At 46.3% G+C, this 940,451-nt stretch overlaps 4 protein-coding genes across 11 annotated transcripts; 2 read left to right on the top strand and 2 right to left on the bottom strand.

Moving 5' to 3' along the window:
- Positions 1-161,573: 161,573 nt before the first annotated feature.
- MMACHC (metabolism of cobalamin associated C) lies at positions 161,574-197,484 on the bottom strand. Its single transcript, XM_085602834.1, has 4 exons — positions 197,372-197,484; positions 193,944-194,138; positions 175,218-175,370; positions 161,574-163,968 (listed from the first exon to the last, which is right to left on the bottom strand). The coding sequence occupies exons 1-4, from the start codon at positions 197,441-197,443 to the stop codon at positions 163,657-163,659; spliced, it is 732 nt and encodes a 243-aa protein (XP_085458960.1). The 5' UTR covers positions 197,444-197,484; the 3' UTR covers positions 161,574-163,656.
- Positions 197,485-197,533: 49 nt separating this feature from the next.
- On the top strand, positions 197,534-536,681 carry LOC146835261 (uncharacterized). Of its 7 annotated transcripts, none has more exons than XM_085602842.1 (12): positions 197,534-197,649; positions 222,983-223,097; positions 313,489-313,519; positions 316,573-316,730; positions 324,171-324,252; positions 336,973-337,165; positions 377,046-377,113; positions 385,133-385,209; positions 497,556-497,656; positions 509,899-509,987; positions 515,546-515,728; positions 536,005-536,681. In XM_085602842.1, the coding sequence occupies exons 2-12, from the start codon at positions 223,032-223,034 to the stop codon at positions 536,163-536,165; spliced, it is 1,209 nt and encodes a 402-aa protein (XP_085458968.1). In that variant the 5' UTR covers positions 197,534-197,649; positions 222,983-223,031; the 3' UTR covers positions 536,166-536,681. The 7 variants fall into 7 exon arrangements, with proteins under 7 accessions (XP_085458968.1, XP_085458965.1, XP_085458967.1 ...); XM_085602839.1 differs by having other exon boundaries at positions 313,486-313,519; XM_085602841.1 differs by lacking the exon at positions 197,534-197,649 and adding an exon at positions 197,660-197,781 and having other exon boundaries at positions 313,486-313,519.
- Positions 536,640-769,806, bottom strand: LOC146835260 (uncharacterized). Its single transcript, XM_085602843.1, has 5 exons — positions 769,642-769,806; positions 651,275-651,688; positions 576,940-577,251; positions 573,264-573,430; positions 536,640-543,681 (listed from the first exon to the last, which is right to left on the bottom strand). The coding sequence occupies exons 1-5, from the start codon at positions 769,703-769,705 to the stop codon at positions 543,637-543,639; spliced, it is 1,002 nt and encodes a 333-aa protein (XP_085458969.1). The 5' UTR covers positions 769,706-769,806; the 3' UTR covers positions 536,640-543,636.
- Positions 606,826-821,042, top strand: LOC146835259 (uncharacterized). Of its 2 annotated transcripts, XR_014960700.1 has the most exons (5): positions 606,826-607,004; positions 631,316-631,363; positions 818,170-818,269; positions 818,578-818,763; positions 818,946-819,077. XR_014960700.1 is itself a non-coding variant. In XM_085602844.1 (4 exons), exons 2-4 carry the CDS (start codon positions 818,170-818,172, stop codon positions 819,407-819,409), a joined length of 750 nt encoding a protein of 249 aa, XP_085458970.1. In that variant the 5' UTR covers positions 606,885-607,004; the 3' UTR covers positions 819,410-821,042. The 2 variants fall into 2 exon arrangements, 1 of the variants encoding a protein (XP_085458970.1); XM_085602844.1 differs by lacking the exon at positions 631,316-631,363 and having other exon boundaries at positions 606,885-607,004; positions 818,946-821,042.
- Positions 821,043-940,451: the final 119,409 nt, after the last annotated feature.

Below are 940,451 nucleotides of genomic sequence, written 5' to 3'. Positions count from 1 at the left end.
TCTCTATTTCTGCACACCATTGTTTGTCTGCTAAATATTGGGGCATATCATCAAGGCGGCGCAATGAAATTACCGCCGCTTTTGCGGCTGTTTTCGGCCGGAAAGCGGAGATCATTTCATCGCCTTATCAGCAAAGACAGGCTATCGCGTATTTAGCTGATTTAGCCCCCGTTTCCAGCACGCCTAACTTTGCATCGCTAATGAGATGCAAAGTAGGCGTGGTTGTGAAACCAACCAGGGGAAATATCAAGAAGGCAGATTCGTGATATTATCAAGGAAGGTGAGCGATTTTTTCAATCGCGTTAAGTATGCCTTAACGCAAGAATTTAACGTCTGTTAAATTCCGGACTAAGGCATACTTAACATGGGGACTGGATTGTGTGGCTAAGACCACAGGCCCTTTCATCTAGGATATCGCCGTTTTCCACCATGGAAAACGGCGATATCCCCACTATCTCTGGAATTTTTATCGCCTCGGCGATGCGCATTGTTGATAACGCGCTAACCGGGTGATAAATTCCAGAGATAGCCGGCGATAAATATGCAAGCGCTAAGCGCGCTTTGCGATATTTATCGCCGGACCTTGATAATATGCCCCTAAGTTTGTTAAAATACCATCTTCTTGATGTTTCTTCATTTGTTTTTCCTAGAAGGGGTTCCATCTTAATGAGGGCATGATCTGAGAAGGCATTCACTATATGTTCATAATTACCAACTTCCAAATTATGAGAAGTTAGAAAAAAGTCTAGCCTTGATGATGAATCATATTTTGCTGAATAACAGTACTCACATTTAATCGGATTGTTGAGCCGCTAGTTATCCAGAATATCTAAATCTGTCTTGCAACTCAACAAAGCAATGGCTACTTATGGTTTATTTTGTCTTCGGTCTTTTTTAGTTGAATCAACCGCGGGGTTTTGCAAAAAATTAAAATCACCTCCCCATATGATCTGACCCGGTATAGCTGATAATGCTTGCTTTAACTGTAAAATAGGGAGCGGGTCATCCATAACTGGTGCATAAATTGTAGCAAATATCAGATTTGTCTGGTTACTTTTCCCATGCAAGAATGTCCATCTACCACTCGTGTCTGAATGTGACGCTTCAACATGAAATTGGACATGCTTGCCTATAAAGATGCTCACACCCCTCTGAGCTGTCCCCGACACAGATGAGCAATAAAAACCCGCCCAATTTTTAAACATTTTACTAGCATCTGTTAAGGCTCGGAAGTGTGTCTCTTGTATAAAGATGACATCTGGGTGGTTACCTTTTAGCCAGCTCTCTATTGCACACGTTTTACGCCTATTATTCAAACCATTAGCATTCAGAGACAGGATTAACAGTTTATTCCAATTCATGGTATATTTAAAAACTGGAAGATTTAGCTTGTTTTAGCCACAGGCCCCGGCACATACCAACTAAGGTGCAACTTGTGCTATATGCGCAAAATGCATTTCTAAAGTGCGACTTGTGCAAAGTGTGCAAAATGTATAAATAGGCGACCGCTTAAGTTGTTAGGGGCATATCAACAAGGGCTTTATCTCTGCCTTTTTGGCTTTAAAAGCGCCCTATCAGCAACAGGGTGCTAACATGCGAATTCGCATGTTAGCATCCTTTTACTCTACGCTTCCCCTTGCATCTCTAATGAGATGCAAAGATGGTATGCGTTCCAGAGTTAAATACTAGGAGAAATGTCGCAAAACAACATTTCTTCTATTACCAAGGATATCGCTAACCCTGTTAGAGATTTAAAAAAAGCAGCACTAACCGCGGTTAACGCTGCTTTTTTACGTCTGGTATTTTTCTGACTTAACCATGATATACTATGTAAGGTGGATATCATGGCTAAGTATGTCTATCCCTATCAGCAAGCTATCGCCAAACCTTGTGGGATTATTGCTGTATTTCCAGCGATAATCTCACAATTGGCAGCTTGTGCTCTGAATTTTATCGCTTTGGAGATAAGCGTTGCTAATAGCACGCTATCTCCGCGATAAAATTCAGAGTTGGCCGGCGATAATTATCCTCATGCTAAGAGCGCTGAGCGATAATTATCGCAGGCCCTTGCTGATAAGCCCCTTAGTTCTTTTCTTCCCAATAAGGCAATAGCGACCTAACTCACTAAAATACAAGTCACTTCAGTTGTTCAAACTGCGCAAATATTTACACCGGTGCACTGCCGTACCTATTATGACAACTGTGCAAATCATACATTAAAGTGCAAATCACGCAGCTATTAGACCAATATACTACAGTGCAATTTATGTAAATTGTGCAAAAATATCTAAAGTGCAAATTTTAATGTGCAAATCGCGCAGCTATTAGATCAATTAGACCAAACTACAGTACAGATCATATCAATTATCCAGTTGTGCAGAATACACATTAAAGTGCCTTAAAGTGCGATGTTCAATGTGCAATATATCATAAACTATGCAGCCAATTATATCAAACAACATGTTTCCATAGCAGCATTTTGTATCCGCTTCTTTGAATTATTCAAAAAAAGAAAATAAATTTCTTCTATGAACTCTCTTTTTCTAACTGCTTCACCCTCACCACCACCCCCCCCAGCACGGTGTGGTGGTCCTCTCCACCATCACTGATGTGTTGTATTCTGTGCTCTGCTGAAGGTGTTTTGTGCCCCTCTGCGATGTGAAGGGAAGGTGCGTATTGACTTTGCATTGACATATATGTTGGCGCATTGTGCATGTCTGCATATAGACTGTATGGCAATGTACATTGTGACTGTTTGGGGGGTGCTGGATTCTTCTGTGGGACAGTGAACATTTGGTCTACATGACGGGTGTGATGTTGTACGCGTACATTTCCATTTCACAGTTTCCGGCTCCGTCAGATGTAGTAGGCATGTTTCTGTGCATGTGCGGAGCCAGTTGTGTCCTCTGTTCTGCAGTGTCGGCTATGCGCGTTGTTCCTCGTTGACATCAATGTGGGTGTGCTGTTCGTGCTATGTGTGTGTGCTGCAGTGTGCCAAGGGGATCGGGCACATGGTGATTGTGGGTGTGCAGTGTGCTAAACCTCGTTGTGCCTGTATGCCATTGTGCCCACTCCCCCGTCCCCGTCCCCCCATTCCCTGTTGATGTTGTGTCAGGTCCTCTCGAGCTGTGTCCGTACTCCCTACTCCTTGCACCGTCTCCACACTGATGACTGGTCTGGGTTTCCTTCAGCTCCTCCGGTGGCGCTGGACTGCCACCTCTTGTCGCCGTTGCAGCCTTCCTGTTGGCAGAGGGTTTGTGCCTGGTTTAGATACTCACATCATGCCGGCGCCAATTGGCCTCCTTGATAGGCCTCCTGGGCACTCCGACTGCAATCCAGGTGGTCTCTAGTGGGTCAGTTGCTGGTAGTGATCTGTCACCTCCGTGGCGCTGGTCTAGTTTTCCTGCGGTCTGCACCCCGTCTTCCTCTCCCTCTTCTCCTTGGCCTTCCTTAACCCCATTGTTCCTTGCTGGTAGTCTTTGGGGGTTGTGGGGTTCAAGTTGGCCCCTGCGCTGTGTCAGGGTGCATCCATGTTGCTACGCACTTTGGATTGTTTTTTGTGTATTTTTTCTGTGGTTTTTATAGGGCATAGTTCCGCCAGACGCGTGGGATTTGCAGGCCTGTGGCTGGTTTTCTAGACTTTTTCTACCGCGGTTGGCCTCATCGCATGTTTGTTTGCGTATCGCATTCATGCTGCGTGGCATTGATTTTGACGCGGACATTTGGCGCGTTATCTGGTGAGTATCGCATGCTACCGCCTTGTTGTGAAACACTATCACGGCTAGGCGATAACATTGTATGTATGTGGAATGAAGGTGGAACTACATCTCCCAGAATGCCTACAGTGCATCCTGTCCTACCTCTCTTTCCCTTCCTTCCTATCTAAACGCCACCCCCCGGAACTCGGTGCTTGTCACCTGTGAGTTTCCGCCCTTCGAAGCAGCATCAGTGAGGAAGCCTTTGTTTGTAATCCTGCATATCTGGATTATTTGCTGTACATTTCCCATTGGAGTACGAGTGCCCAAGACTTTGTTTTTTTACGTTCGTGCTGGGGCGCGACCACATTTGCTTTTGCCCGGTTTCCCGAAGTACGCGGAGGCCGTGTACTGCAGACCGTAAGTGCACCATTAACTTAACTGGTGTGACGGCTGAAACCGCTACGGGCAGAAGCCCGCTTACTTCTTTGATTCGCGCAGGAGCGCAATAACTGTTGGATTACCTGCTAGCACTACTATTGGAACCGTTGAGAGGCTCGGAGGTCAGATAACGCCTGCAGGGCGTTTAGGCTGTTTCCGTACTTACACGCGCAGGAGCGCAATAACTGTTGGATTTCCTGCTAGCTCTACTATTGGAGCCGTTGAGAGGTTCGAAGGTCAGATAACGCCTGCAGGGCGTTTAGGGTGTTTCTTTTTTCATTGTGGTTCGCTGGAAGACTTACAGAATACTGCTGATACACGTCACGGCTGGTTTCTGTTTGGGAGACATCGAGAGTGGGCTACAACCCAGAGCCACCTCAAGTGCCACGACTTTTCAGGAGATAAGTACATTCCCTCTTGGGATACCTTTAATACCAAGAAGCGTCGCACCATCGGTGCTCTCTGTCTCTAGAAAGCTGAGACTCAGAGACACTACGCTTTACGTTCTTTACTTTATTTTTTTCCCTTTTGTGCCCTTTTTAATGAGAGTATTTGTGGCAACAGTTCCATGTAAGTGTGACTCATATTGTATTAATGTTATACATGTATTAGGGAGGGGTAGGGCCTGCACTGACATCATGTTGTGTTATGTCTTCTCTGCAGGAACCAGGGGGCGATTGTGGGAGTGAATGTTACAACTCCTGGGTGCACGCCGAAGTTCTTACTGCCGCAACTTTATTGTTTCGTTTATCCCTTTTTTCCCTTTCGCCCGCTGTGATAGCATCTGTGGAGGGGATATATATATATACTCGCAGGTGTACCGCAAAAAGGGGAAAGGGTTACTTACGTCAGTCATCGCTCCTGCTGTACCCGGCTTTGAGGTTAGTTCCCCGTCTCTGTTGTTCCCACGATGTGCTGCGATATTGAAAGTTGTGTTACGCTACTCTTGCGGTAGTTATCACACGTTCTTGTGAATACACCCCTGTGTGGTTAAAAAGTTACAGGGGCCTAAGCACAAACTACCCCAAATAGCCAAAACAAGGCTTAGCACGGGGAGGGTGGGTGGGGGAGGCCTAGCAGCAAAAGGGTTAAGGAGGCTTCCGAGATGAACAGGGAAGGTGAAATATTGTAGCCTTTGCTTTTTTAGTCTCCATCGCACAAGGAGGAAGATCTTTTTCATTTGTTAGATGTAAAAAAGGCAGTGGAGTTTTACCTTCAGAGATCTGAAAGGAATAAGAACACTTTTGGTGGTGTTTACCAAGGGCAAAAAAGCATCTAGTATTATTTGAGTAGATAGATCAGATCAACAGTTGTTTTGGCACACTCGTCTGATGTCCCTCTACCTAGAGCAGTAAGGAAGAACCACTAGGTGGCAGTCTCTTGGGCTGAGGCACTGGGCGTTCTTCTATCTGAAATTTGTTACACACTGTGGTATTGACTAGCCGGTTACTTGCTGTCAAATCTGTAGTCCGAATTGTCCTTCTCACAGTCTGCACGACCCACGCTAATATGGAGTTTACTGGCGCTTGTAACTCCTTGAAACTGATTTAGATTCCTGAGGCATATTATTAAGCCCTTTGCACCGTACTGGCTGTCACTTCTTTTAACGCGAAGACGGTAATGTACTACTTTTATTTTTTTAATCTGGATCTACCTGTCAAACCCTCAGTCAGCCGGTCTAGACAGCCTGCCACACCGGCCAGCATAGCCTCCCATCTCGGCCGACTCACTCGGCGTAGTAGCCAGGGGGTACGAAGCATGGCTTATCTTTTCAGCCTCCCCGGTCTGTCCAGCTCCACCCTCCGTCCAGCAGCCAACCAGCCCAGCCGAACTGCAGGGAACCAATCTGCAGTCAGCCATTAGCAGGTCAGCCTTGCGCTGGTCGGACCTAAGAGGGTTTTGCCAGACAGGGGGTCGACTTAGCCTTCCAGCCATGCCGTTTGGGCCTGCCGTTCCACCCAGGTCGTCAGCCTGGCCGTGAGTCAGAATCAGAATACGCTTTATTCGATTTAAAAAAGATATTAAACCATAAAAGCACAGTACATAGTAAAAAAACTTACATTTCATCAATATGATTTAAGTTAAAAGATGTATTGAAAAGAAACTCAGACAATTTAAAAAAGAGGAGGACCATCCATTGTCATCTGGTGTCTAACCACCCCTTTCAGATATTTGGCAATATGTTCAGTCACGGGTCCGTCATTCAAATATTACAGCTATAGGAGGGCGGGTCGACATTGTCTCAGGCCATACCTCATTAGAATAGGTAAAATCCATTTTTTCCTGGGCATGGAGTAAAATTTACAAAAAAAACATAACATGAATTGTCGACTGTACAGAGATGTTATCACACGGGCATAAACATAAAGTGTGAGACCAATCGTTGAGCTTTGGAAAGGTGACCCTGATGTGGAAAATGCCGAGGCGTAAGCGGGTCAATAACAACCTGTCGTAAGCTCCTACAGTATTTAATAGGTATGGTTGTATTCCTGGTTGAATCAAGAGTAGTTGGTGTGCTCTCACTGACAGTTTTGCAATATTACTAGCTAAATTAATGGACTCCAAATAGTCCAAACATAATGATTTTAGATTGTTTCTAGTAACATTATTCATACTGTCAGTGTTAGAGAAATACTCGGGGTGTCCTAAATTCTCTAGGACATTTTTACGTAGGTCAACCAGGGGATGCGGTCTGCCCCGTCAAGGGATAGGCAATCGTTGATCAGGTCCCTATTCAAGCCAGTTGAAATACCGGTCCAAGCCTTGTGCCACAGCAGGATAGACTGCAATTTAATCAAGTCCGAAAGATAGGGCAAACCCAGCTCAGAGTGGCATATGAATGCGGCTGTACTACTCGGGACTGCTAGAAGATATCTTAAGAACCTATTTTCAACTAGCTGCAGGCACTCAACGTTAGCATGACCCCAGATGCCTGCTCCATACATGGCAACGGGTATGCATCTAGCTTTGTAAATTGTTAATAGATCAGCGATTGGGCGCCTCCCCAACTTCCTGGCAAAGTTAATTAGTGCGCCAGTTGCTTTACAAAATAGTAATTTTCTGGATTCTATAGCTTCAGCCCATAGACCCCTTTTTTCAAATACAATGCCCAGGTATGAAAAGTGAGCTGTGAATTCGAGTTTCCTATTATCAATAAAGAATTCTCGACACTTAGTACTGGGCTTGCAATATTTCAATGTAAATGTTTTGTTTATATTTACAAGGAGGTCAAGATCTAACATGTAAGCAGAAAAGCTAGAGATTACATTATGTAGGCCAAGGAGGGTACGGGCCAATAAGACGGCATCGTCCACGTATAGTAATGCTCCTGTTGGTCGTCTATTTATGCATGGTAAATCCTGACAGTCATTATTTAATTTTACTCCCAGGCTATTAATCTAAAGAGTGAACAGGATGGGTGCTAACACGCACCCCTGCCTCAGCCCCTTCTTTACAGGTAAGATCTGACTGAGCTCACCACCCCTTCCGTAGCGCACCCTGGCCCTGGCGTCTAGGTAGGACTGTTTTAAAAAATTAAGAATGGGTAGATCGACACCCATGGCCTCTAAAATGCTCCATAGCTTCTGGTGGTTAACACAGTCAAAGGCTGAACTCAAATCAACAAAACACAGAAATAAGCTCCCCCTTTTGGCCTGTAAATATTTTCCTAACAATAAATTCAAATTCAAACTCTGTTCGACGGTTCCCACACCTTGGCGGAAGCCGTACTGTAGATCGGAGATTATACCATTTTCCGCCGCCCAAAGCTGGTGGCGGTTTAAGACAACACCCGCGGCCACCTTTGCAAAAAAATCCAATAATGATATTGGTCTGTAGCAGGACGGGTCGTCACGATTACCCTTCTTGTAAATGGGGACAAGTATCAACTCCGTCCAGGTGGCTGTGAAACTGAGGGTGAAGCAGGCCTTTGAGACCAAGGCTAACAAGGGTCCCCATAGCAGTGGATTTGATTTAAATAAATCCACTGGTATGCTATCGGGACCCGGGGCTTTACCGCCCACACTTTCATTTATAGCTAAAATCACCTCCTAGACATTGAAATCAATTTCAATCGGAAAATAGTTTGGGGAATTTATGCATAAGGCCGCCTCGTTTTGGGGATCCACCTGATTGTTATAAAGGCCAGAGAAGTGGGTCACCCATTAATCCTCCCCTATTGTAATTTCGATGCAGAGCGAATTACCTGAGGCAAGGAAAGGGGCATTCACTGCCTTCCAGAAACCTTTTGTGTCTTTCAGGTCTGATGCTCGTATTACGTTTTGCCATAATTCAAGCTTTATGGCCAACTTGCGTTCCTTAAGGGACGTCTTATAAGCTAATCTTGCCCTTTTTATAGCTCCTCGGTCTTTTATGGGCTTATGTAAGGCAGTTTTCAGGGCTGCATGGGCTTGTGAACATTTGGAATCAAACCAAACGCTTCTCTTGTCGGCCCGTTTCGTACATTTTGCACGTAGTCTATTTTGTATGGACTGGGTTATATTTTTAAAGGAGCTAAGAACATCGGATTTATCAGCATTTTCATCAAGGCAGACTATGAAATTGTCTTTACAGGTGGTTAAAAGGTGCTTAAATAATTCAGATGAATTTACACCTGCCCATTTGACTGTATAGCCATTTTGTCTATTAATGACAATGTCTTCCGCCGGGTGAGTTGCCAATATTTTGCTAGTTAACACCTTGACGGGAAGATCTAAAAGAACACTAATAGGGTAGTGATCACTAAAAGCAACAGGGTGTACTTCAAAATTGTGTATTCTGTCTGCATATCTATTTGATACCAATATGTGGTCTATAACTGAAAACAGGCCATGACCATTAAAAGTACTACTAAAAGGAATTGGGGGTGAGCACACATTATTAGCAAATCCCAGATCCAAAGTATATTTTAACAAATTAAATAGATCACCGGGAGCAGAATGCAAAAAATGGGATGAGTCGTTTAATTCATCAGGATCTATACCACAGACATCTCCCATGATGTGTGGGCAGGGCCCACAATTGAAGTCCCCGCCCCAGATTATACAATAATCTTTACCAGTACTTCTTTGAGTCTTGTCCAGATCTCTCTGCAGGTGCATTAAAATTTGTTGGATATCCACAGCTGGTATATTATTATAAAAATGTATCAAGACTAAATAATGACTATTATCTAGATTAATTTTAAGCACCTGATAATAGATCATGGACTTCACGAGATCTATCTTGTGGGCGTTTAGCCTGAAGGACACATAAATACAAAGGCCACCCTTATTCCTCCCCTGGCTTGAGGGAACCGCTGGGCTGGAAAATGTCTTGAAGCCATTAATATGTAAAGTATTATCAGACCAGGTTTCTTGGGTGCATATCATGTCGAATTCATGGAAAAATTCCAGCCAGGCAGGGTTAGACAATTTAGCTTTGAGGCCTGCCACATTCCAGAGCAGGATTTCTATTTCTTTAGTTCTAGACCCAGGCTGAGATACACAATTAGTGGGGAAAGGGGCGACATAGGCGCCGTCACGGCTATTTGGTGTTTCACTATGAATGATGCTAAAATTAGATTCGGTTGTTTCATTATGGATATTGCAGTTATTAGCGATGTCTCTTGCCCCGATATCGGGTTGCTCGACGTTTACAGTTAGAGCTAAACATGGCAAGGGTGTTCCCGTTGGTTGACACTGAACCGCATTGCTACTATTGTTGCTGAGTCAATCATTGTCTTCCAGGGAAGAAAGGACCTCAAATCTATTAAGGAAAGGTATGCTAGGTTGAATATAATGCATATTATTCATAGGATAAGCCGGGGGCTACATCTGCAGTCCTACGTAAGGAGGGTAGTTAGTGGGGACATAGAAATAACTCAGGGGAAGTACGTTTATGCCATGATTGGTCACATGGAAGGAGCCCTGTCGGCGCAAGATTTCTTGTATTAAGTTTGATGTTCTAAATGTAAGGACTATACAGTCGCCCGGGATCTTCTTATCGCTTTTCTCCACCCATCCTACTCTCCTTGCCATTTTAAATTCCCTGAACAGGACATCAGTTAGGCCAGTTTTGGATCCAAGCCAGCCAAGGGACTTATTACGTAAGAACTCCCAAGATTCAATTATTTTAGAGGTGGGTTGTGGTACATTTGCCAATATTATTGTATAAGGTGTGGCTTCTGGTGATAAGTTTAAAGTCACCCCCTCTTCATTTGACCTGACCCTTTCCCTAGGTGTAACATCTGGGTTGGGCATTCTATGGGTGACAATGTGTGCTATTTGGGGTGGTGCTTTGTTATGATTTAAATTAAGATGACTCTTGTGTCCAACACTCCCCCCGGGTTGTGAGGCTGGTTGTAGGGTACCTGCCTTATGGGGGTTGGCTGCTTTTCCACTATTTAGTGTACTCCCTGAGCGACTAAGCAGGATGTTATTTATGCCTACGCCCTGTACTTTGCTCAGCAGGTCCTCGATGACCAAGGTCATTGCCGACAATTTCTCTAATGTAACCAAGGCTGAGTTTTGATGGTCTAAAGCATTACCAGAGCTCTGTTCCTCGCTAAGCAACTGGGGGTTCACAGGGGTAGAACACGACTCTAAGCGCCCAGACAGATTAGTCAATGTGCCTTCCAGAAGCTTTAAGCAACCATCCAATAAGGCAACATTTTTGTCTATAGATTCCCTGATCCGTTCAAGGGCAATGTCCAATGCGGTTGTGCCAGTAGCGGTGGTGGCGGTATCGCCCTCCAAGGGGCAGGGTTGCGTAGACATTGAAGCGTCCGTGGTCTGTGTGCCTACAGAGCAGCTCCTCACCACAGATTTGTACTGAGTGTTGCACTGGGACTCTTTTTGATGTTTTTGTTTTAATGGGCCCACGCCCTTCTTACGATACACGGATGCCTTCGCCTTCGGCTTATCCTTTGTACCCTCTATAGGAAAATGGGAAGTCCGAGTCCTAGAGGCTATGCTAGGCCCATTAGAAATATCCATATGTAATCCTGGCGAGTCATCATATGCAAGGGCCGGAATGTCCAAGGCGGCGGATGCTGTCCCCAGGTTAAATGGGGATGAGCAAGGTTGACTTGGGTTTAAATTTTGAGGAGTACCAGCTGGGTTATGTGATCCTATTGAGGATCGCCTCAAGTGAGATAAGGGATCTAGAGAGATATCCGCCTCTCTGTTAGTTCTATTTCGTGGCATAATAATGATTCTGCCCTCGTTATGAAGGCGTCCAAAGTCCCCTTGACCCCCTTGCTCTTAATCACTGCGGGTTTACTCATTTTAGAAGCATCAGAGCAATCACTCTGCCACAGCAATGAATGCCAGTCTCACTGCACACAGGACGTGAGGCGGGAAATATAATTAAAGTCAGTACCTGGAAGTCGATGTAGGATATAGGACTGATGAAATAAGATGAGGGGCCAGTTGTTAGAGGGGGACCCAGCCTCCTCCGGGCTCCGACGTGCGTGGACGGGCCCACCCTTGGCCCGGGCGCGGCCCGGATGCACCCGCACGCATCCCGCACTGCGGGACGACGGCCGCATTTTTATGCAGCTCCTGGCGCGCTGCACTGGCGCTGGTGCTGCTGGACGCTGTAGTCCCACTCGCGGTAAACATATTGGCGGGACAGGCTGGACGCGGTCACTCTCCCGCGCTGCGGGACGCCGACCGCAGTTTTATGCGCCTCCTGGCGTGCTGCACTGGTGCTGGTGCTGCTGGACGCTGTAATCCCACTCGCGGTAAACAGATTGGCGGGACAGGCTGGATACGTTGACTCTCCCCTGAGAATCAAAACTAGTTCTTTTACCGGCAAACAAAAACTCGCCAAGCAAATGAAATGACGAGTCCACATCCACTTCCTTTCAAATGAATTACCAGTTCCGCCTGATCACCATCTGTTCCACAGAACGAACCCCAATTTGTCGCAGGTGAGACCTACTCATTGTTCCTTGTTGGCTGTGAGTCATGGCCACCGGTCACTCGACCAGCAGCGGACGACGATGTATTCAAACACGCCATTGAAGATTTAGACAACCACTATCGGCCCGCAGTTTGCACGTCCATCGACCGCTACAATTTCCAGCAGAGGAAGCAAGAAGCGGGGGAAACGATAGACGACTACGTGGCGGCACTGAGAAAACTAGCGATAACATGTAAATACGGAGCATTACACAACAAATTCATTAAGGACCAAATAGTAATGCATACGACAAGCAAGACAGTGCAAGATAAATTGTGGGCGAGTGGAGATGCGACGCTAAAAGACGTGATAGCCATCGTAAAAAGGGCAGAACTAACCAAGCGATGCGCAGAAGCAGCAAAGAGAGACCAAGTCCCGAGACTCACGATAAACAAGGTGGAGGACGCTGACCAGTATGGAAGAGGAAAAACGGCGCCAGGAGAGTACAAAGGAACAAACAATGGAAAAGGAAAGCCGGGACAAATGTGGAAGCAGGACAAGGAAGGAACGTCGAGGTGCTACAGGTGCGGAAGCCCGAACCACGCGGCGCATGACAAACGGTGCCCCGCCTTCAGAGCCAAGTGCGCATTCTGCGGCCTGGTCGGCCACTACGAGAAGGTGTGTGGAAGGAAAGGGAAACAACGCGCATCTGTTGCATGTAACCAGGCATAGCCATCCAATTAGAGCTGTCTCTGAAAATAAGAACCCCACATTGTGAGCATCAGCAGAGGAGCAGCTATATAGTAAAGGCTGCCTTCAAGCCAAGTTTAACCTCAAGCCTACCTCATAATCACATCCTAGTCAATTTACTCCACTTTTAAACGTACAGCAGCATCCAAAGCCTGTCTATCAGGTGTGTTTCGCCGTAATTCCAGCCGCAGCATTACTCATGTGCACGTACTGCCCGTCCACCCAACACCACATGCTAAGTGCAGCTGTTTTCCAAGCAGCAATCCCACATCACATCGCAACAACACCCAAGTTAGTGGCAAACCTGCGCCAGCGCAGCACTATAACGAAGCGCCCACAACAGGTGAGCCAAAAACCCTGCAAACGTGAGCCGTTTCATGCACCTTTCAGTGTATCGAAAAAGTAACCTTTCAAGCAGGATGAACGAGTTTAAGCCATGCAACTCAACTAGTCCAACTGGCAGCAACAGGGATGGCTCAGAACAGATACCGCTTTGGGAAAAAGGGGGTGGTGATGGACAGAGTTTCTGAATGATGCAGAATACTCTTACCAAGTCAAGAGATCATGGTTTTAATCCATCACCGTTTTTTAGCTCACTGCACCATCCCAGCTCAGAACCTGGCTACATGCAAATTAGTCTGTACCTGTCCCAGTGCATGATGGGAACAGGGCAAACCAAACTACCAAGCCAATTCTTATACTGAGAAGGAAACAAGCTTCCGGGGACCGTTTTCTGGCATCACAGCCTTCGTCGGCCCAGCTTGCCTGAATCCTGATGGTGCAATGAGCAAGGGACTCACGTCTGAGCATACCCTCCCACACTGAGTGTGGTTAAAAACGATTTGGGAAAAAGGGGGTGGTGATGGACAGAGTTTCTGAATGATGCAGAATACTCTTACCAAGTCAAGAGATCATGGTTTTAATCCATCACCGTTTTTTAGCTCACTGCACCATCCCAGCTCAGAACCTGGCTACATGCAAATTAGTCTGTACCTGTCCCAGTGCATGATGGGAACAGGGCAAACCAAACTACCAAGCCAATTCTTATACTGGGAAGGAAACAAGCTTCCGGGGACCGGTTTCTGGCATCACAGCCTTCGTCGGCCCGGCTTGCCTGAATCCTGATGGTGCAATGAGCAAGGGACTCACGTCTGAGCATACCCTCCCACACTGAGTGTGGTTAAAAACGATTTGGGAAAAAGGGGGTGGTGATGGACAGAGTTTCTGAATGATGCAGAATACTCTTACGGTGATGGATTAAAACCATGATCTCTTGACTTGGTAAGTATACCAATAGCTGCTAAGTGGGGAAAAAAAGGCACACAATGATGGACAGAATGCCAAACAAATCAAACATTCACCCCCAGTCAAGAGATCTGGGTTAAATCTGTCGTACTAAGCGATAAAAACCACATAACCATGCAAGCCAGCCAGGGTTTCCACTTGGCTCTTGTGATATCAGTAAGAATGGTCAAAGAATGACCGAACCTATTTGCTGTAGCTGGATTGCCTTTTGCACCTCGTTATACACGTTAGAAATTTTAAGCACAATCCCTTCAATGATATCCGAAGAAACGGAAATCCTCACATTCCTCCCTGAACAGTTTACAGAACAGTAATGATGCCGAACGCCAATCTTCAAAACCAAGACGACTTTAATAATTCCAGAAACAAAGTCACAGTGTGCAGCAAAGTCACTCTTAAACGGATTAAAAACAAGGCTACCAGCACATAATTGGGAACCTTGCACACTCTGATGCCCCCTGCCCCGCATATCACTGAAACATGCTCAGTCAGTCCTGGCCTGTTAGCATGTCGAGACGCCTGGCCGAATTACTTTTGTTACTATCTCGGCACTAGCGTGGGTGCCAATATTGCATAAAAAATAAAAAATAGAAAAGCACTTTTTTTCTGTTTCTTACTTTTGATGAAATTGTAGCACCCGCGCCGGTCCTGAGATAGTAACAAAAGCAATGTAAACAAAAGGAAATGGCGGGCAGCCGAAGGCGAAAAAATCTATGAAAATCTGCGATCTCGGAACGGGGCGGGCAAACGAGGCAGAAAATGGTCATGGCATGCTGAACGTAGATAAGCACGTCGTGCCTGCAAGTAAGAAACCCAATAAAGAAAAGAGTACTACGAGCAGAAGCACCAATGACACAGGCTGGGCTTGTAGAGCAGAGAAGGGCAGAAGTATAAAAAAACGAGCAGCGCCGTGGAACCTGCAGGCAGAGCGTCATCTGCCAAGAAGACCTGTGTTTTCGTTGCAGCGATCGGCAGACCATTGACACAGCTGGCGGGAGGCTGCATTTGCCTGGACCCTGGTGCCGCCATTGTATTAAACAATACCCATACAAAGAAAGGCATGGGGCAGCGTTCCGCGTCGTAAATATAAAAACATTATTATTGTTGCCCAGGCGTGCGTGCGTGCATGCGTGCGCGATGCCTACATAAAACAAGTAGTCCCTAAATGAAACAATAACAGCCAGCGGTGGAACTACATTGTAGTTGGTCTGTGCTGCTTCCTGCGAAATGGAAGTAAACCGGAAATGAGGTTTCGGACCACCAGCCAATCAATGCGCGAGATGAAACCAGCAATGACACATTTAACCAATGGCAAGTGACAACACAAAGAAAAACAAAATGGGTGAAGTTTCACTACTAATACAGATTACTTGATGCCTCGTAGAGGCAGCATGGCTGCCTATGCGAGATCTAAAAACTCACCATCCAGCCAGTCTGCCAGTCAGCCCACTTCACAGTGAGCCGCCCAGCAGTCCAGCCGTCCAGCTACTAAAAACGTGTGACGTTACCGTCATCTTTCCGTCATTGCCACACGAAGTGCAATGATTACATCCCAGCTGACCGTCCTCCCTCTAGGAATCACCAAGGGGCATATTATCAAGCACGGCGTTAAAATTATCACCACGTTAGCGGCAGAAAACTGCTGCTAAAGCGGCGATAATGAGCTTGATAATATGTTGAAGAGAATTCCAATAGAAGCCCATGTTGACACCACAACATGGGCTTCTATGGGAATTCTCAAGGGCATATTATCAAGCCCATTATCGCCGCTTTAGCAGCAGTTTTCTGCCGCTAAAGCGGCGATAATTTTAACGCCGTGTCTTGATAATATGCCCCCAAGTGAACTACACTTGATCGGAGCCATAAGGCCGAGAAGCAATCCCTTAATGTACTACTTTTTTTTTGGGATCTACCCGTCAAGCCCTCAGTCAGCCGGTCAAGCCAGTCTGCCACACCGGCCAGCCTAGCCTCCAGTCCCGGCCAACTCACTTGGCGTACTAGCCCAGAGGGTACTAGGCATGGCTTATCTTTTCAGCCTCCCCGGTCTGTCCAGCTCCGCCCTCCCTCCAGCAGCCAACCAGCCCAGCCGAACTGCGGGGAACCAATCCGCAGTCAGCCATTAGCCGGTCAGCCTTGCGCTGGTCGGACCTAGGAGGGGTTTGCCAGACAGGGGGTCGACTTAACCTTCCAGCCATGCCATTCGGGCCCGCCGTTCCACCGAGGTCGACAGCCTGGCCGTGAGTCCTGGCTGACCTGCACAGCAGTCCAGCCAGGCCCATCGACCTACGTAAACAAGCATTTGCAATGCAATAGGTCTCGCATTTATAGGAGTTTGAGCTATTGGCATTGTAAATGACAATGCTTTTTATTTAAGTTTGGTTTTTTTAAAACATAAATAAAAGGCACTGTCATTTAAAATGCCAATAGCTCAAACTCGTATAACTGCGAGACCTATTGCATTGCAAATGCTTGTTTAACATAGTGTGCATATGTAAAACAAGAGAGGCTGAAATGAGTAACTTTAAATTGTTACAGTAAGTACTCATTTCATCTCCCGTGGCTAAAAATCAATAAATGTGTTCTGTAATGGAACTGGTTATCGTGTAAAGCGCTCCAATACTTTCTGGTCGAGTTTGCGCTTTTAAAAAATAAACAGCCTGATGCCACATGTAAAGGCGCGGGCTGGCTGCTGGTGCTGTTGGCACCTAAGCACTTCACAGATACCGGCTGTCAGAAAAGGTGCATTGCTCAGGCAGCCACGGAATCACTTGAAAGGTCATAGCACAGACTACCCAAAGGTGCTGTGATGTCATAGGAGTGACTGTTTGTGCGCTAAGTATTCAGATAAATGTCTGAGATCTTAAAACGGTGCCCTTTGTCTTTGCATATAATGTGTAGATCTCAGACATTTCTCTGAATACTTAGGGGCAGATTTATGTTGCACTTGCGCCACTTTTGCGCCGCCGTTGCGTCACTTTTTTGACGCAGCAGCGGCGCAAATCCTGCGCCATGGTGCGGGGTATTTACAACGTGACGCATCTGGGAGATGCGTCACGTTGTAAAGCCCTGCGCCACATGTAGGCGTTCCAGGGCAGGTGGGGGCGTTCCGGCGCAGGAACGCCTCCTAAAAGTGGCTGAGTGAAATCTACAAGATTTCACTCAGTCACTTTTAGGCCCATGCTGCGTCAAAGCCCTGCGCCTGCTTGAAGCAGGCGTAAGGATTGACGCAGCATTGTACAGATAGGGCCCCCCAGAACATTGCTGGAGCTGCGTCGCGCTTGCGACGCAACTCCAGCAATGCGCCACTTTTACGGCACAGATGCGTCACGCATCTGTGCCGTTTTTGCCCCATGGTGCGCCGCATTATAAATGCGGCGCATCCATGATGGCGCAGCTGTGGCACATAATAATTGGTGCATCCCTGCTAATATGCAGGGATGCGCCAGTTAACATAAATCTGCCCCTTAGTTATTATTTGGCACTGATCTAGCGCACAGTCACTCGTATGGCATCGCAGGGCATTTGTGTAGTCGGAGCTAAGACTTTTCCAGTGATTTATAGACACCACCGTGCTGGCCAGTATGATCATCAGAAACAGGCAGGGTCCAATCTTCATGCAGTAATAATGAAAGAGAAAATAATGTATGTAGAAAAATGTCTGAGCTCTTAAAATTGTGCCCTTCGTCTTTGCATGTAAGGGTGAATGTTTATGCGTTTTGTGATCAGCCGGTTAGAAGGTGCGAGATATAATGCAAAAATATATATTAAAGGAGAGGAAATTGTGGAGTATACAACAGCATTTTGTGTGTTTCATAGCTCATGTGGAAGTAGAGAATGGACAGATGCTCATACACATTTCTTATCTTAGCTTGGAAATTAGATATAATCAGCCCTGAAGTGAAGTGTGCACACAGCTTCTCATCCACAGAGGCTGCTCTTGGTAGGAGTCGCTTTCAGCCTTTTCTCAATATTTGGCAACATTGTTTCATTTAACATGGAAGACAACTCGACGCGCGTATGCCGAGCCTGTTTCGTATTTCACAGGCTGACACTCACTTCGCGTTTAGCGCAGTGTTCTAGAAAGTCATGTTTGGGCTGGGGGAGGGGGAGCACAGGGAGAGAGAAGGAGACATGGGGGGGAGGGAGTCTGCTCTTTCCAGTGGTCAGTTGTTTAACGAGGCAGCCCTACACAGGACCTTGTGAAATATGAGCAGCTGTTACAACAAGCAGGAAGGGGGCGGCAAATGGTGTGCACGTTTGCGGCGGCTTTGATGTCCTCAGTGGCCGCGCGGCTCACTGAGGACATCAAAGCCGCCGTGAATGTGATCAGGCAGTGCTTTTCAGGCTGCCAAATGGTGCGCGCGACCGGCGCACATGCACTGTATTTGGAGGCCTGAAAAGCACTAGTTTGCACTTCCAGATCCCCCTTTTACAAAAGCTCTCGCGAGAGCAGCGCTACAGCGCTGGCTCAGGCGAGACCTAAAAATCACCATCCAGCCAGTCTGACAGTCAGCCCACTTCAGTGAGCCGCCCAGCAGTGCAGCTACTAACAAGCATTTGCAATGCAATAGGTCTCGCATTTGCAAAAGTTTAAGCTATTGGCATTGGTCATGACAATGCCTTTTTTATCTATTTTATAAAACAAACACATTAATACATGCCATTATCATTTACAATGCCAATAGCTAGTGTTGCATTATTATTAGCAATGCCAACTGCTCACACTTTTATAATGCGAGACCTATTGCATTGCAAATGCTTGTTGTTACTTTGTTTGAGATTTTGAAAAAATTGCAAGACAACTTGTAGTCGCCTTACAGACTCTCGGGGTAAGGATACAAGAATGATGGAATTAAAAGCAGCCCTTGAGTTGGAAGATTCAGGCAGACTGCTGAAGGGTAGGGGCATTTTACAGACGCATACATTCTGAAGATGCACATATTCTGAAGATGCACACATTCTGACGATGCGCAGATTCTAAAAATGCATAAATTCTAAAGATGCTCACATTCTGAAGATGCACACATTCTGAAGATGCATACGTTCGGAAAGATGAATACATTCTGAAGATGCACACATTCTGAAGATGCACACATTCTGAAGATGCACACATCACACATTCTGAAGATGCACACATTCTGAAGATGCACACATCACATATTCTGAAGATGCGCAGATTCTGAAGATGCATACATTCTGAAGATGCATACATTCTGAAGATGCACACATTCTGAAGATGCACACATTCTGAAGATGCACACATTCTGAAGATGCACACATTAGGAAGATGGATACATTCTGAAGCTGCACACATTCTGAAGATGCACACATTATGAAAATGGACACAAACTAAAGATGCCCAAATTCTGTAGATGGACACATTCTGAAGATGCACACATTCTGAAGATGCACACATTCGGAAGATGCATACATTCTGAAGGTGCACACATTCTGAAGGTGCACACATTCTGAAGATGGACACATTCTGAAGATGCATACATTCTGAAGATGATGAAATAATGACAAACGTAAACCCTTTTAGAGAAGGCAATGGCTGTTCTAAGGTGTCTGGCAGGCATATAGTGGTAAATCCCATTGCACACCAAAGATTAGTGACCACCATCCACTGACTGCCCCTGGAGCCACACAGCAGAATTTCCTCCTCAGTGACAGGTAACAACAGATGCTTGCCGTTACCCAGATCAGTGGTACTTGTTTATTGACCCCTGTTGGATGAAAAGAGCAGAGGAAAAGACGTAATTCACAACTGTCTGTCTGCTTGGCTAAACACAGACGCGGCGGTGGATTCATGAACGCCACGAGCCTCTAGAGCGGCTCAGAACAGGCGAGGTCATTGGCACGTGCCTGCTCTTAAACCATTGAGTTCATCAAACGCTCCTCACAAATGCATCCTGTAACAAATGGCATGATTAAGAAGTGGTGCGCGTGCTGTCGAAGAGCAGCGCCAGATTTTCCAGATGCGCATTCATGGGCACGAAGCGCCTTCCTCTCAGGCAGAGGCGCAACTAGAGCCAAATTTCCGGGGGGGGGCTGAGCAAAAATTTCGGGGGGGGGGCTGAACTTTAAGCAATAGGCAGAGTGGAGCTGCAGGGGCTCTTAGAAGGGGTGAAACAACAGCAAGGTTTCATTAACATGCAAATGGTCTTTTAAAGACCTGTGAAGTGCTCGGGTGCGGCTGCTTTTTTGCCCAGGAAGGTGTCTCATCCCGGGCTGCCACACACGACAGGGGGGGGGCTGAAGCCCTTTGAGTCCAATGGGTGTTGCGCGCCTGCTCTCAGGAGATCCGAGCCATCAAACAACGCGCTGCCAGAATTCTGCATTCTGCTCCTTTTGTGTTTACTGGCACGCGAAAACTCCCTTTCAGGAAATAAAATTCCGCCTGAAGCATTAATCCAAAGATGACATGTATTTGTGTTTCCAGTGCGCTGGCTGTAAAAGGGCCCTGTGAAGAAGGCAGCAGATGGCACGCGCTCATAATGAGCCCGGTTCGATACTGAGGGGTTCCCGTGATGTCATTTCCGCGATAAGGATTTCTGTGCTTCTGCTCCAGAACCTGTTATTTTGTCGCACCATCTGCTGTACATCATAATTCAACGGCACACAATTGGATTTATATTGTTTAATATGACTTGGAGACCTCTGTGCTACCCTTCATTGGTAAGCAATGTCCCTGCGTCATTTTGAAGCCGTTAATGCTACTGTCAGGAATAACTGTTAGCTTAGAATCTTTGCCAAGTTTTTTATTATCTATTCCTTATGGTTTTATTCTGAAGCTGTGCTTCTAAATTGATGTATATGTCAGCAAAGCGTGACATTTAATGTTTAGGTGTGGCATTAGCCGAGGTCTTTTGTTTTTGTTAGACAAATACATGCCTACTTACAGGAGCCTTCAGTCAGCCTTCTTCAAACGCTGGTGTGGGAGGGGGGAGTGGGGGCGGGCCGCAGTTGTAAAAGGCAGGGAGAGGGTGAGCTTGAGAAAGGGAAAGATAGGGATCAAAGTAAACAAGCAAGAAGGGGGTGGCAAATGGTGTGCACTTTGATGTCCTCAGTGGCCGCGCGGCTCACTGAGGACATCAAAGCAAGTGATCAGGCAGTGCTTTTCAGGCTGCCAAATGGTGCCCCGCCCGGGGCACATGCACTGTATTTGGAGGCCTGAAAAGCCACTGTTTGCACTTCCAAAACTCGCTTACTATAAGTCTCGCCAGAGCAGCGCTAAAGCGCTGTCTCAGGCGAGACCTAAAAACGTGTGACGTTACCGTCATCGTGCTCGAGAGTTCCATTGTCACACAAAGTGCAATGAGTATTTCCCAGCTGACCATACTCCCTCTGGGGACCACCAAGAGAACTACAGTTGAACAGAGCCAAAAGGGCGAGGAGCGATCATTTTCGAACACATTTCCTCAGTTAAAAACTATATAAATGATCCCTGTGCATCACTTAGTAACCCCCTGACTTAGCAAAGTCTCAATATCATTCAGTGTTGCCAACAAATCAAAATCCCTGCAATTGTGCAAATGCCTATCAGGCTGCTCACTGGGCTAGTACTGTAGTCACAGGCAGCCAACTGCTTTAGGAAACCGTCTAACAAAAGCGGAAGAATCGAATCTCACATCCTACTGCAGACCAATATGACGTCATTGTGCAATGGATTGTGGGTATGCTGATGTTTGTGAGGAGCCATTTCCGCCCTCCTATCAGCTGCTGTGTGTACTCTTGCTACCGGATATCTGTATACCCAGAATGCTTTGTCAGCATGCATAAAACTACACTACACTTATCGTTCTTTAGATGGAACTAAATACATAAGTGATATGGTCTTTATGTTTGAAGCTGTTTCTGATAATGTTCAGTTTGCCTTGTAAACAAGGTATTAAACTCGCAGTAATACTGCAGTGTATCCTACTTGCACCACCGTCTTTCTTGAGTAGGTTGTCCTTTGATATTCTTGTCGTCGATATTCATATCCTAACTTCAGTGCACTTCGTGGGGCATCTGAAGACTCGATATTGAAATTTTTGGAAGATCTTAAGGGATCTAATATAAAGGTTAAACGTAAGATCTCGATATGTATCCTGTTTGACATGACATTTAAACTCCACGTCAGTAAAATTAGTGTGTTATCTCTATACAATTAGTTTTAAAGGCGAAATAACACACAGGAAAAGTGTTGGGGGACATTCACAATAAATTACCACTAGGTCTTTGCAATGCGTCTAGACCTAAGACTTGTTTTTTTGCATCTTTTATCTAGCGCGAACTCGACACGAAGGTATTGGAGCGCTGTACATGAGCACCGTATTTACTTTACATATTCAGGCACGGGGAGATTTAGGGGCATGTTATCAAGCCAGGCGATAAAATTATCGCCGCTTTAGTGGAACGGCGATAATGGGCTTGATAATATGCTCTCAGAATTCCAATTGAAGCCCACGTTAGATGTGAAGGACATCTAACCTGAGCTTCAATTGGAATTCCATAGAGCATATTATCAAACCCATTATCGCCGTTTTAGCGGCAGTGCCCTTAAGTGATTTGCCCAGAATCACAGGATGTGGACGCGACCTCGAGGCTCGGACCCTGGTTTCCTGCACCAAAGTCGGCAGCGCAGCCGACGGACCACTTCCTCTTCCCAAGTTTGCGACAAGATCACTGAGGCAGGAGCGTCAGTTTGTTGAGAAATTAAAACTGTCTCCATGGCTACACACAGAGGTGCAGGGGACATATTTACAAGCCTCTAACACCACCAGAGCATCACTTTTTCTGACGCTCCAGTGGCGTTGCTCTACTCCAGAACGTCAAAAAAGTGACACTCCGGTGGCACAGAGGTGTCGCTAGGAGCCTTGTAAATGAGGCTCTAAGGCCAGGTAATACCTTGTCTTAGGATGGCAATATGAGGAGAAATTATTCATTCATCCTTGTATTTTGCTCTTTCTCTGATAGAAACAGCAATCGCCTTTCAAGATTGTTTATATGCAGGAAGGTGCACATAAATAATCGCCCCTGGAGGGCACTGGCGCTAGGTGCTTTTTTAGCGCCAGCGCTAAGGGAAATGCAGAGGTGAGCTGTATTTTTGTAAATACGGCGCATCCCTGCGTTAAAAACATATCAGAGTGTGGCATTACCAATTTTGCCGTAATTCCTCGCTCCCACATTTTATTGTAAATATCTCCCCAAGAGACATAAAGATGCGAACTGAGGGCCTTATTTATGAAAAGTGACGCATTGCAGCGTGGAAACAGCGATGCTTCTCTTTTCATTCTGCCCTCCTTGCAACATGATGGATGCGTTATATTTACTGTATGACTCATCATGTGGCAAGGAATGACAGATATGTAAATTTTACTGATGTATCTGTTGGCGCAAAAATGACGCATTGCTGGAGATGTGTCGGAAGAGGGATGCAACTCCAGCAATGCATGGGGGAGGGCTATGAATATAGCACCGCGTCACCCTTATGCCTACCATGAGGCAGGCGTAAGGTTTGACGCATTTGTGTCCTAGAAGGGGTGCAGTGAAATCTCATAGGTTTCACTGCGTCACTTCTATGAGGCTTACTTGCGTGGGAACCTCCCCCTGCATACATTATGCCTGACCGGATGCAGGTATAATGTAGCTCAGGGGTTTATTAAATGTGATGCATCTGCTTTGATGTGTCACTTTGTAAATATGGCACAACAGAGGGCATGTTTTACGCCGCTGATGCGTCACAAAAAGTGACTAAACGGCGGCGCAAGACTGTCACAAGGCCTTATAAATAAGGCCCAGAAACATCTGCTACATAAGGATAGGGTGTAAAGTTGGGTAGCCATTAAAAAACAACATAGGCCAAGGCCCAGTGGCTCGATCCACAAAGCCATTTGCTCTCGTAAAAGCAGCAACTGTCTGAAATTTCGACTGCTTGTCGTTTACAAAATGTGGCCTAGCAGTCATAAAGCCATTTCCCCCATGTCGTATGATCTCATGACAAGGTAATATTATGCAGGAGTAAATACTGCACCAGAGGTGGGACACATTGATAAGGTGTATAATTTGAATAAAAATTTATATAGCGCACGTACACTATGCAGTTTCTTGGCGCTGGAGGGGGTTCCTGGGCGGGATGAGGGCACGGGAGGCTAGGGGCTAAGGGCTAAAAGCTTGCTGGAACAAAAGAGTCTTAAGAGCCTTACGGAACTCCATATAAGAGGGGGAGAGGCGAATGGAGAGCGGGAGGGTGTTCCAAAAGGTGGGCGCGAGGACTGAAAATTTCAGGCCTCCCGAACGTTGTTTCTTGAAACGGGGAATGACAAGTAAGGATTTGGTGGAAGAACGTAGGTCTCTAGAAGGGTGGTAATTGGTGATGGCGGAGTTGATAAAGGCGTGAGCTGAGCCAGCCCGAGTTTGAAAGGTCAAGCAGCCGAGTTTGAAAAGGGCCCGTTGTTTAATGGGAAGCCAGTGGAGGGCGGTGAGGAGAGGGGAGGAATGGTGAGATTTGGATAGTCCATATACCAGGCGAGCTGCCTGGTTCTGCACCAGTTGAAGATGTTGAAGAGCATAAGCGGGGTCACCATTATAAATAATGTTTCCGTAGTCGATCTTAGATAAGATCATAGCCATTACAATCAGTTTAAGTGCAGAGGGAGAGAAAAACCGGGATACTTTCCTAATGATGCGCAGGGAAAAGAAGCAAGAGGATACCACAGCACTTATGTGGGAGTGTAGTGTCAGATGGTGATTAAGTGTGATGCCAAGAGTCTTGGCTGATTGAGAGGGGGTGGGAGGGAGACCGAGAGAGGGGGGCCAGAAAGAGGGGGACCAGGGGTTGTCACTGCCTCCAGTCAGTACCAGCTCTGTCTTATCCGGGTTAAGTTTAAGATGGTTCGCATTCATCCAGTCCCGGATAAATAGCATGACGGACTGGAAGCTAGTGATGCCTAATGAGGGGGATGAGAAATTAAAAATAAGTTGGAGGTCATCAGCATAATTATAGACTGTGACCTCCATTTGTTGCAATGCAAATATTAGAGGAAAGATATAAAGGTTGAATAAGAGGGGAGAGAGAGAGGAGCCCTGGGGAACACCGCATAGCACCCTACGAGGCGGAGCGGAAAATTCGGCTAAGTGGACAGCCTGGGTGCGGTCAGCCAGGAAGGAGCCTGTCCAGGCTAGCGCCTGTCCCCCTATGCCCGCCGCCCTGTCACGGGACAAAAGAATGGAGTGGTCCACCGTGTCAAAAGCGGCGGACAGATCCAGGAGGACAAGGGCCTGGGGGTGTTGGTGTCCAGCCCCTCCCTGAGTTGGTCCATGACCGAGATAATCACCTTCTCGGTGGAATGGCGGGGGCGAAAGCCCACCTGGCAGGGTGAGAGATAGTTGCTGTCCTCTATGAAGGAGCTGAGGGCCTGAGTGACGTGAGCCTCAGCTACCTTACCCAGATAGGGAAGAAAGGATATAGGGTGGTAATTTGCCGGGAAAGCAGGGTCCGCTACGGGTTTTTTTAATATAGGGAGAATTATGGCGGTCCTGAAAGTGGCAGGGACAATACCGTGTGAAAAACAGTCATTCAGGAGAGTGAGGACAGGGAATGGGCACTCAGCAAAAATCTGACGGAGAATGCGTGCCGGGCAGATATCAGTTGGAGAGCCCGACTTGACATGCCTGAGTAAAGGAGGCAAAGTTTCTCTGGTCAATGCAGGAATAGAAGTGAAGAACAGGTTGTTACCAGGTGGTTGGGAGTAAGTGAAAATGGGCGAAGGGAAGGGGATATTGGCTTTAATGCAAACTATTTTTTCAATGAAAAACTCGTTAAGCGAGTCGCATAGGGCCTGGGAAGGAGGAATCTTGGGCAGTGTTCTGTCCGATGAAGCCAGCTCGTGGACGGTAGCAAAGATCTCACGTGGCTGGCTTTCTGCAGCTAGAATACGCCCCGAAAAACATTCTGTCTTGGCTGCTATGATGGCTTGTTTATATTCGCTGAGTGTAGTGAGGTAGGATAGCTTCTGAGTCGGGCAATATGCTCTTCGCCAGGCTCGTTCGGACTGTCGTAACTCCAGTTTCTTGGCTTTAAGGCCGGGGCTAAACCACTTGTTGGCGTTGTGGGTGCGGTTGATGGTGATCCGCTTCGGAGGGGCCACTAGGTCGCAGGCTTTGGCGAGCCAGCCATCTAGAGCGGTAGTCTGGAAATATGGAGCCAAGCCCGATAAATCCGGGCAAGTGGCAGTTAACGAGTTGCACAGACGCACACACATCAGTGTATGCCAGAACAAAAGACTACTACAATCTTTTCTCAGCTTAAAAAGAGTCAGAGATTTACTCCTGCCAGTGGCTGGGGTGAATCTGTTTCCAAGATGAGCATGTGAAGATAGCACCTCCAAACTTCAACAGTCTCACAAGCGTACTAGCCAAGATTAATAACAAGAGAGGCGGAAGGGAGGTTGGGGTTTCCTCTCCCTGTAAAACAACAATATGCTCCATGGAGCATTTTGTCGGCCCTTCAGAGAAGGGATCTGATTTTCAGGTTACATCACTGATGACATCTCAAATGACATCATTGATGACATCATCCAATGAGTGTGTGTTTTCTAAAAGTTTATGAGTGTTAGACATATATACCAAAGTAATACAAAAGTAAAAGTAGTATACTTTCTGTACTACTAATGAGTGATACTGTTTCTAGCAAATATTATGTGAGTGGCTGTGTCACAGTGGGGCATATGTACAAGGAGTTAACGCCGCAGTAGCGTCAATTTTTTGACGTTATGGTGGGTTTTTTAATCGCCTTATTTACAAGTTGCCGCTAACCTCAGTTAGCGGCAGTTTTCCTGCATAAACATGCGTTTTTCGGATCACCAGTTCTGTTAGCGAGATTTAACGAAAATGAGATGCAAGGTAGGCATTCCCGTGCAAAATCTGCCACTAACCCCACTTCGCGATATTTACAAGGAATTCCTTGTATGGTGCAAAACCAAAAAACTACCTCTAACTCCAGTTAGAGGCAGTTTTTTAAACACCAGAAAATAGCCGGTCTTAAAAATGGTGCAAACACCTGTGGCCTCATTTCAGAAGGTTTTGGTGCTGGACAGCGCTGTAAGGAATGTTGCTGCGCTGCCTTGCGACAAAGCTACAGGGCAGGAATGCGCACCATCAATAAGATAGGACGCATTCCTGGGCCTCATTCATGAAAAGTGTTGCATTGCTGCAACAAAACAGCGTTGCAACACTTTTCACTACGCCCTTCTTGCGACACCATGGATGGGCTGTATTTACTGTACAGCGCTTCATGTCGCAATTAATGACAGATATGTCTGGAATCCTGACGTTGTCTGTCAGTGCAAAATTCACGCATTGCTGCAGTTGTGTCACAAGCATGACTCAATTCCAGTAATGCATGGGGCCAGCCTATCCCAGTGGTACTGTGTAACCCTTACGCCTGCCATGAGGCAGGCGTAAGTTACTGACGCAGTGGCATCTACAATTGTTGCATTGAAATCAGATGGATTTCACTGCACCACTCCTATGAGGCTTTGTTGCGTGGTAACGCCCTCCCTGCATACATCATACCTGATGCAGGTAAAATGTGGCACAGGGCATCACAAGGTCACGCATATGCCTAGATGCATCATTTTAAAAATACGGCGCAACGTGTTGCAAGAATCACGCTGCAAGTATGTCAAGAAGATGACGCACCAGTGGGGTAAAACTGTCAGAAGGGGCTCATGAATAAGCCCCCCGGTGTTTTTACCCTAAGTTGGTGCACAATGGATGCTATGCGCCAAAGCAGGCACCCTTGTGCCATGGTGCAAGGGTGAATGTGTTGCGGATTTGACTGATATTGTGGCTCCAACTCTTCTCAAGACGTCTGCATGTGGGGCTGGACTAGTGGAGGGCGGAAGTGAACCAGCTGGCCTTCTTGGAGTGTTCTTTTCCTGGTCTTTTCTTGAGGGGTGCCAGGGTGTTGGCTCAGTTTGAGATCCATCGGTGGAGGTTGCACGCTGCGGTGTTGGCATCTGGAAGCATTGGTGGAGTGGTGGTGCTGAGGAAGTTGAAGGGAAGTTCTTCGGTGGCTTGATCCAGCCACGACAGGTGGGGCAATGATGTCGATGGTGTACGGTGGGCGTGGTGAAGGTGTGATGTAAACAATGAAGGTCGGTACAGGAGAGTCCTGTGGTGCTGCTGTAGTTGAAGTTCCCGCTAGTGGAAAAGACGGGCTCGAGTGTGTGTCACTCTATGTGGGTTGGTGTGGTGACTAGCTGCTTGAGTCCGATGTTGGTGAGGTTCCCCAGGAGGGGCGTGGTGTTCTGGTCTCTGGGGTTGCCCAGGTCGATCTTGAGGTCTCGGAATAGGATGTAGTCAGTGGATGGGAGAGCCTGGGGTGCGATGAGGTCTACAATGGCATCGGTGAATGGGGGTTCATGATCTAGGGGGCATGCAGATGAGGGTGCCGCAGAGGGTGGTGTTGGGGTTGGTCTGGATCTAGAAGTGGAAGTGTTCAATGGTCACCATCGGATCATTAGAGAGCATGGTCAGTTGGAGTGTGCCTTTTTTGAACAATGGCAATGCCTCCTCCTGGCAGCTCGGAGTGGTCTTTGCAGGTGAATTTGTAGCCGTCGTTGATGGTGATGGCGATGTGCAGTCCGGAGCAGAGGTTTGTCCAGGGGTCAGTGAGGAAGGCGATGTCCAAAGAGGTGGAGTAGAGCAGGTCCCAGATTTCTGTTGCGTGTTTTTGGAGGGACCACACGTTGAGGAGGATGCAGTTGAGCCGGTTGGCTGTGCTGTTTGTTGGCTGGGCGGCAGGAGGTGCTGGTGTGCTGATGTGGCAGAAGGTGCTTTTGCAGTTTGACAGGCACAGGGTGCAAGAGAATTCTACAGTGTTTCTAGATGGCAGGCGGTGTGGCATCCAGGGTTGATGGTGAGGAGGGTACTGGCGATCCAAGAGGAAGGGTCCTTGGTGCTGGGCGCGGTCCAGGGGACATGCTTGCATTTGGCGTACCAGTGGTACACCCGCTACTCATGGCCACACAGCAGCTGTCATTATGTAGTACTGCAGGGGGACTGGACAGCTGGGAGGCGGAAAACACGGGAAAGGACACTGGAGGGGGCGGGGACGGAGGGGCTGTAAATATATATTTTTTTAATTCTTACCTCGAGGCCGAGTCCCGCGTCTTCTGTGCTCATGCTCTCCTGAGTCTGCTTCTAGGATTTTGAATTTGAATTTAAAAGCATTTGTTGAGCGCACTTATACCATACGGTTTCATGGCGCTTTGGATAATGCGATGGCCGTCAGCAGAGAGAGACTAGACATTGTAGGCGCGCAGGAATAAGAAGGTTTTGAGGTCCTTCCGAAACTGTGCATAGGAGGGAGAAGTGCGAAGGGCAGCAGGAAGGGAGTTCCAAAAGAGCTGGGCGAGAACAGCGAACTTTGCTCCGCCAGACTTCTGTTTCTTGAAGCGAGGAATGGCCAACAAGGCCATATGGGTGGAACGAAGTTCACGGCTTGGAAGGTAAGATTTTATAGCAGAGCATATGAACTCGGGGGCGGTTCCCGACCTAGCCTGGAAAGTGAGGCAGCCCAGTTTAAAGAGAGCACGCTCTCTCACCGGAAGCCAATGCAGTGCTTAAAGCAATGGGGTGGCTCGATGATGTTTGGGTAGGCCGTGGATCAAGCGGGCCGCTTGATTCTGTACAAGTTGCAACCGGTGAAAAGCATAAGCAGGGGCCCCATTATAAATGATGTTGCCATAGTCGATTCGAGATAGTACCATGGCCAACACAATAATCTTTAGGGCAGATAGGGAGAAAAAGCGAGAAACTTTCCTGATTACTCTTAATGAGAAGAAGCAAGCAGAGACAACTGATCCAACGTGTGAGTGAACGGAAAGTTGTGAATTTAAAAAAATCCCCAGCGTTTTAACTTTGGGGACAGGGAGAGGGGGAACACCAAGTGACAAAGGCCAGTGAGAAGGGGCCCACGGACTGCAACCACCTCCGGTCAAGACTAACTCAGTCTTGTCCGGATTGAGTTTGAGGTGGTTGCAGTTCATCCAATCCTGGATAAATGTCATGACTGATTGGACGTTGAGGGCAGATGAGGAAGGATTTGAGAGATTGAAAATAAGCTGGAGGTCGTCGGCGTAATTAAACACCGTGACCTCCATCTGCTGTAACGAAAAGATGAGGGGGTAAATGTATAAATTAAATAGGAGGGGGGAGAGTGATGAGCCCTGAGGAACCCCACACTCCACCTTGTAGGAGGCAGCGGTGAAATCCGCCAAGTGGACGGCTTGGGCCCTCCCAGTCAGGAAGGACTCAATCCATGAGAAGGCCAGGCCATCTATGCCCGCCGCCCTGACACGGCTAAGGAGAATGGAATAATCAACCGTGTCAAAGGCGGCTGACAGGTCTAATAGGATCAGAGCTTGGGGAGAGTTGGTGTCAATTCCTTCGCGCAGCACGTCCATTACCGAGATCACCACCTTCTCGGTGGAGTGCAGGGGGCGGAAACCAGCTTGACAAGGGGAGAGGCAGTGGTTAGTTTCTACATGAGTGCTCAAGGTGGTTGTGACATGAGTTTCCAGGACTTTTGCTAGATAAGGCAGAAGGGAGATGGGGCGATAACTAGAAGGGGAAGATGGATCGGCGTCAGGTTTTTTGATAATGGGAATTACGACTGCTGATTTGTGTGAACTGGGAACAAGTCCTTTGCTTAGTGAGTCATTAAGAAGGGTCAAAGGTGGGATAGGGCAGGTGGAGTAAATTTCCCTAAGAATGTAAGCTGGAGCAAAATCTAGGGGTGAACCCGATTTAACTCGACTAAGTAATGAAAGGAGTGTATCAGTAGTTAACAAGGGGATAAGGCTAAGTTTGGGGGCTGTGGACGGGGGGGAAGGGTTGACAAAAGTAGGGGAAGGAGGGGGGATGTTAAGCTTGATTTTGACCACTTTGTCAATAAAAAACTCGTTGAGCGAGTCACAGAGGGACTGAGAGGGGGGAATGGTAGCCGTGGTTCTACTGGATGATGCTAGTTCGTGGACCGTGGAGAAGATTTCCTTCGAGCAGGACTCAGCTGCCATTATCCTGCGAGTGTAAAACTCGGTTTTAGCTTCGAGAATGCCCTTTTTGTAAGTTTTTAGAACAGCCCCCTCCCCTAAGCCAATCAAATTTCTGCAATGCTGCGTTGTGATTGTTCTTGAGCGCTGTGCCATGATGTTCAGCCAGGGGCTGGAGGGGGAGCATGTTCTCCATGCAGGCTGTAATGCAGCGTGCATTGCGAGCAGGGCTGTGCACATGACTGCTTTGGGCAGCCTGAGAGGGCCGACCAAACAGTCATTGCCCATTTGAGTGGGCATTCCACTCCACCCCTGCCCTGCTCCGTGAGTAGAGCAGCCCCACACCACCTCCCGCCCGCAAAGGAAACATAGCATGGGCACATCAGAAAGTTATCATCATGTTATGTTTCCTCTTCTTGCACTGCTTGAAAGCAGTGGGGCGACGCTCCTCCGCCATAGCGGATGAGCTGGCACTGGGGGTGCATCACCCACAGGTGCTAGGACTGGGCCCTACTCGACCCCCGGGCCTCCTCCGCTACATGTCTCACCTTCTCCTCACCTGGACATTGACACCGTGGCACATTCCGCTACACTCTCTCCAAATCTGTGTCTCAGCCAGCAGGAGCCTCCCCCAGGCGGGATTTCAAAAGCCAGGGTACAGCAGTTGCTGCCCAGTACGCTGGGGCACCTCCCGATGCAGGTGATGCAACAGGGCCCCCTTAGGTGTGAAGTTGGAACGCTCCCGCCACACAAGATTGGCGCAGATCAGGGGCCTCACCCTCCACAGCGTCCGGCCAGCGCGACATCCTCGGCCTGTGATGCAGAGGGGCGCGGCCCCCCATTGTTAATCTCCTCCATGTACCCCGGTGTAGTGGTGGCGCGTGGTATGCAATGCAGACCTCCCTATGTTGGTGCGCAGGAGCGCCTCTACTGTTCACAGCTCCAAGGAACACCAAGCGGTCTTCTCACACAGGTCAGCAACATGTCTTCATGCGACCTGGCAGACTTCACCACCAGGTAAGGGCAATCGCCAAAGCCTCAATGTCTACCACCACGGCAGAGCAACTCCACAGCACCTCCGCATCCCACTCCGGGGCCCAGACGCAGGCCCAGCGAGGCCTCTGGGCCCCGGGAATGTCCACGCTTTCAAGGTTTTGGATGCAATGGTGTTGCAAGGAGTGCGCAATGAAAAGTGATGCATCACTGGTTTTGCCCAGCGATGCGCTTTTTTTTTTAATGATCGTAGCCCTGGATTTCATCTTCCCCTGGGACTCTGGCTGGTCATCCTGGCTTTTGGGGGCCTTGGGGGGTTTGTTGATCTGTGAGGCACTTGGCCCCGGCTGCTCCAATCTGCATTCTATTGGTTTTGTTTCCTATTTTTCATTGGTGGTGGACTTACAGGCTATTTTCACGCCAGAGGCAAAAAAAGTCACTTTGGGCTGACTAACATGAGTTTTTTGCCGGCAAATTGGCCTTTCGTCAGTTTTCATCCGCTAACGCCAAGATTTGTATCGCCTTCATGCTTGTGTTAGCGACAGTTATCACCGCGGCTACCTGAAACTATCGCCATGTAGCAACGTATTGTAAATACATCGTTAACAGGGCGATAGTTTCAGTTATAGGCCGCGTTAAGAAAACTGCCGCAAACTAACGTTAGCGTTAGTTAGCATCAATTCTTGTACATATCCCCGTGTGTCTTAGTGTCTGAGTGGGTGACTGAGTGCCTGTAAGGGTGTGTGAGTGGGTGTGTGAGTGACTGTATGGGTGTATAAGTAGGTGAGTGAATAGCTGTGTGGGTGAGTAAGTGGTTGTGTGAGTGACTATGCGTGAGTGACTGGCTGTGTAAGGGGCTGTATAGGTGAGTTAGTGGGTGTCTGGTTAAGTGAATTTGTGTGTGAGTGGCTGTATTGGAAAGTAAGGGGCATATTTACAAGAAAGTGACAGAGCGTGGGGTTAGCCTCCTTGGCTTAACGTCCCGCTCTGACACCTCTGAAATGCAGGGCTGTAATGTATTGACAAGAAAACGGTGCAGAATGCACTAATTTAGCTGCCTAGCATCAACGCAGGCAACTGCGCCTAAGTTGAGGGGAATGATTGTTTATGTGCAGGAAGGTGTCCTTCCTGCACATAAACAATCTGAAATGGCAACGCCAGTGCAGAAAGGTGTCCCTTCCTTTACATAAACAATCATTCAATAAATTAAGTTTTGAAACTTCTATGTGTGCTCCTTAATGCAGCACACATTTTGCAACTTCTATGTGAAGTTTGCAACTTCAATGGGTGTTGCGGTGGAACGCCCACCACGCCACCCATTGCCCATCCCTTTCATGCTAAGTACAGTGTGAAAGGGTGCCTTATTCACAAGGCAGCATTAAGCCATGTTATGTGGTTTAACGCTGCCTTGTGAATAAGGAGAAGGAAAGTGACACTGTGGTGGCGATAGAGGCTTGTAAATATGCCCCTAAGTGTCTGTATGAATGGCTGTTTGGGTGAGTGAGAGGATGTGTGAGTAGTTGTATTGGTGTGTGAATGGGTGTGAGAGGCTGTATAGGTGAATTAGTGGGTGTGTAGTAGCAGTATGGATGAGTGTGTGGCTGTATGGGTAAGTGACTAGTTGTAAGAGTTGCTGCATGAGTGAGTGAGTAGTTGTGTGAGTACTTGTATGGGTCTGTGAATGGGTATGTGAGTGGTTGTGTGAGTGGGTTTATGAGAGTTGTATGGGGGTGTGAGTGGGTGTGTGAGTGGACTGCCAACTCCCCAGGGCAGACCCTATAAGAATAAACAAGGGGTGCCGAGCGGCCCCCCTGCTTGAGCCATAGATGGCTTTGGGGACCGCCACCCTCCAAGGCCGACTCCTGCTCTGTCCCCAGGTGCCCATCCCCAAGACATAGCTGTTTGCTGTGACTTTGTTGGGAGCTTTACTGTTTTCACCAAGCCATAGCAAATGCTTCATTTCCAGCAAGCAAGAGCGTTTAAAATGCTCTTGTTTACTGGAAGCGGAGTAGAATTGCTTTCACATACACGGAGCTGCCTTTCCAGCAGATCCCTGTGTGTGAAAGCAATGCCTGTTTCCCCAGGAGGTGAGGAGGCAGAAGGGACTGCTGGGGCCTTCAGGCTCCCCCGAGGTGCCAGTGGAGACTAGGTGCCCTGGGTAAACCCAGCAGACATGGCCGGCCTGTACAGCATACAGAAAGGGCAGAGCAATTGCAAATATACCATACCCAGACACACTCAGCATATCATTCTATAAACAAATGCATGTTATTCACTGAGCACGTGTAAGAGTGCTGGGAGCCTGAGATCTGCTGACTGATATCATGAGACTGAGATCTTCCCCTAATAGTCAGAAACTGGAGGAAGCAGTAATGTGGGGGCACTGGTCATATGGACTAGATGACTGTGAGCTAGTGCCAGGAAGCTGCTGGTCTGGAACAACTGAGGCCTGCTGCTCAAGAGGGTTGTGGTGGTCTGGACTACTTGTAGCCTGCTGATGTAGAGGTTTCAGAAACCGTGGTACCCAGTCAGGCCCTTCTGTGGGGTACTAGGGTTTCAACCAGGTACTGTGGTACCAGAAAACATTACAAATAGTTACAAGGATCTGGTCATAGACCAGACCCTGTAGACATGTGCCATTGTGCTGGCCATAGTAGGAGGTTGGCCCCCAAACCTGCTCACATGCAAGGCCAGACCCTGAGGTGGATGACCTAAGGTGCAGCATAGGCTTGGTACCCATGGGGGCTTGGGCACAGGCTGCCCATGAGGATTGGGCACAGGTCGCCTAAGGGTGTTGGCAGTATGAAAATTAGAATATGATTAGAAAAAAACTAAGGGGCGGGGGGCGGAGCTTGCTCACGACCAAGATGGCCGCTTGAGCCTTTAGCTCTGTAACATCGTCCAACCATCCGGCATATAATCCGAAAGCATTGCTCCCTAATAACGGGTGCACTGGAGTGGCTTAGATTCTGGGATATGCTGGGCGAGCGGAGGTGGTTCTCCGGTCCTTCTCAGCCTGAGAACAACAAAGATACGGAGCCTTGAAGGTGCCCACCTCGCAGGCCTCGGATCCCCGGGCTCCAGTTGGGCAGAGGCACGGTGACGCATGAGGTGCGAGCATCGCTGCGGCCGCCTGGAGGACCGGTACACTTGCCGCACACGTGAACCCTTGCTCACTGTGACACACCGGAGAGAAGCCTGCAACACGGAGTGACGAGCGGCTGCCCGCACCGCCGCCTGGAGCTCCTTGGGGCTGATCGACGGCCTGGCGTGGGCGGAGGCTTGGAACGCAGCGCCTGCAGCTGCGAGTGGGACCAACTCCGCGGTACTCTGACCCGGCGTGTGGGCGACGCGGGTCAATTGCCTCCCGTTTTGAGGCCCGCGCAGAGTCGCCTTGGATACCTGAGTGCCAGACACTTCTGCAGTCCCTGGGACCCGCCATCTTCATTCACCCCGAGCATTCACGCGGTGAAGGAGGCCAGTGCTCGCCACGCCTGGAATGGGGGACCTCAAGGCAGCACATTGACCACCAGGTGAGCGCAGGCCGGATCAGTGGTCGCTGTGGGATTGTGGCGGTGCGGGGGTCCCTGCATCTGCTAAGTCCCCTGGTGAGCCCTGCACATACTCGGCGAGTGCGGACTTGTGAGACGCACGCAGTTTGGAGTGGGCGCGAAGGCGGGCTTGTTGGTGTGCCCTTTTGCAACGGTACCCTAACTTTGTGGGTGGTCTCCTTATTATGTGCTCCTTCGGTGATATACAGGACTGAGTGGCGGAGCTGGGGGTCGCGAGAGGAGCGGCAGTGTGCAGGCCTGCAGGTGATCGAGACCTGAACTGTGCATGTAAACCTGGACGCTGTTAATTGCTAGCTGGCATGCACTTTAGTGGATAACTCTGGCGACGTGAGCCAGCACCCGTGAGCAGGTCTACGGTACCCCTTGGATTGGGGTATTGCCCATTGCGACGCCCGGAAGTGGTGAAGGACTGTAGCAGCTTGGAGAACCTCACGGATATTCCTGTGGTGTGGTGTCCTGGGCTGCGGTGCTGAGGAGTGATGGAGTTCTGCCTGGCGCACCCTCCTGGTAGCGAAAATGGGCAGAGTAGATAAGGCACAGCCCAAACTCTCTTTCGAGCAGAAGCGGTCGAAATCATATGTTGCCTCTACGGACGACGCTGCAAGGATGCAGGCCCCAGCATCTGCAGACCCTGGCCCCGACATCCGGAGCATGCTCTTGGCCATGGAAAAGGGCCTGCAAAGCGGCATCACCTCCCTGGGTACGAAAATGGATGCTCTCTCCTATAGGATGGATAGAATGGTTGAGCGTTTAGACAAGCATGCTGAATGATTGGACATGTCAGAACGGAGGCTTATGGAGGTGGAGGAAGCACATACCACGCTTGATACTGAACACAAGCAGCTTGGTAGAGTTTTGCGTGTTCTACAAGATAAAACAGAGGACTTAGAAGCGCGTTCTCGTCTCTGCAACCTCAGAATCACTGGCCTTCCGGAGTCCACCCAGACCGGCAACATGGTCAATTTATTGAGAGACTGTTGGTCACGCTGTTGGGAGAAGGAATCTTTTCCACTATGTTTGTGGTGGAGAGAGCGCATCGCTCCCTGGGGCCTCACCCGCCCCCTGGGGCACCACCGCAACCGATCATTGTAAAACTGCTCAATTACCGAGACAGAGACACTGCCCTGAGATTAGCGACAGACAAGCAGTCATTGACCTACGAGGGATCTGAGATATCGATATTTCCAGATTTCACAATCCGGGTTTAGGAGGCGCGCCGACAGTTCATCCCTATGAAGAAACAGCTGTGTGATCTGGGCATAGACTACGCCATGTTGTATCCTGCTAAGCTTCGGGTCAACAGACAGGGCCGTTCCCACATCTTCACGGACCCAAAGGCGCTACAAACGGCTCTAAAAGGTTGGTCCAAAGAACAACGCCATAGTCCGGACCGGCAACTACTCGGCGAGGCAGCAGGGGGCACCCTGGACGACCAGGACTAGCTGCGGCGGACTGCGGCACACTGTTAAGTATGGCCTTGGAGCTTGATAGTGGGAGGGGGGGTGGCCCCTTGGGTCTCCTGGGCTCTGCTATTCGGTGCCCGTGGCGTCAGGTCCACAACTGTCTAGCTGGGGTTCACTACAGGTTAGGCCCAGGTCTTACCACGGAATTTAGATCGGGGGGGCCACCCGATAAGTAGTTCCTAATCATCTGGGAAGGACGTTTGGTGAGACGCACAGATGGGGAACACATAGAGCCTGCTCTGGACCTCTTGATGTGGGCTGTCCTGGAGTCTCGGATCATGTGGTACAAGACCATGGGATGAAATCGCTATATTATTGTTCTATTCGAATGTTGAGGTCTGTGGCCATTGGGACTGCGATGCTGTGTATCTGTTTGGGACGATGTGTGGGGAGCGGGGCAGTTTAATGTTCATATTGTTTCTCCTTGCAAAGTAGAGCAACATCTGCCCACGAGTGCAACACACGAGGGTGGTAATCTCTGATTGGGGGTGTGGTGGGAGATGGATTGGGTGTTTTGGGGGATGCTTCGCAACCAAGTTGGGGGTGGTCTGTCGTGGGTTGGGGTAGGATGGGGAGAGGGGACAGTATTGTTGTTGTTGTTGTTTAATGTCTCATATTGGTCTCTACATGGTGTGCATACTAACTACAGGCTGCTTAGGTCAGGTTACATTATAGTCAGTATTATAAAAGATGGCGGGAACTAGTGAGGCTCCTGTGCTGAAGACGCTAGACTCCCTTTGCACGCTCACGTGGAATGTCCGGGGGCTTAACGACCACCGTAAACTACGTAAGGTATTGAACTACTTGCAGAGGCAGAAAATGTATGTAGCCTTGGTTCAGAAGACACACCTCCCACTGCATTTATACGCAGTAGAGGATTGGTGGATCATGTCAACGTCTCGGGCTTCACCACGCATGCCCGGGGGGTACTGACATGGGTTAACCCTAAATCTTCTTATACATTGGTCCAATTAGACTCAGACAAGAATGGTCGATACGTGTTTTCCAGATGTCAGGGGAGGGGCGTTGACTTAATCATAGTGAATGTCTATGGCCCTAACTATGACTGCCCAGAGTTCTTCACAACGCTTACAGGTGCGGTAACTAGATTCCCGGAAGCATGGTTCCTCTGGGGTGGGGACTTTAATTTGGTCAGAAACCCATATTTGGACAGGTCTGGGGGCCTGATGAGGAGGCCCACAGCAGCGGCTAGAGCGCTTGAGAGCGCTATGATGGGCATGGACCTTTGCGATGTATGGCGCACACTACACCCAGACAAGGGAGGTTACACGCATTATTCTGCCTATCACAACTTGCACACTCGCATAGATTACTGGTTGGCCTCTTCTTCGCTCATGGAGCACACTCGGGAGTGCTCAGTACTTCCGCGTACTCTATCGGACCATTCTCCTCTTCTGCTGGTTCTTACCACGCCTAGGAAGACGATTCCGCCATTCACTTGGCGCTTTTCCCCTTATTCACTATTAGACCCTCTTTTTCAAGAAGAATTAGCAGAAGCCATAGAAACCTTTTTCCCCATTAATGTGGGGTCAGTGGACAGTTTTCAAGTAGTGTGGGAAGCATTCAAAGTTTATATTCGAGGCGTGGCCATGGCCAAGTAGTCAGGGTTTCTCCGCTCGATTCGTAGTAGACTATCCGCTCTGGAAAGGGAATTGGGCGCTTTGGAACAGCATCAGCTAGCGAGTCATGATGTGGCTATCATGCAGGAAATAAAAGACCGGTTGGGGGAATATCAGTAAGCTGCAGACAGCGAACTGAAACATCTAAGCAAATATGCTACAGCGTGTACCTACGGGGAGGGGGACAGGCCCGGTTCAGTCCTGGCGCAGGTACTGAAGGCTAAGTGTGGCAGGACGCTGATTACTGAGCTTAAATCGGAGGAGGGAGAGCTGCTATCTGAAGAAGCGGACATAGCAGATAGGTTTAAACGATATTACGGGAAATTATACACTTCCCGGTCTTCCGGTACGGAGGAACAAATCCTTGACTATCTTGAGCATATCAAAATGCCATTGCTTACGAACATTCACCGTGAGTTCCGCATGCGACCCATAGAAAAAGACAAAATCTTACTGGCCCTGTCCGGTATGAGTGCATCTAGTGCCCCAGGAGCGGATGGCCTAACCGTCGGTTTCTATAAGGCCTTTTTAGATTTACTACTCCCACACCTATCCACGCTTTTTGATGACATGTACGTATCAAGCACAATGCCACCAACGATGAGAGAGGCGGTGATTGTCGCCATCCCTAAACCAGACAAGCCGCTAGATGAGTGTGGGTCTTATCGCCCACTCTCTTTGCTCAATGTAGACACCAAGCTATTTGCAAAGGTGCTTGCCAATCGTCTTTCTCCTCTGGCGCCGGTATTGATAGCTCCTGAGCAGGCAGGGTTCATACCAGATAGAAACCTTACCTATAACCTCCGCACTGTGTTCGGAACCATCCAGCATGTTAGGCAGGACACTAAGGCTGTCGCAGTCTTCCTCAACATGGAGAAGGCCTTTGATTCTGTCGAGTGGCCCTTCATGCGTCATGTTTTATCAAGGATGGGACTTGGCCCTGTCTTTCTTCAAATGATCGGGGTCCTGTATGACTCACCCAAGGCAATAGGTTATTTGGTGACGGATTCCATTGCTATACCTCGAGGGACGAGACAGGGCTGCCCGTTATCCCCCGTTTTATATGCCCTGGTCACAGAGCCGCTGGCGTGCGCATTAAAGGAATATCATAGTCATGAAGGTATCTGTTTCCCGACTTATAAGATAGTAGTGTCCACCTACGTGGACGATACGTTGTTGTACGTCTGGGATCCAGAAAACAATCTCTCCTCTGTCCTCAGGGAAGTTGTGCACTTTGGAGCACTGTCGGGATTGCGAGTCAATTGGTCTAAATCCATAATCTTCCCACTTACCCCAGTTATGACACGTTTTGAACCGGATTTCCCATTACACTGGTCCACTGATGCGATCCGCTACCTGGGCATACGTCTCCATACTGACTCGGAGATTGTGTTTAGGGAAAACTACAGCACTGCGGTCAGTAGACTGGAGGATGACGAAGAAGCCTGGATCAAGCTACCGTTATCGCTACTTGGTAGAGTCTCCATCATGAAGATGGTGATTTTGCCCCGTTTTCTGTTCCTATTCAAAAATATTCCTATTGTCTTACCTGCCTCATTTTTTCACAGTCACTACATTATTAATAAAACTAGCCTGGGCGGGCAAGCAAGCGAGGGTGCGATGGCAGATACTTACTCTCCCATATCATATGGGGGGCTGGGTGCGCCAGATTTGAATTTGTATTACAGAGCGGCGCAAGGCGCTCAAACTTATTACCTGATGCATGGTTCACCAGACATCCCGTTTCTCCGCATGGAGAAACTCTTTGCCAACCCGCTCCCCCTTCCAGCCCCGATATTTGAACCTTCTGACCGCAGGACGGGGATTCTGGACTCCAGACGCACCACGTCTGGCATAATTTACTGCAACTACAGGCGGGGGCCCTGTTGTACTCTCCGGTTATGCCCCTGGAGTGGACCCTTTGGTTGGCCCCATTTAGGGATAAAGGGGTTGTTCGTGCGTTGCAGACATTGAATGTACTAACTGCGGGAGACCTATTTCAAGACGGTACGGTCAAGACTTGGGAGGACGTGGAGGACTCGGCCGTAGACAGCACCCATCTGCAAAGATTTCAGTTTCATAGAGTGTGGAGGGCTCTACGAGACGTACTGGGGGAGGATCTGCAGGAACCACCTGAGATGCTGGAATTGTCTTACATCATTAGAAGCTAAGTCGCCTCGCAAAGTGGTTTCAAGCGTTTATAAATTGGCAATGTCTCACAGAGCGAATCACTATACGAAAGCCAGGCTAGCCTGGCAACGTGATTTACAACTGTAAATAGATGACTCTATGTGGTCATATTGTTGTACCAGTACACGGCGTATATCTTTACACGGCAGACATAGGCTAGTCCACTTCAAGTACTTGAACAGAGTGTACTACTCCCCAGAGAGACTATTTAGATACGGACTGAGGGAAAACCCGGCTTGTGATAGGTGCCACGCACACACTGCAGATTTTATCCACCTGGCTTGGCATTGCCGGAGGTGTACCGATATTGGGAATCGATCTTTCTGGAACTGGGGAGGGTGGTTGACACGGAGCTCACTCCGGATCCGGCTCTGGCCCTCCTGGGGTATTCTAAAAAGCTGCCTAAGGCAGTCCGAAAACTGGTAGACATGGGTCTCCTTCTAGCGAAACGACGGGTTGCAATGTGCTGGTTGAAAGGTCCTGTATCCACATTGACGCAATGGTCGCATGACGTGCTTTACTGCAGTACCCAAACTGAGAACTTCAGTGAATTACTTCTTCCCCAGGAGCAGACCCAAGAACTTCTGGGGATTATATACTACATAGCTGCTTACCAAAGACGTAGCCCCTGATGGGGCAATCTCCACCACTCCTTGACGATAATAACCACACATCTAGCACTTGATTTCCTGCTTAAAGGATACATTGCGCGACACTCCCCTGAGCGCCTTGCTAATGAGTGGGTTCTGTCCCCGGAATGTCTGGCAGGTTGGATGGGAGGGAGGCTTGGTCTGGCACCAATCGGTAAGAAAGGTATCCCGCCTTCTTGACACTAGTGCTTGTCACTGACCTTTGTATGCCGTCCACGGGCATTGCTCTATATTGATTAATGTAAGTTATGTATGTTTCTCATTTCATGGCGCACCAAGACCACTACGAACGAATGATCTCATGATATCTGCGGTTCCTGTATGCTGCCTGCCCCTTGGGTTGTTGGCTTCATAGCTGTGTATACTATTGTGAAATGTCAAGCCGCCAGCCCCCAGGGTTGTAGGCGAGAGGCTGTGTTGAAATGAGACTTTTCTTCAATAAAAAGTTTAATAGAAAATACAAAAAAAACTAAGGGGCATATTCTCAAGCATTTATTGCTGCGCTAGCCTAACAGCCGTTAGCGACAGCTTTTAGGCGAAAACTACCATTTCAAAGGTCGCGATTTATATTAGCGATATTTATCGCTAATGACATGCAAGGGAGTCATTCCCATGCAAAATCTGACGTTAACACAACATCTCCATATTCTCAAGGAGATTCCTTAAGTCCAGAGGACACCAAAAAATGGCTCTAACTGCAACTAGAGGCAGTATTTTTTTTTTTTTTTTATTTCAAATATTTTTTATTGAAGAAACAAGAAACAAGAGACAATACAATAACTCTTCCGTGCACCAAAATCAGTACAATCATGTCATATGTACAAATACAAAAAATGCAAATGAATGACAAAACAGTAAATGAAGAATAAAACCCCAGTCCAGCCCGCATCATCAATTACCAATACAGTCTAGTACATTGCCTCCTGCGTGGCGCGCAGCGCCCCGGGACACGTTGGATCGAACACGCTGCACCCAATCACAACCCCACTCAGAGGGAACAAGCAAAGTATCCCCTCAGGGCGGGTCATAATGAAAGGAGGATGCATCCAATGACCTCCAGAGCTTTTTGTTTGAGGGGCTCCAGGTAGAAGCCTGAAGCGCCGGATTACTTGACCCCCTCAGGAAAGACAACCACTCCTGCCAGATTTTAAAGCTCACTTCGGACGCATTTTTCCATTTGCAAAGAATCACTTTACATGCCATTGTTAACATTAAGTCCATCAATTGGCGATCTTGGTCAGATGTTATTTGTGGGTCCAGTGCCCCCAGAATGACGTACACAAATTCCTGTACAGGTTTTATCTTAAAGACATGGGAAATGCAATCAAATACTCTCCCCCAATAATCCTTTAATGAAGAACATGAGAAAAGCATATGCGCAAGATCCCCGGTGTCAAGCTGACAGTTCCAGCACACAGGCGAATCTCTTAATTTACATTTGAATAACCTGTCGGGAGTCCAATATGCCCTGTTGAGAAGCATATACTTCGTCTGAAATAGAATGGGTGAGACTTTGTGTGTGAGGGCTAACCTATGAATCGCCTCCCAGTCAAAGGATATGCCTGATAGATTTGGCTCCGCTTCCCAAACGCTTTCCACTCTTTTATGTTTTTTCATGGGTAGGGGCAACAACAATTTATATACTTTCGACACAAAGTGACCATCGTGTATTAGTCGTGGGATCTGCTGTATAAGCCAAGGGACATATGGAGAGAAGCTATTTGCTGTCAGAACCGATTTAAGTTTAAGAAAGTCATAAAAATCCATCGAACTAAGATCATGCCTGCTCTGTAAGGTCGAGAATGGCAGAGGATCCCCACCCTCATACAAGTCCTTCACCAAGTTAATGCCCTTCTTGGACCATGACTCCCAAAATATAGTACTACCCTTAATCTTAATATGTGCATTCCTCCACAGGGACATATACGAGGACCTTGCGACTGTCAGGTTTGTTTTATGTACTTGATCGAGTCTAAGTAAGGCCCTTCTAGTATTAAGCATGATGTACTTAGAGTGAGGAAGGTGTGACAGGTTCATCGTAAGGAGGGCCTCCAAAGGCGCGTGATCTACCAAAGACTCCTCTATATTTATCCATAATGGTGTGTAAGTAGGGGATTTCAACAGCCACTGTGCGCCCTGTTTGCACAGAAACGCCGTCTGATAGCTCCTGAAGGAGGGGAGACCGAGTCCGCCTTTATCCTTTGCTAATTGTAACTTCTTCAGAGAGACTCTGGCCTTCTTACCCTGCCACAGAAAGTTCCCAAACACCTGATCCACTTTAGTAAGAAAAGCATTAGAGAACGTCATAGGGAGCATGCTTGCCAAATAATTTACCAACGGAGTCGACATCATTTTAAGCGTCTCTGCTCTACCCCACCAAGAGAGAAACTTTGGAGACCAACCATCAAGCAGTGTAGAAATCTTTTTCAAGGTCAAGTCTTCATTTACTTTCAGCGTGGAAATCAGATCTTTGTCAAAATCCAGCCCAAGATACTTAAAGCACCGAGGTTGCCACGTAAGCCCGGAATCTCCAATAATCCCCTTATCCCCCACACTGTTCAAAAGTTTGACCTCCGTTTTATCTTTGTTAAGCTTGTAACCAGATACTCTGGAAAAATCTTCAATGTCAGCCATGAGAGCCGGAATTGCTTCGTCCGCTCTTTCCGACATTATCAGGACATCATCCGCGTAGGCCGTTAGTTTTATAGTACAATCACCAAATGGTATACCGGCTATACGCGGATCATGCCGTATATGGTATAAGAACGGCTCAATCGCCAACAGAAAGAGTGAAGGAGATAGGGGGCAACCCTGCCTCGTACCTTGTTTTAAGTGGAAGGGAGAGGAAAAGGATCCACCAGCTCTGACACGTGCAGACGGGCAACAGTAGAGGGACATTACCAGTTTAGTGAATGACTCTCCTAGATTGAACTTACAAAGAACAGCTCGCAGAAAGGACCAATCCACCTTATCGAATGCTTTTTCAGCATCCAGTGTTATCGCTGCAGTCGGCGTGTCTAAGAGTTTCGCCTTTTCCAACACATGCGCCAGAATTCTTGTGTTGTCACTGGACAAACGGTTCTTAAGGAATCCGGCTTGAGATGGGTGAATCAGCTTCGGAAGAACCCCCTGCAGGCGAGCAGAAAGTATCATGGCCAGGAGCTTGCAGTCAATATTAATCAATGAGATTGGTCTATAATTTTTCGGTAGCGAGGGGTCTTTCCCATCTTTAGGAAGTACAGCAATTATGGCCTCAGCCAAAGTACCTCTCACTTCACCAGATTCATTAATACCTTTGAATAGTTGGAGGAGGGGGTCAACCAGAAGGGAGGGGAAAGTTTTATAAAATTTTGCCGTAAATCCGTCAGGGCCAGGGGCTTTCCCAACCTTTAAACGCTTAATCGCAGCCTCTATTTCTACGGAGCTAATTGGACCATTCAGCTTGGTCCGATCCTCCTCCGAAAGCTGTGGGAGATCACACGCATCTAAGTAGTCCTTAATTTTAGGTTCCTCTACCGCCTCATTTTTGGCGTAAAGGTCCTCATAGAAAACTCTAAACACCTCCGTTATTTTATCAGGGTCCGAGTGCGAGTGCCCAGAAGCATCCTTAATGACACTAATCGAGTTCTTCTGGACCTTGAACTTCAAGTATGAAGCGAGGGACTTACCTGCCTTATTAGATTCACAAAGCTTAAATCTCCTGCCCTTGTCTAGCCAGACTCCCGCCCTCTCACTAACTATTTTATTATACTCATATTTTTTATTCGCCAATGCAGCAAGAGACATCTTATCCCTATCTTTTAGATGTTTAATCTCTAAGTTCCTAATGTCCATCTCCAAAGCCTCCAACTTCTCATTGTAGGATTTATTCATTTCTGACCTAAGTTTGATACACACACCCCTTATAGTACTTTTCAGAGCCTCCCACCTAATGAGATCGGACGTGTCCCCTTGTTTGTTAATCTGAAGATATGATGTTATAGCCTCCTGTACTGTGGCCCGGTGCTTGTCACTAGCTAGTATTTCATCATTCAGCCTCCAAGCTGTCTGACGCGAGGATGGTTTAACATTAGTGAGTGTTAAGGAAATGCATGAATGATCCGATAATACCCTGGGCTCAATGGTTGTAGAATCCAATCTAGAAACGCCATTTTGTGTGATAAAGAGGAAGTCAATCCGTGAGTATGAGTCATGTGGTGGAGAATAGAAAGTATAATCTCTCTCCGTGGGGTTCTGGAGTCTCCATGTGTCTAACAAGTGGAAACGCTTACACATACCAAGAAAAGCTTTATGGGCCTTCGTAGATTTAAAGACACAGCGTGAATCCCTATCCAGAATTGCATCTATAGGGAGATTGAAATCCCCAGCTACTATGTGCAACGCAGTATCCGGAATAGTTTCAAGGTGTTTATTTAGTTTGTCCCAAAAGACCAGATCGCTAGTGTTGGGTGCGTACACGCTGGTGACATAGAACTCCGTATTATCCTTACTCATCTTGGCCGTGACCCATCTACCATCTGCACTAACTTCAGACGACAAGACCTCCACCTTCGATTTCTTTGCCACAAGTATCAGGACACCATTCTTTTTATTTACAGCCTCTGCACCCACCACCTCATTATAGAATTTATTTCTCATGTGGTAAAACTGCTTTGCCTCAAGCTTCGTCTCCTGGAGCAAGACGATATCACCCTTCAATCTTTTAACATAATCTAATATCTTCTGTCTCTTCACAGGCTGGTTCAGGCCCTTAACGTTAAACGACAGCACCTTTAGTCTATCTAAATTACATGCTCCCACCGGCGAGCCAAATGAGCTATTTAGCATCAGGAGGTTGCAACAACATCACAACAAACACATATTTCACGGTGTAATCGTATCCGCAGTTAATCCCAGTACCCCCCACACCCACAAGAAGCAAAAAGATGAGGACCATGCAAGCCGGAGTAAACAAAAATAACAACAACAATAAGAAACAAAAAACACACACCCTTACCCAACAAGCCCCCTGCCCCCCACCCTCCCCACCCCAACTGAACGAGATAGACATGGTGACTGGAAGGAGAATGCGTCGGAACTCCCCCGTGCAACATCTATACTGAGAGAAGGCACCATGGACCTGAGGAACTATCTCCCTTAGATTAAGGCCTGATACAACCCATTAGGCAACAACACCCCCCCACCAGCATAACCCACCCGCACCTCAACAATCCATCCGGACCAGTAGTTTAAAGCCCCCGACAAACCCTGCCAACCCCCGTAATAAACCTGTAAAACATTATGCATGACCGTTTACTATGTTGGCCCAGTAAACTGAAACTCCTCTATACAGAAAGCTATAATTCTAAAACATCACTCATAGTTAGATATCCTGTGCGTCATCCACTGCGTACTACCAAAAACGCTGTTTTGGAGAAAGCCCGGAGACAGGAAGTATGCCCTTGGCAGCCTGCTCCCCAGTCAGCATTAGAACGAACAAAGCTATGTTCACCCATAACCTGAGGATGAGGCATGTGCCGCCGGTCCCACCGAGGCGCTCGTGTCCATGTCCTGATCGCTCGGGCCCTCCAGCATGCGTTTCAGCTTCAAAGGATCAGAGAAGAAATGAGGGGACCCTTGGATCAAAACACGGTACTTTGCAGGGCCAGCGAACCCATATTGAAAGCCCCTTTTCTTTAGCATTGGTCGCAGCGCCAAGAACGCTTTCCTAAGCTCCACCGTCTCTTTACTGTAGTCCTGCGAAATGTACACCTTGGCTGATTTCCATAAAATATGGTTGTTTTTTCTCATGAAACCAAGAATCTGTTCCACGTGCTGATAACGTAATGGCTTGCACACAATTGCTCTGGGCCCTTTCTGGTTTTTATTTATCTGGCCTGGTACTCTATGGGCCCTATCGAACTCCAGTGGATGGTGGAAGGACAGATTAGTAGCCTGGGAGAACCAAGACTCCAGGAAAGCCCCGCAACTAGCATGCTGATCCTCCGACCCCTCCGGAAGACCAAAAATGCGTAGGTTCCCCCGTCTGTTCCTGTCCTCCAACTCCGCCAGTTTCCGCATTGTGTGATCCGATGAAATGCATAAGCGGGTGATGGCTGCACACGACTTCACCTCGAGATCCTCAAGCCTGCTGATCCTCGACTCTGCCTCCACCAATTTTGCATTGGTTTCACGGTTATCCTGCCTGATGGCCGCCACCTCATCTTTAGTAGCCTTAGCCAGTTCCCTAACTTCCTCCAGTTTATTGAGAATCAGCTCCGTTGAATCGGGATTACCTTTCGCCCCTTTGCTGGGTGAACTAGGATTTGATTGGTCAGATTTGAGCCTCTTCGTGCTCTTCATCGATTCTTTGCCATCCGCCATGATAGACCGTCGAGAAGACACCTCTGCCAGATAAAAAGTATCAAATTACATCAGCCTGCTCCAGTGGAGTGACTTTGATAGTCGTTCACTCTGCCGTCTAAAATGGCGTCTTCCCGTCTTCAAGCAATGTGATTGGAGGAACTCAGAACATGGCGCTGATCAATGTAGATGGACAGGAAATGGCCGCACCACCACGTATCGGGACCCTGGTGCCAGGCAAGAGATCGCAGGCGGGATCACCCAGTGGCCAGGAAGTCATGCAGGCACAGAGCAACCCAGTCGCGGACAAGAAGTAGAGCTCCGGATTCACCCAGTAGGCCGAGCTCACCCTGGAGGGAGCCGTATATTCCATGCGCACCGCCACAATGACATACACGCCATAATCATTTGTACACAGGCCGTAACGAAGGTAGTAGAGTCGGTCTCACAGCTCCACAGCCCACATCATCAGGGTAGGCACACATCCCACGCGGAACGCCAATAGCTCGAAATACACAAGCGGCCCATAGATTCCACATCAGAAGCACGAGGGCTCTCCTTCATGTCGGGCATCCGCCATTTTGTCAGTGCGACATACATCAACGACTGTTCATCGCGCTGCGCAACTCCTCCATATCACCATAAGTGCGCTCCAGCACCCACAACGGCTGAGATCCGTTAGCCTCACACTTGACCTCGCTCCACATCGACGACCGCCCAGCCGCCGACACCTCTCCTGTCACGCGGTCCCGTAGTCTGCCGAAGTCCTCACAGGCATCGGTCGGATCACTTAGGGCCGTGGCCGAGCCGCTGCCCGGCAGCAAAACGCCTCCAAATTTCTCCACTCAGGCCTCCTCACCTTCCGCTCACATCTTCCACCCTCCGTTGCTGGTGAGGAGCGGTGAGGCCCGTTCCTCTGCCCTCATTTGTGTGTCGCACGGGCAGAGAGAATCACCGAGCCGCCATCTCCTTCGGCGTCCAAACCACGCCCCAACTAGAGGCAGTATTTGAAGACCAGAAAATACCTGGTCTTAAAATGGAGATAACCATTGGTGCCTCATTTCAGCATGTTTTGTTGCTGGACCGCGCTGCAAGCAATGTTGCTGTGCTGCCCTTCTACAAAAATACAGGGCAGGATTGCGCACCATTAATAAGATAGCGCGCATTCCTGGTCCTTACTCATGAAAAGTGTGGCAGCGCTGCAACAAGACAGCGTTGCAACACTTTTCACGACCCCCTTCTTGCAACATCACGGATGCGCTGTATCCACTGGACAGTGCTTGATAATGCAAGTAATGACAGATACGTCTGGAATCCTGACGTATCTGTCTGCACTAAAGTCACGCATTGCTGCAGTTGTGTCAACCATGATGCAACACCAACAATGCATGGGGCCAGCCTAATCCTGTGGCACTGCGTCACCCTCGCGCCTGCCATCAGGCAGGCAGAATGTACTGATACAGTGCCGTTCATGAGGGGTGCCCGAATGTTGGCGCTGTTGGAGAACCATCGGTGGCGGTTGCACACAGCGGTGTCATCGGTTGGAAGCAGTGGCAGAATGTTGGTGCAAAAAGGGTAGACGAGACGTCCTTCGGTGGCCTTGGTCCAGCTGCGAGGGGTTGCGATGATGACGGTAGGCAAGGTGCAGATGTGATGTATCCAATGATGGTCAGTCCAGGAGAGTCCGGTGTTGTAGCTGAAGTCGAAGCTCCCGCTGGCGGAGGTGACGTGCTTGACCATGTGTCCTGCTATGTGGCCTGTTAAGGTGAGTTGCTGCTTGCGTCTGATGTCGGGGACCTTTCCCAGAAGGCGGTGGTGTTCTGCTCACTGGGGTTGTCCAGGTGGAACTTGAGATAACCGAGTAGGATGTCGTTGGTGGATGGGAAACCCTGGGGTGCAATGAGGTCAACAATGGTATTTGAGAATGGGGGGCCAAGGGCTGGGGGGCCTGCACATGAGGGTGCCACAGTAGATGTGCTTGGGCTTGGTCCGGATCTGGGAGTTGAGGTGGTCCATGGTCACCCTTTGATCATTAGAGTGTGTGGTCAGTCGGAGTGTGCCTCTGTAGGTGATGGCAATACCTTGTGCTTGAAGGTCGGGCTGCTCCTTGCGGGTGATACTGCAGCCATAAATGATAGCGATGGCGAAGTCCAATCCGGAACAGAGGTTGGTCCTGGCAGGCAGGTGGCGTCCAGGGTTGATGGCAAGGAGGGTGCGGGCGTCGTAGCAGTGGAGTGTCCAAGAGGAAGGCTCATTGGTGCTGAGTGCGGTCCAGGGGCAGACGGGCACAGACGAGCTAGCCTATGGTTTGGTCAGTAATGGTGTAATTTTAAAAAGAATTGTGTGAGTATGAGTTTAGGATGTTGGATCTGAAATTCGGGGTGTGCATTTGGGGTACATTATGAAATTTGGGGTGTGCATTTGGGGTACATTATGAAATTTGGGGTGTGCATTTGGGGTACATTATGAAATTTGGGGTGTGCATTTGGGACGATTTTGATTTTTGGGTGTGTGTTGGGGCCTCAAAAAGGAATTCCTGGGTTCACGGTTGGGATTGGGGTGCAAAGGTTAGTTTAGGGTTTCACTCACTGGAGTGGGAATCGTGATGTTTATGACTCCGCTATGCAACACCTACCCTACTGTTGCAATGTACCTAGTATTAGTATGCATTGTAATGGAATGCAATGTCATGTAATGCGTCGTAACTATGTATGTGCCTTTGACAAACGAGTGTTAGTCCCGCTGTGCATGTGCGCACAGCGGCCGCCATTGAGAAGAGCTGGGGGGCTGGATAGCTGTGAGGTGGTAAATGCTGGAAAGAATACTGGATTGGGCCTGGACACGGGAATGTGTGTGAGTAATAGGGATGCCACAGCAGAAAGTACAAATCCAGTTCTGCTAACGTTTTGTGCTTCCCTTTTCATGCCATTATATAAAAATATCAACAACACCATACCACAATGTTTTCGCTTTTGGCTAACTACAGAGTTCATTCTTCTAGGGGAGACACCGTCTTTATACACACAAGCTTCACTGTGGCTGCCAACGCATTTAAAATGCCATAGTGGTCCAAGGTGCAAGATGGTTAGAGCGCCAAGCTGTGAATCCGGGCCAGCATTGGTCCCACGTAAAGCTTAATATGGTGCCTTTGTGCTAGCAATGTCCTCAAAATAGCTTTGTTTCTAGGGAAACTGGAGCACCTAAATGGCAACATGTCGTTTTGCCTGAGACTCCCAGAATCTTTGCATCATGCTTGCCATCTGTGACTGCAATCCTCCCTCTATTGGTTTGGCACAGTCACTGCGTCTTCTTAGAGTGGTGGCCAAGGCCATTGTTCCACAGCCCTGCACCTCCGGGAAAGTGAACCGGCATCTATGCTAGCAGTGCATGTCTGGTCCATGGGCGAGGGATGCACTTCGTGGAATAATGTACTTAGAGCTTCTTTGCATAAGCTACACTACAGTTTATTCACCATGAGCCTTGATATCAGGGCAGGCTGGGACCCAGGGACAGTGCAAACACAGATGGGGGCTGGCACAGTTTATCCCGCCAACACGGGTGCCTTAACATCGCATTTGATCACAATGTGGTCAGTAATGGGGTACATTAAAGTTTCTCATGTGTGTATGGGTTTTGGGGTAAAATTTGAAAATGTACATTTTTTTGGCAGAAAAATATGAAAAATGGGGTGTTTTTTGGGGTAAAATTTGAAAAATGGGGTGAATGTTGGAGTAAAATATGAAAAATTGGTTGTTTTTTGGCGTAAAATATGAAAAATGGGGTGTTTTGGGGGGTAAAAAATCGGAAAAATGGGGTGTGCATTTGTCTCAAATGTGATTTTTCTGTGTGTTTTGGGGACTCAAAAAAGGAATTCCAGGGTTCATGGTTGGGTTTGTGGAGCAAAGGTCCGTTTTGGGTTGCACTCACTGAAGTGGGAACAGTGATCTATATGTCTCCGCTATGCCACACCCACTCAATGTGCCAAGTATCAGTATGCATTGGAATGGAGTGCGAGGTGATGGCAGGCATCGCAACAATGTATAAGTCTTTGGCACACGAGTGGGACTCCCGCTGCGCATGGGCGCACAGCGGCCAACATCAAGAAGTGCCGGGGGGCTGGACAGCTGTGAGTTTGGAAACGCTGGAAATAACACTGGATGGTGCGTGGACGCGGGGATGTGTGTGTGAGCGCGTGTTGTTAAAAATATATTGAGGGAAGTCTTACCTCAAAGCTGTGTCCCGTGTCTTTGGAGCTCCTGCTCTCCTGCGTCTGCTTCCAGGAAAAAGAAGTAGGCAGCCAGTCTCCCTCCCCTGAGACAAACACAACGCTGCGATGCAAAGGTGGGATTGGTAATCAGCAATGGGACAAGTCATGCAGCCAGGGGCCGGAGGGGTGGCCATATTCTCCACGCAGGCTGTAATGCAGCCTGCATTGCGAACAGGGAAGTGCACATGACTGCTTTGGGCAGCCTGAGTGGGCCGACCAAACAGTCATTACGTACTTGAGTGGGCATGCCAATCCGCCCATGCCCTGCTCTGTGTTTGGAGCCATCCTACCCACCCTCCCACCCCCTGAGGATACATAGGATGATTACATCAGTTAGTTATGACTTGTTTTTAACCATTGTTTTTTTTTTTTTGCTTCTCGGAGCCCGCACTTCCCACTTCCCGCCGTTGCTGCTCCTGTGGCCCCGCACCCCTGTCCTCGCCCATTGCCGCCTCACAGCTGATCATTCCACCCCCCTCCTCTACTAAATGCACACTAAATGACACTGCGTGGTTGCAAGCCTTTCAGCGTCCATCCGTGACCCGACCACGACCAGCGCCAGGAACCCTGGATCTCGAGCCAGCCACTGCTGCAGCTCAACCACAGAAAACTCAGAAACTGACAAGAGGCCTCGCCAAACAGGACACACGGCCAGTTCTTCTGCCTCCACTGCCGCCAGACCTTAACCACCACCCCATATATGCACATGGAGGATTTCAGTTAGATGAGGAAATAAATAAGGTCGTAGGTTTCTAACAGAGTGAGTCCTGCAGTGGAAAGTGGAGAGAAGGGGAGAATAGGAGTGACTGAGACACTCTGAACACCGCTACCTCTGCCACAGTACTTAGTAGTGTTTAAATCACAGTATCGTATCTTCAGAGATGAAACATTTTCAATTTTAATTATTCATGCTTTCATGCATTCATTTTTGTTACTGATTAATTTAATACTGCTAACAAGCACTGACAAAGCCAATACGTTTGGCTTATTTAAGGCGAATGTCCATTGTGTTATGGGTCTGGATGTAATAAGAGAAATCTCAGAGAGGCACATACATACTGGTCATGTGGCATGCTGTGGGAGCACAGGATAGTAGTTTACACAGTTTAATCCACCCCCTTAATTCCACCGGGGATGTTTTATTCATGGTATTCCTAGCTACACCCCTTTGACTACACCTCATTTATACCAGGTCAGGTTCTTTTGACTACTAGCACCTTGGCGTGTGAAACACCATAGCTTGTGAACTCTTGGGTGAATCTTACATTCTTGTATGTAAGACCACCCCAGGCACAGCTCTTCAGTCTCAGGGACCAGAGCCAAACCTCAGGAACCTGTTGGTTAATCTGTTATAATATACCCAATGTATTGTCACTCAGCTGCCTATGTATTAATGTCTTGTGATGATAATGATATGTTCAGCACTTCTGGTTAAAATGCATCATTCCAAATAAATACAAATATACATTTCAGTTTATGCCATTTTCAGCTAACGTCAGGCTCACTGTTTTTGACTTTTTTTTACAAAAGGTTTGCAGTGCTCACATGTTTTGTAAAATCGTGCACTTTGGCGCTTTTGTAACCCCTGGGTGGCTGATCAGATAGGGGGCATATTATCAAGGATCGCGTTAAAAAGCGGCGATAATGGGCTTGATAATATGCCGCAGAGAATTCCAATAGAAGCCCATGTGGACACCAGATCATGGGCTTCTATGGGAATTCACAAGGGCATATTATCAAGTCCATTATCGCTGCTTTAGCGGCAGTTTCCTGCCGCTAAAGCGGCGATAATTTTATCGCCGGTCTTGCTAATATAGCCCATAGGGGCATATCAGCAAGGCGAGGCGATAGAGTTATCGCCGCTTTTGCGGCCGTTTTCGGCCGAAAAGCGGCGATAATTTTATCGCCTAATTAGCAAGCTCACGCGTTGTTGCTGATATGTCGGCGGCCCCTTAGGGGCATATCAGCAACAACCGGCGATAATTATCGCTAAGCGCACTTAGCGCTAGGATAATTATCGCTGGCTAGCGTGGATTCTTATCGCTGAGATAGCGTGCTATTAGCAACGCTTATCTCAAAAGCGATAAAAATCCACACGCTAACTGCCTAACGTGAGATTATCGGTGGAAACCCAGCGATAATCTCACGCAATGTGGCGTTAGCTTGATGATAGAGACTCACAAACGCAGCCATGATATCCACCTTCCATAGGATATCATGGCTAAGTCAGTCCTGAAGCAGGCGTAAGGAAAGAAGCGATAACATGGGTTATCGCTACTTTTCCTGACGCTATGCTTCATAGCGTGGGGCTTGATGATAGGAGAAATGTCGCTTAGCGACATTTCTCCTGTCATGTTAGGTCAGGAACGCCCACTTTGCATCTCATTAGAGATGCAAAGCTGGGCGTTAGGAATCCCCACGCTAAAGCAAGGTTTCACGCGTTAGCGTGGCCTTGCTAATTAGGCGATAAACGAAAACGGCCGCAAAAGCGGCGATAATTCTATCGCCTCGCCTTGCTGATATGCACCATAGTTCTTATATATTGAGCAAACGCAGATTTTATATTTTTTGCAGACGTAGGCTAAGGAGTGATCCCTTACTATTTGAACTGACACTCAGGGCACGCACAAAACACGTCTTCTCTCCCTTCCTCTTCCCTGGAGCTGCCAAGCAGGGTCTTGTGTGAACATGCCTCAGCCGCTGTCACTGCACCCCAGCATGCCACTGTCCTGTTGGGTGAAATACCTCACAAAAGATACATGTTGTTATGTTTTGGGCTGCTGCCAGTGCCCCCTCTCAGCTGTCCATCCAGCCGGCCCAGCTCTTTATTTTGTTATTCTATGGCACTTGAACTGTTCAGGCCCTGCTAGTGCTGCAGCCTTTCTTTTTCTTTTTGACTGAAAACAGGAAGGCCTCCGCTGATCGAATTGAATTTTTGTGCCTCCTTTGTCGGTGGCAGATGTCACTTCTACATCTGTGCGTCTGTTCAAACGCTGCTTGTCCCTATAGTCAGCAGATGTTAAGTGTGATTGGAAGGCTCCAGCGCATGGCAGCCTGTGGTCCTAGCCTTGGTGGTGCCTGGTGTGTACTGTTTCCGCGCTGGTGCAGGCATGCCAGCTTCAGGCACTCCACGGCGTGTTGACTAGGGCCTTCCTGCCTCCTTGCTGCCTCACTCTCACTGAGCAATATGGGCTGACTGCTCGTGCGGAGCACACCATATGCACAAAGGACCAATGAACGAAAACACACACACACACACACACGCACGCGCGTGCACACACACGCACACACACACTCCCCCCCCCCCCACTCTCTGACCTTACCTACATAACCCTCCTGACACAGCCTGGTAACTGCACAGTAGAATACAACTTCCAGACGCTTCCATGGGGTACAACAAGGACACAAGGAATGTATAGACACAGGCTCCCAGCAACAAGCAGAAAAACTGTTAAGCGGCATAATGCATACCATTGCTACAGATAACATATGGGCCTTGGTGTCATCAAAATTCAGAAATCAATAAAATGTAATCAACTATGATTGGCATTCTTTTTTTTTGCACGGAACTAAGGGGCATATTATCGAGAAACGGCGTTAAAATTATTGCCGCTTTAGCGGCAGAAAACGGCCGCTAAAGCGCGGATAATGGGCTTGATAATATGCCCTTGAGAATTCCAATAGAAGCCCATGTTCTGGTGTCAACATGGGCTTCCATTGGAATTCTCTGCGGCATATTATCAAGCCCATTATCGCCGCTTTAGCTACCGTTTTCTGCCGCTAAAGCGGCAATAATTTTAACGCCCTGCTTGATAAAATGCCCCATCAAGATGCACAGTACAGGGGAGCATATTATTGCCGCTTTAGTGTTTTAAAAGGTACACCTGCCAAAATACCTTTACTTCTCCTCGTTATTTCCTCTTTCTATGTGTGCTGCACTTTGCAATGAGAATGCCTCAAATGATTGTTTTTGTGCAGTAAGTGGCACCTTCATGCACAAAAACAGTCCTGTCTTTAACCCCTTCAGTGCCCGCCCCTTTCCCCGCCCTGTGCCGGCGCTTTCATTAGCGGGCGGGGTCTATGACGAGCTGGACTCGTCATGGGCACAGCGCAACCGCGGCCCATGACGAGTCCAGCTCGTCATGGGCACTGAAGGGGTTAACGCAGTCACCCTTGCACTATGGCGCAAGGGTGCCTGCGTATGTGTTAGGCAGCACTGTGCCAGCGCAGGGAGAAAGCTGGAATGCACCATATCTTAGTAGATAAGGTGCATTCCTGCTCTCTCCCCGTCATGCAGCGCAGCAAGTTGTCTTGCCGAATTGCCCTGCATCTCATTTTGATAAACCTGGCCACTTGTGTGAGTGGCCAAAGCCACATGCCCATGATAAGTACTATACGGTGCTATAGACATATTCTATGTAGGGTGGACTTTTATAAGCTGTGGATGGTTATTTACAGTACTTCACTGAAGATTTTGAGGCATTGCACGTTGTTGAATAATGTAGAGGTGAACCCCTTAGAGATTGCACACAATTTTTCTAATCTCAGGAAAGTGTATGGTATATTTTACCAAACCATGTAGGGCTTTCCGAAGAGACTAGCTGAAGGTGTCTTATCAGTGGCTAATGCATACCTGTCAAACTCTCGACTCCAAATGTTGGTGATGTGAAGGCTTTAAGAGAGTAATTCCATTAATGTTAAAAAAGAAGTGGCACTTTTTTGGAGGGTGTTCAAGGTTTAGAAGGTGGGTGCCCCCATTAAAGCCTATAGAGGCATTACGTTTCTTAGGTGGGTGAATACCAGTAGAAAAAAGGGTGAAACACACCAAATGTTGGTGCGTTGACAGACACGCTATGTGTTGCCAAGGATAATGTCCATTACCACTTGAACAGTGATAAAGTAAAGCTTATTGGATTCTTTCCATACCACAAAGACTATAAGACACTGTCTATCATAATCATTCGATCTCACAAGTGATGTAATCTATTATATAATTTATTATGCCACGGGTGATGTAATATGTGAGGTCATAAGCATTGCGGGGGCACAAGTTACAATTAGCTCAATGAAGTTCCTCAAACTATTACTCCATTTTTTAAACATTAGTTCTTATCTCATGATGGGGCACATTATCAACGGCCAGCGATAATTATCGCTGGCCGTGCTTAGCGATAATAATAATAATAATATTATCGCAGGCTATCTCTGGAATTTATCGCCCTGATAGCGCGTTATTAACAACGCGTTTCTCCAGGGCGATTAAAATTCCAGAGATAGCGAGGTTATCGCCCTTTTGCAGGGAACATCGCTGGTTTTCCAGCCATGGACCCTGCAAAACGGCGATAACCTTGCTGATACGACCCACAGGGTCGTATCAGCATAATCCACCCCCTATGTTAGGGATGGCTAAATCAGGATTATAGCAGACGTTAGATTTTGGCGAAAACTATTGTTTTCACCAAAATCTAACGTCTTCTAAAATCCTGTGGGCTGCCTTGTAAATATCGCGATGTACACATCAGCGATATTTGCAAGGTAGTCCACCCGGGGTACGCCCAGTAAACGCCCATTTTGCAACTCATTGGAGATGCAAAGGGAGGCGTTGGGAAAAAGGGTGCTAACATGTGATTATGCATGTTAGCACCCTCTTGTAAATAGGGCGCTGGTTTTAGCTCCGCTTTTTTGGCTTTGTAAGCCAAAAAAGCAGAGATAAAGCCCTTGTAAATATGCCCCATAATCACCAACTGGAACATCACTTTAACCTTTTTTGTGTGTTCCTTAAAATGTTTAAATTTGACTTTGTATGAATGTGTGTATATATTTGTGTCTAAACATGGATACATGTGTATACACAAATACATAGAAAATCAGATTTATAAGGAAACATATAGGGTTATGTATTGCCTTAAACACTTCTTTGCAGAAATAGGTACCTGGACAAATAAATGCATGCGGGAAGGTGTCGTGTTTAGTTTTTTTGTTGCCTGATGGCACATTCAACAGCTGTGGCCGAGGGGCCCAGGATGGGACCAGGACAAATAGAGCCCCATCAGCCCCCATCTAGCAACACCATTGCAACTATAAGCCTAAATTAAACTGCCTCATTTGGAAGAATACATCCACTAACCAAATACCAGCATCCAAGCAAGATCCTCTCATTATCCCTGTGTCCCATGCTCGCATCCCACATACTTTTGACGTGGACCCCATCTCAGCCAGGAGAGAAAAACAGGAAGTGGAGGTGTAACCCCACCCTCCCTCTGGGTGCTATAAGCACTAGCTTACCCACATAACATCATATTTTTAGATCTCGCCTAGGCAGCGATTGCGCTGCCTCTTCGAGACATACTGTATTCAGGTATGGACTTGAAGCTCCGCCCACTTTCTGCCCATCTTTTGTGGGGCCTGTCACTGTCCTTTGTAAACTGTGGCTTTTCATTGGTCAATAGGATTAGTACTCGCTCCTTAGTAACACCGTGTCTCATCTGGTAACCACCCATGAGGACACCCCCTGTTGCATTCTTAAATAGGTTCGTCAAGCCTGCAACAATGTATCCAGCGTTATATGCTGGACGAACGGGGTTGCATGCCTTTCATTTTCTGTTTATTTATTTTTTAAAGGCAGTATCCGCGCTTTAGCTTTAAACATCTTAAGCTAAAGAGCGTGTGCTGCGATTACTTTAAAAGTAAACAAATTTTTAAAAAGTGTGCCTTTTGTTTTCTATTTGTTTAATTTTGAAGCAATCGCAGAACCCACGCTTAGGCTTAAATTGTTCAAAGCTAAAGTGTGGGTGCCGAAATTGTAACAAAAGTAAATAGATAGAAAAAAAGTGCTTGGGTGCCAGTAGCAATGGCGTCATCTGCGCTTTAGCTTTCAACATCTTAAGTTAAAGCGTGTGTTCCGCGTTTGCTTATGGTCTCGCATTTGCGAGAGTTCGAGCTATTGGCATTATAAATGACAATGCCTTTTATTTATGTGTTTACAAAACCTGCAAGCGGTGTTCACGCACTGCTTGCAGGTTTTGTAAACACATAAATAAAAGGCATTATCATTTACAATGCCAATAGCTCAAACTCTCGCAAGTGCAAGACCTACTGCATTGCAAATGCTTGCTATGTCCTGCCTTTGAACTAGGATGAGAACAGGAACGTAGACGTCTTGCCGGGCTAGGATCTACAACGTGGCACCAGTGTTCCCCTTGTGATGGGTACAGGGTGATTAGGATGTGTAATGTGGTGTGGGGGAGGACAGGATGTGGAATCTACCCCTCCCCCTCCCAGACTTGAGATCCTCTGACTAGACCTGGCTGCTGGGAGATGGATGCAGGACTGTGAGTATGTTCCCATCCCACAGTCTGACGTGTCAGGGGGCCTAGGGCTGATCTCTGCACGGGTTGCTAGGCTGAGTCCTGGTTCACCAGTATGAGGATGTGGTTGGGTTTGCTGCTCCCTCCTTCCTTTCTGTACATGGGGCGCAGAAAAAGTATGCAAACAGATCTCGCGCATGTAAGGAAGAACTGGAAGAATTGCATGCACGGGCTCATTGGACTTGACATGTGTGGAAGGAATGGATCTTCCGCATGTGTGGAAGAAATGGACACCGTACATACGTGGAAGGGATGCATCGTGCAGACAGGATGGAGGTTGTTGTGTGCATGCAGAGCATGGTTTATCCCAAATGTATCCATTTTGAGGTAGTGTGGATACAGTGTGCCTTGTTTACATGCTCCCAGGGTGTGTACTTTGGCTCGAATATTTGTGGTGGAAGAGGAGGGGGGTGTAATTGGATTTCTTATTCTTACTCCTTGAGATCTTCTCCATTAAGGGGGTAAAAGAGGGCAAAATATGAGGCCTGCTCTCCGGCGCGCGGAGTTAAAAAGACTTGTGAAAATAAAGTCAGCTATTAATGCCCATCAGCCAGTGACACCTTTGAGGGAGGACTGGTATACGTCTATTTCCAATTAAGGAGAAGAAAAGGAGGGCGTGGAAAGGCTTTCTTCAGAAGTAAAGGGCAACAGTATGCTAGGCAGATGCTGCCAGAAATCTTGGCAATGATAAGGCATAAAATGGGGTTTCCGCAGGCAAATCTGCCTAATACTTCATCAGTTCCAGCAACCTGCGTCTTTGGCTCTACCAATATACCAACATGTGGCTGATGTGGTAAAGAGGGAATGGAAAGACCTTGATGCAATCTACGCTCTGTTGTATAGACTCAACAACCAGACTCCATTTAGTGCAGCCCAAGATCCCACTTTCTGCATTTCTGCCGAGTCATTTGCCTGTCTAGACGACATCTGTCCTTATCGTTCGAGGAACCCGTGGAAGTGTCAAATCATCCTGACAATGAATGACATAGACAAAAATACCTAACGCGACATCAGTCTGGGACAAGTGCCTTGTTATCTCTAGCTCAAGATCAGATAAAAACAATAACATAAACAATGGGGCAGAATTATGTTCCCTGGCGCATCCCCGCAAATCAGCATGGATGCGCCAGGGAAGATGCGTCACGCAAGTTTGCCCTTGCGCCACCGCAGATGCACCGCATTTACAATGCGGCGCATCGTGGCGCAAGGACAAGCAGATACGTGACGCATCTGCCGGCGTAAGGTTGGCGCAGTGCTGAAGTTGCATCGCAAGCGCGACGCAACTCCAGCACTGTTCCAACCTACCCTATCCCTAAGATGGTGCGTCAAGCCTTACGCCTGCTTCAAGCAGGCGTAAGGCTTGACCCATCAACGTTGGGAAAGTGACTCAGTGAAATCTTATAGATTTCACTGAGTCACTTTTCAGGGGCGTTCCTGCGACGGAACGCCCCCACTGAGTCGAAACGCCCACATGAAACCTGACGCAAGTTTCATGTGGTGCAGGGCTTTACACCGTGATGCATCTAGGGAGATGCGTCACAATGTAAATGGGGCGCAACATGGCGCAGGGTTTACGCCGCCGTTGCGTCACAAAAGTGACGCAACGGTGGCGTAAAAGGGGCGCAAGTCTCTCATAAATCTGCCCCAATGTATTTTGTAATGAAGTGTTTTTACTATGTGTGGTTTTCCTACTGCATCTTAAGACTAATATACTGATGTATGTGATTCTGTCAGACATTCCTCAAGAAAGATAAGATGAGTGGATAATTCTGTGAAAGCCCCGTAAGGTAGCTCTCGAATTAAAGAGACCTTCGCCCCAGAATATCGGCCCAGATACCACCCGTGACCCTGAAAGAACCTGCCAGGCCACCGTACTGCTGCAGCCTCCCTCCCGTGCGGATGCCGATAACAAGGTGATTCCGAGAGGAGAGGGTGTGGTAAATAATTTAATTACCGGGACTTAATTTGATACAGAATCTTAATAAACATAGCTCAGTAAAATAAGAGGCAGAATCCGTGGTATAAGAGGTTCGGAATGGGCTTTATTCCAATGGACAATTCGAATTGTTGACCTCAAGTTCCATCACCACGAAGGTTTAGGAAGTGAAGTACATACATTATTGACAAGTAATCATTTTTATAGAATAGACATTACAATGAAACAAATGCAGGAGGCGTAACAATTGATAGCAAAGATAAAATCTTACATGCGTGACTGAAAGAGGCGTAATTGGGCGTAACAAAGAAACGTCATTGGTTGTGAGGTCACAAATGGGTGGACCTATGAAATAATTTCGCAATGTCAGCAGAAATACTTGGCAGAGATGCGCGCGCAGCAGCATGACGTGTGATTGACGTGCAACTAGGGGGTGAAGGGGACTTGACATTTAGCTCTACATGTGGAGACAAGAAGTCTGGGGGGTCAAGTCAACCTAATCCCAAATCATATCTAACATCCTATGTTTAAAGAACTATGTTATCCACAAAGGAAGGACTCTTGGACAAAATCTATTCTATACTGACTGTGTGTGCATGCACAAGCGTCTAAGTGTCTACATGAGATGCAAGGGGCCGGAATCTTCCATGGTAATAGAGCTATGAATTACTTGCATGAAGACAGAGAAGCCGGGCCCTTTGCTCAGTAGCTGAAGGAAATGTTTACCTAAACTACTAGACAGGAATGCATCGGCTGAGGAACGAAGCAGATAACTTGAAGGTGAAATACAGTTTTTGGCAGGCAGGCAGACCGGCCGAGTCAGGCACCGTTAGCCGCACAGGGAGTAGGACAAAGTTCATGGATACAGATGTGAGCTCAGACTGGAGCTGTCAGAGGTAGAAAGCAGGGAAAGGCTTGATGGCAGAATCAGGGCCTACTCGCCTGAACTGCAAAATGAAGTAACTGAGCCATATAAAGTCGGTGGCCTTTCGTACTTAGGAATCGAATATCCAGCCCATACATGGCGGATCTGAAAGAGGACATGTTGACGGTGGACGCACATGTATTTGCGTCTTCATAACTGGAACTGGAGGGAACATACATGTACTTATAACATGCACAGGGAACCGTTGGGGTCCAAGATAGGGGACATAACTGATCATAAAAATCCATATTTCCACATTCCCTCCTTGTCCCCTACTTGCCCTTCAAGAGACATCAATCTTCATTAATCCATTGATCTGTTCATCTAGCATCATTTGTTCTTCTTTCTTCTTTCGGGATCTTGAATGAAAACCTTGATGTGGAATACACGATGTGGCACACAGACCACAAATCGCTGGTCCACATTGCAGGCATAAGCAGCAACTGAATAGTATAAGAAGGCCAATACCTAGGAAGGATAGAACTCTCCATCCCCAGGTTGATAACACGCTCCAAAACCACCCGGACCAAGTCCAAGTGCCTGGATTCTGGTGTATCTGGCTCACAATCTTATGAAGGCGGGTTATAGCTTTATATACAGATGGCGAATTTTCTGGTATGAATACGCAGCAGCTTGATCCGATGACCCTACAAGCTCCGCCCCTATCGGCCAGGATGACGTCAAGGACAAGACGATTTTGAAGAACAACAATCCTCATCGCAGACTGCTCCTCTGTCAAGTTGCCTAGGGCGGCAATAGTTTCATTCACTACGGCTTCAAGAGTCCTAGTTAATCTACGTATTAGCTTACTATTGGTAACTGTACCTATATAGGGAAAGAGGCCTTTATTAAAATCTACATACTTTTCCCATGCCGTCTCAGTGTAATCGACAATTGGGAGATCTCTCCGTTCTCTATTGTGTACTAAATGAATATTTCTGTGGTAATCAGGAGGAGCTAGGAAAACAGGTGGCAAAAGGAATGCAATGTAACAGGTACCATCCCAATCTAGAGGCAGACGCATATATGCAGTCTGACCACATATGAAGTAGGAATGGCGAGAAGCTCTAAATGAGGACTTGCCTTGATCACTGAATTCTATTACAGTAGTGCATTTACTATGGCCCATATGTATGGAACCATTCTTTCTTACACACAATTCACCAGTAGCTGGGAACACTGACATGGCAGGCAAAATTGGTGCAACTTCGGATTCGACATTCAGAATCATGAGATTAAGTGTAAAATTACCTAATCCATATACTTCATTTTCTAGATCAGTTCCTGTTCTTTTAGGACGACCCTCCTTGTCAGGGTAGCAGACTTTGAGTAAAACTAAGTTCAGATTTCCCCATACCCAATTGTCTTGATAAACTGCTGTGTTTGAATCTAAGGAATTGATTAAACTAAACCATGCTCCACAGGAGCCATTGTGTGTAAACGGATATGGAAAGAGGGGCAGAACTCCTTTATAATTCTGATAGGGAGGGAGTCGGCCACATATCCAACAATTAGTAGCATTACTAGTCTGATGGGAATGATGTAACATACTAATGAAAGTGTTATTGCGCAGCGCAAATCTATAGGACAATTCATGCGGGGGTAGGTCACTAAAAGAATGTTCAGCAGTAACATTATAGACATGTTTAGAAATAGGATAATATATGTGCAACAATATACTTGCAGTAATTATTATAAGACTCAAGAAAAACAAAATTAATAACGTCACTATACAATGACTACGCAGTGATTTACAGTACGCATGTCGTTTCAACATTTTTCGGGTTTTTCCTCTATTCAGGTCTAAGGGATACATGTCAGAGACAAATTCAACCGCTTCACCTTGGAGAGGACTTAAACAATCAAATTGTCTGACTTATTAGACCTCAGTTTTAATTTATATTGTTCCTGGTTACTGGGTTCAACCAAAGGGAGCTTTGAGTCAATGGGTGAAGACACACGAGGTGTGGTATTTACATCCGATGGTAGTCCATGAAATTTCTTGATATGACTTGAATGTACCCAGCCTTTTCTGCCCTCGATCTTCACGGCTGTCCTTGTGGTAAGCAAGACTAATTGCGGCGACTTCCACCTAGGATCCAGCTGAGTCTTCCGGTCAAAGTTCCTCACCAGCACTAGATCCCCCGGAACTACGTCATGGGGTTTCACCTCACTGAGGTGCGCGTGTGAATTTAAAACTTCGTCCGTTTAAACTAAATCCGAACAAGTATTGGCTCTCCGGATCTATTGGGACGCTGAAAAAGGCATTCTTCAGATCAATTACAGTAAAGAATGTTGCTTTTGAATCAATGGCGGTCAATAATGACGAGATATCTGGGACCACAGGGAATTGTGGCACAATGCATTTGTTTAATTCGCGCAGATCAATAACCAATCGATATACTGGCGGGGCCTTTGGATCAGTTCGTTTAAGAATCGGAATTATCGGGGAATTACATACATTGGAGTCGGTTTCCACAACCACTCCTTGGGCAATAAGCTCGTCAATGATTTGCAGTAAGGCCACTACAGCATCTGGTGGTAACTTGTATTGTCGCATTCGTGGTAGTACCACTCCTGCCTTTAGTGTGACTCGATATGGTGTAATGTTCATGCAACCAACATCTGTAGGGCCTTGTGCCCATAAATGTGTGGGTAAAGTCTGCAGTCGGTGATCCATGTCTCGGGATACATAGTGACCTTTGAAATCTCGTAAAAACAATCTTACTCCTTCCGGAGAACAACATATTATCGCTCCTAGAGCTTTCAATGTTTTTATACCTAACAAGTTTTCTGGACATGATTTAGTAAGCAATAAATCTGTAGTTCGTGTCAAGGGTCCAATCGTAAGTGGAAGAGGCCGTGATACTTCATTAACAATAGGTTTTCCTGAAAAACCAAGGGAAATATTCTGTGAGCCTGAGAGGGGTGCCCCTGGAACTTCACTACGTTTTATTGTTGTTCGACTTGCCCCTGTATCAAGTAAAAATTTTCTATCTTGACCCAATAATTCACTGTGCACCTAAGGTCCTTCTTGATCTACAGGGACCTCGATAAGGGGTAAGTCAACTTCCCTCTCTAGGCTGGTTCATGCGTATCGTTGATACTCAGGATATTCATACTGTGCGGTCTGATACATTTGTCGTGTCGTGGTTTGTGCGGCAGCAACAGGCAGCGCTGGTGCAGCTGGCACAAACTGTATAGACTGTTGCGGAGCTGGCATGGACTGTTGCGGAGCTGGCATGGACTGTGCATGCTGCGGAGCTCCTAGTTCATTCTGATCCTGTCTAGGTGGTCGTGGTCTTTCCTTTGCAAGACCTACGGCGATATTACGTTTCAGGACTGGACAATCGTGTACATAATGACCTGGCTGTTTACAATAATTGCATGTCCCCTTTACAGGAACTGCTGAATCTCCGGAATGTGTCACACCCTTTTTGTGACCGTCAGTTGGAACTGTCTGGGAGACTAACATTTTCATTTTCGTGTCTTTCATACGTCTTTGTTCATGTTCTTGTTCCTCTCTAATTCTATTGTGATGATACTGTAACATTTGTAACATTTGTGACGGGGTGTTACCTTGCCAGGTACTCTCGAATTTCAATACTCTATTCTTCACTTGGGGCAAGGAATTTTCAACTAATTTTGTCACAAACAGATGTGGATATGACTCACTACTTGCTTTTATGCCACTATTTATACCAAAACATTTTTCGAATCGGGCATAGAAATCACTGGTGTCTTCATCTTGTTTTTGTTTACAGGCTGAGATTGCACCCCAATCTTCCTTTTTCGTAGTTAATAAACGTGGCAATACCTGTACTAGTAAACCTGGTAGTGCTTTAATTTTCTCCCCAAGCCCTGCTCCTGCAGTTCGGGCCTTTTCTTCTGCTTCTAATGCTGCCCAGTCTATCTTTTGGTCTCCCACTTCCCACTCTTTTTCCTTAAGTTTTTCATAAATGCCAGCAGGCATTAATACCTTTAATATTGTCATAATGTCGGGATATGTATACTCTCCCATGAGTAACATGTCTTTAATTTCTCGGTGAAAACCCGCTGGGTCTTTGTCATGACTGGGTACCACTTTCTTCATTTCTAACAATTCTATTTTAGATATGGGCGTATATACAAATACACGTTTAAACTCATTGTCCTCGCCTTTTATTGGGTGCACTTCTCGCAAGGGATTCTGTCTATCCATGTAATACGGCGTTCTTTCCTTGATGGGCAGTGAGACATGTTCTGGGCATACAAAAAGAATGTACTGCTTTCTGAATTCTAGTATTTCTCTAATTAACTTAGTACCTGAACCCCTCCATCTATTCGTGAGTAATTCAGTTAATATATCCGGTAAGGGACCAGGATCGGAATGTTGGTTCTTATATAATATAAGAAGCTGTTGAATCATATAAATTCCAGCTAAACGCTGTTCATCTGGGCTGAGGTTCAAAAACGTGTGTGCTACTGTATCATCACCATATTTTCCGGGACTGTCAATCCAGTGAACGGCTGACCTGGCTAATTCTTGTTCATCCATAGAATCGAGTAGGTGATAACCCCTTCGTTCTCGGAGTAATTTGTCAGCGGTTTGGAACGAATGTTCGGGAGACCTTATATTTATTATAGGTGTTGGCTAAGTCCTGCTATTATCTGGACATATCGGACGTATCGGATCAGTAAAACATCTAGTACTATTACAAGATCTCCCTCTACCTACATAGGCTATAGTTTCTGACTGTCTTGCGGGAAATTCTAATTCTCCCTCTTCGTTTTGTTCAAACTGGTCTACCGCCAGTCTCTCTTCATGTATTCGTTCTATTTCTTTACGGATCTTTCGGCACATGGCTACTATACATGCTTGCTTATCATGTTTCCCTTCTGATATATTCTGGCTCCATCTCGTAAGAATTTGCATTACTTCCGGGTTTACCCCCGGTCGGTCTTGATTTCTGATCACACAATTTATGAGGAAACGTAACAATTCCCCCTGTATCTCCACTTTCTGGTATTCCATAGCTCTGTTAATACATTCAGAATCTCGCCCTGTTTGGACAAAATGATATATATTATCTAGATGCATAGTCATTCCTGGTAGCTTCCCTAAATACATCGCAGCTCGTCTGATACGTAATGATGCCAGGACCATTTCGTCCTCTTTGCCGGGCACAGGGTCATATCTACAATCTACTAGAAGTTCTTTAAGCGTGCGGGTATTTATAAGTTTGGGCGTACGTGGATGTGCTGATTCTTGAAAGGTAAGCTTATTTATTCTGGGTGGCGTAGAAAAATCGTTGATAGCACCTCCGGTAGCCCCATCTGGGGTACTGGGCGCGAAAGGATTCGTTGATCGTGATACAGCAACTATAGGTGTGGGCGCAGCTGTAGAAACGGCTGTGGGGACAGATGTAGAAACAGATGTGCTTGCCGGAACTTGTGTCGGAGTTTGTTGTTGCAAAGGTACAGACACATGGTCTTGACGTTGAACCCCCCCAGCAGACGGTCTATGTGGTGCGGGGTTAGCATACTCGGGAGCTGCGTCATCTAAATATGAGGAAAGAAAAACATCTTCTGCGGTTCTGGGATGCCCCTTTGGATGTGCTTTTATCGGAAACAATGGGGGTGGCAAGTCTTTTGGTATCTCCGGAGTAGCCTTAGGTAACCCTTCGGCCAGAAGGGGATACATACCATTCATAAGGGCATTTCTTTGTCTATCTACTTGTTCTGATTTTACTCGTGTACCTTCTTCAATCAATAGATTTTCTCGGACTTTATTTGAATTTTCCTTACTTTTCTCTTCCTGTCTTAGTGCTTTTTCTGTACGTCTATGGGATTCTTTACGCCATAACTCAACGGCGTCTTTCTGTGACTGTCTAGCTTTCCTTTTCCATAACTCTTCCTCTACTTTCATGATGCACTCTGCATCCCAGGTCCCAGCTGCGGGCCACCTCTGACTTTCTGGTAATTCCTTGGTGTAGTCCACCCATAAATCAAGAAATAATATGGCGTCTAAGCCATGTTTGTGATACATAAAGTGCCCTGGAGTGTCCCTAGGAGGAATAGGAACAGCTTCTTCGAGTACCCCTTTTCTAGTTGTGATCTGTCTTAATTTCGAAAAGAGCGGCATATTGACAACTGATCTAATACTTAATCTTGAACACACTTAATACAAAAGCACAATAATGAACAGTCATTCACACCACAATATGCAGGACGTATTGACACATTTAACATTTAGCATTTAAATGAACAACAATGATGATAGTCTGAGAAACTAGACACTAAGCATAATTCTCGGCAATAACTAGATGCTTCTGAATACTTGATATACTGCTAAACAGTACATATACACTGCTGAAACAGTGCAGACCGGATTTGTGTACCAAACCCGTCTTGACCGGCACAACCTATGTGCACGTCAGAACGCCTCCCCAGCAATGGTACTCACCGGGTAGCTCGGAACGGAAGGCCTCGGAACGGAACTGAACTGAACTGGACCGGACTCGACTCGACTCGACTCGAAAACTTCGGAACTTCGGAACATCGGAAACTTCGGAACTTCGGAACTTGGTGGGCCTCTGTATACCTCGGATCTTGCTCTCTCAGCTAGGCTCTGGTCGGGATACTTCGCACTTCTCACCGCCTCGTCTGGGTGTTGATCGCAGCCTCAGTCGCCCCCGCTTGACCGGAGGGAGATACAGGAAATCCTGCTGGTACGCGTTGTTGTCCGTCCAGCTGTGGCAGGAGACCGGGCCTGCAACGCACCACCGGCGCGTGAGATGAGAAAGTGTCCCTGTTCGGGCGCCAATCATGTGGTAAATAATTTAATTACCGGGACTTAATTTGATACAGAATCTTAATAAACATAGCTCAGTAAAATAAGAGGCAGAATCCGTGGTATAAGAGGTTCGGAATGGGCTTTATTCCAATGGACAATTCGAATTGTTGACCTCAAGTTCCATCACCACGAAGGTTTAGGAAGTGAAGTACATACATTATTGACAAGTAATCATTTTTATAGAATAGACATTACAATGAAACAAATGCAGGAGGCGTAACAATTGATAGCAAAGATAAAATCTTACATGCGTGACTGAAAGAGGCGTAATTGGGCGTAACAAAGAAACGTCATTGGTTGTGAGGTCACAAATGGGTGGACCTATGAAATAATTTCGCAATGTCAGCAGAAATACTTGGCAGAGATGCGCGCGCAGCAGCATGACGTGTGATTGACGTGCAACTAGGGGGTGAAGGGGACTTGACATTTAGCTCTACATGTGGAGACAAGAAGTCTGGGGGGTCAAGTCAACCTAATCCCAAATCATATCTAACATCCTATGTTTAAAGAACTATGTTATCCACAAAGGAAGGACTCTTGGACAAAATCTATTCTATACTGACTGTGTGTGCGTGCACAAGCGTCTAAGTGTCTACATGAGATGCAAGGGGCCGGAATCTTCCATGGTAATAGAGCTATGAATTACTTGCATGAAGACAGAGAAGCCGGGCCCTTTGCTCAGTAGCTGAAGGAAATGTTTACCTAAACTACTAGACAGGAATGCATCGGCTGAGGAACGAAGCAGATAACTTGAAGGTGAAATACAGTTTTTGGCAGGCAGGCAGACCGGCCGAGTCAGGCACCGTTAGCCGCACAGGGAGTAGGACAAAGTTCATGGATACAGATGTGAGCTCAGACTGGAGCTGTCAGAGGTAGAAAGCAGGGAAAGGCTTGATGGCAGAATCAGGGCCTACTCGCCTGAACTGCAAAATGAAGTAACTGAGCCATATAAAGTCGGTGGCCTTTCGTACTTAGGAATCGAATATCCAGCCCATACATGGCGGATCTGAAAGAGGACATGTTGACGGTGGACGCACATGTATTTGCGTCTTCATAACTGGAACTGGAGGGAACATACATGTACTTATAACATGCACAGGGAACCGTTGGGGTCCAAGATAGGGGACATAACTGATCATAAAAATCCATATTTCCACAAGGGGCTGAGCCCGGCTCTCTCCCAGCCTCCTGATAAGTACAGCCTTTGCTGTGAACAGGTCTTCAGCACGCTGTATTCTAAGAAACTCTAGAGGCAAATTAATCTAATCCACGCTCTCATAGGTTAGAAGAAGGCTTTAGGGTGTGAGGCTGACAAACGATTTTCTCACGAGGCGTGAAATGTTCATATAATTCTTGTTGTTAGCTGCCTCAGTGCTGTATTAATAATAATCTCTGTGGTTAATTAGCATGTGCTAAGCAACAGGATGAGGCTGTTGGAATAAAAACACTTTTAAGCATGAAGGAGCTTATTTACAAGCCCCTTGCGCCGCCGGCGCGTCACTTTTAATATGGGAAAAAGTGACGTACCAGCAGTGCAAGGGGCTTGTAAATAACCCCCAAAGTGTCTTTTTCTAAGTACAATGCTTGTGTGTGATATTCTAAAGACCAAAATTGGGTTTGAATTACCACTGCATCCCTGAATCCTTAATGGGATAGTTTCTAACCCAGGGAGCAAAGACACCACATGTGGAGCCACAAAAACCTGGACGTTCACGCTCAAGTGCTGGTTACTGGACTAAGTTCAGTCTTAGTTTAAAAAGCAGTTTGCTGATTTTGCATGTGCCATTTAAGGGATGCAAACTTTACGGAGCGGAGTAAGATAAAAAGTTGCACAGAGCTTCAAAGAGGAGATGCACTCTCCATCGGGATCTTGTTCTTGTTCTAAGCGTTCCTTCCGTCAGCCCTCGAGAAGGACTGAGCAGCAATTCTCATTTTTCAGAAGACAAGCAGGCAAAGGAAACAGGAACCAGGATGATCAGAAAGGGAATTTAGGATTTGCCTCCAGAAACCAGCATGCCTGACTATGCTGAAGAAGTCCTACATTTTTCCAAGCAGCATGGGAGGAATCTGCTTCTGATGCCGGGCTTAGCCGAGTGGGGAAGGAAGGATACTGGATTGAGTCCTTAGATTCTGGGATTATTCCCACACCACAACCTCAGGACGTAATAAGGAAAAGGGCATTGAGAGCAGCACGTCCCAATCTGGTGGTGAAAAGGGCTGAGAGAGGAGGGGGACAAGGGAGTATATTCAAAGACATCCCTAGCCCGTAAACCTTCACGACAATTCAGGTTGATTAAAGACCTAACAGGAGTCCCGAAGTGGAGTAAAAGAAATCCATTTCAAATGGAAAAGTGACAAAGGGTTGTACCTTTAATCCCAGATAAATCTATTATTATCAGAATGAATGTGACCTGTGCTTACCTCCACATTCCCTTTGCAACGATGCATCAGAAATACCTCAGCTTTTATTTTTTAATGAACAATTGTATTGGGTTTTAACAGCCACGATGTGGCCAACGAGAACAAAGCACAAGCTAAGCATGCAGTGTCACATGTACAAGTTACAACCAACCGAGCTATGACATCTACATAGAGGGGTCATTGAGTCTCTCCGGAGCAGCGGTTTGGATACAGTAAGTTAAAGGTGCAGTCACTTCCCCCACACACGACCATACTTTTGGGGACAGCCCCTCGCCTCAAACACCACCCTCTCCTGTTGGGCACATCAGCCAACCTGGCGGTGCCACATTGCAATGGAAGGGGTAGAGGGATTTAGCCACTTTGCCGCAATGTTGCGCTTTGCAACCAGAAAGGCCGTACCTAGGAAGGCCCTCTCAGCCCTGGTGCCCACGGCGTCCTCTGCTATTCCCAGAAGGATCAAGTTGGGAGAGAGGGGAACTGCCCACCCGAGCACCTCTGCCAGCTCTCCTATTACTGCAGCCCAGTATGTTTGCATTGTCACACAGGAACAGACCATGTGGATCAGGGGCAGGTGGCCTCAGGCCGGAGACTAGCCTTATGCAGACGCGAGGTACGCTACGTGGAGGTAGTAAGTTTGTATTATCCACCATTTGGAGGAGATGGTGAGCTTGCGGGGAGCCATCAGGGCGCCGCGCCAGTCCTCTTCTTCTAGTAGACCCACCCAACCCTCCCATTGGGTCCGGAGATGTTGGAGTGAGCTGGGAGAGTTTATTATGAGGGTGCGGTAATTTTATGAGATACCTCCTTCAGCCAGGTGTCGTGCCACAGAGGAGTTTGTTCTGTGAGTTTACCATCCCATTGCATGTGGTGTAAAGCGGCACACCAAGCTAAAAATACTACTTGTGTGACCATGACTTATTGGGAGGGGATCGGGGGGCCATATACCAATACCTGAAGAGTAGGGAAGCCGAGCCGGGAGAGTTTTTGTGTACAGGTCGGGATCCGACCATCCCCCGTTGAACCAGTCGTGGGTGACGAGGAGTTGAGAGGAAAGATAGTAAAGGTACAAATGGGACATGCCCATCCCACTGTCATAGGAACCTCGATGGCAGTGGATGAGCGCTAGTTGTGACCGTGATCCCCGCCACAGAAAGGTGCATGAGTTACCTTCCAGTATTCGGAACCAAAACCTTGGAATCTGGAGAAGAAGGTCGAGGAGGATATAGAGGAAGCGGGGCAATATCATCATTTTAGACAGGGCTATACAGCCCATCACATTAAGGGGGAGGCTCTGCCACTTGGTCAGGTCCACTTTTACTTTACAGAGCAGCGGTTGTAGGTTACGTGCCCAGGTGAGCTATGAGTGCAGTGCCACCCACACGGCCAAATATTTGAAACTCAGTCTGTGGAGAGCGATGGTCGACTGCCCGTCAAAGCAGTCCCTCGACGAGGCCAGGGCAACCAGCGCTGATTTGGAGGGGTTCACTTTGAGGGCTGAGGGTAACCAAAGTCCTCAGGCAGGTGAAGACATCGAGGGACGCTCCATGCTGGGTCTTCCAAATACAGGAGGATGTCATGATCATATAGGGCGATGCGGTCCTCGTGGTTGGCATCCCACCTCTATCCCCTGCATAGCAGGTCACCACGAATGAGCTGGGCTAGGGGCTCCATTGCTAAGGCGAAGAGAAGGGGGGGGCAAGGGGCAACCATGCCAGGGAAAAGGAGTCTGAAAGGACTCCATTTACTCATACTCGGGCCGATGGATGGGAGTAGAGCACATCAACCATGCCTCGGAAACGTGGGCTGAGGCTGATACAGGCTAGCACCTTACGGAGGTAATCCCAGTCCACCGTATTGAACGCCTTCTCGAAATCAATAAGGAGCAGAGCTAAGTCGTGTGGCAAGGAGTGGTATTGGGCTAGGGCCACGTGGAACCGTCAAATGCAGTGTTGCATGCTTCTTTGCGGCATGAAGCCGCATTGGTCCGGGTAGATGAGCGTCGGCAGTACCCTTTTCAGTCTGTTAGCCAGGATCATGGTGAAAAACTTTATTTCGCAGTTGAGTAAGGAGATGGGACGATAGTGGGCACAGGAGGCAGAGGGGGCTTAATCTTGGGGATCACTACTATAGTGGCGGAGTCCAGGTCTTCTGGGAAGGAGCCCAAGCGACTAGCCTCTTCAAAAAGGACGAAAAGATGGGGGAGAAGTAAGTCTCAGTTTTTCATCAGGTATTCCATGGGGAACCCGTCTAGGCCTGGAGTTTTCCCAGGCTTTAGCCCTGAGAGAGTGTATTCGATCTCCTCCATCGTAATGGGGTCGTCAAGCAGTTTGGGGTCTTCCCGAGGAAGGGATGAGAGGATGACCGTGTCCAAGAGGGGATCACCGGCCGCCCAGTCCTTGTCTCTCGGTGCAGAGTACAATTCCTTGTAGTAAAGGGCAAAGGCACAGACAATGTCTGGCAGGACCTGATGCATATGGCCTGCTTCATCTCTAATCTCTGGGACTATTCTATTGGCCTGCTGTGTGAGGCCAGCCAATACAGCATTTTCCAATTTTTTTCACCCCAACCGTGTATGTTAGCCGTTGTTGCGCGCCAGAGGATCTTGGCCGCTTCGAGGGAGTGTAGGCGTATGTCCTCCTGGATCAGAAGCAGCTGATGGGCAATGACTTACTGTGGGTCAGAGATGACGCTGTTCCATGCGGGATGCCTGCGTTTCCAGCTGTGTGATGAGGGACAGGCGCTCGCACTCCCGCAACCTGACCAAGTGTTTCGCAAATCCGCGAATGGTAGCTTTGCTGGCGCACCAGAGCATACTCACTGAGGCCACCATTCTGGAGTTGTTAAGGAAGTAGGTTTGGAGCTCTTTACTTAGCGCTTGGATGAAAGTTTACCTCCTTTTTTGCACTAGAGAAGCACTATGGGTCAGATTTACTAACAAATTACCCTGCACAGCTGCCAAACATGCTGTGCTGTTGCTTGACAAGGAAACACCAGGAGGGAGCCATATCTGCATGATATGGCACTCTCCTCCCGTCTCCATAGTGCCGGTGCAGATTTTTGCTCCAGTGCTCCACACAAGCACCTTTGCGCCATAGTGCAAAGGTGTGTGCATGAGTCTAGCATAGGATTTGTCCTGGAAGGGCTACCTTCTAATACAAAATACTGCGCTTAGACCAGTTTTAAAACTTGTCCTACTACGTAAGTGTATTGTTCAGTGCAGCACAAACGCAAAGTCAGAAAAGAAAGGAGAAATTAAAATATTTCTCCTTTTAACACCGGCTTTCAAATGGCAATATTTTTTTACACTAATCCCTGTCTCACTCTTCTGGAAGATAGGGTTTTGCATCATAATCATGGGTGGTTGCATGGGAATGTCCATGTAACGCCCCCTTGACACTAAGTAATGCAAAGCACAGCTTTGCCCAACTTTTTAGGAAATTTCCAGCACAAAACAAGTTTTGCTCTGGAAAGTAAATGACTTTTAAAAAACATGTTGTGCTGGTTTGAGTAACTATTGTGGCCCTAGCCTGGCAGCTCAGCCTGGACTGTTTTCACTGGAGCTGGGTCAAGATTGATTGGCATTAGGCTGGATCCAAACTGAGGTGGCATGTTGGGTGAAAAACAATGGATTTGTATGTGGCTCATCCGATTGCTAGTGGCTGATATCAATCCAAGCACTTCACCCATCAATTTATGTTTGTGTTCTCAGCTGCTGTATGTATTCCTACCTACTCCACCCCTCCCTCACCTGCTTACAAAAGTGCAGAGAGTAGCAGTGGAGGTAATAGTGGTAATCCTGTTTTTGTCCTTGCAGCTACCGGTTTCCCCTCTAGAGATCTTGGGGGCATGTCATTAAGACAGGCGATAAAAGTATCGCCGCTTTAGCGGCAGAAAACTGCAGCTAAAACGGCGATAATGGGCTTGATAATATGCTCTATGGAATTCCAATTGAAGCCCATGTTAGATATCCTTCACATCTAACATGGGCTTCAATTGGAATTCCATAGAGCATATTATCAAGCCCATTATTGCCATTTTAGCTGCAGTATTCTGCCGCTAAAGCGGCGATAACTTTATCGCCTGTCTTGATAATATGCCCCTTAATCATCTTTTCACCTTGGAGCATTCAGTTGTTTCCCCTTGCTCTCAGACCTATGGGGTGCTTCCCACTTCATAAACTGTCTCTGTCTGTTGATGGGTGCCAGAACATCTAGCAGGAATCATTTGGGGTTCCAGGTGCCCATCTACTCTGGAATCTTATTCCCAGCACTGAGGAAATTTCCTCTAGCTTTCTGTCAGCAGTAGGATGTGAGATTCGATTCCTCAGCATTTGGTAGAAGGTTTTCAAAATCAGGTGGCTGTGATTACGTTACTGGCCCAGTGAGCAGCCATCAAGGCATTTACAAAACTTTGGCCTAATCCTAGCAAGAATTTTGATTTGGTGGTGAGGCTTCTCAAAAGCTTCGCTATTTCAAGACGTATGTCTAAATCTGCTAAGCCATGGTATCTACCTCTGGTCCTTAACTCTCTGCAGGGAGTACCTTTCAAGACACTGATTTCAATTTCTTTAAAATATTTGTCTTTAAAGGTGGCATTTTTAGTGGTGATCACTTCAGCTAGAATGATTGGTTTAAAGATTGTGGAGGATGGGGTTTTGTTTAAACACACTCAGGCTTCCCTCCCTAAGGAGGCTTCCAAGATGAACTGGAAAGGTGAAATATTGCTGCCTTTGGTTTTTTAGTCTCCCTCGTCCAAGGAGGAAGAACTTTTTCATTTGTATGATGTAAAAAAGGCAGTAGAGTTTTACCTTCAGAGATCTGAGAGGAATGCGAAATCATAACACTTTTGGTGGTTTTAAACAAGTTCAAATAAGCATCTAGTATTATTTGAGTAGATAGATCAGATCAACATTTGTTTTGGCACATTCCTTATCTGATGTCCCGCTACCTGGAGGAAACACTAGGTTGCATCTCTTGGTCTGAGCCACTGGGGCGTTCTTCTATCTGAAATTTATTGAGTGGCCACTTGGGCTTCAACGCAGACTTTTGTTACGCACTATGGCATTGACAAAGTAATACCCGGTTACTTTCTGGCAAACCTCATTATCTGTAGCCCATGTTGTCCTTCTCACAGTAATTACAACCCACGCAGACCTTCTCTGACTTTATATTTTCAGGAAATTATGGAGATTCGCTGGAGCTTGTAACTTTCAGAGAGTGGTTTAAGTTACACCTGAACTTCCTGGGGCAAATTAACAAGCCCCTTGCGCCGCCATTGCATCACTTTTTTTTTTTATGCAAGGGCGGCGCAAACAATGCGGCCAATTTACAACGTGACGCATCAAGGGAGATGCATCACGTTGTAAATCCCTGCATCATATTATACCTGCACCAGGTATAATGTATGCAGGCTAGGCGTTCACTGCATCACTCTATGCCTTCACTGCGACAAAATCCCTATGCCTGCTCTGACCAGGCATAAAGAATGACGCATGGCTTTTTTGCATGGGACTCACCTATCTGTTGTGCACATTGCTGGAGTTGCGTCATTTTCATGAGCAAGTCCAGCAATGGGTCACTTTTGTGCCAAAAGATGCGTCATACTGACGGATTCATCTGCGCCATGGAGCACTGTATTGTAAATACAGCGCATCCATGGTGGCGAAACTGACGCATCTATGCAGATGCGTCAGTTCAGTGTAAATCTGCCCCCACGTTTTTTCTCGCCTGGTTTGTTGTGAGGATCTACCTCAAAATATACGGGCAGATTTATGTTCTCTGGCGCATCCCTGCAAATCAGCAAGGATGCGCCAGGGAAGATGCGTCACGCAAGTTTGCCCTTGCGCCACCGCAGATGCGCCGCATTTACAATGCGGCGCATCGTGGCGCAAGGACAAGCAGATACGTGACGCATCTGCCGGCGTAAGGTTGGCGCAGTGCTGAACGCGACGCAACTCCAGCACTGTTCCAACCTACCCTATCCCTAACATGGTGTGTCAAGCCTTACGCCTGCTTCAAGCAGGCGCAGGGTTTTGACGCATCAGCGTTGGGAAAGTGACTCAGTGAAATCTTATAGATTTCACAGAGTCACTTTTCAGGGGCGTTCCTGAGACAGAACGCCCCCCTGAGTAGCAACGCCCACATGAAACCTGACGCAGGTTTCATGTGGCGCAGGGCTTTACACAGTGACGCATCTCCATAGATGCGTCACAATGTATATGGGGCGCAACATGGCACAAGGGTTTACGCCGCCGCTGCGTCACAAAAGTGACGCAACGGCGGCGTAAAAGGGGCGCAAGTCCCTCATAAATCTGCCCCATAGAAGGGCAGATTTACAAGCCCCTGCGCCACTTTTACGCCACTTTTAATATGGGAAAAGTGACGCAAAAGTGGCGTAAGGGGCTTGTAAATCTGCTCCACAGTTGGGCTAGAACATATAAAAAATATATATATATATTTTATTTGTTTACGAAATATAATTTTGACACAACCATCATAGCACAACCCACCGAAAAACACGACACAACGTTCAGCATGTATGGCAAGAACTGATCTCGAGAATCACCCCGGGTGTAGCGGGGTATGTTGCACTTGTTTCCCGATATCTGTCTTAATTTCCACGAGAACAGCTTCACAGCAGGGCACGCTCGTACGAACGCTGATCTGCTGCTAGTATCTGCACGCCAGTATTGGTATGACGTCATTAGGCAATGGATTGTGGGTATGCTGATGTTTGGCAGGAGCAATTTCCGCATTGCTGTCAGCTACTGTGTATGCGTGCTCTTTTTACCGGATATCCGTATTCCCAGAATGCTTTGCCTGCATGCCTGAAACTTCGTTACACCTATCATTCATTAGATGGAAATAAATACATACATGGCATTGCTTTTATGTGTGAAGCTGTTCCCGCTAATGTTCAGTTTGCTTTCTAAACATGTTAAGTAACTTACACGAACACTGCAGTGTATCCTACTTGCAGCACTGTCTTTTTTGGACGACTTTTTCCGATATTCTTGACACGATATTCATATCCTAGCTTCAGTGCACTTCGTGGGGCATCTGAAGACACGATATTGAAATTTTTGGAAGATCCGCAAGGATCTCATTGACAAGTGAAAGAAAAGATCTACATGAGTTTTGTAACGTGTGTGTTAGATTTGTTTAAAGAGCGAGATAATACATGAATGGCATAATGGAGTCAAGGGCAAGTACAGGAGGCAAAAATCACAACAAAGACCCATTAGGTCCTTATTATGCATCTACGACCCAAGGGGCATATTATCAAGCCAGGCGATAAGATTATCGCCGCTTTAGCGGCAGAAAACCGCTAAAACGGCGATAATGGGCTTGATAATATGCTCTATGGAATTCCAATAGAAGTCCATGTTAGATGTCCTTCACATTTAACATGGGCTTCAATTGGAATTCCATAGAGCATATTATCAAGCTCATTATCTGCCGCTAAAGCGGCGATAATTTTATCGCCTAGCTTGATAATATGCCCCTAAGACCTTGGCGAGAACATCGCTGAGGCGAAAGCGCCAGTTTATCGAGAAATTAAAACGGAAAAACTAAAACAGTCTCAACAGTGACACACAGAGGAGAGGCGCAGGGGACATATTAAGAAGCCCCTGACGCCACGGGATCGTCACTTTTTGACACTCCCCCATATTAACACGGAAAGGACAGCGCCAACAGCGAAGTTCTTCATTTATGAGGTCTTGGTGCAAGGCAGCGCTGCAAGGAATCTTGCTGCACTGCCCTGCGTCAAAAGAAAAGTGCAGTAATGCGCCGTATCTATGATGAGATACAGCTACGGTGACCAGGCGTCCCGGATTTGCCCTGACGGTCTCGGTTTTTCACCAGCTGTCCGGGCAGATTTCAGTTAATTTAGCTCCTATCCCGGTTTTTAGAGAGGGTCAGCTGAAAACGGCGGGAGGTGTTTTTGTATGTTGAACAAAGCAGGGATAGTGAGCAGTTGTTTCTAGAAAGCAAGTTAACAGGGAAGCTTCTGGGTTTAAAAATTGCATTTTATGAATGGTCTAACTATCTGTTCTGTAATTCCGTGCTGAGGAGCGCTGACATTCTGTGCGCTCGCTTGAAGTAACACTATAGTCCTTCTTCTATTTTCTTGAAATGTCCCAGTTTTTGGCTTTACAATTCTGGTCACCCTAGATACAGCGCATTCCTGTCCTTTCAGTATCTACGAGATACAGCGTATTCCTGTCCTTTTCTAATGCAGTGGCGCACAATGGGCTACTGAGCGCCAAAGCAGGCCCCCTTGCGCCAAGATGCAAAGGGGTCTACGTTGGATGTGTGATTGTTTTTGTACAGGAAGGCACACCTTCAGGCACAAAACCAATCATGAGAGGTGTTTCCCTTTTTCTATGTGTGCTGCGTAATGCAGCACACATAGAAAGAGAATAAAACAAAGAGAAATATGGATATTTCTCCTTGTTGCGACTCCCTTATGCCACTGCTGGGGTGGCATTAGAATCTAACACATTCACAGGTTTACGATTCCCTGTAAATCTGGGAAAACTTCAGATTCCACAGGTGTTGCGTGGGAACACCCACAGCAACACACATAGACCGCCTCTTTCACGCAGTGTTATGAGTGAAAGAGGCACATATTTACCATGCCATAAAAAGCCACGACAAGTCGCTTTGCGTGGCCTTGAAAATATGCTGCGACACATTGCAGCACCAGAATGTCAAAAAGTGACAGTCCGGTGGTGCAAAAGTGTGGCTAGGGGCCTTGTAAATGAGGCCCTAAAGCCAGGTAATATCTGGTCTTAGGATGGTGATAGGAGGAGAAATTATTAATTTCTCCTCGTATTTTGTTCTTTTTATGTGTGCTGCAGCACACATAGAAACAGCAAATCGCTGTTCAAGTTTGTTTATGAGCAGGAAGGTGCACATGAATAATCCTCCCTGCAGCGCAGGCACCCTTGCAACATGGCGCAAGGGTGCCTGCACTGGCGCTAGGCAGCTTTTCTGGCACCAGCGCTAGGGAAATTTCAGAGGTGAGCTATATTTTTGTAAATACGCCGCATCCCTGCTTTTAAAAATTGTCCAGAGTGTGGCATTACCAATTTCAGCGTACTTCCTCGATCCAACATTTTATTGTAAATGTCCCCCTAGGAGACATAAAGATGCAAACTGAAACATCTGCTACATAAGGATAGGTTGTAAAGTTTGGTAGCCATTAAAAAACAACATAGCCCAAGGCACAGTGGCTCAATCCACAAAGCCATTTGCTCTCGTAAAAGCAGCAGCTGTCTGAAATTCTGACTGCTAGTTATTCACAAAATGTGACCTAGCAGGCATAAATCAATTTACCCCCACATCATATGATCTCATGAGAAGGTAATATTATGCAGGAGTAAATACTGCGCCAGAGGTGAGACGCTTTGACAAGGTGTGTAGACGCACACACACACATCAGTGTATGCCAGTACACAAGACTTCTCCAATGTTTTCTCAGCTCAAAAAGAGTCAGAGATTTACTCCTGCCAGTGGCTGTAGTAAATCTATTTCCAAGATGAGAATGGTAAGAGAGCACCTCCAAACTTTAACAGGCTCACAAATGGACTGGCCAAGATTAGTAACAAGAGAGGCGGAAGGGAGGTTGGGGTTTCCTCTCCCTGTAAAACAACAATATGCTCCATGGAACTTTTTGTGGGCCCTTCTGAGAAAATGTGCTTATTTTCAGGTTACATCACTGATTACATCTCAAATGACATCACTGATGACATCATCCAATGAATGTGAGTGTTTTCTAAAAGTTTATGAGTGTTAGACATATATACCAAAGTACTACAAAAGTAAAAATAGTATACTTTCTGTCGTACTAATGAGTGATACTGTTTCTAATATATATTATGTGAGTGGCTGTGTCAGTGTGTGTCTTTGTGTCGGAGTGGGTGAATAAGTGCCTGTATGGGTGTGTGGGTAACTATATGGGTGTATAAGTAGGTGAGTGAATAGCTGTGTGGGTGAGTGAGTGCCTGTGTGAGTGACTGTATGGGTGGGTGAGTGGGTGTGTAATTGACTGGATGAGTGGGTGTCTGAATGGCTGTATGTGTGAGTGACTGGCTGTGTAAGTGGCTGTATAGGTGAGTTACTGGATGTTTGGTTAAGTGGGTTGGTGTATGAGTGGCTGTATTGGAGAGTAAGGGGTATAGTTACAAGAAAGTGGGAGAGGCTGGCGTTAGACAAGAATACAGTGCAGCCTTGCATTTCCCCCTACACTGGCGCTAATTTAGGGCCCTAGCGCCAACACAGGCAACTTGCACCTTAATGCAATGGTGCCTATGTTGAGGGGACTGATTGTTTATGTGCAGGAAGGTATCCCTTCCAGCACATAAACAATCTGAAATGAAGTTTTGAAACTTTTATGTGTGCTGCTTCATAGACTTTGAAAAACATTATTTTTGTAATGATTGTTTATGTACAGGAAGGGACACCTTCCTGCACATAAACAATCAATTGCATGTTGCTGTTTCTATGTATGCTGCACAACACAGCCTACACGGAAACAACAAAAACGAGGAGAAATTAAACATTTCCGCTCGTTGCGGCAAAGTAAGCCCAGGTTTTCCCTGGTCTTAATTTTGTTGTTGCCCCATATTTACGCCACCCTTGTAAATATGGGGCAGCGTCAAAATCAATGGGTGTTGCGGTGGAACGCCCACCACACCACCCATTGCCCGCCCCTTTCACGCTAAGTATAGTGTAAAAGAGTGCCTTATTCACAAGGGGTCGTTAAGCCGCAGCCTTGTGAATAAGGCGAAGGAAATTGCTGTTGTGGTGGCGATAGGGGCTTGTAAATATGCCCCCAAGTGTCTGTGTGAATGGCTGTAGGGGTGAGGGAGAGGATGTGTGAGTACTTGTATTGGCGTGTGAATGGGTATGTGAGAGGCTGTATAGGTGAATTAGTGTGGTAGATGTATGGATGAGTGTGTGGCTGTATGGGTAAGTAACTGGTTGTATGAGTAGCTGTATGAGTGAGTGCGTGGTTGTGTGAGTACTTGTATGGGTCTGTGAATGCGTACGTGAGTGGTTGTGTGATTGGGTGTATGAGAGGTTGTAAGGGGGTGTGAGTGGGTGTGTGAGTGGACTGCTACCTCCCCAGGGCAGGCCCTACATGCATAAAGGAGGGGGCCATGCAGCCCCCCCATCCTTGAGCCATAGATGGCTCTGGGTACCGCCACTCTCCAGGGTCGACTCCTGCTCTGTCCCTGGGTGCCCAACCCCAGGACATAGCTGTTTGCTATGGCTTGGTGGGAGCTTTAACATTCATGCCAAGCCACTTGACCCCAGAGGGTCCTTGGGGGCCAACAAGCCCTCCTGTTCCCTCTATTTAGTCCCACAGAGAGCAATTGCTGGGAGGTCTTTGGAGGCCACGTCCCCTTTCTCTACCACTCTGCAAAGGTGCCTCCTAGTCAGCTGCTGTTTGGGGAATGAAATCCCCTTGGCTCCAGAGGGTCCTTGGGGGCCCCTAAAGCCCTCTTGTTACCTCCAGTAAGTCCCACAGAGTGTGATTGCTGAGATGACTTCGGAGGCAACGCCTCCTTTCTCCACAACTGTGCAAACGTGCCTCCTGGCACACTGCTGGTTGGGGGATGAAGTCTCCTTGGCTTCAGAGTGTCCTTGGGGCCCGACTGTTTCCTCCAATAAGTCCCAGACAGCAAAATTCCTGATAGATGTTCAGAGGCCACCCCCACTTTCTCCATCACTCTGCACTCCTGGTTCGCTGTTAGTTGGGGGATGAAGTCCTGTTGGATGCTGAGGATTCTTGAGGACCCAGAAGCCCTCCTGTTACCTCCAGTATTTCCGACATAGCAGGATTCCTGAGAGCTGGTCAGAAGCCTGCCCCCTTTCTCCACCACTCTTCAAACTTGACTAGTAGCTAAAAAAAACATAGCAATTCACTTAAAAAAACAAAGGTTACAGGGACGTTATAGTTATGAAAAGCTGAGCTAACTACAACTTACACCCCGCAGTGCTTATGAACACATATTACATCACTCCTGACATGGTCAGTGACATCACTGATGACATCACTTTGACATCACAAATTATATCACTGATGACATCATCCACAGAACCACTCACACACCTACTCACACCCCCATACAACCTCTTGTGTCATTTGAGATGTTATCAATTATGTCATCAGTGATTTGATTAACCATGTCATGAGTGATGTAATATGGTTGGTCATAAGCAGTGCATTGAGGGCATAAGTTATAGTTAGCTCAGGGTACAACAACTGCTGATTGTTTAAAAAAAACAACTTTTTATTGACACTCAGCAGTGACATACAAAATAAAACAGCGACTTGTCTCATTATATGTTTGGTGTTGGCATCAATGACATCATATTGTTAAGTTGTAAACTAGCACCTGACACGTTGGAGCGATCTTCACTCATCGACCGGGCCGCTAACATCAGTTTACCTTATTTCGGAGCATTCTGACAGCTAATAACAGGGAGGGAATGAATGGGAAATAGAAGAGAAGGGGAGAAGGATAAAAAAGAAGAGAAGAAAAAAGGAGAGAGAAAAAAAAGGGGGCAGAGGGGGGTGGGGGGAAGCCGGTCTCCTCTTGATTAACATGCTCTAGTACCATGTACTTTTCACCAGGCATACCGAGCTTACCATCCTAAATCCCGTTTACAGATATCAAACCAGGAGGGATAGGATCGCTCTCATCCCGTTCATTCATACGGAGATATCGCTGCAGCAGTTCCCAGATGTCTCTGGGGTGTGTTCGTTCTGGCATGAGTTCCCAATATGTGGTCAGTTGTCTGCTGCAGAACGCTGCATCTTGAAGCCAGTCAGCCCCGCACACGGGACGTGGAAGCGGCCCCAGCACATCGCTATTCTATGCTTAGCAAGCAGCAGGAGCATAGCAACTAGTTTCCTATTCTCCGCAGGCACACTGCTCACATATCTCAGCAATCCAATCATAAGGGAACAATTCACATGAGACTCCGGTAAGATCAATCCAGTCATTTATTCCCAGAGCATGGCGCTCATACATCCCAAGCGTCCAGTAACATCGTTATCCCAACCAACACCGCCCATCACCTATATATACAATCGCCTCCCATTTGAAAGAATACCCTGGCATCACCGCCCACGCAGGAGCGAGCCCAAACGGCGTAAACATCCCTTGAAGATAAACACAGCGCACTAATAATATAGCGAACATGTCACCACCCATGCAACAGTGATAATAAGTACAAACAATAATAACATGGACACACGCGCAGGCACATTTACTTTACAGGGCTCGTGCGTGTGCAGCACACCTTCCGCTTTTTTTTTTCCTTTTTTTTTTTTTTTTATTCCAGCACATAATCCTGGATCCTCACAGGTAAACATCTTGCTCTGACACTCCTAGGAATACTGTTGGTGTTGTTAGACTCAACACGCTCCCCAATCTCACCATGTTCCACCTCACTTACATCCCCAAAAACATTACTTATAGGACTATCCAGAAACATCATTGCGCCCTTGAACAAAGAAACCTTGTTAAGATTCCACACACTTCCTCCCTCAACGCGCACAGTATTTCTAAATACTTGAATAACGCAAATGGGGTCTGACCAAATACTGCATCCTTTACCATCAGGCCTAGACTTTTTGATTTATACTACATCACCAATACATACTTCCTGCTTACTCACAGGTCTCTTTTTGCACCTAAAATCTTGTTTCATTTTAAGTTTATATTGTAAATGCAATGTAAATTGATACTTGTATAGCGCACTACTCACCCGCAAGGGTCTCAAGGCGCTTGTATGAATACCGCTGTGGAACCCATCCTGGCTTTCCCTGAGAGGCGTCCACTCCTGGGCACCCCCAAGGTGGAGGCCAGGCATCCTTAGCGTTGTGGAGGCCGTTGTGGAGATTAAGCAAGCTATTGCCCTGTGTTGCAGAGTGGGACTCCATGATTGGAATAGGCACAGAGGTGAGAATTATCAGGTCCGTGGAATTTTTGAGCCCAAGACCCGCCGAGGCGGGGAATTGAACCCTGGTCCCGGGCCAGACCTCTGCATCAGGGTCTGCCGCTCTAACCATTGAGCCACACTTCTCAATGATTATATATTCTTCCATTCTATGCCTGATACCTTTGAAATCCACTTCAGCACCATCAGACATTTTGTCTTGTTTCATTTTTAACCACCAAGGTACTAATTTTGGACGAGGTTACGTCCCCTCAATAATTCAAATGGACATACTAAAGTGACAGAATTAGTTGAGGATCTATATGCCAATAACAGACTGCAAAGCATTCCTCTTATTAATACCTTTCTTATTAGCCAACTGAATTGCTTTTTTAACCACTTTATTAAACCTTTCTACCTGACCATTGTCTTCTGGATGGGAAACAGCAATCCTCCTATGTGTCACTCCACACCTTGCAAGATAATCCTCCATACATTTGCTGACGAATTGCAGACCTTTATCGATAACAATTTCTTGGAGAATCAGCTCCCTGCAAAAATTCTCATCCAAAAACTCGATTACTACCTCGGACTTCACCGCCTGGTAGGACTAGCAGAGTGCGGCCAATCGAATTTTTGTTTACATTCAGGCTCCCTTGAGCCGGTGGGGCTGACGAGCCCATGGCTACGCACCTGCGCGCCTTGAGTGGTACTTTACCTGAGAATATTTTTTGGCAGCCTACGCAGCAACCCTACACACATACCTACTCCCTGCTGACGAGAGGCAACTACCTCGAAACACGTGTCCAGGGATGGCTAACGCGACACTTATTTTCATTTTAAACTTTTGGCATAGGCGTACCCGCCGACGCTACTTCATGGACCACATTTCTTTGGGGTAACACGCTGGTAGGACTAGCAGAGTGCGGCCAATCGGATTTTTGCCTTCACCATCTTGACCTCCAGCCATTTAGAATAGTAATCAATAAGTACTAATCCATACGGCTCCTGCCATGGCAAAACAGCCAAGGACCAATAATGTCCAACACTAACTTCCACCATGGGCCTTCAGGAAACTCAACAGGTTGTGGATCAGTACATAAGGCTCTGGCAGATTTGCCACGTAATGCACACTGATCACACAACCTCACCTGGTGCTCAACACATATATCAATACCAGGCCACAAAAAACCTTTCTTGACACTCCTTCTAGTACCTGGAATGTGCCCTTTATGAGCAATATGAATAATCTTGTTCCTCAAATTGAATGGCAGACTAATCAATAAATAAATTAAAGTGAAGGAGGGTCCTAGGGAAGTTTTAAAACATGTGAGGATAAAATCCCTATCTGTAACACATAAACACAAGATATCCTCGGTTCTGAGAGAAGAAACTGTTGATAGAAAAGGAGACGCAGAAGTAGATCTCAGGAATCCCCCGAAGGAGTCCTATTTTAAAGACGTAATCCCATCACCCACGAGGCGGCATGCTTTATCGTCTGGGGTTCTCCTCTTGATGAGGACCCCTAGCCCCATCAAGGGCTACAAACCCCTCACTGTGAGGAGGGAGCTCAGGGATGTTTTTATCCTACACCGTTTAGGATGTAATAAATCCTTATGAAGAGAAAGCACCCAGACTTCTTGGGTGACGGGCGCAGCGCAAAACAAAAGAAGTATTAATGTGAGGGAAAGGATACTAAAACTAGCTACCCGGAGTGACAGAAACTTTATTGATTTTGTTCTGGAGCCCCGCCGGGTACCTCCGGTTCCAGCTCCGTAGATGCCCGGGGTACCGACGGACAGGTAAGCGACTCTTTGTAGCCGAAGGTAGGGATATTTAGCCAGTATAGCTTGTGATGTCCTATGCTCCCAATTAGAGGCACGTCAAGAGATGGTTGCTCACACTTATTCGGAAACATATCTGTATATGAGCAATTGTATGTGCACTACCACACAGGGCAGATGGTAAGCATGATATTCGTCACACAGCTCAGTCGATCTTGTTACATTGCGCCATAACACGCAACATAAACAGTGCTGTATTCCCCTGTTTTCATTCAACAGGCCATGTACCACATCAAGTTTTTTTATAATTCTGTGGTCCTCGGCGCGCTACCGCACACTCTGTAATTCTATGTAGCTCTTCTATCTTGAGCTTTTAGGCAGCGTTTATTTGACCGACCAAAGGCATACAGTTGTATATCAACATTTTTATACTACTTAGGGCAAAGGGGAATACTTATCATCTAATTATGCAGCTTAACACCACCAAATACATTACATAAAGTATGGCACACTCTGCCTCTTGGTCAAGAGGCAGCGTATCATACACAGTTTTGCCACCACATAGCGACTCTGACCATGGCACATATTTGTGCACATTATAACATAATGCGGAAGTGCTTCTTTCGAGTGTAATGGTGACCTATTACGTTTTGGCCAGGGCTGTGCACATACATGCATCACCCTACCCCAAACAACAACACGGACATAAGGAGTATGGTTGAGAAGGGTCGCACTCTACCATACATACGACCAGGCATAACATGATCACTTCTGATATGTCGGCTTAAGACAATAGTTTCACTGTGTGAACTACAGTATTTATAGTCCAACAAAGATAGATGCAATACAATATATAGGTTGGACACTTTTTACCGATGAGTTTTCTTGTCTATTCTCTGTACTTTTTTACTCTGTGAACATAAATTCTTTTAACTTTTTAAGGTAGGTTTTGTGTCGAGGCGAATCCAACATTCTGTTGACACATCACACTTCCTTTTTTCAGAGCGGTGCCTCTTCCCTGAGCTGTGGCCAGGTTGAGGTGAGGTCTCTTATCCGTGAATCACGGGTAAGCATTAATTCACTTTCTTTCTTCTTATTGTTTATACTTAAAGGATCAAGGATTAGGACGATGTCTCACATGGTCATATGAACTTGTTCTATTATATGTTGTAGGAGACATATGCATGTTTGATCTCTGTTTTTGCTTCTGTCATTCACAGGTACGACCAGTAAATCGAACACAACAATTGTGGGATTACTGGTTTTGTATTGATATACTTTATTCAATTCCTTTGTTTATCACTTTGCATTTTTTTCACGCAGTAACATTATCTATCTTATGGTCCTGACGAAAGCCACAACACCTTGTAGGGGGAACAACCTTTACAACGCAACTTTTACAACGCACTACACTTACAACGCATTTTTTACAACGCAACATCCACTACAACGCATTCCATTACATAGCATGACACTACAACGCATTTTTAAAAACTACCTTTACAACGCATTCCATTACATCGCATACTACCTTTACAACGCATACCATTACAACGCATAATATTACACTACACTATCCAACACTTACCCTACTGTTGCACCCCCTGGAGTTAGAATAGTAATTTTTACCCCTATACTATCCAACACTTACCCTACTGTTGCACCCCCTGGAGTTAGAATAGTAATTTTTACCCCTATACTATCCAACACTTACCCTACTGTTGCACCCCCTGGAGTTAGAATAGTAATTCTTACCCCTATACTATCCAACACTTACCCTACTGTTGCACCCCCTGGAGTTAGAATAGTAATTTTTACCCCTATACTATCCAACACTTACCCTACTGTTGCACCCCCTGGAGTTAGAATAGTAATTTTTACCCCTATACTATCCAACACTTACCCTACTGTTGCACCCCCTGGAGTTAGAATAGTAATTTTTACCCCTATACTATCCAACACTTTCCCTACTGTTGCACCCCCAGAGTTAGAATAGTAATTTTTACCCCTATACTATCCAACACTTACCCTACTGTTGCACCCCCGGAGTTAGAATAGCAATTTTTACCCCTATACTATCCAACACTTACCCTACTGTTGCACCCCCTGGAGTTAGAATAGTAATTTTTACCCCTATACTATCCAACACTTTCCCTACTGTTGCACCCCCTGGAGTTAGAATAGTAATTTTTACCCCTATACTATCCAACACTTACCCTACTGTTGCACCCCCTGGAGTTAGAATAGCAATTTTTACCCCTATACTATCCAACACTTACCCTACTGTTGCACCCCCTGGAGTTAGAATAGCAATTTTTACCCCTATACTATCCGACACTTACCCTACTGTTGCACCCCCTGGAGTTAGAATAGTAATTTTTACCCCTATACTATCCAACACTTACCCTACTGTTGCACCCCCTGGAGTTAGAATAGTAATTTTTACCCCTATACTATCCAATACTTACCTTAAATGCAATTTAATATTATGCGTTGTAATGGTATGCGATGTAAAGGTAGTATGCGATGTAATGGAATGCGTTGTAAAGGTAGTTTTTAAAAATGCGTTGTAGTGTCATGCTATGTAATGGAATGCGTTGTAGTGGATGTTGCATTGTAAAAAATGCGTTGTAAGTGCATGCGTTGTAAAAGTGTGCGTTGTAACGACATACATCCCCTTCTAGGGTCCAGTAGGCTGAAACATGTTGACCTGTTTGTGTCCATCATATGCAGTCATTATTTCAGACTGCATCTTGCTCTGTTTTTAATCCTGGCACCAGGAACAAATCAATAAAGTTTCTGTCCCTCCGGGTAGCTTGTTTTAGTATCCTTTCCCTCACATTAATACCTATTTTATTTTGCGCTGCGCCCGTCACCCAACAAGTCTGAGTGCTTTCTCATTGTAAGGATTTATTACATCCTAAACAGTGTAGGGTTAAAAGATCCCTGAGCTCCCTTCTCACAGTGAGGGGTTTGTAGCCCTTGACGGGGCTAGGAGTCCCCATCAAGAGGAGAATCCCAGATGATGAAGCATGCCACATCGGTGGGTGATGCGATTATGTCCTTAAAATAGGAGTCCTTCGGGGGCTTCCTGAGATCTACTTCTGCGTCTCCTTTTCTATCAATAGTTTCTTCTCTCAGACCCAAGGATATCTTGTGTTTATGGGATAAACTTATCCTCTTAGCACAATGCCATTTTCAACTGCCAACTCTTCTCGCACCTTGAAATATCCCATTAGATCACCTGTCATGTTTCTTTCTTCAGGCCACCCCTGCAATATACAATCCATTACTTTCCTGAGCTCAGTGTCTCTTTCCATTTCTGCTTACTATTTGTCCTCCTGAACGATAAGAAGCACAAATCAAATTGATATTCCTTAACGTGAAAGCTACTTCACAATCCTCCTTGTCATCCTCCCTTTGATCCCCAGAAGGTAAGGACAATCTTGACATGCAATCGGCATGCACATTACACTTCCCATTCATAAACTTCAACTGATACTGAAAGCTTTGTAATCTAGAAGCCAACCTCGCTAATCTTGCCGACATGGTCCGACCACCACCTGGTGCCATCATATAAACTAAAGACTTATTATCCGTTTTTATGATGAATATAGTGCCCCTTAACAAGGTTCTAAAATGCCCCCCACTCAAAACACAGGCCTTCTTGATCAGCGAATAATTCTTCTCTGCATCCCTCAGTGCTCTGGATGTGTATGCAACTATCCATTCTCTGCCGATATCTCTCTGCTTTAACACACCCCCAATGCACTGTTGCTGGTGTCTACCTTTACCACACATTGCTTGCCAATCACAAAAGGTTTCAAAAAGGGGCATTCACCACACACTCGTTCAGCTGCCTAAAGGCTATACTCATATCATGTGTCCACACAAATACCGCATTCTTCTTTAATAAGCTCTGAAGGGGTCCACTTTAGACGCATAATTAGAAATTAACTTTGCGTAAAATTCTGTCAGACCAAGAAACGCCACCAAATGATCCTTGGAACTACATACAGGAGCAATGATGATACTATCAACATGGCTTTTCTTTGGTTTGATACCTTCCCCACTAATGTTGTGCCCCAAATATCCCACCTCCAACTTTTTGAATCTGCATTTGTCAACTCGCAACGTAAGGCCTTTCAATGACAATGCAGCAAGCCCCTCTCTTAAATTGCAATCATGCACTTCATGATTCTTTCCAAAATCTAAAATATTGTCTTGAAATGCCACAGCACCTGACAAACCCTCCAGGGTTTCCTTCATGAGTTTTTGTAACACAGAGGTTATGCTGGCAAGGCCAAAAGGCATGCGACAAAATCTGAATAAGCCTTCAGGAATTATAAACGCAGTGAGATTTTTAGACTCATCATCCAAAACAACCTGGTGATAGGCACTTGGAAGATCTGAACATGAGAATACTCTCACCCCAGCCAGAGTAGTGACCACTTCATGCAAATTGGGAAGGGGATGGACATCAATCAATCAATCAGGGTAATTATAAGAGCGCTCCTCACCCTTGAGGGTCTCAAGGTGCTGGGGGGAGTGAGGGCTGCAACTCGGGTCAGTCAAAGAGCCAGGTCCCCACCCATGCAACAGTGTTAATAAGTACAAACAATAATAATATGGACACACATGGGCGTGCGCGCAGGCACAATTACCTCACAGCGCTCGTGTGTGTGCAACATTAATATCACCTTTAGCGTGTCAAGTTTCCCAGTATCTGCGAATGTCATGGCAAACCCATGCAGGAAGGTCGCCAGACATGTCCGGCATCTCATGCATCCCGCCTCTTCTCTCAAGCCGACTCTCTGCAACCACTCAGGCATTCTGTATAGTCTGTGCAGGAACTTAAAATGAATCAGGTGCAGCGTGTAGTTGGGTGATAGCTCACAGGCCTGTGCGCAGCAAAATCTCCACTGTTCCTCTGATAATTGCTGAATTTCACTGGTTTTGTACGAGTGAAAGCTGAGCCTAACTATGACATTCTGTACCCTTTGGAGGCTCATTTACAGTCAGTTGCACCGCCGGTGAGCCACTTTTTTTTCACTCACCGACGGCACAGTGTGCCTGCCCATATTGACAAGGCCACGTAAACCCACCTAGTGTGGCTTTTCATAGCCTTGTAAATATGGCCCCCTTTCATGCATTACTCTGCATGAAAGGGTCATTCCATGAGTGTTGCTGTGGGTGTTCCCACGCAACATCCATGAAACCTGAAGCATTCACAGATTTACAAGGTTCTGTACACCTGGTAAAGCGTCAGATTCCTACGCCTCCCCAGAGGAGGTGTAAGGGAGGCACACTGAGGATCAATACCATTATTTCAACCCACTTTCCTATTTCTATATGTGCTGAATTCTGTAGCACACATAAAAAGAGTAAAACACCTCTCATGATTATTTTTGTACCTTTGTGTGCCAGCGCTGGGGAAAAGGGCAGGAATGCGCCATATCTTTTAGATACGCCGCATTTCTGCCCTTTTCTTTTGATGCAGGGCAGCACAGCAGGAAGGCTTGCTGTGCTGCCATGAGTCAAAATATTGTAAATGAGGCCCTTGGTTTTTTCTGTGAATTTCTAAGGTTTTTCAAAACGTCTATTTCCTAACTATAATGTCTCTGTAACGTTTTTTTTTTCATTGAATTTATAAGGTTTTTTATGTTGTTTCTGAACTATAACATCCCTGTAAACTTTGTTTTTTTAAGTGAATTTCTAAGGTTTTTAAAATTGTATTCTCTTACTGTAACCTGTAACCTTTAAAAAATGAGTGTGTGAGTGAGTACATGAGTGTCTCAATCGTTATGTGACTGTCTGTGTGGGTCTGGAAGTGGCTGCATAAGTGCGTCACTGGGTGTGTGTGTGTGTGTGTGAATGAGTGTCTGAGTGGGTCTGTGACTGAATGCGTGAGTGTCTGAATGGGTGTCTGAGTGAGTGTATGAGTGTCTGAGTGAGTGTCTGAGTGGGTCTGAGAGTAGGTGTGAGAGTGTCTGAGTGGGTTTCTGAGTGCCTCCATGAGTGTATCAGTGAGTCTGTGAGTGAGTGCACGATTGTCTGAGTGGGTGCGTTAGTCTATGTGAGGGTTTGTGAGTGGGTGAGAGAGTCTTTGAGTGCCAAGAAAGCACACTTGCTTTGCCTTTGCCAAGCCCAGGAGTTAGGAAGATTTGTCCTTTATAGAATTGGAGCTTCAACAGGGGTACCTGCTGTGTATATATTTGTAAATGCCTCCAGTTCTTTTTTTTTTTTTTAAAGTTCAACAATAGGTTTATTTGAGAAAATTAATAAGGTAATAATAACAATACTTCGTACAAATAATGATTCACCTTGGCATAAAAACAGGAAAAGAAATTAATAATAGCAGTGGTATACAATGAACTTGAATGATAGAGAAAACAAAATAAGTAATATAATACAGTTGAAATATATAAGATCGGTTTATAGTAATCAGAAAATAGTGGTAACAGTTAAAAATATGCAATCATAACCATGCTGTTAAAGTTTTACATTAAAACAGAGTCATAATCAAACATGAGGAAGTCATGGAGGCTTAGCAACTTCCTGTAATAAGGGTGAAGGTGACAAGTATTTCTTCGCACTACTGTCCAAGAATAGTGTAATGGGACCCAAAAGGTGTAAGCGTTTTGTAGCAAGAGATATGGGATATACAAAAGCTGTATCTAAGCGATGATTGTGACAAACAGCATACCACCAGGCTAGATAAGACAATTTGGATGCGTCCTTCCAATTTTTTGTTATTTGTTGTATGGCCACTGCTAATAGCAAGTCAATAAGTAGCAACTGGGATTGTCTCCCCTTCCAGTCTAATGCCAAACTTCCTAAAAAAAGATTTGGAAAGGAGAGGGGGATTGTAGTATTAAAAATGGTGTTGATTCGTAGCCAAACCTGTTCCCAAAATGTAAAAACTTGTGTACAAGTAAATTACATATGTTTTAGATCGGCATTATCCTGAGAGCATGTCCAGCAAGTACTGGGACTTGTGCTATGTATCTTGTGTAAATGAGCAGCGGAAAAAAATAATCTATTATATATAAAGAAAAGTGTTTGTGTTGTGTTGGCCTCTCCAGAGGATTTCCTAATTTTTATCCAAATTCTGTTCCATAGGGAGATAGGCCAGTCCACGTCCAGATCTGCTTCCCAGGATAGTTCCAATTTAGTTTTATCTCGATATATTGAGGGATCCATTAAGCGAAAATAGATGATGGAAGCTTTAGGGCTTGTGCGTAATATGGTATGCCACAAAAAATGAGGCTGTGGAGGCGGAGGAGATGTACTGGAAAGTTTAGTATATACATCAAGCACTGCGTTTCTTAAAACTGAAAATGTATGTTGAAAGGAGGAAGGAAGATGATAGAGGGCCTGTAGGTGTGTAAATTAAATAGGTGAGCCTTGATCAAATAATTGATGAACCCAGAGTAGACCTTTATTTCTCCAAACTCCCCAGTAAATAGGTTTCTTGTTGATAAGGATTAGCTTATTGTGCCAAATTGTGGTCATGAGGAAAATGTCTAAGTTGCATGCAGCTAGAAGAGGTGAGGCAACTAATAATTTACAAGAATGTTTAATTATTGGGGTAGAGAGCTTTTGTGGTTTCCGAGTGAAAGAAAGATATTCGTGGAAAAAAAAGGGGCTATAAATGAGGCCTCGAGGTCAAGCCATAAAGGTTTAACAGTTGGCTGGTCAATAACCCAATTCGACAGTTGTCTTAATTGGAAGGCTTTGTGGTAATTAGAAAAATGAGGAAAGTTTACGCCCTCCTCCGATTTGGGCCTTGTTAATTTCTGCAACGCCATTCTTGTTTTTTTGGCATTTCATAAAAAAGACAATAAAATAGTGTTGATCTTATGAAATCCTGAGCAGAGGCCTTAATGGCATCCCAAACTGTGTGAAAGGAAACATCAGTTGTTAGATTTATGTGGAAGCATTCATGAAAGAAAGAAGTAAAAGAAGTATGACATTTAGAGTCAAGGAGTAAGGAATTATTAAAACGCCATCTTTTTTGGTTTTGTGGACCTATGTAAGATATCTAAGTGAATCGAAACTGGAGCATTGTCTGATATGAGAATAGGACCTATGTCAGCAGAGCATAGGGATTGAGAGATGTTGCGTTTGATAAAAATATGATCTATTCTAGATTGTGTTTAGTGTGGGGGGGAGAAAAAGGAGTATTATCGTGTGAATGAATTACACAATCGCCAGGTACCAATAAATTTCTTTGTTTAATAGCATGTAAAAAAGCTTTGTGGGACGAATTTGGAGTGAATGGCGATTTGGAATTCCTATCAATAAAAAGATCCATCACTTGATTACAATCTCCTGCTAGAAGGAAATTTTCTGATGGATATTTTCCCAGTAGTTGAGAGATAATAATAATAATAATAACCTTGAATTTGTAAATCGCGCAGCTACCACCGAAGTGGTTTCCCGGCGCTGGAGGCCTTTGGGAAGATTAAGCGACCTATTGCCCAGAGTCACATGGTTCTGGGCTGACCTGCCGCCGGCGCCGGGGATTGAACCGTGAACCCCATGGTCCAGAGTCAGGCACCCTGGCCGCTGCGCCACACCTTTTCCACAAATTTGACCAAAACAAGGCCTCTCCATTGGTAGGGGTATAAATGTTAAGCAAGGATAAAGGGACTTTCCCCACTAAAAGATTAGTGAAAAGCCATCTGCCATTTGTATCTGATTCCTGAGAAAGGAGTTTAACGTTCAACGCTTTGTGACAAAGAGTTATGACACCATTTTGTTTACCATCTACTGGCGAAAAGAAGACTTCCCCCACCCAATTTCTTTTAAGCTTAAGTGATTCGCTTTCTGTAAGATGTGATTCTCGTATCAACGCAATACTAACATCAAGCTTAGAAGGGTGGGACAAAACCCTTTGTCTCTTGATGGGGGAATTTAAGCCTCTAACATTCCCTGTGATAATTTTCAGAGACATGCATGGAATAAGAAATATGAGATATGAAGAGAACCAATGAAATTCAACATAATATAAAACATAACATTGGTGAAAAATACAACAATGAAACCTGTATAAACCAGTCGAACAATCTTAAAATTGAGTATGAAGATATGAAACCTTAAAACTGCTTGAGAAAGACTGAAAAAAGAGAAAAGATAAGGACAAAGGTATGAAAGAAGAGAATGATGATGGAATAATACACAAGGAGAGGGAGTGAGAAGAAAAACAAGAAAGGAAATGAGTACTGTGAAAAATATTAAAAGTAAATAAGACATACATACAGGGAGCTCAAGACAATGAAGGGATGGGGGGATGGGGGGATGAGGCCACATGGAACGATGACACGCTCAGACTCCATGAGTTAAGGCAAGGGGGATGTCAGGATGTAAACAAACATATAGGACATACTTGTTGGATACACTGAGACAGAATCTGTGGCTAGAAAACAAATGATTCGTGCTATCTAATACATTATGACAATCCGCGTTATACGATATGGATTATAAAGTAACAACCTGGAATAATAAAATTGATTAAGGCAAGCAAACCAAAATATATTGTTAGAGAATCATCTGTGTATCCTCAAAAGTGGTGATAAAACAGATTAGGACACCACATAATATTATATAACATGAACAAATTCACTTAAAGCGTGTGTTGGAAGTGTCCATCAGATCTGGGCAATGCGCATTGAGAAAACTCTGTAGCCTGGTTGGATCTTCGTAAGTCGTAGTATTATTGTCGAGGGTAACCTTGAACAAACAGGGGTGTAATAGTCCAAACCTAGCTCCAAGAGATCGTAATGCCGGCCTCATATTAAGAAATTCTCTACGTCGATCCGCCGTTGACTCAGCGTAATCCTGCGAAAAAGAAAAGTTGGCTGCCTGAGAATGATATCCGTTTGATGAGCTTGGCTGCTTGAAAGACTTTAAGGAGATGTATATTCCAAAAAGTATAATATGGGGCCTCTGGGTTTCTTTGTACTTGAGGCAGTTGAATGCATCGGGCGCAGTCGATGTGCTCTTTGAATGTTAAGGTTAGTGTCCTCAGGCAAATTGAGGATTGAAGGGAGGAGTTTTTGAAAGAAAGAAATGGGGTTAGGCCCTTCTGAACCATCCGCCAAGCCATATATGCGAAGGTTGTTTCTTCTGTTCCTATTCTCAAGATTTTCAATTTGTTTTTGGAGACCTGTGACTTGGGATTGAAGAGCCTCCGTTTTGGCAAAAGAAGAGTTTAGCGACTTGACGCAATGCTCAACTTTAGTAACTCTTTCCTCAAGTTTCTAGATAGTCTTATTTCTATGTCTATCGTTGTGACGTGAGACCCTGCACGTCACACGGAAGTATATTGTTTGCGTTTGTTCGCCGCAGTAGAGAGATTTTGATTCACGGACAGCTGTACTCGGCTCCACCGTATCGTTTGGATGGGAGAACTAAGATAACGAGATACCGACTGGAAAGTTGGGTAAGAAAGTTCACTGTCAGAACGTAGCATGGTTAACGCCTATCTTGTTAGGGATATGGTTAACTGTGATTGTAGCCAGTGAATATAAGATACATTGGTAGATTCAGGACCCAGTAGCACATAAATATGAGTAATTCACTTGTGACTTTGAGCTCATGACAGCTAAACGATTCTCGATATTTATTTACTGTGAGATATAACGATAGCCTTGGGAATAGTTCCCAAAACCTAGCCGGTTTAATTATAATAATAGTAGGTGGCCACGTTTCTACCCGTTGGTCTATAACTATTTATTATTACTTATTGGCACATTTATTACTTACAGCTTAGCGCTACACGCACGCCACGTGGATTAAGAGACCGTAGAATTTGACTGTCCCCATCCTGGATTTGACCCCCATGTGGTCTGGAATTTTAACCACATAATAAGTAGGTCTGGTTTGTACATACTTATTAAAAGAGAATCAATAACACCGTGTGGACAAGGGCACTAACGCATTTGTCCCTATATTGTGTTTTCTTACAATAGAGATCTTATTGAATAGAAAATAGGTAACTATGTTTGGCCATTGGCCTCGCTTTAAGTGGATCCACTATGGTTGGCATGCTGTTTTGTCACTCACCACGTCACTTTAGTCTCGCTAATCACGACAACTTAGTATCTGACTAGGCGGGATCAGGTCACGTTGTTCTCTCACGTCCTTATCCCTTTCTCTCCATCCCTTTTGGTCCTTATTCTTACTAGATACCTACTAATTGTTGATCTCATTTCACGTTGGTACACTTCTCTTCAAATTACTAATTGTAAATACCTGCTCTTTATATTTCTTCACTTTCGGACTATAATGGATTCTTATTCATATGTTTTTGTATATTGCTTCACCGCACTTCAAACCCCTTTGTTATTCAAGACATCTATGACTGGTAATGTATACCTTACACAACCTTAATTTCTCGACTCGCTCTCATATCGGCTTATAACGATTGTACAATACTGTTGAATGACCCCTCTTTTTTAGAAGCTTGTGATGCCATGTGGCATTTATTGTTGTTTTATTTGCACAGCCTTGAGGAAGTCGTGGGATTACTGTCCCGACACGACGAAACGCGTGTTGGCTGTGACTAGGATGTTCCATTGGAAAATAAAGAACAAAGAAGAGAAACTTCGCATATGATTTATTGATGTCAATGTTTTTTCCTGAATTACGAGTGCTGGGGATTTGCTAAACCAAAATATATTGTTAGAGAATCATCTGTGTATCCTCAAAAGTGGTGATAAAACAGATTAGGACACCACATAATATTATATAACATGAACAAATTCACTTAAAGCGTGTGTTGGAAGTGTCCATCAGATCTGGGCAATGCGCATTGAGAAAACTCTGTAGCCTGGTTGGATCTTCTTAAGTCGTAGTATTATTGTCGAGGGTAACCTTGAACAAACAGGGGTGTAATAGTCCAAACCTAGCTCCAAGAGATCGCAATGCCGGCCTCATATTAAGGAATTCTCTACGTCGATCCACCGTTGACTTAGCTTAATCCTGCGAAAAAGAAAAGTTGGCTGCCTGAGAATGATATCCGTTTGATGAGCTTGGCTGCTTGAAAGACTTTAAGGAGATGTATATTCCAAAAAGTATAATATGGGGCCTCTGGGTTTCTTTGTACTTGAGGCAGTTGAATGCATCGGGTGCAGTCGATGTGCTCTTTGAATGTTAAGGTTAGTGTCCTCAGGCAAATTGAGGATTGAAGGGAGGAGTTTTTGAAAGAAAGAAATGGGGTTAGGCCCTTCTGAACCTTCCGCCAAGCCATATATGCGAAGGTTGTTTCTTCTGTTCCTATTCTCAAGATTTTCAATTTGTTTTTGGAGACCTGTGACTTGGGATTGAAGAGCCTCGGTTTTGGCAAAAGAAGAGTTTAGCGACTTGACGCAATGCTCAACTTTAGTAACTCTTTCCTCAAGTTTCTTCCAACCGTCAGCAAGAATTTGGATTTTAGAATTTGTCTCTTTAACAAATGGTCTCAGGGCACTAATCTCTTCCAAGAGAAGATCCAAAGACACTGATGAGATTTGCTTCGGCAGAGAAGGAGGATCCTTTTCTGAGCCACTTTGTTGTAGCTTTGGTACCTGTCGACGAACCACTAGCGATTGGTGGAGGCACCATTTTAGGTGATGAACTCAATGATGGATCCATTTGGGCAGAATGAACTCGAGATTTGGAGCGCATCAGAAGCGTGTGCCTTGAAACAGCTTGCAAAGAAAAAACTTTTTTCAATCTGCCCATATAAAAAGAGTAAAGTCAATGGCAATGATAGTAAAAGAGTGACAATTCACTGCTGTTGAAAGTACACAAGCTGAGAAGCGGCTTAGTAGTAAAAAAAATTCTGAAATATAATGTCAGTAATGGCTGCAAGCGTGTATAAAAGCCCTGAACATAGTGAAATACTAGGCAGAACTGTTAAGTCAGACGAAGTTATAATACCAGAGATCTGGGGTAAAAAGGAAGCAAAGAGCGTTTAAATAAACGCATGAAGTGAGGAGAAATAGCACATTGATGATGTCATACAGAGGAGTGAGCAGCAAAAATAGCCTCAAATTGTGAAAAGAAAACGAAATGCACTACTACATTTTCCCGCAGTTTCGTGTGGCGATAGGCAGAAAGAATGTAGCAGTTCATGAGCGCGGAGCGTGCATGCATTTCAGTGTAGACGTTTCTCCTCGGTTCGCCAGAGTGCTAAAATGGCGGCCGTTCAAATGGTTGTAACGAAGGTAGCGGAGCAGAGGCTCAAAAGCGTCTGGCAGGAGTTGACACTTGGTTCACCTGATAGCGAGGAGGTTCCGACATCCGTTTGTCCTAAAAGAGGCAGCTCATGTCCGGAATTACATGCACAAAGCCTTCTGGTGCCCTGCCGTCCTTAGCCGAGTCACGGGAGCGCCGCCATCTTCCTTGGGCGCCAGCCAAAAAAATGCCTCCAGTTCTGGTTAAATTTCTGTGAAATGAGCAACAGGGCCAGGAAGGCCCCAGGGACCACATCCTCCGGGGCCCAGCCACCACTTAATGGGAGTGGGGGTCTGAGTTGCCCACCTCCCCAGGCCGATTTCGGTCCTGGGGACCCCATCTCCTGGGGCTGAGCCACAAATCAATGGGGGAGGCGGGGCCGCGAAGCCCCAGCTCCATGTTCCCATTTTGGCTCTGGGCCCCCTTGGCCCATTCATGTCTCCCTGGGTGCCCTGTACCCACTTATGTTCAACACTCCGTCCATCATTTCCTTTGGTTTTTGCTTTGTTCGCCATAAGTTGGCAGGGTATGCTCAGACGTGAGTCCCTTGCTCACTTTGCCACTGGATTCAAGCAAGCCTGGCTGAAGACGGCTGAAATGCCAGAAACCGGTCCTAGGAAGCTTGTTTCCGGACCAGGGAAGACATGGCTTGGCAGTTCGGGCTGGACTGTTCCCATGAGGCACAGGGTCAGACTGATTTGCATATGGCCATGTCTGAACTGGGGTGGCAGAGTGGGCTAAAGAACGGTGATGGATTAAACCCAGATCAGTTGACTGGGGGTGAGTGCTTGCAATGTTCAACACTCCGTCCATCATTTCCTTTGGCTTTTGCTTTGTTCGCCATAAGTTGGCAGGGTATGCTCAGACGTGAGTCCCTTGCTCACTTTGCCACTGGATTCAAGCAAGCCTGGCTGAAGACGGCTGAAATGCCATAAACCGGTCCTAGGAAGCTTGTTTCCGGTCTCGGGAAGACATGGCTTGGCAGTTCGGGCTGGACTGTTCCCATGAGGCACAGGGTCAGACTGATTTGCATATGGCCATGTCTGAACTGGGGTGGCAGAGTGGGCTAAAGAACGGTGATGGATTAAACCCAGATCAGTTGACTGGGGGTGAGTGCTTGCAATGTTCAACACTCCGTCCATCATTTCCTTTGGTTTTTGCTTTGTTCGCCATAAGTTGGCAGGGTATGCTCAGACGTGAGTCCCTTGCTCACTTTGCCACTGGATTCAGCCAGGCCTGGCTGAAGACGGCTGAAATGCCGGAAACCGGTCCTAGGAAGCTTGTTTCCGGTCTCGGGAAGACATGGCTTGGCAGTTCGGGCTGGACTGTTCCCATGAGGCACAGGGTCAGACTGATTTGCATATGGCCATGTCTGAACTGGGGTGGCAGAGTGGGCTAAAGAACGGTGATGGATTAAACCCAGATCAGTTGACTGGGGGTGAGTGCTTGCAATGTTCAACACTCCGTCCATCATTTCCTTTGGTTTTTGCTTTGTTCGCCATAAGTTGGCAGGGTATGCTCAGACGTGAGTCCCTTGCTCACTTTGCCACTGGATTCAAGCAAGCCTGGCTGAAGACGGCTGAAATACCAGAAACCGGTCCTAGGAAGCTTGTTTCCGGTCCAGGGAAGACATGGCTTGGCAGTTCGGGCTGGACTGTTCCCATGAGGCACAGGGTCAGACTGATTTGCATATGGCCATGTCTGAACTGGGGTGGCAGAGTGGGCTAAAGAACGGTGATGGATTAAACCCAGATCAGTTGACTGGGGGTAAGTGCTTGTAATGTTCAACACTCCGTCCATCATTTCCTTTGGTTTTTGCTTTGTTCGCCATAAGTTGGAAGGGTATGCTCAGACGTGAGTCCCTTGCTCACTTTGCCACTGGATTCAAGCAAGCCTGGCTGAAGACGGCTGAAATGCCAGAAACCGGTCCTAGGAAGCTTGTTTCTGGTCTCGGGAAGACATGGCTTGGCAGTTCGGGCTGGACTGTTCCCATGAGGCACAGGGTCAGACTGATTTGCATATGGCCATGTCTGAACTGGGGTGGCAGAGTGGGCTAAAGAACGGTGATGGATTAAACCCAGATCAGTTGACTGGGGGTGAGTGCTTGCAATGTTCAACACTCCGTTCATCATTTCCTTTGGTTTTTGCTTTGTTTGCCATAAGTTGGCAGGGTATGCTCAGACGTGAGTCCCTTGCTCACTTTGCCACTGGATTCAAGCAAGCCTGGCTGAAGACGGCTGAAATGCCAGAAACCGGTCCTACGAAGCTTGTTTCCGGTCCAGGGAAGACATGGCTTGGCAGCTCGGGCTGGACTGTTCCCATGAGGCACAGGGTCAGACTGATTTGCATATGGCCATGTCTGAACTGGGGTGGCAGAGTGGGCTAAAGAACGGTGATGGATTAAACCCAGATCAGTTGACTGGGGGTAAGTGCTTGCAATGTTCAACACTCCGTCCATCATTTCCTTTGGTTTTTGCTTTGTTCGCCATAAGCTGGAAGGGTATGCTCAGACGTGAGTCCCTTGCTCACTTTGCCACTGGATTCAAGCAAGCCTGGCTGAAGACGGCTGAAATGCCAGAAACCGGTCCTAGGAAGCTTGTTTCTGGTCTCGGGAAGACATGGCTTGGCAGTTCGGGCTGGACTGTTCCCATGAGGCACAGGGTCAGACTGATTTGCATATGGCCATGTCTGAACTGGGGTGGCAGAGTGGGCTAAAGAACGGTGATGGATTAAACCCAGATCAGTTGACTGGGGGTGAGTGCTTGCAATGTTCAACACTCCGTTCATCATTTCCTTTGGTTTTTGCTTTGTTTGCCATAAGTTGGCAGGGTATGCTCAGACGTGAGTCCCTTGCTCACTTTGCCACTGGATTCAAGCAAGCCTGGCTGAAGACGGCTGAAATGCCAGAAACCGGTCCTAGGAAGCTTGTTTCCGGTCCAGGGAAGACATGGCTTGGCAGTTCGGGCTGGACTGTTCCCATGAGGCACAGGGTCAGACTGATTTGTATATGGCCATGTCTGAACTGGGGTGGCAGAGTGGGCCTAAGAACGGTGATGGATTAAACCCAGATCAGTTGACTGGGGGTGAGTGCTTGCAATGTTCAACACTCTGTCCATCATTTCCTTTGGTTTTTGCTTTGTTCGCCATAAGTTGGCAGGGTATGCTCAGACGTGAGTCCCTTGCTCACTTTGCCACTGGATTCAAGCAAGCCTGGCTGAAGACGGCTGAAATGCCAGAAACCGGTCCTAGGAAGCTTGTTTCCGGTCCAGGGAAGACATGGCTTGGCAGTTCGGGCTGGACTGTTCTAATGAGGCACAGGGTCAGACTGATTTGTATATGGCCATGTCTGAACTAGGGTGGCAGAGTGGGCTTAAGAACGGTGATGGATTAAACCCAGATCAGTTGACTGGGGGTGAGTGCTTGCAATGTTCAACACTCCGTCCATCATTTCCTTTGGTTTTTGCTTTGTTCGCCATAAGTTGGCAGGGTATGCTCAGACGTGAGTCCCTTGCTCACTTTGCCACTGGATTCAAGCAAGCCTGGCTGAAGACGGCTGAAATGCCAGAAACCGGTCCTACGAAGCTTGTTTCCGGTCCAGGGAAGACATGGCTTGGCAGCTCGGGCTGGACTGTTCCCATGAGGCACAGGGTCAGACTGATTTGCATATGGCTATGTCTGAACTGGGGTGGCAGAGTGGGCTAAAGAACGGTGATGGATCAAACCCAGATCTGCTGACTGGGTGTGAGTGTTTGATTGGTTCTGATGCTCCGTCCATCACCATCCCCTTTTGTACCGCTCTGTTCCCACTTAGGGCATCCAGTGTGCTATGGCACTGTGGAGGGAGTCTCAAAGCCCCAGGGGTCCCAGCCGGCTACCCGCATCCTGCGGGAGCCAGCATTGCTCTCGCACACAGGGTGCCAAATGTACCACCTTTTTTTGTGGCCGCAAACGGGAGAACCTCCTGTTTGCGGCCGCAAAAAAGGGTAATAGCATTTGTGACTCTCGCTATTAGGTAGGGGCGTCCCTTCCTAATAGCGAGTCAACATGCTACGTACTAGTGTTTTACAAATGCATTTGCGGCTGCAAAACACACGCAGTTTACCACCTACTTCAAGTAGGTGGTAAACCACTTGCAAAGGGACCCCTTCCCCTTTGTGAGTATGTTGCAAAATATTTTTTAAGAGCAGGCAGTGGTCCCAGAGACCACTGCCTGCCCTTTAAAAAAATAAAACTGAAAAGCTTCATTTTTCTTTTTTAAATGCATCCCGTTTTCCTTTAAGGAAAACGGGCTGCATTTAAAAAGAAACTATTTTATTAAAAAAGCAGTCCCAGACATGGTGGTCTGCTGAGCCCAGCAGGCCACCGTCCCTGGGAGGGCCTATCATTCCCAATGGGCTCACAAACTGCAAGAGGCTCATTAATATTCACGAGCCTCGCAATTTGCGACCCCATTGGGAATTGCAAACAGCGTAAAGCACACTGTTGTACATGCAAAATAGCGCCTCGCAAATTGCGAGTCATAAATGACTCGCAATTTGCGATGTGCTATTTTGCAGGTCGTACATCTGGCCCAGGGAGCTGCTGGAAATGCAGCTCCCTGGTTGTGAGAGCAATATTTTAATCTCTTTCCCTGTCCACATGTTTGCAGGCAGAGAAAGAGATGATAACTCAGATTCCAACAAGTAGGAGCAGTTTGACAGCTCCCGCTTACTGGAAGCAGAGTGTTTACTTTTGCCTGGTGGGAGCTGTCACAGCCAAGCAAAAGCAAACAGCTATGTTCCAGGGGTGGGCAACCTGGGACATAGCAGGAGCTGGCCTTCAGGGGTGGTGGTCCCCAGCGCCATGTATGGTTCTGGGAAGGGGACCGCGCTGCCCTTTTCTTTGATTTCCAAGGGCCTGCCTAGAGGAGGTGGTGTCCTAGGGCCTCCTTCCTTCTATAAAACAATAGAATGTCCCAGGGAGGTGGTGGTTCACGTGACTGGGTGTCTGCGCAGACCCCCTATTTAATGTGTATTTTTGCCCCAGGGAGGTGGTGATCCCTGGGGCCGGGGGGTGGGGGGTTTGCATGGTCCCTCTATATTAGTTTTTGTATGTGATCCTGGGGATGTGGTGGTTCCTCTGTGACCCCTGGGCCAAGGATACTGGGTTAGGGTATTCGTGCCACGCCCCCTTTTCATTTGCATTCTTTTTTAAGAGTTGGCGGAAGCAGAGCCCCAAGATGGCTGCCAACACTTTCTGGTTGAACTGTTGGGAGCCAAATTCACAGCTCTGCATATCTCTCCATGAGTTCATTATTATTCACAAAGGCTTCACGGTTCTAGATATATAAATTTGGATTTCCTTTAATTTCTCGTAAACTACTGAACATATTTACACCAAATAACTGAAAGCGTGATTTGCGAACCAAAAGCTACCTTTCTGCCAAATTCAGTGTAATTCTGTCCAGGCTTCACGGTTCTAGATATATAAATTTGGATTTCCTTTAATTTCTCGCAAACTACTGAACATATTTACACCAAATAACTGAAAGCGTGATTTGCGAACCAAAAGCTACCTTTCTGCCAAATTCAGTGTAATTCTGTCCAGCCGTTCCGGCTGTAGTTATGTTAAAAGCCCCCATGGGAATTACCATGGGAAACACACTGTTTTTGCACCCCCCTTTTTCTTGACCCCGCTTCATGGATCACCCAGAAACTTTCCATGGACAACTAGAAATACCAGTGTACTTTTTGGGTAAAATTTCGTGACGATCTGAAGATTCGTCAAATGGCCCTATAAATATAGGTAAGTCAAAAAACGCTTTTCCCATGGAAACATGATCTTAATATGTGTATGTGTGTGTGTGAGTTTCATTTGCCTTATATTTACTTACCTTACATTTAAAATGCATGTGTGGCAAAGGAATTGCGATGTAATGGATGTGTGGTAAAGCCATAAAACCCTGTTGTGATGTTTAAGTCCAGATTTGCTGTGCATCACACAAGGCAGGATTGCATATAGAAATGCAGTACTGCGTTGCTTGAACAGCATAAAATATTGAGCATCAAATTTAGTAGGAGTTGCCTGCCGATACTGTCAGTGGCTGCTCTTGTAAAAAATCTAATCTGTTCTCCATGACACGCAGGTCCAGATTCTGAAAACTGTCAGGGAATGCAGTGCAGCCCCCAAAGAGGCAACGCTGCATTGTGTGACATGGAGAGAGCAGGAGTGTGCCATAGCCACAGAGTTAATGCACTCTCCTCCCCTCTCCCCAGCGCCGGCGCTCATTTCAGCTGCTGTGCGCCAGGCACACACCTTGGCGTCAGTGCTAGGGTGGATGCTTGAGTCTAGCATAGGTTTGTACAGGAAGGGCACCCTTCCTGGACAAAATACTACACCTAGACACACTTTAAAGCATTTCCTAATTTGTATGTATGCTCCACAGCGCAGCACGCATGCAAAGTCAGAAATAAAAGGAGAAATTAAAACAATTCTCCTTTTAACGCCCGCTTTACAGCGTTAATATTTGGTGCTAAACCCTGTCTACTAATGTTAGCAGATAGGGTTCAGCGTGGGTGCTTGCATGGAAGCCCATGTGCCACTCATCTAACACCCCCTTGACGTACAGTAATGCAAAGCAGTGTTTTGCGCTGCTTTGCATTACTTTTCTATACATACAAACACTAATACCAATTAGCGTTGGTTTGGTAATCCCCAAATCGGTTTACCACCGGATCAGCGTTAGAAAAGTAACGCAAATATGATGCTAAACCTTTGTGAATATGGGCCAAAACCTGCCGATGTGATGCAAAGGGGAGTTTGCACTGTCTTGCATAGGCTTTGTCCTACACACCATCCAGCATGAAAAATAAATATGGACACCAGCACAGGGGACATAAATGTAACGTGTGCTTTAGGTAAAAGTATACGTTACATGTATCATTGCAGGCAAAATACTGCTTGACCCCTTGCTTTCACCAGATGTTCTCTTCTGTTAGAATTTGGGCCAAAGCCAGGGCACACTAGTCTAGTACATTTAAAAACATTTTTAAACGTAAAAATGATTTTACGTTCTCGGTATATATGGAGGTTGGCAGAAGAATACACTGCTTGTCCGCAACCACCAATCACATGCTCTTCCTTCTGCATTTAAAATGGAGCCACTTTTATTTTGATATTGGGACCTATTTTCTGGCCTGATCCAACACTGATTATGTCCTGAGTTTCGCTGGATACACCGTGCTGTAGCAAGATAGCCACAACCTAGAATACAAACAAACATATCGAGCCCACACCCTAGTATATCGACCCCAATGCAGTGCTAAATTTGCAAATACGATAAATAATAAGGGGCTTATTTACAAGCCCCTTGCGCCGTCGATGCATCACATTGTGTGACACACCAGGCTTTGTGATATTTACAATCACATGTAAAGTCATCCAGCGTGTCTTTACGTGTGCTTGTAAATATGTCCCTTTTCACACAACACTTTGCGTGTTAGGGGTGTGTCCACTGATGCATTTCCAGATTTATGAGCAACATGGACATGCGTCAGAATGCTACGCCAATCCAGGGGTGGCATAGCGAAGCGCAACAAGGAGAAATATTTACATTTCCCCTCGTTTTACCTCTTTCTAGGGGTGCTGCATTCTACAGCACGCATAGAAAGAGGAAATCACCTCTTTTTATTTTTTTTGTTATTGTTTTTGTGCAGGAATGTACCCCTTACTGCACAGAAACAATCTCCCCGCAACACAGGCACCCTTGCACCATGGTATATGAGTGCCTGCGTGTCGAATGGCAGCCTATTGTGCGCCATTGCAGGGAAACTCATATGCATGCATCATAATGCTGTAAATATGACGCCTCCCTGTATTTTGAATGTGCCACAACGTGGCGCAGCCAAAGGGCTCGCGCTGCAGCACTTTCTTGTAAATGAGCTCTTAGCATCTACCATGTAGAATCTTTGCCCTGTTGGAAGCTTTTTATGCAGAATACTAAGGCTGTCAGTCTTGATTCCTGCTCCAAAACCGCAGAGATTGAATATATTGGTTGAGCCTGTCCTTCCCCTGCCCTACGAACAGTTTGATGGGATTCACCAAAACGTTTCATGAAAATGAAACTGAATGATTAAGTCAGTCGGGCAAGAAAATCTATTTCGAATACCAAAGATACTAACAAAAGTGCAATCATTAGAAAATTGACAAACTATTGAAAAATCATTGAATTTCAGCAACGTTCAATGGATTTGCAAAAAGAACTAATGGTAAAACATACAGCTTCATCCTTTAGCATTTCTAAGAAACACAACGCTGCTCCATCATAGGGGCTCATTTACAAGGCCCCTGCGCCACTGGAGGTTTTTGCAACGATCCCGTGGCGCAGGAGCCTACTCCATATTTACGAGGCAGCACTTAGCTACTTTGCATGGCTTAACGCAGCCTTGTAAATATTGTTCCCTTTGATGCAGTTTTCTGCGTTAAAAGGGCTTGCAAAGGGTGTTGCTCTGGGAGTTCTCAGCAACACCCAAGGCTTTTGACACTGCCCCTGATTTACAAGGAATCGTAAATCTGAGGCAGCTCCAAAAACATACACATCGCCAGGGGAGGGATGAGGGGAGCGCAACAAGGAGAAATACTTGTATTATTCCTTGTTTTTTGCTCTTTCTATGTGCTCTCCATTCTGCATCACATATAGGGGCAGATTTACAATAAACTAACGCAGCGCGGTGCAGCAAGTCATTTTGCTGCCCCGCACGGCATTAGTTTGGAAGCACAGGGATGCAACATATTTATAACAATATGTCACATCTCTGTGCTTTTCCCTGCGCAAGCACCCTTGCACCATGGTGCAAGGATGCCTGCGTCACGGGGAAGATTGTTTATGTGCAGGAAGGCTTCCCTTCCTGCACATAAACAATCAGAAACAGCGTTTTACAACTTCGATGTGTGCTGCATAAGTACACATGGATCTTGTAAAACGTCTTTATTTAAAGGATTGTTTATGTGCAGGAACTGACACCTTCCTGTACATAAACAATCACCAGAGGTGATTTCCTCTTTCTATATGTGCTGCAGAATACAGCACGCATAGAAAGAGGAAAACAAACAAGGAAAAATGAATACATTTCTCGTCGTTGCGCCTCCCTACGCTTCCCCTTGGGAGGTGTAGCATTCAGACGCATTTCCAATTATACGATTTCTTGTAAATCGGGAAATGTGTCTGGTTCCATGGGTGTTGTCTGGGAACACCCACAGCAACACCCATGGAAGCCCCTTTCACGCAAAGTGCTGCATGTAAAGGAGCCGTATTTACAAGTACAGGACAAGCCATGCAGGGTGGCTTTTCCTGTCCTTGTAAATATGGGGCAGAAAAATGCACTGCCGATGCGTCATAAAAAGTAACACACTGGCAGCACAAGGTGCTTGTAAATCTGCCCCAAAGATGGAGCAAAACACGCCATTAATGATTGTTTTTGTGCAGGAAGGTGTCACTTCCTGCACAACAACAATCATCCCTGCAACGCAGGCACCCTTGCCTCATGGTGCAAGGGTGCCTGCGTTTGAGCAAGGCTTCTCTTTGTGCGCAGGGGAGAGCACAGGGGTGTGCTGTATTCTTGTAAATATGGCACATTCCTGAGTTTTTTAAATGGCGAAGCTCGGCGCAGCAAAATTGCTTGTGGCACCGTGCCTAACCATCTCATTGTAAATATGCGCCGAGGTTCCTGTTATGCGCATCTTTTCTGAGAGCCCACTCATTCTAGACACACAAGCCCCATTAGGTGACCAAGCCACTACTTCGCAGAGCCTTCATCCGGTGCACAGCTCTTCATGGAGTGCCACTCCCTCTAGACACCCAAGCCACATTAGGCGGCCAAGCCCCTGCAACTCACAGCCTTCACCCTGTGCACAGCTCTTCATGGAGAGGAAGCTCTCCCATGACACTCAAGCCACATTAGGTCCCTAAGCCCCTACTACACAAAGCCTTCACCATGTGCACAACTATTCACAGAGAGACAACTACAGCACACACAAGTCCTATTAGAAGGCCAAGCATGTTGCACATGCATATACCCGTTGGAAAACCAAAAACTGTAGCAAATTTGTTGTAGATGTAGATCACTAAATACCTTTCAGTGTCAGAAGCATATAGCAAACTGTCACACTCATTGGATGATGTCATCAGTCATGTTATCAGTGCTGTCATAAGTGATGTCATTTGAGATGTCATAAATGATGTCATTTGAGATGTCATAAATGATGTCATTTGAGATGTCATAAACTATGTAATTTGAGATGTCATTGGTGATGTCATCAATGAAGTCATTGGACATGTCATGAGTGATGTAATATGTGATGTCATAAGCAGTGCATGGCAGGGGAGCTCGTCATCGGTTGCTATACTATAACGGGTGAATTTCAGTTTTGTTTTATTTAAAATGTTACGTTTTAACTGACATTTTTCACCTAACTGTAACGTCACTTCAACCTTTGTTTTTTTGGGGGATTTTTCTGAGTTTTTTTTTTAATGTACAGTCAGATGTTATTATCATATCTAACTATAACATAACTTTAAAATGTGTTTTTCCAGTGAATTTCTGGCTTTGTTTTTATTATTTTTTTACAAAAAGTAATGATATAGATGCTGCCATTTAAAGTAAACAAAAGACACAGAATTGATGGACGAAATGCAGAACAAATCAAAACATTCACCCCCAGTGAAGAGATCTCGGTTAAATCCATCATTATTTTGCTCACCATGCCACCCCAGTTTAGACCTGGCCATGTGCAAATCAGTCTTGACCCTGTGACTCATGGGAACAGTCCAGCCCGAACTGCCAAGCCAGGTCCTCCATGGACTGGAAACAAGCATCGTGGGACTGGTTTCGGGGTTTCACCCCCTCATCAGCCATGATAGCTTGATTCCCGTGGCACAGTGAGCCCGGGACCCAGGCCTACTGGATTTGTCAAAGGATCCGAAGTCCAAAATGTAAAAGGCAGGCCTACTGGCTCTATCAGGGGGTCAGCACATCAACTTACATAAAGCAGACCTTTGTCTTTGTCCATAATAATAATTACTGTCTCCAAAAAAATTTAAACACAGCATTTTTATTTAAAATAACTATAAACATGTGTTGAGTCTTTTTTTCATACTCGGCTGGCCACAAAATGCAGCCATAGGACCTACAAAAGTAGTTGCCACTCTCCAGCTGAAGAACATACAGCTCCAACCCGGAGTGTGCTAAAATAAAATATAATAAGATCTCCTACAGTGATGTATTCAACGACCCCAGAGACTTACTGCAACTTTATAAAAAATGCTCATGCGGGCTGCTGCCCTTGCGGGGGGGTAGGCTGCAACATGGAAGGAGGGTGGGAGACAACCTGGAGGGAGAGAGGGATGGAGGAAGGGTGAATGGCAACAAGGATGAAGGGAGATCGGATAGGTAACGCAGAGGGAGGGAGGCAAGGACTTGGGTGGAGCAGCGCAAGGTCAAAACAGGACGTGTGGTAGGGGTTGTGGCAAGCACATGGACAACGGAGGCTGGGGGCAAGCAGAGAACACAGGGTGCGTGAGTGGGGCTCTGGGCTAGCAGACGGACAACGGAGGGTAGTCAGGAGGGGCTAGGGCAAACACACAGACAATGGAGGATGGCCAGAAGGAGCTGGGAACAATCAGATGACAACAGATGGGTAAGGAAGGGCTGGGCAATCAGATGGACAGTGGAGGGTTGTAGGAAAGAGCTGGGGGCAAGCAGACACACAAGAGAGGGCCAGTGGTTGGGAGGGACTGAGGCAGAAATACAGATGGGGAGAAATACACGGGGAGACAGTTGAAAAATAACACCCTCTTGTAGAGTGCTTAAACAAAAATGAAAAAGTAGCACCTGATAAACTATAGCGAGGGACACAAGTAATGCATCCATGCTTCAGGAGAGGACAAACAAATGAAGAAAAAGGAAGTCTGTGGAAGCTGACAATTAAGAAGCAAGTAAACAAGAGTGATTTGCCCAGCTACCATGCACAGTATTGTCTTAAATGATGTAATTTGAGATGGCATGAGTATTGTTATGAATGCGATGATATAACATGCTTTAAGTGATGTAATATGAAAGGATATGAAAGGTGCATGGTGATGGCACGAGTTATAGTTGAACTAGTCTACCTAGTGAGTTGGCAACACTGTATGATGGTTCAGAAGTTATTGAAAGTTTTGGGCAGGACGGAAATTATAAAATACTTATACCTAAAACTTTTTAATTTCTAAGGTTTATGCTGCTTCTTTTTTAGGGATAGAAATAATAAATTAAGGTCCAGATTTATAATTTTTTTATGCAACGCAGCAAGACACCTTGCTTCACTGCGTGGAAGGGAGGGGGCAGAAATGCACAGGATCTACCATGATATGGTGCATTTCTAATCTCTACCTGCACTGGCTCACAATCTGCTGCCTAGCGCCAATGCAGGTACCCTTGCACCATGTTTCAAAGGTGCCTGTGCTGACGACAGGATTGTTTTTGTGTGGCAAGGGACATCTTTCTGCACAAAAACAATTCTCTGAGGCATTTTCCTTTTTCTAAGTGTGCTGCAGAATGCAAACCTGCATTTGTCAAGTTAGTACAACAGGTCCCTCTGGAGACAGATACAAAATCTTCAGCATTTTTTCAAAGAGCTGCAGTTCCTCAAGGTGTTACTTGATGCAAAAGCATTGACATTCTTCCAAGAAGCTGCAGTTCCACCGGTCTTTTCTAGGTGTCCCTATCAAGCCAAATGCAAAAGTCCTGAAATACTTTCATGAAGTTGTACTTCCAAAAGTTGGTACTAGAGGACCCTGTCAAGTCAAATGCAACAGTTTTGATGACCTGTAACCAGCTGAAGTGTGTGGATTTAACATCAAGGTGTCGATTCCGATCCGGCAAAAAGATTTGCGTACGACTCGTATCCGTATATTTTCACGTACGAATCGTACAAGTACCGTACAAACTGCGAAGTACGATTCGTATGTGAAAAATACATACGAATTGCGTCGGGAAAAGGGTACGAGAGGGAGCCGGACATTTTTACGTCCGAATAGCGTCGGGAAAAGTGTACGAGAGGGAGCCGGACATTTTTACGTGCAAATCGTAAAACATAAGTCCGACCGCGCAAGTACGATCCGTACCGCCCGTCCGAATACACAGCCGCATGTAAAAGGCTCCGTACGGAGCGAACGCTGTAGCACACATGTACACGGGTAAACTCGTGCCCGGATACGAGTCATACAGCCCCCCCACCCCCCGCATATGTCAGCACCGTACCCCCGTATGTCAGCACCGTACCCGCCCTCCGCACCGTACCCCAGGACCGTACACCAGCCCCGCACCTGTACGCGCCGCACCCCAGGCCCGTCTCCCAGCCCCGCACCTGTACGCACCGTACCCCAGCCGCCCACCTGTACGCACCGCACCCCAGGCACGTACCCCAGCCCCATACCTGTACGCACCGTACCCCAGGCCCGTACCCCAGCCCCGCACCTGTACGTGCTGCACCCCAGGCCCGTCTCCCAGCCCCATACCTGTACGCACCGTACCCCAGGACCGTACCCCAGCCCCCCACCTGTATGCGCCGCACCCCAGGCCCGTACACCAGCCCCGTACCTGTACGCACCGTACCCCAACACCGTAGCCCAGCCCCGCACCTGTACGCACCGTACCCAAGGCCCGTCTCCCAGCCCCGCACCTGTACGCGCAGCACCCCAGGCCCGTACCCCAGCCCCGTACCTGTATGAACCATACACCAACACCGTACCCCAGCCCCGCACCTGTACGCACCGTACCCCAACACCGTATCCCAGCCCCGTACCTGTACGCACCGTACTGCAACACCGTACTCCAGCCCCCCACATGTACGCGCCGCACCCCAGGTCCGTACCCCAGCCCCGTACCTGTACGCACCGTACCCCAACACCGTAGCACAGCCCCGCACCTGTACGCACCGTACCCCAGCCCCCCACCTGTACGCGCCGCACCCCAGGCTCGTACCCCAGCCCCGTACCTGTACGCACCGTACCCCAACACCGTACCCCAGCACCCTCACCCAGCATCGCGTATGTACGGACCTTACCTACGCGAAAAAGACTCGTACAGAACCAGGACACTGTAAAACAGCACAAGGAGGGTCAATTTGACTCGCACAACACCACAAAATACGTCTACATGACAAAATACATCTCAATGACTGACCTGGCACACCCAAACAGGCAAACAGAGGCCCTAAATCACAACCACCTCTTATAACACACCCACCATAAATTCAAACCCAGCCACACCCACAAATGGACCAATAAAAAGGGCCCACACACACAACCCATGAGCCTTTGCAACAGACCCACTGCTGCCAGACCCCACAGACAAACAACTGCACCTTACTTACACCTTAACTACACCTTAACGTACACACCTTCACACAACCTCCTTCACAAACACCCCCTCTTCACATTCACACACACACCGTCACATTCACACCCACACAACCATCCACACCCACACCCCACACCATGCCCACAGACAAGAATCCAAAGTTCACAAGGGCAGAGCTGGACCTCCTTGTCAACGAAGTAATCAGAGTCGAGCCACAGCTGTTTGGAACATTGGTCAGACAGACCAGCATAGCCCAAAAAACAAGCCTGTGGCAGAGGATCGTCGATAAGGTGAATGCTGTTGCGCCCATCCGAAGGACCAGGCATGAATGCCAAGCCAGGTGGTACGATCTGCGCAGGGCAGTCAAGAGGAAAATGAACGAGAAATACGCCCAGAGTAACATCATTGGAGGTGGGCTGCCCCGCAGACCCGTACATTACCATCCCTGGGAGGAGAAGGTGATGGCCATGCTTCCGCCGGTGGGAGTACACGGAGTCGAAGAAGTCGCAGAGCCTGGTGAGTACACAAACAACTCGTAACATGGGGGGAATGGCATCCGCACCACAAATACACCAAATGCACGCAACTTCCCCCAAGCCCTCACCGCACACAACCACACTCAAAAACCACGCTCATGCCACTAACGTCTCCATGCCCCATTCACAAATAAAGGCAATGCCATGTCCCAGGCCACACCAACCACAAAGCCAAGACTGGATGTCCGGGATGCTGGGAGGGTGGTGCTCACATAACACATTGTGCAACTCAGAAGCAGACACCAATGCCCTCAGCCCATATGACCTTGGTACATACCCATGCACCATTCCCAATGCACAGGGACTGGCAAAGTACTGACAAGGTAGCTGACACTTGGCCCTGCTGTATGCAGCACAAGGCCCTCCTGTGACCACTGTACACTCAAACACCAACTCCACAAGCTCAGATATCTAGCACAGGAACTCACACTCACTGTCATGCCAGCATGCACCATGAGGGGACAGACACATCACTTGGGAGACCCAATGACAAATCACACTACACCCAACAGCAGGCCCAGTCACACACCCCCCCTCACACAAGCACACACCCCCGGGGCAGGCAACGGATTTACCCACTCCCACAATGGACATGTGACACAACAAGACCAATCCATAGCCAAATAAGCATCCTAGCCAAAATTCTACTGGTCAAACACTCAGGAGAACATATTAATCTGTCCCCCGCAACATACCCATCCCCAAGTGTACATTGAGAGGAATGCTAAGCACATCCAACTACCTGGAGGAACTGTGACAACTTGAATATGTATGAAACATGGATGTGGCATGAAACAGCATTAACATTGTCTCTCTCTCACACACAGGGCAACGTCATCGACCTCCCCCCAACAATGGGGGGGAACAATCACAGTCCCAGGCTCAGCGTGAAGATGATCCCACCGGCAGCGACGACTCTCACCACTCCGTGGATGACCCCGACCAACCTGGCCCCTCTGGTGCCCAAGCCCCTGCAGCACCTTCGTCAGGTACATCTGTGCCAACCCCCACCCCCATTCCTGCCACATCCCAGGAGACACCCAGGAGCCCTGCTCGCACTGAACAACAGAGCCAGTTCTTCGGGCACCCAGGAGGAGGCAGACAACCCCGCTAATGCCTTCCCTCAGGGGTCCCGTAGACCCGATGTGCCCACAACGGCAGGCCAGGCTCGTGTGGGCAGGGGTGGTGGGAGTGGAGGCAGGCGGAGGCGAGAACCTGACCAGCCAGCTGAGGGAACCGGTATGTCACACATACGCCACATCCTGGACACATACCGGTGTGACACCAGGGGCATCAGCCAGGTAGTGTCGAGCCTCACAGAGATGAAGGGGACCCTCGACGAAATGAAGAACCTGCAGGCCGAGCAACATGCCAGTCAACAACAACACCGAGGACGGATGGAGGCAAGACTGGCTGAGCTCCTGGCGGTGCAAACGGACATGAGCCGTTCACTCCGTCGGATCGCCGACAACATGGGCAACCCTCCCTGTGCCACCAGGCGAAGACCACCACCAGCCATAGGGAGAGAGGAGGAGGAGGATTCGTCCGACGGAGCATCACAGACATCGTCAAGGCCTGCATCTGAGGGTCCCCCCAGGAAGGTGGGTCGTCCACGGAAAAGACCGTGAGAGTCAGCGGACCATCCACATCTCCCAGGTCACCTGGCCTGGCACCTGGCCCTCTGGCGCAACAGCAGCACCTCACCCAATGACCAATGACATTCTCTGCCACATGGACTTGCTGGTCACAGTCTGACCAATGATGACCAACACTGTGGTCTGGACTCTGATGACTCCAACTGACAAGGATGCCATCTCCCCCTGTGAACTTTGGATTCTATGCACCCGGTAGAGCACCTTAGTTCATCTACCAAAAGACTTACCCCACCAAAAATAAAAACTTTATTTTGTCATGAGATGTTGCTGTCATTTGGCATTAGTTCGCAACATATGTGTGTGTAAATGTCAAACTATGCCTGAGTGTTGAACTAACTCCACCCATCCATACCCTGGGATCTGAGTCTGGTGCAGGACACACATGGGTCACAATGTATCATTCAATGCAGACATGGAGCACAATACTCACCTGTGATGGCCTCAAGCTGCTGAGGGGGTGCATGCAATACTGTGCGGACAGACCTATTTGGAAGAGTATCATTAAGGCGTAGAGGTCATGCCTCATTCGGAGGTTCCCGGGGAGGAAGTCCCAGGTATGTGTTCCCAGGTGGGAGAACTATGTCCTGCATGCTGGAGTACGGTGGATCTGAAGAATGGTGGCCAGGTCAAGGTTGGATGAACGGAGATGGCACTACGGGGTCTCGGATGACAGTGGTACAAGGTTGGTTTTGGGTCGGGGTTGTGGCCTGCCTCCTGAGTGTGGGTGGGGAGTCTGAAGGTCATCCTGCAGCACACAGTGATCCATTGCAGCTATCTCTGCTGGACGGTGATGTGGCTGGGGCGCGGGATGTTGCAGCTGAGGTGTGCAGATGCAGCCTGGATGTGGACAAGTTTCTCGGGAGTTTGGATGTGGCTGCTCCGTAGAGGGCAGGGCAGTATTTGACACGGATGTTGTCGTGGACCTGGGGGATGGTCCGTCTTTCCTTGGAGTGGATCTATCTGGGGATCATGTGCATAATTTAGAGGGTGTTGCAGTCTGAGGCACAGATGCTGGTGATTAGCATGGCAAATGTGAGCAAGCAATCCATGATGCACACCATCTTGTGTGCATGGACACTGGGTGCTTGTGCAGGGCTTTTGCAGGTGGGACACAAGCAGTTGACCCAGCTGTAAGGGGACAATCCTCAGATGTTGACCTCAGTCCTGTACAAGTCCAGCCTCAGGTGGCTGCTGTTCTGCCATTCATCAATGGATCTCATGCAATCTTGAATATTGGAACTGGCAATGTCTGCGTCCTTGGTGAGGGTGAGGAGCACCTGGCTGTCAATGGCATACGAGTTGATGATGAGGTTGTGTGCGCATGTGATGGTGGAGAGGGGGGTCCTGGACACACTGTAGATTGGCACGCTGAGAAGTGATACCTGTGCCATGTGCCTGACAACGACACCATACTACATGCAGAAGCCTTGAGTCCCACTCCCATGGCCTTGCCGGGGTACAGAGCCGGTGGGGAGTAGGAGGGACATGACCTGGTGGGTGTGACAGGGCCTGGAAGGCGTGGCAGCACTGTGTAGGCAGTCGGAGTTGCACACTCATCATGCAAAGGTGTTGTGTGTGCGCTTAGTGTATGCCTGAGAGCAGGCGGGAGATGTGTGGATGGACATTGCTTGGAGGGTGTCTGCAACATCAGACTGTAGTGTGATGTGGGTCGTGCAATGTGCACGTTGCATGTGCAGACGGTCCAGCCTTTGGCACTGCGTTGCCGCAACTGTGGCACAGACAAGCTGATGACAGCCAAATGAATGGCTTGAGAGAGTAAGGGAGGAGCATCTTTGATGTGTGTGTGTTGCCAAATCAGGAAACTTCGTGTGCCCTTGCTGCAGTGGCTGCAACAGCAGGCAGCATGTCCTGGGAACTATACCACAATTTCCACACAAAGACTAGGATGTCAGAAAGGACTACTGCAACAGGTGTATGTAAAGGAAGGAGTGACCGGTTTTCAATGGCACACCCAGAGACAAAGGATCACCAAAGATGACTGACACCGGATCATGAAACTGAAGGCCGAGCAGCGCACAGGAAACACACCCCAGAAGGTGTTGACGGCCCGTTGTGGGGACCAACATGCCAAAACACATACACAGCCATAGACTTCATGCACAATAGAGAATCAAATACATGAAGAACAGCATGCAGGTTGCTATTCTACACATAGACTCATATGCACAATCCTTGACAACCATGCCAGAGATGCTGCATGCACAGTGGCAAGAGACCTGCATTGACAGAGATGAGGCACCTTGGAGGGTGAGGAACACCTTTATTACTCAGCCTCACACCTAGGGAAATGCATCAATATGAACAGACTCACAGGTCTTTTGGATGAACATGTGGGACCTACACTGGACACCCCCTTCGCACCACAGATGCTGTAAATTCATTGGACTGGCACACAAGTGAAGGGGGTGAGCCAAACATCCCCTGCTGCACATGGAGAGGCTGCAATTCCCCATTGAGCCTCTTATGGGGAAGTCCCACACTATGTCCACCCGTAGCCTCCCGTATGTTTCCGAGGGAAGTTGTACACACATTGATGCCTTCATCACAATCCACAATCCCATAACAGATGACTGTCACGAAGTGTGACTATCAATTCATGTGAGTCATGCTACATGTCATGTGCCCCATGGTGAATCGGCATGTATGCATAGTAACAAAACCTACACAGGAGCAGTGCCCACACATTCCAAACAACTACCACACCCAAAATGCCTTGCTGCAATCCTTACCCAAAGGAGACTTTTCACCATGTCCGTGCATGTAACGCTGATTCAGCACACGTTGCAATACTCATGAGGAATAGCAGGAGCACAACGATGCCACGAGCAGACATCATGCGCAACTACCTGGGGATGACAGACACACAAGAATTCAGGAAAAAGATAGTCATCCGCATGCATGGTCATGTACTCTACATGACTAAGGTTGACACCATGCTAGATGTCAATTGAGTGTGTCAGCTACAATGTGTGGAATGACATCAGCACTCGAGTGACACATCAGAACACAGCTCTAAGTCACTTAGCATACAGTCAGCTGGACACACACATTGCGACACATGCCACACAAGGCTCCAAGCGTGCACACTCAGACCCAGGGACTCACCATTATGAGAAGAAGTTGCGTATGAGCTGACTCTGGATGTCCTCCTCCTCCTCCTCCTCCTCCTCCTCCTCCTCACTTGCCTCGTGACCAAGCCCGTCATCCTCCACGGGTGGATATTCCTGCTCATCGGGATCCAGGATGAGTGGCACAGCTTTCTCCACTGCCATGTTGTGCAGCATGCAGCACACAAGGAAGATTTTGCAGACCTTCACCGGTGCATATGGGAGGGACCCGCCTGTCTTGTGGAGGCAACGGAATCGGCTCTTCAGGAGGCCAAACGTCCTCTCAATCACTCGCTGGTCTGCCCATGGGCGTTGTTGTAACGGTGATCTGCAGCTGTTCTGGGGTTGCGGAGAGGCATCACCAGCCATGGCATGTTGGGTTAGCCAGAGTCCCCTACATGGAAACATCATGTAAAGAAGTGGGTCACGAGATGCGGTAACATACAAAGATACTGCTAAATACTGGACAGTCTACCCACCAACAAGACATGCTCGTTCGTTGTGCAGCCGCAGCATCATTTCTGGCACCCTGCTACGCCTCATGATGTAGGCATCGTGTGCTGACCCTGGAAAACGTGCACAGACATGGGAAATCAGCATGTTAGCAAGACACACCACAGGGGCATTAATGGAGTGATAATGTTTACGGTTTCGATAGGCTACCTCCTGTGCCTGAGGTGGTACCAAAGCCACATGTGTCCCATCAATGGACCCAATTACATGGGGCATCCCTCCCAGGGCATAGAACTCACCCTTGATACCTGTCAACTGCTCACGAGTTGGAAAATGGATGAATTCATCCAGGTGCTCCAACATATCATGCAGGACACGGCTGAACATGGTCTGGGACATGCCACCCACATCAGCTATGGTGAATTGAAACTTACCGGTGGCAAAGAAATGTAGGGCTGACATCACCTTCATCTTGGGTGTCAGCGCAGTCGGATAACTGTGTCGCGGTTGGAGGTGTGGTGCCAGCCTGTTTGTCAGGTCCTCAATTAACTGTTGGGGGAATCTGTAACGGCGTATGCAGTCACGTTCCCTCATGGCACCCAAGTCTGGCATTGGTCGGGGGAGAGGCGGTGCCCTGCAGAAATTTGGAAGGAATAACGAAGATTGAGTACATTACTACACCAATGTCAATGAACTGAGCACATGTTCAACAGCTAATACACATATGCTACATACAGAATCTGTTCTGTGCAATACATCCTGGACACATATGCCAGTCAGGTGATACTCCTACCAAGAGCCCGCTACAAACGTGGATTGTCAAGGTCTACATGACATGCCATGAAAGTAGCTGTGGGCCAGTGTGAGTGAACAGCCAGACACATTACAGGAGTGACATACATCCACATATGTGCATTTAAAGGATGTTATCTCAAACAGACAGCTGGCGGCAAGCTAGACGCACAGGTCACATGTCATTGAAAAAGGACAGACCACACACCTTGCCATGAAGGGGTACATGTCAAAACTTATCACACAGACATTGAGACTACGCAGATATGTCCTCAGCTCGCAAGTCCCTGTTCGATGCATACAGACACACGTTACGTGTGATTCCACATGTGGCCTGGTGTGCGTAATAGTGTGCCATGGCCATCTTCACACACACACATGTTGGATGCAGCTACAGCAGATGCAGTTGACGGAACATCAACAGCAAGCTCATGGGAACACATGACACACACATGACATATTCACATCGTGGCACGCTGGTAGTTAGATGTCAGGTGTCATCATCCGTGTCCCTGGCATCAGGGGACAGTTGCGGGTGTTGATGAATGTGTCATGCCAGTGATGCAGTGCTTGACAAGTTTGTACTACATGCACACATGTAAAAGGTGTGAAGGGGAAGTGTGCCACTTAGTGCCCCATCACACATGAAATGTGTACACAGGTCATCACACAACTATCTCACCAGTGTAAGCTGTGAAACGCACCGTACACACGCTCTGAGGGCGTGTGTACGGTCGTATCACTATATAGGGGTTGGGTAGGAGTATGCGTTTGTGTACAGACCGTACACACGTACGTGTACACACAGGTCCTATCCCTATGGAAGTGTTACCGTAGGCATACGCCATAGTGATACGGCCCGTACACGCGTGTGTAGGGGTCGTATCCATATGGGAGTGTTGCCATAGGTGTACGCCATAGTGATACGGCCCGTACACGCGTGTGTAGGGGTCCTATCCCTATGGGAGTGTTGCCGTAGGCGTACGCCATAGTGATACGGCCCGTACACGGTGTGGGTATTTGAGAATTACAATGGGGACACATAAGGGACAAGTATTAGGGCCTAAATGCATGTGGTTGTCATGGATACCCAGTTTCAAGATCAAATTTTTCCATCATGTGGCCTGGAAAAAGCAGTTGGGCAGCTTATACATTGTAGGTAGGTAGGTAAAGCTTTATTCGATAAAAAATATCATAAAAGCACAACATACAGTATAAAAAAGGATCAAGTTAGACAATAAAAAACAACAATTGATCATAGGTACATCTAAAACGGATAAAAGGATGGTTAAGAACAGCATATAAAAAACAAAGACAAGGTGCTTGGTGGCCTGGAGTTCGTTAAAGTGCAATAAGAACAGATCACAGAAGTAGATCAGTGGAATTAAGGGGAAATTTTTTTCTTTCGCAACAGCCAAGCACAGCCCAGATATTTGGCAATACCGCAAACAATGGTAAGAGACGAGGTATCAGTTTGCAGAATGCGTAGCACAATACGATAGTCCCGGCATCCGAGCATTCTACAAATCGGACGCAGCCATTTAGCTCTTGGTCTTCGATAGTGGTTGCAGGCAAATAGAAAATGGGGAATGGACTCTTTGGGTGCTGTACAGCTCGGACAACCAACAGATGAAGGTGAAGATCCCTTCCAGCCAGCAGTCACACAGTTGAGGGGGAGGGACCCAAGTCTAAAACGTACATACAAGGATCTATCCAATGGGGACTGGATAAAGTCGAGATATGCTTCCAATTTGCGGAAAGGCTTATGTTTGAAAAAAGCCTCGCTCAGCTTCCCCGACTTAGGATTGGTCAGCTCTCTTGTGTTTACCCAGCTCCAGTATGCCTTCTTGAGATCCTGTTTTGAAGGGGGTATCTGGGATTCCCAACAATCTTCATATCCAATGGATTTCAATGTTTGTTTTATGTGAGTAATCCATTTTAGCCTCCTCCCAGTGTCTGCTGATATGAGATCATTTAAGCCTGCTGCATATTTTGCAAGTTCTGGGGTCCGTCGCAGTCTTGCCCAGAATAATAAGGGTCGTAAACGTGCAATATCCTGAATAGAATGTCTACCTAGGTCGTACAGCAAGGGTTTTAGAGGTGATGATGTTGGGACAGAGATGAGATTCCTCATAAATTTATTCTCCGAGACGACCAGATCATGAATATTTTCATGGCCCCAGATTTCTGCCCCGTACATAGAACTAGACAGTGCCTGGGCTTCGTATACCACAAGAGCCGGTGCCACAGGTCGACTAGTAGAGAGATATTGTTCTCTTATAATGGCACCGGATACCCTCTTGTGGCACAGAAGCATCTTGGTCAGATGCGAACTCCACTTCATCCCTTTTGCAATGCGTATGCCTAGGTAATCGAAAGAGTCCACAATGTCTAAGGGTGTGCCATCCAGAGTGAAATTATATCTAAAACGTCTCGGGGGATTTATTACCATTAGTTTGGTTTTTTCTGTGTTTATAATAAGCCCATAGGACTTGCAAAAAGAGTCGAATCTATTTAAAATTCTTTGTAGGCCAGCCGGGGATTTGGAGATCAGGAGAGTGTCGTCGGGGAACAGGAGAGTGGGGATCTTTTCACCGGCCAGGACTGGAGCATCAGCTGGGACCTCTCTAAGGAAATCCACCACCCCGTTGATGTATAGAGAGAACAGGGTGGGGGCCAGCACACAGCCCTGGCGTACCCCCCTGTTCACCGCGACACTCCCTGTAAGCTGGCCCTGGGCACCCCATCTAATATTAGCATGGTTATTCTCATGCAGAAGCTTTAAAAAGGCAAGAATCTCATGGGGAACACCTAGTTGGAATAAGACCTGCCACAAACGTTGGCGAGGGATTAAGTCGAAAGCAGACTTTAAATCAATAAAAGCTAAATATAAGGTTCCCTTGCCTAAAACTACCGTTATCCAATATATAATAAAAAACCTAAAAACTTGATCCATAGTGCCTACCTTTTGTCTAAAACCTGCTTGAAAGTGTGACAAAACATCCCCGTTCTCAATCCAGCATCTCAGTCTCATCAGGAGAACCCTGCCAACCACTTTCTGTACTACGTCAATTAGACTAATGGGTCTATAGTTGGCAGGGTCCTCCCTATTACCCTTTTTAAAGATTGGAATCACCACCGCGGCTTTCCAGGACTCAGGTACTATAGAACCCTTAGCTATGGCATTCATAACAACAGAGATAAAAGAGGCCCAGGGAATTGGGTCGTGTAAAAGAAGATCACCTGGTATGCCATCGGGCCCAGCCGCCTTACCGGGGGCAATACTTTTAATAGCCAAAATAGCTTCGTGGGTCCCAAAATCGGTCTCCGCTGGGAACTCAACAGTAGGGGGCAAATCATCCACCACCGGAGCAACAGAGACAGTCTCACCCGCATATATGGCAGAGAAATGGTTGAACCATTGCAGCTCTGCTATATGGTTTGGGATGCTTGTTGTTTTAGCCCTTTTGGCTCTGTTCAAGAGGTCCCAGAAAGCTGTAGAGTTCCGGTTTAGGGCCGCCTCCTTGAGTTCCTGCCAGTGGTTTTCTTCCCATTCCCGTTTGGCGACTTTCAGGGATCTCGAATAGTCTTGTCTGGCCTTGCTAATTAGATTTCTATCCTGTTTTCTTAGGGCTTTGGACAAAGTGACTCTGGCCCTTTTGCAATCTTTAGAGTACCAAGGGTTTCCGCTTTTCGTGGAGTCCACCTTGGAACAAGTTTTCTCCCCCAGAATAAAGAAATCCCCTATTTTATTGATGGTATCAAGATAAACAGAAGCTATAAGTTGGGGATCATCCGTTTTGGTGCTAGCATCACAAAGTTCAGTATGTTTTCTAGCTAGGAGCTCTTTGATTGAAGCGAGCTTCTCCTCATGTTGTGAGATCCCATGCCATTTAAGGCGTCGACTACACCCTGCCAATGATACTTCCTTGGTTGCCATTAAAGGAGGTTCATTGTCCACATTGGATATTGTCATCCAGAGATCCTTAGTTTGTAAACATAGTGGGTTGTGATCGCTATCTATTGTGTTTTTGACAACCATATCTGTGATAAGCCCCCAAGAGTAGATGTCGACAAGGATATAATCGATGCGTGATGGTGAAGTTAGCCTGTTAAAGGTGAAGGCACCGCCCTTGTCAGATATAGATCTGCCATTCACTGCGCGTAGATTAAATTCTTGAGTGAGTGCATTCAATTGAATAGCCCTTTGTGACCATTTCTTAATCGGAGTGAGCTCTAAGGGTGGGATTCCCCAGGTGGGATCTAATTCACTGGACCCCAATAAATCTTCTGAGGCTAGAGGTTCAAAGGTACAGTTAAAATCTCCACAGATGATAACAGTAGAGTTCCGGTCAATGAGGGTCAGTTCGTGCTCCAAGGCAGACACTGTTTGAGACATCTGTCCACCCGTCGAACCTCTAGCATAGATGTTGAAAAGATCTAGGGTGGGACCACTATGTGAACCTTTTATTGTCAAGTGTAGAAGATCAGGGGAAACATTCTTGTGGCACTGAACCAGCCAATTATGCTTGATATTTACCCACACATGTAATCCCCCTGATGGGCGACCTTTCCCTGAGCTTAGGGCCGGTATATAGTGTGTAGAATACCCCGATTTGTATAAAGGGATTGTGCTCCATGTTTCTTGGAATACACATACGTCAAATATGCCAATAAAATCGTGCCATTCCGGAATCAAGAGCTTTTTAGGAAGCCCCGCGACATTCCATGACACAAGATTAGGAAGAGGCATAGACTTGACGAGTGTAATAGTGGGCTGGATATTAGGGAGCATCTCACAAGACAAAGAGGGCAATGAGAGGGGAGATGGACTTTCAGGGGGTGTGGTAATGTGATTCAGAGCAATAGTAACCGACTCCATATAACGAGCCTTAGGAGAAAGATTGTGGACCAGTCAGTCTACCCTATTCAAGTTAGAATCGTTGCTAGAAATCCTCCTTCTACCCTCTGGTACAGGGTCGTTTGGAATCCAAAGTGGGGTGCGCCTTATCTGGATACCGGAGTGGTCTTATACATTGTTGCAAAGTGGTTGTTGACTTGACATGATGCTGCAAATTTGACAAAATGCTAATGATGTCACTGGTGTATGTTCAAAGGGATTGGAGGAAACGTAGGATGCAAATGAGTCTGACCAATCACTCGGTACTCCTGTAAAGGAAATAGCCCAGCAAGGCAGATATAAGTCAGCCAAAACCCATGAGAGGGCACTTGCCTGCACAACCTTTCATCGACACCACTGCTGCTGTTTGGCTTCCTCTGGCACCATGTCAAGGACTGTGGAGAGGGCCCAGCCTTTCACCCAGGAGGAGAATGAGGCGTTGCTGGGCGTCATCCTCCCACAGTTCACCAGCCTGTATGGTAGACCAGGGGAGCAGGTGAGTGCTGACTCCGCTACCTTTGACTGTGCCCCTTCTTTTTGTGACTGGCAATTCTGGCATTGTGTCCAGGTGTGACAGACATGCAATGTTGTTTAGAGTGGGTCCCGGGGTGGGGGGGTGGCTTAGGTCTGTCATGCAGAGTTCATGTGTGCACTCCTCACTTGCATTGTACTTACTGAGACATTCACTGCATGGTGCATGGCACATTCAGCATGGCTAATACTCTTGGCCATTCTTGTTCTATAGTCCTGAGGTGATTCAGTGTTCCCCCGGTGTGACAGGTGACTGTACCCACAGATGTGTGTGAGTTTAGTGGAGCTGTGGTGAGAGTGACCAAATGATGTGTACGCCCCCTGGACATTGATGTGTGTGAATGGTCCTTGTCATGTGGGTGAGTGTCTATGTGGAGTGTTGCACCACAGCTGCATGGAGGAGGCAACTGCTCAACCCATCTGATGTAAGAAGTAAGCCGTGCTGTGTGTCTGACTAGCTGGGCTAGCCCTACGCCTGTGACAGCCCCCAGGCAAGTGGCACATGTGCAGAGTGATGTTTGTATCCGCTGTTGCCACTGGCATGTGATTTATCTGTGCGTGTGTGTCTGTGTACTCTGCTGAGGTTGGGTCAGTGGCCTGGGGCATGTGACTGCTTGGAGGTGCTGTCCATCAGCCTTGTGTTGCTTGTGATGTACAGTGTGTGCCATGATCAGGGAGTGTGTTGCACCCCTCATGCCACCTGTGTACTTTCAATGCCATGTAGTGCATTGGGGCTTACACAGAGGCAAACTTCCCTATGACAAAGGTGCTATTAGTTAGCAGCATGCTATGCCCTGTTCAACAAATAAAAGATGTTCTAATGTGTGTCTCTGTGACATGGAGCAGGTGCAGTGATCTATTCTCACTTTGACATCTTCACAGGTAACCGCCTACGAGAAGGGGAAGATATGGAAGCGGGCCGTCAGGGCCGTGATTTCCGTGGAGGGTCGCAGTCGGCGCCTGGCCCAGATGAGGAAACGCTGGCAGGACATCCGGTGCTGGTCCAGGAGGATCGCCCGGGTCCTGCTGGGGGACTCACCAGCACGAAAACACGGCGGGCGCCGGCGCCTGACCCACCAAATGAAGCGTGTCCTGGGGGTGGTCTTCCCTGACATGGATAGGCGCTTACAGGAGAAGCAGCAGCAGCAAGGGGGTAGGTACAAGTGTGTCTGTTGTGTGTCACAAGCTTTTGGAAGTGCTCAGTCGCATGGATACACTGCCAGGGTTTATATGTGCAGTGCATATCCTATTGCCCCTAGTCAACCGCTGCTGTTCTTCCTCCCTTCCCCTCCTTGACATGTGTTTCCTGGTCTGTGTGTAATCACTATTGCACATGGTCATCTAGGCTGCAAGGTCATCACGGTGCACAATGCTTTCTGCATCATGTGTGGGGGTGGTCTGTGACATGTGTTGGTACCTTGCCTGTGCCCTGTCCTGTCCACTCATTTGGGGGTCCATAATTGTTGGCACTGTCCTGAGGCTTCACATAGGAGTGTGAGGTTTTAAATACATGTGTCCACTGTACAGGGTGACACCATTAGGCTTGTGCATACTCACACTGGGCAGTGCCTGTGTGTCTATGTACAACTATCAGTTGATGGATGTTTGTCACAGATATATATGTGGTCAGCCTCATGAGGTGATGTTGAGTACCTTTAGGAGTTCTTGATTCCCCTTTTAGTAAACACAGATTGAGAGGTGTAACTACTTGCTCTGTCTCAATCACATTGTCTCATGTATGGGGGTTTGTGCAGGAAAGGCATACATGTCAAAACCTTATGTCTCCTTGCCAGGTCTGACCTGTATGTGCTAATTGTCCGGACTGACACTCAACGTGCAGTGACCCAGACATGTTGTGCAGGGTGTCATATTTGTGCTTTGCAGCATGTGTCAAAAGTTACAATACATGTTTCCAGCTCATCCATTATTGGCACCGGTGTGTGCTCCCGATGCTATGTGGTTTGGTCTGTGTGTGCTGACATCTGTGTGGACATTCTTCGTTCCTATCAGGGTGTCTCCTCAGTGCAGGTGCTCCTTATTCCAACACTATTTCAGGGCCATTAGCTAATGCATTGTCCTGTGTCTGGACATGTGTGCCAATCCACATGACAGGTAGTGTGTCAGATGTGTAGTCAGCTGTGTCATCATGGTACAGATGGCCATGTGACAGGTGGCATGTTTTAAGTTGTCAATCAAGAAGTCTTGTACCTTGGAACTCACTACACTTGTCAACATGTCCCAATAGTTTCGATGCTTCACTTTGATTATTGTGAAGGGCAATAATGTGCATGCATGACAGATGTCTCCCAAGGAAGTGCGCAAGAAACCACCTTTACACTTTGGGGGAACACGCTGGCACATTTCAAACAAAGGCACAGTTCAGTCCAAAATTTGTTCTGGAATTATACATATCCATGTTCCCACAGTGTGTTTGCATTTGGGTTAGTCCTTGGTTGTTGCTGATGCCAACTTACCGGTGTCCAGTCATCTGGACCACCGTGGTGCCATGTATATGTACGTCCTGATACCACATTTCTTCTTAACAATGGCTTCTTGGCATTAGGCTGGTAGCTCATACAAGGACTTTGTAAATGTAGTTTTTTGTGCACCGCCTTGTGTGACTTCTGATATTCATGCACATGTGTGTTCTGTTCCACAAGTGGAACATTCACACATTCCAAACTTGTCAATTGTGTAAAGTTTTGTGATTCCCAATGGATCAGAAAGTATTTATTTGAATTTTCTAAAGTACTCACAGGTCTATGAGTGTGGGGACACCTTCAGCATTGGCGTCTGTTATTTGGCATTGGGTGCACCAATACTGTTTCGTTCACAGTGAGCAAGGGGTGGCATGCCTTCATAGTCTGGCTGTGCTCCACTGTTCACAGACACTAGCTTCTCTGTATAATTGGATATCCAGTTATTTGCTGTTGTGTCCTTATTTTCATTATTTAAGGTGGCATGGTGGGTGAACCAACTGGGGAGTGCAGGGCTTACATATGTGCGGAGTCATCTAGATGTTACTCATGATGCATTTCATGATATGCACTGTGACCTATTATGTTTGGACTCATGTGTCAGATGTACACAGGTGACGGATTATTTCCTGTCTCTTCACCTTGCCCACAGCATCATCGGGGGACACCTGCATGGACGTGGAGGAGGGATCCAGCACCAGTGCCACCACTCCTGGCAAGTCGGAAGCATCAAGTGACACGGAGTGCGGCGGAGGACCTGGGTAGTACCAACACAGACTACGACACTTACGGGTCCGAGGCTGAACTCCCTGAGGGGGCGGAGGCTGCTCCAACAGCTGACAGCAGCACTACAACTGTCACCGCCCCCTCCATTCCCATCACCGCCCTCCCAGTTGCTCCAGTCCCTTCTGTCCGTGTAGGGCAACAACGTGTCTCCTTCGTGCCAGGCACCGCACCCCCTGCCCCTGTCTCCCCTGCTGCCCTCACTGCCGAGTCTGTGGACATTCAGCGGCAGTTGCAGGTTGGGCAGACATCGATCCTGACTGTTCTCCATGGCCACACCACACTGCTGACACAGGTGGTGTCGTACATGGAGGGCATGTCATCAGCGATGTCTGACCAACGGATGTCCACGGACTCGTCACTGACGGCAGCAGTGGGTCTCCTGCAGCGCTTGGTCCCCCCACCTACCCCTGCACCATCCACACTTCCCACTCCCATGCCTGTCCCAAGCACACACACACATTCCCATGCAGGCACCACACCAGACACAGCCAGCACACCAACAGGGAAGGGCAAGCGCACACCTCCAGTTACGCACACTCAGGGGGTAGAAGGCACACCCACTGGGTCTAGGGCACACAGGCAGACACGCAGCCACAGTCGGAGTCCGCATGCCTCACTCCCCAGTCCCTCCAATGTCACTCCCCTCGGCTCGCCTGCCCCACAGTCTGAGAAGGAGGCCTACTTGGCTGTGCTGGGCCTCAGCCCCACAGCTTCACCATCGCGCAAATGGGCAAGGCACTCCACGGGTAGGGGAGTTGAGTCCCCCCTGTCCACCACCTCCCCCAGTAGTGCTGCAACCCATCCCTCCGCAGGGGAGACGCTGGCAGAGCTTGCGGACGTGTGCAGCGCCATACTAACCACCACCTTTGCCGCTGCCCCACCACCTGTGGTGGAGTCGTCCGTCCCTGCACCCACAACACCTACCCTTCCCCCTCCTGTCCCTGCGGTGCCTGGTCCTTCCCCACATGAGACCCTGCAAGCTTGGCTCCTAGACAGGCTGAATGATCTTGCCCCGGTTCTGACATCCCGCCTGACACCGAAACGGGTCTCTGCGCCTTGGTTTACCGCAGCACTGTCGGCTACGCGGCAGCAGTGTAAGGTGGCCGAGAGAGCTTGGCGGGCGCAATATGATTACTGCAGCCAAGCTGACCTATAAAACGGTGGTCAAGGCCTATCACCGGGACATTCGCCTGGAAAAAAAAGCTTATCTAGCCAGGAGAATAGAGGCGGCTCCTAACTCCTGCAAGGAGATTTTCTCCATTGTGAGAGAATTTATTTCCCCACGGTCTAACATCTCGGATGAAAAACCGTCTGGTACCTGGGCTTCGGACCTTGCTGTTTTTTTTACTAACAAGATCCAACGCATACAGGCTTCTTTTCCATCGCCTGGGCCCATGGGCCAGACTAATCCTGAGACCACTTTATCCCCGCGGGCTGGGCCTGGTGTGACACTGAGTGTGTTTCCTCCGCTCTCTGCCCCCGACTCTTTAGCGCTAATGGGCAATCTTAAATCGGGTTCGCCTCTCGACCCATGCCCTGCTAAATTTTTAGCGAAAGTTGCGGAGGTGATCAATCCACTGGCAAACCCGCTGTTAAATCTTTCGCTGAGTCTGGGAGTGGTCCCGGACGCCTGGAAGCAGGCGATGGTGATTCCATTGCTCAAAAAGCCTGGCCTGGACCCGAAGGCCCCGGTCAATTATAGGCCTATCTCTCTGTTGCCGGCTCTCACGAAGATTTTGGAAAAGCACGTTCAGGTTGTGCTTTCCAATTTTCTTGAGACCAATGAGATCTTGCATGACACCCAGTCAGGTTTTCGCTCCCATCTTAGCACAGAGACGGCGCTCCTTGAGGTCTCAGAAACCATTAAAGGGGTTCTGGACTCGGGGGGCAAAGCCATGCTGGTGATGTTGGACTTGTCGGCGGCGTTCGACACCGTCCCCCATGATGGCCTCCTCGCAAGACTCTCTGAGATAGGTCTGCGGGGGACGGTGTTCGGCTGGTTTTCCTCCTTTCTAGCCGGCCGCCGGCAAACGGTCTGGGCCTCGCCAGATTCCGCCGTGATGCCGCCTTTAGGAGTCGGGGTCCCACAGGGCTCTATCTTGAGCCCGACCCTATTTAACATCTTTATGACCCCGTTGGCGGCATTGGTGGAATCGTATGGGGCCCGGATCGTATCCTATGCCGACGACACCCAGCTCCTCTTCTCATGTAAGAGAGGAGGAGACTTTAACGGGGAGAGCATCCGGGATTGCCTTGGGGCTGTTTTTCAATGGTTCCAACTGAACAGCCTCAAGTGCAATTCCGATAAGTCGGAGGTACTCTTCTTTGGGTGCGACACAGAGCCAGACTGGCAGGCCTGGTGGCCAATTAGTATGTTTCCCCCGTCTTGTTCCTCCCAAGTAGCCAAGAATTTGGGAGTCAAGATGGATAAGGGGTTAACATTGAAATCCCAGATCCTGGGGGTGTCGGGCACCTGCTTCGGCATCCTTAGGATGCTGCGGAGGTTCCTTCCCCTGCTGTCTGAGGAGCATAGGAAGCTGACAGTGCAGGCTTTGATCGGGTCCAGGTTGGATTATTCTAACATTCTTTACCTGGGCCTGCCGGAGTATTTGCTGCAGCGGCTCCAAGTGGTGCAGAACGCTGCCGCGAGAGCTATCTTCGGATTAAATAGACGGGCCAGTGTATCGGGCCTATTGAAAATTTTGCATTGGCTCCCGATCCGGAGACGGATCGTGTTCAAGGCTCTGACTCTAGCCTACAAAGCTCTCCACGCGGTGGGAGCAAAGTATCTGCAAAAGAGACTGGTCTTCTATCAGCCGACCAGGTCTTTGAGGTCGGAATCCCTGTTTTTGGCGGTTGTTCCGCGTGTAAAGAGAGCTCGCCTGGGAGGCCGCTCTTTTGGACTTCTGGCGCCACAGTTGTGGAACTCTCTACCACTCACTCTGCGGGGAGCTACCAGCCTACTGGCTTTCAGAAAAGGCCTTAAAACCTGGCTGTTTACCCAGTAGCCTGTTTTTTCCTGGATGTATTTGCCTGGCATTTGGTCCTTTTGTCTTTTTAACGTTGTTATGTTATTGTGTTGCAGCCCTCCTTCTCCAAAAGCGCCGGGACACTCTTTTTGAGTAGCCGTGCGCTATACAAAAGAATAAATAACATAACATAACATAACATGATGCCCCCACCCCAGTCGATGAACCAGAGGTTTCGAATGTGCAGGCAAGCTAGGGGAGATGCGTGGACATGTGTCCCCCCCCAGGACATCGCATCTGGACTGGCCTATGGCCTTTGTACATAGTGTCCTTTTATACATTCTATTTTACTGCTGAATAAAGCATTTTGTTTTCCCTTTGAACAAGATTGCTTTTCAGGTATTGATGTTGGTGCTGATGCTCCATGAGTTGAGGTGGTGATCATGTGTTAGGTGTCTGAAAAATGTTGTAGTATAGTGCTCATGGGGTGGATCCTGGTATCTGCGTGCCATCACAAGGTCTCTGCAAAGATTCTTTGCTCGTGTATGCTCTTTGTGTTTGGAGACATTGTCCCAAGGAGTGTTCCTTCCTCTGTGGCACCTGACATCTTCCGTGCAGGGAGTTGCACAATTGTTGTGCTGACCTGTGTCTACATTTCCTTGGTGGCTGACGGATCACTTCAACTAGGCCCATGCCTGCTCAGCAATGTCTCCGGCTGCATCGTCTGTGCCATCCTTGGTAGTCACTGTACTTGTGTATAGAGTATGTTGCCACGCCTCCATGTGGAAATTGTCACTTTTCCGCACTATGCATGTGTGTACTCCCAGCCTAGCACACAATTGGTACTTGTTCTGCAGGGTATTTGGTCACCTGACTGATAATTGTGGTCATTGTATCTGTGGGAAGTCCACCCTATTCCTTCCATGACAACTACTTGGTGGCTGTGCCAGCACCTGTACATTCCTATCAGTCCTGGAATGTGCGTGACACACGTATTCCCTTTGTCTCTCTTAGTTTAGTAGGCTTTCACATAACTATGCAGTCTTGTGACATGTTCTCAGTGTGTATATTGTGCTGCATCCGCCAGGGGTCGGTATGCATGTGTCATTTGTCCTCACACCCACATGTGGTGTGTCATGCCGTGGGGGAAAGACGTCCATCCTCATGGGAGTGGGACTCTGCTGTCAGTGATGTGTTGATATGGCACTCTCAACATTTTCACACAATGGGGATGCGTTCATGAACCCATGGAGTTGTGGTCATCTGAGGATGATGCACCCACCACTCATATGTCAGGACTATGCTGGGAATCCTCTGCACCCACCCCCATGTCTCTGTCCACTGCTGGTATTCCTCTGCACCCACCCCCATGTCTCTATCCACTACTGGTGTTCCTCTGCACCCACCCCTCATATTTCTGGGCACTGCTGGGAGTGATAGGCACCCACCCCTCACATGTATCTGTCCACTGCTAGGAGTCCTCTGCACCCACCCCATGTCTCTGTCCACTGCTGGTATTCCTCTGCACCCACCCCCATGTCTCTGTCCACTACTGGTGTTCCTCTGTACCCACCCCTCATATGTCTAGGCACTGCTGGGAGTGATAGGCACCCACCCCTCACATGTCTCTGTCCACTGCTGGGAGTCCTCTGCACCCACCCCCATATCTCTGTCCACTGCTGGTATTCCTCTGCACCCACCCCCATGTCTCTGTCCACTACTGGTGTTCCTCTGCACCCACCCCTCATATGTCTGGGCACTGCTGGGAGTGATAGGCACCCACCCCTCACATGTCTCTGTCCACTGCTGGGAGTCCTGGGCACCCACCCCCATGTATCTGTCCACTTCTGGGAGTGCTAGGCACCCACCCCTCACATGTCTCTGTCCACTGCTGGGAGTCCTCTGCACCCACCCCCATGTCTCTGTCCACTGCTGGTATTCCTCTGCACCCACCCCCATGTCTCTGTCCACTACTGGTGTTCCTCTGCACCCACCCCTCATATGTCTGGGCACTGCTGGGAGTGATAGGCACCCACCCCTCACATGTCTCTGTCCACTGCTGGGAGTCCTCTGCACGCACCCCCATGTCTCTGTCCACTGCTGGTATTCCTCTGCACCCACCTCCATGTCTCTGTCCACTACTGGTGTTCCTCTGCACCCACCCCTCATATGTCTGGGTACTGCTGGGAGTGATAGGCACCCACCCCTCACATGTCTCTGTCCACTGCTGAGAGTCCTCTGCACCCACCCCCATGTCTCTGTCCACTGCTGGTATTCCTCTGCACCCACCCCCATGTCTCTATCCACTACTGGTGTTCCTCTGCACCCACCCCACATATGTCTGGGCACTGCTGGGAGTGATAGGCACCCACCCCTCACATGTCTCTGTCCACTGCTGGGAGTCCTGGGCACCCACCCCATGTCTCTGTCCACTGCTGGGAGTGATAGGTACCCACCCCTCACATGTTTCTGTCCACTGCTGGGAGCCCTCTGCACCCACCCCATGCCTCTGTCCACTGCTGGCATTCCTCTGCACCCATCCCCATGTCTCTGTCCACTGCTGGCATTCCTCTGCACCCATCCCCATGTCTCTGTCCACTACTACTGGTGTTCCTCTGCACCCACCCCTCATATGTCTGGGCACTGCTGGGAGTGATAGGCACCCACCCCTCACATGTCTCTGTCCACTGCTGGGAGTCCTCTGCACCCACCCCCATGTCTCTGTCCACTGCTGGGAGTCCTCTGCAGCCACCCAGCCACCCACCCACCCGCCCCCTTGGTGCAGTACACTGCTGTCCTGTGCATACACACACATAAATATACTGCTTATATGCTGCACCAGGCCCAAAGCCAACATTCGTGGCGTGTGTACGCCTTGTATCCATTCTGTACTAGTGCCGTTGGGGTACGGGTGGGACAGACCGTACCCCCACATTCATGGGGTGTACGAGCCATAACCACACTCTGGGGGCGTGTGTACGGTCCGTACCACGCGTACCCCTACATCCCCACTCCAATGGTGGTACGGGCCGTACCCACGCTCTGAGTGCGTGGGTACGGCACGTACCCCTACATCGCCACTCCAATGGTGGTACGGACCGAACACACGCCCCCAGAGCGTGTGTACGGCTGTACCAACATTGGAGTGGGGATGTAGGGGTACGCGCCGTAACCACGCCCCCAGAGTATGGGTACGGCCCGTACCACCATTATCGTGGTGACGGGTACGCGTCCACTTCCGTTGCACGTACCCCTACGTCACCACTCCAATGGTGGTACGGGCCGTACCCACGCTCTGAGGGCGTGGGTACGGCGCGTACCCCTACATCACCACTCCAATGGTGGTACGGGCCATACCCACACTCTGGGGGCGTGGGTACGACACGTACCCCTACATCAACACTCCAATGGTGGTACGGGCCGTACCCACTCTCTGAGGGCATGGGTACGGCGCGTACCCCTACATCACCACTCCAATGGTGGTACGGGCCGTACCCACTCTCTGAGGGCATGGGTACGGCGCGTACCCCTACATCACCACTCCAATGGTGGTACGGGCCGTACCCACGCTCTGAGGGCGTGGGTACGGCGCGTACCCCTACATCAACACTCCAATGGTGGTACGGGCCGTACCCACGCTCTGGGGGCGTGGGTACGGTCCGTACCACCATTGTCGTGGTGACGGGTGCGCGTCCACGTCCACTTCCGTTGTGACGGTACGTAGGGGTTGGTGGACACGCCCCCCCCCGAAGTGACCACACCCTGGAGGTCATGTATGTACAGGACATATTAATATTTTTACTTGGGTGGGGGTTATGTTTGCTGCCCCTGCCCCCCCCCCCCTTTGCCCCTGGGTGTTGTTCTGACCTTCTGCGGCGTCTGCGTCGGTTTCTGTTCACCAGGTCATAGGCTAGGAGGGCCGGGATGACACGTAGGATGGGGTCCATGGCTGTCCGTCGCGTACCGGTGCTCCTTCTTCGCGTCGTCCTCAATTTCCCGGGAGTTTTTGGCTGCCGTAAAAAATGAGCGGTGCGGAGTGACGTGGGCACGGATCGTACTTGCTGGTCTGTAAAACGCTGCCTGACTCCGTCCGGACGTCACTTTCGCGATGTTCCGGATCGGAATTGTGGGTATTTTTTTGCCGGTCGGTGTTTTGTACGACTCGTACGGAAATGGTATTTCTGTACGAATCGTACTTGCGGGTTTGTAAGGTGGTTTTCCCGGGTACGAGTCGGACGGAGAATACGCTACGTACGACCATTCGTACCCGGGTTTTACAGGATCGGAATCGGCACTCAAATGTGCATATAAACTTTTTCTCTTGTAATGATTTGATTTCAATACATTGCTTGATGTTTACTATAGTTAGTAATTACACCCTACTATATATAGGAACTTCTATTCATTGATAAATGTATTTATTTGTAGGTGAGCGTGGCTTCAATCTGCAATACTGTAGTTAGTTTAATGGCTTGTGCTGTTTTTGTTATTGGATAGATGAATATACCAAAGCTAGTTTACAGTAAGGAGTCAACATTGTAATTTATAATTAATGTCCAGTCAGTAATGGTAATAGTTGACTAAACCCTATTATACCTTTGGGCTATAAATCATGGGGAAGTGCAAATATATGACAAGTTCTATTCTTGGTGAACTATTTTTTTAGGTGTATGTATACATGTGCAAGGGATAAATGCAGTCACAATTGAATCTGATATTCGGATACCAATTTTTTTTTGTTGCTAATTTGTGTTGGCTTATATATATACAATCGTCTCTTTTCACAAAAACTACTGACTCGTAAGTCGTAGGTAACAAACATGACAACATGTGTACATGCTATTACTTTGACCGTTTAAATGTGAAGAAAAAAGGTCACATTAGTCAAAATACACTTACTACACCTGTTTTCATCGAATTGTTCCTCTCTCCAATCGTCTTTCAGTTCCTTTAAGGAAGAGAAAAAGAGAAAACAGTGTTAGAAGCCTGTCTGGGTCTCTGAAGTGGAGCTGGGGACCCTTTTGATCCTCAGGCATTCTTGTCACTGTCATTGCCTGTGTAATCAAGCAAGAAGCTCTGGTTCATCTTCCAAAAGAACAGATGATGGACAACGTGCTCTTCAAGTTTTGACCCAGCCATATACAAATCAGTCTTGACCCTGCTCCCCATGGGAACATTCCAGCCCGAACTGCAAGGCCAGGTCCTCCCTGGGCCGGAAACAAGCATCCTGGTGATCGGTTTTGGGGTATCACCCCTCATCAGCCATGCTAGATTGAATCCGGTGGCACAGCAAGCACGGGATCCACGGCTGAGCATACCCTACCCACTTAGGGCAACAAATGCAGAGAGAAGAGATGATGGGCGGAATGCTGAACAAATCAGACACTCACCCCCATTCACAGATCTGGGTAAATCCATTGTTTATTTGCTCACCAAACTATTCCATATTGGACCCAACCATATGGAAATCAGTCTTGACCCTGCTCCCCATGGGAACAGTCCAGCCTGAACTGCCAGGCCAGGTCCTCCCTGAACTAGAAACGAGCATCCTGGTAGCGGTTTTGGGGTATCGCGCCTAATCAGCCAGGCTAGCTTGAATCCGGTGGCATAGCGAGCACGGACCCAAGTCTCGGCACACCTTTTCCACATAGAGCGAGAAATGCATAAAGAACAGATGAAAAAATCAAACATTCACCCCTATTCACCACCCCATCATCTTGTGGCAGGCCAGGGCTGATGTCTCCCTCCCTATTTCCAGGTGGTTTCTGGAATACAGAGGAACAGCACAGAAGCCTCCATCGGTGCATGTATCCCTAGGAACAAGCTATAAATTACAGAGACTGTGCTGATGTTTGTAGTAGGTATCTGGGCCCTAAGCACAGAGCTTGGGGCCCTCAACAGGCCCTGGACAAAGGTGCATCACTAGAAGAGGTGATGGGTCATTTTATCTGCGGTGCATCTTCTCGGGTAGGACTTGAAGCAGTTGAGTCCTCTTGTGTTCATGAGTGCTCTTACTGGCAGACCTTCTTGGATAGCCATCCAGGAGATGTCCTTCTGTGACAGGCATCTGGAGGTGACGTTCTTCCATCAAGTGGTCCACTCTTGCACAGGGGAAGGTGCCGATCTGATGCCCTTTGAGCAGATCAGTTATTGGGTTCAAGCCAAACTCCTTCACTAATTTCTCTTCTCTGTATTACCACAAAATATCTCAGCTGTAGGAGGCCGCGGTCTAACCCTGATAATTATCGGATGATTGCCCTCCATGACGTCGATGGGAAGGCCTATGCAAGCGTCTTATTAAACGAATTGACCAGCTGGGCGTAAGACGGTAAACTAATACCTTTTACGCAAACAGGCTTCCATAAGGGCTGTCACATCGAGGACAATCTGATCTGCTTAGCCCATATGATTGAGGATACTCTTGCAACAAAGGGAAAATCGCTATTCTTGGGATTTATTGACTTTCAAAAGGCATTTGATAGTGTTGTCCGTCCCAGGCTGTGGGAAAAATTGTTCAAATGGGGCATACCACAGTCTCTATTGAATGCCCTCATCGCTCTTTATACCGATACCTGGGTAAAAATAAAAGTCTCCACTGGTTGGTCCACAACCAATAAAATCATGACCAACAGAGGCCTAAAGCAGGGATGCATTTTGGATCCTTTACTCTTTAATTTGTACCTTGCAGACTTGCCCGAATGACTGACCCACTCTCGAACTTTCCCACCAAGAATCGCATCTGTTAAAATCCAGTCAATGCAATACGCAGATGACACGATTCTCCTTGATCAAACTCAGGTGGGCCTTCAACGACTCTTTGATTCCCTGGCATGGTATTGTGAAACAAATCCTTTGAAGGTTAATATCTCTAAAACCAAGGTGATGATAATCTCGAGGTGTCGAGCAAGACAGCGCCCCCGGTACATCTCTGGGAAACCTATAGAGGTAGTTGCCATATATAAATATCTTGGAGTTTGGATAGACCACAGAGGAAGCAGGGGAACGCAAATTGCTGCAATGCAAGGTCTGGCTCGCAGCCTGGAGGGGGCCTTCCTAAGAACTATTGGGCATATCAGCAACAACCGGCGATAATAATCGCTAAGCGCACTTAGCGCTAGGATAGTTATCGCCGGCTAGCGTGGATTTTTATCGCTGAGATAACGTGCTATTACCAACGCTTATCTCAAAAGCGATAAAAATCCTAGCGCTAACTGCCAAACGTGAGATTATCGCTGGAAACCCAGTGATAATCCCACGAAGTTTGACGATAGCTTGCTGATAGGGCCTCACATACTTAGCCATGATATCCACCTTCCATAGGATATTATGGCTAAGTCAGTTTCAAAGCAGGCGTAAGGAAAGTAGCTATAACAGAGGTTATCGCTATGCTGCTTTGCGTGAGGCTTGATAATAGGAGAAATGTCGCTTAGCGACATTTCTTCCGTTATCCTGGGGAGAAACGCCCACTTTGCATCTCATTAGAGATGCAAAGATGGGCGTTAAGGGAAATGGCGATAAGGCAAGGTTTCACGCGATAGCGTGACCTTGCTGATAAGGCGATAAAATTATTACCGCGTTTCATCCGAAAACGGACACAAAAGCAGCGATAATTTTTTATCGCCTGCTTGCTGATATGCCCCTCAGAAAGCTCTTCATTCTCCAGACTTCACTCTGTTAATTAGAGTGATAGGTGCCAAATTACTATCCACTATAGGTTTTGGCGCCACTACTTTTAAAGACAAAATGTTCACCTGGTTGGATAGAATGCAATCAGCTTGTTTTCGCAGTGTTCACCTACCCAACTCGACCTTCCACACCCAAATCCGTATGGAGTTCTGCCTGTTTTCCCAACATTGGATCATGAAAGCAAGAATCATTGCCTACTGTGAAAAAACTAAAATGGCTCATGACTCCACACTAAAGAGCTGTATATGTCACTGTTAAATAACCCCAGCACTTCCTAGAATACATTTTTAATATTCTGCCTGGACACACTAGAAGCTCATGAATTATGGGCAAGCACGCTACCCATAGGGGTGGTTGCTAAAGTTTTGACTAAACAAGCAAAGATTCTATCAGTGGAACACGATGCATCAGCCGTGAAAAATTTATCTCATGGCCGCCGGGCGTCAAAACTTTATGATCGTAAAACCTTACCGCATTATCTGTCATCCTCTATGAAGGCATTGGTGAAACACCAGTTAATGAGATTACGTTTTGGCCTAATGCCCTTGATGGCGTATAAGTATGGACGGAGGTACAAGGCAGATATGCCCTCTCAGTTGCGTATTTGCAACAACGGGGAACAAAATGTAATACACGTTTTGTGCATCTGCAGAATCCTACTCCCATTTCGAATCTTTTGGTTGCGCCCCATCTGGAGAATTTTCAACGTGCGGACATGCCAAGAAGCCCTAGAGGAGTGTATGAACGGGGACTCAACTCAGATGGCCACCCGATTTATATAATTTATGATCAAGATAAACTCAATTTTACCAGCAGATGTCCGCCATGAACCTCCGCTGTGCTAGCTATGAACTTCTTCCTTTTTCCTTTAAAAAAAACAACAAAAAAACATGAACTTTTTTAAATCGAGAGCGGAAATCGCCTTTCATGTCCTTTTTGTATGAAGTGCAATGATTTTAATTAATTGTGCAAATAAACATAACTATCTATCTATCTATCTATCTATCTATCTATCTATCTATCTATCTAAGCTGTAGGAGATGGTGCTCACCCACCACAGTAGAAAGAAGTGTCCCATCAGAAAGCTGTCATGGCTCTCGTCCTCTGTCCTCAGGGAGCTCCTCATGCAGTGGCACACAAAGATCCCCCTCAGGATTGGGGCATTGTCAGGCACTCCTTTGCCTCCCATCTCGAGGGTCTTGAACATCATCTCTCTCTTTACTCTTTCCATCTTGGAGTTCCAGATGAAGTAGAAGATCACCCTTGTGATGTCCTTTCCTGTTCTTGACTGCACCGGCCAGACTTAGGCAATATCCTGGAGCACCAGCAGGGTCTCATTCTGTAGAGCCAGAGTTTTCCACTCAATGGGGAGGTTCCTGAGACTCCAGAGTGCAAGGGACATATTTGCAAGGGAATTGTACCAACGGAGCATAACGTTTTAGGGCGCTCTGGTGGCACAATGCCCTGCTCCATTTTTACAATGTGGCGTTAAGCCACTCTGCATGGCTTAACACAGCTTTGTAAATATCGTATCCTTTCACGCAGGTATCTGCGTGAAAGGGGCATTCAACCGCAACACCCAGTGCTTTTTGATGCTGTCCCAGATTTACACGGATATGTAAGTCTGAGGCAGGGCCAAAAACTAACACCACTGAAAAGTAGGTGTTAGATTGGTGCAACGAAGAGAAATACTTTTATTACTCCTGGTTTTTGCTCTTTGTATGTGTGCAGCACACATAGAAGGAGCAAATTGCCTTTCATGATTGTTATTGCAGGGAGCTGTGGCCCTTCGTGCGCATAAATAATTACCCCTGCAACACAGACACCCTTGCGCCATGGCTAAGCAGCTTTTTTCAGCACCAGCGCAAAGGAAAACACAGGGGTGCGCCGTATTCCTGTAGATACTGCGCATCCCTGCATTTTTAAAATGGCGCAACACGTGCTGCTAAATTGCTTGCAGCATCGCGCTGCACAATTTCATGATAAACATACCCCCCTCCCCAGTTTCTGCTTCGTCTTTGCTAGCTGCTTGTCCCATGTCTTCTCTGCCATTCCTTCTCCTCTGAACAAGACCCCTAGAATCTTGACAAAGTCCTGCTTATGGGAAATGACAGTGGGTCTCGGATGGGGGTTCGATTTGGCACTGTTAATCTTTGTTCCAGACACTGTCCCAAATCCGATGCACGCCTTCACTGAGTGCCCATCAGCACAGAAAACCAAGACGCCACCCATGTACAGGGAGGTCTTTACATCACCTTCCTCGCTGCTGCTGGTACTGCTATGCTTTTGATGTTCCTGTTCTGTCTTCGTTCAGCAAGGAGCACTTTACTACTAATAAACAGAAGCGGTGAAAGCAGACAGACCTGCCTAACGCCCAACCAGACTGGGAAGAGGTTGGTTTGCCATTTGTTATCCAGAGCTATGCTAGAGATATCTCTACACATTGTGATCACCATGTCACAGAAGATGTCACCTAGTGCCTTGAGTGTCTAGCACATGAACTCATAGAAAACATGATCAATTGAGACTGGCCAAGGCTGCCTGAACCATTCGGCTTCTGACATACGCAATCGTGTCTTGGACAAAGGCAAGACTGTCTGCGATTTGGCTATTCAGTAGCCCACTGGACTGGTCAGAGTGCACTATCTATGAATTTCCCTTCTTCAGACGGTTAGCCATCAACTTTGCTAGGGTTTTGTAGTCTACAATATTTAGTGAGATTAGCCTCTAGTTCATCTCTAATCCTGCTGTTTGTACAAAAGTGTTGTTGTACATTATATTAGGGATTGCTGCATACTACCATTTTTTACAATATCCCCGTAGAGCTTGAGCAGGTCCGGACTGATGTGGTCCCATAGTACCACAAAAAGTTGCACTGGGAGACCGTCACTGCAGCTTGCACCATGCATAGCCCCAGCAATGCTGCCAATGATAGTAACAACACAAATACTAACCATCACACACCTACAAATGTGACAGGTTGCACTATTCCAGACCCCCAAAGCTATAAGAATAGCTTGGACTGCAGTTAATAGGATTTTTAATGTATATTGAATTAATAATTAACTCTTATTCTGGTCATCTCTAAATTAGCCGGACATCGCCACCGTGTAGAAGACAAGCACCGGTGTTGACAATTAAGTGCCACTGCCGAGGTTTGGAAATCACCGGCTTAAATTAACCACAGCCAATTGGGCAATGAGACAAATGTGGCTTAATCAATCTAGTGTGTGTCCCTCCCCTCTTTACTGATTCTTTTGTTTGGGTCACTTCTATGCTTGCACGTTTTACTTTTCAAGAACTACTTTCTTATTTTCGGTTGAGCACTCCACAAGAGTGCACATGTTTTTCTTGCTGTCTCCCTTGTGTACTTCTCTTCCCCTCCACATTTTGTTGCTCACTGTTGGTTGTGAGCTGCTCCCTGCATCTTTACATGTTGTGGTCGATCTTGTGTCCTACCCATGTTGCCATCTCACCCATGGATCACTGACAGAATATCGACAGACCAAATATCGACCTACAAGATTATCGAGTCTATAATATCGATTGACAGAATATCGACATCCTATCTTTAAAAAGGTAAGTACAAAATATCGAAACCAAAATATCGTTGTATAAAATATTGTTTTTTTAAAAATGTCTTAAAAACAATATAAAATGAACTAAATACTAAATATAATTAATAAAAACATAGGGGTCCATTACGATCCCACCGTAGCAGCAAAAGGGACCGTTTGCCATATGTGCGGTGGTCCCGCGATTGAAATTAGGATGCGCCCGCCACACTGGCGGGCGCATCCCGCATTTTTTACATTGCGGCGCGTGGTGCTGTCAGCAGCACCCGCCGCAATGTAAAAAAGGCATGTCGTGCATTTGCATGCACAACGTGGTAGTCACCGCGCGGTGCCTGCCACCTTGTGCATGCAAATGCAGGGGGGTACCATAGGTCTCACCCATGTGCATCCCCCACCCCCCCAACACCCTGGGAGCCCACTACGGGCCCCCAACAGCAAAGTCCACAAGCCTTTCCATGGCGGCAATGCCACCCTGGAAAGGCGAGTGACAGCCTGCATCTTAATATGGATGGTGGTGTCTTGCAGCCCCTTTTCCGCCCGGTCGACTCGTCATAATGTGGCGGGGGAAAAAGAAGGCGGGAGGTGGATGTTGGCGGGCGGCACGCCACCGCCATGCGGGCGGTGGTAATCCGCCCGCCAACGTAATCAACCCCATAGTTAGGATTTTATAAAAATGTTAAAAATGATAAATAATAAATGTAACATAAAAAAGTAAACATACATATTTTTTTTTTTCAAATATATTTTAACTTAATAATATTAATAAATAATTATTTTTTTCATTATAAAATGTTAGAAACAATACAAAATTATAAATACATATATACATAAACTTGTCATATAAATATAAAAATAACAGATATATATATAATAAATAAAAATACTTAAATGAATATTTATTTGTAAAAAAATATTTTACACTACATTACCTATCACAGTAAATAAAATGTTGGATAGCGTAGGGGATAAAATTACTATTCCCACTCCAGAGAGTGAAACAGTAGGGAAGTTGTTGGCTATCGAAGGGGAATAATTTACTATTCTCACTCCAGCAATTGCAACAGTAGAGAAAGTGTTGGATAGCAGAGGGGAAAAATTTACTATTCCCCACTCCACGGAGTGTAACAGTAGGGAAAGTGTTGGATAGCAGAGGGATTAAAATGACTATTCCCACTCCAGTAATTGCAACAGTGGGGAAAGTGTTGAATAGCGGGTGGGTAAAAATTACTATTCCCACTTCACTGAGTGCACCAGTAGTAAAAGTGTTGGATAGCAGGTGGGTAAAAATTACTATTCCCACTCCAGCGAGTGCAACAGTAGGAAAAGTGTAGGATAGCGAGTGGATAAAAATTACTATTCCCACTCCAGTGAGTGCAACAGTAGGGAAAGTTTTGGATAGAGGGGAGGTAAAAATGTATATTCCCACTCCAACAAGTGTAACAGTAGGGAAAGTGTTGGATAGCGGTTGGGTGAAAATTACTATTCCCGCTCCAGCAAGTGCAACAGTAGGGAAAGTGTTGGATAGCAGGTGGGTAAAAATTACTATTCCCACTACCGTGAGTGCACCAGTAGAGAAAGTGTTGGATGGGGGGGTAAGAATTACTATTCCCACTCCAGTGAGTGCAACAGTAGGGAAAGTGTTGGATAGGGGGTGGGTACAAAATACTATTCCCACTCCAACGAATGGTACACTAGGGAAATTGTTGGATAGCAGAGGGGTTAAAATTACTATTCCCACACCAGTAATTGCAACAGTAGGGAAAGTGTTGAATAGTGAGGAAGCAAAAATATATATTCCCACTCCAGCAAGTGCAACAGTAGGGAAAGTGTTGGATAGCGGGTGGGTAAAAATTAATATTCCCACTCCAGCTAATGCAACAGTAGGGGAAGTGTTTGATAGTGGGGGGGGGGGGTAAAGATTACTATTCCCACTCCAGTGAGTGCAACAGTAGGGAAAGTATTGGATAGCAGGTGACTACAAATTACTATTCCTACTCCAGTGAGTGCAACAGTAGGGAAACTGTTGGATAGCCGGTGGGAATAATTTACTATTCCCACTCCACCAAGTGTAACAGTAGGGAAAGTGTTGGATAGCGAGGAGGTAAACATTGATATTCCCACTCCAGCAAGTGCAACAGTAGGGAAGTGTTAGATAGCGGGTTGGTAAAAATTACTATTCCCACTCCAGTGAGTGCAACAGTAGGGAAAGTATTGGATAGCGGGTGACTAAAAATAACTATTCCTACTCCAGCGAGTGCAACAGTAGGGAAAGTGTTGGATAGCCGGTGGGAATAATTTACTATTCCCACTCCACCAAGTGTAACAGTAGGGAAAGTGTTGGATAGTGTAGGGGAATAATTTACTATTCCCACTCCAGCAAATACAACAGTAGGGAAAGTGTTGGATAGCGGAGGGGAATAATTTATTATTCCCACTCCTGCAAAATAATTAATATAAATGACCAAATAATTAATTTTTCAAAAATAATTTACCTCCCACCATATTCCCCTATAAACAACAGCACCAATATTGTTAAATATTACACAATTAACATAACTAATTAACAAATAATTAATTTACTAATAACAATTAAAAAGCAATTTAAAAACCATCAAAAATAAATGAGTGCACACAATTAAAACTATAAAATAACTTTAAATAAATATTCTAATTAAATTACTTCCCACCCTACTCCCCTATCAACCCACAACCCGCCCCTAAAACAATTACACAATTAACATATTTACCAATTAATTATTAATTATTAATATCTAATTAATAACATTTTAACACAATTAACAATATAAAATATTAATTACATAAATATTAATTGATAAAAAAAATAATTAATTAATTATAATCAATTTAGTTCCCACCCTACTCCCCTATCAACCCACAACCCACTCCTAAAACAATTACACAATTAACATATTTACTAATTAATTATTAATAACCAATTAATAAGTAATTAATAAAAAATAATTAACACAATGAACAATATTCATTAAATACAAAAATAGTAATTAATAAAATTAGCTTTTAATTAATTTCAATTAAATTACTTTCCACCCTATTCCCCTATAAACCCACAACCCGCTACAGAACTAAAACGCAATATTTTATTTTTAAAAATAATAATAATTTCTAAAAAATTAATAATAAATATATTATAATTGAATTACTTCCCAGCCTATTCCCCTCTAAACCCACAACCCGCTACGGAACAAAAATATGCAAAAATGTATTAACATAAAATAAATTATTTCTAAAAAATTCTAACATACATTAAAAAATAAGCTATACTTTTAACACATATACATACATACAGAACACAAAAAGAAATGTCGATATTATAAACAACAATATTTTTACTAACGATATTACTAACTTCGATATTCAGTAAAACGATATTTCTTACCTGCATGTCGATATTCTTGTTGACGATATTCTTGCAGGTCGATATTCTGTCATATCGAGATTTAAACATCTATATTTTGGTATATCGATATTTAAAACTCTATATAATGACTGCATACCGTACAGCATGGCTAATAACTATTGACACAGCAAAGGTTTCAAAGGCAAGGCCGATTAGCTTTACCAATGCTTGCTTAAAAATAGAGGGTGTTTGATTCTAGAATAACATAAGCACTGCACGATCAACTAGATTAAAAAACGTAAACACTAATAACAGTCATAAAAACGGAATGCTAAGTTTAATGGACTCTCTCCGTTAGTTAGTCCATTCTCTGTAATGATTGCATTAATGGGTACTGTTTGTCCGTAATTTCCTGTTGACAGAAAAGCATGTGGCTGCATCCATTGGCGGCTTCTCCGCTATTGCGGAGAAACCCCCCCCCCCCACCAACGGCGTCAAATTTGGAAAATAAAACGTGTTTATTAATGGTTTTTTTTCCTGTCCTGTCATTGTTTGTGGGCGAGTCCATAGCGGGGGAGGGGCAGTCAGAGGAGGAGTGGTGGCACAGCACTTGGGGGGATATGTACAAGGAAGTGGCCGAGATAGGTGTTAGCCGTCATGGCTTAGCGACTCACTCCGCCACTTCTGAAACGCAAGGCTGCACCATATTTACAACGACATGGTACAGCCTTGCGTTTCCCCCTGCGATGGCGCTACACTTAGCAGTGTAGCGCCAACGCAGGTACCCCTCCACAATATTGCAAGGGTGCCTGCGTGCAGGGGAGGATTGTTTATGTGTAGAAAGGTGTCCCTTCCTGCACATAAAAAGTCCTGAAATGCTATTCTGTCACATTCATGTAGCACACATGCAAGTCACAAAATTGAATTTTTGTTTAAAGATTGTTTATGTACAGGAAGGGGGATGCTCCTGCAACTGCCTCCACGTGGTGTGCCTGTCTCCTCGCAACTCCCCAGCCAGTAGCTCCACATGTTATGCCTGTCCTCTGCTGGCCCTGAAAGCTCAGGCTACCACTGAGGCACGCTGCTGAAGGGAGAGTCTAGCACACAGTCCTGCAAGCACATGCAGCTGGTTGGCCCACAAAGTCCATAAGGACATCACTTACCCTGTCCAGAGCCTCCCTGACGAATCACATGTCCAAGCACCCAGCCAGAGCCCCTGCAAGGACGTGCAGGGTCACAGCCACTTCCGCTGCACGCCCAGGCCAGTACCACGGCCCCACCAGCCACGAGTGCGTCCAGTACTGCAGCAGCACAACACTCTACCTAACCACCTACCACTGCGGCTCTCCGCTCATCATCATGGCGTTAGTCCCGCTGCTGGAGCCTTTCACCATCACAGGCCCCCCCGTCCCAAGCAGCGCGTTGGAAGGCGTGGGTTAAACACTCCGGGGCAGATTTACCAGCCCCTTGTGCCTCTTTTATGCCGCCGATGCGTCACTTTTGTGACGCAGCGGCGGCGCAAAGCCAGCACCATGGTGTGGGGTACTTACAACGTGACGCATCTGGGAGATGTGTCACGTTGTAAAGCTCTGTGCCACATGTAGGCGTTCCGGAGCAGGGGGGGCGTTCCGGCGCAGGAACGCCTCCTAAAAGTGGCTGAGTGAAATCTACAAGATTTCACTCAGCCACTTTTAAGGACATGCTGCGTCAAAACCCTGCTCCTGCTTGAAGCAGGTGTAAGGATTGACGCAGCATTTGAAAGATAGGGCACCCCCGAGCCTTGCTGGAGCTGCATCGCGCTTGCGACGCAACTCCAGCAATGCGCCGCCCTTACGGCAGCAGATGCGTCACGCATCTGTCCATTTTTGCCCCATGGTGCGCCGCATTGTAAATGCGGCGCATCCATGGTGGCGGATCTCCAAGACAGTATGTGAGGCCGGACCCCCAAGAAATTACACCACCATGCGTGATTCCATCACAGCGCACTTTTAACCCTACGCCAACCCTGACTATGAGCGTTTTCTCCTCTGCCAGACACGACAGCTGCCGGACGAGTCAGTAAACGTCTTCTACGGGTGGCTGAGAAAACTAGCGAGCACCTGCACTCTCCCAGACGAAGATGACGAGGTCCTGGCGCAGTTCCTCCAAGGGTGCGCCTCATCCAAGCTGCGCAAATGCGTCCTGCAGGAACACAACATGCCTATGAGAGACATACTGACGCTAGGGCGTTCCAAAGAGCTATTCAAGGCCCGAGTGGCCCACTTCTTGACTCCTATACTGCTTATTCCTCGCCGGCCAATGGATGTAGGCGACAGCTGTTGTTCCCTATCCCTTTCCCTTCTGAAATCAATAAAAAGTTACAATCCTAAAAACACTCTCCATGGGCTGAAAAGAGTGCTCAACGTGAGCGACGACATCCTAGTTCACGCTCCCACGTTAGAAGAACACCTCCTTCGTCTCCAAGCTGTTTTCTACTGCCTCAGAAAAAGTAGGCTCACACTTTATGCGACTTCGTACGGAAAGATATCAGCTTCTTCGGCTACCAATTCTCCGATAAGGGCCCTGACCCCGTCAAGGTGAAAGACATCCAAGAAGCACCTGCCCCAACCTCAGTGTCCGGAGTTCACAGTTTCTTGGGCATGGTAACCTACTGCGGAAGGTTCATCAAGAACCTGTCAGACCTCACTGGCTCTCTCAGAGACCTGGCCAAAGCCACCAGCCCATGGAAATGAGGACCCGAGCAGGAAGAGTAATTCCGGCAAACCACGGCTGCCTTGTCTGCGGATACCACACTGGTATAATTCGACCCCAAGAGAGAGTGACAGCTCGTAGTGGATGCTAGCCCCACCGGCCTAGGTGCAGCCCTAGCTCAAGGACAGTAGTGCGGAGAATGGGCTCCGGTGGCCTATGCCAGCCGAACACTCACACCAACAGAGCAACGGTACTCACAAATCGAGAGGGAAGTGATCGCAATCCTGTGGAGCTGTTAACACTTCTACATATACTTGTATGGCCACCCATTTGCTGTCATTAAGGACCACAAGCCCTTGATCCCGCTATTTCAAGGCTCTTCGTCACGCCCCCTCCAAGGATTGAAAAATGGATTTTGCAACTGCCGAGTAACGGTCTGGCACCCGAAACCCTGCAGACTTTCTATCCAGGCATGCCCGACCAGTCACACTCCCTGAAACCGCAGAGGCGGCAGCCACAGAAAACTATGTGAGGATGATCGTAGAGAGATCCAGGCCCCTTCCGATCTCCCTGGAAGATGTCATAGAGGCCACGAAAAAAGACGTGGGTTAAACACTCCGGGGCAGATTTACCAGCCCCTTGTGCCTCTTTTATGCCGCCGATGCGTCACTTTTGTGACGCAGCAGCGGCGCAAAGCCAGCGCCATGGTGTGGGGTACTTACAACGTGACGCATCTGGGAGATGTGTCACGTTGTAAAGCTCTGTGCCACATGTAGGCGTTCCGGAGCAGGGGGGGCGTTCCGGCGCAGGAACGCCTCCTAAAAGTGGCTGAGTGAAATCTACAAGATTTCACTCAGCCACTTTTGAGCCCATGCTGCGTCAAAACCCTGCTCCTGCTTGAAGCAGGTGTAAGGATTGACGCAGCATTTGAAAGATAGGGCACCCCCGAGCCTTGCTGGAGCTGCATCGCGCTTGCGACGCAACTCCAGCAATGCGCCGCCCTTACGGCAGCAGATGCGTCACGCATCTGTCCATTTTTGCCCCATGGTGCGCCGCATTGTAAATGCGGCGCATCCATGGTGGCGGATCTCCAAGACAGTATGTGAGGCCGGACCCCCAAGAAATTACCACCATGCGTGATTCCATCACAGCGCACTTTTAACCCTACGCCAACCCTGACTATGAGCGTTTTCTCCTCTGCCAGACAGGACAGCTGCCGGACGAGTCAGTAAACGTCTTCTACGGGTGGCTGAGAAAACTAGCGAGCACCTGCACTCTCCCAGACGAAGATGACGAGGTCCTGGCGCAGTTCCTCCAAGGGTGCGCCTCATCCAAGCTGCGCAAATGCGTCCTGCAGGAACACAACATGCCTATGAGAGACATACTGACGCTAGGGCGTTCCAAAGAGCTATTCAAGGCCCGAGTGGCCCACTTCTTGACTCCTATACTGCTTATTCCTCGCCGGCCAATGGATGTAGGCGACAGCTGTTGTTCCCTATCTCTTTCCCTTCTGAAATCAATAAAAAGTTACAATCCTAAAAACACTCTCCATGGGCTGAAAAGAGTGCTCAACGTGAGCGACGACATCCTAGTTCACGCTCCCACGTTAGAAGAACACCTCCTTCGTCTCCAAGCTGTTTTCTACTGCCTCAGAAAAAGTAGGCTCACACTTTATGCGACTTCGTACGGAAAGATATCAGCTTCTTCGGCTACCAATTCTCCGATAAGGGCCCTGACCCCGTCAAGGTGAAAGACATCCAAGAAGCACCTGCCCCAACCTCAGTGTCCGGAGTTCACAGTTTCTTGGGCATGGTAACCTACTGCGGAAGGTTCATCAAGAACCTGTCAGACCTCACTGGCTCTCTCAGAGACCTGGCCAAAGCCACCAGCCCATGGAAATGAGGACCCGAGCAGGAAGAGTAATTCCGGCAAACCACGGCTGCCTTGTCTGCGGATACCACACTGGTATAACTCGACCCCAAGAGAGAGTGACAGCTCATAGTGGATGCTAGACCCACCGGCCTAGGTGCAGTCCTAGCTCAAGGACAGTAGTGCGGAGAATGGGCTCCGGTGGCCTATGCCAGCCGAACACTCACACCAACAGAGCAACGGTACTCACAAATCGAGAGGGAAGTGATCGCAATCCTGTGGAGCTGTTAACACTTCTACATATACTTGTATGGCTACCCATTTGCTGTCATTAAGGACCACAAGCCCTTGATCCCGCTATTTCAAGGCTCTTCGTCACGCCCCCTCCAAGGATTGAAAAATGGATTTTGCAACTGCCGAGTAACGGTCTGGCACCCGAAACCCTGCAGACTTTCTATCCAGGCATGCCCGACCAGTCACACTCCCTGAAGCCGCAGAGGCGGCAGCCACAGAAAACTATGTGAGGATGATCGTAGAGAGATCCAGGCCCCTTCCGTACTCCCTGGAAGATGTCATAGAGGCCACGAAAAAAGACGACTGTCTTTAGATCGCAATCCAAACAGTCACCCCGGGCGACTGGAGTACACTACAAAGTCCAACTCTGCGCAGAGCTAGCTCAGTCAGTCCTGAAGGCTCTGTATCAAGTTCGCCAAGAGCAATCCGTGACCACTGATGGCTGTCTCCTTAGGGGCCCGCGTCTTGTGCTGCCCGAAGATCTTGCCCAGAAAGCTGCTCTTCTGGCTCATGGAGTCCACCAAGGGATTGTCAAGTCCAAAAACCGACTCAGAAGTAAAGTCTGATTCCCCGGCTTAGACCAAAAGATAGAAGCAGTTGTGAGGCATTGTCCTGTCTGCCTAGTGACCAGCCCACCAGATCGGCTCGCACTTTTCATCACTGAAGCGGCTCCCAAGGCCTCGTGGGAGAGAGTGAGCGCAGACTTAAGCAGTCTCCCCGGAGGAAAACACACGCTAGTCATAGTGGACGACTTTTCACATTACCCCGAGGGAGAAATCATATCAGTAACGTCTGCAGCTGAAATAATCCCAAAGCTTGAGAAGCTCATGGCAACACACGGACTCTTCAGAGAAATTCCTACCGACAATGGCCTGCCATTCACCAGCTCTGAGTTAATGGACTATCTACCGTCCCGTGGATTGTACTGGAAGTCAAAGGCACCAAAGTAACCGCTCGAAGAGGCCAGGAGAAAGTAACCCACAACATTTCTCAGTTCAAGAAAGTCCCAGAGGGCAACACTGAGGAATTACCGGTGGCTGGTCCGTCAGGAGAAGCAGCCGTAACAAACTGTCCAGGTACTGGAGGGAAGTACAACAAACTCCCAGAAGCAATAGCAGAGGACTTAAGTGCAACCTCGGCACCTCCTAAAGTTCGGAGCCAGAGCTCCCAGCTGCCAGGTGTGAAAGTGCTGGAACCGGAAAGAGCAAACACCTGCCATTGTCCTTGCCGACATCCTCAATGCGAAACAGCCAAGGACGGTATGAGTTGCGGTCACACCCAAAGCCTTCCCAGAAATACAAAGACTTTGTGTCCAGCTAACCTGAGACGACAGTCAAGCCGATTGCTGTAAGCGAGTGCCTGTGTGTCCTGCAACCAAGTAAGAACGTTCCCTGAGCATTGTGTTAGAACAGACACTAGCCTGTGAACTCTAAGTTGTCAAGTTTACAGTTTTACTTGTTGAGTTTTGTTTAGTTATTGTCATTTCCTGGTAAAAGAGGACTGTAGTGTTGTTAAGTTAAGGGCGAGCCCACCTCTCCCAATTACACAGGGGAGAGATTAGCTGCTACCCCATGCACGTAACCACAATGGGCTGAACTGGCATACTCCAGTTCAGCGTAGAGTTAATAAAAAGCTTGGGACTCCGGGCTTGGCGCAGTTATCTGGCCACCACTGCAACACTGTGTCCGGTAATCACTTGTGTGCCCGGGGTTAGGCCTGAGACGACACCACACTACCCCTCGGAGCTGGTAACAGCATTTCTACAGATTGGAGTTGAACATTGACGCCAGTTTCCTGTTAAGTCTCCTATTTTTTGCTGTGGAGGAAGTTTAGATTTTTAAACCGAGCACCCTAACTCACTTCATGGACTGCCCCCAATCACATCGGGGACTGGCCGCCGCCTTACAGTAAAATTAGTACGTTGACTCCGAGCCGGTCACCTCACTCGCTCTCCGACTTTCTTTCCACATGAAGGTTGCCGGTACTCACTGTGGTGCTGAGATCTAAGACTACAACTCCCACAGGACATTATGTTTTGAAACACTGGGCTGGTTGGAGTACTTCCTTGGTAGCCTAGAGTCTGTTGGCATCCCTTGGCACTGGCTCAAGATCTGGAAAACAACTCCTCCCGAGAAGAGCTTATGAAGTAACAGGAGAATAAAGGGTTGAAGGTTTGTTATTGTAAAGGTGTAAACATAGTCAATCAGAGCACAGCCTCTGCAGTTTTCAGTACAAGGGCCACAGAAGAACTGCAGGTCAAACCTAAAACTTTCCTAGTTTTAAGTTGACCAGGTGACTGACTACATGTCAACATGGACATAATTTAATTTTCCAGCCCTTGGGTATCTTAACAACATAATGCATTCTGGGAAATGTGGTCTTGGTTCATTCGAACTAACCAAATTGGGCTGACACCCCTGAAAGCAAAGATTTGTAAAAGAGTAGCCCAGGGCTAGAACAAGGTGCCCGGATGACATAGGGTCATCTTATAACCTTACATAGGGGGTCCGCAGGAAGTGTCACAGAATCCTTCTCTTAGCTAATACCGAGCTCACCCAAGACCACTGACTACCACCAGTAGTAACTCACTCAGTGGCTACCCACCCAAAGTGACCACCAGTTCACTGCTCATTGCAACCTGTAGTAACCACTACCAACCAGTGTGAAGTAATAATCAATGTTCACCTTATGCTCACTAGCCTTAAGTGGCTTGTCACTTAGCTTTCAGTGACCAGTTCACATCCACCTGTTAGCAGTGCCCACCCACCAATAGTGACCACCAGTTATCACTCACTATGCAAGGAACAGTGCTAAAAAATCATGCATGTGTAGGAAATGTCTTTCTTGTATGGTCACCCTAGAATTCTAGGGGCATATTTACAATAACTGGCGCATCCCTGCATATTAGCAGGGATGCGCCAGTTATTGTGCGCCACAGCTACACCACCATGGATGCGCCGCATTTACAATGCAAAACCAAAGGAAATGATGGAAGGAGTGTTGAACATTGCAAGCACTCACCCCCAGTCAACTGATCTGGGTTTAATCCATCACCGTTCTTTAGCCCACTCTGCCACCCCAGTTCAGACATGGCCATATGCAAATCAGTCTGACCCTGTGCCTCATGGGAACAGTCCAGCACGAACTGCAATGCCATGTCTTCCCTGGACCGGAAACAAGCTTACTAGGACCGGTTTCTGGCATTTCAGCCGTCTTCAGCCAGGCTTGCTTGAATCCAGTGGCAAAGTGAGCAAGGGACTCACGTCTGAGCATACCCTGCCAACTTATGGCGAACAGAGCAAAACCAAAGGAAATGATGGACGGAGTGTTGAACATTGCAAGCACTCACCCCCAGTCAACTGATCTGGGTTTAATCCATCACCGTTCTTTAGCCCACTCTGCGACCCCAGTTCAGACATGGCCATATGCAAATCAGTCTGACCCTGTGCCTCATGGGAACAGTCCAGCCCGAACTGCAATGCCATGTCTTCCCTGGACCGGAAACAAGCTTCCTAGGACCGGTTTCTGGCATTTCAGCCGTCTTCAGCCAGGCTTGCTTGAATCCAGTGGCAAAGTGAGCAAGGGACTCACGTCCGAGCATACCCTTCCAACTTATGGCGAACAGTCAAAACCAAATGAAATGATGGACGGAGTGTTGAACATTGCAAGCACTCACCCCCAGTCAACTGATCTGGGTTTAATCCATCACCGTTCTTTAGACCACTCTGCCACCCCAGTTCAGACATGGCCATATGCAAATCAGTCTGACCCTGTGCCTCATGGGAACAGTCCAGCCCGAACTGCAATGCCATGCCTTCCCTGGACCGGAAACAAGCTTCCTAGGACCGGTTTCTGGCATTTCAGCCGCCTTCAGCCAGGCTTGCTTGAATCCAGTGGCAAAGTGAGCAAGGGACTCACGTCTGAGCATACCCTGCCAACTTGTGCTTGTTTACAATAAAAGGTACTATTTGGGAAATGTTAGGGATTTGGATTATCAAAATATGCTTGCCTACTTATAGTAGTATTAATTCGAGTCAACACCCTACCTTTTTTCAAACTTTTAGGGGCTATAGTACTAGCTACTACCTAGATTTGGTGCATTTCTTGGAAACTTTGCTCCTTTTGTGGAGTTTCAAGGAACGCAAGTAAGCTTGGGTGAATCTTTACAACAATTTAAATAGGCAGCTACATTTATTTTTTAAAATCCACTTGTGGATTGTGCCGGGCGCTTTTTTTCTCCACTGCATATCTTATTGCTCGTGCTTAGTTGTTTGGTCGCATTTGGTATCTTGGTAGAAAAGGATTTAACTGAGAGAAATCCTGTTTAGTCGACAATGGATTCTTTCACTGACCTCCCATAATCTGGACAGTCCCAGGCGGATGTCCAGAGTCCAGTGCTAGAAGACTGTGATTTTAACATACCATTCACTTCTCTGTTCGGAAATGGCAGCCGTGGGCCAACCGGAGCTTCCCTGGGGTTCCATGGTAAGAACCAATGTCAAGAACAACATGCAAGGTCAAAGCTAATAGGTCTGCCTTGTGTACCACAGCACACTGGATGGCACTGCTGGGCATGTCACAAAGAACAGGCAGGCCCTAGTGAAGGTACCACAGCACACTGGCTGCCACTGCTGGGTGTGCCATGGAGAACAGGTAGGCCCTAGTGAAGGTACCACAGCACACTGGATGGCACTGCTGGGCATGTCACAAAGAACAGGCAGGCCCTAGTGAAGGTACCACAGCACACTGGCTGCCACTGCTGGGTGTGCCATGGAGAACAGGTAGGCCCTAGTGAAGGTACCACAGCACACTGGCTGCCACTGCTGGGTGTGCCACGGAGAACAGGCAGGCCCTAGTGAATGTACCACAGCACACTGGCTGCCACTGCTGGGTGTGCCGGTAGGCCCTAGTGAAGGTACCACAGCACACTGGCTGCCACTGCTAGGTGTGCCCTGAGGTACGGCCTGGCTGTACTGATGGGAGCTGCACTACCACCACAAACCAACCAGAGTACCAACATTGTAATTGCAGCCAGTGCATCAAGGGCATGATTAAACGTCCTTATGGATTATCTCATTAGTTCTACGTCATTCCTGCCCCTGGATGTCCATGCACCTCTTACATCCGAGGCTCTTGTATGAAGGCTGGGAAGGACGCCGGGGTGAAGGTGAAGCTGGGTGGGCTCTCAGCAGGAATCTCCAGAGTTAGTGAACCTTACAGAGGGAACGTCGCCTCCGTCAGGGGTGGAACTGAAGACAGGGCAGAGGTGGAACTTGTGATGTCATGTAGTGAGGAGTCTGATGAGGAAGGCACTTGTAGTGGTTTGGTGAGGATGACTTGCAGTGGACTGACAGGTGCTGCGGAGGTGGTGCTGTGGTCTTGGTCGCAGGATCTGGTGAGGGACCTTCCGGTGGGCGTGGCCTGTCCACCGGAAGTGTGCCTACTGGAGTCAGTATGCCTGGGGTTAGTTTAGCACCATTCCTGTTTTTGGCGGCAGGCCACAGAGAACTTCCCGTTCGGATGAATGATTTGTGTGTCGTTGTCACTGGGCAGCCGAGGTGCCTTCCTGTTTTGAATTTCGTAGCCTGTTGTACCTTTATATCTGTTCTTTGAATGATTGCCTCTTCCATCTCTCTTCATTTTACCCTTTTTATTTTCGCTTGGTTTCCTGAAGACAGCAGAGGAGGTGTTGCAGATTTAGGCGAGATAGAAGGGCCCAGGGTTTGATTTTTTTGTTTCATGTCAGCCTGTGATTTTCTACTATAGGCAGAGCTCCGGCTGGCCTCTGGAAGACATCTTAACTATGACCTGCACCCCAGGCCCGTGATTATAACGACATTCAACTTCCGGCATTCGTAAATTTATTATTCAATTTTGTGGGCATGAGGGGTGAGCCCCCCCCGCCCCCCCCCCCAACAGTTCACTGGTCTCCAAGGGTCCCAGCGATTACCGCCCAGTACCCACAATGCCCTTCTACTCGACTCCTCTCCCTTTACACAGCAAGACCTCAAAGCTAGACAAACACTCTTCCAACCAAGTGCTCCACCCACAGCCTCGAGTCCTTTCAGCCTGCTAATGTGCTTCGGTGCCGTATCGAGTGAATGAAGCGCTATATAAATGCAGTTACAATACAATACCGATTCTGACCAGTAGCCACACAAATGTACCTTGCTATATTAAAGGTAGTGTGACCAACTGGCATGGGTGCAAATTCAGGACGGTGAGTGTAAAAATTAAGGACCAAGGGTCAAAATTCAGGACAAAAGGTAAGTTTTACAGACACATCAGAAGAGGTCACGCAATAGTTTGTAAGTAAGTAAATAGACAACCACTTAAGTAGAAGTGAAAAAAAGTTAGGCTGAGTTAATTTTGCACTTCATGGTTTTTCAGTATGCGCAGCTTTGAGGAAATGTGCAGGTCTTTCTCTGGTAACAAAACCGCCCCACCCCACCTTTCCAGCCTCCCGGGGAAACGCATGATGCCTGGACCGGCCAGTCCGGCCTTGCTACCACCATCCAATGGTGTACCTAATCTCCACAAAGACCCTCTCTCATGTGTATTTAATTTCTTTTCTAGTGCTACTCATCCCAAGTAAGCAGGACAGGGTGTTGGAGTGTGTTACATCACACACATATTAGAGACAATGACTCATATAAATGTGAAAGTCAATCTATAGGAAATGTACTTAAGATAATGGGGGTTACAATGTGTAATCATTCTTTCATTCAGTCTTTCACCATTCATTCTATCCTTCCATCTGTGTGCCCATCCATATCAATATACAACCATTTGCAAACCTATCCATCATCTATCCTTTCATCCATTCATCATTCCACTCATCCATCCACCCTTTCACTCATTCACTCACTCATCCATCCATCCACCCTTTCACCCATCCTTTCATTTACTCATTCATCCACCCAGTCACTCATCCTTCCACCCATTCAACCTTTCAGTCATCCATCCTCCCTTTCTTTCCATCCCTCTTTCATTTAGCCATCCACCCATCCAACTACTCATCCATTCATGAATCCATCCATTGACCCTCTCACTCATCCATCCTTTCACTCATCCATCCATACTTTCTCTCACCCATCGACCCTTTTACTCCTTCATTCATCCACCCATCCTTTCTCATCCATTCATTTCACTCCTTCATCCATCCATACTCTTATCCATCCACCTTTTCACTCATCTATCCACCCTTCTGTCCATCCACCCTCACTTTCACTCACTCATTCAGCCTTACAGCCACCCTTTCACTCATCCATCTATTCATTCACACTTTCACTTATCAATTCATCAATCCATCCATCAGTTCACTCATCCATCCACCTGTCAGCCACCCATTCACTCATCCATCCATCCGTTTACCCTTCCATCTACCCTTCCACCCATAAATCCATCTATTTACCTTTTCTCTCATCCATCCTTCCACTCACTCATCCATCTATTTATCCTTTCTCAATATCCATCCATTCACCCTTTCACTAATCCATCCACCCATCCCTTCGCATACACATCTTTTCACATTAATTATGAGGAGCTGAGCCTTTGTCTGCTGAGTTGCAGACAGAAGAGGCCCATCAAGGACTTCACCCCTGCTGTAGTTCCTAAAGCAAGGGGTGGTGTGGTCTCACTACGCCCCTGTACATAGGCAGTCCGAAAAAGTGGAAGTCATGCATGATGCACAGTGCCACTGTGACATGGTGTTGATTCCAGGGCTTTAAGTGGGATGGAAAAACTGGGGGTCTCTCCAAAGGGGGTGTTCTATGGGATTAGGGGCATGGCTTAAAACACCTAAGCTAAAAATCTATGCTTAGCATAGTGTGCCGCCTGACTGGTAATTTGCTGCTTTTGTCATTGCATCCAGATATATAACAAAACAAGTATTGTTACACCTACAAGCCAGAACTATTGGCTTTGTCAATGGTTGCTAGATGCATAAAATAAAAAAAGCAGCAACCATGGCTTTGTTGAATAGAACATTGAAAATGCGTCGGTTATAAAAGGATGAGACAGTGAGAGACCCATAACCCTTTTTTTAAAAAAACTTGTTTCACCACCTTTTCATGAACTGGACTCTCACCTAGTAACATGAGCGTGTTTGTTCATTTCTTACACCTGACTGAATGTCCTGCCCTAAACCGAGGCAGGAGGAGGCCACAGACAGAATGACAATGGGCGGGGTGGGGCTGCTCTTGTGCTCAGAGGAGTGCGAGGTCGCCCCATCAGGGAGCTGAGGCTTCTGGCAGGGGAACAGTGATGTTCCCCAATCCCCAAAATTAGGGACAAAAGGCGTCCGTAAAAGGGATCGTCACGGACAACGGTGGTGAGATCCAAATTACGGACGGTCCGTGAAATTTACAGACGGTTGGTCACCCTGATTAAAGGTCAAGTTACCATAAAACAACCGTTATCAGTACTAGGCTTTTCCCATTTAGCATTTTATAGGAGTCTGGCGCCACCTTGTGACTAATCAAGGATTTCTTTCTCAAACCTGTCAAAATATCTAACGCCAATTGGCCCATTGCGGCCATGTACGAACTGGTCACTTCCACATTTTAAACAAGTGTTGGCAATGCCAATAGGTCTGGCGTTAAATTAATGTTGTACGATAATGTTAAGCATTACAAGTAGATAGCACGGAAATGTATAGATATTTGAGGGAATGCAAATGACTATAGAATGATATTAGTGTAGGTTAAAAAGTCAGGAGAAAAATGACACCATCAATGCAGACCTAAAGCCACCAGTGCTGCTGCCAGAGAAAAACACAGTAAACGATCTAGTTACTTAATACACTTTAATAGCTTTACAGTGTTGTGTATATGTCCCTGAAAGTTCAAGTTCAGGCAGCTGGATAAATTAACAAAATGACCACTGCTGTGTGGATGGCAAACACTTTTTTGTGGAAGCACACAACGTCTGCCCAATCAAAACATGTACTCCTGGCTCCCAACAGGTGGGCGGAGCCTAATCCCCACTCCTGCTGATTCACACATAATTGCCTGGCGACAGCTATGCTGTCAAGTCAGACAAGAAAAAGAACCATCCAAGGGCGTAACTTACATTAGTGAAGCAGGTGCAGTGGAACCAGGGAAAAGGGCCCACTTCATGCTAATTAGGACTATTTGACTACGCTACTCTTGCTTTTTGGGGCCTATTTTCCTTGCTATTAATTAATATCATGCAAGCCAAACTTCAACAGCAAAACCGATAAGTAGATCAGACAAAAGCGTTACTTGTTTAATCAATGATTTAGACCAAAAATCACAACTTTCTGTCAACCCAAAAAAGAAGTGCCTCCCAAGACCAATTACAGAACCCAAAACCCAGTAGCCAGAATTGACAGTTCCAACAAAAAAAATGGCAACAAAGATGTACTGAAATAATATCACCTGACAAATTTCACTGGCTACTCTTTCCATAAAATGAATACTGTGCGCACTTATAACTTAACTGCAAAATATTATATAAATGCGTTGCAATGATTATTTACCAACCCCTAAACCAACTACCTTCCCTATATAAGTACTCAAACAATCAGTATTGACAAATGTACCATTGTATTATTGCAGTGTTTAGATGATTACAAAGTACAGCTTTTCTTCAATAAATACAAATTATTTTCTTAACTTGTATCACACACAATGAAATGCCAATGGCGCAGCCACCGAGGCCACAGTAAAACTGACTTGATCTATAGTGAGAACCCCCCCACACCCAAAACAACTCTCATATGTACTTAAACTGTGATGTCAAAAGGTGTTGCCCGCTGAACTTTAAACAGCGGCTGAACCGTCGTGAATATGTACATGTCAAATATGACTTATGAATAAGCAAAACTGTAACAAGCAAATGTCTGAAAATAACCCAGCGGTCTGTCGCAGATAGAATTAAAAGTAAACACATAATTTCCTTAAATAAGACATCTATGAATATTTCCACAACATGAATTTGCCAATAACAGCTGCATCAGTCCATAAAGAAGTGCCAGACGGCGAGATTTCTTTAGCAACAAAGCTGGTATTATCCCCCCATGATTCTGATTTTGGATTCTGCAGAAAGAATGCAAAACCATTACTAATAAGTTGGCCTGCTCTCACCTCGCTGCCTGCAGCATGATCATGATGGAAGGGTAGTTTAGCAACCATAAGCCATTTATACAAAATTCTGTTTTTGCATTTCCTAAATAGCAAATCCTAAGAAATCACTTTTAGGAAATGAAAAATAGAATGTAATAAAATAATGATTTCCTAATAGCGATTCCTACACAGTAGGAATCGCTATTTAGGAAATGCTAAACCATTCGTCCCTATTGGCCTAGGTACAAATGATTTTGCATTTCCAAATTTGCGATTTTCTAACAGCCCTCTACAGATGGCATGATGGACTTTTCTAGTCCACATCACAGAACCTTTTGCTGAGGTTTGACAGGGTTGCCGCAGCAGGTACATGCCAAACACCAAAGGTCTAATACATGTACATTCATTTTATTCGCTTGATTGTTCCGATTTTAATTCAAACAGCATCTTATTTTTTAATATTTGTATCTGTACTTTTATGGTTCAACGAACCGAAATAAAGTTATTGCCTTCCCCTTGTATTAGGAAATCGCAAATTTTGAAATGCCAAACCCAGGGTACCTTTGGGCCTAAGGCCACCCTTAATGCATTCCCAAAAAAGTTGTGCCCACCTCACAACAACTTGCACCTCTGATATTTAGGACAGTGATGCCAAAGACTCATGCTCGTTCCACCAACAGGCACGCGTTGTCCGCTTCGAAATGCATTCTGGGATACCAGGGCGACGTGGTCGCTCAAAGGCAAGAAATGGCGGCGGTATGACTGTCTGGAGAGGTAGATTTTCAGTAATGAGAACCGTCCTCAAGCTCCCCCGGCAGCCCGAGCAGCTTCAACCTCTCGGAGGGAGGAGTGGCAAAGTAGGTTTTCTGCTCCTCCGAATAACGCTCCTGCACGTCCACGAAGTCGCGATACTCCCAGTCCTTCCAGCGGAAGTTGAAACTTTCTAGCAGCGCGATCCTCTTCTCGTCGGAGGCGATGCAGTCGGCGGGGGCCTTCTGCTCCAGGGAAGGGGCCTGGACGTCAGGGAACACCAGTACGGCCCGGATTGCAAACCAGCCTCCGAACTGAGGGTGGATGCACACTCCATACATTTTCTGAAAAACACACAAATCATTTTTCAAATAAACACTTTGTCTGAGTTATTTGTAAATTCTGCCTTTTCACACAATTTGAACTATTAATGAATATATTGGGAACAATTATTCTACCCTCTCTACAGTGACAAGATATGCACATTAGGCAGACAACCACAAAATATATATAGTTTGCCAAATTCAAGTCCTCTCATAAGGCAAGATTTTGCTTTGCCTCACACATTATCCTGGCTTAGTGTGCATTAAAGCTCTTTCATGTCCGTCATGGACATGCTTAAAGTTATTTAATGTTTATGTCTTAACTGCCTTACACTGAACATGTAGGAGGGGGATTTATTCACAACTCTGTAAAATATTCTGCACATTATTTCTTAAATGCACTGAAGAGCGGCAGACGCAGAACTATAGGCCAGGGCAGGACGCGGAGTTCCGCTATGCAGAACTCAACAAAGTGACCAAAAATCTTCACCGGGCTTCAATGCGTCCCGCAAGCGTCGGAGTGCGTTAGGTCACGCTGTTTCCACTGATTTTCAGCACCAGGTATTTGTCCCGCGCTGGAAAATCAGCACGAATGGCATCATGCGCAGCGCAAAAGGGCGCCGCTTCTTTCTGCCGCTCGGGTACATGTTCTATTCGAGCAGCAGGTGCCTCAATGCAAACACATGGTTTCTCACAACAAGAGGTTGCGACCATCCGTGACCGCCAGCGCTAAGAAATCTCGTGCGGAGGTGGTCTAGCATTGGATTTTTCCTCGCTTGCACTCGCCAACTTAAGTAGGCGAGCACAAGCGAGGAAAAAGATTTCGGAACTCAGCGTGCTCCGCGGACTGCAGAAAACTCAGCGAGCAGACAGGAATTCACCACCCAGGCATACGCAGAACTGCTATCTGTGGCACCTGACAATATCCTTTTCCCGTGTGGTTATGCCAATTACATAAAACTTTTTATTTTCACCAGTCACTGTTCCATCCTGATAGCATTGTGCCACATTACCATATACTTGAAACTCCAAATATTCCAATAATTGCCCTCTATTTCTTACTGTGTTTTTAGGACTTAGTCTGGTAGGGCAAATTGAACGTTCCAGCACCATACACCTGGCAGTGCCTTCTCTCCTGGAGGGGGCGGCAAGGGTTAGCAGTCAGCCACGAAAGGGATGCAGCCAATGGTTAGCTACACCTCTTTTGACAACCACTAGAATGAGGGCAGCAAGTTTCCCAACAGGTCTGGTTCTTTCAAGCTCTTCCCACATATTCAGAAAGGCATGGACTAGGGTCAATCTCCATCACCCACCCCACTATTTCGGATGTTGCTTGGCTCACTCGCTTCCAAAATAACTTTATCAAGGAACACCTGAGTGCACTGTAGACAGTCTCTCACATATATGGCTACTTATCTAGGCCCCATTAAAGTCTCTCCCCATTCGGGGTCTTCCATATCGTCCACACAAGAGTCCTAAATCATTCTTAATTTAATCAGGCTGCCTGACATTTAAAGTATGAATGCTATTTCAACTTGAGAGATGTAACAATGAACATGTTATCTTGCAAGAGCATTGCCCATTCTTCTCTTGGAAACCCTCAAGAACATTCACCGCTTCTAACTATTCACAGAAGCACCAAAGGGTTCCTCTGATAATTCTTCCTCCCATTCTTTCAATCACTTTTATCTCCCACATTTGAGAAACCTCTTCGGTGGCTGGTAGGAACGTTCCAGAGTCCCCCTCCCCCCCCCCCCCCCCCGCCATAAGAACCGGTGTTTCTTATCCTATTGTCGCTATCCAGCCTGCCGGCATGCACTGGTACTGGTTGGTGAAGCCGATCGTTTATCACAGCTAACAACAATAGCAATACCTTGGTATGTGGGACCCTCCACCCGACCCTCTAACATCATATACAGTCCTTTGTAACTTGTCATGTTCTAGTCTTACTGTGCGGCTGCCTGGCAGCAAGCAACACAACTTATTCTCTATGCTTTTTAAAGTCTATGGCGTGCTCTGCAGCACACTGACACTTGGAGAGCTGTATCTCCAAGATGGACCTTCCTCCTCGTGATAGACAGCAAAAAACCCTCCAATTCTGCGTTCTTCAAAAGATTACAATAAGGGTTTCAGGGGTTTCAGACGTTTTAAATCTGTACTATTTTGTCGTTTCAAAGGGAATCACAAATATTAAAATTTTTCCCATTTCAATGCAGGTTGGTGTGGCTCGCATAAGCATTCATCATGAGAGCTTTATCAACTTCATACACATGATCGACTTCTCGGATTGTACTACTGAATATCGAGGATATGGATATTGTGATACACGAATATCGCGGACAAATTATTAAAACCAAGATACTGACAGGTAAGTGCCTATTGAGGAAGCATACTATTCCCAACGCCACTTCTACGTACCTTGACGATATATATCGCCCGATTTTTCGTGCCCACTGTATCTTTGTTCCTGTACTTGTGTTTTTAACTCCTGCATTGTATTCACTTGTGCTTTTGTTTTGTTTAGCGTGCCTCGCTAATCCCTCTGGTGCCCCCACCCGCTCCCCGCCGCTGCTCCATCGCGGCCCTGCCCCCTTTTCCCTTCTGTACCCGATTGGCCGCCCCGCTCCCAGCTGCTCCGCCCTCCCACTTGGCCTCATATGGAGCCCGCGCGGCGCAGGTAAGTGTGACCTGACCTCAGGACACCCCCCCACGCCGCACGGCTCGCCAGCGGTGCCCCCTCACTGCTGCTCGTTGTCCCTGCTCCATTTTTGGCCCGTTTTTCATGCTCACTGCTTCTTTTTCTGTACTTGCTCCCTTTTAGCCCGATTTTTCGTTCCCACTGTATCTTTGTTCCTGTACTTGTGTTTTTAACTCCTGCATTGTATTCACTTGTGCTTTTGTTTTGTTTAGCGTGCCTCGCTAATCCCTCTGGTGCCCCCACCCGCTCCCCGCTTCCCACCGCTGCTCCATCGTGGCCCTCCCCCTTTTTCCTTCTGTACCCGATTGGCCGCCCCGCTCCCGCCTCCCAGCTGCTCCGCCCTCCCACTTCGCCTCATATGGAGCCCGCGCGTACGTGCAGCGGTCACGCGCAGCGGGCGCGCCGATTGTGTGAGGAAGGCAAGCCCGTCTACGTCCGTCCGCGCCTGGACCGCACCCAGCGCCAGGACCCCTGGCCCCCGAAGATGCCAGCCCACACGACGGACTTACGACGCCGCCACCCTCAACGCACTCAACGCCGGACGGAACCCCGCCTGCTACCGAGCCACCCCGAAACACGCCCACCGACCCTTCACCTGCCAAACCTGCAAGTTCACCTGCCTCCGGACCTGCACCGCACCCGCCAAGCCGAACACCAGCAACAACCACTTCAAGTGCATCCTGCTCAACACCAGCTCCGTCCACAGACACACCGTCGAACTCTGGAACCTCCTCGACACAACATCGCCAGACGTCGCCTTCCTGACAGAAACCTGGATGAACGCCTCCTCAGCGCCCGACATCGCCACAGCCATCCCGGACGGATACAAGATCACCCGGAGGGACCGCGTCAACCAGACCGGAGGAGGCATCGCCATCGTACACAAGAACACCATCCGCATCACGACCAACTCCGACGACACCTTCACCGCCGCCGAACACCTCCACTTCCAGATACACACCGACCCCAACACCACCCTCAGAGGCACCCTCATCTACAGACCCCCGGGACTACGCACACAATTCAGCGAAGACATCGCAGACTTCATCAGCCCGCACGCCCTCCCCTCTGCTGACTACATCCTCCTAGGGGACCTCAACTTCCACCTGGAGAACAACAAGGACTGCAACACCACCACCCTGCTGGACAACCTCGCCAACCTCGACTCAAGCAACTGGTGAACACCCCCACCCACTACGCCGGCCACACGCTTGACCCAGTCTTCTCTTCCAGCAAGCACATCTCCTTCAGCCACTCCACCGGACTTCATTGGACTGACCACAGCTGCGTCCACTTCAGCTTCAGAAGAACCACGACCCACCACCACCCACAACAGGTTCCTCGCCGGAGCTGGAGCAAGATCACCACCGAGCAGCTCACCACCTCCCTCAAACAGAACCCTCCCGCCAGCACAACGGACCCCAACGAAGCAGCCAGCAACCGCACACAGTGGCTGACCGCCTGCGGAGACGACCTCGCACCACTGAAGAACCCTCCCAGCAGACCCGGCAGCAAGAAAGCCCCCTGGTTCACCGACGAACTCAAGGACTCCAAGAAGAACTACCGCACCCTCGAGAAAGCCTGGCACCACGACCAGACCACAGACAACATGACCGCCCTCAAGCACGCCACCCGCAAGCACCACCAGCTGATCCGCACCACCAAGAAGACAGCATTCAAAGAAAGACTGGACAACAACGCCCACAACAGCAAGGAACTCTTCAGCATCGTCAAAGAGCTCTCCAACCCCAGCGCCGGAAACTATGACATCACTCCTTCACAAGACCTCTGCGACTCACTCGCCTCGTTCTTCCACCGCATGATCGCCGACATACACAACAGCTTCGGCGCACCAACCACGCACCCAACCGCCGAACCCAACGCCCCCCACCACCACCCTCTGCGCCTGGACCCCGGTCAGCACCGAAGACACCACCCGCACGATGAACACCATCCACTCCGGATCTCCAACCGACCCCTGCCCCCACCACGTCTTCAACAAGGCCGACTCCATCATCGCACCCCAACTCCGGGACATCATCAACACCTCCTTCCACACCGCCACCTTCCCGGAGAGCTGGAAGCACGCCGAGCTCAGCGCCCTCCTGAAGAAACCAACAGCGGACCCCACCGACCTCAAGAACTTCCGCCCCATCTCGCTCCTCCCTTTTCCTGCCAAAGTCATTGAGAAGACCGTCAACAGACAGCTCGCCGCCTTCCTCGAGAAGAACGGATCCCTCGACCCCTCGCAGTCCGGTTTTCGAGCAAACCACAGCACCGAGATCGCAGCCACCAATGACATCAGATCCCTGCTCGACAACGGAGAAACAGCAGCCCTCATCCTCCTGGACCTCTCTGCAGCGTTCGACACGGTCTGCCACCGCACCCTAGTACAGCGCCTCAGCAACATCGGGATCCAAGAGAAGGCACTGAAGTGGATCATCTCGTTCCTCGCCGGAAGAACTCAGAGAGTCCGCCTCCCCCCGTTCAGATCCGACGCCACCGAAGTCATCTGCGGCGTACCACAAGGATCATCACTCAGCACAACCCTCTTCAACATTTTCATGAGCCCCCTCGCAGCCATCGCACGCCAACACAACCTCAACATCATCTCCTACGCCGACAACAACCAGCTGATCCTCTCCCTCACCAACGACCCCGCCACCGCCAGAACCAGCCTCCAGGAAGGGATGAAAGACGTCGCCGAATGGATGAAGAACAGCCGCCTGAAACTGAACTCAGACAAGACGGAAGTCCTCATCCTGGGATCATCGCCCTCCGCCTGGGACGACTCCTGGTGGCCCCCTGCCCTGGGCACCACTCCCAAGCCAACGGACCACGCACGCAACCTGGGCTTCCTCCTGGACTCCTCCCTCTCGATGACCAGACAAGTCAACGCCGTCTCATCATCATGCTTCAACACCCTGCGCATGCTCCGTAAGATCTTCCGATGGATCCCCACCGAAACCAGGAGGATGGTCACCCAGGCACTCGTCACCAGCCGACTGGACTACGGGAACACCCTCTACGCCGGAACCACAGCCAAACTTCAGAAAAGACTCCAACGCATCCAGAACGCCTCCGCACGACTCGTCCTGGACATTCCCCCGACACAGCCACATCTCCGGCCACCTGAGAGACCTGCACTGGCTCCCCATCTGCAAGAGGATCACGTTCAGGCTCCTCACCCACGCACACAAGGCTCTCCACGACCTGGGCCCCATGTACCTCAACAACCGCCTGACCTTCTACACGCCCACCCGCCAGCTACGATCGACCAGCCTCGCCCTCGCCGCCGTACCACGCATCCGCAAAGCCACCACCGGAGGAAGATCCTTCTCCTACCTGGCAGCCAAGACTTGGAACTCCCTCCCCATCCACCTTCGGCTGACCCAGGGCCATCTCTCCTTCAGGAAGCAACTCAAGACCTGGCTCTTCGAGCAGTAACGGACCCCTCTACCCCAGCGCCTTGAGACCCTTCCGGGTGAGTAGCGCGCTTTACAAATGCTATGATTGATTGATTGATTGTCCTGGATATTTCCATACCATGAAATGTAGGGGGCACACGGACTTCTCCCAGATGATACGTAATCGTGAGACCTTCCGAACACTCCCAGAACATTCATCGTTTGATAACCCGTGGCCATTAGAGGTCTTCAAGATACAGCAATATACATCATCTTAGTCCGTTTGCTAAGATTGTGGCCACAATTTTTTTTTAGCATTTTCCAGAGATACGGACAAGTAGGATGCACCAGAATGTTTTTTATTTAGGGATTGGTACTACAGGCACCTGGAAAATGTATCATCTTCGTATCTTGTTACAAACATCTGCGGCATTCGTGAGCAGATTTCCTTACCTATGTTGGGAAAGAGTAACAAAGGTAATCTGTTTGGACTTGGAGTAGCGAGTGGGGTGACTGCTGATTTAAGAGGGCACTTTTTGTATCTCTTGTGTGGTCACCTGCCTGTCCAATGATCGCCGCCCCTTTAGGAGAATGGCTCCAATAAATACATCTAATTACGCATCTGTACTAGTTTGTTACTGATGCATGAGGATTCATAATAGTTTGTAGACTCTACAATTTGTTTGTTGCACTCTGATATCTTGTGTTATATTTCTCATTCACTGGGCATATCTATTTTGCTTCTCTCGTCTGCTGAGCCAGTGCAGGGGTTCTATATACTCCCGGGGCCGGCTTTAGTGCTGGTGGCGCCCTGTGCAACAATGTTGGCACCCCCCCCCCCCCCGATGACCACCTCCACCACGGATTCTCTCACTAGCACCCTTTAACAGTGACCAAGTCTCCATAACCAATTAGTTATATAGCGCCACTCATACCAGTGTAGGGTGTCCAAGCACTTTGCATCACACCCACATTACACAGAGACAATCAATCATACGTGTGTAAATCAGTGTGTAGGAAATGTTACATAAGCCAAAGGACTAAAAGTGTAGGAGTCACATGTCATCCATACTGGTAGGCAGTATAGTTTAAGAGTGCTTGGTGTGGAGAAGCACAAACTCAGAGTCGAAAAAGAAACAGCATAGTTGGGAGTTTCCTTTAATAATAATCGATTTCTGGGGGAGGAGCCAAGATGGCGACCGGGACGGCAGCGTAGACTCCCGGCTCCGTGAACCTCCGCATCCCGCACGGATATCCTGCATGAGATCCTCAGCCTGCGCTATACGCCCGTGTTTGTGAATGAGAGCGGCAACCGATCGAGTGACTCCGAAGTTTCTGGCGGCGGTACCGCCGGAGAAACGTGCATTTGCAATTTGCGGCCTGTGCAGCCCTGGAGCCGGGACCTCGAGTGGACACCTTGGCCGGGTGGCAGTTTAACAACAGCGGCTTTTGGTGACTGGGTGGAGTCGGACTACCGGATCGGTGCGACTATCGGCCTACATTTCGCCGTGGTCGTTCCTACCACTAAGCGTAGCGGAACAAGTGCATGCCCGGGGTGGCAGTTCCACGACTCTCCGGTGATTGCCTCTGCCTTCGACGGTGAGCTGCCCGGACGCCGCCCGTAACTCGCCCTGATTCCTGCGGGCTGCTCCCGGATTTTCGCGGGCGCTGGTCCGTGGTGGGGACGACTGTTGCCTGTGACCACATAACGGATATATTTTTGCCTGCCTCCGGAACCCTGTTTTCCAGCGACATGGACCTTGATGCGCTTGCCCCTGGGTCCCGGTCCCAATACGGGTCGGACCTACCCGGCGGCCATCTTGTCACGATGAAGTCTACCATCCTGTCCACCGGGTCACAGCAGGATCGGGAGTGTGCGACTCTGGGGAGCGTAGCGGAGCGATCGCAGAGAGCTGTGCTGGGGTACTGTGAACTTCTTGAGGCTCTCGGTGCCCTTCATTCCACCTTGCTTCATGGTGTCTGGGTATTGGGGAGTAGGCTTGATGGTGTGGCATCAGCGTTGGGACAGTTGCGGCCTGCCTGTCCTCAGGTACACAGGGACTTCCTGCACTGCACTCAGGAAGACAATGTCGGGGCCACCCCTGTGACTAGTGAACAGCTGGAAACTCCGGACAGTATACTACCGTGTGATCGGCTGGCTGTGGGTCTGATCTGTCCCGGAGGTATTGGACCTGAGTGGGGGGGGGTGGCCTTGTCCTGTGCGCGGCCTCCGGCGACCCGGGGAAAATTCAAGCAACGGTTGTCTACTCTGGCTGATTCCGCCTTCCTGGACCTTGTGTGCAGTGCAGATCCTGGGGCAGCACTGGGAAAGACGTTCCTCCGTAATGCTGACTGTGTTGGTACTCAGAGACTTCCACCCCACCTGTGTGCGTCGCTTCCTGGTCGTTTTTGGACGCTCCTTTACCGTGTAGCATTGGACATGGCGCCGGGTCGAGGGGTATGCATGGGCAGATTTGCAAAGAGTGGCCAAGGATAAGACTGATCTTTCAGAGGTGGTCAGCTAATAGGCGGGCGGGCTCAGGGTTGCGTGCTCTCATGGCATAACTGTCAGTATAGTGGGTGCATAATGCTCCCCATCTTTCTTTGACATGGTCGATTTTGTGTTGCTTACTGTTTGCTTTGGGGAAAACATAATGTGCGGGAGGGAGAAGCCGGGGGCATGTTTTGAAGGCCCTCCTCCAGTTTATTAATACTCTCTCTACCCCACCGTCTGGTGGGGTTCTTTTCTTACTCCTTTTTCCCTGTTTCTTCTATATTTCGGGTCTGGTTCCAGGGCGACAGGCACACTGCTGGCGGGGGGGGCCGTACTCATCTGCAGAGGTGCAGGGTGGGGGGTTGGGGGAGGGGATTCTTTAGTCTTTAATCCCTTTTTTTCCATGGCCTCCTTTTTCTTCTCTGATTCTTCTTTGTTTTTTCTTTTCTGGGATCAGCGTGGTACACCTCCTTTGTTGTGAATCATTGCCTTTTCATGTGTGCCACAATTTCCGGGGTGTTCTCTGGGCTTTAGGGCAGGGGACTGCAGGCGCAACTGGTCATGATATTCTTCCACATCCTGAATTTCTTGTATCTGCGCCATTGATCCGATAGATTGCTGTTTATTGCTTACGTTTATTATTCTGCCTGCCTTTTATCGCTGCTGGGAAATTGTTCGGCACCTGATCCTTCCGTCTTTCCCTATTATAAAATGAAAACCCTTTTTATCCTGATGTCCTACTTGCGCTGTTCACTGGCCGAGAATATATTAGCATGGAGATTCTGCTCCCCGAGGTGCTGCTTGTGTTAACATTTGATCTCTGTTGCTCTGACTGCTTAGCGGCCGGCCCCGGGGGGTTGTAGGCCCATGCTTGTTATTGATTGAAATGTCAATAAAGGTTTTTCAAAAAAAAAATAATAATAATAATCGATTTCTAGCCAAATTAACCCTTTTTGCAACATTAATCAATGTTCTAATAATGTATACTTTGCAGTGTGTATGCAGGTCTAGGATGAAAGTTAGTAGCTCACTATTCTATATTAGGACTTTAAGTTCTAAATTGCAAATAACAAAAGGATGCCTCTTTTTCAAGCAGTAACCTGCTGATCTGTTTACATCATAGGCACTCTGTAATCCACTTGGTACACGTTCTTTGCAGCAGGCATATTAACTCTCTGCACTAACTTCACCTAAGTCAAAACCTCAACTATACAAAACGCTGATCTCTCTCCAGGAAGATAATTAATCACACCGGTTATCTTGACATTTTTGTGAGGCCTGGTAATTGCCGGGGAAAGAAACGCTGCAGCAGGTGCTTCAAAAGCATAATAAACTTTCAATCATGGCACCCCCAGGAAGCCAGCACCCGGTGCGGTGGCACCGGTCGCACCGCCCTAAAGCCGGCCCTGTATACTCCTTTGGGATGCTGCTGGATTGTCGGCTGTGGTCGACCCAACTCTTTCATTGACTACATTCTACCTCTATATACATTCTCTAAGAATGCGTTCTTATGGGTCAACTAGGAATTTATTTTCCAGGTAGATAATACTACTTTTTTCCATCTGTACTGCTTATTTTTAGTGTACCATTTAATGTACATTGGCACACATGCCGCCCAGGTCATTGGTGGGGCCATTGAATTATCATTTAACATTAAGCGTTCCTCCGTGTCCTCTGCCAGTTGTTTGGCCGTCTGATTAGAAGTTTAATGTCTCACTTTTAGCTTCCATGTCCCTTGCCTTGGAAGATAGTTTCAAGCTTGCAAACTCTCACACCACTGGCTTTATTCTTTTTGTTTTCCAAATATGTTTTTGGGGTTTTTACATTATCACTGATATCAACAGATATACATTTCAGCATGTTGACATCTGGTGTAGTCCTACTCAAACTATTGGGTATTGCAACTTCAGTGACCATAGAGTCGTAACACTATTCTATTCCAATATGTTCTATCCCCATCTGCCATCTTTAGGCGACAGTGGACTTAAACAGTGAAGGGCAATGTGTCTTTTGCCGTACCACCCTCAGAGTTGCAAACATTTTGCCTATCTTATTTATTTTTAAATGTAACATTAGGAGTGGGTTTCAGCCCGAGAGGCATTGTTGTTTTGGTGGTTGTGAGTATCTGCACTGTAGCCAGAATTTCTGGATCACTGGACGTTGTTGAGTCAAATGTATAAAAACCTGCAGCATCAGTTTGGCAACTGGGAGAGTAAAGTGAGCAACCTGGGTAAATGATACCCAGTGTCAACGAGGTCGTTTGTAGAAAGTAACACTGGTAAAGTTTGAATCGAATATTACTTCTTAACCCCTTGGCATGTCTTTTCGGATTACCTCTCGGTAAGTGGGTTGCCCGTGCGACACACTTTTTTCACGCAACATTTCAGCTTTTCTGCATCCATCTCGCCTCTATGACATGTAAATATTGTCCACCAGCCTCTTACAGCCCATTGATGCCTCAGGAAAGCCATGCCAGATTTCTCTAGCTGTCTGTGCAATCCTTGTATATTGCAGGCATTAACTTTGGTCTATCCTGGACAGTTCCTGAGCCTCTATTAGGGAGATGATTCTACCCTGTTAGGGGTCTGTACCACTACAGTATTTGCACTTTGCTTAAAGAGTTTTGCAATCCATAGAGTCAAGTCAGATGAACTGAACACAGCTATCTTACCTTTTCACCCCACGGGTCTCCCTGGACGTCGCTCCTCTGATAGTAGTAAGCCGCTCCAGCCACGTGTGCTGCCGTCTGGACCAGGACCTTCGGGCGTCGGCTCGGAAGCATCTCATAATCATACATCACATCCACCTTCTGATCTGGGAGGCTCTAGAAGCAAACAGGATCCATACATTGATGTTTCACTGCATGAACATGGGGTCTCCAAAGAGCAATCTTGGGCTTAATCAAACAAAGTGATTGAGTTCCTTTCCTGGGAAACTCTGCATCAGCATCGACTTACTAAACGGAAGGAGTTAAAGCCCTGAGCACAGAAGAAGGAATCCCTTCTGATATGCACCGATGCCCCTAGGCACATGTCGGGTTGTAATCAGCCAAGAAAGAAACACAATAGAACCCTCACATGCAAAGACCAGATCACCGTGAAGCCCATGGTACTGCTACGATCCTCCGATAAACTGCAATAAAGGCACATCATATGGCAAAGCTGAAAATGGGTGAGAAACCTCCTGCACTCACTGAGCCAGATCCCATGGGCTGGAGGGGAAAGGAACGGCAACTGCCTCAGTCCAAAATGTCCAGTTAGACTGGCCCTCTCAAGAGCGATCGTACTAGCAACATCTCTATATTTATCACACTTCTAGGAACAAGGCGGCTTAGCAGCCCCGGGTCTTAAAAACAAGCTTCAATGGGAAAACAACTACTTGTGTGATCCCCACATGGTAGACGCCCATGGCGGGCACACAACCAGGTCCAGGAATGGCAAATGTTCCCATCTCAGTGGTCTGGAGCTTAAATGTTCAATAAATAAACAAATGTCTCTCACTCCTAATTTATATTAGTTCTTCCTGAACTCAGGGGAGTCTACTGAATAAGCCCCAATATAATTCTGATTTTGGACTCAACAAATCTACTGGCAACTGACAGAACTATACCCCAAATTAGTTAAAGTATCCTAATGCCTCTTAGCAGGGTGGGAGGGAAGGATACCACTTTTCACCCTCTCTCTCTACTCACTGTACAGCTCCAACACTTTGAGGTACAGCAAGCATTAAAACAGAACAGTGGGCATACAGAGGACTTCTACAGATACAGACAACAGAGGACATAACGAGACTAGACACAAGGCACACAAAGGAAACAAAAACAGAGCACGCAGCACTCACAGGTAAGACACAGACAAATACAGGGCACAGATATAGACAATAAAAGCATATACAAGTGAAAGACACAGAAAACAGGGCATATACAAGGGACAAATGCAGACAGCGGCATACACAGCAGGCAGACATTGATAACAGCAAATATCAGTGTCATAGATAATGCCATATACATGGGACAAACAGACAGAGTGTATACAGTGGAAGATAAAAACAGGGCACATATGGGCATAAGTAAAGAAATCAGGACACACACAGGGCAAGATGCAGACACAGGAAGACACAGAGAATAGACCACATACAGGCCACACGCACAGCACACTCAGCACAGACAGGGGGCTGATACAGACAACACACCCTGCAGAATGGACTGGTAAAAGGCATAGAAGGGGCGGATACAGACGACAGAACACACACAAGCTGAAATACAGACACCACAGTATGTGTGGGAGACAGATGGTGAGAGCTCATCACCAGGGGTGTTCAGGCAATGCACCACCGCCTGCAAATCGCCACAGCCTGGCTGGTATCTGCACGGTTATGTTTTATTGATAATCAGTGCTACTGTAAGTCACTCACATTATGCAGGTCCAAAACTGCAGTTACCAGTTCAAGTTACATAAAGGAGGAGGTGTGGCCCTGGGTCGCATGGCTACACTGTGTCACGATGAGCGACACAGTTGCTGTGATTTCAAATGTGCATTTTGGTTGGCAGGGTGCAGACTTGGCTAGCCAGACCTGCACACTTTGAGGCCTTTGAGACCTTGCTGTATCGCGGCAGACAGACAGACAGACTGCATCCCTTACACTCTCTCTGATGGAGGGATGGGTTGACCTCTCAAGCCACTCTTGATGCAGCCCTCACGGTCTTCATTTTAAATTCAGAATTGGGGATCAGCCTGTGCACCAAAGCAGCGAGAGGGCTGGCTAAACTATTAGTGAAAAAGCTAAGAAAGTAAAGCATTGAGCATTACAGTTCCAGGAGACATACACTTTGACAAGAGCCTTATACACGATATAGATTGTACATTATATAGAATTGATATGTAAGGAGCGGGTGATGGTTTCTTAGCTGCATTCACAGTAAACATTAATGTACAGCAAAACCTTTATTCTCCATCAATGAATAACATAATTGTAAAGGTTGATGTTGTTGTTCATGGTGTTGTAATGTTGTTTCAAATAGTAATGCTATAATGCATGCAGAGAAAAAACAATGCCTGACAATCACCTTTACCACCAAGAACTAAGATCTAATGAAGGACCTGGGGAAACACAGCAGCATTCTTTCCTTTTCCAACTCTTCCTTTCTTTTTCTTTACTCAGTCTTGCTCACCATTCTTTCCTTTGTGTTGCTTTGATTCTTTAGGCTCCTTCTTTCTCCTTCCTTTTCCTAACTTTACCATTTCTTTTCTTCCCCCTTCTTTCTCTTCCTCTGTACCTTTTCCTTCATTCTCCCTTTAGTCCTGCCTCTATTTCAGCTGCTTTATTTTTTCAATATCTTTCCTCTGACCTTTATTTCTTCAATTTTTTTGTAATTTTTCTTTTCTAGAAACTGATAAATGCTTTACTGGTTTGGATACTTCTTTAGGCTAGTACATTTTACCAAACATTTTCTTTCTTAACATTGAGGGTTTTTATAGTTAGTTAATCAACTTTACTCAGAACGTTAAAACAAATAAATTGTACATACCATAATAGGATCTCTACTAACTACTGTTTTGGACCCTAATTGGCTTTGTTTGTATATCATGCTTTTAATCGTATTGTTTTATTTTCTGCAAAGCCTCTAAGTGATGGCAAGAGTGCGGACAAATGAGAGCATTCAGTAAAAAAAGAGAGAGAGATTAAAGGTGTAAGAAGCTTAGGGTGAACTGCGGGTAAATGTGAAACAAGCTTATGGTGAAATGTATGCTATTGCACCCGAGATCATTTTTACTACCCCAAAAAACAGAAGAAAGCAGGGGCACCTCATGGAGCGTTTGAATATTTCAAAACTACCACTCAGAGTTGCCAATTAAACAAACAACTTTTTAACTAACTTCGAACGTGGTATATCCCCTTTTAAGATTTGGGTTCGCGCTTTTATGCCGCGCTGCTGTCGAAGTTCACCCGCCGCCTCTGGGAGCAGATGAAGACATCAGGGCGCAGACACGCGACAGACACGGACAGCGCACAGGAAGGATCTGGACAGATTCTGTACAGGAGACGGACGCAATTGAAAGATCTTGATACACATGGCTTAGCTACCTATGAAAGGTAGAGCATGGAAGGCAGAGCAGGCACAAAGGCAGATGGAGACATGTGAAGGACTCAACCCAGCGTCACAGCCTCCAACTGCAGGATGGAGAGACCAGCACAGGGGCCGCCCATTAGCCGTGTAGAGAAGCATGAAAACCGCACTGAAGCTTGTAGGGACAACAGGGGGAACAACTCTGATGGGGTCTTCATATTTCTTTGCCTTAGAGAAGGTTGCAATTGCTTTTTAAGATTTTACTAGATAATTAATGGGCGACACTGGATGAGATCAGAAGTTACTTTATGACTCATCTGCACAGGGGTGGTGCTCTTCCAGGGGCTCTCCATATTGCAAAGCATCAGAGCAGAGTGAGATTAATCAATGTTCTGCTTGTGAGACCGTAGAGTGCGCGGACACTGGTTATGATTAGTGGCGGTGACAGAAAAACCTAACCTACAGCTGTAACTACAGGGCTGGACTGGCCGTAGCGGGCACCGGGCAATCCCCCCGTGAGCCGCAAGGGTGGGTGTCTCGTTAACCCACTCCCTACTGCGCAATCTTGACATGACCGAAATATCGGACATATCAATCTCAGACCAGACCTATTTAGAGCTGGTGTGGGACTCCGAAATCCTGACACAATGAGGTCCACCTCGATGGCGTCTTCCTCAAAAACTCCTTTGGGATGGGATCCAGCTGACCAGGCAGAAATCCACAAGGGTATTGCAGACTACTTTGAGTTAAACGCTCTGCCTGACACCTCGCTGCCCACACTCTGGGATGGCTTTAAGGATACAATCAGGAGGTGATCTCTACTATCGCCAAAGCAGGTAAGGCATGGCTGGTTGAGACCAACCTGGTGACAGATTAAAGCTCTAGAGAACCAGGATCCCTCCGCCCCTAACTGGTGCAACAAATACCAACTGACTATGCAACACAGGCAAATGAGAACCAACTTCACCAATAGACTGTAATGCTCCCACCTTGCTCTTAAACCGCGCTTTTAAGATGGGTTGGGGGGCAAAAAGGCATCGATGCTCACTGTGCAGCTTCAGCAGGCGCAGGTCAAAGCTCATATCGCCAAACTGCGGGTGGAGGATGAAGGCTGGGCAATCACCCAATACGTCAAACAGCAGGTGCTTCAAGACTACTACCAAACACTCCATACAAAAGAAGAGTTGTCTTGGGCCATGATAGAGGAATATCTGAATGCTTGTGATGGGGAGCCCATTCACCCCAGGACGCGAACTCCTTGAAGCTCCATTCACCCCGGCAGTGCTTCATAGAGGGGTTCAGGCTCTCCCCTTGGGTAAAACTCCAGGCCCCGATCATGTCCTCTTCTATCGACTGTTCCTACAAGATCATCTGCTTCAGATGTTTAGCTCCTTTACAGAGGGCACGGGTCTTACTCCCTCAATAGCAGTGGCAGAGCTCTCTCTCGTACCCAAACCAGGAAAAGATCCCACTCAGTGCTCCTCCTACCGCCCTATAGCGCACCTCAATACAGATGCAAAGATCTTCACCAGAATACTGGCTACCTGATTACAGTGCTTTCTACAGGGTCTTGTAGAACATGGTCAAGTGGGCTTTATCTGTGACCGGAAGGGGACAGGCAATGTGCGCCGGATTGCACACTCAATAGTGAGGGCACATCGCCACAACACCCCGGCCTGCCTCCTCTGGCTTGATGCAGAGAAGGCCTTTGACACGGTTAATTGTGCTTCCCTCCAAGCTGTGTAGGGCAAGATCGGAATGGGACCGAGTATGATAGCCAAAAACAATGGCGTCATACGTCACCCGTACAGCTACTGTACGGGTAAATGTGCACCAGATGGCCACCCATTAACATTCTTAGGGGCACGCGCCAGGCCTGCCTGTTGTCCCCCGTTTTGTTCACCCCGGTGGTGAAGCCCCTCACCATTCGTCACACTGAAGACGTGGTATGCATCCTCTTTGGGGGTCGACCGCACGAGATAAGTTTATTTGCGGATGACCTTCTGCTATCTGTTTCACAGACTGCTACCCCCCTACCAGTGATTGTCACACATCTTGCCAAATTTGAAGCAGTATCCAGCTTTAAAATGTATATGTTCAAGTCTTCTATGCTTAACTTGGCCATCCTTCCGCATAATCTCCTCGCTCTGCGAACCCTAGCACCATTTTAGTGGTCCTCTGGCACGCTCAGATGCCTGGGTTCGCAACCCAACATCTAAACTGTCCTCCTGAACGCAAGCCAATTGGCGGCAACTTCGGAAGGGTATCCTAGAAGACCTCAGATGATGGAATCATCATCATATCTCTTGGCTGGGCTGCACTATATCTATTCCAAACCTTCCCTACCCCGATCACGCAGGAGGACATCCTCTGCCTAAAAAGGGGCATCAGCACCTCCATTAGGAATGGGAAGCGGCCACAAATCTCTGCCAGGCTCCTGGCCCAGCCTAGGAACAGGAGAAGCTTTGCTTGCTACCAGCTCCTTGGAAATTATTGGGCCACACACCTACATCTCAGAGAGGGTGGTGTGAGAGAGTGAGAAACACTGGTTCCATATGGACCTTACGGTGGCTTGTCTGCCTCTGTGGGATCCTGCTTGGCTGCCCAAACATGTCAGGCTATGCAGTGCTTACTTAGCCATTACTCATGAAAACAGTGCTTGATATCTATGACAAACTGGTGACCACAAAGAGGCTCACTATCCTTCCCTCCCCTTACACCCCCATTGCGCACAACCCTGATTTCACATCTACTCTGCTGCCAGAGTCATTCCCCAGCTGGAGGGAGGAGGAGGGTCGGACACTGCGCAACCTTTTTGTGGGACTCTCCATCAAGTCCTTTGACCACTACAAATATGACTTCCATCTCCCAGAAACCACCCAGCTACAGTACTATTAGCTATGGCACTGGGCACTGCATCCTTCTACCTATTTGGGGACGACTAGATCCTATACCCTTTTGAAAAGTTAGTGCGGGCATCTGCGGGCTCTTGGTGGCCGATATCAAACACATATCGCACACTCCAGCACTCTACGTGCCCTCGTACATATCTCTACCAAACTTACTGGCAGGGTACCACATGTGAGGGTATATCGCCTACTCAATGGGACACCTGTTCTGCTTGGGTTTTCGGATCAGATAGAACCCGCTCATCAGAGCCGCAGTAACCCAGCCAGAACGTTACCCCCTCCCTAGAACCTATTTACAATCCTGCAACCACATATATCTATCACCTAAGGACAGGGGATTCCTACTATGCATACCAAGACCTCACAATCGGCGGCCTCGCGATCCCATACGGATCCAGAACTTTCTGCCCATACGACAGTATCACAAGTGGCGGCCTCGCGGTCCCATACGAACCCAGACCTCTCTACCCAGACGGCAGTCTCAGCACAATCGGCGGCCTCGCGATCCCATACGGATCCAGACCTCTCTGCCCATACGACAGTATCACAAGTGGCAGCCTCGCGGTCCCATACGAACCCAGACCTCTCTACCCAGACGGCAGTCTCAGCACAATCGGCGGCCTCGCGATCCCATACGGATCCAGACCTCTCTGCCCATACGACAGTATCACAAGTGGCGGCCTCGCGGTCCCATACGAACCCAGACCTCTCTACCCAGACGGCAGTCTCAGCACAATCGGCGGCCTCGCGATCCCCTACGAATCCAGACCTCTCTGCCCATACGACAGTATCACAAGTGGCGGCCTCGCGGTCCCATACGAACCCAGACCTCTCTACCCAGACGGCAGTCTCAGCACAATCGGCGGCCTCGCGATCCCCTACGAATCCAGACCTCTCTGCCCATACGACAGTATCACAAGTGGCGGCCTCGCGGTCCCATACGAACCCAGACCTCTCTGCCCAGACGGCAGTCTCAGCACAATCGGCGGCCTCGCGATCCCCTACGAATCCAGACCTCTCTGCCCATACGACAGTATCACAAGTGGCGGCCTCGCGGTCCCATACGAACCCAGACCTCTCTACCCAGACGGCAGTCTCAGCACAATCGGCGGCCTCGCGATCCCCTACGAATCCAGACCTCTCTGCCCATACGACAGTATCACAAGTGGCGGCCTCGCGGTCCCATACGAACCCAGACCTCTCTGCCCATACGACAGTATCAGCACAATCGGCGGCCTCGCGATCCCCTACGAATCCAGACCTCTCTGCCCATACGACAGTATCACAAGTGGCGGCCTCGCGGTCCCATACGAACCCAGACCTCTCTGCCCATACGACAGTATCAGCACAATCGGCGGCCTCGCGATCCCCTACGAATCCAGACCTCTCTACCTAGACGGCAGTCTCATACGACAGTTCATCCTATGATCACCATAACATACAAAAAGGGAATCAGTCTCACTATTCATCAGATCACACAAGGATTGCCAGTTCGGGCATAGCCTGTTCTCAGGTTCGAGGGGCTCCTCTTTCCTTTATTCAGTTACCACTTACCTGATCAGGGTTAACATCTGTTCATGTAGCCGCAGCTGACTAGAAGAATAGGCTACCCTCTTATACAAGAACACGCATCACATGTTGGTTCACTACAAACTGGATACTTTATTACTCATTACATACACAATCACATAACATTACGATATAACACATAACCTGCAAAGAAAAGTGAAAGATTAAGTTGTACACTCTAATAAGAAAGGGTCGACATCACCTTAGTAGTATGTAGCCTGCACTCAGTGGTCATCTAGGCTCCCTTCTCGTCTGTGCCTCGGCTCGCCTGGAATCACCCTTCTCCGAGTCACTGGGACCTCTTCCTCATCGGCTACTCTCTCCTCTCTGGCTATTCTGTTAGGAAAGCATCTGTCTCTCGGTTCTTCTCCGCCTTCAAGATGGCGTCTGTCTTCCCTGGAATAAGTAGTAGCTTTACTGCTAACGGCTAGATGCCGCCTACGGACTGAACATGTAACTGCCTCAGACTTTCACTAATATAGAGGTGCATTTCCTCATGGAAAATTCCGGCCCGTAACCTGCCGCCCACCAAATTCTTGTACCTCCCCGTACCAAGGACACGTTCCCAGCCGGCCGGCCTGATGTAGTGTCTTCGGCATGAAGAAAAATACAATCCTTCGATAAGGGCCGGCCTGAACCGGTTCTCTCCAAGCGAATAACACCTCATAACTAAAACATTACTTTTGACCTAGAAGCATCCCAAGCTGCCGGAGCAGAAAGAAAGATGGAGTCTCTCCCGTTTGAGGCCTACCAGGCCTGAATTCAGCACAGCTCCATGAAATACCCTCACTACAGGACAGGTTATCCCTAATACTAACGAATCTATCCCCTAGGCCAGTGGTTCCCAAACTTTTTTGACCAGTGGCTCCCTTTACATAATTGCCACTTGGCCGTGGCTCCCCATCATGTCACTTTTGTTTTACCGGTGGGGGAGGGGGGGATGTATGCCCGACCTAGGGAGTACTTTGTTTTCTGCCTGAAGGGCAGCAGTAGCCAGAGGTGCTGGGGCACTAGAGGGGGTGCTAGATTGCGAGAGCTCAAGAAACTGCCATGCCAGAGAGGTGCCACCCTTGATGGTGGCCATTCCTGCTGCAATACTAGAGATGAGAGATATTGCTGTGCTGTATTACGTGGGACCTCAGAGTGCTGAGGCTGTGCAGAGCAGTGCAGGCTTAGGTGAGGGTTTTGGGTGCTGCAGTGCCTGAGAAGTGCCAAGCTGGGTGAGGGTTTGGGGGTTCTGCAGAGCTAGAGAGGACCCAGATAAGGTGATGATTAGGGTTGCTAACGTGATATAGGGAGGTGCTGGCTTGGATGAAAGTTCAGTGCCAGGGATTTGCCACACAAGATGATTTCTAGGGGGCTGCAGCGCTAGAGAAGTGCTGGCCCTGTTGAAAGTTCAGGTCAGAATGTTGCAGTGCGAGAGTTGCCGGACTGGGTAGGTGTTTATCAGGGTCCGGTTTTAGGTCTGGTTAGGTTGCTCCAGTGGTAGAGAGATGACGGCCAGGGTGAGAGCTAGGGGTGCCATAGTGTCAGTCAGACCGGTGCTGCCCCGGGTCGAGGGCTCGAAGTGCTGCAGAACCAGAGGCCCAGAAGAGAAGCTGGGTGGGTGAGGCCATGAAGTGCTGCAAAGCCAGAGAGTTGCTGGGTGGGTGAGGGCTCGGAGTGCTGCAGAGCTCAGGCTGCTGTGCCTGTCTTCATGTCAGTGCATGCAGGGGTAAAAAAACATCCTGTTTATCTCTGCTTTGGTAATCCGGATTCGGCCATCACAAGTTACCAGCTGAATGGAGATTACAATTTCCACAGAATAATCTCCTGTTGGTGTTTACCCATCCCCCAGCATTTTTATGAGCTAAAAATGGTGAAATGTCTGGGTGAGAAATCAGATGAAAATGGAAAATTGCCACACAAATGTGTGCACCGCGGTAATTGCAATTCCTGAAGTAAATCAGCATTTTTCAAGGTCAATGTCAAAATAACAGTATTTCCCAAAATTACAGATAATTATTTGCAACAATCAATATTTTATTTGGGAGCGGAAATACTGCATCAGCCTCCTTGCCCTCCTTATTTTATATATCATGTGTATGTGAAACATTCACACAAAATAGGCATATGGCACACATGATCTTATGGGCCCGCTCGGCTTTTAGCAGAATTTAACATAACAGGACATTTGTAAAACTGGCCGTTTTATGTTTACTTTTACCAGGTAAACCAGACAAAACTCTGCGCTGCCTTTTTCGTGTCTGCCCCAATATCGAGTACGTCTTAGTAACAAATGTAGAGAAATATAGGTTTCTTATTATATGCTCAACAGTTTGGATATTTTTGTAGTTAACCGATTTACCCCGTCACATTTTAATTTTACATTTCTCTCCCCAGGAAAGCGGTAAAGATGATTGCCTCTTTAAAAATACACGGTCTTGGTGGTTTGTTTTTCTAGTGACCTACATGATGTAACTTTTAAAAATACACAGGCCTAATAGTCACAAGTTTGTCTTTACGGTTATCCTAGCAACCTACTTGATGTAACTTGTGAACAGGGTCCCCAGAGGCGCTGCAAAACACGGGCAGCAATAATGCTCGACAGTCATCCTGCGTATGCGGAGGCTACATGAACACGCACACGCGGAAGGCGGCCCTGCGCTCTTGGGCCAAACAATGAATCCGGACTTTACAGGTGGCGCTTGTAACTCCCCAGTATGTTGCGCTGCAGCTGAGTGTATTTAAATGAGGCACACTTGCTGGAAGGCTGACGACACAGCCAAGGCTGCCGGTGTAAATAAAAAACAAATGCAATTATCTTCGATTCATTGAGAGCTCAGCAGAAACTGACAAAAAGGGAAGACCTATGCATGAGTCTGATAATATTAGAACACTGGGCCATACCACGATTCCTGACGCCGGCTGACAGGTAGGGCATCAAAAGACGCATCATGTTAAAATTGCTCACCACATGATTTGCACATTCCAAAGATGTGCTCGGCGCCCCTGGCTGCTACTAACGGCGCACCGGGGTGCCGCGGCGCACAGTTTGGGAACCACGGCCCTAGGCTATGTGTGCAAGCCCTGATCTATGGGGAAGAGCACAGAATCATGTCGAAGTGCCTAGTAAATAGGCTCCATTCACTACTCTAACCCTTAGGCTTGAATGGTAAGAGACTGAAGTCACATTCAATCACTTGTTAACACAAGAAGGCCGTGAAAATCGAGCAGAACAACACCCTAGGGCGAGATATACCCAAAACCTATAGGAGTCTATCATTCAGAGACGGCATACAAACTAATGTACCAATGGTATTAAACGCCGGCCCGCCTCTCCGCCATATACCCCTCTTCACCATTCCTTTGTTGGCGCTGTGGGGAGGCACTAGGGGATTTTTGCCATATTTGGTGGTCATGCAGACTCATTGCCATCTATTGCAAAGAAATCCTGGAACACACCAAAGCCCTAATAAGATATCACATACCATCTTCTTTTCTCACAGTTATCCTGGCATACAACCCCTCGCAATAGAAGCAATGACTCACGCCGACTGGAAACTCATTAGCCACATGCTCCATGCAGCATGACAACTCATCGCTCTCACCTAGAAAAAGACAACTGCCCCATCTAGTGCCCAGTGGTTCACCTACCTCTGGCATGTGTTAACAGTGGAACAACTATCATAATCTCACACGTACAGAGGCCAAATTTCAGCGTCTTTGGCGCCCATTGGTACATGCCTGGAACACACCTGCTTTCATCCCCCGAAATTGCGGGCAGTACAACTCTGTGAGTAACCCCACTTCGGCTACGATATTGGGCATCTAACCTTTCTTACCCCTCCCTCGCTACCACCTCTCCCTTAGTTTGTGCCCCATAATAGAGGTTCACCTTATACTTGGCCCTATCTATGCAGCTTGGACCAAGAACTGTTATAGTTGAGGGTTTATCTGTTGATCCATTTGCTTTACATGTGCAGCATGGACTGCAATGGATGAAACTTCGCCGCACCGGCTTATTAATTACTATTGTAATACTATGTGAAGGTGAAATGCGGCTGTCTACTGAATGTTAAATATGTGAAAATTGGCTTTTTGTGGTACGAGGCGAGCCAATAATGTTAATGCCATGTCTGTCAGTGTTCTATTGAAAATGTTCCATAAAAAGCTTCTGAGCGCAAAAAAAAAAAAAGTGATCTGGTGGATGAGAAAAGAGTTCAGACCTCTGACGAGGATGAAGTAGAACAGCCCATCGTGTCAATTTTGATGGTTATTTTTAACGAACAGCAGGGGAGCAACATGTTTAACAAGGTTCCAAGAATCTCTTCCCAGTTCAATGTTTACACTCACAGTGTACTTATCTGGGAAAAAGGCTAAAGTCAGAAGCACTGATACAAAACAAACAAGCATAAAAAATGCAATAGGTCTCGCCTTTCATGAAGTTAAAGCCATTTGCTTTGCTATACAATACCATTAGCAAAGCAAACGGCTTTAACTTAATCAAAGGCGAGACTTATTGCATTTCAATGCTTGTTGTTGGTATGTGGACGATTGTTATGAATTATGAGGTGCTCGGAATACAAAAGTGCAGGAACTCGCTAGTCACTATCCTTAAGTATATGTATGTGCACCCCTGCACAGAGAAGTACAGGGACTTTTCCCTTAAAATGATAAAAATACATGTACTCCGTATCTGTGAGTAGACACTGGTGTAAAGCTCTGTGTAGCGCACATCCACAATTTCCTATGGCCTTGTAGCGCTGTCTGGAATGTCGTTTCCGGTACGGTTCTGGCACTCTACCTCCCAGTATATGGGTGTGCTTACAGTGATGTGAATGATTTGAGTGTTGTTGGACGCGATGACATTGAGCCTTCAGCAGCACGTATTCAGTATGTTGTTAATTGGAAGTAAACCTGTGAGGGTCGACCTAGGTGCAAGGCAGCCAGACCCCTGCACGAAGCTCAGGAAGTCCACATTAGACATATTTACGTAATGTACATAGAAATAATGTAAATGAAAACTATTTACGTAGGCAGCAGTTATCCGGAAAACACCATGCAGGACCTCGCCTTCCTGGACCTGTGTTGGACACCCTTTCAAAGCACGGACTCAGTGAATTGCATGTATTTTGACTGATCAAGTTCCAGTCATAACAGGTGACATTACATGCCCTTTGACCCCCAAATTACATTGCAGGGCTGAATCGTAGTGTTACCTTTAACCCCTCAATAACATCCTTTGTTTTTGTTCCAAAAGGGTGGAGGGGGTCGGCAAGGTGTTGAAACTACAGAGAGTTCTGAACCCCTCTACTCTGTCCACGATTCCTGGGTTGTTTGTGTGTTTCGTGTGTGCATGTTTGTGGGCGTAAAGTGGAAAAAGAAACCGCAATGTGGCGCTGTGAACTACAGCAGTTGGTCCCGAGTACGGATTCACAGAGGGGACTGGACCTCAACATTCCTTCTCCTCTCAAGACGCGCGGCCGCCTTGATGTAACAACGAGTTGGAGAGCTGTACACAATAAGACGCGCGGGTGCCGGCCGCCATGATTCAATGTGTAACAAGCATTTACAATGCAATGGTCTCGGCAATATTATAGGTAGAGATATTGGTATGGCTCTTTATTTTATTATTATTTTTGTATCGCTAAATAAATGGCATTGTCATTTCTATTGGCATTAGCTTTTTTTTTTGCATATGTGATACCTATTGCATTAGCAGAGAGAGAGTGAGGTAGTGAGATAGAGAGAGAGAGTGAGGTATTGAAATAGAGAGTGAGGTAGTGAGAGAGAGTGAGGTAGATAGAGAGTGAGGTAGTGAGATAGAGAGAGAGAGTGAGGTATTGAAATAGAGAGTGAGGTAGTGAGAGAGTGAGGTAGTGAAAGAGTGAGGTAGTGAGGGAGAGGGATGTTGTGAGGTAGTGATATATAAGCATAGAGTGATGTTCTGATGTAGTGAAATAGAGAGAGGTAGTGAAAGAGAGAGTGAAAGTGAGTTAGTGAGATAGAAAGAGTGAGGTAGTGAGATAGAGAGTGATTGAGGTAGTGAGTGAGAGAGAGTGAAGTTGTGAGGTTGTGAGCTAGAGAGTGAGGTAGTGATGTGTTGAGAGAGAGAAGTTGTGAGATAGTGAGGTAGTGAGATAGAGTGGTAACTGGAAAACGGACCGATCCATGACGGAACACAACAGGTGTAAGGGAGACTCATAAAGCGCACGACTTTCAATGGCCGTTAATCAGCAATAAACCCATGGCCGAAAAAGGTGGGGAATCGTGAACGCTGGTCATAAACTGAACCATTCATCCATTACGCATTATGCCGACAATACAAACAAGAAGGTCAAATGCAATCATTTAGATTCCAGGGTGGGACACACTGCTGGGAGGGCTGTGAAACAAAGTCAGTGCGACAGTGCATCCATTAGCATGTCTAAATTAGGCTCGACCTAAAAATGTAAATGACACAATAAGAGACCAATGGATGAAAAAGGCAGACTGAAAGCATCTACGATTATATTATTCATAGAATTTTAGTTAAATATAAAGGTCATGTCTAATCCTATATATAAACTATAGACGGGGCTTCGACGGGACTCTTATACCAATATACTTTAAAAAACAGACTTTCCAACGGGACCACATACACTCACTATGTATCAATATGTCTGGCTGAACGAAGCAGCCTAAAAATGAAGGTGCATTCTGGGATAAATTGTGCAAATGAGGCAGTCACATTTTCCTCCCTGGCATTGTATGCTCCACCGCTGGGTCCTGTTATACCTGGCCGAAGAATCAGGCTGGTGGCACAGCTGGTAGAGCTCAGTCCTATGTGGCACGTGAAACAGAGAGGAGCGTTGTTAGACTGGAGACACACTGGGGGCAACGGCGTATTTCCTCGGAAGTGAAAAGTTCCAATAATTGCCGAGTGGTCACCGCCTAAACCACAGAGCAACATCCTCCGGTGGCGAGGTAGTAAGCGCTATGCAAATGTTATAGTATGAATCCACACAATACATTAGTGCCTTAACCATCCCGCATTCAGCAAAACCACACGTAAGATGGCCTCTGCTCTACAGTCGCACTCCACCTCACACATGCGTGTTCTAAACTGTTCTTAAAAGTTTACATTTTGGCAGTCCTACCAATGCATTCATTTTGCCGTTTATATTTGGATTCCCTTACCTACTAAGAAACTGATTACAAAGCACGAACGTGACACCTCCCACTGGCATAGCATTAGGGTCTGACTGCAGCGACTTTCATCAAGGAGCGAGGTGAGTCAATCGGAATGCCTGCTTACATTGACTGATACGATAAGGGAGGCTCTATAGGAGGCAGGAGGGGCAAAAAAATGGCGGATGGAAGCTTCGAAACTTTTTCGGATTCGGGGGCGTGTTTCTGCTGTTCGAAAAAGGGCGCGGCAAACAAGTGGAAAGAACAGCACGGAACACGCCCCCGAATCTGAAAAAGACGGAGCCTATTTGGAGGGACGGCTCTCTCCTCCAATGGCTGGCCTCCGTTTAGGAAGCCAGCCAATGGAGGAGAAGCAAAAAGAGAGGCGGGCTAAATAGCCACTCTAGGAAACATTAAATCTCCGACTTCCGGTTCTGCCTTCGGCAGACCGGACGGTCCTCGACCTAAAAACAAAAACGAGTTGGCGAACTGCGCACAATAAGACGCGCGGCTGCCGGCCACCATGATTCAATGTGTAAAAACAAAAACGAGTTGGCGAACTACGCACAATAAGACGCGCGGCTGCCGGCCGCCATGATTCAATGTGTGAAAACAAAAACGAGTTGGCGAACTGCGCACAATAAGATGTGCGGGCGCCATGATCCAATGTATTAAAAAAAATCATTTACAATGACAACCGGTAAAACTCACGTAAATGCAAAACCTATGCTTGTTCTACAATGTACATACATGGTGCCATCCCAGAAGCACAACCAGGCCTGCGGGTGGCGTCCTCCATGCCCCCTGGCAGCAGCTCAGCTGGCTGAGAGCTCCTGCCCCGCCCGGGAATCCCTGCTTTTCCTCACCTCCATTCCCCATAACTTCCAATCATAACATAGGTTTTATCATTTTAAGGGCGTTTGCCGGACTAAATGAGCGCAAGCAAATGGAGAGCGAAGCCGAGATCAGAGACACTGTTTCGCTACCTGCTACCAAACACTCACCTTGGTTGTACCTGCATCAAGCCACGCCCTCTTATTTAACCAACCGCAGCTGCCTGTATCTTGTATTCCAACTCTGGGTAATGTTTTCCAAGACAATAAGTGAAGACTCAAGCTGAAAGGCCTGCTTGTTTGTACCAATGCTCATTTAGGTGTCCTCAGAGCAGGTCTTGGCCTGATGCACTTTTGCCAAATGCAGACCTGCACTTACGGCATAAATGGATGATGGACCCTGACCTCGATGAAACTCTGGCACACCCCAAGGCAGGAGACACAACAGTGCATGTATTCGGTGCATGTCTTGCCCCCGTGTGAGTTGTCACGCGCTGCACTGCACACGGTGTTACAACCGATGTAGGCCCCGAGTGGTGTTTTTTTAACCCGAGCTCCTTTTTTCAGTTTTGCACATTATTATTATTTTGCACTTGCTTGGTTGTGTAAAGCGCACGAACATCGACTGGTGCATGTGCGTTATATACGACTCGTAAATAAGCCGATTCTGCAGTGCCTGTGGCCTGCCTGTAGCCCAGCACTGAACCACCGCAGCAGCTCCTGCCTAATTCCCGGCAATCGCTCACAAATATGACCTTCGTTCTGTGCTCTGCAGAGAGGCCACAGCTTGGATGAGTGTGTTGTTTGAACACCTTCATTAGAGTGAAACTCACACTGCTTTCACACTCAACTTTGGAGCGCTCAATTGTGCCAGAACCCCCTCCGCCATCCGACCTCCCCCGCACCGTAATAAGGAACTCATCTTGCATGACGCGCTGCACAAGACTTAAGCTGCTTGACAAAATGAATCAATAAAAATAATCCGGGGACGGTAGTAAATACTCCTGCTTATACTACACCCAAGTAAGGTCGAACGAGTAAAGGTGTAAATGGGACAGCATCACTGACTTCTATAACCTTTGGGGGTTATTGTACCTTCTGTAGAAACACTGTTTTCCCTTCCACTGTTAAGGGAGTGAATGTAGAAGGTGGTAGGGACCTTTACTGTTTTTAACTTGTCCCGTCCCACATGAACCTCTTGCCTCTTGCCTCAGTCTTTACACCCCCGTGGGCTGCTTAAAACCCAAGAGGACAATGATGCAAAAAGGCATTGATGTGGGGGAGGGCGGGCAGATAACTGCCCGATTAACCTTAGCGGGCCGGGGCAGCAATGTTTAACAGTGTTTAATGTGGCAAGAGCCAGTTTATGTTACAGAGCGCCACGAAGCTGCAGCCAGCACAGTCCAGTAACCGCTATACACAAATTGTTTCAGTTGCAAAAAATCACCATTGCGCCAGTCGACCACTCTGCATTTTTACATCTCTAGGGCCATTCTTCCTTGTAGCGCTCAAAGAGCCTGTCCTCGAACGATAGGCGCCTCCACATGTTATAATTACAGTCAACCGCCGAGACAGGCGGGCGTCTGGAGTAGTTTATAATGGTTTTAACTCCTTGCAAGAACAGAACATTTAGAGACATTACATGTGGCATAGAGATATCCACCCGGAAGTAGTTACCTCGAGTACGTTTTGCTCCACTTTTGCGTCAGTCGTTAAAACCAAAAATGTCGATCCTGGTATAAATATTTAATGTTTTAGCGCAGCGCTAACATGAATTATTTTATTTCACATCCCTAATTCTACCAAAGAAATAACACAATATAATACCGTGGAACCAGTGGCGCTGCGGTGATGGGCGTTAGCAGCGCGGAGGCGCTAATACCATGGCAGGGGCGACAGGGTGGCCCTGAGGTTAGCAGTGGCAGTCTGGTGCTGGGGCTGAAGTTCAGTAGAACGTGTGACGTAGGTGGTAATTCAGGAAGGTGAGCATCAGTCGAGTGAATGTGTAGGTGAGTGTATTGTGCGGGGAGACGGTAGCCTGTCTTTTGGAGCTAATGGTGTGGTGCTGGAGAATAACTATCGGAAGTGGTATCTTGTTTGGCAGTAGTAGTGTGTGTGAAGGTGTCTCCTCACAGCACTGAACCGGAGCCACGAAGTCGCTTCAATGCACATCACTTGTGTTGCACGCGCCTTAAGCCTACACAAGGGAATGCATCCACACGCAAGTCACAGCACTGAACCGGAGCCACGAAGTCGCTTCAATGCACATCACTTGTGTTGCATTTCCTTGTCCTCCCCGTGTCCCCATGCGAGCTCCGTGCCTGCTTCACAGCTGTTGTAAAGACATTTCTTATCTGCTTGTCAAATAAACAAGCAGATAAGAAAAGTATTCACGGCACACGTAAAGCAGGCGACCGTGTCCGCAGGGGACGGACAAAAAAGCCAAAAGGAGGCACCTTGGACACCTTATTTCCAATGGCGGTGCACCGTTTAACATAAACGGTGACACAAGCCAATGGGAATAAGGGGTGGGGCTTGAAGCCCCTTTCTAAAACTGACTTGATCACTATAAGTCTCGAGGCGAGGAGCGCATGCGTGCTCCAACGCCAGCCGAGACCTAAAAACTACCCGACCAGACCTGGCTTATGCTTGAGCACACCAGGTACCCATTTCCAACCTATCTTTACTAAGCAGCAAACCAATCCTGACTGACACGAGATTGGGGTGATTAGAGAACCCCAGTAGCCATAAACTGCAATGGCTGTAACATTTCATGGCTATGTGCTCAAGAAGAGAGGACAGTGGGACATAAGAAGCAAAAACAAGCTACACGTGTCCAAGTATGAGTGAGGCCTTCACAAACTTACCTTCTTCATGGCTGAGATATAATAGGAGACACACTCATCAACTGGGTCCCTCACGCGCTGCAGCAGCTGCTGACTTATGAAAGGCTTGAATGCTTTCTCAAACATGGACGGTGTACTAAGCACAACGAAGGCCAAAGTGTCCTCATGATACTGCAGATGGAAGCCAGGCTGTAGGATGGCATTGTACCACCCCACCTGAACAAAGACACAAAACATACACATCAAATGGCACTCTGCATAATGGCTTTGCAACCAATGTCACTTACAATGCCTACAAGCATAAAAACCAATGTTGCTTACAGTGACAAATTTATAACCAGTGTTCCTTACAGCCAGCAGTAGATGCAGCGCGCATTAATATAACTCACGAGACATTACATATCCTCATGATAGCAAGCATTACTTACAGCACATAGAAACCAACAGCAGAAAACATGCCAAACACAATAAAAGAGAGGACCCCAGGAAGTGGTGTGTGCCTGTTAGTCCAGTCGTTTGTACCTAAGAGCATATTGCTGTCGGATGAAAGCCAGGCCTGGATGACAGGGGTGACAAGTGGCATCGGCCCACAAGCCAGCTATGATTGCACAAGCCTGGCAGATTTTCTACAAGTCTACATGATAGTATCAAGTCCAGCTTTTGAGCTTTGTGTTTATGTTAGTTGAAAAACCAAGCCTGGCTTAGGTGCACCTCTTAAAGAGGAGCTACCTGGTTTGAACCGTACAAAGGGTACACTACATAGATGAAGTAAGAGAAATAAAAATGACTGTACACACTTTAAGTTGCTGTGTGTCGGAGTAAAAGGAAAATAACTTTCTGGAAGCAACCATGAGCAACTTGTGGTAAAGTGCCATCACTTTACACTGCACCGAAGATCAAAATGCAAGAACATGATCTGTCCAAGGGGATAGAAGATATTGCAATTGAGAATCTCGACTGAAAATTGTAATCATGTAAAGTACACAACTGGCCATAATTTTCAATTACCTAATTCTGAATTTGTATAACAAATATGGAAAACTGTCAAGTTATCCCAGGTCAGGCAGGAGTAGTTCATCTGGTATCATGTAAGCATTCAAGCCCAGTATTTATCAGGCAAACCCCCTTAGGAGATACAGAGTAAAACCAAGGACTGGGTGGCTACTTTTGACCACCATAGAGCAACTTGAGAGCTTGCCAAGTACCAAACTAAACTAGAGTACTGCATACCAAGATACTTTTAGCTCCTATGAGGATTTCTAGAGGCAATCTGAGAAGTTTACCTGTAGATTGTTCACACAGACTGATGAAAATGTGAAGACTAGTACACATGCCACATGGCAATGGGGGTCACATTAGCGCCAATACCTGTGAACTGTTTGAGTGACATAATGTGAAAGTCCTTTCGAACACTCAAACGTACCAGCATTTTGTGGCTAAAAAGGATGTAGGGTTTTCAGATTTCAAAATGACTAACTAGCATACGTTGTCACCAGAAGTGAAAGTATATGGCTTCCGCCCCAATGGGTCTAAAAGTCTGTACTGAGCTAAGTGTCAACAGGAAATGACTGAAAGAAGTTCATAACACAGTTTATGCAAGCTTCCACTACAATGCATTCAATAGCGTAAACAAACAGGAACAGTATATCAAAATAGATTGGCTATGCTCTCCATGATGACAGTTGTGGTTGAAGGGGTATTCTGGGGGATTGAAAGGCTAATTGATGCATCTGGAGTGTAAGGAGAAATAAACCGTCATCATAGGCCGAATCAGCTGTACAGAGGTGTAGACGCATGCACCTGTGATGGAGATATGGTCAGTTAGACCTCCAAACATTCACTGTAGAAGTAAAGGTTTGAAATTCAGCTATACACAGGTACAGTTCACCCCAGAAGTGGTTCCATGTCTGTATTAAGTGCACAACATATGATGATGTACATATGCATTACGTACACCCACGAGTGGCTGATTTTCTATTCGGTGGATATCCCAATAATGATGCTTACCAGTATTGTGTAAGTCTCTTAAGAGTCCACATGTTTACATTGTGCGCAACTTACGTGTTGGCATACCTGCCTTATGTACATCCAGGAGAGCATGCACAAATTGCATACAACCTACTGGGAAATGCAGGTCAAGCATATAACATGCCACAATATTCTTGCTCCAAAAATAAAAAAATAAACTGTATGCCTGCACTTTGTAAACAGAGGAGATGGTTACATATACGCATTATACAAACTCTCCAAAAGTTAAGGCACTTTTTTCATTATGTACACAAGAAGTTTTTGAACATTGCAGGATGTAACTGTTTTGTGCACGTCAGCACTGTATGTGCACTCACACCTAAATAGTAAATGTGGAGGTATAGCCTGCATCATAGTCGTCCAAAAGGAATATATTTAGCTGGGTTAAAGTTATGCCTGTAGCATAAGCCACGCTGTTTAACTGTTTGCACATTTATATAAATTATTTCCAGAAATCATAAATTCCTTCTTTACATAAACCCCAAAGCTGGCTGTGGCAAAACAAGCACTCAAATAAGGGACCCATCAGATATATTTTACTAACAGTTCGGAAACAACTTTAATTCCGGTTTTTTTGAGCCAATGTCCCTGGATTTGAATGGGTCGGGACAGCAGCCGACAACACCATTCTGATTACATCTGTGGCTTAAAACGTTTCAATATCTATATTTATAGATGAAGAGGCCATATCTCAAGGAAGCGCTGCGCAGAAGACAATTTTAATCAGATCGCAGACTGCACCAGAACTAATAATTTATAAGAATGTGATGCTAAATCAATGCGAGTCCTCTGGCCTATCGGCAATCGCCTAAACCTGTAGCGCTGACAATCGCGTACCATTCCAAAAAGAGAAAGCACCGGTGTAACATGGAAACACCATTACAGCATTAGCAGATGAATAACGGACTGACTTACAATCCTGAATTATACTTATACAGGGTTATCACTTTAAACGGTGCACGGAAACAATAACACCAGTACAAACTCGGATTTACATCAAATGGCCTTTGTCGTAGATCTGGTAACAAAACAGGGCTTACAATAATATTTCTAATAATAGGGTCATTTCTGTTGTTTTTAGTTTAGTCTACGTACTTTAAGGTATGTTGCTTGGCACGTCTGAAATGTTGCAGTGCATGTCTACCAAAAGAATTCACCGTTCACCTTTCTTTATTGTATACTTTGAAAGAACACATTCCGAAAGCCTATGCCAAATAATTGAAGCATGTGCTGCTTTCACCACACACTTCCGATCCCTTTCCTAAAAAACATAAAAGACACACTCCACATGCTGCTGCTCGTGAAGAAATGAGAAACTGCAAGCCCCTGATCACGCCTCCTAACAAATACTTCTTGTTAGAACCGGGAACGGGCTCTAAGGAAAGGCTTCCGTTAATGCCCACACCACTTGATCTATGTACCTTGAAAGGATACACTTCGAATCCTAAAGGTGCAAGAACATCTCGCACAGCCTGTTCCAAGGGGGCTTCCATTATACACACAGAGCCATGACGCAGTTCCGGTTGAGCGCAAGGCCAGACGGGACCTGAAGTTGTTTCGCGATCTAGCCCCCTTATTGTTACAGTCATGTTCCTTTCGGGACTACAAGAACCATCATCGCTTGCGTAGGAGGAGGGGAGGGATCACTGTTGCCTGGAGCTGAGAAGCGTTTGAACGTGTCCTGCGCCGCTAGCTCCAGGTGAGTTGTTCTGAAGGCCGCTGTTATTGTTTGAGACGCTCCCCCGTTCCTTGTCTTACGGTTTACTCCGGTGCTGCCGCGGGAAAAGGGGGGATGGGGTGAGGGAGAGAGGAAGGTTACCTCTTTCACGAGGTAAGGGGGCTCTGTCAACAATGTTATATAACTAAAGCGTTCCAAAGATGCCCGTTTAGAGGCGCTGATACTATTTCTTATGTTCATCTATAACAGAGGTCTTCAAACTTTTTGATGCCGAGACCTCCTTGTCAAACTTTTTTAGACTTAAGGACCCCCTTCTGACAAAAATTTCTAGAACCTGGTACTCCTCATCATCGACAACCTGTCGTTTAGCAAACTAAAGGTCAGTGAGTGTGGGGGTGTAGTCAAAGGTGTATCTAAAAACAAAGGGCCTCATTTATGAGGGATTGGCATAGGGCAGTCGCTGCCCTATGCCAATGTGAAAGGACAGGAATGCACCATATTTATGAAATATGGTGCATTCTTATGCTTTTCCCTTGCTTTGGCACACAAATCCCTGCCTTTGTTGGTGCTAGGCAGCGTTGTTTCTGTACAGGAAGGGGCACCTTTCTCCACAAAAATAATCCAGAGCGACGCTTTCCTCTTTCTATGTGAGCTGCAGAATGCAGTGCACATGGAAAGAGGAAAAGCGAGGAAAAAAGAAAATATTTCTCCTAGTTACGCCTCCACTGGGGAGGCGTCCGTTTTTGGAGCCTTCCCAGGTTTACATGATTTTGTAAATATGGGGTAGCATCAAAATCCATGGGTGTTGCGTGGGAACCCCACACAAAGCCCATGGAACACCTCCTTGACGCAGAATACTGCAATGCAGTGGCTTGCGCAGGTATGTCTTTCTCCATATCTATGAGGCCATGCAGGGTAACCTTCCACCGCCTCATCGGTATGGTTGAGATGCGTGCGCCACTGGAGCGTCAAAAAAAGTGATGCTTTGGTGATATAAGCCTCTCATAATTAAGCACTAAAATATTCAGTAGGTTTTTTAGGTCTTTCACTATCAGCTATCTACATATAAAATAATGGGCAGCGTGAATGAAAAATAAATAAAAAAGTTGTTAGTGGGAAATGCTATGCAGTACATTGTGAAACTTCTATCCGTTAATGTACTGCAGAGGTCTGTGTGTAACCAAAGAGCCACATAATTAAATCTGGATTGGTGCAGTGGATAATAGTGATGTCTTTTTAGTGCAGCGAGGTCCCAGCCTGTGACAGAAAGCACTGTAAATATGCAAGTCATTATTTTATACTTGCATTACACACAGAGTAAAAAAGAAAGCTGCAAACCGTGCAAGTAGTTTTACTACATAATGGTGCTTCCAAAATGTAGATTGTAGTAGTACTAGATCGCATGTAATGCAATTCATTTTTCTTTTACATAACGGTCTCTTCAACACCTCTTTAGGAGTACTAAGGCTGTGTAAATGCAATGAAATTAAAAGCAAGCACTTCTCTTCCCAATTGTTAACTCTTTGCACTTCCACTCAAAGGGTTTTTTTTTTGTCATCACAAACCTTGGAGTTATTTGATCAATTAAAGCCAGAACTGCTCATCCTTTACACTTGCAGATTAAGTGGTTTGCATTTCATTCAGGCAAGCAGCTGATAAGGATCTAAGGGACATATTAACAAGCCAGGCGATAAAATTAGCGCCGCTTTAGCGGGAGAAAACTGCCGCTAAAACGGCGATAATGGGCTTGATAATATGCTCTATGGAATTCAAATTGAAGCCCATGTTAGACGTCCTTCACATCTAACATGGGTTTCATTTGGAATTCCATAGAGCATATTATCAAGCCCATTATCGCCGTTTTAGCGGCAGTTTTCTCCCTCTAAAGCGGCGATAATTTTATCGCCTGGCTTGTTAATATGCCCCTAAATTAGCTCTCCCAGACAGCTGTCCTTTTTCCAAAAGGAAAGCAAATCGTTTGTATTGCAGGGACAAGTGAAGCTGGGGAATGTGCGACCCCCCCTTTCTAGGACTCCAGGGCCCCCCTTGGGGTCGCGCCCCACAGGTTGAAGACCTCTGATCTAGTTGGTTAATGTGCTAATCATCTGGGAGGATATCCATGTGATTTCACAAGTGGGTGTCTCCTGGGAGATTGTTCAAAGTGCCAGGTCTTCAGATTCTTGCGCAACTCGAAAGCTATGAGGAGGCTCAGATGTGAAGTGGCAGGTTGCTCCATTCTTTGGAGAGATATATGAGAACAGAGGACCTCTGGCTCAGGGTAATATAAGAGCATCCCAGCCTGATTCTGTAGCACGTGGATACTCTGTGTATATGTATGCCTTGTATTTACTTGAATGGTGCACCACGATTGGAACCTGGAACGATGAATGTGAGGACTCGGTGAACGTTTGTTCAGTTGCAGGAGTCCTTCACATGCATCAGGAGCTCTCGGTCGTGGGTGTCTGGATTGGAATAAATTAACTGAAGAAACCTTACTTTTGTTGAATCCTCTTCTACTTAAAATCTTGGCGATGATCAGAACGACCTTGCGTTCCATGCTGTGCCGGACGCTCTAAAGCTCCTCAGACTGCTTCAGGCCGCACTTGCTGCTTCTTTCGCCTTGTTTTGCCCGGTGGTGACTTCTTGGGACCAGAGCCCTCTGGGCGTTCACTGCCAATTTGCGGGCATTTACGAAGTGCCTCCCTGTCCCGCCCCGTTACATCACTTGTTCAGGCCACGGTCGGTGCCACTACTTGGCAACAACATCAACACTTCTAAACATAAGCGTCGTCATGCAAGCGGCTGTCTTGGTTTGGGCATTAGGTTAAGGCCCTGACCTAACCGTCTCTGCCGACGCCTGCAGCTTCTGCTACGATTTTTCCACTCCCGATCCACAGGTAAGATCCAAGCTTGCCTGCACTCGTGGTGACAGGCACACCTTTCTTTGTGATTTCCTCAGTTTCTTTTGCACTTTCAAGCCTTCACTTTCGTTGACAAGCTCACTCTAAATTCTCTGCTGACACTTGATACACATTTACTGATATACTATCATATTAAAAAAGAAGAAAACTTTTTGCTACTCCATTGTTTCAACTTCAGCTTGGTTGTTCACTAAGGTTTATTCATTTTAGTTAGCTTTTTGCTTTGGTGTCATTGTTAATGCTTGCATCATGGCTAACTCTCAGCAATTTGCGCAGCCTCCCCCTTCTTATAACATCCAGGAAAGCCCAGCGTTAGATGGCGGCAATGGGTAAAAAGCTTTGAGTCATCTAGTGGCCATTGACACTGTCAAGTTTCCACCCGTACACAAAGTAGCAATTCTATATGGTTGTCTGGGTTTTGCAGCGCAGCAAGATTTTGAAAATTTACCCTCCATTGCTCCTCCTCTAGGAGGTGCTGGTGATAGTAAGCACTGGGATGCTTACAAGGAGGCGTTGGCCGGCATGAGAAAACAATATGACGAACAGCGAAGCATAATGTTGGAAGGGCATAACGTTTTCATGAGGAGGCAGAGCGCAGATGAAAGTGTTGATGAATATATTTTGGCGTTACAAATTTTGGCATCCACATGTGAATTTGAGGCACACACTGATGTTTATATTCAGGATCAATTTGCCTTTGCTTGCTTTTCTAAGAAGATTCAGGTACACCTGCTTAGTTACAGGAAACCAACACTTATGGAAGCAATCGATATTGCTAAAAGCATTAAGCGCTCAATGGTGGCATTGAGGGCACTTAATGAACATAAGGTTAATGCTGTGAGGGTTTCTGGAGAGTGTACAGCAAATTCTGTGAATGCAGTGAACTTGTCTAGACCTGTTAGGCAACCTTTTAAGAGGAGTTCCACCTCTTGTTTTAGATGTGGTTCCAGGTCTCATCTTAGTAATAATCCCAGTTGCCCTGCATTGGGCAAAAGATGCATGCTTCTCAAGAAAATGGGCCACTTCCAAGGTGAGTGTAGATCTTGAAGAAAATCACAAGAGTTACAAGTGTTGAGATCGCTGATGCTGCTGAGGTGTGGTCTGAGTAATTGCATGATGTGTTGACTGTGGAAGGCAATGCTGTTTTCGATGCAAAGAAGGTCAAAGGACCTTGGTGTGATGAATTGAGGTACCAGTCATGGCAGATTCGGGCTCACTGATCACAATATTATCAGAACTCTTGTTCCTTGACATGTGGAAAGAAACTGTCACTATTACTTAGACTGATGTGAATCCTTAAGCATTCGGCGAGTCTGGTATAGACGTGTTGGGATACTTCATTTCCAGGGTGAAATGTTTGGAAAGGTCTATTTGTACCAAAGTTTACGTTGCTGTCAAAGGACGCAACATAATTGGATGGCAGGATCTAGCGAGAATGGATTTGTACTTAGTTCTGGGTTTGGATCATCCCATCACCGTGGGAAAGGTACTTGAAGGCTATGTTGAGGTTGGTCAGTAGGAAGATGATGTTCAGGTGGGTTGTGTAGGGAGTGAGGAACGCTCTTTGGATATCAGGAAGGTGTTAGACCATTTTCCGAGCTTGTTTGCCCACAAACTTGGAACAATCAAGGGTTTTCAACATCAAATCTGACTTAAGTCGAACGCTCAAGCCATTGTTCATAAGGTGCGTCACCTTCCCCTGAGTGATAGAGATGAACTTAAGTCCGTTCTGAAATCCTTGTGTGATGAAGGTGTGATAGCACCATGCGATACCTCGGAGTGGGTTTCCCTCATCGTTGTAGTGAGGAAAAAGTCTGGGGAGGTCAGGCTATGTGCTGATTTGCACTCTTTTTTTTTAAAGTTTTTATTGAACAATAATTCGATTACAAGCACGGGCCTACAACCGCCAGGGCCGGCCGCTAAGTACAGAATGAAATATACATTTATCAAGGCTGCAGTCGGTTCCCGGGGCTCGGCCCCGTAGTGACTCCGGATAGTTCTAAAGGAACAGGAGACTTAAATCCAACAAACACAAAAAACTAAAAGAAAAACAAAAGGCGAGGCATAAAGACAAACAGCGCAGGTCAGGCTTCCTCCGGGGAACTCCAGGTCAGACCATTAAGCAGCACGCGAAAGGAAGGAGTACCGGGAGGCTGGGGACGGGGGGGGGGGGGCCAAGGGAAATGAACGTCTATATGTAGTCATTCCAAAAGGTGCCCGGAACCGTCAAGGGTCAGGGGGACATGGCAATATCGGTGTCCACCCGGGGGGGCGTACAGATACCCCCGCGATATGCATTCCATTGCCCCCAGATTCTGCCCCATGCCCCTGGCTTACCACGGGCAACATACACAGTCTTCTCCCTGAACATACACCAGTCCATATTCTCCTTCCATACTGACACGGTGGGCGGCCGCTGGGCACCCCAGAGCTGCGCTATATCTCTCTTGGCAATCATGTTCCCCAGGGCCGCCCACCGAGTCTGAGCCGCGCTATAATCATTGGGCTCCCACACATTCAGGACACAGCGACGCACCTCCGGCAGCAGCACAACCCCAGTGACCTGTCCCATAACCGTATGTACCCGGCGCCAGTAGTCCGCCACCTCGCGGCACTCCCACAGGATATGGAGAAAGGTGGCGCTGAGCCCACAACCCCGCTTACAGAGCCCATCGTCGGAATATCCCATCGAGACCAAGAGAGGACCCGTCACATACACCCGGTGAAGAATCTTAAGCTGTACCAACCGGAGACGGGCTGGAATGGCGACCTCCTTGGGGGACGACAGTGCAGACTGCCAGTCCTCGTCGTCCAATTCCACCCCGTCCCCCGTCCAAGCCTCCCGAAGGCGCACCAAGAGGTCAGCCCGATGATTAATCAGTTTCTTATAAATTAAAGAAATAGTACTGTCAGGGACATGTCCGTCAAGTATGCGGTCCTCGAGGGGCGAGGAAACCGGGATCTTGGTCCCCTCTCCAAAGACCGAAAGCAGGGCGTGTCGGACCTGGGCATAGCGGAAGAACTCCCTGTCCGTAAGCTCATATTCGGCCTGAAGAGCCGCGAAAGTCTTAACCGCGCCCTTATGCCACAGGTCTCCCACTTTGCTGATACCAATCGTGTCCCACTGGTCAAACCCCTTCGTAGTCCAAAGGCTCCCCAGGCGATCGGAGGCAAACAAAGGAGTAGCACATGTCAGTCGCTCACTCCAGCCCGTGGCCGCAGTGGCAGCCCTCCAGGTCCGCACCGCAATCTTAGTAGGACCCGTAAGGGTCCGGCCAGCCGAGCGGGAGTAAAGCGCCCTGTTATAGTCCCCGCCGGGAAGCAGGAACTTGTCCATCTCATACGCCGGATTCAGGCCAGGCGCATACGTGGCATGGTTGATGGCCGAAAGCTGCGCGGCCCAATAATACCTGCGAATGTCGGGAAGCGCGATGCCCCCGTCGTACCAGGGGAGAGTAAGCTTAGCAAGAGCAATACGCGCCCGCCCGTCCCACACCAGTCTCCTCTGCAAGCTCTCTACCTCCCGAAAGTAGGCCACTGGGATGACGTCGAAGGAATTCTGGAGTGCATAGAGGAACCTGGGAAGGGACATCATTTTGAACAGCGCGGCCCGACCCAGCGGGGACAGGGGCAGCCTGCACCACCGGGCCGTGTCCTCTCGCAATCGCCGAAGCGGACGCAGGAGATTCTGCTCATAGCGAGCCACCGGGTCCAGCGAAACGTATATCCCCAGGTACTTAAAGCCGCTCAGAGATACCTGGATCGGAAGCCGAGGCGGCAGGAGAGGAGGACCACCGGAGATCGGATAGACGCAGGATTTAGACCAATTGATCGTGAGACCCGAATTATTCCCAAAGGAAGTCAGAACGTCAAAGAGGACACTGAGCGACTGCCGCGGTGAGGTGAGATATAGGAGAATATCGTCCGCGTACAGCGAAACCCGATCTTCAAAGCCCGGGGCCCACCGGATCCCTCTAAGCGAGGGCTCCCAGCGGAGCCAAGCCGCGAGTGGCTCCAGGGCGAGAGCAAAGAGCAAAGGGGACAACGGGCATCCCTGCCTCGTGCCCCTGCCGAGGGCAAAGGGCCGAGAGACCCGCCCATTCACCACCACCTGAGCCATGGGTCCCGTGTAAAGAAGCTTCACCCAGCCAATAAATCCTTCCCCAAAGCCAAATTTAGCCAAGACAGCCCAGAGGAATGGCCACTCGATGGTGTCAAAAGCCATCGTGGCATCCAAAGAAACCAGCACGGCCGGTTCGGAGAGGAGCTCCGCCCTGGCAAGGGCGCCGTGAAGACGCCGCAAGTTAAGAGCGGTGTTACGATGCGGGATGAATCCGCATTGATCCGGATGAATAAGATCGCACACGACACTCAACAGACGATTGGCAAGGACTTTCGCCAGGATCTTAGGCTCCGCATTTAGCAGTGAAATAGGCCGGTAAGAAGTACAGCGGTCTCGCGGCTTGTCCTCCTTGGGGATAACGACTATCGTGGCCAAACGCTGGTCGGCCGGGAGGGAACCCGCCGCCAGAGACTCACGGAACATGCGACTGAGGAAGGGCGCAAGCTTGTCAGGGCGCAATTTATATAGCTCAATGGGCAGACCGTTGGGACCCATAGCCTTGCCCGAGCGAAGGGAGCGGATCGCGGTCGCTATTTCATCCGCCGACAAGGGGGCGTCCAGCCGCTCACGGTCCTCAACAGACAGGCCGGGCAAGGCGATATCCCTCAGTAGAAGGCGAGAGTCGTCCTCATCCCTGTCAGTCACTGGGGAGTACACAGCCCGGAGGTGGTCGGCAAAACATTCCACAATCTCGTCAGGCTCCGTCACACACACACCATCCGCAGCACGCAACTCCGGGACCACACGATTCACTCTCTCCTTCCTGTCCAGCCACGCGATCAACTTTCCCGCCTTGTCCCCGGCATCGTACAGTCGACCCTGCTGTTCCCTATACATAGTTTTGGCCGCGTCAGTGACCAGGGACCTATATTCAAACTGTTTCAGGCTGAGGGCATGGAGCCCGTCCGGAGTGACATTCGCCTCCAAGGCCGACTCCAGCCCCAAGATGTCAGTCTCCAGCCTCACCACTGCCTCACTCTTGACCCTCTTAGCCACCACTATCTGGGAAAGGGCGTGTCCGCGGATCACGGTTTTAAAGGCTTCCCACAGGGACATTGCAGACGACACCGACCCCTCGTTATCCAGGAAGTATTGGTCCATAGCCTTAACCAGGCTGTCACGAGTCGTAGGGTCTCGCAGGTACCATGGGTTAATGGGAGCGATCCGCCCTGCAGACCGCGGCCCGGTGTCAAAAAGAAGCCACAGCGGAGAATGGTCGGAGATACCCCGCGCCAGGTGCCTGACCTCTCGGATCCGACCAGTCTGCGCCGCGGGCATAAGGAAGTAGTCTAACCTAGAGAGACTCCCATGCGCCCCCGAGTGAAAGGTGAATTGACATTGGGTCGGATGCATTAATCTCCAACTATCCACCAGGCCGAAGGTCTCCAGCATCCCACCCAGCCATGCCTGGGCAGCGGGGAGGGTCCTTGGTGGGTGACGATCCAGTTCACCCGAAACCACAGAATTAAAGTCCCCGCCCATGAGCAGGAGGCTGTCCGGAAGGTCAAGCAGCATGCGACCCAAGTCAGTGAAGGTGGAGTTCTGGAGGCCCGGGGGGACGTAAACTGAAACCAGGGCAAGGGGCTGCCCCTCCCACCTCCCAGTCAAGCACACATAGCGCCCCCTGTCATCCGAGACTATCTTAGTGATCTCCACCGGAAGTGAGGTTCGCAGGAGAATGCCCACCCCCCTGGAACCAGTTGTGAAACCAGAATGGGCCACGAGGCGGTATCCCCCCCTGTTCATTGCATGACAAACATTGCCAACCAGATGCGTCTCCTGGAGAAACACCACATCAGGAGTCAAACGACGCAAATATTGCAGTACTACACCCCGCTTGATACGGTCCCCCAACCCATTGACGTTCCATGACATAAGCCTCAACCCGTCCCCCCCCATCCCCCCCAATAGACCAAGGGTCCCCAAGCCTGCAGCACAGTTCCCAGATGTGGACAAAAATCAGTACCTCGCCCTGTAAACAAAAAACACACAGCAAAACAACCCCTCCTCCCCCCCCAACCCCACCCCAGGACCAACTCCCCCCACCCTGCACCCCTGCGGGCCAAAAAACCCCCCCAACTTGCAGTGTGCCTGTCGCCCCTCTAACCCCATTCTACGAAAAGACCCCAGAGGAGGTAAGGGACCCGTCCCCGCCCGCCCCCGTCACTGGTCCTGGTAAAACACAATATGCAAATGAAATAAGACCCGACTGTACAGTGCAAAACGGCAAAATCAAGGACCAAAAGTCATTCTAAAGGGGACCCGTCACCCGCGGTGCCCGCAGAGGGTCCGGGACGGCCACCTCCGTCCGGCAGAGAGTCCAGCCAGTCACTTGCAGCCACAGGAGAGTCAAAAAAGGCTGTCCGATCCCCATGTTCCACTCGGAGTTTTGCAGGGTAGAGCATCGAATACTTTAGGCCCAGCTCGCGGAGACGACGCTTCACCCCTTGGAATCCCATCCGTTGTTTCTGGACCAGTTGCGTGAAGTCCGGATAAAAATTTTGATGGTCGAGTTCTCATGACGAACCGGGCCGTGAGTCCGTGAGGCCTGCAGAATAGCGTCGCGGTCCCTGTAGTAGAACAGTTTGGCCACGATAGGCCTCGGGGGGGCCCCCGGCCGTGGCCGACCGCCCGGAACTCGATGGGCCCGCTCCACGGCAAAGAACTTACTTAGGCCAGCCGGGGACAACTGTTTCAGGATAAGTTCCTCGACCACGAGGTCAACCGGGCGGCCGTCGGAGGACTCCGGTACACCTATGACGCGGATGTTGTTGCGTCGAGCCCGTCCCTCGAAGTCCTCAAGCCGCCGGGCCATATGATCGTTGACCACCCTGATGTCTCCAAGCGCGGCCCGCAGATCCGACACCTCCGCACCGAGGGTGGAGGTCCGTGTGTCGAGAGCCTGGACCCTCTCGTTAGTTTTGGAGAGGTCGGCCCGGATCAGGGTGACATCAATCGCAACAGTGTCAATCTTACGGGCCAGGGCCTCATATTGCGTCGCGATGGTTTCCCTAATGCCATCAATGGCGCCCATAATGTCCTGCAGGGATAGTTCCGTAGAGACGGTCGCGCCTCCCTCCGCAGTATCCGAGGGGAGGCCAGCAGCGCCAGAGGGCCCCCTGCCCTGGGTGTAGCGGTCCATGTTATTGCTCTGGACCGCTCCCCCGCGGAGGGGAGCCTTGGTCTTGCGGCCCTCGGGACCCCCTTTGCCCCCCATGTGAACACGGTCACTCAAGGGGACCTCCAATCAAGAGGTGTAAGGGCACCAGCAAGAAGACCACAAAATGTCGGTATAGGGGGTCCGAGGCGATATGCACTCTAGTGGCAGGTGAAAGAAAACCTCATGCAGAGGCCCAGGAAGCACCTCGCCACCCCGAGCGCACCCCCCTGCCGGTCTCCTGAAGTGCAAAACCGAAACCGAAAGTGGTGGATCGGCAGCTGGCACCGCGCTGAAGCCGCTGTTGTTCAATTGCAGCCCGGCCCCTCTGGTCACCTTCACCCCGGTCACCTCCGTCGGGTGGGTCCCAAAAGTTCCGACGACGACAACTCAGGATTCCCAGGTCCGATTTGAGTTTTGAAAAGAGATATATGCTCAGCTGGTCTTTATCTCCCAGATTCCATAAGCCACGTCAGGATATTCTCAGGATAGATTCCGAGGAGCAGAGAGGGTCCGGGGAGCCCTGTGCTCACGCGACCATCTTGGATGCGCGCTAGGCTCCTCCTCTAGGGTTCTGATTTGCACTCTTTGAACAAGAATATCGTGGTTGACTGTCATCCCTTCCCCAAAATTAAAGAACTTCTTGCTAGTTTGGGGAGTGCCACATTTTTCTCTATTATCAACTTGCGTTCAGCGTACCAAATACACCTGACTGTTGACTCATAGGAATTCACCACTTTTGTTACTCCTTTTGAAGTTTACAAATATCTCAGATTGCCTTTCGGTTTGGCCTCTGCGGCCAGTGTCTTCCAAAAGTTGCTGGACCATCTTTTTGGAGACAGCCCGGCGGTCCGGGCCTATCAGGACGACATTTTGGTGTTTGCTTCTGATTGGGAAACACATATGAAGACTCTGACTAACTGGATTTGACAAGGCAGGTATGACCATTAGGAAGGATAAGTGCAAGTTTGGTACGCAGCAGCTAGACTATTTGGAGCACAGTGTGTTCTCAGAGGGTATCAGAACTAAGTTATCCTTAATTAAAGCCATTAGTGATGCTGCAGGTCCCAGAGATAAGGATGCTCTTCGGTCCTTTTCAGGATTAGCAGAGTACTACGCACGATTTGTGAATTGTTATGCTCAAACTGTTGTGCCTTTGCGTGATTTATTGCAGAAGGGCTCAAAGTTTGTTTGGTCTGATGAAATCTCAGTCAAGAAACTAATTGTAGAAACTGCTGCTTGGTATTCCTTTTAGGATAACTGTTAATGTTTTCTCATGGAGGATGCAAGTCTCACTGGATTGGGAGCAATTTTGGGACACTGGGTTGCAAGGAAGGAACATACCATAGCTTTTGCCGCCCTGATGCTTAGACCATCAGAGACACCATTGAGCGCGAAGCTCTGGCTTGTGTGTGGTGATTGACAAGTTCAGGAGTTACATCTGGGGCCGAGAGTTTGAGGTCTTTACCGACCACAAACCTCTTATGCACATACTGAGTGGTACTGGTTTAGGAAAGGTGTCAGCTAGGTTTGTGAGGTTGTTGTCGAAACTGCAAGAGTTTCACTTTTCTGTTAAGCACCTACCTGGAGGGGAAAACTTCAGGGCAGACTGCTTGTAAAGTATGGCTTTGTCTGATGAGTGTGATGCTGTTGATGTTGAGGACACTGAATGCGTCGTGGCAGCCTTGGATGCTGTATTGGAGCAATCATGGTTGGCGGCTTATGATAGGGAAACCAATCTCAAGCAGGTCAAGGAGTTCATTGTAAGAGACTAGAAGGTTTTCTTGCAAAATAAGGGCTTTTTCGATGGTGGCTTCTGAGTTATCTGTTGTTGATTACATGGTGATGCGCCATGACTTGTTCATCCCTCCAGAGAGTCTTAGAGGGCATATTATCTGCGCATTGTGGCCACTTAGGTATATTAAAGACGTGTCAACTTATTAAGTTGTTTTTTATTGATGGCCTTCCTTAAAAGCTCAGTTCAAGTTTTGTATAGATTCATGTGCTGAATGTCTTGTTTCTGACAAAAGGTGGAAGTTGATGGATACTCCCCTTCACCCTGTCCCTTTTCCGGACAAACCTTGGAGCAAGGTTGGTCTGGATTTTTCAGGTCCATCTGATTTTTTTTTTTTTTTGCCCAGTAACATCAGATTCCTCATTTAGTTGATTGACTATCATTCCAAATGGCTATACCATATGTGTTATGATGCACCTAGCACCGTCAATGCGATTAAGGTTTTGAAGAGGGTGTTTGCTACTGAAGGTTCTCCCTCCGTGATAGAGTGGGACAATGGGACACACTTTGTGTCTCACAAAATGTGCACATATTTAGCAGCCAACCACGTAAAACTTTTCAAAGTTGCATTGTATTCCCCGACTTGCGATGGTTTGGTTGAGGGGGCAACTAAATTAGTGTAGGAAGGGATACAGATAGTTCTATCTTCATGCCAGGATGTGCAAGAATTTCTTGATGCCAAAGTTGGTCGTAAAATATTTCACCGCACTGCACAACTGGTGTGCCACCTTTAATTCTTCTGAGGGGAAGGAAAAGTACATGCAGATTTATGTCCTGAATTTTTGCAGAACCGACATCTTGTTGAGAGTGCAAGTAGAGATGGTAAACATGTTGCTTCCCAAGTGATGTAGAAGCAGCATGCCATGAAGGTGAAGCTGGGTGCTGGCAAAGGTTTTAAGAATGTGGCTCTTGAAATAAATGATTGGGTCCTTATCAGAAATCCTACAAAAGTATCTAAAGGTTTGTCAAGGTTTTCCTTTCCAGTACAAGTGACAAATGTGAGCAAATGGTCAGCACTTCTTGGGAACAAAGGGGCTGGTGGAACAAGAGGTCACTTGTGCGTCTTTCTGACTCTCAGGCAAGCTCATTGAAGAAGTTGACAAAATTGGAGGTTGAACAGTGTGATTGTCCCAGTTGGTTGCAGGATTCATCTTCAGATGCTTCAGTGTGTGTAAGCGAGGGACATCACTTGTTCATAGCACGTCACTCAGTTGATTGGTGATGACACCCTGCTGCCACAAAGGCATATGTTCAAGAGGTCAATGGGTCTCTGCCAAGTGTTGGGGTAAGTTGTCATCAAAGGAAAATGCAGTGCAAATTTGATGACTATGTTTTGGGATAGATTGCTAAAATTCAGATGTATATGAAGTTGCGCCTCGCAGCTTTTATCAGTTTTTGTTTTTATGCTCGTTTGTATTTAATGTTTGCAAAAGGAGGGAGAAGTTGTAATATTAGAGCATCCCCGGTGCTTCTGTTGCATGCGGATGCTCTGTGTATATGTATGCCTTGTATTTACTTGAATGGTGTTACACAATCAGAAGGTGGAAAGATGTGTGAGGACTCTGTGAATGTTTGTTCAGTTGCTGTAGACCTTCAAACGCATCGGGAGCTCTCGGTCGTGGGTGCCTGGAATGGAATAAATTAACTCCAGAAACCTTACTTTTGTGGAGTCCTCTTCAACTTAACACTCAGTGTATTCTATGTGGTCCTATATTTAAAATGGAAAAATCTCATCTACAAGGACCGGTAGGAAACAAAAATAAAACAGACCCGGATGACTATTTCTGACTAGGAGGAGATTTATAACTACATGTATATCAAGTTAAGGAGCATGTTCAGTGTAGTAGGAGTTGGAACTGAAGTGGAAGAACTTGGTTGCGGAGTATGTTTGCAAAACTATTGGTTGGGCTCCGGCATAGACATAATTTAGGGGTTGCAGCTGATTATGTAAATCAACGTCCATGCCTTCTAGTCAAATTAGTAGCTACATCGAGGTCCAATGCTGTGCACCTGCCATTGGGATATTAGCATTGCCACATAACTCTTGTCAATAGGACACAATTAATTCAATGTAGCTTTTTCAGTTAGAAGTCATAGTTATGTGCTTGCCGACACGTGTAAGCAGATTGTACTGCATTTTTATTATAATTAGATTTTTATAAGGCTTGCCTCTCCTGATGGGGCGTTGACACACTTTATGGAAGGTAGCATGCTACTCCCGGAGATCGGAGGAATGCTCTGTCCACATTAGGTTTTAAGCGAAGAAAGCTATAAGGAATTCAGGTTAGTCTTAAAAATCAGGAATATCCCGCCTAAATCAAGAGTGGTAGCATGTATGTTATCTGGTGTTTAGTCCAGCAGGTTACTTGGAAGCAACACATGACTAAAACTCCCGGAACATATTTGTTTACCAAATGAAAGCACTATGCTGTAAAAAAAAATCTTGGTGCAATAAGCTTGTAAACTTGGTGATTGTGACCTGCGAATACGATGATGAAGAAAATCCAGAGCTCTGAAGTGTCTTAGTTCCATCAATCAGGATTTATAAAGCCCGGCTAATCATCCAATAGGCTACTTAGGTGCTTGCAGGCCCCGGAAGCTTATTTGAAACAGCCATGTTGAGAGCCCTTTGGAATTCCGAAAGTGAGGTGATGGTCTGGAGGTGTGTGGGGAGGCTATTCCAGGTCTATGCTGTGATGTGGGAGAAAGAGTGTCCCTGACTTCTGCTTCGGTAGATGTGGGGAGTATGGGCAAGCGAAAGGTAGGTGAAACGTAGTCTTCTCAATGGTTGGTGGAAGTTCAGGCTGTGGTTAATGTATGCGGGTCCTTGGTTGTGTAGAGCCTTGTGTGCATGGGTCAGCAGCTTGAATTGGCATCTCTTCTGTGTGGGGAGCCAGTGGAGTTTCCTGAGGTGGGGTTTGATGAGGGTTCAAAGGGGAAGGCCGACGATGAGTCTAGCTGTGGCGTTCTGTATGGTCTGAAGTTTCTGTAGAAGGTGTGCGCCTATTCCGGCGTAGAGAGCTTTGCCGTAGTCCAGTCAGCTGGTGATGAGGGCTTGTATCATGGTGTATCTCGTGTGTAGGGTTAGCCACTTGAAGATCTTACGTAGCATGCGCAGAGTGAGGAAGCAGGTGGTTGATCTGTGATTTCATGTTGAGCTTGTTGTCAATGATGATTTCGAGGTTCTGGCGTGGTTCGGGGGGTTGGGTGCGGATCCTAGGCCTGAGGGGCCACTAGGAGTCTTTCCATGTGTTGCTGCTGTTGGCCAAGATCAGTACTTTCATCTTGTCGGTGTTCAACTGCAGGCAGTTGTTCCTCATCTATTCAGCAACGTTTGTCAAGCATCTTTGGAAGTTGGTTCTGGTAGTGTTGGGGTCGTCGGTGAGTTAGAGGATGAGTTGGGTGTCATCTGCGTAGGAACTTAAGTTGAGACCGTGGGCCAGCGGGGTCATATACGCGTTGAAGAACGTGGGGCTGAGGGACAAGCCCTGGGAGACAACACAGGTGATTTCCTTGGGTTCAAAGGTGAACGGTGAAAGGGGAGGTGGATCCTCTGGGTTCTTCTGGTGAGGAAGTAGGTGATCCATCTGAGAGTGTCCCCTATGATGCCAATTTGGTAGAGTCTTTCGATTAGTGTGTGTTGGGATACGGTGTTAAAGGCTGCTGAGAGGTTGAGGAGGATCAAAACTGCTGTTTCTCCTTGGTTGAGGAGGGTTCCAAATTCGTTGCTGGCTGCGATCAGGGCGGTTTCAGTGCTGTGCTTTGGTGCATGATTAGGTAATCCAGTTCAGGTTTTTTTTTTTACGTTCTGGTTCTTCTAGACTTAATTTAGGGCTCGAAAAATGTACTCGCCCGCTCGCAATTGCGAGTCAATTTCTTTCAGGGCGAGACAGTTTTCAGGCCTACTTGACCGGCCTGGCGAGTGAGCTCTTCATTCCCAGCCAGCCGGCCGAATACCTACACACATTAACCTGCTAAGTGATCTCAGTACGGGCGAAACGGGCAGAGAAGGAAAAGGACTCTGTCTTTTCCTTCGTGCCCAAAGAAGACATATACATTGTCTAGTTCCCCTGCCGCTGGCAGCTGCCCCCACCCCCTTTTTGTTCCCTCTCTCTCTTCCCTCTCTTACAGTCGCCTCATGCTCAATTAGTAAAACCTAGACTTCATTTGCTCCCTTGTGAAATGGATCCAAAAAAGAAAAACACTTGCTGGATACGTCGGCTTTTTCCGACATTTTTCAATTTCAAGTGCAGCCTCGGGGTGGAGAGAAATAAAACATTCAAAATATGAGAAAAAAAACTAACTAACTAAAGCAAGACAGAGTGGTTGCAAGGTGGCCAGATAATCCAGATTGAGTTATTCACCCCTAAACACATTAGCGCCACTTTACAGTGTTTGCCAGTGAAGCGCTACTTTCGTTTTCTCCTAGCTCTTTGAACAACATTGTTTTTCCTGGGTGGGAAAGTGCACTATTCCTGGAGGTACTGAAATACCTGCTTGATGGGTGAATTGGAAAACAAAATGCATACTGTGGCTCTGTATTCACAAACGTGGTCTTTTTAAACCACACTGCTTACGTTTTGTAAGGATATAAGCAATGGGCATTGAAACGGGCCCCTTCTGGACCCTGTAGTCATGGACTTAACTTTTCAGGCAATGGCACTCACTAATTTCTGAATAATGAGTGTAAAAAGAAAAAGGTAACCATGTTGTTCCTAGTTACATTTCACATGCTTTACTTAATATTGCATTCTCTGAGTGTTTGCTTTTTCTAGGATGTTGCTAATTTTTTTTTTTTGGTCAGCATATTGCTCCTAATTAGTGTGTAATTTGAATTGAGTCGCATCCAGGTGTTTATAGCTGGTCAGTGCAGTGCAAGTTTCTCTCAATGGGGCAGTATGGTGTTCAGTGGAGGAGAGGATGTGGCACTATGGTCAGAGCTGCTGAATTTGGAACTGGGGAACCAGGTTCAGTCTTCATGACCAGTCCACCAGACCACTCTCCCTGAGGGAGCACATTCCCATGCTAAACCTTAGAAGGTACCACAAGATCTTGAAAGCACTGGTGTCTTGGCACCAGCAGGTGGACCCTAGCAGTGGCAAGTTTAGGTTAACCTTGAAGGCCTGTACACCACAATTAATTCTGAAGTTCACCTCCAGTCTTGAAGGCAGGCCTATGAAGCAGCACACCATAGAGTGACAGTGACTCTGTCACTGAGGTCACAGGACCCATTGAGCATGTGTTTATCTGGGGCCGTACTCTAAGGTACGGCGGTGTACCCGAGTACAGCTAAGAGTGTCTTTTTTTACAGATTTATATAGAGCTTACTCGACCCGAAGGTATTGGAGTGCTTAACATGAGCACCAGTTATGGTACACAAGGACACACTCATTTTTGTTAGGCACGGGGAGATTAAGTGATTTGCCCAGAATGACAGGATGTTGAGTCGCCGGGGCCGTAATCTAGTATGTTAAGGTACAGCGTTGAACCTGAGTACTGCTAAGAGTATTCATCCGGGGCCACACTCTAGTATGTTTAATGTACAGTATTGTACCCGAGTACTGCTGAGAGTGTTTATCCAAGGCCGTGCTCGTAACTTTAAAAACATTTCAGTGAGAATAGTAATGAGGCTAAAAAATTCGATCATGTCGTAATGGTCATAAATCAACGGCGCTGCAAATGTTTTAAAGAAAATTTGTATGCAACCAATTTGTGTGTCAAGTGCATTGATGTTCGGTCGAGTAGAAAATTCTAGTCACTAGACCTGCAGGTCAAGTAAGATTTTTAAGATTTGTCGAGCCCTGTAATTAGATAATGGGTTTAACAGGACAGTAATCCCAGAATAAGAGATCAAATAACAAGATTGAAGTTTTTGGCATGAAAAATATGGAAACCATATACACCGTACGTATCATTGCTTGAACATCATAGATGTAATGATTATTGATATAAAAGAATTTCACACATATTCTGGTAACAGTATATTGACATAAGACACATTCACTAATTACACATTTTTATCTGCTGTATCCTATTTAATTTCTTTTTAATTTTCTCTTCAGTTTTATGACTCAAACACAACTGCACCTGGCATTTTGATAATGGTTCCCTACGACTTTCTTTTTTTTATATTGCATCCATTCCATTCAAAGACGACATACTAGTCAACTTTAGTAGAAAATCACAACAGGAATAACATGCCAGTTGTTATCACCACTCCATCACTAGCAGAGATCAGAGAAAACTAAAGAAGAAATGGTGGGTCACCGTAAATTATCATTGTATGAAACCCAAGGATGGTGTGGTGTTCAATCATTGAAACCTCTGGTGTATATAATATTTAAAAAATCGTTTTAGTGTCAAAACTTGAATCGTGTAATCTGATCTCTTGATAGAATGCATATATATTTATTTTTGTAACATAATTTCTGATGTGGAAATTAAAATGGCATACAGCAACTGTGCCAGAGAGGTGTCTTGGACAAAAATATGTGAGTGTATGACCTTACAACTCCAGAAAGATTCGATGATACATTGGTCAAAGCTTAGAGGGGAGGAAAATAGTGAGGGGGGGCTTCTGACTAGACCATTGCTCCTGCTACACTCCATGTAGCCACAACTACCCACACTCAATCTGAGTGTGCTGATAATGCCACACCGTACTAGCCAGTGTGGCACGTTAGGCTTCTAATAAAGTCTCTAAATTCCTAGTGTTCATTCCGGTCAGATGTAGTATTAGCACTAAATTGTGCTTGCGAACTTGTAGAACTTGACAGAGAAAATTCTTGGAAAATAGAAACCAGAGTCAGTCTAGACTAAGCAGCTTTTGTATGACTGTAACACGGTACATTGTGGCCAAAGTGGAGAACTCGCCTGCACTCTTCAAAGCCCCCTTTTTATTCTCTTGTCTGGATCATTAATTGAGAGCTCACCAGATATCACAGTGTCAAATTATTGAAGTAGCTCTTCGTGGCGACTCTTATTCATACCAAATGTTGCCCAAACGTTTGTAACAGGCTGGCAGGAGGGCAGAGACATTGAAAGGATCAGCAGACTGCTGCTGTCTTCAACATTTCCCTACTTTTTATGCTCAACTCAGTCCTTGCAGTCTCAGGTATGTGGCTGGACATCTTATAATCTAGATTCCTATCTCCATGCCTTTGTATCACTCACTACTTTGCATTGTGAGTCTACTGTGACCAACAACCAGAAGCCCATGAGAGAGACTTGCACCACAGAGGTCTGCTTGCTTGGACAATGGCTTCGGAACTATTCGCCCATTTTATGGTCAGATTTATAGAATTATGCCCCACTGCATATGTTAGGGATGGGGCAATAATTACAGTCTTTCAGAGTTTAGGGGAAGTTTATTTAGGAGGGACTTGTATCCAAAGTCTGGCCTAAACTGTATTGATGCGGCTGAGCATGGTTCTACGCTCAGTTTTGAGGCTTCAAACCTGGTAAGGTGTTCTTATCTTCAGCAAGATCAGGTTTTGGAATGGTGAAAGTGGGAGTGAAGTTTGTGGGGGTGATTATGATAGTAGACTAATAATTATTGAGTGTAACCTCACAAATTGCATTTATTTTGTTTACACTATAAAGGGGAGGGATCCTGAAAATGATGTGTATATTTACCATAAGTTTTTAAAATTTTAGGAATCCATCGTCAATACTGTAAAGCAAAATGAACACTGATAAATATAGACTGCAAAACTAAAGACCATACCTAAATATCTCCCAGAAGAGGGAGAGGATGTAGCCTTACGGCTAGAGCGGTCGACCTCGAAGCTGGGTATGGTTCGAGTCTCAGCAAAGACGCTCAACATCTTGTGATTCTGGGCAAATCACTTAATCTCCCTGTGCCTAACAAAATCAAGCATTTGCAATGCAATAGGTCTCGCATTTGCAAGAGTTAGAGCTATTGGCATTGTAAATGACAATGCCTTTTATTTATGTGTTGGTTTTGAAAACAGATACATTTAAGGCATTTTACAATGGCAATAGCTTAAACTCTCGTACATGAATCTGAATAGGTAACTGATTTGATTGTTGACAACAGTATTGATCTTGTATTTAATGTGCAATTCGTTTTATAAAACAAGTTTGAATGAAATATCCTGCTTGTAAATCTTATGAGTTAATTATATGTTGAGAGGTGTTGCCCATGATGTAGAGTAATAACTCAAAATGTAGTGAGCAAAAGAACGGTTTCTGTTACGTGGACAACTGTTTTGAAGATGCATATTGCTAAATTAGAATAGTGTGAAGATTTTGGTTCAGAAGAATTTCGGTCAATAAAATGACTTTTTACCTAATTTAGACTCTTCGGTCAGAGTACAGACCGAGTGCCGTGAGGATAGAGATAGAGGTCCACGCTACAAACACACTGATTGTGCCGCTCCTGGAGGCAGTGTCACACACCAGCACCGGCAGAGATCGGAAAGGGTTCAAATATTTTAATGCACTGACTAGTAGATAATAATTAACACTTTGAAAGAAACTCGAGTTACAGCAGACATCTAGAAAGAGAAAATGAATCCTAAGTTAAAACTGCACAAAAAAGAGAAAGCCCTTTCTATTCACCGCTGCAAATTGTTTATTCAGCCACGATGCCAGGTGCAACTCACTGTGCCCAGGCACATGTTTCTACAACTAACATGTTTGATGGCCTAAGCATATGAAGACGGCAAACATGGAGATGGGATGGTGGCATGAAGAGGGGAATTGTGGAGTAATCCTCCACCATAACAAAGGTGATAAACTGCCCAGGGAGAAGCAATCTCAGAGCAGGGCAGCTCAGCTGGTAACCTGAAGGCATGAATCGTGTGGGGTACCAAAGAGTGGAGAGCAAACCGAGAGGAAAAGAACAGCATTTAAGTAGTACCCACACTGTATAATGTATAGGGTGACCAGACGTCCCCGTTTTCCCAGGACGGTCCCCGTTTTTGGAGAAGTGTCCCGACACTTTTCTCCAAGTGACTCAAATGTCCCTGTTTTCAAACAGTGTCCAGGTTAAACACAGAAATGTCCCTGTTTTTCATTGTTCCGGTTGAGCATGCGCGTGCATGCTCTCTTTGCACTGTTTACGGCATGTGTCGTCACTGAGGTGAGCGCTGTAGCAAGAAGGGAAATCCTTTGAACAGAGACATTTTAAACGCAGCGCCACCTAGGTCATCGTGTCAGCCAAAGTTTCTACTTTGGATAAAACAATATTTCTTCGTCCTGTAGCTTGTATTCATAGCCATACAAACTTTTCAGTAGCGCTGATGCATACCGTGCAAGGATTAATGCATTGCTCATTGCATGTTTTATTCCTAACCAATTGATGCATGCTCTGTGTTCTCCATATCAAAGCTATGACTTGACCTTTTGACTGACCTTTCAGATCACGCAAACTGTTTAGCTGGAAAGGACTTAAAGGTGCATGGTTAACGCCTGTGGGAGAGGCGAGCAGCGCTGCTCGAGCTTTTTGCTCAGGTCTTCACACTATTGCACTATGAGATGATACCAATGGCTAGAGTGCACTATACATACCCCAGTAAGGTAACATGACATCCTAGCAGTGACCACGCAAATGTGGAAGGACTGTGTGGTCGGCCAGCCTTTGCGACCCTTAAGACCCTAAGGCAGTAATACCTGGAGAGAAGTGTTTTTTTTTACATTGGTCCATGGCTGCCATTTGGCAATTTAGCATTCCGCAGTTTACCTCCCATGCTTTTCTGTCATGAGCAACTAAGCAACATTGGTGAGTTGTACTTTACGTGGTGCTGACGCGTAGCTATAGAAACAAGCATTGATAAAGCTAGTAAATCTGGCGTTTGCTAGCCTGTGATGTTTTATTGGTTTTTGGCAAATATATGCTATAGTCCTTAAAAGTGTAAATGTAATAAAAAGTACTAATGCTGCTGTGTAAAGGAGAGGGGTGCCAATAAAAGACCGCGGATTTGTTGTCTGTAATGCTTCATCTCGGTCTGTGGAGGGACCTGTCATTGTAGTCCTTTTTCTATATGACAGCTGTCAAATAGTCCTACTTTTATGTCGATGGTTACTGCAAACCGTAGTCCTACTTCTATGTCTATGACCTGTCCCCGTTTTTTGTTTTGAGAATCTGGTCACCCTAATAATGTACCCAGTAGGTGGTACACAAAGTGCCATACAGGCTTTCAATAACATCAAGACGAGAGCAGAAGAGATTCCCGCAATTATGTGTCAAATATATAATTATGCGAAAAACGCAGCGGCATCAGAATCGTCGCATGATTCCAGTGGCCTGGATGACAACAGACATGGTGGGCTGCCGTACTCGGCGTGCAGTAGACGGAGGATAGAAGTGCTGTTGGGAGAGGAATGAATGTGTCCTGCCCTGTCTGGTATTATAGACCTGCGCTCTGCCCCGAGTGACCCCTGCCGTAGGTCACCTGGTCACCAGTGCATTCTATGGATGGATTTTTGGAATAATGGTAACCGTCAGCTTGCTATTCCTGGGTCTTGCTGACGACAGCACGAGGAGGAAGTGGGTTGTACAAGAGATGTGCAGAGGATCATGGAGCAGAAAAGAAAAGAGGAAAGGAGCGAAGGTAAGTACAGAAAGAGAGGGAGGAGCCTTGGAGAGGAAAGAAGAGAGAGCAGCAGGAATCTCAGGGGGCCAGGAGGTTGGACTCAAAGGGGACTTGGAGGAGAGGCTGGGGGGAGAAAAAAGAGGGTTTTAAGGGGAAGGAGAGGAAACATCACCCAAAACAAGAACATATGTAAAGACAAGAAAAAGGGAGAGGGCCTTGAGCCCTTTGTCCTCAAAGTGACTCGGAAAGAGAAAAATGGGGAAAAAAGAGGGAACTAAAGGAACGGCATTAAAAAATGAAAGAAATCAAAATCTAGCCTGATATTGATTATTGGTAGTTAAGAAGGTCATTCACTAAGTTGGTTTTGTTGTCTGAGTAGCAGGTTCAATGAAAATGATTTGTAAGAACCATCAGTAGCCTTATGTCGATACCATAATGCCACACTCTTTGCAGGCTGGCAGGATCTTAAAACCATTTATTTTTAAAGGCCCTGCGCAGGCCCGGTGCCTGTGTGGACTCCCCCAGCACTGGTGAAATTGGGATACACAATATCCAGCTCCCAGGTCAAAAGTAAAAACACAACAAAAAATGTACGTGGGTTAGAAAAACTCTCCCGATATGATGCTTGTATTTTTTATTTGGTTTTGATGTTTTATATGTATTATGATTCACCTTGTATAAACACTCTTTATCTTGTTTAATGATCATCATGTACATCAACAATTCTTTAAGTTTTTTATGTTGATTTTAGTAGGCCCATGAATCAGCAGGTTGCTGTTGTGGAAGGCTGGCACGCCACTGACCCAAACCATAATGCGTGCATCAATCTTTGGAGGCAGGGAGCCCAATGAGTAATCTCTTTAAATGTAGCGTATTGTGGAAACATTACCAGAGCCCACAACTTACGTGCAGCTCCGCTTGATGAAACGTCTGCTTCAAATGCAGAAATGACAATAATATAAAAACAGTATAACATCATGTGCCACACCATCGCATGGTCGTTTTGGAGTCAAGCACTACGGGTATTTCAATGGCTGGATGTGATCAAGAATTTGGTGATGATAAACTGGCTTACTAAACTGATAATAGGCCAGACTGCCAAAGTCACGTTTTGTCACGTACAATCTTGTGTTTTTTCAGGAACATATCATAATAGAGAGGTGGCCCAGACTGCCCAAGAGCAGACTGCATACTGGAAAAATACGAGCAATGACCAGGTATGCAAGTGCACCATCTGAGAAGCGTTGATTTTTTTTTTACATTTACGATATTGATACTAACGCAGACATTACTTGTCTCTATGCCTTCCTATTACTGTGCACGTGTGTCCCACAAAGGTGGGGCTGGGCTGAGCCTGCATGTGTGCTCCGATCACAAAAGTATACAGTGCAACCGTTGGAAACCTAAATATGAAGGGCTAGATGCGGGATAAATAAATGTGTTTGGTACGGTTACAGTAATTGGCCAGCAAATGTGCACTAACTGCAGGAGGAAAAGCTGGCACCCAATTCATTGGGGTTGAGGTGATATTCCCCCATATAAATGCTAAAGGAAAGCGTATGGCTTTTTTTAAAAAAAGAGACAACCTGTTTTCCACTTTGTTTTGTTTAAGAAAGCTTTCCTAAACAAAAACACTCTCTACTTTCTGCTTGGCACACGGCTGCACCGTGCCTCTGAAAAAAGATACCGTTAGGAAAGTGGGCTATAGTCAGGCGCACAACGACCATTGTGCTGAAAGGGCTTCAGCCACCCGTCGTTTGTGTCAGCCCGAGGTGAGACAGCTTCCCCGGACACACACACAGCCACAACCGAGCACTTCACAGTTAAAAGACCATGTACTTATTAAGGAGGCTTTGTTGTGTTTTCACGCCTTTTTAGAGCAGATTAGAACATTGGAATGTTGGGAGCTCCATTGTAGACAATGGAGTGCTCCGTGCTTCTACGGGCCGGTAAAGGCCCGCAGAGCAACATTCCAATGTTTTACAAAAGCCTCTCGAAGTTCGAGGGGATTTAAATCCCCTCGAGCTTCGAGAAGCCTTTGTTTAATTTGTTAGAACATTCTGCCCTCTAGTGGCAGCATGTTCTAATAGCCTTATAGCCCTTCGTAGCAGGGCTATACCGCTATTAAAGACCCGCTGCTTTTGTTAAAGTCCCTCGCCTTCGGCTCGGGCCTTTAACGCTGCAGCGGGCCTTTAATAGCCGGTATAGCCCGCTACGGCGGGCTATAAGGCTATATTAATAAACTATGCCTACATAAAAAAGGAAAATGTAAAATTACATTTTTATCAAACTCTATAAATGTGAAGGAATTTGAAATCGGAAGCAAAAAATTATGGTGGTGTCCATTGCTTGATTTGTGGGAGCAGCGCATGTTCGGCAAACAAAACTAGCACGTATGATTGGTGGTCCTGGTTGGTGCTGAGAGAATGTATTGGGTACAAAAAGACAAAGTGAAATGATAGACTCTAGCATATCGTTTGTTTTTTTAATAATAAAACGACATTTTGGAAACCTTCATCTTACTCATTAAAGTGTATTTTTTTAATGTTTTTTTTTGTTTCTCAATTATAGAAAACGTTTAATAATTTGTGTATTTGTTTGATGTATATTTGTTTCTGTATTTGTACATTTGCTTGAAGTTCAACTCGTGGAAATTGCTTAGACCAGGATCACTAGCTTTGAGTAGTAATTCAGTGGAGTTGCACAGAAGTAAAAAGAATAATAATCACTGAAAAAGAAAATGTTGAGGGCTATAATTACGACTGTTAAATTGACACTGACATTTTCTTTCTTGTCCAGGTCTCTCTCGAACAACTATCACCACGCACATCTGGTCACCTTGGAGGCCATGAACTGGGATACAAAGATCAACTCCATCCTTACTGCGACAGACAGCAACGTGGCCGCTATTAAGGTAAGCAAACCTGTGGTCACCCGAACATAATGTAGTTTTAACAGTTCCCACCATCTGTGGTGCCGTTAGTCACACTGCTATCTGTTTCCATCATATCTTAACACAGTATTCAAATAACATCTAAACTGAACAAATTTCTTTACACTACACATATATTGCGAACCAGCTCAATTTGTCAAAATGTTAAAAAAAAGTTATTTTCTTTATTGTTTAAAATCTAAAAAGCGTTCATGGAATGTCTCTCAGCTGCATACCAACACTTGTTTTTGTTGAAACAATCTCCTTTTCTCTGGGTTTTACTGATTACAAACAAACAGACCTAGCTCAGCCAGTTTTTAGGCCAAGCTTACCAGACCGCACTTGCTGTCTGGTTGCAAAATACATATTATCAGTTTACCAAACACTTACAAGTTCTTACCTATTGCTTATCATTAGTTGGCTTTATTGTCACTCTCATTTCCTTGCATCCTATTTAATAGCTTTCCTTGTTTCTCTTGTGTTTGTCCCTCCACTGGAGCATTGCCCCCTTACCATCTCCCTGATTGAACGACTTCCATCCTTCCTGTCCTTCCTCTGCTCACTTTTAGGGAACTACTTTTTTCTTAAGTACTCAATGAGAGTGCATATGTTTTCCAGCAACTTTCTGTACTTCTCCCATGCCAAACTTCCTCCCTCCCCCGCACTCTGTGGTACTTTCTAGTTCAAGTTCTTCTACTGTTGTCTCTTGTTGTTCTTCCTCCAGTGCTACTTTAACCTCTCCACTGCCATCTCTCCTTTACTTTCCCCCACCTGCTACTCTATTTGCCAAAGCCCAACATCCTTTGTTCATGTGTGCAGTTTTATTTCTTTTTCGTGGTGAGGAGTAAAATAATGCTTTTGCGCTACCTCTGTTTATTTTTTTTAATTTATGGGTCCTTTTTGGTATACATGCAGAATTACATATACACATGCCTACAAAATGATGTAGCTGCTGAGGCACCTTTTTATTATTCTTTTTTTTTTTAAACTTTTGGAACTTTTGGCTATGTTTTAAATGGTCATACAACTATGTTGCAATATTTGTTTTTATGCCTTTATTCCTGTTGTTTCTTTTACCTCATCTTACTTTCTCTATTTAGTATGTTCCCTTAGAACCCTGGCTGGTATGTTCGAACAACCAAAAGTGACATTTGTGAGACATCAGTGGAGTGTGTGGTGTTGCCTACATTGTATTAAAGATACTTACCTATAGTTGTACTTGCAACAAGTGGCGACAAGATTGGTCTCAGGCGTTGATCGTACTCTGAGCACCACTGCACTCACTCTTTACCTTGCCTTGCTCTTCGTCAGCTGGTTGCGTTTTCCTTCATTCAGAAGAACAAACTTTTTTTTAATTTGCAGGGATATAAAATCTGTTAAAAATAAAGTAGCCCAAGTCAACCAGAGTGAAGCTCAAGAAGAAGAGTATTGTCATTAATGTAAAAAGATGGTACTTGCAGCAGGTGTAGCAGATGATTCTGCACATACACCGAACTATGCGCAGGAAAACAGGACCTCGGTGTATAGGGGTTGAATCTTCCTACCACCTTAGTACCCAAAATCGACTAGCTATAGTGTCTCATTCGTTCTCCTACGTAATCATAAAGCTACAAATGATTAGACAACCCAGAACACAACACTCCAGACTCTCCGGAATCGCGGAAGCAAGACATTCCCTTTCGCTCGCTCACTCGTACTTGTCCACAATAAGAATTGTCGGAGTCACTGTTATAGTTCAAAATGGTTATTTTAACTATTGTGCTCTATAATGCAGTATACGAGCCACTACCAGCAGCAAAATGCATAAACCTAAAACAGTTAGCATTGTTACAATTCCATAGAATATAAAGGGGGATGTCATCATATACTGACAGTGGAAAAAGGACTATGAGGCCCAACCACCCTCCCATTGGTAAGGTGAAGTTTATTATATAAAGGAAGATCTCTGGGCTTAGTCAGCAGACCCCATACCTTAGTGCCTAGATGGAAGTTTTACATCATAGGAACAGCATAGCTCTTCTCCCTGGAAAGGTCCCTCTCCAAGTGTGTGTATTGAACAACATGCATCCCCATAATCATAGCCATGAGTTTCTAGCAGCGCAGCTGTGTTAGCATGTTTTGTCTAGGTGCTAGGGAATGACCAGAGCAGAATAACAAGGGGCATTGTTTATTGACCTCGTGTTCAGACTAAACTCCACGAACAGGCAGAGAACGCAGAAAGCAAACAGTTCTCATGTGAACTGCACAGTCTTGCAAAATAGTCATGTAGTATTGTGCGCAAAAGCAGCATCATGGCTGCAGAGCTCATGCTAACTTAGCAATGTCGACAATGACCCTAAAGGCCATATAATAATTCCACAGATGGTGATTAAGACTTAAAGGCCACCCATGTGTGACATGGACACAGCAGAAGGGGACTTGGGGGTTATAGCTGCCCAATCTTCCCATTCATCTCTCTTACCAAAGACTATTTTCATCAGAAGGTTAAGGAGGTAGTTGAAGAGCTTCCGCCTCTGGATGTGTGAGCTGTGTCCTTTGATGGTTGCAGGATAGAGTTCCTAAGATACTTTGCTGACAATGTAAGGTTCAAGGACCGGGGAGCCTGGATTAAGATTTATAATGCTGATAAACGAGTGTGTGTTTTTGGATGGAGAGAGAAATATCTCTCCTGTTCAAGTCTTAGGTGTTCATTTATAACCTGATGAAGATCTAGTTTGTATTATCAGAGAGGAATTCCATGGTGTGCTTTGGGTGCACTGGGTAAGCTTAAAGGGTACTAGAACAAGATTATCCTTAACAGTAATGATGTCCACTGTCAACCAAAAACTAATTGGGTTCCCATAATTGTAAGGAAATAACTACAGGAGATATATATATATATATATTCTTTGTTGTCCGATTAATTAAAATCATTACAATAAAACAACACAATTCATAAAACAGGGCAATTTCTTACATTCCTTAAAGATAAATGAGGAAGTGTTAACATATCTTTATAACTGTTAGAAAAACATAAATTATCATAAAAAGGTATTTCGTTCATAACTGAATATAAACATTACATTTCATTATTATTCACCATAAATATTAGTAAACCCATCCATACAGATAATCTTTGAGTCCCCTCTCTGGTTTTTAAGCCATTCTATCATCCAGCGTAACTCCTAAGTATTTTTTACTGCTTTACTGTTTAAATAGATACATCCTTCATTTTCCATAATGTCTTATCTGATTTTGTTGGTCCTATTATCATAATTTTAATTTTTTTGGTATTTTGGTATTTATTTGTAAACCATTCGCCAATATATATTGATCAAATGACTCTATCAATCTTTGCAGTCCTATTGCGTATGATTTAGTAGAATGGTATCGTCTTGCATATTGCAAATATTTTACACTTTGGCCTGCAAGGAGTGGTGAGTGTGCGTTGACAGTATGTAAATGATGAGATAAGTCGGCCATAAAAAGGTTAAAAAGACATGGGGCAAGTTCGCAGCCTTGTTTGAGGCCACTATATGTTTCAGGGCGACGAGTGGTACTACTTTCATCCCCCACTTTGACCTGTACCCACATATTTGTATACAATAGTACGATCATATCTCAAAGATTTTTTGGTACTCCTCATGCTTATAACTTTGCCCAAAGAAGATTACGCGGAACAGATTCAAAAGCTGCCTTTAGATCTACATAACATATAAAAAGTTTTTGTTTTTTATATTTGGTTTTCTCTGCCAACAAGGTAAGTATCAGCAGATTCGTTATTGTTGATTTTCTCCTACGAAATCCAGTTCGAAAAATTGGGATAATTTTCCTTGTAGTTGCCCATTCCTCTAGATCTTTGAGTAATAATGTTGCAAACATTTTTGCCTCTACATCCGTTAGGGCAATTAACCTATAGTTTGCTGGGTTTTCCGGAGGGCCACTTTTATAAATAGGATGTATTATGCTGCCTTGCCAGGTTTCTGGGACCAGTTTGGTTTTTACGATGTCTTCAAAGATTTGGGTAAGAAATTTTGACCATATGTCTGTTCTTGCTTTAAAAGCAGCATTCGGGATCCCATTTGGACCAGGGGCACCATTTGTTTTAATCCTACTTATCAGTGACTTTACTATGTCCACCTGCGGTGTCTCAAATATTAATAATTGATTGTCATAATTTTCGTGCCTTCTATTCTCATTATGTATATTAATTATCGACAACGGGTTACATGCGTCATTAATGGAGTTTGGCCAATTTGCAGTATTAGTCCCATAGAGGGTAGGAATAAAAGACTCCCAGGCTATTGCTGAAATATTAGCACTACTAGCTCTCATATTGCCATGTTCCAAAGAGTTAATAATACCCCAAAATGCTCTTAGATTATTTGTATTACTTACATGGTGCAATTTTATCCACAAATCTACCTTATATTCTCTTTTCCAAATCTCATTTTTATACGATTTCCTTAATTTTTTTAATTAAACATAATTGGGTAAATTTACGCGCTTGCGACGACATCATCAGGCAGCGCCGCGGGGATACTTAAGATCAGCTGTTGCCCCGCAGCGCGGGACGCGCATTCAGATTTAATCTTGCCCAACTCACGTTTCAGAGGCTTGTCCGCCTGCCGTGAGGGGAACGGCCGCCGGCTCAACATAGCGAATCCCGCCATAGCCGTGAGGGGAACGGCTTTCTGTTGGTCTGCACAACTACAGTTCCCAGCATCCCCTGCAGTGGGCGCTTGCGACGACATCATCAGGCAGCGCCGCGGGGATACTTAAGATCAGCTGTTGCCCCGCAGCGCGGGACGCGCGCGGGCAGCGCCTGGGCGAGGCCCGGGCCAAGGGCGGGCCCGTCCTTGCCCGTCGAGGACCGTTCGAGGCCGGGCTGGGCACCCTCTCTGACATCTGTCGCAGATCACCTGACTTGTAAGTGCTGCTAGTGGTGTGGCTGTATGGCTATGCTATTTATCTTCATGTATCTATTTACCCCCGATGCAGCATTGTTCATTTCTCCTCCATAAACCCCTAGGCGCTCTTGCAATATTTCTGCCTCTGTGCTACCTGACCCATTTAGGCCTGGTCATACCACCTGGCATTGCCCCACAGGATATAAGCTGTTACTACCTGTGAGCTGATAGGGGTTGCAGATAAGCCTGTTGTGGGCCAGTGGCTCTTATTGGGACCTTTTGAACTATCCTACCTGTGTTCCTCCCCAACCGCCCTGTGTGCTGTTGCCGCACTTTCCTCCCGCCGCCGCTTTTCAAACATATTGCGGCCGCTGTGTGGAGGATTCCATCTTTTAGGCATCGAAGCACCGGAAGCCGGTCCCTGAGACTTTTGTTGATGTACTTGGAAGCTCGCTAAATCCTTGCTTGTCTCCCGCGTTGCGGGAACAACGTGTGGGTACCGGGCAAAGGGCGGGCCCCCTGTGGCCCAATTAGATCGGACTGGGCCAGGGTCCCTAGTTGTGTGCCCACTATAGACATCAGAACTATAAATTCTTTGACTTCTTACTGTCTTACCTGCACTATTTAAGGGGTGACTATATTGTTGACATAATTCATCTGTAAACCATTATACTCCACCTATACGAAGTTTAGATCTTATAGGGGAATAGCACCATCCTAAAACCCATAAAAGTATTAAGTGGGAACAATATGAGTAAGATCAAGTGTACACCAATGGCAACTCGCTCAAACTCCAGGAAAAAGGCCCAGGTCAACACAACACTCCCTAGCATTACCGTTATAGACAGAATGCTCCAAAGGACCATAGGAGTTGTGGTCAATGCGATTGAGAATACCGAAAGGCGCCTCTCATTACCTCCAAGTATGTGTATCGACCCAACCAACTGAGTGCATAAACATTGGTGCAAATACCTCCATTGTTACCGCATACTCACAGGATTCCATTCTTATGGGCTCATTTGCTGGCTTCCCGGTAACAGAGACAAACCAAACAATACCCCCACAACAAATTTCCCCCCCTGAGTTCATAAGTCGGGAAAGTAGGCTGTCAGCGAACCCAAACACTCAGATGAACATAGAATCTCCACCACTTATTAACATCTCAGAAGGCGAGGAAGGGACGGATGTCTGTATCATTAATGAAGATAGTAACGTACCCGACAAAGCTAACTCAACATGTAATTATCTGAGGGAGAAAGGGCGTACATACAAGCTGGAACCCAAAAGAAAGGCGAGGGCTGCTAACAAATCAAGGGTAAAATCAAAAACTGCAAGGCCCAAACATGGATCAGGGCAGGGTAGAAATGTGAGCCCTGCGCTACGAATCACCAACAGGGCAGCACAACCTACAATACACATAGATCAACCACAGAAAACAGTTACTCAGGGAAACATATGCCAGGATACTGTTGATACTGTTCTTCGTAACCAGGAAAGTACTAATAATTTTTGTATGGAGAACTTAATGTCTAGAATGGAACAGTTAATGAAGTCGCTCATGCTCCCTGTAAATGAAATGGTAAAAATAATAGGGGAAAGGCTGGAGAAAATTGAAAAAGCTCAACAACAAAATAATGAAATCATGTTGAAATTTGCCAAGTCCTTTCAAACACAGAGCCAAAATAATATCAATGATAAGCCAGGGCACTCATGGAATAATGAGAACAGTCTGAGAGATGCGTCGGGCACTAGCAAGCATACCCAATTACCCCAGCGACTCACATCTTCAAACAACGGGCATAAGGAGTCGTAAATAGCCCCTCAAAAGAGCTTGGCTGGGGCTAAAGAGGCGCCACCTCTCCCTAGTGTACAGATCGGAGATCTAGGTATTGAGCGCACCATTGGGAAGGATGGGAGTAAGTGGGCAGCCAAGGGATCATGCGGTAACAACAGTAACAACACTAATGCCACCCAGGAACAACCTGAGAGATTAAGGCCACCTAGTAAGAGCACATGTGTCGATCTACCACCAGAATCGCACCCTTTCACCGTGGTCATGATAGGAGTACCTACTTTAAGAGAGGGCAAGTTAGAAAACTATATTGAACTGAAGAATAAGGTTAGCCATTGGCTATCTCAACATAGGCCCATTCCCCCATATTTAAAAGGTCAAATACTTCATGTCAGAAGACTAAACTGGGTGGGACAGAGACAAAAGGACTATGAAGGTGACTGTATTATTATAAATTTCAAAGACAGACGTTTAGTGAACCCACGCCTCGTACCCATATACGAAGATGGACATTTTGACTATTATGATAATCAATACAGGGTACCCATCTATAATCGCTTTGATGCCTTCAATTTCCAAGGTTTAGAGGGCGTGGATTGACCCTTTGAAGAGACTATGACACTACCAATTTCTAACCCACTTAAACTAAAAGGTAGTGCAATAATCAAAGAACAGGCCCAGGTAACCTTGAACTCAGTAGATGAGTGGCTAGCCAGCTCCAATTCATTATTCATAAATACTTTTGGAGACCAGGACGAGATTAAGAAACACCCAGAGCAACTGGCAGCCACCAATGAATCATCGACCCATAAAAAACCACCCAAAGATTTACCTCCATACACACGTGAACCTATAAGACTCCCAAAAACAAACCAGAATAAAGACTATGATTTAAAAATACTTAGTTGGAACGTTGCCGGCCTTGAACCCAGACTAAAGGATAAAGACTGGGTGGAGTTAATTACAAGGTACGACATAATTATGTTCCAAGAAACTTGGGCGCCACATAATCTGCACATCAATGGGTTCCATTGCTATAACATACCAGCGCGTAAAATGCAACATGGTCGGGCTGTTGGTGGTTTGTTTATTGGTCTCAGTATAATGGCCGGGGGAAATCATAGGACCATTGAGACTGACAATGTTAACATACAGACCATTGAGTATAAGCGGAAAAACCCCTTTGTTTTAATAAATTTTTACAACAATGATTTCATAACAGTTCCAAATAAGAATTTTATAGCACTGTCTAATTTCATTTCCAAATTAGTTGATAGATGGGGGTAATTGTTGGGCCTGAAATTGTTGTAGCTGGGGATTTTAATGCTCAGCTCCCAAGAAATATATGGCTGGCAGAACAGCGAAATGGACACCTTGCCAATCAAAGGGGTCAGGAACTGAGAGCTCTTTTAGATGACCACATCCTTAGTAATATAATGGATTATGGACCAAAATTATCGCAGCAGCAGGTAGCCACACATAGAGGACTAGCTAGTACCTCCACTATTGACTTCATCTTTGTCTCCCCGGGTATGGCTGATCGCATAATGGAAACTGACACAGTAGCTACTGACTTTGGGGATCACAACCCTGTAACTGTAACATTTAAACTAGCACCAAAACCGGTCTACAGTTCAATGCAGGGAGCTAAAGATCTAAGTGTAACCACTGATAAATTGCGGTTAAAATGGAAAGGCATAGACAAAGCAGGAATTATGGGATCTTTGTTAGGGGAAAATCAGCAGTGCATAGATCTCTGCCTAGATCAAACAACTAGTGGCCAGTTAATCATAACACACTTTAGTAAAATATGTGCCACAGTTAGGACTATGCTGATGGTCCAAGCCCCTCCGAGCCCTAAAGATCCCAGGTGGTTTGACCACAGCTGTTCTGTGGCAAACAGGAACTTACGCAAGACACTCACAGAAATTCCTAGAGTTGGAGCAAAAGTAAGTGCGGCAAGGAAGGCTTATAAACTAGCCCTAGAGAAAAGGAGATCTACGCTCCTGGGCGAACGTTGGGAAGCATTGGCCCTGACCGCAAGAAGGAAATCGAGTAATTTATTCTGGCCAGCAGTAAAAGAACTCCGGAACATGGGCCAACAATTTACCCCAATTAGCTGTAATATTTCTGCTAGTTCCTGGGAACTACATTTCTCTAACATTTACGCCGCCCCGGTAAAAGGTCCAATTACTAACATCCCTGAAACCTCTGCCAATTTAAAGATAACTATAGGAGAAGTGGAGGAGGCAATCGCCCAGAGCCTTGGCAAATAAGGCCCCTGGCCCAGATGGGCTTCCGATAGATCTCATCAAATGGCAACCTGATTTTTGGGCACCCATATTGGTGAATGTTTTTAATAGTCTGCCCGAATCAACAATGCCTGATACATGGAGTACTAGCATAATAGTCCCAATCTACAAGAAAGGAGATAGGTCTGATCCTATAAATTACAGGCCAATCTCATTGCTAGACAATACACTGAAAATATTAGGCCGTGTCATTTACAATAGATTAATTACATGGACAGAGGAAACTGGGATATTATCCCCCTGTCAATTAGGATTCAGATCAAGGGTCGGCACAGTGGAACAATGCCTTAATCTTAAATTAATTATTGATAAATACAACATTGCCCGCTCTGCACCTATTTATTTAGCTTTTATGGATTTGTCATCCGCCTTTGATTTGGTTAACCGGTCCAAACTCTGGACTATTTTATTAGAGTACGGATTGGATATCTCCCTGGTCCACTTTTTAGCCTTTTTACACACGGACCTAAAGTCTAGAGTGAGAATAGGCGTAGGCGGGGAACTGTCTGGACCCATTGAAATTGGAGGAGGCGTTAGATAGGGGTGCGTTTTAGCACCCCTGCTCTTTATTACTTACATAAATGGGCTTAGTAATTACCTCGCAAAGTTTAAACCAGACGTACCCTTAATAAATGGTAAACCCATACCCACTCTTCTGTACGCAGACGATGCGGTGTTTAATGGGCTGCACGCCTAACTCGCTCCGTTCTTTAGTTCTTAATTTTACTACATTTATGGATGACCTGGACTTATGAGTCAATTTAAAAAAATCCTTTATAATGGCATGTGGTCCAGGCAAACGACGACTGAGCCCCATACAGGTCGGGGGAGAAAAACTTATTGCAACCAATACCTTTCCGTACCTGGGTGTGACCTTGTTAGACCTGTCAGCCCTTTGGGTGGTCCCTCCTCGTCATTATTTATTTTGTCCCACTTCTGCCTCAACCCCTGTTATAATTGTTTTCCTTTTTGGGAACCACCAGACTTGTTAGTGTTGATGCAGGGTCACGGAGCCATTTTCCCTACCCCTGGAACTTCTGTCTGAGGGCCTGAGACACAAAATGGTGGCCACCCATTGTCACCTGTGACATAACTAGAACCTTCTGGAAAATTCTAGAATCCTGTGATAGGGGGAGGCAGTTTAGAATGTTGGGAGGCCATCTCAGGTTGGCAGTTGGCATCTGACTGGAGAGGAGAGAGGACAGAGATAGAAGGAGGTCGGAGTAAGGCAGCAGAGGTGGAAACCAGTGCTTGGAGTGGGGTCCAGAAACCCACCCTTGATGCTAGTCCCTACTGACCAAGCCCAGCCTAAAGCCCTGTGTGGGACCAAGACCAGAAGAACCATCTTAAGGATCTGAACATTTGGAACAGGCCTTAAAGAGGAAGAACAGCAAGCTCCTGACCTGTTAAGCGGTGTCCTCCTGGAGTCCTGACGTCGAGAAGCCTGGAGACCTGGGGCCTGAGGTAGAGAAGCGGCGCTGACAGAAAGCAGACGTCGTACCCGGAGCCACCAGAGGTCGAGTGAGGGCGCCGACGGAGGTCGTGGAGAGGCACCGGAGGTCGAGTAGGGAGTCACCAGAGGTCGAGTGAGGGCGCCGACGGAGGTCGCGGAGAGGCGTCGGAGGTCGAGTGGAGAGTCACCTGAGGTCGAGGTGAGGCGTCGACGGGGGAGTGAAGTCCGCCCACCGGAGTCGCCGGAAACTGAGGTGAAGCGCGCCGGAGGTCGGGAGTGGAGATCGCACTCCGGAGACACCCGGAAGCGGGGAGACCGTGTCCCTGCGACGCCGGAAGGTGACGTCGAGACCGCCCAGCGACATCGAGTCGAGACCGCCCAGCGACATCGAGTCGAGACCGCCCAGCGACATCGAGTCGAGACCGCCCAGCGACATCGAGTCAAGACCGCCCAGCGACATCGAGTCGAGGCCGCCCAACGACATCGATCCGGAGCCGCCTCACGGCGCCGAGCGGAGCCGATCGTCGAGGAAGGGACAGTAAGTGGTAGAGGGGGCGTCTGAGGCCCCGTGGAGCCCTAAAAGACCATCCTAGGGGTAGAAGGGGTGTTAGGACCAGCCTGGGAGTGCCAGGGGTGAACTGAGACTGGTACAGTGACCTCTGTAAAGGGCTGTGTAGTTTGGAGGGCCAGATCTTTAGGTTACCCTTGTTCTGCCTCAGCTTAGGCCCCAGCCTTGACCAGTCTAGGTGGGACACCCCCATGCCATCCAAATGACCATAAGCTGTGTATGGGCAAAGTAAGACCAAGTGACCTCATGAAAGTGATCTGATCTGTAATTGTCATTGATTGCTTTACCTTATTTATTGGAGGTGCTTTATTTATTGTCTTCCACTAATTTATTCTTGCACTGTATTTATTGTCTGACTGTATTTATTTGCCGTCTGTATTTATTGCACATCTATTTATTCTTTGCTTAATGATGACCTGAACCTATTTGTGAAATTCTGAAGTAGCATTGTTTATTTGACCTGCTCTTTTAAAGGAAAATCCTATTGTAGTGTATTTATGATGTGAAGCCTGCAACTAAGAGAAAATAAGATAAAGACATATATATTTTCATCTTGACTTCCATAATTTTTACGGTGTAGTGTCGTTTTTGGAACGGATGAACGCATGGTTATTGTGAGGGTGTGACGTACGCTTAACACGGTGCCTGACCCCAACCGCTCAAGCCAAGCTACCACTGTGCTGGGAACCTGGTGACTGCTAACCCGGTTGCCCGGTTTCCAACAGACCTTTGCTGCAAATGGCTCGTGGTCTGGGCATTTGGCCAAGGCCACGAGCAAATTCTCAAAGGCCACAAATTCGATTTTAAGTATTCCCAAACCAAAGAAATCGGGAGTCATTAAGGCGATTGCTAAGATTTTTAAACTTCAATGTGTCCCAGTGGCAACTTATGGAGCAGAAGTTTGGGGCATTGGGAACAGCATCTCTATTCAACGAGTAGAGAATCGGTTTTGTAGGAGACTATTAAATGTGCCAATCTTTACATCCAATTTTATTACACATTATGAATTAAACCTAAATTTTATCTCAGATTTTGTCAGTTCCCGACCAGTGCTATTCTGGCACTCGGTCTGGATGAACAAATCAGCGTCACTTACGCAAGAGATATTGACCGATTGCCTAAGCTGTGATAGGGGGCTGAAGATCCCGTGGATTTCTTATATACACACAAATTTGCGAGAAATAGGCATGGACAATATTTTTATTAATCCTACCCATGCCAGCAAAATTAAGAAATCCGAATTAAAAGAGGCATTAAGTGTACTGTACTCCCAAAAGAGACTCAGGAGGGAACTAGAGAAACCAACAGTTACGAAGTACATGGATATAGCAGTACCCAGATATCCCCTCGCATTATATTTAACACTAAAACTGACAAATTGGGAAAGAAGTCTTTTATGTCGTTTGAGGGCTGGAACTATTAGGTATCTGTTAAATTTCCCTCTGGGCTATCAAGAAAGTGTGAATATGATGAGCTGTCCCTGAAACGGGCAAAGTAAACACAGTGATTTGCACTTCTTTTTTCTCTGTAATTTCTACTCAATGTACACAAAACGGTTTTTAATTTCCTATTTTAAAAAATTTAGACCAATTAGTTTGGTCAAATCTTATCAGGCACTGTTAACACTTGGAAATGAGGAAATAATTTTATGTGTTTGTAGTTTTTTAAAGATTGCTGTCCATGCGCGCAGAACGATGGAAATGTAAATAATGATGTGTTTTAATCTGCATGTTTTTTACTGGGAAATTTGATTTTTCTCATGTGTTATAAGATGTGCTTTTATAAGTTGTTACAATTCGAATAAAGATTCTTTGAACTTGAACTACTCCATGTGATGTTTTTACAAATAGCACAAGAAGCTTTATTAAGAGCCTTTTTTTCTTATATATAACCTTTGTGAATACCACATTTTCCTTTTCGATATATGAGGGTTTCCCCTAAAAGCTGGTCTTACTGGAAAGCGATCGACCAGTAAAGAGCAGAGACCTGGCCACGTTTCCACAATTGGGTTCCCGTGGCAACCCTAATTTATTACTTGATCTATTATAGGGACTAAAAAGTCAAAAATCTCATCTTGTTTTACCGAATGCCACGCCAGCCTTTTCAGATTATAAACAACTGGCCCTTTATCGGGAACTCTTAATTTTGGTAAGTAGTCCACTGCCAATTATAATGTAATTATTTGTGGGTTATGATCACTTTCTACTCTTGGGGTCACTTTTAATCCAATAAGGCTCTTCATTAATTGTCAATAGTAGAGTGTTGCCTTGAATTTTTTTTAAAGGTTGGGACACCTGTCGTATTGTATTGAATATCCTGTAACAGCACAAGATCCCATTTCTGCATTTGAGAACAGAACATCTTAGTAATAGCATTACCTCTCTTCTTAACGATCCCTGAATTCTTGGTAAACAAATGCATATTGAAATCTCCCGAAATAATAATGCTAGTTGCCGTATACCGAAGTGATAAGATTGCAATTGATTCCCATAATACTGAAAGCTGAGTCATCTTAATTGCATTCTTTACACTCAAGTACACATTTATGAATATAATTGGCATTTCAAAATCTATTTTAACACACAATTACCAGGTCTATTGAAAATCTATTACATGATGAGTAACATCTAGGTCCAAAGAAATATAGATAGAGAGCCCGCCTTTTGCTCGACCATGAACAGATGTACGAATTACAAAGTTGGCATATATTCGTAAAAGCCGATTATGGGCTCATGGCACATTTTCCATGTTTCCTGGAACATTAAATTTTTTTAATTCTGAATAAAATTTATTGTATCATGATCTTCTAACAGCCTAGGAAGTCCATATACATTCCAAGAGCAAATATTGAAATTAGTAGGTCCAGACTGCTCCATCTTCAATCATTCTCATTAAGTTTCCCTCTGCTGAGTATTTTCGGTAGCCAGGCCCAATCCCCCATGGGCGCTAGTTGTTTTTGGGTTCCTTTACAAATTCGAAGGACCCAGCTACTACATGTGATGTTTATGCCAGAAGATATGTCAAGATTGAGTTGTGGTCCTATTGCCCCTTTCAGAGTTTAACATTCTCCTCTTTTGATTCCATAATTGTTGGGTTAGCTTGTAGATGTCTTTCTTCGTCAATCTTGGGTATCAACAATGTTGGATACCAACTGTCTTTACATTTTACTATTTTAATTCCCCATTTCTCGAATTGTTGTGTATATTTCAGTATTCTGTCAATGATCTGTTCACTTTGCCATATGGTACAAGTTACTTCATATTTGGGGTTATCAGCATCCTGTTTAAATTGAACAGCTTCTAAGGCATTTGATGTTAGGTTACTAAGCTCTGGTATAGAAACTAATAGCTTTAATATATTTCCACGATTTAAAATATCATATTGACCCCTTGAGACATACAATGGAATAAAAAGTAATTTTTCAGGAGAAGCAGCACAACCATACCCAATCATAGTTGGATTCTTTTTAAGTAGATGATTAGTAAAAGATAAATTACAATTTAAATTTGTACCTTGTAACTTCAGAGCTCTGACTTTCTTCAACAAGAGCAGTTTGCCCAAGTTCACAATTTGGTCCAGAAATGACTTTGTCAGATTGTATAAGAATTTTCTTTTTACCAACTGAAGAGGATGGTGACAATTTTGTATTTGACAATTGTATTTCCTCCAATATGATAAAGGAATTGTTTTGACTTTCTTTGTTATCAACCTGGATCTGAGTCTTAAGGACTCCATCTGCTGGTGGCAACTTTCGCAAGGAACCTTGTCAAACCACACAACTATGTGGGACTTCACCACTTTGTGGAGGTGTTATCTTACTCCATGCATCTTCAATCGAGGAGGATTTACCTATATCCCCTTTATCTCCATCTGTTGTATTACAAGATGATTTTTTCGATACTTTGAAGATTGGATAGACCTCGTTAGTGGCATGCAAAACACTTGAATTATTTAATTCATTTTTCCGGATTTATTTTATTATGTGCTTTCCTTTGTTTTTCCTTGCTCTGATGATTCTAAAGCGTATGTTACTTAAGCAACCTCTCCACTTTGAGCTATTTCCTGTCTATTGGCTTCGATTTCAAAATTAACCAACAACGATTGTATACTTTCTTGCTCAATATTAATTATAATTTGTTTTTCATCCTCCTCGCAAATGTGTGGTTCTGATTCCAAATCATTATGTAAATCCTTATAATTAATCCCCTCACATAATCCTCCATACTTAGTCTGTCTACATTTTTTGGGGATAGAGGTATCCTTAATGTCTTTGTCATGGTTAGGATCATTCATATTTGAAATTACTGACATTGTTTTACTCTACCTTGACATTATTCTTACTTCGTCCACGAGAGAACCAACTATAGTCTGAAGGTCTGATATTAGATCTATTGTATTTGCACATGTACAGGAAATCATTAGGTTATCCCTATCCGCTTGTGCCCTTAAGACAAGATCTCTCAAATGTAATAATTTAGAGTCTATTCCTGCTACATAAAGGGCAAGTGTATTTAACAGATCCACCTGGATACTCCGTTTGTCAGAATGATAGCTCAAGGCGTTGGTTATAGTATCCATTGTATTAAGCAAACTGTCCCATACTCCTGTTTGAATGTCCTTACGGTCCTCATCTGTTCTTCTTTCCACAAAGAAATGTGTGTCATATTTGGCTAATAAGGAGTGATCAGCTGAAATGAGAGGATTATTCATAGAATCAGCGTTCTCTGATTTATTTGTCAAATTTGTACATTTATTATCTACCATCTCTGGATTCATTGCTGGTTTTAGATTAGAAGTGGATCTCCCTATTGTTGAAATTAAGCTAAAAGGATCCAGTTCAGATCCGGTTTTCTGGTTCTTCGAACTTAACATCATTTCCGGACTCAAGTTATAACCAATCTGATCTCTATTATAATTAAGTAGGGCTAGGTTTCTTGGTGATTGAATGAAGGATGGAAAAAATACATCATCTACTGAATTTGACTCTATACCTGATGATATACTTTTTTTGTTGTTGTTGTTAATATTTTTATTGAACTTTTGATTAAATAATAGTAAAAAACAATAATAATAATTTAGCAAGTAGTACAAACAATAAGAACAAAGCATAGACACAGTCCGAACATAAACCGCCTCCTGTAACAGGTCCTATACATACATACAAAGCATATGCTATAGATTTTAATCAAGCAATAATAGATAAAAAGAATTTAGAATGGATACAAAAGAGTGGTCCCACCAGCTAAGCAAGCCGTAGCGCCCTATCCTGTGTATCGCCGTGTAGGGGGGAAAGGGGGAGGGGGGGGCAAGGACGCGCAGCACATATCATAGGGTGCACAGTCCCATCGAACCCTAAGAAGTGGCAGTAGCCACCGACGGGGATGTATCCTCTCCCCGCTCAGCAGCAGCTGGAGTCGGTTTCCGGTCCAAAGACAGGGCCCAAAAGTTTTTAGGTCTGTTACGAGGTAATTTTCAATTTGTGTACAACAGTAAAGCATATCTCTAGCCCACTGAGTCAGAGCCGGCGTAGGGCCACGAAGCCAACAGACAGCTACACATCTCTTCGCGAGTAGCAACGCCATATCAACAAGGCGTCTGTGTTTCTTGGGGAGTGGCTGTGAGTAGCCTAGTAGAGCGAGGAGCGGATCCGGGGACAGAGACATGTCCGTAACGCGATTAATTTCTAAGAATATATCACCCCAGAAGTGGGCAATCCCCGGGCAGGTCCAGGCCACATGCAGAAAGTCAGATGTAGGCTCTCTGCATCGATCACACCGGGGGCTGTCACGTAGACCAAAGCGGTGAAATCGCTCCGGGGTATGGTAAACCCGATTTGAGAAATTTAAAGTGGACCAATCTATGGCGTCCATTGAGTGAGATTCGTTTGGTGCTCAGGCAACAGTATCGCCACTTATCATCGGTCAAATAAATCTGCAGATCTCGTTGCCATGCTAGCCGTGGCTTCGCGTATGCACTGTCTCTAACAGTTAATGTGGAGTGGTAGATTTTAGAGACCAACTTAGCTGATGACTGAGCTTTAATAATGGCGGTCAATTTCGGGATCTCTGGAGGTTCCGCCATGTCCTCTCCTAATTTTTCCCTAAGGGCGTGTCTAACCCTATGGAATTGAAATAGTGCAATGGGAGTACAGACTGTATCCCCCTCAGTGACATCCCTCAAAGAGGTCACCCATGGTATGTAAATTGAGTGACTGCAGTGCCAGGAGAACACCTCTGTCCCTACATGGCGCCAGCCAGCTGCACCAGTCCAAACGGGCCAATGGAGCATACAGAAGATTACCGGCATGAGCAGCCAGTATAGAGTGCCAAGCGTGTACGGCCGAATTAAGAGAGTCCATTATGCCCGTACGCCTGTCACAAGGTGAAAACAGCAAGGCGGGCAGAGGCCCGGGATCGGCGACGATGGTCTCAATCAACAAGTGGGGTATATCCGAGGGTCCATGTATCCAATAATGTGCGTGTGAGGATTGGGCGGCTCTATAGTACTAATCCAAGTTAGGGGCACCAAGGCCACCCATCGCATATGGTAGCGTCAATATCCTCCAGGCAACGCAAGGTTGCTTGCCCCTCCATGCCAGGCGCACCAATAGAGAGTGAAGGCGACTGAAAAATGCCTTGGACAGAACCATGGGTATGTTCATAAATAGAAAGAGAAACCGAGGTAGGACTATCATTTTCATGAGTGTCACTCTGCCCATCAGAGAGAGAGAGAGCGGAAGAGCAATCCATCTGTCCACATCGTCCTCCAGTTTGGAGATGGCAGCACCATAATTTTCCCGCAGAACAACCTCCGAATCAGTATGTAGTCGGATACCCAGGTATCGTACCGCCTCTGTGGACCATAAAAGGGGGTATTCCGGCTCAAAGCGAACCATGGCTGGAGTAAGAGGAAACATGATGGACTTGTTCCAATTGACCCCTATGCCTGAAAGAGAACCGAAGAGGACCACCTCCCTTAATACCGCAGACAGATGAGTCTCGGGCTCCCTAACATAAATTAGCATATCATCCGCATACGTTGATACGATTAGGTGATAGTTTGGGAATCTAATGCCCCTATGGCTGTGATACTCACGGAGTGCACAAGCCAGGGGTTCCGCCGTCAGGGCATACAATATTGGTGAGAGAGGGCATCCTTGCCTCGTGCCCCTAAAAATATGTATGGGATCGGTGACCAAGGACCCAATACGAATGCGCGCCGTGGGGGAGGAGTAGAGTGTCGCAAGTAATTGCAGGAAAACCGGCCCCACTCCCATACGGCTCAGGACGTGCCGCATGAAAGGCCACTCAACAGAGTCGAAGGCCTTCTCCATGTCTAAGAATACCGCGGCCGCCAGGACCTCCGAGCGGGTATGTTGTAAAGCTGCGAAGACAGTTCGCAGGTTATAGGTTAAGTTACGGCTGGGAACAAAGCCAGCCTGCTCAGGCGCCACCAGGGTGGTGACCAGTGGACTAAGGCGATTAGCCAGTATCTTCGCGAAAATCTTCGCATCCACGTTCATGAGGGACAACGGACGGTATGAAGCACACTCCTCTGGCCGTTTCCCAGGTTTGAGTATGGCCACCAGTATCGCCTCTCGCATGGTTGGAGGCATACTGCCTGAGGTGCATATATCCCCAAACAGTGTGAGCAAGTGGGGGAGTAGGAGGTCCTGGAATGCCTTATAAAAGGCCACTGTGAGACCGTCACTTCCCGGAGCACCACCGGCCCTCATCTCCGAGAGGGCAAGCAGCACCTCCTCACGTTCGATTGGCCTCATCAGGAACTCGCGGTGCCAGTCAGACAACCAGGGGAGTTTAATATGCGACAGGTAATCCTCCATAAGTTCATCAGAGCAGTGGCCGCGGGAAGCGTAGAGATCAGCATAGTATTGCCGAAATTGCTCCGCTACCTGATCCTCCGTAAGCGAGGGGGTCACCTTGCTGTAGTCTGATATCTGGAATCGTGGTTTTGGCCCTCCGCTGCTGCAGAATCTGCGCCAGAACCCTACCAGGCCTCTCCCCCTCCCCATAGCTACGGGCAGTGGCATATTTCCCGAGATGTTTTATCTCTGCATCAGCTTCCTTATGGTAGTCTCGTAGGGTTTGCGCCAGGTCCCGGTCAAGTTCCTCACTGTGTACCTGTCTACGAGAGGATTCAAGGTCCTTCAGTTTCAGCTCTAAAGCAGTCAGCCTGGTGCATATCGACTTTAGCACCCCCGCATGTTTGGATATGGTCACCCCCCTGATATATACTTTAAAGGCTTCCCAAACTGTCAGAAAGGAGTCAACTGAACCTATGTTCGTTTCGAAAAAGGCCTCAATGGACGTTGCGATCTCCTCCTTAAAAACAGAATCAAGAAGGGAGAATGGAGGAAAGCGCCATGCAAATGGTGGGATGCGTTTCTTTGGGGAGGCCAGCGTAAGAAGCAATGGAGAATGATCAGAGAAGGTGCGGGGGAGGAGCATGCATGCCCGAATCTGGTGAGTCAATTGTTGTGAAGCAAACCAGTAGTCAATTCTCGTATGTATGTTGTGAGGTGCAGAATAGTGCGTGTATCCACCCTGCTGAGTGTGTCTACGGCGCCATACGTCAGGCATGTCCAACTTCCTCAGGGACGACTCTACCAGTCTGGCAGAGGCCGACGGGCGTCTGTCCGGGCCATCGGACCTATTCAGAGCAGGTTGCATGACAAAATTAAAATCCCCGCCCCACCGAATATTGTCCAAAGCGTATGGTTGGGACATCGCCACTAAGTTAGCGTAAAAGTCAGGGTGGTCATAGTTAGGGCCATAAACATTGAAAATGAAAAGCTCGAGCCCCCTACCACAGCACTTAGACAAAACAAATCTACCCTCTTTGTCCGTATCCAGGGGCGTCAATGAGAGCGCAGCCCTCGGATTCACCCACGTCATGACTCCCCTGGCGTGTGATGTGAAGCCCGCAGCATGTATATTACACATCAACCCTTTGGTACGCAGTATGGGGCTATCCGGGTGAAGGTGAGTCTCCTGCAGGAGGGCCACATCCACGTTGTGCCTATTCAAGTAGCTTAGTATTTTGCGAACCTTACGGAAATCATTAAGGCCGCGGACATTCCAGGTCAACAAAACCAGCCAGTCTAGGGCGCTATCGCAATGAAACTTAGGTGTGTCACTCATATGCGGTAAGACAATAATGAAAGGACGAAGAGAGTGCAATCCAGACTGTGTCGTGCCTCAACAATAAACCAAATAGAAATGCAACGAAAATAAAACCATGAACCTTCCCATCACTAACCTGCCCCCCCAATCGTGCCCAATCATACAGACCGCATCCAAGAGTAGGTGTCAGCCTGCCAGGGGCAGAAAAACCCATGTCAACATCCCACAATTGCAAGTCACGCAACAAAACAAAAATCTTTGAGAAGAAACCCCACCCGAATGAAAACATCCAGAAACATCCAAGGTGTACTACACGCGGGGGGGGGGGGAGGTAGCCCGCTCAACAGACAAAGAGAAAAAGAAAAGTGTGATCAATTAGATCACTGCTCCGCACCCCGCCATAATGCAAACTTGCAGCTGTGAATAAATGCAGCAGAGCGCATGTCCCCCGGGGGTCTAAAGGGGGGCTAAATAAGCAAGTCGCATACCCAACACAAATCAAGCAGCAAGCACATAGCGACAAATATAAAGGAGAACAGTCATGGCCCCCAATAATAAGACTTTGGTGGTCTGAAACACATTGGTGGGTGAAACACTCAACAATAAATGACAACAGTTCCTGTCTTCCAAAGCAGGTCAGCCCTGCTCATCCAAGGGACCCCCGGTCGTTTCGCCCCTCCCTCGCCCAATCCTTCAAAGCTTTTTGCAGGATCTTCGGATCAGTAAATATATGTGAGTGGCCCTGCCGATTCACTCTTAACTTAGCAGGATAGAGCATGGCATAATCCGCACCCATCTACCAAAGCTGTCTCTTCATGGGTGCGAACAAGCGCCTCGCCTCCTGAACTCTAGCAGTGAAGTCTGGAAAGAGTGAAATTGTCGACCCCTCGAATCGAAGCGGTTGCTTCTCGCGGGCAAGTTTAAGAGCGACATCACGGTCCCTATAGTTCAGGAGTTTAGCTATGACTGGCCTGGGAGAGGCGCCCGGCGCCGGCCTGGGGCCATGAGAGCGGTGCGCCCTCTCCACCACAAACATGTTTGAAAAGGAGGAGTCACCCAACAGTGTTTTCAAAAGCTTTTCTATGAAGAGTTCCATGCTCCCTGTGGGTGCCGTCTCCGGCAGGCCCGTGATGCGGAGATTGCAGCGCCGAGATCGGGCCTCCAAGTCTTCCGTCTTGTCCTGGAGGAGCTACACCACCCTGCCCAGCTGTTTGTGTTCCGCATCAAGAGCGGTCTGCGCCTCCTCCGTCTCCGTCAGCCTGCGCTCCGAGCTGTCCAGACGCTCCGCATGTTTGTCCAATCTGTCCGCCATGCGGTCCATTCTGTAGGTCAGCGCGTCCATTTTGGCCCCCAAAGAGGTTATCCCACCCTGGAGGTTCTTTTCCATGGAGAGCAAGAGGCCGCGAATATCCCGGTGTTGTTCGTCCGGGTTCTGGTCTTGGTCCACGACATCTCCCTCCGTCGCGGCTCCGCCAGGCTTGGGACGCCTAGGGTCAAACGATAATTTGGGTTGCGACTTATCCGTGCGTCCCATCGTATCTTCGTGTAGGGCCCGGCGCCCTAAGGAGTACCCCGCCCTCCTCCAGAAGGATTTCACCCCCCCTCCTATCCGTATGGGGGGGGTCGCCCCAAAGCAATCCGCTAGTAGTAGCTGGCCGGTGGGTGGTCAAGGGCCTCAAATAGTGGTTAGCACCCCCTTTCCTGCCTTCGTCGTTATGGAGAGTGTCTGATGCGCCGTAGTGTGTCTATCGCTCCCCCGCCAGACAGTAATGCAAGCGTAAAGATGGCGGAGTTAGCCAGTCCCCGTGTGGTCAATTCGTCGCGGGCCCCCAGGGTCAGTGTGGGCCAACAGGTCAATGCATGGCCTAACCCCTCCCCCCTCCCCCCAATCCCCCCTCCCCACCTCCTACTGGTACGCGCCAAGCAGGTCACGGAGGCGCTCGGGAGGGCGAGGGATTCAGCTCGGGCAGCAGTTCGCGGCAGGGGATCCGCAGAAGCCAGCAATTCAGGGGAGGGGGGGCGCCTCGTTTGTCAGTTCGCCGCGTAGGAAAGCAGCAGGGCTCACCGGCAGGCCTCGCCGTCAGCAGGGGGCACTCACCGGCATCGCATCAGGTGGCTGGAAGGCAGTCACGGCAGCGCAGCCTCAGCTCCCCTCAAAGCACCGGCTCTCAGGTTGTTGCAGGGCCGTCTCGCCGTTCCCTCCAGGCGGCCGGCCCCGTCCCTCTCGATCGGCAGGGACGCAGCCGACCGGCGAACGCAGGCACGGGAAACAGGGCCTCCGAGACACCAGGCTGGTCTCAACGCCGCAGGGCCTCCGCAGCGGGACCTCGGCGAGGGCTGCACGTCGCCTCCCCGGCCGGGGAGGGGAGGGAAAATCGCCGCACGTTAGCCTCCGCGCAGTGCCAGCGTCCAGGGCCCAGTCAGCCCGGCATCCACGGTGGGCTGAATCGTCGCTCAGGGGGCAGGTAGGTGAGTCGTTCTTCCCGCCACCGGCACCGCGACACCCCAGGGGGCCCTAGGTCACCGTTTCCCGGTGCAATAGAAACACAGCTGCAGGATATTGGGCGGATAATGTGGCGGGCTATCGGAGCGCTCAGTTCAGGCGGCCATCTTGGTCGCGCGCTAGCTCCGCCCCTACCTGATGATATACTTATCACTGATTTATCCTCTCTCCAATTAACTTCACCGGGTAATTCACCATTTCTTATCCATTTCCAAGGCTTTCTCTGATCCATTTCGAGCCTTAGACCCTACTTTTTCCATAGACCCACCATTAGTACCACTTGGCTTGAACATGTTAATCATGGAGCAGGGAGCATGAACTTGAGCTTTTACGACCAAAGGATGAGCACCAGGATGAGCACCAAGCACTTGATTCGGAGCCATATTATTAGTTACCTTTAAAAAAAATTGAGAGCTAATGCCGGCAGTTGCCAAGTCTGTTTTCGTAGGTTCTTCCCCAAAGAGATGCATACAATTAGATGATTTTATATTCGATTTTTTATTTCTTATTTCTGTCATTGATACGTCATTAGTCATTTTTTGTGTTCCAAAAGATCTTTTCCTTTCAATTACTTCCCCCGTAGAAAAATAATCCATAATAGTTGACTGTAAGATCTCATTAGGCCATGAGGAAGTGAAGTCATCCCAGTTATGTTATTGAAGAAAGGTGTTGGCAAATTACGTATGTGCATTGACTTGAGAGCTTTGAACAACTTTGTAGTAGTTGATCATTACCTATTGCCTAATATCAACAAGATGCTGTCTATGTTGGAAGGTGCAACAATATTTTTTTTACCTTTGGTCTCAAAGCAGCATTTCACCAAGTAGTGTTGGCTACTGAATCCAGACTGCTTACTACTTTTATTACCAGTCTAGGTCCTTTCTGTTTCAAATGATTACCATTAAGCCTGGATTCAGACATTTTTCAGAAACTCTTGTTTAAGATCATTAAAGATCTGGATTCAGCGGTCAAGGTCTTCCAAAATGACATTTTAGTTTTGTAAGACAAGACCATGGAAGACCACTTGGAGGTTCTCAAAGAAATATGCTTCATACTTTAAAAATATGATTTGGTTTAAAGGACTAACAGATGTTCCTTGTTTCTAAGTAAGGTGCATTATATGGGACCTTCAATCTCAAGTCAGGGTGTTGTAGAAGCTATGAAGCTTGCCTGTACCCCTAATTCCAAAGAAAAGCTACTCTTGTTCACAGGACTCTGTGAATATTAATGCACATTCGCCGGAAACTTTGCAGAATTATTGGAACCTTTGAGCCTCAGCAAAAAGGCTTTTTACTCGGGTAAGGATGCACCTTATGTGGCTCATAGAGGTCCCTTTACGACTGTACAGGGACACCTAGTAACAGGCTGGGGTACTGCACCCTTTCCTTGCTTGTGAATTTTCTTTTATACCTTATACCACTGCTTGGGTATTTTTTAACAAAACAAAAATCTAAAAAACATCATAATTTGCAATGCCAATAACTCAAACTTTCACTAATGCGAGATCTATTGCATTCCAAATGCTTGTTTTAACTTAAGAGTTAAATTATTCCGTTTCAGCAGCACTGGAAAACTTCAAAGTACGAAGGAGCCAACCTCATTAGTGGCTCACCAGCACTATCTGCCTGATATTTTAAAATGTTCCTATGTAGCGATGATTATCTACCTCCAGTCGCAATTGTTCCTGTGGCAAGTTTCCGATTCACATAGGTTTAAAACAGCAATGCCTTTGACAATGTAGGAGTATTATTTTTAAAAGCCGAAATACTGATAAACCCAGTCTTTTGTTCACCTGGACATTAAGGCGGTCTTTAAAGGTCTTTTCTACAGACCGTGTGGCTTCAAATGAATCCGTCCACTGAGTGCGACACCGCCCCCCCCCCCTCCACCCGCTGTAGAATCTGGGTGATCTCTATCCCCCGTCCACTAATGCTGACGTGGTGCTGTCATGTCTTATAAACTCTCTTCACCCTCTAGCAGTTGTCTGTCAATACAGCTGTATTTTCGTTCCAAGCTTGGGAGAAATTATCTTTGCTTAATGGACAAATGTTCACAAATTCACAAAGCTTTATTTCGACAGTGTGTCATAAAAGCACAACAATACAACACATAACAATCAATAAATAACACATATACAATTACAAGGTAAAAAGTTATTAAATTCCATGACTGTCTAATATCTAAAAAAAATTAAGAAGAGTACATTACTGTAACAACTGTTTTCTTGCAGATCTTATCCTCCAAGCCCACCCCAAAAATTTAGCCAAGCAACAGGCATAGAAGGGACGGGCGTCTGAACGTAATATGCGTAAAGCTTCCAGACAGGATCTTGTGCCTAGAGACCTACATAAGGGTTTTAACCATCTCGACCTGGGCACAGAATAAGCATAGCACTCAAATAACAAATGGGCTGTAGACTCGACCCTAGAATCACAAAAGGGGCAATAGGGTATAGTTTGGTGTGGAGGTTTCCAAGTAGACGTAAACAGACCTAAAGGAAGAACGCCCACCCTAAATTTAAAGTATAATGCTCTGTCACCCGGGTTAAGGATTAAATCCAAGTAGGGTTCTCTACAAGGGATCTCCTTAACCAAGAAAAACTGGGCGACAGATTTACAATGGTTAGGGTTACACAACCTCTCCTTATCCGCCCAGAGCCAATAGATCTTCTTAAGCAATTGTTTTGAGGGTGCTGTTCTATTTGCCCAGGCATCTTCTAATCCCAGGTCCAAAAGGAGACGCTTAACCTCCCTGAGCCAGGTAACCTTATGCCAGCCAGATAAGGATAGAATTTCGCTAAGGGCATCTGCATAACTACTCAGTTCAGGGACATTCCATATCCTGGCCCATAATAAGAGAGGACGTAGCCTAGCTTGTTCACAAATTGGGCGTGTGCCTGCGTCTAACAAAAGAGGAATAGTAGGGGTGCTATGGGGTAACCTCATTAGATCTTTGTGGAAATTGTTTTCGAGGTATGTCAAGGTGTCAACACTCTGTGTACCCCACAGTTCCGCACCATACAATACTGCACTCACCACCCTTGCCCTATAGATATCAAGCAGTGCCCCTATAGGTTTTAAGGCTGAGGCACGATGTTCCTTGAGCAGGGCCCCTGAGACTCTCTTGTGTGTCAGAAACACCTTCTGGTGGTGCGCCTTCCAACTCATGTTGGCACATAAACGAATACCAAGGTAGTCAAATTCATTGACTCTATCCAAAGGAACAGAGTCCAAGGTAGGGGGAACAACCGTTTTTCTGGGAGGATTAAGAACGAGGAATTTGGTCTTGCTTATGTTTATAGACAGGCCCTTGGTATCACAAAAGGCCTTGAAGCTAGAAAGCAACTTTTGGATACCTACTGGTGACTTAGAAATTAGGAGGGTATCATCCGCAAACAGGAGCGTAGGAACTTTCCTACCAGCCAAGGATGGTGCATCTGATGGCTGTTGAAGCAGATGCTCCACCACTCCGTTAACGTATAGAGAAAACAGAGTGGGGGCAAGCACGCAACCCTGGCGGACGCCCCTGTCTACGGAGATACGAGATGTTTTGTCCCCCTGGGTACCCCATCTAATCTGGGCAAAGTTGCTTTCATGAAACTTTATAAGCAAGGCCAGCAAATAGGGAGGTATACCCAACCTATCTAAGACGTTCCATAGATGGGCTCGAGGGACCAGGTCGAAGGCAGTTCGCAGGTCTATAAAGACCAAATACAAGCTGCCCCCACCCAGCACAACCACCTTCCAGTAAATCATTAAGAGACGGAACGTCTGCTCGATAGTACCCATCCCAGATCTGAAACCTGCCTGGAAATCTGATAAAACCTGGTTTTCTTCAACCCACTGCAGGATCCTACCTAGAACCACTTTGCCCGCAACCTTTTGCGTTGAATCAAGCAGGCTAATAGGGCGATAATTAGCTGGGTCGTCCCGACTGCCTTTCTTAAAAATGGGGACGACCTCAGCACCACTCCATGAGTCGGGAAGAGAACCACCCAACACCGCCTCATTCAGGAGAGCGGCAATTAATCTACTCCACAATGATGGATATTTCTTCAACAAGTCCCCCGGAATTCCATCGGGACCAGCAGCCTTACTAGAAACAATACGACTGATTGCCCCTTCAACTTCCTCTATGCTGAAGGGGGAGGCATTGGTAGAAATCTCGGGTGGTAGGCTGGCATGAAGGCCCGTTTTAAGGATGGGTACCCCACTTTGAACAGAGTACAATTTGGAAAAGTGGGCAAACCAGAGATCGCCAGGAATGTTGCAAGTAAACTGCGAATCAAGGGGTTTGTCCCTGGCTCTTAACAGATCCCAGAACCCTTTGGAGTCTTTTCTGGTACTTGCCTCCGCTAATTCCCACCAAAAGCTAAAATCATGGGCCTCCTTCGCCTCTGCCACAACTTTTTTATAGAGATTCCTCGCCAATCTGATAGAGCCAGGATCCTTGTTTTTTACTGCGGTAATAAGATCCCCCTTGGCAACCCGACATTTTGAAGAATACCATTTATTTCTTGCCCTGGGAGCACCCTTCACAGAAACCTTTGCGCTGGATTGGGGTATAATAAACAAATCGCTTAGCACCACAATGGTTTCTGTAAATAAAGGTAAAACAGATTGGCTGGAGACACCCAGGGCATCCAGGCGCTGCCCTGCCGCTAACATTGCGGTCCCTGCCTGTGCCAACCTTCCCTCATCCGCTTCTACTTTAGCCCATTTTAGGCGCCTACCACAGGCCGAGGGGACAAGCTCATGGGAGGTTTTCCACTTATAGGGAAACTTATTTTGATTTCCCACCTGCCAGGGCGGAATCAATGATAAGGAGAGAGGATTGTGGTCACTATCACAAGACGCAATGACCTCCATATCATAATGGAATGCCCACAAATTATAATTCAGCACAACATAGTCTATTCTGGAGGTACGGCCTATCCGGTTGTAGGTGTGCGCACCCAGGATATCCGATTTAGATCGGCCGTTAGTTGGTCTTAAGTCATGTTCCAAACACAGCGCATTGATGTCCACCGCACTCTGGGTCCACTTGGGAATCGGATCTAGGGTCAGGATGGGAATACCTCTCCTTGTGTCCTCATCCCAAGTATCCAATATATCCTCCACAGCCAATGGCTCAAAACAGCAATTAAAGTCGCCTGCCAGAAGAATATAAGAGTCGATACTGCAGGCGGCTAAATCGCTGCCCAGACCTGTAGAGGATAATGTGGATGACCCGCCCCTGGCCCCCCTTAGATAAAGGTTGAAGACTTCCAACTTCCTACCCCCTGGGCATAGAATGGTTATCCTCTGAAGATCAGGAGAATGCGTGGGTTTTTGAGTGACACTTAGACCTAGGGCAATATTAACCCATATAAGAAGGCCACCTGACGGGCGACCTTTACCTCCATTTTGATGGGAAGCTGGAACAAAGTAAGTCGTGAAGCCCACTCTATGCCTAGGCTCAAGACACCAGGTTTCCTGCAAAAGACAGATGTTGTAGGGGGCCAGAAAGGCATTCCATTCTGGAATTTCAAAGTTACGGGCGAGCCCTGCCACATTCCAACATATGATCTTTATCAAGGAGTCGGCAGAGGTAGTCTGTCTTGGAGGGTCATCTAATGTGGCCAATTTAATCACAGGACCTGCCCCCCCCACAGCAGATCTATTTGGCCTAGATAATGGCTCAATCTGATGGTGATAGGGAGCCATTGTTACATCAGTCAGCTTCCTAGCTAAAGTAACATGCTGGATTGGAATCGTGGGAAACGGGCAAGGTAGGGCCGGTTGGTCCGTTACAGGTTGAGGATCAGAAGAATACAGCGTAACCTGGGCCGCCTCCATAGATGGAACAGACAGCATTCCCTCTGAAGTTGGTGGGCTAACAGCCGAGGGTTCGGTCACACAAGGAAAGGAAGATAGTTCATTGTGCCCTGGTACCAGTGGTAAAGGATCCTGGGGAACAGGTTGGCAAACCAGTCAATCTACCTCCTCAAGCCCAGTAAACCGATTAGAAGTGGAAAAAACATTCCAATTTAAGGGAAAAACTTGGGATTTATTGGGGTGGCTCCTCCAGTTGCGGTGGTGTACTAGAGACCAGTCCTCCTCACGTGTAGATCTAAGACACGGTGGATAAAAGAAGGACAAAGGCCTAGGTATAACAAGAGAACCTTCGCCAATGGGCCAGGAACAGATGTGGTGTACCATGAAGGGATCTTCAAAGGTCACCACAACGCAATCCCCAATGCTAGATTTCCTTGAGGGGCCCACCCAGGGGGTTCTACGTACCATTAAAATTCTACTTCTCTGGCCATTAGGGATTGGTCTATTCGCATTGAGCCAATGGATTGTCTTATTCTTCAGAGACCAATGGTTCTCATATTGGCCATTTCCTAACTGGGGGACATTCGTCAGCACAACCACATACTCATTAGCCTCTGGAGGGAGATCGATAAAACCCCCTCTAAAGTTATTCTTAGCAGGAGGGCTCTTGGTTGATTGGAGCACCGCTTCCCTAGGAGGGGGTCTATGTAACACACCTATATTAGGTTTGACTACTGGTTGGGGGGTGGGACATTTAGGAGCTTTGGGTATAGAGGCGGTTGAGCTATAATGCCCAGCCGCAGGCCCCGATGTAGGCATCGATCGTGCGACAGCTGGTAGAGGAGGGGAAGGTTGTGGAACTTGAGGGATCTTGTCATGGGGAAGAGGCTCAGCAACAGGAAAACCCTGGTTTTCTAGATTTCTCAGACCGAGAGTGGCCAGAGCAATAATGCTCTTTTCCAACTCGAGTAAATGGTTCTCAATGCGTGAGAGTCTAAGATCAAGAGGAGAAAGAAGTTTCTTAAGGGTTTCCCAAACTAAACTTATAAATTCCCCTTCGTTCCTGTCCCTGCTCTCAACATGTATGCCCTCTTCTCCTGCCTCAAGAACCAAGGAGGTGGTCAAGGAAGCAGGAGCTGGCTCATCTTTAACCCCCTCGAAATGTAAATGTTCCCCGGTCACACCCCCTCCCATGGGATTTGAGACCGGAGCACTAGTCGCATTCAGATGTTCAGTAATCACAATTTTGGCCTTCTTACGACGGTAAGCAGACCGAGAGGTGCATTTTCTTTTAGCTTGGTGGGCTCTACTAAAAGTGTGCCTAGAGGAGAACATTGCCGAGGTAGGATTATTAGAACCAGTATCTTGCTTAAGAGGGGTTATGGACAGATTCGCAGCATTATCCTGAATCGGTGGCTCCAATGTGGGGGGTAGTACAGAGAAAGCCGGAGTGTGGTGGACATCAACATGTGTAACTACACAATGGGGGGTAGCTGGACGTGGCGGGGTAACCGCAGTGGCTATATTGCCCAGGGAAGATTTTTTCGACATATCAAATACCTGGGACAATCTCCTAGCGGACGCCAATTCCAGGGAAACACGAGTCTGGAGTTTGGAAATTTCATGGTCTATGGCTGTATTGGTACGAGTAATAAAGTCGTCCATAGGACCATTGATAGGAAGACCACCAATTGGGGCCTTGCTCCGTGTTAACCTGCTAGACATAGCTCAACAACCAACAGGGCAACCCCCAACCTTACTTGTGGGGATATGATAATAATAAACTGTATAACACTTACACTCGCACAGCCTAGTTTGAACAATACATAAGGGGGTAGCCCAGACCAGGCCTCACAGACCTCGAACGGCCTCAAACGGCCCTGTCTTTGCCCAGTCTTCGCCCGGGCTGCGTCCCGCGCTGCGGGAGTAAAATGTAGATTTAAAGCCTCAGGAGGGCGGGGGGCGGGGCAGCAGGGAGAGCGGACCGGAAGCTCGTCGTCGGTCTGGCAGGGACTTCTGGGAAATGAAGTCCCCGCACGCTCGCAGCCCCGCTGCAACCACGCCTGATACCGCTGTAGCGCCTCCGGACTCCTCCCACACGTCAATTACGGACCTCTCCTCTGGACGGGCGAAGGGGCACCCGCGAAGCGGGTGCGCCGAGTGGTGGGGGTGCGCCAAGTAGAAGATAGGTAAGCCAACAGTTTGTAGTGCAGACCTCCGCTGCTATCCTCAATAAATCAAGCAAAATGTCCCGCTTGTCTTAATACAATCAGGTGTTTTAAAGCCTCAGGAGGGCGGGGGGCGGGGCAGCAGGGAGAGCGGACCGGAAGCTAGTCGTCGGTCTGGCAGGGACTTCTGGGAAATGAAGTCCCCGCACGCTCGCAGCCCCGCTGCAACCACGCCTGATACCGCTGTAGCGCCTCCGGACTCCTCCCACACGTCAATTACGGACCTCTCCTCTGGACGGGCGAAGGGGCACCCGCGAAGCGGGTGCGCCGAGTGGTGGTGGGGCGCCAAGTAGAAGATAGGTAAGCCAACAGTTTGTAGTGCAGACCTCCGCTGCTATCCTCAATAAATCAAGCAAAATGGACAAATGTAAGTAGCACTGGAGTTTAACACGTAGCATGTTGTATGAGTGCTGCAACTAAGCTTTCAGTATGTATTGGTTTACCTAGTTTAATCCCACTTTACCTTTCAAAAGAATTATATAGTTTCGTACCCATATCATCTCTAAGGTCGGATAACCTGGGAGAATAATACAAGATATTTCACTTTAATGTAGCTGAAGTTATCACCTGCCACTCCTTCCGTTCCCTGGTTTGTCGACCTCGGCAGATGAAAAGGTGTAGTCGGCCGTGCTGACTTGTGTACACACCCTTCGCTGGAGCATGTGCTCTACCCGCAGATCTACCGTACTAATTAAACATGACAACGTTTTGAAACCGCAATGAACAGTTTCTCTTGTGTTAGTAATGATTGTGTGATTCGTACACCAACCAGGCTGTTAAGAGTTTTCGTTACATAATAAATAGGGCTCCCTGTTTTAGGGTTTTTATTATCTTGACATTTCCGTCTGTATTAATCCATAGTTATCTTTTGGTAATTTAATCTGTTTTTATCCATTCTTATTTCTGGTTTTGTGAGACAAATGAAGCATAAATAGTACATTTGCATATTTATTTAAATGATAAATGTAAACTCTTATCTAAATGTATGAAAGATTTCAGTAATATGAAGTCCCACAGATGATAAATCGATAACACATACATGAAAATATGAACATTTTAGTATCCACTTTTTGCATATCTACTGGAGTTAAAGCCTGATAACAATAATTTATTTTTTAACCGCTCACCTATCCATCTTCACAGCTATCGGCCTGACAGGCACGACTTAACAGTATTTAGAATCACTCACAAAAAGGGACGAGTTTCCATTTTCATTCACATTTACATATAAATTCAAACAGGAAAATAAATGGGTTTCTGTCCGTATTTATTGGTAAAAATCTGTAAAACGAAAAAAAGAGAGCCTTAATTATAAACAGCCCTTCTAGAGTAAATGTGTGCCAGTTACAGTGGCGGCGCTACTTTATCAAGTAGATGGCCAATACAGCTTTAAAATTAATTTTACTTTGGAAAAAAATCCCAGAATAGCCTCATAATCCGGATTCCCCGGTGTCCGTGGTAAAAGGAAGCGTTTGGAAAATCGAAGCTACTGCCTCTTTGCGAGCATCCTTTACTTTCTCGTCATTCCCTGAACTCCACTGGAGGGCGCCAGAGCCGCACTCTTGCATTCCCAGTTTCCGTAAAGGTGCGGAGTCGGCCTGAGGCCTGGCCTCTGGCGCCCAGTGGCGTACACAACACTACACCCCGATGCTTCGCTGGTTTCAGCGGACTGACCTAGTTTGACAGTATGCAAGTGACATCACGGCGCGTGACATAGCAACACGACATCACAGCGCACGACATCACATGGCATTACAAGAATTGACATCATAGAAGTGGAATCATAAGCCACGACTTTACAGGCAGTGGTATCTCAAGAAGTGACATCCGATCTAAAGCCCTCGCATATATGTTTAGCAGGTCTATCGTGTGTAAGTTTGAGCGCATTGCGATGATAATAGCACTGTGAGCTATGGAAGATATGTTACTTCTACACAGGTTTTATGTAACACATGCTGTACATTCATTTACAAACGTCTATAATTTATTGTACATGTAATATGCTCGTGTTGATGTAAATCGCTCTGACACCCTGCATAGGGATGGATAGGGCTATACAAGAAATAATAGTGGTACTTAAATTATTTCAACGCCTCCTCGGGGAAGTAAGCTCTATATAAATGCACTTTACTTTCTGTAAATACTGAGAAAGACCAACACATCTGATATTCTTACAGTGCATGCATATCGCCTAAACAGGGACTGAACCAAGTGAAACGCTCTCTTTCTCAAGTAACTGTGAAGTGCTAACAAAGTGTGAGCCTTTGTTTCCCCTCCATTTGCATCAGGTGTGAAGCTCCTGACTGCTCCCAGCCAAGAGACTCAAACAAAACCAGCATTTTCAATGCATTAGGTCTCGCATTTGCGAGCGTTCAAGCTATTGGCATTGTAAATGACAATGCCTTTTATTTATGTGTTTTTAAAAGGAACACATATATAAAAGGCATTGTTTTTAATGCCAGGAGTTCAAACTTTTTTTAGACGCTGCTCGAATATTCAGGTTACCGTGAGCAGCGTCTAAACAAAGGGGCGCGGACAACATTAAAGTAAAAGCACGTATGGCGCTTTCACCCAAGGTCTTTTAAAAAATAAGTAATTTCAAAAGATCTGTAGCGCAGCTGCTAAATAGAAAGCGGCCCACGCTGGTAATTAATTAAATCGGCGCGGCCGCTAAAGTGAATGCGGACCATGCCATATATTAAATAATTAAATAAGCGCAGCCGCTAAAAAACTGACCGCGCTGTAATTTGAATAAAAATATATTATTATTGGAAAAAAAGCAGGCGGGTGCTCCGATGTCGTGGGTGGACTAGGGGAAGAGCGTTAAAGAAAATAGTGCTCACCAACTTATAAAGCAGACCGTGTAAGAACCGAAGTAAAAGGGTCAGTCCTAATGGGAGGTTACAAATGAAGACAAAGCGGTACTAAGAAGGGACTAACAACCCTATGTACAAATCAGAAGCCAGCACTTACGAAGGGCAATGACATAACCCAATGACAAATATGGTTCAGGAAGTGGGCGGGGCTTCAAGAGCATACTCCAATAAAGCATGCCTCACAAAGCAATCAGCGCATGCGCACTGCTCCTAGGCTCGACCTAAAAACAACATGGAATGTGCGGGAGGGAGGTGTTGGTGGGTGGAGAAGTGCCAGATAGAAAGCTTACAGCACAAGGAAGACAGCAAAACAGAGAGTGGATATTTGGGGGAGGGGAAGGAGCACACAAGAAGACAGCTGAAGAACACTTGCAGTTTAAGCCAAAAGACAAAAAGTGTTCTCAAAAAGGGAGCAGTGGAAGGATACAAACCTGCCACATGAAGGATGGTAAAGAGGCTATACTCCACGGGAGGGGCAAAAAGCAGACTGAACAAGATGGGCAAGGAAAGCCATTGAATTAGAACCCAGCAAATGAGTGGTAAGAAAGACAACCAGTGATAAGCAATAGGCGGGCTGTAAACTGTTGCACATTCTTGGCAAACCCAAAATTAGTCATTTCCAACCAGACAGCTTGTGTTGTCTGGAGACGAGACATTTAAAAAGTTAGTTGCTCATACAGTCGTGTCTGGATAAAGTGCATAGTCTCATAGAGCCTGGAAAGTAACAAGGAGTAGGAGATGCAAAACTGGAATTTGGCTTAAACTACTGAGCTTGCCACTGCCCAAGATAAGAAACAAAGGAATTATAAAATGTTATCTCAGCGGAAGTGACAACAATGCACTCGAAGTTTCTAGTAGCAAGAGACTTATTCAGTCTTCCACACAGTGTTGATCAGTAGAGCACCTGAAGATAAAAGAGATAGCATAGTTCAGCCAATACTATCGGTAAATATTTCCTACAGAGACATTATTTAAACACTTGACTTCAATCCCACGTTCATACCCAACAAACATACTCTTAGAGGGACAGACTTTATGTTGGCAGGAGAAAGTTTGTTTAGGAGCCAAAGGACATATTGCCACTCAATTCATATTGGTATGAAATATCATCCTCAATAGAGCAAGACCGACACTTTATTGTTAATCTTAGCTTATAAACTTCTTCAGGCTGAACTAGTTTCTCTCCCTTCCCTGCCCCGTCTTTGGGCAGGTTGCGGATGTACTGTAGTGAACCTTCCGTGCAACTCCTGCTTCCCACCCACATCCTGCCCTGACCTGAGATTAGTATGCAGCACTTAGGGAACGCCCCCAATTCCACTACGTTTCTGCACAGATTGCTGTGCTACATGAGCTATTTTCGTGATGATTTGTATTGACTCTGTTCCCTCAGATAGGAGTCTGACAAGGTCTTCTGGGTTTGACTGCAACGCACAGTCCAGCTCTGTAGTCACGTGACCCAGGCCTTTCCCTCGCACCCGCCTCTTGTTTTCTTTCCCTCGCTTGAGCTAATTTTAGACAGTTTGTTACTGCCTTACATGCCCTGATGCCTCTAAACCTCGACTCCTAAGGCAACCAGATGGAGGGAAAGCGGTTCAGGATGTCCTCCTCCAGTGCCTGGAAAGCTTCGGACCAGCATCCCTGTTCACTCATTCTCCTACAAATCCTCTCACTCTCCTAGCTCTCCCTCCCATCTCATCTAATCTGAACATACTTCCTTTGATCACTCACTGCATGGCAGTGCCACCATATCATCCTCTCTTATACTCAGTCCCAGATGCTCCACGCACTCGTTGTGCGGACTGCACCCGTCGCCCCTGGGAGGGCTCCACAAGTCTTACACCCCACACAGGTCGAAGCTGGTGCTTCCGGTGGGTTTCTGCTTTCTCACCCAAGTGTTGTATCCATGGAGTGCCTACCCTACTTGTATACAGCTGTTCCTCACATAGTTTGGGGGAAGGACTCCGCAGATTATTCACGCTAGTGGCTTGTAATTTGGTCCCTGGTTGTGCGTCTGTCCTTCATGGTTAGTATCCCGTTTAGTTCGGTTGTTGCAAGAAGCGACCACTCCTATAAACGGTTCTCATCACGGGTCATTTACTCACGTGCTGCAGCACCTCACGCTTACTCAGCAGCTGCCACCGACGTCACACCATGACCCGCATCTCGAGTCATCACACGGTTCACCCTGCATCTCCCCACATAGGCCAAGCTGTAAACTCTCATTCTTTGAACTATGAACTGCAAAAAGATGTATAATGCAGCCCTATTTCAATCTACAGTGTAATACAATCGAGGTATGTGATCTCTAACGTTCAAGGTACACAAGCTGGTACATGAAGTCTAGCTGGTAAACAGTGCCACCCTGTGGCGAAAGTGACGAAATTATACTTCAATAAAAGTTCTATAAAATGCTTTAACAATCACGGTCCTCTTTCAATTTCGTCCGTTGTGAAAGCTTTCTTGTCTTTATGGGGCCGTGTGTTTGAAACACATGGCCCCATAAAGATAAAGCTTTCACGACGCACGGAAGGCAGACGAGCCCGTCCAAATGGGACGGCTCAAAAAGCCAAACAAAAACGTCACAAATAGCTCTTTTACAAAGGCTGGCCACCGTTTAGCATAAACGGTGACTTCAGTCAATGAAAAAGAGGGGCGGGGCTTAATGCCCTTAACTGAAAATACCCCAAATCATTAAATCTTACCAGCGAGACTGCGCATGTGCGCAGCCCACGCCAGGCGAGACCTAAAGAGGCCTGATGACCCCTCAGATTCGGCCTTTGTTATAGGCCCAGCAGGGGTCTAAAATAAGAAAGCTCCGTCCCTGCCTGTACGTTGCTTGTTGCAGATGGAAAGCAGACAACGTGCAGGCAGGCGATGCTGAAAGTGTCCCAGTGTTTGGAAACTACACCTGCACGAATTGAGCACATTATTCAGTGGGGTCCAAATTCTTGGCAGGGTGGATGGCGTTCACCCTGTAGAAAAAGTAGGTAGACACCGTCCACCCGCGTTTACTTCTGACTCATACCCTGGAGCAGACCTATGTGCACTGCAAGTGGGCGGATTAAAGAGTGTGCAGGTCTCCGCGGGTGCAGGAGTACAGAGCATCCGGGAGAACGAGGGAACTTCGAGGCGAGCTCCAGGATCGAGGAGGGCTGAGGAGAACGCGGGGCAGGAGGGGGCGCCACAGAGAGCACTTTGAACCGAGAGGCTGAGCCCAGCCCTGCTAGCATCTCGCACCTTGTATGAGGACTCTTAGTTGACATGTACTGCGGCCAATGGCCACGCCGAAGATGGAGGTCATAAGACTTAATAAGAAAACACCTTTGTAAAAATGAACCTCTCCGTCTAACATTTGTAATGTAATTGTAGTAATCGTCGTGTAATACACTAGGACACCCGATAGTGGATACATGTATCTGTTTTATTCTTGGTCTCCCCGGAGCAGCAGTGGTGTAAGAAAAGCCCCCGCGGCGATAGGGGGGGCACCCTCAGCAAAGGTGGTAGGTGTTGAAACGGGGAGGAGGAAAGCCCATGTACTTTGCTTGCTTGAATCTAACAAGCATTTGACCCTCTCGGGACCGCTCTCATTATTTTCCTTGTACGCCGTCGACTTTGGTCGGAATTTTATGGACATGCCTGGTTCCAAACCTACGGACTGACACAAGTTCTGCCTGATTATTTTAATTGTATGAGTTGGCTTTTCTAACTTTTCTTTAAGTTTGAGTTTTAATTTGCCAATCCACGCCGCGTTTCAAGGGGAGCCTAAACTCGGTGTAAGGGTTGCTGGACCCTGGTTTATGCATTTCTTTTAGCCCAATCACTGTTTCTCTGCAAGTGCTGTCTCATGCTTCTGCTATTGGTTACTTACCGACCACATCCCATGCCTGATATGAAATCGGATCATAGACTTCGTTTCTGCAGCGTACGCGCTGAAGGCACACCAAAGGCAAGCCCGTCTGTGCCAATCCGTGGCTGGACTGCGGCCAGCGCCAGGACCCATTGCCAATCTTTTTGCTATACTGAAGAGTCGCTTTTGCAGCTCAACACAAGAAGTGGGGTGCCTTCTTGCAATCGCTTTAATTTTAATCTGGTTGATACCAACTAGGTTTGTGAAAATGGTCTCTATGCTAGTTCACTTGACGTTATTTGAGATAAGTTGACAATAGTAAGCAATGGCCTTTTGCCTAACTCTCAAGTAAGCCCGTCTTATAAACTAAACTGTATCTTGTTAAATATGAGATCGGCAACTAAGCACAAGTATGAGACTTTTGACTACCAGGACTCTTACAGCCCAGACATTTGTTTCATGGGCAGATAGTGTAGGAAAATAGGATCTGCTTTCATGGTTACCCCCCATTTTTTGCTTGTGTAATTATGTTTTTCCAACTAGTCTGACTAGGATCCTGCTAATCAGGACCCCAGTCTCTGTGCTTCTTCCCTAAATTGGACCTTGGTGAGTACTTGGGTACACCCCAGATTGTCTACTGGTGTACCCTTGTAAGTCCCTAGTATATGGTATTAAGGTACCCAAAGCGCAGGTACATTAGGGGTTCCCCATGGGCTGAAGCATGTGTTATGCCACCCATTGGAGACCACTCAAATTGTGACTACTGGCCTGCCATTGCAGCCTGTGTAAGCTAGTACTAGCACTACATATGACAGATATAAGTTTTCTTATATCTGAGGTCACTCCACTTAAACCCTATAAGTCACCCCTAAGGCAGGCCTTCCAATCCAAAAGGCAGGGTGCTCGGTTATAAGTGTGAGGGTGCCTCTGCATGAGCAGGACACCCCTACAATCATCGGAGTCCATTCTCGGGTTGTAAATGCATCAGCCATTACAATACAGAGTTACCATGCATCAGTACGCAATGGTTAACTCTAAACTGGCTTTAACGAACATTGGTGTGTTTGGCATCAAACCTGTTGGCATCCTTACCCAACACCGTAAACGGTGTTGAAGGTATGATTGCATGCACTGTTGGGCCCCTCTCGGAAGCCCTCAGTGCTCCCTGTACCAGTCTTCCAGACCCGGGAAGCAAATTATGGCTGCTGCCGACCTGAGACATGATTCTGCCCTCCTGTTGCTGAGCCAGGCTTGAGCAGGAGAAGGCAGGACAATAGGTTTCCTGTCACAGGGAGGTGTGACTACCTCCCAGACTGTGTTTTAAGAAAACAATGGTTCCTATGTGGCCAAAAAGGTCCTAAACAAAGACGCAAAAATTTGCGTCAGACATGAGAACAATAGTTTTTATTTTTAGGGTAGGGGCAGTTAATGCTGGCGGGAGCAATAGAATGTATGTACAGGGACAAGAGTAGATTCAAACAAATGCATTTTATTTTAAACAAAAATATAGGTCAAGAACTCACATAATGAAAGTAAAAACAAACGTGATGTGATAAGTGAGGGTGACTTTTTCCTAAAAATATATACATCACATTGACAACACACAGGAGAACTCCTCAGAAGCAATTTATACAAAGTACAACGATTTCTGGTTGTAGGGGCTACGGCGTTTCGATCTCAGTGGCTAAAGCTTCTTCAGGGCATAATATATGTGAGCAAGATGAATTATTGAAACCGGGAAAAAGCCAGCGCGAAGCTTGGTGGTGCGCGAAGGCACACAGAAGGTGCAGGCGAGCGCTTATTGAGTCGAGCTGGGGTAGGTGTTTATCAGTGGGTAAACCGGCCTAAGACTATGCGAGATAATAAGATTAGTCAGAAATTATGGAAGCTTTAATTGAAGCCACATTGACAATGTAGTTGGATATTGTAATTAATTTATGGGATACTACATAGTGAGGCACAGCGAGGTTGTTATCAGCGAGGTCAGAGGTTATTGATGGAAACGTGAATTGTAGCCACGAGGACACTATAGTCGGGTGTCGTAATTCAATTATGGGACGCTACATAGTGAGGCACAGCGAGGTTGTCATCAGAGGATGAAATCATGTAATTTATTTGTCCATCGACAAATAAATTACATACTTAGCATTATCGTAAATGCAGTTCATTTAAAATGCTTAATTGTATTTTTTGCTGAAGTGTTTCACCAAAGTTGGTGCAGCTAAGTGCTGTCAATCTCTCGACACGTGTGTTTCTGGATATTATCCTCCATGAGTAGAGATAAAAAACTAAATTTATCTGGGGTTGCTGAGCAAGCTGCCACAATCCTTTCAGGTCTCAGTACCTCTCACAGGCGCACAGATGTATCTCCAAAAGCTCGTCAGCTCAGTGACTCAAGGGAGCCTTTTCAAACAGAAGGGAACTCCCCTGCAACTGCAGGCATCGCAACAAAGCTGACCGATCTGCTGTTCCTGAGCTCCCACGGACTCTGGAAGCTTCATCAACACAGCTGGTGATTCTGTAACTCCCTCGAGGCCTGCTCTGTCTTCACAGCAAGTTTGAAGCCATTATCCCCATTATTCGGAACCGCTGGAGCAGTATCTCCGTGCACAATCTCGACTTGTTGTTGCCAAGGCTTGTTGACTCTTCTCCAGAGATCTATGGGCTCCAAGAAGCTCCAGCCTCAAGCATCTCTTGCTACCAAGATCTTCGTCCTCACTGCATCCTCTGTGCCGTGGACCTTCATCGTTGGTGAGCTACTCAAGGTCCTCTTGCGACTCCTGTGCCTTTTGTCCGTGGGTCCTCTTGGCGGTCTTCTTTGGCTCTAGTGGGCTCTCCTTTTTGCTCGGGCCTGCTCTGACTTACCTGCTCGTGGTGAGTCACTTGGACGTTGCTGGTCCCGACACTGCACCTTTTTTGTTTACTGCTTTTTTTGCCATTGCCAAGGCTTGTTGGTGCTCCCGACGGACAGAGATCCCTAGCTCTTGACATCCGAAGTGGGACAGCTTGTGATGGCTCCTGGTCTTCCACAGCATCGCCTGGTCTGCACAGCTGAGCACCAAGGTCACCCTCAACTCTCCTGCATCTTCCAACATCGGTGGGCATGCGTCTTCTGTGCCTCCTGTTCACTCCTGAGTGGCATACATTCTGTCCCCTCTGCTTGCAGGTACCTCTCATCCACCTTTTGGGTTTCACCTTCTTCATCAGTGTTATCTTCACTGAAGTCCTCCATTGTGGTCTTCTGCAGTTTCCGATGTCACTTCACACCTATGCACCCGGCTTCCCTGGTGTATGTATCCTGGTTCACGGGGTATCCACTGGTGGGGTGACTATCAAACCTTCCATCTTCCATGAGGTTTCTTCAGGGTCCTCTGGGAAGGGTCTTACTTCTTAAAAACTGCAACCGCGACTTACCCATTGACTTGTATTGAGCACCCAGTTGTGTTCCCACTCTGCACATGGCCTCCGTAGGGTTCCTGGCTACTTTCCTTGGGTGGTTCCTTGGGTACCTGGCTTTTCTGGGTCCAGTCTCGAATTAGGTCGTGGTTCGCATTCCACTTTATTAGAATGTGGTTTGGTGTCTTCCTAGCGACCACTGTGGGAATTTGCACTACTTGCGTGTTCTATTACAAAAGTTTTGTGTGCATTGTGATTATATCTCTGGGTAGGAGATATTGTAATGTGTTAGTGAGTGTTTATGATAAATATATATGTTTATAACTACACTGTGTGGTTCTTTTTCACTTAACCTACACTATATGATTAGTACTGGTAAAACAAGCTGCTTTACACTCCTTCTGGACTAAGCCTGAAGGCTGCTCTCCACAGCTACCACTTGGAGAGCTTTCTAAGGTTTTCTAAGACCACTAAAATCACCATAAGGATTGTCTGTATTAGTGCAGGGTGCTACACTTACATAAGTGAGAACTATATACTAGACCAGCCTCCTACAGATGGGTTTTCACATCCATATATAGTGTCCGCCCTCCTGGTAGAGTATGCAATTGTTAGAGTAGACAGGGTGATAAAGCGGGGTGGGGATCTCTCAGTAATTTACAAAGTTTATCTTGATGTCAAATGTGAACTCTTTGTGATGACCGAGGCTGAAGTTCTCGCATTCAGTTGCAAATTAGACCATATAATCTTTTAATTTTTATTTTTTTAATTATTGGCATTTTGAAAAGATTCGAAACATACAACTCAACAAGTCAGCATATTATCAATACATGTCAGATTTGAAATCATCACAGTTATTCATTGCAAGACAGTTTTCTACATGCGTCCGTCCCACTCGCCCACACCTAAAAGGAGCATAGCTATTCACAACCGTATTCTAATGTCAGGTAGGAAAGAGCATATCAAAAAATTATATTAAGGGTCCAAAATTCGTTAGATGTGACCGATCGTTCATGCTGATCTCCAGGGATCTGATTAAAAACAAGGGAAAAATGAAAGCGGGGGAAAAAAGAAATCATTGCCAAGTCACAGCGAATCACCAACATGAGTTTCCCCCGTCTGTGCTTCCTCATTAGTTCCCTGCTTCTCTCGAGCCCAAACAATAAACGGTTCCCATATATCACGTGGTCGTGAGGTAGGTGGCATGAGTTCCCAGAAAGTATTCAATTTGGTATGACCATATGTAACGTCTCTGATCCACCCTCCCACAGAAGGCACCCTTCTCCGTCCCCAATGCACTGTAACTTGACGTTTAGCAAAGAGCAGAAGTGCATGTAATTTGCGCATCTTAACTGGTGTGTCTTTAACATAGCCCAGTAGGCCCAGCGTGGGAGAAGGGGCAAGTGTCGCTCCCATGATTTGATTCACTGATGTGAAAATTGTGGACCAGAATGTGGCAAGCTTTGGGCAGTCCCACGCCATATGTAGAAAGGAGGCTGGAGTGAACCCACAGCGCCAGCAACTATCATCATCCCTGAGCCCCATGCGGTGCAAACCAACAGGCGTCCTATAAAACCTGTGGAGGTATTTGAAATGAATCAAGCGGATTCTATAATTAGGGGAAAGTTCAGTAAGCTGACCACAGCAAAAGTTCCATTGATCCTCAGTTAACGGAACAGGGAGCTCCTCATTCCACCACTGGAGAGCTCTAGGTCTCACTAACGGGACAGTGTTTTGCATGTGTGTATAAAGACGTGTAATACGTTTGCGGGGTGATGGGGAGCACTGCAGGTTCTCCAATGCGGACAGGGACGGTGGGGCCCCCGGGAATCCATCGCAGAGGGTGTGGCAGGCAGTTTGGCAAATGGTACTCACTGACCCTCGGTTGCGACCAGGGGGGGACCTGAACGTGTTCTCCGGATACAGGTCAGCGAACGTGTGGAGGTTTATCTTCTGCACCATTGTCTTTCCAATTCCATCCTGAACGCAAGGCAACATGGGATTGTGGGCCAAGGAGATAGAAGGGACATATAGTATCGGAATGTCTGCCCTCTTGCGCAACTCGGCCCATCGCAGTGTCTCGGAGGTATCCATATCGCCGCGTGGACGTCGAAATGACTGATATAATGCCAACCGTCAGTTTCAACTGCTACATGGGGTTGGAAAGGTGTCGGGTGAACCCAATAATGTAGGAATTGGGCCTGAGTGCAAACGGCATATAGTTGCATATCTGGAGCACCCAACCTCCCCTGCTTCAGCTGGAGCGTCCTCAAATCCCGTGATACTCTGGCCTGCCCGTTTGCCCACACCAGGGAAACCAGCTGCGATCTCAAGGACTTGAAAAAATGCTGTGTAGGGGGGATCGGGACGTTAACAAATAAATACAGAAATTTCGGTAAAATGTTGTAGGAGAGTAGGGTCTGCTATCCTATGGTCACCCCAAATTTTTGCTTTTTGCTTCACTGGTTTTTGACATATTGAGGCTGTGGGCCTGCTAATCAGACCCCCAGCCTGCTGTTCTCTCTACTAAATTGACACTATGCACTCTAGGTGCATAACCAATTGGAATTGGATCACCCTGTGAGCCCCTGTACCAGTGTACACTAGGTACCCAGGGCATTGGTGTATCTAAGGCCTACCAGGGGCTGAAGCATGACACAACTGGCTGATCACTCAGCTGGGGTAAGTTGGTGTAACCACCTCTTACTTAGGTGTAGTATACCTATACCTAACCTTAAATGGGACACATGTTAACCTATAAGTCACTCCTATGGCAGGCCTTAACAATCCTGAAGGCAGAGTGCTTCCATGTGAGATGGTGCTCTGGCATGAGCTGAGCCTGTCTGCAGTGGTCGGAACAACTTCCTTCTACCGTTTCCAGATATCGCCATACCATATACTCTTAAGTGCATTATGAACCTCGCGGTTAAATGCTATCTTTGGTTTGGCTTTATCAAAACATGTCGAGTAAGGTGTCATACGAATTGGAATACTAACCCCTCGCCAATTCTGGCGACGGGGTTAGCATTCCACCCTTCTAGAGGGACACGACATGTACAGTACCTGAAACCCGGGTAAAATCAGACATAGCCTCAGCTCCACAAAATGGATGCTGCCACCACAGACACAAGTCTGCCCTCCTGCTGCTGGGAGTCCTTCCAGCTTGGGAGACGTGGACAAAGGGTTTCCTGCCAGGGGAGGTGCGTGCACCACCCCAGACAGGATTTTGTGTATTGGTCAGGTAGGGCTTGAATAGAATCAGACATGCCTGAGGCTCACAAGGAGCCTCGGTGGATATGCCAGTTCAAACCGGTCCTGGGGCACACCAGCCCCTGACCTGGGGCGAGCTGGACAAAGGATTGGGGGTGTAACCACCCCCCTTCCTGGTCCCACCCTTAGGGAGGGACCTAGCCGGTAGTCCGGCCCCTAGAATCCGCTTAAAGGTAGGAGCTGTGTCCTAAGACTTCAGACATCCTGGAATCAACTTACTACAAAGAAGAAGACGGGAACTTCGACGCTCTGCTGCACAGAGGACAGAAGGAAATCTCCCCTATGGTCAGGGAGTGACCATCTTGCTAACGGAATCAACTTACTACAAAGAAGAAGACGGGAACTTCGACGCTCTGCTGCACAGAGGACAGAAGGAAATCTCCCCTATGGTCAGGGAGTGACCATCTTGCTAACGCAAGCACCAACCAGCTACTCGACGTCTGCTTTGCCGCCGCCTCCTGCCCGAGCCCGAGCCCAGAGCCCGACAAGACCTGGACCTCCAGACCTCTCACCGCCCGATCCACAGTCCCTGAAAAGAAGGAACCCGTGGAGGCACCGAGACACGTGGAGCCAGCCATCTTGAAAGACCCACGACAAGCTGCAAGCGCGACAACAGAGGCTCCCTCCAAGTTGTGCTTTGGGTCCTGAGAAGCCCAACATCCGAGCAGCATCTGCACCAAAGGTGAGCCCTCCAGCATCTCCACGATCTGCGTGGGGCCCCTCTGCACTTTGCATCTCGACGCGCCTGCCCGGTCCCTGGCCCGTTGGCTAGTGGCCATTTTGGCGACGAACCTTGAAAACTACGATGCTGGTCTGGTTGCTCCAGACTGGCCCCTGCTGCCCTCCAAAGGAGCAGCCCCTCTGACCTTGCTGGTCAGAGCAATCAGCTTTCTTCACTTTCCACGACTCCTGCCTTTGCCAAGGCTTGTTTGCTTCCTTCGAGTCGCCGACAGCGAGAGCCTGCGTGGGACAGCTCGTGAACCGACTCCTGGACGTTGTCGACCTTCAGGGACCACGTGGCTGCGGAGACAAGCTACACCTTCTCACCTGTTTGCACCCGACATCGCCTGGTACCTACCTGGTGCCACGCCGGTCACTGGCTAGTGACTGTGAACACTGTCCCCTCTGCTTTCAGGTCTTCTACAACTCCGATCCACTCTTGGATCCACCGCATCTCTTCTGGACCGGCCGCCTGCAGCATCTTTGTCACCAGGCTCCATTGAACAGATAGACGAAACCCGACGCACTTTGAGACCTTTGCACCCGCTTCCTGTGGGTGAGGTAAAGCTGGCAATCCGGTGCCCAAGTGTAGAGAAACATCTCTAGTGTCTGTGTTTTAAGTCTTAAGTTCGTAGTCCATCCAGAAGACCCTTCTAGCAGTAACTTTTGAACTTTTACGCACCCATTGAAAACCTATGGGAGCCCGCGTGTAACTTTCCTCACTGCACACGCGACCCGTGGACCTCCTGGTCACTAACTAAAGTTAGCTCCTTGTAGGCCCAGCGATTCTAGAGGCCCTAGGCCTTTTCCCTTTCCTAGTCGTGGTACTTATACCACTATTTTAGTATATGGTTTGATCGGCCACCAGGGCCTATCCATATAAAGTGCAACTTCTGTATATTGTAATACTTTCTGGTTTAACGATTTGTGCTCCTGTGCTCATAAAGAGTCTAGGGGATACTTTGAGTAATAAATACATATATATTTTGAATATATATCTGTGTGGTGTACTTTCATTGGTATAAAGGGGGGTTACATATGGTAAAACAGCCTGCTTAACACGCTTTAACGAGTTTAGCCTCAAAGACTGCTTAGCCTACGCTACCACTAGGGCAGCTAGTCCGAAAAGGTTGACTTACACCCACACCATAAGGGTTGCTTGGCATGGTACAAGGTGGTCACTTTAACTAGTGAACATAATATACCAGGCCAACTTCTCACAAATGTTCATTTTAGCCAGTGCAATTTTCCCTGCCAAGGATAACGGGAGCTTAGACCATATTCTAACCTTCTCCTCCAACCATGTGAAGGCACGGCCATAATTTAAATTCCACACCCCCTGCGTGTCACGACTCACCCAAACGCCCAAGTATTTGACCGCCTCGGCCTCCCACTTCAAAGAGAACTCAGAGGTCACTTGAAGTGTGTTATCGGTCAACGGAAACATCACAGACTTAGCCTAGTTAATAAAGACACCGGCCAGGCCCCCACAACGTATAAATTCCCTTAAAATGGGGTCTAGGTTCACCGCAGGATTGATTATGTATTAAGTCACATCGTCCGCATAGAGCGAAATGAGAAGGCTTCTAGTGCTGAATCCTTTTCCCCGAGCCGTGTGGTGTTGTCTGATACGTGCTGCCAGGGGCTCCATCGCAATCGCGAAAAGCAAAGGAGAGAGGGGGCACCCCTGCTTGGTGCCTCGCGTGATGGGTCAGGGTTCCGATAGCAGGCCGTTCACCCTAATCCGAGCAGTGAGCATAGTGTATAGCAGTTGGATACGGTTTATGAAGAGTGGGCTAAATCCCATGCGACCTAGTATAGCAAATAAATATGGCCACTCGAGCGTATCAAACGCCTTAGTGGTGTCAAAGAATACTACCGCAGCTTGCACATCAGGGTGTAGGTAGTGCAGCACCGAGAATACAGTCTGCAAATTATGAAATGTCGACCGCCCAGGAAAAAATCCTAACTGGTCAGGACATGCTATGAGGGGAAGTAAGGACTGTAGCCTGTTGGCTATTAGTTTAGCAAGAATTTTAACATCCACATTTATCATTGATAAAGACCATATAATCTTGACATCAAATGTGAACTCTTTGTGACGGTCGACTCTGAAGTTCTTGCATTCAGTTGCCAATTAGACTATAACACTAGGGTTATGGTTTATTGATCTATTGGTCACTCTGGCATAGAGCAACATTTTTGGAAGCCATTAGTGACATGCTGGAAAACAGTATACTCTGTTAATTTTACAATTTTGGGAGATTTTATTTTAGAGGACGAGGGCAATATAGACACAAGATTGCTCATATGGCTAATTTTGATCTTAATCTATTAGTCAAGGCTCCTACTCACATTGCAGGAGATACTCTCGACACAGTAGTATCCTCCCGGTTACCTGATGGAATGAAACAAGCAGGGGTGTAGATAAAACTGCATGAGTCTGGAATAACGTGGATAGAAAGGAGCTAGCAGAAATCTTGGAATTTTCCTCCCAGCAGTGACTGGTGAGCTAAATGCAATAGTGGCAAATGTTTCTTCCTGGATTGAAGCAGAGCTAATGAACTGGCTCCATCCAAACTGTTTAAGAATTACAGAACTCGCCCAACAGCTGGGTGGCACTCGACCAAGCTTAAAGAGCTAAAAAGAACCTGGCGGAGATAGGAAAAAATCTGGAGGAACAGTTACTCACAGGCCGAGACGGTAAAATATAAGAGGCTTTTATCTAAATATAAATCCGAGATAAAAGTTGAAAAAATGAACTTTGTCTCTAAAAAATTATATCTGCAAGTAACTCTTCTAAGGAACTATTTATAACAGTTCAGATGCTCTCATGGCCTCCTAATGCCAACACATTAGTCCCTATGAAAAATCTCTGTGACAACCTAACACATTTTTTAAGAATAAGGTAGTGGCAGTATACAAGGTTTTTAAGGCATGACAACGGAATGATCCCTTAGTTTCTGAAGCCACCACTTTCAATAACAATTACCCAACTCTATATAAATTTCCATTCCTTAAAATTGATGAGGTGGCCAAGTTGATTAAATTTACAAAGCCTGGGGCCCTATCGACCTATGTTCCTTGAAAATTCTTCAGGATTTGTCAAGAACTTTGGCTACCCCATGTACAGCCTTACTAAATGTCATGGATATGGGCATCTTTAGGTCTGAATGGAAAAGAGAGTCAATTTTTCCTCTACGAAAAATAAAACGACATTAGAGCCTTCCAAAGACCAGAATTATCGCCAGATCTCAAAACTCCCAGTACCAGCTAAAATCCTGGAGAGGTACCTTAACATGGCCCTCTCTGACTTTTTGGAGCAGAGTAATATTCTAGATGGATCACAATTTGGCTTTAGGAAATCACATAGTATGGAATTGGCAGTGGTGGGGGCAACAGTAGAGATTTGTGGAATCATGGACAGCGGTGGAAAGGCTGCGATGGTCCTTTTGGACTTATCCATGGTCTTTGACACGGTAAGTCAATTCAATTCAATCCGGCTTTATTCGGTTTGTACAAAGAACCATAGAAGCAATTACAATAATAAAATACATTACAATAAAAAAACAAGAATCCCATTAAGAACAATTTGATATTGAATTAGATAATACAAAATTCTTTTCGGTTGCAAAAAAAACAATACCTTTCCGTATATTTATTACCTTTAAAATGTACATGACAACATTAAAACCGACCCCAATATCATTACAATTAGCCAAGTTTCATAGCCGCTTTATGCGTTCTCACATTTTGTTTTAAAAACAGTGGTTTCAAATAATGACACCTAAAATTAGAGTGAAAATCGCAAAAAAGCATAAAATGGATTGTGCTTTGCTTGGTCTGTCCGTCACAGGGGGGCAAATCTGGGGGGCAAGATTTTATTGTTGGGAAAGCAACTAAGTAATGAACAATTCCAAGTCTTAAGTCTGGTTAATACGAAACGATGTGATGGGTTCCTAACCCGCGTTAAACAGCTTTGGAAACCCTTCTCAGACTGGATTGTTTGATAAAATATAAAAGTTGATTTTTTTCCCCTGCCAAAACCATTCGAAATTCCATTTTATGATTCATAAAATTATCATTGATTGACAGTTTAGTTTAGTCAGTCACCTGTGCAGGACTAGACTGGATTGACAGATTAAACGCTTGCCATATGTATTACTAATATATCTAAGCCAAGGAATACTCATTGCCGTATCCAAGGACAGACAATCCGTAATAATTGACTTTGTGAAATTAGTCTCTTCCTTGGCCCAAGTAGACCTTCATAACAACAGAGGGCGCAGTGAAATCGTATCTGCTAGATACTGTAATCCTAACGCCGAGTGTATTACCTCGGTGGAGGCTGAGGCTGGTAAACTTAAAAGGCACTTTAAAAAGTAATTTTCTTCACTCTACAATGCCTTACTGCAATAATTACCCCATAAATAGTGGAAGTCACAGCCCTGGCCTTATTAATAGCTAACATGTCTGATGGGTCGGTTGCCCAATGTTGCCACAAACCTAAAAATCCTGTGTGTACATTTCGTCTAAATCGGACATTAGAAATTGCATTAGACTATGTCCCACTACCGGAACAAGTTATTCGAAGGTAGCAAAACGAGTCAACAGTAGCTACCGGGGTGTTCTCAACATAAAAAGTTTTGTATTTCTTTAATTTAGGCCTACATATCATGGTATATGTCTTAGATTTATTAACTACCAGTTTTCTTGCAGCAATAAAATCCCCAAAGCTGTTGATTAGTCGCTGTAAGCCCACTGGGGTCCTAGATAATTCTGCATATAGTAACACCGGGGTGGGACTCCCAGAGATTTGTGGGGCATCGAATTGTACTGCTTGTAGTACCTTATCCACCTCATTGAAAAACAGTGAGAAAAGTAGCGGTGAAGGACGCAGCCCTGGCGTATGCCTCATTTCACATCAAAATTCAGCGTGCCTTCCCCCCCAGGTCCAATTCGCACTTTACTTGATATTCTGATAAACCCTTGCAAGAAAACATACTATAGGGTTGGGTGCACCAAGGGTAAGTAAGGTCAGCCAGAGGATCGAGTGGTCAACAAGATCGAAAGCGCTGCTCAAATCAGCGAAACGTAGATACAATCTCCCTTCTTTGGCACAAGTGTATTTACCTATTGACAAGTCCAGGTGAATACATTGTTCTATCGTCCCCACCCCTTTTCTAAAATCAAACCGTGCCGGGGAAAGTATTGCATTATAATTTGCCCGCTCTTCTTATCTCATTAGTAGGACTTTACTCATCACTTTTGCAGATGAGTCTAGTAATGATATTGGACGGTCATTTTTTTGTTCTGATTTATTACCTTTTTTAGGTCGAGCCTGAGTCGGCGTGCATGCACTGCTCTTCGAGACTTGTTGTAGTGGAGTATGGCATGGAAGCCCCGCCCACTCTGCCCATATTTATCATTGGCTTGTGTCCCTCCCAGCACCAGGACACCTCTCCGGAGGTAGCTGTGCGCTTTACAAATGCTGGTATTTCATTTATTTCATTTCATTGTCCTTTGTAAATATTGGCTTCTGATTCCTTAGCAGGCTTGTTAGTCCCTCCTTAGTACGGCCTTGTCTTAACTTGTAACCTCCCATAGCGACTGGCCCTTTTACTTTGGTTGTTACAGGTATGTCTTCTTAAGTCTGTAAGCATATCTTTTCTTTATTGAGTTTCTCTCATTGCAGGCAGCACATGGGCACCGGCTTTCATTAACAACACGGGCGCCCACTTTTACTTTAACACGGGCACCCGGTATTAATCAATCACCCACCCCATCACTGCTTAATCTAGCTCGGTCGCGCTCGTGTCTACCTTGCCTCTATCCTTGCTTGTTATATGTAATGTTTATTCTGCTCCTGAGTATATGTGTTGTTTCCATACTGTGTTACCTGGAGAACTTTTACCCGAAGCGTAAGTAATAGTTGCAGAGCTGTTAGTGTAATGTTTTCTTATGTGCTGTAATATGTTCGTCTTTTGGGAATGGATCCGTCTCCTTTTAACATGCATAAATAATGTTTACATCGCGCCCCTAAATATTTCCAGAAGTTTTTATGAACATGTTTGTCCGGCTATGTAAAGAGTCCCACTTATAGGTAATGATATTACTATGTAGGCAATTTTACTCCGTCCGCGTGATCTCGGCCAACACTAAAATGAAATGAAATTTGCACAGGGCTCATCAATATCACCTAAGGTTTTCAGTAATGTTGACTTTGTCTGCTTTGAAATGAACCTCGTAGTAGACAGTAGAGTCTGCTATGAAGCTGGGTTCACATTTAATAAGGAGCACAGAATCTTTAGAGTTACATCGGAAAATGCTTTTTTTGGCACGCTCACAAACGCTCAGCTTTGACATAATGTTGACATCCGTCGCCTAAACATGAGCTCGTCTAAAAGCAAAGCTGTGCCCCGGAAACACAAAGAACACCTGCACTGAGGAATAGCAACATACAGAGTACATGTGTCTATGCTCGATGTAAACATGAAGTCAAAACGCTGCATATTCGAGTGCGTCGCCAAATCATTTACAACGAATGATAATCTATTGTGTACCATAATTACATTTTCGAAAGGCTAATAGCAGGCCCTTTGTGTTCCACTAACAGGTACATTTCAAAGCCGGCACTCATCACATGCACCAAGTAAACATTACAAGCAGTAGCCTATCAAGAACGACTGCTGGAGGAGTAGTAAAATACAGCAATGTTCAGGATTCAGTGGGCCCCTGGTGCCACTGCACCTGCTGCACCAATGGCAGCTACGCCCTTGACTACATGTAAACCTTGGAAATATTATCCCAGAGCTGTCTATGATCGCAGAAGTGTGGAAAGATTACCACCTGAAACCATTGCAAGTGTGTAGAGACACGGGAACAGCATTAGTCAAACGCTGGGCATCTTTATGAAAGCCGCTGGAAATATTTTTTTTTTTTTTTTTTTTTTTTTTTTTTTTTAAATGAAATAATATGTTTATCTAATTAAAACAGAAGGAAAATCATATAGCATTCAATATGTTTGGCTCGCATATTTACCTAATCTGGCTAAATGGCGTCCTCTATGTCAAATTTAGATCTTTCGTCTCTATGCCCATAAATCAAAGAATCAGTTCGTAAGTTAATTGGGCATCTGATCCATCCATCACCGTCTCTGGTAAGCAGCTGTCCAGCAGTGTCACCGTCCTCTCCGTCAGCATAACGTCGGGCAATCTGGTAAAGTGAAGGTGTGCGAGGGAATAATGTCCTACCCTCTCTAGTCTACTTTTATTGTAAAGTTTTGACAACAAATGTTTCAATACATGTTTTAGAACAAATTTTTTTTTTTTTTTTTTTTTTTTTTTGAAACCGTTTATTGCAGTTTATAGAAGTTACAGGTATGGGCCTACAACCACCCGGCCGGCCGCTAGAGCATCAAAAGCATATTACATACATACAGCAAAAAATTTTCTCAGCGGTGCACAGTAGGAAAACCGGAGTGATCAATGGTGCAGGTCTCCAAGCTCCATGCCCACAGTACGGTTCCATTTTCTTAATACAAAACAACATAAACAAACCACAACCGCAAGGCAACCCTCGATCCAAGTGACAACACGTGCTCCATAAGTGGGGGATCCACACCAGCAGCAAAATTCTGAAGAGGGGGACGGGAGTAGATCAGGGACTGGGGGACCGCGCGCCCGCGGCCAAGGGAGGGGCGCCATCTAGGGAGACGGAGCCGGCGAGGCCGCCGGTAGCAGCGGCGGCTCACAAATACCCCCGCGGTAGGCGTTCCAGGGGCCCCAGAGTTTCATCCACGCCCCAGGCTTACCCCTCGCCACATACACCACCTTTTCACGAAACATACACCAATCCATATGCTCTTTCCAGGCCGACACCGCAGGGGGCCTCTGGGATCCCCACAATTGGGCAATATCACGCTTGGCTATCATGTATCCCAGAGTCACCCACCGCGCCTGCGGGACTGAGTAGTCATTTGGTTCCCAGACATTCAGCAAGCATCTCCTCGCTTCAGGCAGCAGCGTGACACGCGTAACCATTCGTAGAACCTCATGCACACCACGCCAGAATCGCTCCACCTTCGGGCACTCCCACAGTATATGCATGAAAGTCGCCAACGCACCACAGCCACGCTTACACATTCCATCACCGGCAAAACCCATACGTAAAAGCCTTGGCCCTGTCACGTAGACCCGGTGAAGGATCTTGAGCTGGACGAAACGAAGGCGAGCCGGGATGGCCACCTCTTTCGGAGAGGCCACCGCGGAAATCCAATCCTCGTCGTCCAGCTCCAGCCCGTCGGCAACCCAAGCCTCGCGGAGACTGGTCAGCAGACACGATCTATCGTTAATCAATTTTTTGTATATGAGGGAGATCGTGCTGTCCGGGACATGGCCATCTAGCACTCTGTCCTCCAGGGGGGAAGACTCCGGAATGGATGCAACATCCGGGAAGACGGAGCCCAGCGCATGGCGAACCTGCAGGTACCGAAAGTACTCACTGCCCTGCAGCTGAAACTCCGCCTGCAGCGTCTCAAAAGTTTTGAATCCCCCCCTCGTCCAGAGATCTCCCACCGTGCTGATTCCGATCGTGTCCCACTTCTCGAAGCCCTTCGACGTCCACAGGGAGCCCAACCTCTCAGATGCAAACAGCGGAGACGCTCGGGTCAAACGGTCCTTCCACCCCATAGCTGCATTAGCCGCGTGCCAGACACGCACCATGACACGCGTCGGTCCCGTCAAACGGGAGTCGGGCGCGCCGGAGTAGAGCGCTCGATTATAATCGCCACCGGGCAGAAGCGTCCTGTCCATCTCGAATGCCGGGTTCAAGGCGGGCCCGTAAAGGCCATGATTAATTGCAGCTAGTTGGGAGGCCCAGTAATACCGTTTGATGTCCGGGAGGGCGACCCCTCCGTCGTACCACGGGAGCGTCAATTTAGCCAGAGCAATACGCGGCCTCCCGTCCCAGAACAGGCGCCGCTGGAGGCCCTCCACCTCGCGAAAGTAGCGTGCCGGGACCAAGTCCATGGTATTCTGGAGGGCGTAGAGGAAGCGCGGCAGGGACATCATTTTAAATAAGGCCGCTCGGCCGAGCGGCGAGAGCGGCAGACGCCGCCAGCGCACCACGTCCTCCCTCAGACGCTGGAGGGGGGGCAGCAAGTTCCGCTCATAGCGGGCCTCCGGGTCAAGAGTGATATATATACCCAGGTACCGGAAACCCTGGGAGGCAATCTGAATCGGACAGTCCCGTGGCAGGACCGGGGCCTCCCCGGAGAGCACATAGACACAGGATTTCGCCCAGTTGATGACCAGGCCTGAGTTGCGACCGAAGGAGCGCAGAACATCAACCAGGACGATCAGTGACTTGCGCGGGGAGGCGAGATACAAAAGGATATCGTCAGCGTAGAGAGACACGCGGTCCTCATGCTCTGGGGTCCAGCGGAGACCACGGATAGAAGGGTGCCACCGCAGCCACTCCGCCAGGGGCTCCATGGCCAGGGCGAACAGGAGAGGGGACAGGGGACAACCCTGTCGCGTGCCCCGCCCCAGCGCGAACGGGGCAGATACTCGCCCATTCACCACCACCTGCGCCAACGGGCCCGAATATAACAATTTGACCCAGCTGACGAAACCCGGGCCAAACCCAAACTTCGCCAGCATCGCCCAAATATATGGCCATTCGAGCGTATCAAACGCCATGGTGGCGTCCAAGGACGCCAAAATGGCCGGCTCCCGCACAAATGGGACACGCGCGAGCACCCCGTGCAAGCGCCGCAGATTAAGCGCCGTGTTGCGGTGCGGTATAAAGCCCGATTGGTCTTGGTGGACCAAATCGCTCACCACGCCAACCAACCGGTTGGCCAACACCTTGGCGAGGATTTTGGGCTCCGCGTTCAAAAGCGAAATCGGCCTATAGGATGTGACCCGCTCACGGGGCTTCCCCTCCTTGTGGATCACCACAATTGTAGCCAGACGCTGGTCCGGCGGGAGGGAGCCCCGCGAGTGGGCCGCAAGGAACATCGCGCGCAGGTGGGGCGCCAACACATCCGGGCGCAACTTGTATAGCTCAATGGGAATACCATTGGGGCCCATGGCCTTGCCGGATGCAACCGAACGAATAGCCGAGGCAATTTCGTCCGAGGTGGGAGGGGCGTCCAGCGAATCCCTGTCCTCCACCGTAAGGGAGGGCAGTGCGATGTCCCGAAGCAAGGCATGGGAATCTTCCTCCGAGCAGGAAGAAACCGGGGAGTAGACTTCGCGGAAATAATCCGCGAAGCAGGAGACAATGGCTTCCGGCTCAGTGACGCACACACCATCCACGCTCTCAATCAAAGGCACCACGCGGCTCGCTCTCTCCCTCTTGTCCAACCACGCAATCAATTTGCCAGCCTTGTCACCCACATCATACAATCGCCCCTGCTGCTCTCTACTGAGGCCCCTGGCCGCCTCCGTAACGAGGGCCCGATAGGCCGCCTGCTTTAAATGCAAAACATGCAACTTGGCGTCTGTTACCCCGCTCCCCAGGTCACCCTCCAGCTCTGCGATCTCGGCCTCAACCCGGGTCACCTCCTCCCGCTCGCGCCGCCGGGCACTGGAAATAAAGGAAAGGGCCTCCCCTCTAAGAACCACCTTGAAAGCCTCCCACAGGGAGATGGCAGATGGGACCGACCCCACATTCTCATCGAAATAGCGCTGTAAGGATTTGATCAAGTCGGCACGAATGGTGGGGTCGCGCAAATACCATGCATTGATCGGGGCTACCCTGCCATCCCCCCTCGGGAAGACATCGAAATGCAACAACAATGGGGAGTGGTCTGAGATACCCCGTGCCAAATGGCGCACCTCCCCCACCCTCCCCGCATGGGCCGCCGGGACAAGGATGTAATCAAGCCGCGAGAGGCTACCATGGGCCCCCGAGTGGAAGGTGTACTGTTGCAATACGGGATGCTTTAAGCGCCAGCAATCCACCAGGCCCAGCGTGTCTAAAAGGCCGGGCAGCCACGCCTGTGCCCGGGGGAGGTCCCTAGGGGGATGGCGGTCCATAGACCCAGAGGCAACCGCGTTAAAGTCCCCTCCAACCACCAACAGGCCACCCGGAAGGTCCAGAAGGAGGCGCCCAAGGTCCGCAAATGTAGTGGCTTGTAACCCAGGCGGGACGTACACTGATATAAAGATAAACACTCTACCCTCCATTCGTCCCACCAGAACAGTGTAACGTCCCCTCTCATCATGGCGCACCTCGTCAATCTCCAACGGGAGCGAGTTCTTGACCATAATGCCCACCCCCCGCGAGCCCGAAGTGAAGCCGGAGTGGGCCGCCAAACGATATCCCCGCCGATTCATTGCATGAAAGGTGTTACCTATAAGGTGTGTCTCCTGCAGGAAGACGACATCCGGTGAAATACGTTTTAGATACTGCAGGACCACACCACGTTTAATCCTATCCCCCAGGCCGTTAACATTCCATGACAACACAATCAAATCCCTACCCCCCATGATACGTCAAAACAATCGGTCGCCCCCCACCGAGCATCTTAAAAACGACAAAACAGTTGCGGGTTTGCCTTGCGGTGTTAACAAACAACACACCCCCCCCACCCCCCGGTCCCAACAGAACTCCCCCCTCCCTGCACCCCTGCATGAGCCCAGACAGCCCCCCCAAAGTGCAGTGTGCCTGTCGCCCCATAGCTAAGTACTAACTAGTCCCCCAGAGGAGGAGGGAAGCCCCCAGCAGACCCCACCCGACCTCCATGAGAGGGGAACCTACAAAAGCAATATATGGTAAAGGAGCAATATCCCGAGCAAGGCCTATACAGTCACCCCTCAATTCTGATCCGGCGGGCCCTCCCCGCCAGCCGAGCCCCCCCCACCCCGATCTCCAGGCAAAGTATCTAACCAGTCCCCAGCCGCCTCGGGCCGGTCGAAGAAGTGCGTACGGCCATCCACCTCCACCCTCAGCTTAGCCGGAAAGAGCATTGAGTACTTGAGGTTTAGGTCCCTTAGGCGACGTTTAATACCGAGAAAGCTCTGTCGCTGCTTCTGGACCGCCGGAGTAAAGTCTGGGTAGAAGTGTACATCCATGTTGTCCAGCCTGACCGGTCCCTGTTGCCTGGAGGTCTGGAGGATGGCGTCTCTGTCCCGGAAATTAAAAATCCGGGCAATAATAGGCCGCGGCGGGGCACCGGTCTTAGGGCGGCCCCCAGGGACCCGGTGGGCACGCTCCACCGCAAAAAGCTTACTCAGCCCCCGGGGCTGGAGATGGGTCAGGATCAATTCTTCCACAAAGAGATCCGCCGCCTCCGCCTCTCGGCCCTCCGGCACACCAATAATGCGAACATTGTTCCTCCGGGCCCGACCCTCGGAATCCTCCAGTCGCCGGTCCATCAGGGCGCTCGCCTGGCCAAGCCGGCGCACCTCCTCCTGGAGGGCCACCACGTCCGTCGTGAGGCTCGTTGTGGTGTGGGCCAGGGAGTCAACTCGGTCATTCGTTTTTGACAAGTCTGCCCTCACAAGGCCCACATCCACCAGGACCGAGTCAATTTTTTGCGCCAAGGTATCAAAACGCTGGTCCACCGAGGCCTTCATCTCTGCGATGGCGCCCATGACGTCCCGGAGGGTCAGATCCACCGGTTGGGCAGGTGCCTCCGTCGGGCCCACCAGGGATGACCGCGCTGTCTCCGGAGAACCCTTCTGGAGCGTATAGCGATCCATACTATTGGCCTGGTGCGCCGTGCCACGGCGGGTTGTCTTCATCTTCGCCCGGTCGCCATCTTGTTTGGTGGACATGCTGGCCCTTACACCGTCGTGCCAAGATCTCCAAACGGGCCGCCACACCAAATCACGGGTGTCAGGGGGGGGGACGGGGGCGACCACCGGGCAGCGGGTCAACCCACCGCCGGCGGATCAGCCGGGCACCTGGACAAGGCAACACCACCGCACCCCGCTCCGCAGCCCGACCCCGCCAGAGGCAAGGAGGGCGCAAAAGCGAAAGTGAAAGTGCGGGGTATGCCAGTCGCTCAGCCCCGCTCGCCGTTGTTATTCACTTCGTCCCCGGATCGCCCCACTACTCCAATCCGGGGGGCCGGCGAGGAGAAGGCCGCAACCTTCAATCGATGCTCCCACCGGTGTTCGGGGTCCGATTCGAGCCCAAAGAACGGGCGGCGCCTCAGCTCGGGTTCACCGACACAGTCCCCTCAACAAGGACAGGATATCGCCAGGATTAATTCAGGAGGTCGCGGAGGTCCTCGGGAGCCTCGCACCTACGCGGCCATCTTGGTTGCGCGCTAGGCTCCTCCCCGCTGGAAATATTTAATTACTTGGCATACATATTGCTTATGCTTGAATTAAATATAACATGCAACTGCAAGCAATGTACACACATGTACTAACAAATGTTAGAAATAACTATGCAACACAAAAATACTCTAACTGTACCTGTACAATTTTGTTGCATTACTAACCAAACTTTTACAACTTATGTGTACAAATACATTGTTTCCTTGCTTCATTCATCACAAACCCTGCATATGTTGCTTAACATTACTTTTACAGTATTACTAAAGCATATTGGAGAAACCTAGTGTTATTTTTGCCGATGCTGCACAGTCTTGGCAAAACAAGCATTGGCACAGAGGTCCAAAAGGCGAGACCTGTTGGCTTTGCCAATGCTTGTTATAGATGGGTATGATAACCGCCTCCTTCCCCTCTGTCGCAGCAATATTAAAAATCCTAGATCAGATTGGTCCCCACAATTCAGTAGCAGCCTTATAAACGTCGACTGTAACCCTGTCTGGCCACCGGGCTGTTCCCCCCCTGCGCTTCCCTTCAAATCTATCCGTACCTCTTTAGTCATGATGTTTAATGGTAGGGGGCAGTCACTTTGTGTTTCCCTCTGTATACTCACCACTTCCTCATCAAATGGGTTAAAAATATTTGAAAAATGGCTACCCAAGCTTCACAGGTAACGTGATAACTCTGGGTAAAAATCACACTTTAAAAAAGGTGAATTGACTACTTCCTAAAACCGTTTATTGTCGGCAGAGTCCGCAGCTGCAGACAACTTGTCCCATGCTGCCTCTTTTAGCTCCTTTTTCCTGGCACAAAGGGCTTTTTTATAATCAAACCGAAGGATCTTCATCAAACCATTATCTCTAGGTTGGCAATGCAGGGCCTGTTTCAATTGATTGGAAAGCGAGGTACATGTATGATCGAACCAACCTGTGTTGCCCATGTCTTGGCTGATCGGGGCGAGTTAATATTCCATTAGTTACATCATTTATCTTGGTAAAATTAGCTAACCTCATCATTAAGACCGTGATCTCTTCGCCACACTTTGAAACAATTTCATGTAAAGTTTTAGTGGGGTCAACTCCATCCCACTTAATACGTACCCACATAGGTCTTATAGGGGCGATGTTGACAAAAGTACTCGCGGGGGCTGCAGCCATCCTGTTCCAAAAGAGAACGGTCCATGTAATACAATTAGGATCGCTCCACGCAAGCTGAGCTACCCTCGGCGTTAAACACTGATTGCTGCCAACACACTTGGGATCTTATGGGATCAGTCAAAGCCACGAAGTACTGATCCCATCAAGAATTATAACTCACACTAGGGTGCGACTGGCTCAGTCTCAGTGGGAGGAAAAATGAAAAGGGTATAGGGAAACTTGTGTCCAAAGGAAAACCTGTGGGGGGAGTGATATCCCTCAGGACAAGAACCCTCACTCACCAGAAGGTGACATGCTTCATCATATGGGTTCCCTCCTCACACAAAAGTGTGGACTACGACTCCCCTAGGGGAGGAGCTGAGGTGTATTCTCCGAGGATAAGCGTTGGTAGGGGGTGAGTGAGGGGCAGAGTGCATACAGTAGTGAAAGTGGTGATCTAAAAATGTCTGTCTGAGTCCACTGAAATGTTATTAGGTGATCAGAGCGACATGATTAAAAAGTGAGGCAGATAGGGATTCAACAGATATACCCTAATACACTAGGTCAACATGTTTCTGCCACCAGACATTCGTCAGGACCTAAGTATCCAGTCACTCTGCAATGGTGAATAAAGTAAAAATGATAATGTGAATAATACAAGCCACCACTGGAGTCGTCTGGCCAGATGTTCAGTGTCCCTCTTCTTTTCAGAGGGTGACTGTTGAGAGACGGTCAAGTTAGTATCATTAGACCTTCATTTATAACATCACAATTCATATCAACACCCATGCTTCCTCTATACCCGTGTCTAGGTACTCACCTAATGTGCAACACAGTCATGTACACTCTCCATGCTCAGGACCATCTCGTGGTGTCCAGCTGTAAGTGCACATAAAGTGCATTCAGTGAGAAATCATTTCCTGTCTACCTCCATCAGTAAACAGACATGGCAAATAGTGCAGTAATCTCAAATTGGTTGGCAGAGTGTCTTCCCACTGCCCTGATGATGTATCTCCTCGGTAGTTAAGGCCCCTTTAAGAGCACATCCCATAATATGCAGTCTCTGCAAGGTTATAGTGGGTAGCAGTGTCCCAGAGGAAGTATGCACAAGTCAATCAGCCCTGAGGGTAACCTTAGCAATGTAGCAATACCTTGTTGATGGGGGATGTGTCAAGCGCGCTGTAATGCCTCCCTATAGGATCTATGTCTACTGGCTCATTGGGTGCTCCATACTGTGGGCTAAAACGGTTTGCCTGAACTGAGTGAGGGAAAAGGAATCCTCTGTCTGGAGACCCACCGACGGGCCTTCCTTGCAGCATTAAGTCCGGGCGCGCCGCATAGCTGCTCCGGCTCTCAGGCATAGTGCGCTGGGGTAGCTGCCTGATCGCGGTATGGGTGCAGGCACGGCTCTACCCCGGAAAGGGGTGAGCCGGTATCTGTCATGTGGAGGGGGCAGGGGAGCTGACCAGGAGGCCCCGACAGCCTAAACCGCCTGTCCAGTACCATGGGGCTGAACCTGGTTAGTGGAAGAAAGCCCTATTTAGTGGGAGTGCTACAGATGCAAAGAAGAATGAAATGTTCCTGCCACAGAGTGTTCCCGCCGTTACAGTGAACAGGTGGGTGAAAAGACCTCGAGGACGGCCCTCGAACCGGGAGGCAACTCCTGACGGGGGTCATACTTGTGCCGCCGCGGTGGGTGCACTCATGGGACGTCTGCAGTTGGAGCTAATATTATCCACTTATTTAATAAAACTATCAAGTCTTGAATTGATGTTAACAGATCTTCTATTTTAGTTACTATAGTGGTTACTATTAGGGCCAGGTGTGTCTTCACTAGGGTATCTGGGTCGTTTGTGTCCTCATTAACAACCTCAGGGGGCACAGGTTGGGCGTTTTCTGGCCTCTTGGGCTCTCTTGGGCTATCAACCATTGTTTGAGCCTTCTTACAACTTTTTTAGGTCTCGCCTACGCAGCGTGCATGCGCTGCATAGGAGGGGACCTCTCGGAATCGATCAGCTTTTTTGCCCAAAAACGTGCACGCTTTGCATTGCTTTCAATTGCAATGCGTGCACGTTTGGCGTTTCCCTTGCGGGAGCGAGCTTTGGCGACATCTGTTTGTAATTATCGCGCTGCATGTCCCTGATCTCGGCCGCACTCCCCCCCACCCTCCCACTTGTTTAATATTGTAGGTGGCCACTCCCCTTCCTGTTTGCGACGCTTGCCGGGGCCGTTGTCTTTAAGCGCTTGTTACATTTAGATGGCGCAAGGAATCTTTGCCTGTTGCTTTCGCTCGCGGCAGGGGTTAAAAGAGCTTCTTCTCTTAAAATCAGACTATCAGAATTGGGATGACCAGGGAGGCTAGGCCGATGATTTTTTTCAGCATCCCATGACTGTCTTGTTTTTTTATTGCAGATTTCTATAGCGCGATCTCTACCTGAAGGTATTGGAGCGCTTTACATGAGCTCCAGTTACGTTACACAAGGGCACATTCAGGCACGGGGAGATTATGTGATTGACAGGCAGGGCTGCTCGGGCTTGAGGCAGGCTGGCACAGTGTTTTTTTTATGTATGGTGCCGCCCCTAACTCCTTTGAAGACCTCATCTTCAGACCTTCTTCGTGACAGTGGAATCCCCTCTAATTCTCAGACGTTAACAGCATGGGACTTGCCTCAGCACGCAACTTAAGCTCCCCAAGTTGATGCGCTTAAACTTTTTTTATTCATTGCTTCTCTTTTCGACCTCGTTGTTCGCGTCTCACGTTACTGACTTATATATGAAAACTAAGTTGGATGTCCCGTATATTGTGTAGAATCTGCATTCAGGACCTGGACACTGTAACTGTGACCAATAGGGACAAGCATTAAAAATGCAATAGGTCTCGCCTTTCATTAAGTTAAAGCCATTTGCTTTGCTATACAATACCATTAGCTAAGCAAATGGCTTTAACTTAATCAAAGTGAAGACCTATTGCATTTTCAATGCTTTTTTCTCTTTGGGTTAGGAGGTCCAGCAAATAAAGAGGAGGAATCTTCTGGTGTATCGGGCACTGGGTCTAAGATGGTTTGGCCAGCCGGTCCTTCGGTAACCCTAAAACTAGGGGCCCCCTCTAGTTTCACCTTCTCTGTCAACCATAATCGACACTAGTTGTCCCTCCCACCTCCACTCCTAAGCCTAATGAGCGGTGACGTTCGGTTCTATCTATTTCTTCAGTGATAGCGCTAACTGCTCACACTAAAAATGAGTCAATTGTTGTGCTACAGGGGGAGCTGCTACAGGGGTAGCGGCTACAGCCTTATGCTTGCCAAAATTGGCTTGGCGGGTGTAATAAACTGCTATCAAAATAAAGAGTGTTCTTCAAAAACAACCAATTAGTCAATCAAATAGTCAATTAGGGTGCATCTCATTCTGGTTAGTACATTCATACTAGCCAGGTAAACAAGGTTCCCATAAACAGTCAATATGGAGTCCACCTTCGTGTTCGAGTATAGAATAATGTACTGCCAATTGTCTAAAATGGGATGGAATAAACACAGTACCTTTCAAGTGCTTCTCCCATGAGCAGTTGTTAAAGGGATGACCCCTCCTCCAGGGGCAGACTAATTATAAGACAATGAGATGAGTCCATCCAGCAGCAGGCAGCAACACCAGCCCGGCAGGCACCCCTTTGTATTGTGTTGTCCCTGCTACACAAGGTGCAAGAGAGGGGGCCCAGCCCAGCCTCTGTCGGCTGCCGATGGGCACAGGTGTGCCTGCTCTTGGCCAGGTGTTTTTCCTGCACAGCGGGTGCCTGAAACAACTAAAATACGCTACTTTGCGCACAAAATGCAGGCGTGGGCGGCGGCTTGCCGCAGGCAACACTGGGGCTTAATGTCCTGCCCCTTCTCCATCCGTAAATTGATGCTCGCGCAGCACGGGTCCAAAACAACTAAAATACGTGCCTCTGGGCGCAAAATGCAGGCATGGGCAGCGGCTTGCCCTTGCCGCAGGCAACACTGGGGCTTGGAGTCCTGCCTCTTCTCTTTTTTATTTATAAACGGTGAGTCATAGGGGCTTGAAACAACATCTAATGGAGATTGGGATTGAAGGAGCGTCCCTAAATCTCTTGGTAAATGTTCTCAGCAATAGAACTGAGTCAGCCTCTTTTGGAGACTTTACCTCAAGTTCTTTTTCTCTTCCATGCGGGGTCCCGCAAGGGTCCTCATTGAGCCCCACATTGTTCAATATTTACGTGGCTCTAACACAATGTCTTATGTGGATGACATGCAAACAGTTTTTTTCCATTCACACTAATATAGATGAAGTAGCTATTAGATTTAAGATCTGCATGACAGCAATTGTTAATTGAATAGAAAGCCAATGCTTAAAACTAAATTCGATTAGACGGAGGCTCTTCTTTTCTGTTCAGATTTGTCTTTTTGAAATTCCTCCTGGTGGCCCTCTACGCTTGGCCCTTCATCCACTCCAGTCACCAAAGTGAAAAATCTAGGTGTGATCCAGATTTCCAAATTAACGTTTAAAGACAAGACAAATCAGTTGATTTCCTCCTACTTGTATCATTTAAAAATACAAAAAAAAAGTTTTGCCATTCATCTCTATGGATCTTCAGACAACTGTGGTTGTCTCTTTAGTGCTCTCATGGATGGATTACTGCAATGCCATCTATCTGGGTATGCAACAAGGTCTGCTTACAAATCTCGAGAGACTGCAGTTTGCAGCAGTCGGTCTTTTGAAAAAGATTTGAAAATGAGTTTGCTGCTAAAGAGTCCAAGGAACTTCAGTGGTTGCCTATTAAAAGCGTAGTAGCTTTTGAAGGGCTCTGTATGGCACACAAAGTCTTGCATGGAATAGGCCCAGTCTATCTAAAGGTAAAAATTCCAATGGTACACTCCCAGATGATGTTTGCAGTCAGCTTCAGCTAAAACCGTGCAAGTCCCTAAGATTTGCTACTCCTCCTGGGGAGGGAGGCGTTTTGTGCTCACCGCAGCTTTGCTGTGGAATCAAATGCTTCTGTAGGTAAGGCCCCAATCTAACTTGATCGGTTTTAGAAGGCATTTAAAAACCTGGCTTTTCTCTTTCCCGTTGTAAAGATGACAGTTTTTGGTTATATTTCTAGTGATTCTGTAGTACAGACGCTAGCACCAAGACACCTTTTGGCATTCATCATGCTCTACAAATATGAATCAAATCTTTGCAGGGGGGCCCACCATCACCACTGAGAGCATCCTTCCAAGCCGAGGACGCCTGCCAACTGACATCCCCACAGTCCAATCCCAACAGTGGCCCCAAGGTTCTTTATGCCATGTTCCATCCCATGCAGCACTCGCTGGCAGAATATACCAGCAATATAGGTGCACTGTGGTCCAGATGTAAGAATGGAACATTGATTGCTTTCCTCCACCAGACTGCACTTGACTGAGGCTTTCCCACGGATCTTCTGCTTCCATTGGGGTACTGGCATGGACCACCCAGACTGCTCTGTGGCCCTCCGATATAGTAGCTGCAGTAGGCCACAGACTGGCAGCGGTGACAGTGCTTTAACTAAGGTGTTGTACTGAACCCCCCTGGTCCCGGCTCCTGCAGTTCTGGTGCACAGATCTACCCATTCCAGTCTGATACTTGGTCTGAGCACCTAGCAAGCACCATGGTCCACTTCTAGTACAGCTGCAGGGACCTCTGCCTGGGCCGCAGTGAAGGTACAAGCCGCAGAGCGTTGTACTGAACCCCTCCCGGCTCCTGCAGTTCTGGGCTATGGATCTGCCCCTTCCAGTCTGATACTTGGTAGTAGCACTTGGCCTGCAGCCCTGTCCACAGTACAGCTACAATGACCTCAGCCCGGGCTACAGCAAAGGTACAAGCAGCAGAGTGTTGTACTGAACAATCCCCTCCCAGCTCCTACTGTTCCAGGGTGCGGGTCTGGCCCTTCCAGCACGATAGTAGGCAAGGGCACCTAGCCTGCAGCCAGGTCCACATACAGAGCAGCTGCAGTCACCTCAGCTTGGGCCGCAGTGAAGGTGCAAGCTGCGGAGTATTCTACTGAACACTTTCTCTCCCGACTCCTTCAGTTTTGGTGGCTTAGTTGCACATTATGGGTGAAATGCCAGTGAGATGAGCCTCACCTGGCCAGTCTTGGCCACTTGTGTGTGTGGGGGTGTTTACCCTAGCTCACAGCCTCGGTGCTGCTCCACAGCTTGTGCCTGCTTTGGGCCTCACTGAGCATAGGTTGGCTCAGGAGGGATCGTGGCTTCTGAAGGATCTACAAAAGGTACATTTAGGCCCGCTCGTACCGAAGGGGTGGTAAAGAGAAGGGGAGGCCGACATCTCTGTATCTTCAACAAAGCCACTGTCACAGCGGCTTCGCTGGAGGCCCTCATGTAAAACAAAAAAAATGGTGCTGCTGTGGAGTGTATTGTCTGGTCAGGACCACAAGGCTTTCCCTGTCAGTCCAGATCAGGAACAATGACTTTAAAACATTCATCATTAATAGGGCAGACATTCTGACATCCATTGAGTGGCGGCCAAATGTCAGCTGGGTTTATGTTCACAGGTTTCTGCTGGAAGACCCGGCGTAGACTGTGGTTGGAAACAGGGCATTTCCTCCAACTCTAAATAGAACATGGGAATTGCATGTTTGCCATATTTTAGGTGGAGTACTCAGTCCTCCAAGTTCCAAGTAAGGTTGTAGTCTGGACTTGGACTGAACTCTGTGACCAGAAGTAGGAGTCTTCAAAGTAGCTTTAATTTGTACAATAAGCATTCAGCTCTGGAAATGGAGGGAAGCGTAAGTGCCAGGGTTGCATGTTAGGGTGAAGCATTTCAGTATTGAGGAATGATATGGGCTTATGAGACGAGATGAAGGAGACCTTCAAAGATGAGGGACAACAACGAACAATTCCAGATCAGCAGTGGAGGCCAACATTGCAAAAGGGAGTTTGTGATGGAGAAACAGGGGTGTGCGACACACAACCAGATCTTGACACGTATGTCTACCCAGAAGATTAGCAAAATCCGTGATTACCCTCTGCCTGCTACCAGAGTTGAAGGGTGGGAAAGGAGTTCAGAGAAAGGAAGAACAAAAGTGATTAGGTGGGAAGCCAGGCTGAATTTAGGTGAACTAGATATAGACGTCCTAGTGCCTATGGACAACAACATAGACAGCAACAGAGAAGAACAAAAGAGGAAGGTGCACCAGTCAAAAGAAGTCCAAATAGGTATCTTTAAGTATTCCCTTTTTGGATTTGGACTTCTTTTGACTGGTGCACCTTCCTCTTTTGTTCTTCTCATCTTCATCTGACCTTCAGTGGAGTTGCTCTACGACGCACTCCGGAAGAATTGTGCACAGGATCTGAATACTAACTATGATATTTTGGGACTTCAAGTGCTAAACTAGTAGTCAGTCGTAGTCTTTTCTTTGTACAGTAATAGACAGCAACAGAGTTGATTTCTAAAGGATTGTGTGAAAAGAGAAGGGATTTGACTATCAGCCGTGTAAAGTTATTCATCGATAAAAGGAAGGCATAATGACAGAACGAGATGTAGAGTTTTTATGAGTTTTATGTAGCGCGAATATTCACTAGCGGTGATGCACAAAGTCAAGAGTTTACAAAGTAGAAACATTAACAGTTTAGTTGAAAAACAAAGCAATCTACTGAAAGTCAACGTGGGATCCTATATACAGGAAAAAGCAGGCAAGGGCTGTGAGAGGTCATTAAGGAAGGAAACAGCCATACAAAAGTAAGGAGAGACTGAGTGATGGGTGTGAAGTATAGAAGTGTCATTGGAAGAAGGGAAGAGTCAGCTCTTTCTTAAAGGTAGCCAGACAAGTAGTGTTGCGTTCACCTTGGAAGATAGAATTCCAGCTTCTCTTCACACTCCCTGAGAAGGACTTTGTCCTAGTGTAATCTTTTTTGAAAGTTGGTTTTCAGAGCTGCAACAAGATCAGAAACTACTATGATATTCAGCTTCGCGAGCTGGTTTGGGAGCCTGGGGGTGGAGGTGTGAAGTACCTGGTGGGCACAGTCTTCCGAGGAACTACCTGTCTACCCTCGAAATAAACTGAGGCTACAGGAAATCCCCCAATTCATACCAGAACAAGACATTAATGCACAATTTCAGTTACTGGTGTTCTCCAGACTAGACTATGGCAACTCTCTTCTGACTGGTCTTTCCAGAGTTCCCTGAATGCACTTCGCTCTGCAAGATTTGATCCAGTAACTTAAAAATATATAAATAAATCAGGCCATAATGCTCCATAGCTACTAATGTTAGTAATATGGCTATCAATAGATGCTAGAGCAATATAGAAGACTGTGCCCACCAGGTACTTTACACCTCCCCTCCAGGCTCCCAAACTAGCCCACGAAGCTGAATTTCATAGTATATATGTTAGTCAAATTGTGAAATCCCGCATTCTATAGAATGCCTAGGTAATGTATAGAATGCCTGAAAATCAAACGTCAAAGTATGAAATGATTGATATTTTATACATTGCCTAGGCATTGTATACTTTGCCGGATTGTCTGCCGGCAAAGTATATAATAGACCTAATCCCAGGGACAGCACAAGTTATCAGCAAGCGAGGGGCAGAGACAGCATAAGTTATCAGCAAGCGAGGGGCAGAGACAGCACAAGTTGCCAGCAAGCGAGGGGCAGAGACAGCACAAGTTGCCAGCAAGCGAGGGGCAGAGACAGCACAAGTAACCAGGCAAAGAGCAGGTGGCAGCCGTTCAGTGGTGTGGGGACCGACCTGCCTGCAAGCAGGGTCGGAGGTCGTGTATAGCATCCGGCTGAGGTTCCACAGACGCTCTGCCGTCATCCTTTCCCGTGGTTCTTGTATCACCATGTCGGAAGGGAGTGTAGTGCCAAGACAGGAATCACGCCATGCTGACATGCAACGACGGTTCTGCGATAAATTATCTCAAGTGAGAGCCAATGCTGCTAAAAATTGTGTTTTCCTAACTGAAACCAGTTACCAAAAGTTAGTGGACGATGTGAAAAAGGCAAAGACGACCATGTAGAAGGAACCACGGGACTATTGGCTGGTGAAACACTATGACGTAATGATGGTCGAGAATACGACTAAGTTGATCTATCCTGTTAAAGAAGGTACGAGTGCTATTCAGTTTTACGTCGCGGACTCCCGAGTTATTTGACGTACTCCATAAGGCCCATTTGCCTATTGGTCATGGAGGACGGGACAGGATGTTGAAAGATTTTTACCCAATTTTAAGAACATTACCCGTCATGATATTGAGCTGTACATCACCTTTGTGAACCTTGCCAGAAGAAGCAAAAAGGTGTTAAAAAAGGTGTTGTGGTCAAGCCAATGTTTTTTTCTGAATTCAACTCCCGTTGTCAGGTCGATCTCATCGATTTTCAGTCCCATCCTGACAGAGAGTACAAGTTTATAATGGTGTACCAAGATCATCTTACTAAGTTTGTAGTTCTCCGGGCTCTGAAATCAAAGAGAGCGGAAGAAGTAGCCTACAAGCTCGTCAACATATTTACGTTGCTTGGTGCTCCAACGATTCTACAGTCCGATAACGGCAGGGAATTTGCAAACAATGTGGTAAGCAGCCTAAAGGAGTATTGGCCCACCTTGAAGATCGTCCACGGTAAGCCGCGCCACTCACAAAGTCAGGGGAGCGTCGAAAGAGCTAATCAGGACATTGAAAATATGCTGTGTGCTTGGATGCAAAATGAAAAAACTAGCTGCTGGAGTGAGGGATTGCGGTTCGTCCAACTTATGAAGAACCGCGCTTTTCATTCTGGGATTAAGAGGTCACCATACGAAGCTCTGTTCGGCTGCAAAGCTAGAGTAGGTCTCTCAACGTCGTCCCTGCCTGACGACGTTTTACAAGACGTAGAGACTGAGGAAGAGCTCGAAAAAAGAATAGAGAGCGTACAAACAACACAACAGCAGGAAGAAAGACGAGATGAATCCATGCAAGAGGCACAGATCCCTGCAGAATACATAGCTGAGAATGCAATCCATGATGGAGGAAACCAAAACAGTGATGAAGCCATGGTTATCGAAGAGCCTTCCATTTTCGTGGTTAACGAAAATCCTTCTTCTTCCGCTATCTGTTGCGTCTGCTTAAAAGAAGCCAGCGGTGCTCATACATGTCAAAAATGTGGCCGAAACGTTCATGCCATCTGTGGACATTCTCCTAAAGACGATGACGGCGACGAGGTAGAAGGTTATGGGGTTAGCATTTTGTGCAATGTTTGCTTCAATATTGAGAAAGCTATCCAAAGTAAAATGGAATCGAAATCGAACCTTGAGATTCAGGCCCAAAAAATTAAAAGGGATTCTGACAAAAAAATTCCTCCTGTGCCTTTGGGTGCCACTGTGCGAGTTCCGATTCCCGACGACGTCGACAAAGGGCGGGGTGACTCACGCAATCTCTTGGCAGTTGTTATGAACGTGACGGAAGATGGCTTTTACCGACTTAGAACTGCACAAGGAATCTTGAAGCAACTCTACGCCAGATCACAATTCACCGTATGTCCAAAGAACTTAATGAGAATTGAAGACGTTCCTGACCACAAAATTCCTCTCCGATCTGCAGCTACTTCTCAGTCCACAGGAAGCAGACAAAGATTCATCAGGTGTATGTGCAAGACGAAATGCCAAAATATGAAGTGCCTTTGTGTGAAAAAGAAAATTAAGTGCAATTCAAAATGTCACTCTAGCCTTCCCTGCTGCAACAAGTAGGTCATGCCAGTTCTGCTTTGTGTTTAACCGGTAACAATATTCTGTTCGCATTCTTCTTTAAGTCGTGAAATGTATGTACAAGATCAAAGTACCAAAATAGAAGGTGTTTTTGTGCTGCAACAAGTAGGTCATGCCTGTTCTGCTTTGTGTTTTTCCGGTAACAATATTCTGTTCGCATTCTTCTTTAAGTCGTGAAATGTATGTACAAGATCAAAGTGCCAAAATATAAGGTGTTTTTGTATGAAGAATAAAAGTGAGTACAATTCCACGTGTTACTCCGGCCTTTCTTAGTGTAACAAGTACTTCAATCTCAGTTCTGCTTTCATTGTTTTCCGGTAAGAATATCCTGTGCTTTATTTTGTAGTTTTATTCTTTCAGCTTCAAATGTGTATTAATTAATAAAGGCTTCTCATCTTGTGCCCTTTTAACACTTTGCGTAAATGGTACTGGTCATTCTGTATAATGCCTAGGAATCTCATCTTGTGCCCTTTTAACAGTTTACGTAAATGGTACTGGTCATTCTGTATAATGCCTAGGAATTGTATAGAATGCCTAGGAAAAGTATGTAAGATTTTCACAAAAAAACGTATATTTCATAGTTTGCCGAAAACCATCAGGCATTCTATACATTACCTAGGCATGCTATACAATACCGGGATTTCACACTTTGATTGTAACATATATATATATATATATATATTCACTGAAAAAACCATAGGTTTCACACATGTTATAGTTAGTGGAAATTTTACTGATAAAAAACCAATGAAATTGCCCCGTTATAGTTAGCGCAGGCAACTATAACTCACGCGACCACAATCCTCTGCTGATGCTAATACTGTATTTAGACACTTATTTGCCCATGTCTTCTTCCATACATTTTTAGCTATACATATATTACAAATATTTTTTTTTCATAAAGACACATATGTCATCAGCAGAGGATTGCGGTCGCGTGAGTTATAGTTGCCTGCGCTAACTATAACGGGGCAATTTCATTGGTTTTTTATCAGTAAAATTTCCACTAACTATAACATGTGTGAAACCTATGGTTTTTTCAGTGAATTTGCAAGGTTTTTTAAATGCTAATTCCTAACTATAACGTGTGTGAAACCTATGGTTTTTTCAGTGAATTAGTACGGTTTTTTAAATGCTAAGTTTTTTTCCCTTATAATAAGCCCTGTACATTTGGTGGCCTACGGCCACCAAAAGCACAGGGGGTGGGGTAAGTGTGGATAATGTTTTTTTCCATTGTAATAAGCCCAGCACATTTGGTGGCCTTCGGCCACCAAAAGCACAGGGGGTGGGGTAAGTGTGGATAGTGTTTTTTTTATTTTTATTTTTTTACCGTACGCTTACCGTAAGCGTACGGTAAGCGTACCCCGCGAAATTGCCGAAAAAAAAATAAAACCGTTTTTGCACTTGGGGGATGTTTGGGGACTCCCTCAACATGACTATGTGGGAGGGAGTTGTCAAAACAGCCCCTTTACATGTTTTTGGGCTTCCGATTTTAAAAATCTCTCTCAGTGCGAGAGACAAAATGGCGGCCGCCGCTTCCTGGTTTCGGCCGATTCGAATGTTTACTAAGATCTAAGAGCCAATCAGAATCGCGCTCGCGCACGCCACCGTACGCTTACCGTAAGCGTACGGTAAGCGTACCGTAAGCTGGCTCAGATATATATATTGATTTAAAGGCTATTTTCTCAGAATCTACTGAACAGATTTACACCAAACCTACAAAAGGCACTTCCTTGACCTAGGGACTACCTCTCTGCCAAATTTTGAGTAATTCTGTTCAGCCATTCGGGCTGTAGCTCGTTCTAAAGGTCCTATGGAAAAATGCATGGGAAAAACGCGTTTTGGGACCCCCCTTTTATCTCAGCCCCCGCTTGACGAATCCCCCCGAGACTTTCAGGGTAGGAGCGGAGCGTAGCGCCCCACCTATTTTGAGAAATTCGCGAGGATTCGTCGACCGGCGCCAAAGTTATTCAAAATAGAATGTTGAGGTTTTCCTATGGAAACGTGGTCCTAACTATAACTACCTACTGGCTATCGCCAGTAGGTATATATATATATATATATATATATATATATATATATATATATATATTCACTGAAAAAACCATAGGTTTCAGGGGTTAACTGGACATTTGACACATATAAAACCAGAGAAATGTGCCTGTTATAGTTAGTTCAGCTAACTATAACTCGCGCGCCCGCAATGCACTGCTGATGACGTCACATATTACATCACTCATGACATGGTCAGTGACATCACTCATGACATCACTGATGACATCTCAAATGACATCACTGATGACATCATCCAGTGAATGTGTGTTATACTTAAAATTAAATATGTTTTATATATGTATATCTCAAGGTCGATGGAAGAATAAATGGGTATATAAGTGTCTAAATGGATGATTTGTTTTTGAAAAATTGATTGTGTAACTGACTGATTAAGTGTATCATAGTGAATACATGGCTTAGTGAGTAATGTTTAAATATGTAAATATCTGTATCAGTCTCTCACTTTTTGTATAAGTGGCTGCATGGGTTGGTGAGTAGCTACATGGGTGTCTATATAGGTTATTAGTTGGTTTTTTGAGTATCAGTCTGAGTGTCTGCATGGTTCGGTGGGGGTATTACGTAGTGCATAGGTGCATGAATGAGTGACTCACTGTTTGTATGTGTTGAACACAGTATGTGTGCAGGACTGTATGGGTGGATGAGTGTGTGTATGGGTGTGTTAGTGAGTGAATGACTGTCTCAATAGTGTCTTTATGAGTAACTACATATGTTTTAAACTAGTATATGTGACTATTGGTGTATATAGGTGAGTATATGTGAGAGTGAGAGATTGAAAGAGTTCCTGTATGAATAAGTATGTGTTTCTAGAAGTGATTGTTTAAAAGACTAAGTATGTGTAAGTTTCCGTAGAAGTAAGTGTGGTGGTGTGTGTATAACTGTATATGCAAGTAAATGTATGTTTGATTCTTTATTAGCATGAGTGACTATGTGTGTGAGTAACTATGGATGAGTGGCATTGTGTAACAGGATGTATAGGTGTATGAGTACATATGATGAGTGAGTGCATGTATGAGTGACTGTATTGGACTGTTGGTGAATGAGTGGATGTGTATGTGGATCTTAGAATTACTGAAGAGGTTGTTGTAACTGGTATTGGTATGTCCATTGTTTTGAAAATTTTAGTCTCTATTTTTGAATGTGTGTATCAAAGGTTATATTAGGGTGAGAGGAGGTCTGCCACTCTATCACAAGGATGATGTCATCAGTGATGTCATCAGTGATGTCATGAGTGATGTCACTGACCATGTCATGAGTGATGTAATATGTGACGTCATCAGCAGTGCATTGCGGGCGCGCGAGTTATAGTTAGCTGAACTAACTATAACGGGGGAATTTCAATGGTTTTGTACAAGTGAAAAGTCCAGCTAACTATAACACCCCTGAAACCTATGGTTTTTTCAGTGAATTTCTGAGGTTTTTTAAATGCTAATTCCTAACTATAACGTGCCTGAAACCTATGGTTTTTTCTGTTAATTTCAAAGGTTTTTTAAATGCTAATTTCTAACTATGCCTACAGAGATAGGACATGTGAAGAAAGAAGAAAAAATGCACAGAAAGAAACAAAAGAAGTGCAGAAAGAAGCAACAGAAGTCCTCAAATACGAAGATAAGTGCAGGAAGAAGGATAACGTGCAGAAAGAACAAAAAGAAGAGCAGAAAGAAGCCTTGTTGCAAAATCATCCTGTACCCTCAACTTTTTCAGACGGATACTGGTGGTAACTGAGTCTGACTAATCAGTCCTAGAGCCAGTGCAATGTTAAAAGACACTTAGAATACAGTGAAAACACCTACATACACTAGGGAACATTATGCGTTGGGGTCCCCCTGTGATTAGCCTTACCTCCTCTATAAGCCCCTAGTATATAATAGGGCATGGGGATTAAAACTACCTCTTAAAACAGGCCACAGGGCGTTTTTGCACACGTTAACTCAGGCCCCGTCCCCTCCTTTCACCATTGTGTAAACACGCCCTGTGTCCGTTTTTAGTTGGGAGATTAAGTTCATTTGAGTCCTGAGGGTCCCTAGGGTCCAACTAGCCCACTAGGTACCTCCAGTAAGTGCCACAGAGCTGCGTTGCAGAGAGGTGTAAAAAGTGGCACGGCCTGGACCACCTCTCTGCAATGCAGCTCAGTGGCGCTTACTGGAAGCACTTGGTGGGCTAGTTAGCCCCCAGGGGCCCTCAGTATTGAAGGGAAATTATATCCCCAATTTAAAACGTGCCATGGTGCGTGTTTGCACACGTCACCTCAGGCCCCGTCCCCTCCCTTCACCACTGTGTAAACGCGCCCTGTGGCTGTTCTAAGTTGAGAGATTAAGTCCCCTTGAATCCTAAGGGTCCCTAGGGTCACACTAGACCACTAGGTACCTCCAGTAAGCGCCACAGAGCTGCGTTGCAGAGAGGTGTAAAAAGGGGCTTGGCCTCAGAACACCTGTCTGCAGCGCAGCTCCCTGGCGCATACTGGAGATGCCTGTTGGGGGCGCGTTTGCAGAGTGCTGCATGGAGGGGGCATGGCCTCCGGCACGATGCCAGTCTTTTATTTATTTTATTTTTTTAAGAAGGGGGGCTGTGTGGTTCCCCTTCTTATTCTAATTTATTGGCCCTGATGACCCCATCCCCCAGGGCCTGTCTCCTAATTATATTTTTTTGACCCCAATCCCCAGGGCCGGCCACTGTTTTTTATTATTTTTAAAAAATATATATTTATAGACACACCTAGGACATGCTGGACAAACCGTACGTACCTATCACCATGACGATTTGCGTGATATTCATTAAAAGGCGACTATGCATGCAATTAATCCACGTGGAATGTATTTACACCACTAGTGAAGCTCTGACATGTCTGATGCTCTACCGTGCCTAATCCCGGTAGACACCCTTGTCGTTTATTTATACAAACATGGGTAGCTATTGACGGGCACATTTAATACACATGCAAACCAAGCCATTCAAAGGGGATTCGACAAAAATTCGACCAAAACTATGCAAGAAACCCCCCTCACAGTTAATAAAACACACATCCACTGCCGGATGTGTAATACTTTTTATTTTACTCTCTGGAAAGGGGACGAACATCACTTGCGAGTCACAGCGCGCTCCTGACAGAGCCCAATGCTGTGTTACACCCACCATTGCCTGCCGAGTGCCACACACCTCTGTATTGTATTCCACTAGCTAGTGCATATGCTATGACACTCTCTAGCCCATGTGCACTGTAACACCACCCCGTGAAAATGTCATGCCACACTTGTCTTCGCACGGGTTATATTGCCCCATCTAACGTGCCTTCCTCGATGCCTATGTTATAACGCACAGTGCTATGCCATACATATTACAATTTGGGATCCATATCTTTGTCACAGTGCATATGCAACGTTACACTCCCCAGCACATATTTTATATTACAACTTTAGAGACTAGTTAGGTTACACAACACTGCCCTGTGCATATTACACTCCAAGGCGCATATCGCATAGCACACGCTAGTGCCTGTGCTATCTCGCGCTCTCCAATGAATCTGTCATTGCGCACAATGTATTGCATATTATATTTCACGCCTGGTTCATCTTATATCACACTTTTTGGTGCATAGTTTATACCATACACTATATCTAGTTTTCATTTTCAATCGTGCTCTCAGGACTATGTTCTATATAACACTGTGTTCACCTACCCTTTTCACGGGCATTACATTTTGCGATAGGGGGTGGAGGGTCAGGGGGTGTTTTTGCCAAGTGAGCCCGGAGTCACAGTCACTAACGTCTTCTTCTTCCTGAATAAAAGTGAGATTATGCTGCATACTTGTTCATATTTTAAGTAGTTTGCACAGACAAAATGTTTTAAAAACAATAAAGTTTCTAATACCCGCCTTCTCTGAACAGTTAGCTTGCTGCCCCATCCCCCTCCTCCCTATCCTCTGTTGTGTGAATCCATGGACTAGCCTCCTCCCTCCTGCCATGCATGGTCTGATGTGCTGCCACTGCCCTCAATTTAGTATGATGTACCAGTCCACTCCTCCTGCCCTCCATTGCCCAATTCTATGCCCCATCATTGACCTCCTGCTTAAACTCTGTGCTTAGCTTGCTGCCCCTATTCTCCTTCCCCCTGCCCTCCGATGTCTTTGTGCATGCCCCTGCTCCATCCTTTTTGCCCACCATGTCCCATGGACCTGCCACTCCTATCTACTCTGAGTGTTCTGTTGAGCTGCCACTCCCCTCCCACCTGCCTAGCATTGTCAGATGACTGTAACCTGTCCCTGCCACCTCCACCCTGCCTGTCCACATGCCATGCCTCTATCCTCTTCCTCCTGTCCTACATGGTCCATTGTACTGCCACACCCTTCTGCCCTCCCTGGTCTGTTGTGCTGCAACTGCTCCTCCTGCCTGCCCCGTGTGGTCTGTTGTGAGGCCCCTTCCCCTGAACTTTCTTGTCTGTGCACAGGTCCTGACCCTCCCTTCTATCCTCCATCGTCCTTTGTGCATGCCCCTGCACCCTCCTTCTTGCCCATCATAGCCATTGTGCTGCCACTAACCCTCCCACTTGCCATGCATGGTCTTCTGTGCTGCCATGGCCCCTCCCACCTTCCCTGTGTGGTCAGTTAGCTGCCCCTGACCCCCTCCCACCTTCCCTCCATGGTCTGTGTGTATGCCATCACAGTCTCACTGTTGCTCTTCATGTTGTGTCTTGCTTCTAGTGCCCATCCTGCCTGACCTCCATGGCCATCTTGCTGCTCCTGCCCTGCCCCCTTGCCCCCAGCCCTCTGTTTACATGTGCAGACCCCTACTCCCTCCCTCCTGGCTTGTCTGTTCCATTGTAATGCCCCTGATCCGTCCCTCCTGCCCTTTATGGTCTGTTATGCTGCAGCCTTCTCTCCTGTCTGTCCATTATGGTCAGCTAGCTACCATTGCCTCTTGCCCCTCTGTTCTCTGTTGTCCATGTGCACGGTCCTGTCCCCTCCCTCTTGCTTTCTATGGATTGCTGTGCTGCACTCCCGTCCTGCATGCCCTGTGTGGTGTATTGTGCTGCTGCAAACCCTGATGCCTGCCCTGCAGGGTCAGTTTGGTGCACCTCTCCATGTCTCTCCTGTCCTCTGTTATCCAAGTCCATGTCCCTATCCCATTTCCTTCCATGATCCAATGTACCATACTTGCGAACATTTTGAACTTGGTAAGAGGGAGATTTTGAAAAAAAACTGGGGTATTGATTTTCCCCTTTGAGTTACATTGAAAAAGAGGATATTGTAGACAGGACTCAGATCAAATAAAGCCCATTTGAGCTTAAAAACATTGGACGTTTCCTGGCTGAATCGGGTCTGTTGGCATGTATGGTTGTACTACCATTGCCTCTTCCTTCTGCCCACAATGGTCTATTACATTGCCACAGCCTTGAAGGAGGGTAGATTTTGTATCACAGGGGGCCCCTGGCCCGTTCTGTCCACACCTGAAGTATGAGACCCTTGTCCTTGCCCTGCCAGCCGCATTTGTAGGCCGTATTAAATTGACCAGCGGGTCCTGTGTTGCTATATAATTATCCTGAGACATCTTTACCACTCAGCCAGCATAAAACCCCTGTGTAGGCCCTTCTGTTCAATATGTAGGCCTCTTTGTTAAATTGACCATAGCTCTGCAATTTTAGTGTATAGCAGTCTGAAGGCAGGTCTGCGAGGCCTTCAGCCCCCACCCTACCAGAGTGCTCCGTGCTCGGTATCAAAGTTCAACATCCCCCTGAAGCTGTCGACATACAGTAGGCTGCATCCTGGACTGGTACTTGCTTCCTGGGCAGGTTTCCCGCTTTTAAGGAAGTGGCAACCGCAGAGCGTCAAGTTAGGAGAACTGAGGAGATTTTATACATGAATATATTGAATTCCTGTACAATACCCATTATTTTCTGCTTGCTCTATGGAACTTACGATAAGCGATTGGCCTGAGAGACTGACCTTTTCACCCAGTCCATTGTCAGCATTAAGTGGGTAAATGACGAAATGTCTGGTAAAATCTGCAGACGAAGCTTTTGGGTAGCATACGTAGGTAGATGTAGCGTGCAAAGGAGCCCACAAAATGATATAAAAAGGGAGCACCCACAGATATCGACGGACAACCTCGCCGTCTGTATGTAGGTTAACAGGCTGTGCAGGTTTTCCCCAAGAACTGGGAGCTCTTGTCTTCCTTTGCTTAAAATGTCTTGCTCGGCTTTGCTTGAAGTATCTTATTCTATTTTACCTATATGAAATGTCATGTTATGTTTAACCATTGTTCTCTTTACTTTTGCATTTAAAAGATGTTGTATTGTAATTGCAGGAATGCTTGCTCTAAGAGTAAATGTGAGTGTCCCTAGGTAACATTTTCCTTGGTGTAACTTGTTTCTCATGATGCATTTATAGATGTGTTTTCTCTCTCTCTCTGTCAGTCCATTAATTGAGATACAGAGAATATCATGACAGCTGTATGATTATCTGGATTCTGTATTTTGTACTTTAGGTCTCTATTCTGCGGTTTCTTTGAAGTTGCATCTTCTCATTAAACTGCCATTGTATTCTGCCTCCAATTCCATGTCTCATATGTCTGTTTTCTTCATTTTTGGAGCAAGCGTTCCTAGGCACCCCGGCTCAAATTAAGGTGCCCCTTTTGTCCCTGACTCACTCTCCTGCTCAGTTCTGTGGTGGCTCCCGGGGCTCTGGGGACCGCCCCTAGCTTCCTTGACCCGTAATAGATCTTCCCTCCAACAGCCTCTCTTGCAAGTCCTGTATTGTTGGTTTGTTGCCCCTGCCCCCCTTTCCACTGCCCTCCATAGTCTGTTGTGCTTCCACGGCCCTTCCTGCCTGCTCAGTGTGGTTAAATTGTTGCCTTTGCACCCTCCTACCTGCCTTCAATTTTCAGAGTCCGTGCCCCTGGCCTCTGCCTCTCAACAGTATCCTAATGAACAACTAGATTGCTAACATTCTATATTTATTACAAAAGTGTGGAGCGCCTGACATCATCTTGATGTAATCAAAACTGTAATACCTAGAGCATTCCTTTAGAAATTACATATATGAGAGGGTCTTATTGGCATCAAAATTATGGTTAGTGCTCTAAAAGACTAAAATAAGGACATATTTTCTGAGTTTTCAAATAGCGACAAAGCACTTTTAAATTATTTGTTATCTTTATGTTTTTTTATCTAGTTGACAACTTGATTAAATGTTGCACTTAGGGGAGAGGATGTGGTGTTACTTCCAGAACTGCAGACTTTGCAACTGGGGAACCAGGTTGAAGTTTCTGCTTCAGCTCGACATTCTGTGATTCTGGTCAAATCACTTAGTCTCCCCATGTCTACAACCAAAATGAATTTGTTCTTGTGTGATGTAACCAATGCTCATGTAAAGCACTCCAATACCTGACAAGTCTGCACTATATAACACTGCAAAAACACAAAATAATAAGTGTTTTGCACACTTCTGTCATTGGGCTATATTTGGGCTATATCTGGGTGATTTTGGGTTACATTTGGGCTCTTTTGTCTCCGGTGGCCATCTTGGGAGATTTATTTGTTATGAAGTTTCCTAATTTCCTCATGTACTGCAGTCTCCTCAGTCGGAAATGCTTTCAGTTTTTTACTTTGATTCCATCATGAAGGTATTCAGATATGTCACACATTTGCCATGAATTCTGAATGTTAGCACTCTAGTTGCTCATTAGATCACTGTAGTAAAACTACTGCTCACCATGGAAGTCTGCTCCTGGTATTAAAAGTGCATGTTTCAGTCTGCATGTCAGAATTTTTTAATGAAATAGAAGAGGATTTGAGAAGTCACTCAAAATGTGCCCTCATTTTCTTTCTTCAGCATTAATCATAATTTCTATGGCAAAATGAACCCCCTCATTGTGTTCCTTTTTAAATTAAATGTTTTAAGTGTTACCAGTTTATTCCAATCAAGATGGCTTCAGGTGTGCCATACTTTTGTCATAATGAAGACAGTAAGTGCTCTAGTTGTTTTTAAGAACATTCTTGGACATTCTGTCATTGGGCTATACTTGGGCTACATCTGGGTGATATTTGGGCTACATTTGGGCTCTTTTGTCTCTGGTGGCCATCTTGGGAGACTTATTTGTTATGAAGTTTCCTAATTTCCTCATTTACTGCAGTCTCCTCAGTAGGAAATACTTTCAGTTTTTTACTTTGATTCCATCAAGAAGGCATTCAAATGTGTCACACATTTGCCATAAAATCAGAATGTTAGCACTCTTTTTGCTCATTAGATCATTGTAGTAAAGCTACTGCTCACCAGGGAAAACTGCTGCTGGTATTGAAAGTGCATGTTTCAGTCTGCATGCCAGGATTTGAGAAGTCACTCAAAATGTGCCCTAATTTTTCTTTCTGCAGCACTAATCATACTTTTTATGGAAAAATGAACCACCTCATTTTGTTCCTTTTTAAATTAAATGTTTTAAGAGTTACCACTTTAATCCAAGCAAGATGGCTTCAGGTGTGCCATACATTTATCATAAGTAGGACGGTTAGCGCTCTAGTAGTTCTTTGGAACACTCTGGAAAGCTGCAGTAGAACACAAAGGAATCAACTGACAGTCTCTGCCCTTGTTGGATGTACATGTTTTACTGAGAATGTCAGACTTCATTCTCACATGACTGAGAAAGATAATGTGAATTTACAGAAAATAAGCTCTCAGTTTAGCTTATAGATCACCTTCCAAACCTCTGTGGTAAAAGCATGAGAAAATATTTTTCTCTCAATCATGATATCCCAGCAGAAGGCTTTTTCACATGGTGAAATCACCTTAGAACATACCACAATTCCTAAAATGAGTATGGTACCATCAACAAATGATTTATAATGTAACTAAAGTCTTAAAATCTTCTATTAACTGCAATGCTTTTTAATGAGGTGCTATCATGTATATTGGTCCCAAGATGGCTGCCAACACTTCTTGGATGAAGTGCTGACAGCCAATCAGATCTCAGGATGAGATGTGTGGTTAGGCTCCGCCCACATATATATATTGATTTAAATGCTATTTTCTCAGGAACTACTGAACAGATTTACACCAGACCTACAAAAGGCACTTCCTTGACCTGAGGACTACCTCTCTGCCAAATTTCAAGTAACTCTGTTCAGCCGTTCGGGCTGTAGCTGTGTCTAAAGGTCCTATGGAAAAATGCATGGGAAAAACGCGTTTTGGGACCCCCCTTTTTTCTCAGCCCCCGCTTGACGAATCCCCCCGAGACTTTCAGGGTAGGAGCGGAGCGTAGCGCCCCACCTATTTTGAAAATTTCGCGAGGATTCATCGACCGGCGCCAAAGTTATTCCAAATAGAATGTTGCGGATTTCCTATGGAAACAGGGTCCTAACTATAACTATCTACTGGCGACCGCCAGTAGATAATATATATATATATATATATATATATATATATATATATATATATATATATATATATATATTCACTGAAAAAACCATGGGTTTCACACACGTTATAGTTAGGAATTAGCATTTAAAAAACCTTAGAAATTCAGTGAAAAAACCATAGGTTTCACACACGTTATAGTTAGGAATTAGCATATAAAAAACCTTAGAAATTCAGTGAAAAAACCATAGGTTTCACACATGTTATAGTTAGCTGGACATTTTACTCGTAAAAAACCAATGAAATTCCCCCGTTATAGTTAGTTCAGCTAACTATAACTCGCGCGCCCGCAATGAACTGCTGATGACGTCACATATTACATCACTGATGAAATCTCAAATGACATCACTGATGACCTCACTGATGACATCATCCAGTGAATGTGTGTTTTTCTGAAAATTAAATATGTTTTATATATGTATATCTCAAGGTTGATGGAAGAATAAATGGGTATATTACTGTCTAAATGGATGATTTCTTTTTGAAAAATTGATTATGTAACTGACTGATTAAGTGTATCATAGTGAATACATGGCTTAGTGAGTAATGTTTAAATATATAAATATCTGTATCATTTTTTCACTTTGTGTATAAGTGGCTGCATGGGTTGGTGAGTAGCTACATGGGTGTCTATATAGGTTATTAGTTGGTTTTTTGAGTATCAGTCTGAGTGTCTGCATGGTTCGGTGGGGGGTATGACGTAGTGCATAGGTGCATGAATGAGTGACTCACTGTTTGTATGTGTTGAACAGAGCATGTGTGCAGGACTGCATGGGTGGATGAGTGTATGTATGGGTGTGTTAGTGAGTGAATGACTGTCTCAATAGTGTCTTTATGAGTAACTACATATGTTTAAAACTAGTATATGTGACTATTGGTTTATATATGTGAGTATATGTGAGAGTGAGAGATTGAAAGAGTTCCTGTATGAATAAGTATGTATTTCCATAAGTGATTGTTTAAAAGACTAAGTATGTGTAAGTTTCCGTAGAAGTAAGTGTGGTGGTGTGTGTATAACTGTATATGCAAGTAAATGTATGTTTGATTCTTTATTAGCATGAGTGACTATGTGTGTGAGTAGCTCTATGGATGAGTGGCATTGTGTTACAGGATGTATAGGTGTATGAGTACATATGAAAAGTGAGTACATGTATGAGTGACTGTATTGGACTGTTGGTGAATGAGTGGATGTGTATGTGGATCTTAGAATTACTGAAGAGGTTGTTGTAACTGTTATTGGTATGTCCATTGTTTTGTAAATTTTAGTCTCTATTTTTGAATGTGTGTATCAAAGGTTTTATTAGGGGAAGAGGAGGTCTGCCACTCTATCACAAGGATGATGTCATCAGTGAGGTCATCAGTGATGTCATTTGAGATGTCATCAGTGATGTCATGAGTGATGTCACTGACCATGTCATGAGTGATTTAATATGTGACGTCATCAGCAGTTCATTGCGGGCGCGCGAGTTATAGTTAGCTGAACTAACTATAACGGGGGAATTTCATTGGTTTTTTACGAGTAAAATGTCCAGCTAACTATAACATGTGTGAAACCTATGGTTTTTTCACTGAATTTCTAAGGTTTTTTATATGCTAATTCCTAACTATAACGTGTGTGAAACCTATGGTTTTTTCACTGAATTTCTAAGGTTTTTTAAATGCTATTTCCCAACTATAACGTGTGTGAAACCCATGGTTTTTTCAGTGAATTTGCAAGGTTTTTTAAATGCTAATTCCTAACTATAACGTGTGTGAAAACCATGGTTTTTTCAGTGAATTTGCAAGGTTTTTTAAATGCTAATTTTTTTTTTTCTTCTATTTTTTCTAACATATTTTTATTTTAATTTTCTTACCTTTTATAAAGACTATGATTAAATTTTTAAAATTCTTAAATATGTTTTTTTTTATATATTTTTTAAAATAAACATGTAAAATTTATTTGCAGTACTTTTTTTCTAATTTTTTTTAAATTTTTTTAGTACGCGTACCGTAAGCTCACGGTAAGCGTACGGTTTACGCAACGTCCGTAATTTTCCTACGCTGCTTGCGTATAGTTACGCAATTTGCGTAGCCGCGCGTACTCCGCGTGGGACGCGTACGCGTGTACGCTACACGCGCACGTTACGCGGAAGTGCCGGGAGTCACTGTTATGCGCATGCGCGCAAGCGCGTGTCTTTTTTACGCGCATGCGCACTTTTGCCGTAAGCGAACCGTAAGCGTACGGTAGGTCATGTGATCATGAAACACAACTTTTGATTGGTTGAAACTACTTTCAGTTCTAGAACTCTCCTACACCACACCCATTCCCCTCATTTCTGCTTGTGATCCCTTGGGAGAAGGAGCTGGTTTGTCTTTGGGATACGATGGCAGAACAGCAGAGCTCTTCTGAGAGTGAGGCTAGCACTAGCAGCACTGTCTTGAGGCAGAGATCGAGGAAACAAAAGCCCTCTTATGTATGGGATTATTTTACTTTTCCTGAAGGCCAGCAAAAGGTAAATGCACCCTTAGTGACTTGTAAGCTGTGTAAGCGTGTACTTTCTAGAGGTAATCCTAACAGGAAGTATTCCTTTGGGAATCACACCATGAAGAGACACCTCCAGGATGTACACAGAAGGACACATGGTCATCTTTTTGGAGGTAACTCTTCAGAAAGACAAGCCAGTACATCCACAGCAGCTCAGCCTGAACCATCATCTGCAGGGCTGACTCCTTCTTCTGCAGGTCAGGTGAGCCCTTCATCTGTGGGGGGAGAATCTCCTTTTGCTGGCCCTCTGGAAATCAACCCTCGATTTCGGAAGGTTGATATTCGATGCACATTTTGTCAAGATCTAATTTGCTATAGGGAGACCAGTGTTTCCCTAGTGAACAACAAAATAGATCAACACATTTGTCGCTTTGAATAATTTTCCCATGCTTCCTTTCCTCTGTCCCTGCATGAACACAACGGTTCTTTTAAGAGCCAACCTTATCTTTCATCTTTTTTTTACATATGTTTTTAAAAACTTTTTTTTATTTTTTTTTTACCGTACGCGTACGGTGCGCGTACTTTTTTTTTTTTTTTTTTTTTTAAAAACACTAAAAATCAATAAACACATTACAAGGTCCTTGAGAGACTACAATTATTATTATTGACTTACCATACTCACTGAAAAAATATTTATTCATTTGTTTTTTTTAAAAATAGTTTTAAAAATGTTTGTAGTTTTCGAAAATTTTCTATATCTATCTGGAAAAAAGAAAAAAGTATTAATATTTTTAAAACATTTTATAAAACAGTACACATATTTACATTTTTTTCCATAAAATATTTTTGCCTTATTTTTGCTGTTTTCAGAATATATTGCATTTCACTATAAATTGTGAAAGCAATTGCATTCATCATTTTACAGCGGGCAAAAAAAAATAACAATCACAAAGATTGTATTAAAAAAGCCCTGATTCTTTTTTTACTTAAACTTAACATTATAGAAATGCATAATATTCTAAAAAAATATCATCTAATACCAATACTTATTTCTTTAAAATACCGTCTGATATGTTTGTTTCAGAAGTATAATCACAATATTATATCTCAAATAACTCCAAAATACATCTGATTTCATTTCCTTTAGACCAAATAGTAATTTTAAAATTCTTTTTTGATTAAATTTCCAATGGTAATCCAATAAAATTCTAAAGTTTTATTTGTACAGATCTCACCGATTCTCTGTAACAATTCCTTTATTGTATTTAAATATATTACTACATTTCTTTTCACAATAGTCACAAAACGAAATTTCTATGCCAATTTGAATGCACACTAACTGCTCTTTTTTTTGGGCAAGTGAAAATCACTTTTACAAACTGTCACATTATGAAACCACTTTTCAGATTTTTTAAAAAGCCCATGTCCAGACTGCTACACTACAGCAAGGGCAACCAGCCTTAGTGATGCTGAATGTATTTGCATTACAGACTGAAACCTGAAAACCCCACTCGCTTGTAAATACTGTGCATGACTATACATGGCAAGCACATGGGTGTGTGCTAAGACTCTGCTTCTTCCCCCAAAAATTCGCTCCCCCTTTCCATCTAATGCAACTGTGAAATCACCAGAGCAAGACGCAATAAATCTCTGCCTATAATTCCTCTCTGCACACAGAGTCATGTTTTCACATTAGTCCCAAAACGAAATTTCTTTGTCAATTTGAAAGCACACTTACTGCTCTTTTTTTTTTCGGGGCAAGTGAAAATCACTTTTACAGACTGACACATTATGAAACCACTTTTTTTGATTTATTTAAATGCACATGTCCAAACTGTTTTTTCAGACCACCACCATGTGTATTCTCGGTGACTGCCTACACTCCAGCAAGGGCAACCAGCCTTAGTGATGCTGAATGTATTTGCATTACAGACTGAAACCTGAAAACCCCACTCGCTTGTAAATACTGTGCATGACTATACATGGCAAGCACATGGGTGTGTGCTAAGACTCTGCTTCTTCCCCCAAAAATTCGCTCCCCCTTTCCATCTAATGCAACTGTGAAATCACCAGAGCAAGACACAGAGTCATGTTTTCACATTAGTCCCAAAACGAAATTTCTTTGCCAATTTGAAAGCACACTTACTGCTCTTTTTTTTTTCGGGGCAAGTGAAAATCACTTTTACAGACTGACACATTATGAAACCACCATGTGTAACTACAACAAAAACAATTTCCATTTCTATTATTCATTTCTTAAGTTACCACATACATCCCCTCTCAAACTGTAAACTCACCTTTAAAATTAGTTAGTTGTGAAAGAAATGTGACACTCAAACAGCAGATTATCAGAGCCAGGATCTCTGTTGTGTTCACCTCTCTCCTCTCAGCAGAACCAGATAATGGCAAACTTTCCCTCTATTTTTCCACACATATACTTGTAAGTTTCAAATCTCAGTGCTTCCCCCTTTTTTTCAAATGTAATCACACATTTCTATTGGTTGAAAACCAACCCTTTTCCAAAAGTACCCTTCCCCCAACTTGACTTCTGCCTAGTACCCTTCCCCCAACTTGACTTCTGCCTGCTACCATAGCAACAGCTCATGGAACACTGCTGTGTTGAGTTAGGTCAGAAGTTCGCCAAACAATGTTTCAATTCCACAGAGCAAGAGTGCTTGACTTTTCAAACCTAACAGCAAATCCATAGTACTGTTCTTTGGTTACACATTTTTTTTTACCAATACAAAACATGCTTCTATTAATTTACACATACAGCCTAGTTTTTATTCTAGAATGGTATGAAACAGCCAATCAGTTCTTTTTGTTTTGTAAAAAATATGTATGCCTCCATTTCCAAACTGTCTTTCTTTTCATATTGCCATTCTACTGAAAGACACCTCCTGAGTGCATCCAGTTCTCCTTTGAAGATGTTCACAGTGTGGATTGTAGGGCACAGCTATGTCTTCTGGAGTGAAAAGTTTGCAGAGAAAACAGGTATGGTGAGAGACCTTGCTTTGCCAAATGTAGACATTAAATGGATTGGTCAGAGAGGGTTAAAGTGGCACCAATTGATGCCATTGGTGAAATCCTTCATTCAAATCCAACACCCTGACCTCCTAATAGTGCACTGTGGTGGCAATGACCTAGGCACTTTGACTGGGGTAGGTCTGGAAATGCTTATGAAGGACACCTTTGCACAACTGTTTACACTTTTCCCTAAAACTGCCTTTGTGTTTTCCAACATATGCCAAAGGCAAAAATGGAACTGGTCCAATCATTTCTGTCCACAGATTGACAAAGCAAGAAAGCACGTCAACAAATCTGTTTCTGCTTTCCTCCGTGACTATGGTATGGGTGCCATTTACCACAACAACTTGCGTTATGACATGCAAGACATTTATAGAGGAGATGGTGTGCACTTCAATGATGAAGGGAACAGAGTCTTCCTCTTGAACCTTAGACTCTGCATCGGTACTTACTTGTAGGTACCACTTAAAAAATGACTTCATAAACACAACAGCTCTTTTTAGAGCTCCCTAATATCTAAACTCTTAAATCTGCTTTTCATTTATTTATTTATTTTTTTTTTTACCGTACGCTTACCGTAAGCTTACCGTACGCGTACCCCGTGATTTTTTTTAAAATCAATAAATGGTTTTTTTGTACTTTTCTGTCCTTCTTTGACCCCCTTACAAATGTTAGGGGGTCTGTAACTCTCCTCATTGCCCCCTTTCCTTGTTTTCACTCTTTTTTTTCAGAGTGAAATACACAAAATGGCGGCCGCCGCTTCCTGGTTTCGACCGATTCGAATGTTTACTAAGATCTAAGAGCCAATCAGAATCGCGCTCGCGCACGCCACCGTACGCTTACCGTAAGCGTACGGTAAGCGTACCGTAAGCGGGCTCAGATATATATATTGATTTAAAGGCTATTTTCTCAGAATCTACTGAACAGATTTACACCAAACCTACAAAAGGCACTTCCTTGACCTAGGGACTACCTCTCTGCCAAATTTTGAGTAATTCTGTTCAGCCGTTCGGGCTGTAGCTCGTTCTAAAGGTCCTATGGAAAAATGCATGGGAAAAACGCGTTTTGGGACCCCCCTTTTATCTCAGCCCCCGCTTGACGGATCCCCCCGAGACTTTCAGGGTAGGAGCGGAGCGTAGCGCCCCACCTATTTTGAGAAATTCGCGAGGATTCGTCGACCGGCGCCAAAGTTATTCAAAATAGAATGTTGAGGTTTTCCTATGGAAACGTGGTCCTAACTATAACTACCTACTGGCGACCGCCAGTAGGTAATAATATATATATATATATATATATATATTTATTTATTCAGGCTCACGGTCTCACCCTTGCTGCTGCACTCGGGGCGGGTGCTTTTAACCGCTGTTCGTGAGGGTGAGATCACAATAATAAATTCAGGCTACAGGATGCGAAGCACTCACAGGACAGTTTTCAAGTTGATTTAATGGTGCAAATGCATTTCGGCATATCAGCCTTCCTCAGTGCATATCAACTGACACTTTCACATAATGTCTGTTTAAAAACATTAAAGAATGGATTTCATTGGAGGGATGTAAATTCACAGCAAGTAACGAAGGACTACGATAGTTTAAGGTCCAAATGCCTTTTCCTTGGCTGCCATGTCTGTGTGTGTTGATTTGGATGAAAAACAAATCGTTTTTAACTCTGAATGAGTCTTGGTCTTGCATAGACGATTTTAAAAGCAAATACAGTTCCACTTACATGGTGCATAATCAAGCCCTTCGAAGTTAGTCTGGTTGTGATGTCCCCATATAGCGTGCCATGATGTTGTTGAGTCCCTCGCCTGCCAGAAAAAGAAAGGTTTGGCATCCTGCAGGTTTCTGTATGAATTACTTCAGTCCTACAATTTGAATAATTGTCAGCGGCGCTGGTAGGATGTTGCGCCATTCTTTCTTCGGCGGTGCAAGCAGAATTACATTCAGGCTCACGGTCTCACCCTTGCTGCTGCACTCGGGGCGGGTGCTTTTAACCGCTGTTCGTGAGGGTGAGATCACAATATATATATATATATATATATATATATATATATATATATATAGGATGAGTCAGTACATTTAAAATCGCAATTGTATTGTTGTATGCACGTTCACAGCCCTTTTATTATAAAGTGTGTGCAGTTTTCCTCCTAGTTCTCTACCTGGAAGAATGGCAGCTTTTGTCACATTTTGTGGTCTTTTTTAAAGCTGCACCATAGGGATAACCAATGCATCCCAGAAACATGGGGGCCTTTGTAGTAAAACAAATCTGTGAGGAAGCTTCTTTTTTTCTGTAATTGGCAGCAGGACAAGTTTAGCATTGTGTACTGTCTGTTCCTGCAAGTTTAAACCAGGAGTGGACGTGGTGCTCTTTGCCTCTTTACCTCTTTACCTTATATGTGGTAAAGCATGGGATGTCCTGGACTGTAACATGAGGACCGGAAGTGGAAACGCCCTTCTGCACACCGCCATCTTGAATTGTAGGGTGTATATTGATTGAATGGCCATGCATTTGGATCACACTATCCGCCGGATGCAGGGCGCCCCTCACTGATTTGGGACACACACGGCTTTATTATACCACTGCATTTGACATGAACACACTTCTTGTTGTCGCCGGGATCACTAGTAAATCTCTTAGTAGGACGCACAATTCGCAGGCCTGCCCATCTTGAGAATGCAGTATTCTTCCTTCAGGGTGTTTTCTTTCACAATTGCACTTTGAAATTCTGATCTTTCTTTCATGGCCACTCCAGTAGTCCCTGCCTGTGTCTGCCTGCTCTGAGGGCGAAGGTAAGTCTAACGAATATTGCAAAAGGCACCAGGTCATGTTCTAAATGCTGAACTATGGAGCAGCGTCTGCTGTTCTCAATCATTACCCCACAGGCACATGGCACAGACTTTTATCAAGACAAGATGTGGTGTGATGAATTATTACAATCATGCCTACAACATAGGATGTGTGTTGTATGGATGAGGCCTTTATGTAGCGAGAACCTCACCGAAAGGTATCGGAATGTCGTACAAGGTCAAGGCACAGCCAATGTTGACGCGTTACTTTCAGGGGTAGCTGGTTGATGGGTAGCTGGTTTATAAGTGCTCAGTCAAATGTTGTACAGCGTCCAAGGTACAGACGTAGTCAATGTGTAAGTGGAGGGATAGCTGATGTCAGAGAGCAAATGATGTGGTGGTTTTTAAAGGGGGGTGTCTCCAGCTCTTTAAGTAATTGAAGCAGGGTAGGAGCCGTCCTGATGGATACGGAGATGTTGTGCGTATCATTGAATAATTACGTCTTCGTAGAATAAAATGTGCAGTAAGCAGAAGTATTGAGTAAGAAACACCTCAGTGTTGTATATTTATGAACAATGTGTTAAAAAGAAACACTTTTTTTTTTTAATGGATGCTTGACATAGCCTGATGTCTTTCTTCTCCAGCAGAGACTGAACCCAGAGCGGAGCTTTCCTAAAGGTAAGCCCTCTCTTCTGTCCCTTTGTGCTGCCATTTTCTTCTGTTTCATTTCCCAGACTGTGTTTTCTCTCTGTTTGCTCCCAGTTTTCCACTGCAGGGACTGGGACCTGAGGCAGACGCTTAAGGAGTTTTCGCCAAAGCCACTTATCTTACAGTGAGTCTTCAGGGCAGAAAAGCAGACAGCAGGCCCCTCGGGCATCTGCATGAGGGTCCCAGTGCCACCACTCAGCGTGTGTTGCAGCATCCAGGACACTTCCCCATCTGCAGAATTAACACAAGACATGTTCCACTAAATATAAACATGGAGCCTGCGAGGCATAAGGTTGACAAGTGTAGTGCCAGGAAGTGTACAGAACAGTCTTTACAGTGAAATTTCCAGTCACACTGTGACTGGAATTTTCACTGTAAAGACTGTTCTGTACACTTTCCAAGGCGAGTATGATTCTCCACACTTGGAGTAAATGGGAGTGAATCTGATACTAGGTCAAGCTGCACTCGTGTGTCCACAGCATGCAGCCGAACACCAGTATCTTTTAGTCATTAGCTGTGCGGTGCACAGCTTCTTGGCCAATGGCTAATGATACTTTAGATAGATTGCTCTAGTCCACATCTCCTACCTGGTGCGGGTGTGCTTCTGTCACATTGTCACTGCGATAAAGGTCTTTTCCCACATACTACGGATGCTGTTTGCTTTCTTTCCCATTTTAGGATTTCACTCTTATATGCGCGAGGACGTTTTCAGTGACTTGATATGAAGAAACCGACAATGGTATGGGTCACAGGGCGATAACTTAAATGGATCTAAAAAGGCACAAGAAGGGCTTTCATTTTAGAATTGATTATGGATCTTTGATTGATAAGTCAGTCGAATGGACTCAAGAGGGTGCAGTGGAGTCCCTGGCACTCCTGTGCAATCCAGCAGGGTGTGTCCAAGAGGAAACAGACCTAGTATTCATTCCAATGGCTGTCGGGTGAGGGGGAAGTGAATAGAGCATCATATATTAACATAGATAAGAAATTAGCATGGATAAACCTGCATTCAGGTTGTCTGCGGACAGCATGAAAAAAACTAAAGTCCATGTGCCGTATTTATTAGTCACAAAATACTGGGTGTAATTTGCTACTAGTAAAGAATTTTTAAGAACTGACCTAGGTACTAATAGGTCAGTTCTTAAAATTCTGAATTGTAGTGGGTCGGAATCTGACCTACATCATGCATATTTATGCGGTAGGTCGCAAATTCGGAATCACTATGATTGGAAGTTATCACTGCGATAGTGGCATGCTTGGGTCAGTAGACTACAGTTTGCAATTGCGTTTTAATAAAGCAGACTTAAAAAAAAAAAAATGTAATCCAGTTTGTTTAAGTGCATCTTAAAAGAAAAGCTTCAATATTTGTTAAAGTTTAAGAGGAGATGGTGGTCTCCTGGATCACTGCCTTCTCTTAAACAAGCTTTTTTCTTTTAACATTCCCAAAGGGGTTAGAGTCCCAAGGGGACACCTTCCCTTTTGTGAATAGGCTCCCACTATTTTGAGGTGTCGGTTATAAAAAATCAATGTTTTGTGCCTGGATTTCGGGGGTCCAACGTTGACACATTATATACTGATTTGGTATTTGGAAGGGACTCCCACGACATGCCCTTTTCAGATACAGAATCTGTATTCATTCAGAATCTTGTTTTAGAAGTCAAAGTGTTTTTCCAATGCATAAAAAGGGCTTAATGAATATAAAAAAGTATTTTAACTGCAAATGGTGAATATAAGTTTGTGACCTTTAAATGCTTAGTACATTTGGCCCCAGATCTAGAATGGGAACGGTGAAGAGAACTAAAGACCCAATTGGAATCCGCATGGGGCACAGTGTCCATCCCTCAATGAGGACAGTTGTGGAATTGCTCTTGCTGCCAAAGCTAGGTTCCAGGGGGGCAGGTGAATTGCATAAACAATTACATATTTTTACTTTAAAGGGCTTGTCGGGGTGCTTCATTCCGAAAATGTCCAGTACCAAGTGCTACAAGTTCCTTCCTCTCCCGCATCACTCCAGTGGGTTCTTAACTCCAAGCTACATCTTAAAGATGGCTGTTTGCCTACTCCGCCATCTTCTCTCCATGGCTGCTCCTTTAGGCGAATGAAAGGCAGAACACAGAGCTCAAGCCCAACCTCTATATTTAAATCCCATGTGCTGGACTTACAGCAAAAATGAAGACAGCACTTTGATTCTAGAATTCATTGCCATCCACGAAGAACTTGACCCAGCATCCACTAGACAGCAGTAGGCCGGGTGCATCATAAACCTGCATACTGGAGAAGAGAATACATCTTACCCCATCACAAATAGTTACAGGGAGTACGGCCCCCCAGAAACAATGACCACTTGCACCAGAAGGAACCGCACTGCCTAAGATCCCTGGAATGCAAACCACCACACATGCTGACAGTGCCACAAGAAAAGATGAAAGCATTGATGTGTCAGACTGTTCATGATTGCAGGATGATAGCTCAACATGAATACTGCAGTCTGACTGCTGTAACGTGTATCTAGCCCCATGACGAAGCCAATAGTGAGTCGTGAAATGAATGCCCTGTCCCGTGGCAGTTCAAAACATCCAAAGCACTAGAAGGTTATCCAGAAATCCAGCAAATCCCAGATTTCTGTTACTGCGCTAGATATGTACACCTACCTTTCAGCTCCACACTCCTTTCTTCTGCTCAGGACTTCATGGAGTGAGTCAAATAAATTGGGTGTAATAACAGATTGCGCGTCCTTCAGTCATCATGTAAACTTGCTCAAGAGCTGAAGCTAAGGAACGAGCATGCAAAACACCTTTCCACACAATGCGCTTTTTGAATCTGTGGAATACTTGGCTTTCCAGTACTCGCCTTTTGGTATATTTCATATTTTTCTAAATTCAGACACCAAAAAGAAAGCAGAGTTCATTATAAGCACATACTTTTTTTCTGCTGGCATTGGACTTACTTTGATAAAAAATGAATACAATTGCGCAAACAGAGAATAATTAACTTTGTTCATTTTTTCCTTTGTCTTCTGTTAGAGCCACTGTTTGACAAACTGAGTGTCAACAAGGGTTCCTTTAATGAGTCATTGGACAGACCGTGGGACTTCTGCTCCACCTGTGCTGATAGTGCTCACAACAGGATGTCATTGAAAGACTTGGCAGCTATCGACGACCAGCTCGCATCTCAAGCCAAGGTACATACACAGAGTCCAAAGATAAAGGTGCAGAAGCACTGAAATGAATGCAGTTCAGAGTGGTGATCATCCTTCTCTTGTTCTGAAAGTCTGACCTAGCTGCTCTTTCAGGAAACATTGTATGTATGTATATTTCAGTTGCCTGGTGTTCTTTTGGTTACTTCCAGAGGCCTATGACCAAGACCAATATGAAGGACTAACTTCCGTTCATGTGATAGTTTGGTCCTCACCCCCAGTATGTTTTACTTCATATTACCACTCAAATCTTTTTTCTTTTGTATATAATATTTTGTTATGCTATAAGTGTATATATACGTTCATAGCATGTGTAGCTGTAGATACACATACTCTGCATACTCCTACCCTTTAGTGTTAGGCTTTAACCTTCGCAACTTGTTTTTCTTAGTCTTTCCAGTTATGAGGTATTGTGACTCCTCTCCTAGTTGGTAATGCACATGGGCACCGGGTCCATTTTTTCTGCCACCGGGTTCCGACATGTACCGATTGGGCTCCGCATTCAATGCCTAACAGCACTTCTGGACCCACTCGACCGATCAATTCCTGTGCTATGCAGGTACTTAACTGTATCTTCTATTCCTCTTCTTTTTTGCACATCGAACAGAGACGACCAAGCCCTCTTGCCCCCTAATGAGGCCTTTTGCCCATCGTCCTTGGAAAACCACTAACGAGAATATCAGGTCAGTGGTGAATGGACACCCTTTCATTGCTACACCCAGTGCCCTTTGAAATTCCCCTGGGCCAACCACTTTCAAATTGGTAATCTCTGCTTCTCTACTGAGTACGACAACACCACATGTGAGGCCTGCCTCACCTTCTGGTCAAAGAACACCATTCGGTACAGACGCTAGCAGAGATGGGCCCAGCAGAGAATAAAAAGGTAGTAGTCCAACGACATCCCTGACATCTTCGGTCAACTCAACGTCGATGCGGAGGATGTCCATCAGAGGACCAGCTAGTACAGTCCATCTTGGAGGCGAGCTCAACATCTGAATCCAAGGGGGAACAGCCGCAGCAAAATCCCAAAGCTGCACGGCTGTGGGATACTTTGTCCGAGTATGATCAAACCCATACACAATCCATGGCCGCACAGCAACCATGTAGACAGGCAGGGCACCTCCGGAGTGGAGGTCGGGCGTTGAGCCTAGAGTCTCAATAGCAGCCTGCCGGGCCACCACTGCTTTTGGGCTATGGTCACCACCAACAGAAGCCTTCGGAGCTGTCGACACTCCCCTCTCCGGCTACAACCCTATAATGAACCCTATGACCCTGAATCCACAGATGGCCCGTGAGACGACTATGATGTCAATCCCCGGGTGACACAAACAACAAAGTCATGCACAGGGCAGCCGCATATCGTAAAGTTGATATGCATGTTGCCCAGAAGGACGACGACTTCTGGTCAAAACATTGTCAAAGACCCAATGTACACTTCAGTTCCTCTTAGTGCTAAAAAAGGAAGCTCAAGAACGTCCTAAGACTTTCAAAGATCCAATCAAGGCAAGAGTCATTACACCTAGGGTCGACAAAAAATATAAAGCATCACCCAATGTTGCCCTTCGTCCGTGGCCACGTACCTTCAGACTTTCATCGTAGTCCGTACAGCGCTAAACCGTTCAAATGCCCAGGGGATGCTCCATCTCCTAGCAAGAAAAATAAACAGCTGGACGCAGCAGGTAAAAAAATTGAATTTCAATCAACCACACTTTGGAGATTTGCCAACTCCCGATAAGTGAGGGTGCATTATGGTGAGATGGTAGAACTTCTCAAACATCTCCTTGAGGAGTATAGGCAGCATTGGCAAAAACTAGATACTGAAGGAAAGACCCTATCGAATGCCACCTTCCTCTGTGTCCTAGATGTGGCAGAAACTGCTGCCAGGGGAGTTAACACCAGCATCCTGGTCAGACGTCATGCTTGGCTCTATGTCGCTGGCTTTAAAACAGCTATACAGCAGCATCTGTTAAACCTGCTGTTCGATGGTGAACATCTTTACAGCCAGCAGATATCCCAAATGCTCGAAAAACCCACAAAAGACACCGACACTGCCAAGGCTATGGGTGCCCTTCAGACATCCACTCCTAGGGGGTTCTTTTGAAGGCCACAGTTCAGAGGAGGCAGTGAGACCACTCCCCCAGACACTCCCGATTCCTTTCAGAGGCAGTAATAACAATACCATCATTAGTCAACACAGGCGCATTCTAGCGGGACCTACATAAGCAACAACACAAGGAATGGGGCAAAGGAGGCTCAGCTAAAGAGGCCGCCTCTTCCAAGCAGTGACTCCCTTCTACCCCCAGCTCCGATCATACAATGTCTGTTGAGGCAGCCTACAAGGATGTTCACAATCGAGGCAGACTACAGGGATGTGTTCCTAATCAGAGATCACCTCTGACCAATGGGTTCTCTCCATCATAGAGCACAGCTACTGCCTGGAGCTCACCGCAACCCAACCTAACATTCCACGCCACAGACACTCCTCCTCCCCAGAACACCAGCGCTCATTCTCAAAGGGGGCTTTAGAACCAGTGCCATCACAGCACCACGGATAGGGGGTGCACTTTTTAATTCCCAAAAAGGATGCGTCTCTAAGGCCCATACTCGTCGTCCGGCCCCTCAAGAATTGCATCCTCTCAACATTTTCACATGGTCACTCTGCAGGACGTCATCCATCCGCTGCAGCAAGGCGATTTCTTGATTGCACTTGATCTGAAAGACGCCTGCTTTCACATACCCATCCATTCTGTGGATTGTCACAACCTACGCTGCTAGGTAAGTGGTAAACATGATCAGTTCAAAGTGTTGCCATTCAGTGCCACCACTGCCCCCAGGGTATTCACAAAATGCCTCATCGTGATAGCTGTCCATCTCCAAAGGAGCGGCATTCATGTATTCCACTACTTCGATGTTTGTTGATCAAGAGTGCGAGCAAACAAAAGTGTCTGTCACAACCAAGCCACAGTAACCCTCCTCCACAGTTTAGGCTTCACCATAAATACTGTATGCTCCCACCTCCAGCTCCTTCACATCCAGCCCTTTCTGTGGGTTGTATTTAAAAGTCACTGGCAAGGCGTACCCCAGCCAAGCAAGAGTGCAAGTATTCCAGCAGATTCTGCCTCTTGTTCAGCCAAATTGTCAGCTAACAGGACAATTATGCGCCTTCAGTATGATGGCCTCATGCATAGCCAAAGCCCCCCTTGCTAGGCTGTACATGCTCCTGCTCCAACAATGCCTATCAGCACAATGGTCACACTGGGAGGATCTAGAGTCCATATGGGCCAATTGTTGAAAAGACAGAGTGACTTACTGACTAAAGCTCATGATGACATGCTTATCTGACTTGACTAGATCTCCTGGACGTCATAATTGATCAATATGGTAAGATAATTGTTACACTTGTTGTGAGAAGTTGGCCTGATGTATGATGTCACTAGTTCTAGTGTACACCTTATATCAGTCCAAATACCCTTATGGTGATTGGTTGTAAAGTCAACCTTATAGACCAGCTATCCTAGTGGTAGCATGGACAAGAGCAGTCTTAGGCTAAACTCTGAATGGCATGTGAAGCCAGCTGTGATACCATATATAATCCCTTGAATACCAAATGAAAGGACACCACAACAGATATATATATAAAATAAAGTGTATTTATTCTAAGCAAACCCTCAGCACTCTTTATGAGATTAGAGGTAAGTACAACACAGTCTTATTTAAGCATACATTAAGTCACACAGGTAAGTAATACAGTTAAGCCCTAGGGGCCACGCAAACCATATACTAAGTAAGTGGTATAAGAACCACTGTCACGGAAATAGAATAGGCCTAGGCCTAGGGAATCGCTGGGGCTACACTACACTAGCGTTAGTTAGGAAGTGGGAGGCCCACGGGATTCGTGTGCAGAGTGGAAACACTCACGCGTAATGCGTAAAAGTCAATAGCAATAGTACAGTTTAGAAAACGGTAGATTTAGGACACTTCCGGAGTAGCTAGGAAGTTGAGACTTGAAAACTAGACACTAGGATAGTCACTATCCTGATGAGCACCGGAGTACCCAAGTTACCTAGCCCACAGGCTGCGGGTGCATAGGGGTGAAGATGCGTCGTTTTCGTCGTCGACTCCTATGGATGCCTGAAGAAAGATGCTGACAGGCAGTCAGTGAAGAGTGTCTGGTGGATCCCAAGGCTGGGATCAAGAAGAGAAGAAACCTGCAAGCAGAAGGGACAGAGTCAAGGTCACTAGCCAGTGACCACGTGGAACCAGGAAGGAACCAGGCGATGTCGTGAAGATTGCAGGTGAAGGTGAAGCTTGTCGCTGCAGCCAGGAGGACCAGGAAGCGTCGAGGACGACCAGGACCAGGAGGCGAGCTGTCCCACGAAGGCTCTTGCTGTCGGCGGCGTCGAAGTTGGACTAGGACTCACCAAGCCTTGGCAAGCGGAACCCACGAAGAACGAAGGACTTGCTTCTGGTGCAGACCAGGAAGGTCTGGGGTGCTTCTTCTTTGCAGAGAAGCGGGAGCCAGTCTGGAGGAGCCAAACCAGCGCAGAAGATTTCAGGGAGCGTCGTCACAAAGGCCACTAGCCAGCGGGCAAGCAACCGGACAGACGCGGCAAGCAGGAAAATGCTGAAGGGCCCCACGCAGGACTCGTGGAGTGTGGGGGGCTGATCTTCGGTGCAGATGGTGCTTGGGGTTGGGGCTTCTCAATCCCCGGTGCACAACTTCGAGGGTACCTCAGAAGCTGCGCTGTAAGTTACTAGCCACTTTTTCCAGGTAGCCGGTCCCACGTCGCCCGTCGCCTCCACGGATCTCAGCTCTGCTGCAGATGTGGATGAGGGTCGGAGAAGTCTGGAAGTCAAGGCTCTGGTCGGGCTCTGCAATCGGTTCCTCGTAGAACGGTCGCAAAGCAAAGGGTAGTCTCTTGATGGTGCCTGTTTGCACAGGGTAGCCACTCCTTGGCTACAAGGGAGATTCTTCAGTCTTCTTCTTTCGTCGAATGTCGAAGGTCCAGAGTTTCTGTTCAGTTTTGCAGGTTCAGGATAATCTAAAGTCTTGAGGCCCAACTCCCACTCTTGTACTAATCTGGGGGGCTGGGATACCTGCTAGGTCACGCCTTATGGGTGGGACCTGGGAGGGGGTGGTTACACCCACTTCCCTTTGTCCAGTTTCGCGCCAGAGCTGGGGCTGGAGTGCCCCAGAGCCGGTTTGAACTGGACTATGCAAGGAACACCTTGTGTGCCCCAGGCATGTCTCATTCCTTTCAGCCCACCCTGCCCCAATACACTAAAGGCTGTCTGGGGAGGTGCTAGCACCTCCCCAAGCAGGAAACCTATTGTCCAGGCCTCCCTGGCTGGGATCACTCCCAGCTGCAGGAGGTCAGACTTGTGTCGTGGCAGCAGCATCCATTTTGTGATGCTGAGGCTTTGGTCAGAGGCTAACAGTTGAAGTATGATTTTAACATGTCTTTCCCTCTAGAAGGGGGGAATAATATTCTCATGTCCAGAAATGGCATGGGGGTATTATTCCACAGTGTTAGACACCTTACACGACATGTTTCGATAAAGCCAAACCATAGTTACCATAACCGTCTAAGATTGTAAGGCACTTTAAGAGTATATGGTAGGCTATATCATAGAACAGCTATAAGGACAAGGTTCCGAAAGCTGCAGACAGGCTCAGCTCATGCTAGAGCACCATCTCACATGTTACCAAGCACTCTGCCTCCAGGATTGTCAAGGCCTGCCATAGGAGTGACTGATAGGTACACATGTGTCTATATGTAAGTTAGGTATAGGAATACTACACCTAAGCAAGGGGTGATTACACGACCTTGCCCAGCTGAGTGATCAGCCAGTTGTGTCAGAATGGAAGGCCAGGCCAGGGGTGGCATAATACATGCTGCAGCCTCTGGTAGGCCTAGGGTACACCTATGCCCTGGGTACCTAGGGTACACTGTACAGGGGCCAATAAGGTGATCCTATCCAAATGGGTTATGCACCTAAAGTACATAGTATTAATTTAGAGAGAGAACAGCAGGGCTGTGGGTCTGATTAGCAGGCCCACAGCCACATCTAAGTCGAAAACCAGTAAAGCAAAAGCAAAAAGTGGGGGTGAACATAGAAAGCAGACCCTACTCTCCTACAGTTGTTAATTGCAATTGGTACCTTACTTTAAATTTCTGTGCTTAACCATAACTTCATTTTCAGTTTACTCTTTTTAAATCAGTTTACTTAACGCTAATTCAATTCTATGCCATCATGCTTGGTACACATGTTCCGCTCGAGCTGAGAAGGGACCCTTTGGTTTGTGTTTTAAAGATTAGAGGCTGTTGAAGCTTCCAACCCCTGTCAATAGTGCAGCCTCTTTCAATGATGTAAAGAATACATCTGTATAACCTACACCTCTGTTGTCTTGGTCGTTGATATCCAAGCCGGACAGTAAGTTAAACACAATTAAATTCACAGCCCTTACACCTTCTTTGTGGTGCATCGTGTCAAGAATATTGTGAAGAATCAAAGATTAACAACTATATAAACGTAAACGTTTTCTCCTATTTTTTTTTTACCATTTACGCCTCAATGTTTGCAGGTTATGCACATGCCTGCTTTTCCGGGAGAAGTATTTCTTAATGTGCACCATCGTCAATTAGTTGGTATTAGTCACACTTTTAAGCACAGGTCATGGTATCCTAAAGACCCTGTTGTATAGAGTATGGTACATGTCCCCTCCTCTCCCCTCATCATGAGAACTATCTATGTACACAGAAACAATAAAATGGGAGCAATTGGAAAGATGGAGACTATAAGAGACATAGCTTACAGTGAACCTTCTCCTATGATGTTTCATATGTCCTTCTCTCCGAATTAGCCATCAGAAACCGCACTAATGAAGTGCAAAATGGTGGACTGTATTGGTTATTCTGCTAGGAGTGTGAGGATTTTGCTCATTCATTGATATGCATTGACTTCTCTGGGTAAAGTAATGAAAGGCAAATTTATCTTTTTTAAATTTTAAACTGATTCCTGGTGGAAGAAAAACGAATGGCTGGATTCTCTATTGGCTTTGCAGTGGACTGTAGTTACCGTGAAGGAAATGGCGAAGCATGGTACTTGTCTTGACCCCCTTCCCTTTCAATGACCCATAGGGGAGAAATGACGCAAATGGATCTGTGTTCCATTGAGGTCGGTAGGAGATAAAGGTCGGCAAATATATTTCAACCAGCTCGATATGGATGTTCTTAATAGATTCTCCATCCATTAGTCCAATTCTAGTTACTGGTGCAGGAAACAAGGTAGAGGGCAAGGTTTATTTGCCAAGTGGTTAGAATTACTAAGGTATCAAGCCACAGCTCTGCCTTATTGTAGTATTGAATTGTCATAATATTTTATCTTTTAACACAGTTTGTATGTCAATATTTCTCCTTGCAGAGTATTGCATCCCTTAACCAGACAGTCCTGCGGTTGGAGAAGGATCGAGAATACCAGCGCCAGAGGATCCAGAGCCTGGAAGGTGGGTAATGTTCGATTTGTGCAGCGCCATCATGTTAGTGAGAATAAACCAGACCTGCAAGCACCGTACCAACACAATTGCACAATTTGGGGTTCTTCTGTACCCTGTATGAATATGGTATTTTCTACACATGATTTCTATACTATTTAACATGTATCAGCCATCTTTAGTAATGTTTGTGAGTTGGGCTGCATTCGTAGAGTTTGCACTGGAAACTATTTTTTATTATTACTACAATGCTGTTTACACCCCCTCCAAAATACCAGTTGTTGCTTTGGATAATGTTGATGTTTGTGTTCTTCTTGGGTTTCAGATGTATGTCACTGCTACCCCCACCTGCTTCTCTTTCCTCTTTCTTTACCCCTCTTCATTTCTTCTTTTTATGTACCTACCTTTGTCACTCTTATTCTCCCCTTTCCCCTCTCACATCTGTTGATTCCTTCAGCCGGGATCTCGCCCTCCGCATTCCTGGCACTCTCCCTGCCTCTCATGAGTGTAATATGGCTGGATGACCTCCTACCTGCAGATCATTGTTCTCTTGTCAGTATTTGGGTTAATGTTTTTTGATTTTTAAGTCTCTTAACATATACTTATTTTGGGTGTGGAGTTAGCACCCAACTCATGATTTGAATGGCTTTTTGTAGTATGATTTAGATTTGATAGATTTCCTCCCTAGTGTTGTTTTTTTTTATATAAATAAGGTGCCGTCAGCTTCAATGTTCTGCTGTGTTGCTAGCCTTCTTTCATACTTTTTCGCATAATTTTAATTTACCATTCTTACATGCCCAACAGCTATGTTAGAAAGCTAAATTAAATATGGTGACCATGTAGCATAATGCCTGCATGTTCCATGACGCACTTGTAGGCTTCCATCTTGGATAGGGTTTTCTTTAACAGAAGTCCCATTTCAGTGTTGCCAGCCATTCGTCTTGACATAGTCACTAGTTTAGCCTTTTAGAGGCAAAACCTACTGGCATTGTGTTGGAAACCGGGCAACCGGGTTAGCAGTCACCAGGTTCCCAGCACAATGGTAGCTTGGCTCGAGCGGTTGGGGTCAGGCACCGTGTTAAGCGTACGTCACACCCACACAATAACCATGCGTTCATCCGTTCCAAAAACGACACTACACCGTAAAAATAATGGAAGTCAAGTTGAAAATATATATGTCTTTATCTTATTTTCTCTTAGTTGCAGGTTTCATAACATAAATACAATACCATAAGATTTTGCTTTAAAAGAGCAGGTCAAATAAATAATACTACATTGGAATTTCAATAAATAGGCTCAGGTCCTCATTAAGCAGTGAATAAATAGATGTGCAATAAATACAGATGGCAAATAAATACAGTCAGACAATAAATATAGTGCAGGAATAAATTAGTGGATGACAATAAATAAAGCACCTCCAATAAATAAGGTAAAACAATCAATGACAGTTACAGTTCAAATCATTTTCATGAGGTCACTTGGTCTTACTTTGCCCATACACAACTTAAGGACACTTGGATGGCATGGGGGTGTCCCACCTAGATTGGTCAAGGCTGGGGCCTAGGCTGAGGCAGAACAAGAGTAGTCTAAAGATCTGGCCCTCCAAACTACACAACCCTTTATGGAGGTCACTGTACCAGTCTCAGTTCACCCCTGGCACTCCCAGGCTGGTTCTATCACCCCTTTAACCTCTAGGATGGTCTTTTAGGACTCCACAGGGCCTCAGATGCCCCCTCTACCACTTACTGTCCTTTTCACGATGATCGGCACCGCTCGGCGCCGTGTCGACGCCGTGAGGCGGCTCCGGATCGATGTCGTTGGGCGGCCTCGACTCGATGTCGCTGGGCGGTCTCGACTCGATGTCGCTGGGCGGTCTCGACTCGATGTCGCTGGGCGGTCTCGACTCGATGTCGCTGGGCGGCCTTGGCTCGATGTCGCTGGGCGGTCTCGACTCGATGTCGCTGGGCGGCCTCGGCTCGATGTCGCTGGGCGGTCTCGACTCGATGTCGCCTTCCGGCGTCACAGGGACTCGGACTCCCCACTTCCTGGTGTCTCCGGAGTGCGATCTCCACTCCCGACCTCCGGCGCGCTTCACCTCAGCTTCCGGTGACTCCGGGGGGGCGGACTTCACTCCCCCGTCGACGCCTCACCTCGACCTCAGGTGACTCCCGACTCGAACTCCGGCGCCTCTCCTCGACCTCCGTCGGCGCCCTCACTCGACCTCTGGCGGCTCCGGGTACGACGTCTGCTTTCTGTCAGCGCCGCTTCTCGACCTCAGGCCCCAGGTCTCTAGGCTTCTCGACGTCAGGACTCCAGGAGGACACTGCTGAACAGGTCAGGAACTTGCTGTTCTTCTTCTTTAAGGCCTGTTCCAAATATTCAGTTCTTTAAGATGGTTCTTCTGGTCTTGATCCCACACAGGGCTTTAGGTTGGGCTTGGTCAGTAGAGACTAGCATCAAGGGTGGGTTTCTGGACCCCACTCCAAGCACTGGTTTCCACCTCTGCTGCCTTACTCCGACCTCCTTCTAACTCTGTCCTCTCTCTTCTCCAGTCAGTTGCCAACTGCCACTCTGGGATGGCCCCCCAACATTCTAAACTGCCTCCCACTGTCACAGGGTTCTAGAATGTTCTGGAAACCTCCAGTGAGTTCTGGTGATGTCACAGGTGACAATGGGTGGCCACCATTTTGTGTCTCAGGCCCTCAGACAGAAGTTCCAGGGGTAGGGAAAATGGCTCCCTGACCCTGCATCAACACTAAAAAGTCTGGTGGTTCCCAAAAAGGAAAAATTACAACAGGGTTTGAGGCAAAAGTGGGACAAAATAAATAATGATGAGGAGGGACCACCCAAAGGGCTGACAGGTCTAACACATTGCCAATGCCTATTTTGACTCAGATTAAAGCCTGTGGTAGGGATTTGAGCGTGTCTCTCATGTCCCTCCCTAGTAACACATTTACACTTGTGATTCTAACTTCCCACCAAGCTGCTTTCTACAGACATCACCTCCATATGAGGAAACATGCAGTATTCAGTCATTGATGCTTTGCTATAATATTTTAGTCCAATAAAATATATCACAAGTAGGAGGATTAAAATGTGGAGCCTGGACTGACGTGTTGGACCTCATATTGAACATATCTGGTAGAGATTTCTAGCCGCAGATTCTTTATCTTAGAATATTCCACAGGCCTCAGACTGGATCTGTAAAGTTTTCTGAGAATTTCTCTTGCCTGCTGGTAGGTGGCGTTGTTCGACTTTGCGTGGCATTGTTGGCATCATCCATTCTGGAAGTGATGTGCACTGTGCCTATATAGATGCAACCCCAGCGCACTGACCTCAGTTCCTTATACGTGTCTTTTTTTTTTTACTGGATTTAAAAAACAGATTGCTTACTCTTTTGACCAGTTTACCCTTTACCCCCATCTTTTTTTTACCAATGTTCCCCAAAAAACTGTTAGTTTTAAACCTTGTGGGGCCTGACTGGTAAATGTCTGTGACAGCCCCCCGCCCATTGGGGTGCCTGAAGCTGGACCACGACTGCAAGGCCTATCCAGATTTCAAAAGCATGCATCTGAAGGCAATCTGCCAGCGAGCCGTGAAACTCCTGGCCACTCGGCACACCACTCCACACTGCTTCTAGTCCCGTTAGAGAGAGGGGTCCCAGGACCGCTCAGTGAGTCGTTCCCGCCAGTCATCCTCACGAACCAGGACTTCTTCAGGTAAGTCCCACAAGAAGAAGTTAGACTTCCCCCCACGCCGGCACGAGTCACTGCACAAGGCGCAGAAATTATGTGTCAAATCTAGGCCTCGTGCCTCTCCAAGTTTCCTGGAGCGACCCCTTTCCCAGCTCAGGGAATTTTATGAGGCCATGCACCTCATTTGGGTGGTCGAACCCCTTTTGATCTTTCGGCTACAGGGGTCCAAGAGGAACTCCGACTGAATTTCCATAGGTGGGTTGCTTTGGCACTGGTCAGCCTTTCAGGATCCGTTGTTGGATCTGGATTGACCCCAGCCATGCCTCCGTGACCTCTTCTGAGGTCCATCCTAGTTATTCCGGATTGCGATACAAAGCCGAATCGGCGTTGCACAATGTTGACACCAGCGCCGACCAGATCAAGGCGGTCTGAATCTGAGACAGAGCCTTATTTCACCGAAACACCCTGTGAGGAGCACTAATTGAGGGGATCTGAGGAGCCCTAATTATCCTGACCCCTAGAAGAGTCCATGGCCGAGTATAAATGATATGATGAACTAGCTGATGTCAGTGTTCCGCATACCTCACCAAACGCTGATCTCATCCCCTCTCCCACAGTGGCTCCTTAAAATAAATCCGGATTTGTAAAGCGCAAACTACTCACCCTTATGGGTCTCAAGGCGCTGGAGACCCTCGTGGAAATTAAGTGAGCTATTGCCCAGAGTCACATGGTGCTGAGCTGCGGCCAGAGCCGGGGATAGAGCCGTGAACCCTGTGCTCCGAAGTCAGCTGCCCTGGCCGCTGCACCACACCTCTCCAACCTCTCCATTTTCTTTTTTTACATTTAGTGTTCCGCATACCTCACCAAACGCTCATCTCATCCCCTCTCCCACAGTGGCTCCGTAGAAAGGGGCCTCCTTTGTGATGGTGGTCCGGAGGCTGTTGAAGTCTTGGACATAACTTTGCCCACGGTGGAACTCAAGACTAACGTCTTCACTGAGGTGTTTCAACCTGGGGTGTCCCCTTCGGAATTCTTGCTCACTTTAATGAAGCCCTCCTAGATGTCCTGCTCGAGGCCTGGGCAAAGCCCTGCACAGACACTTCTGTGAACAGACACTTCTGTGAACAGAACCATCACCCGCAGTCATCGCTCAGCTCCCGGTGACTCAGCCTTCCTCGCCAGCACCCCACCCCAGAGAGTCTAGTGGTCCAGTCCTCTACTCCCAAAGTTAACCCTGACGCGTTCCCTACCATACCACCAAATAGGAAATCAGAGAGGCTGCACACCTTTAAAAAGATGTCCGCAACCCCCTCCCCCGAGCAGACTCCGCTTCAAAGCCCCTTTAATATGTCCTCACAACATCTTGGACAGCTATTTGTCGATATGATCCGGCACCCCTTACCCCAATGGGAAACAATAACTTCGGACAAATGGGTGCTTAAGATTGTTCAGCGGGGATATGCCCTTTCTTTTCAAGAAACCATGCCACCCTTGTCACCGTTCTCAGATCAGCTGACAGAGGACCAACTTCCTCGCTTGTAACAGAATTATTATTATTTTTTTAATGCTCACTCAGGCTCAGGTCTTGTCTTCCCTGGACCCGGGAGACTGGATGGTAGTGCCGGGTTTGTAGGACGCATACTTTCATATTACCGTCCTGAGAGCTCACAGAAGCTATCTGTGGCTCATGCTGGGCCCGAAGCATTTCCAGATAGCTGTGCTCCCCATCGGCCTTACAGTCGCCCCTCTATTGTTCGCAAAGGTGATGGCGATGGTCACAGCAGTGGACGTTAGGGATACCACTCTTCCCCTGCCTCAATGACTAGGTGTTGAAGGCAGGATCGACCCCAGAAGTAGTCTCCCACCTCCAGACTACAACAGTCCTTCTGCATTCGCTGGGCTTCACTATCAACATGCCAAAGTAGTACAACGAGTCTAGGATATTCAGGTATGACACTGATGTTTCAGCCTCTATCCTGAGTTTCGGTGAGACTGGTTCAGAGACTGCTGGGCTTCATGGCATCCTGCATCCTGCTGGTAAATTATGCCTCTTGGCATATGCAGGCTCTGCACTGGGAATTGAAGTTCCAGTTGACTCTGCATCAGGGGAATCTCTCCGACCTCGTCCAGTTATTGGAGGGAACTGCAAAAGACCTGCAGTGGTGGCTTACAAACCACGCTTCTATCCTTGGCAGACCCCTCCTCCCCTCCCAGTGGTCACAGATGCTCCACTCCTGGGTTAGGGTGGCCATCTCGGAGAGGTGGAGATCAGGGGACTCCAGTCGAATCTCAGCTCCAAATCAGCCTTTTGGAGTTGAAAGCAATATGCTTGGTATTGAAAGCATTCCTTACATCCATCAAAGAGGCTAGTTCAGGTGTTCACAGACAAAACCACTGCCATGTGGTGCTGCAAAAAACAGGGCAGTGTAGGGTCGTGGACCCTGTGTCAGGAGGCTCTGCGCCTCTGGACATGGCTGGAACGTCAGGACATCTTCGTGGTTGTGCACCCTAAACGCCAGAGCGAAATAATTCAGCCAGCGATGGCTCGCAGATCTTCAGTGGCACCTTCACCCAAACGTGGTCCAAGGCCTCTTCAGAGATTGAGGCAAATCTTGGTTAGATCTCTTTGCCATTGCCAAGAATGCGCAATGTCAGCACTTCCGCATCCTCAAGTTTCCAAGGCGGCTCTTGCTCAGAGATGCATTTTAGGTCTCCTGTGTGCTTTCCCGCCAATATCACGCTTACCCCGAGTTCTGAAGAAGATCAGCACTGATTGGACCCAAGTCATCCTGGTGGCTCCAGATTGGGCGAGTAGAGTATGGTATCCTGAACTCCTGAGCATGAGCAACGGTCCTCTGATCAGGCTGCCTCTTCCAGAAGATGTCCTGTTCCAGCAACAGGGCCGAATCCTACACCCACACCTGCCTGCACTCCACCTGCATGGATGTAATATAACAATAATTTATAAAGTACTCTGAGGAGTGTCCTGACGCTATGCATCCATCGTGAAAATCAACTGGGAGACCTCACTAATTGTTTTGATTAAAAAGCCAAGTTTTCAGTTTCGTCCGAAACTAGGAGGAGGCTGAGAAGCTCCGTAACTCTGGAGGGATTTTGTTCCATTTTGAAGGTCCTATGGCAGAAAGGGACTTCCCTCCCATCCTTGACCTCCGGATCCTTGATTCAAGTTTTTGCCAGAAAAAGGTTGGCAGAGCTCAGGCGACTGGGTGGAAGATGAAAACCGGTCCTAGCTCTAAGATAGACAGCACCAGACTGATAGAGAGCCCTATGTACTAACAGCAGGATCTTAAAATGATTCTTTTCTCAAAGGCAGGCTGAGTCCGGGCTGCTGTGTTTTGGGCCACCTGCAACTTCCTAATCAGGCAGTGAGGCAGGCCCAAATACAGTGCATTACTGTAGTCAAGCTCAGACGTTAAGGCCTGTACTTCAGGTTTGCCCGCTGAAAGAGCGAGAAAGTACAAGAACTTTCTTAAGACATGCAGTAGACCAATGGATGGAGATTGAGAGGCAACAGCTGAGAGTTTTTGATTTGCCTTCTGAAATATGTGAATTCATCTTGCCAGCCAGGCATCCCTCGACAAGACTGTGTACACCTGCTGATGGGACACATTTGTGGCTTGGTGTGCTAACCAATCCATTAGTTCTCTAGCAGTGCCCCTCTTTTGTTTCCATTGTCCCGCGCCCTGGCAAAGCCTTGCTTTGGGCACGGTTAAAAGGTACCGTTCGGCCATCTCTGCTTTCTTACGGTTGCCAGATCAATCCTCCCTGTTCAAGTCACCCGTTGTTTCCTGCTTCCTGAAAGGTTTCCAACACATGTTTTCCCCCCACACCTTTCAATATGCCCAATTGTATCTTAATTGTGTTCTCATGTTTCTGATGGGTTTCCCTTTTGGACCCATGCATAGCTGCTTTCTTCGACTGCTCATCATCAAAACAGTCTTTCTTGTGGCTATTGCATCTGCCCGGAGGATTAGTGATTTGCAGGCGCTGTTTTAACTCCTTGTATACCACTTTCTTCCCAGACAAGCTGGTCTTTTATACCCGGGCATACTTTCTTTCCAAGACTGTGACAGCTTTTCACTTTGGACATACCATATTGATGCCGACTGTCTTTGCTCCACCTTACTCTTCCAAGGAAGATAAAAGATCTCAATGCCTGGTTCCAAAAAGTGCAGTCTTGTTCTACATTGATTGTACTAAAGAGTTCAGGTGGACAATCAACTTTTCGTGGGATTTGTTGGAGCAAAGAAAGGCAAAGCAATGAAAAAGAGAACCATTGCCTAATGGATTGTCCTCAGCATCATAATCGGCTGCACACTAGCCACGAAACAACCCCTTGACGGTTTTCAGGCTTATTCCACCAGAGCCAAGGCTGCGACCACTGCATTAACTCGCAGAGTCCCTGTCCTGGATATCTGTCAGACAATTACGTGGGCATCACTGCACATGCTTGCCAAACACTACTGCCTAAGACAGTCAGGTCTGGCATGATGGGTATTTCCCCCGTTAGGTCTTTTCAGGACTTTTTAGTGTCAATAAACCGCAGACCTACCTCCGAGAGAATATTACTTTGGTATCTAGTTTAAGGTAAGGAATCTGCAGCTAGAAGTCTCTATCAAATGAACAAATTACTTACCTTCGGTAATGCCTTATGTGGGAGAGACACTATCTAGCTGCAGATTCTTTACTGATCCCTCGTATCCTTCCCCACTTTGCGAACTGTGGTTTCCATTATAAGAGATCCTTGAGGACTTCATTTGCGTACTCTAGTCACAATTCCTTAGTATGACTCTGTGCTCCTGGCGCGGAAAATAGTCGCAAACCGGAAGTCGGCGCTCTTGCATGACTTCTATGCAGGCACTCTGCACATCACTTCTGGTGCAGATGATCCAGAGGATGCCACACTGAGTCGAACAATGCCACCTGCCAGTGTGCAAGGAGACTGCTCAGGAATCTTTCTGGATTCAACCTGAAACCTGGGGAATATTGTAATGTGAGGAATCTGCAACTTTCTGTCCGTGCTTCTTTTTTCAGCACATTGCTCTGTTTATTTTTTTTTCTCGCAGTTCCTCTCACTGAGGGTCCTAATTCAACCACGGAAATGTGGCCTTCCTGTTGTAGTAAAATAGAACCCTATTGGGTTGAATTGATCTTGGCCACTGGTAATTACTTGAGTATTCATCCCAGTCCATCGGTATTTTGCACACCGTGCCACCTCAGCCTGGACCCCCTCATATACAAATCAGTCTTGACCTTGCTCCAGTGGGGCCTGGCGTGGTAAACTCTTAAGCGGAACACAAGCAACAGAGGACAGGTTTCGCATTAGTTAGCGCTCATCACCAGGTATATCTTGGTTCCAGTGCCACCATGTGCACTGGAACCATGTCTTGGGCATACCCACGTAGGACGACACACTAAAGTATACAAAAAAGGGATTGATGGAATGCATTAATCTCAGCTACTGATAATTACTTGGGCTGCATCCAAGTCCTTTGTTATTTTGCACACTGGCACCTCAGTTTGGACCCAGTCATATGCAAATCAGCCTTGACCCTGCTCCAAAGGGAACATTCAGGCCCGAACTGCCAAGCCAGGTCCTCCCTCAGCTTGAACACAAGCAACCTTCGCCCTAGTTAGAGTTAATTCAAACATTCCATCCAGCATTTCCCACTAAGACAGCATGTTGCATGTCGATCAGCATGCATTATTATTGATTCAGTGCCAATGCCAAAGCTGTAAAAACGTGAATGACCTCTGTACACAATTCAGGAATCATAAATCAGCAATAATTAGTAAAGCTTGACCAACGTGTAGCCAATAATTTCAATATTGTGGAACATTTGCTATGAAATCTGAAGGTTTTCCACCGTGACAGAGGGCCTGATTTAGGTTTTGGCGGACGGGTTACTCAGTCACAACTGTGAAGGATATCCTGTCTGCCAAAATATAAATCCCATAATATCCTATGAGATTTTGTGTTTGGGCGGACGGGATATCTGTCACCGTTGTGACTGAAAAACCGTCCGCCGAAATGTAAATTGGGTCCTATGTCCTTTGGCTTTGAAACGGGGCATGCATGAACTAGGAACACACCCTAGGCCCAGCTGCACCACAGCAGGAATTGTGGCTTCATCCTGCAGCCAAATTCATAACTGGAAAAAGAAAACAATAATGTGCTCTGTACAACGTTGAAAATGTATTCATTAGAATTGATCAGTACTGTGAGTATTCCATATCTTATTGCAATATCTTTAATACATTTGTACATATTCTGCATTGAACATAAAGAAAATACGTTTTTCTGCAAATGGAGGAATCATCTAACTCAAAGGTAGAAACACATGTACAGAAAGCAAGCATTTTTTACCCATCATCCTTTGTGTGTTGTGCAAAGGAGTTTTACGCGAGTACGGTGTACTGTGACCTGCTCATTTTGTAATGTTTTATAGAACTCTAGGCCCATTATTTTAAATGTTAATACAGTCCCAGGCTTTAGTACTAGAGTTTGGGTATCTCCGTTACACTCACTCCCTTTTCCATCCTTTACTCCTATAAACAGTAGACTGAAGATCTCCCCACTAAGGTGCAGTGAACCATTATTAATCTCGTATGCCTAGTGGCATAAGTCCTCAAAACTGTCTTGGCATCACCCTCCTGTGTAAGATCTTGACTTGATTCAACCTTGCTAACTGTTCGCCAGGGTCTCTTTAGGACTTGGATTTGTGGGCAGAGCCTTGAACAAGATCATAGAATAAATTGAGTGCTGATTCATTTAAAGAAGTCACATGGCTGAAGGAAGTAGTTTGCATTAGTAGTGCACATATTTATACCTTCAAGCCTGTTTCAAAATCCGCAATATGTATAAATATATTTAACTAAAAATCGATGCTTACCATCGGTTTTGCGTGGTCCAATGCAGCGATGTAAAGGACACCATGTTGTATTCCATGGGCTGTAAAGTACACGTGGTAAAGGCGTGCCTGCTAATTACTAATGTCCATGCCCAGCAAATGCTTGGGATAGCGTATGGCTCTCTGGGGCCCCAGCCTGCAAGCCGCTGTCTTTGTGCGCTCAGTGGGGTTTGCGTGGCTTTTGGACTTGCCCTGAGCTTCGCCTCAAGTCGTTTCCACCTTCTCCCAGAGGCCGCAGGGCGCTGAATGCACCTTTTCCCTCTTAACCTGAGAACCAGCTTGAAAACTGGGACCTGGCCCATGAGCCGCTCGTGAAACTTGCCATATTATGCGTTGAATCCTAGTTCCACCTTGGGGTAGGGTGTGCGTCCAGTGCCCACACATAGCTTTCATGCTCTCCTCCTCCCCCCCCACCCCCCCCCCCCATCTGCTCTCAAAATGCAGTTCATGGATTGTTCACATTATTTAATTACACCAGACAAAAGATTTAAGGCTTTACCAACCACTCTGCATTTCTCAGTTTACCGACCTTGGCAGATGGTTTGTGAACCACAAAGCCCCCCAAATTTTCCGGAGCAAAGATTAGGTTGGACTCACCACAAAATCTTCTTCTTTTTATTTTTTTTTTAATTTTTTTCCTTTAAATATGTAAACTTTACTTAGCAGATGAGCTGAACAAACACACACAGCACACATGAAGAGGTTGTAAGCTGATTCAGTGTTTATTCTAAACGTGTCCGATCCCCATTGTGAATGTTAGAAAATACATGTGCGCTGAGAGCTGTCCGTGAAAGCCTTCGTCCTAGAGATGACACCAGGACTCGGAGAGAAACACACTGGAGAGGGAGTAGAGCGCAACAAACTGAAAATGAAAAAATCAAGCTGTAGTTGTATGCTAAAAGATGCACAAATTCCATTTTTAGATTCAGGATTTACTAAACCATCCTGAAAGAGAAGAGGCTGTCTCGCCGGCAGAGACAAAGAGACCTTTAGTGGGAGGATCTGACAAAGAGGCACCTTGGCTACAAAATATTAGCTAAACTGCTGTCGCTGTCAAACCAGCCAAAGGATGATTTAAACGCGATGACCAAAAGAAATAACAGATCAATAATTTATTTGAAAAAAACCCTTTTTGCGGCGTCTCATTTTCTTTAGAAAATAGAAGAAACACATTTGCACAAACAGACAAAAAAAGATTGACAACAATATAATCAGCTGCATAATGAAAGAGAATAACAAATATTCAGAGATCAGCTTAAACAAGAGAACCGTACCGATCGACATGGAGCTACCGAGAAGCACCTAGAGCAAGAGGCTGACAATGCGACACTTGGAGCCTCAAAGAAAGATGGGCAGTGGCAGAAAGAGAGATTCTCTTAGAGAGATGGTATTTAAATAGACTGCCGGAGCCACAGAAATAATCTCGAAGGCCAAGAGCCACAAAAGAGGGACTGCCAATCGGCGTGTTGATCTGACAGTCAGCCAAACGTTGAGAAAAGAGACTGAGACAGACCTAGAGATAGTCGCCGAAACACTGAACAAGCCATTAGGAGAAACCGAGAAGGCACAGTGAGTTTAGGAAAGCGCCACACTGAAAGAGTCCGTGACACGCATAGAAAAGCCGAGAGGCAATACAACTAGAAGTAAGATAAAATCATTGAAAGTAGATAAATAAAAAAGAAAGAAGCAATAAGTAAATAAAAATGTAATAAATAACTATAAATAAGTATCCATAAGTAAAATAAGTACAAATAAGCTATACGTTAATAAATAATAAGTGCAAGTAACAAGTAATCAAATTAGTAGAAATATTTATTCTTAGAATCCTTTTTTTTAAAAAGTGCATAAGTACTGTAATCGAGTGCAGAGCCAAAATATTCCACTGCAGCCCGAACATCCACGCGTGGCAGATGTCTGTGATCCACAGAGGCTCGAATCTAGTGTCCGTGAGCAACAGCTCAAAAGTGTGCCGAGAATCCAACTCCGGCGCTCAGGAAAGGCGCGCTCCGCACCAGGCGTGTGCGCCGCCCGTACACCGTTCGTTCCGCCCCTGCTCATTCTGACCTTGTTCCGTTTTCTTTTCTCTCTTTGTTGTGGGGTCACAGAGGAGGTGCAGCGGCTGCAGAGCACCACCCGTAGCACCTCGGATGTTGTGCTCGAAAGGAGGATGGAAGACTTGAGGAGGGAGCTCTCTGGTGAGCTGCGCCACCTCCGGGAGCAGGTGCTAGAGATTCCGGATCGAGGAGCGACTCTGGGGCAGCCGTCGGTCCTCAACCTGATGGAAGAGATTAACGAGAGGTGAGTGCTGGAGTACAGAAACGCACACTGCTGAAGCTTCGAGGTGCTCACAAAAAAGACAGATGCTGTAAAGCATTGATTCTCAGAGTAGGGCCCGGGGGCGCATGCAGCCCTCTTGACCCTTACACGGGGCCCACCTGACCTTTACACGGGGCCCACCTGACCTTTACAAGGGGCCCACCTGACCTTTACAAGGGGCCCACCTGACCTTTACACGGGGCCCTCCTGACCCTTACACGGGGCCCTCCTGACCATTACAAGGGGCCCTCCTGACCCTTAAACGGGGCCCACCTGACCTTTACACGGGGCCCACCTGACCTTTACAAGGCGCCCTCCTGACCCTTACACGGGGCCCACCTGACCATTACAAGGGGCCCTCCTGACCATTACAAGGGGCCCTCCTGACCATTACAAGGGGCCCTCCTGACCATTACAAGGGGCCCTCCTGACCCTTACATGGGACCCACCTGACCCTTACACGGGGCCCACCTGACCTTTACACGGGGCCCACCTGACCTTTACACGGGGCCCACCTGACCTTTACACGGGGCCCACCTGACCTTTACACGGGGCCCACCTGACCTTTACAAGGGGCCCTCCTGACCTTTACACGCGGCTCTCTTGACCTTTACAAGGGGCCCTCCTGACCCTTACAAGGGGCCCTCCTGACCCTTACACGGGGCCCACATGACCTTTACAAGGGACCCTCCTGACCCTTACACGGGGCCCTCCTGACCTTTACACGGGGCCCACCTGACCTTTACAAGGGGCCCTCCTGACCTTTACAAGGGGCCCTCCTGACCTTTACAAGGGGCCCTCCTGACCTTTACACGGGGCCCTCCTGACCTTTACACGGGGCCCTCCTGACCTTTACACGGGGCCCTCCTGACCTTTACACGGGGCCTTCCTGACCTTTACACGGGGCCCTCCTGACCTTTACACGGGGCCCTCCTGACCTTTACACGGGGCCCTCCTGACCTTTACACGGGGCCCTCCTGACCCTTACACGGGGCCCTCCTGACCCTTACACGGGGCCCTCCTGACCCTTACACGGGGCCCTCCTGACCCTTACACGGGGCCCTCCTGACCCTTACACGGGGCCCTCCTGACCCTTACACGGGGCCCTCCTGACCCTTACACGGGGCCCTCCTGACCCTTACACGGGGCCCACCTGACCTTTACACAGGGCCCACCTGACCTTTACACAGGGCCCACCTGACCTTTACAAGGGGCCCTCCTGACCCCTACAAGGGGCCCTCTTGACGTTTACATGCAGCCCTCTTGACGTTTACACGCGGCCCTCTGGACCTTCACACGCGGCCCTCTTGACCTTTACACGCGGCCCTCTTGACCTTTACACACGGCCCTCTTGACCTTTACACGCGACCCTCTTGACCTTTACACGCGTCCCTCCTGACCTTTACACGCGTCCCTCCTGACCTTTACACGCGGCCCTCCTGACCTTTACACGCGGCCCTCCTGACCTTTACACGCGGCCCTCCTGACCTTTACACGCAGCCCTCCTGACCTTTACACGCGGCCCTCCTGACCTTTACACGCGGCCCTCTGGTCAACAGCGGCACTGGGTTACTTGTTACTGGACAGAGCACTAACATTAAAAATAGGTTAAATAAACGGGCAAGCGTTTCTTTAAATGTTTATTGCAGTTAAAGAGAGGAATTAACTAGGGAACCCGGAACTGCTTAACTTCAGGAACTCTTTCATTTATAGAGACATCTTGCAGCAAGCCTTTAAAAATATGATAAAGCCTCTTCAAAATCCGAAAAGTGTATTTCATGAACCTGCAGAATCTTTCACCTTAGTAAATCAGATCACTGCTTTGAGAAGTACTTTTTTTTATAAGGTGATAGTTTTCAAACATGAGTTTAGAAACATTCATGCTTCTCCACCTCCCTGGTAACATTGCCAATAGAGAACTAAGAGGCACGTCAGTTGTTATGTATACCCTTTGGCTGGGGTTCCTATCAGCCATGGGCAATTTTTCTAGTTTATTAAATGAAACACCGGAGAATTTTTTTTTACAGTGCACATTCTGAAGTCCTGTATTTCGAGGTCCTCTTATATGTGAAAATGAAGGTAAAGTAAAATAGAACAAGTGTCCAGGATCACACAGTTTGGTCAGGCGGTGAAGCCAGGACTGTTCCCAGGTTTTCTTTTTCCACATTGTGCAAATCAATTCAGCCAGTAGATGTACATGCTTCCCCTATGCTTACCTTACACCCCCCTCCAATACCCCACCCGACTACTCCCTGCTGGTTTCTGTGCAGCCTGAAGAACCAGAACCTTTTGGACCTGGCGGCGCAGGGTACGCCCTCTGTCTCCGGGGTTCACCTGCTTCGTTACACAGAGACACGGGACACTCTGTCGGCGGTAGAAGATTGGATTTATTTAGCTGCAGCTAGTACAGTTATCCTAGAAGTACACAAAGTAGGTTCTCGGGAGACTGCCACTTCACTCTGTGGCGCATCAGATTAAATACTATACAATACATAATTATTAACAAAACACACGCCCCAAGCATAGAAGGAAAGAGCCAATAGGGTAAGTGGAAAACAAAGCGGAACCAGTAAGAAAGGTTCGAAAATAGAAATATCAGATCACTCGAAGAGACCTCTCCTCCAACTGTGTTTGTCATCCCACCCCCGAACTAATTTATTAACAGATTACAACTGACTTGCAGGTGGTGAGATACGCTTGTGTGTATTGGAGGACAGTCATGACACAAGAGAATGCTAGCAGGAGACAGTGAAGGCCAGTCGATAAGATATGATTGGGAAAGAATAGTGTGAGCCTACAGATAGTTGAAACAGGGATTAGAAAAGCCAGACAAGGATTAGTGTACTCGGCTAGTCCAAACACCAGCTTCGCAAACAAGGCCGAGGACGTATTTCGACACCAAGCTACAGGAAAAGCAGAATAGACTTTGTTCGCCGTGCTGCCTGAGGTGATGGCAACACAAAATGGCGGCGGGTTACAAAATGGCGGGTCGATTCGATCGTGATCGAAAATTGAAGTTCCTCAGACCCTCCTTTTGCCAGAACTCAGGCAAGATAGACTCACGTTAATCTGAGTCCACATCAATAGCCATGAGATCATCGAGCTGTTGCGGTAACATCATCCTTATGTTTTCTGTTACTTGGGGTTTGGGTTTTGGAATGCACATAGTAGCACAAAGATCACTGATAGCGGGACCACAGTGCATACAAAGGCAACAAGAAAATACGATAGTCCAAGATTATTCCAAGGAATGTCAACGCTTTCCAACCCCATTTGGACAGTAGTCCCCAAAACCATTCCGTTAAAGACCAATCTCCTTCGTCCTGATGAATAGACTCAGAGATTACGTGCAACTTAGAGATTGCTTGGTATACTGTCGGAGCGTCATTAGGAATGAAAATACAACAGCTTGACCCGATCAATTTACATACTCCACCACGATCGGCAAGAATAAAGTCTAAGGCAACTCGATTTTGCAAGGTCATAAGACGATCCGCCTGTAGTTCCGCCGTGATATTACTTAAGGGTCCTACTATGATGTCTATTGTAGTCTCTACGACACGGACCAATTGTCTTATATTTCTGCTGTTGGCCATTGGACCCCAGAAGGGAAGAAAACCTTTAAGGAAATCTCCTCCCTCTTGTCCCGCGGTGTCTTTTGAGTCAATAATTCCTCGGCTGAGACGGGTTCGGTGATAATTGGCAGAAGCAGTGTAAGTAGGAGGAAGAAGGAAAGCTATGTAGCAAGTACCAGAGAAACCCGTTGGTAACCAGGTATAAGCTCTATCATAGCAGATGAAATAGGAGCCTTGAGACGGCACTAGAGGAGGCGAGTTCGGAGAGGAATAAATGTACGTGTAGGAACAGTTACTCTTTGGTGCAGTGTCAGAAGAGCGATCGTTTATTTTTAAACAGAAGTTACCTTGATGTGGTATAGTCCAGATTGGTGAGGATTTTCCTTTTCCCACTTTATTATTAAGACTCGACATATATTGGGTGACGTTCCAATTGGTGTATGCTTTCCTTTCGTCAATGGAAATCTTGCTGTTCTCCATGTTTTTAGCCATAACTACCATACCCTTAATCAAGGAACTATGACTAAAATCCGGATAATTAATTTGTGAAGTAACGGACAGTCTGAATTTGCTTTGATAAGCATTGGAGAAAATAACGAAGAATGCCCAAGCGGAACCCTCATAAGAAAAAGGAAGAACTAGATATGGTATTCCTTTCTCAGTGGTATGGGGCATAAGACCACATACCAAACAATCAGTTGTGTTAACCACTAATTGATGCTGGTGTAATAGTTGGGCGAAAGAATTGTTGTAATACTCGGTTCTTCTGACAAGTTCATGTGAAGGAAAAGTATGAAAGAGGTGTGGAGAGATAGTAGAAAAAGGCAAAGAGGAAGAAGGGGAGGTGTTCCTTGGCTGCAATTCATAAACTATCCAACCAATAATCTCCAAAGCAATACATAATGATATAAAAACACATAGAGTTATACTATAACGACTGGTCATTATTTTACAAGATGCTTTCTTCACTTCATCTCTTCTTTCTTTATTACTTGGTGTAGTTTCTATTTTCACTAGTGGATGCTCACGGCAATCTTCCTCAATCACTGAAGTCACGATGCTCTACCGTCCTATGACACTGAGGATCCCGCAGACCTATTGTCACTACTCAGGTCGTGACCTAGACTCCTACCGTGACCCTGCAACCTAAATAGAACACTACACAAGGGAGAAGAAAGTTTTAATTGTTCTTTGGTCTGGGCCTGAGGTAATAACGCTCCTTCCCCAGAACACTCTGATCTTGAAACAATGTTCGTGGTTCAGTCGTATTCAAGCGACGATGCGATGGGATTGTGTTAGAAATGGGGGGTCTCTAGTTGGCAATGGCTGGCCACTGTCCAAGTAGGGACCCTTCTTCCTAAGTCAGAGTAAGCAGCCTACACCCTTTGACAACCCCTGCTCAACCCTGTGGTAACGTAGCACGAGCAGCTAGGCTTATCTCAGAGGCAGTGTGTGAAGCATTTATGACCATACACAGTAATATAATGAGGAACACTACAAATGGACACCACTCAAGTAGTTATGAAAAATAGGTATTTTTATATAGACTTAATCACAAGACCAATAACAGTAAAAATCCACAATACTATAAAAATATAATTACTTTAGAAATGCTGCAAGGAAAAATAGTTCAGGATGCACAAACTGATGTTTAGTTCAAGGCAGGGGTCTCTGCGACCCTTTTACTCACAAAGTATCTGGTTCCTGGAGCAAAGCAACAAAAATGTCGCTAAGGCGTTGTAGCGATAAATTCCCTCACGCTAACCAGCGATGCGTTGAATCCTTACCGCAAGGGAGGATGATGCGCTGGGTTGCGGGAAGGACAAAGCGACAAACTTCTTCACGCTTAGCCGGTGATGCGATGAAATCCTTGCCGCGAAGGGAGGATGATGCACCGAGCCTGTTGCGTGTGCGATCTTGCTGCGTTGACAAAGATGGCGCTCCGCGAGGAAGCGACGATCCGGATTCGATGCGGGGAAAATGGCGAACGCTCGGCGTCCGCGCTGCGATGATCCTGTTGCGATGATTTCCAGATAGCGGGCGTTTTCAGGCCCGCAGACAGGTGCTGCGACGATCTTCGGATAGCGGGCGTTTTCAGGCCCGCAGACAGGTGCTGCGACGATCTTCGGGGTTAGCGAGCACTCGGCGACAGCGGAGCGGCGATTTTTCTCACGCTCACCAGCTGCAGCGGCTCGCTAACGGAGGTTAGCAACGATTTTCAGCGCTCTCTTCTCAGCAGTAGAACTAGAGGCCCTGGAACACACAGGAGCCTCACCTGCAGATAGTAATCCTCGCTGGGAGGAAACAGAAGGCTGATGGTGGAGTCTGATGTGCCTGAGACTCCAGCAGAAGGCTAGCTCTCTCCTAGCCCTTGGGTGATTGCTGTAGCACAAAAATAAAAGTCCAATCAAAGTTCTTTTCCTCTTCTTGAAGTCAGTAGTAACAGCTGCAGGCCAGTCCCAGAAACAGCACACAAGCACAAGGACAGTCCTTCTCCTGCAGATTCTTGTAGTCCCACGGACAGAGGTTCTTCTTGTTATCCAGGAGCAATACCAATTGTAGGAGTTTGTGCACAAATATTTATACCCCCAAAGTCTTTGTTCTTAGGGGTCCCAAGTCTCTGAACCCAGCCAGAACCAGTTCTGCCCAGCCCTGGAGCACTTTGTTGATCAGGCTGCATCCTTCCTTTCAGAAAGAGGGGGTCTGCCTCAGACGCACAGTGGGAGGTGGAGCCAGCATTCACCTTGCCAGGCACAGTCCTATTCAAGTGCAGGAGCTACCCCTCCCCTCACACCAAGGCAGGTCGCTCTATTCAACCCAGGTCTGACTCAGCCTGCCCTGTCCCTCCAAAACCAGACAGCCAATACACATCATAGCAGAGCAACTGGAAGGCTTAGGCAAGAAAGTACCTATACTCTAAAAGTGGTAGTTTCAAACACAGAATATAAAAATAACCTTTACTAAAAGATGTATTTTAATATTCTGAGCTCAGGCATACTAGATTCGTTTTTCTACCATGTTCTGTGGGTCAGTTAGGACTATAGAATGTAATAGCCCAGACCTCCCATTCTGGCCTATGGAGAACAGGTAGCCTTACAGTAGTGAAAAACGAAATGGGGTGTAATTCACTACTAGGACATGCTACATACATCAGGGCATGTCCTACCTTACACATACAATGCGCCCTATCATAAGGGGGACTTACAGGATGCCAAGGGAAGGTTTAGGGGCTGGGAAGTGGGTGCACTTCACAGCCAAGATGGCAGTTCTGGACTGCACGCAGACACTGCAGTGGCAGGTCTGAGACATACTTTACAAGCTGCTTCTGTGGGTGGCACAAACCAGTGCTGCAGGCCCACCAGCAGCATTCGGTTTACCAGCCCTGGGCACACATAGGCCACGCTACTAGGGACTAACAGGTAAACCAAATAAGCCAATCATGGATGTACCAACTCATATGTCATCTTTACAAAGGGAGCATTCGCGCTGTGGCACTGAATGGCAGTGGCACAGCGCCCAGAGCATCTATATCCAGCAAAAACAGAGGAGACACAGCGAAAAAATGGAAGGGAGACTCACGCCAATGGTGCCAGGTCTAACAGATTGCTTCTTGTAAAATGTTGTTGTCCTCTTTCTCAGACAATGTCCCTTTCAGGTGTGCATCGCTAAAGGGTACAAATCGTGGAACTGTTTCGCCTTCACAGTCACCAACCCCTCTACGAACCCACTGATCAAAAGGCAAGGGCAAAGGTACTTTCTTGCAATGCACACCGTGAATCCAATTTTTCTTTCCTTCAACTTTCACTGCTGTCCTTGTCGTGAGTAGGACCATACGAGGCTCCCGCTATCTGGGTTCCAAATTCTTTTTCTTCTGAAAGTTTCGGGTGCAGACCCAGTCACCTGCTCGGATGGAATGACCTGGATCTGTGAAAGCCTCCGGCAAAGCACTCTGAACCTGTCGATGAAGGATATGCAATTTAGTTGTAAGGTCATGCAGATAGTCAATCAACATTGGGTAGGGCAAATCTGAGAACTTTTTAGGACGAGGTATTCCCCATACGTTGGCCGGACGGCCAAACACCACTTCGTAAGGGCTAAGTCTCAGACGAGAATGTACTGCAGTTCTGGTGGATAGCAGAGCTAACGGCAAAGCATTAGGCCAATTAAGTCCCGTACTTGCTTGAATCTTCGCCAATTTCAACTTCAAGGTTCCATTGTAACATTCTACTAAACCCGCTGACTGTGGATGATTTGCCGCGTGGAACTTTTGCTTGATTCCAAGACCTGCACAAACTTTCTGCATGACTTGGCCAACAAATTCGCTCCCATTGTCACAGACTATGCGCGGCAAACCAAACCTGGGAAAGAACTCTTTTAGTAGGATTTTAGCTGTAGACAAAGCTGTGTTATCTTTCAAAGGGTATGCTTCTATCCACCTCGAAAAGGCACATACTACCACCAGAACATATTTGAGGTTGTTGCATCGATCCATATGGATGTAATCAATTTGCAACACTTCAAATGGGTATGTCGGAGGAGCAAAGTGACCTGCTGGAGTGGGGGTTCCCTTTCCTGGATTGTACATCAGACAAACAATACAATGCTTTACAATGTTGTCTGCACATTTCGGGATATTCTCATTATGCCAAACTGGGGCTAAAAGTTTACAAATGCCTTTTGCACTAAGGTGAGCTGGACCATGGGCCATAGTAACCACTGGGAGTACATAAGCATCCGGTAACAACCAACGTTGATGTTCGGATAATTCTACCCAACAACCCATCTCATCTACCATTCCCGTACTTTCTCTCCACTTGCTCAACTCTCTTTCTGACGCCTCTTTCTGAATCGCTTTCACGCTTTCCACTGTATTCTCACACATTCCTCTCTCCCTGACCCAATTCGCAGGACCTGCCATATACATTCGACTAGTTGAACCCCTCGCTGTTTTCTTTGCTGTTTTATTTGCAAATGCATTTCCCCGTCCAACATCATCCGTAATCTTCTTGTGTGCACTGCACTTCACTATCGCTATTTGGATGGGTAAAGCAAGTGACTCAAGGAGATCAGTCAATAACTGACCATGCTGTATTTTAGTGCCATGTGAAGTTAAGAAACCCCTTTCTCTCCAGAGACGCCCAAAATTGAACGCGACACCAAAGGCATATTGACTGTCAGTGTACACATTCACTCTTTTCCCTTTCGATAATACACAAGCTCTCGTCAATGCTATCAACTCTGCTGCTTGCGCTGAATTGTGTCTAATGCGTGCAGTTTCCACAATCGTATGTAAGGTAGTTACATCATAGGCTGAAACCGTATCTCCATTAGGCATCTTGAAACAAGAACCATCTACCCATAGAGTCCCATCCGGATTCTCTAAAGGTGTGTCTCTCAGGTCAATTCTTCCTTTTGTCTCTTCCTCAGTACGGAAGAAACAATCATGCTGATCCTCAACATTCTCCTCAGCACTCTCCTCATTTGGAAGGGGCAACAAAGTAGCTGGATTCAGGGTATTGCATCGTTTGATGTGCACGTGACTAGCTAACAGCATCAGCTCATAACCAGTTAATCGTGCACTCGTAAGATGCTGTGTCTTCGATCTGTTTAGCTCGGTATCCACTGCATGCGGCACCATAACAATAAGAGTGTTATCTAACACCATCCCAGCAGATTGTCGGATAGAAATTGCTGCGGCTGCTGTGGCTTTGAGACAACTGGGCAATGCTTTAGCTACGGGATCTAACGTAGCCGAAAAATAAGCACATGGCCGCTGTCTATCTCCAAATTGCTGTGTCAAGACTGATAATGCACAACCTTCTCTCTCGTGAACATACAGCGTAAAAGGCTTAGTGTAATCTGGGGTACCTAGTACAGGAGCAGAACAGAGAGCAGTGCGTAAATCAGTGAAACTCATTTGGCACTCATCAGTCCAAGGAAGGGGCTGAGGCGTATCTTTTAAAGTGAGTGCCAGCAAAGGTTTGGCAATCAAAGAGAAGTTAGGGATCCACTGTCTACAATAAGAAGTGATACCCAGAAAAGCACGTACTTCCCTTTGTGTGGATGGTACAGACATTCGTGCAATCGCCTGAATTCGTTCTGGTGTCAATCGTCGTCCCTCCTTCGATAGGAGATGACCCAAGTAGGTAACCTCTCAACAAACATATTGCAGTTTGGAGGGTGAAACCTTGTGATTCAGCTTAAACAAGTGACGCAACAGTGCAACAGTGACATCCTTGCAGATATCTTCTGAATCGGCGGCGACTAACAAGTCGTCCATATATTGGATAAGGGCAGCACCAGACGGCAAATGAAAAGTATCTAGATGACATTTCAAAGCTTGGCTGTAAATGGAGGGACTTTCACAGTACCCTTGGGGTGCGCGCTTAAATCGGAAGCTTCGGCCTCCAAGAGAAAAACCAAAAATGTCCCTACTCTCTTCTGCAATAGGAATACTGAAGAAGGCATTCTTTAGATCAATAACAGAAAACCAAGTCGCTGTGGAAGGTATCATAGTCAACAAGGCAGTGATATCTGGAACAACAGGAAATTGTGGAATCACAATTTTGTTTACTTCTCGCAGATCAATCACAAACCGGTACACAGGAGGCTGAGAAGGATCAGTACGTTTAAGAACAGGAAGAATAGGACTATTGCATGTGTTACCTCTTGTTTCTTCAACCACATCCTTCTGAATTAAGTCATGAATGATTTCCAAAAGCGCTTTTTCACCTTCAGCAGAAATTCTATATTGTGGGATACGTGGTAATTCAACATTGGGCTTAAGAGTGACAACATAGGGCGGTATCTCAAGACAACCCACATCGTTCGGACCCGTGGCCCAAAGTGCTGTCGGAAGAGAAAGCAACTCGGGTGGAAACTGATCTTTGGACAGATACATTGGGGAGATCAATTTCTGACCTAGAGTGAGATGTACGCCTAAAGGAGAACAATATATTGTAGCATGCATTCTTTTCAATAGGTCTAGACCCAACAGATTCTCACCACAACCATTCGTCAACAGAAGTGGAGCTTCCAAGTCATAAGGACCAACTGAAATAGGCAAAGGACAAGAAACTGGATTGCGAACAGGGGCGCCAGAGAATCCTACAGAAACATTTGTTAAGCCAGACAAAGGTGCCCCAGGGAGTTTAGAATGAATAATAGAACTTCTCATTGCTCCAGTATCTAGAAGAAATGGTTCTGAAACACCCATTGTAGTAACGTTAACATAAGGACCATTTTGATCTACTGGGATTGGCACAACTCCCTTACTTTGTCCATGGCTGTCCTAGTTAGCATGAAGACTCTCATTCTCGCCTTCAACATAATGGTCTTCATTATAATACTGTGTAGATCTCACATTCTGCTGATCAAAGTAGTTCATGGAATTAGGAGAAGGGAGGGCACGCTGTTCTTGAGTCAACACACCTCGACCTCTACCTCTGTTTGCTGACTGGAGGCCAGCACGACCTCGTGGAGCAGATATCGCTCTATTGCGCTGCAATAAAACCGGACAACTGCTTTTAAAATGACCTTCCTCTCTACAATAGGCACACTGATTAGGACCTAACAAAGGTCGCGGAATGTATGGCTCAGGTTTCTGATACAATCTCTGAAACTGCGGTGGCTGTTGAGTCTGAGGTTGAACATAACGTGGAGGATAGGCTTGCTGCAAGAGAACCTTCGTTTTTAAATCTTTCGTCTTTTTCTCTTGCTTTTCTTTTTCTTCTTTATCCATATTCTCGTAATATTGTGCAGTAGCCAATATCTGGGCAGAAGAAGAAACAGCCCAAGAACTTTCTGAATCTTTTAATTTGTGTGACAGCTCGGGAAGCAAATTGAATACAAATTTGTCCACGAATAATCGCTGTCCACCCTCGGTAGCCATGTCCTGACCACTGTGATCGATAAATGTCTCCTCAAAATGAGTAAAGAAGTCAGAGACACTTTCATCTTTCTTTTGCTTGCATGCTGCTAACTTATCCCAATTCACTCTCAATGCAGGCATCATAGTTTTCATTAACGTAATGATTCTACCAGGAAGTTCTGAGATCAAAGCGTCAGGCTTTGCGCCACCCACTTGGTCTCTATCTGTATCAGCTATAACATTCCAAGTAGCACCTAGTTCCTGTGCGTGATCCTCTCTACGAATCTTAGCCCATATTGTCTGTGGGACTACATTATCCATTAGCATATCAATATCTGCTAGATTCATAATACAAGCATCAATTGTCTGCGATAATTCTTTGTAATAACCTGCAGGGTTCTTACGAGGATCTGGTAGAGTCTGCTTAAGGGCCAAAACTTCAGATCTCTTCCATGGCACATGTACCCATATGCGTTGAAAGTGAGCAGGAATAGCTGGATTAACACCTGCTGCCGCAACTTCCTCCTTCCATACTGGAGGAACCTCTCTCATAGGATAATTTTTCGACGTCAGTTTAACCGACGGATCAGAATCAAGAAAAATCTGAGAGAACAATAAGGTTCTATAAGAGATGAGTGTCCTTACAGCTTCCTCGACTTTAGAACCTACAATAAGTCCTTTTTCAAAATTGGCTTGGACATCTAACAAATCTTGTGAGATCGGACTCGAACTCACATTTTCCCATTCTTTAATGAGAATATCGCACATTACATTAAAAACATACCTTTGCGTAGGCACATTCCATTGCAAAAAGGTAGGCATAATATCAGACACACTATATTGTGGACCCTTCTTGATCCATCTTCGTGCAAGAGAATCTAGCTTCTCTCGTTCCTCAAAATCTGGAAACTGACTACGAGATTGTCTTCGAGCAAAAGCCGGAGACGTATTAAAAGATCCAAAGAAAGGAGACAGAATACTAGTGAAAGAATCTGTGAAACGCTTACGCATAGACGGTGAATTAGACATTAGAACTGGAGACAGAGTATTAGGAGAACTAACAGGAGAAGAACTAGAAATTACAGGAGGAGCAGAAGGCAAAGGAGAGCTAAGATAAGGAGATGAAGGCAAAGAAGTTGAGACTGATGGTAAAACCGGCAAGGGCGGTAATACTGGAGGAGGCAAATGCTGAAGAGCTGGAACCGGCGGAGGTACCACTAACAGCTGAGCAGGCTGTAACAGCTGAGGTACATTGGCATTTTGCGCATAGGGCGGAGGCAACCTCAATAAATGGGACATTAGGGGATCTTCTTCTATATCTTCCTTATTATCAGAAGGAGAAACAGGCAACACCGGATAGCATTTATCTATCGCCATACGATGTTGTCTTTCTGAAATTTCAGTCGCATTGTCAATTTCATAATTTTTGAACTGTTGGGCAGCCTGTATAATTGTCATACCCTGTGCTTTCCTATCTCGTTTTGCTTGTTTAATTTCTTTCTGTTTGGCTTCTTTACGCCAAAGGCGGAAAGAGTCAAACATTGCCGGCCGGGCTTTTCTTTTGAATAATACTGCTTCCAAATTATCTAGCACATCAGGGTCAAAACTACCGTTTTCTGGCCATTTGAGAACACCATCTTTCTTCGTGTATCGAGTCCATGTCTCGTTAAAGGCAATGGGGCCGATACCATGTTTCGAATAGAGCTCATATGTGGGAGTTCCAACCGAAGGAATCGGACAAGAGTCCTCAAGTCGGGAGTCCCTATTACAACCAAGACAACAAATTCTTCCAAACTTAGTCAGACCAGGCATTTCGCAATGTCTCTGGACTGTTCACAAACTTCAAGGGAGTAAAACTCCGTTTACGCAGCACAAATGCACTTACCCTCGGCTTTAGTCTTTGCAATGACTAAATCTAAGACACCTAAGGACATCAAACAAAGAACCAAAATTGTGGGCGCGACCCACGAAAATACTTAACTTAACTAAGGACGTCTTCTTCCACCAACAGAGGCCCGTCTATCGTCTCGCTTTACCATACATCAACAGAGGAATGGGCCAAAGCAGGGCGACAGTCAGGGCAGCGGTCGCCAGTAGCCGTCAGGTAGGAGTAACCGCGCTGCAAAAGACCTTCGGACCACTTTCGACATACAGGGGTCGCTTAGTGTGGCTCGCGAACCCTCCGGAATTTTCTTGCGAGGTTCCTCACGACCTTCGAGCAGAACCGGTACCACTGAAGCCGCACAACGTTGGGCACCAATTGAAGAACCAGAACCTTTTGGACCTGGCGGCGCAGGGTACGCCCTCTGTCTCCGGGGTTCACCTGCTTCGTTACACAGAGACACGGGACACTCTGTCGCCGTTAGAAGATTGGATTTATTTAGCTGCAGCTAGTACAGTTATCCTAGAAGTACACAAAGTAGGTTCTCAGGAGACTGCCACTTCACTCTGTGGCGCATCAGATTAAATACTATACAATACATGATTATTAACAAAACACACGCCCCAAGCATAGAAGGAAAGAGCCAATAGGGTAAGTGGAAAACAAAGCGCAACCAGTAAGAAAGGTTCGAAAATAGAAATATCAGATGACTCGAAGAGACCTCTCCTCCAACTGTGTTTGTCATCCCACCCCGAACTAATTTATTAACAGATTACAACTGACTTGCAGGTGGTGAGATACGCTTGTGTGTATTGGAGGACAGTCATGACACAAGAGAATGCTAGCAGGAGACAGTGAAGGCCAGTCGATAAGATATGATCGGGAAAGAATAGTGTGAGCCTACAGATAGTTGAAACAGGGATTAGAAAAGCCAGACAAGGATTAGTGTACTCGGCTAGTCCAAACACCAGCTTCGCAAACAAGGCCGAGAACGTATTTCGACACCAAGCTACAGGAAAAGCAGAATAGACTTTGTTCGCCGTGCTGCCTGAGTGATGGCAACACAAAATGGCGGCGGGTTACAAAATGGCGGGTCGATTCGATCGTGATCGAAAATTGAAGTTCCTCAGGCCCTCGGTCACACCAGCGACCAAACTTTTGACCCCTGGGAAAATATTTGCGAGTCCCCATGCTGTAAAGCATTAAGTGTGTTTTACTCAAGCCCTTCTCAATTTCACTATAGGAAACCAGCAACATGCCAGATGTTAAGGATCGCAGGGATCCTGATTGAAGATAAAGGGTTACTTTTATAGGAAAAATCCTTGAAATTTCTGCAGAAATCCTGCAGAAAATAGACTAAGTGCAGGAAACCACTTGCAACTCTTAAAATACTTACGTTGATAATACCTGCCATCACATTATCCATAGGCGTTGTTGTATGCAAGAGTACTGTCCTTAAATATATTACGCTGAATCTTTTCTCCCCTTTTTGATGACTATTTAGTTGTTTTTGCATTTTTGTATTGCCCCTCAATATTACAGAAAGCGTCCACAGGCTAACTAAGCATACTATTTTTTACAATAAATTGGCGATAATCAGTATCCACGTTTTGTGGTTTTTCTGATGACACAGTCTCAAAAAGTTCCAAAATGGTGCCAAAGTTGTTTTCGGAAAATGGCTTAAATACTCTACCTGTGTTAAACTTCACTATTCTCTAGAGTTGGTAATAACTACATGTTCATATCTGTTTGTGGCCCAACATAAGGGTGGATTCTGGGCATCCTTGTGATAATATAAATGTATGTAATTATTTCAGTTTGTTTTGCTACATTCAGTTCAAGAAGGCCTCTGAGCGCTAGTGAGTGGTAGGAGATTCACAAAGAGTGATATTGGGGCGCATGGAATGCCCTTGGGTACCAGAGCTTGAAGTTTTCCTTCAGAGAGTGGTGTTTTTCTTTTTGAGTCTCTGCAGAGCTAATCTGATGTGGCTAGTAGACAGGAAGATGGATAGGGAAAGGAGTGGAGTTGGCCTAACGGCTAGGGCGGCCGACTTCGAATCTGGGGAACTGGGTACCAGTCTCGGCCATGACGCTGAACATCCTGTGATTCTGGGAAAATTAAGTAATCTCCCCGTGCATAAAAAAAAAAATTGAATGTGACCTCATGTAATGCAACTGGTGCTATGTAAAGCGCTCAGATACCTGATTGGGGTCAAGTTCACCCTATTTAAAAAAAAAAAAAAAAAAGGGTCAGTTTCAAGGCTGTTCCTCAAGACAACCTGTAATATGATAAATTGATAGTAAAGCCTTAGTGAGCAGATTCATAGCCTGTATTGCATCACTCAGTAGGTTACATCCAAATATGTTTGACACCTTCAAACAAAGTGTTTAAAGGTGGCTTCAAACACTCTGTGGAGGGCTACCGGAGAGCCCTGACTGTGGTTACAACTTCTCTTTGCTAAATAACATATTTGGATGTAACTTGGGGGCATATGTATCAACATCACCATTTGCGATTCTCAAATAGCGATTTTTAAAGAATCGCTATTTGAGAATTGCAAAACGGGATGTATTTAAAAAATTGCAAACTTTTTGCGATTTCTTAAAATTCCTTAATTGCGATTAGCAAATTGCGAAATCGCAATTAAGGAATACCTGCCCATTCATTTCTATGGGCCAGGAGACCCATAGGAATGAATGGGAAGTAATTCTCAAATAGCGAATCGCAATTTGGTAATCGCTATTTGAGAAGAATTTCAAAGGTGCAAGGGTGTCATGATGACACCATGATGCACCCCTGAAATTAGCATGTGTGTGCATATTGCGCACATACATGCCCTAAGGGCATGTATGAGCGCCACGTGGCACTTTGTAAAATTCAAAAAAGTGCTTTTTGAATGGAAATCGCAAATTACCACCAACTGGAAGTTGGTGGTTGTTAGACCTACGTCTAAGGGGGTAGCTTGGCTCAGGTCACTTGGCTCAACACTCCTCTTGGCTTTTCAGGCCTGCATCCCACTCAGCTCGCAATCCTGCGCCACATCACTCAAAAAGAACACTACACCGATTTTTGTAAAAGAGTTACTGTAACTTTATAACATTTCTTTTCTGATCAAGATTCAGTTTTCACTTTGACATTACAATTGGAACCAGTTCATTTCATTTGCATTAGACTTTTCTCTATAGTCTAAGGCCAAACCTGGACGTTTCTGTACTAGATAATCTTTTCTTCTTTAACGGTGGTACTTAGTTTCCCATGACAGGGTAAAACATTACATTTTTCATTCAAAATGACAATACCTTCCAACGTTACACCTTACAAAGTGATTACAGAAATACCCCCAGAGCTTCTCCCACCCCGAATCGGGAGACCTAGCTACACTTCTACAGGGCGTGCTTCAAATCACATTTCAACAGAACATTTAGTCCCCTCTGAATATTCGATCTGGGGAGTCCCCTCACAGCTGTACTTCAGGACTCTTATTCTGCTGATTCTATCCAATCTCCACCTTCTAGGCGCTACGTTGGACCTTCACTGGCTGGCAACTCAGTGATCCATTCTAATCAGTCTGTCAAGTTCTGCTTATTTCTTGACAAACACCCAATCACATTTTTATTAACATGGAATCCGATCTCCAGCTGTCACTGACTGGGAGATTATCTTTTCCCACACTGAGCGACAGGACTGTATTCCCCCCTAGTCAGTCTCGTGTCAAATACAGTCACTTTCCCTTTTCTATTCGCCAAGGACTGGTGTTTCCCAGTAACGGACCTCAAGGGATACCAGGACACTGCCTGCCCCCTGCGACGTACTCCCCCGGGCCCTCTGGGGACTCCTCTATCACCCCCCCCTTCTCCTACTAGGGCCCCGCTTACTGTGTTCGTGCTGGTCGTCCTGCGAGTAGGTTACTCCTGAACTGAAGGACCTTGTTTCCGGGTGTCGGAACTCCCGACACCAAAGGGGGGAATCTGGCCGAAGGGTCGGAGGGCGTTCCACTAGGCACCTCACCGAAATGCCTCATCCAACGCTTACTGGTAGCGAGGGGGTGCTCCGTTTCCGCTATGGCCTCACTTTCTAGGGGGGGCTTGGCCAGCCGGTAGAGTCCGGGTCGGTTCAGACTCCATTACGGACTGCTCGGGTACTTCAAGCAACAGCGTCTCAGATGGGGCGCGGCCTTCCGGGGTTACTGGCAGCAGAGAGGGGCGGCGCTACGGCCCCTCTCACGTGACATGAGGATGCCGGCCTCGAAGCCGGTCGCGTCTCGCTCCTCCCTCAGGCAATTCTCCTCACCTGGGCAGCGGCGTCGCGGCTCACCCGTTCCTCACAGGAAGCCCCACCACAAGCTCCCACAAGCCAGGAACCACCTCCGGAGGACACCAGAAGTCCCTCACGATCTCTGGAGGATGACGGTGTCCAGTTCTGGTAGGGTCTTTGGGAGGGAATTAGAGGGAAGTGGGGGAGCCAAATCAAGGGTGCCAGTAATTCTTTGGTGCGGCTGGATTGGAGTCCACAAGCTTCCTTGCTCCTGGAAGTGGCCACAGGTAAATTCCAAGATAGCGTTGTCCACCAGATCTCCGACTGCGCTCAGGGCCCGGTCACAAGGTTAGGGGTGACGTCACCTGGTTTGGAAATTTGTGCAGGCCCTAAAACCTGTCTGTTCCCTTTTAGGCACGACCACCTCCTCACACAGGCGCCTTACTCCTGAAAAACCTAAAATGGCCGCTCTCCTGTCACCTCTATTTATCACCTTGGACCTGACTTGCCAGAGAGGCCCAGAAAGGTCTGGAATCTCCCATAGCAGTCATGGTCCAGGTGCTGAAGTGACAGTTGGAGCCACCATTTTATGAATATCACCTTTCTCATCCATCCCCCTCAGAGGAGCACCTTGCGCCTTTCCCTCATGTGGAGTGGAAAAGACACCCAGAACCTCTACATCAGCACCAAAAAGTTAGGTAGACAGAAAAAAAATGAGAAGGGGGAAAGGGACAAAAATAATAAAATGAGGAGGGAACTGCCAAAGGGCTGACAGGTCTAACACGCGTCCCCCCCAGCTGAAAGTGGGGAGAGCTACCCAACCCCTTGGGAGTCCTCTTCACTAAGGCGGAAATACCTGGAGAGACCGTCAGCATTGGCGTGGTCCACTCCTGGGCGATGTTCCACCCTAAAGTCCATCCCCTGTAGGGAAATGGACCACCTCAACAGCTTGGGATTCTCGCCCCTCATTTGCATCAGCCACCTGAGGGGCCGGTGGTCGGTCTGAACCAGGAAGTGCGAGCCAAACAGGTATGGCCGCAGCTTCTTCAGAGCCCACACCACCGCAAAAGCTTCCCTCTCAATTGCACTCCACCTCTGTTCCCGGGGGAGTAGTCTCCTAGATAGGAAAGCCACCGGTTGGTCTAGACCCTCATCATTAAGTTGCGACAGCACTGCTCCAATACCGTGCTCCGACGCGTCCGTCTGGACAATGAACTCCTTGGCAAAGTCAGGGGCCCTGAGAACAGGTGCCGCACACATGGCCTTTTTGAAGGTGTCAAAAGCTTGTTGACATCCCTCGGTCCAGATCACCCGTCGAGGGTGCTTTTTGGAAGTGAGCTCAGTCAAGGGGGCCACGATGGTTCTGTATCCCTTGACAAAGCGTCGGTAGTAACCAGTGAGGCCCAAGAAGGCCCGGACCTCCGTCTGAGTCTTGGGGGGCTCCCAGGCCATGATGGTTTCGATCTTGGCCTGGAGGGGTTGCACCTTACCCCGACCCACCAAGTGACCGAGGTACACTACCGACCCCTGCCCGATCTGGCACTTGCTGGCCTTGATCGTCAGACCTGCCTGCTGCAAAGCCTGAAGAACAGCCTGAAGGTGACGCAGATGGTCCTCCCAGCTGCGGCTGAAGACAGCGATGTCATCCAGGTACGCAACTGAAAAGGCTTCCATACCAGAGAGGACCTGGTTCACCAATCGCTGGAACGTAGCAGGGGCGTTCTTGAGCCCAAAGGGCATCACACAGAACTGGTAGTGACCCTCGGGTGTGGAGAAGGCTGACCTTTCCTTGGCTCCATCCGTCAGGGAAATCTGCCAGTACCCGGAAGTGAGGTCAAAGGTACTGAGATATTGGGCAGCTCCCAACCGGTCAATGAGCTCATCCGCCCTCGGGATTGGATGAGCGTCTGTCTTTGTCACAGAATTCAGTCCCCTATAATCCACACAGAACCGGAGTTCTGGGGTAGTGCCCGGTGGGGCAGCTTTAGGTACCAGTACCACCGGACTGGACCAGGGACTACTCGAAGGCTCAATCACTCCTAGCTCTAGCATCTTGGTAACTTCCTCATGGATGCTAGCCTTCACCTTATCCGACAGTCGGTAGGACTTGGACTTCACAGGTGGGCTGTCCCCTGTGTCCACGTCATGGGTACACAGATGAGTCCTTCCCGGGATAAGGGAGAACAAGGAAGCAAACTGCTCCAGTACCTGGCGACAGTCCTTCCGTTGTTCAGGAGTTAGTGACGGTGAAAGGATCACTCCCTCCACCGACCCATCCTTCTCTTGGGACGCAAACAGATCAGGAAGAGGTTCACTTTCCTCTTCCTCTGACCCATCAGTCACCATCATTAACGTGACCTCGGGTCTCTCTTGGTGAGGCTTGAGGCGATTGACATGGAGCACCCGATGGGGCTGCCTGGGGGTCTTAAGATCTACCACGTAGGTAACCTTGCCCTTTTTCTCAACCACCTCAAAGGGACCTGACCAGCGATCCTGGAGGGCGCTAAGCTCTCCAGGTTCCATCACCCACACCTTCTGGCCAGGCTCCAGCTCCACCGGGTGAGCGTTTCGGTCATACCATTCCTTCATGACCGTTTGGCTGGCTTCTAGGTTTTCAGAAGCTTGCTTCCACAACCTAGCCATTTGGCTACGAAAGGCCAGCATGTAGCTCACCACATCCGGGGGAAGTTTTCTGGGAGTCTTTTCCCATCCATCCTTCACCAGGCTGAGGGGTCCACGCACAGGGTGCCCATACAACAACTCGAAGGGGCTGAAGCCCACTCCCTTCTGTGGTACCTCCCTGTACGAAAACAGCAAACAAGGTAGGAGGACGTCCCATTTCCTCCGCAGGCTCTCGGGCAGACTCCGGATCATGCCCTTTAAGGTTTTGTTAAACCTTTCCACCAGACCATTAGTCTGGGGGTGATAAGGAGTGGAGAACCGGTAGGTAACTCCACACTCTTTCCACATGGCCCGCATGTAGGCCGACATGAAGTTGGTACCTCTGTCCGACACCACTTCCTTGGGGAATCCCATCCGGGTAAAAATTCCCATAAGGGCCCGTGCCACCGCAGGTGCAGTAATGGTCCTCAGAGGAATAGCCTCTGGGTACCGTATGGCATGATCCACCAGAACCAGGATAAACCTGTGACCGGCCGACGTTGGTGGATCCAATGGCCCGACGATGTTGATGCCCACCCTTTCAAAGAGGGTACCAACGACAGGCAGTGGTTCCAGGGGAGCTTTCAGCTTCACCCCTGTTTTCCCACTAGCTTGGCAGGTTACACACGTCCTACAAAAAGTATCGGACGTAATCCTCATCTGAGGCCAGTAAAAATGAGGGACAAGTCGAGCAAAGGTCTTGTCTTGTCCCAAGTGTCCTGCCAAGGGTATTTCGTGAGCCAGTCCTAATAGGAAGGCTCGGTAACGCTGGGGAACTACCAAGGCCCGGGATGAACCATGCACCGGAGCCTTGGGTTCGCTATACAGGAGTCCATCTTCCCAGTATATGTGGAAGTTCCCCGAATCGTCACCCGCTGCCTGGGTGTTCGGCCTGCCGCCCTAAACCCTCAAGGGTAGGGCACTCCTTCTGAGCCCGACAAAACTCTTCCCTAGTAGGTCCTCCCTCCACCTGCCAGTCTGCAGGGGTAGGCAAGCCCTCCAGGGACGTTACATCCCCCTCCGTAGACTCCGGGACCACCTTAGTTGCTCCATCCACCTTTGGAGGGTTAGATGCCGGGGCAGGCTTTCCCCGTCCCCGTCTTCCCTTTCCGGCAGCTGGTTGGGCCTTTGTCCCAGGCTCCAACCTCTGTGAATCCCCTCTTCGGGTGGTCACAGACCGAGTGTGGGCACACGTCCACTCAGGGGTCCCCAACATCTCCATGTGGGCCCTGAACTCAACCTCCTTCCACGCCGAGTGTTCAAGGTCGTTTCCCAACAGGCAGTCGACCGGCATGGCAGGGCTGATCGCAACTCGTAGAGGACCCGCAACCCCTCCCCACTCAAAGGGAACCTGGGCCACCGGATAGTGACCCTCTCGGTTGTCAGCCATCACAACCGGGTGGACTACATTGGGAACCACCTGCTCTGGGGACACCAGCTGACTCCTCACCATAGTCATGCTGGCTCCTGTGTCCCTCAGAGCCTCCACCCTCTGGGCATTGATGGTGACCCATTGCCTGTACTTAGTAGTATTCGAGGGCATCTGGGTCTTAGGAACCATCTCACAATCCCCTAAGGACACTAGGGTTAGCCCTGCCCACTCACCTCCCTTATCTAGGGGCAACTCCTCCCCGAGCACTACACTCGCCACCCCAGGGGTCTTTCCTCCAATGGGAGGGTGTGGTCCCTTGGACACTTGGCATCCCCCTTATAGTGCCCAACCTCACCACACTCGTAACATCGGACAACCCTAGGCTGCTGACCACGGTCAGGATAAGGGGGTTTGTGGGGACCAACCTTAGGAGGGAATCCTACTCCCTTCCCTGGTGAACTCTTTTGGGGACCTTTAGAGAACTCCCTCTTTTTGTCTCCCCCCTCTGTCTTTTGGGGGGCGCCCTGTCCAGCCCTTTGGAAATTCCCTCCAGTCCCTTTTGAGGATACCCGGGTACTCGCCCAGATATCCGCCTCCTCCGCAAGCTTCCTGGGATTAGTTAGCTTGCTGTCTACCAGGTGCTGACGCAGCTCTGGAAAACTTTTCTCTAGGAGGTGCTCCTTTAAAATTAAATTGTACAGTCCCTCATAGTCCTTGACATCACTGCCCTGCACCCAGCCCTCTAAGGCCTTCCTGGCATAATCCAAGAAGTTCATCCAATTCTGAGTGGACAACTTCTGACTGCCCCGGAACCTCTGCCTGAATTTTTCAGGGGTCAGCCCAAATTTCCTCACTAGGGCTACCTTCATAACAGGGTACCGGGTCTGGTCTGGCTGTTCTAGAGCTAACAAGGCATCCCTCCCCACCGGAGGCATATACCTATACAGGCCACCCCCCCACTGGGCTTCGGGGACCCCATGGGCTCTTAGAGAGACCTCATAGGCAGCCAGCCATTTTACAATATTATCCCCTATACCATAGCTAGCAACCACATCTTTGGGCAGGTAGGGCCTGGACTCTCTCGGGACTTCTCTCGGTATGCTGCCACCATTAGGACTACTGGGAGTTCCAAGTTGAAGGGCTTTGAGCTCTAACTCTTTTAAGTGAAGCTCATGGAGGAACCTCCTCTCCTCCCTCTCCTTTTCCAACCGGGCCAGATCCATTCTAAGCTGTCTCTCTTCCCTCCGATCAACTAGGTCAGCAGAGGACAGGCTCCCCCCTGAGGCGCTACTTCCCACTCTTGATGGGGCCCTGGACCCATCGTCCACATTACCGCTCCCAGGGGGAAGAAGGACTTCCGGTTCTTCTAGGAGATCTAGTCCTGGTTCTTCTTCCCGTTTCCCGCTAGGGTGGGCCATAACCCAGGCTCTTAAGCTTGCCTGGAGCTCTGTCTTCTTCGCCCCCTGCTTAAAGAATACCCCCGTTCCTGGCAGAACTCCTTCAACTGGGCCACTGTATACTCCTCCAGCCTACCCAATTCGAATTCCATCCTGCCAGATGGGACCCCAACACAGTTAACAAGAACTTTACTCAAGAAAGAGAATCCACAGGACAATTTTAAAAACCTCCAATTAAGAAACAATCTGGAGAAAACTCCAGTCAAAACAATGCAGTGTAGGTGGTGATGCGCGCAAAACTGCTACCAAGCGGATGCAAGCACTGAATAACGATCCCACCGCTGAGCACCAATTTGTTAGACCTACGTCTAAGGGGGTAGCTTGGCTCAGGTCACTTGGCTCAACACTCCTCTTGGCTTTTCAGGCCTGCATCCCACTCAGCTCGCAATCCTGCGCCACATCACTCAAAAAGAACACTACACCGATTTTTGTAAAAGAGTTACTGTAACTTTATAACATTTCTTTTCTGATCAAGATTCAGTTTTCACTTTGACATTACAATTGGAACCAGTTCATTTCATTTGCATTAGACTTTTCTCTATAGTCTAAGGCCAAACCTGGACGTTTCTGTACTAGATAATCTTTTCTTCTTTAACGGTGGTACTTAGTTTCCCATGACAGGGTAAAACATTACATTTTTCATTCAAAATGACAATACCTTCCAACGTTACACCTTACAAAGTGATTACAGAAATACCCCCAGAGCTTCTCCCACCCCGAATCGGGAGACCTAGCTACACTTCTACAGGGCGTGCTTCAAATCACATTTCAACAGAACATTTAGTCCCCTCTGAATATTCGATCTGAGGAGTCCCCTCACAGCTGTACTTCAAGACTCTTATTCTGCTGATTCTATCCAATCTCTACCTTCTAGGCGCTACGTTGGACCTTCACTGGCTGGCAACTCAGTGATCCATTCTAATCAGTCTGTCAAGTTCTGCTTATTTCTTGACAAACACCCAATCACATTTTTATTAACATGGAATCCGATCTCCAGCTGTCACTGACTGGGAGATTATCTTTTCCCACACTGAGCGACAGGACTGTAGTCCCCCCCTAGTCAGTCTCGTGTCAAATCCAGTCACTTTCCCTTTTCTATTCGCCAAGGACTGGTGTTTCCCAGTAACGGACCTCAAGGGATACCAGGACACTTCCTGCCCCCTGCGACGTACTCCCCCGGGCCCTCTGGGGACTCCTCTATCACCCCCCCCCTTCTCCTACTAGGGCCCCGCTTACTGTGTTCGTGCTGGTCGTCCTGCGAGTAGGTTACTCCTGAACTGAAGGACCTTGTTTCCGGGTGTCGGAACTCCCGACACCAAAGGGGGGAATCTGGCCGAAGGGTCGGAGGGCGTTCCACTAGGCACCTCACCGAAATGCCTCATCCAACGCTTACTGGTAGCGAGGGGGTGCTCCGTTTCCGCTATGGCCTCACTTTCTAGGGGGGGCTTGGCCAGCCGGCAGAGTCCGGGTCGGTTCAGACTCCGTTACGGACTGCTCGGGTACTTCAAGCAACAGCGTCTCAGATGGGGCGCGGCCTTCCGGGGTTACTGGCAGCAGAGAGGGGCGGCGCTACGGCCCCTCTCACGTGACATGAGGATGCCGGCCTCGAAGCCGGTCGCGTCTCGCTCCTCCCTCAGGCAATTCTCCTCACCTGGGCAGCGGCGTCGCGGCTCACCCGTTCCTCACAGGAAGCCCCACCACAAGCTCCCACAAGCCAGGAACCACCTCCGGAGGACACCAGAAGTCCCTCACGATCTCTGGAGGATGACGGTGTCCAGTTCTGGTAGGGTCTTTGGGAGGGAATTAGAGGGAAGTGGGGGAGCCAAATCAAGGGTGCCAGTAATTCTTTGGTGCGGCTGGATTGGAGTCCACAAGCTTCCTTGCTCCTGGAAGTGGCCACAGGTAAATTCCAAGATAGCGTTGTCCACCAGATCTCCGACTGCGCTCAGGGCCCGGTCACAAGGTTAGGGGTGACGTCACCTGGTTTGGAAATTTGTGCAGGCCCTAAAACCTGTCTGTTCCCTTTTAGGCACGACCACCTCCTCACACAGGCGCCTTACTCCTGAAAAACCTAAAATGGCCGCTCTCCTGTCACCTCTATTTATCACCTTGGACCTGACTTGCCAGAGAGGCCCAGAAAGTTCTGGAATCTCCCATAGCAGTCATGGTCCAGGTGCTGAAGTGACAGTTGGAGCCACCATTTTATGAATATCACCTTTCTCATCCATCCCCCTCAGAGGAGCACCTTGCGCCTTTCCCTCATGTGGAGTGGAAAAGACACCCAGAACCTCTACATCAGCACCAAAAAGTTAGGTAGACAGAAAAAAAATGAGAAGGGGGAAAGGGACAAAAATAATAAAATGAGGAGGGAACTGCCAAAGGGCTGACAGGTCTAACAGTGGTAATTTGCGATTTCTTAAGGATAATTCGCACAACTTGGGTGCTTTTTACATGTCATTTAAGAAATCGCAATTTGCGATTTCTTAAATGCTTACGCAAAATTAAGAAAATCGCTAAATTAGCAATTCCTTAATTTTGCGTTGGGAATTTGCCTAATACAGCCCGTTTTGCGAATTTTTAATCGCAAACGCTGTATTTTGCGAATCGCAGCGTTTGCGATAAAAAATTCGCTTGATACATATGCCCCTAGGTACCTTGTGGGACATCTTTCACTCGATGTAGATATCCAGCAGTTTTCAATTTTTCTAAAATAACTTTGACCTTTGCCCTTAGGGATCTTGGATCTTCATTTGAAACATTCTGTCCTGATGATGGTCTTATAGATTCATCTCGGCCAAAACGTCAAAGCTTTATCTCATTTCCTATTAGTTTTTGTTAAGATGCAAAACTGGGAGACATTTTGTCCTATGGCTACGACATTCTCCGACTCATTCATTCTTAGGAATGGACTCTTGTACATTGATAACTAAAATAGTCTAACTGCCTAGAATTTCCTTTTGTTCTGTTATCAATGTTACTGAAGTATCTCCCTATGTTTGAACCCCTAATGTAACAATTTTTTCTATGATTGAAAAATATAAGGCTATACTAGATACACCCGGTTGTTTTGATTTATTTCTTCACTTAAGTAATCTAGTTTATTATTTTTCTTTGAATTGGTTTCCTTACGTCATGATCAGATGTTTAAAAAATAACTAGAGATTTTACTTACACATTCTTTCAAATATATCCTTTGTAGGCATCTTTACCGGATACTTATTTACCCAAGCCCACAAGGATATACTGGGTTGCCCATTTTTATGTAATTGCATTTCAAAGTGTGGCACAATCTTCTCATTAAATCATTCATTCTTAACCTATCCATTGCCCCATGTGTATCTCTGTGAGGCATACAATTATCTTACCATTACGAAGACGCATCTGGGCAGTTGTGGTGTGCAATGGATGCCTGTATACCAGTGCATAGGCGCAATCGTGGTGAAGCACCTCAAGCACACCTGTGCACGCAGCGGTAGAGTCTTTCCATGCAGGGTAGTTCATGGATACTTGGGGGTCATTGCATACAAGGTAGAAGCTACTGTGTGCATGAAGTACAAGGCACATCTTCTGTACACCAGGTGTGTCCTGCAACAAGTGTATGTATAATATGCTTTTCAGTGTGCACAAACAAAAATGAAGACAAACAGTAGTAGTTGCCAAGTAACATGCAGGGCATCTGAGATTGTGCATCAGCATGTGGTGTCATGGACACAAGTCTATAATGACAATCACCTGTGCTACACTATGATGCAGTCTGAATTCTCTACAGCCGTACCCAGTTGGATACCAGTCGTATTAACATGCTTGAATTTTTCCTGCAATAGATCGCTACTTGTGAAATTTATTTTTGTCTATTCTCTTCACTCATACGTTTTTTATTTTTTATTACTTTTTCCACTAGCACGTTTTCAGATAATGCAGGCGAAACAATGATAACTTTGGTCCCGTGGAAGTACTTGTTCGATATGCATATTATTGCAGGGCATGATGATATTTTCAGCATATAGAAAATAAATCCTGTTAAAGAACTTTCAGAAAAAGGCGCCTGTGTCTTTAGGCTGCTGCTGTACCTGGAGGAGTATGAGAAAGGAGAGGTGCACCCATGCACTTGCTGTATAGCTATGAAAAACCTGAAGAGCATTTTCAAAAAAGATCATTACACAGAATTATCCATAAGAGAAACCGTAGATAGTTACAGAGGTGCTCTTTTTGTCATAATGACAACTTGCACGTTTCTGGTACAGAGTGCTTTATTATTATTGTATAAATTAGTGACGAAAAGCTCTACCCATAAATCCAGGGAATATTGTGGTTTGACAGAAATATCAGCTTATTTCAAGCTTGTGCTATTTCCATGGGAATAGTAATATCCTCACAGTGAGCGAGACTGTGCAGTGAGTTTCAATAAAGAGCTTTAAAATTGTAGAATTCCATACTGGTAATTATGAATTCTCTTACATCCCTGATCTCTTTTTACTTTTAATTTACTCAGTGCAATCCATTCCTTTTTATTAATCCATATACATTAATTCCACAAGTCCTCTATGGTTTTAAAGAATTTTGCTGGTAAGTGTTGTTGTATCATATAACTAAATAGTTTGTTTGCTGTTAGAATAATTGTTGTATCCTATTGTGGGGGAAGTTTTACTAGATGGGATGGGTATCTTTTCGAGTGTTTTCTTTGCGGTTATGGATAGTCGTTCAGGAAGCAGGTGCCTAGGTTGATTTAGAGTCTCTTTTGCTGTTCAAGACCTGAGCTATAAATCATGTATTTTGTATAAGTATACAATCTTTCTTGTTTTTGTTTAGTTTGTAACCTGGGATTTGAGAGTATTCTTCAATTACGTTTAATGTATTGGAGTAAATATTTCTTAATTGTGATAGAAACAGGCTAATATCATCCATGTCAGCAGCTGGTTTGTAAACATTTTTTTTAGTGCTCTAATGGAAAGCTCCACTGTCAACAAAATTAGGGTGAGAGAAAGGGTAACCTTTCTTTATTCCTTGTTTCAGATGGTAATGTTCTGTATCCCCCTAGCTTTGACAGAAATCATTGGATTGTGATAGAGTAATCAGGGCCGGCTTTAGTAATGGTGGCGCCCTGACTGACAATGTTTGTTGGTGCCCCCCCCCACCCCCCCCCCATGACCACCTCGCCACGGATTCCCCCACTACTATTTGACAATGCGCCCCAAGTCTCCATAACCACTGTCTCTTAGATTCATTTAGTTTTACAGTACCACTCAATACCAGTTTAACGTGTCAGAACACTTTACATCACACATACATTGCACGGAGGCAAGCATGTGTGTTGAAATCAGTGTATAGGAAATGATACATAAGACAGAGGCCTACAAGGTGTAGGAGTCACGTTATCCATACTGGTAGGTAGTATAGTTTAGAGTCCTTGGTCTGGAAAAGCACAAATTCAGAATTTAAAATGTAACACCATTGTTAGAGGTTTTCTTTGATAATAAGAATTGATTTCTTCCCAAATGAACCTTTTTTGCAATTTTAGGATCAGGAAAGATTGGGCAAAAAACACATGTAGCTGTAATATATTCCTTGCAGTTTGCATGTAGCTCTTTGACGCCTGTTAATAGCTCACCGCTCTATATTAGGATTTTAACTTTTAAACTGCAAGTAACAAAAGGACCTCTCTGTCAAAAGTGGTAACCCATTGACCTATTTATGGTGTATGCACTTTGTGATCTGAATGGAACACGTTCTTTGCAGCAGGCATATTAACCTTCAGCGCTATGATGAGTCAAAACATCCTCTACCAGACAAAGCTCCAGTCTCTCTCCAGGCAGAATATTAATCACCTGAGCTATCGTGATATTTTTATTGATTCTTGAAAGTTGCTGGGACAAGGAACGTGGCATCTGGTGCTTTTAAAACAATAAAAATGTCCCCCCCACACCCCAAGTCAGTGCCCGGTGCAGTGGCACCGATCGCACCGCCCTACAGCCGGCCCTGAGAGGGATTGTTGGTAGATGGCACTGTTGATAGAAAAAGTCTTGCAGCTCAGTGCTTTCTTGAGTGGCTCATAAGAAGTCAAGTCAGAGAAACTTATATAGCGCACATTTCACCGATGGGTCTCATGGCGCTTGCGGAGACTCCAAAGACTAAGGGTCATATCCAGTTCCATTATTTCTGGTCAAATAGCCATGTTTTCAATTAGTTGCGGAAACGCTGGTTATTCGTGATAGACAGCAGGTGAGGCGGCAGCTTGTTCCAGAGATGAGCGAGAAAGGAAAAGGATCGACCCCCATTTCGTACGGTGCGGACTCGTAATGGGGTAAGAAGAGATTTTGAAGTGGGCATTAGTGTTCTTCCTGGCTGATATCTTTTAAGTTTTTTTGCTAAATAACCATGCCCAGTGCCATGGATACTTCTATGTGTTAGGCACAGGGTTTTAAAATGACCTTTTTTTCTAACTGGAAGCCAGTGAAGAAGCCTCAGACTAGGGACTGAGGGGGATCTTGGAGGTAGATTTAGGATCAATCTATCAACTGCCTTGTGGCACCCAAACTATGGCAGCAAATTGGGCGGTTAGTCTTTCTTTGACATTTATTTTATAAATGAATAGTCTAGTATTATCTTTCATAAAGTTGCTGTGTGTTGTTCTCAACTTGCTTTCCTTGTACATTACTAAAAAAAGATAGTCAATCCTAGAGTAGGATTTTTGCAAGAAGGAAAAAAGGTAAATTGTTATGGACTTGAAGCTGAAGTATACATGGAGTTACAATATGTCAGTGGCTTAAACACCTCTCCCGAAATGCAATTAGAACCCCACCAGGATCCCTACTGAGGAAAGTGCCTTTTTTCATGGTGGTTTTCCACAGAGGTACTAGATCTACAATACCGGACTACTGAGACAAAAAGCCCTGTAAGCGTTTAATAAAGCTTTAATAGATAACCTTGTTTCACCAAGGTTGAAGCCATGTTGAGCTCCAACAATTAGTCGCCTGCTGGCTAAGTGGCAACGGCTATCCCCTGGACTCCATATTTTCTAATGCAGCACTCAACTTCTGAGATCTTAGTGTTCCAAGCTTTTATGAGTAAGGTCACCCTAATGCATTCCCTTCTGTACTGCTTGGTAGGGAATTAAAGCGTTTGGATGCCTTAAGTCAAGAGAATGTTCTATCCCACCTTATGGCTCTTATGTTTCTGAATGCTGCCTGCCTTCTAGGAAGAGATACAGATGCTGTGTGGGACATAGCCATCAGGATCATGCCGGCCGCCCCTAACAAATTCAAATACACTTTTGTACAAACAATTCAGGATGGACAGCAATTGTAAAAAATGTATCTTGAGAACTGGCCTGGACACAATGAATTGGTTAGGTAGTGCAATGGGCACCAGTGTTGTGATTAGGCTTCCTGTCTGGATGTGTACCACAGGTTTTTCTGGTGACATACAAGCATTCCTCGTGGACATGCCTTTTGATGGTTGCAGATTGTTCAGAGAAAAGGGTGATTTCACTCTAGATAATTTTAAAGTCAAACACATAAAACTACGCTCTTTAGGCTTAGTTTTACTGGTCTGTCAGTTTCAATAATGGTGCAGAAAATTCAGAGGCCATTCCTGAGTCCTGCCTTATTCTCAAAGGTGGTCTTTGCAGCTGCACATCGGATAGCCTGGACCTTGATGGCCTCAGGGGACGTGGTTATAACAGAGGTCATGAATGCCACTATAGACAATACTTGTTCTCTTCAACGTCACCTGCTGCAGTGGTTACCATGGTGCTTTGATTTCCCCTCCTAATTATATGCTCAACTGATACTTGGTAGGATTTGGTTTTTCCTCCTACACAGTTGGAGACCTATGCCATCAGATGAGTAGGTGCCACAAACTGTTCCAAGCAGATCATACTACCATTATTTTACATAATGTTCATACTTTGCAACATAATAAGCACCCAAACATGTTATAATGGGAAAACCTCGTTAAGGATCAGTTATGGTTGAACCAGAAGTAGGTGGAGCATCTGTCCCGGTCTCCTTGGACGGGGTCAGCTGTGCTGGTGTCCCAAGGACAGAGTTGTCAAGCTCCTATTTTAGTGGTGTGAAGCAGCGTTGCCTTCCGGGTGTACTGGGTATGTGGGTAAGATCAGAAAGTATGTCCCTCCAGGCCCCGTGGGCAAGGTTGCTGATGTAGTAGAAGGCTGTGGAATTTAACATCCCAACCCCTTGTTCAATGCTGGGAATCCTCAAGGACTTTACTTGCTCTTAGGCAAGGCTAAGAAGGATTCTATAATTCTTGTTCATCCACAATACCAAGTAGAATAGGTGTCTTGCGCCTTCTGAAGTCCCCTTGGTCTTGATCAACAGGAGGAAGATGGCATGAAAGGGCCCTGTCTGGCAAAGACAAAGCTGCAGAAGTTATTAAAATCTAGCATGTCCAGCTCTAATGCGAAACTGGGGAAACGAGTGGCAGGCTCATCTTTAGCCTTTCCACAAAGCTGGTGGGGGAAGACATTTATTCATTTTTCCACAGCCCTTGGAGTAGAACAGCTGCGTTTTTAACAGCAATCCACTCTCCCCCAAACCTTCACTTTTGCAGGATTGGGGAGACGTTCTTTCATCCACAACACTCCTCAGCAGCTATTTCAGATTTGGGAGTGATGTGGCATAAGTGGGAGCAGCATATCCTCCTACATTTAGACAATACAACAGGACTGAGACGGACTGGGTTTTTTTAAGAAATTGCCTTTTTTCTCGTAAACAAGATCTTTGTTCGCTTTTTAGAGGTGTTGTCTACCTTTGAAATTTTGGAAGGTTTCAAGCCAGTTGTGGCGTTCCTGTTTTATTGTTTTCTTTTAAAAAAATCATTTGTTTGTTTTTATAAATATCTGAAAAATTCATGCATTATGAAAAATTGCTTCTATTTTATCTTTTTTGTTTTGGTACAAAATACCCCCGCCTGAACAAGCAAGAAATCTTTACAAACAATACAAGGGAAATATACATAACCCCTGCATGTACACTGGATAGCTACATATTTCTCTTAGAAATGTCTGGACCACAATTCATCCGACATGGAAAAGATGCACAACGCGCCTGAATTTATTGGACTTTCATTCAGCCTTTAAAAACAAAAAAAGATCCTAATGATTGTTCCTGTGCATAAATGTACCTTTCGAACTCCCCCTATTGCATTGTCCTCCCATGACAAATTTGTCATTGTGGATATAGAGTGATATTCGCCAGCTATGATGCGCTAACCTCAAACCACAGGTCCTGGTCTCATAACATGAGGCCACATATGACTGTGCCAGTGCCTTAAGCTGGGACATGTTATATTGCATCACAATTTTCTCTGTTGATAACATCTTAGAAGCCACAAATAATCATTGTTTTCCCAATTTGTTTGCAAACAGTGAAAACGCATTCTTGTTTCAGTAGCTATCCATTAAAACAATCTAGAGCAGGATGTGGTATTGCAGCTTTCTAGCTATCATGAGCACCATGGAGGATATGCTTTGCTACTGAGAGGGATTCTAGCAGGCTTTTTTTTCTTTGTACACTGATGACATCAAACTGTATATTGGTATTGACATCACTGGGGACATTAAACCACCATTGATATCATTGAGGGCATCACTGAGACAGCAAACAATTGATCTTGTCTTTGTCCAGAGCCTGTTGTGCACAGCCAAACGTCGTGCTGTGCTGAATCTCGGGGCAAGAGGCTTTCATCTCTTCTATGCTCTTGTTATTTTTAATTACATTTTACCAAGGTACAGCAAATACAAAATGCCCCAAACAGTTAAGGTAAGTAACCACAAGAGCAAACAAGCAGAGCAAGGCACAATATTGGTACAAAAAGTTGAAGAGAGCATAAGTGACAGCGCCATGGCCTCACCATCGGTCCTCTCTTGCAGAGCAGTAGGCCCACAATAGAGCAGTGCACAGGAGCTGCAAGAGCTGTGAGGTATATGTCACCATGGTCGATTGGACTTGCTCTGATCGATCGGCTCGGTTACGCTGGGGTACCAGTGCCCTAGAGAGGTACACCCCTCATGTATTAGGGTATTGGGGTTTATTATTGACCGCCACAGAGCTTGTGCAGGAAGAAAGGTACGTAAAAAATTGGGGCCAGATGTGTACCGGGCGGGATTTCTGAAGCAGTAATTTCCAGAATTGTTAGTTATTCTTGACAGTAAGTCACATCGCACAGCCGGCTATTTACTCTGGGCATAGGGCAGCATCCTCAGTGTATTGCGACCCGTAACTGGGCCAGGAGTAATAACATTGCTGTCAAGTGCCGGATCCTGTAAAGAACGTCTCTGACATATCTAAAGAGAGCAATCAACAGGGACCTGTGGGGCTGGTGGTCTGTGATGGAGGCAGTGGTGTCATATAAAGCCGACCAGAATCACTGTACTGCAGGGAAGTCCCAGGTCAAATGGAGGTAGGAGGCGCTGTCATGCCCGCACCTGCAGAACTGAGCATCATCCAAGAGCCCAAAGCAATGCAACTGGGAGGGGGTGCGATACATTTGATGTATTAATTAAATGTTGATTGAGTGCAGATGGTAGCTGGGGGAAGAGTGCCTTGGTCAGCTTACAGCAATATTGCCAATGTGCAGCAGTGATTGGGTCACCCAGCTGTAGTATGCCCTTGCCAGGTATATAGGGGCCTTTTTGTTAATGACTCTGTGCAGGAGCTTGATCAATTTCTGCAGTGAGGAAATGGTCATAATGTTATCCAGCACATGAAATGTAGGAGGTGCCGCTCAAATTGTCATGCGCATCTCTGAATCTAAAGTACGTGGAAATGTCAAGTGGAGGGTGCTGTGGCTGTGCAGTTGTGTTGCACTGAGAAAAATTGGATCTCCTGGGTATAAATCGCCCAACATGAGGAGGCGCATCCGGGTCATTGGGCCGGACACCCCACATAGTCTGCGGCTGGGAGTTGCGGGTGACCCTGGAGCAGAAAGTTAGGCAAGCAGGAGATGCTCAAGCGGACCTGGAGTTGCTGTCTATACCACACCCAGACCATGCATGCACCTTTGCCTATTGCAGCCCAGGAGCAGTAGGAGACAACTATAGTGCGGTGTTTAGCAGGCAGGGTGCCGCGGCAGAGGCCTCAATGGCCAGATGAGGTTGGAAGAGGAGTGGATGTTACCAGAGGTGTGCATATTGTGCTTGTCAACAGGGATAGTACATTTCCATTATGGCGGTGCATAGCCCTCCTTGTTCGGAGGGAAGAGTTGGCATTTCCCAGGAGACCCTAGGTTGCTTGCAAGCCAAAGTCAGGGTCATGAGCTGCATACAAAGTTGTTTAAAGAAGTGAGCATTGAGTGGCATAGGAAAATTAATGAAGAGATACAGGAGTTTCATAATGATGACCATCTTTTCAATGGCGATTCTTCCTGCCATAGAGCGGAGCAAATAGATCCAGGATGAGACGTGGACCTCAAGCCATGTCACAGCTGTAATTGTTTTTCCGTAACTTGTCAATGTTTCTATTGACCCATATGCCTAAGTAGCGGACCGGTCAATCCTCCCATTATATGGGAAATTCGAGATTGAAGTGGTCTGTCACAGATGTGAGCCGGAAAATATAAAAGATTTGGACCAGTTTATGTGGATGTCAGTACGATCACCAAACCGGACCACCTCACAGATCACTGGGGATATGTTGTCCCATGGGTTTCGCAGGTATAAGGTGACATCCTCTGCGTACATGGAAACTAGGACACTCCTAGTGTGGAAGGCAGCCCTTCCCTGTGTGTGTGGTGCTGTCTCAGGCTGGACACCAAGGACTCCATCGCAATGACGAAAAGGATTGGTAAGAGGGGGCAGCCTTGTCTGGTATCCCTGGCGATAGAAAAGGGGGCCGTGATCTCGCCATTAAAGCGCAGCCTGACAAACAGGAGCGTTTGAAGTAGTTTGATACAGCTGATGAAACCGGGGCTGAGGCCCAGAGGCCAGGCATCCCAGCAGCCGGAACAAGAAGGGTCAATAAGTCAAATGCCTTGGTGGCATCAAGCAAGAGGACTGCCGCTTTGAGGTTAGGGTTTATGGAGTGCAGGAGCACAAAGAGTGTGTGGAGATTATGGGATGTGTTTCGCCCAGGCACAAAGCTCGATTGGTCCGGTGTCAGGCAGCAGCAGCGTCAGGCAAGTCATGAGTAATTTAGCAAGAATCTTCCCATCCACGTTGATCATTGAGAGAGGGTGTTAGGAGTCACAATGGTTGGTAGGTTTCCCAGGTTTCAGAATAGTGACAATCACTGCCTCAGGCAATGTAGGGGGCAAGTGCCCCAGCCTTAGAGCCTCATCATACATCGCCAGGAGGTGAGGGGCAAGGATCTGGGCAAATTGTTCGCACAAAGCGGCCGTCAGGCCATCTAGTCACAGAGTTTTGTTCCCAGGCGTGCTCTGAATCGCCTGTACAATGTCTTCGGCTGAGAATGGGACATAGAGGTACTGCCGATGTGCATGGTCAAGCCTAAGGAGTTGAATAGAGTCTGAGAATTCATATAATCAGGCTGGGTCATGCATAATATTGGAGGTGTAGAGATCATTGTAAAAGGTTGTCATAGTGTGCCTAACGCCTTCTGGATCTGAGTGGGGAGCCTGCTGGTCATCAAGCAGTTCAGTAATAGAGTCAGTAGCCCAGGGTTGGGCCAGCAGCCTGGCCAGCATCCACCCCGCACTGTCCCCTCCCCGCCCCCCCTGTAACGGAGAACCTCTGTGCCTAGAATAGTCTGTCTCTTCCTCATACTCACCAAGCTTCCGCTTGATTGAGGCGAGAATGCCCAGATCCCCAGAGAGGAAAAGGAAAGTTTGCAGGCTCAAATATCCGATTCAAGCTTAGTAAGTTGTGTTGGCCATCAGCACCCCATCCTGCTTGGCAATGTACACACCTGAATGAAAGCCTTAAAGGCCTCACGTAGTGTAGTAGTGGAGGACACCAAGTTAAGGGAAATAATACTCGAATCTTGTCTAGGAATGTTGGGTCGCGGAGAGCAAGTAGGACATTAAAGTTACCTCGCCATAAGACTGTAGCAGGCCCACACTGATGACTCCGTGCCAGGGTTCCGCAAAGAAGGGTGGGCAACCAGTGCTTGGCCCGTAGACAGAGGCGTGCATGCTGCCTGCATGCGTGTCACACAGGGACGTGGTTGTGTGCCACTGGAGTCCTTTCCACATGAGAATGGCTACTCCACGAGCGCAGTTTGAGTATGCTGCAGCATATGTCTCTGCAAACCAGCCAGTGCCAAGGTGGGGATGAGACACTGGTGAGGTGGAGTTCCTGCAAGAAGCAAACATCAATTCGATGTTGTCGCAAGTAAGTGTGCTCTAAGCAAGCCTTGCGTTGATTATTCAAGGTAAAACAGCTGAGGGCAGTCATTGCAGCCTACAGAGTGGTAGTGCTGGGTGTAGAGTTTATGTAGAGGGCGCTGGGAGAGTAAAGGGTCATGGGCATACATAGCATGCTGATACGTACACGCTCTGCAACAAGGACCGCAAACAAGAAACGCAACAAAAACCCTCCCTCCCTCTAGCCACGTCAACCACCCAATCTAGTTGAACCATCCTCAACCACCCCCCTCACTCTCCTAATGCAAACCCGATAAGATTGAATGTAGGAATACATCCCTCAGGGTACCAGGTACCAGTAGGTCATGCGAACAACCCAACAACTCCAAGCTGGTGGCCGAGACAGCCAGCAAACAAAGAACAGGGAGCTTCGTGGCCAATGGTCCATTATCAGTGGTCTGGCCAAGTTGGGCACGGACGGCAGTCCATGACATGAAACCACAAAAGGCTATGGCCCACTCACCGACACACAGATTAAGACTGGTTCAATCAATGTCACTGAGAGGGTCTCCCCCTTAGAACCTGGACGGGCGGCCCCAGGGTGCGCAAGCTTGCAGGAGATTTTCAGAGCCATCTTGCGGTCAGTGAAAAGGTGGGTTTTGCCATGAAACGAGACATGCAGTTTGGCAGGGTAAATCAATGAATATTGCTCCTCAGCCTGTTGCAATAGGCGGTTAGCTGGTGATAATTCACGGCGGGCTATTTGGACAGATAATGGGAAATCCGGATAGAATGAAAATTGATTACCTTGGGACTGGATAGATTGGCATTCCCTGGCCATCCGCAGGACAGTGTCTCAGTAGTTGAGGAGTTGTGCCATATAGGCTGTGCGCGGACCCAGTTAATGGTGGGCACGTTAGACGGCAAAAAGTGGGGAGAAGCAGGGAGCGGAGCAACTCCTCAACATAGGCGTCCATTCTGTCCATGGAAGTTGATTCTGTGACGTGACTAATCTGTCAAGATCAAGCCTCCAAGCCCTAATTTTTGTTTTTTATTATCTCCAGGACACTTTCCATCCTCAAAAGATGGTTGTTGGTGGCTGTCCTCCACTTCAGAGACACGAGTCGCTACCTGGTCAAGGCATTCATCGTGTTTGTCCAACCTCTCCTTCATGTGGTCCAGGCGCATGGGAAATTTATTGATTTTGGAGTCTATGGTGCTGAGGCTATGCTTAATGTCCATGAACATGCCCTTGATGTCCAGGTCTGGCAGGGAGGAGGCCTTTCCAGTGGGCTCTTGCCCCAGATTCTCCAAGGGTGCTTCCGTTGCAGTTGCCACCCTGCAGGCTGCAAAGGACAGTTTTGACTGCCTGCCAGCCTGCTTGCCCATTGTATAGTGGGGGACAACAGAGCAAGTGAGCACACGAGTACAACACACTGGGTCCCGCCACACTCCTAGGATTGGGGGGCTCGAGCAGACCCTGGCGTCACCACAGCGCCCATTAAGGCAACCCAGCCAACATTAGGGGGCCAATGCACAAATCCAGCTCTTTGGGTCCCACAATATGCATATTTGGGGAACAGGGGGGCATGAGCAGACCCGGCTGTCACCGCTGCACCCAGCAAGGCAGCTTTCCCTGAGCAAGGCAGCAGCAGGGGTGCCACCCACTTTCCAAACAGTAGTCGTTATCAGGGAGGGTCACCCTAGCTATTACTATGGAAAGCCACCTGGCACCTCCGTGGTGCAGTTCTCGGGACAGCCCAGGCAACGGCAGGCGATAGGAGGCCGACCACCTGAACAACCCCCCATGCTGCAAGCTGAACCGCCTGCAGCTGCGGCGTGACAACCCACATGGGCAACACATTGGCCATGGCTTTCCACCAATCTTCCTTGGGGGAGGGGGCCTCGGAGCTCAGCTCAGCTACAGCAGGCATTCTGTCCCAGAAGGCAAGCTAGCAGGCCCAAGGCACAGCAGCTGGAACCCACCAGGCCACACTGCAGCAAGAAGACTGCGCCGCCACAGGGGCCGAGTCCCTTGTGCACCAGCCTCTGTTGCGGTCCCAGAACAGCCCGTCTTGTTTCAGCTGGCCAGGGTCCCCTTCCACAAGCGTGGCCACTGAATAGTTAAGGGTCACAAGCCCTCTGGAGGGAGGATTATAGCGGATTGTCGTCTCTGCCAGCAGGGCTGAGTTAGGGAGCGGCCATCTTGCTGCACGGTTCTCTGGCACCCCCCTTCTATTTACTTTACAAGAGCATCTACCTGCTGACAGTAGTTTGCACTTCATCTATTTAAATAGATTTAAATAAGAGAGGTTATCGATCAGATCAAGGGTGGTGGGATGTGTGAAGTTAGCGATGTCATCTATGATACGTTTAATTAGTCAGTGTGAATGTGTCTCCGGTTATGAGCTGTCTTTGGTGGTAATGTTTCAATGTGCACCATAACTGGCAAATGTATGTGTGTGGGTTTTTTGTTGTTTTTGTTTATCTGTCATAACCCTAACATCCAGTTTCCTGAAATTATGAACTTATTAAAAGTAACTTTAAGCTTTTAAATTTGTTATTCCTGACTTAATTTTTGTTGGTGTTGAATTTTGGTAACAGCCCTACCTTTTCTTTAACATTTATTCAGTGATTTTAATTGAGTTTGCTTTGATATATATTGACTGCTATCCCAAATACTCACTGGGCACTACCTCACAAAAAATAATTTTAGTGTGAGAGCAAATATTTTTGAGGCAACTCACAAAATTGAGGAATACCTTTGAAAAGGAATATTTCTAAAAGTTAAAAGTAAGGAAAATGCAGGCTATTTTAAGAGACAATTCAACAGATGTGGTAATCTTATTAGTGAGGAATGTTTTATTTTTGTTAAGGTATGTCACCTTTAATTTCACAAATCATAGGTGTGTAGCTTCCATTCCTATTGCTTGTGCTTCACAGCCTTCTATGACCCTTAGCTACAAACCCTTAAGATGAGACACATGTTGAAAACCTATTTGCCCAAAATGACTGAAGCTTCCTAACAACAAACAAGTAATATAGTGCTTAGGGTGTGCTTTAAATGTTTGAAAGGTATATGCACTTCTTTTCGGAAACTGGATGTCAAGTAAAATAGTCTCTAGCTGCAGAATGCGTACATTTGTTTATATTGTAAAGACCATGAGAATGATTTTGTTTGTTTGTTCTTCACAGACTTCATTGCTTGTATAAGACTTCTCGCTTCCCAGATCCTCCCATTTTGGATTATATTGTTGTATGTGTCCTTAAAAGGTTGTTTCCGAGCCACATAAACGATCCAAGATTTTCATGCTTGGGGCTGCTCCAATGATCTTCATGATCTGTCATTGGATGGGTGTACTGTGGTGGAAATTATATTCAAATTTCCAGTCCCTTAACTTGCCAATGCCAATTAGTTTCTGTGTAAATGCTGAGAGTATGGACTAATCTTTGGACCGTTTTCATTCTGGTCCATGGGCCTGCTAATCATGATCTCCCATTATTGTTTTTAGCAAAAGGACCACCTGGAAGGAATGTGAAAGTGTGCGCAGGGAAATAGACCAGCTGAAGCAAAAGATCCGTAAGTATCTCTTCTACCACTGGACAAACTAGACAGCTTAAGTAGCTTTAGTTACCAGTGTCTAACAACAGTGCTTGACTAGGTCTGTAGTGAATGTCTTGGAAAGTATATAGGTGGTCTTCTCACTAGGGACTGACTGTTTGCCACATTTCCACATGACTGGACCATCTCATACATTCCTCAAAGCGCCATGTTCTATTCGGGGTCAGCTAGGCCTCTAATTACTGGAACACTGCACCTTTGTATGTTGAAAGCATTATATACACTTTGTAAAGGAAGCATTGGAAATCTTTGAAAATTTCTGCACTCCATTATTTAAAGGAAGTACTGATTTTAGACGAGGTCTTCATATTTAAAGCATGAGATATCTGAATGACAAATAACCTCAGTATATTCCTGCCAGTGGACTATACTTGCCTTAACATTGAGATCAAATTGTACCATGTATCATTAAAATCTTCAAGGCGGCTTGGGTCCAGCAATCGTCTGGTGCACTCACCTAAACATCGAGACCCAAAGGTGAAATGTTTCATAGAGCCCTCAAGGCGGCTTGGGTCCAGCAATCGTCTGGTGCACTCACGTAACCATCAGGACCCAAAGGTGCCATGTTTTATAGAGCGCCTCAAGGCGGCATGGGTCCACCAGTCTGGTGAACTCTCCTAACCATCGAGACCCAAAGGTACCATGTTTAATAGAGCGCCTCAAGGCAGCATGGGTCCAGCTGTCTGGTGAACTCTCCTAACCATCGAGACCCAAAGGTGCCACATTTCACAGAGAGCCTCAAGGCGGCATGGGTCCAGGTGCCTGGTGAGCTCTCCTAACTATCGAGACCCGAAGGTAGTCTGTTTTATTGAGACTCCCAAGGCAGCAAGTGTCCAGATAATGAACAGAACTTCTCATCATTGTTCACCAAGAATATCTGCATCCCACACTTCTCAAAGTGTTGGAAAGCGTCCTATTACAAAGGTTTACATGCATCTCTCTTTTGTGGTCATTTCTATTCTGTCACTGAGAATTAGGTTAGATAGCTCCTCTCTTTACGCTGGCCCAGCTGCCAATAAAAAGATGATTAACCTCTTCCTTGCATCAGGTCAATACAAAATCAAGATTTGATAGACCTGGTGAGCACAAGGAAATTGCAACCTTGGATTTGGGAGAAGATGGATGTCCCTGAAGGCAAGGATATTAAGGATGGGGAAGTAGTAGTGCGAACAAGGAAAGTTAAGTTCTTATGAAAACAGTGACGTGAGGATCAAGGGCAAAACAAGGTGATCTTCAAAGCAGGGAAGAGCAACGGTTCTAGGGAGCCTGACCACTTTCTTAAAGCAATTCTTTAAATGAATAAATTCCTTGTTTATCCACAATTGTATCCAAAGTACTAACTGCCTTATTGCCATTGCAGAGCTACACTTTACCTTTACCAATTTCAGTCTTCGCTGCATCTTGAGGGTGCTCAGTAGTAAAGGTGAATAGCAGTTTAATAATCAGTCTCATATTGCCAACTTATCTACACTACTATAGTGTTCCACGTAATAATTGACTTACAGCATTCAACAGTGGCACCTACCACCGCTCTGCCACTCTGTTTCTGTTTGAGAACAGCTGTAAACTTCAATGTGCGTGTAATTTAGCTTCTTGATCTGCTTGATCTGACCATCCTTCTCTCTTATTAATTATGGCACCACAGCATGTTGTTCCAGCCCGATATCTTCAAGTATGCATTCATTTTCATGGTTATAACTATTGATTTAGTTGTCCTAAATTAACTCTCAACATTTTTATTTTGCTTGTACACACTAAACATGTTTGGCAGATTCTGCACCACTCTTTAAATGTGACATAAGGGCTACAAATAATATTAAAGGGATAGGGCTACTATCATTGGTTCATTGTGTCAAATTGTTTTAGATTGACAATTACATAGTTTTGGTGGTAGCACACACCCCCACCCCCTCAACAAAGTCTGCTTACTATTGCCCTTCTCAACAGCAAATAATCGGCCTTCTCTAGAGTACCCGACCCTCCAGCACATCCCGTCTGTAAGTGCAATTGCTTATTATTTTCTGTTACCCCCCCACAGTACGACATCAGTCTTGAAATTCTTGCCTCCATAGGTGAAGCAGGTAATGGGATGGGCAACACAAATATAGAGTCTGGTTTACATAATAAAACCAGATGCAGTGTAGGTAGTGAATAGCAGTGACACCGGGCAAAACAATCATCGGTGTCAAGGTAAGGAACTTGGAGAATATCCAAATCCACTCCAGACGTTCAAGAGAAGCGACTCTCTGAGCCGGTTCAGAGTACCACTTACATAGGAGGGGCAGTAACCCTGCTGCAGTTTGGTGTATGAAGGTGGATACATAAAAACAAAATGCTAAATGATGTTTGAGGACTTCTCCACATGGGATATTTGCAATTTAGTCAGTCTCACAAAGTTCATATTCTAACATGTTCAAAGAAATCTAGTAGATAGTTCTAGATGGGCATAAGAATCTAGTGTCATGGAAATATAATTGACAGAGTAGCCTATACATTCTGGCACATGTTCTCTATTGTGGTCAAAGTGGTGGGGGGGGGGGCAATTGTGTTGTCTCAAAGACCACTTGGTAAATGTTGCCCAAAGTATAAGCACCCTATGAAAGAGACTTAAATACGTTCTACACAACATGCAAAGTAGCTGAACAGCTGCCTGTTACAGGCTTCGTATGGGCACACTAAAAATACTGGGGGAAGCGGGGGAAACTAAGCATGAGTGATGCACCGCTCCAGAAAGATACCAGTGTCTGGAGGACCCAGTCATGAGATGTGGGCAGAGAGCACAGGGACAATGAGTACACACAAAATACAGACAGGCAAATGGATATAACTCCAGACTACTCCTACAAACCACAACCTTGATGCCGTGTTAAGGATGGCCTTGCTGCCAATACGAGGCTTCACTTGGATGGGAATTGTGAGTGGATGGTGCAACACTTTGAGGAGGATGCTGCTGTGTGAGGGCAGCCTGGGCCTTCATATTCCACAGGATCTCTGAAAGGACCTGTAGGCACTGAACCTGTGATTGAACAAGAAGTAGAAAATGCAGACAAGCTACCCAGAGAGTGTGTCAAAGTTGTTTTGTCCATTGACAGGATTCTCATTCTTTGTCTCGTTTTTTAAAACTTCTGTTTATTGCATTTGCCATAATACAGAAAAGAAAAAATACAAAGAAACAAATCAGAAAAAAGTAAACACACAGGGCTTTTTCGTCTGCCAGCACACGGCAGCAATAGAAAGAATGACTTCATTTACAATACGGTTTAGAGCGTTATTAATACAAGCACTGTTCAATTATACTTCAGGGGGTGTGGGGCAACATCCTTGCTCCACAAGTGTATACAGGGCATCCCCTGTGCTACATATCAATTTATACTCATTCCCGGGTGTAAAAGCAGATAAGAGAGAAGTGGCTGCCAAATGTTTTTGGGCCTAGAGGTGAGTGGTTGCAAAGAACTGTAAATGTCACTAGTGGTGTTGCAGTGTATTAAATCCCTCATCCAGGCCTTAACTGTTGGGGCCGCGGGGTTACTCCAGTGCAAAGAACCCTGCCGTTTGTCAAGAAGTAAGGCAATAGCTGAAAAGCGACGAAAACCAGGTTTTAGCGGCATCACATAGCCCAGTAAAGCCATTAATGGGAAGTGAGTCAATCACCAGAGCAAGGTAGGGAAAAACTTCACCCCAATATGTAAATATTGGTGCGCAATTCCAAGCCAGGTGGGAGAAGTCAGGAGACTCCATCGTGCATCTAGGGAAGCTGTAGGATTTAGTGGGGTCCATCTTCGCTAACATTTTAGGCGTTATATACACTTTATTAATGTATTAGAAGTGCAAAACCTTATGGCTATGATTACACAAGATGAACAAGTTTGTTTGCAGCAGGAGGTCCAGGTTTTGTCGGGCAAGGGGTGTCCCAGGTCATTTTCCCAAGCCGCACACGCCCCGTGCCCACTTGTGGTTGAAGTGTAAGAGCCAAAAGGTAGAGTCGGGAGACCAGATGGACACTCAAAGTAGATGTAATAATAAGTGAAAGCAGGTGGAAATCTGCCGGCTCTGCAATAGACGCCTGTAGTGTGGCCGCCACCAAAGCACATGTCCTATGTAGCAGAAACCTGTCCATATGAGACACATCATGTCCCACCCACGAGGTCTGAGACGGGACACAGTTGGACACAGTTGGGCGTTATGGAAAAGCTGTTCAAGGCTGTGCAACTCACACCGAGATGGGTTCTTTTGGTCAAGGTCTCACTGGTCGGGGAAAGCAATGGGTTGTCTAGAAGCGGTATGTGTGGGTGTTGGAAACCGGGCAACCGGGTTAGCAGTCACCAGGTTCCCAGCACAATGGTAGCTTGGCTCGAGCGGTAAGGAAGACAGGCACCGTTAAGCGTACGTCACACCCACACAATAACCATGCGTTCATCCGTTCCAAAAACGACACTACACCGTAAAAATTATGAAAGAAAGTAGTTCGTCTTTATCTTATTTTCTCTTAGTTGCAGGTTTCAAAACATACATACAATACCATAAGACTTTTCTTGAAATTAGCAGGTCAAATAAATAGTACCACAGTGGGGTTTCAATATATAGGATCAGGTCATAAATAAGCAAGGAATAAATAAGGGTGCAATAAATACAGGGGGCAAATAAATACTGTCAGACAATAAATACAACGCCTTCAATAAATAATATAAGCAATCAATAACAATTGCAAATCAGATCACATTTATGAGGTAGTTTGGTTTCACTTTGCCCAAGTACAGCTTGTGGTCATTTGGATGACACGGGGGGTGTCCCACCTAGATTGGTCAAGGCTGGGCCTGAACTGAGGTAGAATAAGGGTAACCTACAGATCTGGCTCTCCCAATATACACAACCCCTCACAGAGGTCACTGCACCAGTCTCAGTTCACCCCTGGCACTCCCAGGCTGGTTCTAACACCCCTCTAGCCCCTAGAATGGTCTTTTAGGGCTCCACAGGGCCTCAGATGCCCTTTCTACCACTTACTGCCCTTTTCACTATGATCGGCTCGGCGCCGGGTCGACGTCACTGGACGGCTCCGGTTCGATGTCGCGTCGATCTGTTCCACTTGACGCCGTGTCGATGCCGTCTGGCGGTTCCGGTTCGATGTTGTTGGGCGGCCTCGGTTCGATGTCGCGTCGATCTGCTTTACCTGACGCCGGGTCGGTGCCGTGAGGCGGCTCCGTATCGATGTCGCCGGGCGGCCTTGGCTCGATGTCGTGTTCCGGCGTCACAGGGTCACGGTCTCCCCGCTTCCGGGTGTCTCCGGAGTGCGACCTCCACTCCCGACCTCCGTCGGCTCCACCTCGGGTTCCGGTGACTCCGGAGTGCGATCTCCACTCCCGACCTCCTGCGCGCTTCACCTCGACCTCAGGCGACTCCGGAGTGCGATCTCCACTCCCGACCTCCTGCGCGCTTCACCTTGGTTTCCGGCGACTCCGGAGGGCGGACTTCACTCCCCCGTCAACGCCTCACCTCGACCTCAAGTGACTTCCTACTCGACCTCCGGTGACTCTCCACGACCTCCGTCGGCGCCCTCTCTCGACCTCTGGCGGCTCCGGGTACGACGTCTGCTTTCTGTCAGCGCCGCTTCTCCACCTCGGGCTCCAGGTCTCCAGGCTTCTCGACGTCAGGACTCCAGGAGGACACTGCTGTACAGGTCAGGAACTTGCTGGTCTTCTTCTTTAAGGCCTCTTCACAATATTTAGGTCCTTAAGATGGTTTTTCTGGTCTTGGTCCCACACAGGGCTCTAGGCTGGGCTTGGTCAGTAGGGACTAGCATCAAGGGTGGGTTTCTGGACCCCACTCCCAGCACTGGTTTCCACCCCTGCTGCCTTACTCCTTCCTCCTTCTGAATCTCTGTCCTCTCTCCTCTCCAGTGAAGTGCCAACTGCCTCCCTGAGATGGCTTCCCAACATTCTAAACTGCCTCCCTCTATCCCAGATTTCTAGAATGTTGCAGAAGGTTCTAGAAACCTCTAGTGTGTTCTGGTGATGTCGCAGGTGACAACGGGTGGCCACCATTTTGTGTCTCAGGCCCTCAGACAGAAGTTCCAGGGGTAGGGAAAATGGCTCCCTGACCCTGCATCAACACTAAAAAGTCTGGTGGTTCCCAAAAAGGAAAAAATTATAACAGGGTTTGAGGCAAAAGTGGGACAAAATAAATAATGATGAGGAGGGACCACCCAAAGGGCTGACAGGTCTAACAGTGGGGAGTAAAGGAGATCGGAGCGCACATATCATCATAGTCTTGTCCAGGCCCAGAATGTTGTTTGGCGAGTCTGTATTTCAGCAGGTGACCTAGGTAGTCGGTGAGGAATAATAGTTGAAAGTGAGTGGGGCGGAGCTATTGTCTCATTGGTTTAATCTTAAGTTGTGTTTTATCCTTGATTGCATGTGTTGCAGATAGTGGAGCAGACTGACTATCTGAACTGTGAACCCCGAATAGGAAAGCTGAGTGTTGTTTGTTTGTTTGTGTGTGTGTGTGTGTGTGTATATATTATATAATCACATGAATAGGAAGTATTTATAATGAGTGAGTAGCTGTTTCTAATCATCAGTTAATAATTGAATGTGTGTACAAGACCTCTGTATATCCCAAAAAATATATTTACGTTGCTGGGTTTAATTATAAACAGCACTCCTGGTGTGCATTCAGGCAGGGAAGGCTCTGAATAAATACATTTTTTGAACAGGACATTGGATTTGGATTTCGACTCATGTAGGGATCTGACTGTGGTCATCAACTGGTGCCACCCAGGTTGGGCATTGCAGGGGTGAACTCTCCTGGGTGGTGATTTACTGTGTTTGGGAGTATCCAGGAGGTGCAATGCAGGCTCATGGCGAAAGGTGCTGCTCAGGCACATAAAGGGAGGTCAGAGGTCTGGTTAGGCTGGTCAGTTTGTGGGTGCTACAATAAGTAAAAAAACTTACACTTTCTTTGAATAAGTTGAGGAGGGGTGATGCTGTGATGTCTATTAACAAAACCATGTATAATCAGTCACACCCTTTGGAGCAAATTGGGAATCATAAAACGTTTTATTAAATGACCTAGACCCTTATTACTAGTTAGGCGGAATATGTGAGGTATTTACCCCACGTGGTAAATACCATTAACACGAAGTAAGGTGATTACCACATTTGGTATATACATCCTAGTCCAAATGTTTTACTTCCAAATGTTATTTTGCATGTTTGGCTTTTTTTACACTCCTTTTAATCCGATAAATTTAGGCAGGTTTGACCTGCTGGAATTTATCTGGGAAAACTCCAAGGGCGTGATAATTATCACACTACTTGTAGTTCCATTAGTTTGCACAGAGATCACAATTTTGCCCTGCACTTGTAATCAGGGCCCTAGTGACTTTGGTGAATCGAGCACTGGAGAAGCATATTTTCAAAATGGGGAGACATGGCAACACTTGTGTAGAATACGACCAGTGAGGATTAGAGCAGCTTTACTGCAAACAGCTAAAAAATTTGATCTTGATGGAGAAACTTCCCCTTAGAAGAATCCGTGTCATAAAATGTCTTGGCTTAAAATTGAAGAATGAAGTGCTATCCATGCCTGCCCTACCGTGCTGTTCAGGCATCAGTCAGGAGCAGTGGGAGCAGGGTTAGTGTCAATCGCACACCAAAGCCCCCAAAGTTCTTATTCTCCGTCCAGGAAGCATTAGAGACAGACAAGGCAGGAGAAGACCCTAGGTCTGGACACTGCGTTATTTTCCAATAGTTTTGGCAGCATAAAGATTCTGAACTTGGATGAGTTATTACGGGACCCAGACTGTCCTTAGACTAGCCCAGGCTTGCCTGTTCTATGTACAGGAGTGCATTATTTTGACAAGTAGAAAATCCGAAAAATGACTCTTATTTAATTTACTTTCCTGAAAGTGCTGCTGTTTTAGGTTCAATATCATACATCTGATTTCCCTCACTGAGATGTGACGGTGTTTATTCTTCACAGGCCGGCAAGAAGAGGACCTGATGCAGTACATGTCTGATGGCCACGAGGCAAGGCGAGGACATGACCGAAACAGTAAGGTAGGGTCTGAGGGATCATTGTGTGCGTGTGTATGTATGTATGTATGTATGTATGTAGTATTTCTGTAGAGTGAACGTGGCCAAATGATAGAGGATCAAGGACAAGCATTAAGTCTTCGGATAATAGCAAAGATAACTATTAGTTAATACTTTGTGATGTGGTGTTCGTTATTAGGTGCATCTTCAACACTTTCCTAAATTGAAGCAGTGTTAAGGCGGTCCTGATGGATACGGGGATGTTGTTCCAGATCCTGTGTACAAAGATGGAAAAGCCTGCTGCCCTTCTTAGTCTGCTGTCTGATGGTGAGCAGATCTGCAATCCAAGCAGGAAGACTGGCGGTGATAGTTTTGTAAATTATGCAGCTGGTTCTCCTCCTCAGTTGTCCTAAGCACTGAATATTTCTGCCCATGAGCGGGGACCTCAGAATATATTATATATATATATTCACTTAAAAAACCATAGGTTTCACACACGTTATAGTTAGGAATTAGCATTTAAAAAACCTTGCAAATTCACTTAAAAAACCATAGGTTTCACACACGTTATAGTTAGGTGGACATTTCACTCGTAAAAAAACAATGAAATTCCCCCGTTATAGTTAGGTCAGATAACTATAACTCGCGCGCCCGCAGTGCTCATGACGTCACATATTACATCACTCATGACATGGTCAGTGGCATCACTCATGACATCACTGATGACATCATCCTTTTGATAGAGTGGCGGTCGCGTGAGTTATAGTTATCTGAACTAACTATAACGGGGGAATTTCATTGTTTTTTTACGAGTGAAATGTCCACCTAACTATAACATGTGTGAAACCTATGGTTTTTTAAGTGAATTTGCAAGGTTTTTTAAATGCTAATTCCTAACTATAACGTGTGTGAAACCTATGGTTTTATAAGTGAATTTGCAAGGTTTTTTAAATGCTAAGTTATGTATGTATTTTTTTAAGGTTTTTCACCGTGCGCGCACCCCGCGATTTTAAATTTTTTTTTTTTTTTTTTTAAATGTTTTTTCACCCTTCGGGGTTCTTTAGGGACCCCCTGACAAAGGCTAGGGGGTCATGAACTCTCTACCCTGCCCCCATTTCACGTTCCCCACCTCCTATTTTTCACTCTCGCTCCCACAACAAACAAAATGGCGGCCGACACTTCCTGATTTCGACCGATTCGAACGTTGACTGACATGTAACCACCAATCAGAATTACGCTCGCGCACGTTAAGGTGCGAGCACGGTGCGCGGCTATAGATATTTATGTGCTTTAACTGCAATTTTCTCAGGAAATACTGAACAGATTGACTCCATACATGCAAAAGGCACATGCCTGACCTGAGGACTACCTCTCTGCCAAATTTCAAGTAATTCTGTTCAGCCGTTCGGGCTGTACCTTCGACTAAAGGTACTATGGGAAAATGCATGGGGAAAATGCTTTTGGGACCCCCCTTTTTTCTCGGCCCCCGCTTGACGAATCACCCCGAGACTTTCAGGGTAGGAGCTGAGTGGAGCGCCTCATTAGTTTTGAAATTTCGTGAGGATTCGTCAACCGGCGCCAAAGTTATTCAAAATAGAATTTTCAGATTTCCTATGGAAACACGGTCCTAACTATAAATATCTACTGGCGACCGCCAGTAGATTATCCATCTATCTATCTATCTATCTATCTATCCCTCCCACTGGCGGTCGCCAGTAGGTAGTTATAGTTAGAACCTAGTTTCCATAGGAAAAGCATTTTTTGATTTGCTAATAACTTTGGTGTCGTTTGACAAATCTTCCTGAAATTCTCCCCCCAAAAAAGTCTATCCAGGTCAGCTCCTATCCTGAAGGTTTGGGGGTGATTCGTCAAGCGGGCGCTGAGAAAAAAGGGGGGGCCAAAACTCGTTTTCTCCATGTTAATTTCCATAGGAAATTTTGCGACGAGCGAACTACCCCAAATTTGGCAGAAAGGTAAAGCTTGGTTCAGAAAGCGACCTTTTTTTTAAATGGTGTAAATCCGTTCAGTAGTTTTTGAGAAATTCAAAAAATAAGAGTTAAAAAATCTATTTCCCATAGGAAACTTTGTGCAGGACTACAGCCGAAACTACTGAACAGAATGACTCCAAATTTGGCAGAAAGGTAGTGCTTGGGTCAGAAAGCGACCTTTTTAAAAATGGTGTAAATCCGTTCAGTAGTTGCTGAGAAATTAGAAAAATAAAAGTTTTGATATCTGGGCGGAGCCTAAGTCGCATGCCCGAGCTTCACTGTGATTGGCTGCTAGCACTCCAAACCAGGAAGTGTTGGTAGCCATCTTGTGCTCGGTAGAAGCGAGTCACCCGAAAACGGAGAACCAAAGGTATAAAACAAGAGAAGGGGGCAGGGTAGAAAAACCCTGACCCACTAGGTCTGCTCAGGGGGTCCCAGGACCACCAGGGCCCAAAAAATCATTTAAAAAAAAAAAAAAAATCGTCAAATTCGCGCTGGGGTCATGGGTTCTCGCGTTTTATTTTAATGAGGTCCTTGGGTGAGCTAGGTTGCGGGGTATTTCTTAAAAAATAATAGCAGGAGCTCGCAGGGGTTGCGGGACTTCACTTATGTTGGGAGGGGGGTTGCGCGGCCCCCCTCCTGGAGTCTTCTGTGTGCTTGTAACTTTTGCGTCGTTTGACGAATCTTTATGAAATTATCCAAAAAGTTTCTCTTTTTTTGAGTAGCTCCTATATTGAAAGTTTGGGGGTGAATGGTGTAGGAGGGTCTGAGGAAAAAGAGGGTCCTAAAACGTGTTTTCTCCATGTAATTTACATATGAACCTTTACAGAAGACTACAGGTGAAACTGCTGAACAGAATTACGCCAAATTTGGCAGAGAGAAAGGTGATGGTCCAGAACGCACGCTTTTGTTTAAATGGTGTAAATCCGTTCAGTAGTTTTTGAGAAATATCTAATTTTTTCTAATTTGAGAATTCTGACATGTGATTGGCTGAGGGGTTTCAAGCACCAGCTTGCGGCTTATTGTCTGTGAATGGTTGAAACCAGGAAGTGTTGCCAGCCATTTTGTGATTTACTCCGTCAGCTCGCATCTCTCCGTGTAGAAGCCATCGGGTCCGCAGTTTTACCTGTGCGAGGCGACACTGGCATCTGTGTCTGTGTGAGATATGTTTTCACGCTGCCTCTTCTCATATCACCAGGTCACGGGTATGCCTTTAGAAGCCCGTCTGTCGGCTCGGAGCTCTGTGAGTCAGTCTGTCGGCACGACCCTCTACACTACCCAAACCCCAAACACCACTGCACCGTCGTAAACTCTAATACACTACCCCAGCACGATCCCCTACACTACCCAAACACCAGTGCACTACCCTAAACCCTAAATCTACCCCCAGCACGACCCCCTACCCAAACACCACTGCACTACCCTAAACCCTAAAATACTACCCCCAGCACCACCCCCTGCACTACCCAAACACCACTGTACTACCCAAAAGCATAAAACAGTAACAGTCTGTCGGCTTGCAGCTGTGCGTCTGCGAGCCGTCGTGACCCTAGCTGTACATGTGCGAGTCAGTCCGTTAGGTGATAGGTGTGTCTCTGCTAGCAGGGCCGTTGGCCCGTTGGTGTCCCTTTGCAAGTTAGACCGAGCTCGCCCTCTGCGAGTCAGCACGGCCCGTAGCTCACACTGTGCGAGCTGAGCCGACGGCCCGTAGCTCTCCCTGTGCGAGCTGAGCCCCTGGGCCGCAGGTGTCCCTCTGCGAGGTTGCTCGACGACCCGCAGGCCTCCCTGTGCTAGCCGGATCACAGCTGTCTCTTTGCGAACCGATTTTGGGAATATAAGGCGGCTCTAAAAAGAGCCCTTGTGTTTATTAGTTGGAGCTACATATAAGTGCGGATGCACAGCTTCAGGTTATTCAGAAAAGCTAGTTTTCCCTGATCGACCCCATTCTATGGTCTCTGAGGTATGCAAACACAGCTTTGTTGACATTCTTCCTCGATTTTTCAATCTGAGGACAAAATTGGTTTGACCATTTCCACTTCTGTCTTTGGCATATATTGGAATATACAAAGACAGTTTGAGGCAAAAGCAACATCAATTGTCAAAGTGTCCTTCATTAGCATTTCCAAACCTACCCCAGTCAATGTGCCTAGGTCGTTTCCACCACAGTGCACAATCATAAGGTCAGGGTGTTGGAGATGCAAACGGGTATTAATCAAAGGCAACAATTGGTGCCACTTCAATCCTCTCTGTCCAAACCATTTAATGTCCACATTTTGCAAACCTAGGTCTAAGTCAATACGTCTCTGTTCTCATACCTCTTGCACCAGAAAACATAGCGTTGTCCTACGATCCACACTAGCATTTTGAAGGTATGGCTGGGAGGAATGGATAGATGTCTGTAGCTCATGCAGTCTGTTCGTAGAATAAGAGATATGTTTAAAGATGGGGAACTGCTTTTTTTTGCAAAACAAAACGATGCCTGATTGGGAGATGAAAAACATTTTTTTTTTAAAAGTAGGGTGCACATTCGTTTTGTGGAAAAGCATCTTTGTGATTGGTTAAGAAAAAGCAGTTTAAATGTGGAGTACATATCATAGGATAAAATTTTCTCAACTCAACCACACCTGCTACTTGCATTTGGAAGGCACTGTTCGAACTTAAAACAATCGTGAACTTTTAACCTGTACGTGCCGTTAAATGTTCGAGAAAATGTTGCAAAAACATATTGTTAGGTTTAAAAAAATTGATGAACTTTTAACCTGCACGTGTTGTAGAATGTTCTAGAAAGTGTGTTGATAGAATACATTGCACTTCTGACTTCTATGTGTCCTTGAATATAAAAAAAAATGTTTATATGGAAAATTAAAAAAAAAACAATAGAGAGAAGTTTTGAAACCTAAAAGAATCAAGGAACTATTCTAATTTGTTCATTGCATGTATTTATGTGTGGAGCAACAAAATTACAGACACAACAGCACCAGGAAGAGGAAGAAGCAGGGAATGGGGGGAGATGGGCACAATGGCACACATGCACAATTAAGTACAGCACAACTATAGACAAACCATGGCCAAAATGAAACACACCAACAAGGAGCACCAGTCACACAACCCGCTAACATCACGCCAGTGAACAAGCATAGAAGTGAAAACCACACTGCCTGAAAGGGAGAAGGGTGAACAAAAGCTCACATGAAGGGACATCTCACACACAATGCAGCACACACATAGGAAGCAGAGTACACCAACATCCAACACAATGTTGTCCAAACTCAAACATTCGCACAATCGAACACAGGACACAAATGCACTCGCCTGTGGCGGATAAGCATCCAAAAGCGTCAGTACGAAACAGGCACATGAGAACACATAAGTACAAACCCACAGTCCGTATGGGGTAGCAATTCGCGTATGGCAGGCAGGCAGCCAGAGAGTCCGCGACACACACATTGGCATACAAACGAAGACACAACACATTTGAAGACAAGTGAAAATGTGGAAACTTTATTTTAAAAAAAGCGTGTCAGTACGGCCAAGAGCAGTGCCACAATATGCAGAAAAATTCAGCAGCATCCCTGAATAAGGAACGTAGGAAAACGTCCATGTTCACCTCGGGGTAGTCCATCACCAACACACGTCAGTGTCAAGCAGTGTTGGTTGTCCGCGCCTCAGACATGATTCGACGCCAATGCAGCCATGTCCACTGTTGTTTTGGGACATGTGACCAGATGTACAGCATGCAATGCTGCGGGGGGAACGTGCAATGTGGCACATCGAGTCGTTGTTGCAGGTACCTTATCACCCATCCGTTAACGCGAGTGCAGCTGCGTAAGCCACTATCTCTAATGAGTGATGGTTGGCCACAATATTTGACATGTCGTCGATGTAATCCATCAGCTGACCGGGACAGATGTGCTGACTCCAACCACTGTACCAAATGTACACCAAAGCAGAATTGGGAAGTGGGTCAATTTGCTCACTGCATACTACGACACGTGCAATCTCCCAGACCCAGTTCCCTACATGCATGCCAAACATCCATGCATGCCATAAATGGGCATCACCATGACACTCCTGGTCGTGGGCCAACAGGGGGCGCACACACCCGTTGTAATCCATGTCAGCTACCCACTCGTTGGAGAGGCACACGTCCATGCACCATTCGGATTGGCACGTGCGACATTGCAATACAGGTTGAACTCAGGTGACGTCCGCAATGTGGAAGCTCAGCCGGTAAGTGATCCGCAGTACTGCCAAAGGCAGTGCACCCAGGACATGCAGCAGACGTGCAAGGTATGGGTTGACGTGAACGGAGTCTACCATGTGTTCGGGATGCTCTGCCATTGCGTCAGTGGCTCTGCTTGTAGATGCACTGACTTGCCGTGTGCCAGTCTTGTGGATGAAATGGCACAGCTTGGTGCAATGAGCCAGGTCTGTGTGCAATGGGTGCAGGGCAGGGGTGTGGTGGGAGTACGTATGAAGGCCATTTCACGCACACGATAACTACGACAAAGGACATTTGACTGTGGGATGTGTACTGGCTGGACTGGCCACTTGCAAGTTCCTTCTCGGAGCAGATGTGCTAGGGCAAGATAGCTCAGACAAAGAACCTTTCATCCCTACAGTAGCTTCTCCAGCTGCAATCATACAGGATGTGTACAAAGGCCGGTCGTGGGTGTTGTGGGATGTCTGCGACCCTGGTCATCATGGATGAGATGCCCAGCACGTGGCACATGGGCGGGTTCACTGTGTGTTACGTTGCCAAACAGCTGCTCCTCCCTCCCATGAGCCCCCACACTTTTGTACGGTGCACTGTTGTATCCCGTGCACTCTTACGGCACACCATTGTAATGCCTATTCGCTCATGTCCTGCGGCATTCCAACCACACCGTGACACTGCAGTTTGGAGGTGGTGCATGCCACTTTACAACATAGACAGCTGCGGCCCTTGTGGTGGCCACACCAGAAAACAGAGACACACTTACCGCACTTCCTGAATACGGACATGTCCAAGACACCCCGTTACCCTTGCCGGATAGGCAGACCCCTGTGCTGACCTGTGTACTCCGGACCAGCACATGCCGCTTGTACATACAGGCGGATGCATGAGTAGCTACATTTCCAGGCTCACTGCCAACGTTGAGGTGACATGGTATCGTCTGCTGACACTGTGATGTTGCAGGGCCCGTGCCTATCATGCCAACACAATGACCACACGGACACACTTACTCAGATGCGGGTTCGGGGGCGTTGGTCGTCCTGGGGTTGTTGCGATGAGTGTTGTGGAACTCATGGGTATTTGTGTATCATGCTCATTGACTCTATGGCACCTGTGGGTGTTTCGGTGTGGCTCTTGGCTGTGTTCCCTTTAATGCTGCAGGTAGTCGTCCTGCTTAGCACCAGCAGAAAGCAGGTGTAAAATCCCTGGTGCTAACGCGGCTTATCGCCGGAATTTGTTTCGCATCGCAGTTGTTGTGAAAGTTGTGGTGTGGTTTTTTTGTGTACCGAAAATATACGAAATGGGCAGTGTATCCCGCCAAGATCCGGCATCTGACCCACTATTCCCAATCAATATAAATACAATGACATTTCTTCATTGATTTTGTGTGTACACTGTAAGTGCACCCACTACCACAGTGCAATTCAATACAGGATTTTAGTATTTAGAATAAATCGCAAAGGTGCACCTCATGTCTTTTTGCAAGGGAACGCCTACTCTGCATTTCATTATCAGCACTTTAATGCAACTAAAGTTGAAATTAATCTAACACACTATTCAGAAGCTGGTGCAAACTGCAGACATCACCAGTATTCCCGTGATAACTGCCCCAAAATGTAACACCATGGTGGACACCACAAAATAACAGTAATAAGAACGAGAAAGAGTCACAACCAAAAACGTTATGGAATTTTTTTTTTTTCTCCAAACTTTATTTTTTCGTAAACTTGTATATAAAGGATAAACTAAATTTAACAAACTGAACACAAAACAACAAGGCGGAAGACTCCTGTCGGGACCATGAATGTCGATGACACAGCCTGGAAAATAAAGCACAAAATAAGGACGTGTGTAATGTGCATATCAAAAGAGTGAGACACAGAGAAGGAAAAAAAAGCCAGAGAAAAAGAGAGGGAAGGAAAGAAAGGGAGTGAGTGAGAAAGGGAGATAGAGAAAGAGAAGGAAAGGAAGGAAGAGAGTGAGAGAGAGAGTGAAGAGAGGGAAGAGAGAGAGAGAGAGATACTGCCGCCCCTGCGCAACCATGACCAAATAATTACCTGCTGCCACCGGAGTGTCTACCAGTGCCCGTCAAAGCTCCGCTACCCGGCAGATCTCACCGATTTTGCTGAGTCACACATGTCGCTGAGTTCTGAGTCATCAATGGCGGAGACCACATCTGCTTTTAGTGCCGCTAACCCTGTGCAACGCAAGTCAGCACCACGTGGTGGTAGGCCGCTGACGGCCATACAGCTTAGGGTGCGACTAACCGTGTGCAACTCAAGTCCGCGCGCCACGTGGTGGTAGGCCCCTGACGGCCACATCAGCTTCGGGTGGCACTAAACCTGTGGAACTCAAGTCCGCACCACGTGGTAGTAGGTCCCTGATGGCCATACAGCTCAGGGTGCGACTAACCCTTTGCGCAACTTTTCATGGACTCTTTATGATTGAGACCCGTGGAGCGTCCGCCATCCAGTCAACACCGGCAATAAAGGATGTGACGTTATCAATCAATTATATTTGCGTGGTCACATGGCCTGTGACGCATGTGCCGGATGGGTGTGGTGTGTGTGCAAACCTGCCCTCAGGAAGTGGCCGTGACATGTTGACAACTAGACCACTGACCTGCACACCAACAGCGAGTACGCCTGTAACAGGTAGCTATGTGGGGGGGGGGGGGGGGGGGGGTGAAAACGTGTTTTCTCAATGGATTTTCCATAGGAAACTTTAGACAAGGCTACAGGTCAAACTGCTGAACGGAATTATGCTAGATTTGGCAGGCAGAAAGGTCTTGGTCCAGAAAGCGCGCTTTCTCGCATCAAGTGAAAATATAAACGAAAGGTCTCAGGGGCAATTTAATATACCGGAGAACTCTGTTTCTGCTTGATAACTCATTCACGCTCCCTCTGCCAACTTCACAACTTCGCAGCAATGCCGTTAGAAGTCAGTTCGTCGGCTCGCAGCTCTCTACCTTTGCGAGCTAGTACGCTGCTGTGCGTGTACCTCTGCAAGCTACTACGCTGCTGTTCCTTTGGGAGCAGACGGCTCGTAGTACTGCGTCTGTGATTAGAGCGGACAGGCCGCAGTTGTCCCTCTGCGAGACTGGATGCGAACTGTTCATAACTCACACTACATAAGCATTGAAAAACCATTTTGTGATTCAGTCCGTCAGCTGGCATCTGTAGGAGGCATTTCTGAAAACATATCTGAGTTCTTTCTGTGAGAGATACCCCTTTCACACTGCCTCTCCCCACATCAGCAGGTAACGCACCCTCTTCCCACATTACCAACATACCCCCAACAACCTTCTTGGGCCCGGAAGTGTCCCTGTGCGGTTGGACAAACCAGAATCTTAGTCATGTATAGGTTTACATATAAAGCATTTTATTTAAAGAAAACAACAACAAATAAAACTGAAGGGAGTCTGGTGCTGTGGGCACTGCCACGACTATAGGGTCACTGCCATTCAGGACTCAGGACACAGTTCCACATGTGGGATTGGCTTGTGTTGAACAGGGTTAGTGGCACCACATGTCGCTGGCTTGTGTTGAACAGGGTTAGTGGCACCACTAGTCGCTGGCCTTGCATATGGAAATATGCCTAACTGATCAAAGGGAGTCTGGTGCTGTGGTCGCTGCCACGGACTTGGGGTCACTGCCATTCAGGACTCAGGACACAGTTCCACACGTGGGATCGGCTTAGTGGCACCATGTGTCGCCGGCTTCTGTTGAATCGGGTTAGTGGCACCACGTGTTGCGGCTTGCGTTTAATTCTGCCTCAAGGCAAGGTGGCGATGACTTGTGGTGCAGTGAGTTAGTGGTACCTTTGGGCTCAGCGTGTACACAGCCTGTGATCATGCGTGGTCCGGGCGGGCCGCAGTGGCAGCAATGTGTCTTGCCTACTGGACTGCGTCCTATGCAATCGCCACAGCATCTGAATTGTGAGCCCTGCTGTCCGCAGTGTAGATCGAAGGCAGTAGTCTGTACAGACATAAGTCTGCGGTGCTGTGCCGCTGGGTTCGCAGGGGGCCTGTGTCGAGGAGGCCCACGGTCATGGCGGCAGCCACGTGGCAGTGTGAGGGCTGCCACTCTGGCAGACGCTTTGGCCTTCCCACAAGTGAACCACGCCCAAAGCCCCAGCCTATTTATTCATACTCCTACGCTGGAGTGCCGTACGTTACACCAGCCCACTCCGCTTACGCTTCCAGGGGGGGACAACACAGCTACATGACCGAGATCTTCCTCATTGCCTGAGGTAACATGGTTGCGTCCACTGTGCACAACACTACAAGTATCAGTAGACTATGTCCACATGGAGAGGTTTGTGCTTTGCATAGTGAGGTCTGTCCAGCACATCACCGCTATTGTGTGCATTATTATTGATGGGTGACTTGCCTACTTCACACATACTTGGTTCCCACATCTCCCAACATTCAACTATTGTGCGGCTGAGGGGCCATGGCGTTTTGGGAAGGTCCGTTGTCCTGTTTTGCGCTGCCTCGGTGGTAGTAGGGGAGATGGCCCTGGGGGGGGAGGTCCTGGTGGTGGCGGTGGGTGTTGTGGCCTTGTTGGGTGTCGGAGCTGCATGATCAGTAGCTGTATCACGTGTTGGTCTTTAGATGTGGCTGTGAGTTGGGTCCAATTCATGCTGTAGATAGTCGACCGCCTTACACCAGTAAAAGGCTGATGTTAATTTCTTACTGCTAACTCGGCTTATTGCCTGCTTTTTGAATCGCATTGCAGATTTTGCTGGTCGTTGAAAATATGGGGAAGTGGTGTTGTAGTTTTTGTTTCCACGGGAACACCTACTTTGCATATCATTAGTGTTAGTTGTGGCTCTCATTGGTGGCGATTTCTTTGGCGGAAGGTTTCGATGGAAAAGTGGTGAGATTTGCAGTCTTGACCAGGTTGAGAATGGGATGATAATTTAAAAACACAGAAAAAAAAAGATAGGTTTAATTAACATTATAATTAGAAATTAGCATTTAAAACCTTTGAAATTCACTGAAAAAACCATAGGTTTCAGGCACGTTATAGTTAGAAATGAGCATTTAAAAAACCATTGAAATTCACTGAAAAAACATAGGTTTCAGGGACGTTATAGTTAGTTGAACATCTCACTACTACAAAACCATAGAAATTCCCCCGTTATAGTTAGTTGAGCTAACTATAACTCGCACCCCTGCAATGCACTGCTGATGACGTCACATATTACATCATTCATGACCTGGTCAGTGACATCACTGATGACATCTCAAATGACATCACTGATGACATCATCCACGTGAAAATCTGATGACCTCATCACAACCTAATATAACCCTTGATACGCCCACTCTAAAATACAGAGTTTCATTTTCAAAACCTTTTTAGGAAATAAGGTCTTTTCAAATAACCTGTATTCACTTCTTAACGCCATTGACATATGACTCATTCAGTATAATAGGCACTATGCATCAATTTCAATTTTCATTTATCAACTGTGATCTAAAGTGGCATGATCTGTATTTCTCTTTACGAATTGAAATATTACAACATACTTAGAAGGTATACAAGTAGTTCTATCGGAGAATGTGTTTACTTTAAGTCTGTTTTTCCAGTTCATTCACTTGACTCTCACTGTTTACAGCCAATAGTGCACATTGTTGTATTTATCTGTCTCCTATCTACGGACGCGCAAATGTGATTAAGCTAGCGAGAGCTAGCGAAATGCGTCATGGTGGGCATTGAGCCCGAAAAGAATCCAGGATGTATTATTGCCTGAATAAACTTCTGCACTGCTCACCGCATATTGGATGTGGCTGTCTGTAATTTCGTGAAGGAGAGTAAAAGAGGTCCGTGACAGATTTCCTCGGCGGAAGTTGCTGTACGAGGCTGAACTGTGGTTTTTGATAAATATATAATTATTTTTCCACAAACCAATGCAGCCTCCCAGAAAAAAACCAAAGCCAACCGATGCTCTGAGACCTTGTCTTTGCAAAAAACACCACAGAAAAACAGGAGGACAAGGAAACATTTGAACTCTCTTTAATTAACAGCAGATAGTTGTCTTGCAAAAACACAGGCATTGTTAGCCCATAGGCTGCATTGAAAACTCAACAGCATAGAAAATGAAAGCAATTGCAAGCATAAACTGGTACTGTGCCTTTTAGGAAGCCATGACCCCCAGCTTCCCATCATGCCTCGGGGGTGACAGTTAGGTCAGTTGTTCTTTCCTGCTCCTTCAGTCAGGACCCTGGATTTTCAGCACTACATTTTTTTGACTTTTCTGTCAAAAAAGTTCTCCTTTATTGCTGTAACTTCTGTTATTTCGACATTATACATCTGTTGAAGTAAGGTGTTGCCTTTTTCCTAGCAGAGATTTGGCTTTTTTTCAGTCAGAGGATGCCTTCTCCTTTTGATCCTTGCCCCTCCTGTTGTAAAAAGAAGGCGAAGACCGATTCCCATTCTGTTTGTATCCTCTGCCTTCCTGAGTCTCTTTCCCCTGAGACCTGTCAGAATCTGTCAAGACGCACTCTCAAAGAGAGAGAAAGAATCTGTCTTTATGGTCTTTTGGAGAAGAAAAAGTCTACTACCTCCAAAGGCAGATCTCCTGTGAGGCACAAGAAGAAAAGGCCCAAGTTGACTTCCAAAAGTAAGGTCCCGGTCTGTTCTTCGGTGTCGGGCTCGGCGTCAAAGGCCTCCAACGACGAAGAAATAGACTATGGCAGCTCCTCCATTGACGGATCATCATCAGGAGCATCAATCGTCGTTGACAACTTCGCAGAAATCTGGAGGGACGCCAACCCATCGATGTCGGGCTTCAGCGTCGAATCCTCCATTACCGTCAACCCAGCGACGGTCAACATTGAGGAGTTGATCTCCGTTGGTGACGGCTAATCGCCCAACAGTCGAGACATCGCTCTCCGCTGTCACCGTCTTTACGGCGTTCAATGTGGAGGTGTAGTCCTCCATTTCATCAACAAGAAGGCGGTCAACGTCGAGGCCTCGGTCAACCACGACTGCGTCCAGAAGAGGGTCGACGTCAAGAAAACGCTCTCCATCACCTTCTCCCCGCATGATGTTAAGGCTTCATTCTCTGTTGGCCAGTCCACTCACGACTTCAAAAGCACCAGTCTCCGTCGGCGGGGCATCGTTCAACGTCAAAGCAAAAGTCTCTCTCGACGTCAGTACTTTAAACTCCGGTGGCCACTCACACCCCGACCGCAAGACCTAGGACTCCGTCGGTGGTTTCTCAAGTCTTGGTAGCGCATAGACGCTCAACGTCAAGACACTCCCATCTGTCGACATTGACTCGCTGCTCGCCATCAGTGAGGCACCTCTTAGCGTAGAAGGGTCTCTCTGAGTCTTCAATTTCGAAGGCAGGATCTCCTCTGGTCCCGCTCTCGATGTCAAGAAGCTCCGCTTCTATGTGTCCAGAACGGCAAGTACAGAAGAGCACTCCGCTGGCTACTGTTCGTCCTGTGCAAAGGGAAGAAGGGCAGAGATCTCCTTCCATTCACCTATCTCCCAGATGGCTCCTTCCAGTACACCACTGGCAGAAAACTACCTCTCCACAGATCCAACAGCCTCTGGACTAGTCTAGCCCTCTCCACAGATCTCCTCTGGCTCGTTTGGTGCAGGCAGTGCATTGTTCTCCTACCACTCTTTCCAGAGGTCGACAACATGACCGGACTCCATCTCCATCAGGACATAGGCCCACTTCTCGTAGCCGCCGCAAGAGACACTCTTCCAAGAGGGACTATACTCCCTCACTCACGGACATTCCACCCTCCAGAATATCGCTGGTGGATGACATTAATACCTTTCATGATGTTGTGGTAAATATTTAATTACCTGTACTATTTTTTATGCGGTAAAGTCTAGTAAGAATAACTCAGTAAAAATAAGAGGCAGAATCCGTGGTATTAGAGGTTCTGAAAGGCTTTATTCCTTACAAGGAATTATGGTTCGAACCATAGGCATCAAATTCCATCACCACGAGGGTTCAGGAAGGGAAGGCAATACATTATTGACAAGTAAAGATATTTATATGAAAAGCATTACATTAAGACAGATGCAGGAGGCGTAACAGCTGATAATATAGATAATAATACACATACGTAATGAAAAAAAGGCGTAAACATAGGCGTAGACTAGAAACGTCATTAAACATGATGTCACAGGTGGGTGGATCCATAAGAGAATCCTGCAATGTCAGCAGAAATACTTGGCAGAGATGCGTGCGCAGCCACATGACGTGTGATTGACGTGCAACTAGAGGGTGAAGGGGACTTGACATTTAGCTCTACATGTGGAGACAGAAGTCTGGGGGGTCATGTCAACCTAATCCCAAATCATATCTAATATCTTATGTTTAAAGAACTGTTTTATCCAAAAGGAAAGGTCTCTCGGACGGAATCTATTCTATACTGACTGTTAGTGCGTGTACAAGCGTCTAAGTGTCTACATGAGATGCGAGGGGGCAGGAATCTTCCATGGTAACAGGGGCTATGAATTACTTGCATGAGGACAGTGAGGCCTGGCCCTTTGCTCGGTAGCTGGAAGAATGTTTACCTAAACTACTAGACAGGAATGCATCGGATGAGGAGCGGAGCAGATAATCTTGAAGGTGAAATACAGTTTTTGGCAGGCAACAGGCCGGATCAGGCACCGTTAGCCGCGCAGGGAGTAGGACAAAGTTCATGGATACAGATGCGGGCTCGGACTGGAGCTTTCAGAGGCAGAAGGCAGGAAAAGGCTTGATGGCAGAATTCAGGGCCTACTCGCCTGAACTGTAAAACGTGGAAAGTGAACCACATAAAGTCGGTGGCCTTTCATACTTAGGAACGGAATATCCGACTCATTCATGGCGGATCTGAAAGAGGACATGTTGACGGTGGACGCACATGTATTTGCGTCTTCATAACTGGAACTGGAGGGAACATACATGTACTTGTAGCATGTACATGGAGCCGTTGGGGTCTAAGATAGGGGACATAATCTGATCATAAAATTCATATTTCCTCATTCCCTCCTTGTCCCCTACGGACCCTCAGGAGATATCGATCTTCATCAATCCATCAATCTGTTCATATAGCATCATTTGTTCTTCTTTCTTCTTCCGGGATCTTGAACGAAAACTTGGATGCGGAATACACGATGTGGCACACAAACCACAAATCGCTGGCCCACATTGTAGACATAAGCAGCAACTGAATAGTATGAGAAAGCCAATACCTAGGAAGGATAGAATCCTCCATCCCCAGGCTGTCAACACGCTCCAGAACCAACCGGACCAAGTCCAGGTGCCTGGACTCTGGTGTATCTGGCTTATAATCTTATGAAGGCGAGTTATGGCTTTATATACCGACGGCGAGTTTTCTGGTATGAAAACACAGCAACTTGATCCGATGACCCTACAAGCTCCGCCCCTATCGGCCAGGATGACGTCAAGGACAAGACGATTTTGAAGCACAACAATCCGCATCGCAGACTGCTCCTCTGTTAAGTTGCCTAGGGCGGAAGTAGTCTCATTCACTACTGCTTCAAGGGTTCTAGTTAATCTACGTATCAGTTTACTATTAGTGACTGTACCTATATAGGGAAAGAAACCTTTATTGAAATCTGTGTATTGCTCCCATGCCGTTTCAGTGTAATCGACAATCGGGAGATCTCTCTGCTGTCTATTGGGTACTAAATGAGTATTTCTGTGATAATCAGGAGGGGCTAGGAAAACAGGTGGCAGAAGGAATGCTATGTAACAGGTACCATCCCAATCTAGAGGTAAACGTATGTTCGAGGCATGTGGGCTGCTGAATTCATATCTGTGCATAGATCGCCGCCTAGTGTTGGGTCCGGATGTTTGCACGTTGTTGTCCTGGAAGAGTCTTCGAAGTATCCTTGGATAGGTGACTCCTCCCCTGGACTACAGTGCGCATGGGCATCCCCTCCATCCTCAGATTGTTTTTTTCCGCCATTGGGTTCGGATGTGCTATCTTAGCTCAAGTTAGGAAAAACTTTTGTCGAGGCCACAAGGCCTTTAGTTCGCGTCGGTACTGTTTATCGATCGGGTTTCGATACTATCTGTTAGTTTACTGACTTTCAGCACCGACTTTGTTCGCATTTACCTGTCCATCGACTACTTCGACGATGGAATCGAGGACGCCATTCAAAAGGTGTCCGGTATGTAATGCGAAGTACCCACACATCGACGTCCATCCGGTGTGCAACAAATGCCTTTCGCCGGACCACGACGAATCGACATGCATGGCCTGTGCCCGATTCCGTTCCAAGAAGACTCTGCGGAATCGTCGAGCGGCGAGGCTCGAGGCGCAGCACGTGGCACCGGCCCCAGCTGACATCTTCGACGAAGCCGACGACGTCGAAGAAGTAGAAGTCTTACCCTCCGGTCCCGTTTCCGACCACGACCCCGGATCGGACGAGGCCGACGAGTCACTCTTCCACAGAGGTGAAGACGACACCGAGGTAGGAGACGACGAGGAGGCCTTAGGGGCCGAAGAGAGTAGCGCCGATGATGAACAAGGCCTACCTGTTCAAACCGAAAACTCACCAGTGCCACAGACTATGGCTCCGGTCGAGGGATCGCCTTCGGGCCTTACCCGAGACCTATCACACAGTCCTTCGGCCCCGCCCTCGGGCCCGGCCTCGGACGTTCAGCGGCAGCCATTACCGCTTAAATCAGCTGGTTTCCCTTCCACGAAACCGAAACCGAAAGCTGCTCAAGCTCCTACGAAACCGAAACTGAAAGTGGCGCAAGTCGGATCGAAGCCTTCAACACCTTCGACGCCAGCGCACCGTGTCGGCACCGACCGCACCAAGAGAGACTTCGGTGCCGAACTCGAAAGGGGCGACGTGGGAGTCGACAAACGGAAGAAGGTCATCGGCGCCGACAAACCTGCTCGGTTACCGGCTTCGACGCCGCCGACACCGAGGGCCGTACCGCCTGCTACGCCTCGCATCACTCCCTCGACGACACCAAAACCTCACGTGTCGAAGATGTCGACGGTGGTCTCCGCACCTCGACTCGATGCACCACTGGCGCCGAAGATATCTACAGCCGCGACCCAGACCGGGGCCACGTCCTCTAAGGCGCCCCGAGTACGACCTGGTGCACAGCCAGGCTGCAAAACCACGGCTGCCCTCCAGGACCCGTCGGGTTCCGGTTCGATCGGGGCTCCAGCGGTTTCGTCGGTGCCGACCAACATTACCTTCGGCTTGCCTCCATCCACAATCCCGAAGGTGTTTCAACTCAGGACACGGGTCACCAAGACTACGGTTACACCTGTTGAGACGCCTCCGTCACACGTCATCGACGCCAACACTGGCAGGATGATTCTCCACGACCGAAGGATAACTTCGGAACCGCCATTGGAACCTTTCAGGATCCCGCTAAAGAGGAAGCTGCCGGTGGACTCAGAACCTCTCCTGTATGAACCTTTCCATTCACCCTACCAGGATCCACACCAGGCCTCCCCCACACGCTCCGACACGGATGCATTGGGGGACTACATGGATGAACAAGTCCCCTACCATGTGGACACGGACCCTGATGACCAGCAGGACCCTGACCAAACTTGGGGCGACCCTGCAGACCCCAGTGCACCTCTGGATGCACAGGACCCACAGCTATATGGGGCAAAAACATCACCCACAGAGGATACTGCAGCGTTCAACGCTCTGATTGAACGTGCGGCAAACAACCACGATGTGCAGCTTCACTCTGATATCATCGAAGATGACTTTCTAATGGACACCTTTGCATCCTCAGAAAGACATGTAAAAACTCTGCCAATGTTGAAGGGGGTCCTCAAGCCAGCCACTGACATTTTCAAGGAACCCACCAGGGCACGAGTGATAAACCCCAGGATCGACAAAAAATACAGATCAGCACCTGGGGATCCTACTTACATCAGAGGCCAGTTACCACTCGACTCCATCGTTGTGGCGAATGCCCGCAAGAGGGCACACTCGCAGACAACGGGTGACGCTCCTCCCCCGGACAAAGAGTCCAAGGTGCTAGAGACCTCCGGCAAGCGAGTTGCCGCACAAGCTGCAAACATATGGCGCATAGCTAACACTCAAGCGCTCCTCGCTCGCTACGATAGAGCGCACTATGACACGCTGGAACAACTTCTTCAACACCTCCCTGACCCCTACAAAGAAGGTGCAGAAATCCTTATCAGAGAGGGACAGCTACTCACAAATGCTGCCATCAAATGTGCACTAGACGCTGCAGACACGGCTGCCAGAGCCATCAACACTAGCGTCATCCTACGACGTCACGCCTGGCTACGTATCTCAGGATTCAAGCCTGAGGTACAAAACAATATACTTAACCAGCCCGTCAACCCCGACTATTTGTTCGGGCCTGAGGTTGACACCACCCTCGAGAAGATAAAAAAAGGACACGGACACTGCAAAGTCCATGGGCGCCCTACAAACTCAGTCCTTTCGGAGCGGCTCCTTTCGTCGCCCCGGAAACAAGGGAGCAGGCAGAGGACAGGGGTCACAACAAACATATAACAAGGGCAATACGCAGACCACCTACGATAAGAACACCCGAGGTGGCTATCGTGGCTCCAGTACCAAGGGCAGAGGACGTGGCTACGGCAACACCAGGTCCTCCCCCAAGAACAAGCAGTGACGCCCTCTCCCTTCCTCCCGACCACATAACACCTGTCGGGGGAAGGCTACAACGGTTCCTGTCCATGTGGAACTCCATCACAACGGACAGGTGGGTCAAAGATATTATAAAATACGGTTACTGTCTGGAGTTGACCTCCACTCCACCCACAATACCACCAAGAAACCGTCCTATGTCCTCAGAGCACTTAACGCTCTTACAGCAAGAGGTAGAAAGTATGCTCCTAAAAGGCGCTATCGAGGTCGTACCCATCCACGAGCAGGGCACGGGGGTTTACTCCCTCTACTTCTTAATCCCAAAAAAGGACGGGTCGCTCAGGCCTATATTAGACCTGAGACCCCTGAACCAGTACATTCTTTCAGAGCACTTTCACATGCTCACTCTACAGCAAGTTCTTCCGCTTCTCAAGCAGGGAGACTTCCTAGCATCACTGGACCTCAAGGATGCGTATTTTCACATACCCATCCACCCCTCACACAAAAGGTACCTCAGGTTCACTGTTCAGGGGCAGCACTATCAGTTCAAAGTCCTTCCCTTCGGCGTGACAACAGCGCCCAGGGTTTTCACGAAGTGCCTAGCTACGGTGGCAGCACATTTACGGAGACAGCACATACACGTCTACCCCTACCTAGACGACTGGCTCGTTCAAGCGAGGTCAGCCCAGCAATGTGCAAGCCACGTGTCCCGTACCATTCACCTTCTTCACAGTCTGGGATTCTCACTAAATTACCCAAAGTCCCATCTCCAGCCCGCACACGTACAACAGTACCTAGGTGCGACTATAGACACTCTGGCGGCCACAGCTCAGCCAAATTTAGTGAGGATCAACAGCATACAACTGCTGATCTCCAAGTTCAAACCCAATCACTCACTTCCAGCGCGAGTGTTTATGCAGTTGATAGGCATGATGGCCTCCTGCATCTTCATAGTCCCGCACGCGAGGTTACATATGCGCCCACTTCAGGAGTGCCTAGCACGTCAGTGGAATCAGGCTCAAGGACAGTTGAAAGACCTAGTGTTGGTGAGCGGTCGGGCGTACAACTCTCTGCATTGGTGGAATCCACAAAACCTTTGCAAGGGCCGACCGTTCCAAGAGCCTGTCCCACAGATAGTACTGACAGCGGACGCGTCTCTCCAGGGTTGGGGAGCTCATGTACTCCACTACACAGTGCAGGGACTATGGTCGACACAACAGAAGAAGATGCACATCAACCTTCTGGAACTGATGGCAATCTTCCTGGCCATGAAGGCTTTCAAAGTACACCTGTGCAACAAGGTCGTGTTGATCCGGACGGACAACATGACCGCAATGTACTACATACAGAAGCAGGGAGGAACACACTCTCCACAGTTGTCTCATCTGGCTCAGAGCATGTGGAAGTGGGCCATTCAGAGGAACATGTTCCTCATGGCAGAACACCTCCCTGGCAAGGACAACCAGATGGCGGATCTGCTCAGCAGACACAGCCACCAGATGCACGAGTGGGAGTTACACCCATCGGTACTCAAACCGTACTTCCAGCAGTGGGGTCACCCAGAGATAGACCTATTCGCGACAAGCGAAAACGCAAAATGCCAAAGCTTCGCCGCCAGATTCCCACATCCGCAGTCGCAGGGCAATGCGATATGGATGAACTGGTCCGGCAGATTTGCGTACGCTTTTCCCCCAGCACCGTTGATACCGCTGGTGGCTCGCAAACTCCGACAACACTCCCTGACACTCGTCCTAGTTGCTCCCACGTGGGCACGCCAGCCGTGGTACACCACCTTCCTCGAACTTTCCGTGGTGCCGCATCAAAGGCTGCGGATCAAACCCGCGCATTTGACGCAGAACCATGGAGAGATTCAGCACCCAGATCCGCAACAGCTGAACCTGGCGATCTGGCTCCTGAAGTCCTAGAGTTTGGCTATCTCAACCTGCCACTTGACTGTATGGACATCATCAAGGAGGCCAGGAGACCCACTACCAGAGCTTGCTATGCAGCCAAATGGAAACGGTTCGTCATTTATTGCGGTAATAATGACGTTAACCCGCTGGACGCATCCATCCAAAACATCATCTGTTACCTCTTACACCTATACCGATGCAATCTGGCGTACACCTCTATACGTGTCCATTTGACCGTGATCTCAGCCTATCTGCAAACCAGGCAGCACCTCTCTCTATTCAGAGTACCTGCCATCAAAGCATTCTTGGAAGGGCTCAAACGAGTCATTCCACCTAGTCACCCACCGGCTCCAATGTGGAACCTCAACTTGGTCCTCACACGCCTGATGGGTCCACCTTTTGAACCTCTACACTCATGCGAGATTCAATTCCTTACCTGGAAAGTGGCCTTCCTTGTAGCGATCACTTCCCTACGAAGAGTTAGTGAACTCCAGGCACTAACCGTTCAAGAGCCATTTATACAGGTTCACGCCAACAGGGTCGTGCTACGTACCAACCCCAAATTCATGCCCAAAGTAATATCGCAGTTCCACATGAATCAAACTATTGAACTGCCCGTTTTCTTCCAAAACCCACAAACTGTTGCAGAACGGGCACTACATACACTAGATGTACGGAGGGCCCTCATGTACTACATCGACAGGACTAAACACTTCAGGAAGACAAAACAACTGTTCGTTGCCTTTGCCCCACAACACAAAGGTAACGCCATCTCCAAAGCAGGGATAGCCAGATGGATAGTTAAGTGTATTCAAATCTGTTATCAAAAGGCAAAACGCACATTAACTATTCCACCACGAGCCCACTCAACCCGCAAGTTGGGGGCTTCCATGGCCTTCCTAGGAAATATTCCCCTGCATGATATATGCAGAGCAGCCACATGGTCCACTACACACACATTTACAAAACACTATTGCGTAGATGTGCAGTCAAAACAGCAGGCAGCTGTAGGACAGGCTGTTCTCAAAACACTTTTTCAGACCGCTGCAGCTGGCACGGGTAGCCGCCGCCAATAGAGGGCACTGCTATGTATTCTATGCACAGATATGAATTCAGCAGCCCACATGCCTCGAACTGAATATGCTACTTACCAGTATGCATCTGTTCTTGGCATGTAGGGCTGCTGACATTCATATCGCCCTCCCTCCTCCCCGGCGCCTGTCGCAGCTGCAGCTCTCAGAATTACTGCAAGCATGGTCATCACTTTCTGTATCTACTCCATCACTGCCACAATGGCGAAAAACAATCTGAGGATGGAGGGGATGCCCATGCGCACTGTAGTCCAGGGGAGGAGTCACCTATCCAAGGATACTTCGAAGACTCTTCCAGGACAACAACGTGCAAACATCCGGACCCAACACTAGGCGGCGATCTATGCACAGATATGAATGTCAGCAGCCCTACATGCCAAGAACAGATGCATACTGGTAAGTAGCATATTCAATATGCAGTCTGGCCACATATGAAGTAGGAATGACGGGAAGCTCTAAATGTAGACTTGCCTTGATCACTGAATTTTATTACAGTGGTGCATTTACTATGGCCCATGTGTATGGAACCATTCTTTCTTACACATAATTCACCTTTAACTGGAAATACTGACATAGCGGGCAAGATTGGTGTAGCTTCGGATTCAACATTCAGAATCATGAGGTTAAGTGTAAAGTTACCTAATCCATATACTTCATTTTCTAGATCAGTTCCTGTTCTTTTGGGAAGTCCCTCCTTGTTAGGGTAGCAGACTTTAAGCAAAACTAGGTTCAGGTTTCCCCATACCCAGTTGTCTTGATAAACTACTGAATTTGAATCTAGGGAATTAATCAAACTAAACCATGCTCCACAGGAGCCATTGTGTGTGAACGGATACGGAAAGAGAGGCAAAACTCCCTTATAGTTCTGATAGGGAGGGAGTCGGCCACATATCCAACAATTGGTAGCATTGCTGGTCTGATGGGAATGATGTAACATACTAATAAAAGTGTTGTTGCGCAGCGCAAATCTATAAGACAACTCATGCGGAGGTAGTTCGCTAAAGGAATGTTCAGCAGTAGCATTGTAAGCACGCTTAGAAATAGGGTAATACATATGTAGCAATACACTAGAAATGATGATCAGAAGACTTAGAAAAAACAAAATTAATAATGTCACTATGCAGTGACTACGAAGCGATTTACAGTACGCATGTTTTTTAAGCTGTATCTGTCTATTTCTCTCTCTATTTCGGTCTAGAGGACACATGTCAGAGACAAATTCAACCGATTCACCTTGGAGAGGACTTAAACAATCGAATTGTCTGACTTGCTAGACCTTAGTTTCAGTTTATAGAGTTCATTCTCCGTCTTTTCAACCAAGGGGAGCTTTGAGTCTGTCTGTGAGGGAATGCAGGGCTGAGTGTTCACATCGGACGGTAGTCCATAAAATTTCTTTATATGGCTCGAGTGCAACCACCCTTTACGTCCCTCAATCTTCACGGCTGTCCTTGTGGTCAGCAAGACGAGCTTGGGCGATTGCCACCTAGGCTCCAGCTGGGTCTTCCGGTCGAAATTCCTCACAAGAACCAGGTCACCTGGAACCACGTCATGGGGCTTCACCTCAGTGTTATCGGGAAAAGCTGCAGCTACCTGTGAACGACAAGATTGTAGTGCAGACATCAAGGAAGCCAGGTAATCTGTCAGCATATTACAGTCAACATCAGTGATTTTACGAGGTATAGGCGTCCCCCACATATTTGGTGGTCTACCGAAGATCACCTCATACGGGGATAGCCCTGTTCGAGAATGTGCTACCATTCTCACGTAAAAGAGCGCAACTGGTAAGGCTACTATCCAATCGACACCTTTTTCTCTACATACTTTGGACAATCTAATTTTCAGAGTTTGATTATGACGTTCCACGAGACCTGCTGCCTCGGGATGTCGGACACAGTGGAATTTCCATTGGTAACCTAACAGAAGTGAAACGTGTTTCATTAGTTCGGATGAGAATGGCTGGCCGTTATCTGAGTACACGACACGTGGCAAACCGTACCGTGGGAAGAATTCTCGAACTAGCTGTTTGGCAGTAGTCGGGGCAGTGTAATCTGAAACCGGGTAGGCTTCTGTCCAACGGGAAAGAGCACAGACAACTACGAGAACATATTTGAATCCTCGACATCGTTCCATCTGGATATAATCCATCTGGAGGACTTCAAAAGCGTGATCGGGAGGTTGAAATCCACCTTGCTCTACGGGAATGCTTTTACCGGGATTGAACTGACAACATATCATACAGGTACGTACTTTCTGTTTGGCTGCTGCTCGCAAGTGTTTGTTGAACCAAATGTGTTGAATGCTGTCTAGCATAGCTTTTTCTCCTAGGTGCGCTGGACTATGTATTGTGTTAATGATGACTTGAACCATGGAGTCGGGAAGAAACCATATAGATTTTCCCTTCGTCATCCATCCTTGATCCGTTTGGATCCCTCCTAATTCAGTCCATTTCTTTATTTCTTCTGGTGTAGCATGTGTCTGTATGTCAATAACATCAAGGGCGGGATCCTTAACTATCATGCAATGTGTTGGTGTCGGAACTATTGTCTTTGTCATGTCAGTTGTATGAGTCTGATTCTGAGCAGTCTGTTTAGCTGTTCTGTCAGCTAGGTCGTTACCCTGAGAAATGATGTCGGTAACTTTTGTATGGGCTTTGCATTTCATAATCGATATTGCAGTAGGTAGATGAATCGCGTCTAATAGGGCTTGAATGAGGGGTCCGTGTTGGATGTGTGTACCGTGAGAAGTTAAATAACCTCTCTCTCGCCACAGTACGCCGAAGTCATGGACGACTCCGAATGCATAACGTGAATCTGTGTATATGTTGACTTTCTTATTTTTGGCTTGAATACAGGCTTGTGTCAGAGCGATGAGCTCTGCTGCTTGAGCTGACAGAGTGTTAATACAATTTGTTTCAACGACTTCAGTGTCTGTTGTGACTGCGTAAGCGGCCACTAACTCTCCTGTACTTGTTCTCATACACGAACCATCTACATACAATGTCAGGTCCGGATCTGATAAAGGGATATCTGTCAAGTCTTGTCTGGGTTTCGTCGTGATAGTAATGACTTCAATACAATCATGTGCTAATGGATCTGTTCCGTTTACTGGAAAAAGTGTGGCAGGATTTAATGTATTACAACGTCTGATTTCTATGTGTGGCTGAAACAATGTTAATTCATAACCGGTGAGTCTTGCTATAGTCAAGTGTTGTGTTTGTGTGCGGTTCAAGAGAACCTCTACTGCGTGTGGTACTTGTACTGTCAATTGATGTCCTAACACTATGGCATCGCTTTGTCTGATTGCTAAAGCTGTTGCTGCCACTGATTTCAGGCACGCAGGGAGAGCCTGAGCTACGGGATCTAATGTACTAGAAAAATAAGCACATGGTTTGTGTGATCCTGCTTGTTCCTGAGTGAGTACTGACAAGGCAGTACCTTCGCGTTCTGTAACAAAGAGTGTAAAATGTTTACTGTAACATGGTGTTGCTAAAACAGGTGCTTGACATAAAGCTTTCTTTAAGCTTTCAAAAGTTTGCGTATGTTCTTGAGTCCAAGGGAGGACAGTCGATGTGGCTGCCTCCTGTGTTGTCAACTGAATGAGTGGTTTTGCTAGAAATGCATATTGAGGGATCCACTGCCTACAGTATGAAGTGAGGCCTATAAAAGCCCGCACCTCCTTTTGTGTCTTAGGTGGTGGCATGTTAGCAATTAACTGGATGCGGTCAGGTGTAAGCTGTCTTCCCTCCTTGGACAGCAAGTGCCCAAGATAAACAACTTGCTGGACACAGAATTGCAGCTTAGAAGGGGACACCTTGTGCCCCTTGTCGGCCAGAAATTGTAAAACCGTCAGTGACGCTTTTTCACATTCAGGTTCGCTTCGGGCGGTGATCAGCAGATCATCGACATACTGAAGCAAGGCAGTGTTAACTGGCATGTGGATACTGTCAAGTTCTCGTTTCAGTGCTTGGCTATAGATGCTGGGGCTTTCTGTGAATCCTTGAGGTGCGCGTGTGAATTTAAAACTTCGTCCATTTAAACTGAATCCGAACAAATATTGACTTTCCGGATCTATTGGGACGCTAAAGAAGGCATTCTTGAGATCGATTACAGTAAAGAACGTTGCTTCTGAATCAATAGCTGTTAATAATGAAGAGATATCTGGGACCACAGGGTATTGTGGTACAATACATTTATTTAATTTGCGCAGATCAATAACTAATCGATATACTGGTGGTGCTTTTGGATCCGTTCTTTTAAGAATCGGAATTATCGGAGAATTACATACATTGGAGTCGGTTTCCACAACCACTCCTTGTGCAATGAGCTCGTCAATGATTTGCAGCAAAGCCACAACAGCATCTGGTGGTAACTTGTATTGTCGCATTCGTGGTAGCACCACTCCTGTTTTTAGTGTGACTCGATATGGTGTAATGTTCATGCAACCAACATCAGTAGGGCCTTGTGCCCATAAATGTGTAGGTAAATTCTGCAGCCGGTGATCCATGTCTCTGGACACGTAGTGACCTTTGAAGTCACGTAAAAATAATCGTACTCCTTCCGGAGAACAACATATTATAGCTCCTAGAGCTTTCAATGTTTTTATACCTAACAAGTTTTCTGGACATGATTTAGTAAGCAATAAATCTGTAGTTCGTGTCAATGGACCAACCGTAAGTGGAAGGGGTTGCGATACTTCATTAATGATAGGCTTTCCTGAGAATCCAAGGGAAATATTCTGTGAGCCTGAGAGGGGTGCCCCTGGAACTTCACTGCGTCGTATAGTTGTTCTGCTTGCCCCTGTATCAAGTAAAAACTTTCTGTCTTCCCCTAATAGTTCACTATGTACATAAGGTCCCTCTTGATCTACAGGAACCTCGATAAGGGGTAACCCAACTTCCCTCTCTAGGCTATTTCATGTGTATCGCTGATAATCGGGATAATCTGCTTGTGCATACTGGTACATCTGTTGTGTCGTTGCTTGTGTTGCAGCAATAGGCTGTGCTTGTGGTGTTGCTACGGTCTGTTGTGGAGCTGCCTGTTGCGGAACTGGCCTAGATTGTGCATGCTGAGGGATTTGTGGTTGGTTCTGATCCTGTCTAGGTGGACGTGGTCTTTCCTGGGTTTTACCCGTGGCGATATTATGTTTCAGAACTGCACAATCGTGTATATAATGACCTTGTTGTTTACAATAGTTGCATGTCCCTTTCGCCGGACCTGTGGAATCACCCTTTTTATGACTATCAGCTGGAAATGACTGAGCCACAAGCATTTTCATTTTCGTGTCTTTCATACGTCTTTGTTCATGTTCTTCTTCTTCTCTAATTCTATTGTGGTGATATTGTAACATCTGTAACATCTGTGAAGGGGTGTTACCTTGCCAGGTACTCTCGAATTTCAATACTCTATTCTTAACTTGCGGTAGGGAATTTTCAACTAATTTTGTCACAAACAGATGTGGATATGACTCGCTACTTGCTTTTATGCCACTATTAATACCAAAACATTTTTCAAATCGGGAATAGAAATCACTAGTGTCTTCATCTTGCTTTTGTTTACAGGCTGAGATTGCACCCCAGTCCTCCTTTTTCGTAGTTAATAAACGTGGCAGTACCTGCACTAGTAATCCTGGTAGTGCTGTAGTCTTTTCCCCAAGCCCTGATCCTGCAGCTCGAGCCTTTTCTTCGTTTTCTAATGCTGTCCAATCTATCTTTTGGTCTCCCACCTCCCATTCCTTTTCTTTGAGTTTCTCGTAAATACCGGCAGGCATTAATACTTTTAATATTTTCATAATGTCGGGGTAGGTATACTCCCCCATGAGTAACATGTCTTTTATCTCACGGTGGAAACCTGCTGGATCCTTGTCATGGCTGGGTACTACTTTCTTCATTTCTAATAATTCAATTTTAGTTATAGGCGTGTACACAAACACGCGTTTAAAGGTATTATCTTCACCTCTGATTGGGTGTACTTCGCGTAAGGGATTCTGTCTATCTATGTGATACATTTTTCTTCCCATAGTGGGAACTGGAACATGTTCTGGGCATACGAAAACTATATACTGGTTTCGAAATTCTAGAATTTCTTTAATTAGATCAGTACCTGACCCTCTCCATTTATTCGTGAGTAATTCTGTCAATATGTCAGGTAGGGGTCCAGGATCGGAGTGTTGGCTTTTATATAATATAAGGAGGTGTTGAATCATGTATATACCAGCTAATCGTTGTTCGTCTGGGTTAAGATTCAGAAACGTGTGTGCTAGTGCATCATCACTGTATTTGCCGGAACTGTCAGCCCATTGTACTGCTGACCTGGCTAATTCTTGTTCATCCATGGAATCGAGCATATGGTACCCCCTTCGGTCTCGGAGTAGTTTATCAGCAGCTTGGAATAGGTGTTCAGGAGACCTTGTATTTAACATAGGGGCTTGAAAATTTCTGTTACATTCTGGACGTATCGGACGTATTGGATCATTAAAGCATCTGGTGTTATTAAAAGATCTTCCTTTACCTACATAAGCCATTGTCTCTAAGTGTCCTGTGGGCATTTCTGATTCTTCGTCCTCCTCTCCCTCTGATTCATGTTGGTCTGTCTCTAATCTTTCTTTATGTATTCGTTCTACTTCTTTGCGGATCTTTCGGCACATAACTACTATACATGTCTGTCTATCATGTTTCCCTTCTGATATATTCTGACCCCATCTGGTAAGTACTTGTATTTCCTTCTGCTCTACCTCAGGCCTGTCTTCGTTTCTGATCACGCAGTTTATGAAGAAGCGTAACAGTTGTCTCTGTACATCCACTTTCTGGTATTCCATGGCTTCGTCAATACTTTCAGGGCCTCGCCCTGATTGGACAAAGTGATATATGTTGTCTAAATGTGCCATCATTCCTGGTAGCGTCGCTAAATACCTTGAAGCTCGTCGTATACGTAGTGATGACAGCAGCATACCGTCCCGTCTACCGGGCACAGGATCATATCTACAATCCACTAGATGCTCCTTAAACATGTCGGAAGTTGCTAGTTGGGGTGTACGTTCGTATGCTAAATCTCTAAGGGATAATTTATTTCCTCGGGGTGGCGTGGCAAAAATTTCTGTCGTACCTCCTGTCGCACCGTCTGAGGTGCTAGGCACGAAAGGATTGGTTGGATGTAAGATAGAAACTGTAGATGTAGGAAAAGCGGTAGAAACAGATGGACCTGTGGGAATGTGCGTAGGAGTTTGTTGTTGCGGGGATACAGACGGATGATCTTGGCGTTGAGCACCATCGGTAGGCGGTGTGTGTGGCGGAACATTAGCATATTCAGGCGCTACATCATCTAAATAGGAAGAAAGGAAAACATCTTTTGCTGTTTTGGGATGTGCTTTTATCGGGAGTAATGGAGGTGTCAAGTCTTTCGGTATTTCCGGGGTGGCCTGAGGTAACCCTTCGGCCAGAAGAGGATACATACCATTCATAAGGGTGTTTCTTTGTCTGCCTACTTGTTCTGTTTTTACTCGGGTACCTTCCTCAATTAATATATTTTCTCGAGCTTTATTTGAATTCTCCCTACTTTTCTCTTCCTGTCTGAGCGTTTTTTCTGTACGTCTATATGATTCTTTACGCCATAATTCAATGGCATCTTTCTGTGACTGTCTGGCTTTCTTTTTCCATAATTATTCTTCTACTCTCATGATGCAATCTGCATCCCAGGTCCCGGCTGCGGGCCACCTCTGACTTTCTGGTAAATCTTTGGTGTATTCCACCCATAAATCAAGAAATAATACGGCATCTAGGCCATGCTTATGATACATAAAGTACCCTGGAGTGTCCCTAGGTGGAATGGGAACAGCTTCTTCGAGTACCCCTTTTCTGGTTTTGATCTGTCTTAATTTTGAAAAGAGCGGCATTTTTAGACCTTATTACTTAATCTTGAACACACTTAATACAATAAACACAATAATGAACAATCATTCACACCACAATATGTAGATCGTACTAAAACATTTAACCTTTAACAGTTAACGAACGATGATAACTAATAGAAAACTAGTTACTGACATAATACTAACACTAGATAATACTGAATTATATACAAGACATACTAGATATACTGCTAAACAGTACAGATACACTGCTGAAACAGTGCAGACCGGATTTGTGTACCCAAACCCGTCTTGACCGGCACAAACTATGTGCACGTCTAAATGCCTCCCCGGCAACGGTACTCACCGGGTAGCACGGAACGGAAGGCCTCGGAACTGAACTGGACTCGACCGGACTCGACTCGACTCGGAACTTCGGAACCTGGTGGGCCTCTGTATACCTCGGATCTTGCTCTCTCAGCTAGGCTCTGGTCGGGATACTTCGCACTTCTCACCGCCTCGTCTGGGTGTTGATCGCAGCGTCAGTCACCCCCGCTTGGCCGGAGGGAGATACAGGAAATCCTGCGGGTACGCGTTTTTGTCCGTTCAGCCGTGGCAGGAGACCGGGCCTGCAACGCACCTCCGGCGCGTGAGCTGAGAAAGTGTCCCTGTTCGGGCGCCAATTTATGTGGTAAATATTTAATTACCTGTACTATTTTTTATGCGGTAAAGTCTAGTAAGAATAACTCAGTAAAAATAAGAGGCAGAATCCGTGGTATTAGAGGTTCTGAAAGGCTTTATTCCTTACAAGGAATTATGGTTCGAACCATAGGCATCAAATTCCATCACCACGAGGGTTCAGGAAGGGAAGGCAATACATTATTGACAAGTAAAGATATTTATATGAAAAGCATTACATTAAGACAGATGCAGGAGGCGTAACAGCTGATAATATAGATAATAATACACATACGTAATGAAAAAAAGGCGTAAACATAGGCGTAGACTAGAAACGTCATTAAACATGATGTCACAGGTGGGTGGATCCATAAGAGAATCCTGCAATGTCAGCAGAAATACTTGGCAGAGATGCGTGCGCAGCCACATGACGTGTGATTGACGTGCAACTAGAGGGTGAAGGGGACTTGACATTTAGCTCTACATGTGGAGACAGAAGTCTGGGGGGTCATGTCAACCTAATCCCAAATCATATCTAATATCTTATGTTTAAAGAACTGTTTTATCCAAAAGGAAAGGTCTCTCGGACGGAATCTATTCTATACTGACTGTTAGTGCGTGTACAAGCGTCTAAGTGTCTACATGAGATGCGAGGGGGCAGGAATCTTCCATGGTAACAGGGGCTATGAATTACTTGCATGAGGACAGTGAGGCCTGGCCCTTTGCTCGGTAGCTGGAAGAATGTTTACCTAAACTACTAGACAGGAATGCATCGGATGAGGAGCGGAGCAGATAATCTTGAAGGTGAAATACAGTTTTTGGCAGGCAACAGGCCGGATCAGGCACCGTTAGCCGCGCAGGGAGTAGGACAAAGTTCATGGATACAGATGCGGGCTCGGACTGGAGCTTTCAGAGGCAGAAGGCAGGAAAAGGCTTGATGGCAGAATTCAGGGCCTACTCGCCTGAACTGTAAAACGTGGAAAGTGAACCACATAAAGTCGGTGGCCTTTCATACTTAGGAACGGAATATCCGACTCATTCATGGCGGATCTGAAAGAGGACATGTTGACGGTGGACGCACATGTATTTGCGTCTTCATAACTGGAACTGGAGGGAACATACATGTACTTGTAGCATGTACATGGAGCCGTTGGGGTCTAAGATAGGGGACATAATCTGATCATAAAATTCATATTTCCTCAATGTACTGGCAAGAGGAGCGCAAAAATTGAATATTGAAATGTCCACTCCTTAGACATTAACGTCCGTCAACTTTGAGACTCCTCACCAAAGATCGGTGTCAAGATCTCTACTGCCTTTGGTTCCGAGCCTTCTACAGCCGGTCATGGATATCTTTCTCACCCCAGCGTCACTCAAACCGGCTCCTGCAAGGATCCTAAAGAAGCACAGACCATCAAAACAGGATCCTCTTTTCCTCAGGGCGGATCCTCCGCCTGTCTCAGTGATCATTGCTGCTGCGAAGAAGACTCACAAAGTAGCCTCTTCAACAGTTCCTCCAGACAAGGAGAGCAGAGCGTAGGATTCATGGGGAAGGAAGGCATGTGGCTCTGCATGGCGAACAGCATTCACATCGCGGCTGTTACAACGCATGCCGTTAAGTAGCATGCGTTACAACGCAAGCAACGTTACGACGTGTACACAATACGACGCGTCCCATTACATTGCATTAGCTTTTAAAACGCAAGTGATGTAATGGACGGGCTCCGGGATAGACGTGCGCCGGGACAGAGACGAGGAAGAGACAACGCTGGAACCGGAACCACGAGGAGAGAGGAAAGTGTGAGGTGGTCGTAGTGTATGGTAGTGTTTTAGGCTTTAGGGTTTAGGGCTTAGGGTTGAGGGAAGTGTCAGGGGTTCGTAGTGTAGGGTACTGTTTTAGGGTTTAGGGCTTGGGGTTTAGTGTTGTCAGGGGGGTCGTAGTGTACGCACTGTTTTAGGGTTTAGGGTCGTGTCCGGGGGTCGTACTGTAGGTAGTGATTAAGGGTGTGGGATTTAGGCTTTAGGGTAGTGTATTGTTTTGTACTGTAGTGGACTGTGTGTTATGGAGGGTAGTGTATTACTGTTGGGGGGTTATGTCGAGAAACAAAAATTGCGATGTAAAAGCATGCGGGGGATTTGGGTGCGTTGTAAAGGGATTTTGTATGCATTTCAAAGGAAATGCGAAGTAATGGTTTGCGTTCTAAAAACTTGCGTTGTGACGGTACATGCAAACTAAAAACTGGGATGTAAAGGCATGCGTTGTTTTAGTTTGCGATGTTTCGTCATACATCCCTCTGCATCTGCATCTTTGAAGGTATCCAGCACTGCAGCCCTATTGGGGTGCTATGTCAGGGCATTGTGGGACTCACTAGAGCGCTTCAAGGAAAAACTGCCTAAGGCTGATCGCCAGGATTTCCGAGAGATCCTCCAGGAGGGAGCTCTTGTGGCAAACCAGATGGTCAGTGCAGCAGATGGAGCATCTCTGGCTGCGCACTCTTTCTCCCATGGCATCTGCACCAGAAGATCCTCCTGGCTGCGTCTTACGGCCCTGAAACTGGAGGCCCAGCAGCACATTTTGAACCTCCCGCTTTCAGGCAAATCCCTTTATGGCTCTTATACAGATGAAGAAATGACCAGGATGAAAACGAAACTGGACACTCTAAAGGTGGTTGGGCTAGAGAACTAGAGAAGAGGAATGAATTCTGACGCCAGTACAGGCCATACGTCGGCAGGCCTTTCCATCAGGGGGTTCAAATCCCTCAGTGGTCTGAGGCAGTATCACCAGACCAAAACGCGTTACCAAGGATGTCCAGCCTTCCTGTGGTAGAGATGCACCTTGACAATCCTCCTCCACCACCACCAAGAACACTGCCAAACAATGAGCAATTGTTTCCTCTGTCGCTGTTACCCACTCCGGGGGGGGGGGGGGGGGGGGGGGGGGGGGGGATCACCTAGCTTGTGCAAGAGTGGCGCAGCATTACAAAAGATCAGTGGGTCCTGAATATACTACAAAATGGATATACTCTACGTTTCCGTTTTCCACCACAACCCACTCCTCCGGTGAAAACGAGTTGCCACCAACTGTCTCTGCTACGGCAGGAGGTATCCACTCTTACAAAAAGCTGCCATAGAAGAAGTTCCTCCTCACAACGAGGAAAGCGGGTTTTCTCCAGATGCGTCCCACTACGAAAGAAAGGCCAAAAGGCAGGATTCAGACCTATATTGGATCTTTGCATCCTCAACAAAGCCATCCGAAAAGAGAAATTTCGTATGCTGGCGCTCCATCTAATACATCCTCATTTCCAACAAGGAGACTTGATGTGCTCGATAGACCTTCAGGATGCGTACTTCCAGGTTCCAATCACTTTACACCACAGGAAGTTCCTACGCTTCATGGTAGGGTCCAGACACTATCGGTACAAAGTCCTACCGTTTGGTCTGAAGACGGCCTCTCGAATGTTCACCAAGTGCGTGGCCATAGTAACCGCCGCTCTGCGTTGCCAAGAACTGTTTATCTATTCGTACTTCTCCGATTGGCTCCTAAAGAGCTCATCTCCTCAGTGTGAAAGACCAATATCCAATCTGTCTGATTTTGCTACAGCGGCTAGGCCTTCAGGTCAATCGGGAGAAATCAGTTAATTAGCCCAATCATTGAATATATTACCTGGGTGCTACTCTAGACTCCAGCATAGGAAGAATGTATCCTACAGAGGAGAGACTATTATCAATCAGGCTGAAATGCGATCATCTGCTTCAAGCTCACCAGCCCTCAATTTGGTAGGTCGCATCGTTCCTAGGGTCGATGGCATCTTGCATTTTCCTAGTCCCCAATGCCAGGCTGAGGATGAGGCCCCTGCAGCAGGACCTGGAAGACAAATGGGATCAGAAAACCACTTGTTCGGATGACAAGATTCTACTTTCCCATGCTGCGAGATCATCCATCCCATGGTGGTCTCATCAGAAAAATCTCCTGGTGGGAGTTCCCTTCCACCGATACAATCTCAGATTACAGATGCCTCCCTTCAGGGTTGGGGAGCGCACATGGGCCCTCTGCAAACTCGGGGCCAGTGGTCGAGCAGGGAACGGAGCATATCACATGGAGCTAGGGCAGTGCATCTAGCCCTCAAAGCTTTCTATCCGTCCATTCAGTCCCAATCCATGTTGGTCCGGACGGACAACACAACCACGATGTACTATCAAAACAAGCAGGGATGGACCCGCTCACACCTCTTGTCCCTGGAGTCTAAGGCGATCTGGCATTGGCTCCTGGCCGGGCAGCTTTCAATCACAGCAGTCCATCTGACAGGAGAACAAAACACTCAAGCAGACTCCCTTAGTTATTACTTCGAAGACCTGCTGTCCAAGATGAACAGGAGGATCCATCACTCCAACTTTCCCTCGCTGAACTTATTAGCATGGGTGCCGAGGTCCTCCAGTATGGACACCTATGTCTTCATCTGGACTGCATTAACATCTTGAGAGTGTCTAGAAGGCTTTCCACAAGGCATTCCCGTTCTTTTGAATGGCAAATTTTCTAAATGTGGTCTGTGCAAAATGGTTTCCAACCTACCATAGGGCAAGAGGAGGTAATTTTGCCTTGGCCAAGTCGGGTCTAAAATTTGCTTCCCTTAAAGTACACCTTGCTGCCATTACGGCGTACAGAAAGTCACCTACTCAACCTTCTTTCAGGTTCAGGTGGTTGAGGACATTCTACAAGGATTAAAGAAAGTTTTCTTCCCAGTCCGGTCTCCTTCGCCTCCCTGGGAGCTAAACCTGGTCCTTTCCAAGCTCATGGGTCCCCCTTTGAGCCAATTCACAAAGCGACACTTCAGCACCTTACATGAAAGGCCGCCTTTTTGGTTGCAATCACTTTCACTCGTATGGTGAGCTAGATTCAGGAACTCTGCACCAAGGAACCGTACACTGTCTTTCACCACAACAGAGTTGTTCTGAAAACCCACCCATCCTTCCTTCTTAAGGCGGTGTCGGATTTTCATGTTAAACAAACCATCTCACTGCCTACTTTCTTTCCCAATCTTCTACTCCAGCTGAGAGGTCTCGCCACTCTTTAGATCTAAAAAGAGTTTTAAGATTCTATTTAGACAAGTCCAAGGCTAAAAGAAAGTCTATTTGTTCGTTAACTATGGTTCCATCAGAACAGGTTTCCCAGCCTCCAAACGTTCCATCTCCAGATGGATAGTGTCATGTATCAAGCCCCTCTTGTCCTCTCCCAAGGCTTATTCCACTAGGGGAAAGGCAGCTACGGTGGCTTTTCTGCACAATGTACCGACTGCTGAGATCTGCAAGGCAGCCACTTAGAAGTCGGTACATACGTTCACAAGATATTACTGTGTCGACTCTGATACTAGACAGACACTCAAGTAGACCAGGCCTCCTTGAGAAATTTATTTCAGTGCTGATTTCAGCTCCAACAGTTTTCTTATCATTTTCCTGCAGGAGTAGAGGATGGGCTTGCTATTTGATTGTGTGTATGACTATTGATGAGGATTCCCTGAAAGAGAAGGATAAGTTACTTACCTGTAATCCTCGTTCTCTTCCAAGGGTATCCTCATCAAAGCCATAAGCAACCCACCCACCTCCCAGGGCAAATGATCCATAATTATGTCATCTCCTTGTTCCCTGACCTCTGGGTCTCCACAGAGAACAACTGACCTAACTGTCACCCCTGAGGCATGATGGGAAGCCTTAAAGGCACGGTGCCAGTTTATGCTTGTAATTATTTTCATTTTCTATGTTGTTGACATTTCAATGCAGCCTATGAGCTAAGAATGCCTGTGTTTTTGCTGGACAACTTTCTCTTGTTGATTAAAGAGAGTTTCAGTGTCTCCTTGTCCTCCTGTTTTTCTGTGTTTGTTGCAAAATCAAGGTCTCAGAGCATTGGTTAGCTTTGTTTTTTTCTGGGAGGCTGCATTGGTTTGTGGAAAAAATTGCTTGTGTGTGTATATATGTATATTCACTGAAAAAACCATAGGTTTCAGACATGTTATAGTTAGCGGAAATTTTACTGATAAAAAACCAATGAAATTCCCCCGTTCTAGTTAGTGCAGGCAACTATAACTCATGCGACCGCAATCCTCTGCTGATGCTAATACTGTATTTAGACACTTATTTGCCCATGTCTTCTTCCATAAATTTTTAGCTATACATATATTAGAAATATTTTTTTTTCATAAAGACACATATGTCATCAGCAGAAGATTGCGGTCGCGTGAGTTATAGTTGCCTGCACTAACTATAACGGGGGAATTTCATTGGTTTTTTATCAGTAAAATTTCCGCTAACTATAACATGTCTGAAACCTATGGTTTTTTCAGTGAATTTGCAAGGTTTTTTAAATGCTAATTCCTAACTATAACATGTGTGAAACCTATGGTTTTTTCAGTGAATTTGTACGGTTTTTTAAATGCTAAGTTACTTTACGCCATTCGTGGCGTGCACGCCCACTTAACGCAGTTCGTTCCGTGCGCGCACGGTGCGCTTCGCGCACCGTGCGCGCACAGTGAGCACGCGGTGCGCTTCGCGCACCGCGCGCCCACTTTACGCAGTTAGTGCCATACACGCAAGGTGGGCACGCAGTGCGCTACGCGCACCGCGTGCCCACGTTACGCACCGTGCGCACATGGAGGACATTATGCGCTTCCTTGTGATAGGTAATCTGTTAAATTTAATTTGTAAGTGATGACAATAATATGCCATGCACAGTGTTTTTTTTTTTTATTAAAATTTTTAGCGTAAGCGCACCGTACGCGCACGGTAAGCGTAATCGGCGAAATTTTCAAAAAATAAAAATTTACCGTTTTTGGCCTTTGAGGACTCAACTAACATGGCTATGTGCATGGGCGCTGTCTAAACAGCCCCTTTATATGTTTTTTGCCTTTATTTACAGCCCCCCCCTCAGAGTGCGAGAGAGAAAATGGCGGCCGCCGCTTCCTGGTTTCGACCGATTCGAATGTTTACTTAGATGTAACAGCCAATCAGAATCGCGCTCGCGCACGCCACCGTACGCGTACGGTAAGCTTACGGTAAGCGTACCGTAAGCTGGCTCAGATATATATATTGATTTAAAGGCTATTTTCTCAGAATCTACTGAACAGATTTACACCAAACCTACAAAAGGCACTTCCTTGACCTGAGGACTACCTCTCTGCCAAATTTCTAGTAATTCTGTTCAGCCGTTCGGGCTGTAGCCCTGTCTAAAGGTCCTATGGAAAAATGCATGGGAAAAACGCATTTTGGGACCCCCCTTTTATCTCAGCCCCCGCTTGACGAATCCCCCCGAGACTTTCAGGGTAGGAGCGGAGCGTAGCGCCCCACCTATTTTGAGAAATTCGCGAGGATTCGTCGACCGGCGCCAAAGTTATTCAAAATAGAATGTTGCGGATTTCCTATGGAAAAGGGGTCCTAACTATAACTACCTACTGGCGACCGCCAGTAGGTAATGTGTGTGTGTATGAGTGTATATATATATATTGTCCAGTACCTGGTAGACCCATTATCTCTGCAATAGGTGGTATGAGCGAACAGATTTCACAATATGTGGACTATTTCTTACAGATGCATGCGCAAACTCTCCCATCGTATGTCAAGGACACTAGTGACTTTCTTGAAAAAATCACACATATAATATGGGATGAGAGTTTTTCGCTCATTACATTGGACATTGAATCATTGTATACAAGTATTAATCATGAAAGTGGTCTGAATGCTGCTAAACATTTTCTTGACACTAGACCTCTCATTTTTCACAATCATAATGAGATGCTTATTCAAATGATTAGATGGTGCCTTTACAACAACTTCTTTTTGTTTGAGAACAAACTATTCTGCCAAAAACGAGGCGTGGCTATGGGAGCCTGCTTCTCTCCCAGCTACGCGTGTTTACACGTGGGCTGGTGGGAGGAGCAGGTTCTCAGGGGCTCTTTGGGTTCCAAATATGAGAACAATATAGTATATTGGCTAAGATTCATTGATGATGTGTTCCTGATATGGAGGGGGGACACCAATAGTGCTGTATTATTCATCAATGAGATCAATACTAACAAACTAAATCTGAAATTTACATCTTACATCAGCCAAACACAGGTCTCCTTCCTAGATACCACTATTTATGTATCAGGTAACAAGTTGGAATCTACATTGTATAGGAAATCCACCGCAGGTAACTCCACCTTACATGCGACTAGCTCCCACCCTGGCCACCTCATCAGAAGTATCCCCTATGGGGAGCTATTAAGACTTAAAAGAATTTGAAGTACGGAAATGGAGTTTACAAAATGTACCGAAGAGGCGCTTGCCAGATTTAAAGCAAGAGGCTATAGTGAGTCTATTCTCAAACAAGCGAGTGACAAAGCAGCATTGAAAGCTAGAGAAGAACTCTTATGCAAAATTGACAGGTCATGTGATACAAGACACAATGGAGATGAGGAGAATGCTCCGCGTCTCATAATGACTTTTAACAGACAACATAGACAGTTGAGGGCTATCATTAACAAAAATTGGCCCATTTTAAAAACCGATGGTGTACTGGCGCCTTTCTTATCAGACAAACCGTCTATCACATATAGACGTGCTGCATCCATGAGAAGCCAGCTAGTTAAAAGCAGCCCAGAAAATGTAACCAGCAATACCTGGCTACAACCAAAGAAAGGTTTTTACAAGTGCACATCCTGCAGAGCGTGCAAATTTGGGACTAACCGTATCACATACAAAACTCCGTTTAGTCCCAAGGAAACACCAATCGAAGGGCATTTTACATGCCGTACGGAATATGCAGTCTATGTCCTCACCTGTACCTGTGACCTATCATATATAGGTAGCACCAAACTTCAAGTTCATACCCGTATCCTTCAGCATTTAAGAGCCATTGTAAATAATGACACCACTTATCCTGTGGCTCGTCATTTCAAAGACAAACACAACAATGACTTAAAATGTCTCAGTTATTATGTAATTGATGCCGTCCCTAAACTGCGCCGAGGAGGCAATAGGGAAAGGCTACTAAGGCAATTAGAAACCCGCCTAATATTGGAAATGGATACGAAGGTTCCCTATGGGTTAAATACCACTGAAGATATGTACACCTACCTATAAATTTGCCTAAAAGTCTGCTTGGAAAAACTCAATGATAGCCTCAAAACCAGAAGCTCTCTGGAACCAGTTTTCTGATAAATTTGCTGCAATAATGTCGATATGTGCCCACTTTATACACTTAGGGATCAATATAAGTATAAGTAGGATCCTTTAGAGTAAGTTGATCCACTTCTTGGATATCAATATACATCAAGTTTAATGAAATTTTTTTTTCCCCTCTGCAGTTTCCATTGATCTAATTTATTCATGGTCACTGCTTATTTTTATTTCTCTTTCTTTACTTTTACACTATTTAGTTGTTGAAATAAATAGGCAACTCTTTGCACACTCTTTCAGCACCTCATTATACGCACCAATATGTACCTCTCAATATGGACGGCGTATCAGAATTATTCCTATTGGAGAATCACAATATGTATTCTTTGCAACTTTGCACGTTTGAGGGGTCAATCAAATCATTTTATACACTGTTTGTTGTTTTATGGGTGATTTTAACCATGGAGTAGAGCTTTTCTCTGTGACACTTTCCTCTTTTTTTACATATACACAGACGAGCTTTGATGGACATTTAGATCAGGTTGATAACCACACATTTAAGATTCAACTACACTACGCATTTATGCCAATATTTTAAGAAAATGATTTTAATATACATTGGATTATACTGTATTTATACTGTGATATATTTATGTATTTATTTATTTATACGTAAATGTGTATTCAAATGTGTATATATTTATTATTCTTTCTACTTCATGTAGTAGTTTGTAATCCGTGTGGAGAACCACTATCCGGTCTGTTTTCTAAATCTATTATGTGTAAAGTGCCGCAGTCTATCCTCCATGTTCAATAATCATGTGACACTGGGTTTGAAAGAGAAAAAAACATTTAAATTGGAGTTCTCCCGTTATGGCGTCGTTATGTGAACAAGGCCGACGGTACGGCCGAAACGCGTCATGACCAACAGCAGTGAGAACTGAAAATAAATTCCACTTTGCCACTAAGAGGAGTTCGTGTCATTTCCTGATGGAGTGATTGTTTGCAACATATTATATATATATATATATTCACTTAAAAAACCATAGGTTTCACACATGTTCTAGTTAGCTGGACATTTCACTTGTAAAAAACCAATGAAATTCCCCCGTTATAGTTAGTGCAGGCAACTATGACTCACGCGACCGCAATCCTCTGCTGATGACGTCAGATATTACATCACTGATGACATATGTGTCTTTATGAAAAATAAATATTTGTAATACATGTATAGCTAAAGATTAATGGAAGAAGACATGGGTAAATAAGTGTCTAAATACAGTGATGTAATATCTGACATCATCAGCAGAGGATTGCGGTCGCGTGAGTTATAGTTGCCTGCACTAACTATAACGGGGGAATTTCATTGTTTTTTTTACGAGTGAAATGTCCAGCTAACTATAACATGTGTGAAACCTATGGTTTTTTAAGTGAATTTGCAAGGTTTTTTAAATGCTAATTCGTAACTATAACGTGTGTGAAACCTATGGTTTTTTCAGTGAATATATAAACATATAAATATAATCTGCATATCTATATAAATTCATGCAAACATATACATATATGCATACATATGCATGGTATGTACGTGAAAGTTTGAAAAACTCTAATACAAGCAAAGCTAAAAAGCCACCTAATTACAAACCGAATTGCTTTAACTTAAACGAGGGCGAGACCTATTACATTTTCAATGCTTGTTTACTTTGATTCCATCAAGAAGGCATTCAGATCCCACATTTTCCATAAATTCTGAATGGTAGCACTCTAGTTGCTCATTAGATCACTGTAGTAAAGCTACTGCTCACCAGGGAAGTCTGCTGCTGGTATTGAAAGTGCATGTTTCAGTCTGCATGTCAGAATTATTTAATGAAATAGAAGAGGATGTGATAAGTCACTCAAAATGTGCCCTAATTTTTCTTTTTTCCTCACTAATCATAATTTCTATGGCAAAATGAACCTCCTCATTGTGTTCCTTTTAAATTAAACTACTCACTCGCTACTACTTTCTACTACTCACTCTCTACTACTCACTTTCTACTACTCTCTACTACTCACTCTCTACTACTCTCTACCACTCACTCTCTACTACTCTACTACTCACTCTCTACTACTCTCTCTACTACTCACTCTCTACTACTCTCTACTACTCTCTACCAACTACTCTCTCTACTACTCTCTCTACTACTCACTCTACTACTCACTCTACTACTCACTCTACTACTCACTCTACTACTCTCTACCACTCACTCTCTACTACTCACTCTACTACTTTCTACTACTCTCTACGCTACTCACTTTCTACTACTCTCTACTACTCACTCTCTACTACTCACTCTCTACTCTACTACTCTCTCTACTACTCACTCTCTACTACTCACCCTCTACTACTCTCTACTACTCTCTCTCTACTACTTGCTCTCTACTACTTGCTCTCTACTACTCACTCTACTACTCACTCTACTACTCACTCTACTACTCACTCTACTACTCCCTACTACTCACTCTACTACTCTCTACCACTCTCTACTACTCACTCTCTACTTCTCCACTACTCTCTACTAATCACTCTCTACTACTCACTCTGTACTACTCTCTACTACTCTCTCTACTCACTCTCTCTACTACTCACTCTCTACTACTCACTCTCTACTACTCACTCTCTACTACTCTCTACTACTCATTCTCTACTACTCCCTCTCTGCTACTCAGTCTCCACTACTCACTCTCTAATACTCACTCTCTAATACTCTCTCTAATACTCTCTCTAATACTCACTCTCTACTACTCACTTTACTACTCACTCTCTACTACTCTCTACTACACCCTCTACTACTCACTCTCTACTACTCTCTACTACTACTCTCTACTTCTCACTCGCTACTACTCTCTACTACTCACTCTCTACTACTCACTACTACTCTCTCCTACTCAATCTCTGCTACTCTCTCTACTACTCTCTACTACTCTCTACTCTCTATTACTCATCCTCTACTCTCTACCTTTCTCTACCTCTCTCTCTACTACTCTCTACCTCTACCTCTCTACCTCTACGTCTCTACATCTCTACCTCTCTACCTCTCTCTACACGCACACATATGCACATATATGCATTTATATATATGCATATATATGTATATACATACATATATAAACATATATATAATCTGCATATCTATATAAATACAAATATAAATGCATGCATACATATACAGATATGCATGTTATTTACATGAAATTTTGAAAAACAATAATAAAAGCAAAGCTAAAAAGCCACCTAATTACAAACAGAATTGCTCCAACTTAAACGAGGGCGAGACCTATTGCATTTTCAATGCTTGTTTACTTTGGTTCCATCAAGAAGGCATTCAGATGTGACACATTTGCCATAAATTCTGAATGGTAGCACTCTAGTTCCTCATTAGATCACTGTAGTAAAGCTACTGCTCACCAGGGAAGTCTGCTGCTGGTATTCAAAGTGCATGTTTCAGTCTGCATGTCAGAACTTTTTAATGAAATAGAAGAGGATTTGAGAAGTCAAAATGTGCCCTAAGTTTTCTTTCTGCAGCACTAGTCATAATTTCTATGGCAAAATGAACCCCCTCATTTTGTTCCTTAGCAAATTAAATGTTTTAAATGTTACCACTTTATTCCAATCAAGATGGCTACAGGTGCTCCGTACCTTTGTCATAAGTAAGACTGTTAGCGCTCTAGTTGTTCTTTAAAACACTCTGGGATTTCTGTCATTGGGCTATACTTGGGCTACATCTCGGTGATATTTGTGCTACATTTGGGCTCTTTTGTCTCTGGTGGCCATCTTGGGAGACTTGTTATGAAGTTTCCTAATTTCCTCATTTACTGCAGTCTCCTCAGTAGGCATACTGTCAATTTTTTTACTTTGATTCAATGAAGAAGGCATTCAGATGTGTCACACATTTGCCATAAATTCAGAATGTTAGCACTCTAGTTGCTCATTAGATCACTGTAGTAAAGCTACTGCTCACCAGGAAAGTCTGCTGCTGGTATTGAAAGTGCATGTTTCAGTCTGCATGTCAGAATTCTTTAATGAAATAGAAGAGGATTTGAGAAGTCACTCAAAATGTGCCCTCATTTTTCTTTCTGCAGCACTAATCATGGATTCTATGGCAAAATGAACCCTCTCATTTTGTTCCTTTTTAAATTAAATGTTTTAAATGTTACCACTTTATTCCAATCAAGATGGCTTCAGGTGTGCCATACCTTTGTCATAAGTAAGACTGTTAGCGCTCTAGTTGTTCTTTGGAACACTCTGGGAAGCTGCAGTAGAACACAAAGGAATCAACTGACAGTCTCTGCCCTTGTTGGATTTACATGTTTTACTGAGAATGTCAGACTTCATTCTCACATGACTGAGAAAGATAATGTGAATTTACAGAAAATATGCTCTCAGTTTAGCTTATAGATCACCTTCCAAACCTCTGTGGGAAAAGCATGTGAAAATAGTTTTCTCTCAAACATGATTCATGATATCCCAGCAGAAGGCTTTTTCACATGGTAAAATCACCTTAGAACATACTACAATTCCTAAAATGAGTATGGTACCATCCACAAATGATTTATAATGTAACTAAAGTCTTAAAACCTTCTATTAACTGCAATGCTTTTTAATGAGGTGCTATCATGTATATTGGTCCCAAGATGGCTGCCAACACTTTTTGGATGAAGTGCTGACAGCTAATCAGATCTCACAATGAGATGTGTGGTTAGGCTCCGCCCAGATATGTATATGATTTTACTTTTGATTTTCTCAGGAACTACTGAACGGATTTACACCATATATGCAAAAGGCACATGCCTGACCTGAGGACTACCTCTTTGCCAAATTTCAAGTAATTCTGTTCAGCCGTTCTGGCTGTAGCTGTGTCTAAAGGTCCTATGGAAAAATGCATGGGGAAAACTCGTTTTGGGACCCCCCTTTTTTCTCGGCCCCCGCTTGACGAATCACCCCGAGACTTTCAGGGTAGGAGCTGAATGGAGCGCCCCATTAGTTTTGAAAATTTAGCGAGGATTCGTCAAACGGCGCCAAAGTTATTCAAAATAGAATTTTGAGATTTCCTATGGAAACTAGGTTGTAACTATAACTATCTACTGGCGACCGCCAGTAGATAATATATATATATATATATATAACATCTTCGTTCACCCAGGCTTGTCGAACACTCGGCGGGTGCTTCCAAAAGCGTGGGGTGAGCCGCAACTGTTACACAACAACTACGAGTCTCGGAGCACTCTCGGGGGCTGAGAAAAAGGGGGGGTCCCAAAACACGTTTTCCCCATGGATTTTTCCATAGGGACTTTAGTCGCAGCTACAGCCTGAACGGCTTAACATAATTATGTGAAATTTGGCAGAGAGGTAGCTAAAAGGTCCATGAAGTGCCTTTTGCAGGTTTGGTGTAAATCTGTTCAGTATTTCCAGAGAAAAAAGCATTTAAATCAATATATATATCTGTATGCGCGCAGCGTACGCGCTGGGTGCGCGCACTCGGCAGTGCGCGAGCGCACTTCTGATTGGTTGTTAGAAGTAAGTAAACATTCGAATCAGTGGAAATCAGGAAGAGGCCGCCGCCATTTTGTCTCTCGCATTTAGAGGGGGTGAGAAACAAAGGGGGAGAACGTGTAAAGGGGGCAGAGTGGGGAGATATTGACCCACTAGGCATTGTCAGGGGGTCACAGTAGGACCTTGTAGGGCAAAAAAAAAAGATTTATATTTTTTTTAAAAATATCGCCGAGTGCGCGCACCCGAAAAAAAACTTTAAAAAAAAATAATAAAAAATCGCATTTATGTGTTTAGATATAAGGTGGCTCTAAAAAGAGCCCTTGTGTTCATTGTGTGTTTTTGGTACCTACAAGTAAGTACCGATGCAGAGTCTTAAGTTCAAGAGGAAGACTCTGTTGCCTTCATCAGTGAAGTGTACACCATCTCCTCTATAAATGTCTTGCATGTTGTAATGCAAGTTGTTGTGGTATATAGAACCCATACCATAGTCTCTGAGGAAAGCAGAAATAGATTTGTTGACGTGCTTCCTTGCTTTGTCAATCTGTGGACAAAATTGGTTGGACCAGTTCCACTTTTGCCTTTGGCATATATTAGAATATACAAAGACAGTTTGTGGAAAAAGCGACATCAATTGCACAAAGGTGTCCTTAATAAGCATTTCCAGACCTACCCCAGTTAAAGTGCCTAGGTCATTACCACCACAGTGCACAATAATAAGGTTAGGCTGTGGGAGATTGTGACAGGGGGATGCCGACCCGTGACACTTACGAGTGGTGGTCGCCTTCAAACCTTCTGTTTCCTCCCCGTCAGGAAGATTAGCGTGAAGACCTGGATGACTGGGGGCCGGGGACTCAGCCCGAGGAACGTCAAGGTCCCTTTAACCGGAGTGCGAGTCTATCGGAAGCCCAGCCCTCCCACGACGTCATGGCTCTTTCATTGGTCACTCACCCGGAACTTGGAGAGGAGGCGGGATATATGGCCAGAGCAAGGAACCAAGGACGGAGAGCGAAGGAGGAAGCGGTGTTCGCTGGAGAGGAGAAACCAGAGGCGGCAGAGACGAGGAATACGGGAGCTGAGTCGGAAGACGGAGCCACGGCAGGCGAGCCAGGAGGCCAACGTCCCGGCGAATCCCCGAGCCACGTACCAAGGGGTGCGTGGCTTTTCCAGGTACGGGAGCGGCTGCCAAGGGCTTTGGGAAGGCAGGAGCGGGCGCAGGTGTTGGCACGGCGTTTTTGCCAAGAGAACCGTGTATCTGCACAACCTTGTTGTCCATTCCCTCTACCCCTCCCTCAATTGTCACAGTCGGCACCTAAGTGTACGTTTAAAGCACTTTTTGTTGTTGTTTGGTGAGCCCTCCACTCCCGGTCCCTTGGGAAAGCACTCGATACAAGTCTAGTGAGAACTGACCCCTCCCTATATCTCCTTTTCTTTCACATCCGACGGAACCCCGGAGAAGTAAACCGGCCCAGACGATAGAAGGAAGCCCCTCCGTCCCCAGCCCAGGAAAGGAAGATTTCCTCCCTGCAAAGAACGGAACAGACACCCAGTGGGGAGAACGGGAAGACGGATTCCCTTCCCCCGAACTAGACAAACGTAAACCCTTGTATGGAAAAAAAGAAATACAAAGGAATAAAACCGTATAACAGCAGACCTGGTCTCCGGCTCCTCACTGCCCCATCCCGACAGAGATGTAGAAAGGTTTTCACCAAAGGCATTAATTGGTGCCACTTTAACCCTCTCTGACCAATCCATTTAATGTCTACATTTGGCAAAGCAAGGTCTCTCACCATACCTCTTTTCTCTGCAAACTTTTCACTCCAGAAGACATAGCTGTGACCTACAATCCACACTGTGAACATCTTCCAAGGAGATCTGGATGCACTCAGGAGGTGTCTTTCAGTAGAAAGGCAATATGAAATGAAAGACAGTTGTAAAATAGAGGCATACATATTTTTTTAACATAAAAAGAACACATTGGCTGATTCAAATCTTTTTACAGTAAAAAGTAGGCTGTATGTGTATATTTTTAGAAGCATGTTTTGTATTGGTTCAGAAAATTGTGTTCCCACAGAAGATTAGATTGGATTTGCTGTTAGGTTGGACAGGTGAACCACTCTTGCTCTTTGGATTTGAAACATTGTGTGCTGAACTTCTGACCTCTCTCCTCACAGCAGTGTTCCATGAGCTGTTGCTATGGTAGCAGGCAGAAGTCAAGTTGGGGGAAGGGTACATTTGGAAAGGGGTTGAAGTTTTCAACCAATAGAAATGTGTGATTTCATTTGAAAAAAAGTGGGAAGCACTGAGATTTGAAATTAACATGTATATGTGTGAAAAAAGAGAGGGAAACATTGCCATTTACTAGTTCTGGAGAGAGGAGAGAGGTGTGGAGCTCTGATATTCTGACTCTGATAGTCTGCTGTTTGAGTGGCACATTTCTTTCACAACTAACTAATTTTAAAGGTGAGTTATGAGTTTGAGAGGGGATGTATGGGGTGATTTTTGATATAAATATTAGAATTGTGAATCTTCTTTAAAAGTTATGTTTTACATTTTGACGTTTGGGAGATATTTAACTGTCGTTAACTAGTTAAATATTATGGAGTATGTTTTCACCATAAGTTAATGTGTACTGGTAACAATGAGGAATACTGTTTTGTGCCTACCATCAAACCATGAGTCTGTGTGCAGAGAAGAATTGTTGACAGAGATTTAATTTGTGTTGCTGTTGAAAAGTAAGACTTGCAGTTGAAAGAAAAGGACAGCTTATTTTTAACTGTGATGGTTAGGATTTAGCAGAAATCACTTTGAAAGAAATGAGAGGAAAATGGCAACACATTTGAAATTAGCATTAGTTCTGTAAGAATTGCAGTCCCAGGAAAGGGGCAGCCTGTGTTTTGTGCCTACAAACACAGCATGAGGAATTGTTGTCTGAGATTTAATTTGTGAAGTTGTTGTTCTGTAAGAATTGCAGACCCAGGAAAGGGGCAGTCTGTTTTCAAAACACAAATTAACCCTTACCACACATGCACTGTTACATACATCCCAGCAGTCTTCATGCAGTTTTGGAAGTCTCTTTGCTCATCTCTCTTGCACCAGACAATACACAGTCTCCAGAAACACACTCTTTGCACACACGCAGCAGCTTCTCCAACACTCCCATGCGTAGTACTCAGCTCTGTGTGGTGTTTCAGATAGCACTGTGTAACGCAAAGACATTCAACATCACAAAGACTCATTTCCTTTGCTCTAGTGTAGTTACTCACCCAGGTTGCACATGCTCATGGTATGAAGTAGCTGTTAGGACGTGCTCTTTTCTGCCTCTGTAATCTACAAGGAAAATGTGTCAGGCTGTAACAGTAATTATCACTTGCTCTACCACAGTAGTAAATGTGCTTTGAAATTGCCAATCAAATTCTGTTTTCTGCTTAGAATCACACCATGAGGCTGTGTGCGCACAGGAATTGTGGCCAGAGATGTAATTTGTGTTGCAGTTGTTCTGTAAAACATGCATTTGCAGGAAAGGGACAGCTTGTTTTCTTCAAATGTGGTGGTTAGCACTCAGCAGAAATCACTAAATCGCAAATGAGAGGCAAAAGCTAAAACATTTGAAACCAACAGGATAGATTTTCCTTTCAAAATAGCGAAGGCACAGGTAGTTGCCATATGTTCATAACTCAAAATAACCCTTAGCACACATGCACTGTTACATACATCCCTGCAGTCTTCATGCAGTTTTGGAAGTCTCTTTGCTCATCTCTCTTGCACCAGACAATACACAGTCTCCAGAAACACACTCTTGGCACACACGCAGCAGCTTCTCCAACACTCCCATGCGTAGTACTCAGCTCTGTGTGGTGTTTCAGATAGCAGTGTGTAACGCAAAGACATTCAACGTCACCAAGGCTCATTTCCTTTGCTCTAGTGTAGTCACTCACCCAGGTTGCACATGCTCATGGTATGAAGTAGCTGTTAGGACATGTGCTCTTTTCTGCCTCTGAAATCTACAAGGAAAATGTGTCAGGCTGTAACAGTAATTATCACTTGCTCTACCACAGTAGTAAATGTGCTTTGAAATTGCCAATCAAATTCTGTTTTCTGCTTAGAATCACACCATGAGGCTGTGTGCGCACAGGAATTGTGGCCAGAGATGGAATTTGTGTTGCAGTTGTTCTGTAAAACATGCACTTGCAGGAAAGGGACAGCTTGTTTTCTTCAAATGTGGTGGTTAGCACTCAGCAGAAATCACTAAATCGCAAATGAGAGGCAAAAGCTAAAACATTTGAAACCAACAGGGTAGATTTTCCTTTCAAAATAGCAAAGGCACAGGTAGTTGCCATATGTTCATAACTCAAAATAACCCTTAGCACACATGCACTGTTACATACATCCCTGCAGTCTTCATGCAGTTTTGGAAGTCTCTTTGCTCATCTCTCTTGCACCAGACAATACACAGTCTCCAGAAACACACTCTTGGCACACACGCAGCAGCTTCTCCAACACTCCCATGCGTAGTACTCAGCTCTGTGTGGTGTTTCAGATAGCACTGTGTAACGCAAAGACATTCAACGTCACCAAGGCTCATTTCCTTTGCTCTAGTGTAGTCACTCACCCAGGTTGCACATGCTCATGGTATGAAGTAGCTGTTAGGACATGTGCTCTTTTCTGCCTCCGAAATCTACAAGGAAAATGTGTCAGGCTGTAACAGTAATTATCACTTGCTCTACCACAGTAGTAAATGTGCTTTGAAATTGCCAATCAAATTCTGTTTTCTGCTTAGAATCACACCATGAGGCTGTGTGCGCACAGGTATTGTGGCCAGAGATGTAATTTGTGTTGCAGTTGTTCTGTAAAACATGCACTTGCAGGAAAGGGACAGCTTGTTTTCTTCAAATGTGGTGGTTAGCACTCAGCAGAAATCACTAAATCGCAAATGAGAGGCAAAAGCTAAAAAATTTTAAACCAACAGGGTAGATTTTCCTTTCAAAATAGCAAAGGCACAGGTAGTTGCCATATGTTCATAACTCAAAATAACCCTTAGCACACATGCACTGTTACATACATCCCTGCAGTCTTCATGCAGTTTTGGAAGTCTCTTTGCTCATCTCTCTTGCACCAGACAATACACAGTCTCCAGAAACACACTCTTGGCACACACGCAGCAGCTTCTCCAACACTCCCATGCGTAGTACTCAGCTCTGTGTGGTGTTTCAGATAGCACTGTGTAACGCAAAGACATTCAACGTCACCAAGGCTCATTTCCTTTGCTCTAGTGTAGTCACTCACCCAGGTTGCACATGCTCATGGTATGAAGTAGCTGTTAGGACATGTGCTCTTTTCTGCCTCCGAAATCTACAAGGAAAATGTGTCAGGCTGTAACAGTAATTATCACTTGCTCTACCACAGTAGTAAATGTGCTTTGAAATTGCCAATCAAATTCTGTTTTCTGCTTAGAATCACACCATGAGGCTGTGTGCGCACAGGTATTGTGGCCAGAGATGTAATTTGTGTTGCAGTTGTTCTGTAAAACATGCACTTGCAGGAAAGGGACAGCTTGTTTTCTTCAAATGTGGTGGTTAGCACTCAGCAGAAATCACTAAATCGCAAATGAGAGGCAAAAGCTAAAAAATTTTAAACCAACAGGGTAGATTTTCCTTTCAAAATAGCAAAGGCACAGGTAGTTGCCATATGTTCATAACTCAAAATAACCCTTAGCACACATGCACTGTTACATACATCCCTGCAGTCTTCATGCAGTTTTGGAAGTCTCTTTGCTCATCTGTCTTGCACCAGACAATACACAGTCTCCAGAAACACACTCTTGGCACACACGCAGCAGCTTCTCCAACACTCCCATGCATAGTACTCAGCTCTGTGTGGTGTTTCAGATAGCACTGTGTAACGCAAACACATTCAATGTCACCAAGGCTCATTTCCTTTGCTCTAGTGTAGTCACTCACCCAGGTTGCACATGCTCATGGTATGAAGTAGCTGATAAGGACATGTGCTCTTTTCTGCCTCTGTAATCTACAACGAAAATGTGTCAGGCTGTAACAGTAATTATCACTTGCTCTATCACAGTAGTAAATGTGCTTTGAAATTGCTTATCAAATTCTGTTTTCTGCTTAGAATCACACCATGAGGCTGTGTGTGCACAGGAATTGTGGCCAGAGTTGTAATTTGTGTTGCAGTTGTTCTGTAAAACATGCACTTGCAGGAAAGGGACAGCTTGTTTTCTTCAAATGTGGTGGTTAGCACTCAGCAGAAATCACTAAATCGCAAATGAGAGGCTAAAACATTTGAAACCAACAGGGTAGATTTTCCTTTCAAAATAGCAAAGGCACAGGTAGTTGCCATATGTTCATAACTCAAAATAACCCTTAGCACACATGCACTGTTACATACATCCCTGCAGTCTTCATGCAGTTTTGGAAGTCTCTTTGCTCATCTCTCTTGCACCAGACAATACACAGTCTCCAGAAACACACTCTTTGCACACATGCAGCAGCTTCTCCAACACTCCCATGCGTAGTATTGAGCTCTGTGTGGTGTTTCAGATAGCACTGTGTAACGCAAAGACATTCAACGTCACCAAGGCTCATTTCCTTTGCTCTAGTGTAGTCACTCACCCAGGTTGCACATGCTCATGGTATGAAGAAGCTGTTAGGACATGTGCTCTTTTCTGCCTCTGTAATCTACAAGGAAAATGTGTCAGGCTGTAACAGTAATTATCACTTGCTCTACCACAGTAGTAAATGTGCTTTGAAATTGCCAATCAAATTCTGTTTTCTGCTTAGAATCACACCATGAGGCTGTGTGCGCACAGGAATTGTGGCCAGAGATGTAATTTGTGTTGTAGTTGTTCTGTAAAACATGCACTTGCAGGAAAGGGACAGCTTGTTTTCTTCAAATGTGGTGGTTAGCACTCAGCAGAAATCAAATCACAAATAAGAGTCAAATGCTAAAACATTTTAAATTATTGAAAAGCTAAAAAAAAAATTAAATAAATTCAAAAGTTAGTGCTGATGCAAACTGTGTAAAGGAGTACAATAGATTAAGAAGAACCTATGCTCCTCATTTAGGTCAGTATCCTGTGATTGAAAAACATGTTGTTTCTCAGAAAAGGAGAATTGAGAATATCTGTAATGAGGATGGACAGAAGAGAAAACAAAAGGAGAGTGAAGTGATTGTAAGCAAAAAGAAAAAGGACAGTGTTCAAGAGGTTGTTGGTTGTCATTTTGAAAATAGCTCTGGTGTCAACTACAACGCAAATGTAGTGCTGAATGTTGTATTTTATCTTGAAAATTTGCAAGAGCAGATAAGTAGTAAATCATGGAAAAAGATTCTGTTCTCTGCTGAGTCTCCTTTATGAGAAGCTCAGTAATGATAAAACTAAAATAGAAAGTGCTTCTGATGTTCGAAATCTTTTAGATGTATGTTCAGGATCTACGCAGTTTAAAGAAAATGTTCAGCAAGATGCACAGGAATTCTTAATATATATGCTGAGGGTACTTGAAGATGAAGGAGTACAAGTAGAAAACTTATTTGGTGTCTCTTATAAATGGGAACATTGCTGTGAAAACTGTATGAACACATGCAGTAGTAATATTGATTCTGAAAGGTTCATATATTTACCATTACCACAAAGTAAATCAGTGACTTTTAGTAAATTAGTTAAAGATGCCAATCACAACATGGAATGTTCTGAATGCAAATCTGACATGTTTTCCACGTTATTTTTACAGAAATACGGTCAGTATGTAATTTTAATGATGCAACGTTGTAGAGCTGATGGTTCAAAATTGGATACTTTAATACAGAAGTTTATAGGACAACAATTATCAATTTCTGGAAAAACTTTTGTTACAGTTGCAATATTTTTTCATGAAGGACCTACTGTAACTTCTGGACATTACACAGTTTATCTTAAATGTGAAAAAGGCTGGACACTGTGTAATGATTCCCAATTGATTTTCAAGCAACGTTTGCCTTATGATTTACCCAATTCTTACTTAATTTTTCTGAAACCTAAATTTTAAAAACTAAAAACTGCATCTGAAGAAAGCATTTTTTGAAATTTTAAAGGATTATAATTGAAGATTTCACTTAAAAAGGATTTTGAAATTACTATTTGGCCTAAAGGAAAAGTAATAAAAACAAATGTGGACTTCTTTGACAGATATTATTTTGGCATATGTGCTTTTGCAACAATGTTTAAAGATGGAATATCTCCAAAAATTTTATTCATCTAGAAAGGTATTTGTAATATATATGTAATATTTCTATCAAAGTATATTTTAGTGTGGATAATTTTGGGGCTTTTTTAAACAATCTTTCAGTTTGTGTTTTTTTTGCCCGCTGTTAAATGATGAATACAATTGTTTTCACTATTTTAAGTGAAAATTAAAAAATTCTGAAAACAGCAAAAAAAGGGCAAAAAATTGCTTTGTAAAATATGTAAAAACATGTACTGCTTTATAAAATGTATGATTGAATATTAATACTTTTTTTCTTTTTTTTCAGAACTTGAAAGAAAAATTAAAAAATGAAATTCTGTTTCCTTGCAAATTAGTAAAAATGTTTATCAAAATAAGTTATTTTAAAAATAAGATAAGTTAAAAATATTTGTATTTCTTAATCCTTCCTTTTCACGATTCCTTTTCTTCACCTCTCTTTGTTCATTAAAATAAAAAAAATAAAAATTTTTTTAAAAACCTCCTCGGGTGCGCGCAGCGTGCGCGCACCCCAAAAAAAAAAAATATTAAAAAAAAATCCCCCAAAAATATTTTTGGGTTTAGTTTTTAGGTGGCTCTGAAAAGAGCCCTTGAGTTAATGTAGGGAAACAGGAAGAGAAAAACGAAAAAAAGAAAAAACATCTATGGCCTAGTGCACTGATGCGCGTCAAATTTTCGCTGAAGGAGATCAAGACTGGTCTCCCCCACAGAAATAAGACTACCGCAATCAGTGCACCGTGTAGACAACCTCGCCAAACAAGGTGGACCAACAAGAGGTGTAGAAAAAGGTGAAGGCACCATCGCAGTAGAAGTGCTTGCCTGAGCTGCCGAAGATGTGCTCGGCTGAGCTGCTGCAGATGTCGTCGGTTGAGCAGGTGGAGGGTTTGCTCCAGAAGCTTGACGAAAAGTCACTGGATGCATTGCCTCAACATGCCTCGTCATTGTGTGTATGCTAAAAGAATACTTCTTGTTAGCATTCCCACGTGATAAGACTTTTTGACACAATACACAAGTAACTTTCGGTGCATTCACTTTTTTTTGTCCCTCAGGGAAAGTAAAAAACTGCCATATAAAGCTGTCTTTCCGCTTCCTGTTCCTCTGTCTCTCAAGAGTGTCCTGTTCACTCTCTGAAGATGGTTGCTGCTCAGCCATTGTCTCTCAACAACAGATTAGCTCCTTCTCCAAGGGAATCCGAACTAATAATGAAGAAAGTGGGAGTGGTGTTGGAAGAATCTGGAACTGAAAGTACTTCAAACCAATCAAAAGTGATTATTGTTGATCACATGACTTGCCATGAGGGGATTGGGTGTGGTGTTGAAACAATCAGAAACTGAAAGTAATGAAAACCAATTAGAAGTGTTGTTTTATTATGAACATAACCCGAGGTGTGCGCACGGAGCAAGCTCGGAGCGTGCACCAGGCAATTACGCGAACGCGTACGAGCGCATGTGCATACGTGGTATGCGCGTACGTAACGCGCATACGTAGCACACGCGTATACGCGAACGACAGCGCGCGTACTCTACGCGTATACGGAAGTGTACCGCGTGGAGCACGTACGACGCACGCATGCGTACGTACGCATGCGTACGTACGCATGCGTACTGGGTGCGCGCTCCGAGCGCGAGATAAAACGTATGTATGCGTACGTAAATAACGTAAAACGGAATTCATAATAAACTTACGCAAACGTACTAGGTGCGCGCTCTGAGCGCGCACCCTAAGAATTAATATAAAAAAAAAAAAATGGACATAACTTAATAGAAAATATTAACTATGCTGTTCAACTTTATCCTAATTGAAATTTTTTTAAAAAATGAGCCAAACAAAATTAAAGGATAAAGATAATATATAAATGAATACATAGGAAATTATTTTAAAAACAAATATTTAAAAAATATAAATAAAAAATACATAACTTAGCATTTAAAAAACCTTGCAAATTCACTGAAAAAACCATAGGTTTCACAAACGTTATAGCTAGGAATTAGCATTTAAAAAACCTTGCAAATTCACTGAAAAAACCATAGGTTTCACACATGTTATAGTTAGCTGGACATTTTACTCGTACAAAACCAATGAAATTCCCCCGTTATAGTTAGTTCAGCTAACTATAACTCGCGCGCCCGCAATCCACTGCTGATGACGTCACATATTACATCACTCATGACATGGTCAGTGACATCACTCATGACATCACTGATGACATCTCAAATAACATCACTGATGACATCATTGATGACGTCTTCAATTGACTATGTGTTTCTAAATAATTTTAATATGTTTAATATATATAGGGAAAGCTCTGTTGAACAAAAAGTGGTTGTAAAAGTGAGCGAATGGATATATTACTATGTGCGTAATTGACTCTATAAGTGAGTCATTAAATGTATCTTAATGCATACTAGTTACTAAACTGTGTCAATGTTTGTATGTGTGTGTGTTGGTGTGTAAGTGGTTGCATGGTTTTGTGAATAGCTATATGAGTGTCTATATGGGTTATTGATTGGTTGTCTGAGTATCTGTATGGGTGTCTGAGTGTTTGTGTGGGTAGGGTGTGTGTGACTCTGTGACTAGATGTGTGAGTTGGTGATTCTGTGGGTTCATGGTTTTAAGAGTGGATCTGTGGTGGACTGTATGGTTGACTGAGTGTATGTATGGGTGTGTTAGTGATTGAATGTATATTTCACTGGTACATTTGTGACTAACTACATATGTGAAAGGCAGTATATATGTGTGTAAGAGTATATAAGTGGGTAGTTGCGAGGGTCTGTGATTGTGAGAGTGACTGTATGGATGAGTGTGTGCTTGTATCTATGATTCTATTAGAGCGTAAGAATGTGGTACTATTTTTATGAGTAAGTTAACTTGAGTGTGTATAACCGCATAGGTAAGTAAATGGGAGTGTGATTATTTGCATGACTGACTAGGTGTGAAAGTACCTCTATGGATGATTGATAGTGTGTGACTGAGTATATAGATGTATAAAAGCATGTGCTAGTTTTGTATGGAGTGACTATAAGTATGAGTGACTGTACAGGTGAATGAGTGGAGGTGTATGTAGACCTTAGAGTTAATAAGTAGATATTGGAATGGTATTGACAATGGAACTCTAAATTTTGTTTTGTTGTATCAAAGGTTATATTAGGGTGTGAGAAGATGTGGTAATTTTTCTTATGGATGACGTCATCACTGATGTTATTTGAGATGTCATGAGTGATGTCACTGACCATGTCATGAGTGATGTAATATGTGACGTCATCAGCAGTGGATTGCGGGCGCGCGAGTTATAGTTAGCTGAACTAACTATAACGGGGGAATTTCATTGGTTTTGTACGAGTGAAATGTCCAGCTAACTATAACATGTGTGAAACCTATGGTTTTTTCAGTGAATTTGCAAGGTTTTTTAAATGCTAATTCCTAACTATAACGTGTGTGAAACCTATGTTTTTTTCAGTGAATATATATATATATATGTGTGTGTGTGTATATATATATATATATATATATTACCTACTGGCGGTCGCCAGTAGGTAGTTATAGTTAGGACCCCTTTTCCATAGGAAATCCGCAACATTCTATTTTGAATAACTTTGGCGCCGGTCGACTAATCCTCGCGAATTTTTCAAAATAGGTGGGGCGCTACGCTCCGCTCCTACCCTGAAAGTCTCGGGGGGATTCGTCAAGCGGGGGCTGAGATAAAAGGGGGGTCCCAAAACGCGTTTTTCCCATGCATTTTTCCATAGGACCTTTAGACAGGGCTACAGCCCGAACGGCTGAACAGAATTACTAGAAATTTGGCAGAGAGGTAGTCCCTAGGTCAAGGAAGTGCCTTTTGTAGGTTTGGTGTAAATCTGTTCAGTAGATTCTGAGAAAATAGCCTTTAAATCAATATATATATCTGAGCCAGCTTACGGTACGCGTACCGTAAGCTTACCGTACGCGTACGGTGGCGTGCGCGAGCGCGATTCTGATTGGCTGTTAGATCTTAGTAAACATTCGAATCGGCCGAAACCAGGAAGCGGCGGCCGCCATTTTGTGTGTTTCACTCAGAAAAAAAAGAGTGAAAACAAGAAAAGGGGGCAAGGAGGAGAGTTACAGACCCCCTTACATTTGTGAGGGGGTCAAAGAAGGACTGTAAAGTACAAAGAAAACATTTATTGATTTTTTAAAAAATCACGGGGTACGCGTACGGTAAGCTTACGGTAAGCGTACGGAAGAAAAAATAAATTAAAAAAGAAATGAAATGCAGATTTAAGAGTTTAGATATTAGGGAGCTCTAAAAAGAGCCGTTGTGTTTATGAAGTCATTTTTTTAAGTGGTACCTACAAGTAAGTACCGATGCAGAGTCTAAGGTTCAAGAGGAAGACTCTGTTCCCTTCATCATTGAAGTGCACACCATCTCCTCTATAAATGTCTTGCATGTCATAACGCAAGTTGTTGTGGTAAATGGCACCCATACCATAGTCACGGAGGAAAGCAGAAACAGATTTGTTGACGTGCTTTCTTGCTTTGTCAATTTGCGGACAGAAATGATTGGACCAGTTCCATTTTTGCCTTTGGCATATGTTGGAAAACACAAAGGCAGTTTTAGGGAAAAGTGAAAACAGTTGTGCAAAGGTGTCCTTCATAAGCATTTCCAGACCTACCCCAGTCAAAGTGCCTAGGTCATTGCCACCACAGTGCACTATTATGAGGTCAGGGTGTTGGATTTGCATGAAGGATTTCACCAATGGCATCAATTGGTGCCACTTTAACCCTCTCTGACCAATCCATTTAATGTCTACATTTGGCAAAGCAAGGTCTCTCACCATACCTGTTTTCTCTGCAAACTTTTCACTCCAGAAGACATAGCTGTGCCCTACCATCCACACTGTGAACATCTTCAAAGGAGAACTGGATGCACTCAGGAGGTGTCTTTCAGTAGAATGGCAATATGAAAAGAAAGACAGTTTGGAAATGGAGGCATACATATTTTTTTCAAAACAAAAAGAACTGATTGGCTGTTTCATACCATTCTAGAATAAAAACTAGGCTGTATGTGTAAATTAATAGAAGCATGTTTTGTATTGGTACAAAAAAATGTGTTACCAAAGAACAGTACTATGGATTTGCTGTTAGGTTTGAAAAGTCAAGCACTCTTGCTCTGTGGAATTGAAACATTGTGTGGCGAACTTCTGACCTAACTCCACACAGCAGTGTTCCATGAGCTGTTGCTATGGTAGCAGGCAGAAGTCAAGTTGGGGGAAGGGTACTAGGCAGAACTCAAGTTGGGGGCAGGGTACTTTTGGAAAAGGGTTGGTTTTCAACCAATAGAAATGTGTGATTACATTTGAAAAAAAGGGGGAAGCACTGAGATTTGAAACTTACATGTATATGTGTGGAAAAATAGAGGGAAAGTTTCCCATTATCTGGTTCTGCTGAGAGGAGAGAGGTGTAGAGAACAGAGATCCTGGCTCTGATAATCTGCTGTTTGAGTGCCACATTTCTTTCACAACTAACTAATTTTAAAGGTGAGTTTAGAGTTAGAGAGGGGATGTATATGGTAAATTAAGAAATGAATAATAGAATTGGAATTCCTTTTGTAGAAGTTGTGTTTATTATTTTCTGTTTTGGGAGAAATTTAAATGTGAGGAACATGTAAAATAATATAGACTATTTTTTCATGATAAATTAAGGTGTACTGGTAAAAATAAGGAATACTTTAAGGGTTTGAGGTTGCAGTCAGTAATGCAAATACATTCAGCATCACTAAGGCTGGTTGCCCTTGCTGGAGTGTAGGCAGTCACCGAGGATACAAAAATCAAAAAAGTGGATTCATAATGTGTCAGTCTGTAAAAGTGATTTTCACTTGCCAAAAAAAAAGAGCAGTAAGTGTGCATTTAAATTGGAAAAGAAATTTCGTTTTGGGACTAATGTGAAAACATGACTCTGTGTGCAAATAGGAATTAAAGGCAGAGATTTATTGCGTTTTGCTCTGGTGATTTCACAGTAGCATTAGTAGGAAAAAGGGGGAGCGATTTTTTGGGGGAAGAAGCAGACTCTTAGCACACACCCAGCTGCTTGCCATGTATAATCATGCACAGTATTTACAAGCGAGTGGGGTTTTCAGGTTGCAGTCAGTAATGCAAATACATTCAGCATCACTAAGGCTGGTTGCCCTTGCTGGAGTGTAGGCAGTCACCGAGGATACACATGATGGTGGTCTGAAAAAGCAGTCTGGACATGTGCAATTAAAAAAATCTAAAAAGTGGATTCATAATGTGTCAGTCTATAAAAGTGATTTTCACTTGCCAAAAAAAAAGAGCAGTAAGTGTGCATTTAAATTGGCAAAGAAATTTCGTTTTGGGACTAATGTGAAAACATGACTCTGTGTGCAAATAGGAATTACAGGCAGAGATTTATTGCGTTTTGCTCTGGTGATTTCACAGTTGCATTAGTAGGAAAAAGGGGGAGCGATTTTTTGGTGCAGAAGCAGACTCTTAGCACACACCCAGCTGCTTTCCATATATAATCATGCACAGTATTTAGAAGCGAGTGGGGTTTTCAGGTTTCAGTCTGTAATGCAAATACATTCAGCATCACTAAGGCTGGTTGCCCTTGCTGGAGTGTAGGCAGTCACCCAGGATACACATGGTGGTGGTCTGAAAAAGCAGTCTGGACATGTGCAATTAAAAAAATCTAAAAAGTGGATTCATAATGTGTCAGTCTGTAAAAGTGATTTTCACTTGCCAAAAAAAAGAGCAGTAAGTGTGCATTCAAATTGGCAAAGAAATTTCGTTTTGGGACTAATGTGAAAACATGACTCTGTGTGGAAATAGGAATTACAGGCAGAGATTTATTGCGTTTTGCTCTGGTGATTTCACAGTTGCATTAGTAGGAAAAAGGGGGAGCGATTTTTTGGGGGAAGAAGCAGACTCTTAGCACACACCCAGCTGCTTGCCATGTATAATCATGCACAGTATTTACAAGCGAGTGGGGTTTTCAGGTTGCAGTCAGTAATGCAAATACATTCAGCATCACTAAGGCTGGTTGCCCTTGCTGGAGTGTAGGCAGTCACCGAGGATACACATGGTGGTGGTCTGAAAAAGCAGTCTGGACATGTGCAATTAAAAAAATCTAAAAAGTGGATTCATAATGTGTCAGTCTATAAAAGTGATTTTCACTTGCCAAAAAAAAAGAGCAGTAAGTGTGCATTTAAATTGGCAAAGAAATTTTGTTTTGGGACTAATGTGAAAACATGACTCTGTGTGCAAATAGGAATTACAGGCAGAGATTTATTGCGTTTTGCTCTGGTGATTTCACAGTTGCATTAGTAGGAAAAAGGGGGAGCGATTTTTTGGTGCAGAAGCAGACTCTTAGCACACACCCAGCTGCTTTCCATATATAATCATGCACAGTATTTAGAAGCGAGTGGGGTTTTCAGGTTTCAGTCTGTAATGCAAATACATTCAGCATCACTAAGGCTGGTTGCCCTTGCTGGAGTGTAGGCAGTCACCCAGGATACACATGGTGGTGGTCTGAAAAAGCAGTCTGGACATGTGCAATTAAAAAAATCTAAAAAGTGGATTCATAATGTGTCAGTCTGTAAAAGTGATTTTCACTTGCCAAAAAAAAGAGCAGTAAGTGTGCATTTAAATTGGCAAAGAAATTTCGTTTTGGGACTAATGTGAAAACATGACTGTGTGCAAATAGGAATTACAGGCAGAGATTTATTGCGTTTTGCTCTGGTGATTTCACAGTTGCATTAGTAGGAAAAAGGGGGGGCGATTTTTTGGTGCAGAAGCAGACTCTTAGCTCACACCCAGCTGCTTGCCATATATAATCATGCACAGTATTTAGAAGCGAGTGGGGTTTTCAGGTTTCAGTCTGTAATGCAAATACATTCAGCATCACTAAGGCTGGTTGCCCTTGCTGGAGTGTAGGCAGTCACCGAGGATACACATGGTGGTGGTCTGAAAAAGCAGTCTGGACATGTGCAATTAAAAAAATCTAAAAAGTGGATTCATAATGTGTCAGTCTGTAAAAGTGATTTTCACTTGCCAAAAAAAAAGAGCAGTAAGTGTGCAATCAAATTGGCAAAGAAATTTTGTTTTGGGACTAATGTGAAAACATGACTCTGTGTGCAAATAGGAATTACAGGCAGAGATTTATTGCGTTTTGCTCTGGTGATTTCACAGTTGCATTAGTAGGAAAAAGGGGGAGCGATTTTTTGGTGCAGAAGCAGACTCTTAGCACACACCCAGCTGCTTGCCATGTATAATCATGCACAGTATTTACAAGCGAGTGGGGTTTTCAGGTTGCAGTCTGCAATGCAAATACATTCAGCATCACTAAGGCTGGTTGCCCTTGCTGGAGTGTAGGCAGTCACCGAGGATACACATGATGGTGGTCTGAAAAAGCAGTCTGGACATGTGCAATTAAAAAAATCTAAAAAGTGGATTCATAATGTGTCAGTCTATAAAAGTGATTTTCACTTGCCAAAAAAAAAAGAGCAGTAAGTGTGCATTCAAATTGGCAAAGAAATTTCGTTTTGGGACTAATGTGAAAACATGACTCTGTGTGCAAATAGGAATTACAGGCAGAGATTTATTGCGTTTTGCTCTGGTGATTTCACAGTTGCATTAGTAGGAAAAAGGGGGAGCGATTTTTTGGTGCAGAAGCAGACTCTTAGCACACACCCAGCTGCTTTCCATATATAATCATGCACAGTATTTAGAAGCGAGTGGGGTTTTCAGGTTTCAGTCTGTAATGCAAATACATTCAGCATCACTAAGGCTGGTTGCCCTTGCTGGAGTGTAGGCAGTCACCCAGGATACACATGGTGGTGGTCTGAAAAAGCAGTCTGGACATGTGCAATTAAAAAAATCTAAAAAGTGGATTCATAATGTGTCAGTCTGTAAAAGTGATTTTCACTTGCCAAAAAAAAGAGCAGTAAGTGTGCATTTAAATTGGCAAAGAAATTTCGTTTTGGGACTAATGTGAAAACATGACTCTGTGTGCAAATAGGAATTACAGGCAGAGATTTATTGCGTTTTGCTCTGGTGATTTCACAGTTGCATTAGTAGGAAAAAGGGGGGGCGATTTTTTGGTGCAGAAGCAGACTCTTAGCACACACCCAGCTGCTTGCCATATATAATCATGCACAGTATTTAGAAGCGAGTGGGGTTTTCAGGTTTCAGTCTGTAATGCAAATACATTCAGCATCACTAAGGCTGGTTGCCCTTGCTGGAGTGTAGGCAGTCACCGAGGATACACATGGTGGTGGTCTGAAAAAGCAGTCTGGACATGTGCAATTAAAAAAATCTAAAAAGTGGATTCATAATGTGTCAGTCTGTAAAAGTGATTTTCACTTGCCAAAAAAAAAGAGCAGTAAGTGTGCAATCAAATTGGCAAAGAAATTTTGTTTTGGGACTAATGTGAAAACATGACTCTGTGTGCAAATAGGAATTACAGGCAGAGATTTATTGCGTTTTGCTCTGGTGATTTCACAGTTGCATTAGTAGGAAAAAGGGGGAGCGATTTTTTGGTGCAGAAGCAGACTCTTAGCACACACCCAGCTGCTTGCCATGTATAATCATGCACAGTATTTACAAGTGAGTGGGGTTTTCAGGTTTCAGTCTGTAATGCAAATACATTCAGCATCACTAAGGCTGGTTGCCCTTGCTGGAGTGTAGGCAGTCACCCAGGATACACATGGTGGTGGTCTGAAAAAGCAGTCTGGTCATGGGCTTTTTAAAAAAACTGAAAAGTGGTTTCATAATGTGTTAGTCTGTAAAAGTGATTTTAACTTGCGAAAAAAAAAGAGCAGTAAGTGTGCATTCAAATTGGCAAAGAAATTTCGTTTTGGGACTAATGTGAAAACATGACTGTGTGGAAATAGGAATTACAGGCAGAGATTTATTGCGTTTTGCTCTGGTGATTTCACAGTTGCATTAGTAGGAAAAAGGGGGAGCGATTTTTTGGGGGAAGAAGCAGACTCTTAGCACACACCCAGCTGCTTGCCATGTATAATCATGCACAGTATTTACAAGCGAGTGGGGTTTTCAGGTTGCAGTCAGTAATGCAAATACATTCAGCATCACTAAGGCTGGTTGCCCTTGCTGGAGTGTAGGCAGTCACTGAGGATACACATGGTGGTGGTCTGAAAAAGCAGTCTGGACATGTGCAATTAAAAAAATCTAAAAAGTGGATTCATAATGTGTCAGTCTATAAAAGTGATTTTCACTTGCCAAAAAAAAAGAGCAGTAAGTGTGCATTTAAATTGGCAAAGAAATTTCGTTTTGGGACTAATGTGAAAACATGACTCTGTGTGCAAATAGGAATTACAGGCAGAGATTTATTGCGTTTTGCTCTGGTGATTTCACAGTTGCATTAGTAGGAAAAAGGGGGAGCGATTTTTTGGTGCAGAAGCAGACTCTTAGCACACACCCAGCTGCTTTCCATATATAATCATGCACAGTATTTAGAAGCGAGTGGGGTTTTCAGGTTTCAGTCTGTAATGCAAATACATTCAGCATCACTAAGGCTGGTTGCCCTTGCTGGAGTGTAGGCAGTCACCCAGGATACACATGGTGGTGGTCTGAAAAAGCAGTCTGGACATGTGCAATTAAAAAAATCTAAAAAGTGGATTCATAATGTGTCAGTCTGTAAAAGTGATTTTCACTTGCCAAAAAAAAGAGCAGTAAGTGTGCATTTAAATTGGCAAAGAAATTTCGTTTTGGGACTAATGTGAAAACATGACTCTGTGTGCAAATAGGAATTACAGGCAGAGATTTATTGCGTTTTGCTCTGGTGATTTCACAGTTGCATTAGTAGGAAAAAGGGGGGGCGATTTTTTGGTGCAGAAGCAGACTCTTAGCACACACCCAGCTGCTTGCCATATATAATCATGCACAGTATTTAGAAGCGAGTGGGGTTTTCAGGTTTCAGTCTGTAATGCAAATACATTCAGCATCACTAAGGCTGGTTGCCCTTGCTGGAGTGTAGGCAGTCACCGAGGATACACATGGTGGTGGTCTGAAAAAGCAGTCTGGACATGTGCAATTAAAAAAATCTAAAAAGTGGATTCATAATGTGTCAGTCTGTAAAAGTGATTTTCACTTGCCAAAAAAAAAGAGCAGTAAGTGTGCAATCAAATTGGCAAAGAAATTTTGTTTTGGGACTAATGTGAAAACATGACTCTGTGTGCAAATAGGAATTACAGGCAGAGATTTATTGCGTTTTGCTCTGGTGATTTCACAGTTGCATTAGTAGGAAAAAGGGGGAGCGATTTTTTGGTGCAGAAGCAGACTCTTAGCACACACCCAGCTGCTTGCCATGTATAATCATGCACAGTATTTACAAGCGAGTGGGGTTTTCAGGTTTCAGTCTGTAATGCAAATACATTCAGCATCACTAAGGCTGGTTGCCCTTGCTGGAGTGTAGGCAGTCACCCAGGATACACATGGTGGTGGTCTGAAAAAGCAGTCTGGTCATGGGCTTTTTAAAAAAACTGAAAAGTGGTTTCATAATGTGTTAGTCTGTAAAAGTGATTTTAACTTGCGAAAAAAAAAGAGCAGTAAGTGTGCATTCAAATTGGCAAAGAAATTTCGTTTTGGGACTAATGTGAAAACATGACTCTGTGTGGAAATAGGAATTACAGGCAGAGATTTATTGCGTTTTGCTCTGGTGATTTCACAGTTGCATTAGTAGGAAAAAGGGGGAGCGATTTTTTGGGGGAAGAAGCAGACTCTTAGCACACACCCAGCTGCTTGCCATGTATAATCATGCACAGTATTTACAAGCGAGTGGGGTTTTCAGGTTGCAGTCAGTAATGCAAATACATTCAGCATCACTAAGGCTGGTTGCCCTTGCTGGAGTGTAGGCAGTCACCGAGGATACACATGGTGGTGGTCTGAAAAAGCAGTCTGGACATGTGCAATTAAAAAAATCTAAAAAGTGGATTCATAATGTGTCAGTCTGTAAAAGTGATTTTCACTTGCCAAAAAAAAAGAGCAGTAAGTGTGCAATCAAATTGGCAAAGAAATTTTGTTTTGGGACTAATGTGAAAACATGACTCTGTGTGCAAATAGGAATTACAGGCAGAGATTTATTGCGTTTTGCTCTGGTGATTTCACAGTTGCATTAGTAGGAAAAAGGGGGAGCGATTTTTTGGTGCAGAAGCAGACTCTTAGCACACACCCAGCTGCTTGCCATGTATAATCATGCACAGTATTTACAAGCGAGTGGGGTTTTCAGGTTTCAGTCTGTAATGCAAATACATTCAGCATCACTAAGGCTGGTTGCCCTTGCTGGAGTGTAGGCAGTCACCCAGGATACACATGGTGGTGGTCTGAAAAAGCAGTCTGGTCATGGGCTTTTTAAAAAAACTGAAAAGTGGTTTCATAATGTGTTAGTCTGTAAAAGTGATTTTAACTTGCGGAAAAAAAAGAGCAGTAAGTGTGCATTCAAATTGGCAAAGAAATTTCGTTTTGGGACTAATGTGAAAACATGACTCTGTGTGGAAATAGGAATTACAGGCAGAGATTTATTGCGTTTTGCTCTGGTGATTTCACAGTTGCATTAGTAGGAAAAAGGGGGAGCGATTTTTTGGGGGAAGAAGCAGACTCTTAGCACACACCCAGCTCCTTTCCATGTATAATCATGCACAGTATTTAGAAGCGAGTGGGGTTTTCAGGTTTCAGTCTGTAATGCAAATACATTCAGCATCACTAAGGCTGGTTGCCCTTGCTGGAGTGTAGGTAGTCACCGAGGATACACATGGTGGTGGTCTGAAAAAGCAGTCTGGACATGGGCTTTTTAAAAAAACTGAAAAGTGGTTTCATAATGTGTCAGTCTGTAAAAGTGATTTTCAATAGCCAAAAAAAAAGAGCAGTAAGTGTGCAATCAAATTGGCAAAGAAATTTCGTTTTGGGACTAATGTGAAAACATGACTCTGTGTGCAAATAGGAATTACAGGCAGAGATTTATTGTGTTTTGCTCTGGTGATTTCACAGTTGCATTAGTAGGAAAAAGGGGGAGCGATTTTTTGGTGCAGAAGCAGACTCTTAGCACACACCCAGCTGCTTGCCATGTATAATCATGCACAGTATTTACAAGCGAGTGGGGTTTTCAGGTTTCAGTCTGTAATGCAAATACATTCAGCATCACTAAGGCTGGTTGCCCTTGCTGGAGTGTAGGCAGTCACCCAGGATACACATGGTGGTGGTCTGAAAAAGCAGTCTGGTCATGGGCTTTTTAAAAAAACTGAAAAGTGGTTTCATAATGTGTCAGTCTGTAAAAGTGATTTTAACTTGCCGAAAAAAAAAGAGCAGTAAGTGTGCATTCAAATTGGCAAAGAAATTTCGTTTTGGGACTAATGTGAAAACATGACTCTGTGTGGAAATAGGAATTACAGGCAGAGATTTATTGCGTTTTGCTCTGGTGATTTCACAGTTGCATTAGTAGGAAAAAGGGGGAGCGATTTTTTGGGGGAAGAAGCAGACTCTTAGCACACACCCAGCTCCTTTCCATGTATAATCATGCACAGTATTTACAAGCGAGTGGGGTTTTCAGGTTTCAGTCTGTAATGCAAATACATTCAGCATCACTAAGGCTGGTTGCCCTTGCTGGAGTGTAGGTAGTCACCGAGGATACACATGGTGGTGGTCTGAAAAAGCAGTCTGGTCATGAGCTTTTTAAAAAAACTGAAAAGTGGTTTCATAATGTGTCAGTCTGTAAAAGTGATTTTAACTTGCCAAAAAAAAAGAGCAGTAAGTGTGCATTCAAATTGGCAAAGAAATTACGTTTTGTGACTATTGTGAAAAGAAATGTAGTAATATATTTAAATAAAAAAAAGGAATTTTTTTTTTAGTTTTTTTCAGGTATTGCTGAAGAGCAGTGGACAAAATTTAAGATGCCTACAAAATCCAGAGTTCAAAAAACGCACAAAAAAAACCTTTATTTGAAGACAACTAGAGGACCAAAGTTAGTAGAAGATGCTCATGTTGGGAAAAAGAAAAAATCTTCTGGTAAGCAGACAAAACAATTTCTAAAAAATATATTCAAAAGAATGAAAAATGTACAAAATGTCTGTACTCGAAAGGATGTTTTGAACAAAAAAGGAGAGGAAAAAATTGACAATTTAGTTAATGCAAATATACCTTCAGCAACTGAAAAGATTTATATAAATAGAAACACTGCGTTTAAAGAGATACGTAGAAAAATGTTTCAGAGAAGAGTTATGTCCAATTTGATGAAGGATGTGAAGAAATATAAGAAAAAGACAAAGTTTTATAAAAGAAAAAAAGAAATAGAAGCCATTGCAGCAAAGGCATTAGAATTAAAAAGGAAACTATTCATTTTAATTTTGAATAGGATGCGTACATTAGACAAAATGGTTAATGTACTGAAATCACATAGCAAAAGGAAAAGAGTAGTGAACAGAACAAACTTTTGTAAAGTGTTTTTAGGAAAGTGGATGCATAGTTCAAGTAGTGAACCTTTTTTTAATGAAGAGAGCTATTTTCAAAGTAATAGTTTGCTGCATGCAGTTGACACCAGAGGTCGTTCTTACGAAGTAAAAAATGGTTGCATAATGGAGAAGGAGATAATGGTTCCAAGAGATGAGGTACAAGTGATGGCAGATGAGGCTATGGGGAGACGTCCTAAAGCCCCAGTGTACACTTGGAATTGTAGTAGTATTTGCACTGTGCGTCAGGAATCTATTGACAAATTTCGAGAGTTTCTAAGAGAATATAGTAAAAAAAGTATAAAACAGAAGATTAAGGTGCTTCAAAGTCTGGATCCATGCAGAGAGAGAGAGAGAATACTGGTTTGCAGGGTCATTCTCTGGCTTGTCTATCTAGAAAAGTGTGCAATAGTGTTTTCCATCATTTTAGGATGCTGGCTGTTCATCATACTGAAATGAGAAAGTTTGTGAGACGGTTGTATTTTGCCAAAAGTCCAGCAATAAAGTTAAATGAATTGAATAGGGCTCTGTTCCGAGGAACGGTATCAGATGTAGAGAAGGTTGTTGATGAAATTCAGTTTTGTTACTTTGGTCCTGAACAAAACAGTGCAGAGAAGGACACAGTAAATGAGGAAGAAGTGGAAGAGAATGTAGAACCCTCTGTAAGTAACACATTTAATGATCACATAACAAAATTTGCAATAGTCTCTAATGAAAGACCAAATTTTACTTGTATTTGTTGCCGCAGAACTCATTATAGAAAACAAACTAGGAATGTTGATCTCTACAGAAAGAGTGAAAATGAAGATAATTATAAGTGGAAGGATTTTGCCACATATATATTTCTAGAAAATTGTTTTGATTTGGGTGAAGATCAGCGTATTTGTAAATACTGTTACAACAAGTTAGAGGAAAATAGAATGCCGACCAGAGCTGTACATAATAATTTAGAATTGGATGCTATTCCTGCTGAACTTTCTGAATTAAATACATATGAGTCTATACTCATTCAATGTGTTCATCCGTTCCAGACCATAGTACGTATGGAGCCCAAAACTGGTAAATTACCTCCTTCAGATTTACTGAGAGGTTTAAAAGGAAGAGTGGTGTATTTGCCCTTGGATTTGAAAAAAAATATGGAAACTATTGATGCGGATACTTTGGAAACTGAACCATTAGTTATTCTGGTTAATGGTGTACCTACAAAGAATAAGAAGATTTGGCAGGAGCTGGTAGATGTGCGGAAAGTACAAAGAGCAAATTTGTATTTGAAAAGGAATAACAAATGGTATGAATCAATTTATATAGAAGAAGAAGAAGAAGAAGAAGAAGATTTACAAGAAGACACAGAAACACCAACTGGACAAATTGAAAAAGTGGACAAGTCAAAGGAAGAAGAAATTTATGAACATTTTAGCATACATCCTCTTCATTCAAAAGAAGTTATGGGAGATAATATTTATCTCTTTCAGATGAAGAAAGCAAAAGGAACTCCCGTGAGTGTATGGGAGGAGAGCTTGGAAGCTCGATGTTTTCCCCAGCTGTTTCCTAAAGGAAAAGGAGGACGATACGATGAACGTCCAGAACAGATTCCAGCTTCTGAGTATCGGACTACAAGACTATATGCTGAAGATCCCAGATTTCGACAAAGTATTCCTTATTTGTTCCATCTTTTATTTGAAAGCGACTTGTCTGCACTGTCTTATGCAGTAAATCACATTTTAAAAAGTGGAGTGTGTAGGAGAGTAGGGTCTGCTTTCTATGTTCACCCCCACTTTTTGCTTTTGCTTTACTGGTTTTCGACTTAGATGTGGCTGTGGGCCTGCTAATCAGACCCACAGCCCTGCTGTTCTCTCTCTAAATTACTACTATGTACTTTAGGTGCATAACCCATTTGGATAGGATCACCTTATTGGGCCCTGTACAGTGTACCCTAGGTACCCAGGGCATAGGTGTACCCTAGGCCTACCAGGGGCTGCAGCATGTATTGTGCCACCCCTGGCCTGGCCTTCCATTTTGACACAACTGGCTGATCACTCAGCTGGGGCAAGGTCGTGTAATCACCCCTTGCTTAGGTGTAGTATTCCTATACCTAACTTACATATAGACACATGTGTACCTATCAGTCACTCCTATGGCAGGCCTTGACAATCCTGGAGGCAGAGTGCTTGGTAACATGTGAGATGGTGCTCTAGCATGAGCTGAGCCTGTCTGCAGCTCTCGGAACCATGTCCTTATAGCTGTTCTATGATATAGCCTACCATATACTCTTAAAGTACCTTATAATCTTAGACGGTTATGGTAACTATGGTTTGGCTTTATCCAAACATGTCGTGTAAGGTGTCTAACACTCGGGAATAATACCCCCATGCCATTTCTGGACATGAGAATATTATTCCCCCCTTCTAGAGGGAAAGACATGTTAAAATCATACTTCAACTGTTAGCCTCTGACCAAAGCCTCAGCATCACAAAATGGATGCTGCTGCCACGACACAAGTCTGACCTCCTGCTGCTGGGAGTGATCCCAGCCAGGGAGGCCTGGACAATAGGTTTCCTGCTTGGGGAGGTGCTAGCACCTCCCCAGACAGCCTTTAGTGTATTGGGGCAGGGTGGGCTGAAAGGAATGAGACATGCCTGGGGCACACAAGGTGTTCCTTGCATAGTCCAGTTCAAACCGGCGCTGGGGCACTCCAGCCCCAGCTCTGGCGCGAAACTGGACAAAGGGAAGTGGGTGTAACCACCCCCTCCCAGGTCCCACCCATAAGGCGTGACCTAGCAGGTATCCCAGCCCCCCAGATTAGTATAAGAGTGGGAGTTGGGCCTCAAGACTTTAGATTATCCTGAACCTGCAAAACTGAACAGAAACTCTGGACCTTCGACATTCGACGAAAGAAGAAGACTGAAGAATCTCCCTTGTAGCCAAGGAGTGGCTACCCTGTGCAAACAGGCACCATCAAGTGACTACCCTTTGCTTTGTGAAACGTTCGACGAGGAACCGATTGCAGAGCCCGACCAGAGCCTTGATTTCCAGACTTCTCCGACCCTCATCCACATCTGCAGCAGAGCTGAGATCCGTGGAGGCGACGAGCGACGTGGGACCGGCTACCTGGGAAAAGTGGCTAGTAACTTACAGCGCAGCTTCTGAGGTACCCTCGAAGTTGTGCACCGGGGATTGAGAAGCCCCAACCCCAAGCACCATCTGCACCGAAGATCAGCCCCCCACACTCCACGAGTCCTGCGTGGGGCCCTTCAGCATTTTCCTGCTTGCCGCGTCTGTCCGGTTGCTTGCCCGCTGGCTAGTGGCCTCTGTGACGACGCTCCCTGAAATCTTCTGCGCTGGTTTGGCTCCTCCAGACTGGCTCCCGCTTCTCTGCAAAGAAGAAGCACCCCAGACCTTCCTGGTCTGCACCAGAAGCAAGTCCCTTGTTCTTCGTGGGTTCCGCTTGCCAAGGCTTGGTGAGTCCTAGTCCAACTTCGACGCTGCCGACAGCAAGAGCCTTCGGGGGACAGCTCGCCTCCTGGTCCTGGTCGTCCTCGACGCTTCCTGGTCCTCCTGGCTGCAGCGACAAGCTTCACCTTCACCTGCAACTCTTCACGACATCGCCTGGTTCCTTCCTGGTTCCACGTGGTCACTGGCTAGTGACCTTGACTCTGTCCCCTCTGCTTGCAGGTTTCTTCTCTTCTTGATCCCAGCCTTGGGATCCACCGGACACTCTTCACTGACTGCCTGTCAGCATCTTTCTTCAGGCATCCATAGGAGTCGACGACGAAAACGACGCATCTTCACCCCTATGCACCCGCAGCCTGTGGGCTAGGTAACTTGGGTACTCCGGTGCTCATCAGGATAGTGACTATCCTAGTGTCTAGTTTTCAAGTCTCAACTTCCTAGCTACTCCGGAAGTGTCCTAAATCTATCTATTTCTAAACTGTAACATTGCTATTGACTTTTACGCATTACGCGTGAGTGTTTCCACTCTGCACACGAATCCCGTGGGCCTCCCACTTCCTAACTAACGCTAGTGTAGTGTAGCCCCAGCGATTCCCTAGGCCTAGGCCTATTCTATTTCCGTGACAGTGGTTCTTATACCACTTACTTAGTATATGGTTTGCGTAGCCCCTAGGGCCTAACTGTATTACTTACCTGTGTGACTTACTGTATGCATTAATAAGACTGTGTTGTACTTACCTCTAAACTCATAAAGAGTGCTGAGGGTTTGCTTAGAATAAATACACTTTATTTTATATATATATCTGTTGTGGTGTCCTTTCATTTGGTATTCAAGGGATTATATATGGTATCACAGCTGGCTTCACATGCCATTCAGAGTTTAGCCTAAGACTGCTCTTGTCCATGCTACCACTAGGATAGCTGGTCTATAAGGTTGACTTTACAACCAATCACCATAAGGGTATTTGGACTGATATAAGGTGTACACTATAACTAGTGACATCATACATCAGGCCAACTTCTCACATTGGTGAGCAGCGGTTGGGATCTGAGCTTGCTGTTGTAATACCATTGTAATCTTGAGATACTAAATTGAAAGATCACACAGATATTGTCTAGATACATATAACATAGATTATTATACTTAAGTCCTACTGGACTTTGTAGTTGTAGGTTGAAGGGAATAACACACCCTGACTACAACTACTAGAAAGGTTTAGTAGATACAACTAGTGTAGGTAGGTGCACACACCACACCCTCACTAGATCATGCCTCTGGGAGGAGATCAAGTAGATGCTCTCTCAGGAGGGGCAGGTCTGCAGAAGACCCCCTCTAGGTATGATACCTTAACATTCCAGGAGATGAGACAATTGTGTACCTCCAGAGGAATAAAACAGGGTGCAAACCCTACCCTCCTTCAGTTAAGACAACTCCTAGAGGAGTATGATGCTCAGAGGGCATCTCAGGAAGGTGCCCTAGGCACAGAGGAGGGTCTACCCACCACAGAGGAGTCAGATGGGGCTTCAGATGGGGAGGTAGACAGCCAGAGCCAAGTAAGGAGACTTAGCCAGGCTAACTTAAGTTTACATGGGAGTTTGCATGGGGTCCCCCCATACAGACCCACAAGTAGACATTCACAGAGAAACAGGAAGGACAGATCCCCTTCAGGGGAATCCATCCACTCCCATGTCTCTAACATCTCTAACGCTTCCTCTCACAGGGGAATGACTTCACCTGAGAGAAAGGAGCATGCAGCCAGAATGAGGGAGGCTAATCTGAGGATTCAGAGGGAAGAACTTGCCCTTGCCAAAGAGAAGCTTGCTCTGGCTAGAGAACAAAAGTTAAGTGGGTTAGAACCCACTGGTGGCAGCAACATTCCTAGAGATAGAGACAGGCACTATGATAATAGAAACCTGAGCAAGATTGTCCCTCCCTACAAGTGTGGGGATGACATCCACAAATGGATAACTGCTTTGGAGAGAGCTTGCAAAGTACAGCAGGTACCCCAAAGTCAGTGGGCAGCTATCTTGTGGCTCTCCTTCTCTGAGAAAGGAAGAGACAAGCTCCTCACAGTTAGTGATGAGGATGCAGATAATTACACTGTCCTGAAGAGTGCTCTGATTGATGGGTTTGGCCTAACCACTGAACAATACAGGTTGTTGTTCAGGGATACCCAGAAGACACAGACTCAGGACTGGACTGACTTTGTAGATTGTGCCACTAAGGCTCTGGAAGGCTGGCTAATGGGAAGTAAGGTTAAGGACTATACAGGATTGTATAATTTGATCATGAGAGAACAAATACTTAACAACTGTCAAAACCAGCTACTGCATCAACACCTGATTGATTCTGATCTGACTTCTCCCCAAGAATTGGGAAAGAAGGCAGATAGATGGGTCAGGACTAGAGTTAAGCAGAAAAACCAGAACCAGGGCGGTGATCAGAAAAAGGCAGACCAGAAGGGTAATGAGCAGAAACAAAAAGACCAGAAGTCTTCACCAGGCCCCCAAAAGGCTCAGGGGGAGGGTGGTTCCAAAAAGGATAAGAAGAAAGAAGGCCAAAAGAAACCATGGTGCAACTATTGTAAGTCTACCTCACATTGGTTTAGTGAGTGCACCAAAAAGGATAAGCCCCCAACCACCATTGCCCCTAAGGCAACTGTACCCCCTAGTTCAGCTGTAAGTGGTGGTTCCCAGCAAAAGGGTGTAGTAGGGTTAACCCTGGGAACTGAGGAGGATTCTGGCCTAGTCAGAGTACCTACTCAGGCTGTCCTGATCTGTGATGGGGACTTAGCTTTGTCCTCTACTGTAGGCCCCAGTAACCTGGGCAAGTACAGACAGACACCTTTTATCAACCAAAGAATGGCTCAGGCCTACAGGGACACTGGAGCTAGTGTCACAATGGTGACACCTGCTTTTGTGGACCCTGGACAGATCATACTAGGTGAGAATTACCTAGTGACCAACGCTAGCAATGCCACTACCTCCCATAGTGTGGCTATTGTTAACTTCTCCTGGGGAGGGGTAACTGGCCTCAAGAAAGTTGTTGTTAGTTCAGACCTTCCTGTAGAGTGTTTGCTGGGCAATGATCTTGAAACTTCAGTTTGGTCTGAAGTGGAGTATAGGACCCATGCAGAAATGCTGGGGATAGATGCACATGTCCTTGCTGTGACCAGGTCACAGGCCAAAAAGTGCAACACTGAACAAGTGCTGGATCCTGAAACTATGGACCAGTCACAATCCAAGAGAAAGAGCAGTAGGGTTAAGGCTGTGCCTTCCCCCCTGCCTCAGGTGGTGGATCAGCCCTCCCAGGAGGATGATTCTGAGAGCCCTGAAGGAACTGTCCTAGAAGAACTTGAACCTGATCAGGTTGAGTTTCTTGGGACAGGGGGACCTTCCAGGGCAGATCTGAGGCAGGCTCAATTAGACTGCCCCTCTCTTGAACCCCTCAGACAGCTGGCTGCTGCTGAGGCTGCAGGGAATGCTCAAGGTACCCATAGAGTGTATTGGGATGAAGGGCTACTGTACTCAGAGGCTAGAGACCCCAAGCCTGGTGCATCCAGGAGGTTGGTCATACCACTGAAGTTCAGAGGCTTCCTTCTAACCTTGGCCCATGATATTCCCCTTGCAGGACATTTAGGCCAGAACAAGACTTGGGACAGGCTTGTCCCTCACTTTCACTGGCCCCATATGTCAGAAGATACTAAGGAGTTTTGTCGCTCCTGTGTCACCTGCCAAGCCAGTGGCAAATCAGGTGGCACCACAAAGGCCCCCCTCATACCACTACCTGTGGTGGGGGTCCCCTTTGAGAGAGTGGGCATAGATATTGTAGGACCAATGGACCCACAAACAGCATCTGGGCACAGATTCATACTGGTGATAGTGGACCATGCCACCAGGTACCCAGAAGCAATTCCCCTGAGGACCACAACAGCTCCTGTTGTGGCAAGGGCCCTGCTTGGAGTATTCTCCAGAGTGGGCTTTCCAAAGGAGGTCATTTCTGACAGAGGTGCCAACTTTATGTCAGGATACTTGACTGCAATGTGGAAGGAGTGTGGTGTTAACTATAAGTTCACCACACCCTATCACCCACAGTGCAATGGGCTTGTTGAGAGATTCAACAAGACCCTAAAGGGAATGATAAAAGGATTACCAGACAAGCTTAGGCGAAGATGGGACATCCTTTTACCCTGCCTTCTGTTTGCTTACAGAGAGGTCCCACAAAAGGGGGTTGGCTACAGCCCTTTTGAGCTTTTGTTTGGGCATCCTGTAAGAGGACCCCTGTGTTTGGTGAAGGAAGGATGGGAGAGACCTCTCAGACAACCCAAACTAGACATAGTGGATTATGTACTTGGTCTCCGCTCCAGGATGGCAGAGTATATGAAGAAGGCTTCTAAAAACCTTGAGGCAAGCCAAGAACTCCAAAAAGCTTGGCATGACCAAAAGGCTGTACTGACTGTTTACCAGCCAGGGCAGAAAGTGTGGGTGTTGGAGCCAGTGGCCCCAGCAGCACTCCAAGACAAATGGTCTGGACCCCACACTATTGTTGAGAAAAAGGGAGACGTCACCTACTTGGTGGACCTTGGGACTCCCAGAAGCCCCCACAGGGTGCTTCATGTCAACAGATTGAAGGCATATGTTGACAGGGCAGACATGGGGCTACTCATGGCTACAGATGAGGGGCAGGAGGAAGAGAGTGACCCTCTCCCAGACCTGTTGACTCAGAACCCTGATGATGGCTCAGTTGATGGTGTGGTCTTTTCTGACAGCCTCACTGTCCATCAGCAACAGGACTGCAGACAGGTTCTGCAGGCCTACAGACATATGTTCTCTCTGACCCCAAGTCAGACAAACTGGTGCACCCATGAGGTGGACACTGGTGACAGTCTGCCTGTGAAGAGTAAAATCTACAGGCAACCTGACCATGTCAGGGACTGCATAAAAGTTGAGGTACAAAAGATGTTGGAGCTGGGAGTCATTGAACCTTCAGAGAGCCCTTGGGCTAGTCCTGTAGTCCTTGTGCCAAAACCTCCCACCCAAGATGGTAAGAGAGAGATGAGGTTTTGCGTGGATTACAGAGGTCTCAATGCTGTCACTAGGACAGATGCCCACCCAATACCTAGGGCAGATGAGCTCATTGACAGACTGGCAGCTGCTAAGTTTTTGAGCACATTTGACCTAACAGCAGGCTACTGGCAAATCAGACTAGCTGAGAGTGCAAAGGCCAAAACTGCTTTCTCGACCCCAGGAGGACATTATCAATTTGTGGTAATGCCCTTTGGTTTGAAGAATGCACCTGCCACTTTCCAAAGGCTGGTGAATCAAGTCCTTACTGGGTTGGATGACTATTGTGCAGCTTATCTTGATGATATTGCTGTCTTTAGCTCCACCTGGGAGGATCACCTGGTCCACCTGAGGAATGTTTTAGAGGCCCTGCAAAAGGCAGGCCTCACTATCAAGGCCACTAAGTGCCAGATAGGGCAGAGCAAGGTTGTATACCTGGGCCACCTAGTCGGTGGGGGTCAGGTTCAACCACTGGAGAGCAAGATCCAGACCATAAAGGACTGGGCTCCTCCAACTACCCAGACTCAGGTCAGAGCTTTCTTGGGCCTGACTGGGTACTACAGAAAGTTTGTTAAGAACTATGGGTCCATAGTGACACCACTTAATGACTTGACCTCCAAGAAGATGCCAAAGAAAGTTCAGTGGACAGTAAGCTGTCAAAAAGCATTTGATGACCTGAAGCAGGCCATGTGCAGTGCACCTATTCTGAAAAGTCCAGACTACTCCAAAGAGTTCATTGTCCAGACAGATGCTTCTGAGTTAGGTGTGGGAGCTGTTCTTTCACAACTGAATGTAGATGGTCAAGACCAGCCCATTGCTTTTATAAGTAGAAGGCTGACCCCTAGAGAGAAACGTTGGTCAGCTATTGAGAGGGAGGCCTTTGCTGTGGTTTGGGCCCTGAAGAAGCTGAGGCCATACTTGTTTGGCACTCACTTCAAGATTCAGACAGACCATAAGCCCCTCTTGTGGCTAAATCAGATGAAGGGTGAAAATCCCAAACTTCTTAGGTGGTCCATTTCCCTACAGGGGATGGACTTCACAGTGGAACATAGACCTGGGACTGACCATGCCAATGCAGATGGACTCTCCAGATATTTCCACTTAGAACATGAAGACTCAACTGGTCAAGGTTAGTTTAATGTCCCTAAGTTTGGGGGGGGTTGTGTAGGAGAGTAGGGTCTGCTTTCTATGTTCACCCCCACTTTTTGCTTTTGCTTTACTGGTTTTCGACTTAGATGTGGCTGTGGGCCTGCTAATCAGACCCACAGCCCTGCTGTTCTCTCTCTAAATTACTACTATGTACTTTAGGTGCATAACCCATTTGGATAGGATCACCTTATTGGGCCCTGTACAGTGTTCCCTAGGTACCCAGGGCATAGGTGTACCCTAGGCCTACCAGGGGCTGCAGCATGTATTGTGCCACCCCTGGCCTGGCCTTCCATTTTGACACAACTGGCTGATCACTCAGCTGGGGCAAGGTCGTGTAATCACCCCTTGCTTAGGTGTAGTATTCCTATACCTAACTTACATATAGACACATGTGTACCTATCAGTCACTCCTATGGCAGGCCTTGACAATCCTGGAGGCAGAGTGCTTGGTAACATGTGAGATGGTGCTCTAGCATGAGCTGAGCCTGTCTGCAGCTCTCGGAACCATGTCCTTATAGCTGTTCTATGATATAGCCTACCATATACTCTTAAAGTACCTTATAATCTTAGACGGTTATGGTAACTATGGTTTGGCTTTATCCAAACATGTCGTGTAAGGTGTCTAACACTCGGGAATAATACCCCCATGCCATTTCTGGACATGAGAATATTATTCCCCCCTTCTAGAGGGAAAGACATGTTAAAATCATACTTCAACTGTTAGCCTCTGACCAAAGCCTCAGCTTCACAAAATGGATGCTGCTGCCACGACACAAGTCTGACCTCCTGCTGCTGGGAGTGATCCCAGCCAGGGAGGCCTGGACAATAGGTTTCCTGCTTGGGGAGGTGCTAGCACCTCCCCAGACAGCCTTTAGTGTATTGGGGCAGGGTGGGCTGAAAGGAATGAGACATGCCTGGGGCACACAAGGTGTTCCTTGCATAGTCCAGTTCAAACCGGCGCTGGGGCACTCCAGCCCCAGCTCTGGCGCGAAACTGGACAAAGGGAAGTGGGTGTAACCACCCCCTCCCAGGTCCCACCCATAAGGCGTGACCTAGCAGGTATCCCAGCCCCCCAGATTAGTATAAGAGTGGGAGTTGGGCCTCAAGACTTTAGATTATCCTGAACCTGCAAAACTGAACAGAAACTCTGGACCTTCGACATTCGACGAAAGAAGAAGACTGAAGAATCTCCCTTGTAGCCAAGGAGTGGCTACCCTGTGCAAACAGGCACCATCAAGTGACTACCCTTTGCTTTGTGAAACGTTCGACGAGGAACCGATTGCAGAGCCCGACCAGAGCCTTGATTTCCAGACTTCTCCGACCCTCATCCACATCTGCAGCAGAGCTGAGATCCGTGGAGGCGACGAGCGACGTGGGACCGGCTACCTGGGAAAAGTGGCTAGTAACTTACAGCGCAGCTTCTGAGGTACCCTCGAAGTTGTGCACCGGGGATTGAGAAGCCCCAACCCCAAGCACCATCTGCACCGAAGATCAGCCCCCCACACTCCACGAGTCCTGCGTGGGGCCCTTCAGCATTTTCCTGCTTGCCGCGTCTGTCCGGTTGCTTGCCCGCTGGCTAGTGGCCTCTGTGACGACGCTCCCTGAAATCTTCTGCGCTGGTTTGGCTCCTCCAGACTGGCTCCCGCTTCTCTGCAAAGAAGAAGCACCCCAGACCTTCCTGGTCTGCACCAGAAGCAAGTCCCTTGTTCTTCGTGGGTTCCGCTTGCCAAGGCTTGGTGAGTCCTAGTCCAACTTCGACGCCGCCGACAGCAAGAGCCTTCGGGGGACAGCTCGCCTCCTGGTCCTGGTCGTCCTCGACGCTTCCTGGTCCTCCTGGCTGCAGCGACAAGCTTCACCTTCACCTGCAACTCTTCACGACATCGCCTGGTTCCTTCCTGGTTCCACGTGGTCACTGGCTAGTGACCTTGACTCTGTCCCCTCTGCTTGCAGGTTTCTTCTCTTCTTGATCCCAGCCTTGGGATCCACCGGACACTCTTCACTGACTGCCTGTCAGCATCTTTCTTCAGGCATCCATAGGAGTCGACGACGAAAACGACGCATCTTCACCCCTATGCACCCGCAGCCTGTGGGCTAGGTAACTTGGGTACTCCGGTGCTCATCAGGATAGTGACTATCCTAGTGTCTAGTTTTCAAGTCTCAACTTCCTAGCTACTCCGGAAGTGTCCTAAATCTATCTATTTCTAAACTGTAACATTGCTATTGACTTTTACGCATTACGCGTGAGTGTTTCCACTCTGCACACGAATCCCGTGGGCCTCCCACTTCCTAACTAACGCTAGTGTAGTGTAGCCCCAGCGATTCCCTAGGCCTAGGCCTATTCTATTTCCGTGACAGTGGTTCTTATACCACTTACTTAGTATATGGTTTGCGTAGCCCCTAGGGCCTAACTGTATTACTTACCTGTGTGACTTACTGTATGCATTAATAAGACTGTGTTGTACTTACCTCTAAACTCATAAAGAGTGCTGAGGGTTTGCTTAGAATAAATACACTTTATTTTATATATATATCTGTTGTGGTGTCCTTTCATTTGGTATTCAAGGGATTATATATGGTATCACAGCTGGCTTCACATGCCATTCAGAGTTTAGCCTAAGACTGCTCTTGTCCATGCTACCACTAGGATAGCTGGTCTATAAGGTTGACTTTACAACCAATCACCATAAGGGTATTTGGACTGATATAAGGTGTACACTATAACTAGTGACATCATACATCAGGCCAACTTCTCACATTGGTGAGCAGCGGTTGGGATCTGAGCTTGCTGTTGTAATACCATTGTAATCTTGAGATACTAAATTGAAAGATCACACAGATATTGTCTAGATACATATAACATAGATTATTATACTTAAGTCCTACTGGACTTTGTAGTTGTAGGTTGAAGGGAATAACACACCCTGACTACAACTACTAGAAAGGTTTAGTAGATACAACTAGTGTAGGTAGGTGCACACACCACACCCTCACTAGATCATGCCTCTGGGAGGAGATCAAGTAGATGCTCTCTCAGGAGGGGCAGGTCTGCAGAAGACCCCCTCTAGGTATGATACCTTAACATTCCAGGAGATGAGACAATTGTGTACCTCCAGAGGAATAAAACAGGGTGCAAACCCTACCCTCCTTCAGTTAAGACAACTCCTAGAGGAGTATGATGCTCAGAGGGCATCTCAGGAAGGTGCCCTAGGCACAGAGGAGGGTCTACCCACCACAGAGGAGTCAGATGGGGCTTCAGATGGGGAGGTAGACAGCCAGAGCCAAGTAAGGAGACTTAGCCAGGCTAACTTAAGTTTACATGGGAGTTTGCATGGGGTCCCCCCATACAGACCCACAAGTAGACATTCACAGAGAAACAGGAAGGACAGATCCCCTTCAGGGGAATCCATCCACTCCCATGTCTCTAACATCTCTAACGCTTCCTCTCACAGGGGAATGACTTCACCTGAGAGAAAGGAGCATGCAGCCAGAATGAGGGAGGCTAATCTGAGGATTCAGAGGGAAGAACTTGCCCTTGCCAAAGAGAAGCTTGCTCTGGCTAGAGAACAAAAGTTAAGTGGGTTAGAACCCACTGGTGGCAGCAACATTCCTAGAGATAGAGACAGGCACTATGATAATAGAAACCTGAGCAAGATTGTCCCTCCCTACAAGTGTGGGGATGACATCCACAAATGGATAACTGCTTTGGAGAGAGCTTGCAAAGTACAGCAGGTACCCCAAAGTCAGTGGGCAGCTATCTTGTGGCTCTCCTTCTCTGAGAAAGGAAGAGACAAGCTCCTCACAGTTAGTGATGAGGATGCAGATAATTACACTGTCCTGAAGAGTGCTCTGATTGATGGGTTTGGCCTAACCACTGAACAATACAGGTTGTTGTTCAGGGATACCCAGAAGACACAGACTCAGGACTGGACTGACTTTGTAGATTGTGCCACTAAGGCTCTGGAAGGCTGGCTAATGGGAAGTAAGGTTAAGGACTATACAGGATTGTATAATTTGATCATGAGAGAACAAATACTTAACAACTGTCAAAACCAGCTACTGCATCAACACCTGATTGATTCTGATCTGACTTCTCCCCAAGAATTGGGAAAGAAGGCAGATAGATGGGTCAGGACTAGAGTTAAGCAGAAAAACCAGAACCAGGGCGGTGATCAGAAAAAGGCAGACCAGAAGGGTAATGAGCAGAAACAAAAAGACCAGAAGTCTTCACCAGGCCCCCAAAAGGCTCAGGGGGAGGGTGGTTCCAAAAAGGATAAGAAGAAAGAAGGCCAAAAGAAACCATGGTGCAACTATTGTAAGTCTACCTCACATTGGTTTAGTGAGTGCACCAAAAAGGATAAGCCCCCAACCACCATTGCCCCTAAGGCAACTGTACCCCCTAGTTCAGCTGTAAGTGGTGGTTCCCAGCAAAAGGGTGTAGTAGGGTTAACCCTGGGAACTGAGGAGGATTCTGGCCTAGTCAGAGTACCTACTCAGGCTGTCCTGATCTGTGATGGGGACTTAGCTTTGTCCTCTACTGTAGGCCCCAGTAACCTGGGCAAGTACAGACAGACACCTTTTATCAACCAAAGAATGGCTCAGGCCTACAGGGACACTGGAGCTAGTGTCACAATGGTGACACCTGCTTTTGTGGACCCTGGACAGATCATACTAGGTGAGAATTACCTAGTGACCAACGCTAGCAATGCCACTACCTCCCATAGTGTGGCTATTGTTAACTTCTCCTGGGGAGGGGTAACTGGCCTCAAGAAAGTTGTTGTTAGTTCAGACCTTCCTGTAGAGTGTTTGCTGGGCAATGATCTTGAAACTTCAGTTTGGTCTGAAGTGGAGTATAGGACCCATGCAGAAATGCTGGGGATAGATGCACATGTCCTTGCTGTGACCAGGTCACAGGCCAAAAAGTGCAACACTGAACAAGTGCTGGATCCTGAAACTATGGACCAGTCACAATCCAAGAGAAAGAGCAGTAGGGTTAAGGCTGTGCCTTCCCCCCTGCCTCAGGTGGTGGATCAGCCCTCCCAGGAGGATGATTCTGAGAGCCCTGAAGGAACTGTCCTAGAAGAACTTGAACCTGATCAGGTTGAGTTTCTTGGGACAGGGGGACCTTCCAGGGCAGATCTGAGGCAGGCTCAATTAGACTGCCCCTCTCTTGAACCCCTCAGACAGCTGGCTGCTGCTGAGGCTGCAGGGAATGCTCAAGGTACCCATAGAGTGTATTGGGATGAAGGGCTACTGTACTCAGAGGCTAGAGACCCCAAGCCTGGTGCATCCAGGAGGTTGGTCATACCACTGAAGTTCAGAGGCTTCCTTCTAACCTTGGCCCATGATATTCCCCTTGCAGGACATTTAGGCCAGAACAAGACTTGGGACAGGCTTGTCCCTCACTTTCACTGGCCCCATATGTCAGAAGATACTAAGGAGTTTTGTCGCTCCTGTGTCACCTGCCAAGCCAGTGGCAAATCAGGTGGCACCACAAAGGCCCCCCTCATACCACTACCTGTGGTGGGGGTCCCCTTTGAGAGAGTGGGCATAGATATTGTAGGACCAATGGACCCACAAACAGCATCTGGGCACAGATTCATACTGGTGATAGTGGACCATGCCACCAGGTACCCAGAAGCAATTCCCCTGAGGACCACAACAGCTCCTGTTGTGGCAAGGGCCCTGCTTGGAGTATTCTCCAGAGTGGGCTTTCCAAAGGAGGTCATTTCTGACAGAGGTGCCAACTTTATGTCAGGATACTTGACTGCAATGTGGAAGGAGTGTGGTGTTAACTATAAGTTCACCACACCCTATCACCCACAGTGCAATGGGCTTGTTGAGAGATTCAACAAGACCCTAAAGGGAATGATAAAAGGATTACCAGACAAGCTTAGGCGAAGATGGGACATCCTTTTACCCTGCCTTCTGTTTGCTTACAGAGAGGTCCCACAAAAGGGGGTTGGCTACAGCCCTTTTGAGCTTTTGTTTGGGCATCCTGTAAGAGGACCCCTGTGTTTGGTGAAGGAAGGATGGGAGAGACCTCTCAGACAACCCAAACTAGACATAGTGGATTATGTACTTGGTCTCCGCTCCAGGATGGCAGAGTATATGAAGAAGGCTTCTAAAAACCTTGAGGCAAGCCAAGAACTCCAAAAAGCTTGGCATGACCAAAAGGCTGTACTGACTGTTTACCAGCCAGGGCAGAAAGTGTGGGTGTTGGAGCCAGTGGCCCCAGCAGCACTCCAAGACAAATGGTCTGGACCCCACACTATTGTTGAGAAAAAGGGAGACGTCACCTACTTGGTGGACCTTGGGACTCCCAGAAGCCCCCACAGGGTGCTTCATGTCAACAGATTGAAGGCATATGTTGACAGGGCAGACATGGGGCTACTCATGGCTACAGATGAGGGGCAGGAGGAAGAGAGTGACCCTCTCCCAGACCTGTTGACTCAGAACCCTGATGATGGCTCAGTTGATGGTGTGGTCTTTTCTGACAGCCTCACTGTCCATCAGCAACAGGACTGCAGACAGGTTCTGCAGGCCTACAGACATATGTTCTCTCTGACCCCAAGTCAGACAAACTGGTGCACCCATGAGGTGGACACTGGTGACAGTCTGCCTGTGAAGAGTAAAATCTACAGGCAACCTGACCATGTCAGGGACTGCATAAAAGTTGAGGTACAAAAGATGTTGGAGCTGGGAGTCATTGAACCTTCAGAGAGCCCTTGGGCTAGTCCTGTAGTCCTTGTGCCAAAACCTCACACCCAAGATGGTAAGAGAGAGATGAGGTTTTGCGTGGATTACAGAGGTCTCAATGCTGTCACTAGGACAGATGCCCACCCAATACCTAGGGCAGATGAGCTCATTGACAGACTGGCAGCTGCTAAGTTTTTGAGCACATTTGACCTAACAGCAGGCTACTGGCAAATCAGACTAGCTGAGAGTGCAAAGGCCAAAACTGCTTTCTCGACCCCAGGAGGACATTATCAATTTGTGGTAATGCCCTTTGGTTTGAAGAATGCACCTGCCACTTTCCAAAGGCTGGTGAATCAAGTCCTTACTGGGTTGGATGACTATTGTGCAGCTTATCTTGATGATATTGCTGTCTTTAGCTCCACCTGGGAGGATCACCTGGTCCACCTGAGGAATGTTTTAGAGGCCCTGCAAAAGGCAGGCCTCACTATCAAGGCCACTAAGTGCCAGATAGGGCAGAGCAAGGTTGTATACCTGGGCCACCTAGTCGGTGGGGGTCAGGTTCAACCACTGGAGAGCAAGATCCAGACCATAAAGGACTGGGCTCCTCCAACTACCCAGACTCAGGTCAGAGCTTTCTTGGGCCTGACTGGGTACTACAGAAAGTTTGTTAAGAACTATGGGTCCATAGTGACACCACTTAATGACTTGACCTCCAAGAAGATGCCAAAGAAAGTTCAGTGGACAGTAAGCTGTCAAAAAGCATTTGATGACCTGAAGCAGGCCATGTGCAGTGCACCTATTCTGAAAAGTCCAGACTACTCCAAAGAGTTCATTGTCCAGACAGATGCTTCTGAGTTAGGTGTGGGAGCTGTTCTTTCACAACTGAATGTAGATGGTCAAGACCAGCCCATTGCTTTTATAAGTAGAAGGCTGACCCCTAGAGAGAAACGTTGGTCAGCTATTGAGAGGGAGGCCTTTGCTGTGGTTTGGGCCCTGAAGAAGCTGAGGCCATACTTGTTTGGCACTCACTTCAAGATTCAGACAGACCATAAGCCCCTCTTGTGGCTAAATCAGATGAAGGGTGAAAATCCCAAACTTCTTAGGTGGTCCATTTCCCTACAGGGGATGGACTTCACAGTGGAACATAGACCTGGGACTGACCATGCCAATGCAGATGGACTCTCCAGATATTTCCACTTAGAACATGAAGACTCAACTGGTCAAGGTTAGTTTAATGTCCCTAAGTTTGGGGGGGGGTTGTGTAGGAGAGTAGGGTCTGCTTTCTATGTTCACCCCCACTTTTTGCTTTTGCTTTACTGGTTTTCGACTTAGATGTGGCTGTGGGCCTGCTAATCAGACCCACAGCCCTGCTGTTCTCTCTCTAAATTACTACTATGTACTTTAGGTGCATAACCCATTTGGATAGGATCACCTTATTGGGCCCTGTACAGTGTTCCCTAGGTACCCAGGGCATAGGTGTACCCTAGGCCTACCAGGGGCTGCAGCATGTATTGTGCCACCCCTGGCCTGGCCTTCCATTTTGACACAACTGGCTGATCACTCAGCTGGGGCAAGGTTGTGTAATCACCCCTTGCTTAGGTGTAGTATTCCTATACCTAACTTACATATAGACACATGTGTACCTATCAGTCACTCCTATGGCAGGCCTTGACAATCCTGGAGGCAGAGTGCTTGGTAACATGTGAGATGGTGCTCTAGCATGAGCTGAGCCTGTCTGCAGCTCTCGGAACCATGTCCTTATAGCTGTTCTATGATATAGCCTACCATATACTCTTAAAGTACCTTATAATCTTAGACGGTTATGGTAACTATGGTTTGGCTTTATCCAAACATGTCGTGTAAGGTGTCTAACACTCGGGAATAATACCCCCATGCCATTTCTGGACATGAGAATATTATTCCCCCCTTCTAGAGGGAAAGACATGTTAAAATCATACTTCAACTGTTAGCCTCTGACCAAAGCCTCAGCATCACAAAATGGATGCTGCTGCCACGACACAAGTCTGACCTCCTGCTGCTGGGAGTGATCCCAGCCAGGGAGGCCTGGACAATAGGTTTCCTGCTTGGGGAGGTGCTAGCACCTCCCCAGACAGCCTTTAGTGTATTGGGGCAGGGTGGGCTGAAAGGAATGAGACATGCCTGGGGCACACAAGGTGTTCCTTGCATAGTCCAGTTCAAACCGGCGCTGGGGCACTCCAGCCCCAGCTCTGGCGCGAAACTGGACAAAGGGAAGTGGGTGTAACCACCCCCTCCCAGGTCCCACCCATAAGGCGTGACCTAGCAGGTATCCCAGCCCCCCAGATTAGTATAAGAGTGGGAGTTGGGCCTCAAGACTTTAGATTATCCTGAACCTGCAAAACTGAACAGAAACTCTGGACCTTCGACATTCGACGAAAGAAGAAGACTGAAGAATCTCCCTTGTAGCCAAGGAGTGGCTACCCTGTGCAAACAGGCACCATCAAGTGACTACCCTTTGCTTTGTGAAACGTTCGACGAGGAACCGATTGCAGAGCCCGACCAGAGCCTTGATTTCCAGACTTCTCCGACCCTCATCCACATCTGCAGCAGAGCTGAGATCCGTGGAGGCGACGAGCGACGTGGGACCGGCTACCTGGGAAAAGTGGCTAGTAACTTACAGCGCAGCTTCTGAGGTACCCTCGAAGTTGTGCACCGGGGATTGAGAAGCCCCAACCCCAAGCACCATCTGCACCGAAGATCAGCCCCCCACACTCCACGAGTCCTGCGTGGGGCCCTTCAGCATTTTCCTGCTTGCCGCGTCTGTCCGGTTGCTTGCCCGCTGGCTAGTGGCCTCTGTGACGACGCTCCCTGAAATCTTCTGCGCTGGTTTGGCTCCTCCAGACTGGCTCCCGCTTCTCTGCAAAGAAGAAGCACCCCAGACCTTCCTGGTCTGCACCAGAAGCAAGTCCCTTGTTCTTCGTGGGTTCCGCTTGCCAAGGCTTGGTGAGTCCTAGTCCAACTTCGACGCCGCCGACAGCAAGAGCCTTCGGGGGACAGCTCGCCTCCTGGTCCTGGTCGTCCTCGACACTTCCTGGTCCTCCTGGCTGCAGCGACAAGCTTCACCTTCACCTGCAACTCTTCACGACATCGCCTGGTTCCTTCCTGGTTCCACGTGGTCACTGGCTAATGACCTTGACTCTGTCCCCTCTGCTTGCAGGTTTCTTCTCTTCTTGATCCCAGCCTTGGGATCCACCGGACACTCTTCACTGACTGCCTGTCAGCATCTTTCTTCAGGCATCCATAGGAGTCGACGACGAAAACGACGCATCTTCACCCCTATGCACCCGCAGCCTGTGGGCTAGGTAACTTGGGTACTCCGGTGCTCATCAGGATAGTGACTATCCTAGTGTCTAGTTTTCAAGTCTCAACTTCCTAGCTACTCCGGAAGTGTCCTAAATCTATCTATTTCTAAACTGTAACATTGCTATTGACTTTTACGCATTACGCGTGAGTGTTTCCACTCTGCACACGAATCCCGTGGGCCTCCCACTTCCTAACTAACGCTAGTGTAGTGTAGCCCCAGCGATTCCCTAGGCCTAGGCCTATTCTATTTCCGTGACAGTGGTTCTTATACCACTTACTTAGTATATGGTTTGCGTAGCCCCTAGGGCCTAACTGTATTACTTACCTGTGTGACTTACTGTATGCATTAATAAGACTGTGTTGTACTTACCTCTAAACTCATAAAGAGTGCTGAGGGTTTGCTTAGAATAAATACACTTTATTTTATATATATATCTGTTGTGGTGTCCTTTCATTTGGTATTCAAGGGATTATATATGGTATCACAGCTGGCTTCACATGCCATTCAGAGTTTAGCCTAAGACTGCTCTTGTCCATGCTACCACTAGGATAGCTGGTCTATAAGGTTGACTTTACAACCAATCACCATAAGGGTATTTGGACTGATATAAGGTGTACACTATAACTAGTGACATCATACATCAGGCCAACTTCTCACATTGGTGAGCAGCGGTTGGGATCTGAGCTTGCTGTTGTAATACCATTGTAATCTTGAGATACTAAATTGAAAGATCACACAGATATTGTCTAGATACATATAACATAGATTATTATACTTAAGTCCTACTGGACTTTGTAGTTGTAGGTTGAAGGGAATAACACACCCTGACTACAACTACTAGAAAGGTTTAGTAGATACAACTAGTGTAGGTAGGTGCACACACCACACCCTCACTAGATCATGCCTCTGGGAGGAGATCAAGTAGATGCTCTCTCAGGAGGGGCAGGTCTGCAGAAGACCCCCTCTAGGTATGATACCTTAACATTCCAGGAGATGAGACAATTGTGTACCTCCAGAGGAATAAAACAGGGTGCAAACCCTACCCTCCTTCAGTTAAGACAACTCCTAGAGGAGTATGATGCTCAGAGGGCATCTCAGGAAGGTGCCCTAGGCACAGAGGAGGGTCTACCCACCACAGAGGAGTCAGATGGGGCTTCAGATGGGGAGGTAGACAGCCAGAGCCAAGTAAGGAGACTTAGCCAGGCTAACTTAAGTTTACATGGGAGTTTGCATGGGGTCCCCCCATACAGACCCACAAGTAGACATTCACAGAGAAACAGGAAGGACAGATCCCCTTCAGGGGAATCCATCCACTCCCATGTCTCTAACATCTCTAACGCTTCCTCTCACAGGGGAATGACTTCACCTGAGAGAAAGGAGCATGCAGCCAGAATGAGGGAGGCTAATCTGAGGATTCAGAGGGAAGAACTTGCCCTTGCCAAAGAGAAGCTTGCTCTGGCTAGAGAACAAAAGTTAAGTGGGTTAGAACCCACTGGTGGCAGCAACATTCCTAGAGATAGAGACAGGCACTATGATAATAGAAACCTGAGCAAGATTGTCCCTCCCTACAAGTGTGGGGATGACATCCACAAATGGATAACTGCTTTGGAGAGAGCTTGCAAAGTACAGCAGGTACCCCAAAGTCAGTGGGCAGCTATCTTGTGGCTCTCCTTCTCTGAGAAAGGAAGAGACAAGCTCCTCACAGTTAGTGATGAGGATGCAGATAATTACACTGTCCTGAAGAGTGCTCTGATTGATGGGTTTGGCCTAACCACTGAACAATACAGGTTGTTGTTCAGGGATACCCAGAAGACACAGACTCAGGACTGGACTGACTTTGTAGATTGTGCCACTAAGGCTCTGGAAGGCTGGCTAATGGGAAGTAAGGTTAAGGACTATACAGGATTGTATAATTTGATCATGAGAGAACAAATACTTAACAACTGTCAAAACCAGCTACTGCATCAACACCTGATTGATTCTGATCTGACTTCTCCCCAAGAATTGGGAAAGAAGGCAGATAGATGGGTCAGGACTAGAGTTAAGCAGAAAAACCAGAACCAGGGCGGTGATCAGAAAAAGGCAGACCAGAAGGGTAATGAGCAGAAACAAAAAGACCAGAAGTCTTCACCAGGCCCCCAAAAGGCTCAGGGGGAGGGTGGTTCCAAAAAGGATAAGAAGAAAGAAGGCCAAAAGAAACCATGGTGCAACTATTGTAAGTCTACCTCACATTGGTTTAGTGAGTGCACCAAAAAGGATAAGCCCCCAACCACCATTGCCCCTAAGGCAACTGTACCCCCTAGTTCAGCTGTAAGTGGTGGTTCCCAGCAAAAGGGTGTAGTAGGGTTAACCCTGGGAACTGAGGAGGATTCTGGCCTAGTCAGAGTACCTACTCAGGCTGTCCTGATCTGTGATGGGGACTTAGCTTTGTCCTCTACTGTAGGCCCCAGTAACCTGGGCAAGTACAGACAGACACCTTTTATCAACCAAAGAATGGCTCAGGCCTACAGGGACACTGGAGCTAGTGTCACAATGGTGACACCTGCTTTTGTGGACCCTGGACAGATCATACTAGGTGAGAATTACCTAGTGACCAACGCTAGCAATGCCACTACCTCCCATAGTGTGGCTATTGTTAACTTCTCCTGGGGAGGGGTAACTGGCCTCAAGAAAGTTGTTGTTAGTTCAGACCTTCCTGTAGAGTGTTTGCTGGGCAATGATCTTGAAACTTCAGTTTGGTCTGAAGTGGAGTATAGGACCCATGCAGAAATGCTGGGGATAGATGCACATGTCCTTGCTGTGACCAGGTCACAGGCCAAAAAGTGCAACACTGAACAAGTGCTGGATCCTGAAACTATGGACCAGTCACAATCCAAGAGAAAGAGCAGTAGGGTTAAGGCTGTGCCTTCCCCCCTGCCTCAGGTGGTGGATCAGCCCTCCCAGGAGGATGATTCTGAGAGCCCTGAAGGAACTGTCCTAGAAGAACTTGAACCTGATCAGGTTGAGTTTCTTGGGACAGGGGGACCTTCCAGGGCAGATCTGAGGCAGGCTCAATTAGACTGCCCCTCTCTTGAACCCCTCAGACAGCTGGCTGCTGCTGAGGCTGCAGGGAATGCTCAAGGTACCCATAGAGTGTATTGGGATGAAGGGCTACTGTACTCAGAGGCTAGAGACCCCAAGCCTGGTGCATCCAGGAGGTTGGTCATACCACTGAAGTTCAGAGGCTTCCTTCTAACCTTGGCCCATGATATTCCCCTTGCAGGACATTTAGGCCAGAACAAGACTTGGGACAGGCTTGTCCCTCACTTTCACTGGCCCCATATGTCAGAAGATACTAAGGAGTTTTGTCGCTCCTGTGTCACCTGCCAAGCCAGTGGCAAATCAGGTGGCACCACAAAGGCCCCCCTCATACCACTACCTGTGGTGGGGGTCCCCTTTGAGAGAGTGGGCATAGATATTGTAGGACCAATGGACCCACAAACAGCATCTGGGCACAGATTCATACTGGTGATAGTGGACCATGCCACCAGGTACCCAGAAGCAATTCCCCTGAGGACCACAACAGCTCCTGTTGTGGCAAGGGCCCTGCTTGGAGTATTCTCCAGAGTGGGCTTTCCAAAGGAGGTCATTTCTGACAGAGGTGCCAACTTTATGTCAGGATACTTGACTGCAATGTGGAAGGAGTGTGGTGTTAACTATAAGTTCACCACACCCTATCACCCACAGTGCAATGGGCTTGTTGAGAGATTCAACAAGACCCTAAAGGGAATGATAAAAGGATTACCAGACAAGCTTAGGCGAAGATGGGACATCCTTTTACCCTGCCTTCTGTTTGCTTACAGAGAGGTCCCACAAAAGGGGGTTGGCTACAGCCCTTTTGAGCTTTTGTTTGGGCATCCTGTAAGAGGACCCCTGTGTTTGGTGAAGGAAGGATGGGAGAGACCTCTCAGACAACCCAAACTAGACATAGTGGATTATGTACTTGGTCTCCGCTCCAGGATGGCAGAGTATATGAAGAAGGCTTCTAAAAACCTTGAGGCAAGCCAAGAACTCCAAAAAGCTTGGCATGACCAAAAGGCTGTACTGACTGTTTACCAGCCAGGGCAGAAAGTGTGGGTGTTGGAGCCAGTGGCCCCAGCAGCACTCCAAGACAAATGGTCTGGACCCCACACTATTGTTGAGAAAAAGGGAGACGTCACCTACTTGGTGGACCTTGGGACTCCCAGAAGCCCCCACAGGGTGCTTCATGTCAACAGATTGAAGGCATATGTTGACAGGGCAGACATGGGGCTACTCATGGCTACAGATGAGGGGCAGGAGGAAGAGAGTGACCCTCTCCCAGACCTGTTAACTCAGAACCCTGATGATGGCTCAGTTGATGGTGTGGTCTTTTCTGACAGCCTCACTGTCCATCAGCAACAGGACTGCAGACAGGTTCTGCAGGCCTACAGACATATGTTCTCTCTGACCCCAAGTCAGACAAACTGGTGCACCCATGAGGTGGACACTGGTGACAGTCTGCCTGTGAAGAGTAAAATCTACAGGCAACCTGACCATGTCAGGGACTGCATAAAAGTTGAGGTACAAAAGATGTTGGAGCTGGGAGTCATTGAACCTTCAGAGAGCCCTTGGGCTAGTCCTGTAGTCCTTGTGCCAAAACCTCACACCCAAGATGGTAAGAGAGAGATGAGGTTTTGCGTGGATTACAGAGGTCTCAATGCTGTCACTAGGACAGATGCCCACCCAATACCTAGGGCAGATGAGCTCATTGACAGACTGGCAGCTGCTAAGTTTTTGAGCACATTTGACCTAACAGCAGGCTACTGGCAAATCAGACTAGCTGAGAGTGCAAAGGCCAAAACTGCTTTCTCGACCCCAGGAGGACATTATCAATTTGTGGTAATGCCCTTTGGTTTGAAGAATGCACCTGCCACTTTCCAAAGGCTGGTGAATCAAGTCCTTACTGGGTTGGATGACTATTGTGCAGCTTATCTTGATGATATTGCTGTCTTTAGCTCCACCTGGGAGGATCACCTGGTCCACCTGAGGAATGTTTTAGAGGCCCTGCAAAAGGCAGGCCTCACTATCAAGGCCACTAAGTGCCAGATAGGGCAGAGCAAGGTTGTATACCTGGGCCACCTAGTCGGTGGGGGTCAGGTTCAACCACTGGAGAGCAAGATCCAGACCATAAAGGACTGGGCTCCTCCAACTACCCAGACTCAGGTCAGAGCTTTCTTGGGCCTGACTGGGTACTACAGAAAGTTTGTTAAGAACTATGGGTCCATAGTGACACCACTTAATGACTTGACCTCCAAGAAGATGCCAAAGAAAGTTCAGTGGACAGTAAGCTGTCAAAAAGCATTTGATGACCTGAAGCAGGCCATGTGCAGTGCACCTATTCTGAAAAGTCCAGACTACTCCAAAGAGTTCATTGTCCAGACAGATGCTTCTGAGTTAGGTGTGGGAGCTGTTCTTTCACAACTGAATGTAGATGGTCAAGACCAGCCCATTGCTTTTATAAGTAGAAGGCTGACCCCTAGAGAGAAACGTTGGTCAGCTATTGAGAGGGAGGCCTTTGCTGTGGTTTGGGCCCTGAAGAAGCTGAGGCCATACTTGTTTGGCACTCACTTCAAGATTCAGACAGACCATAAGCCCCTCTTGTGGCTAAATCAGATGAAGGGTGAAAATCCCAAACTTCTTAGGTGGTCCATTTCCCTACAGGGGATGGACTTCACAGTGGAACATAGACCTGGGACTGACCATGCCAATGCAGATGGACTCTCCAGATATTTCCACTTAGAACATGAAGACTCAACTGGTCAAGGTTAGTTTAATGTCCCTAAGTTTGGGGGGGGGGTTGTGTAGGAGAGTAGGGTCTGCTTTCTATGTTCACCCCCACTTTTTGCTTTTGCTTTACTGGTTTTCGACTTAGATGTGGCTGTGGGCCTGCTAATCAGACCCACAGCCCTGCTGTTCTCTCTCTAAATTACTACTATGTACTTTAGGTGCATAACCCATTTGGATAGGATCACCTTATTGGGCCCTGTACAGTGTTCCCTAGGTACCCAGGGCATAGGTGTACCCTAGGCCTACCAGGGGCTGCAGCATGTATTGTGCCACCCCTGGCCTGGCCTTCCATTTTGACACAACTGGCTGATCACTCAGCTGGGGCAAGGTCGTGTAATCACCCCTTGCTTAGGTGTAGTATTCCTATACCTAACTTACATATAGACACATGTGTACCTATCAGTCACTCCTATGGCAGGCCTTGACAATCCTGGAGGCAGAGTGCTTGGTAACATGTGAGATGGTGCTCTAGCATGAGCTGAGCCTGTCTGCAGCTCTCGGAACCATGTCCTTATAGCTGTTCTATGATATAGCCTACCATATACTCTTAAAGTACCTTATAATCTTAGACGGTTATGGTAACTATGGTTTGGCTTTATCCAAACATGTCGTGTAAGGTGTCTAACACTCGGGAATAATACCCCCATGCCATTTCTGGACATGAGAATATTATTCCCCCCTTCTAGAGGGAAAGACATGTTAAAATCATACTTCAACTGTTAGCCTCTGACCAAAGCCTCAGCATCACAAAATGGATGCTGCTGCCACGACACAAGTCTGACCTCCTGCTGCTGGGAGTGATCCCAGCCAGGGAGGCCTGGACAATAGGTTTCCTGCTTGGGGAGGTGCTAGCACCTCCCCAGACAGCCTTTAGTGTATTGGGGCAGGGTGGGCTGAAAGGAATGAGACATGCCTGGGGCACACAAGGTGTTCCTTGCATAGTCCAGTTCAAACCGGCGCTGGGGCACTCCAGCCCCAGCTCTGGCGCGAAACTGGACAAAGGGAAGTGGGTGTAACCACCCCCTCCCAGGTCCCACCCATAAGGCGTGACCTAGCAGGTATCCCAGCCCCCCAGATTAGTATAAGAGTGGGAGTTGGGCCTCAAGACTTTAGATTATCCTGAACCTGCAAAACTGAACAGAAACTCTGGACCTTCGACATTCGACGAAAGAAGAAGACTGAAGAATCTCCCTTGTAGCCAAGGAGTGGCTACCCTGTGCAAACAGGCACCATCAAGTGACTACCCTTTGCTTTGTGAAACGTTCGACGAGGAACCGATTGCAGAGCCCGACCAGAGCCTTGATTTCCAGACTTCTCCGACCCTCATCCACATCTGCAGCAGAGCTGAGATCCGTGGAGGCGACGAGCGACGTGGGACCGGCTACCTGGGAAAAGTGGCTAGTAACTTACAGCGCAGCTTCTGAGGTACCCTCGAAGTTGTGCACCGGGGATTGAGAAGCCCCAACCCCAAGCACCATCTGCACCGAAGATCAGCCCCCCACACTCCACGAGTCCTGCGTGGGGCCCTTCAGCATTTTCCTGCTTGCCGCGTCTGTCCGGTTGCTTGCCCGCTGGCTAGTGGCCTCTGTGACGACGCTCCCTGAAATCTTCTGCGCTGGTTTGGCTCCTCCAGACTGGCTCCCGCTTCTCTGCAAAGAAGAAGCACCCCAGACCTTCCTGGTCTGCACCAGAAGCAAGTCCCTTGTTCTTCGTGGGTTCCGCTTGCCAAGGCTTGGTGAGTCCTAGTCCAACTTCGACGCCGCCGACAGCAAGAGCCTTCGGGGGACAGCTCGCCTCCTGGTCCTGGTCGTCCTCGACGCTTCCTGGTCCTCCTGGCTGCAGCGACAAGCTTCACCTTCACCTGCAACTCTTCACGACATCGCCTGGTTCCTTCCTGGTTCCACGTGGTCACTGGCTAGTGACCTTGACTCTGTCCCCTCTGCTTGCAGGTTTCTTCTCTTCTTGATCCCAGCCTTGGGATCCACCGGACACTCTTCACTGACTGCCTGTCAGCATCTTTCTTCAGGCATCCATAGGAGTCGACGACGAAAACGACGCATCTTCACCCCTATGCACCCGCAGCCTGTGGGCTAGGTAACTTGGGTACTCCGGTGCTCATCAGGATAGTGACTATCCTAGTGTCTAGTTTTCAAGTCTCAACTTCCTAGCTACTCCGGAAGTGTCCTAAATCTATCTATTTCTAAACTGTAACATTGCTATTGACTTTTACGCATTACGCGTGAGTGTTTCCACTCTGCACACGAATCCCGTGGGCCTCCCACTTCCTAACTAACGCTAGTGTAGTGTAGCCCCAGCGATTCCCTAGGCCTAGGCCTATTCTATTTCCGTGACAGTGGTTCTTATACCACTTACTTAGTATATGGTTTGCGTAGCCCCTAGGGCCTAACTGTATTACTTACCTGTGTGACTTACTGTATGCATTAATAAGACTGTGTTGTACTTACCTCTAAACTCATAAAGAGTGCTGAGGGTTTGCTTAGAATAAATACACTTTATTTTATATATATATCTGTTGTGGTGTCCTTTCATTTGGTATTCAAGGGATTATATATGGTATCACAGCTGGCTTCACATGCCATTCAGAGTTTAGCCTAAGACTGCTCTTGTCCATGCTACCACTAGGATAGCTGGTCTATAAGGTTGACTTTACAACCAATCACCATAAGGGTATTTGGACTGATATAAGGTGTACACTATAACTAGTGACATCATACATCAGGCCAACTTCTCACAGAGTACATTTACAAAATGTGTCTGCTAAGGATTTTATGGAGAAAGTGCAGCACCGAGATGATCATTTGGAAACACAACTGATCAATCTGATGGCTTGTCAGCGTGGGACAAATGAATATTGGTACCGACGCCATGGTGAACTAAAATGCATGTTACGCAATTTAGGAACACCAACATGGTTCGTTACCCTAAGCTGTGCGGAGTACGCTTGGGATGATTTACTGGATTTTCTACGAGAGGCAAATTCAAACATTAAAAACATCGAATACAAGACAGCAGGAGAACTGTGCTCATTGGATCCGGTTAATGTTTGCAGATATTTCAATCATAGATTTGAGGCTATGATGTCCTTCATCTGCAATAAAAAAATCCACCTCTTGGAGAAGTAGTAGATTTCTTTTGGAGAAAAGAGTACCAGGCAAGAGGTGCTCCTCATATTCATATGCTGTTGTGGATCAAGGATGCCCCAAAGTTTGGAACAGATACTGATGAAGCAGTGTTATCTTTCATTGAAGAATATGCAACATGTGCTATACCAAAAAGCACAGAAGAGAAAAAGTTAAAGGAGCAAGTTTTACGTTTCCAAAGTCATCGGTGTGGAAAATACTGTCGACGGAAATACAAGAGCAAAGATAAATACTACACTAAATGTCGATTTGGATTTCCTAGACCTGTTCTTTCAAATGGAAGAGTCAACAGTGTTATGTCAGCTGTGAGACATACTATCACAAGAAAATCACCTAAGAATACCTACAACCTAAAAAGAAAAGAAGAATCAAAAAATATAAATGACTACAACCCAGTCATTTTATCCATGTGGAACGCTAACATGGATATACAGTATGTAGCTGACAATTCCATTGCTGTTGCTCGATATGTAACGTCTTACATTACGAAATCAGAAAAAACAGAATTGAAGGAAATGTGGGAAGAGATTTCTCACGAGAAGACTGTCAGTAAGAAGCTGTACAGTTTCAGTTTGAAGATGTTATCGCATCGAGAAATTGGATCCTACGAATGTTCAGATAGGTTATCTTCTGCAAGTCTCTACTCGAAGTCAAGAAGAATAATTTGGGCAAGTTTAGGCCTTGCAGCAATGAGAAATCGGGTACTGAAATCTGTAGGAGAAATTGAATATTTGGCCGAGAATGACCCAGAAAGTACAGATATTTTGAAATCAAACATGTTGGACACATATTATCCCAAGAGAAGTCAACATCTGGAGAACATGTGTCTCTATGAAGTGCTGCAGAACTACATTTATTCACGGAAAGCCGCAGAAGACATCAACAATGGAAAATATAAAGTCGTTGGTGAGGAAGGATGTTTGGTGAAGCAAACAAAAGGAAGTTTGATAAATCACAGGAAGCTGAGTTGCGACACTACTGACAAGAAGGAATTTTACTACTTGGCTCTTTTACAGTTGTTTAAACCATGGCGTACAGAGGATGAACTACTGGGAGAATTTCAAAGCTATGAAGATTCTTTTAATGCTTGCAAAGACAGCATACAATGCAGTACATTCTCAAGTTATCTGCAAATGTTAAATGAAGAAATTGAACAGGAAACTACAATTGCAGCAGAAATAGCTAGAGACAGTTCTCAGGACAGCCAAAGTTCAGGAACACTCAGTCAAGATCCCCTAGGACAACCAATCGTTGAAAATGAAGCATCAATAGCCATGAATGAAGTGGAAACGGCTATGAATCAAGCTCAAGAAGAATTTATAGACTTAGAAAATTTGGAAAGACAACTGAATCAAGAGCAGCAACAAATTTATGAAGAGATCAGAAACAAAATTGATCACGGATTTCTACATGAAAAAAAAGAGTGCTCATGCACATCATTTCATCCAATCAGGATGTATGTAAGCGGACAAGCTGGAACTGGAAAAAGTTTCCTTATAAAAGTCATCAGAAGCTACCTACAGCAAAAAACAGATTCTACTTTGTCTTGTGTGGTTACTGCTCCAACTGGGTTAGCAGCATATAACATAAAAGGAATCACTTTACATCGTTTGCTAATGTTACCAGTGGAGCATGAGAACAAAATACAATACAACAAGCTAACTGGAGAAGCATCCTTGGAAGTTTCAAGAATATTGAAGAAGATGCAAGTTCTCATTATTGATGAGGTGAGCATGGTATCAAACTTAATGCTTGCCTTTGTGCATTTAAGAATGCAGCAAATTTTGAAGACAGACTATGACATGTTATTTGGTGGAAAACACGTCATAGTTTTTGGAGATCTTTTGCAACTTACTCCAGTTAAAGGACAACCAGTGTTTAATACTGTCACACATGAAGACACGAAGAAGTCATTGGGAAGCATCGGAAATACAAATATTTGGTCCTTCTTTGAGTACAAGGAACTTACTACTAATATGAGGCAAGCAAGCGATGAAGAATATGGAAGTATTCTGAAAGATATCAGAATTGGACTACTCACAGAAGTTGGCAAAAAAGCATTACAGAGTCGGCTGCTACATAATTTATTTCCAAAGGAAGAAATAGTTGCAGAGAAAATATACAAGAACATTGCAGAAAACAAAAGTGTCATCTGCTTAATGCCAACTCTACGTGAATGCTCAATATTTAATGAGGAGCTTTTGAAATTGGAAAAGGAAGAGATCAGGAAATTGGAAGCAGTGGACAAAATTGAGGATGGAAGAATTACTGTCACAGTAACAGGCAAACTGAAAAATAAATTGGACTCACTAGAGAAGAACATCTCCAAAACAGCTGGATTAGAAAAAAATCTATATGTTTGCATGAACTGTAGAGTATTTTTAAGAAGAAATTTGGATGTTGAAAAAGGTTTAGTTAATGGAGCTATGGGAAGAGTTGTGGGTTTTATTAATTATCAGAAAAAAGATGGAATTGAATGTTTAAAAATAAAATTTGATCAGATAGAAGAAGTTAAAGATATTTGTCGTTGTACAGTTCGTTTCATGCTTGTGAAAGACTTATATGTACGTAGGAAGCAGTTTCCGTTTTCTCTAGCATATGCTGTAACTATTCACAAGTCTCAAGGATTGACTGTAGATTGTGCATTTGTGAACATTGGTTCAACTGTGTTCAAAGAAGGTATGGCATATGTTGCTTTGTCACGAGTGAAAACATTATCAGGTTTATTCATGATAGACTTTGATGATTCAAAAGTTAGTGCTGATACAAACTGTGTAAAGGAGTATAATAGATTAAGAAGAAGCTATGCTCCTCATTTAGGTCAGTATCCTGTGTTGGAGAAACGTGTAGTTTCTCTTAAAAGAAAAAATGAGAATATCTGTAATGAAGATGTAGAGAAGAGGAAAAAAAAGAGGAGTGATGTAATTGCAAGCAAAAAGAAAAAGGAAAATGAAGAACAGGTTGTAGGATGTCATTTTGAAAATAGCTCTGGTGTCAACTGCTACGCAAATGTAGTGCTGAATGTTGCATTTTATCTGGAAAGTTTGCAAGAGCAGATAATAGTAAATCAGGGAAAAAGATTCTGTTCTGAGCTGAGTCTCCTTTTTCAAAAGCTGAGTAAAGATAAAACTCAAATAGAAAGTGCTACTGAAATTAGAAAACTTTTAGATATATGTTCAGGACGAACACAGTTTTCTCAAAATGAACAGCAAGATGCAAACGAATTTTTGATGTATTTTCTTCAAGTACTGGAAGTAGAAGAAGTTGCAATTGATATTTTATTTGGTCTCTCTTATAAATGGGAACATAGTTGTGAAAACTGTTATAATATATGTGGCTCTAATGTTGATAATGAAAGGTTTATTTATTTGACATTGCCAGAGAGTAAATCAGTCACTTTTGCAAAATTAGTTAAAGATGCTAATCATAGCATGAAATGCAGTGAGTGTAAATCTGACATGTTTTCAACATTAATTTTAAAGGAATACGGACAGTATGTAATTTTAATGGTGCAACGATGTAGAGCTGATGGTTCAAAATTGGATACTTTAATAAAGAAGTTTACAGGACAGCAATTATCAATTTCAGGAAAAACTTTTGTAACTGTTGCAATAATTTTCCATGATGGACCTACTGTTACTTCTGGACATTACACAGTTTATCTTAAATGTGAAAAAGGCTGGACACTGTGTAATGATTCCCAATTGATTTTCAAACAACGTTTGCCTTTTGATTTAGCAAATTCCTATCTAATCTTCCTGAAACCTAAATTTTAGAGAGACTTGGCAAGATCTGGACAAAATAATTTTACCATTTTACTGGATTACCATTGGAATTTTCAAAAAAAAGATTTTTTAAATTATCATTTGGCCTAATGGAAAGATAACCAATTGTAATGTGGACTTTTTTAATTTTTAATGAAACTTTCAAAAACCAATAATTTAGAGATAATCGGTAACATCTGCACAATTTAAATTTTGGAATGTTATTGGAGTGCCATTGGAAATTTTTTCAAAAATGATTTTAAAAATTACTATTTGGCCATGCGGAAAAGTAACCAATTCTATTGTGGACTTAATAAATTATTCAAAAATTTTTCGTGAACCAAAATGTTACAGAGAATCGGTGAGATCTGGACAAATTAAACTTTAGAATTTTATTGGATTACCGTTGGAAATTTAATCCAAAATTTTTTTTAAAATTACTATTTGGCCTAAAGGAAATGGAATCAGATGTATTGTGGAGTTATTTGAGATATAATATTGTGATTATACTTCTGAAACAAACATATCAGACGGTATTTTAAAGAAATAAGTATTGGTATTAGATGATATTTTTTTAGAATATTATGCATTTCTATAATGTTAAGTTTAAGTAAAAAGAGATTCTGGGCTTTTTTAATACAATCTTTGAGATTGTTATTTTTTTTTGCCCGCTGTAAAATGATGAATGCAATTGCTTTCACAATTTATAGTGAAATGCAATATATTCTGAAAACAGCAAAAATAAGGCAAAAATATTTTTTGAAAAATATGTAAATATGTGTACTGTATTATAAAATGTTTTAAAAATATTAATACTTTTTTCTTTTTTTTCAGATTGATATAGAAAATTTTCGAAAACTAGAACCATTTTTAAAGCAATTTTTTTTTAAAACAAATGAATAAATATTTTTTTGAGTGGGTATGGTAAGTCAATAATAATAATTGTAGTCTCTCAAGGACCTTGTAATGTGATAATTGATTTTTACTGTTTTAAAAAAAATAAAAAATAAAATTACGCGTACCGTACGCGTACGGTAAAAAAAAAAAAAAAAGTTTTTAAAAACATATATAAAAAATAGATGAAAGGTAAGGTTAAGCTCTTAAAAGAGCCGTTGTGTTCATGCAGGGACAGAGGAAAGAAAGATTGGGAATATTAGACGGTACGACAAGTGTGCTGATCTATTTTATTGTTCACTAGGGAAACACTGGTCTCCCTATAAGTAATTAGATCGTGACAATGGGCGCACCGTACTTCAACCCTCGCAAACCGAGGGTTAATTTCCAGAGGGCCAGCAAAAGGAGATGCTCCCCCCACAGATGAAGGGCTCACCTGACCTGCAGAAGAAGGAGTCAGCCCTGCAGATGATGGTCCAGGCTGAGCTGCTGTGGATGTGCTTGGTTGACTTTCTGAAGAGTTACCTCCAAAAAGTCGAGCATGTGTCCTTCTGTGTACATCCTTGAGGTGTCTCTTCATGGTATGATTGCCAAAGGAATACTTCCTGTCAGGATTACCTCTTGAAAGTACACGCTTACACAGCCTACAAGTTACTAAGGGTGCATTTACCTTTTGCTGGCCTTCAGGAAAAGTAAAATAATCCCATACATAAGAAGTCTTTTGTTTCCTCGCTCTCTGCCTCAAGGTAGTGCTGCTAGTGCTAGCCTCACTCTCAGAAGAGCTCTGCTGGTCTGCCATCGTATCACAAAGACAACCCAGCTCCTTCTCCTAAGGGATCACAAGCAGAAATGAGAGGAATGGGTGTGGTGTAGGAGAGTTCTAGAACTGAAAGTAGTTTCAACCAATCAAAAGTTGTGTTTCATGATCACATGACCTACCGTACGCTTACGGTACGCTTACGGCAAAAGTGCGCATGCGCGTAAAAAAGACAAGCGCTTGCGCGCATGCGCATAACAGTCACTACCCGACACTTCCGCGTAACGTGCGCCTGTAGCGTACGCGTCCCACGCGGAGTACGCGCGGCTACGCAAATTGCGTAACTATACGCAAACAGCGTAGATAAATTACGGGCGTTGCGTAAACCGTACGCTTACCGTAAGCTTACGGTACGCGTACTAAAAAAAAGGAAAAAATGAACTGCAAAAAATTATAACATGTTTATTTTATGAAATATATTTAAAAAAACATATTAAAGAATTTTAATAATTTAACCATAGTCTTTATAAAAGGTAAGAACATTAAATTAAAAATATGTTTAAAAAAATAGAAGAAAAAAAAAATTAGCATTTAAAAAACCTTGCTAATTCAATGAAAAAACCAAAGGTTTCACCCACATTATAGTTAGCTGGACATTTTACTCGTAAAAAACCATTGAAATTCCCCCGTTATAGTTAGTTAAGCTAACTATAACTCGCGCGCCCGCAATGCACTGCTGATGACGTCACATATTACATCACTCATGACATGGTCAGTGACATCACTCATGACATCACTGATGACATCTCAAATGACATCACTGATGACATCATCCTTGTGATAGAGTGGCAGACCTCCTCTCACCCTAATATAACCTTTGATACACACATTTATAAATAGAGACTACAATTTTCAAAACAAAGGACATACCAATACCAGTTACAACAACCTCTTCAGTAATTCTAAGATCCACATACACATCCACTCATTCACCAACAGTCCTATACAGTCACTCATACATGTACTCACTCATCATATGTACTCATACACCTATACATTCTGTTACACAATGCTACTCATCCGTAGAGTTACTCACACACATAGTCACTCATGCTAATAAAGAATCAAACATCCATTTACTTGCATATACAGTTATACACACACCACCACACTTACTTCTACGGAAACTTGCACATACTTAGTCTTTTAAACAATCACTTATAGAAACACATACTTATTCACACAGGAACTCTTTCAATCTCTCACTCTCACATATACTCACTTATATACACCAATAGTCACATATACTAGTTTAAAACATATGTAGTTACTCATAAAGACACTGTAGAGACAGTCATTCACTCACTAACACACCCATACACACACTCATCCACCCATGCAGTCCTGCATACATACTATCTTCAACACATACAAACAGTGAGTCACTCATTCATGCACCTATGCACTACGTAATACCCCCCACCGAACCATACAGATACTCAGACTCATACTCAAAAAAACAACTAATAACCTATATAGACACCCATGTAGCTGCTCACCAACCCATGCAGCCACTTATACACAAACTGAGAGACTGATACAGATATATACATATTTAAACATTACTCACTAAGCCATGTATTCACTATGATACACCTAATCATTCAGTTACACAATCAATTTTTCAAAAACATATCATCCATTTAGACACTTATATACCCATTTATTCTTCCATCGACCTTGAGATATACATATATAAAACATATTTAATTTTCAGAAAAACGCACATTCACGGGATGATGTCATCAGTGATGTCATCAGTGATGTCATTTGAGATGTCATCAGTGATGTCATGAGTGATGTCACTGACCATGTCATGAGTGATGTAATATGTGACGTCATCAGCAGTGCATTGCGGGCGCGCGAGTTATAGTTAGCTTAACTAACTATAACGGGGGAATTTCAATGGTTTTTTACGAGTAAAATGTCCAGCTAACTATAACGTGTGTGAAACCTTTGGTTTTTTCATTGAATATATATATATATATATATTCAGTGAAAAAACCATAGGTTTCACACATGTTATAGTTAGCTGGACATTTTACTCGTAAAAAACCAATGAAATTGCCCCGTTATAGTTAGTTCAGCTAACTATAACTCGCACGCGCCCGCAATGCACTGCTGATGACGTCACATATTACATCACTCATGACATGGTCAGTGACATCACTCATGACATCACTGATGACATCTCAAATGACATCACTGATGACATCATCCAGTGAATGTGTGTTTTTCTGAAAATTAAATATGTTTTATATATGTATATCTCAAGGTTGATGGAAGAATAAATGGGTATATAAGTGTCTAAATGGATGATTTGTTTTTGAAAAATGGATTGTGTAACTGACTGATTAAGTGTATCATAGTGAATACATGGCTTAGTGAGTAATGTTTAAATATGTAAAAATCTGTATCAGTCTCTCACTTTGTGTATAAGTGGCTGCATGGGTTGGTGAGTAGCTACATGGGTGTCTATATAGGTTATTAGTTGGTTTTTTGAGTGTCAGTCTGAGTATCTGCATGGTTCGGTGGGGGGTATTATGTAGTGCATAGGAACATGAATGAGTCACTCACTGTTTGTATGTGTTGAAGACAGCATGTGTGCAGGACTATATGGGTGGATGAGTGTGTGTATGGCTGTGTTAGTGAGTGAATGACTGTCTCAATAGTGACTTTATGAGTAACTACATATGTTTTAAACTAGTATATGTGACTATTGGTGTATATAAGTGAGTATATGTGAGAGTGAGAGATTGAAAGAGTTCCTGTATGAATAAGTATGTGTTTCTATAAGTGATTGATTAAAAGACTAAGTATGTTTAAGTTTCTGTAAGAAGTAAGTGTGGTGGTGTGTGTATAACTGTGTATGCAAGTAAATGTATGTTTGAATCTTTATTAGCATGAGTGACTATGTGTGTGAGTAACTCTATGGATGAGTGGCATTGTGTAACTGGATGCATAGGTGTATGAGTACATATGATGAGTGAGTACATGTATGAGTGACTGTATAGGACTGTTGGTGAATGAGTGAATGTGTATGTGAATCTTAGAATTACTGAAGAGGTTGTTGTAACTGTTATTGGTATGTCCATTGTTTTAAAAATTTTAGTCTCTATTATTGAATGTGTGTATCAAAGGTTATATTAGGGTGAGAGGAGGTCTGCCACTCTATCACAAGGATGATGTCATCAGTGATGTCATTTGAGATGTCATCAGTGATGTCATGAGTGATGTCACTGACCATGTCATGAGTGATGTAATATGTGACGTCATCAGCAGTGCATTGCGGGCGCGTGCGAGTTATAGTTAGCTGAACTAACTATAACGGGGCAATTTCATTGGTTTTTTACGAGTAAAATGTCCAGCTAACTATAACATGTGTGAAACCTATGGTTTTTTCACTGAATTTCTAAGGTTTTTTAAATGCTAATTCCTAACTATAACATGTGTGAAACCCATGGTTTTTTCAGTGAATTTGCAAGGTTTTTTAAATGCTAATTCCTAACTATAACGTGTGTGAAACCTATGGTTTTTTCAGTGAATTTGCAAGGTTTTTTAAATGCTAATCCCTAAATATTTCGTTTTTGAAACCTATGTTTTTTTCTGAGAATTTGTATGGTTTTTTATATGCTAAGTTATGTATTTTTAATTAAAGATATTTTTTTTTATTTGCATAAAATTACTTTATATTCATTTATATATTATCTGTATTTTTTTATAAATTATTTTTTTAAATAATTCAATTTGGATATTTTTTTTAAATAATTTTTTTAATTATTTAATGTCCTCTTTTTTTTTTTTATTTATAATTTCTTGGGGTGCGCGCTCTGAGCGCGCACCTAGTACTATTTCGTATGTTTTTTATGAATTCCGGCGTACGTTATTTACGTACGCAAATATACTTGTTGGTGCGCGCTGGGAGCGCGCACCCAGTACGTATGCGTACGTACGTACGTACGCACGCATGCGTCCTACGCCCTCGACGCGGTTTACTTCCGCATACGCTAAAATTACGCGCAATAACGGTCGCGTATACGCGTGTTAAACGTATGCGCGCTAGGTGCGCGTATATGACGTATGCACCTGCGCGTTTACGCGTTCGTGCATACGTCATCACGGGGTGCGCGCTCGGAGCTTGCGCAGTGCGCGCACCTCGGGTTTATACATAATAAAACAACATTTCTTATTGGTTAACATTACTTTCAGTTTCTAATTGTTTCAATACCACACCCAATCCCCTCATGGCAAGTCATGTGATCAAGAATCATCACTTTTGATTGGTTTGAAGTACTTTCTGTTCCAGATTCTTCCCAAACCACACCTACTCCCCTCATTATTAGTTCTGATTCCTTTGGAGAAGGAGCTATTCTGTTGTTGAGAGACAATGGCTGAACAGCAACCTACTTCAGACAGTGACCAGGACACTCTTGAGAGGCAGAGGAACAGGAAGCAGAAAGACAGCTTTATATGGCAGTTTTTCACTTTTCCAGAGAATGAGAAAAAGGTAAATGCACCAAAAGTTACATGTGTACTTTGTAACAAAGTCTTATCTCGTGGGAATCCTAACAAGAAATATTCTTTTAGCATTCACACTATGTTAAGACATGTTGACAAAATGCACCCAGTATCTTTTCGTCGAGCTTCTGGAGAAAACTCTCCACCTGCTCAGCCGACGACATCAGCAGCAGCTCAGCCGAGCACATCTTCGGCAGCTCAGGGGAGCACTTCAGCTGCGATGGTGCCTTCACCTGTTTCTTTACCTCTTGTTGGTCCACCTTGTTTGGCGAGGTTGTCTACACGGTGCACTGATTGCGGTTCTCTTATTTCTGTGGGGGAGACCAGTCTTGATCTCCTTCAGAGAAAATTTGATGCGCATTCATGCACTAGGCCATAGATTTTTTTTCATTTTTTGCGTTTTTCTCTTCCTGTTTCCCTCCATTAACTCAAGGGCTCTTTTAAGAGCCACTTATAAACTTAACCCAAAAATATTTTTTTTTGAAATTTTTTTTTGAAATTTTTTTGAGGTGCGCGCACCCTGCGCGCACCCAAGGTTTTTTTAATAATTTTTTTTTTTTTTTTTTTTGAGAGACTCCCCCTTTTTCCTACTAATGCAACTGTGAAATCACCAGAGCAAAACGCAACAAATCTCTTCCTGTAATTCCTATTTGCACACAGAGTCATGTTTTCACATTAGTCACAAAACGAAAAATCTTTGCCAATTTGAATGCACACTTACTGCTCTTTTTTGTTGGCAAGTGAAAATTACTTTTACAGACTGACACATTATGAATCCACTTTTCAGATTTTTTTAAATGCACATGTCCAGACTGCATTTTCAGACCACAAACCATGTGTATGCTGGAAGACTGCCTACACTCCAGCAAGGGCAACCAGCCTTAGTGATGCTGAATGTATTTGCATTACAGACTGAAACCTCAAAACCCCACAGCACATTATCAGAGCCAGGACCTTTGTTCTCTACACCTCTCTCCACTCAGCAGAACCAGATAATGGCAATCTTTCCCTCTATTTTTCCACACATATAGATGTTAATTTCAAATCACACTGCTTCCCCCTTTTTTTCAAATGTAATCACACATTTCTATTGCTTGAAAACCAACCCTTTTCCAAAAGTACCCTTCCCCCAACTTGACTTCTGCCTAGTACCCTTCCCCCAACTTGACTTCTGCCTGCTACCATAGCAACAGCTCATGGAACACTGCTGTGTGGAGTTAGGTCAGAAGTTCGCCACACAATGTTTCAATTCCACAGAGCAAGAGTGCTTGACTTTTCAAACCTTACAGCAAATCCATAGTACTGTTCTTTGGTAACACATTTTTTCTGAACCAATACAAAACATGCTTCTATTAATTTACACATACAGCCTAGTTTTTAGTGTAGAATGGTATGAAACAGCCAATCAGTTCTTTTTTTTTTATAAAAAATATGTATGCCTCCATTTCCAAACTGTCTTTCATTTCTTTTTACCATTCTACTGAATTACACCTCCTGAGTGCATCCAGATCTCCTTTGAAGATGTTCACAGTGTGGATTGTAGGACACAGCTATGTCTTCTGGAGTGAAAAATTTGCAGAGAAAAGAGGTATGGTGAGAGACCTTGCTTTGCCAAATGTAGACATCAAGTGGATTGGTCAGAGAGGGTTAAAGTGGCACCAATTAATGCCTTTGGTGAAAACCTTTCTACATCTCCCACAGCCTAACCTTATTATTGTGCACTGTGGTGGTAATGATCTAGGCACTTTAACTGGGGTAGGTTTGGAAATGCTTATTAAGGACACCTTTGTGCAATTGATGTCGCTTTTTCCTCAATCTGCCTTTGTATATTCTAACATATGCCAAAGGCAAAAGTGGAACTGGTCCAACCAATTTTGTCCGCAGATTGACAAAGCAAGGAAGCACGTCAACAAATCTGTTTCTGCTTTCCTCCGTGACTATGGTATGGGTTCCATTTACCACAACAACTTGCGTTACGACATGCAAGACATTTATAGAGGAGATGGTGTGCACTTCAATGATGAAGGGAACAGAGTCTTCCTCTTGAACCTCAGACTCTGCATCGGTACTTACTTGTAGGTACCGAAAAACAAACAATAAACACAAGGGCTCTTTTTAGAGCCACCTTATTTCTAAACACTTAAATGCAATTTTTTTTAAATTTCTTTTATTATTTTTTTTTTCCGGGTGCGCGCAGGGTGCGCGCACTCGGCGATATTTTTTTTCAAAATATTATTCTTTTTTTTAGCCCTACAAGGTCCTACTTTGACCCCCTTACAATGCCTACTGGGTCTATTTCTACCCACTCTGCCCCCTTTTCAAGTGCTCCCCCTTTGTTTATCACCCCCTCTTTATGCGATAGACAAAATGGCGGCCGCCGCTTCCTGACTTCCACCGATTCGAATGTTTACTAAGATCTAACAACCAATCAGAATTGCGCTCGCGCACGGCAAGGTGCGCGCACCCAGCGCGCACTCTGCGCGCTTACATATATATATATTGATTCAAAGGCTATTTTCGCAGAATCTACTGAACAGATTTACACCAAACCTACAAAAGGCACTTCCTTGACCTAGGGACTACCTCTCTGCCAAATTTTGAGTAATTCTGTTCAGCCGTTCGGGCTGTAGCTCGTTCTAAAGGTCCTATGGAAAAATGCATGGGAAAAACGCGTTTTGGGACCCCCCTTTTATCTCAGCCCCCGCTTGACGAATCCCCCCGAGACTTTCAGGGTAGGAGCGGAGCGTAGCGCCCCACCTATTTTGAGAAATTCGCGAGGATTCGTCGACCGGCGCCAAAGTTATTCAAAATAGAATGTTGAGGTTTTCCTATGGAAACGTGGTCCTAACTATAACTACCTACTGGCGACCGCCAGTAGGTAATATATATATATATATTTCGCTCCACTCCTTTTAATCCAAAAAGGAAAATATCGCACTCCTGGGGGCATTATCAACAAGATTTATTCGAATGACCAGATGACCAGCAACAGACGCGTTTCAGCAGAGATGCCTTTCTCGACATCGAAATCTTGTTGATAACGCCCCCGGGAGTGCAATATTTTCCTTTTTGGATTAAAAGGAGTGGAGCGAAATATAGTTGCGGAGTCCACAGCCGCAAAAATCGCACCCGTCTGCGAGTGCTCCGCTTTTCGTGTGGAAGAAGGAGCGTGTGTATATATATATATATATTTTTTTTTCCAGGGTCCCCGCGGCATGGGCGGAATATTCAGTGCTTATGACTTTCATGAGGATACCCCTTTGAAGAGAACCAGGATTACAGGTAAGTAACTTATCCTTTTGAAGAAACTGTGGGCCAGCAAGCGCAGCCAAAGGAGTTCCTTCAGGATGAGAGTGATTAGATTTCTTCAGGCCAAGGTTAAAACGTGCTGCAGCATGAAGAATGCCCTTAAAGTCCGAGCAGTAGAGGCAGAAGTGACCAAACTCCTCTGGAATGGAAAGCTGGCCTGAATTACTATGGCTAAACTAGTTAGAACTTGGTATAATGGTGGCATCGTGCTCCCAAATATACAAACAAATTATTGGGCTTCCTTATTGACCGTAATAAACCAGTGGTTACATATCTCCCATACGGACCCGGCTTACGGCCTGGATAGGCTTGCTCTGGGAATGGGAGGGATCAACCGAGCATTATACAACAAGAACCTGAATGCAGCCTTACTAGGACAGACAAACCAGACAGTCCACATCTGGCAAACAGTACTTAGGAAGCTAGGTTGGGACAATAAGATCACGCAGCCAACACCCATCTGGGAAACCGGCAAGCTAGGTACATTACGCAACAGCAAAGTGTTCAGGCAATGGGACATCATAGGAATATCGAAGGTGGGAGATCTCTGGTCTAAGGGTAAAACAATCACATTCACTCAAGTTCAAGACAAATACGAGATGGCACCTATGGAAAGGTTTCGCTATCTCCAGATCAAGCACGCATTAGAAGCTGTAATCCCACATGACACAGTCCATCCTGAAGTCTGGCCATTAGAAGACAGACTTTTAATAGAACATATGGACAAAAAAGCCACATCTCTAACATATCTCAAAATTATCAACAACCTCCCTGACCCCACACAGCTCCTCCGGGATAAATGGCAGAAAGATGTAGGGGAACTAGATAAAACGGACTGGCATTAGAATCCCCAAGAGAGGTGGCGAGCTCCTCCAAATTGCGCCTCGTACAACAAAGTGCTCCATAGGATCTATTACACCAGAGTAACACTATGTTAAATAGGGAAGACCAACAGTGAAGTTTGCTTGCGGCAGTGTGGAGCAGTGGGTACATTTTTCCCCACGCTGTGGGAATGTCCAGAAATAGCGACCTAAGGGGAGGCGGTTATGTCCACAATAGCAAGAGTTAGTGGGGCCTCTGTACCACCAGAACCTAAGTGTTGTCTGCTAAATATATGGGATGCAACAGACCTCAATACAGCAGCACAAACCTGGGCGACACTGTGTATGATAACAGCTAAGAGAAACATTGCCTGACACAAGGGGGCACGAAACACTCCCACTGTAACAGATTGGTGCAACGACTAGGATATGGCTATTGTGGACGAAAAGGTAGTATACATACTTAGAGGTTGCCCCAATAAATGGGAACGATTTTGGGGAAAGAGAAATGCTTTTAGAGGTGGCATATGCACCATACCCACTGTGGAGTCTTCACTGGAAGACAGTTAATGTACTAAAGAGCGATAAATAATATAACCCTGTAATTATTTCATGTACTGAAAATGCACAATCACTGCTGTAAAGAAGTATTGTAAAAGAATATGTAATGTGTAAAGGTCTAATTGATTACTACTGATGTGATGTAAGTCATGTACCAAAAAAAAGAGTTTAAAAAAAAAGAATGCCCATAAAGGGTGCTAATGTGGAGTCTAGGATGCCATGGAAGAGGGTGTTAGTATGAGGGCTTGAACAGTAGTTCTAATTCACTTTCTGTAAGCATGGTCTTGACACTATATCTGGCTTTGAAAGTGAGCATGTACCAACGTTGATGAAATCAAGGTCGAACAGGTGTTGCAAAAGCCTTGCTGTTAATGTTGTTTAGCTTTTTTCTGGATATCCCAATGTGAAGTCCTTTGATACTGAGGGCATTGAAAGGGACCCTTCCCTGAGTCCACTATCGCACTGCTCCTGGCTTTCATGAAATGTCTTCCTCAGGGTTGCAGTGTCCTTCAAACCTCTGTGGCACATTCAGCACTTGTGAGAAAAACATACACTCTTCCACAGAGTGAGAATTAGTTAGGCACACCCCACAGACCCCAAGAGAATCATTTTCTCCCACATTTCAGACACTTGACTAAAATGAGTCATTTTCCTACTTTCTGTGAGGAAATATCATGAAAATACACAGTTTTACACTGAAATCTCATTTCCCTGACCAAAGATAAAATTAAATAAAGAAGGAGAAAAAAATAATTTCCAGTAAAAAAAAAAGGGTCAAAATCAACTCTGCCCGCTGTTCATGTATCCTCTCACATGTAGCTGTAAAAAAGAACTAAGGCTATGGGTCAGCTGGGAGAATAAAGCATGGTTGTAAATGGAAGCTGCTGGCTCTTTAAATAGGCCCTTTATTTTCTTCTTATGTAGTCTGTGAGACTAGTGGATTAATCTCCCACTGTTCTAGCATGTTTTTCCATCTTGCTGCTCTTATAAAGTTATTTTAAAGTTTGTTTTATTGAAATTCAGTTTGAAAGGAAACAAAATATTAAATGTACTATTAATAAAGTTCCTACGACGAAGAGCCATTCTTACAAGTGACTTTTCTTCTGTAAAGTCAAATGTATGTAACTGCATTCTGTTGGTGTTGTAGTATTGGAACACAGTATTTTAGGCTGGCCCTTCTCCTGTTAACCTATTAACTGTGATGTATTATCTCATTACCAGATTGTGAATGGAGTGTCTGACCTGTCAGTTTCTAATTTCCTCCCCAGATGTTTGAGGATTTGCTCGAGAACTATAAAAGGAACTCAGTGGACCTAAATAGAGCAAAGTCAGAATCCCAGCAGACTCAACTGGAACTTCAACACATCAAGTATGTCTTAGGAAAAATAAGAAAAGAAAGATAGGTGTGTGTTATTTTAGATGCATGCTTTCTTTTCCTCTTCCTTGAATGTGTTAAAAGCCAATAATTTCTGCAGAATGGTCTACATTTTTTTGTCAAGCAGATTCTGGAGAAACAAAGAGAAGTGAACAGATTGTGAGAAAAGGGTGGCAGTTTTCATGATTAAGTACTTTGGTAAAAAGAAATGTAGAAAGAAGACTGGTGGGGAAGGTCAGCATCTTTACCGATCAAGAGTCAGGGGATTCAAAAATGAAAGAAATGTGAAACAAGAACAGGACTCGTAGACGATTAAATACAATGAAGAAGGCATAGGTAGGCATCACAATTGGTAGGTGGGAACACAAGCCACAGAGAAGATTTAAAAGGGAGAATGGAGTTGATGAAACAAAGGAGCAGGTAGAGGCACCTTTTTCTGCCAAGGAAGGTCATGAAGGTGGACCATGAGAGGACGATCAGGTTGGCAGAGTAGAAAACCAGAAAGAGGAAATACAGAGCTACATGGGAGAAGAGTGAAGCAAACAGACTGAGCGACTAAGGAATAAGGAGAAAGAGGAACGTACCTCAGGATGTCACCTTACAAGAAAAGGGACGATTGAAAGAAACTAAAGTTGCTGGCTGTGAGATAGCCAAGTTCTCAATTAGGTAGACTTGCCTTTGTCAGTCATTGATTTGGAATGTAGTTACTCAGATAGGTGATTTTGCACTCTCTCCTCCCGCCCTAGTGATCCTCTCCCAGGCACAGTCTGTCTTGTGACTCTTAGTTTAATATTACAGGACCACCAACACTTTTGCAACATAAATGAGGACTTGAAAGATATCTTCCTGCAAAGAGAGCCTTTAGCTTTTCACTCTGAGGAGTGTGTTTTGAGCGACTGAAAGTGGACACACCTGACAAGATTAATCGAACTCCTAAGCCTTGGACGTATGAGAATCTTGTAGTCCTGAATGACAAGGCCTTTTTGGAGGCCCATCTTGTAATTTCCTCCGTCTTAACAGGAGAGTACACCTCCCTACAAAACAGGTCCTCCTCCAAGCCTGTTTGTCTTTCAGACTTGGGACACCAAGCCCAGTAGTCTCTAGCGGATCAGTGTTAACCTGGAATCCTTAGGACCAGTGTGTAATTTGTTCTTTCACCAGGGTCTACCTATGATGGCACTGTCAATCTTTTTCTTACACTGCGGGGATGAGGGACCCTCCCCATCCCCCCAAACTCCCTGGAAAGCTCTCCGTCTTGTGAACAGTCACCTTTCATTTATGTTTGAATTCGTTTCTTTGCATAGCCTATTTGTAGCCTGCTCCAACATTAATGGCTCTTCATATTCAACATTGCTTTCGCTAGAGACCTGAGAATTTCACTCACCCTGACAGGCTGCACCTTTGGAGTCTGAGATCCTGCATCTATATACTTTGTGCAATATCCATGGCTCTTTCCAGGAAGGTAATCCAGGGCAGCATTAACCAGTGGCAGAACATCAGACCGCCTCACCGCAAGGGTCTCAAGGCGCTTGTACGAATACCGCTGTGGAACCCATCCTGGCTTTCCCTGTGAGGCGTCCACTCCTGGGCACCCCCAAGGTGGAGGCCAGGCATCCTTAGCGTTGTGGGGGCCGTTGTGGAGTTTAAGCAAGCTATTGCCCAGAGTTGCAGAGTGGGACTCCATGATTGGATTAGGCACTGAGGCGAGAATTATCAGTTCCGTGGAATTTTTGAGCACAAGACCCGCAGAGGCGGGGAATTGAACCCTGGTCCCGGGCTAGACCTCTGCATCAGGGTCTGCCGCTCTAATCATTGAGCCACACTTCTCCACAAAGACCACGAGGACGTCCCCCCGGCGACTTTGACGCCGAATCCAGCACCCAAGGACCCACCTCGAAGCTCCTGACAACGCCTACAGCCTCAGAACCAGAGACCCCTCCAACCGCGACCAGCTGAGGGTAAGATTTCCCGACGCGAAAAGACACCCCGGCGCCCTGCGGCCACCTGTGCCCAGCTCCTGGGTGCCTACCTAACCTACAGCTTCCCAACTTACCTCTCGAAGTGGTGGTCGCACCTGAAGAATCTGCGTCCCCGAGCTTGCAGCCTTAGTTCATCACTGAGCTTCTCCATTAAAATCCATTGAGCGCCCGACGGCTCAAAAGCACCCTGCACCCAGCCACCCGACTGCCCCTCGGAGTGCAACCTCTGTACTAATCTACTTCCCCACTTGCCCTGAGTAAGTGACCAGGAGCCCAGCTCCCACAGCCGTGTGGCCTGCTTGCCAGCAGCAACCAATAAAAGGCCCCCTGCCCGCCATAGGATAACATTGGGCCTAACTCTCTCTGCACCCGACTGCCCCTGTGCCGCTGAGGGTGTAACTACTGTACCTACCTGACCCTGGGAGATGCCCGAGTCTATGCCCAGAACCTTAACTCTGCCAGTCGAGTACTTACCCAAAAGCCGATAACTCACTTTTCTTCCACAGGGTAACATTGACTGGTTTCACTTGGAAATTCTTCTAAGTGTCGAGTTTTGAAACTTTAAAATACTCACCTAAAATCAGTCGAATAACGAAATCGAAATTACTTACCTGTTATCAGGAGAGATCCCAGTGCTGGATCTTGGTGCCCAGCACTGACCCTGAAAAGTAATTACAACCGTGCTTACCTATTATAACGATTTTTCAAACTTGCAAAAATTTCTTAAAAATCGCCTGTGTAACAAAAACGATTTCTTTCAACTGTTTACAGGAAATGCACCAGGGTTGAATCCAGGATCCAACCCTGAGTAAGAAAATCATTCGTAAAGTAACTAAAATTGCATTTACTTAAAAAGTCCCATTGAGCTCAATGTTATGATTGTGTTTGAATTGTGTTGCTAATTGCAACAACTGTAACTATTGCATTCAAAAGTCTAGTGCTTATTGAAAGTATTTATCTAAAGCATCTCATTCTGAGAAAGTATATTTTGATACCTATCGTTGGTTCTAAAATAAAACTATATATTTTTATATATAAACCATTAGCCTAGAGTTCAGTTCTTGAGTGTGTGAGACCATTTGCTGACTGAGTGTGTACAACAAATGCTTTGCACTGTTCTCTGATACTGCCTTACTGCTCAACCAAGCTACCACTTTAGAGGGTAAGGTTATATCGACCTTTAGCCTCTGCCAAACCTCTGGGGACTGTGGACTCTGTGCACACTGTACCTATTTGGGAACAGTATATACAGAGCCACTTTCTTACAGTAACTCCTCTTGTACAAAATCTGCATCAAAACTGTCAAGTCCCTCAAGAAGGAAAGAGCTGACACAGAGGAGAACGCATTACCAGATCTTGGAAGAAATCCACTCCGCTTCCCAGAGAACCTTCAGTTGAAAAGAATAAAATAAGCTTCAGAAGTATTTCACAAGTGCTGTTCGGAAACTTTGTTTTGTGACTCTTACTACAGCCTCAAGTCAAACATCACCCTGACAAACTTACCTTTTTAATCTTTGCCACTAACATCTGTTTGGAAACTCGAGAAGAAATCCAGACAGTGTTAACTCCCAAATCTGCATCAACAAGACCACATCACCCCTGGACTGAAAATACTCCATTGGCTTCCAGTGGCCTCTAGAATTAGGTGTAATGTCTTACACACAGGGCAAATAGCATTCTACAACAGTGGCCCAGCCTACTTGCAGAACATGGTCCATTTTTACTTCCCAGGCAGGACCTTCCAATCATCAGAGGCACAGACCACCAATGAAGGCAGCAAAAACATTAGGGGAGGGCCCTGGTAGAACAAAGTATACGGATATGAAATACTCTCGATGAACAAGTAGAGCCCCCTCACCAAAAGGCTGAAAGACTTGGACCTAGGTCTAAGGACACCATGCTTGACCAACTGCAATTCCACAACTCTACATGGTCGGATGCCCATGCAACTAAATGCACATTGGCATGACCACAAGGAGTGTAAGCACTCTCATTACTGAACATTCCAGAGCACTATCCGGTGTAGACGTGATGCAACAAAACTCATGAGGCACTACATAGAGAGTGGTCATGGGGAGAATGAGATGGAGTGGTGTGTGCTTGAGAAACTTAAGTCCTGTGCAAACATGACTGGACCTCTGTTTCTTTTTGAACAGCGATGGATTTACAGGCTTCGGACTGACCGCCATGGGCTGATTCCATGGGGTAGCCTGAGGACATAAATGTCCCCCTGCACTTGTTAGTATCTGGATGGCTTATGTATATGTCTTATCACCTTGGACACCACCTCCACACTGACTATTATCTTTCTCTCAAAATCATACACCTGGGCAGTCACTACCAGATGCCTATTAATGCCACAATGGCGCCGTCAGGATCTTTCCTAGTGCCTGTGACAGTCATATGAGTTGGACACTGATGATTTAAAAATAGCCTTAATGCTTTACAGCATTGGAGGCTGTTGCTTTCCTTCCTACTTTGCTTATTTAATTACACACATTCAATTATCTACTATGATTACCTTTGGTTCCACCATATAATTACAAACTGAAGGCTGGAGTAGTAACCATATGTATAATGGCGTGGGGTGCTTCCATACCTTCCTGACACAAGCATGGTATCATTATTACCCCTTGTTCATATAACCGAGCACTGTCTGGGACTACAATTTCTAGAATTCTCAACCGTGGAGGCCCATTGATCCTGCAACTTACGCCCATCAGCGCAAGCCCGTACAGGCATTGAGAGGCAGCCATCCCTTAAGAGGGGCCGCCCACCGACCGCCCCTTTGAACCAGCGGCGGACAGGGGCCTAAATTTAGGTGCCTAGACACGATGTTGCGTTTGACAAAGTAAGTGGGTGCTGTAACCCTAATGGGGGTGTGTGTATATGTATGCATATTTTGTAACTTTAGACTGTTTACCAGAGCCGGGGACATTGTTACCATTGGTGAGGGACTGAAGGGCGTATACATATAAAACCAACTCAAGTATGTGTTGAGAGTGCAAACAATGCGGACCTCACCTGCAGTCATTACAAATATTTCTGATACGCTATTGTACAAACACTAACAAAAGCACTGCAATTTTGTGCTGTGTGTGTGCTTAGTGTGGTGTCTTGATCCCGGGGCTATAGATGTAACAATCAGCACCTGGATGAATGTTGGCCGCATGTGTAATATTTTTGGTGGCCCATCTTCAGGATTCCATCACAGCTATGCTTCTGAGCTCACTACAAGCTTGCTATTTAGATAATTGTACAACTTGTGACATGAATACGCACATACAAAGTATTATTTTACAAAACCGCCGTATTGGGTGCATTTTTCTCTTCCATCACCCCCCACCCCCCACCCCCCCCCCTTTTTGTTGGATGAATAACGTGCATGACAATATCACCGCTCCTTCTGTCCCTATCAACAGAGTCATACAAATCTCTGGTGGACCGCAGCAGGGACCATGAGCGGCTTCACTGTCTCGTCCTAGCCATCATGAGACATTGGATGATAAGTCCTCTGCCGTCTCATCCAGTTACATCAGCGAGTCATTCTAAACATTGTTACTTGTCCTACACAGATCTCCCAGCATATAATCAAGATGACATGGAATAATATGCATGCACGGGCTAGAACCTGTGCAAGTGTATCCCTGGGTAATAGGGAACCTATGTGTCTAGTTGAAACGAACTTGTGTGTTCGCTTAGCAATTGATATTTTATTTTACGTCAAATTTATCAGTTTCTGACTACAAAGGACATCATCCCGCTACCTGACCAGGAAGCCGGTATCATCTAAGTTTAGGATAAGAGAGCCCCTTTGCTCCTACTTGTTAATGATTAGAAGCGACTACAGCATATCAACTTCTTGAACTTTAGTTTTATCACAATATTGTGCAGAGTGCATGCGTGCCCTTTTGCATGTGTTTTTTTTTACACAGATCACGAGTGCTATGAGTGCATTGGCGTGCATTGCGGTGTCACCTGTATGTCCACGTCACTGATAATTTTAAGTCCTTCATTAGGGAAGTTGTTTCTCCTTGTACATTAGGCTAATAGCTTGTTTTTCCTCAGGTAGGACTCACCCGAGTGCATTACTGTTTTTCTTAAAGTTTTCTTTTTCTTCCCGCATCAAAAAAATCCTAGGCGTAGTGGCCCTTAGGAGGTTGTTAGGGATCTCTGGCTCTGAAGAATGCCTCAGACCAATGTGGGCTTCTAATGTGAGCAGAAACATGATGGCCTAGCTACTGAGACTGTGTGAGCCATTGTCCTCAACAAATGTCCCATTTGTTTCTAATCTTGCGTATCATTCCCACTAATAAAGGTAAACTGCCCAGGAACGTAAGGTATTTTTAATTCACTGATCTGGATCCCTCCTTTATGCAGTAGTTTTATATCTAGGAACTCCTTCCTGCCCGGAGTCCAACAGGAGGTTGAGTCCGCCCTGGTGGTACTGTCCTACTGGGGTGGGGAGAGGTTGCTGATGATGAAGCATGACACAATTTTGTGTGTGAGGCTTCCTCTTTCATAAGGATGACATGACCTTTCCTTTGCACTCGCACAGGAATTCTGTGATTGTCCTACTTGGCCTTCTGTAAGTCTGTTTCAGGGTAGTAATACTGGATACTGTATTCTCTCTACAGCTGCCATACATATGTGTTTGTTGTGTTTCCATAGGAGGGTGTACGGTGCCTTACCTCCTGCTCTGGTAATTCATCATATCACTCACAATCCCCAGACATCCTCACAACCCGAGAGCCACCTCCCCCTTTGGTAACTCTGAGGGCTAGAGTTAAAAGGTGGATTACCAGGGCACTTGTGATGAGGTTATGTGTCTTTAAACGTTTTTGTTATTAACTCCTCTTGACAGAAAAAGATGAAAAAAGGGCTGCGCCTTCCCTAGTGGTTAGTTCCGATGCTTTCATATTGCTAGCAAAGAAAAGGAGCAAAGGTGTCAAGAAATGTTAGCAGAAAATGATGTTCAGTGCATGCTTTGTCCACATACAGAGCAAGTACAGCATAGGCAGCAGCAGTGTATTCTCCCCTCACATAGAGGAAAGGTTACTCATGGAAGCAGCAGCACAGCCTTCTCTCCCAGCGAGAGCAGTAGTACATGTTTTCCTCTCATACATAGAACGGCAAGAGCTTGTACAGCTGAAGTACAAGCTTTCCTCACACAAACATAGCAAATATGGCAAGCATATACCGCATATTTAAAAGCTTCGCCAGCATATAACTGGAACAGCACTGACAGGTTGTGCAAGTTTCCCGTTAAAACACAGGCAGCTGGAGAAGCGCGTAAGCAGACAACAGATGTGCAAGTTTCACACACGCAGAACAGGAGCTGTTGAGCCAGGTTCTCCGAACTGATCAGGTACAGCACTGGTAGCAGGAGTTCAAAGTTTACCCTGCACACCATTTACCTGTGTGTGAGTTGTGGGCCACCTGTCCCAACTTCTTTATTCTATTGAACATGGAGGGCAGCATGTGAGTGTTTTAATTTTAGGGGGCAGTGAAGATGATATAACCCCAAAACTCAATGCCAGAAGGGTGTGGGACAGACTATTCCCATAGCCGCCTTCCGCCATAGCTCATAGGGATATCACCTCCTTCACCGACACCAAGAGCTGCCTCCTTCATTGCGACAAAAAGAAGCAAAACAGTGAGTCCTCTCATTTCTCCTTCAGTTGTAAATTGCTTGCGAGTTCTTCTTTTCCCCAAAGGCAGGATCATTGCTGACTAAACCATCAGCAACATCCACCTGACTCTCCCACCTGTCACCGGTGTTCATTGGTCTGAAAAATGAAGTTTCATACATGATTTACGGCCTTTGAGATTCTTCAGTATTGCATAAGGTGTACTTTGGCTACCCATTATCGGAGGTAGGTACATCATTGAGGGTTGTAATTAGAATATGCTTTTGGACTCGTTCCTGTTCCAGGTTTTTGGAACTGGACAGAAAAACTACTTTCATACCGAAGTCTGAACTGCAGACATGCACCCACAAAACATTGGAAGAGGATTATATCCTTCTGAAATCAAGATAAACGTACTGGGGCCTGCCCACATCTGAGATAATAGTTTTTACTAGAAGAGATATTTAAATCAATATGTTTTTGGCTTCCTTAACTATGTGTAGGCACAACAAACCTGCATTACTTCTTTTAATATAGGATTCAAGGATAAAGTTACCTTTGTTTACTCTGACAGGAGTGAATATCTGATTTTCAAAGTTGTTCTTACAAAGGCTTGCGTACCAATGACCGCATGCAGACGTAGAACATTTCCCATGTGACTGTGCATCCTCAACAGTTCTTTTTTCTATAATCAAAAACAGAGTCAATTGGTGTGGGTGTTTTAACCAATGGTGAAAGGATAATTGGAATTCTACTTCTCTCTGTCCTGTTCCCAGATTTTCTTTATAGTCCATTGTAAGACATCTGAAATGGGGTAAAGGATAAAACAGGCCGAGGCAGCCACGGGCATACTAGAACAGTTTCCTCAAAGGCTCACATAGAAGTTATGTATCGCTTCAAGATTACGCATTAAGGCTGTAATGCTTGCAGAATGTGTCCAGCATGTATCACATGGCAAACTTTTGGAAAAATGCAATGCAGTTGCCTTGTCTTAGGCGGAATGTGCTTAGACACTCGATGGGATGAGTTGGGTTCTGGAGGAAATAGCATTCACAGATGCAGCAGGTAATCATTAGACTCTTGGACTAGCCCTTGCTCTCTTCGGGACTACCCTGGTGTTATGTATGTTTGTTATTTCTGTGTATTCTGTATCCTGTAACGGTCTCATTATGATGCATTGGAATCCTGTTTCTCTGTGAGAAATAAAGAGTCGAAGAAAAGCTGGTTCTGGCTTGACACAACACCTACAAGTGCATGTCTGATAGGAACGTCCTGCAGCCGATTCTTACTTGAGGAAGCTTGATGGAATGGGAGGAATACTGAGGGAGAACCTTCCTTACAGCTTTGCAGATGCCATTAGAAAGGATGTTTGCATGAAGGAAGCTTCATGTCACAGGAGCCATTGGTTCAAAAGGGCAGTGGGAAACGTATTTCAGATGTATATAACCAGTCAAAGGATATTGAATGATCTAGGTAGTGGTGGTTAAAGATTTCTCCGACGTGTCTGTAGGCCCCGCTGGCCATGAAATTGGGCCACTGGTATCTGCTTGGATACCTGACTCTTCAGAGAAGGCCAGAGAGTTTGTAAACTTGTATAAGGCCCAATAACAAGATCTCTGACACTTCCTCTTAATCTGGGCCTGCTGATGGTTTCCCTAGAAGCTCCCACAGTCTGATCATCAGAGAGGAGGTAGAGGTGGGTAAATGGTTTTTAAGACCAGTCACTGAAGCTGAGTGAATGTTGGGAAGGCCCTACTTCAAAGAACCTGGATGGCCTCCCTTTAAAAGGAGGCGCAGAATATCTCGAACCAAGCTCCTTGCAAGGGGCACGAGGAAGACTGAGCATCCGGGTCGGTCTTTGATCTTTTGAAGTGAGTTGGTTGAAGGCATCTCCCCAACCACTTGAACGTGAGACGATCCTGTTGAGCTTTAGGACTCCTGCCCATCCAGGAAGCAGTTGTCACACCAAGGGCCATAATTCACGCTACACAGCACGGCAATAACAGTTACTGCGTTGCATGAAAGAGAGAGCAGGACAGCACTGTATCTACTAAGATGTGGCTCTAATCTGCTCTCCCCCTGCACTGGTGCACTTTTGGCAGCCAAATCTGGTGGCTTAGTGGACTAATGGGTCCACTGTAGGGGCCTGTGTGCGACCTCATGGTGACAGGTTCAAATGCTGGTGGGCCCACTCAGCCTTTCATCCTTCTGAGGTCGATAAAATGAGTACCAATGAGTTGGGTAACAATTAACATCTATTATTCAGCGCCAAGATACCCTTCTGGGTGAACATGCGCTTTACAAATACACATGTTATGTCATGCACCAACGCAGACACCCTTGCGCCATGGTTCAAGAGTGTATGTATTCTCTAAAGCATAGGTTTTGTACTGAAAGGATTCTGTTTCAATAAAAAAACTATGCTTTAAGGTTTTTCCCTTTTGTATGTGTGATGTACAATGCAGCACACATGCAAAGTGACAAAAATGCGAAGTGAAAATATTTCTCTTCGGTCCACCTTCCTCAAGGAGGAGTAGGATTTTGGTGCAAATCCATTGTCTACGATTCTTTGCAGATAATTATTTGGGTCAAAACTCATGGGTGGTTTCACAGGACCACCCATGCACCGCCATGGAACACCCAATTGACGCAAAGTAATGCAAGGGGTAGAGCATTGCACAACTTTAGGATGTTGCCCAATATAAATTCAAGATGTGCGTTAATAAATCCCACCTTAAAACTTTACTTCAGGTTTACTGTAAAAAAGTAATGCAAACCCGACTCATAGCATTAGTATATCTTGGCCCTAGTCTACACACAGTAGTTTTTTTTAAATTTTAAATAAGTCTATTGCTGTACTCTGCTTATTGCAACATACAAAAAGCTTGTTTTCAGAGCGTCAGATAATTAGTTGCCTGTAAACACTTGGGGCCAGATTTATCAAGCCCTTGCGTCACGCAAAGGCTTAAGTCGGATTTACTGAGGCATGCAGAGCCACCTTGTGTGGCTCTGCATGGCCTAGTAAATCTGGAGTAAGGCAAGGCAGTGCAAGTCGCTGCCTTGCGTTACTCTGCATTGGTAAGGTATTCCCACGCATCCACCCATGGATTTTGGCACATTCCCTAATTTACTAAGAGTAGTAAACCTGGACTGCACCAAAATGCTACACCATCTCAACAGAGGTGCCACAAGGAGAAATATCTGTATTTCTTTTTGTTATTTCTCAAAGGCAATCACAAATGCCTCAAAGGATTGTATTTGTGCAGCAAGGTGTCTCTTCCTGCACAAAAACAATCCACCATGGCACAAGCAGGCCTGTGTTGACACAAGGCAAGCATAGGGAGAGAGCAAGAATGCGTGATATCTCAGTAAATATAGCAGATTCCTGCTCTCTCCCTTTTTAATAAATCTGGCCCTTAGCCTGTTTATTCCTGTGATGCTACCTTTTGTCAACATCTTTGTGCACGCACTGTCAGCATTTGTTGCATTACAGCCCTACAGAAATACCAGAAGATTCCATGTACAAGCTTCTACTTGTCTTGTACTTCTAGAATGTAGGCATGTGTAAAATCGTGAGTCATATCATTCTTTCCTCTTCCAATCCTTTGGTTTACTTGTTGTGAGTATTAATAATGGCAGTACATAGGCTTTCTAGCCTTGGTTTTACTTATTTTCATCTTTTTTACCGCTTTCGTGTGGTGTCTCTTAGACACCTTCGGTTAACCAGGCAACAGATCTGAGATGTTCTCTAAACTATGCCAGCTCTTGTAGGAAAGCTCAACTTCTTTCATAACTACTTTGCATGAAAGAAATTAAATCAAACCACTATCCTACACCATTTTTAGGTATCTGGGAACTAAATGTTTAAAACGCAAAAACTACACCCCACACGACATCCATTCTCCCTGTCATTCTGTTAGATCTCTTAAGCTGGATATCGGATGTACTTTTCAATAATGCCTCTTAATTTAGAACTCTTCTGAGTGCCCACTATCCTATGGCAAGGGGTACATCTCTCATATTACAGTGCCAAACTGTTGTAGGGATTGGTAATCTAGTACCCATGAGGATTCAATGACCAGCATAACGAAGGTCCCTGGTAGGTTTACTTAAATAGAACTCTGCCTTGAGGCTCCTGCCATGAAGGGTCTTCTTGGGAGGAATTGGCATAGTATCATCGAGTCTTCAGGCTCAGTCCCTTTACTTGACTTTTCTAAGCTAGTTTTCTTAGCTTTCCCCACTCCAGCTGTTTTCAGTCAGACTTAACATATAAAATCAACAATTATTCATTTCACCATATTCCTAAAACATTCTTTCTGTGAGCATGCGTGCTCACACACACTCACTCCATCTTGCGCGCACACAAGTCATGCAGACAGCCGCTGACAAAATGTTTATATCATGGTGCACTATGTGTGGATGCTAAGAAAAATACTCAGAATACAGAACACAATGATATACAGTCTGTTGTACTCATTGTCCCTTTTACCAAGACTCTCATTCGCATACACAACCCACAACTAGTGCCTCTTAGCTGCACCACAGGATTTCTGCATGATGCAGTTCCTATCAAGAGATTGTGCAACAGACAACAAACCGACTATAACACATTTCATTTACTCTGCAGGATCACAATATCCAACATCAAAGACGAAATACAGAAACTTCACGCTCAAGACAGCCTGCGGCACCCAGCCACCAAGAAGGAGAGAAGCCGTGAGTACCAGCAGCACACAATCAATGTGTTGTGAATGGCAGCAGCGCTAGGGATCACTTACACCATCATATACTTTCATATGGTTCTAATCTTTATAGTACTGTGCTAACAAGAATCAAACTGGTTTTTGGGCTTCAGAACCCTGTCTGACCAATGCAATGTACTAACAGATCGTAACTAAACAGTCACAATTTACCAGACCTCCTTGACTCCAGGCGATTCCTAGAAACGTACGAAAGCGCACCCAGACTCAGAATGTGGGCGATGTGCAGTACTCAATTGGTGAGAACAATGCAACTTAATATGAACCGTGTATACTACATTTCATGTCCTCTGATGTGTTATATTTAAATAAAAAGCAAAAGTGTTATGCGGTGTGTAGGGAATTGGGCTTTTGTTGCAGTCACCCCCTTCTTAGCTACTAGATGTTGATTTTAGACTGACACTGAGGCAGGCTAACCAGACGTCGGTGCCAGTGCTCCTTCCCTAAAACAAGGTAAAATCTAATTATGCTACAACTGGCTAAGGAGTTTAGCTCCCCTGTAAGTTCCTAGTAAATGGTGCTCCATGTACCTAGCACAGGGGTACTAATGAGGGTCCCTAAGGGCTGCAGCATAGCTTATGCCACACTAAGGGATCCACATATAAATACCAAACCGACTGCCAGTGCAGGCTGAGTGACATGGTGCAAACCATGAGTGAAAACACAACATGAAACACACCCCTGTGTGCCATGCCAAAGTCACTGCATCTAATATATGGAAGTCACTCCTACAGCAGGCCTTTGAGCCCTAAAGTAAGGTGCATTATATTGTACATGAGGATATATCTGCATGAGCAGATATGCCCCTGGAATGTCTAGTTCAATCCTAGACATTGCAAGTAACCAGGGAAGCTATCCGAAGGTATGTACCAGTCAAAACGAGTTTCCCATCTGCATAATGGCTTCACTGAAACATATGGTGTTTGGTATCAAACATCTTTTATTAATAAACCCACCCTGATTCCAGTGTTGGATTTATTAATACATGCACCCAGAGGGCACCATAGAGGTACCCCCTGAAAACCTACCAGCCTCTGGTGTGTTTTCTGACCAGTTTCTGCCTGCCTGCCTGTCACCGACACAAGTTTCTGACCTCCTGGGTGAGAGCCTTTTGCTTTCAGGAGGTCAGGAACAAATCCTGCTGATTAGCCTTCCTAGGCCGGCAAGCTTCAAATAAATAGCTGCCTTTGAAATGCAAATCTGGCTCCCCTCACAGGAGACGAAGCCGACCCCCTTTGTCCGTAGTCCTTTGGCACCTGGACAGGTGGGAAAATTTGCTAGTCAGGTAGGCATGCCCACCCCCAGGCTAGCACCACCCCTAAGGTGGCCTAACCTGATGTGGGTACGACTTTTCAGAAGTGACCTTCATTGTGCTGGCACACTTAGGGACTCTGGGACAGGGTTATGCCCTCTTCCTACAGGAAGTGGTCATATAGGGAGCATAGTGACCCCAGGGGTAAGTAGCCCATTGCCTACTACCCCTCAAACCCCTTAACACCGCTAAAAATCGAAACTTTAGGGGACCACCAGATAGCAGGACTTCAGATTTCATTGGACACAAAAGGAGGAGTAGAAGAAGACGACTGCTGGCCCGCGAACTGAGGAACACGACTGACTTGGCCCCTTCATGGAGCAACTGATTCATCCTGCCACTGTGCAGACATCTCTTGCAGTGGAGGTGCTACTTCCCTGCAACCGCAGACACCAAAGAAGGAAGACCCGGTACACCGACCTGCCACCTAAGGGGACTTCCGACTGCGCAACTGCTCAGGAAGAGGTAGCAGCGTTCCCACAGGTCACATTCGTCCTCACTCCAAGTATGGGGAAGCCAGGACCAACCGGAGCTGCACAGTACCAATCCATGAGGTACTGGACCCCTTGCAGCAGCCACGGCTTGTTCTACCCAGACCATACATCAATGCCGAGGAAGATCAACCTGCATTTCGAAGAACTTCAGGGACAGTGAGACCCACGTTGAGGGTGCCCCATCTGACCTGTTTGGTCCTCTGCAGCAGAAACCAAGACCAAAAGTGAGTTTGTGACTGCCGCCCCAACATCTCAAAGCACCTATGCACCTGCGCCCCAGAGCCCAAGGGAGGTGATGGTGCCACCCAGTCTTGGGTTTGTCCAGACTGAACTTCCAGTCGCCGCCTGCAGCCTCTTTCTGCAGGCCACATCGAACCGCTAGACTCCTGCACCGGAAGCTGACACCACTGCACCTGAGCTCCACTGCACGAGGAGAAGTGGACCAAGGGTGTCTCTGTGTGCCCGAGGATCTCAAGGGTCTAGCTCCCTCTATGGGATCCCCCGGACTATTCCCCCTGTCCCTACTTGTAGCCTCTTTCTGACCGGACCTTTCTCCCATTGAAGTGAATGACGCGTTGACGCACCTCTTCATCCGGACGCCCCAGAGTCTCCAGAGGTGATCTGTTGGTGTGGCCATGGACCTTCCCTCATGCTCGTCTCAAGGCCAGAAGAACAGTCCCGTAAGTCGCTCACAAGTGTCCAAATGCAATACATGTTTTTCCTCCATAGGATAACATTGCCGATCCAGAAAATGCCCTGTCCATTTCTGAAAATTGTAAAAATTCATATCTCAAAAAGTACTTACCGATTCCAATGATCTTGGTATCTACATTTATATAAAAATGTGTTCTTTTTAAAAGCTGGTATTGGTTTTCTTTGAGTGTCTCTAATTTACTCCCTTTGTTTTAGCACTACCATCTGATATGACTAAGTGCTTGCCCACACTAACACAAAAGACAGCATTTAGGGTGTCATTTGTGCTGCTGTAATTCCTTTGTGGTTTGCCTGGACTCTTTACAAAGTGTACCACTTTTTTGGTTCATTCTTTAAAGAGCCAGCATCCTACACAGTGCATGGACAATAAGATGCCTCAAGATACTGGTGTAAATGCCTGCAACAGTTTCCTATCAAGGTACTTCATAGCATAGTGGTAACCATCTCAGCTAAGTAATGAAATCCTGAAATACTGCCTGCCTTGCTCCCACTGGATAACCAAGCCTCCAAGCGGACCCCTGATGCACAACATACCACAGAGATCCAACACTGCTCTTACATACCTGCACACAAATGTCCTGGAGCTCTCACTGCACTGACCGCTGAAGCAGATACAAACAGGATATGATAGATGGTACACTGCATGTGCATTCAGCACACCATCACAACTGCATGTAATGAGTTATCACGCTGCTCACATATCAAATTTACACCATCAGCACAACATCTATACCTACACATTAGGCAGAACATTCAAACACATCACAGGTATGTAATGTACTTGGTTATCACTGTCCACGTGATATCCTATTCTAATTACACAACAGGGAAAACAACCACCAGCACAGAGACAGAATATGGCCAGCTAGAGCCAACACTGCACAGATATTCCACATGTTGCTTACAACAGCTCTCTCCACCAGGCCACATCATGCTCTATCATACAGCAGCACACATTAAGATAGAACTCCAGCACAGCCAAGCATATGATCGTCTGTCTAATACGAACATTGATTCTCTTGGGTATCCGTCACACAGTATTCTTGTTTGATGGACAGTACTTAATCCAAAAACATTTAAGGTAATTACAGGCAGAGGCAGTGTGATTAACCATGACAGTATGACACTCTGTTTAATCCAAAAACATGCAATTTGTACTTGTGGCGATGACACAGCAGCAAAAAATAAAGAGAAAAGTGTGTATGTACAAAGGTAGCAAATGATAATAGAACAACGAGAACCAAACTATTGAAAAGTCAAGATCAAGCGAATGCAATGCTGTCAACATAGTTTCAACACCTTGGGTTAAATAATAGGTCATCATCAGGACATGAATACAGAGGAATATTGTGTATATAACTAAGTGAACCACTGTTACCTTCTGTGTATTACAGTTCTCTTGCTATTATGCAACCAAAAAGCATTTGTTACCACATAAATTGGCTTACATGTGTAGATATCTGGCGGGTTACTGAAATGCCTAGTGACCTAGAAGATGCTTACGCAATTTAGTTCTTTGTTCCCATTTCATTCTTAAAATGTGCTATTTAGATGCTGCCAGCTCACTTAACATGTTCACCTCGCAGCGCACTCATTCGCGTCATTAAAAGCACATCTTCACAAGCCGAATCAGACTCTGGTCTGTGATAGAAATTTGGAACTATTTGGAAAGTCTCCCCTGAGGATTGCAAGTACTCCACTGCTAATCGAATGGCAGGCTCTGCGCTGTAAGTTATCCTCATCATCAGAAGGAGGATCAATGTGAAATCTTCTGGCATGACTGCATGCGACCCGCCTTAGTCTCCTTTGTTCTGCGGGCACACTGAAGAATTGTGGAGAATAGTACTTGGTGTCTGATCCCTTGCACTATTCTATCGAGTTCACTGCCTCACACACATTTTACTCTATAATTCTCATCGTATTATTCCGAGGATCATTTTAAATCACTAATATCTGATTGTAAATCAGTAAGCGTGGAAGAACAGAGAGAATATACATGTATATAGAAGGTTTCTTTGAACACTAATGCGCCTCAAACTGACCCTCTGTTGTAGTGCACCAATAGAAAGAAGCAATAGGTTAGGTGCACCAGATAAAGTCACACTCAATGCTAGTGAACGTCAGTGTACCAGTAATGACACTGGAACAAAACACAAACTGGTTGTAAATGGATAAATGCAGTGACTCGTAACCTTTGATAGAAGTAAAGCATGTTGGCTTTTTATGTACTTTAATGGTCTATTCCCAATCAGGCCCAATAAAGATTTTGATGATGATGGCTTTAAAAAAAGTGATTGTTTAATTCAAGGTGGCATAGATATCCCATCTCTTTCTGGGTGTGAGGCAACAGGTGTCATAAAGGATGGTATAAAATGCCACAAAGACTCTTAATGAACCTATGCTACAGTGAGTTAAACTGTGGCTACTCTAGGGTATCGGCATACAACCGGTATGCATGCTTTAATTCATTTGCAGAGAGACCTCTTCAGATTGCAGCCCTTTGTTGACTTTGTTTCTTACTTTAGGTGCAGAATTGGGGTGGTGAGGAGGGGGAAAGGGGGAGGCAGTAGGCCACCCTGTCTATGCATCAAGACACAAGCTACACTGGGTATCCACCTTCTCCAGGGCACAGGGCTTTGTCGCAAGCTCTTTTCAAAGGATCAGTACCTTTCCTGAAGAGGAAGTGGTGAAGGATATCACATTTAGTAATTACCTCTGTGGTTCTGATCAAATCAGTACTTTGAATCGTATTTTTTATGAAAATCAATACAGTCCTTCTTGTAGATGAAATACTGCTTGCAGCACTAGTTTTATAGTTGGGGATAAACAAATTACATTTGCCTTGAAGCATCTCCTCACCCTGTGGGACGTGACCTTTAAGTCTCATTTCTAGCCGTATGTAAATCAGAGATACTGTAACTTATGGCATGATGTATAATATATAGTTCACAGTGAGATAGTTTGATCACCACTGAGATCATGGTTTAATTCTAGGTACTACGAGGAAAAATCCACTTCTCTGTATTCCTACTGGTCGAGTCAAGACAGCCCCGAATAAGAAATCCACAGCGAGTTCCTCGGGGGAGGACGACTCGGCCCCTGAGCTCAGCTTTGGGGACATCAGCTCCGAAGACCTCTCGTCGGCCTTGGACATTGGAACAGGCAGTAGAAAACACAGTAAGCTTTCCTCCTGTATCAGTGCTACCAAGGAAGTTGAGACTGTGATATTCACCTGGGTGTCTCTTTTCAGCAGCCTCCTCTTCCTCAGGGGAGGACGGTTGTGATAGTTGGAGGCAGACTTTTAACTGCTAGCAGTCTATTCAATCGCCAGCTCGAAATGTTGTTCCACAAATATCCCAATATATCCGTGCCCAAGTTACACATCTTCATGTAATATTACTTACTCGCATGGCTCGCTTCTCGGCCAGTATTGGGCTTCAGATGTTCCTCTGAATGTCTGCCGCCATATCGTGATCCCATTTTCTGCGCAGCACTAGAGTCCACATCACGATCCTGATTTCAGTGCGGTTGCAGGAGGGGTTTGTGCAGTAGTATGCCTCTCGTTTTGCTCAGCACACATCCATTTTAGCTCAACTGGAAGAGATTACTAAACACTCCTTTGTTAAAGCCACAGAGACCAATAAATAACCTACACATAATACAATTAATAATTTAAATTTTGATTGGATGTCTGCACGTAAAATTTCCTTTTGTCTCCTTTAACTACAATTAGATTGACAAATTCCTGCCAGCAACTAGAAAACATTTGAAAATGTGTTGCGCTATCATTCCGTAACACAAACAAACGTGTTAATAGCTTTGCTTAAAGAACATCCACATACCAAACCTCTGCTCCTCCACACACATGGAGTTAGAAGCAAACACAGAGTGACCTATAAACCCCCACGCAGGCGCGCACTCGGGCCCAGATTTACTTCACATTCATGCAGTGCAACAAGAGAACTTGCTGCACTGCGTGGCATGAAATCAAGAGAGCAGAAATGTGCCATATTTAGTAAGATATGACGCGCTCCTTGTGCTGCCGCACTTGTGGCAGACAAGTGCCAATGCGGGCACCCTTGCGACATGCTTCAAGGATGACTACATTCTGGTCAAGATAGTTTTTCCCCAGGAACAAACACTTTCCAGCACAAAAGCAATCCTTAGAAGTGTATTCCTCTTTGTATGTGTGCTGCAGCAGAAAGCCAGCAGAACGATTGATGGACAGAATGCTGAACAATGCCCAACGTTCACCCCAGTACAGAAATCCGGGCCTAAATTCATATTTTTTTTTGCTTACCATGCTATTCCGGTTTGGACCCAGCCATATGCAAATCCATCTTGACCCTGCTCCCCATGGGAACAATCCCGCCCGAACTGCACGGCCAGGTCCTCCCCAGACCAGAAACAAGCATCCTGGGACAGGTTTCGGGGTATCCCCCCGTCAAACAGCCAGGCAAGTTTGACTCCAGTGGCATGGCGAGCACGGTACCAAAGTCCAGGCATACCTGTCCCACTTAGGGTGACAAATGCAAAAAGAACAATTTGTGGACGGAATGCTGAACAATGTCAAACAATCACCCCACAGTACAAAGATCTAGACCTAAATTCATTGGGATTTTTTGCTCACCATGCCAATCCAGTTCGGACCCAGCCACATGCAGATCAGTCTTGTCCTTGCTCCCCATGTGAGCAGTCCGGACTGAACTTGAGCAGGGTCCAGACTGATATGCATATGGCTTTGTTCATATTCGGGTGGCGTGGTGAGTGAAAAAACAATGGATCACTGTACTGGGGGTGTGTGTTTGACATTGTTCAGCATTCTGTCCATTAATTGTTCTTTTTCCAGCAGCAAGCTGCCCACATGCATAGAGGAAGTAACAATGAAAAATACAGATATTTCTTCACAGTACACCAATGTCAGGTAGGCGCTCCATTTTGGCGCAAAGACAGGTTTACTGCCTTAAGTAATTCTGGGTTTGCGGCAAAACACATGGGTGGATGCACGGAAACACCCATGCTCCACCCATGTTACGCCTCCCCTAAACAAGGTAACGCAAGGTGCTGTATTGTGCTACTTTGCAAGTGAAAAGTGATGAAAGGCCACACAAAAATCAATTTGCGTGGCTTTGTAAATGACACTTCACCACTTCCATTGCTTTGCGTGGACTCGCGTGACACAAGGACAGCACAAGTGCTTAGTAAAGCTGGTCCTCGGTTTATCTTTCTCACACATACCTACTTTCTGTCTTGTTTGAATTTGTTTATGAACTGTGCATCTGATTTTAGTTGTGGGTGTATATGGCGGTCCTGCTTGTGCACATATGCTCTTTGAAGTGTGACATGGTTAAATCCTGAGGGTGCTTTGGGGGTTTTGTAGAGATGCAGAAGTGCCGCATTCAAGTACAAAACCACAACAGTGCTTGGAAGCCTCCTAATTTGAATGCATGAGTCCAGCTGCCCCTAAAACTGTTGCCCTTTCACTCTAATGCTTGTTTCTCATGTGAACCGTACAGACTTGCTGACTGCATTTTTCCTAGCTTTTTTTAATTGTGTGTTCTGTAATTTAGCTGTTGCTGTAACAAACATTACACAGTAGTTCATATTGCTGAATGTCAGGCCGTCTGGGTTATTGTTAACAGTGGATGTCAATAATACATATATTTTGTTCTGCAGAAATGTGCTGTCCCCTGATCATATACTGTTGCTCTGCAGTGGGACATGGCATGTGGGGGTAACATTCTCAAAACAGGTTTCACAAAGAGCTAAATGCTGGATACTCCATTTTTAGACCGATGCCTACTAGACAGTGCAGCGGAGTGGTTGCTAAAGACTTCGAGGCACATGTATCAAGGCTTGCGTTGCTTTTGCACCCCGTTTTGCACCATGCCACGGGGTGCAAAAGCAACAGAACTCTTGAGATGCGTGGCCTTGAGTGGCTTGATAAATCCAGATTAATGCAATTCTGCACAAATCGCTATGTTGCGTTAATCTGCCCCAGGGAGGTTTTCCATGGGTTTTCCTTGGCAACACCCATGGATTTTGATGCATACCCAGATTTACCAGAACTGGTAGACCTGGGAATGCACCAAAACTGCTGTGCCTCCCCAGGTGAGGTTTAATGAGGAGAAATATCTTTATTTCTCCTTGTTGTTCCTCTTTCTATGTGTGCTGCACACATAAAAAGAGAAAAATACCTCGGGGATTCTATTATTTGTAGGAATGTGCCATTTCCTGCACAGAAACAATCTGCTATTAACGCAGGCACCCTTGCACAATGGTGCAAGAGTGCCTGTGTTGGTGCTAGGCAGCACATTGTGCACCAGGGCTGAGAAAAGGCAGGAATGCCTCATACAATGTTAAGTATGGTGTATTCCTGCCCTTTCTTTGTCACACAGTGCTGTTTGATAAAATAAAGAATATGCCCCATATTGTGGACATTCTGGAAACTTCCTGGTTATGCATTCCGCCCATTGCTTACCGCTCTGCTGGCTTTGTAACTCACATTTGCTTTCTTTCTATTTGCTGACTTTATCTGTTTTAGGCCGTTTAGCATACCTTTGTCCTTCCCGAGGAGCATAGCCTGTTTACCACCTCTTTGACTGGCTCCTTGTATTGTTCCATCAGTGCTTGCTTTCTGGAAACATAATTCATGAGGCACCTCACAAGAGTAGATGTGTTTTCAGTTAGGTCCCTTGTATGCTAGTTCAGGAAGCAGTAAAGTGCTGTATTTCATTGGAAAGTTTCCTGTCTTCTATCTTTCTGCTTGACTGATTCTACTCATCTTTGCCAGATGCAAACCTGTGAGGAACAATGTTCTAAGCTTGTTTTATTTGAGTCCGTGCTCCTTTTTAATGGCTCAACTTAATCCACTTGCTCAATTTCTTGCCCATGGAAGTAGAAGATTGGGGGGTGCTGAAACATCCCAAACTAACCATGCTGGAGATCGGAAGTGAATGAGCAATAAACAAGCCTTTACAATTTGTTCTTATCACATTTGCTGTGCATTCAAAGACAGAGGCTAAATGTTGCAAGTTACTGGGGGCTGAAAGTAGGCCTGGTCAGTGAACTCCCTACGCATTCCATCCACCACAGAATTCAGGCAAAAACTGAGTCCGTCTCTAAACTGCACTCACAAATGCTTTGATAAAGCAACTTTGCATGCTAAAAAGCATATACCAATTCACCAAAGTGAACTTTGAAAATGAAAACTTATATGCAGTGAGAGAGGTGATGAAATCGGGGTCCCCCCAAACCTAGGGGGAGGACCAAGCAGATGCCTTGAACTCGAAGAGCATTTCATGCTGAACGATTCAGTGGTGTTCCCATCCTCTTAGGACCACCCCAAGCACAGTTATGGCCAAAAATACAATCCCAACCAAAGGCCCTGCAAAGCATTATGAGATGAGATTAGCAGAGATTAGCAGTGGGCAGTGAATATTATAGTATCCAATATCAAAATAATTCTACAAAGAGCTGCAGTTCAACTAGTCGTTACTAGGTGTCCCTCACGAGTATGGTGGAAACAAATATTTTAATAGGATCTAAACAAATCAATACACTAGGTGATTCCGATTTCGTCACACTGTTTGTGCGCTGTATAGTTTTATCAGTAAAACTCTGTCTGTGCAAACGTAAAGATCAAGTCAGTTGAAAATACATTTGCTGTAATGGCAGTGCGCTACCACACATGCATGCACCACTCTACACAACTCCACTCTACGCCCCGCCGCACTACTGCACTGTATGCCACTCCACTTAACACTCTACCCCACTCTGTGCCAATATGCACCCATCCACTCTGACACCCTACTCCTCTCTATGCTTCTGTACACCACTTCACTCTGCTGCACTCGATTACCTTCTACTACACTCTAATATATAACCCTCTACTCCACTGTGTGCCCCTCCACACCAGTACACTACTCAATGGCACTCTGATCCACATCCCTCCATTCTACACCACTCTTTGCCATGCTAGTTCACTCTACACCACTCAACTCTACAATGCAACTTCACTCTGACCTTCCACTCTACGACACTCTATGCTACATTACTCCACACCACTCTGCGACACTACGCTACCACTCTCCAATCTACGACACTCAACTCCACAATACACTACTCCACACTGACACTCCGCTTTACGACACTCCACGGCACACTACTCCCCTTTGAAACTGTACGACACTCCACGCCACTTCACTCACCAGCAGTTAACTGTACACCATTCCGCATCAATTTACGCCACTTCACTCTACTACACTGCTCCACTCTGACACTCAACTATCTGATACTCCACTCCACCCCACCCTGTGACACTCCACTCTACTCCATGCCACTTTACTTCTCTCTACACCAGTCTATTTTACTCTACTCTGACACCAATCCACACAACACCACTCCTTGAATCTCCACTCTACACCACTCCTTGACACTCCACTCTATACCACTCCACAACACGCTACTCACTCTCCTTTAAGCCACTAACTTTTGTCCATGCTGAACAGCAGTCACGCTGGGGTACAACATGGCTAAAGAACATTTGCTAAGCCAAAAGCTCTCGCATAGGTGAAACCTATTCGCTTTGACAATGTTTTTTTCTTCTATGTGGCTAATTCTACATGCCTGATACAAATGGAACACATGAACGAAGTGCAGCGTATCAGGGTTGTACACATCACATGTTCATGCTGTACCTGTCTGAGAGTTTCATTTTTAAGGAGTATTCTGGTATCTGGAGAAAATTAAAACCATAAAAATGAAGGATCCAGCATGCTTTGCACAAGAGTCTTAAAATAATCTGGCTATTCAGTTAACCCTGAGGTTTTGGAGCATTAAACCCAGGACTTAGATTCTAACAGCATGCACAGATTATAAGTAAAGCATTAAGAGTACAGCTGCGCACCCAGTACGTTGTCACTTTATGCGTTGTACAGCAACACCTACATATAAAAGACTGGTTGCTTCAGATAATTGCCCCATGTAATATTTTCCAGGACGGCGTGATTGAGATTTAATCTTCTGACATTTAGGTTTCTGCTCATATTTGTTCAGTTCGAAATGGTTGCTGCTTTACCACAGGGCTCTGGGGCATATATGTAAAGAAATGGTGCAGTGGCAAAGTTTGCAGCGCTGTGCTGCATCATTTCCAAAACATAGGGATGCTCCATAGTTACAAGAATGTGGCACACCCGTTTTCCCTAGCAACAGCGCTAAAAATCTCTGTCTGGCACCAGCACACACACTTGCATCATAGTGCAAGGGTGCCTACGAAGCAGGGAGGATTGTGCACGAACGTGGCCCTTCCTTCACATAATCAATAATGGCGATTTGCTACTTCTATGTGTGCTGCAGAATGCACACATAGATAGCAAAAACAGTAGAGATATAAGTATTTCTCCTCGTTGCACCAATCTAACGCCTGCTTTTGCATGGCGTTAGTTTTTGGTGCTGCCTCACATTTACACAGCCTTGTAAATCTGGGGCAGTGTTAAAAACCAATGGGTATTGCGATGGAACGCCCACAGCAACACCTACTACATGCCCCTTTCACTCAGATACCTGCATGGAAGGGTACCATATTTACAGAGAGCTGTTATGCCATGCAAAGCATGCTCTGTAAATATAGTGCAGGGCACTGCGCTTCTGGAACATCAAAAACAGTGATGGTCTGGCGGTACAGTCTCCTCGTACATATGCCCCTCTGTGCCGTTAAAAAAAAGTTTTCATGGACCTGCTAAACTACAATGTCAAAATATGTCAGAGCTGCTGGCAGATTGAATGGTAACCAGTGACACACATGGAAGTTATCTGCCTCTGACACTGGTTGGTTAACACCACCAAAGGTTTGAGATTATCCACTATCTTTCTTTGTGGCAGAAGAATGTCAACTCTGTCACCAAACTATCACCATACTCACCCAGCCAGGCACACTGTGGCCCTCATCTGAACATTCACCCACTAATATTCACTCATAGTTATTCTTTTACAAACCGATTGACCTATACACTTATATATTCACTCCCCCTGGCACTCAATAATAAGTCACCAGAACACTTACATGTTGTCTCATCATGAGGCACTCACTTTCTCAATCAGTCCTCCCACAGTTACTTACACAGTGAGCCACCTACTATTTCACTAGTACAAGTATTGTGCTATTGAAATAAAGATCTTTGAATAAACAGAGTTTATAGTAAAACATTTTATTAGTGTGGGGCCAAAGAAAAAACATTTTAAGATGGCCACCTTCTTGGATTGATGTATATAAACCAGCAACAGGCGTAACCCATTGGCTTTGCCAATGCTTGTTTAACCTGTGTCCAAGCCAGCTCTCTTCCCAGGTGGAGAATCATCTGTAATGTGGCAAATGTTATATCATCTAGAAATAACCTTACTTGGCGTTCTGATGGTGGTGAGATGTGAACTGCTCTTGATTGACAAGCAGTCCAGGTATAACTACGTAACGCCTACACAGAGCATTCATTCTCTACACACTGCTGTGTATATTTAAAAGACACATAGCGAGAAATTTAAAGCAAAGATAAATAGTCTGTTTTAGTTGTGCTTGTTGGTCTCTGCCCTCAATAATTTCTTGTTTTCTTTCACTTTGTGGGTTTGGAAATGTGCATTCTTGAGAGCCAAGGCAAACAGCTAGTCTCTTCCTGTAATTGGGAAATGGTCTTATTCACGGTCCGCATGTCCAGCCTTCCCTGACTGTCTCGGTCATTTCTGGCTGAGGAGTAGTATGAACTTTGATGCTTTTTAGGTCAAGCCTGAGTCAGCGTGCATGCGCTGCTCTGAGAGACTTGTAGTTGAGTATTGTAAGAGAAGCCCCGCCCACTCTCCACACACATTTTTCATTGGTTTGTGTCATTGTCCTTCGCAAATGCTGGCATGAAAGTGGTTGTTAGTCCCTCCCTGGTACCGCCATGTCTGCATTTGTAAACATCCATGGCGACTGGCCCCTTTACTTCGGATGCGACACGGCAGGTCTTATTTAGTTTGTAGGCACTGTTTTCTTTAATGGGTTTCTCCTACTGCGGGCACGGCGTGCTTTCCCCACCATGCCCGCTTTCACTTTCAAGCAGCCCGGGACAATGGCGGCAGAGGTCTCGCATTTACAAGTGTTTGAGCAATTGCCATTATAAATGACCATAGTTTAAACTCATAAATTTGAGATCTATTGTTATTGCAAATGCTTGTTCTTATGAGTTACCAAGCCAGTCAGACGCCCGTCACTCTGAACATAGTCACATGCTCACTTCTCCAGCAGAGAACGTCCTTCCTCAGTCTGTCTCTCGAGATCTCGAAGTCCAAGGAAGTGTGGGTGGAATATTTGAGGAGCTTGTTTCAGTCTCAGAGTAAACCTGTTTTGTGAAATGCTGGGCACTCGGTTGTCCTCTGGTAAGACCTACTCTGCTGAAAGGTGGTGTGAGATGTTCCTTTCTACCCAGCGTGCTTCACAGTGAGGACAGAGGAGCAGAGTAATGTTATTCTTTGGAGCTGAGGGCTGGTTTGCTTCTCTGCCTTTCACCTGCTGTCACTCCATTCTGAAAATAAGACTGGGGCTACTGTTCCGTGTAAAGTGTTTAATCATGCTGCTACTAGAATACGCTCCCTGAGATTTGGTTGTTTCATAAATTCTTTCCTTTATCTATTCTTACGGTCTGGAGCAGATAATATTCAACCTTCATTTGTTTCACTTCATGACTGGTCAGCCAAAATGCTCAGTGAGGTGGCCGGAGAGAGCAGTAACAAAGGTGAATTATGTTTGTTCTCCTTGCTTCCTCTTTCTATGCGTGAAACATTCTGCAACACTCGTAGAAAGAGGAAAATGTCTGCGGATTGTTATTTGCGCAGGAAGGTGTTCTCTCCTGCACGAAATTAATCGTATCCGTAACGCAGGCACCCTGCAGCCTGGCGCAAGGATGTCTGCATTGGTGCCAGGCAGCCACATGTGCGCCAGCAATGGGAGACATCAGATGAGCGCAATATTTTTGTAAATTTGGGGTGCATATTTATGAGCCCCTTGTGCGGCAATAGCGTCACTTGGCCTCATATAGAGTGAGGCAAGGCAGCGCAAATTGCTACATTGCTTTACTCTACTCCAGGGAAGTGTTCCATGGGCATTGTTGTGGTTGTTTCCATGCAGCACCCATGGATTTTGATGTTTCCGCAGATTAAAAAAAACATGTAAATCTGGGAATGCAGCAAACCCTTACTGCTTCCCGGGGGAGGCGCATCTCAACAAAAGTTACTCCACATCAACTATCTGGAGCTACTAGCCATATTCTTAGCACTAAAAGCCTTTCAAACTCATGTCTCAGGCAAGGCCGTCTTAGTCCGCATCGACAACATGACAGCCATGTACTGTATACAGAAACAAGGCGGCACACACTCTCCGCAGCTCTCTCAGCTAGCCCAGAGCATATGGGCTATACCCCAAAAAATCTTTCTCCTAGCCCAACATGTCCCAGGAGTCCAAAACACTATGGCAGATCTGCTGAGCAGACAAACACAGCAAATTCACGAGTGGGAACTCCATCCACAAGTTCTTCACCCGTACTTTCAAATGTGGGGGCATCCGCAGATGGACCTCTTCGCCACCCACGAAAACACAAAATGCCCAACCTTGCGATCTGGCTCCTGAAATTCTAGAATTCGGTTATCTAAATCTTCCTCCTGACTGTATGAACGTCATTAGAGAAGCTAGGCGACCTACCACTAGAGCTTGCTACGCAGACAAGTGGAAACGTTTTGTGGTCTATTGCCACAACAATAACTTCAATGCCCTAGATGTGTCCATTCAACACATCATAGGCTATTTACTACACCTACAAAGATGCAATCTAGCCTACACGTCTATTAGACTGCACCTTGCAGCCATAGCAGCTTATCTACAAAACGGGCAACATCTATCACTCTTTAGAGTACCTGCCATAAAAGCCTTCATGGAAGGCCTCAAAAGAATAATTCCCCCCAGAGTGCCACCCTCACCTGTGTGGAACTTAAACATCGTTCTCACCAGACTAATGGGGCCTCCCTTTGAACCTCTACACAAATGTTAACTTCAATTTCTAACATGGAAAACTGCTTTTCTTGAAGCCATCACTTCCCTCAGAAGGGTCAGTGAGATACAAGCACTCACCATTCAAGAACCTTTTCTACAAATGCACCATAACAAGGTTGTTCTCCGTACTAATCCAAAATTCCTCCCTAAAGTCATTTCTCCCTTTCACCTAAACCAATCTGTGGAACTACCCGTATTCTTCTCGCAACCACAGACCGTTGCAGAAAGAGCTCTCCACACACTAGATGTCAAACGAGCCTTACTCTACTACATCGAAAGAACACAACCCTTTCGTAAGACCAAACAACTGTTCGTTTCCTTCTCACCATCACATAAAGGCAACCCCATCTCCAAATCGGGGATAGCTAGGTGGAATGTCAAGTGCATTCAGATTTGTTACCACAAAGCAAAACGAACGCTATCTGTTCCCCCTAAAGCCCACTCTACACGTAAGATAGGAGCTTCCATGGCATTCTTAGGGAACTTCCCCCTAGATGATATTTGCAAAGCAGCTACATGGTCAACACCGCACACTTTCACTAAACACTATTGTGTAGATGTGCAAACTAAGCAACAGGCTAGTGTGGGCCAGGCTGTACTCAAAACATTGTTTCAAACCACTGCAACAGATACTGGTGGTCGCCGCTAAGGATGGGTACTGCTATATAATCTATGCACAGTGTGCAATCTGCAGCTCATATGCCTCGAACGACAAATACTACTTACCAGTATGCATCTGTTCTTGGCATGTAGAGCTGCAAATCTACACACGCCCACCCGCCTCCCCGGCTACCTTTATCTGCTCCAGTTCATCTTATTTAGATACAACACATATGGGCATCTTCACTGTTTATTACTACGCTCCATAATTTCCCTGCTGGCGGAAAAAAATCTGAGGATGGAGCCGAAGCCCATGCGCAATACGATCCAAAGGAGGAGTCACATACCTCGTGACTTCCAAAGACTTTCCAAGAGGAAAAATAACTGCAAACATCCGGGCCCAACACCAGGTGGCGATCTATGCACAGTGTGTAGATCTGCAGCTCTACATGCCAAGAACAGATGCATACTGGTAAGTAGCATTTGCCTTCCTCTTTCCATGTGTGCTGTATTCTGCAGCACACCTAGAAACAGGAAAAAACCTCCCAGGATTGTTTTTGTGCAGGAAGGCGCCGCTTCCTGAGCCTAAACAATCCTGCCAACAACACAGGCACCATTGCACCATGGTGCAAGGATGCCTACGATGGAACTAGGCTGCTGAAACAGTGCCAGCACAGGGGGACAGGACAGGAGCTGCTAAGATGAGAACACCCTCTGCAGGGTGGTGTAGGCTTTGCCTGTGAGAGTGTTGAGTAACACCCCCAGGTTGGGCTGATCTGGAGGTGTGCTTTTGTGCCATTTATTGTGAAGCCCCGGCTGCGGAGCAATGGCGGTAGCCTGGTGTGGGCTAGGCATTGACACTTGCCTGTGCTCTTGAGCAACCAGTCGTCGAGGTAGGGGAAACCATGGATGTCTCTTCTTCCTTTAGTGTGTGGCTACCACTGCTAGGCATTTTGTGAAGACCCTTGGAGCAGTGGTCACCCCCAACAACAGTACTTTGAATTGAGAATGATGCCCACTTACAACAAAGCGGAGGTAGTGCAGGTGCGTGGGCTGGATGGGAATATAGGAGATATTTTTGAGGGCTAATGCCATCATGTAGTTGCTGTGTTGAAATAGTAGGATGGCATCCTGCAGGGTTACCATATGGAAATGTTCTGAGAGGGTATAACGATTGAGGGAGCTGGCCTTCTTGGGTGTGCGGAAGTGACGAGTGAATTCCCTTGCGAGAATGGTGGCGGGCACTGGTTTTATGGCCCCTTTTTGAAGCAGCGCCTGTACTACTTTTTGCAGAAGGCTCAGATTTTCTCTGCTGAGGGTGTTGGTGAGGGGTGGGATTGTCTGAGGGGTTGTGCAAAGTTCTAGGCGGTATCCTTAGCAAATAACCGCTACCACCCATTAGTCTGATGTGATTTCCTCCCAGCAGCAAAGGATATTGTGCAGTCTCCTCCTAACAGGTGTTATCTGATCAGGGTGGAGGCAGAGGGAGTCAGTGTTTGGAGGTGGAGGCCTCCTTGTTGGAGCCACGTCTACCCCCTTCCATTCTTTTCTCTGTTATGTTATATCGCGCACAGATACTCAAGAGTGTCCCGGCACGGAGCCATAACAAGGGGTGGAGAGTGAAATTTATACAAAGAGATGTGTTTTCAAGAGCTTTCTGAAAGCCAGTGGATCCTTGATGTTGCAAAGAACAAAGGGAAGGGCGTTCAATGCCACGGCAGCTTTCCAGGCGAGAGAGCTGCAACTTAACCTCTGGCATTTAAAGCGGGGAGCCAGAGCCAGCAGTTGAGCCGAGGAGCGCAATTGTCTCAGAGGGGCATAGAAAGTCACAATGCCATGGCTCCGCACGCGGCTCCGCATGACGTCACTGGAGCCATAAGAGGACCACATGGGTGTGATGACGTCAGTTCCCTTTTCTCTGCGCTGTCCGCTAACGTTTTTTTCTGGGACTCTCCATACTTTCGACTGGATACTTTATTTCGGATGTATCTCTCGCTCTTTTGGCATGTCTGCCTGAAGAAGTCTGGCTTTAAGCCCTGTAAGGAATGCGGGGGGCATATGTCTATTACTGACCTGCATGAAGACTGTCTTTGGTGTTTGTCTTCTGACCACGACGTCGAGGGCTGTTCTTCCTGCAGGAAAATGAACCCGAAGGCTCTGAAGGAGCGGGAGGCCAAGCTTTATATGGGCAAGGCAAGAAATGAAAAAAGGGGTCGGAAAAGGTCAAAGTCCAGGATGCCCGATGGACAATGACTAAAGATTTAAACTTAACCCTTGCAGCCAGTGTAATGAGCTCAGATGGTGGCTCATACAACTTCTGGAGGGCAAGTCAAAAAGAAGCCTGGCTGCCGCATTCTGGACCACCTGAAGCTTTTTCAGCAGGTAGTCAGGAATGCCAACATAAAAGGCATTAGCATAGTCCAGCCGAGATAGAATAAGGGCACGGATAACTGTCTCCTTCGCAGAGCCCTAGGTAGAAGGGAGAGAAACTGCCTTAGGGTTTTAAGCAGGCCGAAGCACGTGCCTGCAAGCTTCTTGACCTGAGTATAGAAGGAAAGGTTCTACTCGAACCACTCCCCCAGATTCTTAACAAGCTTTCCAATAGAGGTAGGCAGGGGGGACTCTGGTGGCCAGAGAGTGTCCCTAAACTTAGGTGGAAATTTCTCAAAGAGAAGAATCTCAGACTTCTCTTCGTGAAATAGGGGGAGCATTTTGAAGAACGGCCTGACGGCGCGAGCCTGACCGCGCGAACGTGTGGGCTGTTGGGCGCTACAGCTTATGTGGGGCGCACCCGTGCAGTCTCATGGCTCTCGCCAAATTGTACACTGGGAGCCATTCCCGTCCCTTGAGGACTGTTGGGCTTGTGCTGCTCTTGCGCGTATACGGTGTAATACACATTAGAACCCTGGTATTTTGGCTCGCGCTTTGAGCAGGGGCCCAGAAGCTGATCATAGAAACCTACTGGATTGTTTAGGACCGCCCCCTGAATTGCGGTCTCAACGCGTAGGAGATCTCATGCTTGCTGCCCTGAGGATACTGTTCTGGGGCTGAATGCTTCACATATTTACAGCGCGACGCCTGGGAGCCATCGCTCGCTGCTGATATTCGACTTGAGCTTCTATCCATGCTCTAGGAGGAGCTTATCATTGTATCGGGGGACTTCTCCCTGGGCTCCTGTTCTGGCAATGTGTTTGGGCACTTCTTCTGACTCTTTAGTGGGCTTGGGAATCCGCTACGTCTGGGGGAAATAAAATGCTGATTTCCCTAGTAGTCAAGGGTCCTTTGCTTCAAGCCCTAATTGTCTAGACTGTGAAAAGAAAGAAAGGACTCTTCGCTGGCTATATTGTGGAGGTGGCCATCTTTGAAAGGTCGCGCTGCAATAAAGCACTTTTAGTCTCCATTCAGTCTGGGATGTGAAAGAAAGGTTGGACTATACCCCTGGCCCACCTGAGATGTGGCCTGCTTGGAATCTGCCTGGCTGCACTAAGGTTCTATGCTCCTGCTGGGGTTATCTTATCAACTAGCACAGCAGTGAGGACATGTGGAGACAATCCTTTCATTCTCAGCCTATTTGTTTGAAATAGCATTAACAGCTCAGGCCTCAAGAGAAGTCCTCGTTTAGCGTCCAAAGCAACCGAGTTGGATACTAGAGGTCACCCCCCCCCTTTATCCTATTAAGGCGTCCATCTCTCCCCATGGCAGCTATAACGCAGAAATACTCTCCTTCTCGGGAGGCAAGCAGACACTGACTCCGGCCTCAAGCTGCTCCATTGCACAACAAACACCACCTCCCCTCGAGAGAAGGCTGTTTCTAACTCCAAGGTCAGAATTCGTTGCCTGACCCCAAGATGGCTGCCACAGTGTTCCCTACCACGTCGTGCTACTCCTCTGAGAAAAAAAAATGCATTTCGACCAGACCTCGATCACATCCCCCATCCGGCCTACCCTTCAGAATACTGAATCTGTGAACCTACCTCTGACCGTGGAGACCTAGCTTTTTGACCGATGCCCGGTAGAACTACTTGATAGCTATAGAGGAGATGGGCTGTGGACCACCTCTTCGGCCGTCACCTACCCAGCCGGACATTGGACAGACCTTACTTTGTCTCTCCGTCGTACTCTCCCTCCTACCCCTTTACTCCACCCACTTTCTCCTTCATGCTCCATTTATCCCTCCTCTTTACTCTCTAATTGTTTTCTCACTTCGACCAGACCTCGATCACATCCCCCATCCGGCCTACCCTTCAGGATACCGAATCTGTGAACCTACCTCTGACCGTGGAGACCTAGCCGCTTGACCGATGCCCGGTAGAGCTACCTGATAGCTATAGAGGTGATGGGCTGTGGACTTCCCCCTCGGCCATTACCTACCCAGCCGGACTTTGGGCAGACTCTCCATCCATCCCATCTCCATCCTTTCTCCCTCCTACACCTTTAACCCACCCCCTTTCCCTTTTAAGCTCCATTTATTTAGTCTTCTGACGCTCTTGAAATGTTTTCTTATAACTGATGTAATTTTGTGGAACCTTATGTAAAGTGCTCTGATACCTCCGGGTCTAGCCAGCGCTATACAAAACTCAAATAAATAAAAAAATTATCTTCGTTGTATTTCAGCTGTGCGGAGGCAAGCCATTTAAAAACAGAGGACAAACAGAGCTTTGCAGAAGCGACTGAGTCCGTGTTTTTATACCATGTAAATAGAAGCTGGGTATCATCAGCGCAGGCAATAATCTTCGCCCCCAGTTCTTCTGCCAGGTACACCAACGGTGAAACGTAAATGTTAAAAAGGAGGGGGCTAATAGAGGACTCCTGGGGGACCCCTGTGGTCACTGGCTGGGGAGCAGAAGAAGAAGGTGGAAGCCAGACCTGCTGGACCCGTCCATCCAGGAAGCACCTGATCCAGCCCCGGGCCGTGCCAGAGACCCCTATCTCGGTAAGGCGCATGATGAGTCGTGAGTGCGGGACCGTGTCAAATGCCGCCGATAGGTCAGGCAAAATCAATGCCACCCTGCCACCGGCATCCAAACACTCTCTGATGGCTTCCAAAACCTCCAGCAAGGCTGAATCGGTACAGTGGGAGGCCCTAAACCCTGACTGAGCCAGGTGCAGAAGGCCTCCACTTTCCACAAACTCAGTGAGTTGTTTAGTCACCACCTTCTCACAAACCTCCGCTAAACTAGGCAGTAGGTAGATGGGGCGATAATTTCGTGGGCTGAGGGGGTCTAAAGAAGGCTTTTTTAGGAGGGGAAGAATCTTTGCCTGCTTCCAGACCTCCGGAACACAAGCTTTCTGCAGGGACAGATTAATGATCCCGTTCACTTCAACATTGATGGTCTCAGCAGCAGCAGCCAGTAGTCTGGCTAAGCAAGGGTTCACGGGAGAGCCAGATTTTAGGCCCTTTAAGATTGAGAGATTCCGACAGATCCAGGGGACTGAAGGCCTGGAGAGAGTAAGTGAGGAGAACCGATGAAGTAGCCGGAAAAAAACCTAAAGGCACTATCCACAGGAGGCACAAGACGCCTGTATGGTACGGATCTTATCTCTGGAAAAGCAGGAAAGATGGAGACGGATTTAATTGAGCAGTCGGGAATGGAAAGCTCTGGACTATTGCAAAGATTTCCTTGCAGTTATTATTAGCAGAGTCAATTCGTGCTGAATAGAAGCACCTTTTGGCCTGGATTATGGCCTCATAGTAGATTTTTTGTTTATGCCTAAATTGCCGCTTGGCTGCTAGACAGCAGTTGTTGCGGCACCACCTTTGCTCCAGTACTTTACATTCATGTTTAAGCACTTTAAGTTCCGAGGTGAACCAGGGTTTAGACAGATTCCCTAGAAAACCTGAGGGAAATGGCGGAGCTAACGTATCCACGGCCTTAGACACCCAGTCTGTAAATCCAGCAAGTCCTCCCTCAAGATCACCCAGGAGGGCAGGTCTGGAAGCATCCAAGACCCGATTGAACGCAAGCGGATCAGTTTTGCTGAATGCTGCTTTGTGGTGGCTATGAGCAGGGGGGTCAGCATTGGTGATTGCCCATGAAAAATAGGTTAAGAAATGGTCCGACCAGGGGACCGGACACGGATCTTCTACCGTGATGGTGAAATTAGTGCATATAGGATCCAGAATGTGTCCCGCTTGGTGGGTGGGACTGCTTATCCACTAGGAGAGTTGGGCCAGATGAAGAATATTCAAAAGTCGGATGATTCCCTGGCCTCTGCCTGGTCAAGATGAATGTTAAGATCTCCAAAAACTATATAGTTGGAGAATCGGCAAAGCCAGAGGGACAACAACGTCACCAAATAACTGAAGAAAGGGCCCCGTGGGGCCAGGTCTATAAATCGGAGAACCCCCCCCCCCCAGGGTAAAATGGGCAGAGAAGCGAATGCTGAAATCAAGTCCCCCCCCCACCCCCATGGAGAGACAACCCCTCTTCGACAATCCCATCTGTCTTTATAAATAATAGCCACTCTGCCCCCTCTTCCATCTGGGCGATCTGCTTTGGAGATCTTGTAACCCTCGGGCGTGGCTAAGGTGACAATAGGATCGGACATGGAACCAAGCCATGTCTCTGTAATGAATAGAAGGTCCAGCAGTCTATCGACAAGGAGGTCGAACACATCCAAGTGGTGCTTCCTGAGGGAGCGGGCATTAATCAATGCAGCCAAAATGGGGGAGGCCCTCATAGGCTCTTCAGTGAGGTGTTAATAAGACCAGAGTTGAGTGACCCACCAACCAACTTAAAACCACATGTCCCACAGGTGTGATCATTACATATAGAGAAATCACAAATACCTTGATGGGAGCAGGGGTGTAGGCGGAGATTTAACAAAAAGTCACTGCAACCTGCCCTAACAACCGGGGGCCCGGCGAGCAGCGTGGCTGACACTGGCCACTTCCGGGACGTTGACAGGCACAGACGGGCTTGCCATAGGCGCGCCTTTGGCACGACCGCACAGCGCGAATTTTTATGGACCCGGCAGCCACAAAAACTAGAGCGCGCACTGCCCCAAGATGGCGGCACTCAGTGGCGTGCAGGAGAACCAGGAAGAAATTCCCACCCAATCACCTCAAGTTCAATCCTAGTAGAACAGGCCAAGTAAAACAAATGCTGGTTTGTGTTCTATATTTAAAAAATAGACCAATACGCATTTTCTATTCAGTTAAAAGCAAGAAAAAATCAAGTGGCAGAGATGTGCAAAATCGCAGGAATCTAGAGATTACAAGAGCGTAGTGCAACAAACCCCTCAAGCCTGTAGGCATCCCTAGTGTATCCTCTTACCACCTACTGGTGTAAGAGTATTGTTGCCTTCGTTATCATGGGGCGGGATACGGGGATGCGACATTAGAACCGCCTATAGATTGCTGCCTGTGAAACGCCATGTATTTGGGATTGTCCGTGCTCTTCTTTTTCTTCTCCTGTATCTCGTTAACCTGTCAAACAGATGTTCTTAATTGAAGAGGAGATGGTGTTGTACCTCTGGCTTGAAGCCTGAAACGGGGAGCCAGGCATGGAGTCTAGTGACAGTGCTTGTGTAGACTTCCAGGAAAGCCATGTCCACAGCATCAAGGGGCAGCAGGTGGTGGCGTTGATAATAGTTTACCTTCAGAAACTATTTCCTTACCCCTTTTCCTGAACTCCTTGGGGAGATACTTAACTCCTGTATCTCGTCACACTGTGCTCAGTCATAGTAGAAGAGGAGGCCCATGGAGTTGGTGGCAGCGTCAATCTTTTTGCTGTTCTTGATGGGCAGGGGTGCGTCACCCTTGGCTTGGGTGGAAGCTCGCTTGTGCACCATATGAACTACTAAGGCATCTGGTGGGATAGGATTCCCAATGTAGGCTGAGTCATTGGGAGAGGGATTATATTTTTTTCTGTCATAGCTGTTACCACCCTAGTTTTTACTGTGTCTTTTAAGGTGTCCGGGGCTGATTTTAGCATGCCTTTTAGTATAGGCAGAAACAGTGTTCATTCGGACAAGGATGGTTTTTGTACAATGAAATAGCCTTTCTTGTGGAGGCCATTCAAATCCACAGTGTGGATAGTGGTTGCCCACTGGATCACCTTGTGGTAGGCCTTGGTGCCATCTAGGGGACAGGCCCTAATAGTGTAGTGGTCCAGACCGGGGTCTCCTGGGCTGTCAGTGTCATAGTTCCACGGGTTGTCTGAGTCCTGGGTCAAAAGGTGCGTCTTAAGGGGAGCCTGTGTTACCTCGAGCCTGATGAGGAATGTGGAGATTCCTCTGATGAATGTAGAGGCAGTGGACTTTGTGGTAGAGTAAGAGGTGAAGGAGGTGGTGGTGATGGAGCATAGAGGAGAGAGATTGTGTCTCAGTTTCTGTCCTTTTTATGCTTGGGGCCACAGGGGGCTCAAAAACAAGTTCATACTCAAATGTCAATCTCCTCTTTTGAGGCAGAGTACTCGTAGATTTCGGTGGCTTGCTCCATCTTCCCAGTGTAGTGATTTATAGTCTCTGTTGCTGTGCTTTCAATTCCTCCTGTAGTCTTAGGATCAGCTACTATGGGGGTCTTTAAGGTCTATCGTGGCTTTGGAGCCAAGGATGGTTTTGACGACTGGGTTGAAGGGGCCTTCGGATTTGAGTTGAGGCTTATGAAGGATCTTTGCCTAGGACAGTCGATGCCCATGGGAGGGGGCTTTGTCAGTTCCGAGGTCTTTGGTTACTGCCGACCGGAGCTCAGAGACAGCGGTGACATCGAAGGCAGCAATGGCTTTTCACCTGACCTACTTAAGAGTGGCTCGCTGCCTCTTTGTGAAGCCTCTTTTGCGGCTTAGTGCGTTTATCAGCAGAGCAATACTTACAACCCTGGCAGAGGGCTTAGTTTGGGGGCTGGTGCTCACAAGAGTCGAGTCACTCTCCCCTTCTTCCTTCAAGTTTGAGTTGCTGCAAAAGACTGCCTCAGAACTGGGGGACGGTGGGTGGACCATAATGCCTGAAGGATGGCTTGCTATCCGAAGATGTCAGGCACATCATTGGAATATTGCCGTTGCATCTTCTGATGCGCCCAGCACCTCCCCTGTCGGTATCAGGGAGTCTCTTTCAACCGAAACGTACGACAACCTTCACATGCGATGTACTCGGAGTGGAAGAGGATACAGAACTCATGGTCATAGAGCCACCGGTACTTCGAGTGGCATTGAGGACAGTAGCATCAAAGCGTAGTGCAGAATTACCGAAATTACTCTGGTGTAATCAAAATTCTGCTGAGACGTACTAAGAAAATCTGTTCCAATGTGTTTATTTGGCCTGTGGCATATCCTGAATGGGAAACCAGAGGTATTTCATGTTATTCTCATTGTGGGTTTGAGAGCTCATGGGGCAGACTGTATGTGGAGCCTGGCAGGTGTAAGGAGCGTCTGGTGTGGAAAGAGAGAATTGGGAGAGCATGAGGGAGGCCATATGCTTGGGTGAAGTCATCCATGCTCACATTCCTGGAAGTGGTGACAGGACAGGTAGCAGATCCGTTCTGTTGCTGCAGGTGAAGGGGAGTGTGGAGATGACAGTGTTTGTATTCTACTGGAGATCTATGAAGACAATGGCAGCTCTCACCACTATTGATCATCAGGGGTCAAGTTGCTTGTACCAGTCTATAGAAAGTGATTCAGGATTGACCGTACATTCCATATTTATGATATATTAACAAAGATCTAGAAGTAGGGTGCCTAGAAGAAAGCTTTCATGCTTTTTACACTGGTGGTTGAGCCATTCCCCCTAACGCCCCGCTAACTGCATGTGTAGTAATTTACATACATTGTCTTTGTAGGTGTTCAAGTGACATCCAGAACCAGCTCAGACCTGGAAAAGGAACCCCGACCAGAGCTCGACAGTGATCTGGATGATTACGACTTAGACGGAGGAGACTTCAGCAATGATCTGGAAAGACTTTCTGATGGTGCACCTGAACTCAACTTCAGCGACCTTTAACCCCAGAGATGGGAATCACAAAGCAGTGTTGTCAGAACAGGTGTTCCTGGTGTGCACTCTCTGTACTTTCTTTAGCATTGTTTGCAAGCCTTTGATGAGTCCTCTGGAAATATTCACTATCCAGGAAGCTGAACTTTGGCGCTCCCGGGATGCTGTGTTCTGGCAGTCAGGACTTCATTTGTTTCTGGAAGCGACGGAATGAGGTCCAAAGTAGTGGATACGATTGATTTAGGTATTTCCATCGATCACTGTTTGGCTGTCTAAGCAAATCTCATGTTGGTTAACACAACAGACCTTCATCGTATTTTGTAGGCCTGTGATTCCTACTTTGGAAAGGTGTTGGATATGACAAGGAATGACCAGTAGTACATGACAAACTTGAGACAGTACTTATTCACAATCCAACCTCACCATCATGATGTACCATATTACATTGATGTCATCAGGCTAAAAAAAAATACAGCACAATCAACATGGAGGGGGAAAATAAAGCTTTATTTCCAACATGTAAGAAAAGTAGCCAAAGTCATTTGAAATATCAATGCTATGAACCCTACTTGAATTTACATCTCTGAAGGATGAATGACAAACACCCTGTAGAAGGTAAAATACTTAGTGCAAACAGCCTCTCTTGGACAAAAAGGAAAAATGTCACAATAACAGGGAGGCACTGTCCTCCACTCAATAAACTATACACAAAAGGTTAAAGCTTTTTTTATGTAAAACAAAAAAATGCTATTGTATAAAAACATTTAAACTTGTTTTGAATGCAACTATTCCTGTGCATGAACCTAAAGTTTGAACAAAAGAATTTTAAAATATTTTATTCTAACAAAACTTTGGCTGTGGAGCTCCAGATAAGGTGTGCAGTGCTGGACTGGAAACCAAACTCAGCCCTGGCAAAAATAATCAAACCAGCCACATAATGCTAGAGGCAGTGATAATGGGACCATAGGGGCGTGGGTAGGTCTTGGCAGCCCATCACGCAGTGACAGCAGCTCCCCAGCCTACTGGAGAAATGCAAGAGTGGCAGAAAGGCCTGTTCAGCCCTGAAAGTGAGTACACGGTCATTTTACACAGGACGTACGCCCAAATGATCTTTTCTTTGATCATCATTTATCCTGTTATATTTGTCCTTGCTTTGTGTGTGCATTAATAACACAGTGTCCTTAATTTGAATACCTTATTCTTGTTTTTTTCTCCAGTTACAGTGCACATTGAAGGTACTGGGGTATGATGGTCGTACTACCCTGCACTTGAGCAGCAGAGACCCATGCATCAAAAAGGGTCCATTTTACCTGAGGAATCATACTCTGAGCAACAGAGGTATTGTCACATGCCTCGGTCACCTTATCTTCCCCTAGAATGTGTGGCTCAACATGCGACTGTGGAGCAAGAACCCTACTTTCACCGTTACTCCTGAAAACCAGGCATGGTCCCTGATCACTCTTGCCAAGGTATGGCCAAAGCCTCCATGAAATGTGGTAGACACCAAACTTGTCCCTTTGCAAATCCTTTGCAGCAGCTAGGCCACCTCTGCCAGAATAGGTCCACTACACCTGTTGCCAGATTCCCAGGCCACACAAGCTAGCCTGACCTCAATTCAGACTGTGGATGGGCCTAGCATCCACCCACCAAAGTGTGTACTCTTAGAATGCATTTATTACAACATTTGCTTCTATAGAAAACCTTCTAGGTGTTCCTGCGAAAAAGGTGCATTAGTACAATTCCAACACACAAATCGAATACAAACAGCACGTCTCAGGTACTCTGTCTGAGACAATGGGAAAGAGGAGCACTATACCTAAACTACACCACGTTTCTACTTGCCGGTTAAGAAGGAAACAAGCAAAGTGAACTGTGTAAGGGTCAAAAATGCAAAACTACCATTAAATTTAAAAAAAACTTATATGTGCAGTGCAGGCTTGAGGAGTGCTAATTATATACAGTTCAGATTGCTTTCATTTTATTTTTTAGAAAAATGAAATAAAGTTGAGATATGGGTTGCCCTTCTTTTTTATGAATTATTAGGTCTATGAATTGTTTCACATCTTAAGTGCATATTTAAGAAAAATAGACCAGAAGAAGCCCTATACATTTTTACTCTATTGAAATTAATTTCTCTTTTTAAAATTTTTTGTTGAGGTCCTGCCTGGGAGTCGTGTTTTTGTTGTTTATTGCACAACAGGTTGAGATCAGCGTTTACTCCCCCTTCTCCACCCCCTCTCCCCCATATGATCTGCATCAGCAGTCCTTACCCTGTGGTTCGCGGTCTTCAGAGGGTTTGTGTCTATTTTGAAAACTAGTAATCTGCAAATAATATTTAAAGTACATATATATGTACATACATATATATACATAAAAAGCAAAATGAAAAACTTTAAGAATGCTCAGCAAATATGAACGAATTTGAAATTGGAGGCTTGAAATTAAGGGGCATATTTACGACATTGTCACGCAGCACAGCAAGTCACCTTGCTGCGTGACAGGGAGAGGGCAGGAATGTGTCGTAATTAAAACAGCACAGCGCATTCCTGCCTTTTCCCCTGCGGTGCTGCCCTTTTGCTGCCTTATCGCCAACACACAAACCCTTGCACCATGGTACAAGGGTTCCTGCGTTGTAAGATGGATAATTTGTGTACAAGAAGGGGCACCTTCCTGAACAAACACAATAGCCTGAGGCATTTTCCTCTTTTTTGTGTGTGTTGCAGAATGCAGCACACATAGCATGAAGGAAAAACACGAGGTGAAATGAACATATTTCTCTTTGTTACGCCTCACCTGAGGAGGTGTAGTTTTTTTGGTGCATTCCAATGTCTACTGATTCTGGTATATCTGGGAATGCATCAAAATCCATGGATGTTGCATGGAACACCCATGGAACGCCTCCCTGGCACAGAGTAAGGCAACGGAGCTTCCTTAATCTCTTTTTTTAAATTGCGTTGCTCTTGCACAACGTTGCGTGGTGCTAGAGGGGTGCAACGGGGCTCGTAAATAGGCCCCCTTGTTGGAATCCTTAGCTGAATTCATGGCAGCAGGGCAAGTACAGCACACAGTAGCATAGCTGACTGGGGCCTCAACGGAAGCACTAGTGTATGTCAACAAAGAGAGGATGCATTAAAATCAAAGAAAGACTGCACGATATACAATTCCCAAGCAGATCACTTTGGTGTTTAAAAATCTAGATTTTGAATAGCTCCAGCCTTTCCATTAAACGTTTGAGCTTTTGTACATTGTTGTGTTTGTGAATTATATAAAATATTTATCAAAAGGTTAAGAACTTCTGGTGTTCATTAATGCATAATTTGGACATGTTCTAATCTTAAGAAAAAGGCTCCTCGTGGAAGAGTGGGAACATTTCATGTGCTTGCGTCAAGTTGTCAGCAGATTATAGTGAACCAGAAAGGACAGTAGATGATTTTGGCATTATAAGGGGTTTGTCACAGAGTCTTCTAGTGAGAGCACTCAGACTAGGATCTGAAAGTACAGACCTGGTGCATGTGTGCCTTAAAGCTGATCTGTCCCAGTCTAGAAACCGGAGGGTGGAAGCTAAGCAGGTTCTGATTTGGATCTTCACGAGAGCTTAGGTTTCCCGTCCCTCACACTACTTAATGCAATGCAGCACTGCAGTGCACCATAAAGAAAATAGTGCTGTACCAGACTTAGTAAATTGCCTGCCTGTGGCTTCATCAGTGGCACTAGTGCGAAATCTGGGTGTTCTACTCAGCTGACGCTAGGGGGCAAAGGTGAGCCAGCAGTGTCTATCCAGAGATTTGTACATCTTCCTGTCCAAATGCCTATGAGTAGACAACAGCACAAGGATCAGACGGGTAAGATGAGGTGTTAGGGTAAATAACACACAGGTTTTCCAGGCGATATGCTGCTTGATCCCTTTCTTGCACTTGGGTTAGGGTTTGAGGCAAGCCTTTACTTTAGTGGGCCTGGCCTGCTCCAAATACGTACCCTTGCATACATGGACAAGGATATGGCACAAAAAGGGTAGGATTCTGCGCAAGGATCAACTTTCAGGGCAAAATGGGCTCTGCTCAGAAAAGTTGACCCTTCCAACGGATATTATTTGAGCCGCTTTGCATCACAAAAGTGCACACCTTTAGTAAATCAAGATCTACATCTTCGTGGCAGAAGTTATGTAGGCCATATTCTTGGCCCTCTTAAAACCTTTTGGAGTGGAACGTGCGTGGGAAGCACTCTTGTGAAATCACCATGACCAGAATTAAGAAGTCCTTCTATTGACAAACAAGTGCACCCAGTGTTACTTAACCCCTTGGCTGCGGCAGGAATTCCGCCGCAGCGCTGGGGGGGGGGGGGGGGGGGGGGGGGGGGGTTTGGGGGCAGCGCGGTGGGGCTGTGCTCATGACGGAGCCACTCCGTCATGAGTCACGGTTGAGCTGTGCTCATGACGGAGTGGTTCTGTCATGACTCCGCCCACGGCGCTAATCGCCCGCACAGGCGGGGAATTAGCGCCGCGTGGGAGGAGCGGCCGCCAACGGCCGCGGCATGACGGAACCACTCCGTCATGAGCACACGGCACCCGTGGCTCATGACGGAGTGGTTCCGTCATGAGCGGGGAAGGGGTTAATAAAGGAAAAAGATTCCATCCTGTTGGGTTAGCGCCTGGTCTCTTGTGTCTGATGGACTAAGGCACTTCTGAATAACTGAGTCTTATAGATTGGCCCTAAAATCTGCGACATGCCTATACGGGTACCACAAACAAGACCAGTCTTATGCGGAAGTACTACCCAAGGACTGATCTTATGGGCAATGGGTTCTTCTAGGATAAATTTGAACAGTAGCCAAATACTAACACAGGCAAAGAAGTCTCCACTGATGGCAGCTTTTGCCAATGTCTTGATCTTAACACAAGGAACAAGCATTGTAAAGCCAGTAGCTCTGGGATTGATAAGTAACAACAGGTATGCACAAATGTATCGTGCTAGCAATGAGGAGCCAAAAGAGAGCAACAGAGAGAGATGTAAAATAGTCCCTCATGCATAGCAATGCATGCACTCCATTGGAGGCAGAAAGATACAGCCAATAACAAGAGGTAAGCAGCTCTGACTGAAAGTCTGAAGCCAGTGGCCAAAGAGGCTGGTTAAAAAGTCAATGGTTGAAAGGGGTGGACCCAAAGCGTACTGTTTATAGCAGAAGCAGCACCTATGCTGTCAGACACAGACTGAATAAAAGGAGAGGGTCTGTGTCAAACGAGTGAAGTGACAGAATTCATTTCAAGTAAGATGAGATTTTGCAGGCAGCGTACGACGAGAGACTGTGCTTGAGTGGTATGCAAAAACTTTTGATATTCGATTATTTGTTTTTTGAATGAAGGCTGTGGAAATAGTTCATACTCTACAAATTTGATATAAAGTGGATATTTTGGTTGAGATGTAGGGTCAGAGACTAACAGGACCTGTGGATTAGTATATCATTAGTTCAAAACATATGCGATTGCAAATTCCATGGCACCTATGCAGATGGCTCCGTATAATCGTTTTTCCGCTTCAAGTCAAGCTTCGGACCATCAGTGGCACAAAGAGTAAAATGTTGTGCAAATAAAGCAACAAAATATGCATCCGTTCACAACAACCTGTATCCAGCTCACTGATGTAGAATGTTACTCAGCCAATGTGGGAGTGAGAAAATGAAGGCCCTATCCGCCATGAGGAGGGACGTCACGTATGTGGGATCATGGAGCATACTGTATAGTCTAGGTTCTTTGGCTTGGTTGTGACCATTGTATGCAGTCCTTTTCTGACTGTTCTTGTAATCGTGGCCACTTATGTTCATAGGTGCATAATGCACCTCTTCCAACCTACTTGATTACAAATATCCCTGAATTTGTTTTTAAAAGTTTATTTTTTCAGCCTATTGCTTCTGGTGTGTGGTTTTCTGTGTACTAGGGGTAGGTAGAGGTGAAAGTTGTGATCGAACCTGTAAGTTATTCCATCGGATGGTTTTTGGTTAGAATTCTGAAAAATCAGGGCAAAATGGAGTTAGTCCTTCAACTAAAGAAGTTTATTTTTCCCTAACAAGAACCTCTGGCAGGTGTGTGGCATTTACACAAAAAAATGGGTGCCATGTTTATCTTTGACCAAAAAGGTACGGTAACCATTTTTATTCTATCTGCTAACCCATTATCTGCAGATGCTCCCTCCCAATAGCTTTGTCCTAACCGTCAAAGACAGTTGATCAATACTCATAGTGAAGCTGGCTGTCGAAGGTCAGAACTTAAGACCTGCTATGTCCACAACTTGACTAAGTTACTCATTGTCAGACTCTTCCTTTGCAGATTTTACTCCGTTTAGTCATCGGGGGCGGGGGTTATAGAGGGTGGGAGTACGGGGTATATCAAAGAATGTTATCTTAATGTTCATAAACTCCCCGCTCTAAGATGCCGCTTGACGCCGGCTTAAGGGGCTTTCCTCATTAGGTTAATGTTTAGATTTTAAGTAATAAATCATCACATGAAACATTTTGTATTGCCTGAGATGGACAACATGCATGATGATGCTGGGATTACAAGTCAAAACTACTGTAGACTGGACAGGTTTGGGGCTTGTTCCCTCTGCTCAGAAGAGGACTGCCGCAGATGAAGACTGAAGCACGGTGTTTTGGCAGGGTTAAGCAATAGACCCTACTCCACTAATTCTGGGAAATATATGAAGTGCTTCTGTTTGGAGCTGCTTCTGCCACCTCTTCCTTGGTCTATAATCCAAGTGTTTGATGTCTTGGGTTTAGGGCTCGCTTTCTATTTCAAGCTTGGAGTTCGCCACCTTTTGCTCGTTCTCTAATAATTCTAGTGTTGATGTCTTGGTTTAGGGCCGACTTTGTTTTAAGCTGTGATTCCGCCACCTCTTGCTTGCTCTGTAATTCAAGTGTTTGATGTCTTAGGTTTTACAAGTGACCTGAAGCCTGTCTCACCGGGCTCGGACTATAAGACTACTATCTCAACTCCCAGTAAGTTGTTAAACAAGCCAACTCAGTGCAGACGCCCACCAAAGGCAGAATCTAGGTCAGATTACTGGCTTCTTTCACTTTAAATTACCCTTTCCTACAAATAAAAAAAAATCTTCGAGCAATAAGGTGCTCTCTGAACATTTTGATACAGCAACCAAATAAAACACAAAAAAGTTGCTTTGATAAGTCTTAGAACTTGCCTCATTTGATTGTTCAATGATTGTCACAAATTGCACTTTTTATTTTCCCTTTAGCCTACCCCTGTTCCCTTTCACCCACTCAAAACTGAAACATATGAACAGATGCCCCTTGTATGTTTCACATACGCAAGAACGTGAAGAAAAGGCGAGAGTTAGGTCAGCAGTCAGTCAAAGAGGTATTGGCCAATCTCTCTCCAGTTCAAATGGTGCCAGGCGAGGAGGGTGAGTGCAGCGGTCTGTCTTGTGCACAGGGGTCACGGGGCTCCACATGCGACATGATGTTCCAACCGCATTCTCTAGTAACTGTAGAGGGAGAGTGGAGTGTCCTCCATCATATCATCCTATGGGAAAGAGAACATAAAGTTATAGCATTGAAGCCAGCACACTAATCAATAATCAAAGAGCCCGATTCACCAAGGTAAACTTGCACTTGTGTAAGTTTTCTAGGTTTTGGTATTCACAAAGGTAAACTCAGACCAAAAGTCTAACTTAACTAGTAGTATCTTACCTTTGTGAATACCGAAAAGTAGTAAAGTGAGACTTTTCGTCTAACTTTACCTTTGTGAATCGGGCACATAATCAGAGGGTTTGTGTGTGAACAGGGTTCACCAAAATGAGTGGAAGCTTTACTGGTGGAATGGAATTCAACTGCTTTCTGCACGTGAACGTTGTCCCGCTAGAATTACTTTCAATCTGCCTATAATGGTATACTTTGGAAAACCACGTGACCCTCTTGAACTTCAGATAAAGTCTGAGGCCGTGAATGAGCCTAGCAGGAAATCAAAACCAGGGTTGGAAAAGCTGATCGGTCTTGCCTTTGGATCCCATTGGCTTTGCCAGTGCTTTTTGCCAATGCTGTGCACCGTCGGCAACAAACGAAAAAGGTAAAAAATGTGTCGGGACATGACGGGTGCATAGCGAGTACGCTCCATTGCAATATTAATGGCCATATCATTCATGTGCATGCATGTGTAATGATGCATGCAAGTCACCTTGCACGTGCGCACCTGGGCCCATATTTATCAGTGTTGCATTGCCTTTGACGACACAACACTAAAGTCAGATTTCCCAAGCCCTGCCTGGCTTGATACATCTGGAGTACAGCAAATCTCTGCCTTGTGTTACTCTGCCTAAGGGAGGCATTTCATGGGTGGAGTGCAGGTATTCTCATGCATCTACCCATGGATTTTGGGGCGTTCCCAAATGTTACCTCTAGTAGTAGATGTGGGAATGCATCAAAATGCTACGTGTTTTCAATTGCACTATGGTCTGGATTCAGACACATGCCCTCCCCATTCACACTCCCCTCGCTGTGCCTAATTTTGGAGTTTAAGTCAAAATTTAGATGTGTGTAGCGTGCATTGCAGCTGTGTATGTTTATGCACACGTGAACCTTAAGTGCCCTCCATTGTGAATCGCCTGTAATGAACATGTGTACATCTCATCAGTTCCATACAAAAGCCTGACTTGCTCATGGAAAACGCCATGAATTTGTTCCAACACTTTCATTATGTATATTTGACTTTAAAAAGTGAATCAAGCTCCTAACGTCCACCCAACTACTTCTAAGCTCTTGAACAGAGCTCGTGGAAGGTGCAGGAGGCGCTGGAACCACAAACACAAAATAGCTTATATTTCCTACCACGTTTGCTAGAATTGAAGAACGAACATATTTTAAACTTCTTTTAAGTAGCTCTTTTGTGCATGCTGTTATAAGTGCCTATTTTGCACGTAGAAAAGGAAACCACGGCACAAGCAGGAGGTGGTTTCCGTGTACGAGTGGATCTGAATTCTCATATTCCGACCAGGGACATCTTAAGAGATTTTTGGGGCCACTGTTCCGAACACCTTTGAATTTATGATTCAATGTCGGCTCTTTCATGCCTTTTTTTGGCCAGGACACTGACCGTGCAGAGGTACACACCTCCAAATTCTAAATGTGTTTGCATCTAATATTCAGGGATAGGGGCGTGCGTTTTCCATATTGTAACACCGCAGCAGCTTACTAATACAACTACAAATAATCTCTGTGACTGCCTCCCCTTTCTCGTATGTGGATGAAACAAACACAACATTTCTCTGCAAAATGTCTGTAATAGACTCTTGCACATCACCCGTGTTACAAGTAAACGAAAAGAAATAAACAGTATTTAAAATGATGTGTTTAAGATTGAAGTTCATGTGGGCAAGATCTGCAGAACAGAGCTGGCTCCATCAGGGGCCCTCTGAAAGGCTGGGGCCCTGGGCCAGAGCCCGCTTTCCCATGCCTTAAAACATCTGATTCCGATGAATGCTAACCCCGGCGGCCTCTGTCGTAGCTCTCCACCCATGGCAAGCCTGTTATTCCCTGAGGGCGCTGGCAATGTGTCGGCTTCAGCGATGCCACCGCCAGCTGATGTCCAGGAAGGTCCGGGTTGAGGACTGATCCATCAGTAAACGCTAAAACCAGAGGCGATACCAGTGAACACGGTGAGCTCCTGTATCTGCCGCCTTCCTGTCACAAGACGCAAGCAGCGGGAGCATACTGAACCCCTTAGCTTTCAAGTTGCACTGGCTCTCAATTACAGTCGGAGTGGTTGGTAGAGAAGGAGAGCAGTGGAGAGGTGCCAAGCTGTGACCGGGGTTCACAGAACCACTCTCTGGAGTTTCTCTTGGGGTATTATGAGTTCGCTTTCAGTCAAGCGAACAGTGGTGGGAAGACCGCCTGCTTCGAGTCGGCAGAATTAAAGGAATTGGTGTGCCTACTCACACTTTCCTTCCCTTCAGTCTCCCACGTGGATCCCTTCCTCCAGGGCCCCCTTCACAGCAGCATCTTGACCCTGACGAAAACGACTGTTTGCGCCAAAATTGAGGTAAGTCCGTTTTGCAGTATTTACTCATTGGCTGGATTGGGCACATATGGTCCAGACTCTAGCAATGGGAAAGTACTGCTAGTAGATATTTTTTGCACATGTCATGCATACGTGTACATTTAACACTTGTGCAGTCAAAATATATCCACCAGCATAGTCACATGAAAAAATATTCCCTGCCGTCACTGGCCCTGCGGTGACATCGTAATACGGTGGGCGGGAGATACCTGCCACCACGGTATGGCGGTAAAACCACCAAACTCAGAAGCAGGCCCATCGGCACATCTATTAAGCTGATTAGGGGAAGTTTTGTTGGTTTGCCATGTTGAGCATCTCAAGAGATTTCTTGTTCCGACTTACAAATTTATTCCCACTATCCCATATTTCATATTTATGCTCTCGCTCAAAGAAAATATTTATGCATTTACCAGTCATGATGGTGCCTCCCACCACTTCAGACAACCTTGGTTTAAATAAACGTAGTCGCCCATTTGCTATTATTTAATTTAACGTGTCGCAGCAAGAGAATGCATGAAAGGAAAGAGCAGAAATGCTCCATATTTACAAAGATAAAGAGCATTGCTGCTCTCCCCTTACATTGGAGCTACAGAGCCCTCATATGCCACGGAGCATGACACAAGCAGGAGGCCGGCGCCAGCCCCTGCGCAACAGTGTCCTACAGAGCAGCTCAAAAGGCACACAATTTCACCGGCTGCAGTGCCGGGCTGGTAGAAGAAAACATCTACTTCCTTAAAGATTCCCTATTTGGAGGTGCGGAAGGGAAAGCGCCGTGGGAGGTGGAGGCTTCGACTCCTAAGCTCTCCAAGGTAGGGTGTTGATTGAGGAAGTTAAGGTTCCCTGGAGCAGGGCGGTGGCAGAGGCAATCATCCTGTTCACAGGAGCGCCTGTGCTGGGCTTGGACCAGGTCAGTAAGGGCTTCCTTAAAGTGGAGAAGCAGTTCTGAAGCTGACACTCCCAGCTGAAGCGTCTCTATCTTAAGGCTAATATCCAGGACCTCTGCACCCCCCCCCCCCCCCCCTTCCCCACCGTAGCAAAGGACACTCCCACCTCCATAGTCATGGGGGGGTGGGGGGAGGGGAAGCATGCCAGTATCTGGAGAAGGTTCCAGTCAGCTGGCTTCCGCCAAATCCCTACACCAGTCCACATTAGGGTCAAAGGGCTGGTATTCTTCAGGGTCCAGCAGTCCTTCCTAATCCTCCTGAGTTCCAGTCCATAGGAATGGAAGGCATGGTTCCAGACTGCGCCGGTGTCGGGGAACTCCTATCCGGCTCCACGGCAGAGTTGGGGATCAGAATGGGGGTGGTATCGGGAGCATCAGCATCTGGACCAGCGTCAGGGAAGGCTGAGATGGCACGACCAGTGCCGGTCCGGATCCATCCGTGGATTCAAGGGGCCCAACTGGTGCAGGGGCCAGAGCCAACAGTGTGGATCCAGCAGGTACCCCTCCTCACCCTCCAGGGCCTGAAGGCGCGCTTGCAGGCCTCTCAAATATGAGGTGTATGACCTCATAAAACTCTTGAAGTTAAGTGGGGGTTGCACCAGCTCCCGGAAACTCAGGAAAGCGCAAAGCCGACCCAGGAGCTGGCTCTCACCGTGGAGCCATGCCTCGAATGCCAAAGCTCCCTCATCTCGTCAGCCTACGGACGAAATTAAGTTAAAGACCTCTTTGACTTCTTGCTCTTCTTATAATGATACTTACTTGAATGACCCAACGGCTTCGAGTGCGACAAAGGCTTTGGACTCCGAGACCGCTCTTGGGACCTTCCTCTCGACTGGGATCGAGAGCGTTGCTGTGTCACACGTTGAGCTGCCAGGAGCTTAAGGGATAACTCCCACAAGGCCTTTGGGTTCATGACACTGCAATTGGATCAGGTTTTCAGATCGTGGTAGCGCTCAAAGCACCAAGGGCATGCAAGTTGTGGGTCTGTCACTGACATCGGTCGCTGACAGGTGCCGCAGGGCTTGAAGCCAACGTTCCAGAAGGACATCTGACAGGAGTGAAAACCTCAAAAACACTGGACAAAACATTGAAAAAAGATAGTTAACAATTGACTAAGGTGTAGCTCTCTCTGCATCTGCACTGACTGATCTGTAAAGAAAAAGTTGCCTGTGTAGGTGCCAGGCTGGCACTACGCAAAGCTGATTGATGCCACCTACAGGTGCTCAGGGGTACTGCTCATGAAAGTTTTCTGGATCCAGTCTGACGCCTGGGGATAATTCTAAGAAAAGGATTCTGCGGCTAGAAGTCTATCAGATTGGGTTTACTGTAAGGGGCGCCATGCCCAAAACCACGAGAGAAGCGGTGGATTTGTCGCGGTTGATGTGGCTGGTCAGAAAGGCCCAGAGAGCAAGCGTTAACCCTTCTCAAGCTCAAGTAGGTAATTAGCTTTCTCCCCGAACAGGCGAGTCCTTTCAAAGAGCATGTCCATCAAGGAAGATTTGACATTGCCTGAGAACCCACACGATCACAGCCCCATGTGGCGGCGATGGAAATGCTGGTACCTATGGCCTGCCTGATGGTATCCCAGCCACAACGAATAGTAAACTTGTCAGCATCAACAATTTTTGATCGTCTGAAAAATTATAAGGCTAAAGACTTCAGGCACACAAGGGAGGACGTGTTCCACTGAATCCCAAAGGGCATGTGAATATCGTCCCAACAAACAGTTGGCGTTGACCGATTGAGCGGCCAAGCTGGAAAAAGAAAAGATAGGTTTGCTGAACGCTTCGTCTTGCTTATATTCAGACGGAGTGGTGGCAAATGTATTTGGATTAGAGTGGCTGGTGGAAGCTTGCACCACTAGGCTTTCAAGCAAGGGGTGATAAGCAGGGAAAAGATGCCTCAATTTCTCTAATTACTAGGGGACCAGAATAAGGTTTGATCCACGCCCCCAACAATGTATCTCTCGGCACCCGTTAAAGGAAAGGAGGGCCTCACAAGAAGTTTGCCTCGTTGGAGGACCGCAGTCATGACATATGTTTTAACCTCCAAGGTAGGGAAGCTTGAGGTCAAGAACTTTGGCCACCGTTTGCATCGCCATAATGTAGGAAGCGTACTCTTCCGTTGACAGTCCAGGAGAAGAAAAAAAGCCACCCCTGGGACAGCATCGAGACCACTAGCCTCCTGTAAGTCCTCGTAACAATTGTCCTCTTAGTAGGGCTGAAAGACTTATCCCTGGGTCATACGCATTATAAGACCTAGTCCCAAAACAGGAATAGAGAGAATGTTATCTAGGCTGCTGCAAGTAAAGCAATGGAAGCAGTGCTTCGGGTGGTTTCAGATGTCATGTTGTCCAAGGTCACACCGGCGTCAAGTCTGCATCGGGCAGGCAATCTGGGTCACTTCTTCAGGTGGCGAAGCTGGCATCTATGCGCCCAGGGCCAGAGTGGGTTGTGGTAGTAGTATCCCAGGTAGAAGGGCTTTCCGCTCCTTGGGTCCCAAGAAGCACACCAAAGAGTTGGCAGGTATCCATAGAGCCAGAAAATGGTTTTGCAGAACTCTTTGATCTGATGCTGCTTGGCTGAAGGCCCTGGAGACTTAGGTTGTGGCAGAACAAGCTGCGAATCAGCTCAGAAGTTGGCTGACTTCGGGAGCGAGATCACGAAGGGGAGTGCAGCCCAGTGCCTGTTCAGTTGAATGCAAGAGGTACAAGGAGTGGGATCCTGCTACAACTTCTTGTATCTCACCTGAGGACTTGGAGAGCGATGAAGACCTACTTCTGGAGTGATTGCGTGGGCTCCGGGACCGAGAGTGAACTTTGGATGAGGAGGAAGCCTTGGAACTATAGCATTACAGAGTCTTCTTATGTTTGCAAACAAGCCTTGCGTGTCCTGATGGCCTTCGGGTTCATCAACACGCAGTCTCCACAGGTCTTAGTCGTAGCTCGACCCCAAGCACCCCGGATGCATATCGGTCACAGGTATCGGTTTGCAACAGTCCCCACAGAGCTTGAAACCTGTCATTTTAGGGGATGAAAAAGGCGCAGAAAGAAATGAACTGAGGTCAGTGCTCAGAAGTGGCGCCAATATAAGTCTTGCCCATAATTCCTGTAGAGGAACGGCATCAGTGCAGAGCCACAAGACACCAGTGCACAGAGGTACTGCTGAAAAAGTTTCCAGATTCAATATTATGGCTGGCAAGGAATCTGCAACTAGAAGTCTCTATTGAAAATATGGATGGAGAAATATGGATTTTCTAAAGGTTAAAATTGCAAAAAATTGGGGGTAATGTATTTTGGAAATTTGAAAAGCAGCTCCAAGCAAAATCCAGGTTTAGGATACCTGCATTTCAATCACTGATAATTATCCCTGGTCTGTATGGCTTGCCGCGACAAAACACTGAACAAGGCACCGTTTTCTAGATTCTCAACATTTCTGTTCCCAAAAACATAACAGTTATCTTTAGTATTCCTCACACTAGAATATATAGTCTCCAAGGTTCTATGTTCCCTTTGTCTTCTGAGTGTGGGTTTACCAGACATGGGTGAGTAGACACCAGGTAATTATTTTGATGTGGGAGATCTCATAGGGATTTTCTGCAGTTTGGGTATTGGGTCAGCTGGCACTCACAGAAACTTACCAACACAAGACATTTCTGAGAACTGGATGCACAAGGGAATCCACACTTGCGTCTTGCACAAATACCAACATGTTTTATTATACAAAACTCTGCAAGTTTGAAAGTATGGATACAAACTGCACTGCTTCACTTTTTTTGTGACAGAAAATTGCAGAATTTCAGGTGAATGGTAAAAGCCCTACCATCCAGTGTTCCTGTGCTTCTTCCAAAAAGAATAGTGCTCTACGTGTTGTGGGTGGGCCTATTGCTTGGGGAAGGAAATTGCCAAAATTGTGTCCATATAAAGACCACCTTAACTTCACATGGTCACAAATTTGCCTGATTCTGTCAGAGACAGGCCAACCTACACTATTGCTTAATTTGTTGGATTACTAGATGGAGAGTTTTGCTCTTCCCCAATCATTCCCGGAACATTCCTTCACAGTAGTTGGAGGAAATCTATTTTAAATTTTTTTTTTCACCTATGCACGGAGTTCTGGATAAGGAAACTTGGTGGCATCCTTGCAAGCCACACCGCCAAAGACTCCTCCAGGTGTCTAGTGTTCACAAATGTCTTAGGTTGGTATGTTTTAGTAGGTGCCAGATGACCCCATGTCCAGATGTCTGTTTCTGTGCCCCAGGAAAGAGGCTAAGAAAACAAGCATTTACAATGCAATATGTCTCGCAATGACATTATTTTGAGCTATTGGCATTGTAAATGTCATTTTTTCCCCCCTTCGTGAAGCATTAACCAAATGGTGTAATGCAAAATGGCAATATCTCACTTTGTTGTAACTGCGAAATCTATTGCATTGCATTTGTACTAGTGTGAGTTTTGTGAGCTGGGGAAGCTGTCTCCATGAACCTCCATTTTTTAATTATCCCAAAGTCAGTCGCATCACCAGGATGTTAAATCCATTCTAGACCAGCGAACCTCCTGCAAGTCGAAAAGGTACCTTTGGCCTTGAGGGAGAAGGGGGCCTTGAAATGTGGAGCAGAGGGGAGATATGTGTGGGGGAGATCAAAACCTGGAAATCTGGCACTGAGGGGAGATGTGTGTGGGGGAAGGGTGAGGGAGAGGGGGGCTTGAAATGTGGAGCTGAGGGGAGATGTGTGTGAGGGAGATTAAAACCTGGAAATCTGGAACTAGGGGAGATGTCTGTGGGGGGCGTACGTGAGGGGGACGGGTCCTTGAAATCTGGAGCTCAGGAAAGGTGTGTGGGGAGACCAAAACCTGGAAATCTGAAGCCGAGGAAAGGTGTGTGAGGGAGACGGGGGGCCTTGAAATTTGGAGCTGAGGAATGGTGTATGAAGAGACCAAAACCTGGAAATCTGGAGCTGAGTAAAGGTGTGTGGGGAAAGTGTGAGGGAGACGGGGGGCCTTGAAATCTGGAGCTGAGGAGAATTGTATGTGGGTAGACCAAAATCTGGAAACCTGGAGCCGAGGAAAGATGTGTGTGTGTGGGATGCGTGCAGGGCCGGACTGGCCATAGAGGGTACCGGGCGTTTCCCCGGTAGGCCGCTAGGGTGGGGACTGGTTTTGGGCCCCTGGGGGCAGTTTTTGTTACCGGGGTCGGCAATATCTGCCCCCCTGTTACAAAATCGGAAAAAACTGGCCCTCGCAAACTGCTCGGCTGCACTCCCCCCTCACCCTGGGGGGGCTGGCTGAGCAGTCCGGCCCTGGATGCGTGGGGTAGGCTGGGTCCCTGAAACCAAGCACTGAGGAGAAGTGCGTGTGGGGGAGACCAAAATCTGGAAACCTGGAGCCGAGGAGAGATATGTGTGGGGGAGGCGTGGTCCCTGAAACCAAGGACTGAGGGCAAGTGCTTGTGGGGGAGACCAAAATCTGGAAACCTGGAGCCGAGGAGAGATGTGTGTGCATAGGGGAAACAGCGGCCTTTAAATCTGCAGCTGAGGAGAGAAGTGTGTGGGGGTAGAAGATCTTCTGCACATTTATGGATGTTAGAAGTGGATATAACAAGTGCTGTTTGATGTCCTTTTTCCATTATTTTGGGGCTGGTCTAACGTGATATCTCCCGCTTTCCAAAGAAATTCTAACAATGTCCCGCACGTTTCCCCGTGTTTATCTGCAGATTTGGACTCCCTCGAGGACACATTTTTTTTATTTTGTGGCACGCGTGATATTCTCTTTTGCTGCAAAGATCTACTGGAACCAAATCACCGACGGCGCCGACTCAGTAACTCATCATTTCCGAGTGAAAAAATAAGTGCCAGTAACTCGTGCAGGACTGTTGTTCGCATTACAGTGCCAACACACAGTAGGATGGCAGCAGCAGGCGCTGTGTCCATGAGGTTTCAGTTATTAGAACCTGTTACAGGTTCCCTTTTTAATTTTCCCTCAAATAGTGGCGCATACACCCCTAGTAAAAAACTCCAGCTCCTTCTGCTTTGCACTAGCGTGCCTGTCTTTCTGTTGTACTGATAATAAAATATATGTTTTTGAAAATATCACTTGAGAGCGGATTATCTCCAGTGCCCCGGGTGTACTTTGAAGGTACCCACCCTGGCTCCTGTCACCTATGGACGGACCCCTGGAGATGGACTACTCTACAACTACAATGGGAATTATTTTACGAAACAGCGTAAATTCGCTGACTATGCATCACTCAGTATTGGATTCTTAGCGCTGTTCGGCGTCTTCGCTTATATAAATAGTCTGCGCGCCCCTTTCTGTTCCTAGACTGAGGGGTTTGATGGTTCATACTGCGCGAGCAATCTGAAAGAAACACGTTAGTTAGATTCCTCACCTTAGAATATCCCCAGGCGTCAGACTGAATCCGGAAGATTTTTCGTCAGCAATACCCCTTGCGCGTCGCTAGGCGTCGTCTGCTGCTCCACGTCCGTCGTCGGCGTCGTGCGCCGGAATGACGGAGTATTTCGACGCCGCCCTTGCGCGCTGTCGTCAGTTCTTCTTTTTTCCGCGCCAGTAAGCGCCGATCCGGGAGAGCTACCCCTTTAGTCAATTTTTGACTAACTTTTTCGACTCTTTTTGGTCACTTCTCTACTCTGGTGCCGGTAGGATGCCTGGTTTCAAGGCCTGCGACGACTGTCACCGACTGATGTCGGTGACCGATCATCACCGCCGGTGCCTGTACTGCTTGGGCCTTGACCACGACGCGGCGTCGTGCTGCGATTGTATGGCCCTGACCTCGAAAGCTAGGCGGGAGCGGTCCCACAAGCTTCGCCACTCGGCTCCGCGCCGCTCTCGATCCCGGTCCAGGAGGAGGTCCAAGGATCGGTCGCGGAGCCGCACTCGACATAGTCACTCGTCTGGCTCGAAGTCTTCGGGTAAGTCGAGGCACTCCAACAAGTCCAAGAGGCGACACCGCTCTTCGGACTTCCCTCGCCGGTCGCGCGACTCGGCCGAGGGTCCGGTGGTTCCAGCCCCGCGGCTCGCAAGTCCCCATACCCGACGGTCCCTGGGACTGACGCGACGCTGGCGGAGGTCAGTGCCTTCCTCTCGGCCATGAGGAGCCTGGCCCCGCCGTCGACGCCCGCTGGCGCGCCTTCAGGCCCGCGGACTCGACTAGGCGACCTCGCGTGCCGGCGGCTCCGGCCCTGGCGCCGTTGGAGGCTCCGGCCCCAAAGCCGCAGGTCACCGAGGGGCCCGAGCCTGGGCCCCCGTCGACGCCGGTCGACCTCGTTACGCCTCCTCCGCTGGCGCCGACACCGATACCACCCCCGACGCCGGCTCCGGTCGACGTCGATCCCCGGTTCAGCCCCTGTCCGGTGCCGATGCGGCGCGGCCCGACGCCGCATCCGACGCCGCTAGAGACACATATTGTCTATCGACCGGCTCCGATCATTCCTCCTGTTTACCAGGAATCGGATGACGGGGGCGAATGGGAGGGATCTGACGACCCTATGGCCTTTCAGGGCCAACTTGCACAGGACTGGGCAGATGAACTGGGGGAGGCCAGTGGTTTGGATACCTCACCGGACACTGGATTCATCTCTCCTCCGACTGTGGCTTCGGAGGAGGGTGCAGCTTTTTCTGTGGTGCTGCGCAAGGCGGCCGAAGCCCTTGGGCTTGAGCTGCCTGCCGTGGCTGTGAGGACTAACATCCTCACTGAGGTGCTTCAGTCTGCCGCATGCTCCACTGAGCCTCTGCTGCAATTCAAGGAGGCCCTCACTGACGTTCTGCAGGGCACCTGGTCCAAGCCCTCCACAGTCCCTCCTGTGGATACGAACGTTGCCAGGCGCCACTGCCCTGCTCCGGGCGACCCCAGTTTTCTGTCCCAACACCCCACCCCCGAGAGTCTGGTTATCCAGGCCTCTACCTCCCAATCCTCCTTCCCGTCCGCTCTTCCGGACCGGGATTCCAAGAGACTGGAACAGTTTGGTAAGAAGCTGTTCTCCTCGCTCAGTTTGGGCCTGCGGTCTTTGAACACCGCCTGTCTCTTGGACCGTTATTCCCACTCTCTGTGGGATGCGGTGGAGGACGTGCTGCCACTGTGCCCGGAGGAGGCCCGGGCGTGGCTTTCCTCGGCTCTGGCCGATGGGAGAGATGCAGCGCGCCATGCAATCCGATGTGGACTCGACACTACGGACTCGCTGGGTAGGGCGATTTCTACCACGGTGGCGCTTCGACGTCACGCCTGGCTGCGGTCCACGTCCTTTTCAGGGGATGTCCAGAGCACCCTCATGGACATGCCTTTTGATGGCGCTCGCCCTTTTGGTGAGAAAGCGGACAGTGCGCTGGCTCGCTTCAAGGACTCCCGGGCTACGGCCTACGCCCTATCTTGGACCTCCGGAACGTCAATGCCTTCCTCCGGAAGGAACGGTTCAAAATGTTAATTTTGGCTCAGGTTCTAGCTGCCCTCGACCCTGGAGACTGGATGGTAGCGTTGGACTTGCAGGACGCATATTTCCACATCCCCGTCCTGCCGGCCCACCGGCGTTACCTGCGGTTCACGGTGGGTCAGGAGCACTTTCAGTTCACAGTGCTCCCCTTCGGCCTTACCAGTGCCCCTCGGGTGTTCACGAAAGTGATGGCGGTGGTCGCAGCTCATCTGCGCAGATCAGGGGTTCCAGTCTTCCCCTATCTCGACGACTGGTTGTTGAAGGCGGGCTCGCCCCAGGCAGTCATCTCCCACCTCCAGACTACGGCAGATCTCCTGCATTTGCTGGGGTTTTCCATCAACGTGCCGAAGTCACACCTGAGCCCCTCTCAGAAGCTCCTTTTCATCGGAGCGGTTCTCGATTCGGCGCAGTTCCGGGTTCATCCCCCAGAACAGCAGGTCCGGGATATACAGGCCCTGATTCCCATCTTTCGGCCTCTATCCTGGGTTTCGGTCAGGCTACTGTTGCGGCTTCTGGGGCTGATGGCCTCCTGCATCCTACTAGTGCATCACGCCAGGCGGCGCATGCGGGCTCTGCAGTGGGACCTGAAGTTTCAGTGGGCCCAGCATCACGGCAACCTGTCCGACCATGTCTTGATCTCGGAGGGCACTCCACAGCAGTTGCAGTGGTGGCTCACGGACCGCGATTGGGTCACGGGCAAGAGCCTCTCCCTACCCCTACCGGAGCATGTCGTAGTGACGGATGCGTCCCTCCTGGGATGGGGTGGCCATATGGGAGAGGCGGAGATCAGAGGCCTCTGGTCTCCGGCGGAGTCTCGCCTCCACATCAACTTGTTAGAGCTGAGAGCGATCCGACTTGCACTGAAAGCCTTCCTTCCCTCTGTCCGGGGAAGTGTCGTGCAGGTGTTCATGGACAACACCACCGCCATGTGGTATTGCAACAAACAGGGCGGGGTGGGGTCGTGGACCCTTTGTCAGAAGGCTCTGCACCTCTGGACATGGCTGGAACACCAGGGCATCACCCTGGTGGTTAAACATCTGTCGGGCTCTCTGAACGCCAGAGCAGACGAACTCAGCTGCCGGTGCATGATGGATCACGAATGGCGTCTGAACTCCGAGGTGGGGCAAGGTCTCTTTCAGCAGTGGGGAGAGCCTTGGTTAGATCTATTCGCCACCGACGAGAACGCGCAATGTCAGCAGTTCTGCGGGTTGGAATTTCCAAGGCGGCACTCGCTCGGCGACGCTTTTCGTCGCGAGTGGAGTTGCGGTCTGTTGTACGCCTTTCCGCCTATACCACTTCTGCCCAGAGTGCTGAAGAAGATCAGGCGCGACCGGGCCCAAGTCATCTTGGTGGCTCCGGATTGGGCACGAAGGTACTGGTATCCCGAGCTACTCAGTATGTTGACCGATCCTCCGATACGTCTGCCCCTTCGGGAGGATCTTCTGTCGCAGCAGCAGGGGACGGTCCTCCACCTCCATGCGTGGAGATTGGGCGGCGGCAGTTGATGCCATTTGACTTGCCTCCTGAAGTCTGTGATATCATTCTGGCAGCCAGGCGTCCCTCCACAAAGACGGTATACGCCTACCGGTGGAACAAATTTGTGGCATGGTGCACAGCAAAGGCTGTGGATCCCCTTTCCGCCCCTCTTTCTGAGGTTCTCCTCTTTCTTCTTTCTTTGGCCCGGCAGGGCTCTGCCCTGGGCACCTTGAAAGGTTATCTTGCTGCCCTCTCTGCCTTACGGCTTCCTGATCAGCCCTCTCTTTTCAAGTCCCCTGTAGTGTCACGCTTTCTTAAAAGCATTACTCACACGTTCCCTCCTGTCCCTTTCGTAATGCCTCAGTGGGACTTGAATCTTGTCTTAACATTCCTGATGTGCGCTCCCTTTGAGCCTCTTCACAATTGTCCTCTTCGTCTTCTAACTCTTAAGACTGCTTTCCTGGTAGCCATCACCTCGGCTAGACGGGTGAGTGAGCTCCAGGCTCTATCGTCCAAGCCTCCTTTTCTATCTGTTCATCCGGACAAGGTTGTCCTTCGGCCTCGTCCTTCCTTTCTACCGAAAGTGGTGACCCCCTTTCATCTTGGGCAATCTGTCACCTTGCCCACCTTCTTTCCGCCTCCGCATCCTTCCAAAGAGGAAGAGCGGCTCCACCGTCTGGACCCAAAACGTGCGCTCTCCTTTTATTTGGACCGCACAAAACAGTTCCGAGTGGACAACCAGCTTTTCGTTGGCTACGTGGGTGCAAAGAAGGGAAAAGCTGTGCACAAACGGACCATCTCCCGGTGAGTCGTTTTGTGTATAAAAATCTGTTATTCCTTGGCGAAAAAGGACCCTCCTGTTGGGCTGCGAGCACATTCTACTCGGGCCACAGCGGCTACTACTGCTTTGGGACGGGGAGTCCCTTTGCAGGACATCTGTCAGGCGGCGATGTGGGCTTCGCTGCACACGTTTGCCAGGCACTATTGCCTAGACAGCCAAGTCCGGAGGGATGGCTTCTTTGGCAGTTCTCTCCTCCAGGACTTTCTGGTGTGATCTTGGTTCGCAGACCCACCTCCGGGGTCGGTATTGCTTGGGTATCTATTCTAAGGTGAGGAATCTAACTAACGTGTTTCTTTCAGATGAACAAGTTACTTACCTTCGGTAACGATGTATCTGTAAGAAACATTAGTTAGATTCCTCACCGACCCACCCATCCTCCCCGTTCTGCGAACTGACATCTAGGGTTAAGGCTATCCCTTTCAGGGCCCTAGAATTTTTTGGCACCAGTGTCGGTCTCTTGCATGGCTCTGCGTTCCTGGCGCGGAAAGCTATGTACAAGAACTGACGTCAGCGCGCGAGGGCGGCGTCTAAGTACTCCGACGTCATTCCGGCGCACTACGCCGACGACGGACGCGGAGCCGCAGACGACGCCTAGCGACGCGCAAGGGGTATTGCTGACGAAAAATCTTCCGGATCCAGTCTGACGCCTGGGGATATTCTAAGGTGAGGAATCTAACTAACTAATGTTTCTTACAGATACATCGTTACCGAAGGTAAGTAACTTGTTCTTCCTGGCCAAAACCTGTTGCTCGCAGTCCATGTAATTTTGGGAAAATATACACAAACATTGATGTATAACAATGCAATTTTTGAAAAACGCCTTCTAATTATCAAAATCGATGCTTGACTACAATTATTTCAAACAAAGTGGTCAGAAAGTGAATATATATATTTCAATACTGGGGCGTATTGCATCACAATAAAATGTCACCTTTCCTGCAGAATGAGACAGACTTGTTCATGTTTTGTCGTTTTGACGTGTGACAAACAGTATGTATTTAGGTTGCAACGCGAAGCAGTAAACAAGTTGTTTAGGAGATAGCATGTCACTTTTGGGGTCTAAGGCGCCTCATCTTCGCACAGCGTTACGTTTGTGTTGCTTACTTGCTAAGGTGACAGGGTGAACTAACTGTTCGTCACACAAGTAACTGCTGAAAATCCAATTACCTGCCAGCTATTCGAGGAACTAGCACCTCGCGCCCTTCAACTGTCTACCTCGCGCCAAACTGCCCCCTGGACGATAAAGGACTTCATGGCTCTGCTAAATTAGGGTGATGTGTCTGCAGTGCTCGAGGACTTGGGCAAACAAGGCGCCGCAATGTTATTGCAGGATACAAAGGCTCATCAGAGCCAACCCTCAGACAGGCAATGTTTTCAAGCAACGCCAGCCCACCTGCCGCACCACTAAAAGGCGAAGCACAGACTCCATGTTTCACAGACAATCACATCATCATGCGACCACGTACAAGAGCATCACCCTGTGATTGCAATCATTTGTTTATCACATTTGGTGGTGTGAAGCAATGGCGGTGGTACAAAAAAAATGGAGAGACACGCAGAAAAACAGGGCATTATATCATTATATGCGTGCCAGGGGTGTCCCTCTCCCTCCACCCGGGCATAATCAGTGGAAATGAACGATCAACAGCTGCTCACCCCAAAAATAGAAAAGAAAGGCTCATTGACAGTCGAGGGGTGGTCTGAAACCGCCACCAGCAACTCAAGGGGATTTCAATCACTTGTTCGGTGCATGTTTATTTGGAACATTCCGTGGTGTGTTACACTGGATGTCCCACGTTATTGTGGTGTATGCAAGCAAACGCATATTAATGGCCAGTACCCAGAAAAGCAAACACCGCTGGGAGTGATATTGCGGGGGAGTGGGAAAACAAATCATCCTCACAAAAAAAGGGGGGCCTGCACAGCAAGACTCGAGAAGAATGTGAAAATGCCAGGGATGGGAGGAGACTGCCCGGTTTAGAACTGGAGGGTGGAGACGGAATCTGTTTAAGTGACAGAAGCAGAAAAGCGTTGCAGAGGGAAAGGAAAACAAGCGCTGGCCATTGCGGGAGGGCAGGCGCTTGTTTATATTTGCATCACGCTTTCACTTTAAATGAAAGCGCGATGCAAAAATAAACACGCGGCTGATGTTGAGTTAGGAAATTGCTTCACGACAGCCGTGAAGCAGACGAGCCAGTCTGGATGGGCCGGATGAAAGGGAGAAAGGGCAGTGGCCTAAAAGCATCATTTTCAATGGGAAGCCAGTGTTTAGCATAAATGCTGACCCGACCCAATGAAAATTATGGGCAGGTCTTCAATTCTGCTTCTAAAAATCCCCCCTCTCACTATATGTCTCTCCGAGCGAGCAGCGCATTCGCTGCAACGCTAGGCGAGACCTACAAATCAACAGAGTGTCCAGGCTTCTCGATGGAGCACAGACATGAGTATTCGTCTGAACCACAAAAGGATTATGTTTTTTCGCTGTGGCTAAGAAAAATCCACCTGCATCCAACCTCATTTCTGGTGCCCAAATGTGTATCTGCTCCCCAGTATGGAGATGGGTGTTGCATGGAGGGTAGGAGATCTGCCTTTTCTGAGTGGTCACCCCAGAATGTTTGCTTTTTATGCTGGACCCTATATTTGTGCTGGCTTTAGCACTCTATGCACTGTGTTCTTATGTTAACCATGAATAAATTGGCTCATTTAACTTGCCTGCAAGTCCCTTGTATATGGTTTAAAAAGTTCACCCAGGCCCTGGAAGTTAAATGCCACTGGTGGACTGCAGCACGCATTATGCCATGAACTAGTGTAACAAAAGAAAACGTGATTTAAGGCCTGCTCTGAGTAGCTTGAGTGATGCACTGTGACTTGTCAAAATAAACCCATTTGACAGATAAAACCTCCCTTTTAAATATTATCACCTCTTTGTAGACCACAAAGTAGGGTGCATGGTATTTAAAAGTAGGACATGTAGAAATGTACAGTTAACATGTTCTTGCAAGTGACTAGCATCCAAAAACTATTTTCACTGTCGGAAGATTGGCTGGCCCTTACAGAAACACTAAAAAGCAATATTAAATACTAATAATGCATCTCGGGAATGGGACCAGGCAGAAAACGAATTAAACCACTATATTTATTAGTTATTACAAATTCAATTTAATGGCGACGTCATATTTTCTAATACATATTAAGAAAAAGTAACATTTTAGAAAGTTTCCCTTTAGTTTCCTTTACTGTAAGACGACCAATTAACATAAGCCTCTGACAGTTCTCTGTCTAGCCTTGAACAGGGGGAAAAAAGGTGTGAAATGCCTCCCAGGAGCAAGCAGTAGGCTGACTGGAGTTCTGAAGGGTTGCCTATGCCCATTCAAAGAATATGCAGGATGGGATTGTGGGCCATCCTTTCTGACACTACAGTGCCAACTCCTTCTTGACAGGTTGGTTGAGTTACATGTAACACTTGGGACACACTTGAAAGGCTGCGGAAGAACCCTGCTTTGGTACTACTGGACTTCTGTCTCTGGGCCTATTGTAACTGGATATTAAAGTCAGAGGCGAGAGAACACTCTGATTAACATTGTACATTCACCCCTCCCCAAGCCCTCAGCACCCAAGTTTAGCGTGGCAGAAGACTTTTGCCATCTTGAATTTGACCTGACATTTCATTTTGAGCCTGTCTGCAGTAAAGCGCAAACAGTAACTACTACAAAAATAGGTAGTTCGGGGCCTAGGACATTTTAACCCATTGGTATGGGAGCATCCAGGAGTCACTTCCACTAGCTTATGCCAATTATAAAGGTAGCATCTCTAGGCACCCACTTCAGTAAATTTTCTGGAACTGCAAAAGAACAGAAGAGGACTGGACCTTATGTCTGAGACCTGAGAGGAGCCCTGAAGGACTGTACGTGCTCCTTCTTGTACCCAGGAAAAGAAGTGGACTCCAAGAGTCAGCTGGCAGACGTCCTGTGTGGTTACAGGAAGACAAGCTGCAAAAGGTATTTTCTTGGAAGTACCCAGCTGACCAGTGACAACTGGAACTGGACCCCGCTGTTGGCCTCTGGTGTCACTAAGTGCCTCTCAGAGGTCCTTGGGGTCTTAGAAGTGTACTTCTATGGTTAGTAGGGACTTAAAAAAATAAGTCAGACGGTAAAATCTTTGATCACGACGTACCTGGCTGGTGTATCTGACCTGCGCTCCATCGGTCTACCGTGACCATGAACTATCACTGATGGGTTCTGCTTTTTGGCATTATTTTCCATTTAAAAACATGTATCTCTGGTTCCCCTTATTGGGAGTTCTCATTTTGGTGTAATTTTGTTTATTAAATCTAACCCTTTTTGGTACTGCCTCAACACGAAAGTTAAGCCTGTCTGCTCTCTGCCATAGCTACCAGGAAGTTGGGCTCAGATTAATTTATTGACTTTAAGGGTTCACACTGATAAAGGTTGTGTTTATTTCTTGAAGTGTGCAGGCGCCCACCCCAAATAACAATTTAATTCCTTACATTGAGACAAAGTAAAAAATCCAAACTGCACCCAGGCTCCTCTTTAAAATGCAGACCTGTGTGTGTCGGGACCCCAGCAAGGAGGCAAATGATGTTTCAATATTCTAAGGCCAAGAAAAAATTCAACAGCATCTGGGCTACTCCTCTTAGTGATGTTACTTTCATATTAATAGGATGGGCCGGAGGTTAGGACTGGGCCACCTTATTACAGAGTTTGCCGGCATCCAGGAAAAACTGTGTGCCAGCAAACCTCTTCCCTGCCGATAGGCCAAGGAGCAGTATGTTCCCCATAAGGTTGACGGCAGTAAAAGAAGATTAAAATACAGTCACTGGGGTTTTGAGGGCCCAAGGGTGCCCCATGGTGTATATTTGTGCCATAAGAGCACCCTATGAACACCCTTTCATGATGTAGGGAGGCCAAGAGGTAAACAGAGGCTTTCCCTGGAACCCACCTCAGCCATCACATATGAGCAGCTATAGCTTTTGTTAGCCTTTCTCCAGAGAACATTCACATTGTAATACTGAGGAAATGTGTTGGGTTAATTTCAATGCATTCAAAAACTTTTATGTCCTGGGCAACTGATTCATCTCTACTTTTAAATGTCTGTCTTTAATGATACTTGTACATGTCTTTCAACAACCTAACTCAAAAAACATTCACACTGTGGTATGGTCTTCACCCATCCAATAAACATCTCTCTGGTTCGAACAATTGCAGCAGCATTGTCAACTTAATAACCAACTTATACCTAGGCTTTGTTCTCCAAATCCTCATCCACTTCTACTTTCTGATAATTATTAGGATAGTAAATGCAGAAGCGGTTAGCCATTTTGTTGAAAAGAACATGGACTCATGGTCTTAATTTCTGATCCATCACCTCCTTCTAAATCTACTTGTTGTTACTGCACTGTGTCTTAGCCAAGAAAATCTTTCACCGGGTACTTCTCTAAACGAGAGTTTTACTACACCCTCAACCAATTACTTTTCAGGTGACTTCAATGTGCATTTGAATAAAGTTCAAAACCCTCCAATAGATTAATGCCCCACCCACAAAATCTGACCCAATGCTATTCTCCCACATTGTACTCCACTTACCTCTTCAAGCAGTCTCAAAACTACTCACACCTTTCTCATCAAGTAGCTCAAATGATTAGCAAAGGCCATCCAACATAGATAATCTGAACATACCTGCAAAGTCCAGGTTGATCCATTCTTTACACAACTTCCTCAAAGGTGAACATATTTGTGAGGGAGATGTCTGCTTATGCTGTTTAGAACTACATACTGACAAGCAAACAGCATCAACTATGTAAAATAATACACACCAGTAAGATTACTTCTGGGAGCACATAAGTAGTGTCTACATCCTGGGTTTAGCCTTCTTTCTCTTGTACCAAGGGAGACCCTGGAGCACTTACAGTTGTGTTATGTGTGAATGTGTGCACGAGAGTGTGTTTGTAACATGTATTGTACTATGATGTATGTGTAGGGCAGTGTTAGTTAAGTCCTATGCCTTTAAAAAACAAATCACTAACTGTGAGAAAGTGCCATCTTTCTTGCATGGTATGCCCCCACTTTTTGCTGAATTGCTGAATGTACTTTGACTGAGTGTGCCCTGGACTCCTGCCAATCAGGTGCCCAGGGCCTATGTTCCTTCCCTAAACAAAAACCTCAAACCCAAATTGGCAAACCCTGGCCACATGTCAGCCCCTGGTAAATGGTACCCTAGGTACCCAGGGCCTTGTGACCAGGGAAGGCCTCTAAGGGCTGCAGCACTCATTGTGCCACACTTAGAGGCCCTGTACCCTAACAAAACACACACTGCCCTTGCAGGCTGAGTGTCTGGGTACAAGACAAAACAGATAGTCGACATGGCACACATCCCTGTGTGCCATGCCCACCACCTACACTGCCCTGGCATACATCAGCCACCCCTCTAGCTGGGTGCCTAATGCCAGTGGTGTGGGCACAGAGGCATGAGCCCTGTGCCCCTACAGTACCCAGGTCCATTCCTGGGCCTTGTAAGTGCAGTGCTGCCATTTAAGAGTACATGGTGCTGGGAGCTTGTCAAACACGAACTCCACAGCACCATAATGGCAACACTGAAGACTGAGAAGTTTGGTATCAAACTGCTCAGCACATTAAACCCACACTGATGCCAGTATGGGATTTAAAGTACCAAGGACCACAGAGGGCATCTTAGAGAGGCCCCCTCAAACCTAACCTACAATCCACGTCTGGTTTGAGAGGCTGCCTAGGCTGCCACACAGCAGACATGTTGCTGGACCCCTGGGTAGGAGAGCCCCTGCTCTCCTGGGTCTGCAACAATGCACATCCTGGGCGAGGTGCTAGATCTCCTCCCCCAGGATGGGCAGGGGGAAGCTTCAAAGGCATGCCGCCTCTGTGAGCTTCCCCAGGCCACTTGCAACCCCCACTCTGGCGGGAAGCTTGGCCAGAAACCCCAAATAAGGACAGGGGATGTGCCAGCCTGCCTACCCCACCCCTCAGGTGGGGGAGGCGAGGTGAAACACATCTCTGGGTGCTCGCCATCTTGAAGATGGGAGTCCCTACCCAATCAGGACTTGGCTACTGCCCCCCTCCCACAGGAGGGGGGCAGTAGCCAAGGGGGTGTACTCACCCCATGACAGGGACCCATTGGTCCCTGCCCTTCACCTACCTGTAACGCCCCATAAATCTAGTATTTAGGGGCACCCTAAACCTTCCTTCCCCAGATTCCGAAATACAAAGAAGAGCAAGAAGAAAGAAGACCTGCCCTGCAGCTGCTAAGAAGAGGAAGATACCAACTGCTTTGGCTCCAGCCCTACCGGCCTGTCGACCCTCGAACCTGCTCCTGTTACAAACCGGCACCTCTTGTGGCCAGCAACCTCACAAACCCCGGAAGACCTGGCTACCTTTTGGCTCAAAGCACCTGGGACTCCCAGGAATAGAGGCTCTACTCAAAATCTACTTCTAATCCCTGGCATCAGCCTGGAACCGCGAACCCTACACACTCTGCCAAGCCTGGCCTGTGCCGGAGTGAACAAAGACCACGAGGACGACCCCACGGCGACTGTGACCAAGAGTCCCGCACACAAGGACTTCCCACGACGCTGCTGACGACGCCTGCAGCCTCAGAACCAGATACCCCCTCAACCGCGATCAACAGAAAGTAAGATTTCCCGACAACAAAAGGCACCCCTGCACCCGGCGCCCTGCGGCCCCCTGTGCCCAACTCCTGCGTACCTACCTATCATCCAACTACCCAACTTACCTCTCGAAGTGGTGGTGGCACCTGAAGAAACTTTGTCCCCGAGCTTGCAGTCTTTTTCTAAACCGGAGCTTTCCCATTGAAATCAATTGAGCGCCCGAAGGCTCAAAAGCACCCTGCACCCAACCGCCTGAGTGGCCCTGGCAGTGTAACCTCTACACCTATCCACTTCCCCATTTGCCCTGAGCAAGTAACCAGGAGACCAGCTCCCACAGCCGCGTGGCCTGCTAGTCAGCAGCCACCAACCAAGGCCCCCCTGCCTCTCATAGGATAACACTGGGCCTAACTCTCTCTGCACCCGGCTGCCCCTGCGCCGCTGAGGGTGAAACAACTGTACCTACCTGACCCTGGGAGACCCCTGAGTCTATGCCCAGAACCTTAACTCAGCCAGTCGAGTACTTACCTTTATACCGATTACTCAATTTTCTAAATAGGGTAACATTGACTGGTTTCTTCTGAAAGTTTTCAAAGTGTGGAGTTTTCAAAACTTAAAATATTCACCAAAAACCAGCCGAGTAACGAAAATGAAAATACTCACCTGCTATTAGGTGAGCTCCCAGTGCTGGATCTTGGTGCCCAGCACTGACTCTGGAAAAATATTCACAACTGTACTTACCAGTAACCCAATTTTCTCCCATAGGAAATCATTGACTGTTTTTCTGTGAAATTTCTTCTAAGTGTCAATTTCTGCAAACTTTAAATATTCTTTAAAAATCGTATAACTTATGAAAACGTAATTACTTACTTGTTTTGGATAAATGTTCCAGTGCTGAACAGGCACTCAGTACTGGATTAGAAAAGTAATGAGAACATACTATACCTGCAACTTGAATTTTCTTACTTAGGGAATCATTGACTGTTTTCTATGAAATTTCTTCCAAGTGTCAACTTTTAAAATAGCAAAATATTACTTAAAAATCCTAGTAGTAACCAAGTCGACTTTTATCACATGTTTCTAAGTACTGTCCCAAGACTGAATCTAAGATCCAGTTCTGGAATCCCAAAAGTAATCCTGAAAGTAGTCTATTGCAAATAACTTGAAACTTCCATTGAACTCAATGCATTATTGTGTTTAAAACTGTGTTGCCTATTGCAACAACTTGTAACTTTCTACAAAAGCCAATTGCATATTGCAAAAGTATTTATATAAAGCATCTCATTCTGAGAAAGTATATTTTAATTCCTATTGTTGGTTCTAAAATAAATCAGACATATATTTTTTATATAAACCATTGGCCTAGAGTTCAGTTATTGAGTGTGTGAGACCATTTGCTGAGTGTGTACAACAAATGCTTTACACTGTCCTCTGATACTGCCTTACTGCTCGACCAAGCTACCACTTTAGAGAGTAAGGTTATATCTAATGTTAGCCTCTGCCAAACCTCTGAGGACTGCGGACTCTGTGTACCTATTTGGGAACAGTATATACAGAGCCACTTTCTCACACTAACAATTTATGTATTGGCAGTTCATGTATGTGCATTTGTTATTAACATTATTATAATGCTTTTTAGTAGGTGTTTGTAATGTAAACTGTTATGACAACTTTTTACATTAATTTCATTTTTTATTTTATTGCTGTTTTTATTTAACCTTGTATACTGTGGGTTGTAGGACCATTTCTTCTATTTATTTTAACTTCATTTTTGTAAGGTGTTGGGCTTTTTGCACCATTGATTTCCATGTGATTTCTCTGCAATACCTATGAGTAGCCATGTGTGATGGGTGACTTACTCCAAGGCTTGGCTAAAGTAGATTGGAGCCTCTTCGAGCAGTAGCACTACTGCCATACAAGTGGGTCTAAAATTAGTGAATTGCAATTGATTTACACTTTGAATTTGTTCTTCCTTTTTAATGGAAAAGTAAATTACTTTCAGTAACACCTTATCTGGTAGAGACTAACTGACACATGCATCAAAAGTAGGATTTGCGATTACCAAATAGTGATTTTTAAGGAATTGCTATTTAGTAATTGTAAATCCTTATGCATGTAGGAATCGCAATAAATTTTGCGATTCCTAATCATTAGCTAATAGCGATTCGGTAATTGCGAATCGCTATTATATAATGTGACTCCATTCATTCCTATGAGCCTACAGGCCCATAGGAATCAATAGGAATGCATTCGCACATTGAAATTACCAAATTGGTAATCACAAATTGCGAATACAATTCCATGGGAGCCAGGGGGCCTAAGGCCCCCCTGATACACCCCCCCAAAAAGCTAAGTGTGAGCATGCCCTAATGGCACATGTGTGCGCCACATGTCACTTTGAAAAATGCACGTTTGTGCATTTTTCAAAGAATGCGCAAATTATCATCAATATGAATTTGATGGTAATTAGCGTTTCCTAAATGCACAGTTTGCATTTAGGAAAAGCTTGTTGCATCGCCTTTAGGTAATCGCAAATTGTGATTACCTAAATGCATTCGAAATTTAGGTAATCGCAAAAAATTGTGATTACCTAATTTGCGAACGGAAATGGGTTCATGCATCAGAAAAGGCCTTTTTCCATTCGCAAACAGGCCAATTCTGCGAATCAGCCTGTTTGTGACCGGCAAAAAGGTTGATGCATGTGGCCCCAAGTCTAGCCGCAGATTCCTGACTGACCCATCCAGCCTCCCAGTTATGCAAACTGTTTTCTTCCTACCAACATCATCCGTTTCTTTAAAAATATTTTATGATAAATTACCACTTGTGATGGTTGATTCATCATACAGTATGTTACCACTTGTAGTGTTTAATTTAAATATGTAACTATCTTTTTGGCACACGGTTTCTGTAGCCAGTTTCTATGGTGGCTCCGCATTTTGGGGCGGAAATTGGTCACGGAAGAAACTGATGTTAGAGCATTCGGGAAAGGGCTTATATCGACTCTGTCGATGCCACATCCAGTGGATGACGTCGCTACAGAGTTGCACAACACCGTCAACCGACGCGCACAGGTTCTGCTGGATACATTTGCCAGATCCGGTTTGGTGCCAGGGAAGAATTCAAAGGTAAGGAATCTGCAGCCAGATGTCTATCAAATGGGGATGTTCTTGCCCCTACGGTGTAGTAGATATTCCCCATTCTCCTGGTATTCTCCCTTCACACTCCCACATTTACACAAAAAAGGTAGGAACTTCTGTGCAGGGTTCTATGCACTTTTGGCAGAGAACCCCGCACAAAGGTTAATACGACGGGCACGGCCCTTTATTCATGTGAAGTGCAATTTTTTGTAAGTTTACTGGTACTAAAGAAGTGCTGCTACACAAAGAAGACCCTACAAACGGCCAAATGCCCTTTTGCTCTTTTCTCTGCACCAGTAGAAAGGGTCACATTGCCCCTTCCCAAGAAACATCCAAGCTTAATCTCCAGGACGTGCCCAGGGTCAAATTAATCTGCAGGCTGCCTTCTCTGCGTCAGTGGCATTGTAGATAAAGTGGCTTCCAGCCAGCTAGATCACCACAGCTCAAGAACCAACTGTCCATAGGAGCCATGCGTGAGGCAGACATGCAGCAGCATAGCAGCAGTCCTCTGGGAGCTGGGTGCTTCTCTGCGTGCTGATAAAACCTCTGAATCTCTCAAATGCCCAAGACAAGACCATGAAAAGAAATGAGTCTACTTTGTCCATTCTGATGGGGGTTAGTGTCAGAGGGCTGGTGGGTGAGCTTCCTTTCACTGCAGTACTATTCAGAGAAAAGGCATTTCAATGAAACCGTTTAACTGAAAATCATTTATCTGAAAAATAAAATTAGAGAAATGCAGACAAAATGAATTCATTTCACTCTAATTTGGATATCGTTGAAGATTAGGGTTGAGGATAGGTTTTTTTTTGGGGGGGCTGTATTATATAGCGCAAAACTAGACCTGAATCGGGTATCAGAGCGCTTTACATGAGCACCTGTTTCTTTACACAAGGACACATTCATTTTTCTTAGGCACGGGGAGATTAAGTGATTTGCCCAGATACACATGATGTTATGCATCGTAGCTGAGACTCTAATCCGGTTCCCCAGCTTCAACGTCGACCCCTCTAGCCGTAAGGCTACATCCTCTCCCCTAAGGCTACATCCTTTCCCCTAGGGTTAAGTTCAGGTTTAGAGCTAGGCTAAAGATTGCGGTTAGATTTAAGGAATAAGGGGCACATGTACAAGGGAAATGGCACAGCGGCAAATTGAGCAGCACTGCCCCGTTTCCAAAACGCAGGGATGCGCCGTATTTACAAGAATACGGTGCACCCCTGTGTTGTCCCAAGGTCTGCCGCTAATAGCTGCCTAGCACCAGCACAGACACCCTTGCGTCATAGTGCAAAGAATACATGTGTGCATGCATAGGTACTTTCAAACTTCACCCATGTAACATCTACCCGACGCATAGTAATGCATGGAAGTGAAATGTGCTGCTCCTAGATCTCTGAACTTGAAATTATTGAAGGCACCATATTTTACTGCAACAGCCTCAAGCATCCACCATTCACATTCACGCCTGGACATCCCAAGACTCTCCGTTAGGCATCACCTCCATGAACCGATTGGCTGGTCTTTGGGGACTACTCTGGTTTTAACAATCTATAAGAACTGTTGTTGCAATGGAGTCCTTCTCTACACTGCATCTGCTCCAAGAAAGGCTATTCCTCGCTTCCTTCCAGCTTGCGCCACAGAGCAAAGCCTCCCTCCTCTCTGGGAATCGGACTTCACAAAAAATATTCTGAACCTAGCACCACGTTTCCTGTAGAAACCCATACCTCAAGTCTCACAAAAGATTGCATCACACTCCATTAGTGCTCATCAGTACTTGTGATTTGCCCATTTACACCCCAGACGTGTGTCGCCAATAATAGCATCCTCCCTTCAGGCGCAACCCTGCCCATCCTCGCGTGTCGCCAATAATAGCATCCTCCCTTCAGGCGTTACCCTGCCCATTCTCGGATGTCGCCAATAACAGCATCCTCCCTTCAGGCGTAACCCTGCCCATCCTCGCGTGTCGCCAATAATAGCATCCTCCCTTCAGGCGTTACCCTGCCCATCCTCGCGTGTCACCAATAATAGCATCCTCCCTTCAGGCGTAACCCTGCCCATCCTCGCGTGTCGCCAATAATAGCATCCTCTCTTCAGGCATTACCCTGCCCATCCTCGCGTGTCGCCAATAATAGCATCCTCCCTTCAGGCGTTACCCTGCCCATCCTCGCGTGTCGCCAATAATAGCATCCTCCCTTCAGGCGTTACCCTGCCCATTCTCGGATGTCGCCAATAACAGCATCCTCCCTTCAGGCGTAACCCTGCCCATCCTCGCGTGTCGCCAATAATAGCATCCTCCCTTCAGGCGTAACCCTGCCCATCCTCGCGTGTCACCAATAATAGCATCCTCCCTTCAGGCGTTACCCTGCCCATCCTCGCGTGTCACCAATAATAGCATCCTCCCTTCAGGTGAAACCCTGCCCATTCTCGGATGTCGCCAATAACAGCATCCTCCCTTCAGGCGTAACCCTGCCCATCCTCGCGTGTCGCCAATAATAGCATCCTCCCTTCAGGCGTTACCCTGCCCATCCTCGCGTGTCACCAATAATAGCATCCTCCCTTCAGGCGTTACCCTGCCCATCCTCGCGTGTCGCCAATAATAGCATCCTCCCTTCAGGCGTTACCCTGCCCATCCTCGCGTGTCGCCAATAATAGCATCCTCCCTTCAGGCGCAACCCTGCCCATTCTCGCGTGTCGCCAATAATAGCATCCTCCCTTCAGGTGTAACCCTGCCCATTCTCGCGTGTCGCCAACAATAGCATCCTCCCTTCAGGCGTAACCCTGCCCATCCTCGCGTGTCGCCAATAATAGCATCCTCCCTTCAGGCGTTACCCTGCCCATCCTCGCGTGTCGCCAATAATAGCATCCTCCCTTCAGGCGTTACCCTGCCCATTCTCGCGTGTCGCCAATAATAGCATCCTCCCTTCAGGTGTAACCCTGCCCATCCTCGCGTGTCGCCAATAATAGCATCCTCCCTTCAGGCGTTACCCTGCCCATCCTCACGTGTCACCAATAATAGCATCCTCCCTTCAGGCGCAACCCTGCCCATCCTCGCGTGTCACCAATAATAGCATCATCCCTTCAGGCCCAACCCTGCCCATCCTCGCGTGTCACCAATAATAGCATCATCCCTTCAGGCCCAACCCTGCCCATCCTCGCGTGTCGCCAATAATAGCATCCTCCCTTCAGGCGTTACCCTGCCCATCCTCACGTGTCGCCAATATTAGCATCCTCCCTTCAGGCGTTACCCTGCCCATCCTCACGTGTCGCCAATATTAGCATCTTCCCTTCAGGCGTTACCCTGCCCATCCTCACGTGTCGCCAATATTAGCATCTTCCCTTCAGGCGTTACCCTGCCCATCCTCACGTGTCACCAATAACAGCATCCTCCCTTCAGGCGTAACCCTGCCCATCCTCGCGTGTCGCCAATAACAGCATCCTCCCTTCAGGCGTTACCCTGCCCATCCTCACGTGTCGCCAATATTAGCATCCTCCCTTCAGGCGTTACCCTGCCCATCCTCACGTGTCGCCAATATTAGCATCCTCCCTTCAGGCGTTACCCTGCCCATCCTTGCGTGTCGCCAATAATAGCATCCTCCCTTCAGGCGTTACCCTGCCCATTCTCGGATGTCGCCAATAACAGCATCCTCCCTTCAGGCGTAACCCTGTCCATCCTCGCGTGTCGCCAATAATAGCATCCTCCCTTCAGGCGTTACCCTGCCCATCCTCGCGTGTCACCAATAATAGCATCCTCCCTTCAGGCGTTACCCTGCCCATCCTCACGTGTCGCCAATAACAGCATCCTCCCTTCAGGCGTTACCCTGCCCATCCTCGCGTGTCGCCAATAATAGCATCCTCCCTTCAGGCGTTACCCTGCCCAATCTCACGTGTCACCAATATTAGCATCCTCCCTTCAGGTGTAAGCCTGCCCATTCTCGCGTGTCGCCAATAACAGCATCCTCCCTTCAGGCGTAACCCTGCCCATCCTCGCGTGTCGCTAATAATAGCATCCTCCCTTCAGGCGTTACCCTGCCCATCCTCGCGTGTCACCAATAATAGCATCCTCCCTTCAGGTGAAACCCTGCCCATTCTCGGATGTCGCCAATAACAGCATCCTCCCTTCAGGCGTAACCCTGCCCATCCTCGCGTGTCGCCAATAATAGCATCCTCCCTTCAGGCGTTACCCTGCCCATCCTCGCGTGTCACCAATAATAGCATCCTCCCTTCAGGCGTTACCCTGCCCATCCTCACGTGTCGCCAATATTAGCATCCTCCCTTCCGGCGTTACCCTGCCCATCCTCACGTGTCGCCAATATTAGCATCCTCCCTTCAGGCGTTACCCTGCCCAATCTCACGTGTCACCAATAATAGCATCCTCCCTTCAGGTGTAAGCCTGCCCATCCTCGCGTGTCGCCAATAACAGCATCCTCCCTTCAGGCGTTACCCTGCCCATCCTCACGTGTCGCCAATATTAGCATCCTCCCTTCAGGCGTTACCCTGCCCATCCTCACGTGTCGCCAATATTAGCATCCTCCCTTCAGGCGTAACCCTTGCGGAGATGAATTTGCTCACCATTGGCAGATCTTGGAGCCGCCTGAACTCTGTCCGGTTGTTCCTCTGCCTGTATCTGAGAAAGCCAACCAGGCCAAGGATTCCAATCATGACGATAAAGACAGAAATCACCGCCACAACCAGAGGGTCCGTATTGCTGAAGACACGATTGGTGACACCTGGAACGTCTGAGGAAAGAAAAAGGCGAAGTCAGTCTGAAGTCCAAGCCAACGGACATTCATGCAATACAGCAGAGCATGGATGTGCGTAATGAATAAACAGCTGTTTTCATCAATCATCGCCTGGGAGAAGGAATGAGCTCCCTGACAGATAACACAGGGATAACAAAGATGATGTGGCGCAGCGGCCAGAGCTGGGGATTCTGGTTCGCCTATCATCGGCACTGCGCAACATCCTGTAATTCTATGCAAACCACTTAATCTCTGCGGGTGATAAATTGTTTTGTAAATATGCTGCAAGAGTAAAAGGCAAAACTCTATGAAAATATAGTTCCACCAAAGCGGATGTTAGCATTTCAGGAGTAGGAAACTGATAAGGAAAGCAGACCAGGAAAAAGCATTGGTAAATGCAGGAAAATATGCTACAGTCAATAGAAATGGAGGAAAGCTAAGTTGCACGCACAGGAAGAGGCTGGATGTAAATCCTTTTTACGTTTATATTAAAAACAATCGATTTCTCAAGCACATCGCAATCGCTGTGCAGGTGAAACCTAAAAAGATTAGGGATGGGAGAGGCTTAATTTCAAAGAGACAACTGTGAGACGATGACAAGACTTAGATACTATTCTATAAGCAATGTCCCGCCACTCTGGATATACGCCGCTCTTCTACTCGCTATAAACTACTTTATGTCTGACGAACACCCAGCGCCGAGCACCCAACGTTTTGTCTCGGGTATTTTTTCTTTATCCCCGATCAGAACAGGCCAGCAAGAACCTTTTACTACTACTTAATAATACTAGGAGCATCCTGGGTCATGTTGGCATGAAACAGAAAAATAAATGTCACACCTGTTTTATGTGAATGTAGAGAAAAACTAACCTGACTGAACAGGTTCTGAGAACCCATTTTGATAACTTTTTCCCACAGAACGGCATTCTTGAGGCTGACAAACCCAGCTTGGTGAATGTCCTTCTGGGCGAACAATCACTTCGTTCAGGCTGGCTTTGGCCAGGATTGTCCTCTTTATTTCTGAAGGAGGAAGATGCGCCTTTTTCTTAAGCCCCCTTTTTTCCAGTCCCTTTCCTCTGGGTCTCCTTCACCTCCTTTCTGTTCCTCCCCTTCACCTCCATCCTCCTCCTTTTCTGGTGGAATACTCTCTCCCTCACTCACAGTCCCCTCTCTCTCTCCATTCTCGTTTCCTCTTCCCTGAGGGGAGTCAGGCTCTCTCTTCTCCTCATTTTTCCCATTCTCTTCCTCTTTTCCCTACTTCTCTTTCTTGTTCTTATTGTGTGATTTGGGCACCGTCCTCCGCTGCTCTTTTGTTTCCATGTCACGGTAGATCTAGAAAAAAAGACTATCATGACCCTTTTTCCCCTACCCCGCTTTTGTCATTTTTATATATTTGTACAATTCACAATATTAACGTAATTTTAAGAAGTAGTTATTTTTTTTAACATAAACACCAGAGCTAGGACACCAACCCAGGGCCGGTCGATTTTGTTCACGAAATGGATTTGATTTTCATGCAAAAGGGCTTTTTGTCATTTTTGTAATTCCACAAAATGCAGTCACGAGTCTGGGTTCGCCAGAGCGGTGTTGTCCATTTTGTGAGTTTGTCAATATCAGGTGGCACAGCACTGTGACACCTTTGTTTGCACCAATTGTTGATGTACATTTAGACATCAGGGTGTATTTGTGTTCTTTCCTGACGTTTTTGGCACTTTCCGCTCAACCGTGCCTCTGCAAACATGGCAGCAAAGAAATGGATGGGACTGAACGTCAGTTTCATCCAGTGTCGATCTTAGTAAGTTCATCAGCTTGGATCCACAGAAAACTACAATGCCTGTGCACCAGGTTCTCCAGTGTGTTTGTGCAAGAAAATGTGTCACACTTTTGTGAACCTCATGCTGAAAGGCTGGAATTTGTGAAGCTCCACCTTCTCTGGTATAGCTTCCACAAATGGTTTGAAATCTTTGATCCTTGTTGTTAACAACTACACCAACACCCTGGAGCTTCAATCTTATACTGGCCAGTCTCAAATGGTCTTTGTGTAGAGGAATGTATTTGTGGAGGTCCCACCTCAGACCTACCGAGCACTATCCAGTTGGGTGCTGGAGAGAGAAATGGAAGGAGACACGACTCAAGACCCGACAGGCTCCTGGCCCACGCACGGGACATGGCTGTGGGAGGCATCCAAGGCTTCCCCAATAAGGGCTCTTTTTAGGCTCTGGTGAATTTTTCCTCTACACAGTGGAGCACCCAACACTTGCTGAAGGTTTGAGACCGGTGGCTGCTGGCTCTAGCAGTGCCATGAGGAGGGGACATACTTTTTGAAACCAGAAAGTGTTAAACAATGGATAAAGCCAATTTAACCCGGTTAAGGTTACCGGAGGAGTCCCTCGAGGGGGAACATCTACCATTACAGTTACAAGAAGCCATTAGATTATATAGGAAGACAATGAAACCATATCAGCCTATAGATATGCTACTAAATACCACTGAGTTTTTTTTTTAATCAAATTATTAACACCAGTAGGCCAATTTTTTAACTGCTCGTGTACCTTCGTTATGTAGAGTTGTGGAATTTTTGGGTTTTCTGTCATTATCTCCAAAACAAAATATTGTGAATCTGCGGTTACAGCAAATGATTGACGGACAGTAAAATACACTAAGTGATCATCAAAACATTTCAGGAAAAAAAAATCTACTTTTAATAACATTCAATGAGCCCTTGTCAGAATTTAATTCGCCTGTCCCCCTCAGATCACACCTTGGCTCTACCTACCCCCTCAAATCATATTCTGCCACCTTTCCTGCCTCAGAACATACGTTGCCCCCTACCCCCACCATAAGGACATACTATGTGGACACCCAAGAATCTATATCCACCGTCTGCTCTGACTTTACCCCCTAAGAAAATACCACAGGCTCTACCCGGTGCAAAACTTAACATGAGCGCGCCCATCCAGTCCCACTCATAGTGTCTCTGGGCTGGGCCGGACCTCCCTGAGCTACGCTCTCCTATCCATCACACCGCCAGGTTGTACCCAGCCCACTCAAGAGACACCCTGAGCTCCAGCTTCCCACTCAGAAACTATTTGGTCTCAGGCAATCCTGTCAGACTGAAAGCTAGGTGGAGAGATATCAAAATATAGTGCAAGGGAGTGCAGCCACCACAGCTGATGGGCTTTGGGTGCCACCCATGGGACGCTCCCTGACTTTAACGTTACTCTTAGGGCTACTTTCCACCCCCAGACTTTACATGTAACTTTGCACCAACTCTTTAAGTCTGGATAAATCTGCACCCCTAGTATTCCCCCCCTTCCACGCCATTCCTTGGAGTCCTTCCTTTTCTACAAACCTTGCTGTCTAGTCTACTTCAATACAACTTATCCTGCTTCCCTCACCAGAACAGACACCACTCACAGCAAATGCTAGACTCTTACCACTCACCCCCACATACACAAGCTCTACCCACTCACAGTGGAACATAGAAGATGCTCTACCCTCCTCACCTTTGCGATCATCGCCTACATCTAGCACGGAGGGCTCCTGCTTCCCTTCACCGGGCGCCACCTTGTTGACTGATGTCTGAGCACTGGTGGGGACAGAGGTGGTAGCCTTTGATGCGATAGAGATGGTGGCAGTAGTTGCTCGGATGCTGGTCGACCCTTCCGTGGCAGTACTTCTGGAGGGCACTGAGTGCTGCGTGGTCGATCCTGAGTCAACTGCATCTTGCGTGGTCTCGCCAGTCAGGTGTCCTTGTGGACTGGCAGGTCCTGGAGTAGTGAGCAGGGATGTCTCAGGTGTATATTGATCAATGGTTTCTGGAAACAGAGGTAGGATTAGTTAAAGTAAATGTTCCCATTCTTGAGAGAAGCACTGGATTCAGTGAAAATCTGATGAGGAAAAAAACAGCACTGCATCATGGTAGATTCTATATATACTCACAAACAACCCAGTGCAAGTAACACACCGACTCAATACTTTATGCAGCAATGTTACTTTAAATAGAAAAGAAAAAGGCAGATGGCCCCCTTCTCAAACACATAGGGCCAGAATTACAATTCTTTCACGCAGCACAGCAAAGGAACTTGCTGTGCTGCGAGAGAGAGCAAAAATGCACTCTGGGCCAGATGCATCAAAGGGTTTTGCCCATTCTGTGTCTATGGGAAAATGTGTTCATGCATATGCCCTATATCTAACATAGGATTTACTTCTGCGCTCTCCTCCTGCGGGTGAACTTGTGGCTGCAGGGCACCAACGCAGGCACCCATGTGCCACAACACATTAAGAACTAAAACGCTGAGGTTCTGAAGTATCTACTCCGAAGGGACATATTTTAGAAGACATTGGTAAAGTTTTTCTACTAATGCTTGTACCAGAATATGTTTCCAGACTTCAAAGAGGAATATGCATCGAAGGATTGTTTTTGTGCAGAAAGGTTTTTGCAGGAAGGAATTACTTCCTGCACAAAAAAAATCCCTATAGGCGTATTCCTCATTGCTGCGTTCAGCAGCACACATGCAAAGAGGAAATAAGAATGTGAAATAATATTTCTCCTTGTTACGCCTCTCAGGGAGGCACACCATTTTGGCACAAACCCGGGTTCCTATCAAAATACAGTTGTGAATGCACGGGAACACCCATGCTCCACCCATGTAACACCTACCCATTGCAGGGTAACACAAGGCAAATCAAGGTGCTGCGTTGCGTTACTCTGCGGCTGAAAAGTGAAGCAAAGACATGCAAATCCTGATCTGCATGGCTCTGCAAATGTCACTTCAGCACTTGCGTCGACTTGCATGGCGCAAGAACAAAGTGCGTAGTAAATTAGTTTATTATAATTACACCAACTTGAGACACTGCAAAAAATATTTCTCAAACTCTGGCCTACAAAGAGCAGCACTGTCCCTTTGATCCAATCTCGGGTGCTCGGTCAGCAGACCAACCCCTCAGTCTCAGACAGACCTTTGGCAAACATATGAAGTTTGATTTTATGCTCTGGAGCAAGCACACGGTTTGAACCCAAAAGTCAATTTACAGATTATATTCCTACATCATCCATTCCTATACAGTGAGACCAGTCAATGCACATGCATAACAAATGTGGGTGAAGGAAAGTGGTGAGCAGAAGACTCGCCATATAATAACTGGCTAGGGGGGGAAACAAGCACTGGTAAAGTCCGGTGAGGGATGCTAGAGAGGGTAGTTGCCTAAGCGTTACAGGAAACAAACGGGAGAATGAAAGGGGCAGGAAGAAACGAGAAACGAAGGGAAAACAGAGCGGGTGGGAGGACTGGGGGTGGGACTGGGCAGGGGACAAGGAGCACGATGAGGAACAGTGGGAGGCACAGGAGGGAGCCAGCAGCAGGGAGCAGAGATGGGTATGCTTAAAGTAGTGCTTTATGCAGCTGAAAGCAAGGACGGCATTTGAGATGGTAGGATACACCCCAACAGCCAGTAGCATCAGGTGAAAGATAAATACTATGATTGACAAGCTCTGCAGCCAATTACTGTAAGAGGTGGATCAAAGAAAAACAAGTGCCAGTGCTTGAAAGCCCAAGCTCCACTCTAGGCAAGCAATAGGTTGGTTGGACATCTGTGCTGACCTAAAAGGTTACTGTGTCCTTTCTAGCAAGGTGATGTATCAATACCAAAGGTGATTCGATTCCTAAAATATCTATTCAGAAGAGACATATTTTGGCAAATATTGTAAAAAGTCTTTCTACTAATGCTTGTTCCTGGTTGTATTTCAAGACATCATACCGTTCATTTTCTACAGTTTGAGACACAGCTCCTTTTCACCCAGGCATAATTCTACCATGTCAAGTTGAAGACAAGTTGCCACTCCCCGTTTGATAAACCAGATTTCTATTCGTTTGACTATTTATGTAGCGCTCGGTCATACAAGGACATCGTGGTGCTGGTTCTCTCTACACGTCATAGCATGAGGTAGAAGGAGAAGAATATAGGGTGGAGATGCAAAGAACAGAGTTAGATGAAGAGGTCTTTCTTCAGCTTTTTTCCTAAAGGCTTGATTTAAAGTTGACCATCAAGTGGTAGGGCATTCCAAAGTTTGGGACCCAAAATCCCAAAGGTCCTGCTTCTTTCTTTTTTGTATTGAGGGATCTTGAGGAAAGTGGTGGAGCCAGAGCAAAAATATTTTGCTGACAACTAGGGTGAAACTAAGATGGGAGGTTTGTTTGGGAAGGGTTCCTGACAAAAGAGATGCAGTTGTGGGTGACCAAACTACTGACCGAGTGGGAGACCTGAAAGGATTTAAAGCATGATGCACAATACGAACCAGTAAGCTGGAAGACTGTGGGGAAACAAAGGAGCTAAACAGCTGGCGATCCTACAGGAAGGACAATGAATTGGCAAAGTCCGAAACATATAAATATCTACAATTAAGACACACTCTGTCAGCACCTATTCAGAGGGACAGGATAGTGGAAGATGCTACCGCATTGGTGGATGGGGTATTATCGAACCCCTTACACACAGCGCAATAATTCCAAATATAAAGAAAAATGATCAACAATGCAGCAAACCCGCTAGAGTCCCTGAAAGAAAACTGGGAGGAGGCTCTAAGTGCTTCGAAAGAGGTGTCTATACGATCCGGTTTCCAGCTGGTACAATTTACAATATTTCACAAAGCATACCTCACACTCTCCTATTGAAACTAGGCAGAGTAAAGACTGATAATTGTTTACATGGATATAGGCAGAGGGGCAACGTTCTACATACACTATATGAATTCCCCAGGCTATTTTTGGAAGGGTGTGTGAAATCATAGTACTGATCTCACAGCCTTTCCCCCACCACATTGGCTATATTAGACGTCTGGGGAGAAACTACTCTACAAAGGAATCAGAAGATTTTCTACAGGTTAGGTCTTATCGGAGCGAGACGAAACATAGTCAGACTACGGGGTGCGGCCCTTATCCCTGAAATAATTTTATGGATAAATTGGAATATTAGCATGGACCGGTGCATGCTGGCAAAGAAGAAGATATATAAAGGCCAAGGCTGCCCCAAAAGGGGAAAAAATATGGACACCATGAAAGACCTACTAGGGCACACTAGAGGGCGGATTACGATGCGGCTCGAAAGGCTCCGGCCGATGGACGGAGCCTTCTGATCTGCTCGTAATGTGCCGGTCTGATTCCTTTCCGACCACTTCATTTTGATTGAGGTGGCCTGAAATAAAACCCTCAAGGCCCCTCAAACCCTCAAGGCCTTTCCGCCCTTAGGATTACGATGACTGTTTCCGACATGGTTTCCATGCCGGTCTGTCCGACATGGAACCATGCCAGAAAGCGTCTTTGGGGGCCCCAGCAGGGGCACCTATGGTGCCCCCCTGTTGATCCCTGCACCTTGTGGCAGTGAACAAAGCAAACACAAGGAGATGATGGATGGAGCACTGAAACGTTTCAGACATTCACCTCCAGTCACATATCTGGGTTGAATCCATCATCGTTCTTTAGCTCACTTCGCCACTCCAGTTCAGACAGCAGTATGCAAATCAGTCTTGGCCCTGTGCCTCATGGGAACAGTCCAGCCCGAACTGCCAAGCCATGTCTTCCCTGGCTCGGAAACAAGCATCCCCGGACCGGTTTCGGGCTAAAAGCCCTCATCAGCCAGGCTTGCTTGAATCCAGTGGCAAAGTGAGCAAGGGACCCACGTCTGGGCATACCCTGCCAACTTAGGGCGAACAAAGCAAACATAAGTTTCAGCACTCCGTCCATCATCTCCTTGTGTTTGCTTTGGAGGCACCTTGAGGTGCATGCCACGGGGTGCAGGGATGAATTGCACCTCACATTTTACTATGGGAGAATGCATTACGGCCGGTTTACGGCCGTACTGCATGCTCCCACAGTAAAATATGGGAATGCGACCGAACAGTGTTCGGTCGCATCCTAATGGGGCGGTCAGGACTGCCGACCGGGGGTCGGTCGGTCTGTCCCATGATTGATGCGGTGTGAGGCAGAAGTGATTCCACCTGACATCGTAATGAGCTCCTAAGTGACAATGAGCGTGGGGGAATATGCTAAGGGAAAACTTTGTCACTGTTGATTCTTCTAATAATATCTAGAAATTGTACTGTTGTATTAATGTGTTTGCCGTGGATGCTACTGCATTTCTTAATTAAAAGATGTTTAAACAAGCATTGGCAAAGCCAATAGGTCTCTGCAATGCCCGAGCTATTGGCCTTCTCAATGTGTATGCCTTTTAGCAATGTTGTCTAGCAGCACATCTGCTATTTAGCATGGCTGAAAGTCACTGAAAGCCCACAATCACAGGATGTTAAGAAGAGACAAAGTCTCTCCACCCCCCACCCCCATGTTGAGTTGTATTGTCCTGCCCCTCCTAACACAAAAAAGCGCTATGATGTGGACTGCGCTGGTTGCATTATGAAGCTTTTTTCAGTGACTATGGAGGAAGGCCTGTCAATAAGAGGCCAATTCGGGTTTTGGTAGAACATGCATAGAGGTAGGCCATCCTGTATGAGGCAATTTGTTTTTTTGAACAGCGCATGGAGGCAGTCCAGTTTATTAAGGGGCTAATCCGGATTTTGGCATAACTTGCATGGAGGCAGGCCAGTGCATAAGGGGACAATTCTGATTTTGGTATAACCTGCATGGAGCGCGGTCAGCTCACAAGCGGCTATTGGTATAACCTGAATGAGTAAGTCCAACCCTGCTTCCATGATGATTGGCAGCCTCCCCAGTTCCTACTCAGATGGCCTGTTTACTGCAGCTCTCAAGCTCTGACTTCTGCTGGTCCTGGGTGTCCCCACCTCACTAAGAGGAACAATCCCTCTTACTCTGGGTGACAACCTATACCATCCGGGTTCATAGCAAACTGTAAAACACGTGTCAGGTAATTTTCAATGTGACTTAGCAATGAAGTAACAGCAAAAACGGGGGTGATCTGAACTACACGCACCATAACGTACTCTGAGGATTAGTGCAACATGTGCGAGTGTGAACCACGTATAGGTTGGACTTCTGCTACAGTAAAAAAAACCTGTTAAGATTTGAGTTAATTCCCTCATTTAGCCCATGACTATGAGGCCACCACTACCTTCCCTTTTCTTTAACACAGCAATAAGCCATTGACCTTCGCATCGTCAGTCGAGTTGATGACCTTCTCATAGCATCTATTAGCTGCATCTGACGTCGGGTTCATGCCTCATTTTCTGGACTGTAGATAATGGGTTTAAATGTACCAAGCCTACGTTCTTGGTCCTTCCTTAAATGGGTCTCTTGTAATATCCTCAAACACAATCTGAATACTTAGCAAAGCGAATTTCAAACACATTAAGTAATTGTTTTCACGTTGTGTGGCCTGCTCCCATTCCATTACTTGAAAATATTACACTTATAAGGAAATTCCCTTATAAATATTACCAAACCCAAAGCTTTGAACTAAATGTTTGTGGCAGGAGTATGTACGCAATCTAAATAACAAGTGCCATATCCATGTAAAGATTAGATGCAGGAGTTGACTTACTACTCGTTGCAATCACACTGGAGAACGTATGTTTGGCACCCTCGCCTAACCATTTCTCTCATGACCCTACTCTTTGTTCACCATTCTCATGTGGTGTAGGGTGACTAACCAGGAGCCTTGAGCAGCTGTGCCACAACACTGAGGTATTTCCTCCATCACTCCCTCCTTCCCTTGTTCACCTAATCAAAAATTACAATTAGCATCCATGATAAATGCTACACATTCAGTTCCAGAGGCAAAGGAAACAACTTCTAAGATGGTCAGTTTAATGGCTCAAATTAGGGAGACCCAGGCACAAGTTCATGACTAAATTCCAATTCATCGACAAACGAGTTTGCATGGGGATCGGAATTACGAGTTGTGTAATAATTATAATAGCCTAATCAGTTGACATTTATACATTTTGGCAGGTAAATTTATCAGGGGAGAAGCCCCCAAAAAATGAAAAACATGCAAAATTCAGTGCGTTAAATATTGATTTTGCTTGTTTTGCCTCATATCAATGTTGAAAACTCGAATAGGAGGTACTAAGCACACGTGGAAAATACCTCACCTAGAGGGTACTGGTACTTAGCATATGCGGTACATACCCCGTCCTATTCCAAACAACTTTTATTGAAGGCCGCAGTCTGACAATGAGTCTAAGGGCGGTCTCCCAGTAAAGTCCTTCAGAGGATCGGCTTGCGGATTTGATGCAAGTAGGCACTGGGACCTGTGTAATGAGATTTAGATTTTTATGGCAAGGTTTTTACTTAAAGCGTGGGGGAGAAGTTTGTGGTGAAGGGGCTGGGCTTGCTGTGGAATGTAACAGCCTCTCTCCTGACAAGTGGTGGTGTTGTCCATTACAAGTAGGTTAGCTCTGGTGAGAAGCGTTGGTCCTGTATTGTTCACAGAATGGCAGACATGTTGTACCTCATTCCGTTGTCTTTGCCCTATCGTACTTCCATTTGCGTGTTCTGCGTCTGGACCTCTATTTTTCTCCAGTCTGACTTCATGATTCCTCTTGGTTTGCCCAGTCCCTACCCTCAAATACCAAAATATTTCAAAGGTAGATATGTATAAGTAAATGCAGATTAGCTATTCTTAACTGCTCATCTACGTACCTTGAAGACATCCTATTCTAAATATACATATATGTGGATTAAAAAGGTAGCAAATCTCTACTTGTGTACATTTACCTTCATAATACTTTGGTAACTAATATTCTGTCTACATTATTTTTGGACCTCAATGTTTAAAACTGGATATTTTGGTAGTGAACCCTTTACCGAGTGAGGGTCGTTTTATCTATTCTCACCTCTCTGTCAGTACAGATCTAAAGATGTTGGCTGTGGTCGGACGTCATTGGTTACAGTTCCACGCAAATGGCTCTTCTGTGTCTTTCTTCTTTCAGAACGCGTTTGCCGCACACAGAAGTAATCCCTGCGTGGAAATAGTCTGGGCGCCATACAGACTTTGACGCTCGAGTCATGAAGCAGCCCTTTGTTAACTAAAAAGGAACTGAACTCTGCTAAATAATGCCAAACAACGTTCCCTTTCAAACTTAACCAGAGCTTGCAGTGTTGATTATATCCAAAGACCTTACACATGCTGAGCCCTCCCCGCGTTCCCTGCTGTGGAACACAAGATGTCAGTGAGCGTATCAGCGTGGGCCCTGCACAGAACATAGTCCGAGACATTAGGAGCCCAAAGATGCAGAAAGGAAATACAGAAAATACCAAATTACCTATGATTCAGTATGCGGATGACTTGGTGCTATTGGATCATACACAAATTGGGATGAAGGGCCTTGGGCATACTACATTCGTTAAAACACTAAGAACTCCCTGCTTCAAATGCTGCAAAAACAAAAGTCCTGGTTTTTGGCCAAAGATCCAAGAAACATCAGCTCGAATGGCAGTTTGACCCTTCAAGTATTAGTAGGATGCGCAAATGCAATCACCTCGTTTTCTGGCTGTCCGACACCAGCAAACCCTTCTTGCACGTAAAGGCCCTGGAAGAAAAAGCAGCAAAATCTAAGTTTGCCTTAACCAGAGTCGCAGGGCCGAAGGGATCCAAATAGTAATGAAGGTGAAATTACTACCCACCATAAGTCATGGCCAGGTCGCCTTTCCTGGCATGCTCACAGAAACACTAGAGCGCTGCCATACAGCTGCTTACAGGAAAATCTTTGGTCTCCTCAAAACTACTAGACGCACACTGATTTTCTTAGTGTTTGGATAAGCGAAAATGGACTCCATGTAAGAAAGACCTTATTAAATACTACCATCAAGTGGCCAGAGCAGACTGATTCAATGAAAGGTGCCTTGCTTGTGATATTCCAGGATAAAAGGAGCGACTGGTCAAGGTTTCTTGGCAACGCAATAGTCCCACTGAATTTAATCACAGATCGTCTAAATGACCCTGTTGTAACCGAAAAGCACCTGAAGAGGACCCTAAAAAAAAGAGGGCAAGCTCATATCAAGTGAACAAGATAGTAACAAAATTAGAAACATCTCGGGAGCAATGGGGCTCACAAGTCATCGCATGAAACCACTCCTTGACAGCCATATTTAAAAGCCGCCTTGGGAAGACAAGCCCTAAAGAATATCTTTCATACTGGTATAGGAATACAGGACACACAGGAAGACTAACTCACCAGGACACAGGCAGCGCAGGCTGTGCTCGTATTCTCTAGAATGCGTTGCGCACATAGCATGTTGATGCCCAGCATTGCTCCCTCAGAGGCGAGTTTACCTAAGGCCAACTTTCCTGCAGCATGGTGTAAGAACATGCAAAGAGGCAGTGGTTCACATCTTTTCATCTGATGTCCTGATGGAACTAGCAAGTTTTTTGCAATAGCTGGAAGTCTACTGTGAGACGGTTGCCCACTCCTGGAGACATTCCTTCGATAGCATCAAATACAAACTTGAGCACAGAGCTGCTAGCCCGTAGGTTTAATATATATTGACAACTTGTCCTCTTGCACTTTAAAAGCCATAAATTTATAAACTTCGCTGGCCCATAGGTCTGGCATCTTGTACATGGTTTCACTGACCTGGGTTATTCCTTATGGCTTGCCAACTTGGCACCTTGCACTTTGAAAAACATGCCTGTTTATATATGTTGTCGAATCTGCACGTGGCACTTTAGAACCTTCGCATCTCATGCGGCTGGTCTCTGTCTGGAGACTCCACTGTCTTCAGACACTTGATACGTCTTGATAACTTGCCACCTCGCACTTTGAAAGTTATGCTCATTTGAAATGTTTTTCGCCAGCCGTGTTTTAAACTCCCCGTGATGCATTGTTACTTATGCTGCTTCTAGACTATTTGGACTCTTGCCTCCGATGTGTTTTTTATTAACTCGTTGTGGCTTTTTTATTGGGCTGTCTGCGAGCATAAGTTAAATACTCTGTATCTATCGTTTTTATCTTCTCAAAGTTCTTGCTTTTAACCTGATCCATGGCAAGTGGCACTTTGGGACTCGACATGACATTTTTTGACCACCCCATGTTTCACACCTACCGTGGTTTTACGGCAATATTTTAACGTGTGTTGGCATTCTGAAGGCATTGTAAAGGTTTTAAGTAATCATACAATAAACTATTGATCAATGATGCTTGAGGAATACAGAAATAACATGGCAATACTTTCAGTACCAGGTCCCAACATATGCCTCTGGAACTGAAGTCCCCAGCCCACCCAGAGGCAGACTAGGATATGGAGGCTACTGTACAAGCGAAGGAAAAGAGTCCTTCAAAAGAAACCCGAACGATCTTGGCCCCAAGACAAGGATCTTTAATGTCAATGCGAGATGTACATTTGTAGGTTCTATCTGAAATGGTAAGTGACTGGACTCAGGCAAAAATCACACAATCTTTCACCCCAAGATAGAAAAGGCTGCATTCTATCCTAGTAAGGAAGCCTTTGGCACCAAATACAGGCACAGGCTGGAGACATATAGAAGAGAACCGCAGCGTTTTATTATTACCTCTGGAAGGTGTAAGGGAGATCTGTCAAATATGTCTCCAAAGATGTGCACCTAACCCAGGGCATTATGGAAATTTCTCTCATCCTCTATCCCAGAACAATACAAGGAAACCATATTACCTCTATCTAAATGGAAAGTCCTGGTGGGTATCATCTGGCCCAATCCCAAACAGAAGCGTGAAATTTTGACTACTCAAAAGAGGCCTCCTACACAGGAAATTAATGTAGGCTTTATGTGAGACATACCTCAAAAGGAACCCACTACAGGATTCCTGACATTTGTACCATAACAGAAAATCAATGCAGGTATCCGCTTATCTGCGACACCAGAAAATTAAGGCAGACTTCCTGATTCCTGAACCATAACAGACAATCAATGCAACCTTCCTTGTATCGGTGCCACAATAGAAAACCAATGCTGGCACACGCTTATCTTTAACAGACCATAAGATTAATACAGGCTTCCTGCGAATACATTTGGGGGATTCTAAGTATTGTGGGGCATCACTGGGCTCAGAATACCAGATCCCCAGGAGAGACACAGAGCGGCCTCCCGACCTGCGTAGGCCTGCTGCCACATTCCTTGATTTGTATCTGTACCACAATAGAAAACCAAAGCAGGCTTTCTCTGAAGAATAACCCTGCGGGAATCCACCAAAGGCTTCCTCATATCTGTACGGAAACATAAACGCAAACCAGTGCAGGCTTCCACTATTAAATACCAAACGCAGTCTTCCTTACATTTTTATCACAACAGAAAACCAATGCAGGCTTTCCCTAAAGCGAGGCCTGGGCTAAAATTCTGTTCCGCTCGCGGAAATTGCAATAATTTGACATTTTCGCGGCGAAAATATCAAAATTTCCACAATCCGCATTTTACCGGAAATTTTTTGCTTGCTCGCGCTGTAAAATAAAACATTCTCGCGTGTGCGCGATCGCCTTACCTGAATCCCCGCGTTCGCCGACAAGTTTTCCCGATCCGGTCGCGTTCTCCACGAGATGTTGGATTGTTGGTAGCCATTTGCACTGTCTCGCGACAGTTCGCGCCCGCAGTAACGTCATTCGTCGCGCGATCACTTATTTTTTCTCGCGATCATGCACCGCGAGACAAGTGAAAACAAGATGGCCGCGCCCGCAAGCAACCGCATGGGTAAGTTGGCGAGCCGCGACCACGCAGAAAATACCGCAAACGGGCGGGAAAAAAACTGCAGCAGTAACCCACTGACGCCCCCCTCTCATGCATACCCCCAGCAGGATGCCAGTTGAAGCTTCCTCTACTCCATGTTACAACAGGAAACCAACCCCCAAAATTTCAAAGAAACCCAGCTTTCCACTAGAGAATCTCCCCAGGGATTGCAGCACTGGTTGTGCCACCCTGGTTGTGACAAAGGTAAAACGAATTACCCAGTCCATCATTGCAGACTGGAAGGGCAGTTTCTAATTGCTAGTCTGACTTTGCCATTTAAAGCTGTGGCAAAGCCAAAAACTCCCCCAGGAACATGTGTATGTCATCTCTATGCAGGCCTACTGAGCTCAAAGGCGGGGTGCAGCGTATTTCATGGGCAGAACATGCAATTTGTGTGTTCTGGCAGTACAAATGCGAAACTGTTGTTTTTACTGTGAAAAGACTCGAAATTAATGTGACAAGTTCCAGCGTGCAACTTTTACAAAGATGCCACTTTTTTGCCTTCAATCTCCTGTGCCCTTAAAGGTTACACAAGGAGCTTGAACCCAAGGCAGCTTACTGCCCTCCTAGGGAGACGTGCTAACGACTCCCAGAAAAGAGGAAAATAGGAGCTTGCACTGGAAAGAAGATGTAGCTCCCTCCTGCAAGAAGACACAGAAGTGTTGACCCAAAAGGTGTTCTTCAAAAGCTGAAGCTGCCTTTGAAAAGCAAATGGGGGAACACTTGGGAGAGGGGCTGCCCTATTGTTTAGGCAGACTAGATGGCCCCAGGGAAGCAAAGGGGAAACCTACTGTCAAACCATTTTTTCAGGGGTGTGTGGCCCCTTTAGTAGCCACACCTTTGAATTGAGCTAGGGAGCTCTGGGCATCCAGTTAGGGTTCTGCCGCGTTGGGAGTGGGAAGCATGGTGCATCTTGAGATAGATGCCACACTTCTCAGGAAGTGGTCATATGGATGGAGCTAACCTAGTAGCCCATTGGCTACTGACCGCGTCTACCCTGAGGCCACTTTCTGAATGTAAACAGGGCACCCAGAACTCAGATCACGTCTGGACTGGAAGAAGGACTGCCCTGCTGCACCATGGAATGAGCAAAGAGAGGCTGTACCGGCGTGGACAGCCACTGCTGAACCTGGTGGCTTGCACAGGAGAGGGACTTTGCCTGCTGTGTCCTGCAAGGAGGAATTGCCTCCAGAGTTGAGAAAAATGCAAAGAGACTCCAGGGTCGGTTGGCCAACCTCCTGTTTACAGCACAAGGCAACAACAGCTCAGAAGCCTGCTGGGGCAAGTTGGTAGCCCAGAATCTTCAGATCGCCGCCAACAGCGGTCATGCAGCATCAAAGACCAGGACCCAACACTCAAAGTTGCACCAGAGTACGCTGAGCCCCAAGTGTCATGGGAGTGCAGCTTGGTCGCCCAGAAGCCCAGTTATCGCCCACGGAAGGATTGGACCGCAACAGCGATACTGGGTGACTGGTAGCCCAGTGGCAACAGCGATACTGGGTGATGGGTAGCCCAGTGGCGACTGGACTTCTACAAGCACAAAGAGGACTTTGAGGGATTTCAACCATGTACCCAGGACTGCCTCACCCCCTTTGTGGATTGAGGAGTAGCCTCAGAAAGACCTCTGTTGACTGCATTACATCCACAGTTTCCTTGAGCATCTTCAGCATCCTTCCTCCCTTGCATCAGGACCACCTCCATAGAAATCAAGTGCCTGGAACGGCCTGGGGACTGCTTCACTTCTAGAGGTAACTGAGTCGGAGGACCTTGCTGGTCCCCCTAATAGGCTCTCCACTGGAGTTGGACGCCTAAAGTGACTCTGAGTGACTGCAATACAACTAGCCAATGCTTGTTCGCGGTTGAGTAATCTACTTTGATTTTCAATACCTTGTAAATTCTATATCTTTGGAACCCTATGGTGGGTATTTTTCGTTGTAGTTTCTAAAAATACAAAAAAATGCAGTCTATTTTTATAAACTGGTGTTGGATTTCTTGAGTGTCTTGTCGATTTCTTTCTTCAATTGTTTTGCTTCTGTTTAAATGCTTTACGCTTGTTCCTTTGTGTAAGCCTTACTGCTCAGACCCACAACTACCCAGGGTTGAGCTGAAAGTTTGACAAATGAAACCTACTGCTCCTACTGGGAGTATGGTAAGTGTATTACACCGAGAGGTTGCACAAACACACCATATAATAGACCCCGATTCCTTATAAATGTGATAAGGACATGTGGATGGAGGATTCAGTTGACTCATATGGCATGGTAAGACACAAGTGTCTTTCTTTAACCTGTACCCTAAAATCAAAAACAATATACATATGTTCTGACATCAACAGAGGATGTGTGCAAATCAACCAAAGTTTCCTCTGACCTATGCTGCCAAACAAAACCAGGGAAACATTAGATGGGCTTCTTCTCCCACTTGAAAACAAATGAAAATGTAGTCTGCCTTCTGTGGGGGTATGTAAAGGGCTGTAGCAGCCATGTTACACAGTACTCAATTGGAATTCAAAAGGAAGCAGACAGACTTTATTTCTCACCTGTTACCCCACAGGAAATCAAGAAGAGTCCTCTTTGAGCCACAATCAGTCAGTGGAAACTTGGTTTCACTTGTCCCCCAAAAGGATTTTAAGGTTTTGTTTACCTACTGGATCCTATCCTGAGACTTTAAGCATGCCACAACCTTGGGCAGTCAGCACATCAGCTTCTCAGGATGGCTACAAAAGGGATTAGCATAATCTAACTGCTGAGTCAACTGTGAGCCAAATTACTACTATTTAATTTAGAAACAAAGATTCATGAGGCACCAGTTTTGTAAATGAGCCAAATCTCTCACTGCATAGTGACGGGCTGTTGCTCACCAGCTGAGATTTTATTGAAACGGTTCCCTCTAAGAAAACCAATGGAGACCTAATTAGATTAGTAAACTCTGGGATGCAATCATGACTGGTGCCACGACAAGCCAAATAAGGCACTGTCTACACACGGGCTTCAATAGACACCAAAGAGTGATGCTCTGTTTTACCAAATGCTGATGGCCGATCTAGCTGAGGCGAGTCGTCATGCAACATCACCTCGTATGACTCCTGTGCAAGCCATTTTAGCATTTATCCTAAACATACCAAGATGTAAGTGAATCGATGAGTTACTTGGCCCTGGCCCACAAGCAGGAAGCTATAGGTGACTTGTTCCCACATATGAAGCCAACTAAAGTTCCATCTCACTCTTGTCTGTGGGAATCCAACTAAGGCTTTGCTGACCTCAACCCCCCACCAGCAGACTAAGAAGGCCCAGCTTGACCATGAAGGAGGAATTTTAAAACCAAATGTGCCTACATATGCTATGTTTATCCTTAGGCTCACCCCAGACTTCATCTGGCCTATCCTTTTAGAGCCACAAATGGCTTTGCCTGCACGGCATTTTAATTAAAGGTTGATTCCACCACAATATAATCAAATTGAAAATTTCATATAAACGTGAACCAGAACAAACCCCCAATGAATTTACGCATGCAGCGGAATTAGGCAGATGCCAAACCAGAAAAGAAAGTCCTCCTTGCAGATGGGTGGAGGCTCCTCAAGAAACTGCAGAGCACTGGAAGTCCAACTACGGCCAGGGCCTGTGTAACCCGCGTACGGGCAATGAGACGGCCATAAAATGTGTACTTTAAGAGAGAATAGACAGCAGGTGCTTCTTTAGCAATATATGCATTGCAGCGTGTGCTCAGCATACCCTGATCCACCACACAACAGGTTTATAGAGTCATGGTAGCCACTCTAATTTTCAAAGCGAAAGTGAGCCCAGGGTCCAGGAGATCTTTGAATTCTGTTGCTGGTTTAGAGACAAGTCATCAATGAATAATGGATACATACAGCCTTCAGATAATTTCATTTAGGACTCTAATCCTGTTCCACACGTTCAAGGGCATGGTAACACTGTTTTAAGGAAATGTAATAAAGATGCCCGTCTTTTGAATACAGTGCCAGCATTTATTGCAACAATCTCCACTCTGAATAATCAAGTTCACGGTTTCCGATGCAAGATGTTATTTATTGGTGCCAGTGCCTGTGTCAGAAGCGGCCTGGAAATTACACCCCCAGCCAAAATCTTTTCCTTAAAGTTTAAGACATCCCTACCCCGCTGGTGTTAAGGTCAGTGGGCTTTTAAAATACCATATTATTTAATTTTTTTGTATTTTTGGATGTTTATGTAGTGCATAAATTGGTCCAAAGGCATTAGAGCGCTTTAGATGAAAAACAGATTATATTACAAATTTAAGGCGATGGGAGATTAAGTAATTTGCCTAGAATCACAAGATGTTGAGCAACCCTTAGACGTAGACAATTATAATCTATATACAGAATTAAAGTTAGTAAAACAATACTCAGCCCCTCCTACGAGGGTTAAGAAGGAGTTTCAAGAGTGCAAATCTTCTTTCGACCTGCACATTTTCTCAGAGAGGGAAATTAGACAGGAGAAACATCACCAAAACCCTTGCTTACTATAGTTATCTGTGAGACTCCATGTGACGCAACAGTGGTCCACAGACTCTAGAAGGTAATGTAATAACAATCCACACTAAAGGCCTATTCGCTTTAACATGTTGCCGTCACAGTCAGGTCTACTGTGTTTGCCATACATTTTCATAATAAAGAAATTAGACATATTGCCTTTGGCATAATGTTTTCTATTGAACCAATCAGAGCTACAGCCTTTATCACTGGCTTGTGACAATAACCAACTCGGGACAGCTGTATTTTGCATACCTTTTTACATAAGGCAAATATTGGTATACAGTGATAAATTTACAAATATGTACAAAATCACAGTCGGCAAAACTACGTACACACCTTCCGAAAATGGTGTAACAAGGAGTCTAAAAAGTGCAAATCTCCTATCCATAGGCAGTGGCGGAAGGTGACATTTGAAATTGGTGAGGTATAAAAGTTGGATAGGACTTTTGTAGCAAGCAACGCGAGCAAGCTTTATGGACAAACGTGGGTTCCAGAGTGGGTTCTCCTTCTGAGAAAAAATTAGAAAAAGATTAGCAAATGGTGCGTTTTAGAGAAAATGAATTTAGTGATAAAGCAAGGCCCATGAAGCAGTGGGAACAAATTGTCTTGAAATATGCAATACATTAAAAAATGCCCCATATCTTACTGCATTAATATGTTCAGCAGTTACTGTAATCTGCTAATTTTACAATGCAACAACTTCAGGAACTTGGAAGTGTGAGCTTGGCCAGTGCCTTGCACTGCATGCGGTATCAACTTTGGAAGAAAATGCTCTAACCACGCTTCGGGAAGCACACACAGCTGCTGGCTGCAAACAGGCATATAGAAATATGGTGGGATGAAACAAGTGGGGGCACTCTATAAGGGAACATGTCAAATAAATGTATATGACACGTAAAATAAATGTATGTAGTTCCCATAGTGTGTCACCGGACCAGTATTGTGGTTTCTCTCCACCTATATAAAACACAAAAACGGACATACATCTAAAACTTGCCAGTACTATTGGCTTTCAGGGGCGGCTCCTCCATGTCTGCGGAGGAGCGTTGCCCCAATGCTTTCTCGCAGTGCGAGAAGCAGAAACATAAAATGGTATTTTAAATACCATTTTATGTTTCTGCTTCTCGCACTGTGAGAAAGCAGAAGGGTATGCCTGGTTGGGGGCAAGCGGGTGTGCAGTCCAGAAGAGGAGTGGCTTGCTCACTCTGAGTGCGCAGACTGTTTGGTCGTCCCTAGGCTCGACCAAATCAGTCATACACACTCTGCATGTTCTCTATGTAGGCTGCATGCAGCCTACATAGAGAAAATCGCCTCCCCATAGACGCCTGTGGGGTCGGCGTACTAGCTAATCACAACGCTGCCAATGCACCCCCACCCCAGAGTCATGATGGTCCGACTGTTGGCTTTGTCAGTGGTTGTTAGATGTTTAAAATGAGTAACAAGAATGATTAATAATAAAAAAGTTAACATTGGAAATGTTTCAATTCTGAAATAGTTGAGGCCTGTGGGAGGGGTTTTGGCCTTTAGTTATGTGCGCTTTATGTTCGATATCTATGCTCTTTTTCTATGCATATCTCGTCTTTCTGCACATCTTCATCCACCTCTATTTCCTATTCAGCACCCTCTTTTCACTGTTCCCCAAATACACTTCCTCACATCTCCCTCACTTCATCACCCCCAAACATGCACTGCACTTACCCACATTTAAACAATTTATTGCCTTTTGCCTTGTAAATATTTTGACATCTGTGTATCCTCTCTTCACACATATTTACACAGAATTTCAATTACAACTGGAATACATGACCATTGTTCCGTGTGCTCTGCAGAGAGGCCAACCCACTGACAGGCACTTTGCTTTGGCTTCAGCCTCACCGTCAGAGCTCTCAATCAAAGCCCTTCATAAACACCTGGCACAGCTCAACGTATTCACTATGCAAGGGTAACAAGATGCATAGAAATAAATACAGAAACCCAAGATGATACAATAGCTAACACGGTTGGGGAATGCAATATTAAGTAAAACGAGAAGTAATAGAAGAACTAAATTGCTGACATGCATTACCTAAACATTTTTAACACTCCTTGTTCGTAAATCAATCCATGTGTTTGCCATTAATGTTAAGGGCATGAAGATAGGGCCAGTTTTATTGCCATACAGCAGATTACTGTCTTTAGTATAAGCACATATTTCTCCCTTTGCGCTTGACTCAGATATTTAGATCAACGTCGCAATGGAACAAAAACCATGCTCCTCTTTTGAATCAATCTTGCTGGGGAACAGAGACAGCAGTCCTACTCCTGAAAGGGCCAGCGATGTGCAGCCAGGGTCTGGGGCGTCACAGTGGAAGAGGTTAGCCTGACGAGGGGTTTCGGCACAATACACATAACACAAGATTAGCATTATAACAATTATCATTTCCGAGGACAAGGCACCAAATCAAACGTGCTTGCATCAACTCCTACGTGTGACGAAAGGGTGAGGTCTATACTTGTGAATGACTGACATCAGACAGAGATGGAGAAACGGACACCCAAAACCAGGATGCGGACAGCGTCACTGGTCTACAGTGGATACTACCATAGACTACAATGGCAATGAAGGTCTTTAGAACTGTAAGCTGTGTGTCATGCATCACAGTTCAGAAAGTTGACTTGCTGCCTGGCTTCTCGCTCCTGCTTCAGATCAGGGCGAGGCAGGCAGCCTGGGATAGACAACCCAGATTTAAATACATTGATTTGTTTAGAGATACGACCGTATCACTAAATAAATCGATCTATTTAATATTTGTGTAGGAATTTCAGGGAGGCGCTGCCCCAAAGCCCTAATGGAGAAACTGCCCCTGCCCATAGGATATGGGTGGGGGTAACCACACCAAAACCCTTACCTATTTCTGTAATTTGAGACAGTATCTGTCACAAAATATTGATCTACAAACTTTAACACAGTGCAATGAGAATCTATCCTTAAAGGACAACTGGGCTTTCACACATGCTTTTCACAATTAAAAGATATAGGCCATGCCTACTGCCTTTGCCATAACTTTTAAGAATATACCGATAAAGCCCATAGCCTTGATCAGTGGCTTGTCACTATGAACAACTCATTCCTGCTCTGCTAAGCTTTCCGACAAGGTAAAAGTGCAATACAAACACTCTAGCAGCAGAAGCACACAGCATCTGTCCACACCATATCAGTTCTGAGGGCAACCACCACATGGAGCCACACCCCCTTTCTCTAGTACTGATGAAAGCGATTTCTGTTTTTTAAACACATTTTAACTAATTTCCCTGGTACAGTCTGGGCCGTAGACCTGCATATATATATATATTGAAAACAAAAATGATTTGGATGTACCAAGCAAGTATACATTAACTGCAAAACTTGCAGATATACAACAAAAACTTGGCGCAGACAGATCCAGTTCTCGTATAACTTAGGAAGTCCGGCTGAGTACATGTACAGACAATGATGTAGTGTGGTGTAGGTTATATGTGGTCAGGGGTGCGTGGAAAGAATCTCCTATCAGGGGGTTTGAGAGGGAAGGGAAGGTAAGTCTATACCTCGATATGCTGCCCATTGGGACCATATTTCCCTGTGTTTCTGGGGGCATCTTTTCTCCATCTTCCCAATGTCGGGGGGGGGGGGAGCCCCTTTCCATAACTGGACGATATCGCACTTAGCAACAGTGAGGGCCTGGAAGAGCAGGTGCTGTTTATACCGGTTCCCCCCTATCCAGTCAGTGCTATGTAGTAGGAATAACTTTGGGTCGAATGGGAGATCCCTGGATAATACCCTGCCCAGACAGCTTGAGATTTTGCGCCAGAAGGGCTGAAATGCTGTGCAGCTCCACACCGTATGTAGAAATGTTCCCTCTTCCCTGTCGCAACACAAACATTGGGGGGATTGGATGAACCCATTTTCCAGAGACGCGATTGCGTATAGTATACACGGTGTATGTATTTATATTGAATGAGGCAGTATCGAGAAGACACAGCTGCTCCCCGGGGGCTAGCTAAGGCTTCAGCCCAGTCGTCATTTGTTAAATCTGGTATGTCGTCCTGCTACGCCCTTCTAGTCTTATATAATGTTGTTCTGGTGTGTGTTGTTAAAGTCTGATAGATCTGATGGATTTTGTGTGCACCCAGGTCTCCCATTAGGAGGCGGCCTTCAAGGGGATGGAACTCCGGCAGGGTGTCCAAGGAGAGAATGAAAGCTATTTTTTGATCACTTAAGGTCTAGTGGCATTAGTGCTGTCAAGTAAGACCTAACAGCAGCAGTGCAGGTAACAGCGGTGGGGCTGTGTAAGGGGAGATTTCGAGGGACGATGCGAGGGGAAATTAAATAAATAATGAATTTTCCCTCTGCATCGTCCCACGAAATCCCCCCTTAAATGGCCCCACTGCTGTTTCCTGCACAGACCACAGCAGCCTAACAGGACCCTGGAAGAAGTTTAATTATTATTTGGGGAGGGCGACTACCCATGTCCAAGAATTAGCACAATCCCTGCCTGAGTGATCCTTCAAAGTCCCTAAATTAACCTGAGGTCACTGGTAGTGATGACACAGAGCACACAGGCTTAACTTAGGGCAATATGTAAATAATGTATGCAGTACCAAAATAGCAAAAAAGTAAAAATACAAAACAATAACAATCCCAACCTGAAAAACAGAAGAAAGTTATAAAAGAAAATGAGACCAACATAACACATATCCAATAAGGGGAACCAGAGATATGAATTCTCAAAGCTTTAAGTACCTATGGTGACGAAATACACAAAGTACCAATGATAGTCAATAGTCGCAGGAGACCAGGATATAGGCCCAGGTACAATTTGGAGGCTAGCACGATAAAGCATGAACTGGATATATCAACCACATTCCTCCTGGTCAAACATTTTACCTTCTGGCTTTGTCTTTTAATTTCCAAATAACTGCAGGAGTACACTTCTAAGGCCACGCAGGACCTCAGGGGAGACCCTCACGGATGTCAGGTATAGTCAAACAGCAGGGTCCAGTCCAGGCCAGTTGCTACTGGTCAGCTGGGTACTTCCATGAAAAGGCCTCTTGCAACTTGTTGCCTCACTGTAGGTACATAGATGGTCAGGCAGCTGACCCTTGGGGTCCACTTCTTTGTCCTGGGACGAAAAGGGAGCAGGTCCAGTACTGCAGGGCTCCTCACAGGTCAGGCAATAGTTCCAGTCCTCTTTTGATCTTCCATAGGTCAAGAATGTGATCTCAAGTGGGTGCCTAGAGGTGCCACATTTATGCCTGGCACTAGCTCGAGGGTGGGAGTGACTCTTAGCCCCTCCCTAACCAATGGTAGAGAAGGTCCCAGGCCCTCGCCTACCAACATTTTCGGTAGTTCGTGTAGGTCTTACGGCAAACTGGCTCAAAAGGCAATGTGACAGGGTAAATCAAAAACGCCGAAGATCTTGGGACACAATAAACTTGGTCTCACAGGCTGGGGGTGTGATTGAGGAGTATACTATGAAAATCCTAGATTCCTCCCACATCTAAAACTAAAATCTAGTTTGAGACAGGCACTGTCCCCACAGCAAATCCAGAGACAGGACCAACGGAGGGTCCTTCAGCAACCACATAAGTGATACACAGAACTGTATAGGCGCCCTTCTCTCTCCCTTTCAAGTGTGCCCCAGGTGTTACATGTGACTCAACAGACCTGTCAAACAGGATTTGACACTGGACTGTGAAAAAGGAGTATCATATTCTGTGGAGTTCAGAGGAGTCATCTCTGCCTCTTCAGATCAGCCTATTCTCTGCTACTGGGGGGGGGGCATTTCACACCTATTCAAGGATAATAACTGGCTGAGAACTGGCAGAGACTTATACTAATAAGCCTTCTGATAAGTCAGGCAGATAAAGTGTAACTTTCTAAGAGCTACTTTTTAAAATATTTATATAAAAAAAAAATCCAACTATGCCATTGAAAAATAGCTGTTTCTTTATTTTTCTAGCTTGACCCATTCGCAATACATAGTATTTGTTCTATTATTGCTTCCAAGTGTTTCTGTATGGGCCAGCCAGCGTGCCTACAGTAAAAATTGTTTTTGGGTGCTAGTAACTTTAAGGACAGATCAACTTAATATGTTTACATGTCCTTCTTTTCAATATCACCCACCCTTTCTTGTGGTGTGACTTTTTATCACGAAGGACCATTTTGACAGGTGAAGAAGGGTCATTTAGCCCTGAAGCCATGTTTGCATTGTAATTGTAGTAAATGCCACAATAGGTGCTGCAATGGTGGTAAACTTCCAAGCCACTTATACCAATCAAGAATAAGCTAATTTAACCAACATGCAAAGTGCAAAGAGTTCTAACGACCGCAAAAATATAGGGACCGCAAAAGGAAAGAAATCTAGGGTGACCACGCTGAAAAGGTGGATTTCCTACAGTCACCATCTGAGCTCAGGCAAGAACCAAACCTAAAAACAGGACTTTCTGGCAAACTACAGACAAGAACGAAATCAACAACATCCTAGGCAGCTCTTAAAAACAGCCCTCTGGAAGAACAGATTGACCAACCAGAGACAAGTAGTAAACTTTCTGATAGGCTATACAAGCATGAATCAAACCTACCACAGCCGAGGGAAAATCTAAAAACAGGACTCTGGTAAACCACAGACAAGACCCAAACCTACTACAATTGAGAGAGCTCTTAACAGGATTCTTTTGCTGCTTTCCAAAGGCCGATCCTCCCAACTTCCCCCAAGCCCTTATTTAGCTCCCTCTTGGCACCAGAATAAAATACAATTTGACGAGCATGGCCTACAAGGAACTAAGGGCCTGATTTAGATCTTAGTGGACCTGTTACTCTGTCACAACTGTGCAAGATATACCGTCCGCTGACATATAAATTCCATAATATCCTGTGGGATTTATATTTCGGCGGACGGTCCCCCAAGATCTAAATCAGGCACTAAACCTCAATCATGCGTGTCTAGTCTCTAATCTCAATAATCCTGGAGCCACCAACAAGCTAAGGATCTCACTAAATCTCACCCTTGAAATCAAGGGATTCAATAGGCAGAAAGCAGCCTGAATTGTTGTGTGTGCTTCAGCTGTGTTTTGCAATCCATTACCACTTGAACAAACAATGTAAGAATCATTAATGATCTTTCAAAAAAATGAAAAATTCTATTCACATTTCCTCGCATCTAATGCCTTTTTTCTTCTTTCTATCACAGTATCTTCAAATGGACATCACGTCCCAGCAGGTTCCCCTCTCCCTTTTCACTTTTTCCCTTACTATTTCCTCCTTCTTCCTTCTACTTCCTCTCGGTTTCAACTTCCATTTGACATCTAACCGTCATGACCCTCCTGGCATCCTAGATCTGTCACAGCCTTACATGTACAGTCTCATCTACTCTATCTCCTAATGCCTTCTGATCCCTTCTCGCTCTGTTAGTCCTAAACTCACCCTCTTACTTGTATTTTGTTTCTTTACATAACCCACCATGTATTTTATTGCTATATGTATACAGCTAGGTCTACTCATGCGCAGACACAAAGGTTAAATCAAATATTCCAGGTACAGATTTTAGACGCCCAGCCGTTCTTCTATGGACTCTGTGCGGCAAGACTGGAGGGCAGCACTGGACTCCGCCCGGCAAGACTGGAGGGCAGCACTGGACTCCGCCCGGCAAGACTGGAGGGCAGCACTGGACTCCGCCCGGCAAGACTGGAGGGCAGCACTGGACTCCGCCCGGCAAGACTGGAGGGCAGCACTGGACTCCGCCCGGCAAGACTGGAGGGCAGCACTGGACTCCGCCCGGCAAGACTGGAGGGCAGCACTGGACTCCGCCCGGCAAGACTGGAGGGCAGCACTGGACTCCGCGCGGCAAGACTGGAGGGCAGCACTGGACTCTGCGCGGCAAGACTGGAGGGCAGCACTGGACTCCGCGCGGCAAGACTGGAGGGCAGCACTGGACTCCGCGCGGCAAGACTGGAGGGCAGCACTGGACTCCGCGCGGCAAGACTGGAGGGCAGCACTGGACTCCGCGCGGCAAGACTGGAGGGCAGCACTGGACTCCGCGCGGCAAGACTGGAGGGCAGCACTGGACTCCGCGCGGCAAGACTGGAGGGCAGCACTGGACTCCGCGCGGCAAGACTGGAGGGCAGCACTGGACTCCGCGCGGCAAGACTGGAGGGCAGCACTGGACTCCGCGCGGCAAGACTGGAGGGCAGCACTGGACTCCGCGCGGCAAGACTGGAGGGCAGCACTGGACTCCGCGCGGCAAGACTGGAGGGCAGCACTGGACTCCGCGCGGCAAGACTGGAGGGCAGCACTGGACTCCGCGCGGCAAGACTGGAGGGCAGCACTGGACTCCGCGCGGCAAGACTGGAGGGCAGCACTGGACTCCGCGCGGCAAGACTGGAGGGCAGCACTGGACTCTGCATGGTAAGATGGAGGGCAGCACTGGACTCTGCATGGTAAGATGGAGGGCAGCACTGGACTCCATGTGGTAAGATGGAGGGCAGCACTGGACTCCATGTGGTAAGATGGAAGGCACCACACATGCAGGTTCTTAAACCCAGCAGCATCCTATTTGCGACAATTCAAGCAGAGAATGGCCATCCTCAAACCACAAGCTGCTTTCAAGACACACTGCCAGCTTATAGAATTGTTGGGCAGTTCTTCAGTCCTACTTAATGGGGTACAGCGGCGTAGATAGACCTTTTTGCCGCCAGTGGTGGTCTCTGTGTTTACTGCCCCGCAGCGGACGCATGTAAGAGGGGGTGGTTGCCGCCCCGTAACTGCCCCGGCTAAGAGCAGGGGGGGGGGGGGGAGGGAGGACGCCACCCCAACTCTCGTCCTGCCTGTGCTACACCACTGATGGGGGGGGCGGGGGGGGGGGGGGGAGACTCCATAATGTGCCTCACAAGCAATTAAAAGGCAAAGATTCAGCGCTACCCCATCCTGTATGACAGAGCTGAGTAAAACTCCAGGAAAGCCCACCCGAACCACCTGCTGCTGTCTTAAGAGTGCACCCCGAGTATCGGAAAGGGGAGGCGCTTTCTGGGCTCAAGGCAGCTGCTTTTAGGAGCAGACTGATAATAAACCAAAAGCTGACAGTCCAGGCATGGAACATGCGGGAGAAGATAAAGTTAGCAATATCAGCTCTGATAACACCACAAGCAGGAACTTTCCTTGCACACTGGAGTACCAGCAGCACAGATACCATATCACAAGCATAAATAAGATATGAACAGAACACGGGGACTGTTGTGTGCTCTGAGGTGCTGGCAGATGGAAATTATAGTTATTAATAAACCTGTCAACAATAAACCATTCCAACTCCTGCCATTCCCATTCTTGCCAACACTTATGTTCAAAACAAGAGGAAGCATTTAAGATTTAAAACCAGTCATAGTGATGTCATCACTAGAAATGGCCTCTCACAACCTGTAATACAATGATGGATGGATAGTGTTTACACCCCAATGTATGGAGAAGCGGGTGTACGGGTTCCAAACCCCCTCATTGTCATCACGAACAGTGTTTCAATTCCCGGGATTTTATATCACAACCTAATTAATGCATTATGGGTTCTGTAGTCTGGGTCAGTTGTCATCAACTTAACTGGACTAGCAGGCCAGATGGTAAAGATTTGTAGGTTAAAACCCCAGGAATAAATTAATGCACCAAAACAAATCATGTCAAACACTTGGTCTATGGTCCCATCAATAGACCTAAGCGTGAATATCTACCAGCCCGTGGTAAATCCAGCTCGGCCAACCCACTAGCCCATCACGCCAAAGGACATATTTAGGCATCCGATGCTAACCAAGTCACAAAAGTAGGATTTTAATTAACAAAAGGGACAAACCACCGCCAGTGTGGTGCTCTCCCAGCTGGACTGCACCAGCAGAACACCTCAACCTCAAAATAAGGTCACACATTATCTCACCTGCTTCCCAATCTCTTTTCTCCTTAATGCTAGAAGTATCGCTTTCAAAACAATGTGTATTGATCAATACTCCATCCGCGCATGAGTGACCTGCTTTCTTCCACAAAAGTCTTTTCCTGAGATCAGCCCAAACCACTAGGCTCTGCTCCTACTTCCCTTCCATCAAGGAATCTCGTTCCGGGAGACCCTCCTCAGTGTAAACTGCTAAGATGTGGAACGCTCTTACAGCAAGTTAAGAGATCCTGATTTCCAGTGAGTTCCAAGAACCTGGACCTTTCTGTCATAACTAATGTGTTGCAATATAATGAACCCTACCAGATTATTGGATCCGATAAATTAGCAGACACAAAACATCAGCACTGAGTTTCAAGCCAGTGAGAAACGGACGACCTGTCACCCATGCACCGTGCGTCCTTAAGCACTCGGCCCAGCACCAAACTCATTGATTCAAGTAAGGAACGCAGTCGTGGACTCAAACCTCCTCCTTGATACCTTATGTAAACTAAGTGACAAGAGGATGAACTTAGATTATTAGATGCCTCCTCGGTTAAAATCCCACTAAAAGGGTAGAAGCCACTAGCAGTCTAGTATCCCTCCCACCCCCAGGAATACATCAGTGGCTACACCCTGGACCAAGTGTTAAAAGCCACAGAGAATCCAGATGCAGCTGCAAGATTATTCCTCAGCCTCAACGCCAGGTCACGCAAGCCCCTGAGATCATCAGTCTCTCATTGGTTGTCTATGTAGATGTATCACCTTTCAAGCAAAGTTCCTAGCTCATTGGCTCATCCACAGATTTAAGAATTCTTCTACCAGGAGAAATTCCTTCTCAGTCCACACTGCTAAGATGTGGAAACCTTCAGGCAAGGATACGAGTTTTAGACAACCAGCTTACAACCTGGATCTTCCCACATGTAGGAATGTTATGTTAAAATCGGCCTTCTAATTGGGTAGGTATCCATATGTGTATCTATTCTCACACTGTTCTGCAGGAATGCAGCACACATTTACAAAGTTTTTGCATCCCACAAGAAAAGCAAACCTGTGCAAACTGTTTTTGGAATTTAGTTTCCGGGCTAGAAAGTAGTATCGAAGCAGGACCGGCCGGTGCAGGTAGGCAGGGTGGGCGGGAAGGGAGATGATAGACTCTAAGAAGGGAAAATAACATTAAAAAAATACCACCACTTACCTTGCGCTCGCCGCATCGCCAGTTAATGATGTGGCGAGCGCAAGGTAAGAGGTGGTCTTTTCTAATGTTATTTTTCCTCGTCGTCTGTCAACTTCACCCTGCCCCACTGCGCTTACCTGCACCGGACGCTCCTGTATCAAAGTAACACAATGCAGAACAAAGCACTGCTTTACGCTACTCTGTGGCAAGGGTGCTTAACATGGGTCGTACATGGATGTTCCCACGCAACCATCCCTGGTTTTTTATGTAAAATTCTCTCTATTCACAATAGTATACAGGGTTTCCCTGAGAAAAAAAAAACTCCAACTTGAAGCAGGTAAATAATGGAGAAATGCTTAGCCTAACTTTTCTGACTTTTTATATGTGCTGCACTCTACTGCACACATCTGAAGTGGGAAAAGTTTTAGAGTTAGTCTAGACATAGTATTTTGTAATTGAATAGTAGCCGCCCTGTACAAAACCTGCGCTAGCTGTGACACAGACACTTTTGAACTATGGTGCAAAGGGTTGTGTGTGGCGCTAGGCAGCCTGACTGTGTGCCAGTGCTAGGGAGAGAGCCATACCATTAGTGGATACGGCGCTTTCTTGCTCTTTCCCTCTCACAAAGCACAGCAAATGCCCACGCACTGACATCACATTTTGTGTTTTAATGTTAGATTAAGTACTAGCACTTTTTTAAAAACTGAAATATGGCCTTCGGTGGGAATCACGAGCCTTCTCTGAAAGCTCTGTCATTTGACAAAAAAGATTAGGCTACATAAACATCTCTACTTCCATCACATGCTGGTGAGTCCAGATCTCTCACCTGTAGCTTGGTTCTGAATGTGCAGCAGGTGGAAAGCGCTGTCTACGGCTGTGCAAGTGAGAACACCGAGATGAGGCTGACACCCACAACTGTGTGTCGACTGACAGGTCTGCCCTTAAGGATGCAACTCTATCAGCAAAGATACCTCTGTATTGCAGTGTTGTTAGTCAGTAACACTAAATATATACTCAAGCTAGAAGCTATCAAGAGTGGAGTAGGGGCAGTGACATCAGCGTTCAATGGTATAATGAAGTCACTGCAGCTCAACTATGGCTGACTTTGGCTGTTCAACCTTAGACCAGACAACTCGCACAGTGCCACTATGTGCCACACATCTTGGTTCCCATCAGATGATTACCCGGTGAGGAGACAATAAATATATATTTTTTTAATGCAGATTCATATAGCGCAAACTCGACCTGAAGGTATTGGAGCGCTTTACATGAGCACCGGTTCGTTACACAAGGACACATTCAGGCACGGGGAGATTAAGTGATTTGCTCAGAATCACAGGATGTGGACGCGACCCAGAGGCTCGGACATTGGTTTCCAGCACCAAAGTCGGCAATCTAGACGGCAGACCACCTCCTCTCCCCTATCACACGGTGTGAGACAAAGGGAGCTGGAAATGCCTACTCAAAGGGGGCTTCCAGCTCGTGTGGTGAGGAGGCTTCACACAGTCAGCACAATAAACCTCCCCATGACATTGGCTGCAGACTCAGAAGCTTTTGCGAGAGTTTTTGGTGGTGAAGGGGAGCGGGAGTGGAGGGTTGAAGTGGTATTTAGGCAGTGCTTGGCACAAAGACAGTCCCTTCCAAGGCCCCACCGACTTCTCACATAGAGGATATAATTGAAATGTTGGCAAACACGAGGCGGGCGATTCACTGAAAGCTAGAGACAGAGGCCCAGTCCTTTTGGAACCTCGGGCTCAAACAAGCCAAACTTTCATAGGGCCAATGAGGCCTCATGGCTACAGCTGCTGACCACGTATCATGGGGAACTGAGGTCAAATTCTAGCCTCGGCTTTGCATCTTGTGAATCCTGAAAGAAATGTGTTTTGCAGTCTATGTCTCTTTTGAAGAGCTCTTACATACTTGGGCAAGGTATGGGCTATGTAAAACTGCCCAAAATAAACTGTGGATTCTGCCTGTCATGTTTTCTCTGATCTTATCCTTCAAGAATTATGGACAACCAGAAACAAATACTAGCTGAACGGAACAGAGTGAAACGGGACAATCTGGCCCAATCTCAGCTTCCCTGCATGACCAAATTGTGTGATTCAAGGCAAATACTTTATTTCACTAAATCTTTTGTTTGTTTCCTACCATATAGGAAAGCACTTTCATGTAGGTGAATTCTGAATGTGCACTGTACAAGAATCTCTCTTGTGTTGATTTACTAGCCTGTAATGTTGCCCCATCTATAATAAGAAGCTTGGCCTCATACTGGGTTGGGTACACATGCCCTTTGACTTGCCTCTTAGTTCACTAATAGCATGGTCATTGGAACTGGGGCCAGGAATGAGTGTCAGTTCATGTTTAAAAACTCACTTTTAATAAGTACTTTTCAAATAATTTTATTTACTGAGGCGAAAAGCTTCAGTTTTTAAAATAAAATACACGTTCTTGAATTTTGAAAGCAACTTAACATATTCTACCATGTTTGTTGCACGATTTAGATGCCATATATTTTGAGGGCTCGGCTCGTGCAGGGGAGCCTAAAGCCAGAGCCCACCCTTCAGCCCTGCCAAGTATCACGCATCAGGTGTGACACTAACGCATTTCAGTGTGGTGTTCGCATCACCGCACTGAAATGCATTGTCACGCATTTTAAATACCACTGTCTCACTCTGCTGTATCGATGCTGAAACTGGCGTACCGGCACCTGCGATACATGTGCGCCGCCTCTGCTGCTTCCCGCAGACTTGCTCGGCGCCCATGCGCTGCCACCAGCACAAGCTCAGTACCAGTTAATGATCACTGCTGCAGCCTGCTACAATGTATCTTAAAAGCCCTGCTCTGGCTGCATTGAAATGACGGCCCGCGGCGCGGCCGGACATCACCCTGCCGAGGCAGTCCTGTGCCCAATATCATGACACCCAGGTGGGGCCTGCCCTCAGCAGTGGGGGGGGGGGACGTGACCTTTCGTCCTGTTTTGGAAGGAAGCCAAGGCTGGATTTAGAAAGCGGCGGGGACTCGTGGAGGCGTGCCGGGGGGGCAGGCTCTGTGTGCGCTTCGGCATCATGAATAACTCTAGTGCCCTGCGCAGTGCATTATTACCAGCGTTGGAAGGCCTGGCAGCATCACTCAGCATGGCGTACTTTCGCAAACCTTGTGAGCCTGCGGTGAATTCAATGAATTACCGAGGTCACATCACGGAGCTTGTAACCGGGGGTTGCAGAGGCCGCCCAAGACAGTGTCTGTCAATGGACAACAGCAGACTCTGAGGACAGCCCTGGTCTCGCAGTAAGTACCAGCCACACGAGTTTCAATTAACACAATGCGGCTGCAGTGCTAAAAAATCTTTAACGGTTAAGTTACGGTTGTTCCCGGTATTATATGCGCTCTATGGAATACGGAGCAGTTAACCGTTTCCGTGTTTTGAGAACACTTATCTCTGATATTAATTGTTGTTTATTTTTGCACTTTCATACAGTGCGAGCCTCAACTGAAGAAAGGATTTAAAGTAGCACCAGTTTTTAGGCCCGGGCAGATTGGAGTAACGGAATGTTTTGCAGGTCCAATTACGTCATGGCCGGCCGTGCGCGCATTCTACCACATACTATGTTATGCTAAGGCCTGAACTGAAGATGTGGGAAACATATCAGCTTAAGGTGCTTTGCTCTGGGCTGATTAGTAGAGTCGCTGCGCAACTACAGGTAAACAAAAAGATAAAGTATGTAAATAAGATGGGTTTAGAGGAGCATAAATGGAACTTCTACAAGGTTGGACTGAAGTGTTTTTACCAATGTGCTGCAGTGCTTGTTGTGTTACACACAACATCTAAAGTCGGTAATTTGCATGCTCTGTGAAGCTTCAAACAGCCTAAGTTTCTGTTGCATATCCCCAAGGTGAGTAAAATATGCATATATAACAATAGACCCTACTCAGAGGCCAGAGGCTCATGATTTTTAAAGCCAAAAATGGCTTCATTGTAGCTGTCTCCACCCTAAAATGACTCTGCTTCAATATGGGAGTGTTGGCTCACTGGTATGTGTGTCCACACTTGGGGATAATTATGTGTGTGTATTTTGAACACAGGATGTCAATATGCAGATGCACATTCACAAGATACAGAGAAGGTGCAGGCTTCGTGGTAATTTCACGGGGGGGGGGTAATTTCTGATATTTATCTGTATCTCTCAGCTTCATTGCTTGATTCTGCTCACGAGCAAGTGTCACTCATAGTCGTTGAAATGTCACTCATAATTACAATGAAATTATGAAAATGTCACACATAGCAATTTGAAACCTTGGCAGCTCTGACCCTTGGCACGGCACTCCCTGATAATTGTGTTGGTGTCGCCCACTTCCATTCCGAACCGGGGTATGGTGCTAGGTCCGGCCAACATTTTCTGTGCTCAAGCTTAAACGTGCGCTGTATACGTCACCACGTCTCGACGGTCTACAGACGCCCGCGTCTACTCCCTCCCGCCACGTGTCCTGTGCCCCACAAACAAACATGCTGCTTGGTCCGGGAATAGCAGCTCTCGGCTATGAATAGGGCTCCGAGAACTGCCAGCGGTCAAACGCCGGCTGCTGCACAGCCTCCATTCGCCTACACTTATGACTCATGTGAATTCAAGCCAAGGGCCTGTAAAATCGTGTAATCAGACATCTAGAAATATGCATTCCAAGGAAAACCGCAGCGCTCCCACATTATCTGGGCAGTCTGCTCCCACTGCCCCCTCCTAAATTCTTACAAACGAATTTCATGGAAGAAATCAGTCTTGCCTTTATAGGCTCATGCCTTGGTCATGTTCCCAGCAGCGATATAAGTCCCTGTACTCTTTGTAAAAGTATCTAGCGCTGCTAAGCTGTTGAAATGGAAGCAGTGCTCTATATAAAAGTACACTGACAGCTAACAAATTATAACTTTATGAGTTTACATAGGCAAACGTAACCAGAGGCGCAACTAGAGCCAGATTTCGCGCGGGGGGGGGGGGGGGGCTGAGCAAAAATTTCGGGGGGGGGGCTGAACTTTAAGCAATAGGCAGAGTGGAGCTGCAGGGGCTCTTAGAAGGGGTGAAACAACAGCGAGGCCTCATTAACATGCAAATGGTCTTTTAAAGACCTGTGAAGTGCTCGGGTGCGGCTGCTTTTTTGCCCGGGAAGGTGTCTCATCCCGGGCTGCCACACACGACGGGTGGGGGGGGCTAAAGCCCTTTGAGTCCAATGGGTGTTACGCGCCTGAACGTAACACACATTAAGACCAGTAAATTGGGTACCAACACCTGTTGTTTAAAGTAGCTCGGAAAAAGCAGAAACGTGCTCTGAAGCGCTATAGAACAGTCATCAAGGATAAACCTAGTGACTGTCAAATTTAGTGTAAACAGCAGAAAGCAATCCTGATATTTATACTTAGATGTGGGTCCCGTAGCTCACTTTCAAGCTGCACCTCAGGGGTGAGGCCCTGCAAGGTGTGGCCAATAGATTGGTCTGGATTGTTCCTATTGGAGGAAGACCACATCTCATTTGCATATGGTTCTCCCTATCTGCAGTGACACAGTCATTAAAAAAAATGGACTAAATACAGACCAGAGTGATTGATAGTGGCTAAAAATAATTTAGCCATTCCACATATCATTTCTTTCTTTACCTAACTGCCATGGAATTCTAAACATCCACTATCCGAATAGCTTGGCTGCTTCCAGATACAGAGCGCCTTTACGCAGCAAAAAAAACCCAAGCATTTGCAATGCAATAGGTCTCGCATTTATAAGAGTTTGAGCTATTGGCATTGTAACATTACAATGCCTTTTATTTATGTTTTGGTTTTAAAACAAATAAAAGGCATTGTCATTTACAATGTCAGTAGCATAAATTCGCATAAAAGCAGTGTGTGGAGTGCAGCAGTGTGCGGCGTGCAGCAGTGTGCGGCGTGCAGCAGTGTGCGGCGTGCAGCAGTGTGCGGTGTGCAGCAGTGTGCGCCGGGCAGCAGTGTGCGCCGGGCAGCAGTGTGCGCCGGGCAGCAGTGTGCGCCGGGCAGCAGTGTGCGGCGTGCAGCAGTATTTTGTGTAGCAGTGTGAGGCATGCAGCACTGTGTGGCGTGCAGCAGTGTGCGGCGTGCAGCAGTGTGCGGCGTGCAGCAGTGTGTGGCGTGCAGCAGTGTGCTGCGTGCAGCTGTGTCGTGCAGCATGCAGCGATGAGTAATGCAGCAGTGTGCAGCAGTGTGTGCCGCGCAGCAGTGTGTGCCGTGCAGCAGTGTGTGCCGTGCAGCAGTGTGTGGCGTGCAGCAGTGTGCGGCGTGCAGCAGTGTGTGGCGTGCAGCAGTGTTTCATGTAGCAGTGTGCGGCGTGCTGCAGTGTGCGGCGTGCTGCAGTGTGCGGCGTGCTGCAGTGTGCGGCGTGCTGCAGTGTGTAATGCAGCAGTGTGTAATGCAGCAGTGTGTAATGCAGCAGTGTGTGGCGTGCGGTAGTGTGCGGCGTGCAGCAGGGAAGAAGAGAGACATCCACTGTAAGCAGCCAGAGGATGAGACAGTGGAGCAGAGAGGCAGGCATCAGATCACCGACAGCCACACGATAAGACAGGGATGGGATGAGAGATCGAAAGAGAGGAATGGGGCCGACAGCGCAAGGGGCCGACAGCGCAAGGAGCGAAAGATGGATGGGAGATGCAGTCAAACAGATAAAATGAGATAGGGGAATACAAGCATTGTGAATAGAGCGAGTTAAGAAGAAATCCACGCCAAGCAATCAACACCATGAAAAGAGACAATAGGAGAGCGACAGAAGCAGGGTGGGAGACAAATGGACGTGAAAGGGAGACAATAGACAGGAAGAGCAGAAGAGCGCATGGAGGGAGGCAGTGACAGGAAAGGAGACAGATGGATAGTGGCAGGCAGAGACAGGGGGACAAGTAAAGCAGCAGGCTGTGTGTGCTGTACAAAGAGACAACAGACAGCAGGAACAGTCAACAGCCATGTAAAGACAAGATAGCGGCAAGGAGACAGGCAGGGAAAAGGATCACCAGGGACAGGGAAAAGACAGACCAGAAGACGGACAGGAAAACATACGGAAAGGGCAGAAGTGAAGCATGACTGATACCGAAAAGGCATGCAATGCAGACGGGGAAAGAGCACAGAGGAAGGCAGGGCGTGGGGCAAGAGGAGAACCCAAAAGAGAGGGATAGGAACAACAAGTCTACATACGCATCAGGCCGGCCAGGAGTTTTCACGTGAATCGGGTCTCACATAACCGCTCCTCGTCTTTTAAAATACATATAAGAATGAATTTAATCATTTTCTATGGCAGAAAAGGGGAGCGGACAACAAACTAGCTAAAGTTTCCTACGGATTTATATTTTATGTATATGGTAAAATCGACGGTGGTTTCTTGTTTAAAACCCTTTAAGTGTCATTGCAGCCATTACATCCATAATGCGGAAAGTAGCGCAGTGAGTGAACGGTGGAAATGTTTATCATTTTCTCTTAAACTTCTTTATTGTAATAATTGGCAAACTATTTTTGAAAAAAGTACCCAACAAACGGCACACCCGTAAATAACATAATTTGACACCTGGGTACGCAGCTCGGACAGTCTCCTGAGCGCCATGCATGGTTCTACGACTATGCCATGCTTGCCTCTTCCGACATAGCGGGTTTTCCCAACTGAGAACAAAACTGATTTGTTCCTTTGGTGGGGGGAGGGGTTGTTTTTCTTGCGTCTAACTTGTCAGACTGTCTATTAAGCATGAGCCTTAGAAATGCCTAATTATACCACTGGCACAGACGGTGTCCCATCCAAGAGAATGCTCCAGTTTTAAGTAGTTTAAAAAAAATATTGTCTAAGAGTTAAAGAGCGAAGGGGCGTCAGTGTGTTTTTTTTATGCATTTGTATCTCGAACGGAAATACTGATCGGAGATGTTACAGTCCGAATTTAAGTTTCACATTTGCTGCTTGACAAAACAGATTAAGGCGCAGAAGGGTGGAGCGTAAAGGGAATACAAAATAAATAGTGATCCGGGTGCACTTTGACTAAGTGATGTCTATGGGGGAAGGAATGCTTCGATGCCGTTTACCTAAAAAGAACAAGTGAGAAATCAGGAGACAGGAGGAGGAGACTGAGTGAAGTGGAACATTTGGGGGGAGGGGCGGGGGGCGAAGAACAAAGGAGAAGCCCTGAGGCCAAAGTTTACCTTAGACAAGCGCGCACTGAAGTTGACGAGGAGGGAGTGGGAGGGGGGAGTGGGGGCGGGCACAGTGCAAATGGTGTGCACTTTGAAGTCCTCAGTGGCCGCGCGGTTCACTGACGGACATCAAAGGGGCCGCGAAGTGATCAGGCAGTGCTTTTCAGGCTGCCAAATGGTGCGCGCGGCCGGCACACATGCACTGTATTTGGAGGCCTGAAAAGCACTGTTTGCACTTCCAAAACTCGCTTACTATAAGTCTCGCCAGAGCAGCGCTAAAGCGCTGTCTCAGGCGAGACCTAACAAGCATTTAAAATGCAATAGGTCTCGCCCTCGTTTAAGTTAAAGCAATTCTGTTTGTAATTAGGTGGCTTTTTAGCTTTGCTTTTATTAGTGTTTTTCAAACTTTCATGTACATAACATGCATATGTATGGATATATGTATGTATGCATTTTTATTTGTATTTATATAGATATGCAGATGTACAGATATGTTTATATATGTATGTATATATATATATATATATATATATATATATATATATATATATATACACACATACATATATATATACATATATATGTGCATATGTGTGCACATAGAGAGGTAGAGAGAGGTTGTGAGAGATAGAGTAGAGAGTAGAGTGAGTAGTAGAGTAGAGAGTGAGTAGTAGAGAGTGCAGTAGAGAGTGCAGTAGAGAGTGCAGTAGAGTAGTAGAGAAAGTAGTAGAGAGAGTAGTAGGAGTGAGTAGTAGAGAGTAGTAGATAGTAGAGAGTAAGTAGTAGAGAGTAGTAGAGCGAGTAGGAGAGTGAGTAGAGAGTAGAAAGTAGTAGAGTGAGTAGTAGAGAGTGAGGAGTAGAGAGTGAGGAGTAGAGAGTGAGGAGTAGAGAGTGAGGAGTAGAGAGTGAGGAGTAGAGAGTAGTAGGTCGTAGAGAGTAGTAGAGCGAGTAGTAGAGTGAGTAGAGAGTAGAAAGTAGTAGAGTGAGTAGTAGAGAGTGAGGAGTAGAGAGTGAGGAGTAGAGTGTAGTAGATAGTGAGTAGTAGAGAATTCAAGAAGCCCACCACGCACCACCGCACCCAACAGATGCCTGCCGCTGCTGGAGTAAAGTCACTGAAGACCAGCTAACCACCACCCTCGGCCAGAGCCCACCCGCCGACCCCGACACCGCCCCCAACCTCAGACAATGGATCGACGACTCTCGCCCCACTCAAGACACCCTCCAACAGCCACACCAGCAAGAAAGCCACCTGGTTCACCGAAGAACTCCAGGCCTCCAAACGAACATGCCGAAAACTGGAGAAAAACTGGCTCCGCGAACGAACACCGGACAGCTACACAGCCCACAAGAACGCCACCCGCAGACACCATCAACTCATCAGAGCTGCCAAGAGGGCCTCATTCAAAGACCGGCTAGATAACAACGCACACAACAGCAAAGAGCTCTTCAACACCGTGAAGTAACTCTCTCCAACCCCAGCCCTAACACCAACAACATCCCGACTTCGCAAGACCTGTGCGACTCACTGGCCACCTTCTTCCACCACAAGATCGCCGACATCCACGACAGCTTCAACGCCACGACCACCCCGACAACCACTGCCCCCACGACTACCACCTGCACCAACCGCCTGCTCTCCTGGACCAGCATCAACAACGAGGACACCAGCGAGATCATGAACACCATCCACTCCGGATCACCGTTAGACCCATGCCCTCACCACATCTTCAACAAAGCCTGCACAGCCATCGCACCCAACCTCCGGAAAGTAATCAACATCTCCTTTGAGACAGCAACCTTCCCGGAAAGCTGGAAATACGCCGAGATCAACACCTTACTCAAGAAACCCAAGGCGGACCCAAAGGACCTCAAGAACTTCCGACCCATCTCCCTGCTCCCGTTCCCGGCGAAGGTCACCGAGAAAATCGTCAAACAACTGACCCGCTACCTCGAGGAGAACAGCATTTTGGACCCGTTCCAGTCCGGGTTCCACAGCAACCACAGCACCGAAACTGCCCTCATTGCTCCCACCGATGACATCAGGACCCTGCTTGACAACGTAGAAACAGCGGCCCTCATCCTCCTGGACCTGTCAGCCGCCTTCGACACGGTCTGCCACCGCACACTACGAACACGCCTACACGACGCCGGGATCCAAGAGAAGGCCCTGGACTGGACCACATCCTTCCTCTCCGGCAGAACTCAGAGCGTCCGCCTTCCCCGCTTCCGCTCCAATGCCACCGAAATCATCTGCGGCGTACCCCAGGGCTGAGACGACTGCAACGCATCCAGAACGCCTCGGCACGTCTGATCCTCGACATCCCCCGTCGCAGCCACATATCACCCCACCTGAGAGACCTGCACTGGCTCCCCATCAACAAGAGGATAACCTTCAAGCTCCTCATCCATGCACACAAAGCTCTCCACAACATAAGCCCAGCATACCTCAACAGACGACTCAGCTTCTACACCTCCACCCGCCAACTCCGCTCCACCGGCCTCGCCCTCGCCACAGACCCCCGCATCCGAAGAACGACCGCCAGCGGTAGATCTTTCTCCTACCTCGCCGCCAAGACCTGGAACACCCTCCCCACCAACCTACGGCAGACCCAAGACCTACTGGCCTTCAGAAGACTCCTCAAGACCTGGCACTTCGATCAGTAGCAGCGACCCCCCCCCAGCGCCTTGAGACCCTCACGGGTATGTAGTGCGCTTTACAAATGTCTTGATTGATTGATTTAGTAGAGAGTGGGTAGTAGAGAGTAGTAGAGAAAGATTAGTAGAGAGTGAGTAGTAGAGAGTGAGTAGTAGAGTGTAGTAGAGAGCGAGTAGAAGAGAGCGAGTAGAAGACAGTAGTAGAGAGTGAGTAGTAGAGAGTTAGTAGAGAGTGAGGAGTAGAGAGAAGGGTTTATGATCTGTGGAGTTGGGGGGGGGAGGATTAGGATAATAAATGTAGGATTCGTGAGACTGATTTTAAGTAGCTGACCAGGCTCGTCATTAACTCACTCATTTTACCACAAAGTCGAAAAAGGTTCCGAGAGTCTAATTGTCTGCTCAAGAGTTTTTGTGAGACAGTCCTCAGTCCAAAAAGCGCTAGTGACGTCAGACAAGAAAAGGTATGTTTTTTGTCACCTCTCACTATGTCTAACATTTCTCGCTCACTTGATGAAACTGCACCCACCAAGTAGATTTAAAATCGTGACACTATGCGGCAAATACACAGAATAACATTTACCCCGCACATAAAACCGCTAACAATAAGGCCTTTCAGTTGGCATTAACAGTTACCTGAATTTCAAGATGCATTCCTTACGATAAATGCATAAATTTTTCCCGCCTCATACCCTGAGGAAACCGAACAAGTGGCTACCGCGCCAGCCTCTCTGTCTCGAGTTTCGGGCACTCTCCCCGCCCGTAGAAAGCTTTTATTGGAGGTCAGGGCGGCTAATGAAGTGGGACACGCAATTAACAAGCAATGCTCGCGGGAAGCCTCGTGCCAGCTTCTGGGGTCGAGCGGTGGCTGCGCGCGCCGTGGCGGATTCCTCAGCACTGCCCCCGGGCCCTTCAGCCTGTCTGGGAAAGCGAAAGCACGCCGCCATGCACACGTAGGGACAAAAAAATGCGCGCGCTTATGCACAAAGATGGCGTCGGGCTGCCCACATGCGCATGCATTTTTTTGTCCCTATGCGTGCATGTTTAGCTTTGCCGATGGCGAGAGCAGCCATCTTTGTCCATTTGGACGCGCGTGCATGCAGCTTTGGCTGAATCGATTACAAAAGGTGCTCTCCGTGGCGAGAGCAACGCATGCGCTGCTTTCGCCAGGCGAGGCCTAAAAAACGACAATTATGGAAGTCTACATTCATTAGTGGTTCCCAAATACGAGCACATTCCACATAACCTGATTAACACCGGTGCCCCCCATCAGCATTCCAGACTTCAGTATATTTCACAGTTCAAATTGTAGACGGCCAAGATACACAACAGAGGGGATTGTAGGTGGGAATGTAAGATATTTCACATTACCTTGGGTTACTGTTTTCGTATAGTGCGTACTTCCCACAGGGCACTCCTACAAAGCTGAAGCAACAGGAGACACTCTAGAACTGCTGTGAGCCGCGCAACAGCTGGCGAACCTTTGGCGCTCGCTCAAGTGACATGCAGCAGTGGTGGGGTGTACACCCATTCAGAGGTGCTGAGACAGTGCATGCACCATGCATGTGTAGCATATCACTGAGCCTCAAATGTGCAGGCTACATTTCCCCACAATCTGAAAACTTGGATAAAATTGAAAATTACCGCGTTATATCAGAATGAATGGAACAATGTATGTTAAATGAATTCAGATAATTGAGAGAGCTATATACTATCACTAATAGGGTGAAGGGCAGATTTCTGAAGGATTCACAGGCTAATACCAGTCTGCACCGTCCCTCAGCCTATGAATGCTAATCTGAAACTCTGCAGTGGCATCCCTAGTGTACATCAAACTATCCTGCCTGCCCCAGTAGCAGCAAAACCTTGAGCGTAAAAAAAGAAAAACTGCCTCAACTCTAGAATTTGTTTGTACTAATAATATTTTTTACATTTCATTGACCATCACTTTCATCTATTCCACACTTCACCTACATTTCGTTTCCTCTCATTATCTTTGCATCATCCAGTGATATAAATTGCATCCTGACAACTAGGCTCTGCCCTGCTACCCAAAGCCTGAGCGGGTGCCACGGGTGTAACATTTTGCATACCCCGGATTTCCTAAATCTCAGCCATCCAGCCTTGTAATTCTGAGGAACCGAAGCTACCACCTGGGTCTTTGGACTTCATTATGAGTGGCCTGGTAATTTCAACAAGGATGTTGAGCAGACGCCGAAACTCAAACCTGGTTGCCCAATGCCAAAATCAGCAGCTCTGGCTGTTACGCCACATCCTCTCCTCTAAGATTGTCACACTGGACAGGCTGGCGGTGCACTCAGGATCTCTCATCTGACCCAGCTGCACCTCCTGACTTCCGGTCTCCATCACTGGCTCTTCGTGGAATTTTGTCCTATCTGTCTTTTGTAGCTCTGATTGCAACGCATCTTATGGTCTGGCTTGACAGCGAAGCTTTCGCCAGACAATTATATGAACATCACCAGGAGGAGGCATTGGCTCCACCCACATGTTGGAAAACAGGAATACCTGATTTTATTAGGCAGAAGTTGTGAGCTTCCACAAAAAAGTGTTTGCCCTCCACGTAGCTGTGATCATTTTGGTCCGGCTTGATAACACAGCTTTCACCAGACAATTATGCGAGAACCACCAGGAGAGGGGCTTTTGTTGCCACCCACATGTTGGGTGTCTAGAGTACATTTTTTTAATTGAGCAGAATTTGTGTACTTCCACAAAAAGTGCTTGCCCTCTAAGTTGCTGCCTTTTTGTTTAACCAGTTCCCAGATCTTTAACTTTAAGGGGCATACATATGCCATTGTAATGCTTTTAAAGTGGCTAACATAACTAGAGAATTTATGGTGTTTTTCTCTGGCACCAGCACAGATAGGAGGCAGTCAATGTACATGGATTTAAGGTCTGGCTTGATATTGCATTCATAGGCCTGACCTACTGCTATTGCCAATGCTTTTTTTGTTTCTTTATCTAACTGCCTGAGCGTGAACATTTAGGGGTGCACAAATGCCACTGCGGTGCTATTAAAGAGTCCTAGGTAACTTGAATATTTATGGAGGTGTTTTTGGCAGCAGCACAGATGGGATGGGGGATAGTCATTAACATATATGGATTTTTAGGTCTGGCTTGAAAGGTGTGTTCATAAGGCAAACCTACTGGCATTACCAATAAATGTTATGGTCTGACTTGATAGCACAGCTGTCGACAGACAATCCTGTGTAGATCACCAGTAGAGGGGCTTAGGCTCCGCCCACCTCTTGGGAGCCAGGAGTACATGTTTTGATAGGGCAGAAGTTGTGTGCTTCCACAAAAAAAAAGTGCTTGCCCTCCATGCAGCTGTGATCATTTTGTTTATTTATCCAGATGCCCAAGTTTGAAGTTTCAGGGGCACACGCATGACACTGTAAAGCTATTAAAGTGTCTTAGATAAGGAAATCATTTATGGGTGTTTTTCTCTGGCAGTAGCACAGATGGGAGGATGGCGCTCATTAACCTACATGGATTTTTGGGTCTGGCTTGACCGTTCATGTGTCACCTGACCTTTTAACCAACACAGTTCCATACACATACATATCCATTCCCATGTTATCTTTATGCTTCACGTTAGCATACAGCATTCCTTTAAAGCCAGACAAATTTGAATTTAAAATGCTGTCTGATATTGGACTATATTTGTATTTGTATTTGTATCTGGGTTTTGTATCGCGCCAACTCACCGATATCTATTAGTTTTAATTCCCTCACCCAAATCACAATCAATTTGCATGTTGTTAAATTGCCACATTTACAATGTTCGGCTTTATGCGATATTGTTGCCATGGATGTGCTGGAGCGAAGAGAAAGCAATTTACAAATGACACTTCCTCTTTCAAAACTGTTTTTCTCCTTTTCGACAACACATTAACAGCCTCAGTCACTTCATCAAACCTCTCAAATTTCCCAGGTCCATGTGCGAGTTGCTCCTCCAGAGGAGTGTTTTTATCTAAGCAATGTAGCCCATTTTGTCCTAATGTTATAATGAAATCCACAAGACTGCAACTCCCAGAATGCAAAGGAACAAACTTAGATTGAATCAGCTATTCACGCACTGAACTGGAAAACATGAAACACAAGCTATGCTGCTTTATACGGGTCTTCAGATATGGGATAGTTGTTACTGAATTTAGGATCAAGGTTACAGGGCCTTTTGCCCCTGATCACTGTTGTGCATCCTACAAGTAGTGGTACAATTTCATGGCCATCTGGGAGGGAGGGAGTTGAACACAGGGTCCTGAAAGAATTCAACACCTTGGTTTTGTCTGTCTTAAGGTGGTATAGGTTAGCCCTCCTGCAGCTGCCTGCTAGAAAAGTCGCCACCCTTGGTAACAAGCATTGGCAAAGCCAACAAGTCTGGCGTTCTCAGCTTTGTCAATGCTTGTTTTGTTATTTTATGTTATCAGCAAAACGTTATTGTTGCAAAAGTTGCCAGGACCTCATCAAGTAAAAATATATATAAATATGTTAAAAGCAAAAACATGTTTTTTGGGGCCTCAAAAGACCCATGTTGCCTAAGTAGACCTTTTACTTCAGAGAACTACTTTGCATGTGGATATGTTGGCTCCTTGTGACAGGGCAGAATATCGCTAGCCAATGACCGAAGTGGGCTTTCCCACTGCCCTATGCTGCTTGATGTAGAAAGTAAAAGAAAAATGTGACTGGCTTAATAACTTGAGACAGAAGGGCCGTTAGAGGGAAAGCCTACCCCTTACTTGACATCCTCACAACAATGGGGTTACCGGTCGGTAAAATGACCTAGAATAAGTTCTTGAGTGATGGCCTCCACACCGGCCACTATCCCATATACAAGGTGTATTATACACTTGAGACAGGTCCACAGACAGAGTGGGCCATGGTGGTTTTTAGTTTAATAAAGTATACCACGTGACACACACTTGACAGGCAAATAAGTTAAATGCGAGCCCCTGCACTTGGGAGCTAGTTACTGAATCGATGACTAGACACCATAAAGGGATGGAATAGATAATACACAACCCTACACAAACCTACTAGTTGGTCCAATTGATTTCAGTATGATTGTTGGCTATTGGTGGTACATGTGAGACCATGAGTATGGGTCTGTTCACTATGATAAAATGGATGCCTACGCATTGAGTGAAATTAGTGCCTTCCATTTTTGTTTCCCTTTTAATCTAGCTTTACATATGAGCAATGCCTTATGAGTGACCTACCGGGTACTGTTGAAGCCTGGTTAGCCTACCGAATTGGGTGAGTCCACATGGATGTACCTCTGCTGCTGTACTTATGTGCCACAAGGGCTATAGTTCACTTTAGCTCACTGTGGGCACTCACTACGTGTCACTGTTTTAAGAGTCCTCAATGCAATTGCATTTACCGTTCACCACTATAGATAAGAAGTCAGCGTCACAAGGGAATATAAACTGTATCTTGAAGTACACCATACCCAACTGAATGAGGTCGCGTTTTGTCTCTCCACACAGGTAGTTCCAGGTCTAACAGGTAAACTAATAGGTAGATATTTGGTTGATGTGTGTATGATTCCATGTCACCATTTTTAAAGTGTAGATAGTTTCACTGTTCTGGTCCTGAAGAATCGCAGGTAGAAATTACTTTAAGCGAGAAACATGTTGACCTTTACTTATCAATAGGGAGCTCAAACCCAAGACAAAGCTTAGGAAAGCACCTCATTGCTTGTTTTTACTTAGGGTAGGAGATCCCTAGAATAAAGTTTGGCTGTTCTGGTACTCCCAGCCCTATTTTAAATCACTTTCCAAAACTCATTCATCTACACATCTCTGGCCCCTCACCTCCACTTCACCACACGGCTATTGGAAAAAGATCTCCGACAAAGTGTCCCTATCATAGGGAGCCCGTTGGGTATTGCTCCGCGAACCCAACGAGGAGGAGCCCAGATGATGAAGCATGACACCTGCAAGGGTGTGTGAGGGCATTACAATCCAATACCCGGATCCCCAACTCTGAACCCCCTGGGTCAAGTTGGTCACTGTTTCCCTGACTCTGACACTATCACTGAGGAACAGCATAAAATCGGTTTCAATATGGACTCTGGGGCACCTATGCTGGACCGCCCACTCTTGTAAGAGAGGAAAAAGCCCCCCTGTCCCTCCTTTGTATACTGGCTTAATAACAGACCAATAGATGGAGAGCGCTGACTGAAGTCATACCTATAATTTTAGTAAAATCAAAAGGTATTGGTTAACACCAGACCTAATAATTTACACTCTTTTAGCCAGTCTAAGCAAGAATCGACTGGGCACAGCTCCGGTAAGCTGTATTTCGGAGACATTCATTCCTGGTGGCCTCAGGGGTCTGCATAGCATTTACATCCTGTACAAAGCTCTTTATAAAGTAAAGATCAAGTCCGTAGGAAAGGGACAAACATAATTAGTATAAACAACTGTTTCAGGATCAAGTTCGTTTAGCAAAGTTTCTGTCTAAACATTCATGTGGCAACACAACAATCACATGGTTCTATAAAAAATAAATAACGAGGGATGTTATTCACAAGCTCCAGGGTCCTCATTTTATGGACATCGGAAGGATGAAAGCCTGTACTAGCCTCGTAAGGAATGGAACCTGTGACCTTCTGATTTCAAACAGGCATTAGACATTCACCCAATCCAATGATCGAATTTCTCAGTTCAACTTACAGCGGTTGGTAAAATGAGCACCATTTTATAGATTAGTACAGCTTGAATCAATAAAATAAATAAATAAAACATATACAATTTATATTTCTATATAAAAATATACGCGTCATAGAAAAAAACAAAATGCCCATACTATATCCACAGATGTTTAGTACATAATATGCTATATATTCAGGGCCACTGGAATTATGCGGCGGGTTGGACCAAATTATGCTGTAGGGTTGACTATATTATGAGGTAAGAAAAAGCTAATTATGCTGCATAAGGCACATTTTATGAATTTATGTGCTTCTTTATTTTGCTAATTTTACTCATGTTGGGCAAAGGTTTCATATTGTGGGTACCAGTTTAACACTTGAACACAATAAGAAACTAAAAAGTGACCAGTCAACTTATATGAAGGGCATTCTGCCAAGCGGCAACATGTGTTGCAGCCATTTTAATAATTTTTGATTTGCTTAAGCCAGAAACAATTTTTTTCTTAAAGTCTGCAAAGAACAAGTTACTTAACTTCGGTAACGATGTATCTTTAAGAAACATTAGTTAGTTAGATTCCTCACCTTAGAATATCCCCAGGCGTCAGACTGGATCCGGAAGATTTTTCGTCAGCAATACCCCTTGCGCGTCGCTAGGCGTTGTCTGCGGCTCCGCGTCCGTCGTCGGCGTCGTGCGCCGGAATGACGTCGGAGTACTTAGACGCCGCCCTCGCGCGCTGACGTCAGTTCTTGTACATAGCTTTCCGCGCCAGGAACGCAGAGCCATGCAAAGACCGACACTGGTGCCAAAAATAAATTCTAGGGGCCTGAAAAGGATAACCTTAACCCTAGATGTCAGTTCGCAGAACGGGGAGGATGGGTGGGTCGGTGAGGAATCTAACTAACTAATGTTTCTTACAGATACATCGTTACCGAAGGTAAGTAACTTGTTCATCTGAAAGAAACACGTTAGTTAGATTCCTCACCATAGAATAGATACCCAAGCAATACCATCCCCGGTGGTGGGTCTGCGAACCAAGATCACACCAGAAAGTCCTGGAGGACAGAACGGCCAAAGAAGCCATCCCTCCGGACTTGGCTGTCAAGGCAGTAATGCCTGGCAAACGTGTGAAGCGAAGCCCACGTTGCCGCCTGACAGATGTCCTGCAAAGGGACACCCCGTCCCAAAGCAGTAGTAGCCGCTGTGGCCCGAGAAGAATGGGCTCGCAGCCCAACAGGAGGGTCCTTTTTTGCCAAGGAATAACAAATTTTGATGCACAAAACGACCCACCGAGAGATGGTCCGTTTGTGCACAGCTTTCCCCTTCTTAGCACCCACGTATCCAACGAAAAGTTGGTCGTCCACCCGGAACTGCTTTGTGCGGTCCAGATAAAAGGAGAGCGCACGTTTTGGGTCCAGACGGTGGAGCCTCTCTTCCTCTTTGGAAGGATGCGGAAAGAAGGTGGGCAAGGTGACAGACTGCCCAAGATGAAAGGGGGTCACCACTTTCGGAAGAAAGGAGGGACGAGGCCGAAGGACAACCTTGTCCGGATGAACAGAGAGAAAAGGAGGCTTTGAAGATAAAGCCTGGAGCTCACTCACCCGTCTAGCCGAAGTGAAGGCTACCAGAAAAGCAGTCTTAAGCGTCAGCAGACGAAGAGGACAATTATGAAGAGGCCCAAAGGGAGCGCACATTAGAAATGTGAGAACAAGATTCAAGTCCCACTGAGGCATTACAAAAGGGACAGGAGGGAACGTGTGAGTAATGCCTTTTAGAAAGCGTGTAACTACAGGGGACTTGAAAAGAGAAGGCTGATCAGGAAGCCGCAAGAAGGCAGAGATGGCAGCAAGATAACCTTTCAAGGTGTCCAGGGCAGAGCCCTGCCGGGCCAAAGAAAGAAGAAAGAGGAGAACCTCAGAAAGAGGGGCGGAAAGGGGATCCACAGCCTTTGCTGTGCACCATGCCACAAATTTGTTCCACCGGCAGGCGTATACCGTCTTTGTGGAGGGACGCCTGGCTGCCAGAATGATATCACAGACTTCAGGAGGCAAGTCAAATGGCATCAACTGCCGCCGCTCAATCTCCACGCATGGAGGTGGAGGCTGGACAGGTTCGGGTGTAGGACCGTCCCCTGCTGCTGCGACAGAAGATCCTCCCGAAGGGGCAGACGTATTGGAGGATCGGTCAACATACTGAGTAGCTCGGGATACCAGTACCTTCGTGCCCAATCCGGAGCCACCAAGATGACTTGGGCCCGGTCGTGCCTGATCTTCAGCACTCTGGGCAGAAGTGGTATAGGCGGAAAGGCGTACAACAGACCGCAACTCCACTCGTGACGAAAAGCGTCGCCGAGCGAGTGCCGCCTTCGAAATTCCAACGCGCAGAACTGCTGACATTGCGCGTTCTCTTCGGTGGCGAATAGACCTAACCAAGGCTCTCCCCACTGCTGAAAGAGACCTTGCGCCACCTCGGAGTTCAGACGCCATTCGTGATCCATCATGCACCGGCGGCTGAGTTCGTCTGCTCTGGCGTTCAGAGAGCCCGCCAGATGTTGAACCACCAGGGTGACGCCCTGGTGTTCCAGCCATGTCCAGAGGCGCAGAGCCTCCTGACAAAGGGTCCACGACCCCACCCCGCCCTGTTTGTTGCAATACCACATGGCGGTGGTGTTGTCCGTGAACACCTGCACGACACTTCCCCTGACAGAGGGAAGGAAGGCTTTCAGTGCAAGTCGGATCGCTCTCAACTCCAACAGGTTGATGTGGAGACGAGACTCCGCCGAAGACCAGAGGCCTCTGATCTCCGCCTCTCCCATATGGCCACCCCATCCCAGGAGGGACGCATCCGTCACTACGACATGCTCCGGTTGGGGAAGGGAGAGGCTCGTGCCCTTGACCCAATCGCGGTCCGTGAGCCACCACTGCAACTGCCGTGCAGTGCCCTCCGAGATCAAGACCTGGTCGGACAGGTTGCCGTGATGCTGGGCCCACTGAAACTTCAGGTCCCACTGCAGAGCCCGCATGCGCCGCCTGGCGTGATGCACTAGTAGGATGCAGGAGGCCATCAGCCCCAGAAGCCGCAACACTAGCCTGACCGAAACCCAGGATAGAGGCCGAAAGATGGGAATCAGGGCCTGAATATCCCGGACCCGCTGTTCCGGCGGATAGACCCGGAACTGCGCCGAATCGAGAACCACTCCGATGAAGAGGAGCTTCTGGGAGGGACTCAAGTGTGACTTCGGCACGTTGATGGAAAATCCCAGCAAATGCAGGAGATCCGCCGTAGTCTGGAGGTGGGAGACGACTGTCTGGGGCGAGTCCGCCTTCAACAACCAGTCGTCGAGATAGGGGAAGACTGGAACCCCTGATCTGCGCAGATGAGCTGCGACCACCGCCATCACTTTCGTGAACACCCGAGGGGCACTGGTGAGGCCGAAGGGGAGCACGGTAAACTGAAAGTGCTCTTGGCCCACCGTGAACCGCAGGTAACGCCGGTGGGCCGGCAGGACGGGGATGTGGAAATATGCGTCCTGCAAGTCCAACGCTACCATTCAGTCTCCAGGGTCTAGGGCAGCTAGAACCTGAGCCAAAGTTAACATCTTGAACCTTTCCTTCCGGAGGAAGGCATTGACGTTCCGGAGGTCCAAGATAGGGCGTAGGCCCCCTTTGCCCTTCTTGGGAACCAGAAAGTAGTGGGAATAACAACCACGACCTACTTCTGGGCTCGGAACGCGCTCGACGGCCCCCTTGGCCAAGAGGGCCGAAACTTCCTCGTGGAGAAGATTCAAATGATCCCCCGAGATACGGTGGTGCTGCGGTGGCATGGCTGGAGGGGTCGTCTCGAAGGGGAGGGAGTAGCCCCTTCGGACGATTTGCAGCACCCACCTGTCCGATGTGATGGACCGCCAGTGGAGCAGGTGATGGCTAACTCTGCCGCCCACTGGCGTGGAATGGGACTGAAAGCTCGGACTAGGAAGGCTTTGAGGCGGATGCTGCCGGGGTGGATGTGGGCTGACCGCGTCGTCCTCCAGAACCGCCTCGGCGGAAACCACGTCCGCGACCGCGCGCAGGTTGGTTCTGCAGCTGGTGGCTAGGTGCACGTGAGGAGGCACCGCTTCCTTGGCCACGAAAGGCAGAAGTTTGCGACCGCGGGGCCGAGAGGCCCAAGGACTTGGCCGTAGCCCGGGAGTCCTTAAAGCGATTCAGCGCACTGTCCGCTTTCTCGCCGAAAAGGCGAGTGCCATCAAAGGGCATGTCCATGAGGGTGCTCTGGACATCGCCCGAAAAGGACATGGACCGCAGCCAGGCGTGACGTCTAAGCGCCACTGAGGTAGAAATCGCCCTACCCAGCGAGTCCGTAGTGTCAAGCCCACATTGGATAGCATGTCGCGCTGCATCCCTCCCATCGGCCAGAGCCTGGGTAAGTCGTGTCTGGACCTCCTCCGGACACAGGGGCAGCACGTCCTCCACCGTATCCCACAGAGAGTGGGAATAACGGTCCAAGAGGCAGGCGGTGTTCAAAGACCGCAGGCCCAAGCTAAGGGAGGAGAACAGCTTCTTGCCGAACTGTTCCAGCCTCTTGGAATCCCGGTCCGGCGGAGCGGTCGGGAAGGAGGATTGGGAGGTAGAGGCCTGGATAACCAGGCTCTCGGGGGTAGGGTGTTGGGACAGGAAACTGGGGTCGCCCGGAGCAGGGCGGTGGCGCCTGGCGACGTTCCTATCCACAGGAGGAACTGTGGAGGGCTTGGACCAGGTGCCCTGCAGAACGTCAGTGAGGGCCTCATTGAATGGCAGCAGAGGCTCAGTGGAGCTTGCTGCAGACTGAAGCACCTCAGTGAGGACGTTAGTCCTCACAGCCACGGCAGGTAGCTCGAGCCCAAGGGCTGCGGCCGCCTTGCGCAGCACCACAGAGAAAGCAGCACCCTCCTCCGAAGCCACAGTCGGAGGAGAGATGAATCCAGTGTCCGGAGAGGTATCCAGACCACTGGCCTCCCCCAGTTCATCTGCCCAGTCCTGTGACAGTTGAGCCTGAGCGGCCATAGGATCCTCGGATCCCTCTCAGTTGTCCCCATCATCCGATTCCTGTTATGCAGGAGGAAGGATCGGAGCCGGGCGATAGACAAAATGTGTCTCCAGCGGCGCCGAACGCGGAGTCCATCGACGCCGTATCGGCGCCGGGCCCGGACCGGGGCTGAACCGGGGCTCGACGTCGAGCGGAGTCGGCATCGGAGGTGGTACCGGTGTCGACGCCGGCGGAGGAGGCGTGACGAGGTCGACCGGCAGGGACTCGGGAACGGGTCCCTCGGGCGCTTGCGGCGTCGAGGCCGGAGCCGTCGACGGCGCCGGGGCCGGAGCCGCCGGCAGGCAAGGTTGCCCAGTCGGGTCCGCGGGGCCCGAAGGCGCGCCAGCGGGCGTCGACTGCGGAGCCAGGCTCCTCATGGCCGAGAGGAAGGCACTGACTTCCGCCGGCGTCGCGTCAGTCCCAGTGACCGGTGGGTATGGGGACTTGCGCGGCGCCTGCGGCTCCACCGGAGCCGCGGGGGTGGAACCACCCTGACCCTCGGCCGAGTCGTGCGACCGGCGAGGGGAATCCGAAGAGCGGTGTCGCCTCTTGGACTTCTTGGAGTGCTTCGACTTACCCGAAGACTTGGATCCCGACGACCGATGAGGACGGGAGCCGAGTGGCGAATCTCGAGAAGCTTACGGGACCGCTCCCGTCTAGCCTTCGAGGTCAGGGCCTTGCAGTCCGAACACGACTCCGCGTCGTGGTCGAGGCCCATGCAGTAAAGGCACCGGCGGTGATGGTCCGTAACCGACATCAAGCGGCTACAGTCAGCACAGGCTTTAAAACCAGGCATCCTACCGGCACCGGAGTCGAGACAAGATCAAAAAGGATCGAAAAAGTTAGTCAAAAAATGACTAAAGGGGTAGCTCTCCCGGATCTGCGCTTACTGGCGCGGAAAAAAGAAGAACTGACGTCAGCGCGCGAGGGCGGCGTCCAAGTACTCCGACGACGTCATTCCGGCGCACGACGCCGACGACGGACGCGGAGCCGCAGACGACGCCTAGCGACGCGCAAGGGGTATTGCTGACGAAAAATCTTCCGGATCCAGTCTGACGCCTGGGGATATTCTAAGGTGAGGAATCTAATCAACGTGTTTCTTTCAGATTCATGCAGCAGATGACAGATTATGTGCCAAATACGGCAAATCTATAATGGTGAGGAAAAATATGCAGTTGCATAATTCCAGTGGCCCTTTATATGTTATATATACATATATTATACTTATTAAGTGTGGGGAGGAGCTGTAATGTTTGAAAATGCTTGCTTGAGGTCACCAGAAGGCAAGTGAAGTCATCATATTAACTCACTAACTATATTGGCTATTCAGAAAAAAAATAGGCTGCACAAAAAAGGGTACATGTGATGCGCCATGTTCGTAGCCAACAAATTGTGCCCCTGCCCCGCGTCCTCCAACCTAAGCGCCCCTTCGTACACACACAGTGGGAAAACCTATCACAGCACGTCAGGACAGACGTGGGGAAGCCTGGACACTACATACCATCAGAACTTACAAACAACATTCAATCAATTCACAGTAATGAAGAAGCACTCAGAAGCCTTGGTATTCCTTCCAGGTCGAGCCAGTCTGTGAAACAAGGTAGATGGGTGAAGCGGTAATCATGGCACAAGAGGAACTGGGGGCAGAAGGAGAAAAGGGTGAGGGAACAGAAAGGTGACCAGATTATGTGACAAATGCAGCAAATCCACAATGGTGAGGAAAAATCTGCAGCTCTAAAGTTGCGTAACCAGATTCAGGTTGTAAAACAAAGGATGGTGGCATACAGCTTGGTATGTGATGCCCAGTTGGTGTCAGCATCATTTGAAGTGCCCATGCCAGCGGCTTAGTCTTCTTTGGAACCTTCATCGGGATCGGATGGCTCTTCAGTGGACGCCAATTCACATGGACCACAATTTGTGAAAGTATGCCCAGTTAGGAGTGATGGTGAGATTTTCGTGCCAAACTGGAACCCTGGGTTCCCTGGTGTTGAAGTCTACACTGGGCTGTGGGCCACAGCTAAAATCTTTGCAAGAACTTCTGGATTCACAGAGATGACAGTTGTGAAGGTCAAGCTCTGCATCATTTGCTGGCACACAGTCTCATTTTCTTTCTTTTTGAGCAGCATAGTGAGGTTGTACCTCCAAATGTATTCGAGGGGTTTTATTCTTCAGCAAAATATGGAATTTTGTGCGTAATTGTCTCCCACACATACCTTCAACCAGAGATATGCTTGTTGTGCTGGGAGGCGTGTATCAATACCCACACAGCGTTTGACAAACAATCGCAGAGCTAGGACTTTGAGATTTTGGTGCTTAAGCCCTTTCTTGAGAGTGGCCATAAAGCGTTCAACTAAATCATTGGCTTGACGCCAAAGTGGTTTTCTCTTTCAGAGTTGTAGGCCTAGTCTTTCAGTGAAGTCCTTGAACTCTGATCCACAGAAAAGAGGGCAGACGGGATGCTCTACGTGGGAAAAAGTTTATTAAGCACTGGCGTGGCCACATTAGTCACAATGCTGCAAATTGTCATGACTACAGGAAAATGTGAGCATTCTCCAATTGTTAGCAGTCAATGTTGTATTGTAAAGTGACACAACAAATATACAGCAACCACTTTCCATTCACTCGTTAGAACTCTTGACATCTGCAAAGGTTCTGGACTAGTCTCCATCCCAAGACTGGAACAACTGGCAATCGCCAACTCTTTTCTCCACTAGTGTATCAAGGAATGGTAAACTGATCTTTTGGTGGACCACTCTTGAAGCCAATATTTGATTAGATGAGCTCGTCTTCACGTAGATCCACTGTGATGTCTGGCTAGCTAGCTTTGAACATGTCAGAATCCCTTGTGTTTTTAGGGACGACACTCTCAATGTAGTTTGTGTACACATTCCACCTTTGAGTGCCAAGATTGTCAGCAACAGCACATAAAGGAGGATCATTAGGTGATGCTTCAATAGTGTATTTGGCATCAAATCTGACTTCTTCGGAAGGGCCTTCATTATTCAGATCTGATCCAGTTGGACTAGGAGTCACAAGCAGAACTCCAATGGTGCCTGGACCTTCTAGATGCCTGGAACTGGAGAGCAATTGTCTCCATGGCCCAACATCTTGTTATAGAATCTGACTGGGGTCCATGGTCTGAGAAGGTGCCCTCGCTGCATATAAATTGATTAAGGATGCGTACAGGCTCCTTTCCAATTCAGACATTTGCAAAGAAAAAAATCAGTTGTTCAATTCTTCTAAGAATGGACAATCTTTATGTGCTCAAGTATATCAATGATCTGGGTAGAACAAAATTCAAACCTAGGGGGATCTGGCAAATCGAGAACCGTTGGTCCAAACGGAATATCTTCTGGGAAAACTAAATACTACAGCAGATTGGTGCTCCAGGTACTTCAAAGACACCAGCGATTGGCAACTGCATACTTCAGTATTTAAAAGCCTTTCTTTGAAATTCGGCTCTATGTCAATAGACTTGTTTGCATACCGTCTGAATACCCAATTTTACAACTTCTACAGCTGGAGACCAGATCCTTAAGCTCTAGCAACGGATGCATTTCTTCAGGACTGGTCCCTTCACCTCAACTATGCCTTTTCTCTGTTTGTTATGATAGCAGTGAACTTGGGGTTAAAACTCTGGCTAACAAGCTTCACTGGTACTAGTAATACTCTTATCGGGCTCAGCCTTGGTTTCTCTCAGATCTGTAGCTGTCAGTCAATCTCCCAATTCTCATCCCAACCTTCCCCTGTCTCCTTCTCAGCCCAGAGAGTCAACCTCATTATATGATTCTCAAACAAACCCTTACTCTGGTGGCCTGGAGAATTTCAGGTCAACTTGGAGAGCCCCTGGAATTTCCGAAGAAGCTGCTCGATACATCTGCCACTCTTGGGCACCAGGAGTAACATAGGTTTTCGAAATCTGCCCGGATGGCGTGGAGTAGCTGGTGTATGGACAGGAATTCAGATCTATTTTCAGCCAATGTAACTTTGATAGTTATTTATTTCCTCTTTGGCTTCCAAAGGAAAGACATACAGAATAGTAAATACCTATAAGTGGTGATTCCTGCAGAATATGTGCGGGTGGATGGAAAACCTGTCAGTGAGCATGCTTTGATTTGTCGTCTTTTGAAGGAGTATGATTTTCTAAACCTCCTATTCCAAAGTATAATCAAATGTGGGACGTTAATTTGATTTTGTGATTAATAATTTCTTGGCAAAATAATGTTGTCCTCCCTTTAAAGTACTTGTTCGCAAAATTGACGGTTGGTAGGTTTAATTTTGAAAAAAGAATACCAAATATTAGCGCTCCCGACCTATTTTCAGTATACTCCTAGAACTGTTTCTTTCAAAATTCACTGTAGAACAAAAACAAACTTATCGTCTGTACATTATCCTGATTTTCCTTCCCAGCCTAAACTTTGTGTAGGAAATTGTTTAAAAACATATATCTCAAAGACTGCAAATTTGAAAACGTCATCCTCTGTACAGTTGTTGATTTCTTTCTATGAACCACATAAACCAGTGCCATCCACTATGCTTGCTCGAGGGGGTAAATGGATCATGTTTTTAGAAGGCACTGACATCAGTTCTTCTAGGACTCACTCTACTAGGGGGCTTTGGCTTCTAAAGACCTCTGGGATGGTGCTGGATTAGAAGGCTTTCTCAGATCAGCAGACTTGTCAAATGTTTCTACTTTAGAACTTTTTACTGTAAACCTTTTGCTTGTGGCAAATTCTGTTGACATGCTTTAACCCCTTCAGTGCCCCGCCCTTTCCCCCTCCTGTGCCGGGCGTTTTATTAGCGGGCGGGGTTCATGACGAGATAGTCTCGTCATGGGCACAGCGCAACCGTGCTCCATGACGAGACTATCTCGTCATGGGCATAGAAGAGGTTAAATGAGCATAATAGGAGCCTCCGGTCTTGTAATAAAATGAAGATTTCCCTAGCTTTAGTGAAAGAAAGTCTAGATGTTGTTAAAGACACGGAGGCGAGTATTATCCCACTGCTCACTATTGCTAACCCTCCCTTATATTGTCTTGCAGTGCCGGTTGACCTACAACCACTCCGTCGTAAGGATTTTCCAGACTCTGGTAAGTTAATTGTTCATGATGTGTCTACACCATCAGTAGTTCGCCAGTTGGAATACTCAACGTCTTCGCAACCATATGGACATCGGATACCACATCAGTTACTATGTTGGACTTCGCCAAGGACTCTTTGCTCTTTTTTTGCCCATTTCTAATATTCTAGTTATTATTCCTGTCTTGCTATCCGCAACCTGCTCTCACAAGATAAGAGGGCATGTTGCTCACAGTTAAGACTAGTATTAGACTTACAGACTGCATATTGGTTCATTCTTTATGACTTCGGTTTGTGACTCTTTTCCAATGGTCTCAGGGGAAATGTAATCTTATTGTTATTATCTTGTCTGCTAATCATATTAAGGAAGGAATAGACATCAGTATGACACTCGCCCCCAGGGTCTTTAATAAAATCTAGAGTCTCCTGCACTAAAGTTAGGGAAATCTGCATTTTCAGCTTCTGAGAGTTGGAAAGGATAGGCTCCAACGCAAGTTAACATTTCTGTGACCATTTGAAGAGGCATCCCTTTGTGTGAAGCCATGGAGTGACTCACTGACTGTTGCAAAATTAAGGATGTATCACAAGCAATAACTGGCCAACCCCAGGAATGATCGAGGGGCTGAGATGTTCCCACGTAAAGGGGCCAGTGCAAGTGCAAGAACTTTTACAGATCGGGCGATGGTCTTCTTGTAACAAAATTTGGCTGTAGAATTTCAGTGATTTCTTTCCAAAAACACATTTTCCCTTTTTGAGGATAAGAGTTGCTTCTGAGTGTTCAGTACACTTTGATCAGTGCCTCATGACATACTTCTTTAGAATTGCTGGAAAAAAAATGTCTTTGCTGCTATTCAGGCTGAATTTCCTCCCGACATACCTCCACGGCTGATGAAATGCCAAAGAGGAGGCTTTATTTAATCTGGAATCCACAATTGGAGCGTGATCCTTCTCTCCTTTATTGAGGCCTACGCTGGAACACATGCGGGTCCTCTTCAAATGTTGGATCATGTACGGGCTCCTCATTGCTGGGTGTCTTTCTCATGGAACAGCCCAGCTTGGTTGGCACTTATCTACACCTATGAGACTTTTGGTGCCGGATTAATGTTTTGGAACAGAAACTAATGGTAAAACCGGTCCCTCCACTGGTGCGATGATAATGTATTGAGGAGATTCCGAATTACTTCAACTTGTTTCTGAATGCTGATCCACAGAAATCTCCAGCCATAAAATTGATGGTTTCATCTATGTGCAGATGGATTGGTCCATTCTTGGGTTTGCCAATGCCCTTGAACAAATTTGGAAAATCGTCCTGAGCGGTTACCTTGGCAGTGAGCCAACATAGGACTTGAAAGAGTTCCATTCTAATCATTGAATTGAAGCTCAAGCCTCAACTACATACACGTCAAAATCACCAGCATGGGCTCAAGGCGGAACACAACAAAGCAGTTAAGCTGTCTCCTGAACTCATGCACATAGATGCCCACCTTGAGGGGTATCCGAAGATCGACAGTATATTGGGCAAAATTGGCGCTGGTTATGATATTTATGCCAACGCCGGTGTCCACCAGAAATATCAGAGTCCCCAATTTTAAGCACAAGCTTCATCAGATCATCATCTTCTTCAGTTCGAATGCAAGATCTGATTAGACTCGGATGATGGACTCATCTGGAAACAGAGAACCTCTTCACCATCATAATGGTTGGTGATGGCAAGACCATGCAGCGCTATGAATTCCCCAAGTTTTTGCTTCATAGATGGAAATGTATAGCGTTAATAGTTGAAATCGGTCATTAAGCTTTTCTTTAGACTGTCATTCAAAGCCCTATGTGCATCTGCGTGTTGAAAGATACATCATGAGCATCAGAGCCATTGGACTACATCAGAAGACAGATGAAGCGCCTGTTTTGGTGGTTTGGCACAACGCGGTCCGAACAACGAATGAGTCTTAACCACACATTCCTTTACCATGCAAGTCTTTACAACGACTTGCCTTAGGGAAAGCGCTGGACTTTGGAATAGTATAATTTACTATTCCAACTACAGTCCGTGTAACAGTAGGGAAAGCTTTGGACTTTAAATTCCAACAACGCTTTACCTAAGGCATGTCGTTGTAACAACGTGTGGTAAAGGAATGCGTGGTTAAGCCGCATTCATTGTTCCGACCGCAAGGCAAGGCAAGGTTCTGCTGTCGTCGTAATTTCCGTTTCCCCCACTTGTTCTTGGTGCCTAAAATGCATCTGAGCCAGCGCTACTCTATGCAGATGAAGCAGTCCTTCTGGCAAGGACTGCGAACAGCCTACAAAAACTCATTGCCAGTTATGTTAGTTATATGAAGGACCTGGAGCTGGAGCCAAATTATAAGAAAACCTTCATAATGATTTGTGGCCCTAAAAATACTAAATCCTGCAGTTTGAAAATAGAGGGCAAAAAGTTGGATAGGATTAGTTCCTTTCGGTATCTAGGCCTGGAATTCGATGAAGGTTGTACGTGGCATACCTGCATAAAAAACAGAATAACACGATTTACGCGTGCAGTTGGTACCACTTTTCTCCCCTTTCTACATCCATAGGTAAAAAGCCCATAGCCCCAATTTTAGAGACTTATAATCGTAAATGTATACCGATTTTAACATATGGCATGGGCATCTGGGGACATAGGGACGTACTTGCTGTACAGTCAGAGGAGAATAGATTTTGTCGCAGAGTTCTAGGTGTTTACCCTTCCTCGCCGCACTCCTCCTTCCATCTGGAGTTAGGTCTTGATTACGTTCAAGATACAACAAATGCAGCACCTCTAGCCACATGGTGTTCTATCTCGACAAATGAAGAAGCCGATCTCAACCGGGTTATTATCAGAGACTGTCTAAGTTGCACTCGGGGCCTCTCTATCCCCTGGCTCCAATATTTCAAAACCTGCCTCACAGAACTTTAGCAAAGAGAAGGAGCATGCTGTTGTGATATCAATGCACTTTATTAATTTATGTATATATTGTATTTGTATTGTTGCTAAAGTGTTTATTGCTGCTGCTAACTCGTTTATAGGATGATTTTAACATCTAATGCCATTGGATAATCATCGCAGCTATTTTCGGATCTAGTCTATTTGCACCGTCACTTTAGCTACGATCAAATTTCAGTTTTTTGTCTGTGGTCGTACTGATTTTAAATGGAAAATGCGATTGTAACTTTTTGTGCTGAGTTTGATCTTAGTGATGTTTGTTATCATGTGTATCTTTTATGACCTGTCTTCGAAGCTCGAATAAGGAAAGAATTGAATTGCATCGGAGAGGCTCAATTGTAGTGCATCACTTGGAGGTAACAAGCTCGAGGCAGCAGGTGCTGCAGACATTATTGGCTGTATGAACACAGCCCCGGAAACACTTGTCCCATTCTTAACACTAGCCCTCCCATCTTTAGAAAACAACATTATGTAGCCTTCAAATCAGGAAGCAGCCATGAGCGCTGATCAGAGCTTGACCGTGGTGAAGAACAAGAGGTCTCTGCTTCGACAACTGGGAAATGTCGGCCAAATCTTACTTACTTGACATCATCAGAAGCCAGGTGAAGATGTCATCATGACAATCCGTACATAGAATGGTATGGTACAGGCACGCAACACCCATTTGGCTCAAAGGGCTTCATCCTTCCACCTCACCCCCGTCGTGTGTGTCAGCCCGGCTGAGACAGCTTCCTGGGCACACACAGCCACACCCGAGGAGTACTTCACAGGTCTTTAAAAGACCATTTAGTTCTCAACGAGGCTTTGTTGTGTTTTCACCCCTCCTTAGAGCCCATGCAACTCCACTCTGCCGATTGCTGGAAGACCCTCCCCCCTCCACTCCCCCCGAAATTTGACTCTAGTTGCGCCCCTGGTATGGTATGCTAAGGTATGGTATGGGCCTGCCATTGTATGATGTGGTATGGCCAGTGCTTTAAATAGGCCAGTACTCACCGGCACTGAGTACCGGCACTTCCGAATTTTCTGGCCCTCTGTACCAGCACTTTTCTTAGGTCGGGGGGGGGAGGGGGGGGGGGGGGGGTAACTGGAATCAAGCTATCCTGGCTGAAGAGGGGTGAAACCCGGAAACCGGTCCTAGGATGCTGGTTTCCAGTCCAGGGAGGACCTGGCTTGGCAGTTCGGGCTGGACCGTTCCCATGAGGCACAGGGTCAAGACTGATTTGCATATGGCCAGGTCTAAACTGGGGTGGCATGGTGAGCAAAAGAATGATGGTTTTAACCCAGATCTCTTGACTGGGGGTGAATGTTTTGATTTGTTCTGCATTCCGTCCATCAATTGTGTGTCTTTTAATTCATTCACCACCAGCAGCCTGCCCATATGTGGTGGTGATGGCAGGAGTTCCACCATTGAGAGATGGACAGATCGGGTCCATGGGGATCTGAAGAACGAGTGTCTAAATATGGGTGGGAAAGTTCAGGGACTATCAAATATCAAAAGCCTACGACATTCTTCTTACCCGTCGAGTAAGGTGGATTGGTAGGGGGAACGAAAGACCGCCCAGGTGGCTGCGTAATCATCAACTTCAGGAACCCTGCTGTGGCCCACCAATTGTTATTCAGTTTTCATTTCTATCCGGCAAGGGGGCACCGACTTAGTACTCCATTAGCTGGGGTATTTTAATAACCCCCTATCGGCCTTAGAGAGAGCAAAGGTTCAATCCTGAATGACAGTTATTCACTCCCCGCTGCACTTTGCACCTTCAGCCTTCTTTGGGTGGTCTCCAGCTTAACATGCCAGTCAACAACTGGTTTGGACCATTGCACCTTGTTGACTGACTTAATGATGTAGAACACACTGCAGTGGTGAGAAGTGTTCTGTCGCTGTTGGTACTGGATCAGATGGCATCCCCAGCAGGAGCTGAAGGGTCCCACCCCAGTGTTAGCATCTGAAAAGGATACTCCGTGTACAGCTATCTCTTAACCATCACCAGGGGCAGACACCACCAGGTCTACAACCTGAGAATCAGGAATTGTCCCGTGGCATAAACGGGGAGGGGGCAGTGGGTGATCCCGAGACGCCCCTAGAGGTGTCATATCATCATGTAACCTTTCCAGGGAACAGTGCCCGGAAACCTTTCTCCCCCGCTACGGATTGTGTCCAAGCGAGTAAAATGAGGCGTGTGAAATTGGCTGGGGCTGCCAGTCAGTAATCCTGTCCCATTTAGGGAAATGCACTGGCCATACTAAAGTGTGCGGCAGCGTCACACAATCCTCTACTTTCCCCAAAGCCATTTTTTTTTCTCATCACTAATCGCTGCCTTTGCATGATAACAGTGACCGACCTGAATACTGGCTCCGTGGGTGTAAAGTTAGCCCTTCCCATGGAGAAATGAACAGCAGGGATCGCTGCAGCACTCCAGGAATGAGCTCCAGGACACCTGGGAAATGGATTTGGTTGAGGGTAAGTTAAGATTAACATAGAGGGTAGGGGGAGGGATGAATGTATAGAAGTGAGGTGACAGGTGAAGTTAGGATTGCCTCTTTTTTCACGTAAAAATACCGGAAATTTGTTGAGTTCTGAAATCATGAATGGGCTTTGAAATGCTATTATAACACAAATTTGTGTACAGCCAAAACTCCTGTGCATTTGTTAACTTTAATAATCGTTTATACATACATATATATAGGTCTGTGTGCTTGCCGACCTGTGTGTGCCTATTTTTGTGTGAGAGAAAGAGGGAGAGAATCAGGACACTCTCAGGAGATATTTTATAGGGAATGGGTGGAATGCTTTTGTGTTCATCTCAGCCTGTTTCGCTCTCTGTGTGTGTGCACGCTTGACAATATGTAGTATTGTGCCAAACAACAACAAATAACATATGGCATTAAGAAGCAGCAAATATGACAAAACAAGGACATGTTAACATATCATCATGTTTGGCTTTCATTTTGTGTAATGAGTTGACCTGATTTGTTTACATAGACGCGTTTCTCACGCGTTTTGATATGTGCTGCAACTGATACAGAAGTCATTATGTATCATCATATCTTGCCCATAGCCCCGCCCATTTGCCACACCTCCAACTTATTTTAATGAGTACCTGCACTTATTTTTTCCCATTTAAAGCACTGGGTATGGAGTGTCATTGTACAGCATGGTATAGTATAACTGAATGTGGACTGACAACAGAATCCGCATTCTTGTGTATTCAGGAAAACCCAGTTCCGGTGACCAGAGATCTCATATCGACCATCCTATTCATAAAGTCGTGGCGCTGCTGCCCACCCGTTGTCCTCCACCGACCCCGCCTGACCCCGCCCCTTCCCAGGCACAGAGTGGACTAAGAATCGGATGCGACGCGGCGGCCAGGCGGAAACCAGGACACTACAGGGGCCGCGCAGCCTCGGGTGGGTCCCGACGGCCCCTCCCCCAACCAATGGCAATAAATAGCACATTACTATTGATGTATCTTGACGCATAGTTTATGCTATACTGGTTTCTTACGTATTTAAGCAGGCCAACATAAAAAGGGTTAAATCCGCGCAGGGGGGGGGGGGGGGAAATCAGCTAAAGAGATTGTAACAAACGAGTCAGTAACCAGCAATTTTCCATTCATGTTAGCCATTCTATAGATAATATGGAAGTTGGACTTTAAAATCTAGCAGCTGACCCGTGAAGTAAGGTTATTACCAGAAATGTTCCTCACGAATTATTTTTATTCTTTCTATGCCGTCCGCACCATGTGCATGTAAAGGTTTACTTGCACATCGCTTTATTTGCTACCCCGTTCGCCTAGTTATTTTCTTTGCAAGCTGTGGTTTAAGAACTCCCTTCCTGCCACCCCCTTCTGGCTGCCGTCTCATCTTGGCCCCATGCCAGGGCCTCCTTCGCACCGCTGTGGGCTTTCTCTGACCGTAACCAAACGGTAAAAGCAGCACACGAACCCAGTGTTTACGTTGTGCTGTTCAAGAGACTGGGAAGCTATTTTTGTACCATATATGGAAAAGAGTCACATATTGGCATTTCTCACAGGAATCCGGGCAGTGGATGGAGCGGAGAGGGGGGTTAGCGAGCTTAAAACCAGCCTCTACCATTGGTATAGACGGAATTAGTTTAGGGAAAATAACCGATTCTGATGTGATTTACCACAGAGCCCAAAGAAAACAGCATCTTGTAGCTGTTATAAATGCTGTTTGTTACCCATCTAAATCACATTCGTTATAAACAAACTTGGAAGGATGAAAGACTGTCTCGGCCCGGATAGAATCGGAACATGTGGTTAGAAAGCCACACTCTATGACTAGCCGTTGGCCTTGGGGAACACAGAGGAGGGAGCCTCGAAGGGCGGTCTGGATTTGGCGTCGGGATGCCAGTGCCAGATTGTGCTATATTGTATATATGTGTCATATTGTATGCCTTCAGCCTCTAAATAACATGGGTTAGCCGTCATGTAATAATACAATACTATGGAAAACGTAACACTCCGTCTACAATTGGCGTGGGTACCGACATCAGGTGAGCTTAGAATAAGGCTCCGCCTTAGGGCTGGCGTAGCCACTATCTAAAGTTATGAACAGATACCCCAGCTGGGCTTTGGGCCATACCCCATTCACCGATTTGCTTGTTTGGGTCAGAGCCCTCCAGAAACTGCTTGTTTGAAGACCCCTCCACGTCAGTGTCATCCCACAGCATTTGTAGATGCTTGCACTTTTCATTTCCAGTTTTGCACAAGTTACTGGTTAACAAAGTAGTCCCTCACTGGAATTGCAGCTGCTACTGGCCGCGCCACTCTCACACGCTTGCGCAGGCGTGCAGCTTGATGCTGCCTTTCTGCTCAAGCACATACATACACAGCAACAAACTTTATTCAGGTGGAACACCACTGCTTTTAAAGCCAAAAATGAGATTATTTTAGTTTTCACCTAATAAAAGCAGTTCTTCACTGCAATGTAAGAGAATTGGAAAATTGTATTTCCCCAAGTTTGTTTTCTACATTTGCCTTTTGCCTGTCATACATGCTGGCAGGTATGCCCACAGCTCACACCAAAAGGTGATGTAAGCAGCTGGATCATTTAATATTCTATAAAAGCAAATGCATGAATTGCATTTCAAGGGAGGATTCCCTGCGTGTGAAAACGCCCTTTTCCATTGTACACCTTACTGTGCAAATGAGAGCGAGAGTGAAAGAGTCTGTCTCTCACCTGTTTTCCGCCGTGTCAGTGGCTTTGGCCTCCAGGCTGCCTGTGACAGCAGAAACACAGTGTGTGCGCACTGAGGCTAAGGTGGTCCACAAGCATGATAGAATGAGGTTAATGAGATGAGGGAGAGGAGTCCACCTATGATATGCATGCGTGACCTGTGCTGTCAAGTAAGCTTTCACAGTGAACACAGATCTCAGCAGTTGGGTGGTACGCGGATCTCAGCGATTGGGACCCTACACAGATCTCAGCAGTTGGGCTGTACACAGATCCCAGCGACTGTGCGGCTACACAGATCTTAGCAGTTGGGTAGTACACACATCTCAGCGACTGGGCGGCTACACAGATCTCAGAAGTTGGGCTGTACACAGATCCCAGCGACTGGGCGGCTACACATATCTCAGCAGTTGGGTGGTACACACATCTCAGCGACTGGGCAGCTACACAGAGCTCAGCAGTTGGGTCGATATGCGGATCTCAGCGATTGGGCGGCTATACAGATCTCAGCAGTTGGGCAATACATGGATCTCAGCGATTGGGTGGCTACACAGATCTCAGCAGTTGGCCAATACACGGATCTCAGCAACTGGGCGGCTACACAGATCTCAGCAGTTGGGTGGTACGTGGATCTCAGCGACTGGGTGTCTACACAGATCTCAGCAGTTGGGCGATTCGTGGATCTAAGCGATGGGGCAGCTACACAGATCTCAGCAGTTGGGCGGTATGCGGATCTCAGCAGTTGGGGGTAATAGGTGTTGCTGACTTCTGGGGCTGGCTGAGGTTGTGTCAAGTCCTGCTCCATTAGTGAGGCTATCTGTGCCCATGTTGCCTTCAAGCTGCAGCTGTGCAAGGCTCGGCACGTAACATGGCAAGATGTTAGAGGCTGAACAAAACCGCAACCTGTAGAAGGTCCATTTGCAGATGACACTAGGAGTTAGTAGTAAGCTCCCTCGGAGCCTGAACTGGTTGGAGACCTCTGCAGGAAGATGTAGGCCAGTGAAATGGATTACCCTAATCTGGTCCTATTTCGAGCATTGATGTGTCTGACCTTGTGTAATTAATAACATTGAGGGCTGTATGCCCTCGACCACGTCTAATTAGTGTTCCACACCAAGTCGAAAATTCCATGGAAGCAATGTTTCAGGAAATATACCTTCTTATTTCAAATCTTTCTTCAAAGTAGATTTTTAAAGAGAATAAAATGCAGAGTGTGACAGCCCTTTAGTTTTTTTCCAAATCCTGGGCCTTCCACCTTAAAAAGGAAGGAGCGAGAAGCCATGTACAAGGTTTGCCTTGCGCCCACCAGAAGGTATCATTTACCCCAGAGCATAAAATGGCCATTTTACGGAAAAACTCAGGGGCAGAACGACTGAGGATATCATCATAACAACGGAAGAGTGTGCCTTTTTAGGTCTCGCGCCTAGCGGTGCACTGTGCAACAGTGCTCGCGCAGCGCGAGACATTTTGTAGGTGAAAAACGGGGAATCTAAGCTGACCTAGTAATCGCACACGCTTGTGCGTTTCCTTTTCAGATACCCCATTGGCCTTAGCGTGCGTCTTTTAATGAAAGACTGCACGCTATTGGCCAAAGGCGGGCGCATTGCTCCTCCCACGGCCTATTGGTGTCTATTACGCGCACCAAGCGCGTAATAGATACCAATAGGCCGTGGGAGGAGCAATGATCGTGCCTAGACACGGGCGCGATAATTGGAACCGAAACCACAGCTTTTTTTAATCCATTTTACAGCGAAGCAACTAAGAGAGGTGGGCTGCTTGTTTTAATTGATAAAGATAACCGCCTTCCTTCTTGTTCTGTACCATCCTGTTCCCCTTTAACTCAGCAAGATTTACTCTCTGCGAGTGCCGCATATCTGCATCAGGGGCGTGCGATCTAACTCCGAACCTATCCAAATGACGAACAGCCAGATTCTGCTCTCTTAAAGAAAACCCCCTCCCCTCCTGCCCATTCAGGCCACCAAGGTGTTACTCTGTACGCGTGCCACATAATTGCATCTGGGGTGTGTATTAGAACCCAGAAAACACCCGTCTCATTAAAACGATGAACGATGTCCGATTCTGCTCTTTTAGAGACAATCGCCCTTCCCTTTCCCTGTACCCTTCTGCCCCTTCAAGCCAGCAAGATGTTACTCTCTACGCGTTCCGCATAATTGCATCTGGGCAGTGTGCTCGAACTCAGAATCTACCCGAATTCTCAAGACGAACTAACGGAGCCCGATTCTGCTCTTTTAAAGATAACCGCCTCCCTTTCCATTCCATAACGTGTACCAGTAGTAGCGAATAGTGGGCACCGACACTCATTTTTGGGGACCGTAACTTATTTTATTCCATCAGATTTTGACGCAGAACAAGAGGGAGAAAGTTAAAGAGGAGGAAAGACAGGTGAAGAGATAGAAGGGAAAACAATGATAAAGGGAGAACGCGGGGATGAAAAAACATGCAAGAGAGAACTAAAGGGAGAGAGAGGTGGATGAAGGAGGGGTGAGGAAGAAGTGAGACCAGGCTGGGTTAGCATCCAACAGACCACAGCATCAGGGGCGGACTCCTAAGTAAAACGTTTGCCCTAGCACTTATAATTTTAAAAATTGAGCACTGTCTGGACACACTACCACCGCCCCTTTCCAAGAATGTTATTCTCTAAGAGTGACACATATCTGCATTTGGGGTGTTTGCTAAAACCCCAAACTATCGACAAGATGGTAGAACCAGCATGGGTTCCAGTAGAGGTTGCAGTTACTCCCTGGGCATGCCATGCGCCTACCTTCTACGGGGGTGTTGGAACCCCGACATTGCCAGAGTCTACAGGGCCTGACCCTAGCTCGCACACTCCACCTACACGCCGAGAGTACAGCATGGCACGGTCTGTGGGTGCGCTTGAGCACACCTCCCTCCCTCCACACCCAGCTGCTAGTATGCAAGGGCGGCACATTGGCTATGACCCTTCCAACCACTGACCACCCTTCGCTGCCCCTTCCGCCCGCCCATCTGTCTTGTACTACCCTTTCTTCAGCCCTCAAACAAGGATCCCAAAGCTGGAGTATGTCACGCATCAGGTGTACACTATGGCCACAGTACATGAGTTAACCCTGAACCTCAAAAACTGTCCAGATCTGCTGGAGGGGGAGAGTCTTGACGTTGCCGTGTCACATATATCCACCCCACCTCCCTGCTGCACACCCCCGTCCGCCCGTATAGCGCAATGGGACATATATGTCGCACTCTAAGATTGCGGCATGACCGTTATTTATCTGCGAGGGTCCTGATCAACGAAATCATCCGATTTAGCAGAATTGACAAACTTTGTGTCGCCCTGACCCACCAGTTCCAACTCCAGGCCCTCAGCGCCCACTGTCCTGCAGCGATCTTCCACAAGTGCAAGGGGAGCTGAAACGGGTTGACATAGCACGGCGACCCTGGACAGCAAAGACTGGAGTTCGCAGGTGACCCGGAGTGGATTTTCCCCGTCGTTTCAACGGGGGAGCCGGGCATTCTAGAAGGCACCCCGTGGCCAGTTTGAACATCGTTACAATATTTGGTCAAAAGAAAATAACATATCCATTGCAAAGAGGAAGAGATGTCATTGGCAATCTCGTTCCCGCAGAAACACTCCTAAAAAGCATACAGTTTAAAGGTGAATAAATCCCGCAGAGAACCAGTCCTCGTGTTCTGTATCGCCCCCTCCCACGGTAGGACACAAACCTTGGAGTGTGCGAGTATATTCCACCAACGACTCACTGGCGCGTGTTGCAGGGATCAGCATAAATGATTAACGGGGTGAAACCTGCTCTGCACCCTGGCTGTCTCCTCGCCCCTGTGCCCACCCCTTCCTGCTGTTACACAACGAGCTGTTCTGTAGCTCGCAGCTGGCAGTAGAGCTAAACCCGGCAGAGCAGACAGGGGGGAAAATGGCTGCTCCCACACCGCCATTCCGGAGAAAACACATGGAGTCAACGCCCTGTTCCTGCCCTAACAGCACCCGTCCGCCTGTCCTGTACCCACATCACCACCACAGCCGCTATTAGGCAGGTACCCCTCAGCCGAGGATGGTGTAGCATGTCTGCGCCCGGTAAAACCGCTGTTCTATGCCACTGTCCTCAATGTGCGGAGACACGCCAGGTGTCTGCCCCACCCCTCCTGCCATCCACAGGCAGGGTTCTGTTCGCACGGTGCCACCTGATGCCCACTCAAACCGGCTCCTCAAGGATTAGATATCTTTCACCTGTGCCCGGCAGTGTAAGCTAGTCACTGGGCAAATCTCCCCAAATCTAAAGATGTGCCTCCTCCGAAGATGCAAACCTCCCCCGTGCCCCAGCCCACTGTAATGACGGTGACTTATTCCATGCCAGCTCCTGGCAATGCACGAGGCTTCGAATGGCTACCACACACAGGGCACCACTGACTGCTTCCTGCACAGCGCCTCTCCCTGGTACGGGGCAGCGCACCACAGATCGCGGGCTAGGTGAGAACCTCACAGCTAAGGAAGCTCGTGCTTAAAAGACACCGATGACGCAGACTGGCTGAGGTCTGTCAAATTGACGTTTCTCTCAAATTGCCCTTTCCACTGAAGACATCACCACTCCGTTTCCCCAACTCGGCGTATTTCAGTACTTTCGTCCCCAGGTCAGAACTGGAGAAAATAAACGTGTCCATGCAAAAAAATGCTAAAGTGCTTTTTAGAAATAATTTTTTTTTTTAAAAAAGGACCCACCCGCTCGATCTAGTCTTGCAGGCTACTGGCTAGAGGGTTGCTGCTGCACACTGCCATTCACCGCAGTCATGCTTGCTGTTTGGTGAATGACGTCCGCATTCTCAAAACCTACCCAGAGTGTAGACTATTTGACAGGCTGGCAATCTCACAGCCCGCGCTGTATTTAGTGTGAGACGCCATTCTGCTCCTGCGTTCCAGTTCCACTGCCTGAAGACTTGTGCAACGACATTGCCCACTGCAGGTTGCATGTGTGTTGGTCTGAATGAACAAGCTAACTTCCCTCAATATCCTGCAGTGCCCTGCAGCCCCAGTCCTGGAGTGGGCCAGGTAATTTTTGAATAAATGCAGTCGTTGTTGTTCGAGTATTAACAGCATCACTACTGCTAACAGGTAACCTAGCTGAACAGTGCAATATGTGCCTTAAGCGTTTTTTCTTTTCCATGTTCTCTTCGTAATTAATTTTTGCATCCCGCCTATTCCACTGATACAGATAGGACACCGCTGTCATCCTGCATGCAAGCACCTAATGCAACATTCTATATATGCATGTATTGTATACCCTAAACCTAGGTGGTAAACAAGGAATTACTGTAGTGTATACCGTAGAGGACTCAGGATCGTGCATAAAGTGGGGGAAGAGGAGGCAGTGTAGCTCTCATTCTTATTAAGACCCGGGAGGCGGTGGGGGAACTCAATGCTCTTCATCTTTTGTTAAAACTTCCAATGCACAACATTTAAAAGGCACCACATTGCAGCCACAGGTCATTCATAAAAAGTTTGATCCAGGTTCGAATCCCGGCCATCTCCCAGCATTCTGTGATTCTGGGGACATCATTTAACTTTCCTGCGCTGGTAATATGACCTTGTGTAATGTAATTGGTGCTCATGGAAAGCACTCCAATACTATTCAGGTCGAGTCCGTGCATATAAACCTGCCTGACAAAAATGGTGCCGCCAATCTGACATTTTATCGTGAACACGTTCCCTTACTGATAACAGACAGGACTAAGTGGAGTCAGCTGCCGCCACTGCAGTTCAAGACACCTCTTATTTGCAGGCCCCAGCACACAGAATAAGTGCTTAAAAATGTCCACGTGCAAAGGATCAAGAAATTTGAATGTGCCTGCCATTTCCAATTTCCCCCGGCCCCATGGACCAGCCACCCACAATGTCAGAGCTGGTAAAGCAGAAACTACTCTCAATAGGTGAGCAGAGCTTCATCCGATGAGTGCAAGAAATGGGGAATGAGGGGGTTTACCTAAGGGCAATGACCTGTGGGGGGGGGGGAGAAACAGAGAGAAATGCTAGATTCGCCAGTCGAGTTGAAGATCCTAACAGGAAGAAGAGGGTTTCAGCGCAGCCGTTGTACATAAGGGAGCAGGAAGAGAACACAAGTAGCCTGCGAACGTGAGGGCAACGCGAGTTCTATTGGTAGGCTGGAGGTGCTGCATTTTCAGAGCCTTCAACCCTATGTGTTCTTGCAGAAGTGGGCCCTGGGTTGAATTCACTGCTTTCCTAGCATGGCTGAATGCCTCCTCTGATGCTAGTTTTCAAGCGACAGGAGGCATTTCCAGGCCACTTTCTACTGCTGTACTGCTGGGACACCCGTCCTCTCCCCCTCTCCGGATGCTCCTGCTGCAGGCCCTGTTCTGTGACCTTCTGTATTGCAGGGCCCATATACCTAGTAGTCACAGATGCTGCACCGCAATTTTGGAGTGAAACCTACTTTTAGGGTGGGCCTTAGCGCGCCCATACCGCCAAGGTTTACACCTTCCTTACGGTCCTGACGAATACCTGTTTAATTATAACACATAGGCAGAAACATGTTGACCACTTCCTAGTGGACTCTGCTGAACAATCTATTCAGCCTCAATGTCCTACTCTTTGTTTTTAACCGTGTCAGATTGGCTTCTAATAAAATTTATTTTTTGACACAATCGTGACATTTTTAACGATCACTTTTCACTATTCACTGAACACGAACTACCAGCTCCGCAGTAATTCTGGCGTTGTAGCACACCAGGGTGGCATTCGGCCTCTCCTGGTGGGGCCCGATGACGAAGCATGTCACCAACTAGGTTGGTGAGTGAGGGCTTTATTAAGAACCTAGTTGGATTCTCCTGTTGTGCTCCACCTTTATAAACAAGCATTTGCAGTGCAATAGGTCTCGCAGTTGTGAGAGTTTGAGCTATTGGCTTTGTAAATGGCAATGCCTTTAATTTATACATGTTGGTTTTTAAAACATAAATAAAAGGCATTGTCATTTACAATGCCAATAGCTTAAACTCTCGCAAACGCGAGGTCTATTGCATTGCAAATGCTTGTTAAAAGGGGCCTCGAAATGGGTCTATGTCGGGCTCTGTTTTCTGCCCTGGCACAGGCGTTCCGTTTTTTCCCGGACTGCAGTGACAGCAGGCACATCCATGTGCGCGTGCTCACACTGCTCACTAGTGGACATGACGTCATGCCAGGTGAGCCTGGGGTTGGGCGGAAAGGGGGTATTTCCCCACAACAGCATTTTCAAAGCTTTTAAAGTTCGCCAATTTGTGATTATCTTGTCATTCTGAAAGTTCAGAAGCTTCCAATTCTTCGTGTCATTGGGATAGTTGTCAAACGACTGGTTTCTTCAACTGAAAAGGTTCAATATACACTTGAAAATGGAAATCTGGACCTGTTTGAGAAGATGAAACGTTTCTCTTTTGATGTAGTTTCAGCTGTCGTCTACTTGTTTGTGGACGGTCCTCACATTTGTGGTGGAAGGCCACCAGTTACAGTACATACGCACATTTTGTTGTGAGTGTTGTTAAATGGTTCACTGTAGCTCTAATTTTAAAAAGCTTATTAGCAAACGTGTAGCACAGTTCGGCTCACCTTCAATATTACCCATTTAATATCTTTATTCAGTTAAACCACCATAACTAACAGTTCAGTCGTCACTCCAAGCACATATATCAAGGTTGCAGATCATGCATGCACATTGTGCACGGTCCAGACACCAAAGTGGGGTGTGCATTAGTAAGTGCATCTAACCCAACATCTCAGTTTAGCTGAGTGAACTCATTCCTGCGACAGACTATCCTGGCCCCTAGATGTTACCTCCAATTTCAAGTCTCCATTCAACTATCAGCATTGGCCCAACTGTTGCTCTTACTCCAATGTCACCTGGAATAGTTAAGGCAATTGTAATCTACCGACATCTACATTCTGCACATATGTTCGTGGATCAGTGTATTGGGCTGTTGAAAGCTCTTCTTGAGTGTGTTAAATCTCTGCTCCGTCCCATGCTGCCTAGAAAGGGCTTTACTCATCTGTCTGAATGCTGGTCGTCTATCGGCTACCGCAAGTGAAGCACCCACAGGCTCAATCTTACAGAGTGTGAGCTCAGTGAGATGTGTTCATAGCTGCATGTTTTTGATCAAACGCGATATGTGTGTCCATTATAACAATTTTGCCGTCACACAACCTCAGATTTCTTGCACTGCATGACGCTGTGTCTCTGTGACGTCATTGAAGCTAGAAAGCACGGCTGACGCGTGCGGACATCAGTTCTGTTTTTTGCGGCATGGACACGTTCCGGAGTTCTCTCATTCTTGTCAGGAATGGTAAACTCATCGGTGAATTCTTAAAAAACAAGCGCTGACCTAGGAAACACCGTAAAGAAAGTTAAAGCACTCTGAACCGCCGTGCCCGCACAGCAAACGCGTGCACATCTCTTGTCTGGGCGCATGAAGGAGCTGAATCAAGCGCGTGGTGGGAGAGGAGACGCCATGCGCACCCACATCGCCTGTCCGTGTGCGCACATGGTTTGTCTCCCTTCGCGCCCCTTCGCGACAATAGAGTCTAGCCAAGGCGAAGCAGCGCATGCGCTGCAATCGCTAGCGAGACCTAAAAACGAAGAATGAAAATGATTGCGCAAGAGAAGTACACAGAGGAGGAGCATAAAAAGAGGACTGGTACAAAAAAGCTATTTAAATAGCTGCTCTGCAAAATACCCAGTGTTTAACATGCATGGGATACCTGTTAAACTTCCCATGTTAATCAAATCTTTGAGCTGTAGAGATTAACGCTCCACTTTTAATGGGAGGAAGATCCGAGAGGCGGTGTAATCAAGTCAATCCTTCTTTACAGTATCCGCTAACATCTGAGCCTTCCTGAAGGAAGCAGGCTTTACCCTGGTTGTCCTAGCCATGCTCTGCATTGGGATGCCCCAAACTTCTATAGACAACAGAGTGCAGAACTCCGCAACCTGAGTAGGAGTGTGGTAGGAGGAGTGTGGACTAGTGAATATCAAAGTCAGAATATTGATGGGTCCCAATATCATGACCAGAATATCGAGTGACAAAATACTTAAGAGGTAAGGTAAGGGCATAGACAGAAGTATAGATTTACTGTTTTTATATCACCAAGATATGTAGAAGTGGAGTTAGATGTAGAAAATCTACACAAACTTGACTTTCGATATTTTGGCGATGGATATTCTGGTCACGATTTGTGCCCTTTCGATATTCTGTCTTTGTTATTCTCGACCCACACCATAGTAGGATGCGGTAGGTGGGTTTCAGAAGTGGTTGCCTCGACTTGTCTGCCTGTGGCATGGGCACTGGCACCCTTTGCATAAATCTCACACAGTATCTTAATAAAGTGTGAGTATTCTACTGGGAGTCAAAAGAAAGGTTTCAGCAATACTCGGAGAACACAAATGCACCTCATCATGGACCCAAACCCTAGAATCTTTGAGAACTGTGATTTAAACTTTACAAGGTTCACAAATTGTATATATGTTCCAGGATAGTCCTCATTTAAATTGTTGAACATACCAGCCATATATGCCCACTTGCCCATTGTCTGTAGTGCCTTAATGCAGAGGGGACTAGGCACTTTACATGAACTAGAAACACAAAGAGGAAACAAGGATGGGTAATGTTAATCAGGGACAGAAGGGGGCAGGGACATGCGGTGGTTTAAGAGATATTGGTGGAAGATATTGGGTGGCCTCTAGGTCACCTTTGGTCCATGCCTGCTCTTGCCCCATGGCCTCTGGTGAGGCTTTTCATTTGGGGTCCGTTTTGAACTATGAGATATATATATATATATATATATATATATATATATATATATATATATATATATATATATATCCACGAAAACTGCTCCTAGCAGGAATAAGGACCCATGGGAGTTGGTACACACACTGGGGGAGCACCTGGTATTCAAATTGCCAAGTCTTTCGCACCGCGAGATAAGTGCACTCTCAGGACACAATCCACATCAGGTTCGGGATGTTTATTTTGCTCGAAGCGGACGTGGATACATATATATAGAAACACAGTTTTAGGATGCCCCAAGTTAGGAAAAGTTTGCAATAAAAAAAAAAACGAAGCGTTCAAGAAAAAAATCGTAGGAAAACCTTTATCATTAATTGTGAAGTACGTTGGATTTTGTTAACAAGAAAAACAATTGTGGGTTGATAACACGTTGTACACAGTCAAAATAAAACATAAAGGAACGTTGAAGAGTTGAGATTTAGCTAGTTAGAATTTCTGCTGCCTTCTGTTTTAATGAAGTGAGTGCCTGTAAATAGTCGCTCTACAAGTAGGGGGTCCAGATGCAGACATGCCACCCATGAAGATGTTCGCTGTTGGTGTCCAGCGCAAGCGAGGAAGCGCCAAATGATATCTTCTATTTACAATGGGCTAAGACAAGAACAGGCTCTATTAAAGACATGAAACCATGCCACAGGATCAGTAACTCATACCATCCTTGTTTGTGCTTACAAAACGCACAATAATCAGAGGTATTTTTTTCAAGAAACCCTTTTCTTTTGCACCATAACCAAACTAGTGCATGCAAACAATACGTTTCAAGCTTTAACCTAGGAAACGCCATAAAGAAAGTAAAGAAAGTGAAAGCACGCTGAACCGTCGTGCCCGCACAGCAAACGCGTGCACATCTCTTGTCCGGGCGCATGAAGGAGCTTAATCAAGCGCGCAATGGGAGAGGAGACGCCATGCGCGCGCACATCACCTGTCTGTGCGCGCACATGGTTTGTCTCCCTTCGAGCCCCAAAGCGACGACAATAGAGCCTCGCCATGGCGAAGCAGCGCTTGTGCTGCATTCGCTAGCGAGACCTAAAAAGGCACACTCTTCCGTTGTTATGATTATATTTACCTTGGGGGACTGAGAGTGCTCCTGAATATCATTTCCCTTCCTCTTGTTGTTTTCAACTGACTGAGGATATCACAACCCTGTCTGGGACAGAAGAGGGGCAGCGGGGTGAGGAAGAACTGTTCCGAGGGCACTCTTTCTAGAGGTTCAGGAGACTCACTCAGATGATCAGTACTGAGCCAGCTTTCATTCCTAGGCCCAAGGCCAAGCAGTGATGGTTGCTGCTTAGAGAGCAGCATCAGGGTGCCTGGCATCACCGTCTCAGTTACCGGTGGTTACTGATAAGATGAAAACCAGCGGGATAACGTTTCAGAGGTGACTTCGGCCAAGAAAAGATCTCAATGGAAGGTTGCCATCCAGGATGCAGATTCATATGTAAAGTCTTCCTGACTCTGTAAGAGAGGAGGGAAGTGTGTTTAATATAACCGATGCAAAAAAAAAAACAAAAAAAAAGGTGGAGGAGAAAACAAGAGAATTTCAGTGACCTGAAGAGAATGTTTTCACGCATGTCTGGGGATCATATGCTAGCGCATGGTACTAGTGGACGAGCTGTCCAAGCAGAGAACTAGCAGCCTGAACACTAAAAAAATGCAGCATTGGGATCAAATGAGCTAGATTTTTTGGCAACAGTAGAATCAAGAAAGCTGCACAGCTGAAGAACACTTTTGGGGAAGTACTAGGAACAGATCTAGCGGCCCATTCAACCCACAACTCCATTCTCAAAACCTGTGGTGCTGCTAGGATAGGTGGTGAGTACCTGTTGACGACATATCCCCACGCCAAACACCACGTACAAAGAATACGGTGGCCTCTTGGAACCTGGTAGGTCCAAATTGTGGTCACTGAATCTCCATAAAGCAGCTAGCGGCTCACCTGTTTTCTTCCCTGGAGTGGTGGGTGAGAGGCTCTGGGTTGGCTGCACCTCTTCCACCGTGATATTCAGATCTGGAGAGACCTCTTCGGGGGTTGGCGTAAGGTTGGAGATAACCGTAATGTTCTGTTGTCCCCCAGCAGCTGGGTCTTCATGGGTGAAATTAACAGTGATGCTGAACCTGCTACCACTCTCTGCTTGGGATACCGGCCCTTGAGTTCCCAGTACGGACTCTTCCGGCTCCACCGCTGCAGGTCTGCCGGTAGTCAGCTGAGGGGTGCCAGCATCAGTAGGAGTACCGGTGAAGGGAGGAGAAGTTAAATGCAGATGCACGTCAGCTGTAGGTCCTACGGAAGATGCCCATGTGTGGCTTGATGCACCGAGGCTCCCCTCGTCTGTGGTCTCAGCTGCAACCCCTAAAGAAGAAAACACAGAGTTAGAACATGTGACTACCTAGGTTCTAAGGAGTTTGTTTACATAAGGAGAAAAGAGGCAGAAAACACCGCAATCACTAGATCCCTTTACATCTTTAGAGCCTATCCGGAATGCAACGAAATATAAACATAGAAGCAGGACTGCACCTCTTCTCTCCACCTCGAAGTCAGACAGGGTCTTGAGTGTGGCTGCTCTGGGATGAACAGACATTACTAGGCCACTGATAGTTCTCAAATGAGGACCAAACATCTCACCTGCCTGGAGGCTGCGCAGCGAGGTATACCGCAGACGGGTTCATGGTATTGGGAAATCTCATAAGACTATGAACCGACCCCCAGTGGACTGGGTTTAACAACAGAAGAGTTCTGCTAATATTGTGAGGCCTTTAATCAAAAGCCTGGCAGAAAAGGCACCTGTAACGCACCCTCCTGAATTTTGCGTGGCATCCCCAAATAAGAAGCTAGGGGCACGTTGCTCCATCAGTGGGGCCGCAAAGCACCCAGCGTTCCTCCTTTTATGGAAAAGCAAATTTCTACGAAACTGTGGTACAGTGACTGGGCTGTGTTTTTGAACCCCAGTGAACTCGTGAACCATGGGTTTGAACCCCGGGCTTGTAACTTGATTGAAAATAGTCTGAGTTTGGGCAAATTACTGCCCCCAGTGCCTGAAATTTGAACCTGTGAAATGCAAATATGCAATGTAATTGTGTAATTCAAAAGGTGGAATAATTGACTAAAATCTAGTAGGTTTGTTCTATATAAATACCAACAGAATTCATACACACTGGTCTCACTAAAAAGCTCATCTAGTCATTATGTGATCCTTGCCAAGTCAGGCTCCCAGTAACAGAACTCTCCTTATGGCACAGAGTGAAGCTTCTGAAAGATAAGCTGAGGACATATGTTCCCTTCGACCATCTGTGCTCACTTTCATTTGCTCGCCTAGCATAACCACTTTTCAGTTTGATTTGTTGCAGCAGCTGAATCTTTTCAGTTGAAGCTCCCACGCTAAGAAACACACTTCCTTCGGGACTGCACTTGATGGCAAACCATGCTAGTTTGCAGAGAAAAAACACAGGCCTGGCTGTTTCAAGAAATAAACTCTATGCTTTCGGCATTCACCCTGGCTAGTTAGTGCCACTAAAGGTATTGGATTGTTTTTCTTGAATGGTTTATTGATAAAAACGTTTGTTGATCAAATGAATCAAATATTATTCAGAACACTGCATATGAATGAAATACGGTTTCTGACACTTTGCTAAAATTTACTAGCCACTGTTCACTTTTTTTTTTTTTAAATCACTTTCTTCAGGCACCAGAGAGGTGCGAGTTTTGCCTGGATCGTGTTACCACTGAATGGAAAAGGCAAAGGGCCTCATTATGATGTTGGGTGGATCGCCACCAACGCTGTCCGACATCTGAGGCTGCGGTCCATCCGCCGGATTAGGATACCTGCGGTCGGAGTGCATCGGTTGGAGGGACAGACTGACGCCAACGACAGGCTCAAGGAGCCCATTGGGGCGTCGGTCGGACCGTAATCCCTACAATGGGGGCGGTGCCGAGGCAGGCACTGCCATAGGGATTATGATGTTCCTTTCCGACAGCCTTTTCAATGCGTTCCGACTGCCATGAAAAGGCAGGGCCCCTGTTGCTTCTTGGCCCTCCTTGGCCTCCACTATGTGGCCTGGAGGGCACATGTGGTGCATGCCCAAACATCCATACACCATGTGCCAGGCATCACATGGTGCCTGCCACAAGGTGCATAGATTTTCAAAAACATCCCTTTTTCAATTGCAGCTTGTGCTGCAGCCCTTTTCCGGGCCGCAGCACAAGCAGCAATATAAAAAGGGATGTTTACAACCGCCGGCGCGACAGTCCTATCCTAATAGAGCTGTCAGGACCGCCAACTCCTTGTCGGACGGTCCCTAGCCCGAAATGATGGCGGTCGGACGCTTGTCCAACCACCATCGTATTTAGGCCCAAAGTGTTTTCCATACAACAGAAAACAACAACCATACATATTTAATCATATGAAAAACAGAAGGAACTACTCATCAATTCCTTGACACGATTCCACATTTGATAGCAATCCATGCAAACTTGAAAATGTCCTCAGAGCAGCAGCTATTGCAATACAATACAGGCTCAGTTTCATGTTCTAAATTGAATGTTAGTAAGACACACAACCACACTTTCTGCAGGGATGTCTCTTGCTCAAAAGGGTCCTTCGAGGAGGCCCACACACTGAACATACAGTACACGAGACCCCACAGCTGGACGCAGACCCACAGACGCGGCTGGCATCCGCGGAATAAAAGGCACCTCTCATTACAACTGTGCACATCTATAGCTCTTCTCGATGAATGCAGCACTGCACACGCTTTACACAAACTATTTAATTTGGGAAATGAAAAGAGCAACATAAATAAATTGAAATCCGTGTCCTTCCATCCAAGACATCAATAATTGTCTTTGTCAATAACATCTTGAATAGTGTGTGCTGAATGAGCGTAGGACTTTCTTGAAAACATCTATAATCCTTCGAAGGTGAATGATGCATTCATACTTTGAATTCTATGTTGCCCTCTCATGTACTTTGTTTATGAATTTCCACAAGTGTCACTATATAGCAGTACATTTGTATAGTTTTCTGTACTGTTATTAGGTAGTCTTCCATATCACGCTTGTATTTTTAACATAATGTACTAACACACCATCATGTTATCACCCATAAATCGAATCTCTTTGGCTTCTATTGCAGTTCATTTTTCCTCCTCTGCTGAATATTTCCTTCTCACTGGAGCTCTCATTTGATTGTTTTAAGCACTGAAACCCTTGCCTTCTCTTTCTTTCACTAACTTCGCTTTCCATCTTAGAATTACGATAATAGGAAAGACCACATTTTATGTACTTCATTATTACATTAGAAGGTCTTTCGCTTTTTGTAAATTAATAAATTGCAACATTGTTTATTTCACCTCAGTACTGCCCTTTTAGGTCGGTCTTAAAAGGGTTTCTTGTGTATTGTGGTTTTCGCTATTTCTGCATTCTGCTTGGTTTTTCTAAATATATATGTCATCAATTCAGATCTCACCCTTAATTTGTCAATCATACTCTTGCCCAAATGCCCGCAATTATATTGTCAATTGATATTATCCAAACTTACATTGCAATTCCTCCTGAATTATTTTTTTCAATTTTGGCTACAGCGTGTCATTTTGAATCATCTCACAATTATATGTTTTCTCTACTGGTGAGAGTACCAAGTTCGAGTCAAAGTTGGGCATGCACCCAATCCAAACATCAATGTGTTTATCCACAGCATTATCCAAGCCAAACCAATCCAATCCAAAACAGCTTTATTCGACATTTGTCATAAAAGCAATAAAACCGGTACAGAAACAGCATATATACAAAACAGAAAGTCGTTAAAAATCCCTAAAGACAACTTAATTAACATATAAATTTAAAAAGCAATCATTAAGATATGTACATAGGTTAAAAAAAAAACATTACAAGCACTCTCACAGAAAATGCTACTTAATGTCCAGGGGCCAGTAACACAGTAATCATCAATGCTGTGTTTTCTTATGATCCAAGCCCAACCTAGAAATTTTGCCACAGCTACAATAGCCGATGATGTGCTAGTACATAGGATCCTCATTGCCTCACCACTTAGCCTAGTACCCAATTGCTTACAAATTGGTCTCAACCACACCCTCCTAGGAGATAGGTATGCGTGACATACAAAAAACATATGACATCCAAGCTCTTAAGACACTGAAGAGGTGTTCTTTTTAAATGCACTCTTTAAATGCAGTAAAAAGAGAAGAAAGACTACGCCTGCACTATACAAACATCACATACTCAACACAAATAGTGCCCATATTAGAATGGTAGAGAACCTCATTTTTATTTTGCAATACAGAACATGGGATACTTGCTTGGAAGAGAAAGTTGAGAATCCCAACATATGACTAGGCATTCCTCTGTAAAATCAACTGCCTACTCTCACCTGTGTTACATCATGTCAGTGGATGATACTGTTTTGGTGTCCAGGCTGTCTGAGTGTGCAACACATTCCCTATAACAGCGCCTGCTCCATACCTGCTACCGTAACAGAAGCACTTTCAAGACATGAGGAGGGTTGATGAACAAAATGAAAGGAAAAGAAACCACACACATTCGAGGGCATAACCACCATATTCTACTGACAAATCAAGAGGGAAAGAATATACACATTATGCAAAATGAGCGGCTTTAAAAAAACTTACCTTTAACATCCAGACCCACACGGTTGCCTCATCAGTGATGCCAACAGACTAAGGGCACCAGAGGGTAGGATGCTTTAACACATGAAACCACTGCAGCTATACCTAGGAGTACGTATAACAAGACAATAAAATGCAGATGCCAAAATCTAAAGGTTCCTCCAATAGGAACTGTTTATAGCACTTCAGCTCAACAAACTCTAGCGCTGCAAAGATGGGATGCACCAGATGTCTGACCCTGGCAGATGACAACTTGGGACATTATGTCATTTTGTAGAAGCCGGAAAGCGGGGCGGAAATCTGCAAAAACCTCTAATTTCAGCTGGCTACCAATAAAGTCAATTAACCAGATTGTGAGAAGTTGGCCTGGTATATGCTGTCCACTAATTAAAGTGGGCACCTTGTACCAGTCCAAACAACCCTTATGGTGATTAGGTCAAAGATAACCTTTAGTGAAAGCTATCCTAGTGGTAGCTATGGAGAGCAGCCTTCAGGCTAAGTCTTGAAGGAATGTTAAGCACCTTGTTTTACCAGAATGCAACCTTATAGTATTGGTTAAATGAAAGGGAAACCACACAGTAGTTATAAAAATATGTATTTAATATCTATAAGACTTTCTAGTATCCTCTATGCGAGGATAGAACACAAATCAATAATACAGTTGCAAAGAATCAAACGTAAGTAGCACAATACTCAGTGGGCTCCAGGGGGAGACCAAACCATATACTAAATAAGTGGTATAAGAACCAGGACTCTGGACTAGACTTAGTCTAGGAGGTGTAGAATTGCTTGGACCCCAAGGAACCACCCAAGGTGAGTGAGGAGGGACCCCACGGAGGACGGGTGCAGTGTGAGAACACAACAGCGTGCTCCGTACAATTTAATGGGGAAGTCGCGGTTGGAAAATTAGAAATTACGGACCATTCCCAGCAGATTACGAAGACAACCCTTGGAACTTAAGAGTCTGAAGAGCCACCCCACCCGCGGATACCTTTGTACCAAAGTTACCTATCCCAGAGGAGCCGGGTGCATAGGCATGAAGTGGCGTCGGAAACCCTTGTCGTTCTCAATGGATGTCGACAAAGAAATGCTGCTGCTGGAAGTATGTAAAGTGTCTGGTGGAATCCAAACGTGGATTCTAGATAAGAACCTGAAAGCAGAGGGGACAGAGTCTGGATCACTTTGGAGTGACCAGGGGCTCGGCAGACGAATGCCCACCGATGTCGGGTGCTTCAGGTGTGTTGACGCTGATCTTGACTCTTCAACTGCGAGGACCTGGAGACGTCTAGGACGACCAGGAGCCGGAGGCGAGTTGTCTCACGAAGGATGTCGAGTACTGAGGGGTCAGTGTCCGGCGGGAGCACCAACAAGTCTTGGCAGCGGTAAACAACGTAGATGGTCAAATATGGTGTCGATCTGGCCCAGCAAGGACCAGGAGACTCACCACAGCAAGGGGAGTCAGGACAGGCCAGGAGCAACCAGGGGAGCCCAAATAAAGCAAAATTGACCCTCAAGTGGACACAAAGGCCGAAGGCACAGTAGTCGCGAGGGGACCTTAGGCGGTTTCACAGGATACCAGCAAGCAGGGCACAGAGAGCGAGGATGCGGGAGTCCTTCTCAGAAAAGATGCTTTGGGGTCAGGGCTACAAATGGCCCAATGCATGGAATTGTTGCATGACAACAAGCATGTGCAGTTGCAAATAAACACGGTGCACAGGGGTATGGGTATACGGTCCCCAAGAGGGATATCCGCCTCAAACTCAGTGAGAGGGCAGCCTAACCTCCGAGACCTTCAGAAACCTACCTCCTGTGCTGCTGGAGCCTTCGGAGTCCGCAGGAGCTCGGGATCAGCAAACGGGTCAGATGTGTTACGATGCCTGCGTTGGCAGGAGAGCGATTCCTTCACTCCAAGGGAGATTCTTCTGTTGTCTTGGAGGTCCACAGCATCCACCACAGAGCCTGTATGGATCACGGACAGTGGTGAGACTGGGGACGGCAAGGGAAGACTAAGTCGAGCCCAAGGGAGGCCCAGCCAAGTCCAGCATCCAGACAGTCGAAGTGTAGTGGTATCTTCTTGCAGAATCTTGTTCACGTAAAATCTAATGTACCCATTTTATACCCACGGGAAAGGGTTGGACAGATTCTAGGGACCCTCCTAGGGGAGGGACAGGACAGAGGGCTGGCTGCACCCATGTCCTTTGTCCAGTTTCACGCCGGAGTAGGAGCAAATGGCTCCCAGAACTGGTTTTAGCTGGACTATGCACAGGGACACGAAATGAGCCTCTCGTGCAGACTTTCTGACACGGGGACCATGTACCCACCCAGCTCCAATACACTAAATCCTGTCTGGGAGGTGGTCACACCTCCCTGTGACAGGATACCTATTGTCCGACCTTCCTCTGCTCGAGCTTGGCTCAGCAGCAGGAAGGCAGACTCGTGTCTGTGGCTGGCAGCATCCATTTTGTGCTGTAAGGCTCGAGAAAGTTGGTACTGGTAGACGTGGGTACCCCCAGAACCTCGGTTCTGAGGGGAGCAATCATACCTCCCACACCAGTTACTGGTGTGAGGGTATGATTCCAAGGTGTTTGACACCAAACACGACATACTTCGTTGCAGTCATTTGAGATAGCATTTACCGCGAGGTTGTAATGCACCTCTAACTATATGTCTGGCAGTATCACGTACAGCCCGGGAGAATGGTCCTTGAAGACTGTAGAGTGACCCTGATCATGCAGGAGCACCCTCTCACTTAAAATCCAGCACCCTGACTTCCAGATTGTTAAGGCCTGCTATAGGGGTGTCTTATAAGGTTTTAAGTGTAGTGATATATGTAAAGTGAACCTATATCTCTCGTAAGTGGTGCATGCACCAGCTTACACAGGCTGCAGTAGCAGACCTGAGGTTCTATTTTGCATGGCCTCTCAGGGGTGGCATAATACATGCTTCCGCCCAGGGGAGGCCTCTGGGGTACCTATGCCCTGGGTACATGTGTACCATATACTAGTGACAGACAAGGGTACCCCAGTATCCAATCTGGAGTTGTACTAAAGTACATACATGTCAATTTAGGGAGAAAACCGATAGACTGGGGTCCTGATTACCAGGATCCCAGTAAGACTAGTCAAAAACCAGCAAAACACCAAAAGAAGTGGGAGTAACCATGCAGTCAGATCCTACCTTCCTACATAATGGAAACCTAGGCACAGCAAAGATATTTCCTAGAAAAAACATAAGCAGCAACTGAAACCGAGAAACTGGGAACAAACATCCAGCAACAAGGCATCAGAGCAAGGGAAGTGGAGGACATAACCCAAGAGGACAGACATCTGCCACCCAAAGAAAGATCTGCCCTCATACAAAGGAGGTCATCAGAATTCACATTCATAACAGATCAAAAGCAAATGTATACCAGAGGCTAATCAACCAAAGGCTGAAGCGGCAGAGAACAGGATTCTGCAACTAGAAGACAAATCCTTGGCAAAGCACGTCAAAACGGAGAACGCACCGTGAACCAACGAAGATCAAATGTGAAGCAATCACTGATCATAGTCACTACTGCTGGAAGCCACCTTGAAGCAACGAAGATCAAATGTGAAGCAATCACTGATCACAGTCACTACTGCTGGAAGCCACCTTGAACCAACGAAGAACAAATGTGAAGCAATCACTGATCACAGTCACTACTGCTGGAAGCCACCGTGAACCAACGAAGATCAAACGTGAAGCAATCACTGATCACAGTCACTACTGCTGGAAGCCACCTTGAACCAACGAAGATCAAATGTGAAGCAATAACTGATCACAGTCACTACTGCTGGAAGCCACCGTGAACCAACGAAGATCAAATGTGAAGCAATAACTGATCACAGTCACTACTGCTGGAAGCCACCGTGAACCAACGAAGATCAAACGTGAAGCAATCACTGATCTCAGTCACTACTGCTGGAAGCCACCTTGAGCCATCGAAGATCAAATGTGAAGCAATCACTGATCACAGTCACTACTGCTGGAAGCCACCTTGAACCAACGAAGAACAAAATGTGAAGCAATAACTGATCACAGTCACTACTGCTGGAAGCCACCGTGAACCAACGAAGAACAAACGTGAAGCAATCACTGATCACAGTCACTACTGCTGGAAGCCACCTTGAACCATCGAAGATCAAATGTGAAGCAATCACTGATCACAGTCACTACTGCTGGAAGCCACCTTGAACCAACGAAGAACAAATGTGAAGCAATCACTGATCACAGTCACTACTGCTGGAAGCCACCGGAGACTGCACAGAAATCAGAGAAGAAGGACATTGACAGGCTCCATCAATCTTGGGATTCCTCGGCGGGAAACTAAGTCTGGGTTTATCGCCACCTAGGTCTAGGCTTGCTGGAGAAATGGCCGCATGAGAAAGTAAAAGGAACACCAGAACGGAGACTCATGGGATATGCTCTGGTTTCCAAGAGTTTCAAGTGCAAAACAAAGAACGACGCTGCTTAATCACCAAGAAGTACAATTGACTTAATCGAGAACTGATAACAATGAAGCAGTTCTCATTTGACGAATCACAAATATCCTGACCAAAGAAGACATCGGGTATTTTCTCCCAACAGAAGAATGTGAAGCAGGCTAACTCAACTATAACCGTAGACCCAGGAAAACTCACCGGGAGGAGAAATTGTACTCATAAGAGATAAAATCACGTCGTGGAAAATTGTACCCATTGCTTCTAGTGTTAGTATTCAAACCCTCAAACACAGAAGACAAACTGAAAAGCTAATACCACACACACCCCACAATGACAAACTGCAGATGTTGTTAAAAACCAGCTGCACCATGGACATGAAGCCTGATCCAGTGGGAAACCAACTTTAAAAACTATTTTGGAACATAAATGGAACAAACAAACAGCCAAAAAACGAACCAAGATCCCAACATGCTGTAAACCAGCAAAACTGCTGCAGATGAAGGAGGTTTAGCCAGTTCTTCAGGGCAAATGAGGGTTTCAGGGTAGACATATGCAACAACATGGGGATGAGTAAAACCTAAACACACAAATTAAATGTATTTGCAAGACACAAAAGGGTTCTGAAAACTAAACTGACACAAAAGCATGCCCATTACTACTGCACTACTAGACTGTGCAGAGATTCCCTGGCGAGGTATAATCTCGTTTATATGGTTTCTTCCTTTTCTGATAGGGCTCTTCTCATTTTTAGTTCTACAAAAAAGGCGCGTCTTGAAATGTTATGCATCTCCTTCTTTGCAGGCATAGTCAAGGAATAGTACACCCCGTTTGATAAGAGAACAAAAGTGTCAACACATGAGCAATGGGCTTCTACGAACCTTCTTTGAAAAAGTGATCTCTCTTCTTTCGGGATCCTAAAGCCATCTCCTCCACCAGCTGTTTGTGGCTGCGTCGAAAGGCTTGGTCATTACACTCTGAACAAATACAATCCTTATACAGGATCAAGTAGCCAAACCGCTGAATTCACGAGCCATACCTAATGCCATGGCAGGCCTCGGAGTACGAGCCTCTGCTTTCCCTCCAGTTATCATGTATGCATTTCCGTAGTGCTTTGAAGCAGCAGAAAAGGGCTTTACAGAACGAGAATGAAATAAATAATGGTGCATGGCACCGCTTAGAAGGTTCTGCAGCAAAGAAATGAGGGTAGGTCCAGGGTGGATGCGAGGGTGGATCCAGGGTGGATAGGTTAGACCCTGAGGCCTGAATGATTGCAAAACAACCACTACTCGATAAGGGTGGCCTACATGTCTCAGTGGGGATGAAACAGAGGAGTTCGAATGGGCACTGGACGCAATAACGCCTTTACAGGCCAAAGAGCTGGGCTAACTCCTTCACCATTAGCAAGCCCAGAGTTAGGCCAGCACTGTGGACTCAGAAAAGTCCCTTTACTCCCGAAGTCAACGCCGTGGGCAAGCAACAACCGGACACTGTATGGGAAGGACTCCTGATACTGTACTTCTGACGGACACTTTGGACCAGGCTTTGAAGACTGAAGAGACCGTCAGTGACAAAAAAAAAGAAGATCTAAAAACAAAACACATTCCTCAGCTGCCATCAGCACAGGACGACCGAAGTCCACACATGAAGCCCTCCCGTCTTCATGAATGGACTGGGCGAAGAGGTCCGGGCCAGCTGCACCCCGTCCTGCAGGAGACCTTCGGAGGAGCCGGCGGCAGGATTCATGGTGCCCAGCCTTGTGGCGAATGACCACGACATGTACTTGACTCATTATAGCACCCACGGCTTGAAGGGGGCATTCGCCTCTGTACCAGGTGACACTCAGGGCACTGAAGCCTGCTCTGGCCAAGCTGGACTGTGGCCGCACCCACAGAGGTCCCTCCACTACTTACTGCAACACAGAAGCAGGACCCTACAGCAGGGGCAGCGCGTGACCTGCGGATCGCTTACAGGGAATGGAGATTTTCATCAATGCAGATGAAAATGGAGTTTGGAACACTTTCGAGATGTACCTGTGTGCAGCACGGTTGTCATAAGCAATGTGGATTTTAATGTGCTGTTTTCCATTTAGTTTTGGAGATCCTAACCCTCTGTGCACAAGTCCACAAATGTGTAACCAATTTTCAGAATATTCCCCTCACAATAGCGCATGCAGTCTACAGTTAGTGTGAGGCGAGGCCGAAGGGATCCTGTCCCGTGTTTGTTATTCAGAGTCGAGCTGGGCGCGGGCTGCCAGCAGGAAGGCCTCTGCCAGGGACTTGTCTCAACAGGGTCCGCTCTGAAACAAGCTATATTTAGAGCATCTCTCCCCAGCCTCGTGCTGTGGAGGAAGCACTCTTGGAAGGCGCTGCTGATCCTGAACACCTCACACACTGCAGGGATTCGGGCCGTCATCCTGCAGGGGTCCGGCCCGTCACCCTGCAGGGGTCCGGCCCGTCACCCTGCAGGGGTCCGGCCCGTCACCCCGGCGCCCTAGCACTGGGTTTACTGGGGACATTTCTGTGTCCCATGCGTGACGACTCGCTGCCTATTCTAAAGCATTACACGAGTCGGATTCACATAAACGTTTTAACTTCACGAGTCCATACACTTAAATAATCCCCATGTCACTCCATCCTATCTGTGCACCACAAAACGGAAGGAGGCTTCTGTGAAGAGCCCACCCCTCCGCCCCAACCCCCTGAGCTCCCAACACCGGGAGGATTAACTGCAAACTCTACGAGGAGTCACGAGCATGGCACGTGCAGACCTCCCGTCCCCGGTGCACCTGTGATAGAACTGCAATCGCTCCTCAAACATGGCACTCGCAGGCCTCCCGTCCCTGTGCACCTGTGAAAAAACTGCAATCGCTCCTCATACACAGCATGTGCAGGCCTCGCATCCCCATGCACTTGGGTCAAAACTGCAATCACTCCTCAACCATGGCACGTGCAGGCCTCCCATCCCCGGTGCACCTACAACAAAACTGCAATTACTCATCAAACATGGCACGTGCAGACCTCCTGTCCCCAGTGCACCTGGAGCAAGCCTGCAATCGCTCCCCAAACATGGCACGTGCAGGCCTCACGCCCCTGGTGAACCCGTGACAAAACTGCAATTGCTCCTCAAACATGGCACGTGCAGACCTCCTGTCCCCAGTGCACCTGTGAAAAAACTGCAATCGCTCCTCATACATGACACGTGCAGGCCTCACGTCCCTGGTGAACCCGTGACTCTTATCCAATGCACACCTAGAATAATACTATCACAGCTTGTGTTGTACAATACCGGCCACAGATCCTCTTACAGTGTACAGCCCAGTGCCGAGTGCTGCGGGGAGGTGCAGGGGAGAAGCAGGGGGGTGGGGGGTAGTGGAGTCCGACATACGACGGACAGGAGCAGGGGCGGCTGGTGACATTTTAAAGTGGTAGGGCGTAAGATGATTGGTATACTTCACTGTTGCGAGCGAGCGCAGCGAGCGAGCCCGAACCCCTATAAGGAGGGTTCGGGGGGGTTCTCCCCCCGAGAAAATTTTGAAAAAAGAGAAGAAAAATGGTGCATTTTCAAGCAAATTTGAGAAAGCAGGAAGGTTAATAAAGCAATTGTGAAAGTGCAGGTATAACATTAATAAAGAGATGTCATATAACATAGGTAGCTGCTTATTCAGTGTACAACCACAGAGCTTCATAACAGACTTCGAGATACAATGCATTTCTGAGTACCTCACTCACAGATGTTTTTTATTTAACAAATAAACTGGTTGCAAAGTAGCAGCATTCAAAATTGTTTACTTTTTGTAAATGAAATCAGCACGTCTCTCTCTAAGAGCAGCAAACTTTTCAATAACTTTTGTGTTAAAGTCCGGGATTTTCTGAACTAGCTTGCTCTCTACAGAGAGCATTGCCAAAGCATTGAGTCTTTCCTCAAGCATGGTGTTTCTCAGGAATGTCTTAATCCTCTTTAAGGCTGAAAAACATCGTTCTGCCTCGACTGTTGTCATAGGAGTGGTTATGACAATTTTAAGTAAAGCCACTGTCTCTCCAAGTGACTTTTCCATATTAAGTTTATGAATTAAAGCCAGCAAAGACAAGGCACTGAAAGGTGATAAAAAAACACGTGAATTTGCGTTTCAAATGTCCGATCCTGCTGCAGCACACTTACAAAGCCCACACATGACAGTAACTCGATTCAAGGCCCCATTCTCCCGATTTTTTTTTTTTACAATCTCCCACTTTGCTCTTCTGAAATGGTGGCATGTACGTTTCAATCAAATGTCCGATCCTGCAGCAGGTTTTATGACAAACAGCAGAGTAAAAATCTTACAGTCAGCAGAAAAGGACAAAAAAGTTTCATAAACTCAGCAAAGCACAATACAGAATAAAACTCCACCACATCCAACACCACAGCCGAGCCACCCCCATCCATTGAGCACTGAAGCCTGCGCTGCTGATACTTACTTGGGCGCTTCACACTGGGCCTTGGCTAAAGTTATTTCTAGATTGGACCACAGAAATGATGCGACTCTGTCGCTTTTAACAGACTTGACACACTCTCAAACACTTAATGCATCATTTTCTGCAGTTCTAAAGGCTCACGTTAATTTTATTTTTTGCATATTTATATAGCGCAAACTCGACCCGAAGGTATTGGAGCGCTTTACATAATTAGCACCTATTTACATTGCACATTCAGGCATGGGGAGATTAAGTGATTTGCCCAGAATCACAGGACGCGACCCCGAGGTTTCCAGCACCAAAGTCGGCAGTCTAGTTGACGGACCACATCCTCTCCCAACTGAAGAAAGTGCCACCTTTTAAGTCCTGCACAGGAAAACATAACACCCTAGGATCGTGGTGGTAATACAGTGAGTGCTTCTGTGTCCAGTTGGGGTGGTATGTAGATGCATAGGATATTATCATGTTTCCCCTCTACCGATCCCTCAATTCCCACATAGTCACCATGTGACTCCTGGAAGGTTCACATCCCCACGAGCCGGACATGTTTGTGAAGGGGTATGTACAACCCCCCTAGATCCCCTAGTGAAACCAGTGTGAAAGACCTGGTCATAGCCAAATCTATGTAGGAAGTGGCAGTTGGAGACTAGTAGGTGGGTGCCCTACATTAGCAGTACTTCTGGTGTGAATCATTTGGCAAAGCTAGGGACTGCCATGAGTTTGATGTGGTCAAAGAGGCCGTTAATATTTCAAGACATGACTTGAAAGTCAGCCAGGGCTGGTGGTCCTACGCGAGGCAATATTTGAAAATCAAGAGACTCTCAATCACAGTTGTTGTAACTGACTTTTGGGGAGCGTGGGGTGAACCACGCGTGAGCAGCAGGAGTGTAGAGGGCTGGTGAGACGGGGGCTCGTGGAGGTGGGCTCGCGCAGCCCAGAACACAAGGGATGATGGCGAAGAACATTTACAAAGTGTGACAATATTTCTTGGTAATAGTATTCTGTATTTGAGGGTGTCAGTAGGTACTGCATATCCCAGGTGGCGGCAGATTCCAGCGCACTCTGAATACATCCCCTAGGACTCCCTCCCTCTGTGGCAGTCCTGCAGTCAGTCACCCACTCCTGACCGCAGCCTTCCCCGCCCCAAGTACACGCTCTGACCTTATCCTACGTCTACCGCTGCCCCCACCCTCCTTTCCCGTAGAAGAGGCACGGCTCGCTTGTCGCCCCAGGATCGTCACATCCAGGCATGCGGCCGGCTCTCATCCGGTTTCACAGCCGCTAAAAGCCTCAATTAACCGCGCATTAATTATTCAGTACGTGGAAGGCGCGAGCCGCTGGCTGAGGTCTGGTTACAGTTTACACCTCTGCTTCTGGGGGAACAGTAGAGACACTAGTACTAGTCTGATCCGGAGAGGATGCAGACAGTGTAGGCACTCCTCAGACTCCTTGGACACCGATCACAGCCTCCCCCAAAAGACAGGGTCCCTGTGCAGCGCCCCTGGGGCCTTACATTGACCAGAAAAGTCCCATTGGTAGCTGAAGTAAAGTAAAACACCATCGCATTACAAATGCTGGGGAAACCACATCGAAAACGACAGTACTCACCAAGTCAGGGCCCAGGGGGACAACAGTAGAGACTCAGCACTGCAGTGTAGTACTACACAACAGAAAAAATTGTCACCACCACCACCACGACGAGTCGGTCGGTCGGAGTCAACCCACGAGGTGTGTACGCAGAGGCAGTGGCACCACCGCGTGCATGATGACGTGACAGATTGATGCATTGAGTGCGCAGCGCACCTCATGGCCAATCACTGTCACTGTGTTCAGACTAAGCCACAGTGATTGGCCATAGTTGCGCGGCACCCAATCCAGTTACTCCTAGGCTGCCGAGACAGTCTCAGGCTCTCTCAGCCAATCCAGAGACGCTGCATTAGCAGCGCCTGCCCTGGATTGGCGAAAGAGCACGGATAGGGCTCGCCCGGAGGGGCTGCTGCAGAGGCAACCCTCAGCCTCTCGACCCCCTCCTCTCACTTAGTAGTACACATGGCTACAGTGCGGCGAATGCGCATGCTCGTGCTTGTCGTGAGACAAACTCGAGCATGCGCAGATAAATTGCGAGCCGCCCGCTGCCGCTGTCAATCAACTCACTGTGTCACTGTCAGTGCTCGCCTCGCCCCCTGGCCCCACCCCCTTCATTGTCCGACGCTCGCATTCATTGCCTTGCAATAATAATATATTATTGCATTGCTGGTCTCAGTCTGCGACTCTGCGTGCGTTCGTTCGCGGTAAGTGGGGCTCCGCCCCTGCGCCCCAATGGACGCACCGCCACTGGACAGGAGTGATGCAAGTAATTAAATAAAACTATTTACCTTGGACGCACTGCATCGGCGATGCAGCGCGCACGGGGTAAATAGTTGTATTTATTCAATTACTTACCTCTCTCCTGTCCGTTGTACGTCGACTTCACTACCCACCTACCCTGCCTCTCCCCCGCCCCACTGCCCTGCAGCATTCCCTCAGCGAGCCGCCACTGGTACAGCCCTTCTATCCACGGCACACTCCTGACAGTACTACCATAGCTCCTCAAACACTGCCTGAGAAGGCCTACTAGTCCTCAGCGCACACAAGTGACATTAACACCAGAACGCCTGAAACATGGTATGTGCTAGTCTCCTATCCCCAGCTCCCCTTGACAATACCACCCCTCTCCTCTAGGAAGGTAGAGGCAGGCCTCAGGTCCCCGTCACATCTGTGGTAACACTACCCCAGCTACTCTGACAAAGTACTGTCCGGCACTCTGACACACCGGGACAATACCACCTAGCCACTCTGACATGGTACAGTCCGGCACTCTCACACACCGTGACAAGACCAGCCCAGCTTCTCTGAACAGGGTTGGATTGGAATCAAAAATCGGCCCTGGCACGCTTAAAAAAAGTGGCCCACATTTGCAGATTGCCTTTCCGTAAAAAACTTATTGGGCAAAGTTTTATGAAAAGTGGGGGTGGTGGGGAGGGAGGAGAGAGTTCTGATGGAGGCATGTCTTCTTAACGTCACTTAGATATAAAAAAAAAATGCAGGGATTAGTTCACACTGGTGAAACACACCTGAATACAAGTGATGCCACTACTGCTCGGACCCCCTTCCCCCGCTCAATCTGCATACATGAATGGGCCGCTGTTAGAAATGGAGATCTCTAGTTGGCAGAGGTAGGTACCTTTGTTCAAATAGGGGCCCTTGCTTCTAGTCAGGGTAAGGGGGATACACTCCTAGAATAACCCCTGCTCACCTATCCCGGATGCTAACCTCCTGAGCAGCACAGCGCATTCATCGACTATTGGTCATTATGCCGTCCAAGCACACGCCTGTGGCTCCACTCCAGTGAATCCCTCCAATTTCTTTACTTGAGGCCAATAATTTTCTGGCATAATGCCGCTCTCGAAAGTGTGGTCCGTCGAGAGCGGCATTATGCCCGAAAATTAGAGAATCCTAAGATTACAAATCGACCGAATTTATCCTGATTTATACGATACATCTACTAACCGCCCTGAAGAAGCCCCGGGCCAGATGGCCATGTAAAGGGGTGAAACATGTGTTGGATGTTCCGTTCCCTCACTATCACGGATAGAGTGACAACACCACCATAAACAACCTACAAAACGAATAACTGTGTGATTGGAATTTTTCTGTAAAGAATACAGAAACCGAATCTTGCCCTGACAATCCTGTTTGAACCTCTTGGCAGGTTAGAATTCCCAGCAAGGAAATTCAGGGGAGCTGGTGGTGAAGTCTTTGTGTCCCTGAGACTTCAGAACAGGAGGCAAGCTCAAATTCCAGCCCTTGGAGAGCTTTTCTTCAGGTGACAAAGCAAACAGCAAAGTCCTTCTCCTTTCCTTGTCAGCAAGCAGCAACTGCAGGCCAACCCCAGACAGCAAACAGCACAGGGGCAGTATTCCTCCTCAGCTTATCCGGCTCTTCTCCTTGGCAAAGGTTTCCTTTTGATTTCCCAGAAGTGATCTAAAGTTCTGGGGTCTGGGTCCCCCTTCTAATACACACACATTCTTTGTTCTCTGAAGGCAGAGTGTGTCTGTCCCCATCCAAAACCAGTTTTGTTCTCACTGGTGCAGCTTCCTGGCAGGAGGTGGAGACAGCATTGCTGAAAGCAGGCCTGGCCCAGGCAGGTTAAAGGAAATCTCCGCCCCCTACTCTAAATTCAACCCAGGTCCCATTCAGCCCAGCCCTGACTCAGACTGCCGGAGCCGCTGTCCTCTCCCAGCTCCTGTCACTCACAAGCCAAACATGCAATACACAAACCTAGCAGAGGCACACTGGATAGTTAAGCAATAAAATACACACTTTCTAAAAGTGATTTTTCAAACACAGAATGTAAAAATCCCCCTCACTAAAAGATGCACTTTAACATTCTGAGTTCAGGCATACTAAACTTTATTTTCCTATCTTGTTCCTAGGGCCAGTTATGTTTATAAGATGTTATAAACTAACTGCCCATTCAGGCCTATGGGAACAGATAGCCTTGCAATAGTGAACAACACAATTGGCAGTATTTCACTATCAGGAAATGCCACACACACCAGGGCATATGCTAGCTTTCAAATACAATGCACCCGGTCCACAGGGGTACCATGGGCCTACCTTAGCAGTGACTAACATGTAGCAAAGGGAAGGTTTAGGGACTGGCAAGTGTGTGCACTTGCCAAGTCGACACAGCAGTCCCAGACTGCACACAGGCTCTACAATGTCAGGCTTGAGTCACATTTTACAGGCTGCTTCTGTGGGTGGCACAATCAGTGCTGCAAGCCCACCAGCAGCATTTGATTTACAGGCCCTGGGCACACATGGTGCACTGTACTAGGGTCTGACAAGTAAATCAAATCAGCCAATCTTGGAATTACTAATCCATCACACAATGTACAGAGGGAGCACTTGCACTTTGGCACTGAACAGGAGTGGCAAAGTGCCCAAAGCATCTGGACCAGCAAAAACAGATGAGACAATAGCAAACAAATGGAAGGGAGACCCACGCCAATGGTACCAAGTCTAACAGCCGCCCAGGGAGAGAAGTGATACATCTGCCCCCTGCCCCGTTGGTAAAAGGGATGTAATGGAGGCCTATCTGCCTGCAGAAAGACCCCTCAGGCTGCCACTGGTGGCATCTGAACAGCACAGACACCTCCCAAATCCCCCCCCCGGCTACCCAAAAAAGCAGCCTACAGCTGAAACTCAGATACTAGCCCCTCGGCCACTGTCCGAGTGCCCGCCTTACCAATCCGTCCCAGTCTCTGACATGGTACAGTCCGGCACTCTGACACACCTGTGTCAATACCACCCCAGCTACCCTGACATGGTACAGGTGGGCGTCACATCCTTTGGCATACCCGCGTCACTACCCTAGCTCCTCAAAGTAAAGCCAGGCACGACCACACACCTGTGACACTACCAAAACTATCTAATGCACAGTACACCTGTGACAGTACTATTCCACTCCTCAAATTTGGTAGACAGTTTCGCTATCTCATGTACACCAGTTCTACATAGTACAGGGAGGTGTTCCGTTTCTGAGCACCGGTGACAGCACTGCACAGCATAGGGAGGTGTCCCATCTCAGCACAACTGTAACAGTACTACCCCAGCTACTCCATTACATTAAAAGCTGGTGTCCTATTGGCTGCACAACTGTACCCCAGCTCTTTGAGCATAGGAAAGGCACCCAGGCTAATACTTCGGTGAATTACTTTAGCTCCTTTATTGTTAATCTTTTTAATAATAGGAGCTGTGGTAAGCTTGACATGTACCAAAGGGCATGGGTACAAGATCACACAGGGAGCAGATGAGGGAATCTATTCGCGCCTGCGCCATATTTCAAACATAGGCGCAAAGGTAAACATGCCTTTAGGATGCGCACTGAAAAAAGGCCACAAAAAGGTGGCACACTTTCAGTGCACCTCCTAAAGGCAGCCCTCTGGAGGGATAAAAGGGGGTGCTATGGACTTCTGAACATCCCCCTGCAGGTGGGTGCAGTCACTCATTCCATTCGCCTGCAAGAGGATCTCTAATCTTTCTTAAAAGTGCAGGCGGCTTGCTGCCTGAACAGAGAAACACAGAGCAGCTTTTTAACTGTTGCTCTGTATTTCTCTAGAATGCACTGCCCTGGGGGAAGCAAGAGTTCCGGGCTGCCCTGAGGGCAGCGCATTCAACATAATAGGGTGCGCTTTCCCAGTTTGCATCCGACGCACCTGCTTAATGTGCGCCGTGATGCAAACAAGGAAAGTGCGGCTTGTCTGTAATAGAGTTCCAGATGCCCTGCATTAGAGAACAAAAGGTGATTGCACAACCTTTAAAGTAGAAGCTGCACACACATGTGCAACGCAGTGCTCACTTGTATTGACAAACTCATTGCAACGCTCAGGAATCCACGAAAAGAAATCTGCCTCTACGAACCAGATGGGGGATATGCACAAGGAAGTGGTGGAGTGTGGCGTTAGCCTCCTTGGCTTCACACTGTGCTCCAACACTTCTGAAACACAAGGCTGCACCATATTTACAAAAATGTGGTGCAGCCTTGCGTTCCCCCCTGCGATGGCGCCAAGTTTAGCAACTTAGTGCCAAAGCAGGCACCCTTACACCAGAGTGCAAGGGTGTCTGCGTGCAGGGGAGGATTGTTTATGCGTAGGAATGTGTCCCTTCCTGCACATAAACAATCCTAAAACGCCATTCTGTCACTTTCATGCAGCACACAAGAAGGTGATAAAATGGCATTTTAAAAAAAGGTTTGTTTATGTACAGGAAGGGACACCTTCCTCAACCCAAACAAACCATGGCATTTTGCTTTTTACATGTGTGCTGCAGAAGGCAGCACACATGAAAAAGCAAAAACAAGGAGAAATGATGCATTTCTCCTCGTTTTGCCAAATTAAGGCCAGGCTTTACCTGGTCTTTTTTGGACCTGCCTCCTATTACACTCTTGTACATAGGGGGCAGCGTCAAAATGAATGGGTGCCGCAACACCCACTGCCCACCCTTTTGCACGCTAAGTATATAGTATGAAAGGCGGCCTTATGTACAAGGCAGCGTGAAGCCACCTTAAGTGGCTTAATGCTGCCTTGTACATAAGGGTCACACCCTATTGCCACTACAACGTCAGTAAAAGTGACGCTGGGGTGGCGATAGGGGCTTGTGCATACGCCCCGATATGTCTTCACTGCCGCTCAGGTAGCACCCGGAAACCTTCAGGTGAACATGCAAATGAATAACATTGACATCTCAGTACGAGAATCGGTACATCGTGGTAAAGAATTAAATCTAAACTGTGTGATGTGGAACTCCTTTGATCTTTAACTGAGTGATAGTAAACTGCACTACTCTTGCCATCGGTCACGGCACTTCCAAGAGTAGCCCACCACTAGGCTGCGTCTTCCAAGGGAGACCACCTTGAAATCCCTTTTCCCACAATCCAGGCGTCTTCAGCGTAGTTCCAGGGGAGCGTAGGATCATGGGAGATTTTAAGGATACCTACATAACATAAAAATACATTAAATTCATATAATTGGCTTTATTTATTTAGTTTTGACTTCTGTAAATCAGCCGTGTGACAGCCTGCGATTGCTTGAGGAGGGTAATTCACAAGCGGGAGATTGCAAGAGAACAATCCATGATCATTGGAAGCGGTCAATAGTCCAGATGCAGGATAGAGTCTGTCATTGGGATCTCGCTACGTGTGTGGAGATGAACGGCCTCAAGTGTCTTGGAATGGACGAAGCATGGTGGCCGGTACATCTTCTGAGAGTCTTAGGTGATGGTGGCCGGTACCTGATCCGAGAGTCTTAGATGATGGTCGCCGGTACCTGGTCTGAGAGTCTTTGCTGATGGTCGCCGATACCTGTTCTGAGAGTCTTAGGTGATGGTCGCCGGTACCTGTTCTGAGAGTCTTAGGTGATGGTCGCCGGTATCTGTTCTGAGAGTGTTGGGTGATGGGTGATGGTTGCCGGTACCTGTTCTGAGAGTCTTAGGTGATGGTCGCCGGTATCTGTTCTGAGAGTGTTGGGTGATGGTTGCCGGTACCTGGTCTGAGAGTCTTTGCTGATGGTCGCCGATACCTGTTCTGAGAGTCTTAGGTGATGGTCGCCGGTACCTGTTCTGAGAGTCTTAGGTGATGGTCGCTGGTATCTGTTCTGAGAGTGTTGGGTGATGGTTGCCGGTACCTGTTCTGAGAGTGTTGGGTGATGGTCGCCGGTACCTGTTCTGAGAGTCCTAGGTGATGGTCGCCGGTACCGGTTCGGAGTGTCTTCGCTGATGGTCGCCGGTACCTGTTCTGAGAGTCCTAGGTGATGGTCGCCGGTTACCTGCTCAGAGAGTCGTAGGTGATGGTCGCCGGTTACCTGCTCAGAGAGTCTTGGGTGATGGTCGCCGGTACCTGTTCTGAGAGTCTTGGGTGATGGTCGCCGGTACCTGTTCTGAGAGTCTTGGGTGATGGTCGGCGGTACCTGTTCTGAGAGTCTTGGGTGATGGTCGCCGGTACCTGTTCTGAGAGTGTTGGGTGATGGTTGCCGGTACCTGTTCTGAGAGTCCTAGGTGATGGTCGCCGGTACCTGCTCAGAGAGTCGTAGGTGATGGAATTATCCATCTAACTGATAAGTGGTAACAGTCTGAGGGCAGAAGTCAGGCTACTCACAGTAAAGCGAGGAACCTAACTGGAAACCTGACACGGTTGAGTTTTTAAGCCCCATCTGAATTTGTGGCAGTCACTTCTGAGTCTCGGATGGGGAGTTAAACACCTAAACAAGTAAAGTGTTACAATTAATCAGCACTAAGTGGACCTCTTTTCATGGTTAATAATTATCCTGAAAATTTGTCATCATTCTGTCCCACCTAGAAATCTGCTGAACATCCCTGCCCTAATCTGGTGCATTTTGGACCCCAGAAGAGGTCGTTGGAGACTGTTAGCCATTCCATGAGAGAGCAGAAGACCTCAAAAGCTGTCGCGATAGCTCGGGTGTGGTTTTGTGTGTGTGGCCTGACAAGCACCAGTCCAAATTTAGCCAGTGCTTTATTTTCACTTCCATCAAAATAAATGCACGCCATTTTGCAACGAAGACCTGCAAAGCCCCGCCCCTCGTCTCGGGCTATAGTTTAATCATCCCACTGCTCAGACATCTAAAAGTGGTGACAAGGCCACCCAAGGGCGCGATTAGTGCAGACGTGGATAAAGAGCAGGTGAGGAAAGCTATAAGCGGCACTGCACATACCACCCATAGGCCGGGCTGGAGGCGAGGGGCAGCTCAGCTCCACAGAAGGGGACTTCAGTTAATGAGGTACCGCGGCTGTGCTGGAGCTTGAAATAAAGCACCGACGACCAGATTTCTTTTTTTATTTTTTTAAAAAGTTTTATATAGCGCAAACATTACCCATCAGGGTATCAGAGCGATGTACAGCGAAGCCAAGTAAAGGTGTAGTTAGTGAATACTGTACATAAAAGAGGTTAAACATACAAAAGAGCGAAAAAGAGCAGGCAGCAACATAGTGGATATAAAGAACTCAACTGCATAGTAGAATGGGAAATTCACTCACCCCAACACAGTCTGCTTCTTTAGCCCACGTACAGCCCTTAATCCTCCCATTCCGAGTGTGTCCCAACCAGAGTACCAAACAAACCGGGGATTATGAAGGACACTGCAATATTACATGTGACATTACTGCACGTGATATTATTTGGCTGCCTCCAGTGACAAATTTACCAGGTCAAACTTGGGTGAATGTTTCTCAAAAAAACATCACAGTAATGGGGTACAAGCTGCTGAAATCGGCGAGGTAACACAAATTGCCTCATTCTATGAGACATATCGAAAATCCTAGGTTATTACTAATCTCCGAGGTATAGGTAACTCTGGTAAACACACACACACCCTCGCCCCCCTCCTACCAGCTCAAAAACACCTTCCACTACAGTTGAGTCCCACCTTCTCCGTCTCCATAACCAGCTTTTCACAGCTCCTCTCCCATATCCCACAGCACAACCTTCTTCGCTCTTTCATCTCTGTGCATCCTCAGCTGGAGGTAGCACTGAAACAGCCACTTCTGCAGGTGGTGGACGACACCGTGTGCAGGCTGGACGGGGAAACAGGACGCTGAGTGCATCTTTTGGATCTCTCCAGCATTTAACACAGGAGATCACCAGCCAATAAAGGACACTTCAAACCACCTCATTTATGGTCAAGCTGTAGATTGATCTTCTTTCTGAGGTGGACCAGGTAGATCCCTACAGATCTGACCCGCTCTGAGGGCACTGGCATTCCACGGCGGTTCACTTTATTCATCATGTTCATGGAGCCGCTGGAAGCTATGCTGCTGGTTCGGCGGTCTCAACCCACCAGCAATCAGAAGACACTCAATTCGATCTACAAATGTCTTGTTTTGAAATAAAGGACCCCAATATAATGACGTTTCTTCCCTTTGCCTCTGGAGAGAATCAGGGCATGCTTTCTGCCTTCTGACCGAGCCGTCTACACATCTTTGTTTTTTCCGCTTAGATCTTGAGTTTACTTTTTGATTTTCATCTCAATTTCATATCACTTATTTCTGGTTCGATCAGATTTGGTCTCGTTTAACAGTTTTCTGTAAAAAATACTTTCTGTTCCTACCTCCGCAGATTTTCCCGCCCAAGAGGAGTTTAACTAATATTGACGAGGAAATGCTACCATGGTGGATCGTCGTCCTTAGTCACTGAAACGTCTCATTTGTGTGTGCAGAGTATTTTATCAGATCACGCTCGCCTTCATCCACTTACTCTGGGTGCCCTTTCATTTCCATACAGTCTTTAAAGTTTACCTCACCACCTTCATGGGCCTTGTCCTGGACAATCCAACAATTTGATGAAATAGAATCAGATTTAGGGAGTCTGATGTTCCCACAGCAATGAAGGAAGGCGAGGAGACTGCATACCCCAAAACTAAATCACTCACAGCTTCTGCCTCAAGTCTTTAATCCTCAGCTTTGGAATGCTCTCCCAGGTTATGTTTTGCTTCTCTGTAACTAACCTTTGTAAACAGCAAAAAACACAATTTCCAGACTTGCTCGTCCTGGACTCTTTACACCATGTTTTTTTTATGACGGTCCTGTTTTATTGCTGCACTTCCCTTTCCCTGTTTTAAAAGACTTTGGGCCTGATCAAAGTTTGGCAGACAGGGTACTCTGGCACAAATGTGATGGAGTCCCTTGCCCAGCAAAGCCTTGGTATGCCCACCACATTTAGAAATGAGCGGCTCTTAAGTTAACATCTACGGAGTCCCAGTTGGGCTCCATCAATGGAATACTTCCTCCGACGACCCTATGGAGTAGGGGCCATTGGAAGGAGGGTATTACAACACCTGCCCTATTTTGAGGGACCGGAAAAAGACTAAAAATGAGCGGTTCCGGTCAATGTAGGGAGGTGTCCATGAGACCAGCCGACATCTCTACATATAGCGAGCGGACGTAATTACCTCCACCAGCCAGACAAAGTAAAATCCATCTGCCAACCTCTAAATCGGCCACTTAATCTGGACTAATTGTGCTAGTTGTAGCTTCTACATTCTAGAATGTCCAAGCCTATTTTATGCAGTGCCCGATGGTTAGCACAGAAATGTAATACATTTTTAATCTGCAACACATGCAGCAGCCTTCAGTCGGCATTGAGGGAAGTTTCCTTAACTGAGCCAGCTCTCTCACCACATCACACAACAACTACCCCCCACCAGAAAGACAGACACCAACAAAGACACACAGAAAAAGACTGAGACATATGGACAACTTTTTCACTCTACCCTATCGGGTAATAATCACTGATGTAGGTTTAGCCCGATTGACCTCCTAACTTGCTGAACGTCTCCTTTGCTTGCTGCCAGAAACCCTCCACCCCTCTCAATAGACGCCCCAGTGACTCAGTACCAAAACCCCTCATCAACACGATTTACACATCTCCCTTAGTGACACCATATGCTTGTATCATTCTATTGATACCTATGGAAGTAAGCCTCCCAATCCCCGTTCACTTTCTACTTCCAGGTCAAAATCACAGACAACTTCATTACTTTCTACCACTGGGTGACCCTCGCTCCCTCATGAACACTTTGCACCCAGAGCACTCTATAGCTGCATTTCCCACCACAAGGAAATCCTTACCCCATTAAAATGAGGCAGACCATTGAGACCTCAAATGGAGAGGTTTATAACAATATTCTTCCAAAGAAGACGCAGGGAGGCAACGGACTATTTAGATGCGTGAGCGGGGGGTGGAAGGGGGGGCAAGGGGGTCCCAGCTGATATCTTCATGGTATGGCTGAGGTGAGGATTTCTCTCAAGTCTCCTTTTCAGAGAAGTCTAAATGATGTAGAACTCATTCAGTTGATGTTTATGCCACTCGGGTAAAAGGTGTCTGCACTGTCTGCCATCTGATTCCATATTTTATATATCTTATTAAATGATTTGATCAATTCATTGCAGAATGAGTCCTGTTGCTGAGCAGTCAGTCGTTTTGCACAAGTTCCTAGTTTGGGCTTTTACTAGTACAGTTTTTAGGTCTCGGCTGCGAAAGGCTGCGCTTGCGCAGTCTCGCTCCGAGATTTAATGAGTTAGAGTGACTTTGAGAAGAGGGGCTTGCACCCGCCCCTCTTCTCTCCTGTTCTCCATTGGCTGGCCTCTTAAATGCTGGCCAGCCACTGGAGAAGAGGTCCAGTCACTCCGTTGAAGCCCCGTCCTTTTCGGATCGGGGGGCGTGTTTTTTGCGAGAAGTCTCAGGGAGGAGACAACAGCAAAACACGCCCCCAAATCCGAAAATGAGGCTCCCTTTCTCCGAGGCATTTTTGCTGTGCCTCGGAGAAAGGCGGTGGTGTCCGGCAGCATCAGGTTCGTGCAGCTGCAGCTTCCTCCTTGTTACCTTTTCTGAGGCGGACAACGCATGATATAGTCAGAGGTAAACGTCAGGGAATACAAACCGAAACCGCACATCGGAGACCTGTCTTTTGTGATCCAATAAGAGAAGAGACGGGTGTGTTTGCGGAGCTTCTCACGTGTTTTACATTTTCAGCAGCAACCAATGGACTGCAGGCTTTCAGCCAGTCCGAGCAGGCCCGTTTTAGGAGGCTTGTTAATGCGCAAGTCTTCATGGCTAGTGTTTCTGTCTTGAGATAGTTTAGCGAGAAAGATGTGAGTTTACTGCTTGGTGACCTCTGTCTCCCTACTGAGCACGCTATTGGGGTTGTATAGGCGCATGGCTTGAAGGTCTGCGGCAGCCTATGGTTTATTTTTGTAGCGGTAGAAATATTTAGAGTTTATCCGTAGACTCAGGGGAGAGGCCTTGTACCTACCTGCTTGAGATTTCAAACAGGCATCCTTCCTCGCAAGTTATTACACAACGCACATCAACAGAACCATGCGGGAGGATTCGGATACGGTGAGCCTTGGTTTTAGCGGTCTGCTAGGAGGTAGCCCTTTAGCGTCGTTCATCCCATACTCTCCATCTCAGGTTCTTCCCGAAACACTCCACACAGCCCTGCTTGTGTTGAGGTTGAGTAGTCTCGTACACTGCCTATACTCTCCGCCTCACATCACCCGCCCTTAGACGACCTTCTGCTGGGCGCCAACTTGAAGGGCACAGGCTTGTAAGTAGGTACATTTGTTTCAGATACGTAGGGGACAACTTTGTGTTTATTTTCACCCTCTTGTCTTCTCTTTTATTGTGTTAGGATGCGAGGCCCTCAGCCCTTTTTAAGTCTGTAGGTAAATGGGAGGAAAGATGATGGGGTGTTTATTACCTGGCCATAAGGGGCAGTGAAAACTGTTCAGTCTGTCGCTGTGTCGACGGAATACTCATTCATCCAAAATCTAAATCAACCCCTTGGTGGTCGCCATGATGTACTTTTGTCACAAAAACTTTTGTCAGAGGAAAAGGCTTCTACCCCTATATATGACATGTTTGTGTGCTGTACAGCTTGTGCCTTGGTTTGAGTGCTTGGAATTGTGGGCCATAACATTGACTGACACTCCTGAGCCAGTGAGGGTGGTGACCATCGTCCCTTATCTGTATTTATCGCTATGGTTATAGGTTGAGCCATCCCCCCCGAATTGTTTATGTATGACGTGAAGATGTCCCCATCTTCCACATCAAAATCACTACGAGCTATCAACATGCAAATTGATTCTGCTTGTTTCTCGGTTCTTAATAAGATGATCCGTAATGATGAGAATGTGTACACTCATACTGTTTGCCCCCATCCTCGTCCTCTACTTTCTCAGATTCATGCGAATTGATTCATTTTCCTGTGCGTAGAGCATGGCTTTCCTTAGGTGGGATATTTCAGGGGCAGGTGAGGTTCCTTGCACCACTTCCTGCAGGGCTGGCTTTAGAGTTGGTGGCACCCGGTGCGACACTGTTTGTTGGCGCCCTGTTGTATTCTTCCCCTCCCTTGGTACGTTCCTTCCACCCCCGCTGTATGGTGCAACTCGCAACACCACATCCAATGAAAAAGTGTTTGTTTCAGCCAATCGCGAGTGACAGTAAAATAGCTGCAGCCTCCAGCAATAGAACGACGATGTGTTACTTCTAAAGCCAATCCTTTGACAAGATTCAGCCTAACCAAGCCATGGTTATCGTGCTTTCCACCACGATGAGAATTTCGTTCCTCTTTCTTCATTGGTTATGAGACCGGGGTTAAACCAAGGATGATCATGGTAGGACCAGAGTAAAAAAGATGAGGTATTGAATTTAGAGTCCCATGTAGAATTAAAACGATATTTTGTAGAACTTGAGGTTGGTGCGATAGAGAGGAGGGACAGTCTAGGCACCGAAAGAAGGGGGTAGTTACTGGTTAGTGAAAATCTCGAGGTGACGAATTACATGCGCCAGTGGGGGAGAGACAGTGGAACAGATTTCTGATCCTCAAGCAGTAAGTGATCTGTTTCAGGACGTTAAATTATCGAGTTTGGGTTTAGTGTTGTGGTTGTATTTATTAAAGCGCTTCATTTCCCAACTTAAGCGCTGAAGTGCTTTAACAGACTGGCACACGCTCCTTCACTGGTCTTCTTACAAAGAATGTGGATTTATAGAGTGACCTATGTATGAAATGTTTTGGTGTTGTGATAACTAGAGTTGTGCTGTGAATCTGTTATGCCATTGGACTCCTAGTCAAGCGAAAGAGTGAAGGTGGCTCTGTGTGTGGGTGCACATGCAATAGGTCTCGCATTTGAGAGTGATTAAGCTATTGACATTGTAAATAACAATGCCGTTTCTTTAAATGTTTTAAAAAAAAAACAAACAAAAATAATGTCATGAGCAATGCCAATAGCTCTAACTTTACCAATGCCGAGACCATTGCATTGTAAATGCTTGTTTGGTTCGGTTTTCATCTGCTTTTATTTGGTCTAGAAGAAGATATCTTTTGTAATCAAGATGCTATTTCATGTGGTTTCCTCTGTTAAATTATTGGATAGAGGGACTGTGTGTACTCTGTCCACTTTTTAGGAATTACACTATTTGACAACCACCCTTCATTAACTCTGCTTTTGATTCTCCTTCTGGGGTGGAGTGCAGTAGTGCCCATGTTGATGGAAGTGTTACAATCTCTCGCAAGGTAAGAGACAGGCTCAAGATTAAGATTGCGCAATGTTGGGATGGGAATGGCCCCTGCACAGTAGACCCTTGTGTTCCCCTGCCCTGATCTACAGACTGTGTGTTTATGGCATCCAGGGTTTTTGATTTTGGCCCTAGCCTCACACCAGTCTAGTGTGTTCCCTAGGCCAGTCCCCTGACACGAGTGCTATCAAAGGCCTGTCCTCTGTCACCTGAAGAGGCACACTGAGCGTGCCCAGACTGTACTGATAGCAGGCTACTGTCCATGTCATGGGTTTAGCACAAGGAGCAGTGCTGGCAGTACACCATATTTTGTGAATCCATAGCTGTATTACTAGAATAGTGGCCACCCTTGTAAGGTTTCACCTGTATGCCCTACACAGATCCTACGGCTAACATCCCAAGTGTACGTTGTGCATCTTTATGTCTGTGGCCTGCGTGGCACATGCATAGTGTGTATAAATGACCCAAAATAATGGAGGCTTGCAGAAAGAATAATAAATATCAAAATTACAAAAAACAGTAAATGCAGCAGCAGCAGAAGTAAGCCACTGTGGCAAAAACTTTAATTTTAATAAATCAGATTGGTTTGCCATAGGTCTCGTTCTTACCCTCATAAACCTCATTAGATTATTTACAATTTGTTTCTCGCCATTCCAGCCATGAACTTTTTTATATCGTTTCACCCCCCTCCACCTCCCACCCAAAGTGTCACCCCTCCCTTGCAAGACTTCCGCCGAAGCCCTGCCCCTCCCCCCCATCCTCCCACCCTCCCTCCCCAAAAACAGGGCTATGGGACACAGAGTCCCGGCGATGGAATTGAGATCCAGCTTCCTCAACCAGCCCCCGGTCAGGCAAACATATAATAGCTACTTATAAGAGAAAAAAAGAACCAAAAATTGAGGCAAATAAGAATTCCGCTGTATATAATCACCCTCTTTTCTTTGATAATAAAGGTAGCTAAGTCAGCAATTAACAATCTCTAGTTAAGTGAATGTAGGTATGCTTTCGCTGCAGCCTCTGAAGTAAAGTATCGTACTTGGTCTTTGTTAATCACTTTCAGTTTTGCGGGGTTTAATAAAAATGCCTGTATATTTTTATTCCTAAATGGAGTGATAAGCTGGCGCAGCTGCCATCGAGCCTCAACTGTAAGTGGGCAATAATCTGGTCTCACAAAAAATTCAATGCCCTTGCCAGTCTTTTTACGATCAGGGCGGGCCAGATCGTAGAGAGCCTCCCTTGCTAGAAAATTACTGACAAAGATCAATATTGCTCTAGGACGTGTATTGCTAGAGCCGGGTCTAGCACGGGGGGTGAGGGGAAACCTGTGGGTCCTCTGTATTTCACATTTCCAATCCCAATCTGTTAATGTTGGAAAAGCTTCTGTGAATAGTTCAATAATGAATTGCCGCGCGTCGCCCCCTTCAACCCCCTCTGGAATATCAATAACGCGCAAGTTATTCCGGCGCAAGCGATTTTCCAAGTCCGTTAATTTCCAGAGTGTATCGTCCTTTGTGCTTTGTAGAGACTCAGTAGTAGCCATTTGAATGGCCAGTTGGTCTTCCAGAGATGAAATACGAGCCTCAGCTTCAGAAAAACGAGTGGTGAATTCGGTGCAAGATTTTTCAATTCTCCTGACAGAGTTTTGCAATTTGCGATACGCACCTTGCATGCGTTGTCCCTCGGCTTTAGTTTCTTCCCTATGGGCATGGATACTTTGATAGATATCAGCTAATGATACATTTCCGAGATTAATCATACTATTCCCATGTTCGGGTGTAGTCTGGCCATTATCAATAGCAGTGTTGGCATCTCCAAGTTGTGTGTTAAAGGAATAGTCCCAGTGTAAGCCCGTAGCAGCATCATCCTTTGGGGGGTGAGGATTTTGTTCTCTCCCATCTTTTTTTCGCACAGTTTGTGGGCTTCTTTTATGCGACTGGTATGTCCTTGATTGCTCTATTGCTAGAACACACCCCCCTGGAGTATTCATATTGTCTGACAGTTCATTTTCACCCTCCGAAGCATCCGAAGTGTCAGATAGCGAAAAAAAAATCCCCAGAGTCAACATCCTTAGTTGCATCCCACCTAATGGAGTTGGTGCCTTCTGGGAGATTGAGTGCAGACTCGTGGGAATGGTCAGCTATATTCATCTATGCTGCAGTGAGTTCAGATAGTGATTGTAGTCTCTCTACAGTAGTCGGATCACTAGGGGGGTCAGCAGAAGAATCCGAGGGTATTGCCATTGAGATCAAGGCATTTGCTGGCGATATAGACAATGTCCCGGGGCTCAAAGTATTGTTAATTATAACATTTGTAGGGCTCTGTCGCAAAGATGCATCGCTACCCACCATCGCTATCTCTGATTGCAGCTCACCCTGTTGAGGGTTGTCCTGGCAGGGAAATACAGAGTCCGTGTTCTTTCTAGATTTCGTTTTGTTAACCAAAAATATGTGAGGAACAGTTTTTTTTCCCCCCTGCCAGGTTTTTCTTCTCAGTCACAGACAAATCCTTTGTTTTGACCTGTCCATGACCCCCTGTTTTGGGCGAACTCTCGCTACCAACACACCCAGCAGTTCCGTCGTTTCCAAAGTTTCCAGCGTCAGCAGGACCGCGGTTTCGGCCGCGGCCAGCACGAATCGGCATCTCGCTAGCGTTCCGGTTGGCTCCGGCTCCGCCTCCAAGGTGAAGCAGCCTCGAGGAACGCCAGACAGGTAGGCAGCGCCGCCACACAGTTGCGGAGGAGATGGTATAGAGCCTGAGCAACCAAAGCATCCCGTTGAGGTAGCACACGTAATGTTTAATTAAAATTGATCCGGCGCCAGTTCTGTAGCCGGGAGCCGGGAGCCGGGAGCTGAAGAAGCCGTGGTCTCGCTCAGCCGAAACGAGCGGCCGCCATCTTGCCCACAACCTTTCAGGATCATGAAATTCAATCCAGGCTTGTAAAGTTTTGACGCGGTTTCGACCCAAATAATATATGAGGTAAATTAAGACCTTGACTACAGGTCTTCATCAGGATGTGAAAGAGGAGAAAAAATGGGGGCAGCCTTCAGCGGTGCAGTAGCTAGATCAGTACGGGATCCACAAATGGTAAACACATGTAAGAGCCCAAAGGCTCCCGGTCCAGTGTTCAGTATTTTTCGAGAGATTCCTTGGATATAGTGATGTAAAGGCAGGATCAACGCATATAGTGGTGCCGCCCGATAAAAGTAAGCCTTACAAAAAGGCGGGGTTGCAAGAGCCCATGATTGAATAAATCAGACGGGGTCTCTTGACTGGTAACAAACTATCTCTCAGCCCCATCCTGCCGTCAACAAAACTTTACAAGCCAGGATTGAATTTTATGAGCCTTATGACGAATGCGCTTGGATTCATCGGTCACTTGCTCTCATATGGATATATCTTGAATATTACAATAAGACTATCGGACAGGCTTACCACAGTAATTTGCTTCCGCTACGGCGTTTACTCTTTTTTTAAATTTTGATATTTATTATTCTTTCTTCCTTCGTTCATGGCACTTTACACTTGAGCACCTCTATGAGCACTTTACATGCACCCCATGCAGCGACCATAAAAGTATTTATTGAATGTATGCATCATTGATAGAAAAAGATATATATTGAATTGATTTGGCAGTTCTTTGTGTATTGAATACATTTTCTCTTTTCTCTCTCTAATCAATTTGTGTGGTTTCAGATACGTTATTTGATGTCGTTTTACTAGTCAAACAATATTAATGTGGGACAGGGGAGAATTCACCATCAAACCAGCCACAATAAAATGATATACTGAGGTTTAGGAACAGGTAAACAGAATAACTTAATACAGCCCCCTCTCCCTTTCATTCCCCTCAGCCACTTACACAGTACAGATCATTTCCTGAAGAACACAACCACAGGGCAACATGACCTAACTGGGGACCAGGGGGACTTCCGCTCAAGAGTTAGGAAGGCTTCTGGTTGGGAGCAGTTTGAGGGCGGGGTGGAAGGGGCGGATAATGTAGCGACCCTTCACCGTCCAGACATCTGGGCCTAACCACACCACTGAAAGTTGGTGAACTCTGGAGCTCAGGTAATATTTTTTCTCCCTTAGGCCCAGTCTTGGAAAGAAAACACTGCACCACTAAGTTAAAATAAACCTCAAGATCTGACAGGAAGTCAGCGATGTGGGCCAAGTGTGGGAGGCCCCTAGGCAGCACTGCGGTTGGGTGTAAGGCGAGCACGAGGAAGGAAGATGAGCAGTGCTTAATTTAAGCCGGTGGTTTCCGGTGCTTGGCACAGGCTCCTCATTGTCAACACCGGCACTTACAACAGTCTGCCACCTGGCTAAATTATTCACACCTGCTTCCAAAGTCATTCTTATAGCTCTAGGGGCCTGTACTAGTCAGAAATATCACACTTGCAGGAGTGTGATGGTTGGTAGGTGTGTTACTGAAATTGGGAGCGCAGACAGCAGCAATGGGCGGTGCAAGCAGAAGTGGCCGCTTTTTTTTGACAAACTAATTAAGAACTGACAACGAGCCCTGCAGAACTTCTACATAAAGCTAAACTGCGGCCATTAACCCCTTCAGCGCGGCGCGGATTTCTGCGCCATGCTGAAGGTTCCGTGCGCGGGCGGGGCCATGACGGAACGGTTCCGTCATGCGCACAGCGCAACCGACGTGCATGACGGAACCGTTCCGTCATGCGCGTCGAAGGGGTTAAACTCAGTGAAAGAGCCCAGGCCAAAACATTGAGCTAGAAGAAAACAAGGCCTTAGGAATACACAATGCACTAGAAATAAACAACGAGCTAGGAATAAATAACAAGCTAGGATTAAATAACGAGCTAGGAGAAAGTAACATCATATGAATACACAGCCTCAGCAGTTGCAGAACTTAATGAACCCGGGAGCATCCAGAAACAGTCGAATGTCCCATTCCCAACATGAAAAACTAAGAAACAGTTTTCTTCACATGGAAACAGTTCTTGCACGTGGTAATACCTCTGCTGCACTGTTTTGCCTGTGTACTTTCCTCAAAATTGGCTCTGAACCAAGTTGCTGGTACAGGACATAGAAGTGAGTGCAATTTGCACTAAATCCAGAAGAGGCGCAAAGTGACTGCACATAGGGTGTGCACTTGATTTTTGACACTGCTCCCAACTCAAATTAAGCTATAAGCCAGGATGACAGTAGACAAAGCATAATTTTTCTTGCCACGAACCGGCGGGCGCTGCCCAACAATCTTTGTACCATATGAATAATTTATGTACATATGCTTCTATCGTTAGAGGTGCATGCAACTGGGTTCAATATCTGAGGCAAAACATGCCCTTCTGTCATTGAGGTAAAACACGCCAACGCTCTTGAACGCCCTCCTCTGTTCATGGGGCCAAGATCATACATTTCTTTACACTAAACTTTTCTTAATACCTTGTTCCCAAATCGGTGCTCAAAATCAGCTTGCATTCTTGAGCAGCTCTTGCGTTCACCTAAAAGTTATTTTGAATGCAGTGACTTCTGCACAACACTTGAACACATTTTGCCAGAATCTCAAAGACTTAGGCTGCTCCTGCCAAATTCATCTACATTATTAAGAAATGAATGCACCTTCAGGTATAAGGAATGCTGTTGAAGGGCATTCACTTCCGCCCGCAGATTATGAAGATATGCCACCAGTATATCGAGTGTCATTGAAAAACTAGGATCTTCATGATTTTGCCATCACATTTTGAGCTTTGAGGAAAGGATGGAAAACTACGCAAACATTCCAACTGAATTTACCTTAAATCCCCTTAAATCTGTACACAGACTCAGTTCTTCATTTGTTTTACCAACTACAACCAGGGGACAGAATCACCAAGTAAAATAATTCTGTCAAACCACAACATTTTCAAGCATTTACCACGTATTTCCTTGTTAGTGATATACAGGAGAAGCTGTTTATTTTTTTAATCATTTTATATTACAATCCCTTTCATACATTCAGACCCGGCATTAAAACACGTCTTTGTTCTTTTCCACAACCGACACTAAACCAGGTCTGCAACAGCAGATGCCTACTGATTGGCCCACTGACCAAGTGTTATTACAAAATGTTATTAAAGGAGTTCACAGCTGCCAGTGAGAAGGTCACAGGAGTCACAGGTGCAGGTGAAGGAGGCCACAGGAGCCAGTGAAGGAGGCCGCAGGTGCCAGTGAAGCAGGCTGCAGGGGCCAGTGAAGCAGGCCACAGGGGGCCAGTGGCGCAGCCCACAGGGGGCCAGTGGCGCAGCCCACAGGGGGCCAGTGGCGCAGCCCACAGGGGGCCAGTGGCGCAGCCCACAGGGGGCCAGTCGCGCAGCCCACAGGTGACAGGACAGTCAGTAACAGGTTGCAGCTCCAACCTCTCACCACACAACTATTGGGTACTACACATGGCGGCTGAAACGGTCACAACTTTCACAAATGTAGCCTGAGGAGGAAGAAACAAGAAGCCTTCCAGAAAGGCACAGACGGAGATGCTGAAGCTCAAATTGCGCAACAGATGGTCATCCCCATCTGATACAGAGCAATGTCGCTATGGTTACCGGCCCTATTGATGCCAAGAGCCAAAACTATCAATTGTTGGCTATGTGATCTTTTTTCGCCTTATGTGACTGGGTCAAGACACAGCGTAAAGAAGAACAGAAGCCTTAGGAGAGGAGCGTTAGGGATCGATGTGAACAGGCCTTACTAATCTATGCCAACAAAAGAATCAAATTTTAAAAAAGATAATATGGAATTAATTTCCATATCGATTTATACTGAAGTGGGAAGAAAGCTGAAACCAATCACTGCGGTACTGGGCAACGATAAAACTGTAGTTACTTATGCATGGAATAGGCAAAAGTGAGGACTTTGGGTGTGCAGACACACACATAATAAAGTAAACCACAGGGGAGGTATACTTGAAAATAGCAAAATGTTGATCATTTTGTGGGGGTTAAGAAAACCAACCCTCTCCTGCCCTGTGGTACCATTCGTTTACAATTTTCTAATTTGAACATAAAAATGTATATTAGTTTATCTTCGTTTTTCCCACAAATCATGATTTTGGAATGACCTATGATCCCGGTTTTTAATAAAAGAAAAATGTACATTGTTGTCTTTTGAACCTTTCATTTTTCTTTTCTAAACTTCAAAACAATGCTAATTATTGGGCTTCAAAACAATGCTAATTATTGGGCTGTCAGAGAAGGAATCAACTAAGAACAATGCACTATTATATATAAACATTAAAAAAAGCATAATTCAATAGTCCTTTAAGAATTAAAAAAAAAAAGTGTACTCTTCTAAGAAGATCCTCTTCGGCGATTGCCAAAGGCCCGGCCCACTTGTAGTTGTGTGTTTTGATCTATCACTACAAACAGCGATCTATCACCATGACCTAGTGCCCTTGGGATCGCATATGATTCCCAGGGACTATAACAATGTTTCAAGAGTTGGAATTTCCTTCAATAAATCATCATTTTTAACCGGGATAGCCCAACAAAGTGGTTTGTTTAAACTAAACCAACACTAAACTGGGACACAACTTTTCCAGATCAGTGTTTTCATCTTACAAATCGTTGTTTATGGTCAGTCTGTTCAATCTACACAAAGAAACCGATGGAAAACCACATCTCCCACAATGCACATGTTCAAAGGGGAGCTGGATAGATTGGAGACCTCAAATAACCCTAGGCACACTTGATGTATACTGTATTGTATTGTAATATTTATGTAGCACTTACTACCCCATGCGAGCACTGAAGTGCTTGCCCACATGGGTAGCATAATACACTGCGGGTTGTGTGGTTGGAAGGGTGTTGTCTTTAATTTGATCCTTTGTGGGAAGTGTTTTCCTGCATGACCACCACTTGGGTACAGTTATCGTGCTATGAGACCTAGCCCGTAGCAATGTAATAGACGAGGAAGTGTGAGAGACGGGTATGCAGTTTATAATGCTTAGTAAGCTGGCAGCTTTGCTCAGCTCTGCAGGTCCCTTTAAGGTATTTCTTATATTCATCAGAGGTTGTCCATTCTGAAATATTTTGTTTAAAGTTTACATTCCCGAGCAGGCACAGGTCATTAGAGGGCATGCATCCATATAAGGAATGACACCCTGAAGAGACTAGACAACAACTCATGCTTACTCATCCTCCTAGACCTCTCATCAGTGTTTGACCTGTCAACCACAACACCCTACTAAAATTACTAGAAAAAAGAATGGGGCTATCTGGAAAAGTGCTTTCTTGGTCTGCTTCCTTCCTACAGAATCGCAGACAACGCATCAAACTTGGGACCTCACTCTCTAACTCCTCACCAATGAGGTGTGGAGTCCCCCAATGGTCGACCATCTCCCCCACTCTCTTTAACCTATATATGGAAGCACTGACTAAAATCCTCAACCAATCGAACATTGCATACCACATGTATGCAGACGACACAACTATAGTTCATGATATCTTCCCCAGACAACGTCATTCAACTAAAGATCACTTTAGTCAAAACCCAGTTCTGGCTCTCTCAAAACAAACTCAAGCTGTACGCTCTGAAAACCAAATTCCTTCTTTTCCCCCCACAAAACAGCTCCTCACTCATCCAAGATTGGCTCAAGCACTCAATTTCAAACCTACCGTCATTGACTCCACGAAATCCCTTGGAATAACACTGGACAAGAGTTTAAATATGAAAGCTCACATCAGTGCAACCACACGCAGTGCGACATTCCAACTCGGAATACTGAAGAAATTGAAACCATTTCTACCCCCTTCGGACTTCAAACAAGCAGTGCAAGCACTGGTGGTCTCCAGACTAGAATACGGCTCGGCAACCCTGGCAGGGCTACCCAAAGCGAGAACAGCTCCACTCAAAACAACTCTTAACGCAGCAGCGAGACTGGTAACAGGAACTAGACACTTCGACCACATCACCCCATCACTTAGGTATCTAAACTGGCTTCCCCTAGAGGCAAGAACGCATTGAAAAATTGCCTGCCTCACACACAAAGCATTACATTTTAAAGAACCAAGGGGCATATTAACAAGCCAGGCGATAAAATTATCGCCGCTCTAGCGGCAGAAAACTGCAGCTAAAACGGCGATAATGGGCTTGATAATATGCTCTATGGAATTCCAATTGAAGCCCATGTTAGATGTCCTTCACATTTAACATGGCCTTCAATTGGAATTCCATAGAGCATATTATCAAGCCCATTATCGCCGATTTAGCGGCAGTTTTCTGGCGCTAAAGCGGCGATAATTTTATCGCCTGGCTTGTTAATATGCCACCAAGTTACCTGGCAGAAAAGTTTTGAATCTCCGGTGGCAGCCACTACCTAAGAAGTGCAAACTCTTGCAGGCTGACCCTCCTAGATTCCGAAAACAAAAAACGTACACACGATCCTTCTCTGGAACAGCACCAAGGATTTGGAACACCTTTCCACCCAAGGTACGCTCAAACCCATCGGCCCTCTTGTTCAAAAAAGATCCTAATAAATAGATTCCTTGCATAGACTTTTGTAGTCCAAGGGCACAAGAGTTGTATCAAGGGCAGCAACTTCTAGATGGGTCAGAGACAAGTCGTTTACAGGAGAACCCTCAAAAACTCTGCTCCTCTGGGTACCTGGATCTGAAGAGTTTCAGAGCAGCAGAAAATACCCACCACGAAGTTGCTAGGCCAATGAAGACTAATGGAATATTAATGGACCGACGGTTGTATAATTGTGTTACATGTTGCAACAGCCCATTGCAGCTCTTTACTTTGATTTATCTGTCAGTACCTTTCATCTTGCTTATTCAACCATAAGTGCAGCGCTCCGATACCCATGGGTTATGTGCGCGCTATATAAAACACTCCAAATTAAAAAAAAATTAAATGCATTAGATATCTGCTTGGATGGGCTTTGTTACTATCATCCCATATGCGATTGCCATTGTGAGATGCCATAAGGTGTTTATAGCATGTAGCTAGTTGGGGCTCACAGTGGTGAACTAAATTAAAGTTCTCTGTTGACCAGTGGCATGCGGTAGCCCTCTTCAAATATTCCATACCTGTTCAATTTGTGACGGGTGGTTTACGGCTGAGGGCAAGTACAGCAATGGGTGATAAACATGCCTCTGTTCGTTATGGTAGCAATGGCGAATGTACCAAGCACTTTGCACCTACAGAGGGAGTCTGTGCTCCAAATTGGCTCCCCTTTCTTTTTATTATCTATGTTAATCACCTTGAGAGGGCACTTACTGTACAGGGTGTAGATGTCCCAAGAGCCAGGGGCAGATTGCTCCTGGCACTTTTATATGCTGATGATGCGGTTTCGTTGCTCGCACCGCTAATAGTTTACAGCAGCTTCTAGATCTTTTTCTTGAGATTATGAGCAACCTGGTTTTGTGTATTAATTTTAACAAGTCACATGTAATGATCTTGGGAAATAGGAATACTAAAAGTGCAACTTTTCAGTTCAGGGTCACTCATTGAGCCAGATTGATAATTTTACATATTTAGGCATTTTAAAAGACTCATAATTCAGCTGGCAACCTTAAATCACAATGAATATTAGAAATTTTACGAGAGCATGTACCGGGGTCAATGAATTCTCCTCTCATTTGAGCCAACAGCCACTGAAAATTATGATGAATGTTTGTAAAGCCAAATGTATTCCAGTCTCAACTTTTGGCAGGAAAATCTGAAACTATGTGAACATAGATCCTTTTGGGACTGCTGAGAATAAATACTTTAGAGAGCTACTGGGTTTGAGGCAATACATTACCACAGAAATTTTACAGGATAAATTAGGCATGAGCTATATCGTAGATTATATTCGGTTGCGGCTTCTTTTGCTTTGGTGTAGTATCTGGTTAAAGGATGTTTTAAGTTTGAACACTCTAAATTACACTTGATTGCATGAAATTAGATAATATATCCAATATACCCTGGCTGGGATATATTAGAGAGAATTTTAACAAGCATTGGTAATGCATTAGTTTTGCCAATGTAATAAACAAGGAGCTGTTTTCATCAATCATCGTCCCAGAGAAGGAAATAGTTCCCTGTCAGATAACACGGGAGTGGAGAGGATGTGGCGCAGTGGGCAAAGCAGCGGACTTGAGAGCAGGGGATCCTGGTTTGAGTCACGGCAGCGCCGCCCTACTTCCGGTGATTCTATGAATGAATGAATGAATATTAGTCTTATAAAGCGCGAACTTTGCCTAAGGGCGTCAAGCTGCGCTATGGATAGAGCAGGATGTCTGAGAAAGCACGGAAAAGGGCCTTGCAATTAAGCGTGAAGAGCCATGTTTTTAATGCCTTGCGAAACAGAAGGTTAGAGTTTTTCCCAGAGATCGGTAGGGGGAGAGAATTCCAGAGCTTGGAGGCAACAACAGAAAAGGCTCTTACCCCCAACCTGGCTCTCCTGAAACTAGGAACGACCAACAGGTTTTTGTTGGCCGACCGCAATTGTTTGGTAGGAACATACCATCGGAAGAGCTGTTTAACGCCTTCGGGCCAGTGTTGTGCAGAGCCTTAAGGACAAGGCAGAGGGCGTTGAACAGAATTCTCTTTTCTGAGGGAAGCCAGTGCAGCTTACGAATGGAAGCAGAGACTGGGTGGAATTTGGGAAGATCCATTACAAGTCTGGCTGCTGCATTCTGTACAAGCTGCAATTTGTGGATGAAACCCTTATTGATGTCCAGGTAAAGCGCGTTACAATAATCCAATCTGGACAGAACCAGGGCCACCGCTGCCTGCTTTCGGAAGGAAAAGGAGAAACATGGTAAGATTTTCCTCAGAATCCTGATGATACCATAACAGGTAGAGACCGTTGTGTTGATCTGGGGGTTAAAAGAGAGAGAGCAGTCAGTAATGACACCTAGATTCTTAGCTGCTGAGGCAGGACAGGGGCATGAGCCGAGCATTTCAGGCCACCAAGAGTGGGACCATTTAGATTGTTGGTTGCCAAATATCAAGAAGTCTGTTTTGTCCCCATTGAGTCGTAGACAGTCGTCTACTATCCAGGAGGCCACAGCCTGCATGCAGCTCCTAAAATGTGCAGCGGATGCCTCAATGCTATTGGTAATAGACACAATAATTTGTGTGTCATCAGCATAGGACAGTACCTCTAGCCTAAAAGATCTGATAACCTTGGCCAGAGGAGCGACATAGATTTTAAACAGGGTTGGACTCAAAGATGAACCCTATGGGACTCCACAAAAGGTATGAGTGGCGTCAGAGTAGAAGTGATCTAGTTTTAATTTTTGTGACCTGTAAGAAATGAGGACAGAAGCATCAAAGCAGAGCCTGTGACCCCAATTTCTTTGAGACGCCCAACCAGCTTCGTAGGCGAGATGGTACCAAAAACTGCGGTTAGGTCTAGGAGAATTAAAAGAGAGGTGTATCCAGCATCTACTTGAATGCGTATGTCATTTATAGCAGAAGGTGAGGCAGTCTCTGGCCTATGTCCACTGCTGAACCCATGATGGGAGACATCAAGCTGACAATGTTGCTCCAGATAGGAGCTAAGATGGAGATTTAGATGCTTCTACAAGATCTTTGCAGGTACTGGTAGCAAAGAGATAGGCCGGTAGTTTTTTAGTTCAAAAGGATCCAAAGTGGCTTTTTTTAGTAGAGGTTTGACCACCGCTGTTTTCCATGTGTGAGGGTACTGCCCCGATGAGATAGCTGCACTGAGTGCAGAGATCAGGTGAGGGACAATCATCTCCCTTCCTAATTTCATGATCTTCAGGGGGCAGGATTCCAGAGGGGAGCCGGAGGTAATGCCCTCAAGGAGACGATACGTAATCTCTGGGGATAGGGCGGGGAAGGCAGCTAGATTTGCCCCCTCATTGGATAGGGGGGTGCTGGGGAAAACAGAGCTGATAGTTGGAGCTGTCTTGAGCAGCTCTACATTGAGATTGTCCAGGGGTGAATACATTTGAGATCTTTGAATGAAAATATGTTGCCATCTTGTCACAGAGCGCCCATGAAAGGTCAATATAAGCAGAGACAGGAGGAGAAGAGAGTTAATTGATTACAGTGAAAAGTTTCTTAGGGGATCGAAGAGATTATGTCATTCGAGAGTAGAATGAGGACTTTGTGTAACACTGCTGCAGGCTGGGGCAGGCTGGGGCGGAAACATAGTCTATGGAGTTTGGGGGCAGGAGGGGCCAGCAATGCATCTAGTGCCGCAACCAACACAGGCTCAGCAACAGGGGGCCAAGACAGATGCTGAGTTTAGGGGCTCCCGCGGACAGTTGGCAGGCCAGCTTCGAGGGAGCACAGAGCACGGCCCCTGGGGGCCAGGCAGCACAAACAGTGCCTTTCCGAATGGGCTGGAACTGAGGGGCAGAGTGAAATAGGCCCACACCGAGCTGCAGGCATTCCGTGGGCCAACAACGCAGTGGTGCAGAGTACAAGGACATATTCACAGAGGAATAATCAGAGGGGATGAATCACTTGTCCTGTATGTTACCAGGGTCAGGGGTTCAGGTCGCCTTAAAAAAACCCTCATTTACGAAATAAACGCGGTTGCGGTATATCTTGTTTCTCCGCAGAAATAGTTGCGTGAAAAGCATAATCATAGGGTCTTGGTAATGCTTTCCTCCATCTGGAGGAGGACCATCTGGTATTTGCAGTTGTGATTAGAGAACGTAAAGGTAAGGGTGCAGTGTCAATAAAATTACTTCCATCTGTCGATTTTGGTTTTATTATGTCGAAGATGGGGTAAAGATAAAAACAAGGTGATGGTGCGGTGATAGAAGGGCTACTGTTCTATCGCACCTGTTTGAAAAAGTGGCTGGTCGACATGGTTCAGCCCAGGTGTGCCCAGTAGGGTCTGAGGGCTTTCTTCAGGACCAATGGAGAGAACGTTGTCCAGTAGTGCACTTACCCTTCTTACTAAGATCGCAGAGAGGCAATAGCCATATGCTAGAAATACAGAAAAGGGGACTGTCCGTGGCATAGAGCATCTCATTTCAGGCATGAGTCAGCACTTGCGGAGAGGGTCAACCATGTAACGACTATGAAAAACCAAAGGGGGCAGCCAAAAAGAGGGGTGCTACTGAGAAAGAGTGTAGGAACAGGAGAACCCAGCCAACCAGTGAAGGTGTTTGAACTGGACTAGGAGGGGTTGCGGGTCCAGGACAGCATCACAAAGGGAGTGAGGCCCTTCCCCCATAACTGGCAAACACCATCATTCTAAAAGAGCCACTAAGGAGGCTGCTAAATGGTCATCACCAGGCAAAGGAGGCACATGCAGGGACATGCTCAGAGGAGGGCCTCCTAACAGCCCAAGAAGGGCAGAGGGTAGCAAAGACCTGCAGGAACGTGGATTCAGTAGTGGAACAACCCAGGGTGGGCAGAGACAAGGTGGCTAAGGAACGGAGGATGGGGAGCATAGCGGGCTATTCCAGGTGCCACCAATGCCAGGCCTCATGATATCACTTTTAGGAGTATTGTCAATGAAGGTCCCAGGTTAATTTAGACTCATTCACCAGTGGTCATACCCAGAAGGCAACTCAGTGAATGGTAGAACCAACCGGAGCAATGCTCAGTGGCTTATGCCACATTGGACCATGCCGTCGACCTGGTACAAAGGCGAGCAAGTGGTCATTGATAGTAAAAGCAGGCGCTGAGTCAGCATTTCACCTTTTCCCTTTGCACCCATTTATATCTATTTTGACAAGTGCCTACAGATGGGAAGTTCCATCTCACCCGCCTACTTTGATATGTTCCTCATGTTCCTCGAGTGGGCAGTGCACATGATGCACCCTGAATGGGGAAAGTTGCGCTACTTAGATTAATTTTTCTTTGTGGGGGCACCAGGCAGTGCGCATCACTACTGTGTCGCACTCAGAGGGCTGACCACAGACATGGGCGTGCCACTGGCGCCTAGGAAAGACGGTAGGTCCAATTACCTCAATGACATTCTCAGGGACTGAGCTGGACTCTAAGCAAGGAATATGCAGACTCCCTCCTGATCATCTGAAGGAGTTGCATGACGTGATTGTTTTATTAAAAAGGACGTCCAGGGTGGATTAGGTAGGATGTTTATTTAACCCCTTCGCCGCGGCAGGAATTCCGCCGCGGCGCTGGAGGGGTTTGGGGGCAGTTGCGGTGGCGCTGTGCTCGTGACGGAACCACTCCATCACGAGCCACGGGTGAGCTGTGCTCATGACGGAGTGGTTCCGTCACGTCTCCGCCCACTGCGCTAATCGCCCGCACAGGCGGGAAATTAGCGCCGCGTGGCCGGAACGGCCGCCAACGGCCGCAGCATGACGGAACCACTCCGTCATGAGCACACGGCACCCGTGGCTCATGACGGAGTGGTTCCGTCATGAGCACGGAAAGGGTTAAGTAGATGCCATGAAGAGCCCCACCAGGAGCAGTATTCCTGCTGCTCAGCCCATTCTCCAGCTGACACTCTCACTCTCTCACACAGCATCACCATTACCATACAGCATCACCACACACCAACATTCCACAATCGCAGTCACACTGGCTGAGCAGCAGGTGTAACCGTGATCCACAGGGTAGGTAGCAAGGTATAGACAACACTGAGTGACAGAACTGTACGGTAAGCTAAACTTTTCAAGGTGGGTCATCTCAACCGCCAGGGCAATTGCCAAATATTGTCCAGACAAACAGCTAAAGCAATGAGCACATTAGGCTCACGGGCGAACTGTGCAACAACTTCACAATGTTAGACAGATTTTTGGCAGACGTCAATGGCGTTCTGATCTGAAGAGACTCAAGGGTTTCGTCCAAGCCCACCCAGCTGTTCACAGACACATCGGGCTGTATGGGTTTTGGGGCAATACATAGTGCACCATGTCGTGGCCAGAGGACTGGAAAGCACACAGTTTTACTAAAAATATCAACATCCTATAAGTGTTCCCAATCGTAGTGGCCCTTCACGTATGGGAGGGGGAACTATGGGACAAGAAGATTGCTATGTGGGCGGACAACAACGCAGTAGTACTGCTCATGAACAACGACGCCGCGAGTTGACCATCTGTATTGGTGTTAATCCACTAGCTAGCCGAAAGGCACCTCAAGGCAAACATGGAAATCAAAGCACGGCATGTATCCGGATGTGCAAACTCAACAGCTGATGCTCTCTCGCCTACAGATGGAGACTTTCCAAGAAATGAACCCTGGGGCCAGGGGAGAAGCCGGAAAAAAATCCACTCCCCTCCCCCTTTAAACCCCAGCTGGCATGACCTTGAGCGAGTGAACATGGGAAGTGTTCAAGCCCAAATGTATCTATGAAAGTTCGTAGCATGGAGCAGAATGTCATGGAGTTGCTTAGACGGCGTAGAGTAGAGTGGTGTAGATTGTCGTGGAGTAGAGTGCTGTATATTTATCGTCTTCCGCCCCCACAGGTCTGCTCAAAACTTGGCATAGTAAGTAAATCTGCAAAATGTCAGTCAGATTTTGTGCAAATTCTCCCCAATACTATCACATTTATTAGCAGATGAGCATTTCCTTCACACCCCCTTGAAATCTCCCCCGCTGAAGAGCCTTCATGAAATTGAAAAAACCTAGAGTAGGTCAAGCATGCCAAGTCTCTGCAAATTTAGTGCAGATTCATCACACAGTGCCAAATATATTCGCAATTCAAAAATGTTTAATTTCCCCTTGTTAACTCCTTCCCTCACGGGATCTGCACAAAACCTGAAATAACTGCCTTGGTTGTAACTGATGCAGATTCAAACAACGGCTCTAAAGTTAAAAGCAACTGAAATTTTTTTTTGTTTTCCCCCTTCACTCTAACTCCTTCAAGTGATGGGTTGGCACAAAACGTGACTTACCAAGAAAGAAAAAAACATTACAATCTTCTGCCAAAATGTGTGCAGATTTTTTTTTTATCACAAACAGAGAGGGAGAGAATAAACAACGTGGTTGCGTTCTCCCTGAGTAACTTTTTTTCACAAAAAGCAACCACTATTGAATTGGCGAAATACCAGATTCAGAGTAGTGGAAAGATGTTGTTCAACTATCTACTTGACAGGTGGAATATCAAAGATATTGAAGTAAAAGCCTCACTCACGTAATAGTGACATGCTTCATCATAGGCAATTACTCCACACCCAGAGAAGATGGTACTCTCTGGGCGGACTCAACCAAAGATATACTGGGAGTTCCTAGATAAATGAACCACTGGTTAGGCAGGGAACCAGATCAGATTAAAAATACCTATGAGTGTACCCTATTTTAAATTATTTATTATTGGGCACTCATGATATCAGTAAAAACTTATTGTCGGGGTTTCTTTGAACTCGATTTGTTCAATTGTACCCGCTACCGTATGCCAACATGTTTCGGCCCGTCTTGTAGCCCAATCGGGTCTTGGGGCCTTCGTCAGGGCGATATCTTTCTTTTCCTTATGCTATAAGGTCCCTGCAATTAAGCTGTACATGTGCTTACATGCAACTCATTCGTACGTGAGGCCTAATGCACTCACCTGTCCGTATGTGCCTTCCGACTTCAGTAGAATTTTTCTATTGGACATGGGACACAAAGTTAAAATGTGTTTCTTTGACGACACAACAACATGAATCTATCTACAGCCCGTCTTGTGCTCGTAGTCGTTGGTTCTTAGTTGTAGTGATGGTGTACCACCTGACTATGTGCTCTCTATGTTAGGGCTTAGTGTAATACATTAATCATTCCAGTTTGCTCACCGCCACATCACATCCACATCTATACACCACACAACGTGATCATCATACTGCTTGTGATTGACTATGAGTGAAAAGGATTGTGGCTATAATGTATTTTCTAGTCATCAATCCTATAGCTCTCTATTCAGGCACCCATTCCCTTGTTGTGTTGTTTATTCATTTCTTAAATATATCACCATGCATAGTGATCATGTATATCTCTTTCATCCAGTCGATTATTCAGAACTTCCGGCGCTCACCTACTGCCCTGTGCCTACTGGCATCATGCAGATCTCGTGTGTTAGGTGCAGTCCTGTAGTCAAACACTGCATCAGAGATAAATAAAGGCAACTATTAGCACGTTCAAAACCGATCTAATGATAAACATCTCGTTCTCTACAAGATTCTAGTTCACGGAACCTTATTACCGCGTTACTATCTTTTTACGGTTTAGGGAAATATATTCAGGGACGTATTTATTCTTATTTCGCTTCCGTGCCAGTATTCCTGCTTAGTTCTTCAAATCCTGTGTTGCAGGGTGAACTTTCCCCCTATTTGTATATGTTTTGTTTGCTGTCCCTTTTGTTATAGCTAGTCTTTTTGAAATTATTTAAACAGAACAATTTGGAACCATTGGTAAGCTCTACATGCGTCTCTGCTATCAACACAAATCATACGCGATAACAGGCGTCTGAATAACAAAGTGTACCCTCGCTGTCACTTACTTCATCAAGGACCCTGCACCGCCGTTGCACCTAGTCAACCACACCGTCTGCCGTCGGGGATGTGAGTACGGCGGTGTCGGCTTTTAACCGGAGGTGCACGAGCCTGATTGGAGGGCGGTTCTGACCCAATTCTCTAACGTCACGCAACGTAATCACAGCTGTTCACACTTTTACGAGGCTGAACTACAAGACTTGTGGGAAATGTAGTTTATTTATGTCTGGTGCGCCGTGTTCGATCCCCCTCACAGTGAAGGATTTGTTAGTTACAATTTTGAGGAGTATTTCGTTGATCCCTCGTGTAGTTATTTTAATGATAATCGCTTGAAGTGTGTAGAGTTGCTATTTCGCCATTATCTTTGCGGAAATAGCGTGTCTCACCTCACGACCAGTGTTAGTGGGTATGGTGTAGGCAGCCCCACTTGAGTTTCGTATATCTGCTAACGGCAGGTCATTCTAATCAGTGGATTTATCTAGTTGACTGCACGTTTGTTACCTAATTCCGACTTTCATGGTGTTATCCCCTTGTGTTCCTAAATTATATATATCGAGGACTAATGTTACACCCCAATCTTTTGTTGTTATATATGTCGGAGGTTTTGTTGTCTTTCCAGGACTATGCCTCTTGTCTTTTGCTCCTGTTTACCATGTTTTAGGGATATGTATACTTTGTGGCCCAATCTAAATTAAACCTTCCCGCGGAATTTTCTTCTTATTTCCTGTTGTTGTTTTAAACGGGCAATAGATCTACTTGTGATTGCCATATTCAGAGATATGTAGGCTATGTGGCAAAGCTACGTCATAGAGCACCATGGAATTTCCTCGTTCAGTCCTGATGTTGTGCTTGACAAGCGATAGATCCACCTTTGCTCTAGTTTTAGCAATTGTTTTTCGTTGCAGCTGTCTGGTAGTCTCTCAATTACAGTCCAAGTAAAGTCATCTTCACTGTGTTTCTGCGTTTGAAAATGTCTCATCATTTTTGTGATGGTTTTACCGCACCTAAATGTACTGCGGTGCTCATTGATCCTGATCTTGACCTTACGTGTGGTCATCCCAATGTATATTTTATTGCAGATGCACGTCATTAGGTAAACCACATTGTGGCTGTTGCAATTGCTGAAGGACCTTTGTTCCCATGGTGTTTTAAGGCCCACGTCGATTGTTTTGCTCTGTGTTGTTAATTTGCATACACTACATGATCCGCACGGGTAGTGTCCGGTTACCTCTGGTAGATTCCAGAGTGTGCTCTGTTGGCCTGTTCTGCCTTGTTTCTTTTTTGGTCTGGTATGTACAACAGAGTCTTTGATGGATTTACCTCTCTTAAATGCAAATAGTGGTTTCTCTAGTTTAAGACCCCCAGAGTTCAGTGTTCTCCAATGTCGTAGAACTATGTTCTTTACACTGTTGGAATCTGTTCCGAATGTGGTTACGCATACCAGTTTTTTGTCATCCAGTTTCCTTTTTGGTTCCAAAAGCCCTTCTCTGTTGCAGTTTTTTGCCCTTTTATATGCTTGTTTAATCAGTTTTGTAGGGTAGCACTTTGTCTGCAATTTCTGTGTTAATTTTTTGGCGTGAATTTCATAATTTGCTTTTTCCGTACAATTTCTCCTTAGTCGTAGGAATTGGCCTACTGGCAAGTTGTCTCGCAGCGCTTTCGGGTGGAAGCTGTCATATCTGAGGAGGTTGTTGGCATCTGTAGGTTTGTAGAACACTTCCGTTTTTAGTGTCCCCTCCGCTGGCCAGATTTTCAAATCCAAAAATGTGATGGAATCTTTTGTTAGAGTCATTGTAAACTTCAAGAATTCATCCCTGTTGTTTAGCCATGTCAGAAATTCTTTTGCTTTTTCGGCATCTCCTTTCCAGACTATAAAGATATCATCTATGAATCTTCTCCATACTCCCAAGTTGGATTGGTACGGGTTGGAGTCACTATAGATGAAACGTGTTTCGAAGTCATGCACGTACAGGCATGCTACACTGGGGGCGCAGGTCATCCCCATTGAAGTGCCATGGGTTTGTAGAAAATACTCCCCTTCAAATTCAAAGTAATTTCTTGTTAGGGCTAATCGTACACATTGAACCACAAATTTTATAGGTGTTATTGATGACCAGTTTTCCAGACCCAGCAGATTTTCTATCACCCTAAGTGAGGCCTCTTGTGGAATACTGGTATACAATGCTTCCACGTCTAATGTCATTAGGTAGTCGGTGGTAGGACTGAAGCTCAAAGTTTGAAGTTTCAATAAGATGTCTTGTGTGTCTTTAAGGTACGAGGGCATTCTCTGCACCATTGGTCGCAAGAAATGGTCGGCAAATCTTGACAGTGGTTCGAGAGCCGAACCAATGCCTGACACAATCGGTCTGCCTGGTGGTGGATGTACGTTTTTGTGCACTTTCGGGAGGATGTAAAAGTATGGAGTTTTTGGGTCAAGTTCTTGTAAAAAAATTTCTTCTGCCTTGGTAATCCACCCCTCTTGTGCTGCTTCCGAGACCATCTCTTGTATTTCTCGTTTCAGACTCACAGTTGGATCTCTCTGTAATCGTGCATAATTCCGTTGATCATTGAGTAGTCTCATACACTCATTTCTGTACATCTCAATGGGTAGTATCACCGTTGCTCCTCCTTTATCTGCTGGTTTAATTATGACATCCTGCATCTTGTCAAATTCTGCCAGTGTCTGCCGTTCAATCAATGTGAAGTTGTTGAATCTTTGGTTGGTATTATCCTTCAATTCATCGATGTCCAATGTTACTGCCTTCTCAAAGGCTAGTAATGCCGGTGGCATAGTGTGGTTCGGGGGGATGAATTTCGATTTTTTTCGTAGGCCTGTATTTTTATCTGTCAATTCACTCAGTTCCTCTGGTCCCTCTGTTTCTGCAAAGAACACCGACAGACGGAGTCTGCGAAAAAATTCGGCAAGTTCAATTCTTAGATCAAAGAAATTTGACCGATTCGTCGGGACAAAGCCTAGTCCTTTTTTTAGGACATTTTCTTGTTGTTGGGAGAGGATTCTCTTGCTCAGGTTCAGTATTCCCGTGCGTTCTTGCTCGTGCTGGGTCCCTGGTCCTGTGCTGTCAGGTCTTCTCTGTTGGTATCCCATTGAACCCGTTGCCCTCTCCGGTTGCCTCCTCCTCGTCTTCGGCCTCGCCCTAAAAAAGGTTGTTGATAGGGTTGCCACTGGTATCCAAACTGTGGTGGTTGGAAGGGCGCTTGCATGAAGGGGTTCCATCCAAAGGGTGGTTGTTGTTGTATTCCTCCTTGCATGTATGGGCCTCTATTTCTTCTTGGGTTGTTGCCTCTGCGTCTATTGGTGCTTTTTCGGCCTTCAGATGATGTATCGCTGGAATAGTTGCCAGAGCCTGTGCTTCCTGTGTCTGAGAAGTCTGAGTTGTCTTTATCTGTTGGGGTATAATCCTCTCTCGAGTATGGAAAAACACTCTCAAATTTAAATTTTTTCAGGTCTTTCTGAAATTTTGTAATTTTTGCTTGGGTAAGATATTCTTTGTACTCATTAATTATTTTATTGTTTTCGTCCAGTTTCTTTTTGAATTGTGCAATTGTGATTTGAGTTTTCAAACCATTTTCCAGTGTTTTTATTTCAATAAGGAGGGCATCTGAGAGTCTTTTAGCAGTCTTAATAATTAAGACCAGCCAGTCTCTGCTGCATTTCCATGCGATCAAGGACCAGCTGCGTCTAAATTCGGGGTCATTCAGGAAAATTCGTGGGGAGTTTGCCACAATCAAACCGTTGGGTGCTATATTACCCCTCAAGTATTCAGTCATGATGGCTCCGTGAAGTAAAGTTTTGAGTTGGGTCCTTTTCAATTCTGTTAGAGAGTCCCAATCGCCATTGTTTTGGTTGACGTGTGTGAGAGTAGTGTCGGAGATCAGTGGTGGCATTGCTAAAATGGATGATATTTCATCTTCGTCATATGCTAATCCCTCGGCCATCTTGGCGGGATGATTGCAAGTCTGTGGGGTCAAAATACCCCAGACTTGTCGGATGACCTGATCCAAGCTATGTCAGGTGTGCCACACCTCTTCTAGGGAGGTGTTTTTTAGAAACCTCTCAGGGCTATGGAGGCCCCTCTGAGCTCTTTTATCACAAACAGAGAGGGAGAGAATAAACAACGTGGTTGCGTTCTCCCTGAGTAACTTTTTTTCACAAAAAGCAACCACTATTGAATTGGCGAAATACCAGATTCAGAGTAGTGGAAAGATGTTGTTCAACTATCTACTTGACAGGTGGAATATCAAAGATATTGAAGTAAAAGCCTCACTCACGTAATAGTGACATGCTTCATCATAGGCAATTACTCCACACCCAGAGAAGATGGTACTCTCTGGGCGGACTCAACCAAAGATATACTGGGAGTTCCTAGATAAATGAACCACTGGTTAGGCAGGGAACCAGATCAGATTAAAAATACCTATGAGTGTACCCTATTTTAAATTATTTATTATTGGGCACTCATGATATCAGTAAAAACTTATTGTCGGGGTTTCTTTGAACTCGATTTGTTCAATTGTACCCGCTACCGTATGCCAACATGTTTCGGCCCGTCTTGTAGCCCAATCGGGTCTTGGGGCCTTCGTCAGGGCGATATCTTTCTTTTCCTTATGCTATAAGGTCCCTGCAATTAAGCTGTACATGTGCTTACATGCAACTCATTCGTACGTGAGGCCTAATGCACTCACCTGTCCGTATGTGCCTTCCGACTTCAGTAGAATTTTTCTATTGGACATGGGACACAAAGTTAAAATGTGTTTCTTTGACGACACAACAACATGAATCTATCTACAGCCCGTCTTGTGCTCGTAGTCGTTGGTTCTTAGTTGTAGTGATGGTGTACCACCTGACTATGTGCTCTCTATGTTAGGGCTTAGTGTAATACATTAATCATTCCAGTTTGCTCACCGCCACATCACATCCACATCTATACACCACACAACGTGATCATCATACTGCTTGTGATTGACTATGAGTGAAAAGGATTGTGGCTATAATGTATTTTCTAGTCATCAATCCTATAGCTCTCTATTCAGGCACCCATTCCCTTGTTGTGTTGTTTATTCATTTCTTAAATATATCACCATGCATAGTGATCATGTATATCTCTTTCATCCAGTCGATTATTCAGAACTTCCGGCGCTCACCTACTGCCCTGTGCCTACTGGCATCATGCAGATCTCGTGTGTTAGGTGCAGTCCTGTAGTCAAACACTGCATCAGAGATAAATAAAGGCAACTATTAGCACGTTCAAAACCGATCTAATGATAAACATCTCGTTCTCTACAAGATTCTAGTTCACGGAACCTTATTACCGCGTTACTATCTTTTTACGGTTTAGGGAAATATATTCAGGGACGTATTTATTCTTATTTCGCTTCCGTGCCAGTATTCCTGCTTAGTTCTTCAAATCCTGTGTTGCAGGGTGAACTTTCCCCCTATTTGTATATGTTTTGTTTGCTGTCCCTTTTGTTATAGCTAGTCTTTTTGAAATTATTTAAACAGAACAATTTGGAACCATTGGTAAGCTCTACATGCGTCTCTGCTATCAACACAAATCATACGCGATAACAGGCGTCTGAATAACAAAGTGTACCCTCGCTGTCACTTACTTCATCAAGGACCCTGCACCGCCGTTGCACCTAGTCAACCACACCGTCTGCCGTCGGGGATGTGAGTACGGCGGTGTCGGCTTTTAACCGGAGGTGCACGAGCCTGATTGGAGGGCGGTTCTGACCCAATTCTCTAACGTCACGCAACGTAATCACAGCTGTTCACACTTTTACGAGGCTGAACTACAAGACTTGTGGGAAATGTAGTTTATTTATGTCTGGTGCGCCGTGTTCGATCCCCCTCACAGTGAAGGATTTGTTAGTTACAATTTTGAGGAGTATTTCGTTGATCCCTCGTGTAGTTATTTTAATGATAATCGCTTGAAGTGTGTAGAGTTGCTATTTCGCCATTATCTTTGCGGAAATAGCGTGTCTCACCTCACGACCAGTGTTAGTGGGTATGGTGTAGGCAGCCCCACTTGAGTTTCGTATATCTGCTAACGGCAGGTCATTCTAATCAGTGGATTTATCTAGTTGACTGCACGTTTGTTACCTAATTCCGACTTTCATGGTGTTATCCCCTTGTGTTCCTAAATTATATATATCGAGGACTAATGTTACACCCCAATCTTTTGTTGTTATATATGTCGGAGGTTTTGTTGTCTTTCCAGGACTATGCCTCTTGTCTTTTGCTCCTGTTTACCATGTTTTAGGGATATGTATACTTTGTGGCCCAATCTAAATTAAACCTTCCCGCGGAATTTTCTTCTTATTTCCTGTTGTTGTTTTAAACGGGCAATAGATCTACTTGTGATTGCCATATTCAGAGATATGTAGGCTATGTGGCAAAGCTACGTCATAGAGCACCATGGAATTTCCTCGTTCAGTCCTGATGTTGTGCTTGACAAGCGATAGATCCACCTTTGCTCTAGTTTTAGCAATTGTTTTTCGTTGCAGCTGTCTGGTAGTCTCTCAATTACAGTCCAAGTAAAGTCATCTTCACTGTGTTTCTGCGTTTGAAAATGTCTCATCATTTTTGTGATGGTTTTACCGCACCTAAATGTACTGCGGTGCTCATTGATCCTGATCTTGACCTTACGTGTGGTCATCCCAATGTATATTTTATTGCAGATGCACGTCATTAGGTAAACCACATTGTGGCTGTTGCAATTGCTGAAGGACCTTTGTTCCCATGGTGTTTTAAGGCCCACGTCGATTGTTTTGCTCTGTGTTGTTAATTTGCATACACTACATGATCCGCACGGGTAGTGTCCGGTTACCTCTGGTAGATTCCAGAGTGTGCTCTGTTGGCCTGTTCTGCCTTGTTTCTTTTTTGGTCTGGTATGTACAACAGAGTCTTTGATGGATTTACCTCTCTTAAATGCAAATAGTGGTTTCTCTAGTTTAAGACCCCCAGAGTTCAGTGTTCTCCAATGTCGTAGAACTATGTTCTTTACACTGTTGGAATCTGTTCCGAATGTGGTTACGCATACCAGTTTTTTGTCATCCAGTTTCCTTTTTGGTTCCAAAAGCCCTTCTCTGTTGCAGTTTTTTGCCCTTTTATATGCTTGTTTAATCAGTTTTGTAGGGTAGCACTTTGTCTGCAATTTCTGTGTTAATTTTTTGGCGTGAATTTCATAATTTGCTTTTTCCGTACAATTTCTCCTTAGTCGTAGGAATTGGCCTACTGGCAAGTTGTCTCGCAGCGCTTTCGGGTGGAAGCTGTCATATCTGAGGAGGTTGTTGGCATCTGTAGGTTTGTAGAACACTTCCGTTTTTAGTGTCCCCTCCGCTGGCCAGATTTTCAAATCCAAAAATGTGATGGAATCTTTTGTTAGAGTCATTGTAAACTTCAAGAATTCATCCCTGTTGTTTAGCCATGTCAGAAATTCTTTTGCTTTTTCGGCATCTCCTTTCCAGACTATAAAGATATCATCTATGAATCTTCTCCATACTCCCAAGTTGGATTGGTACGGGTTGGAGTCACTATAGATGAAACGTGTTTCGAAGTCATGCACGTACAGGCATGCTACACTGGGGGCGCAGGTCATCCCCATTGAAGTGCCATGGGTTTGTAGAAAATACTCCCCTTCAAATTCAAAGTAATTTCTTGTTAGGGCTAATCGTACACATTGAACCACAAATTTTATAGGTGTTATTGATGACCAGTTTTCCAGACCCAGCAGATTTTCTATCACCCTAAGTGAGGCCTCTTGTGGAATACTGGTATACAATGCTTCCACGTCTAATGTCATTAGGTAGTCGGTGGTAGGACTGAAGCTCAAAGTTTGAAGTTTCAATAAGATGTCTTGTGTGTCTTTAAGGTACGAGGGCATTCTCTGCACCATTGGTCGCAAGAAATGGTCGGCAAATCTTGACAGTGGTTCGAGAGCCGAACCAATGCCTGACACAATCGGTCTGCCTGGTGGTGGATGTACGTTTTTGTGCACTTTCGGGAGGATGTAAAAGTATGGAGTTTTTGGGTCAAGTTCTTGTAAAAAAATTTCTTCTGCCTTGGTAATCCACCCCTCTTGTGCTGCTTCCGAGACCATCTCTTGTATTTCTCGTTTCAGACTCACAGTTGGATCTCTCTGTAATCGTGCATAATTCCGTTGATCATTGAGTAGTCTCATACACTCATTTCTGTACATCTCAATGGGTAGTATCACCGTTGCTCCTCCTTTATCTGCTGGTTTAATTATGACATCCTGCATCTTGTCAAATTCTGCCAGTGTCTGCCGTTCAATCAATGTGAAGTTGTTGAATCTTTGGTTGGTATTATCCTTCAATTCATCGATGTCCAATGTTACTGCCTTCTCAAAGGCTAGTAATGCCGGTGGCATAGTGTGGTTCGGGGGGATGAATTTCGATTTTTTTCGTAGGCCTGTATTTTTATCTGTCAATTCACTCAGTTCCTCTGGTCCCTCTGTTTCTGCAAAGAACACCGACAGACGGAGTCTGCGAAAAAATTCGGCAAGTTCAATTCTTAGATCAAAGAAATTTGACCGATTCGTCGGGACAAAGCCTAGTCCTTTATTTTTTTTTTTTTTTTTTTTTTTTTTTTTTTTTTTTTTTTTTTTTTTTTTTTTTTTTTTTTAGGACATTTTCTTGTTGTTGGGAGAGGATTCTCTTGCTCAGGTTCAGTATTCCCGTGCGTTCTTGCTCGTGCTGGGTCCCTGGTCCTGTGCTGTCAGGTCTTCTCTGTTGGTATCCCATTGAACCCGTTGCCCTCTCCGGTTGCCTCCTCCTCGTCTTCGGCCTCGCCCTAAAAAAGGTTGTTGATAGGGTTGCCACTGGTATCCAAACTGTGGTGGTTGGAAGGGCGCTTGCATGAAGGGGTTCCATCCAAAGGGTGGTTGTTGTTGTATTCCTCCTTGCATGTATGGGCCTCTATTTCTTCTTGGGTTGTTGCCTCTGCGTCTATTGGTGCTTTTTCGGCCTTCAGATGATGTATCGCTGGAATAGTTGCCAGAGCCTGTGCTTCCTGTGTCTGAGAAGTCTGAGTTGTCTTTATCTGTTGGGGTATAATCCTCTCTCGAGTATGGAAAAACACTCTCAAATTTAAATTTTTTCAGGTCTTTCTGAAATTTTGTAATTTTTGCTTGGGTAAGATATTCTTTGTACTCATTAATTATTTTATTGTTTTCGTCCAGTTTCTTTTTGAATTGTGCAATTGTGATTTGAGTTTTCAAACCATTTTCCAGTGTTTTTATTTCAATAAGGAGGGCATCTGAGAGTCTTTTAGCAGTCTTAATAATTAAGACCAGCCAGTCTCTGCTGCATTTCCATGCGATCAAGGACCAGCTGCGTCTAAATTCGGGGTCATTCAGGAAAATTCGTGGGGAGTTTGCCACAATCAAACCGTTGGGTGCTATATTACCCCTCAAGTATTCAGTCATGATGGCTCCGTGAAGTAAAGTTTTGAGTTGGGTCCTTTTCAATTCTGTTAGAGAGTCCCAATCGCCATTGTTTTGGTTGACGTGTGTGAGAGTAGTGTCGGAGATCAGTGGTGGCATTGCTAAAATGGATGATATTTCATCTTCGTCATATGCTAATCCCTCGGCCATCTTGGCGGGATGATTGCAAGTCTGTGGGGTCAAAATACCCCAGACTTGTCGGATGACCTGATCCAAGCTATGTCAGGTGTGCCACACCTCTTCTAGGGAGGTGTTTTTTAGAAACCTCTCAGGGCTATGGAGGCCCCTCTGAGCTCTTTTATCACAAACAGAGAGGGAGAGAATAAACAACGTGGTTGCGTTCTCCCTGAGTAACTTTTTTTCACAAAAAGCAACCACTATTGAATTGGCGAAATACCAGATTCAGAGTAGTGGAAAGATGTTGTTCAACTATCTACTTGACAGGTGGAATATCAAAGATATTGAAGTAAAAGCCTCACTCACGTAATAGTGACATGCTTCATCATAGGCAATTACTCCACACCCAGAGAAGATGGTACTCTCTGGGCGGACTCAACCAAAGATATACTGGGAGTTCCTAGATAAATGAACCACTGGTTAGGCAGGGAACCAGATCAGATTAAAAATACCTATGAGTGTACCCTATTTTAAATTATTTATTATTGGGCACTCATGATATCAGTAAAAACTTATTGTCGGGGTTTCTTTGAACTCGATTTGTTCAATTGTACCCGCTACCGTATGCCAACATGTTTCGGCCCGTCTTGTAGCCCAATCGGGTCTTGGGGCCTTCGTCAGGGCGATATCTTTCTTTTCCTTATGCTATAAGGTCCCTGCAATTAAGCTGTACATGTGCTTACATGCAACTCATTCGTACGTGAGGCCTAATGCACTCACCTGTCCGTATGTGCCTTCCGACTTCAGTAGAATTTTTCTATTGGACATGGGACACAAAGTTAAAATGTGTTTCTTTGACGACACAACAACATGAATCTATCTACAGCCCGTCTTGTGCTCGTAGTCGTTGGTTCTTAGTTGTAGTGATGGTGTACCACCTGACTATGTGCTCTCTATGTTAGGGCTTAGTGTAATACATTAATCATTCCAGTTTGCTCACCGCCACATCACATCCACATCTATACACCACACAACGTGATCATCATACTGCTTGTGATTGACTATGAGTGAAAAGGATTGTGGCTATAATGTATTTTCTAGTCATCAATCCTATAGCTCTCTATTCAGGCACCCATTCCCTTGTTGTGTTGTTTATTCATTTCTTAAATATATCACCATGCATAGTGATCATGTATATCTCTTTCATCCAGTCGATTATTCAGAACTTCCGGCGCTCACCTACTGCCCTGTGCCTACTGGCATCATGCAGATCTCGTGTGTTAGGTGCAGTCCTGTAGTCAAACACTGCATCAGAGATAAATAAAGGCAACTATTAGCACGTTCAAAACCGATCTAATGATAAACATCTCGTTCTCTACAAGATTCTAGTTCACGGAACCTTATTACCGCGTTACTATCTTTTTACGGTTTAGGGAAATATATTCAGGGACGTATTTATTCTTATTTCGCTTCCGTGCCAGTATTCCTGCTTAGTTCTTCAAATCCTGTGTTGCAGGGTGAACTTTCCCCCTATTTGTATATGTTTTGTTTGCTGTCCCTTTTGTTATAGCTAGTCTTTTTGAAATTATTTAAACAGAACAATTTGGAACCATTGGTAAGCTCTACATGCGTCTCTGCTATCAACACAAATCATACGCGATAACAGGCGTCTGAATAACAAAGTGTACCCTCGCTGTCACTTACTTCATCAAGGACCCTGCACCGCCGTTGCACCTAGTCAACCACACCGTCTGCCGTCGGGGATGTGAGTACGGCGGTGTCGGCTTTTAACCGGAGGTGCACGAGCCTGATTGGAGGGCGGTTCTGACCCAATTCTCTAACGTCACGCAACGTAATCACAGCTGTTCACACTTTTACGAGGCTGAACTACAAGACTTGTGGGAAATGTAGTTTATTTATGTCTGGTGCGCCGTGTTCGATCCCCCTCACAGTGAAGGATTTGTTAGTTACAATTTTGAGGAGTATTTCGTTGATCCCTCGTGTAGTTATTTTAATGATAATCGCTTGAAGTGTGTAGAGTTGCTATTTCGCCATTATCTTTGCGGAAATAGCGTGTCTCACCTCACGACCAGTGTTAGTGGGTATGGTGTAGGCAGCCCCACTTGAGTTTCGTATATCTGCTAACGGCAGGTCATTCTAATCAGTGGATTTATCTAGTTGACTGCACGTTTGTTACCTAATTCCGACTTTCATGGTGTTATCCCCTTGTGTTCCTAAATTATATATATCGAGGACTAATGTTACACCCCAATCTTTTGTTGTTATATATGTCGGAGGTTTTGTTGTCTTTCCAGGACTATGCCTCTTGTCTTTTGCTCCTGTTTACCATGTTTTAGGGATATGTATACTTTGTGGCCCAATCTAAATTAAACCTTCCCGCGGAATTTTCTTCTTATTTCCTGTTGTTGTTTTAAACGGGCAATAGATCTACTTGTGATTGCCATATTCAGAGATATGTAGGCTATGTGGCAAAGCTACGTCATAGAGCACCATGGAATTTCCTCGTTCAGTCCTGATGTTGTGCTTGACAAGCGATAGATCCACCTTTGCTCTAGTTTTAGCAATTGTTTTTCGTTGCAGCTGTCTGGTAGTCTCTCAATTACAGTCCAAGTAAAGTCATCTTCACTGTGTTTCTGCGTTTGAAAATGTTTCATCATTTTTGTGATGGTTTTACCGCACCTAAATGTACTGCGGTGCTCATTGATCCTGATCTTGACCTTACGTGTGGTCATCCCAATGTATATTTTATTGCAGATGCACGTCATTAGGTAAACCACATTGTGGCTGTTGCAATTGCTGAAGGACCTTTGTTCCCATGGTGTTTTAAGGCCCACGTCGATTGTTTTGCTCTGTGTTGTTAATTTGCATACACTACATGATCCGCACGGGTAGTGTCCGGTTACCTCTGGTAGATTCCAGAGTGTGCTCTGTTGGCCTGTTCTGCCTTGTTTCTTTTTTGGTCTGGTATGTACAACAGAGTCTTTGATGGATTTACCTCTCTTAAATGCAAATAGTGGTTTCTCTAGTTTAAGACCCCCAGAGTTCAGTGTTCTCCAATGTCGTAGAACTATGTTCTTTACACTGTTGGAATCTGTTCCGAATGTGGTTACGCATACCAGTTTTTTGTCATCCAGTTTCCTTTTTGGTTCCAAAAGCCCTTCTCTGTTGCAGTTTTTTGCCCTTTTATATGCTTGTTTAATCAGTTTTGTAGGGTAGCACTTTGTCTGCAATTTCTGTGTTAATTTTTTGGCGTGAATTTCATAATTTGCTTTTTCCGTACAATTTCTCCTTAGTCGTAGGAATTGGCCTACTGGCAAGTTGTCTCGCAGCGCTTTCGGGTGGAAGCTGTCATATCTGAGGAGGTTGTTGGCATCTGTAGGTTTGTAGAACACTTCCGTTTTTAGTGTCCCCTCCGCTGGCCAGATTTTCAAATCCAAAAATGTGATGGAATCTTTTGTTAGAGTCATTGTAAACTTCAAGAATTCATCCCTGTTGTTTAGCCATGTCAGAAATTCTTTTGCTTTTTCGGCATCTCCTTTCCAGACTATAAAGATATCATCTATGAATCTTCTCCATACTCCCAAGTTGGATTGGTACGGGTTGGAGTCACTATAGATGAAACGTGTTTCGAAGTCATGCACGTACAGGCATGCTACACTGGGGGCGCAGGTCATCCCCATTGAAGTGCCATGGGTTTGTAGAAAATACTCCCCTTCAAATTCAAAGTAATTTCTTGTTAGGGCTAATCGTACACATTGAACCACAAATTTTATAGGTGTTATTGATGACCAGTTTTCCAGACCCAGCAGATTTTCTATCACCCTAAGTGAGGCCTCTTGTGGAATACTGGTATACAATGCTTCCACGTCTAATGTCATTAGGTAGTCGGTGGTAGGACTGAAGCTCAAAGTTTGAAGTTTCAATAAGATGTCTTGTGTGTCTTTAAGGTACGAGGGCATTCTCTGCACCATTGGTCGCAAGAAATGGTCGGCAAATCTTGACAGTGGTTCGAGAGCCGAACCAATGCCTGACACAATCGGTCTGCCTGGTGGTGGATGTACGTTTTTGTGCACTTTCGGGAGGATGTAAAAGTATGGAGTTTTTGGGTCAAGTTCTTGTAAAAAAAATTCTTCTGCCTTGGTAATCCACCCCTTGAGTCCGCCCAGAGAGTACCATCTTCTCTGGGTGTGGAGTAATTGCCTATGATGAAGCATGTCACTATTACGTGAGTGAGGCTTTTACTTCAATATCTTTGATATTCCACCTGTCAAGTAGATAGTTGAACAACATCTTTCCACTACTCTGAATCTGGTATTTCGCCAATTCAATAGTGGTTGCTTTTTGTGAAAAAAAGTTACTCAGGGAGAACGCAACCACGTTGTTTATTCTCTCCCTCTCTGTTTGTGATAAAAGAGCTCAGAGGGGCCTCCATAGCCCTGAGAGGTTTCTAAAAAACACCTCCCTAGAAGAGGTGTGGCACACCTGACATAGCTTGGATCAGGTCATCCGACAAGTCTGGGGTATTTTGACCCCACAGACTTGCAATCATCCCGCCAAGATGGCCGAGGGATTAGCATATGACGAAGATGAAATATCATCCATTTTAGCAATGCCACCACTGATCTCCGACACTACTCTCACACACGTCAACCAAAACAATGGCGATTGGGACTCTCTAACAGAATTGAAAAGGACCCAACTCAAAACTTTACTTCACGGAGCCATCATGACTGAATACTTGAGGGGTAATATAGCACCCAACGGTTTGATTGTGGCAAACTCCCCACGAATTTTCCTGAATGACCCCGAATTTAGACGCAGCTGGTCCTTGATCGCATGGAAATGCAGCAGAGACTGGCTGGTCTTAATTATTAAGACTGCTAAAAGACTCTCAGATGCCCTCCTTATTGAAATAAAAACACTGGAAAATGGTTTGAAAACTCAAATCACAATTGCACAATTCAAAAAGAAACTGGACGAAAACAATAAAATAATTAATGAGTACAAAGAATATCTTACCCAAGCAAAAATTACAAAATTTCAGAAAGACCTGAAAAAATTTAAATTTGAGAGTGTTTTTCCATACTCGAGAGAGGATTATACCCCAACAGATAAAGACAACTCAGACTTCTCAGACACAGGAAGCACAGGCTCTGGCAACTATTCCAGCGATACATCATCTGAAGGCCGAAAAAGCACCAATAGACGCAGAGGCAACAACCCAAGAAGAAATAGAGGCCCATACATGCAAGGAGGAATACAACAACAACCACCCTTTGGATGGAACCCCTTCATGCAAGCGCCCTTCCAACCACCACAGTTTGGATACCAGTGGCAACCCTATCAACAACCTTTTTTAGGGCGAGGCCGAAGACGAGGAGGAGGCAACCGGAGAGGGCAACGGGTTCAATGGGATACCAACAGAGAAGACCTGACAGCACAGGACCAGGGACCCAGCACGAGCAAGAACGCACGGGAATACTGAACCTGAGCAAGAGAATCCTCTCCCAACAACAAGAAAATGTCCTAAAAAAAGGACTAGGCTTTGTCCCGACGAATCGGTCAAATTTCTTTGATCTAAGAATTGAACTTGCCGAATTTTTTCGCAGACTCCGTCTGTCGGTGTTCTTTGCAGAAACAGAGGGACCAGAGGAACTGAGTGAATTGACAGATAAAAATACAGGCCTACGAAAAAAATCGAAATTCATCCCCCCGAACCACACTATGCCACCGGCATTACTAGCCTTTGAGAAGGCAGTAACATTGGACATCGATGAATTGAAGGATAATACCAACCAAAGATTCAACAACTTCACATTGATTGAACGGCAGACACTGGCAGAATTTGACAAGATGCAGGATGTCATAATTAAACCAGCAGATAAAGGAGGAGCAACGGTGATACTACCCATTGAGATGTACAGAAATGAGTGTATGAGACTACTCAATGATCAACGGAATTATGCACGATTACAGAGAGATCCAACTGTGAGTCTGAAACGAGAAATACAAGAGATGGTCTCGGAAGCAGCACAAGAGGGGTGGATTACCAAGGCAGAAGAAATTTTTTTACAAGAACTTGACCCAAAAACTCCATACTTTTACATCCTCCCGAAAGTGCACAAAAACGTACATCCACCACCAGGCAGACCGATTGTGTCAGGCATTGGTTCGGCTCTCGAACCACTGTCAAGATTTGCCGACCATTTCTTGCGACCAATGGTGCAGAGAATGCCCTCGTACCTTAAAGACACACAAGACATCTTATTGAAACTTCAAACTTTGAGCTTCAGTCCTACCACCGACTACCTAATGACATTAGACGTGGAAGCATTGTATACCAGTATTCCACAAGAGGCCTCACTTAGGGTGATAGAAAATCTGCTGGGTCTGGAAAACTGGTCATCAATAACACCTATAAAATTTGTGGTTCAATGTGTACGATTAGCCCTAACAAGAAATTACTTTGAATTTGAAGGGGAGTATTTTCTACAAACCCATGGCACTTCAATGGGGATGACCTGCGCCCCCAGTGTAGCATGCCTGTACGTGCATGACTTCGAAACACGTTTCATCTATAGTGACTCCAACCCGTACCAATCCAACTTGGGAGTATGGAGAAGATTCATAGATGATATCTTTATAGTCTGGAAAGGAGATGCCGAAAAAGCAAAAGAATTTCTGACATGGCTAAACAACAGGGATGAATTCTTGAAGTTTACAATGACTCTAACAAAAGATTCCATCACATTTTTGGATTTGAAAATCTGGCCAGCGGAGGGGACACTAAAAACGGAAGTGTTCTACAAACCTACAGATGCCAACAACCTCCTCAGATATGACAGCTTCCACCCGAAAGCGCTGCGAGACAACTTGCCAGTAGGCCAATTCCTACGACTAAGGAGAAATTGTACGGAAAAAGCAAATTATGAAATTCACGCCAAAAAATTAACACAGAAATTGCAGACAAAGTGCTACCCTACAAAACTGATTAAACAAGCATATAAAAGGGCAAAAAACTGCAACAGAGAAGGGCTTTTGGAACCAAAAAGGAAACTGGATGACAAAAAACTGGTATGCGTAACCACATTCGGAACAGATTCCAACAGTGTAAAGAACATAGTTCTACGACATTGGAGAACACTGAACTCTGGGGGTCTTAAACTAGAGAAACCACTATTTGCATTTAAGAGAGGTAAATCCATCAAAGACTCTGTTGTACATACCAGACCAAAAAAGAAACAAGGCAGAACAGGCCAACAGAGCACACTCTGGAATCTACCAGAGGTAACCGGACACTACCCGTGCGGATCATGTAGTGTATGCAAATTAACAACACAGAGCAAAACAATCGACGTGGGCCTTAAAACACCATGGGAACAAAGGTCCTTCAGCAATTGCAACAGCCACAATGTGGTTTACCTAATGACGTGCATCTGCAATAAAATATACATTGGGATGACCACACGTAAGGTCAAGATCAGGATCAATGAGCACCGCAGTACATTTAGGTGCGGTAAAACCATCACAAAAATGATGAGACATTTTCAAACGCAGAAACACAGTGAAGATGACTTTACTTGGACTGTAATTGAGAGACTACCAGACAGCTGCAACGAAAAACAATTGCTAAAACTAGAGCAAAGGTGGATCTATCGCTTGTCAAGCACAACATCAGGACTGAACGAGGAAATTCCATGGTGCTCTATGACGTAGCTTTGCCACATAGCCTACATATCTCTGAATATGGCAATCACAAGTAGATCTATTGCCCGTTTAAAACAACAACAGGAAATAAGAAGAAAATTCCGCGGGAAGGTTTAATTTAGATTGGGCCACAAAGTATACATATCCCTAAAACATGGTAAACAGGAGCAAAAGACAAGAGGCATAGTCCTGGAAAGACAACAAAACCTCCGACATATATAACAACAAAAGATTGGGGTGTAACATTAGTCCTCGATATATATAATTTAGGAACACAAGGGGATAACACCATGAAAGTCGGAATTAGGTAACAAACGTGCAGTCAACTAGATAAATCCACTGATTAGAATGACCTGCCGTTAGCAGATATACGAAACTCAAGTGGGGCTGCCTACACCATACCCACTAACACTGGTCGTGAGGTGAGACACGCTATTTCCGCAAAGATAATGGCGAAATAGCAACTCTACACACTTCAAGCGATTATCATTAAAATAACTACACGAGGGATCAACGAAATACTCCTCAAAATTGTAACTAACAAATCCTTCACTGTGAGGGGGATCGAACACGGCGCACCAGACATAAATAAACTACATTTCCCACAAGTCTTGTAGTTCAGCCTCGTAAAAGTGTGAACAGCTGTGATTACGTTGCGTGACGTTAGAGAATTGGGTCAGAACCGCCCTCCAATCAGGCTCGTGCACCTCCGGTTAAAAGCCGACACCGCCGTACTCACATCCCCGACGGCAGACGGTGTGGTTGACTAGGTGCAACGGCGGTGCAGGGTCCTTGATGAAGTAAGTGACAGCGAGGGTACACTTTGTTATTCAGACGCCTGTTATCGCGTATGATTTGTGTTGATAGCAGAGACGCATGTAGAGCTTACCAATGGTTCCAAATTGTTCTGTTTAAATAATTTCAAAAAGACTAGCTATAACAAAAGGGACAGCAAACAAAACATATACAAATAGGGGGAAAGTTCACCCTGCAACACAGGATTTGAAGAACTAAGCAGGAATACTGGCACGGAAGCGAAATAAGAATAAATACGTCCCTGAATATATTTCCCTAAACCGTAAAAAGATAGTAACGCGGTAATAAGGTTCCGTGAACTAGAATCTTGTAGAGAACGAGATGTTTATCATTAGATCGGTTTTGAACGTGCTAATAGTTGCCTTTATTTATCTCTGATGCAGTGTTTGACTACAGGACTGCACCTAACACACGAGATCTGCATGATGCCAGTAGGCACAGGGCAGTAGGTGAGCGCCGGAAGTTCTGAATAATCGACTGGATGAAAGAGATATACATGATCACTATGCATGGTGATATATTTAAGAAATGAATAAACAACACAACAAGGGAATGGGTGCCTGAATAGAGAGCTATAGGATTGATGACTAGAAAATACATTATAGCCACAATCCTTTTCACTCATAGTCAATCACAAGCAGTATGATGATCACGTTGTGTGGTGTATAGATGTGGATGTGATGTGGCGGTGAGCAAACTGGAATGATTAATGTATTACACTAAGCCCTAACATAGAGAGCACATAGTCAGGTGGTACACCATCACTACAACTAAGAACCAACGACTACGAGCACAAGACGGGCTGTAGATAGATTCATGTTGTTGTGTCGTCAAAGAAACACATTTTAACTTCGTGTCCCATGTCCAATAGAAAAATTCTACTGAAGTCGGAAGGCACATACGGACAGGTGAGTGCATTAGGCCTCACGTACGAATGAGTTGCATGTAAGCACATGTACAGCTTAATTGCAGGGACCTTATAGCATAAGGAAAAGAAAGATATCGCCCTGACGAAGGCCCCAAGACCCGATTGGGCTACAAGACGGGCCGAAACATGTTGGCATACGGTAGCGGGTACAATTGAACAAATCGAGTTCAAAGAAACCCCGACAATAAGTTTTTACTGATATCATGAGTGCCCAATAATAAATAATTTAAAATAGGGTACACTCATAGGTATTTTTAATCTGATCTGGTTCCCTGCCTAACCAGTGGTTCATTTATCTAGGAACTCCCAGTATATCTTTGGTTGAGTCCGCCCAGAGAGTACCATCTTCTCTGGGTGTGGAGTAATTGCCTATGATGAAGCATGTCACTATTACGTGAGTGAGGCTTTTACTTCAATATCTTTGATATTCCACCTGTCAAGTAGATAGTTGAACAACATCTTTCCACTACTCTGAATCTGGTATTTCGCCAATTCAATAGTGGTTGCTTTTTGTGAAAAAAAAAAAAAAAAAAAAAAAATGTGTGCAGACTCATCGCAAAGTGCCAAGAAAAGTGCCTTCTGTTGCTGGGGGCTGCTTTCGCCTCTTCGTGCACCCTGGTGGGATTGGAATCCCAAGGTCCATCTTCGACAGCACCGCCATTCCACCAGACGCCTGCTGTGCCCACAGGGGACTACAAGTCCCAGCATCCTCTGCTGCCCACCCAGGTGCTGCTAACGAGGGGGAGGCGCTGTCATCGCACTTGTAGCGCTGCCTCTTCCCCCGCAGCGCGGGACGCCTTCGGATGCCAGTTTTTCTTCTGCTGGGGGTTGCTTTCGCCTCTTTGTGCACCCTGGTGGGATTGGAATCCCAGGGTCCATCTTCACGACAGCACCGCCATTTCCACCAGATGCATGCTGTGCCCACAGGGGACTACAAGTCACAGCATCCAACGCTGCCCACCCAGGTGCTGCTAACGAGGGGGAGGAGCTGTCATCGCGCTTATAGAGCTGCCTCTCCCCCCGCAGTGCGGGACGCGTGCAGGCGGCTCCCAGGCAAAGCCCGGGCCAAGGGCGGGCCCGTCCTTGCCCGTCATTGCCAGGAAGAGGCAGGGCAGGGCAGGGCAACCCCCCTTGAGTTTGGACTTTGGGGCCAACAAAACTGGTAGGACTTTCTGGGAACCGTTTAACTTCATTGGGAGCAGCTGGTGGAACCAGGGATATTACAAACAGGCGATACACCTGAAACAATTTGCGGATATTGTTTAACTCTTTCACCCAGCTGTCTACCAACAGACTGGTTATTTGTTAATTTGACCATTGGGACTGTATTTTTTTGTATCTTCTTTTACTGTTTTTTACGATCGTGTGTATTGGAGCTGCCTGGTCTCCCTGGATCTACCCTTGGGGTAATTTGGTATTGGTTATTTTTTCCCTTTGCTGTGGAAATGGGGAAGCGTGGCTGTGTAGCTAAAAAAAACATCTTCTGGTGCGGATACCGGCCCCACTCTCCCAAACCTCGATTGTTAGGATGCTTCAGAGAGCTATAGGGGTGGTCTCGACTGAAATAGAGCTTACAGAGAGGCGATTATCCCTAACCCCAGACATATTTCTTCAGTCTTCTGAGCCACCAATCTCTCAACCAACTAGTCCCAGATCTACTTTTGGTCCACTAGAATCATTGCCTGGTCCAAGTGACACATTGCCACTACCTTTACAAGATTCCCCAGTATAGCCAACAACCTGTAAACACAGAACGACTACTGCTCTACCTAAGCCTGGTTGGCGCAAAACGGGTAACTGGATCGGAACTAAGAAAATGATTAGTCCAGAAAGAAGTTCCAGGGAGGATGAACCAGTCAGCCTTGGGGGAGTGGTAGAACCACCCTCCCACTCTTACAAAGATCCTGACTGCCCTTCATGGGTGAGGAATTTGATAGTGGAACTAGAGGCACAGATGAGAGCCATTGTCAAGGAAGAACTAGCTCTCCACTTTGGGAATATAGCTAGAGGCCAGTTGCCTTACCTGAGCTCACAGGCCAATCCCACGGTTAATACTTTACCTGCTGTAGTGGAGAAGAAAGATTGTAGTTCAAAGACGGATAGAGCAGGACAACCCCCTTTAGATAGATGTGGCCCTTCTAGTGCTCCATCTTGTCCAGTTCTAACTAGTGCTGTCAAGGCAGCGGCTCGCAGCACTGTCCAAGAGGGAAACACTCACTCTCATTGTGAGGAACCTGGCATCCACCAGGCCCAAGTACGGAGGACTACTCCTGGCCCCAGGAGACTCACCACTGAGAATGCGAGTCCCCATCCTGCTCCTAATAATGAAGGCCCCCGTAGAAGCAGACTTTCCCTTTCTGAGCAGATGTTAGGTAGGGAAAGGCCTAACCCTGCAGAGAGTGAGAACTCAGGGCCAGTTTTAATCGGCCACTCCAACAATAGATCTACCCCCAGTGGGTTGCTACACATCTGGACTGTACTGTTGAACAGTTGAACACTTCATCTGATGACATCCAGTGTACCCTCCTTACTTTTTCTACCAGGACTAAAATTGCCTTTATTAATATCTCGTCACGCCCGGGACAGGAATCCCTGACCATAGATTTGCTTACCACATTTATCAAACGAATTCCCCCGAATACTAGGATGGTTATAGGGGGACATTTTAATTGCCAATTTGAGCCTCTAGCCATTCCTACCGACTCTTCCCTTACTGATGAGGATTCCCTTTGGTTATTCCCCGAACCGCAAATTCCTCCGGTAAAGGCCTGGACTCCCTTGGTTCTCCAGATCAGTGCAGTAACACTAACTCACGCACTGAGGGCATGTAATGTTCTTACTAAGTCAGCCCAACCAGGGAAGCCTACTTTTATTAGAACAGGGCAATCATCCTTCTTGGATTATATCCTAGTGGAAGCAAGCATATGGCACTGGGTTGTCGACTTTGCTGTCTTGCAGAGACATAACAGTGACCATAATGCTCTGGTACTCGACCTCAAGTCCCTCAATTACTAGCTCCTCCTTTGGCAGCAATTTAACACTAGCCAATAACAGAAGGAGAATTAGATGGGAAACCCTGAAGCAGTCACCAGGCAAGGCTGCTGCCCTTTATTCTTTAATTATTTCACCTTAAATGGCGATGGAGGAGGCTGCCGAGACACTCAATTCTCCCGATACCATCGCACAATTCACGGCTTTACATGTAGATCTGACCACTAGCCTGACCAACATCTATAATCCCCTGATGCACTCCAAGGGTAAGAAGAGCCCTAAATTTACTTGGTTTAATAATTCTTGCCAAATGGCAAAGGGCGCCCTTTTCGACGCTATAAAATCCAAAGATAGATCCCAGATAAAAACAAATAGGGCTCTATAATAGTGATAGTATAAAGCTAGCCAAAAAGAACTGGGAGCTTGAAAGATGGGATGCAATCAAACAGGCACTCACCAGCAGAGATATGAAGGCGTTTTGGATCCTAGTTCGCACAGATAGCTCCACAGAGAACTCATCTATTGAGCCGAACATTGCTGCAGACGCCTGGAAATTTCATTTCCAAGTGCTGATTTCCACACAGGAAACCTTACAGCTCATTGGGGAACGTTGTCAACTGCAGAAGGGAATCCCCTTGAAGATGTTGAAGGGTTCACTCTGACTGAAGTGTTGAGCGCAATTGGGAAGCTTCCCCTTGGAAAGGCCTCCGGTTTACATAAGATCCCTGGGGATTTATTTCAGGAACAACCCAATATCTGGGGCCCCTATTTTTGGGTAATATTTAACGCCATTTTAAATGGTATGAAAATCCCGGATACCTGGCTAGGGGCTGAAATTTGTTCTAGTATATAAGAAGGGCTCACTCCTCCTGCCCACTAATTACAGGTTGATCAGCCTGATTGACGACACTCAGAGGTTGTTTGCCAAGATTGTCCTGGAACGTCTCCAGTCCTGGGTGGACGAGCGTAAAATTCGGAGTGTGTACCAGGCCAGTTTTCATAAAAACATTTCCACTATTGACCAAATCTTCAGGTTCCAATTATTATATTGGAAGACGGTGTCAACAGAGGGTGGGAGCCTCTATTTGGTTTTCGTTGATCTTAAATCAGCCTTTGATTTGGTACCTCGAGATAAACTGTGGGTGGTTCTTGAGCAAATGGGCATTCCACCCTACTTGCTGTCTTTGATCAAGCACACCAGAAATTTTGCCCAGGTGAGATACGGTAAATATGGGGAATTAACCACCCCAGTTTCCCAGTAAATAGAGGTGTAAGGCAGGGGTGTGTTCTGGTCCCTACACTGTTTTGTCTTTTTATTAACGCTCTGGTGGACCAATTAAATGAGGTAGCTAACAATAATGCCCCAAAGCTGGTCCGTGACAAGGTGCCAGCAATGATGTTTGCGGATGACACTGTTACTATCCAAGTCTCCCATGGGCATCCAAAGGATCCTTGACAGCTTCTCTCTATTTTGTAAAGACAGGGGGTTGGAGATCAACACATCAAAAACTAAGTACATGGTTTTTAACCCAAGCAAAACATCTCACCCAAATCCCTCCCAAAATGTCACCCAGCTAGAGAGGGTAGCTGTCTTTGATTACCTTGGTGTTACGCTGTAGGAAACATTTGGATGGGGCCCACAGCAAGAAAAGGCAGGCGTAAGCCTAGCACAGATGGCTGGGGGAATAGTAAAATCATTCAGGAACTCATCATATAGACTGCCGGGCCCGCTGGCCGAGATTTATAAAGTCCAAATCAGGAGTGCTATAATGTATGAGGCAGAACTTTGGGGGTCATCTCCCTGCAGGTGGACTGGCTAAATCTGAGAATAAGTTTATGAGGCAGCTCTTGGGTCTACCGCTAAGTATCCCTCTTATCCCCCTACGCATGGATCTTGGGATTAGACCCATAGGAGGAGGAGATTGGACTGCGACCCTTGACTTTCTGGCGTACACTATGGGTGGCCCCCGAATTGACAGCCTACCAGTCTAAACTCAAGGCGATTCTGGGACTCCCAGGGGTGGGGAAACTATCCTGGTTTGTACACATAAGAGATATGTGCTTCAGATTAGGTCAGCCAAACCAATGGACCCGCCCTGAGGAAGTGTACCCGACAATATCACGGCTAGAACTAGTTAAAGCTTAGACTGCTTAGACTGGCTGAAACTCAGGGGAGCACAAAACTAGGCCGCCTAACTTCCTCAATTTTAAAGACCAGTATCTGAGTCTTTCCTTGATGTTGTTCATCCATCCATCGCGGTACAAAAGAGGGTGGTGATGGACGGAGCATCAGAACCAATCAAACACTCACACCCAGTCAACAGATCTGGGTTTGATCCATCACTGTTCTTTAGCCCACTCTGCCACCCCAGTTCAGACATGGCCATATGCAAATCAGTCTGAACCTGTGCCTCATGGGAACAGTCCAGCCCGAACTGCCAAGCCATGCCTTGCCTGGACCGGAAACAAGCTTCCTAGGACCGGTTTCTGGCATTTCAGCAGTCTTCAGCCAAGCTTGCTTGAATCCAGTGGCAAAGTGAGCAAGGGACTCACGTCTGAGCATACCCTGCCAACTTATGGCGAACAAAGCGGTACAAAAGGGGGTGGTGATGGACGGAGCATCAGAACCAATCAAACACTCACACCCAGTCAACAGATCTGGGTTTGGATTAAACCCAGATCAGTTAACTGGAGGTGAGTGCTTGCAATGTTCAACACTCCGTCCATCATTTCCTTTGGTTTTGCTTTGTTCGCCACAGGACATAGGGCAATGTTATGTCCTGTGCGTGGCTACATGTGCAAGTTCTTTAATATAGACTCTTGGGGCATGCATTGTCTAGTGCAATTACTGTTTTTAACTTTGGAAGTTAATAAAATCTGACACACCAATCGAAAACTAACCCTTTCTAGGGTCTGCCAAATGTTGTACAGATTCACCACAGTGCCCACTTATTAACAAATGAACACTTTTTTGCCCACCCCTCTATGATTATGTACAAATTGGAAACTACCAATAGTAATCGGAATGGAAGAAGTGTCAGCCTAATTTCAGGCATCTACCTCAAGCTGTGCAAGATTTATAAGCAACTTAACAAATGACTTTTTAACTGAGAAGCTGTACAAGACAACTGACAAGATATACAAGACAATGTATAAATTAAAAGTATTAACCCTTTAAATCCTACCCGAGTCCTTTTTTTCAAATGTGAATATTTAAAGGAATTACTAAACAGATTTAAGCCAAATCAAAAAGCATGGTTCAGAGTTTAGTTCTACTTTCATGTCAAGTTTAGTGTAAATGCATTTAGCAGTGTTTGCTCCCTCATTTGGCAAAATTTCTTATAGGAGCTAAAATGGGAAAGGATACCTCACCGTAACATTTGCTCCAGAAGACATATCCTCACTAAACTTGGCATGCTAATACTTAGCTGACTGAGTTAGTAGATTGGCAAGTTTACCTGCAAATCCGTTAATGGAGTCATAAGATTAAGCACTAAAAACTAAATCCTTTTCAATGGAAAGTGCTGCTGAACTATAACTGTAACACAGTGATAGAACATCTGTCTTAAGCCGTGCTGCACACCCCTATGTGTCTACTTGAAGATCTCATGGAGGAAAGACAAGACGTAATTGTTGGTAAAAGGACAAACACCGGCGGGGGGAGGTGATGGGGGGGTGGGGAGGGGGTTGTCGGATGGAGGACCCTCTCCGGCAGGGTAAGTAGCCCGACAGGGGAAGTATGCGGAGCACGGCACTCACCGCCCAGACCAGCCAGACAGTAGGGCACAAATGGACATATGAGGTAGCGAGTTGAGCCTAACAGCAGTGAGAGGCCTCCCCTCCCCTGCCCCCTCCACAGTAAAAGGACAATTCCAACACAGAAACTCGATTTCCCCCGCCCCACCCAGGTGATGACATAGCAACAATTGAAGCATGATTTGATTTATGACGTACTATGACATGTTTATGGTTAACAGTGATTGATTTATGGGGGGCGTGGCCAAGCAAGCCACGATGGCGGAGGCAGTCTGCTAGGGCTCCGCGACCGGGCAGCCCAAAGGTCGATACACAGCGTCGCTATGGTGGTGTGAGCGCTGCCATGAACATCGGAGCGGTGGCGGAAGGCCACCCTGGGCGATAACGATTCCCGGGAGAAGCGTCCCAACGGCGCCGGCCACCCCCTAGACGACCAGGGCCTTCGAGGCAAGATGGCAGCGCCCGTCTCGTAGTACCCGGCGGGGCGCGAGAATCGGGCCGGCAGCGCCAGCCACCCCTGGAGGGGATCATTGAAGGCACCAATACAGGGACGGACGACCCCCCCCAACCCGGGAGGAGCGGCGGATGCCCCCCAGACCGACGGACCGTGCCCGACGGGGGATCCCTCCAGCGCCCAGGATCAGCGACGCCCCCAGGCAACCCCGGATAAGATGCGAGGGGTGAGCGGGGGTGTCGGCCCCCTGGGGCTACCAAGGGCGCGGATGGCCGCGAGACGTCGGGCCGTGGGAGGACCGCGGAGGGGCCCGGGCGCTGCGAGGCCCACTGCCTGACCCTAACATGGCCGCCGCACGACACCAGCGGCGCTGCATATAAGGCTTCAGCCGAGCACTTAGAGGGGCACGAGACCGGGGCAGCGCTGACTTCTGCCAAGGGGCCATAGGCCCGACGTCCGCGCGCATCAACCAGGGAGGTGAGGCGAGGGGGGGCCCCCCCAGCTGCCTGACGTCACCATTGGATCGCCCCCATGGGCCGGCAGACCGAAGACCTGCGGCCAGAGCCCACGGTCGCACTGGAGAGGACGGGCCACGGTGGTGCCCCCACGGGGGCGAAGTGGACGGGAGCCGCATAGCATTAGGAGATTGGGGACACCATCCCAGAACACTCGGAGGGGCGCCCTGTGGTCGGGGCCGCCCCCTACCTAAACCTAGTGCCGGCGGTGCCCGGTGACGAAGGGCTACAGAGGCGGAGACAGCAGCGGGAGGTGATCGCTTGACGCCGTGAGGCCCTGCGGCCCTTGGGCTGGCGCCCGCTTTCCCACTGAACAACTCCCACAGGGGGAGTCGCCGGCGGGGTGACTGGTGACCCGGCGAAGCGGCCCCTGGCGGGGAAGAGGAGGGGATATACGCACACACTTTATCCCATACATGAAACGAACGGCCAGGATACCACCGGAGACTGTGGTGGCCCCCGGGGAGGACCCGCGCCCGCACCTCGCCACGCCCTTACGGCGAGAGATCGCCGGTTGCCGTTTGGACATGGGGAAAAGGCGATCGACGCAGCAGACCACGATACCGGAGACGGCTCCGGAACACCGACCACAAGCCAGGGTGCTGGAGGGGCCCACGGCCACGCAATCGGACCCGGCCATCACAGCCAAGCTTGACCAGGTGCTGGCGGCCATCGAGCTCTCCCGGATCTCCATGGAGGAACGCCTCGGGTCCATTACCACAGACATTAGCCTGATACGTGATGACCATTGAAAGCTGGCGGACCGGGTGAGGGATGGGGCGACCTCGATCTCGGAACTCACACCAGTGGTGACAGCCCACAAGACTGTAATACGGACGTTGCAGGATCGGCAGGCCACCATAGAGGAGCGTCTCGATGACCTGGAGGGACGCTCCCAAAGATGCAACATTCGGGTGATCGGTCTCCCGGAAGGAATTGAAGGGGCGACGCCACGGGACTATATGGAGACCTGGATCAAATCCTTTACCCCTCAGGCGGAACGAACGGCCTTCTTCACCACAGAGCGGGCTCATCGGGAGCCATCGGGCAGACCGCGCCCCGGGGCTCCGCCCCGGCCGATGCTCGCCAAGTTCCTACACTTTCAGGACAGAGATGCGGCCATCCGAGCAGCCCGGACCGCGGACCCTCTTCAGGTGGAAAACAGCCATGTTATGGTGTTCCCCGACTATGCCACGGCAGTACAACAACAGCGCTCATCATTCCTGGAGGTGAAACGCCAGTTACGGGACAATAACATAAAACACTCACTGTTGTTCCCGGCCCATCTCAAAGTCATCCACGAGGACACCACTCACTTTTTCATGGCTGCTGAGGAAGCTGCCGACAGGGCGGACCACCACTGGCGGCTGGGGCCGCGGGAGGCCCCAGCCAGACCTCAAACACGGACCAGGTCACGCCCCGGCAGGCGAAAGGCACGAAAATCACAGTCCCAGCGATGGCAGAGCGGCCGAGATCTACGCGACCAACGTACAGAGCATTCTCCGAGCCCGGATCAGATCCTCAAGGAGAGAAACAGGGCCGTGCAGGCGGTGGCGACGCTGGGTCCCGATGCTACTGGTGAGGGGCTAGACGGAGCGCCCAATATCTTCACCTCGGAGGAGGAGGAAGAGGCCCTCCCCGCTCGGACCTCCGCGCACTCCATCCTAACAGTCCCGGACACTATGCTACATTCTGATACGGGCTGAAGAAACACCCATACCGAAGAGACATGGACCCACAGGTACCCGCACGACATACATTCTGCACCCACACGAACTGAACAGTTCACACCGCTCCCGCACCCCTACACCTGGGCTGTCAACTCGGCCAGGCGATGAATAACACTCCTACGAATGCCCGGCGTGATCCAGCCTCGGCGGCGCCCGTCACCCCCATTGTTTTGTTCGGATGGTTACGGTCCCTAGATTGGGGAGAGACTGTTTGGACACATTGGCTTTGCTGATGGGTCCCAAGTATTGGAACGGTTTCCCGATCATGGTTTTGGTTACTTATTAGTTTTTCCCCACCCATAATAGTTTTTATCCTAAGGAAACCACACATGAGTTACACGCTCGACACCGAGGCGCCTACGACACCCCACACCACCGTTTCAGTCGGGCCAAGGGCACCCGGGGGCCGTCACACTCCCCGCGAGCATCGCCACTAGGCCGCTACGCACTCACCAGAACCCTATCCAATGCCTAACACGGAACTTAGCATCCTCACGCTAAACACCAGGGGCCTACATACGCCGCATAAACGCTATGCCATCTACTCATACATCAAACGTCAACGTGCGCATATAGCGTTTCTCCAAGAGACTCACCTCACGGCTACAGAAGTGGGTAACCTTGTGTGCTACAACGTTCTCTGCTTACGCACGGGGGGCGCTCATTTGGTTGCGCCCGGGCACCCTGTTTCAGGAAATTCGAAGGGTGGTAGATAAAGAAGGGAGATATACGCTACTACATGGGGTATTGGATGGGCAGGCGATACTATTGGGCAGCATCTATGCGCCGAACACCGACCAAGAGCGATATTGGGAGGTCCTGACGGGGGTATTGGCACAGTTTCCATCCATTCCCTGGATCCTAGGGGGTGACTATAATGGAGTACTGGATCTCACCCTTGATAGATCTCACCCGCCTCCGCGCCACTCCCCGGCTTCGAAACACGCAGAGCAATTCCGGAGTTGGGTGACGCATTGGGCGTTGGAGGATGCATGGAGAGCACATCACCCTCACACCAGGCTGTACTCCTTCCATTCCATTCCCCATAATTTACGGGTCCGACTGGACCGGTTTTTATGTTCCCCGACGCTCATCCCAAAAATACATGAGACAGAATATCTAGGCAGAGTAGTGTCGGACCACGATGCGCATGTCTTTCGACTACATTGGAGACCGCCGCTTCCTCCGGTTCCCACGTGGCGCCTCCCGCGCGATTGCCTTACTGATCCGGCTTTTAAACATGATCATGCACGCACAATCCAAGACTACTTCACCAATAACACCGACACGGGTTCATCAAGGTTAGCAGAGTGGGATGCGTTCAAGGTGGTGGTGCGAGGCGCGTGTATCACACAGATAGCAGGGGTGAAGCGCACACTAGAACGATCACTCATGGACACGGAGTGACACCTGGCAACACTCACCCAGCGCGAAGATAGGGATGCGGTGTCAGCGCGACCGGTAGCTACAGCACGGTCCTGTTACACTGAGGCGTTAATTACCCTGCGGAAATATAACTTCAGAGCTTACGCAGCCAGGGTGCACCGAGAGAGATAAAGCGGGAACGCTCCTGGCCTGGCTGGTGAAGCAGGATGCGGGCATACACCCTATCACGGAGATTACTGGCCCCTCGGGGGACGTAGTACGGACCCAGGTAGATATCCTCCAGGTTTTTTATCAGTACTATAGTATCGTCTACCGGGCCCCACAATCGACCGACCCGGAAGCCATTCCCCGCTTTTTAGACCCCTTACAAGTTCCACGCATCTCGAGAGCCGACAACGCCAGCCTGGAAGCGAAGATTTCTGCGTCGGACGTCTTGCAGGCTCTCCGGGCCATGGCACGTCGTAAAGCACCAGGGATGGATGGCCTACCCCTAGAGTTTTTTAGCGCCTTCTCCTCCCTCCTGACCCCGTGCCTGGTCGCAATGTACGTAACTGCGTTTGAGAAGGGAGAACTACCTAGCTCTCTCCGTGAGTCAATTATCGTGTCCTTTGTGAAGCCACATCGGGACCCACAATCGCTATCATCTTACCGCCCAATTACGCTCCTTTCGGCTGATTGCAAGATATTGGGGAAAATTCTGGCAGAGCGCTATGAAGGGATCCTCAGACCCCGGATTCACATGGATCAATGTGGGTTTGTTCCCAGTCGTTGTACCTCCCAAAACCTGCGGCGTCTATTCCATGTCCAGGATCAGGTGGATACTAGATATCCTAACGCAGCGTGCCTGATCTTGGACCTTGAGAAGGCATTTGACACTCTCACATGGCCGTATCTCTTCGCAGTTCTTCGGAGAGCGGGGATAGGTCCCAATTTACTTAGATATACCCAACTTCTCTATACTAATCTTACCACTCGCGTCAGGATAGGGCAATACATCTCCGCGCCGCTGCAGGTCGAGCGCGGGACCAGACAGAGCTGACCCCTTTCCCCCCTAATCTTCGCGATGGCGATGGAACCTCTTGCCATACGTCGGCGGGAGGGAGGAATTGACTGGGGCATTCCGATAGCAGGTACGATACACAGGGTCTCCCTGTACGCGGATGATCTGCTCCTCTACATCCTAGATGCCACAGCGGACCTTACTGCGATTTGGACGGCGCTGCAGGACTTCGCGGCGGCCTCCGGGCTGTGAGTGAACTGGGACAAGTCCATCGTGTACCCTCTTCACCCGGGGTCCCAGCTGCGAGATGTCCGCCTCGGCGAGAAAACGCTGTTGGTGGGTGCCGCAGCCCCCCGATACTTGGGGGTATGGCTATATCACTCTCCAGCCGACCTGTTTGATGGCAATCATCGCGCGCTGTTGGCTGGGATCAGATCGGCGGTGCGATTCTGGACAGCCCTCCCGCTAGCGCCCATAGGTAGAGTGGCGCTTGCAAAAATGATATTGGTCCCCCGCCTTCTCTATTACTTCGCCAACCTGCCGGTGATCCCACCTCACGCCTTTTTTCGGTACCTGGATACACTCCTGCGTTCCCTTATCTGGGGAGCTGGCAGGCCTCGGATCGCCTTAAGCACACTGCAGTTACCCACCACAGAGGGTGGCCTAGGGGCCCCAGCCTTTGAATCCTACTTTCTGGCTGCGCAGCTCCAATGGCTGTCGTATTGGACAGCTGGCCGCCATATGTGAGACACCTATACGCAGCAAGGCCAGGTCCCCGTACCGGAATTGTGCCGACTTCTACTCCCAGGCTCCAAACCGCGACGCACCTACCCACTTCAGGTCTCCGTGGCCAGACGCTGTATGTTGCGGATTCACCGAAAGGCGCTCGACGCGCCGGCCTACTCTCCCAAGCTACCCCTGGTTGTCTGGCCATGTCAGGAGAACTATTTCCCATCGGCCCGGCTCGGCCCCTGGACCGCGTGCGACATCACAGAGGCTGTGGCGTTATTTACCGAAAGTCAGCTTGCGCTCTTTACTCACCTCACGGACTTGTATGGTCTGCTGCCGGGGCAATTTCTACTCCACAGGCAGTTGATAGCACACTTCCAGCCCTATGCGGACCTCTCCAAAGGGGAGCCGGAGACGCACCCGGTCATCCACACGATCCTCCACATGGGCTCCGGTCGCCACCTCGTTCGTTGGTTGTACAAGGCTATTAGACAACTTCTTAATCAACCACTGGTCGCACTTCGCTCCCAATGGGAGGAGGACATCGGGAGGCAATTGCATGATACAGAATGGGAGGAAGCCCTCGAGTTCCCCAAAAAGGTGTCCCGCAACGCGCGCTTCAAAAACGTCCAATATAATATCTTACATAAGACGTATCAAACCCCTGCAACGTTTTTATCTGGATGTACCCATCTGGTGCCCCAGATGTCGATGCCCGGCTCCAGCATATGTTCTGGAGCTGCCCGTCACTGGGTCAGTATTGGACGGCCGTCCTCACATCTATCACTGCGATAACCAAGCTCCCAGACCTGCGCTCCTGGGAGGCGGTAGCCCTGGGACTGTTCCGCAAACCTAAGCCGCTCAAAGCCCACACCCGCTTTGCTTCCCTCACATTGTTGCTAGCTAAACGGGCCATAGCCATGAAATGGTGAGACCCCCAAGGGCCATCTAGAGAGGCGGGGGCGGTGAGGAAATGGGAAGCAGCGGAGGAGGAAGCAATTAGAGAGGAGGAAACGCGGGGGCGTAGAAAGTACCCGCTTGCAATGGAATGGGCCCAACTACTCTTTCAATTCACCCAAGCCTGGCCACCCACAGGGTCACGCTTGACGCCACCATCACCGCCCACGGCCCCCCCCCCCCCTTAAATCCCGTTTCGGAAGGTAATAGCTCCCACGGACTCGGATACTCTGACCACAACACCTAATGGATTACACTTATCCTTCGCACTGACCAGGGGCGCCCCTAGCACTGGGGCGGAGTCTAGGCCCACCATAGTAGACGCAACGTGATCACATGAGCAACAACGTCCCCGGTCCACCCCCAGCCCCCATCCCTGCTGCGTATTCTAACACGGTCTGTTACGACGCATATCCCCTAGCACACACTTAGACGATCGTGGTTTCCCTTCCCTAGTTCTCAGCTATATAATTGGTTTTAAAAGGAAAAAAACAACAAAAAACGAGATCTAAGTCACCTTGTGTTGTCACCGCTGCCCCCCTGACGCGGCTGGCCCCTCATGGGGTTGTAGGCGGCTTGCTGTGTATTTTACCTCCCCCCACATACCACCTAGCACTGGTACTTTGGCCCTGCCGGCCCGACGGGATGTAGGCAGTGGATGAGCTGTATGGCCTACGATAACAATAAAGATCTTGTTTGTTAAAAAAAAAAAAAAAAACAGTGATTGATTTATGACGGGGCGTGATTTATGACCCTGTCAAAAACAACATATGACTTGCAAATGACGGGCAGCGATTACCAATCATACGCGTTAATAAAAGCTGCAGCCATTAATGCCAGAGACAACCAAGTCTCATGTCTTCACAAATATAAGTCCAACGTAACACAAATGTTTGGATTGGGCCAAATGCTGGGTGAGAAGCCGTGCTGCACACCCCATGGGTATGCTGGAAGAGGTCATGGAGCTCAGGACCCCTTCATCTTACTCCTTATTAATTTAAAAAGTTTAATAATATTAAACTGCGGTCACTGAAGTGCTGAGCCTCACCTAAAGCCGTGTTTAGGTAAGTTAGGGAGCAGCAGTACCATTAACATAAAAGTATCTTCTTGTGCCTTCTCTTACATTTAACTTTATATCTGAAAAATATTAATATTATCATGCAGATTGTCCCACTTCAAGGGAATGTCAAACACCTGATGTACTAAAACAAATGACTCGGAATTTATTTTTGAATATATATTGCTATATCCTTATGCCCAGGGCCACAGGCATTATGCAATTCTGTGGTGTTTTCCACATGGTTATGGATTTGACACAATCCAACATCTGCTGTATAAGTTACATGTTTCAACTTTGAAAAGTGTTGTTCGAAAGGATCAAAAGTTTTTTAAAAAGCAGCAACACGTTGTTGAGCAGTGGAGGACACTTTGCAAAGGTTGAATGGTCAACTTTCAGTAGCTTATTGCTGTGTTTGCGTGTTATGTGGAGATGAAACCTTTGCTAAGGCACTGTTAACATGGATAAAAACAATAAAATAATGTAGCACTATCACAAATGTTGCTGAATTATTTGCCTTTGACACATGGTTTTGTCAACCCAGCCGCATAATTTGGTCCTCTCTTGCCGCATGCCGCCAGTTGTCATGTTTATGTTTTGGCATTGCAAATAAATGTGGCTTAAAATAACGCATATTCACTACAGACAGGCATTCTACAGTGGGAGAGCAAAGGTCACATCCACGTTTATTGCCACAGTACAAAACCGGCATGAGAACAACGCCGTTGCCGCTTCAGACTGCGGGCGACAATTGCTCTACACTGGGAAACAACTCTCCCGGCGGAACATCTTTTCAAAGTGATTTTAAATCGCTGCACAAATGTGCCCACTCGCGGGCCGGATTTGTGTTAAGCATCTGTTGCTAACACTCCGAGGATCCTTGTTCTGCTGGGTCTCTGGGCCTAGATTAGGACTATCCCTCCCTTTCGGGGGGCGGGGGCCATCGCTGCTGTCTGTGCACACGCACTGCTTTCTGTCCTACACAACGGTGCAGTGTGCTGTGAGTCCGTTGGAGTAGGCTCACTATAACACAGTCTCTGACCCTCACGTTTCTGTTCATCTCCAAACACTGCTGAATTTGCTCCTTAATGCCCTCTGAAGGCCTGGGCTGTGATTTCCGCTCCTCTAAATGCAAAGCGCCTGGAGGCGCGGCCGGGTCGTCCATGGCACACCGCACAGAACGCCCCCGGTGTAGTTTACATGCTGACACTGATCCTGCACGCTGTTACACTACAATTAACACGCCCTGGGGATCCTGCCAGCACAGGCACAGACATGCCCGAGCCCGCAGCGCCCTCCCCGGGTGCAGCACACCAGCTGCGCCCACGCAGACCAGCCTCAGGGCGCTGGAGCGAAAGAAGAGCTGAAAGGCTTGCTGTAACGCCCCAGTGCCCCCTCCCCTCGGCAACATCCTGCTGTAGGGTCCGCCCTTGGTCAGCATAGCTATCCGGCAAGATGGTACAGGCTCCCCACTGACATCCGCGCTGCCACTCCCGGTCACAAAGCCTGTCGAGTGGAAAACCTCTCCCGGTCGTTCATGCCCTCAGAGATAGCACTGCTATCCCCTCCAGACCTACAGGCTCGGATCACACATGGCAGCCCGATAACTGCAGATCTTACAGGCTCTCTCCGTGAACAGCAGTGATATCCCTCCAGATCCTAGACAGCACACTCAGCTCTCTAGATCTCATGGGCTCTCGCAGTTAATAGCATTGGTGTGCCTCCAGAGCTCACAGGGTCTCATCGCAGCCAGCAACCTCAGCCCAACAGATCTTACAGGCTCTTAACAGTAGTAGATACATCTTTCCTGCTCTTACAGGCTAAAACCAAATACAACCGTGCTATCCCACCCGACCTTACAGGCTCTTGAAATAGGAGTAAATCCCTCCAGTCCATACTGGATCTCACCAAAGAGAGCAGAGCTACCGTTTCTGCTCTTACAGGCTCTCTCGCTGTAAAGAACAATGTTATCCCTCATACAGGAGTCAAAGCGCACCTCTCTTACAGGCTCTCACCCTAGCTATCAGCGCTATCCTTCCTCCTCTTAGAGTTTTACCATAGGTAGCAGAGGTAACGGCCTTTTGTCATGTGAATTTTCCAGGGCTTCAGACTTCCTTCGCTGGTTGTTACAGGCTCTCACCCTAGCTAGCATGGCTACCCATTCTGCTGTTACAAGCACCTACCGTGGTTAACAGAGCTACCTCTGCAGGGCTTACAGGCTCTCGACACAGACGGCAGTAAAATCCATTCAAGTTTTTCCTCGAATTTTAATAGACAGCAGTGCTATCTCTCCAGATACCGGCCCCGCGCCCTCAGTCGCCCCTCAGTCGGAGGGGTCGGTGTCAGGGTGGGTCTGGCACGTGGCGGCTTGACTTGTTTACCTGCTGCTGCCCCCTTCTCCTCGCCCCCTCCCGTGACTCGCGGCCTCAAAGAGGCCTTGTCCGAACAGGCGCAGCCGCGGCCTGGAGTGGCTAACCGGGCCCCAGAGGGCAGAGGCAGGCGGCAGCAAAGGCGGCATTGTGGGGGCAGAGAAAGGGCGCATTGAAGGCCTCGCCGCAGACCCGAGCTGTGTTAATGTGCTCACCTCACCTGCGGCCTAGAGGCGCTGCAAGTAGGGGTGCGGTGAAGCCCCCCTAAAAATAGCCCTGCTGGAGTTCAGAAGTTGAACGAGAAACAAAGAGGCCGTCACATTTTGTTATCTCGCGTTGTGTATGTACAAACAAGTACACACACACACATGCCCTAAATACACTATATTACATATAGTGTATTTAGGTCAGCACTGGTCCTTAATGAAAGATGGCCAACCATCTTTGCCCCTTTGCTGGGGCAGCTGTGCGCTATATAAATCCGGATAACATAACATAGGACTCGTACCCCCCAGGATGGCTCCCGGCCCTGCCCCCAACCAAACCCACAAAGCAATGCTTGACGACCAGAGCTGTGGGTTAAAAAAAGGCCATGTTTATTACAAATTCATCACACAAACATGACAAAATATAATTCATACACTTTAATACGATATGGATTTATCAAATTCAATCGTTAATTCAAATTTATATTCAAGTTGCCCCTATCTTCATGCTCCATCCGCAAGTCGGGCCGAACTCAATTTATTTACACGAAGAACGTTGTCTATTGCTCCAGCACTAAGGGGCCTTCTGGCTCGCGTCCCCCTACCAACTGAGAACCACGCAAGGCGCAACCCACCTGCGTCCTTGAGGGGTGAGCCCCTGTCATCTGGTCTAGGTCCGCCACTTGAGGGGCCCACCCCTCCACCACCTGGCTGCCCCTCGGGGCTCGTAGGGAATAACCAGGGGCGGAAGCCCCATGCCCTATTTTTAAACTGGCGCCCTTGCCCCCAGCCGGTGTTCCATTCTCTCTGGGGTAAGCTTACCGTCTCTCCACCTCAGTGCTGGCTTAAGAAGTATGCAGGAGGACTCCCCTTAACAATGTAAAGGCAATTTATGTGGCCTCTTTACCGCCGCTCAGAATACTCTGCATCCAACACCTCCCCAAGCTCTATCCTTCGGGACGGGTGGGTGGGAGATTACAGGAGACCCCTGCATACCGGGGCCGGCGCGGTCGGAAAGAGGGCGAGGGCAAGGGCAAGTTCCCCTAAATAGGCCCACGCCCTCCCAATCCCCCGAGGCGCCGGCTCCGGACGGAAGTGACGTCACGTCGCTCTGCTGACCCGGAAGTACTTCTTGCTGCCATCGCGTTTTTCCACTAAGGAACGAGAACCACCAAGGGAGAGGGGCGTAGCCGGGTGCCCGGGGGGCCGAGTCCTAAGTGCGCGCTTCATTATATTTCGCGCTTGGCATAGGACTCGTACCCCCCAGGATGGCTCCCGGATTTTGTTATCTCGCGTTGTGTATGTACAAACAAGTACACACACACACATGCCCTAAATACACTATATTACATATAGTGTATTTAGGTCAGCACTGGTCCTTAATGAAAGATGGCCAACCATCTTTGCCCCTTTGCTGGGGCAGCTGTGCGCTATATAAATCCGGATAACATAACATAACCACTCTAGGAAGTGATGCTACATTTCCCTTCCGCTTTCTCTTGCTTTAGTAGCTGGTGCTTTGTGTCCCTCATCAGCGCCTTCAATGAGTCCTGCTTACACCCGCTAAACTTTGAGATCAAAGACCGTGAACTGTCTCCGCCTTTGATGTATACAAGGGGTCAGGGCTAGGGGTCATGGGTCAAGGTAACTATAACTTGGGGAAAAAGACCCAGCTCTTTAAGACCACTTCCCACTTGTAAGCACTAGGTCCACAATGGTCTCTTTCCAGCGGGGGCTCTGCTACCTGAGAAGCCGCACACCGAATCTAGGTTATATCTATCTGTTTCTTCCTCTGGATCCAGCTGGGCGCTGCAACAAGCGGCTCGCGAAGCCAGCGACTCATGCGCTTCCCTTTGAGTACCTTGAATGGCTCCCACTCCAGCTTCATGCAGCTACCCCCTCCGTGACGTGGAGCGTGGCCTACACCCCCCAAAAAAACCAATGGTGCTTGCTTCCTTTTCTATCTCACTATTGTAACCAGGCGAGAAATCGCGTCTCCGAGCACCGCCAGGACGTCTACTGCTTTATCCATTCCATGGCACACTTCTGCACTGAGACCTTTGTAAGTCAGGACATGGCCTCATCCCACCACATGTGGGACATGTCCTCATCCCACCACCACATGTGGGACATGTCCTCATCCCACCACCACATGTGGGACATGGCCTCATCCCACCACCACATGTGGGACATGGCCTCATCCCACCACCACATGTGGGACATGGCCTCATCCCACCACCACATGTGGGACATGGCCTCATCCCACCACCACATGTGGGACATGGCCTCATCCCACCACATGTGGCTACCTCCGAGTCACTTTTCTCGCTGCACTACAGTAGTGATAGGGCGTCTACAGGCATCAACGCGGGTGCAAGTGGGATTCATTGCCCAAACTTCAAGCAGTAGTACAAGGCCCCTCTTTCAGTAGGGTCCTTCCTTAACTACCCACAAAAACCCCATTCCCGTTCCTAATCTTTCATTTACTGTCATTTCTGCAGGAGTAAATGCTCTCGGAATTTACCCCTGTAGATAAATTCGGTAGCACGCTAACATCCACACCAACTCCAGGAGTCGGGCCCACAATATTTAGGCTGAAACAAAATACATCAGACCCGTTTGCTCCAGGATCAATACTGATGGAAGCAGTGGCACAAAAATGCAATTTTCAAACCTTGCAGGGTCAAAAGGGATCAGAAATGTAACCCCTTAGCATCATGTCTCTTTTTTAGAACGCACAAAAGTAGACATTGTAGTGGGTTTGAATTCTGCCTCTCCACTGTTAGGTGCAGATATTACACAGCGCTGCTGGGTCGGGGGTACATTTGTTTTTCATAAATAAATAATGACATTGAAATCAATCACTAATTTACGTATCTTAGTTTTGTGATTCTGTTTTTTTCACCGGTTTATTTCAAGTTCGCAAACTATTTTTTTCTGCAGCAAACCCCTGGTGATTTTTGTTTTAAATAGTACCTTTCACCTTAAATTCCCCAGTTTCTCTACTTTAAGCTATTCCAAACCGCTCCCCCTAAGCCTGTGTGTTCCCTTTGCCTCACCACATTCTGCAACACATCTCTAACTGTATACCCTCATATTTCCTCTCTTCACCCTGGTTTTATTCCTGTCCTTAGTTCCTTCCCTTATCCCGACAGTAAGCATTACCCTTAACTTTAATTAGACCCTGCCTGTTCCTTCCCGGATTTTCTTCGCCCATGTTTTTCGTTGCCTCACTGTCTTTGCCTACAGTTTGGGCCTCCACATTTCTTTTTTGGCCGAGTGCGCGTCACCATGGGCGGTGGGTTCGTTTTGGGAAAGCTGGCTGCAGAGGCGCCAGGCAAAGTAGCATTTTAACAGCTGAAAAAACAGAACTGGAGTTGCAAGGTCTGGAACAGTAATCCTACAGGGTTACCGCCCGCTGGCCTCTTGAAGGACAGACACAACTGGGGCATGTCCTCAGGAGAAATTCCAAAGATACTGAATATTGGGTTTGTAAATGCTACCAATGTAGGCTGGAAGACATCGATTTTTACAGCACCGACAGCTGGCCTATGCTACACTTGCGTAACTTGTAGCCATAAGGAATGCAATCACTGTATATATTTTAAATGTGAATTCATGCTCCCCTGTGGCTGAAGGCCGACAGTTAAATGCAGGGGCATCCCAGAGCAGGAGAAAACGAGACAAGAAAAAACGGGGTGCATTCTTCACGCTTGAAATGGCAGTATAGCTACCAATGACAGGTCAAGCTACCCCAGAGGTCACTTTATTATTATTTACCAGAATTCAGAAAATAAACTACATTAGTCTTCTCCTGCTCACACTTCATAAAGCCCTCTGCACTTAACGCCACCTTTACTGATTCGCTGCACTTTAAATGGGATTGTACTTCTTTAATTTGTAAGGGCTGCGCTTCTCACCACTGCTGCAATACATTTAATGGGAGAGTACCGGGACTTCTCAGCACTACTGCAAAACATTTAATGGGAGAGTACCTGCACTTCTCAGCACTGCTGCAGTACATTTAATGGGAGAGTACCTGCACTGCTCAGCACTGCTGCAGTACATTTAATGGGAGAGTACCTGCACTTCTAAGCACTGCTGCAGTACATTTAATGGGAGAGTACCTGCACTGCTCAGCACTGCTGCAGTACATTTAATGGGAGAGTACCTGCACTTCTAAGCACTGCTGCAGTACATTTAATGGGAGAGTACCTGCACTGCTCAGCACTGCTGCAGTACATTTAATGGGAGAGTACCTGCACTTCTAAGCACTGCTGCAGTACATTTAATGGGAGAGTAGCGGACTTCTCAGCACTGCTGCAATACATTTAATGGGAGAGTACCTGCACTTCTCAGCACTGCTGCAATACATTTAATGGGAGAGTACCTGCACTTCTCAGCACTGCTGCAGTACATTTAATGGGAGAGTACCTGCACTGCTCAGCACTGCTGCAGTACATTTAATGGGAGAGTACCGGGACTTCTCAGCACTACTGCAAAACATTTAATGGGAGAGTACCTGCACTTCTCAGCACTGCTGCAGTACATTTAATGGGAGAGTACCTGCACTGCTCAGCACTGCTGCAGTACATTTAATGGGAGAGTACCTGCACTTCTAAGCACTGCTGCAGTACATTTAATGGGAGAGTACCTGCACTGCTCAGCACTGCTGCAGTACATTTAATGGGAGAGTACCTGCACTTCTAAGCACTGCTGCAGTACATTTAATGGGAGAGTTGCGGACTTCTCAGCACTGCTGCAATACATTTAATGGGAGAGTACCTGCACTTCTCAGCACTACTGCAGTACATTTAATGGGAGAGTACCTGCACTTCTCAGCACTGCTGCAGTACATTTAATGGGAGAGTACCTGCACTTCTCAGCACTACTGCAGTACATTTAATGGGAGAGTACCTGCACTTCTAAGCACTGCTGCAGTACATTTAATGGGAGAGTACCTGCACTTCTCAGCACTACTGCAATACATTTAATGGGAGAGTACCGCAAATTCTCAGCACTGCTGCAGTACATTTAATGGGAGAGTACCTGCACTTCTCAGCACTACTGCAGTACATTTAATGGGAGAGTACCTGCACTTCTCAGCACTACTGCAATACATTTAATGGGAGAGTACCGCAACTTCTCAGCACTATTAAAGTACATTTAATGGGAGAGTACCTGCACTTCTCAGCACTACTGCAGTACATTTAATGGGAGAGTACCTGCACTTCTCAGCACTACTGCAATACATTTAATGGGAGAGTACCGCAACTTCTCAGCACTGCTGCAGTACATTTAATGGGAGAGTAGCGGACTTCTCAGCACTGCTGCAATACATTTAATGGGAGAGTACCGGACTTCTCAGCACTGCTGCAATACATTTAATGGGGGGGGGGGGGGGAGTATCGGCACTGCTGCAATACATTTAATGGGAGAGTACCTGCACTTCTCAGTAGCAAACAGGTACTCTGGTTAGGGAGTACCAGCACTTCAATAATTCTATTTAAAGCACAGCTCATTCCCTCTACCTGCACCCCTCCATTGGCAAGCTCCCTCCTCTAAGGCTTAGGGTAATTCCCAGCCTCTTCAAGATCATCTTAAAGAGCGATCCCATTAACCAAGAGTACCACCAGCATGGCGCAGTGTACCCGATGCTGGTACCTGGATCCCTGCTGAAGCTCACCGATGAACAGTGAAGCGTCAATATGTACAATACTGGTCTCTCCAAGCCATTCATTCCCAACTCACATAACAGAATCCACAACCCACACCGCCATTTTTAGGTCTCGCCTACGCAGCGCACATTTAGCAGTCGTACAGCTCTTTTTCCAAGCACATACTCGTGCTTGTGGTGGCATACAGCTTGCGGGAGTGCGCAGTGGCGCCCCACAAGCACGAGTGTGTGCTTTGAAAAAGAGCAAACAGCTGCTGCTTAGCGTGCGCGCACGCGTGCTTTCCCCCCCACCCCTCCCACTTGTTTTTTGTGTGGTTGTTTACGCTCTCCTGTTGGTGCTTTATGAGATGATAACATTTACATGTCATTTACTGCTTTTGATCTGCGTTCAAGTATCCTAAGCACCACAATAATTAATGCGTTTGTGCACAAGATCTGTAATCGCTCAGATTATGGCTTTCCCGCCGGGGTCAAGTATTTAGTGGGTGATGTCACAGACGACGCATCACCCTCTTTCGAGCGGCGCTGAAGCAAAACGTGCAGTTCTCGCTCTGTGGGGCATGGGAGGAGTCTTGTTTTTTTATTGTTTCCTTCCTTGTCAGTCCCTTCTCATCATTGCTTTCCCATGTGGGCCTTACTTGTGTGCAAAAAACAACGTAAGAGTGTATATAGGAAGAGGTACAACCAGCTGGTTGAACTCTTAAATAATGCACTGAGTGTTAGTGAGACAAAATCAATCTGATATTAAAATAAAACCCTCACTCACCAACATAGTTGGTGACATGCTTCATCATGGGGTTTTGCCAGTGGTGCCTTGTGCGCCTCTGGTGTGCTTCGACGCTTTTAGTATAGCGGAGCAGCTATATTCAGATTAGAAAGTGTAGTGTGCAGTAAATCAAAAGTGAGTTAAAAAGTCATATGGCGTCTGCCAGAAAATTTTTAATGATGGCGTCATATGAACAAATTTAAAAAGGTGGTGGATATCAATTCCTGACTTTAAATTGGTCAGGCCAATCCTGCTTATGATCAAGTGGTCAACATGTTTCAGCTTATTTTTGTGTTTCACCAAGCTTTCATCAGGACCTAATCATGAGAACGAACACCTTGGCGGTATAAGCATGCTAAGGCTTATCCAAACCTCAGGTGTAAATGAACCGATACACTCACGGTTACATCAGGGGTCTTCCACTGATTCAAGGGAAACCTCGTCTATCTGTAAAAAAATGTATGTATATTAGAATCAACATACAGACATTCAATATACTGTGTATATCAGAAAACCAGATCAAATATCAGACAAACACTCATTCATATTGTCCCTGTAATTTAACATGGCTCATAATATAACACGGTGCAATCCGTGCGGACAAGAACTCAGTTTCTTTTAGATCTTCCAGACAAGTCTGCAACCAGTTAGGAGCAAACAAACATTTGGGCCGATTCGCTCACGGGTCTGGGTATACAAAAATGGCTTATTGACTCTGTGATGATCTCTTTTAAAATTTTTGGCACGTGCAAATATATGTCGTTTGGAAGGGGCAATGGATAATCCCCAATACTTCGGCATAATTTGGAAAGACGAAAAACTAGTAAAAATTTTTTAGATGAGGCTTACGTAAATGAAGACGAGGAAGTGCTCCTTGGGCAAACAAACGGGTGGCGGGACTACAGAACAACTGTGGTAGAGAGAGACAAAGGGGAAATGTCAAACTCCTATAGTCCGTTAACCCATTGTGTCTCAAAGTTCCGCTTCGAAGGAGAACATAGATTTTTTCACAGCGGTACTTACATCGTCCAAGTCCTCAGCCTGGCAATGTCACCTACAAATGACCGCCGAGCCCGGAGTCAAGGTGAAAGCAAGTATTCGCGTTTAAATAGTGGCAGCCGTGGCGGGAAACCAGGAAGAGTCTGCCCCTGCCGGTATGCGCACGCATCAGTGCTATAGACATGGAAAACGGACTGTATCGCTAGTCCTGGAGTGAGAAGAAGGACTATGTGTCAATTTACCTTCTTTCAAAACTTTATCGACAACCTCGATTAAGCGCAGACGAATCCCGAAAATGAATGACAAATGATCCAGAAATATCCCCAAGCCCCGGGAAAAAGCAGTAAATAACGTCCCTACTCAGGCGTGGCACTGTACCCGCGATTGGCTGGTATTAATTATAAAAACTGCTCTCAGGTTATCAGAGGCGTTAATGGTTGAAATTCAATTAACCGAAACACACTTCCGGACAGTTTTGACTGGTTATAAAAAGAAATTGGATGAGCTCAATAAAGAGATCAATGAATATAAGGACTCTTTAACACAGTCTAAAGCTCAGAAATTTCAGAAAGATCTTAAACGCTTCTCATTCAACAAAATCTACCCTTATGCCAATCCGGATTTTGTCCCTCCAACTGACAGCAATGACCAGACACATAGTGCTGACGACAATGATTCCTTTTCTAGTGGATCAAGTAACGAGAGTACTAAATCCAGACAGCGAGGCAGAGGCAGAAATAGACCTTACCACTTCCAATCTAATTGGCAACCGTTTCCCAACCAAGGGGGTCAGGGATATTACAACCAATTTCAACCACCACAGTTCCCAATGATGGGTTGGAATCCTGGCTATGCCCAAATGCCTCCCTTTCCACCCAACACGTTCCGCCCTCCTTTTTTAGACAGAGGCCGACGAGGACGAGGGCGAAGAAGGGGAAACAGTCAAGTACACTGGGAGCAGGAAGAAGGGATGGGGAACAATACACAGAGCAAGGCGGGAACCAGCAACCAGAGAGTCTAGTGTTCAACCTTTCCTCAGTGACATTGACACAGACAGAGAGCAAAGTACTCAAGAGAGGACTAGGTTTTGTGCCATCGGCACGCTTGGACCGCTTCCGTTTACAATGTGAACTCTCTGAATTTTTCAGAAAACTAAAATTGAAATCTTTTTTTGAAAAAAATCAATCTGATGTCCATGTAGATCATCCCAGTGATACTGCTTTACGCTTGAAGTCTACATTCACACCTCCCCCCCACATGGTCCCAGCAGAAATTACTGCATTTGAACAAGCAGTAATCAATGATGTTGAAGCCTTTCAGGATCAAGGAGCATATAAGAACATGAATGCCCAGGAGTTCCAAGCTCTTCAATCGTTGCAAAATAATTCTGCCATTGTGATAAAACCTGCGGATAAGGGTGGAGGGATTGTAATTCAGAATGCAACTGACTACGACCTTGAATGTAGGCGTTTGCTTAACGATGCTAAGAACTACACCCCTTTAACCACTGATCCCTCTGTAACTTTGAAAACTACTATATGTAATCTTGTTGAACATGCTGAGTCAAGTGGTTTTATAAGCAAGCAAGAGGCTGATTTTTTGACAAAAGGAAAAGGCATTACCCCATATTTCTATACTCTGCCGAAAATCCATAAAAATAAGTTACCCCCTCCGGGTCGCCCAATTGTATCGGGCATTGGCTCTCTTTTAGAGCCCCTGTCGATTTTTTGCGACTTTTTTCTAAAACCCATAATACAGGACACACCAACTTACCTCAAAGACACCAAGAGTTTTCTGGCAGCATTACAGGAGCTAAGGATAGACCCTGACAATACTATACTAGTCTCTCTGGATATCGAGAGTCTCTATACGAGCATCCCACAAGACAATACCATCCAGGTTATTGGGGAAGCTCTTGACTCCGTTGACTGGCCGTTTCAAACACCCAAAGGCTTTATCATCGATTGTGCCACTTTGGCCCTCAAGAAGAATTTTTTTGAATATCAAGGAACATTGTACCTCCAGTCAACTGGTACTTCGATGGGCAGCACTTTTGCGCCTAGTGTGGCAGGACTTTATGTTTTTGACTTCGAACGTAAATTCATCCTAAGCCCACAGAATCCCTTCTCCTCTTATCTTTCCTTTTGGAAAAGATATATTGATGATATTTTCATCATCTGGCAGGGCCCTGAAAATATCCTTCATGATTTTTTACTATGGATAAACACCTGCGATCCTCATCTGTTATTCACCAACTCTTTCCATAAGGATGAGATGATTTTTTTGGACGTGGTAGTCACCAAAATGGATGGGGTTTTGGTAACTAAAACTTACCATAAACCGACAGCCAAAAACAACCTTCTGGCTTTCTCCAGTTTTCACCCTCGACCACTCTGGGAAAATCTCCCGTATGGTCAGTATCTTCGCATCAGGCGGAACTGTAGTAAGGTGGAGGACTTCCGCAAACAGGCCAGTGAACTGACACAAAAACTAAAACAGAGGGGCTATCCTGATACAATTCTAATGAAAAGCTACAAACGAGCCAGAAATCAACCTAGAGAGGTCCTGTTGCAAACCTTTCACAAAGAATCCGCGGACCCACCATTGACGTGTGTAACTACTTACAACGTTGCATCCAATGCTGTCGCAAAATCAGTTAACAAACATTGGAGGATTTTGACGAGCAACAACAAGAATTGGGAAAGACCCCTTTTTGCATATAAGAAAGCCACAAGCATTAAGGACTCTCTTGTTCATACAAGACCGAGGACCCCAAGAAAATCCACTGTTTCCTCTGTTCTCGACACTTGGGGGTTACCACCTGTATATGGCCACTATCCCTGTGGGTCATGCAGTGTGTGTCACCTCACGTCGCCTACAAAAACTCTATCGTTGGAAACGGGCAAAATTTGGACTCAATGTAGTCACACCAACTGTAACACGACCGACGTGGTCTATTTAATCACATGCCCTTGTGATCTGAAATATGTGGGCATGACCACACGTAAGGTCAAGTTACGCATTGGGGAGCATCGAAGCAACATCCGTTGCAAAAAAAGCATGACAAAACTAACGGAACATTTCTTGCGATTCCAACACACTGCGGATGATCTACACTGGACCATCATTGAGCAATCTAAACCCTCCACACTGTTTGAAAAAGAACAACGGTGGGTTTACCGCCTATCGACACACCTCCGGGGACTAAATGATATTATCCCGTGGGGATCTGTTTTGAGACGAACGAACTAATGGTGTCCGGACGATTGAATCCCTCTGCCCCGATATTATTTCCCTGAAAAGTCTTAATAGTCCCTATCCACTTTACCTTTCTACCCGATTTTCCTTACACCGACAATCATGTCACCATGAGGGTATTTAATTCCTGCCTGAGTAGGGACGTTATTTACTGCTTTTTCCCGGGGCTTGGGGATATTTCTGGATCATTTGTCATTCATTTTCGGGATTTGTCTGCGCTTAATCGAGGTTGTCGATAAAGTTTTGAAAGAAGGTAAATTGACACATAGTCCTTCTCACTCCAGGACTAGCGATACAGTCCGTTTTCCATGTCTATAGCACTGATGCGTGCGCATACCGGCAGGGGCAGACTCTTCCTGGTTTCCCGCCACGGCTGCCACTATTTAAACGCGAATACTTGCTTTCACCTTGACTCCGGGCTCGGCGGTCATTTGTAGGTGAAATTGCCAGGCTGAGGACTTGGACGATGTAAGTACCGCTGTGAAAAAATCTATGTTCTCCTTCGAAGCGGAACTTTGAGACACAATGGGTTAACGGACTATAGGAGTTTGACATTTCCCCTTTGTCTCTCTCTACCACAGTTGTTCTGTAGTCCCGCCACCCGTTTGTTTGCCCAAGGAGCACTTCCTCGTCTTCATTTACGTAAGCCTCATCTAAACATTTTTTACTAGTTTTTCTTCTTTCCAAATTATGCCGAAGTATTGGGGATTATCCATTGCCCCTTCCAAACGACATATTTGCACGTGCCAAAAATTTTAAAAGAGATCATCACAGAGTCAAGAAGCCATTTTTGTATACCCAGACTCGTGAGCGAATCGGCCCAAATGTTTGTTTGCTCCTAACTGGTTGCAGACTTGTCTGGAAGATCTAAAAGAAACTGAGTTCTTGTCCGCACGGATTGCACCGTGTTATATTATGAGCCATGTTAAATTACAGGGACAATATGAATGAGTGTTTGTCTGATATTTGATCTGGTTTCTGATATACACAGTATATTGAATGTCTGTATGTTGATTCTAATATACATACATTTTTTACAGATAGACGAGGTTTCCCTTGAATCAGTGGAAGACCCCTGATGTAACCGTGAGTGTATCGGTTCATTTACACCTGAGGTTTGGATAAGCCTTAGCGTGCTTATACCGCCAAGGTGTTCGTTCTCATGATTAGGTCCTGATGAAAGCTTGGTGAAACACAAAAATAAGCTGAAACATGTTGACCACTTGATCATAAGCAGGATTGGCCTGACCAATTTAAAGTCAGGAATTGATATCCACCACCTTTTTAAATTTGTTCATATGACGCCATCATTAAAAATTTTCTGGCAGACGCCATATGACTTTTTAACTCACTTTTGATTTACTGCACACTACACTTTCTAATCTGAATATAGCTGCTCCGCTATACTAAAAGCGTCGAAGCACACCAGAGGCGCACAAGGCACCACTGGCAAAACCCCATGATGAAGCATGTCACCAACTATGTTGGTGAGTGAGGGTTTTATTTTAATATCAGATTGATTTTGTCTCACTAACACTCAGTGCACTATTTAAGAGTTCAACCAGCTGGTTGTACCTCTTCCTATATACACTCTTACGTTGTTTTTTGCATTTGATTTCGGGGGAATAAGAGTGTAACTCGACCCTCTCTCTCTTGTTGTTTCTAATGCCTTACTTGTGTGCCTTACTGCTTGCACTCCCTTCCCCATCGCTCATTTTTAGATCAAGCCTGCAGGCAGCGTATGTGCACTGTTGCTTCCCGGTGACCTGTTGTGTCTTAAAAAAACACTCAATAAGGTCCTTTCTTCTTTGTGTTGTCCCTTTGATAGAGAACCTAGAGCAAGTACTGAATTCATACATTTATTTATGTGTCCTTCGGCTGGTAGCAATTGGTTTGAAGTACTTTTTTTTTCTCCATCCCAATGCCCCATTGCTTGTTGCCCCCGTCCTTCCTCCTCCCGCGGTGTTGCTTATGTTTTTTCGTCTGCTCGTGCCCCTTTAATTTCAGAGGGGCGTTGACTTCACTTACTTCCAGTCAGAGGCACCCATTTCATCTGAAAATCTTAATAAACGGTTATTTCTGTCAACTCCAATATCAACTCTAATAAAAAGAAACACGCATTGGCATAGCCAATAGGTCTCGCCTTTGGGACCTTATAAGTGTTTAGCCATGCAACGGTTGATATTGTTGCACCAAGGATATTGTGCTGCATAACTAAATACTTATAAAGGTCCCAAAAGCGAGACCTATTGGCTATGCCAATGCTTGTTATTTTTTGGTCTGGACTATAGAGACATCTTTAACTGTCTCGCAAATCTTATATTTTAGCAAAAATTATACGAAAAATGCATACGTATGTACTGGGGCTTTCGGTCAGCACTTTTTATCAATTGGTCGATTCAACTGTCATTCATATTTTGATTCTGCCAACCATATCACACTTCATGGGGCAATGGCTCAACCTACTTCAGCCATTGGCTGCCTTGCACTGGGAATGTCACGATTTTTCTTGATCACATGAGCACAGATGTAAAGGAGAGCATAGAGTATTTATATGTTGCTCATTTCTTTTGCATATTGCTGAAGTCTGCAAAATAAACTAAAAAAAAAACACACAATCACGCTTGCCATGGCCAGACCTACTGGTTTTGCAATTGCTTGCTGATTCAACGTTAACCCCTTACACAGTTTACTGGCTATGCCGCATGCCTGTTCTTTTGTACATGATTTCTGCTCGAAAGGCTAGAGCTGCTAAATAAATGAAGAAAAACCTGGATAAAAAGAATGGAAAAGCAGAAAGCGAGGTGGCTGGAAGCGTGAGAATAAAGATTGCACTACTGTAACTGGGCGGTACAGTTCCCTAGAGGACATAAAAGGTACTTTTTGGTTAGTTATGAAGTACCTGATCTTTGGCAGGAGCAGGTCTTTCGGTCTTAAAAATGCATCTGCATCAGGTTCTCGAGGATGTTTAGTGTGTGTGTGTGTGTGTGTGTGTATATATGTGTGATGATTTGCGTGTGCCTTTGTGTGTTTGTTGTTCATTGCTTATGTGTGTGCTTGAGGTGCATAGTGTCTCTGTATATAGTTGTAGGGCAGTGAGTTTGTGGTGTTATGTGTGTGTTTTGTTCTATTTTGTGCATGTACATTTGTGTTGGATTTTGTTTGAGTTACTTTGTGAACTTTTGGTATGTGTCTGCGTGCATGTATAATTCACCTAATAGGTGCGGATCAACTAGTATGCCACGATTGTGGACGATTAATATTTAGAAGTGTATACTAGAGATGGGTTTACTCCCTTGGTGCGTTGGTCTCCAATGAATTGTACGTTGCTTATCAGTGGGCGGGACTGGCAGTGGACAGGTTTCCCGCTCACACTTTTAAAAAAAATGTCAGTAGGGATTCCAATGAAACCCCCGGCTGATGCAACGCAAGGCCACGGCATGCAATAGCTTGTGTGGTTAGAGTGACAGTCAGGGCTCAGTGTTCAGAAAAACAGCAAGGGACAGTTGGCTGAGATTTAGACATTAGCTTTTAGGAACATACCAACCTTACGGTCCCCTCATACCACAAAATAAGTCATACGCATTAAGAAATACAAACCAGAGGGATACAGCTGGAAATACAGACTCACAGAAACATGTACTATTGGGGGTAAGGTAGTTTATAATCTGGAGTCTACCTCTTACGACGATCATTATGGCCCTCGATTTAAGAGATCCAATATGAACTGATGGCAGAAGACAACTATTGGCCAACTGTCAACTCCTTTCTCCACCTGCAGTCCCAGTTTATACTCCAGATTCAGCCCCGTACCCACTAACCGGTACGTCAAGCAGCTACTGACAGGAACCAGTATGGCCGCACAGCCATTACCACATAACCGCCCTTGGTAAGTCACCTGGAGAGAAACAAGCTGGACAGGGAGAAGATGGAGGTTACCTCGAAAGAGTTCTAGTGTAAGGTGCTTTTACAGTGAGGGGTGCTTCGGTCATGGGAGAAAGGCCCCAAGGCAAGTACTTACAGCAGGGCCGGAGCCCGTGCGATTTCTCACCTCGATGTCCAAAATATATGCTTTGTTGGCGCACATGGCATCGGACAGTGTTTCAACAGGCAAACTCAGAAGACTGTGGCTTCCACCAAAAGCAGTTGCTTCCTCAAAAGGTGGTGGAGTGCAGGACAAAGGCGATCAGACGTAACCAGAGCCCATTACCCAGCGCCAATGCCGGGGTCAGACCGTGTCTGTGAGACAATTGGCCAGGTAGAGGGGTGATGAAGAAAACAGGGGAGTCCTAGTTTTCAGAGCCCAACACTGCAGTGGGAGTATTATGCATTTCAATGAGGTTGGAATGGTCGCATGGAATTTATGTTGATTTGTGTTTTATTGTTGGGGATGGGTTGTGAGAAAACATATACAACCCCTGGTGAGAAAGCGATGCCAACTAAGTGCCACACCCTCATGGAACCCTCACTTTCAAGCAGTCAACCCACTTCTAGCAGAGATCTAAGCGCGCTAAGATGTCATGCACGCAGCAAACATAGCGCTATATAAAACACGGGAAACAACGTGCTCATTTACCGCTGCTCATGACACACAACACATTTCATTGTGATCTCTCTATCCTAATTTACTACTATTTCTAGTTTGAACGTAGGTTCCCAAGCGCCTACTGCCTACATCAGTAGGACATTTTTGTTGTTGTTTAATGAAACATTCTGCCAGTTCCTGGATGCAATGCAACACTTGGGTTAGGCTCTATTTTACAGGCCAGTGGGCACCACTAAGTCACTGCTCTTGGCAGCGTCATTTCACATAAAGCATGACCTGCCCCTCCGAGTGCATTCTTGAAGGTCTGCACTCTCCCAAAAAAAAACCCTGTTCCCCCCTCGGATCTGCTTATTCGCTTTACATACCTGTCCTGGAGACCTCGCTGTTCTCCTCAACTTTCTGTCCTAAACAGATTCCCTAAGTGACTAAACTTCATGGCCCCTGGAGCCTGCAGTGACAGCTCCCGCCCTTGTGCCTAGAGGCACAAATATCTGCTCATTCGAACCCAGTCACTGAGTTAATTTAAGGTGAAATATCACAAGTATCAGCCAACGTCAGTAAAAGAGCTGGAGCCACATGTATCAAAAATCAAGTTTTTCATTCCTTAACCTCGAATTGCAAATTTGGAATGCAAGTGGTACGTAAGAGAATAGTGATTACCTAATAGTCATTCCTAAAGATTTGCAATCACAATTAGGTAATCGGTATTAGGTAATACTGCTCCATTCGTTCCTCCAAGCCTAAAGGCCCATAGGTGCAAATGGTTTTGCATTACCTAAAATTTGCGATTACTTAATTGGTAATCGCGTATTAGGTAATGCGATACCAAGGGTGCCTGGGGGCCTAAAGCCCCCATGAAGCACCCCAGAAAAAAATGTGCTCATGTAAAGGGCACACATGCCCTAGGGGCATGTGTGTGCTGCATGGCACTTTGAAAAATGCATTGTTGTGCATTTTTCAGAATTTGCACATGGTTACCATCGACTTGGAGTCAATGGTAATAGCATTTCCTAAATGCACGGTTTGCATTTAGAAAATGCTTGGTACATGTGCTAAGGGAATCGCAAATGGCGATTCCCTATTTGTAGTTGCAATTTTAGGTAATCACAATTTTTGCAATTACCTAAAATTGTGTCTGTAAAGCCTTTCAGGCATCTTGAAAGGCCATTTTGCATTCACAAATGAGCGAAATTACTGATTCGCACCGTATGCGAATGCAAAATGTTTTGATACATGTGGCCCCAGGAGTGAGAAATCCAGTGGCGGCTGGTATTTGAAGGCAGTGGAGAGTGGGGGCGGGGAGGAGGGAATGAAATAAAAAAAATATACACACTTACCAGTCTGCCACTGCCGCCCACCTTCACTTCCTCTCGGTTCTCTTCCCCACTTCCAGGGCAGGAAGCAAGATGCACCGGCTCCTAGTCTCCCAATAGCCACGTTGTGATTGGTCCGAGCGCCGTGGATTGGCACTCCACTCCTCCCCTCCCCAGCTCTGTCAGCAGAGCAGCCCCGCCCCGCACTCAAAGCTGCCTCAAAACGGAAAAAATAAAATGATAATAACAGAGTTATTATCAATTTATTTTTCCTTTACAGGCACTGCTTAAAAGCAGTGGGGCAACGCTCCTCCGCATTAGCCCCCACTGGAGAAATCGTCCTGTTTGAGGTAATGATAGTAACAAAATATCACAAGTGAACAAGAAATGGCAAAAACTCTGTGGAGAGGTGGAATCAAAGCTTCTTAGCGATAAACAGCAAGGTCTGTAGAATACTACATTCAGTGTCGTTCCAAATTGGTCGCAAAGAGAAACACCAGACGATAGCTGTCTTTACGACAGGTTTTTCACTTTGCACCCATTTGAAGAGGAGCTCAAAAACTGCTGATTCTTGTATAGACAATTATGCACAAAAGCTTTTCTGTAGAGGGAATAACAAGCACATAAGCACGCACAAAAACTTTTCACACGTTATTAACCACGATGCAGAGGGAAAGTAATAAACAGGGTGCTGTACACAACTGCTATTTATGTCAGGGTGTTTCCGCACATGTTATTAACTCATGACATAGAAAGAGGCTGTAAGGGTGCAGGAGAGAACAGCAATAAAGTAGGTGATATGGTTGTAGCAGCTATGATTACCAGTTAGGATTTCAGCATAGTGACCCGGTGAGTGGACTAGGGCAGACAGCACACATAAGCGTATCCCTACAGTACATATGTAGTCAACCATAGGCAAATTAGACACTAGCTTGGCTAGTAACCAGACGCGACCAGTGGTGTCTATCTTACGCCAACACATAGTGCGATTCAACACAGGGAGCTGGTATGCGAACACTCTAATTAAAATAATCACAAGTCTCTCCACGGGATCGAGGCTATTCTGAGTCCCCATCGGAATAAGTACAAGGCTATTAAACAAAAAAACTAAAAGTCAAAGCTGTAAAATTGTATTCAAAATTAAAATTACAGAAGGCAAAATATATTCAGTTAATTCATAAGCAATCAAAATGAATATCTCAATAATAAATTAAAACCAAATAATTGTATTTATATAGCGCTAACTACCACTGATGAGGCTTTGAAGCACTTTTTGGCCAGTTGCACGCTACTCCAGAACTCATAGGTGGATTAGCAGGGAGAAATATAAATGGTTATTGAGAGTGGTGGGAATGGTAGACATGCGAGTCTCTTAGTTGGATGAAGAGGATAAAGGATGGATAGAGGAGGGCGTTGCATAGAAAGACCTAGTGTGAAGTTCATGGTAGTAAAAGAGGTTTAGGATGAGTCAGAGAGCCTGCTAACTGGATGGGCAGGATAAAGGATGCGCAGAGGAGGGAACAGTTTGGAAAGAGTCGTTTGAGAGCTCCCCGTAGTCAAAGAAGTTTGGGTTGAGTCGGAGAGTGGTGTTAGGGGATATTTTGGAAGAAGAATAGGATGAGTCAGAGCTGTGATTTGATGAGGTTTGGGGACATTAGTTAACTTTTTTTTTCTTCTGCAGTGGGAGAAAAAGATAAAAATAGGTAGATACATTACCATCCATTAAAGGTAGAATACATATATTTTAACATGATAACCATATAGAAGAAGAAAAAATAATAATAAAAAAATTAAAAAAAGAAATCGGAAGATATAAAATTACACTGGATAAATAACTAAATATATACATACATATATGTATACTGGTTTCATTATATCCATATACAAGTAGATCAATACATCAGTCATGTATAAGATGCTGAGGGTATGCTTATGGGTTTACTTTCCTATATTAACATATATCTGTCACAATGTGCACATTTGATTGTGGCAATTGTATCTATAAGTGCACCACTATTGAAATATTGGAGGAAAAATATAGTAAATTTAAAAAAACGTATTTTACAGCAAAAACTGAAAGCCTGAGTTTGTAAATATGTATCCATGCATGTACATATGGGGCTTGTAAGAGTCAACATACAGTCAAGCTTGAAAGCAAGTAGGTAGCCAGACTACATATAGTTCATCAAGTGGGTCAACATAGGGCCTAATTTAGATCTTGGCGGAAGGGAATACTCAGTCACAAATGTGACGGAGATCCTGTCTGCTGTATTACGATCCCTATATCCTAACGAGATCGAAATATGGCGGATGGAATATCTGTCAAGTTCATGACGGAGTATTCCATCCGCCGAGATCTAAATAAGGCCCTTAGTGTCTGCCACAATAAAAAGCCCACAAAAGTCTGCCACATGACCCTAAAACACCATATTTTTGAAGGTTTTATGCTGAAAAGCCACACACATTCAGTGGTGAGATTTGACATAATAGGGTTGGACTACCAATGCATCCCTCTGGTGAGTCAGTCATTAATCTAAAGCATTAGATACGTTAAGATACATTTAGAAGCACTTCCTTTACTGCATATTAATTAATGAGGTGTGCATAGCAAATGAAGGAGAAGACTGTGTTTATACAACACTTAAATACAATAGAAAGTTCCGCTAACAAATTGTTCATAGAAAAAACTCCAGCAAAGAAACTTGGAAAGTTACAATGACAGGAATATCTTGGACATGTCTTCCTTGAGAGGAACACAAATGAATAAATACAGTTATGTTTTGCTCAGTACACAGAGATTGTGGTGGAAGCTTTTATTTCGCTCATTTTCTGAAATGTAAATTGACAGAGAAACACATCCATTTGTGTTCATATAGAATATAAGTGCACTTTACTTTCTGACACTGTGAATTTGTCAAGCAAGACAAGCTAGCTGCGGCCTAGTCATGCTAAGTTAAACACATCATTATTTTTTAATCAATCAATTACACTCCAATAGCTACATTATCCTGCCAGTGGCAAGTATTACAGGTTTTGTGGAACATAGTGTTTGGGAAGGAGCTAAAATAAGTAAGCAGCCAGAGCCTTAGCCAGCAACACAGACGAGTACATCTCCTGAGACGGGTACGCCTGCCAAATAATGACCACTGTAACATAGAGAAGTATTTGCACAAACTCTGGTGTGAAGTAGAGAGGCATTACCAGGATATTCTTGAGAACATCACTATGGCAACAAAGGGGAAGAAGGTGGTCTTTGATTCATAAATAAAAGCAAAAGCATAATATGAAAGAAATTTCCACACGTTATATCCATTTGACTTCAGATTTTGTGCTTACTATTGAAGGCACTTGCTGAAAAGCGGGGTTGCCATTCCTTCTTAGATACCCGCCCCTCCCCAGTGAGTAAGCTCCAGGCACCTGATCACAAGTCTCTCTTAAAACAGCCGTTCTATCCTGCCAAAAGCAATCCAGGATTGAACCCCTGCTGGACTTCGGTTCCTAGCATCGAGCTGGAAACTTCATAAAAGGCCGGGACTGCATACATTAAAAGATATGTACAAAGGAGAACGCGCGAGCATCAAAATGGCCGCCACCCGGTGAGCTCCTCCGCGTTTTCGCACGTTTTTTTATATTAAAACGACGAAATCCTGTCAGATTATTTTTGTAAATGAGGTCGCTGCTTTAAATACGAACCTACCTGCATTGTGAGGAGGATTCAAGCTTGTTTGGTGTTTCTAGCTCCCTGGTTCCTGCTCCCAGCTCTGCATTAAGGTACTGCCTGGATTGACTGTCAAGGGGGCGGAGTATACTTCAGGAAAGGGCCTGGCTTGGGCCTAGCCACATCCATAGTCCAGTTTAGCTGCTGCACCAGTCATTTTGAGGATTGCTTTGTATCTTTTGCTATATTTACTCATAAACTGTTCTTCTTTCTTCAAATTTCATTTTTTATTCACAAAAATGGAAAATAAAAATCCTCAACAATTAAAGGAGACGGCAGGTTTCACCTCCTCCAATAAAATCTTAAGTAGTGGAGTCATTTGAACCTTCACTATCTTTAATTCTGGAGGAAATTCAGGCACTTCTTGCTAATACAGATACTATATCGACAGAAGTTAAAAATGTGCAAAAAGAAATGGCGAGTATGTCAATGAAAATATCCGATAACTCAATTAAAATACAAGATAATAAAGTCAAGTCGACGCTTTTACCCCACTTGTGGCGAAAATATCACCTATTTGCTCACATCTTTTGGACATGGAAAATCGCAATAGACAATACAACCTTCGCATATTTAATTTACCAGAAGAGGTTGACGGAACTAACTGTCGACTATATTTGGAGAACTTAATTCCTGGTCTTTTAAATATCAAATTTCCAGAAAAATTTGAAATTGATACGGCTCATAGAATTCCTTCACATCGCAACCCTCAACATACCAAGCCTAGGCAAATGATATTTAAAGTTCGTCATCATCATTTGGTTCTGATCAGAAAAGCAGCCAGAGAAATTCCCTCATTGATGGTCAATGATCATAAAATCTTAATTCATCAAGATTTTGCTAAGGAAACTGTTGCAATACATAAGGGATTTACTGATCTTCGCCCTCAATTAAGAAGCCTTGGATACCAATACGGCCTTTTTGATCCTTCAACAATGCGCATTCAGAAAGATAACTTTTCAAAATCCTTTCAGCATCCTGAAGAACTGCGACATTTTCTGGATCAACAATTACAGCATTCAATGGACACTCATGGCCCTACTTCTTGACTTTTTTTCCAGTATGATCTTTTCTGACAGATTTATAAACAATTCATCGTATTTTGGGCTCCAACGGTTCCGGCCATGCTTGTAGAGCGTGTGTGCGTTTCACTGTTCATATTTATGTATTTTGTTTGTCTTTTTTCCTATGTTTTATTTTCACCTTTCCATTTAGCATGTTCTGGAGCTACGTTCTTCTTAACATTTGTGCCTTTATCTTACTTTCCTCTTCTTAACCCTTCTCTCCTTTTTCTTCCGTTATGGCTAATATTAAAGTAGTTTCATTAAATGGTAAAGGTTTACGCCATCCAGTGAAGCGTACAAAATTTTTAGATTATTTAGGTAGTTGCAAAGCTGACTTTTGTTTTTTTTTTTTACAAGAAACTCATATAGATGATAAAATCTTAGATTATATGAAGAAAAAATGGGTTGACAATATTGTTTCTTCTCCTGCTAATGGCAAGAAAAATGGTGTAGCTATACTATTTGCAAAAAAAAAAACAAAAAAAAAAAATCGCATTGCCAATTTTTGAGCAAAATTACAGATACGGATGGGAGATATTTAATTGTTAAAGTTAATGATTCTATCATATTTCTATTAAATGTTTATGGCTCTACTGCGGATGATCCTGTTTTTTGGACTAATCTTTCAACTGAGGTTTTAAAAATTGATAATGTGCCTTTAATTGTTGCAGGTGATTTAAATGTCATATCTGATCCTTTATTAGATAGATTATCTCGTACTAAACTCCATCCTCCTAAGGTTTATTTTGCTTTTAAATCATTTCTTCAAACCACTAAGTTAGTTGATATCTGGCGCCTACATTTCCCTACAGAAAAAAACTTTACTTTTTTTTCAAACCCACACAATTCTCATTCTAGGATCGATTATATATTAGTTACAAGACAGCTGATCAACTCTGTCACTACTCCTAAGATTGGTACCATTGATGTCTCTGATCATGCTATGATTTATTGTAGTCTAAATTTAAATTCAACCTTTACTAAACAACCAAGATGGAGAATGAATTCTGGTATAGCGCTTAATGAACATAACAAACAAAAACTCCTCTCCGCCATTCATGATTTTTTCAGTTTATTCCTGAAGGTTCTACTTCAATGGTTAATAGATGGGATGCTTTTTAAAGCTTATATTAGAGGGGTTACTATTTCTATTATAGCCCACGAAAATAAGACCTTTAATGCCAATATTAAAAAGTTAGAAAAACAAATAGCGAAATATGAACGACTTTTTATTACGTCTAAAGATCCTCAATATAAAGTTAAGCTGCAAAAGCTTCGCTATGAATTTAATACAATTCTTAGTAAAAGAGCTGGCATTCAGATTTCTAAAGCTAAATTTAGTTTTAATGCAAATAGATCTGGAAGACTTTTAGCGAATTACCTACGTATCAAAAAAGACAAAACTCAAATCATCTCTATTCATGGCCCCAATGGTAAAATTGCTTTATCTCATAAAGATATTGTTAATGAATTTTGGGATTTTTACTCTAAGTTATATGATAAACCTGATTTTCATGAGGATTCTTTAGTTGATTCTTTTTTATCCTCATGTGATCTACCTAAGATTTCTAAATCAGATAAAATTGGGCTTGACTCACCAATTACTAAGGATGAAATTTTATCTGCTATAAAATCTCTTAAAAAAAATAAATCTCCGAGTCCTGATGGTATCCCGGCGGAGTTTTATAAAGAGTTTCAGTCCCATCTTTTACCTTTATTATTTCAACTTTTTACAACGTTTGGCTCTTCAGGAATTACTTCAGGTTCTTTTACTAAGGCTTTAATTATCATACTTCCCAAACCAGATAAAGACCCCACCCTTGTATCTAATTATCACCCTATATCTTTAATTAATCAAGATTGTAAATTATATGCTAAAATATTAGCCACATGATTATCCCCTGTGTTAGATTCTATCATACATCCAGATCAATCTGGGTTTATGAAAAATAGATGCTCTGCAAATAATACAAGAACTTGTTACATGTCATTGTACAAGGTCGTCTGTTAACCATTCCTTCAGGATTTATGGCTTTGGATGCTGAAAAAGCCTTTGATAAACTTCATTGGCAATTTTTTTTTCATGCATTATCATCATTTAATTTTGGTGACAATTTTATCCGCATGATTTCAGCTTTATATTTTGCTCCTACTGCTCGTTTATTTATTAATGGCCAAGTTTCAAATCAATTCTCCCTTTTTTAGAGGTACAAGACAAGGGTGTCCCCTTTCCCCGCTATTGTTTTTAATTGGCATTGAACCTTTTCTTGCCTCTATAAGAAAATGTGATAATATTAAAGGAATCAATATTAAGGAGGTTATTATTAAAACCTTAGCGTATGCTGATGATGTACTTTTATTTATCAGTGATCCCTTATCCTCAGTTTCTTCTTTATTAGAGAGTATAACAAAGTATTCTATGGTTTCTGGTTACAAATTAAACACTAACAAAACAGATTTTTTTCCTTTAAACATTTATTGTACTCCCGATATGATTTCCATGAATGAAATTATATGGCAAAAGAATAAATTAAAATATCTTGGCATTTTATTCTCTTCATCCATAAAATCTACAATGACTTTAAACTGTAACTTTGTCTTAGATTATATTAAAGACAAAACGTCTAAATGGTCATCTTTACATCTTTCATGGTGGGGTAGAATGGAATCTATTAAAATGAATATTGCTCCTAATATCTTTTACACCCTTGCCATGATTCCTACTCAATTTCCAATACATTTTATAAAGATGTTGATAAACTTCTTTCCACATTCTTTGGAACAACAAATCACCTCGTATTAGTTATAAAAAATTAAAAATGTCTAAATGTAATGCTGGATTTGGTATCCCAGATTTTTTTCTTTATCATAAAGTTTTTATTTTAAAACAAAGTGCCATATGGTTTAATCATTCCTTTTTACATAATCCACCTTCTTGGCTCCATATTGAAAAATCTATTGTGAAGCAGTTTCCATTACCCACTCTATTAACTATGTCTAACAAATCATCGTTTTTTCATAAATCTGTTATTCTCAAATCCACTAAAATGATTTTTAACGATCTAGATTCCATTTTTCTATAGCCCATGTATAATACTGATGAATTATCATTATGGTATAGCAATGTTATTAAATTGAATAGAAACATTAGTTTTTGGTTTTCATGGATTAAGGTTGGTATTTTTTATCTTAAAGACGTTTATTCCAATAATACTTTTATACCGTTTGAGGATCTACAGACAAGGTTTGGTTTATCTCAATCTGAACTTATTAAATACGAATATTTAACTAATTCGATTTTAGATTCTTTTCCGCAGGCTATTCCATCTAATGTTAAAGCTGACTTATCCGTTTATATCCAAACTATATCAACGACAACTCATGGTGTTTCTATTTTATATAAAAAAATTATCCAACACTCTAGGAAGTAACATAAATATGATTGCATCGTCCTGGAATAATGAACTTTCACTTTCATTGTCTATTGATACATGGAAAACTATATGGCTTAGTAATATATCTGGATGGTTATCTGTCTCACTTTATCAAACCAATTCCTATATTTTATTTAATTGTTTATGGACTCCATTACGTTTATTCCAAGCTAAACTTCTTCAATCCGACACATGTTGGCATTGTAAATTACATCCTGGCTCGTTACGACATATGCTTTATGATTGTCCTTTAATTTCCAAATTATGGACAGAAGTTTGGGACATTATTAAAAAGGATTGGCAAAGACAATCGTGCTGGCTTTTCTATAGAGAACATTTGTGTTGTGTTGAAGGTGTTGGAGCAGCGGCAAACTAATCAACACCCAAGCCTACCTGCGGATCAGATCGGCCGGCCGACGGGGGAGTCGGGGAGTCAGACGCAGGAGCTTACTCTGCCTTCATTCCGGGGAGCGAGCCGGAGGAGCGGCCTGGGGGCAACGGCGACCGTCCCTCCTTTCCCCAGGGCGGTTTGTTGGCGGTTTGGCGGTTTGTCGGTGGCTCCCCAGTTGAAGGATTGCTTCCCCGGGAGCTAGGAGGGAAAGACGAGGCAGCGAAGGACACAGGCTGGGCGAAGCCTGCCTGCCTTAAGGCCCTTAAAGGAGCACGGACCCTTTTTTTTTTTTTTTGATCATTCAGCCCGCTGAGGACGGGATTAAACTATCAAACGTTTCACCAGGCACTGAGACCGACGCTGGAGGCTGCACACTGATACCAGGTCCTGGGAGAATCAGCAAGTAAGGCGCGCGCAGCTTTGCTTTGTTGCCCGTTGGTTGTCTTTGGGAGTCATACCAATTCCAAGACACCAGCTAATACTGAACATAAGTGACTGCGCTATATTGAAAAGATTGCATTTTATGAACTGCAAGTAACAAAAGGCCCTCCGAGTTAACAGCAGTAACTCAATCACCCATTTACACAACGTTTTTTTTTTTTTTTGCTGGAAGTCACAGTAAATCATTTCGATTTGTCCAGCGCTGTACTATTTCGTAGGATTTCCCGTTGGTGGGCGCTGGGATCACTTCTGGAGTGGAACAGACAGTGCCGATACGGCTGCTCCCATTGCAGATGTGGCAGAGGAGATCTGACCTGGGACGAAGCCGCACTAGCCAGCATTAGAGCTAGAGGGCGTGGAAATCGTGCAGCACTCATTTGGCCGGTAGTATTTGATCAAAGCCCTGTCACTGCAGAAGTCCGGCAGTAGTCCTGTGAGCTTTTCCTCAGTCAAGTCCCCCTCTACTTTGTTGCCTTGAGATGAGATCTGGCAGGGTGAGGACGACGGCTCCCCAAAGGAAAAAGAAAAGCAAAGGGAGAAACGAGAGGACAGTCTCTGACCCAAGTCGGTCACCTATTCTGTTGCTGAGCGACACCGACACCACAACTGTTATCGAACCCCAGGCCTTGAAGAAGCATTCTGATACAAGGGCCAGTAAATTTATTGGGAACCAACCGAAGATAACAAAATTCAACTACTTAAAGGACGCTGGGTCAGCGGTTTTTTCTAGCAACAAGATCATCACCGGGCTCCCAACCCCCCTAAGCCCACTGGTGATTATTTCCAAGGATCGCTCAGTAAACGGGGGCCCAAGGAGTGTTGACCTCAACATAAAGGAAACTGACACTGAATCAGTGGCAGAAAACAACAGGATTTTGGGAAATCTCAACTGTACGCTTCCTGAAGTTAGCTTAACCATCCCGTGCAGTCAAAACAGTGAATCTGCGCTTCACTTTATTAAGGGTATTAACACCTCCCTTATGACGGAAAAGCTAGGCACCTTCTCTGGGGGGGGTGGTTGCAACCAACAGGTTTCTCACTGTGTATGCAAATCTGAATCAGTGCATAATGAAACTGTAACGAACACAGAAGACGCTGAGGGTGTCATAAAGGAGCTTTCCTATCTCGAATCGACGGAATGGGCAAAAATGTTGAACTCATATGGGAATTCAAATCCTGGCTCTCCCAAGCCACCAGCAAATTCAAGGCAGGACAAAGGTGAGGTACCCTCGCAAGAAAATGCATGGGCCACCGCCCTTGATATCCTTCAAAAGTCAGCAGACGCTATGCTCTATCAGGCTGACAAAATGGATATACAAATCAGCCTCTTAAACACACTTGCCGTATACGTTGCCAAAATCGACGAAAGGATCTCAAATCTAAACAGTCTGATCAGACGGGCCCAGGAAACTGTAGATCGCCCGCAGCAAGGATGCGACTGCTTACCTATTGTGGAGAAACTCAGTTCGCTTCCAGGCATAATGGAAAAGCTGGTAGCAGACTTAAAAGAAATAGCAAAAGCTACACCTACCTCTGGGAACGGTAGCGATACAGACCCAGGAAATCCAAGCGAAGCTCGTCAATCTAAAACAGTCTTTAATTTAAGACCAAGTGTGGAAGAAATTGACAACTCCCTACGACCCGAAGAGAACACGGCGCAAAGTGGTGGCACGAGAGGGAAGCAGGTTACTAGTAGAGCCAGTTCCACCCCTCTCTCTTCAATTGAACAAGAAGAGGAAAACCCTGCGGGGAAAGTTAAGAGACAGAGAAAGCGGAAAGGACGCAATAAAATGAAAAGGGGCAAACAAGTCCTAAACCTCTACCCGATGTTTAACAGCCTTGGACCACCTGGTGTTTCCGGAGATGTCGAGCAAGTAACTCTCTCTGTCCCAGGAACAACAACGGAAGCACAACCAATCAATCAAGTTTGTGACAAAAGGAAGAGTCTCACTTCCAGCCCGCCAATAGTAAAGGAACCACCAACGGTCCCTTCGGGAAAATACTTGCCCATTGATGCAAAAGAACAAAAAACCACCACCAACTTGGCTCCCCCAACATACACATCAAGCAGAACGAAATAGACGTGAATCATGCTCCGAGTCTTGCGACAAGGCCGCTTGGAGGCCCCATCTTAAAGCTGGAAGATGCAGCAACCTGTGCCAATCATCAACAGGGCCCACTCCCAGTAAATAAAAACTGGAACTTTGGTCACGTAAATAATGAAAAGCCTGACACTACGCGCAATGAGATCCCCTTCAAGGGTCCTTCGATAAAAATAGCGCAATTACCATTCATGGATAAAACAGAGGCAATGCCCAGGCCAAATAGCACAGTTCGGAGTGGGGACAACTACTCTACCCTCTTCTATCCAGAATACAAGTCTAAAGGCAGCCACGATATCCTAAATCGGGGTAACATTTTAAAGCTGATACAAGCGTTAGGTCTGTCTGATGAAATTACCTCTCAAGACATAATCTCGGTAGAATTCATCGCACCATGTCAAGGCCAATCAAATGATTCTACAAAAATCACCTGGAAAACTGCTGAAGCAATGAACAAAATTTTAGGGTCAATCGACACCTTCAAACAATGGGGAATACTGATACAACCGGGAAGGGAAGAGGGTTACCCACACGTTTTACAGGGAAGCTGCGGTGTTGTAAATAGAAGCGTAGGGAGGGGTACAGTTTATTCCGTCCTTAGGGGAGCATGTAATAAAACTCCCACTTCTGCCCACCCAATGAGGAAAGCAAAAGAAGATGGGTGCACAACAAATAGGAATCTGGACGAGGTGGGTTCTTGGTCATGGCTGGCGGGCGCCCTGAATACAACCCGTCTTTTACGCTGACATCCTAGCAGGGTGGACTGCTACGATAAGATTCCTTTAAAAATCTGTTCATGGAACATAAATGGCCTCACGAACAAACTCGAGGACAACACTACCATTCCCTACCTTCGGGGTTTTGACATACTCTTATTACAAGAGACATGGCTCATGGCACCGCATCATCTAGAAGGCTTCAAAATCCACCAGATTCCAGCGCACAAACTGAATCGTCCGGGAAGGGGGAGTGGCGGTCTAGCAGTTTATATATCAACAAAAAACGCAGTCACTTCCTGGGACTTGCCGGCCGCATCAAATCGCCTCCAATGTGTGGGAATCTCTCTTATCGTGAACAATGGCCAAAAATGGAGGTTAACACTCATGAACGTCTATGTTCGCCCAAATACAGCATCCAGGAAATCCTTTGCAGATGAAGTATCGGCATCAGTAGTAAGAGTGCAAACAGGTTTTCCAAATTCAGAAATTTTACTCACTGGTGACTTTAACATGTGGTTAATGTCAGTTCTTCATAAAAATGAGGTCACCAAATCACACAATAGCATCTGGGTGATCCCACCGCAAGCCAAGCCGGGTTGGCATAAGGAGGATTCTCACGGAAGTTCTCTACAAGGTAACCTCGAAAATCTGGGTCTAAGAGCTTTAAACGGACGTTATCCTGCTGACAAGCCACCTCGATTCTCCTACCTATCGAAAAAAGGCACTTCATTAATCGACTATACCTTTGTCAGCATCTCTTTGCTCCATCAAGTAGCTGGATACTGTCTTGGAAACAGAATAGAAAGTGATCATTGCCCGCAAGAAATTACTTTGAGGACTAGCCTCACACAACATAAAAAGGTAAGGGACTTGCCATCTGAGAGCCTCACAATCAACCTCAAACGCATCAAATGTTCCCTTAAGAATCTTCAATCCATATCAGCCGAGACCAAACAAATAATTGAGCGCCAAACATGCTCAGGCAATATATGTGCCAACTGGTCAATATTTGCTACCGAACTTACGGATAGATTTGCGAAACCAACAAAACATGCAAGCCAAATTGATCAAAAGAACATGCCGCGCTCAAACGGTGAGATACTATCTGCAAAAAGAGCAATGAATCGCTCATGGCGGGCTTTAAAAACTGACCCATCGGATCCCAGCAAAATAAAAAAACTGAGAGAGGCACGTAATCATCTTAAGAAAGATGAACGTGAAATACGCAAAAACCAATGGTACCTGTTTTGGGTCAAATTACAGTATGATATTAAATCAAACAACTCTGCCAGGTTTTGGCGCACAATCAATAGTACATCTGGATGCTCTTCCAAAGTCGCTTCCTCGAGCATTCTCGAAATAGAGTGGGTTGAATATCTTTCTTCCCACTTCAATGACCAGGAATTGCGCATTAATGATCAATATCCCCCTTTCAGGGACACACTACTACAATCAGAGACTGCCTCAGAATCTCATCAGAACTCTTCAAACTCTTCAAAAAAGCTCGGCCACAAAATGGCACCAATAAAAGTAATTCATTCGATCCAGAGCTGCGCTAACTTAGTGCCAGTCCAGAAGGGCGAAATTGAAAAAATAATAAAAAAAAAGGACGTCAGGATGGCGCGCCTGGCCCTGGGGGAATTCCTCAAGCTTTGTTCAAGGAAGATCCAACTTTTTGGGCTGCGAAACTAAGCCCCCTTTTCAACACATGTCTCCAAAACAACATCATACCGCCCTCCTGGCGTGGATCTATCCTTGCACCAATCTTTAAAGGCGGGGACAAAAAATCTCCTGGGAATTACCGCCTCATCGCACTCATTGACAACGAAGCAAAGTATTTTGCGGGAGTGCTGCTAAACTCACTTAGGTCATGGGCTGTGGAAAACTCCATAATTCCCCCGAATCAAACAGGCTTTACAATAAACACTGGAACTTCAGTCAATCTCATGTCCCTCTCATGCCCAATTGACCAAGCTAAATTCTGCTCTTGTTCACTTTATATGGGGTTTATCGACTATCAAGCGGCCTTTGACAATGTCAACAAAAGCAAATTATGGCAGAAGCTGTCCAGCTTCAACATTCCAGAGGCCCTTCTAAGAGCCATACAACTCCTGCAACAGGATACATGGGTTAGAATTAAGATCGGGGACGGCTCAAGACTGTCTCGCCAGATTTCGACAGAAAAAGGCCTCAAACAGGGATGTGTCTTGGCCCCAATACTTTTCAATCTATTCCTAGCCGACCTTCCCGAAGTTCTCAATAAGGTCAATTCCCACGCTCCTAAATTATCCGGTTTGCCGCTGACAAACCTATTATATGCTGATGACGTGGTACTGTTAAGTAAAACAAAGATCGGAATGCAAAGACTTCTGGATGCTATTTCCGACTACTCCAACAATAATGAGCTTCGCATTAACAACAGGAAGACGAAAATTCTAGCGGTGCATTCAAGGAAAGCAAAGAAGCTGTCTTGGGCTCTGAATAACGAACGCATTGTCGAATCCAACTGCCAAAGGTACCTTGGTGTCACTTTTAACAACAACGGAAAATACAAATCCCAACTAGAAGAGCAAAAAAGGAAGGGCACGGCACTTGCCTTTGCAATCGGTATAATTCAAAAGAAACTTCAAGGCCCTACTCTTGCACCCACACTTCAGGTGGCTCAGGCAAAAATCATTCCCACTCTAACTTATGGCAGTGAAGCTTTAAAAGGATTGGACAGTGACCATCTGGATTAAATAATCACTAATATCTACAGGTCCGTGTTTAAATTACCAAACCACACATCACCTGCACAAATCAGGTTGGAATTTGGCATCTGCAAACAACGACTGGCTAGAGCCATGTCCTTCCTCGTGTGCTGTCACAAGTTGAGGTTATCAAAGGAGGGAAGTTTAGGTTACCATGTGGGCCTGCATTGATAACAATTTATGGCGAGCAGGACACGAATATTGGTCAAAAGGCTTAAAAACTCTGTGCCTAAATGACCTCTGGATCCTGCATGCCAGTCAGAAGGAATTCAAAAGGCTAGCGAAAATCAGCACTAAACAATTGTCAAGAGTGGAAGACAAAGCCAGCCTCGCAAAAAGAAGTCATGGGTGGATGAGCCTTCAATCCTATGCCTTACTAATCCCACAGCCGTACCTTACCACATTGTTTAGTGCTCGGACGAAACTAAGTTTTTTAAAACTGAGACTGGGAGTCATCAATCTGTTGACACATCGGCCAAAATGGAAAAGAGAACATGGAAAAGTACAGTGCCGACTTTGTGGGTCTCCCAAAGAAGACATTATACACATCATATGCCTGTGTCCTCTACTATTGACAGAGAGACGGGCTTTACTCAAGCATCACTGGAATAGAAACATGATTAGAAGCTGTAGAGCAGCAGTTTTGGCGTGTTTCGATCCTAGGAACACTAAACTAAATTGTTCCCCAGTAAGATTTATGGAGTGCGCTGCAAAAAAACATACTGAGCTGTCCAGAGTCTGCAATCCCCCATTGGAATAATGCTGCTAAATCCTCACTTGCTGCTTCTGGCTCCTTTGAATATGACTTTTTAAACTGAAGTTTTACCTTATTATCCATACATATCAACTTTTTATGAAATTATCGTCTTAAATTAACCTTGAATTTTAAATGTTTGTATTTGCAATGGTTTACTTTTAAATCACGCAATAAAGTTTATATTATTAAAAAGGTGTTAAATATACATGAAGACATATATAAATTGTTAATATGCAAATCCGTTACTTTATCGCAGCATCTAAATAATCTTGAATGTAAACTTTTTAATTTCTTAATTTCTGCTGCGTTAAAATCCATTACCTTCTGTTGGAAAGATGTTTCAATGTTATCAGTTCATGCTTGGTGGTCATGGGTTATTTTTACAAGAGATGCCCAGTTATCTTTGTCTGGGGTTAATCATAATTCTATTTCCTATCACTCTTTCTGGATTCCTGTTGATATTTATTTTTCATCTTAATGGTATATTTATTGCATGTTCCCCTTTTTGCTGTTCTTACATTAATCAATATGTCATAGTAGCTCTATTTGTAGCTCAAACACCAGTTTATTATTGGATGTTACCCTCTCCCCTCCCTTTTTTTTTTTTTAGTTTTCTAGGAATAAGACTAGTTTAATATCTATTGAAATGTATGAGAATATGGTGTTGTACGTATTGTAATAGATATTATAGCTTAATAATACTTTTTTGTATGTCTATGTTTATTGTTTAAGAAATTTCAATAAAATATTTTGAACACAAAAAAAAATATGTACAAAGTACCATACACCGAAAAAAGTCTAATAGACAGGCTGAGTATCCCAAGGCCAGAGTGGGATAAAAGAGCAAGCAATCATGCCTCAACGCTCAAGGACATCTTGTTCCATGTCGCCTATTCTAAATGACCAGTATCTCTTTCATACTTAAAAGAATAACTAAGCTTAGAAAGTACTCAAAGTAAAAGTACTTTAAAACAAAACAGCAAGCCATCTTGGTTAGCACATTTCCAACATGTACTTTTCACCGTAAGAGTACAAAAATATGATGCTTAAGTATTGGTTTTGTGTGCTGAGTGTAATGCGCAGCTCACAAAGCCAACAACTTGCAAAAATATAAACACATTATATTTACTCAGTGACGGCATGCTGAAGACTGGTTTTGAGATTTGAGTTGCAAAATCCTCCAGAGGAAAGGAAACGAAATGAACGTACCGGCAATTGTTCAGGAGTTAAGATCCTGCAAACGCCCAGATATGATACTTAAATAGAACTTTACAGAAAATCATCTGTATTAGTTTTAAACATGGCCTTTCTGTCTTCAAGTGCATTTTAATTGCAAGTCAGGGATCACTCAGACAGCTCTAGAACACACTAGAAGTGCTTTCTTTTTATAGTAACAGTTAAAAGTATGTACAGATAACTGGAAAAGATACCAGCTTTATGTGATTTTCCTAACGCACACCTACAAAGCTCTCCACGACCTAGGACCTCCCTACATCAACCCTCGACTGAACTCCACCAACCTGTGAGACACCTTAGCTCCTCTTTACTCGCCCTCACACACTCCGGCATCCATCGCAGCTCCTTCTCCTACATCGCTGCCAAGACCTGGAACGACCTTTCCCTTTCAGTTCCGTACAGCCTCCTTGCTGGCAGACCAGTAAGAGACTCAAGACCTGGCTCTTAGACTGAGACATAGTGCCCCGATACCCGTAGGGGTGAATGTTGCGCTTTGCAAATGCTGTTTGATTAATTGATAGACTGAATATAACGCACCCTAGATGGGTGCACATATTCTTCCTGTAAAGCATAAACAGGATACCCTATTGAGACAAACAGGCTGCCTCTTGCATGCATTTTTCAGTCAACCTGAAATAAGAAACGCAAATATTTGTCCCCAGAGCAGAAGGCTGTAATTGTATTTATACAGTTGCTTAATCCCCGATGAGGCGCTGAAGTACACACATTTGTATAAAGGCAGTAGGTAGTCCACTGCAACTACACCAGCTCACACATCTTGAGTACATCACAGCACTGCCCCCTGCAGGAGTGCAGAGCTCTGGTGATCCACTGTATCTGGATATTCACGGTGGTACATCTCATGAACCTACCCCTCGGGGCACAGACCGTTTCCACCAGTGAGTCACTTACCCTGCATCCCCCCTCATCTTCAAAAGGACTTTAAAACTCTTCTCTTCCAAAGACATGGTTATCAATAGTTCTCTGACTGTTTCATGTTCCTCACTGGAGAACGGGTTCGACCTTCTGCTTCGACTGTTGAATATGTACTTATGAAACCCTTATTGCTCCAACTTTCGTTTGGAATGTTACATTTTCAGTGAAATTACATTTTGTAATATGAAACCATTCACTACAAGTAACTGTAGAAGTTATACGTTTTGCCACCTCTACCATGTTACCCGGAAGGTTTGATCCAATGTACTTCACTCTATTGTAAAGCGCTCCGACACCCCTGGGTTAAAAATACGCGCTATATATATAAAAACGCACAAATTATAATGAATATCCTACGGCTGAGCATCCACCGTCTCCTTGAGAGAGATCAAAACTCCGCACAGTCACGTGAAGCGACCCCGGCCCCTTCACCCTTACCTGCCCGCACAACGCCCAGCGCCAGGCACCAGAGCAGGGGAAGGAGCCATCCTGCCCGCCCCATCTCTCCCCGCGCGACGCTGCTCAGCGGCCTCCGGGTTCAACCATAGCTCCAATAGCGGCAGACGGGCGAGCATCGGCCGGCACACAAAGAAAGGTGCCGGAGGCGCGGCCACGCCCTGCCTTCGCCTATTGGAGGAAAACATTCGTAGCCACGCCTCCGAGCCGCAGAGCCACGCCCTGATCACTCCCTATTGGAGGAACTACAGCTAGCCACGCCTTCTCCTCTACCTGCAGGCGGAGTCTGGATTTGACACGTCTGTTGGAGGGGCCCACGCATGCTTTTGCTCCTCTCCTGCTTTAGCTGCTCTTCGGACACGCCCTTTTAAAGGGACCACGCCTCGGCCGCGCCCAAGCGGCCTGGCTTATGTGTGAGGAGGCCCCGCCCAGCCTGCCTCACTGAGGACCCCTTGAGCACTGCTCCAGCTGCGACCTGCATTTCAAGTAGAGCTTCGGTTTACGTAGAATGAGTGACGCATACATTTGGGTGTGTGCAGGAGGATGCCCTGATGTGGGGTTGGTGGGCAACCAACCTTGAAAATCTGCCCCTCTGGCATTCTGAGCGATTTTTTTGGGCAGTTTTATATAGTGTTAACTCTGCTCAAAGCAGTGCTTTAAAAATAAATGCGGGTACTCATTAAAATAGAGGTGTGGCAAGTGGGCGGGGCTAAGGGCTAATGGTCATACATAATAAATTCTGAACCAGTTGCAGCACATATTAAAACACACGAGAAATGTGTTTATATATAAAAAAAAAGATTAAATCATTACATAAAAGGATAGTCATGATGGCACTTTGACGCAAATGGTCGCTGCGCATTTGATTGACAGTGCAGGGTCTGGCTAGAGACCCTGTCCTGTTAATCACAGTGTGACACAAACCCTCTCAACCCCCTACATTTAAATGGGCAATGCTGGAATCTTCACCAGCAACTCTGCAAAAGGCTACTTCAGCCGAGTTAACTACAAGCTCCTCCAAAGCAGAGGAGCACTGGAGGAGAAACCTAACCAAGCCTGCTGTCGATCAGGGTACCAGTACTCTCCCTGGCTACAGAGAAGTGCCGGTACTGACGGCAACAAAATTCAGAAGTGCCGGTACTCAGTACCGGTGAGTACCAGCCCATTTAAAGCACTGGTCCAAAATCATTGGAGCGCATTACAAGAGCTCCAGTTAACATTACACGAGGACAGATTCATGTTTTTTTAAAGCAGGAGGAAATTGAAAGGTTTGTCCAGGAGCACAAGCCAACATCAAGATGCAAACCTTGGGGCATATCAGCAAGCAGGCGATAAAAAATTATCGCCGCTTTTGCGTCCGTTTTCGGACGAAAAGCGGCGATAATTTTATTGCCTTATCAGCAAGGTCACGCTATCGCGTAAAACCTTGCCTTATCGCCATTTCCCTTAACGCCCATCTTTGCATCTCTAATGAGATGCAAAGTGGGCGTTCCTCCCCAGGATAACGGGAAAAATGTCGCTAAGCGACATTTCTCCTATTATCAAGCCTCACGCAAAGCAGCATAGCGACAAGAAAAGTAGCGATAACCTCTATTATCGCTACTTTCTTTACGCCTGCTTTGAAACTGACTTAGCCACAATATCCTATGGAAGGTGGATATCATAGCTAAGTATGTGAGGCCCTATCAGCAAGCTATCGCCAAAAGTTGTGTGATTATCGCTGGATTTCCAGTGATAATCACACATTTGGCAGCTTGTGCTCTGAATTTTATCGCTTTGGAGATAAGCGTTGCTAATAGCACGCTATATCCGCGATAAAATTCAGAGTTGGCCGGCGATAATTATCCTCACGCTAAGAGCGCTGAGCGATAATTATCGCCGGCCCTTGCTGATATGCCCCCTAGTTCCTCAGTTTCAAAGTCAGCAACTCTTTCCGCTAAGCCACATCTCAATGCCCACTCCAGCAGACTGCATGGGCACCGATTGGGCAGACAGGTTGAGGAGGTGGGGCCTTAGGGGGTAAGGGTGAAGTGTAATGCGGCAATGGCTGTAGGTGGTGCAAGGGTGGTAATTTTGTAGCACTAGGCCAGGTTAGTTAAGGTTAAGGCAGAGGTCGAAGCAGGCAGGATGTGAGCTGCACGATATGCCCATACTTTTTTAATTCTAGAAATGCCATTGCCCTACTTTTGTGAAAAGATAACTGTCCCGATGGGTAATTCAGACATTTAAAATTCCTCAGCTGAAGCGTAAGGGAGGAAGTCTCCTGTGCTGTGACATCGAGGGAGGGAGGGGCATGCAGATAAACAAGCCTTGCTGCCTGGGTGTCTGCTTGCCTGAAAGAAATGCAAATGTTCGCAACTTGGTAATCTGTAAATATAAAGGGTGGTGGGAAAGGTATTGGCTTTTATTGATGGAATCCTTTAAAGTTTCCTGATAACACAGATTTATTGTTTTTAAGCAGCCTATCTTATACTGTGTAATGAAAGTTTAAAATAATGACTTACTTGTTCACAGACTGAGAGCTCAGAGCACTAAACATAGAGAATTCATTATTTTCTACTGCACCAACCAGGATTCCATTTTGTAGCTGTCTAGTTACAGACATAGACCACTGCAGTACATTATTAATATATATTTCTTCCGATAACAATGCCCCTCCCACACCATCTTGGGACTCTAGCCCTTCGCCCACACCTCTGGCCCCTCAAGGAATCCTCCTACATCACCTAATGACTTCACCTGCTTCCTTGAACAGCTCACACCCCACGAACCGAACACCTTAGCCTCACAAGCCTCCTAAACACTCCAAAACATCTAGCCCCCCTCCTCTCCCACCTGGCCAACACGGACAGTCCTCCCCTTCCGTGATTGACCCTTCGCATTACCATCCTCACATATTTTCCCCTACCTCTACCACACCCGGGTCTGACCCCTCTCCCGTCCCCCACCCCCACACTCACTGACACTCACCCTTATGTTGCCACCAGACTAAAGGAAATCAACTGGGAGCTACAAAACTCAAAAATGACATTCAAAAGATCATAACCATCACCACAGAGCTGGCCTCAGATTTATCATCCACCAAGAACCCGCAGTCCTACGTGCAAATGCCCAACCAATACCCTAAGACACCCACTCCTCCTGCTGAGATGAGGAGGGTCCCTAAGCATACATCCCCCCTACGGTCGTGGAATACTACTCCCTACCCGAATGCCATATCCAGACCCATTAGATTTAAGAACCACCCCTCTGACCTGGACATCCTCTCCCTTCTTCTAACCTACAACACCACTCAACCAGACATCCCAGTCAGATACAAACCTATTCTAGATATGCCACTAGCCCCTTTTAAAGATCCTAGTCATCTGACAGTCACTCCGGAGACTATTCAAACCATTACTCTAAATCCGTACAGAACCCCCACTTATAACTCCAATACACTAAATTCTGCGAACCTCATGCAAGTTCACATTACACAGTCTACTCCCACGGACTCCAAAACTCACCAGAAATACATCCTTCTCAACTGCAGATCCGCAGTGAAACATGCCGCGGATATCCCTGACCTCATCCTTGATCAGGAACTTGACCTCCTGATTCTCACCAAAACTTGGCTCAATGTCTCCTCGGGTCCTGTCCAGGACATCCTAGTTCCTCCTACACACAGCATTATCAGACTTGACAGAGCTATAAGTACGAAGGGAGGCGTAGCCTGTATCTACCATACCAGTCTCTCAGCGAAACAGTCTCTGTCCACTTCTCTCTCATCCTGCAAATACCTAAGCATCAACAACCTCAGCAAAAAAAAAAACCCTATGCAACCTACACATCTTCTACCATCCACCAGCTGATAACCGCTTTCTCATTGAACAAATCATGGAAACCATCTCATTCCATCTAGGTCATCACTGCCCCCAGATATTCCTGGGAGACTTCAACCCTCACTGGAATGACCCGAATGACCTGGCTGTGAACAGTCTTAAAAAATTCCTACTTGCCCTCAACCTGACTCAATTCTGCGAGAGCCCAACACACAATTTGGGCTCAACCCTCGATCTAATAATCTCCAACCGTGACACCATTCGGATTGAATCCATAGCCCCATGTGACTGGTCAGATCACCACTTTATCACCTTCCTCATTCTTGAACGATGGAACACCCAAAGACTTCAACCCACGAAATTGAAACACTGGAAAAGATCGATGCAAAACGCAACCATGGACGACCTCATATCATGCAGTAATCTGTCCCTTCCTCCACCCACGCTCATGGCAGATGTCCATCAACTCACCGATCATTACAATCAATGTTCCCTCGACTTATTTTCCTCTGTGTGTGGCAGTGTAGGGTCTCTGTGCGCTGCAGCCATGTCTGTGTGCGCCAGGAACGAGACCGCGCTTGTGCGCGGCGCCAAATATCACTCCAAACTTTTGCTTTAAAAAACTGAAGAGACAGTGCATTTCCACACATACAACCCACGTTAAGGGGCTTAAAGCAGATTTGCAATGACATGACATGAATTGGTTACACAGGCAAGTACACTTTAGGTTCAGAAAAGCACAAGACTGCAACGGCTGAGGGTCCATAGACTGCCTGAAGTACATGCAGTTCTCCAGCTGAAAATGCCATTATAACGGAATGGTCAGAATGAAATTAGGGGAGAAGAAATTAGATGGGCGATGGGGAGAGCCTGCCAGCTGACAGGGATAACATACTTTAGTTAGAACCTTCCAGGACTTAGTGCAATCTCATAATATCCCACATACCCAACAGTGGAGACATGCTCTACTGATGCACCCAATACGTGGAAAACGGCCCATGACCTATCTACATACCACAGTCCCCAATTTTTCAATATCTACTCACCTGGAAGGAATATGGAGGGACGGATTCTGGCTTATATGCAACTCTAATTGCTAAGCTCTTCTTGCAAGCCACCTCAAAAGCACTTCATAATTGGAGGGAAGTGCAATTACAGACACAATTCTTTGAGGTGGATTCAGAGGAGCCATTAGAAGAACATGATTGAGAGTTAAGGGAGGTCCGTCTGAAAGATAGTTATTTTAAGATACTACATCAATGGCAGTGGACCCCCAAAAGACTCTATGCCACCTTCTAACCCAACCCTTTTTTCTCTCCTTTTCTCTTTCAGGTGTCTTGCTTCTCCTTTTGTCTCTGTCTCCTCCCATTACTCCCCTCATCCTATTCTTTTTGCTTTTCTCTTCTTCTGTCCTCACCTCTCGTCTCCTTACTTGTTTTTTCTCTTTTCCTACTTTTCCTTCCTTTTCTCTAGTTTTCCCTGATTCTTCAATCACACAGGTGATCTTTGTTTCTATCATCGCCTTGTCTCATCCCTCTCCCCTTATTCCATTTATCTCTCCCTCCATTGTGCCCTTCTAACTCTCCTGTCCATTAGCCTTTACCTCCCTTTCACCTCTCCTAGAGGCCCTGTCCTTCCCTATCACTCCTTTCCTTTTATTTCCCTACCGCTCTCTCTTTCCTCACTGTTTCCGTTCTCGCTCCTGGACAGTTGCTACAAGATTTAGTTAGCATTAGTTTGGACAAAGAAAATCAATCTTTTGGGCCAACATTACCCAGATGAGTGCCAATAATACTCCTTGCTCATACAGCTTTCTGCACAGGGACTGGAGCCTCGTTGTATGTGCAGCGATGTACACAGGACAGCCGGAGAAGAGACAGTCTAGCACAGCAGGATATCTGTGTACACCTCTTCACGTGGGCACACTGGAAAGGTGCCCTGCAGTCTGTGTCAGGAAGCACAGTGTTCTACACTATGTAGTAAGCAGCCGCTACCCAGACAGCTCTCCACAGGAACAGGCGCTCCCCTGAGCTATAATGCCTGGTCTATGCAGGCACACTACTCTAGCACAGCACAGAAGGGATGCCTGCGGTCTGTGCCCGGGAGCACAGGGTTCTACATTACAAAGCACGCAGCCCCATACCTGAACAGTTCTCTACAGGAGTCACACTGAGCTATACACCCATGTCTATGCAGCCACATACACAGGAAAGGCTGAAGAAGTGCTTCATTTGAGCCAGTGGTTGCAAGTGTTTTCCACCAGCATTCATTTTTTGGCACCGGGACTTATTTTTTTACATTTCATACTTTGACCAAGATCAGGAGATAGAAAGGCAGAATAGGGGAGGCGGACGATTTCTGAGTACTTTTGGGCCCCGGTACTTATTATTTTACAAATTAAGCACTGGTAAAGCGCGGTGCAGGGAAGACTGTGGGCTTTTGTGTAAGTATTCATGTTAATCACAGCCCCTTCATGAGCTGTGATTAACACGACTACTTAAACAAAAGCCCACAGTCTTCCCTACACCGCGCTTTACTAACAAAAGAGTAGAGCAAGTTTAAAAACTTGCTCTACTCTTTCGTTCGTAAAGCGCGGTGCGGGGAAGACTGTGGGCTTTTGTTGAAGTATTCATGTTAATCACAGCTCGTGAAGGGGCTGTGATTAACACGAATACTTAAACAAAAGCCCACAGTCTTCCCCACACAGCACCGCGCCCATAACATTCAGCAAGTGCCCCAAGCCAGCCTTACCTGCACTCCTGCTGGCAAAACCATGTCAAAGAAGTGCTTTTCACGCCGCTCGCTTTTTAAAGCGACGGCGCAAATTCTCTCTCTGGATCTCGGGATGTCCTGTGTGTGCGCGCTCCAAACACGGGAGTGTGCGCTCACAGGAAGAGAGGTGCGTGCGCGTGTGCACCTTATTGGGAACAGTGATTACAATAAAACTCCATGCTAAACGTACTGGATGCAATTGGTCCCCTTCAACTAAAAAAAGAAAATCCAACAAAGACTCCAACCCTTGGTTCAATGACTGCCTAAACTCAGACTATTGCAACCTAAGACTAGCGGAACGAGCTTGGAGATCCTCTCCATCTGCCGAACTCCTCAAACTTTTGAGAGCAAGAAGAGTCATTACAACAAACACATCAGAACTGCAAAAGCGACCTTCTTCAGAAGCCAACTAGACAAAGCCAGAATCACCCTAAAATGCTGTTTGAACTGATCAAACGGCAATCCAATAACACACCCACTCAATCGACACTCACTGCCAATCCCCAACCTAACTGCAAGGACTTTGCTGTCTTCTTTCGCGAAAAATCCAACAAAATTGAATCTGATCTAAAGTCAGCCTTGCTCGAACTATCATCCTCACCAGACTCCCACCTAACTCCCCAGTCACCTCTCCCTACTTACCACTCCCCTAAATACAATGCAAATTGGAATCAATTCTCTACCTTCAGTGACACTTCCATTCTCAAACCAACCCTCAAATCACTTCAAGGACCCCCCTCCCTTATATTTCTTCAAAGAAGTGATAAGGCCTCTAGTTCTGCTCTGGACCAAGATTGTTATTGCCTCCCTACTTCAAGGTGAGATCCCTGACTGCCTAAAGCCCGGGCTAGTTCCCCCCATTCTCAAAAAACCTACGGCAGACCCTGAGGATCTGAATAACTTCCGACCAATCACTAACACACCCCTACTCTGGCAAAGCTCACTGAGAAATGTGTACAGACTCAACTATGTAACCACATTGAGGAATTCCAGCTACTAGATCAATTTCAATCGAGCATCCATCAAGGTCACAGCACAGAAACAGCCATCACTCACATAGTTGATGACGCGCTTACCCTACTTGACCGGAACGAATCCTGCCTACTAATCCTACTCGACCTCTCATCAGCCTTCGATACAGTCAAACATGACAACCTCCTGAGCCTTCTGGAACATAGGATGGGGTTCTCTGGCACAGTACTAAAATGGTTTGCCTCCTTTCTACATGACAGAACACAAAGAATAAAATCCAACCAATCCCTCTCCCATCCCAGTCCTTGCACCCTGGGGGTCCCCCAAGGCTCCTCGCTCTCACCCATACTTTTTAACCTATTCATTGAACCCCTCACCGAAATCCTCAAAGCATCTAACATCCAATACCACATGTATGCAGACGACACCCAGCTGTACATGAAAATCTCCTCGCCTGACGATATCAAGTCACTCAACGGAACCTTACACAAAACCCTTAACTGGCTTACTGTCAACCATCTCAAACTAAGCGCCCTCAAAACGTAATTCCTCCTTATTTCCCCACCCAAGCAAGCACTCATCATTGAGGAATACATAAAAAATCTGTCTGCTCTCAACTGCACCCCACATATCATTGACTCTACGAAATCCCTGGGTATAGTGCTGGATTGGAACTTGAGCATGCAGGATCACATTAGTGCCTCTACCAAAGGAGCAAACTTCAAACTGAGTATCCTAAGGAAACTAAAACCTTTCCTCCCCCTGATGACCTCAAGTCCGCAGTACAACCTTTAGTCACCTCGCGTCTGGAATATGGCAGTGCAACACTCTGCAGTCTGCCTAAATACAGACTGGCCCCCTCAGAGCTTCATTGAATGCGGCCGCCAGCCTCATCACAGGCTCCACGAAGTACAACCACATCTCCCCGGATCTGAAAACTCTCAACTGGCTACAATTCGAAGCAAGGATACACCTAAAACTTGCCTGCATGACCCACAAGCCCCTTCCCTTCAAACCGCCTCACTACCTCGCAAGGAAACTTGAGTTGTCGAGTGGCGCCCGTACCTCCAGGAGCTCCAGCACCCTCCTACTTAAACCAAAGAAATTCAAAAAAACAAAAACCTACAACTGCTCCTTCTCAGGAATCGCCCCAAGAATCTGGAACTCCCTTCCAACGGAAATGAGACTGATTCCATCCAAACTGTCCTTCAAAAAGGAAATGAAAGCGCTACTGATGAACACTTGCCTATCCTGAAGTCCAGTGGGGGCCTGAGTCACCACATCTCCTATCACTCTGATGACTCTCTCGCCTTCGCCTACTGACTATTCCTTGTGCACACCATTAAGTCGTTATGTAACTATTGTTATTTTCTTGGCTATAAAGTCGTCACATTACTATTGTGTTTTTTTTGTCTATTGCTATGATTCTGCCATGATTGCCCCTCCTCATATGTGTCACATCCCTCTGTAAAGCGCTCTGATACCCTCGAGGGTCATGTTCGCGCTATACAAAACTTTCCAAATAAATAATAGTGGTTCCAAAAAAAGTTACAGAATATGGGGGCAGATCTATATTGGTGATGCGCCACTTTTACGCCGCCGTTGCGCCACTTTTGTGACGCAGCGGCGGTGTAAACCCTGCGCCACGTTGCGCCATATTTACATCGTGATGCATCTATGGAGATGCGTCACGATGTAAAGCCCTGCGCCACGTAAAACCTGCGTCAGGTTTCATGTGGGCGTGTCGACAGAGGGGGGGGCGTTCCGTCGCAGGAACGCCCCTGAAAAGTGACTCAGTCAAATCTATAAGATTTGACTGAGTCACTTTCCCAACGCTGATGCGCCAAAACCCTGCGCCTGCTTGAAGCAGGCGTAAGGCTTGACGCACCATGTTAGGGATAGGGTAGGTTGGAACAGTGCTGGAGTTGCGTCGCGCTTGCGACGCAACTGAAGCACTGCGCCAACCTTACGCCATCGGATGCGTCACGCATCTGTTTATTCCTGCGCCATGATGCGCCGCATTGTAAATGCGGCGCATCATGTGTGACGCAAGGGTAAACTTGCGTGACGCATCATTCCTGGCGCATCCTTGCTGATATGCAGGGATGCGCCAGGAAACATAAATCTGCCCCATTGTTTTTTAGCAGCGCCTTTGACCCCCATCCCCACACTCACTCACCCTGCCCCCATTGCACGCAGCATCACAGTTCCCCTACTTTTTTTTAATGCACATCGATCGCTGTGTTAAGGTAATGGATAGCTGGGTAGTTGAGGCCCTAAGCATGTTGAGGGAGACAGGGCGAGGGGCTTTGCAGGTACCAGGGGCTTTAGATAAGGTATACGGCTCCTTGTCGTACCCATGCGGTGTAAGAGATTATTATGGTTTTATGTTTTAGTGCATTTATATTGATGTGCAGAACACAGTTTTACACTTGATTTCACATGTATACTTTAGTCTAGTTATTACTTTTGAAACACATTTTTTGATGATGGTAGGAGTATGTTTTTGTGATTTATGTTAAATAGGCTACATATTTGGTGTAAACACCATCTTATTCATGATAAAAGTCATCTCTCTCACTCTTCCTGCTTCTCTTCCTGCCCACCTTCTCTCCCCGTAAACTTCGCAGCACACACTTAAGCTGGGATGCACTGGTTCATTTCCACAATTATTTTTATTCTGGTCTCAATTAACCTTTCCCAGCTCAGCCACGACTTGAAACATGCACAAGATCCTTCCGTTTGTTCACTGAGTCCTATTCGTTCACGTAACACATTATTGTTAGTGTATCTTGTTTTCATTTAAACCTTTTTTTTATTTTCAAGAAGGAACCAGAAGGACTTTCCTTGTGTACACAGCTTGTTGCCTACAACCCTATAAAGGGCCGGCCGCTCATGTTGACTAGGCATATAAATTGCAGGTGGATGTTGTCAATGCGGAAGTAACACAGCAAGTCGCCTACAACCCATGACGGGCCGGCCGCGTAATGAGAAATCATAACCAAGAGGCCCGGGTGAGAGGAGCCTATAATCCACACGAACGAAGAGAACAACAACAACATAGATGTAGAGAAAAGAGTGTGCCTGGGAAAAAAAACGACCATGGGTGGATAGATACCGAAAAGTCTGGAGAGAGAGAGAGGAGAATGAAAAGAGAGATACCGTGACGGAGGAGAGGAGGGCATGGGAAGAGGGCGGTTCAGTCAGAGTGCGTGGGGGAGCCTTCAGGATCTGGGGGGAACACAGCATCAACAAAGAGGCGCAGGGCTCGAAGCTTCGGAGGCTGGAGGTGGCAGTGGAAAGTGAAAAGTGGCTGCCACAGTTTGGTAAAGTGAGTGTTGCGGGACTGCAAGCGCGCGGTGACCAGTTCCATAGTCACCGTATGCCATAGACACGTGAACCAAACGGTGATTGGGGGGATTTCTTCCAGTACAAAGCAATAAGCTGTTTAGCCGCGCCTAGCATGTGGAGGGCGATATGCCAATCCCTGCGAGTTAGTGCACACAGATTATCAGGTTTAAGACCCAGGAGCTCTGTAGCTGGAGTATCAGGCAGGGGGAAGCCAAACGCCCGTTTGATGTGACTTAGGACCTCGTTCCAGTAGAGGGTCAAAAGCGGACATGTCCACCAGATATGGAGGAAGTCACTCGGGGAGTTCAAACATCTCCAACACAGAGGGGAGGTGATGGGAAACATCCTATGCAGTCGAAGGAGGGTGTAGTACCACTGGGTCATAATCTTGTATGCCGTTTCCCGTTGAGAGATCCAGCGATAGACTTTCGGAATGTCTTGCCACAGGCGGTTCCATTGGGCGGGAGCGATTTCAGACTGGGAGGCCGATTGCCATTGACGCTGATATGGATGGAGGGCAACAAGTGGGGGGTGCTGTAAAACATGGTAAGTCCGGGAGATTAGCCCTTTAGTGTCATAGAAGGAGCGCACCAGGCGTTCAGAAGGAGAGTGCGCTCGGGTGGCGGCCTGTTGCAAGGAGAATGCGTGCAGCCAATGACGAAGTTTAATGTATTGTAGTTTGGCTTCTTTCGGGAGCTGAAACTCGTCTTTGATCGAAGGACTTAAAGGTGTCACCCAGAAACAGATCTCTGATCGTTCTGCATCCACCATTCAGCCATTCCAAGAAAACTTGGAGGTGAAGACCAGGCGGGAACTGCGAGTTCCCCGCAATGGAAGTGTGGGGGGGACGGAAAGGTAGTGAGGTCCTTGGTAACTGCCACCTTGTCCCAGATGTCAAGCACGGTCTTGGTGGGGAGGGCAATGTACTCGCTGCAGGAGAGTGAGGCCTGGGGCAGCCAAGGGACGTCCCAGATGGACCGCCCGGTAATTGCCCTGTCCATATGGAACCAGATCTTCTCACTCTCCCACGCCATCCACTCAGAGATAAAACGGAGATGAGAGGCCCAGTAGTACTCTCATAGATTAGGGCAAGCTAGCCCACCTCTGTCCCGAGGAAGCATAAGAATTTTGTTGGAGAAACGCGGCCTGCGTCCGCCCCAGATAAAGTTGGTGATTTCGCGTTGGAGACTTTGGATCTGATGTTGTGGGCTAGGGGTAGAGAGACACTGGAATAAATAGAGAACTTTGGGGAGCACCGACATCATAACCGCGTGTGGGCGGCCCAGCCAGGAGATGGTGAGAGGCTTCCAAGTCCGAAGATCCTCGAGGACCGTGTAGGAAGGTGGATATCTGACTATGGTTACCCCCAACTTTTTGCCTAGTGTCTAGCTGGTTTTTCGACTTAGTTGGCCTGAGATCCTGCCATTCAGGGTCTCAGGCTGTCTGCTCTCTCCTTAAAATGGACTCCATGTACCCTAGGTACATACACAATTGGTAAGGATCACCTTATTGGACCCTGTACAGTGTACCCTAGGTACCCAGGGCATGGGTGTACCCTAGGCCTCCCAGGGGCTGCAGCATGTATTATGCCACCCCTGGTCTGGCCTTCCAATCAGACACAACTGGCTGATCACTCAGCTGGGGCAAGGTCGTGTAATCACCCCTTGCTTAGATATAGTATATCTATATCTACCTTATATATAGACACATGTGTACCTATCAGCCACTCCTATGGCAGGCCTTAACAATCCTGGAGGCAGAGTGCTTGGTAACATGTGAGATGGTGCTCTAGCATGAGCTGAGCCTGTCTGCAGCTTTCGGAACCATGTCCTTATAGCTGTTCTATGATATAGCCTACCATATACTCTTAAAGTGCCTTATAATCTTAAACGGTTATGGTAACTATGGTTTGGCTTTATCAAAACATGTCGTGTAAGGTGTCTAACACTTTGGAATAATACCCCCATACCATTTCTGGTGATGAGGATATTATTCCCCCCTTCTAGAGGGAGAGACATGTTAAAATCCTACTTTGCTGTTTAACTCTAACCAAAGCCTCAGCATCACAAAATGGATGCTGCTGCCACAGACACAAGTCTGACCTCCTACTGCTGGGAGTGATCCCGGCAAGGGAGGCTTGGACAATAGGTTTCCTGCTTGGGGAGGTGCTAGCACCTCCCCAGACAGACTTTAGTGTATTGGGGCAGGGAGGGCTGAAAGGAATGAGACATGCCTGGGGCACACAAGGTGTCCCATGCATAGTCCAGTTCAAACCGGTGCTGGGGCACTCCAGCCCCAGTCCTGGCGCGAAACTGGACAAAGGGAAGGGGGTGTAACCACCCCCCTCCCAGGTCCCACCCATAAGGCGTGACCTAGCAGGTAACCCAGCCCCCCAGATTAGTATAAGAGTGGTAGCTGGGCCCCAGGAGATTAGATTATCCTGAACCTGCAACTTGAACAGAAACTCTGGACCTTCGACATTCGACGAAAGAAGAAGACTGAAGAATCTCCCTTGTGGCCAATGAGTGGCTACCCTGTGCAAACAGGTACCATCAAGAGACTACCCTTTGCTGAAGTTCTATGAGGGACCGACTGCAGAGCCCGACCAGAGCCTTGACTTCCAGACTTCTCCGACCCTGATCCACATCCACAGCCGTGCTGAGATCCGTGGAGGCGACGAGAGACGTGGGACCGGCTACCTGGGAAAAGTGGCTAGTATCTTCAAGCGCAGCTTCTGAGGCACCCTCGAAGTTGTGCACCGGGGATTGAGAAGCCCCAACCCCAAGCACCATCTGCACCGAAGACCAGCCCCCCACACTCCACGAGTCCTGCGTGGGGCCCTTCTGCATTTTCCTGCTTGCCACGTGTGTCCGGTTGCTTGCCTGCTGGCTAGTGGCCTTTGTGACGACGCATCCTGAAATCTTCACCGCTGGTTTGGCTCCTCCAGACTGGCTCCTGCTTCTTTGAAAAAGAGAAGCACCCCAGACCTTCCTGGTCTGCACCAGAAGCACGTCCTCCGTTCTTCGTGGGTTCCGCTTGCCAAGGCTTGGTGAGTCCTAGTCCAACTTCGACGCCGCCGACAGCAAGAGCCTTCGTGGGACAGCTCGCCTCCTGGTCCTGATCGTCCTCGACGTTTCCTGGTCCTCGTGGCTGCAGCGACAAGCTTCACCTTCACCTGCAATCTTCACGACATCGCCTGGTTCCTTCCTGGTTCCACGTGGTCACTGGCTAGTGACCTTGACTCTGTCCCTTCTGCTTGCAGGTCTCCTCTCTTCTTGATCCCAGCCTTGGGATCCACCGGACACTCTTCACTGACTGCCTGTCAGCAGCTTTCCTTCAGGCATCCATAGAAGTCCACGACGAAACCCGACGCAAGTTCACACCTATGCACCCGCAGCCTGTGGGCTAGGTAACTTGGGTACTCCGGTGCTCACAAGGGTATTGACTATCCTAGGGTCTAGTTTCCGAGTCTCGACTCTCTAGCTGCTTCAGAAGTGTCCTTAAACTGTTTAGAACCGGTAGGGGCCAGTTGCTGAGTACAGCGAGTGGCCTGGAGAAGCTCACAAAGGCAGCATGCCTTTGAAGCTTCCCCTGCCCATCCTGGGGGAGGAGACCTAGCACCTCACCCAGGATGTGCATTGTTGCAGGCCCAGGAGAGAGGATGGTGCTCTACCCAGGGGTCCAGCAACATGTCCGCTGTGTGGCAGCCTAGGCAACCCCTCAGACAAGACGTGGATTGTAGGTTAGGTTCAGGGGGCATCTCTAAGATGCCCTCTGTCATGCATTGTACATTAAATCCTGCACTGGCATCAGTCCTGGTTTAATGTGCTGAGAAGTTTGATACCAAACTTCTCAGTCTTCAGTGGAGCCATCATGGTGCTGTGGAGTTCGTGTTGACGATCTCCCAGCACCATATACTCTTAAATGGCAGCACTGCACTTACAGTGCCCAGGAATGGACCTGGGTACTGTAGGGGCACAGGGCACATGCTCCTGTACCCACACCACTGGCATAGGGCACCCAGCTAGAGGGGTGGCTGATGTATGCTAGGGCAGTGTGTGTTGTGGGCATGGCACACAGGGATGTGTGCCATGTCGACTCTCTGCTTTGTTTTTTACCTAGACACTCAGCCTGCAAGGGCAGTGTGTTTGTGTCAGGGTACAGGCCCTCTAAGGGTGGCACAATAAGTGCTGCAGCCCTTAGGGTCCTTCTCTGGTCACATGGCCCTAGGTACCTAGTGTACCATTTACCAGGGGCTGACATGTGGCCAGGGTTTGCCAATTTGGGTTTAGGTTTCAGCACAGTTTTTAGGGAAGGAACATAGGCCCTGGGCACCTGATTGGCAGGAGCCCAGGGCACACTCAGGCAAAGTACATTCAGCAATTCAGCAATAAGTGGGGGCATACCATGCAAGAAAGATGGCACTTTCTCACATCCACTGTCTGGTTGCTGAAGGACTCTGATTGTGTCCTATCAGAAATCTGTCTCTGGGTTTATTGTTGGTACAGTGGCCGCCTAAAACTAGGTTTTCATGTTAGATGCAGGAAGATACTAGGATTGCTATAGTACACTCCTTATACACACATCCAGCACTCAAAGGCCAAGTTTAGTGTGGCAGAAGAATTTCACCATCTTGAAAATGCCCAAATTAGGCAGAATTGGCTCTGGGAACTTTCACCCTAATGGTTAGACCATGCCCAGGTGTCCTTCCCACCCACTAGTTAGTGTCAGGCATAACCACGGCACCCCAGGGCACCCATTTCAAAAGACTGCTGGACCTGAGGAAGAACAGAAGAGGACTGGACCTGCTGTCTGTGACTTCCTGTTCAAGCTACAGTAATACCACAAGCTGCTCTTGACCTGTGTAACTGGGCTAGGACTGAACCCTGCTGTTAGCCTCTGCCTTACCGCCTGTGAGTCTCAAAGTGCCTCCCCTGGAGTCCTTTGGGGGCTTTAAAAGTGTACTCTTGCAGTGGATTGATAATCAAAGACTAAGGTCCAGATCTACTAAGGCATTTTGTAGGTGCAAAGGGCAGGGCCACTGGAATTATGCGATTTCTTTTAAGACCGCTTACTCAAAAGTGAGGACCTCTGGTGACACCATTCTGGAATTTGGTGTGAACGAACCACTGCCCTCTAATTAGTTTACCACCTCGGGCCATCCAGCCAATTTTCGGTTATCACCCAAGATGGGGTTCATTGCTCTAAACATCCAACCGGACAACAAATTTACTAACCTGGGTTAGTTTGCCACAAGTCCACTACCCATGGGCTCTTAGACTCCCCACACAGTAGCTGTCCCCGTACGCCACACCATCATTGGGCGCTTTGCCATGATTGTGACTCTGACAACGGGCTACTGCCCTTTTACCAGTGCACCACTTTGGGCCATTCTGCCATACTTATGTAAGGTTACCACCCGAGATGAAGCGCATTGTAGCAGACATCCGCCCCTCTAATAAACTTACTATCCTGGGCCATCTGGCCTCAAGTTCGCCACATGGGCCTCCAGGGATTAGTCACCATTACACGAATACGCAGGCCCACACACTCACTCGTGTCTAGGCATACCGGCATACCAATAAAGTTTACATCCAACATGGCTGCCATAATTGACAGTCTAGTCTTCCACACAAGCAAGTCCACGCGGCCTCCTTATGAACTGTATACCCGAAAGTAACCATTACGGGCCCCGGAACAAGGGTAGTGTAGTGTCGCCAGGTGGACCCTTCCACTGTCGTGGGGGTCCCTGGCTGAAGTGAAAGCATGTCCCCCTGTGAACGTGCCTCCGGTGGACGAGACTGACGTCCAGGGAGGAGACACGTGGTGTGAAGTAATAAAGAGCCCGGAGCACCGGGCGTGGCAAGCAGTGTTCTAGCCACCAGTTGCAAACACGTGTGTTGTGCCCCCCTGATTTCTAGGCCCGAGGCCCCAACACTACAGGTAGGACAGACGCTAGTTGCACTGCATCCCTGCGTGAGCATGAAAAGCCTCTTTTTACCGTTCTACTGTGCTGACTTACGAAGACCACGGTAAGATTTCAATCCTGCTTATTTGTAACTAGCAATTATATCCCCTTTTCTGCGGCATCAGATCAACAACGTGCTCTGCAATCCCCGTCAGTTTTTGACCTAGTCATTATGGGTGAGTCTTGTTGCGCACTTAGGGCCATATGTAGGTGGCATACACTTTACCGATTCTAAAATACAGAATTATACCGATTCGGTATTTAAGAATCGGTAAAGTGTATGTAGGTAATAATTCGGTAAATGTTACCGAATCGGAGTAAGTCGGTAATTACCGAATCGGTATTTACCGATTCGGTAATGAGGCATACCTTCCCATTGATTGAATCAATGGGAAGGTATGCCTCATTACCGAATCGGTAAATACCGATTCGGTAATGGGGGAAGCACATTCAAGGGTGGCAGGGTGTCACATTGACACCCTGTTGCACCCCTGATTCGTCCATGTGTGCACATGTGGCGCACATACATGCCCTAGGGGCATGTATGTCTGCCACATTGCACACCTCACAGTGCACAAAAATGCATTTTCACACATATTCGTCATTTACCACCAACTATTAGTTGGTGGTAAATAACGAATCCCCACACCCACCATACAGAATACAGAAATGATCCCCCTACATCTCAAAAGCCTAAATACCGGTCGGTAACGGTATATTTACCGAAAATCGGCCGTTACCGACCGGTATTGGGCTACCTACATGAGGCCCTTAGTGCCCTTCGGCACATTTGGCCTTACTCCCACTTTTAATTACCGGCACTACCATAGTGGGTTTCCGCTATTAGCTTTCCATAGATAGCTGTCCAGGCACGCTCCTTCCCTGCAGGTAGCTCCCACCGCATCTCGGTGATTAAGAGATGCTTTAATCATTGGGTATGAACACACTATCTTAGTGAGATGACCGCGCTAACCTTTCCTTAGATGCCCAACCTGGTACGTGCTTTTGCCGGCCGCAGCCCGCACTGTACCTCCGCAATCGTGAGATACTTGATTCATTGAGTATGTACGCTGGTGTAACACTGCACATGATTATTAGTCCTAATGTCCCAATATTAATTTTTGGTACTATTGTATAAACATTGCATGGATATTAGCCAATGGAGTGCTTGTGATTTATAGCACTCATGTGATACTAGCGCATTTATAACCACAACAATATTACTACAAGTTCACTATGCTTGTACCATTTAATGTTGGCATGACCGGGTAATTCTAGCGGCGCTCACCATCATAGTCACTGAACACCTTGAAGCCAGGTGCCTAGTTCACTGCTCTAACTACAGAAGGGTATACGCACTATTACTCACATCAATTGCATCTTGTTTAGCCACTATTGTCACAACAGGCATTGCTGTTAACTTCCAGACTTTGCTATTTGCAACATAAACAAATGAGTGCCTTTTGACAGTACTTATTGTTTTTAATCAGGCCTTGGTTTTCTCCTTTTAATACTTCTCCCCATTTTCCTTAGGTCTTTCACCCTGGTATAATTCCACCTGGAGTTTTCTACTGCTTCTGGTTATCAGTGATGAATGTCTGAACCAGGCCTGCGGTAGTGCTCGAACACAGTTTTTATTACACTCTAGGTCCTGATGAAGTGCCACCAGACCCGTTAGGGGCTAACCTGTCACATTACATGTTGACCCATAGCACCACACTAGCCCTATAGGATCATCATATCCAGTTGGGGCCCCATACGTTTAATTAGGCTAGTGCTCACTGATAATAAACACATTAGTTTGGACTGCCCTAGACCTATTTTAATTCACACACTCACTGCACTACCCAGCCCACACACCCGCACTCATCCAACGGCTTCATCCCAAAAGATCTCCGCCAAAGAGCCCCTTTGCGGGTGCCTGTCGGGCATTGCAGCGATGGCCCGATAAGGAGCAGGCCCAATGATGAAGCATGACATCCTTCGGGGTGTGTGAGGGCGCTTTTTAGAAAAGACCTTCTTTTCCTTTCCCTTCCCTTAGGAACTGTATTCTCATTGTGTTTCACAAATAATGTGGAGTGGCATGGAAATGTGTAGAGTGGAATTGTGTGCCGTGGAACTGCGTGGCGTTGGGTGAAATTATATTGAGGGGAATGATGTGGCAAGGTGTGGAGTGTATTTAAGTGGATTGTAGCAATGTGGCACAGAGTGGATTTATGTGGGGTGGATTTAAGTGGTATTCAGTAGAGTACAATTACGTGCAGCTGAAAAATATTAAGAAAGGTTATAAATTCCAAAAATTGACCGTCGTTGTCCAAATCTTGAACGCTTGTTACTGGAATTCCTTGCTGTCGTAGTTTGTTTTTACTAGAGCATTTTTAAAACTTCCAATAAACACTTTCATACCGTTTTGCAGATTAGCGAGACCAACTGGAGAATGATGTGCTGCACAAGGGCGGCGCCTGTCCTCTTCAATCTTTTTTGACACTGCTCTGTATAGGGGGAGAATGGTGTGCTTTATTAATAGAGACTGTTGTAACGTTTTGTTGTGAAAGGAATGGTGTTTCTTTCTGGTCGAGGGGAGACTCAATGCCACTTGCCGCTGTAGAACTCTCACGGCCAGCGTTGTGATTGTGAGGTTGGTTTTACAGGGAATGCTGGACAACAATTATGGCCTGCTTTAGAATATTGCATGCCCTGGCTTACAGCAGGTAGCAAAAATGGTAACAGGGAAGAGGCGCGTGTTCGGACGGAGAGAAGGTTGAAATGTGTTTCACAGATGGAAGTACATGCAGTAGATTATTGAAACAAAACAAAAACTGCTTCACCATAGTTGGCTGACGGTCAATTAGGAAAACATTCCTATTTGCAGGCTTAAACCAGGTAACTGGATGGCTCATTGATTTTAGTGCTCTGAAGCTACTGAAGCGCTTTACAAGAGCCCAGGGCCAAACTGGGAACCGAAACAGGCCCTGGCAAACTGCCCAGCCGGCCCCCCTGGAGGGGAGGAGGGGTGCGGCCAACCTGTTTGTTAGGGCCGTTTCGGCCGATTTTGTGACAGGGGGCCAATATTGCCAACCCCCGGTAACAAAAACGGCCCCCACCCTGGAAACGCCTGGTGCCCACTATGGCCAGTCCGGCCGTGCAAGAGCCCAAACAAAGCCCCAAACTTCAGAGCATGTCAAGTTTCACACAGATAAGCGCAGGCGTTGGCTGGCAACCCTTCCTCACGGAAACATCGACATCGCCTTCCTCACGGAAACCTGGCTCAATTACCACTTTACTTTTAGCCTTGACTTAATGTCCCCCCCAGGTTATTCTATCATCAGAAAAGACAGAACTGATAGAATTGGGGGTGGATTAGCGATTATGTTTAATAATGAACTTCAACTTTCCCTTGTCAAGAACCCCAACTACAACACCTTTGAATACCTCAAAGCCGAGCTTAAGTCTCAAGGTTCTCCCCCGATTTGTCTGCATAATATCTATCATCCTCCTGGTGACCCTTTTCCCTTCGTTGAGGAACTATCCGAGAGTCTTACTCAACCATCTCTCTCTAACTCAAAAAATGTCTTCCTTGGAGATTTCAGTCTCCACTGGAATGTGACTGATGACCCCTCAGTCAACCTCCTTGCGAATCTTCTAGAGATAAATGAACTCAAAAAACTCTGCCACTCTCCCGCCCAATCCAAAGGGGCCACTCTTGATGCCATCATTGCCAACAACTACTTGGTTTCCCCCTCCTACATCATCCCCATCGACTGGTCCGACCATTACCTCATTCTGTTCTCTATCGCAACCTCGGCTCCACTCCCCCACACCAATAACATTAAAACCTCTAAATGGATCAGAAATCTTAATTGCACCCCCACTGGTAAACTTGAGTCTAAACTCCAAGCACAACTTCTTCTCACCCCTCTCTCCCTAAATGCTAACGAACTCACCGAACATTTTAACAAAACGTTCATCGATGTCTTAGACCAAATTGCCCCGTCCAAACCAAAAACCCTAAGAAACATTCCCATCTAAATCATGGTTCAATTCCAACCTCAATGACGAAAGACGTGCACTTAGACTTACAGAAAGATCATGGAGACAACACCCTCCCCCCGCCCATCTGGCTCTCCTCAGATCTGCCAGAGCCACGTACAAGAAACACATCTTCACGGAAAAAGCCTCCTTCTTTCGTACTCAACTCGACCGCGCGAAGAACAAACCCAGAGAGCTGTTCAACATAGTTCGAAACCAAACTTCCTCTACCTCTCCAACCCTGACAGCCACAACTGTCAGATGCAAAGAAATTGCTAACTTCTTCTCTGAAAAAATAGCCATAATAGTCCAATCCTTCCTAGCATCTCAGATCCCTCCTTATCCCCTATCTATCGCTGACTCTACCTCTCAACCTCCCTCGCTATCAACACCCCCCAACTCCTCATCCCTCCTTCTTGCCATTTCCCCTCCTGATATCAGCCCTTCTAACTCACAGCCTAAAAACAACGCCTTCTGGTACGATTTCTACCTGGTAGCGGAGCTTGAAGTCTCTAACATCATCTCCAAACTTAAACCGATCTCACACACCAAAGACCCTCTCCCTGCTAACCTTGTTCTGGAGCTTAAGCACATCATTGCTCCTTATTGGACCTCCATCATTAACTCCTCCCTTTCCTCGGGTCGTGTCCCTCCCTCCCTCCAACTCGGACAAATCCCTCCCATCCTTAAAAATCCCAATGCTGACCATAATGACCTAAATAATCTCCGCCCCATCTCTAACCTCCCCCTCCTTTCCAAAGCTCTTGAAGAATTGCCCTTCTTCAACTGGACAAACACATTGACACCTTTAACCCACTCGACTCCTTACAATCCGGCATCTGAAAAGGCTGCAGCACAGAAGCTGCCATACTAAATATTGTAGACGACATCCATCACTCTCTAGATAATAGGGAGACCTGCCTACTCATTCTCCTCGACCTCTCTGCTGTGTTTGATACAGTTAACCACCCTGCCTTGCTTAATGCGCTCAAAGTTCTATATGGCCTTAATGGCCTGGTACTTAAACGGTTCTCCTCCTTCCTCCAACACAGAACACAACAAATCAAAATCCACAACTGCATCTCTGTCCCCACTCCTGTCTTCCTCAGTGTCCCCCAGGGTTCTATTCTCTCCCCCCTCTCTTTAACCTCTGTATGGAACCCCTTAGCCTCATTCTTAAACAAGCTGGAATCAACTACCACCTCTACGCTGACGACACCCAACTGTACAAGAACAGATCCCACTCCAATGTTCTACACCTTAACGACACCCTGTCTAAAATCCAATCCTGGTTCCACTCCAACCATCTCAAACTCGACCCTAAAAGAACGGAAATCATTCTCTTCTCTCCAAAAAACAACCCTCTTCCTATCCAAACATGGATCCCTGACTTTAATGCCCTCAACTGTACGCTCACCTTATCAAACTCAGTAAAATCATTTGGCATCACCATTGACAATAGCCTATCCACTTCACTCTACACCATCTCAAGAAACTCACACCCTTTATCCCAGCTGACAACTTTAAATCGGTCGTCCAATCACTTGTCCTCTCGAAAATTGACTATGGTAATGCTATCCTCTCCGGAACCCCAAAAGTTCACCTTACCCCACTCAAATCTGTGCTAAACCTGGCGGCCAGGCTAATCACCGACTGCAAACGCTTTGATCACATCTCCCCAGGCTTAAGGCCCTTAAATGGCTGCCCATCGAAGGCAGATCCACCTACAAGATGGCATGCATTACTCACAAAGCCCTTCACCAAAAGGCCCCGCTATATCTCACCGAAAAACTCAACAGAGCAGGCTGAGCCCGACCGTTGAGAAGCACCTCCTTGTCCCTCCCTTGACACAAAAGAAATCCACACAATATCGCTCTTTCTCCGGATATGTCCCCAGCATCTGGAACGCCCTCCCTAAAGACCTGCACTGTAACCCCTCCTACATCAGCTTTAAAAAAGACCTCAAACTGCACTTGCTCAAGAAAAATTGGGGTCCATAATCCTTTTCTTTCCATACTTTTCCCTTCTCTCTCCCTTTCCCCGACTTTTCCCTCCCTGCCTTCCCCTTTTCTTACCCTCTTCCTTCCATACTTCCCTCCTCTTAATTACTACCCCCCCTCTTTTTGTCTAATTTTTCTCTACCCTCATTCACGCCTCACCTCCCTCCATCTCAGGTCACTATATCATAATTCGACTACATGTATCCATTTTATTTATGTTTCTCTCTCTTTTGGTTTGACAGTTCCTAATTTGTATTATGCTACCTGTTTCTTCATAATCTGATCTATGTGACCTCTACGTTATGCATAACTGTATAATGCCTGTACTATCTTCACTTATGTAAAGCACTCTGATACCCCCGAGTCCAGCCAGCACTGTATAAAACCTTTAAAATAAATAAATACATAAATAAAACCCTTAGAACAGCCCATCTAGGGAAGGTAGTGGGTTGGATAAACCCGCTCAGTGTCAACATTTGATATATCACGTAATTCAGCTGATTTCAAAAGTAAAAAAATAAAATAAAATAAGGTTCATATCAAATGCTATCAGCCCATGTAATAGGCAGGCCAGCCAGTGCCTTCACTGCCTGCTGATGGTAAATCTTTTCAGAGGCAAAAGAATTTCCCAAATCTTGCGAAATAATGCGCTGTTTCACTGTTAATGATGCTTGCCAGCTTCTGAGTTCAGATCCATTGGCTAATCACTCCGGCTCATGCTTGCACTGCAGTACCCTGTTGGGAAACAGATGTCTGGTATGGCACTGACCGTGGCTTCTATTGAACTGAAAACATGAGCACTGTATGGAGTGCTCCAAGACAAATAAAAAAGTAGTACCGGAACATTTCCTAAAATGGCCGCGTTGTATGAATAGTAGTACTTTGTCCCTGCTCTCAGGGAGGGCTAAAGACGGTAAGAGGCATGACGCTTGCATGCCATGGGCAAATGGGGAGAACAAATAATAGAGCAATGAGGGAGCCAGCAAGTGGCAAGCCTCTGGGCAGGCCGAAGCCCACAAAGTACATCCAACATGTCTCTTTTCGAGAAAGCGCATGTGCGCTGTCTAGAGCCGAGACCTAAAAACAGGGTGCCATCTTTTACTTTTATTTAGTGGTGGCGACACTTGTGCAAGAAACAGTGTGCATAGCACCAAGATGATGGAATATTAAGTCAGAAAGCATCAAGACCATGATGGGCTTTAAGGGGTGACGATAACAAGACACAGCAGACATTTATCATTTGCACATATTTCCACCCGACAAGCAATGACAAGAAAAAACGCATCAGTGGGCAGGGGATATGTGGTCAGGAAGAGGGTCGAGCAGAGGTTTGTCACTTCTGCCTCGGGTACGGCTTTATGAGTATCAGTGTAATCATTCAAATTTTGGTGACGGCACAACATCCTGTGATCTTGGGCAAATCAATAATTCTCCTTGTTCCTACTAAAACAAACGTTTTCTTGGGTAAAGTAACTGGCGCTCACACAAAGCTCTTGTTCGGTGTTTGCACAACATCCTGTGATTATGGGCAAATCACTTAATCTCCCTGTTCCTACAAAAACAAATGTGTTCTTGTGTACAGTAACTGGCGCTCACATAAAGCGCTCTAATAGTACTCTTTATGTCCACACCATGTGCTGCTGCCCCCACAGTAAGCTGGTTGGGATTACAGAATCCAAGAAGTTGATAATTATGTTAACAATAGTCCTATGAATCTGGAATTAACACTTGCTATTTGAGCGGGCAATGTCTACACAGACAGCAAAAAAGGCTCTGTCAGAAACTCTGCCCCCTTTCCCATTACACTCTGTAAGTGGTATTATCCACCACAGTGAGAAGACAAAAACTGCCTTGGGCTGGAGTGAGTGCACCTGCTGCCCGATCACTAGGACTGGTTTAGCACCAGGAAGGGGGCCACAACTCAGCATCTGGTATGGTTTTATGAGCTTCAGTGCAATTATTCGAGGTTTGACATCAGCACAACATCCTGTAGTCTTTGGCAAAACACTTAATCTCCCTGTTCCTACAAAAATGAACGTGCCCTTGTATAAAGTAACTGGCACTCATGTAAAGTGCTCTTTCGGCGTCGGCACAGCATCCTCTGATCTTGGGCAAATCACTAAATCTCCGCGTTACAACAAAAATGAACATGTTGTTGTGTAAAGTAACTGGCCCTCGCGTAAAACACTCTAATAATACATTCAGGTGGTGTTTGTGTAAAACTGCATTAAAAAAAAAGAGACTGGACGGAGCGACTGAACTGAAAACACAAGCACTGTATGGAGTGCTCCAAAACAAATTAAAAAAAGTTGTCCTGAAAATATTTCCTAAAATTGCAGTTGTGTATGAATAGTAGTACTTGGTCACTGCTCTCAGGCGGGGCTAAAGACGGGAAGAGACATGACTCATGCATACCATGGGCAAATGGGGAGAACGAATAATGGAGCAACAAGCGAGCCAGCAAATGGCAAGCCTATGGGTTGGCCGAAGGGTCTGACAGCAAGTTAATGCTGCTGCCGACCACAGAAACAATTCTGCCCTACTGGCACTGAGCCAAGCGTGAGCAGGGGTAGGTAGAACAATAGGTTTTTTGTCACAAGGAGGTGTGACCACCTCCCAAACAGGACTTAGTGTGTTGGGCTGGGATGGGGTGCATGCCAGCGCCACCAGACTGCTTTGAGGGGCACATTTGGTGCCCTCTTTGCATACTCTAGTTTGAGCCAGTTCAAGGAGCCCTTGGCTCCCGCTTCAGTGTGAAACTGGACAAAGGATATGGAAGTATTCTCCACTCTGTGCAGCCCCTCCTCTGGGAGGGATCCCTGAACCCTTCTAACCCTTTCCCTAGGGTACTTAAGGGCTTACCTGTGGGTGGTTCCTTAAATTCATCGTGGGGCAAGACTCAAGCCTGCAACCACGTCACTCTTCGCCGGCTAGACACTTGAACTCCGCTGGACTTCACCTGGAACCTAGACTGCATCAAGGAAGACTCCTGCTGCTCCTTGGCTTGCTGTTCTGCAAGTCTTCTTCGTCGTCTGTGTCGGTGCTTCTTCCATCATCTTCACCAGACTTGTGGAATTAAGGACACCAAAGCAATCTCCCTGGAAATGAAGGAGTCACTCCCCTGCATCTGCAGGCACCACAACTAAGCTGACCGGTCTGCTTCTACTGACTTCCCATGGACTTCGAAAGGCTCAGCAACACAGGTGATGGTTCTGCAACTCCCTCCCTGACCTGTCCTCTATGTAATTTTGAGGCCAGTATCCCTCGTCAGAAGTAATGGGACCAAAACCCTGTGCACCACGTCAACTTGCCATTGCCAAGCCTTGTTGGCTCTACACTCCAGAGATCTTCAGGCTACAAGAAGCTCCGGCCTCCAGCATCTCTTCCTGCCAAGTACAGCAACCTCACCACAACCTGTGCACCCTGGGCCTTCCTTCTTGTTGAACTGCTCGAGGTCCTCTTGTGACACCTGTGCCTTTGATCTGTGGGTCCTCCTGAGGGTCTTCTCCTGCTTCAGTAGGCTCCCCTGCTTGCTCGGGGCCTCCTCTGACTCTCCTGCTTGTGGTGAGTACCTTAGACCTTGCTGGTCCCAAGATTGCTCCTTCTTCGTTCTCCATGCCAGTTGCAGCTACCAAGGCTTGTTGGTGCTCCCACCAGACACCGACCCCCTGGTCACCGACATCCGACGAGGGACAGCTTGTTTATGGCTCCTGGTCTTCCTCAGCGTCGGCTGGTGCTCACAGCTGCAGCGACAAGGTCACCCTCACCTCGTCTGAACTGCCCGACATTGGTGGGCATTGGTCTTCCATGCCACCTGGTCACACCTGAGTGGCATAGACTCTGTCCCCTCAGCTTGCAGGTTCTTTACCTTCAGAATCCATCCTTGGATTCCACCAGACTTCTTCACCTTCTCCTCCAGAGGCACTTTTCTCCAAGTCTTCCATTGTCGTCACCCCTATGCACCTTCTTCTTCAAATGCAACGCAACATCTCTATTAACTTCCATTGGGCATGCAGCTGTGTTCCAACTCTGCACACAGCCTCCATCAGGTTCCTGGGTGCTTGTGTTAGGTGGTTCCTCGTGTCCTCAGCTCTTCTGGGTCTTCTGGTCCAAGCCCCATCCTCTCCTGCAGTTTGCATTCCACTTTCTTCATATATGGTTTTGTCTCCCCCTGGAGACAACTGTATTTTGTGCTCCTTACCTTATTGCAATTGGAGTATTATTGTGTATTTGTGTTGATATCTCTGGGTAGGAAGTGGGGGGTGGTGGCAGTGCCTCCTAGGCTTTAATCAGATTCCTCTTAGTTAGTGTTATTCTCCATATTGATTATTTTAATGTTCTTCTGGGCCTTTGGGGTTTCTGAGCTATCAAAGGCTTGAAGAATGGGGGGCGTTAGAAGGATGGAGAAGTGTAGTGCACATCAGTGGGGTTGGTAATATGTTTGCAGAGATATGAAACAGATTAGAGGGTGAAGGGAATGAGAGTAACATTCAGGGAGTAGACTGTGGCAAGGCTGTGTCTAGTATATTGGTGGAGACATTATATTGCTGCAGGTTTTGTAAAAATGTAGGAGGTTTTATGTATAGGGATGGGTCAATGCCATTGCTTACTTCTTTTCATCTGTTGTTGGTGCTCCATAAGACATTGAAAGAACATGGGGCAGATTTACAAAGGCTTATCGCCACAGGAATATAATCTTTTGTGATGTTCCTGTAGCGATAAACCCTTCGCCTTATTTACAAGGAGGCATTGAGCCACTTAACATGGCTTAACGTCGCCTGGGAAATAAGGCCCCCTTTCAAGCTACAAGTAGTGTGAAAGGGGTGGGCAATCGGTGTTGCGGTGGGTGTTCCGACGAAACACCCATTAATTTTGACGTTTACAATAGTGGCGTAAATATGGGCAGCACCAAAATTAAGACCAAAAATAACCTGGTCTCAACATGGCTGTTTCTATGTGTGCTGCATTTTGCAGCACACATAGAAACAGCAAATCGCCATGAATGATTGTTTATATGTAGGAAGGTTTCCCTTCCTGTGCATAAACAATCATTGAAAGAGTGATGATTGCAACTTGCACAATGCAGCACACATAGGAGTTTCAAATCTCCATTAGTGATTGTATCATTCCCTCAATGCAGGCACTCTTGCACTGTAGTGCAAGGGTGCCTGCATTGGCATTAGGCAGCTGAATTTAGCGCCAGCGCTAGTGAAAACGTAGGAATTCTCAGTATCATTGTAAATACGCTGCATCCCTGCGTTTTCAGAATTGTGGGGCACGGCATTAGCAATTTTAACTTAACGACGCGCTCTGCCATTCTATTGTAAATATGCCCCTAAGGGTTATACTTACAAGCACATTGCACTGCCGGTGCATTACTTTTTTGGGCCGACTGGCAGCGCAATGTACTTGCCCATATTTACAAGGCCACGGAAAGTCACCCTTTGTGACTTTTCATGGCCTTGTAAATATGGGTTCCTTTCACACAATACTCTGTGTGAAAGGGGAGTTCCCACACCACATCCATGGAACCTGAAGCATTCCTAGATTTACAACGTTTTGTAAAGCTGGGAATGACTCACAGTCATTCTTGCCACGTAACGCCGCATGTACACTCACCAGAAGCAGGCCAGCTGACCGAGGTGCCTACGCTGTGTGTCTCCCTCGCCGCAGGATAACGCTGCCGGACGCAGCGAGGGGAGACTACAGCTCCCGTGAGCCACTGCGCCCCTGTCCACTTCCGCCACCAGCGCGCCCGGAGGCGCTTTAAAAGCAGCAGCTCCATCAGCGTCGCGGGACGCGCGCGGGCGGCGCCGGGCTGAGCCCGGGCAGAGGGCGGGCCGTCTGTGGCCGTCCGGGGCCGTACAAGGCCGGGCTGGGCCACCCCTCTAACTTGTGCCAGTCGCTCTTTGAACCCGTGCGTTCCAACAACCAGCCGGATTTTAAGGTTTGCACCATCAAGGACTTCTATGGTTTGGTTGCTGCTGATATTAATGTACTGAGATTCCTGTTTAGTACACGCTATGGCGAAAATTCTCTATAAGGGCTCTACAGCGGGGGGGTCAGGGACAGGGACATTAGATGCTTACTTAAAAAAAGCCGAAAATGCTGTGTCAAAAGAAATTGAAATGGTGGAAAGAAGGTTGTCATTGGAGCCTTTTACCCACCTTAACTCAGTGTTACAACCTGTTGATTGTACTGCGGATTTTGTTTCTACGCAGGCTACCCATCTTATTTCTTCTGGGCATGTATTAGAGTCCAGCCTTGCCAGTGCCCCACTTTTGATGAATGTCTCCAGTCCCTCTCTTTCCCCCCCAGCCTTACGCACTAGGCAGTTAAAGATCCCTTCTGCTGCCCCTGCCAAAACTGCTAAGGGTAAGAGAAAAGCTATTCAAGCCCCTAAAGGAAGCCGCCAACAAGCTAAACAACCTAGGAATAAAGATCCTGTTCAAGGGTTGGTTCAACAGGAAGGTAGTTTAGTGGTTCAGGCTACTCCTGACAAGGGAAAGGGGCTTACTGAGCATATGGCTCAAGGGGATGTAGCTGCTATGGGGGACATGTCGGTTAATTTGATTAAGCTGATGGACGAGCGATTGAGAGCGATTATATTACCAGTTATGGACAGACTTAGTAAGATTGACGATAGACTTATTCTTATTGAACGTCACATAGCAGGTCAGAGCGCTCCGGTGTTAAGACCTAACCCATCTAATCTTCATACCCTAAGTGCAGTTACATCTAGGGTGTCCGAACTGGTTGAGTCTATGACGACTCCTGTTGTTGGCCCTATAAACCCCTTACCACCTGCTCGGGGAACAAATGGTGTTGTTAGCCCGGGGTTGAGGGGTCATAATGAAAGATTAAGTTCTCGGGGGAGATTACACGCAAGGATCGCCCTTTAAATTTGCCACCAGAGGCCTGCCCATATACCGTTATTTTGGCCAATGTTCCGAAAATCTGTGATGGTAAGGAAGAGCATTGGTCCTCCTTAAAAAATGAAGCACTTCACTACTTGGCTAGTAAGACAGTTTTGGGGAGTCACCTCTTTGATTGTTTTAAAATGGTGAGAAGGGTTTCATGGGTGGGGAAGTCCAATAAGACACTGAAGGGTGATTGTGTCGTTGTGAATTTTAGTTCCCCCGATATAGTAGACCATATTTTGAGACAAGCTGGGTCTATTAGTATTCAACAGGACTATGCTAATGTTCTCCCATTGGGCTTCTTCTACCAACCTCATTCTTTGGGGCTTGCCGGAACGAGAAAGCTTATCTTTCAGCACGTCCCTGCAAGTAAATCATTGCTATTAAGTAATAGATATGAAGCCCTTAGTACTTTAGATGCTAATGACTGACTCAGGGTTGACAGAGTTGATACACATAATGACGTATCTAGAGCAGTCTTCTCTACTTCCTTTGGGTCTTTATCTTCCAGGGTACCTGCTGTGGATAATATTGTCAACTTCAGGGATTCAACAGATAAAATTTTACCTCCACAGGCAGAGTACGACATAAGAGCTATGGAGAGGCGCCCTGAGGAGGTTTCTGTAGCGGGGGGAAGAATAGCTCCTATTATTAATTCTGACAATTTGAATGTTGAGTTGCCTAACTATGGAGTAGAAGTTGATTCACAATCTCTCTCACCTAATTTGGAAAATAGTATAATACAAGAGCGAGGCTGTGTTGGAGGCTCTCCAGCAATGGATATAATCACTGCTTTATCATGGAATATTGCTGGTCTTCGCTCTAAAAGAGGCGATCAAAACTGGAGGGCTTTTCTTTCCACTTATCCCATAATTGCTCTGCAAGAAACATGGGAGGCCACAGACCCTTACTATTTGGACGCGTATCAGTCCTTCATTAAATATGCTGTGCCTTCTGTTACGGGGAGACCACGAGGGGGTCTTTTGCTATTATTCAGCTTAAAGTTATTATATAGCATGGAGCTGTTAGTGACCAATTCCCCTCACATTTTAGCGGTGAAAATGGAAGGTGTTAATTTGCCATCATTATTGGTGGTTAATTTTTATAATTCATTTACCAGACTTGATGAGTTAGAGCATCTTAAAGCACTGTTCACATTCTTGGACGAGTATGATGCAATGAATGTTAAACCTTATTTGCTTTTACTTTTTGGCGATTTTAATATTCATGTATGTAATCTTAATTGTTTTGGAAATAATACTCACTATCTTTGCCCGCAAGAGGCTATCCACTTTGAACATTCTAAGGGTGGGATATATTTAGAGAGTATGGTATCGGCTTATCATTTATACATGCCTGTGCAAGATTTGTTGGTTCCGGTCCCTACGTTTACGGGTCAAGGCCGTTGTAGTACGATTGATTATATCTTCGAATCTCGCCTTCTGATGAACTTGCTGGGTACTTTTTGTGTTGCGCAAAACGCCTTAAGTGACCATAATCCTCTTATTGTGGAAATCAAAGTTAAGGCCTTGATGAAAGATGTCTCTTTGCCTTTGATTTCCAACACAAATTTAGAGTCTACCAGTCAGGGAAGTCGACTGAGATGGGATGTTATTACCCCTACTGACTTCCTTGAGAACCTATATGAAAGTAATAAAGATGATTTTAGTCTTTGTCTTTCGGTAGTGGCGCAATCAAAGGAAATTTTGGGTGCCTTTGACAGGATAACTAAACAAGTTGTGGGTAAGCTTACCAGTCACGGGAGACCGAGGCCTAAAAAATTTTAAACCTGGTTTGACCGCACTTGTTCTAGTGCTCACTCTGCCCTCTTGTCGGCTCTGAAAGAATCCTGTAAAAGTCCTAGTAAGATTGCAGAGGCAAGAAGATGTTATAAAAAAGCAATAAAGGACAGGAAAACTCAGCTAAGAAATTAGGCATGGGATGATCTGTCAGATGCAAGTGTTCAGAAAAATAGTAGCCAGTTCTGGAAGGTGATTAATAGTCCTCTTTTTGATGAACTGGAGAATACTAACAAAGAGTGTCTCATCCCGCCAGACAGATGGGTGGCTCACTTTAGTGATCTTTACTCAGAGATTCAAGAACTCAATCCAGTAAACTATGCTGATAGTATATTAGCCTCAAAAATCCTCTTCAAAGAGGAAGAAGTCCTGGAGGCCATTGAGTCAATGGCAAAAGGTAAAGCACCAGGATCGGACGGAGTTCCCACGGATCTTTATAGGGCGGATCCAAGGTTTTGGGCAAAACTTTTAACTCATGTTTTTAATGCTGCATCTGAGGCCGGTGCTCCTAAGTCCTGGGGCAAAGCTGTTATTGTCCCACTATTCAAAAAAGGTTCAAGAGAAGATCTGGCTTGTTACCGGCCTATTTCTCTCTTGGATTCTGCCATGAAAGTAATGGGTAAAGTTATCCTTGCCCGTTTAACAGTTTGGTTGGAGGAGAAATCCATAATCTCTGACCTACAATACGGGTTTAGACAAGGAAAGGGCACTGTAGGTCAATGCCTTAATTTACATCTCATTATTGGGAAATACACGGTTGCTAAGCAGGGGGACCTCCATTTAGCTTTTATGGACTTGTCCACTGCTTTCGATCTTGTAAATCGACAAAAATTATGGGCCTTATTAGCCGTCTTGGGGCTTGACCCAGTATTGATTTCTTTTTTGGCTGTTATCCATGAGGACACTACCGCAGTCGTCCGCTATAGTGAAGATGGGAGTCAGTCAGATGCTTGGCAGGTAAAGCGTGGGGTAAGACAGGGGTGCATTCTTGCCCCCCTGCTTTTCTCGCTTTACATTAATAATTTGGGCGTGGTTCTAACCTCGGTTAGTAAAGATATTCCTAAAGCCGGCTCAAAAATGATCCCTGCATTACTATACGCTGATGACACTGTCTTGTTGGCAAGAACAGCAAGAGGTTTACAAGCTCTTTTAAATGGATTTTATGATTTTATGGTCTCTTTAGACTTATTAATAAATTTCAAAAAATCACATTCCATGTCAATAGGTACTGGGAGGGCGAAAAGTGTTAAATTTTTCTGTAATGGGCAGGAGTTGACTAAAGTGCAGACATTCCCATATTTAGGGATTATATTTGACGATAGAAGATCTTGGGTCATGCAACGTGCCCAGAAAAAGAATAACCTTGCTAGAGCTACAGAAGCGCTGTTGGGCTTTGCAAAACCTTTGGGGTGTAAACCGCTTCCTGCTCTTATGAAGATTTATAGAGCTAAGTGTATCCCCATGGCCCTATATGGTAGTGAGGTCTGGGGTTACAAGGCCTCACCTGACATCCAAACAGTAGAAAATATTTTCTTCCGGAAATTGTTGTCTCTTCCCCCTTCTGCTCCAACTTTTAATATACACGAGGATTTGGGGGCGGGATATCTTACTGATCAAATATCTGCGGCCCCGCTATTAGGTTGGCTTAGAGTTTGGGCGCAGCAGCCACCGAATTTAAACCAACAAATTATTCAAGATTGTTTGTCCCTAGATAAAGCTATGTCTATCCCATGGATTTGTTATATTAAAAACAACCTGGAGTCACTTGGCTGTCTTGAATTGTTTGACAGGCCTTGTGCGCTGAGTAAAGTGAAAATCAAGGCCATTAAGACCCAATTTTTGAATAGAGCGATGCTGCTGAGGGAAGGAGATGAATTGGGGAAGCCGGCAGTTAGGAGATTTGTCATGCTAAGTTTAGGTTGTGAGATCCAGCCTTACCTAACCTATATTAACAAACCATTCCACCTGTTTTTGTTAATAAGGTTTAAATATGGTATGCTCCCCTGGCTTTTGGCTTACCCCAAAGGTTTTTTCAAAGAGGGAACTTTGGGGCCCTGTCCCTGTGACAACACTTCTGAACAAAATACGTTGCACATGGTATTTTTTTGTAAATTTTACTCTTCTCAGCGTAAAAAATATATTCTTCTGATTTTTAAGAATCGCCAATTTGAGCAAGTGAGGCCAGCGTTGGCCTATTTACAAATGCTGGAGTATCCGCTGATTTGTTTTGGGGTTGCTAGCTTCATCGTAGGTGCCATTAGGTGTAGAAATAGGGTTCAGCCCATTTAGTAATTCCCCTCATTTTCTTATGATTTTGTTTTTTAATAAACTGTTGAAGATGGAATGTTGAAGGAGAAATGATTTTATAGATTTGTAATTTAATTGAATTAATTGAAAGACATACTTTTATTGAATTTATTGCCAAAACGTATAGTATTTATTGTGTTCAAAATTTTCTTCAACTGCATTTACCTGTACCATGAAATATTGTTCTGTGCTTTGATGGTTTTAAAATTTTAACCGAATAAAGTATACTTTGACTTTGACTTTGACTCACAATCCTACGCTTCCCCAGGGGAGGTATTGGAGTGGCGCAAGAATGAGAAATTTATTTATCCTTGTGTTTTCCTCTGTCTATGCGTGCTGCATTATGCAGCATGCATAGAAAGAGGAAAATGCCTCAATGATTGTTTTTGTGCAGGAAGGTGTTCCTTCCTGCACAAAAACAATCATCCCGCAACCCCTGCAGCCTTACAATATGACGCAAGGGTATCTGCGCTGCGGAGGATATGGCACATTCCTGCCCTTTTATTTTGATGTACGGCAGCGCAGCAGGAAGGCTTGCTGCGCTGCTGTGTGTCATAATATAGTAAATGAGGCCTGCATGTCCATAGGATTTTAGGACATTCTTTCATTAAACAGGCAGAGAGGCAGCCACAGTAGAAGACATGAGAGGCGGTTGGGTTTCTGATGAGACACAGATATGGGTTAAGTGGTGCTGGAAAGAGGGGATGAGATGACAGGGATTGTTACCAGTTTTGGCTAAGTGAATTATTATCGAGGGTTGTTGGGACATTTTGGTAATTCATCTAGAAGACAAACTGCATGGTGAAGTTGAGGGGTCTTGCACTGACAAAGGTGATGAAAATTGACTGGTGACATTAAAAACATCAAAGGTACGTTTGTCCCATGAAATAAGTTATATCCCAGAAGAGAGGGGCGTAGGGCAGATAGGTTTACAGCAATTGATTGAGTGAGTAGGAAGGTCAATAGGGTGATTATAAACTGATGCAGAGTAGAGTGCACTCAAATAATAAATATGGGGGAAGCCCTTTTTGATGATGATGGAGTCCATTTGTCCTTTCTTGGCATGGTTCCTTTTTGATGCAGCTTAGCGATGCCTTACCAAAGGCCCTAGGACTGAAGAAGTGGTGATTATGCCGGCAGCTAACAATGATTGGCGAGCAGGGGGGCAGAAAAAATCCTTTTACAAAAGGTTTTTCTTGGTGGTGGGTTTTCAGGATATTTTAGGACTAAAAAGAACTTGATTGCATTTTGGAGTAGGCAAATCCAGTGGCGGCTGCTCCACAAAGGAGGAGGAGCGTCACCCCACTGCTTTTGGTAGTGCAAAAAAGGAAAAATAAAATGATAATAACTTCATGTTATTATCATTTTATTTGTTCCTTCTGCGGCATCTCGTAGGGGCAGGGTGGATTTGCTCTGCTCTCAGATCAAGGGGGAGGAGTGGTGGGCAACCTGTGAGTGCTCAATGACTGATTGGTTGGCCCTCTCGGGCCGGCCCAACAGTCATGCATATTTTGCATGTTCTCCATGCAAGCTGCATTACTGCCTGGGTGGAGAACATGCTCATGTTCTGATTCCCTGTCTGAGTGCCGAACTACGATGCTAAGATCAATCACAAAGCTGCATTGCAGCGTTGTGATTGGCTATGGAGAGCCTGGGTGCCCAGGTGTTTCCTGCTTCCTGTTTGCACAGAAGAAGCCAGGAAGAGAATGAGGAGAGGCGGCAGATTGTTTTTTAACTCCCCCATTTTACTCCCCCTCCCCACTGCTGCTTCCCAGGACCAGCTACCACTGAGCAGATCAGCCATAAAGGAGGGCGAAGCGGGGGCATGAAGTTTAAGGCTAAGATCGTTAAGATGTTAAATAAACGTTCAGTGATGCAGAAGATTAGTCGAGTCAAGTACAACTGATTTGGGTATGTTCTTAGGAGTGGAAGTAAGTGAGGGCACAGGTTACATTGATGTATGGTAAGTTAATTATTTAGTTTGTACGGCTATGTGCCAAGGATTAATTGGTTGTGATGTGCATTTGAGAAGATGTGGTCTCACGGCTAGACTGCCAACCTTGAAGCAGGGAAATCAAGGTTCGAGCTGTGGGGTCCGACTTTACATCCTGTAATTCTGGGCAAATCACTTAGGGGCATATTATCAAGCCAGGCGATAAAATGATCGCCGCTTTAGCGGCAGAAAACTGCCGCTAAAATGGCGATAATGGGCTTGATAATATGCTCTATGGAATTCCAATTGAAGCCCATGTTAGATGTGAAGGACATCTAACATGGGCTTCAATTGGAATTCCATAGAGCAAATTATCAAGCCCATTATCGCCGTTTTAGCGGCAGTTTTCTGCCGCTAAATTGGCGATAATTTTATCTTCTGGTTTATTAATATGCCCCTTTATCTCCCCGTGCCTACCACCAAAAAAATGAATGTGTTCTTGTGTAACGTAACTAGTGCTCATGTAAAGCACTCCAATACCTTCGGGTCGAGTTCGCGCTATATAAATCTGCAACAAAAAAAAGCAGGATTTTTCACACACTTTTGATGGTCAGAATAGTTTTGGGAGTGGGCCTAAGATAAGCATGAGCCTGTTTTTATCCTCTGTGATCCATGTGCATGAGGTATAATTTGAACTATTTGAAAAGCACTTCATCAATGCCCATCCGATTTTTGAGAGTGTCCAAAAGCCTGCCTTGATTGACTGCGTTGAAAGCCACCGACAGGTCGAGTGGAATAAGGAGGCATGAGTTGCCCGGGTCGAGGAAGCGATGTGCATCTTCTACACTTCGGAGAACTGATGTTTCAGTGCCACAGCCTTGTTTGAATCCTGATTCCAATTCATCTAGGAGGTTGTTTCCTTGGATGTGTTGAGTAAGTTAGTTTGCTATGCATCTTTCTGGGACTTTTCCAAGGAGTGGGGTTTTAGAAACTGGACAAAAGTTGTTTAAGTCATTTGTGAAGAAGGTGTTCTGAGCAGTGGGTTGAGTTGCCCACTCTTCAGGCAGTCAGGAATCGCTTCTTGGATGAGTGAGAGATTTGCTAGTTTTGTGCCGTTTGGCACCAAGTGCATGCCAATGTCTTTAGTTAAATTGCTGGGAATTGGGTCCACTAACAGGTTTGAGGATTTGGTCTTTGTAATAGTCTTTAGTAGTTCGTCCTCCACTATTTCGTCAAGCAGATGCCGAGTGGTCCTGGCTTTGCAAGTGGTGGTCTGTTAGAATTATTGCTTCAGACCACTCATCAGAGATTGGTCAATCAATTTCACCTTAGAATCAATGAATTTTATAAATTCTCCTGTTTTAGCAGCTGAGCCATCAAATGTAATTGATTTGGGTGTGCAACCCAATTTAACCAGTTCGAAGAGCTGTTTGGGGCAGATTGTAGCTGAGGTGAAGAGAGATCTACAGGTGGGCTGCTTTTGCACCAAAGATGTTTCTCTTATAGATGGATCTTGCAGTTCTGAGATAAATGAGGTTGGTGGGGGTTGGTGTTTGTGAGTAGCGTAACGAATGTTTAAGGGCCCTCCTGCAATGTACACGGAGGGACCCCTGCTCCAGAATTTATCCAGAGTGCTCAGGTCTGAGTACTGTGCTGAGGGGGCCCCCTGCAGCTGGGGGGCCCCGCACCGCAGGTGATGCGGGGGCCTGTGTTACGCCCCTGATCGTCTCAATCGTTTTCCCAGCAGTCACAGCACTTTTCGTTTCTTGAAGACAGTATTATTAAACAAGGCAGCTGATGGGTACGGTCTTTATTTTTACTCTTAGGTGCTATTAGAGCATTAAACATTTCCGAAAGACTGTCAAAATAGAGGACTGTGGAGGGGTTGATGATTGAGTCAGAACTGATTGGGTGCAGCACATTCTGCGCCCTGCTGCCCAGAATATCGAGGTCCTGCTGTTGTAAAACGATGTTAACTCCTTTTTGGGTCAACATGTTTAGGATCTTCTACTACGACCAGGTCATTCTGAGATAGAATTAAGACCCTTTATGTGGGTAGACCTGAGGCTGTGTTGTATAATATAATTTGTAGTGAGAAATGAGAAGAGGGGATTGACTGCAGGGTCATCCTTGTTGCACCAATTCTATTGAGTCTCCGAGGAAAAAGGACCTTATCACATTGATTTTTAGGTCTCGCCTGACCCAGCGCATGCGCTGGTCGGGCGAGACTTATTGAGAGGGCTCCAAAAAGTGCTACCAGACCAGCCTAGAGCTACAGTGCATGTGCGCGGGCACGCGCGACGAGCCTTACAGCGATTACTTTCACTTTCGCGGCTGCAGGGCCGCTTTGATGTTTGCATAGCCAATAGGTCTCGCTTTTGGGACCTTACAAGTATTTAGTTATGCAACTGTTACATGGCTAAACACTTATGAGGTCCCAAAGGCGAGACCTATTGGCTATGCCAATGCTTGTAATAATTGGCGATGAGTGCTACAGGAACCTCAACAAAAGCTGCTTTTTAACCAGCTATAAATTCCATTGGGTTGAAAAGGGAGTTCTCTTGTTCTTGTAGAGTATGTGTCAGGCATTGGGAAGAAGAAAAATATCTATGTGGTATATCTTTGCATTGCAAGAAGTTTCTGAAGATAACTGCAACTCCCCCTCCAATTCTCCCTTCACAGTCGTAGCTAATGATTTGAGTGACTCTGAGGAAGTAGATGGTCTATTATTGTTTGAGAGCTATCTTTGAACCACGCTTCAGCAAGGAATAGAATATCAAGGTTCTAGTGTGAGATTAAGTCAGCAATTTCCAATCTGTGTCACTGCAGAGAGTCCCTTATGTCGCATGCCCCACAGGCCCGAGGATACCATTTTGGTCTAGGGAGTGTCAACTGGTTTCTGTCTGAATAGAAGTAATGTTACTGTTTCCCAAGGTTTTTGTCTGGTCCTAAACAACAAAGAAGTCAGTTTATTTGGTCAAGGTACAACGACCGGGATGTGCTGTAGTTTTGATGTTACTAGGGGACAAAGTGTTATTGCCTTCCAGTAGGCTGTTCAATGTCTCCCTATGGCAGATAGGGTCGAAGTTTGTTAGGATTTGATAGTCGATTACTCTTAGGTCATGAGTACCATGTATTATAAGACATTCTCTGAGACGATGAAGACTTTGAAAAGGCAGATAACCAGACGCTTCGGTGGATCGTAATATCCTCTATATGAGTTGAGATCTAGCTTATATTCAAGAGGATTTTGGTCTGCCACATTTAGCAAGCGCTGATAATCATTATGCTTCATTCTTTTAATGAGGTTCAATAGTGACCTTGATCTGTAGAGCTGATCCCACACCAATGCTTGCTGTTCTTTTTCTTGACTTTGTCTGGGTCATGATCTCCCTTTTCAGTAGACAGGAGCTCAGGACAGCGGGAGATGTGTTTCTCATAGTGACGGGCTGTGCTTGTTTGGACATCTTCATCTGCCCAATGTTATATGCTTGGTTTAAAGGTGTAATGGGAGTGGTGTCTGCTACAGTTTTGGAGTTGAAGGCTGTCCAGGGTGAGAGGGGTTGGTGAGTTGACGGGCTTTGTGATGTCGGTGTTGGGGACAGGAAGGTGCCATGATTCTTATGTGGTGTTATATGGTAAAGGGAGCCTCTGCGTTTGATTCAGGGAACATTAATGGGGAGGAGGAGAAAGAAAGGGGATCATTTGCTGTCAGATCAGAGGAGAAGTTGAGATGGTTTAGAAAGATATTGGGGGCATATTATGGTGGAAGGTGGTAGGTTGTGTCTTAAGCATGTGATTGAGGTAGGACTGTAGATCGTTGTATGGACTGTGCGATATTAGGTATGCGTGTTCACTTGTGTGTTTTGGGACGGATATGGCATAAAAAGAGCAGAGTTTATCAGGTGTGTTTTCATACTGCATGGAAAGTTTTGTTTGAATAGTTGACAGATACGGAGAGGGGTAGATGGTACAGGGAGGCCAGGAAGGCAACATCTAATACAAGAATGAACGGATGGTATTCTCATACAGTGGAGACATAGATTGAGCATTACCAAAGAAGGCCCTGAGTGGGCTGGTTAAATATGTGGAGTGTCCTGATTCCATTCGAGGGGTCTTGGTAAGGATTATGTTGTTATTCTGGCTTCTGAGACAAAGTAGTGCGTGATCTCACGAACAGTAGAGGAGTGATGAGAGGAAGGAATTGCTTGGAGTTATGTGTGTAGATTAGACAAGGTCATAGCAGTTACATAGAATTATATAAGGAGGTTTGCTCTATATGGGGAGGTGAGGATACCCTCTTTACAGCATTGAGAAGTGTTTGAATATGTGCTCGAATACTGTCGGATGTACATCGATGGATTGATTCATGATCCTACCACTGTTGTACATGGAGATGGTTATTGAATCATCCATCAGAGAAGAAGGAGCTATTTTAAGTTTCCCTCCATACAGGATGTTTGAGGCTCAGGAAAGGTGTTAGACAAAACCATGGTATTTTGGGTGAATTTGAGGTCCGCCTTGATTTTCCGATGTCCTCCAGTATGGTATCGATCCACGTTGAATGTCTCAGGAAATTATTGAAGAGTCTTGTGTTTGACATGGTTTTGCGGCTGCTTTGGAAAGGTCTGGAGGATAGAGTATCTTGAATGAGTTGTCCCTGACTTTTACATGCTTTTTCACCATGGTTGTTTCTTAGGCCATTGACTTTGAAGTTGTGTTTCAGAATCAGTGTTCGAAGGCTTCTCTGTTGTCCTCTGCATCTGTCTGAAATTAGCTTTGTTGCTGTGTTAGCAGGGTCGGGTAAAAGGCTCCTGGTTGTCCCATGCCTTCTTTTGCTGTCTGGTTCCTGGATGCATGTTTTTTAGAGGGATCTGTACCTGATAGTGACCCCTGGCAGCAGAGTTCACAGAGCACCTCCTTTCTTATTGGGCATCTTCAAAATGGATATTCAAAGTTCAAGATTATGATTATTCAGAATTCCCATGCATAATAATAGAAGATGATACCTGAGGGTCAATTGTATGTAGTGTGGTTTTTCAGGCCTTTTTTGGAGTAAGACACTTGTTCTTGTGTGGATTAGTAAGACTTGCGGACACTCAAAGGTGAATGTGGTGTTACAAGCCACTTTCCTGCCATGTTGCCTCTTCACTTCACTGCAAGCACTTGGCAGGGCTACCATTAACTGAGCAAATACTTAGCGTCCACAGTGTATGGGTGGCAGGTGAGGACTATGACATGTCCAGTCAAGCAAAAGTTTACCACATTCCTGAAAAATGCAAAAATATAAATGATCCTTCAATTTTTTTGCCAGGTTTAACAGTTCTTTCGGTGGTCCACTTTGGTAGAAGTTTTGTAACTCCGTAACTCGCAGTCTGAAAAAATATAATAAAGATATTTCTCCTCATTGCGGCTCTTTCTGGTAGGGCGTAGCATTTTGACACATTCTCAGGTTTAATAAATCTGGGAATGCATTAAAATCCATGGATGGATGCGATGGCTCGCACATGGGATGCATTCCCAGTGCAGAGTAGTTGCAAGGCAGCGACTTGTGCTGCCCTGCGCATAGCTGCTAAGGTTTCAGATTGATGATGTGTGAAATTGTCATAATTTCAGTGTAAATATGAGTGCCATTCAGCGACTGTGAGTGACACTTTCTCGTGAGCAAAATCAAGCAATGCATAGCTGCCAAGTTTTCTGATTCCTTAAGTGTGCCATTTCTGTGTTTTCATTGTGTTTATGTGTGACATGTGATTGCTTTATGTGTGATACTTTGAGTGATATTTGATGGTGAGTGTAATCAAGCAGTATTGTCCATTTAATTAGTGCATGTCCGTAGCACCACCCTGTACACACACTGAACATAAATGCAGCTCAGCTAAGTTGTGTTGATGTGACTTTGATGTATTGACTGTAGTGTGGGATATACCAGCTCCTCCACATTAATGCAATTCTCAAGGCTGTTTTAAAATGTGTTTACATTTCATTGACACTAATAAGGCATGTGATCTCATGCAGTGACAACGTTCTAAACAAGCATTTAATGTAGCCAACTGACACAGTTAATGGGTATTCAATTGGACTTCAAAGTCAGAACTGGCAGAAAATGTAACTCACTTAAGAGAAGGCCACTTGGCAACCACTGCCTCGCCTGCAAAACACAAACCCTGCAAAAATATAAATAGTGTTTTTCACTCAATAGCATTTCCCGGCTGCAGGCGGAGGAATTTGAGATATGTAATTTTTTTTCATTTACTTGTATTGGGCCTGCAAACATCAATGTAATGTATTGGATTTAGTTTGCCACACATGCACTACAGTCAGCAAATGTTTAGCCACCCCATCTACTGGGCCCCAATACTCTCACCAGGAGCTGCATGATTGTTCTGGCCTGATCAGGTAAGAGCACCTTTTCTCAGGTGCTTACGCAAGCTTGCCTATGTGTCAGCAGAGCTCTTACAGCGGTTTTGACCATCGGAGCTGGCTGCCACTCGGTGTCACTGTCAGGTAGCTAATTGAAAATAGTAGCGCCAACTACAACAAGACAGGGAATTAGAGATATCCAGCTTAGCTTCATCTTGTTTATGTGACAAATTACCGCTCATACGGTAATGCAGGAACTTAACTTAATTGTGTTACCCTAACGCGACATGTGTGCCACTTGCCAGGAATGCCGTGGGTTACTCCAGATTTACCAAACCATGCAGGGCCACGCAAGGTGGCTTTGTGTTGCTTGGTAAATCTGACTTAAGTATTATGTTGCCCTTGTAACACCATGCAATACTATGATAAAGCTGGCCCTATTATTTATCCTTATCATGTAGGAAAGGAAGTATGTTTTATGCTGTGATATCTCCTCGTTGTTTCCTCTTTATAAGTGTCCTGCAGGACACTTAAAAAGAGGAAAATGCCTCTGGGGATTGTATTGTGCAGGAAGCTGCCCCTTACTGCACAAAAACAATCCTGCCTGCAGTATGACACATTCCCGCCCTCTCCTTTCACCCGGCGCGGCAAGTTGTCTTGCTGTGTTGCATGAAAGATTGATAAACCACACAGGAACCTCGATGTCGACACCAAGCATTTCAATAAATGGCTCGTTGACTGCGCCAACTACACTGCTCTCACCAGAAATAAGACCTACAGAAACAACAAACAACTCAGCTGGTACACAAACGACCTTGGAAAATCCAGGCGCCACTGCAAAAACGTGAGAGAAAATGGAGTCTCGACAAAAACACTACCATAAGACCCACACACAAAGCCGCCTCAACCTCTACCACCAACAACTACAAGACGCAAAGAAAAAGGCCCTAAGTCTCAGACTCGAAGCCAGCTCCAACAATGAGAAAGAACTCTTCACCATCGTCAAGGAGTTCTCCATTCCCGCGGCTCCCAACAACGACATCATCTAATCCCATGCACTCTGCAGTGACCTCTCAAACCTCGTCGAACAGAAGATTGCCAAGATCTACGGCACATTCAACCCACAGCATACCGATGCGAACTCCCCTAACCAGCTGGACACATCCTGGTGGCTATGCAACTGAAAGCCCCTCTCGAACGAAGAAAACATCGCCCTGATGAATACCACAGGATCCCTCTCAGACCCATGCCCCCACTTCATATACAACCTTGGAAGAACAACCATCTCCCCCGCGCTCACCGCTATCATCAACGCCTCCATCCAAGCACAGTTCGCCCCTTTGTATTATGGTGAATGCAGTTCAGAATTAGCGCTTACTTGAATATTAGTAGTAGTAAATCACCAAAGTTGGTGCAGGTAGTGCTATTCATCTCTAGACAAGTGTTTCAGTATTTTTATTTTTCATCAGTAAAGATCAAAAACAAATTTTATCTGGGGTTGCTGAGAATGCTGCCACAGGACTCTCAGGTCCTAGTACCTCTCACAGGTGGATCTCAAAAAGCTTGTCAGCTCACTGGCTCAAGGGAGCCTTTTTAATGAGAAGGGGGATGAGAACACACTGCCTCACATCCAAGCACAGTTCGCCCTTCCATAACCATTGGCACCTTCCTGTCTTGCTGGAAAAATTTAGAAGTCAATGCCTTATTGAAGAAACAGTGGACTCCAACATACTCTGCAGCTACAGACCCATCAAGCTCCTGCCTTTTCCAGCTGAAGTCATGGAGAAAGCCATCAGTTCTCAGCTCACAGCCCCCTAGAACTCCATCAACTCCTAAACAGCTCTTAATCAGGCTTTCAAACCAACCACAGAACAGAAACAGCCCTCATTCCGGACACCGATGACATCAGAAGCATCCTCGACCAAGAGAAGAGAAACAGCCGCACTCTTCCTCCTCGACTCTCCCCATTTTTCTATATGCTCTCCCGCAAGTCACTCATCAGAAAGCTTCAGCACTTGAATATCTGCGGAGCAGCCCTCAAGTGGATATCCTGCTACCTCACGGACAGAGCTCAATGAGTTAGATTTCTCACTACACCTCAGAACCCAAGAAACTCCTCTGTGGAGTCCTTCAAGGATCGTCGCTCAGCCCAACACTCTTCAACGTCTACATGATGCCCCTCGCGGACATCATCAGAGCCCATGGCATCAACATAGTATCCTACACTGATGACACACAGCACATCCTCTCCCTTACCGACTCAACTAGCACCACCAAAGAAAACTTTGCCAACTGCATGAGCAACGTTGCTGCTTGGATGAAAAACAACTGTCTACAGCTCAACACAGACATAAGCAAATTCCTAATCTTTGGCAACAACCACTCCCCTGGGATGCTTCTTAATGACCCTCTGAAATTTGGCCCTGCACCTACCCCAGTGGACCATGCTGGACACCAACCTCTCCATGAGCAGAGAGATCAACGCAGTCTTCTCATCATTCTTCCACATCCTGCGAATGCTAAGCAAGATTTTCAAGTGGATCCCACTGAGCACCAGAGGAATGGTTCCCCAGGCTCTTTTCACAAGTAGACTTGATTACGGAAACGCTCTCTACAACGGAATCCCATCCCATGTCCTATATCCACTCCAAACCACCCAGAACACCACCATACTCATCCCACAAAATAACCACATCTCTCCACACCTCAACAATCTCCACTGGCTCCCAGTCCAGGAATGATGTAAGTTCAAGCTACTCACCCACGCCTACAAAGCTCTCCACAACACTGGTCCAGCTTACCTCAACCACTGCCTCAACTGCTACCAACGCACCAGACGCCTTCGATCTGCATTCCAGGCAAGAGCACACCCCCTCACATAAAAAAACAGAGGTGGAGAATGCTCCTTCTCATACCTCACATCCAAGACTTGGAATGACCTCCTGAAACACCTCAGAACCTGACTTCCGAAGGAACCTCATACATAGCTCTTCCAAATCCAACAGGCATGATCTCCTCCTTCCCACTCAGGCATGCCCTACTCAGCGCTTGGATACCCTCACAGGTGGTTAGACACGCTACACAAACTGCTGGCCTCAAAAGTGACAGGTCTGGCCGCAAACTGCTGGCCGCAATAACTCTGGTTTTAAAAAGGGGTGACATGTAGGGCTAGTCCCAAAAGTGACAGGTCTGGCTGCAAAAACAGAGGTATGTGTGTATGTATGTGTTTAAAAGTGCGTAGAAAAGTGCGTGCCTGTAGGAGGGAAATGTCTGGGCATGTTTAAAACTGGGGGTTGCAGACAGCTGGTGGTTGAACAGCTGTGGAGCAGTCCTGAGGCCCCAGCCCAGGGCATGTGAAGGCTCGGGCATGTAGGTGTCAAAGTGGTAAAGGGTAACAGGCGTGATCTGAGGGAGGACGAGTGGAAAACCCAGCCCAGGTCCCTCACAAACCTTCCTTTGGGCAATTCTCAAAAAATAGGCTAATACAAGCCCTGTTATAAAATAACAAACCAAAGCCACCCAGGAGCTTTGGGGATGTGTGAATTACATCCTGCCAGGTGTCATGTAGAACCAAAGCTGTCCCCCCGACAACCTGAAACAGGGTGACAACTGGCAGGATGTAATTAACACATCCCCAAAGCTCCTGGCCACAAAAGTGGCATTCCTTGCCGCAAAAAGTGACAGGCCTGGTCATAAAAAGGGTTACATGTATGGCTGGTCCCAAAAGTGACAGGTCTGGCAGGAAAAACTCTGGCCTTAAAAAATGACTGGTGTTGGGGCTTGGGCGTGGAGATAGAGCCTGATCCATGGACCCCTCCTCCCCAGGAGAAGGGCCAAACAGCTTTATCACCTGAGGGCCATTATAAAAGTGTCAAGAAGGTGTAGAGAGTTTTGCGATGGCCACCCAAGCACTGGTGTCTAACCCTACTCTTCCCGGGATAGGTCCTGAGTTTGAGTACCAGATGTCAAAATAATAAAAGTGTTGTACTGTTTATACTGTACAAGAATAGAAAAGGTTCCCACCCCAAAGACCACCATGACATTGTTCTAAACCCCCCACAAGCCATAAAGGGTTGTGGGGTCTTCAAATTAGCATACCGGGACAAATATAAAAAGGCCCCTTAAGGATTCCTGCCCAAACACCCATTCAAAAACCCCTGGGGAGCGACCTGCCTGTATTGTATTGCTGTACCTTAAGGATTCCTGCCCAAGCAACCATTCAAAAACCCATTGGGGAGCAACTTGCCTGGATTGTTCTGCTGCAGCGAGCCACCCCAGGAACTTAAGGCAAGAATGGACCTGAGCCACTTATCCCAGATTGACGCCGCCTGCTACACTGTAATGGAGGTAAATAAGGGATGGCGCAATGCTGTATGTTTACGGGTTATTTAAAGTATTAGGGGTGTACATTCAGGGGTAACAAAGCTGTAGTTTAAAAAAAAAAAAGCTAAATATTACTACGTGTTAGGGTTTGTAAGCTGCTCTAATTAATCTTTAAGGCATTGTGATATGTTTAAGGTCAATAATGTTAGAGGCTTTGAGGCGTTTGTACTGCAAGGTTACCATAGGGCCTTTAAATAAAATACAAGGCATACATGTCAAAATAAATAATGCATTGTTGTACTCACCAAGCCGTTGTTATTTGAGGGTCAGAAGCAGTGGGATGTATCCTTGTAGGAGATCCTTCAGGGGGGTTCCTTCGGTATGCGTGGCCAGGATGGTGGGTGTCAGTTGGTTTCAGTGTTGTTGGGCGCTTGGGCCATGAGTGTACCAGCTTTAAAAAAAAAAAAGAAATTAGCCCCCGAGCCCTCTGGTGGCTGGGGCTGCTCGGGGGTTCAGGGGCTGGCTCCGTGGTCCTGTGTGCGCAGGGTCTGTGGGCTCCGTTTTGTTAAAAATTAGCCCCCGAGTCCGCTTGTGGCTGACGCTGCTCGGGTGTGTCTGGGGCAGGACTCCATGGTCGTGCTTCTCCGTTGTAGGGTCCTGGGTGCTCTGGGGCTGAGGGCTCCGTTTTGTTAAAAAAAATAACCCCGAGCCCGCTTGCAGCTGGCGCTGCTCGGGGTTGTCTGGGGCGGGCTCCAGGGGTCAGCGGGGCTCTGTGGCCCGATTGCCACGTTTTAATTTTTTTTTAAATAACCCCCCGAGCCCGCTTGCGGCTGGCGCTGCCCGGGGTTGTCTGGGGCGGGCTCCAGGGGTCAGCGGGGCTCTGTGGCCCGATTGCCGCGTTTAAAAAAATAAATAAATAACCCCGAGCCCGCTTGTGGCTGGCGCTGCTCGGGGGTTCAGGGGCTGGCTCCAGGGGTCAGCGGGGCTCTGTGACCCGATTGCCACGTTAAAAATAAATAAATAAATAACCCCCGAGCCTGCTTGCGGCTGGCGCTGCTCGGGGGTGTATGGGGCGGGCTCCAGGGGTCAGCGGGGCTCGGTGGCCCGATTGCTGCGTTTTAAAAATAAATAAATAAATAACCCCCGAGCCCGCTTGCGGCAGGCGCTGCTCGGGGGTTCAGGGGCTGGCTCTGTGGTCGTGCTTCTCCGTTGGAGGGTCCTGGGTCATTTACCTTGAGCCCACGTGGATACCTAGGGCATCGGCGGCATGGCGGCTGGGAGCTTCTCCTACTGGGGCTGATGTGCAAGACCCTCCCCTTCAGTGATGTCACCAGCCAGTCATTGAAGGGGCGGGGCCTTGCACATCAGGTGTGTGTGTGTGTGTTTTTATTTATTTAATGCGTTTTTATATAGCGTGGACTTTACCCGAAGGTGTCAGAGCGCTTCACAATAGGAACAGTAATGATACATGTGGAGAAAAGTTACAAGTGAGCATGTTACAAAAGCAAACGTTACGTTACATGAGGCAATAGTGACAATTGTGCAAGTATCAAGAGAAAACAAAATACAAAAGGTAGCAAATGATATGTTACAAAAGGAAAAAGTGACGTGTGCAGGTTACAAAAGCATACAAAGTACACGTCGAGGTAAAACAATTGCAATAAATGGCACACTCAAAACACTAAAACAAACGTTACGTTACATGAGGCAGTGGTAGCCAATGTATGCTAAGGCTAGCCCCAATGACCTAGCTATTAAAGTACCGGCTTCTGCGCTGCAAGGCATCCATTTTTGAATATATGTTTTAGCGCACCACATGCAATGCTTTTTTTAAATGTGGGTTGTTGCACCCTCCTAACAGCCTTTTTAAATGCCTACATGAATTGTTTGAAATTGTAATACATTGTTTAAGAAAGGCGTTTTTAAAACAGTTGTTTTTTTATTTAATACAGATGCAAGAACCTGCAAAAACAGACGTTATCTATGTACCCCAGGCGCTGGACACCCCTGAAATAACTAGCAACGCCCGAGAATGGACAGACCCACAGACAGGTATATATATTTAGAGTTGTGTAGTTCTACGTAGTTTTGTACACAAATCTCTCAGAAGTTCTGTTTTTTCTAATGGGGTTCTCATGTATGTATGATTTTACAGCTTATGATCCCGACCTACAACAAGTTCTTGAAGATCTTATGGTATACCTCGATGCTCAAGGAGCTATGAACAATGTGCAAAACACTACCGTTAATAAACTGTCTAAGATGCTGGGAGATGTGGTAGGCCAAAGTCCTGACCATGGGGTGTATAGGGGGACTCCGCAGAAAGATGGCTAAGGCCGGGTATTATTTTTTCTTTACAGGGGCCCCTGTGTTATGCACGGACGTCGCCGAGGTACAAGAGGCTGCGCAACGTTCAAAAGAAAGACCTTTGAAGAGGAAAGCTTTAACCTGTAAAGAGGGACCTGCGCCAAAGAAAGGAGCTGGGAAAAGTACTTCTAAAGGGAGTAAAGCGTCAAAGAAAGGAGCTGGAAAAAGACCTCTAGCAGGTGTGTTTTTTACAAAAGGGTGTGAGAAGTACTAGAGGTGTTACAGACTCTCAACCAGCGGGGTCCAGCGGCTTGTAACAACGCCTGTATAAAAAGATGGCTGTGTAGAAAATTAGGATGGTGGTGATTGTACATGATGTTTTATGTTCTCTCTAATATATATTTTTCTCTTTATATTCTAGAAGCGTCACAGAAACATGCTGAAGAGAGGTCTGTCCATCCATTAAGGGACATAACAGCAACCGTCCAGAACAACAGATCCGCCGCAAAAGGCGTGAGTAGGCGTGTACGCCAGGAGAAACTCTCTACGTACTACACCCCTTTCAACACGATGAACAATCCTATAGAAAAATCTATTCTGCACAGGGGTGGGGTCAACACTGTAGGCATGTTTACAAACCCAGATAACACAGGGCAGGGTCTGTGTAAAAACGGTACAGCTGGTCTGAGACCTCTCAGGGTATCAAAAGGGAAATGTGTCTCAAGCATGGCAACCTTTAAGAAGAAACATAGGGACTCAGAGAACCGCCCCTACCCTTTAAAACGTGAGAAGTCCACTAATGTATTCACAGAGCCCCAAACCGAACACTTAAACCTCAAGAAGAAGGAGCAGGTGCCCCCAGAGGTCCAGGCAAGGCCCCCTTAGGCCCTGAGAAGAACCCGAGGAGTCCTGAGCCACAATCTAAACCCTTAGACCTGTCCGTAAAAAGGGGTGCTAAACCCATGAATGATGTCTATACACCCCTGATCTCCAAGGAGGTGGTAGTTGTACCGCAGGGTGTAGAAGAGATGGTGCCGCCACAACCCCCTAAAACAGCGAGCCTCTCAAGAAAATATCTTAAGATGAAGCAGGGGGTCCCGAAGCTACAGATAGCACCGCCCCTGAACAACCCTATTACACCGCAGGATCCGGTCTGTGTCCTGAAACTCCAGGCAGTTTCAAATAAACTAACGGGTCGTGTAGAGGTGCACGCCCCGGCTCAGACCCCAAAGCAGACTATAAGCGTTCAGGAACAGCCTAGGGTCTCAAAATGTTATAGTACTCAACACTTAGGAGGTCCTTATATCGGGAGCAGCGACGTTCTCAATGCGTTGGGGGGCATGGTAGACAGCGTAGGTAGAACCACAGAAGCGGGGCACACGGGGGCTTCGAACAACGGGGGGTTACAGAGCCCTGGTAACCAGTCACCACACCATAACACAGACATTTCCGCTAGGACACTTGATTACTACGACAGCCCCTCACAATCCTCATACCCTGTGTCCCCTATTACCCCACCGGGAGCATACGACCTTACCAGCCCCACGTCCAGCGTAAGCCCCACATTGCCCACAGCAATATGTGGGGATAACAATACAGCCTTGGACCACTGGGCATTGCCGCTTATTGCACACCCCTGGGGTACTTATCCACTCATGGACACACCAGAGTGTTCGCAATGGGTCCCTATTTCTAAAACACTACAGGCACAGGCTTTAGAGAAAGGGGCTAAGGCTGTTAGCAGGAAAGAGGGTCCTGCGTAGTTGCAGCCATTTATAAGGCCGCGCAAGGGGGCCCCCCCTAATCAGGCGCAAGACGATTCTGTAAACACACATGCGGTATTGGGGGCGCATGTAAAAGAGATGCAGCTGGCGGTTAGAAAACTAAAACGCCAGGCGAATACCGCTAACTTAAAATTGGGGCTGGGGATTACCAGTAACATATTCACGAGGCGGCCCAACAGAAGGTCGTGCAAAGGGTTGATATGTGTAAAAAAGTGATCATCCAGACGTGTCAGGCGGCTGTGGCAGACATATGTGGTATAAGGGCGTGACTATGGCAGCGCCAACCCATAAAGAGTCCCATGGCCTGTGGTGCTCATAAGAGGCCTCCAAAATCAAAATATAGCCGTAAGGTGCAGAGGTTACTGACAAAGTCCTTACGCTTCTTACAACTGCTATAGCAGCGGCCACCTGTTTCCCTAGATCCCCTCAAACAAGACAACCCTGTTTCCCTAGAACCCTTCAAACAAGGTACCATAGTTTCAAGACCAACGCCTGAAACACAGCCTGAAACACATAAATCAACACCACACACCCGCCAATACATAGGTGCAGGAGCTAACATACCGAGGGTCGGCCATTTGAAGGGGTTAGGGGGTAGAGCGTTAAAACTCCAACCCGCGGAACATTCAGAAGGACCTAGGGGTGGATCTGTAGCGGAGGCCTCCATGAACAAGACGTACACCGACACATACCTACCTGTTTAGATAGGCTGGGGCTTGATTCCTAGAAAAGCCTGGGCCCATAAAAAAAAACAAAAGTGGGTTAATAGTGCAAAGCACCGGCGGCTTTTAATACGCAAGCTGAAGAAGGCTAGAATATGCGCTACCCGGAGGTTTACAAGGACCCCAGAGACAGGTCCCGACCTGAACCCCCAAAATGACAAACCAAAGAACAACGTCGTAAGTCACACTCCTGTTGATGAGGGTTCAGAGCCCTTGTTTTTAGAGAGTGTTAGAAGTTACAGTCACAATGTAGAGAGGTTTAACGCCGTAGAACACTATGAGGAGTTTAGATTTGTTAATTTACACCAAATAACATCATCCGATCATGGGATTCTAGCTATACATCAGGCTGGGCAGGAGCTCATAGAAAGGTTGTTACGCAATGTGGGTCCTAAAGACTTTTTCCAACTCCGCTTCCAGGGGCAGGGTTTTGACAGGCCGTTGTTCACCAGGCGGAAGGCCCGAGAGGTGTTTGACGCTGTGCAATTTTTAGAAAACCTCTCCAGGCTTTTACAGAGTAAGGCTGAACTAGTCGCCTATGGCACTTTTAGAGTCATAGCCCTCATTGTACGGGGTCGTGAGGGGGTTGTTTCCAGACCTTTAAAGAGCATACTATACAGTCAGATAATTGGTAAGAAACAACGGTGGCTGCTCAACTTTAACAGCGACGCCTCCAATACATGTCTGGCGGCCAGCATCGTGGGGCTGTTGATGGATCGCAAGACCCCTGACGCTGTCATCATGTCTAGAGCGTCTGAAGCCCACGAGGTTCTTGAAATACCTCCTGACCGCATGGTCGGCTTTGGTGACATAGGTCTTTTTGAGAACTATTTCGCAGTGACGGTGAAAGTTCTTTATCACAACGGCTCCTGGCAATACTTTACAACCGGGGAACGTGTGAGAAACAAGACAGTATATGTCCTTCACAACGAAAATCATTTTTACGGAATCTTGAACCTTAAAGGTGTTCTGGGGGTCACGTATGTGTGCGCCCACTGTGACCATATATACAACAATAGAACATATCACCAGCGTGAAATGCATTGTAAGATGTGTCAGAGGGACGGGTGCATAGAAGACGCTACCCTGAAGGTGAGGTGCGGCACGTGCAGGATGTTTTGTCACTCGCAAGACTGCTTGAGCATACACAAGAAATTTTTTAACTGCATCCCTAAAACGGATTGCCGCGAGTGTGGTCGGTATGTGGCAACAGATCACAAGTGCAAAGGCATGATATGCCCCCGTTGCCATGTCTCTTTCACGGCCGGCACCAACCATCAGTGTTATATGGTTAAAGGTCTCCCCCAGACCAAGACCGAAGACTATATAGTGTTTGATATAGAGTGCACACAAGAGACGGGGGTACACCAGCCTAACTATATTTACGCACACCACCTAACTTCCGACGATAGCTGGGAGTTTGAAGGGCGAACGTGCGTTGGTGATTTTTCTCAGCACTTTCATTCAAACCAAATTCCAAGGGTATCCCATGCTTGCCCACAACTCGAAAGCCTACGACTCCTTCTTTATTCTGCAAAACATGATTCGTGAAAAGATACAAGTTGAACTCATAACACAGGGTTCTAAACTGATGCTGTTGACGGTATGCCCTTTACAAAGGCACATAGACACCCTGAATTTCCTACCCATGAAATTGATCAAGCTGCCAAAGACCTTTGGGTTCCCAGGGTGTAAAGGTTATTTTCCAAACTTTTTTAACACCTGGCCTAAACCAGAATTATGTGGGGCCCATGCCTCCTCCTGACAGCTACGGGGTTGAATACATGATGCCTGATGAGAAAGAGAGCTTTATACAATGGTACTCTGAAAACCGTGAAAAGGAGTTTCACTTTCACTTGGTAAAAGGGCGTTGTCTCCATCGTATCAGCTGCTTTGAGCTCACACACCCTTCAGGGATCTGGCCAACACCCAACTGTTACATTTCTCAGGCCATCCCCGCCATTTGACATATGCCTGGCTCTTAGCACCGCTACCTTTCCTTTTCAGAACCTTTTCAACCCTGTACACACGGTTCGGATCATCGGGCACCTTTTGTAACTCTTCCTTGTAAAAAGCCCCAGACACCGTTTCCCCATCGTAGTCCTTTAACCTGTAAATATACAGCCCTTCCTTAAGCTCCACACTTTCCACTATAAATATTTCATCGCTAAAAGTCTGTCTGTAACCCTTCGTGAAGACTCCTTTCAATTTTGAAATCCTTAAGTGATCACCTTTTTTAAAAACAGGCTTCTTCACCTTTGTACGGAAATTACGGCCATACACATTTCTCCAAACAGTTAACGAATCACTATTTGTTACATCTTTGGGTGCCCTTTTGATGGTCCTATGATAACTGGCATTATATACAGCTAAAAAAGCCTGTAGAACATCCACGTATCTGTAGGTGTTGTGGGCCGTAAAATACCTCCACATCTTAGACTTTAAAGTTCTATTAAACCGTTCTACAACAGCTGCTTTTACCTCCGTGTGTGTTACAAAATGTTGAACATTGTGCTGTTTTAATAAGTTCTGAAATGCCTTGTTTAAGAATTCTTTTCCGGCGTCTGTTTGTAGTTTTTGAGGAATACGCCCCTTATCGAAGATGGCTTTAAAAGCGTTTGTGACGCTAGCCCCACTTTTATCACGCAGCGCCTCTGCGTAGGCGTATTTGGACAACACCTCTATGACGGTTAATATATAACAAGAGCCGTTGTTATGTTTTGCTATATCTTGAAGACTTATTATGTCCGCTTGCCATCGATAATCTATTTGCGCATTAACGATTGTCTGGCGTCTCGTAAAACGTCTTCTAGCCGGTTTATGGAGTGAATACGCCTCCTCGCCTGATAACCACGTCTTCACAGCTTCTATGCTTACCGACTCCTTTTCATCCTCAGCCCTTCTATATAGAGCTTCGGCGCTCCCCAAGCTGCCAACTCCCCTAGTATCATAATAAAGTTTTCTTAACAGGACCCCCCTGCATGTTATCAGCCGTTACACACCATGCAATGAATGACGCTTGTTTTGTGTAAGGACATTTTATTTTAAAAAAAATAAAGAATATTAGCAAAATCGTAGACAATGGGTTTCATATCTTTTCACATTATGCATAGTAAGTACGGCTTAACACAGAGCCACCCTTTTGGTTTAACATTCTACTAGTTTGTTCTAAATACACGCTATCATGTAACGTTACATAAGACCTTGTTTAAAACAGTCTTCGGGGGGCCAAAGACCCTGCTTGTCTATTTTTTTTATACAGATTACACATACGCCTTGCTATGAGTCTTTCTATCATACTTCTATTGAAAGCAGTGTCCATCCCCTGCATAACGGTTAGTTTTAAGCTCGGGTCAAAGGCGTATCGGATCTCATTGAGTGCCAATGTCAAGATCCTCAACATATCAGGGTGGACATATTTCTTTTCATTGTACAACCAGTACACAACCCTTAGCAATTTTTACACCTTGTACGGGTCTAACAAAGTACAAATATATCGTATTGTTCTTGTTCTGTATGATTCACACAAGCATTCGTGCGGCGCCTGTTGAGGATCGCTGATTTGATGACCGTGACAAAGGCTGTAATAGTCACGTTTGACACAGTTTAGTACCACCGACGCGGCGAAAGCCTTAACGGCCTGCCTGTCGTCGTAGGTCAATCCTTGCTCCTCCTTTTCACACGCGTCAGATCCGCATACACACTTATCGCAGCCATCACGGTTTTGACATGTGAAACTTTCAGCTTGTTTTGAACACCATAGACAATTGAAAATTACATTGCTCGCTTTTGCAGACCGCCACTCTGCCGCAGGCCTTTTTGGGGTTTCTCTCTAGGTTCAAAAGACGAAAGAATGACAATACGTTAGTAGAAGAAATAAAATACATAATTTTTGTAACTACCTGCTCATAACATTTTCCTACTAACCTCTGCATTTTCACCGCCCTCTGAAATCTTGCAAATCGCTAATGTCCTGCGAGGCCCCATCATCTTCGGCGCTTGTCCCAGGCTGTTGCAGAACAACCTTCTCAGCAGCCGTATTCTCCTGAAGGTTCATGTCTTCATAGATGGATGTGTTAGGAGGTGCTACAGCTTCTTCATCTTCCTCCATGTCCACTGAACTGAGGCCAGCAAGCACACGGCCACTACACGAGCCCTCACTTAATCGGGGCCATCCGGCATACGTAATCCTTGAGACTAAGTTCTTCCAGAGGCCTACACATGCCGTTGCCAAAACCAGTAACGTCGCAGCCCATATCCTTAGGTGTTTCTTGTTGAGCATTCTCGTCCATTACCAGGGGTGTTAAGCTGCGGTAATATCTATTGATAGTGGCCTGGGAGCCATCCAACACTGGTCTTTTCACGAACGGGCTGTATCTCTTCATTTTCACTGTGGGCACCTTTTCGTATTCGAACGTCTGCTTGCTGCACACGGCTCTTGCTACAGGCTTATATGTATTCTAAGAAACCACAACCCCTAAAAGAGGCGTACACCTCTACAACACAACACAGACACATGGCCTCAGGACTGCTCCACAGCTGTTCAACCACCAGCTGTCTGCAACCCCCAGTTTTAAACATGCCCAGACATTTCTCTCCTACAGGCACGCACTTTTCTATGCACTTTTAAACACATACATACACACATACCTCTGTTTTTGCAGCCAGACCTGTCAACTTTGGGACAAGCCCTACATGTCACCCCTTTTTAAAACCAGAGTTATTGCGGCCAGCAGTTTGCGGCCAGACCTGTCACTTTTGAGACCAGCAGTTTGCGGCCAGACCTGTCATTTTTGCGGCCAGCAGTTTGCGGCCAGACCTGTCACTTTTGCGGCCAGGGTTTTAGCGGTGATGGGTGGTGTCCCACCCCACTACTCTTAAGGAAGGTGTAACCGACAAAGACAGGGGCAGATCCCAGCATTTTTCAAAGAGGTCTATCAAAACAGTTGTATTTCCAATGTTTGAATGATGTAATAGCTATCAAAACTCTGCACAGGACACACTGTAGTGGAAATATCAACATCATTTTCAGAGAATAGGGTTTGCATAGATCATTTCACACAACAAGCACAATTTAATTTTTTATACTTCAAACTACAGGATAATATACAAGCTCACATGCAAACCTGCCATGTCAGCCAACATCACTTAAATCCTGCAGCAGGGAAGCCCATGTATGTAAGGGGAAACCCAAAACCACATGTCCCAGAATGCAGGGAGCTGTTGGCAGCGACAGGCAGGATGTTGTGGTGTCAATCAGGATGTGGGATCAATTGGAATCTGTGCTTTGAAACCAGACCAAACATTTGCTTTTCACTACATTTGTACAGAAAATCCTCTATTGCTAGTTTCATGGACATCAGGGGCCGTATTATGAAAGTGACCCGGCAGCACACTGGGAGTGTGCACCTGCTTATGTGCCCATGGGGCACTTTGGTATTACAGAAAGGACAGCAGATGCCTGTGCGGCCATTTCTGTACAGACAGCGCTGGTGCACATATAGTACCAGAACTATCACCACAGGGTGTCCAATGCAAATGAGGGAATCCATTTTCCTCTGCACCTTGCCGTATCATAGATGCAGGCGCAGATGCAAATCAGCTGTCAGGAGGCACACTGACAGTGCGCCCCCTGATGGCAGCCCTCTGGAGGGGGAAAACGGGGTCTTAAGGACCCCCGGACCTCTCCTAGCAGGCAGGTGCAGTCATTCACTGCACCCACCTGCAGGGGGATCTCTTTACCCTTGTAAAAGTGCAGGCAGGTTGCCATCGGCACTGTGAAACACGGAGCAGCTGCTTCAAAGTCGGTCCGTTTATCACTTGAATGTGCTGCCCCCAGGGCAGCACGACTTCACGGTACACCTGGGGGCAGCACATTCAATGTAATAGGGCGCAGTTTATCTGTTTTAAGGTGTGTCATGGCGCACACAGGGAAAGTGCGCCCTCTGTGTAATAGGGCCCCAGGATTCTCATGTACGTCGCACAACGTGATCATCCCTCTGAATTCCTTCTTCTCAATATCAAAGTTCAGGAGATTTCCTGTAATTTGAGTGGGATTTGGTTTGGTGGCATCCTGTTTGGGATTAAGTGCTGTGAGATCCATTTATGGTGAGGCATCTCAGTATTCTGAAGTCAAGAATAGCGCATACTCAGAAGGTGACACTTTGAAAGCCCAGCAGGATCTGTTCCTCTTTGCAATCAAGAGGATGAGTGGAATTGATACTGGTTTCTCTGGTGGGGTCAAGGTAAAATGCACAGCCTAGTCTGAAGCAGCCATTCAACAACACAGTTTGCTCTGGGCTTTGTAGTTTTGCTTCACGTAATCTTTGTTATTAAAATATCAGATTACAATTGTACAGTTTTGTGTCTGTGTATGTGTGCGTGTGCACGGGCGCAAGAGTGTAGGGAGATAACGGGGGAGTGGTAGCCCATGACAAAGCTGACAAACAGTCGCCATTTGTGTGACTGACACCTTCGGTCTGTCCTGGCTTTTTTAGCGACGATCACTTTGCATTCAAGGCGGTTTCATTGCCACTTCCGTACCACTTCGAAAGCATTACATTGCACAGATATGGTCATTTCTGATAAGTTATCTTATTTCATGGACAAAACCGCTTTGTTCAATTTGTAATGAAGTGCCTCTCATAGTGTCACACAAGAACAAACCAAGGGGCAGATTTTTTTTGATAAACAAGTTTTATTAGGTTTTGTAAAAACACAATAAGAAACGTTGAGCCTGACAAACCACCACTGTACAAGCGCACGGAGTGAGATCACTCCCCTCCCGTCCCCACCCAAAGCCCCACCCCCTGCCCCTACCCCCCAAAACACCCAATCAGAATACATTGCCCAACCATTTCCCCCATACTCTACGATATTTCTTGGGGCAGCCCCTCGTCTGGTAGAGAGTCCGTTCCTGGGCCGCACACCAGTCCACACCAGCACTCCATTTGGCCAAGGTAGGCGGTTGCGGTTGTTTCCATGCCGCTGCAATATCCCGTTTTGCCACCATTAACGCGGTCATAAGGAACAGCTTCTCTGCGCGGGTGCCCTGTAGACCATCAGTGATGCCCAGCAGGGCGTGTCTAGGATTATGTGGCACTTCCCAGCCCAACACCTCTGTGAGATCAGCCTCTATGCCCCTCCAGTAATCCCCAAGATCCGGGCAGGACCACACCATATGGATGAAGTCGGCCGGATCAAAACCACAGCGGGGGCAAGATGCATCAGCTGAGAGGCCCGCACGGCGTAGACGCGCCGGTGTGAGGTATGCCGTGTGGAGATAGTATATTTGAATCAGCCGTAGCTTGGCGGAGGCCGTCACCAGTCGGGGGGCCATAAGGGCGTCCTGCCAGTCCACCTCGTCCAGGGGTCCCACCCACCCCTCCCATCTTCCCCTCAAGCCGTCCTGAACCGCGGGGGTATTGTTAATAAGAGAACGGTGTATACGGGAAATGCCCCCCCTCCCTAGGTTACCCAGCAGGACCTGAGCCTCCGGGGGACTATGGTCTGGCAACCGAACATCCAGAGGAGTATAGGTGCGTATGGCGTGGCGCAGCTGGAGGTACTTGTAAAATTGTGATGAGTGAAGGGAGAAGCGTGCCTGCAGCTCCGCGTATGAGCACATGCGCCCTCCCCGCCAGACGTCTCCCAGCTGGGAGATGCCGAGCAGGTCCCATGATCGAAAACCCTCCAGGGCAGCAACGTCCCGTAACCACGTCCCATGCCAAAGGGGAGTGGCGCGAGTCAGCCGGCCGGTCCACCGGGTGTGACGAAGCGCCGCCCGCCAGGCCAAGAAGATCGCTCTAGTGATTCCGGGGCAGGAAGCGGGGATGGGAGCACCATACAGGCGATCCAAAATGCAGGGGAAACCCAAGGCAGCTAGTTCCACCCTGTAGGCCGGGTCGGACCATTCCCCTCCGAACCAATCATGAATGACGAGGAGGCGAGTGGCCAAATAGTAGAGGTAGAGATTGGTCATACCGAGCCCTCCATCGAAGGTGGGTAGGCGACACGTAGACAGGGCCAGCCGTGGTCTCCCACCACCCCAGAGAAATCGAGTCGCCAACCCGTCCATCTCACGGAACCAAGGCCTCGGAAAGGACACGGGGCTGTTTTGTAGCACATACAGGAACCGGGGGAGAATCATCATTTTGTAGAGTGCCACCCTCCCCAGCGGATTGAGCGGGAGCGAGTGCCAGCACGCCAGATCCGCCTTGGCCTTCTTGACCAGGGGGGCCACGTTAAGGGCCCAACTCAGCTCCGGGAGAAGGGAGACCCAAATACCCAGGTATTTGAAAGACAGCCGGCGGAGGGGAATCATGTCCTGCCAGTCAAAGCATTCCCGGGAGGGGTGCAGAGGCACTAGGACCGATTTGTGCGGATTTAAATAGAGGCCAGACGCATGGCCAAAAAGGCCCAGGAGATGGAGTGCACGGGGACCAGATCGTGCCGGATCGCTAAGGTACAACAAAACATCGTCCGCATAAAGGGCGCAAGATCCGGCCACTCCCAGCCCCGAAGATGAGGGTCCGCGCGGACCAGGGCGGCAAGGGGTTCCATAGCAAGGGCAAAGAGGAGGGGCGACAATGGGCACCCCTGCCGGGTCCCCCGGCCGATCCGAAACGGCCGCGACAGCGCCCCATTAACTAGCACTCTGGCACGAGGGCGCACGTAAAGGACCCGCACCATTCCGACAAACTTGGGGCCGAAACCCATATGAGCCAGGACCTCAAATAGATAGGGCCACCCAACCGAGTCAAAAGCCTTCTCGAAGTCGGCGAGTAGGAGCGTGAGATATGGGGATATGCGGTGGCGGTGAGCCAGGGCCACATGAAGGCGACGGAGGCAGTGGCGAGTACCCCGATCCGGCATGAAGCCACATTGGTCCGGGTGCACCAGGCTTGACAAGAAGGGCCGAAGCCTCTGTGCCAGGACCGCCGCGTAGAGTTTGATATCCGTATTAATGAGGGAGATCGGCCGGTAAGCCGACCTATCACAAGAGGGTGGCGTGGACTTGGGCAAAACCACAATCGTGGCCATGTCGGCCTCTGGACGGAAGGAACCGCGTTTAACCGCCTCAGCATACAGGGCACTCAACCGAGGGGTCAGAAGGTCTTTGTAGGCGGCATAAAACTCCTGAGGGAATCCGTCCGGTCCCGGGGTCTTCCCCGCGGATGTGCGCCCTATCGCCTCCCCAATCTCCTCTAGAGAGATGGGCACCTCCAGACTCTCCCAGTCACTGGACCGGAGACAAGGAAGCTTTAAATTATGAGCTGCAAGTAACGAAGCTAGGGATAATTCCGGCGCCCGGGCTCGGTACAACTGTGCGTAATAGTGAGCAAAGGCGTTTGCCATGGCCACGGAGGAGGACTGAAGCTGGCCCTCCGAATCGGTGACAGCTGGGAGAATGCGCGACGCCCCCGGGTAGGTAACCAGCCGGTGTAGCAGAGCACCATTCTTATCACCCCACCCGTAGACCCTCGCCACCGAGGACTGCCAGAGGAGCTTAGCCGCATCCAGCGACCGCTGGCGAATCTCCTCCCGCAAAAGCCGCAGCTGTCTATCTACAGCCGGATCTCCATCCGCGGATAGCGATTGCTCCAGACGTAAACAAAGGGGCAGATTTACAAACATTTTACGCTGGGTTAACATCGCAAAAGTGATGCTAATCAGCACAAAATGTTTCTTTCCTAATTTACTTTCCAGTACAAAACTTGTTTTGTGCTGGAAAGTACCATGGGGCATATCAACAAGGGCTTTATGTCTGCTTTTTTGGCTTTAAAAGCCAAAAAGCAGAGATAAAACTAGCACCCTATCAGCAACAGGGTGCTAACACGCATATTCGCATGTTAGCACCCTTTTACTCTACGCTTCCCCTTGCATCTCTAATGAGATGCAAAGGGGGCGTTCCAGAGTAAAATAATAGGAGAAATGTCGCTAAGCGACATTTCTCCTATTATCAAGGATATCGCTAATCCTGTTAGAGACAAAAAAAAGGTAACATTCAATAACAAATATATGCCCCCATCCCCAGATTATGCACTGTACCAACACTATGTGGACGTCAGCAGGTTATGATGTACTCCGGCTATCTAGATTTCACTGTATGCCTGTTTCGGCCCCTGACTATTCAAAAAGGTTGAGTGCTGTGGGTCTGGGTGGATAGTAACAGGTGCAGGATATATCTGTCAGGTAGGGTGCCTGGAGCCCAGCTATGCTTGGGGCCCGCCACAGGAGCTCGACCCATAGAACTTTGTTTGGCGTGGTTTGCTTTTCCAGTGGGATGCAGTCAGACATTTAATCATCATCACCTTGTGAGACAGTATAATTCTATGAGCCTTGGTCATGTGTCCCATGTTATTGGGTATACATCTCAGTGGCACTAGGCCTGCGTCTTTCATCGACAGGTACCCCAGTACCTTCTGTACATCCCTGACTGACTTGATCCTTCCACAACCCCACCAGATGCACATCAGGGTCTGGTCTCATCCCCGCACCTCCAGCACACATTTTACCTAGTAGCATATATTTGATGTAGTGTGTGCAGTTTTAGACACCACTGGTACAGCTCATGAGCCGGTTCCTCCCAGATTCCTCTCCATTCATACTTCCCTGTAGCCCTTCATAGGCTCTTCTCTCAGTGCTCCTGGAACCTTCAGGCGGGTCTTCTCGGTGTGCAGAGTAGTTGCTCATATGTGCAAGGTCCCTCATGGTAGCTTCTCTGAAATGGAGTAGAATTCCCATTCTTGGAGTTATGATGCTGACTGGTGCTGCATTCTGTCAGCCTCAATAACCTAAATTTCTTTTTCACAATCATCATGCTGCTTAATTTTCCTTCAAGAACATGTCCCACATATGAGACAGTCTCCCCTCTAGCATGTTCGAAAGGTGGTTCCCATCATGGGCAGGAAGAAATTGGGATTGGTGTTCAGAGGTGTATACAGGAAGATAAATGTTGTCAGCCCACCCCTTTTGTGAGGGTGGTGCTCACTTTCTGTGCCATTTCATAAGGGGTAAGCTGTTAGCTGTTTGTCAACTTCCCCATCAGGAGGAAGAAGTAGTGAATTTAGCCTGACTTGCCTATCTGCTGTGACTGCGCAGTGTAACCACTGGTCCAAGGCCCAACTCTCCCGTGCTGCTGCACCTCTCTGCTTCCTCCTCATTTTTCTAAGTACTTTCTCCTGCTTTTGCCTTGTTTTTTTTTACTGCTTTCTCCTTCCTCTCTCCTGTTTTTCTGAGTGCTTTCTCCTGCTTTTGCCTTGTTTTTTTTACTGCTTTCTCCTTCCTCTCTCCTGTTTTTCTGAGTGCTTTCTCCTGCTTTTGCCTTGTTTTTTTTACTGCTTTCTCCTTCCTCTCTCCTGTTTTTCTGAGTGCTTTCTCCTGCTTTTGCCTTGTTTTTTTTACTGCTTTCTCCTTCCTCTCTCCTGTTTTTCTGAGTGCTTTCTCCTGCTTTTGCCTTGTTTTTTTTTACTGCTTTCTCCTTCCTCTCTCCTGTTTTTCTGAGTGCTTTCTCCTGCTTTTGCCTTGTTTTTTTTTACTGCTTTCTCCTTCCTCTCTCCTGTTTTTCTGAGTGCTTTCTCCTGCTTTTGCCTTGTTTTTTTTACTGCTTTCTCCTTCCTCTCTCCTGTTTTTCTGAGTGCTTTCTCCTGCTTTTGCCTTGTTTTTTTTTACTGCTTTCTCCTTCCTCTCTCCTGTTTTTCTGAGTGCTTTCTCCTGGTTTTGCCTCATTTTCACAGCTTTCTCTATGAAGCAGATCGCAACTCCAGTGCCTTGGTACCCTCATGGGTGATTTGCAGCGCTACATAAAGCCTAATTGATTGACTACAACCTTGACCTACTAGCCCGACTGAGACCTGGTTTAATGACGCTTCTCACATTATGCTCAAACTTCTGCTCCCCCTCATTATTCCATTATCAGCAATAGGTAGATTCGGGGAAAGCATGGCTGCCACCTTCAGACATTCCCTTCAACGCAGGGAAGCTACCCAGTAGCTCTTCCTCTACTTTTCAATGCCTTACTCTGGAATATCATGTCCAGCAAAACTCCACTATCAGGATTAATGCATTTACCACTCCCCAGGTGACGAATTCGCTTTTACTGAGGAATTCATTGACTTTGCATGTGAACAATCTTCACAAAACGATAAACTGATCTTTCTAGAAGACTTTAATCTTCACTGGGGCACCTCGGATGACTCGGGTGCCAACCAGCTTGCCACATTTCTCTCCAGAAATGATCTTTTACAACGCAACTCTAAACCAACACATTCCAGGGGCTCCACGCTTGGCCTTATCATTTTCACAGATGCCCTGCTCACTGTAGGTGATCCTATACCAGTAGACTGGTCCAACCACTTCCTCATCCCTCTCTTACTTCATATCTCTCATGTTTTAATCCTTGGACAACCAAAAATGGCAACTACCATGTTTCGTAACACAAAGAACATCGGCCTCAACACTCACAGCAACAGCGCAATTACCTGACCACTCACTGTTTCACCGGTCTATCTGTCTTGATAGAAAATGTTGCTCCAGTACATAGCAAGAACAAAAGGCCCACACCCTCTGCTCCTTGATTCAATAAATCCCTCTATGACAAAAGGAAAGATCTAAGAATCCTGGAGAAGAAATGGAGGCAGTCACCCTCTGTCTTTAATCTTTCACACCTCCGATATGCAAGATTGCGTTACCACAAACATATCTTCAGCAAAAAATCTTATCACTTTAGAACCCTCCTCAACTCTGACAAGAACAGACCAAAGAAACTCTTTGACTAATCAAAACCACCAGCAAACCCCCAGCATCTTCAACCATCAAATCTGACACCCACCCAAGATAGCAGAAGTATTTGTACAATTCTTCAATGCAAAAGTTAAATCGCTCCTTGATCATGATACACATTCAACCTCACATGAGGTATGCAAATCCAAAGGCTCCTGGCACAGTTTTGATGTCATCACTGAAGATGCCCTCCTTAAGAACATCTTGAAAACCGAACATTCGAACCATTCTCTAGATCAGGAGTCTGTAACGGGTAGCTCTGGAGCTATTGGTAGCTCACCAGTTCCCTCAAAGTAGCTCTCTGAGATTAAGTCAATACCAGTATCTCATTCATAGAGGTTATGCATATTAAAGAAGGCAGCACTGCTCATCTCAAGACCTTTAGCTTGACAGCCCGCTAACCTATGGAAGGGGCTAATACTGACAATCAAACACACACGATGTCAGCCTATCGGAACCGCCACATGGCCACCATTATCCAGTTTCGAACTAAGTCAAGTGACGATTGGCCATGTAATCCCACGCTTTATCAGTTGCACCATGAAAGAAGAATGGCTGTGGTAGCCTGAGCAGTAATCAGTGCTGACCCACCAAGTGTGAGACTGCAGGAGTAGGCGCGAACATGTGCCAGTTGGGTGCATGATTAACCCAAGGGCTGAGAAAATCTATGATCCAGAGCAGAGAAAATTAAAAGCCTCATCTGCATTCAATTATGTGTGTGTCCCTAATAGACACTCTTGCTTCCTGGAAGCTACACGCGGTGTCAAGGACCACCATAGGTGTATGCTAGCCCACATCATAAGGATTTTATCTGTGGCACAATTGTGTCCGTTCATGGCATAATGGTGCCAATGGAATGATAATGGTCATCCTTAATTATTTTGGGTATTCTGGTCTAGTTATCAATCAATCAATCAATCTGTTAATTTGTAGAGCGCACTACTCACCCGTGAGGGTCTCAAGGCGCTGGGGGGGGAGGCGGGAATTCTGCTACTGCTCGAACAGCCAGGTCTTGAGGAGTCTCCTGAAGGCCAGCAGGTCCAGGGTCTGTCACAGGCGGATGGGGAGGGTGTTCCATATTTTTGCGGCAAGGTGGGAGAACGATCTGCCGCCGGCGGTCGCTCGTCGGATGCAGGGGATGGTGGCAAGGGTGAGGTCAGCAGAGTTATGGCATACTAGCAGCCATTATTGACATATTAACAGCATGACTGACCTACGTTTAGGTATCCTTGACATAACGGGGGCATGCTGCTCCCATAGTGATGGCCATGACTGATAAGATGGCCTTGTCCTTATGGTGTTCAACCTTGGTACAATTGTGTCCCTGGTATAATGGTGGGCATTATTGGGATAGTACAAGCATCCTAGGTGCTATGGTGAGCGTCCATTGGTTTATGACTGTAATACCTGAGCATTCAAAGCAGTCTGTGCATATGAGGCATTTCTATTGGTGAATACTCAATTAAACCGACAAGCTGATAATTGGGGACTGTGGATTTCCTTAAAATGAAAACTGATATTTGGAAGACCTTTTTTTCAAACAAAGGTTTTCTTATGGAAAAATGAGTTTGTTTACCGTAAATGGAAAGTTGCATTTGATCGAAAAATGTGTGTATTTTCAGAAACTGATATGCTGATGACAAAAGGCTGCTGTTGTTCATTCTGTCATCTGTGTGCCCTGTGCACCTTGATAGAGAAGTGAAAGAAGTAGCTGGGGCTGGCAGCTGGTGTTCAATACGTTTTACTGTCAATCAAACAAAAGTTTGTGCGATACCATTTAATTTATGCCACCATCATGAAAATCAGTGGTTTAAAACATGCACATTTTTTATCATATTTGGCAAAACTGGTAAGTAGGCTGAAGTACGTGGCTCATACAATACCATACATCTATACATCCCATCCCATTAACATTAACCTTACTCCTACGAACACACTGCATTCTGCTACAGATGTACAGCTTCCGCTGACGCAGTCAGTCAGCTAACTCCTAAAAGCACAGTGAGGCACCCATTGCCTCTCCCCCAAACGAATCTGGTGCTTTCCTGCCCGGGACAGGGCTCTCCAGGGCTGCCGGCCCATGCTGCTATGTCCAGGGGGGCGGTGCTCACCTCACCTACATGTTTTATAAAAGTTTTATAACACATGTAACTCTTGCAGCTACTTTTACAAATTTTAGGCATTTTATATATATTTCATAAAGCTTAAAACTTGGGTACAGAAATCAGGCTTTGACATTCTGCACACTTTCGAGCAGCCCTTTTAAATCTCTGCCTAAATGTCTCAGGGGCATATTTACAAGCCCCTATCGCCACTATAACGTTATTTTCAGTGACGTTGTGATGGCAACAGGGTCTCGCCTTATTGACAAGGCAGCGTTGAGCCAGCTAACGTGGCTTAACACTGCCTTGTAAATAAGGCACCCTTTCACGCTGTGTTTAGCGTGGTAGGGGAGGGCAACGGGTGTGGCAGTGGGCGTTCCACCGCAACACCCATTGATTTTGACGCTGTCCACTATTTACAAGGGCCGTGTAAATAGGAGGCAGCGACAAAATTAAGACCAGGGAAAATCTGGTCTTAAACAGGCGAAAGCACCCTTGCACCATGATGGAAGGGGGCCTGCACTGGCGCTAGACAGCTAAAGTTAGCGCCAGCGCAGGGGGTAACACAGGGCTGCACCATATTCTAGTAAATATGGTGCAGCCCTGCATTAGCCTTCTTGACTTAACGATACGCTTTGCCACTTTATTGTAAATATGCCCCTCAGTTCCTAGCACTGCTAAATGTAAGAGACATGCACACTTTATGCCAACAATGGCAATAATACCTCGTCAAACACGACAGACCTCACCAAAAACCTCAGAAAATCACAAGAGGCATCTCCAAGCCTCTACCTCACCGACACACAAAGAGAGCCACTGCCTCGCCTTACATTTGCTTCACGTTGGTTGGTTTGTTCCTGAGAGGCCACTGCCAGCACTCCCCTGCAACCTCCCGCACAATCATTCAGTGGTGGGTGGGCGACCCTCTGGCAGGTCTAGAACTGAGGTGGCTACGTTTAGAAGCCTTTCCAAAACTAATAATAACTGTCCAGTTAACCCATGGTGTCATGTATTTACATTGAATTCTGGTGCCTGTAGTTTGCTATTTTATTTTAAAGGTTAGACTACAAGTACCAGAATGCAATGGAAAATCGGCATAGGATAAGTTACTTAAACCAAACATGGTAAAACTCAGGGTGAATCCATCACTGAAATATAAGGCATATTATAATACACACTGATACTGACACATTGCTTTATTGATAGCTCATTAGGGGAGCACCATGCATTGCAATGGCGTTGAAACAGATGTAATGTCTGAGAAGGAGTTATACAATTGTTGCTGGTAGAGGGCAGAGCTGGCTTGCAGCAACATACTATCTCAGCCCCGGTGCTCTTTTTTTATTACAAATTAAATAGTGGTCCGTAGTTTAAAACAGGAGTTCCCTATCGTCCATCTCAATCAGATACCTTTGAAGCTCAGTTACCCACATTGCAATGTCTTAATAAATGTGCAAGTAAGGCCTCCAGTGGTTTGCACACACTCTAACCTCAACATCCTGATGCATGCACACATTGCCACTTTTCTTGTTTGCAATAGTGCTCCACACAAAATGTTGACTGATGTTAGCTGAGGTGATACTTCAGGTGTAAGTATTTTAACAAAACACACAAGATGATGGACGGAATGTTGCACATTGGCAAAACATTCACCCCCAGTCACAGATCTGGGTTTAATCCATTGTTATTTTGCTCACCACACCACCCCAGTTCAGACATGGCCATATGCAGATCAGTCTTGACCCTGTGCCTCATGGGAACAGTCCAGCCCGAAGTGCCAAGCCATGTCGTCCCTGGACCGGAATCAAGCATCCTAGGACCGGTTTCGGGGTTTCACCCCTCTTCAGCCAGGATAGCTTGACTCCAGTGGCGTAGTGAGCACGGGACCCACGTCTGGGCATACCCTTCTCACATAGGGTGAACAGCAAAACACACAAGATTGGATTTAGGCCCAGATCTCTGTACTGGGGTGAATGTATGATATTGTTCTGCATTCTATCCATCAACTGTTGTTTTTGCATTTGTCACCCCGAGTGGGACAGGTATTCTCAGACGTGAGTCCCGTGCTCTCCATTTCACTGGAATCAAGCTATCCTGGCTGAAGAGGGGTGAAACCCTGAAACTGGTCCTAGGATGCTTGGTTCCAGTCCAGAGAGGACCTGGCTTGGCAGTTCGGGCTGGACTGTTCCCATAAGGCACAGGGTCAAGACTGATTTGCATATGGTTGGGTTTACACTGGAATGGCATGGTGAGCAAAAAAACGATGGATTTAGGTCCAGATCTCTGTACTGGGGTGAATGTATGACATTGTTCTGCATTCTGTCCATCAACTGTTTTTTTTGCGTAAGTATTTTAACCCCAAATAAGAAAGGCATTTTACCCTACTATTTGTTTACATACCATTGATGGATATGAACTGGAACTCTCTCAAGGCAACTCCTAGCTGTTTAGTTCAGACTGCTCTCTATCTTCCACCAACACGTCCTCCTCTTTCTGCCTCTTGCTGCCTCACAGATACAGCATTCTGTCACCATATGAAGTCCTTCCTTGTGTGAAAATAAGAGTGTTGAAAAGCAAATCGAGACCAATCAGTTGTGACTCATTGGAGCATGTGCACAATAGAATGGTCGAGTGTGGTGTTACCTGCAAGGGTGCATAAACAATCACTAATGGCGATTTGTTCACACATAGAAGTTGTAACTCGGACACTGTAAACAATTTTACAAGGCAATTTGCTCTTTCTATGTGTGCTGTAGAATGCAGCACACATAGAAACAGCAAAAACAAGGAGAAATTAATAATTTCTCCTCGTTGTGCCAGGTTAAGACCAGGTTTTCCCTGGTCTTATTTTTGGCGCTGATTCATATTTACGCCACCCTTGTAAATAGGGGGCAGCGTGAAAAAGCAATGGGTGTTGCAGTGGAACGCCCACAGCAACACCCATTGCCCATCTCTTTCACACTAAATGCTGCGTGAATAGGGGCATTATTTAAAAGGCAGCGTAAAACCACGTTAAGTAGCTTAAGGCCGCTGTGTAAATGAGGTGTAGGACTTAACGCCCCCAGAACGTCTCAAAAAGTGGCGTCCTGGTGGCGTTAAGCCCTTGTAAATATGTAAATATATATAAATATGCCCCATTGTTTTTTATATCATTATTCGCCGTTGTTGAAGTAGTGCTTGCTCCTTCTCTACTTGTGCTTCATAGCATTGTGTACTATTAAGCAGTGTAGATAAATCTTTGTAGTATTGCAACGTTCAAGTTTTTGTCCTCGGATAGGTGGAATGCTAAGGGGTTTACAGGTGGATTTAATGCTTTCCACCTGTAACTCATACAATGTGCTCGGCAACAGTTGCTTAAAATGTGGGCCTCTGATGTTCAGACGGAGTGACAATAAATGTTACAAACACAGTTAAACACTGCTCTCTTGTATGGCTTGCCGAGAGATGAAACAGGCGCATGCTTTTGATTTTGAGCAGGTTATTCTGGAAATATGTACGTTTTCATTTCTCTTACCTCAGGTGCGAGGAAGCCTGGCGTAGCTTCTTTCTTTTAACTTTACCCCACCCTTGTTTGGTCCGTCACAGGGCAGGGTAGGGTGGGCTTAACCGTGAGGCTTGCGGACCTGTGAGTGAGGTGTAGCCGTGGCCGCTGCAGAGCTGAAGCCCACGCGGCCAGGGCTAACTCCATTGGTGGGGAAGGCCTCCGGGCTAGGAGCTTGTTTGCCTGGCAAATCTAGGATGGCTGGTACATGCGCAGAGTACATGATTTGTGCCTGCCATAACCAGTGGCGGAGGGCACGGCTCGCGGTGGCAGGGGGGGTGACAATGTAAAACGTTTTTTTTAAATAAAAGCTTACCTTGCCGCCGGGCCCCACGTCTCGCAAGCAGCGTTGTGATTGGTAAGCACCCTGGCTCCCCTGACCTATCACAATGCTACAATGCAGTGTTATGTTCGGTCTGAGCTCTTTGGCTCGACGTTTAGCCAGGGAATGGGGGTCTCGCCATGTTCTCCACGCAGGCTGTAATGCAAGCTGCGTGGAGAACATGGAAAGTGAGCATGAGGGCCCGGGCAAAAAGTCATGTACACTTAGGACTGGGCAAAACACTCCTCCCCTGCCCTGCTTTGAGAGCAGAGCAGCCTTGCCCGCCCGCCAAGCAGCACAGAAACATAAAATGATAACTAGTTCTTATCATTTTATGTTTCCTTTATTTGCACTGCTTAAAAGCACTGAAGTCAATGTCTTTGTCGCAGACAGCCTGAGGCGGTTTACAGGCAGAACTTTTGTCTCTTAATCGTGAAACAACTAGGGGCCCATGTCAATGAGCCACCACCGCTCCTTTTCACGCAATGCAGCACATCAACTTTGTTTGATGCCTTGCATTGTGTGAATAATTAGTAACTTCCCCCAGGTCTTTTGATGCAGTTGCTTCAGGCTTGAGTGGGAACTCTATTAACAACAAGCATTGGAAATGCAATCGGTCTCACATTTGTTTGAGTTAGAGTTATTGGTCTTGTAAATGGCAATGTTTTTTACTTATGTGTAATGAAGTCTACATATGTGGGGTGTAGTGGAATTATGTGGTTTGGACTGAATTAGGGGCAAATTATCAAGCATGGAGTTAAAATTATCGCCGCTTTAGCGGCAGAAAACTGCCGCTAAAATGGCGATAATGGGCTTCATAATATGCTCTATGGAATTCCAATTGAAGCCCATGTTAGATGTGAAGGACGTCTAACACGGGCTTCAATTGGAATTCTGTGTGGATAGCTTGGCGGTGTGAAACTGTGTGGATAGTTTAGCGTTGTTGGTTACAAAAAAGAACAAAAGGTAGGAGCTAAGCTCCAGATCTGTGTGTTGGGGTGTGTAAAAAAAAGAGAGCGAGAGCTCTTGATGTTGTTAATGTAAAGGTTTCTTACCTATGTGTTATGACTTGGAGTGGATGTATGTGGTGTGTAGTGGTACATTGAGGCATATTATCAAGACAGGCGATAAAATTATCGCCGCTTTAGCGCCAGACTGCCGCTAAAATGGCGATAATGGGCTTGATAATATGCTCTATGGAATTCCAATTGAAGCCCATGTTAGATGTGAAGGACATCTAACCTGAGCTTCAATTGGAATTCCATAGAGCATATTATCAAGCCCATTATCGCCATTTTAGCGGCACTTTTCTGCTGCTAAAGCGGCGATAATTTTATCGCCTGGTTTGATAATATGCCCCAAAGTTAGTCCATACTGCTTCCTCCAGAAACGGAAGAAAAAGGAAGTGATGTATCAGACCACCAGCCAACAAAGAGCAAGATAGAACAGCAATGCCAGATTCCACCAATGGCAAGCGACAAAACAAAGAGAAATGCAATGGGTGAAGTAGTTTCAGTTGTAATACTGATTACGTGATGTCTCGTAAACGCAGCACATCTATGTGTGACTTAAAAATTGGGAAATTTGGGAGACACCAGGGGGCGCTGGACCGACATGGCCGCTTGACGGAGCGGCTCTGAGCGCCCGGCCCCTTCTTCTTCTAGCTGGTCCGCTCCTCGACGCCCAGGCCGGGAGCCGAGGGGCGCATTGCGAAGCGGAGCGGCCCCGCAGCCTGGGGGAAGACTTTGAAGCGTTCCGGTCCTCCCCGGGCGCCGCCAGCTGTGGTTGAGGCGGGCCCGGGACGTGGACGCGGAGCGCCTGGAGCGAGGTCCGGCGGCGAGGTCTGCTGGAGTCCGCGGCGCCCACGAGGCATCCGGGCCCCGGGCCTCCGGGGGCGTAGGAGGAGCAGCCTCCCCCCCCTCTCGATACCGGCCTGCGCCCTACTGATCCTGCTCACTGGTTGGGGAGTGCAGCTGCCTCGGTGGGGCGGCTGGACGCCGGGTGGAGGCTGGTGAGTGCGGCGGCATCGGCTTGGACGGTGGTGCCGCGGAGGCGGTGAGGGGGCTCCTGTGGTGGCTCCAGGGGAGGAGTCGGCAATCCTTTGGCTACCTTCCCCCCCCCCCCCAAATGCTGTAGCCCCTCCAGGAGTGCACGTCTGGATCGGTGAGGAGGCGTTGTGGGGCCTGGGGCCGTCACTGAGTGTCGGGCCGCGATCGGCGGTCGGGGGGCCCGGCCCCCTCATCTCTCCCCCCTCCATCCTCCCCCCGGGGGCCCGTGGGCCCGCCCTGCAGTGCTGACTCGCTGGTGTGGAGTGGAGAGGTACGCAGCCCGGCGGGCGGTGACCGCATCGGCTGCGCGCAGAGTGAGGTGTATCTCTTTGGACCCCGACGGGCCGCGGGGCAGCGGCGGTCCCGTGGGAGGGCTCGGTTGTCACTTCCGGCGGCGCCCCAGGAGTCGGCTTGCGGGGCCTGGATCTGCCGGCCGCCCGGGTGAGTGGACACTCTATCTACCCGTTCCTCCTCCTGCCGCCCTGACCCTCGGTCCCCCTGGACTTGCCGGGATCCTCTGCGGGGGCCCCCCCAATTGCTGCAGCCCCTCCAGGAGCACACGTCTGGATCCGTGAGGAGGCGTCGTGGGGCCTGGGGCCGTCCCTGAGTGTCGGGCCATGATCGGCGGTCGGGGGCCCAGCTCCCTCATCTCTCCCCCCTCTATCCTCCCCCCGGGGGCCCGCCCTGCGGTGCTGACTCGCTGGTGTGGAGTGGAGAAGTACGGAGCCCGGCGGGTGGTGATCGCATCGGCTGCGGGCGGAGTGCGGTGTACCACTTTGGACCCCGACGGGCCGCGGAGCAGCGGCGGTCCCTGGGGAGGGCCCGGCTGTCATTTCGGGCAGCGCCCCAGGAGGCGACCTGCGGGGCCTGGATCTCCCTGTTCCTCCTCCGGCCGCCCTGACCCTCGGTCCCCCTGGACTTGCCGGGATCCTCTGCGGGGCCCACCGGTGGGTGCGGGTGCCCCCCAAGGACTGTGTGAGGCCATCATGGGCAAGGACAGGGCCTCCAAGCCGGCGCCGGTGGCCACCCAAACCAGAATTGACCAGTTCACGACCTCGGGAAACGGGCCTGGCTCGACTGGGGAGGCGGCGTCGGCCCCTGCCACGGATCTGGCGGCCATCCTGCAGGCCATTCATGCGTCCCGTTCCTCCCTGGAGGGCATTGTAGGTGAGGTCAAGGTTGACGTTGCCCTTCTCCGCCAGGACTTGCGCAATGCTACTGCCCGCATTTCGGAGGCCGAATCGCGAATCTCGACAGCGGAGGACGACATCCGTCAGCTGCAGGATCAGGTTCGAGAGCTCACCACCCACTCTAAGGAGCTTCACCGCCGGGCCGAGGATGCGGAAAACCAGGTGCGTCGCAGTAACCTCCGCTTGGTGGGGTTTCCGGAGGGGGCCGAGTCGGGCCGACGACTTTCTGGAGGGCTGGTTCCGATCCTGGATGCCGGCGGATAGCCTCTCGGCCTGGTTTGTTGTTGAGAGGGCCCACCGCTCCTTGGCCCCGAGGCCCCCGGTGGCACCCCCCCGTCCCTTCATTCTCAAGATCCTTAACTTCAGGGACAGGGACGCCATTCTCCGCGAGGTCAGGCGTGCCGACTCTCTCCACTTTCAAAATCATAAAATCATGGTCTTCCCGGACTACACTCGGGAGGTACAGGAGCAGCGGCGATCCTACACGGAGGTGAAAACGAAGATGCGGTCCCTGGGTCTCCAATACCAGCTGCAGTTCCCGACCCGCCTTCGGGTCATCTTTCAGAACAAGGCCATCTTTTTTGAGACACCCTGGGCCGCTTGGACTTGGCTGACGGAGGAACATCCGCTGCATCGACCTGGAGGGGGCTCATCACCGAATAGTCGCAGGGGACCGATTACCTCCAGGCCCCGCCGTCGGAGGCGCACCGTGCCCCGGGGCCGTGCGGAAGGAGAGGTGGTGGTCACCCGTTCCATGGGATGGCCGCGTCAGGCCTCTGGAGCCTCCCCTGCCTCTTCGGTCGCCCCTGCCAGCCCTGTTGCTGCGGACTGCAGGGCTGGATCCCCGGGGCGGTCGGGCTCTGTGGCCCCGCCTGCTGGACAAGTGGACACCTCGGACCTCTCTTGCAGTCCAATTATTTGACTAGCTCTTGATGGAGGTGGTTTATTTGATTGTTGGGGGGCTGGGGGTGGTTTACCGGGCCGCCAATGTTAGTATCTGGACTTCTGTGCTCCATTTCAGAGATAGCTCTCGGCCAGGGCGGGGGATTTGGTCATTATCCGGTTATTTGGGGGTCCACTAGGTGCTCAAGCCCGAGCGTTTTAGCTTGGTTGTTGTTCTTCACAGTTAGGGCGACAGATGCTTCCGTTCTCGAAGTATAGGGTGGGGGGTGGGGGGTTGGGGTGGTTTTGGGGTGGTTTCTTTCTCCTATGGAGGATTCTGTTGGTTGGAGAGATTCTTCTCCGTGTTTTCGTTCTATGGCATCATCGCGTTCTTGACCTTCCCGCTGGCCTGCCTTCCCGGGAGCTCTCCCCCTGGGGGGCCCCTGCGCCTGCGTCCACCCCGGCCTCTCTGCTGGGCTCGCGCTCCGGGGGCGTCCCTCCTCTGCATACACTAGAAGCTCCGATCTGGGGTGATGGCTGACACTACCATTCCCAGGGCCGCCATGCGCATTCTGTCTTGGAACGTCAACGGTCTTCTGGACCGCTTCAAGCGCATGGCAGTCCTTAAATACACGCAGCGTCTGGGGATTGATGTCCTTCTTCTGCAGGAGACCCACCTTCTTGGCAACAACTGTCCCTTTCTTGCTCGTTACGGGTATGATAGGGTGTGGCACTCCGGATTCGTTAGGGGTTCCCGGGGAGTGGCTATCCTGCTTCGGCGGACTTTTCCCTTCGTTCTTGACCAGGTGCACTCCGACTCCCAGGGCACGGCGGTTGCGGTTTCTGGGGCCTTGAAGGGCGTCCCCTGTCCTTTGTCTACTTGTATGCGGCCCGTCCCGATTGCAGCCAGTCCTCTCCTACACTGCACACTTGCTTCCCACGCTCCCGGCGGGCGCGCTTGTCTTGGGGGGGCATTTCAACACTGTGTATACGCCTAGTGTGGATGCGACGGGCCCGGTCTCCCTTGCCAGGGCTACCCGCTCGAAGCTACTATCGGGCTGGGCCGAGGCCTAGGGTTTGTGCGATGTGTGGAGGGTCTGGCACCCGCAGGCCCGCCAGTACACCCACACCTCGGCGGCGCACCACTTGCACGCCCGGATAGATTTAATCTTTGTCCCATCCACTGAGTGCGCAGGGGTACAAGATGCCCGTATTCTTCCAGGGGCCTCTCGGACTATTCTCCGCTGCTTCTGGCCCTCGGCCCGCCTCCCTTCTCCGCCCGCCCTGTGTGGCGCCTGAACGCTTGGTTCCTCCAGGATAAGGACTTCCGGAAGTCGGTTGGAACCGAGATCTCTAATTACTATCGCCATAATGTGGGTTCAGTCTCCTCCGCGGCCGTCCTCTGGGAGGCTGGGAAGGCGACTATTAGGGGAGCGGCTAAAGGTCTCGTGCAGCGGCAGCGCCGGAAGCATCTCCAGCGGCTTACGGAGTGTGAGACGCAGGCCCTGGAGCTTGAGCGAGACCCGGAGACCTTGGGGGATGCCGGGCGGGCGCGACGACTGGCCTTTCTATGGGACGAAATTCGCTTGCACTCCTTGGAGGCGGCAAAAACTTTATGGCGCTCTTCGGTGGCGAGGGTATATGGTTGGGGAGACAAGAACGTGCTCTTCTCCACCGGCTGGCCACGTACCCCCGGTCCGGCAGGATTATTCCCGCGATCACGGCCCCTCCGGTGAGATTCACACGGCCTCCGTGGCGGTGGCCCAATCCTTTGCCGACTATTATTCCACGCTGTACCGTGCTCGGGAGCCCGGGATCCCCCTTGGGGAGCTGTTGGGAGCGGGTGGTGCGGAGCTGCAGTGCTTGGGGCGTGAGGCTAGGGAGACCCTTGACTCGCCCGTGACCCTACAAGAAATTGACGACGCCATCAGCCACCTGGCTCCCGGGAAAACCCCAGGTCCGGATGGCTTCCCACAGGAGTACTATGCCCACTACCGTGAGACCCTCGCTCCACAGCTTTTGGGCCTTTATGCCGAGGTAATAGAGGGGGGTTCGTTCCCTCCGGAGACGGACACGGCTACGATAGTTGTGGAAATTTAGCTTGTAACTGAACATTATCTGCGCCATCTTGCCTCTCCCCAGCGCCACGCACAGCGAACGCACGGCCGCCATTTTAGGCACCCCACTCTCTCCCCCGCTCATTGTCGATCGCCAGCGCGTTCCCCTGGCGCTGCAAGCATCCCCCGCGCGCCGACCACCCCCGCTCTCTCATACACGGGCCATAAAACCTCTCCTTCTGCGCGACTCTGCCATGGAACCACATCCCACGCCTGACCGACATCCCATACATGGTCATGCATCTCTTTTGATAACCCCCTTCCTCTGCGCCCCATTGTCCGAATCGATCCCAGGCCATCACCTAGCCCTGCGGATGCAGTTTATTGCCCCTACTGTAAGAGAAACACCCCACATCAAAGGGATTACAGTAGATCAAAGCCCCTACCCCCTGAGACCCGGCCGGTCGCACACACCCCCCGGGAATTGGCGGAATGTCCAGCTGTGTGATAGCCATCTCCTACTGTAGATGGGGTGGGGACTTCCACTGTAGATATGTGTGGGAACGAGCTCGAAGTGGGGATTCCGAGGATGTTCTTTCATGTTCCAAAGCAATCTCAAGAATGTGCCATGTATGATAACCCTGCAATAAAGTCATAAACCTGTGTATATGAGGCCAGGCCTCAGAGATGCAGTTAGAGCACCTCGTGACGATACCTTGCTGTCTGATCTGATGTGTTCTGCTCCGACGGAATAAAACTTTGTTTCCTGCCTTCCAGTCTCTGGCGCCTGCCTCTTTCATTGGTAAATTATCGAGTGGTATGAGAGGCGATTACCGCCGGGCAATACTTGAAAGGTTATCGACTGAAACTGCCGCTACCATTTAACAATTGGCGTCCCAAGCGTGGGGCCCATCAGCGACACGTGGATCCAGTGGGAGAGGTCCTGACGACAGAGTGAACGACTGCAACGATCGGGAGAGCTCCTGCCCGATAGACCCTCGTCTGGCAGCCGATCATCCGAACTTCACTGGTTCCGAGCAGACCTCTCTCGAGTGATCTACGGTCCTGACTGGGAACCATCAGGAGTGCCGCGGCAAAATACGGAGAGTAGAGGACGATCAGGCGCTGGAGGCGGAAGACGAGAAACTGTCCACGCGGTCCGGGTAAGGTCGTGAAACACGACAAATTGCGAAATAATTGATTGATTGTCTGAAATACTAGTATTGCTCATTGATTGTTCTCTTTGAGATATTCGCTGTCTACAAACGGGGAGGAGTAGAAATACTCTCTCTCTCCCTTTGCAGATAGTGAAGGGTAGGTAACGCAGACTTTTGTCCCCGTTGTAACCCGTCGTGCCTATCTTTATCTCCCCATTGATTGATTGATTGATTGTCCGAACACTAGTTGTTCGATATTGGTTCTTTGGAGGTATTCTCTGCTTACAAATAACGAGGAATAGAGATATTCTGTCTAGTCTTTGCAAGCAGTGAAAAGATAGGTAGTGCTGACTTTTGTCCCCGTTGAAACCTGTCATGCCTATCTTCTCCCCACTGATTGGTAGTTGGTTCTGCCCGGACCGCTTATTAGAGGTGAACCATCTGGCTCCTCTGGAAGGCACCCCTAATAAGGACATGTTCACTAAAATACGAACTAATCACCGTAGTTTATAGTAAGCTATGGCATAAAAATATACAAAGGGGGACCCCGAGAGTCAGTGGTCACTGGTAGGATCCTTTTTTTGACCCTACAAAACTAAGGAAACGCTAGGAAATAGCCCTTTGTGGGATATATGGAACTAGGGGAAGGAACCAAGCTCACGGTTAAGACGGCCACGAGGTAGCCCGGCTCCATCGCTCTCGCTGCCTAAAGCATGTCTGCCCTACCACCCACCCCGCCCAGTAGACACAACCGGAAGTTTGTTGATACCCACCATCAACGTCACCGAACTTGACTAGGATCACGCGTAATTGGACAATGCCATTTTCCGATTACACTAACTAGATTGCTAATATGTACAACACTCCAACAAAGTAGTATGGTTAAACATTTTAATAACTTATATGTATAACAACATTCCGACAAGATGAACAGGTTAAAACACGTTTTAAACAACTATTTACATGACAGTCTGCTGCGACCTGCATCCCAAAGCATTTACGTCCACGTGACACCGTCCTCGCCTCTCCTTCCTCGAAGTTGCAACATTGGCCTGTTTTGGGCGGTCCTTTTAGTCGGCTTTGGGCTATAAAAGCCATGCAAAAATCCATTGACATCAGTGGCGGACGACTGTGCGAATAGGCCGGAGGCTACACGAAGCGCCGAAGCTCTGGCAGCGCCAAGGCGGAGTCTGCCACGCTGTGCGGACCTTCCCATTCTCTTCTTCTTTCTTCAATAACGGAGGGTGCCCTGGCGGGGGGGAGGCGACGCGGACGGGCCTCCCCCGCCTCCCCAGGTGGAGGCTCACCAGCAGATGAGGGCACCCCAGCCGTCTTTTTCATCGGTCTGCTGAATTGCACCCTGCCATTTCACTCGCCGACTAGCTGAGTTGCACCCCGCCACGTCGTGCGGCTCTCCCCATTCTCTTCTTCCTTCAATAACGGAGGGTGCCCTGGCAGGGGGAAGCGACGCGGACGGGCCTCCCCCACCTCCCCAGGTGGAGGCTCGCCAGCAGGTGAGGGCACCCCAACCATTTCACTCGCCGTCCAGCTGAGTTGGCGCCCCTGCACTCGACCGCCGGACAGCCACCCAAGCACGGGTTCACCAGGACTGCCGCTAGCACCCGACGCGAGGAGTGGGCCCCCGCAGCCGAGTAATCGGGGACCCACCCCGATGGCGGTACCATCCGAACTGCTGCCGTCGCTGCCACTGGACCCACCCCGGTGGCGATACCCTCCGAACTGCTGCTGTCGCTGCTACTGGGCCCACCCCGGTGGCTGTACCGAAGAGCTGCTACTGCTGCTGCCTTTGGACTCCGGCGGTTGGTTCTTCGGATCCAGGCCTAGCCCACCGTGAGACGATTCTGGACTCGAAAGTTTGTCTGCTTGGGCGTGGGCCCCACCCTTGACAAAACGCCCCCTCAGCTTTGCAGAGTCTGCGGGAGTCATTTTGCACTCGACTCCCGCCGACTTCCGGTAAGGACAAACCGCCGCCATTGTTCTTTGCCCCGGGCAGCAGCCACCTCACCTCCGCTTGGTGCAGTAAGAAAGACTGATTCAAGGTGTCGGCGGAAGAACCCGCCTGCTGCCCCGCCCTAGGAACGGACCACGGCGTTGCTGCGGGATCGCGGTGACGCCATGCTGACGCAAGCTGACGCTAACGAAAGTTCTCGAACTACCGAAAGGAATTCTGGTCCAACAGCTAATTCATGGAAAGTCTTAGACTGTACACTGGCCCGACCTCGCCCCAAAATGGCGCCGATGTAGGAGAGGCCTACAACTCCATGTGGCGTTCCAGTCACGTGGCATTTGTGTTAAAAAGAGATATGTATGCGATGTTTCCACACATGATGGTCGGGGGGGGGCGGGGAGGGAACCGATTTTATGCTAAAGTAGTGTTGCTCATGATACTTGACGCCTCTCACGCCGTGGCCGGCCTATAGTGGTTGTAGGCCCGTATTTGTATACTGACATTGTTTTAAATAAAGGGCTTCTTAAAAGGAATTACGGAATCAGTGTCATGACAAATCATCTAGGTTGGTAAAGGGTTTTTTTCTTTTGAATAAATGAGTGTTACTCCCAAACAATAAGAAAACAGATAATGCAGACTCCATTTGCCTGAATCTTTTTGATTAACGGAATTTGTACCCATCACACCTGTCCTTTTCCAAGAGTTGTCAATTATAGCTTAAGGTATATGCCGAACGCAAGGTATGGTATCTTGCACCATAATACACAACCGATTGAGAAATGCATGTACGACCAGGGAACCCGAATTTGGGAGATGAGTGAAATAGAGCATCTTTGTCTCGGACAAAAAGAATAATAGGTCTGTGGTATTACCCACTCCTGCGGCTAGCCTGGTACGTGGTAAGTAGAACTTTTTCGTGTCTACGCGCGCTAAGGTACTTTGAATACTGCACATCCCCTCCCCTCTTTTTCCCTCTATAGGTCACGACGAAGTTCCGACTGAAGAATGGAGTGGACATGGACCGCACCGTGTTCGATATCAGGAAAAACATAGACAAACGTTGTGGGATAGTGCGTAAAGTGCAGACCACCATTGGGAACATGAAAAACTGTATGGTATGATTGTGCGTGTGTGCTACGGTATGAATGTGTATGCATTTCATGCTTGGGTGACTTGAAGAGAGCGTCACCGTATGATTGAAGTGCTTGTCCATCGATCAAAGGGAGGAGAGTAAAAGGTCCGACACCCCCCCAAGGTAAACTACAAAATACTGAAAATACGCAGCATGCATAGGAAAGAGGACAGAAAAGGAGAGGTCCCCATACTCAACGTACCCCTGAGTCTCCGTCTTAAGTTTCTGCGCTTGATGCATGTACTGTCACACCCTATCCGGTATTTGTGTGTACGTGATCACCGAATTTATGTCTTTCCCCCGCTTGTGTTTTCTTACATAGAACAGACCCATGCTACTCCATGTTCTGTGTGCACCAGGTGGCCTATTATCGTACACATGTCTCTCTCTCTCGTTTTCTATCGTACATATGCCAAATAGCCTACTTGATGCACACGTCTCTCTCTCACTCTCACTCTCGCTCTCACTCTCGCTCTCACTCTCTCTCTCTCTCTCTCTCTCTCTCTCTCTCTCTCTCTCTCTCTCTCCCTCACTAAAGGCTTTCTTGCCCTCTTTCTTTTTGAATAAATTAACGACACATACCTCTTCGGTAAGTGTATAATTGGCCAGAAACACGGTGGTGTTCGAACAAATTGACAGAAACAAAACGACCGTACTTTACCACGTTACTACCTCTCCTTTCTGCGAGTGTTGAGCTTAATTGGCTGAGAAAGAAAGGACAGGTAAGACGACTGATGTCTCCCAATTTGGCCCTCATCACGGGGACTATATGTCAGTGGTTTTCGTTTTTAGAGCTTTAACAACACCATCTCCACCGCCCAGAATTGCCCCCGCCCAATTACCCCGAAATAGAATGTCTAAAGCACCCCGTTCTCCCAAGATAACCCCAGCCCTATACTAGCCGTCTCAGAGTATTTCGAACGAAACAGCCGATGACCTTATTCTCTAAAAAAAAAAAATACATCGCCTAAACTGATAAGGGTTACCTATTGTCTCCAGCAAGAATAATGTTTAGCTTATGTTCCTCCCCGAAATGGATACTTGTGAACCCATGACAGTAGCACCTCGCACTTTTTCATAAGCTTAGCAGTGTTCGGAGGAAAATGTGTATTAACAAAACTTATGTTGAAATGAACGAGTCTCTACCGGAGAAGCCGGTTCGAATTTTTAAATAGACCAGAAGGTTGACAGATGTCAGGCTTCCTGCAGCGATTATAGGGCGCAGCGCCTAGAAGGCCAGACGATGGACAGGGACACCGGCAGAAACCTGCACCACAGCAATGATTAATAGATTAGTAACACGCACACAAACATCAGAGTTAATAGACATCAATCATACAGCAACCGATAAAAGCATTTCCGCAACTACTCGGTGGTTGGGAGAGAGGATGAAGTGTGTAAATGTCTTCCCTGCCAACTCTCTAAGATTTTGTTTCTTGTACTCATTTAAAGATAACGTGCTGCCATCGGAAGAGAGGGGTCGGATGTGACGCACAGCCTGGCTGCGGACCATGGAACATCTATGGCATCGACCAAGGGGGAAGCGACGAAGCAAAAAGGGCGTAGGACAAGGCACCATTATCAGGATGATAAGCGATAGAACGAAGGGCTATATCGAGGCCCCCCCCCCCCATGCTCACTGACCAGCGTGCCTGAAGTCCCAACCCGACGGGCCCGATTGATGGGCCCAGTGCTGGAAGATTCTGCTCTCCTTGGTCCACATTTTGATCCGATCCCACTCCGCCCCCTCTTCCCCCGGCATCCCGAAGCACGCCACTCTCTCTCTTTTATATGGATTTTGAAAGTACCTACGATGAACTGTGCTAAGGGAACAGGACTGTGATCGGAGAACAGCGGATGGTCACACCCTGCCACGTGAGAAATTGGACTTGAGCTGGACCTTAGCTCCACCGCCGGTGCTCAACAGCGCCAACAAAAGAAGAACAACAATAAGAGCTTACCAGTGATGGCTCTTTATAAATAGGACACTGGAAAGAAGAACCCATGTTAAGTTGAAGTCCTCTCCCAACCACCTTCTTATATTAACTGTCTTCCTATCGAGTTTTCATGATATTGCATCAGTCACTTCCGACTGTACACTGAGAAGTTAAGAAAAATCTAACTTTGTATAATGACATTCATACAACACCAGCCATGCACACGACTATACTGACTATTTTTGATCCACACGAAGTCTGGGCCTTAAGTAATGTACGAAATATCCCTTGTTTTGCCAGAAACATTTTTGTTTTACAGTATCCTATTTGTGCTCAAACAAGCTCCCCACCTCCTATCCCAGGGCCTGACATGCGGCGCAGCTGATGTAATTTTTAATGTACTACCTCCTCGCCTACTTTATCAACTGTATGTAACTATGTACAAATGTGTCAGATTACTCCTGCCTGCCCTAAAAACTCTGTATCTTTAAGGAATGTATGAAAAACATTAACGATATTATAGCTGAAGGGTTAACGAAGGTGAATGTCGGCCAGGCAAGCTGGCGAGATATGTTAAAAGGGAGGACTGTGGAAATTTAGCTTGTAACTGAACATTATCTGCGCCATCTTGCCTCTCCCCAGCGCCACGCACAGCGAACGCACGGCCGCCATTTTAGGCACCCCACTCTCTCCCCCGCTCATTGTCGATCGCCAGCGCGTTCCCCTGGCGCTGCAAGCATCCCCCGCGCGCCGACCACCCCCGCTCTCTCATACACGGGCCATAAAACCTCTCCTTCTGCGCGACTCTGCCATGGAACCACATCCCACGCCTGACCGACATCCCATACATGGTCATGCATCTCTTTTGATAACCCCCTTCCTCTGCGCCCCATTGTCCGAATCGATCCCAGGCCATCACCTAGCCCTGCGGATGCAGTTTATTGCCCCTACTGTAAGAGAAACACCCCACATCAAAGGGATTACAGTAGATCAAAGCCCCTACCCCCTGAGACCCGGCCGGTCGCACACACCCCCCGGGAATTGGCGGAATGTCCAGCTGTGTGATAGCCATCTCCTACTGTAGATGGGGTGGGGACTTCCACTGTAGATATGTGTGGGAACGAGCTCGAAGTGGGGATTCCGAGGATGTTCTTTCATGTTCCAAAGCAATCTCAAGAATGTGCCATGTATGATAACCCTGCAATAAAGTCATAAACCTGTGTATAAGAGGCCAGGCCTCAGAGATGCAGTTAGAGCACCTCGTGACGATACCTTGCTGTCTGATCTGATGTGTTCTGCTCCGACGGAATAAAACTTTGTTTCCTGCCTTCCAGTCTCCGGCGCCTGCCTCTTTCATTGGTAAATTATCGAGTGGTATGAGAGGCGATTACCGCCGGGCAATACTTGAAAGGTTATCGACTGAAACTGCCGCTACCATTTAACATAGTCGTTCTCCCTAAAACGCAGCCCCCGTCGCGCTTCTGCTCGGACTACCGACCGATCTCTCTTATCAACACTGAGATCAAAATATACGCCACCATCCTGGCGCAGCGGCTGCGTCCTTACCTCGACTCGCTGATCCACCCGGATCAGTGTGGTTTATGCCGAACCGGGGAACTCGACACTGCCTGCGGCACCTGCATCTCGCCATGGCTCACCGCGAGCGCCTATCTCCGTATCTGGCTTTGTTGTTGGTCGACTTCGAAAAAGCCTTTGACTCGGTGGGGTGGGCTTACCTGGACGAGGTGTTGGAGAGGATGGAGTTCGGTCCTCAATTCCGCGCCATGGTCCGGATCTTGTACGCGGCTCCACGGGCCAGGGTGTTGGTGAATGGGGCTCTCTCTCGCCCGTTCTCTATCGGGAGAGGAACGCGTCAGGGCTGCCCGCTCTCGCCCCTCCTCTTTGCCTTGGCGATGGAACCTTTGGCCGTCCTGGTCCGCTCCGACCCTGCGCTTCGTGGATGGGACTGTCCGGGCATGGTCCCCGATAAAATAGCTCTGTATGCAGACGATGTCCTCCTTTACCTCTCCGACCCCGCAACTTCGGGTCCTATTGTGCGTGGGATCCTTCGCCGGTTTGGTCGGGCGTCGGGTCTCCGTCTCAACCCCAGGAAGTCGGTCTTAGTTCCGCTGCACCCGGCTCGCGATTGCTTCGGCTGGCAGTCCGATATTCCCCTCCGGAGGCTATCTTTTAAGTACCTGGGTATCTGGGTCACCCTTCTACCAGAGCTCTGCTGGGCCCTTAATGTGGCTCCTGTGGTCAACAAGGCCAGATCTGACCTGGCGAGAAGGCAATCGCTCCCATTGAATCCGTTGGGGAGGATTGCTCTCTATAAGATGATGATCCTTCCCAAATTCTTGTACATGCTGCAAAACACGCCCTGCTCTTTCCCTCGTCCGTGGTTCCGGGACTTGGACAGTATGGCGACCAAGTTCCTATGGGGTGGCGGTAGGGCCCGTCTGGCCCTCGGCCTGTGCCGGATCCCATCACATGACGGAGGTATGAGCATGACCGACCTCTACTTATACTATCTTGCGACTCGGCTCCTGGTGGTCCATGACTGGTTCTCGGGTGTCTGGGGCGACCCGGCCTATAGGCTGGAGGTGCAGATGCTGGGGTTCCCTTCTATTCAAAATATGCTCTACGGGGCGCGGCTCCCACGGTCGCTTCCAGGTGTTGTGCGGGCCCCCTTTTTGGCCTGGCGTGCGGCTCTACGGCATACCCGGTGGTCGGGGAGGCTGACCCGTGTTACACCTCTCTGGCATGGCACCTGGCTGCAGGAGGTTACGTGCCTGGAGGGCTTTCGAGCGTGGGACCTCCTTGGGATCTCCTGCTTGGGCGATTTGTGGCGGGGGAGTCGTATGTGCTCCTTCCGGGAGCTTCAGGCTCGCTTCTCGTTGTGCCCCTCACAGTTTTACAAATATCTTCAGCTGCGCCACGCGGTTCGGTCCCATGTCCCGCTGGACTTGCGGATCCCTAACCATAGCCCGCCAGAAGCGCAGGTGATGATGGGGTTTCTGGGTAGGGGGGGTATCTCCCGTATTTACCGGGCCCTGGTCAACAACACCCCAGCGGACTGCGAGGTCACGAAGGCGCGCTGGTAGGCCTGGGTGGGGCCCCTGGATGAGGCCGATTGGAGGGACGCCCTTATGGCCCCTACGATGATCACCTCCTCGGCCAAGCTGCGGCTCATCCAACTGTACTATTTGCACACTGCCTATCTGACCCCGGAGCGCCTTCACCGTGCGGGTCTCTCCCCAGACGCTTCATGCGCACGTTGTGGGGCGGACCCGGCGGACTTCTTCCACATGGTGTGGACCTGCCCGCGCCTGGGACCCTACTGGGGCGAGATTGAGGCTGAACTAACTGAAATACTGGGGTGGGAGGTTCCCCATGATCCCAGAATGGCTCTGCTGGGGATAACGGACGGTCTGGACGGTTCCCGTCATGAGAAATTTTTCCTCACTACTGCTTTGGTGGTGGCGAAGCGAGATATTGCTGCCGCCTGGAAGCGGCCTGACCCCCCCACATGTGCTGCGTGGAGGAGGGGGGCGGACTGGTGCGCGACACAGGAGCGCACGATGTACTCGGCTCGGGGCTGCCCCAAGAAGTTTCGCAGAGTGTGGGGGAAGTGGCTGGGGGGTATAATTTAAGGGTGTCATTGCGGGTGGGGGGAGGGCTGTGGTCGGGGAGGGGGCGGGAGGTTGTGCTGCGGAAGGTCACTGACTGTATCCACTGTTTTTTGATGCCAGTTCACTTGGACGGTTGTCCTTATATTTTTGTATGTTTATTTGCAAAAATAAAAATTTGCTTATCAAAAAAAAAAAATTGGGAAATTTGCACTTTCTGGCATTTTACGCAAAAGTGCGGGCAGCTCCCGGTATTTGTCTAAAGATTTTACTGTCAGTCACATTGCCATACATTTGTTTTATCTACCTCTTATTATCATATATTTTAATACCATGGAAACAGATCTACTCATTGCAGAATTTCTTCCACTAAAATCAAATCCATGTCATCAACCACCACTCATTTTTTTTTTTTTTTTCTTCTTCTTTGTCAGGGCGTCATTTCTGGTTCAGATACATCAATCGTCACCTTCCACAACACCCTTTTTGCTCGTCAGTCGTTGGTAACAAACTTGGCAACAAGTGCGCAAGCTATCCCGTTGACCTTTAACCTGTGAAGGGAAAAGGTCACGTTAGTCAAATACATACAGTAAATTTTTACATTTACTCTACCTGTCTTCATCTTCCCTCTCCTCTCTCCCGTTGCCAGACTGGTTCCTGGATTGAAGGGAAGAAAAGAAGAAAAACAGTTTAGTGGCCCCTCTAGGGCCCCCCCCCCCATTTAAGGGTTTGGGGACCCCTTTGGGTCCGCTGTCGTCGCCGTCGTTGCCTGAGCCTTCCAGGGCCCCCCCCGTGTAAGGGTACAAGGGGACCCCTTTGGGTCCTCAGGTTTCGTCGTCACTGTCTCCATCTGATCTGTCTAGTGCTGCGTAGTCTCGCAGGAGGCTGTGGATCATTTTACGGCATGCCAGGGTCGATGTCTCCTTTTTCCCTACTACCAGGCGGTTTCTGGAAAACAAGAGAACATCTTTAAAACAACACAGGAGCCTCCAGCAACCCTGGAGGTTTTCTAGTGCATGTGTCCCTGGGAACAGTACATACATCACAGAGTCAGCAGTGATGCAGGTCGTAGGTATCCAGGCCCTAAGCTCCGTGCCTAGGGCCTTCAGCAGGTCCTGCGCGTACGTGCACTCCCAGAAGAGATGGTATGTTGTCTCGTCTACGGTGCACCCGAGAAGAGATGGTATGTTGTCTCGTCTACGGTGCACCCTCTCGGGCAGGACTTGTATCGGTTGAGCCCTCTTGCGTGCATGAAGGCTCTCACGGGGAGACCTCCTTGGATGGCCATCCATGCGATGTCCTTGTGCTGATTTGTCAGGCGCTTGGATGTGGCTGAAGGGAGGGAGCCAATCGGCTCACTTGTTCCTCACGCAGGGTGGCGATGCCCTTGTCGTGGGTCTCATTAATGCATCTAAGTTCAAAGACAGATAATATATAAATTAAATTTCACACAGAAGGTTTCTGCTTGACTGTGCTCCAATGAACACATCTAGGAATACTAGCGCGGCAAACTGTTCAGTGTTTAAACTGTAAATTGGAGAGAAAAAGCAGTACATGTTGTGCAGAAAACTACTAGAATAAACTCTAATTAACAAGAAGTGCATTTTGTTTTGGGTTTGGGTCGGGTATATAGTTGCAATGCATTGTGGGCAGTCGGACGTTCGTTCAGATTCTTTCTCCCTGATTGCTGGTAAACCCTGTCTGAAGAGCGTCGCTTAAGGCAAAACAAGAAATAAAATAAATAAAACAGGCACGCCCATTTTACTAATCTTTTATCTTGCTGCAGTCATAGGCTGTCCACATACAGCGTGGAGTCTGACTAGACTAGGACCTGTAGTAGCAGCTTCTTCCCTGCAAACCCCGCCCATGTATGTTACAGTGTGGTGCCTGGCTGACGTGATTATGGACCCCCAGTGACAACCCGTGGTACTGCACCCCGGGTGTCTATTTAATGAGGTGCCTGGCTGATGTGATTAGGGACCCCTAGTGACGACCCGTGGTGCTGCATCCCTGGTGTCCACTCAATGAGGGGCCTTGCTGATGTGATTAGTGACCCTCTAGTGACGACCTGTGGTACTGCATCCCTGGTTTCTGTTCAATGAGGTGCTGGCTGATGTGATTAGTGACCCATAGTGAAGACCCGTGGTACTTCCCCCCTGGTGTCTATTCAATGAGGGGCCTGGCTGATGTGATTAGTGACCCCCTAGAGACGACCCGTGGTACTGCACCCCTGGTGTCTATTCAATGAGGTGCCTGGCTGATGTGATTAGTGACCCCCTAGTGACGACCTGTGGTACTGCACCCCTGCTGTCTATTCAATGAGGTGCCTGGCTGTTTTGATTATGGACCCCTAGTGACGAACCTAAGAAATGTTTGACAACAAACGGGCTAAAGCAAGGATGTGTGCTGGTGCCCAGCCTATTCAACATCTACACCGCCGACCTATAGAGCAACCTTTGCATCATTCATGGCGATCCTCCAAAACTGGGAACAACACCAATAGTGAGTCTGCAATATGCAGACGATATTGTGCTACTTTCTCAAACTCCACTTGGCTTGCAGCGGCTGATTTCACAACTTGTGTATATCTCGAATGCGCAATTCACAATAGATCTCAAAAAAATCTAATGTACTATGGGGCATATCAACAAGGGCTTTATCTCTGCTTTTTTGGCTTTAAAAGCCAAAAAAGGAGAGATAAAACTAGCGCCCTATCAACAACAGGGTGCTAACATGCAAATTTGCATGTTAGCACCCTTTTACTCTACGCTTCCCCTTGCATCTCTAATGAGATGCAAAGGGGGCGTTCCAGAGTAAAATAATAGGAGAAATGTCGCTAAGCGACATTTCTCCTATTATCAAGAATGTCGCTAACCCTGTTAGAGACAAAAAAAGCAGCGCTAACCGCGGTTAACGCTGCTTTTTTACGTCTGGTATTTTTCTGTCTGGTATTTTTCTGACTTAGCCATGATATCCTATGGAAGGAGGATATCATGGCTAAGTTTGCCTGTCCCTATCAACAAGCTAACGTGAGATTATCGCTGGGTTTCCAGCGTTAATCTCACGTTAGCCTGTTAGCGTGAGGATTTTTATCACTATTGAGATAAGCGTTGCTAATAGCACGCTATCTCAGCGATAAAAATTCACGCTAGCCGGCGATAATTATCCTAGCGCTAAGTGCGCTTAGAGATAATTATCGCCAGTTGTTGTTGATATGCCCCTATGCTTTCCCAGCATTCGGAGAAAACGTGCAAAATTTGTTTGGAGAATAAATTACAGCACTTTAAAACAGGTGGATGAATACAAATATTTGGGTGTCTTACTAGATCGCCAATTAAGCTACAAACATCACTTAGACCTGGGTCAAACTAAAATAAAACAACTAATGGGGTATATCTACAAGGACGGCGATAAATAGACGCAAAGATATTAGCGCGTTATTTACAACGCGTTTCCCCAGGGCGATATAATTACCAGCGATACCGGGGAGATCGCCGTTTTGCAGGGAACATCGCTGGTTTTCCAGCGATGTTCCCTGCAAAACGGCGATAACCTTGCTGATACGACCCAAGGTCGTATCAGCTCTATCCACCCCCATTATAGGTATGCCTAAGTCTACATTTTAGCAGATGTTAGTTTTTGGAGAAAACAGCGGTTTTCTCCAAAAACTAACGTGTGCTAAGATACTGGGGCAGCCTTGTAAATATCGCGATGTGGACATCAGCGATATTTACAAGGTTGTCCTGCCCAGTGACGCCTACTTTGCATCTCATTAGAGATGCAAAGGGAGGCGTTGGGTAAAAGGGTGCTGACATGCGCTAATGCATGTTAGCACCCTCTGGTTAATAGGGCAATATTTTTATCTCCGCTTTTTTGGCTTTAAAAGCAAAAAAACTGAGATAAATCTCTTGTAAATATGCCCCTATTATTTGCTTTCAAAACCCTACATAAAAATTTAAGCGGAGGTTCAACAAGGCATCTTTTAAACGTAGTAGCAGCTACATTTCTGCCCTCTGTAACATATGGCTCGGTAATGCTGAACACCAAGGACTCCAAAACACAAAAACTAGCTCAGTCTAGATTATTTAAAAAACTGTTTTTAATCCTGCGTCACATCTCCCAGGCGCAGATGCGTCTGGAATATAGATTTACAAACCAGACACAGGCTAGACAAGGCGTTCTGGCCAAATACTGCTGGCGAATGAGGGCAGCCGAAGATAACACACTAGCCCACCATTGCTGGGAGGAGGTCGAAAAACAGTCAAGGCAGAAGAATTCCATGGGGCATATTATCAAAAAACGGCGTTAAAATTATCTGGTGTCATCATGGGCTTCTATGGGAATTCGCTGCAGCATATTATCAAGCCCATTATCGCCACTTTAGCGGCAGTTTTCTGCCGCTAAAGCAGCAATAATTTTATTGCCTGTCTTGATAATATGCCCCTAAGTGAGTTGGATTGGAATTGTTAGTTGTTGCATTATGTGGTGTGAAATTGTGTGGTGTGGAGTGGATTTGTGTAGTTAAATTATGCGGACGGTGTGCAGTTGTATTATGTGGATCGTAAATATGTGTTTTTGTGTCTTTTGGGGAATTATGTGGAGTTGGATTGTGTGTAGTGGAGTGTTAATATGTGGAATGGTGTTTTGTGTTGTGGAGTGTTATGTAGTGGAGTTTAATTATGTGGTGTTTTTAGTTGGATTTTGAGGTGTGATGTTAAATTATGTGTTGTTAATTGGATAAATGTGGCGTGTAATGGAATTGTGTTCTGGAGTGGAATAATGTGGTTTCGTGTTGAATTATGTGGTGTGGAATGGATTTGTGTGGAGCTGAATAGTGTGGCATAGAACAGTGTGGTGTTGAGTGAAATTATGTTGAGTGGACCAGTTGGGTAACGTGGACACTTGTTGCTCGCTCTCTATGCTCATACACATGGCGTTTCCAGCCCTGGGCTTTAGAGTGACAACCTAACGCATTCTGGATCTTGAAGTCCTGGTTTACTCATACCATAGCTTTGTAGGTGATGAGCCCAGCCTCTATCATAGCTGGTAAACAAAGCTGCTAAGACAGCCTTTCGTCAGTAATCAGCTTTTCAACTAATACAAGTGTGCTACCCTAAGTACTGTCCCTTAGACCCTGAGACTGAATTGGCATCCCTGTGAGATGCTACAATTTAGGTATATGCTATGGCTCTGCCAGATGACGTCATTGTAGTACATAAAATGTGCTGCTGGGGCAATAATTCCCACTTTTTACATATATTTATGTACAGACCCCTCAGAGTTCACAGCTGCAGAAGAGTCATTTATGGGTGTTTCACTAAGGCAGATGTGAATGAGACCCAGGCTGAACCATCAAGTTTGATGAATTATCCATAGTTCCAAGGAATATGGGGCATATTATCAAGACAGGCGATAAAATTGTCGCTAACTGCCACTAAAACGGCGATAATGGGCTTGATAATATGCCGTAGTGAATTCCAATAGAAGCCCATGTTAGATGTGAAGGACATCTAACCATATCCCCCTTATAAACTTAGTGTAGGATGAAATGTAAACTGAATAGTGGGCTTGGTCAGTATTCTGTTTTCAGAATAAAAAAATATGGAGCACATTGCTATTTAATGAACATATAAATATTTATAGTGGTACAGTTTATCAGCTCTGAGTCCATGTTTCTCATGCACTGGGTCATTGGGAGACACTGCTCTACACAGACAGACAGCAGAGGAACATGTTACTCAGGCTTTTCAAGTGAGCAGGCGACTTCGCTGAATAGTTGTCAACAGTTCAATTCCTACTAGGAGGGCAACAGGAGGCGGTGGGGGTCACTGACAATAGAGCCTCATGATAAAACCATGCTTCTGTGGTTTAGCAGTAGAACAAGGCCTCATAATATGGCAGACACTCTGTTAATCTTGTTTCCGCACCTGCAGGGTCCTCAGAAGGCCGAGACCCATGGAACAACGCCCTGCCCAGCCCCCCTTTCTGAAGGGCCGGCCTCCAAAGTGCATGAAAGCTCCAGGGCTAATATTCGACGCCTTGGGAGACTGGGCGTATGTATGGGGGTGCACACGTCCAAACCTCAATTGCAGAAGATGCTTTTATCAGCAAACCTTTTGAAATCCAGCTTTATTCTGCAACACAGAAGTGCAAGCGGTTCGGAGAGAGGGCACAGATCCGAACAGATCCATAATCCGGGCGTTCATCGCTCACAGGAAGGAATGCTTCAGCTGCTGACGACTTGTGCTACCATCCCTACAGTGCTGTGGGGCAACATTACTAGTTGGGCATTCATGAAACTTGTGCTGCAGCCATGACATCCGAGCATTCAGCTCATAAAGCCGTAGACACAGAGCAGGAACATAGGGGCAGATTTACAAGCCCCTTGCGCCTCATTTACGCCGCCGTTGCATCACTTTTGTGACGCAGCGGCGGCGCAAATCCTGCGCCATGGTGCGGGGTACTTACAACGTGACGATGCGTCACGTTGTAAAGCCCTGCGCCAGAAGTAGGCGTTTCGGCGCAGGGGGGCATTCCGGCACAGAAACGCCTCCTAAAAGTGGTTGAGTGAAATCTACAAGATTTCACTCAGTCACTTTTAGGCCCATGCTGTTTCAAAATCCTGCGCCTGCTTGAAGCAGGTGTAAGGATTGATGCAGCATGTTAGTCATAGGGGCACCCCGAGCCTTGCTGGAGCTGCGTTGCGCTTGTGACGCAACTCCTGCAATGCGCCACTTTTACGGCACAGATGCGTCACGCATCAGTGCCGTTTTTGCCCCATGGTGCGCTGCATTGTAAATGCGATGCATCCATGGTGGCGCAGCCGTGACGCACAATAACTGGCGCATCCCTGCTGATATGCAGGGATGCGCCAGTTATTGTAAATATGCCCCATAGAACATTGTTGACAGACGATGTTTAGGTCATTGGTAGTAAAGCAGTGTTTGGTGCAGACATTCTTTACCACATAAATATGAAAGCAGAGTTCTGGATGTGGGAATATATATCTAAGACATCAACAGAAATAAATATACAAAAGGCAACTTTTTATTTCCCAGTGAGTGATTTCCGTTGTAAAGTCTTATTTTTGGTTTGCAGCAAAAGTAGCAGAGAGATAAACGTGCAGGGGCCTGAAACAAAGAATACTGAAACCTCAGCAGCACCCCAGTTCCAATGACTAGAGTCAGAGGGGCAGATTTACGAGTTCTGGTGCATCTCTGCAAATCAGCAGGGATGCGCCAGAAAAGGTGCAACACGCAATTCCCTCCCTGCGCCACCACAAACGCGTCGCATTTACAATGCAGCGCACCGTGGAGCAAGGATAGGGCGATGCATGTCTCATCCTGTGGCAGGGGTGCCCTATACCTAACATGCTCCATCACTCCTGACGTAGCATGGACGTAAAAGTGACTCAGTAAAATCTTGTAGTTTTCACTGCGTCACTTTTATTCCTGCGCTGGAACACCCACATGAAATCTAACGCAGGTTTCATGTGGCACAGGGCTTTACAACGTGACACATCTCCCTAGACGCGTCACGTTGTAAATAAGGTGCAACGTGGCGCATGGTTTATGCCGCCGCTGGGTCACAGAAGTGTCACAATGGCGGCGTAAATGTGGCGCATGGGGCTTGTACATCTGCCCCAGAGTGTTCCAAAGAGGCTCCAGTGATGAACCGAAAGAAAACAGAAACACCCTCTGCATTCCGGCATGGATCCACCTGCTTGCACGATGGGCAGCTCCACATGTGTGCTTGTCTGCTCGTGACTTCACAGCGCAGCCTGCTCTTAAAATGGAGCAATTTTCTCCACTCCCTTCCCTAACATTACAAATGATTAGAGGTGGGAGGGGTGTTCTACGATCTTAAGGTCTACCGTTCCTCCGACATCGGCTCCTCTCCAAAACAAAGAGCACCAGAGATTGTAGCGGAGGCATCGACCAGGAACCGGTTCTGCTCCACAGAGTGTCGTGAAGCCCTTTTAACGGTAATCACGATACAGGTAAGTACACAACACTAAAAGTGTATGCAGTTCACCTAGGCCTGTTTTTGTAATACTTTGATGACCTTTCCAAAATAAACCAAAGTGGCAGCATGCAAAGAATTAGGAACAGCGTAGGTGGTCACAAAAACAAACAAGGGGGCAGATTTATGTTGCCTGGCGCATCCCTGCAAATCAGCAAGGATGCGCCAGGAATGATGCGTCACGCAAGTTTACCCTTGCGCCACACATGATGCGCCGCATTTACAATGCGGCGCATCATGGCGCAGGAATAAACAGATGCGTGACGCATCCGATGGCGTAAGGTTGGCGCAGTGCTTCAGTTGCGTCGCAAGCGCGACGCAACTCCAGCACTGATCCAACCTACCCTATCCCTAACATGGTGCGTCAAGCCTTACGCCTGCTTCAAGCAGGCGCAGGGTTTTGGCGCATCAGCGTTGGGAAATCTTATAGATTTGACTGAGTCACTTTTCAGGGGCGTTCCTGCGACGGAACGCCCCCCCCTCTGTCGACACGCCCACGTGAAACCTGCCGCAGGTTTTACATGGCGCAGGGCTTTACATCGTGACGCATCTCCATAGATGCGTCACGATGTAAATATGGCGCAACGTGGCGCAGGGTTTACACCGCCGCTGCGTCACAAAAGTGACGCAACGGCGGCGTAAAAGTGGCGCATCTCCGATATAGATCTGCCCCAAGGATGGGTTAAGCAGTGGGGTGATAATGAGGCTGGCGTTGCAGCTCGTATGGAGCCCTCAGGGGGCCGCAAGGACTGCTGTTAAAACAAGCCAGCCCAAAGTAAACAAAACTCGAACACATCATTACAATCCCAAAGCAGAGGAAATCCCAAAAATTGTGCCATAGTAACACATTATGAAAACAGTAGAAATAATACCTTAATCACAGCGTTTGCAGCGGAGGGACACCAAGGGGCATATTATCAAGACAGGCGATACAATTATCGCCGCTTTAGCGGCAGAAAATTGCCGCTAAATCGGCGATAATGGGCTTGATAATATGCTCTATGGAATTCCAATTGAAGCCCATGTTAAATGTCCTTCACATCTAACATGGGCTTCAATTGGAATTCCATAGAGCATATTATCAAGCCCATTATCGCCGTTTTAGCTGCAGTTTTCTGCCGCTAAAGCGGCGATAATTGTATCGCCTGTCTTGATAATATGCCCCTAATTAAGTTTAATTAATCTGTGGTTGAGAAGGGCTCCACTCAAGCCACAGGAAGTGAGGTATCGTGACTTCTGCCGAATTATAAGGCAGCAAACAAAAGTGATTATGCTCTTAACCAATGGTAAGTGTGGGCAGGCTAAGAGACCCTTCTGAGTTTTTTTAAACACAATAGATCGTCACCATAGTGACAGCGCATGCGCACCCCCTGCAGGTTTGACCTAACAAGCAAAACTTACTACTTTACTAAGAATTTCAATGCTTTTGCATTTGACTCGTGAGGGACACCTAGTAACCACTAGAGGAACTGCAGCTTCCTGAAAGAATTTCAATGCTTTTGCATTTGCATTTGACTTGTGAGGGACACCTAGTAACCACTAGAGGAACTGCAGCTTCCTGAAAGAATTTCATTGCTTTTGCATTTGACTCGTGAGGGACACCTAGTAACCACTAGAGGAACTGCAGCTTTCTGAAAGACTTTCAATGCTTTTGCATTTGACTGCTAAGGAATACCTAGTAAGCAAACTGTGAGATCCATAAATAAGACAAGAAGAGATGCAGGTGAAGATTATCCAGTTTAATAGATTCTGGGGCATATAATCAAGGACTGGCAATAACTAACGCTAACCTAGGTTAGCACTAGTTTTTCTTTCGCCGTCTATCGCCTGTTTCTCCCGCCCTGTTATCGTTCTATAATCAACACGGCGCTAACAGGCGATAGCTTCCACAAAAACTGCCGCTAACCGCTGCGAGATGGCGATAGGAAAACCGGCGATAGCGGACAGAAACAAGCGACAAGCTTTTACCGATAAAAAAACGCACGCTAACCCGCAAGTGTGGACTTTGAAAAAATTGCCTATCAGTCCACCTACCATAGAAAAGATGTACAGTTACAGTTAAATGCATATTTGAGCACCCAGGGCCAAGTGCAGCACACATCAACAACCCCCCTCAAGCCCTCCAACATCCAGGATTACCATGATGAGATCCTGGATGCCCCGCTGGACTTGCGCCTGTGACGTCCGCGCAGTACCCGCTGACTTCTTCGTCGCTGCCTCGGGGGTGGTCTTGGGGGGGGTGGCATTGACAGTGGTTGTTGTGGCCTTTGTGGGACCCCTAAACTGCATGATCACCACCTCCATTGCGTCTGTGGCTCCTCTGATGGAGCTCTGGCCTAGTCTTTCCTATGTAGCTCCCTTCATCACCAGTTTAAGTCATGTTTTTATCTGGTGTTAAATTCCTGGTGCTAACGGGGCTAGGCGCGACTTTTCTTGTTGCTTCGCGGGTCCGGGTCATCATTGATAATAGTGCGATGTTGTGTTAGCGAATTTTACCGTGAAGTTTTGGGAAGGAACGCCTATTTTGCATGTCATTAGCGATGAATATCGCTGGCATGCAAGGCGATAAAAAATCCGGCTACTATCGCTGGAAAGCTGTCGCTAACACCTGTTAACGCCAGCTTGATAATAGCGCGATAAAAAAAACGCATTTGCGACATGAAAGTGCTGCTGATGCGGCGATAACTCGCATGATAATATGCCCCTCAGTGTCAGCAGAGATCCCATCCACTTCTCAGTGCCACCAGCAACTGACTTAGAATCAACACAGTACATTCCGAGATAGCAACCACCCCACATTCCAGATCCCTACATCATAGCCTAGATACAGAACTCTAGATACAGAACATTGCACAGCTCTGCCATCTACAGAGCATCAGGGGTTAGACTAACACATTTTAGTGGTGTTGTCCGCATCACCGCACTAAAATGCATTAGTCACCCATCATAGCGCCCCAAGACAAGAACCACTGCGGGGCGCGTTCTATGATTTAACAAGTGAGCGCACTGTGCTTCCCAACAGAGAGCTACATGCTCCGGCCTCCAAACGCTGCATTTATGTTTTTTTAATGACTAGACTAGACAAGATGGCTGCTTGTTTTGGGATTGTTGTTTACTAAATGTGTACTCACTTCCTGGAATGTCTCTGTTACTCATACCAGGGTGAGAAAACGGAAAACTGGAACTAATTTCTCCAAAATAAATATATACCAGATGTGTAGGATGTCGCTTTTTTTCGCCGTGGGGGAAGAAGCTGAAAAAAGTGGTAGATTCTATTAAGAAATCGATAAAGTTTTATTCAAGTTGACTGTAATTCTTTTGCACATCATATGAAAACTATCCATTCCACTCCAAGAATAAACGGATAGTTTTACACTATTGTGCTGGCAATTAAATCCTTGTGAAAACGTTTCACACTTGAAAATTACTTTTTCCATAAACTACTTCGTAAATATCGGTTGGTTTCCATCATAACACGTTCTTTGTCCCATAACAACCACTCCCCCGTTTTGCTCATCCAGCCAATCAATAGAGACAAACCGAGTTAAAAACACGAACTATTGCAAAAGAATTACAGTCAACTCGAATAAAACTTTATCGATTTCTTAATAGAATCTACCACTTTTTTCAGCTTCTTCCCCCACGGCGAAAAAAAGCGACATCCTACACATCTGGTAGATATTTATTTTGGAGAAATTAGTTCCAGTTTTCCGTTTTCTCACCCTGGTATGAGTAACAGAGACATTCCAGGAAGTGAGTACACATTTAGTAAACAACAATCCCAAAACAAGCAGCCATCTTGTAAAAAGAACGCGCACTAGCTCATTTTGTTTTTTGATGCGCCGCTTCCGGCAATATGTTTGTTTAAAAAACCTCAGAACCAAGCAGGTGCTTAACGGGGCAGCACGGTGGGAAGTTGAGGTGAGGAGAGATTCTCCAAAATGTAAGTACGTCCAGCCTAAGTCTCTAAAGAAGGCATCGAATGAGATGCCCCCTTTCTCGTTTCAGCGAAAGTAATAACAACATTACGTTATCGGCAATCACCCTTTCTAAATGCATTTCAGCTTACCCACAGTGTTTGGTAGAAGGCCCCCCCCCTTCCCCGATGCCAGCTCATGAAATCGGATAATCATCCTAAACGAAGTATGCATTCATTCTGTTACGTAAATATACCACACGTAACTAGTTTTCACAAGTTTTTGGAGTACAGCATAAATGTCAGCATGTCTATACTAGCTCGTATGTGCTACCATTTTGTAAAATTACCGTTCTCTCACCAAGCAACTGATTCAGATGGCTATTATTATGTACACAAAAAACGATGAGCTTTGTTGAAAGTAGATGTATGAATGTGTGTGTTGGCAACTTTGAATGGAAAAGCGAGTATATTTCGCACATTGCGAATTGGTCTTTGATAATTTGTTGGCGGAACAAAACCCAGCATTTAGTCACAGAAAAATATATCACGCTCCTTGGCAAAGGAATAAGAAAGAATGCAAATGTGTAAGCGCATGTGCTGGCCAATTAATAAGCCAGCATAATCAATGAAATATGAATCATTCGATCACAGTAACAGAAAAATATATCACCTTTTTTCTTTCAGCTAGTATAATTTCACAGTATGGAGATGTGTTTACATGAACAGCTCTCGGGTTGTTTTTCTTCATGCTTTTATCTTTGCAGATACCAAAGAAATGCCATTTCCAATTAACAAAGGTCAATGTACCTTTAATTATTCTCCACCATTCTTGGAGGACTTGAAATTAAGCGGATAGGCATACAATCCAATTAACATTTTGTGTGTAGTAGGGACATATTTAGGTCCTGATGAGTAAAGCAGTGGGGACTGCTTACGAAACATGTTGACCCAGTAGGGAGTATTTAATTGATATACACACCCTACGCAAGCCCATTTTTTAACATTCTCAGCTAAGGAATTGAATAAAGTTTGTTTTTTCCACTAGCTAGAGGATTTTTAAATTTTTTGTATTCACCCACTAACCCTATCACACTCACTATCACTTAACACATAGTCTACACATAGTCTATTCTTTCACCCAACAACAGTGCTCCCATATACTTATTGGTCGTAGCACGCCCCGCCCCGTAGAGGGACGGGAAGACCCCCATGATGAACCATGACACTATGGGAATTCATAGTGTGTGAGGGGTATTTTAAAAACATTTAGTGCCTTCATTGACATCACATGAGGCACTGCTTTATTATTCACTATTTAAAAGTAACAAAATACATAAAAATAATTTTTCATATCACTATTGGGTAGAACCATATTGTTTATTTTAAGTCTGACATAAGAGGAAGGTTCTACCTAGAATCCTCTCCACTCCCTCTCTTTGTTAATTCCCCACAAACTTAGCCATGATATCCACCTTCCATAGGATATCATGGCTAAGTCAGTCCTGAAGCAGGCGTAAGGCGATAACAGGGGTTATCGCTACTTTTCCTGCCGCTATGCTTCATAGCGTGGGGCTTGATGATAGGAGAAATGTCACTTAGCGACATTTCTCCTGTCATGTCAGGTCAGGAATGCCCACTTTGCATCTCATTAGAGATGCAAAGCTCGGTGTTAGGCGATAAAATTATTGCCGCTTTCCGGCCGAAAACGGCCGCAAAAGCGGCGATAATTTTCTGTCGCCGCCTTGTAAATATGCCCCTATGTCAGTTCGTCACATTGCTCGATTTTCAAGTTCGGAGTTGAGGCGTGCCCAGCACCCAGCTACGAGGCACGACTATTTTACAACCATTTTGTCATGTAAGCATTGAGCAAGTAGACAAGAGTATGGACACACCTCACCTGACTGGTACAGAGCCTTCCCCTTCCGAGCCATGACTATGATTGCTTTTTAAATAAAGCAATACTTTTTTTTGTAATGCAGCCCATTTTCCTTAAAGGAAAACGGGCTGCATTACAAAAATAGAAATGAAGGGGCAGATTTACGAGGAAGTGCCGCTGCGAGGCAACACAAGCCCTTTGGCTGCCCCAGTGTCACTCATTTGGCAGTTGAATGTCACTCTTAAGTGCACTGACACCATGTAAATGTCACACACAAGCATTCTGGAAACTTTGCAGCAATGAGTTAGGACTAGCAGCACTGTACCTTAATGTAAGAATGTTGATGCTTTAACATTTGACTCCAGAGGGGCAACTAATAATGACTTGTGGACCTGCACGTTTTTGAAAAAATTGAAATGCCTTTGCATTTGATTTGTGAGGGACACTTTATAACAACTAGTGGAACCAGAACCATGGCTTCATGTGACAATTGCAATGCTATTGGATTAGATTCCAGAGGGACACCTAGTAAGGACATGTGAAACTGCAGCTTATTTTAGGAATGTCAAGGCTTTTGGATCTGATTCGACAGGGACACCTAGTAACAATCTATGGAACTGCGGCTTCATGCAAGATTTTCAATTTCAATGCATTTCCATGAGACTTGAAAGTAAGCTCTAGAAAGTATGAGGCACTCCAGCTCTGGGAAAGAAAGGGAAATATTTTTTGAAAATGCAGCATCTGACTCAGAAGGATCTTTAGAAATGACTATATTATATTATATTATTATATATTATAATATATATATATATATATATATATATATATATATATATATATATATATATATATATATATATATATATATATATATATATATATATATATATATATATATATATATATATATATATATATATTATCTACTGGCGGTTGCCTAGTTCCATAGGAAGAGTGTTTTTTAATTTGCCAATAACATTGGTATCGTTTGATGAATTCTCGCAAAAGCTAATATGCCAGTCACTTCAGCTGTTGTCTTGAAAGTTTTGGGATGATCCGTCAAGTGGGGGGCGAGAAAAAGGGGGGGGGGGTCCCAAAACGCTTTTTCTCCATATTAATTTCCGTAGGAAACTTTAGACACAGCTACAGCCCGAACTGCTGAACGGAATGACACCAAATTTACCAGCAAGGTAGCTCTTGGACCAGAAATCACTTGAGTAGTTCCTGAAAAATGTTAAGATATCTCATATATAGAACTGAGGCCGTGGTGGATCTGACAACCCTCCCGATCTCGTGCCTGAGATTTGATTGACTGCCTACACTTGAAATCAGGGAGGGCCCGATTCACAGAACTAACTTAAGACAAAATCCTAAACTTACTACCATTTTGGTATTCACAGAAGGCACTTACTCATTTTGGTATTCACAGAAGTTAGGAGTCCTAACTTTAGGACACCTAAATGACTTCTGTGAATACCGAAAGTCTTAAAGTGAGGAGTTTTCACAGTTTAGGAGTAGTAAAGTTAGGACTCCAAACTTTAGGACTCCTAAATGCCTTCTGTGAATACCAAAAGTCCTAAAGTTAGGATTTTCCTCAGTTTAGGGTTAGTAAAGTTAGGACTCCTAACTTTAGGACTCCTAAACTGAGAAAAATCCTAACTTTGAGACTTTTGGTATTCACAGAAGGCACTTAGGAGGGAAAACAGCGTTTACTTCGCATGCCATACAACGCGGACGTTAGAACGACCGTGTTGTTGGTTCGTATACCTTTACTACGCAAGTCGGAACAGCGACTTGCGTTAGGGGGGAGAAGGTGTTGGATATAAAATCCAACACCTTCCCTAGTGTCCGCATAGACTGGAGTTGGAATAGTAAATTATACTTTTCCAACATCCAGCGCCCCCTACTGCAATTCGTTGTTCCGAATTGCGTAGTTAAGGTATGCGAACTAACAACACGGTCGTTCTAACGACCGCGTTGTAATGGCATGCATACTAAACGCATGCTAAGTAACGAGTGATATTCAGTAAAGTTAGGACTCCTAACTTTAGGACTCCTAAACTGAGAAAAATCCTAACTTTGAGACTTTTGGTATTCACAGAAGGCACTTAGGAGTCCTAAAGTTAGGACTCCTAGCTTCTGTGAATACCGAAATGAGTAAGTGCCTTCTGTGAATACCAAAATGAGTAAGTGCCTTCTGTGAATACCGAAATGAGTAAGTGCCTTCTGTGAATACCAAAATAGTAGTAAGCTTAGGATTTTGTCTTAAGTTAGTTCTGTGAATCGGCCCGAAGTGTTGGCAGCCATCTTGTGACTCGGTTGAACCGAGCCACAAGCAAAAACATAAAAAAAAGAAAAGGGGGTAGAGTAGAAACACCCTGACCCCCTAATCCTGTTCGCGAAGGATCCACGCATCCACCTGAATTTTGTGCGGGCTCCCATGCTTCTTTTAATTAAGCCCCTGTGTGGGCCAGGTCCCGGGGCAATTACAAATAATGATGCGGAGGCCCGCATGGGATCCCGCAACACCGGGGACCACCACCTCCTTGGGGCTAATTGACTGAAATGCAGGGGCCACATGCCCCTGCCACCCTGGGAATTGCCACCTCCCCGGGGCTAAATACCAAAAGAATGCAGGGGGCACAGGCCCCTCAGCAGCCCCAGGGACCACAACCTATATTAAGTTAAACTGCGTGGGGATGCTCCAGCTGGCCCCCGCAGTCCCGGGTACCACCACCTCCCCAGGGTTAATTGATTGAAATGCAGAGGCCATGCCCCCCCGCCCCGGGAACCGCCAACTTCCCAGGGCTAAATACCAAAAGAATGCAGGGGGCATGCTCCCCCCATGCAGCCCTAGGGACTGCTACCTCCCGTGGCACAAATGAAGTAATGATGGGGGTCCGTTGCGGACCTCCGGCCCTGGGGAACACCACCTCTCCGGGGCTATACAGAAGAAGGGCAGGGAGCCACGCGACCGCCCTCCAGGAGCCCTCCATGGCCCTGGGGATAGCCAGGGTTGGCTCAAACACTGTCCTGGGGTGCCGACCCCCAGGACATTGCAGTTTGCTGTGGCTTGGTGGGAGCACCTCTCCTGCCAAGCCATAGCAAACTCTGGTCCGCTTCATGGAAGAGAGAGCATGGAAAATTCTCTTGCTTTCATGAAGCGAAGCAGAATTGCTTTTGGACGGAGGGAGTTGCATGTTTGCAGCTCCCTATGTCCAAAAGTATTGCCGCCTCCCGCAAGATGCGAGGAGCCGGCAGGGACCGCATGGCCCCTCTCCCCCATTTTTTTTAAATGGATCAGGCCCCGGGGTTTGGTGTCCCTGGGGCCCAAAATGGTGCAGGGAAGGGGATCCACACGGCCCCCCTTCCTAAAAAACAAAAAAAGCCACAATTTGCGGGAGGCCCTGCCTACTTTTTTCTCCACTACTCTGCAAAAGCACTCCTGGTTGGGGGATGAAGTCCCCTTGGCTGCTGAGGGTCATTAGGGGCCAAGAAGACCTCCTGTTACCTCCAGTAACCCTCACAAAGTGAGATAGCTCATAGGTGGTCAGAGGCCATGCCTCTTTCTCCACCACTCTGCAAACACACCTCTCGGCGCACTGCTGGTGGGGGTTGACGTCCCATTGCCTCCTGAGGGCCTCAGGACTAAAGTGGACTTCTTTCCCCAAGCAGCAGTTCGCCTGGACGCGTGTTTGCAGAGTGGTGGAAAAAGGGTGCGTGGCCTCTGATCACCTCCCAGCAATCCAGTTGTGTGGGCCTTACCGGAGGTAACAGGAGGGCTAGTTGGCCCCAAGCACCCTCAAGAGCCAAGGGACTTCCTCTCCCAAATAGTAGTGCGCCAGAGAGTGGAGGTAAAAAAGGGCATGGCCACTGAAAACCTCTCAGTGAACCCCTCCTGGAAGTAACAGGAGGGGTAGTTGTCCCCTAAGGACACTCAATAGCCAGGGGGACTTCATTCCCCTACTAGTAGTACATCAGGAGGTGCGTTTCCAGAGTGGTGGAAAAAGGGGGCATGGCCTGCTATCAGATCTCAGCAATCCTGAGGCCCATCCCCTTTCTCCACCACTCTGCAAACATGACTGCTAGTTAAAAATACCTTAGAAATTCACTAAAAAAGAAAAGGTTACAGGGACGTTATAGTTAGGAAATAGCATTTAAAAAACCTTAGAAATTCACTGAAAAAAACAAAGATTACAAGGACGTTGCAGTTAGCTAATAGAGTTTTTAAAAAACCTTAAAAATTCACCAAAAAAAAACCTAAGGTAACAGGAACGTTATAGTTAAGGTCAGATTTTACTCATACAAAATTAGAGAAATTCAGCCGCTATATTTACCTGAGTTAACTATAACTTGCGCCCCTGCAATGCACTTCTTATGACCTCACATATTACATCACTCATGACATGGTCAGTGACATCACTCATGACATCACTGATGACATTTCAAATGACATCACTGATGACATCCTCCACAGCATCTCTGACACACTCACTCACACTCCTATACAATTTTTTATACACCCACTGCCGCTCCCACACAACCATTCACAAACCCGTTCGCAGAGCCATACCAGTACTTACACACCCACTCACCGATTCATAGATCTACACACACATCCACTCTCTCACCCATACTGCCACTACTACACCCACTCACTCACTAATAGAGCCAGTGGCATATCCACTCGTACACTCATACAGGGACTCACACAATGAGTGAGTCAGCCATAGAACTACTCACATACCTAGACACTCTCCCATACAGTCAGTCACACAGCCACTTACTCATCCAGTTACACACAAACCCACTTACCTACTCATACAAATAATAACATGTACTCACTCACCTATTCAGTTAGTGACAGAAGTTTGCACTCATCCATATAGCCATTCTCATATTCACTCACTAACGTATGCATAAGTCACTCATATACCCTGTCACTCACCTATAATGCCTTTATATACCCGGTTACTCACCCATACTGACACATTCACTCAATCACTGACACAGCCCTACAGATACTCATCACCCTCATGATTAAAATTTGCCCCTAACTATAAGGTCCCTGTAACCTTTGTTTTATTGTGTGAAAAAAAAAAAATATATATACGTATGTATGTATATATATATTCACTGAAAAAAACATAGGTTTCAGGGGCGTTATAGTTAGCTGGACATTTCCGTCGTACAAAACCCTAGAAATTTCCCTGTTATAGTTAGTTCGGCTAACTATAACTCGCGCCCCCGCAATGCACTGCTGATGACGTCACATATTACATCACTCATGACATGGTCAGTGACATCACTGATGACATCACTGACATCTCAAATGACATCACTGATGACATCACTGATGACGTCATCCATGTGATAAATTAGTGCATCTTCTCACACCCTAATATAACCTTTGATACACCGACTCAAAATTTCAGATGGCCATTTTGACAACCATATATACTCCAATACCAATAACTACTCACCCACTCATTGACTTTTAGGTCTACATACATCTCCACTCACTCACCTGTACAGTCACTCATACTTACAATCACTCTGTGCATTTATACACCTATATAGACACTCACACACCGCCAATCATCCATTGAGGTACTGACACATCTAGTCAGTCATGCAAATAATTAATCACAGTAAAATCTACTCACCTATACAGTTAAAAACACTCAAGCTCACTTACTCATAAAAATACTAACAAATTCTGTATCTTCCTGTAGAAAAACAAACAGCACATGACACAGATATCCTTGCACTATGGCGCATAAAGCCACTCCCAAAATCACACACTCTCACATATAGATAGTTATATACTCTTACACACATATACACTGCGTTTCACATATGTAGTTACTGACACATGTACAACTGAGATATACATTCAATCACTAACACACCCATACATACACTCACCCAACCATACAGTCCATCACAGATGCACTCTTAAAAACATGCACCCACTGAATCACCCACTCACACATCTAGTCACAGAGTCATACACACCCTACCCACACAAACACTCAGGCACCCATACAGATACTCAGACAACCAATCAATAACCCATATAGACACTCATATAGCTATTCACAAAACTGTGCAGCCACTTATACACCAACACACAGACACATACAGACATTCACACAGTTTAGTCACTAGTCTGCAATAAGATACATTTAATGACTCACTTATAGACTCAGTTACGCACCTAGAAAATCATCCATTCACACACTTGTACACCCACTTATTCTTCAACAGGCCTTTCTCTATATATATTAAACATAATAAAACTGTTCAGTAACACATACTCAATGGATGATGTCATCAGTGATGTCATCAGTGATGTCATTTGAGATGTCATCAGTGATGTCATCAGTGATGTCACTGACCATGTCATGAGTGATGTAATATGTGACGTCATCAGCAGTGCATTGCGGGGGCGCGAGTTATAGTTAGCTGAACTAACTATAACAGGGGAATTTCTAGGGTTTTGTACGAGGGAAATGTCCAGCTAACTATAACGCCCCTGAAACCTATGGTTTTTTCAGTGAATTTCTAAGGTTTTTTTAAATGCTAATTCCTAACTATAACATGCATGAAACCTATGATTTTTTCAGTGAATTTCTAAGGTTTTTTAAATGCCAATTCCTAACTATAACGCCCCTGAAACCTTTGGTTTTTTCAGTGAATTTCAAAGGTTTTTTAAATGCCAATTCCTAACTATAACGTGCATGAAACCTATGTTTTTTTCAGTGAATTTCAAAGGTTTTTTAAATGCTAATTCCTATCTATAACTTATCTCTAAAGATATCATGTTTAATGATTTTGATTGGATTTCTATATTTTTTAAATTCAGTGTGTCAATATCATTAATTATTTTTTTTTTAAATACTTTTTATCACCATTTTTTAAACATATTTTTTCAATTAATTCTTTTAAAAATTAAAAAATATTATTTGAACTTAATGAGTTTTTCAAAATATTTTTTTATATTTTTCAAAATATTTTTTTAACTATATGTGCAAAACTTTATTTTAAATATATATTTTTTCAATGTTTTTGGATCCGCGAACCCACCGCGAGAGGATCCGTGCATCCAACGCGATAGGATGCGTGCACCATGCGTGCATTTCGCCGCTTTTCTTTTAAAAAAAAGGGGGGCCCCAGGGGGTCCTTCTGGGACCCCCTAAGCACCTCTAGAGGGTCAGAGTATTTCCACTCTGCCCCCTTTATATGTTTTACACACTTATTCCCCTTGCTTCTTCAGCCTCGCTTCTACCGAGGCAGAAAATGGCCGCCAACAGTTCCTGGTTTCGAATGTAGAGAGACGCTCACCAGCCAATTAGCATTCAGCGTGCGATCGGGAGGGTGCGCGCTCGTTTCGAGGAGGGTGCGCTTACGGTGCGGGTAGGGTCCGCGGATCCTCCGCGGCCATAGATATCACTAACTTTTTTACCCTAATTGGCTCAGTAACTACTGAAAAGATTCACACCAAATATGCAAAAGGCACGAGTCCGAACTGAGGACTACCTCTTTGCCAAATTTGGTGTCATTCCGTTCAGCGGTTCGGGCTGTAGCTGCGACAACAGATCCTATGGGAAATTGCATGGGGAAAAACGCGTTTTGGGACCCCCCTTTTTTCTCGGCCCCCGCTTGACGAATCACCACGAAACTTTCAGGGTAGGAGCGGAGCGGAGCTGGCCAAAAGTTTGGAGAATTTCGCGAAGATTCATCAACCGGCGCCAAAGATATTCCCAATAGAATGTTGCAGATTTCCTATGGAAAATAGGTCCTAACTATAACTATCTACTGGCGACCGCCAGTAGATAATATATATATATATATATATATATATATATATATATATATATATATATATCACTGAAAAAAACATAGGTTTCAGGGGTGTTATAGTTAGCTGGACTTTTCACTTGTACAAAACCATTGAAATTCCCCCGTTATAGTTAGTTCAGCTAACTATAACTCGCGCGCCCGCAATGCACTGCTGATGACGTCACAAATTGATCATGAGTGATGTCATGAGTGATGTCACTGACCATGTCATGAGTGATGTAATATGTGACGTCATCAGCAGTGCATTGCGGGCGCGCGAGTTTTAGTTAGCTGAACTAACTATAACGGGGGAATTTCAATGGTTTTGTACAAGTGAAAAGTCCAGCTCACTAACACCCCTGAAACCTATGTTTTTTTCAGTGAATTTCTGAGGTTTTTTAAATGCTAATTCCTAACTATAACGTGCCTGAAACCTATGGCTTTTTCTGTGAATTTCAAAGGTTTTTTAAATGCTAATTTCTAACTATGCCTACAGAGATAGGACATGTGAAGAAAGAAGAAAAAATGCACAGAAAGAAAAAAAAGAAGTGCAGAAAGAAGAAACAGAAGTCCTCAAAGACGAAGAAAAGTACAGGAAGAAGGATAACGTGCAGAAAGAACAAACAGAAGAGCAGAAAGAAGCCTTGTTGCAAAATCATCCTGTACCCTCAACTTTTTCAGACGGATACTGGTGGTAACTGAGTCTGACTAACCAGTCCTAGAGCCAGTGCTATGTTAAAAGACACTTAGAATACAGTGAAAACACCTACATACACTAGGGAACATTATGCGTTGGGGTCCCCCTGTGATTAGCATGACCTCCTCTGTAAGCCCCTAGTATATAATAGGGCAGGGGGATTAAAACTACCTCTTAAAACAGGCCACAGGGCGTTTTTGCACACGTTAACTCAGGCCCTGTCCCCTCCCTTCACCACTGTGTAAACTCGCCCTGTGTCCGTTTTTAGTTGGGAGATTAAGTTCATTTGAATCCTGAGGGTCCCTAGGGTCCAACTAGCCCACTAGGTACCTCCAGTAAGTGCCACAGAGCTGCGTTGCAGAGAGGTGTAAAAAGTGGCACGGCCTGGACCACCTCTCTGCAATGCAGCTCAGTGGTGCTTACTGGAAGCACTTGGTGGGCTAGTTAGCCCCCAGGGGCCCTCAGTATTGAAGGAAAATTATATCCCCAATTTAAAACGTGCCATAGTGTGTGTTTGCACACGTCACCTCAGGCCCCGTCCCCTCCCTTCACCACGGTGTAAACGCGCCCTGTGGCTGTTCTAAGTTGAGAGATTAAGTCCCCTTGAATCCTAAGGGTCCCTAGGGTCAAACTAGACCACTAGGTACCTCCAGTAAGCGCCACAGAGCTGCGTTGCAGAGAGGTGTAAAAAGGGGCTTGGCCTCAGAACACCTGTCTGCAGCGCAGCTCCCTGGCGCATACTGGAGATGCCTGTTGGGCTAGTTGGCCCTCAGGGACCCTCAGTATTGAAGAGGAATTAATTCCCCAACTTACAACTCGCCAGGGGGCGCGTTTGCAGAGTGCTGCAAGGAGGGGGCATGGCCTCCGGCACGATGCCAGTCTTTTATTTATTTAAATTTTTTAAGAAGGGGGGATGTGTGGTTCCCCTTCTTATTCTAATTTATTGGCCCTGATGACCCCATCCCCCAGGGCCTGTCTCCTAATTATATTTTTTTGACCCCAATCCCCAGGGCCGGCCACTGTTTTTTATTATTTAAAAAAAAAATATATTTATAGACACACCTAGGACATGCTGGACAAACCGTACGTACCTATCACCATGACGATTTGCGTGATATTCATTAAAAGGCGACTATGCATACAATGAATCCACGTGGAATGTATTTACAGCACTAGTGAAGCTCTGACATGTAAGATGCCCTACCGTGCCTAATCCCGGTAGACACCCTTGTCGTTTATTTATACAAACATGGGTAGCTATTGACGGGCACTGTTAGAAGGCGACCTCAGAGGAGCCCGGAGGGGGCCCTGACTATCCTGAGACCAACCCTCGAGGTATCGTAGATGGGCGCTGGCGGGAGACTCCTCAAGGGAGGAATCTCGTATCTAGGATCGTACCCTCGGCACCCCCCGACAAAGAGACACCACACCGGGAGTCCTTAAGAACAACTCTTTATCAGATCGGAGTCGTAGGATCTTTATGATCAGCAAGGCAATTATATACAAGTAGAGCGCAGGCTCTTAGAGTCTCGGGGGGGGGTAGGAGGTAGCGGGACAGTCTTTGGGGGTATGGATCAAATGCAGGGGCGTACCCGGCGCACAGCTCACAATCCTCGAGCTGGGGGATACGCTTGTTGTCGTCGGGGTCCGGCGGGACCAGGAGAGTCTGTGGGAGCCGCGAGTCACTCAGCAGGGCTCAAGCACAAGTTCGGAGGTCTTACGATCTTCAGGGAGCCGCGAGTCACTCAGCAGGGCTCAAGTACAAGTTCGGAGGTATGACGATCTTCAGGGAGCCGCGAGTCACTCAGCAGGGCTCAAGTACGAGTTCGGAGGTCTTACGATCTTCAGGGAGCCGCGAGTCACTCAGCAGGGCTCAGGTACAAGTTCGGAGGTCTTACGATCTTCAGGGAGCCGCGAGTCACTCAGCAGGGCTCAAGTGTTTCCAAAAGGCGAATCTGACGGATGGTCCCAGAGCACCCCTTGTTATAGGTCGACTCCTCTTTGATGTCCGAAGTCTGTGCAGGCAGGGGTCTTGTCACCTCGGGGTCGTTTGTCGGAGTTTCCTGCCATTGTCTTTTGATCCTTTCAGGGCCGGGTCGGGAGGAGTCCCAGACACCCAGCAGGTGTGGAGCCAGCCCTCGGGGAGGCCGGAGGGCCGATCGAAACCCACCGTCCCAGGGGAGCTCAGAGGTGCGATGGAAACTGCTCCTCCCTCTCTCACCCCAATGGGAGCGCGATGTCCTCCAGCCGGAGTGGCGCCTCTAGGTCAGGGTCGCGCTGGGGCCGGGCGGCCATCATGGTGCATGAAGTGGGCACGCGGGCCAAGTGTGGCCGGAAGGAGGAAGGCCACGGACGGGGACGTCCGGGTCGGGTGTGTGTGTGTTCTGGTGGGAAGGGTCGGCTAGGCCGTGTGCTCAGGGGCTGCATGAGGTGCATGGGTCAGGATATGGGGTGCGGGGACAGGGATGGCCATGCCACGAGGCCGGGTTTAACAGGCACATTTAATACACATGCACACCAAGCCATTCAAAGGGGATTTGACAAAAATTCGACCAAAACTATGCAAGAAACCCCCCTCACGGTTAATAAAACACACATCCACTGCCGGATGTGTAATACTTTTTATTTTACTCTCTGGAAAGGGGACCAACATCACTTGAGAGTCACAGCGCGCTCCTGGCAGAGCCCAATGCTGTGTTACACCCACCATTGCCTGCTGAGTGCCACACACCTCTGTGTTGTATTCCACTAGCTAGTGCATATGCTATGACACTCTCTAGCCCATGTGCACTGTAACACTACCCCGTGAATATGTCATGCCACACTTGTCTTCGCACAGGTTATATTGCCCCATCTAAGGTGCCTTCCTCGATGCCTATGTTATAACGCACAGTGCTATGCCATACATATTACAATCTGGGATCCATATCTTTGTCACAGTGCATATGCAACGTTACACTCCCCAGCACATATTTTATATTACAACTTTAGAGACTAGTTAGGTTACACAATACTGCCCTGTGCATATTACACTCCAAGGCGCATATCGCATAGCACGCGCTAGTGCCTGTGCTATCTCGCGCTCTCCAATGAATCTGTCATTGCGCACAATGTATTGCATATTATATTTCACGCCCGGTTCATCTTATATCACCCTTTTTGGTGCATTGTTTATACCATACACTATATCTAGTTTTCATTTTCAATCGTGCTCTCAGGACTATGTTCTATATAACACTGTGTTCACCTACCCTTTTCACGGGCATTACATTTTGCGATAGGGGGTGGAGGGTCAGGGGGTGTTTCTGCCAAGTGAGCCCGGAGTCACAGTCACAAACATCCTCTTCTTCCTGAATAAAAATGAGATTATGCTGCATACTTGTTCATATTTTAAGTAGTTCGCACAGACACACGTTTTAAAAACAATAAAGTTCCTAATACCCGCCTTCTCTGAACAGTTAGCTTGCTGCCCCATCCCCCTTCTCCCTATCCTCTGTTGTGTGAATCCATGGACTAGCCTCCTCCCTCCTGCGATGCATGGTCTGATGTGCTGCCACTGCCCTCAATTTAGTATGATGTACCAGTCCACTGCTCCTGCCCTCCATTGCCCAATTCTATGCCCCATCATTGACCTCCTGCTTAAACTCTGTGCTTAGCTTGCTGCCCCTATTCTCGTTCCCCCTGCCCTCCGATGTCTTTGCGCATGCCCCTGCTCCATCCTTTTTGCCCACCATGTTCCATGGATCTGCCACTCCTATCTACTTTGAGTGTTCTGTTGAGCTGCCACTCCCCTCCCACCTGCCTAGCATTGTCAGATGACTGTAACCTGTCCCTGCCACCTCCACCCTGCCTGTCCACATGCCATGCCCCTATCCTCTTCCTCCTGTCCTACATGGTCCATTGTACTGCCACACCCATCTGCCCTCCCTGGTCTGTTGTGCTGCAACTGCTCCTCCTGCCTGCCCCGTGCGGTCTGTTGTGAGGCCCCTTCCCCTGAACTTTCTTGTCTGTGCACAGGTCCTGACCCTCCCTTCTATCCTCCATCGTCCTTTGTGCATGCCCCTGCACCCTCCTTCTTGCCCATCATAGCCATTGTGCTGCCACTAACCCTCCCACTTGCCATGCATGGTCTTCTGTGCTGCCATGGCCCCTCCCACCTTCCCTGTGTGGTCAGTTAGCTGCCCCTGAACCCCTCCCACTTCCCTCCATGGTCTGTGTGTATGCCATCACAGTCTCACTGTTGCTCTTCATGGTGTGTCTTGCTTCTAGTGCCCATCCTGCCTGACCTCCATGGCTATCTTGCTGCTCCTGCCCTGCCCCCTTGCCCCCAGCCCTCTGTTTACATGTGCAGACCCCTACTCCCTCCCTCCTGGCTTGTCTGTTCCATTGTAATGCCCCTGATCCGTCCCTCCTGCCCTTTATGGTCTGTTATGCTGCAGCTTTCTCTCCTGTCTGTCCATTATGGTCAGCTAGCTACCATTGCCTCTTGCCCCTCTGTTCTCTGTTGTCCATGTGCATGGTCCTGTTCCCGCCCTCTTGCTTTCTATGGATTGTTGTGCTGCACTCCCGTCCCGCATGCCCTGTGTGGTGTATTGTGCTGCTGCAAACCCTGATGCCTGCCCTGCAGGGTCAGTTTGGTGCACCTCTCCATGTCCCTCCTGTCCTCTGTTATCCAAGTCCATGTCCCTACTCCATTTCCTTCCATGATCCAATGTACCATACTTGCGAACATTTTGAACTTGGTAAGAGGGAGATTTTGAAAAAAAAACTGGGGTATTGATTTTCCTCTTTAAGTTACATTGAAAAAGAGGAGATTGTAGACAGGAGACAGATCAAATAAAGCCCATTTGAGCTTAAAAACATTGGACGTTTCCTGGCTGAATCGGGACTGTTGGCATGTATGGTTGTACTACCATTGCCTCTTCCTTCTGCCCACAATGGTCTATTACATTGCCACAGCCTCTCTTGCAAGTCCTGTATTTTTGGTTTGTTGCCCCTGCCCCCCTTTCCACTGCCCTCCATAGTCTGTTGTGCTGCCACGGCCCTTCCTGCCTGCTCAGTGTGGTTAAATTGTTGCCTTTGCACCCTCCTACCTGCCTTCAATTTTCAGAGTCCGTGCCCCTGGCCTCTGCCTCTCAACAGTATCCTAATGAACAACTAGATTGCTAACATTCTATATTTATTACAAAAGTGTGGAACGCCTGACGTCATCTTGATGTAATCAAAACTGTAATACCTAGTGTTAGAAAAGGTAGATGGACCGGGAGGGTCGGCCGGGGTCAGGAGGAGAGGTCTCCGGGGAGAGCCGTCTCCAGCGATCGTACAGACAAGTAACTTCCCCCCCACAGACAGATATCACACACGGATAAGGTTCAGTGATCTTTATAGGCACTTATTTAAGGTACGGTAAAATGGTACAATGAGGTCTGGACTCAGGGGTCCCCTCGATTAGAGTCTCGTAAGGTAGGGAAGGGGGTAGCGGGACAGTCTATTTACCAATCAGGTAATTCGGATGAGATGGTGATGAGCTCACAATCCTCGAGCTTGGTGGTTAGGTGGTATGGGCCGCGGCAGCGCCAGCAGGTCCCGGTGTGGATGGTCGATACAACGGGCCGCGGCAGCGCCAGCAGGTCCCTGGAAGATGAACGGTCCGCGGCAGCGCCAGCAGGTCCCGGTGAGGATGGTCGTTACAACGGGCCGCGGCAGCGCCAGCAGGTCCCAGGAAGATGAAGGTTGCAGAGGGCCGCGGCAGCGCCAGCAGGTCCCGGTGAGGATGGTCGGTACAACGGGCCGCGGCAGCGCCAGCAGGTCCCAGGAAGATGAAGGTTGCAGAAGGCCGCGGCAGCGCCAGCAGGCAGGACGATGGTTCACAAGAGCGGGCTACGGCAGCGCCAGTAGACCGTCAGGGTTGAGTTCACTCGGTGTCTCTCGACTCCAGGATACAACTGCCTTCCTGCTCCGGAGCTGCCTCAGTTATAGGGCTGGTGCCCTTTGATGTCCGGACCCTCGCACTTGGAGGTCGGAGGGTCCGGGATGAAGGTGTCCAGACACCCAGCAGGGGGTGGAGCCAGTGCCCGGGGGAGCTGGGAGCGATCGGCACCTGGCGGGGGAGAGCCCTTGACACTTCGGTCTCCCATTGACCTGCCAAGTGGTCCGCTCACCTCCTGGGTGGATAGTGGTGCCGGGATGTCGGGGCCGGCCAGGCCCGGGGTTAGGGTCGAGGGGAGGCCAGGCGGCCGCGTGGTACAGGGTCCAAGATGGCGGCTTGACCCGGCCGGGAAAGCCGGTGGGGCTGGACCCCGTGATGAGTAGGGGTCCGAGGGCAGAGGGTCCGTCGGGGGACAGGGTACAGGTGCTGGTCGCGGGGTTATGCCAGGTGGCCCGGAGTCCTGGCCTTGTCGAGCGGGGAGGGCGCGAGCCGTCTGTGAGGCCTGTCCAACATGCGTCCCCCCCAGCTGAAGGCGGGGAGAGTCACCCATCCCCTTGGGGACTCTCTTCGTCGAGGCGGAAAAAGCGGGACAGGCCATCCGCGTTGGCGTGGTCTCGGCCCGGTCGGTGCTCCACAGTGAAGTCCATTCCCTGCAGGGAAATGGACCAGCGCAAGAGTTTTGGGTTCTCCCCCCGCATCTGCATCAGCCATTGCAGGGGTCGATGGTCGGTCTGTACCCGGAAGTGGGTACCGAAGAGATAGGGCCGGAGCTTTTTGAGGGCCCACACCACTGCGAAGGCTTCCCTCTCGATGGTGCTCCAACGCTGTTCTCGGGCCAGGAGACGTCGACTGATGAAGGCCACCGGCTGGTCCTGACCTTCGAGGTTCAACTGAGAGAGGACGGCTCCGATGCCGTGGTCGGAGGCGTCGGTCTGCACCACAAACTCCCGACTGTAATCGGGGGCCTGGAGCACCGGGGCGGTGCACAGGGCGGCCTTCAGCTCCTCGAAGGCCGCTTGACAGTCAGGAGTCCAATTGACCCGCTTTGGCTGGTTCTTGGATGTGAGACCCGTGAGGGGCCCCACGATGCTGCCGTATTCCTTCACGAACCGCCGGTAGTAGCCGGTGAGCCCCAAGAAGGCTCGGACCTCGGTCTGGGTGACGGGGGGCTGCCAGGACTGGATGGCAGCAATCTTAAGTTGTAGGGGGGCCACCAGCCCGCTCCCCACTTGGTGCCCAAGGTAGGTCACAGACCCTTGGCCAATCTGGCACTTGCCGGCCTTAATGGTGAGGCCGGCCCGCTGGAGGGCTTGTAGGACCTCTTGGAGGTGACGGAGGTGGTCGGACCAGTGGCGGCTGTACACAGCGATATCGTCCAGGTAGGCAGCGCTGAATTCTTCAAGCCCCGCCAAGACCTGGTTCACAAGGCGTTGGAACGTGGCGGGGGCATTCTTCATGCCAAAGGGCATGACCTTAAATTGATAGTGGCCATCGGGGGTGGAGAAGGCCGACCGTTCCTGAGCCCTGGGTGTGAGGCCGATTTGCCAGTAGCCCGCCGTTAGGTCGAAGATACTAAGGTAGCGGGCGGCCCCCAGCCGGTCGATCAGCTCGTCTGCTCGGGGGATGGGATGGGCGTCGGTCCGGGTGACAGCGTTCAAGCCCCGGTAGTCGACGCAGAATCTCAGTTCAGGTGCGGTGCCGGGGGCAGCGGCTTTGGGGACTAGTACGACCGGGCTGGCCCAGGGACTGTCCGAGGGCTCGATGACCCCGATCGTGAGCATCTTGGCCACTTCCTCCTGTATGCAGGCCCGTACCCGATCTGGTACGCGGTAGGCCCGGTGCCGGACAGGGGGACTGTCCCCGGTGTCTACGTCGTGCAAACACCAGGGGGTGACCCCGGGGGTGAGGGAGAACAGGGCAGCGTACTGCAGCAGGAGGTCCCGGCAGTCCTGTCGTTGCTCCGTAGTGAGGGCGTCAGAGAGCCGGACCCCATCCACGGACCCGTCCTTCTCTTGAGTCTTCAGGAGATCCGGGAGGGGCTCGGAGTCTTCTTCTGTGCCACTGTCCGTAGCCATCAAGAGGCTTAGTTCGGAGCGCACAAAGTGCGGTTTGAGCCGGTTGGTGTGGAGGACCCGAAGGGGGTTCCGGGAGGTCCCCAGGTCGATGAGATAAGTGACGGGGCTTTTGCGCTCGACCACTTTGAAGGGCCCCGTCCACTTATCTTGCAGGGCACACGGTTCGGTGGGGGACATTACCCATACTTGCTGCCCCGGCTCGAATTCCACGGAGGAGGCATTGTGGTCATACCACCTCTTCATGTCTTCCTGGCTGGCCTCGAGGTTCGCCTTGGCAATCTCCCTGAAGCGCCGGGTCTGGTTTCGTAAGGCCAGGAGGTATTTGAAGACGTCTGGAGGGGTCGTTAGGGGGGCCAACTCCCAGCCCTCCTTCACGAGGCTGAGGGGCCCTCGCACAGGGTGTCCGTATAGGAGTTCAAAGGGGCTAAAGCCGAGGGACTTCTGGGGTACTTCTCGGTAGGCGAAGAGGAGGCACGGGAGCAGTACATCCCACTGGCGACGGAGAGGCTCTTCCAATCCCCCAATCATCCCTTTGAGAGTGCGGTTGAACCGCTCCACTAGTCCGTTTCCTTGGGGGTGATAGGGGGTCGTGAATCTGTATGTGACCCCGCATTGTTGCCAGAGGGACTTCATGTACTTCGATATGAAGTTCGTACCTCGGTCGCTGACGACTTCTCGGGGGAAGCCTACCCGGGAGAAGATCCCCATCAGGGCCCGGCCAACCACTGGAGCGGTCACGGTCCGTAGGGGCACCGCCTCGGGATAGCGGGTGGCATGGTCCACTAGTACCAAGATGAACCTGTGTCCTTGTGCCGTGCGAGGGTCCAGCGGCCCCACAATGTCTATCCCCACCCTCTCGAACGGGGTGGTGACCACCGGGAAGGGTTGTAGAGGAGCCTTAAGCTTCCGGCCACTCTTCCCGCTTGCTTGGCATGTGGGGCACGATCGGCAGTGGTTCAGGACGTCATTCCTCATTTTTGGCCAGAAAAAGTGGGTCACCAGTCGACTGTACGTTTTATCTTGGCCCAGGTGCCCAGCCAGGGGGACATCGTGGGCTAGGTTGAGTAGAAAGTCTCGGAAGCGGAGCGGTACCACCAGAACTCGACTGGCCCCCAGCTCGGCGATTCTTTGCTCGCTGTAGAGCAGGTCGTTATCCCAGTAGACCCAGTGGGTTCCGGTGGTGTCCCCGGCGGCTTGGGTGCTGGCTTGTTGGCGAAGTCCCTCGAGGGAGGGACAGGTCTTTTGCTCCTGGCGGAACTGTTCTTGGGTGGGCCCCCCTTCTTGCCGCCACTGAGCCAGATCCGGAAGGTCCTGGGGTTGCGCGTTTTCTTCGGGGGCCGGGTCTGGGAGGTCGGCCTCGCCGTTGTCCTCTACGGGGGCAACCGGGGGCGGAGGTGCCGGCCATTCGGTTTCTTCTGATCGGGGGGCGGCCCGGCCGGCCATGGATCGGGTGGTTATGCAGGCCCAGTCCGGGAGGCCCAGCATCCCCAAGTGCTCTCTTCTCTCGACGGTGGCCCACGGGGAACTCTCGAGGTCATTCCCCAGGAGGCAGTCCACGGGGGCATCGTCCCGGACCGTCACTTTCAGTAGGCCGGAGACCCCTCCCCATTCAAACGGGACGCAGGCCATCTTGCACATGCTTTCAGAGTTATCTGCCGAGCGGACGGGGCAGAGAATGTTCGGCAAGATCTGCTCGGGCTTCACCAGGTGACAGCGGACGGCCGTCACGCTGGCGCCGGTGTCGCGCAAGGCCTCAGCTCTCTGTCCATTAATGGTCACCCACTGACCGTATTTCCTGGTGTTGGCGGGTAGGGGAGCCCGCGGAACCATGTCTCTTCCCCCTAAGCATGCCAGGACCATGGCGGCCGGTTCCCACCCTTGCTGGTCCGGCTCACACTCCTCGGGACCCTCCACCGACCGCTCCTCCCCCAGGGCAGCGGCAGCTACCTGGCGGGGTTTGGGCGTTTGGTTCAGTGGGCAGTTCGGATCGTTGGCGTAGTGGCCTAGTCGCTGGCATCTGTGGCACGTGACGTTGGCTCGGTACCCAGGCCGCAACGGGGGGTTGCCCCGGCCGGCCGGCGGCGGGGTGCTGGCCACGGTTGTTGCTGGCAAGGCGTCTCTCCCCCGCCCCTGGCCTCCTCCTCCTCCTCGAGGACGGTGCTGGCCTTGGTTGCTTCTGTTCTGGTCGTGTGGCCCTTTCCGGCCCACTCGGGTGCTCTCCCACCGGTCAGCTTCGGCGGCGAGCTGCCGGGGGTCAGTCAGCTTACTGTCGAGTAGATGCTGCCGGAGCTCGACGAAGCAGTTGTTTGACAGGTGTTCCCATACCATGAGGTTGAAGAGCTGTTCGTAGGTGGTGACCTGACTTCCCTTGATCCAACCCTCGAAGGCCCGGCTGAAATAGTTCACGTATTCCACCCAAGTGGTACCTGGGATCCGGGTGCAATCCCTGAATCTCTGGCGGTACATCTCGGGCGTGAGGCCGTAGCGGGTGAGGAGGGCAGCCTTCATGTGGTCGTAGGACGACATTTGGTGATCGGGGAGCTGCAGCAGGGCATCGCGACCCTCGTTGATAAATCTCCCCCAAAGTCCGGCTCCCCAATCACTCCGGTCGATCCGGTGGGAGGTCATTGCGATCTCATAGGCCTTAAACCATTGTTGTATGTCGTCTTCTCGGACATACTCGCGGACCACATCCTTGGGGATGTGAACTTTTTTCTCAGTTGGTCCCGGGGTGTGTGGTCTTTCAGGCACCCCCAAGTCCTTATGCTGTTTGCGCAGTTCTATCTCTGCCAATTGGCGCTCGTGCTCGAGCGTTATCTTTTTCTCTTCCAGCTCTCTCTGTCTCTGTTTTTCTTCTCGCTCCTCTCGAATCCGCATATGCTCGAGGTTGAGTTTCTGTTCAGCTAACTTGAGCTCCCCATCCATCTTGAGTCGTGCCATCTCTAATTCGTGCAGTCTGACTCTGTCTCTTTCTCGTATCTCCTCCGGTGAGAGGCCCGTTCCCCGTTCCTCGGGAGTCGTGGCGTTCCCCTCTGGTGTAACGCTGTTTTGGTCTGGTGTGACGCTGCTTTGGTCGGAGGGTCTTGCGACCCCCGTTTCTGTCCACGACTCAAGGGCGTGCTTTAGGTCATCCTTGGTACTCAGGCCAGTGGTAGCAATGCCAAGTTCTATGCAAAATTGTCTCAGTTCGCGGTGGTTGTACTCCTCTAGTTTCTCCATTTGGAACTTCTCGGTGGAGCTGCTATCTTTGGTCGACATCGTGCTTTGTCGTGGGGTGAGCTACTCTCTGTACGATTACGCGTTGATTCGGATCGCGCCGCTGGCCACCAATGTTAGAAAAGGTAGATGGACCGGGAGGGTCGGCCGGGGTCAGGAGGAGAGGTCTCCGGGGAGAGCCGTCTCCAGCGATCGTACAGACAAGTAACTTCCCCCCCACAGACAGATATCACACACGGATAAGGTTCAGTGATCTTTATAGGCACTTATTTAAGGTACGGTAAAATGGTACAATGAGGTCTGGACTCAGGGGTCCCCTCGATTAGAGTCTCGTAAGGTAGGGAAGGGGGTAGCGGGACAGTCTATTTACCAATCAGGTAATTCGGATGAGATGGTGATGAGCTCACAATCCTCGAGCTTGGTGGTTAGGTGGTATGGGCCGCGGCAGCGCCAGCAGGTCCCGGTGTGGATGGTCGATACAACGGGCCGCGGCAGCGCCAGCAGGTCCCTGGAAGATGAACGGTCCGCGGCAGCGCCAGCAGGTCCCGGTGAGGATGGTCGTTACAACGGGCCGCGGCAGCGCCAGCAGGTCCCAGGAAGATGAAGGTTGCAGAGGGCCGCGGCAGCGCCAGCAGGTCCCGGTGAGGATGGTCGGTACAACGGGCCGCGGCAGCGCCAGCAGGTCCCAGGAAGATGAAGGTTGCAGAAGGCCGCGGCAGCGCCAGCAGGCAGGACGATGGTTCACAAGAGCGGGCTACGGCAGCGCCAGTAGACCGTCAGGGTTGAGTTCACTCGGTGTCTCTCGACTCCAGGATACAACTGCCTTCCTGCTCCGGAGCTGCCTCAGTTATAGGGCTGGTGCCCTTTGATGTCCGGACCCTCGCACTTGGAGGTCGGAGGGTCCGGGATGAAGGTGTCCAGACACCCAGCAGGGGGTGGAGCCAGTGCCCGGGGGAGCTGGGAGCGATCGGCACCTGGCGGGGGAGAGCCCTTGACACTTCGGTCTCCCATTGACCTGCCAAGTGGTCCGCTCACCTCCTGGGTGGATAGTGGTGCCGGGATGTCGGGGCCGGCCAGGCCCGGGGTTAGGGTCGAGGGGAGGCCAGGCGGCCGCGTGGTACAGGGTCCAAGATGGCGGCTTGACCCGGCCGGGAAAGCCGGTGGGGCTGGACCCCGTGATGAGTAGGGGTCCGAGGGCAGAGGGTCCGTCGGGGGACAGGGTACAGGTGCTGGTCGCGGGGTTATGCCAGGTGGCCCGGAGTCCTGGCCTTGTCGAGCGGGGAGGGCGCGAGCCGTCTGTGAGGCCTGTCCAACACCTAGAGCATTTCCTTTAGAAATTACATATATGAGAGGGTCTTATTGGCATCAAAATTATGGTTAGTGCTCTAAAAGACTAAAATAAGGACATATTTTCTGAGTTTTCAAATAGCGACAAAGCACTTTTAAATTATTTGTTACCTTTATGTTTTTTTATCCAGTTGACCACTTGATTAAATGTTGCACTTAGGGGAGAGGATGTGGTGTTACTTCCAGAACTGCAGACTTTGCAACTGGGGAACTAGGTTGGAGTTTCTGCTTCAGCTCGACATTCTGTGATTCTGGTCAAATCACTTAGTCTCCCCATGTCTACAACCAAAATGAATTTGTTCTTGTGTGATGTAACCAATGCTCATGTAAAGCACTCCAATACCTGACAAGTCTGCACTATATAACACTGCAAAAACACAAAATAATAAGTGTTTTGCACACTTCTGTCATTGGGCTATATTTGGGCTACATCTGGGTGATTTTGGGCTACATTTGGGCTCTTTTGTCTCCGGTAGCCATCTTGGGAGATTTATTTGTTATGAAGTTTCCTAATTTCCTCATGTACTGCAGTCTCCTCAGTAGGAAATGCTTTCAGTTTTTTACTTTGATTCCATCATGAAGGTATTCAGATATGTCACACATTTGCCATAAATTCTGAATGTTAGCACTCTAGTTGCTCATTAGATCACTGTAGTAAAACTACTGTTCACCATGGAAGTCTGCTCCTGGTATTAAAAGTGCATGTTTCAGTCTGCATGTCAGAATTTTTTAATGAAATAGAAGAGGATTTGAGAAGTCACTCAAAATGTGCCCTCATTTTCTTTCTTCAGCAGTAATCATAATTTCTATGGCAAAATGAGCCCCCTCATTGTGTTCCTTTTTAAATTAAATGTTTTAAGTGTTACAAGTTTATTCCAATCAAGATGGCTTCAGGTATGCCAGACTTTTTGTCATAATGAAGACAGTCAGCGCTCTAGTTGTTTTTAAGAACACTCTGGGACATTCTGTCATTGGGCTATACTTGGGCTACATCTGGGTGATATTTGGGCTACATTTGGGCTCTTTTGTCTCTGGTGGCCATCTTGGGAGACTTATTTGTTATGAAGTTTCATAACTTCCTCATTTACTGCAGTCTCCTCAGTAGGAAATACTTTCAGTTTTTTACTTTGATTCCATCAAGAAGGCATTCAGATGTGTCACACATTTGCCATAAATTCAGAATGTTAGCACTCTTTTTGCTCATTAGATCACTGTAGTAAAGCTACTGCTCCCCAGGGAAAACTGCTGCTGGTATTGAAAGTGCATGTTTCAGTCTGCATGTCAGAATTTTTTAATGAAATAGAAGAGGATTTGAGAAGTCACTCAAAATGTGCCCTAATTTTTATTTCTGCAGCACTAATCATACTTTTTATGGAAAAATGAACCCCCTCATTTTGTTCCTTTTTAAATTAAATGTTTTAAGAGTTACCACTTTAATCCAAGCAAGATGGCTTCAGGTGTGCCATACGTTTATCATAAGTAGGACTGTTAGCGCTCTAGTTGTTCTTTGGAACACTCTGGGAAGCTGCAGTAGAACACAAAGGAATCAACTGACAGCCTCTGCCCTTGTTGGATGTACATGTTTTACTGAGAATGTCAGACTTCATTCTCACATGACTGAGAAAGATAATGTGAATTTACAGAAAATAAGCTCTCAGTTTAGCTTATAGATCACCTTCCAAACCTCTGTGGAAAAAGCATGAGAAAATATTTTTCTCTCAATCATGATATCCCAGCAGAAGGCTTTTTCACATGGTGAAATCACCTTAGAACATACCACAATTCCTAAAATGAGTATGGTACCATCAACAAATGATTGATAATGTAACTAAAGTCTTAAAACCTTCCATTAACTGCAATGCTTTTTAATAAGGTGCTATCTTGTATATTGGTCCCAAGATGGCTGCCAACACTTCTTGGATGAAGTGCTGACAGCCAATCAGATCTCAGGATGAGATGTGTGGTTAGGCTCCGCCCACATATATATATGATTTTACTTTTGATTTTCTCAGGAACTACTGAACAGATTGACTCCATATATGCAAAAGGCACATCCCTGAGCTGAGGACTACCTCTCTGCCAAATTTCAAGTAATTCTGTTCAGCCGTTCGGGCTGTACCTTGGACTAAATGTCCCTATGGAAAATTGCATGGGGAAAACACGTTTTAGGACCCCCCTTTTTTCTCAGCCCCCGCTTGACGAATCCCCCCGAGACTTTCAGGGTAGGAGTGGAGCGGAGCACCCCACCTATTTTGAAAATTTCGCGAGGATTCGTCAACCGGCGCCAAAGTTATTCCAAATAGAATGTTGCGGATTTCCTATGGAAACACGGTCCTAACTATAACTATCTACTGGCGACCGCCAGTAGATAATATATATATATATATATATATATATATATATATATATATATATGATAAAAAGTTCTCCTCACTTCTCCTCCAAATATAGAAGGTGCGTCGCAGGTAAGAATCACAGCACCACAAAGTTCAATCCGTTGGTATTTATTCATCAATGGAACAGGGCATACGCAAAAAGAGACGGTCTACGCGTTTCGGCACTCGGCCTTCGACTGGACCATAGAGTCTCGAGGCCCAGAGTGTCCATTTTAAGGTGTAGATACAAATTAACAAAAATAGAAAGTGAAGACATACTGGGCATAGTCGACAATACGTTGTTTTTAAAGTAAACAATAATTTGATTGCTACAGTTTATCCACAATTGCAATTAGTTGATTGGAAAATTAATGAATGAAAACAGTTTGCTCACGGTCTATAAGACAACAGAAAGTCAAGGTAAAGTACCTGATTAAAGGAGGGGGGAACAAAATTTGTGATTCCGATTAGTTTCAACTTTGAGGATGAATAATATACATATATACAAAGTATTTACAATGTATCCTAATAGTATCTACATATAGTATCCTAATGAGTGGTAATTCTTGTAAAAAGAAATATATGTATATTCATATATGCGTGAAGTACTGAGTGATCAAGGTTGACACGAAGAAATTATACTGGAAATCACATCAAATAATACGTTCCCACCTTTCTAAATAAACCACTTGCAAGGAGTTTGTATGATTAATCTAATCTGTTACAGAGAAAATGAAAGGAAAGCAGCAGTGTGCAGTTGAGTAATATGTATAACAAGGATCAACAAGTTAGATGAAAAAAGTCAATTAATTCTGTCCTCTTTGGAGAGGGGATGTCCATGTGCTTTTTACTATTTTGTGCTGGTTTATAAATGTACATGTAGTTCAGCATCCAGATTATGGCCCCATGGCTTTTCGGTGCCAATTGATAATATTGTTCTTGACTCTGCTCTTCTTAGTTCAAGGATTCTGTTGCCACCCCTCTCTTTCTGTTTGACGATTTTGATGCCAAAATATTTTAAAAGAGTACTATCACCAGTGTGAAATTCAGAAAAGTGTTTGGCCATGGGGTAAGAAAAATCTTGATTTTTAATGGCGCGGAGATGTTGAAGGATGCGGAGTTTAAGTTTGTTGATCGTACTCCCTACATATAGTTTTTTACACGGACATTCTAGAATGTAAATGGCAAATTTCGATTCACAAGTGATGTGGTCCTTGATTAGTTCCTCACGACCATTTTGTAGTAGATAGGATGTTGTATTCTTTCCATGTTCACATGCTTTGCACTTTGAGCACTTCCAAAAGCCCGGGGTATTTAACCAGGATGTTGTAGTTGTTGGTTTAATCTCAAAGTGACTGTGTGTCAATAGATCACCCAGAGACGCGGTTTTCCTATAGGTGATCTGTGGTCTTGGGGATAAGATGTGTTTGACAGTTTCATCCAATAACAATATTTCCCAGTGTTTTCTTACAATTTTGCGTAGGTTGTCACTTTGATTGTTAAAATCAATGATTAACCTAGAAGTTGTTTCAGTTTCCTTTGCCAACTTAGTTTGAAGAAGATCAGATCGTTTTTTTGTACTGACTCTGTCTTTAGCCGTGTTGATGACTTCTATAGGATATCCTCGTTGTAGGAACCGTTGACTCATTTCTCGGAGTTGGAAGTTTAGATCAGAAGGTTCTGAACAATTTCTTTTTGCTCTCAACATTTCCCCGTAGGGTATGCTCCATTTAAGTTTTTTTGGATGTCCACTATTGGCATGGAGAATGCTGTTGCTGGCAGTCGGTTTCCTATGCATTTTTGTACACATTTTGCCATTTGAGATGTAAACTTCGACATCCAAAAATACAATGTTAGTAGTGCTTGTGGTGGAGGTGAAGGTCAGCTTGTATTTGTTGGTGTTGAGAGAGTCAAGGAAATTCCTGAGGCCATCAATGTCACCTTCCCATATGATGAAAAGGTCATCGATATATCTAGACCAAGATCTTATATTCCTCGCTTTCTCCTCTTTTAGAACCTCCGTTTCCCATACAGCCATCAGAAGATTGGCATACGTTGGAGCAAATGAAGTCCCCATCGCGGTCCCTTGTCTTTGCAGGAATAGATCTCCTTTAAAAAGGAAAATATTGTGTGTCAAGCAGAACGTGAGCATTTGTATTAACATGTTTGAGTGTTCTAAGTAACAAATTGGTCGGGTGTCAAGAAACTGTTTTACTGCTGCTATTCCATCTGAATGATGAATGGATGTGTACAGGGATGATACATCGATGGAAGCCATGATATAATTTTCTTTCCATTCCAATTTTGCAATTTTTTGTAAGAAATCCATAGTGTCTCTTAGATAAGATGGTAAGGCTGTAACATAATTCATCAGGAAGATGTCGATGAAACGAGATGTGGATTCCAACAGAGAGCCGATGGAACTGACAATGGGCCTGCCTGGTGGATTGATGATGGATTTGTGGATCTTTGGAAGAAAGTAAATGGTTGCCGTTATAGGATGGTTTGTTTTCAGGTATGAGTATTCTTCTGAGTCAATGAGGTCTCTTTCTTTCCAAATCAAAAGATTTCCATGGTATTCCTTGGTCCAATCCTTAATCGGGTTAGCCGTGAGCTTCTCATAATGTTCTTCAACGTTCAATTGTCTATAGGCTTCTGTAACATAGTCCTCACATGATTGGATGACTATGTTGCCGCCTTTGTCTGAGGCTTTAATGATAATACTTGAATCTTCCCGTAATTCTTGTAATGCCGTATGTTCAGTGGGTGTGAGATTCCATGTCTTTTTCCTCTCCTTTTTTGGGTGTGACATCAGATGATTGATGGACATTTTGTTGATTTCTTCTACCATGATTTCTTGGAAAAGGTCTATTTTATTTCCTGGAGGGAGTTGTGGACAAAAGGTTGATCGTGTTTTGAGGCCACTGTTGCCACCTCTGTTAGTTTCATGACCCATTGATTGGCAGTATTGTAAATCAGATACTTGGGAGGATTCACTTATTGTAACTTGTGTACTTGACTCAGTTTGTAGTGAAGTTGCTATTCTAAGTGCTGGAATATCCTTTATGCTCAACGGTGGAATACTTTGGCTTAACAGTATGGGTGATGGTTGAGACTTCCTTTCTTCGAAGTATTTCTTGAGTTTTATTTTTCGGCAAAATTTGTAGAGATCAATGCGTATATTTGCCAGATCCATATCTTTATTTGGACAAAAAGATAAACCTTTATTTAGCAGCGAGGATTGTGCTGTACTTAGAGTTTTATTAGAGATATTGACAATCAAATTGGTTTTTTGTAAGGCTTTCTTCAATTTTGCTTTGTTCTTCCTCTTCCTTTCTTGGGTCTTGCCACCTCTTCGTGTTCTTCGTTTTGGGGCTGTGATCGTCCTCTTCCCCGTGTTGATCCTCGACCTCGTCCTCTTTGTCGCGTTATCATCTGCATGAGGCGCATTTCCCCGGAAAAATCCAAATTTGAAGTAGTTTGATCCTCATCTGCTGAGCTCAATTCAGAGCTTTCTGGTGTTCCTGATGTTTCATATCCGCTGTGTTTGTCCATCACGACACGATTTCTGTATGTGTCGTACTTTCTGGCAAAGGTGTATATCCGCCCATTGAGATAATCCAGCCTATCCCTGTTGAATTTACTTGCTTTGCGTTTTTCAATGTCATCTTCATGTTTGTTAATTTTCTTTTCCATGGATTCAATGAGTTTTCCTGTTTCTTCTTCCGAAGAATGTTGATTTAATTCCTCCTCTAGATCCTTAATGAGTGTGGTGATGGTAGTTAATTTTCTTTCTGCATGCGATATCAGAGTGGTCATTAGTCTGAAAGAACATTCATTGGTGTCTATCTGCCATTGTTTAATTAGATCAGCATCTAAATCATTGAGAGTTGGCATGATAAGGATCCTCAGGCCTCTGGGAATCCTTTTAAATTCAATGTATTTCTCCAATGTTGTCTTCTCCCACCATTTGTTCACCTCTTGGATACGTGCTTGTTGTAATTCTCTGATAATGCAGGTAACAGTTCTTTTCTTTCTTTCCCCACTACTTTCATTAATGCTGGCCTTGCTCGAGGGATTAACATCATCATTCAGTAAATCACTTGCTCTCTGTGTGCGGTTTTTATTCCTTTCAGCCATAGTGAATTGTGGGTATTGTAGTCTTGGCTCACAATGTCGACATTAACATAAACTAAATGCGTATATGCCACAACAGTTCCAACTTAGTTGATTAATTCGGAGAGTGTCTTTGTTACTTGACCAGCAAGTGGTGGTGGCCAATTCTGAAAATATGATCGTGGTTTGACGTAGTAAAGTCACAAAGATGGGACAGCGTAAAGACGGGTCAGAGTGTGATCAATTACGTGTCACTTTAAATCAACCCGTAACGCTAGAGTAATAACAACAAAGCGGGGTTTTTCAAGAGTTGAGTACGCGGTCACAGAGACTCGGATGCCGCTTCCGCGGAACCACGAGGCACCGTAAACCGTTTCCCCGCGTCTCTACTCACCCGTAGCTTTCAAGTTGCTCACCCGCATTCACGTGATTCTGAAGCAGAGTCCCGGACACCAACACCACGATCAGAGCTCTCGGCGTTTTTCCTCCTTCCGGTTCGATATGGCTGAAAACAACGCGCCGAGAAAGCTTCACTTTTCAGGTGCACGTGAAGTACAGAACAGCCGCTGCACAACAAACGATAAAAAGTTCTCCTCACTTCTCCTCCAAATATAGAAGGTGCGTCGCAGGTAAGAATCACAGCACCACAAAGTTCAATCCGTTGGTATTTATTCATCAATGGAACAGGGCATACGCAAAAAGAGACGGTCTACGCGTTTCGGCACTCGGCCTTCGACTGGACCATAGAGTCTCGAGGCCCAGAGTGTCCATTTTAAGGTGTAGATACAAATTAACAAAAATAGAAAGTGAAGACATACTGGGCATAGTCGACAATACGTTGTTTTTAAAGTAAACAATAATTTGATTGCTACAGTTTATCCACAATTGCAATTAGTTGATTGGAAAATTAATGAATGAAAACAGTTTGCTCACGGTCTATAAGACAACAGAAAGTCAAGGTAAAGTACCTGATTAAAGGAGGGGGGAACAAAATTTGTGATTCCGATTAGTTTCAACTTTGAGGATGAATAATATACATATATACAAAGTATTTACAATGTATCCTTATAGTATCTACATATAGTATCCTAATGAGTGGTAATTCTTGTAAAAAGAAATATATGTTAGCGCTCTAGTTGTTCTTTGGAACACTCTGGGAAGCTGCAGTAGAACACAAAGGAATCAACTGACAGCCTCTGCCCTTGTTGGATGTACATGTTTTACTGAGAATGTCAGACTTCATTCTCACATGACTGAGAAAGATAATGTGAATTTACAGAAAATAAGCTCTCAGTTTAGCTTATAGATCACCTTCCAAACCTCTGTGGAAAAAGCATGAGAAAATATTTTTCTCTCAATCATGATATCCCAGCAGAAGGCTTTTTCACATGGTGAAATCACCTTAGAACATACCACAATTCCTAAAATGAGTATGGTACCATCAACAAATGATTGATTGATAATGTAACTAAAGTCTTAAAACCTTCCATTAACTGCAATGCTTTTTAATAAGGTGCTATCTTGTATATTGGTCCCAAGATGGCTGCCAACACTTCTTGGATGAAGTGCTGACAGCCAATCAGATCTCAGGATGAGATGTGTGGTTAGGCTCCGCCCACATATATATATGATTTTACTTTTGATTTTCTCAGGAACTACTGAACGGATTGACTCCATATATGCAAAAGGCACATCCCTGAGCTGAGGACTACCTCTCTGCCAAATTTCAAGTAATTCTGTTCAGCCGTTCGGGCTGTACCTTGGACTAAATGTCCCTATGGAAAATTGCATGGGGAAAACACGTTTTAGGACCCCCCTTTTTTCTCAGCCCCCGCTTGACGAATCCCCCCGAGACTTTCAGGGTAGGAGTGGAGCGGAGCGCCCCACCTATTTTGAAAATTTCGCGAGGATTCGTCAACCGGCGCCAAAGTTATTCCAAATAGAATGTTGCGGATTTCCTATGGAAACACGGTCCTAACTATAACTATCTACTGGCGACCGCCAGTAGATAATATATATATATATATATATATATATATATATATATATATATTCACTGAAAAAACCATAGGTTTCACACACGTTATAGTTAGGAATTAGCATTTAAAAAACCTTGCAAATTCACTGAAAAAACCATAGGTTTCACACATGTTATAGTTAGCGGAAATTTTACTGATAAAAAACCAATGAAATTCCCCCGTTATAGTTAGTGCAGGCAACTATAACTCACGCGACCGCAATCCTCTGCTGATGCTAATACTGTATTTAGACACTTATTTGCCCATGTCTTCTTCCATACATTTTTAGCTATACATATATTACAAATATTTTTTTTTCATAAAGACACATATGTCATCAGCAGATTGCGGTCGCGTGAGTTATAGTTGCCTGCACTAACTATAACGGGGGAATTTCATTGGTTTTTTATCAGTAAAATTTCCGCTAACTATAACATGTGTGAAACCTATGGTTTTTTCAGTGAATTTGCAAGGTTTTTTAAATGCTAATTCCTAACTATAACGTGTGTGAAACCTATGGTTTTTTCAGTGAATTTGTACGGTTTTTTAAATGCTAAGTTACTTTACGCCATTTGTGGCGTGCGCGCCCACTTAACGCAGTTCGTTCCGTGCGCGCACGGTGCGCTTCGCGTACGGTAGAAAAAAAAAATAAAAAATGAAATGAAATGCAGATTTAAGTGTTTAGATATTAGGGGGCTCTAAAAAGAGCCGTTGTGTTTATGAAGTGATTTTTTAGTGGTACCTACAAGTAAGTACCGATGCAGAGTCTAAGGTTCAAGAGGAAGACTCTGTTCCCTTCATCATTGAAGTGCACACCATCTCCTCTATAAATGTCTTGCATGTCATAACACAAGTTGTTGTGGTAAATGGAACCCATACCATAGTCACGGAGGAAAGCAGAAACAGATTTGTTGACGTGCTTTCTTGCTTTGTCAATCTGCGGACAGAAATGATTGGTCCAGTTCCATTTTTGCCTTTGGCATATGTTAGAAAACACAAAGGCAGTTTTAGGGAAAAGTGAAAACAGTTGTGCAAAGGTGTCCTTCATAAGCATTTCCAGACCTACCCCAGTCAAAGTGCCTAGGTCATTGCCACCACAGTGCACTATTATGAGGTCAGGGTGTAGGATTTGCATGAAGGATTTCACCAATGGCATCAATTGGTGCCACTTTAACCCTCTCTGACCAATCCATTTAATGTCTACATTTGGTAAAGCAAGGTCTCTCACCATACCTGTTTTCTCTGCATACTTTTCACTCCAGAAGACATAGCTGTGCCCTACAATCCACACTGTGAACATCTTCAAAGGAGAACTGGATGCACTCAGGAGGTGTAATTCAGTAGAATGGTAAAAAGAAATGAAAGACAGTTTGGAAATGGAGGCATACATATTTTTTTCATAAAAAAAAGAACTGATTGGCTGTTTCATACCATTCTAGAATAAAAACTAGGCTGTATGTGTAAATTAATAGAAGCATGTTTTGTATTGGTACAGAAAAATGTGTTACTAAAGAACAGTACTATGGATTTGCTGTTCGGTTTGAAAAGTCAAGCACTCCTGCTCTTTGGAAATGAAACATTGTTTGGTGAACTTCTGACCTGACTCTACACAGCAGTGTTCCATGAGCTGTTGCTATGGTAGCAGGCAGAAGTCAAGTTGGGGGAAGGGTACTAGGCAGAAGTCAAGTTGGGGGAAGGGTACTTTTGGAAAAGGGTTGGTTTTCAACCAATAGAAATGTGTGATTACATTTGAAAAAAAGGGGGAAGCACTGAGATTTGAAACTTACATGTATATGTGTGGAAAAATAGAGGGAAACTTTGCCATTATCTGGTTCTGCTGAGAGGAGAGAGGTGTAGAGAACAGAGATCCTGGCTCTGATAATCTGTTGTTTGAGTGCCACATTTCTTTCACAACTAACTAATTTTAAAGGTGAGTTTAGAGTTTGAGAGGGGATGTATATGGTAAATTAAGAAATGAATAATAGAAATGGAATTCCTTTTGTTGAAGTTGTGTTTATTATTTTCTGTTTTGGGAGAAATTTAAATGTGAGGAACATGTAAAATAATATGGACTATGTTTTCACGAAAATTTAAGGTGTACTGGTAAAAATAAGGAATACTTTAAGGGTTTGAGGTTGCACTCAGTAATGCAAATACATTCAGCATCAGTAAGGCTGGTTGCCCTTGCTGGAGTTTAGGCAGTCACCCAGGTTACACATGGTGCTGGTCTGAAAAAGCAGTTTGGACATGTGCTTTTTTAAGAATCTGAAAAGTGGATTCATAATGTGACAGACTGTAAAAGTGTTTATCACTTGCCAAAAAAAAGAGTAGTAAGTGTGCTTTCAAATTGGCAAAGAAATTTCGTTTTGTGACTAATGTGAAAACATGACTCTGTGTGCAAATAGGAATTACAGGCAGAGATTTATTGCGTATTGCTCTGGTGATTTCACAGTTGCATTAGATGGAAAGGGGGAGCCATTTTTTGGTGCAGAAGCAGACTCTTAGCACACACCCAGCTGCTTACCCTGTGGAATCATGCACAGTATTCACAAGCGGGTGGGGTTTGAGGTTTCAGTCAATAATGCAAATACATTCAGCATCACTAAGGCTGGTTGCCCTTGCTGGAGTGTAGTCAGTCACCCAGGTTACACATGGTGTTGGTCTGAAAAAGCAGTTTGGACATGTGCTTTTTTAAGAATCTGAAAAGTGGATTCAAAATGTGACAGACTGTAAAAGTGTTTATCACTTGCCAAAAAAGAAAGTAGTAAGTGTGCTTTCAAAATGGCAAAGAAATTTCGTTTTGTGACTAATGTGAAAACATGACTCTGTGTGCAAATAGGAATTACAGGCAGAGATTTATTGCGTATTGCTCTGGTGATTTCACAGTTGCATTAGATGGAAAGGGGGAGCCATTTTTTGGTGCAGAAGCAGACTCTTAGCACACACCCAGCTGCTTACCCTGTGGAATCATGCACAGTATTCACAAGCGAGTGGGGTTTGAGGTTTCAGTCAGTAATGCAAATACATTCAGCATCACTAAGGCTGGTTGCCCTTGCTGGAGTGTAGTCAGTCACCCATGTTACACATGGTGTTGGTCTGAAAAAGCAGTTTGGACATGTGCTTTTTTAAGAATCTGAAAAGTGGATTCAAAATGTGACAGACTGTAAAAGTGTTTATCACTTGCCAAAAAAAAGAGTAGTAAGTGTGCTTTCAAAATGGCAAAGAAATTTCGATTTGTGACTAATGTGAAAACATGACTCTGTGTGCAAATAGGAATTACAGGCAGAGATTTATTGCGTATTGCTCTGGTGATTTCACAGTTGCATTAGATGGAAAGGGGGAGCCATTTTTTGGTGCAGAAGCAGACTCTTAGCACACACCCAGCTGCTTACCCTGTGGAATCATGCACAGTATTCACAAGCGGGTGGGGTTTGAGGTTTCAGTCAGTAATGCAAATACATACAGCATCACTAAGGCTGGTTGCCCTTGCTGGAGTGTAGGCAGTCACCCAGGTTACACATGGTGCTGGTCTGAAAAAGCAGTTTGGACATGTGCTTTTTTAAGAATCTGAAAACTGGATTCATAATGTGTCAGTCTGTAAAAGTGTTTATCACTTGCCAAAAAAAAGAGTAGTAAGTGTGCTTTCAAATTGGCAAAGAAATTTCGTTTTGTGACTAATGTGAAAACATGACTCTGTGTGCAAATAGGAATTACAGGCAGAGATTTATTGCGTATTGCTCTGGTGATTTCACAGTTGCATTAGATGGAAAGGGGGAGCCATTTTTTGGTGCAGAAGCAGAATCTTAGCACACACCCAGCTGCTTACCCTGTGGAATCATGCACAGTATTCACAAGCGAGTGGGGTTTGAGGTTTCAGTCAGTAATGCAAATACATTCAGCATCACTAAGGCTGGTTGCCCTTGCTGGAGTGTAGTCAGTCACCCAGGTTACACATGGTGTTGGTCTGAAAAAGCAGTTTGGACATGTGCTTTTTTAAGAATCTGAAAAGTGGATTCAAAATGTGACAGACTGTAAAAGTGTTTATCACTTGCCAAAAAAGAGAGTAGTAAGTGTGCTTTCAAAATGGCAAAGAAATTTCGTTTTGTGACTAATGTGAAAACATGACTCTGTGTGCAAATAGGAATTACAGGCAGAGATTTATTGCGTATTGCTCTGGTGATTTCACAGTTGCATTAGATGAAAAGGGGGAGCCATTTTTTGGTGCAGAAGCAGACTCTTAGCACACACCCAGCTGCTTACCCTGTGGAATCATGCACAGTATTCACAAGCGAGTGGGGTTTGAGGTTTCAGTCAGTAATGCAAATACATTCAGCATCACTAAGGCTGGTTGCCCTTGCTGGAGTGTAGTCAGTCACCCAGGTTACACATGGTGTTGGTCTGAAAAAGCAGTTTGGACATGTGCTTTTTTAAGAATCTGAAAAGTGGATTCAAAATGTGACAGACTGTAAAAGTGTTTATCACTTGCCAAAAAAAAGAGTAGTAAGTGTGCTTTCAAAATGGCAAAGAAATTTCGTTTTGTGACTAATGTGAAAACATGACTCTGTGTGCATATAGGAATTACAGGCAGAGATTTATTGCGTATTGCTCTGGTGATTTCACAGTTGCATTAGATGGAAAGGGGGAGCCATTTTTTTGTGCAGAAGCAGAGTCTTAGCACACACCCAGCTGCTTACTCTGTGGAATCATGCACAGTATTCACAAGCGAGTGGGGTTTGAGGTTTCAGTCAGTAATGCAAATACATTCAGCATCACTAAGGCTGGTTGCCCTTGCTGGAGTGTAGTCAGTCACCCAGGTTACACATGGTGTTGGTCTGAAAAAGCAGTTTGGACATGTGCTTTTTTAAGAATCTGAAAAGTGGATTCAAAATGTGACAGACTGTAAAAGTGTTTATCACTTGCCAAAAAAAAGAGTAGTAAGTGTGCTTTCAAAATGGCAAAGAAATTTCGTTTTGTGACTAATGTGAAAACATGACTCTGTGTGCATATAGGAATTACAGGCAGAGATTTATTGCGTATTGCTCTGGTGATTTCACAGTTGCATTAGATGGAAAGGGGGAGCCATTTTTTGGTGCAGAAGCAGACTCTTAGCACACACCCAGCTGCTTACCCTGTGGAATCATGCACAGTATTCACAAGCGAGTGGGGTTTGAGGTTTCAGTCAGTAATGCAAATACATTCAGCATCACTAAGGCTGGTTGCTCTTGCTGGAGTGTAGGCATTCACCCAGGTTACACATGGTGCTGGTCTGAAAAAGCTGTTTGGACATGTGCTTTTATCAGAATCTGAAAAGTGGATTCATAATGTGTCAGTCTGTAAAAGTACTTTTCACTTGCCTAAAAAGTAGTAGAAAGTATGCTTTGCAATTGGCAAAGAAATTTCGTTTTCTGCCTAATTTCAAAGCATGAGTTTGTGTGCACACAGGAATTATTTTTAGAAATTTAATTTGTGAAGGTGTTATTGTGATTTTCATTTATAGGAAAGGGGTTTATAGTATTTTAAGATTTCTAAAGAACATAAAAAAATGTAGTAATATATTTAAATAAAATAAAGGATTTTTTTTTTAGTTTTTTTCAGGTATTGCTGAAGAGCAGTGAACAAAATTTAAGATGCCTACAAAATCCAGAGTAAAGAAAGACCACAAAAAAAACCTATATTTGAAGACAACTGGAGGACCTAAGTTAGTTGGAGATGCTCATGTTGGGAAAAAGAAAAAATCTTCTGGTAAGCAAACAAAAGATTTTTTAAAGAACATATTCAAAAAAAGGAAAAATGTACAAAATGTCTGTACTGGAAAGAATGTTTTCAATAGAAAAGGAGAGGAAAAAATTGAGCATTTAGTTAATGCAAATATACCTTCTGCAACTAAAAAGATTAACTTAAACAGAAAAACAGCGTTTAAAGAGATACGTAGAAAAATGTTTCAGAGAAGAGTTATGTCCAATTTGATAAAGGATGTGAAGAAATATAAGCAAAAGGCTAAGTTTTATAAGAGAAAAAAAGAAATTGAAGCCATTGCAGCAAAGGCATTAGAATTAAAAAGGAAACTATTCATTTTAATTTTGAATAGGATGCGTACATTAGATAAAATGGTTAATGTACTGAAATCACAAAGTAAAAGGAAAAGAGTAGTGAACAGAACAAACTTTTGTAAAGTGTTTTGAGGAAAATGGATGCATAGTTCAAGTAGTGAACCTTTTTTTAATGAAGAGAGCTATTTTCAAAGTAATAGTTTGCTGCATGCAGTTGACACCAGAGGTCGTGCTTACGAAGTGAAAAATGGTTGCATAATGGAGAAGGAGATAATGGTTCCAAGAGATGAGGTACAAGTGATGGCGGATGAGGCTATGGGGAGACGTCCTAAAGCCCCAGTGTACACTTGGAATTGTAGTAGTATTTGCACTGTGCGTCAGGAATCTATTGATAAATTTCGTGAGTTTCTAAGAGAATATAGTAAAAAAAGTGTAAAACAGAAGATTAAGGTGCTTCAAAGTCTAGATCCATGCAGAGTGAGAGAGAATACTGGTTTGCAGGGTCATTCTCTGGCTTGTCTATCTAGAAAAGTGTGTATTAGTGTTTTCCATCATTTTAGAATGCTGGCTGTTCATCATACTGAAATGAGAAAGTTTGTGAGACGGTTGTATTTTGCTAAAAGTCCAGCAATAAAGTTAGATGAATTGAATAGGGCTCTGTTCCGTGGGTCAGTATCAGATGTAGAGAAGGTTGTTGATGAAATTCAGTTTTGTTACTTTGGTCCTGAACAAAACAGTGCAGAAAAGGACACAGTAAATGAGGAAGAAGTGGAAGAGAATGTACAACCATTTGTAAGTAAGACATTTAATGATCACATAACAAAATTTGAAAAAATCTCTAATGAAAGACCAAATATTACTTGTATTTGTTGCCGCAGAACTCATTATAGAAAACGAACCAGGTATGTTGATCTCTATAGAAAAAGTGAAAATGAAGATAATTATAAGTGGAAGGATTTTGCCACATATATATTTCTTGAAAATTGTTTTGAATTGGGTGAAGTTCAGCGTATTTGTAAATACTGTTATAATAAGTTAGAAGAAAATAGAATGCCGACCAGAGCTGTACATAATAATTTAGAATTGGATGCTATTCCTGCTGAACTTTCTGAATTAAATACATATGAGTCTATACTCATTCAATGTGTTCATCCGTTCCAGACCTTAGTACGTATGGAGCCCAAAACTGGTAAATTACCTCCTTCAGATTTACTGAGAGGTTTAAAAGGTAGAGTTGTGTATTTGCCCTTGGATTTGAAAAAAAATATGGAAACTATTGATGCGGATACTTTGGAAACTGAACCATTAATTATTCTGGTTAATGGTGTACCTACAAAGAATAAGAAGATTTGGCAGGAGCTGGTAGATGTACGGAAAGTACAAAGAGCAAATTTGTATTTGAAAAGGAATAACAAATGGTATGAATCAATTTATATAGAAGAAGAAGAAGAAGAAGATTTACAAGAAGACACAGAAACACCAACTGGACAAATTGAAAAAGTGGACAAGTCAAAGGAAGAAGAAATTTATGAACATTTTAGCATACATCCTCTTCATTCAAAAGAAGTTATGGGAGACAATATTGATCTGTTTCAGATGAAGAAAGCAAAAGGAACTCCCGTGAGTGTATGGGAGGAGAGCTTGGAAGCTCGATGTTTTCCCCAGCTGTTTCCTAAAGGAAAAGGAGGACGATACGATGAACGTCCGGAACAGATTCCAGCTTCTGAGTATCGGACTACAAGACTATATGCTGAAGATCCCAGATTTCGACAAAGTATTCCTTATTTGTTCCATGTTTTATTTGAAAGCGACTTGTCTGCACTGTCTTATGCAGTAAATCACATTTTAAAAAGTGGAGTACATTTACAAAATGTGTCTGCTAAGGATTTTATGGAGAAAGTGCAGCACCGAGATGATCATTTGGAAACACAACTGATCAATCTGATGGCTTGTCAGCGTGGGACAAATGAATATTGGTACAGACGCCATGGTGAATTAAAATGCATGTTACGGAATTTAGGAACACCAACATGGTTCGTTACCCTAAGCTGTGCTGAGTACGCTTGGGATGATTTACTGGATTTTCTACGAGAGGCAAATTCAAACATTAAAAACATCGAATACAAGACAGCAGGAGAACTGTGCTCATTGGATCCGGTTAATGTTTGCAGATATTTCAATCATAGATTTGAGGCTATGATGTCGTTCATCTGCAATAAAAAAAATCCACCTCTAGGAGAAGTAGTGGATTTCTTTTGGAGAAAAGAGTACCAGGCAAGAGGTGCTCCTCATATTCATATGCTGTTGTGGATCAAGGATGCCCCAAAGTTTGGAACAGATGCTGATGAAGCAGTGTTATCTTACATTGAAGAATATGCAACATGTGCTATACCAAAAAACACAGAAGAGAAAAAGTTAAAGGAGCAAGTTTTACGTTTCCAAAGTCATCGGTGTGGAAAATACTGTCGACGGAAATACAAGAGCAAAGATAAATACTACACTAAATGTCGATTTGGATTTCCTAGACCTGTTCTTTCAAATGGAAGAGTAAACAGTTTTATGTCATCTGTGAGACATACTATCACAAGAAAATCACCTAAGAATACCTACAACCTTAAAAGAAAAGAAGAATCAAAAAATATAAATGACTACAACCCAGTCATTTTATCCATGTGGAATGCTAACATGGATATACAGTATGTAGCTGACAATTCCATTGCTGTTGCTCGATATGTAACGTCTTACATTACGAAATCAGAAAAAACAGAATTGAAGGAAATGTGGGAAGAGATTTCTCACGAGAAGACTGTCAGTAAGAAGCTGTACAGTTTCAGTTTGAAGATGTTATCGCATCGAGAAATTGGATCCTACGAATGTTCAGATAGGTTATCTTCTGCAAGTCTCTACTCGAAATCAAGAAGAATAATTTGGGCAAGTTTAGGCCTTGCAGCAATGAGAAATCGGGTACTGAAATCTGTTGGAGAAATTGAATATTTGGCCGAGAATGACCCAGAAAGTACAGATATTTTGAAATCAAACATGTTGGACACATATTATCCCAAGAGAAGTCATCATCTGGAGAACATGTGTCTCTATGAAGTGCTGCAGAACTACATTTATTCACGGAAAGCCACAGAAGACATCAACAATGGAAAATATAAAGTCATTGGTGAGGAAGGATGTTTGGTGAAGCAAACAAAAGGAAGTTTGATAAATCACAGGAAGCTGAGTTGCGACACTACTGACAAAAAGGAATTTTACTACTTGGCTCTTTTACAGCTGTTTAAACCATGGCGTACAGAGGATGAACTACTGGGAGAATTTCAAAGCTATGAAGATTCTTTTAATGCTTGCAAAGACAGCATACAGTGCAGTACATTCTCAACTTATCTGCAAATGTTAAATGAAGAAATTGAACAGGAAACTACAATTGCAGCAGAAATAGCTAGAGACAGTTCTCAGGACAGCCAAAGTTCAGGAACACTCAGTCAAGATCCCCTAGGACAACCAATCGTTGAAAATGAAGCATCAATAGCCATGAATGAAGTGGAAACGGCTATGAATCAAGCTCAAGAAGAATTTATAGACTTACTAAATTTGGAAAGACAACTGAACGAAGAGCAGCAACAAATTTATGAAGAGATCAGAAACAAAATTGATCACGGATTTCTACATGAAAAAAAAGAGTGCTCATGCACATCATTTCATCCAATCAGGATGTATGTAAGCGGACAAGCTGGAACTGGAAAAAGTTTCCTTATAAAAGTCATCAGAAGCTACCTACAGCAAAATACGGATTCTACTTTGTCTTGTGTGGTTACTGCTCCAACTGGGTTAGCAGCATATAACATAAAAGGAATCACTTTACATCGTTTGCTAATGTTACCAGTGGAGCATGAGAACAAAATACAATACAACAAGCTAACTGGAGAAGCATGCTTGGAAGTTTCAAGAGTATTGAAGAAGATGCAAGTTCTCATTATTGATGAGGTGAGCATGGTATCAAACTTAATGCTTGCCTTTGTGCATTTAAGAATGCAGCAAATTCTGAAGACAGACTATGACGTGTTATTTGGAGGAAAACACGTCATAGTTTTTGGAGATCTTTTGCAACTTACTCCAGTTAAAGGACAACCAGTGTTTAATACTGTGACACATGAAGACAAGAAGAAGTCATTGGGAAGCATCGGTAATGCAAATATTTGGTCCTTCTTTGAGTACAAGGAACTTACTACTAATATGAGGCAAGCAAACGATGAAGAATATGGAAGTATTCTGAAAGATATCAGAATTGGACTACTCACTGAAGCTGGCACAAAAGCATTACAGAGTCGGCTGCTACATAATTTATTTCCAAAGGAAGAAATAGTTGCAGAGAAGATATACAAGAACATTGCAGAAAAGAAAAGTGTCATCTGCATAATGCCAACTCTACGTGAATGCTCAATATTCAATGAGGAGCTTTTGAAATTGGAAAAGGAAGATATCAGGAAATTGGAAGCAGTGGACAAAATTGAGGATGGAAGAATTACTGTCACATTAACAGGCACACTGAAAAATAAATTGGATTCACTAGAGAAGAACATTTCCAAAACAGCTGGATTAGAAAAAAATCTATATGTTTGCATGAACTGTAGAGTATTTTTAAGGAGAAATTTGGATGTTGAAAAAGGTTTAGTTAATGGAGCTATGGGAAGAGTTGTGGGTTTTATTAATTATCAGAAAAAAGATGGAATTGAATGTTTAAAAATAAAATTTGATCAGATAGAAGAAGTTAAAGACATTTGTCGTTGTTCAGTTCGTTTCATGCTTGTGAAAGATTTATATGTACGTAGGAAGCAGTTTCCGTTTTCTCTAGCATATGCTGTAACTATTCACAAGTCTCAAGGATTGACTGTAGATTGTGCATTTGTGAACATTGGTTCAACTGTGTTCAAAGAAGGTATGGCATATGTTGCTTTGTCACGAGTGAAAACATTATCAGGTTTTTTCATGATAAACTTTGATGACTCAAAAGTTAGTGCTGATGCAAATTGTGTAAAGGAGTATAATAGATTAAGAAGAAGCTATGCTCCTCATTTAGGTCAGTATCCTGTGTTGGAGAAACGTGTAGTTTCTCGTAAAAGGAGAAATGAGAATATCTGTAATGAAGATGTAGAGAGGAGGAAAAAAAAGAGGAGTGATGTAATTGCAAGCAAAAAGAAAAAGGAAAATGAAGAACAGGTTGTAGGATGTCATTTTGAAAATAGCTCTGGTGTCAACTGCTACGCTAATGTAGTGCTGAATGTTGCATTTTATCTGGAAAGTGTGCAAGAGCAGATAATAGTAAATCAGGGAAAAAGATTCTGTTCTGAGTTGAGTCTCCTTTTTCAAAAGCTGAGTAATGATAAAACTCAAATAGAAAGTGCTACTGAAATTAGAAAACTTTTAGATGTATGTTCAGGACGAACACAGTTTTCTCAAAATGTACAGCAAGACGCACAGGAATTCTTGATGTTTTTTCTTCAGGTACTGGAAGAAGAAGGGGTTCCCATTAAAAATGTATTTGGTCTCTCTTATCAATGGGAACATAGTTGTGAAAACTGTTATAATATATGTGGCTCTAATGTTGATTCTGAAAGGTTTATTTATTTAACATTGCCAGAAAGTAAAACAGTCACTTTTGCTAAATTAGTTAAAGATGCTAATCATAGCATGGAATGCAGTGAGTGTCAATCTGACATGTTTTCAACGTTAATTTTAAAGGAATACGGACAGTATGTAATTTTAATGATGCAACGCTGTAAAGCTGATGGTTCAAAATTAGATACTTTAATAAAGAAGTTTACAGGACAGCAATTATCAATTTCAGGAAAAACTTTTGTAACAGTTGCAATAATTTTCCATGATGGACCTACTGTAACTTCTGGTCATTACACAGTTTATCTTAAATGTGAAAAAGGCTGGACACTGTGTAATGATTCCCAATTGATTTTTAAGCAACGTTTGCCTTTTGATTTAGCAAATTCCTATCCAATCTTCCTGAAACCTAAATTTTAGAGAGATTTGGCAACATCTGGACAAAACAATTTTACCATTTTATTGGATTACCATTGGAATTTTCAAAAAAAATGATTTTACAAATTACCATTTGGCCTAATGGAAAGGTAACCAATTGTAATGTGGACTTTTTCAATTTTTACTGAAACTTTGGAAAACCAAAAATTTAGAAAAAATCGGTAACATCTGCATAATTTAAATTTTGGAATGTTATTGGATTGCCATTTGAAATGTATTCAAAAAAGATTTTTAAAATTACTATTTGGCCATGCGGAAAAGTAAACAATTCTATTGTGGACTTATTTAATTATTAATAAATCTTTCGGAAACCAAAATGCTACAGAGAATTGGTGAGATCTGTACAATTTAAACTTTAGATTTTTATTGGATTAACATTGGAAATTTAATCAAAAAAGAATTTTAAAATTACTATTTGGCCTAAAGGAAATGGAACCAGATGTATTGTGGAGTTATTTGAGATATATTTTTGTGATTATACTTCTGAAACAAAAATATCAGACGGTATTTTAAAGAAATAAGTATTGATATTAGATGATATTTTTTAAGAATATTATGCATTTCTATAAAGTTATGTTTATGCAAAAAGAGATTGTGGGCTTTTTTAAAACAATCTTTGAGATTGTTAATTTTTTTTTTGCCCGCTGTTAAATGATGAATGCAATTGCTTTCACAATTTATAGTGAAATGCAATATATTCTGAAAACAGCAAAAAAAAGGCAATTTTTTTTTTGAAAAATATGTAAATATGTGTACTGTATTATAAAATATTTTATTAAATATTAATACTTTTTTCTTTTTTTTCAGATTGAGATAGAAAATTTTCGAAAACTAGAACCATTTTTAAAGCAATTAAAAACAAAAAATTTAAATGAATAAATATTTTTTGAGTGGGTATGGTAAGTCAAAAATATCATGGTCCCTTTTTTCCACTTCTCCACAATCACATTTTCAGTTTTTCATTGTAGTCTCTCAAGGACCTTGTAATGTGATAATTGATTTTTAGTGTTTTTTAAAAAAAATAAGAATAATTACGCGTACCGTACGCGTACGGTAAAAAAAAAAAAAAAAAAGAGTTTTAAAAACATATATAAAAAATAGATGAAAGGTAAGGTTGGCTCTTAAAAGAGCCGTTGTGTTCATGCAGGGACAGAGGAAAGAAAGAATGGGAATATTAGACGGTACGACAAGTGTGCTGATCTATTTTATTGTTCACTAGGGAAGTACTGGTCTCCCTATAACAAATTAGATCATGACAAGTGGCGCACCGTATTTCAACCCTCAGAAATCGAGGGTTGATTTCCAGAGAGAAAAAAGGAGATGCTCCCCCCACAGATGAAGGGCTCACCTGACCTGCTGAAGATGGACTCGGCCCTGCAGATGATGGTCCAGGCTGAGCTGCTGTGGATGTGCTTGGTTGACTTACTGAAGGGTTACCTTCAGTATGTCGAGCATGTATAATTCTGTGTACATCCTTAAGGTGTCTCAACATGGTGTGATTCCCGAAGGAATACTTCCTGTTGGGATTCCCTCTTGAAAGTACACGCTTACACAGCTTACAAGTCACTAAGGGTGCATTTACCTTTTGCTGGCCCTCTGGAAAAGAAAAATACTCCCATAAGAAAGAGGTCTTTTGTTTCCTCGTTCTCTGCCTCAAGGTAGTGCTGCTAGCCTCACTCTCAGAAGGGCTCTGCCTGTTCTGCCATCGTATCACAAAGACAACCCAGCTCCTTCTCCTAAGGGATCACAAGCAGAAATGAGGGGAATGGGTGTGGTGTAGGAGAGTTCTAGAACTGAAAGTTGTAACAACCAATCAAAAGTCTTGTTTCTTGATCACATGACCTACCGTACGCTTACGGTGCGCTTACGGCAAAAGTACGCATGCGCGTAAAAAAGACACGCGCACGCGCGCATGCGCACAACAGGCACGCCCCTTCACTTCCGCGTAACGTGCGCGTGCAGCGTACGCGTTATGCGCTGTGCGCGCGTGACGTGCGTCTACGCATATTGCGTAAATAAACGCAAACAGCGTAGAAATCTAACGTAATTAAAGCAAGACGTGCGCTTACCGTACGCGCACGTTAAAAAAAAAAAAAAAAAAAGTTATACTAACAATTCTTACCTGTTTATTTTATAAAAATGGTAAAAAAAAACATATTTTAGAATTTTTAAAATTTAACCATAGTATTTAAAAAAGGATAGAAAATTAAAATAAAAATATGTAAAAAAAAAAAGAAAAAAAAAAAAAAATTAGCATTTAAAAAACCCTGCAAATTCACTGAAAAAACCATGGGTTTCACTCACGTTATAGTTAGGAATTAGCATTTAAAAAACCTTGTCATTTGAGATGTCATCAGTGATGTCATGAGTGATGTCAGTGACCATGTCATGAGTGATGTAATATGTGACGTCATCAGTAGTGCATTGCGGGCGCGCGAGTTATAGTTAGCTGAACTAACTATAACGGGAGAATTTCAATGGTTTTTTACGAGTGAAATGTCCAGCTAACTATAACATGTGTGAAACCTTTGGTTTTTTCATTGAATTTCTAAGGTTTTTTAAATGCTAATTCCTAACTATAACGTGTGTGAAACCCATGGTTTTTTCAGTGAATATATATATATATATATATATATACCCTTATGTGTGTGGATGAGGATGCAGTCTTGTGAAAGCTATATGACAAGGTACCTGCACAGCTCAGCTGCACTCGTGTTGCTCCTAGCGCTTTAAAATTTTAAAATATTCCTGTTTTGTATTTGCTTTGAACTTTGTTTGTTTGCCCCTGCTTTTCACTAGGACTACGCTAGGCACTTCCCTCCCTCATACCGCATTTAAAGTGTTGATATTCACCGCCGTTTTGGTGGGTCCGGGTCACGGGGGTAGTCCGGGTTGGGCGCCATCTTGGATGGGGCAGTGCAACTTCCGGCGGGCACCATTTTGAGCGTTACTGCGCTCGGTCAGCCTCGCGGGACACCTACTTAAAGTCGCTCTTTCCCGCGCAGCGGGATCGCGCAGTGGGACGCCGTCGCTTAGCCGGAGTCGTGCCAGAGTCCTGCCCGTCTGCGCCCGTCCGCACTAGGGACGCGCTGGGCGCAGCGGGTCATCTCGTTTGCACGTTTTGGTCTGGTGCCGTGATGATCGCCTATTCTATTGAGACGTTACGGTCCATCGGACTGACCATCCCTAAGTGCGATCAGGTAAACATCTACCCTCTAAGCGGCCCATACTGGTGCCCCTGCAAAAGATGGGCTCTTGCCTCTCCTGAATATACCTGCCAGAAGCCATTGGCTTTTGCCTCTCGGAGTAAGAGTACGGCGCGCGCTCTTCGAATATTTAGCCTGAATGTTAGGTCCTTGGTGCAACACCATCAAGTCATCTGGGACATTATACAGGATGAGACCCCAGATGTTTTCGCTATTACGGAAACCTGGTTGCAGGAGGATGATGCAGCTATTATCAATCTGGCTTTTCCCCCTGAATATTCCATCTTCACTCTAAATCGTCCAACTAGAGGAGGGGGCATTACCTTGCTGTTAAATCTAGTTTCACCTGTAGTTGGAACGTCTTAAATATCGCTGGGTGCGAAAGCGCCTCCTTTAAGATCTGGATCAGCCCCCAGTTTTCGATCTCAGGGATGGTGGTATATCGGCCTCCCGGCAACGATGTTGCGTTTAGAGATGCCTTTCCTGACGCCGTTAGTTCCTTGGCAGTTGGTTGTGCCAATTTTTCTATTCTGGGAGACCTTAATCTCCATCTTGACAATCAGAGCACCCCGGCTGGCTTGAATTTTCTAGCGGATCTCGAGGCCCTTCAGTTGTATCAAAAAGTTTCACAACCCACCCATATAGGGGGGCATATATTAGATCCCTTTTTTACTAATTTAACGGAAGCCATAGTCTTTTCCATCTCACCCCTAGGATGGACTGACCATTATCTAGTGGATATTCGGGCCTCTCTGCCTGTGACTCCCTCTACTCCGTCAGCTAGATTGGTTCCTAGAAGACACTGGAGTAAACTTAGGTTAGAGGACCTGCATCATGTTTTGACTATTGATCCGCTAGGACCCTTGGATGACGTTGAAACGGGTTATGACCAGTTCTGTCAATGGATCACCAGGGCGCTTGACTCTTTGATCCCGATTATTACAAGTAAATTGGGTTCCAGAAAATCAAACCCCTGGTATGACAGCGCTTTACGTGCTTTGAAAGGGAACTGTAGGCGGGCCGAGAGAGAATGGCGGAGGTCTTATGATGCGGCTAACAAAGTGTCGTATCTGGTTTCCATTGGAGAAGTGTGGCTCACTGGTTAGAGGAGGCAAACCCTTAAGCAGAGGTCAGCCCGGGACCAGGGTTCAATTCCCGACTTGGCAGGGTCTTGACTCCATATGTCCACGGACTCGATAATTCTCACTTCGGTGCCTACTTGAATCACGAGTTCACACTGAGTGCCGGTTTCTCCGCCGGTCCGCGCCACCCCTCCAATTGGGCTTGAACTTCGGAAGGAGCTAGGCTGTCGGATTATATATATATATATATATATATATATATATATATATATTACCTACTGGCGATAGCCAGTAGGTAGTTATAGTTAGGACCACGTTTCCATAGGAAAACCTCAACATTCTATTTTGAATAACTTTGGCGCCGGTCGACGAATCCTCGCGAATTTCTCAAAATAGGTGGGGCGCTACGCTCCGCTCCTACCCTGAAAGTCTCGGGGGGATTCGTCAAGCGGGGGCTGAGATAAAAGGGGGGTCCCAAAACGCGTTTTTCCCATGCATTTTTCCATAGGACCTTTAGAACGAGCTACAGCCCGAATGGCTGAACAGAATTACTCAAAATTTGGCAGAGAGGTAGTCCCTAGGTCAAGGAAGTGCCTTTTGTAGGTTTGGTGTAAATCTGTTCAGTAGATTCTGAGAAAATAGCCTTTAAATCAATATATATATCTGAGCCAGCTTACGGTACGCTTACCGTACGCTTACGGTAAGCGTACGGTGGCGTGCGCGAGCGCGATTCTGATTGGCTCTTAGATCTTAGTAAACATTCGAATCGGCCGAAACCAGGAAGCGGCGGCCGCCATTTTGTCTCTCGCACTGAGAGAGATTTTTAAAATCGGAAGCCCAAAAACATGTAAAGGGGCTGTTTTGACAACTCCCTCCCACATAGTCATGTTGAGGGAGTCCCCAAACATCCCCCAAGTGCAAAAACGGTTTTATTTTTTTTTCGGCAATTTCGCGGGGTACGCTTACCGTACGCTTACGGTAAGCGTACGGTAAAAAAATAAAAATAAAAAAAACACTATCCACACTTACCCCACCCCCTGTGCTTTTGGTGGCCGAAGGCCACCAAATGTGCTGGGCTTATTACAATGGAAAAAAACACTATCCACACTTACCCCACCCCCTGTGCTTTTGGTGGCCGTAGGCCACCAAATGTACAGGGCTTATTATAAGGGAAAAAAACTTAGCATTTAAAAAACCGTACTAATTCACTGAAAAAACCATAGGTTTCACACACGTTATAGTTAGGAATTAGCATTTAAAAAACCTTGCAAATTCACTGAAAAAACCATAGGTTTCACACATGTTATAGTTAGTGGAAATTTTACTGATAAAAAACCAATGAAATTGCCCCGTTATAGTTAGCGCAGGCAACTATAACTCACGCGACCGCAATCCTCTGCTGATGACATATGTGTCTTTATGAAAAAAAAATATTTGTAATATATGTATAGCTAAAAATGTATGGAAGAAGACATGGGCAAATAAGTGTCTAAATACAGTATTAGCATCAGCAGAGGATTGCGGTCGCGTGAGTTATAGTTGCCTGCGCTAACTATAACGGGGCAATTTCATTGGTTTTTTATCAGTAAAATTTCCACTAACTATAACATGTGTGAAACCTATGGTTTTTTCAGTGAATATATATATATATATATATATATATATATAAGGATATATTTGAAGAAGAACAAAGGCGCTGCCAGGCGACAGCACCCTTCGTGGTTTACACACCACAGGAATGGAAGCCTGCAAATTTTTCCTGGGAAAAAGAAGCATTCATTATAAGGAACATAATGGAATGCTAAATGAGATGATCTCCATGTGTCTACACAACAATATCTTTGTGTTTAGCAAACAAATCTTTAAACAGATAAAGGGTTGTGCAATGGGCTTCTCTTTTTCGCCCAACTACGCGAACCTAACAATGGGGTGGTTTGAACAAAGAGTGGCATGGAACACGACGAATTACGAATTTCGACAAAAGATAGTACTATGGCTGCGTTTCATAGACGATCTTTTTATCATTTGGAACGGAACCGAACTGGAATTCACAACCTATTTTGAGAGACTGAACAACAGTCCAATGAACCTCAAATTCACATATAAATTCAGTACTGAAAGAGTTGAATTCTTGGATACAGAAATCTACGTCACAAAAAACTCTCTCCAAACGACATTACACCGAAAGAAAACTGCGACAAACGCAGTCGTACATGGAGAAAGCTTCCACAGAGAAAATCTTAAATGGAGCATCCCATATGGAGAGTTTCTAAGAATGCGGAGGAATTGCTCAGAAGATTGTGAATTCCAGAAACATAGTCAACAGGCTGAAGTACGATTTCTCAAACGAAAATATCCGAAAAATGTGGTAAGAAAAAGTCTGAACAGAGTATCGACATTGAATCGAACAGACATTCTGCAGCCACAATCAACATCAAAGGAGAAAGAAGGAACGACCATAAGACTGATAACCACACAAAGTGCAGAAAACAACAAGCTATCAGCAATAATCAAGAAACATTGGGGAATCCTTCAACTGGATCAGACATTATCCAAAATCATCGGTGACCACCCGAATATCACTTATCGACGAGCAACTAACATAAGTGACAAAATCATACACAGCCACTTCCAAGAGGCCCCAATTACAACCTGGCTTCAAAGAACAGGCTTCTGGCCTTGTAAGCAATGCAAAGTATGCAAAATTGCAATACCAACGAAATCCGTAGACATGGGGAAAAACAAAACTTGGCAAATCAAACAACATCTAACATGCAAAAGTACCCATGTGATCTACATGATAGAATGCCCCTGTAGGAAACGGTACATCGGGAGCACAATCTTTGAAGCAAAAAAGAGAATCCTGGAGCACACCCGAGCCACAACCCATAAAGATCCAACGAATGCCATAGCAAAACATATGTTTCAACATCATGATGGCAAATGGGAGTCATTAAAATTCTGGGTTCTAGAACAAATACCACAATCGGAAAGAGGCGGAGACAGAATAAAGATCCTAAGACAGAAAGAATCCCGCCACATCATTACGTTCAGAACCCTCGACCCCAGAGGTTTGAATCAAAATGAGGAACTACATGTACATCTATAATCACACTTGATAATAACAACTCATCGACAACCTCATTAAAACTGCAATTGAATCACTGACCAACAGGATAAAAAGCTGCTAAATATAACTCACCGGAGAGTATAAATGCAGTCTAGGAGAACAACAGGTCACCAGAGAAATGCAATGACTGATGAGGAAAAGTTAAAACAGGAACTGTGAATATAAAGACAACTCACCAGAGAGTATGAATGGACTATTAGATTTCCAATTCATTGGCTTCGCGAAAATTGTAAAATTGAGAAATTGATAAACACTATTAATCACAAGGACTTCTTTAAAGATCCTCTTTAAACACTGTATAAGAGCACTTAAAAACAAAAAACAGAAAGAAAAAAATGTACACTTGTATTCACTTGCACACTACAAATACCACAATGCACCACTGGACAGATAATAGGTGTGTGCACAACAGGTGGAAATAAAAAGAAGTCTGGGTGTGGCAAACAACATCCCGTGATCAAGCCTCAGGTGGAGGTGAAACGCGTTGGGTGAAGCAGCGTTTTTGCAAATAAAGCGCCTTTGAATTTAAAACACACGAGTGAGTGCATTCCTAAACCACGAAGGGTGCTGTCGCATGGCAGCGCCTTTGTTCTTCTTCAAATTTTAAACCGACTGCTCCCTGTCGGAAGGAATGCACCGCCCTAGAAAGGAGCGCCGGCGTCAATACTGGGAAACCCTGGAATAAATATATATATATATATAAATATATATATATATATCAATATTCACTGAAAAAACCATAGGTTTCAGGCATGTTATAGTTAGGAATTAGCATTTAAAAAACCTTAGAAATTCACTGAAAAAACCATAGGTTTCAGGGCTGTTATAGTTAGCTGGACAATTCACTCGCACAAAACCATTGAAATTCCTCCGTTATAGTTAGTTGTACTCACTATAACTCGCGCGCCCACAATCCACTGCTGATGATGTCACATATTACATCATTCATGACATGGTCAGTGACATCACTGGTGACATCACTGATGACAGCTCAAATGACATCACTGATGACATCACTGATGACATCACTGATGACATCATCCAGTGAAAGTGGTTTGGTTCGTAAGTTAAATATGTATGATATATATAGCAATCTGCATTGAAGAATGAGTGGATATAAATATAAATATCTGGATGGAGGATTTAGTAGCAGTGTGATTGACTGTTTACCTGACTATTTTATAGTGTCTCACTAAATATATTGGATAGTGACTAAACTGTGTGAATGTCTGTATCACTTTGTCAGTTGTTGTGTAAACTTCTGTGCCAGTTGGTTACTAGCTATGTGAAAGTATATATTAGTTGTTGATTAGTTAACTGAGTATTTGTATGGGAGAGTGAATATGTGTGTGGTTCGGTGGGGGGTGTGTGACTGCCGAAAGATGTGTGAATAGTTGATTCAGTAGTTATATGCGGTTAAGACTACATGTTATAACAGTTGTTTCGGTGAGTGAATATCTTTATGGGTGTGCTGATGAGCAAATATATCTCTTAATGGTACATGTCCAACAAACTAGAAAAATAAAAAGCAGTGTATGTGACAGTTGTTGTATATAAGTAAGTATACATAAGACTCAGTGATTGTATGAGTGACTGTATGGATAACTGTATACTTGTAATAGTGATTTTATAACACACTAAGTATGAGTTACTATCTATATGAATAAATTAAGTGGTGTTTGTATAAGTGTGTAGCTGAGTAAATGTAAATAGGATTCGTTGTTTGCATAAATGAGAAGGATGACTGCATAAGTGAATAGGATGTGTGCTGGTGTGTAATGTCGATATAGGTGTATAAGTATATTTGATAGTGTTCTATTGATCATTGACAGCATGTATGAGTGAATCTATAGGTAAGTGATTAGATGTGTGTGTAGATCTAGGTATCACTGAGTGGGTTTTTAGAAACTTGTATTGGTGTGTCAATGGATTCAAATATGGTACTCTGTATTTTACAGTGAGTGATGAAAGGTTATACTAGTGTATGATGAGGTTTATTTGATTGTCAAATGGATGATGTCATCAGTGATGTCATTTGAGATGTCATCAGTGATGTCATCAGTGATGTCACTGACCATGTCATGAATGATGTAATATGTGACATCATCAGCAGTGGATTGCGGGCGCGCGAGTTATAGTGAGTACAACTAACTATAACGGAGGAATTTCAATGGTTTTGTGCGAGTGAAATCTCAAGCTAACTATAACAGCCTTGAAACCTATGGTTTTTTCAGTGAATTTCTAAGGTTTTTTAAACGCTAATTCCTAACTATAACATGTCTGAAACCTATTTTTTTTCAGTGAATTTTGAAGGTTTTTTAAATGTAATAATAGTTATATGTATTTTTTTATACTGATTTTTACAGTTTTTTAACTGTTTATTTTTAAATTACATTATATATTTTTTATATAAATGGAAATAAAAATGTTTTTTAAAATATTGAAACTGAAATATTGTTTTTTTTTTTAATGTATAAGTGCAGAACTACAAGTGTGCTGGTTAGTTAGGATACTGCATGCATAGTGGATAGGGGTTTGAAGGCAGTCCATGTGCTAATGCCTGGCTCGCTGCATGAGTACTTGGATACTGACTGAATGATTAGAATACTGCAAGGAGAGTGCCTGGGTGAATTTATAAGTGTTAGAATTACCTTTCAGAATCAGTACTGGGCTGAAAGATGCAGCACTGAGGTCCCTCCTGATAACAGGTGAGTAAATCGGAATTTGTAGTGCGGCTGATTTTAGATGAATATTTTAAAGTTCCAAAACTGCACACTTAGAAAAATTTCCAAGTGAAACCAGTCAATGTTAGCCTATGGAAGGAAATTCAAGTTACTGGTAAGTGCGGTTAGGATTACTTTTCAGGATCAGTACTGGGCTCAAAGATGCAGCACTGAGGTCTCTCCATGTTCACTGAATTACTATTAAACAGGAACAGGGGTGGGTTTCGTCACAGTTGGCGCAGATAGTGCTGATCTCTAGGCACGTGGTTCTGGTTCTTTAACCGTCATCAGAATGTGGGGTTTGCTGAGAAGGCTGCTAACATCTTTCTCTGGTCAGGTACCTCTCACAGGCATGCGGGTGCTTCATCCAATAGCTAGTCAGCTCAATGACTCATGGGAGTACTATTAAACAGGAACAGGGGTGGGAGCACACCGCTTCACCTCCCAGCGAGGTTCGCCCCTGGCATTGTGGTAAATGCAGTTTCAGTTACTTGCTTGCTTCAAGAGTGTCGAGTGTTTCATCACAGTTGGTGCAGATAGTGCTGATCTCTAGACACGTGGTTCTGGTTCTTTAACCGTCATCAGTAGAGATTACAGTCTTTCAAATGTGGGGTTTGCTGAGTAGGCTGCCAACATCTTTCTCAGGTCAGGTACCTCTCACAGGCATGCAGGTGCTTCATCCACGAACTCGTCAGCTCAATGACTCACGGGAGTACTATTAAACAGGAACAGGGTTGGGAGGACACCACTTCACCTACCAGCAAGGTTCACCTCTGACATTGTGGTAATTGCAGTTTCAGTTACTTGCTTGCTTCAAGAGTGTTAGAGTGTTTCGCCACAGTTGGCGCAGATAGTGCTGATCTCTAGACACGTGTTTCTGGTTCTTTAACCGTCATCAGTAGAGATTACAGTCTTTCAAATGTGGGGTTTGCTGAGTAGGCTGCCAACATCTTTCTCAGGTCAGGTACCTCTCACAGGCATGCGGGTGCTTCATCCACAAGCTCGTCAGCTTAATGACTCACGGCAGTACTATTAAACAGGAACAGGGGTGGGAGCACACCGCTTCACCTCCCAGCAAAGTTCGCCCCTGGCATTGTGGTAAATGCAGTTTCAGTTACTTGCTTGCTTCAAGAGTGTTCGAGTGTTTCGCCACAGTTGGCGTCGATAGTGCTGATCTCTAGACACGTGGTTCTGGTTCTTTACCCATCATCAGTAGAGATTACAGTCTTTCAAATGTAGAGTTTGCTAAGTAGGCTGCCAACATCTTTCTCAGGTCAGGTACCTCTCACAGGCATGCGGGTGCTTCATCCACGAGCTCGTCAGCTCAATGACTCACAGGAGTACTATTAAACAGGAACAGGGGTGGGAGCACACCGCTTCACCTCCCAGCAAGGTTTGCCCCAGGCATTTTGGTAAATGCAGTTTCGGTTACTTGCTTGCTTCAAGAGTGTTCGAGTGTTTCACCACAGTTGGCGCAGATAGTGCTGATCTCTAGACACGTGTTTCTGGTTCTTTAACCGTCATCAGTAGAGATTACAGTGTTTGAAATTTGAAGTTTGCTGTGTAGGCTTCCAACATCTTTCTCAGGTCTGGTACCTCTCACAGGCATGCGGGTGCTTCATCCACAAGCTCGTCAGCTCAGTGACTCACGAGAGTACTATTAAACAGGAACAGGGGTGGGAGCACACCGCTTCACCTCCCAGCAAGGTTCGTCCCTGGCATTGTGGTAAATGCAGTTTCAGTTACTTGCTTGCTTCAAGAGTGTTCGAGTGTTTCGTCACAGTTGGCGCAGATAGTGTTGATCTCTAGACACGTGGTTCTGGTTCTTTAACCGTCATCAGTAGAGATTACAGTCTTTCAAATGTGGGGTTTGCTGAGAATGCTGTCAACATCTTTCTCAGGTCAGGTACCTCTCACAGGCATGCGGGTGCTTCATCCACGACCTCGTCAGCTCAATGACTCACAGGAGTACTATTGTTATGTTATGTTATAATATTTTTATAGAGTGCACAGCTACCCAACAAGGGTTTCCCAGTGCTAAAGACTGACAGAGAAAAAACTGACACACTCAAATGATCAAAGGCATTAAAGAAACTGATTATTGGTCAAACAGCCAAGGCTTAAGAAACTTGCGAAAAATCAAAAAAGACGGCTCGTTACGGAGTGCTATTGGAAGAGAATTCCAGAGCACAGGTCCGAGATAGGCAAAGGAGCGGCCGCCTGTACTTTTCAGCTTAATAATGGGCACCATATATTTACCCTGAGTAGCAGAACGAAGCGCACGAGAGGGCAAATAAGGGTGTACTAAACTTTGAAGATACTTAGGGGCCGAACCAGATTTAATTTTGTGCATATAGCACAAGGCTTTAAACTTCACTCTGCTGCCAATTTTGAGCCAGTTTAAATTGTACAAAGCACTTGAAGTAGAAGGGTACTTGGACAGCAGACAGAACAACCTAGCAGCAGAATTTTGCACAACTTGTAGTTTCCGGGTGACTTCCTTATTTACACCCAAATACAAAATATTACATTAATCTAATCGTGAAGTCACGATGGCCTGGACAACTGTTTTTTGAGTGGACATAGGGAGCATCCACATGATTTTTTTTAACCATTTTAAAATGGTAAAACAGGTGGCGGCTACTTTAACCACCTGTTGTCTCATAGATAAGTCGTCATCAATCAAAACTCCCAGATTGCGAACATATCTAGAGGGCTGAGGCGGGACTCCCATTTCACACGGCCAATGTAGGGGGCCCCAGAGATGTTTATTCTTCCCTAAGATAAGGAGCTCGGTCTTGTCGCCATTAAGCTTAAGGAAATTGCTCTGCATCCACAGAGCAATATTCCTTAACCCCTTCAGTGCCCGCCCCTTTCCCCGCCCAGTGCCGGCCGTTGCATTAGCGGGCGGGGTCTATGACGAGCTGGACTCGTCATGGGCACAGCGCCACCGCGGCCCATGACGAGTCCAGCTCGTCATGGGCACTGAAGGGGTTAAACCCATCTGAAGAGCAGATGAACCATGGCACTGTCGAGAAGAAAGGGAAAAAACAAACTGAGTATCATCTGCATAAGAAAACAAGCAAAGACCCGCTTTTTCTGCTATGATAGCCAAAGGTTTAACATATAAATTAAAAAGAATAGGACTCAAAATAGGGCCCTGAGGCACACCATAAGAAGAGAGGTAGGTTTTAGACATAGCTTTAGAAGAAAAAAATTGAAAGGTCCGGTTAGTAATAAAAGAAGTGAGCCAATCAAGAGCAGTGCCGATGATACCAGAATCCTGTAAAATGTTTAGGAGCACAGCATGGGACACCGTAAGGAATGCAGCGCTCAGATCAAGCAAGTTGAGAGCCACGGTGTCCCCAGCATCTAAGTGCAGCCGCAATTTTTCTGAAACTCAGAGCAGTGTAGATTCCGTGGAGAAACCAACACGGAAACCCGAATGAGAAGGGTGAAGAAGATTAGTTGAGTCAACAAACAATGTGAGTTGTTGGTTAATATGTCTTTCTAATATTTTGGAGTAGATGGGAAGCAGGGAGATAGGTCTGAAATTGGACAGCTGCGAAGGATCAGCTCCAGCCTTTTTCAAAAGAGGAAGCACCATCGTATGCTTCCAATCCGAAGGCACAACAGCCTCCTGAATTGAAGCATTCAATTAAGGAACAGGAACAGGGGTGGGAGCACACCGCTTCACCTCCCAGCAAGGTTCACCTCTAACATTGTGGTAATTGCAGTTTCAGTTACTTGCTTGCTTCAAGAGTGTTCGAGCGTTTCGCCACAGTTGGCACTGATAGTGCTCATTTCTAGACACGTGGCTCTGGTTCTTTAACCGTCATCAGTAGAGATTACAGTCTTTCAAATGTGGGGTTTGCTGAGTAGGCTGCCAACATCTATCTCAGGTCAGGTACCTCTCACAGGCATGCGGGTGATTCATCCAATAGCTAGTCAGCTCAATGACTCACGGGAGTACTATTAAACAGGAACAGGGGTGGGAGCACACCGCTTCCCCTCCCAGCAAGATTCGCCCCTGGCATTTTGGAAAATGCAGTTTCAGTTACTTGCTTGCTTCAAGAGTGTTCGAGCGTTTCGCCACAGTTGGCACTGATAGTGCTCATTTCTAGACACGTGGCTCTGGTTCTTTAACCGTCATCAGTAGAGATTACAGTCTTTCAAATGTGGGGTTTGCTGAGTAGGCTGCCAACATCTATCTCAGGTCAGGTACCTCTCACAGGCATGCGGGTGATTCATCCAATAGCTAGTCAGCTCAATGACTCACGGGCGTACTATTAAACAGGAACAGGGGTGGGAGCACACCGCTTCCCCTCCCAGCAAGATTCGCCCGTGGCATTTTGGAAAATGCAGTTTCAGTTACTTGCTTGCTTCAAGAGTGTCGAGTGTTTCGCCACAGTTGGCGCAGAGAGTTCTGATCTCTAGACACGTGGTTCTGGTTCTGTAACAGTCATCAGTAGAGATTACAGTCTTTCAAATGTGGGGTTTGCTGAGTAGGCTGCCAACATCTTTCTCAGGTCAGGTACCTCTCACAGGCATGTGGGTGCTTCATCCACGACCTCGTCAGCTCAATGACTCACAGAAGTACTATTGTTATGTTATGTTATAATATTTTTATAGAGCGCACAGCTACCCAACAAGGGTTTCCCAGCGCTAAAGACTGACAGAGAAAAAACTGACACACTCAAATGATCAAAGGCATTAAAGAAACTGATTATTGGTCAAACAGCCAAGTCTTAAGAAACTTGCGAAAAACCAAAAAAGACGGCTCGTTACGGAGTGCTATTGGAAGAGAATTCCAGAGCACAGATCCGAGATAGGCAAAGGAGCGGCCGCCTGTACTTTTCAGCTTAATAATGGGCACCATATATTTACCCTGAGTAGCAGAACGAAGTGCACGAGAGGGCAAATAAGGGTGTACTAAACTTTGAAGATACTTAGGGGCCGAACCAGATTTAATTTTGTGCATATAGCACAAGGCTTTAAACTTCACTCTGCTGCCAATTTTGAGCCAGTGTAAATTGTACAAAGCACTTGAAGTAGAAGGGTACTTGGACAGCAGACAGAGCAACCTAGCAGCAGAATTTTGCACAACTTGTAGTTTCCGGGTTACTTCCTTATTTACACCCAAATACAAAATATTACATTAATCTAATCGTGAAGTCACGAGGGCCTGGACAACAGTTTTTTGAGTGGACATAGGGAGCATCCACATGATGTTTTTTAAACCATTTTAAAATGGTAAAACAGGTGGCGGCTACTTTAACCACCTGTTGTCTCATAGATAAGTCGTCATCAATCAAAACTCCCAGATTGCGAACATATCTAGAGGGCTGAGGCGGGACTCCCATTTCACACGGCCAATGTAGGGGGCCCCAGAGATGTTTATTCTTCCCTAAGATAAGGAGCTCGGTCTTGTCGCCATTAAGCTTAAGGAAATTGCTCTGCATCCACAGAGCAATATTCCTTAAACCCATCTGAAGAGCAGATGAACCATGGCACTGTCCAGAAGAAAGGGAAAAAACAAACTGAGTATCATCTGCATAAGAAAACAAGCAAAGACCTGCTTCTTCTGCTATGATAGCCAAAGGTTTAACATATAAATTAAAAAGAATAGGACTCAAAATAGGGCCCTGAGGCACACCATAAGAAGAGAGGTAGGTTTTAGACATAGCTTTAGAAGAAAAAAATTGAAAGGTCCGGTTAGTAAGAAAAGAAGTGAGCCAATCAAGAGCAGTGCCGATGATACCAGAATCCTGTAAAATTTTTAGGAGCACAGCATGGGACACCGTATCGAATGCAGCGCTGAGATCAAGCAAGATGAGAGCTACGGTGTCCCCAGCATCTAAGTGCAGCCGCAATTTTTCTGAAACTCAGAGCAGTGTAGATTCCGTGGAGAAACCAACACGGAAACCCGATTGAGAAGGGTGAAGAATATTAGTTGAGTCAACAAACAATGTGAGTTGTTGGTTAATATGTCTTTCTAATATTTTGGAGCAGATGGGAAGCAGGGAGATAGGTCTGAAATTGGACAGCTGCGAAGGATCGGCTCCAGCCTTTTTCAAAAGAGGAAGCACCATCGCATGCTTCCAATCCGAAGGCACAACAGCCTCCTGAATTGAAGCATTCAATTAAGGAACAGGAACAGGGGTGGGAGCACACCGCTTCACCTCTCAGCAAGGTTCACCTCTGACATTGTGGTAATTGCAGTTTCAGTTACTTGCTTGCTTCAAGAGTGTTCGAGCGTTTCGCCACAGTTGGCGCTGATAGTGCTTATTTCTAGACACGTGGCTCTGGTTCTTTAACCGTCATCAGTAGGGATTACAGTCTTTCAAATGTGGGGTTTGCTGAGTAGGCTGCCAACATCTATCTCAGGTCAGTTACCTCTCACAGGCATGTGGGTACTTCATCCACGAGCTCAACAGCTCAATGATTCACGGGAGAACTATTAAACAGGAACAGGGGTTGGAGCACACCACCTCACCTCCCAGCAAGGTTCACCCCTGGCATTGTGGTAAATGTAGTTTTGGTTACTTGCTTGCTTCAAGAGTGTTCAAGTGTTTCGCCACAGTTGGTGCAGATAGTGCTGATCTCTAGACTCGTGTTTCTGGTTCTTTAACCGTCATCAGTAGAGATTACAGTCTTTCAAATGTGGGGTTTGCTGAGTAGACTGCCATCATCTTTCTCAGGTCAGGTACCTCTCACAGGCATGTGGGTACTTCATCCACGAGCTCGTCAGCTCAATGACTCACTGGAGAACTATTAAACAGGAACAGGGGTTGGAGCACACCACCTCACCTCCCAGGAAGGTTCACCCCAGGCATTGTGGTAAATGTAGTTTTGGTTACTTGCTTGCTTCAAGAGTGTTCAAGTGTTTCACCACAGTTGGTGCAGATAGTGCTGATCTCTAGACTCGTGTTTCTGGTTCTTTAACCGTCATCAGTAGAGATCACAGTCTTTCAAATGTGGGGTTTGCTGAGTAGACTGCCATCATCTTTCTCAGGTCAGGTACCTCTAACAGCCATGCGGGTGCTTCATCCACTAGCTCGTCAGCTCAATGACTCATGGGAGTACTATTAAACAGGAACAGGGGTAGGAGCACACCGCTTCACCTCCCAACAAGGTTCGCCCCTGGCATTGTAGTAAATGCAGTTTCAGTTACTTGCTTGCTTAAGGGAGTGTCGAGTGTTTCGCCACAGTTGGCGCAGATAGTGCTGATCTCTAGACACGTGGTTCTGGTTCTTTAACTGTCATCAGTAGAGATTACAGTCTTTCAAATGTGTGGTTTGCTGAGTAGGCTGCCAACATCTTTCTCAGATCAGGTACCTCTCACAGGCAAGCGGGTGCTTCATCCACGAGCTCGTCAGCTCAATGACTCATGGGAGTACTATTAAACAGGAACATTGGTGTGAGCACACCGCTTCACCTCCCAGTAAGGTTCGCCCCTGGCATTGTAGTAAATGCAGTTTCAGTTACTTGCTTGCTTCAAGAGTGTTGAGTGTTTCGCCACAGTTGGCGCAGATAGTGCTGATCTCTAGACACGTGGTTCTGGTTCTTTAACCATCATCAGTAGAGATTACAGTCTTTCAAATGTGGGGTTGGCTGAGTAGGCTGCCAAAATCTTTCTCAGATCAGGTACCTCTCACAGGCAAGCGGGTGCTTCATCCACGAGCTCGTCAGCTCAATGACTCATGAGAGTAGTATTAAACAGGAACAGGGGTGGGAGCACACCGCTTCACCTCCCAGCAAGGTTCGCCCCTGGCATTGTGGTAAATGCAGTTTCAGTTACTTGCTTGCTTCAAGAGTGTTCGTGTGTTTCGTCACAGTTGGCGCAGATAGTGCTGATCTCTAGACACGTGGTTCTGGTTCTTTAACCGTCATCAGTAGAGATTACGGTCTTTCAAATGTGGGGTTTGCTGAGAATACTGTCAACATCTTTCTCAGGTCAGGTACCTCTGACAGCCATGCGGGTGCTTCATCCACTAGCTCGTCAGCTCAATGACTCATGGGAGTACTATTAAACAGGAACAGGGGTGGGAGCACACTGCTTCACCACCCAGCAAGGTTCGACCATGGCATTGTAGTAAATGCAGTTTCAGTTACTTGCTTGCTTCAAGAGTGTTCACGTGTTTCGCCACAGTTGGCGCAGATGGTGCTGATCTCTAGACACATGTTTCTGGTTCTTTAACCATCATCAGTAGAGATTACAGTCTTTCAAATGTGGGGTTTGCTGAGTAGGCTGCCAACATCTTTTTCAGAGCAGGTACCTCTCACAGGCATGCGGGTGCTTCATCCATGAGCTCATCAGCTCAATGACTCATGGGAGTACTATTAAACAGGAACAGGGGTGGGAGCACACCGCTTCACCTCCCAGCAAGGTTCGCCCCTGACATTGTGGTAATTGCAGTTTCAGTTACTTGCTTGCTTCAAGAGTGTTCGGGTGTTTCGCGACAGTTGGCGCAGATAGTGCTGATCTCTAGACACGTGATTCTGGTTCTTTAACCGTCATCAGTAGAGATTACAGTCTTTCAAACGTGGGGTTTGCTGAGTAGGCTGCCAACATCTTTCTCAGGTCAGGTACCTCTCACAGGCATGCGGATGCTTCATCCACGAGCTCTTCAGCTCAATGACTCATGGGAATACTATTAAACAGGAAGAGGTGTGGGAGCACACCGCTTCACCTCCCAGCAAGGTTCGCACCGTGGCATTGTGGTAAATGCACTTTCAATTTCTTGCTTGCTTCAAGAGTGTTCGAGTGTTTCGCCACAGTTGGCGCAGATAGTGCTGATCTCTGGACAGGTGTTTCTGGTTCTTTAACCGTCATCAGTAGAGATTACAGTCTTTCAAATGTAGGGTTTGCTGAGTAGGCTGCCAACATCTTTCTCAGGTAAGGTACCTCTCACAGGCATGCGGGTGCTTCATCCATGAGCTCATCAGCTCAATGACTCATGGGAGTACTATTAAACAGGAACAGGGGTGGGAGCACACCGCTTCACCTCCCAGCAAGGTTCACACCTGGCATTGTGGTAAATGCAACTTCAGTTACTTGCTTGCTTCAAGAGTGTTCGTGTGTTTCGTCACAGTTGGCGCAGATAGTGCTGATTTCTAGACACGTGGTTCTGGTTCTTTAACCATCATCAGTAGAGATTACGGTCTTTCAAATGTGGGGTTTGCTGAGAATGCTGTCAACATCTTTCTCAGTGCAGGTACCTCTGACAGCCATGCCGGTGCTTCATCAACTAGCTCGTCAGCTCAATGACTCATGGGAGTACTATTTAACAGGAACAGGGGTGGGAGCACACCACTTCACCACCCAGCAAGGTTCGCCCATGGCATTGTAGTAAATGCAGTTCCAGTTACTTGCTTGCTTGAAGAGTGTCGAGTGTTTCGCCACAGTTGGCGCAGATAGTGCTGATCTCTAGACACGTGGGTCTGGTTCTTTAACCGTCATCAGTAGAGATTACAGTCTTTCAAATGTGGGGATTGCTGAGTAGGCTGCCAACATCTTTCTCAGGTCAGGTACCTCTCACAGGCATGCGGATGCTTCATCCACGAGCTCTTCAGCTCAATGACTCATGAGAGTAGTATTAAACAGGAACAGGGGTGGGAGCACACCGCTTCACCTCCCAGCAAGGTTCGCCCCTGGCATTGTGGCAAATGCAGTTTCAGTTACTTGCTTGCTTCAAGAGTGTTCGTGTGTTTCGTCACAGTTGGCGCAGATAGTGCTGATCTCTAGACAGGTGTTTCTGGTTCTTTAACCGTCATCAGTAGAGATTACAGTCTTTCAAATGTAGGGTTTGCTGAGTAGGCTGCCAACATCTTTCTCAGGTAAGGTACCTCTCACAGGCATGCGGGTGCTTCATCCATGAGCTCATCAGCTCAATGACTCATGGGAGTACTATTAAACAGGAACAGGGGTGGGAGCACACCGCTTCACCTCCCAGCAAGGTTCACACCTGGCATTGTGGTAAATGCAACTTCAGGTACTTGCTTGCTTCAAGAGTGTTCGTGTGTTTCGTCACAGTTGGCGCAGATAGTGCTGATTTCTAGACACGTGGTTCTGGTTCTTTAACCATCATCAGTAGAGATTACGGTCTTTCAAATGTGGGGTTTGCTGAGAATGCTGTCAACATCTTTCTCAGTGCAGGTACCTCTGACAGCCATGCCGGTGCTTCATCAACTAGCTCGTCAGCTCAATGACTCATGGGAGTACTATTTAACAGGAACAGGGGTGGGAGCACACCACTTCACCACCCAGCAAGGTTCGCCCATGGCATTGCAGTAAATGCAGTTCCAGTTACTTGCTTGCTTGAAGAGTGTCGAGTGTTTCGCCACAGTTGGCGCAGATAGTGCTGATCTCTAGACACGTGGTTCTGGTTCTTTAACCGTCATCAGTAGAGATTACAGTCTTTCAAATGTGGGGATTGCTGAGTAGGCTGCCAACATCTTTCTCAGGTCAGGTACCTCTCACAGGCATGCGGATGCTTCATCCACGAGCTCTTCAGCTCAATGACTCATGGGAATACTATTAAACAGGAAGAGGTGTGGGAGCACACCGCTTCACCTCCCAGCAAGGTTCGCACCGTGGCATTGTGGTAAATGCACTTTCAATTTCTTGCTTGCTTGAAGAGTGTTCGAGTGTTTCGCCACAGTTGGCGCTGATAGTGCTGATCTCTAGACAGGTGTTTCTGGTTCTTTAACCGTCATCAGTAGAGATTACAGTCTTTCAAATGTAGGGTTTGCTGAGTAGGCTGCCAACATCTTTCTCAGGTAAGGTACCTCTCACAGGCATGCGGGTGCTTCATCCATGAGCTCATCAGCTCAATGACTCATGGGAGTACTATTAAACAGGAACAGGGGTGGGAGCACACCGCTTCACCTCCCAGCAAGGTTCACCCCTGCCATTGTGGTAAATGCAGTTTCAGTTACTTGCTTGCTTCAAGAGTGTTTGCGTGTTTCGCCACAGTTGGCGCAGATGTTGCTGATCTCTAGACACGTGTTTCTGGTTCTTTAACCGTCATCAGTAGAGATTACACTCTTTAAAATGTGGAGTTTGCTAAGTAGGCTGCCAACATCTTTCTCAAGTCAGGTACCTCTCACAGGCATGTGGGTGCTTCATCCACGGGGTCGTCAGCTCAATGACTCACGGGAGTACTATTAAACAGGAACAGGGGTGGGAGCACACCGCTTCACCTCCCAGCAAGGTTCGCCCCTGGCATTGTGGTAAATGCAATTTCAGTTACTTGCTTGCTTCAAGAGTGTTCGTGTGTTTCGTCACAGTTGGTGCAGATAGTGCTGATCTCTAGACACGTGGTTCTGGTTCTTTAACCGTCATCAGTAGAGATTACGGTCTTTCAAATGTGGGGTTTGCTGAGAATGCTGTCAACATCTTTCTCAGTGCAGGTACCTCTGACAACCATGCCGGTGCTTCATCAACTAGCTCGTCAGCTCAATGACTCATGGGAGTACTATTAAACAGGAACAGGGGTGGGAGCACACCACTTCACCACCCAGCAAGGTTCGCCCATGGCATTGTAGTAAATGCAGTTCCAGTTACTTGCTTGCTTGAAGTGTGTCGAGTGTTTCGCCACAGTTGGCGCAGATAGTGCTGATCTCTAGACACGTGGTTCTGGTTCTTTAACCGTCATCGGTAGAGATTACAGTCTTTCAAATGTGGGGATTGCTGAGTAGGCTGCCAACATCTTTCTCAGGTCAGGTACCTCTCACAGGCATGTGGATGCTTCATCCACGAGCTCTTCAGCTCAATGACTCATGGGAATACTATTAAACAGGAAGAGGTGTGGGAGCACACCGCTTCACCTCCCAGCAAGGTTCGCACCCTGGCATTGTGGTAAATGCACTTTCAATTTCTTGCTTGCTTCAAGATTGTTCGAGTGTTTCGCCACAGTTGGCGCAGATAATGCTGATCTCTAGACACGTGTTTCTGGTTCTTTAACCGTCATCAGTAGAGATTACAGTCTTTCAAATGTGGGGTTTGCTGAGTAGGCTGCCAACATCTTTCTCAGGTAAGGTACCTCTCACAGGCATGCGGGTGCTTCATCCATGAGCTCATCAGCTCAATGACTCATGGGAGTACTATTAAACAGGAACAGGGATGGGAGCACACCGCTTCACCTCCCAGCAAGGTTCACCCCTGCCATTGTGGTAAATGCAGTTTCAGTTACTTGCTTGCTTCAAGAGTGTTTGCGTGTTTCGCCACAGTTGGTGCAGATGGTGCTGATCTCTAGACACGTGAATCTGGTTCTTTAACCATCATCAGTAGAGATTATAGTCTTTCAAATGTGGGGTTTGCTGAGTAGGCTGCCAACATCTTTCTCAGACCATGTACCTCTCACAGGCATGCGGGTGCTTCATCCATGAGCTCATCAGCTCAATGACTCACGGGAGTACTGTTAAACAGGAACAGGGGTGGAAGCACACCGCTTCACCTCCCAGCAAGGTTCGCCCCTGGCATTGTGGTAAATGCAGTTTCAATTACTTGCTTGCTTCAAGAGTGTCGAGTGTTTCGCTACAGTTGGCTCAGATAGTGCTGATCTCTAGACACGTGTTTCTGGTTCTTTAACCGTCATCAGTAGAGATTACAGTCTTTGAAATTTGGGGTTTGCTGAGTAGGCTTCCAACATCTTTCTCAGGTCTGGTACCTCTCACAGGCATGCAGGTGCTTCATCCACAAGCTCGTCAGCTCAATGACTCACAAGAGTAGTATTAAACAGGAACAGGGGTGGGAGCACACGGCTTCACCTCCCAGCAAGGTTCGCCCCTGGCATTGTGGTAAATGCAGTTTCAGTTACTTGCTTGCTTCAAGAGTGTTCAAGTGTTTCGTCACAGTTGGCGCAGATAGTGCAGATCTCTAGACACGTGGTTCTGGTTCTTTAACCGTCATCAGTAGAGATTACAGTCTTTCAAATGTGGGGTTTGCTGAGTAGGCTGCCAACATCTTTCTCAGGTCAGGTACCTCTCACAGGCATGTGGGTGCTTCATCCATGAGCTCATCACCTCAATGACTCATGGGAGTACTATTAAACAGGAACAGGGGTGCGAGCACACCGCTTCACCTCCCAGCAAGGTTCGCCCCTGACATTGTGGTAATTGCAGTTTCAGTTACTTGCTTGCTTCAAGAGTGTTCGGGTGTTTTTCGCGACAGTTGGCGCAGATAGTGCTGATCTCTAGACACGTGCTTCTGGTTCTTTAACCGTCATCAGTAGAGATTACACTCTTTAAAATGTGGAGTTTGCTAAGTAGGCTGCCAACATCTTTCTCAAGTCAGGTACCTCTCACAGGCATGTGGGTGCTTCATCCACGGGGTCGTCAGCTCAATGACTCACGGGAGTACTATTAAACAGGAACAGGGGTGGGAGCACACCGCTTCACCTCCCAGCAAGGTTCGCCCCTGGCATTGTGGTAATTGCAGTTTCAGTTACTTGCTTGCTTCAAGAGTGTTCGTGTGTTTCGTCACAGTTGGCGCAGATAGTGCTGATCTCTAGACACGTGGTTCTGGTTCTTTAACCGTCATCAGTAGAGATTACGGTCTTTCAAATGTGGGATTTGCTGAGAATGCTGTCAACATCTTTCTCAGTGTAGGTACCTCTGACAGCCATGCGGGTGCTTCATCCACGAGCTCGTCAGCTCAATGACTCATGGGAGTACTATTAAACAGGAACAGGGGTTGGAGCACACCGCTTCACCACCCAGCAAGGTTCGCCCATGGCATTGTAGTAAATGCAGTTTCAGTTACTTGCTTGCTTGAAGAGTGTCGAGTGTTTCACCACAGTTGGCGCAGATAGTGCTGATCTCTAGACACGTGTTTCTGGTTCTTTAACCGTCATCAGTAGAGATTACAGTCTTTGAAATTTGGGGTTTGCTGAGTAGGCTTCCAACATCTTTCTCAGGTCTGGTATCTCTCACAGGCATGCAGGTGCTTCATCCACGAGCTCGTCAGCTCAATGACTCACAAGAGTAGTATTAAACAGGAACAGGGGTGGGAGCACACCGCTTCACCTCCCAGCAAGGTTCGCCCCTGGCATTGTGGTAAATGCAGTTTCAGTTACTTGCTTGCTTCAAGAGTGTTCAAGTGTTTCGTCACAGTTGGCGCAGATAGTGCAGATCTCTAGACACGTGGTTCTGGTTCTTTAACCGTCATCAGTAGAGATTACAGTCTTTCAAATGTGGGGTTTGCTGAGTAGGCTGCCAACATCTTTCTCAGGTCAGGTACCTCTCACAGGCATGCGGGTGCTTCATCCATGAGCTCATCAGCTCAATGACTCATGGGAGTACTATTAAACAGGAACAGGGGTGGGAGCACACAGCTTCACCTCCCAGCAAGGTTCGCCCCTGACATTGTGGTAATTGCAGTTTCAGTTACTTGCTTGCTTGAAGAGTGTCGAGTGTTTCGCTACAGTTGGCGCAGATAGTGCTGATCTCTAGACACGTGGCTCTAGTTCTTTAACCGTCATCAGTAGAGATTACAGTCTTTCAAATGTGGGGTTTGCTGAGTAGGCTGCCAACATCTTTCTCAGGTCAGGTACCTCTCACAGGCATGCGGGTGCTTCATCCATGAGCTCATCAGCTCAATGACTCATGGGAGTACTATTAAACAGGAACAGGGGTGGGAGCACATCGCTTCACCTCCCAGCAAGGTTCGCCCCCGACATTGTGGTAATTGCAGTTTCAGTTACTTGCTTGCTTCAAGAGTGTTCGGTGTTTTTCGCGACAGTTGGTTCAGATAGTGCTGATCTCTAGACACGTGTTTCTGGTTCTTTAACCGTCATCAGTAGAGATTACACTCTTTAAAATGTGGAGTTTGCTAAGTAGGCTGCCAACATCTTTCTCAAGTCAGGTACCTCTCACAGGCATGTGGGTGCTTCATCCACGGGGTCGTCAGTTCAATGACTCACGGGAGCACTATTAAACAGGAACAGGGGTGGGAGCACACCGCTTCACCTCCCAGCAAGATTCGCCCCTGACATTGTGGTAATTGCAGTTTTAGTTACTTGCTTGCTTCAAGAGTGTTTGAGTGTTTCGCCACAGTTGGCGCAGATAGTGCTGATCTCTAGACACGTGTTTCTGGTTCTTTAACCGTCATCAGTAGAGATTACAGTCTTTCAAATGCGGGTTTTGCTGAGTAGGCTGCCAACATCTTTCTCAGGTCAGGTATCTCTCACCGGCATGCGGATGCTTCATTCACGAGGTTGTCAGCTCAATGACTCATGGGAGTACTATTAAACAGGAACAGGGGTGGGAGCACACCGCTTCACCTCCCAGCAAGGTTTACCCCTGACATTGTGGTAATTGCAGTTTCAGTTACTTGCTTGCTTCAAGAGTGTTCGGGTGTTTTTCGCGACAGTTGGCGCAGATAGTGCTGATCTCTAGACACGTGTTTCTGGTTCTTTAACCATCATCAGTAGAGATTACACTCTTTAAAATGTGGAGTTTGATAAGTAGGCTGCCAACATCTTTCTCAAGTCAGGTACCTCTCACAGGCATGTGGGTGCTTCATCCACGGGGTCGTCAGTTCAATGACTCACGGGAGCACTATTAAACAGGAACAGGGGTGGGAGCACACCGCTTCACCTCCCAGCAAGGTTCGCCCCTGGCATTGTGGTAGATGCAGTTTCAGTTACTTGCTTGCTTCAAGAGTGTTCGTGTGTTTCGTCACAGTTGGCGCAGATAGTGCTGATCTCTAGACACGTGGTTCTGTTTCTTTAACCGTCATCAGTAGAGATTACGGTCTTTCAAATGTGGGGTTTGCTGAGAATGCTGTCAACATCTTTCTCAGTGCAGGTACCTCTGACAGCCATGCGGGTGCTTCATCCACTAGCTCGTCAGCTCAATGACTCATGGGAGTACTATTAAACACGAACAGGGGTGGGAGCACACCGCTTCACCACCCAGCAAGGTTCGCCCATGGCATTGTAGTAAATGCAGTTTCAGTTACTTGCTTGCTTTAAGAGTGTTTGCGTGTTTCGCCACAGTTGGCGCAGATGGTGCTGATCTCTAGACACGTGTTTCTGGTTCTTTAACCGTCATCAGTAGAGATTACAGTCTTTCAAATGTGGGGTTTGCTGAGTAGGCTGCCAACATCTTTCTCAGGTAAGGTACCTCTCACAGGCATGCGGGTGCTTCATCCATGAGCTCATCAGATAAATGACTCATGGGAGTACTATTTAACAGGAACAGGGGTGGGAGCACACCGCTTCACCTCCCAGCAAGGTTCACCCCTGCCATTGTGGTAAATGCAGTTTCAGTTACTTGCTTGCTTCAAGAGTGTTTGCGTGTTTCGCCACAGCTGGCCCAGATGGTGCTGATCTCTAGACACGTGTTTCTGGTTCTTTAACCATCATCAGTAGAGATTACAGTCTTTCAAATGTGGGGTTTGCTGAGTAGGCTGCCAACATGTTTCTCAGACCATGTATCTCTCACAGGCATGCGGGTGCTTCATCCACGAGCTTGTCAGCTCAATGACTCACGAGAGTACTGTTAAACAGGAACAGGGGTGGAAGCACACCGCTTCACCTTCCAGCAAGGTTCGCCCCTGACATTGTGGTAATTGCAGTTTCAGTTACTTGCTTGCTTCAAGAGTGTTAGAGTGTTTCGCCACAGTTGGTGCAGAGAGTGCTGATCTCTAGACACGTGTTTCTGGTTCTTTAATCGTCAACAGTAGAGATTACAGTCTTTCAAATGTGGGGTTTGCTGAGTAGGCTGCCAACATCTTTCTCAGATCAGGTACCTCTCACAGGCAAGCTGGTGCTTCATCCACGTGCTTGTCAGCTCAATGACTCACGGGATTACTATTAAACAGGAAGAGAGATGGGAGCACACCGCTTCACCTCCCAACAAGGTTCGCCCCTGACATTGTGGTAATTGCAGTTTCAGTTATTTGCTTGCTTCAAGAGTGTTCGAGTGTTTCGCCACAGTTGGCGCAGATAGTGCTGATCTCTAGACACGTGTTTCTGGTTCTTGAACCATCATCAGTAGAGATTACAGTCTTTCATATGTGGGGTTTGCTGAATAGGCTGCCAACATCTTTCTCAGGTCAGGTACCTCTCACAGGCATGTGGGTGCTTCATCCACAAGCTCATCAGCTCAATGACTCATGAGAGTACTATTAAACAGGAACAGGGGTGGGAGCACACCGCTTCACATCCCACAAAGGTTCGCCCCTGGCATTGTGGTAAATGCAGTTTCAGTTACTTGCTTGCTTCAAGAGTGTTGAGTGTTTCGCTACAGTTGGCGCAGATAGTGCTGATCTCTAGACACGTGGTTCTGGTTCTTTAACCATCATCAGTAGAGATTACAGTCTTTCAAATTTGGGGTTTGCTGAGTAGGCTGCCAACATCTTTCTCAGATGAGGTACCTCTCAAAGGCAAGCGGGTGCTTCAACCGCGAGCTTGTCAGCTCAATGACTCACAGGAGTACTATTAAACAGGAAGAGGGGTGGAAGCACACCGCTTCACCTCCCAGCAAGGTTCGCCCCTGACATTGTGGTAATTGCAGTTTCAGTTACTTGCTTGCTTCAAGAGTGTTCGAGTGTTTCGCCACAGTTGGCGCAGATAGTGCTGATCTCTAGACACGTGTTTCTGGTTCTTTAACCATCATCAGTAGAGATTACAGTCTTTCAAATGCGGGTTTTGCTGAGTAGGCTGCCAACATCTTTCTCAGGTGAGGTATCTCTCACCGGCATGCGGTTGCTTCATTCACGAGGTTGTCAGCTCAATGACTCATGGGAGTACCATTAAACAGAAACAGGGGTGGGAGCACACCACTTCACCTCCCAGCAAGATTCGCCTGTGGCATTATGGTAAATGCAGTTTCAGTTACTTGCTTACTTCAAGAGTGTCGAGTGTTTCGCCACAGTTGGCGCAGATAGTGCTGATCTCTAGACACGTGGTTCTGGTTCTTTAACCGTCATCAGTAGAGATTACAGTCTTTCAAATGTGGGGATTGCTGAGTAGGCTGCCAACATCTTTCTCAGGTCAGGTACCTCTCACAGGCATGCGGGTGCTTCATCCACGAGCTCATCAGCTCAATGACTCATGGGAGTACTATTAAACAGGAACAGGGGTGGGAGCACACCGCTTCACCTCCCAGCAAGGTTCACCCCTGCCATTGTGGTAAATGCAGTTTCAGTTACTTGCTTGCTTCAAGAGTGTTTGCGTGTTTCGCCACAGTTGGCGCAGATGTTGCTGATCTCTAGACACGTGTTTCTGGTTCTTTAACCGTCATCAGTAGAGATTACACTCTTTAAAATGTGGAGTTTGCTAAGTAGGCTGCCAACATCTTTCTCAAGTCAGGTACCTCTCACAGGCATGTGGGTGCTTCATCCACGGGGTCGTCAGCTCAATGACTCACGGGAGTACTATTAAACAGGAACAGGGGTGGGAGCACACCGCTTCACCTCCCAGCAAGGTTCGCCCCTGGCATTGTGGTAAATGCAATTTCAGTTACTTGCTTGCTTCAAGAGTGTTCGTGTGTTTCGTCACAGTTGGTGCAGATAGTGCTGATCTCTTGACACGTGGTTCTGGTTCTTTAACCGTCATCAGTAGAGATTACGGTCTTTCAAATGTGGGGTTTGCTGAGAATGCTGTCAACATCTTTCTCAGTGCAGGTACCTCTGACAGCCATGCCGGTGCTTCATCAACTAGCTCGTCAGCTCAATGACTCATGGGAGTACTATTAAACAGGAACAGGGGTGGGAGCACACCACTTCACCACCCAGCAAGGTTCGCCCATGGCATTGTAGTAAATGCAGTTCCAGTTACTTGCTTGCTTGAAGAGTGTCGAGTGTTTCGCCACAGTTGGCGCAGATAGTGCTGATCTCTAGACACGTGGTTCTGGTTCTTTAACCGTCATCAGTAGAGATTACAGTCTTTCAAATGTGGGGATTGCTGAGTAGGCTGCCAACATCTTTCTCAGGTCAGGTACCTCTCACAGGCATGCGGATGCTTCATCCACGAGCT

Source organism: Triturus cristatus, chromosome 4_2 (genome assembly GCF_964204655.1).
Source record: "Triturus cristatus chromosome 4_2, aTriCri1.1, whole genome shotgun sequence".
Lineage (NCBI taxonomy): Eukaryota > Metazoa > Chordata > Amphibia > Caudata > Salamandridae > Triturus > Triturus cristatus.
The sequence above is the reverse complement of the archived record's forward strand: the minus strand, read 5'-3'. Positions and strand labels throughout refer to the sequence as shown.

Bases quoted from the DNA above. Each gene is read 5' to 3' on its own strand.
- MMACHC (XM_085602834.1), bottom strand. From the start codon at position 197,443: ATGGAAGCCCCCTTGGAACAGGCTGTGCGAGATGTTCTTGCACCTTTA. The intron at 194,139-197,371 runs GTACATAGATCA...GTCTTTGTTCAG, and splicing joins TCGAAGTGTATCCTTTCAAG to GTGGGGTGGTACAATGCCAT. The intron at 163,969-175,217 runs GTAAGATAGCTG...TGTGTTTTTCAG, and splicing joins GAGACCCGTGGGGTGAAAAG to AAAATGTATGGAGTGTGCAT.
- LOC146835261 (XM_085602835.1), top strand. The intron at 324,253-336,972 runs GTGGGTAATGTT...GTGGGGTCACAG, and splicing joins GAGGATCCAGAGCCTGGAAG to AGGAGGTGCAGCGGCTGCAG. The intron at 377,114-385,132 runs GTAAGTATCTCT...TATTCTTCACAG, and splicing joins CCAGCTGAAGCAAAAGATCC to GCCGGCAAGAAGAGGACCTG.
- LOC146835260 (XM_085602843.1), bottom strand. From the start codon at position 769,705: ATGGGGCGGGCAGGATGGCTCCTTCCCCTGCTCTGGTGCCTGGCGCTG. The intron at 651,689-769,641 runs GTAAGGGTGAAG...TTTCTTCTTTAG, and splicing joins GCTGGGCGTTGTGCGGGCAG to GGGTTGCAGCTGAGACCACA. The intron at 577,252-651,274 runs GTGAGCCGCTAG...CTCTGTTTCCAG, and splicing joins CACTCCAGGGAAGAAAACAG to AAACCATTGATCAATATACA.
- LOC146835259 (XM_085602844.1), top strand. From the start codon at position 818,170: ATGCAAGAACCTGCAAAAACAGACGTTATCTATGTACCCCAGGCGCTG. The intron at 818,270-818,577 runs GTATATATATTT...TTTTCTTTACAG, and splicing joins ATGGACAGACCCACAGACAG to GGGCCCCTGTGTTATGCACG. The intron at 818,764-818,945 runs GTGTGTTTTTTA...TTTATATTCTAG, and splicing joins TGGAAAAAGACCTCTAGCAG to AAGCGTCACAGAAACATGCT.